This window comes from Dermacentor albipictus, unplaced genomic scaffold (assembly GCF_038994185.2).
Source record: "Dermacentor albipictus isolate Rhodes 1998 colony unplaced genomic scaffold, USDA_Dalb.pri_finalv2 scaffold_11, whole genome shotgun sequence".
NCBI lineage: Eukaryota > Metazoa > Arthropoda > Arachnida > Ixodida > Ixodidae > Dermacentor > Dermacentor albipictus.
The window spans coordinates 9,622,296-10,625,225 of NW_027225565.1; the positions used below are offsets into that span (position 1 = coordinate 9,622,296).

The window sequence follows — 1,002,930 nt, forward strand, 5'->3', positions numbered from 1 at the left end:
GTGCATGGGAAATGTTCATGCTACCCTCCGAGTGCTAGAAAAGGTACTAGACTTTAGGGAACTATTGAAGATGCTTGTGAGAACGAGGAACAAGTATGCTTCCATACGTCTTAACCCATTCAGACACCACTTTATCCCGTTGATTGAAAAGTTGCTTTCACCACATCTCTTGCATCCTCAAAATCATAGAAAGTGTACAGCTGCAGCAAATATTAAGAATTTTCAATTGTTTAGCGAGTTTTGTCAAGTTTACAAAATTTCGACTCCATGCGAAAACTCACTACAGGAACACAAAATATGGAAACATGTACTATTTCGTGTTTTGAAAAGCTTGAAAAGCACTTATTCAGCCACTTGACAATTATGCCTGGTGCACGACATTGTAAAAAACAATGAAAGAAGTGAACCCGCTACATACAACATACTGACACAGAGCAACAACACCGAGCCGTCTACCTTCCCACTCATTTTGTTAAAACATTCTGCACGTTATTCAAAATTGCAGCACAGTTCCAATAATAAGTGTTTCAAGATGTATGAAACACATTTTAAATACCATTACTATCATCAGTGCTTTTGCTATTGATGCACGCTCCTGCTGTGCCCAATTGTGTAGACAGCGTCTCAAAGGGTTAAGCTCTGTGGAGGAAATACCATCAACACCACAAAAAAGCGAAAGTTTAAGGCAAAGTTGAAGGCACTTCATATACTTGGAAACGAGGTTTTCATTGACTGTTAGCATGCACTGCGCCAGACTGAGAAGGAAGGTTACTTGAAGCATATTTCACACCATATAGCAAACAGAAATGTTCTGCAAAGCCATCAGCAGTGTTCGAGACAACACCACTATTTTCATGAAGAAGACGTACATCTTTGGCACTCTTTTTAGAAGAGAGAGCCCACAAAGCTCCAGAAATATCTTGAATTATGTGTCACGCTGGCTTCAACACAATCAATGAGGTCAAAGTGATGATTCTAATAATAATAATAATAATAATAATAATAATAATAATAATAATAATAATAATAATAATAATAATAATAATAATAATAATAATAATAATAATAATAATAATAATAATAATAATAATAATAATAATAATAATCTTAGTGGTAACTTGGCACACTAGACTAAAAAGAAGGCTGATGCCTGTATGTTAGAGCATCTGGTAACCAGCTATCTAGAGCAAGAATTTGCAGGATGCAGAAGACACTTCCTTCCCCTCCACGTGCACACACACTTGCTCAATAACACAGCACGGCACACACGCACACATTCGACAGGTGCACAACATACAGGAGTGCTAATTCAGTCTGGTTCCAAGGAAGGAGAATCCAAATCGCCAGGGGGGTGGAGAGAAAGCTCTGCATGCCAGATATAATCATGGAGTTGTGGTGTCGGGCCATAGAGGCGTGATGAGGGCTCAGGCTGTGCTGACCACTTGTTCAGAGGAACTGAAGAAAGATTAGTGCTGTCCAGAGAGTCGTCAAACACCCTGCAGTATAGACTAGTGCAATGTTGCGTTGGTATTGCAGGGTGTGCTACTTGAGGGGTTTGAGGCAATCCTCGAAGGCTGGCATGAGCTTGTGACAACGGAAAAGACGGGAGTAAAGGGTGCGTATTGTCCGGCGCTGAACAAGCTTAAGTTTGTTAGCGTCGCGAGTTTGGTACGGGAACTATACTGATGAGCAGTACTCAAGTCGTGACAGAATGATAGAACTGTAGAGTGCTCGGAAAACCTTAGGTCATCAGGGAAGGGTGACACGGGACACAAACGCAAGAATGGGCCGGTGCTTACATACAGTGCTAGATACATATGCGGAAAAGTTGAGAGAACAGCTAAATGCTACACCCAGAATGGGAAGGGCCCGAACTGTTTTTATAGAAGTGCCTCCAAGGAAGAAGGTTGGACGTGCAGCAGTTTCGTTGTAGCTGATACGTATGGCAGCACTTTTCACGGTGCTACTACAAAGTTTGATATTGTAGGCCCAGTCATTCACCTTTACGGGATGTATTTATTGTAAGCACATATGCTGTGCATCGGCATATTGTTGTTGTTGAAGCGTTAACTTGTTAATCAAACACATTCTGCGCAGATGCATTAACTTGGTTTTGAGTAGATCTTTGTCCTGACTACAATTTATAGTATCGCAGCAAGAAACATTTTAGTAGAAGCTGAAGGGATTCCAGCACTTTAAGCATACTGACTGCACAAAACACTGATGACACCTTTTCACCTTCCCCACAATGCACTGACACCATCTACACTTTCCATAAGCAAAAAGTGAGATAAAAAATCAATTACAGTTTCATTGACTCAGTACTTGTTGCTTCTGAAGCGGGCATCGAAGCAATCGTGGTATACGCTGCTACATGCATAGGTCTTGCATGATGCAGGTCCTGCTATGTACTGCACACTGGGCACATGTTGCAAACAGATAATTTTTTTTTGCAGTGCTCAACTATAACGACACACTGACTCAAACATGATTGCGTTGTCACGTATGCTTCGGTGCGTCAGTGTTCTTGATTGCTACACGAGCGATTTATGCCCAACTAGCCCAAAAGATGGACGCACTTGAAAGAAGTGAGTGAATGAGTACAGTGAACTTGTACTGAACTGGATTTACATGCCGAATAGAAGAGCGCAGTGTCAGCTGAAACAGGCGGCATGGCTGATTATGTAAGTACTTCCAATAGTTCGACTACTATAGTGTATTTCGCTTTCGTAAGTTATCTTTACCACTGGAAACAGCGCAGAGCTTGCCCGTTAAACTTGAGTCAACCGACACCACACGAAACACGCCGCGGTTGACCAACCCAACTTCCACACGGTTCATTCACCACATCACAAGTCACACGAAGTCAAGAGTGCCATATTTTAAATCACTGCAGCACCAAACGGACCTGAAAATTCATTTCCTTCGACAGAGTTTCTCATGTGAGTTCGTTCACTCGCCAGTTATGAACTCGATGGACGCGCTAGGCCTACGCGTAAAGTAAACAACATCGGCGATAGGCGAGTGTTGATTATCCAGACTTCGGAGCTCGTAAACGTGTTTCCATTCGTTTTGAGCCCAAGAAAATGCACATACAACAAGCACAGACGTTGCGGCAATCGTGATTCGGTTGGCTGTTTTAGCAGACGATCGTACCGAGCCCGGCGGAACCCAGTGGGCAGGTTGGATTAGTCGGCGTCGTTCGAAGTCGCTTCGGATCCACGTCGCACTGCCACAACCCACGGTCGTCGGTCGGTCGGTCGTGTCGTTGTCGGCCTACTATTACAACACTGTCTTTCAGGAACACTGTCGCGCGCATCGCGCGTCCAAAAAACTCGGACGACTGTTGGTGCCGGCGCCTTCGCACGGTCGGCCATTACAGTCCTAGCAGCCGGAGGCTCCGCAGCCTGCGATTGGTTGACGCCTGCGAGGCGTCGCAGCCTCTCATTGGTGCACGCCGGCGCAGCTTCGCCGCGCGTCGGCAAACTTCTAGCATCGGCAGTAGACATAATCGCTGCGCGACGTTCCGCTTCGCCGAGTTCCCGACCGACGCTTTGACGCATTTGACCCTTCGGCGCGCGCCGAAGCTTTCCGGCGCGTGCCAGTGGTTGGGGCATTAGGCAGCGCACACACAAACGAAGCACGAGAAAGAAGGCAGGACAAGCGCTGGTCGAACAACTGAAAGTTTTTATATGAATAAAATGATTATATACAGAGTAACCGTGAAATTCATGTGTGTTACATATAAAAACGGTCGTACACTCACGAGTGATCAATGAACGAGGTCGCTTCATTTGCCATTGTTTACTTCGTTTGGCGCACTGCAGTAATCCACGTCTGTCGTCTGCTTTTTTCGTACCATTTTCTTGTGAGTCGGCAGAATTTCACTTGTGGCATCAACCCTTTAGTGTTTACATTGCTGTCGTGATAGTTAACAACACAATAATAATTTTCAGTCATATGAAGAGGCGCCGTCGCAAACAAGAGACATTTCGCGCGCAGCGCGATCTGAACGCGGGAAGGGAAGCGACGGAAACGTACACCCGTTAGAGGAGAAATCGTTCCGCCAGGGGAGAAACGAGCGCTGGCGTCTAGGATGATACTTGGCGTGCGGACGTCTTTTATACGGACCCGACGATCGGATGAACATGACGCCGCTTGTACGGGCACAACGATCCGATGAACATGACGGCACTTGTACGGGCCCGACAATCGGATGAACATGACGCCACTTGTACGGGTTCGACGATCGGATGAACACGACGCGACTTGTACGGCCACAAAGATCGGATGAACAACCACCATCGTTGTCGTCGTCGCTTTCGTGTCGCTGTCGTCGTCGTCCTCCTCCTCCTCCTCCTCATTATTATTATTATTATTATTATTAATATTATTATTATTAAGGTTCAGGCCCGTTCAGTGGCGTAGCAACAGGGGGGGCCGGGGGGCCGTGGGCCCCGGGTGTACGGGGCCAGTAGGGGGGGGGGGGTGTCATATACGTCTGAAGACACCCGAAAATTGTCGATATCCTCGCCTTCCTCGACTATAACCGGGGGGGGAGGGGGTGACAGGAGAGTTAAGGGCCCCGGGTGCCAGACGACCTAGCTACGCCACTGGGCCCGTTCCAAAAATGTCGGTGCGCGCTCGAGTTCAGTTGCGCCCAAAATTGTGGTTCGGATACGCTTTTCGGTTCGGGTTCGGTTCGACACTCTTGTTCAAATATCTTTCACCAAGGAGAGTTTGAACAGCTGCACTGAAACACGGGAAAAGTGCACAGAGACAAGAACGTCCCTGAGCCAATTAGCTCGGTTGAGTACCATTCTGATGGTTCTTCATTAACAGCACATTATTTTGTAGCGTTCATATTCTGCTGTGGTGAAGTGACTGGTTTAAAAAAAAAGAAAAAAATTAAATTATGGGGTTTTACGTGCCAAAACCACTTCCTGATTATGAGGCACGCCGTAGTGGAGGACTCAGGAAATTTCGACCGCCTGGGGTTCTTTAACGTGCACCTAAATCTAAGTACACGGGTGTTTTCGCATTTCGCCCCCATCGAAAAAAAAAAAGAAAACAGGCGTTATCATGGGGTCGTATTTCGTAAAGACCCTTTTCTTCTATTCATTTCATATAATTTATGCCGCTAGTGGCCGATCCCGGCTATAGTGTTAGCGAACGACCATGGGCAAAATTAATGGAAAATTAAAATGATGTTTACTAAATGCGGCCCCAGCTTATTTGCGAACCCCTGCGTGTAGATAGAGAAGGCAATAGCAGCAGGCGGCACCGACGCTCATCTTTCTGTAGTCTCACATAGGCGAATGGCTGTGTTTGGCAGTACTAATTGGCACTGATTAAAGCGCACTATCTCGCCTAAGTATTTTTGAAATAGTCTGTGAGGAACAAGGATGTTTCATGTCTGTCACTGAACTTGCTAAATAGCAAGAGCGAGAAAAATAATGGAATCTGAGGGCAAATTTTTTTTCTTACAGCCAGAGGTGAGAAAATGCCCCCATTTTTTGTTTTCCTCCTCACCCTCATGACGCAAGCATTGTCTTCACTTCATTCTCACCATCGCATTGAAAAATTTACCCATCCTCCCTCACTCTACCATACTTCTCTTACCTTCCCTTTTCTACAATTTCAAATAAACCATTTGCTCGACCCGCGAGTTTAGTTTACAACACTGATTGTTTAGTGTCATTCCTTCTGTCAAAGCGTGCCCCACTGCTCCGCTTTTAGACCTTTGACCCTGGGTCGGCAAAATAAACGGTGCTCACTCAGACTCACTCAAAATTGATGTGTTTTGCTTATACCGAATTTCTACTCAACCGGGATGACTCAGACTCACTCAGTCAGACCCAGAAAGGTATTCTTTTCGCACAGATCTCATGAACTAAGAGTTTCTCTTGATTGAACATATCAATGGAAAAAATACCTTCATACCAGGCTAATATAAAGGGCATGTGGAGGGATTACAAAGGCTAATAATTTCGAAAAAAGTATGCACGAAAGTCGTTCATATACAAGAAATTTCATTATTTCTTGTTCATCACGATGTCTTGTAAGAAAAAAAGTATGATATTCGGTCTTGGCAGTGCCAGATTTATTTCACCTAAAGATAAAGTGGGCATAAGGAATCTTTAAATAATAGACACATTTTTATTTGTTTGTACAAGCGTGCGTTTGTGCACGCTTTTGTTTCCGGGGCGCATGCGCATTTCTGGCAGCTCGGGATAGACCAGTCCTTTCTTTCTAGTACTGTACTAAATGTGGCTTGCCTCGTAAACAAAATTTTTCTCCAATGGAATTGTGCGCAAAGAAGCTTGACTAGACGTAATGTAACTTAAACCCACGATTTACTATAGAATCGCTGGAGGTCCAGCTCGCTGTATTGCTTTTTGAGGTGTCAGACATAACGCTAGGCGCTGAGAATTTCTTAAGTCAAAATTAGTCCTTGAAGTCAGCCGCAATTTCGTCTATGACACTATATGTATATGTGCCAGAAATGCAGAAGCGCAATTCTAACAGTGACACTGCTGTCAACCATACTTGCTGGCAATCGCGTTGAACGCGAGCATCAAAGATGCAGAATTGAAAAGCTCTAACAGGGAGCGTCACGTGATCGTCTTGAATCATAGCCATAAATATATTAAAAAAAACTTTTTATATGCTGAGCGCCTGGAATAGGTAGTGCGCGACGTGGCCCCACTAAATCCTACCGCGTATCTTATAGTGTCTCAAACTACCCAATAACCGTGCAGGGCCTACTCCTGAAGACTCATTCCACAGATTGGCTCTGAAAGAATGTCGTGGGGCGGTATCATAGGAGGCTGGCTCGCCGAGGCTAGCTGCTTGTCGTCATGCTCCCTGCTCTTTGCATTTTCCATCGTCAACGCACCAAGTGTGCACGCGAGAGCTACATCGGCGACGCTCAATCGAACTATAGACGATTCAGAAGAGGAATGCTGAAAGTACGCCTTACCTCGTCCTTCCCTAGAGGGTTGCGCTCGAGGGTTGCGCTTGAACACTGAGCATTTGGGATGAGCGGTGGCTCCACAGAGGCAACAGTATAGTACCACTCATCATATATAGGCAATGCCACAAGCGTGGTTTAGCAGCGCCACCAGCGAATGAGCAGTACGATGATGTCGTCATGCTGAACGGCAGCCATTACTGCTTCCGCGCGAAGGTTCGAGCGCTCAAGCAAAAAAGGGGAGGGTTCGAGAGAACGCCGAAAGGGAGTGGTAACTGCGCTGACGAAACCTATTGAATTGTAGAAACTCGGACAGCGTCGAACTTGCTCGCTCCTCGCAATAACGCAGCCCACAGTGCGCCTCGTTTGACTTTGGCCGCAAAAGAGAAATGGAATTGCTTTCACAACATGCACCACACTCTCAAGTGCCTCAGTTTTCCCCAGCTTCCCTTCCAAACCTGCTTAATGCCAAGCAGAGGAAATACATGGACAGGGAGTGGAAGGGCGGCGCCGGTAGTCTGGAAGCAAGGCGCCAACTTTCGGTGTACCGCGAAAGACGTGGGTAAAAGTGGAGGTGCGTGTTTGTCAAGGGGAAGGGGACATTGCAGTTGAGGCGCCGAGCCCCGTATTCCCGTGCTTCATCTTTTTGGTGCGAAAGCGTCGAATGATTCATTAAGTGAAAAAGCCGGCGTCGGTTGTCTGTAGCAGCGAAGCGGCACCTAACTTGCATTGCCATTGGCTGTGTCGCCACGTCACGAGCTGCACATCGAAGGAGTAGAGCGGGCGAAAGGCGACACCTGCTGCGGCAGTAGCGCGCCAGATGTCGCCTGAGGGGAGACGGTATCGCCGCAACACCACCGAGCACCGCTTGGTGGTTTCATTGCTTTGTCAGTCCCTGTCGATTTATTGTGCGCTGTGACCTAATAGACATGTCTAACCAACTAGCTCACGACTTCGTCCTGAGCCTCGTGACGCTCGTTCTTGGCACGAGTGCTCTTCGACTGAGCAGAGCCAACGCTTCCTAAATAGCAGGCCTGTGCACACTCTGCGGTGTGACCTCACGCTACTTGGACTGAAATGTACACTTTCAAGCTCGGCGTGACGAAAGCGGTGGGTCAAGATCACCGCGGCTTGCTCGGGAGCATTCCTATTAGATTCTATGGTAGTCGGAAAAGGTAGCATGATGTCGTGGATAGAAGTGCACAGGCCATTGTGCTATCTCGGAGGCGTTGGCACAGCAGGCGAAAACAAAGACTTCCTGCGTCGCATGTGAGCCAGGTATTTCATGAGTGGAAAGGTCATCGCCGCCACGCGTCACCCGATGGGCATCGCCGCGTCGTTGGCGTGCGGCGGTGGCACCGCAGGCTGCTGCTGCTTGCTGGCTCGGGCAGCTCGTACCGCTATGGCACATTACTCGCAGCGCAAACTCGAAGGACCACTCAGCGCCGTTCAATCGGACATTAATGCTTTCGCATTCACAACGCGTAAGAAATGCTTAGGTGTCCTCGGCATTTCTTTCATACGCTCGTGTGATGTATACAGTAACACATTGCTATCTCCGCTCCAAATTAGTTTCGTTTTTCTTTGTGTTTCGGTTTGTTTAGGTTTTGTGTTTTGGTTTAGGTTTAGCCATTTGTGATTTTACTCAGGTAAAAGTGGGCTTTGACGTACGCCTCCGCTAGAGTGACTTCCTGCCAGATCAGTTCAAAACTTTAAACACACCACGCATATGATCTGAGTGACTTCTCTGTACTTCAACAATATTAATCGCCTTTTCCTCATTTCACCAACCGTGGTTGCTTAGTGGATATATGGTATTGGGCTGCTAAGCCAGAGGTCGCGGGATCGGATCCCGGCCACGGCGGCTGCAATTCGATGGGGGCGAGATGCGTAAACACCCGTGTACTTAGATTTGGGTGCACGTTATAGAACCCCAGGTGGTCCAAATTTGCGGATTCCCCCGCTGCGGCGTGCCTCATAATCAGATCGTGGTATTGGCACGTAAAACGCCATAATTTGTTTTCCTCATTTACCCTTACATCGACATCCCACCATCCCTCGCCTTCACCTCACAACCTCCATCTCCCTCCTCTCATCCTCAGCAATCTTCCCGAAGGCTATCCTCACCTCACAACGTGAAGGTGAGGGCAGACGAGGGTGAGGAAGGCCCTCGTGAGGGTGGCCATGTCTGCTTATAATCTTATAAAGAAAATAAGACAATGAAACCACTGAAAGCACAGGGGAAATTGGCCGTCATGTTTGATTGCAGTAAAGAAATAATAAGGAAAAAAATGCAAGTGAACGAAAAACAACTTCCCGCACGTGGAGGCCGAACTTGCATCTTCCTCGTTACGCTTGCGGTGTGTTCTACCAACTACGTTACTTTCATGAGTCACTTAAATTTCACCATTAACGAGTCTTATAATAAGAGGTTTCAACGAAGCCCAGTTGTTTTCTACACTGGCGTAGCTTCCTTTTGCGTAGTTCTACGAAATGTTGGTGAAGCCCGTTGATAGAGGCAAGGAAAAATTTTCGAGGAAGAGTGAGGTGCATTATTTTTTAGAGCTTTACCGTCGACCTTAGCAAGTATATATGTTTAGAAGAATGAACGCAGTAATTATACTGAACATTATTTTGAGAAATTTCTCTGAGAAATGGGGGTGCTTCCAAGATAACCATCGTCAAATTTTGGTTCCTTACCCCGTCGAATTGCAAACTATTGCGGTAACGTAAAAAACCAAAGTGATAACGCCCCCTCGCTATCCAATGTGACAGCTCGTCGCAGCTGACGATGGTTTGCCTATCAAATACGTGCAAGAAAACCAAAATAAACAACATACTTTTTCGACTAGAGGTGAAATCAAGCAAAACATCCGTGGCGGGCCAGGCGACCGATGAGTTCGCCAACTATTCCGGTGATTTCATTCTCGAAGCACATGTTTGTGCTGTGATGTTACGTTGTATGCAAGCCTTGCCTTGAATAGCTGATTTCTGCCATTTTTCATTTTAACGTGCGTTTTGAAGCCTACAATCAAACAGCATGTTAATACATATCGCGAGTGATCACAATATCATAATCTGTGTAACTCATGGTCAATGTACTTCAAGTTGTCGATTAATTCGCCCTCGCCCTGCCATATGCTAGCCTCCCGGTTAGCTAAGATGATAGAGCGACCGTCCTGGAAAGGCGTTGGTCTCAGGTTCGAATCCCGAACCAGGACGCATTTTTCCTGAGCTGCGAAATTTTCTTTCCGAGAAACCCATATGAGCTTCCCCAGTAGCTTCGTGCAATAGATCGGGTTGATGACAATTTTCCTTTTCAGGAACGTTCCTCCACCTTGCACGATCCCGGAGTACTGATTTGCTAGGGTCACGGTATCCGAGATGGCGCGCACTGGCAGGTTTTACTAGAGTCTAAGTTTTACTATCGGGCGCGAGCTCCACAACTGGAAAACCTGGCGCCACCGTCGGCGTGACGTGGCATGAGATATCGCGTGGACAAAGCGGCCGCGTCGGCTGCTTGGGAAGCGTCGAAGCGAGCTGAAAACGAAAGTTTAAAGTCGCACCTGCGCCGCGGTTCTGATTACGTGATGAGGCTTTCTCGCCTTCAGTGTCTGCTTGACAACATTTGAAATCACTGTGATAGGAAGTGGCTGCCTTTGGAGGCGTGCAGCATGGTAGGCTATAGTGCTCGGTGCCGCAGTGCCGGACGTACGCAACGGAGCCCGGTTTCAGCCTCATGCTATGTTCACACTACGGTCGTAACGCGCGTAACAGCTCTTTTGGCGTATCGAACGTAACGGCTGTAAAACACGTTACGGCAGTTAAGCCGGCACCTCTGTTCACATTTACTGCTGCTTAAATTACGGCTTTTACAACAGGCCAATCAAATTTGGAGCTGCAGAATCGACGTCACCAGCGGTCCAATATGGCTCCTGCCAACATGCGAGCGCTGGCCGAGATCGAAGAAATTCACGCTCAAAACAAACTTATAGTCATGTATTCAATCGCCCAAAGACAACGAAGGCGACGCAGAAGGGTTTGGGTGCGGCAAGTATTTCTCGACAGGGCCGTGGACGGCGATTTTCACAACCTTATCGCCAAGCTCCGAGTTGGTGACGCTGCGATGTTTTATAACATCATGCGCATGTCGCCCCAGCAGCTCCGCTTCCTTGAAAACCTAGTGAGACCACTCATCGAAGTTCGGAGCACGCATCTGCGGCCATCGATTTCCTCGGCGGATAAACCAGATGAACTGAAAACAGTCTCGCAAGGCGCACTGCAAAAATTTTCACGAACACAGCCAATCGTGCGCACGGAATGGCGGAATGGCACTTCCCGCGCCCGGAGCTGTCTGCAGACGGAATGACGGAAGTGTCGTCACCGGTTGTTGAAAGACGAAAGCTTATCGATCATTGGCTGTGTCGCAACGGTCGTAACATAACAGTCGTAACATAACAGTCGTAAATGTTGCCGACCCTTTAACACTCTCACCCACGATTTTTGCGAGAATTGCGCACGTTGGTACCTTTACGTTCGCAGTCTGAACTAGACGCATACGCTTGTTGCGCTTCCGCTTACGTATGTTACGAAAAATCGGCGCCTTACGAACGTAGTCTGAACATAGCATCATTCAGACGTAGTCGCAGGACAAAAAGCTGCGTGAAGCTTGGCTCGCGAAACTTAGAAACCGCAAACAGCCATTGGCTACAATTCGAGTATGCAGCAAGCACATGCGCCAGGAAGATTCCTGCTACGGCGCCGGGACTACGATGTTCGGTGAGTAGAAGAAAACGCCCACTCAGACGCTCGTCCGCTCCTCTGCCCGCGTAATGTCATGACGCTTTGTTTGGTCTATGAACTTCTTGATGCAAGATTCTGCCAAGTTCACTGGAACGGTAAAGAATCGATAAGAAGCACATTAAGGAAAAGCATGGCACATGGTCATGTTTGTGTTATGAATTAATGCACTGGATTGCGAAGAGGAAGCAGCGGGAAATCGCAGGTTGAGATGACCGATAAATATACAGTGCGACGCAACTTGAGAAATTATATTGAAACGTTGAAGAATTTAGAAGAAAAAAAGAAAGATTGACTCATCGCGACGGCACATCACAATCGCCGTAGGCGTCGAAGTCTCTATAACGAAATTATTTTTGAACAGCCCTGATAGCGTCCACGCAACAATGGTTGCATATGTACTGTCAAACACTCAGTTTCAGCGACCTAAATAAAGCTCACGGCACGGTGCGAAAACGCGCTCGCAGCGAAAGCCAAATATTGTGTGCAGACATACATGCAGACGCGCAGTCGGTCGCTGCGAACCCGCGCGATCATTGAGGCTTCATTCTGTTATGCTCCATTTATTTATGCGGACAACCCACTCTACGAACATATTTCACTTATGCTATCTTCGGCTGGTCGCTTCCATCCCCCGAAGCAGAGTCGGGCAGATCCGGCGTTCCTCGAGCTCAGAGGTAGAGGACGAGCGCGCAAGCCAAACGTGCGACTCGCTCTCGGAGGAGGCAATGGCAGATGCTAAACCACGTGACTACTACCAACGGCCGATGTTTCGCTTATCGAAAGCTCCCGGCGCTGCCGGGAAAACCGGCGGACGCGCCGGCGGGACGAGCATTCGTCGCAGTGGCCTAGGTTGCCTAGGTTACGGTGGGCCGTCGCCAACAGCAGCGACGCGGCTCTGCGATGACGTTTCAATTTCGACGACTGCTCCGACGACAGGGCTCGGAGCGCCTCAGAGCGCTCGAAGGTGGAGGAGAGCAATCGAGAAGAACCAGCCGAACGCAGGGCGGGCACCCTCTTTCAACCAGCCGAAGACAATGCCGCTCGCGAGAGCGCTCCAGAGCGCTCAGAAACGACCAGTCGAAGATGGCAATAGTCTGCTGTCAGCGTTTGCCTACCCTTCACGCAAGAAGCCGGTTCGGGAGACTCCATCGCGGCAACCGCGCGCAGTGGTGCTCACTGTACGTATTCGGTAATGAGATAGCGTCTGTAAACGATTCTGTGCTTTCAGTTTGCCCAATAATATTATTTCGACAGTAAAAAAACTTCCCTCGCTTTGAGAGTACTTACAGAAATGTCCAGGAGGGCTGCCGCGTGGTGTTTTTACTGAGCTCCGTAAGTCAAACCTATGAGGAGCGCGCGGCGTGATCCCTCATACTACGCAAGGGAGCCGCTTCCGTCTGATGGCGACTCCGTAAGTCCTCGCCCCCAATAGGGACCGTAATTTTACTACGGTCATTCGCACGGAGAGAGCGTAACACCAGCGGTGGTCGCGACCGGCTCCCTCTCCCAGCGGCGGTGCTAGCAAGCGAGGGCTTTTCGTGCGTCGGGGAGGGTTTCGGAATGAACGCAGTAGTGTTGCTGGCCGCTTGGATGACGCGGGAAAAAAAGCTTTTGCGCTGTTATGCGATTCCTTACTAATCTGCCAATGACGGCTGATAGTGTGCGAGGGGCAAATTGCGTGCGGGGGTCTATGTATTCTCAAATGCGCCATTTGTTTTTCCCCACCCACATACTCCGAATACATTCACGTTAGTATGTAGGAGCGGAAAATATTTGCAAGACTTCGTCGTGTGTCGGAGATGCACTATACTTCAGAATTTGCGGGTTATATCCATCTTTATCGTTTTGTGAGTTGGGTTCAAAGCATTGAACGAGTCGCCTGTTATTGTCAGCGCTTGCTTTCGTCTGTGCATTTCACCGCCGTGAAGCAAGACGTAGCATGATTCGCCCACAGAAATTTGCTGCAACCGCTCGCGCATTTAGATTTAGGTGCACGTTAGAGAACCCCAGGTGGTTAAACTTAATCTAGAGCCCCGCACTACGGCGTGCCTCGTAATTATCTGATGTTTTTGACACATACACCCAATTTTCTTTTTGCCGCCATTGCCACACTAACGCTTCGTCGTGCTAAATCACCAACTGTAATGGGGGTCACTTTGTCATTTTACTTTGCAATGTTGAACCCCGTTTGCTGACAGGAGCCAGTGTTGGGCGTATTGACACGCATCAGGGCACAAGCGAAATCATTTAAAATTGTTATGCAAGAGTATAGAGGGAAACATTTTAAGCTTGTCAATGTATCTGGTGTTGGCTTTGTCGACAGACGGGCAAACATAACTCTCAGGATTAAGTATGCCAGTTCAAACGCAAATATTCAAGTTGAAGTACCACTGAAATGTGCTAACGCACAATGAATGTTTCAGCTAAGACGCAGCAATCAGCAACAAAATTTTTTCTCCTTATTTTTTTTTTTGTGGATTAAAGAAAATACTTGTGTTCTGCTGCGGGAGTTTGCGTGCCATTAGCTGCTTCGGGCCGCATTCTCAAGGGGGAATGGAGTGAGAAATTGTGAGGCAAGCGTGAAATAATAAATTATTCAGGTCTTTAATTGTGTATTAGTATAAGTAGTTGGCATGACTAAAAAACAATAGTGAGTAAAATTTTAATTACATCGAGCACAGAAATACTAGTCACATTTCCGGATGTCTGCTTACGGCATGTTCCCTTTATTTTGTTAAATATATTCCTTCATGAATACCTTACATGGGCTCCTTTCAGGAAGCCTTAGGGTCAGGGAGAAATATGGTTGCATCAATCAGGCAAAAAGAAAAAAAAAGGCATCACGTAACAAAAGCATAATTCGCTGAACGCAATAGCATGTAACATCTATATGAAAAGAGGAAAATGTACGCAGGGGAAGATACCAACAATTACTACACGAACATCATTGTATTACAGAGTAGGTTTATAAACACGAAAATTGCCATATCAATTGCTGAATAACCGCAATACAAAATGCAAAAGAAAGAAAAAAAGAAAGAAAGAAAGAAAGAAAGAAAGGAAGAAAGAAAGGAAGAAAAAACGAGAAACAGAGTTCACAGTTAAGCTCTGCCATCCACCATAAACTACCAGTTCACCGACAATGGGTGGTGGGTGAACACGCTCATGATTTGTTTAAAAAAATAAACTAATAAACATGAATACAGTGTACAGATACTACCAAATTAACGAATAACAATATAAAAGGTACGGGAAAAAAATAAAGGCACAAAAGGACTAAACGGTTGAGACGGCAAAATGTTCGAGGCAGAGCAAGAGCTTGAACTGAAAAATTGTTTGGAACGTATCCTGCGAAAATCTTCCGCAATGCCTGAAAAGAGAGGCAATGCGCACGTTGAGATCTCGCGCGGTGCGCCTTATACAGCCACCTTCACACCCGCCAGATGAATGGTTGGATGGATGCTATGAGCGTCTCCTTTGGAACGGGGTGGTGCGTTGCGCCACCAAGCTCTTGTTACTATATTACCTAATTTCCTGCCTATGTTAAAGGAGAGAAAAAGCCATGATGAATTCCCATAACCAAACTTTCTGAACCTCTATAGTGAACTTTGTTTTTGCACGCCTCCGTTGTTTGTCGCATCCCTACTTTTCTTACTAATCTCTATTGAGGACATGTTTACTTTCCCCCTGCTCTCGCTGAACCCAAGGGCTTCAAGGAGGCCAGAGGTGCCCAAATTGACCGCTGAACAGATATCTTCACGTTCTACTAAAATACGCTCCATCGTTTCCCTGGCTTTGCTGCAGCAAGCACATGCTTCTTCTTCCTTGTGTCTCGCTTTATATATGCGTGTTCTAAGGCATGCTGATCTCGCTTGGAAAAGTAAAGAGCTTCGCTTGAGTTATCCTAAATTTTTTCTTTCCAGATTTCATTTTTTCCCGTCTTAAGTAGTTACTCATGGCCGGTTTCTTTTCCGTTGCCGGCACCCATGCAATTATCTCAGCCTCTCTGATTTTCCGCTTGACTTTCTTCGTTGCCATGCTGCTCATCATACAGTTCGCATACTTGCTGGTAAGCTTCCTAGTTATTTTCCTACACTATGAATCAATCTTTTTCGTGTACAAATACCTGAACACTGTCCCAGCTCATTTGCTTTCTTCCATGTAGCTGAGCCGTTCTTCATACTCAATTTTACTGCGAGCTTCCCTCACTTCAATACTAGTCCAGCCCATATCACGCTGCACAGCTTCATTTGTAGTCTTCCCGAGAGCGCCCAATGCGAGGCGTCCCGCTGACCTTTGGTTGCCACCGAGTCTTGATTTTACCTCTGATTTCAAGCAAACAACCGCATTTCCAAGTGTAAGTCCTGGAACCATTACACCTTTCTACATACTCATGAGCATCTTGTACGTATTGTATCCCCATTTCTCTCTGTGTTTCATTATGGCCGCCATTTCCCTTCCCTTTCGCTATTATTTTTTCTTGTGTCTCCAGATATCTATTGCCTTCGTTTATCCATATACAAAGGTATGTATATTCTTTCGCGCAAGATATTTCATGCCAGAGCCCTCAGCTAACAGTGCCACCTCGGGGCAGCCGGTTGCGCCTACCGGATCACACTTTTTCGCTGGGGAGCGTGCCAAATGGGACGGCCGGAGCCGAAGCTGCGAGCGCGCGCAATCTCTGAGGCCATGCTAATGTGGTATAGTCGCAGCGCTCCATGTTCTCTACATTCAGGTTCAAAAGCTTTGCTCAAACTGTATGTGCCATCTAACACTAGCCAAGCTGTTTAGAGAAAAACAATTTTAAAAATACACGGTGCAAGATACCATAATAAGACTTATGATATTAGGTTTTCAGGTCTGACGATCGAACACCGTAGTTGTTAAAAGCGTATCTTCAATCATGTTTTTTATAAATCATTTTTTTTTATTTCAAAAGCTTGACTAACGTTAGCTGGGACACCCTACAGCTTCCAATCCTCACTGCGCATTTAAAGGACTCGCTTCTATGCAGACATCACCCTGTAAACAGACCCAGAATAACGATGAGCTGACAACGCGGCACGTGAGGGACGTGTACTGGCAGTAACATAAAAAGTAATTTAGTTCTGTATAGAAAATGCTTTACGAAATATTGACTTTAGTTGGTTTCATATGCACGGAAGATTTGTACCCATACGTTGTTATTCCAACCACATTATTCAAGAGTTCGGCAGCATGTTACACTCCTGTAAGACGTGAAGGCGAAACCCTGCTGGGCACCCTTGATAATGCATTAAGTTACACGATCAAAGGGGTCAGACTTCTTGCAAGACATAACGAGCCGCAGTGTGAAGTAAACGTGCGGCAAGCCGTTGTCTGCGAGTTTCGGTCTCCTCTCTGCGTGGCCATCTCGCATCGTCGCGTTGCTGCTTTCGCAGTTTATTTATTTATTTGTGAGACCCTCAAGGCACATAGTTGTACATTGCAGAGGGGAGGGGCGAGACTACATTGCAAGAGTAAAAATACAGGATTAGTTCTAGGAATTCACAGTGCAGGGAACGAAATAGAGATGAAAAACTAGTAATTTATACATAACAATCGAGAAAAGACAATTACCTAATATGAAAATACAGAAAGAGTACACTTTACCAAGCATACAATGTCGACGAATAAGTACGTAATTATGCCATTTACTACCATACATTATTGCATGTTGATAGTGCATTCTTAAAACGAGTGGGGTCACTGATGCTTAATAATGGTATCGGTGGAGTATTCCAGTCTATTGGAGTCCCAGGAAGGAATTATTGTGAGCACGCGACGGTTTTATGACGCGGTACGCTAACTTTATTTACGTGATCACGATGAGCTGAATAATAGGGCGCAGGGTGGATCCAAAGGGGGCGAAGAGATGCGTTGTGGAAGTAGATTTTATGAAAAAGGGAAATGCGTGATTCCTTTCTGCGAAGAGATAGTAATGGGATTTGAAGGGTACTCTTCATTAATGTAACACTAGTAGTGCGATCGTAGTTAAATAGGATGAAGCGAACAGAGCGACTTTGTACTTATTCGATTTCGTTAAATAATGTGATCTGATAAGGAACCCAGACGGACGAGGCATATTCCAATGGGGGACGTGCGTAAGTTGTGTACAACAGCCGTTTTAATGAAGCAGGCGCAAGCGAAAAAATTATCTTCAAGTACCCCAAGGAGCGGTTAACTTTTGATATTAGATATTGTACATGCTACTTTCAAGAAATATCGCTAGTTATATGAATGCCAAGATAACGGTAGCATGTAACGGATTGAAGGGGGCAGTCATTGAGGGCGCAGGTAGGGCAAGTTGTGTTAGAACGATAAATCCGCATAGATTTGCATTTGTTAATGTTAAGCTCCACGCACCAAGTGAGGCACCAGTTAGATATGTTACTTAAATCAGATTGAAGGGTAGTTATATCAGAGGCATTAGTTATTTTTCGATATATAACACAGTTGTCAGCGAATAAACAAATTTGTGAGGAAATTTTATCAGGTAAATAGTTAATATATATTAAAAATAAAAGAGGACCAACGACAGACCCTTGTGGAAGGCCGGATTCAACTGGAGCCGCGTTAAATGTGCAGTCATTAGTTACAAAAAATTGGGAACGAGACGAAAGGAACGATTGGATTCAGCTAAGTGCTCCCGCTTCAATGTTTATTGCGCTTAGTTTGTGTAGTAGCAATACATGTTTAACCTTGTCAAAAGCTTTCGGAAAAAAATATGCAATCAGTCAGGAAACTGTTATCAAGATATACAGGTAAGTCATCAGTAAATGTTAGCAGCTGAGTCTCACAAGAAAAGTATTTGCGAAAGCCATGTTGACTGTTAGAGCAAAAATTTTCTTCAAGAAAGTTGACAAGGTTCGAAAATATAATGTGCGCCATTATTTTGCACGGTACTGAGGTAATCGATATGGGCCTGTAGTTAAAAGTATCCAGAGTTTCGCCAGATTTGTGGATCGGAATAATCTTTGCTGTTTTCCAGTCATGAAGCAAGGATGAAGACAGGTACGACTGTGAAAAAATGCCCTGTATGATGATAGAGAAATACTCACCAGTATTTTTGAAAAACTTTGTCCTGATGAAATTTCGCAAGAAGACGTAAGCTTGAGAGTGTCTGTTATACTTTTTTACGCCAGTAGAGTTAAAAATTATGGGATCCAGAGGTAAAAAAAGTGCAGCATGAGAGTCTTGGAAGTTCGTTATCATGTCCTGAAGGTGTGAAAGCTTTTATAAACACACTATTTAGAATCATAGCGCAGTGCTGCCGAGATGTAGGCTCACCGCAAGACGTGCTAAGTGGTAACATTTTCGATTCACTAGGCCTTACTACATTCCAAACCTTTTTGGATTACATATAAGCATGTTCAGAAGCGTACTATAGAAAAAAGAAAATTTAGTATTCTTTATCGCAGATGAGTAGGCCAAAACAGCTCCTTTGTAAGGAGACCATTTTAGCCAGGCTTTGCATCCGCTTATTAGTGCGAAAAAGACGTTTTTTTCCTGTTAGATTGGCGTTTCACAGATTTAGTATACCACGAAGCATTGTTATTCGCAAAAACGCGCCTCTTCAGGATAAACTTGTTGACAAGATCGTGAATTTTTTCTTTGAATATATTTCAGTTATTATCCAGTGAGCGCTCAGCAACTTTAGGCAGGTAATTGTCAAGAAAAAGAGCAAGTTCGCAGTTGATAGCGGTGAAGTTGCCGTTTTTATAATCACGAATGGTTTTAATACTGTTTTGGGACGGCATAATTGCCAGGCTAATAGAAAAAATGCAAGACGTTGTGATTGCTCAAGCCGGTGAGTGTGTAACCTTAGGTGTGATATCTGTTGATGACGTTAAATCAATATCTAAAAGAGATGATGTGGTGTTCGTGACGCGTGTAGGGGAACTAACAACCTGAACCAAGTTGAAATCAGCACATATCTCCACAAAAAGCTTCGATTCTGCGGAATTTGTATTTAATAAAGGACACGTGCCAGAACATGAAATCTTGGGGAAGTTAAAATCGCCCATAAATAAAAATGGTGCGCCGGGGAAGCGAACACTTATCTGGCATAAACAAGCGTACATGCTATCGCAAAAAGTCGGGGCCAATGATGGTGCTCGGTAAAAAACACCGATCACAACCTTTTTGAAGTGTACAGAAGCGCAGCACCATACATATTCAATGTTACATGATATGGGCTACAGGGAAACAGTCAAAGCATTCATTAACAACAACTAAAACACCACCACCTAGGGTGTTAGCGCGATCGGTACGGTAAACATTATACTTTTTATTACAGCGGAATAACTCAGAGTTTGTTACTTTACTCATCAACCACGTTTCGGTTAATGCAATTATGTCAGCGTAGTCGGCTTCTTCGGCTTCGGCTCGGCTTATTTTAGACGCTTAGCTGCGGCTTCGTGCACTCGTATAGCGGGGTAAGACTCGCGCCAGCGACGTTTCTTTCGACTTTACGTCGCATCCTCTCAGCAGGGGAAAGCAGCGCTCACGGTCGAACGCCTTGCTCCCGCCGCTTCGCACGTTGCCCCTCATTTCTCGCTTGGCGAGCATTGTCTCGGCCGTAGCGTACTTCCGAGGTGGGTATGCAGTGCTTCACTGATCGTTCAGATGCTTGTTTTGAGCTTGTTCTTTATTGAAATGTACGCTGTTCTGTGTGTTGTATTGGCGATTTCAATGAATGTATGAGCCATTGCATTTTTGCTTTCTTACGGGGGTATGAACCATTGCTAATGATGACAATTTTTGTGCCACTCGACTAGACGCCGCTTAAGTGCGTATGAGCCATTGCAACGAGCCACTTAAGCCTTAATAAAGCATCAGCCTTCAAACGACGATTTGAATTCCGCCTCTTCTCGCGCCAGCTTTCGAGCCAGCTTCCTCTCCTCAAATAGCAGAGAAGACAGACAATATTCATTCTTATGGCAACAGTGGCGAGCCGGTAATGGCTCTACTTTTGCGCAGAAATCGCTCAGAGAAGCACTTGAACAACGCTGTTACCTGGCACGCCATCTGAAGCGCCATACCTTAATGACCATGAAAGCAGCAGTAGATGTTGATAAATCGTTTTTGAACGACCCTATCGAGGATAAAACACAAATATAGCCGGGTCAATTTCTGAGCGCTTCTATTTCTTATGTCACGTTGCCCAATATTGTAAAGCACAGGCTATCTTTGGGATCAAAATCAGGTACAGAAAAGCAAGGGAACTTCAAAGAAATGTACGGACCGCGCAACGAGCGATGGAACAGGAAATTGTAGGCTTCAAGTTATGAGATAGAAAGTCAATAATATTGATCTACACTACCAACGCAGGCAAACTCTGTTTTGGTTGAGATTGAGGGAAACTGAAGTTGCAGTACGGGCACCGATGGAAAGGAAATACAGTAAAAGGCAACAAATGATGTGATGGGGTGATAGAACTATGCAATTTGAAAGAATTAAACAGGTTCGGTAGAGTAAAGGAATGGGGGCGATTATGATGAGAAAACTAACATTTAACCAGAATATTTCCAAAACCCCTTAGCGCATTAAAGGGTGAGCATATATTGACACCTTTCTTTCGTAACGAGGTGAGTTTTTCTTTTCTTCCCGTATGGTTACATGTCGTTGCGAAGCCTCCGCCGAGAAGTACTACACAGCGACGCGTCTTGGGAAGTGCGCAATATGGCACGTGCAATTGTCTGTCTTTTTCCGGCGACGACCGCTTTTCACCGGCTAACAAATGTTGAACGTTATCGCTCAGCGCAAGACGCACCTGCACATACCAGGACATTCTCGATTCTTATAGCCGATTCTATATGCTGTCTATGTTGTCACAAAACCTTTTGTAATAAGGCTACATGCGTGGCACAAATAATTCTGTGCATATTGAAACTTGTGCGACCCCAGCAATTACGTTGGAATGTTCGATGAATAAATTACAAATAACCGACGAGTCTGACACGCAGATCAGATTTCCACAATCGCCGACTATGCTGGCCGTTATCGTTCTGTTTTGAGTGTCCCTTGCTTTTCTGTGTGCAAATTCACCAGATGAGGAACTAGTTTCATGATTCACAGTTATTTGTTATTGTGTTCTTCACTGTCACCACAACGTTACATCTGGCGGAGGTGCTTCACTGTCTACCGAAAGTCCCCTGCAAGCTGTGAAGCTCTGCAAGCCCAAGCCGCGAAGACAACTCCTACGTCGCCACGGACAAGCGAGCTGTAGCCACAGACTGCAACAATTACCGCCAGAGTATGGGCTTCTGCCGGAGAAGACCAAGAAGATCATGACCCAGACTACAGCCACAATGACAACCTCGGTGTCCCCTGCAGTGATCGTGATGCAGCAACCCAGGAAGTCATCGACCATTCGCGGATCGTCGTTCAAACACCCAGAAAGTTGGTTGGAGACAGACGAGAGGGTCACGACGTTGAGCAACTAGAGCTCGGAGGACAAGTTGCGACATGTATACTTCTCCTTGGAAGACACCGCGAGGACCTGGCTCGAGAATCGAGAGTCGACCCTAACGACATGGAGCCTTTTTCTCAACAGCTTCCTGCAAACCTTTACGAGCATCGTGCGCAAGGAAAGGGTAGAGGCTCTGCCAGAATCCCGAGTCCAGCTGCCGAATGAGAACATTGCTAACTGTTCCGCCACGTTGACCCGAATATTTCTTATGAGAAGAAAGTGCGTTTCCTCATGCGGGGTGTGAAGCAAGAACTGTTCGCCGGATAAATTCGCAACTCGCCTAAGAAAGTTACGCAATATTCAACGGAAGCAATGGCCATCGAGAAGATGTTGGAAATGCGCACTCGGCAATATAGCGCGAAGTGCTCGGCGGTTAACCGCCGAAGTAAGAAGTCCAAGCGCATGGTTCCGACGAGTTGTGAGAGACCATCAAGGTCGTTGTGCCCGAAAAACTCCGAAAGATGTTCGCAGCGTCGAAACCCCATGTTGCTTCTATTTCTGACATTGTCCGCCAAGAGGCCGAGCCTACTCTATGAGCTCCAAAACTGCAGCGTGTACCACCGCAGCCTCAGCCGGAGGTAACGAGCTACGCCGCTGCCGCCTGTCGTGACGTCCCTCCTCTGCGCTAGCGCCAGGGCCCGGTAACGCCGCAGTTCTGTCGCCAGCCACTGCTGCCGCCGCCACCCCGTCTACCGGTCAACCCGCGCAACGCCCCGAAGAAGACAGACCTGTGGCGCGCTCCTGGCCATCGCCCACTCTGCTATCACTGCTGAGAAGCGGACCGCGTGGTGGTGATCCTGATGGTGGTGGTGTCGCAGCAAGTGGGGTTTGCGTGGCATACATAACCGGCCATTGTTCCGCCTGAGCCTCCCGTGAGCTGCGATCAGGGGTGTCACTAGATGTCGAAGAACCCGATGTCTCACATGAAGATAATCGGCAGTCGTTGCACTGTCTTGCTGATTGCCGTGGGCCCTCCGTGGAAAACGTCTGCATAGGTCCTATGTGAAAGACCATTATTTTGCAGGCTGTCGACCATCGCTTTTCTTTGTGTCGAACAATGGGCATAGCCAAATGAAATGTTAGATGTCACCGATATCACCACAGAAGACACAGATAGGGGAAGCGCGTCGTCCACTCCTGAATAACCAAGCCCCCGCAGGGGCGTCTGCGTCAGCAGGCGTTTGGTGTGTTGCGACACCACGGACCCGAGCACACGAGGGTTGGACCCTCCCGCGTGTAGTCGTGCGCGGCTTAGCCGTGTCCAGGGAAAGGGGGATCCTGGAGGTTGAGCCGATGCTGGGTGATCGGACCTTTAAGGCCCCCCGGCGGAGGCAACACACCTCTTTGGCCTCTGCTTCACGTAGACGGCACCCCCGGACTGACCCACCCAGGGGAAATCGGTAGTCGCCTCTTCCTATCTCTCTCTTCTCAAACTTTCGTCTTTATCTCTCACTTTTTTACCTTTCCTGTCTTCTTCTCTCTTCCAGTTACTTCCTTTCTCCACGGCGGCAAGGGTTAACCTTGTGTGGATATCCTACCTTGGGTACACCATATTTGGTTATAGTGACGGCGTACGGCTGGCGTCGTGCAGGCTTGGACACAAGCCCTGCCGCGTCTCCTCGTTGGGCTCCGTGGTGGGCGGTCGGCGCTGTTGCCGAACACACACACTTTCCTATGGCAGCTCAAATCTCTGTTGTCCATGATCGGCGTCTCAAAAGATGCCGCACCGAAGTACCATTTCAATTCTCCTTTCGAAGCAACGCCCCATCTTTCCCCAAATACTATGTAGTTCACAGTGAAAGTAATACACCTATTAGAAAGCTTTCTCCATTCCTCGTCGCCAAATGCCTGAAAGATAAAATCGGACAGACATACAAAGCCTCCAAAATGTCTAGCGGGGACCTCCTCCTAGAATTAAATAGTAAAGACCAAGCAGATAAGCTGTCTGAACTTTCCAGTATTGGCGAGGCGACAGTGACTGTTTCAGCCCACAGAACACTCAATACAAGTAGGGGAGTAATATCTGAAGAAGACTTTATTGGCTTAAGTGACGAGGAACTGCTGGAAGGTTTCCAGGAACAAAATGTGACAAAGGTGCAAAGAATAGTAATCCGTAGAAACGACCAAGAAATCCCCACCAAACATGTCATACTTACATTTGGTACAAGCGTAATGCCTACCTCTCTGGATGCAGGGTACGTGAAAGTAAACGTCAGACCATATATCCCGAACCCAAGACGGTGTTTCAAGTGTCAAAGGTTCGGACATGCTTCACATGCATGCCGAGGCCAAACAACCTGTGCTAAATGCAGCTCAACTGATCATCAATCTGAAAACTGCACTTCTTCCCCACATTGTACTAACTGCAAAGGAGACCATCCAGCCTACTCGCGGTCTTGCCCATGCTGGAAAAAAGAAAAAGAAGTAATAGCACTAACTGTCAAAGAAAAAATATCGTTCTTTGAAGCCCGAAAAAGACTGTCGTACCTTCCGCGACGCAGTTATGCCGATGTGTCGCAGGCGGGGGCAGCGTCACAGAGGCTTCCGGAGTCCTCCGAGTCCACGCGCAGTGGTGCCGCAGTGACTCCTCCCGCCCCCGTGGTGGAAGCAGTCAGTACTGCTCTGCCCTCTTCAGCGGCCCTGCAGACACCAGTCCCGCAGGGTCCTAAGATCAAGCGAACTCCAAGGCCCGAGACACGTGTCTCGGCGCCAAACTCTCGGTCCTCCAGCGCCTCAGAGAGAGCAATGGAGGTCGAAACAAAAACCCCGGTGTCCTCGACACCGAAGGACAAGCGCTCCCTCGAGCGCGGTAAGAGGGATAAAATCCCAATAACAACTCAAAATAAGAAGGCGATAACCTAAGGGTTATCGCTCTGTTTGTATCTGCCTTCTTCAGATCCATGTCACCTAACATCTTTCTTATCTCCCATTCACTCATTAATATCAATTTTTGCCTTTCAATTTCATAATGGCTTTCATGATCCACTGGAATTGTAGAGGTCTCATTCATAACTTAGGTGACATAAAAGACCTTTTAATAAACTTCTCTCCTGTGGCCCTGTGCTTACAGGAAACCAACCTAGGCGAAAAACACAAGAACTTTTTGAAAGGTTTCACTGTTGTACGGCGCGACCGTACTCAGACGAACCGGCTGTCAGGTGGTGTAGCCATTGTTCTGCCAGTTGGTATACCAGCCAGAGAAATTCCCATTAACACTCACATAAAAGCCGTTGCTGTCACCGTTTTAGCTCACAAAACCATCACCATTTGTTCAATGTACATTCCGCCACATTCACATTTTACCGTAAGAGACCTAGAGATAATTTTAGAGCAGCTACCTGAACCATTTTTAATAGGTGGTGATTTTAATTCACATAGCACGTTATGGGGTAGTAAAACTACTGACACCAGGGGCCAAACACTTGAAGATTTTATTCTAACCAACGACATATGCCTATTAAACTCTGGTGCGGCAACTTACTGTTGCCCAAGCACAGGAGCTATGAGCTGCCTAGATCTGTCACTGTGCTGTCCATCACTTTTTACAGATTTTAAATGGGATGTCGTTGACAACCCCTAAGGAAGTGATCACCTTCCTGTAAAAATTAACTTATCATCCCCACCACAAATCATCCCAAGCAAACCACGTCGTTGGAAGCTACACTTAGCAAACTGGGCACTGTTTCAAGAACAGGCCAGCCTGGAAAAAGTTTTTTCAAAGAATTTAAATGTCGACGATCAAAACGAATTATTCACAACCTGTATTATTAATGCCGCGCGGCTAGCTATTCCTCAGTCCTAAGGAGTGGTTCGACGTAATCATAAAATCTGGTACACGCAAGAATGTAAGGAAGCAAAAAAGAAACAAAACAAAGCGTGGGGCATATTCCGTAGATACCCAACCCATGATAATCTTGTAAATTTTAAAAAAGCGAAAGCCAACGCACGCCGCATCCGTCGAGACGCTGAGAAAACTTCCTGGAAGAACTACATATCATCTATTAACAGCTCAACCACATCCAAAAAAATGTGGGAACCAGTCCATAAATTAAATGGCAGCTTCTCCCCTTTCACAATCCCGTTATTAACAGCTCCCGGCACACAAACAAGTATAGGGGAACAGGCAGACATACTAGGGGAACATTTTTCTCATGTTTCAAGTTCCTCACACTACACTCCATCATTCCTGAAGCACAAACATACAACCGAAAAACAAAAACTTCCTACAAGTGGCTCTACAAACGAGCCCTATAATGCATTAATAACATTTCACGAAATCCAAAAAGTACTGTCGGCAGGTAAACAGACGGCACCCGGCCCTGATGAAATACATTATGAAATGCTCGCTCACCTCTCAGACGCTGCTGTAAAAGCACTTCTGCAATTCTTCAATAAAATATGGGTATCGGGTAAAATTCCGGAGGCTTGGAAAAAAGCCGTGATTGTACCGTTCCTGAAACCTGCAAAACCACCAACCACACCTAGTAGTTATAGGCCTATAGCCCTCAAAAGTTGCCTGGCAAAATCATTCGAAAGTATCCTGAACGTTAGGCTGACGTTCACTCTTCAGTCACGTGAACTCCTTGACATCCACCAGTGAGGATTTAAAAAAACGTGTTCAACGACTGATCATCTCGTCCGCCTAGAAAATACAGTGCGAGAAGCATTCGTACACAAGCAACACTGCTTAGCAGTCTTTTTCGATATCGATAAGGCTTACGATACCACCTGGAGGTACGGTATTCTTCGCGACCTAGCAGAACTTGGTATTCGCGGTAGGATGCTGAACTGTTTGAAAGATTTCATCTCCGACCGTTCATTTCATTTACGCCTTGGTACAACTCTGTCGAAGAAATTCGTCCAGGAGAATGGAGTACCGCAGGGCTGTATTTTAAGTACGACACTTTTCATAGTAAAAATGAACTCCATAGCAAAAATAATTCCTAGGTCCATTATGTATTCTGTATATGTTGATGACCTTCAAATAGCATGCACATCCTCCAGCTTACCAACATGCGAGAGACAGATACAACTCACACTGAACAAACTCGCGATTTGGGCAGAAAAAAACGGGTTTAAATTTTCACCCCAGAAAACAGTTGCTGTCTTCTTTTCACTCAAAAGAGGCCTACAGGTTGACCCCACCCTGCACCTAAATGAAACCGTACTTCCAGTAAAGAATGAACACACATTTTTAGGCATAATTTTTGACAAAAAGCTCACATTCCTACCACACATAACCACCCTGAAAAAGAAAGCTTCCCAGTCACTAAATATACTCAAAGTACTGTCTTATAAACATTGGGGTTCTGACAGAACATGTCTTCTACACATTTATCGTTACTTAGTGCGTTCCTCCTTAGATTATGGCTGCATAGTGTATGGCTCAGCAAGACCGACATACCTTAAAAAATTAGACCCAGTACATAACTCAGGCTTGCGTATTTCATGTGGTGCATACCGTACGTCTCCTATAACCAGTCTTTACGTAGAAACAAACGAACCCCCACTAGAAACTAGAAGAGCCGCTCTAACCTGTGCATATATTCTCAAGATACAATCTCTACCAAAACACATTTGCTACCCACTTGTAACAAAATGCCTTTCCCGAGTACTTTTTAACAACAAACCACAAACTACAAGACCACTGCTCATGCGATTTGAAGAGATGTGTCGGAATCTTGGCATAGCGGACACATTACCTGGCATTACCCACAGACAAAATCCACTACCCCCATGGTTCACCTTTCCCACAGTTTGCGATCTCACTTTAACACAGTTTCGTAAAGCACAAACGCTGCCACAACACATAATTCAGGAATTCCTTGCACTAGAAGAAAAATACAGCAGCTTCACAAACTTTTATACTGATGGTTCGAAAACAAATGAACATGTTGGTAGCGCAGTTGTACAGGGGAACTGGGAAGAAACAATAAGACTTCCGCAGTGCACATCCATTTTCACTGCTGAATGTTATGCCATTTCTATAGCCATAGACAAAATAATAAAGGAGAACCTCGCAAATAGTATCATATACACAGACTCCCTAAGTGCACTCACAGCTCTTCATGCCAGAAATGCAGTAACACCATTAATAGGAGACATTATACACAATTTATTAAAAGCCACCACACAAGGACTGAACATTAAATTATGCTGGGTTCCGAGCCACGTCGGAATTAGTGGCAATGAGAGAGCAGACGCATGTGCGGCACAGGCCCGGCACAAAAAAATCACAAAAGTAAAGGTACCTCCTAACGACTGCATGAAGTTAATACATTATAAACTAAGGCAAAAATGGCAGTCTGCTTGGGACAATGAAGTAAACAACAAATTACACCTTTTAAAACCCGTGTTAGGCGAATGGAAAACTTGCACACACCAGGAACGTTTCAAAGAAGGGATTCTGTGCCGTCTTCGCATAGGACACACACACCTAACACACAACTTCATTCTAACAAAGCAAGACAAACCCCAATGTGAACTATGTGGAGACGAACTAACAGTAAACCATATCCTATTTTCATGCAGAAAACTTGAACCATTGAGGAAAACGCTTTTTACCATATTTTACAAAGAACACATCCCTTTTCACCCAGCTTTGATTTTAGGAGAAGATGCGCTTGTTGATGTATCATGTGTTTTTAGCTTTTTAAAAGAAGGAGGAGTTCTCATAAAACTTTAAAACTTCACAGAGCGTTAAACTACACAATACAGAACACCTCATCCACCTTCTCATCCCTGAGAAGAAGGCCGAGGTCTTTAGCTAATTTGTTGGGACTTTCCGGGCTCTTGCCCAGGTGAGGTGTCCCAACTTATTGAAAGAATCCATACCTAGTGTTTGGCGCATGATAGACTAAGCTGTTTATGTGCCATTAACCCCAACTCAACTCAACTCAACTTGAATAACCAAGCCGTTCGCGGGGTCAGTTTTGATGCGGTACAACAGCGTTGCTTCTTCGTAAGTCCATGGGTCACGCCGGCTTGGTGTGGAGTCTGGTGGCTCGCCTTAAAATGATTGCGGATTGCATCCTTAGGAGAAGGAGGAGGAAATAGAGAGAGAATGCAGCGATGTTAACCAAAAATGCGTCTGGTTGGCCACCCTACTCTGGGGGACGGGAAAGCAGGAAAAGAAAGATAAGAATATATTTGGCACTCTCACTTTTTGGACGCATGTCAGTGCCAGGCGTGCAAGAAAACAGCTTTCTCATTTGCTTCAATTCCTATGTGGGATGGGATCCACTCAAATTTTACGTTAAATCCTTTGCTCACTAGATATTTAATCAGTGCCAGAGATTGCCTTGTAAACTTCTCTCGAGGTGGGCCATCGTGTAAGCGTGGTAATGCTGGCTTTCAGTCTGTCAGCACCATGATGTCTCGTGCAGAATAGGCATGCATTTTTCGCAAAGCAATGGTAATTGCGCCGCTTTCTACTGTTGAAGACGAAATTACGCGATCCAGGCGACCAGTCCATGAAACATTAAGTGGGAGTATGCAGAATGCCGCTGCGCAGCTATCTGTTTGAGCACACATCGACCCATCTGTGTACACTAGTAGGTGGCTTTGAAACCCTATGCTCAAGTGGTCCAGCACAAAAAACTTTGCTTCGGCGCTTGAAATGGTACGCTTCACCAGTGGGTGGGCTACACTGAGGCAGCGCGTAACATCCGAAAAAGACCATGGCGGGTAGAGGCGACTCCGTTTAGGCCATTTCAATCCTAAATATTGGGAGGTGTTCAGCGCCGCATGGAAATGGGAGCGAGTTCTTGCTCTTAGCCGCCGGAGAAGTGCCGTGCCTGCGTTTGACTCGCCCAGCCTTAATAGCTGCGTCATATAGAAGTTTTCTATCTTCCTTGTTTTCCAACGTTGCCATTGCCAGCCTTCCAGAAGCACTGAAAGTAGGTTAGATGGCAGTTACAATGGCCGTTACTCAGATTAAATCTGCATTTGGATCTCATGGTACCAACATAAACGTTTGGCCCGGATAGCCTATAGGATGGATGGATGGAAACAACTTTATTCTGAATCCGGCAAATTTGACGACCCGGGCTCAGGTCTCCCATGAAGGGACTTCGAGGCCTTGCCTCGTCGCTGCCTCTCGGGCTTGCTGGACAGCCCACTCTTGTGTCTTGAGGTTGGAGCTGCGCAGAGCGGCAGCCCACTTCGACGCAAGAGCCTCCGGAGCTACTGCCATTGCAGCTGATGTAACCCGACACCCCCACAACATGTGTGACAGCGTCGCTCTAGTTTCCTTACATAATTTGCAAAGAGCAGTCGGGTATTGCGCGGGGAAAATGTGCTGCAATCGCACCGGACTGGGGAATGTTTGTGATTGCAATTGCGACGTTTCAGCATGGGGTGAGGTGGGGGCAGCAACCGCCTGCCTAGCTGGTAGTGCTTGGTGATGTCATTGTACCTGACCAGGCGTTCTCGCGTGTTTTGAGCCAGCAGTTCCGAACTCGAAGAGGCGGTCTCCGATTCTGCGCGGCGGGTCAGTTCTCGCGCAGAGCGGTGTGCTACCTCGTTCAAGTTAATGAGGCCCTCATCGGTGGGGGTGGCGACTTGCGCTGGAAACCATATGATGGCGGTGTTATCGAAGTACTGTCGACCAGCTTTCCTTAGAATCTGGAGAGCTTCGGAGGAAATGCGCCCCCGCGCGTAGTTGCAAACGGCGGATTGTGAGTCGCTAAAAACTACCTCGCAGAGGGGGTTGGTAAGCGCAAGCGCAATCGCTACCTCTTCTGCTGTTTCGGGGTATTCCGTTGCGACACTACATGCGTGCGTAGCCTATAGGATGCAATCTCCATCGTCGAACGCCACTTATCGACGTTTGACCTATCTTTATCAGCGGAAAAATCTGCCTTCATGTTTATCTTGGGAGTGAGGCGGAAATCAACACGCCTGGCTCTGAATATTAGGGGCGATCCAATTCGTCGTGCAACTAGTGTTCGATTCCTGGGCGTCACCATTGACAACAAGCTACTATGGTAACGCGCGGTAGAAAGCGTTGTGGCTACATCAGTGCAAAGATCCAATGCACTTTGTTGCATGAAAGGTGTACGTTGGGGAAACAATCCTATGTCATGGCTTAAACTGAACGCTGCCCTGATAACAAACCGCCTTCTCTATCAGCTGCCACTGATATCACCATCACCGAGTCAATTTGAGCGCTTGAAGGCAGTGTACAGAAAGGGACTTCGCTTGGCGATGAGAGTTCTACCGGTGGTGGCAAATAAGAATGTTAGTAAAGAAGCAGAGTCTCTTCCACTCCGCCTTTCGGCATCTCAGGCCCTGCTGACGGGCCATGTCTATCGCTGATGCCCCTACCGTCATAAGGGACCACGAGGCTCCGCCGTCAACACGCCGCGCCAGCAGGAAAGTGAACGACCACGAGACATCACTATCTGGCAGCAGTTGAGCGGAGACCTCGACGACATTCCCGTGGACTGAATGGAACGATCCCCTTCGGAACGGGCTGGTGGGTCGCGCCACCAAGCCCTCCTTATTATACTGCCTAATCTCCTACCAAGGTTAAAGAAGAAAAAGAAAACCCACGACGAATTCCCATAACCAAATTTCCTAACTCCCTATTGTGAACTTTGTTTTTGTACGTCTCCGTTTTTTTGTCATTTCCCTACTTTTATTCCACCAATCTTCCAATCGCCTCCTACTAATCTCTACTGCGGACGGTTCGCCGTCACCGGGACGCTACCTACCGCCGCAGCGCCGACCTAAAACTAAAAGCAGCGAACGATGGAGCCTTGCACACAGACACACACGCGCACACAAAGACACGCTGGGAATCTAAACGTTAACTGGCTTACTTAACGTTTAACGGATGGTCTACAGCCACCTTAAAACGTGAGCGAATTCTAGTTGAACAGGAGAACAGGGAACGTTCCAAAACATGACAAAGAAGTCACTACTAAGCTCTTGTCCTGGCGATAGTTTTTATTCATTTCGTTACTTGATTGAATAGCTTTATAGAATCATCCGGGAAATCAAATGCTAATAAACCGGGTGCATTTCTGAAGACTGCCAAAAATTTCAAAAAATGCACCACTCAAGATAAAAATACAATTTGTTTTTCGAAGAGAGATTGTTGAGCAAAGCGTTGGTTCGGGCTAATTGGTAATCCGCAGTTTAAGCGTAGAATTTACAGAAACCATAATTAGACACGAATGGGACTGGCGCTAGATTGTTGAGAATGGCGGACGTCAGAAAACGGGTTGTCTTCTAATTTTCTGCCTAACTATATAAACTCACTTATTATCCGATATATTTACCCGCCGGGGCTGCTTAGCGGCTATGGTGTTGGTCTGCTAAGCACGAGGTTGCGGGATCGAATCCCGGCCACGGCGGCCGCATTTCAATGGGGGCAAAATGCGAAAACGCCCGTGAACTTAGATTTAGGTGCACGTTAAAGAACCCCAGGTGGTCGAAATTTCCCGAGTCCCCCCCCCCCCCCCCTACGGCGTGTCTCATAATCAGAAAGTGGTTTTGGCCCGTAAAACCCCATAATTTTTTGTCTATATATTTAACAGACTTATGTGGCTACTGCAAATTGTGTCTGTAGCAACTGACGAGGTGGTCTGATACCTGTCCTGCTGCTATGCCCCACAGGACGAGGAAGTTTTTCGCTTATCCGCTGGAAAACTGAAGGGGGGCGCTTGCGGAACGCAGGTACAAGAAACGTCAGCTGTTTATGCCTTCTGATGTCTCCCGGTCCGCGCCAGGCAAGTCAAACCGCCTTCCTTATTACGGCGTACAGAATACGGCGTGCTCTCGGCTTCACTCTGATGTCAGCACTCCAGAGCGTGGGCCATATAAATTAAATTCTGGGGTTTTACGCACCAAAACCACGTTATGGTTGGGAGGTACACGTCGTGGTGGGGGCCTCCGGATTAATTACCATCACCTGGGGTTATTTAACATGCACCCAATGCACGGGACATGGGCGTTTTTGCGTGGACTGAACCACGCATTCCTTTAATGTGAAAGTGCCGCTAGGCCATATCGGGGATTGAAAACACACTATCGCACTTGTGGGCTCGTGGCAGCAAGCGAAAGACCCTGACAATGCGCACAATTGCCACTTGGCCTGGGTGTGATCAAAAGTTAGCCTTTTGATGACTAGCAGAACAACGGCACCGAAACGATGACAGTGTTCGGTATTCGAAAAGGTGGATATCATCGTCGCTACGTAAGAGCTCAAGGCGATGCGGAAGTCGCTTCACTGCTCTATACGGTGAAGCATCCAGATCGCTTTGTGTCGGCGCGTGCAACGTTCAACTGTGCTTTCAAACGCTTCCGTTCCGCCGGGTCTGTCCAGCTTCAGAAATGGAAGTCCTGTTAACGAAAGCGGAGAATTTGGCACTAACCAGCGCAACGCCAAGGTCATTCAATCTTAGTGTCTGCGTGTGAAAACTTTTATTGTCATGAGGTCCGGAGGCTCGACTTCTCAAGCCAAGGCGGGCGGCTCCCACGTTGGCACTGTCAGGCCAAGCCTTTCAGAGACATCATGGGTCCTCTGGACTGCCCTTAGTTGGTCCTGAAACAATGGGCTTTGAATCCTTTTCTCCCACTGTGTCCATTCTTCAACGAGGTTGGGGAGAGTCGCGGGACACCCCTGCCAGCATATGTCTGATTCCAATGATGCTATTACAGTCATTGCAGTCCATCTTAATCTCCCTCTCTGGATTTATTTTATTAAGGGTGTACGGTGTGGGTGTGGGTACGGTGTACCCGTTTGCAATAAGCGCAGTGAGACTGCCTCAGCCCGGTTCAGTTTTGAATGTGGCAATGGGAATTGTCTGCGTCCTAAATAGTAATGTTTGGTAACGTAATTGTATGTTATTAAATGATCTTTACATTCCCTGGCTTGATGGTGAACGGCTCGGTTGTGACTGTCACGATTAGCAAGTCGTCGTTCCAAGTCATGAGCAACTTTATTGAGGTTTACCCGAGTCTCGTCCACTTTCCCCATATGCGCAGGAAACCATCGGATTTCAGTTGTCATAATCCCAATGTTTTCAAAAAGTTTAGCTGCAACTTCATCTACGTAGCCTTTATCAAAATACTTTATAGCGGATTTTGAATCACTGTAAATGCAGGCCCACTTATTACTCCTGATGGCTAGAGCAATTGCCACTTGTTCCACCACCATGGGGTCCTTGGTAAAAATAGTGAGAGCGTCGTGCACCTTCCCTTGAGAATTTGATACAATGGCCGTATATGCTTCTTTACCTTTCACCCAGGCAGCATCAACTATAGCTGCCAGTTGGTTCTCCTGCTCTATTTCCTGCAAGAGTGATTTAGCTCTTGCCTTTCTCCTTCCGACATTATATTCTGGATGCATGTTTCTGGGGAGAGGGTTGGTTCTGACCTTGTTCCTAACTTCAGTCCTTAATTCTACTTCAGCCTCTATTCGGCTCCTTGATGTATTCAGTTCTGCACCTATTGCCTGTATTATGTTCCTGCCAGCTCGTGACTTTGTCAATCTTTCGTGTTGCGCTAGCTGTTGGGCTTCCGCGATTTCTTCCATTGTGTTGTGCACACCTAGACTCATGCGTTTGTCGGTTGCAGCGTTACTGGTATCCCTAGGGCTACGTTAACGAGCTTCCTGAGCATCACATTAAGTTTGTTAAGTTCTGCCTGCTCCCATTTGAATAATCCAGCCACATAAGTGAACTGACAGAGAGCAAAGGCATGTATTAGGCTCAAAGCGCTGTCTCCTAAGCCTCTGTGTCTATTGGTAATTCTCCTTAGTAACCTAATGACTTAGTGGTTTAGTGACATTGGCGTTGCGCTGCTAAGCCCAAAGGCGCGGGATCAAATCCAGGCCGTGGCGGCCGCGTTTCGATGGACGGGAAACGCAAAAACTCCCTTGTACCATGCATTAAAAATTAAATTATGGGGTTTTACGTGCCAAGACCACTTTCTGATTATGAGGCACGCCGTAGTGGAGGACTCCGGAAATTTCGACCACCTGGGGTTCTTTACCGTGCACCTAAATCTAAGTACACGGGTGTTTTCGCATTTCGCCCCCATCGAAATGCGGCCGCCGTGGCCGGGATTCGATCCCGCGACCTCGCGCTCAGCAGCCTAGCACCATAGCCACTGAGCAACCACGGCGGGTGTACCGTGCATAGGGTGACGTCAAAGAACTTCGGTTGCGCAAAGTTAATACAGAGTCCTCCAATACGGCGTGCCTATAGTAATCATATCGTGGTTTTGAGGCGTAAAACCCCAGAATATTTTAAGAATTTGACGCTGATGTCTTAGCAGCCGTCAGCATTAATATATTCAAGCAACTATGAGAGAAACCACACAGATCTTTGCAAAAAAAGCAACCTCCGCTTGGAAGGCCATCTCCAGGTACAAGTATCCCATACCATCTATGCCTGCATCGAGAATTGGTAATAAGTTACTTTGAAAGAACCCTACGCTTTTGCAATTGATGCATATTCAGTGTGACTAAAACCTTGCTTCTTTAAGAGAATAATCTTTGGACTGATTAGGCTCAGTTCCTAGGAACTGCAATTTTAACATGAGCATCGCGCACTACTGGTGTGCTAGGTTCCAACACGACGGAGCACCACCACCATTTTCTGCTTAAGGTAGGCAGTTTCTACAACAAAATTTTCCGCACCAGTGGAAAGAGTCAATGGCGTAGCCAGGGGAAGGCACACCAAGTGCGTCCTACCCCGCCCCCCCCCCCCCCCCCCTTTCCGAAATTTCAGTGTTAGTTAACAAGGACGGCCTAGCGACCCTCCACCGCCCTCATTCTCCCCGTCCCCGGTCAAAGCTACGCCACTGGATAAGACAATGCGCAGCCGTCGCCTAACCTCAGAGATCACCGGATTTGACAACCCTAGATTTTTTTTTCTTTGGCTGCATGCAAAAAAAAAAGGAACTTTTTGCGTCAGAAGCGACCACCATCGATGATTTCAAGGTGCGTGTGACCCGCCGTGGTTGCTCAGTGGCTATGGTGTTGGGCTGCTGAGCACGAGGTCGCGGGATCGAATCCCGGCCACGGCGGCCGCATTTCGATGGGGGCGAAATGCGAAAACACCCGTGTGCTTAGATTTAGGTGCACGTTAAAGAACCCCAGGTGGTCAAAATTTCCGGAGTCCTCCACTACGGCGTGCCTCATAATCAGAAAGTGGTTTTGGCACGTAAAACCCCAAATATTATTATTATTATTATTAAGGTGCGTGTGATGAGATCGCTCCAGAACACTCCACAAGACATGCTTGTGCGATCTGTCGATGAAATGAAAAATTGCTTCCAAATTTGTAATGCAACGGGCCTAAGACACTTTTAGCACCTGCTGTGAGCAAAATGTAGCGGTGCCTCAAATTTGCATTGTTATTTGTCCAGTGGAATCCAGAAACAAATAAAAAAGAACCGACAAGTCAACAGCAGTTTACATCGAAGAACGACAAGGCCTTCCGGGCGCATTAGTGTGCCGTGTAGTTTGTTGTTACATGCGTTTCCGCGCTAGTTATTCGCGATAGAAGAGAGGCTCCCCCAGAACACCTTGACTTTCGTTTTTCGATGCCGAGCGCTGTTGAGTCGATTTAACTTCACCTACGCCACCTTATCTGGCTTTAGTATAATATTATTCTTACATAGGCCCTTTACTTAACCTTTACTTTACATCTTCTTTTTCTTTTTTGACTACACTGCCTTCGGGATCTGCCCACATCTTTCGTTGCATAAAGCCACATTTACGGTACCAGTTTTAGTTGCGTGCAGATTGAACGAGTGCACCTCGGTTTGATTTCCACCTTTTTTCGATGATTACGCGTTACTACTGCTCCGCACATAGCTCCACGCTAACTTTAGCGCGTCTTTTTATATCCAGGCTTCATTTTGATGCCGTTTTCGTTGTCCTACCTGCGCTACAGAAGGCTTTAAATTGTATGATTTACGAGATGAAAGTGGCCAGATACCCAGGTCCCACCAACGCTAAATTGATGTGTACTCAGCAAATTGGGTCTTGTCTTCCAGGTAGTGTTAAGGAAGAAGCTTTGTGGTAAACGAATACCATAGATCCGAGGTAGCACCTCCATAATTGCAAGCACTTCTTTTGAAAACGAATACGGTGGATCTTTTATTTAAGAAGGATCAGCCCTTCCACTCTCTGAAGAAGGACGAGCAGCGAGGCTGAGATGTGTTTTACCTCAATCGACGCATCTATGTATATGTAGGTATTATTGGTATCATCATCATCAGAGAAAAATAAGAGAAAAAAAATCAGACATCCACCCGTTCGTAGCCAATTGCTACAAACGATCTACAGTCATCATCACCACCACCACCACCACCACCACCACCACCACCACCACCACCACCACCACCATCATCATCATCATCATCATCAGCATCATCAGCATTACCATCATCATTATCATCATCATCATTATTATTATTATTATTATTATTATTATTATTATTATTATTGATAGGATTATGATTACTATGATTATTTAGGGACATAGACAACGAATACATATTTTGAGTGTGGAGTGATTTATTCTTATTCTTTTATGAAGTAGTGACGTGTGCAAGTACCGCCGCATGGCAGGCGGGAATTCCAAAATATTTACAACTTCACTGTGAACTACGTAATTATGTAAACTAAATGAAACGCGGCGTAATGTTAGAATCGTCTTAGCGTCTAATTGTAATATAATTTGTTTCGGCACAGTTTCGACAAAACAAGAGTTACAGCCGTTTTCTATTACCATACTCCCTCTGTAGGCGACCATGTATTAACAGTAGACGGGAATTCTGTAATGGTTACAACTTCACTGTGAACTAATTATGACAAGTAAACGTAACTCGGCGTAATGACAGAGTCGTCTTAGCGGCCAATTTCAGTATACTTTTTTTCAGGATACCTACTTTAGATTAAAAGCTAAAGAGCATTCGCGAGAAACTGGAGACGAAAATGTTTACGTGTCGACGCGACGCGTATAGACGGACGGGCATCGACCATCGCCTGAGGGTAGCTACATACAGCTTTGCTGTAAAGCGTCAGAGGAAGTGATGAGCAAAGGCCTAAAATGATTTCTGCTCAAAAGTTCATTAATGTCAATCCTGCGAAAGCAGAAATCGGCTCCAGATGTTCCCGAACATACTCCGATCGTGAGCACGCTAGATATGAAAGCAAACGGTCACAAATGGCGCCATCCTAATTAGGTATGGTGCCCGAATAAGGATGGCACCCGGCACCACAGAAAAGCAACAGCGGAGTAAACCTTTGATCTAAAAATGACGTTCCGATACCACGCGCCTCTAAGCACAACTCTAGAAAAGACGTGACCAATTAAGCAGCTAATGCAAAGTGTCCTTTTGGCGCATCGATGACGTGGTCATGTTAGCGCACGCCAAGGGACGTCAAAATAAGGAAGATGGTTCGGCTTGCGTGAGCGGACCGGTAAACATCACAAGACGTCAAGAGGCTGACATTTATTTCCCACGTGTTGTCTCCGCGCTGTGCAAGAGCTCAGTCGCCGTTTTTCAGCGAAAGAGTGAGGAACTTTATGGTGGTGTGAAAATAACATTTATTTTTTTTATATTTAAGAACTTGTAACCGATCACCTCGTCAGTATATACAAACATTCACACTGCAGTAGCCTCTTAACTCTGATAATTGTATAGATAAATAAGTGTATGTTTTAGTTACAGAGAAAATTCGAAGGATTAATCCCAATATTCCGTATTTTTTCATAACTTTTATTTTTATCTTGAGTGTTCTGTGATTAGGAATCTTGGGCAGCCTTCGGAAAAAAAAACCAAAAACATCTGGTATCGTCAGATATAAAGGTGTCAAGTAATTATCTCTTCTCCATGCTTTCTTTCATATCTGTCTTACCCAAGCCTATATGTCCACTGGAGTAATCTTCCCGCCAGTACTCCGTAAATTCGTTGCTGTGCAATAGATGGGAGCACACGAGTATCGAAAAATTAAATTATGGCGCTTCACGTGCGAAAACCACACATTTGATTATGAGGCGCGCCGTAGTGGAAGGTGTTTTTTTAGGTGTACATAAATCTAAGTATACGGGTGTTTTCGCCCACATAGAAATGCGGCCACCGTGGCCGAGATTCGAAGCTGTGACCTCGTTCTCGACAACCGGACACCATTATAACCACTAAGCAACCACGGCGAGTCACAGGTGCCTTCTGAAAAAGCTTCATTCTACGTTTACGTAAGCACGAAAACCATCTGGGTAGTGTAACTCGCACGTTACAGTGTCAGCCACAGAAAACAATGCCAGTTGACAGCCCTGAACGCTTGCGATATGCCTACGGTGACTGAACAATTTCGATACAACTTGAACACTACGGAGAATGTCGCCTTCCAACACAGACGCCAGCGATGCCAAAAACGCAGTTTTTGCTGTGAAGCTTTTGCCTTCAAGTAGTACAGCAGCAGAAAGCTAAGTTGGCGGCATTGCGATATTTTTACGGATTATGTGGCACCGTACGAAAACCTGAAAAGCCACCGAAGTAACTTACGCGTGTGAGCGAGGGTTTGAAACAAAAATAAAGTTAGAGGCGCAAGGGAATGTGTTCACCTTGCACCTCAAGACAAGACATCTGTATCCGTGTGTGATACACACGGGGGTTCGTAGGCCCAGGGCTCAACACAGAGCGAGAAAGGCATGGAGAACTGACATTGTGTATATCACTTCTATGCCGGGGTGCGCAGCGCATTTACATACAAAACACAAGAGCACATGCAACGCTTAAACAAGTCTAGAGCAGGCTTCGCGGTTCTATTTTAATCGTCCGTGTCTACGTGGCAAAGTTCGCTGTCGTAAAGTGTCCACTCTCACCCGACGGGAGACTAACTCACGCGCAGTACCACGGCGGTGTCCACACGGTACTCCGAATGACCGCAGCCGTGTCGTCTAGTGGAGCTGCCACGCCCCGGCACCGGGACAAAAGGCGAAGACGACGCTCACCACTTCGGGCTCGAGGAGCATGACAGGCCCGTTGGCAGCGAGCTCTGCGGGTTCCTGCCAGCATAACAGGGACAGAAGCACTGCTGGCGGCCGCGCGAACTGCAGCACTGTTCGGTTTCGGCGGCGGCTGTCAGGCGGGACCGAAGGTCCGGCCACCACTGCGGACCATTAACCGCTCGTGCTTGGGCTCCCCGGCTGTGCAATCGAGACGGACCGGTAGCCATCTCAGTCGCTTCTGGAGCATGTCCCACCAGGTCGTCGCCGTCCCGTAATTGTTCTGCCGAGCCGTCCAATTCCGAACCACAACGCGCGCTCCCCTCGCGTGCCGCCCGCCGTGCACCACCGCGCACTCCTCCTTTTCCGTGCTGTTGCCGCGCATTGTACTAATTCCAGTCCACTCGTCACACCGTGCTACGCTGCAGTGTGTTGCAAAATAAGGAAATAATGTATAAATGATTGTTCTGGCTAAACCACTCACTCGTAGCGTTCAATGTACGCACGGGGCAGCATTTATAGTTAGATGCCTTTTTCGTATGCAGTGTGCTTGCCGTACACCAGCGCTGCTGGTGTTTCTAACGTCCACAGACGATAACGAAACTTTCTGAATAGCTCTATTGTGTATCTATGTATATACCAGGGTGTGTGCTGTTTGTGTGATCAATGCAGTATACCACAATTGCCACCAGTGCTTAAAGACAGGGGGGCACGGTGGTGGAGGCGCCCCCTCCTCCACATTTTAAACAGGGGCTCGACCCCTCTTTGTCAGGTTAACAGTAGCACCAATTTGACAAGGGCTGGAGGTGATTTTATTACCAGTAGTGCAGTGTACGAAATACTTGCAACGCTCCAATTTTTCGATTAATGTTTTATTCGTGATTAATCAGTTGATGTGACATGAACAAAAAAAAAAGGAATTGCTGGCTCTCTCGTAATCTAAAGTAGATGTAAGCATGAAATTTCAACGGCAAAGCAGATTGGTTGGAGATGATACTAGATACAATATAGAAATGGATGTAGTGCATGTTCGCAACGGCACACCCCACCACACGGCACCGCACCACGCCCTACTGTGCACTGGTTCATATGGACGCTGCCCAGCTAGAAGAAGAAAACCGGCTGAAGGCGGCACGACAGGCAGTGAAAGATGCCAGGGAGCCAGCGCATTGCCCAGCTAGAAGAAAGAAAAAGAGCTAAAACATGGCGCCTTCTTTCGAGGCGACGCAAAACACGCACCGCTGAACTCACGGACCGCCGGCGTTCAGAGAAGCACAGGCAACCCTGTCACAGCGCCAAAATATGACAATGAAGTGTACTGTGCCCTGTATCTGCCTTTTGGACGTCGCTGTTGGAAATGACAAATAAAACTTCAGCGTACTAGAAGTTACAGCTCGAGTGATATTGTAAACAAACATTAGGAAGAATTCGGAAGCAATATTTTTTTGTAACTTGTTTGAGCAGTAACTAACGTATGTAATGCGATACTGTACAAAGGGGTGGGGGCCAGCGACCGCATTCTGCTACGTTTTGGCTGGCTGCCCAAATGATCTCGTTTTCTTCTCGCTTGACTATCCGAATAACGGCTCTGATATTGGCTCAAGGTCACTTGAAGGTCGTCGACAACGGGAGTTAAAAGCATTTCACGTTAAATACAGCAAAGCGGATATTGTACACACTGCTGCATGCATTTCCCCAAGGCACATGACGCATGATGCTTACAACCCTTGTTCGAGTAAGATTCTTGGCACAACATACTGTTTCATGAGCCACCTGAGCGTGAAGCAGCTACCTGCTCGTGAATTAGTGAAAGTTCACCTTGTTCTTTATAGGTTGCCAGTTAATTTTCATTCGTTTAGTTCTGAATAATTAGTGCTGTGTTATACCAAAACGCGTGATTTTTGCCCACTGTTGTAGGCAAGTAGGTGTGAAACCATAAAATATGTTATTGTAGTGCCTGAGGTTGTCAGTGAAGCAACGTAACTATATAATATTCTTTCTTGCAGCTAGACTTCCTTGCTTTGAGTTCACGTATTTTTAAACCTTTACATCCTGAATTACTTTTGAAAAAGAAAAAACAAACGTTTCCAAAATGACCATTTTCTCTAAGTGCTTGATTGAATCGGCACATCAAATAAATCTCTGAAATCATCATCATCATAATGATCATCATCAGCCTGTTTTATGTCCACTGCAGGACGAAGGCCTCTCTCTGCGATCTCCAATTATCCCTGTCCTGCGCCAGCCGATTCCAACTAGCGCCCGCGAATTTCCTAATTTCATCGCTCAACCTTGTCTTCTGCCGTCCTCGACTGCGTTTCCCTTCTCCTGGTACCCATTCTGTAACCCTAATGGTCCAACGGTTATCTAACCGGCTCATTGCATGACCTGCCCAGCTCCAGTTTTTTCTCTTAATGGTAATTAGAATATCGGCTATACCCGTTTGCTATCTGATCCAAACCGCTCTCTTTCTGTCTCTTAAAGGGCCCCTCACCAGTTCTGGCCATTTCGGGCTGACAAGCGCAGAGCATACATCGGGCGATAACGATTGTGTCTGCAAAGTTTTACATCGCTACGCGCCGCGGAAATATCTGACATTTCAAACGGGGGAAGAACGCAGGGAAGGAATTTCGCTTGCGTAGGCTAGACGGGACGAATGGAGAGCGCGTCTTGCTTGGCAGTGGAGCCCGCCTGCTGAAATCGTGGGTTCGCGGCACTGAAATATTTCTATCTCAGCTATTAAGTACGTTGATTGGGATCTCTTCCGAAAGATACGGGACGAAGATGAGTCGGAGTACGGTGCACTGGAGGATCTACTCGCGCAGGTCAAGATAGACGTTGAAAGGGCCACCAAGGAAATATCCACGGACCTTAAGACCCCCAGGATGGACGCGCGCCTGGCGCATCTCCTGGAGGCCAAGAGGTCTGTGCTGGAGAGGTGGAAAACGCAAAGGCTAAATCGCAGGCTGAGAAAGAAGATCGCGGAGCTTAATCGCAGCATAGAGGCACACTGTCTGGAGCTCAACAGGCAACAATGGAACGAAGCCTGCTCTGCAGCAGACGGGCGAATGCGCACGGGGGGAAAATGGAACCTTCTTAAGCACCTGCTCGATGATAAACAGACCAAGGGCAATCAGAGACTCTCCGTGGATAGACTTTTGCATAAGCAAAAACAGGAAGGCCATTCCGATACGTCCCTTCTCCGAGACCTGGCAAGAAAGTATCTTCCGGTAGGAAAGGATGAACTACGGGAATGCCCTCAATACGTGGGGGAGGACGCCCCAAAGCTCGATGATCCGTTTTCTGAGGCAGATATCAGGGAGGTGCTCTACAATCTCAATGGTAGGTCGGCCCCTGGGCCGGATGGCTTAACCAACCGGGTTTTGAGGAACCTGGACGACCGGTCCATTAGCACCATTACAAAGGAAATCAACCAGGTATGGGAGGAAGGTAGTGTTCCGGACTCGTGGAAGCAGGCGACGGTGGTAGTGATTCCTAAGCCTGGAAAGCCCCCAAGCCTGGACAACCTCCGGCCCATTTCGCTAACGTCACGTTTAGGTAAGGTTCCGAACATGTTATACATAACAGGATTTCAAAACACATAGAGCGAGAGGGGTTGTTCTCGTACAATATGGTAGGGTTTAGACCATCTCTTTCCACGCAGGACGTCATGCTACTGCTAAAAAGACAGGTTATTGACAACAGGACTAGAGACGTCAGGGGCATTCTTACACTAGACTTGTCCAAAGCCTTCGACACCGTGTCGCACGACTTCATCTTAAATGAGATTTCGGCATTGAACTTGGGAGGTAGATTTTTCGCGTTTGTGGAGTCCTTCCTGAGAGGCAGGACGGCGGTCGTCAAGGTGGGGCAGAACAAATCAGACCCATTCCCGCTAGGAAACAGAGGCACGCCACAAGGGGCGGTGATCTCCCCCCTCCTATTTAACATTGCAATGCACGGACTCTCGAAGCGGCTGGCCGCCGTCCCAAACGTGGGACACGCGCTGTACGCCGATGACATTACGATCTGGTGTCCGGGAGGCTCGGAGGCGGCCGTGGAACAGGCACTCCAGGAGGCCTTGGACGTGACCCAGTCCTTCCTGGAGGGCACGGGTCTCCAACTCTCCCCGACCAAGTCAGAGCTTATGTTATACAGACCGGCAAGGCAGGGGGTTCGGGGGCTCGTGCCGCTCGAGCAAATCCCCATAGATGTATACACGCGGGACGGCCAGAAGATACCCAGGGTGAATTCGATTAGAGTTCTAGGATTGTTGCTCGATGCCAGGGGCTGTAATGCCAAAACCATTGCGCACCTGACCGCCAAAACCGAGAATATTCTCAGATTAATCATGAGAGTCTCCAATAAGAAGGGGGGCCTAGGCGAGGACAACCTACTTAGGGTGCATCACGCTTTTCTTATGAGCCACATCAACTATGTGGTCTCGGCCCTGCAGTGGACAAAGACTGAAAGGGACAAGCTTGACACGTTGATGCGGAAAAGCGTCAAGAAGGTACTGGGTATTCCGATCACGGCGAGCACGGACAGGCTAATGCAGCTCGGCGTTCATAATACGACCCTCGAACTCATAGAGGCGCAACGAGCGGCGCAGATCACGAGGCTTTCGGGCTCCAGCGCCGGTAGGCGCCTCTTGGAGGCTGCGGGCTTGCAGCCACGTTTCAATCACAGCGAGGTGGTTCAGCTGGACGAGAACTCCAGAGCGACCTACGTCGTCAGTCCGTTCCCTAGAAACGTTCACCCGCAACATAATGCGGGCAGGCGAGCAGCTCGTGCCAGGGCGATATTGAAGAAAACGGTCGGCATGGAAGCCTTCGTGGACGCAGCTCAATATGGGCGCTCCGGTAAATTCACGGTCACGGCGGTCAGCGAAAAGGGCGAGCTCCTATCTGCGGCCTCGGTAGGCGTTGTGACGGCCGACGAGGCAGAACAGGTGGCGGTGGCGCTGGCGATGCAGGATTCAAAAAGGCCGTATATCTACACTGACTCACGCGCGGCCGTCAGGGCTTTCGCTTCGGGAATGGTTGCGAGACAGGTGGAGGTGATTCTGAAAAAAAGTCCGGTACTAATTGTGACCCCGTGCATTATATTACATGGTTCCCAGCTCACATGGGCGACAACGTGCTGCCGGGCCGTCCGAACCCCAATGAAATTGCTCACCGCCGTGCGCGAGAATTAACGCGCCGCGACGGCGATGGGGCTACATTGGATCCGGAGGAGCTCGGCCACAGCGACCCGTTATTAACATTTCACGACATTGTCTCCCATTATAAAGAGGAACGCAGGCGCTTCCCGCCTCCACATCCAAATCTATGCAGATCACAATCGATCACGCTTAGGATGCTTCAGACGAGGTCATATCCCTCGCGAAGTTTCTTAAGCAGGATTTATCCAGAAATTGACCCACAGTGCCCGGATTGTGGGGAGGTTAGCACGCTACCTCATATGCTCTGGCAGTGTCCTGCGTTACGGGATACGTCCCTCACCAGGGAACAGGACTGGGACGAGGCCATATCCAGTACGCAACTCAAGCTCCAGTCCATGGCCGTCCAGAGGGCCCGTGAAAGAGCTGAGAGGCTTGGCCTCCAGATTCCGACATGGGAGCAGCCAGCGGCGAGCCGGGGGCCCCAACGGGTCTCCACCGGCTAGTCCCTCAGGACCTCATTAAAGTTCATTGTCTGTCTGTCTGTCTGTCAGCTATTAATGAGCCGATTTGAAAAATTTGTGTGGCAGAACGCTCCCTAGAGGACACGTAAGAACTTCCAGCGTATAACTAAAATTTGCTGTGGGCCCTGGTGAGGGGCCCTTTAGCGTTATGCCTGGCAACCTTCGTTCCATCGCTGTTTGTGCGGTCCGTAACCTGTTCTCGAGCTTCTTTGTCAGTATCCAAGTCTGCCCTAAATGATGTGTTTATTTGCAGAAAACCCATAAAGATTTGTTTAATTCTGGAGAAAGTTTGAGCGCGGTCGCGGTGGGCCCTATCTTGGAGTTATTTAACGACGTGGTACGTACAGTTGCGAGGGAGGAGAGATCTCTTGTGGCTTCGGGTGCGCTCTGTTCTCGCAGGCCCTGAGTAGAAAGTCGCGTAATCTCAAGCTTCGGAGACGTGTTAAAGCTGGAGACGGCATGAAGCGTTCGTTCGCCGCTGCTGCCACTCTTCATCCCGCCAGTGCACCGACAGTGAGTTTCCGCGGCCTCCGAGTAAGACGCGTTCATGTTTGCGTGTCCGCGCGACAGCATATGCTTGGTAATGTATTCAGTAAACGAATGTTTACTGGAATTTATGCGGCCCATAAATTGCCAACCTTACTTCTTACAACTCTTTAGTAATTTGCTATCGCAATGGATGCTTAGCATTTAGGCGTAAGGGCAATTTACTGCCTACGTGCTTTTTGTCTCTTCTTTAGTTATGTGCTTCACTTTATATACTATATAAATTGATAATCGTCAACATAGCACAATTCATAGTGGAACGCTTGCGTAATGCGCATCGGTTGTAGGTACGGATCCCAACAGCGACATATTACCATATGTACCACATTCATTTCCCTCTCTTCATTCCTTTCTAGATTTAAATTTCAACCGAGCATCGGCTGATTATATCTATACTTTCCTTGACTTCATTGGCATCACTCAATGCTGCGCACTGAATGATCCCGGACACGTTCTTGTCGCGCTCCCGGATTCTGCCGACTTTGCGCATGTACGGACGTTTCTTGTGCTGACATGCCATGACGCGTTCAAAGGACAAGTGCTATTCGTGCTCGCAGCCATTCTTCGGTCAACAACAATTTCTCCGATGCTGTGAGCATTGTGGCCGCCGGTTCCACTGCAACTGCTTGAACATCTTCGACGAAGAGCACGAGCTATGCATGTTCACGGGATCGAGCACGTATAAGTACTCCCAGTGCGTTAGACGCAACGGACGCAATGCCGGCCGTAAGTGCCCCGCCGGACCAAGATGTCACCGCCTATGATGGAGCCTGCGGTCAACTTCGTGTCATCGTGCAAACCCTGTGCGACGAAATCGCGTCACTTAGAAGTGTTGTTCTTGATCTGAAAAAGGACAGCGACAGCCTTCGCTTTCACCTGGCCCGGAACACAGAGATGTTGCGCAAATGTGCGCAGCAGTAGGAATGTGACGGAAACGAGTGGCCTCCTTTGCGGCCTTCATCGACGTCCCGTTGGTCACAGGCCGCAAGTCTACCTGTCCTATCCACCGACTTCGCGTCGGTACGTGAACAACGGCCCAACGTCAAATCTGCACCCGCTCAGGTGGGCGGGTCATCGTGGGAAGCAAATCTGCGTCTAGGCCTACAACCTATTCAGTTCCGTCCCAAGACGAGGGCGAAGCCGTCGCTGGGGGCAAGTACTTCCAGCACACTGGTTTCTGTGCCGGGAAGGGGTCCACTTTTCGTGTCGCGCTTGGCGCCTTCGACGACTTGCGATGAAATATGTGCTACGCTGAAGAAAGTTCTTGATAGCAACGATTTTGACTGCAAAAAGCTCAAAGCGAAGCACGAGAGTTACGCTTCTTTCCGGGTCGCAGTGACCGAGAACGTCTTAAAAAAAATCAACTCGGTAGACATTTGGCGGAAAGGCTGCCTTTTCAAGCCTTTCTACGGCAGGCATGATGCATCTAGCGAATCCACAACGAAATAACGTAATTTCTTGTCTAGCCTCATTAATGAAGTGCTTCGTTTTTTACCAAAACGTTCTTAGTCTACGTACCAAATCCTCCTACTTCTACGAGAACGTGCTAGCCTGTTTATACCATGTTGTATGCTTAAATGAAACTTGGCTTTGCAATGACTTACTGTCCAAGAATTGCTTTCCACCGCAATACACAGTTCATAGTTGCGACCACGTGTATGATGTGCGTGTTCAATACGGCGGTGGCCTGCTAATTGCCGTTCGGAACAACCTTAGCGTTATAAGGCGTGCGGACCTTGAGATTGCACCAGAGACTGTGTGGGTTGAAATTCCTGTTAGAAGCGGCAAGAATTTGTTGCTCTGCGCAGCCTACTTCCCTCCTAACATGAGGAATGCTCAGTTTTCTGAGCATATGAATAACTTAGAAGTTATAGATGTTGCAAAATATAGTGTCCTGGTAGTTGGTGATTTCAATGTTCTGTCTATTGTTTGGGATTCCTCACACCCGGCATCCGTGTCTTTATCATCGCCTCGCTGTGATGCGCTGCTATTGTTTATCGAATTTCTTAGATTAACGCAGTTTATCAGAGTTCCAAATTTTGCTGGCAACGATTCTGACTAATTTATGCGTTGCTTATTTTTCTGTTGCTGTCAACGGTTTGGTTCCTGTTGACCATTGACATGTTCCACTCGAATTCTCCATTTTTCTAGAGGCGATACATGTGTTGAGCGTGCCTGTTAACGCATTTGTTTTTCCGAACGGCGGCTGTCTAGGTCTTTACCACTATTTGAATGATGCCGACTGGTCTGACTTGTACCGTGCCACATATATAAACAAAACCATTAGCATCCTTACGGATAATGTAATATGTGTTTTGGAAGCCTTCATTCCCTGCAAAGAGTTTTGGCCTGCACAGTATCTTACGTGGTTTTCTGAGGAATCACGCGGTCTACTTCGTAAAAGCTAAAGTACCATTGAAAGTTTAAGAAACCAGAATCATCGGAGTGGTACGAAAAATTTAGTGTCTGGCGAAGCCAGGTGAAATGCCTAATGGGTAGTGACAGTGTTGCATACATAAAGTTTGTCGAAGAACGCGTACGTAAAATGCGATCCAAAACGTTTCTGGTCCTATGTAAAAGATTACAGTTCTGACCGGGCTGAGATTAATGTCATATATCATCCATCTCGTGGCATTCTTAGAAACTGCGACAATATGGCCAATGCATTCACTGAACATTTTTCTTCGGTATTACTAAATATCGCGCATGCGCGTAGCTCTGGTGACTATCTGGATAGCTTCAGTAAACACTTCAACATTTCAAGTTTTACAGAACACGACATCGCGTGACCATAAATAGGTTGAAACCAAAGCATTCTCTTGCTTACGACCGCATACCAAGTTTCGTTATCAAAGGCTGTCCGTTTATTTTTGTTCCTCTCCTTACGACCACCTTTAATCTTGCTTTGCGCGTAAGTCTTTCCTTTTTGTTCGAAGAATGCAATAGTTGTGCCAGTTCATAAGAGTAGCAGTATGAGCGACACCAAAAATTATCGCTCCGTGTCCCTCTTGTCTCCGTTTTCAAAAGTGCTTGAAATAGGTATGTTTACACATCTGTCGTTTTCTTTAAGCATAAGATCAGTACATACCAACATGGCTTTGTTCATAGTAGGTCTGTGGGAACAAAGCCTGTCTCTTTTCTTGATGCTGCAGGACCCGCTGTTGTTAACCGGAGACAGTTAGACGACGCATACTTCGAATTGCAGAAAGCAATTGATGTTGTTTCTCATGATCTTCTGATCCACAAACACCTGAGTTACGGCGTTAATACGAGTCTGTGCACGCTGATTAAAGACTTCCTGTCAAGTTGGTTAAACTATGTTCGCGCTGGCGCTGAGTACTCTTTGCCTTATGAATCTATTTCCGCTGTCTTGCAAGGGTCTATCGTAGGTCCATTATGTTCCAATACTTTTGTTAATTACCATCAAGAAGGTTCGCGTTATTCGCGTCCCCTTTTATACGCCGTTGATATCACACTTTATCAGGAAATAGGATCAAAGCAGGATTGTGGAATTATTACAGGAACATTTTTTTTTTGCGGATTGGTGTGCTTCCAACTTTTTGAGCATTAATCCAACTAAGGCACTTGTTGTTTCCTTTAATCGCAAGATGTATACAATACGAATACTGACTTGATAACATTCCTTCGAAAAGAGCGACTTGTACGCGCGACTTTGGACGCGCGTACAAGTCGCGAGCTGAGTACCTCGCGTCGCTAGAAGCTGAAATAAACGCACGTGGCATTACCCCCCCGTGAAAAAGCATCGCCCCGCGTCGCCAGCTCCAGATGCACTTGGGCTGGTGTCACGGCTTTGAGGGGGTGTCCGGGGCATAAGCACCTCCACCAAAATGTCACGTAGGTCACGGTGAGCTACCTGGCACGCAGGCAGACAGAAAGGAACACTGCGTCGAGGTTAGATGTAAAAAGAGTTTAATGGGCGAACTTGTGCCCGAAATCAACTGAACAACGCGGTGACGGCGAAAGCAGCAAGCGCGTCTGGGGCGCTCGTCGGACTGAGCCAGCGCAGGCGGTGGTCCCGCATTTATACGTTTCGCGTGCATGATCGAAACGCGTCAAGCGACGCCGCCTGCGGCGCAGCGACGCCGGTCGCGTCGCAGCGACGCGAGCTGCGTACCTCGCGTCGCTAGAAGCTGAAATAAACGCACGTGGCAATATTGACTCCCGGCTAACTTTCGAAGAACATGTTTTAAGCATCGTTAATGCATCCTACAAGAAGTTAGGCCTCGCATCAAGAATGACAAAAACTTTACGAATGCCAACTGCGTTATTCTCTTGTATTCTTCTTTTCTCCACTGGAAGTTAGCATTTAATTCTGATGTATGGAACTGTTTTAATTTGACCAATGTTGCGAAAATTGAATGTGTTCAGCGACGTTTCATTCGTTTCCTGTACGATCGATTTCTTGGACGCCGTCTATGTTATGCCTATGAGCGTGTACTGCGCATGTTTAATATTGGGCTCCTAAAATAATGCGGAAATACTGTGATTACTTATTCTTGTATAAACTAATTCACAACTTCTCAAGTCCGCTGTTACTGTCAACTGTAACGTTCTGCGTGCCTCGCCCGAACTTCCGTAATCCTAGAATTTTCTACGTGAATTCCTTTTGCACCTCTAACGCTAGAACACATCTTGTAACACCCGTAAAGGTTTTCTTTGCAGGAACCTGTATGGGTTTCCTTTGTAGCAATTGCTACGATAAAGTGGACGTCTCATTTTCCCTTAATTACTTCTCTCCACGTTCCGGGTTTCCACAAAACTATTACGTCACAGCAGAATACCTTGCGTCCTGATCTTGATATATTCTGCTCTACTATTTGCTCATTATCTGACTTCTTTCTTTGATTAATTTAATTTTTGGTTGCACTTTGTACCACTGTTGTTTGATACATACTATTTTGTTTTTCGCTTTTATGTTCTTCGTGTAACACAAGGGCAGCAATATTAAGGCGTAAAGCTGTCATTGGGCACTTTCAGAAAATAAATAAATGAAAATGAAATTCATTGAAATTGTCTGTTGACTGTTTTTTGTCAACAGACTGTTTGTCTGTTGACTGTTTATTAACAAGATTCGAGCCCCCCTCGGTTTCCCTTCTCGCGCACGCACGCACACGCACACAAGCGTACAAAAGATAACTTTACTAAGACTTCGGCAGGTGGCCCTGCCTTCATCAGAGTAATCACTTCGACGTAGGTAGGACCACCATATATACGGGCTGTCTCAACTATCATGCACCAAGATTGAAAAATGTGCAAATGCCACGTAGCTGAGCAGAACCAAAGTAATGCTGTTTGCCATCGCTTGGAGGAGATACTCAGAGTTATTTTTTTTTACATTCCGACTAATTACCTAATTATTACTTATTTATCACCTTAAATATTATAATTAGATAACTGTCAGTGAGGAAACTGTAGAGCAACATGAAAAACTCAACACAGCTTTCTGTTGCTATATATACACACACACACATACAGGTGAAGGAGTACGTTTATCTAGGTCAATTACTCACAGGGGACCCTGATGACTATAAGGAAACTTGCAGAAGAATAAAAATAGGTTGGAGTGCATACGGCAGATATTGCCAGATGCTGAGTGGGAGCTTACTATTATGACTGAAAGAAAGAGAGGTGTACAATCACTGCGTTTTGTCGGTGCTAACATATGGGGCAGAAACTTGGAGACTGACAAAGAAACTTGAGAACAAGTTACGCACCGCGCAAAGAGCGATGGAACGAAGCGTGTTCAGCGTAACCTTAAGAGACAGGAAGAGAGCGGTGTGGATTAGAGAGCGAACGGGGATAGCCGATATTCTAATTGACATTAAGAGAAAAAAAAATGGAGCAGAGCAGGCCATGTAGTGCGTAGGATAGATAATTGGTGGACCATTAGAGTTACAGAATGGGTGCCAAGAGAAGGGAAGCGCAGTCGAGGACGGCAGAAGACTAGGTGGGACGATGAAAATAGGAAATTTGTGGTGCAAGTTGGAATCGGTTGGCGCAGGACAGGGGTAATTGGAGATTGCAGGGAGAGGCTTTGCTTCTGCAGTGTACATACATATATAGGCTGAGTATGATGATGATGATTTAAATATAAGTTGCACTTGACTCCTCGAAGAGGCAGGACGTGTCTCGAGTGAGCTCTGACCTTGCCTCTAACTAGGCGAAGAAATGCTCCGCATTTGAAAACTTAACAGAGGTAGTGCGGCTGCTTTTCAATAACGTAACTTATTATTGATACTCTTTTAACCATTATATTCGACGTAGATGATTTCATTAAATTCAAACGGTTTTCTTTTTTAAATGCGTTAGCATTTGGAGTGTCAAAGTATAGAAAAAAATGTGTGTGTGTGTGTGAAGTGTGGGAAGCTGGTGACGTGGTAGAGGGAGAGTGGGATTGGAGAGCTTAGAAGAATATATATAGCCATTTCAATCATGGATGCGGGAACACAGAAAGGTGCGACTTAATGCTAACGCATGTCTTTCGCGTTTACAATGAAATTGCCACTGAATTCTTCAGATTTTCGAATTTTATGAACTGTTACACAAATACATACGTCGCTTCAGACAGGTGCCAAAGCCGATCGCTTGGAGAAAGAACCCAGGGGAAATGAGTGCTTCCAAGTGAAGGTGAGCAAAAAACAAGTGGACTCTCGAAGCAGTTCTCATAAACGTTCTGAAAGAGATTATTTTTGACAAGGACCATTAAACGCAGTGACTATCAGATACTATGAAACGGACCTAGGGTGGATTTTTTTTTCGCATAAGAAGAATTCCTGTCGAAGTGACCTGCGCAGATGATTAAGGCGTCCTTTAGTAATACAATGGCGTCTATCCTGCCAGCCTTACAGAGATGGACCTGTAGATGGCGTATCGGCAAACCAATACCTTAAGTTATCATGAATCTTTTTTTTATTAATATTTTTTTAATGTACGCATGACGCATATCTGCCCGTAAGGAGAGAAAACGGCGAGAGCTAAAGATCGCGCGGATAAGGTTGGTCGTATAGGTTAGCGTGTGCGAAAAAATTAAACCGGAAAATCCACACAGTAACACGATAGTACGCGCTACAACACTCAAAGATGGTCGCACAAATCGCATGTCCTTAAAAACTTCAGCAAAGCCCTTGAGGCCTTGAGTGCCGAGGCCCGTCTGGACCAGTGTCCTAGAGCTTCGTCCTCTGTAAAAGGGCGATTGTCCAGTTTTTTGAGCGCGGTCACGAGCACTCTTCTTCTTCTTTCTCCTTTTATTTCCTCTACCCCTTTCCCCAGCACAGGGTAGCCAGCTGGTACTTACACTGGCTAACCTCCCTGTCTTTCCTCCCTTTTGTCTCTCCTCCTCCTTCTCCTTCCGCGTGTGTTACATAGCGGTCAGTTCAGCTGTGTAAGTGCAGGTGGGGCGACAGTTCTGACAAAGGTACGCCTGTACTTTCTCAATTCCTTTCTGACTCTTTTGTTATAACAAGATTATGCGAACCTTAGCCATGTTTAAGTCTCAATAACCACGTGGCGACCAATTCCGAAGCCCTAGTCAGACGGGCTTAAGCTCGATTCCACCGCGGGGACCTCGTGGTCGTGTAACGCCACGTGCCGCATTCGGGAGCCTGCGCGCGTAAGCACGCATTTCAGTTTCCCACGCTTTGCGCCGGACACTGTCTCGATGCTACCCTTGCCAGACGTTATTTGCTTTCCGTTTTCGCGCGCGATGACTGCACAGGCTCAGCTGGCATGCGCGCGCGGACGCACAAATCACGTGGCACGACTCGGGGGACGACGCTCACCGAATGCCGCCTACGCGCGCACACTGCGAGCTCGTTTTACCGCCGCCGCGACGGTGCGCACAGGGCGCAAATCGTGGCCCCAGGGCCGACTTTGCGGAGTTCATTAAACGTGCGGGCGCCAATATGCGGGAACACACGCTGGAAAAGGGCGAGTGCCGTTTCCCACAGAATCGACTGGGACTGCGTGGCCGGAGGGACCCTCCCGCGGGACGGGCGGATTACGACGGGTGAAACGGGGATCAAAGCTGCAAACAGTGACACGTGACCCCGCAGCCGTCGTGCGCGCAACAGACCTGCGCGCGTGCACGTGTGTGTGTGTGTGTGTGTGTGTGTGTGTGTGTGTGTGTGTGTGTGTGTGTGTGTGTGTGTGTGTGTGTGTGTGTGTGCGTGCATGCGTGCGTGCGTGCGTGCGTGCGTGCATGCGTGATGGCTAACCCTAGCATTTCCATTAAGCTTCTCCCGCGCCTTTAAACCTTAGCCACTGCCATGTTTGCGGGCCAAGCAAATTTATACGCCCCCTAGGTGAAGCTGCAGTTTATGGCTGCAGAATGCAGCGACGGGCCCTATCCTTAACGTGCATTGCCATTGCGGGTCGGTGTGTCACACAGTGTCAGAATAAGGCCACTTCTTATGCTTATGGCAGGCGCATTGAAAAGAAAAAAAAAGTTTAGGTACGGCCTTTAGCGGAGATGTATATATTCTTTGCCTGGTATATCGCAGCCTTTCTTTGAAAACGGTGACTCTTGCTCGTAGCTATCGTAACATTCTTGCTGGACACTGGAACTGATAGGGATAGTGTTGACCGAAGACGCGTCCACGTGCATTGAGAGGACCCTGATACTGACACAATAGGCTAGCACAAGTGTTACCACTGATGGACCCTTCTTTTAAGTGGCCATGTAGATAGCGACGGAAAAAAGTTTTGCTGGACTACTCAAGTGTCTGTTATTCGATATCATTTGAAGACCACGAGATTTCTATTCACTGTGGTCAATTCAGTCAATAGATTAAAAATGCTCATTGCGAATCTTTCTAACGCACTTTGTTTTGTTAGGTATGCGGTGTTTTTGTCAACTTTGTTGCACTGACACCAAATAGTGCTTCGTTGACGATGTAAGTTGAGAGTATTCTTTTACTGCTGTCGTGGTAGTATTCAGGGAGATCCTGATAATGACTGTGGCGGCAAAGTAGCTGGCAAGACATACGGGTCAACTTCGGCATGAGTTCCATCGCCCCCTCTTTTACCATCAGCACGAGCATGTGTGTGAGAAAGACTCTAATGAGAGGTCGAGATGTTAGCGTATAGCGAAATGCCTAACACGCTAATCCAAATGATTAAGAAGAAAATTGATATAAAATTAGGTGGAAGAGCAGAAAAGGATGAAACAAAACAAAACAACGAATAAAGAAGTATAAGTAAATCGCGGCAATTTTGCAGCCATGTTTATTTGTCATTGTTTAGCACTGTTTATCAACAGAAGTTTGCACGTTGACTTTAGCAGATCCTCGTGTACTGCAGCATTTGTTTTTGGTGAAATTAACGATTTGCGCCAGAATGTTTTGTTGTTTCAGGAACTTCCTTGTTTGGAGAATACATGTGGAGAACAGGACGAATTGATGGGATTTACCGTACCAAAGCAACAAAGGAGCTATAAATGACGACGTAAGAGGGGGCACGGACTAATTTTTTACAATTTTCGTTTCTTTAACTTGCATCCAACGCTCGGTGCACCAGCGTTTCTGCATTCAGCCTTCATCGGCACGCGACGCTGCAGCCAGCAATCGAACCCGTGATTTCGTGTTCAGCAGCGTAACGGCACAGTCACTGAGCTACCATGACGGTTGCGGCGGACGAGAGGTAGGCGAATGATGGCGACAATGTGACCAGTTGACTGCAACGAGAAGCGACAGGGCTGTGCAAGACATTGAAAAGATGACTGCCAGATTAGACACACCAGGTGTCGGTAGATTTGTGTGCTCATTCATTCCATTTGCGCTTTTCAGGAACGTAATAAAAAATTGTGTTATAGCAGCAGTGAAACTACAGCAGTGAAATCGTATATATATATATATATATATATATATATATATATATATATATATATATATATATATATATATATATATATATATATATATATATATATATATATATATATAATTATTGTCCTCTGTGAGGTATGCAATTGATTTGTCATTCAGATTTTTCGCAACGCCTTGTTGGAGATGCCATCTGGCCCTGGTGCGGATCTATCATTGAGTTCATGTAGAACCCTACGAATCTCCTCAACGCCAAACTCCGCATCCAGGTAGGAATTGGCCTGGCCCTGATAATCGAGATGTACAGGAGACCGCCCTGAGCCGACTGGGAGATATTTGTTATCAAGCATGCGGATTAATTCGTCCTCACAGGTCATTGGGCCTCATGAGGCCGCACGAATACATGCATGTATGGTTCTACCAATGACATGCCTCTGATTAGACTTAGTATTGGTCTCGTTAACCAGATGCTTAAGCAAGTTCCAAGTTTTGCCATTGCGCATTTGGCCGTCTATCGAATTGCAAACCTCGTCCCACTGCTGTTTAGAGAGGGTTACACAATGCTCCTCAATGTGTTTGTTAATCTCAGATATATTTTTGCGTAGCCTACGATTAAGTCGTTGACACTTCCATCTGTTGAGAATAGACTGTTTGGCCTCTAACAGATGGGCTAACCTGCTATCCATTTTCTCAACAGGAAAGTCGGTGCAGACCTTAGGGGTTGCACGGCGAACGTCCACTTGGACCTGAACCATCCATTGCTCTATGGTAGGTCGGGAATCTGAGGGATGCCTCTCCTCCCGAAGCTTGCGGAATTTATCACAGTCCGTGTAAGAGAATTCACGCTGTTTTTTACCCACGATAGGAAGCTGGGCCTCGCAATTATAGTGGTCACTACCAAGGTTCTCAGCCAAGTTATTCCATTTGGCCTCAGTCACGTTCTTGACGAAGATGAGATCAGGGGTAGAGTCTCTACACTTGGATGTTCCGATTTCGGGTTGGAAAGTTAGGGTCAGTGATCAACGTCAGGTTCAGATCCATGGCATTCTGCCACAGATGCTTACCCTTATTGGTATCATATTTATAACCCCAGACATGAAGCGGGGCATTAAAGTCCCCTACGACAATAAGAGGGCTTGAGTCTGCCATGTCTACGGCCTTGAGGAGCAGAGTCTTAAATCGTTGCCTTTTTTCGTTGGGACTACTGTATATGTTCAGAACATATATGCTGCCTCGATTGACCAGACCAGGTATGATCTCTACCATAACATACTCAATATTACTACCAGCCAATTTGAGATCGTGTGTCACATGAGTGAGTTTCTTACTAACGAGAGTACATACCCCCTCCCCCCGACTGCACGGCGACCGAGCAAAACCCAGTCATCGAGATGCCAGGCGAGAGGGCTTCCTGTAATAAGATAACCTGGGGCATCTTTTCACAACTGCGTAAATATTGCTGTAGGGGAGCCTTCTTCCTAGAGAAGCCCCTACAGTTCCATTGCCAAATTCGGAATGTCTCAAGGGGCGGAGCCATCTCTTACGAGCTGGACACCGACCGTAGGTGGGGCTAGAATCGGGGCTACGTTGCTAGCTGTTGGGTCAGAAAGACGTATCGGTGGGTTCGGTGGCGCTACCGGGCCCACAACAAACTCGAAAAAGGATTCTATTTTGGCCAACCGCTGGTTGGTGTTTGCTTCTAAGGTCGTCATCTTACTTTGCATCTCAGTGATCCTGTCACCTCGAAGAATTGAGCGCAGAAGTGACGGTGTTATATGAGTATACAGGTTGCCCCACATAATTTGAGCCAAATTTTTAAAAATGAAAGGCACTCCGGACGCAGGTTGAACCGAATGCACCATGTTGGCACTGGCCTAGAGTTACGCAGGCTATTTTTTATTTTCCCTTTAACTAAAGGATTAGTTATGTTTAATCAATCAACTATTTAAGTATGGGCTGCAGACCCCAAGTGTGATACGCAAGGTTGTAGACCACCTTGAGAAACCTCTCAAGAAATTGTTTCCATCACGACATACCTCACGTGGTCCTTTCTTCCGCGTTTCAGAAATTAAATGTACCACTTCTAAATGAGCCGAAGTGGCAATCAGGATTTGTGCACAAAAAAGAAATACCAGCAGATTTCAGTGTGCCTTTATTATCTGTGAATTCGTAACTCCATTGAACACCAGCTGGTGTCTAGAGGACGTGTTCGAATAGGTCTCCTTTGCAGCGACACAGTACTGTGTCCGTTTTATCACATCTTCAGTTGCTTTCTTAATGACCGATGCCGGAATTTTACGGCAGACATCCATTATCCTTGCTTCGAACTAATCTGACGTCCATTTCGATCATGTAAGCACGATCTTTCACATATACCCAAATAAAGAAATCGAGTGGAGAGTGGTCAGGTGACCTAGCCGGGCAATTTACGGGCCCGCGCCTACCAATATATTGCGTATGAAAAGTCGCATCCAGCCAGTTTCGTGCCCGGCTGCTGTGTGCTGGTGCTCCATCTTGCTGATACCACAGAAGTGGAAGACGTGACAGCGGGACTTCGCTGAGAAGCTCATCCTACACTCCTTCAAGAATTTCGTTCACGTAACGCTGTCCAGCCAGTGTCCGATCGAAGAAGATGGGGCTGATTATAGCACCGGTGTAAATTCCGAACCACCTATTGAGCGACCACTGGTACTGGTGCTGCTTCCGCTTTACCCAGTGTGAATTAGAGTCCCTAGGGGTTTCTGCGATAATTGGCTTCATCTGCGCGCATGATGCTGCTCAAAAAGTCCGGTGACTCATCGGCTTTTTTGAGCACCGGATTAAAAAAATCTAGGCGATTCTGCAGGTCCCTTTCTTCCAAGCATTGGCGCTGGTTAAGGTGGTACGGGTGAAAGGCCGTCATTTAGAATCCTCCAAACTGATGACTTGTAAATTGGTACCTGCATGGTCGGCCACGTCCCGCACGCTAGCATGAGGGTTTGAGGCCATAAACGCTGGAACATCCGTGCGTAGGCTAGGACTCAATAATATAATCCTCCGGCGCTGTTTCTTGAAGCTGCCGGTTTGACTCAGGTTTTCATAATTTCTGTTGATAGTCGCTGCATTTAGTCTACCGCCACACTTCCATGACTAATATATATATATATATATAATTCCGGCCTTGCTCTTGTTGCCATTTGCAGGTCCCAAGGCAAGGATCATGTTTATGCACCTTTAAACCTTTGCCTTGACGTTGCCAATTCGATTTTCTGGTGATAGGTATTGTGGCAAAAAAAAAACGTCCTTGCATTTTATCTAGGCTAAGACAGCTATCACAGCTTGTTTTCAACTTACTCTAAACGCGACGTCTTACTTCGGCCGGGGCGTGGCAGGTAGGGCACTAGCTTGATCACGATGTGTTTCTTCGTTTCCTTTATTTCGTTCTGGATAACTCAGTGGGAGCCTTTATTTCGTTCCACCTTTATTTCGTTCTGGATAACTCAGTGGGAGCCTGTTCGAGGGCACTGCTTTATGATCCAGGTGGGGGCGCTGTCACGTGGTATTCTCCAGATTTCGCGGGGTTTACTTATGAAACGAAAAATTATAGTACGCAATTAGTACATCGCTGGAAATACCGCAGTTAGATGTCCCTTGGCTTTGCCTTCAAATGCCTCATTGACGGTTTGAAAATTAGGATAGTACTTCTCGAGTTAGATAATTAATTACAATTACCAAATTAAACCTCAGTGACAAAAAATTACTCGCAGCTACTTCACTGTACTGTAAACAATATGCACTAGGTTTTTCTTCGAGTAACGCATTGCTGTTCTTTTTAAATCGTGGTGCATGACAGTTAATTGGGACACCCTGCATATATTTATGACCTTTGCATGCAAGTAACGATGGTTCTATCTTTAATAAATGTTGTATATTATTAGAAATCTTTTTTTGTCATGAGTTGTTAGCATTTCTTACTGGAAAGAGAAGCAATACTGAGACACACAGCATTCCCGTACATTTCACACGCCATTGATAAAAGACTCTGCGAAGAGGGGCACAGTAGTCTATATGTTTTTTTCATGGTCAAGACAACGCGCAAAGCAACTTGAATTGTTGTGAACATACAGAAACGTATTCATTATCTAGGCATAGGCTATGCATACCTTTAGAAATAATTTTTAATTGGCTACCTCCATCTCTTTCAAGAATATAATAAACTTTGTCCTCTGTGTATTCATGAATATAATGTGTATGTGCATGAAGTTTCCAGTGGAAATTTAAAATAATGTTGAAGTGAGAAAATACGGATCATGCAGCCGCCACTAGTGCTTCCAGTGCACTTATCCTCCTATTGTCAGGATTAGCAGAAATAAAGCGAAAGTATGAATTAGCAGCCGTGCACGTCCGCGCCAACAATGATGCAGTAAGCTGTTAGCCCTAGTAAAATTTCAAACGAAAAGGTCGAGGAAAGTAAAAAGAAAAACGCAAATGATGTAAGTGACAAATCTCTGATAACGGAACATTAGGTGTGTCCAGGAGGGGGGGGGGGAAGGGGGAGCTTCGGCATCGCCCGGGGGCCAAAGCTCTCCCCCCACCCAGAAAACTCCGGAAGGGGCTCGGGCCACGGAGCCCCCCCCCCCCCCCCCCCCCTGTATTCTGCGCCTATGCAATGGCTCATCCCTCTCGTAATGCAGAGGGTACAAGCGCTCAGCAAAGTGAAGCGCACAGTGCATACGTTCATTAAAATCAGGCACACAACTTACAGAAACGCTACGTCTAGTCGAGTGGTAAAAAAAATAAAGCACCACCTGACCTTCTCAATGGGTTATCCCTCTCGTAATGCAGAGGCTACAAGCGCTCAGCAAAGTGAAGCATACAGTGCATACATTCATTAAAATCACGCATACAACGTACAGAAACGCTACGTCTAGTCGAGGGGTAAAAAAAAAATAAAGCACCACCTGACCTTCTCAATGGCTCATCCCTTTCGTAATGCAGAGGCTACAAGCGCTCAACAAAGTGATGCGTGAAGTGTTAGGCATCTTCATGTGCCTTCATACAGTAGCATACATGCACTGTCGATTTTAATTGGGACTGACCAGTAAAAATGGAGAGTGCATGAGTGCATGAGAGTACAAAAGGAACGTCGTGTACAGGCTATTTAAAGGCGAAGTGTAAGTGTTTGTATCATCATTTGAGCCAAGCAGCTGACTGCTAGCGAAATGTGGGAGTGAAATTTCATATATCTCTGAAACAGAATCGCAATCTGAACACTTTTTTTTTTCGCTCAGCTCTCCAGATCCGGAAAGCTATCCTGTAATCGCGAATTGTGACATGCATCACTCTGAGGGATGTAATATAGGGTTCTTTTTTTTACGTTCTGCACAAGTTGCATAGAATGTAAAGAACGCTTACTGGTGCGGTCACTTGAAATGTATTAAAATGGACAGTCATGGTGTATAAATAAGTTTTTTTTATTATAGAACACCCTCCCTCAATGAATTGGAAATAAGTACGTCATTAACGTACCCGGAGTCATTTCCAAGCGGGTATTTCTATAGAATAAGCTAGCGTCTAGCAAGGACACGCGTTGGGATGGATTTCAATAAAATGCTTGCTTTACAAGTCGCGAAGTAAGCGAATGTTTCCACAAGGCCCGTAGTTGTCTGGTTAGGCGAAAACACCGGAAAGTAAAACCCAAAGGCGAAGACCATGGGACAGTGCTGACTCAGCAGCGCTGCCATGTCGTGTTCTGCTGTTTTACGTGTCAAGTTTCTTCGAGCAATTTTTTATATTTAACTAGACTTTTACTTTCAGTTTGTTTCTTTCATAAAACCTGCTGACCTTTAAACAGCTTTTAATTTCCAGCCTGGGGAAACGCACATGAAGTTTCAATCACCTAGCTTCGGCGACCAGTTCAATTTTGAATAAATTGTTATAAATTAGGTTCCTGGCTCCATACATGTCAGCAAGAGTGTTGGAAACAAGTGTAGTCAGCCTTTTTTTTTGTTGAATGCAAGAAGAGGTGTTTGCGCGAATTTGCATGAGGTAGATGCTGACACCTGTGTCTTTGATGATTACAAACAAACGCACGTGGTTGAAGCGGCTTGTTGCTGCACAGCTTCATCTTCCTTGCGTTTGCTTGTGTTTGGGGCACGTCAGCGAAAGAATACAGGCGCATTTTTTTCTACCACAAAAATAAAGAGTGGTGGGAGGGGCGTCGATGAAATCTGGGAACAGCTCTGACAAGAGACGCTCGCGATTTTAAAGTACCTCAGCATCTGTATTCCCAAAGAGAACGTGCTGCTCCAGAGGCTAATTGGCCATTTATGTATTTATTTATTTATTTATTTAGTGTGTGTGTGTGTGTGTGTGTGTGTGTGTGTGTGCGTGTGTGTGTGTGTGTGTGTGTGTGTGTGTGTGTGTGTGTGCGTGTGTGTGTGTGTGCGTGCGTGCGTGCGTGCGTGCGTCAGGGTTGTTTGGTATGATGCAACTGCGCAAGCATTTGGACTCCAAACATTGCTAAACATTCGACGGAGATGACGAACAGAAATCGTGCACACGCAGTCAGCCGAAATTGGGGCTGTTGGTCTGCAGTCTACATCGCTCCCGTTCGTCTTCTCTGCGAGTTAACTGATACACATTATTTGGATCGCTGACAGCATCGGAACTCAGTGTGGCGTAAACTGTATGTATACGTGTGCGGTACTGAATGCCGATGCTTCCACGGTTGACTGAGGACTTGCTACAACAGAAGAGTCTTGAGTCAAGGCAGCCACCGTCCAGGCTTTTAATTAATTTTCCTACCTCGTCCGTGCAAGATCGTTAGATAGGGAGCGATACGACATATGATGCACCCGCAGTGCTCGACCAGTCATACGTATTTGTGCGGTGTCTATTTTACATTGGCTATAGCGGACTTGCCTGTGAATTATTTTTGGGCAAGAAGTGCAGTTTTCGTATATTTGTTTTTTTCTGAAACCATGTTGAAATGACGTAATAGTATTCTGTCACTCTACAGAACGGGAAAGAGGAGATACAATGATCTTCTCGAGGCCCTTAGAGAAATTCTGGTCATGTCAACTTTTTTAAAGATTGGAAAGACCTTTGCGACTCACATTTGAGTGGGGAAAGTGGTGTCATGAAATAAAGGTTGAAAACATGAGTCAAAAAAGGGCTGTCAAGGGCTGACACGTTTAACAGGTAAAATTTGACAATCATCTGCGTCACAAGACGCGCTGTTCTTGAAGCCATGAAATGAAGTTACAACTTCCATGCCATCAACAAAAGGAAAAAAGTGTTATCAGCACTGCTTGAATAAATAAATTGCACTGCCTCTAAACTGCAACTAGGCTGAAAATGAACGTGGAAGGAGCTGTTGAAAGGATCTTCCAGCGAGGGACTGCTCATTTCGGTTCCATTGAAGTTAATGTTATCGGGCGTTACATTTATACCACCATGCATAGTTGAAACGAGTGGCTAGTTGCCTACAGAGAACGTCACCGGTACTTCAGCTACGTTGAAAGATGTCTGTATCTAGCCCACTCTTATGTCTTTGTACGATTTGTTTCTACATGCCCTGTACAGCGACAAAGCAGGAAAGTCTCTAGTTTGGACAAAAGTTTGGTAACACAGGTTTTTAATATTAATGCGATGAAGTAAAGAAAGGTTGATTCAGGGCTTCCTAATTCTCTTACGTCGCGAGAATTCCTTACTTGGAAAGTGCTGAGTGTACAAATGTCTTACCCTAAATTAAGTGCCTCGCGCGCAGCATTTGCGCGGTCACCTGCACAGTATACGTCGTCCCACAGCGCATTTTGCCCCGCAACCGAGATTGATCAAGATTACCTTCATTTATTACTTGCTAATAACGATCACATCGTAATGAGGCCTTAGTTATGTGTTTCAGTGCTTATAAATATATTTCCATATGATCGCTCAAGTCACAGCAGACTACACCCGATTTCGTTAGCGACAACTCAACACTGGTTACAAATGTCTCAAGAAGTGTTGCTGACTGCAGCGTAATACAAGTCGGATATTTAATAACGTGTGTGCATCCATTAGAAGACACACTAATATCAAAATTGTATCGCAGTGTGCTGTTACTCAACGTATCAATATCAAAATCTACACCACAAAAAACTACAGTGAAAGCTCGTTAATTCGAACTTGAATAATTCGAATTTATGGATAATTCGAACTGTACGATTTGGTCCGGCCAAGCTCCATAGAAGTCCATGTATAAAAAAGTCCTTTAATTCGAACGCGAGAAGGTTCCCTCACGAATAATTCGAACTACGCTCGCCTGGCACACGGCCAGAGAAACGCGCCTACTGCCTACACACAAGGCTATATTGCCTCCGAAACGGAGAGAACGGCGAGAGAAGGCAAAATCGGACAAAAATCTAACCGACGCGGGGTCAGCCAGAAGGCAGCGGCGGCTGCCGCCTCTCCGTTCTACGTAACCTCCGAGAGTTCTTGCCCGTTGTAAATCTCGGAGGCTTTGCTGTGATGACGTAACGCCAAGCGCATGCCGTGCCACTTCGTCATCACGGGCACTGATATCAGCAGCGGATAAGTAACCGCTGCCTATAAAAAGCGTGCGCTAAAGAATAAACGCTGATTCCTTGTTCTGCACCGGCCACTGTCGTTTTCTGGAGTACGGCTTCAAGGTTGCCGCACGCTACTACACTGGCGACGAGGATGGGATCAGGACGGCTTGTCACTTGCTTCTTCGATTGCTGCTGAAGACGACTACCGCGGGGCCGGCGCTGCAATGGCGAAGGTGGGAAAAATTGATAACTTTGACGAAGGAAGCGATAGCTTCGAGTCCTACTTGGAAAGATTTGAGCTTTACGTCTCGGCAAATGACATAGCTGAAGGCAGGAAACTGGCTGTATTCTTGACGGTAGTGGGTCCTCGAGTGTATGAGGTATTGAAGAACCAGTATAGAGGAGACAGATACCCTCGCTGTTTTTGAAACTACGCCACTGACGGCTATGGATGTTGCTAAAGCGACCAAGTATGACGGCACGCTAAACAAGGTTTACCGATATACACTGGAAGGATGGCCAGCACAAGTCAAAGACGCTGAACTAATACCTTACTATAGCAGACGCGCGGAGCTATCGTTAGAATCGGGATGCGTCACGTGGGGAAGTCGTGTTATTGTGCCAACAACGTTGCAAGACGCCGTGCTGGGACTGTTGCACGCAGAACACCCTGGGGCATCACGCATGAAGATGCTCGCTCGTAGCCTACTATGGTGGCCAGGCCTAGATGCAGATATAGAAGGAGTGGTAAAAAGGTGCAGCATCTGCCAAGCGATGCAAAACAGTGCTCCTCGTGCACCGCTCGAGCCATGGCCATTTCCCGCCCGATGCTGGCAGCGAGTGCATTTGGATTTTTTCGAATTTGAAAAAACGACATTCCTTTTGTGTGTTGACTCGTTTTCAAAGTGGATTGAGGTGTTCCCTATGAGCTCAACTACGGCCGCGAAGACTATCGAGCGTTTGCGGAGTCTATTTGCTTCTTACGGATTCCCTGAACAAGTCATTTCTGATAATGGTCCACAGTTTTCATCACAGTTGTTCCAGGACTTCCTCGATGCCTGTGGCATCAGGCGCACGTACAGCCCACCATACCATCCGGAATCCAATGGAGCTGCCGAGAGGATGGTGCAAACCGTTAAGAGGAGCCTCCGCAAGCAGCTGTTGCACAACAAGGGAGATAACGGCAGACCGCTGCGGGAAAGGCTGGACGACTTCTTGCTGGCATATCGGACAACACCTAGCACAGTAACAGGCAAGTGTCCAGCCGAACTGTTTCTGAAACGAATACCGCGCACGAGACTGTCCTTGCTAAGGCCCTCATTTCGAGACGACATGCAGCGCAAGCAAGCAGCGGTAAAGCGGCAGCATGACCAACGAAGATCGAGTTTCCGTTCATTCAGGGCAGGGGACTGCGTATACGTAAAGACTGTCAGGCAAGAGAAAGTGTCGTGGACTGAAGGGTGCGTGGTGCGGCCAGTTAGCCCTGTGACCTATCTCGTAAAAACACAGAACACAGTCCGCCACGTTCACGTTGACCATTTACGCTCGCGCAGTTTCCAGCATGCAGGATCAAACGTGGGTGTGGAGGCCCCGAGAAGACACGGCACTGAGGACGTTGTGCGTCATCGGGAGGCCCCAACCATGCCCCAGCAGGCGTATCATGAAGCGGACACGGCAGCACCTTCCCCAGAGGATGCAATAACGCCGGAACCACCACCACCAGACGGGCAGGAATTGCCACTGCCTGCTCCCTACAATGACCATCCTCAGACGCAAGCCGAAGCACCTTCCGACCCTCCACCAGTACTGTGCCGAAGTCAGCGTGCCAGGAAACCACCAGACCGATATGGGTCTCACGAGGTCCGCCACTGAAAATAGTAATGACGACGACGATCTTGGGGGGGAGGAATGTGATGACGTAACGCCAAGCGAATGCCGTGCCATTTCGTCATCACGGGCACTGATATCAGCAGCGGATAAGTAACCGGTGCCTATAAAAAGCGTGCGCTAAAGAATAAACGCTGATTCCTTGTTCTGCACCGGCCACTGTCGTTTTCTGGAGTACGGCTTCAAGGTTGCCGCACGCTACTACATTTGCAAATCTTGTACAGCTGTTAATGTTGTGCGGAGATGGCACGGCAAGCTCTAAAACGCAGCGAATCAAGTACGTCGCAGCTGCGCTTGCAATCAAGAACCAACGAATCAGGGCCTTCGCCACCTTCACATGTTCAGCGTCTTTGTCTCGGCAGTCTTCATCGGTTGTGCACCTCTGTTTTCTGCTTAGGAGGTATCGGCCGTCGTGATTCATTGTGATGGTGTTAAGCCTCGGCTAACGTTCGTTTCGGTGGACATCGGTGGTGTGGCACAGTCGCACCCAGAGCTTCGACTTGAAGATGGCGTGTGCCCGCGGCACACGCCATCACTTTTTGACACGCCAAATTTCTGACATGTCCTACTGCTTCCAAATCGCAGTGTACTGTTGCCCTCCTTCACTTTCGTAGTTCGAACTTTCGTTAATTCAAACTGAAGCGGCTTCCCCTTGCGGTTCGAATTAACGAGCTTTTACTGTACTCATTTTCAGTGACGAACTGAAAAAGACAGTCTAAGTATTTTACGAATTATGATGCATCGCCATTTGGAGGTGATAGAAAACGGTAAATACAGTGCGCTTGCTGAGAAGCCAGGGTACCTTGCAACTATCAGATACAAAAGAGAACTCAGATTCATTGGCATTCAAGAGCAGACAGGACAAGAAGCGAGACGCCGCCACCTCTATGTATACGCTCAATGGAGGGATAATAAAATGCGTCGAATGCATTTAGAGCGCCAACACGTTACCATCTACATACCACGGTTCATATATCATCAGGACATCAAACTAAAAGCCAAGCTGTTTATCAACACAGTAAACTCATCAAACTTGTTGCACATTGAACGAGCATTGTTGTGAAAACACTTCACGGAGCGGCAAGATAAGAACTCAGAACCGAGGCGCTCTTTTATCTGTTGAGAAATCATGTATTTATCCTCCAGCGTATAGAGCAGACATCACCGACGCAAGAATGCACAAACTTTAGAAAAAAAAGAGAAGTTCATGCAGTCATGCGATCTACGTCTGTCATCGACACAATGCGCAATACAGGCGTTGAATCACCTAGGCGCGTAAGTAGCTTGCCGTTACTGCTCCAGACATACTTCCGACCAATAACTTTTTACGGGAAATGGCAGCACCGAGCAGACAGACAGACAGACAGACAACGAACTTTATTTAGTCCTGAGGAGCTACTTTCAGGACCTCCTAACGGGAGGCCATTGTAGCCGCTGGCCGCGCCCACGTAAAGGACAGAACGCCGTGACGCTCCGCTCTTTCCTGGGCCCTCTGGATAGCCTGGGCTTGCTTTCGGAGTACCGTGCTTCTGATGGCCTCCTCCCATTCGGCTTCGCTGGAGAGGAAGTCATTAGGCAACGCGGGACATCGCCAGAGCATGTGAGCCATTGAGCAAAAGGTTTCAGTGCAGTCAGGACAACTAGGGTCCACATCCGAGTACATCCTACTGAGGAATCCCCGCGACGGGAAAGATCCCGTCTGCAGTATCCTAAGTGTAGCTGACTGACCTCTACTTAGCTTCGGGTGAGGCAGAGGATAAATTCTCCGACCAAGTTGGTAATGTTTAGTGATTTCATTAAATGTGAGGAGTGGATCGTTCTGCTGAGGCCCTTCCTGCCCCTCCGGAGCCTCCAGACCGTCGCGGCGCGTTAGTTCTCGCGCACGGTCGTGGGCAAGCTCGTTGAGGTTTGGGAATCCCTCGAGAACGTTCGTCCCCATGTGTGCGGGGAACCACGTGATATAATGAAAACCGGGGCAAGCCCTTTTCTCTAAAATGGAGGCCGCTTCTCGTGCGAGGTTACCCGACTCGAAAGCTCTGATTGCGTCTCTCGAGTCGGTGTAAATGTAGGGACGCTCTGGATCACACAAGGCCAGCGCAACCGCAATTTGCTCTCCTATACTCGCGGTGGCCGCTCTGACCGAGGCCGAGGACCGAAGCACCCCCCGCCCGTCTACAACCGACAGCGCGAACACTCTCCTGTTCCCGTACTGCGCCGCATCGACAAAGACCGCGGAGTTTCTGTCATCCCTAACTTTCTTCAATATGGCTCGTGCACGGGCTTTACGTCTACCCTCGTTATGCTGCGGATGTACGTTCCGCGGGAAGGGCCTCACCAGGTATGTCGCCCGCGTTTCGCGTGTCAATGTTATACGCCGGTCCTCCATTATCCTAGGAGCCATGCCAACCTCGTCGAGAATTAGCCGGCCAGCTTGGGTCGACGATAGCCTAACCACCTGGGCAGTGACCTGTGCCTCTATGATCTCGTCTATGCTATTGTGCATACCGAGTTGATCTAGCCTGTCGGAGCTCGTGGCAATAGGCAAGCCTAGCACTTTCTTGATGCTCTTGCGCATGAGTGTATTTAATTTGGTCTTTTCCGTTTTTGTCCACACTAGAGCTGACGCCACATAGTTAATATGGCTCATGAGGAACGCGTTGTACATCCGAAGGAGGTTGTCTTCACCTAACCCCTTCTTTCGGTTGGACACCCTAGAAATTAGCCGCAACATATTCTCTGTTTTAGCTGTAACGTGGGTAATTGTTCTGGCATTACAGCCCCTCGCGTCTATGAGCAGGCCTAGGATCTTAACTGAGTCGACTCTGGGAATTTTCTGCCCATTATTCGCGTATAATGCCACGGGTAGCTGGTTGAGGGGTGTCAGACCCCGAACCCCTTGCCTTGCGGATCTGTAAAGCAACAGCTCCGATTTACTCGTAGACAGCTTGAGACCCGTGTCCGCGAGGTAAGCCTCCGTCTCGTCCAAGGCCGCTTGTAGAGCTTGCTCCATTTCAGCGAGGGAGCCCCCTGGACACCAGATCGTGATGTCATCTGCGTAAAGTGCGTGACCTATGCCCTGGAGGCCGCCCAGCCTATCTGATAGACCCTTCATGACGATATTGAAGAGCAGTGGCGAGATGACTGATCCCTGAGGGGTACCCCGAGCTCCCAATTCGTACACGCTCGACCGAATCTGCCCCACCTGAATAGTAGCAGTTCTATTCATGAGAAAGGACCTGACGAAGGCCTGGAATTTGACTCCCAGGCCTATCCCGGCCGTGGCTTGCAGAATGTATCTATGAAACACTGTGTCGAACGCCTTAGTGAGATCCAGGGCGAGAATCCCTCTCACGTCCCGGGTGCCGCTATCAAAGATTTGCTTCCTTAGCATTAGCATAACCTCCTGCGTCGATAGGCCGGGCCGAAAACCAACCATATTATGTGGGAAGTGGTTTTGGCGCTCTATGTACCCGGAAACCCGGTTCAAGATCGCGTGCTCTGCTACCTTGCCTATGCACGAGGTTAGTGATATTGGCCTCATGTTGTCCAAATGAAGGGGTTTTCCTGGTTTAGGGATGAGTGTCACTATAGCCGACCTCCATCCGTCAGGCACCTGTCCTGTCTCCCATACCCTGTTGACCTCCTTAGTAAGTAGTTCCACTGCTTTATCGTCCAGGTTTCGTAATAGCTGTTAGAAACTTTATCCGGACCCGGAGCCGATCTGCTGTTTAAATTGTAGATCACCGCCCTGACCTCTGATTCTGTGAAAGGCGCGTCCAGTTCCTTTACCGTCGCGCACTCGATCTGCGGATAATCCTCTTCCTGCGTCGGCCCTATAGGAAGGTATCTATCCACGATCGCATTCAAAAGTGACTCTTCACTACCTCCCTCCTGTTTGTGCCGGTGTATGACTTTACTAAGTGTTTGCCTTTGATTATGCTTTGTCTGCGCGTCACCCAGGAGGTGCTTGAGGAGGTTCCACTTCCCTCCTGAGCGCATGGACCCGTCTACTGCCGCGCAGACCTCGTCCCATTGTAGCCTATTGAGCTCCGCACAGTATCTCTCAATCTCTCTATTAAGCTCCGCAACCTTTTTCCTCAGCCTACGATTTAACCTTTGTGTTTTCCACCTCAACAGAATTGACGATTTCGCCTCCAACAGATGCGCTAGGTGCGGATCCACTCTTGGGACCTCCACTTCTGTTTGTACTACCTTAGTAGCCCTCTCGACGTCCTCTGTTAGCGATTCGATAGCCTCGTCAAACGAGGAAAATGTGCTCGTTCGCTCCTTCCTAAGTTTCCTGAACTCGTCCCAATCCGTGACTCGAAATACCCTGGCCGGTCGGGCTTCCACCGTCAATGTTACCGCTACTATGAAGTGGTCACTGCCCAGGTTCTCCTGCTTATTGACCCACGTTACGTTACCTACGTTCCTTACACAGGCCAAATCAGGCGTTGTGTCTCGCGCAACTGACGTGCCCAGCCTAGTGGGGAACCCTGGGTCCGTGATTGCCGAAAACGCAAGATCATCCAGGATCCTCGCCAGGTTCTCTCCTTTTACAGTCCGTCTGACGTAGCCCCATGCATTATGAGGGGCGTTAAAGTCCCCAGCAACTATCAGAGGAGAGTGTTTGGCTATCGAAGTCGCCTTCCTAAGCAGGGAGTTAAACGTCTGTCTCTGGTCCGACGGCGGGCTATAGACATTAAGCACAAAGACGCTCTGCTTGAGACGCCCGTGCGGTATAACCTCCACGAAAAGGGCCTCCATCTTACCCCGTCCAGAGTGGATTGGATGTTCAATAAAGGCTAGATTTTTTTTTTATCATCGTAGCTAGTCCTCTGCCTCCCTCGTTCCTGACCGACACAGTGTTGAAGCCAGAAAGGGTAGGGTCGTCACATAGTGTTTCCTGTAATAACAAAATCTGCGGTTTTTCCACCTCATTCGCCAAAAGTTGCCGTAGCGGAGCCTTGCGCCTTTGAAAACTAGCGCAGTTCCACTGCCATATTACCAGCTCTTTGCGATCGCCCGCCATGATGCTACAACAACATACCTTGCTCCACAGCCGGAGCAACCTCGGAATGATTCACTGCCTTGCTTTGCGCTTGGACCTTGGCTTTGGCCTTAATCGCCGCCTTTTTTTCTAGTACGGTCACTCTTTGGATCAAAAGCTTTACGCTTTCCTGATTTTCTCTACTTATCCTAAGTAGTTCCTCCAACATCTTTCTTTGCTGGACCTCTCCCTCAGACGTTTCCGAGTCGCTCTCGTCGTTAGGAAGGGGGGCCTTACGCTTTGCTTTAGTGAGCCCTACGCGGGGTATATGTTCGACTACCTGTGGCGTCTGGTCGCACGCCTCTATTTCAGTGGACTTTGGGTTTGCCTTGGCGGCTTTGAGTCGGCGTACCTCCTCTCTAAGCTCCTTAACTTCCTTAAGTAATGCGTCCACGCGCGACCTACTACCATGCTCTGGCGAAGCCGACCGCGTTACCTCCGTGGGTCTCTGTAGCTCCTTCTTCTTCTTCCCTTTGACACGATCCGCCCAGGTAGGCTCCTCCTGGATCCGCACACTGGACACCGAGCGCCCTCTTGATCTGGAGCGCTGCCTGATTGCACCGCGCTTCCGCGCAGCTGGCGTGCGAGAGCGGCTTCTTTCGGTGCTGCGCTCCTGCAAAGCTGGCGTGCGCGAGCGGCTCCTGCCGCCCGCCGTGACGACGTCGGTTCCCAGCTTCAGCTGCTCGGCGCGTCGACGCCGCTGCCGCCGTCTTCTTCTGACGATATATGGTACTTGAAATTTGTCCCTACACTCTTTGGCCGCTGTGGGGTGCGGGCCACCGCACAACGTGCATTGCGGATCACACTGGTGATCTTCCGCCGGCGATCGTTTGCCGCAGGTGCGACACCACTTGCTTCCAGGGTTGGGACACACGTCAGCCCGGTGTCCCAGTCCTCCGCAACCGTAGCAGACTTCCGTGTGGCGTCGGTAGAGTGTGCAGCGAAACATGCTCGCGCCGCATGCCACGTAGTTGGGCACCCTCATTCCCTCGAAAAGTACCACCACCGCTGTAGTGTTCTTGATCCGCCTGGCCTCCAAAGCGCCCGGATTCCGATTATTTACAATTCTCGCTCTGAGTTGAGCCTCGCTGACTTCCACGTCGACTCCTCTTATGACTCCTCTACACGTATTCTCGGGTGGGGCCAGGTACGCCGCCACCCCAAACGTGCCTTCACCGAGCCTGATTTGCTGCACTCGAGCGTACGCGTCCGCGTTTTTCTCGTGAGGAGTACACACGACAAAAATGTTCTGAACTCCATTGGGGCACATCGTGTCCTCTTCGATTGCGGCCGGAGCCAAGGATGCTGCCATGCTCAAAGCGTATTTTACTGACCTTGTTGACATTCAGGCCGTCGCGTGGTCTGACAATAATGCGAAAAGTGTCCCTCGGCAGTCGAGGCAGCCTCGAAGCAGCGGTGACGCGTCGTATCGCGTCGCGTGGTGCGGCGGTGCGGCCGCCGTCCCTCCGTCTGCTACTTGTATTTGCACAGTCTTGACCCGAAGAATATTCTTCCCTGCGCCTGCCGGGCCGGCGGCCGTACGCCACCTTCCATCCCGCGTCGCATGCCTCTTCTGGAGTAATCTCTTCTCCTTCGACAACGTCCATCCTGGATTCAAAGTCCCACATGCGCGGGAGTAGGCCTAAGCCTACCCTCGCCGTGTTTCAAACACTCGCAGAACGGCAAAATGTCCTCCTACCGACGAAAATCCGGTATCGGCAGAGTCCTCTTGACGTGCCACGTCGATTAAAGCATAACTCGCCCGGTTTTGCAGGGAGACCCACTCGAAAACATTGATGAAAGCTGGAGCCGATGTCAAAGCGCCCGCACTAGTCGACTTCTTCTTCTTCCTCCGCAGCACCGAGCAGCTGCTTGTTTTTCCGTGCTAGGTGTTAGTTTTAGTTTACGAACACGGCCCTTGAGACACCATCGTACTCAAGTGCCATGGCGTGCTCGGCTGACTACTTAAGAGTAGTCAGCCGCTCTTTCTGGGCTTCTGCCGGAATAGGGTTACGCTTGGAACGATGTGTAAAGCACACAATAAGTTGCTTCACCCTACTGTACGGGGTTTCGAACCTGTGACAAATATCAATACCCGAGTCATCACTATACAGTTTTAATAGAGCGTTGCTTCCGCTCCGCTCCGCTAAAGTTTCGCGCGCACCGCTGGCTGCATTAGCGGTGTTGATTTCGCTTTTTTTTTCGACAAGCGCGTCTTCTAGAGTCGCCAGCCACGCGCTCTCACTGTGGATGTAAAACGATACAGCAACTAGTAGATGCACTCTAACGCTCCGCTCAATCGGTCTCGTAGCGGCACGTAGGCATGCAATCTATGTTCCGCTGCTGGTGGGAGAGTTATGCGCACGAGCACTGTTGCACCCGCTGGACAGCTCTGTTAAAAACCTTGGGACGCACTAGTCTGAGCGGAGCGGACCTTAAGCGCTCTGCTAAAACTGTCTAATGACTTTACCTAGTTTGTGATCTATAGCCTTGATAGCTGCCGTTTCATCGCAGCCATCAAGCAGGCCTCTTACTTCAATGCTCTTTAGTCTCTCGTACTGCTCTGCTATAGCTCGTCTATCCGAGCTTGAAGTCTCTGATTTTCGTTTTCGAGTTGCGCGTTCTTTTGTATGAATTTATTCGTGTCCACTTTCACCTCCCTAACATCCTTTTTGAATTTCGGATACAGTGTTAACTAGTACTCGAGCAGTACTTCACACTTTCCTTGAGAGAGCGAATTTCAAGACCCAGTTCACTGCGGAATCCGCGAAACTGTTTCACAAGGTCTCATTTCTTCACTTCTCTGTAGCCAACTTCAATTTTCTGTTGACGGCGTCTACAGTTCTTGTCTCTTGTTCTGCCTGTGTATTCGTGCGGCTACCCAGTGGCGCATACTCATTCTGGGGGATTGGCCAATAATGTCCGCACACCATGCCTAGTTCGCATACGAAGTTGTCGAATATGTCGATTCAGACGAACACCCAATGGAGCAAGTAGAGCATATGTCCAGTTGCACATACCCAGCGGCACATGCCCAGAGACCTAATTAGGTTTGTGCATAATCGGCAAGACGGCTGCAGCCAGCTGCGGTAAAACGGGGAGAAGAGGAAAAGAAATAATCTTCGCATTCAGAAGTTGCATCATATTGTTGTAGCGACATTGCATGGCAATATTAAACAGGGACATGGGTATAAAAAAATGGAAAGCCTTTGCCGCTCCACACGTGCATTGATGATTCCGTGTGGAAAAGACCTACCGCGTGGTCTCTCTCTCTTTCTCTCAGCGAGGAGGTTGCGCTGAGAAGGATACGTGTGGGCGCTGCATTGACGCCAGCTGCAATCTCTCTATGGGCTTCGGACCGTCGGACAGCCTTTGGCGCGACTCGTCCCTTCTGCCCTCGCCCAGCTGCCCTTCCAGATCTACTGCATCTCTCATGGAGTTGTCCCGGACTGCGCCCATCAAGGTATCTCCACCTGTAAAAATTGGGGCTACAACTAAGTCACCCACCTGACTAAAGTCTGTGGATCTATGGGCCGCACCATGGATTCCTGTTGGACTTCATTGTACATAGCGAACTATACATATATGTACGTACATATACTATGCGTATTTCAGAGGTTTTATGCCGCAGGGCAAACTGTCTAAAAATAAAAAAAAGGAAGTAATTGATGAAAATGCTTTGGAGTGTTGAAAAAATAAAATATACTCAAGCAATAGTTTTGAAATAAAAAATAGAAAGTTCCATTAGCGCGTATCCGGTCGTGATTTTTATAATGAAGTAGTTGGCCATGAATACGCGGGGTGGTGCATTTTATACAAGGGTATTGAAAATCAATTTTTTGTAAATTACATTGTAGTGGAATTATGAAACATCATTCCAGCGTTCCAGCGTTCAGTTGAAGTCCGGCGTTCGTGCTGTCCTTCTCTTTTTGTCCGTGTTCAACTGCGCGCTGGATTGATGTTTCATAATGCCCATCACAGCCAACTAGCCCAGCTGTACATACTTAACTACATTGGAGTGATTTTTTTCGTAGCAATAAAGACGCGATATATTTTGCAAATACGTGCAATGCTGGTATATGCGACATATGTTCAGAAGCACATTTCTCGGAGTGGTTTCCATAAAAAAATAAGAGACAGTACATTTGATAGCAAGACGTACCAAATTTATTTCAAAATTTTTTTATCTCGCTAGTCAGTGATATTGTCCATCCATTTTTAACACTGTTCCGTGTTTTATGTTCACTGCATTACACAATGTGACGCAGGGAAATAAAAGCACAGATCAATGCTGCGGTTCAAGGCGGCAGTAGGTTTCATAATTTTTTTTTCACTTCAAAAAGACTGACGCTAACGCAATCGACACAGTATTGTTCACTGTTCTCTCGAGCAACTCGCGCGCTATTTTTCTCGGTGGACCGCATTTATAATTACCAGCGACTTAAACTCAAAGGTGTCAATTCAAGCTTTAGCGTATTGAGAAACACTTACAGGATTTGTTTCTGGCCCGTCTCCTGTCCTTTTTCTCGTCCTGTCCTTATCCTAAGCAGTACTGCTTGCGATGGATACTAACTAGCCCAATTACTCCTTCCAACAAATCCACCTGTTGCCAGTTTTCTTGTTCTGAGCTCCACAGAAAGCTTGCGAGATCTGGAAAAGCACCACGTGAATAGGCAGCGTCAGCGCAGTGACGTTAGTGTCTTTAAACATGCCTCCAACAAGACAGCGCTGTTGCACGCATGCAGGATGCATGATTAGGCCGCAAATCATAGTGATGGGTTGGAAATAACCGTCTCGATCTCCAATTTCACCAAGACAAATTACGTGCTGGAATGGAAGCACCACGAAGGAGGGCGATCAAGAGCGCATGACAACTCCAGAAGCTCTGTCAGCGTTCTTGTAATTAAAGGACTGTGTAAAGGATGAGAAAACTGGAGCGGAATTTGGCGATGTATCCGAGATGAACTTTGTACGAGACGGCCGACGAGGCCGTTCGCAACGGAATGACGGTTTTCGCTTACGGCGTATTCATGGCTTCGTCCAGCGTGCAACGCAGATTAGTTTATTTGGAACTCGTATTGGGGCAGTAACATCGCTGCGCGCTTGTGCCTAATTACGCGGTACTTTCCAAGGTCTTGCACGCTTTCTATGGATCCCCCTCCCTCTAAAAAAAACCTAAACCTACAACACCTACTTTCAAAAACTCAATTTCTTAAGTGAAGGTTTGCCGTTAAATGAACAATTTAGAGCTAGTTGCATATTTTTGTTAATAAGTTTGTCTTCTAGTTGCAAAAACTTTGAATTGTTGATAATGTCGTAAAACAATCCCGAGTTGCTTGCATTTACGTAGTGTGCGCCTGCTTTTTTTTTTCTAGAGCGTTGGGACAAGTTAGCTGAAACCCCCATTATACCCTTCTTAAGGCGGTGGTTGGACGATCAGCGTGACACACTTTCTGGTACACATGAAAGAAAATAAATTTCGTTGGTCCGCTTGCCTCAACCAAACGTACACCACTTTCTTTTTGTCTTCTTTTTAAAATTGCGATCAGTATTTCTTTTCTTTTTTTTTATCACCTGCGACAGACAGTGTTGTACTGTGCTTTCAGGCGTACTTATGGAAGAGGCGGACGTTATTTGTGAATCAAGCCACAATGTGAAGGTAGCTAATCAACAAGATTCACTGATTTACTTTTTAATTACTCACATTAGTCTGCATCTTGCAATCGCGAAATTGAAGCCAGGAAGTATTGAAAGCAGGCAGTATTGAAGCCAGGCAATAGGGAAGCCATGTTAACTGAAACTATAAGCACAACGTCACTTTCGAGGTATCCGGCCTTTAAGCGTGCTAGGAAATACACGTGAGTTCTAGTTAACAATTTCGCAATAATTGCGTCGAACAGCTCGGGATGATCTTAACAGTAATGCCCATGAATTTTTCTATCTTTCAGATCTTAGAGGTGGATATCGCGAAAGAGGTGCTAGTCTTAGGATTTCGGCTAAGCAGGCATGACCTTCACACTGCTCGACTTCAATTTCACATGATTGGAACACGTGCCCTAAAAAGAAAAAAAAATTGCCAGTTGTAGGTGCTAAAAGCACGATATGATTATTAGGCACGGCGTAGTGGGGGACTCTAGAATAATTCGGACCATTTGGGGTTGTTTAACGTGCACCTAAATCGAAGTACACGACTGTTTTCACATTTCGCGTGCCCTAAGAAGAATGAATAAAATAGTTATTTAGCAAATATTTGTATTAGCCACTTGGACATTGCGAATGGCCACGTAAGTAGCGCTTAATTTTGCAAGTAATGCACCTGAACAGATTGAATTGCGCTATATGCTTTGTGGAATAAAAAATATGTTTGAAAAAAAGAAAGTCTGTTATATAGGCCAGGGACATGACTAGGTTGGTAGGTTTTTCCTCAGTGAAATGGCGCAACGAATTCTGGAGTAGCTCACCACTTTACGGAAATTTAAGCTTAAGTGAGAAGGGAAATTAGGCGCACAAGTTTTCTTGTCTCGCTCAGGCCCTTGAATATCATAAACGTTCCTAAGGCTGGAAGTTCCTACCGAGCTTGCGAGAGCGGGATTCTCCAAGTGTATTTTCCTTGGAACTAAAGCTCGACGACCTGGCTAGGCGACAGTCTTTCTCAGTTTCCCTCTTAGACCCGCCGTACGTGGTTGCTCAGTGGCTATGGTGTTGTGCTGCTGAGCACGAGGTCGCGGGATCGAATCCCGGTGACGGCGGCCGCATTTAGATAGGGGCGAAAACACCCGTGTACTTAGATTTAGGTGCACGTTAAAAGAACCGCAGGCGGTCGAAGTTGCCGGAGTCCTCCACCACGGCGTGTCTCATAATCAGTAAATGGTTTTGGCACGTTAAACCCCATAATTTAATTTTTTAGTTTCCCTCTTCTGTTCAAGGAAAAATAGTGCACGTAAGCGGCGTTGGAAGCTCTGGCAGTATTAGTGCGACAACTATTGCGTTTACTACGCACGTTCTGCTCTGGAAATCGTGGCCTTTATTCTTATTCATTTTTTTTCTCTTCATCCTGCGTTTCGATTCGTGTGCCGTCTTCGTATTTCGACGTTGTTAGGTGTACAACAAGAAGTAAAGAAAGGAAAACGTTACGTGCAGATGCTGTCACTGTGGCACTGAATGCCTCAGCATGTGACACATCAGCTAGCGGCCCTTCAGTTCTGCTTACATGAAATATGGAATATTCGCACAGGTATAGAGAGCCGCTCTCAGTAGAAGAAAGATGTCATCATTATATCACACATTGCTACTGCATGCACTGTAAGTGCCCGAGATGAGCGGACATTTGACATCCGTTACACGTCGTCGCGTTCGCCTTTCTGACCGTGTACACCATTTCGCGATTGCATGCGTTCCACGTAAACACACACCGCACACCCAATTCTGCTTATTCCACCGCGAGTAGCGCGGGGTTGCGTGAAAATCCAGTGACGGTTCATGGATCACTACTCTCGAGCTTCGCGGGAGTAAAGCGGATGAGGAAAGGGGAATGAGGCGAGGGGGTGGCATAGCCGACAACGGACTAGGGAGATGGGGTGCTGGCACGTGCCCAAGGATAATCAGTGTACAGTCCGGGGGGGGGGGGGGCAGGTTGGGGAAAGCGAAAAGGGAGAAGGAGATGCGTGCCTAGTAGAAGCAGCGGACGCCGGCGGCGGCGGTCTCAGCTGTTGCCGCCGGTTCGCGGGCACTGCACAGCCGCTGCCACCTACGCCCGCTGCCTCCCTGCGGAGGGGCTCTTTATAAATCCGCGATTAAGCGTGCAAAAGGTTGCAAGCTGTCGCGTAGCGTTGCGCTTCCGTCCAGCCGCTGTAACCCAAAGCGTGACCCGAATGGGCGTTGCCCCCCCCCCCTCCCCCTCCCCTTTTTGTGGGTGAATGGGAGGGAAAGAAGGGCACGGAGATACAGGGAATGATACCCGTGGCAGCTCCAAGCTACCCTTAGTTCAAAATTTTTTCTATTTTTCTTTTGTTTCCCGTATCATTCGCCCAGTTTCACCCCTGTTGCTTTGCCACGGCGTTCTCGTTTCCCTCTTTCGAGCCACCAATTAGGTGGCCCGCAAAACGCGCCACCTAATTGTGCGGGAAATAAAATTAGAGCGTGACGGAAACGCCATTCCCAGCCAATCGGTGCGGTCACCCCGTCTGCACTCACATGACCATAACAGTGGCTTGCGAGCTATTTTCCTGTAGGTGCGGCAAAACTTGTCGAAGTGAAATTGTCTTTGCGTTCAGTTTGTTTCCTTCGTGTCGTTGGAGTGGCCGTGCTGGACTTAATGCACTATGAACGTCCAAAGTGTAAACGGTAATTGAATTTCGACGATCAACTTTTGTTAAACATTCTATTCAACTCTCACGTATGTTGTACATTACACTGGCCTCAGACTAAGCTGAATTTAAAAAAAATGCCTGCAAACATAATTAATTTCTTTCATCTCCACTCGCACTACTAATACGTTTGTCAGGACTGCTGATTCACGCGAGCTTGTTGAGGGGAGTGTGAGTCAGAGGAATATAGTTAGGATCGCTGTTTATCTCCAGCCAGAAAGCTGGGCTAGTCGGTTTAACTATACTGATACGCAGTAGACACCGCTTGAACAGAACTCGAAGGGATAGAAATATATGTTGCGTTTACCCGAGCTTTCATTTAATTGAAGGACACAGAAATCAACAAGAATCGTCTTATTCGAAAAGCACATGAGCGTTTTGATATTACTGTATTAATTTTCGTTTTTTTGGGCCGAGCCTTCTTCAGCGTCTAACCACTGTTCCAAGGTTATCGCTTGGCTCGAGACGAGCCTGGATGCATTTCAAATATCCTGAATGTTGTTACAAATTCAATAGCGAAAACGCGCCATCTAATCAGATTGCGCGTGTGAAGTGAATACTGGCGTTCATTCTCGATCACATTCGAGCGACCGCGATTGCGCTACAATGCAAGGGCATTCTAGTCTTATGAGCCCATGCTTTGATCCCTAGAGCAGATGCCGACGAAGGACGACTTTGCCTGCAGCCATCGTTGTGGTTTGTGTTTTTTTCAACGCAAGCTCGCCTAATAATGAGTTGAATTCGAGACTCACCGTTTTGGAACTGCCTTGTTCCATCCATCACTACAACGTGACGGTATAAGCATGTTACATTTTCATTGAGTGGATACTGGAAAATGGACAAGGACTTTTTGTAGTGTCATTGAGTGGAGATACGGGCAGAAAGAAACGGAGTGGACAGGACAAACGCGTCTGTCCTGTCCACTCCGTTTCTTCCCAGCCCTATTTCCGCTCAACGACACTACATGACGCACCAGCTTGGCCAACAGTCTACGCGTCTAATTAGGACTTTTGTTTCGTGTACATTAACGCTTTCAACGAAACAATTTAATAATCCACAATTGGTCTTTTTATCTAGGAGGTTGTAGAAGACAGCAACCCGGACATTAACAGGAGGTTTCAGTAATAAAAAAACAATTTTAAATACTTATTAGGCAGCTTTCACCCGATGGCAGGGAAGAAAATTTCAATAAAAATGTCATTATGATAATTAGAAGCTTATATGGCTCGGAGTGGCATCTACAAAGGCCTACTCGTTCCGCATAAGAAGGGGGGATATGTCCATGTGCGACTCTTGTAGAACTACACAAACGACTGAACACATATTATGTCTATGTCGTCAGTAAGATGTGGAGCGTGAGGCTCTCTGGACAGCATTGAAGCGGCTGGACTCGAGACCATTTTCGAAAATGCACATCCTTGGACCATTACCGTACGCTTCCCTGGCACAGAAAGCCACGAAAGTGTTGTTGCAGTACCTCAAGTCGGAAGCTCTTGGCGACCGCTTGTATACTTGGTGCGATCCTTCAAATGTGCGCAAAACTTGGCTATCCCTACCTTCTCTCTCTCTCTTTTTATCCGTACCCCTTCCTCCCGTGCAGGGTAGCAAGCCGGACGCGCGTTTGGTCTCGTCCGCGTCGTCGTCAGTCTGCGGTACCAGCGCGTGTGACGGCGATGCCTGATCCTGCAAGGGGCGATGGCGAGCGCCTACAAGTAAGGCTCGATGCAACGCTCTCTTGGGTGTTGTCGCCGCTAACATTGCAGTACGCAGCCAGTAAGTGCGAAGTCACGTGATTTTCGTCTGCTAATGCAGAATTTGACGTACTAGTTCTGCGGAAACCCGCAAGGTGGAGAGAAGTAATGAATAAAGGGAAAATCAGACATCCACCCGTACGTAGCAATTGCTACAAAGGAAACCCATACGGGTTCCTCGAAAGAAACGCCTCATAGTTGAAGAAAAATTCGTTCTGGTCCGGGACACGAATCTAATCCCGGACCAGGACGAATTTTTTTTCAGCTATGAGGCGTTTCTTTCGAGGAACCCGTATGGGTTTCCTTTGTAGCAATTGCTACGTACGGGTGGATGTCTGATTTTCCCTTTATTCGCTAATGCAGAATACAACGCACAAACTCCTGTGACTGGCTACAGCCCAGCGAGCAAAGTGCAGCATACGACGTCATAACCTCTGCCTAGCACTACACTCGTCTACGCGAGTCTGCATGCAGTGAAGGTAAAAAAAAATATAGCCCTAACTTTCCCTCTCCCGGGAGGGTGCGAAAAAATTTGCACCTGAAGGGAAGTGTGACTTCACTTCCATTCCTGACCAAAGCACTGCTTTATCGCCCACCAATGTTCCGACTAAGTGTCATGAATGTATATGTTGTTAGAAGGGGCTACCATCTCGGGGTAGTCAGTTGAAACTTGTTGATCCTCGGCTGATATTTTGAAATATATTTGTTTTTATATTTTGCCAATTCAGTTAGGTTTGCGCATTGTTGTGAAGGACCATAGAATGTGTCCAGAATTTCTGGGTATGAGAAGCAGCGAACAAAACATGTGTTTTACCAGTTTTTGTAGCAGGCTTGCCCTGTGTGGGATCCGTTTTGTGGTGTGCATATTAATGCATTAGAAAAATCCAATCCGTCACGGCAAGGTATGTCATGGGGAGATACGGTCATTTTGTAAGCGTAACAGCAACGAAAAAAGAACTTAGTGTTATCCCTTTGTTTGAACGACGAAACAGGTTTAGACTGAAGCGGTTTTATTCGACCTTCCACAATCACACGGAAGTATGATCATCATGTTTCCTCGCATCAAGTCCATTCGCTTCAACTTAGACCGTATATTTCCAGGCCTGATCACTTTGATGTGTTCTTTTTTCCGATAACTATTGTTGCTTGGAATTCACTTCCTTCGGATCTGGTGTACAATGCAACAATGTTTGCCGCATGCAATATTGCCTTAATGGCGCTGTGCACGGTTCATGTATGTATATAGCATAAATTTCAAGTAATACGTGACACGTGGAAAAATTTACATTGGTTAGCGTTTATTTCCATGAGCCATCCGTTACACCAATTAGTTAAGGCGTCAAGGCCAGAGAGGAGTCTAATAATATATTGACCATTCTTTCATTTCTCTATAGATAACTCAATTATCAGTGAAGAGGTGAGCACTATATAATTGTTACCAAATCACACTGTGGTGTCGCGCTTACAAAATTCAAGCCTAACTTGCTTGAGTCACCGTTAAACAAATGAAAATAGAAGGATTCGTAAGAATTTAAAAGACTTCGGAATTTAAACTTGTGCTTAGCACTTGCCACCTTTCGCCTTTCCTCTTCTTATGGCAATGCTCCTTTGTTTTTGAAACAAGAAATTGATAGCAGATACTCTAAATATTGATTATTTATAAGTTTAAATCGCGCATTGATTCGAAAGCGGTACAATTGACGGATGCTGATGACATCAGGATAAAGAAAGAAATGACCAGTTGCTTCACCGCAGCACCAACTCAGCATTCTCTTTCTTAATTATGAACTCTGTAAATAATGAGTGAATACAAATTTTTTTCCCTATTTTCATACGTAACACCACACACTAAGTCGGCATCTCCATTGTCCTTGGTGAGCTGAACTAGGCAACTATATCTTACTTTTTTAGAAATGGCGCAGGTTACGTCAGATGGGCGTGCGAAGTTTCATTCGGTTTGGTTATTTATGGCTTTACGTAAGCGTTATACTCATTTTTGGGGCGCCTTTCCAGAACTAGATTACTACCTTTCATTGAGGAGGAAATGAGAGTCAAGTACGAATCACATGCGCGTCAAATTTTAAGTGTGTGCTGATATTACAGGCAATGAAATTCCTACTGCAACTGTTCGATGGTATCACCTTCACTGGAAATTTTGCTGGATTCTGTAAGGTCGCACAAAGACTCTGCATTTTCTGAGATTGTCATGTTATATCTTGATAATATTTCAGCTTTATATTAAGAGTAATTAAAGAAGAACGGGACCCCTGTAAGACCCTTTGCAGCGTAGTGCTTTGAAAGTTTCCGGTACACACGACAGTAGCATCTAATAAATTATTTAATCTAACCATATAGAATTCCAGAAGTGATTTCTAGCCAACCAGGTACCCTTCTGAGTAGCATCTCTGCATTCTCTCTTTCTTTGCTCTCTTCCTTCCCAAGCTGTTTTGCAAACGTATCCTACCAACAAATATAATGTTACACTGCACAACGCTGAGGAAGATGAGTACGAGCTTGCGGCTGAAGAAGACGCTTCAGTGACTAGCCTGCTCTAGACTTGTCTTTGTCAGTTACTGTAAATTGCTGCACATAGTGTAAATACCTTTCGCTTCGCGTCTTGCTTCTTCCTTCAGCAACATATCTTGGCGAGGTGCGGGGTACTGCTGTGTACGACCGAGCTCCGAAGTGGACGTAGGCTGGCCACTAACAACATGACGACCAATGGAGCCATAGCAAGGATAGCCTCCATGCGGACAGAAGCAACAATTAACGCAACGCCGACAGTCGTCTTGTCGCAGTTCCGCGACCCATGAACGTTTTCCGGGACCGACAATCTTGATGTAGACGAGCGGCTCCAAATGTACGAGCGTGCCAGCGCCCATAACAGGTGCTACCAAAGTGTTATTCTTGCTAACATAATCTTCTACTTGAAAGAAACGGTACGGGTCTGGTTTCGAAACCACAAGGAAGAACTGACGAGCTGGGAGAAATGTAAGCAAATGCTCCACGACCTGTTCGGAAAACCTGTTGGCCATCAGCGAGCTGAGCAAAACGAACTTGGATCCCGCATCCAGGCGTCACCCACATCATATGTGACATACGTCTCGCCCTTTGCCGCAAGGCTGACGAGAGGATGTAAGTACTGAAGGGAATAGCGGACGACACTTTTAAGCTTCTGGTGTATAAGAATTTTTCTGCCATCGCCGACGTCATTAATGAATGTCGACGCTTCCAAGAAGCAAAAAGTCGTCGCATCGCACACCAGTTGACGAAATACGGCTGCTACGTCATCGTGCGAGGACCTTCCCTATTCGCAACAACTGTCAACGCCTGAGAGCCTCGTCCGTATCGTTCGTCCGAATATCGGAGACGCGGCACCGGCTGGCTTCCACACGTCTTCGAACCATTCTCGACCAACGATTTCTCTTGTGCAGTCTGTCGTGTGCGACGAGTTGTCGAACCTTGGAATTCATTCGGTCTATTGCATCAGCCGATCGGACGCCTACATTTTCCTCAGATCCCTTCATCGCGAGGCCAGTACCCCTATCGGTCTTTTCGCAACCCAATGGAATGGCGAACATCCGATGACCGGCCGATTTGTTTCAAGTGCCGGTGCGTGGGCCACATTTTCCGCCACTGCTGCAATACCTGGACGTCATGCCAATATCAGTCTGCGTTCAAACCTTACCATCGCTCGCCAGGTACTTGTCCACCACCGGAAGATTCCACAGAGCCATACAAATCTATACAGGCTTCCTCATGTACACGGCAGAGTAGTTCATCCTCACCACGCGATCCCTGTCTCGCTCACCCAATATTTTCCGTTCTCCGGTTCCCACACTCTATGAGAAACTGACCGGAACGAACGGGGCTGCAATTGCTCTACTGACCTTACCGACGAAAAGGAATTTACTTGATGTGACATAGATTGTGTCCCTGTCCCTGCTCATCTTGATACAGGCGCGCACATCTCTGTGATAAGCGACCAGCTTCGTAGACGGCTCAATAAAGTCCTGAGATCTGCGGCGTCTTGTCTTGTGCGAGTCGTCAACAGAAGAACACTGGCCGCAATAGGAATATGTGCCGCTCGCGTTCATGTCGGTGGTCGCCAAATATCTGTTTTGTATACTGTTCTTCAACAGTGTTCCCATGAAATTATTTTACGCCTTGATTTTCTGTCCGCTCACTCCGCCCTTATCGACTGCTTCATCGGAGTTGTTCAACTTCATTTAGTTTGTCCTGGCCCTCCTGAAGAAGGTACTAGCAGGCTCTTCTTCGCTGAGCACATTCGACTCGCCCCAAAAGCGATGACCAGCGTCCTGCTTTATCCAGCTACACTTGTGCCTGACAGTGACTGTGCTATGTCTCCTCTCGCGGACGTCGTCCTTGCCCATCACGTTGCTCTTGCGCACACCATCTTCATTATCACCAACAACTCTACCAGTCTTCATCTCGTCAACACTGGAATAGGTGATCCCGTCCTACTGCAAGGCATGGCCTTAGGTACGCTGTCCTCCTCCCAAGTTTGCCAATTTTCAGCCTTGACTGCTTATATTACGTCGTCTCCCGTTGACTCTTCATCTTCTTTGCCTGCTGTTTAAGCAGCCGGCATCGAAGAAAGGCCCGAGCTAAAGCTTCTTTTTAATGCATCACACCGGTTCTACAGGAAACCCACGAAACGTAACGCTGACTCATACGGAAGCCCGCGGCCGAAGTGGTGCGGGCACGACTGCAGCCCCCAGCGGAGAAGGAGGCACGTCGACACTTTACTAAGCTTGTGGTTATGTGCAAAGAGCGCGCTGCACTAATTAAAACGAGTTTATTATCGAGAGAAAAGAAGGAAGAAAACAACAGAACAATCTCGATAGTGACGAAGTATACAGGGTGTCCCAATTATCATGCATCAAGATTAAAAGATATGCAAATGCCACGTAGCTGGACAAAACCAAGGTAATGTTGTTTGCCGTCGTTCGGAGATGCTCAGATTATTTTTTTACATTAGGCCTAATTGCATAATAAGCACTAATTATTTATTTTATTTTATTTATTTATGGTACCCTCAAGGCCCGAAGGCATTACAGAGGGGAGTGGGAAAACGGGAAGCATAACAATGAAGTACGAAAAATAAACAATGTAGCGTGTTAGTAATTCCTAATTATACAGTACTATGTAATATCTTGCCTAATGTTTGTAAGTACGACAGACAATGTAAACAAAATAGCATCTTGATAATTCCTGTTAGTACAATGTTAACCAGTGTCGTCCTTAGTCGCTTGTAAGTACGGCATGTAAATGCAATAACATGTTAATAATTCCTAATTATACAATGTTAGCTAATAGGTTACGAAAGAGTTTGTTGTCGACAATAGAATTAATCAACTTCTCAAATTATTTAGGTAGCTGAAAAGTGTCAATGAGAAAATTGTACAGCAACATGAAAAACTGCCGATACAGCTTTCTCTTGTCAAATACGTGCTACATACAAGTGTTTTTCTGAGAGTGAAAGAAGCCCGTGGATACACGCAAAGTGTCTCGAGCGGCCAGTCGCACGGCAGCGTTACCTTGGTTCTGTCAAGCTATGTAGCATTTGCATATTTTTAAATCTTGGTGTATGATAGTTGGGACACCCTGTATATGTTGCCACTGGTAAAATAAAAATAATTGGTGAGCATCTGTTACGATTCTATCATATGTTGTCCGAAAGTTCCTGACGGGGCTCGAAGGAGCACCATAAAAGCCTGCTCTTTGCATTAGAATAAACAATCACCAGCCTCAACTGCCAGGCTTAGCCCGCCTGTTCCAACTTCACCGCAACCACCAAACACGAATTTTGGTCTGTGCATGAGAAGTTTGGGTGGTTTTACACCAACAAAGGAACACGAGCCTGATTAGAAGTGGCGCTACAGTGTATCTAATGCAACAAAAAATAAAAAAATAAACTTCAATTTGGTTCTTATAACTACAGACTGTAACCTTCAGGCTAGAGATATGTCTGACTTACAACTGTTTTGCCTCGGACGGCTGTACGTGTGACGAATGCACGGTGTAATTACTCGCAGTATATTAAGCGAAGTGAGAAGTATAAGTCAAGTGAGTGAGAAGCGAGTGTAAGTGAAAAAAAATTATTAACCAGGTACAGTGCTTATGCATGGTACTATTTAGCTTCTTCGACTAGGTGGGCCCTCTAGTGTACAAACACTGAACATATAAGCGTAGAAGAAAGGTTTTCGTGCGTGTTTTATTTCCCATAACAAATTTTGAGGTTGTAAAAGTGCTCAGTGGGGCTCTCGAAAAAGCTATCTGTAACCTTTCGCGCAAACCAGACGTTTATTAAAAGAAAAATACAACACGCGGTGACTTGGGGTCAACATGCCATTCGAAACGGATGGCCGCTCTGAACCATCTTTTTTTCACCCGCTGCAGTTGACGTCCTTGCGAACGTTCCACCTGATCATGCCAGCCTAGCATTTCAGGGGATAAAAGATGCCCGATAAGAGAGATAAGCTATCGTATGTCTCAATGGACAGCAAACACTCGCCGCCCCCGAAAGCAAACATTACGCCTGATGACCGGATGCGATCCGCGCTAAATAAGGCCGATTCGCGACATAGAAAAGGGTCGTAGGGCGTATCACATGTGCGCGGAGGGAGCTGTTAGCGGTTTACTCCACAAAAGACCGTGTGAGCGTGTGCGTCGCGCGAAAGTCTTCTGCGCCCTTAGCCTACATACGGCAAAGAAGGACCCTTTGTTCACTGACGACTGCGGTCCTAGTGGTCTCCGGCGTCAGCGCCCGACGTCGCACGTCGTTTGAGCGAAAAGATTTTCGAACCACACATACCCAGGCCGTTCAAGGAATTAACTGATCTAATTGAATTCCTCAAGTTAAAATACGCGGAAAAGTCGTAAACTACGACTTACACGCAACCTATAAACATGATAGCTCTCGGATTGTAATTTTAATATACGAGAAAACATAATCTTATTACGCGAAAACTCAAACAAGCCCCTTTTCCAGCGTTTCTACAATGCACAGAGTGGAGACGGCGTCCACCATTTGCACACGCCGGTGCGTAAATATCTCAGTCCACGGAGCGGCGTGCCCGCCTCCTCGAAACACTTCAAGGTGGCGCTATAGCCTCCACTCATAGAGTTAATATAACCAACTCTAGAGGAAAAGCTGGCCCTGTTGCTGCTGGTCAACGTGGCCAGTGCAGTTACTATTGAAAGAGCTGAAAGCAAGTACAGGTCACCTTATGCTTTGTCATTTAAAAACGCATACCTGATGGCTTTATGAACGTGATGCATTAATATTAAGTTTACATAAAGAGATCGCTAAGTCCGTGACTTATGTAAATCACGATGTACGCATTCATGCAATAAAGGATGACGCGAATTTCGGTTTCTAATTTCTAGTTTTTCGATGCGTAGTAGTTTCGTACAGTTTAGGTTTGACAAGCGATCACGCGTTAACATCGGACGCTATGGCACATTCGTGCCTTATGTGCCACCCAAGCCCCGTAGTGCTCTGACTACGGGGCTTGGGTGCTCTGACCTTCACATGTAAGTAAACGAATGGATCTTCTGTTCAGAACATCACGCGAGTAGACAGCTCTTGTTATGCATCACAATCGTTTGAGAAGCGTCACAGTATAGCATCTTTTTTTACATGCGGAGCGGTGTTTTTATTTGCAGGTTTCCCTTCAGTAGGAAATGGCTGGACAGGCGGACCAGCGTACCGGAATCGCACTGGCGAATTCACAAGCAAGTCATAGAATCTCTTTAATTGCTCCACTTTGAAAAACCGTGCTTCTGTAAAGGCCACAGCAGAAAAACAGCCTGATGCCGAGTATTTCTGTGCCACGAAACAATGAAAAGGCGAGTGCCTAATACCGACAAAATAGAGGGCACGAACACACATATTAATAGCGTGGGCGTTTTATTAACTGTACAATATTTTCAACACTTCCTTGCATGCCAATTCATGTGCCATATCTTTTACATGTGTCCATAAACTGCAGATATGCACATCAGATTCCTAGGAGCATTTCCAAATTTCAGTTATTTTAGGCAATTCGCACACATTCAATACTGACATGATCTCAAATGCCACTAAGCAGCTGGGACACATTTCTGCCGAGTATAGTCGCAGGTAAAATAAGTAGATCATGTGGACAGCTCCAGCTCATTTTCCTTAAATCAGTGTGTACAAGGGGTCTGCAAAAATAACTTTTTTTCTCGCACACCGATTATTTTGCTGTTACCACGTTAGTGCAACATATGTTGTAGATCACACTAATATGTGCTTTAATTTACCAAGTGAGATGATTTACTTTTATGGCTCATTCAGTCAAATCCCACTGCAAGCTGCATTCATCAATCTTCTATTGTATTTTGCAAATATTTAATGAAACATGTTTCCCTGTTATGCAGATATGCAATGGCAAGCCCTTCTGTATGTTCCAAAGGTAAAATTGAAGCTCTAAATTGAAAAAGAGATTTCTTGTCGGAAACAACAAGCAAAAATGGTGAATGCATAGTATCAGAAGCCCAAGGTACGGAAATTATGAGAAGTGTCGAGTTATTTTAAGGAAAGAATGGTATTTGAAAATGCAAGACTCTAGTGGAGGTCAAGCAGGTCAGTATAGGTAGAATACTCTGCGAAATTGTGCCAGTAATGGGATAGCAAGCAATGGGTCAGGGAATGCGTTGTTTTTCTGCAAAACAAGCGCTGATGATTGTCATTACATGAGTCACTTTAGCATCATGAGACTGGTGCTTGATAAATTCAGAAACAAACCAGAAAACAAGCCATGCAAAAATAAAAAAAACAACAATTTAGTGATGCTCCCCTCACACTGGGATAAATAAAGAGAGGCTGATCACATCTAATGTGGCCATATCAGACACCTTGTGAAACACTAAAGGAAAAATTCAGTTTCGAGCTTCGCCGCATACATGTGGGGGGGCGTTGCACCAATAGTGACAGTTACGATTGCATTTAGAAATGGAAAGCATTCATGCAGACAAGGATGATTCTTTATATTTTTGGATACCACTTCAAATGCCTCCACCAAGTGTTATGCGATGCTGCACGCAGCCATACTAAGGATCTCACAGCAACATCTGCAGCTAAAAAGTAAAGGCAGTAAAGTGCTAGTTTATTCTGGAACCTATCTTTGAAAACTTTTAGGCAAAAACAGTGCAAGAAGCTCACATAATAACTGCATTTATTTCCATAATTCCCCATCTGAATGGCCTTTTATTTTTGCTCAGACAATGCTTACGTGTAGCCACAGCAGCTCCCTCATGCAGACTCCGCAAGCCAAGAGGCCGTGGAGACAAATGCAGGTAAGAGGAAAAAAGCAATAGTCACTGGCATTGACATTCATCTAATTTCTTTTTTTTTCTTACGTTTAGGCAGCCAGCACACCTCGAACAGACACTTTGACTGCGGGTATGTCACCCTAGCCCCCAAGGAAGCATTTGATGGAGAGCGACAGCATTTGATGAGGAAGCATTTGATGGAGAGCCACTTCTCCATGTAAACGATACTTTTTCTCTCGGATGACTCCTACGCCTCGCCACGCCAGCTCACCTGTGCAGACTCCACCAACAAAGATGCCGTGGAGGCACGTGCAGGTCAGAAACAAGTAGCAGTGGCACTGATGTTGACATGCGCCCAATTTCTTTCTCTTACGCTGAGGCGTTCAGCACACCTCGAGCAGCCACCTTGACTGCGGGTGTGTCATCCTAGTCGTCAAGGAAGCATGGCAAGCAATAATTGAGAGAGCCAAGGATAAATTTTTTAATCATGACATATCAACTTTGCTTAAAACCAATTCTCAGAAGTTTTGGGAAGTAGTCAATCCTAAGGCACCTTCATCTAGTATGATAACAATAGTAAAAGACGGTGATTTTATTCAGGCGTCTAAAGTTGCCACCGCATTGAACCTATTTTTTAGTTCCGCGTTTACTAACGAAACACCACTTCCCACTGTTTTAATGCTATTAGTATAAACGTGGACATGAATGACATCCTAATTACGCAGGAAGGCATTGAGCAAGCTATTGATCGTTTGCCGAGTGATTCAGCCCCCGGACTCGATGATATATATCCAAAATTGCTCAAGGTAATGAAACCAGTGATGGCTCGTATACTCGTCCCAATTTTTCAGCAATCCATACAGGAACTGTGCCTGACGCTTGGAATATCGCAGGCATTATACCTATATTTAAATCTGGAGATTCTTCTGTCCTTTCAATTTACAGGCCCATCTCATTAACAAGTATACTTTGCAAAATTCTGAAACACATCATATCATCAGCAATAATGAAGCACCTCAGTCAGCAGAACTTCTTTTTTGGAAACCAACACGGATTCTTGCGTGGCCGTTCCTGCGAGTCACACTTATTTGAACTCGTGGCCGATCTGCACGATGCTATACACAATTTAATGAGAATTGATGCCGCATTCATATACTTTGCAAAAGCGTTCGACAAAGTTGCTCACAATCGTCTGGAAATCTAAACATAAACAGCAATGCCTTGAACATAATTGTTAACTTTTTAACTAACAGACAGCAGTTCGTGTCAGCCAATGAATTTCGCTCCGCACTGACCCATGTAAAGTCAGGTGTGCCTCAAGGTTCGGTGCTCGGGCCAATCCTCTTCTTTATTTACATTAATGACATAAGCAGCAACCTCACTTCTACAATTAGGCAATTTGCAGGCGACTGTGTTATTTACAGAAAGATTATTGACCCTCATGACACTAATGCTTTGCAATCGGATCTTGACAAAATCGCCAAGTGGTGCGAACAATGGCATATGGAAATAAACGTTTCGAAAACTAAACTTGTAACATTTACGACGGCTAGAGTCACTGAACCCTTCTTTTATTCTATCGGTAACGTGGCCATTGAAAAAGTTCCTGCAATCAAATAACTAGGTGTTTACATTTCTTCTGATTTGACATGGCACAAACACATTGAACATATAACCACCAGAGCATCTAAAACCCTCGGTTTCATTAGGCGTAACTTGTACTTTGGAAATCAGGCGACCAAACTCTTAGCATACACAACTTTAGTCAGATCACAACTAGAATATGCCGGTTTCATCTGGAACCCGCATCAAGCTTATCTTGCCGATAAACTAGAATCACTACAAAATAAGGTTTCTAGGTTTATCACAAGGAAATACGCTCGCCACTCCAGCATCACAGATATTAAATCATCTCTAAATTTAAGCTCACTTGAAAAGCGAAGACTTGTCACACTACTATGTCACTTTCACAAGCTCTATCACAATCCTTCACCGTTCACAGAATCTCATATCAAACCAGCACATCGCATTTTCCCCCGATTAGAGCACTGCCTCAAAGTGCAACCCAAGATAGCTTACACCAAACTTATGCGTCATTCGCCATTGTTCCTTGCCATTTATCATTCGAATAAATTACCCGCAGAAATCGTTTCCGAAGATAATTGCGACGCATTTGTGAACAAACTGAAGTGCTTACTGTGGGCTGGTCCTTAATAGATTATTATCAGAAGTGTATTCTTTTTTACATTGTCTTGAGCATTGTGGTGCACCTGTGTACGTGTTCTCAAACACTTCTTTTATCCAGATATGTTCCCTGTTTTCCTGAGCGCATGTTTATTTATGCTTTTCTGATTTTTCACTGTGTTATGCAATATGATCACTTTATTGGGCTTTTCTAACCCTCTATGTAATGCCCGTAAAGGTCCCTTAGGGTATGTGAATAAAAAAAAATAGAGGGAAAGCGACAGGCAATGTGAACAGCCTTTTCTCCATGTAAACGATACATTTATCTCTCAGATGACTCCTACGCCTCGCCACGCCAGCTCACCTGAGCGGCCTCCCCCACAAAGATGCCGTGGAGGCACGTGCAGGTCAGAGGCAAGAAGCAGTGGCACTGGTGTTGGCATTCACCCAATTTCTTTTTCTTACGCTGTGGAAACCAGCCCACCTCTAACAGCCACTTTGACTGCGGGTGTGTCAGCAGACTCCTGTTGCACATATGCTCATAATAAACTTCAGTAAACTTGAACTTGATAATAAACTTGAAGGCAAATGGGACATTGATACATTGCTTTTTTAAACATTTAGTGTGTGCATACAATATATGTTATACTTTGCAGTGCTACAGAGCGTATTTTGAAGCTTCCCTCTATATTTTTCACCTTTAATTACGCATGTGTTGCGTGGCCCTCAATGAAGTTCATGTTGCAGCAGCTGCTTTGTCTGTGTATTGCACATTGAATTAAGCTTGTGATATCCACATGTGCAAAAGGCCTATACTTCTCTCACATATACAAAACAAGGTTCTATGAAGTTTTCAGTGTAAAGTAAGCAATCCATCGTGGAATTGTGTTTAATACAGCAATTGCTCTGACAGTTATCGACAAGTTGACAACTTGAACTGGTTAATCCGTCATGGGAAGGAATTGTATGTATGCGTATAGAAAAAAAAAGGGGTATGTGTGTGTGTGTTTGTAGGGAAGGTATAGGATTAGGGCGGTACGAAAAAAATGTACCAACACCGTCCTCTAGACCCTATCCTTTAAAGTATCGTAACAAAGCGTATTATGCTAAAGTTCATACAACTAACTCTGATATTACAACATATGCCCGGCGACGCGAGCGACATATGCCATGACTCGCATTCGCGACTGCACCAGATGCCCTCCATAAAATTCTGGTTAATCGCGCTCACTGCACCAAGGCAAAAGAAAGATCAAGGGCGCAGGCGCCTTTAAAGTATCTCGACCTTGCGAGGCACCGCTGCGCATGCCAGGGAAGCTGTCTGTGCGAACACTGCATGGCACACACCTGCCTCGGCGGCCCCAACCTACGTACCGTTCTGCTTCGATCTCCACTGTCCCTTGGGTGCCCTGGAGTTCCTGCGCCGCCTAATTTATTATAATCTGAGGTGCTCTCCTGAGACTTCTGGTTGTCAGTTACATGTTCCCTGCAGCTTTATCAGTGCTTGTAAAAAAAAAGAAACCCAATCTATCGTCGCGACGCTAGATCGCGACTGCCGCTTCTGCAACATACCGCGCCCGTGCAAAGAGAATTACGGAACGCCAACGAGGAATCTGACCACAGCTTCGAGCTCCTAACTAGTAACCTCGTTGAGTGATACTCCTGCAACAGGCGATACCGCTGAAAACCGCATACCGCCGGAAACTTCAACAGGATCATCCTTCGGTTGCATAACTGCCACTTGCACGGCCAACGTGAACCACAACCACACCATCCCGCAACATAGAATAAAGAACCAACTTATAAAGCCGAAAGGCACGGCTGAACGCACAGCACATCACCACACTACAAAGGAGATGCCATGCTGCTACGCGGCTACTGTTGCCAGATTCAAACTGACTACTGTCACCAAGTCTAGCAAGCGTCTCAGGAGCTGGCAACCTCAGTGCGTAGCAACATGGCGGCGCTCTTGCGATTCCCGGTTTCAATACATGGGTGCTATGGGTAGCTTGTCCTCTAGAGTCAGTATAATAACTCTATGCCTCCACCGCGTCGTTAGCGCATCGCGGCCTAGGCAAGAGGCCGCGTTCCGACCACAAAGCCCGCCTCCGTGCATAGCGTTCGCCGCGAGCGTTTCCCGATAAGCATTGCGGTTACATACGCTGCAGTTGACGGGAAGCGGGAGAAGCAGTCAGGGATCTTTGAATGCTATCGGGTTCCACTCTTAAAGGCGAAGCGCCCTCCGAATTTTTGTCTTAAAAAATGCCGTTGGGAAGTGTGGCACTGGTATACCTACGTGCATCGCCAGATTGTAGCTGTCCGGCTAGTGCGAAAACGAAGGGCGCCGCATTGATTTGCCTAAACTTCGCAATTCCGGCTTCGAATGGTCTTATGGATTCTCATATTACCCTTATAGCAATAAAGTGCGAATTTGGGCGGGTCCGTGCATAAAGACAACGAATAACAGCGCAAGACAGCACCTGTTTAACATGCACCAATCAAGCACCTGTTTAACAAGCATCTAAACCTCGCACACGAGTGTTTTTCTTTGCATTTCGACCCCTCGAAGTGCGGCTGCCACGGCCGGGAATCGAACCCATAACATTGCGCTCAGCAGTTGAACGCCATAGCCACTGCGCTACCACGGTGCCTACACTGTCGGATTCCGCATAAATGTGTACTTCGCCATTTTTATTAGTTCTGATTGGTTCACAGGGCTCCTACGGGCTCTCTGATTGGGGGAAAATGCGAACACGGAGGAATTTTGCGGCTCACAAGATAGCACCCAGATGTAGACCGCAACGCCAGTGGAGGGCGAGGACCTTCGTGTATGAATAAATATTTTCGCGACGAATAAATATTTTCGCGACGAATCATTTTCCGATCCGAGTAAAACATCGTCTCATACGGAGTGAAGGGACCCGGCGCTACTCAAAATATATTAATTCGCAAAGTTTTCGTCACTATTTAAGTAACTGATTGGGCGAAAATCCGAACTTTCAAAGTTTTGCAAATATCTTGTGTGAATATTATAAGATCTGCACAAAGAAAGTTATTGTTCCAAATGAATACGCTGCATTTGACGGGGAATATGAATGTCTAAGTGCAATTAGAAGACGCGCAGAACGTGCTTACCGCCGCAGTGGAAAGCTGGATGACTACAAGATGGTACAGTAAGTTCAGTCAACTTCGCGCAGACGCTTACAAAAATTGGGTACGAGAAGATGTCGAGAATACTGCGTGTCGTTGTCTCCGTTTACTCCAGTTCCCAGAATATGGTCCATTGTCCGATTTTTTAGAGGTCCAGTTACCCAGAACCATCCCTTCCGAGCCCTTGCCGTAGCTCGAAGCACTCCGGAAACATTTGTTGCTGACGAATTCTGTCAACTTATATCCAGAGCAGGAATTCCGTATTCTTGCCAACAATTCGCAAGTTCGACAACACTAGCAGAACAAAAGGTTCGTGCGTACTTTATGTCACAACATCCTCAGCCTGACTGTGAGTTTAGTTTAAATGAATTGAAAAGTGCTCTTTCGTCATGCCGTACGAAGAAAACCGCAGGCCCAGATGGTGTTACGTATGCGATGCTAAAGAACCTAGGTCCAGTAGGAATTATGACTCTTTTGGAGATATTTAATGATATTTGGATAAGGAGAGACATTTCCAGGTTCATGGAAATTCGGTCGGGTAATTCCAGTACTGAAACCAGGTTTTTTCTTGACCTTTTTCTTGACTCCTACGACCGGTCAGTCTCACAAGCTGTTTTTCCAAACTAATGGAGAAGCTGGTAGATAGCCGACTGCAATGGTGGTGTGAACACACAAATGTGTTTTCCAACTACATGACCGGTTTTCGACAAAATCGGTGTACAATGGATGCAGTATTAGACATTGCCACATGCGTCGAACATGAACGAATCAGTGGAAATGTGACAGTAGCAGTATTCTTAGACATTCCAAGAGCATTCGACACTGTAAGTCACATACACGTCCTTGCTGGTATGTTAGAGCTTCGCCTACATGGTCGAACACTGCGATAGATATCAAATTTCTTGAAAGAAAGAGAAATATCTATGAAAACAATCTAAGGAGAGAGTAATTATCACAGCATCACGCAGGGCGTTCCGCAGGGCATGCAGTGTTCTCAGTCCATTTTATTCAACTGTGTCATGGCAGCCTTACCACAAAAACTACCGTCTGGTCTACAGTATTCTCTGTACGCAGATGACATCTGCATATGGGCCTTTGGATCTCACATACAAGACATTAAAACAACGCTGCAAGAGAGTCTTGATAGTATCGACACCTTTTTAAGAGAAAGAGGCATGAGTATTTCATACGCAAAGACAACCGTACTTCCTTTCACTAGACGACAGCTGAATAATTTCCAACTTACGCTTAATGGGCAAACTTTGATGTTCGTGAAAGAGCATACATTTTTTGGACTTATTCTTGACCGCCAGCTGACATGGTCATCACACATCCGCGCAATGGAAAAGCAGATCAATGCTATAATAAACTTACTTCGATGACTCGCTGGCACCACGTCGAGGGATCAGTCTCTTCCCTATTACAAGTTCATAACGCACTCATAAAACACAAGATTACTTATTCGGCACCTATTCTCCGTGGTTTATCGCAAGCTTCTGAGGAACGTCTTCAACGTTTACTGGCTAGGGGGCTGCGAGCGTGTCTTGGGGTTCCGCAGGTTACTTCGAGTTCTTTAGTACTTGCTGACGCTCGTCACCCACCATTTGCAGTCATACGAACGGTTGAAACATGCCGAGATATTTATCGCATCTTAACACAACACGAAAATCATCCATTAAACCTAGCGCTTTCCGAAAGAAACAAAAGCGAAATTCACGATGTTGTTCGAGAACATAAAGCATTATTACCAAGATTTGAATTATGCAAAGTGGATGTTAGTTACCCTCCTTGGATGTTAACATGTCCTAAAATAGAATTATTGGTCAACGGGATTACATCTAAGAGAGACGTGTTCATAGTAGCCGTACAACAACTGGCACTCTTCCAAATTTACTTCTGATATCCCCAGTACATCCACGTTTATACAGATGGTTCGTATCAAGAAAATTCCTCGACTTCAGCATTCGTCATTCCACATTTAGCGCTAGAGCAACCATTTAAATTATCACGAGAGACATCTTCCACCGTGGCAGAACTCATTGCAATCCTGTGTGCTTTGCGTTTCATAACATCAGGAAAACATTCGCAAAAATGGGTTATCTTTAGCGATTCGCAAGCCGCTCTCACATTACTACAGAGCAATAAGAAAAAGTCTTTGAACACTTCACTGTTGTATGAGACGCTCAAAGAACTTACAAAAGCAAGCGCAATGAACCACGTAATTGCATTTCAATGGATACCTGGGCATTGCAATATTCCTGGTAATACAGCATCGGACGTAGCTGCCAATCGGCCGCACAATAACGCAGAGACAACCAATCTTCTGCTATTGCGTAGTGAAGTCCGTCTGATCCTGAGACAGATTTCCTGTCGTCTCAGCAAGACTACCTGATCTGATCAGCAATCCAAGAACTCGGAGTTATACTTTATAGACCCATGTATAAATCTATCAATGCCGGAAAATCTAAGAGGCAACAGAAAATTTGAAACATTGGTGCACCGCCTGCGTCTTGGTACTGCATTTACGAAACACTTCTTGTACAGGACAAAACGTGTCTCTAGTTCGCAGTGTTCTTGTGGCCATCCAGACGAAGATGTGCATCATCTCCTCGAGTGCACGAAATACGATCCACAAAGAAGAGCACTGGAAGCAAATCTGTTGCTATTAGACAGAAGACCATTCACCCTAAAAAAGATACTTGGCCCATGGCCAACTACGGGCCTTCAGGAAATAGCACTTCTTGCGTTGAAAAAGTTTTTAGAGGACACCTATATTTTGGGAAAGTGTTTAGCTTCAGATGATCGTAATACGCTAAATGAATAACATAAATGTTGTTCTGAGTTCAAACTTGGTTTATGTGGTGATCGTAATTTTCACGCGTTATGTATAATCCTGTTCTGTACTTGCATGTGTTGTGTGTTTTGGCTGTTCAATATAACTGACTTTATATATATACGTGTGTGTACTGAACTCATGCAGAAAACTTTGCGAATCACGGGCTGTTGGACGGTATAGTTTTTAGTCATCCGGTGTTCTACTAAGTGTCATGTTTCGTGTCACTATTCACCCTTTTTACGCAAATTTGTTTCCTTTGCCAAGTGACAAGGAGTAGCTGGTGCCGCCATAAAGGCGCCAACCTGCCTTAATATTCATTTCAATAAAAAAAGAAAACTATCTTTAATGGCGACTGTGTATGTGAGCAGACGCACACGAAAGTAAGCGCAGCAGCGCCGTTTCTGTCCCATGCGGCGCCCGTCAAAAGGTCGCACTGTGCCGTGTAGCACGGGCGCAACTCCATTGCCGTCAATCTCCGTTAGGAAGTTTCATCACGTTTCATGTCAACGGAGTCCACGGGCCCCCGTGTGACAGGCCACACGGGCCCCCGTGTGAACGCCTTTCCGACGATGGTCGGAAAGGCGTTCCAGCGCCATATTGGCTGTACATTCTGTCTTCATGTTGTGAAAAATATTTTCACTTACTTTTGCCTCCCCTATTCTCGTCGCAATTGGTTGGCAATGTGGAGTATTCCGAGGTATCCGGTTGTTGGGTGATCGTGAAGCTGGTGGGGGATAGTGGCCGTAGGGTTGTACGCGCAGAAGTTCGGGACCATTGTAGTTAGCATTTACAATGGTATAGAATATCATTTCGCCACAGAAACAGGTTGAGGGACGAGTACAAGACACTGGAATATTGCGTGCACGGGGTCATAGGCGTAGGAACATCACAAGTACATCGTTCCTATTCTATACCTCCTTACACATTATTAACATTACGAAACAAAACTAGGAGAGTGATCAGTACCTCTTGGACAGCTATCGCATAAAGACTTCCGCAAATCCAAAATGTCGCTGGCTTTGGTTGCTCTAAATAACACAAATATTTCTTACCTCTCTTCAAGTTATTCGCTTTTCGCTTCCAGCCAGTCATTACGGTATTGTCTAATGACAAATACTGTGATAAGAAAAAAAAAACACATTTAGTATCAGTGAAGACCACGTTTTGATGCTTTATCGCCGATAACAGTTACAGGAGGAAGCGTAAAGAAATGTAGTGCACAGCAGTGGCATAGCCAGAAATTTCGTTGGGGGGGGGGGTCTCACGTGTCAGCTCGGCCTCCTCCTTAAGAGGAAGCTTTAGCCCGGGTGTTCGTATCTAAATAAATGTAGAAGGAGAATTCGTTTTTCTCGGCAACCACTGCACCAAATTTGACAAGGTTTGTTGCATTTAAAAGAAAACCTTAAATTCTAGTGATTTTTAGTTTTAGATTTTTTGTTTAGGCTGTCACTTCTTTATTAAAAAGTGGCATAAATCACAAATGTTCAGAATACGAAACTATCAAGTTTACAACTCCGTAACTCAACAACGAAAAAATGATATCAAAATTCTGTGAATGGCATCTAATAGTATATCTACAGCAGACAAAATTCTTTTCTTATACATGATTCTAAAATAATTTAGCATTAAGGAAATATGGCTTTTGCAGAACCCTTGTACACAACGTAACCAATTCATGTAAGATACCAAGTGACGTACTAAATTTGTCCGCTTTGACTGTTTTAACAGATGCCGTTTACAGAACCGCAATATCTGTTCTTGATGCAGAGCTATTAATTTGTAAACGTCGTGCTTTTACTCTTTTCGAACTTTTAATTATTTCAAAATATTTGAAACAACATTCAGACCCTAAATCGAAATTTTGTTTCCAACAGACACTAGAATTTAACTTTCTCTCTCAAATGCAACAAATTTCATTAAAAGCGATCCAGGAGTTACCTCAGAAAAGCGTTTCTGCGTTTTACATGTATTTGAATAGGCCGCGTCGGAGTTAGGCCTGAGCTAAAGCTTTCTCTTAAAGAATTTGCCGAGGGATCTAATACATGAATTCATGGACCAAATACATACTGCATTGTCATTGTCAAAGATGCCGCAAAGGATTTCTTGAACGCTAGGCACTCTCAACAGAAGTAAAATATGATTTTTTCATAAAAGAATATTCCAAAAATTGTGGCCAAAATAACTTACATCAATGCTTCCATATTTTTTGTCTATTTAGTAAGTAAAGAAAATATCACATGAACTTTAGAACTATATCAGTTGGAAACCGGCAAAGAAGTGCATGCCGCTGATATGAAAAATGTAAAGGCCATAAAATGAACAAGTTGAGGACAAATATGGTAATTAAACTTTGTCATTCAAGAACCTTATTTACACTCTTGTACATATGGAACGGCCAGTGAAATATCTGAATTACGCTGTCATTTGCTCCACTATATAACGCAGGAGCAGGTGTCACCAGTCGTGTATCGTGAGTAATTGCACCGAAATTATAGTCACAACAGAGAGCACGTATAAAAAGCAGGAGTTTTGCAAAATATACGAGGGCCAGTCAAATGATAGCGAGCCAATTCGTGCATGTGACAAACGGGCTACATAATTTAAAATTAGCCTCCATGAGCCTATTGCCCTATTGACTAACATCTGTCCTATTGACTAACGAGTCGCGTGATTCCCGTCTCGTAAAACTACTTGGGTTGCTGCTTCAAAAAGTCTGCAACTGACTTTTTAACGTCATCGACCGACAAGAATCTGGTTCCCTTGACCTGTTTCTTCAGTGGCCCCAAAATGTGGAAGTGGCAAGGCGACAAATCTGAGCTGTATGGCGGATATTGCAACGTTTCCCACTTGAACTTTGCCAGTTTTGTATTAACCACATGAGCGACGTGGGGACGGGCAACATCTTAGAACAAGATGACCACGCTCGTCGATTTTCCTCGTCGTTTGTTCTTGATTGCGACACGCAATCGATGCGGCGTTTTACAATCTCGGAAACAATTGATACTCTCTCAATATTGTTCAAATTCTATCAGTAATGCAAGAAAAGGTGAGGCGTGAAGACCGGACACAAGAGAAGAGAAGTGGACAACACGAACGCCGACAATCCCCTTATGAAAATGACTGTTGAAATGTTGTTGGCATATTGTTGACGAACTGTTGACTCAATAGCCTTTCAACAATACCTCAACAATTATTGAAACCACAGAGCACTAATTCAACAGTAAAGTTGTTGGGCAGTTCACAACAAAAAAGTCGTTGACTAAATTCTGTTGGTATAGTGTTGAATAGTATTGAGTATTATTGAGCCATTGTTGAGTAGTTTTCAACAATAAAGTCGTTGACTAAATTCTCTTGTTATATTGTTGAATAGTATTGAGTATTATTGAGCCATTGTTGAGTAGTTTCCAACAATAAAGTCGTTGACTATATTCTGTTGATATATTGTTGAATAGTATTGAGTATTATTGAGCTAATGTTGAGTAGTTTTCAACAATAAAGTCGTTGACTAAATTCTCTTGACGTATTGTTGAAAAGTATTGAGTATTGAACCATTGTTGAGTAGTTTCCAACAATAAAGTCGTTGACTAAATGCTGTTAACTTATTGTTGAATAACACTGAGTCACGAGCAATATTGAGTTTCGAAGTACATGTGAAAAACACAGGCACATATGTATGTGTGCGTCTTTTTCACATATATGTTGCTTTACTGATCACTTAATCACCATTGCATATATACAGGGTGTTGTTTCACGTTACTTGAACCATAGACGTATATACACGGGTTTCAGCTAACTTCACTCAGAGTTTAAAAATATGCCGATGCACCATAAGACGATGCGACCAAATGCATGTTGCTCACTCTTGTACGTGTCACGCTATTCTTGTATTTTTCCTAAGTAGCTAACTAGTCAAGAAAATTAGCCATTCTGAATGAACAAAGTTAGGCGAAAAATTCCAATTAGAAAGTTCTAGAGCACTTTGCAAAACGTCCGATTAGGCAATTTCTAACTTTCTATCTATTAAGTGTTAGTGTTTTTCAGCTTACTGCGGATGCCCGAGAAATACAAAAAATATCACCTGACATACCCGCTTGCGCGCCGTGCGTGCAGCGCTCCCAAACGAGCATACCATCGAGCAGGGTGTGTTGCCGCTTAAAAGGCGACAGGGCAGTGACGAAGGCGTTGGCTGTGGTATTGATCGCCAGCGACGTGCTTCCCTCGCTGCGGTTCATGATGGCGATAAGCAGACGGGTGTTCACACCTGTGAAATGGTATGTTTTCGTTTGTGCGCAGAAGGCTTAGGAGCCGTGCAATCACGACTCGCAGGCGGGCATGTCACGTGGTGCTTTTTGTATTTTTCGAGCATCCGCAGTAAGCTGGAAAACACTAATACTTAACAGATAAAAAGACAGAAACTGTTTATTCGGACGTGTTGCCAACTGCTCTGCAACTTTCTAATTGGAATTTCTTCGCAACTTCCTTGCTTCAGAAGTTGGTTAATTATCCTTGACTAATTAGCCAATTAAGCAATATATAGAAATAGCGCGACACGCTACATACCAAAGGGAGCAACATGCATTTAGTCGCGTCGTCATAGAGGGCATAGAGCTTACACTCGGCCTAAAGTTAGCAGAAACACCCTGCATATATATATATATATATATATATATATATATATATATATATATATATATATATATATATATATATATATATATATATATAGTTTGAGAAGACAAACGTCGCTACAAGCAGTGATAAACAACCGATGATTGGACGCATCCTGCATTTCTATCGGCGTCCATTATAAGGGGCCAGTGCTGGCTGAGTGTTAGGAAACGGCATTGCATGCCTCCATGTTAAATATGGTCAAGGTGGCGGGGAACGTTAACAAAATTCAAGTCTGGGGTTTGACGGGCCAAAACCACGCTTTGATTATGAGCCGCACCGTAGTAAGAAACTCCATATTTATTTTGACCATCTGGGGTCCTTTAACCTGCACCAAATTTGGTGCAGGTTAAACGCACAGTACGCGGGCGTTTTTGCATTTCAGCCCCATCGAAATGCAGCCGCCGCCGCCGGCATTAGATTCCACGCACTCGGGTTAGTAGCGCAACACCTCAGCCGCTATGCCACCACGGCGGGTGCGGCGGAGAAAGGAGTGAACATCGTTTTTACAGAGTAATTTAGCTTAGATGTTACCCGTTAGCGCGCTACAGAACGAAACGAAAAGCTTGGCGGATATGTACAACATGGTGCTCATATTTCACATGGAGGCCAAATTCTTCTCTGTGACCTAGACGGGGTGCTGGCGAATGTGTTGGGAATCTGCTCGGCCACCAAGCACAACCTGCGCTGCTATACGTTCTCGGTGACAACTCGCACAGCGCAGAAGCACACGCACAAATGTTTAAAGAATGGGACGACAGACCGCCTGCAGTTTGCCATGACGTCGAAATAAGAAGCACAAACAGCGACGTTTCTGTACTTTTGTGGTCAATAGTTCAGTTCGCATGGTTGCGGCACGCATTACTTTTTTTTTTAAATACAAACGACGAAAACTGTGCGCGGAAACATTAGCACGGCGTTTGCGACGTTTGAATTTGGCGCCTTTTCCCGCGCATGCCATTAGCTCCGGCCGGTGCACTGCGTTACTGCGCCAAAGAAAGTAGTTCATCAAAGAAGTGAAGCAAAAAACTTTTATACACTTCCAAAGCGCTACAATTTTTCTGTAATAACATGACATTACAGAATTTGTTATCAAATGGTACAATTTATGATAATATAAGCGTGTATTTGTATGAGTGTACATGTATGATTGCGCGTTTGCGCTGTTGAGGCTTGTAGCATTCCGGCGTGATCGTGCATGCCGGTTGTGTGAAAACTTCCTGCGTTTTCTGCGTTCTTTGTGTGCTTCGCTGTGACATCTTTGGAATGTTCCTGCGTGTTGCTCGCTTTTTATGGGCTTGTTGCCTCGAAGATCGCCATGATCGCCTCCGACTCAGCGACATCAAAGGTGAGTTAGTGTTTCGAATTCCCCTTGTTCGTCCGCGCCTGCGGCGCGGACGAAGGGGAATTTCAGCGCCTGTGCGTGTTTTCCGTGCGCCTCTTTTCTAGTTTTCATTCCTAGCACTATCCTTCCGTTGCCAGAATTGGTTGTACCGCACTAGATTCGTGGTATATAACATGGAGCTTTGACCTGGTTTAACTTTACACTCCGCTTGTGGTGACGTAAGGTAGCTATGTGGTGCCAGCTAAAACAGGGCATGTTGTACGCCATGATTTCTGATACGGTATTCGAGCACTGATTGAGTTAGCCTTATTAATGAGCGCAAAACAATGCGACGTGAAACCATCCGATCTGTACTGTAATCGGAAGATATTTCGTTTGCGCCACGCTAGTACAAGACGTGGGAGCGAGCTTGTAGCGGCGTGGGGCGGTGGGATCGGCGAAAGTGTATTCTGTTGCGCTGAATTCCCTTCAGGAACGAGTGACTTCTATCTGACACGCCGTGCGGCCGATGTTCGCGCGATCGGAAAACACAGAGGAGGCTGTCGCGCAATAATAATAAAGAATTTGAAGGGTGTACATGTGATTCTATGCGATACGTGAGATACAATAGAGGGGGATGCCACAGAGTGCTGCGAAATCATCGAGTTATACGCCTTGCTAACCGCGTGTGTTTTGTTTTCCACCAGTTCGCGCGCATTCAGCTTTCTTTTTTCATCTTCGTTCGACGCCATCGAGTGCTTCGCCCCAAACGGCTTCGCGTAGGCGCTCTTAGCATTCACGGAAAGGCAGATTTCATGTCACTCCAGGTCCTACAACATTCAAAATAACGTAATTTCGTGAAATTGCAGCTTTTCGCACTTCAGTAAGTGATTGATTTAACAAAATTTTAAAATCAGTAGAGGAACGAGATGCCTGGCATATCTGCTTTGTCGTCCCACTGGGTTTCGAGGCGGCATGTATACGTTATCGGCAACATAAACATCAATAATTAGCATTGTTTCTTGTGACCATAGAAGTAGCTAGTTATGTCGAAAAGCTAAGCTTGGAATAATGCATTGTCGAAAGAGCAGTTCTGTGAAATTCTTTCTTTGAGAGTAAGCAAAACTTCAGTAGCATGAGGTAGACGGGGAGTAAAAGAATGCAACACTGTGGTTTTATACGAAGGAGCATCCTTTAATATGTGGCCATAACCATTCAGTAGATGCATGGAAATAATTTTTAAAATAATAGAGGAATGTGAAATAAATTATTTGACAAGCTCACACTGCCATTGGCAAGAGCGGCCACACTTTAGTGTATTCAATGACTAGTCATTTGTATCCGTCTATTTATGTCAGCCTAATGGTCCATGTAGCTCTTTTGATTGTTGATTTTGCTGCATTGTGGCTTCACATTTTAATACTGACATCTTTTTTCAGATTCAAAATGAGCTGAGAGACACCCAAGCTGGAATGCTAAAGGTGAATTCTTTGGCCATCCATTCTGTAACGTCACCATGATCAAATGCAGTGATGCCGTGAAAATGTATTGCAGGAAGCAGAAAAAACAACATTGCTGATGCAACTGCAAGGCATTTGCTCCAGTGATCAATTGGTGCAGAGTGCCTTCATTAGGAGACATGGTGCCTTTAAGCACTCAGCTGAAAGACTGCAACTGCACCGGGACTGGGAGTGAATTTCAGTGTCACTTGTGAACATATTAAAGATAGAATGTGCCTTCTTCAGGGTATATGCTTGATATGGGAGGGGTGTTCAGAAACAGTGTGGACATTAGTGGTCTACGTGAGTGCACATCTTCCTAGTTTTACCTATGTCATGCAGCAGTGCACTGCTAGAGGTATCAAACCAGAGCAGCAGCACCCTTTGAGAAAGTTGGCTGAAGAACGAGCAGTGATCAAAGCTTTCTGCATTTCAAGGGCCAAATTCCAGAAAGATTGATGCCGAGCTGGACGGTGTGAAGTGCCGGTCACCACATACTGTAGCCAGCATGGCATGAATCTCCTTGGCATTATGCCTCGTTAGGATACAGAAATTGCATCACTGCTCATAAAAAAAAAATTGGAAATTGGGAGGTTGAGGGGAAGTGGCAGGGCTCCCCTCTGGAGTAGCCAGTGCATGCCCATTGCTATATTGATAATCCTACCTTAATGAGAACCAGTGATGCATGTTAACCTATTACGCAGCTAAGTGCATTCCTTGTTTTGTATTAAGGGGACACTAATGACACCTTAAATGAATTTAAAATAAAGCATCGTTTTAAATATCTACTTCTGTAAATTTCTTGGTAATTGCTTGATTATTAGAGAAAATAAAGCTCAGCGTTCAATTTTCTGAGTATCGCCCCAAAATCTTCGTGCTGACATCTCATTGTCACATCGTGGATTTCAAGTATTTTTACAAACTTGGGTTGTATTGTTTCAGTAAAAGTTCCTGACGGTTCTTATTTTAAGTTTTTGGAATACAATGAAGAACATCTTTATTTGTAAAAAAAAATTGCTGCACCTGAACAGACATCAAAATCCATGACGTCACAGCAAGCGGGTGTGGTAACTTCAAGGCAGCACTGCCACCAATCTTTCCTCTTGCTGCTTTTACAATTTACTCACCCTCTTGTCATGGTACGAGTGAATCTCTTGAATTGTAGGAAGGTCATTTACAGATACATCTAAAATAATTTTTCTCTTTAGTGCTTTCTTGCCATAGTTGCTTAGGGGTGTTGGCACAGCGCCGCTAAGCACGAGGTCACATGATCAAACAACCGCATTTTGATGGAGGTGAAATACAAAACTGCCCATGTACCTTGCAGCCTGATTTGGTAAAAATTAATCCAGAGTTCCCCACTATGGCGTGCCTAAAGCCTGTTTCACATGCAAGTGAAAATGCTTGCAAATCCTGCCGCCGCGCCGCAGAAATCAGTTTCGACGGTGGGAGCGGCAAGGTTCGGGCAAGTTGGAATTTCATCGCAGCGGCAGAGCGGCAGCACTGCTTCCGAACGACCCACCTCGACATGTGACCAGCGGAGGATTAGTGCTGGAAAGCCTGCGCATAGGATGATGTTTATTTACTTGGTACACGTGGTACAGGCAACATGCCAAGAGAGCTTTTCAACGAATTGTTAAATTGCTAAGCGCAGGATATGTATTTATAAAATAAAAATTTGAGAGGCAGAGACAAAGCTATGTTTATGTTGGTAGTCGCAAACTACCGAAACTGGCTGAAAGTCCTGTGTTTTATGCCAGCAACATTGCTATTCGCAGCAGCGGAAAATGCGCGGCGGCAATGCATATGAAACGAAACTTTGCGATAAGCTTTGCAGCGCCGCGTCGCTGTTCGCTCCATTCGCTGAATCGCTTGCATGTGAAACAAGCTTAAACATCAGATTGTCGTTTTGGCACTTAAAACGCCAAAATTTAATTAATTTAATTTTACTTTAGTGCTCCTTTAAGCGGTAGAATTCATGATCTCTGCAAAAACTCATGCTCAAAGTATTTTCCGTAAAGATTAAATAAACAGTAGATATAAGTGTCTATTTATATTTTGAATTCTGTGATACGTGATGACTATTAGTGGTACGAGACAGAATTGTAATACAATGTGTGACGGCACGATGATGCACATCGAGGAAATGACCAAGTCTCCCTAGAGGTCCTTGACATGGACATCAACTGACTGTCCACAAACTTCTGAGTTCACTCCGTGATCTTGTGCAGCCTGTGCGTTGCGAGTAGATTAATTTTATTGAGATTTAATTTACTGTCCTTGCGGCTTATGTACATTTCATACAGTGGAGTGGAATCTCGCATTACTTCTGGAGCACAGCAAGCGAACGTGATGTGTAGTGGTAATCTTAGTAATGATCGACAATCACGTCCCACTTCGAGCTCCTAATGCTGCTTGCCAACACAAGCAGCAGCATATGCTCAAGATAGCGTGAAAGAGATTCATTGAAAAGTGGCATATGCCCAGGGTCACATACCCAGTCACCCAAGCCTGTTCCAACGGTTGGTATTGAACTCTTCCCTCAACATAGCAGCCCAATCTCCCCATTAGACCATGGCTACATATTCACACAAATGGATGGGACAATCGAGACAAACACCTGAAAATATGAAGTATCCCAAGCATGGTAATCACAATAAATAGTACTAGATGTGCATTAGCGCAAGCTCTTGGGCCAGTTGGTGCATGATGAACTTGAAAAAGGGAGGTACCAGCAAAACAAAGGACGCGCACACATGGAAAAGGCGTTAGACAGGGACGAACGCTGGTCCGTCCCAATGTCCGTCCATGTCTAATGCCGTTTCCTTGTGTGCGTGTCATTTGTGTTTCGCTGGTGCTCCCCTTTTTCAAGTACTAGATGTTTGGATACGTTGGTTTATTTTTCTTGTTTGTGCTGGATTGTTTTTCTGAAACATGGGGCATCCAGACAGCATCAGAAGCTTGTAAGAAGTCAAGTTTAGCATTTTAGATTTGCAACAAGTACTTTTGTAATTGATTTGCAGTAGGGCTGTTGTGTGAATGTACTTGAAAGGCTTAAAACTGTTTTGCTAACATTTACTTAAACATGCAGGTTCACATACGCTGTAAGAGTGCACATTGAGAAGGTTATCCTGGCCCAGCTTACCATGGCCTGCCATGGTGGACCAGGAAAGTTTGCAAGGGCCTTGCTTCACCATGTGTTCACAGAGGAGGAGCTCATGGGCCATTTGGGCTTTGGAAATAACACCAAGGGGCAACAGAGGCTCTTGACCCCATCAGGGTCAGTGCTGTTATAGGCAAGTACCATACACCCTTTCCGGTTGCATTTTTACATTCACATTTCTTTTCTAAATTTATGAACTTGCCATTGGCATAACAAACGACTTTCATGTAGCCTGTGTGTGCAGTTGTGTGCTACAATAGCCTACCATTTGGAATGACTGTTCATATGATCTTGAGTGCCTAATGCCGCCATACTCAAATGCTTCCAAATTTAAAAGCTGCCTTCACTGCCGAAAGTTTTTAGCATCTCCACCAAATAAAATGAGCTGCATTTGTGCATTAGCAGTGCTACTTGGCTGTCATTGCAAGGAATAGTTGTCTGTGAAGCACGCTCCAAATCTGTTGGCATGGAGGACATGGTTAAGTAGCCTGAAAGTGTTAATACACGAATTGCGGAGAAGCTATGCTCAAGTGTGGTTACTGCTCAGCTCGAGCAGGAGCACGTTAACCAAATTGCAGAAATCAAAACAAAACAGCGCTCCATGTTCTGAGATGTGAAACAGTAGTTTCACCAATTTTAACAGACCACATCAAATCAAAGTTGCTCCTATCTTGAAGCAGGTCCATGTGATCCGAGACAGCAACCTTTCAGCGGAGGGAACCTGAGTGTTGTGGCAAGTTTCTTTTGGTAGTTTCAATCAAAGAAACAACAGGGACCGAGTTGCCAGCTTCACAGTCAACAGTACTATGTTTAGTGGATGCTTACTTATTCTAAGCACCTAACCTATGACTCGTATTTATTAACATGCACTGTATCACTTTGTATTCTAAGATAAGAAAAAAATATTTATGTGGCTTTTCCTCATATACTTCAATAAATGGAGAATAGGCTCTTGGGGCCTAATGTATAAAGCTTCTTACAGACCATCGGACATGTCCACTACTCCCATTCTGAAATTGTTAGAATTGTTTCCTGCTTCCTTACTTCACCTACCTGTTAACATGGTTATGAACCATTGCCAAGTAGATTATGGGCTTAAATTTATCAAAAAGATGAATGGGCTTTTCTGTCGCTCTTGTTTAGCCCGTTGAGGATCACATTTTGGGGAGAAATATGCCTCTAATTTAGGAGTTATATATCTTTTGTAGTGTGCACATACTCAAAACTTTCGACTTGAATAGTGTCCTATTCAATTTAGTCTTTGAATGGTCACTATTTGTAAATGTGAGTATTATTCTAATATTTCTAAACACCAATAAAACATGAGATTTGAGCCAAAGTACGGTAAATTTTCACCTCCAATAACATAGTATAGACGTAAAACGTAAGAACTTGTAAGAATAGCAGACCAGGCTACGTTACTAAAGTAGCTGTACTTTAGAGGCTGTACAGCAATCATTCATGCTTACTGAAGAGTCCTGTGCATGTGAAGAAACTTTTTGCTGCTCCATTTGTGCCTTTAATAAACAGCTCTTCATAACATAACAATGACAGAAACTTGCTAACTTTAAGAATACTAGTATGTGAACCTCATCTTACATTAATTGTGATATCAGCTGTTCATTATTCAGAAGCTATCCAATATTTGATTTGCTTCTGGCATTATTCGGTTCAGTCTCAAAAATCACTTTTCGCGCATCCTTAATATTGTTATTGCAGATTTAAGTTCTTCAGGGCGACTTTCCGAGAAAATAAACTGGTAAATAATTTTTTAAAATAACAATAAAGTGGCAATACCATTTCAGTATTTGCAGTTTTACATGTTTTATTGTTTTATGCAGGATAAAGCAGCATAATTTTTTCTGTAATGAAACTTACGGAAACTTGTGGCAGCACTCCCAAATTAGTGCAATGACAGACACCAAGAAGCTAAGTGAAAAATCAGTTTGGGAGAAACCCAAGGAGCGACAGCACTATAAGAATATTTTCTAGAAGTCTCAGAAGGTTGCAGCACCTCCAGTGGGAGGCTAGGCAACACTTTGTTCTGAAAAGGCAAATTTTTTCAGAACGTTCCATCACAGTGACAGATGTATGGCAGTGAACCCTAAAAGGATTAAAGAAGTCAGTCCTATGGCATATGGCTCTTAAAAGACAGCATTTCTTCGTATCTGTCACATTCTGCATGTGTCATGCTAAGCAGTTTGGCGCACAACTACACGGAATCCTCATTATAACAGTAATTCAGTCGTTGAGGAAGAAAACATACTTCGCTGTAAGCAGTGTCTTCTTTAATGTGGAAAGTCCTAAGTCATTGTAAGGCGAGAAGTACGTTCTGATTGCATGTGAACTCAGGAAACCTAACATGAAATGAAGCTACACTCAATTATAGTGACATGACACTATTGTATTTGGAGCATGGAAAAGCACAGTGAAGTGCTGCACATTTTAATTATGAAACTTACAAGAAATAATTTTAGTTGTCAGTTCAGGTTTATTTATGAACGACATGAATTTTTTTCGCCATTTTGTTTATCAGCAAGCAAAGTTCACATCTTTGACATTGAAGATATTCATAAAGTTATATTGCTACAGTGTTTTGTTCCTCTTTGCCCTTTCCTGCATTTGACACTTAGTGGAGTCCTGTGCCACACTAAATAAATTTAAATGGTCATGCTGTAAAGCTGTACCCATGGAAAATTGAAATAAAGCAACACAAATACATAAATCAATTTCATTGTAACAAGGGCATATTGCATGCCATTCTTTTGCATGTGGAAGTTGCTTTTTAAAACTTATTCTGGCTTGTTTTTGCAGGCTTCACGTGTCGCAAATTTCCTGGTACCAACATGCCCTATGTAAAGAACTCTGGCCTCGCTTCTCGCATGGGACCCTGCCCCTGAAGCAACTGCCCCTGCCCCTTCACCTCTGAAGAGCCCAAGTTGGACAGCTCAAACCAAAACACAAGTGTTGTGCTTTTGTAACTCGACATTTTTATGTTTTATGTTAGTCTCCTGAAGGGCCCAATTTGGATTTCTCAAATGAGCATACAAATGTTGTGCCTTCCTATGCCTTGGCATTTTTATGTTAATTTTATTTATGTTAATTATGCTAGTCTCCTGAGAAGCCCACATTGGATTGCTCAATCCAGAATACAAGTGCTGTGCTTTGTTGTAGTTCACTACATTTTTATGTTAGTTTTTGATATGGTTCCAGTAAGGATAGTGTTTCCTTATTAATATATTTTTTAAGTAGCTTAAGTCATTTCATGCCAAACCACCCAACAATTTTCTCAAGAACTGTTCCATTATGGCAAACCATTTCAAGTTTGCTTGATTTTGAGTAGGTACAATGAGAAAATTTTTTAGAAAATTTGCTTTCATACATACTCTTAAGTAATTCCAGGGCAACCAACCAGCGTTTTTTTGGCCATCACAGATATAGTTGAAGCTCCGAACTCTTGCTCCCCATTTATTTTCCTTCACAAAAATTTGTTTGAATTTTGGCAAAAATTTATTGTTCTTGCCCAGCTAAGCTAGAAGCCACTGATACACGTTTCTTCTGAAAGGGAAATTGTATGATCCAGATATTCAGGTGGTGTTCATGTCAAGAGACTGAAGTGGTGTGACTGCCAAAATTTGCAGTTTGAATTTTCTTCTAACGTAGGGAAATACAGAAGGCACAAAATGAATATAAAATCAGACTGCTTGACTTGGGATAGCAGCAAAATATTTCAAGCCTTGGAGGTTCAGTTTATCAGCTAAAAAAACTGTAACGTTGAAATTTTTTGCAAGCTTCGTGTTGAAGGTAAAAAATTAGCTTTGGTGGTTGGCACAAAAGTATGTCACCCATCATTACACAGCCGTACATGTCTGCTATGCATGTGACATGAAACAAAAAGTGATTATTCTTTAAGTGCGATAAGGTATTTTTTATAATGTTCCTTTGAGGATCACACATACAGCATAAATATAGCATAAATATATGAAGCCATGTCATCTAGCAAGGAAAGGTTGTTAATATATTAGCCACAAGAACTACTCAACAAACTGACTTGTCTTTTTTATCATTACGAAGGCAGGTGACGTCAAGCGCTGCTGCTGCAGTCTCAGCTCGTATTTTTTTAACATGAACGCAAAAAGTGGTCGCCAATGGTGTCTGACCACATCAGACTGAACATGGCACATATGACTTTTATAGATGAGCATGTTCCAGCTCTGAAACAGTGGTAGCAAACAACACCACAAGAATTTGTTCATACTCATGTAGGTTTTCAGTCTTAATTATGAAGGTGTTTTCTACTTGCATCATCATTGGGCTTCAGGGAGCAGGGCACAAAGTGTCCTGCTCCCTCTATGTTGCATTGCAATGCGACATGCCCTTTAGGATGCTTTGTATGAACAATATCAGTGCTCTTTATAGATTTATTGTCTACATAATAGCTGATATTTCTTTTTCTAAACTGCATGAAACATATCTTTTAGCACTGCAGGATTCCCTCACATATTTATTACGTACGAGGTCTGTTAGAAAAGTATTCGACCTTTTTTTGCAAACACCTGATGAATATGAAACAAGCGCGTTTTCATCAGCCGCCCTTTAACCTTTGTGCGCATGCATGAATTTTTTCCCACCTGCCAATAGCGTGAATTGCTGGGACGCAGCGTTTGAATGAGGTAGTACGGTGCGCTCGTCGGTTTTTTATCGCAAGGGAAATGGCAGAGCGACTGGAGCAGTGCTACTGCATCAAATTTTGACAGAAACTGGGCGACAGCCAAGTGGAAACCATCTGGAAGATTCAGAGTGCTTTCGGTGACTGTGCTATGAGCAGCACACAGATTATGGAGTGGTACAACCAGTTTAAAGACGGCCACACATCGGTGGAGAGCGAGCCACGCTCCAGTCGGCCATCAACATGCCGAAATGACCAGGTCATTGCCGAAGTGAACCCCGTGGTGATGCGGGACCGTCGTGTAACTATCCAAGAAATTGCGGAAGAGGTGGGCATCAGCACATTTTATCCACATTCCATTATCACCGAAGATTTGGCCATGAAGAGAGTTGCGCCAAAATTCGTTCACAAGCTGCTCATGGTGGAGCAAAAGCAACTTTGTGTTGAAGTCTCGCAGCCATGCTGGATTCCACAAACAGTGACCCCAACTTCATGAACACCATAATCACTTGTGACAAGTCTTGGGTGTATGTTTACGACCTGGAAACCAAATCCCAGTCGTTACAGTGGAAGCATTCCACGTCACCAACCAAAGACTGCTAAGTGCGCAGCAACGTCAAAGTGTTGCTGACTGCTTCCTTTGACTCCCGCAGTGTGGTACACCACGGATACACACCACAGGGTCAAACAATCACTAAAGACTACTACAGGGATGTCCTCCATGGCCTATGTGATGCTGTATGGAGCAAGATACCGAAGTTGTCAACAGGAAATTGGCACATCCTTCAAGACAATGCTTTTCTCGCACTTGATTCAGACTTTTTTGGCGAAAAACCAGACTCCTGTAGTTCGACAGACTCCTTGCTCTCCTGATATGGCGGCCTGCAACTTCTGGCAGTTTCCCAAAATCAAGGGGCCATTGAAACAAGCACGATTTCAGACAAGAGAAGACATTATGGCTGCAACGACAGCTGAGCTAAAGTCCATTTGGAAAGAAGCCTTCTCGGAATGCTTCTAACAACGGCAGCACCGCTGGGAGAAGTGGCTGGATTCCCAAGGAGACTACATTGAGGGTGATTAGGTTTCCAACACTTCAGTTATGCCAGTTTTTTTTCTTCAGCCAAAGGTCGGATACTCTTCTAACAGACCTTGTATTGATATTTTATGTGCAATGGCTGTATAGTTTACCTGGCCCACACCAAACACAAGCCTCGTTGCATTAGAGCATGTGTCCCTTAGCAATAAAATGCAGACCCTAACACCGCTTATCTGTCATCTCTGCATACGAAGCCAGCTTTGTCGTCTGCATTCCCGGCCAGCAAGCTGTGCGCACATCAGAGAAAAGTCGGTGCTGACAAAATTTCAAAAAGGAATTTCTCGCTTTTAAAAATGACTTTTTTAACTTCACACATGCATAGCAGACATGTAGAGCTATCCAATAATGTATCACATTTTTTCGCCAACTACGAAGGCTGTTTTTTCCTTGAACATGAAGCTTCTTGCAAAAGATTAGAATTTTTTTTTTACAGGCGATCAGCTGAACCTTCAGAGCTTCATATATTTTTCTGCTATACTATGTCACTTGGGCTACCATTCTGTATTTAATTTCTGTCCTGTGAATTTTTTCTTACGAAAAAAAAACTAACGGATTGCAATTTGACTCATTTTTGCCGGTGCCAAAAGCAATTGAAGTATGCAAATATTTGAAAAATTGGCTATTTTGGCAGTTGCATCACTTCACCATATTTCCACGCACACCATTTGAAGGCCTCGATCAATACAATGTGCATTTGAAAAAAAAGTATTTGAAGCATTTGAAAAAAAAACTGAAAAGCTAGAGGACATTTGATGCCTCTAGCTCAGCTGAACAGGAAAACTAAACTGTCACCTAAAATGCTACAAAATATCTGGCAGAAATAAATAAAAGTGGGTAACAAGCTTTGAACTCTAGTAAACATATGGCAATGTTTCAGATTTATGTGCGGTGTGAAAAAAATGCTTGTCGATTCGGCATGGAATTGCATACCTGCAAGTGCATCTGTGCCATTTCCAGAGTTCAGTAAGAACGGCATTTTACATAACTTTGTAAAAATGGTTTATTGCTATCTAAAATGCATGAGTAAAATTAATAGGTATAAGTCGGCTTAAATTTAATATGCAACAAAACATCTCCAGTAATGGCAATGATGTGCCTTTCATGTTTGCATAAAACCATATCTTCTGAATTCTTTCGTTATTTTTTGTGGCAGCGAATAAAATTGAAATGGAACTCGCACAAGGAGTAACTTTGCTGTATTCCAGCACATCACTAATAGCTGTCTTTGTTTCATATGAAAATCTGAAGCAGTCAATATGAATAAGTCGCTTGATATGGAATTACCTGCGCAGCAACGCTATCATGGCAGAAAACACAACTGGATCATGCAACAGCAATGCGGCATAATAAACTGCTCCCATAGGCATCACTTATTGTGATTGCCATGTTTCAAAAGTATGTAAGGTTTACTGAAATTGGCACACACCATTCAACCAACAAATAAGGATTGTACAGTGATCCTTTTTCAGTTTTACAGATATTTAAGTTGTCTGCCAGGTAGCATAATTCTTGTTCTTGAGCTGGATTATTCAGAGGTGGACATTACTAGCACAAGAAATGGAAACATTAAACTGATTGTCATAAATTTATTAATTCACTTATAACATCACAGCACATATTTCAGTTTGCAAATTGTAGCCAGTGAGTTTGCAAGACATTCACTTGAAATTAATTTCCAGGATGACACCAGTTTCGATATTTTTCCATAAATGTGAGAGAAGTACAAGGGCATTCCGGTTACTTTTGTACTTCGATGCATAGCAGTGCATTTCTACAGCCAGTTTGATGGCATGTGTCTCGTTTCTAGTGTCATTCTGGAAATTCATTCTAAGTGCATACACCTTGTAAAATTACCGGCTACAATTAGTAAAAACTTTATTAGGAACTGAGTTTTTGTTAATCAGCTGACTATGGTGTCTTGTTTCTCATGCAAGTAATGTTTGGCACTCTGTATCTAGTATTATGTTAGCTGCAACAGTCAGTCTTCAATAAGTTCCATGAAACTTAAAGATAACCACCCTGCATATCAGGTCTCAGTTGAGTGCTGTGGGCACAAGCAAATTGTGCCATGGTTATAGTACCACTGGCTACCTAATAGAGAAAGCAAGTACCTTTTTTGAGTGTTCTTATTTACAGTCATGTCAGTCTGCTTGTACATTTATTTATTTAGGCATTTATTTTTTAAAATTTATTTCTTTTGGGAAATGTGTTTTACTTGAGAGCCACACTGACTACATCTTCAGTATTCAATTTTGTTATGGTGTCAAGCTGCAGGAAGTTTGTGCTGTGCGATAGTTTTTAAGAAGTTTCTGATCTGAAACTACAAAGGGTTGTACATTTACAGAGATGTTTGGTTACAAATAAACAGTTCACCTAGAAAAATGGTTTTTGTCTGCATCAGTTCAGCACTCTTGATTTTTCGGAGGGCCATTCACTCTGACAATTGAAAAAAGTGGCATAACAGTACTGCTAGCAGTTTTACAATATGGTTTATTACAGGCAATCTAGGAGCATGCTTTTGAGCCCAGGGTGACAGAGGTCTGCGGTACAAAATGCCTGTATTTAAATTTTATCCTTATCCTCTCACAGCAGACATGCCACCGTGACATCAAAGGTAATTATATGCAACATAGCTCAGCAGTATTTTAAGGTAAGTGCAGGTTTAAACTGCTGAATACCCAGTGGGGCATAAAGGGCTTTCAACGTAATTTGTGTTGATGTTCAACAGATCTGCAACAATGCTTCCATGGGCTTTCAATATTGACGAACTACACATTTCAACAATACCTCCATGGGCTTTCAATTTTGAGGCTCAACACATCTGCAACAATGCTTCAATGGGCTGTCAACATTGACAAACAACACATTTCAACAATACCTCAATGGGCTTTCAATTTTGAGGCTCAACACATTTGCAACAATGCTTCAATGGGCTGTCAACATTGACAAACAACACATTTCAACAATACCTCAATGGGCTTTCAATTTTGAGCTTCAACAATGCTTCAATGGGCTTTCAACATTGACAAACTACACATTTCAACAATACCTCAATGGGCTTTCAACATTGACAAACAACACATCTTCAACACTGCTTCAATGGGCTTTCAAGAGTGAAATACACCATAGTTTCAACGATATGCCAACGATCTTTCAAATTGAGAGGCCACAATGATGTTTCGACAAAATGTCGCGGGCCAATTATCAACACTTGTCAACAATTTCCTCAATGATGTTTCAACAATTCGCCAATGATCTTTCAAGGTCATTTGTTGACGTTGACCAATGATATTTCAATAACCTTTCAACAATTTTTTTTGTAAGGGTCAGCTGAAGGGAGCACTGAGGCGAAAAAAAGAAAGAAGACACAAAACTCATCTGCGCAAGCTCTGGAATTGTATCACCACGTGTCAATCGGGCACGTGTGCCGGTCTACGTGAGAGTTAAATCTTAAGGCACTTAATCTCTTCCTTATGTAAAGTAATCGAAGGCTGACTCACGCACGCTCTTCCACCATTATGGATATGCCATGCCTCCACCATAAGACGTGCATCTTCATTCTTGTGCCCGTACAATATCGCGCATTCATCTTATCTAGGTGTGCAGTTACAATAGGGAAAGATTAGAAGGCGATCCACCGGTTAACGGCCTTTTATGTTCCATTAGCCTCTGATTAATACACCGCCCCTTTTGCCCTACGTAGAACTCGCCACAGCTAAAGGGAACATTATAAACCACACCCATACGACAGTCAGTAAAACTGTTGTTCTTATTGTGCTTCATTGGAAAAATATCTATTCTTTTCTTGCCTTTTACCTGCTGCTTTTTCCTCTGTACGGCAGGGCATGTCTTACCTAGCTTATTGAGAGCAGTGAAAGCAACATTACCATCATATCTACGTGCAACTTTTTTAAGCCTGTGCGATACTGAATGAATGTACGGAATAGCCACTACTCTTTTTTTACTATTACTGCTTTCTGTAATCACGTCCGTCCCTCTCGAAACCGACTTCTTTAGGCGCTCAGCCACAGTGGCCACTGCCACACTAGGATAACCTGCTTCTAATAGGTGCCGGACCTGTTCATTAAAACTGGCGATCATTTTGTGCATGCAGGATCTGGTGAGACAAGACTTAAGGCACGACATGGCAATTCCGTTTTTTAGTACTTTGGAATGCTTGAATTGAAAGTTTAACAAGGGCTTCGAAGATCTTGGGGAGTACAGCCAACAAGCGTGATGTTGTTCGAAAACCAAGGAAATGTGTAGAAACTGAATTACTCGTCGCTGAGGAAGTTCTTTGGTATACCTTAATCCTCCTCCATAAAGTTTAATTGCTCACTTACTGAGGTAGCAGCGGAATCAAATTCTTCCCTATTGCAGAAAATCAGGTAATCATTAATGTAACGAAATATCTTGATAACGCAATCACCTAAGGCTATCTCTAAGCGGCTGTCAACTTTACTCGGGTAAATATCCCTAAGAATAGGGGCAACTTTTCAACAGATACAAAAGCCTGATTTCTGCAGAAACATGCCATCTCTCTACCCAATCAATGTCGACTTTCAGTATATTGAAAGAATTTCTAGAAAAGCTCCCGTGGAAACACCGCATCTGTCAATAAAAGCCGACTCTCGCACTTGTCCTTTAATGCACTCATTTACGGAATTTAGCAACCCGTCATGAGGCAAGGAGTAATACAGGTCTTCAATATCCATACTAAAAGCTGTACAATCACCAGGATTTTCCTCTCTCAAATAGTGGACTAGTGCCTGAGAATTACGCTAGCAAAAGGGGTCTGAAAAAACTAGTGAAGCTAAGCATTTCTGTAGGTAACTAGCAACACAGACCTGCCACGTCCCTTTCCCTGACACTATAGCACGAAAAGGAATTTCTTGCTTATGGGTCTTCGCCGAGAAAAACATTTCTAAGGTGAGGGATTTTGCTTTCCTGACATTAGAGACAACCGTATCAAGCTTATGTCATGACAGGAGGTCAACCGTACCTTGCTTAACAGCCGAAGGCTTCAGTTTTACTGACTGTAAGTTATTTTCTATGACTGAAATTGCTTTTTTTCTGAAAACACGTAATCGGGCATAATTACCAAATAACCTTCCTTGTCAGATATTACTGGTCTAAGTTTATGCTTCACAAGGTAAGTAACTAACGGTCGGACAGGTTCAGACGTCTTAAAATGAGAATTTGATTGTTTAATGCTTGCAATGCAATCTGAAATACAGCGCGAGTGTTCTTCTTCCGGCACGAACCTGGTTATGCAGCGCGGTATGCTTAAAATGTCAACGGGTTTTATGTCAGGCTTAAAACAGTGCTTAGTGCCTAAAGCAAGGGTTTTATATGGGTATCACTTACGATGGCGTCTCCAAGAACCCCTACGTTATTTGACGGTGAATTAATAGAAAAGTGTTTCCTCTTACTTTATTGAAGCTCAGGAAGTGTCATCCTCCACAGGAAGTCCGCGTGTTGCACGGCTAACCTGACCCAATCGGCGTAAAGGCGGTTCCAATGGCGACCGTCTCCCAGGGCAGCGCAACGAACCTTTAAACGCTCCTGTTAGAACCAAACTTGGCGCCATGATTCAGCGGAAAGAATAGCTCCAATCCTCCTGGCATGTCCAGTTGATGGTCCATGGAAAAAGGAGCAGGTAAAAGGCAAGAAAAGAACAGATATTTGTCCAGTGAAGCACAATAAGAACAACAGTTTTACTTACTGTCGTATGGGTGTGGTTTATTATGCTCCCTTAGCTGTGGCCATTTCTACCTAGGGCAAATGGGGCGGTGTATTAATTAGAGGCTAAAAAAAACATAAAGAACATAAAAGGTCGTTAACCGGTGGATCTCCTTCTAATCTTACCCTACATTGCCAAGATTGTAACTGCACGCCAGAGTTAGATGAATGCGCGATATTGTACAGGCACAAGAATAAAGATACGCGTCTTATGGTAGAGGCATGGCTTATACAAAATGGTGGAAGTGCGTGCGTGAGTCAGCCTTCGATTACTTTAAATAAGGAAGAGATTAAGTGCCTTAAGAGTTAACTCTCGTAATAGTATCACCACGATTGACACGTGGTGATACTATTCCAGAGCTTGCGCAGATGAGTTTTGTGTCTTCTTTCTTTTTTTCGCCTCAGTACTCCGTTCAGTTGATAGTCGGCGTTCGTGGTGTCCACTTCTCTTGTGTCCTGTCTGCACGCCTCACCTTTTCTTGCATAATGAATCCTTACCAACTAGCTCAGCTCTCTGTCGTTCTATCAGTAATGGCCCCTAACGATCTAAAAAAAAGTCAACAGCACTTTTCCGGCTGAAATGACGGCCTTTGCTTCCTTTGGGGGTGGTGAATTCGGATGTTTCCACTGTAAGCTTTGCCGTCGTGGCACCATGCGGTCGTGGCACCATGGTTCGTCCCCGATCAAAATTGCAGACAAGAAGTAGTCACCTTCATTGTCATACCAGATCAGGTGAGTCAAGGCAGTGCCAAAATTATCCGTCTTCTGGCGGTGGTTCAAAATCTTGGGCACCATTGTGCACACAAGAGCCGATAACCGAGATGTTCATGAATTATGGTGTGAACAGAAGCGTGGCTGACGTTCACATGCTCTGCCAGTTCATCGATGCTTATCCTCCTTTCTTGTCTAATCAGCTCATGCACCTGTGCAATTGTGTTGGGGGTGATTACACAGTGACTTTGGCCCGGTCTTGGATCGTCTTTGCAACTTTCACGTCCTTCTTTGAACCGTTTGCTCCAACACTTCACAGTGGCCAATGAAATGCAATATTCAACGTACACGGCAGCCCTACGGCAACTAATTTCCTTTAAGGAAACACCTTCAGCTGTGAAAAATCTCACAACACCACGCTGCTAAACTTCTGGAACGTCCATTGCGTCACGCAACCATGTCCAACCCAATTTATAAGAACATTAAAGAACACTTACCCTCACATCTGCGTGTCACTTTTGTAAATGGGAGATGCTTGTGTGCTACGCGCATGCCTCGCAGATAATGAACCGAACCATCATTGCGTGGAGTGGGTTGGCTCACTTTCATTTGACTCGCCCTCGTACATTAGAAATACGAAGATACAATGGAATATACAAATGCGAAGATACAGTTTAATAAAGGGCAAAAAAGTGTCACTGGAAACAAAGCTCACTGCACGTGTACACAAAACCTCGCAACAAGATATTTAAATATACGTATAAGTCTCAAATAAATCTACGTATCTAGGAAATAGCCTACTGTTATACTGTGTCAAATAAGGCAAATAAACATGTTGCGCAATCACAGATTCACAGATCACGGAATCGTAAGGTCTGCCCACCCTCCTTCCACTTCCCCCGATGTATCGCGCGCGATGGAAGGCGGCGCGCTTGCTCCCCGCTTTTTTTCCTTTGCGCACACAACATTAGCCACCATCGTCGGCTCACCCATTCCACCCCCACCACCCCCACGCTTTCCCTCGCACATACAGCATGCGGCGCGCGGTCACTATTATCACGTGGTCGTCACGTCGAAGAACACAGTAGCAATACTGGCAATACTGTGAAAGGCAAAAAATAGCTTTTATTGGGCGAACCTGTGCCCACAAAACAGGCTACACTTAAAGCACAACGAGAGCGAACACAGTCGGCGATCGTTGTAAATCTGATCAGCGGGTCAAGCGCGTCGGCTTTTATAGAGCAGTCGTCGAGCTTTCCAGACTAATCGTTCGGACCCGCGTGCTTTCCGAAAAGTTCTACACCATTCGCGTTACGCGATGAAATCAGATAACACAAGGTTCGGCGACAACAGACAGCCGGGTAGAAGCATCGATAACTTTCCAGAAACGTCGGATACATGCAGGCGCGTCCCTCGCTGTGCGATTACAGTTGTTAAGCGGCGAAACGTGGTCGCCCAATGAAGATAAGTACACGTGTCAATACTCCCCTCTTAAAAAAGCATCGACCCGATGCTGCAACCAAACGAAGGTAATAAACAAAAGCACTCGTAGCAAAGAAAAGAACAAAAATGGCGAAGTTCGTCAGCGTCTGTAAAAGGGTTTAAGGCGCACCACGTGGACCACTTCAGATCGTGCGCGGCGCCGCTGTGAATGCGAAATGCCGTCTGGCATGACCTCATATTCCAGAACGCCAATACGTCGGATGACCTTGTAGGGTCCGAAATAGCGTCGGAGTAGTTTCTCACTGAGTCCTCGTCGGGGTATCGGGGTCCAGACCCAAACACGGTCGCCAGGTTGGTACTCGACGAAGCGTCGTCGGAGGTTGTAGTGTCGGCTGTCGGTCTACTGCTGGCTCTTGATTCGCAGGCGGGCGAGCTTTCGGGCTTCTTCGGCGCGCTGGAGATAGCTAGCGACGTCAACATTCTCTTCATCAGTTACGTGCGGCAGCATGGCGTCAAGCGTCGTCGTCGGGTTCCTGCTGTAAACCAGCTTAAACGGAGTGATCTGTGTTGTTTCTTGCACCGCCGTGTTGCACGCAAAGGTTACGTACGGCAGGACCGCGTCCCACGTCTTGTGCTCGACGTCGACGTACATTGCTAGCATGTCGGCGAGGGTCTTGTTCAGGCGCTCCGTGAGACCATTCGTCTGCGGATGGTAAGCAGTTGTCCTCCTGTGGCTTGTCTGGCTGTACTGCAGAATGGCTTGGATGAGCTCTGCTGTGAAAGCCGTTCCTCGGTCGGTGATGAGGACTTCTGGGGCACCATGTCGCAGCAGGATGTTCTCCACAAAAAATTTCGCCACTTCGGCTGCGCTGCCTTTTGGTAGAGCTTTAGTTTCAGCAAAACGGGTGAGATAGTCCGTCGCCACGACGATCCACTTATTCTTGGATGTTGATATCGGAAACGGCCGCAACAAATCCATCCCAATCTGCTGGAATGGTCGGCGAGGAGGTTTGATCGGCTGTAGTAATCCTCTTGGCCTTGTCGGTGGTGTCTTGCGTCGTTGACAGTCTCGGCATGTCTTGACGTAACGGGCGACGTCGGCGGTCAGACGCGGCCAGTAATACCTTACCTGTATTCTCGACAGCGTCCGGGAGAATCCGAGGTGCCCAGCGGTCGGATCGTCGTGTAGGGCGTGCAGTATTTCTGGACGCAGCGCTGACGGTACAACAAGAAGGTAGCTGGCGCGGACTGGTGAGAAGTTCTTCTTCACGAGCAGGTTGTTTTGTAGCGTGAACGAAGACAACGCGCGCTTACATGCCCTAGGGACAACGTCGGTGTTCCCTTCCAAATACTCGACGAGGCCTTTTAGCTCCGGGTCGGCTCGTTGCTGTTTAGTGAAGTCTTCCGCGCTTATTATCCCAAGGAAGGCGTCGCCGTCCTCGTCGTCTTGCGGCGGGGGATTGATGGGGGCGCGCGATAAGCAGTCGGCGTCGGAGTGTTTTCTTCCGGACTTGTATATTACCGTGACGTCATATTCTTGTAGTCTGAGGCTCCACCGCGCCAGCCGTCCTGAAGGGTCCTTTAAGTTAGCTAGCCAACACAATGCGTGATGGTCACTGACGATTTTGAATGGCCTGCCTTAGAGGTAAGGGTGGAATTTAGCTGTAGCCCAAATGATGGCGAGGCATTCCTTTTCAGTCGTAGAATAGTTGCTTTCCGCTTTTGACAGCGACCGGCTAGCGTACGATATCACCCTTTCAAGTCCTTCTTTCCTGTGGACTAGGACGGCTCCGAGGCCTAGGCTACTGGCGTCAGTGTGGATTTCGGTATCGGCGTCCTCGTCGAAGTGTGCAAGTACCGGCGGCGACTGCATGCGTCGTTTGAGTTCTTGAAATGCCTTGGCCTGTGGCGTTTCCCACTTCAACGCGACATCACATTTGGTTAGATGTGTTAGCGGCTCCGCGATGCGTGAAAAGTCCTTGACAAAGCGCCTATAGTAGGCACACATGCCAAGGAATCTGCGCACTGCCTTCATGTCGGTTGGCTGCGGGAACTTTGCGATGGCAGCTGTCTTCTGTGGGTCGGGGCGTACTCCCGATTTGCTCATCACGTGGCCTAGGAAAAAAAGCTCATCGTAAGCGAAATGGCACTTTTCCGGCTTCAGAGTGAGCCCTGATGACTTGATGGCTTCTAACACTGTCGCAAGCCGCCTAAGGTGATCGTCGACATTTCCGGCGAAGACAACGACGTCATCCAGGTAAACAAGGCACGTCTGCCACTTCAGTCCGCCTAACACCGTGTCCATGACGTGCTGAAACGGTGCAGGCGCCGAGCACAGTCCGAATGGCATGACCTTGAACTCGTAGAGGTCGTCTGGCGTGATGAAGGCAGTCTTTTCGCGATCTCTCTCGTCGACTTCTATTTGCCAGTAGCCAGACTTGAGGTCCATCGACGAGAAGTATTTAGCGTTGCAGAGCCGATCCAATGCGTCGTCTATCCGTGGAAGGGGGTACACATCCTTCTTCGTGATCTTGTTCAGACGACGATAATCGACGCAGAAACGTAGGGTTCCGTCCTTTTTCTTCACCAGTACAACAGGGGATGCCCACGGGCTTTTCGACGGCTGGATGATGTCTTCGCGCAGCATTTCGTCGACTTGTTCTCTTATAGCTTCGCGTTCTCGCGGCGAAACTCGGTAAGGGTTCTGGCGGAGTGGTCGAGCGCAGTCTTCGGTTATTATGCGATGCTTGGCGACTGGTGTTTGTCGAATCCTCGATGACGTCGAAAAGCAGCCTTCGTATCGTTGGAGCATACTTCTGAGCTGCTGTTGCTTAATCACGGGGAGACTTGGATTAATGTCGAAGTCTGGTTCGGGGACAATGCTCATAGGGCTAGATGCGGCTGAATCCGAGAGGACAAAGGCATTGCTGGTTTCGACAATTTCCTCGATGTATGCGACTGTCGTGCCCGTGTTGATGTGCTCAGTGGCGTAGCCAGAAATTTTATTCGGGGGGGGGGGGCTACGCCACTGGCCCCATGTGTGTGTGTGTGTATATATATATATATATATATATATATATATATATATATATATATATATATATATATATATATATATATATATATATACATGGGGCCTGTGGCGTAGCCAGAAATTTTGTTGGAGAAAGCTTTAACTCGGGTGCTCCTATTTAAATACATGTAGAAGGGGAATTCGTTTTTCCCTGCAACCACTTCACCAAATTTGAGGAGGTTTGCTGCATTTAAAAGAAAAAGCCTAATTCTAGTGACTACTGGTTTCGAATTTTTCATTTAGGTGGTCAATTATTTGTTAATAATTGCCCAAATAGAAAATTTTCAGAAAACGAAACTATCAAGTTTAAAACTCCGTGACTCAACAATGAAAAATGATATCACAATTCTGTGAATTGCACCTAATGGTACATCAACAGCGGACAAAATAGATATGTTACAGATCAATCTAAAAAAATTTAGTATTGTGGAAATACGGCTTGTGCAGAACCCTTGTACACAACGTAACCAATTCACGTAAGATACAAATTGACATTGCAAACTTGTCCAATTTTACTGTTATAAATAGATGCTGTTTACAGAACCACAATGTCTGTTTTTCATGCATAGCTATTAGTTTGTAAACGTCGTGCTTCTATTTTTCAAAATATTTTAAACAAAATTCAGGCCCTAAATCGAAGTTGTGTTTCCAACAGAACTAGGATTTAACTTTCTCTCTCAAATGCAACCAATTTCAATAAAAGCGATTAGCAGGATTATCTAAGAAAAGCGTTTCTTTTGAATAGGCCGCGTCGGATTGGGCCCGAGCTAAAGCTTCTTCTTAAAGAATTTGTCAAGGGATCAAATCCATGAATAATAACTGCATTGTCATTGCCAAAGATGCTGCAAACGAATTCTTGAACCCCACACACAGTCAAAACAATAAAATATGTATTTTTTTCATAAAAGAATATACTCGTATGTGCCAATAATTTTACCCAAAATAACTGATATCAATGCTTCCATATTTTTGTCTATTTATTAAGTAAATAAAATATCACATGAACTTTAGAACTATATCAGTTCGAAACCAGAAAGCAGTGCATGCCGCTGATATGAAAAATTAAAAGGCAATGAACTGAACAAGTTGAGGACAAATATGTTAATGAAACTTTGTCATTCAAGAACCGTGCTTACATTCTTGTATATATGCAGTAGTCAGTGAAACATCTCAATGACGCTGGAATTTGTTTTAATGTATTACGCAGGAGCAGCTGTCACTGGTCGTGTATCGTGAGTAATTGCACCGAAATTATAGTCGCAACAAAGGGCACGTGTAAAAAGCAGGAATTCTGTAAGATATGCGAGGGCAAGTCAAATGAATGTGAGCCAACAACGGGGTACTTTATTTAAAAGTAGTCTTCATGAGAATTTAGACATTTATCCCATTGACTAACGAGTCGCGTGATTCCCGTCTTATGAAACTCCTTGGGTTGCTGCTTCAAAAAGTCTGTATCTGGTTCCCTTGAGGTGTTTTTTCGGTTGCCCCAAAATGTAGAAGTCGCAAGGTGACAGGTCTGAGCTGTATGGCGGATGCTGCAGCGTTTCCCACTTGAACTTTGCCAGTTTTGTATTAACCACATAATCGACGTGGGGACAGGCATTGTCGTGGAACAAGATGACCCCATTCGTCAATTTTCCACGTTGTTCGTTCTTGATTGTGGCACGCTGCCGTTCTGGCGTTTCACAATATCGGAAAAAATTGATAGCCCCTCAAGATTTAGCAGATCCTATCAGCAATGGACCCTGACGACCGAAAAAAAAGTCAACAACACCTTTCCAGTGGAAATTATGGCCTTTGCGTTCTTTGGGCGTGGTAAATTCGAATGTTTCCACTGTAAGCTTTGCCGTCATGTTTCAGGCTCGTAGTAGTGGCACCAAGGTTCGTCCCCGATCACAATTTCAAACAAGAAGTCGTCATCCTCGTTTGTGATACCCGATCAGATGAGTCAAGGCAGCGCGAAACTTCTCCGTCTTCTCGCGATGGATCAAAATCTTGGGGATTCACTGCGCACCAAAGAGCCGATAACCGAGAAGCTCATGAATTATGGCGTGAACCGAACCGTGACTGATGTTCAGACCGTCTGCCAGTTCATCGATGCTTATCCTCCGTTCTTGTTTCATCAGCTCATGAACCTTTAAAATTGTGTGGGGGTGATTGCACGATGGTTTTGGCCCGGCCTTGGAATGCCTTTACAACGTCCTTTAAACCGTTTGCTCCAACGCTTCAGAGTGGTCAATGAGATGCCGTGTTCAACGTAAACGGCAGCCATACGGTGATTAATTTCTGTTTTGCAAACACCTTTAGCTGTCAAAAACTTCGCAACACCGGGCTGTTCAACTTTTGAAGTGACCATTATGTCACGCAACCATATTCAACCCAGTGTATGAGAGCATTAAAGAACATTTATCTTCACAACTGCGTGTCACTTTTGTAAATGAGACATGCCGTTCTCCTACGCGCATGCCTCGCAGATAATGAACCGAACCATTATTGCGCGGTTAGGGTAGGCCCACTCTCATTTGACTCGCCCTCGTACATTAGAAATGCAAAGATACAGCGGGATATACAAATGAGAAAATACGGCTTGATAAAGGACAAAAAGTGTCACTGGAAACTAAGTTCACAGGATGTGTACACAAAACCTCGCAACAAGATATTTAAGTATACGTATAAGTCTCCAATGAGTCTATGTATGTAAGAAAAAGTAACTTTTTATAATGCGTCAAACAAGGCAAATAAACATGTTGCACAATCATAGATTCACAGAATCCTAGATTCCGCCCCCATTCCATCCACTCCCCCCGATGTATTGCGCGCGACGGAAGGCGGCGCGCTTGCTCCACGCTTTTCTCCTTTGCGCACACAAGACTGAGCCACCATCGTCGGCTCACCCATTCCACCTCCCCTCCTACCCTTTCACTCGCACATACAGCATGCAGCGCGTGGTCACGATGTTATCACCCTTGGACTTTATATGAAACATGAGGGCGACGGCGACGGCAGGAATGCGCCTGGAGTGTCCATATAATTGCTTTCGCAATAATACAAGAAACGTATCCGGCAACTGAAGCGTCCCGTCGCCCATTACTTTCCGCAAAAGAAGTATCAAAATCGAACTTTCACCATGCGACAATTCGCTGCGCCGCAACAATGAATTTTTTTTCTGTGGGGCGGAGGCACCGAAATGAAAAAAAAAACGCATAGCTAGGAAAGTAAGTTGGCCAGAATCGAATGCCTACTTCGGGCACCTAATGGGGCTACGGAAGGAATACTGAAGAAGACATGAGACGCTTGGTCCACTGAGAACCATACGCATACTGCTCAGTATCCTACAGCGGCGAAACAAGACTTTCCGGAAAGGTTCCGCTCAAGGAATGCGGTGCAATCCTTCGAGTCTCCACAGTGATGGCGGCGAGCGGCCATTGTTTTTTTTTTCTCGTCTGCTAGCCAGAAAGCGTCCAAAACTCTGTCAGGTGAAAATCCACTCGGCCAGAGCAAACCGAACGCGCGCCGAAGAGCACCGCACGGTGCTCGGGGCCATACGAGAAAAACGTATGCGCTCTGGCTGGCTCTGGCAGCCCGCGGGTAGGGTAGCGAGAACAAAAAAAAAATTGAAGAGGCTCAATGTGTCCTCCGCGAATAAAAGTCAAAGTAGAAAAAATAAATAAGAACGTAGTTACTTTGGCTGGCTTTAGTGTCTTGACATGGATGTTGTGGCGTAGGTTAAAAAAAATTTTGATATTTTTTTATGTGACATGACGGCACAAATGAACCACCCCAACGCATCGTCTCATTGGACCTCGCTGCGTGCTTTGTCAACTCGTCTGCTAGTATGTTGATTTGGCTTGTCTCGTGGTATGTTCCGATGTAAGACTTTAGAAAAGTCAGTGGGCCTTTGGCGTCAAATGTTTATAACAACATTAAACCCACAAACTTACGCAATAGAAAATTTAAAGCACAACTTTGGAAATGTCAATGCACGTTTCACATCAAGAGCTTATGAGATTTATACCCATAAAGTTTCGAAATTGATATCCATGCACTCCATAGATTCCGTGGCGCCAGTGAGATGCCGCGGCGAGCCCGCTCACCATCAAAGCGCCCTTGAAACTTTGTGCTCGGATGGCACTGCTTGGCGTTATGTGACTGCCGGTGTATGGGCGTTGCCACGAAATCCAGCCCGAGTTTGCAATCTTCGCGGTTAAATGTCTTTTCGAGCGTCAACAAGACATTATAGACAAAACCTAGAGTGGTTTCCGGCGCCGGGGGTCGCTTTGGTCGGCGGTGCATGGACAGCACGAAAAAATTTCGGGGGGGGGCTCAAGCCCCATAAGCACCCCCCCCCTGGCTACGCCCCTGGATGTGCTTGAACTCTTGGCTGAAGTTGGTTAGCATAACTTCCACTTGCCCTCCGTGGAGTCGAGCGATCCCTCTTGCGACGCAAATTTCACGGTCGAGCAGTAGATGTTGATCGCCCTCGATGACGCCTTCTGCGTCAGTGGGTGTTGCCGTGCCGACGGAAATAATGCTGGAGCGCGGCGGGATCCTCACTTGATCTTCGAACACACTCAAGGCGTGGTGACTACGACAGCTCTCCGGCGGTATCGCTTGATCTTGTGACAGCGTTATCGATTTCGACTTCAGGTCGATGACTGCGCCATGTTGATTCAGGAAGTCCATGCCGAGAATGACGTCTCGTGAACACTGTTGGAGGACAACGAAGGTGTCAGGGTAAGTCCGGTCATGAACCGTAATTCTTGCCGTGCAGATTCCAGTCGGCGTAATGAGGTGTCCTCCAGCGGTCCGAATTTGGGGGCCCTCCCATGCAGTCTTAACCTTCTTCAACTGGACGGCGATGTGTCCACTCATTACGGAGTAATCGGCCCCTGTGTCGACTAAGGCAGTGACTGCGTGGCCGTCAAGAAGTACGTCGAGGTCGGTGGTTCTTTGTCTGGCGTTGCAGTTGGGTCTTGGCGTCGGATCACGGCTGCGTCGCGTTGAACTGAAGCTGAAACGTCGCGTCGTCAAGTCGTCTTTCATGGGTGTAGTCTTGGCTTCCTGATTTCGTCGGGACGGCGGCGTGTCGTTATGTCGTCGAGGTAGTTTCTTCGGTGTCTTCGTCGGCGGCGGAGGATCTTCGTCAGTTCGACGAACAGCAACCGCACCTCCATCGGTTGCTGCTTTTATATTTCCGGATATGGGCTCGCTGATCGGCACCGGGCTGGGCCAGTGCATGGTCGGCGCTGCGGCGACAGGTAGCGGCCTGGTGATGGCGAACGCGACGGTCGTCGAGAGCTCCACTGAGTAGCGGCGAGGTAATCGGCGATATCGCGGGGGCGTTCACCTTGCTGCGGGCGCGGAGCGTTCACGGCGAAACCTCGCAGTCCCATCTCCCGGTATGGACATCGTCGGTAGACGTGACCCGCTTCTCCGCAGTTGTAGCAGAGCGGGCGGTGGTCAGGAGAGCGCCAAATGTCCGTCTTCCTCGCGTAGGTGCGCTGGGCGACGGGTGGTCGTGCTGGCGGTGGCGGCGGCGGATGACGGAACTGCGGCGTGACAGGGCCCTGGCGCGGTCGCAGAGGGGGACCTTGACGGCGTGCGACGGCGGCGTAGCTCATCGCTTGCGGCTCAGGCTGGGGTGATTCAGGGGCTACTCCAACTTGTTGTTGGAGCTCCTCACGCACGGCGTCGGCAATCGAAGCCACTTGAGGCTGTGACTGTGGGAACAGCTTTTGTAGCTCCTCCCGCACGACCGCTCGGATAGTCTCGCGCAGGTCGTCGGTGGCCAGTGATTGAACTCTGGCGTAGTTTGTCGAGTTCGTGCGGCGGTCGAATTGGCGTTTTCGCATCTCGAGTGTCTTCTCGATGCTGGTGGCCTCGCGAAGAAACTCGTCGACGATCTTCGGTGGGCTTCGTACCATTCCGGCAAAAAGTTCCTCCTTCACACCACGCATCAGCAGGCGGAATTTCTTCTCCTCGGGCATTTCAGAGTCGGCGTGGCGGAAGAGACGGCTCATTTCTTCCGTGTAGATCGCGGTCGTCTCATTACGTAGCTGCACCCGGGTTTCTAATAGCGCTTCGGCTCGTTCTCGGCGTACGACGATTGCGAATGTCTGCAGGAAGCCGCTTCGGAAAATTCCCAGGTCGTTAAGGTGGCTTCTCGGTTCTCGAACCACGTCCTGGCCGCGTCTTCAAAAGCGAAGAAGACAAATCGCAGTTTGTCGTCGCTGTTCCAGTTGTTAAAGGTAGCGACTCTTTCGTACCTCTCAAGCCAGCTTTCCGGGTCCTCGAAAGTTGAACCGCGGAAAGTCGGCGGCTCCCTGGGCTGCTGCAGCACGATGGGTGACGCTTGGACTGCCATTGGGGTGGACTTGGTGGCCATCGTCCTAGTCGTTGCAGGCAAAAGTCCGTGCTCCGGGGTCAGCCCTTGCAGCCTGCGGCTACCTCGCTGGTTCTTGGCGACGTTGGTGTCTTCCGAGTGAGGACTTGGGTCACGGCTTTGTGGGGGCGTCCGGTACGTGAACGCAAAGCACCTCCACCAGATGTCACGTGGTCGTGACGTCGAAGAACACAGTAGCGATACTGTGAAAGGCAAAAGCTAGCTTTTATTGGGCGAACCTGTGCCCACAAAACAGGCTACACTTAAAGCACAACGAGAGCAGCGAACACAGTCGGCGATCGTCGTAAATGTGATCAGCGGGTCAAGCGCGTCAGCTTTTATAGAGCAGTCGTCGAGTCTTCCAGACTAATCGTTCGGACCCGCGTGCTTTCCACAAAGTTCTATACACCATTCGCGTTACGCGATGAAATCAGATAACACAAGGTTCGGCGACAACAGACAGCCGCGTAGAAGCATCGATAACTTTCCAGAAACGTCGGATACGTGCAGGCGCGTCCCTCGCTGTGCGATTACAGTTGTTAAGCGGCGAAACGTGGTCGCCCGATAAAGATAAGTACACGTGTCACTATGTTATCACCCTTGGAATTCGTACGAAACACGACAGCGAAGGCGGGAATGCGCCTGGAGTGTCCATGTAATTGCTATCGCAATAATATAATAAGAATATCCGGCAAGTGAAGCGTCCCGTGACCCATTACTTTTCGCAAAAGAAGAAGCAACAAAATGGAACTTTCACCATGCGACAATTCGCTGCGCCGCAACAATGTATTTCGTTCGTCCTTTAGAGGGGGGGGGGGGCGGGCACTGAAATGAACAAACGCAAAGAAAAGGAAAGCATGTTGGCCACCGTTGAGTGCCTACTTTGGGAATCTAATGTGGCTACGGAAGGACTATCGAAGAAAACGTGAGACGCTTGGTCCACCGAGAGCCATACACATACTTCTCGGTATCCTACACCGGCGAGCCAAGACTCCGGAGAGGTTGCCCTCAAGCGAACTTGGCGCAATCCGTCGAGTCGCCACAGTGATGGCGGCGAGCGACCATTGTTTCTTTTTGTAGTCTGCTATCCAGAAAGCATCCAAAACTCTGGACGGCGAAAATCCACTCGGCCAGAGAAAACCGAACGCGCACCGAAGTGCGCTGCGCGGTGATCAAGGCAACAACAGAAAAACGCATGCGCTCTGGCTGGCTCTGGCAGCCCGCGGGTAAAGTAGCAAGAAAAAAAAAAGTGAAGAGGCTCAATGTGCCCTCGCAAATAAAAGTCAAAGTAGACAAATAAATAAGAACATTAGTTACCTTGGCTGGCTTCAGTGCCTTGACATGAATGCTTTGGCGTTGGTGAAAAGGAATGTTGATTTTTTTTTATGTGACATGGTGGGACAAATGAACCACCACAACGTTTCGTCTCATCGGACCTCGCTGCGTGCTTTCTCGACTTGTCTGATAGTGTATTGATTTCGCTGGTCTCGTTGTATGTTCCGATGTAAGATTTCAGAAAAGTCAATGAATCTTTGGTGTCAAATGTTTATATCAACATTAAACCCACAAAGTTCCGCCATTGAAAATCTAAAGCCCAACTTCGGGAATCTCAATGCACCTTTCACATCAAAATTTTGTGAGAACTTTATACCAATGAAGTTTCAGAATTGAGATCCATGCGCTCCGTAGATTCCGCGGCCTCCGCGATATGTCGCGACGAGTCCGTTCGCCATCAAAACGCCCTTGACGTTTTGTGCTCGGATGGGGCTGCTTGCGTTATGTGACTGCCGGTGCCCGGGCGTTGCCGCGAAATCCAGCCCGAGTTCGCAATGTTCGCGGTGAAATGTCTTTTCGAGCGCGAAAAAGGCATTCTAGACAAAATCCAGAATGATTTCGAGCGCCAGGGGTTGCTTTGGTCGGCGGTGCATGGACAGCACGAAAAAATTTTGGAGGGGGGGGGGCTCCCCCCCCCCCCCCGTCTACGCCTTTGGTGCACAGGCGCAATTGTGCCAACTGTGTCTTCACAGCCGACGTCTCAAATGTACTTGACAAATTCCCATGTGCTGCTTGAAGTAATTTTATTCAAGTGCTTCACTTGGCCTGTGGAAGAGCACGCCCAGATGAGACACGCAGTATATAGTCATAAATCTTTTACTGGTATTGCGCACCTGAGCAGATTTTCCCTATTATTCATGTGAATGGAAACCAAGGTATAGTTAATTCTATGACGATATCTGAAATAACACTTGCCCCAAACAAAGCGACCACTCTACATATTTATTGTTGCGCGTATGTGCATCGAGGTAAAACCGTGGCCGCATTTTCCAGTCATCAGCCTAATTTATCTTACCGCACCGCTTGAGCCCAGATACAGCACACAGCAGTAAGCCGCCGCAATATGAGTGGTGTCTGCCCATGCCTAAGTTAATAGTACATAATTAGCGGTCGGCTGATTGGAGATCAAATAACATAGCTCCTCTGTCATGCTTACTGTAACTCAAAGACCGTAACTTGAAGTGGCTGCTTTGCCGTTTAATGAACGAAAGAATGTGTTCTGAAAGCATGTTCTCACTACAAATATTTCAAAGGATAATTCGCAAGGCATTTGAAAAAAACATTGCGCTTCGAGGACGATCACCTTCATCTACTGTTTTCATTATTCGGGGAACTTCATTCACAAATCTCGTCAACATATTTATGTGATCGTAACATTATTGCTTAGATGTATCCCCAACTCGTTACATCGTTTTCTTGTAAGTACTTTCTTGGTTGTCCGTGCTTTCGTTAACAAAATTTTGGTTGCCTGATTTTGACAACTTCCGTATCAGTGCCAGCAAAGTGATCGCCAGTACCACGCAATGGGCTCTGGAAGCGTTTCCCGCTGCTACAGCTAGCCTGACTTTTCAGTGGATAATTTTTCGCGTCGAGGTTGCCGTTATTTATTTATTTATTTTTTCGAAATATTTTGTTGACGCCGAAACCTCCTGTATAACTACATTTCTTGGTCTTCAATGCTGTACTTGTACCGGATACACGGAATAGCAAAGTTCTTGAGAAACAGTCTAGCAGGGGCACAAGGCCACATGGTGACGTTATTATACCAGAGCATTCGAAAATTCAAATACAAGCACAATCAGATTTTATTGATCACATTGCACTGCTACAGAGTTTGAACGAATAATACTCAAGAAGATGTCTAAGTAGGTACGACCCCGCATTACTGCCAGTTAATTTGCCCAGTGGATCCACAGCATTAATTGAAGGAACCTGTAAAGAACCTTGCCAGGACTCCTTTCATTCCCACTGCACATTACATTGCTCTTATTATTTTTTAAGAGGCAGGTAGGTAAAAGAGACATAACTAATCAGAACATTAGGCAATTTCAAGGGACATGTTGGAATTTATGTGAATCGAAGCTTTAGTGAAGTTAATTAAATTTTATGCACATAAATGGGCAATGTGCACAATTATCGATGTTTTTACTTTATGCAACGTGCAACCTTAAGGAACGTTTATGTTTATGCACCACGCTGGTTCCAACTTTAATTTCATGCACTGCTTTCGTATATGTCTTACACCAGTCACTCATCATCATCATCATCAGCCTAGTTACGCCCACTGCAGGGCAAAGGCTTATCCCACACTTCTCCAACTACCCCGGTCATGTACTAATTGTGGCCATGTTGTCCCTGCAAACGTCTTAATGTCATCCGCCCACCTAACTTTCTGCCGCCCCCTGCTACGCTTCCCTTCCCTTGGAATCCAGTCCGTAACCCTTAATGACCATCGGTTATCTTCCCTCCTCATTACATGTCCGGCCCATGTTCATTTCTTTTTCTTGATTTCAACTAAAATGTCATTAACGCGCGTTTGTTGCCTCACCGAATCTGCTCCTTTCTTATCCCTTAACATTACACCCATCATTCTTCTTTCCATAGCTCGTTGCGTCGTCCTCAATTTCAGCAGAACCCTTTTCGTAAGCCTCCAGGTTTCTGCCCCATATGTGAGTACTGGTAACACACAGCTGTTATACACTTTCCTTTTGAGGGACAGCGGCAACCTGCTGTTCATGATTTGAGAATGCCTGCCAAACGCACCCCAGCCCATTCTTATTCTTCTGGTTATTTCAGCCTCATGATCCGGATCCGTGGTCACTACTTGCCCTAAGTAGATGTATTCCGTTACCACTTCCAGTGCCTCGCTACCTATCGTGAACTGCTGTTATCTTCCGACACTGTTAAACATTACTTTAGTTTTCTGCAGATTAATTTTCAGACCCACCCTTCTGCTTTGCCTCTCCAGGTCAGTGAGCTAGCATTGCAATTGGTCTCATTAGTTACTAAGCAAGGCAATATCATCAGCGAATCGCAAGTTGCTAAGGTATTCTCCATCAACTTTTATCCCCAATTCTTCCCACTCCAGGTCTCTGAATACCTCCTGTACACATGCTGTGAATAGCATTGGAGAGATCGTATCTCCCTGTCTCACGCCTTTCTTTATTGGGATTTTGTTGCTTTCTTTGTGGAGGACTACGGTGGCTGTGGAGCCGCTATAGATATCTTCCAGTATGTTTACATATGGCTCATCTACACCCTGATTCCGTCATGCCTCCATGACTGCTGAGGTTTCGACTGAATCAAACGCTTTCTCGTAATCAATGAAAGCTATATATAAGGGTTGGTTATATTCTGCACATTTCTCTATCACTTGATTGATAGTGTGAATATGGTCTATTGTTGAGTAGCCTTTACGGAATCCTGCCTTGTCCTTTGGTTGACAGAAGTCTAAGGTGTTCCTGATTCTATTTGCGATTACCTTAGTAAATACTTTGTAGGCAACGGACAGTAAGCTGATCGGTCTATAATTTTTCAAGTCTTTTGCGTCCCCTTTCTTATGGATTGGGATTATGTTAGCGTTCTTCCAAGATTCCGGTACACTCGAGGTTATGAGGCATTGCCTATACAGGGTGGCCAGCTTCTCCAGAACAATCTGACCACCATCCTTCAACAAATCTGTTGTTACCTGATCCTCCCCAGCTGCCTTCCCCTTTTGCATAGCTCCTAAGGCTTTCTTTACTTCTTCTGGCGTTACCTGTGGGATTTCGAATTCCTCTAGGCTATTCTCTCTTCCGCTATTGTCGTGGGTGCCACTGGTACTGTATAAATCTCTATAGAACTCCTCAGCCACTTGAACTATCTCATCCATATTAGTAACGATATTGCCGGCTTTGTCTCTTAACGCACACATCTTATTCTTGCTTATTCCTAGTTTCTTCTTCACTGTTTTTAGGCTTCCTACGTTCCTGAGAGCCTGTTCAATTCTATCCATATTATAGTTCCTGATGTCCGCTGTCTTACGCTTGTTGATTACCTTGGAAGGTTCTGCCAGTTCTATTCTAGCTGTAGGGTTAGATGCTTTCATACATTGGCGTTTCTTGATAAGATATTTCGTCTCCTGCGATAGCTTACTGGTTTCCTATCTAACGGTGTTACCACCGACTTCCATTGCGTACTCCTTAATGATACCCATGAGATTGTCGTTCATTGCTTCAACACTAAGGTCCTCTTCCTGAGTTAAAGCCGAATACCTGTGCTGTAGCTTGATCCGGAATTCCTCTAGTTTCCCTCTTACCGCTAACGCATTGATTGGCTTCTTGTGTACTAGTTTCTTTCGTTCACTCCTCAAGTCTAGGCTAATTCGAGTTCTTACCATCCTATTGTTACGTCCAAGCGCGTCAAAGGGACGCGGGGATCAAGAAGAGGGAAGAAGAGAAGAACGAAGACTGTGCAGCGGCCATTCCTGTTGTTCGTAGCCTGCCGTTCCTGCTCTCGCACGCCTAAGTAAACCCCTTTTCCCCGTGCTTGTAACAAATTGGTGGAGGTGCGGGGTACACCTCGTAACCACGGAGCCTACGCTGCTACAACTTCGCCGAAGCCGTCGACTTGCCGGACTTCCGCCACCCTCACCTGACATGCCTGAATACGCCTGCCAGACTCCCGAAGGATCTGACGCGGCCTCTAGGCCAGCACCTGGTGTTCCGTGGCAATACTACCGCGTGCCACTCACTTTCGGAGGAAAAGCCGGAGAAGATGTCGACGAGTGGCTCACGAACTACCGAAGGGTGAGCCGGTCTAACGGTTGGAACTCGACCGCACAGTTGTGCAATGTTGTATTTTCCCTTACTGACACTGCGCTCGTCTGGTACGAGAATCACGAAGACACGCTCACTTCGTGGGAGCTTTTCGTCGAGGAGCTCAGAGCGTGTTTTGGAGATTCTAGCGCAAAAAAGAAACGCGCTGAACAAACGCTTTCGCAACGAGCCCAGATTCCCGGCGAGACCTGTACGACTTATATAGAAGAAGTGCTGAAACTGTGTAAAATAGTCAACTCTCAAATGTCTGAAGATGACAAAGTTGGACATTTGTTGAAAGGAATAGCCGAAGACGTCTACAATTTTTTGATCGGCAAGGAAAGCTTGGATTCCGTGTCTGACGTCATTCGCCACTGCCGAACCTTTGAGACGCTGAAGATGCGACGGATAATACCGAAGTTTGGTCGCCTGGCTAATGTCACGACGGTGGCAAGTGTAGACCCAAGCTCGTGTGTTGACCTTCCATCCACTATACGGCAGATTGTTCGCGAAGAGTTGCTCCATCAGGAAGAGATGTACCGTTGCACACCCGGCATCACTGGCGCGTACTCACCACACGCGATGAGAAACACGGCCGTTTCGACATCAAGGCAACCCACGGTGAACTCAGCGACCATCGAGTATAGGTCTACCCCACAAACGAGAGGGACCATGAGCTATCAAGGTCATGACTACGACCAACGCCCACGCCGCACGCACGCCTCCCAGCGGCCGATGCCTAGCCATGATGAATGTCACCCACCTACTGTCTATGCAGTCGACAGCAACATGCGCGACTACATGGAAGAACATCGCAATTTGAGGGATCTGCCTGTATGTTTCCAATGCGGTGTAGCGGGCCACATAGCGAGGTTTTGCAATCGTCGCCCAACAACGTGGAATGGTCGATTCGGCTCTTCAACAAGGCCCACACCTCCTACGAGGACAACTCAACAGCCGTACACCACCTCTTGGTCAGCTGGCGTCCCTTCTGGCACCGATTACTGGCAGAGAAGCTTCCGGAGCCGCTCGCCGGCATCTGACAGGAGTTTGACGCCACCGCCGACTTCTCGTGCACCGCGTTTACGTCAATCTCCATCGCCAGTGCGCCGCTCAGCCTCGCCTTCACAACCGGAAAACTAGCTAGCGCGGCCGATGGGGGTGAGGTCGCTCGACACGTGCTATCGACAGAAATGCCCCCTGCAGTTGCTATGATTAAGAACAAAGTGCATGTACTTGTGGATGGTGTTCCGACAATGGCTTTAGTGGATACCGGGGCAACTGTATCCGTAATGAGTCTCGGTTTTAAAGGTCGGTTGGGGCGCAAAGTTGTATTTCCGTGGGACCAGGCTGCAACCTTTTGTGGAGTGAGCGGCGAGTCGTTGCGCCCTGTTTGTGTGTGCACTGCTGAAGTGTCCCTGGCTGGTGGAGTTTTCGCGACGGAGTTTGTAGTTATTCCCCGATCGACGCACGAAGTGATTTTGGGCATCGACTTTTTGCGACAGTGTGGCGCGACCATCGATTGTCGCACGGGGGAAGTTTGCGTCGATGGCCATGTTTCGTCCGGGCTCTTAGAGGAGACTTGCAGTCAAGGTGAACTTTGTGTATCTGCAGATACTGTTGTGCCTGCGTCCACCTCTGTGTGCGTGCCGGTTGTGTGTCGCGGTGAAGTTCCAGACAGTTTCGATGCCTCCGTAGAGCCAATTCATCTAAATTGTATGAAGAAGAACATTTTTGTCCCTCATTGTGTGGTATCCATCGGCAAGGGGCGTGCTGGCTTGTGGACGGCCAACTGCTCGGCAGAACCCGTCCTGCTTCCAGATGGCTTGAAACTCGCCTACTTTACAGAATACTCGTCCTCGTCCGTAGCCGTACTAACAGATCCGCCATGTGAACCTGCTGACCTTCGCCAAGTCTCAGACAAAAAGCTTCTGTCTATGATCAACAAGTCACTCAGCACAAGGGAGCGCCATACCTTGGTGGATACGCTTTCTAAGCATCTGTTAGTGTTTGACTTTGCGCAGCCGGACAAAGCGTTCTCGTTTCCCGAGTCACGAACACGCCACACTATAGATACGGGATCTGCGCGCCCGATCAGGCAAAAGCCTTATCGCGTGTCGCCTAACGAGCGGAAGATAATCGGGGAACAAGTGAGTGACATGATGAAAAATGGAATAATACAAGAGTCCTCGAGTCCTTGGGCAGCTCCGGTCATACTTGTCAGAAAGAAAGACGGTAACTGGAGATTTTGCGTAGATTATCGAAGATTAAACGCCGTGACTAAGAAGGATGTCTACCCCCTGCCCCGGATTGATGATGCAATTGATTGCCTGCATTCGGCCTCTTATTTTTCTTCAGTGGACCTGCGCTCAGGATATTGGCAAATCCCTATACACCCGGCAGACAAGGAGAAAACAGCCTTCATAACCCCGGATGGATTATTCGAATTCAATGTGATGCCATTTGGGTTGTGCAACGCTCCAGCAACCTTTGAAAGGTTCATGGACACCATTCTGCGTGGGTTAAAGTGGAACATCTGTATGTGCTATCTTGACGACGTTGTTATATTCGGGCGCACATTCAATGAGCACAATACGCGCCTGGATATTGTCCTCGACTGCATCAAGAACGCTGGCCTGGTTCTGAACTCCAAGAAATGTAACTTTGGTGACCGTCAAACCCTTGTGCTGGGTCACCTAGTTGACAAAGACGGTATCCGGCCTGATCCCCTCAAGACGGCAGCTGTCGAGGCATTCAGTGCACCGCAGTCAGTGAAGCAACTCCGTAGTTTTCTGGGTCTTTGCTCTTACTTTCGCCGATTTATTCCTGGTTTTGCTGACGTCGCTTATCCTCTGACAAATCTGCTACATAAAGACGCACGGTTTGAGTGGACACCCGAGTGCGATTCTGCATTTCGTCAGCTGAAGTTCCTGTTAACCTCCCGACCTATCCTTCGCCACTTCAATCCTACTGCGCCGACAGAAATCCACACAGATGCTAGTGGCGTTGGTCTGGGTGCCGTATTGGTCCAACGCTATGACGACCGTCAGCACGTGATTGCTTATGCAAGCCGCTCATTAAGCAAACCTGAACGGAATTACACGGTGACAGAGCAAGAATGCCTCGCTGTAATCTTTGCGGTTCAGCGATTTCGCTCGTACTTGTACGGACGCCCATTCCAAGTCGTCACAGACCACCATTCCCTGTGCTGGCTCGTGAACCTTCGCGACCCTTGTGGTCGCCTTGCACGCTGGGCTTTGAGGTTGCAGGTATATAACTTCACTGTTTCCTACAAGAGTGGCCGAAAACACGCTGACGCAGACTGCCTTTCCCGTATGCCGCTTGCCACGACGGACTGCGACGCAGACGATTTTGATCATCTCGTCGCTTCTGTGACGCCCGCTTTTCCGGATATCGATGCGTTCAAAGCAGAACAACGGACAGACACTAAATTGGAGCCACTCTTTACTTCTGCCCATTCAAGTGCAACCAGCAGCTACTGTGTACGAGACGGGCTCCTGTACAAAAGGAACTACTCAAGCATGGGTGCACGCTTCCTTCTAGTGGTGCCGGAGCGTCTGCGGCCAGCAATCCTTCAGGCTATGCACGATGACCCTACCTGCGGTCACTTAGGCACTGTGCGCACACTTTATCGCATTCAAGAACGCTTTTACTGGCCCCGGATGCGACATTCGGTTGAGTTTTATGTCGCCAGCTGCATACAGTGTCAACGTCGGAAACGCCCAACCACTGCCCCATCTGGTCTCCTTCAACCTGTGCCGCCTTCCAGTTCGCCCTTTCGGCAAGTTGGAATTGATCTGTTAGGCCCTTTTCCAAAGTCATCTAAGGGGAACCGCTGGATAATTGTCTGCGCCGACTATTTCACACGCTATTGCGAGACGGCGGCTATACCATCAGCAACTGCCACCGAAGTGTCGCTTTTCTTACTTTACGCTATTGTTCTACGACATGGACCGCCTGGTGTTATCATAAGTGACCGGGGACGTCAATTCACGGCGGATATCGTGGAAGAACTTGTGCGTTTATGTAACTCGCACCTCCGGCACTCGACGCCGTATCATCCGCAAACAAACGGTCTCACTGAGCGCACTAGTCGAACAATCACCAATATGCTTTCCATGTATGTTGCGTCCAATCACAAGAATTGGGATGAAGTTCTACCATTTATTACTTACGCCTACAACACCGCCAAGCACGAGACAACCGACTCGTACTTGTACGGACGCCTTCTTCCTTCTATATGCTCCGTCGCCCCGGTATACGCTCGACACTGTCCTCCCTTTTTACCACCATGACAATCCTACGGTCGCCGATACGTTGTGCCTCGCTGAAGAGGCTCGGCGACTTGCGCGTCTTCGGACTTTGGCATCACAAGAAAACTCCAAAGCCCGCTACGACGCACGACATCGGCCTGTTACATATCACCCTGGTGATCTCGTTTGGCTTTGGACTCCCACAAGGAAGCGCGGTTTGTGTCAAAAGCTGCTGGCAAACTACGATGGACCGTATGTTGTCATCAACAAAGTCAGCGACGTGAACTATACTCTCGCGCGCCTCACGAACACTGGTAGACGTTCTGCTAGGACACAAGTCGCACATGTCGCACGGTTAAAATCATACACGCCACGACAAGCTAGTTGACTCGCCCAGGGGGCTTTGTCTGCGAGGGGAGGTATGTTACGTCCAAGCGCGTCAAAGGGACGCGGGGATCAAGAAGAGGGAAGAAGAGAAGAACGAAGACTGTGCAGCGGCCATTCCTGTTGTTCGTAGCCTGCCGTTCCTGCTCTCGCACGCCTAAATAAACCCCTTTTCCCCGTGCTTGTAACACTATGGTCACTGCAGCGTACCTTGCCGAGCACGTCTACGTCTTGTATGATGCCAGGGTTCGCGCAGAGTATGAAGTCGATTTCATTTCTAGTCTCACCATTCGTGCTCCTCCACGTTCACTTTCGGCTAACCCGCTTGCAGAAAAAGGTATTCATTATCCGCAAATTATTCTGTTCTGCAAACTCTACTAATAACTCTCCTCTGCTATTCCTATAGCCTATGCCATATTCCCCCACTGACTTGTCTCCAGCCTGCTTCTTGCCTACCCTGGCAATGAAGTCGCCCATCAGTATAGTGTATTCTGTTTTGACTTTACCCATCGCCGATTCGACGTCTTCATAAAAGTTTTCGACTTCCTGGTCATTATGACTGCATGTAGGGGCATAGACTTGTACCACCTTCAATTTGTACCTCTTATTAAGTTTCACAGCAAGACCTACCACCCTCTCGTTAATGCTATAGAATTCCTGTATGTTACCAGCTGTTTCCATATTAATCAGGAATCCGACTCCTAGTTCTCGTTTCTCCACTAAGCCCCGGTAGCACAGTACGTGCCCGCTTTTTAGCACTATATATGCTTCTTTTGTCCTCCTAACCTCCCTGAGCCCTATTATATTCAATTTACTACCCTCTAATTCCTCTAATAACACTGCTAGACTCGCCTCACTAGATAACGTTCTAACGTTAAACGTTGCCAGGTTCAGATTCCTAGTGGCGGCCTGTCCGGAGCCAGGTATTCTTAGCACCCTCTGCTGCGTCACAGATCTGACCACCGCCGTGGTCAGTTGCTTCGCGGCAGGTGGGGACTGAGGGCCGGGGTTTGATTGTTGTATTCATATAGGAGGTTGTGGCCAAGTACTGCACCAGGGTGGCCAATCCTGCTCTGGTGAGAGAGTGCGTTACCGGTTCTGGTCACCGGGATCAGGCTGCACTCCAGGCCTGTCTGTGCAATTGTCTCAACACGCGTTTTTTTTTTGTATTTTCTGGCGGAGAATTGCGTGGCACCGGGATTTGAACCATGGTCCTCTTGCACGAGAGGCGGATACTCTACCGTCCCCGCAAGAGGTAAATAAAAAATTAAATTATGGGGTTTTACGTGACAAAACCACTTTCTGATTATGAGGCACGCCGTAGTGGAGGACTCCGGAAATTTCGACCACCTCGGATTCTTTAACGTGCACCTAATTCTAAGTACACGGGTGTTTTCGCATTTCACCCCCATCGAAATGCGGCCGCCGTGGCCGGGATCCGATCCCGCGACCTCGTGCTCAGCAGTCTAACACCATAGCCACTGAGCAACCACGGCGGGTCCCGCTGGAGTTGTACGCCTCATTTAACCCACAGTGGTGCCCTATTTGATCAGTCAAGGTGGACCAATCTGAGCTCGGTTATACCGCATGGATGGCACTCGGCTAGAGAACCTGGTATTTATCACCTGCACATGTGTGGTCATACATAATTAAGGATATATATAATTTTTTAGGAGGGTTCCTGTACAGTGATAAAATAAAGGAAGCGACATTAAAAAGAATTTAAAAAATAAAAAATGGGGGGGGGAAGGAACATAACAGGTGATTTGAATTTGTGACCCTTGAATGTTGCCCGGATAGACAGCTCAGTCGGTTGGTTCGTCAGGCCCCAGGTTACTTTCACGCGCCATAGCTCCTGCTCCGAGCCTCATGCTTACGTGGAAAGGGACTGATGTACTTTGATGGCATACTTTCTTGAAAATATGGCCGCCCGAGGAGAAGAGCGAACTCGAGTGGCTCTAGAGACTAGGAAAACTGCCCTAAAATATTTAGACTTGAGGGAAAGCTTCGTTAACAAACTATAACACGGCAATCAGCACTCGAATACGACGAGAGAAATTATTGAGGCGTGGAAAATTATCTTGAAATAAATATAGTTTGCGAGACAAATGCTTGTAAGTATTGAACCTCTTAAAAGATGAGGGGGAATATGCGCTCACCGAGAGGGCATCGTCCGCACGAGACCACCACAAGGCACCTTACTGAGACGTGAAGGGCTCTGCGGCCGGAACAAAGCCTCAGTACCGGCCGTCAGCCTCAGACGTCAGTACCGTTTTCTCGGCCCCACGAAAGTTGGCTAACATGTGCCCTTTGATAAATAGGAGACTTGAACAGGAAGGCAAAAAAAGAAAAGATGATTGCGGAGTTAAACATGTGTCCCCTTTAGTGCCTTGCTACACGGGCATAGTTTATCAGATTCCACTCGAATGTGGGAAAGCTTACATTGGACAGAGTGGTAGATGCATTAACATTAGACTAAAAGAACACAAACATTCACTAAACAACCATAACGCATCACATTTAGCCGCACATTGTTTCGATTGTGGATGCAAACCTTTCTTTAAAGACACAAAAATTCTTTCTAGACACAGATGCCAAACCACGAGGGAAATTATGGAGGCTTTCCACATAAAAAGATTAGGAGACACTTGCGTCAGTCATGCTTCGTTGTCTCTGTTAGATTGCGAATTCCAGTACCTTCGCAATACGTGTACTAATCTGAAATAATTTTTGTTCTTTGACTTCCATACCCACTGACATGTTTAACTGATGCTTTTACATTGTCATGTTCTGATGCTACGGTTTTTGCAATCACCTATATATATGTTCTTCGTTTCAATAAAAATTTAGTTGAGAGTTAGCGCCCGTCCTGTCTGCTCCTTTCTGTGTCCGTGTTTCACTTCGCGCTAGAAGCCAAAATCATGTTACCGTACCAACTCGCCCAACTGTCTATCCTTTTGCGGAACAAAGCCTCCCTTCTCCGCCGGCCAAGAGGGGGAAACGCGCTTTCCGATAGCTCAAGGTTGCGCGGACACAGTATAACCAGTCACTAGCTCTGCGAAAATGCGAACACAGGCGAATTCGCACTGTGAAACGCCGAATCAGCGATGTTGGGTGCTTCTCGAGGAAAGAATGATGAGGATAGGTACATGCCCAGAGAAGTACGACACCTAATTTAAATAGATTTCAGGCGTTTAAATCACTAGTGTCACTGTGCCCTCGTGTCACTGTGCAGTGGAACATAAATGGTGGCCCCAGAGTAGGGTAGCCCAAATATATATACAAAATGACCGAAATGTAAAGCAACCATGGAATATGGTACGCCATTCCATTAAGAGGATTTTTCGTTTTTGAGGTGCCTAGGGATGCACAATTAGCACATATCAATTGTCGTGTCGTGATATATGGTTTACTCTTAGCAGAAGTGGTCCCGACTGGCACTGCATTGTTTATTCGAATTCTGCAGCGTCCGGAAAGGAACCGACCCAACCGGCAACCGCAATAGAAGGCGGAATGCAGTGGGGGATTAGGCGGAGGAAGCTGGGATTTAGAATTAAGCGTTGCTATGGGGGAAGGCTGAAGCACCACATTTTTTTAATGTGAGATGTACGTAAATTACTTTCTATCTCACAGTATATCGCATTTTCTGAAATGAAATATTCTTGCGCAGACTTTTTTTCATATTCCTCACACCTACGTAGACTAATTTTATTTACTTCAGATGTATGTAGAGATTGATGTAACTTGATCTTTGCATCTGCTTGGCCAAAGTCAATGAGAATTTATTTTTGTTCGGTGCAGTGTTACTTCTTATTATTTGAAAAGCAGATAACATTGGTGCACTACACCTTTTTTGCGTTTATTTGTGTGTCATGGTGGCGCTTGCCTTGTATTCAGTGCAATCAGCTGCGAGAACTGTAAAATTGTCATATTTTTCTGTTTTCATCATTCAGTAATCTGCCACGTGCATCGGCAGTGTGGTGCTTTTTGCGGACACGTGATGCTGGCGTGGATTGGCAGTGACATGACCTCGAATTCTACAGTGTGGTTAGTTTTACGGAATTTTTACAAATAGCCTGTAGCAGATCACATATTTCTAGTCCTTGCGCTGGATTATTCAGAGAGGCGTGAATTTCTTAATTGGACGAGAACTTGAAACACCTATTCGACTAATTAACAAAAATCACTAATTATCCTCTGAATGTATGAAGTTACGACCCATATTATAATTTACGAATTGTAGCCGGTTTGTCTGCAAGGTGTGTCTAGTTGGAATTAATTTCTAGAATGACGCCAGTGCGCCATCAAACTCGCCGTATGAATGCACTGTTGCTCCACTTATTCTTTTACCAAAACGTTTTTTTGAGCAGTGGAGCAAAAACATAACTAGAACGTCCATGTATCTCTTCCCACACTTTGGGAAATAATATCTAGGAGCTGGTGTCACCCTGAAAATTAATTTCAAGTGGATACGCCCTGCAAGCTCAATGGCAGTGGCGTAGCCAGAAAATTTGTTCGGGGCGGAGGGGGGGGAGGCTCACGTTGCAGCTCGGCCTATTTCTTGTAGAATATTCAAGGGATGAAATACATGAACAATCTCTGCTTTGCTATTGCCAAAGATGCTGCAAACGAATTCTTGAACGCTGCGCACTGTCAAGACAAGTAAAATGTGTATTTTTTCATAAAAGAATATGTTCGTACGTCCTAAAAATTTTGCCAGAAATAACTGATATCAATGCTTCCATGTTTTTTATCTATTTAATGAGTAAAGAAAATATCAGACGAACTTTGAACTATATCAGTTCGAAACCAACAAAGCAGCACAAGCCGCTAATATGGAAAACGTCAACGCCATGAAATGAACAGGTTCAGGACAAATATTTTAATGAAACCTTGTCATTCAAGAACCTTGTTTACATTTATGCACATATGCAACGGCCAGAGAAAAGCCTCAATGACCTTATCCTTCGTTCCAATGCATTGCGCAGGAGCAGCTGTCGTCATCATCATCATCATCAGCCTGGTTACACCCACTGCAGGGCAAAGGCCTCTCCCATACTTCTCCAACAACCCCGGTCATGTACTAATTGTGGCCATGCCGTGCCTGCAAACTTCTTAATCTCATCCGCCCACCTAACTTTCTGCCGCCCCCTGCTACGCTTCCCTTCCCTTGGGATCCAGTCCGTAACCCTTAATGACCATCGGTTATCTTCCCTCCTCATTACATGTCCTGCCCATGCCCATTTCTTTTTCTTGATTTCAACTAAGATGTCATTAACTCGCGTTTGTTCCCTCACCCAATCTGCTCTTTTCTTATCCCTTAACGTTACACCTATCATTCTTCTTTCCATAGCTCGTTGCGTCGTCCTCAATTTGAGTAGAACCCTTTTCGTAATCTTCCAGGTTTCTGCCCCGTAGGTGAGTACTGGTAAGACACAGCTATTATATACTTTTCTCTTGAGGGATAATGGCAACCTGCTGTTCATGATCTGAGAATGCCTGCCAAATGCTCCCCAGCCCATTCTTATTCTTCTGATTATTTCCTTCTCATGATCCGGATCCGCCGTCACTACCTGCCCTAAGTAGATGTATTCCCTTACTACTTCCAGTGCCTCGCTGCCTATTGTAAATTGCTGTTCTCTACCGAGACTGTCAAGCATTACTTTAGTTTTCTGCAGATTAATTTTTAGACCCACTCTTCTGCTTTGCCTCTCCAGGTCAGTGAGCATGCATTGCAATTGGTCCCCTGAGTTACTAAGCAAGGCAATATCATCCGCGAATCGCAAGTTACTAAGGTATTCTCCATTAACTTTTATCCCCAATTCTTCCCAATCCAGGTCTCTGAATACCTCCTGTAAGCACGCTGTGAATAGCATTGGAGATATCGTATCTCCCTGCCTGACGCCTTTCTTTATTGGGATTTTGTTGCTTGCTTTATGGAGGACTACGGTGGCTGTGGAGCCGCTATAGATAGCTTTCAGTATATTTACATACGGCTCGTCTACACCCTGATTCCGTAATGCCTCCATGACTGCTGAGGTTTCGACAGAATCGAACGCTTTCTCGTAATCAATGAAAGCTATATATAAGGGTTGGTTATATTCCGCACATTTCTCTACCACCTGATTGATAGTGTGAATATGAGCAGCTGTCACCGGTCGCCTATTGTGAGTAATTGCACCAAAATTATAGCCGCAACAAAGAACAAATATAGAAAGCAGATGTTCTGCAAAATATACATTAGAAATAATGCGAAGGTACAACTTGATAAAGGGCAAAAAAGTGTCACTGGAAACAAAGTTCACTGCATGTATACAGAAAAGCTTGCCACTAGGCATGTAAATATACCTATGAGTCTGCAATAAACCTACGTATATAAGCAAAAGTCCCTGTATATAATGCGTCAAACAAGGCAAATAAACATGTTGCGCAATCACAGATAGTAAAATACGCATTGAAAGACAGACGATCTAGGCAAGAACAAAACTATGATCACCGAAATCGTGATATGTACTTGGGCCATGCTGTGGTCTCTACAGCACCATATGGGTAGAATGATAGAGGAAATAGCAGTAATCAATACGAAACTTGTATTTCAACCGCCTGCACAGCTACAATAATTATTCTGTGCACAAAATTAAAAGAAAATATCCCTTTGGCTCAAGAAAGAATTAAAAACAGGTAGCTAACAAGGAAAGAAAAGGACAAACGAAAGCGACAGATGATGCGGAAAGTTGAACTACCAATATCCGAGTGCGTTTGTTTGAAAACGCCGCGTGGGATGGGCTTTCAATGAGCAAGGTCGGTCAAAATTGGCTATTGATGTCCTATAAGTTTCACATTCGCATGACAATTTTGACGATGATGCTGTCTGTTACAATAAACAGCAAAATTTTCTGCGCGTTTAAAAGCTAATGCACAGTCATACGTTATCATAATTACGCGTGTATGAACCGGAAGGAACAGAGCTTTTTACGAGAGATTTTTGCTGCTTCGCCATCTAAAGGACAAACTTCATTCGGCGCGGAAGTTTATCGAAGCGTTCAATGACTTCGGTCTCGTTGATGTCGACGTCTCTGTGGGCGTATAGAAGGGCCAGCCCAACCATGCGTTCCTCAGATATTGTAGAGCGCAAGTAGGTCTTTAGTAATCTCATGCTTGAAAATGTTCTCTCTGCGCTGGTAGTGGTCACTGGAAGGGTGACTAGAATCTGTAGCAGTTTGTACACATTGGGATAGAACCTGCAGTCGCAATGAGAGAGGGCCTCTCTTCCTTCAAGTCTCTTCAAGACTGACGGCCCTTCAGGACGCAGGATGCTCAGTATCTCTGCATTGGCTACCGGCACACGTGGGGATCCCGGGCAATGAAGAGGCGGACACTCTGGCAAAAAGTGCCCACCACTCAAGCGTCCCCCACAGCCCTGCTGTAACGGCCGCAGACTTCTCGAAACACAGGCTGCGCCGGCACATCATCGCCTGCCACCCGGACAAACGGGTATCCCTGGGCCGACCTCCACGGCCCCTTCCACAGCACGGCTTTCTACGAAGAGATGCCTCGTTGCTGCTCCGACTGCGAGTTTGCTGCTACTGGACGGCAGCCCGCCAGCACCGCCTTGGGAAAGCCACTTCGGCAGCCTGTGCCTCCTGTGGTGAACCAGAAACTCTGGAGCACCTCCCGCTTGCCTGCCCTGCTCACCTGCAGCACCACGGGTGACTTCTGCAAGAGTTCCACCGCCTGGCGCTCCCATGTTCACGACAGGAAGATATCCTCTTCCCCTGTCGTAATCAGCTACCAGCCTTCCTAACTGTCGTCGAGTACCTCGTATAGGACATTTCTACAAAGACGGATGGCCTAACGGCCATCCCACCACCTCGGGCTTCCTGATCGGCCACTACTTCGCCTCCATCTCTACGACGCTCTACCTCTCTCTCTCCTACCCTCTCTCTCTTTTAACCCCATCCCCTCCACCCTGCTGGCGCTGAGCCGTGCTCCCGCATGGGTTGCAGAAAATAGCGCTATCCTTTTCTCCTCCCCACAAGAGCCACTTCTCTTTCTGCTTTGTTCGCCCACTTTGTCCATCACAGTCAAAGCAGCCCTCGCATTCACATCCTTAGCAAAAACGGCCAGGAGATTTTCTGCTCCTTTCTCTCGATCATCTCGCATTGGTGGTATCGCGGATGGTACAATTACAGAAAAGTCCTTTAAGATTGTCCTGCGCTTTTCGAACCGTTGGTGTAACTGTGCTAATACGTGATCTACGAATGGAATGAACACAGTTCTCCGGAAATATTCCTCAGCATTTTCTGATGCAATGCTCCCACAGTCCTGTTGTCGAACTCCGGCTCGTCGGCAGGTGATTTCCACATCCATCTTTTCTGCCAGTTCCTGTACTTGCGCAAATATTTTCCAGAACGAAGCAGTCGCATTCTTGCGGTCATTTTCTATAGCTTGCTGTACGTACCACATCTATGTCATCAATGGCGGCACTCATGTCGATGTTCCTTGTCTACAGCTTCTTTGACAGAGGCTGAGTCACCGCTAACACATGCTCTGCCACATGCAGGCTCAGAAAGAATACCGGTGACAAAAGTGACAACCGCTAGACTATTCTCCTGAGCTCTACTTTCGCTATTGCCGTTTAATTTTATCTCCTCTAGTGCCGCGATCACTGGTTCAAACAGCTTCTCAAATGAAAGAACTGTATCATGTTTCTCTATCCAGAGCGTTTCACATAATCCCAAAAGTCGCTGCCTTGTGGACTCAGGACACACCAAACTTATCATTTCTCGTAAGACGTGTGAGTGGTTAGGAGATTTACGAGAAAAGTTATATGTTGCCTTTAGCGTTCCAAAACAGTTTCGGATATCTGATGGAGCAAGCCGCACAAAGAACTAGGTTGAGGGAGTGGCTGGCGCAATGTGCGTATAGTGCGGCTGGATATGAATCCCGAACTGCAGCTTGCACACCATTCGTTTTACCGGCCATCGAGCTGGCATCATCATAGCCTTGGCCATGAAGATGGTGCATGTTAATTGCAAGGCCCAGGAGAACTTTTATAATTGTGCCGGCGAGGGCCCTGCCACTTTAATCCTGAATTGGCACAAAACCTAAAAGCACTTTTTCGATGTCATTGGCAACCTTATTTAGGTACCTTGCACAAACAGTACACTGCTCGATTGCATCAGTGTCCGTAGTCTTGTCTGCAAGAGCGGAGAAGCAGCCTGCAGCGTTTACATTTGCAACTAGGCTGTCTTTGATAATTTCACCACAAATTTCTATAATTTCGTTCTGTACAGCTGGGCTTAAATACGAGGCTTTACTGGGGCAACTTTCCAAATGGTTCTCCAGATCTGTATCTCCACAATCAGCTCGCATGCGAAGAAGCACTCTGAAAATGCCGAAATTTTCAGCGGGGTCTCTGCTTAAATTCATAGGACCACTGTCCCTATGGCCACGGAGAGCCAGACCCTGCCACCCGCAAAAAGGACCGTCTCAATAATAGGCCGTAACTTTCTTCTGTTTTCTCTTATTTGACTTTACCTGCCTTGGTCCAGCTGATCGATCACATTGGGCGCTCTTCCTGAGAATGTTTGGAGAAAATTATCAGCTTCCAGCTCACAGTCACGGATATATTAAGTATTTTCGTGTGTGTCGAAGATTTCAAGCGCGTGCTTCCATTTCGGGAATGGCTTCGATGCGAGGGCTCCAGTGCGCGCATGTTGGCCCTTGCCAACTTCATGTCTGCAGAAAAGGGCACACACTCATCAAAACGCACCTTCTTGAAGCGCTGGGTAGCTGAGCTATCGGTACCTATCTAGCCAAGCCAACTGAAACCTTCGTTTTCGCTTCAAATCTTTCGTACATTTCAACATGTCCCCTTGCGGAGGAATCCAAGGAAAATTGAACAGCTGATATCTCGTCTGATCCTCTATTTTTGAGCCATCCTGGTACATCCCAATCTAAAACTTGCTTGTTTTCACCTTCTGCAGATCTGGAAGAAGTAAATATTTAAGGCATCACTATGTAGTAAGGCATATGACTACACTATTCCAAATTGTATACTAATTCAACGAATAATAAAAATTACGCGCGAATTATCACCAGAGGAGCTTGTTGGCACAGGCGGTGCAGGCTCCTGCAGCACAGTTTTCAGATGAGTCTCTGAAGCCAGTCTCTCGTCTTCAGTGGCCGTAGAAATATTTTCTCTAGAGGCAGTATCTGTGTAAACCGGAAAGCGAAATATTAAGCAGCGGCTGTGAGATGTCGCTGTCCCCCGTGAAGCACGGGGGTTCCCAGGTTCGGCGGGAAAGGTATGTTTTGAGCCGTACAAGAAGCCACCCTTTTTTTTGCCTTTTTTTAAAAGCTCGTAACGTCATGTACGGCAGCAGTACTACCTGTCAAAGCGTATATTTTGCCTCAATGGGCAAGGCCCTTCCTGCAAATTCGTAGCGTAACGCGTTGGTCCGCGGTTTCATGACTTGACTGAGGTGTTTCCAAACAAACTAGCGGACACTGCCTGTATTTAGTTTTCTCGTGATGTATTTTTACGCATGTGTGCCGCAACACAGCATGAAATTTTCCATCAGTGGTGCGAGAATATGTATAATGAGTGGCGAATAACGCGGATGGACGTACTTCATTCATTTCATTCATTTATTTATCAAAAGTTCTTTGTGCAGGGTGAATTTGAGCAGGATGCGTCGTTGGGCAAGTTGGTTCGTTGTAATTGGGAACATTGGTTGCGCTTACTAGACAATCACATGTAAGAAGACAGGACAGGCGCTGGTCAATCTGAGCACGCAGTGCTTGTAAAATGACCTGGCAGTTGGTGAAACAATATATTAAATTTATACTACCACAATTAATAGATTCTCTCGCATATATGCACTGAACACTGTCCAGTGCATGAAGCAAAAAATCACAAGCATTTTGAGTTCCTGTTTTTTCATTACACAATGTTGTCAAGAAAAACATCAAAGTTCGTTGCCACCGTTCATCCTGCCGTCACTACAAATGTATCGGTGCTCTTATCGTGGTGCATCTTTTTCTCTACCCCACCAGATAGATAGTTAAGGTCTGAAGGTAATTAACTTGCTTGGTCTTACGTTTCGCGTTATTCAGCAAGCAATACTGCCACACATGTAGGCTAGCTCATTAGGGAGCTTCACCATCTCAGAATTAAGAAAGCTTAAGCTTTAGAGTTGGTAAATTACCGAGAGTAGGTTCTTCATCCCCTTGAAGGAGCCGGACTTGGGGGAGATCTTCCTGCCCAGCATCAACTTCAGTGCTCGTCTGACGCCCTAAGCATGTAATTCTTTCATTGGTGAATTATTGTGAATTATACAAATCTGTTGTAGGATAAACGCATCCCTAGAGCTTCGTACAAGTTTTACAAATATATATGTAGTCTATCACACCCATCGTGCCCCTAGTTATTTTTTTTAAACTCCGGTTATTCAAACGCTAATAAAGTTTTGTGAATGAATGAATTCAAACGCTAAGATACATGACAGCAAGTTTTCAGTCAGTCATGACTGACAATTCGAGTTCAGGAAGCTGTGAGTAATTTTTTTTATGACAAACAAGTAGTTATCTGAAATTATTGGCCTACCTTATAAATGAATTACTTAATGGCCACGGTGGGGTTTGAAGAATTGTGGGACATGCTTAGTAAAAAAAAGTCACACTTTCATCAAAAAGGTGCAGCAATGAATGCGATAGGACCACAGTGGCAAACTGAATCAACAAGCATGGCGTCGCGCACGCGCACAAACTTAATCGCATCTCATTCCATTACCGCGGCCAATAGAGAGTTTTAGCAGAGCGTTTACGGTGCGCTCCGCTCAGACCGGCCTACGCTCTTAGAAAAATTTACACCCTTTGGGGCTTATCTTGTCCCACAACAATAATCGTCATCTGTCTTGCCCGTGTTTCCTTTCTTTAACGCTGCGAGCCCGGTACTTCCCAGTTACGAACGGCATGCGCGTTATCATTGGGACGCAGCATTCTCGACAGGAAAGTAGCGAACGCCTAGTTTTCAAGAAAGGAAACGCAAGCAAGGCAGATGACGATTATTGTTGTGGGACAAATATACACCCCAAAAGGTGCAACCATTTTAAGCGTGTATCACAACAACTGGCACGCAGGCGCTCAACAAAACGCTACACTCTTAGAAAAAATTACAGCCTTTGGGGCGTATCTTGTCCCACAACAATAATCGTCATCCGTGCTGCCCGCGTTTCCTTTCTTTAACACTGCGAGCCTGGTACTTCCCAGTCACGAACGGCATGCGCGTTATCAGTGTGACGCAGCATTCTCGACATGAAAGTAGCGAGCGCCGAGTTTTCAAGAAAGGAAACGCAAGCAAGGCAGATGACGATTATTGTTGTGGGGCAAATATACACCCCAAAGGGTGCAACCGTTTCAAGAGTGTACCGGGAACACTGACGCGCGTGCGCACAGCACACATAGCGGCAGCGGAACGTGGGACGCTGACCACGTTCCGCTAGGAACCTGATTTAGCGGTGCGTCAGGGGGCGTGTAGATGCTTTCGTATTCGTTTTACCGCCAAGCTGAGAGCACGTCAGTGGCGTCTCTGGTAGACGCGCTTGTTAGATAAGGGAAATCAATGCATTCTATGCAGCCACCAGTGCGCGTGAAACGTGTGCGGAGCGGAGCGCAAGCAAACGCTCTGCTAAAACTGTCTAATCGGTGTGAAAACGCTGGCATACGCAAGAGCGGCAGCACAGTTACTCTCGTGCTGCCACTCGCCTCAACGCGAACTATGCGGAGAGCAAGGCGAACAGCACAAGACGCACTGTCACTATCGCATAGGTCTCACGCGGCCGCCGCACCCACGCTTCTAAGGTCGCTTTCAAGATAAGGCGCAGGCGGCCACGCCAAACGCAGCCCGCCCTCCCTTCCTCAAAAGGTTATCCCCAAATGACTAGACAATAATTGCAATCAAACTTTCGCCGCTTGAAGCAACAAACACTCTTTTCTGTGAAACACTCCATCGGCAACGCAGGCGTTGGGAAGTGTTCTCTGAGATAATTGGTCTTGTACATTGGGACAAATTTCCGGTGACTACCCATTACCGCTTCTTAAGAAGAAAAAAGTAGCACTGCCAAGCTCATATGTTTAACTTAACGTCTAGCCACGAAAAATGGCATGCTAGCATTATTTTGCATTAACGAACAGCCGCCATCCTCCTTGGAATTAGCCGCTTCCAGTGACGATGTTCCCCGTGCGAAAATATCTCACCAGCCAGATCGGCAATGCACGGCTGATTTTTGAAGACAGGGTCTTCCTTGCTGACCTTATAGGGGTTTGGCGTATTTGGGATCTGACTATCTTTGTTTGTGACCTCTTAAGAAAAGGGGAAATTTAGTTACTGTGGAATGTCGTAGTGAGTCCTAAAACATATGAAAATGTCGGTATCAACGAGGCAAAAAGCGAGAAATAGTTGCAGAGTAGGTAAAATTAACCACATTGCACCATAAAGCCGACGCTAAAGAAGACAAAGTCTACGTACATGCGTGTGAAAAAAAGCAAGTGAAAGAACTAGGCATGAATAAAATAGTGTCTGGAAAAGAAAAGAATGCAAATCAACAATATTATGTACTTATGCAACTTTGCATCGTCTTTAATGCCACAACTTCAGTACATATATGTAAATACATATACCTTGTGGTGTTTTGCGTCGACTTTCACTGTCACAGCTTTTTTTTGTTTTGTTTTTTTAAGCGTTGAAGGACGAAGTTCGTCCTTTTGACGCGTTTTTCGCTGCATAAAGACCGGCCTTCAGAGTTTTGGTGGAAGAAACCAGGCAAGAAATGAGGACGGGATGATTACAGACAGAGTTAATTTGACGAGATAAAGCAGAGATATAGGCGGTATGCTAGATTACGATACACGTACATCGCTCACGTAGGCTAGTTACTGCTTGTCGCCACCCCGATTCAAGGGGGATGCATTAGAATATCATCGTCATCGTCGTCATCGTCGTCGTGCCAAGCATCCCATGTTGTCTCCTTAAAAAAAAAAAAAGCTTTTCCGCTGCCTGACGGCACACAAACCCCTATTCCAGTACAGCGCATCCCATATCCGGCGCGTGCTGTACAGCCGCATCCATCTTGACTCCTTGTTGCCTGAAGCAAAATGGCCGGCGCAAACAGTGAATATATGCTATTATTTTTCTAACGTTGCGCGTTCGAAAAAAATAACACCAGAATCTATTTTTTTTTCTTCTAGGTATCAAAAGAGTTTTCTACGACAAGGCCATTTACCTACATAGGTGGTTCTGTGTTGTTGCTGCTCTTCAGGCACGCGTGCAGTGACCTGTGCGCGCGTGGCGCATCATATGGCATGCCCTTCGAACCAACTTTGCTATCGCGGAGATAGATATCGCTTGGATTGCAAAGCGCATGAACAAAAATCTCGGACTTTGACGAATGGGTGGCGTCTTCCACGAATCGCTCTATCACTGGCTCGGTGGCAGTGGAGAGAGTATCGGCACAGGTGCTTGATTACAATCCGCAACCAAGTTCGACAAAGGCCTGAAGTGGTTATGAAATCTGCGCCACCGGATATTCAGAGAGTGTCCATCAAGGTAGCAACCGGCTTTGTCGACCGACAGAACCGCCATTTGCTCCGCTGGCACACGTTAAACGGACAATAAACAGAACCCCTAAATAAGTGAGGACTGACAAAATATTCTTTAAAATCTACATTTTCGTTAGGTTCGCAGTAGGATGCTGAATACTGTAAGAGACAATGACGGATAACCCTTATTATTATTTTTCGAGCCGAAACCTCAGCGCCGGTATGTCAGTCTGACGCGATGATTGTCAAAATATCTTCTTGCATTTGGGCGGTTGTTTCACCGTGAAAGTTATCGAAATTGTTAAGTTGAATCTTTTATTCCTTTAGAACAGAACGCAGTTCATATTTAGTGACAAGTTAGCGAGTGGAATTAACTAGCCATGATAATCAGAAAAAAATTTTGCTTTTATTGGGCATTTCATCCAATCTGGACGGGGTAAGATGGAGGTACTTAGTACTGGAGGTACTTAGGTACCTCCTCGCACCCTTTTCCTGGAGGTTATACCGCACGAGTGGCTTAAGCAGAGCTTCTTTGTGCTTAATGAATATAACACGCCATCGAACCAGAGACAGACATTTAACTCTCTGTTTAGGAAGGCGACATCGATAGCCAAGCACTGTCGCCTGATAGTTGCCGGGGTCTTTAACGGCACTCATAGTGCATGGGGCTACGTCAGACAGACGGCAAAAGGAGAGAACCTGGCGAGGATCCTTGATGATCTCGCGTTTTCGGTAATCACGGACCCAGGGTTCCCCACTAGCCTTGGCACGTTGGTTGCGCGAGACACAACGCCTGATTTGACATCTGTAAGGTGCGTAGGTAACGTCACCTGGGCCAATAAGCAGGAGAACCTGGGCAGTGACCATTTCATAGGAACGGTAACATTAAGGGTGGACGTCCGAACGGCCAGGGTATTTCGAGTTACGGACTAGGAGGAGTTCAAGAAACTTAAGAAGGAGCAAACGACCATATTTTCCTCGTTTGGCGAGGCTATTGACTCGCTCACGGAGGACGTAGAGAGGGCTACTGAGGTAGTACAAACGCAAGTGGAGGTCCCGAAAATGGATCCGCACCTAGCGCACCTGTTGGAGGTCAAATCCTCGATTCTGGTGAGGTGGAAAACACAGTGCCTAAACCGCAGGCTGAGAAAGAAGGTTGCGGAGCTTAATAGAGAGATAGGGATATATTGCGCGGAGCTAAATAGGCTACAGTAGGACGAGGTCTGCACGGCAGTAGACGGGTCCATGCGCTCAGGAGGGAAGTGGAACCTCCTCAAGCACCTCCTGGGTGACTCGCAAAATAAGGGGAATCAAAGGCAAATGCTTAGTAAAGTCATACAGCGGCACAAACAGGAAGAAGGTACTGAACAGTTACTTTTGAATGCGGTCGCGAATAGATACCTCTCCATAGGGCCTACGTAGGAAGAAAATTATCCGCAGATCGAGTGCGTGACGGTGGCGGAGCTGGACGCGCCCTTCACAGAATCGGAGATCAGGGTGGTACTCTACAATTTAAACAGCAGATCGGCTCCGAGTCGGGATAAGGTTTCCAACAAGCTATTACGAAACCTGGACGATAAGGCAGTGGAACTACTAACTAAGGAGGTTAACAGCGTATGGAAGGCAGGGCAGATGCCCGACGGATGGAGGGTGGCTACGGCGATACTCATCCCTAAACCTGGAAAAGCCCTTGATTTGGACAACATGAGACCAATATCGCTAACCTCGTGCATAGACAAGGCAGCGGAGCACGCGATATTTAACAGGGTTTCGGGGTAGACAGAGCGCAGGGAAGTCTTCCCACATATTATTGTTTGGTTTTCGGCCCAGCCTATCGACGCAGGAGGTTATGCTATTACTAAGTAAGCAAATCTTTGATAGCGGCGCTCGGAACCTGACAGGTATTCTCGCCCTCGATCTCATTAAGGCGTTCGACACAGTGTTACATTGATACATACTGCAGACCACGGCCGGGATAGGCCTGGGTGTCAAATTCCAGGCCTTTGTCAGGTCCTTTCTCATGAATAGAACCGTTATTATTCAGGTGGGGCAGATTCGGTGGAGCATGTACGGATTGGGGGCTCGGGGTACCCCCCAGGGATCAGTCATCTCACCACTGATCTTCAATATAGTCATGAAGGATGTGTGGATTTGGGGAATTCGGCGCGCCATTCGCGGGCGTGTTTCACCTATGTCCTACAATCCTTACGATTCACTGCCTCCTCGCACCGAACCAGCTGTCAGCCGTGGCGCCCCACTCACGATAGTTCGCGGTGAGGGCGGAACTACGACGTCACGAAGCGGCCCCTGGTGGCTACTGTCGTGACGGCAGCGTGTCTCTATCTCTTTGGGACTGCGCCAGGCACGTACATGCTTGATCTCGTCCGACGACACCTTTGTGACTAGGACTGAGCTCACGCACGGTGCCTTTGCCCATACGGGGAGCGCGTACCTCGCGTTGATCCTGTCCGGACGCTATGCCGAAGAACGGGTGCCTAGTGCTCGCGCGAGGTCGTACCACGCCAAGCCGCACTTATCGGAAGCCCAAGCCGAAGGAGATTGCCCGAGCCAGGCACGTACCCAAGGAGGGGCCCGGGGGGGGGGGGGAGGCCCGGACCTCCCCCCCCCGCGAATAAGACGCATGGCCCCCCCCCCCCCCCCGCCACCACTTCACACACACATTCCTAAAGCGCCGCAAAATCAGTGTTGAGACTTGACAGCTATTCGGCGGTCAACATTTTGCTGCCTTTTCCCCTCCTTTTGCACGGAGGTAGTTATCGGCCTCTGCTGGGATGTGAAGGCCGGTTTCCTCATCAATTCGGTGCCCGCGCGATTAACTCGAGATGCATTCAGTTGTCAGCGTCAATCCAACGGTAACACGCATCGTTGTTGCTTCGTTAGTACAACCTTTTTCGTTTAGGCTGATCCAGGCTCCAGGAAAGGGATGAGTTCGTGGGCAGATGGTCTGTATGCACGTGGAGCGAGTTGCGGCCAGAGAAAATGCCAATTGCGTTTAACTTTTCTTTTTGTTTCATTATTTCCTCGACTGACGGCTCACCCCAACGCTGACAGATCCTCGCAACCATATACCCGTGATACGGGTTAGATAAGGTAGAAAATAAAATAATGCGAAACAGCGTCCATCATCAAACCCTGCAATAACCTTTAAACTCATAGGCGATATAACTGTAACCCGATAACTCGTCTGTTCTTCCCCTAATTGTACAGCTCTTTTCGTGCAAAATTGCCAAATGGAAACTAGAGTCGCAAGGATTTTAGAAATTAAACGATCTACAAGGGAGAAAGCCAAGGCAACAGCCAAACAGGAAGAAAAATCAAAAATAACAAATTTAACTGTGTTTTATGATAATATATTTATGGATCAACATCTTTTTATTTAAAAAGGAAGTAGCGAAAACGCCGCCGGAAGTGGAGGACAATTCCGTGTGTTCTAAATGACGCTTCTACAGTTATCATTAGAGCCGCCTAATGTAGCCACTTCTCTCCTGTGCTTATCTAGGTGTTTTTCTAACCTTCCGCGGTGCGCTCAGTATGTCTAGAATCGCAGCTTCCTGCGCCCTACGCGGTTGTAAGCGACTGGCGGCCACGCATCGTTACGTAACTTCCCAAATAACAATAATTAATATTTGGGGTTTTACGTGCCAAAACCACTTTCTGATTATGAGGCACGCCGTAGTGGAGGACTCCGGAAATTTCGACCAACTGGGGTTCTTTAACGTGCACCTAAATCTAAGCACACGGGTGTTTTCGCATTTCGCCCCCATCGAAATGCGGCCGCCGTGGCCGGGATTCGATCCCGCGACCTCGTGCTCAGCAGCCCAACACCATAGCCACTGAGCAACCACGGCGGGTAGTCCCAAATAACAATACGAGTCGGTTGTGGCTCTTAAAGCAGTAAAGGAGGGATCCAAAAGAACTGTGATTGTTCCGCAAATATATATTTCTGTATAATTCTTCCAGAGCTAATTCAAAAAACGCTACTATAGACAGATACAACTTAGGTCTGCAATGAAGCTCCGCCCACGCCCTCATAACCGCCAGGCACTGTTCCTCCGCGAGGTTGCAAATAATTCCATACTTGAAACTTTTTCTGTTACCCAAATAAGGCGGTAACTACAAAAAAAATATTAGCGCGTAATGTTATACATTTTCCCTCACCTATTATAGTGGAATGACGAATTCTTAATTCTTTATTGAACTGAAATAGCATGCTTGCTTCGCTACAACTATTTGTTGTGAAGTTTCATGAGTAAAACGGGTGCAGCAGTGAAATGAACTGCACCGCAGACTTTTGAAGACTCCATAGATTTTGTCCATGTTTGTTGCACACCTCATTGCTCCCGCTGATAAAAAACTCTTCAAGAACAGTAGACGCTCCGGAGGTATCAAGTACGGCGCCGTTTTGAAAAGGCCGCATGCCGACGATTTTGTTTGCTTCTGAGATTGGCTGGTGCAGTAGCCTAACTCCGCGCGGTCAGTGTGCCTTTGTTTCCAACTGCTGTTCTTTTAAGTTCTATTCTATTAGAGTAATCTTTATTTTACACTTTCGCTTCTTTACTTGTTCTTGAAAGTGTTCTTTCTGCGCTTCTTTTCTGGGCGAGTCCATTTGACGTGGTTCTTCGTTTGTCAAGTAAAGGAGAGGTGTATCGCACAGCGGGGCGTACCTGTAAAATACACCTTATTTCATTTCTCTTTTGTTGGTTTACGTGTATTTTGCGAATGGTGGGCATTATTCATATTTGTACTAGTAAAGGTATCCCCCCCCCCTTCATTTGCATAGACGAGTTACCTTAGGTTGCCCCCCCCCCCCCTCGAAAAAGATCCTGGGTATCTGCCTGGCCCGAGCTCTCGCGAATTGGCCGATTAGTTATCTTGAGAGCAAGTAGAATAGCCGCTGGGACATTTCGTAGCGACGTGTCCCAGCTTGAGCCTGTGCTCCCGCAGCGACGTGCTACAGGTTCCGCTGACTGTGTCTTCCACCCATGGTGGGGACCCCTTTGGTTCCCCGCCGCTCCGGGACCGGGCGTCCGTGAAGTGTCGGGTGCCGTCGGATACAATAAACGGTATCCGCTAACTTAGGGCAATACTGTGTTCTTGCTTGCGTCGCTCAGTAGCCCCTTGCGGCCTGAGCTCGCGCGCAGTAGCGCTAGAGGCCCATGGCTGGCGTAGCCCAGTGGCTCGCTAAGCTCGAACCCGCGGACCTAATACCCCACAAGGGTTTTTCAGACAGGCTGGTGGCCTTCGGGGCGTAGGTCACGCACTTTACGCAGATGACGTCATGATCTGGTGCCTGGGGGGCTCCCTAGCGGAAATGGAGCAAGCTCTACAAGCGGCCTTGGACGAGGCGGAGGCTTACCTCGCGGACACAGGTCTCAAGCTGTCTCCGAATAAGTCGGAGCTGTTACATTACAGACCCACAAGGCAGGGCGTTAGGGGTCTGATACCCCTCAACCTAGCCGTGGTATTAATAATAATACATACTAATAATGCATACCAATAATAATAATAATACGCAAATAATGGGCAGATCCTAGAGTCGACACCACAGTCACGATCCTAGGCCTGCTCATAGCCGCGAGGGGCTGTAATGCCAGAACAATTACATAAGTTACAGCCAAGAAGGAGAATATGCTGAGGTTAATCTCTAGGGCGTCCTACCGAAAGAAGGGGTTAGGTGAGGACAACCTCCTTCGAATATACTACGGATTTCTCATGAGCCATATTAACTAATAAAAGACCAAGTTAAACACCCTCATGCGCAAGGGTATGAAAACAGTATGAAGAGTATCAAAAAGAGGCTTGCCCATTGCCACTAGCTCCGATAGGCTAGATCAACTCGGGATACACAATAACATAGACGGGATCATATAGGCCCAGGTAGTTAGGCTATTGTCGAACAAGGCTGGCACGCGAATCCTTGACGAGGTTGGCATGGCTCCTAGGATAATGGAGGACCGCGGCTTATAACACTAACCCGGGAAACGAGGGTGACCTACCCGGTGAGGCCCTTCCCGCGAAACGTACATCCGCAGCATAACGAGGGTAGACGTAAAGCCCGTGCACAAGCCATCTTGAAGAAAGTTAGGCATGACATAGACTCCGCCGTCTTTGTCGATGCGGTGCAGTATGCGAACAGCAGAATATTTGCGTTATCGGTTGTAAACGGGCGGGGGTGCTTCGCTCCTCCGCCTCTGTAAGGACGGCCACCCCGGGTATGGCACATCAAATGGCTATTGCACTGGTCTTGTGTGACCCAGCGTTTCCACATTTAAGGCCAAGATATAGTCCGGCGTTCTCGGCGCGCCAGGCCGCGGCAGGCGAAGTCGGATACGCTGCGCTAGCGACGCCAGGGGTGCAAGAAATTTGCTTCCTCTAGAGTTCGGCGCGCGCGCGCAGCTCGAGGCTGGCGCCATCTGTGCGTCCGGGAGCGCAACTTCGCCGCGGCGAACAGCTGTTTACATGGCGCATGCGCGTCTTGCATATACCCTCGCCGTTCGGGTAGCGCGCGCTTCTCGTTCCGCGCGCTGTTTGTGCGCTAAAATGAAAACTTTTGCGGGATGGCGTTAACTTGTCCTGACAGCCAGAAAAAAAACAACAAGGTTTTCCGTGCGAAAACCACTTTCTTTCTGACCTGGGGTTCTTTAACGTGTACCTAAGCCTAAGCAAACGGGTGTTTTTCGCATTTCGCCCCCACCGAAATGCGGCCGCCATGCCTGACAGCGAGAACATCGCACTCATATTGCTAGTACTTCGGCTACGTCAAAAACGGAAGCGGACCATGTATGTACATGCGAAAGCTATTCGACAAGCGCCCTCAACTCGGCGACTACCACCAGCTAGTACAGGAGCTGCGAAATGCAGCTTACCTGTGGCGAGGCCACACTGCTTTCGTATAGCTTCCTACGCGTGGTTCTTCCGCTCTGTGTCGCGGTGGTCCATGCGTTTCACATCGTATACACATGGATGGTTGCTAATGGCTTCAAGCAGGCGTCCTCACTCGCGCTGTCATCGCACACAGATGTTGAAAACACCACAGGCGCACTGTCAGGACGCGCATCGCAGGCCGCCATTCTGCCTTCTGCTCGCTGCCGCTACAGCGCGCAGTGCATTCTGGTCTAGCGTCAGCCGCGTGAAATAGAACACGCTCTATCTCCGCGCCGGCGGCGTTGAGTTCGCCAAGCGCGCCTGGGCACGCCGGCTACGCCGTGACGCCGAACTGTAGAGTGCGCGTTTTTCACCGACGTCGCTTAACCGCGACGCGCGTGGCCGCGCGCGCGCGTTACGCCGGACTATATCTTGCCCTTTACACCGACTCGATAGACGCAATCGAGTATTTCGAATCGCGTAACCTCGCTCGAGAGGCGGCCTCTATTTTAGAGAAGAGGGCTTGCATAAAGGCGGCAAGTTGAGCCAGTTGGTTAGGCTTCATTGTATGGTTCGTTACAGGGCAACACAAGACACGGACAAAAGGAACAAACAGCGCCGTGTCATCGTTTTATACCTTCCTTTTGTTCGTGTATTGGGTTGCGCTCTAACGAACCTTACAATGAAGAGGGCTTGCCCCGGTTCTCATTATATCACGTGGTTCCCCGCAGACATGCGGACGAACGTTCTCGAGGGCTCCGCAAAGCTCAACGAGCTGGTCCCCGACCGTGCGCGAGAACTCACGCACCGCGACAGTCTCGAGGCTCCGGAGGGGAAGGAAGGGAATCGGCAGAACGATCCACTTTTCACTTTTAATGAAACCACTAAACATTACCAACTTGGTCGGAGAGTTTATCCTCTGCCTCACCCGAAGCTCAGTATAGGTCATTCAGCTACTCTAAGAATGTTGTAGACGGGATCTTTCCCATGACCAGGCTTGCTCAGTATGATATACTCGGATGTGGACCCTAGTTGTGCCTACTGTAGGGAAACATTTTGCTCTATGGCTCACATGCTCTGGCGATGTCCCGCGTCGCCTAACGACCTTCTCTCCAGCGAAGCCGAATAAGAGGAGGCCGTCAGAAGCACGGTACTCCGAAAGCAAGCCCAGGCTATCCAGAGGGCCCAGGAAAGAGCGGAGCATCACGGCGTTCTGACCTCTACGTGGGCGCGGCCAGCGGTTACAACGGCCTCCCGTTAGGGGGTCCTGACAGTAGTTCCTCAGGATCAAATAAAGTTCGTTGTCTGTCTGTCTGTCGTCCGGTCCAATGGCACAAAAACTATCATCATCAGTTATGGCTGCAAACAAGAATAAAATGCGATGGCTCATATCCCCGTAAGGCTGAGGCTACAAGCGCTCAGCAAGGCGACGCGAACAGTGCACACATTCATCGAAATCACCCGTACCATACACAGAACAGGATAGGTTTCAATCACCTGCTGAGAGGATGCAACGTAACGTCGAAGAGAAATGTCGTTGGTGCGAGTCTGCCCCCTCTATACCAGCGCGTGAAGTCACAGCTAAGCGTTGAAAACGAGCCGAAGAACCCGAACTGCGAAACCAGCAACGCGACGATGCGAGACGGTTTATTACGAAGCATGCAGCCGACTTTCAGTCTTCACGTGTTACAGAAGTGTAACAAGCTGGCGAATGTTTTCTTTCCTTTACAGAAATATTGCGGAAAGTTAGCCCGGAAAACATCGCTGATTAACCAAATGATAGATGCAATTAACTTCGACAGATCTTTCGAACTTCAGCAATAAAACGTACCCAGCTACTTTCTCATGAATGTATTGACACGTATACTTATCTTTATAGGGCAACCACGTTTCGCAGCCTAACAAATGTAATCGCATAGCGTGGGACGCGCCTGTATGTATCCGAAGTTTCTGGAACGTTATCGATGCTTCTATCCGCTGTCTGTTGTCGCCGAACGTTATGTTATCTGATTTCATCACCTGACGCGAATGGTGTAGAACTTTGTGGAAGGCACGCGGGTCCGAACGATTAGTCTGGAACATTCGATGACTGCTCTATAAAAGCCGACACGCTTGACCCGCTGATCAGATTTTCAACGATCGCCGAGCGTGTTCGCTGCTATCGTTGTGCTATAAGTGTAGCCTGTATTGTGGGCACAGGTTCGCCCAATAAAAGCTAGTGCTGCTTTTCACAGTACTGCTACTGTTTTCTTCGACGTCACGACCACGTGACATCTGGTGGAGGTGCTTGTGCGTTCATGTACCGAACGCCCCCGCGAAGCCGCGATCCAAGCCCGAAGCCCGAGGACAAAACCGACATCGCCCAAGGCCAGCGTGCTAGCCGCAGACTGCAAAGACTGCCCCAGAGCACGGACTTCTGCCTGAAACGACAAAGAAGATAGTGGTCAAGACAACCCAAATGGCTGCCCCAGTGTCCCCCGTTATCCTACACCAACCTCGGGACCCACCAACCTTCCATGGAGCAGCAACTGAAGACCCGGAATCCTGGCTGGAGACGTACGAGCCAATCGCGACTTTCAACAACTGGGACTCCGACGACAAGTTGCGGCATGTATACTTCGCCCTAGAAGACGCCGCCAGAACGTGGTTCAAGAACAGGGAGTCGACATTGACAACATGGGACCTGTTCCGTACCGGCTTCATGCGCACCTTTACAATCGTCGTGCGCAAGGAAAGGGCCGAAGCTATGCTGGACGCCCAAGTACAGCTACCTAACGAGAACGTTGCCATCTTTACGGAAGAAATGAGCCGTCTCTTCCGCCACGCCGAACCGAATATGCCCAAGGAGAAGAAAGTCCGGCTACTTATGCGTGGTGTGAAGGAAGAACTTTTCGGCGCAATGATACGAAACCCACCGACGACCGCAAAAGAATTCCTTAGCGAGGCCACCAGCATCGAGAAGACACTCGAAATGCGGAACCGGCAATTCAACCGCCGCACGAGCTCACAAACTACGCAGGAATTCAGTCACTGGCCACCGACGACCTGCGCGAGACTATCCGAGCGGTCGTGCGGGAGGAGCTACAGAAGCTGTTCCCGACATCACAGCCTCAAGTGACTTCGATTGCCGACGCCGTGCGTGAGGAGCTCCAACAACAACTTGGAGTAGCCCCTGAATCGCCGCAACCTCAGCCGCAAGCGATGACATACGCCGCTGTAGCCCGCCGTCACGTTCCCCCTCCGCGCCCACGGCTGGACCCAGTGACGACACAGTTCCGTCGTCCACCACCACCCCCGCCGCCAGCACGCCAACCCGTCAAGCCACGCGGCATTCCAAGGAAGACTGGCGTTTGGCGCGCCCCCGACCACCGCCCGCTCTGCTACCACTGCGGAGAAGCCGGCCATGTGTACCGCCGATGCCCATACCGGGAGATGGGACTGCGAGGTTTCGCCGTTTACGCGCCGCGGCCACAGATTGGCGAACGACCTCGCGATATCGCCGACTACCTCGCCGCCACTCAATGGAGCCCTCGACGACCTTCCCGTTCGCCGTCGCCAGGCCGCTACCTGTCGCCGCAGCGCCGACCATACACTGGCCCAGCCCAGGGGCCGGTCCGTCAGCCCATATCCGGAAAACCAAAAGCAGCAACCGATGGAGGTGCGGTTGCTGTTCGTCGAACTGACGAAGATCCTCCGCCGCCGACGAAGACGCCGAATAGACTACTTCGACGACACAACGACACGCCGCCGTTCCGACGAAATGTGGAAGCAAAGAGTATGACGACAAAAGGCAACTTGACGACGCAACGTTCTAGCTTCAGTTCAACACGACGCAGCCGTGACCCGACGCCAAGACCAAATTGCAATGCCAGACAAAGAACCACCGACCTCGATGTGCTTCTCGACGGCCACGCAGTCACCGCTTTAGTGGACACAGGAGCCGATTACTCCGTCATGAGTGGACCCATCGCCGCTCAGTTGAAGAAAGTTAAGACTACGTGGGAAGGCCCTCAAATTCGGACCGCTGGAGGACACCTCATAACGCCGGCTGGAATGTGCACGGCAAGAATTACCATTCATGACCGGACTTACCTTGTCACCTTCGTTATCCTCCAACAGTGTTCACGAGACGTCATTCTCGGCATGGACTTCCTCAACCAACACGGCGCAGTCATCGACCTGAAGTCGAAGTCAATAACTCTGTCGGAAGACCATGCGATACCGTCGGAGAGCCCTCGTAGTCACCACGCCTTGACTGTGCTCGAAGATCAAGTGAGCATCCCGCCTCGCTCCAGCATTGTTATTTCGGTCGGCACCGAAACACCCGCTGACGTAGAAGGCGTCATCGAAGGCGACCAACGTCTACTGCTAGACCGTTAAATTTGCGTCGCGAGAGGGATCGCTCGACTGCACGGAGGAAACACGAAAGTGTTGCTAACAAAGTTCAGCCAGGAGTTCAAGCACATCAACAAGGGCACGACGATCGCAGACATCGAGGAAATTCTGGAAACCAGTAATGCGTTTGTCCTCTCGGATTCCGCCGCATCTACCTCGACGACCATGGTTCCCGAACCAGACTACGACATTAATCCAAGTCTCCCCGTGATTAAGCAACAGCAGCTCAGAAGTATGCTCCAACGATCCGAAGGCTGCTTTTCGACGTCATCGAGGATTCGACAAACACCAGCCGCCAAGCATCGCATAATAACCGAACACTGCGCTCGACCACTCCGCCAGAGCCCTTACCGAGTTTCGCCGCGAGAACGCGAAGCTATAATAGAACAAGTCGACGAAATGCTGCGCGACGACATCATCCAGCCGTCGAAAAGCCCGTGGGCATCCCCTGTTGTACTGGTGAAGAAAAAGGACGGAACCCTACGTTTCTGCGTCGATTATCGTCGTCTGAACAAGATCACGAAGTAGGACCCCCTCCCACGAATAGACGACGCATTGCATCGGCTCTGCAACGCTAAATACTTCTCGTCAATGGACCTCAAGTCTGGCTATTGGCAAATAGAAGTCGACGAAAGAGATCGGGAAAAGACCGCCTTCATCACCCCAGACGGCCTCTACGAGTTCAAGGTTATGCCATTCGGACTGTGCTCGGCGCCTGCAACGTTCCAGCGCGTGATGGGCATGGTTTTAGCAGGATTGAAGTGGCAGACCTGTCTCGTTTACTTGGATGACGTCGTCGTCTTCGCCGAAAATTTCGACGATTACCTGAGGCGGCTTGCGACAGTACTAGACGCCATCAAGTCATCAGGGCTCACTCTGAAGCCGGAAAAGTGAGGAGGAGCTCCAACAACAACTTGCTGAAGTTGTTGCTGAAGATGCTGAAGTTCCGGGCTTGCAGCGATAAAGAAAGGAAACGCATCAAGGCAGATGACGATTATTTTTGTGTGGCAGAAGGGGCAAGCCAAAGGGTGTAAACTGTTCTTATGCTATCTTCGGCTGGTCGTTTCTGAGCGCTCTGGAGCGCTCTCGCGAGCGGCGTTGTCTTCGGCTGGTTGAAAGAGGGTGCGCGCCCTGCGTTAGGCTGGTTCTTCTCGATTGCTCTCCTCCACCTTGGAGCGCTCTGGGGCGCTCCGAGCCCTGTCGGCGGAGCAGTCATCGAGATTGAAACGTAATCGCAGCGCCGCGTCGCTGCTGTTGGCGACGGCCCACCGTAACCTTGGCAACCTAGGCCACTGCATGCTGGCGTCTCGACGAACGCTCGTCCCGCCGGCACGTCTGCCGGTTTTTCTGGCTGTGCCGGGAGCTTTGGATAGGCGAATCATCGGACGTTGGCAGTAGTCACGTGGTTTCGCATCGGCAATTTCATCCTCCGAGAGCGAGTCGCACGTTCGGCTTGCGTGCTTGTCCCCTACCTCTGAGCTCGGGAAACGACCGATCTGCCCGACTCTGCTTCGGGGCATACAGGCGACCAGTCGAAGATACCATTAGAGTGTAGGCCTCGGTGCCGTTCTAGTCCACAGGAAAAACGGAGTCGAACAGGTGATAGCTTATGCTAGCCGGTCACTAGAGAGTTTTGGCCCAGCGGGTTTACGGCCAGCGGAGCGGAGACACGACTGCGCATGCGCACAACGCTGAGGCGGCCAGCGGTTTTACGGAGCAGCGTTTACGCCCGCTGGAAAGCACTTCCCAGCGGAGGGTATAGACCAGAACACGCTAGTCTCGCACCCAGACTAACCGAACGCATACTCTCGCACCCGGGTTGCCCGGTCGACCGGCGCTATTTTGTACTGGGCTGCCAAAGTGTGTTCGCCGGCGACCAGTAGACATGGCAAGCGCCAGCTCTAGGGCTCCAAAGTGCGGAAATGTGCCCGTTCACATGGATCCAAAGTAGAAGAAGTCATCTGGGCATCATTGCGTCGTGTTTGGATGCCAAAACAACCAGCGGAAAAGGAGCAGGTTGCGCTGTTTGCGAAGAGCACAACACACGTAGGGAATCGTGCCGGTGCGGTGTTTTCAGCGTGCGCCGATTTCCATCCGCAACGAAGAATGCCAAGCTGCGCCACCGGTGGATAGCTGCAGTGAATAGGAAGAACTACCAACCCAGTGAAAATGCACGAGTGAGTATTCGATCTGTATATATTTTGGTGCCACGTTCAACTTTGCGCCCTACAAACGTAATACGCAGGTTTGCTCCGAGCACTTTCTGGGCAACAAGCCTACAGAGCAGAATCCCGCGCCGGTGCTTCGCCTTGGCTATAACAAAAAGGCAAGCCTTTTCGTGTTTTCATTCAGGCAGAGCTCCCGACGGTTAAGCGGAACAGTTGAATTTGCGGTTAGCGATACTTGCAGCTGGTGCACGGAATGACCATTAAGCGTGAACGACAAGTTGTAGGCCTTGCTGGTGAGCGTTATTGCTAATGAAAGTAAACCGAAGTCTGCTCGTCACGTAGCATGCGTCCACAAAAACGTAAACGACGACTACTCGTCGCCGAAGGTGTTCTTGCAGCGCACCTACCTTTACGAGCTGCTGTTGCAGGTGTCATTCGTAACGAATTCATTTGAGCCTCCTGAGCTCTAAACTGCGTGCGGGCTGTTATGCGGGGCAAAGTGCAAAATATTTCCGTTCATATGGCGAGGAAAATAAGGTGCTTAATTATTCTTGTATGTTGTAACAAAATTTTGAACGTTCTCACTAGTTTTTTTTACTGTTTTCTTTTCTAAGGGAACGCCAACAATCCGATGGCCTCGCACAAGCGAAACAGGTCTGGTACCAGGTAGCTGCAGTTGCAGGTAGCTGCAGCTTTGAGTAGGGATGGTAATTTTACGTGCCCTGTCATGGTTTGGTCAACTGTGCAACACCTGCATCTGTCATGCTCGCCCTGTTATACGGGCTTTGACTGCACATGTAGTTGAACATTATAACTACTGTAGTACCTCATTTTCCAATGAGTGCAGGTTTAGCATCATATGCTGCTTGTTCGAGTGCTGTAGGCTTTTGTTCTGAATGTTGTACTCTTAAGTGGTTGCACGATACAATTGGCCTGGTGTATTTTCTATTTCATTTTGAGAGGACTTTATATCTTCGCAAAAGTGATGGCATGGGAAGGAACTACAGCCCTTCTTACTATAACATCTATTTTGTTTTCAGTGTGCAGGTGGTGAAGGGCAGGCGTCTGCTAACCAGGCAGTCAAACGACCTCGCCAGTTGGTTGCCAAGCGCGGCCAACCCTGTAGAGACCATTACAAACAAGACCAAACTGAAAGTGCAGATGACAGTGTTCTGCGTGCTTTAATAATATATGGGACCAACACAGTGCTGTAAATTCCTTCACAGGTTACGTGCCAAAAAGCTCACAGATGTTCTAGCATATAGCGCGTGGTTTGTACAAACGTAATAGCGTACCTACCCGATGTATTCGCTTCTGCAGTCTGCACAGCACTCAGTGTGTCCATTGTGGACTTGCACGAGGTCTTGAAGTTTGATTGAATCCAGACAGCGAAAATGACAGGTTAGAAAAAACGTGAAACACGCCTTCCGCCGAGCTAAAAAGCCCAAGTTTCGCTTTCGCGCCGGGTCGCATCTCCCGGCGTGGCAGCCCAGGCCTGCTACTTCGCGGCGCTTGGGATAGATGGCGCGACCGGCGCTCATCAATATGGCGGCGCCCTTTGAATTCACGGTGTTCTGGGGTGCGATATTGTACGCGTTCCAAAATAGAACGGAGGCGGTTCGTTCTTTACGTCATGAAATAGGTGTATATGTTCTGTTCCGTTCGTCCGATAGCAGACGACACGGGATGATTGACAGCAGATATCACGTCACAATTGACGTCATGGCGTTCGGCATGGTTCAAATTGACGAATCGTATTTGGCTCGGTGGAACGAACCGCCTCCGTTCTATTTTGGAACGCGTACAAGATCGCACCCCTGGTGTATACGCAGCGCGCGAGCGTGCGTAAGCGCGCGCGGGCGTGTATGGGAAATGCAAGATAGCAGCCGCGAACATGAACGCCGGCAGTTCTGCATCGACGACGGTGACTGCGGCGCTGACCCGTACATTAGTACTCAGAAAATAATAACAAATAATGCACTGAGAACATGTAATATATCTTTATTCAACATTTCTTGCATTTTAAAAGCAAGCGTAATTCAAATTCATTTCTCAGTAATTCCTATTCGGACCACTAGGTGGGGAAGCAGAGCGCCCCGCTCGAGCGGGTGAGTGATCCGCCGGGCTAAAATTCTTTTTTCGCGAGCCGCTCCGCTGGCGCAACGGTGGAGACCGCGAGCGGAGCGAAACGTAAACCCGCTGAGCTAAAAGTCTCTACTGCCAAAAGCGGAAGGCAACTATCTACGACCGAAAAGGAATGCCTCGCCATCGTTTGGGCTACAGCTAAATTTCGCCCTTATCTATATGGCAGGCCATTCAAAGTCGTCAGCGACCATCACGCGTTGTGTTGGCTAGCGAATATAAAGGATCCATCAGGACGACTGGCGCGGTGGAGCCTCAGACTACAAGAATACGACATCACTGTAACCTAAAAGTCCGGACGAAAACACTCCAATGCCGATTGCCTATCACGCGCCCCCATTGACCCGCCGCCGCAAGATGACGAAGATGACGACGCCTTCCTTGGTATGATAAACGCGGAAGACTTCGCTGAACAGCAACGGGCAGACTCGGAGCTAAAAGGCCTCGTCGAATATTTGGGAGGGCACACCGACGTTGTCCCCAGGGCATTTAAGCGCGGATTATCTTCCTTCACGCTTGAAAACCGCCGACGTCATCCGTTATGTCAGAACATGCCGAGACTTTCAGCGACGCAAGACACCGCCGACAAGGCCAGTCGGATTACTACAGCCAATCGAGCCTCCTTGCCGACCATTCCAGCAGATCGGGATGGACTTGCTGGGACCCTTTCCGACGTCAACAACTGGAAATAAGTGGATCGTCGTGCGACGGACTACCTCACCCGCTTCGCTGAAACTAAAGCACTGCCGAAAGGTAGCGCAGCCGAAGTGGCGAAATTTTTCGTCGAGAGCATCCTGCTGCGACATGGTGCTCCAGAAGTCCCCATCACCGACAGAAGAACGGCTTTTACAGCAGAGCTAATGCAAGCCATTCTGCAATACAGCCAGACAAGTCGCAGGAGGACAACTGCCTACCATCCGCAGACGAATGGTCTTACGGAGCGCCTGAATAAAACCCTCGTCGACATGCTAGCTATGTACGTCGACGTCGAGCACAAGACCTGGGATGCGGTCCTGCCATACGTAACATTCGCTTACAACACGGTGGTGCAAGAAACAACACAGATCACGCCGTTCAAGCTAGTGTACGGCAGGAACCCGACGACGACGCTCGACACCATGCTGCCGCACGTCTCTGACGAGGAGAATCTTGACGTCGCTGCCTATCTCCAGCGCGCCGAAGAAGCCCGACAGCTCGCCCGCCTGCGGATCAAAAACCAGCAGAGGACCGACAGCCGACACTACAACCTCCGACGACGCTTCGTCGAGTACCAGCCCGGCGACCGTGTTTGGGTATGGACCCCTATACGTCGACGAGGACTGAGCGAGAAACTTTTGCGTCGCTATTTCGGACCGTACAAGATCCGACGTATTGGCGCGCTCGACAATGAGGTCGTGCCAGACGCCATTTCGCTATCACAGCGGCGCCGCTCACGACCTGAAATAGTCCACGTTGTGCGACTCAAGCCGTTCTACCAGCGTTAATGAACTTTGGGGCTTCGCGTAACTGACCTTTGGACTTTGTTTCTTTTCGTTGTTTTGTTACTTATGCTTAATAAGTGTCCTTTTGTGTTTCGCTCTCTTATATTTGCAGCATCGGGACGATGCTCTTTAAGAGGGGGGTATTGACACGTATACTTATCTTTATCGGGCAACCACGTTTCGCAGCCTAACAAATGTAATCGCACAGTGTGGGACACGCCTGTATGTATCCGAAGTTTCTGTAACGGTATCGATGCTTCTATCCGCTGTCTGTTGTCGCCGAACTGTATGTTATCTGATTTCATCACCTGACGGGAATGGTGTAGAACTTTGTAGAAGGCACGCGGGTCCGAACGATTAGTCTGGAACATTCGATGACTGCTCTATAAAAGCCGACGCGCTTGACCCACTGATCAGATTTTCGACGATCGCCGAGCGTGTTCGCCGCTATCATTGTGCTATAAGTGTAGCCTGTTTTGTGGGCACAGGTTCGCGCAATAAAAGCTAGTTTTGGTTTTCACAGTACTGCTACTGTGTTCTTTGACGTCACGACCACGTGACAGTATTTCGCTCAAATGGATGTCCACGTAAAATATCCTTGTGATAGCAATCGACTTGAGAGTCGAATAGTCCCACATCTTGGTGAAGCGCTTCTCTTTGTGAATCTTCTAGCGCAATGTACGTTTGTGAAAGAAATCATTTCCCATGGAAATATGAATAGCTTATTTGGGGCTGCCCCTTGCCTCTGTGCCACTGTGCTACTTTTGTTACTAACCGCTAGTTTTCGTATGCGGTGATTTTTTTATTGAGTTCATGTGTCGGTCATTGTTAGCGCCACTAGCTTGATTATTAGGTGATGCTAAGGCAACCGCCTATCAATGCCACTCTCTAGGACAGGTGCTGCAAAGATGCTTCGCCATGCACTACATGCACTACAGTGGACTCTCGTTAAACGGAACCTCAAGGGACCGGGGAAATATGTTCCGTTTATCAGGAGTTTCGTTTAGCGAGAGGAGGTTCAGGATTTCGCAATCCGTTCCAGACTGCTTGGTCCCGACGAGACAGGCGTGCGCGCAATTGGCAGTCTCCGCTGAAGCGGATCTCAGGTGCAAAATCTAGGTATTAAAGAGGACTGTATGCTACGGGCACAAACTTTATTGCACAAAAGCGGTAAGCAATGAACTTTTTTTTCAGAGCACTACTAAAATTTTTAAAAAAATCTCAATAGTCCACTTATTCCGTGGAAATCAGCGGGAACTGCGATTTATTGGCTTGTGAAAAAGGACTTTATGTTTGCTTGTTTGAGCTCTCGCAACCGTTTTCTTTGAATGGCACCACTCATACTAGACAGGCTGCTCAAAAACAGCTCAGAACCTTCTTCTCGTTGGAAGAAACTCTTCAGCATTTGGACTGCCGATTCCGCCTGCGCAGGTGTCACCACAGGATCAGAGTCGGCAGTCTCGTGTTCGACTTCTTCATCCTCGTCTTCGCTTTCATCGGGGGGACAGACATCAGCTACAATGCTCTGCACGGTATTTTCCGGACATGTTGCTACATCACTGTGAATTTGAACATACAGACAGTGATGCGTACCGCGATGGGGCTCTGCGTGAACGTGAAGTTGCGGTTTCGAGTCTATTTTCGGTTCCGTTTATACGGTGGTCAGAAAATTCGAGTTCCGATTAACGGGATTTTTTTTACATTGCCTTAATACAAAACCAACCAACTGCGAGGCGTTTGTTCCGTTTAAGCGTTGATTCCGTTTAACCGATTTCCGTTTATCGAGATTCTACTGTACTTCAGAGTGGAATGAACCGCATTTTATACACGCTCGTTTATACACCCTGGATCAAACCTTAAGCTTTCGACTTCCACCAAGACTTCCACAAAGAGACGCGACCATTTTGTGTAGGCTATGACTTGGCGTCGCGTTCACCAATGCTTACGCGTTCCTCATAGGGATGGCTGACACCGCAGCAGGGAGGGATTGCGGCGACGCGGAAGCAATTCGGCATGTTCTTTGCCAGTGCCCGTGGTACAGTGTGCAGAGACAATTGCTTGCCGTCATACTGAACCAGTTGCACGACCAGCCTCTGTCGGAAGAAAAAGTTTTGCAACATCGCCGCAACTTAACATCGCATGAGGAGGCCGTGCAAGCGCTACTGCGCTTCTTGAGCTCGGCCGGCGTATGTGAACGCCTTTCCTGTTACCTGTTTCTGTTACGGGGTGTTTCCCTCTCGGTCTCTTTGCCCTCTTTCCAACCCCTATATTTCTGCCCCACTAAAGGGTAGCCAACCGGGAACACCCCTCTGGTTAACCTTCCTGCCTTTCCTTTATTATACCCGTCGTGGTTGCTCAGTGGCTATGGTGTTGGGCTGCTGAGCACGGAGGTCGCGGGATCGAATCCCGGCCACGGCGGCCGCATATCGATGGGGGCGAAATGCGAAAACACCCGTGTACTTAGATTTAGGTCCACGTTAAAGAACTCCAGGTGGTCGAAATTTCCGGAGTCGTCCACTACGGCGTGCCTCCTAATCAGAAAGTGGTTTTGGCACGTAAAACCCCATATTTTTTTTCCTCTGTTACTCTCTCCCTCTCTCTCTCTCTCTCTCTTAGGTGATGATACTTGTGCATGCCAACTTTTTTTTTGTAACAAATGTAATGAAAGAAAGAAAAGTGACGGTACCTCAGTGACTAGGGCCATCAGCTCTCAACTGCAAATTGCCGTACGGGCATCAGGGTGAAATTTTGTTTCTCTTCGCCACCTCCCGTGGCTGAACATAAAGAGGCAGCTCGACGACGATGGCGCCGTAAGGGAAAGTTTGTAGTCGCAGACACAGCAAACATGGTTTCTAGCTTTCAACTGCTGTCGCAGGAAAATCTTTCGGGGGCTTGTACTACACGCGAGCACTCTACCTGATGCAGCAAACTGGGGGGGACAGCACTTAATTTACCTTAGGTAGAGCTCATCCATTTAAATTGAAAGTTCACGATCGCTGGACACCAGCAGTGTGAAAGGCACCATTCTTGAAAATTACGACTTGTAGCAGCACCAGAGGATCGTATTTGTGGCTTATGCAAGATGGCAGAACACGCATAAACAATTTGATATCCGAGATAATTTGCCCTTTATAATAGTATCTCTACCCTCGTCTCAATTTGACGACGTGATGACAAGGAGATGTAGCGTCAGCACAATGGCTCTAAAAACAAGGCCATCGTAAAACAGGGATTTGGGGTGCGGGTAAGTCTCACTTGCCGAATTATTGCTGGGCTGCTTCTCGGTCACTGTACCCTATTTTCGCGTATCCTATCTTCTGTGTGTTAAAAACGTTGGAACTGTCAGTTTTTGATGTAGCCAGGTGAATCTGGGATACGCCACTTATAGGGCAACGCCGACGAAACGTCCCATGTGTGACAGTGTTGCCATTTGCCCTTGGTGTTCCATGAGGGCGGCAAACATAGTGCATTGTAGAGCAAACAAACAAACAAACCCCCAAACAGAAAAACAATAAACAATCAAACAGAAATGGCGCCAAGGATGCCGAGGTAACCAATTCTTTGTTTATCCTTGTTGCCGGCGTGCTTCGTTTACTGTCTGTAAATGTAGCGCCACAGTGGTCCTGTCACTAACGCTCTACAAGGAAATCATAGATAAGTATTACATTGGGGTTTCAACCTGTTACGTCATTAACTCTCATGAAGAAAGAAGAAAGCAGCGAACACTGACCCGAACCGCGATAAAAAGTGCCAGTCAATGTGTTAGGAAGACCAGCAATGATCGTGCCTGGCATCGGTGAACTGAAAAAAGCGTAGTTTCTATGGGAGAGCATTGGATGCTCAGAAAGAAGTGAAGGCACAGGAAGTGAACCAGAAATGTTCTAAGGAACTAGGATTTTACGCGCTCAGCCGTACAAAATACACGAGTGATGCTGAATTTAGCGGCAGAAAATCTTTTCCAACTACATGTTAAGGGGTTATAGCACTGAAGACCGAAATTTGAAGGGTATTTTTTCTACAAACTAAAACGACTTGTGAGCTGCAGTCTGAGCTGAAATGCTTTTAGGCTTTCAGAAAGTTTCAACAACGAAGAGGTTGTTACAAAATGTTTCTTTTTAGTCAATCACAAAGGCAAGTGAAGATAACAATTTAGAATAAAATCGGGTATAGACTGTATCGAGAACAAAGCCGCAGTGGGTACATGAAACATGTTTGTAGAGGGTGCATGCGCGAGAGGATACAAAAATGACGTAACGAAATAGACAAGTTACAATTATACATGCATAAGAAAGCCTAAATACCTATGTTATGTTACAGATAGTGGGGGTCTCGCTGGCTAATTTTGCAATCGTGCTCGCTCCCTCTTCGTAGTGGGTCCGTAGGTTCCGCAGTTGGTGTTCGAATCTAATATAGTCTAACGTGTTTTCGTAATATGCGGCTTCAGCAAGCGACCTCCTCTAGTCGATTGTAAGGACGTTGCACGTGAAACCTTCCTAACTAACGAGGCGCTCTTCAGGACGTGTAGAAGCTGTTTCGATGACTGAAGGTCAAACTCCCTGATTTAATGTTATTTACTGCTGCTCATTGTGAGGGCCGATGTAGCAGCACAGTGAACGACCGAGCAAGCCGCAGCGAGTGTCAAAAACGTCGCAGTGTCCTTCCCCCACATACTAGGTCGTTGCGTCATGACCCAGTATCTCCCTGGGTAAGGTGGAAATGGTTGTAAAAAAAAGCTATCATATTAAATTATTAATGATGGTCTGAGGCTTGAGAATAATTTTGAGAGGATTTAGAAGTCAAGGGCCTTCATTTAGGGCAAGAAAATGAGTAGTCAAAGGCATCATGTCGGTGCACCTTTAGAGAACCACTGGCGGGGTGTGTTCAGATAAGGGCAGACTAAAGGGGTCCCGTTTTCAGCGAGAGTTTTATATGAGGTGGGAAAATGCCTCTGTAGAGAAGGAATTAACCAACGCTTGCTTGGAATCAATCTAAAATTAACGCAATGTCATCATCATCATCAGCCTGGTTACGCCCACTGCAGGGCAAAGGCCTCTCCCATATTTCTCCAACAACCCCGGTCATGTACTAATTGTGGCCATGCCGTCCCTGCAAACTTCTTAATCTCATCCGCCCACCTAACTTTCTGCCGTCCCCTGCTACGCTTTCCTTCCCTTGGAATCCAGTCCGTAACCCTTAATGACCACCGGTTATCTTCCCTCCTCATTACATGTCCTGCCCATGCCCATTTCTTTTTCTTGATTTCAACAAAGATGTCATTAACTCGCGTTTGTTCCCTCACCCAATCTGCTCTTTTCTTATCCCTTAACGTTACACCTATCATTCTTCTTTCCATAGCTCGTTGCGTCGTCCTCAATTTGAGCAGAACCCTTTTCGTAACCCTCCAGGTTTCTGCCCCGTAGGTGAGTACTGGTAAGACACAGGTATTATACACTTTTCTCTTGAGGGATAATGGCAACCTGCTGTTCATGATCTGAGAATGCCTGCCAAACGCACCCCAGCCCATTCTTATTCTTCTGATTATTTCTGTCTCATGATCCGGATCCGCAGTCACTACCTGCCCTAAGTAGATGTATTCCCTTACGACTTCCAGTGCCTCGCTGGCTATTGTAAACTGCTGTTCTCTGTACTGAACGCAATGTACTTCGCCGAAATTGATTCGGTAAATTTAGACCACTATTACTATTGGCCCACGGGATGTTAAATTTATGGCACCCACAGGATGTCTTAAAACAATTGCCAAACTTTGCTTTTTGAGCAACTGGGAAAAAGCGGGTCACTTGGACGTGTTTTTCAGGCGTCTTCGTTTTGGAGTTCAAATTCAAATTTTTCTTGCTCCGTTGTTGGTTAAGCGCTACACAATTTACAAATAGTGTGTTCACCAATGTTTTGCTTTTGCTTGAAACTATATGGCAAATTATGAAATGAAGGCAAAAAAAGTAAGGTTCGCGCCTATTATTTTTGTTTCAGTAAAATAATTTCCAACGTCTGTAACATTACTAGAGGACCATCTCTTGATAAACTTCCTGCTAAAAGCTGTTAATATTAATAACTTAATGAATAATAATAATAATAATAATAATAATAATAATAATAATAATAATAATAATAATAATAATAATAATAATAATAATAATAATAATAATAATAATAATAATAATAATAACTTAATTATTCGTTGTATACTAGGAACATGTTTTTCATTTACGCACCGGGCTGAGATTAATTAAATTCAAATCGCCATTATACCTAGTGATTGGTGGTACATAGATGTGAAATAAAACACTTAGGTCCAAACAATGAAACGTTCCTTTCCTTCGAGCGCTTCCTAACCTTACGTGAGGCCTCCTTATAGCGAAGGACCGATGGCGGAAGCAAGCGTACTCTTAAAGCTCCCTTCGCCCGTCCTCACGTGAGGAGCGGTTGCCGCATGCCTGGGTTCGAGCTTATCTCTAAAAAGCTTTACGCGAACCCCATTATTCAATAAAAAAAGTTGTATTGTCACATAATCTTTAAATTGAAGAGCTAATATAGCCAAGCCTGGACGCTTTCTTCTAGTTTTGTTTACCAAACTTTAAAAAAAACAGTGCAACACAGTGCAAGACTTGATGTGCTCAATCAACGCTGGCACGCCGGCGTCGCAACGCCCAGCAACGCTTTCATGCCGCATGCGTGTCTGAAACGAACATGCCTGGCAAGACGTACCGTGCTCGCGCTTCTCCACAGGTGGGCGACAGCGCGCATGCGCAAGCAAAGGTCACATGGTTAAGCCATTGGTTAAGCGGTGAGGTGAAGCGATCGTCCAGGGCCAGGAGCGGCTATAAGGTCGCATGAAGGTAGCTTCGGAGCTACCTTATATGCTGAGGATCCTGCTCTGGTGAGGGCCCGGCCTGTTTATGCAATTTTATCAACACGCGGATTTTTCTTTAAATTTTTTTTTTATGCGGGGGAAAATTGCGTGGCACCGGGATTCGAACCACGGACCTCTTGCACGCGAGGCGGGTGTACTACCTCTACGCCACCGCTGCACTGTAATCAACACTTAATCAACAAAGTAAATCAACAAGCGTAAGGCAGCTGACATAAGAAAGTATAATATGGATAGAAGTGAACATGCTCTCAGGAACGGAAGAAGCCTAAAAGCAGTGAAGAAACTAGGAATTGGCAAGAATCAGATGCACGCGTTAAGAGACAAAGCCGGCAATATCATTACTAATATGCATGAGATAGTTCAAGTGGCTGAGGAGTTCTATAGAGATTTATACAGTACCAGTGGCACCCGCGGCGACAATGGAGGAGAGAATATTCTAGAGGAATTCGAGATCCCACAGGTAACGCCGGAAGAAGTAAAGAAAGCCTTGGGTATGCAAAGGGGAAAGGCAGCTGGGGAGGATCAGGTAACAGCAGATTTGTTGAAGGATGGTGGGCAGATTGTTCTAGAGAAACTGGCCACCCTGTATACGCAATGCCTCATGACTTCGAGCGTACCGGAATCTTGGAAAACGCCATAGACTTGAAAAATTATAAACCAGTCAGCTTACTGTCCGTTGCCTACAAAGTATTTACTAAGTTAATTGCAAATAGAATCAGGAACACCTTAGACTTCCGTCAACAAAAGGACCAGGCAGGATTCCGTAAAGGCTACTCAACAATAGACCATATTCACACTATCAATCAGGTGATAGAAAAATGTACTGAATATAACTAACCTTTATATATAGCTTTCATTGATTACGAGAAAGCGTTTGATTCAGTCAAAACCTCAGCAGTCATGGAGGCATTGCGGAATCACGGTGTAGACGAGCCGTATGTAAAAATACTGAAATATATCTATTGCGGCTCCACAGCCACCGTAGTCATCTATAAAGGAAGCAACAAAATCCCAATAAAGAAAGGCGTCAGGCAGGGAGATACGATCTCTCCAATGCTATTCACAGCGTGTTTACAGGAGCTATTCAGAGACCTGGATTGGGAAGAATTGGGGATAAAAGTTAATGGAGAATACCTTAGTTACTTGCGGTTCGCTGATAATATTGCCTTGCTTAGTAACTCAGGGGACTAACTGCAATGCATGCTCACTGACCTGGAGAGACAAAGCCGAAGGGTGGGTCTAAAAATTAATCTGCAGAAAACTAAAGTAATGTTTAACAGTCTCGGAAGAGAACAGCAGTTTACGATAGGTAGTGAGGCACTGGAAGTGGTAAGGGAATAGATCTACTTAGGACAGGTAGTGACTGCGGATCCAGATCATGAGACTGAAATTATCAGAAGAATAAGAATGGGCTGGGGTGCGTTTGGCAAGCATTCTCAGGTCATGAACAGCAGGTTGCCATTATCCCTCAAGAGAAAAGCTTATAACCGCTGTGTCTTACCACTACTCACGTACGGGGCAGAAACCTGGAGGCTTAGGAAAGGGTTCTACTTAAATTGAGGACGACGCAACGGGCTATGGAAAGAAGAATGATAGGTGTAACGTTAAGGGATAAGAAAAGAGCAGATTGGGTGAGGGGACAAACGCGAGTTAATGATATCTTAGTTGAAATCAAGAAAAAGAAATGGGCATGGGCAGGACACGTAATGAGGAGGGAAGACAACCGATGGTCATTAAGAGTTACGGAATGGATTCCAAGGCAAGGGAAGCGTAGCAGAGGACGGCAAAAAGTTAGGTGGGCGGATGAGATTAATAAGTTTGCAGGGACGGCATGGCCACAATTAGTACATGACCGGGGTTGTTGGAGAAGTATGGGAGAGGCCTTTGCCCTGCAGTGGGCGTAACCAGGCTGATGATGATGATGCTGAGGAAGCACCAAGCAAGCCTTCACCGAGGGCCCCTCAGTAAGGAAGCTTTCAGAGTGACATAAGGTAGCATCACCGCAATCAAGGCTTCCTTACTGAGGTAAGGAAGATTTCATTGTTTGGCCCTAAGCATCGCTCGCACTACTGTGTCTCCAATAGTTCCTTTGTTGGTTTGAAGTGTTTACCATCGATAAAACGGTAAGGCAGCGATGCACTGAAGTCAGATTGTTCAGAGCGTCTAAACAAATCGCGCAGTATATTATTATTATTATTATTATTATTATTATTATTATTATTATTATTATTATTATTATTATTATTATTATTATTATTATTATTATTATTATTATTTTCGATCCCACCGAACTGTGTTGTGCATTTATTAGTTTGTATCATATTCACAGTGCCGGCGACGTGCCCGAGTTTAGTACTAGAAGCATGCTTAATATGAAAATGGCAATGCTTTCATTTTATGGCGTTGTTTTGCTATTGCCGAATGGTATACAGGCTGCTCATTTTTGAACTGGTAAGAGCAATGTGTTTGGGAAATAGTTGTAATGGCGAACATGAAGTGCGTGCGAAGTGGATTTACCCGATCGCCACCGGAATCGGTCTTCTATTGATCACTGCTTCGAATGTTATCCAGCATATCTAAGGTTCTCGAGTAATAGACGTGTGTTAAGTGCCTCTTCCGCGGCCCACGCACTAACGCACTCACTCCACCCATAGAGAAAGGGATTGAACAAGAGCGGACACTCGGTGAAAATTGGAAACAGGAAACACGTCACGCTATAGTATTAACATCGACGAATTGGGGTCGCAAGCATCGAAAAAAGAAGAATGTGAAATAAGATTGACAGAAATTGTTTTATTTTTTTTATTATTTCCCGGAACAATGAAAAATATCTGCGTATAAATTAAATTAAACTTTGCGGCTTACTTCCGTTGCCTAGCGACAGGCTAACCGGCGAATGACGAGCCAGATGTGTGCGTCATTCGTCAGACACGCCGCCGAAGCGAGAGAGACCGGTCGCGCATCTGAGCGTTGGACTGTTCGGGCGCACGTCTGCCTGTTTTTCTATTTTGGTATTTAGCCTGGTTTGGTGGCCTCCCGGCGAATTATTGCGTTCATTCGGAACTTCGACAAAGCAGCACTGCACTATTGGACTACGGCAAGGTGAGAAACTTTGTTCGACAGTCTGCGACGCACTTCAAGCAATTAGGCTTATTGCCCGGCAACTAGCCTAGACTTGTGACGCAGTTAACGAAAAACAGCGTAGCCGTCGTGGAGCAGTTAATTTGAATTAAAGAATCGCACTGGGAGATGTTTGCGACGCTCCCTGTAAGCCCCAATATTGTTTTAACTAATTTCGGTAGTTTTTGGGCACGCTAGTCGCACAGGGTGCTGTGACGCAGTTTCGTGTGTACTGAATTTTACTGCGACAAGTTTTGGCGCTTTCTCTGACTGCCAAAATTATTGAAACTAATTTCATTACTTTTTGGGCTACCTTTCAAGCACAGTGGGTGCGCCTGGCTCTGTGACTCGGTTAGCGAAAATCAGCTCGGCCGTGGTGCGGGGTTTCGCGCTTTAATGCACTGACAAGTTCATGGCGCTTTTCTTTCTCTGACGCCCAACATTGTTGAAAATTATTTTCGATACTTTTATGTTATGAGGCCCCCTCGCCGCGCCTGTTGTGACGCAGCGAAAAGCAGCTCGGCCGTGGTGACAGTTAGTTTGGCGCGTACTGAATCTTACTGCGACACATTTATCGCAATTTTTATGTCCCCGCGACAATTTAAGCCTTCTTTCGGTACCCACGCTTGTCGAAAGCGCAACGAGCAATCGTCAAGAGTGATAACACGGGAGTGCGTTGCTTGCGCCTGCAGAACGCACAAGTGATAAGCCAAGGAGCTCAAACGCCACGAACTAGTAACTCGAAGATTCTGTCTTCTAAACGGCACCCACGCATATTGTCTTGAGTGCGAGTAGAAGGAATTCTGCCAGCGTCCAGCATGCTCTGGTTCAGAGCCTGTGTTGTGGCCACCTCTGTGTATTCGTAGCGTAATATCGCGTCGGTTGTAGCCAAGTTCGGGAAACGCGCCGTTGCCCACGCATTCGTGCTATTAAAGTGCAGAAAATAAGTACTGGGAAGAGGGGAATGTTTGGAATTAGAATGTGTTTGTGGTATGTACGGTATTGCTTGGGATGAGTCGGGTATTTTCTACGCCGTGTGTGTAAATACGAACTGCTTTTGTTTGTAATGCCACCCACTCACCATTTTCGCATGCATCGCCTCTACAGGCATTATTCTTAGATGTTAATACCAAAATGACGCTTGTAATTTTTTTCAGCTCATGTCGTCTGGTGGAGCTTCCTGCGGAAACTACTGCTGCTTACCTGGTGCCACAACGCTGGACGAATACACGAAAACCCCGCGACGAGCATTTACAAAGAATAAAATAAACGTTAATTTTTCCACATTTCACAAGGTGTCTTGCGTCTTTATGAAATTGCACGTGGCACATATTCAATGGAGGCTTGTGAAGATCGTTCGCAATCAATTTTACTTAATATGATTTGCAAATAAATATTTAATACATAAAAAATAAATATATAAATAAAATTTGCTGCAAAAGCAAAAAAAAAAAAACGGAGCCGGCGTGACGCGCACCAGCTAGAATTCCAAACGCGCGCGCACAAAACCGGAAGTGTGATTCAGGTTTTAACATCCACGGCTTGGTGCGCTGCAGTCAATTCAACCGCTGGGCTCTATGGGAGTGTCCGCTCTTGTTGTATTCCTTTCTCTATGCTCCGCCTTTCGGCCTGAATGGCGAGTGTCATTTTACGCCTATACTCCACTGCCACGAACGCCTTGTCGTTCTTTTTTATCGGTGCGGGTTGCAAACTTTCCCAACACGATGCAACGGGCCGATGCAGGAAACGCGTCCCGATTGTGCGTCCGCTGCTTCTTTGTGCGCAGGTGTATGGTTTTGGAATGTCGCTCGTTGCCTGTCCGCCGAGCAATGCAAGTGTTCTGTGGAGCAGACATTCACCTGTTCTTTTGTTTGGCGAGCATCGTTGCGCCTCGGTTGACTCATTCGTGCAGCAAAAAAAAAGCAAAAAAAACATACGGGTCTGACGCTCTAGGCACAAGGGTTCTTATCTAAGTGGAGGATCTGCGCTCTTGCTTTACGGACGTACGCCGTTATATACTGACACAAACACACCGACCTACCTCCTCAGACAAAACGTGCAAGCTTTGTCAATATTTCATCTGTCTGTTACTCTTTTTAAAGCCCACTTTACCTTTGTCTTTAGACAATAACGTTACGAGTACGAGCCACAATGCAAGCATACGACTGCTTCACCGCTATCGAGGCGAGAGAAAGCTAAGCTCTGCTTTGTACTTAGCATGCCACGCAGCGGAACCTGCGCAAACATACGGGGTCTTTTTTAGTGACACGAGCATCCAGTGACACTCTTGTTTAGCGCGCAGCACGCCCTGTCCACCTCCTGAGACGACCGGGAAGTAATTCAAAGTAAATCAGAAGAAAAATAGAAAAAAAGTACAGTACAAATTTCATGGACTTCATTAGAGGCGAGATATCATAGCATAAGTTTAGTTACAAGTTGAGCTGTTGAGTTGTCTGTAATAATTAGAATTAATTAGAAATCACTGATTACCGCAAACCAAAGCACAGAATCGTAGTCTTTAGAGACCCGCCACGTGAGCACGACTTCGGCGAAATCCCTGGAAACTCGTAAGTAGAAAGCGGAACTAGAGACGTGGCTAATCACCTCACACACACAAGAAGGTGGCATGAAATTTAACTGCATATTTAATGGAAAACAATTGCCTCCGCGTTCGGTTTGTGCGTTGTGTTCGCCTAAAGTTAACCTAAAGAATACCAACGGCGAGGTGCGAGTGCCACTAAGACACATTTAAGTCAAAGATTAGGATGGCCTAAGATTTTTTGAGAAGTTCCAACATTTTTAAAAGGTACCGGTGGCACATAGCAGAATTCTAACCCTGGATCTAAATTACTCCATGAAGCGGTCACTACTTCTACGCACAATCATAAGGCATAATTAAATCCTTAACGTAATTACCCTAACTTCTTATGTAAATATTTTAAGGCACATATTTAAGTCTACGAATTATAGCTGGTGAGTTCGCAGGGTGTATCCTCCTGGAACGATTTCTCTGGAACGAAACAGAAACTCCGAATTCTCTTCAATTCATCAGTGCAGCTTTTAGCTCAAATTTCAGCCATCAAAACGACTCACTTCCACATGACACTAACGCCACTAGAGAACCACGAAGGTCACACCCGTATACCCGTCCGGCTCGTACAACAACACGTGCCCTCACCAGCGAGGCGGTATCAACCAATCATGGCCAGCAAACCTAAGAGGCGCACTACCACCACCTTCCGGGTGTGGCAATGGAATTGTAGAGGATACCGAAGGAAGAAGGGTTCCCTCACACAGTTCCTAGCCACACGTCCTCACCCACCAGACGTTATAGCACTTCAAGAAGTACATTGCCCTCCCACACTCACTGGATACAATGCATACACCGACAAGCATGACACCACCAAACAACCACTAGATGCCACCCTTGTGTCCAAAGAAATCACAGTGATCGAGCACACGCTCGACAGCTCCCACATTCCGCATGTGCTCTTAGAAATTGTACCTAGGAATCGATATGAAACCAGCTTGTTTTTACTTAATATCTACAGTGCACCCAAATCGCGACGAGACGACTTCGAACAACTTTTTTCGGCCGCCAGTAAACAAGCCAAAAAATTGATTATTCTGGGAAATTTCAATGCGTCCCACCCAGCCTGGGGGTACCAAACAGAAACCCCAAAAGGGCGCCGTCTAGCCCACGCCATGAACCTTCATCAATTCACTCTGCTGACAGAACCTGACAAACCAAGCAGAACGGGTAACAGTGTAAGCAGGGATGCCTGCCCTGACCTAACAATGGTCAAGGGGTTGACTCAATGCTCCTGGAACAACCTAATGGAGAATCTGGGCAGTGACCACAGCATCCTGGCCACAGAAGTCCAACTAGTGGCCATACGCACCCCAGAACGTTCAATTAAAATAACGAACTGGGACACTTTCCGGCGCAACAGAACCAAATCTGAACACGACCCGCCATCTCTACGCGAGTGGACACAACAGCTACAAGCAGATTTTAAAGCAGCCACCAAGCAAATTACTGCAACAACGGAGACACCGCATGTGGACAGACATCTGCTCCATCTCTGGGATGCTCGAAGAGGCCTGACCAAACGATGGAAGAGGCAGAGGCACAACCGTAGGCTGAAACAAAGAATCGCCCGGATCACAGCAGAAGCTGAAGAATACGCCACCAGCCTCACTAATAGCAATTGGCACAACCTCTGCGACCGCTTTAATGGCACACTAAGTAGTTCAAAAACGTGGCCCCTCCTCAGAGCACTACTCGACCCAAGGCACACAACGAACACAGTCCGCACTATATTCCACAAGAAAATCAATGATGACGCGCTCCCTCAAACACTGCAGCAAAGATACATTGCTACAGGCCACCTACCGGAGTACAAAGACTATCCACATGAGGAAGAAACCCAATTGAACGGCGATATCACAGAGACAGAAGTGAGAGCAGCCCTACACGGCATAAGACGAAACACGGCGCCTGGAGCAGACAGCATTCACTATGCACTGCTACGCAACCTCGACGACCAGGCCATACGGCAACTCACTGCATACTACAACGACAATTGGCAAAACGGAACGCTTCCACAGGAATGGCGACACGCCGATGTCACCTTAATTCCGAAACCCGGGAAACCGCTGTCCCTCCAAAATCTCAGACCCATTTCTTTGACTTCGTGTATTGGCAAACTCTTCGAGCACGTAGTTCTAAATCGCCTCCAGCCTCACCTCGAAGCGAACCAATTCTTTCCCGATACCTTATTCGGCTATCGACCAGGTCTGTCTGCGCAGGACATACTGCTACAACTTAAGGAGGATGTTGTGGATGGTCCAAGTAAAGCTCAAACAAGAGCCATTCTGGCGTTGGACCTCAAAGGAGCCTTCGATAACGTCTCACATGACCTCATTCTAAACAACCTTGCATTCTCCCGATGCGGAAAGCGCATCTATGATTATGTCCGAACCTTTTTATCTGACCGGACAGCCACCATCGGCTTAGGTGATATTCGGTCGGATATCATAAAGCTTTCCGGCAGAGGGACTCCCCAGGGTTCGGTTCTCTCACCCACCCTGTTCAACGTGGCGATGGCAAAGCTACCACCACTCCTCGACAAACTTCCGAACGTGCAGCACGCCCTGTATGCGGATGATATTACAATCTGGGTGACCACAGGGTCAGACGGCGCTATTCAAGACGCACTACAGGAAGCCGTAAATATAGTTCAAGAGTATGCGACAGCCGGAGGACTCACATGCGCAGCTGAGAAGTCGGAGCTCCTGCTTGTATTCAAAAAACAGAAGAAGGACGATATTCCGCCAGCCATCACATTGCATCTCAATGGCAACGTTATTCCAAGGGTAGACAGACTACGTGTACTAGGACTTCACATACAACACAACGGGAAGGCCACACATACCCTACACGTGCTCCGCCAACAAGTTACCCAAATAACGCACATGATAAAGCGCATTACAAACCGCCGACAAGGACTGAAAGAAAAAGACGTACTCCGAATCGTGCAAGCCCTCATAATTAGCCGATTAACCTACCACCTCCCCTATCATAATCTGACTCAGACTGAGATGCACCAGATGGACACCCTCCTCCGTACGGCACTAAAGGCAGCGCTGGGAGTACCCCAACATGCGTCTACGCAGCTCCTACTACGACTCGGGGTGCACAACACCATCCGCGAACTAGTTGAAGGTCATTTTAACAGCCATTTGCAACGTCTGCAACAAAAAATGCAAGGGTGCCACATTATATCCCGGCTAGGATACCAAATACCAAGAAAACCACAACAGGAAAACCACAAACTTCTTCCGCTTAGCATTCGCAACAAAATTCACGTGGCCCCAATTCCCCGGAATATGCACCCTGACCGTTATAAAGGTCGACGAAAGGCAAGAGCACAAGCCCTGGCTCGCCTATTTGGCGATGACAAATCAAACACTCCAGTCCTGTACACCGACGTGGCCTGCTACCCACAAAAACGTGCCCTATGTCTAGTCGTACTAGATAGTGCAGACATTCTGAGAGCTTCGGCCACGCTCAACACTGTGGACAGTGGCACGGCGGAAGAGGCTGCTATTGCCCTAGCCATCGTACACGCTTCAACCATGCCGGCGGCGGATGGACCTATCACAGCGGTCACTGATTCTCAGACCGCCTGCAGGACTTTGGCACAAGGGAGGGTGGCACCCTACACACACCGCATCCTTACATCATTACACCCCTCAGCGTTACACAGGGTGCGTATCGTCTGGACACCTGGACACGCCTCTTTCCATGCGCTAATGCGGTAGCCCGAGAGCTCGCTAACCGGGCGCCATTGGAAGAGCTGTCCAACCCAGACGACGCACCGACAGAACCACTGAACTACACTGAAACTCTACAATATTACAGAGATACCAGGATACACTTCCCTCCAACACATAATTCCCTTAATCGAGAAGATGCCGTCGCGTGGCGACAGCTTCAAACTAATTCATTTCCCTGCCTCTTTTATGTTCACCTCTTCCAGCCCACACAACATCCCTCATACTGTCCCAATTGTGGAGCAAAGCCCACAGTATATCATTGCACCTGGAAGTGCCCACACCCTCCGAGCTACTCCCCTATTCCTTCACCTTCCCCTTCCTCCTGGGAGACTGCGCTGACCAGCTCAGATCCGCAAGAGCAGCGACGGCTGATCCGGCGGGCACGTGGAGTGGCGCGAGCCAATGGGGCCCTGAACTAAGGGCTCCACCCTGCGAGGAAGTCGCCCAAACTCATAATAAATACAGTAAAAGCTCGTTAATTCGAACCGCAAGGGGAAGCCGCTTCAGTTCGAATTAACGAAAGTTCGAACTAACGAAAGTGAAGGAGGGCAACAGTACACTGCGATTTGGAAGCAGTAGGGCATGTCAGAAATTTGGCGTGTCAGAAAGTGATGGCGTGTGCCGCGGGCACACGCCATCTTCAAGTCGAAGCTCTGGGTCTGACTGTGCCACACCACCGATGTCCACCGAAACGAACGTTAGCCGAGGCTTAACACCATCACAATGAATCGCGACGGCCGATACCTCCTAAGCAGAAAACAGAGGTGCACAATCGATGAAGACTGCCGAGACAAAGACGCTGAACATGTGAAGGTGGCGAAGGCCCTGATTCGTTGGTTCTTGATTGCAAGCGTAGCTGCGACGTACTTGATTCGCTGTGTTTTGGAGCTTGCCGTGCCATCTCCGCACATTAACAGCTGTACAAGATTTGCAAAGCCTCCGAGATTTGCAACGGGCAAGAAGTCTCGGAGGTTACGTAGAACGGAGAGGCGGCAGCCGCCGCTGCCTTCTGGCTGACCCCGCGTCGGTTAGATTTTTGTCCGATTTTGCCTTCTCTCGCCGTTCTCTCCGTTTCGGAGGCAATATAGCCTTGTGTGTAGGCAGTAGGCGCGTTTCTCTGGTCGTGTGCCAGGCGAGCGTAGTTCGAATTATCCGTGAGGGAACCTTCTCGCGTTCGAATTAACGGACTTTTTTATACATAGACTTCTATGGAGCTTGGCCGGACCAAATCGTACAGTTCGAATTATCCATAAATTCGAATTATTGAAGTTCGAATTAACGAGCTTTCACTGTAAATGTTTTCTCTCTCTCTCTCTCTCTCCGAATTCTCTTGGAACGAAACCCATTTCGAGATAATAATTTCCAAAGTGTCCGACAAAAACCGTCGGTGTTCCATTACTTTTGTGCATTTTTTATTTCTTTTTGAAGTAATGGCCACCTCAACCAGTTTTTTAGATCATGGGCTGTAATTTTTCCATCTGTCACAGACAAGCTTTACAAATTTTGGACCTTCTACAATAAAACACCCGGTATAGTTCGGTCGTAGAAGACGGACTCCGTATGTTTTGAAGTGCAATTGTTTTGTTTTTTTTCTGCGACGCTTTGTAGAGAATAATTACTTGCTATGTTACAATGCAACCCGTGGATTTGATGTGACCTAAATTTACCTGTTGTTTGGGCACTTGTGTGCTTCTAGTACATGCGCCGTGCTATGTTTTGGTCGCGAATGCAAGCGGTGTTCTTTGGCTGCATGCCGATGAAAGTTGTCACCTCTCGTTCACTGGAGAACAGGCGCCTTCTATTTAATAAATACGTCATAATTTGCAACACGAAAGTATGAGACTTAATTATTACACCGAATTACAGCATGCATACCAATATATTTTTTTGATATACTCGCGCAGCATTACTGAATCTGCGAACAAAATTTCATCACGTGAGGTATCTCTCGTTGCTCAATAGATACCTTCACACGTACGAATCGCCGGAAATAGAGAGGCTGATCGACTGGCTTCAACGTGCGCTCATAACAACTGTGATTGCCAGAAATATTGTGCAAGCTCGATGACGCTCATCTGCTGGTTCGTCGCCACCTACTCAAGCAGCATCCAGACCAGGGCGTCGCCAATGGAACGTTCCCGCCTCGTGTTCGCGATCGAGGCTTCCCTCGCCGCGCTAGAGCACAGCTACTCAAGCTGAGGGTTCGCTGCGTGAACGTGCACGAACGTTTATACCGACAAAAACGTGTGGCCAGTCCATCGTGTATGTCTTGTGGCTGCTGCGAGACACACCAGCACCTGATATTTGAGTGTTCCGCTTTCAATGCACAGCGCATATCGCTAGTGAGAGACTGTCATCTCCTTGGTCTGCGGTGTACGACACTTGACGAATGTTTGTGCCCCAGTGGTTGTACGTCTTGACGGGATCAGGCTCATCGCGCATATACTTTTCTAGCGTTAACTAACTTGGGGTCACGTTTGTAGCACCGATACTATTTCTTCTATTTACCATTCTGTAGTTGCGTGACCTTCAGTGATTAGCCCTACTGTGATCTGTACTGTGTGTTCTACTTTATTCTTTAGATTCGTCCTGTTGCTCTTCCTTTCGTCTTTCCTCCCCTCCTTCCCATCTTCCAATTCTGTGTTGCTGTCACCTCCCTTCCGAAGAGTAGGTAGGCGTAGTGGCCCTTCCGGTGGCAGTTGCCGGCCTGCTTCTCGCTTTCCCTTTCCTGTTAAATGTATATATGTGTTCAAAAAAAGAAAATAATAATAATAATAATAATAATAATAATAATAATAATAATAATAATAATAATAATAATAATAATAATAATAATAATAATAATAATAATAATAATGATGATGATGTAATAATAATAATAATAATCGCGGTGGTCGCTTAGTGGCTATGATGTTGGGCTGCTAAGTACGAGGTGGCGGGATCAAATCCCGGCCACGGCGGCCGCATATCAATAAGGGCGAAATTAAAAAAAAAAAGAAACACCCGTGCACTTAGCTTCAGGGGCACGTTAAAAAACGCCTGATGGTCCATATTATCCCGGAGTCCCTTACTACGGTATGCCTCATAATCAGATCGTGGTTTTGACACGTAAAACCGCATAATTTAATATGTCCTTCATGTGCGACGCACTTTTTTCTCAAGAAAGCGAACAGTGAGAGGAGTGTCTTGATCCTTCGTAGCTCTGCCTGGCATGTATATGAAACGGAATATAGTAGCACGAAATTGATACCACCTCATCTCGTAACAGGTGCCTGCAGTGCTCCTTCCGCACAAGGCAACACAGCGCAAGCTTCACGCGGGGGCAAAGCGCTCTTCCAAACATGGTTGAAGAACTGTACGCGGTAATGATATTGTGCTGTCGCCACCAAATTATATACGACCACCCTACACGTATCTCTGAACGCTGATGCTTCAATATAGAATTAAGTAAAATATGTTAATGAGAGAGCTGTATAGTAACCTGGCAATAAATATTTACGCATTTAGAATGCGTACATATGATTGTTACCGCTATTTCAAATTTAACAGCGAAATGGAGGCGAAGCCACAATAATTATGGGATCAAGCCAATTCAGGAGTCCTTAACGGAGATTTGTTCTTAGGCAGCTAGCTTTTTCTCTTATCTTAAATCAACCATCTGTGTCTTGCAAGTAATTGATTACCTTAACGTTACTTTCCTTCCTACTTTGATTAGCACTGCAGTAATCCAGTAAATATAACAAGCTGGCCTGGCTCCTTTAGTGCGTCCTTCGCAGCTTTTTTCATCTGCACGAAGAATTGCTTTTTAAATTTTTTCTTCGGTAATTTTGTCTTGTTTTCTTGCGAAGATATCTAGCAGACTCACTGAGAAGTCGCTCGATGAGCGCGCTGCAGAGAAGGCCTGTGTTGTAACGTAGGACCATCTTGCTCACAGGATTATGCGTGGTCACTCAGTGTCTGCGGTGCTTGGGTCTGGGACCTCTATGAGGCGCAGTTCTTCATTGTTGCTGGGTTTAGTGGAAAGCGCTCCTGATAGTGCCAGCAAAAAACTGAAAAAGAAAATGTCCATAGGTGATCCTCCAGCATCAATCTGCGAAATGGCCATCACTATTCAGCCATAGAAGCGCCCATTGAATATGTCGGCCAATATCTTGTCTACCTTAATTCTCCCGGCGCCCTTCACTTAGTAGCCATTTAGACTAAAAGGACTGATCGCAACGGATGCCAGAAAATGGTCATGTTCCTCGAAAATATGGACAAATCGGTCATGTAAGTTAATGTAAAGCTGCATATCATTCAGCCTTAACAGTACTGCTCTTGTGTTACAATCGAAAAAATAGGTGTATATGAGTCGCGTATACAGGTTTTTTTTTAAACTTTAGATGATACGGAATCATTAAATACTCCCTGCGGTAGATAGCGCAATTTCAGTCACTGAGTTCGATTACTCAAGGAGCCGGACTTTACGAAAAGCCAGAATGCATTATTGACTAAATAACATAAATTTACTAATTTTTCGTTTTAATTAATTACCTTCCGACACACATTGCAATTTAAGAATTCTAGCTGGAACGAATTTTCAAGATGACACCAGTTTCGAGATACTAACTCAAGATGGTGACGAAATATATGGGCGTCCCAGTTACTTTTGTGCTTCAATGCATAAAACAACGTTTTCTTTTAAAAAAATCACCGCCCAAGCACTCCGTACACATGGGTAACCAGCGAAGCTGAAACGTGCAGCCCCGGTGTTTATCACTCGGTTAATCCTGACAGTTCATTAAAATATTTATCAATTATTGGTGACATCTTTGTGTTTCATATAGAGGTTACACAAACGTTTGTCTTGGGTTTATCAGAGTGTTTATTTCACATGCCACACACTTTGCTTCGTATGAGCACCATCATGGAGGAGTGCAATGAGCGACTCATTGTGTTTACTAATGCGTTAATCATGATGGTAAGTGCTAACTTTCACTGTTGTTACCCGGTGACGCAGCGGGGCCGCGCGTTTCAGCTTCACTGTTTAACAATGCGTACGGAGTGCTTGGGCGGTGATTTCTTTAGTTGTATAGTGTCGACGCCAACCTGCAGGTAAATCGCTATCGGCCGAGAACACGTCCGATTACTACATCGCACACCGACTGGTGTCCTTTGAACATCGATCGCGTCGATTGCTGCATGTACGGCATACGTCTGTGAATAACTGATGGTGGTCTGCGTGCCAACTTCCTTTTATTTTTTTGCACATGCGCATGGGGTTATCCCGCAGAGTTTTTGGCGTGCAAGCGACAGACGGTCGGAGGGACGGGTGGTCGAATCGGCTAGCCACATGCAGCTTCGCTGTAAAAAGTAAGTGGGACTTATTATTATTATTATTATTATTATTATTATTATTATTATTATTATTATTATTATTATTATTATTATTATTATTATTATTATTATTATATAGAAACATACAAACACACAAAGTAAACAGGGAGGGAGCAAGCTGACAACTGCCACCGAGAGGGTCACAACGCCTGTCTACTCTGTCGGGAGGAGCGAATGAAAAGAGGAGAAGAGGAGAAGAACGTAGGAAACAAAGAAATAGGAAAGAAAGTAGGAAAATTAGTGGGACAAGAGTGCATTTTTTTACCGCAAGTATCACGGCGCATATCTCTAAAGCGGTACCATCATCACGATTCGTACAAGTGGATTATGCCTTTCAAACCTACCAGTTACAATTCCCAAATAGCGGTATGAGTCGTAAATTATTTGATGTAAAAGTTAATAATTGAAGTTCGTTAATTAGTGAAATATGCCTTTTCATTTCTTGTGTGAGTAATGGCCACCGCTTCAAGTAATCCAAATCAAGGCCCCAATTACGCTATCTGTCACAGGAGATCTTTACGAATTCTGTATCATCTAAAAAAAATGAAACGGCAACCATACATCAAACAATTAGAAACCTATGACATATGCGTCTAACCGCCAAGAACTTCTGTCTATACCAGAAGTCACAGACTGCAATAAGCAAGAAAGAATTAAGAAGCAACTCTCAGCACCTATGACGGCCGCTTAAAAGCACTTCCAGGAGTGAGAGAAAGAGAGGTATTTATTATAAGAGGAAGGCTCAGAGGTCCTACTTCCGAGAGAGTTGTGCAAATCTACAAGCCTGCCATGTGCCGGTTATCGAGGCGTAACTGCAGTGCGCTGTCTGTGAGAAGGAGATAATGCACGGCAATGTTTTCATCCCTTTTTGGCACTGTATTTCCCGCCAAATTTATGTTCTCAAAGCTGATTGCCTGTTGTAACTTGTTTCGGTGATATTGTAACTGCTGATGATGTAACTGTAATTGGTTACTGAGAAGTAATTGAATTACACTGTGTGTTGCCGCGTAAACAAAGTAATCGTTAAATTACAAGATTGACAGAAAACGTAATTGATTACAAGTAATTAATTACATGCAATTCGTTACGTACAAGTCTGGTCTCGACTTGCGGCAGCACGCGATGTGTATTGGCAGCAAGGAGTTACGGAGTCGCCATCTATCGGAAGCGCCTCGCTTGCGTAGTATGAGGGATCACGCGGTGCGCTCCTCATAGGTTTTGCTATCAGCGCTCACCGAAAACACCACGCGCGGGCTCTCCCGGACATTTCTGTAAGTACTTTCGAAACGAGAGAAGTTTTTTATTGTCTAAATAATATTCTTGGACAAACTGAAAGCACAGAATCATCTACAGACGCTATCTCTTTACCGAATACGTACAGTCGCCCAAATCTTTAACTGGTGTGCGGGAGCGGCGACTTTTCCGTGCGTCAGCGCCGTTTGACGGGGCGAGGCTGGAAACAGTCTGAGGCTAAGCGCATGCGGACAAAGCGCGCTCAGCTGGGCCCATCGTCTACTAGGCTGTTTCCAGCCTCGCCGCGTCATACGGCGCTGACGCCCGGAAAAGTCGCCGCTCCCGCACACCAGTTAAAGATTTGGGCGACTGTACAGTGAACGCCACTGCGCGCGGTCGCTGCGATGGAGTCTCCCGAACCGGCTTCTTGCGTGAAAGGTAGGTAAACGCTGAGAGCAAATTATGTGAAATATGTTCTTATAAGGCTGTTTCACATGGAACGATTTTCAGTCAGAGACACAGCGAATTCCGTCGCTCAGCGACCGCCGTGACGTCGTGGGCTCGGCGCGATTGGATTCCAACAAGTTGGTCGCGCCGTCGCCGAGTCGCAGCGATCGGCGCGATGTGGGAGGGGCAACGCAACAAAGCGCCCTCGAAATAGGCGCTTTTCTGTTTTACCACGCGTTGGTAGCTCTGTGGAGCAATGTCGCGCGCCAGTTTTAGCTATGTTTTAACAGGGCGTACCCACCAGCGTTTGCGGCTTAGCAGCTTCATAAAAATTTTTCTTCTGTTTGCAGAATTCGTTTAAAAGGAGAAGCTGCACGCTATCCAGGTCGGGAGCAGGACGCCGCTTCAACAGCACCCACTTGATTGACACCGTCTTCAACCTCTACATCGCTACAAATGGCGCCAGTTGCTTATACATGCACACTCAATATGAGCTTGTTCTGCAAAAGCAAATACTCATCCAGGAAAAAAGTCGTGGCTTCCATATTAACAAGCAAACTAGAGTGTACTAAACGGAAGCACCCCACCGACGCCGCACAAGCCGCACGCTCATGCTTGGGGTGTTGTGCAGCGCCTTACTCACTGCATCTGCAAGCTGTCGTAAGGTCTCAACGCTTTTAAACGTTAAAATATAGTGTACCTATTCTATTATCGAATAATACAGGGAAATTTTTATATTTGCCTTGTTTCCATGTTGTTTTTATTTAACGATGCAGGCATGGAAACTTAGCGAGCAGGAGGTAACCTTGCGCATCGCTGCGACGGAAATCGCGCTGCCGCAAACCCGTGTGAAAGCTGTCAGCGAAAATCGTTCTGTGACGTGCGCGGCAGAACGATTTTTTTCGCCCCAATCGCGCCATGTGAAACAGCCTATAGTGTTTGTGCAACTAAATGGAGCATAATAGAATGAAGCCTCAACGGAGCGATCGCACAGATTCGCAGCGACCGACTTCGCGTCTGCATGCTTATCCGCGCACTGTTTCGCTTTCGCCACGTGCGCGTTTTCGCACCGTGCCATGAGCTTTAGGTCGCAGAATATGAGCATTTGACAGTATACAAGCAACCATTGCTGCGTGAGCGCTCTCAGAGCTGTTCAAAAATAATTTCATTGTAGAGACTTCGGCGCCTACGGGGACTGTGATGTGCCGTCGCGATGATTCAAACTTTTTTCTTTCTGCTAAATTCCTGGACGTTTCAATATTATTTCTCGAGTTGCGTCGCACTGTATATTTATCGGTGTTCTCAGTGTGCGATTTCTCGCTGCTTCTTTTTTTGTAATCCAGAGCATTAATTCATAACACAAACATGACTATATGCCATGCTTTTTTTTAATGTGCTTCTTACCGCCCCCTTTCCATTCCAGTGAACTTACCAGTATCTACATTGATAAGCTCATAGAACAAACCGTCATGACATTAGTCGGGCAGCGGACTCGGGCGAGCGTCTCAGTGCGCATTTTCCGAACATCGCAGACCCGGTGCCGTAGCAGAAATCTTCCTCGCGTCTGTGCTTGCTGCATACCCGAGTTGTAGCCGATGACCGTTTACAGGTTTTATGTTTCGCGAGCCAAGCTTCATGCAGCTTCTTGTCCTGCGGCTACGTGTTGTTATAATTGCGGGTTCAATCCCATCGCTCGTGATCCGTTGTCAAGACTGGAGTTGGGCATGAATTAGAAGGTAGCTGGACTATGTCGTCATCCAACTTATGCGCGCTAAGGACGTTGATGAAGGGAAGGACTGCTTCTCTTCGAGAACAAGGAATATGGGTTTATTTACAGTATGTATATCAGTCTAACATGACTGTTTGAGAAAGTACATCAGTCTAACATGACTGCTTGAGAGAGTGCCCTGAGCAGCCGCACAACAGCGGTTTTTAAACACTCGGTCCTCTCCCGATACCTAGGTGACGGAAACGGCCGTCCAAGCACCGTAGGCGAGTTTACCAGGCACTGTAGGGGAGAACGAGGCACCGTAGGGGCATTTATTCCCCGTACTGCAGCGCGCCCGCCATCCGCCCTTTGTCTGGCGTCTTGGTCGGCGCGTGGGAAGGCGTGTCAGTAGATGTTTCCACGGCTCAGTAACAATAGTTGGTCCGCCGAGCCCGTTTAGTTACAATGGCGACTTCGTCAAACTCGGCTCCAGCGACGGAGAGTCGAGGACGCACGTATTGCTGTTCACCCACAGTCGACTTAGTCACGCCGTGGCTAGAGAGGTGTGCGGCGACGCTCCCGGTATGTTGCCTCCACAGTAGCAACTGGCTGGCAAAACTTGCACTGCAGCTGTCCGTACTTAACAGTGTGAAGAAGGCTGACACAGGGCTCCGTTGCGTACGTCCGGCACTGCGGCACCGAGCAGTAGCATATCATGTTGCGCGCCTTCAAAGGCAGCCACTACCTATTGTAGTGCTTTCGAGCGTTGTAAAGGAGACACTCAAAGCGGGAAAATCTCGCCACTAAATGAGGACCGCAACGTACGAGGCAATTTAAACTCTCGTTTTCAGCTCGCTTCGGCGCTCCCGAAGCAGCCGACGCGGCCATTATGTCCACGTGATTCCTACTATCACGTCACGCCGACGGTGGCGCCAGCTTTTCCAGTGGTGGCGCTCGAGGCCAATAGCTGCTTTGTCTACGGGCTGCAACTTTAGTCAGGCCCCGCACACTCTCAAGCTCAGCAAATGGCCACAGAGGGCGAAAAATCAATCAAGGCGTGTTTCAGCGTAAGCGCGTAAGTGGAGCTACTGTAATTTGGTCGAATACATTAATTTGTGCTTTTTCTGCTAGGGGCGCTGAACATGCTGATTTTTTTACTTTACAGAAACCATTGACATAAACAATCGAAGTGTCCAAGGATGTTTTTTTACCTCAGGCAAATAGGCAGTTGATTTTTTTTAAAATTTGATTGTTGAAGCTGCTTTTTGGTCATAGCGTCAAGGTTTTTGTACTTGACTAACCACCGACAGCCGACAGCCTATTGGTATCGATGTGTTTCCTGGCCGTTGGCGTTCGAATACTACGGCGGTAAAACATTTTCGAAAGCATGCTGGTTTCGTCTGCGAGTCATTACATAGACTTGCTGTAAAGAGGTCTACTCTTGGCAAGGAATAGTGCCTCATTTTGTTAAGGCGTTGATTATCGTAATGAATGCGGCGGAGGTTGAGGGAGTACGCTTGAAGGTACGATTTTATGCCGTTGATCTCCATAACACCGTAAGTACGCAAACCGATGTCACAGAACGCCCGATGCATCATTGTGTGTTCTCCGTCATCACTTGTTTGCTGTACGCCTACTAATTCTTCATTTCTTCAAGTGCTGTATCCTCCTTTTGTCCTTGTTCTCTTGTGCTTCAGTTACAGTATGTCTTTCCGCCAGCTGTAATGCGCATTTGCAAAACCAATACGTTTGATAGGACGCAGTGGTTATCATAATTTCACTACACGTGTATAAGCTGGCACATATGGTTCAGATACAGATACCTGTATGCGGACTTGCACGACGTTGATGCGGAGATTAGGATAATTATGACACCCGTAAGGAAGAGGCAGCTGACGGCCGTAAGCTGTTGCGTTCTTTCCGCCAAACTACCCGGCCTGGCAGTGCTGTAAAGATGCTGTATAAAAGTGACACGCGGTGAGAGGGAAATTATTATACTTAGCAGCCGACCGTACGTTTTGTAGCTTAGGCCTTCTTTCTTGTGCGTTTGTGCTACCCTTATTAATGAGCCATTTCTTGACTATGTTCTTGACTATGTAACCGCGTTTGTGTGGATGCGTAGACGTGTGCTGTTTGTTGTACTTGTAAAATGCAAATAAAATATTTTCAGACTTACTCAATCTTTGGTATCGTGTGCGTTTATTCCAGTCGAGGCCATCGTGCCACCTGGAAACCGCATTCTGTCAGTAGCCCTACACGAAATGCAACAGCTGGCGCGCGGCGGCACAACTCCGGGTAACGGCGGCGTAATGAACGAAAAACCGCTCGGGATGCCCTTAAAAGTCAGTTCAGAGTGTGCCTTAACTCGATATGACTCAGCGCTACATGTATTCTGCTGCGGCTCGATCGTGCTCCCGCCAGTTTGGTTGCTGTGTGGCAAACGTAGCGCCTACATAAATATGTAGGCCCTACGTTTGCCACACAGCAACTAAACTGGCGGGAGCACGATCGAGGCGCAGCAGCCAGAAACCCAGTAAAGCCACAGAACACCTCGTAAACTGTGCGAAACCCCGTTTCCGTTTCCTGTTGTACAGCGCCACCTGTGGTCCCATACTTTAGTTTACGACGCCACCGCTACGCTTATTTCCGTAGCACTGTGGAAGGTACAGTTTCCCTTCTCTAAGTTTGTATAGGTGTTCTGTGCTTTAGTTCTCCAGAGAGTTCCCTCGCTGGCACTAGTACTGATGTCTGGATCCGATTGGTGTGTGTGTTTCCTGGCTCACTATAGGTATCGATGGGGCCCTAGGAAAAAAAGGATTTATTGCTGCACCAGACGTATTACGCAGCGACTACCTGCTGCATGGATTGCTACACGGCCTGCTGGCGCTTCTTCTGGTGTTGCAAAAAGTGATGCATGGCACGTTGCTGCTGCTGCAGCCTGCGCAGCTGTCAGCGTCTGCTCCCAGATTACGTTGGACTGGGCAGGTTTCTGTGTAGCTCGTTTTCGCCAGCCTGACAATGAAGCATCTCGTGTGGGACGGTCTGGAGGCTACTCGGCACTCTATAGTAGTAAAGCGCGATCATATAAAGATTAGATTTCAGCCCACCGCACGGCGACATTACTCCTTGCCAGCAGTCACTGTCAGATTTTGCCCGTGCAGCAGGAATACCTGCAAGGATATATTTCTGCGCCTTTTTCATTTTTCCCCTTTCCATAACATATACGAGTATACCATCAACTTCCATTCAAATTGCCCTTTTCCATATAGCGTAGGCCAGCGTGCCATCAACTTCCATAATGAAGTTTTTTCCATTACATTCCTCACCAGTCGTGCAGTTTCAGACAGAACCATGACCGTCTGCTTGTGAAACAGCTATGAACAGAATGCGATGCGATTTCTTGGCGGCAACCTCAAGAAGGCAGAGTGCCTGCTTAAGCACGTCAGAATACTCGTGCACGAAAACGTGTTAGTGACAACGTAGCACTTATCGCAAGTCAATACGTGCTCAATTACAACGTCAAACTTGGTACTCGCTTAACTCGTCACCAGGGCCTCACAAGCAACCTTGCTTAGCCCTTCGATGGACGCAACAAAAAAACTGATGGCCTTGTGCCTAAATTAAGCATTACGAGGGTGAGCTTGTGCCATCCGCTTGGCTGTTCGCGAAAAGTCAAATCTGAAGGATGAGAGGTATATTGTACGGCTTAAATAGGTGGGGCGTATGATGTTGTCACGTTGTAGCGACAGTGAAGGAACAAACAAATCCAAAAGTGTGAGTTTAGAGCCTAACTCTTTATTGGGCGAACTTGCGTCCAGAAAGATAACAACACTCGCCGCACAGTCGTCGTATCTACTCGCACGTCTCAAGCATGTTTGTTATTTTATAGACGTCTCACCCAGAGCTCATTTCAGAGCAATCGCTAGCACTCGAGTATGTCTGAAAATGTGCGCTATTTAGAATGTCCCACTTTCCACTGATACAATATCCATCAAGAAAGGCCCTACGTGTCTTCGTTAACCGCTCCTATACCTCCGCGTGGCTGCATGTAATATGATAGAAATCAGCCCGTGTACGCTACTGGGAAACCGTATAGCGCTAAATACATGAGACCAGACATCACAACGATAACACACTGTCCTTGTACTTTAAGCGTTGCTCAGTTTCCTACAGTATGGCCGGCCAACTAGCTCGAAATACTGCCTGAGAGAGAGATAGAAAGAGAGAGAGTAACTTTAATGATAATCTGGAGATGTTAACCTGGCTGTACGCCTGACATGCTACTTCAAGTTCTGGTTGATGATTATGATATATGCAGTGATAAGCACTTAATGACACATACATTCACACACATACATATATATATATACATTATAGAGATAATTAAAAAGCTTTGCTAAGACTCGTGGCCCGCAAGAACATCAGCAGCGCTTTCGTGGCACGTAACGCGCAAGTGGTGTTTTGCCATGCGCCCAGAAAGTGCCGTAGTTTCAAGCTCGAGTTCCGTTGAAGGTGCAGTGCCGCCTTCGAAGACTGTCTCTGTGACGCGTAGCGGCAGCAGTCGTACAGAACATGTTGCAGGTCTTCAGGGTCGTTGCATTCAAAACACATTGGAGAGTCCGTCAGTTGAATCTTGCACTTGACGTAGTTTGTATAGGCTACGTTCAGTCTGATGCGATGTAGACATGTTTGGTCTTGTCTAGTGAGGCCTCGCGGCATGTTTAAGTCACAGGATGGATCTGTTCTGTAAGGTTTCCGTAGTGGTAGCTGACGTCTGTCCAGAGGGATCGCTGGAGATGCCAAGGGTGTACAGACATCAGTGTCATGACATGCTCTGGGAGTGCTGGTCGACATACCCCAAGTTCATCAAGGAGGAGTGGGACTCGCTTTTGCGTAGCCCCGCTCTAGAAAAGCAAATCCTGTCCGTCCGGCGTTCCCGCGACCGGGCCGGTGGGCTAGATCTGCCGGTGCCGACGTGGGACTAGCCGGGTGTGCGACGAGTTCGCGTCCTCGCCGGACCTACAATAAAGTTTATTCACTCACTCACTCACTCACTCACTCACTCACTCACTCACTCACTCACTCACTCACTCACTCACTCACTCACTCACTCACTCACTCACTCACTCACTCACTCACTCACTCACTCACTCACTCACTCACTCACTCACTCACTCACTCACTCACTCACTCACTCACTCACTCACTCACTCACTCACTCACTCACTCACTCACTCACTCACTCACTCACTCACTCACTCACTCACTCACTCACTCACTCACTCACTCACTCACTCACTCACTCACTCACTCACTCACTCACTCACTCACTCACTCACTCACTCACTCACGGCATCTGACCATTTCTCTCGAAGTGTAGTGTCTTACTATGGCTGCTTGGTCAGCCTGAACGTTGCCTTGTGTTCTGCAATGGGCTGGTAACCACTGCAGCACAACGCTGTGATGCAGTTCTGAGGCTTTATTACATAGACGTCTAATGTCCACGACGAGTTGCTCCTGCGTGCGTGGCGATTTCAGGGACTGCAGGACCACTCTTGAGTCGCTGAAGATGACCCGAGATAGCCCGGTGAAGATGGCCCGAGATGGTCCGAGTGGGCACGGGATGGCGGCGACAATGCATTCGTCGCTCAGAAACCCGTTTCTGTTTTACATGCAGATCGTCACTTTGCTGGGAGCATATCTCTCGTCCGAAGCATAAACAGGTTCACCGATAACGCCGCCATCGGCGCCAACTTTCGACCACGATGGAGCATGCTATCTTGCTTACTTGGATTACGGCGTCCCTTCAGTCAGCGGCTGGCCAACGGCATCGTCACCGACATTCTCACCAGAAGAATACAAAAGGGCGGCGGATCCGACTTCGGCCTTCAGTGGGCACGGGATGGCGGCGACAATGCATTCGTCGCTCAGAAACCCGTTTCTGTTTTACATGCAGGTTGGTAAAAAACCATCACTCCTTAGCAAGCGATCGAACAATCTGTGTTTGCTGCTTATCCCGTGCCCAAGTGTGTTATTCCAATGCTTTTGTGATTGTGTACTAGTGGCAAGGGCATTACTGGTTTGTGGCGATGTCGAGACGAATCCCGGACCTCTCAATGATTCTAGTGCACAGTATACACAATTACTTGCGGTAATCAGCGACCTGTCGTCTAAAATTGACTCGAGACATGCCGAAGTTATGGGTGCACTAGGTGAACTTAAACAAAAACAAGACGCACTCGCTCAAACCGTATCTGATTTAACTACCAGGCTAACTAAAGTAGAATCCTTTGTAGAGAATTTCGAGAACTCGCCACCTATGGCCGAAATCGAGGAAGCAGTCAAGGAAGCGGTCAAAAATGAGAACAGTGTCCTTGCCTCTCGCCTTGACGACCTTGAGGATCAATCAAGGAGGGATAACCTGCTCTTTTACGGTATCGCTGACAGTCCCACAGAGACTTGGGCTGAGTCTGAAACCCGAGTTCGGGACATACTGTCAAAGCATTTTGATATTTCTATTCCAGACACGGCTGTATCTAGAGCGCACCGATTGGGGTCGTTTTCTGCGAATAAAAACCGCCCCATAATTGTTATGTTCTCGGCATTTAAGATTAAAGAACGCATCCTTTCCTTGAGGGCAAAGCTAAAGGGCTCTGGTGTATCTGTAGGTGAGGATTTCTGCAAAAATACCAGGCGATTGCGTAAGAGACTTATAGACTTCGGAAATGCCAGCAAACAGAATTTTACACTTCGTTATAATAAACTAATCATTAACAAAAAAACATACGTTTACTGCGCAGCCACCGATAGCATCTGTGAAATGTATCCCCCTTCACACGTGCCAGCCGCCGTACCTGAGTCCGCTGCCGCCCAGGGGAATGATTCTTCATAGCTATCTGCCGTACACCAAAACGTCAAAAGCCTATCAATACTATTCACTAATGCACGAAGTGTACTCAACAAACGCATAGCTTTATCATCAACCATTGATTCCTGTTCTGCTGACATTGTTAGCATTACGGAAACGTGGCTGTCAGCAAAAATAAGCAGCAGTGAAATACTGGATTGCGAAAACACTTACAGTTTATACCGATATGACCGCGACATTCGATCAGGAGGGGGAGTTCTTATCGGTGTCAAAGATACTCTTGTTTCTCACATCATTCCGATTACATCGTCATTAGAACTTGTGTGTGTACGGGTTGTCATTTCCAATCGCGAGTTTATTTTCTGTGCCTGTTATAGACCACCCACTGCCCCTATTTCGTTTTGCCATGAACTTCATGATGTGATTAATAACCTCATTGTTAGATACCCCACATCACCCTTGTTTGTACTAGGGGACTTTAATTTTCCCAATGTTGTGTGGTCGAAGGATGACGTAGTTGTGAAACAGAGTTGTCCTCAATTTTTAGAATTTTTGGACCTGTGCCGCGATTTTAACCTTATTCAACTTGTGCACTACCCCACGCGCACTACACTGACATCTGCCAATATCCTGGATCTCATTCTTACCACTGCCCCCAACTTAGTTTCACCTCTAACGTTCCTGCAAGGTATAAGCGACCATGTAATGATCCATTTCACTCTTAACGCGCATGTTACTACTAAAAAAAGCTCGAAGATTATACTAGAATACAACAGAGCTGATGCCTCGTCGATAACAGCCGAATTTGAGTCTTTCATTACGAACTACTTAATGAACTTTTCGCAACGAACAGTTGATGAAAACTGGTCTCTCTATAAAAACAAACTTCTATCGATAATTGACCGCTACGTACCTAAAAGAAGAGTGCCTTCTAACCCCCGATCACCATGGTTTAATAATGCACTAAAGCGCCTGCGCAACAAGAAAAAACGGGTGTTTCGCCGCGCTAAAGCTACAAATCATCCTGATCATTGGTCTCGATATCACTGCATTGCCAGTGAATATTGTTTGGCAACAGCCAGTGCCAAAAACACATTCCTAAATAATACTCTGCCCTCGTTTCTGGTTTCTAACCCACGGAAGTTTTGGTCTATTGTTGCAGGTACTAAAAAGAATGTTCTTCAATTAATCCAATCAGACGTGCCAGTTCCAACTCACGAGTGCTGCGAAATTCTGAATAATACCTTCTCGTCATTTTTTCAGCGATCAGTACATCCAAAATTTCCATTCTTATCGTCCCCAAGTTTTCCGCCTATGGATCCTATCTCGCTTGACTGGATTGGCATCGGCAAACTTATCAGAAATCAAAAAATTTCTTCATCCTGTGGTCCCGACCTCATTAATTCAAAAATGCTAAAGTGTACTGAAGTTTTTTCAAGTGTTATTTTATCGAAGATTTTTGACCAGTCCCTACAGCTTTCTACCCTGCCCAAAGACTGGAAGGTGGGAAAGGTGGTTCCGGTCCATAAATCAGGTGACACTCATTCCTCCAATAATTATCGACCAATTTCATTGACATGCATTCCAAGTAAAATATTAGAGCACATAATTTATTCACACCTCATTAATTTCCTCGAGATGAATTCTTTCTTTAACAACGCACAACATGGATTTAGAAAATTCTTTTCCTGCGAAACCCAACTCTTGTCCTTTACCAATGACTTGTTTATTAACGTAGATCAGCAACTTGATACTGACTGTGTATTTCTGGACTTCTCGCGAGCTTTTGATTCTGTTCCTCATGATTTACTTATTTTCAAACTTTCTCTTCTTAATATTGACCCAAACGTATTTGCATGGATTAAGGATTTTCTCTCTAACAGGACCCAGTATGTAACCGCTAATGATTATACCTCTAGACCTTGTTCAGTTACCTCCGGTGTACCGCAAGGATCCGTACTGGGGCCCCTGCTTTTTCTCATCTATATTAATGACCTTCCTGACTGTATCTCTAACTCAATCATTAGGCTGTTCGCGGACGACTGCGTCATCTACCACAAAATAACTAACCTTAATGATTCCAGTAAGCTTCAAGATGATCTGGTTAATGTATCAAATTGGTGTAATAAATGGCAAATGCAGCTTAACACAAATAAATGCAAACATATGCGTGTCTCCTGCCGCTCTACCCCTTCTGATCCGCCCCCCTATTCTATTAATGGTACTGTCCTGTCGGTTGTTAACTCTTATAAGTATCTTGGCCTGCATATTACTAGCAATCTTTCGTGGAACATGCATGTTGAATATATCACTAACAATACTAACCGAACATTAGGTTATCTAAGACGAAACTTTGCATCCGCTCCGACCTCACTAAAGCTTACCATGTTCAAAACGCTCGTCCGTCCAAAATTAGAATATGCGTGTGCCATATGGGACCCTGCTCATTCCAATCTCATTAATTCACTTGAAAGCATTCAGAACCGTGCAGCGCGCTTTATCCTGTCTAATTATTCACGTCATTCTAGCGTAACATCCATGAAACAAACATTAGATCTACCTGACCTTTCACTACGTCGCAAGCATTCTCGCCTTTGTCTTTTTCATAAAATATACTACCTCAATCCTTTCCTGAAAGAAAATCTCTTCACCAGACCCAGTTACATCTCATCTCGCATCGATCATCAATACAAAGTTGAAGTGCCAACTTGCCGCACTAATTTATACCATTCTTCATTCTTACCAAGAACCGCCACTGCATGGAACCGCCTTCCCGCCTCCTTAGTCACCATTTGTGACAGCACCAATTTCAAGCTTGCTGTTCAAAGTGCCTTATAGTTCCTTCATTATTTTTTATTTTCGTTCTGCAAATAATGTACTCCACCACTCCTTTCTGTTGTGCCTGCCGGCCTTGAAAGTATGTACAATAAATAAATAAATAAATAAATAAATCAGCTGTCTGCTTTATGATTGAAAACTGCCCACAGTGCAGCGTGTTCAGTGGCAGCAGCTGAAGTGCGGCGACTGAGAGTGGCAGAGATGGTAACACTCGCAGACGGAATCCATACACCAATGGCAGATGATTTAGAAGTAATGGACACATCAGTGTGAATATATATATATATATATATATATATATATATATGGATAACTAGAGAAATAATACACTTAAAGAGGCTAATAACACGAAAATGTAAGAATTATAAAAAGAATCCAAACAAAGGTTCTTTGGCATCACAATCCCAAAATTTTTAAAAGAAGCACCGGGTAAATTTTGGAGATATATTAATCCATAATCAAATGCTCCCTCAATGACACAATCTACTGAGCATCCTTCTTCCGAGAGTTTCAATGATTATTTTGCATCTGAGTTCACAGAAGATAACGGGATTATGCCGAGTATTGAAACTCCATCTGACAGGCGGCCTATTGCTGACGTTGAAATTTCCGAACAAGGTGTGCTCAACCTTTTGCTTCGTTTGAACATAAAGAAAAACCCTGGACCCGATGGCATCCCTAACGAGTTTCTTTATCGATACGCCGAATGGAATTCCAGATATCTTGCATTAATTTTTCGGTCTTCACTTCAGAGTGGTTTTTTACCAAAGGTGTGGAAGCAAGCTAAAATGACTCCTGTCCTCAAAAGCGGCGGCGCTGACTATTTAGCAAATTATCGCCCTATATCAATTACAAGTACCTGTTCAAAGATGCTTGAACATATACTCTCGAAACATCTGTTAAATTATATTAATGAATATAACTTGTTATCTATCCATCAACATGGTTTTCGTCAAGGCCTATCCACAACATCTCAGCTCATCGAATTAGCTCATGATCTTTCAGAAACTATTAACTCTCGGGGACAGACGGATATGATCTTCATGAACTTTGCAAAGGCATTGGATAAAGTGTCTCACCATAAACTACTGAGAAAAATTGATGTTATGTTCAAAAATGCTGCTATTACACAATGGTTCTCATCCTATGGGCAACCAGCGCTGAAGCTTCGCGTGCCGACAGCAGCGCCGTAACACACAGCCTAGCGAGCGGTAGACACAGTTTCCAGTAGCACACGCAGTGATTTCGTGTCAGCAAATTCACCGATTGTCTTGAGTCACACTTTTCACGGCTCCTCAAACGGCAGGGAACCGACGTGCTAGGACGTAGCAGCGCATGCGCTCTACGCAGCGCGCATGGCCATGGACAGAACTTGGCTGGCCGCATCGGGCTAGACAAACATTGATACAGGCGCACGTTTCTTATCGCTAAATATGTCGTGCCATCTTCGTAGCCTCCCTATCGGACGGTTTCAGCATATTTTAGTAACGCATGAAAAATGTCGTAGCGCCTCCTGGCCAGCGCTGGTTCCCCATTTTCTTTCTCGCGAACAGTATGTCGAAATTAGTGGTACAAGGTCTCAGATTTCATGTGTTAAGTCGGGAGTTCCCCAAGGCAGTGTTTCGGGCCCCCTTTTATTCCTCTTATCTATAAATGACCTCCCGAATGAAATAGACGTTTCCATCAGGCTCTTTGCAGATGACTGCATTATATACAATAAAATTCTTACAGTAGGAGACCAGGCTAAATTACAAGCAAACTTACAGAAGATAAAGAAATGGTGTGATGAATGGAAAATGGTGCTAAATCCATTAAAAACTGTAGTTATGACAGTCTCTAGAAAGTTAAAATTCTTAAGCTACTCCTATTTTATTAATAATCAGGAACTTATAAGAGTTGATCAGCATAAGTATCTTGGCATGATTTCCACAAGTGATCTTCGCTAGAACCACCATATAGATTTTGTGTGTGACAAGGCCAACAAGTCACTCTGGGATCTGAGGCGTAATTTACCATTCGCAACTCAAGAAACAAAACTTCTAGCTTATAAAACATTAATTAGACCTATAATTGAATGTGCTAAGGTTGTCTGGGACCCTTACACTGCTATAAATATATCAAAAAGCGAACGAATACAGCGTCTGGCAGTCAGATTCAAATTCAATAAATATCGGCGGACGGACTCCCCTTCTCAACTTTGTGTACAGGCAGACCTACCGACATTACAGGCTAGATCTAAATATGAAAGACGTAAATATATTTACCTAATAATTCATCATCATGTTCATATTAGGTATACAGACTTTTTTGAAATTATTTCTGGTGAAACCACTAGACATCGTCATTCAATGCTTATTCGTCCCCCTGTTATTCATACCGATTCTTTCAAGTATAGCTTTTTTCCAAGAGCTATCAAAGAATGGAACTCCCTGTCGGAAGAAGCCGTTTCATCCTCATCAATTGATTTCTTCGTAAAACACATTGGAAATATCCTAGTTTGTAAGTAATATACTGACACGTGTATTTATCTTTACCGGGTGACCACGTTTCGCCGCCGAACAAATGTTATCGCACATCGCGGGACGCACCTGCATGTATCCGAAGTTTCTGGAAAGTTATCGATGCTTCTATCCGCTGTCTGTTGTCGCCGAACCTTGTATTATCTGATTTCATCGCGTGACGCGAATGGTGTAGAACTTTGTGGAAGGTACGCGGGTCCGAACGATTAGACTGGAACATTCGACGACTGCTGTATAAAAGCCGACGCGCTTGACCCGCTGTTCAGATTTTCGACGATCGCCGACCGTGTTCGCCGCTATCGTTGTGCTATAAGTGTAGCCTCTTTTGTGGGCACAGGTTCGCCCAATAAAAGTTAGTTTTGTGTTTCACAGTATTGCTACTGTGTTCTTTGACGTCACGACCACGTGACATCTGGATGCATGGAGGTGCTTGTGCGTTCATGTTCCGAACGCCCCCGCAAAGCCGCGATCCAAGCCCGAAGCCCGACGACAAAACCAACGTCACCCAAGACCAGCGTGCTAGCCGCCGACTGCAAGGACTGCCCCCAGAGCACGGACTTCTACCTGAGACGAGCAGGAAGATTGCCACCAAGTCCACCCCAATGGCAGCCCCAACGTCCCTCGTCGTGCTGCAGCAGCCCAGGGAGCCACCGACGTTCCGCGGTTCAACTTTCGAGGACCCGGAAAGCTGGCTTGAGACGTACGAGAGGGTCGCTACATTTAACAACTGGAACAGCGACGACAAACTGTGATATGTCTTCTTCGCATTGGAAGACGCGGCCAGGACGTGGTTCGAGAACCGAGAAGCCACCTTAACGACCTGGGAACTTTTCCGTAGCGGCTTCCTGCAAACATTTACAAGCGTCGTGCGAAAAGAGCGAGCCCAAGCTCTACTGGAGACCAGAGCGCAGCTGCCGAATGAAACAATTGCGATCTTCACTGAGGAAATGAGCCGTCTGTTCCGCCACGCCGACCCGGAAATGTCCGAGGAGAAGAAAGTCCGCCTGCTGATGCGTGGTGTAAAGGAGGAACTTTTCGGCGCAATGATACGAAACCCACCGACGACCGTAGAAGAGTTCCTTCGCAAGGCCACGAGCATTGAGAAGACACTTGAAATGCGGAACCGGCAATTCAACCGCCACACGAGCTCGACAAACTACGCCGGAGTTCAGTCACTGGCCACGGACGATCTGCGCGAGACCATCAGGGCCATAGTGCGTGAAGAACTGCGCAAGGTCTTGCCTTCGTCGCAGCCTCAAGTGGCCTCGATCACCGGCATCGTGAAAGAAGAGGTGCACCGATCGCTTGGAGTTCCTGAGGTGCAACCAGAATCACCACAGCCCCAGCCGGAAGCTATGACCTACGCCGCCGTCGCACGCCGTCAAGGCCCCCCTCCGCGACCGCGCCAGTACCCTGTGACGCCGCAATTCCGTCGTCAACCGCCGCCGCCGCCAGCACGCCCACCCGTCGCCCAGCGCACCTACGCGAGGAAGACGGACATTTGGCGAGCCCCCGGCCACCGCCCGCTCTGCTATCACTGCGGAGAAGCCGGCCATGTGTGCCGCCGATGCCCATACCGCGACTTGGGTCTGAGCGGGTTCGCTGTCAACGCGCCGCGTCCACAGCTTGGCGAGCGCCCACGTGACATCGCCGATTACCTCGCCGCTACTCAGTGGAGCCATCGACGGCCGTCCCGTTCGCCGTCACCAGGCCGCTACCTGCCGCCGCAGCGCCGACCATACACCGGCCAAGGCCGGGGCCGCTCTACGAGCCCATATCCGGAAAACTAAAAGCAGCAACCGATGGAGGTGCGGTTGCTGTTCGTCGAACTGATGAAGACGACGAAGACACCATCTCGACGACATAATAACGACCCGCCGGCGTCCCGATGAAGTCAGGAAGCCAAGACTACACCGACGAAAGACGCCTTGACGAGGCGACGTTCCAGCTTCAGTTCAACACGACGCAGACATGATCCGACGCCAAGACCTAATTGCAACGCCAGACAGAACGACCGACCTCGACGTGCTTATTGACGGCCACGCAGTTACCGCCTTAGTGGACACAGGGGCTGATTACTCCGTCATGAGTGGACACATCGCCGCCCAGTTGAAGAAGGTTAAGACTGCATGGGAAGGCCCTCAAATTCGCACCGCTGGAGGACACCTGATTACGCCAACTGGAATCTGCACGGCAAGAATAACCATTCATGACAGGACTTACCCTGCCACCTTTGTTATCCTCCAACAGTGTTTACGAGACGTCATTCTCGGTATTGACTTCCTGAACCAACACGGCGCAATCATCGACCTGAAGTCGAAGTCAATAACGCTGTCGGAAGATAAAGCGATACCGCCGGAGAGCCCTCGTAGTCACCACGCCTTGAGTGTGCTCGAAAATCAACTGAGCCTCCCGCCTCGCTCCAGCATTGTTATTTCGGTCGGCACCGAAATACCCGCTGACGTAGGTGTCATCGAAGGCGAGCAACGTCTACTGCTAGACCGTGAAATTTGCGTCGCAAGAGGGATCGCTCGACTGCATGGAGGGAAAACTGAAGTGTTGCTGACAAACTTCAGCCAGGAGTTCAAGCACATCAACCAGGGCACGATGATCGCGTACATCGAGGAAATTCTGGAAACTAGTAATGCGTTTGTCATCTCGGATTCCGCCGCATCTACCCCGACGACCATGGTTCCCGAACCAGACTACGACATTAATCCAAGTCTCCCCGAGAGTAGGCAACAGCAGCTCAGAAGTCTGCTCCGACGACACAAAGGCTGCTTTTCGACGTCATCGAGGATTCGACAAACAGCAGTAGCCAAGCATCGCATAATCACCGAGGAGTACGCTCGACCACTCCGCCAAAGCCCTTACCGAGTTTCGCCGCGAGAACGCGAAGCTATAAGAGAACAAGTCGACGAAATGCTGCGCGACGACATCATCCAGCCGTCGAAAAGCCCGTGGGCGTCTCCAGTTGTTTTAGTGAAGAAAAAGGACGGAACCCTACGTTTCTGCGTCGATTTTCGTCGTCTGAACAAGATCACGAAGAAGGACGTATACCTCCTTCCACGAATAGACGACGCATTAGATCGGCTCTGCAACGCTAAGCACTTCTCCTCGATGGACCTCAAGTCTGGCTATTGGCAAATAGAAGTCGACGAAAGAGATCGCGAAAAGACCGCCTTCATCACCCCAGACAGCCTCTACGAGTTCAAGGTTATGCCATTCGGACTGTGCTCGGCGCCTGCAACGTTCCAGCGCGTGATGGACACGGTTTTAGCGGGATTGAAGTGGCAGACCTGTCTCGTTTACTTGGATGACGTCGTTGTATTCGCCGGAAATTTCGGCGATCACCTTAGGCGGCTTGCCACAGTACTAGAAGCCATCAAGTCATCAGGGCTCACTCTGAAGCCGGAAAAATGCCGCTTCGCTTACGATGAGCTTCTGTTCCTAGGCCACGTCATCAGTAGATCCGGAGTCCGCCCCGACCCCCAGAAAACAGCTGCCATCGCAAAGTTCCCGCAGCCCACCGACAAGAAGGCAGTGCGTAGATTCCTCGGCATGTGTGCCTACTACAGACGCTTTGTCAAGGACTTTTCACGCATCGCCGAGCCGTTGACACGTCTAACTAAATGTGATGTTGAGTTCAAGTGGGAAACGCCGCAGGCCGACTCATTTGAAGAACTCAAACCACGCATGCAGTCGCCGCCGGTACTTGCGCACTTCGACGAGTACGCCGATACAGAAATCCATACTGACGCCAGTAGCCTAGGCCTCGGTGCCGTTCTAGTCCAGAGGAAAAACGGAGTCGAACAGGTGATAGCTTACGCTGGCCGGTCGCTGTCAAAAGCGGAAGGCAACTATTCTACGACCGAAAAGGAATGCCTCGCCATCGTTTAGGCTACAGCTAAATTTCGCCCTTATCTTCATGGCAGGCAATTCAAAGTCCTCAGTGACCATCACGCGTTGTGTTGGCTAGCGAGTATAAAGGATCCTTCAGGACGACTGGCGCGGTGGAGCATCAGACTACAAGAATACGACATCACTGTAACCTACAAGTCCGGACGAAAACACTTCGATGCCGATTGCCTTTCACGCGCCCCCATTGACCCGCGCCGCAAGACGACGAGAATGACGACGCCTTCCTTGGAATGATAAGCACGGAAGACTTCGCTGAACAGCAACGGGCAGACCCGGAGCTAAAAGGCCTCGTAGAATATTTGGAAGGGCACACCGACGTTGTCTCCAGGGCATTTAAGCGCGGATTATCTTCCTTCACGCTTCAAAACAATCTACTCGTGAAGAAGAACTTCTCACCAGTCCGCGCCAACTACCTTCTTGTTGTCCCATCAGGACTTCGTCCAGAAGTATTGCACGCGCTACATGACGATCCGACCGCTGGACACCTCGGATTTTCCCGGACACTAGTGAGGATACAAGAAAAGTATTATTGGCCGCGCCTGACCGCCGACGTCGCCCGTTATGTCAGAACATGCCGAGACTGTCAACGACGCAAGACACCGCCGACAAGGCCAGCCGGATTTCTACAGCCAATCGAGCCTCCTTGCCGACCATTCCAGCAGATCGGGATGGACTTGCTGGGACCCTTTCCGATGTCAACAACTGGAAATAAGTGGATCGTCGTGGTGACGGACTACCTCACCCGCTTCGCTGAAACTAAAGCACTGCCGAAAGGTAGCGCAGCCGAAGTGGCGAAATTCTTTGTCGAAAACATCCTGCTGCCACATGGCGCCCCAGAGGTCCTCATCGCCGACATAGGAACGGCCTTTACAGCGTAGCTCACCCAAGCCATTCTGAAATACAGTCAAACAAGGCACAGGAGGACAACGCGCGTACCATCCGCAGACGAATGGTCTTACGGAACGGCTGAATAAGACCTTCGCCGACATGCTAGCGATGTACGTCGACGTCGAACACAAGACCTGGGATGCCGTCCAGCCGACATTCGCTTACAACACGGCGGTGCAAGAAACAACACAGATCACGCCGTTCAAGCTGGTCTACGGCAGGAACCCGACGACGATGCTCGACGCCATGCTGCCGCACGCCACTGACGAGGAGAACCTCGACGTCGCTACCTATCTCCAGCGCGCTGAAGAAGCCCGACAGCTCGCCCGCCTGCGGATCAAGAACCAGCAGAGGACCGACAGCCGACACTACAACCTCCGACGACGCTGCGTCGAGTACCAGCCCGGCGACCGTGTTTGGGTATGGACCCCGATACGCCGACGAGGACTCAGTGAGAAACTACTCCGACGCTATTTCGGACCCTACAAGGTTATCCGACGTATTGGCGCTCTGGACTATGAGGTCGTGCCAGACAGCATTTCGCATTCACAGCGGCGCCGCGCACGATTTGAAGTGGTTCACGTGGTGCGCCTTAAACCCTTTTACGGACGCTGATGAAATTCCTTATTTTTGTTGTGTTCTTTGCTACGGGTGTTTTTATTTCGTTTGTATGTAGCATCGGGCGATGCTTTTTAAGAGGGGTTATTGACACGTGTATTTATCTTTATTGGGTGACCACGTTTCGCCGCCGAACAAATGTTATCGCACAGCGCGGGACGCGCCTGCATGTATCCGAAGTTTCTGGACAGTTATCGGTGCTTCTATCCGCTGTCCGTTGTCGCCGAACCTTGTATTATCTGATTTCATCGCGTGACGCGAATGGTGTAGAACTTTGTGGAAGGTACGCGGGTCCGAACGATTAGACTGGAACATTCGACGACTGCTGTATTAAAGCCGACGCGCTTGACCCGTTGTTCAGATTTTCGACGATTGCCGACCGTGTACGCCGCTATCGTTGTGCTATAAATGTAGCCTCTTTTGTGGGCACAGGTTCTCCCAATAAAAGTTAGTTTTGTGTTTCACAGTATTGCTACTGTGTTCTTTGACGTCACGACCACGTGACAATACTTTACTTTGTGTCTTTGTTATCTTCAGCGGTTTATGCTGTTACCTCTTCGTGCTAGTAATTTTAATTTATTGTCTCTTTTTTGTGTTTCAATGTACAATTTTCCATGTACAAAATATGTGATTTATAATTGTTCGTATTCCTCTCCTGCTATACCCCTGTGTAAGGGCTTGCAGTATCTGTAAATAAAATAAAATAAAACAAATATGCAGCTGGTGTTAATATGCTCTAGAGCAAAATATCTCAGCGCTGGATTTGGTGTATTTTTCTTGATCTTGAATACAGGCACGAAAGCACAACTGACCACGAAGGAAATTTCCACGGTGCCTCCGTCGGCGTCGACTGGCTCTGATAATTCGCCAGGAGCAAACTCCGCATAAAAGGACCTGTGTTTGAAGCAAGCGGATGACCCGACACTCTGGTAGCAAAGCGCATATGTACTCGACAAAACTCCTGCTGCAGAAGTGCTAGAACCGATGGGCGTCTGCTTTCTACAATGGTTCCTACACTTTATGTGTGAGGCATGCCCTCAGGGCTTTTGCTTGCGCACATGTGAGTGCTTTTGTGTTGTTTTGGGAAAGTCCCTGTAGCATAAGAAGGCTGTATCGTAGGAGACACAGAGAGACGTATACATGCGCAGCAGAGCATTTACGGAGCAGCCACCAGTGTTGCTTGATAGCATGCGGAAGGTTCTCGCGTAGGACCCAATTTTGTCTTCTAATATTCGAATATGGTGTTCCCCTGTCATTAGTCTGTCGGTTGTTACACCCAGAAACTAGTTACTTGACGCTACCTTTAACTTGTAGCATGACACATCCCACCTAGGGAAGCAATGGAGACTGTTATGATCCTCCTCTCGGGTGTGAGAGGCGTTCAGGCGGGCTTCCCGACGTCGACATGATTGCCCTGTTCTCCGAATCGACGACGCGCATTTTCCCCGAGCTGACACAAATGGATGCAAGGCAAGCCAAAAAAGCAAGAAGCCGACTTCCCGCTCTCCGAGCTGTCACAAAAGGGTGTAGGGCAACCCAAAAGGCAACAAGGCACGCCCCCCCCCTCCCCCCCCCCCGCTCTCCAGAAGCTAACACAAAAGTGTGGACGGCGAAAAGCATTACAACTCTACAGGCTCCGGAAGAAGATGGCGACGGCAACGGGAACGCCAGTGGTTATTTAAGGCCGGCCTGGCCCACCTGTTAGAAAGACCGCTCGAGACTCAGATGAGAGTCCCGTCCATGCACCAGTGAAGTGAATACAGTCTGTTCAACTTTTTTTTTCATCCTCACTATGTTCGGCTTCGCCGTCGTTTCTTGATTCCGGCGGTGAAAGCCCATCTTACCCGGTCGAGATTATATCAAGGCACACTTTTCTAGTGCATCGTTAGACCTCGTGCGAATAGAAAATTTTCAATATAGCTATCTGCAATCTTGCTCGTAGGACTGCTTGTGTACAATATAAAAGCATATGTTTTGCATATTTTCTGGTGATTTTTAGCCAGTCTTCGTACCCGAGTCGTCTTCCAGACATTCCCACTATGGCATTAGTTCGCGAGGCCACGAGTTCGGCAGCGGTGCACCACAGAGCAATGACTAATTTCTGTATCTTCTGCAGCTTTCGGCACGTGCCCATCTACCGAGCAAGGCATTGCTTCGTCGCTGGTCCGGTGCTATCAGCGGCCGTCAGCGGACAATTGCAAGCATTACAAGCTTCGAGTGGCGGAACAGCGCATGCACAAGGACGCCCCTGGTGGACGATTCTGCCTATATTAGGAGCAGCGCCTCGGCTGAATATGGCTGAATCTTCAGTTCGGCAGCAGTGCACCACAGAGCAACGACTAATTTCTGTATCTTCTGCAGGTGAGCGATATAATTTTCTATTGTATAAAGCCCGAAATCTTGACTGTGTACTGCTGCCGAACACAGCAAACATTGTATTTGACACTGCCATTGCTTTTGTTGGGTACTTCTGTAAGGTACTTGCTATACTTAAACGTAAATGAGTAAGGACGTGAAAGATATTGCCAAGGCGCTTGAGGACCTGAGGCGAGAACTAAGGACAGACCTCAGATCATTGAAAGAAAGTGTGAAAAACTGCAACGATACCTGTGATGGTGTCAATGAAATCATAAGTGAAATGAAAGAACTTAGAAAGGAAGTCCAAAGTCTTTCAAAGAAAAACAAAGAACTGGAAGCTGAAAACTGCAGATTGAATAAACGGATAGATCAATTAGAACAGTATCAAAGGATGAACAACTTGGACATAAAAGGAGTGCCCGAGGAAGGTGACGTTGTCGATGTTGTGAGGAGGATCGGGAGTACTCTGAATGAACCGATTGCTGATTCGGACATTGACATCTGCCATCGTGTGCCCACATCAAACTCCTCCGAAAAAAAATTGTTGTCCGTTTTGTACAACGCACAAAACGGGACAAAATTCTGCAAAAAGCAAGAAAGCAGAGGATGACTACAAAAGATCTAGATTATGGTGGAAACACCACACCCGTCTATGTGAACGAGCACCTGACCCGCTCAAACAAGATAATTCTGGGTGCTGCAATCGCTCAGAAAAAAGTAGCAGGATGGAAGTTTGTGTGGGTGACTGGCGGGAAAATTTTTGCCCGTAAGGACGAGCGAACCACAAGCCACAGAATTAGCAGCGTTGCTGACATAGAGCAGATAATTGTATAGAAAAACTGCACAAGCTGTACAGTACACAACAGCTCAAATGGAAGACATACCACAGGAATGCCACTATTATGAATGTGATCATTTCAACGAAAAATACAAAAAAGGCGAAAGAAAGTTTTCAGCAATTCATCTAAATATAAGAAGGGAATATCTAAATATGAAAAGGGAATATGAGAATATCTACCAACTCGCCCAACAACAAGTTCTACTAAACTAAATATGAGAAGCCTTAAAAATAAGGTTCAAGATCTTGAAAGGTTTCTGCAGTCATTTAGCTTAAAATTTACCATTATATTACTCACGGAAACTTGGCTGTCAGATGAAATCGAACCCCCTTACCTTCAAGGTTACAAATGGGAAAGCATAAGTAGAAAAAACAAGAGGTGGTGGGATAGCCATTTACTTAAAAGATAATTTACCGCATAAGGTATTAGACAGCACGTGCAGAATGGATGAAAATGTCGAGAGCTTTTCAGTGAAAGTGCTTAACACCATTGTCTGCGCCGTGTACAGGCCACCTTCTGGCTGCGTATCTGAATTCATGTCATTTTTTGAAAATTCACTTAGCTCTTTTAGCTCGGCGAATGCGTCGTTTATGATCCTTGGAGATATAAATATTGACACAATATCCGGTAACTTACATGCTAACACATTTCAAGACGCTGTTCACCAGTACGCGTGCAACAATGTGATAACACTGCCCACTAGGGTGACCGTTGACACGGCCACATCCCTTGACATCTGCGTCACAAACATAGATAGCGATGGTCTTTCCGCTTGTGTAATCGTGAATGACATCAGCGATCACCTGCCCGTGTTTTGCCTAACAAATGCATCCTACAAGAAGCAACATAATGATGAAGGAAACCTCTTGCTCCGCACGGTAAACGACACTACGCTGAACATGTTCAGCTGCCTTATCAACCAAGAAAGCTGGCAGGCCGTTTATGATCAGCACAACCCCACAACTGCGTACAAGATCTTCTTGGATAAATTCAACCAGTGCTACAATACAGCCTTCCCTCTGCGAAAGCAGAAAAAAAAGAAATAAAAAAGTTCGAAAACCATGGATAACTGCGGACTTATACAAACGAATACGTAAAAAAAATAATTTGTACCACAGTTTCATTAGCTCTCGTAATTGTGACATATTGACTGAGTTTAAAAAATTCAGAAATAAATTAAAGTTCGATTTGAAAAAGGCAAGGGATGATTATTACGAAAGAAAATTTTACAAAATTCGGAACGATCAACGTAGACTGTGGAATACAGTGAACGATTTAACTAGACGAGGGCGAAAAACGCATATCGTGAATGAAATTGTAATCGATAATGCCAGTGTAGTTGGGCAACAGCTTGTTCATGAAATGATTCGACACTTTGTAAGCAAAGGGGTATATAGTGGACAAGACTTGGAAGCGGATATTTTCATGACTACAGGGCAGGTTGATTCCATTATGCTTACACCAGCGACTCCTACTGAAATTGAAGCAATTATCATGACCCTAGAAAACAAAGCTGCAGGCGGAGAAGACGAAATAAAGGCCTTACCTGTCAAGTATGTCGCTCATCTTATGAGTGCTGTATTAACCCATATAATAAATGAGATGCTCACTCGTAGCGAGTTCCCAGATGAATTAAAAATAGCTAAGATCACCCCTGTCTACAAGGGTGGCGATGAGAAAAAGCTTACCAACTACACGCCGACATCTGTTTTGCCGGTGTTTCCCAAGATATTTGAGCGTGTTATTAATGATAGGCTTACGTCTTTTTTTCATAAACACAAAATAATTACGAAGTTGCAGTATGGCTTTCAAAAGGACAAGTCTGCAGAACTAGCTTTAACAAACATAAAGGACAAAATAATTGAAAATATTGAGAACAAACTGCTCACTCTGGGGATTTTCTTGGATTTAAAAAAAGCATTTGACACTCTGCAGCACGATATCCTTCTAAAGAAGCTTGCTGCGTATGGTGTTCGAGGAGTAGCACAGAATTTAATTACATCATATCTCTCAAATCGGTATCAGTATGTATGCGTCGACAATCTGGTATCGCAAAGATTGAAAGTCGAATATGGCGTTCCTCAAGGATCAATCTTAGGACCCCTCTTATTTCTTGTATACATAAGTGATATAACGTCCATACCAAACTCCCCTGAAATAATAATATATGCTGACGACACTAATATCTTCTGTACTGGCACTACAAAAGAGGTCATAGAATCATCAGCTAACAGTTACCTCTTACACCTCTCCAGGTGGCTTAAAAGCAACCGGCTAAGTTTAAACACAAGCAAAACCAAATATATAATTTTTAAGCCAGCAAATAAAAGAGACTCCTATTGTGTTCATCTGCACTTTGAGGACACGTTACTGGAACAAGTTACAGAGCAAAAGTTCTTGGGCGTATGGTTTACAGAGGACCTTACTTGGAATACTCATGTTGACAAATTAAAAAGTGAGCTATCTCGAGTTACTGGCTGCATGTATAAAATACAAAATATACTACCCACCTGGTTGAAACAAACATTATATTACTCACTTTTCTATTCAAAACTCAGTTATGGAATTTTAGTCTGGGGAACTACGACAGCTTCAAACTACAACAAACTAATCATTGTACAAAAGAAAATATTGAGAATGTGTGAAAACTATGTGGGTGACAAACGAGGACTCCGTGCAAAACCGCTCTTCATTAAATATAGCATGCTTAAAGCAGATCAAGTTTATTATTTCAAACTACTCCCGTGGATATATAAATATAGGCTGCACTCAATACCTGTCGACAGTTGCACCTCATACCCAATACGTAAACCACACTATGTAAAGCCCGCCACAAGAACTAATTACGGAAAGCAAACATTGAATTATCAAACGATTAATATATTAAGCAGTGATCACTTTAACGTACAATACACACAATTATTCCACAGCTTCAAAAATGACTGTAAAAACCTATTAGTGGGCAGTGGCATTGCATTTTCATTTTGAGTAACTTGTGCTCATTCCTGATAACACATGTAACCTCAGTTATGTTAGATTTTTCTCAGCGCTTGTAAATCATGTTTGCAATTGTTTGGGCATTTACATAGTGTATCAGTCTAAACCTTCGTTTTTTTTCTGAAATGTTTCAATGTACTGATCTACTTACTGTATGTGCTATTTATTTTCGAGCAAGTGATTCTATGGTTTTTTTTCTTTGTTGACTTCTGGTGTAAGCCAATTTTATTGTTATGTAATACTTATTGCATATGTATCTTCTGCTTTTTCGAAATCTATCCCGTTGAAGCAAAAGTAATGCTTTGGAGACATGTGTTCTGAATAATTGAATTTTTTGTTGCTGTGTGCTGTGTGTTAAAGATATGTTCGACAAATATGTATGTGAATGATATGTCATGCTGCGTTGAACTGTAGGGGCGCAGAGGCTCTGTCAGGCATTTTGCCTTTACCTCTGCCCCCTAAACGGAGAGAATCCGGGAAACAAACAATAAAGAAAGAAAGAAAGAATGGGAAAGAAAACAGATTCTTCTTAGTAAGCCTCAAAGACTATGCATTTCTCAAATATAGCACTGGGATGTATGCGCAGCGCTAATAAATGGATGGTGTATCGTTTGTATGTGCGGGCAAGGCAAATTGATATATCTAACCTCTACAAAAATAAACGAGAAGAGAGGGGGTTAAGCGAGGGTCCCGATTTTTATTAGTCATATCACAAGAAGCCAACAAACACTGACACCAAGGACAACATAGGGGAAATTACTTGTGCTTAATAAATGGAATAAAGAAATGATAAATTAATATAAATTAAAGTGGATGAAAAAACAACTTGCCGCAGGTGGGAACCGAACCCGAACCGAACCGGCAAAAAGGACGTTCCACGTCCGCCGCCAAGGTATGTGAGTGGTGGCGCTGGCTAACACTCCCAGGGTTCTACTAGGACGCATAAATACCCAAGAAAGTGGATAGGGAAATAGCGCCGCGGTAGCTCTATTGGTAGAGCCTGACGCGCGAAATGAAAAGGTTGTGGGTTCGGTTCCCACCTGCGGCAAGTTGTTTTTTTCATTCACTTTCATTTCCATTTATTTTTCATTTCTTTGTTTCATTTATTCAGCACAAGTAATTTGCCCTATGTTGCCCTTGGTGTCAGTTTTTGTCGGCTTCCTGTGATATGCCCTTCAAAAATAGTAGGAGCACACTGTTGTCAACAAAACATGTCCGAGTATCTTCAACAATGAACATAAAGAAAATAGGCCTGGGATTGTCTGCGTCTTTACTCTAGTGCAAGAAAAAAAAGTTCGGCAGCATGTTAGACTCCTGTAACGCGTGAAGGCGAAAGCCTGCTGCACACTTATGTGCCGTCTCGCATCGTCGCGTTGCCGTTTTTGCAGTTCGGCTTTTTGCGCTCCTTTTCGACGCTTAGCTGCGGCTTCGCGTGCTCGCATAGAGGGAAGAGACTCGTGCTAAAAATGTTTCTCTTAGACTTTGCGAAGCGTCCTCTTGGCAGTGGATTGAAACATAAACCGTTCTGTGTGTTGCATGGGTAATTTCAATGGATGTAGGCGCTATTCGCTTCACTTCAGTGAGCGCTTGCAGTCTCAGCCTTAAGGGGGAATTGGGTCATTGCAGTTTTTGCTTGCTTACGGGTGTATGAGTCACTGAGAAGGTCACGTGGTCTATTTTGTACCACTCGGCTAGACATCGCGTTTCTGTGCGTTGTATGCATGATTCCAACGAATGTATGCACTGTATGCTTTTCTTGTCTGGATGCTTGTAGCCTCTGCACTACGAGAGAAATGAGGTATTGCATTTATTTCTTGCCTAGGGGGGTATTTATTTCTTGCCTAGGGTAGGCCGTAAGAAGTATGAACCACTAAAGGTTTTGCCTTAAATATCGGCACACTCAACTATAGTTGATGTCTACGTATTGCGAAGCATTCATTATTTGTAGAGAATGGTTGTATGAATAACGTAACTGTTGTGTAGCGAACGGTTATGTAGAGATCATAAGCTGTATAATATTTATATTGAATTGAATTGAATTTTCATTCTCCTTGAACAAATACACAAGGAAGGAGTAGCCACAAAAAGCTACTGAGATTAGTAGCTTGATGAGGTGGCTGCCCCTTTACACAGCAGCAGCAGCAGCAGCAGCAGCAGCAGCAGCAGTTATTAAACAATTTGCATACAAATGACTGCTTTTACACATATGTATGGACAATGATTGCACAGGGGAACATAAGCATATTGCAAAATACAAAGGAAAGCTTCACATTAATGAGCAAATACAAGAAAATAGATAAATAAATGCATCATAGTCCACAGGAAGTGATCTCGCATTGTTTTTTTTGACAACTGTGACACATCTACAGATTTTTTGGCAAGATTATTGAGCAGAGCTGGAAGAGTAAAAGCGATTGATTGTTTCGCATAGTTCTTTTGAGGAGTAGGTATGTGCCAAATATTGTGGTGACGCGTAGTGTACACAGCAATATGTTCTCTTAATTCTGAAATCTCGCAGTAAAAAGAGTTGTTCTTTTTTGTGGCCGGACAGTATGTCTGGGGTAAACGATAATTATAAAAATCATGGACACTTATAACCTTAAATTGTTTAAAGAGTCGCTGCGTGTGAAAATCATATGGTACGTTTGCAATTTTTCTCATAAATTTTTTTTGAATTAGGAGCAGTTGGTTTAGATTCTTTTTTGTTGTTGTGCCTCTTACTAGGTGGGCGTAGAATAACTGAGAAAGGGCTAACGAGTTATATAGTAGTAGTTTTATACGTTGAGGAATGAGATGTCTACATTTGTTTAGCATACCCGCAGTTTTGCACAACTTTTTATGAGTTTCACGGATATGGTCATCCCAAGTTAAAGTACTTGAAAAATATACGCCCAGCACTTTCATGCATTCTACTATTTCAATCACATTGTGACCAAGTGTAATCAACGGCAAGTTTACAACCTTATTTTTGGTCTGAAGAGTATTGCTTTTGTTTTTGCTGTATTAATAAGTAAGGAATTGCACTTTGTCCATTTCAGTAACAGCGGCATTGTTTCATCAGATATCTTTTGTATATCGTTAGTTGTTTTACCGATGATTAATAATGTAGGGTCGTCAGCATAGCAAATTGATGTTACATGTGGATTTAAGGTAAAGGAGTGTAGGTCATTAACGTAAACACAAAATAAAACTGACCCCAATATGCTGCTCCGAGGTACTCCCAACTTTATGCCTTTGATATCTGAAAAAGATGTTCCTACTGATACGTATTGCTTACGATGCTTTAAGTAAGAAGCTAGGAGGTCATACGCAATGCCGTGTACACCTTATGACTGCAATTTATCAAATAGATTTCATGCTGTAATGAATCAAAGGCTTTCGATAAATCTACGTATACTGCCAGTGTTAAATTACTGTCTGAAACGGTTTTTAAGATTATTTCCTTTTGCTTTAGCAGCGCGGTTTCTGTCGAACAATGCTGACGAAATCCATGCTGGAAATTGTGTAGTAATGATTGCTTAGAAAAATAGTTAAACAATCTTATATACAAGAGCGTTTCTATCGCTTTGGAAAAAACGGGTATATATAGAATCGAACGGCTATGTAGAGATTATACGCTGTATAATGTTTATATTGCTAGACGCGTGGGGTATTTGATTGTACGAACGAGGCGTGTGGGCGCCATCACTCGAGAAAATAGGAGGAAGAACAAATTGAGCTCGCGCTGTGAATCTAACCGGTCAGCGCTGCAACCACTGTTGTAAATATAGCCTGTAAATTGTTGCTCATCTTACTGCTTCGTCTTTCGCGTAACATTGTGGTGGAGGTGGAACGTTCCCCGTCCTCGCCACGGAGCTCCGAAGCAGCCGCATCGTCGTCTTCTCAGCCATGGCTTCCGATGGAACCACCCCGTCGCCACATACACCTGCGGCGCCACCCGCAACGTACGTTACGGTTCCTAGTGTGCGTGATCCTGGGACATTCTCCACCAAAAATAACGTTGACGTCGACGACTGGCTCAGCACATATGAGCGTGTTAGCCAAAACCACCACTGGGACCCTACCATCATGCTTGCCAATGTCATCTTTTATATGGACGGGACACCGCGTGCCTGGTTTCGCACCCATGAGATGAGCTCTCCAGCTGGGACATTTTCAAAGAGCGGCTTCGCGACCTATTTGGCAACCCGTCAGGTCGCCAGCAGGCTGCGCGAAAAGAGTTTGCCACCCGTGTCCAGTCGTCGACCGAATCGTATGTCTCCTACATACAGGAAGCGCTCGCGCTTTGCCGGAAAGTCGACGAGCCCATGACCGAGGTTGACAAGGTGGGTCATCTCCTAAAAGGCGTCGCGGACGACGCCTTCAATTTGCTCGTCTATAACGACGTTTCTACCGTCGACGCCATCGTCAAAGAATGCCGTCGCTTCGAGGTAGCCAGCACACTTTTCCCGGCTCGCAAACACCCCTGCCAGGTGCTCTCGCTCCCCTCTTACCGCCACACGACCATTTCAAGAGAACGTCACACGTATCGTTCGCCGTGAGATTATGAGATCTATATATGAGATCACCCCTGACGCCCCATCTGCTTCCCAGTGCAGTGATATCGTGCACGTTACACGATTCAAGCAGTATCACCCTCCCAGTGATGACATTTAGACGCTCCAGGACGTCGCTTCTGCCGCCGGGGGATTATGCTAAACGCGTGTGGTATTTGATTGTTTGAACGAGGCGCGTGGGCGCCATCACTCTAGAAAAAAGGAGGAAGAACCAACTGGGCTCGCGCTGTGAATCAAACCGGTCAGCGCTGCAACCGCTGCAAGGGCAGGAAGGGCGTTTCTGTTGTAAGGAGCAAGAAGGGCGCAGACTCCTTGTCAGGCATCCACTTGCCTTTTGGTCTGCGCCCTAGGCAACTGTACCATACGTTGTCTGAATAAACTCTTTGACTCTTTGACTCTAAATGTAACCTGTAAATAGTTGCCCGTCTCACTGACGCGTTCTTCGCGTAACAATATTCACAATAAGCGAGACAATGTTTCTAATGATATATGATATAACGATATGAGATTGAAATATATTTAAACTGAGGGGCGCATACCGAGTGGCACATATTCTATCACGCCAGGTGTAAAACTGGGTATTGCACATACCCAGTTTTGCCCCAGGGCAGACTTGTACCTAACGAATTACATGTAATTAATTACTTGTAATCAATAAATTCAACGGCGATCTTGTAATTTGACGATTAATTTGTTGTTGTGAATCAGCATGCGCCGCTGACACGTGTTTGTTTGGTTTTTTTTTTGTTAGGGAGGATTTGTGTCCGTGTTCCTGCTCTCTCTCTCTATTCTATATAGTACGCCTTACGATGTCACACCAACAAGCGCACATTACAACTTGTCGACTCATTACCTTGCCAGGTATTCGACAATAATGTCCAAAGAATTTCGATTTGAAAGTAACAACAGTAAGAACAATACACAACGAAACGGTGACCGTTTCAATCATTGCTTTCATTGCATTACTTCTGCGCGAGCGCACGGCAGTGGCAGCGGGTGCCGACTGAATCATTTCCAAGAATTAACAACCATGACCTCCGATGTAGAGCGTGCGATGTCGGAGGCCATGTAGACGCATGAACGCTTCGTTCGTGAGTCTACGTTCGGGGAGGGGGCGGCGATGGCTCATAGAGGGAAACTTCAACTTGGGAGCAAAATATATCTGATAAAAACTCGTCAAGATAGTGCGGGCGTCATAGTAGCAGCGTGTCCTATCAATTGACAAATAAACCGGGAGTGAGCCGGAGAAAACCGGAGAAAATGGGAAGCTAGAAAGGATCGGATCGGGAGAATAGGAAAGCGCATCTACTCACGAGTGTAGGGCATCGGTAGCAGAAATAAGATAGCAAAAAGGATTGTTTGTCTTTAAAGCACGAAAACTTGTAAAAGAATAGTTTAAGTTTCAAAATCTTTCCCGAATATTTCCCAAGGCTTGCACTGTGCTCATCAATTATTATTTCTATAAAACATTCTGAACATTAGCACATAATTTTCTCAGCTGTGGAAGAGATCTTGATCGTAAGATCAATCGCCACCAGTCTCGTGTGAGGGACTAAGAGTATGCACAGGTCTGATTATTTTTACCTGGTGCCACATTTGTTCAAGCAAGCGACCACGCTGATGGTCCTCAATCTTCATGAGTATAGAACCTGCGTCCGATCACTGAATTCTTGTTGCCAAGCCTCTATGACGACTTTTTGCTCATACTCCTAAGCATTCTTGGGATGTAAAAAAACAATAAAATCCGCTTCCATTCCATCCTGGGAAGGTGGATGCATAGCGAAGCGGTCGCCAACGTTACACAAGCACCACTGCCACAAGCGACGTCCGTCATTCACGCACGCGTCTGCGCGGAAGTGCAGTATACATCCTCATCCTTCTAGGCTCACCGTCTAGTAAAAGTGACTTATTAAACTAACTGAATTTCTCAAAGTAAATTCCGCCAGAAAATTCGCAAAGTACGACTAACACATGAGCTACAGACACGGAAGCTTCGGACTCTAATTTGAAGGTACTATCAGCGTCAAATGAAACGTGAACAGCGGAGGGCGTGGCCGAAGCATAACTTAAGGTATAGTGCGCGCTGTCCAGTCATCACCATTGACAGGCACGCGCATCCGGTTTGGCCGCACCGCGCGATCCCCCTATACGGAGATATTTTCGTTTCTCTTCTGGTTCTTATATTCGAAAGCGAGAAAATAAAGATAATAGGGAACAAAAGCTAAAATTTGCACTTTACGGCGGGTGTTGTCGCACAGTTCGCTGAAATCACGAGTGCTATCGGCGCGAACAACGGTTCGTGCGGTGCAGTTTACACCGTCGTCATAATAGATTCGCTCATGTGGTTTGGCATTTGTGCGATGCATTCATTCTTTCAATCGGCAAACTTGCGCAGCGCGTTATCGCTGGCAGCCGCGATGATGGCTGGCGGGGGCATGCCGTGCGCGTGCGGCTGTTTTTTTTCACTTCCAAACGAGCGCCGTGCGGCCAAATGAGATGCGCGTGCCTGTCAATGGTGATGACTGGACGGCGCGCACCATACGTTCACTTATGCTTAGGCCACGCACTCCGCTGTTCACGTTTCATTTGACGCGGATAGTACGAGAAAGCATAATTCTGTTACGCGGAAACTCAAGGAGGGTTGGTTCCCTTTTCCAGCTGCCGTTTAAGGACCCCCGTAGTGGCTGCGGCCTCTAGGTGGTGGTACTAGTTTTGGCACCCGCCGTGGTTGCTCGGTGGCTATGGTGTTGGGCTTCTGAGCACGAGGTCGCGGGATCGAATCCCGGCCATGGCGGCCGCATTGCGATGGGGGCGAAATGCGAAAACACCCGTGTACTTAGATTTAGGTGCACGTTAAAGAACCCCAGGTGGTCGAAATTTCCGGAGTCCTCCACTACGGGGTGCCTCATAATCAGAAAATGGCTTGGCCAGGTAAAACCCCATAATATATATATACTATTTTTGGGTGAGCACAGAACAAGCCCACAGAAGATCACCACCAACCAAGGGCTAACAGCTTCACTGCAAGAAGATTTGATTTCATTTGTAGCATTTACATCTTTCTTTAGCGTCTCTTTCGGCGAGAAAGGAAAATTCTGTCTAGCTGGCTTAGTGCAGGTAACGTACTGCCGATCGTACATCACACATGGCGACTTCTGAACTGTGCTGGCCGTTTTTACCATGTATAGTTCTTCCGGTAAGATTATCAGGCGCATTGTAAGGGCTTTCGCTCTCCCAAGTAAAAATAAAAAAAAATTATGGATATGCAGACGTCTATTGAAACCATCTGCACCAACAGTATGTGTTAAACAAACCCTCCGCACGCTGCATCGCAAAAAACTGGAAGGTGTGAGCATCAACGCAATAGCACACTAGGATGCGCAGGGATACCACGCCATGTCATTTTGATAGTAACGTAGCACATAGCCAGAATGTCGCTCACAGGGACAGCTGCCAAAGCACCGATAAGGCTATCTGGCAGGGACACAGAGATGGACGGGAAGGAAACGCTGTAGCAAAATCTGATAGGATAGCGGCACCGATAATGGTTCCATATGGCTCCGAGTCCTTTTGTCTGCTCGCTGTCTGTGTGTTACAAGCGCTCGTGTGCGTACATTCAGGCGCAGGTAGTGCGCAATGGACAACCGCTGAATACGATGTGCGCTCTTTCCCAACGACGTATGTCGACGTAACAGCGGGCTGTGATTGTGTTACAAGAGCAAGCTGGGCAGCCGGGCGCTTGGGTTTGTGCATCTCACTGCGTCGCAAGCCAGCAGCACAGCACGTGCCGCGGTGCTGTGCGTGTGACAGGGCCGCGCTGCCGGCTGCGGTGCACTGAGACATCTGCATGCTTCTTGGCTTCTCTCTTCCAGCGTCACAACGAATCTCATCATGTGCATTGAAAACGTCAATAGACACGTACTGGAAATGCAAAGGTGAGCGCTGCTCCTCTTTATACATGATGGCGTTTACCTTTACAATGCCTAGCCGTGAAGTCTGTCTACCAGCGTAATACAGCAGTATTCCTTATTATCCTGTAGTAATACGCCTTTTTTAAAGAGAAGTGGTGACCCGTTGACCAAAGTGGGCTAAGCACTTAGCGCTTGGTAACCTTTATGTTTGAATTGCTCAATCAATGGGAACGTAAAAGTGGTATTCAGTGTGAAATCACACATGTTGTTCAGCGCAACAACGGTGATAACTTCTAGTCTTGTCGGGCGCCGTAAATGTCTTGTTATGCGGCAGTTGCTAATGCTCGTGGCGCGGTAGCGGTCCGCAAAACCAACATTTAATTCGCGCGAGCAAGCGGAAAGGCAAGGAGGAAGCCAATTTTGGGTCACTTATTACGTACGACTTGTTAGACGTTGAAGGTTCTAGTGCACATATGAGCAGAATTATCTGTGTGAAGCAGCGTCAATATATTCCATAACTGAGGTTTTTTTAGCGCACGAAAAGGGACGAGAGACAGTGGCAAGACGCGGACACAGCGCTAACTTCTGACAATTGTTTTATTCCACGAAGCAATTGTTGGGAGTTAGCGCTGTGTCCGCGTCTTGCCACTGTCTCTCGTCCCTTTTCGTGCGGTAAAAAAACCTCAGTTATGGAATACCAACACGCCCTAACCTGCGCTCTTTCAATATATTCCACCCTTATTCCCGTGATACCCATTCACAGGGAAAAGGCGTTGTATACTGTACAAAGAAAATTTGCGGATATGAAAATGCATTGGCTAAGTAGCATTGTAAGTTTGAGGTAATTACAGACTATGTTTCACCTCGAAGTGTTTACTTTGTCTGCCTGTTTGTTATACCGAATTTCGAACAGCGCGACGCATGAGAAACATACGACATGGTGCTCGTTATGTCGACGCACTTGCGTATCAATTATAGAGTTTTACGTTCCAAATCCACGATCTGATTATGAAGCACGCTGTAGTGGGGGACTCCTGGATAATTTTTACCACCTGGGTTTTTTAACGTGCACCTAAATCTAAGTACCACAGGTATTTTCGCATTTCGCCCCCATTGATATGCGGCTGCCGAGGCCGGGATTCCGCGACTTTGTGCTTAGCAGCCCAACACCATAGTCACTAAGTAACCACGGCGGGTAAACTTGTAAATGCCCGTGTCCGGTAATGTTCACATAATTATTCGAGTTACAGTGCGGCTTGAGGGACGTTTACTCTTTCAAGCTTCGCCGGCAATAACTACGCCTGAGCGGCAATAAAGCGTGCGCAGAGTTGACTCCACAAGTGTCCAGAAACCTTTTGGCGAGATGGAATGCAACTTAAAGGTGTAAAGTTTGGTGTAGTATGGCTGATGCTTCATAAACGACTATTGCCGTATATGCTGCAGCCATGGAATTCGTGTTTACCTCGACGAGTGAGATCGGCGATGGAAATGTCTTGCCACATTGTGTTCAGTGGCAGTGAGGCATCATGCAGCCGTGGCAGAAACTTCACAAGATGTCACACTTTATGGTGTTATTCTATATCTCCCGCATCTCATGCTTGAGCGGCTACCAGCCTCAAAGTGCAACCTTCAGACCCTCACATCTTAGTGCGAGAAATTGCAGGTTTAAGAACTTCAATTAACAACATCGTTGGCAAGTTAGTAAGTCGTGCAAGAAAACAAGTAGCGCGGCTTCACGGGACAAAAGTCAAACGGCACAACACGACGGTTGCGTTCTGCCGCTAAAAGAAGAGAATCTAATGAACAACATTTAGGAATGCAAGATTTTTTTTACCGGACTCTCGAACTTCGTCAGTGCCCTTGCGGCGTTTGGCATTCAGGAAGCGCTAGTGCCAGAGCAGCATCGTTTTACGACGAAGTGGTAGCATTCCACGCTATATGGTACTCGTGGTTATACCGAGCGTTTCTGAGAAGATTTTAAGCAATATTAATTAATCGCCTTTGGCCAATATCACAATTCTAATCCTTGGCTACATTGATCAAAGGGTGGGACTTCATTTGCTCGAAAAAATTGAAATGCATAATGAGTAACAAAATGTAACTAATTAATCTTTTACTACGTACCTTACGGCACATATTGTAACTTACAAACTGGAGCCGGGATGTTCGCTATCTCACGAATACTCAGGATGATACCAGTTTCTGGATATTAGTCTACGAACGTTGCAAAGAACTAACTACGTTGTCGGTCCAGTTACTTTCGAAGCTTCAACGAATAAAAAGGCGTTTTATTAAAAAAAATTATGTGGCTATTCAGCGGTAAATGTGAGATAAATGCATAAGCATTACGACGCACTTACTTAAGGTCCTGTATCCATGATTTAAAGAGCGTTCACTACATTGCAAAGCGTTGTCCAGACCTCACTCGACACATATGTCCCGCCTTAGTAACATCTTGGTGACCGCTATACAGTACGTTCATCTTCGGAACTATACTCAAACAGCGCGACTGATACAAGGACGCACAGCGACACAAATACCACAGAACAAGCACCAGCTCGTGGAGTTAAGTCTACTGATGGTGGTTCGGAGCAAACCACCATCCATTAGAAGTTATATATATATATAACTATACATATATATATAACCGAGAAGGACGGGGGTTAGCCGAGGGGCCCGACATTTATTAGTCATATCATAAGAAGCCAACAAACACTCGCACAAAGGACAACATACGGGAAATTACTTGTGCTTAATAAATGAAATAAAGAAACGATAAATTTATGGAAATTATAGTGGATGAAAAAACAACTTGCTGCATGTGGGAACCTTTCGCGTCATTGATCAGTTGCCTTCACCCAAAAAGATCATGTTCTGGTGACGCCTGGGGCAAAAAGGACGTTCCACGTCCGCCGCCAAGATCTCTGAGTGCGTTTGGGAGGATGCACAGGGACCCTATAAATGGTCTCTTAAGCCGGTGCACTTTAAGTATTGTATTAGTGCACGAATCGCTTTTCGTGCCAGTGACGCGTGTGGCCACGGTCCGAGTATCTTTGAGTCGGAGAACGGTCTTCAGTGCAGTCGGTTTAAAGTTGCCCGCAGAGAGAGGCGTTGTACATCGTATGTACACAAAAGGGGCTTGATGGTTTCCTCGCACCCACAGGAGTCGCACACCGGGCTCTCGGTCATTCCCAAACGGGAAAGGCTAGATGGCAGTTGTAGCCGTAGCGTGGCGCCCAGTTTATGCAATCGGCAATTGAAGGCACTTGAACTCCAGAGATCTTGTGACTTTTTGCGTACAAGTAGGCGTGCGACCTCGCCAAACGTGTTGTACGCGTCCGGGTGTCTTCGTGGGCAGACCGGGCAGCCTTGTCAGCAAGGTTGTTGCCGACGATGCCACAGTGAGCTGGAATCTATTAAAAGACAATGTTGTGCCCTCTTTCCAAAGCATGGTGATGCATTTCGCTGATGTCAGACATCATCTGCTTGTAAGTTCTGCGATGTAATACAGACGTGATACTGTGAATAGCAGCCTTAGACGTGTTGGACGTGTCTGGGTGTGGTCGTGAGCAGACCGGGCAGCCTTGTGAGCAAGGTTGTTGCCGACGACGCCACAGTGAGCTGGAATCCATTGAACGATAATGATGTGCCCTCTTTGCAGAGCATGGTGATGCACTTCGCTGATGTCACGTATCATCTGCTTGTAAGTTCTGTGATGTAATGCAGACTTGATACTGTGAAGAGCAGGCTTAGATTCACAAAATACGACCCATCTCTCTGTCGGCTCTTCGGTGAAGTACGCCATAGCGGCATGGAGAGCTGCAAGTTCTGGTGACGTAGATGTAGTCCTGTGTGACAATTTGAATCTAACTATAACCTGCTTATCTGAAACGACGAATGCCGCAGTTGAGCTGGTAGGTGAGGTGGAACCATTTGTATATACAGGGTGTCCCACATAACTTGAGGCAAAAATTTAAAAATGAAAGGCACGTCCGAAGCCAATTGAACCCAACGCTTACTATTCGAAATAGCCTATAGTAACTCAGACATACTTCTCTATCTTCCCCATCACTCACTTATTAGGTTTAATTACCCAACTTTTTAAACATTGGCTGAGGACCCCAAGTTTGATACGCAAATTCGTAGAGCACCTTCGGAAACCACCAATCGAGTTGTTTCCTTTATGATACGTGTCACGTAGTCCTGTATTCCGGGTTGCAAAGAAAGCCTGCGAAATATGAAAAAAAAAAAAAAACACGTGACGGAGCGCTCGCGTTGTGTTATCGTGCTGTTCTGAAGCGCGAGTACGGTGAACACTATAAAATGAAGAAGACATGAAGGTTAAGAGACGTGGGCATGCTGTTAGTTCATGTTTTAAATAAGAACAGCATGAGAGACAGGGACAAACGAAGACAGACATACAGTGCTGTGTGTGTCTTGCTTCGTTTGTAGCTGACTCTCGCACTGTTCTTGTTTTAAAATGAAGACATTGGTGTGGCAATACGCTGCCGGCTACTCATCGTCTCAGGAATGGGAAGCTTTCGCACAAATGCTCACCTACAATGGCGCACATAGTTGGTGCATAGTAGTAGTGAAAACGTCTTTGTTGATGGGATGGCCTCCAGACCTGCGAGGGGATGGCCGTGAAAATATCGCCACGCTCATTTATTCACTGGCGGGGCGTCCAAGCCGGCCTCCCAGATGTAAGCCAGGAGCGTGCGATGCGAGTTGCCCTTCAGCTAACTCTGTAGGCAGTTTGTATCTTTGGCTTGGGAGGCATGGGGACGTCTAATACTTGCAGTAGCTGAGCGAGTCACCAGATAAGTGTGATGTGTTCACCTTATCATCATCATGATGGCAGAGGGAGAAGCTAATGGTCGATTTGCTGGTTTCAGTGGTGCTGTATGAACTACAAGACAGCAGTGAAATTAGCAGGGCAAAGTTAAAATGTGACTCCGAAACAGTGTGAATGAAATCATTGGTATTATGTGGAGCGACACTACTAAGCAAAATACCAGGCGACAGCACAGAGCAAATGCCCTGACATATTAAAAACACATCTTTTTTTACCCGAGAATCTGTCGGAAAGGACCGTGTAGTGTGCCCGCAGTTGTTAACAGTGCCCAACATTCCCCATGTTCCCTACGAATGCCATTATTGACAAAATGAGTCGGTGTCTTAGTGTATCGTAATATGGGCATTCTGTTTTGTTATTCTAAGTGGACTTCACATAGGAGAATACAGTCACATGTGGTTCCTAATGAATGTATTCTCTTAAAAAAATTAGAGCAAGATAATTTTGCTTAGGCCAATGCCTTTGCGAATACGCGAAAAATATGCAGTTTGTTCCACTTTCAAACACAGTTTTTACATTTATGTCTGTCGTTAAGAGAAATTATCGTTGCCGGCCACTTCTGAAACATTTATCGCCGTGCTTTTGTTTGCTTTACGAGGAATTGTGTCTTTTTTTTCTATGATTTCGGTGTGAGGACATCGAGATGCATATTGAAACAGTACTTGACTGCATGGCCGTACTCACCCATGCACACTTAGCGGGAAATATTAGGGCGACAGCGTTAAGCGCACCATGTAGCTGAAAAACCGGTGTCGGCGCCGGCGTCGGTGGAGTTGTTTATGAGAAAAAGCCGTATATATTTAGGTTTATGTATATGCCATGGCTTGCTATATGACATGCGGTATATACGTGTTATATAGCTGATATTTCCACATTATTCTGTCACTAAAGTTGCTCAACCTTGTCTTACATTCTTGACGAAGTTATTCCTCGGAATTTTGAGAATGACAGCCCATGAACGAATGCCATGCAGCAAGACACCGACAGAACATTCCTTTTGTGTTAAATCTTTTCAGATTTAAATAATAAATATGCGAAACAATAGCAGAAACATGAAAATGATGATGATGATAATGATGATGGTGATGATGATAATGATTTAAACAGAAACGGGAGCTTACCTGAAAATGTTCTTTTTTTTTTGCGGCTCTGCGCTACCTCCGGGATTGGCTCGCGCAAGAGGCTGCATTTCTACCAGAACGCTCGCCTTCGTGCATAGCTTGTCAAATTTGCCGGATTCAGAATAAAGTTGTTTCCATCCATTCGTGCATAGCTTTCGCCGCCAGTGTTTTTCGGTAAACTTTGTTTACATCAGCTGCAGTTGCCGGGAAACGTGAGAAGCAGTCAGAGATCTCTGAATGCTATAGGGTTCCACTCTTAAAGGCGAAGCTTCTGCGTCCTCCAAGTTGTTGTTGCTGATATTATTATTATTATTATTATTATTATTATTATTATTATTATTATTATTATTATTGAGAATTTCAAAGCATGTCCTATTTCTGGTTCGTGCTTTCTTTTGAGTCTTCTTTCTATCTGCGCTAGCTCCTTCGTTGTCTTCTCGTAGTTTCTGATCGAGCGGTCACTCCAGGCCATCGAGTGGCGTTCAAGCTTCGTCACTTCACTTTTGTGACCTATCGTATACGGAGTGATCATTTTTTTAGTTTTACGGAATCTTTAAGACCGCCTGCGGCAGATTGCATAATTGTTGTCGTTGAGCTGGATTTTACGAAGAGGCGGACATTACTAACACGGTTAATGAAAACACATATTCAGCGAATTGATCAAAATTCACTAATTCATTTCTTACTTAATTACTCTGCGACACATATTGCAATCTACGAATTGTAGCTGATTAATCTGCAAGGCATATCCATTTGAAATGAATCACCAGGACAACACCAGCTTCGATGTATTGTTTCCCAAGGAGTTGCATGAAATATTTAGGTGTTCCAGTTACTTTTTTGCTTCAATGCCTGAAAGAGCGTTTCCTGAAAAGGTAACTAGAATAGTACATTTTTACTAGGAGTTTGGTGGTGCATATCTGCAAACTGATGTTATTGTGGAAATTCGTTCTATTTGGATACGCCTTGCAAGCTCACTGGCTACAATTTGTAAATTGCAATATGTACCATAAACTAATGTATTATGAACTTAATTAGTAATGTTTTGTTAATTAGTTGAATATGTGTTTCGATTTCTGATACAAGTATGTCCCCTCTATAAATAATGCAGCTCAAGGACTGGAATGATGTTATCTGCAACCAGCGACTTTTAAAATGTTACGCAAAACTTAAATGTGATCACCATTTATGTCTTTACTCTGCCTCTCCATTTTGTGTTATTGCTGGATTGTTGCTCTTTCTGTACTGGTAAATCCTGCTCTTTTTTTAATGCGTTAAACGAGGGCTGTTGAGTGCTTATCTTTGTACTTCATGCACTTTCTAGTGGCTATCAATCGATGTATATATCTATGTACTTATGCATCTTTGTATCTAACCATTTTCATGCCTACCTGTGTCACTGGGTGGTCCGTGGTCAAATGGTTAGAGCATCGGGCTGCTGTGCTGAGATAACAAGGCTCGAAATCAGCCATCGGATCGACCTGGGTCACTGAGTATGTACCAATGTGTACATGCATGCCTCTCTTCAAAGAGCATATTTCACGCCAACATGGGTCACTGCAGATGCGGTACCGGTTAGGTACCACTGTTCAAAGCAGTTATTTGACGACGACTTGGAGCACTAGGTAAGTGCGACTGGGTCTATGCTGGTCTTCAATGGACCTCTTTGATGCCACCAACTTTGGTCACTGGGCATCTTCTAGCAAGTATGAGCCGCTCTTCAATGAACGTCTTTGACGCCACCTTGGGGGACTAGCTACGTGTGAATGGGAATATGCCGGATGAAAAAGATCACTTAAATTTCTCCCATGCTGAGCGGCATCGTACCCACGTCACAAGAGTTCCTCAAGAACAGCAACCCGACGCATTAGCAGACTGTGCCACAAATGCATTGTGTATGTGTCGCTTTTCAAGGAACGCCTTTCGCGCCGATGCTTCAGCGAGCTGCGCCATGAATTCACTGGGTATGCGCCGCACTTCATTGAATCTTTCGCCAACTTAAGTCATTGAGTATGTCCCACTAAGTGTGTGGCAAGCGAGGTAAAAATTTTCAGCGTTCGCCGGCACTGGCACGCAACGCTTCTCCTCTCGGAGGCCAAGCGCGAGCTTCTAGGCAGTGCCACGAGATGGCGCAGCGTGTCCAGAATGACTCGCGAAAGACGAGCCCAGTTGTCACCTGACGCGTTTCTCAGCGCTCGCACGCACCGGCGCGCCATGCATTTCCGAGGCCACGCGCAAGCTTCGAGGCGGCGGTGCTAGATGCCGCTTAGGGTTCTTAGGGAAGCGCCAAAGAGAAGTCCCGCCTTTCGATGGGCGCGAAATGCAAGAAATACGGCGGAACCCATCTTACGATGACTGTAGACGGTAATGCGTTAGCATTGAATTAATATATAGGGACACAACGTTATGATACCGTCCAAACGAGCTATTTATGAGGTGCTTACTGCAGCGGGATTCCTCTCCATATAAAAGTAATATGGCAATGAATATTATATTATTTTAAAAATCCAGTTAAGGTAACAAAATTACTTTAGTTGAGTATATGCTAATAATAATATTTGGGGTTTTACGTGCCAAAACCACTTTCTGATTATGAGGCACGCCGTAGTGGAGGACTCCGGAAATTTCGATCACCTGGGGTTCTTTAACGTGCACCTAAATCTAAGCACACGGGTGTTTTCGCATTTCACCCCCATCGAAATGCGGCCGCCGTGGCCGGGATTCGATCCCGCGACCTCGTGCTCAGCAGCCCAACACCATAGCCACTGAGCAACCACGGCGGGTGTAGAGGCTAAAGATGTGTTACAACAATTGGGCGAAATATCCCGCTGAAAATTTTCATTGATAATTGCGGAGATAATGTCCCTTTTGTGAACAACAGCAATGTTTTTCAGAAACCGTGTTTAAGTCTTCAGTTGTAACGCATCAAGTCCAAAATTCTTCAGGGTCATAACTTCACGCATCATTTAACAGTGGGCCCTTCCTGTCAATAACTCTGGCTTTTCTCTTTGAATTGCTTTGACTAATTGGGCCGGACACCAGTGATCTTCTTCGGGCTCACCCTCGTGAGCGCGGCTTGACCACGTCGCTGGCGAAGGGTGACGCATAGTTTTTCTGCAGAAATTGCACTGTTACTTCAGGTTTCATCAACAATTACCCCGACACGTTCCACGGATATATTTTCGTAAATAACAGGGCCACGCCATTCATGCTCATAAAAAAGTAACTCAATTTTCCCGTACGACTGTCGTATCAAACATGAAAACATTCCCGGAATTCAAAAGTTACGTCCGGCGTACTTTTATTAAAGAAAGAAACGAAACTGAATTACAAAAAAAAAAACGTTTGAGTCCATCCCACTTAAATATATATAAGAAATCTTAACGGATATGAGGAAGATGAGTGTTTGTTGCTGCACCTCTCTCCTGAGAGGTGCAGCACATCCAGTGTCCTCGTGAGAATAAAATGTCACTCGTGCTTCTGTGTGGTGCAATTTTGGTCTTCGTAGTAACACTTTGCGAACTTTATCAAACTGAGAACAATCTTACAAATAATGGTTGATGTCGCCAACTTCTTGACATTGCACACACGACGATGACGCGCTAATTTTTATCTTGCACCGCCATGCTGGAGTTTGCGATACCCCTGTGCAGATTCCTTAAACTATATATGGTATGTCGGACGTTATTTTAGCCGAAGACTATTGTTTAAAAGCATGCTGAATATAAGGTGGGGACGTAGCGCCACGCGGACCACTGACGAAGCGCAAGAAGGGAAACAATTGAAAAAATATCATTAAATTGGCACGTTCGCCAAAACAGGCATGATTTAGGCCTTTCCATAGTTGGGAAAAATATCGCTGCTCAAAGACCAGGGCGGTTGAGTGCTTATCTTTGTCCCTCCTGCGATCTAAATGCGATACCAACTCGCCTGAACCACCATATTGTTGAATCACTGCTCAAATTCTGCTGTATGGTATCGGAGTGTATTCCATTATCGCGATGATTTGTTATTTATCGTGTTTCCTCTTCAATTGTGTGCACACACTGCGGGATTGCGACGTGCAAGTGATAGCGGCTGCGGCTGGCACCTATGAAACAGGGGTACTCTGTGGAAGAGGGTCGATCGAGCCTCTGCCTGGGAACGCAATGTTTAATCCAACGCTCACATTGCTATCTATATGAATCATGCGAACTTCCATTAGAGCTATAACACGAATATGCAATAAATACGCGGCGCGGCTCCGTCATTCATAAAACTGGAGGGTAACACACATCCCGTGACACCGTGCAACCGTGCAGCCAACGAAACCATCTCGTTTTGTTTTTTTATTGATATAATATAAGAAGATGTTGACGCACAAATTAAGGCGCCGGCTACTTCTTATCTCTTGAACTGTTTCATTATACAACATACAGAGTTCAAGACTACATATCAAATAATATTTTCACATAAGCACCAGGTCTTGCCACGCAACGTTTTCACAGGAAGACTACGACGTAGGAAACACATGGTACATACAATATACAAGGTAAGTGTCACCACACTTATTTAAAAAAAAGTCTCAGAGATACAAAAGTCTCAGACGGGCTCGGCCTCTCTGTCCCGACGTGGGAGCGGCCCGCATCATTCCCAGACTGATCCCTCAGGACCTAAATAAAGTTTTTCATACCATACAAATGCTACTGTCGCCTAATAACAGACTCTCTAGTCAGTGGGTGGTACATACATCGTGTAAATGCCTTATCACATATTATCACAACAGGACAATCAACATAAAATAATTGAAAAACACATGCATATATACAGCGGCATGGAAAAGAAAGGAACAATAAAAACGTTAATAACGTCCAGCAATGCCGCTGTTTTCAAGAAAAAGTCTTCAGGGCTTTTAAAGCGCTCTTCTGCAAGGTAGTTGTTGGCCAAGGTCCCAAAAGTTTATTTAAACTGAAATGTCTGCGGTCTAATTTAATTATCTTGATCATCAGCCGTGGCTACGCCCACTGCAGGGCAAAGGTCTCTCCCATACTTCTCCAACTACCCCGATTATGTGCTAATTGTGGTCATCTTGTCCCTGCAAGCTTCTTAATCTCATCCGCCAGCCTAACTTTCTGCCGCCCCCTGCTACGATTCCCTTCTCTTGCAATCCAGTCCGTAATCCTTAATGACCATCGCTTATCTTCCCTCCTAATTACATGCCCTGTCCATACCCATTTCTTTTTCTTCATCTCAAATAAGATGTAATTAACTCACGTTTGTTCCCTCACCCATTCTCTCTTCTTATCCCTTAATGTTACACCCATCATTCTTCTTTCCATAGCTCGCCGCGTCGTCCTCTATTTAAGTAGAGCCCTTTTCGTAAGCCTACAGGTTTCTGTACCGTAGGTGAGTACTGGTAAGACACAGCTGTTATACATTTTTCTCTCGAGGGATAATGGCAACCTGCTGTTCATGATCTGAGAATGCCTGCCAAACGCATTCCAGCCCATTCTTATTCTTCTGGTTATTGATCCGGATCCGCAGTCACTACCTGTCCTAAGTAGATGTATTCATTTACGACTTCCAGTGCCTCACTACCTATCGTAAATTGCTGTTCTCTTCCGAGACTGTTAAACATTACTTTAGTTTTCTGCAGATGAATTTTTAGACCCACCCTTCTGCTTTGCCTCTCCAGGTCAGTAAGCATGCATTGCAATTGGTCCCCTGAGTTACTAAGCAAGGCAATATCATCAGCGAATCGCAAGTTACTAAGGTATTCTCCATTAAATTTTATCCTCAATTCTTCCCAATCCTGGTCTCTAAATAGCTCCTGTAAACACGCTGTGAATAGCATTGGAGAGATCGTATTTTCCTGCCTGACGCCCTTCTTTATTACGATTTTGTTGTTTCTTTATGGAGGACTATGGTGGCTGTGGAGCCGCTATAGATATCTTCCAGTATTTTTACATACGGCTCGTCTACACCCTGATTACATAATGCGTGGATCACTGCTGAGGTTTCGACTGAATCAAACGCTTTCTCGTAATTAATGAAAGCTATATATAAGGGTTGGTTATATTCCGCACATTTCTCTATCCCCTGATTGATAGTGTGAATATGGTCTGTTGTTTGATAGCCATTACGAAATCCTACCTGGTCCTTTGGTTGACAGAAGTCTAGGGTGCTCCTGATTCTGTTTGCGATTACCTTAGTAAATACTTTGTAAGCAACGGACAGTAAGCTGTTCGGTCTATAATTTTTCAAGTTTTTGGCGTCCCCTTTCGTATGGATTAAGATTATGTTGGGGTTCTTTCAAGATTCCGGTACGCTTGAGGTCATGAGGCATTACGTATACAGGGTGGCCCGTTTTTCTAGAACAATCTGCCCACCCCGCTTCAACAAATATGCTGTTATCTGATCCTCCCCAGCAGCCATCCCCTTTTGCATAGCTCCGAAGGCTTTCTTTACTTTTTCTGGCGTTACTTGTGGGATGTCGAATTCCTCTAGACTATTCCATTTTCTATTATCGTCGTGGGTGCCACTGGTACTGTATAAATCTTTATAGAACTCCTTAGCCACATGGACTATCATATCCATATTAGTAATGCTATTGGTAGCTTTGTCTCTTAACGCATACATCTAATTCTCGCCTATTCCTAGTTTCTTCTTCACTGCTTTTAGGCTTCCTCCGTTCCTGAGAGCATTTTCAATTCTATCCATATTATACTTCCTTATGTAAGCTGCCGTACGCTTGTTGATTAATTCGGAAAGTTCTGCCAGTTCTATTCTAGCTGTAGGGTTGCCCGCCGTTCTTGCTCAGTGGCTATGGTGTTAGGTTGCTGAGCACGAGGTCGCGGGATTGAATCCCGGCCACGGCGGCCGCACTTCGATGGGAGCGAAAACACCCGTGTACTTAGATTTAGGTGCACGTTAAAGAACTCGAAGTGGTCGAAATTTCCGGAGTCCTCCACTACGGCGTGCCTCATAATCAGGAAGTGGTTTTGGCACGTAAAACCCCATAATTTTTTTAGCTGTAGGGTTAGAGGCTTTCATACATTGGCGTTTCTTAATAAGATCTTTCGTCTGCTACGATAGCTTACCGGTATCCTGTCTAACGAGGTTACCCCCGACTTCTACTGCATACTCCTTAATGATATCCATAAGATTGTCGTTCATTGCTTCAACCAAAGGTCCTCTTCCTGTGTTAAAGCCGAATACCTGTTCCGTAGCTTGATCCGGAATTCCTCTATTTTCCTTCTTACCGCTAACTCATTCAACAGCTTCTTGTGTACCAGTTTCATCCGTTCCCTCCTCAAGTCTAAGCTAATTCGAGTTCTTACCATCCTATGGTCACTGCAGCGCACCTGGCCGAGCACGTCCACATCTTGTATGATGCCAGGGTTAGCGCAGAGTATGAAGTCTATTTCATTTCTAGTCTCGCCATTCGGGCTCCTCCACGTCTACTTTCGGTTATCCCACTTGCTGAAGAAGCTATTCATTATCCGTATTTTATTCCGTTCTAAAAACTCTACTAATAGCGCTCCCCTGCTATTCCTAGAACCTATGCCCTATTCCCCCACTGACTTGTCTCCAGCCTGCTTCTTGCCTACCCTAGCATTGAAGTCGCCCATCAGTATAGTGTATTTTGTTTGGCTTTACCCCTCGCCGATTTCACGCCTTCATAGAAACTTTCGACTTGCTGGTCATCATGACTGGATGTAGGCGCGTAGGTCTGTACGACCTTCAGTTTGTGCCTCTTAAGTTTCACAAGACCTGCCACCCTCTCGTTATAGCTATAGCATTCCTGTATGTTACCAGCTATATCCTTATTAATCAGAAATCCGACTCCTAGTTCTCGTGTCTCCGCTAAGCCCCAGTAGAACAGGACGTGCCCGCTTTTTAGCACTGTATATGCTTTATTTGTCCTCCTAACCTCACTGAGCCCTATTATATACCGTTTATTCCCCGCTAATTCCTCGAATAGCACTGCTCGACTCGACTCACTATATAAAATTCTAGCGTTAAACATTGCCAGGTTCAGATTCCAATGGCGGCCTGTCCGGATCCAGGGATTCTTAGCACCCTGTGCTGCGTCACAGGTCTGATCGCCACCGTGATCGGTCGCTTCGCCGCTGCTAGGGACTGAGGGCAGGGGTTTGATTGCTGTATTCATCAACGAATTTAATCAGGGTTGATTTAAGTCGGCCTCTTGCTGTGTCAGGGTATGAGCAATCTAGAAGGAGGTGATGTATATCTCAGTCTACATATCCACAATCATATTCTTGGGTTTCCGCAAGGCCAATTTTTTGTAAGAAATGCTTTGTTTAGGTAGTGCCTAGCCTTAATCGATGAATAAGGGTTTCCATAGTTTTGTCTAATGACAATGAAAATCTGACTTCAATAAACGTATTAATATGATAGAAGTGTCCGAGCTCTTAGAATTCAGGTCAAACCAAGTGTTTCTACACATGTTGAAAAACGTTGTCCTTATATTGCAGCATAATTCATTCTTTGGTATTGGGATCGGAACCGCATCATCTTTGAGGTGTGCTTGTCGTGCTGCTTTATCGGCTACTGTGTTGCCAGGAATGTTACAATGTCCTGGTATCCACTGGAATGCTATTCCATGTTTCGCTTCGCTTGCCCTTTTGAGGTTTTTAAGTGTTTCGTATATTATACTATCACTGAATGTTTTCCCTTTTGTGCTGCAGAGTGATGTTAGCGCCGGCTGTGAATCGCTGAAAATTACCCCATTTTGGCGCATCTTTTCTGACAATATGAATATTATCGCACATAGGATTGCGAACAGTTCAGCCATTGTGAACGAAGTCGCACGAGATAACTTAAATGATTCTTGTTTGTTGAGCTGTGGTATAATGAAGGATGACGTTGAAGAGGTTGCTGTACTGGAGCCATCTGTATAGACGTGCGTGTATCCTGAATACTGCATATATATCTGCTAAAGTGCTAGTTGAGCAGCTTGAAGGAACATGTCTCTTTTTCTGAATATGCCGTCTACTGACAATTCGATTTTCGGAAGTGTAAGCATCCATGGAATATATACGGAGTCTGAATTCCGAAATTAATTTATTGGCAATATGTGAATATTTTCTCGAATTTCTATATGAACATAGCTTATATCTCGTTCCGTTATGTCTAGAGCCGATGGGTGGCTTTTATGCTGTGTTTGAAGACAGAGATGATGTCGGCATGTTTCTGTAGTTCGCATAACTGGAAATGGTGATTGGCGCCCCTCAGCTATTACAAGAGAGCTAGAAGTCACTCGTGGAACTCCTAGACATGTGCGTAGTCCTCTAGCTAAAAGTCTTTGAAGTCGCGCTTCTGACGTGTGGGAAAGTTCGTGTAAGATGGGCGCGGAATACGCAATTTTTTGTCGTATTAATGCATTGTAAACAGTCAGCATGGACAATACTGATCCACGCCATGATGTGCCTGCAAGTCTGCGAAGTACACTGACTATGGCATTGACCTCGTTTTCGAGTTCTTTTTTTTTTATGTGGGGTGCCCAGGATAGCTGCCTATCAAGTATTATGCCAAGAAATCGATGCTGCGTGAAAATCATTGGGGTGTCCTTCCAAATTAAGAGTGATATTTTTGAATGCCTCTGAGTGAAGGGCAATACAGCTGTCTTTGCGTGTGATAGAACCATTCCTCTCTCTCTCTCTCTCTTTCTCTCTCTCTCTTTCTCTCTCTCTCTCTTTCTTTCTTTCTTTCTTTCTTTCTCTCTCTCTCGAAAATTGGTTTATGATATTTATGCCGTCTTGCAATGCCATCTGAAGTAGTTGAGCATTAGATTCAGATGTCCAAATACACACATCATCTGCATACAGCGAAAACTTTAACTGTGATGGCCATCTTCTTGTTAAATCAGCCATGACGCAGCTAAAAAGAAAGGGGCTGCGTACGCTTCCCTGTGGTACTCCCTGTTTGACAACATGTTCAGCACTCTTTCCTTAACTCGTCTGAACAAATATTTGGGACCTGATAAAAATTCAGGAATCCATCGCAAGGACCTGCCAGACAGTTCGAGTTCCAACATACTTAGCAGAACACGAACGTGACTAACATCGTCAAAAGCCCTCTTGATGTCTAGGAATACTGCTATCGTCACGTTTCCACGTGCACGCTCGTGTGCCACACAGGTTACTATATCTAATTTTGCATCCATTGTGCATCTATGTTTTCTAAAACCTACTAAGTAGTTGGACAACACATCCGTTTCATTGCACCACCATTGAAGTCGCGCGTCAATCATTTTCTCCATTACTTTGCACAAACAACTTGTCAAACTAACTGGGCAGAAGGATTCAAGGCACAAAGGCGTCTTACGAGGCTTTAAAATTGGTATAATTCGAGCGACTTTCCAAAAGTCAGGTTCAGTTTCTTCTATCCAAAAATTATTATAGATGTCTAAGAGAGCATTTGTACCTGTCGGTCCGAGGTTTCTTAACATATTGTACGTAATGCCATCCAGCCCAGCAGCAGACTTTTCGCGACATGATGCAATTGCACATTGAAGCTCGCTTAATGTGAAAGTATGATCTAATTGAGGATGTTGGGCCCAGCAGCAAGCAGTAATTTTCTGCTTATCTAACACTACTACACTACATTGCGATGAAAAAGCAGGTCTCGAAATAAGCTCACAAAATTCATCTGCAACTATCATCTCACACGTTTCCCGAGCTACAGCGAGAGCCCGAAACGGGAAGCTCTGTGTTACAGGTCCGCTTAAAGAACACTTCTTCCTCCATCCATTTCGTTTTTACTTGGTGGTCCGAATGGAAGAACAAATAAGCTGAATAATGTCATTCTTTCGTTATTGAGAAATAAAAATACGCACGTATGTTGTGCACCCAGTGCTGGCAAAATAAATGTCACTTTTATTTGTTCTTTCTTTTCCGTCATAAGATATGCCAAGTGCACGTAACAACTTTGTTGCATACTCTCTGGTGAAGCGTCTTTAGGCTAATCAGTTAACTGTATATGTTAAAGTCAGTGATGCTCGTGTGAGGGATCCATAGTAATTACAGTGCACGTTCTATTTCACGCGGGTATGCACCGAGAGTTTGGCTTCTTGTTTTCCCAAGTCGTAGAATTTTATACAAGGCACGCTACCGAGCAGACGCCAGCTGAAAAAAAAAAGGCGTCGATGGCAACACATCTTTGTATGTTTTTTTTTTGCCCATTTCCTTTCTTTAACGCTGCGCGCCCAGTATACTTTCAGGTCACGAACCACATGAGCGTTATCAGCGGCATGTACCATTATTGACAGGAAAGTAGCCAGCGCAGCGTTTTGGAGAAAGGAAACGCAAGCAAGGCAGATAACAATTATTGCTGTGGGACAAGATAAGCCCCACAAGGTAATAATAATTATGGGGTTTTATGTGCCAAAACTACTTTCTGATTATGAGGCACGCCGTAGTGGAGGACTCCGGAAATTTCGATCACCTGGGGTTCTTTAACATGCACCTAAATCTAAGTACACGGGTGTTTTCGCATTTCGCCCCCATCGGAATGCGGCCGCCATGGCCGGGATTCGATCCCGTGACGTCGTGCTCAGCGGCCCAACACCCTAGCCACTGAGCAACCACGGCGGGTGCCCCACAAGGTGTAAACATTTTTTTTAAGAGTGTACTTATAGCGTTAAATTTGACGAGAAACTGCGAGTGCGGTCTCTCTATTTTTGTGCTCATTTCCTTCCTTAATAACTTAAATTCTGGGGTTTCATGCGCCAGAACCGCCATTAGGTTATGAGGCACGCCGTAGTGGTGGACTCCGGCTTAATTTTGACAACCTGGGGTTCTTCAACGGGCACCTAATCTATATACCCGAGAGTTTCTTGCATTTGGCTGCCATAAGAAATGCGGCCGGAATCGAACCCGCCACCTCGAATTCGGCAGCACAACGCCACAATCACGTGACAACCATGGCGGGTTCATTTCTTTCCTTATGCGAAACGAAAAAAAAAATGTATAGGCTCACGTGTCCATTCGTTGCTGCATTCTCCCGAGTTGATACACTGCAGCCTGTATGCAGATTCATGGTATACTGGCTATAGTTCATTGTCTATAGTCCATAGATCACTGGGAACAGTATACAGACTAAAGCCTAGAGACATTGTGAATACATTGTTGCACTAAGGAAAATAAAGACTGACGAGGGCAAGTAAGAAATGATAGGTCGAGCGCTGAAACCTATCGTTTCTTACTTGCCCTCCTAAGTCTTTATTCTCCTGTTAGCAAAACAATGTATTCATTGGATTTTAACCAACTCGTCCCGCAACAAGTTCTACTCTACAGACCTTGCTTATGTGGTATACATCAATGATCACCCCTATGAGAACAGAACCAAATTTCGGTTTGAAGCATGTCATGATGCGTCTCCTGTCGTCTTAGTATGGACAGCTGGGCTAGTTGGTTGTGATTAGCATTATGAAACATCGTTCCAGCGCACAATCGAACACGGACGAGAAGAGAAAGACAACACGAACGCCGCACTTCGACTGAATTTTATTCATGGAAAACAGGGCTTTATGTACACAGGGGGAGGGGGCGGGAGGGCTGCTAATGCGCAGGACCACCCAAAAATAATTCCTTGGTCCAGCCAAGGAAATATTTATTCCATTCTTCTTTTGGTTTGACACTTCTGGACTGTTGCCTGGACCAAGGAAATATTTCTGGGTGGTCCTGCGCACTAGCAGCCCCCCCCCCCCCCCCTCCCCCTGTGTACATGTTTTCCATGACTAAAATTCAGTTGAAGTCCGGCGTTCGTGTTGTCTTTCTTTTCTCGTCCGTGTTCAATTGTGCGCTGGAACGCTGTTTTATAATGCTCCTCTCGTCTCAGTACAGCAGTTCTCTAAGTGAACACATTCTTATTTCTGTATGAAACAAGACCGATTCTTTTGTCCAATGGGTTCAGTGCATCTTAATAGCTTCCCCCGTCCCAGGTAGTGTTACCCATCATGCTTCGTAAAGCCATCTTTACTTTTCATCACGTATTGGCCATTAAAAGAACAAATATTAGGACGTGCAAAAGGGAGGGGTCAGCATTCTATTTGAACTAAGAGCATTCCATTTAGAGCTGGAGACGGCAGTAGCAGTAGCAGGCCGCGCGTTTCGCTGTATTGTTGAAACGCTGACATTGTTTCGTTAAAATACTTGCGTTACGTTGTGCGGGCGGCGACATCCTTTGGATTTTATTTGAAGCAGTCGTTTTTTTCCGTCCATGACTTACTTCTAATCCACATGACAACGGCGCAACCTCAGCAGTGACTCAGTCCACCATTAAGTTATCACTTTCATTATTTCGCGAACAACTAAGGATCTAAGGCCGGATCATTGGTCTCTTCTTATCATCTGTTTCCTTCACCCCTTACCCCAGCACAGGGTAGCCAGCCAGTCTGCCCTGGCTAATCTCCCTGTCGTTCTTTCTCTCTTTTAAAAAAGAAAACCGTCGGAGCACACATCAAAATTTTTTATTTTACTTCTGACAAAGCTGAAATGTCCAAAAACAGAAGCACTTCTCCGCATTTTAATGGTTATTGTTGCGAATGCCACTTCTCCTTTACTAGTTGAACAGCACTAATGATGTCGAGGAATCGCACTTCTTGAGTCGACGGGAGAAAAACTATGATGATCGCACCTAAGAAGAATACGTAAAAAGAATCGATCCACTAATACAGCCTTTTACTCTTCTCATTCATATACTAATCTTTTTTTTTTTGAGAAACAAGTTAAAGGATTGCCAACTGCGACGGTGCTTTCTTCTCTACTCGTCCCTTCTGTGAGGTTGACAATACGCGTAGTGCGCGTCGATGGACGCGCCACTGGTGGCGGCCTTGCGCAGAACACGCGGGAGAGGAGCCAGCCGCGCGCCGTAGTTTGTTGTGTCGTTGATAGTGCTTCTCTGTATTATTCACGTTTTTAGAGCGAAATAGGCAACCCCCTCCGCATGTGTGGGGTGGCCAAAGCTTCAAGGAATGTCGAAGAAGAATTGTTGCAGGGTTCCGGGCTCAAATACCGGCGAAAACATGCCGGCGATACGGTTCTAATCATTCTCCGCAAAGTCTCATCAGCGAGAGCAACGGTATACCATTAGATCATCGCTTCGGCGGGAAATTTCTTGTTCTCATCCTTCCCTTTGTCGCGTCGGTGTTTTTTCCACTCAATCATAGTTAGACGCGTAAGCGACGAAGTTCGTCTGCAGTGCCGCACGCGGTTTAAATGCATTTCGCTAAAGTTCGGAATGCCATTTGCCGCTTATATTGTTTTCCGCTTCATTACCGCGTTGCGCTGGCTAGGCAGCACGACTGCACGTGCGCATTGTATTTTATGTTAAAGCTACTGAAAGTTTGCAAGAACTGAAGCTGTTGGTTTTATGCGGCCCGGTAAATCCTCACACCAGCTGTCGCGCACTTCATGTTTTTGAACCTTTTTATGAGTGGCTTCGCACATGTTTAACTGTTGCTATTTGCTTCATGAGTAACTCTTGTTGATTCTTTTGAGCTGCGAGGTTTTCACCCTGCCTCATTTGTGAAACATCTAAATCACGCTGTGTCTTATCGGAATGATGCCAAGCAACTGCTTCTTTAACAGCTTTATTCTTTTCTCCCGAGGGCATCTTAGATATTGTGGTTTTTGGGGGAAATGTGTTTAGATAATAGGTAGTACAGGGCGAGAATTGCTCACAGTTGGTGTATATGGTATTTTTGTTCCATTTTTCGCAGAAAAGATCGCGTCACGTTTGGGAAGTATCACACCTTGATGCTGTCTGAGCAGACTTAACACACCAAGTGATTTGTTTGTTTCACAACGTAGTTCCTTCTTGCATGTGAATTTGGTACTCAACTGAATTCTTTCTTATTCGCCGCTTACGCCGCAGAAGACTAAACCTGGCCTTGCCACCAGCGCTGATCTACTTTGGCGCTGCTCTGCCTTTACATATCTGATGTGGCACCTCTCTCTAGTAACATTAAAAAAAGTACTGAAAGGTTAGTCAGACTTTAGCTTTGTGCGTTTCCAAGCAGCTCCCTTGGGGAAGTTAAAATTGCAAAAACTGCAGCGGGAACGGCAGTTTATCGGCGTATGCAGCAGAATTACATCGGCCTTACAGCACTAAAACAGCGCTTTTATTAACCCGTACGTTTGGTGAATTCATTGACTAGTATACGCATTTCCATCAATAAATTCGCAATTAGTCTTGTTGAGGTTACTTTGACTGCACTTATTCGGCGATGTCACATGTATTCATCGGCAGAAAAATCGCAACGGCATATGCAGACATCGCACCATGCGGTTTTGTTTGACATAAGTCTGCACTAACGACGGGTGCGTATTATTGAGGTACAGAAGCAGCATTACGGCAAGGGTAGAATTAAAAAAAACGATCGAGACATCGCATTACTCAACAAGATTTATTGGCTAGTTAGCATGAGCTCCATCTACTTCATGTAAATGAAGTTCATGGCGTTTGTGTACGAGATGCACCTGGCACGTATGTGGACCATGTTGCCCCAAACACCAGTAACATCGTGTTCATACCCTCTCCCACAGAGGTCAGCGTCTTCCCTACAGCTGTCACCGCAGAAGAAGCAGTCTGGCACCCGAACAAAGGAGAAATTGCAGCCGCGAACTTCAGCCATCCTTGCTGCAAAGGGTAGTCGTCTGCTACTGCTCCCGCGCGTACTGTTGTAAGTGCCCGCTAGGTGGATATCAGTGGCGCCTGTGTAGTGCCCTAGGCGGATAGATAATAGATCGGCGAGTAGCCCTTGGAGCCCGTTCATTATCTAAAACTTAGTTTATATATATATATATATATATATATATATATATATATATATATATATATATATATATATATATATATATATATATATATTATTTCAACCTACTGTCAACCCTTTGGCAGGGTTATTACAGGAGTGGGGTACAGAAAGAAACAGTAATAATAGTAATTGTCAGGGTAGGTATGCTAAACAACACAAATAAGAATAAAAAATATACATACAACAGTAAGTATGAATACGAGTATTGACAAGCATGCTAATAGAAAAAAAAAACTAATCATATAGAGAGTACAAATAAATGACATCTGGTTGATGAGTACGTATTAAGCGAGTTATGTAACATCTCAAGGAAATCATCAATTCTTTGCTGTTCGACTATAAGTCGGTCAATGGTATTCCATTCCCGAATGGATCTAGGGAGAAAGGAATAATAGAATGTATTGTTGTTGCACGCATATTCTTGTAGTGTGAGATCATGTGTGTGACGTAGTTGACTTGTTTGTTTAGTTTCAACATATGTTGTGTGGTCTATCTTAAGATAGTTGTGCAGTAGCATATATAAGAACTTCAAGTGGTGGATTTTAGCACGACTTTGGAGTGAGGGCAAACCTGCGCTGCGTAGCAATTCTGTCGGGGAATCAAGGCGTCGACAGCGGCTAAAAATAAATCTAATCGCTTTGCGCTGCACATTTTCAAGCATGCCGATACCGCTATATACTTGTGAAAGGGAACCAGAATTCGCGTATTCTAGAATCGGTCGGACAAGTGTGGTGTGCGCTAAAGGCTTAGTGTCACGGTCAGCGTGCCGCAGCGTCCGCTCAAGGAAAAACAATTTTTTTCATTGCTTTCGTGGTTATAGCTTCCGTGTGAGCTGCCCAGCTGAGATCAGAAGTTATTATTACACCAAGATATTTGTACTTGGTTACATTTCTGAGTGCGACATTATTAAAACCATAAGAGAATGCTAGGCTTGTTTTCTTTTTTGTTATTGTCATTGCAACTGCTTTTCTGTATTAATCACCATTTGCCAGTTAGAGCACCAACTTACTACTTCATTCAGGGCAATGTTCAGCTCATTTTGGTCACTGTAGCTTTTGACCTCTTCATAAAGTACGCAGTCATCTGCGAATAGCCTAATATTTGCGTTAATGTTGATTGCCAGGTCATTTGTAAACAACAAAAATAATATTGGTGCCAAGACAGATCCCTGGGGCACACCGGATGTGACATTTAATGTGTCAGAAACGTGGTCATTGCATTGCAGAAATTGTTGACGGCCGGACAAATAGTTTGACAACCATCGAGTCATTGGCCCATCCCCAAGTTTGCGGACCACCTGGATAACTAACTTTTCATGGGAAACCCGATCAAACGCCTTTGAGAAATCCATAAAAATTATGTCCATTTGACAGTGTTCGTTAATGCCTTGGGCCAAGTCGTGCATTATCTCGACGAGTTGAGTAACGGTCGATAGACCTCTCCGGAATCCGTGCTGGTTGGGGTGTAGCAGATCATTGTATTCGAAAAACTTTGTGATGAATTTGAGGATAATATGCTCGAGTATTTTACAGCTGGTACACGTCGAGGAAATGGGCCTGTAATTGGATGGGATCGTCTTGTCGCCGGATTTATGCACTGGGATTATTTTTGCGCCTTTCCATTCAGAAGGAATCTGTGAATCCTGGATAGCTATTGTGAATATTAAGCGTAGATACTTACTAACTGGTTCTGCATACTGTTTGAGAATAGCGTTCGGTATCCCGTTTGGGCCAGAGCTCTTTTTGTCATCAAGGTTTAATAGCAGACACAGTATACCACTGTCGGTTATTTCTGGGGTTTCTAGTAATTTATTTGTGGTAGATGGGATAATCTGGGAATGTTGCACTAGTCCATTATCGATTGTAAAAATCGACTGGAAGTAGCGATTGAATTGATCCGCCTTATCTTTTGTTTCTATTGAAGGAGAAGCCTTGCTATCGCTATGTTTACCATTTACGTAACGCAAAAATTTTGCTGGTGACGTTTTCATGAACTTGGATAGAGTGGTACCATAGTAGTGCATTTTGAAACGCGTATCTTGCTTTTCAATGTTTTAGATAGCGCGGAAATCTGAGCGGTGATATTAGCGGCTAAACCAGACCTCCTACCTTTCCTCAGCCTACTAATTTTCCGTTTAATATGAATTATTTCGCGGGTGATCCATGGAATATATTTTCTTGTAACTTTGCGCTCTAGTGGGACGAAATTTTCAATACAATGCATGACGTGTGCTTTGAACTGCGACCATACATGATCTTTTGACGAGTTTTTATCCGAGCAAAGATCTGAAAAGTCAAGAAATTTGTGAGTGAGATATATGATTATTGCATCGTTGTCTGCTCTGTTGAATGCAAGAACGTGCTTTATAGGGCCGTGGTGTCGTACAAGACCAGGTAGAGGCAGTGTGCATAGGACTAATTTATGATCGGATATGCCGTCTAAGATTTCGGTGGATGTCTGGTCGTTCAGGAAATGGTCACTAACAAGAACAACGTCTAAAATATAACTGGAATTGCCCTGGATACGTGTGGGGACGCGTACGAGTTGCTTGAGGTTAAAGTTGAACAATACATCCAATATGGCGTCATTCGCAGCACCTCGCACTTTTTTTGACGACCATTCTATTTCAGGCAAGTTAAAATCACCAGCCATGATTATTTTGCCGTTCGTCATGTGATCATGCATATAATCCAGAAGATGTTCTAGATAACTTGTCTCAGCGTTAGGTGGTCTGTAGATAGCGCCTACAAATATGCAGCCTTTCTGCAGCTGTACTTTGCACCACACCGCCTCAATTTCTGGCTTATCTGGTAAAACGGTGTATCGTAGTTCTTTCTTAAAGAAAAGTGCGACACCCCCGCCTCTAGTGCCCCTATCTCTGCGCACAATCACATATCCCGGTGGCAAGACTTCATGGTCTAAGATATCCGAGTGAAGCCATGTTTCTGTGACAGCAATAATGTCAGGTGTAATTTCTAAAACAAGAGCTTCGAATTGGTCTATTTTATTTGCAAGACTTCGTGCGTTCACATTCAACAGGGTTACTTCTGTCGACTTCGAGTGACTCTCTTTTGTAAGGCGTCCTTTTCTTCGTTTTTTTTTGGACTGCAACTAAATCTTCATGGTCACTATCCCAAGCAAAAAGTTGACCATTTATACGCACTTTATCGTAGACTAGCGACACCCTTTCCTGTCTATCCCGGTATTCTTTCGTTCGATCCCACAGCTTCTTTCTTATTTCTCGAATACTACGAGAAAAATCTTCACTGATATAGAAACCTGAGCCCTTAACTTCGCGCAGTGCTTGAGGATTGAAACTTTATCTCGGTAGTCGAGTAGTTTAAGAATTACGGGTTTTGGCCTAGAAGTATCAGTTTGCTTCTTTTTGCCTAGGCGGTGGATTCTTTCGATTCCCTTGGTTTTTATCTGCAGTATATATATATATATATATATATATATATATATATATATATATATATATAGTCATATCATAAGAAGCCAACAAACACTGATACCAAGGACAACATAGGGGAAATTACTTGTGCTTAATAAATGAAATAAAGAAACGATAAAGTAATGGAAATTAAAGTGGATGAAAAAACAACTTGCCGCAGGTGGGAACCGAACCCACAACCTTCACATTTCGCGTGCGATGCTCTACCAATTGAGCTACCACGGCGTCGTTTTCCCATCCACTTTCTTGGGTGTCCTAGTAAAACCCTGGGAGTAAAACCTCGGGCCCCTCGGCTAACCCCATTTCCTCTCGTTTATATGTATATATATATATAAAATTCGGAGGATGCTTAAGCTTCGCCTTTAAGAGTGGAACGCGATAGAATTCAAAGATCTCGACTGCTTCTCTCGCTTTCCGTCAACTGTAGTTTATGTAACCGTAATGTTTACTGGGAAACGCTCGCGGCGAACGTTATGCACGAAAGCGAGCTTTCTGGAGAGACGAGGCCTCTTGCGTGGGCTGCGAATGCGCGGAGGTGAGCGCAATCTGGATGGTGTTGTTGCAAGGAACCGAGCTCGGTGCGCCACTTCATGAATGGTAGAAACACGGAAAAGGGGGTTTATATTTGAGTTTTCGCGTACCAAAGTTATGCTTTCTTGTACATTCAAATTACAATCTGACGCTATCATGTCCGTAGGTTGTGTGTAAGTCGTACTTGACGATTTCTTTGACGCATATTACCTTCAGAAATTTAATTAGTTCAGTAACTTCTTTGCGCTACACGGAAGGCCTGCGTAGTTGGGTATGCGTAGTTCGCATATGATACCTTACGCTCAAAGACTATCGACGCTGGTCGCGGGACGGCGACACAGGATTTCCTGCGACACGGGGCCCTTCACGCTGTCGCGTTAAAAGTAGCTTCACGCGTCAAGCTGACATTCTTGCACAAAAGATGGATTGTAGGTGTTCGTGCCATATCTGGGCGATAATCGGGGGCGGAATATTGCCTGGGTATCCCGTAGACCATAACCGTCTACCATAAGATGAGACCATATATCCATGAGGCCATGGAAAATTTCGCTGCGCATCAAAAAAATCCTTTTCGTATTTCTGTGAGACCCAAGGCTCGATTCGATGGGCCAGTGTAATCACTAAAGTACACTTTCGCCTTGGCGTAAGTCGCTTCCCTGTATCTCCTTTCTCACTCGTATCATCGAAAGTATAGTGTGTCACATGTTCAGCCTGCATTACGCCACTAACTTCCGTTGTACGCAACGGCGTAATGGCAAAGGTTCACATGAGCTTAGTTTTGGATTTTATCGTTCATATCAGTGACAATTCAGATATACACGTGTGTGTATGTGTGTTGCGTAATAATCGGAAATAACGGGACAGCATCGAAAGATATAGACCTCAAGGATCACGCGTGTCCTGCTATACGAGAAACAGCGGCAATTAAACGAAGATACAAAATAGGATAATAAAACTACTTCGTCAACACGTTGTTGAGGCTTCCTATACATGTTTTTTGTGATCTAGATGGGACATACAAAAGGAAAGAAACACACACAGACACACACGCGCGCACACACTCACGTGCCTTGTTTCTGCCTGTGTGTGTGTGTGTTCATGTATATTTCTTTCTGTATTTCCCATCCAGCTCCCAAAAAAGCATGTCTAGTACAAAATAGGAAACAACCTGAACCGCTCGTATTTTTCCCGACTTCCAGTGTTGTATATAGCTGAGTCTACAGATGTGTGTACAAATGGAACTCTTTCGTCAGCTCGTCGGCCTTCAAAGCCTGCCGGCTCGCGGCATTCATAACGCCTGTTTGACACTTCGGCTGCTCCAAAATAGGGGTTTTACAATCTACCTGGTTCGAGATGGGTACCTGACATCCCTCCAGGCACTTTGAAGACGCATGTGCACACTCCACAAGGGCCGAATACATGTTGTACCCTCTCCTTTCTTCATGCTGCAAAAACATTTTTGGCTTCTTTGTTCAATAAAGAAAGTGCACTGGTGAAAAAAGCGCAGTATACGATATAGCATGGACTCGCTACAATACGTGAGGCAGTGTCCGCACTTTGTGGTATGTGAGGTGCAAATACGTACAAATGTTACATTGTTCGAGGCAGGATATTGCGCCCAGGATATGACTGCCGCAAAATCTAGATGACCTATAGAGTCCAAGTCTTTTCATGACACAAATTGGTTTATCTTATTTATCCGCCGCGGTAGCTAAGTGGCCGTGGCGCTTTGTTGGCAAACAGAAGGTCACGGGCTCGATTACCGGCAGCAGCGACCGTATTCCGATCGGACGTTAAACGATAAAAAATCCTCCTGTTCCGAGCTTTAAGTCTGCATCAAACCCCAGGAAGTCAAAGTTAACCCCAAGCCCTCCACGACGACGTCTCTAAGCCTCTGTGTCACTTTTGGATATACAATGCGATAACTCAATCAACCCTTCTAAATTAATTTACCGCTAACGTACTGCCATACACTTATAGCGCAATTCGTCCGACAAAGCTTAAGCAAATTAGTTGCACTTGCAGTTTCGAACGCAGGCATCATTTTCCGCCTTTAGACTCCAGCCATCCTGCTTGACCACGCAATACCACTTTGACGGTTAATACTGTTAATGCAAACATGAAAGTCGTACACACGGCCTTGTCGTTGTAGTAGTAGCAAACATCTTTATTGAGGGGATGCAGTAAAATATTGCCACGCTCATTTGTTCACAACAGGGAGTTCAAACCGCCCTTCCAGATGTAATGGAAGAGAGTACGATACGAGGTGCCGTTCAGCCATATCGACAGCCCTTTCTCGTCTCGAATGTTGGCTTTGCTCTGGGTAAAGATGTCCGCTAAAAGGCGTGCATTTGTGCGTGTGTGTGTGATCCTCCAGCGAAGAAGCCCGATTATGCTACAGACGCGTTTTTTTTTTCTCTACACATACTCTTGAAGAGTCTGATGGAATAAGAACTTGATCATTACCCTCATGCAGGCTAGTGGTTTGAAACCCTTGGCGCATGTGTCGCATGGCGACAACTTACCTATAGAAGAGGATGCGCGCCAGTTTCTCCCTGCAGAAATAAGCATTGCTTCCCACATTAAACAACTACTTGTACTTTCCCCCATTTGTCCCAGTGCCAGCTAGCGCTTTGAGATATGGCATTGCACACCCTTCAGAATCGGCTCAGTTCGAACCATGCTGACGTGACATCCTGCAAGTGTTGGGTCTACTTGCGCGGCACGATGTGCGTGCGAATGTTTCCTCGTTTTCTTGACGCCTGATGTATTGTGCTTTGTACTCCAGGTGGCGTTATAGGCGTTCCCGAAACTCTTGTATAAGCTGAGCGTATACAGGGACGCTACTTCAATCGCAGCCTTCGCGCAGAGCTCGCAAATTCCCTTTGTAGGCTGGTGTTTGTGAGTGACGTTAAGCGTTCCCTTGCTCTCTCTCTCGCATACGGCAGATGATGCGTCCGGTTCAGCCCCGCGCGCGTGCGTGTAGTGTTTCCTCGTTCTCATAGCGCTTATGTGCCATGTTTTGTGTACACTCGAGATGGCGTTGCGTGTTCTACAACACATGACGGTAGGGAGGTTCCCGTCACAGTCATCCTGTATAAGATCAAATTCTTAGACGGCATGTGTTAGTTTCCTCCTTATGGCTCCCTACAAAGTGCAACAGCAGATATGAAGTACAGACAAACCGAAACGTTTAAATGTTTCATCAGATGCGTTGCACGGCAGAAATAAAGATATAAAAGACGTAAATTTCAACAATGCCTGGGGTCCGCGTAATATTTTGTTTTACTTGCTTGTCTTCTTGCGCCCACCAGAACAGCTTGAGGAGGAAGTGGTTTGCAGGGTCTCATACATGGCTAAAATATTCTGAAGCTGAATGACGAACACCAGTTGTGAACATGTCAAGATGTAACGTGCACACATACATAAGTACTTACATGCGAACATGCAAGGGTATAGCGTTGATTAAATATATAAACAAATTATTCGGAACCATTTATTCGATTTACTTTATAAGTGCACTAACGTATGACAGCTAACACGAACCGGAAAGGGGGCTTTATGAGCAATAATTACAAGAAAAAAAAGAGAAAGCATGCTACACATTCACAGTTTCTTTTATTATCATGTCATCAACGCTGTGTGAGTGAACATAACAGATATCACTCACTTAGACGTATTCATCAGTACAGCCGCGGACGCAAATGAGCTTGCTAACATCTCCGGCAGGTGCATCAGGGTGAGCCTATCTATGGCATGTCAGCGCTGTGTGTTTCTATGCTCTTGTCCGTCTTATCTTCCTCGCGATGTATACCTATAGCCATATCGTGCAGCCAGGCTTTAAAGTGCAACAGAGACTAAAATTTTCTTCTGCTGTTAAGAACGGCCAGCTGCAGTGCAAGTTTCGCCAACCAGTTGCGACTGTGGAGGCAACATTCCGGGAGCGTCGCCGCACACCTCTAGCCACGGCGTGACTAAGTCGACTGTGTGTGAACAACAATACGTGCGTTCTCGACTCTCCGTCGCTGGAGCCAAGTTTGACGAAGTCGCCATTGTAACTAAACGGGCTCGGCGGACCAACTATTGTTACTGAGCCGGGGGTATGTGTACTGTAACGCCTTCCCACGCGCCGACCAAGACGCAAGACGACGGGCGGCCGGCGGGCACACTGCAATTCGGGGAATAAATGCCCCTACGGTGCCAGGTCGTCTCCCCTACGGTGCTTCGTCTCCCTATACGGTGCCTGGTCAACTCGCCTACGGTGCTTCGACGGCCGTTTCCGTGACCTGGATATCGGGGCAGGACCGAGTATTTAAAAACCGCTGTTGTGCGGCTGCTCAGGACACTCTCTCTCAAGCAGTCATGTTAGACTGATGTACTTTCTCAAACAGTCATGTCAGACTTATATAAATACTGTAAATAAACCCATATTCCTCGTTCTCAAAGAGAAGCAGTCCTTCCCTTCATCAAAGTCCTCAGCGTGGATAAGTTGGACGATGGCATGCGCCAGCTACCTTCTAATTCATGCCCGACTCCAATCTTGACAACGGATCACGAGCGATGTGATTGAACCCCCAATCATAACAACTGGCTGACAGCGGTGAGATGGACTTTGCGATGTGGTGCTGTATCTGCGGTGAGTGCTTGGTTCTTGCTTTGGCTCTCTAGGCTTCATTTTGTGGTTGTTCTGTTTAGAACAATAGGGAAGCTAGATTGTTGAGTGTTAGCTAGGTAGTGTTTTCCTAGCTAGATTTAGAGAGCAGGATCAAGGCAGTAAAGCAGCAGCCATGGAGTTAAGGACACTGCTGGGAGACGAGTTGTTGATTGTTGGTGTAGAACTGGGCCTAGATTTACGCAAGGAAATGCTAAAATCGGAATTATTGGAGCTAATTTCCGATCAGGCCAGTGAGAAAGAAATTGAAATGGGGTTTGAACTTCTGAAAAAGAGAGAAGAACGAGAGAGAAAAGAACAAGAGAGAGAGGAAAGCGATAAAGATCGCGAGTAAAGAAAAATGCAACTTGAATTTGAAAGCAAACATTTGGAGTTGTCTCAAGGAACTGAAGGGGCTCTGGGACGATCAAGTGAGGCAGAATCATACCCCATGGGCAGGCTATTAAAGCCATTTGAGGTCGGGACCGACATAGGCTTGTTCCTAAACAATTTTGAAAGGGCTTGCGAAAAGATGAGCTTCGGCCCGAGTACATGGCCACAGCAGCTGCTGTCTATGTTGCCGTGTGAGGCAGGGAAGTAATCGCGAGACTGAGTGCACAGGATGCATATGATTATGCGAAAGTTAAGGCTAGTCTCCTGAAGAAATACCGCCTTTCAGCCGAAGCTTTTCGGCAAAGGTGTAGGAGCACAAGCAAGAAAGATAGCGAGGGATATCCGGAGCTTGCATATAGCTTAAAGGCCAACCTAGTCGAGTGGCTGAAAAGCGCGGAAGCGTACGACAGCAGAGACATGATCATTGCATGCATGTGTCTAGAGCAGTTTTACAAAACCATCCCCCAAGCTGTGAAACTGTGTGTGCAAAACAGAGGGAATGTAAGCACTGTAGAAAGGGCGACTGAATTAGCCGAAGAGTACGCAACCCGTAGAAATTTGAACGCTGAGGACGCAAATTGGGACGGTCGAAATGGACCGCGGAAACCATTTCCGTTCAAAAAGGGTTCGCAGACTAGACGATCGGAGCCTGTAGACGTGGAGGAAAAGCCCGCAGGAAAGAGCGAGGAGAAACTTAACGGGGAAACCACACAAAAGGAACAGAAAAGAAAATTCGAATTTTTTAGGCCGATCCGCTGTTATAAATGCCCCAAATTGTGACATATAGCTGTAAACTGCGGAAGCCTAGCGTAGTTTTTTCCTACGTAGAGGACAAAGACGAGAATATGGAACTTTTAAGCCCCTATCTTCACGACCTGCAAGTTAATGGCAAACCATGCCGAGTGCTAAGAGACAGTGCCGCCACGATGGACATTGTCCATCCGTCTTACGTGACGGTAGGTGACTTCACCGGAGGAGTAGCATGGATCAAACAGGTTGTACAAGAACACAGCGTGTGTCTGCCCATGGCCAAAGAAAAAATCAGTGGACCATTCTGGGAGCTAGAGACTGAGGCTGCAGTTTCCAAATTTTTGTCACTGCAGTATCCTTACATCTTTGCGAATCGTTCAAATCAGTTACTGCTTGAAAAAGGGCTTAAACTGGGAGAGGGCGTAGTACAGGCATTGACGCGAGGCCAAGCTCGTAAAATCGCGTCGCTTTCGGCCGAAAATGCACAAGCTGCTACAGCGGAAGTAGCAAAAGAGGTAACGTCAATAACCGAATCCGTCCGAGCTTGGCTTGAGGGATGAAAAATCAGTCCAGGAGAGCCTGCCAGCTGACCAGCTCAATGAGAGCGTATCAGTAGAGTGTCAAAGTTCAAGCCTGCAGGAAAAGCAAGCTGACGCAAACGCAAGCAAGACAGGGTCGTTATTATCACCGGCCTCAAAAAACTTTGATCAGCTCTTACGTGTGGATAGAGAGTCACTGGCAGCCGAACAAAAGAATGATGAGAGCTTAGCTAAATCACATCACACAGCTAAAGAAGTCACTGCTAGGCGCAACTTGACGATACATAAGAGAGGAGGGTTGTTGTATCGCCACTACAGAGATCGAAAGGGTAGGATTTTAGATCAGTTAATTGTACCTACTAAATATATAGGGAGGACCTTTTGAGTCTCTGTCATGGAAATGGGTGCTCCGGCCACCTAGGCATAAACAAATAAAAGGAAAGATCGCTTATGGAATACTACTGGCCTGGCTGTTTCAAAGACGTAGAAAACTTTGTAAAATCATGCGACGCCTGCCGGCGCTCTGGTAAACCAGGAGAGACGTGGAAAGCTCCACTGAAGGTAGTGCCCTTAATAAGGGAGCCTTTCAGACGACTTGTAATAGACACGGTAGGGCCTCTTCCAAAAACGAAATTGGGCTACAGGTTCTTGTTTACAAAATCGGGCTACAGGTTCTTGTTTACCATGCTGTGTCCGGCTACAAAGTTTCCAGAAGCGATCCCTCTGAAAGAGCTCAGCTCCACTGAAGTAGTAGACGTGCTTTTGACAGTGTTTGCACGAGTTGGGTTTCCAGCCGAAATTCAGGCAGATCAAGGGTCAGTATTCACGAGCGCACTGACTTCCACGTTCTTGAAAAAGTGCGGGGTAAAGTTAATACATAGTTCTGTCTATCACCCTCAGTCAAACAGTGTAGAGAGGTGGAATTCAGTGCTTAAGCGAGTTTTGCGTGCACTATGTTACGAGCACAAGGAGGACTGGGAGAACTGTCTGCCGGCAACGTTGTTAGCTTTGCCAATGGTTCCACATGAAGCGACAGGGTTCTCGCCGGCAGAACTAGTGTATGGGAGGACACTCCGTTCTCCACTGAGAATGTTAGGAGAGATGTGGGAGGAAAAAGGGGATGGTCCAACAGTGGTTGAATACGTGCTAAGTGTGCTGGAACGGCTAAGTGCCACCTAAGAACTTGTCGGAAAGAACATGGGAGTAGCTCAAAAGAACGCCAAATTCTATTACGACAAGAACGTGAGGCTTCGTGCGTTTAACGCCTGAGACCAGGTAATGATCCTCAAACCTTCAAGAACAAGCTTGAAGTTCACTGGGACGAGCCCGTTAAAGTGTTGCACAAACTTTCAGATACTAACTATGCTCTGAAAAGGCCTGGTCGCAGGAAGGAGGTGAGGATATATCACTGCAATATGATGAAGCCGTATATAGATCGGAGCGAGCGGACTCGTTAACTATACCATCAAAGAGCAGGATGGCACTAGTACCAAGTTTAAGGAGTATAGGGCGACCTCCAACTCTGAAATCTGCCTAGAAGAAGTAGTAGAACACTCGGTAAGCTCGCACGCTCTAAGACCCGAGCAGCTAGATGAGCTAAAAGGGGTGTTAGGGGAATATCTCGACAGATTCAGCGATCGGCCTGGTAGAACCGAACTGATAACGCATGAAATTGAGCTTACATCAACCGAACCAGTAAGATCAAAGCCTGACAGGCTGTCTCCAAGACAAAGAGAAATTGTGGAGGCAGAGATACAGCGCCTGCTAGAGTTGGGAGTTATCGAGCCCGCTGAGAGTGACTACACGTCACCGCTAATACTGGTAGAAATCGCTAGCAAGGACCCTCGTCTGTGTGTTGACTACAGGAAGTTAAATGCCATCACTAGGGATCAGCTGTACCCGATACCCAACATTGAGAAACGAATTGAAAGAGTTAGCGCTGCTAAATACATTTCAACTATAGATCTCGTGCGGGGGTACTGGCAAGTTCCCCTTTCAGAAAGTGCCAGCCGCTATGCCGCATTCATCTCACCTGTGGGCACTTTTCGCCCTCTCGCACTCAGCTTCGGGCTGAAGAACGCAGTGTTTAGCTTCTCTAAGTTAATGGATATTGTCCTAAAAGACTTGCAGGTGTTCGCCTTGCCATATCTGGATGATGTAGCAATGTTTTCGGACAGCTGGGAACAACACGTATCGCACCTCAAACAGGTGTTCTCACTGTTGAGGGAAGTCGGCTTAAGGATGAAAGCGGAAAAGTGTAGATTTGATTGTTCACAGGTTACTTATCTGGGCCATGTTGTCGGCCAATGCACGAGACGGCCGGCCGAGCTGAAAATAGCTACGATTGGACAATTTTCTCAGCCACGCCCGAAAACAGACCTTCGTTCATTTTTGGGACTTGTGGGGTACTATCAACGGTGCATTCCGAATTACTCGCAAATGGCAAGTCCACTAACGGACGCCCTCCGAAAGGGAGCACCAAGTAGCGTACACTGGGATAAGGACAAAGAGAACGCTTTCCAAAGTTTGAAAACGCTATTGGTTTCTCGTCCTGTGCTTCGCGCGCCAGACTACACAAAGGAATTCATAGTTCAATGCGACGCAAGCGACAGAGGTAGGGGCGTCGTACTTAGTCAGGTCGGCAACGATAACGAGGAGCATCCTATCCTCTATGCCAGCCGTAAACTAAATGTAAGAGAGGAAGCCTAAAGCGCTTCAGAGAAGGAATGCGCTTGTTTAGTTTGGGCCGCCCAGAAGTCGTGTTACTTGTACGGAACGAAGTTCATCTTCGAGACCGACCACTTTCCTCTGACGTGGCTCAATCAAATGTCTCACAAAAATGGCCGCTTGCTCCGATGGAGTCTCACTCTCCAAGAGTAGAACTTCTCCGTTGGATATAAGAAGGGAAAGTTGCATAGCAATGCGGATGGTTTGAGCAGGCTAATTTGAATTCTGCGTTTGAGGCTCCCGCCTAAATTTTAGGGTTACTAGGGTTAATTTTGTTAAGCCACGAAGATCCCCTCTCATTTAGCAGGATTCCCTCCATGATTGCGGAATTTGTCAGCACGAAATTGCTTCCTAAATTGTCATAGCGAAATGCAGCATCTTTTTCTTTCTGCACTTATGTTTTTTTTTTGAAGCTTAGCGGGTCTAAAGTGAGAGCCAAGGTACGTCATCTCGGCGCGGAGCCGTGTTGCCGGGTTCATTTTGCAGTTGCCTGTCCTTGTTGGATGTTTTGGGGCGGTTACATCATTACACAAGTGGTCGCTGCGAGCCAAGGCATCACCCCCTGGCCACCAGCCGTTCTCTTCCTGCCCAGCGGTTGTCAGCGCTAGACAGTCGAGATTTTTCGGGCCATGGAGGCACTGTCAAGAACGGCCAGCTGCAGTGCAAGTTTTGCCAACCAGTTGCGACTGTGGAGGCAACATTCCGGGAGCGTTGCCGCACACCTCTAACCTCGGCGTGACTAAGTCGACTGTGTGTGAACAACAATACGTGCGTCCTCGACTCTCCGTCGCTGGAGCCGAGTTTGACGAAGTCGCCATTGTAACTAAACGGGCTCGGCGGACCAACTAGTGTTACTGAGCCGCGGGAACGTCTACTGACACCCCTTCCCACGCGCCGACCAAGACGCCAGACAATGGGTGGCCGGCGGGCGCACTGCAGTTCGGGGAATAAATGCCCCTACGGTGCCGGGTCGTCTCCCCTACGGTGCCTCGTCAACTCGCCTACGGTGCTTGGACGGCCGTTTTCCGTCATCTGGGCATCGGGGGAGGACCTAGCGTTGAAAAACCGCTGTTGTGCGGCTGCTAAGGACGCTCTCTCTCAAGCAGTCATGTTAGACTGATGTACTTTTTCAAACAGTCATGTTAGACTGATATAAATACTGCCAATAAACCCATATTCCTCGTTCTCGATGAGAAGCAGTCCTTCCCTACATCAACGTCTTCATCGTGGATAAGTTGGACGACGGCATGGGCCAGCTACCTTCTAATTCATGCCCGACTCCAATCTTGACAATGGATGAGGAGCGATGGGATTGAACCCCCAATCATAACACTGCCCCGGCTTCAAGCGTGCATTATTTGCTGTTGTCTTTGGCAGACTCACAGTTAATGGGAACATTGTAGACCAGTTTGTCTTTCTGGTCCTTTCTTTCGCGCCAGTGAAGCGGGAACGTCGCTACTGTCCCTTGCTTGATTTCGCTTATGTGTATCGAACCGTATAATCCTGAATAAAACATCGATTGCTCAATCGGAAGGTTAATCGATCAATGGCCCCGCCCAGTACACACACATACGTACAATACCTATGGATGTAATACGTATGAGCTACCTAAATAAATGCGCAGTATTTACCACAAGCAATGTGGTATTTGGGGCAGAGAATTTGCTACGCCAACAGTGAACCACCTAGTCAGGGAGCATTTCGTAATGCATATTTGATAACGCAGTTCTTCAGCCTCATCAGAGTCATTACCCTCGCCTACATTGCCTGCAAAAGAATTACATGACGTCTTCTTCACCGTCATCTGTCGTAGACATACAAAATACTGCCTAAAACTGCTGCCATTACGAACAAAATTCACAGATTTTGTCCGAGCGAAGCCCGTGAATTTTTTTTCGTTTGTTCCTAAGCTCTATCAATATATTATCTATGTGTTGTAACCCGTGCATTATTATATTAGGCGATGCGATGCTCACTTTCCGCAGTCGGTCTGCATACTGGTGACAAGCCTATATAGACTGCACCGACTATTAAGGCTTCTCAGGCATGCCCAGTAAAGAAACATTTCAGAAATAACGGCTATCAAAATATTAACGATTTACTTTTGCACAGTCGTAGGTTTCGTCATCTGTAGTATTTGCATTCCTCTCTACTGGCCGGATGGCAGTCTTCAGTTTGAGTGCAATGGGTCAAGTTTCCTAAGAAACTTTTGTAAACTTCAATTTTTAGACAGTTGGCACGTCATTAATTCATTGTTAAATGCTTTGATTCATAGCGTGTTTTCTATGGAGATTCTAACTGGATGTGTCTTGCCTGCTCGCCTTCCTCACAGATGAAAAAAAAAGAAAACAATTTACATTGGCAAAAACTGTAAACAATGTTTTCATACCGCGATCAAACCGCGAACAGAGCGCGCAATTCATATGTAGTAGTCTCTCCCAAGGTCACAGTTCTGAATGCGCACGCCCTATATAATGCCCAGTATGGAACCAAGTTTCTAGCATGCTATATATAAGGTCTATCAATGCACGAAAAAGACATGCTTTCCTGTCCCCAGGTACGCACACTACATAGTACTGAGAAATGCGCTAAGCCTCTGTAAGCATGCGCACGCGGAAGCATAGTATGCCCTCACCCATAGTGGCCGCGAGCGCCTGATAACATAAAATCTGAAAACATTAACTTTTGCCCTATCGACTTCCTCTCTATGTTCATACCAATGCACGTGGATGTCGGTAACAGGAGGCTGAAGGTCTCCGAGTGCGTATACAGTTAATTATTCACGTGGCAGATGCTTTGACGGTGGATTTTTTTTTTATCGCGGCTCCGTGCATAAAAAATGTATAACGGACAGTTTGCTATCTGCAAAATGTGAGTTGTGTATTCGTTATAACAAAAAAGCAACATTCCGGCTCAGGGTTTATCGTCCTTTTCATTGTTCACAACCAATCCAGCCATACGTGATGTTTCGTTCTCCAGCTATATGCCAATGATATACCGAAAAGCTCGTGATATCAAAATCTGGCGAGCGGCTTTTATAGCTCCTTCAGAGCTAGCGTGCGTATTGGTACAGCTAGCAACGGTGTTCGTCGTGGAGTGCGTGAGTGCACTGTCGTTTACGCGCAGATTCTGCAGCCGGATGCAGTGGCACTCTTGCGACTGCACACCTCATATACATCGCACTCGGCATACAAGTGCTAAATCTTGCTTGTCCTAGCCGTTCTGGGACGACTATAGAAGAAACTCTGGTGGCTTGCTCATTACTTTGAATCGCAGCAGAATGATACACACCAGTCTTTCGTCGTAGGAGAGACAATGCGTGCACTGCTCGCATTCGAAGCTGCCGATCGCGCGCTCTACAGTAGAGGTTTGAATGCGCTGGCTCCTTTCCGATTCGCACGAATGCGAGCGAACGTTCTATCCCTACGTCCTTTTTTTTTTGTCCTGCTGGCAGCGAAAAAATTGCCATTCGCAACTTTTTTTTTTTTACTTTCTCGCTCTTCCCATCCTCACGCGCACACATAGAAACAGTGCAGCCTTGCCGCCACAGCACGTGCCTCGAGATCCACTGACAACTGAGGGAAAGCGAAGAGAGACCCCCGTCCGCTCCTCCGTTTTTTTTCTCCTCTCCCGATGAGCGCTCACCCAGCACTGCTGCGCCTTCCCATTGGCTGACTTCCCGAAGCGACAAGAGCCAATGAACGCTAGGAAGTTTGGTAAGAGAGGGAGTGAAAATAGGGGAAGGGGCGGTGCTCTGACCAACTTCATTCTTTTTTTTTTTTCGCTCTGTACACTGAACCGCGCGCCACGCGTTTCACGTGGCGGGAGCCAGGCGGGCCAGCCTCAACCTCTTGGACTCTCACTCTCCGGCGGTCGCTCTCAGCGCGCAGCAACCTCCTTCCCCGTATCCAGCAACTCTCTTCCCTATTTGCTCCTCCTTCGTGTCCCGTTTCTCCTCTCGGAGGGCGCTCTCTACTGCTACCACCGTGTCCTTCCCATCCTCTCGCGCTCCCAGTATTCTCGCATCCTTTTCCTTCTAGTTTTCTGTCGATTTATTGCTCAGTTTGGACGGCGGATTTCTCGATCCCGACTTTTCGAGACTGGTGCATCCCGCGTTCCCCAATTGCGCGTGTCCCGCCGAAGCCGCGATCATGGCCCTCCGATGTTCCAGCCCGAGTCTGCACGACCATGAGGTCTCCCGGTGATCAGGCACCAGCCCCAGCCGAGCGCACCGTGGGCTGCCCCTGCGAATCACCGTCCCGGCGCGTCTACCCTGCCGCGACACTGCTTCCCGCTCTGCCGCGACTGCTGCTGCCGCTGTCGCCAGTGCGGTCCACACCGGCCGCCGCACGCCCCGTCGTATCCGAGTGAACGCGCGCACCGCGACCGCTCGGCTCGACCACCGCCGGAATAATCTGCCACGCTTCCTCGTCGACCATCTTGCTCCCTGCGCCGAGCCAAGGTAATCGTAATCTGAAACCCCTCCTTCACCTGTGATGTGTAATTCTCACGTTTGTTATGTTTGAGAAAATCAGAAGCACGTCGGGCCGATGACATGGAAACCTGTACGTTCACTACTGCAGTTGCCCAGTGACAAGAGAACAACTTTGTGCAATGTCCAACGTTTGCTTGGAGCAGCATCAGCCTGCTTTACGAGTGGGCTCATGTTGCACCGTTGGCTGCTGCACGCACGTGTTACCCGCGATCAGTGCCACCTGCTGGCTGTTCAGATAACCTCAGGGCACTCCTTCCTTGCAGACTGCAGTGAGTCAAATGATGCATATGTGCTTCGAATTCTCGCCACCGCGGGCTTCACGTAATAATTACTCATTTGTGTTTTGGCTTTCCTTCCACAGTATTCAACGAGGAAGCCTTTTACTGTGCGGTTTTATTGTTCAGGCGTAGCCGAAGGATGCAAGTTTAGGTGTTCTGGCGGCAATTCCTTTCGACCCGAATCTGTTTCATTATTATCACCTTCCGCCGCATCTATCGGCTGGCCTTGTTGATAACGCGGACAGCGCGCCGCTCGAACAAATATGAGAACGGGAAAAAGGCAGCAGATAGGATTGTAATCGGGATATAGGGTGATTGCATTATTCCGTATCTTAAGATAGCGGTCTGAAACAATAACACTGAGTTCCAGACTTGCTCGATCATCGCCGTATAGCGTTCAAAGCGTTATGTTACACAATATGTTAGTTTTTGCGGTATGATCATTTCTTGCTCCTCGGTTAAACCCCGCGGATCATCGTGTTAATCGTGATGACTGCTTTACCAGACCGTGCTCATTAGTGAGCATGCTGATTCCCTTCCGCTTAAAGGTAACGTGGGGCATAAACGCAGAAGGCGTCTTGAGGCTCGGTCTCCCAGCAGCTTCATGTCAGGCACTTCTAAGAAAGCTGCACATGATTGATATTTTTCTTGCCTCCCCCATTCCACCTTGCTCCTCCCCTGACGGTGCCTAATTAAAACGCGTAGAAGTAGCTGGATTTGTCTCTAAATTCACCTAGACTTTCGCTGGACACAAATTCACATAGCTAGAGAAGCAGCTCAATAATCTGGTTACGTCAGAACTTTATTTTCACGTCTATAATGTTCTTGCACATTTCTTAACGTCACGCCTTTTGTCCTTTGAGCCCGTTCTTATGCATTGCGCTCAAGTGAATGCAAATCAGCTCGCATTCGACTCTATTTTTGCAACTGAATTCTGCCACAGAAAAATAAGCACACAGTCATCCACATATACCAGATTCTGGGACTTTCCGCAGCCGCAGGTCAGGGCTGCGAATAGGTACGTTACATTTCTCTAGGCAGTATGGTGCTGGCTGTGCGAGGAACAAGATGAAAATAACGTGCGGTACTTGGTGACGAAATGATAATAATAATATTTGGGGTTTTACGTGCCAAAACCACTTTCTGATTATGAGGCACGCCGTAGTGGAGGACTCCGGAAATTTTGACCACCTGGGGTTCTTTAACGTGCACCTAAATCTAAGCACACGGGTGTTTTCGCATTTCGCCCCCATCGAAATGCGGCCGCCATGGCCGGGATTCGATCCCGCGACCTCGTGCTCAGCAGCCCAACACGATAGCCACTGAGCAACCACGGCGGGTGACGAAATGATGTTACCAGCTCCTGAAATACTTCACTGATGTCTAGAAAAAAAAAAAGAAAATACTTTTCAATGCCTCCTGCCTATGCTCAGTGGTGCAGTGTAACGTTTTTTACAGTGAACCCGCATGTATTTCCAATATACAGCCATTGTGCAAACAGATGCACGTTTCTTCATTTGTATTCACCGTATGTCTAGCCCATCCTGTAACGACCTTCGAGTCAATCGTATGAATAAATCAAAACTAGAGGCATGTTTTCAGTATGACTCTTGTTTCATGTAGTTTTTCGGCGGATTAGTAAAGGGGATTGCAGTGCAAACGTGAATATAACTCTGAACAATATAATTGACCAAGCAATACATATTTAAAGTGGTGCGGTATCATACCAACCTGTCACTTCCCTTGGTAAGCATTAACACATTGTTTTTGTCTCCAAATACGGCATGTGTAGCTGCAGCCGCTCAGTCGAAGAAATATCGTGTCGGAGAAACGCGCATTATCGTTGAAGGAAGACTATAGTGCTTCGTCTCACTCTTCAATATGTTGATTTGTGCGCTACCGAACGCGATAGTTTTGATAATGTTGAAAAGCCTGTGCAATACCACAACTTCATAAAATTCTGGTTTACAGGGAAACGATTTTTTTTCCTGGCCCAAAAAGTTTGGGCTAGCCAGGAGTTTGCATATATTAAAATTATACTACAGGGGCTCCGCTGCCTCCATGCATGTAGCTATAGCTGTCAAGCTCATTTTGATGCGCATAATCACTTACTGCATTAAAATTAGTACAGAAAGTCGCGCACGAACTCGAAAACAGGCAAGCAAAATATATCAATTAAAGTAACACCCAAACACAAGAGTGATCGAAGTTCGAGATGACGAGAGATACGCAGAATGCATTGCAAAGTATACTCTATGCTTGCGAACGGCCGCATTGAAGATAAAACGTGCTGTGAGATTCAAAAATATTTGATCAGGAGATTTAATAAGATATTCCTGTGGAACCACTTGTAAACAATTTGTCTGTCATTAGGTCAGAAACAGGTCAAGTGTCCTAGCTGCACGGCGCGACTATCGATTTTGCAAAAGTAACCCGTTTAGCCACACTTGTAGCTGAATCATTTTTTACGTGTCTAGGTCAGTCAAAAAGTCGCTGGATCTCGCTACAAAACTTTTAGCGACGCCCAAAGTTGAAAAGTGACGTCAGTAAGTAACGCATTGCCGCGTGTAGTAGGATGCACACTATTTCTTGCAGACAACTTGCACAAAGACACTCACAGCGGCGTGCGAAAAGTCAGGCGTCGAGGACAATGGCATTTGCTTACACCTCTTCGCTATCCTCTCTGCCACTAATTACCGCTGAATCGCTAGCCTCTCTTCATCTCGGTACTAGTTTATTGCTGTGTCATGCATCGTAGCGCTGACCGCGTCAACTATCTGTTCACGCTCTTAATTTGTGCGCTCGTGCGCGTCATTTGGCAAATTTACTTGCAGCGTCGATGTTCGAAAGCAAACGTCCCAGCATCGACCACGAACCACAGCCGATCTTGACTTAATTCCGCTCATTTCCTTTCTTTCTTTTAACTTTTCTTCTTTGCGGGTCGACTTGGCGATGTCCAATAAAAGGGGTTTACTACAATGGCTCACAGTGATTCCGAGACAGCAGAAGATAGAGGCCTCATCACAGCGCTCACTGTGATATCACTGACGCGATATCACCGCTAAGCTTTTACATTGTGAGAGGCTGTATGTTATCTTTCGTTTTCAAGAAATGAACTAAGCACGAGGTCGCGGGATCGAATCCCGGCCGCAGTGGCTGCATTTCGATGGGGCCTAAATGCAAAAATGTCCGTGTTCCGTGCATTGGGGGGCACATTAACGATCATCTGGTGGCCAAAATTAATCCGGAGTCCCCCACTATATGTATACGGTGTGCCTCATATTCAGAAAGTGGTTTCGGCACGTAAACTCTCAGAATTCAATTCAATTTACTGCGCATGGCACCCTATCTGTACCTTTCGAGGAAGTGACAGCTTTCGCAGGTGATACCCAACACGCCTTTAAAATTATCGTGCACGCTGCAGTACTGAAACAGAAATAATGTGATAGTTGGATTGATGTGGGATTATGCTTTATTTTTCAATTGATTTGTACATACTGCAGCCCTATGGGGCTATTGCATGAGTGGGTGTGAAAAACAGAACAATGACAAATAGTGCAGGCAATGCGAACAATAGAGACCAAATGAAAATAATAACTATATTTTCAATAGTCACTAAAAGTAAGTGTTAAGGCGGAGAACGAGTAGGACCAGGCAAATAATTCCAATATTCAATTACATGGGGAAAGAAACTGTATTTAAACGTGCCCGTATGGGCAAAATTAGACGCGATGTGTAAGGGATGGTGACTTCTAGTATTAGATTGTTTAACAGGAGTTAGGTAACTGCCTGATGAAATCCGGCAAGAGGAGTTACTAATGCAATGCAGGAACTTTAGTGATTCCGTGCGTGAGCGATCTGAGACGGGTTGCAAGCCTAGGGATGAAAGCGCTGTATAGAAGGTGAAAAATCTCTATCGAACCTGTGGCATATGAAGCGAATCGCTTTCTTTTCGATGGCCTCGATTCGAGTAATGTCGCATTGTTTGTGCGGATTCCAGACAGGAGAAGCATATTCCAGTAGAGGCCGGATTATAGATTTATACATCAGTATAGTATCCGCTGGGGCTGTGGTCTATGTGCGGCGCAGATTGCCTAACTTTTACAGTGCCTTTGAGGTTACTATATCCATATGTTTGGGCCAAGACATACAGGGTATGAAAACAAGACCAAGGTATTTATATTCACTAACGCTCTGATAAGGCGTATTATTAATTTGGTTAAAAAAATGTATTCGAGTCACGAAAGCTTCATTCCAATAGCTGTCCCACACACTGACAGATGACCGAACTACATCCTCGTAGAACGGCGGGAAGAAATGCTGGTCCATTGCGAACTAACGCTAATGCGATAAACAAGGACGGAAAAAGAAAACACGGGACATAGAGCTCCTCGTTCTCATTTGCCGGACTACCGTTAAGTTGCAATGCATCTATATACATGGTGTCCAAGCTAACTTTAGCCAGGGTTTAAAAATATGCGAATGCCACGTAGCTGGACAGAACCAAGATAATGTTGTTTGCCAATGCTTGGAGATACTCAAATTATCTTTTTTCATCCGCCTAATTAGATCATTATTTTTAATTAGTTAAGAAACTTCTCAGATATTATAATTCGATTAAAAGCACCATGAGCAAATTGTAGAGCTTTCTGTTGCTCAATACGTGCTACATAAAAGTATTTCCAAGCGTGAAAGAAGCCCGCGAATTCGCGCAATATTGCCGCGTGACTGGCCACTCGAGGCACTTTGCGTGTATTTCCGGGCTAATTTCACGCACGGAAAAACATTGTTATGTAGCACGTATTGAGCTACAGAAAGCTGTATCGCGATTTGTTCATGTCGCTGTACAATTTTCTGATTTACACTTTTGATGTAATTACAATATTTGACAAGTTGAATAATTAATGAAGACCAATTATCTAATTATGCGGAATGAAAACATAATGGGAGTATCTCCAAGCAACGACAAACAACATTACCTTGGTTCTATTCAGCTACGTTGCATTTGCATATTTTTATACGCTGGCTAAATTTAGGCGGGACAGCCTGTATAGCATTGTACTCAAACGTCAACCTTGTTGATGAAACACTAATCTCGTTCGACGCAGGCAACTTTAGCAATGATTCTTACATCTTAGGAATCATTGAAACCTCAATTCACTATTTTGATCTGAACAATACTCTTGAGTCTAAGATATGAATTCGCCAAGGATATCACCGAACAAAAGAGCCTCCGTAGAGTCAGAAACAAAACGAAGTCAGCTTTCTACTACAAATACCACGTCGCACTGTTGCTTTCGAGGATGAACTGGCTCTTCCTGCTCAGTAGTACTCAAATGTGCAAATGATTGCGAAGACATCAAAAATCACAACCAAATAAAGGCAAAGTTGGAGATAGTGTTGCAGCGCAGCATGACAATCCCAACGCTACCGGCGTTATTATGAGTTTACTGTAGCTCACAGCGGCTTAACTTGACTGCAGTCCTCAGCGAGCCCAACGTGATTCCTTTCTGCAAGAACTAAGGTTCTATAGCCATATAAGAGCTGATCCTGTCTATAAAAATGGACTCGCAACAGAAAAAAACGAATGAACATACGTTCTTCCAAGCCATTGCTGAATATTGCTTTGCAAGAATGCATACAAGTGCGTAGAACGTTGTGGCGATTCTTTCAACATAGTACGAAACACTGATCCCCAGATACTACATTTGTTGTCAAAATGTTTACCTATTGATACACTTTTATATTTTTTGCACTTTGCATGAGCACGTAAATGACGGGATTTTACGTGTCAAGGCTGCGCAATAGAGACGGGTTATACAGGGTATCCCGCGTAACTTAAGCCAAACATTAAAAATACGCAAATGCCACGTAGCTGGATTGAACCAAGGTAACGTTGTTTGTCGTCACTAATTGCCACGAATCGCCACCTAATTGCATAATTAGTAGTAATTGATTAATGCAGTTCTCAAGTATAACATTTACATGAAAAGTGTCAGTGAGAAAATTGTAGAGCACCATGGAAAATTCCCGATACAGATTTCTGTTGCTCAATACGTGCTACATAAAAGTGTTTTTCCGAGCATGAAAGAATCCCGCAAATGCGCGCAAAATTGCCGCGTGACAGGCCGCTCGTGGCACTTTGCGTGTATTCGCTGGCTTCTTTCACGCTCGGAAAAACACTTTTATGTAGCACGTATTCAGCCACAGAAAGCTCTATCGGGAATTTTCCATGGTGCTCTACATTTTCCTCATTCAAACTTTTTATCTAATTTTAATATTTGAGCAGTTGATGAATTAGGTGGAATAAAAAAAATAATCTTTATATGTCCCATCAGCGGCGAAGGTGACTAGTGAGCATTTCGAAGCAATTCATGGAATTGAAAGCACTGGACGGATTGGCGGAGAAGAGGAGCAGTCTGGCCCTCCTCTTCTTCAACCAAGCCCAGTAGATAGCCTTTTTGTTTCACTTTCCATTAACGCATTTTACTCATTATTTCTGTGTATACTTATATTTACCTAAGTTGATAAAGCACCCTTTGTAGACATTTTTCTTCCGCATGGATATGATTTGCATTCACTTTCCCTTATGGCCTCAACCTCTGCACTCTCACTGCGAATTTTCGACGTGTAACAGATAGCAAGCTCACTCACCTGTGTTAATGACGCAGTCGCACATCGGGACATCTATGCTAACAGTTCGATTTGTGCACTTCTTTCTAACGGCAACAGTTATTTGAACTGTTAAATATGTCCCTGTTAGACAAATGGAATAGACTATCAGGCAGGCTGCGTTCAGGTTGCGTAACGTGGGTACACTTTCTGAGTTATCGCCACATACACGTTATGAAAAGAGCGTAGTACGTCGTTCTTAGGTGCTCAGTGTGGGATAATAGTCTCCCCAGACGGCAGGTGCGCATGCGCAACTGGCGTCTAGCAGAGGTGGTTATGATAAGCATTATACCCTCAACAGTTAGCATCATATACGAAAGAAAATGCAGATGAAGCTCAGGAGAGGTTGCCCGTTGAGCAGGAAATGTCAAGACAAACGGAAATAGGGGAAAACGAAAGTATACGAAAGTCGACCAAGACGCCACGCCCCCGCTGCATTCGGGGCTTTCACGTGAACTCAGCAGCCCAGTCACCCAAGCAAGCCTTGTCGGCTTGTCGGGGCTGAAATTTGCCTGTTGGTCTCATGGAAAAACTATAGCCTGTCGGGATGAACAATTTTTGTGTCGAGCAGGGTTGGCCCTGCTGCACGGGAGAGGTTGACTCAGTTTCGCAAGCACAAAAAGGTGCGCGTATACACACGGGCAAGTCGTCGATCGGGTCAATCGATGGTTCTCTGCCATCGATATCTTGGCTCCAGCGTTCATAAAAATGTTAAAAGGTGGGCTTTCAATTAAGCGTTCATAGGACACAACTACATTCAAGCTCGCGTAGCTAAAAACAGCAGCTTAAGTTATCGGTGCCCTTATCATATCACGCATATCATCGCTCGATTGCTTTCTTTGCCTAGAATCAGGCTTTCTGCCGGATAACTAAGTGAATGAAGCGAGCTAGATTGTTTTATTTCTTGATTCCTATTGAAGTTGCCTTTTTCTGCGATTCTAGTGGGAAAGGTGATCACCTTGACATTGGCAACAGAAGAAGATTACCACAATTGACCACCGTTTGGAACAGTGAAATTGCGATACACGGCTCGGCAGCTTACGTCATGCCGCTAGCAAGATTACCGGGCCATTTCCACTCCTCGCACTCGAGGGATTGTTTGCTTGCCGCTTGCGGTTTGCGAAGAATTATTCTTCGTTTTGAAGGGGCTTGGCCAACACGCGAGCGGTAGATTGACAGATCATGATATTGATCCACGATCGTTCAAACGCTGTTACAGACAACAGCCGAGCTCCCTGGCGCTGCAAACACGGCAAAGCCCAGCACCCTCGCTATCTGCCTATTCCTCTCCAGCAACGCCGTGTATCGCAATTTCACCGCCCCTGTGACCGGTCGCTTGTCCTAATCGCTTTTCATTGACATGGTACATCGATTCCTCAGGGTTCTGTCTCTTTCTCGCTGCAGTTATCGTCCTACCCCATTAGCAGCTTGTGTCACGCAATGTCGCCCATTACTGTGTAGAGGGCGCATCTATAATACAAGTTAACACTGAACGTCCCCTTCAACCTGAAAGGACACTTGAAAACATGCATTGCTAATAACTTCTCTTACTTTCTTTTTCTTTTTTTCTGAGAAATTGTTCTCTTCAGTCCTCGCTCTGCACGATGAATATGGTTTTCGATAATACCTGATGTGTTTCCTGTGTGCACGAGATTTATATAGGGCATGCTACCACAACACCTCCAATTCCGCAAACAAATGTAAACGAGAAACTATCATTTCTCCTAGGCCAAAGCGCCATCCTTTACTAACTACATAATTATATCCTGTGGCAGCCAATGCGTAGTCGAAGGGAATATAGCCACTCTGTGTATCGCCAGGTGGTTCGACCTTCGGACTGCGTTGAGCGCTTCATGCCGCCGGTCGTTCTCACATCGCCAACTGCATGGTGCTCTCCCGCAAGGCTTCTTCCAGGGCTTGGTGTCGTCTTTGTGAGAAAACAAGGCACGATAATTCGCTCAAAATATTAGGCAGGAGAAACGATGCGATGTGCAAGTTAGTGCCCCCGATAACACGTGAAAAGGAGTAAAATATTTACCGGCAGCAACAACACGGCACTATACCGTGGGTTATCTGCGGTGGTGTACCACTTTGACGGCAGCTTTTCGCGTTGAAATTCAAGAGCCTCGACGAGAAGTAAAAAAGGTTCCCGCCACGTGTATTCTGCCTCTACGAAATCCTTATAGGTCTAAGTATCTGGCCTCCGGTACATGTATTCTGCTGTTCTAGGTTTGTCTTGTCTATATACTGTAACTTCCATTCCTGTGTTTTTCGCCTCCTCCCCCTCTGTCATTGTAATTGTGTGAGGAATTTCTCCCGCCTTTCACCCATTATCCCTCAGCAAGCTAATGTCCTTATTGACCTACTTGTCTGGATACCGTGGCATGTATGAGCGATGTGGAAATCTGAGATTTGGAAACAATGCTCGTTTTCCTGCGACAACAGTTAAACTGTTATTGAACCACCCCTTGGGCTTGGTGAAAAAACAGCCTGTGGATAGCATACGCTGCTGTGACCATCTCAGCCATATTTTGCAGCCGTGCACGGCGCGGAGCTCGCAAGTGGATCGCGAAGTCACCTTTTTCTCAAACGCTCTCTATTCAACAGAAGCCTGCTCCTCACTCTTTTCTGGATGCTTTATTTCATATTATAGCAGTTGCCATACGCGGCTGCTATTAGCCAACGTCTAACATCAATTACGAAGGGTATTTGGATCAGTGCACTTCTTCCTAGTGTCACTGTTTATTGACCCAGTTTAATAGGCAGGCTGAAGCAAGGTAAAATCTGCTTTCGAATTTAGATTATAATTACCTGCTTCCGAAAGAAGCCGACTAGCGTCTGCTCACGCTCGGCTGCGGCCGCCCGCGTAGCAATTAAACTTTAGCCCCTCTGCTTATCAGTGTCGTAGCCATCTGGTTGACTAGGGGCCGTATAACTTAAAACTATTCCAATATGTTTTTATTCCAATCTCCTGGCGTCAAATTTGCGTAACCACCGACGCAAGCATCGGGCGGTCACCCGCAGGGTTGTCTGAACAAACCAATCGAAATGATCCCCTCGTTCATAGGAGGTCACTTTTGCTTGCTTGAAAAACAAATAACATTGCCTGCACTGAGTGGCTTGTCTTATCTAACTGGCTCACAAGAGGCAAGGAGCATGCTCAAGTGGAGAGGGATTCGGTGGGGCCGAGCCACTGCACTGAATATCGATAACCGGATGAAGAGGGTGGTGCCGGCGTCTGCGATTGGTCCGCTTTCTCTTACTTAGCTTGCGGTGGCTCGTCGACAATCACGGCGGCATGCAACGGAAGCTTAAGAATGACGCTAAAACGGATCCTCAGCAAAGCAGAGTTGGCAGAACGAGGTCGTAAACGTGCCGAAAGTTCTGGAAAACGTTACACGGCCACGCAAAAATCCCTATTACACGCAAATAAACCCATGCTCTCCGGCAGGGGCGAGTAGCCAGTACCAGAGCCATCGGCGGCAGCCATCTTTTATTCCTTTCGGAACAGGGCAGCCTGCGGCTATTCAGAAGAAAATTCAGTTTTGTTCGGCATATTAATGCATCTTTAACGCGTACGCGTCGCTTTGAAGTGGTAAGTTTTTGCGGTTTTGTGACGTCGCGTGAGAGGCAGGTGAAGTGGGTGCAGCCCGAAAACGTTTGACCAATAGCCGACGGATAATGACAAAAAGGCGTCGAATCAGAAACAATTATTTTTGTTTTGTTCTGTTAAATTATGCATAGTCTGTCTGTACACGTCATATCAGATGGGGAGCTATCGCGGTTTTCGTGACGTCGTGTGACAGACAGGTGAAGTGGGGGTGGTCCAAAAAAGTTTTTGACCAATCGCGGTGGGCTGATTGCACAATTGGAATAGAAAAGTTTAGAACAGGGGCCCTATAACGTAAAACTATTCCAATATGCTTCTATTCCAATTTCCTGACGTCAAATTTGCGTAACCACCGACGCAAGCACCAGGCGGTCACCCATAGGGTTGTCTGAACAGACCAATCAGACGCTCTCCTCGTTCATAGGAGGTCCCTTTTGTTTGCTTGAAAAACGAATAACATTGCCTACACTGAGCGGCTTGTTGTATCTAATTGGCTGACAAGAGGCGAGGAGAACGCTCAAGTGGAGAGGGATTCACTAGGGCAGAGCCAGTGCACTGAAAACCGATAACCGGATGAAGAAGGTGGTGCTGGCTTCTGCGATTGGTCGGCTTTCCCTTACTTAGCTTGTGGTGGCTGGTCGAAAATCGCGGCGGCATGCAACGGAAGCTTAAGAATGACGCTAAAATTGACCCTCAGCAAAGAAGAGTTGGCAGAATGAGGTAGTAAACGTGTCGAAAGTGCTTAAAAACGTTACATGGTCACGCAAGAAGTTTTTTTATACGCAAATACACCCATGCTCTCCGGCAGGTGCGAGTAGCCAGCGTCTCAGCGATCGGCGGCAGCTATCTTTTATTCCTTTCGGAACGGGGCAGCCTGCGGCTATTCCGAAAAAAATTCAGTTTTGTTCGGCATATTAATGCATCTTTATCGCGTACACGTCACTTTGACGCGGTGAGTTCGTGCGGTTTTGTGACGTCGCGTGACAGGCAGGTGAAGTGGGTGCAGCCCGAAAACTTTTTACCCATAGCCGAGGGCTAATGGCGAAAAGGAGTCGAATCAGAAATAACTGTTTTTCTTTTTTCTGTCAAATCATGCATAATCAGTGCGCACACATCATATCAGATGGGGAGGTATTGCGGTTTTTGTAACGTCGCGTGACAGACAGGTGAAATGGGGGGTGGTCGAAAAAAGTTTTTGACCAATCGCGTAGGGCTGATAGCAGAATTGGAATAGAAAAGTTTGGAATAGTTTTACGTTATAGCGCCCCAGGGGTGCTATAACGTTAAACTATTCCAAACTTTTCTTTTCTTTATTCCAAACTTTCCAAGCCAGCAGTACATACAAAGAAGATTAACATCATACAAAGCAAGTCTCAATCGCAGTACAAAACTAGAAAGGAAAGCTAAACACCTAATCAAAAGTGCACACCAATCTGGCTGGCGGTATACTAGATCATAAATGTCCTCCACAAGTTTCCTAGCGCCGAAGCGGTGGGATAGCGGCACCGTCATACGATTATGCGCTATCGCGGAGTTTCGGAACTTGCAAATTTGGGCGGGGTTTTGCGCATCCTGGAGACTCCAAGAGTGGTGGCATCTGCGCATGTATTTCGAAGGCGACAGCAAGTAATACTTTTGTGGACGCCGACGACGTTGTTGGCATCTCAAAACGAAAAAAAAAAAGATGTCGTGCAAAAGATGGCCGCGGACGCTGTGAGAGCCTGCTTCTGTGAGTTAAAATAGTGAGTTAAAATAAGTGAGTTAAAAAGCGAGGGAATCGCTTAGGAATCACTCAGGTGCATCGTATTTCATGTGTATTCGTGCGATTTAATAATATGTTGTATTATGGAATCGTAATCTGCATGTTTTCATTTTTGCTTTTGTCACGGTGTATCTTAGTCTCTACCTGCGCACCTTGTATAGCTGCTGCCATGTAACGGTCACCCGAGCCCCGTCAACCCCTTTTCACGGTTTTTAGCCCAGCGGACCTTCCAGCATATTGTCTGGTAAATAAACTATAATTTTCAATTTGAATTTATTGATTCGGTGTTCTTGTGTATGCAGCATGCTTCTTTGTGTAAGAGTGAATTAGACGTTAATAAGATATTTAGCACTGATTTTATCGCGCGACTTAATACCTTGGCGTATAGTGTTAGGCCAAACCCAAAAGGACCCAGAGAATTACTTCGGCTTACTCACAAGCTCGGCGTAAGTGTATGATCGTATAGCACGTGCCTGGATTTTCGTAATGATCTTTATTAATGGCGTATATTTCGATATTGTGACTAAATGGAAGTTTATAATCTCCCCTGCAACGGACCACATGATCAAGCTATGTCTTGCTGAAGCGGACGAGGTGGAGGCACCATGCAGTATCTAGCTGCAGGAAATATCCGTGCCTAAACTCCATGCTTTCATTGGCCTGCAAAACCTGTTGACGGGCAAATTGCTGCAGCGCCCCCATTTAATTTAATGGACCTGGATGTTCTACAAGAACCTTTGGTGTCGAGATACGCATACTCCTATGCAACGAACAGGTGTTTCATATCTGGCGCAATTGGCAGGGAAAGTTCTTGTTCTAAAAAAAGTTTGGACGCCCCCATATCTTTCTTTTCTGGGCCGTATGCGCAGTGGTTCAAAGCGGTTAAGCAGCAAGGCATCACGAAGCGAACCCATCATTTGAGTCCTAATGGTGATGCCGAAATAGTGATTTTTAGGAATATTGTGCTTTACCTTCTTAGCAGAGATGAAAAGTAGAGCCCGGATAATGTGAGCATCCGTGCCGAAAAAGATGATGAAGAGTAGTTGGACGAAGTTAGTACAGGAGGCCCTAATAGGTTAAGTTAATAATGTTAAATGCTACTTTAGAGGAATGTTTAATGAAATCACAAACAAACGTGGTCATAGCGACTGATTCCTCGTAAAACGAATGAAAAGGTGGGTTTGGTATATTTAGCCCTATTCGCGATTGGTAATCTTCCCTTCGGCTTCCGTACTTCGTGCCCATCTTTCTTGCAGAATGATGGTCTACATTTTCCAGTCATTAAACTACTTATTCTTCTTCTTAGCGGCAGTTCTGACCCTTCGTAAGATTAGCCCATCAATAGATTCTTTAGTCACTTTAGCTTACTCTTTGTCTTTACGTACTTCGCTTACAGCACCTAATGACTTGCAGGTTTCGCGAGTTTATAAATCGCCAGTACCTCAACATTTCACTAATATCCATTTGGTCTGGGTACCTGGGCACAACAAACTGCTCGGGTTTTAAGCATTTATTGTAGTCCTGGAAATGTTATCAATGTCAAACGAGAAGAAATGATGTAGCTTTTAGTATATACTACACTGTCGCATACCTTCTTCAAATTTTTATTTACAGAGGAATGGTCTGGCACCCTCACCGAATGGTTCTATTTGTAGGGAAGGTGATACTAAAAAGATTTTTTTTATTTATTCACAAAGATTTATTCGCTCAAGAAAACGAACCTTAGAAAAATCATTCTGCCTCCCTGAATTAGACATAAGTATTGAATATTTACTATCCTTGGGTGCCTCTACTATTGGGCACAGAGATGGGAAGGCTAGCGCTGCCATCCAACATTTTCATTTAGGTTCAATGAGATTTAAACTCGAAACTCAAAATCTTAAGCTGCCTTTTCTTTCAATCAAATTGAATTACAATGTTTTGTTTTTTTTGGGTTCTCACTCTTGCAATTTTTCATTTGCATAAATTCAATCTCTCCAATCTCTATCTTTCGATCCTAACTTACCGATATGAATTTTTTTCTTCTTATATTGCACGTTACATTGACCTACCCAGTTCTTGAGCAATCCCCCAGAATGAATACGTGCCAGCGTTTCCAAGGATCTACATCTACATGAGTTGCAATTGCCCTTTCCCCACCCCCAGGGTAGGTTAGCAAACCGGGTGCTCGTCTGGTTGACCTCCCTGCCTTTCCTCTCATTGCTCTCTCTCTCTTGCAATACCAGTGAAATAGGAAAAACATACATCGTGTGTTGGAACTGCAGTGCCGTACAACTGACTGGGCTGAAAACGGCCCCTATCCCCACCTCTTCTGTGACAATACCTATGGTACTTTTCAGCATGCCGAACTTGCGCACCACTTCAGTTTTAGTTTTTCAGTTTATTATTCTTTAAATACAATGAATTGGTAGGAGACAATATACAGACGAGGGTCCCAAAGTCAAAGACTGCAACGAGACCCTCGGTTAATAATAACAATGTAGAGATATATTAAAGAGGAGCAAGCTAACTAAAAGAAACAAACACAATCGCGAAAGTACAACATAGAAAATAAAATGATGAAAACAAATTGTATGTATGCAAACCTATAGTGCATAAAAGAAAGCTGTCAATATATACAAATGGCAAATGTAGTATAATGAATGAGGTAAACTTAGTAACACATATAAAACAGCTTAAGGGCATGACTAAATGAATGAAAGGATGAAGTTTTAATGCCGACGGGTAAACCATTCCACAGTTTTATAGCAGTGAATGATGATGTCATTTTTTTCATAGTTAAAATGAACCATAGTTAGTAGGAAATTGTAGTTACGTGCAAACCTGGTATTATTGTTATTGATGAGGTGCCTGGAATCAATGAATTGGTATGAGAGATGTTTAGTAAGTAATTAAAAAATATAATTATTGGATGATAGTTGAACAAGTTCGTTACAACAAGGATGTTATTTTCACGAAGTAATAGAGCAGCACTCGTGAGAAACCCACTGTTAGTGATAATGCGTATTGCTTTGTTTTGTAAGTGCTGAATGGATTAGATATGACAGTTATGTGTGTTTCCCAAAGAAACATTGTCATAATTAATGTGACTGTGAATGAAGGCAAAGTATAATACTAATAAGGCGTCTTTAGAGAAATATGTTCTTGATTTGATTAATGCTCTAACACCGAAAGTACACTTTTGCTTAATGAAGGCAATGTGTTGAGAAAACTTAAGGTCAGAACCTAATTCGATGCCCAAAAATGATACACAGTCGGAGACGGGAATGTGATGACCGTCTAGAGTTATCTCAGGCAAGCCAGGTAGTAAGTATTCTTTGGCTAGAACGGAAAATCATGAATTTGAATCATGAGCCATGAATCATGAATCATGAGTTTTTGAGTTTTTCACACTTCGAAAACACGCAGAGCTGACTTGTGGCAATATTTAGACTTACTTAAAAGCTCGATTGGCTTGCCTTCGCACCCAGACATGTTCGTAATACGACTGGAATAGCGTGAACTAAGTTTTTCACCCCACCGCGCACCTACTGTTCCCGAAACCAGCGCAGCTTTACGTAGCCGCTCCGAGCCCACGTACCGTCCCCTCCATTGTCTCCTGGTCATTCGATCAGTTGATAGATTGCGACAGAGTCTTTGTTTTTTGTTATTATTGAAACAAAAATAAAACAGATTTATTCACCATATAATGGTGATGGCTAAACGTTTTCACATAACAGTAACAATAATATAGAACAATCGTATTATAAGAAAAAAAGAAGGTCATAGGTTCAAAAAATCTTTAGCAGAGTTTTTAAAACAAGAGTAAACGAAGTTCACACACAGGTCCAGACACACACGAACATACAGAGACAAAAGACTAGGAGAGTTTCACCATACTCTGCGCTGTGATCCGACGTATACGCAGATACAAAGTTTCAAACACATACACGAGGCTGCGATGCCATCTGAGATGAGCAAGTGCACAGATGAGCAATGTTACACATGTGAACTAATGCACGCACAGAATACTACAGTAAAAAACAAGCTTCATCACAAAGTACGCAAAAAAATAAGAGTATGACACCCAGGATATGCAAGCACACATAGATCCAAAAAATGGAAGCGGGTTGTGGTTACATTATTGTATCCAGTGCCGTATTTAGTACACTTTAAGTATGTCTCTGTCCTCAAGGACGGTCTTTATTTTGTTGTTTAAAAGTACCCCTACTCTCTCATTCCCTTCTACTGTAGCAGCACGGATGTACCTTGTATTAAAGGCCTAGCGGCACAAAAAAAAAAATGTTTCTGTTACTTTTGCGTTCTTCCTGCCAGTTAGTGCTTGCACCTGCTGACTGCGTATGCTAGTGCAAGGCGCTCATGGGGTCCTGATCGATTTGTCAAACCGGAGTGCCCAGTACGGCTAGGTACACCATGTTCGCCAACGCTAACTGGCTGAAAGCAGTGCCTGAGGGAGTCCTGAGCAGGCCGGGATGACATAGCGAAGTGAGTCATAAATCCACGACCGTTTCTATCATGCCGCATTGGAGATTCACTCGTCGTCGGTCATATATCCACAGAAGTTCAGAGTAACCGAAATTTTCTTCTTCTTCGGCTTCTCCTTCTCCTCTTTTCTTTTACATTGAAATAATCAACCAAGCTTTTTCGGAACCATTTGGCATATCCGAAGGGTTGGCTTAGCAGAGTTCGCCTAATTGGGAGCCTAAATGCTGTATTTATGGCTATGGTACCAAGAAGAAAAAAGTATTGTGAATTTTTTTAGTCTGCGGTATCGTTATCCTGTGCCTTACTAGTTTTGTTGATAATTAGCGCCCATAATGACGCGCGACCAACAGGAGATGGTATAGCTATGCATTATACTGTTTCGCATTTACAACGTTTGCGATATGTCGGGATCCTCAGTGCATAAAAAAAAATGAAAACCAGGAAATGTCTCACATGGTACAGATCGAATGGTATCTACACTTCCAAAAATAGATCCCTGACTCCAGGATATCCTTGGCGTACTGCAAACAGCGTTGCTTCACGAGGCAGTGGTCGTCATTAGCGCAACGCTGCAAGAGATACTAAACCAGCACCGAGGTTAGAAATTAAGCAGTTAGAAATTAAACACCTTTCCATACCGCAAGTATGGAAAGGTTATATAAGAAATGTGGATGGAGCAAATGCCACGGTCTTTCGGAGCAGATTCTAGGCACACCCCCACGAATGCTTATACGTATTTTTACCTGGGCCATTTGTGCATACATGCATACGCGTGCGAGCGTGCGTACGTGCGTGCGTGCATGTGCGCGCGTGTGTGTGTAATAGCGTTCTCCTGCTGAGCACAAGGTTGCACGTTCAAATCCCGGCCACCACAGCGACATTTTTATGGGTTCGAAATGAAAGAAAAAAAAAACGCTCGTGTACTTAGACTGAGGTGTATGTCTGTACACGCACAAAAAGCTCATGTGGCATATCACTGACGCAATCATAACTGCCTGAAGGAACAGGCCTCCAGCAGGTTAGCGCATCGTTCAGTCGAAAAAATAAACCAATAAAGTGCATAACTGAGGGGTCATTTGTCCGTCCCCACAGTCACAGCGCGCAGTCAAAACAGGAAATATTATCGAGGCATTGTCGTGGCTATAGATACAAGGTTATAGCCTCGATATCAGGAATGCGCCAGGAGCGGCTATCGCTTTCTTGTTAAGCGTTAAATGGAATAGGGGTTGTCCTTACCAGTTTCCTCTACTCAGAAACGAAAAAAAAAATACCTCCGCGCGCATGAGCGTTAGAGTTATCCCAAATGAATCATGCGCTGCGCAACGCTCCTGGTGCGACTGAACGTTAACTATATGAGCGAACGGATAAGAACAGGCACTCGTCACGGCAGCTCATGCAGTGGCTATAGGCGTTGGGCTACCGAGCGCGAGGTCGTCTGCTTAATTCTCGACCCCGATGGCTGCATACCAATGGGGGTGGAAGGTAAACAAGGCTCGTGCAGCGTGCTTTAAATGCGTCTTAACGAACGCCAAGTATATGGTCAAAATTAAACCGTAGCTCCTTACTATATACATACATACATACATACATACATACATACATGCATGCATGCATGCATGCATGCATGCATACATACATACATACATACATACATACATACATACATACATACATACATACATACATACATACATACATACATACATACATACATACATACATACATACATACATACATACATACATACATACATACATACATACATACATACATACATACATACATACGTACGTACGTACATACATACATACATACATACATACATACATACGGTGTCCCTCATAACGCAGTGTGCAGTCTCGGGCCGCGTTGAGCCCTCTCAGTTGTTATATAAACAAGAAAAAGCGTTGCGATCACAGGACTCGTTTGCGTGAGGCATTGGACTCGTGGATGAATTTGCTTATGGGGTGGAAATTTTTCGCGGAAGCGACAGTAAGTTGCCGTGTAGCAAGTGGTAGACGCAACAAAGGATAGAATTTCGTAGTGAATTACGTTTCTTTTCTTTTTTTTAGCAATTGCATTGCCTTTGTCCCACGACATCTTACTGTGCATTCCTTTGTTTTGCGAGAGCAGCTGAAAACTGTCGCGCGTCTACGAAACATCTACCAAGTCTTTTATATACTCAGGCAGTTTTGTATCGAACATTCGCAGCTAGCTAACTATACCAATGCTTGTTGCCAGCGGTATTCTCGTCATTTACACAATATGCTGCCAGTACACCCTGAAATACTCCCTAAGACATACTTTCCTTTCTGTAAAGCTGAATATATGTGAAACTACGCAGCAATTAAAAAATAGCATATGCTACAGCGAGACATACACTTTGGTTTTTCGTCTTTCAACATTGCTTAATTTGTTGCTGGAAAGAGCCCACAGAACAACGCCGTGTTTGTATCCCGCGCACGCAAAGTTAACATCATCAAAGTGATCAAAATTAACGACTAAGAAATTAAATACAGTACTTGACGGGGAACTACACTACTGCGTGAACTGTAAGATGATCGCGTGTATGTAAAATTTGTGCGCATTTCGGAGGATACAATTGCGTCCATAACTGACGGAATAAATTGATTTTATATGATGCTTCCTGTCTTCTGCTCGTGCCCAGTAATGGCATACTAAGTGCGCCAAGGTTCATGTTTCGTCCTCTTTTCTCTTTATTCTAATTGTTTGGGTAGTTCGTTGGCAAAACAGACTAACGCACAAAAAGCGTCGTTGTTCACCATGCAAGGTCGAAATCATCAGCAACCGGCGCCCCCATGCAATGGTCTCGATCTGAAAACAGGCGTGGTGTCGATATTGACTAGGGTATTTTTTTCGCGAATAACTGAACACACAGGCCAACAAACTGAAACTGCTCGTAGAGAAATAGATTCTGCACGCCCACTCGCACATCACGCACGAGCGTTTCTGTTTTCTCCGGCCGAAAATGTGTCCCGAATCGCGTACGAAGCTCGAAACATAGAAGTCTTTGGATATCCTCGAACTTTGAAGACCTTTTGGCGCGCAGAAATCTGTTTACGAAGAAACTTCGTAAATGAAATGTTCGAGGTAATCTGCCCCCCCCCCCTTTCTTTTTTTTAGCTTCATGATTCAACTTTCAGTTTGTTGTAACAGCGCTTTTCTAAACAATGAAAAAGTAAGGAAATCTACGTTTCCGTATGTCGCAATCACAAAATTCAGCGTAGATGATATAACCCTGTTTAGCGAGCCCGAATGCTTGAATGGTTTTGACGATCGGCGATCATGTTTTTGATAGTGGGTAGGCGTCCCGCACGCAAAGTATTTTTTTCTTTTCGCTCCCTTCACCGTTGGTTTTCTTTCCTCTTACAGTTCACCGTGAAGTCGCGCTCGGTGAAATAGGCCATTACAACCGCGTTCAAGGTCAGGTTTTCCCACGTGGTGCCAAACTGTAACGCAGACTACTCTAGAGAAAAAATGAAACTGTTGTTTTCAATTAAGCTGTATATAAATTTTATTAGGCCATTCTGTCTATAGGTGAAAGGGAGGTTCAACTTGTATAGTATACTTCAAATATCGACATGTGCCCATTGTTCAAGTACACCGAGTACTGTCCATAATTAGGGAAGCGAGTTACGCTTAAGCCAGTACATTAAAGCAAAAAAAGAAAAGACCGAACATGGGGCCATGAGCTTGGAGAACTCTTCAGGAGACGTCTAAGGGAAGTATTCCTGTACTGTGTTTGCACGCCGTCCATTTGCCGCATATCGTATGTGACTCGCATTTGATCATACACTACACGCAACATGGGTTGTTCTTGAACACCCTGTTCACACCTGCGATTCTCGTCTGGTCCTTCAATAGAGCTCTCGACTTTCTCTGCAACTGCCGCCGCTCAGCTTCTGCCTTTCGCTGCGATGAGCCCGTGTGCCGTCGTCGCTGCGCAGCTCCTCGGTTCCGCTTGGAAATCTTTGTTTGTTATTTGTTTCTTGAATTGAATTATGGGTTTTTACGCACCGAAACCCCGACCTGATTATGAGGCACGCCGTAGTGAGGCACTCCGGATTAATTTTTTACCACCAGGGGTTCTTTAACATGCACATAAATCTAAGTATGCTTTCGCATTTCGGCCCCATCGAAATGCGGTCACCGTGGCCGGGATTTATTTGTTTCTTGTGTCTGAGAACATACAGTTGACATATCACTCAACAGGTGCCCAGTTTGTCGGTTTTTCATCAATTCTGACTACATTATTAACAATAATAGCAACCTTCAGCGATTACTGCTGTACTCGACTCATTTACTACGACCGCACTTACGTCCCCATCTCGTTCCAACGAGTCCAACGTTGTTTAAAGGTCATGAACTTTCTTACTGTTCCACAAACTGTGCGCAGCCTTGTTCACTTCTATGGGTTTCCATTTTGTTTCATAATTATGCGGAAACGGCCACAGCCTGGTGCAGCCACTAAGCTAAGCACTGAGCTGTCGGCTCAACTTGCGCGGTTCGTATATTGTGCGTTGTTTGTCGCATGCGCGACACAGACACGGAAAGTGGTGGCATTGTCCGTGCATTGAATTTCGAAGGCAACTGCATGGCACTAACGGTAGGCTACGCGCAGGAGGGAACAGAAACTTTTAGCTCATCTAGAATAGAGAGTTTTATAATCCGCTCCGTTGAAAGAGTTGTATCGTTACAAAATCCAGACAACCACTCAGTGGGAGTGCTGTACGTGGTCGCAAACTCTCGTGTCGGCAGCGAAAGAGAGAAGCTTATACCTTCGCTCCATCATGCTCCACTCCGATTTAGTGCAGCGTGATGGTGCGTCCATTTGGCGCCATTGTTGTTTTGCTGCCCAGCTTGTACCGCGCGTCGCTTGCGTCTCTAGGAGACACGCATTTTGAGAAATGGGAAATCAACGCAGTTCTCTGTAATGCCTGAAACGTGAGTGGAGCGGACCGTCAGCGGCTTTCACCTAAAACTGTCTAATATCGTGCAGCGTTACGGAACTGTCTACTATCGTGCAGCCCGATCCATTTTAACGTGTCGGACGACTCATTAAAACTTGCAAACGAACCCTTGCCTATCGTCAGTGGATCTCGTTCACACACGTTTCATGAATACCGTTCTTTGTGCTAAAGTGTTCGTTTGCGCTTCCAAACAAAAATGCATACCGACACGGCCCGGTAGTCTGTGTTGCTGGAGATGCTACATTTTAACCGTTAAGGGCCCCGTGTCGCAGAAAATCCAGTGTTGGAGTCGGCGTCCGGTGCCGGCGTCCCAATGAGAGAAAATTCCCGTATATATTTAGATATTAGTAAATGCCACGCCTTGCTATATGGCATGCGGTACATGCGGGTTATATTGCCATGCCGTTCTATTTCTAATGTTGCTCATACCTTGTCTCACATTCTTGCCAAAGTTATTCCTCGGAATTTTGAGGATGGCAGCCCACAAATAAATTTCATGAAACAAAACACCGACAGCGCATGCCTTTTACGTTAAATCTTCTCAGATTGAAATTCGAAAAGAGCGAAACAATAACAGATACCTGGAAATGATGTAATTTCTTGGGCACGTCTGTGCACAACATCCGGATTTGGCCCACGCAAGAGGCCGCGTTTCTACGAGACTTCGCGCATAGCGTTCGCCGCCAGCGTTTTCCAGTAAACATTACGGTTATCTAAGCTGCAGTTGCCGGGAAGCGTGGTAAGCAGTCGGGGATCATTGAATGCTGTCGCGTTCCACTCTTAAAGGCGAAGCTTCAGCGTCACCCAAATTTTGCGTTCTTTCTTTGCTCCTCTATATATGCGTTGCTGACTGGCTTCTCCTTTGGCGCCCGCACTATATATCTTCAGCAGCACATGTTCTCGCGGTTGAACACCTTACCAGGTGATCAGGGGTGAAACGTGGCCCCTCAGCTGTCACAGAGATGCTCTTGCGTCACTCTTTCACGCAAATAACGGAAAACTTGAAAGCTCGCAACTTTGACAGATATGCGCGAGCATACGAATGATGTTGTTCTTAACCCCATTCCGCTTCCTCTCCCCACTTCTATCCTCCTCGTTCGCCAGGTGGTTGCGAGATGCTTTCTTTGTCTGACTTTAAATTCTGGAGGTTTTACGTGCCAAAACCACTACCTAATTATGAGGCACGCCGCAGCGGTGGACTTCTAATTTCGCCCACCTGGTGTTCTTTCACGTGCACTGAATGTACGCTAAACAGGAGTTTTCGCAATTTGTCCCCATCGAAATGCCGCCGCCGCGGCCGGTATTTGATCCTGCGCCCTTGGGCTTAGTAGCGCACCGCCAAAGCCACTACGGCACCACAGCCGGTCTCTCTGCGACGTCTTTGTTCAACTACTTATCCCTTTCCTTCTATGTGACGGACATCTATTGAAAATTCTTTAGGCACGTTTACAAAGAAACCGAGCAGGCTGATAGGATAAAAATATATGCTTTGCATGCTAAACCTTATAATAGAAGAGTTGACTGTAGGGCTAGTTGGTTGTCCATATTTGAAGTAGTAGCTTAGCGCGAATAAAACCACGGACACAAGGTCCTTGTCTGTCTTCCTTGGGTCCGTGGTTTTATTCGCGCTAAGCTACTACTTCGAAAAACCTTATAATGTGCGACCACACATAGGTTTCAAATGCTGTGTGTACAATTTCAACATATTAAAACCTAGAGTAGATGTATCGAACTTTCCCGACGAGCTTAGTGCGTTAGAAAAAGAAAAGAAAGAAAGTGAAGTGATGCGCAATTTTCGGTAGCTTGCGGTACACATACAAAAAAAAGGCGGGTGCCACCATGCGCCCACTCTGTCGCTAGTATATATATAGAGCGAACTGAAACGATAAAAGCATTGTGGCATCAATGTAACGGTTAGAGTAGTTGTTTATGGTAGTATGATCGCTTGATAATATACAAATAAATTTAGATTGGTTACTAAATGTTATAGGGTTCCTGAACATTTCAATGCGATTGTTCGCTACCAGCCGAAAAAGCAAAAGAGAAAAACTGCTGCTAACTTTATATGCACAACACGGTACATGTAGCGCCATCTGGGTACTCATTGCCGCGACCACGGGTGTAAGCTCTACTTGAAAAAAAAATGAAGTGCTGGCTAAATATAGTTCACAACTGACACATGAAATCATTGAGGCAGATTTCATGAGGAAGTTTGGTAGCTCGTGCGTCAGTTCTCCTTCGATTACACTTTCATCTTGGGAAATGGTACATCTTGATAAGGTTCGAATGGCAAGCATTCAGTGTGCACTGTCGGCATGTGGCTATCATTATCAGCATTCACATATTGCGCATAGTAGCACCCCATATATTTATTCCTTCATGGCTTCGTGAAGAAATTGTTGTAAGTCCGCGCTGTGTGCGCGTCGCGCTCTCGTGTCCCTGTCTTTTTTTTGCGCTGTGTCATTTTTCCAATCTCTCATTGCGGTTTCAGTGGTTTGAAGCTTTTCCAGCAATTTAGCAATTTTCCCAGGTAACTAGAAGAAGAAACGGCAACAGCGGTATAAGTCATGAGGGCTTTCCGTATGCGAACTGCACCATGCTAATTCTTCTTAGAGTACACTCTAAGAAAAAAAGGACTAAAAGGGGTAGGGAGGTTAGTCCTTTTGGGGACTAACTGATTTGCCACAACCATTAGTCTTTCTGGGGACGAACTGACGTGGGATGAACTGTTACTCCCCATGCGCTTACTCCTTCGGGGACTAACAGTTGCCCCAGCCCGATGGTCCTCAAGGGAGTAACCGTAATTCGTTCCGATGCTCCGCAAAGGTGGAATAAATAAATTAGGCATTTATACCCTAATGAAAAAATTAATGTACTGAAAAAGAAACGTGACCGAGAGTAGGAATCGAACTCACGTCCTCACGCTTGTAAGTCAGGTACTCTAACCACTACACCACGCCGCTTTTTTTTCCTTTCTTTCATGGTATTTATTACAGTAGCAGCAACCCGATATTCACCAGTTGTGCATAGTCAGAGAATGGAGAGCACAATCATAGTCACTCAGAGAAAAGGCATCGTTCATACTGTGGGTAGAAATGTGGCTTCACTTTAGAAGGGTGGTAAGGATAGGCACCTCACCAAAATGGGGTACCAGTCTGGCTGGGTATCAAGTCCATCATAAACCTGCTTTAGGTGTAGTGTCATTTGGGTGAAATTCACCCTTGTAGGTACAACCGTTTCGGCGTTTCGGTCCATCATTCGCGTTTTCCACAAACTGTGTATTCCGATGAGAAAAAACATATCGAAAGGTGCACTATTATCAGCGGTCGGCAGCAGGTATCGCACAGTATGAGCGTTGATGTTAAAGTCTTTGTTTAAAGTCCGTTGGAGGACATCCCAAAATAGTATGGCGTCGGTGCAGCTAATAAAACAATGCTCAATCGTCCCTGGCACGTCACAAAGGCGACAGTTAACAGAAGAGGCAAAGATACCCTTTTTCTGTAGCCATGTTTTAACCGGTATGGTTTCACTATGAAGTTTATAAAAGAATGTTTTGCAGCAAGGGGATATATACATTTTACGAACTCTCTTTAGAACATCGTGACCTGGCCATTGAATGTACAGTGATCGGTAAAATGGAGGCGGAAAAAGCATGGACACTAGATCTTTGTATAACGTTTTACGCGACACAGAGTACAAGTATTCAGTGGAAAACCGAACTGTCAGGAAACGAACCACCAAGTAAACTTCTTGCATGAACCCCCACAAGCATAAACGGGAGGAAAAATTCGAAGAAACGATTAAATCAGGTAACGCATTAACAAGTGTGACTTGCGTGAATGACCGAATTATAGGACACCACGCCGCTTGATTGAAAAGAGGGGATATTCAGACAAGGTTAAGCATGGAAACGCAAGTGTGGCAATATAAAAGTGACTCCATATTTTGTGCAAGCTATGCAGCGAGAGTCTTATGTTGAGTGTACTTGCAACCATAAGCGACATCGAAAAGAAATCAGCCCGAGTATTCTTAAGGTGATTTAAACTGAGGCACTACGCCATAGTTCTTAAGCTTCCCTTTCAGGAACACTATTTGAATCGTAATTATACATTAATGTGAATTCACCTTTGCAAGTATTCGTGAACGCCTTGCTTAACACACGAGCAGCATTCGGAGGACCCGAGTGCATATAGGGACAATTAACCATCCAACGCTGAGCGGAGGCCAATATCGCTGCAGCGAAGATCGCCACTTCTAAAAGTGCCTTTCTTTGCAAAACTTTGCGAAGTGCGGCATTATAAAGCACCTTAATGTTTGTTTCGAGAAGCAAATACATAACTTGTGGTCGGCTGTGGGCTGAGTTGCGTTCAAGCTGCGTACATATACCGGGCGTTCTTTCTTTTTTAGAAGGTCCAACATCTTTAAAACTTGCCTGTGGCAGGTAGCACAATTGTAACTCTTGATCTAAATTGCTCGACGAGGCGGCCATTAGTCCTACGACAAATCAAAATATGTCAATAAATAATTAATATAGTTTTGCTAATTAACCTCTTAATTAATTACCTTAGGGAACACTTTTAAATCTACGAGTTATAGCCGGTGAGTTCGCAAGGCGCATCCACTTGGAACGAATTGTGAGGGCTGCACCAGTTTCGATATGCTAATTTTCAATGTGTCCGACGAAATGCATTGGCGTTCCAACTACTTTTAAGAAACTCCACTACGATTGGCACAATACGGTGCGCACTTTCAAGTTGTCCTGCTGTCAAGCAGAAGAACAGGACGCCATGGCATGACTACATATACACCAGCAAATCAGCTCAGGGATTGGAAATATTGGTCGCCGCGCGTTGGAGGCTTCCGGCGGCGGCATTCGCCCGACTAAAATATCTCGCGAGGTCAGGTCGGTGGCCGGCGTCAACTTTTCTGACGACAGGCGTTTGGTGTTCGCCGTCGGACGAAGTTAATTAGTCGCTTGGACACCGATAATTCGCTCCTTGTACTCCAGGCTTAAATGCGTGTTGCCTGTTAAGCAGTGACAGGCAAAGAGATGGTTTGCAGGGTTTGCTGCGTCTTCTTGCACCCCTGTGGTGGCTCAGTAATCATGTCATTGTGGGGCTGAGAATGAAGATGCGGTATCAATGCCCGGCCGCTACGGGCGCATTTCAGTGGTGGTAGATCGCGAAAACTCCCGTGTTCCGAGTTTTCGGTGTGCGTTGAAGAACTCGAGGCGCTCAAAATAAATCCGTCCTCCCACTTGTGCTTCCGCGCTATAGCATCTCTAATATATCCATCTTAAACCCCAAAGCAGCTCAAACACATAGCTACCGTATTTATTAGAATATAGGTCGTCCCTTTTCTTTGGAGAGGGCGGGCGGGGGGGGGGGATGTTACCCAGAATAAGGTATGGACCTATCATCAGCCAATTTTTATCTCCCCTGCAGGACGTAGGCCTTTCTCAGCGATCTCCAATTACCCGTGTCCTGCGCTAGCTGATTCCAACTTGTACCTGCAAATTTCCTAATTTCATTAGGCGAACTAATTTTCTGCTGTCCTCGAATGCGCTTCCCTTCCCTTGGCACCCGTTCTGTAATTCTAATGGTCTTCGCCACCTATGTTCATGACTAAATCATCTCGATTTGTATTCGTAAACAAAGCTAGCCAAAGTACCAAGCTAACGGAGTCACTCGATCGCGCCCGCCATAAACCCAGTCTGGAAGTTATCCAGAATGGCTTTAAAAAATGCTGCATACCCAACGCGCTCGACGGCACCGAACCCGACGTCGTTTGGGGTGCTGAGGACGCCTGTGAAGCATCCAGCGAGGATTATTTCAATGGCAGTTTCGACGAGGATGCAGTTTCTGGCATCGACTAAAGAGATTCAGCAGCCGAGCTTACGATAAATAAAGGTGCCTCATATTCAAAATTTCTCGTTTTTTTAACAGATACGCGTTGATCTATATTCGAACTATATATTTTTGTTTCGCGGCGACTTTAATAAATAGGTGTCGACCTATATACGTGTTGCCATTTTCAAGTAAATACGGAAGTCGCTTTTAACGCCAGAGCGTTAAGAGGAAGCTTTAGGTCGGGTTGAAACGATCTCGACCGGGTGAGGTGGGTCTTCACAGCAAGAATCCGGAAACGACGACGGAGGCGGCATCGTGATGATGAAAAAAAGTGGAAAAGATTCTATTCACTTCATTCGTACACGATTATAACTTTCATCCGAGTCTCAAGTGGTTCTGAATAACAAGGGGGCCAGGACAGCCTTAAATAACCCTTTGCGGTCCTGTGGCCGGCGACGTCTTCGCGGGGAGCCTGTGGAAGCATTAGTGCTATCGTCAGGCTCTGTCGTCAACGACCTCCCGCCCTTCGATTGGTCTTCTCTTCGTACATGCCTTTGTGTCAGCCACGGGAATAAAAGGGGTGACGCGTGACAGCCTATTTTGGGAAGATCGCAAATCATATGGCCATGGGAACGTACGCCTGAATGCCTCTCACAACCGACAGGTCGATCATAACAGCCCGTCCACCGCCACAGGACGTCTCGAAGTGGCCGCAGTATTCGAGCACCTCGAAGAGACCGGTAGACCTCACGCCTCTGGTTCATTTCGCCGATTGTTCCAAGGCCTCCCTGATGACACTTTCTAGAAATAAACCACGCCAAGCACAAGGCACAACGAACACAGAGCACTCAACCAACCACGAGAACTGCCAAGTTCTCACGTCTTTCACATAAAACCAATCCTATCAGAATCGTATCTGCAGCCTTCGTTCAAGATTTCTGAAAACTAACTACGGAGAAAACCAGACTTCAGTGCGTATTTCAACCAGCCTAATACCTAACATTTTTGTGCTTCGTTTTTCCGAGAAAGCCACGCTTTCCGAGAGACTGAGAACGTATTGAAACCCAGCAATAAGGGCGTTAATGATAAATTCGAAATGTACAAACAAAATGTCTTCGAAGAAAAGCAAAGAACTAAAAGGGGCCCTTTAGAACAAACAAGAAACTTATTGATGTGCATAATTCGACAATTATTACCTCCTAATGCCCACTCAATTGGATCGTTGTCTGAAAGCTTTCGGGCCTCGCCGAAGGCATCAAAGGGCACCAGGCGTACGCGGCCCTCTGTCGTCGTCTGCTACTTTGTGTGCCTACGGCTTGCTTTTTCGTCCCTGAAAAGGAGGCCGTAAACGCGCGAAGAATTGCCAGCCTCCCTTTCGGCGCATTCTAGCGCAGTGATAGTCTGACTGGTCCTGCTCGTACACGCATATCTCAGCCCGGTTGAACCTTTCAGCCACACCCCTACTCGCAGAGACGCGTTCTGATTTGTTGTGAGGTGACGCCTCCGTTTTCTCACCCACCCCAATGAGCTCTTTGAAGTTCTGCGTGATGGTCTGTTCTCTTGTCTTACGGGCTGCGGCGTGGCGACTTTCTCTATTCTTCGCTGAGCCCAATACTTGGCTCGCTTGATCTTGCGTTGCTTAACCACCTTTGCCATGCCAGGCGGTCGCCTGAAGCCCGGGATACATGGAGTGGAAAACCGGCGTCCAAGCGACGAAATTCACGCAGAGGCGAACGCTCGCCCCTCGGCGTCCAACAATTTGACTCCTGCCAGCTACCCGGTCCGATCGGAAAAACTCCGCCCGGCGAAAATCGCCGTCTGAAGTGGCGGGAGCGCCTCGCGCGATCACCAGGCGTCGCGACGATCGATCCCCCGCTAACTTCCGACAACTGGTAGTTTTTTGTGTATTTCCTCTTTCATCGAAGCGTCCGTCGCGCGGCCGCGCTGAAGCGTCGGAATGCGGGCGCTTGGGCTTGTTTGACCGCGCACTTTCGGGCTCTCTGCGCGTGGAAGGGACACGGTTTATTGTTACAGCCTAATATTGAATGTTTGAGAGCATAATAGTAAAAATTTGTGTAACCTTATTTTTCGTCTACAAACTTAAGTGAGGGGCTCGCGAAATAGATAGTAAGTGCGGTGCAATTTTGTTACCAATCCGATAGAAGGTTCCATGGCGCAAAACAGTGTGTACATTGTGCTGCTTTTCTTATCATTGACTTCTTTCTGTTTGTGGTGGCGCCCATATAGTTTCGGGTACAGGGGACGAAACGGTTTCTCTTTCGCGGGGGCCGAAGCTGCTTTTTTTTTTCTTTCTTTTTCGCTGTCGGAACGCGTGCTGGCAAAGTTTGGTTTTCTGCTTCTTCAGTGAGAAATCACCCCTGCTCTACTACAACCATAAGTCCCTTCTGCTAGAGTGCCTTGAGGGGAAAGAGCGACGACAGATTACAGTTAGAAGCCGACCATGCCTCGTCTTCTGGCTGTTAGCATACGTAAGGGCACAGGCGGCGCACGGAATGCGAGGGTATCGAGAACAATAGCTGGTGACAGGTCCATTTCACGCCAAATACCGATAATTCTATCCTCTCCGGCTGCAGTACTAAACTCTTGTTGTTGGAGGAGGCTTTAAAACAGAATCTGAAACTGAAGTAAACATGAATAACCACAATGTGTTTTTACACAAAGCGAACTAACGTCGCTGTTGGAGAAGCACAAAACCTTCTGCAACGCCATCGCTCAATGTAGCCAGACGGTGCAAAGCCAGCCCGCTAAAATCCTTACAGCTCAATGAAATGTGCGGAAATCGTTTGTAAGCGCCTTTATGAAACTTTTTTCATGCTCTTTGTCATTCACAACAAAAAATGGAATACAAAGTCAATTTACTATTTTTTTTTCTTATCCAAAAAGACATTCCTAGAGTCTGGCAACACTGCAAAATACGCGGCGAACGTGCGACGGCGTCCGCCTGTCTTTCGCTGAATGTAAGCGAAGCCAGCGAACCATCGGCGCCGTCCCATCGCGTCTATTTGTGCCGAGCGAAGTTCGCCGTGAATGTTCGCTCCATGTATCCCGGGCTTAATGCGCCTCTGAAGTTCCCGAGCGTCAGGTTCCGGCCCTGCTGGACCGCCCTGGCATTCTCCTCTCCTTTTGACGATTCCGGAAAGTCGCCGAAGTGCGGGGGTACGAGGGAGTTTTTCAGCGCCTCCTAGAACCTTTTGGGGCTGCTTACACTGGTCTCGGCCCCGCAAGGAACGACCTCCGGAATAGTCCTTGTTTCTACTTTGGCGACCTAATTGCTCTTTTCTTCCGTCGCGATTCCTTCTTTAACAACCTTCAGTAGGCCTAAAGAAATTTCTGAATGTGTTAGTACCAAATTAGTCTCTTATTCTTCTGCTAGCCCTTGCTGCGGTATCCTTACTGACCCGGATGCCTCCTCGCTAGCACTTTTTCCACTGATCTCACTAGATATGTGCTGTGCTTCCTGAGTGTCTCTGTTACGAGGCATATTTTTGGTATCGTTGCCGTGATTTATCGCTGCCGCGATCTCTTGAGTCTTGGAATGCGTCACAGCTTGGACCATACGGTAGCCAAAACTCAGGCCTCTTTTCTTCAACATCATTTCCCAGTGATATTAAAATAAGTAGGGATAGTGTTTCGACAGATTTGGCGATACTGCTGCTTCAGTCAGCAGTAGTCCAAACGGCCCTTCAATCATTACACTGGTTATGGGCAAGCAAAATCTATTCTTCTCGACTACCTACCGGATCCATTCCTCGGTGAAATCCTTAGGTTTCACAAACACCGGGTTGACAATGTCCATTGTCGGAGCTGAGTGCCTAAGTACTTTACACGTCATTACATTCACTACAAGCTCGCGAAGGTAGGGTTCTAAGAGGGCCAAGTTGTCATCACCGCCTTTCACGAAAGAAAAAAACAATTCTAGGCTTCCGACAGCCCATCGCAAGGTGTCCAGGCCCCTGGCAACGGAAACAGACGACCGGTTTTCGTTCAAAAGTAATAAGAAACCATTCCATGTCATAGTTTACCTTGTTCGATGGCATGAAATCCCTTATTTTTACTGCTGCTTCACCGTTTGAACGTCTTTCATTTATTGAGATGTTATTTACCGATTGCATGGCCAGATCCCGCTGCCCGTCTAGTTATTTTAGCTTTATTTCATGAGCTGTCTGTTCCTCTCGTTCTTTTTTTTTTCTGGAGCTTCCCTTTGATTAGCTTTCTGCCGCTCTCGTTCCTCTGCAGCTCTTTGCCTTTCCGCTGCAGCATTTTCATCAGCTTTCTCAGCTCGTTTCTCTATCTCTTCCCATGCTTCTGAAATTTCGTCTTCAAATGCCCCGCGCTTCTCAGTCGTCTCAATAAGCTGCAGCTTTATCTGACTTTTCCCGAGTTCGATTTCCAGCTATTCACATAGGAATAACAACTCTGGCTTTTTTTCGTTTGCTTAAATGCATGGTCAATCCCGAACCAGGACTTTCTCACTCTGCTGTGAGGTAAGGAAGATTTCAGCAGGACCGTGCATGTACAGAAACAAATTTGCAGTTTTAGAAAATACACGAGCTAAAGCTCGGCAAATTCTGAAACAAAGTCAAGCGCTCACCATTCTGCTAAAACCAGAACGAAGGGTGGAGTATCCCACTGCTGCTAACCAGTTATACGACCTTGACTGGGTGAGATGGATCTTCACCGTAAGAATCCGGAAACAATGACGAAGGCGGGCATCGTGATGATGAAAAAAAAAGTAGAAAAGATTGTATTCACTTCATTGGTACATGGTTGTGACCCTGATCCGAATCTTGAGCGGTTCTGAATAACACGAGGCCAGGACAGCCTTAAATGACCATTTGCGTTCCTAGGGTCACCGACATCTTCGTGAGGAGCCTGTGGAAGTATTAGTGCTGTCGTCAGGTTTTGCCGTCGAGCTCCTGACCTTCGGATTTTCTTCCCTTCGTCCTTCCCTTTGTGTCAGCTCGGGGAATAAAAGGGGTGACGCTGTTTCGGAGAAAAGGGCAATTATGTCGACATGTGACGCCCGCTTGAACGCTTCTAACACTTCACAGGTCAATCATACGGGGGCCAAGACGGTCTTAATTAACCCTTGTGGTCTTGTAATTGCCGTCGTCTTCCCGGGGAGCCTGTGGAAGCATTAGTTCGTTCGTCAGGCCCTGTCGTCGACGACCTCCCGCCCTTTGGTCTTCTCTTAGTCCATCCCGTAGGGTCAGCTTGGGGAATAAAAGGCGTGACGCATAACAGCCTGTTCTAGGACGAGGCAAATCATCTTTTCGGGGGAACGTATGCCTGAATGTCTTTCACACCCGATAGTTCGATCATAACAGGGCCCAAATCCGACGTTGCCTATTGCAATACATGTAAAACGCAAAAACGCTTTTCTGAGATAACCCCTGGGCCGATGTTAATCAAATTTGTTGCATTTGAGATATAAAGTGAAATTCTAGTAACTGTTGGTAGCGGATTTTCGATGTAAGGCCTGAATTTTCCGAAAGAATTTTCAAAATTCTAAAGTTCGACAAAAATTGAAGCACGACATTTAAAAATCAATAGATCTCCATCAAGAAGAGATATCGAAATTCTGTAAACGCCGTCCATTAGACCATTCAAAGCGGACAAATTCCATATGTTAATTTATATATTACGTAAATTTTATACGTTGTGTGCAGAGGTTCTGAAGAAGCTGTATCTACATATTACCAAATTTATTTAGATTAATGTGTAAGATGCTAATTTTGTCCGCTTTAGATGTACTATTAGATGCAATTCACAGAAATGTGATATCGTTTTTCATTGCTGAGTTACAGAGTTGCAAGCTTGATAATTTTGTTTTCCGGAAATACGCGATTTTGCCAATTTTTAGTAAAATGTTGATGATCTAAATTAAATAATCGAAATTAATAGTCACTACATTTGAAGTTTTCTTTTAAATACAACAAAACCTCGTCAAGCTTGGTAGAGTGGTTGCCGAGAAAAAACTCATTCTCCTTTTACATGTATTTAGATAGGAGCCCCCGAGCTAAAGCTTCCTGTAAGGACCACTCCGGCGATTTTCCGATGTCCACCGATCTTCATAAAATTTTGCATATAGGTTCTCGTTCGCATTCTGATTATATTTGCCAAACGATATGGCTGCACGTCATTTAGTTCTCCTGAAAATCAATTTTAAAGATTCGTTGCGTTCCCGACTCATGACTTCTCACTGGCCACCATGTGTTTGCGACGTCAGAGACTACACCGCCACTGTTGCTGAAAGCATCGATGAAATTGCCACTGTCTTGTTCGCAATGTTTGTAAAAGCTCCCCGTGGCGTCAGGAGACATCATCAGCTTCACTTCTTTGGCGTTCGCGCCACTTGTCCTACGTGTTTAGCACGCGTTCTGCGTATTTGCACTGTGGTAGTGTAGGGTCTGATGTCATCGACGTATCGTGACGTCTCACGAAGCAGCTACTCGTTTTGGCTTCGGTATCCCGTTTATTGATTATTTAAAATTATTGATGAATTTCTCAGTGTGTGTGCGTGTGTGCGTGTGTGTGTGTGTGTGCGTGTGTGCGTGTGTGTGTGCGTGTGTGTGTGTGTGTGTGTGTGCGTGTGTGTGTGTGCGTGTGTGTGCGCGCGTGTGTGTGTGTGTGCGTGTGTGTGCGTGTGTGTGTGCGTGTGTGTGTGTGCGTGTGTGTGTGCGTGTGTGTGTGTGTGTGTGTGTGCGTGTGTGTGTGTGTGTGTGTGTGTGCGCGCGCGCTAACGAAGGCGAGTGCCATCTGGATCTGTTGTTGCAAGGAACCGAACCCGGCGCGCACTCTATGAATGGTAGAAACGCCGGGAAGTGGGGTTTATATCTGGGTTTCCGCGTAACAGAGTTGTGTTTTTGTATGTTCAAATTACAATCCGACGCCATCATGTCTGTAAGTTGTTTTTACTTTCAGAAATTCCATAAGTTGAGTAACGTACCTACGCTACACGGAGTACCTGCGTGGTTGGGTATGCGTGGTTCGGAATGGTTTTTCGCTCAGAGACGCTCGACGCTGGCCGCTGGGCGCGCGACGCCGCCACCGGATTTTCTTCGACACGGGGCTCTTAAAGCGTCTGACCGTGGTCGATCGCCCGCGAGGAGTTCATAAATCGAAGGACTGCACAGCGGCGTTAAAATGAACGTTAATGCTTTCGCATTCACAACTCATAAGAAGTGCTGAGGCGTCCTCGGATTTTATCTTTCGGGAATTAAAGCACGCATGCGCGCGGGGTGAAGCCAGGGGCTTAGCTTACTTATAGCCCCTCCACCGAAACGCTGCCTACCATCGATAACCACGTATCGTCCTGCGGCCTTTAGAGTGAAGCTTCCACCGAGTTCGTAAATATGCTTTCGTATCGGTTTCTCAGTTCGTGTCATGATATGCCTGTGCCCAGCAAATTTATTGCAATAGTTAGGGGAGCCCGTTTTGGAAAAGTTTAAGCTACATGTAGTTGAATATTTGTTTTAATCGATTAAATCGAACACGAATATTGGTTTATTCAGTGAAGCGTACCATATACCATTCCACATGGCAAAGACGCGATCCCGGTCACTTCGCAGCTTCTGCTTATTTCAAGCGATGTTTAACGCAAAATGTGGAAATGCAAATGCAGAAATCAACAGGATCATTTCTTTTACAAGAGATGTGCGTGTAGTAAAATTTGGATAATGACGAAGATAAGAATTTAAAGCAAATGAAAGTCGGAGCGTGATAAGGTATATTTAACGGAAATAAAAACGAGCATACAGTGAATTGAACAATACCTGCTGCCGCTTATTGGCACGTTAAGGCGGAACGCGTTAATATACTAATGGATGAATGAAATGATTAATTACATGGCATTTATTTGGCCTATAAATTTTCATCGACCCTTTGCGCTGAACGCTGCGGTAGTTGAACGGCTTTATTTCCCCTGCTGTACAGTACAACAGTCAATGCGCATTACTATAACAACCTCCTTAAATTCATACTGAGGCTTTCTTTCTCCTCGCGACGGGAATTTCTCGAAGCTCCTCATGAAGAGAGTGATGCCCAGCTGGTTTGCACGCAGTGCGAGCGCGGAATGAAACAAAATATAAGAGCGCGTAGGATCCGAAGACGCGGAGCAAGTGTCGGCGTGGTGCCAAGCTGTCTCTGCAACGCCTTGCTGTCGCCATGGCAACCCTGGAAGCCGCAGTCCGAGCAGGCGCGCGCCTGCCTCCGTTGTCATGGTAGCGAGTGCCTTCGTTTTGCGAGGCACTCGCCGGGACGTTGAATAAAAGGCAAACACACGAGCGAGAAAGAGACATACCACCGAACGAAAGGTAAAAAAAAGAAAAGAAGAAAGAAAAGAGAGAAACAGCACAGGAGTATATGACGCGGTTTCTCTTCGGCGCCGACTCAAAGCCCAATCGTCGGCGACTTCGAGGATTTCTCGGATCTTCTTTGTCATACTGTTAGATCACCTGAATAAGAAGAGCACAAAGAAGCTCTTCAATACTCACACAAATCGCTGGCTTAACCCCATCAAAGCAATCGCAAATACGTGGCTGTAAAGACAGCACATATCTTGGTCAACCACTGTTGATCGTATAAAGTATTTAATAATACTAATAATAATAATAATAATAATAATAATAATAATAATAATAATAATAATAATAATAATAATAATAATAATAATAATAATAATACATATACAACGAACATCTTGGAATCTATGTTAAGTGAAGCTTCTGTCGAGTGGTTAATTAAATGCTACATATTTCTCCGGTTCGTTCCTGTGTCTTTGACGTACACAGGAAACTAGCGCACGCATGTGGTCTCGCGTACCCGTGTTACGCAACGTGACAAATCTGACATAGGCTTGTGTTTCCTTGTTTCTTCTTCCTTATTTTAAATGTACCGGTCGCTTCCTTCCCATGTTTTTAGGCACGTGCCACAGTATGAAAATCACTATGCCCCACACGCTGCGATCATCCCACAAGGGATCATCCCACAATCATGTATGCGTAGTGGTATGCTTAATATGTTGCTCTTTTTAGCGCAAAAACTCGAAAAATAAAAAAGACAGTGAGAGGGGAAAGGAAAGGAAAGGCAAGCGCTACTTATAACTGTTTATTCCGAAGAAAAGCGCATCCCATATATAAACAAAAACGCACATGCGCAAACGCATAAAACAAGCAAAGGACGTCAGTCAGCCGAAGGCATTGTTATCCATTTTATATACTGAGAAATCTGAATTCTGAATCATAAAGCGTAACAGAAGTTTGACTCACGGCGCAGGAGCAGACAGCGGAGTTGCTTTCTTTTTCTGGATGTGTACGTGTTTGTTTTCCTGATTATTAGGTGCCGGTTAGCGTAGAACTTTGCAGACCTCTGTGTGTTATTTCCACGTAATGAAGAAATTTTAAAAAAAGTGGGTGTGGCTTCGTGGTGAGAGTATCGAGCTGATGCGCTGGGGGGGGGGGGGGCGAGGTTCGAGTACCTCCGCCGGCAGGCTTCACATATTCTTTTTTCGAAGCGTTTGCGTACCCGCCCAGCGAGAAGCCGACCATGCAATAACCGACCGACCGACAGACTGACCGACCCAAATGAAACCACGGAATGGTACGCAAGGAGTGTTTCGCTTTAATAATAATAATAATCAGAAAACCCAAAATATAAAGCTTTGATTTAAAGCTTTTCCGGATTTTATATCTCATATCTGGAAGTTAAAAAGATATATCGAGTTTAACGTCCCGAATCAGTGCAGTGTGTTATGAGGGACGCACCGCAGTTAAGGGCTCCGGGTTAATTTTGACCAGCATTGTGAAACATAGTTCCAGCGCACATTTGAACAAGGACGAGGCGAGAAAGACAACACGAACGCCGGTTCAACACAAAGAAAGACAACACGAACACCGGCGTTCGTGTTGTCTTTCTCGCCTCGTCCTTGTTCAAATGTGCGCTGGAACTATGTTTCACAATGCTAATCATAACCAACTAGCCCAGCTGTCCATACTTAATTTTGACCACCTGCGGTTCTTCAGCGTGAGCCCAAATCACGTTACAGGAGTGTTTTCACATTGCATCCCCGCCGAAATGCGGCTGTCGGGAGACGAACCCACGTCATCATGCGGCCCAGCAGCAGCTGGCCATACTTACTAGCCCGCCGCGACGTGTACTATCTGCAAGTAGGATGATCAATCGATGTCAATTGTATCACAAAATACAAGTATATTATTATACACCTTTGTCTTCGCTCATTCGAAAGCTATCACGATTTTCCAGTGACATTAAAATCCAGTAATTTACTTCAGAAAAACAAGGTGCCAATCTGGACGTATGAATAGTGCGCTCATTTATCTTGTTCTTTCATATTCACCTTCGTCTTCACCGCACAATCCCGCGTCACGACAGATATAGTTTAGGGATTGCACAACCAGCTGTCTGTGTACAGGGTGTTCAGCGACTGCCGTCTCCAGGGGTACTCTAAAACGAAGTATTCGAGAAAAAAAGCTTTTCCTGGTGTATATTGATACCAGTAAAGGACATCAGAATTTGTGGGAATGCCGCCAGTAAGACAATTATTCAATTAATTTTCACCAATTAATTTCTTTGTCCTGATTAGATACGTTAGCACTGATATCGCAACTGGGAAATCGAAGCTGCTCAGTGCTCGAGGCATACGGACTAAGCAGGAATACTTGCATTTGTACTTAGATTTAGGTGCACGTTAAAGAACCCCAGGTGGTCAAAATTTCCGGAGTCCCCCACTACGGCGTGCCTCATAATCAGAAAGTGGTATTGGCACGTAAAACCCCATATATTATTAGGAATACTTGCATTAGTTCCAGTTTCCCGATACCCTCCCTTAAACCTGTGGCGAAATGCATAGGCATTCTGCTTATTTCTTCAGGAAGCCTTGATTGCGCCCTGCATGGACAGACCTGTGTAGAACACCAATGCGTTTCTTGGTGGTCATTGGCGAAGAATGTCCAGAACTCGGGGAAGCGTCAGGATTCCTACACAACCCGCCGTGGTTGCTCAGTGGCTATGGTGTTAGGCTGCTGAGCACGAGGTCGCGGGATTGAATCCCGGCCACGGCGGCCGCATTACGATGGGGGCGAAATGCGAAAACACCCGTGTGCTTAGATTTAGGAGCACGTTAAAGAACCCCAGGTGGTCAAAATTTCCAGAGTCCTCCACTACGGCGTGCCTCATAATCAGAAAGTGGTTTTGGCACGTAAAACCACCTAATTAAAGAAAAGGGATTCCTACACAGTGGGCCCACCTGAACACTCATTTGTTTCAACTCTGCAGTTGGAGTATATGCGCTATAATATAATGAATCACAAAGGTCAAGCCAATGAATCACCATTTTATCTATTATAATAGCACAATTTTTTCTCTGCATCACCACCAAGTTTGCCAAAAAAAGTATTTTGTCTCGTCTGCCTTACTGTTTGATAATTGGATAAAATAGTCGTTGAAACATCTGCCATACAATTCGCCATTTACCACCGAAATAAGCGCTAGCTTTCAGATTCTGCGTCGCTTGCAGTGCCCACCCTGCACAGATTTACAGCACAGGCATTGGGAGGTTTTAGTTTTCTCCGCAAATGCTTCTTGCTTGTTGCCTTTAAATAATGTTAGAAACACACTGCCACTACTCAATTAAATGGTCTGCCTCTGTCATATCTATTAGAATATATGCATTTGAATTCCGCCAACAAACAGGATGGAATTAGTTAGCTTTCATATTGGTGCATTGTGAACGGGTAGTTTCTGTGCCGAATTTACGTGAGGATACATCCACGTTGATGTACAATCGCATTTACCACCATTGCTTTTGCACCCATCGGAGATACTGAAAAAACAAATTTTCATGAGCCCCCTTAAACACGAAGAAATATTCCTGACGATACTTCCTATTGAGCCGCCTAGGTCCACGGCATTTGAGCATAAAGCTCAAGAAGGGTAATGATACGAAACTTGAAATAAGCATAAATGTGCTCAAAAGTAAAGTACACTTTTATAAGAGCATCTCGATGTGTCGTTGCAAATGGCACTTCCGCCTCGGCTAGCGCAGGAGGTAGACTATTTTGAAAGCACAAAGAGTGATAACAACGTTCGCGCATAGGGATTTTTTTTTCCTGGGATAAGTTTTCGGTGAGAAACCTCAGGATATCAGTCGGCGATCTCAGTTCTTGACGCCGTTTTGCGTGCGTCTTAGTCAAAGCGTGCGCGTCGCAGCCCTCCCAGGCTGGAACGCGTGACCCTGCATATGCGCCACGTAATAGTGAGCGAACATTTTGTTGGCGTGTTGGACTCTTAGCTGCACCTGGTCAGCATGGCCAGTGACGCACGAAACTATTTTGCTCCGTCATTTGGGGAACGCGTGGTTTAGGCGCAGTTTTGCGCTTTCGTTGGATTGTAGATTGCTACTGCGGAACCGCACATAACTAGTCGAAAACTTCGTTCATGCTGAAAGCATGTCGAATATATAGGCGGCTGCTTGCTCAGCCTTACAAATATAGCGAGTGTTCTTTAGCGAGCGCCGACGAGCCTCCTAACTTTTGGTGAAAACACGCAAGACCATAGTAAAGGACCACTTCGACATGATGCTTAAGTGGAGTGGCCTAGACTACGTGACTTAAATTTTTAGACTATACCAGGGATTTCGTGCAACAAGTGACACCGACAAGTTATTTCCGCTGAAAAGTATTTGCGCATGGCATTTGATGGACACTGAAGCGTCAGTGTTCGTCAGAAAATGTTTTAACGGTAGTGACCGTTACACAATTTCCATAACATCCTTACATTATACACGCCGTTTGGAAACTTGGAAGCGCCTTATTTAAAAGCTCCTTATGTCTGCCGGTTACTCAAGGACTGCCTGGCCGGAGAATTTCATTCATTCATTCATTATTTGGTTAAGTCTGAATTGGCGGGGCTTCAATTGGGCCTTTACGAAAAGTCAACTTTGAAGAAATCAGTGCAGCGTCAGACTCAGGAGCCGAAGAAAGAAACTCTGGATGCACAAAAACTAAAGCCTAATGTGACAATACACCCTCAAAACACTTTGCATGTATTGGGGCATAATCTTGCCCTACAACAATAATTGTCATTAGTTTGCATGGCTTGAGCTTCCGTTCTTAAAAACTCGGCGCTCTCTACTTTTCTGTCAAGAATGTTGTGTCACATCAATAAGACACATGCCATTCGTGACCTGGAACTACCGCGTGCGCAGCGTCAAAGAAAGGCATACAGACGACGATAATTGTCGTGGGACATAGATATACACTCCAAAGGGTGTATACAGTGAGAGAGATACAGAAGAAAGTGGAAAGACGGGGAAGTTAACCAGAAGAGAAAATCCGATTTTCTACGATACACTGTGAAATGGGGGAGGGCAAGTAAACAGATAAGAAAGCAGAGAGAGAGAGAGAAAGGGAGCACAGTCAAGCAATCACAGCCGGTCACAATCGCCACGTACTATCACCGCACAGTAGCACTTGTACCGCTCTAAATATCAGTTCATGCTACAGGCGCTTGCCAAAGTCTGTCGGTCTTAAAAAGTGTAACAGTGCCCTGGTCACCCACCATCCACTGTGATTGCTTATGAGATCTGCATTCTAAAATGATTTCATCTGCTAACGGCCTTTAGTGCTCTATCGCGATTTCAAGCGATCGTCTCTGCAAATTGCAGCGAGGACATTCACACAGAATGTGTTGAAGAGTGTCCTCGATACCACAGTCATCACACGAGGCGTCGCCAGCCCACCTGATTCGGAAAGCAAAATACTTCATAAAAGTCTCTTCGAGCCAATTTCGACAAAGCAGCGTAGCCTCGCGTTGGCAGAGTTCAGTAGGGATGCGAAGGCGGAGAGAGGATTCCAGGTCGTGCAGCCTGTTGCATTAAAAACTTGAGGCGTTCGCATAAATAACGTGATATCTCGTGCGAGCACTCGAAATTTTTTAGTGGCATTTGTCCTTGATAGTGGGCTTCGACTCCTCTTCGGTGCCCTGAAGAGCCAACCGAGCAGCGTTATCGGCGTGTTCGTTACCTATAACCCTGTAGTGACTTGGAAGCCACCTAAATGACACATAGTATCGTTTCTCAGCCAAGGTATGGATTAGTCCTCTAATCTTGAATACCAGTTGTTTATGTGGTCCGCGCCGCAGGTTTGATAGCAAAGACTGCAGTGCTGCCTTCCAGTAGCTGAATATCGACCATCTTCGAGTTCATTCTTGGCTGACGATATGAACTGCAGCACGAAGAGCTGTAAGTTCCGCAGCCGTAGATATCGTTCGGTGGCACGTATTGAAATTGATGGTGGTGGCTCTCACTGGGAGTATAGATTGTGGGTTCGAAAGCTGCTACCGGCGTTTGATCACTTATAAAAGTGAGTACTGTCGTCTTGCGGCTAGGCTCGCCATTCTTCGGAGGTTAACTGCTTGGGGCGAAGTAGCACGCGCAGTTCAAGCTCCCGCCGAAGCCTCATCGGCACAACCAACCTCGAAAAATTGGGTTGGCACCTCTTCCGTTGCGGCAGTTCTCCATCTGGCATCCTGAAGTATCTGAAAGATAGGGATAAGCCTTCGGTTTATAGGATGCACACCCCCTTTACAAGTGTGAGGACAAGAAGTGAGCCGAAATCGTGATTAACAGGTCCTCAGGGGCAGATTTATTCTGTCACTATCCCTACATGTGGCGCGTCGTGACATACACGTCACGAGCCCCGCCACCCTTATTTTTTTTCTAGCGTTTTTTGCTGTGCGACGCATTTACACTGACGGTGGCACGCGCGAGCTGTTGCGTTTGTCTCGTTTCGCGCAGCGCACGATTTTGCACGCTACGCACGACAACACCTGACTAGCGGTATAGGCGAGTGCTACACCAACACTGAGGCAGACACAAGTGGGTCGTAGAGCATATCAGGCGCTGGAATACGGTACAAAATGACACAGTTTCGCTCTCAACGCGCGCGACTGCACGACGTGGGAACAAGCAGACGAAGCGGAAGTATATCCCTCTTGCTGCGGTGCGACGTAATGCAAGAACACGCAGACATTCACTTTGTGCGTTTGATTATTTCTCTAGACTTTAATTTGTCTATTGAAGCAACAGGTCACAAAAATAACAGCTGCTGCCTAGAGTAATTCTCGAAGTGTCCCGTGTCACGATGAGCGACGTCACAGCATATACATCTACAGTCTTGGTCAAAAAACTTAAGGCAGTAAAAAAACTGCAGCCCTGCGCTGTTTAGTAGAACTTGTTGGGCGAGTTGGTAGGTATTAGCGAACATTGTTTAACTGCGCGAGGAAACGAACCACAAAGACAGCAGAGGGACAAGGACAGGCGCAGACTTGCAACTGAAGTTTATTCCACAAGGTACACATATAAATACACAGCCGACATACACCACTGCGCGTGCGCGAAAAAAAGGAAAGGTAAAAGATAAGTAAAACCTTCTATATGCGAAACGCGACCTACCTACGCTCGTCAATAAACCTAATCTCACTGGTATGTAAATAAACTGAGGTGTCACTGACACATTGTTGTCCCTTCTTTTTAATATGGTACGCCTCGAGTAGCTCTCTGGCTCGGCTATCTCTGCAGCGGCACAAAATCTTTGTTTCCTTCATGATCGGCTTGCACGTGCACGCCAGGCAGTGGACAGGCAGGTGCCCATTCGTTTTATTTCTAATAGACAATTCGTGCTCACGCAAGCGCACATTCACACACCTTCCTGTTTGGCCAATGTAAACTTTGCCGCATGATAGAGGTATCTGGTATACTACTCCAACACTGCAAGCTACGTGGGAAATGGAGTGCTTAGTTCCGCACCCTTGGAAGTTATTTTTACTTCTTTCTATGCGCGAGCATAGCCCAGCGAGCTTGCCGGGCGTTCTCGGCTCCCGGCAAGCTCGCTGGGCTATGCTCGCGCATAGAAAGAAGTAAAAATAACTTCCAAGGGTGCGGAACTAAGCACTCCATTTCCCACGTAGCTTGCAGTGTTGGAGTAGTATACCAGATACCTCTATCATGCGGCAAAGTTTACATTGGCCAAACAGGAAGGTGTGTGAATGTGCGCTTGCGTGAGCACGAATTGTCTATTAGAAATAAAACGAATGGGCACCTGCCTGTCCACTGCCTGGCGTGCACGTGCAAGCCGATCATGAAGGAAACAAAGATTTTGTGCCGCTGCAGAGATAGCCGAGCCAGAGAGCTACTCGAGGCGTACCATATTAAAAAGAAGGGACAACAATGTGTCAGTGACACCTCAGTTTATTTACATACCAGTGAGATTAGGTTTATTGACGAGCGTAGGTAGGTCGCGTTTCGCATATACAAGGTTTTACTTATCTTTTACCTTTCCTTTTTTTCGCGCACGCGCAGTGGTGTATGTCGGCTGTGTATTTATATGTGTACCTTGTGGAATAAACTTTAGTTGCAAGTCTGCGTCCGTCCTTGTCCCTCGCTGTCTTTGTGGTTCGTTTCCTCGCGCAGTTAAACAATGTTCGCCCTGCGCTGCTTTAGCGGCAAATGTACAGAAAGAAGCAAGAAAGAAACAGAGGAGAAAAAAATGGCAATACACTTTGTAGAGTAGCAAAGGCACATGTGATGCGATGTGTTACGATGTGTAACGCGCAGCCTGCTGCCGTACAGTGTTCGGAGATGCATGCTTAGCCTGAGGAATATTCGCCATCTGCAAATGTGACAGCCGTTTGTCCCGTCGTACAGCACAAGCGAGCGAGGCGTTTCCTAACGCAGCCAAGAATGAGCTGTATGCTCTCGCATACTTGCACACAAGCGCACTAAATGACAGCGTATATTATAATGCTGGTTGAAGGGTCAGACGGCTTTATTTGATCACAATCAACATAGCTGCATCTGAGTACCTGGTTTCCTCTATGTCATGTTTCAGGGCGTACTGTACCATACAGGTTCGTATTTGTAGGTTTGTAAGGGATCAGTTGGCAACGCAATGGTACGGCCTGCTGCAAAAGTGCGAACGCCACAGGTCTTATTGATGAAGTCTGCCAAGTGTTGTCTCCAAGCGTCTGAGATATTTAACGGCTCAGGGACGGCGCTTTTGCCGCCGGGGTGGTATAACCACATTAAAGACATAGGTACTGGTTTACTCTCTCTCTCTCTCTCTCTTTCCCGGTTGGTGTAAAATTAGAAGATGAACTCTATTCAAAGGAGTGTTAGTGATGACGCGGAGCCATCGCACAAAGACCAACTGGACGGTCTGTCGGCGGGAGCGTTGGTCTTTACACTTTTCCAGCAGGTCGTACTCGTGTCTAGCAGGCTTGAACTTCATCCCGCGTTGCAACGCCGAAGCGGCACCTCACACTTCTTATGATATATATATATATATATATATATATATATATATATATATATATATATATATATATATATATATATATATATATATATATATATTTATAAAACGAGAAGAAAGGGGGTTAACTAAGGGGCCGGATTTTCATTAGTCATATCATAAGAAGCCAACAAACACTGACAGCAAGGTCAACATGGGGGAAATTACTTGTGCTTAATAAATGAAAGAAACAAACGATAAATTAATTGAAATTAAAGTGGATGAAAAAACAACTTGCCGCAGGTGGGAACCGAACCCACCTGCGGCAAGTTGTTTTATATATATATATATATATATATGTATGTATATATATATATATATATATATATATATATATATATATATATATATATATATATATATATATATATATATATATATATATATATATATATATAATTACAAGGTTACAAGACAGGCATGTTACCCAGCCAAGAGCCTGGTTCGCTGCCGGCTGGGGGAAAGGATAAGGGGAAGAGAGAGACTCTTCTGAGAGAGGGTATAGAGACGTGCAGGGACAGTGGGCTTCTTCGATTTTCCACTTCTGGCTACCCGCGGGCTGCCAGAGCCAGCCAGAGCGTCTTCGTTTTTCTCGGTTTGCTCCGCCCACCACGCTACGCACTTCCGCCGGCCGTTCGTTTTGCTCGCGCTGGACGGTTCTGGCTACTCGCGGGCTGCCAGAACCTGCCAGGACGATTTTGGTCTGGCTGCTCTCTGGAAGTTCTCTGGCTAGCAGACGACTAAAAGAGGCGATGGGCGCTTGCCGCCATCTTTACGGGGACTTCACGGATTGCAACGCGGGCGCTTGAGGACTTAAACTTACCTCGCTCAGCCAACTGTCTACGGTCATCTTCGGATTTCCTTACTTCTTGCGTTATCGTTTTAGGTGCTAACGCTCCGTTCCGCATCGCGAAGCGGTGTGATACGAGCCTTGGTGAACCGTTTGAAGCTTTTGTGTGTGTGTGTCCCCTGATTGCTTCTTCGCGGCGGTGAACAGCGCGCCGCGCTCTCATGCGTGCATGTTATCGGCATCGTGTTCTACGCAAGTTGTAGACGCTCATTCACACATTGAGGTACATTTAGGGTTCGTCTTTCTCTGGTGGCTTTCCTTTTCACATAATTCGCGTATGTATATCTCTCCTTTCTCTGCAGTTAGCGAAGGCTTTGCAGTTAGCCCGTGTTCGCTCCGTCTCTCTGTCGTATGCTTAGGTGGCAGCTCGAAACCGATATGTGTTTGAACTGCAGGCCGTTGATCTAAGAATACACTGATTGCACTCGGTACATTTAGACGCACGTACATTGGCTTATTGCTCTCATGATTGCGACCAATGTTGTTTTTCGTGTGGAACGTTTCGCTGGTCACAGGCGACGTGCATTTTCACGCGCCAGCCGCTTCCCCAGCTGCTTAAATGAGAAGCTCCATCAGCCGCAACAAACTTTCTGAAATCGAAGCCCGAGCAGGTCGGCGCGAAATTTTATGCGTATGAGACGTACCCGATAACCTGCTTTTTCATGTCTTGTGATGACACAACCTTAACTCATCAATGTCGCCGGTGGGCGCCGTGATCGCTGCGAACAGGGATTTTCCAGCTATCGCTTTCGAGTATGCAATCACGATTTCGCGTCTTGTCATCCGCAGCGTCGGAGGCCATCTGTTGCGCTTCGCAAGGCGAGGTTGGCCGGGTACGCGTCCTGCGCCGAGTCGCGCGAAAGCGATCGTATCCCTGAATGCAACGATATATTTTCAAGCTGGCAACGCATAAATGGGCCGACTACGCCGAGCGCGCGCCGGCCTCGCCGGGCGCTGCCACGCTGGTAGCATGTTTACATTTGGCCAGCTGTACCGGCGTTTGATTTTGCAAACTTCGGGCAGGTTCGGGTTGTCTTGGCATCCCAGCCCACGTGACTTCCTGTCAGAACCGGAACTAGCTGGCTGCCATCTGGCTGCCAGCGGGCGGCCAGCACTCCGAAAATCGAAGAGGCCCAGTCATTGAGTCAAAGCCACTCGTGCACACCAGATGTTCTGAGAAAGCACAAAAGCACCTTCACTGCCTTCTGAAACGATGATCGGTGGTGTTAAACAAAGCATAACTAAAAGTGTACTATGCAGCCCTGGATATAGCTGAATATTATACAAAGCACAACTAAATGTGTACTGCGCAGCTGCGAATCGCAAAAGCCTCCCTCAGCATGTCATGATGCCGTTTACTCACATACACGCAGAGAAAGATAGAAAGAGGCCACAAGGGGAAGATTCTTTTCGCTCTTAAAAAAATCTTGATTTTGAGGTTTTACCTGTCAAAACCACGATCTGATTGTGAGGCTTCCTGTAGTGGGGGAGTCCGAATTAATTTCGACTACCTGGGGATCTTTAACGTGCACCAAACGCACCGCACACGGGCGTTTTTGCATTTCACTCTTTTCGCCCTTAATCGTCGATTTACAAGACGACGGTCGCCATTATCGAGGGCATCGGCCACTCGGAGCGTTGGACGATAAACGATGACCGAAAGCGAATAATCAGTGCGAAATACGACCTCACCTTGGAGAGAGGGTTCAAACTTGCACAGAAACGAGCAGCTGGGCCGTCGAGTGCAGCGAACGCTGCGTTAAAGATTCGGCGTATTTTAACAGACGGTAGACAAGTATGCTAAACTATGCAGTACTCGCCCGAAGCGCGATCAAGACAGAGGGCTGCGCAGCGTCGAGCTTTGCGCAGCCGAATGACGAACGGCGAGCCCGTAAAGCGGGCGAAATGCGGTCGGCCACAGAATGTGCCACATCGGCGCTTTGCGAGTCGCAGGCGGGAAAATCTCTCTGGCGTGCGCGTGCGTGGGGGGACTCGCCGCTCATGCGGACTGCGCGCGCGCCAAGTGGTTCCGCAGACATCGGCGTTTTTACGCACCGTCCCCGTATGTCGCGCGGCCGAACGCTCGTGCCGGCTGGGATCGCAGCGCGAAAGTGCGCATATGCGCTTGACGGCACGTAGGAAAGTGCGGCCCGCTGCGCTTCGCCATGACATCTTACGAGTGGCAGCGTGGCGGCGACGAGAATCCCACGTTTCAGCCTCCTAATTAGCACGCCGGCAAGTCGCTCTGTCGCCGTGGCCGCAATTTATTTTTCCCGCTAGTTGGCACCGCCTTGCCGCCCCGGCCCCCTTGCCTCATTCCGTCTGCAGCGCGTTGTTTAATTAGAGATGGGAGATTCAAAGGGCAGTGACATTTCAGTATGATGGTTATATGCTGTGCACACATGTAAACAGTGCGTTAATTTATTTCGTAACTTTGATAACTGAGCACTTCGGAGCACTCATATGCATCCTAAAGGAACGCTTGGGCACAGGCAAAAATAAGAGCCAGCGAGTTAACAGTGTCAGTTAACATTTACCAGCTAACGAAGTCCGTTGAGTAAGTTATCCCTAATTATGGTGCCATAAACTGAGAGAGAGAGAGAGAGAGAGAGAGAGAGAGAGAGAGAGAGGCGTTCTTTAATGAAGACTGGAGCGATCTGCCTGATCGCATCGCTCAATCTGTCTACTGTAGCACCTGATTCATGTTGCTTATTAGCAATGGCTGGACCAAAGGATAGCATCACACAATGTTAGAAGAAGCTGTGCTGGCAAACACACATGAGCGCATGAAGAATGACTGAGAGGACTGCACGTCCTCAACAGAGGCCGCAGTGAAAATGTGGGCAGCTTTGGTTCGACGGACCAGGGCATCTTTAGAACAATACCGAAGCCTGGTTAGCCCCCAGTTGCAGTAACCACTTAACCTCCTTATTCAGAAAGGTATCTTAACTTGAAACCCATACTTAACTTGATCTAAATGACGCCTCTCGTTAACGCGCCCAACACACTCGTTGCGTTTACTCCGGCGGGTTCACGATAGGCGTCATTTAGATCAAGTCAAGCATGTGCTTCAAATTACGACGCCTTTCTAAATATTGGGGTTAATAATGGTGTCAGAAAGCAGAATGATTCGTCCTGCGATGGGCGCGTGAACGCAATCCAGAGCCCGTTTTCTATAGAACGCCCATTCACCAAGGGTTAAACATACATGGGTCTATAGACTGGGGAAGTTAGCGGCAGGCCTCGCAGCGGCTCGGTACCTATAGGGGGCTATACAAACCATGGACACCGGAAGCTTGCCTGAAGGCGTTGTAGCTGTTTCAGCTTCCTACACGATCTGCCGACTCCAGCCGCTTGAGGTATACGACGGAAACGAGACGGTTTTCTGAACAGCAAAAGGGGCGCCCCTGGGTAATGCCTTCCTTGAACTCTATATGCTTTCTCGAACTCTAGAACTAACTACGGTTGTCAAATGTTGTGTAACAACCTTCCAAGATTACTGAGCTTTTATGACAGAGCATGCAGGCTTCAATTTACAGGATTTATCACTGTCAGAATTTAAAACTCTATTGTTTTCACCTCTCTAGAGCACGTTTGTTAATGATTAATAATGTGTGTTATGTTCCTCTTTTATTGTCTGTGTTACCAAGTGTATATCGTTTATTTATTTCAATGCCACAGTGTGTTTTGCATTGTTATTGTGGAAATATTTCACTGTTCTTTCATATATTGTATAACTCCAATGTTTTATGGCCACTAGATAAATGTAATGTATATGGTGCTAGATGTGTTACCCCATGCAGCCATATTGTACCTAAGGGGGTGAGGTTACCTCAAGCCGCGTCCGTGCGGCTTTTTTCCCTCATCCACCTCCATTTACCACTCCTCTGCACCTGTGTGTGTGTAAATGGAAATCAATAAATCAAATCAAAATCAAATCAAATCATTAAGCAAAGCAATGCCCGATGCACGGCAGCGTTCGAACGCATACGGCCCCAATAGCGGCGGGGAGTCTAGAGTGCGCTCCTTCTCAGCGCGCATCTAGCAGAAGGATGAGTCGAAACAAAAAATTTAATTTTCGTCCATACGGTTCAGGTCATGCTTGCTTCCTTCAACCTACCTTATTCGTTCGTTTACTAGCTGACGAGCTTTGGGGCTTCCAGTCGAGCACTCCTGAGAACCGTGTAGTAAAGAAATGTCCAGCCTTAGTGGCAGTGCACTATCCTTTAGGACACTTCTAAATTAAATTCTGAAGTTTTACGTGCCGAAACCATCATACTATCATAAGGCACACCCGTAGTGGGAGACTCCGTATTAATTTCGACCACACCTGGTGTTCCTTAACGTGCCCCTAATGCACGTACAAAGGCATTCTTTCGTTTCGCCCCCATCAAAATGCGGCCACCTTGGCCGGGATTTCATCCCGCGACCTCGGGCTTAGCAGTGCTACGCCGAAGCCACTACGCCACCATGGCAAGTCAGAACACTTCTAAACGCCTAAATAACAACGTTTCTAGACTTCAAGGTTGATCAACGTTTCTGCGTGCTGAACGTGTTCTCTGCGCTATTCTTGCATTTACGCACGTGCTCATGCAACCTTTTAATTATGTGTTATGAGTCATTGCTCATTTTTTTGTTTGCCTTGTATAAGTTCTACTACTTTTCTTAAACTGTCTTATACTATGTCACGTACCTCATCAGTTGAATAAAATTATATTTATCTGATGAATCCCAATTGTAATAAGAAATATAATAATAAATCCCTTTCTTTCTCAATTTCAATATTTATTTCCCGCAACCAGTGTCCAGGAGCTTGGGACTAAAGACAGCATATTTGCCTGAAGGGGTCGCGGGCACTTGTCAACACTCGTGTGACACTGAACGAGAAATAGTCGGTGACATGCAACAGCAGCGGCATGCCATCACAATGATGTAGCCATAAGAACACTACACGTTTTTGCTAATAAGCGGCAAAATACAGAGGCAAAGACTGCGGTAACAAATATTAAAGTAATAAAGGACAAATAACACCAGAAAACCTTGCTAAGTTTGCATGCATAACAGTAAATGCATTTTCAAGCTCTTTTTAAACACTTGGGCTTTTTGACCTTTTGGACCAGGTGAACAAAAACACGGCAACTTGTTCAGGAGCCATTGCGATGACATACTGTGTTAGTTGTCACCAATACTGTGTTTTAATACGAGGAGTAAGAAAATGTGATGTTGTTAAAGTGTGAACATCTTGCTTTACAAACCATGTTAAAAGCTACAAGGTCAGAACGGATTTGTTTATAAACAGTTAACACAAGTTTAAGTTGTATAAGATCGTGAAGGGGAAGTACTTGAGCTCTAATAAAATAAGGCCAAGTGTGATCTCATTTCATTTCATTTCATTTCATTTCATTTTATTTCAGCATTCTTTTTTACAGCAGAAAAAGAACACTAGGGCAAGAACAAAAAGCTGCAAAACAGCAGCTTGACTAGGTCCGTGCCCCTCTTCTTGGCAACACGCACAGATTGATACAGACATTCAGAGTACATATATGCATATACACACGCACTCATACCAAAAAAACTTTCTGTTAATTTGTCAATAAGAGAGAGAGAGAGAGAAAGACAGAAGTGCGCACATATTCACCAATACAAAAAAAGACAAGTACATTTACAACATTTTCTTGAAACATTGTTCTTTAAACATTGTGACAACATTCATTTTTCAGAAACATGCCATTGTAATTTATACAGCCACTTATAAGGGTATAATTTAGTACAGCAACATGCTTTTGTGCAAAGGATACTCAAGAAATATAAGCAAAATACCGTTATATAAGTCATTTTAATAATTGCTCAACCGTTTGCGTCACTGGTTCCACGTAAATGCGCCGTATTCCGAAAGTTGTGCTGTCAACGTTCGCCTAGAAATATCATTTAGGGTTATATCAACATTCTGTAAGGCGTTTAGTAACTTCGGTACGCGATATTCTAATCTAGAGAAGCCATAATTTGTTCTTGAAAATGGCAGTAGCCAAGCATTCTTTTGCCTCATATTGTACGGTACATGTGTGGGGAAAGTTAATTTGCATATATCTAAGAAAAATGTGTTGTTGTATAGAAGACTGTTTTTGCACTTTAAGACAAGGTTTGTTTCGTACGAGTGTTGTACGGGAATCAGATTAAGGGAGCGAAATATTGCAGCTGTATTAGCATCGTAAGAGGCATTCACAATATTGCGAACGGCTTTTTTCTGCAGGACTAGTAGTCTCTGAAGATTCGTTTGGGAAGTGGTTCCCCATACGAGATTGCAATAATTTATATGAGGAGCAAGAAGGCTGTTGTAGATTAAAAGTTTAATTTTAGGGGGTAAAACATGTCTGAATTTGCATAGTATGCCACAAGCCCTGGCCAAAGACGTTGAGACTCGGGCGACGTGATCATCCCACAATAAATGCTCATTAAAAACTACTCCTAGAGTCCTTACCGTTTTTACAAGCTCTATCCTTTCCGCACCAAGCGTTATCAGTATGTTTCTATCAATTTTTTTCTGTGGTGGAGCAAACAGAATAGCTTTTGTTTTCGTACTATTTATTTCCAACGAGTTAGTTTTACTCCAATTAAGTAAACTACTCAGGGTGTTATTTGCCAGGTCCGAAAGGTAAGCCAGACTAGTTGACTGGAAAAACAAGCTGCTGTCGTCGGCATAAATTATGAAGTGTGTTTTTTTTTGCTTATATGAACGATGTCATTTATGTAGATGTTGAACAATGTTGGCCCAAGAACGCTGCCTTGCGGTACTCCTTGCAAAATTTTTTGCAGGGTTGATTGGTGGGATTTAATTGAGACGCACTGCTTTCTATGTCTTAAATATGACTGTATAAGTGCTAATGGAGTGCCGCGAAACCCATAATGTCGTAATTTATCAAATAAAATTAAATGATTAATCCGGTCGAACGCTTTAGAATAGTCAATAAAAACTCCTATTGTTATCTTTTTATCTTCAAAACCGTTAAGAATGAATTCTTTTTGTGACAGTAAAGCAAGCTCTGTCGACATTCCTTTTCGAAAACCAAATTGTTGCTTGGATATGATAGAATGTTTTTCGCAAAATGATGTAACCCTTTTACAGATAATTTTTTCTAATCCTTTTGAAATTACAGGTAATACTGAAACTGGTCTGTAATTTGAAAATTCGTTTTTGTTCCCCGATTTAAACAGTACAGTAACTTTGGCATGTTGCATTGCTTCGGGAAAGACTCCAGTAGATAAAGCAATATTGAATATATGAGTGAGGACAGGTGACAGAAGATCGAGCACAAATTTAATGGGTGTTATTTGCAGCCCATCAATATCACGCGCTTTGCTGTTTTTCAGGGACATGAAAACTAAGAAAACCTCTTCCGGAGACGTTGGCTCAAAAAAGGCTGAACTTTTATTGGGTAGTACACCCAAAAACTCAATTGCTGTTTTGTTGTAATTGCTTGAAGCTAGAGAAGTAAAGTAGTCATTAAAGCTGTTTGCTAGCTCTTCGCCCCTTAACGATTTGCCACCCACAGTAACTTCCAACTCATCTTCACGGTCTGGTCTTAAAAGCTTGTTAAGTTCACGCCAGACTGTTTCGCTTCTACCATTTGCTTGATTAAACCGATGTTCAGTTCGATGATCAGTTCTTGGTAGCCCATAAATACTTCAAGTTCCATGTTTCTATAAGCTATTTTACCGAAGCGTTTAGGTGCCGCCATCTTGGGCTGTTAACGCTGCTGTTTTCTGTCTTTAACGACGAAGTGTGGGTTACTACACTCGATTCGCAAGCAGGAAAATAGTTGTATTAATGCGTTCAGCGTTTCCTGACCATGTGATGTCACTTTACGTCTGATAAAACATGGAAATTATTCGTGTACCAGCCGTAGACGGCGGCGCTCATGAATCCCATATAAAGTCGTCTATAGCTTATGCAGCTTATGAAGATTACCATTTGACGTAGAACACGAAGAACAACCCAAAAACGGGTTGGAGTGCATACGGCAGGCATTACCAAAGCACGATTGATAGCTTACCACAGTCGTTGAAAAGAAAAGTATACACTCAATGCATTCTATCGGTGACAGCATATGGAGCAGAAACTTGGAGAGTGACAAAGAAGCTCGAGAACAAGTTAAGGGCCACGCAAAAAGCTATGCAACGAAGAACATTAGGCGTAACGTTAAGAGACAGGGAGAGAGCGATGTGGATCAGAGAGCAAACGGAGATAGCCCATATTTTAGTTTGCATTAATATAAAAAGAATGAAGCTGGGCAAGCCAAGTAACGCGTAGGGCAGATAAACGGTAGACTATTACAGTTACAGAATGGGTGCCAAAAGAAGGGAAGAGAAGTCGAGGACGGCAGTAAATTAGGTGGGGTGATGAAATTAGGAAATTTGCAGGCTGGGAAGTTGAAATCAGCTAGTGCAAGAGAGGGATAATTGGTGATCGCTGGGAGAGTCCTTCGTCCTACAGGCATAAAAAGATGATGATGATGATGATGACGCAATAAGTCAGTACTGCAAACAGAACTGCATAAGAGCGTGAACTGAAGTCGCATGGGCAGGTAATCCTTGTATTTGTGCAAGTGACCTAAGGATTTCGAGATGAATGAATGTAGGGTCGCCACATGTGCATTCTAGCTAAAATTCCCATGAAAAACAACTCCCTAGGAACTTCTGCGGTGAAACCTGCTCTAAACCGCTGTCTTCGTATTGCAGGTTGAAGAACGTGTGATTTTTTTTTTCTTTGCTAGAAAAACAAGATACTTAAGAATGTTTTGTTTGTAGATGGTTGGAGCCAGACGTTGCATTCTCTTTCCAAGCTGTCACTGTTTCCTCAAAAGAAAAATATGTTTGTGCCCTCTGCATTTTGATTAGCTTGCTGTGTTAAAGGAATATTATTGAAATCCTTTAATTCAAGCAGAAACAAGATGGGTCCTATCCGTATGTCTGGAGACAAAGAACGCAAAGGACACATGGTGAAAGCATTCGAGTCCCAGAGAGGCAAAGTACATTCACGGGACATAATCGCAGCCCAGCCGCAGCGTATGTTCGCGAAAACGGAATTACGACACGTTGACCACATTCATGAGCAGATCGGGCGGCTTCGTCGGCGCGGTAATTCCCGTTGATTATGCAAAGTCCTGGAAGCCATTGAAAGATTATCTCGTGTCCCTTGTCATGGCTACGATGATACATGCGTCGAATTTCTCAGGCCAGTTGTTTATTGGGTCAGTGGCGCATTGGGCTTTGTATGCACTGAACGGCTGCCTTGGAGTCACTAAAAACTGTCCATTGTTGTAGTGGTTCCTGATTAATGAAATCAAGTGCAGCGCGGAGTGCCGCAAGTTCAGCACCCATCGATGCGGACAATCGTGAAGTTTTTCATTTTATTTCTTCAGATTTTGCCGGGATGATGACCGCAGCAACTGAGATGTTGAGTTTTACCGAACCATCTGTGTATACATGTTGCCGGAATCTGTGTACGATGTGAATGTGTTCTAAAGTTGCTTGTCTCAAGGCTTGCAACGGCGCTCGAGCTTTCTTTCTGATTCCTGGAATTGTCACTTGCACTTGCGGCTGGTGCAGACACCACAATGGGTTTGATAATCGTGTAGCAGGCGTAAATTCTGATGGCAAGTAGAACTGATGTTTTACAACACATTTGGAAAAAGTTAAATGTGGCCTGTTTGCTGGCAAGCAAGTAAGATGGTGTGAGGGAATACGAGTCAGGTGTCGAATGTGGGCTCTCAGGACATCTGTATCTATATATATAGACTGTCAAAGGAGTGTCTCCGGCAATGGCCACTGTCGCAATCGATGGCGTAGTTTTGGGGAGACCGAGGCAAATTCTGAGTGCTTGTGCTTGCACACTCTGAAGTTTGGGGATATTTGGAGTGCAAGTATTTTCTAGTACAGGTAAGCTGTACCGCAGGAAGCCCAAAAACAGTGCTTTATATAGTTGCAACATTGGTGGTACTGTAGCGCCCCAGGACTTCCCGCCGAGAAATGCAAGAAGGTCCACGATGGCGGCCAAACGCTTTGTCATGTACGAGACGTGAGGGTGCCAAGACAAGTCCCTATCAATGACGACGCCAAGAAAGCGCAAGAAGCGATGGACACGCCTTTCGCTGGATACGCAGCTATTTGATTGGAAGATCTTTCTTTATTTTGACTGAAGACGGACCAACGCCGTCTAGCTATACCAGTCGTGGTGTACCGCAAGGCGGAGTACTCAGCCCGACCCTGTTCAACCTGATGCTCATTGGTCACGCCAACTAGTTACCGCAAACCGTTCAGCTCTCCGTATATGCAGACGACATTTGCATATGGGCTTCAGGAGTGACACGTGTACAAGTCCGCGCACGACTTCAGAAGGCTTCAATGGCCGTGCCAACATACCTAAGAAGGCAAGGCCTGGAGTTTCCCGTGAGAAATGTGCACTCGTTGCTTTTACTCGCAAAGCGATGGCCCCGTATGCTTTGCGGATTAATGACCAAACTGTACGATACGGAACGCACCGAATATCGGGAAGCCGCGATGTGGAGCGGGAAACACTGAAAAAAAAAGGTGAGAAGTCCTCCACATCCTCGGTTTTGAAGAAACGGAAGAATAGGTGTGGTGTGGCGGCACTCACAGGACGACCCCGGCACGTACTGCCAGCGGTTCTTTTTTTTTTCCCTCGCGCAATGAACACCGCAAGCGGGTCATTGCCAGCCGTGGAATTCTAGAAATGCATTCAGATAACACGACGGGTTGACTTTCGATGAAGTAATATATACTGCACAATGCGTGCTCTTTCTAAAAGAGCAAATGATAACGAAGATCCGGAATCTCTGATAATAAAGCATTCATCGGGTCGCTTTTAACGCAGATTGAATGCCTACCTCTCGCAAGCGAAAAAAAATCATAATACAAGTATAAAAGAAAATGTAGCGGATATGCGCTTTGATAATGTGTGATAAGATGTTTGTTAGTTATCTCAGCGTGCGACCACTGTACTGTCCTTCCTTTTTTTTCTTTTTTGTCAATCAGTCTAATGTTTTCAGCGTCATTGCCAAGGTCGGTCGAACAGAAATGAACGGCCTCCGTATATCTGGCTCACTGTGCTCCTGTGCGTTCCCTTTTTATGCTGCTCACCATGAAAACGCCGTGTACTCAAGGTAGGCGCTAGTTATTTTTCACATTATTTTACTGTAACATGTGATGGTTGCTTGCATGCTAATGTGGGAAGAAAAATGTATTAAATTGTGGGTCTCAACGTCCCACAGCAACTCGCTATAGCAGGGAAAAGAACCATGCGCAAAGGTTAAGGTTACGAACAGAAGGGGGACGCTTTCCTTTTTTTTTTTTTTTCGACGTGAATGTTTACTAACACGCAACCATGCTTCAACTGACAGCTTATGATGTAGGATTGTCTTCCCAGATTGTTTTTCATGGGCGAGGGTTTCTTGATGCGCACGTTTACAGCACGATACGAGAGAATCTTTGCATCACGACCCTAGCAATGCGGTCACCACGGCTGGGCATCGAGCCGCTGATCTTGTGCTCACCAGTAGAACACCATAGCTACTGAGCCACCGCAGTGGATCGGTAATGTGTGAAAGAGGGAAAGACAGTGACCATCGAGAAGAGAAGAGAGAGTCGGCCTGTAATATAGTTCATTTCTATAATCTTTCTCTTTATTATTTGATGATTCTGCTGATACTCGGGAACCAAGTCGCTACGATGAACTCGATTATTTTCATCTTCACATTGCAGCTGTATGACTGGCGTAGCGGATGGTCAGAGTGTTGTGTCATGTCGCTCATACTTGCAAGGAACCATTTTTTGGCAGCGGCACTCCCTCCCTTGTGTGCCGATAATGCAACATGCGTCCGAATGAGTACTTGTGTGAGAGAGAGTTTCCAGTTGCCATACATAGCGCGGAATTACTAGGAACGTAACTTTGGACCACCCTTTCAATTTTTTGATATATATAATACCGTGCGAGTGTCGACCGAGGAGCCGATCAGCGCAGTATGACGGAGCGCATCGGCGAAACGGTCGAGAGCACGCGCAAGCGTGCAAAGCAGAAGCCCAGTGCGTGTGTTCTCGGATAGCTAGGCTCTTCCGCTGAGCGGAATCGCCCCCTTGCGCTTACTGCTCACTACTGCTGCCCTTTAATTTTTTAAGGACGTCTTGCACATACGCACTGCAAATAAATAAATGAATAAACAAACGCACATATGTATGTGCGTTTGTATGTATAGTAACACAAGTATATATATATATATATATATATATATATATATATATATATATATATGTTTTATGTATGTATAGTAATATCTTAAGCAGCCAACGAACAATGACAGCGTAGGAGAAATTATCTGTAGTTCTTACTTAAATTAATAAAATGATAAATACATGAACATGAAAGTGAATTATAAAACAATTGGCCGCAATTGGCATTCGAACCCACGTCTTCGCAACTCGGTTGCCGCGTCACGGTATTGTGTCTTTCCGAGCGTGAAAGAAGCCCCCGAATACACGCAAGATTGCCGCGCGACTGGCCGATCGAGGTACTTTGCGTGTATTCGCGGGCTAATCTCACGCACGGAAAAACACTGTATCTGGAGTTTTTCATGTTGCTCTACAATTTCTTCTGTGACACTTTTCGTCTAATTATAATATTTGAGAAGTTGAATAATTAAGTATGACTAATTACGTAGTTAGGCGGAATGCAAAAAAATACTCTGGGTATCTTCAAGCGATGGCAAACAACATTACCTTTGTTCTGTCCAGATTTTTAAATCTAGGTGCATGATAGTTGGGACACCCTGTATATACGAATTATAGTATTACAAGAAGCCAACGAAGACATGAATGATACGATATGCGACTGAAAAAATTTGCCCTTCGGTTACCCTCTCTCTCTCTCTCTCTCTCTCTCTCTCTCTCTCTATATATATATATATATATATATATATATATATATATATATATATATATATATATATATATATATATATATATATATATATATATATATATATATATATATATATATATATACACACACACTTCTACGCCAGCTATAAGTACCCTTGAATTGCAAAACTTTCCACCTATGCCATACGACACCACGTTGCGGAAATATTCCTGAAACCTGGGAAAAATAACTACATTTTACCTCCTGTCTACCTTGCAGTTTAATTATAATGGAGAATATCTGCGTAGTTGTGTGTGTGTGTGCTAGCGCGCACGCGCAGAGACTCCTGTTACACGACATAGGGAAATGCCGGCGACGCCGCATTGGTGGCGGTGAAAAATGCTACGCACGCTTGTTAAAAGCCACAGCTATCTATGTGGTGACCGAAGTAACGATGCTAATTATCACCCAATATTAATGACATGCATATCTTGCAGACTTCTCGAACATATCATTGCATCCAACATGACACTGCATTTAGAAAGCAACGGTTTCCTTTACTCAAAACGGCATGGGTTAGGAAGGGGATATCAGGTGAGACACAACTAGTAGCGGTTATTTTGGCAAAGGGGAGCGCAGAAGTGTTGCGGAAAAAAACGAGAGATAGACAGGAAAGACGCTTACTCGCAACTGGCCAGCAGCTTACTATTCTAATATTTCTGTTTATTAATGAACTACTTCTGGGAATAGACGAAAGTCTTCAAATAGACTGTCTGTTCCTCGACTTTACTAAAGTCTTCGATCGCGCTCCACATTGTCGTCTAATAGCAAAACTATCTTCTTTGCGCCTTGATTTCTTCATTATATCTTGGATAACAAACTTCTTATCCTTTCGTAAACAGTTCACTTCAGTTCGTAGTTATTCATTTTCCCTTAATCATGTGTCATATGGCATTCCCCAAGATGGTGTAATCAGCCCATTATTGTTTCTCATCTATACCGATGACTTACCATTAAACAAAACCCCGACAATCAGATTTTTTCCCGACGACTGCGCTATTTATCGTGAAATCCGCTTTGGTAACGGCCCTATAGCTCTCCAGGAAGATTTTGACCACAATTACCGCCTGGTGTTCATCGTGGCAAATGTCCCTTAACTCTGATATATGCCTATGAATGACATTTCGCCGCAAACGATCCAATTCTTTATATAGGTATCCACTTAAGAAGAGACCAGTCACTCTCGCGTCATCGTATAAATACCTAAGCGTTCTTTTTTTTTTACCTAATCTCTCATGGGCAACCCACACACAAAAATATCGCCGCTGAAGCTAACCGCGCATTAGGTTATTTAAAGCGCAACGTCGAAGGCCTACGCAGCTTGACTCGGCAACTCGAATATCAAACATTTGTTCGCCTTCAACTTGAATACGCATCTTTCATTTGGTCACCTCATCATGAATACTTCATTCATTCCCTTGAATGCGTACAAAATCGTGCCGCTCATTTTACTGCACGAGATTACAGCCGGAATTGCAGCATAAGTAACATTAAGCCATTTGTCCCTCCCGTCCTTAGGATCTCGCAGAACAATAACACTTATCGGCCTCTTTCATAAACTTAGTTATAGCCATCATCCATTTACCCTACCTCTTACACAGCTGATTCGCACATGGTAGCAATTGCATAATCACCTCAGTTTCATATGTCTTTCGTGAAAAACCACCGCGTTCTACTCATCACCCTTGCTGCGTGCAATCATCTATTGGAATGGTATTCCGGACGACAATGTTCACATCTCTGACACCGTTACCATCAAAGAAAAAAATATGCAGCATTTGTTCCGAAATGTTTCTATTTCGTTACATTTGCCAGTTTATTGTTTTACTAAATTGCATTACAAAATAGAGTTTTACTATTATATAACGATTTTCAAATAACACTGTTTAGACTGCTTCTGTTCGCAACCAAATTTGTAACCCCCCCTCGCAAAATACTCCAGTTGAAGCCCGCGAGGTACCTGAATAAAATAAATACGGCGTACACCGCCCACAGCAGTAGCGCTCAGTCTTTGCTTATAAACTCAGGGAATGTTGTTCGTTAAGGGCACTCATAGTTTCCGGTGGAGCGCTAACACTATTTTTATCAATGAAACATTGAATTGATTCAGCAGCATATCGGAAGCTTACAATGTATCTAGCAATTTCCCATGGTTCAATCGTGCGCACTTGCACATTCAGAATACGTATGCCAGTGCTACGTACCATCGTTTGTTACTCATGAAGCTATGAAAGCGAGAGCTTCACTTTTGCTGAACTGGCCCTGAGGTTTCTAATAAGCTGGGCGCTACTGTGCATCACGGCAGGTTGGAATGTTGCTCATGACGCAATTTTCATTCGTTGGTACTTTATCGTACATATATACACTTATCGTACATGAGGCGACGATGCCGTTGGAAAGCGGCCACAACGAAGCCACGGCGTTCAGCAAGGTTATATAAAAGCTTGTCGCCAGCCGTGACGAGCTTCAAAAGATCAATGCCGAGCTTGAGGACGTGATTCCCGTCGATGATCTTGAGAGAGAGTACGAGTCTGCAGCGCATTATGACGAACAGACGCTTGAGACCCTGACACGCGTTCGGAGCGTCGGAAGCACGGTGCAGACTCCTCCCTCGACAACGCTCAATACGCCACCTGCCCCAACGACAGTTGCGTCACAGAGCTTCAGACCTGGTCTGCCTTCGCTGACCATCAAGCCTTTCCATGGGGACATGTGTCAATGGACGTCGTTTTGGGAGCAATTCAACGGCGCGGTTCACGCGAATACAACTCTGCGCGCGACTGATAAATTCCATTACCTCCGCAACTACCTGGTAGGGGAAGCAGTAGCTGCCATTGCTGGACTGCTAACGACTGAGGCGTGTTGTGAGAGTGCCATCCAGCTGCTAAAGCAGAGGTTCGGGGACAGGAGCCACATTGTACAGGACCATTTCAGAACGCTCCACGAACTGCAGCCCGTGACGTCTCCATCGGATACGAGGGAGTTGCGCAGGCTGTACGGCGGAGTCCAGCTGAATGTGCGCAGCCTGAACGTCCTAGAAGTTCCAACTAGCAGTTTTGCGACGATGCTCTACGACATTCTGCTTCAATCCCTGCCACAAGAAATCGTCGTGGCGTTCCACCACCATAGCCTTCTCCAGGATGACGCACAAAGCACGGCACCCTCTGCATCAGGGGAGGGAACCAGAACGTCTTGCAAGAAACTCGAGCAGCTCTTGCGATATACACAGATAGAGCTCCAAACAAAAGAGCAGTGTGGCTCCATCGGTATCCTCCTTCAAAGGCAGCGGGTCCCACAGAATGTGCCATCGCCATCAGTCCTGTAAATCGGAAGAATCGAAACAAATGCGCAACGGATGTTTCTTTTGCAAATCTACAAGACATGCAACCGAGTCATGCAGCGCTACCTTGAGCATATCAGAGAAAAAGAACCGGCTGGCTCAAGCTATGCGATGCTACCGATGTGCTATAAAGGGCCACCACGCAAATGAGTGCCGGCGGAAGTTGGTGTGTGCGGCATGCAAAGGCAAGCAAGCTTCAATTATTTGAGACCCAGTTTATCGAGCGACAAGGGGCGAGAAGCCACATAACATCGTATATGATGCTACCAAGCCAATGAAGGCAGGGATTCTGCGGTCGACTGCCGTTACAAGCTGTCAACTTGACGAGGCCATTAATTTACAGACTTCTCGTTCCTGGATCGTCGGTTTCAACGAGACGTCTTGCATCAGAGGCATCTTCAATGGAGGCAGTCAACGCACGTTCATTAAGGAGGACCTGCTCGCGTGGTTGGGACTAAAACTCATTAGAGAGACATGCCTAACGGTGAACACGTTTGCGTCAGACGCTCCTTCTCGAGTGAGAAATTGCAATGTCGTCGAATTTTGTCTACGTAGTCAATATGATGACAGCGAGCACATCATTGTAGCGATAGCCATGCCAGTTATTTGCCACGACATCCCTGCCACGGCTATGGAATGTTCCTTCGCAGCCTAATTACGCGAGCAAAGTTAACGGCTGGTGGACGATCAAACTGTGCCTCGAGGATGTGGCGGGAAAGGCATTAACCTGCTCATAGGATCTGCTCAACTGTGGAACATCTTGAGCGGCGACATCAGCGACATCATGCGCAGCATGGTAGTACAAGGATAGGTCGCGGTCAAGACCACTTTCGGCAGGACTCTACAAGGTCCTGTCACGAAAACGAGCTTCATAAACGGCAGATCGGAAGTGATGATATGCATCCTGCGAGTGCAAGCTGGAGAAACTAAAGGATTAGACCAAAGCACACTGCAGTCCTTTTGGACGTTGGATGCTATGGGAATTGCGCCAAAGGAAGCAAAGCATGGGCACGCAGACACGTTGGCTGTTTTCCAACGCAAAATTGCAAAGATTGGAAAGCGGTACCAAGTAGCTGTGCCGTGTAAAGAACTGGATATTGAGCTGCTACAACTACAGCATCGCACTCAATCGTTTACGAAATCTGGTTAAGCGCATCTCGAAGCCCGAAGGATTGCTTGAGGTATACGATACAGCGATTCATCAGTACATGGTTTCCGGCCATGCTGAAGTTGTACTTGACAAGGAATCGATAGATGGCCCGGCGTACTACATGCCACACAGGGAGGTTATTCGTGAGGACTCACTCACAACCAAGCTCCGCGTGGTTTTTGATGCGTCATCTCACGCCAAAGGAGAGAGATCTCTGAACAGTTGCCTCAAAACTGTCCCGAACCTAAACCCGGACTTACTGCAGGTCCTCCTTCGCTTCAGATGGTACCTAGTGCCCATGGCAGCAGACACGTAGAAGGCGTTCCTGCAAGTGGAGATACGAAAAGAGGACCGTCACCTGTTCAGATTTCTGTGCTTTGACAAAAGTCCTGCTGTTCCTTTCAAGAAAGAAGCGGTAGAGGTTTGGCGTATCACCAGAGTACCCTTTGGATCTTCAGTAAGTTCATCCATGCTTACGGCTACTATAGAGCATCACTTAAAGACACTAGTTCATCCCGAGAAAAGGGCCGTAGCACAGCTACTTCTGAAATCCTTCTACACCGATGACCTCATATTCGGAGCGAATGACCTAGAAGCAACGGCGACTCTTTACGAGTGCACGAAAAAGCTGATGGATGATGCTGGCATGCCTTTAAGGAAATGGAGCTCAAGCTATAGGCAACTAGAAAGACTGTTCGACTCCAGTGATGCTCTTACCCCTCTAGCTTATGAGAACGCTGGACACCAAGAGAGGGTACTAGGGATGGGTTGGTCGAAAGCAACAGACGCCTTCATCTATAACCCGGAGAACATCTTTACTTTCCTGGAGAAGGCAAAGGACACTAAGCGTTCTGTCCTCCAGACAGTGTCAAGGATCGACGACCCATTAGGATTTCTCGCACAATACGTACGTAGTGCAAGGAAAAATGCTGTTTCAGCAGTTATGGGTTTCGAAGGTCGACTGGGGCGAAGATCTTCCTGATCCTATTGCGGAAAAATGGCACTACTGGAGAAACGAGTTGATCCATTTGTCGAAAGTCAACGTTCCCCGTCACCTCATGAGCGGAGTTGCAGAACCGCACGACTTTCAGTTACACGTTTTCGTCGACGCAAGCACATAAGCGTACGGAGCTTGTGCATACCTTCGTGTAGGAGATGTGAATGGGAGCGTGGCTAGCACTCTGATTGTAGCCAAGTCAAGGATATCCCCACTGAAAGCTCTGTTCTTGCCAAGACTAGAGCTAATGGGTGCGTTAACAGGAAGCAGGCTGTTAAAATATATAGCGGAAACCTGCGCAGATCTAATGCCAAGAGCGCAATGTTTTCTTTGGACTGACGCAAGCATAGTGCTTGGCTGGTTACAGCGAGCGCCTTTGACTTTAGACGTCTTTACCGAGTCACAGAAATTTTGTCTATTACTTCGGAGTGTAGCTGGCGGCTTTGTCCAGGAGATACCAATCCTGCTGATATGCTGACCCGAGGGGTTTCCTTTGACGCACTGGGTACCGAGGTAGACTGGTGGCAAGGACCAGCTTGGCTGAGTAAAGACTTGGAAAAATGACCAGCTGTGAAGCATTCACTGCCCCAAATCAACGACATCCTAAGGATAACAGCGACAAAACCAACGACGTTTCACTTTACAGGAAACACAGTGCAGTTATCCCCACTGCTAGACGCCACGAAGTTCAGTTCACTGCATAAGCTTCTCCGTGTCACAGTATGGGTGCAGCGCTTTATGTCCAACGTTATGTGCAAGATTTAAAAAAGCGGGAGTTATCTCTGCTGAAGAAATATTGTCAGCTGAGAGATATTGGATCCGGCAAGTTCAAACTGAAGCGTTTTCTGAGGAGAGGAGTTGGCTGCTGGAAAGGTAAGGCCCGCCCAGTGTTTCATGGGTAGCAAAACTACACCGATTTCTCAACGAGAACGGGCTTCTACGCGTCGGAGGAAGACTACAGAACCTCACAGAGTGCCGAGACGTGAAGCATCCATTGCTACTTCCAAGTCGAGATCGCTTCACCGAGCTGGTATTTGCGGATGCCCATCGTCGAGTCATGCATGATACACAACGTACGCGAACGATTCTGGGTCCCAATAGCACGACAAGCGGCAAAGAAAGCAATCAATCGATGCCTGCTGTGCGTCCGTTTTCGTACGAAACCCACTGTGACGCTGTACCCGCCGCTTCCAGTCTGCCGGCCGGGTCGAAAGGACGAGACCTTTCAACACTACAGGACTTGATTTTGCCTGACCACTGTATGCGAAGTCATCCGAGAGCTCCGACAGAAACATGTACATCGTACTTTTCGCAGGTGCAGTAACAAGAGCTTTGCATTTGGAACTGGTCTTGGATATGACTTCACCTGCGTTCCTGTTGGCATTCCGGCGTTTCATTGCAGGAAGGGGACTCCCAAGTGCCATGTACTCCGACAATGCCTTAACCTTTAAGAGAACGTCGTGGGAGCAACAACAAATACTGAAAGTACTACGACAAGAGGACTTCCAGGCTTACATTGCGAACCAAAGAATTCAGTGGAAGTTGATCGTGGAAGCGGCCCCATGGTGGGGAGGCTGGTGGGAACGGTTGTTCTGAACCGTAAAAAGGCACTCCGCAAAGTTTTAGGTCGAAGTTATCTGTGCGCAGGAGAACGTTCAACTGTTATTGCTGAGGTGGAAGTGGAGCTCAATTCACGGCCTCTGACGTATTCTGACAATAAGGCAGGTGAGCCTGTAGCCCTCACGCCAGCGCATTTCCTAGTGGGCCAGCAACTTACGACGTTACCAGAAGGAAACACCTGGTCAGACCTAGTAACCAGCCACGATCGCAACGACTATCAGCGACGCTTTCAACCTCGACAAGAAATGATGAATGACTGCTGGAAGCGATGTAAACATGAATATTTGCTACGACTGCCATCGGCTTATCGCTCATCCACGCATCACTCAAGAAATTGAAAGATCGGCGACATCGTAATAGTCGACATTCCTAACAGGCCCAAGTTATTCTGGCCACTAGCCCGCATTCAAGAGGTGTACCCAGGGACCGACGCATTTTTGCGCACCTGTTTAATCCGATTACAGGGAGGCGAAGTCTTCAAGAGGTCAGTGCAGAAGCTACATCGTCTATAACTAAATGTCACCACATTTGAGGCCCCGGAGGATGTCGGAGATTAGCAGACGACGAAGAAAAAGAATGGATCGTGGGCTGCTCCCTCCGCGCACCTTTATCATGATCGTCATGATACCCTTTGGTGTTCGTCTTTCACCATTAAAAAGGCTTTGTTGGGTGTTTCGCGGCCCCGTTTTTTCCGGCGACGTGACTTAGTGGCCGGCGTTCCGTAACACGTGAATCAACAGTTATGTTTCGAGAAAAGTTATTTTTTTATGCTTTCGGTAACACTATATGAAAGCACTAGATACCCTTTCATGGAGGGTTAGTGTAAAAATACTAGTTCAGCCTTGGCCTGCCTGAATCTTGTTGGTTGAAGCAACTTAAAGGGACACTAAAGCGAAACAATAAATCAGTTTAGACTAATGAATCATTGTTTGAGAACCCTGCAGGCAGTCAATTAAAAAAAAATTCTTTGATTATTAGATGAGAAAACGAAGGTCCAAGTATCAGTATTTGAATTTCGCGCTGAAACCCAAACGCCGGTACGGCAGCGTGACGTCAGGGATTCCAAAGTATGTTTACGCATTTGGACCGCGTTGGCTGAATCAGGTGATAGAGAAATGTGCGGAATATAACCAACACTTATATATAGCTTTCATCGATTACGAGAAAGCGTTTGATTCTGTCGAAACCTCAGCAGTCATGGAGGCATTACGGAATCAGGGTGTAGACGAGCCGTGTGTAAAAATACTGAAAGATATCTATAGCGGCTCCACAGCCACCGTAGTCCTCCATAAAGAAAGCAACAAAATCCCAATAAAGAAAGGCGTCAGGCAGGGAGATACGATCTCTCCAATGCTATTCACAGCGTGTTTACAGGAGGTATTCAGAGACCTGGAGTGGGAAGAATTGGGGATAAAAGTTAATGGAGAATACCTTAGTAACTTGCGATTCGCTGATGGTATTGCCTTGCTTAGTAACTCAGGGGACCAATTGCAATGCATGCTCACTGACCTGGAGAGGCTAAGCAGAAGAGTGGGTCTAAAAATTAATCTGCAGAAAACTAAAGTTATTTTTAACCGTCTCGGAAGAGAACAGCAATTTACAATAGGCAGCGAGGCACTGGAAGTCGTAAGGGAATACATCTACTTAGGGCAGGTAGTGACGGCGGATCAGGATCATGAGACGGAAATAATCAGGAGAATAAGAATGGCCTGGGGTACGTTTGGCAGGCATTCTCAGATCATGAACAGCAGGTTGCCATTATCGCTCAAGAGAAAAGTGTATAATAGCTGTGTCTTACCAGTACTCACCTACGGGGCAGAAACCTGGAGGCTTACGAAAAGGGTTCTACTCAAATTGAGGACGACACAACGAGCTATGGAAAGAAGAATGATAGGTGCAAGGTTAAGGGATAAGAAAAGAGCAGATTGGGTGAGGGAACAAACGCGAGTTAATGACATCTTAGTTGAAATCAAGAAAAAGAAATTGGCATGGGCAGGACATGTAATGAGGAGGGAAGATAACCGATGGTCGTTAAAGGTTACGGACTGGATCCCAAGAAAAGAAAGGGAAGCGTAGCAGGGGGCGGCAGACAGTTAGGTGGGTGGATGAGATTAAGAAGTTTGCAGGGACGGCATGGCCACAATTAGTACATGACCGGGGTAGTTGGAGAAGTATGGGAGAGGCCTTTGCCCTGCAGTGGGCGTAACCATGATGATGATGATGATGATGATGATGATGATAATGGCTGAATAAGTGTTCCCGAAACTTGGCATGTTTAATATTTGGTTCCTTTAAAACACAATGTAGTCAATCTGTACAGGTACATATAATTAATAGACCCTAGAAGATGCAATCAAAATCCAAGACGTCACAGCCCCCACTTGCGGGAACTTAAGTAGGCGTCGCCACCCGTATTTCGTTGTTGCGCTTTTTCTGGCTTACCAAACGTCTTATCGTTGTAAGGGTGATGTTTTTGGTTTTGTTGAAAGGTAATTGACTGATGCAGAAGAAATCGTTTTTCACTTTAGTGTCCCTTTAATGAACGTGGTAATGAGCACTCTCTCACGCGTTCCTCTTCCTTCACAGTGCGCCACCACGCGGCGTCGAGCTGGGTTCGCGCAAGAGAAAAGCCGTTCGGATGCCGAACCTGCAGCGCTGGGCTATGGACTCCGAGAACTCCAAGAGCACGGCGTCCGCCAGGGGCGCCTCGGTGCCGTCCTTCCGGGCGTCTAACACCGGTGAGGTTTTGCTCAGCCTGTGTATTTTCTTTCTTCTTGGATAGAGAGAGAGGGGGAAGAGAAGAAGAGTTCCCGTTATGGAGGTATGATAGACGCGTTTCCCTTATCGAGCGGTGCACCGTCACAATTACCGTAATTCACGGTGCACTACTCGATCAAGACGACGGACACTTGCTGCTTGCTTGCCTGTTTGTTCCTTTCTTCCACCATATATTCGTCAATTCATTCATTCGTACAATCTTATCATCACTGACAGCGCATTGCTAGAGCGGTATTGAAAGCTACGGAACAAAATGCAGCATGTGTCCGCATAACAGACACACACACGAATATGATCCGTATGACGCAAGCTGCCACAAGCAATTGTGGTGAGCAGAGCTGAATTTTCTTTCGCGTGGGAAGACCTTACGACGTGGAAGACGCTTAATAGAATGGTAACGAGACGTGGGTAACTGCCGGAGAGGCGAGCTTCAGCTGCTGAATTAGACTCTTACACGTGAAGTATATGAGAATAATTACCCCTTCAATGAATTTCGAACTATATCATGGCAGCGCTGCGATTTACACATGCAAAGAAGACGTAAGCTCGTCTGAATGAAGTAAAGCTTAATATGTGCGTTCATTGAATCGCAATACGCTACGCACGTGTTCTACAGAACGTACTGGCTAACACTAAGGTTGAGCGTTGGGCAAATTGGTGCTGCAAAATCGATGTTTTTTCTCAGCGCATTAGACGAAGAAGGAGGATAAAAAAGGATACAGGCAGTGAGAGACATAGAAATGAACTTTATTTTCCTGAGCGATGCTATATATGCACTTCGAACCAGAAAAACAGGAAAGAAACAACACGAATGAGCCACAAAATTGCAATCTGCAGAAGACAACCCCCCATAAATGTCACAAGCTTTTTTTGTGCCATTTCTTTTTCTTCTTCTTCGGTCGCCAGATACACTGCTATAATAACTTACAGCAATCGACACCTCTCACTGCCTGTTCCTGTGGTGATCTCAGTCAGATCTTTTGTAAATCTCAGCGAGGTCCTCATTTTACGTGAGAAATCTAGTCGAGCATCATTCAATGACGACAATACTACGATAAATGCAATTTCATTAGCTCTCAAATTCGTATGCATTATACAAACTAATAGCTAACGGCAAAGTCCCTGAGTTACACATGTCTTGGCTGGTCACCAAGAAGGTGACACTTCTTGCAACAAAGTCATGCAGAATGCACTTCACTCGCATGATTGTATTTATTTGTGGATGTATGCACTAGTTGTGAATGTATACACTAGTGGTTAATGTACGCGCATCTTGTGAATGCACACACCTCATTTAATATGATAGGGGTGTTCGAGGTAATAGAATAAATAAAAATAAATAATATAAAAAGTATCAGTTTATCTTCGGTATTCTGCGCAGACTTTTTCAATAATTTTCGCATGGCCCCTAATTATCATAATCATTGCCTTGCTGGTAACACTGAGCTCAAACTCGAACAGCGTCAATGAAATTTAGATAGCCGAGACAGCTGGCGTGGTTAGCAGCTCCCATTCGTTGGTGGTTGGTAGAAGACGCAGCATTCGCTAAGCTGTACGGATGCAGCACGTTATCCTCCAACACAAGGCTGCTTTCTCTCTGGGCCAGTATCTTGTAACGTTCTGTTTCATTTACCATTCTTCTTATCATGCGACGCGCTTAGTCGACGATTCTAGCGATAACAGCGGCGGGGTGGCGTACGAGTCATGTCATAGCTCATGACGAAGAGCCAAACGTATAAACAATGAAATAGAACATTAGAAAATGCCGTCCATGCCTAAAAACGGACACAACTTGTACAGACCTCGTTGAAATATCAGCGCTGCATAACTTACCACCGGTGCTGCAGGAGGCCGGCGCCTATTGTGGTCCATCTATTCACAATAACCAAACCCATGAAGCGAATGATAGCTGGCATAGCGCAGCAGAACACGGACACAAATAGTGTCCGTGTTTCCGTGCCCGTGCTTTGCTGCGCTCTGCCAGATACCATTCCACGATGTGGAATGGTATGATGTGGTCTTCCACAAGACCACATCATCACCCTCGTCCACGAAGCGAGCTTGTACAGAGAATTAGGTTCCCAACTGTAGAGAACAATGGCGGAATTGGCTGAGGCGTGTTCGAAACGATGCCTATCTGTTTGGGGTGACAAAAAAAGCCTTCCCACTACGTTGGACATCCTCCAAACCCACGGCCATAGCTTGCGAGCCACGCCAACTGCAGTTATCCAGCATCCGCTAGCGAATCGGAGTCCGTGAGGGAAGATAAGCGCTATCACCAACTGCGGCTTTTTTTTTTCACTGCATTGTGCGATAGAGTGGACGGGAGATAACCAACAGCCTTTCGAAACTTCGTGCGTCCTATAGCGGAGGTCGCTTCCGGTGCCACTGGTTACCTCGGGTACCGCTCACCTCCGGTTGCATTCGCATCAAATTACACAACTGGCGGATTTGTTACTGATATGTCCAATATGACCATAGAACAATACCATATGCTCGATAAACACAGTGTCGTGACTAGTGAACAGACAGCTCCTTTAGAGGCTTCATGCGCTTATTGAACTTAAGTAGAGCCTTTTTTTTTTTTCGCGGACACAACTTCCTGTAAGCTTTTGACGACGGCTATACAATCACTTGATGTACGGATTCAGAAACGAAAGATGCCAGAATCCAGCCGGGAAGATTCGGTGTTATTTATTTATTTATTTATTTATTTATTTATTTATTTATTTATTTTTATTTATTTATATTTATATTATTTTTAGTTTTATTATATATACCGACGCCTACCACCAGCTGCCATACCTTGTTATGCAGACACATAGGAATGTTGGTCTAGCTAACGGCGTCCCCATAGAAAGGTTGGAAGCAGCATACTTCCGGCTTCTCTATTTCACCTACTGCGAAAATGCCGTAGAAAATTCACGTTGATAAAGAAAAGAAAGCAATGGCGAAAGTAGACAGTATTGCGTGTTAACATTAACTCGCACTTGCAAAAGAAGGCTAATTCTAAAGATGAACGATTGCAATAACAACAAGCCAATACTTCGAGCGCATACTTCAAGTTGAACATAAAATATGCAAACAGATTTTCACACCCATGAATGCTGGCTCTGTTTTCAAGGCCTCAAGAAGGCCATGGCTGAACTGACAATGTGGGCTTACTCAACAGTCTCAGTTTGTCGCGTAGCCACCGCCTTTGCTGCTCAGGAAATCATCATTCCACGAACAAATGGGCTATGTCTTCAATCACTTCACCACACGTGCATCATGGAGAAGTTCCATGACACATAAAAAAACGGGATTCTTGAGCTATACACCCAGATGAAATACATGAAACGGGGCTCCCAATTGGCACAGTTGAGCATAGAGAGAAAACGTGAATCACTTTCTATAGCATGTAAAATGTATTCATCATAGTCGAACTACATAGAGCTCATGACGTTTCCGTGGAAAGCTTTTGCAATATGCTCATAACATAGCGCCGGAACGGTGAAATGATTTGCATTTATCCGCTGCTCGTGCGAATGTTTCGTATGTTCTCCCGCTTTTTTCACTTCCGAAGAGCAGAATGCGGCTGGGCAGCTAATGAAATGTAATCTTACAAATGCTGGTCACTTGTTCGGTGGTAATTGGTGACGCTTTTAGGGCAAACTTCTGACAAATGTTGTATCACTAATGCGAGGATGAATGCATATCCTGCACTGTTTTGAGCCCACCAACTATCTGTGTACGGAAGCGTAGACTGTTGGGCCAGTTGGTGCATCATGAAGCGTCGTTGAGCGGAAAAACGGGCGGGAAGAACGAAGTGGACAGCACATTACAAGTGAGCGTCTGACCGATCCACTCCGTTTCTTCCCGCCCGTATTTCCGCTCGACGACACTACATATCTCTGTACACTAGGTTCTTGCCGGAGTGCTAAACTTAATGTGGACACATTACACGCTGCCCTCGACAATGGGCGTAACTTCACATTTTTATTTTATCCGTTCTATATGTTCAGGCGTGCCTATAGCTGGGGGTCACTCGAAGGTGGTAGCATTTCATCACACCATCGGTAAACGGTCACAAGCGCTCCAGTCTCGCTCTCTGAAGGCGGCGCGCGGTCCATCTCTCTCTCCCTCTCTTTCTGGCCTACACTGGGCTTGACTGCTGTGGTTGCCTGCTTGCCTTGGTGGCCGCTGCTGCTTCCTTGGTCTCTCGTCGCACAGAACGTCGGTGGCCTGCGGTGCTGGAACCGCAGGCTGCTCCTGCTTGCTGGCTCGGGCAGGACGTACCGCTACGGTACATTACTCTCAGCGCAAAACTCGAATTACCGCTCAGCGGCGTTCAATTGGTCATTAATTCTTGCGCACTCACAACTCATAACAAGTGCTTAGGTGTCCTGGGATTTCTTTCCTGAGCACTAGCTAAATATTACTGCAATATCAATGATATGGACACTCCGAGCGCATTTCTGCCGCCGGCGTCGCCGTGAGGTTCCGTATAAAGTCCAAGGGCGACAAAATCGTCGTCGCACGCCGTATGGTGTGTGTGTGAGCGAAAGCGTGCGAGGGTGAGCTCTCGTTCGTGGCTCAATCTCGCGCACTAAACGGAGAAGGCAGGGAAGAGGCGCGCCGTCTTCCGTCGCACGCAAAGCTCCGGAGGTAGGGTGGAGAGGCGGGAGCGTTCTACTCGAGGCGGCCCGGGCAGGGCCGCGCGCGCCTGTAGTAGAACGTGCCAGCCCGGGCCGCTGTATCTTGAAAGCATGCGATGGGGTCAAGATCCGCCGTGGTTAGGGAGGCGGGGCACGTTCTACTCCGAGCGGTGCGGACCGCTGTTTGCTGAAAGCCAGTTGCGCAGGGCACACAGTCCGCCGTGCATTGTGCCTGCGCGGCTTAGTTCGCATTCATGCGAGAGGCAGCGCGAAGGTCAATTCGCTCGCTGCTGCTGTCACGCTTCCTTACTCCAGCGTTTTGGCGGCGAGTTTCCACGGTCATCGAGTGAGATGTGTTCGCGTTTACTTGTGCGCGCGGGACGCCATCCTTGTGTTAATTTAGTTAGTATGCCTATGTTTACTAGTTTACACAGCCGATAAAATTACAATCGTTATTTCTTATAGCAGTCCACTAATTTGCTATCACTATCCATGCTTCGCTTTTCGGGCGAAACTGCGACTTCTTTTTCTTTTGTAGTGTTGCCGGCATTGTTTTCAACGTAAACAATTTCTCATATGCGTGTTATCTACGAAGCGCTATGCGAACAGAATGCGCGCAGCCACATATCAGACCTCTTGCGATACGCGGCTATTTCTTTTTCAGGTAAATTTTCCGCGATACAGAACGATCTTCGCAAAATTTTGCGCTGCAAATAAAAATGTACGTAAAAAGTGCGCCGCAGAAGGTTAGTGCCGGGACATTTCGATCTCCACCTTCTGTCAGCCCTAATGCTACAGCTGTGCAGCTCTTCAGGCTCTTCTTGCGAATAATTCGTGCATACTTTGCATACTTCGCGCCTTGTACATACTTCGCAGAAGGCGACATGCATCTTGCGCGGGGTCTATGCTGAAAAGATGGCAGGCTAAGTTTCTGGCGAAGTAGTTAAGTCACCTCAGCAAAATCGAAAGTCGTTAGGAAGCTGGGGGAAAGGAGAGTAAGAAACGAGCGATAAATCGATGCCACGGTTTTACGTGGTCCGAGAGCAAAGTCAACGTCTGCCTGTTCTGAGCGACAGTGCTGCTGGTTTTAAGGCGTCGTTGCATGTCCAATCTTGAAGCGCATTTAATCGTACATGCGACTGCGTACGTGCGTGTATGTACTACGTGCGCGGACTCATCCGTACGCATATCATTTTTCAACACTTAAGTCGCTCAGACACTGAGTAGAAGAACGCGCCACTCTGTATACCAGCCATCCTGGACGTGAAGAAACGTATAGGCAGGTGCGCTTACCGACAGTGCTGATTTCAGGTCGTTCACTTTCCCAATGAGATGACCGGACATGAGACAAGCGCTTCGAAGTGAGCAAATTACAGCCATTATACAGCGAGACATGGTGCTGCATGTTGGGTTTAACATGGTGGAATGCGCAGACAGTGGGTAAACAAACTGGGTACATATAAATCTTTTTCCCGCCGGCTCCGCTGTTCGCTATAGTAAACGCCAACCAGCTAGCCCTCTGCGCACTGTCGCCAATATTACATCATGTAAAAATGTAAGTGTCGGAGTTGGAGTAAGGAATCAATAGATGATACTACCCCAGTGTGTGGAACATGCAGCAACTGGTGAAGAATAAATGAGCCTCTTCAACGGAGTCCCCTCCAAATCTGTGTACATTTCATTCAGCAGAAAAGAGGTGCATGCTTATTAACGCGAAAGCATTATATGGCGCATTGCGCAAAAAATCGTCGTAGTCGGCGTAACTGAAAGATGGTACCAAAAATGGTCTATGGGGCAAAGAGCAAAAACACGTCATTCTCGGATTGACGTCAAATTTCTCAGGGAGGTTCCCGTAAACAAAGTAAATTCATGCCAAAAAAAATTTCGTACATGTCGGTCTTGTTGCACCTGGGTCGCAAGCCCCAAGGGTACCATTGGCCTGGCAGTCTGGGGCACACTGGAAGCATCCGAAGGTCCTGGCAAAGCATGAGTCGACTGCTAATAGAATAACTTGTTTATTCTAGCATCGCAAAAGAGCGGCTGGTCAGGTCGACCGAAGTGGAGAGACGGGAGAGCACCCTACTCAACGGAAGAATTCGGAGCCTCCTCGGCGTCCGGGGCAGCTGCTTTTATACTCTCAGAGTCGAGGGCAAGGAGGAACGCCTCGTCAGAGGCGCACGTGACGGCGGGGCACGGACGCGCTGAGAGACACGTTGAGACAAGAAGTGACGCATCCGCCGGGCCGGCGCCGGTCAGACCTCCTCGCTTCACAGTTTGGGGAGCTCCTCTCCCCGGCTGCCGCGCTTTGACAAGCGTGGGCACCAACATGCACACACACACGCACACACGCATACACGAAGACACGTGGCATTGAAACATGCCTGTACGCGCTTGGCGGGGAGGCGTTGCGGCAGCGCTGAACGGGCCAAAATGTCTGCCGCTTTGAACGAAGCCCCGGCGTCCGTTGCATCCGCGCCGGCTATACCGCGCGTCGTAGGCGAAACGTAACAGACCGCCCCGCCGGGGGAAGGAGATCCCGATGGACAGGGGACTGCATCCGCTGTCCGAAGGGATGTCGCTCGATGATGCTCATAACCGAAGTCGGTCGTCCCTCGGCTTTTCTTGAGCGCAGCGCACAGAGAAGGCCTCGTTCTCACGTTCAGGTTCACACAGGACACTGCAAAGTGACTTCGGGAGAGTTGCCATTTTTGTTCTCGTTCCCAGCAAGCGTTAGAACTACGCCGAAACTCAACCGCTCAGTCAGCAAGCACAACACAACCCTCACTAAGCCCTGCCAGGCTCTTTCCCCTTTTATACTACTGCCTAGTTCCTTACAGTAGTCTAGCAGCACTCAGAACGCGTCCACAAATTGGAAAATTGCACTAGAAAGCACGTCATCACTTTGAAACACTAAACAAAAGCAATATGCTAAAAATCCTGCCTCAGGAAGAAAAACATCAGTAACAAACAACTTTAAGGCTGATTCCCACGTTAGGGGCCTCGACTTAAGCCATCGGCGTTACCGTTGAGACTCAGCTTTTTGTAACGCACCTCAAAGGAATATTGTTGCAAAGCGAGGCTCCAGCGCAGGAGGCGGCCATTTGTGGAAGAGATGGTCTGCAGCCATTGGAGAGGGCAGTGATCCGTCTCGAAGCATGCGAAGCGGAGATCGCAGCGAGCGACCGTACACCAGCTCAGCTGGCGAAAACCCCGTAGCCGCATGCGGCGCGGTCCTTAATGCAAACATCACCCCAGGCAGACACAGTTCCCAGTCAGTTTGTTGTTCGAAACACAATGCTCTCAACACGCGCTTCATGACGGAGTGGAGCTTCTCAACGGAATTCGACTGTGGGTGGTATACTGAGCTGTGTAACAGCTTTACCCCGCACCTTTCAAAAAAGGCTGTCGTCAAAGCGCTCGTAAAGACCGTGCCCTGATCTGACTGGATTTCTGCAGGAAAACCAACTCGCGCAAATATAGACAGTAGTGCAGTGACTATCTCAACTGAGCTGAGTTCTTTAAGCGGCACTGCTTCAGGGAACTTTGTCGCTGGGCAGATCACAGTCAAAATGTGTCTATACCCCGTGGTTGTTACCGGCAGAGGTCCCACTGTATCAATAACGAGCCGTATAAAAGGCTCCGTAATGATAGGTACCAACTTCAACGGCGCCCTCGATTTGTCCCCTGGTTTGCCCACCCGCTGAATGGTGTCACATGTCCTCACAAAGTGTTCTGCGTCCCGAAAATACCCTGGCCAATAGTACTCTTGCAAGAGACGGTCCTTAGTTTTCTTAACTCCTAGGTGTCCGGACCACGAACCCCCATGCGACAAGCGCAACAGATCCTGACGGTAGCACTGAGGCACGATCAGCTAATCGAACTCCACTCCCCTGCGGTCTAGATACTTCCGGTACAGGACCCCACCTATTTCCACAAAACGAGCATTTTTCTTGGTGATACCTTCCTTGACAATGCAGCGTATGTTTTCTATGCTGCCATCCTTTTTTTGCTCGGCTATCTAGCCGACCGGCTGACTTTTATCAACCTATTAAGTCCATCTGACGTAGGCGCGATGAGCAAATCTGCAGATAGCTCTTCCAACTTTCCCGTGTCGGGCATTTCCTCTCCAGTATCTGGTCCCTTCAACGCTACAGGCTCAATTGTATTCAGTTCGGACGTGCTCAGAATATCAGCTTGCTGAGCCTCTGGCCCTTTTTCATTGTTCGACAACGTCGGCCCCGCAACTACCGCCTGTGCAGCGAGCTCCCGAACTCTCGATCTGGTTAAGGCCTGAACGCTATAGCCTCACCAAAAAAAGCCCCTTCTCGCGCCGGAGGTGATCGGACCTGTTCGAAAATAGGTACTGGTACTGGGGGGGGGGGAGGGGGGGCAGCATAGATGACACTGCGGCCTCCGTCTCAAGTGCTCTGAAAGGTCCTTCATTAAGCACTTTTGCTACGGGCAAACACACACTATGAGCTTCCACGGCTTGCTTAATCCATGCGCACTCACCCGTGAACATATCGGGTTCTACGTAAGAGGGGTGAACTACATCCATTGTAGCTGCGGAATCGCGAAGCACTCGGCACTCTTTCCCGTTCACGAGGAGGTCTCGCATGTAAGGCTCGAGAAGCTTCATGTTCTCGTCAGTGCTGCATAATGACAAAAACACGACTTTTGTTTTTGTTTCCGGACACTGCACCGAAAAGTGTCCCGGCTTCTGGCACGTATAACACACGCGCACTTGCCTCGTCTCGAACCGCTTTCTGTGTTCGGCTTCGGCTGCCGCCGTCTTCTTACGTTCGGTCGGACTGTTTTCACTCGCATCCGCACTACGTGTGTCCCCCCTTGCTCTCATGGGCGTGAACTTCGGCCTCTGAAACTTGGAGCCAAATTCAGCCTTTTGACCGTCCTTAGCTCCGCGAGCCCGACGCTTCACAAACTCCTCGGCTATCTCGGCGGCTTTAGCCACCGTACTGACGTCTGGCCTATCCAAGACCCAGTACCGCATGTTCTCAGGTAACCGACTATAAAACTGTTCCAGCCCGAAACACTGCAGAACTTTCTCGTGGTCACCACACGCTTTCTCTTCTTTGAGCCACTCCTGCATGTTTGACATAAGCCTGTAGGCAAACTCTGTATATGACTCACTTTTGCCTTTCTCATTTTCCCGAAACTTCCGACGGAACGCCTACGCTGACAGCCTGTACTTTTTTAGCAGACTCGATTTCACTTTGTCGAAATCCTCTGCCTCTTCTCTCTTCAAGCGAGCGACTACGTCGGCCGCCTCGCCGGGTAACAAAGTGAGCAAGCGCTGTGGCCACGTTTCCCGAGAGAACCCCTGCTTCTCGCACGTTGGCTCAAAGTTAACCAGGAACAAACCAATGTCCTCTCCAAGCTTAAACGGCCGCATCAGGTCAGTCATTTTGAACAATACTCGTTCTCCTGCACCATGTACCTGACTTCCATTACGAGTGCGTTCCATCTCTACCTCCAGACGCTTCATTTCCAAAGCGTGTTGACGGTCGCGCTATTTTTCTTGTTGCTCTCGCTTTTTCTGTTCTTTAAGTTCGCACTCATCTTTCTCTTTTTGCTCTTTAAGTTCGCGCTTTAAGGCGTTGCGGCAGCGCTGAACGGGCCAAAAAATGTCCGCTTTGAACGAAGCCCCGGCGTCCGTTGCATCCGCGCCGGCTATACCGCGCGTCGTAGGCGAAACGTAACAGTCTGGGTGGACTAGAACCCGGGCCTCCGGGGTGCCAGACGAGCCCGCTTCCCCGACATCCCGGCTGCTCCATAGTTCTGGCTGACTGAAGGTGAGCCTAATGCATGCGGACGTCATTGCATACGTCACGTTGCAGCCATCTGGCTGAGTAAAGGTGTGGCCTAGTGCATGCATCATTGGGCAGGTGACGGCACATACTATGCGGAAAATGTGGCGCGACGTTATGAGTGTTCATGACAATGTGCGTGTTCATGACATTCCGAGGTCTACAAGCGGTACATTGCTTTCGCACTCCCACACGTACGTAAGCAGTCCTAAGTGTCCCTGCCGAAATTTTGTACTTACCGCAGGGCTCCACGCTTCTATGGACGCTTCTTGCGTGCTAGCTTAGTGTTCTTGTGAGATTCCACCAACGCCTGGTAGTGCCTGATTAATACACTAAAAAGTCTGGCTCATACGTTCTGTTAACCATTGCTTCAGTAGATCTCATGGGTGCGCAGTATCTTAGTTCTCGAAGCACCACGTCAATTACCGTTGATTTCTCGCATTCTCGCTTGCTGCCTTTGATAAGTCACAGTGTAAGCAATCGCATGAGTGATTTACCGCCACCGGTCAGTCGGCATTATCAAGCACCGATAACACCTCACTTACTCATAAAAGGAGCAGTTGAACTTTCATTCGTGCATGCTATAATATGGCAAAGGAAAGAAAAGTGTGGCAGCACCAGTCGAGGACTGATTTACCCAGGACATCTAGATAACGGGACTGGCGGTCTGCGATTCTCAGACACTAGTTCGTCGGCGACAATGTGTGCTGGGAAGAGCTGCACAATCTTGCATGCCAAAGGGTACTGCCAAATTTAAGAAATGAAGATAATTATGGGGACTGGCGAGGCAACAGGAAGCAATCACGCATGCAAGACTCATTTCTCGTTTTATTCAAAGCTGGCTAATAAGCGAAGAAAGAACCTAATTCGTCGAACAGCCCGCTGTAATGCGAAATTGACGTGAAGAAAGAATTTAAAATTCCAGATGTTTCTTTATGCGTGTTTATTGGCATTTTTCGACTGCCTAATCGTACAAGGTAACACGCAGGTGGAGTTATACTTGTTTATTAAAGCACGTTCATATTTTACAACACAGGGGCCAAGAGGGCACGCAGCCAGAATAGCAACATATTATTTGGGCTAGTCGGTATGGATTGACATCATTTAAAAGCACAACGCACGGGACAAGAAAACAGAGCAGCTCGCGTATGGCAATGACCAACACCGATGTAGGCGCGATCGCATGTCCGCCAATTTCAGTCTGCCTATCTGCGGCAGCAGTGCTCTCCGTCGTGTCGGTGCTCTCGTCGCAATGCTCTGACAACAGTCTGCGGACGATTCGGATCCCCGAAGCGATTGGCGTGGAGCTTGTCGCCACTGATTTCGACACGTGCTGCCCGATATATTATCGCTTCACAAAATGGCCTTTCATGCGCTCGCTACAACACGTCTGAGCGTACAGCTTTCTGCCTTTGAAATGGCGAGTTATGCAGCGCACAACTTCACCGTCGAAGCGCCGAATCTTGCCCAAGCACCGGAGCGCAGCTCGCGCGTTCACGTCGGCACGTGCGGCCACCACTCGTCGTTGCCATGAAATATAGCGAAAAGAGAGCCATGTTTCATCAAGCAATGGCAAAATGTATATAGCAAACACACATATGTGTATACGATATATATATGACCACCGTCTCATCACACTGAGAAGCACCCATATGATCGACGATGGCAACCTGGAGACCGTATAGTTTATCCACTGTTGCTGCCGATTTTGGTAGCTGTGTACAACTTTTTGTACACTTTATCAAGAGCATAGTTTGCTGGACTGACTGAGTGTTAGCTAAAACTTGTGGGGTTCTCACCCGTACTCTTGGGACAAAGGAACGAGGACACAGTAGTGCAAACAATCACAAGGGCATTTACTGCACCTTTCATAGACTAATGCCTGCCAGCCGAGTTGCTATCCGCAAAACATGGTGATGGGCGCGCGACAAATCGAGTAAGCCCGACTCACCGTGACCGGATAGTGGACGAATATGTTCGCCCCATGCTGGACACCAACGCCTCGTCGTTCGCGCGTACGTTCACGCGAACGGTGGCGCGTTCGAACGAGGCCTCGCGAACGGTCTCGCAGAGGCATGGATCAGCACACGCGCGGAAGGTGTGAGCCGCATGCCGAACCCGAGCCCAAGAGGAAGAGCCCCCCAACAAGTATTACTCAGCCTACTCCCCCTATCGCGCCCGACTAAGCCCGCCGTTAGGTGGCGCTAGCAGCGCAACACTCGCAACATCTCTCGTAATGCGCTGCAACCATACCGACCGCCGCCGGCACTAAGCTACGCAGAGAAGCCGGCTCACAGGAGACGCGAGACATGCGGGGAAAACAACATATTAGGGGACGCGTGAAAGTCGCGCGTCCCCACAAGCTATACAAGCATAAGCGCTTATTTATAGGACTTGCGCTTTTATTTCGAAAATTTGGTATATTAGCGATTCCGTACTGATACCGCTGACACCTGGGGTGGCATTTCCGGACGAAAAGTTTCAGGGATACTTTCACTTTTGCGAGATTTTCCGTGTCTATATATAACGTTGGACGCGTCGGCATGTACCATCGACGGAATGTCTGACCCTGTTATAAGACACCATGCTTGGCACTGTGCTACGAATACTGTCGCTTGTAGACGCCAATACGTCCAGCGCTATAGCTCAGCGAAATTTCGCGAAACAGAAAGTTTCCGCGAAATAGATCGTACAAGAACATGGCTCCTGGGCAAGGTTTCTTCAGTTCTATCGAAATGGCCACTGCTTATTGCGTCTCTTCACATTGTATGCGAACAATAGGCCCCAGATAACAATGTGTGATCGCGACAAAAAGCACAAATACGCGGGTTGTGCCATAATTACTGCCACATACTTTGATCGATAATTGTGGCTCTGATTTTTGAAGATTTATTCAAATGGTTTCTTCACGCATTTCTTCAGTGTTTGTTCCGTAATTAGACATTGTTTCATGCTGGTTTGTTTATTTCTCTTAAAATGCCAAGCCCTAAATTAAATCGACCGACAACATTTTCACTGATCTCGAAACAGGGCGCTCTCCTTCCAAGGTCGCCAAAATACTAAAAATTTACCCCAGCATTGTTTTGTGGGTTCTCAAGAATGGCAGCCTTAAAAGGACCCTGAAACAATTTTGACGATTTTGTACAAACGCACCGAGTCGTTAGAGTAGGTCCTTCTGATGATTACTTGACGCATCTAAGTGCTCCGCGTAAAGCGTGTAATTTATTATAAGGCTTTAAAAATGTACATCGCTGCTGATCGCAGCACACTGTTCGGCGGAATTTTCAGCCGCCCGTACCCATATGACGTAAATCACCCAATTGTCATCAGTAGGGCGAGCTATCCGATTGGCTGTCCAGGGCGCGTCATCGATAATTTTTCCACCTTTATGGTGAACAAATGATGTTCGTAATAGTTGGAATTTAGTTAATTTGTGTCTATAAAAAGAAAGTAACAGAAGGAGAATGCATAAGAATTTCTCACTACACTTAAGCACTTCCGGCATACAGCAAGCGTAGTCTGCTTGTGTTACGACGTGTTCTGTTTTGGCGAGAGCTCCGCGGTCAGTGTCGGTCTGTCTTTTCGTGAGCACCATGAATCACATTTGTTGCGTTGTGGACCGCAAGCGCAGCGTCTGGCAATATGTCAAGCTGCGACATCGTGACCTTCTGCAAGGCAGCAGATGAGTGGAGTGGCTGCAGCGCATCTGACTGTCTCTATCCCATCGACGCCAGATTTTGCGCGTTTGCGGCCGTCCCTTTACACCGGAGGATTACTACCGCAATAGCGTTTCGCGAGTCTGGTATTCGTGTAAACGCAAGGGAGGGGACAGGGCCTGGCCGCGTAACGTTGGCGTTTCACGGGATGAGCAGAAGCGCAAACGTTAATGATCTGCACGGTGCAGCCACTTGGTGGCACACAGCGCAAACACAGTAGCAGTAACGAAGTGGATTCTTCTTTGCTGCTGGTGTAAATTTTTCGCAGGTGCGTAATCGTTAACATGCTGTTTTTGTAAATGTTTAAAACGTTTTACACTTGATTAGAGCAATATTAGCTCTTTGTTTACTGGTTAAGTTCTGCGCGAACAGGTGGATGGACCGTGTCGACCGATCAGGCCGCTCACTTACGTCTACGCTAAAGTTGCTTCATCACCTTCAGTTTATGCCTCCACCCATCTGTCGAAAGGCCCAGCCTCCTGTGGTTCTCGGATACCAGACACGTTCGGCGCTGCGAGAGAATGCTCGCAACGCACGCTACTTCGATAGGTCTAGCTTGGGGTCGACTGCCAACAGCTGCCGGAGAGTTTGGAGAGGCTTCACGCGCTCGCTCCTAGAGAAGCGGAAGTAGACGACACGACGTGCCATCATGACGCAGGCCAGTGAAGGCGGAGCTTAGCCCCAATCACTCGGCGAACGAGTTGAAGTGAAAATGCATGCTATGGAGGAGGGTAACTTGTAATCTTCCGTAGCTCTCTTAATATCAGACGCTTCACAGAAATTGTGGAGCGAATTATCAACTTTAGCTGTACCCTACGCGTCTGCAAAATTTGTCCGAACTGGAATTAGCCTCCAGTGTAGTCCTGTCTCTGTGGTCAATTCTGACCTTAACAGTCTCGGATAAACATCTGAAGGCTGGCCTTTGAGCTGAATGTGTCGGCGACAACAATGAGAAGAGCCGTGCGAAGTTACCTCAAGGTGTTCCCCTACAAGTTCATCAGAAGACGTGAACTGATGGAGGCGCAGGGAAAGGTAAGATGGGAAAAATGCCGGCTGCTGTTGGCACAGGCCGTGCCTGGGGAACACTAGGAAGCTGTCTTCGCCGATGAGAAAATTTCCACGGTAGGGGCCCGTGACATCAATCAGAACTCCCGTGTGCTAGCTCCGACGTGAGAGCTTGCTGATGCAGCCAGTTGGGTAGTTTTTCGAAACTTACACGCGGTGTCTGTCATGGTTTGAGCTGGGGTAACCACCACTGGCCGCATTCCTCTTGTAATTGTGGCAAAAGGCGCAAAGATCGACACTCACAGATTCATTAAAGATAATCTAGAGCCTCATTCGCTGCCCTCGTCCCTGTCCCACTTCTGCGAGAAGTCCTGGACTTTTGCGGCAGGACTACGCACCAGCACAACAATCGAACAGGAAATCAGCACTGCAGCAGTAGTGTCGTGCTCTCACGCCCGACTTCATTCGAGCTGGCTACTGGCCGGCGAGCTTCCCTGACCCAAACCCGTGAACTTGTGTGTGGGGGCTATTGTCAAAAAAGAGGGCCGCGCCCATCAGCACACCAGCATGGTGGACCTGGAGAGAGAGAGAGCAAATGATAAATGAAAGGTAGGGGGGTTAACCAGGACTGAGCCCGGTTGGCTACCCTACACTGGGGAAAGGGAAACGGGGACGGAAAGATTAAAGAAAGAAGAGAAAGTCCACCGGGTATATCGTTCAGTCACTCAGTCCGGATTACAGACGCTGTCTCAATCCTGTATCTTTCAAATATCGCAGCAGCGCTTTTGTGGCCTTTTGTAGCTGCGATTTACGAGGCCATGTTCCCAAGATCTTGTTCAAGGTGAACGGTTTTCTATCTAACTGGTTGAGAGCTGTGCTCAGATCTTGTCTCTCATTTTCAAATGATGGGCAGTAGCACAGTAGATGGTCTATAGTTTCTTCGACACCGCAGGCATTGCACTCGGCGCTACCTGGAAGCATCACTGGAACTAGCACGGAGAAAACTTCCACCGAGGATGCCTTGCGCGCCATGATTGAAGCTTACGCTGAACTTTTAAAGGTCGTGATCAGCGCAAAGAGCGGATACAGTGGATAATTTTTTTTCTTGCATTCCTTATATATCGGGTAAACGCCCTACAAAAGCTTTCCTGGGTTGTTTTCTTATTCGCAACCAAAATAGTAGGCATAAACCTTGGGACAGTATTTATGGCGCATCCCGTAAGCGCGCTCACCCGCGCTTCTCTAAGTGATATACGAATACACAGATGAGTATACAGTAACGACGGCGTACCAATGTTACCGGCTCACCATATCGGCGCTTCCTGCTTCTTGTATGGAGCCCGCCCGACGTGATCGCCAAAAGTTGTTACTAAATCATTGTAACCAAAACTGAACTATACAAGACCAGTTTTCTCTGCCTTGCTTGCTTCGCCATCAGCTCATATACGCATGCATGGCGAAACGGTGAGCTAAGTGGAATGCGCTAAGTTATAACCTATTAGTTCCACTGCATAGGAGCGGAAAAGAGGCACACATTTGATGTGGGCAACTTGCGAGTGCGGAAGGTCGTGAATTTGAGCTCTAAAGAACATCCCAACTTCTGCACACAACTTAATAACGACATACAAGCCCAGGCATTGGGAAAATGATGGTGCTATACGTTGTCACACAGCGGCCAATTGCACAAAGACCGGTAGAATAACAGTTGGCAGGCTGGTCATGTCAGCGTCTTTGGGACAGAAACCAAACACTCTGCCGTGACAACGAAGTCTTGCGGCCGACGGCCGCATCAGCATCGTTGTCAACCTATACTATGACAAAATATTCTGTAGACGGCACCATCCTGCTTACAATCAATCGGCCGATCATTGGCGTTCGCGTCATGTGGGCACCGCTGGCGGTCGGCAACGATGCTAGGAGCCTCAGGAGCCGCGACGTCTGATTGGAGCACGCCGGCAAGTGCCTTCCGGCGCGCCCGTAAATATGTGGCTTGGGCAAATTTTCGCGGCCCCGCACGTGGCCATGGGCACCTTGTCCGCGCGCAACTGCAGTAGGCTCAGCCAGCGCGTAGGCGCGCACTGGAGCAAGCAGATGCCTGCTGGCGCGCACCTGTGGTTGGCGCTTAATACCGGGCTTCGTACTGTTGCGTACTCCAGGGTAGCGTGCCGCACTGCTGCCGAGAAGATGCGGCGCCTGCCTATCGAAGCTCGACCGACATTACTTATTGGGTAGCGTGGCGTTGTCGGCGGGCTGCAGGCATCCGGTAGACCATGGCGACCGAGCAAGGGCAAGACGATTTGCTAGTGCGAAACTTGCACGGTTTATTCAAAGGTAGTTGAAAGAAAATAAGAAAAGCATGAAGTATATAAAAGTACATTTCGGAGCCCCTTAAATAGGCTCTCTACAAGTGTGGGCGGGATCTTGCTTCCATCGATGTCACGTGACAGGCACAGAGAGAGGGCATTACCGAGCAAGGAAAGGAGAAGTCAACCCTCATTTCGACGAATCCTGGTAGAAGGCCCTTTGTGCGCAAGGTGCCTGACGTTAACCATCGCAGGAGAAGTCAACCCTCATTTCGACGAATTCTGCTAGAAGGTCGGGCGAAATTTCTGTCGCCACGTGGTTTCAGACGCCAGCCCTAACCGTACTTCCTTTGCTTTTGCGTCTTCTTTTTCTTTCGTATTGCTTTCACTGAGCGAATATTGTGCTGTTCACAGCTTTCCTAATGTGTTGTCGAACGTCAATAGAGACTGTGCGTGGTTTTTATAATTTCACTCCTCCTTTAGATGGCACTTTGGCTGCATAAGCACTTTGTGCGTCACCCTCTATTCTTCAACCTATCTGCCGTCCTCCTCTATAGACGAAAGTGATAACAGTCGGAGTTAGCTCCTCCCTGAGCCTGTAATGCGCATCGTCATGCTGCTGTATAATTATGTATAGTCGCGCCTTACCTTCCCAACAGGAGTGGTCAGCTCATAAAGGCAGTGGTAAAGAACAGGACACACCATATTTCTATATGGTCACGTCGCTTATATGTACACGAAAGAACATGTCCCTTCGCAGAAACGCGAGAGAGCGAAGATGCGCTTTGTTTTTCCCATGGGAACAAGTATTAAAGTTCTTCTGAAAAACAGCGGGTCTGAAATATTTACTTACGCTTCTTGACTTTTAACATTTGCAGCAATTGTTTAGTGGTTCGTCTAGTGTATATATTCAGGGTAGCTGAGTGAACTATTTCACACACTACATTTTCTGATAGACCCATTGCTAGCCTCATCGGCTATGGATGGATGTGCAGCTTCACCCACTTCTTCTGCAGCCTTTATTATTATTATTATTATTATTATTATTATTATTATTATTATTATTATTATTATTATTATTATTATTATTATTATTATTATTATTATTATTATTATTATTATTACATTTCCATCAAACTGCTAAAACAATATCTCGCCTGTCCAGCACTATTGCAAAAATAACCGACAAGGTTGTCTGCAGGTTAGCGATACTTCGAGCGTACATTGTTTTGATTGCTGACGGTGGCCGTTTTCCACCTGATTGTCGCATTTATGGATTAGTCGCTCACCGCAGGGCACAAATACAGCGTTTTAATTTTTTTTTATGTTGTCGCTGATTCTGCAACATTACATGTACCGAATAAGCCTTGTACAATCAGATTCCGCACGCAATTCGAAAGATGTTTCAGATCCTCAAATGTGCGCGAGCGTCAGCGATTACTTGGGAACGCACGGTGATAGATGCACAAATAGCCGACGTAAATAACCCCCGAGCTCAGATTTCAAGGACGGACGACTGTACTCGCCGCTATCGTTGTGCTTTTGAATGTCGTTTGTTTGTTTGTTTGTTTGCTTTTGCTATTTTTTTTTCAGAACACGAATTTGTCAAAACTCAGTTTTGACAGTGTTTGCTTCGTTAACGTCGTTACCATGGGAGAATATAGTGTCAGACTCGACGGTTGCTTTAAGTACACGAGTTGAGTGAACGCATTTGCAAGATAGTTTTAAGGCGATTTCGCGAGGTTCGCAAGCAATTCTATGAGAGCCGGTGTGCAGCCGTCTTTACCCTCGGCGATACGGGGACAATGTCGCGCTTGGTTGTGCGCTAGAGTAAAAGTTACCCACCGCGGTGGCTCAACAACGTCTATGGTGTTGCGCTGCTAAGCACGATAACGCGGGATCAAATCCTGGCCACGCTGGCTGCATTTCAATGGGGGGGGGGGGGGGGTGAAATACAAAAACGCCTATGTCCCGTTGAATGGGGGCACATCAAAGATCCCTTCGTGGTCAAAATGACTGCGGAGTCGTACACTACGGCGTGTTTCATAATCAAATTGTTGTTTTGGCATGTAAAGCTCCAGAATTGATTCACAGTAAATGTTTTCGGCACTCAGCAATGAAAGCGCATAATCTCGAAACCAAACAAAGCAGGCTTTCAAGACTGCGGAAATTCGAATGAATTCTGGAGCTTTACATGCCAAAACAACGATTTGATTGTGAGGAACGCCGTAGTAGGGGACTCCGTATAAATTTCTACCACCAGAGGATCTTTCACATGCTCCAAATTAACGGGACATGGGCGTTTTTGCATTTCACCACCATGAAAATCCTGCCACCGTGGCCGAGATTTGATCCTGCGACATCGAGCTTAGCAGCGGATCATAGCCACTAAGCCACCACGGTGGGTAAAAACAAAAACAAAAAGAAAGAAAAGAAAAGAAAGAAAAAAACACGGAATTTAAATGTCTTCCGCTTTCGCGCGCTCATTCTTCCTCAACAGCGTTCCTTCGTAACAAACTAGCCTTGGAGGCTTCAGATTCGACGATAGGTTCGCTCGGCTTAACCGGGACCACGCTCATTGATTCCACGGCGGCGCAGCAGTCTTTTTTGGGGAAAAGTAAAAGCGAGGATAGAAAGAGCTCGCACACCGGAGAGGGAAAGAGAGAGAGGGAGGGAGAAAGTGGGCGAGAACGGGTGCGGGCAATCAATACACGCGGACCCTGTCCATTGTTTCCGCTTTAGGGGCGGCAATGGCTCGGGCAGTGCGTCCAGCTTCACGTGGCTCTAATGGTGCCACGTGCGTGCGTGAGCCGATGCGTGTGTGAGCGTGCCACCCTTACATATATAGGTATAAGTATATCGGCGCGCATGCGGAGTGAGTTTTTAATCAACCCGCCATGTGCGAGCAAACGGGCCCTTCTCTCGCGCTTCCGAGTTGCGCTCTCGTAGGCTACGCGACACGCCTGTGTGAATGTGGGCGCGATGAGAAATTTCGAGGAGATTAAAAAAAAGAAGTTAATAAGGCTTCAGGAAGCCCTGCTTTTGATATCGGCCAGCCGCGTTGCACTCAATTTATGCATCGTTAGTTGAATAGTGGAGCTTCTGAAAAAAAAAGAAAGAAAGCGGAAGTTATTGCAGGTTAATAAAAAAGAAGGAAGAGGCTGAACGGTTCGGGCTATGAATAAGTGATTTGTGTAGGTCATGAGCGCTACTTTTTGAGGCGTCGTTATTGCTCAATGATTTAATGTGAGGGTGCATTAAGCGAGATGGAAAAGACTCCGACTCTGCTGCAGCCCTCTGACGTTTTATTGGTTTGTTTTGGGGCTGGCGCTTTTGCATTTTCATTCCCCAATGTTCAGGCGTGAAAACTAACTCCTTCATCGTGTCGAGCTTGCTGGAAAAAAAGTAACAAAGCCAAGCAAGTGCACGCAATACAGCATCTTTACGTCTTCCTCTTGCTTTATAGTACTGATTTTCTTAGCTATGATTTCGAGAAGACGGGATGTCTCGTAACGAAATTTACGACATTTTTACCGCTAGTGAACAGCAGCAGCTTCAACAGCTCAAAACTGAAGTGGAAGCTTGAAGAAAGTTCTCCTAACGGCTGCACAAAAAGGTTCTAAGAAAAGCGTTGGGGACTGTTTCCGTCAGTCCAAGAGCCCCTGAAAGAAGAAATAAACAGCAGCACCATGGCGGCTTGGGCTAGTCGGTATACGCTGGGTAGTCAGCAGCGTTGGTGTGTGTTCCCCTTCTTGTCCTTCATCCTTTCGCGCTGTTCCCTTGTAGAGCATGTACGCTGCGAGAAATCTCACAGTTCGAGACTCTGCAACACAGGTATCTGATATTACATCAGAACTCCTCCCCCTCCCCCCCCTCAACAAAAAAAAAGCGATGCACTAGTAGCGGCTGTTACTAATACGCTACCCATATACTAGTGTTTACCTAATAGAACCAAATAATGAAGTAATAAAACCATTATTTGTAGAACAGATGGCTTTAAGACTTCGGGCCGTATAGCGTAAAATTATTCCAATGTGTTTTTATTCCAATCTCCTGACGTCAAATTTGCCTAACCGCCGATGCAAGTATCGGGCGGTCACCCGCAGGGTTGTCTGAACAAACCAATCAAATGCTCGCCTCGTTCATAGGAGGTCACTTTTGTTTGCTTGAAAACAAATAACATTTCCTGCACTGAGCTGCTTGCCTTATTTGATTGGCTCACAAGAGGCGAGGAGCATGTACAAGTGGAGAGGAATTCGATGGGGCCGAGCCACTGCACTGAATATCGATAACCGGATGAAGAGGGTGGTGCCGGCGTCTGCGATCGGTCCGCTTTTTCTTACTTAGCTTGCCGTGGCTCGTCGAAAATCGCGGCGGCATGCAACGGAAGCCCAAGATCGAATGACGCTAAACCGGATCCTCAGCAAAGAAGAGTTGGCAGAACGAAGTCGTAAACGCACCGAAAGTTCTCGAAAACGTTACACGGCCACGCAAAAGGTGTTATTACACGCAAATAAACCTGTGCTCTCCGGCAGGGGCGATTAGCCAGTGCCGGACCGATCGGCGGCAGCCATATTTTATTCCTTTCGGAACGGGGCAGCCTGCGGCTATTCAGGAGAAAATTCAGTTTTGTTCGGCATATTAATGTATATTTAACGCGTGCACCTCACTTTGACGTGTAAGTTTTTGCGGTGTTGTGACGTCGCGTGAGAGGCAGGTAAAGTGGGTGCAGCCCGAAAACTTTTGACCTATAGCCGAGGGCTAATGGCGAAAAGGCGTCGAATCAGAAAGAACTATTTTTGTTTCGTTCGGTCAAACTATGCATAATCAGTGTGTACATGTCATATCAGATGGGGAGCTATTGCGATTTTCATGACATTGCGTGACAGACAGGTGTAGTGGGGGTGGTCCAAAAAGTTTTTCACCAATCGCGGTGGGCTGATTGCAGAATTGGAATAGAAAAGTTTGGAATAGTTTTACGTTATAGCGCCCTTCGTTACGGAATGGGAGTTGTTGGGTGGATTGTAAAAGCAGTTGCACTAAAATTTCTGAGGTACACTCAGGTCAGTCCAATTTGTTCGGTCTTTGTGGTGAATCCTTATACTTATAGCAGACGACGTTTCTGCGTTTCCAAAGGGAATAGATCAGGCAGTGGGAAGATCCACTTCTAGTAGCTGGCGGCGCCACATGCTCTGCCAAATTTCTCTCTAGCACCTTGTGTAGCGGGGCTACTCGCAACGTAGGTGTTTGGTATTTGGTTTGGCTTCTTGTGTGTGACATAGTGGGCAGGATATGCTAGACTCCTCATGGGTGACGGCGTCATCTTTGGCATTGACAGATGCCCTTCTTCTTCTCTAATCCTGCCATCAATCCGTGTCGTTGTGGGTCGCTGCGGTTAAACATGTCATTTTGCCACGGAAAATAGAAAACGAATATAGAAAACGAGCCACAGGTGGCCACAAATTAGGTGTTGCGAGTCAGCATTGGTTTTTGTGTAGGCATAAAAGAAAGCCAGAGAAATGAAACAGTTTGGCGAGTGCTATAGTTGTACGGCGAAGCGCCGGCCGTCAGGCAATACATAGTAAGAGGCAACACCGTTCCTCTCCTTCTCCACACAGAAGGAAGAGAGGAAAACGTGAGTTCTGCTGGCCCTTCGTTTTCCTAGTATTTATTCCGGTTTTTTGTTTATTTTTCTGGCTCTCCCAATTGTCGGAACTGGGAATTGACAAGTAGTCCCAGCTGTGGCATGTTGATAGTTGATATCATCTAGAAGGCGTTACCTGCACACACTCATCCGACATTGGTGGGCTCAACTGCTGGCGCCGTCCGCGCTTTGCTGCACAGAGTAACGTATCCTAAAGTGTTTCTCACAAGCGTTTTCGTCAGCGGTTCCTATGATGCGAAGGAATGGATGTACATTTTGTGCTGAAAACCCTATAAGTCCTTCCTGAATGACACGCCCAATCTCGAGCATAACACGCAACACGAATGACAGCAGTGAAGCACATTCACAGAGTAATATATATATATATATATATATATATATATATATATATATATATATATATATATATATATATATATGCAAAAGAAAAGCAGGGCGTTTAACCCGCAAAATTCCGGTTCGTTACCCTGCAGCAGAACTCGTGTGTCCCCCTTCACTGTGTATTTGTCAATTGTGCGCGCTAAATATTTCACTATGAATTCGTTACCCTGCATATCGATTTCGGAGATTAGACACATTGCTGCGAAACCACCTCGCCTTGCGCTGGACATTCCATTAGGAAACAGGAGACGGTGTCTTAGTTCAGTTCTCCATTAAAGCGCGCGACAAAGCTACGAAAACACGAAAACAGCAGCGGCTCGTGTAATACCTGCTTTGCTAGAGCAGTCGTTGCGGCGGTTACGCACACCGGGCGGCACTCGCCGGGAAGGTGCCCGTATCACAACACGTGTACTAGTTGGAGAAGAGTGTGCTCATCTTTCGGGTGAGCTGCTCGATCGAGCAACCTCTGCGTGAGAAGCGGCGCTTTTCTGAACGGCCGAGACAACCGAAGCTCACAGATCGGCTCCACAATACGACTTCTATCGCAACTTGTCGCCATCGCTCTTTCTGCCTCGAGCGACACGACGACAGGAAGCTGAAACGGATGTAATCATGGATGATAGAGGAAAAAGCCAGGCTTATTGGGCCGTATTCATGACCGCTCGTTTCAGCCTCCTGGCTACTGTTGGCTCCTGCTGTCTTTTCGTTCCATTTCCTGCAAGTACTGTAGCGTTTCTATACCGATTATGTATAGCCATAGCTACCGCATTACTCCACCTTCTCGTGCAGACTTTTACGGAATGCTTGGCCATACGATATTGCAACACTGGTCCGGTGGCATGCGTTGTAAGCTGTAGAGAATCGGGCGGCCTTTCAACACCGCCCTCTAAGGCCCGTCCTGTTTTCTTTTCAATCTCACGTTGACGTTCAACCGCAATCAGATGAACAACGCTTTCAGCGTGCTTCGAACTGACTCGATTGTCCACGTGCGGTTCCCCGCAAGAGCAAACGCCCTCTTTGATCTCCCTAGCGCCAGCTTCTTTCCAACCACATGCTTTTGTCCCATTGCTTCGAACCACGTTCCATCTGTATAGAGGGATCATTTTTCCTTTCGATACAAGCCTCGATGCGCAGATGAGAGTTCATAGCGATGCGACCAATATTATGAGCTACGGCGCGGCACATTGAAGTGTTCCCGAAAACTAGCCCTCGGTGATATCCCAACAAAGTCAACTTTGCAAAGTTCTCGCTACTCTGGCAATCATGTTGGATCTTAAGTGGCACCGCGTATCGCTCCCAATTTTGTCCAAGCTTCCGCAGAAACGGAGTCCTGCTTTGTAGCCTACCGAGCTCCTAAATTCGAACTCTTATAAAGAGTGGCAAGAGTAGAGGCAGCCGAGGCGGTTATAATATGACCCGCCTCGGTCTCTTATGTGGGGAGCAGGAAGCGAAGCCTTGAGAGAGGCCGTGACCAAAAGGAACAATCGGTTTCGAAGATGATCACCAGCAAAGTCGATAGCTCTAATAGCAACGGGCCGGGAGTGCGCGACGGTACGACAAGCAAAAAGAAGGAAGGTCGGGAAACGAGAAATGGAACTGGGATGGTGCACTATACACGTACTTGAGGTTTGCGCCTTTAGAGCCCAACGCAAGCAGCCCCGCTCAGGCATGTGTTTTCCCCGTGGGAACCTCTGCGAACTCTAGTGTCGGTAGAGGGAGAGATAGAGAGTGAAAAGGGCGAAAGTTTTACCTTTCCCGTCTGGACCCTTCAAGTGGACCCTTCGTCGACCCAGCGTTGTCCAGTTGTGCCTGCTCGCACGCTCCTTCTCTTCCTCTGCTCGTTGAAGTGGACGCGGGACACAACCGAGAGCGCAGAAGGGTCGGGCTCGAGTGGCTCATCGAGGGTGACCGGAATTCGTGTGTGCGCGCGGGAAGCAGGGGGTGGGGGTGGGGGGGGGAGTGCACGGCCGTTCGGCGCGTAGAAGTGTGGGTCCAATAGGCCGCGCGACAGAGGCGAGCATTCCCGAGTATGCTGGCGTAGCTGAGTGCTTTGGTGATGTCATTTTGTCGGGCGGCCTGTATATATTTAATGTACAGAATATAAGCCTGTACATGTTGGGCGTTTATTTGCTTTGGTTGAGGTTTCCGGCGTCCTAGCTTGGACGTCAGGCGGAACGGCAGCCGTATGGTTTCGCTTGTGCAATCAGGTAAATTATATATGGGATTGTGCGATTTTCCCGATAGCGGTGGATAATGAACGCTTCCCTCATGGAACAATATGATAGTGGTACTGTAACAACGAAGCCGTTGCTTATTTAAGGACAGGAACTGTACGCAATTTTTCGACATCCTCTTGGCGACCATCTCCGCCAGCCTTAAGGAGCTGAATGGACGACGAGGGTCAAACGACCGACGCATCCAATCAACTGAAATTGGCCTCTTACAAAGCATGCATTTCCAGGTTATCACGTTCATGCAGTTACTACAGAATTGACATTTGACAAATGACATTTTTTTTTGTTTCTGTAAATTAGTTCCGTGGACTTGTTACCCGTTTTAACAAAGCTCCTTGCCTCTCCACTTAATTTTATTTGTTGGTGGCGAGTCGCCATATAACAAGCACGTCCCAAAGGTACCGGGCCCGTATTCACAAATTCATAAAACTTCTCTTTCCCAAGTATCATCAGCCATTTTTCATCGCCGCGGTGATCACCTTATTGTTAAACCGATCACCACCATGAGTGCCCGATGCCCGAAAGCTCGCCAATGAGGAAACTCTCTATTTTGTGCAAGCAGGCCAAGGCCTCTTCGCTGTCTACAAACAAGCTGCCATGCATCTAGCAAGTACGGAACTATATATGCGCCATTTTTTTCCTGTGCCTTCGCAGGAATGCGGGAATCTCTCTGCCACAACCACATAAATTTTAAAGTGGACAATGAAGTGATCACGTCGGCGTGGTTAGAGAAGATAGTTTATGTTACAACAATAACACAAAAGAATGCCATTGTTTGCGACACAACATTCGACATTGCTTGCTCGAATAGATGCTGCTGCTCTTACTTTTCTATTTGCAAACATTAAAATATCTGATGTATTGACCACATACTGTGTTCCAGACCTAATCGAAGACGTCCAAGTCATATACGAACATGATCAGTGAAGTTTAGCACAGCACAATTCCACACCGAAGTCATTACTACTATGCAGTGCCTTTCATAGGTTTCGACCTCGCATAAACGAGCACAATGCTAGGGCCTAATATTACTATAAATATCATGCTCAGTGAGTCCAGTTGTGTGCTTTGAGTTAATGTTATGACTTCTTCGTGCGTGCCCGCACACACACATACGCAACAGTCTTCAGTCTCTTATTTCGAGTATCGCCCCGTTTCCATCGAAACCCAAATGGGTACACGAGTTCCAAAGCCACACTGAAAGAGAAGCCGCGCCTTCTCTTCAGCCTAGGTCAGCTATATGATCTCCCGCCCCTCGTATGACCGGCACCTCATGCTCCACCATCAAATCTAACCGAGCTTCATCGGTGTTATTTTTCTTTTACATCTTGAAAAAGAAGGCGGGAGACAGTTGCCGCATAAAACTGAAATTTAAGTATTGCTAGCACTTGCACATTACACCTCACTTAGCCTATTAAGAATCGGATTACATTTGGCCACCAAATACACACTAGAAAGGACAACACCGATGGCTGCCAAGCGGCCTGATGAAGTTCCAGGGAGCTTGAACGAGCCCGATGCGTTGCTTTCGTGCCACGCAGGTCCCGAGAGCCGCATGCGCAAGGGCAGCGGCTCCAAGAGCCCCTCGTCGTCGTCGGGGGCACCGGGCGGCTGCCCCGTGGCTGGCGACGACGCCCCGGCGACGGCCGCCCCGGCGTCCGGCCACCCTTCGGCCGCGGCCGCGTCCCTGTGCGCCGGCTGCGGGCTGCCCATCGTGGACCGGTACATCCTGCGCGTCATGGAGCACTCGTGGCACGAGGCCTGCCTCCAGTGCTCCGTGTGCCACGCGCCGCTCGAGCAGTCCTGCTACTCGCGGGACAGGAAGCTCTTCTGCAAGGCCGACTACGACAAGTGAGTGGCCGATCCTGTCTATCCAAACAAACTACTTTCTGTAGTCGAGCCGAATGAACCCACTTCATATACACGAAGATGACTGCCCATATCACTGTCTTCTATGATAGCATGTCACAAGCGTAAACGAGCAGTCGAGTAACCGCGTGTTATACGAAAAGAAGAGAACAATTTGTTGAAACGAGAATTTGTAGAAGAAGTTCGCACTTTCGCCCCTTCAGCCGACTTTTATAGCTCGTGGAAAAAAGATTAGGTCGAGAAACGTTAGTTTGCAGAGGCTTTGTGAGCTTGTAACTGTGTCCCTTTGAGAAACGTCGCGTGTGCCGGTATCACGTATCCAGTGAGCCTGTCTTGACTGTCAAATCGATTTTGCCATCATGGCCAAGTGAATGAACGGAGAAGGAATTGTTACAAATCATGGCACTCTGCTCACTCGTTAGCGAAGACATGCGACCTTTAATTTGTCTTCGTGATCAGCCGTGAGCCTAACTCTGTCGATGTCTTTGGGTGGTATGATTTCAGTTTGGCATGACGTAGTGTCTAGTAGAACACTTAATGGAGAGACGGGCATTATGAAGTTCCGCTGAAACTATAATAATATATGGGGTTTTACGTGCCAAAACCACTTTCTGATTATGAGGCACGCCGTAGTGGGGGACTCCGGAAATTTCGACCACCTGGAGTTCTTTAACGTGCACCTAAATCTAAGTACACGGGTGTTTTCGCATTTCGCCCCCATCGAAATGCGGCCGCCGTGGCCGGGATTCGATCCCGCGACCTCGTGCTCAGCAGCCTATAGCACCATAGCCACTGAGCCGCTGAAACTATAACGACATCAGTTGCTATATATAGAATATATCAGCGCAGTCGCCAACTGCGGCGGTGTGAAAATAACGACGTGTGACTTTAATTTATCTCTTTCCGACAGCTCAGCGGATCCACCTGCATACAAAGCGATAATCTTAGAAACTATTGATCAACAATATTGCTGTCAGCACAGTAAGTGTCATCATGAGTGCAGATTTGGACTTTGATCATGCTTAACTCTTATACTGATACTTTATACTGATGTACCCGATTATACTTTTATACTGATTATACTTTTATACTGATTATGCTTTTATACTGATATACCTTACTTCTAGCTGAATTTGCTGAAGAGGTCCTGATTTAGTCAAGTGTTCGATGAAAACTCGTCTGGCGAGGAAACATATTGGTGCCAAAAAAAAAACCTGCACTCGCCAAGAATAAAAGAAAAATAAAGAACAGACGTTTCGGGCCCCGTACGAGTCATTTGATCACAATGAAGATATAACAATGGGCGCGCAGTTATTTATGGGTGAGGTGGCACAGGGTGCGAGTATATATCCCGGGAAGATTACCCCGCGTCCTGTTTATCGTGCATCTAGTTGATTACATGTAAAATGATTCTAAAAGCAAACGGGCACATAAGTGTTCCTCTTTTGCGATGATGGCTGCCGAGTCCCAGTCATTGCTGTGTCCGGTTAGTTCGTGATGCTCCGCCAGGGCGTTCGTGGTTGGGGGGCCCTTGCCGACGTCATTAATGTGTTGTTTCAAACACCGTTTAAAATTTAAAGGATATGCGAGAATTTTGCGGCTGCATCTGACCCTCTCTGCGAGTGTTTGAGTTGGCTCTGATTGTTGTCACCATATATATATATATATATATATATATATATATATATATATATATATATATATATATACAGTAAGGGAAAATACAGGCACAGGTTGAAAAAATCAATAACAAATATTTAATTTCGACGTTTCGGTCAAACAGCGTTCTTTGAAGTTCCACTGAAACTACAACGATATCAATTGCTATATGTAAAGTATGTCAGCGATTACTATTGTACGTAACGTCACGTTCCGCCATATTGTGTCTTGAAGGGCTTTCTTCTAGTGACACGCATTGATCTCAGATGTATGATTTTGAGTTGTAGATGTCCTCCAATTTGACCTTCAGTCACCGGCACGAGCAGAGCTTACGAGCTGGACAAGGTCTTTGTTGCTGAGTGCCTGATTTCTTATGCTCAGATTGCCACGTAAACTGCGACTTACTTCTAAATAATGAACACAGGTATAAAAAGTTTTCCGATGGAAGCCTGTTCCCTCGAGTGGGGCCAGCTATCACACAAAAATCCAGTGAGGCAGTCATCTAAGGAAGAAGCACAAGAGCACATATACGGGTTCATCGTTCAAGCAACTCGTCGCATACTACGTGGTGCTGCCGTACTTTAACGTTCATATCTGCCTCCCGACTATAGTTGCTGCTTCCTCGCCAAACATTTTTGTTTAACTAGGAAGTTAACACTAGTTGCGAACTCCATGCGCGGTGTTAGCAACGAGAAATTTATTTTCGCGCCTCGCCCTACACTTTCGTCCCGGATGCATGACGACGCAAGAAGTGCGTCTCGGCGCGTTCCTGCGAGCTGTGACAGCGCAAGTGTTACGCGGTTCCCGGTCGTGTACAGAAGCGCCCATTATCGTCCCCTCAAGACGCCATGCGCCAAGTCGCCTCTCCCAAACGCCTGCAGTGTATATACACACTACATCCATTTCGCGTAGTCGCCAGCCCTCTGCCTCGCAATTCTCTTCCATTCTCTGCATCTCCTGCGCGCCCGCTATCGTTCCTCGGCGTGGGCGGCTATATATATTGGCAGAGTTCGAGCGGTGATTCCAAGCCTCGATGGGCCCGATGCATCCGCGCCTCCTCGTGCCGTGCCTTCCTAATGGCCTTCTGGGCCCCGACTCCCCGCAGCCCCATGAATATATCTCGGGCGCCCATTTGGATCCTAACGGCCCCCCACTCCCCCTCCTCTTCGCTGGGCTCGCGCGCCGTAATCGTATCGGCCCGCCCGCCGGCGCGCGCTCGATGCGAATTCCCCGCCCTCCAAATACGCGTCTAACCTCGTCTGCGCTCGGCAGCGCTACATAAGCTGGCACGGCGGCCTCCTCGCCTTCAGGCTCGCGCGCCGTGCCCCGTAGGTGTATGTATTTTGCCTGCACGTTCGAGGTCGACCCTCGAAGAGCGATGCCCGCGAAGGCGCACTAGAGAGTAACGCCCTTTGCGGAGATCCCAGCGGGAGCCAGATTTACGATTTCGGCGGCAACCGCGCTGATGGCAGCTAGCGTGATGGCGAAATTTAAAAACAACGGCGAGGAGATTCACCGACCGTCGCGAACGCGGATCGTGTGCGCGCGCGCGAATTTTCCGCGCTTGCCATAACTTCTCCCCTTTCTCTCGGTCCTGTTATCTTCTCGGTCCTGATCGAATCTATTTGGTTCACTCGCCTCTAAGCACTAGACATACCCTCTAAGCAGGGAGGACAGTTTTACGAAGCCTTCGCTTTGTTTCTATGCAAATTTGTTGACTTCCCTTGGTCATCACAAAGAAGAGGAGCATGGCTGGCTAACCGCGTCAGAAACTGCAGTTCAAAGAACAGGAACTCAAATATGTATAGGTACTGTGCCTAGCATACATCAAACAACTGAGCCCATGTGATGCCAGTCAATCATGATGAGCGACATATTATTAGCTAAGGCGACAGGCCTTACGGGAAACAGCACTTAGGAAAGGAGAGCTTTGTGAATGCGGCACCCGAGGATAACAGAAACATAATGAGGTGATAACATATCATATAGTCAAAATTCCGATCAAACAGTAAAATTACAGTACACGCGAAATGGATATCACCGTGCAGAGTCATCTTTCGTTTCCTCTTTCCAGCATCTCTTACGACATTTTTACCACGTTGTAACGATGCAATTTACCTGTACGCTCTTGTAATCTGCGCGTAGAATGGGCGCGTACTTCTGTACCGATTTCCTTCAACAGACAAAAAGGTTTGTAAAATTTCGCTGAAGAAATTGCTTCCCCGCTGTTCAAAGTGCAAGCGCAACGGGGATCAAACTTGAGAAGCATTCCTCAATGGGTCCCATTCTCGACTTCACGTGGTAACTGCGTCCATCTCCACATTGCAGGAGAGTGTGTCCATGTTGAATTATTTTTCTTCCTTGACTCTATGCTGATTGAGGGGGGGGAGGGGGGGGGGTCTACACGTGCGGACTTTCATGACTATGCACAAATCACTCGGCCTAATGGGAAGACAGATCACTCAGTCTTTCTCTCCTCGTGATGCATCCTAAATATGCGCGATACTACGCGGATGATGTCAAAACTGAGCAGCCAATAAAGGAGACTTAAAAAGAAGAGGTCTGCACACCGACCAATATGGTTTAAAATAGATATTTACGTTTCGGCTCCCCAGCGGGAGCCTTGTTCACATTGAAACAACCGGCAGAGCTGGCGCCCCTTTTTATGCGTGGCTCAAAACATGACAAAGGCACCTGGCATACATGGGCGGCAGATTGCCTTCGTTGCGACTTAAGAGTGTGCGCCGTGGTTTGGACGATTAGGGACTCAAGATAAAGACGCGGAGAATGATTTCGTTCCTTGGCAATCACGCCACACATAAAAGGCGTGCCACACATAAAAAGGCGCGCCAGCTCTGCCACTTGTTTCATTGTGAACAAGGCTCCTTTGGGGGAGCTGACCGAAACGTAAATAACTATTTTGAACCATTTGCTTGGTGTCCAGACCTCTTCCTTTTAAGTATGCATCATCCCGACCAGACGGGCTTCTGTCATGCTCTTGACTTCATCCAATAAATGAGACATATACGACAGGTCGAAGAACAGGTGTGAAGAAAGTCGCCGGGGCAAAAATTACTTAATCGTCCCGCTGTCACCACCCAACCCCAGGAAATATCAATCATACCCAAAGGTCCAGTCTACGCGCTCTCTGTGGTTTACTTAAGCCGCAAACTTGGACACTGTCGAAAATAATCCCTGCCCTTTGCGCTGCTGATTTAAGAGTAGAATAAGGAAGGGACACAAACGTCATAAATAGCATGGCATAAAATCACACACGTCCTACCATAAGCTCTTCATGGACAGCAGCATTCCAGGTCGACAGCTACGGACTCGCATGAAAGTGCATTGAGAGTATAAACATATTGAGAGGTTAGTGTTCGCATCAATGTGCAGTTCTTAAACGACAACAATAAAGGCGCTTGCTACTATAAAAACGTAAAAAAAATGAATAACGTAGAAAGAAAGACGCTCCTTTTTGTATTGAGACGTCAAGTCGAAAGGTTACACAGCAGACTGCGGTATGCTTGTAGGTCGAATAAAGGCCAGCTACGTGTATATATTACACGCACAAAGACTCTGTATAAGGCACGATTTCAAACTCATGATATAGGTTCCTAGCAAGGCAATGAAATCAGCCAACCATTAACGCTAGAACACTCGAAGGGGGGAATAAGTTAAAAAGAAGGAAAAGGAAAGAAATTCATCTAAACAACTCTGTTATTGCTCGGCTAGACCTGGGTCTTGCGCCTCTTTCTAAGCTTTGAATTCTCCTTTCCCGCCTTCCTCTTTCAGTTGTTTTACAATTCTACCCCGTCCGCACACCGCTCCATTCGAGATTTTGCAAACGCCCGATATATATTATAACAATTTCCCACACCGTACGCTTGACGTGTTAGAAACGGGAGAGCTAAGGAGTCGGATACAGCTACCCAAAAACATCCATGCTGGAGAATAGTGGCGGCCTGCGAACTTGGAACAAATGCGCGTATTCGGTGAGCTACTTTCAACAGTGGGCCTCAAAGCTCAGCGCGCGGTCAACAAGATACCGTATAAACATTTCTGCTTGTCTGGGCGGAAGTATCTTTGAAAATAAAGTGTGATCATGCGGAAAAAGAGAATGACCGGGCACCGATGATAAGCAGCAGCCAAGCTAGTTTTTCTACAGCGCGTTCGCAGCTTGGGCGATTTTTTTCCCCCTGAAGGCGTTTTTGAAGAAAAGTTTCTGCGAAGGGTCGCGCTTGGTTGAGCGCGCAGCGGCGGCCTGCGGTGACGCGTGCGGGGTGCACGAAAGTGCGGCGGGGTTCGGTTTCAGTGCGGAAACTGTTTTGCTTCTTTGATTCGCGTATCGCTGCGAGACCCATATCTACAGGGCGCATCACGCAACGGAAAACCTGGCGAGAGCAGAGCAGGCGCCGGAAATATTCATGATCTCTCTTTTTGTAGGAGCTCGTCATTCCAACACGGCGCCCTGCGAGCCTCATGCCGTCGGCGTCCTCTACTTTAAATGCGCTTTAGTGGAGAAAGTGCTGCATTAATTCTGAATGAAAGGTACGCAGCTGTGCTGACGTGCCTTCAATATGAAGCTTTAATATCAATTTCAAGTGAAAAACAATCGTATTCAGTCGTTAAAACAAAATCACTCCATGTACGCACGATGCCTTCTTCGATGCGCGCGATTTTTGTCAAAACGTTTGAAAGAGAGAACAGAAAGGGAAAGGGCGTGGAGATTCTGAAAAGGAAGCCCGGTTTGATATCCTGTATAGAAAGAAAGGAAAAAAAATTTGACAGATATCCAGCGAAACTTTATTTTTTCTTCATATTTGTGGCATACGATAACGCTACCTTAATGTCTTGTGACAGTGTTAAATGTTCAACGCTGCTTATAATTCTCGCGCTAGATGCAGGCGGCCAGTTATGACTAATCGAAGCCGAAAGTTTCGCTTCCCTATGCGAACATCTCAGGAAGCGATGAAAACGTAAATCTAGTTTTCGCTGCTGCGCACCCAACACAAGCTTCCACTCGATCGTTTTATTCCGTTGAGAAACTTTAGCGCGACAAAAATTGAGCCCACAATCTTCTTAGCACAGACGCGCGGAAATGTGTGTGCTTTGAAGCAGGTGCTTGGAGCTTCAGTGAGTGAAACATTAACCCTGTACCGTGCCCACACTATAGATTTTCGTTCGTAAAAGCTAAAAGCTTTGTAGGATGACAGCTTTGCTTTCAACCTGTTCGTCTTTACCATTGGTCTGTGGTTACGAGCCATTCTTCGTAGCAACTGTCTGTTCAAGTTCTTTAGGGCTAGTGAATTGTGCGACCGATTTTGAAAGTTGTAGCGCGTAGTATCGCGTCATTGTGTGAATTTTTCTCGTTTTATTTTTTTTATTAGTTTCTTATATCACATTTTATTCCCTTTAGCCTTTTCCCCAGCACAGGGTAGCCAGCCGGTGCTTACGCTGACCAACTTCCGTGTCTTTCCTTCCCGTTTTACTCTCTCTCTTTTTCTTGTAGCAATGGCTTTCTTAATCGAAGCAGTGCTACGTTTCCCCGTAGTTTCTTTAAGCGGAAATAAAGGTATTTCTTGAATAAAGGGAAAATGAGACATCCACCTGTTCGTAGCAATTGCTACAAAGGAAACCCACCTTGCAGGTTTCCGCAGAACTACTACGTCAAAGGTATTTCTTGTAGCCATTTGCGAGAAACACTAGGAGTGCATGTCTTAATAAACAACGCACTTGTGCACCAAATCCTGCAATATCTGTAGTTCAGTGCACCATTTAGCTCGTTGTTTCATGTTCATTACAGCATGTCAGGAACACTCCACTAAAAATCCTACAATAGATATTAAATCACCGCGGCAGCTTAACGTTATTTTGTGCAATAGAGCTCACAGAAACGTACTCAACGTCACACAATATGTCAACGGTTGCTGAACATATCGTCACGATATATCAACTTAACTAATGATCAACTTTAAACGCTATATACGAAGCTTTCCGTCCCATAGCCTCAATTTCACAATGAGGGACGCTGTAGCGCAGAGTTGCAGATTAGTTGTAACCACTTGGGGTTCCATATCGCGCAACCAAATGTCCGGTACACGGGTGTTTTGAACCAGAAACTGAACCTTCGAACTTTGCGCAGCACTCACCGCGGCGGATGATAACTGACGTACAAGCAATATTGCATGTCAGTAATGCACTCTGCGGGGAATGATTTTCAGGAATACGCTTTGTTTTCATTGCTTGTAAGACATATGCTGGAACTCTGGATAACTGCATAAATTACATATCTTTCTGCGGACAAGTGCTCAATAAATTTTCAGAGAGAGAGAGATAAAAGGAAGGCAGGGATGTTACAGGGACGCTAAATGATACTATGAAGTCAAGTTGAAGTGATAAAGCAATGCTCTAGAACGTCTAAGGCGTCAATATAATCGCGAACAGAGCTTTAGTAACGGATAAATCGAGGTTAATGCATGACACGATTTGCGACTCCCCAGCGACATTCCGGTACTAGCCCGATGACGAGGCACTCCTCATCATAATTTATGTCACTAGCACTGCTCGTATTAAAAGGATAATTTCATTAGGTTGTAAGACGGAACAAAATGCTACTTGTGTACTTCTGTTCGATTCTAAGAAAAAATAACACTTTGACGTTACCCTTCAGTAGTATGGGTGGTCGAAAGGTTTCGTTTTCACTCGACTCTGCGCGCTCGACTCTGCGCAGCGCGCGCTTTGGAGTTTCAGTTGTTTGGTTATCGCGTCGTGCTGCGCTGGTTCTGCTGGCTCGTGAAACTTGCATTTGGAACAAGCAGCGAGAATGCCACGTCCATTTGATGTCGTGGGATGCGCGAACGGTCCACGGAACTTGGCCAAGGGAAGTTGCAGCGTCGAATCCGACGTTACTTATCACTGTGTGCCAACGAGTGAACCTCTCCGTTCGAAGTGGTTAAAGGGACTCTGAAACGCTTTTCACGATTTTCTACAAACGTACTGAGTCGTTAGAGTAGGTCCTTCTTATCATTAATTGACACATCTAAGTGCTCTGCGTAAACCATGTAATTTATTATAAGGTTTTAAAAATGCACATCGCTGCCGATCGCAGCGCACTGCTCGGCGGAATTTTAAGCCGCCCCTACCCATATGACCGAAATCACCCATATTACGCCAGTGGGGTGAGCTATCTGATTGGCTGACCAGGGCACGTGATCGATAATTTTTCCAACTTTATGGTAAACAAATGATCTTCGTAATAGTTGGAATGTTAGTTAATTTGTTTTTATGAAAAGAAAGTAACATAAAGCGAATGCACAAGAACAATTTTTCAGTACACTTAAGCACTTCCGGCACAGAGCAAGTGTCGTCTGCTTGTGTTACAACGTACTCCATTTTGACAAGAGCTCTGCGGTCAGAGTCGGTCTCAGTCTTTTCGCGAGCACTATTATTCGACTTTGTTGCCTTGTGGACTGCAAACGTAGCGACTGGCAATATGTCAAGCTGCGACATCGTGTCCCTCTGCAAGGCAGCGTACGAGCGAACTGGCTGCTGCGCATCGGGCTGCCGCTATCCGATCGGCGCCAGGACTCCCGCGTTTGTGGCCGTCACTTTACACCGGAAGATTACTAACGCAATAGCGTTTCGCGAGTCCGGTATTAGGGCAAACGCAAGCGCAAGGGGACAGGGTCTGGTCGCTTGACTGTGCCGTAACGGGATGAGCCATGAGATGAGCAGAAGGGAAAATGTGAATGCCTGCGCGGTGCAGCCACCTGGTGGCATGGAGCTCAACCATACGCAGTAGCAGCAACGAAGCGTATTCTTTGCTGCTGGTGCGTATTTCTCGCAGGAGTGTAATCATCAACACGTTGTTTTTATCAATGTTCAAAATGTTTAACACTTGGTTAGAGCAATATTAGCGCTTTGTTTGGCCGGTTAAGCGCTGCGCCAACAAGTGTCTGGACCGTGCACCCGCCGCGGTTGCTCAGTGGCTATGGTGTTAGGCTGCTGAGCACGAGGTCGCGGGATCGAATCCCGGCCACGGCGGCCGCATTTCGATGGGGGCGAAATGCGAAGATATATTTCAGAAGATATATTTCCAGTTAGTTACGAAAAAAGTAGTATACATGAGATAAAGTAAAAAGCTAGCTTGCCGTATTGATTACGGTTTGCTTTAAGGTAACTCGTGGATAGTTTTTTTTCTACCATAGCCTTTGTCTGCTTGAAATACAATCATTCTGACCCCTGACCCACTCACTGCTTTTTGTTTTAATGTTTGTTTGTTTGTTTGTTGTATTTTCTGTAAAGATACCAGAAAGCGCGGGTTGGCAGTTAGGTCTCCCCTGCAGTTACGATAGCCTGAGATCCAGGTAGGGCAGACAGATACATTACAAACGGACAGGTACATACAGACAGACGCGTACATTAGGAGAGGGCAGCTTTTCCTGGCGCAAGCACCGAAACGCGACTACTGGCGAGCAGGAGAAACAGCGCGAAACACTGGCGCGCACCGCAAGGCCCGCGGAAAACTGAAAGAGGTGAGCGGCACGTGCAGCAGCTAACAAAAATGGAAAAATAAAAAAAAAAGCAGGAGGAAAGTAAGAAGCTGAGGACCGGAACGCCAGGCGCAGGGCAGCAACAAAAGCTGCGGACAGGAGTGACACGACGGAGGGAGAACAACGGGAAGGGAAGAAGGGGAAGGGCCCAAGCTGTGGCACCGCCGCGAACGGAGCCGGGGCCGCGTGGGGCGCCTCGCTCCATCTCCGCGACGAGCTGTTGTCCGACAGCGGAGCGACTTTGAAAAAGCCCGTGCCTCCGTTGGCTGCAGCAGGGAGAGGAGCCACCCCGCCGGCAGCCAACGACGCCTCTTCCCCGTTCTGCTCCCCGTTTTCTTCTGCTTTCTGCCCCTGCCTGCCGGTGCGCGTGAGCCCGCCGGGAAAGCCGAGGCGTGCGCCCGGCGGCTGCTTCCAAGCCCGGGGTGTAGCGACTCGTGGGGCGATGCCTATATCCCAGAAAAGGGCAGGCTATAGTACTCAAGTTTGTCCCGAACTTACGACGAAAGTACGAAATAATTTATGCGCGTAAGTAGTTCGAAGTAGCTTACGTCAACGCTCAAGCTTGCACCTATAGCCCATGTAGACCTACTTTCCTTCTTCGATCCCTCGAAGGCTTCCTTGGTGACATATTGTTTTTGGGGATATTTGCCTCGACTGCGTCCCAGACATAGAATTCGAGAGAGTTTTCAGTATACCCGGAAGGTTGCAGAGGGTTTGTAACCCGTTCTCTTCACTTATCTTAGGCGGTCTTTGTCACCGTCTTGGCCATGACTCGTGTATTTGCTAGGACTGCGCGTTCCAAAGCCAGGCTCGAGCTATAGTAATGGAGGTCGAGTTACGAACTTTGGATATACCTAGCCCAGCTAAAGGGAAATCTTAATAGACGTGCTTTCTTGCAATCGGCGCCCATCAGTATTTGACTGCCGCAGCTACGAATCCAAGCCGCTAGCTTGGAAAAGCAGTGGAACGTCATAAACGCTGAGCCACTGAAGCCAGATTCCTCGTTTTCGTTCCACTGGGGAAGAAGTTACTTGAAGTTTAATATTCATCAACTCACAAGTTTCGCCTCTTCGAATTAAGGACACTTTGCCACCTTCCATGCGCGTGGTGCTTCGTCAGCAAAATAAATCAGTAGCAGTAGTCCGTTCGAATGCTCGGCAGATTTCCTGAGTTCGTGGCTCAATCAGTAGATCAGAGGTTTAAAAAGGGAGAGGTCCGAAGGTTCGATTCTTGGCTCGGCCAGTAGTGCAGTGCTTTTTCTTTTATTACCTGAAGATCGATGGTGGACAGTTCCTATGTGGGTTTATCCACGCCTGAAGGATCTTAAACCACTGCCTTCACAGGGAACCTGGAAGACAACACTCTATTTCATCGCAACGGTACTGCGTAGTCTATCGCTCTTGTTTTCGCTCTGACATTAAGCCAGAAAGCGATTATCGTAGTTCGAAATTGAGACCGTAAGGGTCGTTAAATGTTAAGGCTACAAAAATTCATGACATGGCACCACGGTCTTTCGAACACGCGCATTTGTTTTTCCTCAACTGACGTCACTTTGCACCGAGTTCCTTTTTTCCGTAAGTGACCCTGCCTAAAAGTTTATTCGACCGGAGGAAACGTGCGCCGAGCGACCAAGATATATTTAACGGCGCCCTTTCCAGCAGCGAGAAAGGCGATTGCCGAAGAACCTTTTCTGTTCATCGCACATAAGCTGTACCTGAATAAAACCAAGACAGTGCCTTTTGACACAAGTGCTCAAGACTCCACCAGTGGCTCGCACATAACGTATCACCAGCAGCTTCCCCTTCATACGTCCACGAAGAGTGATAAGCAAAGTCTTTGCAGCTTTATATTCCTTCTTTCCCGTCCGCCAGAGTAGGGCAGCAAACCAGACGCATTTCTGGTTAACGTCCCTACCTTCTTTCTTTCTTTCCTCTTCCTTCTTTGTTGAATGTGTGAGGGCTCCTTTGCCTGCGACTGGTGAGGCAGACAAAAGGCTGTTTGCGAGAGTTCCTGGTATGTTTTACAAGTTCCAAGGCCTTGGAAAATAACAAGACGGTACACTGACTATCTAACTGTCTGGATTCTCAAGAGTGCCCCTCGGGTGCAGCACCACACAGCCGAAATACGTATATGGCAAAGGCGCGGAGTAGCTTGCATACTTTTGACAAAGACTGTTCTTGAGGGTGTCATTTTGTATCTTCAGCTTAATAGACTGTTTCTTTTTTTTCTTCCTTAATTTTTTGTTCTCATAAAATATTTTGGAGCATTCCAAATCAAAGATATCTCTACTGAGTGGGAAAACTGTGTCCTTTCAAACGCATGTGAATGCCAGTTTTCACTTTCTCGCTAGAAAAGCTAAGACATTCCACAGGTTCTGCCGATTACACAGTGGTGATTTCCTCGTATACAAGTAGTATACACCTGGACGTGGCACAGAGAAATTTCCGACACGCCTGGACCAGTAAGCAAGCCTGATCATGAAAACATGTGAAACCACTCTGTGAGCCTTTGTTTCTCGTAGCTCAGACGGGAAATGCGGCCGGGATTTCGAAACTGTAACAACGCAGTGGTAGGTGACAAGCCTGAGCACGAAGAAGCTCTGTCTCAAGGTTTCATCATTGTACCCGCACTGCGAAACGCACGCGGACCGCCCCACGACATGCTATTTCTCAATTAAATAATCGTGGAATAGTCGCGATGAAAAGGTGCGCTGACGCACCGCTTGTAATGCGTCAGAAAGCGCTCGTAAAAGTTCTTTTTTTCTCTGCACTATCTCCCACCAAATCGGAATGCAGGCTCTCTACAAAGCGAACGACACATTGCGCGTAAAAACAAAAAAAAATCCACGCCGAAAAGAAAGGGTAGTCCTCTTGCCATTCTAATCAACCATTGATGACAGAGCGCCATCCAGTTTAGCAAACCGCGAACGACGGCCGGCGGCAGTCGCAAGCCACCGCCGCGTACTGTCGTTCTCAGCGCCGTCGCGTGTGCCGTGACAGCTATTCCCAGCGTTATTCCCCTCTTTTATTTTTCCCTGCGAAGGTTCTTCTAAGCGAGCTTGGAGCGCGAAATCACGTGACCACGCGGCACGTGACGCTCAAATCGCGCGCACGTGCGCTCGCGCTGACGAACTGCGTGCCCCTCGGCCTCCTCCCGCGAGTGGCAGTAGCGATCGACTCGGCAAGCGTGGCGGGGTGCTAGAACACGATCCTGAGCGCACGCTTTGGCGGCGGTGCGGGCGGAAGCGGTATTGTTATGAAAATGCGACCCCAGTGCTTGGCGGTATAGCAGCAGCGCCGAGGGGAAAACGGCGCGTCACTCCCTCCTCATCTCGTCTCGCACTACGCCGTTGCGCTGGGAAGCCGTGGCGCAACACGCTGCCTGCTCGTCTCACCGCTGCCGCTCGCTGGATCCAGCCGTCGCCGCTGTCGCGCTGGCGTTCTTTTGCCGCTGCGCACCTCGCGACTGCGCTGCGCGCCCGAACGGGACAAAAAGCGCGAAGATCGGGAGCCCGCGTACAGGGAGTTGTGGTGGGGGGAGGGGGCGGGCGATAGAAGACAAAAGGAGTGAGCCGGCCCTTGGGGGTTAGCGAAACGAAAGGCACAGCCTTACACGCTTGTTTCAAGCGAGCGAGGAAGCATTGTACGACGTAGGAGGGTGGAAGAGAGAGAGAGAGAGGGGGGGGGGGCTGCAGAATTACGCGCTTGCGGGCGGTAGGCGGGGGAAAGGCAGTACACAGTGCGGAACGCAGAGCGAAATAGACGCAGCCGGTTCAGGGGAATATCAGCGAGGGTAAGAGGGCGTGCAGGGCGGTAAAGCACCGTGAGTCGTAGGAGCGGATTTCGTTTGATCGGTTCTTTGCTGCTGACTGTCATTTATCCGGTCGCCGCCGCTGCCGAAATGCGCGACCGGTGGTGTCGCTTCCTTTAGCCGCGCGCGCGCGCGGTGAGACCGGCTGGAGCGCCAAAAAAAGCGGGAAGCGAGAGGGTCGACGGGGAAGAGAGCGCGCCAAATGGAGCGAACAATTCGGAATGGCGCGTGCGCCACTCGCCGTGGCTGTTGCCCGTGCGCGTTTCATTTGTCTGGTTTACGTTTCCTTTTCCTTCTTTTTTTTTTTGCTCGCGTGGCTACAGATTGCGCATTCACCATCACTGGACAACGCGCGTCTAGCTTGGAACGATGGGCTCCACCCGTGATTAGACAGCCAAAAGTGTACGCGGGCGATGGGAAGAAAATAATTGCAGCAGTGAACTTTTTTTTCTTTTCCTTTTCTTTCAAGTCATTTGTTGATGCAAAGGTTTATTCCCTAATTCTCACAATTTCTTCGCAGTGTATCTTTTACCTTATTCCCTTGCATACCAGTATCACACATAGAATGCAGTTGGAGGCACGGATATTATTTTGGCGTAAATTTCTTCGAAGGAAAGGCAAGCTGCCGTTGTCCGCAAGGAAATGCAGATGGGAAAATCACCTTACACGCAGTGTCAACAGATACTCAACGCGACAAAGCGTTGTCGTAACAGCAGGCGCGTTTATCTAGTTGCCTCTCTCTCTTTTGACTGCTTTCGATGTCATTAGTTCTTCAAGCGGTAGCTTTGGCCGATGCCCGTCTACGGGGACTTCAGGGTGGAGTAAAATATCACTTTGCTTGCCGGTAAAGCTACGCCCCAACACCCTAACCATCCCGACTATTTCCACGGTGATGTATTGACGATGAATCGCTACAACGGCTGAAGTAAGCAATCCAATGTATTTGCGCCGTGAGGAGTAGGTCAAGTAACTTGGCGAGCCGCATATTAGCTTGCACGATGTACGCACGTCTCTTTTTTATAATGCATGGCCAGATACAACCAGATTTTAGCTGCAAATAAATGCTGCTAAAAGCGCACACTACCCCTACAGTGACAACTGACGATGGAACTATTATGTGAGTGCCTTCTGTACGCCAGATTATCTTTCGTGCTATGGAGAGACAGAGCCGGCCAGGATAAGCTACGGCAATTTGAGTGCTCGGCTAAAATATGTTGACACTGTCAGGTAGGGTGTTCACGAAAATAACACACACTTTGAATTATAACAAGCGTGTGCTTGTATCAACGTGTGCTTCAGCCCGACGTATTCATTGTACGTTTTCTGCATGGCTGCACCGTTTTCTCCGCATTCTAGTTCAGGCCGCGCTTATAATTTGTAAACCTGTAGCGTTAAATATGATGGTGCCACGAAAAATTTGCGACGTACCAAGCACGCTGAGAGCATCATTGATTATCTATTGAAAAAAATGGCTGTGGCTTAGGTAAGGTTAAGCCCAGGATGCGAAGCGTACTAGCCTTTATTTTAGTTGTTGAACCACTGTTTAGCCTGGTGAACTGCTGTTGCTTGGCTATATTTGGTTCGGCTAGACGAAGAAACAACTCATGCATTACTGATCGCCTTCAAGAGTGGAACGCGACAGCGTTCCCGTCGACCCGCCAAGGGGTGTAAGACAATGGGCTACAGGGCAGCGACTACGCGCCCCGCATTGGACGCGGTGAGCGTCGAGCAAAGCAGCGTTCGGCGCGGCAACGAAACGTGCGCCTGAGCAAGAGACGCACGCCTTAGAAACAGCTCGTTTCTAAGGCAACACCGCATTCACTAGAGGCGCTTTTGTACCGCTTTTAAGCATCGTACTCGTGGCTCAGTGGTAGCGTCTCCGTCCCACACTCCGGACACCCTGGTTCGATTCCCACCCAGCCCGTCTTGCAAGAGTTGAGCCAAAGCCACTTCTCCTCTGTCGTGACGTCACGGTGTCACGTGGTTTCAAGGCGACACCGCCGCGCCTGAGGAGCTGGGTTGAGCTCTCGTAATATGCTTCGCATAAAAGCACGTCTAGCACACCTGATCAACTCAAACAGGGTAGGTTACTATTTGTCACTGCCACGTTTCCAAGGGGATGACAATAAATCATCATCACCATTACTCAGTGCGAAGTGTCCAGGCTAGGTGGGCAGTAATAGGGACAGCTCAGCACTTGTTTGAGTTAACAGGTTCCAAACAAGTGCTATTAATTCTTTCTGATCTGTATTTAGCTCATAAGAACGCAAAGGAAGTACGCTGTGTGTTGCGAGTGAGCCCCGCGGCGTTCAGCCAGAGCCCTGATGCAGTAGCGGCACTTCGCGCAGTTGTACACGTCCGTGACTATGAAAATATAAGGAACGGTTCGAAGCAGTCTAGTAAACAAAGCACGTGTGTCACTAGGTGAGATTAATTCCTGCGCAATGATGCCACGGAAACACATCGGAAATTTCCATAATCGAGTTATGTCGGTGACACCGGTCAGTAGTGCTTTTTTTTTTTTGCCTTTCTCGCTCCGGACATTATCCTCAGCAGCCGCAAACTTTTGTCGCGCATTAGTGTCGTATTTCAACACAATCTACACCATGTTATGGGGACATTACAGCAATAATATCACCGACGAACGTCCCTTGCCAGCGACCACATTCCGCAAATACGTTGCTTCGATGACCGCTAAGAAATTCACTCGAAGCTACAGTGTGTGTATCTGTGCTGCGTAAAGAAACCAGAACACCACAAGACTGGGGCAGTAAATGCACAAAGCGTTTCATTCGTAAGTGCTTTTTGGCCAACTGATATGTTCGACGTGACGATTTTACGATTTGTTTTTTACGAGGAACTCTTGCCGAAGAATGTTTTTACAGCGAAGCTGTGCATGTTTAGCCAATTCGTCCGTCCGTCTGTTGCATAGAGGAAGGAAAACTGAGGAGGGGCCCTGTCGTCACTCTTTGTGAAGCTAATGGCGTTTTTCACTTGTCGATCTCGAGCGGCCTCCGAAATCCTCGAGCGAGCGCCGGGTTTCACAAATCCGAATCGGCCAGCGGAGCGCAAAAACGCTTCGCGGGCGATCACACAGGAAGTCTGCGTACACGTCGCACAAACCGGTTCTGGAAACAATGCCGAACTTCCGTTCTGTACGTTTCCACGGCAACCAAACTCGCCGTCCCCCGTGCGTAATTTGACCGCGGCAGTCGCAGAGTCCGTCACTTCCATGTCGCGCCCGCAAGGATTGTGCATGGACAACGTGCATAGAAGGCTTCGTACAGCACTGCGTCACCTCGTAGTCGCTGTCGTCCGAGCTCTCATCGCTAAACGCGATCTCTGCAGCAGCACCAAACGCGGCCATTTTGCGAAGCCACACAATGCTGCGCGTACCAACCGGGTACCGATTTCGCTTGAAGACGGAAGTGACGCGAGCTATTTCGGCCCGAATCCGCGCCTCGGCGGCGGAGCAAGTGAGAGCGATCCGGCGCAGAGCGAGTTGATCCGAAACGACCAGTGGAAAGCGCGGACCCGCTCCAGATCGACCAGTGAAATTCGGATTCGTTGCCGCGGAGCAAGAAATCCTGCTCCGAATCGACCAGTGAAAAACGCCATAAGTGAAGCCAGAAGTTGGCGTTGCTCCGCCATCATATCGGGCCAGTTCTCCTCTCTTGTCTACCTTTCTCGCGAAACCACGCCTCACTGCGCGCAACCGGGCTGCTCGGACGCGCGCGCTCCGCTGCAATACTGTACAAAAGGATGTAATCGAAGGTAGAGGTCTCATTGCATTACCGTTGCCGAAGTCATGTTGAAAGATTAATGAACTTCGCACATTGGGCCGTGAGCTCGAATCGGCTGCTTTTACCGGCTTTTATGAAAATAAACATGCCTTATAAGACCAGCCAATTGAACTGTTCTCATCAACTGCAGGTACCGGCCGCTGCCTAGTTGCGTGTTTAAAAAAAAAAGATCAGCTTTATCACTGGCTTCTACTTGCTTTTCTCTGGTTGGGCTTCCTGGGGCTCTCAGACGGATTTGCGAGCTAGGCGTCTGGCGATACGAAAAAATTGTACGCATTCTCACTGCACTACAAGAATGCACTGAAGACACGTAGGACACACTGACCCATTTGCGATCCTTTTTTAGTTTAAAAGCACAAACACATATTCTCGCGGTGGCTAGAGGAATCGTCCTGCTTTATTGAACAAATATCGGGTGGCTGCGCCTCACTATGAGAGCGCGCCGGCGAAGAGGCAGAATAGTCGAGAAACAAGCAAAAGCAAATGCGAGAAACAAGCAAAAGTTAAGGAACATGTGTTTTAATATGCACAAAAGCAAGTTGTGCAAGCGAACTATGCTTTCTTGCATAACGTACGTTCTACGTGCCGCAAATACACCATGCGCTGTCAAAAGCAGGAAACACTGACCTGCAAGGCGTTTATTGTACAAATTCTGAAACGCAGCGGTTTCGGCCTGCGATGGCGCGTTATAGCATGATTCCGCCAATGAGGGCAAAATGTCCCGCTGATATTCCTTCGTTCATTGCCATTGCCTTGGCGTGGTACATTGTGCACAGCGTTGCATGCGCGTTAATTTCACGAACTTTAGTTCCTCCTATCCCACCTGGCCACGGAAACATACGGGAGAGCACGGTCCAGATAACAAGGCGCAACAAAACACGGAGACCAACGCAAACCTGCCCACACGGCGCCTTTGCCACGGTACGAAACCTACTGGGCAACAAGTGTGAGCGCACAGAACCATAACAAAGCCGACATTGTGGCCTGAAAGGCGTGGCCGCTACAGCAAAAGGAATAAAAAAAACAGCAAAAAAAAGAAAAGAGAACCTACTACGTTATTTCCTCCACACTTTCCTCCTAGCGCGCGGAGGGGTAGGGCCTCTTCTCAGTTTTCCTTCCTCCATGGTCTGTTGCCCGTAGGCCGAAAGCTCCTCCGGGCAACCCCATGTCTATGCGCGAAAAAAAAAATAAGAGAGAGAAGGGGCGGTGCGCGAATGGCGGCGCCAGTAGTGACGTCTTTGATCTCCGTCGCGACCGAGCGCACGTGCACCAGTTTCTCTACGGCTCCACAACGGGTAGGCCAGGCCATACGTACTCTTGAGGAGGAGGCAGCTTTCGATCAGCAACACCACGAAGAAAATCGGGAACGAGCTCGTCTGGGCCGTGCCGATGCTGTAGCCCGGGTCCAAGAACAGGCTCGCGCAGCCGAGCTCAAGCAGCGACTGCGTACCGAGGATCTGGCATCCTACCAAGCCGTCGTTTAATGAACCGTCGGGATTGACCCAGTGATAAACACCGGGGCCGCACGTTTCAGCTTCGCTGGTTAACCATCTCTACGGATGGCTTGGGCGGTGGTGTTTATGAATACGGGCCAATATGTTGGGCGAATCATAAATAGGCATCATTGGTAGCTTAAGATGGACAATATTTTGCTTTCGTGAAGTCCCCTGTTCTGGGCCATATTCCTCGCGTGCAAAAATTATTCTCCAGAGTAACTCACGTCTTAGTTCCAAAGTTTGAGAAAAAAAAAGGCACGCAATATCTCGCTTGTATGGAGGGTTAACAGAAGCTACTTAAACGCTGACGGAAGTAGGTATCAATGGAGCAACCTTCTCAGCGCAGTATAGCTGACACGTCCGTCAAGATCAAAGCTACTCCACGCGCTGTTCGGAGTAAAAAGCACGTTCCCCCGCTTGTAAACAAGAAGAAAAAAATGATAATGCAGGAAAGCCGGTTCATTGAAAACGACGTTCTTGATCCTTCACCTCGCGTGGTGTCGTGCCCTGCCGCGTAAGCGCCTCTTTGTGTTTTTCTTTACGGGCTGGACGCACGCACGTGGTCGCAGTCATATAAATTTGTCACGGCATCGCAACGATCCGAACGCACCACGACCGGCTGCGGAGAGTGTTCGGACTTATTTCAACTTTTCTTGTATTTTTTTTTATGTTCACCCATGTTTTATTTCGCTCGCAGCGATGGACATGCCCGGTAGGTATAGGGGTAATGGACGCACCTAGTTTCTCGCATAAATAGAGAAAAAGACACGGGGGAGTGAACTAGGAAGGCTTTGGGGGTCAGGTTTCGAGTCCATGGCATGGGGGGGGGGGGGGGGGTACACACCCCCCGCCCTTACGTTCACCTGCTGCGGGGATCACGGCTCTGCTCAAATCCTCTAACCTACTCTCTCGCTCGCCCCCTCTTTCTGTCTCCCTCCATTCTTTCTATTTTTATTAGCGCTGTCGTAAAAGCCCTCCCCCCCCCCCCCTTCGTCTATCCCCATCCTCGACCGGAAGCAAAGCCAATGACATCCAAAGCCGACAGCTCCCCGTGAAAGCCGTACTCTGTGCGGGCACATGTTCGCCCGCGTTTAGGCGCACGAAGAAATGGATACGCGGGAACTAACAAAAGGCACCACTGCGTCCACAATCAGCGGCACTAAAGAAAGGGGAGGTTACGTAGCTGTTGACAGCACTGCAGAAAATGGGAATGAAGGCTCGCCCCCCCTTGCCTCCGCCACGCTTAGCCTCCTTCCACCACCATCCAGGTTATAGCCGGGCTCTTATTAAATCAACCCCCTCCCCCCCCCCCTTTTTTTTCTTTATTTTCATTAAATTTTTGCTTTCCAAGGTAAGCGGTCTCTCCTCATCACCTAGCGACGTGTCCACCTGTTCAGGGTTATCTTAAGCCGAATTAATGCTAATGCCTGGACATAATTTTTCTTTATTTATTCATTTTTTCACTGGTGGCACTTGCGTATATCTCTATCTGCTCCCCTTGGTGTCACTGTAAGGCGCTCGCTCCGCGATGTTTGCACTGTCGTCGCAGGACCACCCAGTGCTTCAGTTTTAATGCATCGCTGTTGACACACCGATAGATTCAGCTTTAGGGCTGAAATTGAAAGCCGCGCGTGGGCAAAGGGCATAAAGCGGTGTGCAGCCTTGAGCTGGGCAAATGCACATCGTTCGCTCGGTTTCCTAAACCATGAGAAACCACTAGCTTCTACCAATAGTTTGCTTGCCTTTCTTTGATTCGACATACGTCCTCTGATTGAAAGGAAGAAGAAGGCGCCGACTAGTGCGGACGTGGAAAGATCGGCTCCCGCTTTCGTAAATATTTTCGGTCTGCTTTTTGTGTCACCTACCACGGAAATGCACGCCATTCGACACGGTTTCTTCTGAGGACTTCCTTTGGTGAGTGGCCTTTGCGCGGAAGCCGTGGAACTTTTTGAGTAGACCACGCCGCGGCGACGCTAGGCGCGGTTAGGCTTAGGCCTAACGCGACGAAGAGGGGCATTATGCCCGAAGTGCAAATGGTGTTAGGAGAGGCAATCTCCCCCGAAGAAGCCAACAGCCCAGGCTGGACGACAGCGTTGGGCAAGCGCAAGAAAGCCCTGCAAGAAACACCAGTTTCAACGAGCAAGAGAGCTCACATGGGCTCGAAGGGTGGCTGCCGCACGGCTGCCCCGCAAGGCGTGTTGCAACGTCTCGCAGCCTCGTCGAGGCTCCCCAGACTACCTAGGGAGCACATACGAATTATTGTCCGCCCAAGGGGCGGGCTTGACGTCAAGAAGATAAGCCAAATCAAGCTGGCTCAAGCCTTGGCCATGGCGGCTGCACTAGCCCCCACAGAAACTGAGGGCGACGTAATCTGCCCTAATTTCACTCAAAACGTTCTCGTCGTATCCACCCCGGAGAAGAAGAACGCCGCCGCTTATGCAGGAATCCAGCAAATCCGCATAAGCGAAGGACTCTACAAAGTAGCCGCATACATAGCGGCCCCAGACAACACCTGCAAAGGGGTCATACGAGGGGTCGACGCAGACATCAGCGAGGCCCAACTCCAGCGCATGATTGTCAACCATCGTAACCCGAAGGCTCTGGAAGTCAAACGAATTAAGAACACCACCACAGTGGTTGTCCTCTTCGACGGCATGAAAGTGCCTAACTATGTCATGTGCGGCGTCAGCCTTCTGCGCTGCACGCTCTACAAACGCCAAACCGAGGTGTGCTACGCGTGTGGCGGCTTGGGACATCGCGCGGACGTCTGCCCCAACCCCACCAATGAGGATTGCCGGGGCTGCGGACTAAGCTCACCACCCGATGACCACCAGTGTTCGCCGAAGTGCGCCCTTTGCGGAGGCCCGCATCTTACGGCGGACAAAACGTGTAAGCAGCGCTTTCAAGTCCCATACGTCGTACGCAGACGCCGACGGCGCCGTAAGCGCGCCAACAACAAGCACCAGCAGCAACAGCTGGCCAAGGAGAACAGGCCACGTGGCTCCAGCGCGGCGGGAGCCCCCAGGAGGGAGCGCTCCGTCACGCCCTCTGGTCGACAACGCAGCCTCTCCAGAGGGCGCTCTCGTTCCCGAGGGCGCTCTAACTCCCGGGTTCGGATCCAGGAAACGCCAACCTGGGCCGATCGTGTCAAGTCGAAGCAGACGACGCCGGCTTCAAAGGTAACGCAGGTAGCATTGCCGGAGCATAAGGTTGATCCCAGAGTCGCTCAACTCATGCAAGAGAACGCTCGACTCAAAGCAGAAATGCAGCAGATGAGGGCCGACTTTGAGTCTTTCCGTAAGTCGTACCCCTCGCAAGTCGAGAAGCAACCGGTGCCCCCCTCAGGGGAGCCACAGGCGCGCTCGGGTAAACGTAGGGCCGCGCCCCCAGAGGGGGACGCTGACTCTATGGAGACCGAGTCCAATCACAAGGACTTAGAAAGCATGCAGCGGGCTATTCAGCAGCTCGCTGAAAGCGTGACTGTCCTCCTTAAAAGGATGGCGTCCCTGGAAAGTGCACAGGCCGCGTTAGCTACGGCTAGACAGCCTTCGAGGGAGCCCCATCGGGCACCTTTACCCGCAAGCGCCGTCCCCGTCAACAAGACGGTGGAATGGCCAATCCAAGGCAATCACCATGGCGGTCAATCCCAATAAGTTGGTTGTGTGGCAGTGGAACTGTGCCAGTTTCCAACGGCGCAAAGCTCCGCTGCAGCAATTCGTTTCGGCACAGGCGGTCAAACCGCACGTAATTCTTTTACAAGAAACTCTCGATGACGCGCCCACCTTCCCGGGATACCGGGTTGTATCGATACGGGAGGAAGGAAAGCGGGGTTTAGCAACCTTGGTCGCACGGAAGTGCTCCTTTCAAGTACACAAATTACAAATTGGCAGAACTAGGGCGGAAATCATTATGGTCGAAATTATCCCTAACAATTGGCTTAAGAGCAGTGTCTTTCTTTTAAACATATACAGCTCGCCGTCGGATCAACGGCAGTCATTCGCCACGATCATGACAAAGGCGGTGGCCCTGAGCAAGGGAGCCCCCATAGTGATAGCGGGTGACTTCAATGCCCCCCACAATGCCTGGGGATACCCCCGCCAATCCACCAAGGGCAATCTCCTTGTCCAGGCAGTTGCTGACTGCTCACTGGAATTGATTACGGATGCTCAATACCCGACGCGAACCGGCACGTCGGTAGTCCGAGACACCACTCCGGACCTGGCGTTCGTCAAGAACGCCCCCGGAGCAGGATGGCAAAATTTGCAAGAGAACCTGGGCAGCGACCACTTCATTGTGGAGATTACCCTAACCATTAGCACAGCCCCTACCAGGGAATTTAAAGTGACGGATTGGGATGCCTTCCGGAAAATACGGAAGGCGGACCAGACCGACTACGATAATCTCGATAGTCTGTTCACAAGACTACAGAAGGACGTACAAGCTGCGACCAAGGTGGTTAAGACCGACCTAAAGGTAGATCGTATGGACGCGCGCCTTGCACACCTCCTAGAAGCCAAAAACTCCATCCTGCACCGCTGGAGAACGCACAGACTCCACCGCCGGCTTCGTAAGAAAATTGCGGAGCTCAATCGTACAATTGAAACTCATTCCATCGAACTGTCCAAACAACAATGGAATGAAGTGTGCTCCTCGGTTGATGGGCAGATGAGAACGGGGGGCAAATGGAACCTGCTCAAACACTTACTCGACGACTCGCAAACCAAAAGCAATCAGAGACTAGCCATCGATCGCATAGTTCATAATCAAAAGGCGGCGGGCGTATTTGAACACGTCCTCTTGCAAGAGTTGGCCGAAAAGTATCTTCCGCTGGGCCACTCCGGTGACGGGGATTATCCTTGTTATCGGGGGGGAGCGGTGGGGGAGCTCGACGCCCCCTTCACGGAATCCGAAATCTGGGAGGTGCTGCAAACGCTCAACGGTCGCTCTGCGCCGGGCCCGGATGGCATCTCCAATAAGCTCCTCCGAAACTTGGACGAACAATCAGTTGCGCTGCTCACCGGGGAGGTCAATAAAATTTGGGAAACAGGCCTAGTCCCCGACTCCTGGAAGACAGCCTCAGTGGTGCTCATCCCGAAACCAGGCAAACCTCTTGGGCCGGAGAACATGCGGCCCATCTCGCTCACGTCCTGCGTGGGTAAGGTGGCCGAACATGTCATTCACAACCGTATATCTAGGCATATAGAAAATAATGAGTTATTCCCTCACAACATGGTCGGCTTTCGGCCGGCACTCTCCACACAGGACGTCATGTTACTTATAAAGAGGCAAATCATTGATGTCGACACTAGAGACACTCGGGGCATCCTTGCGCTAGACTTGTCGAAGGCTTTTGATAACATCTCGCACCGGTTCGTACTAGACGCCATCTCAGATCTGGGCCTGGGGCCACGATTCCATGCGTACGTTAGTTCCTTCCTCAGGGATCGCAAGGCCACTGTCAAAATAGGGCAAATCAAATCGAAGGAATTTACATTGGGAGCGAGAGGCACCCCGCAAGGGGCGGTCATCTCTCCCCTACTGTTTAACATCGCCATGAAGGGCCTCTCGGACAGACTGGCCACAGTAAGAGGAACGGGTCACGCCCTCTACGCGGATGATATTACCGTGTGGTGCTTGGGAGGGTCTGACGCTGCAGTTGAGAGTGCGCTCCAAGAGGCGCTCGACATCACAGAACACTTCCTACTAGACACGGGCCTGAGTCTGTCACCAACCAAGTCCGAACTTCTATTGTATAGGCCCACCCGACGGGGGGTTAGGTGCTCCACACCCTTAGATCAAATTCCCATAGCCCTCTATACGAAGGACGGACAACAAATTCACAGAGTGGATACCATCAGGGTCCTCGGACTCTTGCTGGAATCTCGCGGGGGCAACTCACAGACTATAGCCCGCATTACTTCGAAGACGGAGAATATGCTTCGGCTTATCCTCAGAGTCTCGAACCGCAGAGGGGGTTTAAGCGAGAGCAATCTACTCAGACTCTACCACGCGTTTCTGATGAGCCACGTTAACTATGTAGCCTCCGCGTTGCGCTGGTCTAAAGGGGATGAGGCCAAAATCGACGCCCTCATGCGCAAAAGCATCAAGCGCGTGCTGGGTTTACCACTCACTACCAGCACCGCGCGTCTCATGCAACTAGGCATGCACAACACCCTATCAGAGGTGATCGAGGCCCAACGAGTGGCTCAAATAATTCGACTATCATCATCGCGAGCGGGGAGACGCATCCTCGAATCCGTTGGATGCGGTCACCAGGAAATCACGGAGCGCAACGTGACCCTATCACCCATGGTCCGAGATACGTTCAAGGTAGATCCCATGCCACGTAACGTCCACCCTCAATACAATGTAGGGCGCCGGGTAGCCAGGGCTCGTTCCCTGTTAAAAGCGGCTGCTGCCACTCCGAATCTGGCATGTTTCGTTGATGCCGCCCAGTACGAGTGCTCTGATCACTATGCCGTAGTTTCGGTTGACTGTAATGGCACTCTCATTAATTCAGCATCCGTGCGGAAGGTTTCTTCAACAGTAGCCGAGCAAGTTGCTATAGCTATAGCACTGAAGGACCCTCTACGTTCCAATATCTTTACAGACTCCAGATCGGCAGCCCGAGCTTTCGCCTCCGGCTCGATCTCAAAGGAGGCGGCGGCCATCCTCGGCAGCGAGGGGGCTGCTGGTTTTCATAGCATCAAATGGTTCCCGGCCCATATGGGAATCAATGTACACTCTGAGCTTGTTAACGCCAATGAGTTGGCCCATGACTGTGCGCGAGGTCTTACACACCGCGGCGGTTCAGGTGGACTCACGGGCGGCGACTTAGGGCTGTATAGGGATTCGCTTCTCACCTTCCACGAAGTCTTGACGCATTATCAACTTGCTCGGCGGGCCTTTCCACTACCACACCCTAAACTTAATAGACCACAATCGTCGGCGTTTCGCATGCTTCAGACGGGGTCATTTCCCTCCAGGGGCAGATTCAGTCACTTCGCGCCTAACGTAGAACCCCACTGTCCAGACTGTGGGGAGGCGTACTGCTCCTTGTCCCATATGCTCTGGCAATGCCCTGCGTTACGCAGCTCATCGCTAACCACTCTAACCGACTGGGAGGCAGCCCTTAAGAGCGGCGACCTCTCAGAGCAACTACGGGCTGTCCAGAGGGCCTGCGACAGGGCGGAGGACCACGATCTTCCAACCCCGACGTGGGTGCGGCCCGCGACGGCTACGGGGACTCCCTGAAAAGGGGGGTACCCTAACGCCGGTTCCTCAGGACCATTAATAAAGTTCTTTGTCTGTCTGTCTGTCCTCTGATTTATTTATTTTCTAATTGCTTTCTTTCTATTTTTTTTGCAAAGGTTTGAAGTGGTCGCATAAATCTGTGCTTTATTGTTATTACGTTGAGCGAACGTGGGCCTTCTTACGTATGTGCATGAATGCCTTGATACAGACGCGAATATTGTGTCGATAGGTACGGAAGGTCGATACCCGCACCTGCACCAATGAGTGTTACAGGGAGGAATATTTACTAGAAAATTTACATGAAGAACGCGTGTGGCGTTGGGCTGCTGCCAGGACCGATTTCAGCTCAAGCGTAACATGTATGGCGGCGTCCCTAAATATTCTTCTGCTCCTAACAACTTCTTTGCATCTCGGCACCAACTACTCAGCGCGTCTTCTACAGGAGCCATGATGCCTCAATTCCTCTTAAAGTGAAGCCACTTTCAAAGGGGATATCAAGCCTGTGGCTTATCGAAGGCTTCGCTTCAGCGCCTAAACCCCGTATTCACAAATGAGCCTCGACTCGAAACCCTTCCTCGATGATGACGATCTTTATTGGCATCCCCTTTGAAACGGGGCGGCAGCAAATCGTCATTTTGTCTGCTTGAGCCAATCTGTCTTATATTGACACGTGTACTTGTTTATCTTTCTCCGGTGCCCTCTTTTCAACAGCTAATAAATGATAAACGTTATCGCTCGGCGCATTTTTACGCGCCTGCATGTATGGGCAGTTTACTCGAATGTTATAGATGTTTCTATTCCTTGTCTGTTGTCACCGAACCTTGTGTAATCTGACTGTATGGATGGCGGGAACTGTGCAGTACGTTTTGCAAGGCACGCTGGCACCAGCGATTACGCTGGAATATTCGGGGAGTCATGTATGAAAGGCGACGCGCTTGACCCGCCGATCAGATTTTCGGCGATCGCCGACATTGCTCCCGTCTATCGCATGCAATGTGCCTGAGTGTTGCTTTTTTCGGTGGACGCAAGTTCGGCCAATAAAGTGTTAATTACGAGTTACGTGATTCACAGTTGTCGCTACTGTGTTCTTCACCGTCACAACAACGTGAAAATATACGTGCACATCAATCCAGCATCTTGCCTATCGCGCTTTGGTCTCTTCTGTTTTCATTAAAACCTCCATACCTCTAACCATAAGAAACTCCCGATACATCTTTCTGTTGCTCAATGCGTGCTACATAAAAGTTTTCTTTTTTTTTTGCCACGGGGAAAGCATCCCGCGAATACACGCAAATCTGCCGCGCGACTGGCCACTCAAGGCACCTTGCGTGTATTTTGGGGTTTGTTTCACGCTTGGAAAAACACTTTTATGTAGCACGTATTGAACAACAAGAAGCTGTATCGGGAGTTTTTCATGTCGCTCAACAATTTTCTCACTGACAGTTTCACTCTATGATATTTGATAAGTTGATTATTAAATTAAGACTAATGTGTAATTAGGTGGAATGCAAAAAATCATCTCAGTATCTCCAAGCGACGACAAACAACAGTAACTCGGTGCTATCCAGCTACGTGGCATTTGTGCGTGCGTGTGTGTGTGTGTGTGTGTGTGTGTGTGTGTGTGTGTTTGTGTGCGTGCGTGCGTGCGTGCGTGCGTGCGTGCGTGCGCGCGTGCGTGCACCATATAAACACGTTTAAGGGCCGCACCCGTGTAAGTTCGGCACCCCCAACTCGGCAGCCCGAAATTTAGATAACAACTTCAACGGCGAAGCAATCGCGTTCGGTGCCCCGATGCCGCGCGTGCGCGTCGGCGAATTTTCGCACGCCGCGTACTTCCGCATGACGCTACTAAATGGCGAGAGTTGTACGTTGAGCTCTGATGCAATGGTGCATCGGTGATCCAGGGTGTGCACAAGTCAAAGCTACGCCTGCACCACTCTGACGAAAAAGTTCGGTCCCGTGTAATTGCCTCACCTCACCAAAATTGTGAAAAAAAAAAGGTGTGACCATGTGACCCTTACACAAGTCTATACTGTATGTGCATGGGCAGTTATATATCTTTGTTTATAACTATGTATGTTTGTATTAATTGTATGTAGGCATTTTTAGACTGTTTTTTTTTCTGCATGTGTGCTGCACTGCTGTCATGCCAAAACCGGTCGTCTCCTGTCAAGCTCATCAAAGCTTTTTGTCGCGGCTCCTCCTCTCGAAGAAGTAAACTGCGATTCAAAATTTTAGTTACCTACTGGCGAGCAATATCGCCCCCTCTTCCCCGCCCTCCTTTTCGCCTTTTTCGCGATGTAATTAACACAAATATTCCATTGTAAGAAAATTTATTCGCTATGAGATTACCAAGTTCTTGCTCAACATCCCTCAGTGAGAAATAACTTTGAGAGATAACTTGGACGAAGAGTAGGCGTAGAGCCCATCGGGGGCTGACATGCTTTGCTTAACAGCTTCTTAAGCTTAACGACTGAATTGCCTTTCCAAGTAGGACGGCAAACAGTGCTGCCAGCACTAACAAGACTAAATCATTCGATGGCCGTATACGTCGCATCTAAACACACGCTTCCATACTCTTTTTTTTTTGTCATTAGCTTAAAACATCGTTGCATTGTGCCGCTCCAGCCTTCCCGTGACACACGGTCGAGCCATCAGCCTTCTGTCTTCAGCTTGTCCTCTAATCTTTTCGACTTTACAAGTATCACTTACTCCGGCACCGAATTACTGAATGACGGTTATTAAGGCCGTTAGTCGAGCACGTATACGTACTCTGATCAATCGCTCCTCGTGGGACGTCGTATTTACTTAAAGTGCAGATTATTGTGCTTTCGTTAATGAGCACAGATTTGCGATTCACGAGAAGAAGTGTTGCTGCTTTGCTGCAAAGCAATGGCTGCACATCCCTGCGCACTAACCACACGGCGAAGAAGCACAGCGGCGCTCCCTTTCCGTCCGCACCGCGACCGGCGTCACCTGTGCTTCCCCAGCCGCGGTCCGGACTTCGGAGGAAGGAAGGGAACCGCGGCTCGGTTCGCTGCTCTTCCGCCGCCGCTGCCACCGAGGAACGATCGCACGACCCGGCTGGGGCTAACCGGGCGAGGGCGAGACAGGTGCGCTGCGATTTTCTCCTCGGCTGCGTCTGATTGGACACAGCGGCGCCGGAGCATCCGTCAAACGCGGCCGCCGCCGTTGCCGTGGAGACCGAGCGTCGTCACCCATTGCGGAGCCCCGCTCGCCTCCCCGTTTCCTTGGCGCTCCCCGCAGCGAGACTCGTGGCGTTCCTCGGGGGACACGAGTGCTGCCGACGGCCACCCCCTTACTCGCCGGCGCCCTCCGCTTCTCTGCGTGGCACGCGTAACTGCTGCTCCTCCTCCTCAGTCTAGGACTGGTCTCATCCTCTCCGTCCCTAAACGGCGCCCGGAGAAGAGAGGCGCGTACGCGCGGTATATCCTCTGCTCTCGTCGTTCCGTCCTCCGCCGTGGCGGGAGTCTCCCCGAAATGATTTCGCGAAAGAAGCTCCTCCTCGTCTTCTTTTTCCTCTCTAGTTTCCCGCCCGCAACGCACGCAAACGTATGGGCTCTGCTGCGGCGTCGGTTCCTTCTGTTCGTGTCGACTTTTCTTACCGATCGCATACCGTTGTTCACGCCTTACATTTTTACCTGTATTTTTTTCATATCGTTGAGGGCCTTCTTTATTCCTCTTTACTTCGCCTTCTGGTCATTCATTCTCTTTCGCGCCGTCTGCCGACTTCTTTCTCTGCTTAGTTGTCTTTTCGTTGTTTTCTCGCCACTCTTCGTTTTTCTAGCTGTGTTCATCATTATTCTCCTCCTCTCCACTGTCGTTTCTCTTTATTATTATTATTATTTTTGCGATGCCGCGTTGTTTGTTTCATTTCCTTCTCACCTCCATCTTCTCTATTTGCCTTTCGACGAGCTCGGCATGGCTGCTGCTCGGCTTCTACGTCACCGCCTCCCTTCTCGCTAGTTTTGTTTCTCCGCTTTGCCTCCCTTCGAGCGAGCGTAAAACGCCGGGGATTCTTGGGTGCGCCGCTTTCGCGCCGAGTCTCTCGTGGGTCCTCGCTACGTTTTCCTTCTGCGGGCACGACGGCAGTTTGGCGTCTTTCAATCGAACTTCTTTTCTCTATCAGTGTACATCGGCTTGCAGCCTTTGCTATCATAACAATCTCTTTGTCATGCATGTGCATCTCTTCATTTCTGCGGTGACTTATCTTTCGTGTTTGTTGCAATTTCCTTTCTCAGTACGGGCACGAAAAGATGGTGATATGCGCACACTGGGCGCATTTTGAGCGAACCGAAAGGACGGTAAAGTATTTTTTTTCTATATGTACATAAAGCTTCACCCACACGTTATTTTGTACTACGCTGTCTTTTTCTTTTTTTTAAGTCTTTTTCTCACATTTATGTCAATGTGCCGTTATCCCTCAGTGGTTGTTGTCTTTTTTTACCCTACACTAGCCGAAATTAGCTTCTAAAACGTAAGCTAACCCAGTTAGCCAGCTCAAAGCAAGTAGGCACTCCAGGATAGGCTTTTTATATACATTTATAACTCTCCTCTGCTATTCCTACAGCCTATGCCATATTCCCCCACTGACTTTTCTCCAGCCTGCTTCTTGCCTACCCTGGCATTGAAGTCGCCCATCAGTATAGTGTATTTTGTTATGACTTTACCCATCGCCGATTCCACGTCTTCATAAAAACTTTCGACTTCCTGGTCATCATGACTGGATGTAGGGGCGTAGACTTGTACTACCTTCAATTTGTACCTCTTATTAAGTTTCACAACAAGACCTGCCACCCTCTCGTTAATGCTATAGAATTCCTGTATGTTACTAGCTATTTCCTTATTAATCAGGAATCCGACTCCTAGTTCTCGTCTCTCCGCTAAGCCCTGGTAGCACAGTACGTACCCGCTTTTTAGCACTGTATATGCTTCTTTTGTCCTCCTAACCTCACTGAGCCCTATTATATCCCATTTACTACCCTCTAATTCCTCCAATAACACTACTAGACTCGCCTCACTAGATAACGTTCTAACGTTAAGCGTTGCCAAGTTCAGATTCCAATGGCGGCCTGTCCGGAGCCAGGTATTCTTAGCACCCTCTGCTGCGTCACAGATCTGACCACCGCCGTGGTCAGTTGCTTCGCGGCTGATGGAGACAGGGCCGGGGTTTGATTGTTGTATTCATATAGGAGGTTGCGGCCAAGTACTGCACCAGGGTGGCCAATCCTGCTCTGGTGAGAGAGTGCGTTACCGGTTCTGGTCACTGGGATCAGGCCGCACTCCAGGCCTGTTCACATATCGATTACCGGGAGTATAAAGCCCTGAAGCGCTTCAATGAGTAACTTTCTACAATGGCTGTAATGAACCTGCACAGAATAAACATATATCGCTCGTCACTCAGAACATTGCTTCGTACTTCAAAATAATTTAAACACCGTGCATGACGTATTATACCGAGGACACCAGGGGAAAAACAATTAAATGCCGCGTATATAGCATAAAAATTGGGAGAAAGCGACCATTTAGCAGCGTTTTCATAGCATATAAGTAACCTACATAGTGCAAATTTTTGGAACACGTCTCCAAAAAGTGGTCCTCATTTTTTCAAGATACGAAATATTTGCTATTCTTTCTCCTTTCGGCAAAAAAGTAATAGTGCAGCTCTTATTTATAGAGAGCCTAAAAATGAAATCGTCAGTCAGGAGTAACAAATGCCTTTATAAAAATTCAATTTAGTGTTCTATTGGTATTGAAACGGCTCTGCACATTCTGCCAAGGTCATTTTCACGAGCATACCTACGATATGTCATGATTACACAATGAAATTCAACAGTTATACCTGTAAGAAGCTTGATTATATCTTTATGATAACAAGATACCCAGACTCTAACGCTATGTAGGGTATCTCGGGACAGAAATTAAATAGATCCAGCGTTTGCTAATTTAACGAATTTAACGATTTCATGCCATAAGGCACACCAGTCGTTGGGCCCGGATGATTATAATACTTTATCGGAAATTCCACCTCGCCCGAAGGTTAAAGGTAGCAAGCTGATTGTGTTTTTGAATACGGATATGGCGGTACCAAAAAAACTGGGCATGATGCAAGTTCCGCAAGCTGATATTTGTTAGGGCAGGATCTGCCCAGAGCCAGGCGTCCTCCACAACACTATCGTGTATGGCGAGTACCACGCGACCTCCGCTACAGGGCGGCCAGAGAAGGCACAAAAGACTATCCTCACTATTAAATCAGGGGATGTGTAGTAAAGACAAGCATTACTTATGTGGTCACTCTATTAAGAAAGACAATTTAGCTTCAGGTGTAGTTTTGTTGGACTTTCCAGCGTGCAGCCGAAAGTGCCCGCTATAAATAGGGGGGGGGGGGGGGGGGGGCAAATGACATACTTCACCCTCCCCCTCCCTCCCCCAGTAGATACGCCTATGACGATGGCGCACTGGCGTTGACGTTTCGGCACGAAATTTAAAAAAAATAAATTCGAGTTTTTTTTTCTTTTTATTCCACGTAGAATGATTGTGTCCCGCCAAATGACCGAAAATTGAGGCTTTAAATAGCATGTTTCGTCTCCAAACTGATTTTTGTTTATTCGGAGATTTGTCGCAGGGAATTTTCTGCTGCTGTTTAGTTTCATTTTAACCCCTGTTATGTAGATGAGCCACTTCGGCTTCATAAACTTGGGGAAAGCAGATATCGAAAGACCCCGGTTGGGAAGCTCGCAAACTATTCGCTCCTCTAAACTTACCCGTCGCGTGTTCGCCTGGTAAGGACATGTGGGCGAGAGCACAGCAAACAGGACGCGCACGCACACTGGAAGTCTGCCAGCGTGCGCGATCGTCGCTCTCCGTGGAGCCATTACAGGGCTCAAAGAGCACCTATAGGATCCCTCTTCGGTGGAGCGTTACAGCCCGACAGAAAAATAAAGAAGAAAGAACGCGTGCAAATCGCGAACGTACACGCCAAAGCACAGATAGGCTGAATACTTGGCCGCTGAGTGATTCGACGGGCGAATGAATCCAAGGAAAAACAATAACACAGCGCTAGCTCGTGAGCCTCTTTGAAGAGCTAAAAAATAACCAGCGCTGCTGTGAATGCTCATCAAGGGGAAAAGGTAGGCGGCGACAGTATGAAAAGGGAAACACTGAGGAAATAGCGCATCCTGCAAACACAACAAAGTTTCCCTCAAGCACGCCGGCCCGCAGTGGTCCGTATGGCCACCAGTACTCGTTGTGGCCCCTGTTTGTTGTGCGCACGGTTGAGGAGCTTTATTTCGCGCGAAAGAGCCAAGCAGGGTGCGGAGATTGAGGGCCCTACACTTGACGTGACGTGTGCGCTTGCGGCGGGCGCTCAGCGGGAGTTATAAAAATACCTTGCTTCGACAGATTTTTAAATCTGCGTGTTTCTTTATTGGCGTGACTGTTTGCCATCGTGCTCAAGCCTCCTGGACGGCATAAACGAACGCGCCACTCAGAAGAGGTGACTGCTGTATTAGTTGGCAAAGCATTGCAATAGTAGTAGCGCGAGAATGACACAGGACAAGAGAGAAAAACCACATTCGATGAAGGTACACATGTTATCTTATTCTTCCATGTATACTTTGCGTATAAGGATTCTCAGTGCCACAATGCTTTTCTTATGTTTTTTCAGGGTGCGTTGAAAAGCTAAGCTCGTGGACGTAGAAAGAAGTCGCAATGAGAAAAAAAGGCAAACAGTGGGATGGTGTTTTCGCAGTGATAAGTGATTCACCAGCGTGACCATCAGGAAGACGTGTGCCAACACGTCCAAGGTATATATAACAAAGGGCCCGATAGCTTTCAGCCATGATGTTGTGCGGGAAGGCCGCGAGGGTTAATTGAACGCATTGTGCAGGAGAAATATGATGGCGCTAAGCGTTGTCCTACCTCGCCCACCATTGCAAGGTATACGACCTCTCGACACTTGAGCCAAACGCCATGGCACAAAGGGCTCAGGCCTTGCGCCCAAAGAACATGACGGCGATCGATCTAAAAGGTAGTGCATTCACTCCCCGTTGAAAGCGTGTAATCAATCATCAGAAGCAATCAGAACAAGAAAAAAATATGGGTTGACAGTTCTAAAGGAAATATATGGTATCGAACCACCGCTTTCTGCATCGGACGAGGCGCTGCGCTGAAACTTCACCCGTTGTACCATATCTTGACGCGCACGAAAGTAATACCCGTGTGTTCATCTCTTCGCCAATGACCTACCTGCGTAGCTGAAGATCGTAAGTGCTGCTTCTTTCGTTAAACTTACTTCGTCTAATGTCAGGTGTATAAGGAAGTCATTAAATCATGCTGAATACAAAATCACACCGCAAGGCTCATAACAGTGAAAGACATAAAGAGAGAAAAATTGCTCGAAAAAGGCTGAGCATTCGCACATTATTATTTAGATCGGGGCATTAACAGGTTAAAATACATGCAATTAGAAAAAAAGTGATAGTGTATACACTACAGAAACGTTACTGTCTAAAAAAACTTGAAAATGAGATTAAGCATCTGCCAATCGATGCTTGCGATATAGTGTCGGAGAGTAAAAAAAATATGTGCGCTGGTTTCAAGACATCGGAAGAAAAAAAATCTATGTGTATGAGTTGACAACTGTCTGTGCTATTCAAGTTACGAAGAGAGACAGATCGTTCGTATGCGCATGCTCCGCACAGTAAACAAAGAAAAATATTGTGGCCGACAACGAATTTTTCGCGTGTTTCGCGTTTGTTTCACCATTTAAAGTCCGTAAAGGTGGTGTTGCTAAACCAGCCAAAAGTCACGGAAGTTCATTTTCATTGTCGCTACTGTACCCAGAGACTTGCGGCACCATTTCACGGCCCGAACAATTTAGTCTTACTGCGAAAGAAACAATCCAGGTGATTAGCACACACAAAAATTTCAACAAATCCCGTTTGATGCATTAGAGTGCGCCACATTTAGGTGCTTGTCATGGCAAATGTGCACTTATTTTGTATAGCTTGCGCCTCTGTTACCGAGCGCAATAGTTTTGCTACACTGACGTGCGGCGGGTAGGCTTCGGCTATGTAAGCTAGATTCACAGGATGTATATAACATACTGACCGGTATTTACCTATAAAGTACTTATGCTCGAAAGCTTCCTAAAAGCATATTCCAGCCAATCCTTTATTATTTTATTTGTGAATGTGGCTGGTGTAATGCTAAGCACCATTTGCGAACGAAACGCTTTATGAATTCAATCAATTGATTACTTTTATTTTATTTTCAATGTAAAACAAAAAAAAAGTTGAAACAGCCTGACGAAGGCCCTCCTCCTTCTACAGTCAACAGCATGTGTAGCCAACGGCATCTTTCCTGAAACAACCTTACAGATGTCTGAAAAATATTCACAGTATTTCAGCCTCTTGTTCTCAAAAGTGCCGACTAAGCACATCATGAAGCCTACAGGAGGTTCTATATTTATTTGGCATGAAATTTACTACCACGTGCACTAACCTGACCTATATAACAATCGCTCTTCTATTCTAAGTTGGCGCGTTACTTGACCTTTAAAGGTTAAAACGAAGGTTAGCCTGCGTGTTAATGCGTTCGTTACCATACTGCAGTAGTGGCAATAAATATTAGAACTTGTGATAAAATTAGGAACAACTACTGATAGGATTCCTAGTATCGTAGATGCGGAATTGGCAATTTCCCTACCGTCACAACAATGCTGGTTGCTCCTTTATTGCGCCGTCCTCGATTACATTCGATTGCAGTTGACGTTGTATATTCGGAGATGTTATCTCGCTTCCTCTGGCCTATTTGTATTTATTTTCTCCTAGTGCAGCTTGCAGTATGGTTTTAATATCACAACCTTTCCATTACTCATCTTTTCTTTGTTTCTTTTACTTTTATCACTCTCCAGAACACCGGGTTGCGCGCACATCAGCTGCATTAGGATTAGTGCAGCCCAGCGCAGGAGCCCAACCCTGGGTCCCCCCTTTTCTGGAGCACATTTACACGAGTTCACCGCCGTTATCGCTAAGCCTAGCACTTGTGGCCGCGGATTCGGAGAGGTGAACATGGAAAGGGCGTGCTCCCGCGCTCGCTAGGCAACAGCGGAGCTGCAGCCGTGACTTTTTTTTTCTTTTTCTTTTTTTTTCTTTTGGCACGCGGAGGATTACTCCACTTGCGCCCGCCTGGCCTCTCTCGCCCCGCCACGCTTCACGCGGATGGAAACAAACAATTAACGCAACTCAGCTGGCTTCGCGAGAGGGGAGCCAGAGGCCTCCAAGCCTCTTGGCACCCGTCCTCGAAATCCGGCTAACCGCTTGCGTGCCGCCTCGATGCGATCTCTTCTATACTGCAACAGGAAGACGAGTATTTTTGTTACGAAGTGAAGAGCAGAATAGCGCAGATACAGGAGAGAGGGAGATCTTGGTTTTGAGAACTATTCCCTGCCATTTTCTGCCATATATATATCTATATATATATATATATATATATATATATATATATATATATATATATATATATATATATATATATATATATATATATATATATATTACTTACAAGACCTGAGCTACACTACGACACGGATTAGCGCTTTGAACGTTCGTGCAGTGCCAGTTAGGCGCCACGTTTGTTGCGGAAGTTGTCGCAACGCATGCTGCGTTCTGCGGCTAATTCAAGCAATCACGTTGACCGCGAGTATTTGCTGCCGTGGTTTCCCAGCGAGCTACTACAGGAAGCTACTGCGGCGACGAGGAAAGAATATGTCACGTTCTGTGCCAATGCCTGCAGTACGGCGTACAGAGAGAATCGCCCATCGTCGTGTTCAACCAGTTGGACGGCCAGCCTCTGTCGGAACAAAGTTCTACAGCACTGACGGGGCTTATCATCGCATTAGAAAGCCTCGTGCAGGCGTTACCGCCCTAATGACACTCCGAAAAGAACATCATTTCTATATTTTAAAAATCACATTTCAGTTTCTAGATTTCTATAAACTTTCTTTTCTTACCGCCTGCTTCTTGACTAATCACCTGTAGTGGTTAACTGTCATTAACAGGAAGCAAGAACTGTCGTGCACCGAAATAAACCTGTCTAAACAGGCGGGGAAACACTGACCATCGAAGTGCGTAGGTTGCAGTGAGCTCGCGGGCAAGGGGAGTAGAGCAGATTTAAGTTTAGACCAACAAAATGAAATCCAGTTTATCATAAATTTCTGAATTTAATGTGTGTTTTGTAGGTTTCCAGCAAGCTCGTATAAAAAATGGAATCTCGCATTTAGGATAGTTTCAATAATAGGCCAAGGAACGCTGTACATTTAGGTTGTACTTCTACAGCACATCTGTACAGCAGAGAGTGCGTGCAGGCGAGCCTCTGCAATTTCGCTATGGCAGCCCAGACGGCCACCTTACCAGGAAAAATATCTTGCTGAGAGAGGCACAACTGAAATGGTGTGGTTATCATGGCGCTCAGTCGGAATAGTTACGCCGCTCAAACGAACTACTTGGGGAGAATCAAACCGAAATTGCATTTAAAAATAAGTACTGTATGAATTTAGTTTTGTGGACGTATAGTGCGTCAGGTGTATTACAACACTAAACATTCCGCATTTGATTGTCAATAAAGACAATTTCATGGAAAAAAATAAAGATTTATCTCACCCGGAACGTTCTTGTCAAACACGCAGATGTAGGAAAATCAATGAAAGAGCTATCAGCTTTAACCGCAGCAAGTTCGGATGTATTATAATGAATTCATTCGTTTGCCCTTGCGCCCTCCCCCCCCCTCCCCAATAAAAAAACACATTTTTATTTTTTATTTATTTTTATTTCACAATAACCCTAAAGACCCTCTAGGGAGGGTATTACATAGGGTAAATGTTACATCGGCGAGGTGAACAGTGCGTAAATGTAATACAATGGAAAAACTGGGACAAAATTAATTACAGTGCATCAACGTACAAACACAAAAAAATAATGATAGTTATCAGTACAGCAACTCTAAATGGTTTGTACAAAATGTGACACTGTCGTGGAAGCTTTGATTAACGGCGCATTAAAAAAATGTTTACAAATCAGAGAGTCAAACGTGATATATTAGGTATGCATGGTACTGCGTAGAGCGTCTGTAAATTTCTAGGCATTTGTTTCAGTGACAATGTGCGATGGCAGATTATTCCATTCTTTCGCGGTGCAAGGTATAAATGACTGACCAAATGCGAAGGAATGACACATTATGCATTTAACTTTGCAAGAATGATCCCGACGCGGAAAAATGGCTGAGGGTTCACACATGAACTCGTTATGAAGAGATACGTGATAGTAGAGCTTATGGAATAGTGTTAAACGAGATATATTACGGCGAAGTGACAAGGCTTCAAGCTCGGCGCGATTTTTTAATGCTGTTACACTGGTTTCTCGTGAATAATCTGAAAAGATGAAGCGTACACTTATTTAATTAAGTAACACAGTAGTTTGCGTCCGACACAGATCTCGATGGACCTCCTTTAAAGTGTGCTCTGCCTCACTAATTGTCAATGTTAGGAGAAGACAGCTTTCAACATTTATATCTTTAGGGCCGGTAGAAACTTGGCGCGAGTAGCTTAGTAGGGCGGGTGTGAGCAAGAAAAAAAAACAAACTCGTTAGTGTATATTTTAGTAAAATTAAGTAAGTGGAAGATAACGAGTGAGTAAGAAGAGGACGAGGGCCGGAATGTTAGGCCGTGCAACAAGGACTCAGGTCCCACAGCAGGACCACTTATAAAGGCAGCAGTTTTTCTAGCGATACCGAACGAACCGGTTCTTCAATGATACAGCGATATGGGAATAGTAAAAGCACTCCCAACAACATAAAAAATGTACGCTTTAAAACGGTGGTGTGGCCGAATGCGCAAAACTAAAAAAAATATGACAAAAGCTTCAACTCTGTGCGGAATGCGCTTCTCATGGAGGAGCAACCTCGCTGACGTCAGCAACGCTATAAGGCCACGCGGTGTGCAACAGCTACAACCATCCACCCATTCGATTCATCCATCTGACATGCAAGTGTCACTGAAGGCGTGAGAAAACTCTTCCGACTACACGGACGCTTCCGCGGCGCCCATTCCTGCGGTGCACCGCAGGTGGTCTTGTGTAGCAGGGGCTTGCCTCCCGCCCTGTTCACTGCTCGGGGTCGCGCGTTGCCAGGCATCACCTAATCCATCGCGCGTGGGCAAGTGCCATGCCTCACTGTCGCTCCCGCCCATGCGTGTGTATAGCGTTGCGGGACGCCTTTGTGGCGGCACGCGTCCAGACGTCGCGCTGGCAGCCGATGACGGCTTTGGCCTGTAGTTGTCCAGAGGCTGCGTCGCTTCGACCTTTGTTGTGAAGGCCACATGTGGAGGAGCAACGCCCATTTGGTGCTTGGGAAGTTATCTCGACGCTGAAACTGCTGAAACATGTACTCCCAGGATATTTTCCACTGTTCGTTTTTTTTAAATGAACGTCGTAGGCCTAGAAAGTCTAGAAAAAATGACGAAAGCCTCGGAGCACCCTAACTATTTTCCTATAATAGCTTTTATATGGTCAGTTTTGGTGTCACTTCTCAGGAGGTGTATGTGTCGTGACGACATGACACAGTAGGTGGTGACGGTGAAGAATGACATCGTAGCGTTCTGGCGCACGCTCCAGCTCGCTCACTCGTCCGCTACGCTGTTAAATCGGGCTTCACAACAAGAACCGCGTCACGATCATCTTCTCGGTCGTCCCTTCGCCAAAGGTGTCCGACAGGTTGGTAGAGCTCGTGTCGCTCTCTGTTCGCCAGCTGGAGAAAAACACACACGATACGTTCTGCGTCGAAAATGCGGCTCTCCATGACATCTGCCGCACGCTGAAGCTGACCGCATTCGCATGCAAATGTGTTCAGCTTCTGCGAATGCGAATGTGAACCACACCTCGTGTGTGCGACGATGTGGCGTCACAAGAGGCCTGAGGTTCCCGGGCCAGCTGAATGGGGACCTGTGCACTTGCCGTCAACACGGCAGGTTGCCATTAACATGGGCCCCTTCCCTCGCCTGCATTTGCAAGTCTGTCTTTGCATCCCTGACAATCCGCAGCTCCCAGCAGCACTCTGCCTTCAGGGCACCTGAGATTACCGAGCCGATTTTCGATGCCAAATCAATGGTGGCTGGCGATCCGCGGCACTGCCGTTACCTTACGGTGGCAGTTTGAGTAAGGCTGAGGGGTACGGCCAATAAGATTGTCTACCGCCTTAAGATTAATTGCGTATGCATAAATATATTCGATAGCGACTCACATATGCCTCTCGCAGTGGGTTTTATACTTTATTACAAAGTTCAGAACCATAATATAACACGAGCATGGCATTTAAAAATGATACGATGAATCAATCTCGTTGTTTTGACTTCATTTATTAACACATGTGGCACCGCTATTTTTGTCCCAACGGTTTCTCCTACGACCTGGTGTGATCTGACTGCCCAACTACACACAACAGATATTCACCATAAATAAATGGCGGACCTTACATTTGCGTGCAATTCATTGCCAATTCCTTCTACAGGCGTCACTCGTTGCGTTTTCGTTGCTTTTCTAGAGTGTACGTGTATTTGTGGCCCACGTTCAGATTTTGGCTGTGGGGAAGAAAAGGCACAAACTTTAAAATATGGCCAAAGTACAACCGGGACATCTACTTTTATTAATGATTACATTTAAACAGCAGATATCATTACAGCCCGGTTATATTTCTTCAACACATTCTTACTGTGTTAATATGCGACTCGAGGTGAAGCAAGTGCGGAGCAAGCGGTCGGTGCAAACCCTAGGTCTGTGAAAGAGTGCTAAATGCAAGATCGAGACAACTCCAAGGGCAAGGGGCACCTCAAGCTACCCTTAGCTAGCGAGCTGCGTCGGCGAAGCGCTAAGTGAAGCTCGTCCGACAGCGCAGTCCTACGAGTGACCCCCGGGAATGTAACCGCAGGGTTGCGCGTCTTTTTTCTCGCCTATCGCAAAACAACGCGCACGTGCGAATACAGCCCAGTGCTGACGGGTAGTATAAGCTCTGCAGGGCTGTCACTCGCGGTGGGGTGGCGGAAGTGCACCGAGCCTCGCCACGTGCCGATGCTTCTCGCCCAAGAAAAATTATGGCAAAAAAAGAAGGAAAAGAAAAAAAAAAAGAAAAGGTAGGGGTGGGCGGCTCATTTTCACTCGAAGGCCGGGATATATCCAGCCTCGCCATTGGAGCTGTCATCCTGGAGCTGGGCTGCGTAGAGTGCATCTCATTACTACCAATACGCGGTGGGACTCGCACAAGTAGTCCTGTTGGACAATAGGAAAGCCGTGGCGTTTACCGGGCCGCGTGGCATGCATCAGCGCGTGGCGCGCTGACGAGCGTGTGAAAGCGATACACGTAGTATGGACCCTCAGTCGCAGCCTCGCGACGCGATGTGTCCACGTAGACGGTGTTCCCGAGGCAGCGCGCATCATGCAAAGCGGGAATCATTATGTCGTACTTTGTGCTCCTCTTGTAATCATATCGAAATCATTGTCTCGGCGTTCGGCAGCATTGTTTGGCCGCAATCGTCACCGTTGCACGCGTGATTGTGTGATGTGTAGCGCATACGGGGGCGTGTAAGACGACGGGAAAGATGAATACCGTGTAGCGAATAGATAGATCATTCCCAACGCGAACGAGATTGGTGTGAACTTGAGCCCTCATTTACGAAAATCTCATTACTACGAATAGAATGCCTTAGAATTGTGCGTAAGAGAAAATTCCAACCGATCCTGATGCTGGACACAATATTAGCGAATTCAGCCTGCTGATAGCAGCAAATCACGAGCAAAAAGTGTTGTGAAGTCGGCCCCTGCTCTGCAGGTGTCATCTATTCACTGATATACAACAGCTCTTCTGCAAGAACAGATGTGTTTTGAGATCGCAACTGTATGGGCGGTGAACAACAATGCGCCTATGTTCATGTGCTAGCAAATTCTGCTGTTTTTATATTTTTTTTGTTCCCGTTATTGTTATGCCCATTCGTAGAAAGTAGAAATGTAGAAATCCGGGTGTAGTCCTGGTTAACTCTTACCACTTCTTCCTCTATCTGTCAATGGCGGTACTGTTCCGACATGTGTAACGTTTCTGATATTGCCATTTCTTTTGTCCCTTTTAATATTTTTTCCCTATCTCTATGTAATAGCGGTGCTCAATGGTGATGTCAGCAGCCAGCCGCTATCTCACGAGCCACTGCAGCTTTGGCAAGCCCGTCCCTGTATGCCACTAAAGCTTATAAATAAATTATTGTTAGACCGTGGCTCTCTGGAATAGAGAATTTGTGGATTGCATTTACCAATGATTCTGATGTGCCTGTATTTGCTTAAGGCCACACTACCGGAAAACGGGCGCGCCATGCCGCAGGCGGCAGAAAGCGCGCCGCGAAATCAGGCGAGCGACATTTTCCTGCCGGGCAGCAAATGTGTCGCGGAGCTACATTTTGCGGCGTCCTGCTCGCGGCCGATCCGAGGGACCAATGAGAAGGGGCCAGTTCATTCGCGCGGCCGAACTTCACGAACAACTACATCCCTCTCTCTGCATTGATAATCACAGCCGCAGTGATTCCAGCTAAAATCGAATCTATACGTGTACCATGGGCTATAACGGCGGCAATGATGCGGGCAAGTGTTTCTATGTCAATGCTTGTTCGTTTCGAAACGAGCGGCTTTCGACGCGCAGTTTTCCGCCAGTGTGACTGTATCTTTAGACTTCAAGCAGCGGCGATTTCTCGCTAACCTATTTTTGACTCAGAACGGCTGTCATGGAAAGCATAAATAAGGCAGCTTAATTGTAGACGATAACTTAAGTGGAGGATCTAAGGTAGGTCGGACCGTGGATGTGATTGCGAGGCAATATAGCGTTCAGGGTTTGTATTCTTTCGCTTCCACAGTGCGCGCAGCTGGCGAAAGTATTTTTCCTCTGTTTGGTGTTCGCTGAGTTCACTATGCATGGAAGTGCGACGTCCGATCACCAAGCATGCTACAGCCTTGCGCCACGAAGCACTCTGCTTCGAAAGTTCGCTTCATGACACTATGCGTTAGCTCAGTGCAGAATGCATATTAAATGTACCTTCAGATAAACTTCGCTCAACTGCTCGTGCTCTACACAGACTGCCGTTTTTTATACTCGGCTGGATTTTAGGCGCAGAGGTGAATTGACTTTTACTCTGACGTTTACTGCTCGGCATTTCATCTCTCTGCCATGACGCTTAATCATTACTCTCGCTTGTAAAGACAATTATTGACATTCAGAAACAGTGGTCCTGCTTTGAGTTTACTTAGATTCGCGATAACCCGTTCTTTCGCGCGTAATTCGTGGAGCGCTAGGTTGCTGCAGCTTGCCCGTTCTGCTCTTTCATAGAAAACACTTAAAATACCCGCCGACGAAACAATTTAGTCTTTTTGTGTGCTTCGCAACTAAACGTGCCAGCTTGCACCCCATGGGTGCTGTCTGTACTCAAGATACCGCTTCATGCGTTGTCTACAAGTGTTTCATATTCTTTGCCCTCTCAGTATTATGCATAAAGAGCAAATTACATCAACAAACCAATTCAAGTACCTCCACTTCGGAGAGTTGTGCGTATATTCAGAACTTACGTAATGGGAATATTTTACAAATAAATTTTGATTATTTCAGAATCGTCCACTGCGCCCAATCATACATACGAGGGCGAATCAGAAAGTTTTTGTCCCTACTTTTTATTAGCCAAAATAAGGTGCATACATATAACTACAAATATACGTACTACTCTACGTACCTTACACTATTTTTCCACATTGTCCACACACCGATTCAGACATTTGTCTCATAGCAGCAGTAGATTTGAGATGCCCCTGTGGCAGGATTCGTCCGGCTGACTGTGGAAGCACCGTCGGATTGCTGTCTTGGCTTCGTCGTCGCACGTGAATCGCTGTCCTACCAGAAACTTCTTCAGCGGACCGAAAACGTTGAAATGGATAGGTGCCAGGTGCGGACTGTATGGAGGGTGGTCTGGACTCTCCCAGTGAAACGACCGGAGCTCGTCGGTGCTTCTGACCGCCACACGTGGCCCTGCATTGTCGTGGAGGGTAATCGCGTTGTCCACAGCGAGACTCATTCGGCGTTTTCGCCTGATGACAGCCAGCAGACGTGACAGTGTGGAACAACAACTGTCGGCATCGGTGGTTGCACCTTGTGGCACGAAATCCAGCAGGAGCAGTCCTCGACAATCCCAGAGGACCGTTAACATCGCATTCCCAAAATACGGCACTGAATGAATTTTTTTTTTTTTGTCACGGGTGAACCCGGATGTTTCCACACCATGCTCTGCTAACAACGCATTCTCATTCGAATACGTTGTTACTTCATGTTACTTGCTTTCTCCCACCAGAAGTCGGGGGTTGAGTGCTTTAATTGACGCGACATTAATTACCCGTGACATAATTAACTTCGCTCTAATTAGCACCACATTTCGTGGGTTTGACTCGCCCCTCAAAGGTCGAGGGTGCGACTCCCACCATGGGTCGTGTGTTCGGGTGCATTATTTAACTCTATATTAATCACCAGTGCCTTAGTTAACTCGCGTTAACATGAAAGGCCGTGGATTTGACTTCCACATAAGCTCGAGGGCTTCACTCCCCCCGAAAGTTGTGGGTTCGAGTGCCCGAAATAACTCTATCTTAATTAACTTTGCCTTTTTTTTTTAGCATGATGAACGGCATCGCAGCCAGCTCTGAAAGAACACGACGACGAACGCACGAGCGCGTGTCTGCTCGAGGTGAGCTCACTTGACTTTCTACAACGCACGCCGCGTTTTCCAGACCATCGGGGGTACGATCCATTCATGGCTTTCGCTTTCAAATTACTATTCGCACACGCCTACCACTTCGTCTACAAACTTTTCTTGGGCCCAGTTTTCCCGTGGCCTTCCAAAGTATGCCAAAGTCCCAGCGGAGATAAAACAAGCGGGGAAAAGCGAGAAAAGAAAGTCCATAACCTGGGACCATAAGACGGATTGAGTTGTCCACATAAAGACAAAGCATGGGCACTTTGAGTATGGAGATACAGGAGTTCGCTGGCTCTCTCTAGTTTCCCTCTTTTGTTATTTCTTTCCTTTTTTTTTTTTACCTGCGTAAGTTGTTCTCGGCCATTCGCTTTCCTACGGCATTCTCCCCGTCCCCGAAAAATCTCCCCCTCTGGAGAATTAATTATTCCGCCCAGCTGGCCACTAAACGGCTGCGGGAGGTTTTCCAACAGCCGTTTCTCGCCACCTTCCCCCAGCCGCCCTCTCTGGGGGCGCACAGAAACAAATCCATACAAAGCACTGGCTCGCGGTAGTGCAACGCTTGGGCATTTTCCTGTTCCAAAGAACAGCAAAAGAAATGTACATAGACGCAAGTAGATGGTTACAACCTTCCGGCTAGCGATTCGTCAGTGGGAGTGAGAGCAGGCCGCCGACACTCTGTGGCGGGGTGGACTTTCCCTCCCCGCCGCCCTGAGCGAGAGCGTGTGTTCAGGCATTCGTGCTCGTTGGGACAACGCCGTGAACTTGCTGGAGAGAACGGTGCCGTTTTCGCTCGGATATAATGATGACGAAGATGCTAATGTATTTGTGTTGTAGCTAGACACGTAATCTTTTACCTCGAAAGCTACGCTAAATAAGTGAAACATTTTTGCGAAAATGTTTCCCTTACGTGTTAGTAGTTGTGCTAAACGAGATTGAGGGTGCACTTGAGGATTATCGTTCTTCATCCCTCGTTGTCCCCGTCCCCTCTCGCTCATTTCGAAACGCCACAGTGACACGAAAAGCCCTACTATAGACGGCACTACGAATGAGATAAACGAATAGCGTGGGTGGGCCATTCACGGTGGCAGTGAAATAGCAGCCAATCGCTGCTATATTTGTTGTAATGTGAGAAAGCGTAAATACCAAGAACTCTTTCTGACACGAGAAATCATTATGGTAATAGTGGCTTGCAGCTTCACATCCTCCGTGATACTTGCGTCATCTGGATTTTAGTAAATTTGACTTCATTTTCGATAGGCAGCAGGTAGCATCACGTCCGGCCTGTCTGTATATCAATTACAACTTTTTCATGATATCTGTAGTACTCGTAACCAATGAAAGATTTCTATATCTAGAGGTTACGGTCCCAAACTAAACTGTTGCCTTTCTTATGCAGGGTGTCCCAGCTAACTTTAGCCAGAATTTCAATATATGAAAATGCTACGTTGCTGGACAGAAGAGATATAATGCTGTTTGCCGTCACCTGGAGATGCTCAAATTTTTTTTCATTCCGCCGAATTAGGTAATTAGCCTTAATTTATTAATCAACTTCTCAATTATTATAATTAGGTTAAATGTGTCAATGATAAAATTGTAGAGCGACATGAAAAACTACCGCTACAGCTTTGTGTTGCTCAATACGTGCTATACATAAAAGCGTTTCTCCAAGCATGAAAGAAGCCCGCAAATGCACGCAATATTGCAGCGTAACTGGCCGCTCGGGGCACTTTGCGTGTATTCGCGGGCTTCTAGCCGGGTGCGCGACGAGTTCGCGTCCTCGCCGGACCTACAATAAAAGTTTCTTCACTCACTCACTCACTCACTCACTCACTCACTCACTCACTCACTCACTCACTCACTCACTCACTCACTCACTCACTCACTCACTCACTCACTCACTCACTCACTCACTCACTCACTCACTCACTCACTCACTCACTCACTCACTCACTCACTCACTCACTCACTCACTCACTCACTCACTCACTCACTCACTCACTCACTCACTCACTCACTCACTCACTCACTCACTCACTCACTCACTCACTCACTCACGCTCGGAAAAACACTTTTATGCAGCACGTACTGAGGAACAGAAAGTTGTATCGGGAGCTTCTCATGTCGCTCTACAATTTTTTCGTTGACACCTTTCATCTAATAATAATACTTGAGAATAATTAATTAAGACTAATTATCTAATTCGGCGGACTGAATAAAATAGTTTGAGTATCTCCAAGCGAAGGCAAACAACATTACCTTTGTTCTATCTAGGTACGTGGCATTTGCATATTTTTAAGCGCTGGCTAAAGTTAGCTGCGACACCCTCACTAAGTCTTTCAGTGCCGTCAAATATACACATTTCGCACCCGCTTCATATGCCCCATGTACACTTTCTTGCAGCTGAAATGCGCGAAACATCTAGAAGCAGTACAGGCGAGATATTTCAGTGATTGCTTCTGGATAACTTTAGCCCCGTTGATTTACATTTAAAAAGTTTTATATTTTATAGTAAACAACTAGTGAGCGAAAATACACTTATTATCCTTTTAACCGAGAAACAAGCATTTTGCGTCGTAATGGGAAACTTGTAGCGTTTTCTGAGTGCACAGCGTACCCATTTTTATGTACAGAATACCGTATCTACTGTCATTATGCTCGCAACTTTTTTTTTTCTTTTGCGAAAAATTGATGCGCAGTTACGAGGCCGATACATGTGCGAAGAAGGCTTGTCGCCTTTGCCTCTGGCAACCAGAGAGAGAGAAAATAATGCAGAGAGGGAGGTTAACCAGAGGTAGCTCCAGTTGGCTACCCTGCGCAGGGGGAAGGGTTAAGGGGGATAAAAAGAGAAACGGAATGGAAGGGGGAGTTATAAAGAAAGGGAGACAGGCACGAACAGAGCGCGTACACTACAGAGCAGTAGGGGGCGGTAATCTTAGAGTCTGTCGTGAAGCCCCGTAGACCGCAAGAACCTTAAATAGCGCGAGTAAGGCCTTCAACGCGGATGTTCTTTCGGAGCATTGGCCTAAAGCTTTTAGTTCTGATTGTCCAACTGGTCCAGTACTCTCCACATCACTTGTCTCTGAGCACTGTATCGCGGGCAGACACAGATAATATGTGCAAGCGTCTCGTCGATATTACATGTGTCGCACGTGGGGCTGTCTGGCAAACAAGTAAGAATGCTGTTGTTTGGACAACAAATCTGGCAACCAAGTTTGTTGTCCATACAACAGCATTCTTACAGCGCAGGTGGGGAGGGGGGGGGTACTTAACGCATGCAGGCATTGTGGACCTTACAGAATTTCAGGTGTTTCCTAAATATACTAAATTCCAAGTGTAACTAAAACGGCTTTGAGCTATCCCCTAGAAGGGGGAACGGAGACACAGACGTACCAAATCAACCGCCATCTGTAAGAGAGTCCAGGCACACTCAAAAGCATAATCGGTGTCTCATTGACACACTCCGGGCGGCACGTCGCTGGAAATTCTGCTCATCACTGAATTCACGGAGGCGCCTTTCATAAGTCAGGAGGACTGTACGAATTCTTCGGACGTTCCGTCAACAGCGCTGCCTCTTCAAGTCCTTTGCGCTTCATCAGGGTCGTCGCGAGGCCAATGTAGCTGTATTTTGCAGAAGGAGGGCACAAAACAACCCCTAACACGCAACTGTCTGGCGTCGGCCTTTTTTTTTTTTGTCCTATTTAAGGTGTGTGCTCGTTAAATCTGCAAGTATGAACCAAGCAGTTTACCAACACGTGCTATTATGCAACTGAAGATTTCTACGCAATGGTATCAGACCTAGGATCCCACTGCGCGTTATTTATTCCCGTTGCTGCCGCTCGCCCGCAATATGGGCGAATGGATGTTCTCTTTTCTATGGAAAAGTTGGAGGCTTCTATGACTGCATACCAGCTTTCGTCATCGCACGAATCTGACGGAGTCAGGTATTCAGCGCTTGAAAAACGTCTGTCTAATAGGACAAGATAATCGTTTTGATCTCTACGACAAAACATGGCATGAAGAGTTAATCCCTCATTAATGGAAGTTAAGCAGCTCTGTGCCACTAATCAAGCACGTCAAGACTTCTTTGGAGGCACCATCTTATCTGTAGTCGCACTGACCAGCTGTGTAAAAAGATGGCAGGAGAAGCTGATGATGCGCCTAGAATGGTATCCAAAGAGCCACGATGACTCTCCAGATAACTGGCTTTCAGCGCGACCGATAAATCAATTGATCTTGTGACATTGGCACAACAGCAGGCATGTCTGAAACGACTCATTGCGGCCACGACTATTTGTACACTTCAAAGTAACGGCCAGGGTAACCTAGTTTCTCTGGTCATATTGGGCATCTTGAAACCTGCAGGCATTTGCGGCTGCGTGTGCCGTAGGATATTAAGCTATCTGAGTGGGAAATATTTTTGTCGTGACTGAATATGGAGAATCGGGATCTCATCACGCTTACCTCGGTGTGCGTGGCTGGGGTGCTGAACCCTGCAGCTTTCAGTATTCTGCTTGGTGTCTCGAACATGCAATGATCAATATATGTAGATATGTTCAAATAGTGGTCAAGTGTAACACGCCTACGAATTAGGCCGAGACTTCAAAAGGCCACGACAAAACTACACGAGCGAGGTCTTCAGCATTTAGTGGAAAAGTGCTTTTCGGTTGCGTTCACCTGCTAGCCAATGACATCGTACATTTTTGGTATCAACGGTCGAACGATCCTAAACAAAAGAATGCACCGATTTATGGAGTCAACAACGGCACATGATGACCCTTATGTGCCACTTCAAGTTCTTGTGCACCAATTTTCGTTTACCTTGTCACCTCTCTCACCATTTCTACACTTTCTTTTGGGGATGCATGTTCTTCTTCCCCCTATGCAGGGTATAGCCAATCTGAACTACCCCTGGTTGACCTCTTTCCCTTTCGATATACATGTGTCTTCTCTCTCTCCCACTTTATCTGACGCGCCGCGCAATTACATGGTAATTTTATCTTTGTAAAAGAATGTTTGATTCTTTAATGCAATGGAAGAGACGAAAAAAAAACTGTTTGCCGCCGATGGGAGTGACATCGTCGGAGGTGGATTCGGCTCCCACTGGCGGCTAATGGTTCATTTGTTCATTTTCGTTTTCCCTTTACGCGATCATTTTTCCATGTCAATAAAAACAATGAATAATTTCCCTTATGATTTCCTTAAGGCCTCATTATCTGTTGACTTCATATGGTTCTAACGCGGGTAGTAGATATTAGCTCATTCTAATAGGCAATAGAGCCACATTATAATTCGGTATGAAGGCGGGTAACGGAAGATAAGCATGAGTTAGAAGTCGTGTCGCGCGAGGAAGTTGTGATGCATCTGCCTACCTTTCGCAAGCACCAAGCATGCGTCTGCTTTAAACATCACGCAGATGATAATATACAGGAATAGTTTCCTTATTTTATTTATATAATTACTATGGCCTCAATTCCCCCTCAATTTGTGCATACCGGCACAATGCCCACTTTTCTGTATTAATGCGTTTTATTCGTTCGGCATAAACTAACTTGAAATAAGGAAGATCATCCTAATGACAAAACTTAAAGACTTAAAAGCAGGCACCAGACATGCGAGAACTGCACTTACATTTCTTATATGAGGCTAGAGAATTCCACTACACCGGTGTGTAGGATAACCTAAACACTAAGATCAACAGACAGTTTAAGTAGTGCACCATAGCGATACGTACACAGCGCGCAAGCGCTTTGTGGAACGTAGAAACGCGTGTCACGTCAGGGCTTTTAGAACTGGGAAATGCCTACGCGCGTAAGCGGACGAGCGATGTTGGACGCCGGGTGCGTCTGAGCTCGTTGGCCGCGTCCTCCTGTGCTTCGAACCATCAGTCGAACTATAGACGCTGTTGATCTCGCCAACGTGATGTACCGTGCCCGCGCGTTCACGCTACGTCGAACTATACTTAGGCCTGTAAAACACTGCGCATTTAATACGGAAGCAATACACGAATAATATCGAGAAGAATAAAAACCCAGTACTCGCTTTCTGAGGCTGGCACGGTCATTTGCGACGAACTGCACCAAAAGCCGGTCGAGCCTTTCGCGCAAACAGCACACACCGAACGCTTTCTCAAAAACAAATTTCATATTTTTGTTATGCATTCCCACCGTGCAGGTTCCGGGAATGGCTTCTGTGCGTTTACTTCACGCAGCAAAGCCAAATCGTAGGCAATTGAAAAGTACACCCTTCCGCTCGCCGCCTTTGACGCTGCCATTTTGCTAAACTCCTTTGTCTCGCACTCTCCCGAACAAACAAGAACCACGATCGAGCGCAGCACGCAAGGCTCCCTACGTACGCACGCAAGAATCGGATGCGTGCGTAGGCAGCGGCCGCGTACGCATCACGTACCGTTCGTGTTGCGTTCTGCACATGCGCACTTTGCCGAATGTAGTGATCTTACGTACGCAACGCCGTTGCATACGCAACGTGAGCAGTACTAAAACGGTCTAATGTATGCCGGAAGCGCAAGCTGGACCCAGGAGGGATGCATATTTAAATGATTGCTTGTCGGGAAGCGACGTAATTGTTATGGGAAAATTTTCGGTCGTATAGCACCAATGACCAAGTTCACGGTTATTTCTTTACGTTTATTACCATTTGCGCAAGCGTGGTACCAACTTAACGAGCACACAAAAATGAGACAATTGTGCACCTTAAAGCGAGAAATGTTGCCTATGTTTCCAATTTCATTACGTATGACCGATCAATAAATCCGGCCACACGTGTTTCAGTTTGCTTTCGAGCAGCGCATCCCGACGCGACCACTGCGGGACTCTCCGGCAAATGTGGGCACACGGAGGCGCGCGTAATAACTGCGCGGGTGCGGTAGCAGCAGCGGTACTAGACAGGGTCGGCAGTCAACGAGGCATTTGCGTTCGCATCGGCCGCCGCCCCCGGCCAGCAGTGACGCTGGCTGCGCAGGGAGGCCCTGCATGCGGAGCACGTTTCGCAGTTAGACGACGGGGCTCGTTGCCGCTCTGATGGATGCCTTTTGGATTGCGCGAGGAGGCAGGCGTCGCCCCGCCCGTGTCGCAGGTGGAGGCAACCCCCGCACGCGAGTCGGGGTGAAGACTTCGAGCTCATAGCGAGCTGGCAACCGCTGGCGACGGGGGCAGCAGGTTTCTTTCCCCGTATCCTCTCTTTGTGTTCCTTGCGTTTTATACAGCCTGCCGTTTAAGCCGCGCGAGTGGTTGGTAGCAACAACTGCGCAAACGAGAGCAGAACGGCGAGGGACGCAAGGCGGCAAGAAGCTGTCGGTCGGGGGAGGGGGTGGCACACGTCATTTCTTTTTTCCCCAGCATGCTCCCAGTACTGACAGAGCGTCAGTTCCGTTTGAACAACTTTCAATCCGTGATGACTGCTCTAGAAACACCGCTGAGCAGGCGCGTGTTCTTGTGCTCCGTATATCGTGAAACGACGACGGCAATATGCGTAATTCGTGCGCAACGTTGTATGCACTTTCCACAATGGGAACTGCATGACTGATGCTACGGGTACGATGGCTTGCGAGCGACCCTCGCGAATTCTTAGTCTATAGCACGTCGCGTATATCAGAGGAAGTACATCGCGTGCCTGCGAGAAAAAAGTTCGCTTGCCTGTCCGCAACGCAGACTCAAACTATGAATGTCGTCACCGTTTAGTGAGTTTTAAGCAACTCCACGAAAAGGACCCTTGATGAACAGTCACTGTTATTTCCCTGCCGTAAAACGGCAGCGTCTTTACTGTGGACTTGCAGCGCAATGAATCATGGCGATATTGAATAACTAAACCCCGCCCATCTGTGGCTTTCTTCTCCGTCTCTTGTCGGGCGCAAGCAATATTGCTCTTTTAGCAACTGCGATACTAATACCAGCTATAAAATAATGCAGTTAGCTTTTTTTGCAGCACTAGCATAACACGTATTCGATTATTTTAGTATTCAGCTTTGTTGGCACCATGATTACCAGGTAAATCTCAAATCTGACGCAGGAGTTTTGCAGAGCTCTCGCATGCGTGTCTGATCCATGGCTTTGGCAACATCGATGGTCTACTCGAACGAGGCTAGCAATGTCTTGTTTGCAAACTATTTACTCCGAATATGTTAACACTTTCCTAACAAGTGTCTTCTGAGCTGTATGAAATGTTGACGCTGCGGTGTCATTGAATAGGGATTTAGGTAAGATTACGACGTATGCAGTAGCGCACTGTCCCGCAAAACAAGCTGCCTAAAGAAAAATACCCTTTTCCGCACTGTGTTGGGGTGGCGCTGACGTCTGCAGCAGTGCCTGCGGCCAGACACGACAGCGATGACAAATAGCACGAGGTTCGAACGTTCCCGGCTGAGCAGACGTGTCCGTCAGTCTCATTTCTTCGTGGATCAATCTCCCTAGAGCCGTTTACTGACTGCGATTCTGAGGGCATGCTACGTGCATTGCTTTCCGAGTACAACTTTACTCCTCACAATTTTTTCTTTTGTTTGCATTACTCTGTTCGCCTTCCTGTGCTTTGTGCTCGTTCGGTAACTTCCGATATGCAGGAAATTGCAGCGCCAACAAGGCGCTGCAGGAAACTTTAATTAAATGAGCATATAAATAAATAAGTAAATAAATAAATAAATAGAGGGATGTTCAAAAGATGTGACCGCGGTCGCCTCGCTGGCGACCCCCATTTAATGCAGTCACATGGCTTATGAACTGAACGACAGCTGAAAAACAGATGCTACATAATTACGACTGAGGAAGAAGGGTCAAATGTTACAAATACTGGTGTTAGTGCAATCTGTTCCTTGCTGTTCAACGCCGTGACCATCTTCTAGTTCGCGATTGCCACTGCCCTTTCTTTCGATCTATTCGTGTGTGCGAATAACCCAGCGAACGGTGGCGCAAACCGCGCAACAAGACTCAGAAAGTTTTTAATTCGTAAGAACCATTTGTTGTTAACTAATGCCCTCGCTGTTATGCTCTTCGCTATTGTATACGGTCGGCAACCGTTCTTACGAGTCCGGACCTTGGGGTCATATTCACAAAAATTTTTTAATTTTTTTTTGCTTTTAATAACTGTTTCGCTGGTGGCCATCGTCGCTATTACGATTTGCCGCTGTTTCTTGAAATCATCGAGAATACCGCCTTTAGGGCCAAGTGCACAATACTTTTCATTCGCAATAAGGAATGTTGGTCGTTCGTCTGTGACCTTGGCTAAAGATACCCTTGCTTTAGCTGCTGGCCAGCGGCAGTTTTACGATGCGCTCCACCGTACGAACTGCTTTAAAACTATTTAAACCTGGATTTGCGCAATGCCCTATGTTGAGGCTTTTGCTGGTTGCAAGCAAGAACAAAGTGTCAACATCTTTTGTGTTTTTGCGCAGTAGTAAATCTCATACACTGTGTGAATCCTATCACTCTCTGTCACTCTCTCTCATATATATATATATATATATATATATATATATATATATATATATATATATATATATATTACTACTACGAGTTCTCATAGTCTTCCGGGACTACTGCACTGAGATTCGAATATGGGCCTGTTCTTAACTTTCTCAACCTTGCAACAGCTACACAAACAGAATGAATGTGGGCAACACCCACCATGCTACAGTGCCCGCAGACTGTTATTTAGCTGTTTCCCTGATTCCAAGCGACAACTGCTTAGAGCGCTGTTTCCAGGCGGTTTGTGGGACTCGAGCTATTAAAGGCCAGACAGCGACAGGAACGGCTATAGCAACTGTTAACAATTATTACTGTCCACTTTCCTCATCGGCGAACACCATCGCCGCGTCAATCATTGGAGCTTCGTGCAGTACTCCGGAATAAGGAAAACCCTTAGAAACAGCGCTATGCCACTTCTTATAGATGAACGAGAAGGGGAACAGATGGGCTACATTTGATGTTAATCACCACTATATAAAGCGAACAGACAATGAAACCAAGGAAAGCACAGGAGTAATTAACCGTGGGGAATATATATATATATATATATATATATATATATACTGATTCTTTTCAAAAGCCTAAACGAGCGTAATGATCATTACCTCTTAAAAAACTCACTATTAGCTGTTCATCAATGGTGCCTTAAATGGAATATGCAACTTAACCTGGATAAAACTGGCCTCTTGCGAATTTCGCGCAATAAGCAGGTTTCTCCTTTCTCTTACAGCCTTCTAAATCATTCTGTTATGGAGGTCACACATCATAAATACTTAGGGGTTACAATAAAAACGATTTAACCTGGTCTGCGCATAGTGCAGACATTTGTTCCTCATCATTTTCCAAGCTGTGCTTTCTGAGGCGGAAGCTTAGAGGCGCTCCAAGTAGGCTTAAACGTCTTGCATACATAACATTTATTAGATCAAAATTAGAGTACGCGTCGGTCTTATGGGACCCGTTCATAAAGAAGGATATTTACCAGCTTGAGATGGTGCAAAGGAAAGCGGTTAGGTTTATTTATAACAAATACAGAAGGCTTGATTCACTTACGACACTGATGAAACCAAATAACATCCAACTACTTCAAGTACGTAGGAAAATGTCCCGTTTGTTGTTCCTGCATAGCCCTTTAGCACATAAACTAAACATTTCGCATCCCACAGTACTTAAACAGCTATCGTCTAGACGAACACACCACATAGGAAGTCATTTACTGGAACCAATTTTTGCAAGAACTGAAACATTCAAACACAGTTTTTTCCCCGAGGACCATTTCCGACTGGAAGTGTCTTCCAGGGGCCATTTTCCAGTCCCTAATTTTGTTAAAGCTCTAGAAGAGCATTTATTTCAGTGAATGAGTGCTGTATATGTGCGTGTACGTGTATATATATATAAAAATGGACATGTGTATGCACATTTTTTGTTTGTTTATTAGCGGCAGTCTGTTAAACTGCCGTTCTTTTTTTTTCCTTTTTCTTTTTATGTCGCAGTGTATTTCCATGCCTTGTATAGCCCCTCCTGCAAGGGCCATAACTGTTGGCCTGCAGTATTCTGAAATAAATAAATACATAAATCATATATATATATATATATATATATATATATATATATATATATATATATATATCATTCTTTCGAAAACGCGAAGTTTGGTATGGCATAACCGAAAGTTTTATATTTGATCAAAAGCTTGGTGAAAGCAAGAACGTGTAAACATTCATGTAATGTATTATGTCGTTCTGAAGCGTTCATTTCTGTGTCTCCCTTGCTATCTCTCTTTAACTTCGGTAAAATATGACGGCCACACTCTCACATTACACCGAATAAGACGCTGGCGTAATTCAGCTCTTTCTTTCAGATTCCGCGTCGCTCGGCTTGTCGTGCTTACTCTGGCGTGGAGGCCGTGCCACTCGTGAGACCGAGAGAGAACAAAGCACCCGACTCGCGTTCCGGGTTGTTAGCGGCCGATCCAGCCGCGAAATTAGGCAGACGGCTATTATTGACGCGTTAGCGCGAGCTGCTTCCTCTGCGAGGGAAAAGGTGGGGGCAATGGCCATTGAAAATTATAAGGCGAGTGAGCCTTGATGATGTCGTTACCGTAGAGCACCTCGCGCCGTGCCACCCCTTCCCCAATCCTTTCCTCGTAATCTCTCCTTCCCTTCCTGTCTCGTGCCGCTGCTGACGGCGCACTGGACTGTGTTTGTCGACCCACTGCCACGCCCCCTTCGCCGCCCTGTGCATTCACGTACTCTCACCCCCCCCCCCTTTTTTTCATCTATCCTATCTTGCGGCACTGCACGAGATGCTGAAGCCGCCCCCCCCCCCCCTTCCTCCGTTCTCAACACTTCATCCTCTCTCTGCAGCCTGGCTCCCCCCTCGGTGGTCCGCGTTCGCAGGCCAGACCACCGTCGTAATGGGCCCTTAATGGTCAGGCATCATTTGCACGCCGTGTAGCAACACTTACGAGCTCAGCTCGTGAGGGCTCTCCTCAGCCCCGTCCACGTGTACGTACAAGCGAGTCCGGTGGTGTGTGCGTGTGTGTGTGGCGGACATTGCAAGCCGCGCCCGCCTGGTGTGTGAAGGGCCGCCGAGCAGTGAGCAGAGGTCGACACATTCAAGAGCCGTGCCTTGGCACCTCAGCACGCATTTTACGCGGTGCGTTGGCTCCAGGAAACGAAAAAGAAAAGCTTCTGTGGCTTACGAAGAAACTTCGGAGCACGTGTTAGGACCACTGAAGCAGAGCGAAAGACAAGGAGAGAAAGCATGACGTACCGATAAAGGCAAACTTGCGTAGTATTTTAGTAGCGTGACACATCGGACAAGAAAGTGGACGACACCCGCGCTCGTGTCACCTATTTTCTTGCCCTGTGTCTCCCGCTGCCAGAATACATTAAATTTATACCGACTATAGCCCACATAAGGTCGTTGATAATTCTAACCAGTTGAAAACAGCGTAATATCTAATGGAATTACACTGGTTGGGGTAGTATTTCAAACAAAACTTGACTCTGCGAAATTACCCAATTTCGTTCCCTGACAATGAATACGAATGGACACGGTAGAGCCAGTCTAAATGAAGAAGAAAAGTCTGATTGTGAGTGGTGCAACTTGCTTTCAGGTGAAGGAAATCTCGCACGATGATAAGCAGATGTCGGCAAGAAATTATACGAGCATCGGTAATCACTCACTATCATTCCAGGTGCTTTTACAGTGCCAAAGAGCTGAAGTATTTCATGTTTGCGCGGCAAATCTGATATTTACGACTAAGCATAGCTATGTGACGTCGGGTAACGGTGCTAATACAGTAAACATATAATATGTGGTACACGTGTGCTGATCTTTTCCCACTTTTCTGGTTCCATTATCGCTGCTGCTGTGTGTTTTCCAAATGTTTTTCCCGATAGTCCTCTCGTCAAGATTTACAACGGCTGAAGCTCCAGTATACGACGGTAGTTGCCAAGTAGTTACGACCCGCTTCTCTATGCGTTTAACCAAGCTTCGGACAAATTAACTCAAAGTCTGATCCAAGCCTGGCTACAGAATAACCGTGCCGTCGACACTTCACCACCCTTAAGCCGTAACCAAGTCCATCACATTCTGATTCTGGGACTGCTGCTCAACCAATTTCAGCGCCCGGCGCAGTTTGTCGGCAGGTCTAGCCGCCTTCCTGACGTGTTTCAATGTTGCAACGACCATTCCCACGATTACCATATTTGCACGAGTGCCAAAAACTGGAGGTGGAATAAGTATGCCATCAAATATTGTAGACAGAGATGCAGTGAAAGCAGATGTACCTGATTAAGTATTTCACTGCAGGCGTAATACAAGGGCAGAGAAGACTGACTTGCAGGCTGGATTCAAATAACGTCAATAATACATATTGTCACATGGCTATTAGTGCGCAGCTCTTAGACGTCGGCGTCGGCGGCGTAGGTGGCGTAACCAAGCGAAAGAAGCAAAAGCGAACGCTGAGCGGCAGATGAAAAGCGCGAGCCGCGAACGCCGGAGACCAATGAGAGCAGCCCCTTCAATGACGTGCGCGTGGGAAACGGGTGCCACGCCGACGCAGCCCGTCCACTCGATGCGCACTGGCATCAGGTCTCAGCCAGACCGCTCATTTCGTACTATCGTCTGCTCGCATCAGGTCTCGCTTGCGCTTGTTTCTTTTGCTTGGTTTCGTCTCGTTCGATCCTGTTTCGACTGTCATGGTTTGTGATTGTTCAGTAATCTGTTTGTATGTGCGACGCGAATTGTGTAGTACTTTCTGGAAGTCACACGGCACCAGCGATTTCACTTGAACCTTCGACGAGTCATGCATAAAATTCGACGCGCTTGACTGGCGGATCAGATTTTCGACGATCGCCGACTCTGCTTCATGCCTCTCTTAAATTCTTTGTCTCAGTATATCGCGAATTGAAAACACGTGTGGAGCTGCGCTCAAATTTCGCATTAGGGACTATCTTAATCATTGGTGATTTCTTATTTTTTTTGCGAATGAAACCTATACGCCAGCAGCACTGTCTGTGCATGTACAGTCGCGTTCATAAATTTGGAGACCATGCGAGCCCGTGGCCGTGTGCATGCGCGCGCCATCTGGTGGCTCGGTGCCTGCTGTCAAGAGTATCGCAGTGCGCATGCGCGTCCATCCTATCTCGCTGGCCTGCGTGTTCGCTCGCGGCGCACCGGCGCGTGGGCCGATTATCGTAATTGGCGTTCGTTGTCACCAGCGGCGCGATCGGAGATCTTTGTTCGTTTCGCGCTCTGTCGAGCTGGTGGCATGCTTGCAGAAGATTAAGCGGCAATACGCAAAATGCGCTTGTACACTTTCACAGTGTAAGGCTTCTCAAACAACGTCTGTGTCCGCCAATAGGGAGGCGCGATAACGCAGTGGAAATATCTGAGCATAGCAGCGTGAAAGCCTGACAATGAGTAGCGCTTCTTCGAACGTGGTATTCTGCCGACGATAGCGCTTTATGCCGGGAACGCCCCGCTCCGCTGAAAGCGCGAGTGGTGTGTATCGGCCACGGTGCAAGATATGTACTCCTTAGGTGGGGAAGATTCTCGGCTTGCTGAGACACGATCGACCAGCTAAATTTGCAACGGCGCGCTTCCATCGGCCCGCGACGGCCGCGGATACCTATTGGTGCGACGACGCAACTTCAGTTAGAACGCAGGCGGTGGCTTGCGCGGGCAAGGAACGCGCGCATAATGCAACCAACCAAAGAACGGCGTCTGCAGGCGGCGACGCGTCGCCCTATCTGCTCATTAGCCCGGCGATGCCCTCTCCCCCACCATCTCCCCTCACCATGGTGACCTATAAATATATATAATTATACTTTCGCGCGTCACTTAATCACTTCGGATTTTACGCAAAGCGCTATTGCCATACCAACGGGACATAAAACCAATGAAACATCTGTCTTGAAGTTGCGTCGTACCGCTGATAGGTATCCGCTGCCATTGATGCGCGCGTTTACACCTAAAGAGTAGATATCTTACATCGTGGTATCGGCCAGACAGCCGTAACAGAAGCGGGGAAAGCAGGCGCTTCCGTAGTTGAAAAACATCGCCGAGGTCGGACCAAGGGGATCGAAGATGTCGCGCCGCTGCTTCGCGAACAACACTACTGGCGGCGACGGCTGCAAATTCCTGTGAACGGCGCGCTCGCGGGTGCGCAGCGAGCGAGCGAGCAGGCCAGAGAGATATGATGGACGCGCATGCGCACTGCGATACTCTCGACAGCAGGCACCGAGCCTCCAGACGGCGCGCGCATGCACATGGCCACGGGCTCGCATGGTCTCCAAATTTATGAACGCGACTGTACGTATGTGTCCTTGACAAATCTTCGTTTCATGACCGCGTTGAAGTACTGTATGAATCATAATTACAGACATTTTACATGTTGGTGTAAAACCATGACATTGTCGCTTAAAAAGTCGCAGACATCAGAGCTGGACAATATCCTGAAGACGATACCTCAGCTGACAATAAACACATAATTTGATGATTCAGTAGTAGGGAGAAAAGGTCAGTTCTAGAAGACTATCGTTCGGAGAATCTTAAAGACGATCGTACCATTTAAAAGGAACATAGGTCCTAAACATCTGTTGTGGGCCGAACAGTTATGTCAAGCAACTTGGTGGTGGACGTCCGGGTGTCATTATACATATACAGCTAAACATTGCACGCCTAACGCTCTTTCGAGCGTCAAGATAGGCCATCCTTGTTCGTATTTTCGGTTCTCCTCGTGCAGTCAATAAAAGGCTTCGAGGTCTGGCAAGTTGCAAGAGTGAAGCCCTCGTGAGCGCACGCCGCCACCAGGCGCCGCGACCGCGCGAACCGGCGCCGCCGCCCGTTTACACAGCGCCTGCCTCGAGCGACCCGACCCCTGCCGACAGCGTCACGTAATGGGCTTTTAAACGTACTCGGCCTCTCACGCCCAATTTCACCCTCGGGGTCAAAGTTAAGTTGACCGTGAGGCCGTTTTGTGTCGAAGCCTTTTCCCGGTGTCGCTGCGCCCCCGAAACCCCTTCCTCCTGTGTGGCAGGCAACCGACATCATCGTCGGAGAGAGCGGGTGCTGCTAGACCGCGCGACTGGTGCGAAAGCATCAGTGCCGCTGAAAGCTATCATCTTACAGGGGGGAAATAAAGAAGCAAAATTCGTTGCGCACATACACACTTTTTTTTTTCATATCCTACGGTTCGTTAGTTTTACGACGTTCTCAGATTCGCGACGGCCTATGAAACGCAACGTCAATCGACCTTTCTGTGCTTTTTCTGTATGTCGAACTCAAGTGCACGGCGTCGTATCAGCAAGGCGAGCTATGTATTCGTTATAAAAAAGGAAAACACAAACAAAGACTAGGAAGTTGCGCCGTATATTTTTTCACTCTCCCTCTCTTTCTTTGTTTCTCTCTTTTCTGTTTGTTTTTTGTTGACATTTTATGGTATAAATTCCCAATACTGTGTAGCAGTAGCCTCGACAGAACGTCCTAGTGCTATTTTTTAGGAAGGAAGGTTTTTCACTGCGTAGAAGCAAATGGATGGGTTGTCAAAATTAAATTATGTGAAAGGCTTAAAAGTAATACGTGGTTCCTCATCTTCAGAGAATTTACAATATTCACTGATTTCGCCTACGAGACTCCAGACAAAGTGGTAAACCCTGTTGTCTCATTTTTACCCAAATAAGAACGCGTTATAGAAACACTTTTCACCTTCTATATAGGCGACCTTACCACTCCAATGTCTGAACCGTGTGCGCAATTATGTGCCTGTCATTTGATTCGCTTTCGTACTACGCATTCTATTTTCGACCCTCTCATCCCGAAGCACAATGAACTGGTGAGCGTTAGCCTCGTGAAATGCGTGTCAATGGTAGCTTGGAATAAGCTTACTGTACTGCGCCTACTTCTTCCCTTTAACTTAACCCAGGCGGTAAATACATATTTTAGATGCACTCAGCATTCCTATATGATCACTAATAATTGCTTTCGGCCGTAGTTGTGGTATTAGTGTGGTGACCGTGGCTAACGAACAAATTCTAAGCGAAGGAGTACTGACAGGAAGCTATCAGAGGCAAGAGTTTTGACCCCTCCAACTCTTCGCCTTGGCTCGGCTCATTATGATTTCCTGTAGTTCCAACGACTGGTCAAAGCTGGAGCGCCGTTGCAAGCTTTGAAGCAACCAACTGTGGAACACATTCACAACGTGCACAGATTCCGGCAACATGTCTACACAGATTGTTCGGTAAAACTCAACAGTTCTGCTGCTGCAGTCATCGTATACAGCAAAATCTGAAGAAATCAAATTACAAACTTCATGTGTGACCACATCGACGAGTGCACAACTTGCGGCACTCCACGCTGCACTTGATTTCATTAATCAGGAATCACTCCAACAATGGACAGTCTTTAGTGACTCCAAGGCAGCCGTTCAGTGCATACAAAGCCCAATGCGCCACTGACCCAATGAACGACTGGCCTCAGAAATTCGACGCATGTATCATCGTAGCCATGACAAGGGACACAACATAATCTTTCAATGGCTTCCAGGACATTGCAGCATCGGCGGGAATCACCACGCCGACGAAGCCGCCCGATCTGCACATGAAAGTGGTCAACGTGTCGCGATTCCGTTTTCGCGAACAGACGCTGCCGCTGGGCTGCTCTTGATGTCCCGTGAATGTACTTTGCCCCTGTGGGATTCGAACATTTCCATCTTGTGTAGTTTGCGTTCGTTGTCTCCGGACATACGGATGCACCTAACGCCTGGATTACCACGATGTGAACAGGCCATGCTGTACCGTGTGTGGCTAGGAGTTGCATTACGAGCTCATACGCTTTCCTTATTGGAATGGGCAACAGCCCCACGTGCGACGCATGCAACAGCGATGAGACGCTCGCTCATATTATCTGTGTCTCCCCGCGGTATAGTGCCCAGAAAGAAGTGATGTGCAGAGTACTGGACCAGTTGGAAAATCGTCCACTATCAGAACTCAAAGCTTTAGGTCAGTGCTCCCGAAGAACATCCACGCTGAAGGCCTTACTCGCGTTATTAATGTTCTTGTGGTCTACGGGACTTCACGATAGACTTTAAGAGCGCCGCCCCCTACCGCTCTATAGAGTACACGGTTTGTTTGTGCTCGTCTCTCCATCTCTCTCTTCCCCTTCCACTCGCTTTCTATCCCTCTTAAGCCTTCTCCCAGTGCAGGGTAGCCAACCGGAACAACCTCCGGTTAACCTCCCTGCCTTTCTATGCATCCTTCTCTCTCTCTCTCTCTCTCCAAGGACACTTGACCTTGTACGGAGAGTTGCCGCGGTGAAGCGCGATGATGCCAGTCAGGAGGCCGCAAAAAATAAATGGTAGGAAATATTCACACAAGGGGTGGTATTTCGCGAACACAATTTCCATATTTTATTCATTTCGCCTCCAGTTATTGGCTCGGATGCCACCGTGCCACCTTTATTGCCAGGATGGGCAGCTCGGTGTGACTTATGGTAAGAAAGAGCAGTTAATCGTTACAACATACGACCCCAGTCATCTGAAAAGGCGAAGTTCCTACATGCGATATAGCTCTTTTCTACAAATAAATGCAACGAAAAAATTCATAAAGCATGGATAACTTGAAATATGCACAGGCGAGCAGATAGTACGAACTGCCTTCCCGGAACACTGCTATTCCATCGGAATCCTGTCGAACGGAGCAACAATGCCGTCACCACTGCAAAAAAAAAAAAAAAAAAGAAGAAAGAAAGAAAGAAAGAAAAAAAAGTGTCGGCCGAAAAGAAGACAGGTGGTGTTAGGAATGTGCCACAGGTCCATCATTTAGCGCCTGCTTTTATTTTTGTTAATGGCCCGACGCAGGAAGCCGGAAGCGGTGGTTGGCCGTATAATAACGAGCGTGCAAACGCAACAAGAGACCGACACGGATTCTTTTCCCAGTGGCAATGATCTTGTAATACGATAAAGAAAGAAACGAACATGATCGAAAGCCGCAAAGAAAGCCCCTGCTCCTTCATTTCCGATCCGGGAGAACAAATCCGTGGCAAATCCCCAAATGACCGATTTGTGGTTCTCCCCTCACAATTGCACCCCCTCCCCACTCCGCACCTTTTCTCTCTAGCTTACAAGATCGAACCCTGGGGCAATCGTCCGGTTTCCCTGAATGAAGGCACCACCAGAAGAGGGAGGAGGGGAATAAAGAGGTCCCCCGGTTGGAACGCTGTTCCTCTCTGCCTAGGAAGGAGTCGCTCCTCTCGAGCATCGTTCGTCCGTTTAACTTTTCTCCCTCTCCTTTCTGCACTCGCCTCTTTCCGAACGATCAAGCTCGCGCCGAAAACAACAGCCCCCGCTACGTCCATAGCGTTCATTTCGCTCTCTTTCCGTTCAAAGCGCCCGGGTCGGCGACAGACCGCAGCGAGCAAACGCGGGATCCTCGCCCTTCGTTTTCTTTGTCGCTGGGCTTTTGGTTTCCTCGCACCGTGTTTCCACGGGGCAAACGGCGTAAAGACCGTGGGGCCAGTGCCCCCGCTAATCCTAACGACACATCTTACTCTCTGCCAAGCGAACGGTATACGCTCGAATGAAGAGGATCCCGCGACCGCGCACTATAGTACGCCTGCGCGCGTGCCGACGCGCGTCGCCGAGTGATTCAGAGATACAATATTAATGCCTTCCCCTCCCGCCTCCTGACCCCGTCTACACACAAGAACGCGCGCACGCACGCACACACTTCCTGCCACCTCCGCGGAACAGTGCGCGCGCGATTTTGCACGGACTCACAGTCGGCGGCTAAGCCGCCGCACTCCGCGCGCTCTGTTTGCCCGGGAAGCGTGCGAGCGGCCAAGAAGACATCCCGCAGGGCTCCGCGGCGGTGGTGTTGTGCGCCGGCAGAGGCAACGGGGCCGAGAGGAGAAGAGACCGGCCGGCGCGGGCTGGGAAAGAGAGAAAGCAGTTGGAGCGCGCTCTGCTGGCAGCCGGAGGCGCTCTGAGGTATTTACTTAACGATCTTGGGTCAACACCGGCTACTGCCGCGCTCTGGCAGCAATATAAACACGGGGGCCACTGGGCGACCCTAAGCGAGACATGGGGGGGATGAAAGGAGGGAAGTCGTTGTAGTCTGCGCAACAGTGCGTGGTGGGGAGGTGGTGTAGTCGAAAACGGAAAGAAAGAAATGGAAGAGTCGTGCCTAGCGAGCGCGGCCCGATACCTCTTGCCGCTTCGGTGGTTACTTACGGCTCGCGCGCATGCGTTCGCGTGAGGACAAGAGAGGTGCAAAGACGGCACGCGTGCGTTCTGTGTCAGTGCGTGCGTGTGCTTCTGTTTCTGGTAGGTGCCAGTGAGTGAGTCACCGTGCGAACCTAACCTTGGTCGGCACTACTCGCCCTTGGGTGCTCTTGCAAGCGTTTTCATCTGTACACGCGCGTATGTATGCGAGGGAGTGCGTGGGTACGTTACATGGGATGGCAACCGCAAAGTCGCATTCGTCGACAAACGCTCTCTGGTTTATATTCCTCGCCGTAAGAAGCGTGCGAATGTTCTTTCTGAAGGCCGTGGTTACACTCACCACCTCATATAGTTTGTCATACCGAAAGCTGATGTATGTAGGCTGGGGCCGTAGCATTTGGGTGCTAAATTTGGGTGCCTTTACAATCTGAATAATCTAAATGATACGACCAGCATTGTTTCAAGCATGAAAGCCCTTTTGTTGTGTGGGATTCTGCTTGTGTCTTCGGCTTACTACAATTTTATGTTTTGTTTATTTGAACAACAAAGAAACAGATTACACACTGTTGCTTTATTGTCCCTCTATTGCAACTGCCAATCAAAAGACACTTGGGCTAAACAGAAGCCGCGCTTCCATAAGGGACACATTTTAGTGACTGTATGTCTGTCTTCCACCTTTACTTTTTCCTTTTGATGCCGTTGGGCAAACAGGTGAAAGAAAGATATAATTGTCACCATCAGTGCGTTGCGTGCTAAGTACTCGTATGGGATAAAACACACACACACACACATACACACACACACACACACACACACACACACACACACACACACACATATATATATATATATATATATATATATATATATATATATATATATATATATATATATATATATATATATATATATATATATATATATATATATATATATCTGGTGAACTCATGTATTTGCTAAAGTTACAACTGAAATTAAGGAGGCAACTAGAGTTTACATTTATTCCCAAAGGAGTTCAGATGCGGTTGCGAACGAGACTGCGGGTCAGTCTATCGTACATGTCCTATGCCCATCGTGTGTTTATATATAGATAAATTACCATGGTGGGAAACAGCATGAACAACTAGCTTGTCTTTACCCCTCGATGATAGCATGATGCGACATAAATGCAAAATGTTCTGGCAATTGGACAATCCTCTCTTCAAAAGCGTTATTTATTGCCTGACACATAATAGGTTAACAGAGGACATTTCCCTTTCGAAGTCCACAGTTAGGCTATCGGAGACACGTCGTATAGTGGGGGTCTGTGAATGAATTTTGACGATTTGGGGTCTTTTTATTCTGTAAGGGGAAAGGGGGTGGGGGGACTGCCGACATCCCAGTAGATGTTGCACAGTAAAAGCGCAGGTAGTGCTAGTATAACCTTGTTTTCGGATTACACTGGCTATACAGCAGCAAAGCTCGCCTTCGGGCTAATCAGGCGCAAACGATCCCCTATAGTGCTGCCGTTCGCGTGTTTTCGGACGTGGCGCGCAAGCAACAAGAGGCTGACGCTAGGCTGCGTCGGGTCCTGCGCGACGTTCACGCGCGGCCTTTCTTTGCGGGAGTGTATGTTTGCCTGCGCTCTGAAGACGACAGAGTATGCTGCGGTCACAGCGAGCACGTGGAAACCACTGCCACGAGCGGCACCAGCGTTGGGCAGGGACCCAAACACTCGGAGTGGCGGCAAGCTAGGGCGGTATCTTGATGGTCCTCGGTCGCAGCCGCTTATTTATGTTAGCGAGTCGCCAGTGGCTGCGCCATCTAGCACCGCAGAGTGGCAACACTCGCAAGGCAGGGCAGGTTTGGCCAGAGGTAGCGGGACGAGGAGGTGGAGGATGCGTGAAGTGCGGAAGGTAGTGGCGGCCAGCCTTTTCGTAGGAAGAGCACTTTAAAAGGCCCGTTATTAGATGGCGCTAGGACGACCAAGGGTAGGGCGAGGGCGCGATTCGGGAGGTCGAGAGAGAGACCCGTTGCTTACCTCGGCTTCCACCCGGGCCCTTCTCTCCCGCCCACTTTCGGGTCGTGCTTCGTTGCTGCAAATCTGCGTTGCTGTAGCCATTCGCTTCTCACGGTGGTGCGACTGTTTGTATTACGGTCGTTGCGGCCGCCTGGATTTTATTTCTTTTTCTCCGCTCCCTCCGCTCATTTTCTTCTTTCATCCTGTCGCTTTCCTTCTTTCGTATTCTCCTTGTTTTCCTTCGCGCTGCGTGGTGCCGCCAAAGGACGCGCGGACGCTGAAGCGACCGGATGGCCCTGGATGGCTCGTCGATACCGGGGCTGCTCTCCGGTCGTTTACAGAGTAAGCAGAGCAAGCGAGCGCGACTCCTGGCGCAGCTTCTTGGCGTCGAGGGCGACGATGGCGCCGCGGGCCTCTCGGTCGGAAGCGCTGGCCTGGACGGAAGCATGAGATCGCGCTACCTAGAGCTCGAGCCGAGCAAATATAATAAACCTTGGTGATGTGGAGGAGACAAATGAAAATAACAGTAAAATACGTCTATCTGAGATAGTCCGGCGTAGGTTTAATGGCTTATCTTGGTCCCTGCTCACCTTTAATTTCTTTTTTTTCATTTTTCTTGAGAGTTCTGCATTTCCACGAACACGCTGTGTTACGAAACCTCAAGAAGCGAAGCCAAGGGGCTTCTTATGCTATGAGCCATGGGCCACGGATTTCATTTTCTACTGCCTGTGTAAGCTCGTTTCATTGGGCGTGGTGAGAAACTATCCGCTGCCTTAAAAAGCAAAGGTCTAATCTGGCAGGGTCACAGTTTAGATGCTCTTCTGGCCACTGTATATCAATTTGGATGTAAGACGTCGCGTTATTCTCCTAAGCCCAAAGCAGGCACTAAAAAAAGGCAAACGCCTGCGAACGTCATTGAACTTGTGCTTCGCGGAGTTCTTGAAGCCATTCATTCTATGTTCAAGCCCAATATATTAATCGCGTTTAGCTACCGGTCTGTGTTATGGTTTGTATTCACTTTTTCTACTTTTTTCACTGCCTCCTTCACTTACATTCATCGTAATCTCTTTCCGTTTTGTTCGCTTTTGTAAATAGACGTCGGCGCTGTCTATCTCAATAAGGGTAGGTTTGAATTTGTTCTTTCATTCTGTTAACCCTACACTCAAGTTTACGCATAGGAGTTGGCGTCTCAATAGACGCAAATGACTAGAAGCCAATGTGGGCGAAGCTAACAAGGTAGCTATGCAAGCGAAGCCTTCCTCGCGTCAGCAGCCCAGCAGCAACCGCATGTGTATCCTAGTCGACCTCAAAGAGCCGCCGGGGTTTGTTATACAGGACTAGCTCTGCCCGTGCCATCGATCCAACTCGCGCCCTTCCATTAGCGTGCCGTGGCCAACAGCGGGAGCGTCGAAGAAGCGGCGCTCGTGAGCCGCAGAGCTGGTGTAGTGCGTGCTTCTCGGTGCATGTACGGATTCTCGAGCCGGGATAAAAGGTCGCGTATTCACTTTCTTTCGCATGCGCGCACTCAGGCGCGTGTCCTCGATTATGCGCAAGGTTTCTCGCGACGCGGCCGAGGCTGCAGCAACAACTTAGTAGGGTTCCACGCATCTCGGTGTCAGCTTCTGCCACGGGTCCCTACTTCGCTGAAACCAAAGGCCGTCCGTTCCGAGGCAGTTGAATTCGAACACCGACAGGTCGGCTGTCGTTTTACAAGGACACTGTACAAGCATCTCGCGGAGAAAAAAAAAAAGAGTTTCGGGCGCGCGCCACGGTCTGCAGTGAGACCACAAAGGCTGCTTCAGGAAGGCAGAACACTTCATACATGTTGACCGACCATGCACACATTTAAATCACTAAGCCCGGAAAATGGCTGCTCGGCCCCGCGAGTTACATATTACGTGCCGCGAGCGCCTCCGCTCCGCATTCTTTGCAGGTTAGTCATAGCATCAGTTTCAAGCATCGCTGCAGGAACTACGACCTGCCTTTGGTTAGGCGGATGAGGCTAGCTAACGGCCAGATCAACTATATATACTGATTTACCTCAACCCACTGCTCCTTCTTATATACGTATACAACGTGGGTGCATCATAACCGCTTAAAATAAATCCGCAATGACCGTGCCTTGCAGCCCACAATGCCTTTTGTCAGGAATCTGTGCGCGCAATATGCTCACGGGCTCCAACTTGGGAATAAAATTTTGGAAAGTCATAACACGCAATCGTTAGAAGTCAGCAGCGCTGAAAATATTTTTGAGGGACACATTGCAGATAACTGCACGTTTGCGTCCGCACGTTTCAACATTTCAACACTAAAGCGTCACGGCCACTGCTCGAATAGTCAGGCGTGTTTAAATTTCTAGGTGTACTTGGTGAACAATCACAGTAAGACGAGCAGCTAGAGACGCATTTACTTTCAAAGAACACTTTTTGCGCCCAATGGACGCGGACATACTTCAAGCCACTCCCTTTCTCGTCTTCTTCTGGCAACTTGAATCTTTTCAGGCCGCACCTTGTGTACGCGAACCTTATTGCGGCTCAGAAGGCGTTTGCATAATTAGTTTTAGCCTGACCTTTACTGTCTGCTTCACTCAGACCATTGTACCTTAACCATTTGCCCGCACCTGCACAGCGTGCATGCCAGGGCTTGTACGCACAAAAGCCGATGCCCTCGCTGCCGAGCCGATTGAGCGGAGAGTGAGGGCGCGTCCACTTGGTTCCTTTGTTGTTTTGAAGCCAAACTGAGGCTGCGCGCCGCTCGCGTCTCCGGGAGGCGCGCTTATCGAAAGTACTAAATCAATGCAGTACGATGAGCGCGTGAAAGGACGCTTCAGCCCGCTCACCAACTTAAACTTCGCTTAGAAGCACTGTTTAAAGCGTGCTTTTCCGCAAATTTAACCTTTATCAGGAGAAGCCCACTCCTGTAATTTCGCTTTCTGTTTTTCTCTCTTTTTTTATTTTTCGTTTCTATTTTCCCCGAATACGCATTTAGAAGTAATCGTGAGTGTAAATAAGTGAGAACGTTGCAATGACAATGACACGCTTTAATTAATTAATTTATTTATTTATTTATTTACTCATGTATTTATTTATTTATTTATTTATTTATTTATTTATTTATTTATTTATTTATTTATTTATTTATTTATTTATTTAAAACACATTGCAGTATACCTGGGCCTCCTCCATTCTAAGACGGGCACTCATTCACTGCACCGTAACTACATCGGGCGGCACGTGTCGCAAATAATGTATTGCCTCGGAATGTGTTGTGTGTACTGCATGTGAACGCTGATTACCGTTGTGACATACAGTAGTAGCGTAGTCAGGTTGCAAACGTGCGCGCCGAAGACACGTTGTGTGGCGCGAGAACATATTGGTTAGCGCGCAGACGAGCCTGGAGGTACTGGTGAAGTGTCAGAACAAAGGCGGTTGTACAAGCACCTCCTTATAAAGAAAATGCATTAAATGTACTGTGTATTTGTTTTGGGAGTGATGTAATACATTTGTTTAAAGCTGTGACAATAAACTGACTAATTTTTAGGATAACTTCACATGTAATACGCACGTTCATTATCTCATATCCGGTTAAGATATGTATAAATATATATTTTTTTGTAAGGTAAGATTAGAGAAATCCCAATGGGCATCGTTTGTAGCTTTGTGCTACGTATATTCAGTACGTACATTCAGGCGGATGACAATTTTCCCTTTCAGGAGCTTTTCGTGAATATGGGCCAGACTTTTTTATTTTGTTCAGTGAGCCCTACGAGGCCGCTGAAACGTTTGCCACTATACAGTGCCAACTGTATGTGTTATTTTCCTTTGGTGAGGCGTCCACTGTATATTTAAACTTTATGCTGCGTAATAACGCTACATTGTTGCACGAGAGAGTCGGGCTCTCAGTTAAGGCCAAAGATTGCGTTTAGTCTTGACCCCTCATCTTTGGATCGGAAAATAAAGTGGAATTGAACTGCATAATGGGGAATCGGAGGCGTATCGAAAGCCACCGAACTGTCGTCAAGTGTGAGCTAAAGGCTATCGGAGACGAGACGCACGCCATCGAAGGCATCAAACGGTGGTGTTAAGGCAAATCTCACAAATGTAGAGGACAGCCATGTTGGTTGTCATGTACAGTTTTTTAAGTTCAAAAGTATAGGGCTTACTAGGGGCCGAATTCGAGAAAGAGAAATAGCAAAGAGAGGAAAGGCAGGGAGGTCAACCAGAGAAGCGTCCGGTTTGCTACCCTACACGGGGGGAAGGGAAAGAGGGTCGACACAGAAAGAGGCAAGCGGGATAGAGGGAAAGCGGCGTGCGCACGCAGCAAAGCGCCTAGAAATCAGTCAAGTCCAAGCAAGTGCTCCACCGATACGTTAGGCCGCCGTCATTCTGCTGTCTGAAGTTAATCTTGGTGCTTCCCCATGGTTGGTGATGCACGTTGAAGTCACCAGTGAGGACCAAGGAGCCGGTGGGCGTTAGCAGTACGTTGCACTACGTGGCAGTATACTGTTAAGCTAAAGCCCAGCCTTTTTGACTTCAGCGCGAAGAGAATGATGCGGGTGAACCATGATGCTTACTCAAGAGTTGCAAGTACTGAATTGAGAGCATCCAGCATTTGCATTGCACTTCGCGCTGACGGAGTGTGCAGGTTATTCAAGAGCATTCGAAAAGTATTCATCAGAGACAGGAGCATCATAACCACTTGCCGGTTTTCTTCGGGCAATTTGTCAGGAACCCGCGCTGTTCGCTCTACAGCCATGCGCAGCTGCATCACTTGACGTGGCTCCTGTTCCGGCTGTGGCATCGGCTGCGGCTTCGGTTGTGATTTCCGCTGTTATTCTGGCTTTAGCTGTTGCTTTAGTAGTACGGACCATGTTGCAAGCTATTAATACAAGAGCCGTACTTGGCTCATTGTGCCTCCCCACCGTCACCAGAAAGCCATGGCCGAAAGGTCGTGGCAGAAAAGCTGTGGCAGAACAGTCATGGCAGAAAAACGGCACAAAAATTGCATCATCTTCATCTAATTAAAAAAAAAAGTGGCCGCGGTGAGTATACGATTCTCTGCTCCATCGCCACTGCGCCACCGTTGCATTGCGCCACCGTTGCAACAGGCGACAGTGAGGAATATCTTGGAGGCTGTGCATGTGGCTGGTTCCTGCTTGGAGGGCGATTTCCTAAATGGCGCGTGATAGCAGTGGCGCCTCTGTCCGCGCTATGGAGCCTTCATCGTCCGAAGTTGAATCGCTCGTGTCTACATCATCAGGCGAGACAGAAAAGCGTGGTCGCACACGCTAGTTCATTGCCGAAGAAGTACGAGACCATCGCAACGCAACGCAGCGAAAGTGCGAAGCGAGCTGCTGCAGCGAAACAACGTTCACCACCCAAGTCCCCGACAATGCGAAAGGCAGTGAGAGCAGCTCCTGAGCAAGCACTAGACGAGTCACCGGAATCGACTTGGCGTTCGAGAACATGCCACGCACAGTGCACGAAGTAAGGTGCGCATCGACATACTACTCCTATCGCAAGGCCATGCTACTGTCGATCAACTTTGACGCGTCGGACGACGACTATGACATCCCCCCAGAGTATGAGGTTGAGTTCGCCTACGGACCCGATGAAGTACTGTCAACACCATGGTGCCACTCAGAAAAGTACTGCCATCGCTCGGCAAAGTGGTGTCATCGAGACAGAACACTCAACGCAATGTGCGTGAGACACTACTTTAATTATAACGCCGCAAATAAAACTCAGCTGAGAGATCAACATTACCCTCGGAAACATAGCGCAGCAGCACCAAGCTCAGCAACAATGTGCCGCAACGCTAAGCTCAGCGACACACTCAGCGACAAGTAATGCTCACGGATTTAGACATCATAAGAATTGCTTAGGTGCCCCCATAGTTTTCGTTGGTAGGTGCTCTTTGCCAATGATTGGCCGCATTCGCTAATAATATGCTCAGCATCAAGATTGGCTGGCTTTCTTACAGCAACTTTTGGTGCCTTTTGGCACAGCATGCCCCGAGGAACTAGCACCTTTGATCTCATTCTAGCGTCAAATTCCCAGTTTACTAGTGCCGTTACTGTCATTGATAGATTCAGCGATCACAAAATCTTGAACCTAACTATCAGCACCCCACCATACCCAGGAACCCTTACTCCTAAGCGCATCTTCAGTTATAAGACAGCCGACTGCACTGCCATTAACTTTAGACTTGAGACGTTCTGCGATACATTCGTTTCTACTCTTTTCTTCCGTACTGTCGACGAAAACTAGAAAATTTTCAAACACAAGTTACTGGCTCTAATGCATGCTCACATACCGCTAATTTTATTCCGACTTGACAAAACCGTGGTATCACAGATAGCTGTGAACTCTACAAAATAAATAGAAACGCTTGTTCCAAACAGCTATGCGACTAAAGACTCCGGTACCATGGTTAAAACAAATATCCTGCGAAACGGCATATTGTCGTGCTGTCCGTAAAGCTAAGCATAAGTTTTTTTCGCATGACTTACAGACCCTAATGACTAACAATGCCAAAAACTTCTACCGTACCATTTCCCCGGCTTCCTCTCCGACTAATGTATCACTGCAATATGAAACCGGTAATTCGACTGAAAAAAAACTGTGCCAATGTTTCAAACAAAGGCTTTACATCCGTATTCACGAAGGAAGAGAGCTCAAGTATTTCTAGTGTTGCTGACGTCAATTATAGGTCTATGAACCGCATTGAGTTAACCATGGAAGGTATTGCTTCCGTAATAACGAAACTTAAGGTAACCACAAGCTCCGGCATTGATGAAATTGGTACTACAATTCTCAAACTAACAATAATTCCTTGCAGTCTAATCCTTTACAATATCTTCAATCAGTCATTATCTACTGGCACACTTCCACATGATTGGGAAATTGGCAAGATGATAACCGGCCATCTTCAAATTTGGAATAAAATTCATGTAAATAACTATCACCTCATACTCCTAACTAGCACTTCTTGCAAAATACTTGAACGCATAATTGCATCTAACATTGCGCAACATCTGGAAAATAACTATTTCTTTTTTTACCAACAACATGGTTTTAGAAAAGGCTTGTCGTGCGAACCCAGCTACTAGAATTCACCCATGACCTATTTTCTGATACTGACGGTAACCCAAAAACGGATTGCATGTATGTCGATTTTCCTAAAGCTTTCGATCCTGTAGCACATTGCCGTGTAATTAGTAAACTTTCGTTCCTTAACCTTCATTCTTTACCTGTATCTTGGCTCCGAATTTTTTCATCTTCACCCAAGCAATTTACTTGGGATAACAACACCTCAACTCCGTTACCTGATGCTACTTCTAGTGTTCTTCAAAACAGTGTCCTGGTTCCTTCATTATTTCTCATCTCCATTAATGACCTTCCATCTCATATGAGATCTCGTATCCGTCTGTTTGCCGACGATTGCATAATGTGCTGTAAGATTAAGACTCACGCAGATCATCTTGTACTACACCAGGACCTTGACAAAATCACATTCTGGTGCTCGAAGTGTCAAATGAAAGTTAACACTGACAAATGCAAACTAATGTCATTCAGCCGAAAGCAGTCAAACTCGACTTACACGCAACAAGAATTCTATCTATATTGGTAACGCCCAGCTACAAGTACCCTGGCATTTACTTTGCTTCTAATCTTTTCTGGTCAACATACATTGAAAAAAATTACTACCACGGTATCACACACACTAGGACACCTGAAATGTAATCTTCATGCGGCACCTTCCAGAACACAGAAACTAGCATACCAGACATTTGTTCGTCCACAACTCGTATATGCATCATCCATCTGGTAAGCTCACCAAGTCTATCTAATCGATTTACTAGAATCGCTGCCAAACCGCGCGGCACGTTTCATCGCTCGAGACTACAACAGTCACTCCAGTGTGACTAACATGAAAACTTCATTATCACACCAGCATCCACGGAATCACGCAGTAAGATAGCAATTCTCTGTTTATTGCATAAAATAGTCTACAGCTCGCACCTTGCCACTATCAAAAGCACATCGCATATGTCGCAGGATTCATAATCAACATAATTTTATAACCTAGTTACACGGGCCGCTTAACCACGGTTGAACTTAAGCGTGGTTAACTCGCTCAACCGGGGTTAACGCGAACCAAAGTCCGCCAGAGTTACACGAGCTATCCTGATCACGGTTAATGGTCTGATGACGCGTCACGTGATTTCTTGCGTACAGGCTTCATTTTGAATGGTTTTTCCTCGATATTTGATTACAGTGGTATAAAGATGTTAATTTTCAGCAAAACAACTGTCATATTTGAAAGTTTTAGCGTGTGAGACTGAGTTTTGCACGTGTAGGTTAATTATTTTCGATACTCCTGCTCTCAGTTGTGAGCATGCCTGGTGAGCATACAAATATATAAAAAGTCAGAATTAAAGGCCACAAATGGGTAAATATAAAACAAAATTAGGTACACTGAACAAAAAGGTAAAAAAAGAAATTCTTATTGAACAAATGAATGTTTCAACTAACGAACATTGGTTACATAATTAAAGGGACTACACCTTTACGCGAATGCACTTTGGAACTATACGCTTACATTTACAAAAAGAAATAATAAAAAAAGGAAGAAAAGGCGGTGCTTTCAGGTGTTAATGTATGTACACTGCAATTTCACATTGTATAAATTATCACAAAAAACTGCATGTTAAAGATACTGAAGTTATAAGTTTAAGAGCAGCGCCATAAAACTGGACAAGAAAGTGAAACGCACAGAAACACACAGCGTTTGTGTGTGTCTCACTTGTCCAGTTTGATTGCGCTGTTCCTAAGTTCAGAAATTTTGGCGCAGCCATCATCTCTGTGTAGAGGCGTGCGTTTCGACTACTTGAGTGCAAAGCGGCCAGATTATCTTCCCAAATGTGTATCAGTGCCTCAGTTGTCGTGTCAGGCCAAATGATACGCTTTTTGGAAGATATCTGTGAAGCCCCACCGCTGCACTCAGGAGAAGTACCGTCCGCCATTTTGCCCATTTCCGAAACCTCGGTTACACTAAACCGAGGTTGCCAAGCTCGGTTGGCGGTCAATCGCGGTTAGCGGCCTAACCGCTATTTCGCCTGCCGTGTAACCACGTTTACCGATAACCGCGGTTACGTTAACCGCGGTTAAGGTCACCCATGTAACAGGGGCATTACTCGTCTTTTCGACCGCACTCAAGCCTTTAACGCATCTTTGCTACCACGTGCAATTAGTCAATGGAATGACCTCCCCGATGATGTCTATGTGGCAATTAGAAATAAAATATTAACCATCTATGACTATTTTTTCTAACCATAAGATCGCTTGCAATCATGTTTACACATTTTATACTATCATCTAGGCCCACTACACTTTATATAATACATACTAAGTACCACATTATTACAATGTTACACCCATGTTACACAATATCCACTACATTTTACCACTGTATAATACCTGGTTTTAGAATTTCTTTTGTTTGTCCTTGTGTTTTTTTTTTTAAATTATTTTCTAGTCCCCCTCACATAATACTCCTACATGGAGCCTGTGAGGTATCTGTAATTAAATAAATAAATAAATAAATAAATAAATAAATAAATAAATAAATAAATAAATAAATAAATAAATAGATAAGAGCTTTTTGTGAATATTAACCGTCCGTTGTCTTTCTTTATCGTACACTTTTGTTCTCGTAAGGCCTGCATCAACGGTATGAGGCCTTTTAAATCGCATCATGCTTCCTCAGTTTAAGTGTGCATCCGTGCGCAGCCTCTTTGCGACGTAGCACCCGTGGCGTATTACCGTATTAATTATTTAGGTGGCACAGCTCTTCTTTGTTTCTTCACCAAACTCTCGTATCGTGATGAACTCTGCTCGTACTTGTCGACATCTGGCTAGTTTCGCCGCGACACTGCCAGTACACATGGCCCTTTCTTTTTGTGAAGCTGCGACGTAATGAGACTGAAAGGATGGCGCATCAAAGGTGTGAAAGCTGCAGCCGTGTGTTACCGCCACGCCGCACAAATATCCATTGTTAAATCATTCATTTTGATCTACTTGCATAAACGAAACTAGATATTTGCCTTTAAGCTGAGTCTCAAGTTCAATGTCTAACTTTGCCCCTGGGCACTAAACCCATCGTTCATATTACGAAATGCAACCTAAGTAATGCTGTATGCTGCACCATTCGTTTGTCTGTGTATGGGGTACGCGTTCACTTAATCGAATTCCAGTGATCGACGTAACGCAACAGCATTTATTCCTACGAGCTATCCGTGAAATTTTGCTAGCTGTTGGCTTGCACCCATTCGATGCACTTTTCTCATGACCTCTTCATTTCTTATTTTATCAGAAGCGCGCATCAATTTCTAACCTACAGTTGTCTGTCGTTTGCATTAAGCTTTTTTGTACAGGGAGCTGTCCTGCAGCTCACTTTACACAATAGCTGAAAATACTGCAAAAATTGGCAATCTAGCATCTGTTATGACTAAATATACGTGCGTACACGCCAGAAATTATGTTCTCTTTAGACCCACAAGCTGGCACTTCTTTAAAACCGCCTCTGTAAGCTAAGCGTTTAACAGTTTTTCTTGATATCTTGAAGATTGCATGTATGGCGAGCTCTTGAATGAAAAAGAGAAGAAAAGAATTTTCTCCTGGTATTTAGGGCACCTGTGACAGCTGCGATACAGTTTTTCTCCATAAATACAGAATGAATAAAAGCGAAGTCAACCGGGCTACTGTACACAACTTGTACGTCAGTACTCTGAGAACAGAATTGACATGAGAAATTCAATACGCTCTAAAATTAGAATCGGTTGTGTTGGGAGGATGACCAACGCCATAATGAACCGAAAGGCACCAATTTAATTCGTGACTGAGATCTCTGGTCAATGTTCAGCTATGCTCACTGTGGCTAGCCTACCGAAATGTACATTTTTTCTGCCTGTGCGGGATATATCCGAAAACGGGAACTAGAAAAAAAAATGAAAACAAGGAGTTTTTTCTGCAATTACTGTCACAACACTGTATACTCAATTGTTAAGTACGGTAACTTAATTATTGAATTTTATTATAGTTATTCCTTTATTACCATGGCTGGCTGACACGGAGAACTCGAGAATGCTCACCAATAGCAAAAAAAAAAATACACTTGTGTTTATGCGGTCAAACGCGTAATAAACCACAGTGCAAGTGCGACTTCGCTGTGACGGCATTGACCGTACTACATTACACAAGGTTCGGTGAACCGGAAAATCTGCTAGGCAAAGGGTGTTGCGACATTATGAAAAAAATATTGCCAGTTTATTTTGCCCCTACACTACCGAAACTCAACTTTGATCAAAGCAAGCAGCACTTCTACGCCTTCGTCTTTCATGCGTTAATAGCCACCCGTCCTCATACAATAACAGAAAGCATGCATACCTCACAAGGAAGTAAACTACGAACGTCATGGATGATAATAAAAAAAGAATGCAGGCGCCGCGAAGTTGAGCCCTGACGTCGTGCGTATGAGCTCCTGGCCGCTATGCAGCCATCGTGTGGGGCCACAAAATGTGAGAGACACGACGACGCGCACACGAAGGAAGTGACAAAGAATCGCCGAACCCATTGCTCTCCCCGGTTCTGGCAAAGAAAAGAAAGAGTTGTTGCACGCAAACTCAGCAAAGCGCTGCACCACCGGTAGAGGGCCGCGTACATAAAGGGACTAAAAGAGCGGCGGACGAAATAATTATATAAGAGTCTACATGCTTACGCGTGGCATGCGGTGGAAGGGATTCTGCAGCTAATGGTAAGAAACGCGGCCAGGCAGGGCGGCACCGAGCGTCGGAAAAGAAAGGCCCCCTCCACATAACTGAACAGGCACCGTGTACGCGCGGGGACACCAGCCAGCGACCTATCTGGCGCTGGGCCGTCGAGAAAACTAGAAAACAGACGAAGAAAGACAGGATGAAAAAAAGAAAGGAAATGAGAGACAAGCGCCGGGGGAAGCCGGTGGCGCAGAAGCACCAAGAAGAAATCCAGAAATGAAACGTGCGCCACACGGACCTCTTCCCAACCTCTCCCCGGTACCGAGTCCCTCTCTCGGCAGCAACGACCCGTCTGCACCAAGCTCCGCAAAGCCCGTGCAATGTCAGGATGTGAGGAAGGCGAAGCAGCGAACGGACTATCCGGGTAAGGGGCAGAAAAAAAATAAAGTAATGCTACTACTAATAAAGGACAGCAAGAAGCACCAACGCGCAAACGGGAGCAAACAACGCCGTCTACCAGAGGGAGCAAAGAGCAGTTGAGCCGGGAGAGAACAAAAAGCAGAGTGGGTAAGAAGACAAGCGCCGGAGCAAGAAGTGGGCGAAAGGAGAGAAAAAAAAAAAACAACTGGCAAGGAGGGAGGAACCAAAAAAAGGAAAGTGACGACAAAAAGTAAAAGAAACGAAGTCGGAGCACTGGCGCAGGCAGGATCCGGAGCAAAAGCAGCCAGCAGCAGCAGACGCTGCTGCTCGCTTTGCCGGCGCTGTCCTTGCTGGCTGCTGCGCGCGGGCTCGCTAAGGAGGAAGAGGCGGAGACGGGAGCGAACCGAGTGCAGCGTTTCATAAATCGTTGAACGTCGCAGGAAGGCTCGGGCGCGAGCATTGTTCGCATTCCTGCCATACTTTCTCCCACCAGACGGGACGACGACGGCGGCGGCAAAGAGGCACGGTTGGGGGAAGGGAGCCAACGAGCAAGCGACGGCGGCGAGTCCCTCCCGATGACGCTGGCCGCCGCCGTCGACGCCGAGGCTTGCCTCCCTTGTTGGCCTTCGATCGTTGCGCCCCTACTCCCCACGCTAGGGAAAGCCAAGAGGGAAGAAAGTGGGGTGAGGGGGGGGGGCGAAAAACCAATATAAAACGACTTTGAGCCTAGGATATTGCGTTTCGGGAGGATCTCTCCGAGCGCGCGCTCCCTCCTTTCTGCAACCCGCGCTCCCTCTTTCCAAGTTCCACGTTTGCCGTCCTTCTCCCAGAGAAACCCCTCTCTCCGAGCACTCGCTGCTGGAATGCCCCGCGACCCCGACTGTCCTCGCTTGCTGGTTCGGCTTAGCGCACCGTTTATGCCGGGAGAGAAAAGGGCACCGAAACGGAGTCCGCGGGAAAGAAAGGAACGAACTCGACTCTGGCATCCCGCCTCGCCCGCCCGCTCGGAGCCCCCCGCGCGCTTCACTCCTCGCGGCGGCGTACGGCGGCATAGTTTTCGGGCAGCACGCGCGCCGCAGCTGTGAATCGCCGGGTCGGCTGACGCGCGCCACGTGCGGCCGCGAAGGCCCCTCTCTCTCGCGCTCGTGCGCGTGCTTGGTCAGCTGACTCACGAAACCTGTGCCGTGCGAAATCGGAGAGACGAGCCCTTGTTTGAGCCCACCGCTATCGTGGCGGCGTCGGGTTTATACCTCGTTTGAGGCCTATATTACGCCCGGCGAATTAGGAAGGGGAAACAGGCGAGTCGGCGGCTGAAAGCGCGAAAGTCCCGTGGCCACGTGCGTCTCGGTGTGGGGGATGCGGAAGCCCAGTGGGTCGCTGTTTGGCGACGGTGTTTAGAAAGTTTGCGCGCGAAGCGCTTCTTCTAAGCTGCCTGCCCACAAACTCCGGGCATAACATTTTGATCGGCTTTTACGGCCAGAAGATCCAAGCATTTCAGCCCCATTGCTCGGTAGGCACGAACGCGCTCTGCAGTTTATTAGACCGAAGCGAGCCGTGTGCGTACTACTGCAAAGGCAGCAACAAAATTTTCCAGCTAAGTAGTATACACTTCGTGCAATTGTTCTAAAGATATATTGTGAAGTGAGTATGTGAACCGAAAGCACGCGGTTAATATTCATGAAAAATGAAATATACTGGCTCGTAATAGGCATTCATTCATGAAGGCACTGTGGATGTTGTGAGTGATGGCATGTTCAAACGCGTTCACAGCCTAAGTCAGCTTGACTCAAAACGCACTGTCAGGAGGTCTTGCATTGCACATTCGCTTCAGCAGACGTTGATTTTTCTCTGCTAGCGGACACTCCCACATACATTGTCACTTCCTGCTAAAGAAATAGCTATCGGAGCAGAGAAAAAACTGCCTGCTAGTCTAGATTACGAGTGGTATTGCTAGATAATGCTGGCACCTCCCAATATACGTATTTACTCCTTTTAAAGTTGTTAAAGCAAATAAGCTTCGAAAGTCGTCATGATAGCTGTAAGAGACGACATTATAACGGTAGTGCTCGGGTCAAGTTACGAAGGCATGTCACGCATATGATCTGGGCATGCTAATCGCAACTGCTGGAAAATAATCATATATCGGTGATAAATCAGCCAAATTACATGCGCAGTGAGAGATTCAGCACCAAAGCGCGGGGACAATAATTTCCCCGTGCATATCAGTATCTACCATTATGAACAGAGGTATTGCGCTATTCATGTTTTGTGCAGGCAAAACACGTTGCGCTTATAGCTTTGTCTAAACAAGGTGTCTCTCAACTGTGGAGACGAAGTGATCACTCGAACGTCACGAGACTCGCCACGGCAGAAAATGTGCACTTGAACTCAGAATTGATATGGATTCACTACGAAAATAAATAAATAAATTGATTGATTGATTGATTGATTGATTAGAAACTCTGGGAATTGTTGAATTTTTCACAACATATGATTTTCATATATGTAACTAGATATAGAAAGTTTTTAAAGCAGTGATGCTCATCTTAGGGCTGACACGCTTGAAGTGTAAACGTATGCCGCACGCGCTATGACAACTGGTGCAATAAAAACAAAAGTATACACGTAAGCTGAATAAGCAAATGAAAAAGATGCTGGAATATTTTTAAAAAGAAAAGCAAAAACAATGTAGTTAACTCCCAATGAGCTTTACTTTGCGTTTGTGGATAATACCCCAGCTCAAGCACATTTCCTGCAGTAAATGTTGCGCAGACTTCGCTCTCTTCATAGATCAACGCATTCCACCACCATGGAATGCTGTGTGCAATGAAAGTGTTAACCTACCTTGACAGGCGAGAAAATGGCGTAACAGTACAGCAATTAGCGCATTATAGGTTGAGATAAGAGGCATCAGAAAGCAACCAAGCAACGGTTTTCTCTGTTCTGTCGAACCTCCCGTGCATGTGCGTACTTTTTTACCGTGTACAGGTGTCGCAGTAGCCACTCACCATTTTGCAGTGAGCTGTTAAGGGTATAGAAACAAGGATAGGCATGTAGGGAAGAGCGTTTGCTATAATATAGAGAATAGCTTAGAAATATACAGATAGCTGAGCAAGATGGCTGAGATTCATGGTTTAATACAATATATGCCGTGTTTCGTTTTTTCTTTCTCGCTCGTTTTGAAGCTCTAATTCAAGAATGGTCACTATTCTGAATCATATCTATGCTGCACAATATTTATTTATTATTTATTTATTATTACCTCAAAGGCCCCAACGTGGGGTATTACATGAGGGATGGGTAACCACTTCAGTGGAATATGGACTCAATGGCAGCCTTGAAATGATGTGGATTGGAGTGGTGCACGGCGTCGGCGGGAAGGTCATTCCAGTCCCGGGCAGTCTTCACAAAGAAAGAATGTAGGTGCGCAGTGGTCCGGGCAGGCGGAGGATACACAGATTTTTCATGACATAATCGGCAGGACTGACGGTGTGCTGGAATGATGGCTGAAGGACTAGGAGCAGAATGATAAAATTTGTGATAAAGACACAGTCTGAAGACATGACGCCTTATATCTAGATTGGAAATTCCTGCTTTTAATTTTAGCTGAGAGACACTAGTATGGTAAGAATAATCAGAATAAATAAAGCGAGCTGCACGATTCTGAACTGCTTCTAGAGTGTTAGAAAGGGTGGTTTGGTGTGGGTCCCAAACAGAGCATGCGTATTCTAACTTAGGTCTGACAAAAGTTAGATAAGTTAGTATCTTTAAGGATGGTGGTACGAAGCGCAAGTTGCGGCGGAAGTAACCAAGTGTGCGATTGGCTTCGTTGGTGATGTTCGTAATATGAGAGGACCAAGAAAGGTTATTTGAGAGAGTGAGGCCAAGGTACTTGCATGATTCCACTGATGAGATTTCCGAGTTGCAAAGAACGTACTTAGAACGTACTTATATGATTGATGATCGACGTCACCGGTAAAGCCTACGATTCATATTGGCCATTACCCTACCTAACAGAACCTAACCGGGCTCCTCAGCAGCCTATGAAATTTAAGACGTATGGACGGACGCCGACGTCATCCTGGTAGGCTCGCCTATACGCCCACTCATTCACTCCCTCGCTCGCTCGCCTACACACAACGTCACCCTAGTAGTTCACGTCTACGCAGAAAAGACTGCTTTCGTCACCCACACGCGCACAACTCCTCCTCCTCCTCAAACGATTGATCAACGCTTTTGATGTATTAGTCCTCGCCGCACCTTTAGCGGCTGATAGTATTTCTCATATTGACATGCTGCCTTATCTTTCTTTTTTTATGGTTTAATAATTCCTAGCAATATATACGTGACAGCATAGAGAAACACGTATGGTGGTTCAGTTGCCTAGACTTGACAGAAGCGCGGAGGAGACAGTGCATATTCACCTACGCAAAAAGGCAGTCGGGCCGTTTAAATGCTCTTTTCTGTTCCCTGTTGCTCCGTTGTCTGTCGTCGAATTTAAGCACAAGCGTCGGAACATATTTTTTTAAAGCGATGCGGTTCTCGAAAGCAAGCAGTCGAAAAACAGTAGCTGCATTGTGTCAATAAACGATTCCCACAAAATTCCAGTGCTGTAATCGTGATATTGGACTGTGTGAACAAAAAAGGAGTACAACGGAAGAAGAAAGCTATAAGAGGGAAAAAAATAAAAATAAATGTGACGTTACGCAAAGTTCTTTCGGCAGTGGAATCCGGCGGCTCATATATCCGCTGCGGGTTGGAAGTGCGAGTGGGCGAGCAAAAAATACAAACTGAGGGAGAGGCACCCCGAATCGCAGGAAAGTCCGAGCTCGCAAAAAAAAAAGAGAGTGAAAGAGAGCCGAAGAACAGAGAAAGCAACAGATGCAAATAAAATAAATATAATTAGAGAGAAAGATGCTCTACACTACCGAAAGAACGGAAAACTTCGTGTCTTTTGATGGTAAGAAGGATAACTGAGGTGGAATGAAGAAGAAAGGGCGAGCGAGAGGCAGAAGAGTGGGAGGAGGAAAGGGAGGGGAGATCTGGAGTGAGGGACGCGATGCTCAGCGTTTATACGCCAGGCGAGTACAAAAGAACGAAACTGAGGAGGACGGGTGAGGGGGGGGAGCAGCTGATGACGCTGCTGCTGCTGCTGCCTCCCTGTTGTCGCCGGCGGCGGCCGAGCGCGCACACGTCCCCCGCGTGGCCATCAATTTCAATTAACGAGATCAGAGTCAGGGTGAAACAGGGCGACCCCTGGTGGCGACCCCAAAAAGCGCCGCCCCTGCCCCCGCTTCGCCACGCAGCAGGATCCGGCGGGATATATTCGCTCGACGCTGCGCTACTGGACGCGATATATATTGTGCGCGCGTATACGCAGCGGCAGTAGGGACGTGGCGAGGGGGCGGAGAAGGGCCGCCCGCTTTCGCCATGCGGTCGTATACATCGCTGCCGAATGCCGGCACTGGGCGGAATTTCAACTTTCATCGAGCGAGTGGCGAGCATCTTGACGCGGGTAAGACCTGAAGCAGCTGCTGAAGCTCGTCAAAGAGCTAGGTCGCAGTAAGCCTGCTGAGCCTGAGCAACCCGCCTTGAACGACAAGTGCTTTATAGCCTGAACGCAGACAATGAGACGTCGGATGGCTAAAGCGCCAAATGCATCTGCCTCGATCTTGTGGCTACCGTTAGCCAGAGTCTGCAGGACCGTCGTGGTCTTGGCGTGGGTAGTATGATGAGGCTTCGGCCGATAGTCCAAGATCATTCGAGGTTCTTGAAAGATACGCCAATCTCGAAAACGAGAACCAAAATTACAACTATATGTAATGCCATAGTCACACTAACTTTCACTCAATCTAAATTTATTTTGTGTTCTTCACTTCAATAGTGCTCAGAATACTTCAGCATGACCTGTCCAGTGTCAAACACCGCTTCCTACTACGGTGCGCTCGGATGACCAATTTACGAATGGCGGGAAACCTGCGCCCATCTAGTGACAATGAAATTCTTGGACTTTGCCCTCGCATCTATTTTACATGAGCTCTAAAACTCAGATCAGTAGAACAGGGAGTTAACGCCCTTATCAATGTTTCGAGGTGTTTTGCCGGCAGAAAACTGGGCTGTGCAACGTTGTCATTATCGCATGTGCACCGCGCTATCACAAGAGGTGAATTGTCTATCCCGTCCCCATCCTTCGTAGTTACAGTGCATTGGGCTCTTCACAGCAAGCATTTGAAGCCTACGAAACGGTTCCACATGGCGCAACTACAAGCTCTTCCGTAATTAGAGAGCCCCACTGACCTTCCTTTCGTTAAGTGAAATTGTTAAAATGTGCCGCCATTTCTTTAGCCTACCGCCTCAATGTATACAGCTCGTATTCTCCTAGAAGAACTTACGTTCGACCACAGAACAATGCACGAGTGCAGTTCTGGCGCAGCACTGTTGACCAGTGGAAGCCGAGTATCCGCTGTGGGTGCCCTCTGTTCCAACTTCAAGACATTTCAGTTCCAAGAATCTCTCCAAAGGCTACTTGCTATTAATCGCTACAAAAGAGACGACGCTTGTTCATATTCACTTTTGCATACCGAAATCTGGTTCTAATATGTGGAATGGTGTCTGTCATGCTTCTTGCTGTTCTTGCTGTTGCTGCTTTTATGCAATGCTTATCTGTTAATTTATTTTTCTCTTTCTTTAAACATCTTTCTGGTTGCTGTAATACTCAAAATTTCTTCGTTTTGAGCCAATATTTTAATCCTTGTATGCGTCATTTTCTATTTACCGATTGTATTTTGTGATAAATTCTGCCATATATCCCCCCTCACCCTGTGCCTCTTCGTCGGCCTGTGAGGTCTTTCTAAACAAAAATACATAAATAACAAACATTCCACGCCTATATATTCTACTACTTTTTGTTTTAAACTACAAACTACCCCGTGAAATGTCATCAACAATGGTAGGACGGCGTTACCTTAGCCAGCACGGAGACCAGAAGAAGGCACGGTTATCACCTTGAAATTATTTATAGAGGATTCAAAAATTTAGCAGATGCAACGAGTAAATATTTATGTGTTCCTGATGCTATAGCGCTGTGCAACGCTGGTGTTCAAGCTAAGCCAAATCTGCAAAAGAATAAATTTGATCTTATAGTTTTATGGGTGCTCTTCGTTACATGTATCCAAGTCACTGCAAGACCTACCAGACCAGTTGTCAAGCAGCTTTGTTTTGCAGTACGGATATAACTGAGAAATGAGGATCACTTTACTTCCAATATTTATTTATTTTGAAGTGGGGTTTATGTAGCTCGTTCGAGGGATCGCAGGTAGCTCTAGATACGAGTCCTAGCGCTTCGTACCAACAACCCGCGCTCGTGTCTCGCGCCGCAGCGGTGGCAGTCCGCACAGTGCCACATGCATATTACCCGCTACAACTTCCCCCGGGGCGAAGAGGAGCCATCCTGGCGACCTAAGGCGATGATACGATAAGGGGGTCGTGGTACGGCTTCAGGCGGCTGACGTGAACAGTCTCGCGGCCACGGCGGCGTTTGTCCGAAGATGGCGTCACCGGTTCGACCACATAATTCACAGGCGAAGTACACGCGACGATCCGGTACGGACCTTGATATTTCGGGGCAAGCTTTGGGCTAAGGCCCGGAGCTTGGAAGGGCAGCCGAAGCCAGACGTGAGAGTCCACGGCGAAGGACTGTGTGGGCTGATCGTTGTCGTGACGATCTTTGCGGATTCCTTGGGTATCCGACGTGAACGAGCGAGCCAGTTGGCGGCACTCTTCAGCATGGCGAGCAACTTCGGAAAGAGGGGTGAATTCAGAGGCATCCGGGTGATATGGTAGTACGGTGTCGAGGGTAGTGGATGGTTCACGCCCATAAAGAAGGAAAAAGGGTGAGAAGCCTGTGGTAGCCTGAACGGCGGTATTGTATGCGTACGTCACAAAAGGGAGGACATCGTCCCAATTGGAATGATCCGACGCAACATACATGGTGAGCATGTCCCCAAGGGTGCGGTTGAATCGTTCCGTTAGACCGTTAGTTTGTGGGTGATACGCCGTAGTGGTGCGGTGAATAGTGCGGCACGCGGCGAGTAGCTCATTAATAACTTCGGACAAGAAGACACGGCCTCGGTCACTGAGCAGTTCTCGCGGTGCGCCGTGCCGTAAGACGAAATGCCGTAAGATGAATGCGGCGACGTCGCGAGCAGCAGCCGAAGCAAGTGCAGCAGTCTCAGCATATCTTGTCAGGTGGTCTACTGCGACAATTATCCAACGATTTCCGGTAGCACTGCATGGAAGAGGCCCATAAAGGTCGATGCCAACCCGATCAAAAGGACGTGCAGGACACGGTAAAGGTTGCAGAGGGCCTGTCGTATGAGAAGATGTCTTGCGTTGCTGACAGGCTGCACATGACCGAATGTATTTGCGGACATAAGAATACATGCCGCGCCAGTAGTACCGCTGGCGGAGCCGCTCGTAGGTTTTCAGGACGCCAGCATGAGCTTGTTGTGGGTCTGCATGGAAATACGTGCATACGTCGGAACGCAAATGGCGAGGGATGACTAGTAGCCATTTGCGACCGTCGGGCTGATAGTTTCGGCGGTACAAGATGGCGTCCCGTAGCACGAAGTGGGTGGCTTGGCGACGAATGGCTCGAGGGCATGTAGACGTTGAAGAACTGCTGAGAATGTCAATAAGAGAAACAATCCACGGATCTTTTCTCTGTTCAGACGGCATGTCAGTAACAGCAAGCGTAGCAACCGGGCACTCTGTGGATGAAGGTGGCCTTTCGTCTGATCGCATGGGCGCACGGGAGAGCGCATCTGCATCAGAATGTTGGCGCCCGGATCGATAAATGACGCGAATGTCAAATTCTTGGATCCGAAGAGCCCAACGTCCAAGACGCCCCGACGGGTCTTTCAGTGACGCAAGCCAGCAGAGCGCGTGGTGGTCTGTCACAACGTCGAACGGACGGCCATACAAGTAAGGGCGAAATTTGTTTAAGGCCCAAACAATAGCTAAACATTCTTTTTCCGTGACAGAATAATTGGATTCTGCCTTCGTGAGAGCACGACTCGCATATGCAACCACATATTCTGCAAAGCCAGGCTTCCGTTGTGCAAGGACGGCCCCAAGACCAACGCCGCTGGCGTCGGTATGAACTTCAGTCGGTGCACTCGGGTCGTAGTGGCGTAGAACAGGCGGTGAGGTAAGCCGACGACGCAAAGTGGTGAAGGCTTGGTCACACGCCGGAGTCCAGTCGCGAAGGTCACCAGAGCCAGCCAGGAGCTTCGTCAGGGGAGCGATGATGCAGGCAAAATTGCGCACAAAGCGGCGAAAATAAGAGCAAAGACCGACGAAACTGCGGAGCTCGTTCACCGTAGTCGGCCGCGGAAATTCTGCGACAGCACGAAGTTTGTCAGGGTCGGGAAGGACGCCGTCTTTGGACACGACATGGCCAAGTATGGTCAGCTGGCGGGCTCCGAAGCGGCACTTTTTCAAGTTAAGTTGAAGGCCGGCGGTGGTAAGGCAAGTAAGGACTTCGCGTAGACGAGAGAGGTGAGTGGTGAAATCAGGGGAGAAAACTACCACGTCGTCTAAATAACATAAGCATGTCTTCCATTTGAGGCCTCGTAGAAGATTGTCCATCATCCTTTCGAATGTCGCGGGTGCATTGCAGAGCCCGAATGGCATTACGGTAAACTCATACAGGCCATCAGGCGTAATAAAAGCTGTCTTGGAGCGGTCGGTTTCATCCACTGGCACTTGCCAATAGCCCGATCGCAAGTCCAAAGAAGAAAAGAATTCGGCACCATGAAGACAATCTAAGGCGTCATCTATGCGCGGTAGAGGATAGACATCTTTTCGTGTAATCTTGTTGAGGCGACGATAGTCCACACAGAAACGAATCGAGCCATCTTTTTTCTTAATGAGTACTACAGGAGATGACCAAGGGCTGCAGGATGGCTTGATAACACCACGTTCAAGCATGTCTTCAACTTGCTCGGCGATGACACGACGCTCGGTGGATGACACGCGGTACGGACGCTGGCGTAATGGTGCGTGATGTCCCGTATCAATGTGGTGAGAGACGGTACTTGTGCGGCCTAATGATGCTTGGTTGCAGTCAAAAGAGGCGTGAAAATCATTTAAAAGAGTAATAAGCCGCTCACGTTGTGTCGGCTCGAGGTCAGCGGCAATAGAGCGACAAAAAACATCCGGTGGTACTCGGTTAGATGGCACATGGGGTGCCAGTGCTGTTACGTTGGCAGTATCCACGTCGTCGGGAACAGGGAAATGCACAATAACGTCAGCGTCCACAGTCTGGATGGTACCAATAGTCTCGCCACAGTGCAAAGCCAAAGTGTACGAATTTGGGTTAGAAATCAGTATTTCTGCAGCCCCATGGTGCACCGTGAGGAGAGCGAAAGGCAACAATATAGGCTGGCGGCGAATGAAGACGGCAGCGGGTGAAAACATGACCGTCGCTTCGGCAAGCGATGCGCATGAAAGAGGGACAAATACCGCGCTGTGAGGGGGAAGGTCAGTATCGGAAGCTACACAGATCCTGGTAACATCATGAACTTTAACGTCGTGAGATGGCATATCGCACAGAACGGAGAACTGAACCTCAGCACGTGCACAGTCAATGACGGCGTGATGGCGCGACAGAAAATCCCAACCGAGAATCACATCGTGGGAGCAACAAGTTAGCACAAAGAAATCAATCGGATACAAAATGTCTCGAATCAACACCCTGGCAGTGCACATAGCGACTGGCTGAACTTGCTGTGCACTGGCTGTTCTAAGCAATAATACCGAAGGCATCATGGTCACTTTCCGTAATTTACGGCAAAGTTTCTCACTAATCACAGATACAGCAGCACCTGTATCGACGAGGGCAAGACATTTGATGCTATCAACAGACACTTCAATAACGTTAGCGGGGGAAAAACGAGGACTTTGATGTTCCGACGATGACGCAGTTCGTGCCTCAGGAACTGCGGAAATCAGTTTTCCGCCTCAGTAGTACTGGCACTGGGCCTACGACGCATGGGTGAGAGTGAGCGCCGACGAGGGGAAGGCGAGCGACGAGTATTGTAGAGCTGTGACTGCGGTGCTGGCATGTCATCAGCAGCGTAGACTTCCGATGGTGGTCGCTGAGGCATACGGTATGGTCGGAATCCGAAGCTGGGTGGTCGCGCGGTGCCCACGAAGGCCGGCAAGCGCCGGCGGCAGAAGCGCGCTACATGTCCCGGTGTACCGCAGGCATAGCATATTGGGCGGTTGTCAGGAGTACGCCAAGGATTTGTGCCTTGCTGCTGTGCGCTGAAAAAGGGAGCGACCTGCTGGCGAGGCGAGGGCGGATGAGAGAACACCGGCTGGAGAGGCGCTGAAGGCGGAGGAGAGAATCCCGGCAGACGAGGCGCCCGTGCAGCGGCTTCAGCATACGTCAGAGGCGCGGCCACGGGAGCCGGCTGACACGGAGGTGGAAGAGCTTCGGTCACTTGCTCTTGAATTACCTGTCGGATCGCTGGAGCCAAATATTGAGAAGGCTTCTCCGTGGTCGGCAAAATCGAGAGCTGTCGCGCGACCTCCTCGCGCACAAATTCTTTTATTTGCGTCAGCAAAGTTGCGTGGTTGTCGCCAATAACCAATGCTGCTAACGAATCTTCCGTAGGCGGTGGGCGCCGAGCTAAGATGCGTTGTTTCCGTAGCTCGTCAAAACTTTGGCACAAGTTGATAACTTCGGCCACCGTACGCGGATCCTTCGCTAGCAACATTTGAAATGCGTCCTCATCAATGCCTTTCATAATGTGTTTGATCTTGTCCTGTTCCGCCATTGACGGATTCACGCGCTTACACAGGTCAATGACATCTTCGATGTAACTTGTGAACGTTTCACCGTGATGTTGCGCGCGCCCCCGTAAGCGTTGTTCTGCGCGAAGCTTGCGCACAGCGGGGCGCCCGAACACTTCTGTGAAACTTGTCTTGAATCTGCTCCACGTTGTGAAATCGTGTTCGTGGTTTCGGAACCAGAGGTTCGCGACGCCGGTTAAGTAAAACAGCACATTGTGCAACTTTGTGACGTCGTCCCACTTGTTATGCTGGCTCACCCTTTCGTAAGATGACAACCAATCCTCCACGTCATGATCATCGGTGCCGCTAAAGATGGCAGGATCACGCTGGCGCAATGCACCGGAAACGATGACCGTCGGAGGCTGGGGTGCATCTTCCTGGGTGGTTTCGTCAGGCATGGTCGCAGCAGTCGGTAGCGTCCGGCTTCGGAGTTCCAGTTTTTGAGGTTACCCCGCAGCTCCACCAAATGAAGTGGGGTTTATGTAGCTCGTTCGAGGGATCGCAGGTAGCTCTAGATACGAGTCCTAGCGCTTCGTACCAACAACCCGCGCTCGTGTCTCGCGCCGCAGCGGTGGCAGTCCGCACAGTGCCACATGCATATTACCCGCTACAATTTATTCAAACAGATGACCGTTTCTGCCGTCACTTTAGGTTTCTTTGTGTGTGATCTTTCTGAAAATTATTGCGAATTTCACCTAACTATAACAGGTAGAATAGCGACTTGCTTTGTTTCGTCACATTGAAATGAACGCAGCTATGAGATCTATTTTAATTAGCTGTAATTTAACTCGTAGTATGCTAGACACTTTAGTAGTCACATCAAATTTTCTTGGTGATGCGCACATTTTTTGGCGCAAGGGCCAGGGATGGCCAAAGAGCACCACCCATTTCCTTGACGATAGCGCAGGGGACATTAGAAATAGGCGTGATCACTCGCCAACTAATTACTTATCTGATATGCACCTCCATTAATTACTTTAGATGTTTATCTCTGCACAGCCAAAATCAAGACTAACGGAGGCGAGACGCGCTTCCTCTTAGTTCGCACTGCGCATTGCTGAACATGCCATACCGACAAGAGCGAAGTTTACGCTTTCAAATTACATTACGCATTACATTACGCATTACGCATTTTTGTTCTCCATGAACAAAAACTATCATAATCAATGACTCATACCACGTAAGCATTCATGTTCCCGTTAGCAAGCAAAACATGTTATGTCTCATAGCCCTGTAAGTCAGAAGCTACGAGCACTGAGCAAAGTGAAGCGAATGGTTATTAAATTCTTTGCGATCACGCATACAACATAAGAACAGCATGTCGAAAACTGTCATCATCAATGGCTCATATCCCCGTGAGCAATGATTCATACTCCCGTAAGCAAGTAAAAAATGCAATGACTCATAGTCCGGCTATGCAAAGCCATAGTTCATGGCTACTCACTATGCGTGAATTAGCTGCGATGACACTACCCCTGTTGTCGTTGTCGGTGATTTCAATATGGATGTGACGGTACCGAAAAGGGAGCTCACGCGTTCCATGTTGCAGACATATCCCCTGCAATGCCACACCGATCCGGCCCAAACGACCACCCATCGGCATATGTGCATCCGTTTGACATTACCAAATAATTTGATTGCAGTTGTGAGTGAAATAATGACCACCGATCAAGACAACAAATGAGTGTGCGTACCTTTCGTCCTGATGACCATCCATTAAGGCAATAAATGAGTTCGCACCTTTGTTCAAAGTTATGTGTGCCCTCCGTGTCGTGTGCTGAACAGCTTCACTGGTCAGCCACCTTCACAGAGTGGAATGGTTCGTGATTTCTTGCGCATATTTGTTTCCTTTGCTAAGTGAAAAGTAGTAGCCGGTGCCGCCATAAAGGCTCCAACATACCCTGTGTATCATTTTAATTAAAAGGAAAAAAAAAAGCTCTTCAGTATTCCATGCATGAATCAGCAGGACTCAGCACTTAGCAGGAATCCCTCGACTAAATCCCGAAACCAGCATCAATTTCGAGATATTAGACCCCAAAATGTGCTACTGAATGCAGTGTTTTCACGCAGTGCGCAAGGAAGGCTTTGTAAGCAAAATCAAGGAGAACGTTACTCCACGTCACCACAAGTTTCGGCACATATATCCGGAAACTTATGCTATAGTATCAGCATTCATACAGCGCGGACATGCCTCGAGCGTGGATGGGCTACAAAAGTGCCATTATATGCTGGAGTAATCAATTTAGGTAGTTATTTTGGGAATATTACCTAAACACTTAATGAATGATCGCAGGTTTACTGATATTTGCGGCCGTTAATAATGACTTGCCAAAAAGGGAATGCGTTGCCGATCATTTCCATTGCACAGCCTTCAAGTGTAAACTGCACGAATGACCTTCGTTAGGTAAGCTGGTATGCGCGCTTTGACTTAGTGTACTTAACAACAGCGCTATAATCAGGTGTCTCGTGTACGGAATAAGTTTCAGAGAGAGTCTTCGGCACATAGAATACCAAAGCATTTTGACGAGCATGCATGCCGATTACGCAGCGAGAGCCTACCTCACCGCTGTGGTGAGATTGTTCCCTGGGGAAAAAGGTTGGCCATTCAAAGTGGCCACTCCAACCGCGCCCTCCTTATCGCGTCTCCCCGGCAAATATTTATGGCTCGCGCGGCTCTACCGACAGCGTGCAAACAGGGCGCGCGTGGGAGGGAAAGCACTCTGATAGCAGAGCCAGTGTCGCCGGCGCCGCGCCAAAGCTAGTATGTCAAGCTGACCTCGGAAAAACCCTTGCGGGCACCAGAATGCGTCCGCAGGCCTGTCCGTTAAGGCACGTCCCCGCTAGCGGCAAACATGCCGAGGGGACGAACCGGCCTCCAGCACCCTATAGAACGTCTGCTACGCGAGAGATGTCCAAAGTATAGACCATCGCTACTAGATACTGTTGGTATGGATGGCAGTTCGGCCGGTTTACCGCCCGCCGCACGACCAGCCAATCGCCGACCACGAAGCTGCGCACCTCCGTCACCGGCGACGCAAACATCGGCTGAAGCTTCTATTACCAGCAAAATAATTTCTGCTAGATAACGTGATGCTTGAATTCGGTATTTTATGAAAAACAATATCCACTGTCCATCGTTGAACACGAACGAGAGCTCCGATACTTGAGCTTCAGTACACGGCTACCCATAGGCGCCAAATAGCGAGGTGCTCAGGGGCCCGAGCCCCCTCCAATGTTTTCCGAGAGGGGGGGGGGGGGCTCTGCCCTCTCTGGCGATGCCGAATCCTACTCCCCCCCCCCCCCCACCTAAAGTATCATTACCGGAGTTTTGTCACCCACATCATTTGGGGTTTCTTTTGAGTTGCTTTTATATCTCCACAACATCTTATTGTGGCAAATAGCTTACTGCATCATTTTTGGCGCGGACATACGCGGCTTTTTAATTCGCACTTCCGCTTTATTTCTGCAAATCCTGACACTAAGAGCACAAGCTCACTAAAACCACCAGCGGCGCTTGCCTCATCCATATTTCTTCATTTTATCATTGTTTTAAATGTCCACTGTAAACAACACGCACATACATAATATATTTAAAAATATACACAGAACAAAGATTCTTATACTTTTGAAAGAGGAGGAGGTAGCCAATTAGCAATTATTTTTAAAGGTATGGATAGTAATGCCTAGAGAATGAATACGTTGGCGTAGGTTCACCTCGCTTCAAATTGCTTTTATACTGCTTTTTTGACGCTGAAAAAAAACTCTCCTGTCTTCACTAACCGCTTCGGCAGCGTCTTTTATCAAATACGAATACGATTTATTTCATGTTTGTTCGAAACATGGGGAGATGGGAGAAAAAGCTGCTGAACAGCAGCTTGACAACCGCCCACGCCCCCTTGTTTACGTAGGCAACAGCAGCTCATACAATATACATATACAGATATTACACATTATGTACAGATATTACTGATACAGATTACAGATATTATCAGCATACACACACACACACACACACACACACACACACACACACACACGTTTTGATGGATATGTTATACATCACTAAAAATAGTAAGACAACTTCCGTCAAATATACACAAGTACGAAACGCAGTGTAAGTATGCATGATTGGAAATTCTTCAATGATTTGAGAGAACAGCAGTTATAACGCCAGCCCCCATCGAAATGCGGCCACTGTGGCCGCGATTCGATCCTGCGACCTCGTGCTTAGCAGCCCAACACCATAGCCACTGAGCAACCACGGCGGATAAGGCGCTGTTGACCACTTCGAAAATCAATAGCTTGCAGTAGTTGTGCCCACACTAGAAGATGCGGCAATTCGAACATGCCACCGTTTTCGTCAGTTTTCGACAGACGGGCTTCCGTTTGTATCCTCCATCATGCAGTCACCCTGCTTAACGTAACTCTAAAGATAAAATAATTTGAGCTGTATTAGTAAATTAGTGTTCTGCAATACCAAAAAAAATGGCAACCATTCCACTCTGTGAAGATGGAATGGCAGCGAAAGCTGACGATAGTCAAAGCTCTCAAATGAAAATCAAAGTGCTTTTGCTGCCATTCCATCTTCACAGAATAGAATGGTTGTCATTTGTTCGTTCACCATCGCGGGAAAGTTCATCCTCGGTGGTAGTTTCGCGCCGCCACCGTATACGTTCTCGTTGCTGTTCCCTCCGGCGCTCCTCGTACGCATGTTGTTCTTCGGGTGTACGAACTATACTTATCCGTCCCATCGATAACACAGCTGTTTTTAGCACCGGTACCTTTCCTGCTTATATACTGCGATAAGTTTGACGTCACGCTATTGTTCACGGCGAGCATTCTAATTTGTTCCGTATTTTGACATGCGCCGCCGCACTGCACCTGTACGTGATCGCACACAAAGCAAACAATGAAACCCACTGTGTATGGGTTTGTTAGAGATCGCTAAGCCGTTTCTGTTGCCGGGAGCCGAGAGAACTGCGGTAGATTGGTCATATACAGCATTCGCTGTAAAAATAAAACAGAAAACTAAAAAAAAGAACTCTTACTGTGAGAGGAGTCTTGGTAAGCCAAAAAAAGACGCAAGAACTAAAGACTTGTGTCCCGACGCCACCTAGAATTTCCCGTTCCAGCTCACCGTGACGTAATGCACTTTCACAGCGTCCGGATAGGGCACTATTTAGCTTGTTATTAGGCAATAAAGATACACTGCAATGTATTCTACTTGACCCAGAGAGGGAACTAAGCAATTTTCGAGAACTTTCACTGAGCCACAACGGTCCAAGTACGTGAAAACACTTTGAAATCCGTGACGTCAAACTGACTTACCGGCGCTGAGGTTTGAGCGCGAAATTCAACAAATTGAACTTTGACCTTTACTTTTTCACCTAATAAATCGCACTGTCGCAAAATTAACAAAATGCAGAGTTTCGCAAAAACGACTGTATCAGTGTGAGGGATTAAGCGTCACTCGTTGGAGTCCCTTTGTTAAGGCATTCAGTGCAACGTATCGATTTATCTTTACATTCGCGCGCATGCGCAGATCACACGAACACCCGCGTGCGCTCGCGCGCGCTTCGGTGCGACCGTCTGCCTACGATGTCGGATATATTCAGTTTTTGTAGCACTGTTTACTCTTGGTCGAAGCAAATCAGCAAAAGAAACATGATGCGCTTCGGAGATGCGCTTCGCTGTTCGCATCTGCGTCAGCCTTCTTTTCCGTCGCTGTGTTGTTGCTGCTCAGCATAAAAGGCGCCGTTTAAGGAGACATTATATACGCCGTGTTGACTGGAAACGAGCTCATATCTTTCTTTTGCCATCTGCCGAAATGTCTTCGCTGTTTCCGCCCGCACAGGAACTTCGTCGTTTGTTTCTTTACCATTTCCTTTCTCAACTCCTGGTGCTTTCTGCCACGTCGCAGCGCCGTCAACACGTGCGTCTCTTCTTCGCCGACCATCTGTTGCAGCCTGCATGGATTATTATCTGCTTTTTTATTGGTATTCCCACGACATGCTGAACACTGCACGCCGGTGAATCCCGCTCGACACGTCTGCTGAAAGTGGCGACGGTCCAGGCACGTAAGCGGGCACTGATAGAAAGTCAAAGGAAACTATAGCGTCGGCTGCCAAGTCGCAGCACCTCCTGACCGGTCAAAGTCAGGCTTGCCTGACTCGCTTGCCTTCTCGCGCTCGCGGCTTGCCTTCTCGCGCTCGACAACTGCACTGCATGGCAATCAGTTGTCTAAGGTTGTAACATTTGTCAACCACCTTATCATCGACTGGCATTGCGATTTCGAAGCTGGAATACGATATAGTCCTTGTTTTAGCTCTTGTATGGACAGCAGCTAAAACGGAAGTTGGAAGTGTCACAGGTGGCTTTGGTTACGCTTACTAATCCACCTACCCCTATAGGTAGGGGAGCATGTGAGTGATGCTCTATAAGGTCGAGCTCCTGTTAGCGCATAGCATTTATAACGCATAAGGCAAATAGACGCATAACCGAACTTGCCGCGGTAGCTCAGTAGGTGTGGAGTTGCGCTGCCGAGCACGAGGTCGCGCTTTTAATGCCGGCCGGCCCCGGCGGCCGCAAGTCCCGCTCGTTAAGGAATCTCAGGGGGGTCGAAATTGTATCGGGGTCCCCCAAAACGGCATGCCTCATAATCAGATCGTGGTTTCCTCACGTAAAGCCCCAGCATTTTGTGTTCATCATCAACATGCCTTATATTTACCGCCGCAAGATATTGGTGATCGGCTTGCAGGAGGTATAACGCACTCTCGTTATCGGCCGGAATGGACGCCACCACTCCGCTCGCCACCTAGCTCATAAATTTAGGGTCGACCCCATGCTGCGTCGGCCGCCGCCACGTCGTCCTTGCACGACTTTCTGAAATGAAGCAAAGCTTCTCTCAGCAAACTTGCATGTGTTTTCAGCAATACTATTTGTTAGTAAGTCACACAGCAATCATATTCCTTGCGAGATCAGCGAGCATCTGTACCTTTTTTCCCATCTTTTACTATTTCTTACCCTTTCGGAAACAGGATGTCAGTCATCGTGTATCATTTGCCATTTCTCTGCCTTCCTGTTGGTAACTGCTTAAGAAGTGCTTGTAATCCGACTGAGTTCACCGGCCGTCATTAGCCACCGCACAGTTTAGGGACGTAAAAACCCGTATTAATTTATATCCACTCACTAGCTTCGACTTCCAGTCACGCTTTAAAGCACATCTTTTCCGTGTTTACCGTCCTGGCTTCTCTATGCGCTTCAACTTACACGTAATGTTTTAACTCCCGAAAATCGATCTAAAGAAACCTTTGCCTCAATGCGAACAACTCATACACCAAAGACAGCGAAGATGTATAAGGGAGTTCTCACACCTTCGGCAGGTCCTGTAAGGGTCCATATTGCCACTGCGCAAAATCTGCCCAAGCCTTTGCAATGCGTCATCATATCTGGTGAAATATTGTACACATTTAGTTGAGCATAAAGGCAGCACATACGTACGTAGTACACAGTATGTTGCGTAAGCTGCAAAGGAAGCGCGTCACAAAATTTTAATTTAACGCGCCGTGATACGTTTTGCTCAAGTAGATAGGTCATATGCGATGTGTAAACGTTTTTTGGATGCTTCTCAGCGCCGCAAAGTGTCAGAAGTATACTAGTCTCTAACGGCGTGGCCTTTGTGATCTGCGCGCCGGACGATCGCAGAGGGCATGGTAACGGCCACAAGCATCCAAGTCAAGCCGCGGCGTTGGTTGCATGCATTGTTTGCGTTTTTTATTAGAGCGCAGCTCCTAGGCACACATTCCTGCGGCGGGCGTCGGCATCGTACCTCGTAACCGAGCGAACGAGCACAGTGAAAGATGGGAGCGAACGCGGAGCGTAGCCGGTGATGAAAGACGGTGAGGGCGAAGACAGCGCGAAGAGAAAAGCAGACGAAGAGGGTGCAGTGGAACCATGAGGTGGAAAGCGGAGGAGCAGGGTATGGACGTCCACACGCCAAGTTTCATCCTAAAGCCCCTCAATCTCCCAAAGTAGCGCCATTCACTTCCCTCCTCCTCCGCTCGGCGCGGCCTCGATGGTGGCGCCGCCGGTGGTGGGCCTGCCGTAGCAGATGACGGCTAACACGCTACGGGAGGAAATCGCAGAAAAGTTCGTTCGAGCCCTGCGGAGCAGCTTTTTCAATCGAGATCTTTCTTCGTCAGTCGGTAACTGGCCTTAAGAATTTCGTGTTGGAATTGCGGAAGAAATAGAGAAAAGGACCATTATTCAAAGCGTATTTAAGGCGTAAAGCGCGCGACGTTGAGAGTTCGTGTTGCTGAAACACGACGCAAGCACGCGGTGTACTCAAACACGCGCGTAATTAGCAATGTTTCAGGTGTTGACAGCGTGAAAGTATGTGTACGTGGTTTCGTAGGTTCATTTACGTACCTGCAGGATACTTTTGTTTGGCCGGCGCGTGAGAGATTTCGGCTGTGTGCGGTCAGCAATGCCTGGCAGCAGGGCCGTTTTTTGCGGGTTGCTTTGGTAATCGTGACGATATATTGTTTTTTTTTTTGCAAGTACTGCTCCAGGAGGGCACATGTAACGGCTGACAGAGGCCTCTGAAGAGCACGTGACATCACAATAATGCAGGCCTCGCAGGGAGTGTTCGCATACAAAATTGGCTGACCGCGACCCTATACCCCCTTGGCATGCACAGGCATCGGCGAGCCCCATCCAGCCCTGGTTCTAGCTTTGGTGTTCCCGTTGCCACTTTGGTGCCCTGGAGGCGCCGTCAGTAATACGAAATAATGACAAGTTGTTACAACTAGTAAATAAAATTTATTGAAGAAATACAATCGCGCTGAGGCGCCAACTTCTAAAGCAGCGCTAGCGCGCCCGCGCGAGTATTATGAAACGCCGAGGAATTTACCGGCCCACGTACGACTCTACGATCAAAGTGCACTACGACCTCCATCCTAGCTTTAGTCGCTTCGGAACGTTAAAAACGTTCCGAAGCGACGTTAATCATCACAAACCAAATCAATACATGCAGGCGTACATTTGAAGCTAAAAGACTGCATCGTAAGTCATAGTGAGCCTTGAAAAAGCGTCGAGGATGTGCTAACTTCTGTTGGAGCTCAAGACACACCCTGAATAAAGTGGCTTTTGTAGGGCCGTTTATAGTCCGACGTAACGTACGCGCGCGCCCGCTACGTCACGTCGGCGCAAACGACCCCTCTATTGGCGGCGAGGAGTTACGGAGTCGCCCTCTATCGGAAGCGCCTCGCTGCCGTAGTATGAGGGATCACGTGGCACGCTCCTCATAGGTTTTGCTGTCAACGCTCACTGAAAATACCACGCGCGAGCTCTCCCGGACATTTCTGTAAGTACTTTCGACACGAGAGAAGTTTCTTACTGTCTAAATAATAATCTTGGGCAAGCTGAAAGCACACAATCGTTTACAGCCCCTATCTCTTTACCGAATACGTACAGTGAACGCCACTGCGCGCGGTCGCCGCGATGGAGTCTCCCGAACCGGCTTCTTGCGTGAAAGGTAGGTAAACGCTGAGAGCAAACTATGTGAAATATGTTGTTATAGTGTTTGTATAACTAAATGGAGCGTAATAGAATGAAGCCTCAATGCAGCGATCGCGCAGATTCGCAGCGACCGACTGCGCGTCTGCATACTTGTCCACGCACTGTTTCGCTTTCTCCGCGCGCGCGTTTTCGCACCGTGCCATGAGCTTTAGGCCGCAGAATACGAGCATTTGACAGTATACAGGCAACCATTGTTGCCTGGGCGCTATCAGAGCTGTTCAAAAATAATTTCATTATAGAGACTTCGACGCCTACGGGCACTGTGAAGTGCCGTCGCGACGATGCAATCTTTTTTTTCTTCTAAGTTCTTGGACCTTTCAGTACGATTTCGCACTGTATGTTTATCGGCGTTCTCAGCGTGCAATTTCCCGCTGCTCCTCTTTTGTAATCCAGTGCATTAATTCATAACACAAACATGACCATATGCCACGCTTTCTTTAAATGTGCTTCTTACCGCTGCCTTTCCACTCCACTGAACTTGCCAGTATCTATAGTATCGACAAGTTCATAGACCAAACCGTCATGACATTAGTCGGGCAGCGGACTCAGGCGAGCGTCTCAGTGCGCGTTTCCAGAACATCGCAGACCGGGCGCCGTAGCAGAAATCTTCCTCGCGTCTGTGCTTGCTGCATACCCGAGTTGTAGCCGATGACTGCCGGTTTTATGTTTCGCGAGCCAAGCTTCACACAGCTTCTTGTCCTGCGGCTACGGGTGAATAAGGCCGACACCTGCCTCCGTTACGTGCGTCCGGCCTTGCGGCACCGAGCAGTAGCCTGCCATGTTGCGCGCCTTCAAAGGCAGCCACTACCTATTGTAGTGCTTTCAAGCGTTGTAAAGGAGACACTCGAAGCGGGAAAATTTCGCCACTAAATGAAAACCGCAGCGTACGAGGGAATTTAAACTCGTTTTCAGCTCGCTTCGGCGCGCCCGAAGCAGCCGACGCGGCCGCTATGTCCACGTGATCCCTCCTAGCACGTCCCGCCGACGGTGGCGCCAGCTTTTCCAGTGGTGGAGCTCGAGGCCAATAGTCGGGCGCACGGGCGCAGCCAACCTAACCGGCGGCTTCCGACGCGCCCCGACGGGCCCGGCGCCGATATGGCTCCTGAGCCATTCGCGCGTCGAAGTCGGCGGAACTCTGGCACCACAATGCATTGCGCGCGAAGAAAAAGGCGCCAGCACAACTCCGCAGACGGCTTTTGCGGACGGCGCGCGACTTGGCGAACCTTCTGCGCATGCTCCGAAGATAGCAGCCTACGGCGCGCGCGTTGAAGTATAGAGGGGATGGCATCTCGGCTGGCGCAGCGCAACCGACGTAGCGTGACTGACCGCGAACGACGCTCGCCCGCGCGCCGATAACGTCGGACTATAAACGGGCCTTGACTTCAGCCGTGCGTTCTTTGCCACTTCCTCGAAGTCAGCCCGCCCGATCCTGCGAATCCACACTTCTTTTTGCGTTGCGCCCGCCAGACGGCAAAGCAAAAAACTTTTTGCTCTCGCTATGTCTGTTGCGGCAACCGAAGACGCAGCAGCATGGCATCGCAATTAAGTTCTCGGCCCTACACATTCTACTACGCTAGCGCACTCCATCAGTTCGCCTGCCGTACTTTCGTCGCGCAGGCCCAACAATGGAGGTCGGCGCGCGCTGGAAAGAAAAAATATACAAAAGCGTGGCGCCTGGTCCATGCTGGAAAGAAAAAAATATATACAAAAGCACGGCGCCTGCTTCCACGTGACACAGATTGGCCAATGGGGAAGCGGAGGAGGCTGGGGCTACAGGGGGCATGGAGGAGGATGCGCCAGGGTGAGGGGCTGGCGGAAAGATATAAGAATGGCGCTACTTTTAAAAATTGAGGGGCTTTATTTCATCCTAGACGCGAGCGCTCGTTTCTCCCCTGGCGGCACGATATCATCTCCAACGGGTGTATGTTACCGCCGCCCCTTCTCTTCACGATCGCGCCTGCGTTCAATTCGCGCTGCGCGCGAAACGTCTCTTGTTTGCGATGGCGCCTCTTCGGTTGACCGGAAATTATTATTGTGGTGTTAACTGTCACGACAGCAGTGCAAACACGAAAGGGCTGATGCCACCAGTGAAATTCTGCCGATTCGCAAGAAAATGGTACGAAAAAAGCAGACGACAGACATGAATTACTGCAGTGCGCCCAACGAAGTAAACAACTGACAAACGAAGCGAGCTCGTTCATTGATCACTCCTGAGTGTATGACGGTTTTTATATGCAACCCATATCAATTTAATAATTACTCGGTATGTAATCCTTTTATGCATATAAAGACTCTCAGTTATATATAAAGACTCTCAGTGTCCTGTCTTCTATCTCGTGTTTCGTTCGTGTGTGCGCTGCCCAATAATGGAAACCACTTCTGTTGTATGCGCTAGCAGTGGCCGAAGTTCACACGTGCCGAGAAATTGAATATGTGCACGATGCATTGAACATGACCGGAGTTCATTCCTGCATCACCACTGCACCGATCGATCGAGTTACTCATGGATGATACACACCCGCGTCTTGGTCGCACCGGCATTGCTGAAGCAGGAATGATTACTAATACTTTCAACTTCCGTCTCTTGAGCACTGTTAAAAATGGCCAAGCTATTTACATTGCTGCCTCTATTCTATATTGTAGGGGACGTACTAGTTAAAGTTGTGTGCGCATGTCGTACTTGTGCTATGCAGCGATATAACTGCAACTGACGAACGCTTCCCGACAATGCGGCCAGCGCGCGCCGCCGTAGCAGACGACGCCGTTCAAGACCCCGCCCCTCGAGCACCTGCGCCTGCGCGAGCGGCTGCCGCCGCCTGACTCAAGCGCTCGCCGCATCGCGATGCAATGCGCTCCGAGTTTTCCCCTAAGTGTGAAACAGACTGTTCATCGTTCTTCGAATAAAACTTCCACGCAGACACACGTAGGCACTTACCGCGCGCGGTACGAAACGTGCCCGAGCACGCGCAGTGCAACAGGCAATCAAGGCGGTGCGAACGAGAGATGGGAGACGCGTACCACCCGCTAGTTGAATTTTGTCGCGCATGTGGCGCTCTCAACGCCGGCGCAGCAGCGCCGCTTGCGGTGCCGTTCTTGTCTATCGCGAAAGCGTGAGGAGAAAAGCGTAGTGCCGCTCAAGAGTACCTATGGCAACGATTGCTACGATATTACGCCAGAGTTGAGCGCTCGCTCGCCTCCTGCTCCATTAGCGGGGGCGCGCACATGGCTCATATTGGCCGTCCACAAGATTTAGTGCGCAAAATTGTCATCGAAGTTGGTTTTTACGCCTGCTGTGCACAGATCGTCTTACGATCACGGCCGAACACCGGTGCGCACATGGCAGTCGCAGTGTGTCGTGCGTATACGGCGGACAAAGTCTTCCTGCAGAATCGAGAACGCGCGGTATCTGTTTACCAACTAAGTTAAATGTATCAGATTTAGCTTGTGAAATTATACAATGAACGTACGTGCCTGTGACACTGTCAGATGTTAGTTTCGTCCTGCTTGGAAACATTCAATAGAAGCCGACGGCGGTCCACGATGTTCATGCCCAAAAGCACAAGCTTGCCTCATTCCGGCTCGAAGTGACGAAATGTTTCCTTCGTAGCTCGCTCCGCGGAAGGGGGAAAAAACGCGTGCATAAGCTCCCGATAGCAGCGCTAAGCTGCTGCCCACAATCGTAGCACAGTTCCAGTAAATACGATCGGCGTGCAAAACAACCACCGGCTGCATTACTTCGCACAACATAAGATTTTATTTTCGTTCTTAGCAACCATTATCTCCGGGCACAAAGTATTTGTACTTCAGTAAACACTCAACCCATTTGAAGATCTTCCAACACGGCGGCCTTCCCGCGACGCAGTCGGCTTGGAAGGTATATGGCGGTGGCCGCTCAGTGTTGCCAGTCAAATCCCGACCTTTGCGGTACTCTGAAATTTTTTCAGGCTGTCCGATAGCTCATCACCGACGCCGGCGTCTGACTGCTTCTCACCCAAGGCCTGGTCATACAGTCGCTCAGGGGCTCCGACGCAGAGAGCGCTGCTGGCTGTTTGTTTATTGACATTTGATGCCGAACATGACGTCACGAGCCGCCGTCAGCCTTAGTCACCGCCGCCGCGTGATAACTGGTGTGGAACGCCTTTGAACAGCTTCCCTGTAAAAGACTGGTATGTCATATCATCTATTGGGTGTGCGTTACATTTGACGTAATAGAATATATAGTCACGTTCACAAAGGTGATTCAGGATGACGCATGATATCCCTTCGAAAGTGTCAATACTTAATTCAAGCACTCATGTTGCCGAGCGTTGTCAGGACGTGTTTGCTCTCTGGTCCTTGGGCCTCTGTTATTGGCGCATTATTTATCCTGCGCATGTTTATTTCTCTTGCTTTCGTCCGATACCTAGTTTTCGCGCTGGCCAGACTCGAAGAAGCTTCAGCCGTGTCTCCGATCGTGCCGCTTTGGTGTCTCCGTCGCAGATGGCGCTTCCGCTGACGCTGCTCGGCGCCGAGAGCAGCGCTTACCGCCGCTTTTAATTAAACTCCGGGGCGCGCGGAGCCGAGCCTCCAGGCGGGGATCGCCGCTGTCCCGAACCGGGGAGCCGGACCGTGGCTGCTGGAAATGCAGCACTCAAAGCCAGGCTATTCGTATAGACGTTTCATACATTGGTATAGACGCTTTCGCGGGTGCCATGGAAGTGGTGTCGCCCGCGGGGCCACGGATGAGACTGCATGTCTCATTTCATTGCATTCTACTTCTTTTGCGGAAAGATTGCGTGCTTCATAAGAAAAACCTATTCATACAACTGTGAATACATGAACCGCTAAACTCTAGGCGTACCAAAGGTCCGAAATTCGGGTCACTTATTACCTGCCTTGCAAGCTAAAATTAACGAACTGTTCGAAAGCCAGAAGTCTCCTCGCGTCTAGTGACGTGATCAACATGTTCATTAAGATTACATTAACAACCCTCTGCAGCACAATAATAAACGTGAGTAGCCATCATTCACTGTGTTAGTGAAAACTTTAGTATATTTCTGCTATATGGAGGTACTTTGACTCCCTTCTAACATCCTCCTAGGTCGGGGCACAAAAAAGGAAGTACAAATGTTCCTCCGAGAGGACGTGAACACCGCGAGGATGAAGGTTAGGGATGGGAAAGGGTCGCACAAGCTCCTAAGAACACTTCACTTTATCGGAAACACCCTTCATTGTGCTCCCTGCAGATTCATGGAAATTAAGAGGGAGCGAAACATCAATGCACCACTTATTGGCAATCAACGATAGCCAGAGCGCAGACAGCAGGACAATTCGCACTGGAGCGGGAGATACCGTGGTTGGCAACGCTATATTGAAATGCACGTAAGTAGTACGTACGCTATTCTCGCCAAACAACGTAAATACGTTCACATAGTTTACGCATGCTGAATAAACCAAGCAGCGAAAAATTGCGCTATTCTTACGCAATTAGAACGCTATTTCTTTACCCTAAAGCGCACACGTGCGCTTGGGAGCGCTCTTGTATTAGATCGAAGCACGGTGCATTTTTTCGTGTCTGTCAACAGACATGGGTGAGCAAAAGTATTATCATTAGCAATGACTCGTGCCACTGATCACGCCTTCGTCGTCGTCTTCTACCACCGCCGGCTCGCTGGCGCCCCTTGGCGTAACCGCGCGAAAGCACTCGTACCCCTACTCGCGCGTTCGTCGTCGTCCTCTTCTTCCACAGCTCACTCCATTGCCGCTTATCGTGCCAGCGTTTCTATACTGCCCCCTCCTTCTGCGATGGCGCTGATAGCACTAGCCCATTGCCAGTCGGTGCGGTGATTTTTGGTCTCAAATTCTTTGCCTCAATATATCGCGAAATGAAAACAGGAATTTATATAGCGAATGCATAACACGAGTGAACGTGGGTGTATAAAAATAAATGTGTGGGCCTGCACCTTTCGTCACGATGACCATCGATCATGACAATAGATGTGTTCGTGCATTTGTTCAAAATTATGTGTGACCTCTTTGCCGTGTGCTACACAACTTCGCTGGTCATTCATCTTCACAGAGTGGAATGACTCATGATTTACCTTTCATTATTTGTTGCCGCATTTTGCGGGTCACGTTGCAAATAAACAAATTGCTATCAGCCTCAAGGAGATAGATATGTTTAGAAAAAGTTTCTTTCAACAAGAGACGATACGAACACTGAGTCACAATGATTGCACAATTCCACCAGAACGATACAATATGGAAAATATGAAGCATGGTATACAAGGCACGTTTTTCAAAGAAGTGTCCGGGTACACACTAACATATAACCATATCGACCCACGGGAACGCACTGTTACACGTAAATAATTGTGGCATTATATAGAACGGTGTAGAGTGCACACAATAGTTATGTACAATGATGATGTGGCAGAGGCATTTTTACATCATCTTGTAGTGATGCTATGAGATGTGTATATACAGAAATGATCATGCATACGAGAGCAGGCACACGGGCACCAACATGCAATGTACATTCATTGAATACTTCTGATGGCCTGACTATAAGAACCAGACTGGTCGAAAATTAAACCATACGCGTTCATCAACCATCGACAGGAAACGGCATGAGCACTGTCGAAGGAACTCTTCTTCTTCTCCAATGAAGAACAACTCCTCTGACAGAAACGACAGTAGCTCAGAGTAGAGCCTCTCCAGAAGTGGAAACAGGGCATGGCGACGATGTTCCGCGGAAACTGCCTCGCACCGGTTGCGCCATTGACAAAAGGCCCCCCGCATCTATTAAGAGTCGCGCGAAACGGCCACGCTAGCAGTGACCAGATATAATAAAGCGGTTAACTGCAAGGCCACGGAAACCAGGATGCACGGCCCTCCAAAAATACTCTAACAACGACGCATTGCAGCAGCAAATGCTTGTTGGATTCTTGAAGACGGCAATTGGGACACAGTGAAGATGGGACTATGCACCACCACTCTAGCCTAGTGACGCGTCGCGAGCACTTGCCACCCTGAACGCCACATGAAATCGCGTAGGTGGCCAGGTAGAAAGGACGCCGTTATCGCAACCCACAACACATTATTGGAACGTGCGCGGCACGCCGGGGGAACCAGAGGAAGCAGCTTAAGGCTGACATCGTATCCAGAACACGGTCTTCAAGGACGTCTACATCAGCACATACCTGTTGTACGTGGCGATAAAATGCCACGACCATAGTGTAAAAATGCAGATGGGTTTAACACTTGTAGCCCGCGATTTAAGTGTACGCCCGGTAACATGCAACAAATTTTTTGTGCCAAGGAAATAGCAGGCGAGTTCACGCGCGGGACATTGATCACGCTGGAACAGGCGGATCAGAAATCGCAGAGCAAGCAGCTGGCAGCGTACGAACACGGATGGGAACGCGAACACCGCGAGAGCGTGGTTACCCAAGCGCCACACAGCGGGCCAGTTCTCTACTGCCGGACCAAAAGAAGGAACCAAGAAGGGTCTGTAATGACCTAGTAACCCGTATGGTGACTGTACAACGTGACAAATGTACTACACACGGCCGTAAAATACAGACTGTGCTAAGTACCTTCTTTCTAGAGGTAAATCGTACCCTTGAGTATCCTGAATATTTCGCCTTACAACTAAAATACCTAAGAGCCAAACACAGTCTGATATGCCATCATAGGTGTAATCGAGGTCTAAAATACAAATAGAATCACTGTTTTGAAGACGGAAAAGGGAACTTAGGCGTGTCTGTGGGGAATCAATGAACTAATAACAACATTTTAGAAATTTAGTGAAGCACCTGAAATATTTCGGTACTCAGTGAAAATTCGAAGGCTGCGGGATAAGCTGTCTTCATTCCTGAGATACAATGTGATGTCATCGGCGAAGGCTGTCGCCTTCACAATGCTGCTACCAGGCAGTGGAAGACCACGCACGTAAGGGTGCCTCAGTACCGAGCGCAGAAATAGCTCAAGGCTGAGCACAAAGGGTATCGAGGATTGAGGGCATCCTTGACGAACACCACGAGTAACGAGGAATGGTGTACTTTCATGACCATCAAGAAACAACATACTTCGGATTAGGAATAGGAATAGGCATAGGAATAGGGCTAAGAATAGGCATTCCTAATAAGTTCAAGAAAATTTAATGAAAAGCCAAACGAGGTCAGTACACTAAATATGTATCTATGTTCAAGGCGCTCGAATACATTTTCTTGATCTAGTGAAACCAACAGACCACGTGCTGACCTGCTCAGCGTCTGCGTTATTATATCGCGCTTATGACGAACGAGAGACTATGTATTTCTCTGCCAGGGACCGAGCATGCCTGATAATGCCTTAATAAGGGAGGCATTGGGCTTCCCAAGCGTCGAGTGATAACAGCTGTGAATGTTTTGTAGTCGACGTTGAGAAGCGTGATTGGCCTCCATTCCTCTGGATGAACTGATGATGGATCGTGCTTAGGTATCAGAACAATACGACCGTCGCGAAAATTAGCTGGGAATTCTAAGTTCTCAAAGCAACGACTGATAACAGACACGAAAGTGGCACCAATATGTTCCCAGAAGGTTAGATAAAACTCAACGGGTGACTCATCCGGCGCTGGGGCCCGACGATATGCGGAAGTATGCGGAAGATACTTCCGCATTCTTCATCCAGCGTCTTCCAGAACACGGATGTCGAGGGGCCAAGGCATTACTCATGAGGAAGGAGGGAAGCCTTCAAGCCTTACTGGTATGGGATTGGAAATATAAACAGGAGATAAAGGTAAAGTTATCGCATTAGATTGTGAGATCTGACCTCAGTCTAACCTGCTCGACGACGCGCCGCGTCGCCACGTCCACACAAACACAGATCCATGAAAAAGTCTATATGTATCCAGCAATGAAAAGTGCTGGACGAGATTGCGCAACTCCCGTGTGTTGCAATCAGATGGACCCTAGCCCAGGCCTTGTTTATGTGCTCGCGTGTTTAAAGACAATTAAAAGCTTTAGCAAGCACCACGTGACGACCGCCCAGGAAATACACGTCCAGATCACAAAGAAAATCCTTACTCTTAGTGGCCTGCGCTGGCCCATAGATGCGCAATATACGTAATTTCAATCAAGATAGTACACAATCAAATGCCAATATCCGCCCTGTCACCTCATAAAAAACATGACAATCTCGCAACACAGCTCTATTGAAAATATTACCGGCTGCACTAGACGGTGATGTCGTGAGCGGGAGAGAGAAAGAAGTCTACGTTGAAAGTGCGTTTGAAAGCAAGAGCTCGTCCAATGGTGAAACAATTTGTTTCTTGCAAACACAGTAGGTCACAATGTTTAGCACGGGCCACGCTAATAATGTCGGCTTGATATTATAGGAGTTGTTTTAGAAAAACTACATTTCAACAAAAGACAATACGAACACTGAGTCACAATGCCGGCACAATTCCACCAGAACGGCAACATATACAAAGTACAAAGGATTGTATGCATAGCACGTTTTCAAAGAAATGTCTGAATCCCCACTTATTAAGATATAACCACATGGACCCACAGAAACACACAGTTACACATAAACTCATTGTCACATTACACAAAATAATGTTCAATATACAGAGTGTCTACGGGAAAATTTTGGTTGTAAGCTTGATGAACGACGGGACCATTGCCAAGTTACAAGCCACCTTAGACAACCTCCGCACATAGTCAAGGTACCATGTTCCTTTTTACCCTCATATTTATTTATCGCTTGTGTCTAACACAGCGCGCTGACCAGTACACTGACAAAATGATTCTTTTTTCAGTGTGCATCATTTAGCCTATAAGTCTTTGTAGAACAACAAAAAAAACGTACAAAATAAGATTTATGCTGTGCAGCGAACAGCTGGCGCTACACAGCTAGGCCGCCTTCCAATGCAAGAACGTTCGGTGTGCCGCTGTAGTGCGCTTTGCAGCAGCCGGTCTGTGCAGCTGAACTTGGGTGACGCCACCAGCGCGCCGCGCGCTTGGAATACCCGTGGCGTTGGACGTGAAGCGAAAGGTGCGAAAGTACCATTTCTCTGTCACGAAAGCGTAGCCAGCAGCGTCTGACAAGCGCCATTTGTTGAACGCTGTGTGCGGTCGGGCGAAGTGGAACATATTTGTGCACAATTTAGAGGAAAACCTTGTGCTGCGGTTGGATGCAAGAAATGTGATTAAGCAGTCGAACACGTTGGTGTGTGAAATGCACACGCCGCTGCTGAATCAGGACTGCCATGCCCGAGGCCGTTTCTGCGCGGGCTTCCCTCGGTCGATTGTCTTGATGTTATATTGGCAGACAACTTAAACGGGGCAAAATTTGTATGTACTGCGCTAATGAAAAAAAAAACTATTGACGAAAGCTGATATTTATTTACTCTTCGAGAAATCTCCGGATGTTTGAAAAAACTAAACACGATAGGTACAGTCTGATACTAAACTGATTGTTTGGATTTCTAAATAATAGCTTTAAAGTGACAATAATTAATAAATATTGTCACAGTCTGTAGTGCATGTGGTAAGAAGAGGGCACTGATGGTGGCCTTAGACACGACGAAGAGCAATTTAGGTTGTCCGCTGCTCTACGCTTGTTGGCTCCGCCATTAAAAGCCATATCTGTGAATAGACGCACACTTCTTCCTTCCCGTAACATCACTGGTGGACCTGCGCGGTAATCACTTGCGTAAGACGGAGCTCCGCAGCGGATGTAACCTGGCCACCATGTCATCCGAAGGAGAGTCTTAAACCACGGCCCCATGTGTCGCCACCGACGGTCATCCTGGCCCAGCCTCGCGACCCTGGCATGTTTACCGGGATTGACAACGTTGACGTCGATGAATGGTCGCAGAATTACGAACGGGTCAGCACACAAAACAGGTGGGATAACATGCTTATGCTGACTGATATAATATTCTACCTAAAGAAAACAGCACGGGTCTAGTTCGAGACACATGAAGAAGAGATCACAAGTTGGCACCATTGAAAACAGAAGCTTAGAGATTTGTTCGGCAAGCCCATCTGCCGCCAACGTGCTGCTAAGAAGGACCTTGAGACCTATGCACAGACGTCCACTGAATCTTACGTGGCGTACATTCAGGACGTCCTCGCTCTTTGCGGCAAGGTGGATAATAATATGGCAGAGGCAGACAAGGTCAGCCACGTCTTAAAGGGCATCGAGGACGACGCGTTTAACCTTCATGTTTAGAAGAATATCACAATGGTCAATGAGATTATTAACGAATGTCGCCGCTTTGAAGACGTGAAGAGCCACCGCATAGTTCAACATTCTATGCGTCTACCCCCTTCTCGCTACGTACGTCCAGCTTCAAAAGTCACGCAAAAGATTATCTGCAGCTCTCTTCTTGGATGTCAAGGGGGCATACGATAACGTATCTCACGAGGCTATCCTCGATGCTCTTGAGATGGTTGGCCTAGGCGGTCGAGTTTTCCAATGGATCTCTCATTACCTTTTTATGAGATCGTTCTTTGTCTGTACCGGTGATGGTAAAACCACACTACACTACACGTACCGAGGTGTACCTCAAGGCGGTGTACTAAGCCCTACCCTATTCAACCTCACACTCATTGGTCTCGTTGATCATCTGCCAGCAGCGATCAAGATATCAATGTACGCCGACGACATATGTATATGGACCTCAGGTGTCACACGTCCTCAGATACGTGCAAGACTTCAAAAAGCTGCTACTCTAACAGCTATATACCTCCGCAACCAAGGTCTTGAAATCTCGTCAGACAAATGTGCACTGATGGCGTTCACTCGCAAACCAATGACACCCTACGCCATATCAATAAATGGCCAGATAATTTCTTATGAGAAGACTCACAAATTTATTGGCATAATCATTGATAGAGATCTCTCATGAGCCCGCACGTTACCTACTTGAAAAAGCGTCTGACAGCAATCTCCCAACTTTTCAAGTTTCTGGGAGGAAAGACTTGGGGAATGTCAGTGCATGCAATGTTGGAATTGTACAGGGCTCTTTTTCTGGGCTTCTTGAGATACAGTTTGCCCGTACTGACCAACACCTGCCAGACAAATCTTCGTGCTCTACAGGCTATTCAAGCTCGGGCTCTCAGGGTGTGTCTTGGTTTGCCAAAATGCACATCGACAGCAGCGACTATTGCGATTGCTCAGGACCAACCTATACAAACACACATTGCGGTAGAAGTGTTGAGAGTGCACATTAGGCACGTTGCCCGTGCCTGTTCCCACCATCTGGCAACACTACCATCAGAAAGGCCGCAGGCAGCCTTTTGTACTACGATTTCGGAGTATTACACCTGCCTCCCATCAGGCTACACCCCCGCAACTAAGCCATCGATTCCTCCATGGTGTTTGGCTCGACCCGCAGTGCACCTCACCGTACCAGGAATCAGGAAAAAATCTGAGCTGTCATCACCAGCTCTTAAACAACTAACTCTGCTTCTTCTGCACGAGAGGTACGCCGAACACGTACATATTTATACTGATGGATCGGCAACTCTCCAGTGTTCCTCTGGAGCCGTGGTCTTCCCAGCGAAAGCCACCACCATCAGTTTCAAGACATGTCACCCAACGACACCGATGGCCGCGGAACTTGCAGCCCTTCGCGCTGCACTTCGTCTCGTCAACCAAGAACAACCTCGAAGGTGGTCAATATTCAGTGACTCCAAGGCTGCACTGCAATCTTTGCTATCGGCCCTGCGGCGCGGACCACACGAACAACTGGTATTTGAGATTAGAGAACTCATTCATACCTTAACTGAGAAAGGACACCACGTGACATTTCAGTGGCTTCCAAGTCACTGCGGAGTCATAGGGAACGAACACGCTGATAACGCTGCTCGGTCGGCTCTTCAAGGGGACGAAGAGGAGCCGATACCGTTATCAAGGACCGATGCCGCTCGAAAACTTCGAATGATCAGCCGTCACATCACGTTATCCTTGTGGAACGCTGGAAGTTTTCACAACTACCGACTCCACCAGCTTGACTCCTCCCTACGCCTTTGTATTCCAGCTGGGCTCTGTCGTCGCGAAGCTACCCTGCTTTGTCGCCTGTGGCTAGGGGTGGCTTTCACCAAGTCTTTCGCTTACCGAATTGGATGGGCTGACGACGCCTCGTGTGAGGACTGTGGTAACGAAGAGACTTTTCAACACCTTCTTTGTGACTGTCCTCGATATAATTTACAGAGACAATCACTTGCAACCGCGATAGCGCGTTTTGACCACAGACCTCTCACAGAGGAACTCATTTTCAGATACCGCCATCATAAGCCATCGCAGCAGAGGGCGACGAGGGCACTGTTGCGGTTCTTGAGGGCGACAGAACTGGACAGGCGACTGTAGCCTGAACAGTTGTTAATGTTGCTACAAGTGTCAGTGTGCTGTGCGATGACAGTGTTCGGTGACAGTGACCGATTGTGATTGTGTGTCTATGCTCCTTCCTTTCCTTATCTCTACTTTGTTTCCACTTTACCTCCCCCTCCCCTCTCTCCCCAGCGTAGGGTAGCCAACCGGATTTTTTTTTCTCTGGTTAACCTCCCTGCCTTTCCCCTTTCCTCTCTCTCTCTCTCTCTATGCGTCTACCCAATGCCGCAGCTTCATCGACATGCGAAGACAGTCTACCGCGCGAGCCCACCTCCTTCGAGAACGACGTACGTATCGTCCAGCGAGAAATCGAAGCAGTGTCTGCTGCCACGCCAGTGACGCAGTGCTTTGACGATTCTCGGTCACTCGTGTCTCTCATTCAGTCGGTCATTCGCTAACAACTTGCCAATGTCGGTCTTCCCTCCATCTGCCCTGCCAATGACCCGACTTTGCATCGCCTGCTGCCTCTGTCCCTGTTCACCGGAGCCAATATGGTCCATATACGAGCTATCGCAACCCGGCCGAATGGCGCACACATGATGATATACCCATGTGCTTTGACTGTGGACGTGTGGGCCACATCTCTCGCCACTGCCAAAGTTCCTGGCCAGACCACTCTCGACCAAGCTTTCCCGCCTACCACCGCTCCCCACTGAATCCTTGCCCACCTGCGCTCTCCACCGAGGCTGAAGACGCACCTCACAACGCTCGAGCCACTGCGAATAGCCGCTCGCCATCACCACACAGTCGCGGCTCCCGTTCGCCCCAGCTGCGTCGCTCCCCGTCCCCAGCTTACCGTCGCCGTTCTCCGAAGGGAAACTAATTGTGGCAACTCCTGGAGGTGACGCTGCTCTAGCACCTCGGACTGAAATTGCTCTGCTGACCCTGCCTGCTGATCAGAACCTTCTTGACGTGAACGTGGATGGTTTGCCTGTTGCAGCACTCATCGACACTGGAGCGCAAATTTCAATCATGAGTGCGGAGCTTCGTACGCGCTTGAAGAAAGCCCTTACTCCTGCTCCGACTCCAGTGCTCCAGGTCGCCGACAGTGGAACTCCGGCTGTACTTGGAATGTGTACTGAACGTGTGAGTGTCGCCGGTCGCCACACGTCCATTTTGTTTAGTGTGCTCGAACGTTGCCCTCACGATGTGATCCTCGGACTCGACTTTCTGACCGCCCGTTCTGCTCTGATTGACTGTTCAGCCGGTGTTGTACAGCTTGACCTACCCTTCCCCGTTGACCTTCCTGCTCAAGCTCCAAATCAACTTTGTTCTGCGGACTTTATTCATTTCCCGTCTCTAGCAGCAACCTGCATCACTGTTTTAGCCTGCCCACCTGTACCTGACGGAGACCATGTCCTTATTTCCGCGACTTCTGCAGTCCTACTTTCCCACAATGTTTCTTTCCCACACACCATCATTTATGCAGTGGACAATCGGACATATCTTCCCATCCTAACTTTCGGACAGTGCCCTCAAGTACTTCCTCGAGGCATGTCCCTTGCCACGTTGTTACCGTCGCACGAGAGCCACATTTCCGCTCTATCTGTTGCGCCGTCTTCGACCAGTGCTCATTCTGCGCCGTCTGCATCTACCCGGACCTCCACCAATGATGTTACGGGAAGGAAGAAGCATACGTCTATTCACAGATGGCTTTTAATTGTGGAGCCAACAAGCGTAGGGCAGCGAACAACCTAAACTTTTCTTCGTCGTCTCCAAGGCCACAATCAGTGTCCTCTTCCCACATTACAGACTGTGGCAATATTGATTGGATTACTAAGCTGGTACGTGTTGCTCTCCTATGAAGAGTGTGAAAGGTTGAGACGGAAGCTGTCTCAACCTTTCAAAGTACCAACGTACCTTTCAACGTAGTAGATTTACAAAAGTATAGGTGAATAAAAAATATTGGATGTCTTTTTGGTCTGCTGGTTAAAACATTTAGCCTTTTTAGGGTTTCATTTGTTCGATTCTCTTTCTCTCTCTTTGTATCTCGTTTTATATTACAGTGAACTAGAAGTTACTTACGTCGGTCTGCGATAGCAATCGGGCAGTTCGATCACGACGCGCGGATCACGAGCGACTGGATTCGGATCGAGGCTCGATCGCGATCGAAAGTGACTGTGTAGTAACAACCGATCTGGATCGACTCGATCGCGATCAAAAGTACCCGTGTGAGAGGGTATTACAATGAAACAACACCCGTTTGGGGCATCCAGTTGTTACGTTCAACAATCTGCAGCTCTGAGGTCAACTACGCGAAAGTATTGCGTCCCCGCCGCACTGGTCAGTTCCACAGATATGATTACACCAGTATCGAGGCAGTTAAGGACTTACCTTAAAAGGCCCCTCACCAGGTCTGGCCATTTTGAGCTGACAAGTATGGAGCACACATTGAGCGATACCGATCGTGTCTGCAAAGGGTTACATCGCTACGCGCCGCGGAAAGACCTGAAATTTCAAACCGAACGCCGTGTTTCCTTCTCCTCACGGCCGCCGCGCTCCAAAGCGGACGGTGACGTAGTCGTGCCCCTGCGCCTACATTGTAGTGTCCGCAGTGTGATGGCGCTCGTGGAGACACGTGACTTCGATAATTATTGTTAAAGGATGGCCTTGCGTACCTTTCTCCGGTGGTTCTCATCGGAGGCCGCTCCCGAAGAATTCGCACCATGCTGGCAATGGACGTTCGGAGAGCGTATGGCCATGTGAGTCACGAAGCAATTGTTGGAATTTTCCATTGGATTCAGTTCCCTAGCCGTGTCTGCACATTCGTAGAAGCCATCCTGCGCGCTCGCATCTTCTCCATTCGCCAGGCTGGTCAAGCAGCAGGTCGCGCATTGGGTGTCCCACAAGTATCTGTCCTCTCACCAGTCCTGTTCCACTAGCTTGGAAGCTAGTGACTATATATTCATAACGCACAGTACATAATGTATGCAGATGACGTCACTCTTTCGTCAGTTCATCCTCAAATCTGCCACCAAGAGCAAGAGCTCCAAGAAGCCCTTAACGTGACGCACAACAGGTGTACTCAGACAGGGCTTGAAATTTCCAAGGACAAGACAGCGTACATGTCAGTAGCGAACAAGTATGGGCGCTGTCTACTGGCACTACGGCTTCTTCAGTTAATTCTGGATCAGCAGCCACTACACGCGATATTAACTGTCCGTTTACTCGGCTTTGAAATGGATTCCTGTGGATCTGGGGGCCATGGGTCAAGATTGTAAAGCAATAGGCCGGAGAAACGATAGACCGGAGAAAGATTGCGAGGCTCTTTCGTACCCTTCACCCCCATTTTCACGGCGGTGACGCCCCCCCCCCCCCCCGGAAACAGAATTCTATATTCTGCTCCGACCCATGATGATATTAGTAGTGCGTTAAGATTCGACAGTGTAAATGAGACATAGCAAATGGACACGAACGGAGTAAAGGCCAGGTGCTCGCATCAGTTATTGTGTCGCCGAGTGTCATTATCCTTATTATCATGGCGATCCCGTCGGTCAAACAGGCCAGCTATCGTTTCGCGCGAACAGCTCTATCATATGCATACGACTATGACACTCCGGGACTCGGTAGGAAAATAGCAGGGCCACGCAGCTCACTCTTCTGGATGGTGGTAAAGTTACAGCATCCCGGCTTCTGCAGCCGTCGATACGTATATATATGTATTGTTTCGTTGTTTACGAAAATAGGCCCAATAAGACTTCTGACTTTGCATATCGCGACGGTATATATCTTTTGCGCATGAGATAGGGGGCGGTGACGAGAGAGGAGACAAATGCAAGCGCACCTTGTCACCATCTCCTAACTGTTACACAAAAGCATACCACCATCGAATATGCTATCAACTCGCCCTCGCCAGAACCGTACTTGGCTCTTCAGTCTGGCTGCACGCTTTGCAAAGGTCGATATAGGCTTAGCTAGCAAGAAAAATATTGAGTGGTCCCAATATTGGACGCTCGATATACCTAGCGTTGAATGGTCCATGTAGTTACAGTTGTATGTTAAGCATTTTCGTATGAAGCACGCAATTCTTCCCGAAAAAGTAGAGTACAATGAAATGGGACCGGCAAACTCCTCCGCAGGCCCGCAGGCAGCACCGCATTCGTGGCACTATGCGAAAGCGTCTATACGAATGCACGGAACGTCTGTACGAATAGCTTAGCTCCGAGCAATGCGCTCACGTGTACTTTCGGTTCCGTCGCCTGACATAGCCCTGTAAAAAATAACGTGTGCGGTAGTGAATGGCAACTCACGGTAGTGCGCAGAAATAGGCGGACACCATACATGCAACCATTTTTGCTCGGTCGCTCGCTAATCGCTAAAGACAGCCACATTACCAATCACTTTTCAAAAAAAAAAATCACTGGCAAATGTTCCTGGCTGACCACGACGACATTACATTGCAAGCAAGTTCTTGATAATATAGTGGTGTCTGTCCGCGGTGAGTAGCCTGCCGCTGTCGCAGTAAATGCGTTCGGAGTAAATGCGTTCGGAGCTGGACGAGGTATAGCTGCAGGAGCCGGCAGTATACCGTCGTCCAGAGAGCTCCGCCGCTCGGCGCCCCTATCTTATAACCAAATATCAGGGTGGTCAAAGCCGTTCGTACGCAGTAGCTGTTCGCGAGACCCCATTGCTGGCCTGCCGCTGTACAGAACTATATACGTGATCGCTGCGCCCGTGGTGATTACGATATTAACACTCTGCGGCACAACAACTAGCGGAGATATACGCGTCGTTGACGACCTTCTTGTGAACTTCATTATGTTTTCTGCTATACAGGGTGTTTTAGCGAACACTTTCAAATATTTTTAAAGGTTGCCTGTGGCAGACAGCACAATTCTAGTTTATGAGCTGGTGCACTCTAAGAGGCGGATATTACTTGCAAAAAAAAAAAGAAGATATTGAAATGCATAATCGACTCAATAACAAAAACATTCTAATGAAGTTTTCAACTGATTAGCTTATGACCCATGTTGCAATTTACAAATTCTAGCCGTGGAGCTCGCAAAACGGATCCACTCGGAAGGAATTGTCAGGATCACACCAGTCTCGAGATATTAATTCCCGAACATTGCGGAAGAATGCATTCGCGTTCCAATTACCTTCTTAACAAAACGTCATATTATGCATTGAAGCATAAAAGCAACCGGGACGACAATGCATTTCTTTGCAAAGTTCGGGAATTAATATCTCAAAACTGGTGCAGTCATCCTGAGAATTCGTTTCAAGTGGACCCGCCTTGCGAACTCCACGGCTAAAATTTGTCGATTGCAATATGTGTCATAATGCAATTAGTTAAAAAAGGTATTTGGTGAATTTCTTCTTAATTACTCGATTATGCATTTCAATTTTTTGAGCAAGTAATGTCCGGCTCTTCAAGTAGACTAGATCATGGACTAGAATTGTGCTGTCTGCCACACACAGGCAATTCCTTTTTTTTTTTCGTTTCAATATGTTCGCTGAAACACCCGCTATATTGACGCATATAAACGCACTGTTAAAATCCTCCTTCGTCTGCGCAGAAAGTGCCTATATGCCTTCGGGAGGATATCAATGGCGCGAAGATTCAGGTTAAAGGTGCGAGTGAGCCTCGCAAATTATAAGCTCCGTCGAAATTTTATTTTACTCCGCCCCCGCAGTAAAATAACTTGCGGAGCGCGCGCAGAAAAGAGCGCACGGCGTCCGGAAAAGAACGCGACTGCACGCTGCCTGATCTGTGCGACCCCGCTTGCTTCGACAGTCCGGCGACAAAGAGCCGAGGCGATTCCTGATACTATGATTAATTATTTCGACTTAATTCGTCAAAGCTACAACTACGCAATGAGAGTTGTCGTTAGTGCTCCGTACTAAAATTTGTTACTTAGGAATGTTCAAAATCTATCCACGTGCCGGTGCAGGAGCGTTTGCGCTACCTGAATCATGTGCTGACGTTAATGTTATAGCACTAGCACGTGACAGCACCGCGAGAACGACGGATAACAGCGTCCATGTATTCGTGCAAAACGTGTAAACGCACTGCGGCGGCACCAAGTCGCCGTGCTGCGGTGCGCATTGGAAGGCGGCGTAGCGGTGGCGGCAGCTGCTAGCAGCGAAACACAAATGCTAAGTTGTACATGTTTTAATTTTTACTGCAAACATTAGGTTGAAAGATGTACGCTACAAAAAGAAAATATTTGTCAATGTACTTGCGCACTGTTGATGAGGATAGCGATAGCGGCTTGTTGGTACGGCATATCTTATTTTGTTATAGCGCAAGCTTGACACGGACAACAGAAGGCACATCTGACAAACACAGCGCTGTGCTTGTCAGATGTGCCTTCTGTTGTCCGTGTCATGCTTGCGCTATAACAAAATAAGATTGCACACTGTGGCAGTCACAAGCGTCGAATAAATGTGTTGAGAAGAAGGATCAGAGTTTTATTACCTTGGGTGCCTGCAGAGGTCGTTTAAGGTGGCTTGTGAATACTGTTACGAGAGTTTACGTTGTAGACATGTCGCATATGTCGTTTGTGCTTATAGTAATTTGTTTTCCTTTTTTTATTGAACGTGAGCTGCAATAGATAGCTCTACAAGAGTGTTAGCAAACGAACGTATGCGTCAAAGAAATGGCGTTGCTCTCATTGCGCAAAGGTCGGTACCCTATTGAGTTTCTGTGGCTTACATACTCTACGGAATCGTACTTGCTTTTTCTGGTGAGTTTAGCATATGCGTAATGTTTACGTACGCCAAGAAATAGCGTTAATTTTGAAAAACCGGCAGCTCACACTTTAGTTGGAATTGTCCAAATGCTGGCGCTCTGGCTATTGTCGACCGCTAATAAACGGTGGATTCATATTTCGCTTCCTCTCAAGCGGCGTGCACCGCAAGTGACGAGCGGCTAGCACACCCAATTCCTGAGAACGTCTGGCGACTCTAGAGTCCATGTGGTGCTGACGACACGCGCCGGCATATAGGAACGGCAAGATGTGTTTAACGGACGGGCACCCATCCATAGGCACCCGCGAGTGTGTGTGTGCCTGCGTGGAGAGATAGGCAGAAACTTCGAAAACCGGCGACACCTTTCATCTTAATTAACGCATCACCACCACATGCGCTACGAGATGTTACCACCAAAAGCAGAAACGTATGACGGCGTATGGAATAAAATAACGCGTCTATATATACACTGATTTTACGCACAACGTTCTGTGCATGCAGACGTGCACTTGCTATTTGGTCGCGCACGCAAGGTTTGATTGAGAAATTCGTGGGGTTTAATGTCCTAAAGCAACACTGCAGCTATGGGAGACGCCAGACGCCATAGTCTAAGGCTGCGGATTAACTTCAATCACCTGGAGTCCCCTCACCATGGTCTGGCCTTTTTCAGCTGATAAGCGCAATAAAAACCATGTGCGCTAGCGATCGTGCCTGCTAAGTATTACATCCCTGTGTACCGTGGAAAGAGCTTAACTTTCAAACCAAACGCCGTTTGCCCTTCTCCTCGAAGGCGCCGCGCTCATAGCCGGAGAGTCGACGTCTATCGCGCAAGTGCGCCTAACGTACAGATGGCAGTGCTGTGAAGTCGCTCATAGAGACACGTGACTTCGATAATTATTCAAGGTGACATCAGCGTCAATAGACAAATTCAAGTGTAGAAAAATAATAAAACATACGAACCGAATGTCTGCGTGTTTTTGTTTCACTTCGTACCGCTGCAATAGAGGTGTACTTCCTTTTCGTCTGCTTGTTCCGACGTCGTGCAATCGCGCGCGCCGAGGACGAAACTATGTCATTTTCTACCGTGTTCGAGCGCCGCAATCATGCTGTTTCATCCTCTCACGCCTGCCTCAGCGCTCGTGATTGTGGCACTCACTTACACCGCTAATCAGGTGTCTTCATGCAGAGCGCGCAAAATCGTCCGCCGCGTGAAACGAGACAAACGTAACAGCTCATGCGCGGGAACGTCGCCGGAAGTGCGCTACTCAGTAAAGACGGGAGAGAGAGAAAAAGAAGGCGGGGCTCGTGACGTATTCATCACGCGATCCACCGGCTCCCGTATGTGGGAATGTAGGAAAATAATTTTGCTGGCGGAGACTAGATGGGGCAACCGGAGAGAGTGTCTCGGTGACGCACGGCTCCTAAAATCATGGGTTCGCGGTGCTTCAAACATTTCTATTTCTGCTATTTATGAAGTAATTTGAAAACTTCTTGAGGTAAAACATTCCTTAGAGGGCACGGAACAACTTTGAGCGTATAATAAAAATTTCCTATGGGGAATCGCGAGGGGCCCTTGAACGTCAACCTAAGTCGAAGTGCGTGAGCTTTTATGAATTTCGCCCCCATCTAAATGCGGTCGGTGCGGAAACAGAAATCCAACACTTGACCACGTTCTCAATAAGCTACTGAGCTACCGCGGTGGATGGTACACAAACTTCTATATAGACATGTGGACGATGTCTACAAATAAAGGTGCGGGGGAGAGGTGAGTGAAATTTATTGGTGCAAGACAATTTTGCCTAGCACCCAAAAACTTACAGAAGCACAGAAAAGTCGTAAGCGAAGGAAGAAACTTGCGAACAGAGTGTGTTTCGTCCGCACATAAAGGCGGACACGTGGGTATGGTGTCGACGGCAATGCGCACGCTGCAAACAGGCATCACTCATGCGTGGACTCGTGCGTGTATAACAGTGGACAAGGCCGCGAGGCGATCGCTGCGGACTCGGGACTTCCGCTGGCGCACAGCAGCTGTCTGCGCGGTCGCTTTCTGCCTCCACGGTCGTGCGCGGTGCACTCCTCCGTGTCTGGAGCCGAATGGGGCTTGTCGGTCACGCTGTGGCCGTGAACGGCAACGCGCTGGGAACGGAGAGGCTCGTTCACACCGCACTTTCAGACCCCAAGGCTTTCACGCAGTGCGTTTGAATGCAAACAAACCGCGGACTGCTGGGCACTTCTATAGGTGATCGCTTGTTCGATGCAGACAATGTTGGCGTTGTTCGCAGAACCTACCATCTGTAAAGAAAATATATATATATATATATATATATATATATATATATATATATATATATATATATATATATATATATATATATATATAAAGAGAGAGAGAGAGGTTTAATGTACACTATTCGTTATTTATTCTGTACTTATTCTTATCCTCGCTATTTTGCTAGCAATGGACGTGTTACAAAATGTGTGTTCTATCTGTATCTTGTGTTCCTCTTGAAGTAACGTTCCTAGCTGATTGATATTGTGTTGCGGCTGTAAGAGTCTATGAGAACAGTTTCCACCATATAAAATATCAGAGCTCTTGGACGCTTCTTGAACTGGTACAGGACAAACATCAGGATTTTATCACTTGCCTTTCTTTCTTTCTTTCTTTCTTTCTTTCTTTCTTTCTTTCTTTCTTTCTTTCTTTCTTTCTTTCTTTCTTTCTTATTTGAGACTATTTCTTACAAATTGGTTCCCGAGGCACAGAAAAAGGCCCGGAAAGAGCCTGAATAGACTGTGCCGCCCTGACAGCGTAGGCAGCAATTCTTATTTTCAGATGACTACACATCATATGCCAACACAGACACACCAATGCAAATACAGTTAAACACAGTGAAATATGCAGTTGCTTTTAAGCAAGGAAAATCACTGAAAATCAAACCTAATACATAGCGTATACGCATAATGAAATAAGTGCACATGATACACCATGAAAGAAAAATACTACATAATACATACGACTAATATCGAGAATTGGCTCAGGGGTTAAAACATCACATTTGCTCCAAAAGAAATAGGGATTTAGCTCACTCCTTGAATTGTGTAGGAGACACTCTAGAACTTAATAATTTTAATCTGTCAGAGTACTTCAGCACAATGCGTTGGCAGGCTAGTTGGTGCGAATCCATGAATACTTTGTTTAGCGCAAAACGACAGACACAAGAAAGACGACAGGACAAGGCGCTTGTCGAGTACTTGTCGGGGAGTTCTGGTATTTGTGACGATAGCTTCTGTAAACCATATTTCGTGCGTGATCTGATATTCACAATTAAGCTCTGTGGTAGTTCATATGGGCACTGCTTAACTTGGCAGGTTTCCTGAAAATTCGTTCTGTTTGCTCGGTATTGGCGTAGAGCTTCCAGAGATGGTTCTTGTTTTAACCATTTTTTTTAAATCTTAAGTATGCTATACGTGGTAAAGTACGATGGTACGACGTAAAGTTTCTCTCGGTTGTCGTTGGCCCTACCAGGGAGCAGAACATCGGGCGTAAGTGCCCAAGTGCATAGTATATTTTTCGTTGAGCTTCATACGAGAGAAATGATGTTAGTTTATTTAACATGTCAATGGCTCTAATACGTCGGTTCTTAACGCGTCCACATGAGGAGACCATGAGAAATGTTCGTGGAACACGGCAACTAAAAATCAGATCCTAGATGTGTACTGGACAGGTAATCCTTGAAATTCCACAGGTAAGGCTGGTACATTTGTTGGTCCTTTCGACCTAAACAACAAATACTTAGTTTTTCTGTATTTATTTGCATTTTATTTGTCTCGTAGAAACGTCGATCGACAGATTGACATGGATCCGCCATCCGTGTATTTTTCTTCCGAAGGTCCCGGTGGATATGTACCAACTGAATAAGGGGCGGCAAAAAGAAAAAAAAAAAGTGGAAGCAATACTTCGTTTTCTTTATTTTAAATGTAAAAAAAATGCCATGTATGTAGGCCTCTGTAGAGCCGGCTATACTAAAAGCTGAAATATACTTACTCAGGGGCCCTATAATGTAAAACTGTTCCAACGTGTTTTTATTCCAATCTCCTGACGTCAAATTTGCTCAACAACCGACGCAAGCATCGGGCGGTGACCAGCAGGGTTGTCTGAACAGACCAATCAAACGCTCTCCTCGCGTTTGGGAGGTCAATTGTCTTTGCTTGAAAAACGAATTACGTTGCCTACAGTGAGCAGCTTGTCGTATCTAATTGGCTGACAAGAGGCGAGCAGCATGATCAAGGGAAGAGGAATTCGATGGGGCCAAGCCAGTGTAATGAAAATCGATAACCGGATGAAGAGGGTGGCGCCGGCGTCTGCGATTGGTCCTCTTTCTCTTACTTAGCTTGCGGTGGCTGGTCGACAGTCGCGGTGGCATGCAACGGAAGCTTAAGAATGACGCTAGAACGGATCCTCAGCAAAGAAGAGTTGGCAGAACGAGGTCGTAAATGTGCCGAAAGTGCTCGAAAACGTTACACGGTCAAGCAAAAAGGTTTATTATACACAAATAAACCCACGATCGCCAGCAGGTGCGAGTAGCCAGTGCCTGAGCGATCGGCGGCAGCCATCTTTTATTCCTTTCGGAACGGGGCAGCCGGCGGCTATTCAGAACAAAATTCAGTTTTGTTCGGCATATTAATGCATATTTAACGCGTAAACGTCACTTCGACGTAGTGAGTTTTCGCTGTTTTGTTACGCCGCGTGACAGGCAGGTCAAGTAGGTGTAGCCCGAAAACTTTTGACCAACAGCCTAGGCTCAATGGCTAAAAGGCGTCGTATCAGACATAATTTTTTTTTTGGTCCGAGGATGCATAATCGGCGCGTACGCATTATATGAGATGGGCAGCTATCGCGGTTTCCGTGACATCGTGTGATAGACAGGCGAAGTGGGGGTGGTTCAAAAAAGTTTATGAGCAATCGCGGAGGGCTGATTGCAGAATTTCAAGAGAAAACTTTGGAATAGCTTAATGTTATAGGGCCAGAGGCTAGAATAAATAAAAAGGCTCGCTATTACAAAACCTATAATGTCACCTTGTGGAACAAAACAGAACTGTTTTGTTCTTGTCACCATAACTTTGCAAAGACAAAGGATAGCGTCCACCACACGCTTGTCGTACAGGGATGACTGTCAACCGTCGTCGATGTTCGCGCGATGCAATGAAGACTTTTGGGAAATCACACACGCACAGCAGAATATGGTGTTGTTGTCGTTGTTATAAACTGTGCCCAAATGGCCGCTCGGCGCAGGTTGTTCGGCGTCAAGTGCGCGGGCTGCCTGGGCTGCATCGCGCCCAGCGAGCTGGTGATGCGCGCCCTGGAGCACGTGTTCCACGTGGCCTGCTTCGCGTGCGTCGTGTGCGGCCGCACCCTGCAGAAGGGCGACCAGTTTGTGGTGCGCGCCGCGCGCCTCTACTGCCGGCCCGACTTCGAGAAGGAGATGGCGCTCGTCTCCATGGCGCAGCACCACGCCAACAGCCAGCCGGCGCAGCCGCCGCCGCACCCGGCCGCGCACGCGCCAAACGCCGCCCTGCCCGGAGCCAGAGGTATGTGCGCACACCCACACGCGTCGTACCCGCCTCTCGCACACACACTTGCAATGAGCCATATTATAGTGAGGGTGCGTGAGGCGGGCCATCAGGCACCGCTTGTGGAAGTGACCACGTCTGTATGTGGAACTTTAATGAGAGTGTCAGGAGTTGTTGTTGTTGTTGTTGATTCGGTGATACCTCCCGTGTATAACTAATAACCACGAGCCAAGTCCGGGAACAGAGACCTCACTTGGATGTGTGATGCCATATAAGATGTGCGCAATACTATTCACACCTTGACGGACGTGGGACAGATGGAAAAGTTATTGGCTGACTGCACGGGTGAAATGTCTGTTCCATTGTCTTGGGCTGCGGGAGTTATATACCACGCCGTTGACGAAAATTTCATCGTCCTCTGCAGGTTCCATTCACCCCAGCCAGCTGCTTAAAAGCGACATTGAGCGCTCAATTATAAGGTCAGGCACAACGCTCTAGTGAGGAGCTATGTAACTTTTGTCGAATTCAGTTATAAATTTTTGTGTCTGGAAAGTTGCATCCCTCCGGTAAAAGCGAGCTTCTTTTAATTTACCATAAAACCCTCTAAAATAGTTACACGCCTCCTCGTACTCTGCACACAGGCGAGAACGGTCCTCTGCCGGGCGGAGGCCCCAACGGCCAGCAGCAGGGTGCGGCGGCGGGTGGCGTCGCTGCCGCCGTTCGGCCCGACGGGCGCCGGGGCCCCAAGAGGCCTCGCACCATCCTGACCACGGCCCAGAGGCGCGCTTTCAAAGCATCCTTCGAGATCAGCCAGAAGCCCTGCCGCAAGGCAAGTATGCAGTTGTCAGGCTCCATCGGAAGTTCTTTTTTTGTGTGTGTGTGAAACCACGGAATAATTGAATATATTATAGAAGGGAGTCTGCCTTCATGTCTGTAGGGGGGGGGGGGAGGTGAGGGAGGCTGTGCCCTTTTGCAATCGAACCTGTGGGGGATCTCGCCCTCACTGCCCCTAAATTCCGGAGCTCTTGGTGTTCTATTTTCATTCGTTGTCAAAGAGCAATGCCATGGGCATCGCATCTGTTCGGTGGATACTTGTGGCTCAATTCACAAGAATTTTCGTTCGTATAAGCGCTTTTTGTCATTAGCTTGCCGCCTTCCCTAATAACCTTTTCAGCACAAAGATTGGCTGGAGTTTGCCTAAAGCGTAAAAGCTTTTTGTATATATGAGCCCTGGGGCTTAATTCACAAAGCTTTTATTTTGTAATTGTTGTTTGCCATTGGCTTGCCGCCTTCGCTAATATGTTTTGGACGTCACGATTGGCTGAGATCTGCTCCAGCATAAGAATTTTGCGAATACTGCACTCGAACTGCCTTGCGGTTGGGGATAAGATAACAGCATAACAACAGATTTTTATTACATCCAACCTTTCACCCAACATTCTATCTGTAGCGCACACCCAACGTGCGCAATAAATGCACGCGGCGTGCCAGTACTATTCAACAAAGATAATGAAATAGGAACCACATTCACAATAGTTATTTTGCGGAAACTGCAGTTTCCATGAAAACTCGTCTGACGTCATGCTGATGCCATTTTCCAATCGCCTTCGCTAACACGATTTGCCAGCCTGTTCTCACAAAAATGATCGCTGTGCATAAGCTGCTTTTTAAATCAGGGTTGGAATTCGTGCGCGTGCGTGCGCGCACACACACACACACACACACACACACACACACACACACACACACACACACACGCACACGCACACGCACACGCACACACACACACACGCACACACACACACAAAAGAGTTTTTACTTTAGAGAGAGAGAGAGAACAAAAAGAAAAATGGAAGGTACGGATGTTAACCAGAACAGTTCCTGGTTAACTACCCTACGCTGGAGGAAGGAAAAAGGGCAACAGAAAGAATAGACAAGAGGAAAGCGGTGAATGTGCGGACGTGCACGGACAGCACCACGCAGTCAAATGCGTTAGAATCAACTAGGTGTTTTACAGAGCACAGAAATGATTTCACTGCCTTCTGGGCCGGTGATCGGTGGGGACAGTGTTCCATTATTGTCTGTACGCTCAGTGGACGATCACCTAGTCGCATCTATGCATTGTATATTGATTGTCTTTGTATGTCGAAGCTCATGTTACATTCTATCTTGAGAGTATAGATGCCAGTCAATCATGTTACTTGACAAATGATTAATGAAGGCGGTCGGCCAATACGAAACAGCACTTACGAATCAAAATCTTCGTGAATACGGCCCTAGGGCCTGTATTCAGCGACCATTCTAAAGCTAGAAATTTAGAACTCAGGTTGAACAGCAGGAATAAAACAAGGACGCGAAGAAATAAATGGTAGTTGTTTCTTCGTGTCCTCGTCTTGTTCGCGCTGTTCAACTTCAGTTCTAAATGTGAACCAACTAGCTCTCATCAAGAGTTCACTAAGTTAGAAATGTTCTTAAGAGCAGGTGTCGGCTAATCTAGTCGCAGGACACTACATGATAGGCTCTGAGCTATCGTAGCAGTTAAAAGCTTGCTGGACATATTGCTTACGAAGGCGGCCCGTCATTGGCGAGCAGCACTTACGAGCAAAAAGCTTTGTGACTTCGGCCCAAGAGCCCGTGTCTTTCACTGAAATATACATATATAGGAGGGAAGGAACCTTCGCCGATGCAATGCAGCAATGGTCACCCATCGCATCTTTATTAAAATTAAATTATGGGGCTTTACGTGCCAAAACCACTTTCTGATTATGAGGCACGCCGTAGTGGAGGACTCCGGAAATTTCGACCACCTGGGGTTCTTTAACGTGCACCTAAATCTAAGTACACGGGTGTTTTCGCATTTCGCCCCCATCGAAATGCGGCCGCCGTGGCCGGGATTCGATCCCGCGACCTCGTGCTCAGCAGCCCAACACCATAGCCACTGAGCAACCACGGCTGGTGCATTTTTATCAGTAACACGTGACTTGTTCCTCCCGCTCGCGTAGTGTTGCACAGAAGGTAAACTCGACAAGAAACAGTCTATAAAGGTGTCGACACTGGCGATTTTTCATTGCTCGTCATGCAGCTTATTTGCGAGATTTAACTGCAGCTATTGTCCAAGGCGAGCAAGCCGAACGGCTAGGTACTTGGCGTTGGAGCGAAACAACGGTGCTCTTTCGCCATCCGCTCTGCGCCCAAAAATGACTAATGTGCAATTCTTGAAATATTCTCTCGTAGTTCGTTTAGTTTAGTTCAGAGTGTTGTTTTCCCCGAATGCGTAAAAAACAATGCATGACCGGGCACACTGCGTTACCCGCAGGACTGATATCTTTTCAATGGTGAGATCAATATTTTACAACGAAGCTCTAATGACTAATAAGAAAAAGAAACCGTTCGCCGCATCGTCCTCTGATTGATAAAGTTCGTTGCTACTCAACGCTTTTTAGAAAAGGAAAGTTTATTTTGTAAGAATGTTTTTGTGTGTATCGGAATTGAGTCTCCTGCTTAATTTCCTTGGTCCTGTGTCTCTTTTTACCCCTTCCTTTAGGCTATGACTTGCTCAGCAATTTTCATCTCTTTCGAGACTGGCGTTCCGTCTTCCGAGCCATTAGGCAATTCTGGGGAGACAATATTGCACCGGTGGCGTGAGGCTCGGTAATTGTGTCGGAACACAGAGAGAACGCGCTCGATGTATGCGTTCGCATCATTTTGTTCCTTTTACTGGAAGCGCCATACCGCTAAGTAAAAACGCCTTCCGGCGCCTTTATTAACCCCTAAACCACGTTCGCCGGCAGGTATACAGCAAAACGGAGACATGGGCATTGTTGACGCTCTAGCGTTTTGCGTCGGTGTAGTTTAGGCGAACCGCGTTTCATTTTGTTTTCCTGCAACCCAAAATTTCGCAGGCTGGTCGATTTTTTGCCGCAGCAACATTACCTCTCTGTATAGGCACGCAGAGCGAACACAGCGTACAACATTTGTCGCTTCTTTTCTTAGCGCAGCCCACTCAACGTTTATTCCTTCACTACAAGAACGTCCATAGAGCCGGACTTGAGAAAAGTGTGCGTAGAAAAGAGAAAAAGCAGCCGCAACGTGAGCTTCAATTCTATACGCTCGCTAAGCACACGCCAGCTTCGGTTCTCGCTTAACACCTTGCCTTCGTTTCTCAGAATCTAAACCACAATCCTGGCGAAAGCATGCGCTAGCTCACGGCAGCACAGAAAGAAAACAAGCTTCTTATCAGGCCAAAGCGCAAGACGAAAACATCGCGTGTACACCCGGCATTACGCGGGTGGTATGTGCAAATTTCGGGGGAGCGAAACAATAAAAAGGAACAGGAGTGAGGGCAAAGAAGGAAGGGGGAAAAATTAAGTGGCACAATGAGGCCAGGAGAAGGGAGTATACGCGGGGAGAGGGAGAGAGAGCCACACTCCGTACTGCGACGCTAAGACGCGCGCGTGGTGGCAACACGCGCCTTGTTAGTGCCGCGGAAAGCGTTCGCGCGCGGGTGGGCGGTTCGCGACGGATATGGAAACTTTGTCGGCCGGAATTCTTTTGAATAATGAGCCGTAAGCCTCAATACGGCGACTTCCTCTTTTTCCCGCCGTGTTCGCTGTTTTGCTCGTACGTTTCTCCTCGCCCGAAGTTCCCGAGCATGTTAGTATCCCCCGCACACGCGCCATTGGTTGCAGTGAAATTCGGCGCATTTTTCTTGTCGTTCTTTTCATTCACGTGTCATTGGGAGCGTGTGGAGCAGCGCGTGGGGATGGTGGGTTACTGGAATAAAGCTGTGGTGTAAGGGTTGATACATGAGGGCATGCACGCCTGCGAGCAGTATGAGGCTTACAATAGGTGCCGAACGCTGGAGGAAGAGCGAAGCCGTTTGGGGGTAACGACAACGGTGTACAGCGCGCTGACGATGCCGGCTATAGAGCGAGCAGAACATCGGAGGAAAGCGATGTAGTAGGGGGGAGGGGGCGTCGACAGTGGGAGGGGAAGGAGCTTGTTTCCAGAAACCAGACCACGAAGAAGAGATCAAGCGCCAGCGTGTAGGGAAACGGGTGAAGAAAAGCGCATACACACTAGAATGTGCTGCCCTTGTCGCAGTTGAGCCAAGCTCTTCCGCACGTAGCCTGCGAAGTGCAGAGGGAGTTAGCGCAGCGGGGACTCGAAGGCGACGATTCGCCCTATGCGTTTTAGCCCGAGGCAGAGACACAAGAGACCAGTTAGGCAAATAAAGAAACAGAGCAAAAAGCGACAGCAGCCTACAGCTATAGAGCACGAAACGGAGCGCCAGCGGCAACAAACAAGGTTGCGGAGCGAGCCCGCCAAGAGGAGGGATCACTGGAAAGAAGGGGAAAGAAAGGTGCAGGGGCGGTTATTTATCACTTGTCTCGGGATTTAATAAAGCGGCGACCACGGGACGCGGTGCGGGCTCGCTCCGCGTCGCGCGATCGGCTCCCGGCACCGCAGATAATGTCGCGAAATTAATATGGAGCTCACGCGGCGCGGTTGCGCCGAGACCCGCGTGTGGCGCGGTCGCAGCTCCGTGAAAAACCGGGAACAGCGGAGGAAAAGGGAAACGCTAAATGAAAGCAGGCGCGAAAGGAAAGAGAAGCGGCCAGGCGAGGGAACGCGGAGGAAGCGAGCGGCATTCCTGGCCGAAGGCGCGGGTGTCCGCGCGGAAGGCCGTTCGTCGGTGCATTCGGTCGCGGTTTTTCCCAAGAGGAAAGCGGAGGTGGGTGTCGCGGTAGAGAATCGAGGCGTTACGTCGGCTGCTTTTTGCTCAGTGTGCGCGAGTCGGTAGACTCTAAGCATCGTCGAAGCCCAGGGCGGAAGAGGTGGCCGGGTTTTTTCGGCGAAACCGGCGGGCTTCCCCCAGCGTGAAATGCGTCCCGCGTGCGCGCTTCGGTGCTCGATCGCTATACGACGCCCGGTGCCTCTCGACGCACCTGGCGGCGGCGTGGCTTTTCTCGAAGGCGGTGCCGTGTTGCGCCTCGGCTCGCCGCCGGAGAGTGTGCGTTCGGACACCCGACAAACAAAATAGCGCCGGTCGCTTAGAGAAAAGCGAAAGAAGCCGGCGCGTTGGCGCGTGTGCGTTGGCGGTGTGAAAAGTTTGGGGCGGAAGGGGGGGGGGGGGTGGGGGGAAAGAGAAGGAAGAACACCGCTCGGTCTGCCTGGGAGTCCTGCGTGTAAAAGGGTAAAAGAAGTCTGCGAGTCCCGTCGTTTCCTGCGGCGGTGATTTATGGGGCCAATTTATCTTTGATTGGGGTTAGGCACTGCTACTATAGACGTCCTTTCGCTTTTTTTTTTCCTTACATTATGCGAAATGTCTGTCGCTCCGAGCCAACGTTATTGCTGTGAAGAAGTCGAGGTGGTGTGAACGGGGCTGCTTACAATACGTGACGAGATCGAAACTCAGGCGACAGCTTCCAGTGGCTGCGCCGGTCGCTGAGTTTCATGTTCTTGACTTGTCGCAGAAAAAGTGCAGAACCCGCAGCTGGAACCTAAGAAAGTAAGATAGCGCTCAGAAATTCTTGTTCCACACAGCATGGCCTTCCAATCTGCTGGTTTCACAAAAAAAGGCATCTGTAATGCAACAATTCTGACGCCTGAAGTTGTGCGGTGTCATTTTACATATGCCAACTCAGCTAACAAGTGCACATTTTTCGCGGTAACGGGTAGCCTACAGCACGAAAGATGCAAGGACGACACAAGGACAGTTTTGCAGTTTTGCTTGTTAGACTGCATAGAGTGAACGCCATTTGGGACATAAATTTCCACTTGTAGATTGTCAAATTGGGGCACTTCTCAACCAGCGTTAAAATTTCAGGCCAAACAATGAAATCTTCCTTACCTCAGTAAGGAAGGCTTCATTGCGGTGAGGCCACCTTATGTGACTCTTAAAGCTTCCTTACTGAGGGGCCCTCAGTGAAGGCTTCTTTGGCGCTTCCTCGGCGTAAGGTAGCTCCGAAGCTACCTTCATGCGTCCTTCAGCCTCTCCTCGCCCTGTCGAGGTGACAGCTTCATTACCAAATGACCAAACACTATTTTACAAAAAAAAGAATTCAGACTCCAAACAAGAAAATTGCTTCACGGACGTAAATTAGGGCCAAGCAATGAAACCCCCCTTACCTCAGTAAGGAAGCCTTCATTGCGGTGAGGCCACCTTATGTCACTTTGAAAGCTTCCTTACTGAGGCACCCTCAGCGAAGGCTTCCTTGCTGCTTCTTCAGCGTAAGGTGGCTGCGAAGCTACCTTCATGCTACTTTAGCTACCATCAGGGCCAGGAGCTCCTTACGCAGCTCCTTGCCCTGAACGAGCGCTTCACCTCACTGCTTAGCCACGTGACGTTTGCGTGCTCACGCACGATGTCGCACGCCTGCGGAGAAGCGCAAGCACAGTACGTCTTGCCAAGCATGCTTGTCTCAGTCCCACGTTCGGCATGAGTGGCGTTCCTAGGCGTTGCTAGGTGTTGCACGACGTCGGCGTGTCAGAGTTACTTAGCACATCAAGTTTTGCGCTTTAATGTGGTACTTTGTTTGCGTTTAGTATTAGGGGCGAGCTCCACCACTGGAAAAGCTGGCGCCACCGTTGGCGTGACGTGGCATGAAGGAACACGTGGACACAGCGACCGCGTCGGCTGCTTCGGAAGCGCCGAAGCTAACTGAAAACGAAAGTTTAAAGTGCCACCTGCGCTGTGATTCTGATTAGGTGCTGAGGTTTTCCCGCCTTGGGTATCTGCGTGACAGCATTTGAAAGTGCTATAATAGGTAGTGGCTGCTTTTTGAAGCGTGCGGCATGGTAGGCTACTGCTCGGTGCCGCAGTGCCGGACGTACGCAACGGAGCCCGGTGCTCACCTTATTCACACGTAGCCGCAGGACAAGAAGCTGCGTGAAGCTTGGTTCGCGAAACTTAGAACCGGAAACAGCCATCGACTAGAACTCGGGCATGCAGCAATCACAGACGCGCTGAAGATTTCTGCTACGGCGTCGGGACTGCATGCGATGTTGGGTAAGGGCAGAAAACGCGCACTGAGACGCTCACCCGCTGCCCGGCTAATGTCATGACGCTTTATTTGGTCTACGAACTTGTTGATGCTAGATTCTGGCAAGTTCACTGGAATGGAAAGGGCGGGGTAAGAAGCACATTAGAAAAAGGCGTGACACATGGTCGTGTTCGTGTTATGAATTAATGTACTGGATTAGGAAAAAGGAGCAGCGGGAAATCGCCCACTGAGAAGACCCATAAACATACAGTGCGACGCAACTTAAGAAATAATATTGAAACGTCCAAGAATTTACAAGAAAAAAAGATTGAATCATCGTGACGGCACATCACAGTCACCGTAGGCGTCGAAGTCTCTATAACGAAATCATTTTTGAACAGCTCTGATAGCGTCCACGCAACAATGGTTGCTTGTGTACTGTCAAATGTTCATATTCTGCGGCCTAAAGCCCACGGCGCGGTACGAAAACGCGCCCGCACCGAAAGCAAAACATTGTGCGCGGAGATGCATGCAGACGCGCAGTCGGTCGCAGCGAACCCCTGCAATCGCTGCATTGAGGCTTCATTCTGATATGCTCAATTCGGTTATACAGACAGCCCATTATAGCAACATATTTCGCATAGTCTGCTGTCAGCGTCTGCCTACCCTTCACGCAAGAAGCCGGCTCGGGAGACTCCATCGCGGCAACCGCGCGCAGTGGTGCTCACTGTACATATTCGGTAAAGAGATAGCGTCTGTAAACGATTCTATGCTTTCAGTTTGCCCAAGAATATTATTTCGACAGTAAAAAACTTCCCTCGTTTTGAGAGTACTTACAGAAATGTCCAGGAGGGCTGCCGCATGGCGTTCTTACTGAGCGGCGTAAGCCAAACCTATAAGGATCGCGCGGCGTTATCCCTCATACCACGCAAGAGAGGCGCTTCCGACAGATGGCGACTCCGTAAGTCCTCGCCCCCAATACAAAACTAGGAGAAAGCGCCCACGCGTCTTTATATTAGCACTTCAATTCAACACCGCAATCATTGCGCACTGCCACCAATGAGACGACTGAATCGAGTTTTCCTTGGGCCTGCGTACGAACTTTTTATAGATTTCGCGTCACTTCCAAATAATCTTTTGGGAATTAAAAAAGAAAGTATATAAGAAAGGATCACTCAATAACGATGCTCTCTGTTGGGGTCGCCATATGGCCCACGCGGAAAGGATGCACTGAGAACATAGAAACAGGCCTCAGCTAAGTGGCAAGTTGGGCGATACTTCACATCGAATGGCCGCCTGCCGTGCGGTGCGTTTGCCGTTCTGCTGTCTTTCCTGAGTAACGCAAAGCACTGTGCGCTGCTTACAGAGAGGCTTCCAGAAGCCGACCTCAAGGTGACGTACGCCGCCAATGTCGCTCCAACGTAACTGCACTGTGACGGCATTTGGACACACATTTACCTCTTTATTGCGTGAGTTTCTTCCGGCTGTGTCAAAGCACTCGCTCAACGCGCGCACAGAAGCAAACGTGGCCGTGGCACTTCAGTGGCAGCTGAACTGGGCCTAAACTACGTATTATGATTATATCAATGGAATATTTCCCGTTCCAACGATATTTTCTAGTTCCTTAAGGCCTGCCGGCTTAGGAAACGGCCTGGTGTTAATCCGCCATCCTCTTCGGTCCAGGTTCGTGAGACGTTGGCCAAAGAAACGGGGCTCAGCGTGCGAATTGTCCAAGTGTGGTTTCAAAACCAAAGAGCGAAGGTAAGACGCATTCTTTTATCTCTCATTGCATGTACCATCGAAGGGATGGCCCGCGCGTTTCTCTATTCTGAGAACGATCACTAACGTCGTACTGATGTCTTGAAACAAGTAATAGCCTGGAACTACGTTTAATTTAGTTGGTGCGCATTCATCTCCCTAGCACTCTCTGTGTCGTAGTTTATTTGTGCTGTTAAAGGGGAATTAAAAAGAAAAGGTCTGTTGTCGACAAATCCTTAATATAATTATTTATCTTCGTTCCTTGATTCAAGTGCACAAAGTCATGCGATACCAATGACATGCAGGGAGTACTGACATTGCGACTGAAATAAAATTGTGTCGATGTTTAAGTTTATTTCATTTGGACATAGTCTTGGGCAATAACATGCATTCTGAGGTATGAATGTTGTTGAAAGCAGCACGAATGAGTTACATCGCTGAACTGATGTAGAGGAGCCTGCTCTCTTTCATTTTATCTTCCAAGAATAGGTCCTCAGGCTGCTGATTATTGCTAAGCTCAAGTTAGGCTTCTCAAAGAAACATAGTAATTAAATGGTGGCCAAGCTACATATACGGGGCTAGAAGAACTGATTATTTTATTCTAGTAATATCGTGGAGGCATATAATTCAGATGTCTTGGCGAAATATCCCAGAAGAAAAAGAGACAAACGAGTGATTAAGAAATTCTGCGTGGGCGGCGACAATAGGGGCTAAAACCTCGTTAGTCGAGTCACTGATAGCTGCTTCGTTCACCATCATAGCTTTGTGAAAATTTGATCCGTGTAGCGAAGCAGTTGTCACTGACTTTTACATTGTGACGAGTGCTACATTTGTGCGAGTACATGTGAACATCCGGGTAGGCATTACTTGTACTCAAGGTAAGCCGCAAGGAGTTCACCTTACTTGTACAGTATTACTTGTGCACACGCATTACTTATTCAGCAGGGAGTTGGTGTGCGCAAGCTATCTATTCTTTTGCGCGCAATCCCATCGCAAGGCCAAGTGCTACATTTGTGCGAGTACATGTGAACATCCGGGTAGGCATTACTTGTACTTAAGGTAAGCTGCAAGGAGTTCGCCTTACTTGTACAGTATTACTTGTGCAGACGCATTATCTATTCAGCAGGGAGTTGGTGTGCGCAAGCTATCTATTCTTTTGAGCACAATCCCATCGCAAGGCCAAGTGCTACATTTGTGCGAGTACATGTGAACATCCGGGTAGGCATTACTTGTGCTTAAGGTAAGCTGCAAGGATTTCGCCTTACTTGTACAGTATTATTTGTGCAGACGCATTACCTATTCAGCAGGGAGTTGGTGTGCGCAAGCTATCTATTCTTTTGCGCACAATCCCATCGCAAGGCCAAGTGCTACATTTGTGCGAGTACATGTGAACATCCGGGTAGGCATTACTTGTACTTAAGGTAAGCTGCAAGGAGTTCGCCTTACTTGTACAGTATTACTTGTGCAGACGCATTACCTATTCAGCAGGGAGTTGGTGTGCGCAAGCTATCTATTCTTTTGCGCACAATCCCATCGCAAGGCCAAGTGTCTATGATCTGCATTGTACAATAACAAACTCGATGTCAGCTGTGGCCTGATAAGCCCGCGTCCAGTGTCAGCCATGCCACATCATGCTGAACGTTACCGTCAATTTTGTTAGCATTATCGCGAAATTAGCGAACGTACTAGTGTAGAATTTGAACTTAGATCTTACCAAGCGTTTGACGTCGGGAAATGCTTAGCGTACTTGAGCGAGCGGAGCTGAAAATGTGCTGAATTATTAGAGAATTACCTTTCACAAAGTATTATCAATTCTTAATCATCTTCAAAGAATTACCAGTAATAATATGCTATACTTTATCATGAACTACCTTCCGTAACTACCGTGGTGTACCAAAGCAGTCTTCAAGTTCCCAACAGACTGTGCGAAGTAGACGAACAAACCCCAATTATATACAGGGTGATCATTTTTATGTCTTGTGGAATTTTTAAAAATCGCTTGTGGCAGATAGAATAATTGTTGTCCTTGAGCTGGATTATTCGAAGAGCGGATATTACTAGCACAAGAAATCGAAACACATACTCAACAAATTGCCAGAAATTAACGAATTAACTTCTTAATTGATTACATTACGGCACATGTTGCAATTTACGAATTGTAGCCGGCAAGCTTGCAGGACGTATCCAATCGAAATGAATTTCTAGGATCACATCAGTGTCGAGATATTATTTCCCAAAGTGTGGAACGAAATACTTGGGAGTTCCAGTGACTTTTGTGCTTCAATGAATAAAATAGCGTTTTGATAAAAGGGTAAGTGAAACAACAGTGCATTTTTATAGGAATCTTGATGGCGCATATCTCCAACTGGCGTCATTCTGACATTTCATTACAAGTGGGTACACCTTGCAAATTCAGCGGCTCGGATTTGTACATAACAATATGTGCCGTAAAGTCATTCATTAAAAAGATAATTTGTGCATTTGTATAGTTAGTTGAAGATGTGTTTCTAGTTCTCGTGCAAGTCATATCCGCCTCTCAGCAGCCGGTATGTATAAGTTGGTTTCCACATATCTCAACTTATATGTATATATATATATATATATATATATATATATATAATGTGTGGTGAAGTTCACCAATGAGAAAGTTCGTGCAAGAAAGTTGATATGAGCTCCCGTTGTTACACACTATGTACGACACTGCTGAAGTCGGTGATACTGTTTTAAGTATGTTATGTTGAGGCCAGATTAAAAAAAAAGCTGTAGTTGATTCAGGCCGAAAAAAATAAATAAAGCAAACTGAGCTTCACGCTAGCAAGCATAGGTACCTACGATTGATAACAGTACAGGCGCCTGCGTGAAGATACACGGTTTCAAAAGCCATGCTACGAAACCTTAGAACGTTGCTCTTGACTAGCAGACACGCTCTCCACGTAATCGGGATACTGCATTCGCTTCCCTTCCCCTTTAATTCCTTACCATGGCTCACATCCGTAAAAACTACCTCCGGCAGGATACACGCGTTTTTATCCAACCAAGGGTCCGCTGCCTCCCCTGCCACCTTCATAGGGCGCAGGAAGCTGTGCTTAAGAGGTTGCGAGACGCGATGCCCGTGGATAAGGCTGCGCCCTCTACTTGTAGCCGGCCGCACGCTCCATTGGGCGCAAAACGTTCTAACGGAGCCCATCCAGTCTGGTAAACAGATTCTCACCGCTTAAAATGAGCTTGTCCAGCCTAACCACCGTAACGCTCCTATTACCTTCTGAATGCAGTTCCTGTCCACATTGCCACACCAGTTGTGACTGCTGGGTACGCGATAACTGATGGCATTAAACAGGCCTTTCAATCACACATAGCACGAACCTTAGAGCATATGTGTAAAACGATCTGCGGTATAAGAGCAATGAAGAAAGCATAAATATTCTACTCAATATCATTGGCTTAGCTTTGTTCAACTTGCTTATTTTCGCTTAAGCTTTGCTCCCTGTATTACGCAAGCGTAAGCTGTCGAACAGCTAGCTTTCAGGAGCGATAGTTCATAAAGTTCTGTGCGCGCATGAGGTTTCAACGCGAATGGTCCAGTGGCAATTGGCATCTAAGTTTTTTTTTTTAAATAAATGTATTTAAGGAGAGGTTGGTGCCTATGTGTGGTGCCGGCTACTTCTCTTACGTGATAGTTATCATTGGAAAGTTGTCAACAATCACCTCACGAAACTGGACTAATAAACACATGAACGAACATTCAAGTACTAAGCCTCCGTATCGCAATATAAGCAAATTTCCGCGCAACAGAAGAGTTTACATAGGATAAATACTTTCAAAACCGATATGTTCACACGCAATAGATGAGTTCATGTACCATAAATGTTCACAAAACCAAGATGTTGACACAGAAGATGTTGGACACTTTAATGCCGCACTCTAAAATGCAACGAATACAAATGCTAGATGAATATGAAGACACAATGGGAATGCAATTAAGGGTGCCTGTTAATAAGAACAATGTGATCAATACCTATTGTATGACTTAGTATTTTTGTGATATTTTTTTATTTTTCCAAGAATTGTACGAAGGCGCGCGCAGCGATGGTTTGAAGTTTTTCTGTTAGCCATGGACCTAAAATTTCTCCTGAGGATAGTGGCCGTCCATACAAGCCATGCACTTTTTTAGAAAGGTTCTGCCATCTCAGTTCCTTTCTTTCTGCTGATAAGCAAAACGAGTGCCTTCCTCTTGGTGCGCAGTTAAAGAAGATCCAGCGCAAGCAGCAGCAACAGCAACAGCAGCAGCAGCAGAGCCAGCAGAACGCGGGGGGAGACAGCTCGGGCAGCGAGATGGCCTCCTCCACCAAGGACTCCAAGAAGAGCGACGATGGGCGACAGTCGGCGTCGCCTGCCGACCTCAGCTGTGAGTTATGCGCTGAGCACGAAAATTCATTCTCCCTGCGTGCGCTCCACAGTATGGATGGATGGATGGATGGATGGATGGATGGATGGATGTTATGAGCGTCGCCTTTGGAACGGGGCGGTGGGTTGCGCCACCAAGCTCTTGCTACTACACTGCCTAATATTCTACCTAGGTTAAACAATGAAAAAAGACACAAAAAACACTATGAACTACCACGCCCAAATTTTCTGATCCCCTATTGCGAACTGTGCTTTTGTACGTCTCCGTCTTTTGTCGTTTCCCTACTTTTCTTCCACCAATCCTCCAGTCGCCTCTTACTAATGCCTGTTGCGGACATGTTTGCTTTACCACTGCTCCCTCTGAACCCAAGGGCTTCAAGGAGGCCAGTGGTGCCTAACTCGACCGCTGGGCAGACATCTTCACATTCTAATAAAACATGTTCCATAGTTTCCCTAGTTTTACCGCAGCAAGCATATGCCTCTTCTTCCTTCTTATATCTCGCTTTATGGGTGCGTGTTCTAAAGCATCCTGATCTCGGTTCGGAAAGTAATGAGCTTCGCTTTGAGTTATCATAAATTGTTTCTTTCTCGATTTTGTTTTTTCTTCTTAAGTAGTTACTCATGGCAGGTTTCTTTTCCATTGCCGCCATCCATGAGCACCATAGTACCGAGCACCACAGAACGCCCTCTATATAGTGACATGAGCCATGGTTAACCCCGTACAGTGGCACAGCAGTCGCAAGAGCCGACGTAAGCGCAGATGAACCAACGCATATATAACCATGCACAATAAGGGCGCAACTGGAGCGAACACAGTCGCCCCAACTTTTGCGAGACTGAGTCATCTGGATATACACACCCCTTAAAGGGTCTGGCAACCGTTTTTTATGGCGCAACGTAAAAGTAACCCTTGGTAGTGTTCACACGTGCAGCGGTTACTTGCAAAATAGCGCGGATATTTAGTAAGCAGATTGTTTCGATCTGAGCAGCCTATAAGAGAGTCCCTCCTACAGCAGCGCTGAGAAGTGAGTGTGATGTCGATAGCCCGCCCCGCAAATTGCGAAAGCCACCTATCGTTCTGCTTTCACAGGAGTGTGTAACTGCGGTTAACCATTTACATCTCGACCTTTTCAGCCACTTTCGAAAATAAAAAGTTATTACAATAAGTTCACGTTGTTGTACAAACCTTTCTTATATTTGTACCGCGTTTTTCCCCAAATACACGTCTACGTCATGGCTGGCTGGCCCCCGTCGTCCTTGTTCTGTCGATAGACGGGCCAAGCCGACTGATCGAAAACGAAGGCGAAGGCAGCGCCTCTTTTCTACTCACTACATATGAAGGCCTATCTGCACAGTGTAAATTAGAAAGGCTTGTAACAGAAAACGTGTACTGCATTTCAATACTAATAGAAAGACCGGAAACCGCGTACACTTATAGAAGGTCACGTGATAGGCCTCTTATGCAGCTTCATGATTTTGCCGCGTGGGGCACCAAAGGCCATCTTTCATGATTTTAGTGAAGAATTGAAAATGTAAATCTATCTTAAATGAGAAAAACATCGCTCGTTCCAACCACTACGTTAGGCAATCTTTCAATAAGCGGGGCTATCTTGATTCATGCTCTGAGTGGTTGTCTGTCATTTTAAATATTTTTTTTTTACAGCGAAGCTATTTATGCGGACCCTGTGCCGTCGTTGCCAGACTTGGCTAAAAAGTGGCCACGTGACCTAGCGGGAGAGGAAAAAAAGAGCTCAACAGGGGGAAAGGGGTTGGAGTGACCTCTTTCCCCCTTCGAGAATGCTATCTTATACCATAATGTTACACGGTTTTCGCACGGTGCATTTTCGGCGATCGAGCCAGATAGGCATCGAATTTATCGACGGTTGATTCCACCCTGCCGCAAAAGAAACAAATGCTATGCTGACGGTTTGCGGCCAACGAACAGTGCGCGGCGATTGAATTGCAATACTAGTAGCACGTGGCTACCGGCACTTCTTGCACTTCTTGCTAGCGCAAGAAGTGCCGGCAGCCACGACAATCGTCAAACCGATCCGACCAATCGTCAGAGCGATTTCAGCGCCCCCATCTTTCAGCGCCTCCCGATTTCAGCGCCCAATATACGGAGCTTGGGATTAGTGGTTCCGCACATTCCATCCCAGCTACAGCTATGGGAAGAGCACGAGTAGTGCGTACTCCTGAGAGAGAAATTGCCTACCCGAGCGTCATCGAGAGTTGGCTCGTAAACGGGTTCGTTCGTCATCGTAGGGCCGACACCGAGCTGCGCGCCAGAGATGGCGAGTTTAGACGGCAGCGCCGGCAGGCCGATCCCAAAGTCCGTGCCCGAGACGCGAAAAGCGACCTCGTCTCGGTTGCAACACTCGGTGTAACTAACACAGCTTCGCTGTTCGACCATCTTCACGGACTAAAAGGGGCAGGGATTTTTTGGTTCTGGTTACGAAAAGGCATAGTAAAAAGTTTCAAAAGTCTGTCGAAGTGTTCACAGGGTCTTACTCGTACTCAGTAAAAAAGGGACAGCTAAAAGTCATTTCTTTTTTCTACATAACTTGTGAGTGACTGCTCCATGCCACCGAAACGCCACGCATCGAAGTGGAACCTTTTGTAAAGCGCAGCATTAGATTAGTTGATGTTTCAGTATACTGATAATTACAAGCACGAGTTAGTGGCACATATTGTTGAGAATACTGATTGTAGCTACACGTTACCGTGCCAAGCTACTGAGGAAGTATATATATATATATATATATATATATATATATATATATATATATATATATATATATATATATATATATATATATATATATATATATATATAAGCTCTTATTACATTTCGTACTAATTACTACAAAGTTGGTCTAAGAATTTATAGTTGTCATTCTGGGGAATAGGCAGGGTACCTAAATTTTCGTTACTTAATGCCTACAAGGCACGCGAGGCTACTCATTTGTCTATCATTCTAGACGCAAACGCTCATGCCGGCGACGCACACACTTCTTCACGTTGTTTACGGAGTGCAGCTTTCTCAGGATTTGTTCCCGAAATTTACTTTGGTTGAGTCGTTTCACTTAAATGTGACTTTGACACGAATACATAGTCATGTATGTCGTTCCCGCTTCATTGTTAAAAAAATAGAACGCTGCCTGAGGGGTGTTACTTCTAGACGCCTCCAGACGTGTGAATCAGCGAATAAGTGCTAGTGCTGTTCTCAAGCTTACCTTTACGATTTAGTCAATATCGCGTAGCATACTGAATTTGTGTCAATGACAAAACTCCATGCCACAAGGAAGGCGTGAAAAATAGTCTTTAGGATAAGGTATTCCTGGTTGCTAAAGACACGTGACAGCGGCTGTCGGACATATAACAGTTGGGCAATATTCCAGCGATGAAGGCGTGAAGCAGGCAACGGTCCATCTAAACACACGATGGGTGAAAGGGTTAGTGCCACAACAAAGGCTAAATTAAGAGGGACCTTTACCTAGGCACCAAAAGCGATTTTCCTATCTATACACAATCTGAAATACAGATTTTCTGTCATTAGAGAGCTGCCAAATCAAGCTGAAATAGATGTGTTTCACCCGAGAGACAGATAAATTCTGCAGACTGATGAAAGCAAAATATTGATCTATAGCATCAAAGCTTCTCTTATGCGGAACTAGCCTATAATTGCTTGTTGCATATTTAACTCCATTTTCGAGGACTCCTGCATTCCCCGAATCGAATACGTCCACTATATTTGGGCACACGAGAGGCAAAAATGTTACATTGGGGAGTGCGATAATTCTTGGAAATGGAGCTAAAGATATGAGGCTAGGAGTTACTCCGCACATAGACGAGCTAGTTGCCATGCAACGCTGCATTCTTTCTTTAAAGTGAAGGGGCAGCGGGTTTTCGTTCACGGCGCTCGTTTTCAAGACACACCAACGCCTTCTTTTTGCAGCTCCGCCCTTCTCGAGGCTAGGCCTTCTCGAAACGTCTGCCGTAGGTTCTCCGTACCATCTGCAACCACTCCCTTACGGTACGCATCACGACGGTAAGCGACTACGTCTATAGACACACACGCACTTTGCGAACAGCGAAGAAACGCTTGAGCAAGCGTTTCTCCGCGAAACGCAGCACTGTATTTTGCGTTCCAAGTCATGCCTTGAAATTTCAGTAGTTTAAAGGAGAATCATTGTTTAGCTTACTTTTAGTTTTACTTTTCTTTTCTTGCTTTCTATTTTCCTATTCGTCTGGCGCGCAGTGGGCTCTCTATAGGCACATTCGTTACTAATAAAAGCGGAGTGAAGCTTTTATCGATGCTCTCAGCAAACTCTAAGAGATTTCATTTTCGAAGTCAGTTTTCTTCGGCATGTTCTGTATCGGGGGGTGTGAACACTCCCACTGCGCAGAGCACATTCTCTACGCGCTGCTTTGCCCGCCCTGCACGCTCACAAGCGGCGAATGTTGCGGCTATCTGCCTTAGAGTGGGTGTAGGCCGTGAGGTGCACCGTGCCCGACGACGTACTCGCGTCACAATGGAACACTGACTAAAGAATCCTGCTATTCTATTGCGTGCGGGAATGCTAGGTCATTTGGTACTGCGGCGACCAGATATCAGTCGGGAGCAGCCTTGACTATCAGATACGCTCAGTGGCGCTTCGCAATGGCATCTCTTGTCGCTTTTGCTGCTTCGTTGACCGCCTCTCATAAGATTAGCAGCGCCATCGCAAGGCATATCAGATAAATTTTTGTAAGGGACACTAAAGGCAAACATTGCATCAGTATAGATTGTTAGATTACCCTTCTTGCAAGTACGCGAAATTTATTTTATTCCATGAGGTGGCTCAGTTGCAGAGAAAATCGCGACTTTGGCTGCCACGCAATGATTAGGCAATTCAAATAACCCGCGACCAACTTACGTCGCTGTGGCGGCGATCTCGGAGGTCACGCTCTGCTGGGCGCTACCACCTGCTTTCAGTCAGAGGCCCGCACGAAGAAGGCGCCCCGCTCCTGCGAATAGCCCCGACAGACCGGGGAGTCTTTCTATAGGACTTCATTTTCTTTCTTCTTGAAGGCAACCTCATTAAATTTCTATTACCGGTAGTTGGCTTCAGTTCACCAATCATAAATGTGATCTATCGCGTTACGGGAGCTGGTATTGTACTTTAACAGTGCAGAGCGAATCCTACCTTACGTTTAGGTTATTTTATAGCTTAGAATATTTCTGTATTGGAAAATTGTATATATTAAATATTTGCCTTTTGTGACCCTCCATGGCTCCGGGACTTCGTTCATTGTTTGGCAGGAGAGACTTCTTTCTTTCGACATGCAGAAGGATCGCGGCTGCTTCCACAGTTAAAAGATTCAAGCGGGCAAGACAGGAAAGTGGCGAGACGTAAGCTGCTGATTTGTGTATACGTACAGGGTAGCGGATGAAAGACAACCGACATCACATACCCCTGGTACCAAAGTTTTGATATACAGCCACTCAAAGCTTTCAGAGCGTGGTAGCCGTTGAAGAAAAGAAAGAGGAAAGAAAAAAAACCTGTTTGCTCGGCAGCCTCTAAGTCAAGCACGAAGTCAATAATTCGAGAGTACACTTCATGCAGTGCTGTGTGCAATCTACCCGGTGCACCTTCTACCTTTCACCTGAAGCTTTTCCGTGCTGGCCACACACACACACAAAAGATTATAAGCGATGGAATTTGCATACTCTTACCCACATTCCCAAATCTGTTTAGCTATTTGGCCGCAAGGCTATATGATGAGCATGATGATTATGTTGATCGCGTTTATTCGCATCCCCCTTTGAAACGGGGCGGGGACAAATAGTCCCCTAGCATGCTTGATTTATACAGGTTTAACTACACCTTCCAACGTGAACGCAGCGACGCTCGGTGCCTCACACCGCACTCGCCTCTCGCTCAAAGTCACGACAGCCACCCACGCTCTCGTTAATATAATTGGGTTTTGAAGGAAAGCAGTGAGGCTGTGATACGGGCACTCTACCATTACTCCACAGCCGTAGTGCATTGCTTCCCAATATATATAGAGAAACGTCGTTCTGTAACTTTACAAGCAGCAACATGTGTCCCGTGTACGTCTTCTTGTGTTGCCTTCTCGCTGTTTTCACTAGTTACACTGTGCCCCTACTCGCCTAGAAAACGGTTCTTGTGAACCTATAGGCAAACCTACAGACAAACGCCTATAGGCGTTTGTCTTCAACTTTTCCTCAATGGATAGTTGCAACGCCAGCGATAGAAATACGGTCAACCAATGGAAACCACTAAACTGAAGGAAATATTAATCCAACAGAAATGCGTCATATATGCGGCCGACACCAGGATGGATGAATGCGCGTCTTTATTAAAGTGGTCTTGTCACCCTCGTAGACGTGGTTAGCGTGGCCATTCTTGTAAAATTTGCTTTTACGGTTATTCTTGCGATAAACTTCCCTGCACTGGGGCCAACAAAGCTATTTCAATCTTCACAGCGTTTCTAGCTATACTGTTCAAACTTTCCTTCTTCTTTTTTTTTTCTTTTTCGCTGAAGGTTCCTACTATGGGCCGACGCATGTCGATCCGACGTACCTCAAGTCGGAGATCTCGATGGAGAGCGAGACGTCCTTGAGCGGCCTCGAAGACGTGCTGATCGGGGCCGGGAGCGGCGGCGGTCAGCCTCCTCCTCCGCTCTCGGACGCCATGTTTGCCTCGTCGGCCGTGAATCCCATCGACAAGCTGTACTCGATGCAGACCTCCTACTTCAGCAGCAACGAGTGCGAGTGCCTGGGCGGCTCCAACTGACGGTGCCAGGGCGCCGCCGCCGCGCCGCGCCGCCACCGCAGGCCGCAACAGCAGCAGCCGGGCAGCCAAAGCCACTTGGCCGCCGCCGCAGTCAGACAGTAATGCTGCCTTGTCCAGCAGTGTAACGGCGCATACACGCGCGGGGCATTGGGGCGCGTAAACTTTGAACGGGAGGGGACCGCGGACGGGGTAGTGTACGCACTGCACCTTTTCAACGGCAATTCGATGCACGATGCCTGGCACTGTATATGATTAGTTGTCGGCGAAACAACGAGCAGAGTGAGGGAGAGCCGGAAAGGTCCCTTGTTCTTTTTCTTGTTCTTTATTTCTTCTTCTTTTGCGCCATTGAGCAGAATCTGGCAAAGTGACTGCCATATACGCTGCCACAACGTGAACCTGTATGCAAGGGGATCCAGTGTAATATACTTGTATCACTTCCCGTGTGCTGAGCCCATTGCAGTCACTATTCAGAATGTGTGTTCGCTTTCGGATAGCAAGCAGCTGATCTCATACCAATTATTTTTTATTGCATGACCATCGGTAGAACCAAGCTTCTGTGTGTTCAGAGCACTTATAAATCTCTTTGTTCTGGATGGTCCTCAAAACCACACAACATACTTGTAGCTTACCTCTCACCTCTCCATTTCTTTTTGCCACCAGAAAAGAGGCCTCTCATTAGTGGCGTTGTAGCGTGAGGATGCTCGGCGACCTCATATTCGCAAATATTACAGCGAATGTGCAGCCCATCAGGCAAGGTGCACATGTTTATAACTACTTTCGGCGAACGCACGTTGAAAAGGTGTATGATGAACGTGGCGGAAACGAAGCGATAGGTGACACCAGGGAATGCAGCGGCGAGATGGAGGAAGTGACAGTACGAGGTCATGCTGCTGAAGGTTTAGGTCTTGTTAGCTATTGATAGTGACATTGCTTGCAGCTCAGCAACTGCGCTTTATAAATCAGGAACTGCTCCTGGCGTCTACGAACTCGTGCACAAGCTGCGGCAGTCGTTGAGTAACAAGCACAACAACTATTTCAGTAGTAGTTAATATGATGGTTTCATATGATCTCATCATACACCTGCTTGGTTATCGAAGAAAGTATCGAAGAAGTACAGTGCACCAGCGAAAAATAGGAATTCGTGTGACCATAGGAATAAGTGTTAAGAACAATGACTGTATGACGTCAAGGGTTGCTTTGGTTGATTTACCTCACCAGGTAAATTAGACCTTTATGATAGAGATATGCACAAGAGACTGATGTATAACGTCGTAAACGTTCATTATTAAAACCTGAGTTCGCAGGTTCTACTTTCTGAACGTGCTGTAAGTGTGAACCTCCGAAGAAAATCTTGGAATTTCCAGTTCAGTTTACTGCCAGCGCCAGCGCCTCTATCACGCTCCTTGGCAAAATCGTATGATCGTATCACGTGGTGACTTGTACTGTCCCAGACTTCTCTACCGCGCTGACTTCCCCGTGTTACAAGACTTAAAAAAATGCAGTAGTAAAACAGGCGGTAACGGGTTCCACGACTTGTTGACCATCTGGTTGCTGGAACCGAAGAAGATGCCCTGGTTCAGAGCACCAGATTGCACTATTATATTCATCTATCGACGGTTTCTGTTAGGAACACATATATTCTGTCACTGTTGGTGAAAGTTTTCATAACCGAGCGCTACTCAGGCACGCGCGCAGTTCTTTTTGTTGGCTTTCTTTTGCTCGTTTTATTTCCTTCTTGCCTCTCACGTCCGACCGCTTCATTTCCGCCCCGTACCGCTTCCGTGGTGCCCCCGCGCCTCAAGCGGTGGCCACATGTAAGCCTGTGCACCGCGCCCACGAGTCCCCCTAGCGCGGAAACTTTACAAAGCGGCGGTCGTGTTTGCGCAGTGCTGCCATCGATCGCTGCCACCGTGCGCATGTGTACGCGTCCTTGTGGAACTGCGACTGTGCGTATCTGTGCGTGAGTGCTTGTCTACTGTATACGTTATGAAGCTGCTTGAACGAGTCGGGGAACCTTGCTTTCCACAAAACACACACGAGCACTTGTGCAGCGCGTGCAGCCGATCAACCCTGTGGAGTGCACCTTTTCGCCAAAGACACAGCAGCGACGCAGTTCCCCAGTGATCTCTGCTGCGTGCCATATCACCGAAAGTGGGTGATATGGCACGCAGCAAGTTTGGGGGAGGGGGGCTGCCTACCACTCCGAATGTCGTTTCTACCTTGCCTTAAATAAGGCTATGACCATGAAAGCCTGAGCATCACCTGCAGTTCGAGCGCCATTATTTTAAGTCTTACTTTTCTATCATGGCGAATTTCACAGAGGTATGTGCATGACAGCCAAACGCATAGGCATTCTAAAGCTCTCACATTTCTTGATTTGAGCTCAACTGAAGATGTAACCGTGTGCGGCAATGTGACATGTCGCATCTGCACTGTATCAGAAGCATGATGAAAAGCACGATCAGTTCCTACAAAACAGGCATGGCGTCGTTTTCAAGAATATTTATATCAAATCAAAGACGAACCTAATTCACCTGTTTCACAAGTCTTTAGGAAATGGTGATGTCATGTGGGACGAACTGTTTGTTCTTTTGCCTTCATTTACAAAGCTTTAAGGCCTAAAGAAATGTTTTATTTCACCAGGGACTGTAGTGTTCGTGATTTCTTCCAAAACTCCGAAAAATGCGAAGGCCTTTTTGTCTACGGCTATAATAAAATTTGGGACTTAGTCAACCATTATTTTTTTACGGAAATTCCTCTTTCAGCCAACACTCAAAACAGCGGCCGGCCACTAGCATCGACCACTTGGTTGCCAAAAGAAAATGAATTTTTAACCGACATGTGATTCGTCACGAAAGCAGTTATGGGAAATCTACCCGGTTAGTTCAGTGCAAGTATGTTCTTCCTCAATACAGCCCAACTTTGCCAACGAAAACGAGTTTCAGAATTGGCGCTGCTCAGCTATATCTAACGTTTCCACTTGAAATCCTCGTTTTGAAAAAGTTAAGGTTTATGAATTGCCACAAAACATGATATAGCGATAGCCTAGGCACTGTACAGGACAAAATTTGGGTGGTTACAGCCTTCCATCTACCAAAAATAAGGCCGCATTACCATGCGATATTATTTTTTTCGAACGGTGCTGCAGTCGAGGGTGATAAAATGTGTTCCAGGTCAGTATCTATAAAGACTAACGGAGCTTTAAGCAGGCTCGAAGGCTTCCTCATCCCGGCTTCACTCTTGGTAGTCTGTCCTCTGAGGAAACGGCATAAAAGAAAAACAAGGCTGTTCACTGTGCTGGCTGTCAAGCTGCTCTTTTTTATCTTTCGTTGGCTTCATTGTTCTGCGAATAATGTTGTAAATCCCGAGCCTACAGAGACAACGCGCATATGTAGCCATCAGTAATCGATATAAAATGTGGCAGTTTCAAAAAACTGACAACCAGTTGAGTATCTGCTTCTGGTGGTAAATGATGTGCTACGTTATATACCTGTGCGAAACAACTGTAGAGATCTTAAGATATCCCCAGACTGAGGTTGTTTCCGACAGATCAATTCAGGTGACACCATACTGCGAGAAAGCACACTGTCGAATTGAGAACTTCTGGTTGTTAATATCTGAAGCTACCTTCCTTTGTCTCAGGGTACTTCACGTTAGCTGCCAAGAAATATCGTGCCAATGACAATACATACTTCCGCGGGACGTCACTTTCTTGAGGAACAAGAAGGACTCAATCCCCCTTTCGTTTTTGTAGCGACAACGGCAGAGCGATATTTACTGCTATTTTTAATCACTGCATAGTAGCATCCAAACAACAACTGATTTTTGTGACGATGTTCTTGTTTGTTAGTTTGTTTGCTTTTTGTTTGTTTGTTTGTTTGTTTGTTTATTGTTTCGTTTATTAAACTTGGACTGAATATTGCACTAATGTGGCAGTGTAGCCTCCATACTGCCAGTCTACTGCCGGAAAAAATGAAAACGAACAAAAAAAAAGAATATTCTTACCTAATCGGCGCACACGGTCAGATTTCATTTGCCTCTGTTTCTCCTCTTTGTTTTGTCTAAGGTTGTTGTTTATTTCTTTGCTTTGAAGTAATTTGTATTGTTTTCGCGACACATCACCTGACCTTCAATGTGATGTAAAATTTCAGATGGAGGAGTTTTCTCACAGTGCTGTGCCGCTCAACTCGGTTCCTTGAGCAAATTCATTTTTTGTTCGTTTTTACGCATAAGATTATTTGCATCCTTGCGAACTCCGGTTAAAACACATCAGTATTTAGTAGTCGGCCCAAACAATGAAATGTTCCTTTCCTTCGACCGCTTCTTAACCTTATGTGAGGCCTCCTTACAGCAAAGCACCGATGGAGGAAGCAAGCGTACTCTGAAAGCTCCCTTCGCCCGTCCTTACGTAAGGATAGGTCGCCGCATGCCTGGGTTCGAGATGATCTCTTAAGAGCTTTGCGCGAACACCATTATTCAATAAAAAGATGTTGTATCGTCGCATAATTGTTAAATTGAAGTGCTGATGTAGAGACACGCAGTGGCGTAGCAACGAGGGGGGCCGGGGGGCCGTGGGCTCCGGGTGCAAGGGGCCAGATGGGGGGGGGGGGGGGGTGCGGGTGTCACATACATCTGTGAAGACAGCCCTCTTTCCGCGGGCTACACCCGGACGGACGGGGGGGGGGGGGTGACAGAAGACCTATGGGCCCTGGGTGCTAGACGACCTAGCTACGCCACTGGAGACACGTGCACAATTTCTTCTACATTTGTTTAATAAACGTAAAAAAAGTACCACATTATAGCGCAGAAGTTGATAGGCTCCAGCAACGCTGGCACCACCGGCGTCGTGCAACACCTAGCAACGCTCTAGCAACGCCTACGAACGCTACTCATGCCGAACGTGCTACTGAAACGAACATGCCTGGCAAGACGTACCGTGATCGCGCTTCTCTGCAGGCGGGCGACAGTGCGCACGCGCAAGCAAACATCACGTGGCTAAGCAGTGAGGTGAAGCTCTCGTTCAGGGCCAGGAGCTGCGTAAGGAGCTCCTGGCCCTGATGGTAGCTAAAGTAGCATGAAGGTAGCTTCGCAGCCACCTTACGCTGAAGAAGCACCAAGGAAGCCTTCGCTGAGGGTGCCTCAGTAAGGAAGCTTTCAAAGTCACATAAGGTGGCCTCACCGCAATGAAGGCTTCCTTACTGAGGTAAAGAGGGTTTCATTGTTTGGCCCTAATTTACGTCCGTGAAGAAATTTTCTTGTTTGGAGTCTGAATTCTCTTTTTTGTAAAATAGTGTTTGGTCATTTGGTAATGAAGCTGTCACCTCGACACCTTGACACTGTGTCGCTCATTTGAGAATGCGTTAACAGCATATGCTGCTGGGTTATCTACGCGATCATATGTGATCATACGTGGTCATGTTCAACTGATGCGGAAAAGTGAACATAATGTATTGTGCCTTTTGTGTGTTTTGATTGTGCGCCACATTAAGTAACTCGATTTATATATTTTAAAAAGGATCACGCGAGTTGCTTTCTGTTTTAATCTCAGGGCAGAGTGTCCCAACGTCATAACATTCGCAGTAATCTCACCTGAAAGCAACGCTGAATGTGTAATTTCAATCTGTATCACGCGGAAATGACTGTTTTGTGTTGCAAGAGGTCAGAACAAACCGACAAAACTGCAGTATTATGGCTACTTTCCCTCTTTTTTATTGATTACCTTTTTCACGCAGGTATGTTACTATTGTATTCCATGAAATGCAATGGAACAATCAGTAGAGTGCACACAAGCATACAAACATCAAAATTTCGAAAATTTTTGCAGTTTCACATTGCTACCCAAAGTCCGTTCATCAGGCTAACTACCAATATTATTGAAAGCTGTGTAATACAATAGATAAGGTAGTTAGGCTGTATTCTGTGTTGCGCGCGAACCATGCTGCTCATGAACGTAGTGCTTCAGGATGTAATTATTGCGGAATCTACGAGCACACATACTCCGCTATAACGTAAAGCTATTTCAATTTTTTTTTATATTGCAATGCTGTAATAAGCCCTCCACGATTCATCCAAAAATTTTCGGGCCACCATCCACTGCGCCTTTCAGTCACGTGACGTCACGAAAACCGCGAAAACACCCCATCTGATATGATATGTGCAAACTGATTATGTCTTATTACACCGAACGAAATATACATAAGAAATTCTCATTCGATGCCTCTTTCGCCATTAGCAAAAAAGGCGTTGTTTGAGCAATTGCTACTGGTCAAACTTCTTCGAGCTGCGCCCACTTTGCCTGCCTGTAACGCGACGCCACATAACCGGGAAAACTCACCGCGTCAAAGTGGCGTGCAGGCGTTAAAGACGCGTTAATATGCTGTACAAAACTGAAACTTTTCAGAATAGCCGGAGGCTGCCCCGTTCCGAAAGAAAGAGAAGATGGCGGCCCGCCAATCGCTGTGACATTGGCAACTTGGAGCTGCTGGGAGCATGGGCTTATTTTGCGCATAATAAAATATTTTGGGTGGCAGTATAACGTTATCGAGACCTTTCTGCGTGTATATGACGTTGCTCTGCCACTCTAGTTTGCTGAGGATCTGTTTTAGCTGCATTTTAGCCTTCCGTTGCACACCGCCGCGATTTTCGACCAGCCGCCACAAGATACATGAGCATGAGTGTGCTCCTCACCTCTTCTCAGCCAATTAGAAAAGAAAAACTGTTGAACGCAGGCAATGATATTTGCTTTGAAAGCAAAAGAAAGTAATATCCGATAAACGAGAAGCACGTTTGATGGGGCTTTTCAAACAACGCTTTGGGTTACCACCCGATGCTTGCATCGGTGGTTACGTAAATTTAAGGTCAGGAGATTGGAATAAAAACAAATTCCTGTAGTTTTACGTTACAGGGCCCTTGCATCTGTTACACATACGCAATAAAACTACGAGCGAAATGCATTCTGAACACACCACACTCTGAAGATAAAGCACAAGAACAACCGGAACAGGCTTTAGTGAAATTGTATTAGCATCTTTCGTTGCAACTTTCGTGTGCTGATATTTTTTTTTTTACTGATAGCGGCATGAAACATATATACCACATTCTTCTTTTTTTTTTTGTGGTGATCGCTCACATATTGCAAGAACACAGAGAGAAGGTGTGCCACTATGAGCCAGCGTTGACATTGCGTCAGAACATTTACCAGTACTGTTTTAACAGAAGCATAGAGCAGTGACTGTGGCTTAGAGTGGTTGTATTGCAGAGGTGCTGTTCCTATGGTACGAACTCCCGCCTTCCCCCGTTCCCTCACGGAACAATAAATCAAATTCTGCGGGCCATCACGCTCGGCATAACATATAAACCGCTTCTGAGTTTCATACAGAGACAGTTGAAGAGAAGAACATGAGGAAATGTGTGCTGTGTGATTCTAGTCATAAATTATTTCTTTCGAGGTGCATCCGCTGGTATGACTGAATCTTTTTTCTTCGTTCTGCCTCGTGTAATAAAAGAGATACTTGATCACAAAGGATGTCTTCTGGATGCTTCTTTAACTGCTTGAGAGCACCCAACACTCACTAACAACTTACATCATGAATGCTACTTACACCATATTAGTAATGCGAATACAGCTAGACAGCACAGTTCAACCGTTCTTCATGGACGGCTTAAGGCGGCATGCATGAAGTGGCTCGAAATTGCGAGAAGTGATTCTTTGCGAGACAATAAACGTGGTTTTTGTGTTGAGCTTTAATTATTTCTACCTTTCATGAGAAAGTCAATGACATTTGGAAATTCATGAAATGCTAAATTTCTCATCCACCCGTAAGTAGCACAGCGCAACAAAGGGCACCCATAGCGGTGTCTCAGAAATTTCTCAATGAAAAAAGAAAGCTTCCTCGTGCGGAGATCGAACCCGGTACCAACGCTTTAATGAGCGGTCATTATACTATCTCAGCTGACCAGGAGGCCAGCACACGCCAGTGCGAGACGGAATAAATTGTGGCAAATTGAAGTACAGCAAAATTGGATAAACAAGTAAGTTATGCGGAAATCCATAGGGCTGAGGGCATTCCACGAAAAAAGAAAAAATTGCCATGCACTCGTAAGTAGTACAAAGTCGCAAAGAAAGCGTATGTTTGAAGCTACGTCCATCGATCAATCAGCCTTCGTTCTTATAAGTTTCCAGCGTCCGTGGCAACGGCACCACGGGGCACCTATGTCACTGTAACAGGCGGCGGGCGCGAGCGTTCGCATTACGTTCATGTCACGTTAGCTTTAACACTCCGAGTTCTGCTGTCGCTGAGAATTGGTATGGGGCCATCGCATAGCGCGCAGGCTGATGACGTCATAAAAGGGTGAGGATACTTCGAGCTTTTGACAAAATTGACGCTGTGCAACCTGAAGAAGTGAATAACACTGCTTTCTGGCACCAGCCCAGAATGCCTGCTCCGAGAAAGAAGTGGGTGTGGGGTTACCTTGTGCGCACGTGTAAAGGTCTGTGAAAGCTCGCCCTTGGTGCCAAAGGCACAACCGTGCCACAAAGCACCATCGAAATACTCCTCGCTTATCCCGTTGAACAAGAAAAAGTAATTCGGCTTCCGAGTTGAAAATCGTTCAACGGGAGCGGAGGCTAACGTTCGCTCTTTCGTTAGTTATGGTTGTTGTGGTGATAATAACAATTATCGTTATTATCCCCACCAGCACGAACAACAAAAGATTTAGTGTATCTGGCAAATTTTTGACAGCGGACAAATTTCATTCAGAAACGCAGACTGAAGCAGCGGTGTGTGATTAAGCAATCGGAACAAGTAGGTGAACAGAGATGCTACAGCGTTGAAAGGGAACCTATGTTCCCTTTCAAGACTGTAGCATGTCAAAGTTAGGTGCACAGTGGTCGTTTACCCAATGGAAAGCTATGTTGTAGTGTCTAGAGTAACGAAACTATAACTTTCTGCAATAATAAGCAACTTCATCGCTTTTCTGGTTTATTCTGAGTGTTCCCAAGCACTTGCTGCTCGTTGTTAATTATGGCCGGACGCCAAGGGCCATACGTCAGCCCCTTCCCCTTTACTTGGCCGGACCCCATGGCGCCGGAGAGGTCATTCACCCGACCCTCTCTCCGGATTCGTCGAAAAGAGGAACGTCATCCCCTTCCCCTCTTCCTGGTCGGGCACCGTGGGTGCTACGTCATCCCCTTCCTCTCTCATGGTCGGGCACCGTGGGTGCTACGTCATCCCCTTACCCTCTCATGGCCGGACCCCACGGCACCGGAGAGGTCACTCACCCGACCCTCTCCCCGGATTCGTTGAAAACAGGATCGACTTCTTCCCGTGCTCGGTATTGCAGGAGGAGGGGCCTTCTCTCTGTGCCTGTCACGTGTCATCAACGGAAGCAAGATCCCGCCCACACGATTGTAGAGAGCCTATTTAAGGGGCTCCGAAATGTACTTGTGATATACTTCATACTTCATTCTCTTCTTATTTTCTTTCAACTACCTTTGAATAAGCAGTGCAAGTTTTGCACTAGCAAATCGTCATCTCGCCCTTGCTCGGTCGCCATGGTCTACCGGATGCCTGCAGTTCGCCGACAACGCCACGCTACCCAATAAGGAAAGGTTGGTCGAGCTTCGAAAGGCAGGCGCCGCTACTTCTCGGCAGCAGTACGGTACGCTACCCTGGAGCACGCAAGAAACAGGTTGCTAACGGTGGGATCGCCCCTGAGGTGCAACATCGTTCGCCAAGCGGTGGATCTTTCTGTCATTTAACAATTTCAGGAGTTTCCTGCATATGTCTTCGGGTATGCTGCCGTGCTATTCCACAAAAACACGTGTCTCGTCGGATTTGTTATTATTACTATTATTTTGCTACGCTACCAAGTTATGAGCTATGAGCCTTGGCAAATTAAATAGAATAAAAATCAGCAGACCTCAGCCGTTTCTCTGGCGCTGAATGCATTTACTGCGAGAGTAGTCGGCTGTCACATCGGACACCGAACTACTTCTTTGGAATGAACACAACGTCTTTATCCGCTGCAATCTGTTGTTGCCTGGTGGTGTCTGTTGCCTCCGAAATATGTGCACGGACGCCACCAATAACCAAGTCTGTGTCGAGCGCAAAACCTTCAGCAAGATGAAAAATTGGGCGAGTTGTTATAGCTTCATGGTTGAACAGAGTGAATGGACACGGACATCGTAAAATGGAGGAGACAGCAGATGACGCTGTTGATAGAAAATCGTGCAAACATTGCTCAGTGTGAATGTCACGCTTGCGGTAGTTAGTGCGTTAAACTTCCAAGTAAGTATGTGAAGTGCAAATCACATTGGTTGATTTGGTCGCCACATTTATTTATTTATTTATTTATTTATTTATTTATTTATTTATTTATTTTCAATACTCCCAGGGCCATAGGCATTACAGGGAGGAAGGCATACAAAATCGGCGGCGCTTTTCTTAAATTCGTTGACTTCGGTGATGGCAGCGCAGCGATGAAGGCAGGAAGATGGTTCCAGTCATTTCCAGATTGAGAAATAAATGAGTTCATTCCAAAGCTAGTTAGGCAGTGCGGTATGCCTACCTTGAAATTGTGGTCAGTTCGTGAAGCTATAAGATGAACAAAGGAGTAACTTATTTTTGAGAATAGTGTTGGCATAATAAATTTTATGCAAAACACATAAACGATCATATTTACGGCGCAGAGAAAGAACCGGAAGACCAAGGGCGAACAAAATTCACCGACAATTACGATACTCCTTAGTGCGAAATATGAGTGCAGTTGTTCGGATGTTTTTAACTCGGGACATATTGGGGCAAATAATTCTGAATGACAGGGTCCATGAACCACGGCACAATGTCAAAACTGTGGGTTACAAATATGCCTCTTTATTGGGCTAAGTTGTTCCGGGCAAAACAAATAACACTTTAGCACAACGACAACGTCGAGCGGAGTCGGTGATCTATGGGTCAAGAGCGTCGGATTTTATACATGACTCATCGAAGATGCAAGTGTAATCGCGGGTGTCCGCGTGGCTTCCAGAAAGTACATACAATTCGCGTCGCGCATACTCATATTACAAAAAGCTTTGGTGACAACAGCCAATGGATAAAACTATCGATTACATTCGAGAAACATCTGATACATGCAGGCGCGTCGTTCGTCGAGGCATAACGTTTAACAATTGTTAGCCGATGAGAAATAGTGATAGAAAGAGAGAGATAAAGACAGAGAGAAAAGGAAGGAAAGACATGAAGGTTAGCCATTGTAAGTACCGGCTGGCTACCCAGTGATGGGGAAAGGGGTTGAGGGAGTAAAAGTTGAAAGAAGGGACAAAACAAAAGTAATAAAATTTCGCACAATAACGCGATGCTACGCGCCAGAACTTCTGAAGTCGGTCGCACAGAGCCTTTAAGGTCTCGAGTGCGGAAACCTGTCTGGACCAGCCTACTAGAACTTTTTTCTGTGTGAAAAGGCGATCATCCCGTTTTTCGAACGCGGTCACGAGCGCTTTTATTGACCCATTGCAACGAGAACAATCACAGGGGAAGTCGTTGATCATCTCGCAGCCACTGTTGTCACAAACAGGGCTGTCAGCCATTCTAATGAGGAATAAATAGTGTTAGGATTTGGGGGCTCAATCCCATCGCTCGTAACCCGTTCTCAAGATTGGAGTCCGGCATGAATTAGAAGGTAGCCGGCCCATGCCGTCGTCCAACTTATCCACGCCGCGGACGTTGATGAAGGGAAGGACTGCTTCTCATCGATAACGAGGAGTATGGGTTTATTTACAGTATTTACATGAAGTTCATCAGCCTAGCATGACTGTGAGAGAAAGTACGTCAGTCTAACACGACGGCTTGAGAGAGTGTCTCAGTCTAACATGACTGCGTAAGAAAGTGTATCGAGCATCCGCACAACAGCCGTTTATAAACACTCGGTCCTCCCCCCATTCCAAGGTGGCGGAAACGTCCCTGCAGTCATCGTAAACACGCCGCCTCTCCGTGGGACGGTTCAGGCACACACACGCACACACACACACACACACACACACACACACACACAAGTTCTCGGCCTCAAACCGACATCACACGAATTTCGTAGAACTCGGAGGCGACCCTCACAGTGCGCCCGGGTGGCCATTGTCTTGCGTCTTGGTCGGCGCGTGGAAAGAGGTCTTCGACGACGTTCCCGCGGAAACTCCCCCACTCACAGTAGATAAGGTCCGCGTTGGTGGGTTCGGCAACAATAGTTGGCCTGCCGAACTCATTCAGTCGCAACGGCGACGAGGCTAGAGCGTAACGGTGGTGGTTTCAGCACAAAGCCTGCTTCGTCAAACGCATCCTAGCTGAAGCGATGGAGAGTGGAGGACGCGCGTATTGTTCCCAACACAAAGTCGACTTAGTCACGCCGTCACTAGAGGTTGGCGGTGGCGCTCCAGGGAAGTTGCGGCCACTCTCGCAACTGGTTGGCAAAACTTGCACTGCAGCTGGCCGTTCTTAACAGCGTCTCAATCGCCCGGGAAATCTCGACTGTCTAGCGTTGACAACCGCTGGGCAGGAAGAGAACGGCTGGTGGCCAGGGGGTGATGTCTTGGCTCGCAATAACCACTTGGGCAATGATGTCACCGGCCCAAAACATCCAACAAAGACAGGCAACTGCAAAATGAACGCCACAACATGGCTCTGCGCCGAGATGAAGTACCTTCGCTCCCACTTTAGACCCGCTAGGCTTAAAAAAAACGTAAGTGCAGAAACACAAAAATGCTGCATTTCGCTATGCCAATTTCTGAAGCAATTTCGTGCTGACAAATTCAGCAATCATGGAGGGAGTCCTGCTAAATGAGAGGGGATCTTTTTGGCTTAACAAAATTAACAACAGTAACCCTAAAATTTAGGCGGGACCCTCAAACGCAGAATTCAAATTAGCCTCCTCAAACGGTCCGCATTGCTATGCAACTTTCCCTTCTTATATCTAACGGAGAAGTTGTACTCTTGGAGAGCGAGGCTCCATCGGAGCAGGCGGCCATTTTTGTGAGACATTTGTTTGAGCCACGTCAGAGGACAGTGGTTGGTCTCGAAGATGAACTTCGCGCCGTACAAGTAACACGACAACTTCTGGGCGGCCCAAACTAAACAAGCGCATTCCTTCTCTGAAGCGCTTTAGGTTTCCTCTCTTACATTCAGTTTACGGCTTGCATAGAGGATAGGATGCTCCTCGTTATCGTCGCCGGCCTGACTAAGTACCACGCCCCTACCTCTGTCGCTTGCGTCGCATTGAACTATGAATTCCTTTGTGTAGTCTGGCGCGCGAAGCACAGGACGAGAAACCAATAGCGTTTTCAAACTTTGGAAAGCGTTCTCTTTGTCCTTATCCCAGTGTACGCTACTTGGTGCTCCCTTTCGGAGGGCGTCCGTTAATGGACTTGCCATTTGCGAGTAATTCGGAATGCACCGTTGATAGTACCCCACAAGTCCCAAAAATGAACGAAGGTCTGTTTTCGTGCGCGGTTGAGAAAATTCTCCAATCGTAGCTATTTTCAGCTCGGCCGGCCATCTCGTGCCCTGGCTGACAACATGGCCCAGAGAAATAACCTGTGAACAACCAAATCTACTTTTCCCTTTCGTCGCTAAGCCGGCTTCCCTCAACCGTGAGAACACCTGTTTGAGGTGCGATACGTGTTGTTCCCAGCTGTCCGAAAAAATTGCTACATCATCAAGATATGGCAAGGCGAACTCCTGCAAGTCTTTTAGGACAATATCCATTAACTTAGAGAAGCTAAACACTGCGTTCTTCAGCCCGAAGCTGAGTGCGAGAGGGCGAAAAGTGCCTACAGGTGAGATGAATGCGGCAAAGTGGCTGGCACTTTCTGAAAGGGGAGCTTGCCAGTACCCCCGCACGAGATATATAGTTGAAATGTATTTAGCAGCGCTAACTCTTTCAATTCGTTCCTCAATGTTGGGTATTGGGTACAGCTGATCCCTAGGGATGGCATTTAAGTTCCTGTAGTCAACACACGGACGAGGGTCCTTGTTAGGGGTTTCTACCAGTATTAGCGGTGCTGTGTAGTCCCTCTCAGCGGGCTCAATAACTCCCAACTCTAGAATGCGCTGTATCTCTGCCTCCATAATCTATCTCTGTCTTGGAGACACCCTGTAAGGCTTGATCTTACGGGTTCGGTTGATGTCAGCTCTATTTCATGCGTTATTAGTTCGGTTCTACCTGGCCGATCGCTGAACCTGTCGATATATTCCCCTAACACCTCTTTTAGGTCCTCTAGCTTATCGGGTCTTAGAGCGCGCGAGCTTACCGAATGTTTTACTATTCCTTCTAGGCCAATTTCAGAGTTGGGGGTCGCCCTATACTCCTTAAACTTGGTACTAGTGCCATCCGCCTGCTCTTTGATGGTATAGTTAACGACTCCGCTCCGCTCTACATACGGCTTCATCAAATTGCAGTGATATATCCAAACCTCCTTCGCGCGACCGGGCATTTTCAGAGCATAGTTAGTATCTGAAAGTTTGTGCAACACTTTAACGGGCCCGTCCCAGTGAACTTCAAGCTTGTTCTTTCTTGAAGGTTTGAGGATCATTACCTGGTCTCTGGCGTTAAACGTACGAAGCCTCGCGTTCTTGTCGTTATAGAATTTGGCGTTCTTTTGAGCTATTGCCATGCTCTTTCCGACTAGTTCTTGGGTTGCGCTAAGCCGTTCCATCAGATTTAGCACGTATTCAACCACTGTTGGACTCTCCCCTTTTTCCTCCTACATTTCTCTTAACATTCTCAGTGGAGAACGGAGTCTCCTCCCATACACTAGTTCTGCTGGCGAGAAACCTGTCGCTTCATGTGGAACCGTTCGCAAAGCAAACAAAGTTGCCGGCAGACAGTTCTCCCAGTCCTCCTTGTGCTCGCAACAGAGCGCACGCAAAACTCGCTTAAGCCCTGAATGCCACCTCTCTACACTGTTTGACTGAGAGTGATAGACAGAACTGTGTATTAACGTTACCCCGCACTTTTGCAAGAATGTGGAAGTCACTGCGCTCGTGAATACTGACCCTTGATCCGCCTGAATTTCGGCTGGAAACCCAAATCGTGCAAACACTGTCAAAAGCGCGTCTACTACTTCGGTGGAGCTGAGCTTTTTCAGAGGGATTTCTTCTGGAAACCTTGTAGCCGGACACAGCATGGTAAACAAGTCCCTGTAACCTGATATTGTTTTTGGCAGAGGCCGTACCGTGTATATTACAAGTCGTCTGAAAGGCTCTATTATTAAGGGCACTACCTTTAGTGGAGCTTTCCATGTCTCTCCTGGTTTAACCGAGCGCTGGCAGGCGTCGCATGATCTTACAAAGTTTTCTACGCCTTTGAAACAACCAGACCAGTAGTATTCCATAAGCAATCTTTCCTCTGATTTGTTTATGCCTAGGTGGCCGGACCACCCATTTCCATGACAGAGACTCAAAAGGTCCTCCCTATACTTAGTAGGTACGAGTAACTAATCTAAAATCCTACCCTTTCGATCTCTAAAGTGCCGATACAACAATCCTCGTCTCTCATGTATCGTCACGTTGCGCCTAGCAATGCTTTCTTTAGCTGTGTCATGTAATTTAGCTAAGCTCTCATCATTCGTTTGCTCGGCTGCCAGTGACTCTCTATCCACACGTAAGAGCTGATCAAAGTTCTTTGAGGCCGGTGATAATAACGACCCTGTCTCGCTTGCGATTGCGTCAGCTTGCTCTTCCTGCAGGCTTGAACTTTGACACTCTAGTCTACGCTCTCACTGAGCTGGTCAGCTTGCGGGCTCTCCTGCACTGATTTGTTGTCCCTCGGGCCTAGCTCGGATTCGGGTATTGAAGTTATACCTTTTTCTGCTTCCGCTGGAGCAGCTTGTGCATTTTCAGCCTAAAGCGACACGATTTTACGAGCTTGGCCGGGGGTCAATGCCCGTACTATGCCCTCTCCCAGTTTAAGCCCTTTGTCAAGCAGTAACTCGTTCGAACGTTTAAAAAAGATGTAAGGGTACTGCAGAGACAAAAATTTAGAAACAGCAGCTTCGGTCACTAGCTTCCCGAATGGTTCACTGATCTTGACTTTGGCCATGGGCAGACACACGCTGTGTTCTTCTACAACCTGTTTGATCCATGCTGCTTCTCCGGTGAAGTCATCTACCGTCACGTAAGACGGATGGACAGTGTCCATCGTGGCGGCACTGTCTCTTAGCAGTCGGCATGGTTTGCCATTAACTTGCAGGTCGTGAAGATAGGGGGTTAGAAGTTCCATATTTTCATCTTTTTACCCTACGTAGGAAAAGACTACGTTAGGGTTCCCGCAGTTTACAGCTATATGTCCCAGTTTTTGGCATTTATAACAGCGGATCGGCCTAAAAGATTCAAATTTTCTTTTCTGTTCCTTTTGTATGGTTTCCCCGTTAAGTTTCTGCTCACTCTTTGCTGTGGGCTTTTCCTCAACGTCTACAGGCTCCGAGCTTCTAGTCTGCAAACCCTTTTCGAACGGAAATGGTTTCCGCGGTCCATTTCGACCATCCCAATTTCCGTCCTCGGCATTCAACTTTCTCTTCGGCTAATTTAGCCGCCCTTTCCACAGTCTTTACATTCCCTCTGTCTTGCACCCACAGTTTCACAGCTTGGGGGATGGTTTTGCAAAACTGCTCCAGACACATGCATTCAATGATCATGTCTCTGCTGTCGTACGCTTCCGCGCTTTTCAGCCACTCTACTTGGTTGGCCTTTAAGCCATATGCAAACTCCGGATACCCCTCGCTATCTTTCTTGCCTGTGCTTCTAAACCTTTGCCGAAAAGCTTCGGCTGAAAGGCGGTATTTCTTCAGAAGACTGGCCTTGACCTTCGGATAATCACATGCATCTTCCGCACTGAGTCTGGCGACTACCTCTGAAGCCTCACACGGCAACATAGACAGCAACCACTGTGGCCATGTACTCGGACGAAGTTCATCTTCTCGCAAGTCCTTTCAAAATTGCTTAGGAACAAGCCTACGTTGGTCCCGACCTCAAATGGCTTTAATAGCCTGTCCATGCGGTATGATTCTGCCTCATTTGATTGTTCGAGAGCTCCTTCACTTCCATTAGACAACTCCAAACGTTTGCTTTCAAGTTCAAGTTGCATTTTTCTTAACTCGCGATATTTATCGCATTCCTCTCTCTCTGGTTCTTTCCTCTCTCGTTCTTCTCTCAACCCCCAAGTTCAACCCCCATTTCAATCCCTTCCTCACTGGCCTGTTCGGAAATTAGCTGCAATAATTCTGATTTTAGCATTTCCTTGCGTACATCTAGGCCCAGTTCCTCACCAACAATCAACAACTCGTCTCTCAGCAGTGTCCTTAACTCCATGATTGCTGATTTACTGCCTTGGTTCTGCGTGCTAAATCTACCTAGGAAAACACAACCTAGCTAACAATCAACAATCTAGCTTCCCTACAGTTCTGAACAGAAGAACCACAACATGAAGCCTAGAGAGTCAAAGCAAAAACCAAGTATTCACCGCAGATACAGCACCACGTCGCAAAGTCCATCTCACCGCTGTCAGACAGTTGTTAGGATTAGGGGCTCAATCCCATTGCTCTAGATCCGTTGTCAAGATTGGAGTCCGGCATGAAGTAGAAGGTAGCTGGCCCACGCCGTCGTCCAACTTATCCACGCTGAGGACGTTGATGGAGGGAAGGACTGCTTCTCATAGAGAACGAGGAATATGGGTTTATTTGCAGTATTTACATGCATTTCATCAGTCTAGCATGACTGTGAGAGAAAGTACGTCAGTCTAACACGACTGCTTGAGAGAGTGTCTCAGTCTAACATGACTGCGTAAGAAAGTGTATCGAGCATCCGCACAACAGCCGTTTATAAGCACTCGGTCCTCCCCCCATTCCAAGGTGGCGGAAACGTCCCTGCAGTCATCGTAAACACGCCGCCTCTCCGCGGGACGGTTCAGGCACACACACGCACACACACACACACACAAGTTCTCGGCCTCAAACCGACATCACACGAATTTCGTAGAACTCGGAGGCGACCCTCACAGTGCGCCCGGGTGGCCATTGTCTTGCGTCTTGGTCGGCGCGTGGAAAGAGGTCTTCGACGACGTTCCCGCGGAAACTCCCCCACTCACAGTAGATAAGGTCCGCGTTGGTGGGTTCGGCAACAATAGTTGGCCTGCCGAACTCATTCAGTCGCAACGGCGACGAGGCTAGAGCGTAACGGTGGTGGTTTCAGCACAAAGCCTGCTTCGTCAAACGCATCCTAGCTGCAGCGACGGAGAGTGGAGGACGCGCGTATCGTTCCCGACACAAAGTCGACTTAGTCACGCCGTGGCTAGAGGTTGGCGGCGGCGCTCCAGGAATGTTGCGGCCACTGTCGCAAACGGTTGGCAAAACGTGCACTGCAGCTGGCCGTTCCCAACAATAGGCGTTCGTGAATGCCACGCCGAGTCACAGGTGACACAGAGGTGTTGCTTCCGCTCATGGTCACCTTGGTGTAAGAGGGAGTTTCAGACGTGGATCCAATCTGTGGAGACATGCGTTAGGGAATTCGTTGGTGTTCCACAGAGTTTCCGTAAGCTCGCGTGGGAGAAAGCGAAGCCTTGTGGCTGCATCTGTTCTCGACAGTGGTATAGGTATAATACGGGCATCATCGTCGGTCAATCGTGCAGCGTCACCCGCACTGTGATTTCCCGAAATTCTGCAATGAACTGGTATATACTGGTAGATGATGTTGTGCCCCTTGTCGACAGCGTGATGGTGAAGTAGTCGAATGTCGGCGACTAATTGAACGTTAGGTCCACGGTTGAAAGGGGACAGCAAACACTAGAGAGCTGCCTTCGGTCCCAAAAGATGGACCATGAATGTTGATAATTTGTGACCAATAAACTCCAGAGCAGGAGGTATTCAGAGACCTGGATTGGGAAGAATTGGGGATAAAGGTTGATGGAGAATACCTTAGCAACTTGCGATTCACTGATGATATTGCCTTCCTTAGTAACTCAGGGGACCAATTGCAATGCATGCTTACTGACCTGGAGAGGCAAAGCAGCAGATTGGGTCTAAAAATTAATCTGAAGAAAACTAAAGTAATGTTTAACAGCCTCGGAAGAGGACCGCAATTTACAATAGGTAGCGAGGCACTGCAAGTGGTAAGGGAATACATCTACTTAAGGCAGGTAGTGACGGCGGATCCGGATCATGAGACGGAAATAATCAGAAGAATACGAATGGGCTGGGGTGCGTTTGGCAGGCATTTTCAGATCATGAACAGCAGGTTGCCATTATCCCTCAAGAGAAAAGTGTATAACAGCTTTGTCTTACCAGTACTCACGTACGGGGCAGAAACCTGGAGGCTAACTGAGGGCGATGCAATGAGCTATGGAAAGAAGAATGATGGGTGTAACGCTAAGGGATAAGAAAAGAGCACATTGGGTGATGGAACAAACGCGAGTTAATGAAATCTTAGTTGAAATCAAGAAAAATAAATGGGCATGGGCAGGACATGTAATGAGGAGGGAAGATAACCGATGGTCATTAAGGGTTACGGACTGGATTCCAAGGGAAGGGAAGCGTATCAGGGGGCGGCCGAAAGTAAGGTGGGCGGGTGAGATTAAGAAGTTTGCAGGGGCGACATGGCCACAATTAGTACATGATCGGGGTTGTTTGAGAAGTATGGGAGAGGCCTTTGCCCTGCAGTGGGCGTAACCAGGATTATGATGATGATGATGATGATGATGATGATGATGATGAAACTGCAGAGCTGCACGGATAGCCGTGAGTTCTGCAGCCATCTATCATGTAATGTGAGATGGCTTGAATTGGATGTTGACAGATTTCGCGAGTATTGACACTGCTTACCAGTGACCGAAGAACGATAAAGGGGTGAAAAGACGACGCTCGGTACTCTGGCACCATCGCGTAGCGATAGTTGTAGAACAGGTCTTGTGCTGCACTACGCTTTTCTTCTTACGCTTTCGCCATACCCTACTTCGCCGCTTTGCGCCTCATGGTTCTGCTGCACCCTTCTCTTCCGCTTTCCTATTTGCACGCTCTTCGCTATCTCCGCCTTTCATTCGGCGCGGCACTTCACATTTCTCTTTCATCTTTCGCTGTTCGGCTCGATCGCTCGGTTACGCCAACGCTCGCCGCAATAACGGGCGCGAAGAACTGAGCTCTAAAAGCGCAGGCCTACACTGTAATACGACATGCACGGCCATGCAGCATGCTCGGTGCCTGCGCGGTAGAACAAATTCACCGATGATTACGATACTCCCTAATGCAAAATTTGAGCGCAGCTCTATACTTGCTTTTATTTCGATATCTAGTGAGGCAACGAAGGCGAGAGAGGCACGTAGCAGAGTCGGCGATGGTCGAAAATCTGATCTGCGGGTCAAGCGCGTCGGCTTTTACACATGGCTTGTCGAAAGCTCCAGTGGAATCGCTGGTGCCGCGTGGCTTCTAGAAAATACTACGCCATTCGCGTCGCGCATACAATAATATTACAAATCAATCGCAAACCATGGGCCGAATCTTATAAGAGTTGGGAATACGAACCATTCGCTTCGCCGCTTTCGTTACAAAAGTGCCACTCACAAGCCGGTGGTGGAAGAAGGGGAGGACGCGGCCAATAGATGAAAGGGTGCCACCTCTGAAGTGTACGTCTTTATATGACGAGCTAATCGAAGAGTTCCGGAATTTTTCTGCTTGCTAAATAAATGTAAAATATAAATTAAATATTCTACGGCAAGTTCTAAAGTATAAACGTGCGGTGCCGGGCGTTTACGCAATGCAGCAGTAATCTATTAATTTCAGTCTTTTTTTCATTCTCACCCGACAGGTTGTATTGCAAGGGTAAATGAGTTGGCAGAGCGCAGCGCTATGTCGTCTGCTACCAGGAGCTCGCACGATGCACTCAACAGGAACACACTGCCAGCACTTCTTAAGTAGCGTAGCGAGCGCGACAAACCGCGAGCACCTTTACTAGCCGACTAATAAAATTTCCTTCTTTTTTCGCCCTTCGTCATCGGCTGGGACATGACTCACTCGCCGCCAAGCTGCCGCTTTTCCTGCGATCTGCCTAACGGCGCGTCGCGTGATAGAACCAATGGAACTTTAAATCGAACATTACGATATACAGGCCGCCCATTACGGGCCGTGCATTACGGACCGTGCATTAAGAATGATGAAACAAAAGCAAGCCTCGCGGCATTATTCTAACCACACAATGCTTGTGCCTAAAAGCGGACAGGTGTAATGCTCTTACAAGAAGTAGAATAGGTGTTGTGGCTTACCTCGCAGATCTTCGAGTTATAATTCGCATTCCAGTCTTTACGCCTCACTTTTGCCTCCCATACTTTTCTCCGTTCCTTATCCCGCGGAAAGCGAAAACAGCGCATGCCTTTCATTGTCGAGCCGGCACACAGCAGTACACAACACCCTGGCATGCTGTATTTTGCGGGTGAACACAGTTCAATCATCCAGCAGCTGGTGCACAATACAGCAGCTTCTCAAACTCCACAACATTGCTGCTTTACCAACGGTGGGAGGAACGGATGCAGCAAGCGACTCGCCTCAATATGGCGACTGCGTAGCAAAACGGCGACGCGGCGCAGGTCAAAAGATGTTACCACACTGTACAATGGCGCGCTACATCGGGGCAGCCTATGTCCGCCGTTCGCGGCTGGCGTCTTTCATATCCCGCTCCGCTTTCGCTCTTTCATCTTTCGCTATGCTCGTTCGCTCGGTTACGCCGCCGACGCTCGCTGCAGGGACGGACGCCTAAGAGCTGCACTCTAAAACACAACTGGAAATGTCCAGTGTGCGGTAGCAAAGGTGCTAGAAATAGCGTACAAGAAATTAAGTTCTCTTGATAATCACCATGAGAAGGTAAACAATCTACTCACGTTATACACGTTGGCCCTCGGCAGCTGCTCTCGATGGACATGGAACATTTAAATGGGGGAGCAAGCAGTCGCAGTCTCGCTGCGCTACTTCGCTGTTCCTATCTGCTCTTTGCCTCGGCTTCTGTTATGCCAATATAATGCGCCATTAAACGTTCAGGTAACGAGCACTATATAGCAGAGGAATGTAGCTCACGCATTGGAGCAACTAGATGGCGGTCAACACGTGAGACATGCTCGTGCGCGTGTGCCTAGCGATCGGCACAAGAAGCCACGTATGGTGGCCCGGACTGGACAACGAAATTGAAGAGACACTATGACAGTGCCGTAAATGGTAAATAACACAGAATAGCACACTTTTGGTAAAGGTTCGTTATCCGACGCCAGCAACATCCCCAGCTGTCATCGATGTACTGAGAAACCTTTTCGATAGGTTAGGCATACCACGAACAATAGCCTCAGACAACGGAAGTGCCTGTGTTTCCCAGCGAGCTAAGTCATTTTTAACGTCAAATGGCATACGGGCAATAACATCATAAGCGTGCTAAATGACAAGGCAAAATGCAATGTGGCAAAACTCAGGACCACTCTTGCAAGATACCACTGCTCCTATACATTGCCGATACAGACAGTCATATGTCGGCAACCCACCGCACGTGGTCTACACACAGCAACAGGAATAGCACCTGCGAAAGCAACGTTCGGACGAAGACTCGTGCGTCCTCTCAATATGTTCAAGTCAAAGACAAAACAAAAGGAGATCCATGAGCCATTACGCTTCTCAGTAGAAGAGAAAAACATTATCCGGCAGTTCCTAACGAAGCCAGACTAGATTGAAAGGGAAGGTTTTGCGTAACATAGGAGCAAGAGCCTCGCTTGCAAAATTTACCTGCGGAAAAGATCGTCATCACCTTAATCACACGAAAAAAAATCAGATCAGAGAATCAGTACAACTGACAGATTAGGGTGCAGTGGACGACTTGTGTGAGACAACGCCACATGACACTTCGTCAAGTTATACAATGATCGTCTATTTATAGGACACGTCGTTGAGTTACAAACGTTATGACACGAGCTCCCTCGTGCTTCGGTATGACCTCCCTCATGACTCTTGCAATTAATCCGTGACTCTCAGTATCCATCGGTTGCGGAGCACCTTACCATTACGGCGGTCAGACCTGCGACGCGGTAGAGGGTGCTAAGGATCCCTAGATACGGACAGGCTGCCACTGCAAAGTCAACCTGAGAACGTTTAACATACGAACCCTCTCGATCTAGGCTGCCTTAGAAGGGTTCCATGAGGAATTATCAGGTATTGCCTGGGGACATTATTGGCCTTAGTGAGGTTAGAACTCGTGAGGCGTGTACAGTGCTGACTAACGGCCTCGTCCTCTGCTACAGAGGTCTTCCAGATAAGAGAGAATGAGGGGTAGCATTTCTAATTCATAACAACATAGCGGATAACATAGATGAATTCTTCAGTATCAATTAGAAGTAGAAGTCGCCGTAATAAGGCTGAACAGGAAATATAGAATAAAGGCAGTATAAGCCTGCGATGCAACCTCCAGCCATCATGATAAAGAAATAGAACATTTTTATGAAAATGTTACATTAGCATCGAGAAAAGCGCGAACTCAGTATACTCTAGACATGGGTGACTTCGTATAGGCCCGACTATGGCCTCCCAAGCTGTCGAAGAAGTTGGGCTCAGGTGCAGGTAGCGCGAGAACACGCCAGTGCGCCCGACCTGAGCGGCCGCGTTGTCAGCCGCTCCCGAGATCCCACTGCACCAACGGCTGGCCGGCCTAACTAAACCATGGCTACGACGGCTACCTCTTCGCGCCGCCCCCACAATTTGGTGACAGCGGACGATCGAGCCCAGCCATGCCAGCGTCAGCGCACCGACTCTACCAAGGCGAGTGACGTGGCCACACGTGGTCCGGCAGACGTCCCGTGGGTGTAGGGTGCCCGGGAATTTAACATCGACATGCCAGACACCTGGCTCATCCAGCTGGACAGCCATTTCCTAATCAACAAGGCTCCGGGCTCCGACTGTCACTCCCCGGCCCCGACGCCTACGTTTAATGATGTTGAATTAGCAATGAGAAAGGTGCAAACTGAATATACTGTAGACAATAGTTACTTCAATGCAAAATTGTAGAAACAGCAGGCTGGGGACGAGGAATTGGCAACAACGGCATCGATTCTAGAAACAGTAGAGTTACTGCGCTTCCTTCTTCAGGAAGCGCAGTAACAGGAAGTGGACCTGGAAAAGCCCTAATGCAGAAACAAGAAATGAAATACATTTCATACTCTCTGAAGATCCCAGCATAGTACGAGATTTAGAAATGTTGCGTAGTGTAAAGGGCAGTTATCATATTTTAGTAATGTCTACAATTGCTAGTATGTCTAGAAAAATTATTCAAGAAGAAACAGGCCAACGTGGACGCAGTAAAGGTAAAGAGTACGTATACAGGGTGGTGCTTAGAAACATATATGCAGCTTTAAGACAGAAAGACGAATATAACGCAGATGTATTAAATGGAACCATATCAATGTTGATTTCAGAAGCAGCAATTTAAATGGAGGTAAAGCACCAAAGCAACAAGTAGGTAAAATCTCCCAAGTAACAAAAGAACTAATAAAGAAGCAACAAAGCATGCCAGTGTCCAACTCAAGAGACCAGGAAGAATTGGCTGAACTATCAATGTTGATGGCAAAGAAGAAAGTAAGCGATATTCGAAATTACCACGGCGCAATGATTGCAGAAGCATTGAAAAATAGCCGCAGCATGAAATTAGAAAAACAAATCTTGGCATAGGACAGGGCAAGGTGTGTGCAGTGAAAAATAATAAGGGTAATTAATGTCATGAAAAATATTGATGATGTAGTAAAACCATCACCATAATTCTTTAGGGTGTTTTTTATTAGCTGCACCAAATTTTAAAAATAATTGCCTTTGGGAGATGACATATTTGTAACCCTTTATCTAAATTAGTCAATGAGACGGCCATTACTTCTACGAGACATCAAAATGATTAACTAGACAATTAGCACAAATAGCCTAATTCACTTTTCAATTAATTACTTTCCTGTCCATATTTCAATCAACGGATCATAGATGGTGAGTTCACAAGGCGTATGAAGTTGGAACGAATTTTTAGAACTGGGGCCCTATAGCGTAAAACTATTCCAATATGTTTCTATTCCAATCTCCTGACGTCAAATGTGCGTAACCACCGACGCAAGCACCGGGCGGTTACCGGCAGGGTTGTCTGAACACGCCAATAAAACGCTCTCCTCGTTCATAGGAGGTCACTTTTGTTTGCTTGGAAAACGAATAACATTGCCTACACTGAGCGTCTCGTCGTAGCTAATTGGCTGACAAGAGGCGAGGAGAACGCTCAAGTGGAGAGGGATTCGATGGGGCAGAGCCAGTGCACTGAAAATTGATAACCGGATGAAGAGGGTGGTGCCGGCGTCTGCGAGTGCTCGGCTTTCCCTTACTTATCTTGTGGTGGCTGGTCGAAAATAGGCTACCCAAGCACCGCGAGCGGCGCCACTGCTCCTGACGGGTAGCGCCATCTGTGGCAGAAAAAGTCGAAACTGGGAATATCTACTGCGCATTTCTGCTGCACCGCGCTGCAGCCGCTCGCTTTTTGTGCACGTGCAGGGCCCTCTCCTCGCTTTGCACGTCCGGCGCGTCACAATGTATCGCCTTCAGTGCGGCTTCAAAAAGATCGGCCAGCTATTTTAGGAAAGCCAACTTGTTAAAAGGAGAAAAGCTCGTCAGTCACGCAAACTCTGTGGAGCAGACAATCAACGGCAACGATACACAGCTCAATGTAAAATGTATTTCCCAAGTGAGCGACAATATCGTGTACGACGTGTGCCTCGAGATGAGTGTCATTCTGTGATATGTTAAAAATACTGATTGTCTATACACACTGCGAAATGAAGCCACGTACTCTCGATGTTCTTCCTTGTCGAATATGAAGCATATGTTTTAGTTGTTTTGATATGGCAGCCTTACAGTTGTTGTCGTCTACTGTCGGGGACGAACGTTTGCGGCGTGCGAAAAAAAAATAATTTTACGGCCATGGCATCCCACTGAAAAGCCTGCGAAAATACACTTTTGCTTCGCCCGTTGAAGCATCACCCACTGACTTGGCGGCGAGGCAGCTAAAATTTAAGCACTGGGAAGCCGGTTGAACTGATCACCTCGTTGATTTCGGCGGTCGCGTCATGCCTGCACTGAGTTTTGGGAAAGTATCGGCTTTACAGGTGCATAAAACCTGCTGCGCGAAGGCGGTTCAGTGTGAGTGGTGCAGAATTAAAGGCGTGATATGGTATCGTGCGCGTGATGCGCTCGCGTAATTAGCACGCTAGTGAACGCACACTCGAAACAGTGTGCTAGTGTTTATATTAGTAAACGTAAGCATATTATGTTGCCTTTATTTTCGCTTTATAGGGCAGCCTGGAGTATTGTGGCAGAGCTGCAAACTTGGAGTTAGCTTTGGAAATGCGCACCATGCCATGTTGCTGAATATTTGTAGAGGCAAGTTTGGAAGGCAGCTGCATTTGAAAAGTAGTGACAAATGGCTTCACTGTCTCGCGCTTATATTTTTTCTTTCATAGCTGCAGTGGTCGTGCCATGAAAAGCGGAATTCTTGCGTTCGAGAAGGCAGATGCACCTGCAAAGCTGGCATTACGGCTCAGTGCAAGCACACAGATGCGGTGTGCATTTACGTCAACAATAAAGAAGAGTAAATTCATGCACCAGCCAGCCCTAGAAATGGGGCAAGCCAAGCGGAAAGCCAAAGAGACGCTTAGAACAAGATGTCTCGGACCTCTTCCCAAATGAGTTAGAAAAACATTCATGCTGTAGAATGCACTGCTTCAGTGAAGTAACTGCACTAGTACTGAAGGTACGAGAATTAGGGGCTCGTTACGACACAGCAGCCCACGACACCGCAATACTTCGGACCGCGCTTTTCCCTTCGGCGGGGCCGCTTTTGCCATAGTGGAAACTCAACTTCGCGCAAGAAGCCTTTTGACAACATTCCCAGCTGGCGACGCGACGCCTCATTGCCTTGGCTCGACTGAATAGCACGGGCGCGCACGTGCAGTGGCCGCCTGCAAACTGGTTGCGCCTGGCTGCGCGGGCGCCATCTATCCCCAGTTTTGCACGGCTCGCTCGCTGGGGCAGCAGTGCGCGCTGCCGTCGCGCGCCCAAACTTGAGCTTGGGTTCCCTATAGCGGCGGCATGCAGCGGAAGCTTAAGAATGACGCTAAAACGAACCCTCAGCAAATAATAGTTGGCAGAATGAGGTTGTAAACGTGCCGAAAGTGCTCGAAATCTTTACACGGCCACGCAAGAAGTTTTCTTATGCGCAAATACACCCATGCTCTCCTGCAGGTGCGAGTTGCCAGCGCCTGAGCGATCGGCGGCAGCCATCTTTTTATTCCTTTCGGAGCGGGGCAGCCTGCGGCTATTCAGAAAAACATTCAGTTTTGTTCGGCATATTAATGCATCTTTAATGCGTACACGTCACTTTGACGCGGTGAGTTTTCGTGGTCTTGCGACGTCGCGTGACAGGCAGGTGAAGTGGGTGTAGCCCGAAAACTTTTGACCAATAGCCGAGGGCTAATGGCGAAAGGGCGTCGAATCAGAAATAACTGTTTTTCTTTTTTCTGTCAAAGCATGCATAATCATTCTGTGCACAGCATATCAGATGGGCAGGTATCGCGGTTTTCGTGACGTCGCGTGACAGACAGGTGAAGTGGGGGTGGTCGAAAGAAGTTTTTGAGCAATCATGGAGGGCTGATAGCAGAATTGGAAAAGAAAACTTTGGAATAGTTTTACGTTATAGCGCCCCTGTATCAATTTCAACATATTAATTTTCAAAATGTCCGACGAAGCGCATATGCGTTCCACTTACTTTATTAAGAAACCGCGGTTTCATTCATTGAAGCACAAAAGCAATGGAACAGCACTATATTTCGTCGGACAATTTGAAAGCTAATATTCTGAAATTGATGCAGTCTAGGGAATTCGCTATTAGTGAATACGCCTTGCGGACTCGCTAGCTATAATTTGTAGATTGAAATATGTGTCGTAAAGTCATAAATTAAAAAGGTAATTAGAGTAACAATGTTAAACATTCAATTAGGCATTTCGATTGTTTGTAAAGCTAATGATCGCCTGATTGAGCAATTTAGATCAAGCCGGGTTAGAATTATGCTATCTGCCACAGGCAATTCTTTAAAATCTGGTGCAGTTAAAAACTGCCCTATATATTGACTGGCACAGTACCTACAGCAGCCACGCAACCTTAATTGGAAGTGGTGATGAACAGGATAAGAGACTTCTTTCTATATATAGCGATGAAGTCAGAAAGGTCTTGCATGGCGTCTCCCGGAGAAATACGGCTGGAGAAGATAGTATAACAGTTGATTCAATCAAAGATGGTGGAGCTATTATGCTTGAAAAGCTTGCAGCCTTTTGTACGCAATGCCTCAAGTCTTGAAGTGTACCACACAGCTGGAAGAGTGCAAACATTATACGAATCCATAAGAAGGGAGACATTAAAGAACTGAATAATTATAGTGTCATTAGCTTGCTTTCATTATTGCATAAAATATTCACCAATACAGTTTCGCATAGAACCAGGACAGCAGTTGACTTCAATTAACGAAAAGAACAGGGTGGTTTCAGGAAGGGATATCCTACAATGCGTCACGTCTGTCATCACTCAGGTAACAGAGATATCTGTGGAGTATTATCAACCCCTGTATATGGCTTTCATAGATAATGAAACGGTATTCGATTCAGTGTAGATACCAGCAGTCATAGAGGCATTGTGTAATCACGGAGTACAGGAAGCATGCGGTAATAAGCTGAGAAATATTTTCAACGTTTCCACAGCTACCTTGTTTCTCCACAAGAAAAATCGAAAATTACATAACAAGAAAGAAGTCAGGCAAGGATATGCAATCTCTCTAATGAGATTCTTGCATGCTTAGAAGAAGTACTCAAGCTATTAGACTGGGAAGGCTTAAGAGTGAGGATCAACGGCGAATACCTCAACAAACTTCGGTTTGCAAATGAAGTTGTCCTGTTTAGCAACAGTGGGGATGAACTTAAACAAATTATTGAGCACCAACAGAGAAAGCGCAAGAGTAGGGTTGAAGATTAATATGCAGAAGACAAAGGTAATGCTGAATAGCCTGGCAAGAGAACAAGAATTCATTAGAGCCAGTCAGCCTCTAGAGTATGTGCAGTAGTACACTTATCTAGGTCAATTACTCACAGGAGACCGTGATTGGGAGAAGCAATTTTACTAAGTAATATACATTGACTGGAATGAATAAGGCATGCTTTACCAAATCCTGATTGGGAGCTTGCCACACTCGCTGAAAAGAAAATATTATTGCATTCTATCGGGGCTGACATATGGGGCAAGAACTTTGAGCTTAACAAAGAAGCTCGAGGACAAGTTAAAGACCGCGCAAAGAGCGATGGAATGAAAAATTATAGACGTAACGTTAAGAGACTGGAAGAGAGCAAAAAAGAGGTGAGGTGTGCAGACAGGACACAAGAGTAGAGAAGTGGACAACAAGAACGCCGTGGTGAGTTCGCAAGGCGTATGACCGTGGGACGAATTTAGTCGGCGTCCGTGTTGTCGACTTCTCTACTCTTGTGTCCTGTCTGCACACCTCACCTCTTTTGCATAATGAATACTTACCAACTAGCTCAGCTTTCTGTCGTTCTAAGCTTTAGGAAGATAGCGCTGTGCATCAGAGAGCAAATGGGGATAGCCGATATTCTAACTGACATTAAGAGAAAAAAATGGAGCTGGGCCGGTCATGTAATGAGTAGGTTAGACAACCGGTGGACCATTAGTTACAGAATGGGAGCTGTTACGATCGGCCTGCAGGGGTACTGCTCTGCAAACTTATCTCACACCGCTGCAGTTGTTTCGGTCGTTCTACGGGGATGGCGTACTTTAGAGAACCGGCGACGCCAGCTAGGTTAACCGACCATGCACCTCCTTCAGAGAACCGGCGACTCCAGCAACGTTAACCGAACATGCACTGCCTTCGGAGAACTGGAGACCACAGCAAAGTTAATCAACCATGCACCTCCTTGGTCGAGTCCATGGCGCCTGCAAGTCAAGCCACGTTTGGCGGACCGTGTATTGTCACCTGATTCGCTGTCGCCTTCATGGTCTATTTGCAACAAGAGAGCTTCTCGGAAAAGGGTGTTTTGCGGTGCGTTTTTCCTCGGGCCCCAGGATTCGTCACAGTATGCTGACACTCGTAGCAGCTACCTGAGAAGTCAGCTCTGAAATTAAGAGGCACTGGCTGGGGTCAAGCGTGACAACCTGGCTACGAGGACCCACTCAACTCGGTGGGTTCTGGGAATCCAAAGTGCGTACGTGAATGTGTGAGCCCTCCCCCTCAAAGGCGGATCGATTACGTCTCCAACGACTGTGGACGGTCTGACTGGACGAAGATTGGACAGCCGTTTTCCCTCACCTGGGATCTAGGGAGGACAGAGTGTTTTTAAGCAGCTGTGTACTCAACAAGCGGTGTGCTTGGTGCTTGGAGCTCGTATGCTGTGTGCTTTTTGTCTTGCGTGCTCCATTTGGGAGTCATGCTAGACTGTTGAAATGTATCTCATGCTTTGATGTAAATATTGTAATTAAATGCTGCACTCCTAGTTCTCGATGAGAGCAAGTTCCTACCTACAACCACGTCCCAAGCGGGGGTGAGTTGGACGACAGCATGGGTCAGCTACCACGTAGTTCATGCCCGACTACAACCCTTACAACTGGCAGCCAGCGATGGGTAGTTCCTCCGGTCAACTACGTCTAAACCATACAACTGGTCGCCAGTGGTGGGATCGTCCTGCAAACCTTACAGTGCTAAGAGAAGGGCAGCATAGTCGAGGACGGCAGAAAATTAGTTGGGGTGATGAAATTATGAAGTTTGCAGGTGCAAATTGGTATAGGTTAGCGCAAGCCGGGGTAATTGTAGATCGCTGGAAGAGGCCTTCGTCCTGGGCATTGTACATAAAGATATGCTGATGCTGATGATGATTACAAGAGTGAATTTCCAGGTTGGTTCGAGGCATCCTTCCTCCCAGGAAGTGTATATGTCGAGGAGTTTAGCCTGAGCTTGCTTCGCTGAAGTGCGACAGCATGACGTAGCTCACGCCATCGTGGTCTGGATGACTGATTCACGAAGGCCAATGCCATGAACAGCTACCCCAGCAGATATGTGTTGGGCGAACCTTGTTCGCTCTGAGCAGAAATTGGTGCCGTCACAGTTGCCACTGCTGCGGTTATCTTTGAACAAGGTTTCTCTGTTGCATCCAGGTTTTCGATCCTTCGATGAAAAGTAACACAGTTAAAAGGGCGTTGATGAGTTGGCGGTGTCCTTAGGTTGCGCAGAATGCTCCAGATTCCCTCAAGTGCTTTCCTTGGGTGGAACTTTCGGCAAAAAAGATCTCCATTTTCTTGTGGATAGCATTTCTAAATGGCGCTGTACATACAAGGGGTTAGACATTCTGGAGAGGGCTATGGAGACTTCGGCTAAGGGAGAAAGAATCTATGTATCATCTCTGAAGACAACGACGAAGCGTCTACCACTTTACGCATGCGCTTAGTGACGAGCCTGCCTCACGCGTACAAGGCTGCCTAGTTGTACCAATACCAGAATCACTATGGTGCATGTTTCTTGAACTTAAATCGTCGACTTCCACCAATGAGCTGTGAGGAAGCAACAATATTTTTTTCAGTTACGCGCGGATTATATGATGCATGACTTTTCATTAAATTAATCAGCATCCTATATCTATTTCTCCATATATTCGTAGAAATAAACATGATTTGTCGTGTTTTATTTCTCGTTCTCAACTACGTATTCTAGACTTTATCATCTGCAAAAAAAGAAGCGACCAACCACTCTGCCTTTCCAGTTGAACAGAAAACAAAATTGCGGTAAAGCTTGTGAGAGCTTCGCTGCGTATGTCTACGGAAATTGATTTCTAGCAAGCACTTGGAGAACTTTTTGAAAACACGTTGCATTCGTAAAGACCCAAAAAAAGTAACAGCAACTTTTCACTTCGTGAGCGCGGGTGACCAGTCGCGTACCAACGCGGGAGGCCGGGGGGCCATGGGCCCCGGGTGCACGGGGCCAGTTGGGGGGGGGGGGGGGGTGTCATATACGTCTGAAGACACCCGAACATTGTTGATATCCTCGCCTTCCTCGACTACACCCGGGGGGGAATGACAGGAGAGCTAAGGGCCCCGGGTGCCAGATGACCTAGCTACGCCACTGCGAGTGACGCACAAGCGTACTGGCGCAACAGCGCACACGACGCTATCGGTCCCCGGTAAGCCTTGACGCCTACACTGTCCGCATAGCAGATCATATTTAAAACAGGGCGCTCACGGCCACGCCCCACGCAGCAGCCACCGGAGTAGACTGCCCCGTTGTAAACATTCACTTACGATCTAAACTACCTAGCATAATGTAAGCGCACAGGAAAGCAGCAATTGCACGCACTCGATGACCACGGACACTCGCTGTCAAAACGCTGGCTCCAGAAATCGCGGCAGCAGCAGCGATCGAAGTGGCCTTCGTGTTGCCTATGGCTTCAACGCAAACTCAGCAGTGAGGACACAGCGCACGCAAAGCTACGAGCCGTCGGCCCAGTTAGACTGTGCCCTCAAAGCGGATCGCTGTCAAGATAAAGCGCGCGCGATCGCACGTGGCCGAAGTTCAACGCCCCCGCTCCATCCCCTCCTAGAGATTGAGCCGCCATCGTCGGCTCACCGACTCACGCTTTCACTCGCACACAGCGTACGGCGAGCGAGGACGACGTTACCACGAGGCGAACCCACTACGAAGGCATCGCAAAGAAAACTAGTAGCAACTGCCACAGGAGGTCCTCTTCTTCTGACAGGTCCTCACAGGAGATCCGACCTTCTTCCTCCGCGACGCTCGCCTCGTCGTTTCTCCATCTCCACTTCGCTCAACGTAACCTACATATTCCTCTAAGTAGTCGTACTCGGCCACGTGCTGAGTGCGCTCCTTCGTACTATCCCCGGCGCGCGATTTTGTTCACCTCCAGGCCCCTTCCTCTTTCGCTTGCTTCGCAGCCTCAGACAAAAACCGCCGATCTGAAGAGCTGGCCAGTTACACTAGCGCGCAAAAAAGTAAGGGTGTCGAAGCCATTGTATGGTCAGTCATGGCTGTACTTTATTTGAAGAAGCGGACAGGATGAAGTAACTTACAAAACCTCATAAACTACTTGTATGCAACTGATATTTGTCAGAAGTACAATATGTAGCAATATTTCACGTCCTTCTGTCTCTATCAAGCAGTCACAACGCCCGCCCTAAAATTTCGGCACGTCCATTGGCGTATGCGAAGACTTAAGTTGCTTTAAACGGCACCACGAAGGCTTGCGAGTTTTGAACTCCTGTAGAGACTTACGCGAAAGTTCCTGGTGTTCTAAATATACCACCAAAGCTTATCAAATTTCTCAAGTCCTAGAGGCCTACACAGAGGTTACCTAGGAACCAAGGATGTGAGTGGTACCAATATGGTACCGAAATGTGTATACTTTCAGGAACCAATTACTTCCCCACGAAAGTAATGGATAGATTACTAAAAAATAATCTATTAGTTTTACGTTACCTTACTTCCAACCTTTATCGAAAGTGCACATTTACCGCAACTACATGCAACAATGTAGTTGCAACTGTGTAGATGCAACAACGTGCAGCTCTAGTGTTTGTGTCGCTATTCGGGCTAGAGTAGAATACAATCCTTGATATCTGCTGAGACCGGCTAAGCCTTTGACTATGTCGTCCTTGAGGGAACACGTATAGGAAACATTGAACCAACATAGACAAGGGCGGACATTACCCTTCCAGAAACTTCGCAACATTTGTTGTCGTTTTGCAATTTTTTTGCGAAAAATTAATTAATTCCAGATAAAATCGCAATAAGGGGTCATACATAATTCTTCCGATAGTCAAACCATTACAAGAAATGGACGTTCTCACGTAGCTGCGCTGGCGATCTAAAAGACCATTCTGTTCCAGTCGTTATTGTTCTGCTTTGAGTCAGACGTACGCATAAACGTGGTGCCTAGTCTCTCAAGTACAGCAAGATAAAGGCATGCGAGGAGGTAGTATGAATGAGTTATTCTGCTGATAAAAGATGAGCATTGATGTATTTCACACTCGGCTCCTGTGCGTGATCAGGAGTGTTGGTGCGATGGTGATGGAGGCGTTCACTAAAAGAAAAAGTTATGATCCCCTTTTGGGCCAAGATCGTGTTAATGAAAAGGAGTGGCGTAATGGAATTTCGAGCGTTTATGTGGAACGCACAACGTTGGGGGTAACATGAACCGAATATACAAAAGGCTCTCGAATAAACTTACCCGCACGTCTGGTGCGGAAAGGGGAAGAAGCCACGCCTATAAGTCCGGCTGCCGATAGCATTTTCAGGGCCCGTTTGCGCTGTAAAATGAGGCCGGGGGGCCAGGGCAAGTTCCCATAAGGCGGTGAAGTATTGCTCAGTGGGAGTGATCCACGCCCTCCTTTCCACGTTGTATGCGTATCCTTCTAAATACTCGGTTCAGGGAAGGAGAATCTGCGGGGCATCGACGACTTTCGTACACCAAGCAGATGTGAGATCACTCGGTGTTGGAGCTCCGACGTGCTGAGTGCATGTTTGCTCTAACTGCCAGATACCCTCGCCTCCCTCGCCTTCGCCTCCCTTGAAGGGGACTCGAAATTGGCACCGCGCAAATGTTCTATTTCTCTTTCGTTCTTTCTCTCTCTCTCTCTCTCTGTCTCTCTAGTGTCATTTTTTCTTTCTCGTCAAGGCAGAACCCCGTGTGCACTCACGCAATCACCGTGCTCCCGTGCCAACTCCATTTTTATCCTTAGTCAAGATCCGTCGACTGCCCCACATCTTTTTTTTTTCTTTGTGGTCTTTTTTTAAATTTTCGCTTGACATAAGACACACCTGGCAACCGAGCCTACGTTCAACCTGCGTGTTCTTTTAGTCCCTCCTGTCGAGACTTTCGGGATCGAGACGAGTCCGCACGGAGCCAACTAAAATTTTGAAAAACAAAATTGAGACTCGAGAAAGCGGACACGAACCTAATCTCGCCACCTACGTCCCTGTGTGCGCGGTCGGATGTAGCACGCTGGGCCACGAACTTGGTCGTTTTAATATCGAGCTTCGTCTCGCGTAACGACGATGAAACGCCTTGGGGACTTTTCTTTGTCGCCTTAGAGTTATTTTTTGCTTCTTTTTTTTCGCGCAGCCATAGCTGGCAGCCTTTGCCAACTGCGATTCGTTGACTCTTTTGTTGCTAAGTTGGAGATCAGAGTGCAAAATGAGAATAAAGAGACTGGCTGACTCCAAGGTGGGATCAGGCCGCTTTTCTCGGCAGGTAAGAGAACGCGCCGAGACTCTGTTTGCAGCGACGATGCTTGCATATTCGTGCAGGGGGGAGAAAAAAGTTTCACCCTTTCTCACTAGCCTCCTTCAAGTTAAACACGACAATTCTAGCCTTGACTTGTTCGCTCTGCGTTTGTACATATGTATGTGTGAGTGCGTGCGTGCGTGCGTGCGTGCGTGCGTGCGTGCGTGTACATACTCTTCCTTGCGCACGGTTAAATTCGGCATAGCTCGCCCTGCACCGAAGAAGCCGCCATGCCTTGGGCTGTGAAAATTAAGAGCGAAAAGCCAAACTCTGGCGCAGGCTGAACAGTGGGCAAGCGTATAACTAGAGCGAGCTTCGGAAATCAATCAGCACGGGGCTGTCTTGCCTCAGCGACGCAGTACAAACTCCTGCATTTCGAACCTCCCCACTACCATTTTCTTTTCGGGTTCAAGCGCGACTGAGGGCCTTCTTTATTTCGTTGATCATGGATCCTTTTTTCTTTCCGCCTTCGATCGAGAATGCCCGGTGCACAATACCCGTCCATTTCAGCAGGCTTTTTCCTACATTTTATTAACATGAGTATAGTGCCCTAATCTGTGTCCACATTCTTGCAGATGCGTTTTAGGTAAGTAAAACTACTATTGGTATTATTTGTCACCCTTTTTTTCCTCATACAGACTACGAACAAATCGAGAAAAATTTCTGGCCATAATTTTTTTTGTTATTCTTTCATGTCATCACCATGTTTGCTTCTTTTTTTTCCTTTTAGTGGTGGCTCGCACGACGATTCTTTCTCATTTAGTACTTTTGCTAACTACGCACCAACCAAGTTTCCAAAATGTCAGCAAATTATCAAACGCTAAAGAGCATTGCAATGTGTAAAAGATCTGCTGATGCATCAGTAGTACATGGGAATCCCTGGTCACGTCTTGCGTTTTTGTCCACGAGTGTGTTAGTTCCTGTGTTACTGAATTTCGGGCTGGAATTTAACTGAACACAAAGAGAGTTTTATCTTTCTAGGCGTGACACAGTGGAGTGGCACGCCTTGAAATCACCGCACGCGATCACAGCACAGGATCACGTACAAGACCCGCCGTGGTTGCTCAGTGGATTGTGTTGGGCTGCTGAGCACGAGGTCGCTGGATCGAATCCTGGCCACGGCGGCCGCGTTTCAATGAAGGCAAAATGCGAAAACCACCCGTGTACTTAGATTTAGGTGCATTTAAACAGCCCCAAGTGGTCAAAATTTCCGGAGTCCTCCACGGCGGCGTGCCTCATAATCAGAAAGTGGTTTTGGCATGTAAAACAAGCTCAGGTGGTAAAAATTTGCGGAGTCTTCCACTACGGCCTGCCTCATAATCAGAAAGTGGTTTTGGCACGTAAAACCCCATAATTTAATCATATACAGCACAATGAACGTCAATTAAGGCTAAGCCCGTTTGTGCAGGTATATTCTGCTTATGAATAGTAGGAGTAAATTGGTCGCCCTCTACTGCGATCCCTGATTGGGTCAGCATCCCAACTTTCTTCTGACAACGCGGTGTGATCAACGCGAGCTAGTGCAGTAGCGATCAATACTGCAGTATATCGAGGACAGTCACACAGGAAGCGCGCACGGGTGTCTTGGCGACCAAAATTACTACACGTCGCATTGCCAGTCGTCCCAATGCCGAAATGCAAATGACTTCGTAAAAGCCACTACTTGCAATAAGTGGCCAAACTGAGTAGCATCACGCCAGCAGAGTCCAGTTGCAATGCGAAGGCGGAGCGAAAAGGTCAGGTGGCGCAGTCGCTTGTTTTGTAAGTCATACACATAGTCAAGCAGGACAAATACCTGGAAGTATACGTAAACGATGAAAATACCTATACTCAAGCGCCCATCAAGATAACCTAAAAACGAAACGGAAGCGGAATGCAGCAGTAATGAAATATAGAGCACTTTGGGGCTACAATAAATATGAGGTGATGCGATGAATCTGAAAAGGGAGCTTCATGTGGGCGATTTGGTTTTGCATACTTGGAGAAAAGAGCGCTACGAAGACGCGTACTAAAAGAGGAACATCCGCGTCTTCGTAGCGCTCTGAAAAGGGAGTAATGATGCCAGCGCAGACGTTCGAAAATGCCGTTTTGTGCTATAAATCAAAAATCAGAGATCCCGTAGGGGTTGAAGACTAGCAGAGGGCCGTGGGCCGATTAGCTTTCGGGGCCCACAGTAAAACCACAAATGAAGCAGTGCAAGGTTCCGTGGGTTGAACTTCTTTTTTAGTCAGAGAAGCGCAGAGCAAGATTAGTTTTGAAGAAAGACTAAGAAACATGAATAAAATAAATGACCAGCAAAAGTACACGAATATCTGCACCTCAATAGCGCGGACACGGAATGAAGGAAAAAGACAAAAAAATTGGCAACAGGGTGACTGCAAGTGTAAATAGACAAGCAGGAGTCATCAAAAAGAAAGTGAGAAAAACATACACGGCAAATTACATTCAAATGATGCAAACAAAAAATGCCATGCACATTTACAAACATGGTAAGAAAGAAACTTAAAGGGAAAATCTATATAACGCAAAGAGCAGTACCTTGCTATCTGAGGCCCAAGCTGGCTGTCTGAGCACCTAAACATACATAGAGGATGATACATGTGTGTGCTGTAAAAAACGAAAAAAAAAGCGGAAACGACTTGGCACGCCGTAATGGAATGTTGAGATATACACCCAGCAAGACTTGAAGGGAGTGTGCACCTTCCAGAAGTGTTGGGGTTCAAAGAAGGTGAAGGTATTAACTGATCAGTAGTCTTAATAAGAGACGACTAGAATATTGGTGAGAAAAAAGCAGGAGGAGATTGATAAAACCGGAGTCATTGCGAGCGTAAATAATGGTACAACAGAGTGAGAGATGTTTTAGGTGCGAAAGATCGAGATCAGAGAGGCAAACGGCTAGGTAGCGATAGATGAAGTAAAAACCAATTAAATCAAACGGGCTAGGTGACTATTTGTCCCCACCCCGTTTCAAAGGGCACGCCAATAAATATCATCATCATACACTCGGGGCGTTTCACGCGGAGAACGCGATCTCATGCTTGCGGCATTTGCCTCAAGAACGGTATCGATTCCTGTATGCTACCTTCAGCGTGCTCGCCACCTATGACGCCGCAGAGACTTGGAAGCCACTGAAATGTGACGTTGTGTCCTTTGTCGGGATCCCCGAGGTGTAGCCGATTGTTGATCGGAATGATGAAGCAACAGCCGCCTCCACGTGACGATAGTGCAATGATGACTGTGGGAGATGGGTCACGTGATGTTGTGCGTGAGCGTGCTCTATAGGCATCATGAGCCATTAATCGGATTCAATTTTCAGGTCTTACGTGCTAAAAGCGCGATTAGAATATGAGGCACGCCGCAGTGGGAGACTCCAGGTTAATTTTGACCACCACGAGATTTTTAACGTGACCCAAGGCACCGGGACACAGGTGCTTTTTGCATTTCATCATCATCATCATCATCAGCCTGGTTACGCCCACTGCAAGGCAAAGGCCTCTCCCACACTTCTCCAACTACCCCGGTCATGTACTAATTCTGGCCATGTTGTCCCTGCAAACTTCTTTATCTCATCCGCCCACCTAACTTTCTGCCGCCCTCTGCTACGCTTCCCTTCTCTTGGTATCCATTCCGTAACTCTTAATGACCATCGGTTATCTTCCCTCCTCATTACGTGTCCTGCCCATGCCCATTTCTTTTTCGTGATTTCAACTAAGATATCATTAACTCGCTTTTGTTTCCTCACCCAATCTGCCCTTTTCTTATCCCTTAACGTTACACCTATAATTCTTCTTTCCATAGCTCGTTGCATCGTCCTCAATTTAAGTAGAACCCTTTTCGTAAGCCCCCGGGTTTCTGCCCGGTACGTGAGTACTGGTAAGACACAGCTGTTATAAACTTTTCCCTTGAGGGATAATGGCAATCTGCTGTTCATGATCTGAGAATGCCTGCCAAACGCATTCCAGCCCATTCTTATTCTTCTGGTTATTGATCCGGATCCGCAGTGACTACCTGTCCTAAGTAGATCAATTCCCTTACCACTTCCAGTGCCTCACTACCTATCGTAAACTGCTGTTCTCTTCCGAGACTATTAAACATTACTTTAGTTTTCTGCAGAAAAATTTTTAGACCCACCCTTCGGCATTGCCTCTCCAGGTCAGTGAGCATGCATTGCAGTTGGTCCCCTGAGTTACTAAGCAAGGCAATATCATCAGCGAATCGCAAGTTACTACGGTTCTCTCCAGTAACTCTTATCCCCAATTGTTCCCCATCCAGGTCCCTGAATACCTCCTGTAAACACGCTGTGAATAGCATTAGAGAGATCGTATCTCCCTGCCTGACGCCTTTCTTTATTGGGATTTTGTTGCTTTCTTTATGGAGGACCACGGTGGCTGTATTTTTACATACGGCTCGTCTACACCCTGATTCCTAAATGGCTCCATGACTGCTGAGATTTTGACTGGATCAAACGCTTTCTCGTAATCAATGAAAGCTATATATAAAGGTTGGTTATATTCCGTACATTTTTCTATCACCTGATTGATTGAGTAGCCTTTATGGAATCCTGCCTGGTGCTTTGGTTGACGGAAGTTAAGGTGTTCCTGATTCTATTTGCAATTACCTTAGTAAATACTTTGTAGGCAATGGACAGTAAGCTCATCGGTCTATAATTTTTCAAGTCTTTGGCATCCCCTTTCTTATGGAATAAGATTAGGTTAGCGTTTTTCCAAGATTCCGGTATGCTCGAAGTCATGAGGCATTGCGTATACAGGGTGGCCAGTTTCTCGAGAACAATCTGCCCACCATCCTTCAACAAATCTGCTGTTACCAGATCCTCCCCATCTGCCTTCCCCCGTTGCATAGCTCCCAAGGCTTTCTTTACATCTTCCGGCGTTACCTGTGGGATTTCGAATTCCTCTAGACCATTCTCTCTTCCATTATCGTCATCTGTGCCACTGGTACTGTATAAATCTCTATACAACTCCTCAGCCAGATGAACTATCTCATCCATATTAGTAATGATATTGCCGGCTTTGTCTCTTAAGGCATACATCTGATTCTTGCCAACTCCTAGTTTCTTCTTCACTGTTTTTAGACTTCCTCCGTTCCTGCGAGCATGTTCAATTCTACGCATATTATACTTCCTTATGTCAGCTGTCTTACGCTTGTTGGTTAACTTCGAAAGTTATGCCAGTTCTATTCTAGCTGTAGCGTTAGAGGCTTTCATACATTGGCGTTTCTTGATCAGATCTTTCGTCTCGTGCGATAGCTTACTGGTATCCTGTCTAACGGAGTCACCACCGACTTCTATTGCACACTCCTTAATGATGCCCACAAGATTGTCGTTCATTGCTTATACACTAACGTCTTCTTCCTGAGTTAAAGCTGAATACCGTTTCTGTAGCTTGATCTGGAATTCCTCTAATTTCCCTCTTTCCGCTAACTCATTTATCGGTTTCTTATGTACCAGATTCTTCCGTTCTCTCCTCAGGTCTAGGCTAATTCAAGTTCTTACCATCCTATGGTCACTGCAGCGCACCTTGCCGAGGACGTCCACATCTTATATGATGCCAGGGTTAGCGCAGAGTATGAAGTCTATTTCATTTCTAGTCTCGCCGTTCGGGCTCCTCCTCGTCCACTTTCGGCTATCCCGCTTGCGGAAGAAGGTATTCATTATCCTCATATTATTCTGTTCCGCAAACTCTACTAATAACTCTCCCCTGCTATTCCTAGTGCCTGTGCCATATTCCCCCACTGCCTTGTCTGCAGCTTGCTTCTTGCCTACCTTGGCATTGAAGTCACCCATCAGTATAGTGTATTTTGTTTTGACTTTACCCGTAGCCGATTCCACGTCTTCATAGAAGCTTTCGACTTCATGGTCATCATTACTGGATGTAGGGGCGTAGACCTGTACAACTTTCATTTTGTACCTCTTATTGAGTTTCACAACAAGGCCTGCCACCCTCTCGTTAATGCTATAGAATTCCTGTATGTTACGAGCTATTTCCTTATTAATCAGGAATCCGGCTCCTAGTTCTCGCCTCTCCGCTAAGCCCCGGTAGCACAGGACGTGCCCGCTTTTTAGCACTGTATATGCTTCTTTTGGCCTTCTAACTTCACTGAGCCCTATTATATCCCATTTACTACCCTCTAATTCCTCCAATAGCACTGCTAGACTCGCCTCACTAGATAACGTTCAATGTTGCCAGGTTCATATTCCAATGGCGGCCTGTCCGGAGCCAGGGATTCTTAGCACCCTCTGCTGCATCGCAGGTCTGACCGCCGCCGTGGTCAGTTGCTTCGCAGCTGCTGGGGACTGAGGGCCGGGATTTGATTGTTGTGTTCATATAGGAGGTTGTGGACAAGTACTGCACCAGGGTGGCCAATCCTGCTCTGGTGAGGGAGTGCGCTACCGGTTCTGGTCACCGGGATCAGGCCACACACCAGGCCTGTTTATGCAATTTTATCAACACGCGGATTTTTTTAAAGATCCGGTGGAAAATTGCGCGGCACCAGGATTCGAACCATGGACTTCTTGCACGCGAGGCGGGTGTTCTACCTCTACGCCACCACTGCTCTTTTCGCTCCTTTCGAAATGCGGCCGCCGCGGCAGGGATTTGATCCCGCGGCCTCGTGCTTAGCAGCGCAACACCATAGCCCCTAAGCCACTGCGGCGTGTTATTCCCAAGCCATCTCCAAGCAAGATGAGCGGGGAGACTGCTTCGGGCCATTGGAGCAAGCGCGCTGGCGTGTGGCGCGCGACCCGCCGCGGCCAAAGTTGATCGGCGAGAACACGGTGGTATTTCAGCGAGAGCGGACGTTTGTCGAGTGTTGTCGATTATTTGTTTATACACGCAGCTTAATCCGATTCGTAGTGAGTGCGTTAAATATTGTTCCCTTTACGCCAGCGGCTCCAATGGCTGCCTCTTCTCGGAGGGGGCGTCCGCGGACCCTGCAGCGAAGCCGAGTCGCTAAACCTTTTACGGCCGAAGTATGGTCAAGTTCCCTAACGTCGCATGCCAATCGTTCATGTGGTCAGCGCCGCAGGGCTGATAGTAAAGACTGCAGGGCTGCCTTCGAGTCGCTGAATATGAACCATCTCCTAGTTTCTTGTCTAAAGACACGAAATGCAGCGCGAAGAGCTGCAAGTTCCGCAACGCTCCAACCGAGTTCAAAAGGTGCAGTCCACTGCCACCACGCTCCGTGAAGTGAGGCTTTGCTTTTGGTTTCAGTTACATGTGGACACTCGCTCACAATCTACGCTATTACTGCCAAAAACAATGAAAGAAAAGAGCCTGCTGACCTACTAAATACTGGAGCGGCGGCAAACGCGCTGACGTACGTTTATCTTGCAAGTCTTTTCTCTTACGCACTTGGGTTGCACCTTCATAAATGTATGAGCGCGCAAATCCAATAACGTGTATCCATAAGACGTATGGGATGAGCGCGCAAATCCAATAACATGTGTATGTATATGATGCATGGGATGCAGTTTGAACCAAATTATTTTCAATGTTGCTTCTTCATTTCAGACATTACCTTGACGTGCGCACTTGTAAGGCAGCGCCTAAAGGGGTTGCCTTTGAGAGTGTGGCTATTTCCGCCGATTGCGAAACAGCCCTGCTCTTCCCTGAAGGGGTCGTGCGGACACGCGATAAAACTCACGCTACCGTGAGTACATTTCTAAAGGAGACCAGGCTGGCGGCGCACCACGACGCTAGGCGGCTGACTGCGTCGGCTCCCATATTGCACTTCTACTCGTTCCGTACTTGTCCTTATCTATGTAGAGTTAGTGTACATATCTGGTTATGTCTCCGACTGCTTTCATATTGTGTAGTGCGCCAGTTATTGTGCCCTTCCTTTGCTCATTTTGCTCCTTTAGCTCCTCAGGACATTTTAAGTGTCCTGAGGAGCTAAAATGTTTCAGGTGAGTGTTTTAAACGAGAGGTGGCACCGGCGCGATGACCGATACCCTTCCTTTTCTTTTAGTATTGTAGGTCCCCATTTTCTGCAAGTATAAAACTCACCTACTTCATGACATGTTTTCTAAGCGAGGGGAACACGTACCATGCCCCGAACTTACACACTCCATATCTGCTTACTTTGAGAAAAAAAAAAAATATGCACCTTTGCTTTCTTTTTCCCTAGCTAATACTCGATTAATTAAAACGCCTCGGTGGCAGTGCACGGTAGATCAATTAGGACGAGGTATTGCGGGAGATGAAAACGGCGTCCCATCAGCGTTGATGGCTACCGGTTAGTGCATGAACTTTTTTCCCCTTCTCATTCTTTTTGTTTCTTTTGTTAACCACAGTATGCCATACGACAAAAACCAAATGAAAGTTGCTTATGGGATTTGCTCATGGAAGTATGCGCAACTATAAAAAGAGCATAACAGACGCCGATGCCATGCCAAAAAAACAAACAAAGTATACTCATACCGTAGCAGTAAACTGTGGGTTGCGTATAGTGTCGGTTTAATTATGTTCTCTTGTGTCATTTATATGTTGTCGATGAACTCATTTACTCGCCTTCTGAAGTTTTCATAGATGGTGTCGTCCAACATGTCCCTTAGCTTAGCCGATCCATGCCGTATCAATGCTGTCCAGGGGAAGCACTCTTTGGCAATAAGCCAACAAGGCACCATACTTCTTTTCCAGAAGCACAGGGTTTAGTGGAGAACAATGAAGCTATTAACAAAAGCTTTAGTGCAACGCGCGAATTGCAAAAACAAGCAGAACATAAAAAGCAATCAATTTTCTTTGCATGTAGAACAATTAGTAACCGTAATCCGTCACCTTCAAAGCGCAGTAAAGGCAATCAATTACTCTCAAACACATCTTTCTTTTTGCAGAGTATCGGACACAAGTTAGCTCGTCTCCGAAGTCCAGTCCACCATCGCTCCTCCTGAGATCATTTTTAATGCCCCTTTCCACGATCGCTTTGTTACAACGGAAAGGAAATCAATTATGTGCCGCCACAATCTCTTGCACTGTGGCCTTCCATGTGCGGTTCGCTTTCTATGTTATGTGATTCCCGCTCAGAGCCTTATCGCTTTCCCTCCGAGAGCAATTACTACGCAACATAGAGGGCTTTAACGTAGTGTCTTCTAGCTTGGGACGGCTTCCCGAAAGCCAGTAACAGCAAAACAACACACGCGACCCCCATGCGGTGACCTAATACACTATTGTGCACAGAAAGTGGTTCGACTGGGGGCTATTTTGTGTGTGACATGACTGTACAGTGCGTGGTTGTGCTGCTAAGGTATCCGTGTGTCCGCCACCTTAGCAGCACAAACAGTCTTACTGTGTACACGCGTCAAAGCTGCGCAAAGCCAAAGTGCGACGCTCCGTGTTAACCATGGCTGTCGTGTATACGTTCAGAATGTGTGAACGCTGAACATCAGTTAAAAGCTCGAAACTGGGTTCGAGTGTCCATCCGGCGTTAGCGTTACGCCGTCGTCGTCATCGTCCAGCCGCCTCCTCCTCCTCAGCTAGACGTTCGCCGTGTGATGAAGGAAAACGATGCAGTGCTGCCCACCAGCGGATGCGGAACTCACGCCCCTGCGGACGTGGACCCACACACGCTAACCAATGCGCTATCGCGTATTTTCCGTGCTTGGCTATTTGTCCGGCGTTTTTTTACGCGCCACGCCGACTCTGTGAGTGCATGGTGGCCTTTGCCGGAGGCCACAGCAAGCTGCAGCGGACGAAGACGGCGTAGTGTGCAATACAGCAAAGAACAAGATGTGCTTGAAAAGTAATCATCATTTTCTGCTTCCCTGGCCTGCGTTCTCCTTTCCATTACGACACCTAGATTCAGCCTTACCCCCTACCAATCGCTCGTCATTCGATGCATTTTAGTTGTTTGCTATAAGCGGGGCCCTTCTGTCTGCTCTCCACAAGTTCATTCGTGCACCCGGAAGGCTTCGCTCCTAGGCACAGCGTTAAACCATATTCTATGTTCATTGTGTTTCCTAGTGTTTTCTTTTTGTTCGTCGGTTTTCTTCTTTCTTGTTGTGTGAGAGTGTTATTTCTTTCTGCGTGGCCAGTCCCCTTCGTGGGTATGAGCCATGTTTTGAAGCAACAACAACAACGGTGGTGTCCGCTGTTGTTGTTGAACTATGATCTCACCGGCGGAGTAATTGCTGAAGTCTGCTGGTATCTATTATTTGTATGAGTACATTATTAATTTTATGGCGGAATTAAGAGGATCGGCAGAAAATTAGGCCTCGCGAAGTTGATTAAGTGTTTGAATAACTTAATAATCCGAGAAAACACACAAATTTACCTGAATTGCTTCATAGAGTGAATAATAGCATGCTCTTGTTTGTAGCCTCCTGTAGTGCACCAAAACAATTTTAAGCCCTGGCCTGAAGTTACACGCGACATCCTGCATATATAAGTGAGGCGAAGCGCTTGAAACGGTTCCAAAAGTATTTGCGCAACAGCGCCATGACGGAAGAATGAAGAGCGCGTCTAGCAAGAGCCTTCTCTACACGCACCCTCACTCCGGGCTGCGGATATGCAAAGCAAGTCTCAGACGCCGGTCGGTGCCGGAGATTTGCCCGAATCTGAGGGTGCGTCGGCGAGCGATGAGCCGCCTGCGGGATGCCACACAGCCGGCGCCCAATGCTCGCGCTCACTCGCCAACGACACCAGCAGCTGCCGACGTCCACTTTTCAATATGCGTATGTATCAGCCGCCTTCCGCAGATACGCGCGCTCTATACGCTTTCGCGTACCGAAGTCGCCACGCACTCCGTTTGCGATGCGTGGTGTTTATGCGACCGCCGCAAACTTCTCACGTTGCGCCAGCTCACGCCCTGTTTAACATCGTTTAATTTTGAGGGAGGGAACGGGTGGCATTCTTCAGTGGCGGGGATGTGAGTACTCGCGCTTTTCATCGTAACATCCCGAAAATTCCGATTTCTTAAGGTGCTGCGTACGCTATCTCAGGAGCAGCGTTGCGTTTTTCGACGTTCGCAAGACAGAGTACAAAACGTGTAAGCCACTACTGCACTCACGCGACTTAGGCTCACCTGACATCCTTCGTTCGTTTTACAAAACGTAGGTAGCCAGCACAATGTACTTGCGATGCGGTTTAAAGGATGGCCACTCATGCGTGCATATATGCCTAGTTCATCTTAGCTCGTCCCAGGTGGCTTCTCCCGAATAAGAGTACGTGTGTGGAGAAGACCACTTATGTGATTCCCTTTGATTTGGCAAGGACGAGGGCGGTGGAAATATTTGCTCGAATGTGTAATCGAGAGAATTGCTGTAGCAATGGTAAACGTCCTTACAGATTAAAAAATATCGCCGAATAAGTAAGCAAATACATGTCAGCTTGCATCGGGTCTAGTGCTTCTCGTTTATGAGACCGGGGCCATAATGACAGCACCACATTGACGTTGGGGGCCTGCACGCGCTAAGGGGATAATGCCTCGCGACACAGCGAGCTATGCGTGCACAAAGTGCTGAATACGAATTGCTGATGACGATCATGAGGTTCTGTAGATGCGGACGGTCACGTGAGAAATGCGGCTGATAGAATATTCCACAGGTGAAGCGAAGCCGGATTTGAATGTTATTGTATGTATAAAGGCGACTATCAGACACATAAGAAGTAACGCAGCAGTTGCAAAAGGCGAGTCAAATGCAGTCGGGTGTGAGCATGAGTTTACAGGAGGCTTCGTAAGGGAATGCCGTGGAAGGATGCGCAAAGCTTCGAGTCTCGAAAGGCTGTTGGATATGAGATTCTAACGCACTGTAATGCGAACAGACCGCTGAGTGTTTTTTTTTTCAGGGTTTTTACGGATGGGACACGACTGTCTAGCTGTAGCTGGAGTTACGAAGCAAAAGCAAAGCAGCGTGTCTCGATAGTCCGCGGACAACTTCTCATCCTCCTTGGAGGCACGACGGAGTTATACGTCGGAAAAGATGGTACAGAGCAATGTGCGTATGCACACATGGTTTCAGAGCCGCGTGCCTCTGTCGAGGCGTGCGCATGCCAAATTCCAAGCAGGCCGGCGCCGACCGACTTCGGATCAGTGAGCCGCCGGCACATATGGCGTTGGCGACTGGCCGCCCATCGAGCGCTGTTCCATCCATGCCGCCAGTGTGGCGGTTTGTGTGCGTGTGCGAAAGAGAACACAGACTCATCCCGTATGCTTTAAATCTTGAAGCGCGGTGCAAAGACGGCCACAGAGCGCACTTCGGGGCCCACTCATTTGCATGCGTTCACGCGCGCAGGCGCGCGCGCATTCGAGGTGCGCCGAAAGTCTTCGCTTTGGCGAGCCCTTCCAATATGCGAACTCGCGGGTTCGCCTGAAAGTTTGTCGCCTTCATTGTCAACTTTGTCAAAATAAAATGCCATGGAAAGCGTTGTGCGCAAATATTTCTGTGACGGAGTGCTTACGGCGTGATTATTTTCAGTGGAAATGTTTCAATAGCATCACTTATTGTCGTAGAAGTGCTATACGCAAAGTGCCTTTAAACAGTGAAATCGTAAATTAAACGTTTCGCCTAGGTCCACCTACAAGAGCTTGAAGTTGTCGGTCGCAGGCTTCAAACATTTGAGTTACCATTTAGAGCTATTACACTCCTATTTATTTATTTATTTATTTATTTATTTATTTATTTATTTATTTTAGGAAAATGCATGGAAACAGTCTAGACAATTCCCCAAATTTGTTCTACTTTGCTCCTTCTTTGCCACCCTTGTGGCAGTCTTGCTCGTTATCGTCTTCTCCGCACTGCGTATCCTCCGGCACTCCTGACTTCAGCCCTCCTCGGGTGGTACGGGCAATGTTGGCAACGGAGCTTGCCTTTGTCATTCTTACGGGCACTTCCTAGTAGAAAGCACTCGAAGAACGAGAGTCCCTGCTTTCAATTCCCTTTTCAAGAGCGGACGCCAACTGTCTCCTCTCCAGTGTCATCCGCAAATTGACAGCAAAGCACTGGGACAATCTAGATAATCGCCACAGACGACTCCAGAGATTGGACCCCACCATGAATTTTAGGCTACCACCGAAAATTCAACGAAGCGATGCCAGTCTTCTGCACAGACTAAGGCTGGGGGTAGCGTTTACGCGCGGATACGTGCACCTCATGCGACGCACCGAGTCTCCACACTGTGAGGTGTGCAATGTGACTGAAACTATAGGTCATGTGCTTTGTGACTGCCCTAAGTTCGTGGAAGAGCGTGATAGGTTGGTCAAGGACCTTACGCGTCTCGACAGTGCACCGTTGTCGGAGGATATTATTTTAGGCTCTTGGCCAGACGCTCAGTCGAGTTTTAAGGCCATCAAGGCATTACTGAACTTTTTAAAAATTACAGGCCTGGACTGCAGACTTTGAGCATGCCCAATTGCTTGCCATATTTTCTACATCTTCCTTCTATCGTCATCGTCACCCATCATGCACCTCTTTCTTCCCTCTTTCTTTCCCACTTCCCCTTCCCCCAATGCCGAGTAGCTGGCTAGAGGAATATACCTCAGGCCGACCTCTCGGCATTTCGTGTCATTAAACTTCTTTCTCTCTCTCTCTTCGCTACTTCTTGTGCCATTTTTCTTCACCATATAGGGACCGCTGAATGGACACTTGGGGCCACCTTTCTTGACGAGGACTAAATCTCCAGACTCTACTGCAGGTAACTTGCAGTGGTGTCTGCTGCAGAAGCCCTTGCTCGTTTCTGACTGACACTTCTATTGTTGTTCTGCTGTTTTACGTTTTTCTAGAGGAACAACATGTCCCGTGATGCTTTACTAGTCGTCGGCAGGTAGCCAAGGACTTTTCCCATATGCAAAAACTCCACATGGTGTAAATTTTTTTCAGCGCGAAGCATTGAACTGCTTTTTTCCGCACTTCAATGCTTCGCCCATTTCTCGCCTTCTGGCTATAGAAAGCCGATCCAGCATTACAATTCAGGTGGCTCTGAACCTTTCTTGTTCCGTAAGAGCGATAACAAAGATGGCGCCTCCTTATCCACATTTCACTGCTGCCATCCTGATGCATTCTTGATGGAAAAAAAAGTATATGTTTTACACACTCCCTATTCCTTCTTTTTGATCTCGGCGAACTCGACGTGCCGAAACTCGAAATGCAAGTTTGAATGTAAAGGGACTACCATTTCATTCCCTCGTATGTTTAGCCTAAGTCATCTATGAGTGACATGCTTGAATGTAATCAAACAAAAAGAGAGAGACGAACAAGGAAAAGTAGAGAGAGTAATCAAGAACGTGCCTTGTTAGCTACCCTGTGCTTGGGAAAGGGGAAAGGAGGAAGAATAGATAATCAATAGATAATCAAGCAGACATTTCATCATGCTCTCACATGTGAAATGATGGATTCACTTCTTAAGCGTCTTTTCCAGACCATCACAACCAGCGGATTCGGGACCGTTATGGTAAAGCCGCAGTTTCATTGGTCTGTATATTTCGGATGTGCAGTACCCATCCTGCAGCGTTTTTGTTTTTATTGATATGATATAAGAAGATGTTGACGCACAAGTTAAGGCAAAGTTTGGGTACGGGCTAGTTGGTATTCCATGGTATCAATCGTCACTTACAGCGCATACATAGACAAGGGACAGAAAGGACGACGAAGACAGCGCTTGTCTTCGTCGTCCTTTTTGTCCCTCGTCTATTAGAATTATGAGGCTTTACGTGCCAAAAAAACTTTCTGATTAGGAGGCACGCCGTAGTGGAGGACTCCGGAAATTGCGATCACCTTGGGTTCTTTAACGTGCACCTAAATCTAAGTACACGGGTGTTTTCGCATTTCTCCCCGATCGAAATGCGGCCGCCGTGGCCGGGATTTCATCCCGCGACCTCGTGCTCAGCAGCCCAACACCATAGCCACTGAGCAACCACGGCGGGTGTCCCTCGTATATGTACGCGCTGTAAGTGACGATCAAATTAAGGCGCCGGCTATTCCTTATCTCTTGAACGGTTCCATCATACAACATACAGGGTTCAAGATTACATATCAAATAATCTTTTTCCACAAGCGCCAGGACAAATCACGCTACCTTTTCACAGGAAGACTATTACGTAAGAAACACATAGTACGTACAATATACAAGGTAAATGTCTCCGCAGTTATGTAGATAAAGGTATCAAAAGTACAAATGATACTGTCGCCTAATAACACAGTCTCTAGTCAGCGGGTGGTAGATACATCGTGTAAATGCATTATCACATATAGTCACAACAGGATAGTCAACATAACATAACTCACAAACACGTGCATATATACAGCGACATTGAAATGAAAGGAAAGATAAAAGCGTAAATAACGTCCAACAATGCCACTCTCCTCAAGAAAAGTCTTTAGTGCTTTGAAAGCGCTCTTCTGCAAGGACGTTGTTGGCCAAGGACCCAAAAGTTTCCTTAAGCTGAAAGGTCTGCGGACTAATTTAATTGGGGTTGATTTAATTCGGCATCTTGGTGTGTCGTGATGTGGGCAATGTAGAAGGAGGTGATATATATCTTCGTCTACAAATCCGCAATCACATTCGGGGGTTTCCACACGGCCAATTCTGTGTAAGAAATGCTTTGTGTAGGCAGTGCCTAGCCTTAATCGATGAATAAGGGTTTCCATAGTTCTGTCTAATGACAATGAAAATTTGAATTAAATAAACGGATCAATATGGTATAAGTCCGAACTCTTAGAATTTTGGTGAAACCAAGTGTTACTACACATTTTGAAAGACATTGTCCTTATAATGCAGCGTAATTCAGTTTTTGATATCGGGAGCGGAACCGCATCATCTTTGAGGTGCGCTTGTCGTGCTGCTTCATCGGTTTGCTGTGTTGCCAGGAATGTTGTAATGCCCTGGTATCCACTGGATTGCTATTGCACGTTTCGCTTCACTTGCCTTTGTGAGGTTTTTAAGTGTTTCGTATGTGATACTGTCCCTGAATGTCTTCTCTTTTGTGCTGCAGAGTGATGTTAGAGCCGCCTGTGAATCGCTGAAAATTACCCATTTCTACGCATCTCTTACTGACAATATAAATTTTATCGCACATAGGATTGCGAACCGTTCAGCCATTGGGGACGAAGTCGCACGAGATAACTTAAATGATTCTTGTTTGTTGAGCTGCGGTGTAATGAAGGATGAAGTTGAAGATGTTGCTGTACTGGAGCCATCTGTATAGACGTGCGTGTATCCTGAATACTGCATATATATCTGCTAAAGTGCTAGTTGAGCAGCTTGAAGGAACATGTCTCTTTTTCTGAATATGCCGTCTACTGACAATTCGATTTTCGGAAGTGTAAGCATCCATGGAGTATATTCGGAGTCTGAATTCCGAAATTCATTTCTTGACAATATGTGAAGATTTTCTCGAATTTCTATATGAACATAGCTTATATCTCGTTCCGTTATGTCTAGAGCCGATGGGTGGCTTTTATGCTGTGTTTGAAGATAGAGATAATGTCGGCATGTTTCTGTAGTTCGCATAACTGGAAATGGTGATTGGCGCCCCTCAGCTATTACAAGAGAGCTAGAAGTCACTCGTGGAACTCCTCGACATATGCGTAGTCCTCTAGCTAAAAGTCTTTGAAGTCGCGCTTCTGACGTGTGGGAAAGTTCGTGTAAGATGGGCGCGGAATACGCAATTTTTTGTCGTATTAATGCATTGTAAACAGTCAGCATGGACAATACTGATCCACGCCATGATGTGCCTGCAAGTCTGCGAAGTACACTGACTATGGCATTGACCTCGTTTTCGAGTTCTTTTTTTTTATGTGGGGTGCCCAGGATAGCTGCCTATCAAGTATTATGCCAAGAAATCGATGCTGCGTGAAAATCATTGGGGTGTCCTTCCAAATTAAGAGTGAAATTTTTGAATGCCTCTGAGTGAAGGGCAATACAGCTGTCTTTGCGTGTGATAGAACCATTCCTCTCTCTCTCTCTCTCTTTCTTTCTTTCTTTCTTTCTTTCTTTCTCTCTCTCTCGAAAATTGGTTTATGATATTTATGCCGTTTTGCAACGCCATCTGAAGTAGTTGATCATTAGATTCAGATGTCCAAATACACACATCATCTGCATACAGCGAAAACTTTAACTGTGATGGCCATCTTCTTGTTAAATCAGCCATGAAGCAGTTAAAAAGAAAGGGGCTGCGTACGCTTCCCTGTATTACTCCCTGTTTGACAGCATGTTTAGCACTTTTTCCTTCACCTGTGTGAACAAATATTTTGCTACCTGATAATAATTCGGAAATCCTTCGCAAGCACCTGCCAGACAGTCCCAGTTCCAACATACTTAGCAGAACGTGAACGTGACTAACAGTGTCAAAAGCCCTCTTAATGTCTAGGAATACTGCTATAGTCATGTTTCCACGTGCACGCTCGTTTTCCACACAGGTTACTATATCTAATATTGCATCCATTGTGCATCTGTGTTTTCTAAAACCTACTAAGTAATTAGACCACATATCCATTTCATTACACCACCATTGAAGTCGCGCGTCAATCATTTTCTTGCATTTCCTTGCATAAACAACTTGTCAAACTAACTGGGCAGAATGATTCAAGGCACAAAGGCGTCTTACCCGGTTTTAAAATTGGTATGACTCAAGCGATTTTCCAAATGTCAGGTATAGTTTCTTCTATCCATAAGTTATTATAGATGTCTAAGAGAGCATTTGTACCTGTCGGTCCGAGGTTTCTTAGCATATTGTACGTAATGCCATCCGGCCCAGCAGCAGACTTTTGGCGACATGATGTAATTGCACATTGAAGCCCGCTTAATGTGAAAGTATGATGTAATTGAGGATGTTGGGCGCAGTAGCAAGCACTAATTTTTTTCTTAGCTAACACTACTGAATTATCAAATTCTGCACACTGCGATGAAAAAGCAGGTCTGCAAATAAGTTCACAAAATTCATCTGCAATTATTATCTCACACGTGTCCCGAGCTACAGCGAGAGCCCGAAATTGGAAGCTATGTGTTACAGGTCCGCTTAAAGAACAACTTACTAAAGAACAAATTCGTGGGACAGACGTGTGAGGAGACAGCGTGGCGCATAAATGGATCGCGCCAGCGCCATTTGCCTAAATTTTCCAAACGTCTGCACATTACTTTGTGTATTTTCTGAGCGTTTCTGTATGCTTCTAAACTTCCGCTCCGTCGGTACGCTCTTTCGGATCGGCGTCTGATAGCTCTTGTAAGATTTGGCGGCCGTAATTGAAGGGGGAGACTTGATGTCATCGTCATGAGCTAGGCGAGCAGGATTTATTTACATTATTTGCAGTTGAACATGAGATACATCGACAGCCTAGCGTGGCTCCCAAATGGAGCCCGCAAGACGAACATAGAGCAACGGAGCACACAGCTCACGAGTACATTTCGAGCACGACAACGAGCACACTCTAGCAGCCGAGAATCGCTGCTTATAAGCACTTGGTACCCCCTTGATTCCAAGGGGACGGAAACGTTCGTCCAGTCATTGTAAACAGGCCGCCTCTCCCCGGGACGGATTGCAGACACACGCGCGCGCGCACACACACATAGGTGCAATGGTCCGGAGCCGACGTCAGAGGGGCTTCGTAGAACTCTGAGCCGTCCCGGGTAGCGCGCCCGGGTAGCACATTGTCTTGCGTCTTGGTCGGCGCGTGCGAAGGAGTCTACGACGACGTTCCCGCAGCAACTCCCCCACCCGTAGCAGATCAGGTCCGCGTTGGGGAGTTGGGTAACAATAGTTGGCCCGCCGAACTCATTCGGCGCCCCTAAATTCCAGAGCTGCCTTTCTCTTTGGTCGCCTCGTGTGTCGGCAGACTGTGACGAATCCTGGGGCCCCCGTACCGCAAGGTACCCTTTTGCCAAGGCGGCACATGGTCGGTTAGCGTCGTCGTCCTCGCTCGTTCTCCGAAGGGCGCCGCCACCCCGGAGTGATCGACGCACCTGCAGCGGACTGAAATAGCTGCAGGCCGATCCTAACACTCTTAAGTGTTCATACTCTGCGTCAACTGCAGCATAATCTTTTAGAATTGAGACCTTCTTCGTGCATATGTTCATATTATCTTGCACAAATATTGTAAATATTTCCACTGTTGCGTGTTGATTAATTTGATCCGTTAGGCGGTACCAAAAAGTTTGCCAGTTGGTTAGTCTGCTTAACTCCTGATATCATAGTGCATGCTAGGGTGATTTACAAGGATGTGAAAATGATCACTTCGCGCGTTAACATACCTGTTGTCCATCCCACACCATTCACTAGATCATATGAACACAGGGTAACATCTATGCAGCTTGAGTAATTATATCCACGAAGAAATGTTGGCGACCCATCGTTTAAAACAATCAAGTTGAATTTATCTATGGCGCACTCAATAACGTTACCACGTGCATCACAATGATCAATGCCCCAGATGATGTTGTGTGCAATGAAGTCACCGCATATAAACACATTAGAATGAGCTAGTTTGAAGATATCCACTAGCGCTTCTGCTGAGATCTGGTTTGAAGGTTGCAGATATAGATTAATTAATCACTGTTATGCAGAGCTTGCCAAATGGTACTTTACATGCGATGAATTCCGTGAAGTCTGAATCCCTGGACAGAATTTAATAAGATGGTAGGTCCTTTCTGACGCACAGGAGCACTCTGCTAGCAGCACCTTGACGAGAAGTCTTGTATATCAGATAAATCGAGAGGCGAAAGTCGTCATTGATTCCCGCCTCTTGAATGCAAAGTATTGGAAAGTTGTACTGCACAAGCAGTTTACGATAGTCAGCACATTTCCTTCGAAGACTGTTAGCATTCCACTGAAATATGGATACATTTTTGTAGCGGTTATTCATGTACTGCCTGCCTCAGTTTCGGCCCGGATTGTTGACACAATAGTGCTTCCAGAGGCAACAAGGCTTTTACTTGTGGTAGGTTGTTTGCTTCCGGCAGAGCAGATAGGATTGCCTTAAGAGCCGCGAAAAGCATTGGCAAAATCAGTTGTGTCACCGATGCGGGGGTATGTTCGCTATTAGCTGGCGTTACTTCTGCAGTAGGTGCGCAACATCGCTGAGGAAAATGCGTGCGAATATTGGTGCGTTTGTTGTTTTGTCCCTTCCCAGATCTCGATTGTGCACACTTTTTTCGTGTTCAGAGTTGAAACCCCAGAATTGATTTTAACTAATTTGGGAACTGAAAGCTAATGCAACTATGGCAGAATTAAATGAGCAGACCTTCATATATACACATATATATATATATATATATATATATATATATATATATATATATATATATATATATATATATATATATAGTGGAACCTTGTTGATACAATCCTGTTGCATGCAATTTCCCGGCGCCAACATTGATGATCGAATACAACAACAACAAAAATTGACCCAATACAAGTACGCTTTTTTTTTACCAGTTAATATGTTCTGCAAAAACATGCTCTTTCGGCACCAGCGTTCAGTGCATCGCCAAACTGCTATCGTATGATACGTTTTCTGGCTGCTAGACTCCACGTTAACAACAAAAGGTACAATGTGCACACAATCAAGAACAATAGCCCCCTGCTGCAGCAGCTTCCCCGCAATACTTGCAATGCGAATGTGCAGTGTAGACATCGCATGACTCTCTGGTAGATTGTCACCTGGTCAATATACCACCTTAAACGTAAATTATTGCAGTTCGCTTACCCATCTAGCGTACCTGCCTTTCGGTTTCAAGAGCTTCCAAAGGTGGGTAACGGTGAACTGTTTGAAATGTCGGTCTTCAATACACGTTATAATGTACCTCATTGCCGTCACCACTAACAATGCTTTCTTTTCATTTGTCGCATAGTTTTCCTGTACTTTGGTGAATGAGTAGGAATAATAGGCTATGACCTTCATTTGACGGGCTGGTGGCTCCTTGTCGTTGTGCTGGTAGAGGATGGCACCCGTTCTGTGTAGTGAGGTGTCTGCAGAGTACGGAAGGTTTTTAAAAGTACGGAAGTACTAAAATTGGGTCTGAAGATATGATGTTCACGAGGTTTTATTATTGTGGGTGAAGAAAAACTAGACAGACGCGGGTGCCTGGTGTGCACAAATTATATTTTTAGCCGAGCCCGCTCCATCAATCGGAAGCCTGATTCCGCCAATTCCACTGCTCGCGCACCACCGTCAACGTTCTGGGCGTGTCTCATCCTCATTTTGTGACGGGACCGTTGTGGCACGTAGTAGTGCCCTATAGGGCACCCCTTCTAGCGAGGAAGCCGTTAGTTGCACGAACAACGAAGCACGTTCGGTCTGGAGGGAATGTGATAGCATAAATGACTAAGGCGTCAGAGTCCAAGTAGGCAGGCTTCAGATGGTCGATGGAGACTATCATCCCAGCATGAACAATAGAATTGTTTAGGTGCATGCTTGAGTACTCTGAACCGACCATCATACGGGGGCCATAAGGGAAGACGCACAGCGTCGTGGCGCACAAAGACGTACGGGCAGTTCTCAAGGGCAGTGTTGACGTATACACGCCAGGAAGAACGTCGTTGTTGGGGGCAACGACAGTACGCATAATGCTGCGCAGACTGTAGGCGTAGTCGGAAACGTCACCAGGCACAGTCGGCGAGTCGTCGTAGAATTCGCCAGGGACTCGTAGAGTGTTGACAAACGTAAGCTTGGCGGCGCTGGCGTAAGAGCTAGTCACTGCGAAAAGCGGAGTGGATGCCAAGCATAATGAAAGGAAGGCGTTCGATCCATGACAAAGGAAAAGTCGAAGTCATGCATGAAGCGTTCAGCTGGTGGTGAAAAAGTTCGATGATACCATTGGATATCGGGGGGTACGAGGTAGTCTTGATGTGATTGAATATGGGTAGGAGAGATAGATTGGCGAACAAAGTTGAGTCGAATTGGCGACCATGGTCAAGTCATAATGGTGGGAGGGACACCGTTGCGGCTAATCCAGAGTGTGGGGACTGTTCGATCTATTGACTCCACCCAGGCACGTACCCAGGGGGGGGGGGGGCCCGGGGGGGCCCCCCCCGAAATCAAGTGGCATACCCCCCCCCTCCCTCCCTCCCCACAAACGCCACCACTCCTCACACATTCCTGAAGCGCCGCCTCATCAATGTTGAGACTTGGCAACTGTTCATCGGTGAGCATTATGCTGCCTTTTTCACTCCTTTTAGATGGTGGTAGTTATCGGCATCTCTTGTAATGTGAAGGACAGTTTTCTCATAGATTCCGCACCCGCGCGATTAATTCGAGATGCGTTCAGTTGTCACCATCTATTCAACCGTCACGCGCATAGCTGTTGCTTTTGTTAGTTCAACCTTCTTTGTTTAGGCGGATCCTGGGACCAGGAGAGGGATGCGGCTGTTACTCAGCTGGTCTGTACTCTCATATAACGAGTTGCGGCCGCGGAGAAAACGCCAATTGCGTTTAGCTTTTCCCTTTGCTTCATCATTTCCTTGAGTTACGGCTCGCCGCGACGCTGGCAGATGTACGGAACCATATACTCGTGATATGGGTTAGATAAGGTGGGAAATAAAATAATGTGAAAGAACGTCCATCATGAAACCTTGCACTAACCCTTAAGCCCATAAGCAAGATGACTGTCGCTCGTTACCTCGTCTGTTTTTTCCTAATTCTATAGCACTTTTCGTGCCAAATTGGAAACTGGAAACAAAAATCGCAAGGACTTGAGAAATTAAGCGAATTAAGCGAGCAAAAGCGAATAATAAAAAAATTACCGTTGTTTATGAGAATATTTATGGATCAACATCTTTTTATTTAGAAAGGAAGTAGAGAAAACGCCACCGGAAGTGGAGAACAATTACTTGTTTTGAATGGCGCTTCTACAGTTATCGGTCGAACCGCCTCACGTAGCCACTTCTCTGCTGTGCTTATGTGGGTGTTTTTTAACCTTTCGCGGTGAGCGCAGTACGTCTAGTATCGCAGAGTCCTGCGCTCTACGCGGTTGTATGGGACTGGCGGCCGCACAGCGTTACGCAATTCGCGGAACTGTCAAAACTGATCAACAAGGCGAAAATAACTGATATTCGAAACTATAACATGAGAAAGACTGAAGAAGCCGTAAAAAATGAACGCAGCCTGAAGTCAGTAAAAAAGAAACCTGGCATAGGACAAACCATGATGTATGCACTAAAAGATAAGAAGGATAATATCATCAGCAATCTCGAAGATATAGTAAAACAGCGGAAAAATTCTAAGCTGACCTGTATATAGTACCCAGAAGAGTCACGATACCTCACTTAGAAACAGTAATGAAAAGGATACAGAAACTTTCCTATAACTAGCGATGAGGTCAGAAGGGCCCTGCAAGACCTAAAACGATGAAGAGTGGGAGGAGAAGGTGGAATAACTATCGATTTATTCAAAGATAGAGGCGACATAATGTTTGGAAATCTGACGGCTCTTTATACGAAGTGTCTATCGACCGCAAGGGTCCCAGAAAACTTAAAGAATGCAGATATTATACTAATCCACAAAAAAAGGGAACGTTAAAGAATTGAAAAATTATAGGACCCTTAGCTTGCTCCCAGTAATATATAAAATATTTACCAAAATAATCTCCAATAGAATAAGGGCAACACTCGATTTTGTCAACCAAGGGAACAGGCTGGCTTCCGGAAGAGATACTTTACAATGGATCACATCCATGTTATCAATCAGTTTATCGCGAAATTTGCGAAGTACAATAAGCCTCTCTATGTGGCTTATATAGATTACGAAAATGCATTTGATTCAGTAGAGATACCAGCAGTCATAGAGGCAATACGTAATCAAGGAGTACAGAACACTTACGTAAAATCTTGGAAAATATTGCTACATCCGTGTGGTATTTGTTTGTTTAAACGAGGCGCGTGGGCGCCATCACTCCAGAAAAGAGGCGGAAGAACGAACTGGGCTCGCGCTGTGAATCTGACTGGTCTTCACTGCAACCATTCTTGTAAATATAATATGTAAATAGTTTCTCGTCTTACTGACTCATCCTTCGCGTAAGAATATCTACAGAGGTTCTACAGCTACCTTAATTCTACACAAGAAAAGCAGGGAGATACCTATAGAGAAAGGGGTCATACAGGGAGACACCATTTCTCCAAAGCTATTCACTGCATGCTTAGAAGAATTCAAGCCAATAAACTGGGAAGGCTTAGGAGTAAAGATCGACGGCAAAACTCTCAGCAACCTTCGGTTTGTTAATGACATTGTTCTTTTCAAGAACAATGCAGACGAGTTACAACAAATCATTGGACACCTTAACGGAGAGAGTGTAAGAGTGGGGTTGAATATTAATATGCAGAAGATGAAGATAATGATAAATAGCCGGGCAAAGGAACAACAGATCAGGATCGCCAGTCGGCCACTAGAGACTGTGAAGGAGTACGTTTACCTAGGTCAATTAATCACACGGAACGCTGATCATGAGAAGGAAATTCACAGAAGAATAAAAATAAGTTGGATCGCATACGGCAGGCATTGCCAGCTCCTGACTGGAAGCTTACCATTATTATTTAAAAGTAAGGTGTGCATGCAATCAGTGCATTTTGCCAGAGCTGACATATGGGGCAGAGACTTGAGAGCAAGTTAAGGACCGCGCAAAGAGCGATCGAAGATTGCTAGGCATAACGTTAAGAGAGAGAAAGAGAGCGGTTTGGATTAGAGAGCGAATGGGTATAGACGATATTCTAATTGACATGAAGAGGAAAAAATGTAGCTGGGCAGGTCATGTAATGCACCGGCTAGATAAGCCTTGAACCATTAGGGTTACAGAATGGGTACCAAGAGAAGGAAAATGCAATCCGAGGACGACAAAACACTGGGTGGAGCGATGAAATTAAGAAATTCGCGGGCGCCAGTTGGAATCGGTTGGCGCAGGACAGGGGTAATTGGAGATCGCAGGGAGAGGCCTTCGTCCTGCAGTGGACATAAAACAGTAGGATGATAATGATGATGACGACGACGACGATGATGATGATGGTGATGATGATGGAGGTGGTGGGCCCCCCCCCCCCCGAAAAAAAATCCTGGGTACGTGCCTGACTCCACCGTTATGTCTAGGAGGCGCATCACTTCAGGCCATCTGGTGAACCTGTCAATGCAGGTTAACAGGTAGCGATGGTTCACGCAGGGAGGAAGGGGGCCAACAATATCGACGTGCAGATGGCTGAAGCAGGCGTCCGGGGACGACAATGTGCCAAGAGCAGTCGCAGTGAGGCGATGTACTTTAGACTGTAGGCAGTTGAGGCACGAGCTTCACCAGCGAGGATAGTCTGCGTTGATACCATGCCAGACATAACGAGAAGTGGTGAGTCGCTGTGTTGTGCGAATGCCAGCATGAGCCAAAGAACGGGGGGCATCAAAGACGGCCCAGCGGTATGGACGAGGCACGTAAGGACGAGAACGTCCGGTCCACATACCAAAAACGAGGGGTACGTTGCAGTGAGGAAGCAATAAATCTTCAAACACCAGGGAGGTACCACTCTGTGAAGCAGGCGGAGCTCGGCGTTGACATTCTGGGGGGTAGCCATGGCCGTGAAGTCGATGACCGTTCGGCCTTGGACCGTTGCATGAATGGCGGCTCGAGAAATTGCGTCGGCAATGGCGTTGGATTTTCCGTGGACGTGAACGAATGTCGCTGGTGTATTTAGAAATGTAGAGGAGATGTCTGATCTCGTGGGGCACGTAGGAGGGGCTGCTGGACGCTAAGATGGAGGTCAGTGGTTTGCGGTCGGTAAAGACATGGAAGGAGCGTCCTTCGAGAAAATGTCGAAAGTGCGTCACAGCCAAATACTAGATAGCGAGCAGCTCTTTGCCGAACGTGATGTAACGGCGCTAAGGGGCGCAAGCTTCATGGGAAAGAAGGCGATGGGCTGCCAAGCACCAGAAACGAACTGCTGCAAGACTGCGCCGACAGCGGTGTCCGATATCAACCACGGCAGACGTTGGGGCGCCGCATTTGGGGTGGACGAGGAGCGTCGCGCTGGCAATGGCTTCTTTGTTGCCTCTAGATGCTCGATAGCGCTCCAGGCCACGGTAGTATTCGGTGTCTCGAGGCCCAAGAGAAGGTCGGGGAGAGGCTACAGTACATTGGCGCAGCGGGGAATGAAGCGGTGGTAATAGTTTCGTGTTGGTATTACGTCCGGGTGAGCAATTTGTGGGTGAAGAAAAATAAGACAAATGCTGGTGCCTGGTGTCTACAAATTATATATTTAGCCGAGCCGGTTCAAGCAGGCGGAAGCCTGATTTCGCTAATTCCACTGCTCGCGCACCGTCAGCATGCTGGGCATGTCCTAGTCACCTTTTTGTGACCTGACCATTGTGGCACGTAGTAGTGCGCTACAAAATGCGTCATCGCACTCTTCAGTCCGTATTGACACTGTGCCTCTTTTTGGGAGAAACGTAAAACATTTCGTCTCGGTGGCATAATATAAAATGAAACCTCTGAATGGCCCAGAAAGCCCAAGGAAAACTCGCAGAGAATGCGGGTCGTGTGACCTCAGTAAGATCTTGACCCTCTAGATGGACTGCTCCTTAGTGCTGTTTGTCAGCCTGAGAGGGGGGGGGGGGATCTGTCTGAACAGTTTGACAAGTTCACGTCTACTGAAGTACTTCGGAGGGGCAAATACAAGTAATATTTGCGGCGAAATCACTATACAGTACATTGTTCCGCTGTCTCAGAGCGACTGAACACGCACTAAGGAAATAGTCACGAAATTATTTGTGAACACTAATCAGTAGAAACATTCACTGTAGTTACAGTCTAGCAAAGCAACAGAAAACATACATGAATAGACCAGTTTCCTATTTAAACATATGTAGTGCGCAGTCGTCGATAGTCCAGGCAAATAAGCCATAGTGTGTGAGCTTGTAGCTATTTAAAAAGAGAAAAAAAGAGTGTAACAAAGTCACTCACATCAGCACTGCGAAAAATATTTGCAGTTGCAGAGGCATAAGGGCAACAATCCATAAAGCAAACGCATATTTTTCTGTGGTTTATGATGAAGATCTAAGTAAGGTGCAGTACCCCCATGCAAGATGACAATAATAAAGGTGTGAATAACACAGCGTTATGGAGCAACAGCTTGAATGTTGCAGAAAGCAAGTGCAGGGACAGACTAACTACATTATTTACTGGACTAGTTTTTAGTCTTCTCTTTTCTTTTTCTTGCCATATATTTATTATCCCGGAACATATTAGTGGCAAAAAACGTGCCATATTAGTGGCAAAAAGATGCCAAAAGTATCTTTTTGTTGTTCTCTATCTGCTAATAATGTATCCCAAATTATCAGAACTTAAAGAGTGACAAATGTGCACGAAGCAATGCAGGTAAATATGGGTAATCGAAGCTTTCTTTCAGGCTTCACGGCGGAAGCCTACATGACAACCGTGATTTTTGTTGTAGTCTGCCATTAGGTATTTTCGGAAGTCTAGTCATGTATCAGTTTTATATTTAATGCTACAACCAGTAATGTTTTCATTACAACAAACTTGTCTACATGCGGTTAAGGTATAAAAGTCTTTCAGGAGCATTTTACTTCTTTTTCCACAATTTGCAAACTTTTTTAGGCAACCATTTAATTAACATTTTCGATAAGTTAGTCATCTAGCAGCCATTCCTTGCTCGAAAGGTTTTTTGTAACCAGGCTGTAAATTACGGCTATTCATGCCGTAATTTCGTATATAGTTTCTATTACAATTTCTGTCAAGAACAAGCGCTCTTGTTATTTGCGTTTTTGTCGGAAAATGTGACGTTGTTACGCCAAAATGTTAAATATGTTAGTAAGAACTGGTGCAATGAGCAACGTGTTTGATGGGTGGCATCTGAATTACATTCAATGTCACCGCTAATGTTGCTATCTACGTTTCTTATAAACGAAGACGCAATAGCTATCTTTGCTTCCTTGTGTAATGTGCATTCCAATTTTGCAAGAGCATACTCAGGCCACATTATCTCAGGGCTGTCTCATTACACCTCCGCCGTCGCAGCCCGTGCCTCGTAGACTGCGACGACTATCGCTTTCCTCCTCGCAAGAGAAGGGATGAGGCCGCATCGGCGACAGTAGGCGACGACGTGGAGGCGAACGGCAAGTGATGGGCCTCGGGCGCACTGCCGGTGACGAGTCAGAAAGTAGGCCATCATATGGGTGGTGAGAACCGACAATACGACTTGTCGGGTATAATGAGGTGCTAGAAGGTTGCACGCGATTGCAAAAAAAAAAAGTTTTTTGTCCAAAGTGCGCCACCCATTCGCTGTGCCAGGCACCATGAATGGCACAGGAGGCGTTGTATGGGGCGGCTGGTAGAAAAGTTGCGCGGCGGGCTGTGGTCTGAGCTGAGAGGCGCACATTGCAGAAGTGATTTGGTCCAGGCGACGAGATCGGCGTAGCTGAGTGGTGCAGGCGCACGGATCTGGGGGGGCCGGACCACGACGTCTGAGGAGATGAGAAGTGCAACATTTTGGTGGAGTTCAGGCAAAGCCACATTGATTAATAGCCCAATGGTGCGGCGGTGCGGAGGCACAATAACGCGACGAGGGCTCCTGCATATGCTGCGGCTGTGCAAAGGTCAGCAATGATAGTTGACGGGCAACCTCCTCCCGGACAAACACCTTCATTTCCTCGAGCAATGCAGACTGGTCCGGAATTGTACTCAAACAAGCGAGGGGTTCGTCGTGTGATTAAAAGCAACGGGTCAAAGACCGCTGCCGCCGTAACTCTTCATAGCTTTAGCACAATGTGATGATTTCGGACACGGAGCGAGGATACTTGGGGAGCAACATGTTTAAGGCATACTCTTCGATACCTTCTAGTACATGCTGCTGCTGCTTTGCTTTGCTTTGCTTTGTTTCTTTGCTTGCTTGCTGCTGCTGTTGCTGCTGCTGCAAACAGCTTTATATTACAAGGAGCTGCTGCTACTTGCAATATAAGTAGACACGACTCAATATATCCATCTTGAGCTCAGAGGTGGCTCCATTCTTGTGCGGCGATGATATAGGTGACCCAGAGATTACAGGGTTGAGAACACAGCATGTGCGCCACAGTACTGGCGCAGGGCAAGAAAGGCCAATGAAATCCCCGTAGGCGATCAAGTCAAAGACGCACAGCAGGGAGCCACGCACTCGCAGCGCTGCTGCTCAGCGTTGCTGCAGAGGATTTGGCAACCGCGAACGTGCCTGGAGTACCCCTCGAGCACCTCCCGTTCCGCGTGGTTTGCGTGCAGCAAATCCAACGCTGCCGTTGATCCATTCACGGGAACTCCGGAGGAACGAGAAGTGAAAACACTTCTTCATCACGACGTCAACCTTCCCCGCTGAATGTACCTGAAGGCGATTGCATGTCAATGGCCCCGGAAGCGGAGTGAACGGCTTTCTAGGGTAATGCACGTGTATATCGGTACACGAGATAATCACGTGCTTTTGTTCGCGGAACCTCCAAGCCTGTTCCACATGATGTTTCTTCCGAGCCGCTGTTTTTTCCGCACTGAGGACAAGCTGCGGCCCCATTTTGTTTGTGTTGTGGAAGTTCACGTCTGAGCTCACTGTATAACATTCCTGGTTGCTACGACCCCCCTCGAATTGTACTACCCCATGTACCGGTGAATCATGCGATACAGTAGCTGTGATATTAGTCTCCGCCATAGCACAGCCCAAGCACTCCACATACTTCTCGCCAGCTTCCTGGTTCGCTCACTCGGTGAACAACACGCTCAAGAATAAAGAAGGGTTCGCTTTCCGCGTACCAAGACAAATTTCCCTTCAGCCAAGTAATGTGCTTTGTGCGCAGCTGCAGCTTTTTCCTTCGCAGTGTTCATGCTGCAATTAGGTGGAAGGTCGTGATTACCTACACTTTGCGGACTTCGGAAGAAATAATTCAGCAAAGGACGCTTTTGACTCATGCCTTACTTAAGAGAGAAATGGCGCACCTATAATAAGGTGGAATGACGTCCCTTATAGAAAGATGAGCACGTCCCTTTAAGCTAGATGGGGTTTATGAAAGAAAGCTGAACTGCTAATTCAGAGCGTGTATAACGAAATTTCTCGCGAAATATCTCTCCCAATGCTGGTGCTAGCTACGATGTCCCGTATAAAGTTGAGGGCAAGTCCTAAGCACACCGTCAATGCACCGTGCTAATTGCACTCGCTGCCTTGTTCGTTCAAATATTCGTTGACGGCTAAGATTGCGATACACTCCTACGCGCATCCTTCAAAGGCGCTTAGCCAACTTTGCTATTCTCTTGCTGCATCTCAGAAACTGCGCTCTTTATGTAATGGCTACAAAGTTGACGTTTGCATACGTCTTTCTTGCTTTAACTGTAAACAGATGCCGCCTTCAAAAATATTGTTGTATAGCCACACAAGTCCAATTGAGCAGTCCGCGCTGGCATCCGCTGCCACAAATATTCGCTAAAAATGTGTCCTGATAGACGCTAAAGCTGAAAAAGGTCATTCAAAGCAGCGCGGACACAAAAATGTTTATATACTCATATTACTGCTTTACCTTTATGTATACGCATTGACTCATCACGAGTGTGGAGGAGTCTGGCATAGCGAAATAAGTTCCAAACTGAATATTTTGCAATGTTCCTTTGGTTTATTAAGCCATCTAACGTAGCGCAGTCGAGAGCTGCGTGACGTCATTGGAGAGATAAACTAAAGTATACGGAGCGAAAGGTAGTAAGGTTAAGTGATAGAGAGTCACAAGCTAGCTGCAGAAACTGCGCGCGACGCGCGAAGTTATAGCTGTCGCGAAGCCAACGAGAGGCGAAGAGGCCTACATTCTGGCTTAGAGAACAATGCGAAGAAACCTCAGTGCCTTCATCCTCAAATGAAGAACGGACAAAGGCACTGAGCACCTTGGAAGCGCTTTAGAGCACGCTTCTGATGGGCCCAACTCTTGCTTCTTTCTCACTTCTTCCTATGAGCAGAAACTTGCGTTTACTCTGAGAATCAGTCGTTGAGATCGTTTAGCACGCGAAATTAATAATACCAGCCAACGGAGGCCTCAGGAGAGCACCTAAAATTATACGTAAAGCGGTCGACGCAGGATCCCATAGCACCCGATGGGCAGCGGGGGGCTCAAAGTTGAAACCCGAACTGGTTCGCGGGTTGGGGCCACCTAGGCAGGAGCGTGTCGGGGAGTGTTCGCCTAGAAGATCGACTGCCCGCTGTCACGGACAGCCGATTTCATACACCACCGGACTCGTGGAGGCTCAATGAGTCCACAATCCAGAACCAGTCCGGGTTCCAACTTTTCTGTCTCCGTTGCCCCTTTGGTAGTCATGGAGGCACCGCTAAAATATACCAAGTAATGACACGTTGATTATACTAAGTACTTCCGTAAATCCTCACGTCCCTAGCGGCCTCGCCAAGGAGACTTCTTATAATTTCTGGTACTCTCCTCATGTCTCCTTTTGACGGTATTGATTTTATTTTAGCGTGCTAAATAATCTCGTATAGGAACACATACTACAATCAACGCAAATCCCCTTCGCAAAAAGAAGCGCGAAAGAAAGACGCGCACATACAAAAGGAAGAGGGGGTATCTTCTGGAACGTATTCTAAATAACCGTCCTTGAGCACCTCGAGACCAGACGTTCCACTACGACTTGTGACGTCACGATGGTTATCTGCAGCTGTTCGGGAAATGAAAATATCTCAATAAATAAAAGCAAAAACGATACCCTCGAAAATATGACAAAAGAAACAAAAAAATGAAAAAACAGACAACGTGCTAGCGCATACATCACACAACAGAGTTTTAGATTAGGGTACTAACCCGTTGCGCTGCGCAAACTACATTTTAGGCCATTTGCGTTCTTTCGTGCTCTCCTTGCGGTCTTTTGTACGACCCGCGATTTGTGTCCCCCGACACTTGGGCACCCTAATCTCAATCTCCCCAATGCTTCGACTCATTATACTACATGATTTAATGAAGATAGATGTTTAGATAAAGTCTTGATCTCAGTCGCCCCTCAATATTCATTTCATTAAACAAACAAAAGTAGCTGCGGGTTAACTAGCTGAAGGCGTGCATCTATATATATCGCGCTGCCTTTCACGCGCCGTAGCATTCCGTATGCTGCGTTGAACAGTACCGGAGCTGCCGGCCACTCTCCGCCGCCGAGGATACAGCTGTCGCAGGTAGCAGGCTCGGCGCGTCATGCTTTCACAGCACTGCACCTTCTTGTTGTCACTCGCCAGGGTAAAGCCTCTTCCGTGGTCCACGAGAGGAGTTGCGACACAGATTTCCGACTTACTCGAGCTCACCGTCGTACGGGTATCGCCTAACCACACAATGGAACCCACTACAAGCAACGGAAGTTCGGAAGCGGGACGGCGGTACAATGCTTAGGCAGATAAGCGCGCCATGATATGAACTTGCCCCTCCGTGAAACTCCTCCGTAGTGCAAGTGTGTTCGAGTGTTGCGAAAACATCGAAAACATACTAGGTTTTATTATACGACCCTGAGTTCATGTATACCATTCGTTTAAGCGTGAACTGCCACCTTCACCGACTGCAACGGCTAGCCGAGGAGGATAGGCTAAACGTACTGAGCACACCGTCATTCCTTGAGAGGCGCGGATTACACACTTACCGCGTTATAAAGTTTGTAAACAGGGATAAGGTGCCTCAGAAAGGCTGGCCAACGTTTTGATAGGAGGACCTATCTTCGTCAAAGGCGGCCTCATCATCCTCGGCGTGTTAGTTTTAAAGATGATTACAAAAACGGCGCCGAATAAAACAACACACGAAGACACGCGCCTACGTGCTGTCTCGTGTTTCCCTTCTTCGTGTGTTGTTTTATTCGGCGCCGTTTTTGTAATCATGCTTAACCAACTAGCCCACCAACACATGCTCAGTTAGTTTTAAAGGGTTAGTGCAGTGACGTCACGTGCGGGTGTTGTCGCTGGCGGCTGGTTTTAAAGAGAGAGACTTCAGAGGAAACGAGCGCTGTCGTCCGACGTTTGTGAGCTTCGTTCCCAAGACGAGGCGAGAAGAGAGGGAGAGTGGGAAAGCGGGGATAAAAGAAAAGAAAGAAAAGCAGATAGAAAAAAGAAAAAAAGGGAAAAAAAGAGAAAAGGGGGGAAGCCAGGGCGACACCAAGACAGAAAAAAAGGGGGTGGTGAGAGAAAGGACAAGAAAGAGAGAAACAAAATTTTAAGAAAGACGGGGGAGCGTGTTGGGAGCGTGTTGGGGATGCGAGAGGTTAGGAAGCATTCAGGGGTATCGCTGGCGGCATATTTTTGTGGCATTATAGGAGTCAGTGCGCGAGTAACGCAAAAGACAAAAGAAACACACAAAAAAAATATACTCGAGTTGAAAGAGTGACTTGAGTAGCATAGCAGCAATACGTCGAGTGATTTTGAAACAGTTAAGATGGCGGCGAGGAGTCTGCGGTGCAGTGTATGGGGTGACTGAAAGGCAGCGGCATGGTCTTTCAAGGGGCATTGCCCCAGTCGCTCAACATAGGTGTCGTTACGGCGGCATCCAGAAATGGCGATACTCTGGGTTGAGGCCCCGAAAAAGGCGTATTGACTTCGGAATGTGTTGATGAGGGCGTTTCAAAAAAATATAAAAAAGCAAGGGAAAAGAGAAGGGGAGGGGGACCGAAACCGGAATAACAAACAGGAGGGTGACGTGCGCAGAAGCAGGCGGGGGCAAGTGTACATGGAAGAAGGGGGTCGTACAGTTGATATAAACGTAAAAACAAGAAAGAGCATATTAAATTGAGTAGTAGGCAGGAAAAAATATTTACAAATGGAAGAGCTGGTGGCATAATGTGTTTTGTGTCTTGGTTGATGATATGAGAATTTCAGATTTAAGTTACCGCTTTTAAAGATTCTAAGTTGCCGCGTGCCAAATTCCCGTCGGGTGTAGGAAAATAAACTTGTGTATGAGGTATGACTCCGCATACTTGCTTTCGCGAGGTGAACGGAAATTCGTTTGTAGTATATAGAGCCTTGCTTTGTCAAATATATGACAAAGCAAGGCTTTGCAAAGCAAGTGGTGGCTGGCTACTGCTTTGGGTAAATTGTGTTTTGTTTCCGCGCGGTGACCGTTGAGTCTTGCATGAATTTGTTGTCCAGTCTCACCTATGTATTGTTTGCTACAGGCGGCGCATTCTAGACAGTAGATTACGTCGCTTGATGTGCAGGTGAAAGCCGAAGTTACCTTGTGTGCGTAATTCGACGCTGTACTTTTTACTGTAGTAGTAGATTGAATATGTGTGCATGTAGAGCACCTGGGGCGGCCACAGGGCTTGGTTCCCGACTTCCTCTTTGTCTGTAGTTTGGCGTGCACAAGAACATCTTTAAAATTAGTGTTGCGTCTGTGGGCTACTCTGGGAGGGTCGGGAAAAATCTTATTAAGTTTCTGGTTGCTGGTGAGAATTGGGTAGTATTTACTGAGGATGTTATTCACGTTTGGGAGTGCGTTTGAGAATTTAGTAGTAAGAAGAGACGTCGTTGTTCTTGTGATCCTCGGGCGGGGCTTGAGGACCTGGGCTCGATCAAGTTTGGTTGCAGCGATGTAGGCTGTTTGAAGGTCAGCGTTTGGGTGGTTCCTGTTTGATAGGGATTTAAAAAAAAATTATGGGATTTAACGTGCCAAAACCACTTTCTGATTATGAGGCACGCCGTAGTGGAGGACTCCGGAAATTTCGACCACGTGGGGATCTTCAACGTGCACCTAAATCTAAGTACACGGGTGTTTTCGCATTTCGCCTCCATCGAAATGAGGCCGCCATGGCCGGGATTCGATCCCGCGACCTCGTGCTCAGCAGCCTAACACCATAGCCACTGAGCAACCACGGCGGGTGCTAGGGATTTACCCAAAGCGGTAGCCAGCCACTTTAATGAACATGGTCATATATTTGACAAAGCAAGGCTTTATATACTAAAACAAATTTCCTTTCCCCGCGCGAAAGGAAGTATACGGAATCATACCTCATACACAAGTTTATTATACTACACCCGACAGGAATTAATTTGGCACGCGGCAACTTAGAATGTTTAAAAGCGGTAACTTAAATCTGAAATTCTCAAATCATCAACCAAGACACAAAATACATTATGCCACAAGCTAACCTTAATTCTCAACCTCACCTACTCTTCCATTGCGAAAAAAAATTTGCCTGCCTAGTACTCAATTCAATATACTCCTTCAGGTTTTTACGTCTATATCAACTGTACGACCCCCTTCTTCCATGTACACTTGCCCCCGCCTGCTTCTGCGCACGTCACCCTCCTGCTTGTTATTCCGGTTTTGGTCCCCTTTCCCCTTCTCCTTTCCCTTCCTTTTTTTATATATTTTTCTGAAACCCCCTCATCAACACATTCCGAAGTCAATACGCCTTTTTCGACGCCTCAACCCAGAGTATCGCCATTTCTGGATGCCGCCGTAACGACACCTACGTTGAGGGACTGGGGCAATGCCCCTTGAAAGACCATGCCGCTGCCTTTCAGTCACCCCATACATTGCACCGCAAACTCCTCGTCACCATCTTAACTGTTTCAAAATCACTCGACGTATTGCTGCTATGCTACTCAAGTCACTCTTTCAACTCGAGTATATTTTTTTGTGTGTTTCTTTTGTCTTTTGCGTTACTCGCGCACTGACTCCTCTAATGCCACAAAAATATGCCGCCAGCGATACCCCTGAATGCTTCCTAACCTCTCGCATCCCCAACACGCTCCCAACACGCTCCCCCGTCTTTCTTAAAATTTTGTTTTTCTCTTTCTTGTTCTTTCTCTCACCACCCCCTTTTTTTCTGTCTTGGTGTCGCCCTGGCTTCCTCCCCTTTTTTTCATTTTTTTCCTTTTTTTCTTTTTTCTATCTGCTTTTCTTTCTTTTCTTTTATCCCCGCTTTCCCACTCTCCCTCTCTTCTCGCCTCGTCTTGGGAACGAAGCTCACAAACGTCGGACGACAGCGCTCGTTTCCTCTGAAGTCTCTCTCTTTAAAACCAGCCGCCAGCGACAACACCCGCACGTGACGTCACTGCACTAACCCTTTAAAACTAACACGCCGAGGATGATGAGGCCGCCTTTGACGAAGATAGGTCCTCCTATCGAAACGTTGGCCAGCCTTTCTGAGGCACCTTATCCCTGTTTACAAACTTTGTACCACAGTGTGCTATTCCATCTCTCAGCCCCTTTCTTGTTTTTGGACACTTACCGCGACAACATTTAACTCGAAACTAAATTTGCGGTGTCCGGCAGCCTGCCCGGCCCCCCATTTTTACATTGAAGGCCTTATATAAGCACTGCCCAAACGTGGGCCGATACCGAAGATAGCGCAATGCCGGGCCGACCCGTGGCGGAGGTGAAGCAGGTCTTAAGCAATCCCCATACGTTGGCCGATCCCGAAGATAGTGCGATGCCGGGCCGAACCGTGGCGGAGGTGAAGCAAGCGTTAAGTACACCCCAAACGCGCGCCGATCCCGAAGCTAGTGCCATACCGGACCTACTCACGACGGAGGTGAAGCAGGCTTTAAGCACTCCCCATACGTGGGTCGATCCCGAAGATAGTGCAATGCTGGGCCGACTGGAGGTGGAAGTGAAGCAGGTTTTAACCACTCCCCATAGGTAGGCATCCCGAAGGTAATGCGATGCCGGGCCGACCAGTGGCGTAGGTGAAGTAGGCTTTAAGCAATTCTCATACGTGTTCCGATCCTGAAGAGAGCGCAATGCTAGGCCGACCCGCGGCGGAGATGAAGCAGACGTTAAGCAGCACTCCCCATACGTGGACCAATCCCGAAGGTAGTGAAATATCGGGCCGACCCGCAGTGGAGGGGCAGTTCGCCATTAAGGGGCCCACATACACCGCTTCGCTGGTCATCCTTCTTCACAGAGAGCAAGGCCACTGAGTTCTTCCTTCACGTGGTCGTTCTCTTCAGGCCAGCTCCTCCTTCTGTAAGCGTCACCCTCACCATGTAACAGTTCGCAACACGTACAGTTCGAAGCCGGACGCACTAATGACTGAGCTACTACGCAAGCAATGTTTGCGCTTGGAACCTTGCGCGGGGTCTTGCAGACCTCTAGCCGCTGCAACAAGTGAGTTCAGGATCGGAGACATCACTCAAGTCTGCCGATTTTCTTTCTCTCTGTTACGTAATTTATGCCCTGCGGTGGCTTTCACCATGACTGAAAATGTTGCTGCGAACTCTTTCTTATGCACCACTTCCTAGCAATACTTTTTCTTTACCACGAGTATTTCTTTGGGCCTGTTGCCAGCTTGACAAAAAAGGGGTGAGAAGGAAATGTTCATGTAATCATGACCGTGGGCAGCTTGTTCTGTTGCCTTTGTTATGGAGACAGATAACGAAATGTTGACGCCAAATTTTTCTATCCTTATCCAGCACATGTTTGATTTGCTTGGCATGCAGCTAAGGTCATCGCCATCTAATTCATGCAATCACCTCCACATAATGAAGGGAAGGTAAGCAATAGCGTAGTCAGGAAGTTTTTGCGAGGGGGGGGGGGGGGGGGAGGTGCCCCGGACCGAGGGAGGGGAGTATGGGGCAGGCGGGTGTTGTCGCACGTTGTTTTTTGCCAGGTATTTTGCTACACGAAAAATGTGGAAAGGGGAGTGAGAGAGGTACGTACCTGGTGAGAGATCCCTCTCCGTCTACGCATCTGAAAGTAACCACTACCACGATCATCATGCAGTTGCAGTCACTGACCTTGTCATTTCTTCGAAAACCATGAGAAAATTCATCTGGTTACGACAGGTGCGTTCATGTAAACACACAAACCGCTCACGCTGGTCATGATTGTGTCCGTGGGTGCGCGTGCGCATTTGAAAGATTTGAGCTATGGGTATCTAGGAAAAGGGTTAAAGCTTGCGGGCAAAGGAACTATTTACAAAAAACATACTGCATCAAGTGGAATTTATGAGTGCCTATACGCAGTTTAGTGGAAAGCCAAACAGCGCTACCAGACAGAACAAATTAATTAGAACACAGATACTACAGCTTGATTCCTGTTTCATCGTCGTCCTCGCGACATCGTTGCGTCGACGTCTCACACCGTGAATCCGTCCGATTTGGCGTTAGAGCTTGTCAACGGCGTAGTACCTATAAGCATAAACATGGCATAAAAATAAATATAATTGTGGACCACGTTTACGCCTACATCATTTAATTATTCGCTTCACATGGATTCCGACATGAGTGTTGGATCTACTCTCTCTCTCTCTCTCTCTCTCTCTCTCTATATATATATATATATATATATATATATATATATATATATATATATATATATATATATATATATATATATATATATATATTGTAACGAAGAAGAGTAGCCGCCTGCGACACAGCACCATCGCTACCGGCATGAGCTCGTGGCTGCTGTCTTTCGCCGAACGCTTGTGACAGCTACCCGTTCGCGCCCATTGCTAATAAATCTCTTAGCAAGTGGTGGACGTGCTGGGTTTCGACCACCCTGGAACTTCGGAGTCGCACTCTACCCCCATCATGCCCGACGACGCGCGCACTCCTCCAGCTCCTCCAACGGCGCCGGCCACCTTGGTTTGTGCCGGTGCCTTGCGTCAGCGAGATCCCCCTATCTTCTCCGGCACAGATGACAAAGACGTTGAAGATTGGATCTCGTCTTATGAGCGAGTGAGTGCCCATAACCAGTGGGACGACGTTACCAAGTTAAGAAACGTCGCCTTTTATCTTACGGACGTTGCGAAACTATGGTTTCTCAACCATAAAGCCAACCTCACTTCGTGGTTGGTCTTCAAGACCAACTTTACCCAAGTTTTTGGTCGGCCTGCAGTAAGAAAGCTTCGTGCAGAACAACGTTTGCGCACACGTTCCCAAGAGACCGGAGAAAACTTCACGAGCTACATTGAGGACATTGTCGACCTTTGCAAACGGGTGAATGCGTCAATGTCAGAGGAGGAGAAGATCAAACATATAATGAAGGGTATTCAGGACGACGCATTTCAAATGTTATTATCGAAGAGTCCTCACTCTGTCGCTGAAGTCATCGAATTGTGCCAGAGTTACGACGAGTTGCGCAGGCAACGGCTTCACACCCGACGTCCCGCCCCGCCCGCCGACTCTCTATCCAGCCTTGGGGTGGACGACTACAACCATGCTACTCTCTTCATAAAAATCCAGGAATTCGTTCGCGCAGAGGTCGCCCGCCAGCTATCGTTGATATCTTCTGTCCAGGAACCACCCCCTGCTTTGCATCCTACGATCCGCGACTTCATTCAAGAACAAGTCTCTCAAGCCGTTCCTCCAGCCGTTGAGCAGCCACCAGTCACGGCTCCTCTCACTTACGCTGAAGCAGTTTCCCGATCTCGTCCACAAGCGCCCCTGCCGCCCTCTATGCATCGACCACCGACATTTTTGCCGCCATCTATGCCGCTTCACGACCGCCGGCATTTTCCTCCTATGCCGCTGCCCGACCGACAGCCTTTTCCGAATCCTCAACCGCGACTCGGACCTTACCCCCACCAGTGGCGCACCTTCGATGACCGCCCAATATGTTTTGCTTGCGGTGGTGCTGGTCACGTGGCGCGCCATTGTCGTCGTGGCATGCCTCCTCTTCAGAACATCCGGCGGGCGCCACCTTTCCCCGCTCCGTTTTCCTCGTCGCCTTCCAGCCTTCCTACTTCTTCCTTTTCCCCTGACCGCCCAACCGCCTCTACTCGCCGCTCACCATCTCCCCGCCGTCGCTCGCTTTCTCCGATGCGGCGTCGTCCCGTGTCCACCGAGCAGGAAAACTGATGGCCGCAGTTCCCGAGGCACGAACTGCGTCCACGTCGCAATGCCCAAGTCCTCGTCCCTCTCCAGCCAACGTCATCGAAGTCTCTGTCGAAGGAATCGCCGTCCTGGCGCTTGTAGATACAGGAGCCGCCGTATCCGTAATTTCCGCCAAACTCTGCCGCACACTACGAAAGGTTTTGACGCCTCCCAGACAACGCAAAGACATCCTGAGGTTGTCCGCAGGATGTGGAATCACGGATATTTGAACATCCTCAGGCCATCCTAAAATGCCCTCAACTGATCCTACTTGGATCCATTTGTCCGTCCAAAGAACATACTGTGAACATTCTTTGGACATAATGCCAGGATCATCTCTGGACCATTCCAGTACCTTTCCAGGATGTGCCTATGCACATTTAAATAAGCCGTGAATGTGATTACATACTGGTGCTGTACAATGGAATTACATGTGTAAATGTCACTGCCGACCCAAATCCATTTCTTTCCCCAAATCGCATACTGTGAACATTCTTTTGACATTCTGCCAGGACCATCTCCGGACCACTAAGGCATGTTTCCAAGACGTGCTCACGTCCACTTCTAAAGAATCCATGAATGTGATTATATGGTGGTGTTGTACCATGGAATCATTCGTGTAAATATCACTGCTGATCTACTCTTCAAATATCTCATGTACACATCACAACGCAATGCGTAACATACTTCTTTTTGCAAAAAGAAAGGCTCGCAAAAGCTTAAATATAAAATTTATTATAAAAAACATGAATACATAAGGCATCACTCTTAATGCGCGAAAAAAATTGTCTTTCTGCTACAGCAATGCAAAAATGAGTAATAAACTGTAACTGACTAAAATGACTAGAAAATGAGGAATTAAAATACAATCTTTAAATATTAAAGAACGGAAAAGTAAGAATGAGTATTATAATGACGAAATTATCATTAAAACAGCAAAATGTGGAAAAAAAGTCCTCCGTGCTGTGGTTGAAACATGCTGCACTTCAGTGAGGCCTGCGTTGTCACTCCAGCAGCTCTAGAAAAGACACACAATGAATCACAGATTCAGCGTCTCTGACTTACTTTTACAAGAGAAACAAGGGAAGCAAGTGAAAAGACATGCCAGTAACTTAACTTGGCAATTCAAGGTGTACTCTTCAATTAAAAGGGAGATTTCAGAAATTAACTCTCAATGAGGAGGAAGTAAAGGCATATACCTTCGTGAGAGAAGGTAAGGCGTGGAGATACAAAACACAAGAGAACCAGATAACACAAGTGCCGTTTGAGTTTTCTGGTTCTCTTGTGTGTTCATGTCTATGCCTTACCTTCTGTCACAACGAACCCCTACCAAACTAACTAGTTCAACTTTCTGTAGTTCTAAGCATATACCATACTTATTCGATTATAAGGTGAGGGTGCAGTTGGGGCACCCAAGAAAAAAAAACTAGTATGAACAATAATATAAGGTGACATACAGTAGCCGACGAATTATTGAGACCCATCGGCATTCGCTAGAAATACCAAAAAGCCCAGCGCCTCATCTTACTCCTGAGGTGTCGGCGGTGAAAGTTAGCAGAATAAACTGAATGACCAGTTGGGATTATATGCGGATGTTGCCTTATGGTGTAGTATCCTAGCAGTGTGGTGCGTGCTGCCACAGAAGCCACATTTGAAGGAGAAATTCACGTAAACCCTCACTTCATCTTCATTATTAAATTTTATTTTCAAATACTAAGTATGGAATGTACGCACAGAATACCATACTGGCTCACCTGCCAAAGCTTATTAGTTGCTACACCTCTCGCTGATGTCTAAAATTAGGATCACCAGAGATGTGGCACCGTTACCGCCATATTGAATAAGTCACTTAATCTATCAGCGTCGCATATAAGGTAAGGGGTAACTTCTAGACTGAGGATTTTAGAAAAAATGCCCTGCCTTCTCCTCGAATAAATACGGCAAGTGGACACTTCATGCAAACAGAAGAGTACCAGCATAAAAAAACCTGTAGCCTGGATGCTTATCCCACTAAATAATGTTAAACTGCCCAACATAATCCTGTTTCAGATTGTATTTTTAAGCACTTATCAGATCAGCTGCAGGAAAACCTTTGAATTATATTTAATAGTTAAATGTTATTAGGTGGAAACCTAAATTTAATAATTACGAGAACCTATCAGGAGAAATACTCACCTGTGACTTTTTCAGACTGTTTGTTATTCTTTCTAAGCTTCTCCCCAGCGTGTCTGAGCCACGTTTTTACAACGTCCTCAACTTCACTTCTTTTTACAGTTTCAAATGTGCACTTAACACTTTCTGCAACAATAAGGAGATGCTCTGTAGTTATCTTGACAGTCAGTCATGGCATAAAAGAGAGCAGGGTCGTAACAGAAAGGGTAACAAAAGATGAGTGGCTTGCAGTTTAGTTTACACAATTTAATGCTGTATATTAGCTGTCAATAAAAAATATTCCAGAATATACATTTAATTCAGTTATGTTACTTATCTGGCCATGATGGGAGGCAAAGGTTTATGAGCAGGCCAGTGATGAAATATTTTATATAGCAAGAGCAAATAGTGTCGGCTTAATAGTGGAGAAATATTCAAACTTCACAACTTGCATGTTTCAGACATGTGGCTAGAAACCACACATGGCCTTTGAAGGTGTTGTGCGCACCCAGTGTAGCCCTCCTGATTATATTATCAGCCAACAGGTAGCACTTGTTCAATTTATATTACGCATGATGCACCTATGTGGTTCTTCACAGAAAGTGGCTCAATCGTACACATGCTCTCTTTAATGTGAGCTTATTTGGTATTCAGGCAATGTGCACACGCAGTTCTTGTCGAGACAAAATTAAAAAATGATTATAAGTCAATAGCAGAAGTACTCCTTAAAGGTGTAAGGCGTTGAAGGGCCTTAGAAAACTATCCTGGTGCACCACAGCAACCTGCTGATAGCTACATTATGTGTGTAGTTTAACGCTAGAAGTCCATTTCCCTGCAGGGTGAAGGGGAAGAAACTTGCCAAAAGCAGAAACAGGATACTGAAGTGTACTTACTATATATCAAGTCGCACGTTGTCAACGACAAGAACTTCTTCTTTCCTTTTTGTCCGAGCCAACTATATTGAACAGCCACTTCCTGGGTCATCAGGGCTTCAAGAATGCGACGCGTAGACAAACTAACATTTCTTCCTCCTAAGGCAGCGAGTTCCCGTACCTGGAATTTACAAGGTTTTGTACCATTACAGGAATACCAACATTTCAAAGAACACTAAGCAATTTTTTATAGCAGGTGAATTTTCAAGCCACCCACTGAGTGAAAGCGAGTTTCAGGCTGCAGTGCAAGGTTCAATAAAACATGATTGCAGATTTTAAAGCATAAAGAATCCTAAACAAGATTTACATCTTATACCAAACATGCTACAAGTTTCTAGCATGGCACTATGTTTTCATCGGTGTTTTATACCTCAGAGGTCAGCGCTTAGTATCTCACAAAAAAGTTCAATGCAATTCCAAATGACAGGCAAAGTAGTAGTCTTGTTTTATTTCATTTATGCACTTAAGCACTACAATGGCACTGCAAAAACCTTTAACATCGTTGCTATACCCTTTTCAGTCTAACTGTCCACACCCATGGACAACTTTCATCCTTCTCATAAATAAACCGGAAGTGATAGGCTTGATATTTGGTGTAATGGAAAACCGAGTGCAGGTGGCAGCATATGTCAAGCGTGTAGTCCTTTTGTAGCAACCAGCTTTTCAGACGATTGAAACTTTGTACATTATGTACTGCTGTACCATCAATGACAAAAATTATGAATGTGCAGTACATTTTAAATGCCACTAGATATGTAGTCATGCAAATACATAGAGGCATGCAGAAGCTTTCTAGTGGTAATGCCACTAGAAAACTGTAGAAATGGGCTCATTGTCCACGCACATGAGTTGCTGATATGAGTAATTGCTCACACCATCTGTTCAAGGAAACAACCATTTTCAGGTTTGCAAAAGACCAGTTGACATAAATACTGACTTTGAAAGGTACTGTGTTATGTTGGATCTGAGGAATATACAAGTACACTGTTCACAAAATTAGTCCCTTAAGATATGGCTATTATACATTACATTTTGTTTTTTAAGTGCAAAAAGCCAGGTACATTTCACGCTTGTATATTTTCAATATTTATTCCCCGTGATGTTATGTAATATGTAACCCCCTATGTAATGCCTGTAGAAGGGCCTTTGGGTACATGAAGGAAAAAAAACGTTTTTCTACCTGGAATTAAGAAGTGCAGCGCACATAAAACCTTCTACATATACAAGCAAGGATACTTGCTTATTTCATACATAGAAACCTGGAAAAGTTTACCGTGAGATATGTCAGTCAACCTCACGCTTATCAAATTCGTGTATAACAATACTCCACTAAAAACACTTACCAACTTTGACTTCATTGCATCACTTTCTGAGAGGCCTTGATCAAACAGTTCGAACTCCGTGATGTCACAAAATGGTTTTTCTAACAAATCTGCTTCAGGCTGCAGATGTTGGTCACAAAGCTTTGTTTTATTACGTCTAGTTGGCTTCCCAGGTGCTCGACTCTCAAGATTACCGTTTGTAGAAGCCTGATGACCTGCTTAATGCCTGAAATTCACGAAGAAAATGTGTGAGGACACTGGCTGATCAGTTAATATTCATGCAGTTGTCAGGTTTCGTTTGGTTTGTTTAGTGTGATGCAGTCCTTCATTGATAAAAAAATAACTAGCTCGTAGCCAACTGTCAAAATCAGTTGACTGGTGTGGAACTTCAGCACAGTATAGTCACCCATCCTTCATTCTTGCCAAGCCCACAAGAGTGGTTGTTTTGCTATTAAAAGAGCATCAATAAAAAAATAGAATTTAATAAGCTTCTTTAGTGCCCCTTTGCTATATTGAGTTCATTGGTTGGGCTCTGGGAACCCGAAAACATTGCTCTGCCAAGCATTCTGTCCACTTTTAGTCAAAACCCGCACAGTGGTGGCACGACATCTATAAGCTATGCGAAAAACAGTGTGAAAAGGTAGCACAGGCAAGTTTTTTTCATAGGAAAATCCGATTAAATTTGCCAAACCATTTTCCTTACTGAAATGCAGCAAATATTTCAATCAGGAATTGCCGTGCTACCAATTATAATGGCAGCATATGTAAAAAGAGGTGGTACTGTATTGTTAAAGTCGCAGTGCCAATCATGTCTCGTGTTAACATCATGAAAAATGAGGAAAGGCTCTGATGTTGCATCGGTGTCAAACGGCCACTTTTTATTATGACTTGAGCCCGATCCTGATAGAAATTCTCAACCACAATTGACTCCCTCCTGCAATATTGCAGGAAGGAGCCAATCACAAGAGCCAATCACAACCAAGAAATTCGGTAATGATGGAAAGTGTGCTGTGCAACACTACCATTACTGCACACAATGCAGTCCAAAACATTTCTGGTTATTGAACAGCTCCTCTGCCCAAAGTAAACCAAAAGGGAGCAAACTTCCTGCTTGGGCATCTGGTCTACATTGCGACTTTATCGCATCAAACAAAATATGTTGACGTTCATACACTAGTCAATAAGCAGCAGTCAACAAGTTAACGGAGTACACAAATGGTGCTCTAGGCAATAGTAACATTAATCCGAGCCCCAAAGAGCAACTAGCTCCCTTAAGAGGAAGCTTAGCTCGAAGGCTCCTATCTAAATACCTGGGAAAGGAGAAATCGATTTTCTCGGAAACCACTGCACCATATTTGATGAGGTTTGTTACATCGAAAAGAAAAAGGATCTAGTGACTGTTGCGAATTTTTATTTGTCGTCAATTTGTTAAATAAAAATTGGCAAAAAACGCAAATTCTCAGAAATGAAACTATGATGTTTTTTGTAACTCAGAAATAAAAAATGATATCACAGTTCTGTTTATTAAACCTAATAGTCCATCTAAAGTGGACAAAATTTCTAAGCAACAAATTCATATATTTACACATGGAAAGCAATGATGAACATCTAGAAAAATAATCTATTGATGTAGCTCAAGTTTCCTTAAAGGTTGTGCAGGGCCTTCCTAGAGCATCTAGACCATGGTTTGCATCACTGTCTTGCTTACAATTTGCTCCGTTCACTCTGAATGCATGACTCTAGACAACTTGGAAGATTACTCAATCCTCTAACACATGAAAACTCTGGCTTAATATGAATTCTTAAATGCTTACCATCATCTGAAATAGGTGCAACAGACTGACTTGAATGCCACTTCTCATTGTTGCACTGTGTATTTCCCATTTGGCTTGCTCCTTCGCACGAAAAAAAAAGAAAAATACATAATAATGTGCACCAGCAGGCCTTTAAGGTGTGTTACTGCTGAGTAGTGCTTGTGAAAGGAAGCCAGGTGTGTTACAAGACAACGTTTTACACATTTTGGCTACAACTTCAAGAGGTTCTGTAAGAAAGAAAACAGACAATGCTAGATTACATACTTTTCATCAAAGAGTGAGCTGTGAACGATCTTTTAATGCCTGATGATTCTTGCATTGCATCTTGTTCACCTCCAGACTCAGCCTCACCCTCAGATTCTGAAGTCTCGCTAGCACACATTTGTGCACATTGCACTGCGCCTTGATCACCTAAAAAAAGGAGAGGAAACAAACCAACTCATGTGAATGACTGACAAGCATCAAATAATGTAGCAAGCAAATCATAAGGAAAATCAGTAAAGATAACTTATTCGACCATCATCAAGAAAGTACACAAAGTACAAGAGCTTGTGTCTAAGACTAAAAAAAATGTAACTGGGGTTTTGCATGCCACATCTGTGACGTGGTTTTGGAGCACACCGTAGCGAGGGATTCGAAGTTAATGTTGACAACATGGTGCTCTTATGATGCACCAGAAAGCCACCGAAGCCAGGGTGAAACCTGTGACCTCGTGCTGAGCAGCACAATGCTACAGCCACTGAGCTACCATGACGGGTTGTCTCTAACACTGACTGATAGGTTTTAGTGTTCTAAAGAAACTGGAAGTGCCAAAGCAAAGGGCTCTTGTAAACCACAAAAAAGTCAGTGTCCAGAAATAAGACACTGGTTGACAATCCTCAGTCAATCTTGTCTCAATTTTACTTTGTACATCAAAATGCACGGCCGTTAAAATGCCATTAGAAACTGCTTTATGTTCCACTTTTGCAACAGCTTCAGATACAAGCCATAGTGGAAACATGCCCTGTCAATTATTTATATGCTCCATCCTATGCTGACTGTTTTTCTATAACATGCTATGCTACCAGTAGATTTGTAAAGATTATTGTGCCATTGCCAGACATCATCTTGGAGCAGTTCCTTCTCAATACTCAATTTTTTGCAATGACAGCATTCTTAACATGCATTCCTTATATTATGAAAAGGCACAACACTTACTGCAAACATTGGGATCATTAGCCCTAGATGTTGATGCATGTGATGACTGCTTGTGAATACGTCTCCCATCCCTCTTCTGTGCTTCTAAAATTGAAAAAAACGACATTGAAAGGATTCGAGAAACAAGCTACAATTCCTTAGTGTACCAACCACATGCAATGTGATTTCAAAGCTCAGATGTCGCCAGTTTCTAGTGAAAGCAGAGAGCTTCATTTTACAGAGCTGTATAAAAATTTACAATGTAGAGGTGAATTTGCAAAATGGCAGGTCACTGCCCACCTGCCAGGGAAACCCACATGTGTTTTCTTTGAAGGTGCAGGCCTACTTAGCATATTAATGGGAAAAATTATGTGGCATAGAAAAATTAATACGAGGAATATAGTGAACAAAGCTTGCTAGTGTGAAAAACAAATAGTAAACATACTTTTCATCATAGAGGGCGGTGGAAGTGGTAGTCGCTGCACACTTTCCGGACTTGAGCTAAGGGCTCTTCGTTGCTTTTTTCTTTTGCCCCGTCCCAGGTCCACTTCACTCCCCAAGTCTGACCCATCTTCAGCTTGCTTGAGCTTTTGTCGCGCTGCATCATATGTTCCTACGGAAAGTGAAAAATAATAATGAGCATAAATTCAAGCATTGCCCCAATTCTTCAACTGAATGTAATTTTAGATAAGTTTTCTAATAATGTTACGAGATCTAGAGTTACCATGCAACCTTAAACAAATTGTTGCGCCAGTGCGTATATGAGCTTTCATTTCTGAATGAAAAAGTGATTGTCACCTAGTAAACATGTAAAATCTACAGTTGTGCCACCAAAGAAGATCTTTCTAAAGTTACTTTTTAGTTCAGAGATGTGTGCACACACTGCAATTTCAAGTACATTGCCAAAATGAACATGATTACTATGTTATGAGACATGCTACAAAAGAATTAGAAGAGAAATATAAAACTTACTGAATGTGTCTATGGGCAAACATGGCACGACTTGCCAGTTGGAGGATGGAGAGGCTCCACATTTGGCTAAATACGAAACATTCTTGGAATCCTGTGGCCACAAGCAGACATCGCCATGCAGCCACTTGGTATGTACAAGAGCTACAGAGTTGCCTTCCTCTGGAAACTTGACGACTGCATATTGATCACCTTAAAGAAAAACAATATACGTTTTGTACAATTCTACATACAGGAGTTTCTTCATCATTTACATCTTCAGATGCACAAGAGGAAATACAACCAGCTTCTTTTTGTATGGAACTCGCATGCATTTTTCCGAGACCCATGTCAGAGGCCAACATCGCAGCAAGGAAGGCTTGGACACAATCAATATTCCCAGTGCTGATGAGGGACAGGGTGTCAAATATACATCATCTTTCTTCAGGAACTTCCTTCCAATTATGTATGGCATACCTTGTGCATTATGGGCAAAGTTCTCCACCACAACTACACTTCCATCAAGGAGCTTGCAGCAGTTATTCCTCCTACTAGTGTCTAAGACAATTCCTTCCGGAAACGTCACTTTTTTGAACTGTGGCCCTTGGCAAAGAGGCACAAGAGGCCCATCTTGATGTTGTACAATGAGCAGAGGGGAACTGCTTACAGTCATTTTTTTTCTGCACTGAAGCTTCTTTGTTTCAGCAATTCTGTTTGACAGTTGCTCCAGTGGGTGCTGCGGCTTTCTCAGAAGCTTCTTGATGGTGCCCATGTGGCTCTCAAATGGAAATGCACTCCATGAGTCCAGTGGCCCCAAATGTCTTACATCATCTGCAAGGTGGCATAGCCCATGTACATTATGGGATACACGGTGCTGCCCATATATTTCTGCAAAGCCTCTCACAAATAACTTCAAAAGCTCCTCAGCATAGTCAAGCTCGGCAGCTACTGCGCTTTGTGATGCAAGTATGGTTATTGCTACATGAAGACACAGAAAGTTTTCATACATCCCTTGTGGCACTACAGAAAACAACACCAGTGGCCCACTATAGAACAAAAAAAACCTAAATTTTGTTGCTTTCCAGCGATCTATGTCATGGAGACCTCTTGGACGTCGATTGAAGTCAGATGGTACAAAAAGAGAAAGCTCTGTTTGCTTGGCTGAAATGCGATTTTGTGCAGAAGCCCCTTGTCTAATCTGCTTGGGACCTCGAAACCACAACAGAAGCAGTTTTCGCATGACTCCTAGACACACAAGATGCATATAATCCAGTGGCACGTCTTTGACCAAGTCAAGTGGCAACTCCTCAAGAACTGTATTGCCAACATGGTGTTGCTCTTGAAATTGGCCTCGAAATGTGGTGTTAGTGCGCACATTCCCACTTTTTGCCGGAAAGCACACTCTCCCTTCACCGTAGAGGCCTTTCACAGTGCATTTTGTACAGCTGTAGTACCCAGTGTGGTTTCTTACACTCAGGATAAATGCTCGTGCAGGTGCATCGCAGATGATGGCATTTATTCTGATAGGTATAACCTGTGCACCAAAACAGATGCCAGAGCTAATGATTTCCTTAACTTCATCAACAAACTGACGGAGAAACTCATTTGCATCATCTGGTTTTTTTTCGCCAAAGAAGACACCCACAACAAAAGGGTCATGAGATTCGATTTTCTTTACATGACAAAGTATTGTCCAAAATTGTTTTCTTGAGCTCTTTGCCAGAGGGAGCCCATCAACGTGAAAATTGAGAGCAAGCTCCAATGGTACATCCTTTGCTATATCTAGCAGTTCACGAAGAGGTTGCACGATACCAAAGTGGCAGTACCGCCCTCCAGCTATGTTGACTATGTTTAATGACTTTCTGGGCGTTTCTAGCAGCGTTCTTGCTGATCGTGGAAGACAAGAAAAACATTCATGACCCCGCAAGATTCTCAAAAGGGCAGTAACTGAGCTGCGGGAACAGCCGTACTGAATGGCCCATGCTTGTAATTGGTCGCTTAACGGCGCCACATCGTCTACCTCAGGTTGCTCTTTTTGATGCACATTCGTTTGCTTCATTTGCTCCTGTAGGCACTCAGAATCCGAACTACTGCTGCAGAACACGGCGTCGTGCTCGATGCTGGGCCGCTCACGTTGGTCGGATTCCGATGCAACATCGCTGAACAATGAGCTCCCACTAGCAGCGTCAAGTTGATTGCGCCAAGTGCTCTCTCCAGAGCCAGATGGGTGCACATTATTCTGCTCGCTATTAGTTCCAGTTTGCGATGGATTTAGGATCATAAAGAATTCATCTACTCTTCGGTTCCTCAAGCGGCGAAACCATCGGTCACTCGCCGACATGGTGCACAAGGGTACAGTACTTGGCGCTAAGCGTGAACAAGTAGTCGTCTCTAGAATACCGCAACAAACTACTCCACTTAAGGTTTTTATTTCACTAACAAATAAAATGCACTCACCTCCTTTTTCCGATTCCGAGGGCATGCCTCCGAGGAACAAAATACCACAACGGAGGTCGCTGCAAACTCTGCTGCGGTAAATACAGAAAACGCGCGAAACACTGACGGCTGACTGGCCTTCTGCTTGGACGTGACTTGACTTTGTTGCATGCACAACGTTGCCAGCATTAGCCAATCTCAAAGGCCTTGTTTTTATGCACAACAAGTGCCGGAACCCTCCGAGATTCCCTTTTGTTCAGAGCCTGCACTAGTCTGCGCCATGTGTACCGGTTCTTCGTGCAAGCAAGCCACTGAAGCACAGCCTAAAAAAATATGAGAAAAAGGATGTTTGGGAGCGAAAAAACGTAAGAGAAACTCCCCTGAGAAATTTGCAGCAGTTGGCAACGAACACACGTACGGCTCGCGCGGGGTTGTGTTACTCCGCCTGCCAATGTCACCTTTTCAAAATGGCGTCGTGCTTAATACCTCCAGAGCGTCTGCTGTTCTTGAAGAGGCTTTTCATCGGAGGAAGCGATAAGGTGTGCAACAGAAATGAACAAAGTATATGAAGTCTGAGCATTTCAATCCTCAAAAGTCTGCGGTACAGTTCATTTTACTGCTGACCCCGTTTTACTCATGAGATTTCACTGCCGACTTAAACTTGACAATAAATAGTTGCGGCGAAGCATGCGTTTTATTTCAGCTCAATAAAAAATTTGGTTTTCACCATTCCACTATAGCATACGAGTGAAAACGTCCAAAATTACGCGCTTATAATTAAGTTTTTTTTATTACCATCTCATTTAGGTAACAGGGAAAGTTTGAAGTACGAACTATTTGCAGCCTCGTGGGGGAACAGTGGCTAGCGGTTATGAAGGCGTGGGATCAGTCTTTTTCTGGGGCGTCCAATCAAGCTTAATTGCTACCTACATTTTAGTATAAGTTTCAGCATTCTTGCCTTGGAAATTTGCATAGGTTTAAGCCTGCTGCAGCTAAACTGTGGGTTTTCGAGCTATTGCACTACCACCGAAATCGGCCACTCACCTCCGCTGCCTTGGTCGGCCTGGTATTGCGCTAACACCGGGTTCAGCCCACGTATGGCGCGTTACGTTACCCCATGTATTCCTACGGAGCGCGTAGATATGTGTTAAAGACGAACGGATAGGCAGATTTCCGGGGAAGCTTAGCCGAAGAATGCCTACAGCATCAAAAGAGAGGTGCAGTTCGCCATTTTCCACACAGCGACCAAGCAGCAAGGGCGGATGGATGTTCCACCTGCACCTGCCTAGCGCACGTCTAGAGGCTACAGACACCATCTATATCAGATATACGCTTATATATATATATATATGTATATATATATATATATATATATATATATATATATATATATATATATATATATATATATATATTATTTAAAGATTTATTCAATTGCCTTATTCTTAATTCCAAGGCAGATTTATGCCGGCATGCACATTTCATGGCATAGATACGATGGTTAGCATACATATCGTTCGTTGCCGCAGGCACGTGAACTTCTGTCACTATCACTAATTGACAATGAATATGCTATATATATATAATTCATTTATAGTTTTCTGGTTAATAATGTAGGCTCTTTTCAGGACTTCCAGAGGACGTCCTATCACGCACATTTTCGGGATAAAAATGTAGGCTCTTTTCAGGACTTCCAGAGGACGTCCTATCTCGCACATTTTCGGGATAAAAATGTAGGCTCTTTTCGGGACTTCCTGAGGATGTTCTATAAGGTACATTTTCTGGAACAAGATACCAGGTCGTGCTAGGGATGTCCTCAGTTCGTCCGCTACGGGATGAGGACATTTTGACCATTTGAGGACATCCTGAGTATGTTTTGTGTTGTCTGGGCTCTCTCCGACTTCTCCCTTCGAACCGCGAACGCTCAAAATATAACGCCTCTCGCTGCCTGTACTGCTCGCGTCTTCATTCAAGGTCTACTGTATACCGTCGAATTCGTCGTGCTGCCCACTTGTTCCCATGACATCATATTAGGCTGGGACTTCCTTGCAAATAATAACGCCGTTATTGACTGTTGTCACGCCGAACTCGAACTTTCTGCACTTCCAGACGTCGAGCCTATCGACAACGACCCTTCCAGTGTTAAACTGTTTGTTTCCGAAGACAATTCCGTCCCTCCACGCTCTTCCCTGCTTGTGCCTGTGTCGTGCGCCGCTATTTCTGATGCCACTGTTTTCTTTACGCCCTCTGAGCTGTTCATTTGCCGCCGATGTTCTCCGCTGCCCTTTGCTCTCCTTACTCTTCGCAATGGCGTCACGAAAATGGTCGTCGACAATCCCACAGCCTGCCCTTTAGCTTTATCTCATGGTGAATGCCTAGGCCTTGTTCAACCAGTCGACACCTTTTGCATCTTTGACACTCCTGCCGTTTCTACTTCTGCGGGCCTTGGCACACTTACTTGTGACTCTGCGGTTGATCAGTCACTCCTCGACGCTTTCCACTGCTCCATCGACGATGGCACGTCATCTTCAGAACGAAGCCAGCTTATTGCTCTCCTGCAGAGGTTCCGCGCTTCTTTCGACAGCCATGCTTCCGGTTTGGGCCGCACATCGACCGTTTTTCACCAAATAGATACCGGCAGTCACGCACCTTTACGGCAGCGCCCTTACCGAGTTTCCGCCTCTGAGCGCCGTGTCATTGACCACCAGGTTGCTGACATGCTCAAGCGTGGCGTTGTGCAGCCTTCCAACAGTCCCTGGGCATCACCGGTCGTCCTCGTTAAGAAAAAGGATGGCTCTATTCGATTCTGCGTCGACTACCGACGTCTGAACAAGATAACGCGCAAGGACGTTTACCCGTTACCGCGCATCGACGACGCCCTCGACTGTTTGCAGGGAGCTGAATTCTTTTCTTCGCTGGATTTACGTTCCGGAAACTGGCAAGTCCCCTTGGCACCATCTGATCGACCTAAAACAGCATTTGTGACACCTGACGGATTGTACGAATTCATCGTAATGCCTTTCGGCCTGTGCAATGCTCCCGCCACTTTTGAGAGAATGATGGATAATATTTTACGCGGCCTCAAATGGAACACATGTTTATGCTACCTGGATGACGTAGTTGTCTTTTCCGCTGATTTCCAAACCCATCTCAGCCGTCTCGAGCAAGTTCTCAAATGCCTTACTGTCGCGGGACTTCAACTTAACTTAAAAAAATGTCGTTTTGGTGCCCGAAAGCTCCCTATTCTTGGCCATGTTGTATCACGAGACGGCGTCCTTCCGGATCCAGCCAAGCTCCGCGCTGTCACCGACTTTCCGCAACCAAAGAAGTTAAAAGAGCTTCAAAGTTTTCTTGGTTTATGCTCATACTTCCGACGTTTCATTCGAAATTTCGCTTCCATAAGTGCACCCTTGACAGCCCTTCTAAGTGGCGACAAAGAACTTTCCGCTTGGTCGCCCGCCTGTGATGACGCCTTCACGAAATTACGCCGCCTGCTAACCTCGCCACCTATCCTCCGCCACTTCGATCCTGCAGCGACCACAGAGGTCCACACCGATGCCAGCGGCATCGGACTTGGCGCCGTACTCGCACAACGAAAAGCGGGCTTTGATGAATATGTCGTTGCCTACGCGAGCCGAACTCTGACAAAGGCCGAGGCTAATTACTCTGTTACAGAGAAAGAGTGTTTAGCCATTATTTGGGCCCTTGGAAAATTCCGTCCTTATTTGTATGGTCACCCTTTCGATGTCATCACTGACCATCACGCCCTTTGTTGGCTGTCTACCCTTAAGGACCCATCTGGCCGACTTGCTCGCTGGGCCCTTAAGCTACAGGAGTACGACATCCGCGTCCTCTACCGTTCCGGCCGCAAACACACGGACGCTGACGCCCTTTCTCGCTCACCGGTCTCCGCTGACTGCGCTTGCCTATCCGCCTTTGAGCCCACAGTTCCATCTCATGCACTGCGCAACATGCCGTCGGAGCAGCGCAAGGATCCCTGGATCAGTGCTCTCATCAGCATCCTTTCTGATCCATCCACCTCATCACCATCGCGCGCTCTTCGCCGCCAGGCTACCCACTTCTGCATTCGCGACGGCCTTCTTTATCGTCGTAATTACCTCTCTGACGGTCGCAAGTGGCTTCTCGTGATACCCCGCCATCTCCGTGACCTTATCTGCGACGCTTTCCACGCAGACCCTCAGTGCGCACATGCCGGCCTCTTCAAGACCTATGCTCGACTACGCATCCGATTTTATTGGCGAGGCATGTATAACTACGTCAGAAAGTTCATTCGCTCCTGCGCTCCGTGCCAACGCCGAAAATTACCTCCCGGACAAGTCTACCCGTCACAACCCCTTCCCTGCCCTCGCCGGCCTTTTGATCGTGTTGGCATAGACATCTACGGACCGCTACCCTCCACACCAGCAGGCAACCGCTGGATTATTGTTGCAATGGATCACTTAACCCGCTATATGCTGAAACAGCTGCTCTGCCGACTGCCACCGCCCGCGACGTTGCCTCGTTTCTGTTACGACATTTCGTTCTTCGCCACGGGGCCCCTCGCGAACTTCTGAGCGACAGAGGCCGCGCCTTTCTTTCCGATGCTTTGAAGGCACTACTCGACGAATGCCGAATCGTTCACCGCACCAGTACAGCGTACCATCCGCAAACTAACGGCATGACCGAGCGCTTCAACCGTACTCTTGGCGATATGCTCTCCATGTACGTCGCCTCCGATCATTCAAACTGGGACCAAGTTCTCCCTTTCGTGACGTATGCGTACAATACTGCGACCCAAGCAACTACTGGTTTTTCCCCTTACTTTCTCCTATACGGACGAGAGCCTTCTACTACTCTCGATACTATTCTGTCATATACACCTGACGCGTCCGAAAGTACTCCGCTATCTGAAGCTGCTCGTCATGCTGAGGAATGCCGCCAGCTTGCCCGCTCTTTTTCCACCGAGGACCAGTGGCAGCAGCAATCCCGTCAACCTGCCGGCCGTTCTGCACCAACTTTTTTGCCTGGCTCTCTCGTATGGCTTCGGGTACCCGCTACTACACCCGGCCTCTCCTCAAAACTTGTCGCAAAGTACCTAGGACCCTACCGCGTTCTCGAGCAAACGTCCTCCGTCAATTACATCGTAGAGCCCCTCACGCCATCGACGGACCTACGCCATCGCGGCCACGAACTTGTCCACGTCTCTCGCCTTAAGCCGTACTACGACCCCATAGTAGTCTCTTCGCCTTGAGCCGCCAAGATGGCGCCTTTTTCTGCGGAGGGCGATTGTAACGAAGAAGAGTAGCCGCCTGCGACACAGCACCATCGCTACCGGCATGAGCTCGTGGCTGCTGTCTTTCGCCGAACGCTTGTGACAGCTACCCGTTCGCGCCCGTTGCTAATAAATCTCTTAGCAATATATATATATATATATATATATATATATATATATATATATATATATATATATATATATATATATATATATATATATATATATATATATATATATATATATATATATATATTGTTGTTTTTTTGTTGTTTTTGTTGTTTAGTTGTTTTTTCATCCACTTTAAGTTCCATTAATTTATCATTACTTTATTTCATTTATTAAGCACATGCAATTTCCCCTATGTTGTACTTGGTGTCAGTGTGTGTTGGCTTCTCATTATATGACTAATAATTATCGGGTCCCTCGGTCAACCCCCTTTCTTCTCGTTTATATATATATATATATATATATATATATATATATATATATATATATATATATATATATATATATACAGAGCTGTTCGCTAAATTGCGCAATCGTGCGCAGTTCTATGAACGAACTTTTCGGGAAAGCGACGGAACATGCCATAAAAGTGCAGATATAAATATATGACCAAGTCTATCATTGAAACCATTGATCTAATAGGTACCTCAATATACATGGATAATCTTAAACGGTTAGTTAATTCCCAACCGATAATCTGAAATTTCTCGTACAAATAATGGCTGCCTCACGGAGAAGTTATATCAAGGACTAGAATAGCGCTGTCTGCCACAGGCAATTGTTAACGATTTGGTGCAGCCCTATATACGGAAGATGGCCACAATGGGGCCAACGCAGCGGACTTCTTCCACATGAGCTCCCGATTGAAACTGAACTTCCTGCGGTCTGCCACCTGGGAGCGCCAGAAGGTCTGCATCATTCGACACAGCTCCACAAGCGGCATTCAGAGAGACCATCCGCAGCGCCGTGAGTTCATTTTTCACATATATACACACTTTGACAGCAGCAAGGCAGCGGCCGCCCAGCTAAGCCTACGGACGATTGCCAAGCTTTGCTCCACGCTCCTCCTGCCCGTGCCTGAGCTTTGGGAGGGAGCTTCTCGCCTCGTGAACCACCTGCCCGCCGCGTACCGGCTCCTTTGAAGGCGAGGTGCGCTTAATTTCTTACTCAAGATGGAGTACCGAGTGGAAAGGGAGGATATCTCCCCGGAAGAAACTATTCAAGATCAAGGTTGGCAGTCCGCGGGGGCCATAAGCGTTGGCGCCAAAAGGCGCACGGCTGACACTAATGTGCCATCACCGCAGCCGGGAGCGCGCCGCGGCAAAGCAGGTGGTGCTGCGCTAAAATCCAAGGTGCTACAAGCGGCAAGGATGCGCTCACTTCCTAGAGATGACGTCAAGGTTGTGATCAGGCCGCGAGGTGGACTCAATATCTCCAAGATTGGTGCTGTTACGGTGACTGAAGCAATACTCGCCGCCGCTAGCATCAGTCAGGAAGACCTATGCCAAGATACTCTATGCCCGAATCCACAGCAAAATATTGTTACAGGAACAAAGGATTAAGACTGGAGACTATATACAAAGTACATTTAGAAAAGATAACTGTAGCGCTGGCCAGTTCAGCCGAAAGCCAGAGGGCGTTCGTCGTCTTCGTCGGGGCGCCCTCGTGCATCGGCCACAAGAAACACGCAATATGCATGTATCATTACCCCTGGTGGCAGAAGCACCGTCCCGGGGCGTCTAAATATCGGTGATAACACGAGAGTAATATGGCTTGAGGCGTGCGACATGCACAGCGTCAGTGGAGTTTGGGGCAGATGAGGCACTGGCAGTGACTGGGGCGATTTTGTAGGTAACTGGAGTCACGGCCCGCAGAAAGCGATATGGGCCCGTGTACCGAGACAGCAGTTTTTCTGACAAGCCAACGTGACGAGTAGGGGATCACAGGAGTACCAGAGATCCAGGCGAAAAGTGGACGTCTCTGTGTTGGCGATCGTACAAGCGCCGTTGCTTGTGTTGTGAGGTCAGCAGACGAGTGCGGGAAATTTCGTGTGCTTGGGCTGCCCTAGTGATGGCGTCAATTGCATACTCGCTGGTCTCTGCTGCGGCGGATAGAAGATATACGTCCAGTGGCAATGTGGGTTCTCGGCCGAACAGCAGAAAGAACGGGGAATAACTGGCAGTGTCGTGACGCGAAGAATTATATGAAAAAGTTACATAAGGTAGGGCAAGGTCCCGATCAGTATGGTCGTACGAGACATTCTTTGCAAGCATGTCTGTCATGGTGCGATTCGGACGCTCAGTGAGACCATTAGGCTGTGGATGGTAAGACGTAGTCAGCTTCTGCTTGGCGGAGATGGCGGGAAAGGGCCAAGTAAGTCGAAGCCAACGCGAAAGAACGGCTCCGAAGGAATGTCGAGCGGTTGAAGGCACCCGGCAGGAATCGTCGATGGTGTTTGTCGGCGCTGGCATTTTTCTCACGCCATAACGTATTTCCGGATGGAGAGGGCAAGACCTGGCCAAAAGAAGCGTCGGTGGATGCGGTCGTAGGTGTGGGAGACCCCAAGGTGACTTGCCGTTGGTAAATCGTGAAGTTCTTGGAGAACAGCTGACCGGAGGTGCTTGGAAACGACGAAGAGTCGGGCAGGACCATCGGAGCGTACATTGTGGCGGTATAATACACCATCCGGGAGAACATATAGGTGAAGGGACGAATCAGAAGGCGAAGATTCTAAGCCATCAATGATGGCGCGCAAACTGGCATCACGGCGTTGCTCGTCGGCAACGTGTAGCTGCCGAGAAACGGAGAAAACGCAAGCGTCGGTATCGGGGTCGGCGTCGCCGGGTGGCTCGTCCACTGGATAGCGTGATAAACAGTTTGCGTCATGATGTAATCGGCCCGACTTGTACACTACTGTACAGTAATATTCTTGCAGCCACAGAGCCCAGCGACCAAGCCGGCGTGAGGAAAACCAGCAGAGCGCGTGGTAGTCAGCGATTACAGAGAAGTGCGTGCCATATACGGGAGGAATTTCGAAACTGCCCACACGAGAGCCAGGCATTCACGATCTGTAATCGAATAGTTGTGCTCCGCTGCTCTGAGGAGGCGGCTAGCGTATGCGAAAACACGATTTTGACCTTGACCGCGATCTTCTTGGCGCTGGGCTAAGACGGATCCGATACCGTGACCACTGGCATCGGTACGCACCTCTGTAGGAGAGGACGGGTCAAAGTGGGCCAGGGTACGTGGCGTGGTGAGAATGTTGGTGAGATGGGTAAACGCGGAAGTTTGAGCGGGGCCCCATATAAACGGCACGTCCTTCTTCAGAAGATCAGTAAGAGGTCGGGCAATCACTGCGAAATCTTTAACGAAGCGTCGGAAGTAGGAGCAGAGTCCTACAAAACTTCGGACGTCTTTGACAGACTGAGGTACAGAAAAAGACGCGACAGCACGAATTTTCTCTGCGTCTGGTTGAATACCGGAAGCGTCGACGAGGTCGCCCAGCACTAATCTGCCGACGACCGAAGTGACACTTCGAGGAATTTGGTTGGAGCCCAGCCTCGCGGAAGTCTTGAAGAACAGCTGATAAGCGCTCAAGGTGTGTCTCAAATGTAGGCGAAAATACGAGAACGTCATCTAGGTAACAGAGGTATGCTTACCATTTCAACCCTTGAAGCAAAGAGTCCATCATACGTTTGAACGTTGCTGAGGTGTTGCATTGACCGAATGGCATAACTTTGAATTAATATAGACCATCAGGAGTGACGAACGCGGTCTTCTCTTGGTCTTTTCCATCCACAGAAATCTGCCAATAACCAGACCGCAGGTTTTGATGAAAAGTAGTTGGCACCATGGAGACAATCAAGGATGTCGTCGATGCGAGGCAAGGGGTAGGGTGGTAGGGGGCAAGGGGCAAGGGGTGATTTAGATGACTATAATCAACGCAGAAACGCCATGAGCCATTTTTCTTTTTAACAAGCACCACGGGCGACGCCCAAGGGCCCGACGAAGGTTCAACAATTCCTTTGGCAAGCATCTTGTTCACTTCGTCTTGAATAACCTTACGCTCTGAAGCAGAAACTCGATATGGCCGGCAATGAATAGGAAAGGCATCACTAGTATTTATGTGATGCTTAACAATTGATGTTTGGCCCAATCAACGATTGCTGAGGTAGAATACGGCGTGGTAGGAAACCACAAGGCGACACAGAGCTGCTGCTTGTTCAGGCAATAGGTCTGCAGCAATCATAGGACGAAATGTTGCGTCAGGGCAAATAGCATCCTGTGGACATGGTGAAGAATCTGAGCAGTCGTCTACGGAAAACATCCTGACGTGTTCATCTACGATAACATGGAGCGTTGCAACCAATATGCCTTTGGGTAGAACTTCCTTTGGGTAGAACTTCCTTTGTCAGGCCAAAATTAAAGACAGGGAGGCATGTACGGTTATCGGCGACGGGGACGACGGAGTGGGGCACAGTGTTATTGCGCATCAAAAGGACATCAGGAACAGGTGTGGGGACATAATCACCATCGGGCACAGGCAAAGATTATAGCAAATCGACGAAAGTCAAGGCTTTAGGCGGCAGGCGGACGAAGGCGGTCATACTAAAGTTGTTCGGCAATTCGGCCCGAATATGCGCCAGTAGGGGAAGTTCGAGGCAAAGAGTACCAGCAGAACAGTCGATCAAAGCTGAATGCGCCGTAAGGAAGTCAAGTCCGAGAATTAAGTCATGGGGACAATTGGTCAGCACGGTAAAAAGAACAGAAACGCGGCGGCCGGCGATACTAATGCGGGAAGTACAGATTCCAGTGACGTCAACAGTGCTGCCATCGGCCACGCACACGGCTCGAGTAGTAGGAGGCCTGAGAACTTTTCTCAGTCGACGACGGAGCTTACAACTCATAATGGACACCTGGGCTCCAGTATCTATTAACGCCGTCAAAGGGACACCCCGTCGACGTGAACATTAAGTACTGGTTCGTTGGGAGTGTCAATGGAGGATTTCGACACGACGAAGATAATGCAGCACTACCTCCAGGAGCTGCATGGTCTAGTTTTCCATCCGGTATGGCCCATATTTGGTCGGCGACAAATAGCAGCCTGGCCGGGGCGATAGGGACCGATGGCGCTGAGGTGACGGTGAGCGAGCAGGACGGCTGGCATAGACGGACACGTCAGAGGTAAGAGGCATACGGCGAGGCGAGTAACAGCGTGGGTCGGCATATGGGCGAGGGATGGGGAAAAGGAGCTCGAATACGGTGACGTCTAGGAAGTGCGGCAGTGGCGAGCGACGTGGCCAATGCGGAGGCAAACGGAAGCAAATGGGTTTGTCATCCGGAATTCTCCACTCGGTAGGGTTGCGGTACCTGGGAAGGGAATACAGATCGCCGTGACGCGAAGCAGTCGGCACCGGTCGGGCGTCAGGTCGGGAAACGGAGCAGGCAGCAGGAAAACCTAGGTTTATTCTTGCCGTACAAGTGCCTGAGTGAGAGAGATCGCTGGGGCTGTTTGGTCAATGGTGGGTTTAAGTGGGCGTGAATGGAACGGCTCAAGACTTGTAGCCTCGAGTTCACGGCGAGCAATACATGTGACGTGCTCATTTAAGCGTGGTGAAGCGGTAAGGCCAACGCAAGACAACGTGGCAGCTGTTTTAGGGAGCCGGGAGAACTACGGAATGACGTGGTGGCTTTTGGCGAGCTCAAAGCGGCGGCATTCCTTGACAATGACGTCGATGGTGGACACATTGTTGAGGACCAACAAGTTGAAGGCGTCGTCCGCGATCCCTTTGAGTACGTAGCCGACTTTGTCAACCTCGGCCATTTTCTTGTCGACTTTCTGGCAAAGAGCGAGCGCGTAGTGTATGTACCAGACGTACGATTCAGTAGAAGACTGTACTCGGATTGCAAGCTGTTTTCTAATAGCCAGCTGCCAACTGTTAGGATTTCCAAAGAGGTCGACGAGCTTCTCCTTGAAAGCATCCCAACTATATATCTCGTCCTCGTGTGTCCGGAACCAGACACGAGGAGTTCCGCCCAAGTAGAATAGGGCATTGGCTAGCATAATGGTAGGGTACCAGCGGTTGTTTTGGCTGACACGTTCATACAGGTTGAGCCAGTCCTCAACGTCGACGTTATCTTTGCCGGAGAATATGCCAGGATCGCGGGGATTCGTAACGCTGACGTCCCTTGTTGTCGGGGTCGGAATAGTAGAAGGAGACGAGGTGTCGTCACCGGGAGCCATGTCGAAAAGCAGCGCGGTGCCGCCGCTGCGGAGCTCCGTGGCGAGGACGGGGAACGGCGCCCTCCACCAAAAAGTTACACCAACAAAGGATTAAGACTAGAGACTATTTACAAAGTATAGTTACAAAAGGTAACTACAGCGCTGGCCAGTTCAGCCGACAGCTCGAAAGCCAGAGAGCGTTCGTCGTCTTCGTCGGGGCGCCCACGGCATCGGCTACAAGAAACACGCAATATGCATGTATCAATATTATGGCCGCCAGTACTCCCAAGCGCGAGAATGCGAGCCGCTATGTCCGGTTGAGGCAGATACTCATCTCGGGCACGGTATATAACTCAGACCCTACGAGATGCCCCGCACTCCACGTGAAAGGGAATGATCCGCAACATCCCCCTTCAAGAACGCCCTGACGTCATCGATGCCAAGATTGTCAACACCACTAATCCACTCGCCTTAGCAGCGAAGAGAATAGCCCAAACCAGCACGGTCATCGTCGCGTTCGACGGGCATCGTGTACCGAACTTTGTCAGGTATGGACCATCGTTACTCATGCAGTGCTCGCTCTACCACCAGCAAATCTACGTGTGGTATACGTGCGGCCGCCTCGGCCATTGCGCCGACGTCTGCCCCATTCCCGGCGACGCGATTTGCCGTGGCTGTAAAGCCCCTGGTCACAATGAGCAGCATCAGTGTACCCCCAAGTGTAAACTCTGTGGTGGCCAGCATTTGACGGTTAATAAGGACTGTGATCAAAGGTTCAAGATCCAATACATCGTGCGTCGTCGTCGCAGTGAGCGCGCCAAGATGGCGGGTACCGCGTCACCGTTCCCTCAGCGGCGCTCCGATACCGCGGACGAGTTCCAGGCTTCATCCCCCCCCCCGGTTTCTCAGCGCAAAGGACGCTACCGTTCTAGGGGCCACTGCCTCCAGGACCCGTTCCCTCTCCCGCCATGGGTCCTGAGGACGGGCCTGTTCCTGGGGAGGCTCCGGTTCTCGGCCTCGCTCCAGCTCCAGGCCCGGGAACGACCCGTCGGGGGGGCGGGCATGTCCTACTCTCGCACGCCCACCGCCCTTAGAAGCAAAAAGTTGACACTCTCCTGAGCCGACAAGGGCCAACGGGAACGCGGGGACCCAAGAAGGGACGACCTGCCTCGCGATTCGCACGACGCAAACGAGCTCGAGGAGTTGCGACGAGTTAACGAGCAGTTGAGGAAAGAAAACACGCAGGTTAAGCAAGAAATGAGCAGGCAAGCTGCGGAGATGGCGGAGATTAGGAATCTCGCGCTTTCACCCTCCTCGCCACAACCCGCCTTGGCCCCGGTCACCATGGATACGTCCGAGACATCCCACGGGTCTCGCGCGCCCAAGCGTGGAGCGGTGGAGAACAGACAGGAAGACGTTGCCATGAAATTACTCTCGGAACTCAAGAATGCCTTTGCCAGCCCGCAGGCAAGCTTAGTAAAGGTTCAAAAAACTATGCGCAGACCAAAATGAGCTTAGGTGCACTCAGTGAGCGCATCAGCAAATCGGAGGAGGTTGATGCCAGGAGAGAACCCAGCCCGGCTCCTTCGCAGTTCACAGCACGACCTCATGCACTAGCACCACCTGCGGAGGGCGCGATTCTGCGGGCCGCTCAACCCTCCTCTCAGCCTAGACATGGATATTGCGGACGAAATCTTTAGCAATCTGGTAACTGAACTGCGAAGTTTCCTAAGAAGAAGCCACTTCTGCAGCAATATTTAAGAGCCCTCGCAGCTAAGCCCCAAATCATCGGTATTCAGCAAGTTGCAGCTAGTACCCCTATCAAACTCGCGGGTCATCTGGTAGCATCATCACATTCAGGAAGTGGGGGAGTTGCTACCCTCGTCAACAAAAGGTACAATTGCCTCTCTCGTGACCTCGGTGCCGTTGCTGATGGCATCGAGTAGGTCATGACCAAAATCCTCATGGACACACCCAAAAAGAGCCTCAAAACAAACAGCCGCTTTATCCTCAACGTATAGTGTAGCCCCAGCTATCGCAGGGCGATGGCGAACTCTTTCCTCAAGAGGGCTGTCAACCTGGCCGATGGGCGGCCCCCTGGTCGCCGTGGGGGATTTCAACGCCCCACATAGGGTGGGGGGGGGGTACACCCATGTTACGCCCAATTGACGCGCGCTGTGGCAGACTGCGATGGTAGTGGACTTGACCATTATCACCGATAAGGATTTCCCCACTTGGAGAGGCAACTCCACCTGCCGGGACACTACCCCAGACCGATTTTGTCGAGAACGTAGGGGAGGTCAAGTAGGTCAACATGACTCTAGACCTCGGAAGTGACCACTGCGTCATCGAAGTCTCCCTCGCGATTTCCCGCTATAGGAAGAGGAAGTTCAAGTTGATAGACTGGGACATTTTGGGCAAGATCAGAGCCGAGCGCGCACCGATGGCCGAGGCAGATTTTGAAGGTTGGTGCAAAAGGATCAGGGATGACGCCGTGGTGGCAACCAAGGACGTCGTCACTGACTTCGACGTTGACAAGATCGATAGGAGGTTGGCGCACATGCTTGAAGCCAAGCAAGCCCTCCTCAAGAGATGGAAGGCACATAAGCATAACAGGTTCGCAAGGTTCCCGAGGTTAACAGGGAGTTGGAACAGCACTGCAAGAACCTGTGTAAACAACAATGGGAGCAGCTCTGCGAATCCGTCGAGGGTCAGCTCAGATCAGGCAAGTGCTGGAGTCTGCTCAAACACGTTCACGATGAGGGCAGCACCAAATCCAGCCAGCGACGATCCCTTGCGCGAGCCACCCCCCTCGCTACGGACTCTACCCCGGACGAGTTGATTGTCGCAGGCTCATAGACAAGTACTTGCCAGTCGCGGATAGATCTGCCCCCACATAGTTCCCGGACTATGCGGGGTGTGGCGGAGTTGGACCAGGACTTTACTGCGGCCAAGGTTCGACATGTCCTCTTCTCCCTCAACGTCGAATCCGCCCCTGGCCCGGATGGCGTCCCTAACAGCATGCTCAGGAATCTCGATGATGAGTCGATCGGCTCCCTCAGTGAAAGGATTATTGAAGTCTGGTGTAGTGGACAGGTTCCCACACAGTGGAAGACGACCTGCACGGTACTCATCCACAAACAAGGTAAAGCACCAGGAATCGACAATCTAAGAGGAATTTCCCGGATGCCCTGTGTCTGTAAGGTCGCAGAACATGCCCTGCTCAACCGGCTCAAAGTGCACATCGAGACTAATGACATGCACACCTACAATATGATTGGTTTCAGAGCCAGGCTCTCGACACAGGACGCTATGAAGCTGACAAAGCATCAGATCATCGACCAGAGCACGGGAGATAGCAGAGCCATCCTTGGATTAGACCTGCAGAAGGTCTTCGACAATACCTCACATGAATTCATTCTCTGGTCTATTGCCAGCCTCGGGCTCTGGAAGAGGGCCCACGACTTCGTTCGATCCATCCTTAGCCAGAGAACTGCCAAGCTCGAGATCAAAGATACCTCTCGCAAGAGATCACCCTCGGTTCACGCTACAAGCGTCAGGGCTCAGTCATCTCGCCAACATTATTCAACATCGCAATGATCAGGCTTTCCAAGGAGCTCGCGAAGAGTCAAGGAATCAACTATACCATCTACGCAGATGACATCACCATGTGGTGTACCGGCCAAGATGAGGCCACCATGCAGAGCGTCCTCGATGCGACGGAGCTGTTCCTCCACCCCACTGGGCTCAGATGTTCGCCATACAAGTCTGAACTACTTTTCTACAAGAAACGACCCAGAGCCGGCAAACCGGCGTCCGAAAGCGAAATACGGCTTTTCACTGGTGACGGGTCCCCGGTGTGCAGAGTGGACTCGCTACGAATGACGGGGATGTATATCGAGTCTATCGGTGCCAATGGAACCGCACTCAGACTGATCACCGCCAAGACGGAGAGTACTCTCGGCCTCATCCGGAGGATCGCCAACAGGCACCGGGGAATCAAGGAAGACAATCTCATGCGCATTATACATGCATTTGTTCTCTGCCACCTTTCATACTCGACGGCCATGCATAATTGGCATGTTGCAGAGAGGAACAAGCTCAATTCCCTCATCAGAAAGGTCTTTAAGCTTGCCCCGGCTTAACTGTAAGCACCCACACCGAAAATCTGCTCATGCTCGGAGTCCACAACACGGTCGAAGAAATAATCGAGGCGCAAGGGTGTTCACAGCTGCTGAGGCTATCCAGCCCCCCGGCGGGCCGCAAGATACTCGACAAGATGGGCCTCTACCCGGTCGGCCCAGTGCCCCGACGCCATGCGGATTCCAAGTGACATCAGGTCTCAACTGCACATCGCGCCCATTCCCCGCAATATGCACCCCGCAAACAACGTCAGCAGACGTCGGACCAGGGGTACAGCTCTACTCGAGCATGTCCGCAACAACCACGTTGAGGCAAGCTTCGTGGATGCTGCGGCATATGTCCAACAAGAGGCATTCGCCGTCTCAATCGTCGACTCCAATTACAGGCTCACTTGCTGCGCTACGGTACGCCCTCCGAGGCCCGTGGTAGCCGAACAGGTTGCACTCGCGCTGGCTGCGCTCGATGGTCGCAGAGAGGCAATATATAGCGATTCCAAGGCAGCCATTAATAGCTACCAAATCGGGATGGTCTCCCCTCAGGCCCTCCGCATTATCCAAAGCGCCAAAAGTATCTCTCCACGTTCTCTCACTTGGTTTTCCGTTCACTCGGCGTCGACTGAAGACTCCCCTTCTAACCCTAACGAGGGCGCTCACGATGCCGCGCGAGGACTCACTGACCGCGCCGCCTCCGCAGTCCCCCTGCGCCGCGGGGAACCCTTGCTCACGTTCCATGAGGTTACCACACACTACTATCTGTCAAGATGGGTATTCCCCTTCCCACACACCACCTCATGCAGGGCGCGGGCAGTGCCCCTTCGACATTTAGAAGCCCGTGCGTATCCTAACCTTGCAGTTCTTCATGCAATATATCCTTAAAGGAAGCCAATGGCTCCTCCTTCAGCGACGATTGGTAGGCTGCACTCTTGGGCAGCCCCGAACTCAACGACTAAACCCTGGCCGTCCAATGTGCCCACGATCGGGCCGTCAAGCTCGGGTTGGCGGTCCCTACGTGGTACTAGCCGGGTGGCGCGGGGTCTCCCCTGTGTCTTCTCTGGACCTAATAAAGTTATTTCACTCACTTCGTCACTCTACATACAGGCAATAATGCGAAATGATTACAATTGTAAACGAAATGTGGAATTTCCGTTTAACTATACTATAGCTTAGTAGACAGGAAGTTTTGCGAATGAGCGCCGAGATTCTGCGTTTCCAAATCTTTGTAAACTATAGTTTACGCACTCGACCTAATAGGAGAAAAATTGACTTCATACTTTCTGCTGATCCCAGCATAGTGCAGGATGTAGAAGTGATAGGTAGGGTAAAGTTCAGTGATCATAGGTTAGTGAGGGCTACGGTTCACCTCACTTTGAAGAGAGAAAGAGCTAAATTGGTCACGAAGAAACAGGTCAACCTAGAGGCAGTAAGGGTAAAAGCAGACAAATTCAGGCTGGTACTTGCGAACAAATATGCAGCCTTAGAACAGAGATGATGATGACATAGAGCTAATGAAGCTAATGAATGAAACCATAACTAGGTTGGCTTCAGAGGCAGCAATTGAAGTGGGAGGCAAGGCACCAAGGCAAACAGTAGGCAAGCTCTCCCAAATAACAAAGGACCGAATAAAGAAACAACGAAAAATTAAAGTGTCCAACTCAAGATATAAGATAGAACTCGCGGAACTGTCAAAACTGATCAACAAGGCGAAAATAAGTGATATTCGAAACTATAATGTGAGAAAGACTGAACAAGCCGTGAAAAATGGATGCAGCTTGAAATCAGTGAGAAAAAAACTTGGCATAGGACAAACCAAGATGTATTCACTGAAAGATAAGTAGGGTAATATCATCAGCAATCTCGAAGATATAGTAAAAGCAGTGGAAGAATGCTATACTGACCTGTACAGTACCCAGAGGAGTCGGGATACCTCAGTTAGAAACAGTATAATGAACAGGATGCAGAAACTCCTCCTATAACTAGCGATGAGGTCAGAAGGGCTTTGGAAGACATGAAATCAGGAAGAGCAGCAGGAGAAGATGGAATAACAGTCGATTTAATCAGAGATGGAGGAGACATAATGCTTGGAAAACTGGCGGCTCTTTATACTAAATGTCTATTGACTGCAAGGGTGCCAGGAAACTGGAAGAATGCAAACATTATATTAATCCACAAAAAAGGAGATGTTAAAGAATTGAGAACTTAATGGCCCATTAGCTTACTCCCAGTATTATATAAAATATTTACCAAAATAATCTCCAATAGAATGAGGGGAACACTGGACTTTAGTCAACCAAGGGAACAGGCTGGCTTAAGGAAAGGATACTCTACAATGGATCACATCCATGTCATCAATCAGGTAATCGAGAAATGTGCCGAGTACAATCAGCCTCTCTATATATGATTTTCATAGATTACGAAAAGGTATTTGATTCAGTTGCGATACCAGCTGTCATAGAGGCATTTTGTAATCAAGGAGTACAGAACGCTTACGTAAATACCTTGGAAAATATCTACAGAGGTTCTACAGCTACCTTAATTCTACACAGGAAAAGCAGGAAGATACCTACAAAGAACGGGGTCAGACAGGGAGACACAATCTCGTAAATGGTATTCACTGCGTGCTTGGAAGAAGTATTCAAGCTATTAAACTGGGGATGCTTAGGAGTAAAGATCGATGGCGAATATGTCAGCAACCTTCGGTTTGCCGATGAGATTGTTCTATTCAGAAAGAATGCAAGCGAGTTACAACAAATGATTGAGGACCTTAACAGGGAGAGTGTAAGAGTGAGGTCGAAGATTAACATGCAGAAGACAAAGATAAATAGCCGGGTAAAAGAACGAGAGTTCAGGATCGCCAGTCGGCCTCTAGAGTTTGTGAAGGAGTACCGTATTTTCGCGATTCTAAGCACCCCCCCTCTATTTTCGCGAGAAAATTCGGAAAAAAGTTTGCATGCGAATCTAAGCACCCCCCTATTTGTTAGGAAGGGCGTGTAGCCAAGGCCGTCAAGCGCGCTTGCTCACTTTGTCATCGAGCCGGAGCCGTCAGAGTGCCAAGGTGGCACGGCGTCCTCAGCGCGAGTACGCCGTACAGCCGGACTGTACGGCTGTACGGCGAAAGCTGCAGAAAGCGTCCCCATCAACCATGGCAAAGTGGATTTCGGACGTGTGGAAGCGGGTCCAAGTGGACGTTGTGGTCAAATCATTTAACAAGTGCTCGATCCCAAGCCACTTCGACGGAATGGAAGACGACCTGCTGTGGGATACCGAGGGCGGCGGTTCAAGCGGTGCGACGAACTCGAGTGGCAGTGATAGTAACTGAGCATCCGACACAAGCGGTGGGTTTACTGTCTGCACCGACTTTTCTTTTAAATGTTTGCAAAATAAAATGTCATTTCTTGCACCCGTCTCGTCGTGATGTCGCAGCGAAAAGAGGGAGGGGGGATCATGCTAGATTTTTCAAATCTAAGCACCCCCCTCACTTTGGGCATCGCGATCGTGAAAAAAGGGGGTGCTTAGAATCGAGTAAATACGGTATGTTTAACTATAGGTCAATTAAATCACAGGGAACCCTGATCATGAGATGAGAATTCACAGAAGCACAAAATTGTTTGGATCGCATACGGCAGACATTGCCTGCTCCTCACTGGAAGAATTACCATTATCATTGAAAATGAAGGATACAATCAGTGCATTTTACTAGTGCTGACATATGCGGGAGAGACTTGGAGATTGGCAAAGAAACTTGAGAACAAGTTAAGGACCGCGCAAAGAGCGATGGAATGAAGATTGCTAGGCATAACGTTAAGAGACAGAATGAGAGCGGTTTCGATCACAGAGCAAACAGGTATAGACAATATTCTGATTGACATCAAGAAAAAATTGGAGCTGGGCAGGTCATGTAATGCACTGGTTAGATAACCGTTGGACCATGAGGGTTACAGAATGGGTACCAAGAGAAGGAAAACGCAGTAGAGGACGGCAGAAGACTAGGTGGAGCGATGAAATTAGGAAATTTGCAGGCGCTAGTTGTAATCGTTGGCGCAGGACAGGGGTAATCGGAGATCGCAGGGAGAGGCCTCGTCCTGCAGTGGACATGAAACAGGAAAAGGAGGTGGAGAAGGAGGATGGTTGGATAGAGGCGAAGCAAATGTTTACCTCAATTCACATCAAATGGTCGGTAGTCGAGCGACCCTTTATGAAACCGTACTGATAAGGGTCGAGCATTTTTCTTCAATTCAAGAAAATGTAAAAGATTACGATTTATTATTTTTTGAAGAGTTTGCATAAGCAGCTTGTGAGTGCTATTCGGCAGTAACTTGATACATCGGATGGGTCTTTACCCTGTTTCAAGACTGGGATTACAATAGCTTCTTTCCATGGATGGAAAGTATTCAGCAACTAAAATGGAGCTGAAAAGGGCCAGAAGTGTCACCTGTGTATCGGTATGTTTTTTATTAATCATTTCACACATGATTATGTCTGTTCCTAGTACAGAGTTCCTACATGCACTCAAGGCAGCTCTCAGCTCGGCGACATTAAAGAAGGATGGTTGTGAGGTTCATTCGGTCGGCTTTAACGATCCAGTGACTTATGTTCTGCTATGTGCTTGTATTTAAGGAATGGTTGTGAGTACTGTATGAAGCTTGATACATGTTCAGAGTGTATGTCAAGGGCATTGGCCTGGTGTTCCAAGGTATTCCAGCAAATCCAAGGCAACGGGTGGATTTGCTGACCTTTTAGCCTTCTGAGACCAATCCAAACTTTTGCCGCCTGCGTGTAGGAATTTGTGTTTGATAGAAAACTCTCCCAGCTTGCTCTCATATTTCATTTCATTTATTTACTTTAAAGACCCCACTAGGGGGTATTACATAACAGGTTGGTGTACATAAAGAATATATAAAACACTCAAGTTTGCAACAACAGGTACTCAGTCACATTGGCAGAAAAAGATGATGGACAGGCGAAAGCGACGATATTGTGATTCCAGTCTTTGGCTGCACGAGGAAAAAAAAGATGCTGAAAAATTAACAGTTCCTGCACGTGTACGGGAAACTTGCAGTTGTTGACCAGTGCGAGGAGATATGTCTGTGGGTGGTGTGATGTAAGGAGCATTGTTAAGTGATGAATAGTAAAGCTTATGGAATGGGCTTTACTAAAGTTTGCAGATAAAGTTTGCAGCCCAGATTCCGCTTTGAGGGCAGTAACACTGACTTCTTGAGAATAAGATGAGTGAACGAGTCTGGCCGGACGATTTTGTACCGCTTCAAGGTCATCTAAGAGGCATACTTGATGCAGGGACCATATGGCTGATGCATACTCTAGTATCGAATGGATAAGTGACTTATGGACTAGTAATTTAACGTGTTGGGGCGCGTTACGAAGGTGATGTTTCAGAAAACCGAGAGTTCCATTTGCCGTTGATATGACGTTTGTAGTATGTGCATGCCATGACAGATCATTGGACAAAGTAACGCCTAAGTATTTGAACGATGTTACTGCTTGTATAGGTTCGTTAGAAATTGTGTACGGGAATGTAATGGGGCGCTTTTGGCGGGTAATGGAAAGAAGTTTACATTTAGTCGGGTTAAGGGTCATTAGCCACTGGTCGCACCATTCCTGGACGCGGTCTAGCTCATGCTGATGTTTTGCTGCGTCGCAATGGTTAGAAACTGATCGGTAAATTACACAGTCGTCAACGAACATTCGGATTTGACAATATAAGTGTTGAGGCAAGTCGTTAACATATATTAGAAATAGGAGAGGACCGAGAACAAAGCCTTGGGGCACACATGTTACAGCAACAGGGTCAGAGGTATGATTATTAAGGACGTGCTGAGATCGGTTAGACAAGAATTCCTTGATCTAAACCAGAATGTTGTGTTCCAGGCTTAACTGGTTTAGTTTTAATAGCAATCGTTGATGCGGCGCTTTATCAAACGCTTTTGCGTACTCTAAGAAAATGGCATCAGTTTGTATGTTGGTGTCGAGGTTAACATGCAAGTCATGAATGAAAATGGCCATTTGGGTTTCAAATGAGAAGCCCTTTCAAAAGCCATGCTGAGATGGATGAAAAAAGTTATTTTTATCGAGAAATGCCATGATATGAGAATAAATGACATGCTTCATGATTTTGCACGGGACACTTGTTAATGATATGGGGCAGTAATGTAGTGGGGAATACTTTTCACCAGATTTGTAGACAGGAACAACCTTCCCCATTTTCCAATCATTGGGCATGTGACCTACAGAGAGTGAATGAGAAAAGAAAATACACAGATACTCAGTAATGGTATGTCTGGTGTTCTTTAACAGCTTGTAATTTATTTCATCGATGCCTGTCGATGAAGAAAGCTTAATGTTATCTAACGAAGATAAAATTCCATCATGAGTTATTGTGATAGCAGGCATAGTAGACATAGTTCTAGCTGGTGTCGTAGGCAAAGATGTGCTCGGTTCTTTGGTGAAAACTGGGCTAAAAGCAATGTTAAAGGTGTTAGCGCATTCGAGGTCCCTGGCGGTTTCTCCCAATTCGTTGGTCAGCGTGATAGTGCGTGACTCGATAGGGTTGATGACCTTCCGAAATTTTCTCGGGGTATCATTTAACAATTTTGTCAAATCGTTGTTGAAAAATTTGTACTTAGTATTTCACACAGCAATCAGGTAGGCATTCTTGGCTGTATAATACCGCTGCCACGCATTAGACGAGGCTCTCACCTTAGCAGCACGAAAAAAGCGCTTTTTTCTGCCTTCGAATGTTTTTAGTGTCTTAATGAACCATGGCTTTTGGTGGTTCTCATGGAAAGGAAGATACCTATATACCTAGCCTGTCTCCATTTCCTCCTTCCCTTTGACTTGACGTGTATAAATTTAACAAGATTTTTTGTACTCGGAGTTCAGCGCAGTATGCCCCATGCTTTATTTTGTTTCTTTTGCGCCTGCTTGTAGTCATTTCACCAAGGCACTCATCTTTTGCGTGATGTACCACTTGTTTGTGGAATGCATTCTCCTTCTGCGTCAATAATAAAATCGGGGAAATGCATACTGCATTGTTTATACTGAATGAATTCAATGATAAAATCTCGTAATAAAAAATTGATTCTTTAAAATGTTCCCAATTGGTGGAGGCTAGTTTCCACCTAGTGGCATGCAGAAAAGAGTCATGTTGTGTTACTAAGTTTAGAGTTAATGGAAATTAGTAACTTCCGAATGTATTTTTGAGTACATTGTATTCTAAGTCGGAGAAAAGAGAAGTAGAGCCACTCGACAGGTCTATTTATGAATATGAATTATGATAAAGATTGTAATAGGCTGACTCTTTATTGAAGAGGCATGCACTGGAGTTTACTAGGAACTTTTATAATAGCCGGCCTCTCATGTCGCTCCGGGAGTCTCCCCAAAAAGTGTGATGAGCATTAAAATCACCGGTGATCATGTATGGTTCTGGGAGCTGGTCAACGAGGCTATGAAATTCTGCTTGCATGAGGTGATGATCAGGTGGTATATATATGCTATAGATGGTTATCTACTTATTGAAGAGAATTGCTTGCACAGACACAGCCTCAAGGGGTGTCTGGAGAGCAAAATGCTGGCAAGCAACAGCCTTACCTACAATTGCTACACCTGTGGACGAGGCAGTAGCATCATAGCAATCTTTGCGAAAAATGGTGCATTGCCTCCGAAAGTTAGTGTGTGTTGATTTAAGATGAGTTTCCTGAGCACACAGCACCTTCGGACTATATAATTACGTCGTTAGGTTATGGAGAAGTCCCCTAACGTTCCATTGCAACATTTGCATGTCCATATTGAAAAGGAAGTTTAAATTGTACGTGTTGTGTACTTAAGTAATGTAAATCAGCTTACAGAGCCTTTGTCGATCCCTGTCATGCGGGGCTTTTCTTTTCTTTTAGAGTTTTAGAGAGATCGCGAGAATCTCACGGCTCCTTCGCTGGCAGCGTCTTTTAGATGGTTGTTGATGCGTGGCGACAGCTTCAAACTAATTCATTTCCCTGCCTCTTTTATCTTCACCTCTTCCACCTCACACAATATCCCTCATACTGTCCCTATTATGGAGCAAAGCCCACATTATATCATTGCACCTGGGAGTGCCACACCCTCCGGGCTACTCCCCTATTCCTTCACCTTCCTCCTGGGAAACTGCGCTGACCAGCTCAGACCCGCAAGAGCAGCGATGGGGGTCTTCACCCTGCGAGGAAGTCGCCCACTCTCATGACAAATAAATGTTTTCTCTCTATCTCTCTTGCGAGGTGCTGGACATGCACTGTTGCAACTGTTGTTTTTGACGGGAAAGCCTCTACTTGTAGGACGAGACCTTTGAGGCCACCAACCCAGAGGTCGATGGCCTCTTCTGGTGGGGTGGCAAAGCAGCGCTGGCTGCAGCCGCCAAGGGGGGGCGCACGTATGGCGTCGCTGGCGGCTCACTGCGTGTAGAGTTACTGTATATGTTACCAAAGGTAGCCTTTGGTAGCATATACAGTAACTCTAACTGCCTGAACTGCGTGTAGTGTTCACTAACTGCGTGTGGGCCGCGTGCGTCTAAATGTCGTACAAAAATCTCTCACGTGAACTGATCCTAGGCGCCTAGGGACAGGATCGTTTAGGGATTTTTGAGAAGGCACAATAGTGGCGCCGAGCGACGCCGTGGCGTGTTCGTCCTCGGCGTGATCGTTCTCTGGACCGCGCGTTGTTCAACATTGCATGCTCATGTGATTGTGATTGCGTTGCTTGTATGTTGTAGGTTCTGTGTTACTTGGCGGAAAGCCGTGAGTAGTGGTGGTGCGGCTTTGGCCTCGGTGAGCTCTGGTCGTACAGAATCTGCGTTTTGTGACCCGTGCTTCCTTGAGAACCCGGCGGTGCCGAAAATTGAAATGTCGAAGTGGGCTAGCGCCTCGGCTGCGAAGTTCTGCGAACCGCAATGTGGCGTCGCCGGGTCCGACTTTGCTTAACCGACATCGATAAATGTGCTGCTCGCTACAAGTCATGTAAATGTGACTTCGTCGACCGCCCACTGTTCAGCGTTGAATGTGTGTTTGGTGTGCTATGCTTGAAATGAGTGGTGCAGCCGTGCAGCGGGGGTGGTGGAGGAGCAAAGCGGCTTAGGTGCTCCATTGGTGCGTTCACAAACATGTGCTCCCGTATTGGTCTCATTAGCGGCTGTCGCGGGATTGTGGTGTGTTCCTTGCCTAGTATGAAGTTTACGATGCTAACACACAGCATGATCACGTTTTCCGTGCTATATGTCATTTGCGTGACGACCGAGTTGAAAACGAGGCATATGTCTGTGTTCTTTGCGTTTGTGTGTTGTAAACTACTTTCTATTGTGGAAGTTCTGGCAATCTTATTACGCAAGGAGTACGAGCGTAAACATAAACATATTTGTGTGTGTCTGAAGTTTTGAATTACCCATAATGCCCTTTACGACTGATAAGTGGAATGCACGGCCTGTGTAAATCAGCTACCTTTTGTTGCGACGCTCTTCCGTGTGGTAGACTGATGCGTCGTGCGCGTTTATTTCTGTATTGTTGTAAAAACCATTTGTTTATTTACTCAATACAAATGTACGTCTTCTTCGCCGCAGTACATTTTAGTTACGCGGTGAAGCATAATATAAGTGGGAGGGGCCGCTATCACCCATCACAGTATGTCCACTTAGGCGACCTGAGAGGCGGCAGGTGCGCGAGTGTATAATTAAAAAAACTCTTATTATGTCCAGTGACAGTGGCCCCTTTAATTCCATTTTAGTAGGCATCACCGCAGTACATTGCCTAGGCTTCACCACGAAACATTGATGTATTGAGAGAAACGTAATCTTAAAAAGGCCCAATTATGCAACTGTTCTTTTGTGGCTTGCTACACTGCAATACAGGGGTGGAAATAAGCATCATGCAGTAAAGCATACTATGAGTGGAAAGGGCACATAGGCTTGCACTGAGCTCATTATTTTCAATTGTGATATAATTTGCAAGTATATCTGTGCTCGTGGTAAGCTTCATTGACAATTCTTTGTACATTACAAATTCATATTGCAGGGAAGCTTACTAAAGCACATTCACCATTATGGAATGCATTATTCACCTTCAATGCAGCAGCACAATGCGGATTCAAGCCCATGCTTTTTGGTGGACTGCACATACTCTTTGAGAATTGATTCGTTGTTCATAAGTGCCCTGGTACATTAAACTGGAGGGGTGAAGTGCCTAACTTGAGCTGCTTGTTTTTGAGGTCTCATGGTTGTCACTAACAGAACAATGTGATAAACGAACAAGGGCTCGGAGGCATCCAGTCACCTTGCTTGTCTCGTGGTGTCGCTCCATGAGCACCGTGAGCCTCCAGACCAACTAGGAAGAGAGATTTGTTGCAATCGCCTATCAACTATATTGCCACCATACCAACAGTGCTCTCAATGACAACTTTTGGACAGTAGAGTGCTTGCACTCAGCAAAGTCTAAGAAGGAAGCATTCAGGATGGTGTAAAGTGAGCGTTTTGAAGCTGGCAGCATTGCTAAAGGGGCTTTGCCTGTCTGCCCTCTTTATGGATGCACAACGATGATTTCCTCTTTGAGAGGGATTGTTTCAGAGGTCGTTACATGCAACAGTGTTGGGTGCACAGTAGCAGAGAAGCTTGTCTTTGGATACTATCAATAATCTGTTTCTTCTCCAGTGCCCCTGTGAAGTGCCTACTTTTTGGACACAATGTGCTCTCCATGCATGCATGCATTTTTGGCTTGTAAAGACGTCTATTATCCCTTGGCTCAAGCTGGTCCTTGCTGATGTCACCCAAGAAGGCAGTGGGGAGTATGGCGATGCACACTTAAAAACACTGCTCATACCAGTGAAACCATATTGATGGAGCTGCTGTTTTTGTTTTTTGCCCACTCCATCCTCGTCAGTTACAATGAGTAGTTCTTTGTCTAACCAGAACGCATATGTAGTTGGTCGTGCATAGCCTGCGGACTGACTTGACGTGTCATGACGGAGACCTGCCTGAGAACCGTAGCACAGTGTATATATGTAAAAACCTGCTGATATATTGATGACTCCCTTCTCTTGTTTCCCACTTTGCCTGATGAAGCCAGCAATAGAGTTAACCAGATGGTCAACAGGCTTCCCACTAGTTTTCCCAGCCTCCTCTTTACCAGGGTGCTGCTCATAGATATCCGTTTTCTTGACCTTGCGCTGCACTTCAACCATGGCCACGCCTGCTGAACCTATAGCATGCGATCAAAAAAGTGCTGTACATCATGTTGCTCCAAACTCGTGACATGTGCTACAAGGCCTTGAGGAACACCCTCATTTATTTACGCCCTCATCATACTGTACGAAGCGTTGCATGATAGGGCAATGATTAACATCTGCTGGTTTTTAGTGTTTTTTTAGTGTTATTTTTAGTGTTATTTTGTTTAGTGTTATTTTGTTTAGTGTTTTAGTGTTATTTTTAGTGCTATCCTGAGTGTTTCAAGAGCAAAAGACCGCTGCTGGACAAGTGCATAAAACAAAGGTCGCTATAACCACATATGTCACACAAAATGAAGACCATTGAGTACCCAGGCGGTTTATTTCATATCCAACAAGTTTGGTTCTCCCTTTGCAAGTGGGTCAACTCAACTTGCCCCGAAGACACGGCCTGTGACAAACTATGTGCCAGATGCTGTAACCCCTGCAAAGCTGAAGATGTGTGCAAGATACTGACATTCCGCAGCAGCTTCTACACTGGCCAAACAGGTCACTATAATAACGACTGCCTTTACTAACATCCTAATAACATGAAAACGGGCAGAAATTTGGCTATTCATTGGCCCCAACTGCAGGTGCTAGCTACTCTTCTACCAGATGTGTGTTCACAAGAACTGGAGCTATTGGCGGCGAGGAGTTACGGAGTCGCCATCTATCGGAAGCGCCTCGCTGGCGTAGTATGAGGGATCACGCGGCGCGCTCCTCATAGGTTTTGCTGTTAGCGCTCACTGAAAACACCAGGCGTGAGCTCTCCCAGACATTTCTGTAAGTACTTTCGAAACGAGAGAAGTTTTTTACTGTCTAAATAATAATCTTCGGCAAACTGAAAGCACAGAATAGTTTACAGACGCTATCTCTTTACCGAATACGTACAGTGAATGCCACTGCGCGCGGTCGCCGCGATGGAGTCTCCCGAAACCGGCTTCTTGCGTGAAAGGTAGGTAAACGTTGAGAGCAAACTATGTGAAATCTGCTCTTATAGTGTTTGTATAACTAAATGGAGCGAATAGAATGAAGCCTCAATGCAGCGATCGCACAGATTTCCCAGCGACCGACTGCGCGTCTGCATGCTTGACCGCGCAGTTAAGCATTCGCCGTGTGCGCGTTTTCGCACCGTGCCATGAGCTTTAGGCCGTAGAATATGAGCATTTGACAGTATACAAGCAACCATTGTTGCGTGGTAGCTATCAGAGCTGTTCAAAGATAATTTCATTGTAGAGACTTCGACGCCTACGGGGACTGTGATGTGCCGTCGTGATGATTCAATCTTTTTTTTTTCTTCTGGATTCTTGGACGTTTCAACATTATTTCTCGATTTGCGTCGCATTGTATGTTTATCGGTGTTCTCAGCGTGCAATTTCCCGCTGCTTCTTTTTTGTAATCCAGTGCATTAATTCATAACACAAACATGACCATATGCCATGCTTTCTTTTAATGTGCTTCTTACCGCTCCCTTTCCACTCCACTGAATTTGCCAGTATCTATAGCATCGACAAGTTCATAGACCAAACCGTCGTGACATTAGTCGGACAGCGGACTCGGGCGAGCGTCTCAGTGCGCGTTTTCCGAACATCGCAGACCCGGCGCCGTAGCAGAAATCTTCCTCGCGTCTGTGCTTGCTGCATACCCGAGTTGTAGCCGATGACTGTTTGCCGGTTTTATGTTTCGCGAGCCAAGCTTCATGCAGCTTCTTGTCCTGCGGCTACGTGCGAATAAGGCTGACTGCGGGCTCCGTTGCGTACGCCCGGCACTGCGGCACCGAGCAGTAGCCTACCATGTTGCGCGCCTTCAAAGGTAGCCACTACATATTGTAGTGCTTTCAAGCGTTGTAAAGGAGACGCTCGAAGCGGGAAAATGTCGCCACTAAGTGAGGACCGCAGCCTACGAGGGAATTTAAACTCTCGTTTTCAGCTCGCCTCGGCGCTCCCGAAGCAGACGACACGGCCGCTATGCCCACGTGATCCCTAATAGCACGTCACGCCGACGGTGGCGCCAGCTTTTCCAGTGGTGGAGCTCGAGGCCAATACAAATGCAGATAATGTTTGAAAGCAGTGTTTTTAGAGTTGAACAATATTCTGCACAAACACCGCTACCTGCAGCGCTGGTGCCTTATCGCCACAATTCATGGCTGCGCCACCATGCAAAGGCACTATTCGTAAATTATTAACTTTTATTAATTATATTTATGTTGGCCATTTAATGCAAGTACATATATCCATGTTGTTTGCAATACGGTTAAATGATGTCAACTATAATAGCCATTCCTAATCTGAACCAGCGTCTCGAAAAAACAGACTTTTATAACCTTATTGACCAGCTCCCCGAGCCTTACGTACTCGTGGGAGATTTTAACGCACATAACACTATGTGGGGAGACTCGCAATGCGACGCGAGAGGTCGACTTATTAAAAATTTCCTTTTAACCACCGGTGCCTCTCTTTAATAAGAAAGAACCAATGTATTATAATCCACACCATAACTCGTACTCATCAATAGACCTGGCGATCGGATCCGCTTCCATCTTTCCTGATTTAGAATGGCATGTAATTAAAAACCCATTCGGAAGTGATCACTTACCAGTAACGCTGAACTCCGTAAACAAACAGGACTTGCATCCACACTTTCCTCGCTGGAAACTGGCCTCAGCGGACTGGGAACTTTTTAGGGAATCCACCCACATATCACGAGATTTTATAGATAATTTTACTATAGATCATGCTGTTTCATAGTTCACCGCTTTTGTCATTGACGCCGCTGAAAAGTTCATTCCTCAAACAAGAGGCACTTCATCCAAAAGACGGGTCCCCTGGTGGAATGACGATTGTAGAGAGGCGAGGAAGAGACAAAAGAAAGCTTGCAGTAAACTACGTGAATGTCCTACAGCGGGAAATCTTATAGAATGTAAACAGGTTAAATCACAGGGAAGAAGGACACGACGACTGGCAAAGAGGGCAAGCTGCAGAGGTTTCTCTCTGGTATAAATTCGTATACTCAAGAACCTAAAGTATGGGATGGACTGAAAAGGCTTAAGGGGCAAGAAATTCATCCGTTGCCCCTAGTAAACGGTGAAGAAAACCGCTTGGAAGACCAAGCTGACGCCCTTGGCAAACACCTCCAACACGTTTCCAGTTCTAACCCTTACTCCAAGGCGTTTCTAAAACACAAACAAGGAGCAGAATACAAGGCTATCGACCACACATGCAGACAGAACGAACCCTTCAATGCGCCTTTTAACATCGCCGAGTTGAGAGCCTCCCTGGCTGCATGCCAGGGCTCCGCACCTGGACCAGACAGGATCATGTACGACATGATTAAACACCTCCCCAGTGATACTCAAATTACTCTGCTAGCACTTTTTAACACAATATGGGCTGTGGGATACCTCCATACCGCATGGAAAGAAGCGTTGGTTGTTCCGATTCTTAAACAGGGCAAAGACCCGACATTAGTAACAAGTTATTGCCCGATTGTCCTCACAAGTTGTATATGCAAACTTTTTGAAAAAATGATAAACCGTTGACTTTTACACTTCCTTGAATTAAATAAGTCTCTTGATCCGTATCAGTGTGGTTTTAGAGTAGGACGATCTACAACCGACCATCTAGTGCGCATGGAAGCAAACATTCGCGATGCCTTCGTGAATTAACAGTCCTTCTTATCCGTGTTTCTCGACATGGAGAAGGTGCACGATACAACTTGGCGCTACGGTATCCTACGTGACCTATCGACGCTGGGCATCCGCGGCACTATGTTAAACATTATAGAAAGCTACCTGCAAAACCGCACATTCCGGATTAAAATAGGTAATGTGCTGTCGCGAGCATTCATACACGAAACTGGGGTACCCCAGGGAGGCGTACTGAGCTGCACGCTCTTTGTAGTTCCTGGTCCCAGGATCAGCCTAAACAAAGAAGGTTGGACTAACAAAAGCAACAGCTATGCGCGTGACGGTTGAATAGATGGTGACAACTCAACGCATCTCGAGTTAATCGCGCGGGTACGGAATCTATGAGAAACCTGTCCTTCACATTACAAGAGGTGCCGATAACTGCCGCCGTCTAAAAGGAGTGAAAAAGGCAGCATAATGCTGACCGATGAACATCTGTCAAGTCTCAACATTGATCTGGTGGCGCTTTAGGAATGTGTGAGGAGTGGTGGCGTGGGTGGGGAGGGGGGGGGTATGCCACTTGATTTCAGGAGGGGGGGGCCGGGCCCCCCCGCCCCCCCCCCCCCCTGGGTACGTGCCTGATAAGAGCACCAGGTGTGTATGCATAGTCTACGCACGACATGCCACTGCTTTCTTTCATTTTTTTCTCTACTACTATACATGAGTATTTAAGTGCCTTAATAGCACAGCTAACATCCTTGTGCAAAACACAAAATTGGGCAAGTTGTGGCATAAAGAAAATTGTAGTTCCACTCATAATGCAAAACAATGATGCAGTACCTGGTGAAATATGCACAGGAAGCTTGCTTCATGCAGTGTTTGTTGAAGTGAACACTTGCCAATGCAAGTCAGTAATCTCCTTTAAAGAAGTAAAATTAGTACGAGTCATTTATTTGTGGGAGTTGTGCCTCCCAGTGTTGAAGTGGAAAGAGTTGACTTTTCTTCCTCTTTCATATCCGGACTTGGCCACTGGTCTCCACCAAAACAACCCTTTAACTTCTTACTGCTGAATTCGTTTTGGTTTTCTCAAATCTATATTTGGGCTACCCATTGCGAGGTCTTGCGCTGTGCTTGAGGAAAACAAGACACCAACAGCTCCATCCAGTAAATCTGAGAAGCCAAGCACTAGAAGAAGATTAATGAAGCAGATGCACCCAATCACTGTCATTACATGTAAGAAAACTTAACATAGGACTGCCTTCACAAGTGGGAAGGTGATGTGTAAGAACTTGAAGGTGTGGACGCCAGCTCTATATACAGTACGCAGACATTGAGCAGGTTTCAGCCAATCATGGCACCTGTTGGCTAGATCGCGCTCTCCAGGATCAGTATTCACCATGACTGTACCTTCAGCAGAGTGGCTGAAATATAGAATTGTGGACTGCCAATCTTTTAATCATACGTTTGCATCCTCGCAGCACAATGAGAACTTCATTTGCAATATTCTAGCAAGAAATTTGGGAATTCCAGTGACAACACCAGTAGACATCAAAACAACCAGGGGATTTAGCTCATAGCATCTATTGCTGGAACAAGAAAACTAGCATAAGCATAAGAATTGAGGCGGGCACACTACATGACTTTGTTCTGGTAGTGGTCCACAACTTTGGTGCTATAGTTAATAATCTCGAATGAGTTCAAGGAGCAAGAATTTGCCCAGAAAAAATATTACGCTTAACAGCTCTATCTAGTTGTCATTTTTCCTAGGCAGCTTTATATAACCCTGTCCACACTTACCTAAAGCACGAATTTCATCCTGAAAAAAAATGAGCTTTTGATATTGCTTTGGAGAAAATTCATCAGTTTCGGCCTAACAGTATATATACATACTGCACATACCTGCATTCGGTGTACCTTATCACCAACTGTTAAGTCACCTTCCTACCTCATCAGCGAATCACTCCTGCAACCAAGTGTGCTGGTCCGGGTTTTACCTGCATTTCCACCTGTCCAGTTGGTAAAAGTTCTTTGGCTGCTTACTGTAACTTCATATTTCAAACATTTGGTTGCATAAGAGGCTTTGGCAATACTGGCAACCCGAAAGCCTGGGCAGGCTTCACGAAAGGCCACCAGTACCTCCTCGTTGCAGACTGTGCTCAGCATCCTTCTTGGTTCGACTGTGACTAAGAACCCATATATCTTTCCTCCGAAGCGGCTGGTATTGGTTATGCTTTGATGCAGAAAGAGGCTATTGTCACACGTGTCAACTTTAGGCCAGAACCCAATCTGGCACAGGTGGAAGTAGCCTTGTCTTTCCCATGTGGTAGTTCAGCCTCGCGAGGCACATTTCTTCAGTCAATTTGCGCACTGTCAATGTGATTGAGACTGATCAAAGGTTGACTATGGTGTCAGGTTTCTCGCCTGCTTTCGGTAGTGGCATCATGACCAAGTGTTTCCACTCTGGGGAATTCCAGTATTCTAGATTTCATTGATTACAAGCAATAGTGCTTGCTTCCTCGTTTCGGCAAGATTCCTCAACATCTGCAAAATGACTCCATCTTTGCCACGTGCGCTTTAAGTGTTGGCATGCTCAAAAGCAATCGTAAAGAGGCTTTCCATTCCTTCCTTGGCAAGTAGTCATTGAGGTGCGTACAAGTCGGGTGACGGTCAGTCACTGTGAAGTGGTCGGGGAAAGAATCTCCAGCTTGTTCCTCAAATTTCTCAGATGTGCACTGAAGATAGGGCAGCGTGTTTTCAATAATATTACAGTATTTGGTTCATCCTGTTATAGCCAGGAATGTGTCACATCTTACTGAGACATATACGTTCATATGATGCGCAGTGGTCTATCCACTAGATTCTGGCAAGTTTCTTAGCATGACATCTTGCCTGCTCAGTCTTGTGCAGAACATTGATCAGGGTTTGTTGCGTGCAGCCACAATTTAAGTATGCAGTATACAGCTTGGCTTGCTCACCCCAAAGTTGCAGCAGGTGCTTGTCAGGGCTGGATGTTGCCCCAGTAAGTTCTAGTGCGCATGTCGCTCTTTGCAGTATGTAAAGGATGCGGTGTTGCTAGTGATTCTTCAGCACCTTAACATTCTGCAGACTCAAGTGCATCACGGAAATGGTCCCAGCCTCAAACCCTGATTTTGTGAATGTGGTCCATTTTCACCCGTACATCAAGTATTAGATTGGGTAATGGTCACTGCCACTTGGGGCAGAGTCGCACTGACACTCTGGATGAAGGCCCCAGTTGCCCATGCTAGGTAAGTGTACTGCACTTCTGGTTTGAATGGAGTGTGTGGCAGTTGGGATAGTTGGTGTCATTTGTCAACTTGAGGTCTGTGGTGTCTGCTTCGTCAAGGTGGCATCCTCTTGGCCGTACGTCTTTGCATCCCAAATGTGGGTGATGTGCATTGAGCCGACCTCGACTGAGTATTCTGTGCTCTGGAAAGCGAACTTGAAGATGTCAAAGCCAAGTGAAATTGCCTCGGCTGTGGTGCCTGGTTCTGGGACAAAGGTAGACCAATGTCAGAACTGCTTCCTTTCACTGCCTTAGCCTGAAGCACACCACCACAACTTTCTGATGTGACATATGTTTATTAAAACTGTTCTTTCCTTGCCCTACTTCAATAACAGTCAATTTTAGGAGCTGCAAATCAAGCTAACTTCAGAAGACTGCCGATTTTTAGCTACTTGTAGCTTATTGGTTGGTTAATTTTCTAGTTAGGCATGAGATGCTTCGTGCTTAAAAAATGAACTGTTTAAATAATTCTTGGAGTAATATTCGGACAGGCAACTCTAACTGAGTGATCGCTGCTTTTGTCGCAAAATGTGGCAATGAGCTAGGCAGATGCTGTCACGACAGCGCAGTGTTTAGGTTGTACGAGTATTGGAGTTGTGAAGTTCAAAGCCCTGTTTTTACAGCCTCTCTTTATACTGCCGACATTAGAGAGTTTTAAGTTAGTGGATGCAAGCAGCATGTGTAAACAAGAACCCTGTTTGGGTATTTCTGCGTCCCATGTGGTTTGCATAACCAAGCAGCACACGAGTCGATTGCATCCTCCTATCCAATACTATTATTTTTATTGTAAAGCAACTAATATCGCAGTAAGTCTGATCAACCTGCATCAATATGCTAGAAGTTTTTAAGCACTTAGGCTGTGTCGCTTGAGTGTTTAAAGCACTTCACCGCACCCTTGCCCACTAGACTTGTGCTTTCCAGTATTACTTGCTAATCAACTCTTCAGATGTTTACATTGTTTTTTATGTGCTGTCAGATTAGTTTGACAGTCCTAAAAATTGTTAAAGTGAAGGCCTGGGCTGTTATATTGGCTATGTCACTCTAAAACTGTTAGGTCCGACACTGTCAAAGCATTTGGCAACTTTAATAAGCTTCACCTCACAACATATATGTATTGCGGTTGGACTATTAAGCATGTGAAAATAAAAATACCGGCAAATATGGAATTGGAGAGCGCCTGAGATTATAGTAAAGCGGGCGGCGCAGTATCTTGAGGGCGACGGGGACAAAAAAGCTGGAACTAGGGCTGCCATACAACCTGTCGCCGCAATACTGTTTGCTTCATCGCATTACACCAATGTGTTGCGGTGAAGTTATTGTAGACGCATATACAGATTCATTCGTCCCAACTTTGCACAGAGCCCTGCGTCCCATTGCTAAAACTAAGAGCTCGAAAAACGGGCAGAGATGCAGCTGAACATCACAGGGCACAGTATCAAGCTTCACCTCACTGTGTTTATCGCGCCCTTAGTATCAATAATATTAAACATCTACTCTGCATTTTAGTTCGTGGAATTCTGGCAGACGATGTGATGTCACTAAAGCTCCATTATGTTCACAGCACTACGCGATAATTGTAAAGCCCACGATAAAAGTAAATCACATGAAGTCGCGGATAGCGCACTAGCGCTGAACACGATTGAAAACATGCGCTGCCCCATTTCAAGGACGCGTGAACAGTTGTGAGCAAATACCACCTTAAGCATTATAAATCTATATTGATTAAGTAATGTAAATTGTGGCGAGGAACACGTACAATACCTCCGACTACGACGCCCATCAAGTAAAGGTGCATGTGCGATGTGATAACGCTGCTGCACAGTGCCGGTTCGCAAATTGCATTGCCGAGGCGCTATGCCACTTGAATATTTCGATCGTCAGCACCACTCATTTTTTCAGAAATACGGGTCTCACACCACCAGAATTCACCGAGACCAAAAGCCGACATGCCACACCACTACTATTGCACGACTTTTCGCCGACAAATACGGAACCCACTGCGGAGCCATGATAGGACCAGCGGTTGGCGTGGGCCGGAGATTCAACGCGCCGCGGCATCACTTAAAGGAAAGGTGAAGAGTCTGTCGAATTCAATAAGACGCCATATATGGATGCGGGAACCTTATAAACCATGCACATAAAATTTTGAGCGGGATTTTTCACTTAGGAACGACGTAATCGCCGGTCAAAATTGCGCTGTCGCTCCGCCCCCCGTCGAGCGCCGCGCGCTGCTGTTGACGATGCGAGCAGAGACCGGAAACCGCGCCGTAGTGACGTCAGCACTGGTGTTCCGCTCCTTGGCAGTCTCCGAATTTCTTTATGGTCTCCGCGACCGTGCCTGACCGCGCTTGTTTCTGTGAGCGTGCCGCCATAATCTGCTTCGCTCGATCCTGCATTCCTTTGTTTGTGTGTATGTAGAGTGGTACTTGACGTGCGCAGCATCAATTGAAGTGGTGGGCCGATCATGCCGGCGTTCTGTGCAGCCTACGGTTGCACGAACACCAGCGGCGGCGATGATGTTCCATTGCTTCCCGCAAGACGAGAAGCTTGCACCTAGGTGGGAGGCTGCTGTGAATCGAAAGAATTTTAAGCGCTCAAGAACAACAGTGGTGTGCTCTAACCACTTCCGTGACGACGATTACTACCAGAGTGTATCAATAAAGCGTGAATCAATGAGAGTACGGATTTCTGCTAGCAGGCTTTCTAAACGCCGCGCGAGAAGGTCGGGGCAACGAACGCACAAAGGCGGGACGGGTGCGGGCGGACGGATGGTAACTGGTCTTGGAAAACCTTATGAATACACGAACTCGTCCAAACCTGGATTTTGATTTATTGCTAGCTCCTTCGTGTTAGCACGCTGTACGGAACGTACTACATGTTGATCTTCCACCCTTGACGCAGGTTTGGTCTCAAACCGCCGTTAATTATATATTCGCACGAGTGTTGTGAAACAGCCAACATGCAGCTACCATAATGCAGTGCAAGTGTAAAGTTTTCATGTGTTTGAAAGCCGGCGCACGCCAGAACGCTGCGCTCCCCATCGTACACAGAGAGGAAGCGGCTGTCTCACGTAGCCGACGGAATTCGCCGCCTTTACGGCTCCGGTTACGATTAGCGTGCGGATGGCGCGCTGATGAAGGCCACTACACGTGCTACATGAGCCGTAAAACTTTTCCCGCATGTAAACCGTCTGTGTAGATTGCCGACAGCTTTGGGGCAGCGCACAAATGCCGACGATCGCATCCCTGCTTAGGTTCCACGAGGAGGCATGCAGGAGCATAACAGTACAGTTACTTGCTCGCAAACGAACTCACTGGACCGCTGAATACAGCTTTGCAAAAAACATACTCACTAAAGAACATTTCTAACGCGAGGAGATGCTAACACTTCGCTTTCGTTCGCGTCGAAGGTACTGCTTGCTAGCAGCATCTTTTGCTTCTTGTAGAGGCCGGCTAGGTATACATGTAGGGAGCAACGCCGAACTCCTCAGAGAAACGCAAGCTCTCGAAATTTACCATAACCGTCTCACCAAACCACAGCGCCAAACCACCTTGCACCGTGCTTCATGTGTGGCGGCAGCGGCCGGTCCGGACGAACACCAATGCTGACGTCACGAGGCGCACGACCAATCACAGGCGGAAACGAGGCTCGCGAGCTGCCCGAGTCTGCTGCTGCACTTTTTGTCGAAATAAAACCTGTTTGCGCTTTCGTTCGCTCAATTTCAATGCGATATGCGGATTCGGAGGGTTGAAAACCACTACGTACAGCTCTTCACACATTTTTTCTGGAAAACTCTTCCGGGCCGCTATTTTGTAGCGATGCCTTATGCCTTATTCTATGCTATTCTTATCATCCACCACACACGGCCGCCTGATTGCATTGATAATGTGGGCAGACCGTCGCTCTGACCAGTGGCCAAGCGCGAAAAGCGTGAAAAAGCATAGAATCGGAAAAGGCATCGCTACAAAATACCGGCCCAGCTTCCAATTAACGCCACCATCGCACCTTCTCAAAAGTCCCTAAACGATTTTGTTTCTAGGCACCTAGGATCAGGTCACGTGAGGGATTTTTGTACGACATTTAGACGCACGCATTCCGAAGCGGAGTCACAGAGCACCTATAAGGCCTCGTGCACCGCCTATAGAGGCGCCACTGATAGCCACCTAGCGGGCGCTTCCAACAATACGCGCGGGAGCAGTAGCAGACGACAACGCTTTGCAGCAGGGTGACTGAAGTTCGCGGCTGCGATTTGTCCTTTGTTCGGGCGCCAGACTGCTTCTTCTGCGGTGACAGCTGTAGGGAAGACGCAGACCTCTGTGGGAGCGGGTATGAACAAGATGTTACCGCTGTTTGGGGCTTCATGGTCCACATACGCGCCAGGTGCGTCCCGCAGACAAACGACATGAAGACCATTTACATGAAGTGGAGCTCATGTAAACTAGCCGACAAATTTTGTTGACTAATGCGATGTCTCGACCGTGTTTTTTTTTTAATTCTACGCTTGCCGTAATGCTGCTTCTGTACCTCAATAATAAGCGCCCGTCGTTAGTGCAGACTTAGATAACAAATCCGCACGGTGCGATGTCTGCATATGCCGTTGTTATTTTTCTGCCGATGAATACATGTGACGCCGCCGAATAAGTGTAGTGAAAGTCGCCTGAAGAAGAATAATTGCGAATTTATTGATAGAAACGCGTGCACTTTAGTCAACGAAGCCACCAAACGCACGGGTTAATAGAAGCGCGTGTTAGCGCTGTACCGCCGATGAACTGCCGTTCGCGGTGCAGTTTTTGCAATTTTAAATTCCCTAAGGGAGCTGCTTGGAAACGTACAAAGCTATAGTCTGACTAACTTTGCAGTACTTTCTTTAAATGTTACTAGAGAGAGGTACCACATGATATATTTAAAGGCAGAGCAGCGCCAGTCAAATTAGATCCAGCGCTGGCGGCAAGGCCGGGTTTAGTCCTATGCGGCGTAAGCATAATAAGAAATAATTCAGTTGAGTACAAAATTCACTTGCAAGAAGCGACTACGTTGTGAAACAAACAAATCACTCGGCGTGTTAAGTCTGCTCAGAAAGCATCAAGGTGCGATGACTTACCAAACGTGACGCGAACTATTCAGCGAAAAATGGATCAGCGAAACATAACAAAACTGGAACAAAAACCATATGGAACATATGGAACCATATGGAACAAAAATACCATATGCAGGAACTATTAGCAATTCTCGCCCTGAGCTACCTATTTTCTAAACACATTTCCCAAAAAACCACAGTATCTAAGATGCCCTCGGGAGAAATGAATAAAGCTGTTAAAGAAGCAGTTGCTTGGTGTCATTCTGATAAGACACAGCGTGATTTATACCCTTTACAAACGAGGCAGAGTAAAAACCTCGCAGCTCAAAAGAATCAAGAGTTATGCATGAAGCAACTAGCAACAGTTAAACATGTGCGAAACCACGCATAAAATAGATGTAAAAACATGAAGTGCGCGACAGCTGGTGCGAGGATTTACCGGGCCACATAAAACTAACAATTTCATTTCTTGCAAACTTCTGTAGCTTTAACATACAACACAATGCGCTCATGCAGTCGTGCTGCCTAGCTAGCCCAACGCGGTAAAGAAGCGGAAAACAATATAAGCGGCAAATGGCATTCCGAACTTTAGCGAAATGCCTTTAAACCGCATGTTGCACTGCAGACGAACTTCGGCGCTTACGCGTCTAACAACAATCGAGTAAAAAATAGTAATAAAAAAGAAAAAAAACACCGAAGCGACAAAGGAAAGGATGAGAACAAGAAATTTCGCGCCGAAGCGACGATCCATTGCCACCGTTGCTCCTGCTATGAGGCTTTGCGGGGAATAATTAGAACCGTATCACCGGCACGTTTTCGCCGGTATTTGAGCCCCCCACCCTGCAACAATTCTTCTTCGACATTCTTCGGAAGCTTTGGCCATCCCACACATGCGAAGGGTGCTGCCTATTTTGCTCTGAAAACACAAATAAGACGGAGAAGCACTATCAGCGACTATTTTGCTCTGAAAACACAAATAAGACGGAGAAGCACTATCAGCGACGCAACAAACTACGGCGTGCTACGGCGCGCGGCTCGCTCCTCTCCCGTGCGTTCTGCGCAAGGCCGCCACCAGTGGCGCGGCCATCGGCGTGCACGCGCGGAGTAGGCGGTGTTTGGAAGCACGTGGTTTCCGTGTCATTGCAAAAACTAGGGCTGTTGTATAATACGGCGGCGATAATAAAAAAAAAACTTCCCCAATCACATGATACACTAGGTATTCAGTAGTGGCTCCATAAGGACGATTGGAAACCAACGTGAGAGCCAACATCCGGTAACGTGTCCACCCCCCACCCCCCCCCCCCCTGCCGGTAACGCAGGGTCACGTGGATGACTCTTTCTCTATGGATGAGTGAGTGAGTGAACCACGGAGTGAACAAACTTTATTGTAGATCCGGCGAGGACGCGAACTCGTCGCGCACCCGGCTAGTCCCACGTCGGGACCGGCAGGTCTAGCCCACCGGCCCGGTCGCGGGCACGCCGGACAGCCAGGATTTGCTTTTATCTTTTATTGTTAACCGACCTCAGTCGGCTTGGCCCAGGACTTGTGACTACCATGTCAGGGCACCGTGCTGTTGACGCTGTGCGCTTTCTTGTTTCCGGTGAGTGGCTGTAACGTTGAAACAGAACGGTGTTTTGTACAGAATGAGACGAGGAGCCATGAGACGCAGCGAGTAGTCGTGCGGTGTCCCTGCGTTTCACGTCGTTTGTCGTTTAAAACATTGCATATATATGTTGTTCCGTGCATAATGGACATGTGTTCCTCTACGCCTTCACAGGCGCATTTATTCGCATAGGTGTTCGTCGTTTATCCTAGTTCCGGTACTTCTTGCAAACGACACCTCCGCAGGTGGCCTCCGCCAGAAGGGTTGCTCTGAAGCGGCTGTCGGCGCCCTTGCACCAGCGACGAAGTTGTTTTAGTTTGGATGACTGAGGAGTGGGGAGCGTACAGTCAGAAGCTTTATGATAGTACACACGGGAACGCGTGCTGCTCTGTACAGGCAGATCACTCCAACGATCTCGGGCTGGCACACGGTTGCGCTCTGTGTTTACCGGGCACGTGCTTATGCTATTTCACACATGTAATCAAGCTCAATTTTTATGTCATGTCTCGTTAATTGAAGATATGCTTGCAATGACTTATTAATTTGTTTTATTTCAAGTGTACTGCCAGCCTCTGGTAGATGACAGGTGTAGTTACATGTTAAGTGAATACAAAGCATGAAAGTGATGAAGTTTGCAAAAAGATAGCATTTAGTGCTATCAGTGAACAATTCTTGGTGCCCAGTTTGCAGAAATGAAGAAAGAGAAAAGCGGGAAAAACCAGAAAAAATGTATGTATACATGTGTCAACAGGTGTCATGAAATATCTCGTTAGATTCGCTCAGTGAAAAGGGTATGTGTAAAATTATGAAAAATTTCTAGAAGCCCATCTGTGAGATCACATAGGACAAGTTGAATTACAAATGGAGGGCGGCCAATTTACCCCACACATTTGTTCTTTTTTTACCATTTAAAAAATCTATAGTGTCGCAGGCAACCGCCACGCAAGTCAGTATATTCCATTCCCAATGTAATTGAGAACTTGTAATTAATTACATTTCACTAATTTTAACATTTAATGATTGTTTTGCTGATTTGGCACTGGCCATTGTATCAATTACTTTTTCAGTAAGCAATTACATGTAACCAGTTACATTTGTGACGAAACAAGCTGTAAGAAGCAACGCTTGTTTGGAGCACTTAAATTTATCGAGAACTACTGTCCGAAGGGATGAAAACATGTACAGAGGTATACTTCCTTCCCACAATGAGTGTCCTACGGTTGTGTCTCGATCACCTGAACTGGCTTGCAGATTTGCACACCTCTCATCGAAGACTGACCTTTGAACTTTTTTATGATATCTCTCTTCTGGAAATCCAAAACCAAGAATGGGGCTGACGGACACTGTGGTATAAAGGTTATAAAAAGCGATAAGGGCCAGCCTTTCTGAGGCACCTTATCGCTGTTTCTAACCTCTCTTCTGGAAGTACTTTTAAGCAACCTTTGAATGACAGAAAGCTGAGCTAGTTGGTAAGGATTATGCAAAAAAGGTGAGGCATGCAGACAGGAACCTCTCTTCCGGTGTTTGTGTTGTCCACTTGTGTCCTGTCTGCAGCCCTCACCTTTTTTGCATAATAAGCAACCTTCATGGTCAGTAAGAGCTGGTGCTCCAGTCTTCGTCGTTTAATGCCATTTATGAATTCTCTGATATAGATGGAAGTTCTTTGTCGTTGAACATATATGTTACTGTATGTTTGATATGTATGTGACTCATATGCATTTACTTTTGTGATTGTAAGAGCAATATTTTAAGGCTGAATATTATGTGGATTTATATTAGATTGCATCACAGATTTGGTCACCTTTTCAAGAAACGTGAATATTTGCTCGCTTCCATTAGTATCGGTCGTATTTGGTCTACACGGCTAACACAAGTGGAAGGTGCTGGGAGGAGGTCCATCTGATGATGGCTGACGAATTGAAACAACATTTGTATCACTCCATAGCAATTGCCAGTTCGGTTGTTGATGCCAGGAAATCGCCTATAGACAATTTTTCAGGTTTTCACTGGACCTATCGGGAGTGCCTTCTCTAGTGCCAGCAACAATGAAGCGCTGTGCTTCATAGAGGACCCAGCCTGAGTATCGTGGCACTGCATAGCCACAATTTTGCAAGCAAGGTGTTTGTACATTAGAACACAAGCCTTCTCTGCTGTGCATATATCGAGCGAGTTTTCAGTGTGACTGAAGTTGTCTTCACAAGAAAATGAGGGAAGATTACGAAAAAAAATTTTAATGAGCAATTCTTAGTGAAGATATTGTGTAAAGGACTGCTCGGGACACACTGGAAGAGCCAGGCCAGCTTGTTCTATTTACTGTATTTGTGTCACATTAAGAAAAATGAGGAAAGGGATGTGTTACTGTTTAGTACTTGCTCGATTACATTTGTGGAGCAAAAATTGATGACTATAATCAATTAGATTTTTATTAAAGTCATTGTAATTGCAATCAGGGCTTTTTTTCTGTAGTGTGTTCAAGTCTGCACCTTTTCTGTAGGGAATCTGATTCTGCTATTTCCGGCATCGCAGTCAGTGATGCACACCGTCAAAAGGAGTTGGATACAAATCTTACCATCTTTCTGTTTGTTTTTTCTGTGCTCTTTATGTTAACGTTACTATGTGTGTGTCCCAGACGACCATTCCATAATCAAGTCATGCCAACGAAAGTCTGTGTGCCAACAGCTAAATTTCGCGGGTGAAATTCCACAAGCATTGCCTCAAGTAATTGAGTTTTCGCATGGCTTTCTTTCCTATCTATGGTACATGCTCGTATCATCTTGAGTCTTAATAAGACCATGCCTAGAATACGCTGATCTAATCTGGAACCCTCATCAAAAATGCCTTATAAATAAAATAGAACGCATACAAAAATTAGCTATTAGGTTTGTATATTCGGACTACAAAAGGCAGTCCAGTATCTCAGGTCTGCTAGCAAGGGCAAACCTAAAATCCCTCTCGCAGAGAAGAGCAATTTCGCGACTAAAATTCATCTATCAATTATACCATGCTCGTTTCCAGATAGCACGTTCTCATTACCTGCAAGATCCTCCAAAACACTCAACCATACTAAATCATTCCAAAACAATCTATCTTCCCTCAAGTCGTGTTAATGTTCACAAACATTCCCTTTTTCCGTCGGCCATTTCCCAGTGGAACAAGTTAACTAACGATATTGTGTGTTGCAATAACATCGACTCTCTTATTAACCGCATTCAGTGTATTGACTTGTCATCATGATTTTTTTTTTCATTTCTGTACCACTCCTGCACGGGCCGTGAAGGGCCTGCAGTATATTAAAGAAAAAAAAAGTCTGAGCTAATAAGAAGTACACCCAAGTTGGGCTGCTGAGCATGAGGTCGCGGGACCGAATCCCGGCCATGGCGGCCGCATTTTGATGGAGGCGAAATGTGAAAACGCCCGTGTACATAGATTTAGGTGTACGTTAAAGAACCCCAGGTGGTCAAAATTTCTGAAGTCCTCCACTACTTGCATCTCATAATCAGAAAGTGGTTTTGGCACGTAAAACTCCATAATCGAAAAGTACACCCAAGTATTTGTAGCTTGTCACCAAATCCAAAATATGCCGATCAACTGAATAGTGAAAGTTCAAAGGGTATCATTTCCAAGTCACGGTCATTACAACAATCTCTTTCACATTTATTTTCGTTTCCCGGGGGCTGCACAATGATTGTACTGTAGATAATGAGGATATTGAAAGTGTCTTGCTGTCAGGACTACGGATTTGTTGTTGTAGAATGCAGTCATCGGCAAATAATTGTATTTTAATTGGCACCTCCTGCACAGTACCATTGTTAAAAATTAAGAAAAATAAGGGTCCAAGCTCTCATCCTTGCAGAATTTTGAATAGCACTGGGTTCGAATGTGGATATGTTCCCCTTGTGTTTACATTTTGTTGTCTTGAAGAAAGGTATGCTTGAATCCACCATAAAAGAGTATTATTTTCAAAGATTGGTTTAAGTTTTAGGATGACTTGACTTCTGATGCAAGATGTAAGCAGCTGAGCTCATTCTCTTCAACCAAAAATGTCATCTAACAATGCAGGAGATGGGCGCCTTGAGAATTTAGAGGAAGCAAATCAACATCTTTGCATGCTGCGAGCATTTGCCTTGGATGCTGGTATTTCGGCAGAAGACATGCTGCAGTTGAGTATGGTCGTCACTTCACTCAGTACAGGTAAGCTTTATCTTTCCTTTCTCTCGTAAAACGGAAAGGGTAGTACATGACTTCATGACCATATGCTTTGCTGACAATTTGACCATCTGTCTGAATATAAGAGTAACATTCTGCTGCAGTATAGCCACTCAACAAAGTGGGGGTGTTTCTATGTATGCTCACTTGTCTTTGCTTTGAGGAGTACAAAATTGTGGTTTGTTGTGAAGCACCTCTTAGTGACATTTGAGGTTCTGCTATACTGAGCAGGACTATGAAAGTTGTAGCACAAATTTTTTGTTGCTTTGTGGTGTATTGTGGTGTACTTCAACATTTTGTCTAATGGCCTTTCTTGGAAGCTTCTTGACTAATGCTGAGCTAAGGTGAGCAGAACTACGAAAGTTGCAATAAAATATTAGTTTTTCCTAATTATGCTTATGTATTATATTATTTATACTGACAATCAATGATGTAATGGTCTTTCTTGGAGGCTTCTTGTCTCTCCTTCCAGCTGATCGTGCATGTCTATTATTCACGCCATGGCAGTGATGCAACATCTGGTGACAGAAAATGAACAGTAACCACCAGAACTGGAAAACAAAAAGGATCATGATGTGTATTTGGTTCACACAACTTACATGATGCATACCACAGGCAATCAACTTCCCATTGCGAAAGTAATTACCTCTGAGACTTGTTTCTGCTGCTTCCGAGGTTTATATGGTCATCTCATTCGGGTGCCTAGCCAGTGCGACAACTGCCATCACACTTACCACTGTTTACCGCTCAACAAGGTCTCATTGGTTTGCATCATTCAATAGATCACGTGGCATTGTCGGTCTAAACTTCATTCGTCAGTGGTAGTAAAACCATATCGTGTCTCTGCTGCAGTGCATTTCTCTGATGAAGTGCACTTGCTGTGATGGTTTTTCTCTCCACAAACTGCATTATATCTGTAACACAGTGTACATCGCTTGAAAAGCTGCTCTAATTCTTGAGCCATTTAGGTAACGCTAGGCCATTTTTCTCATGTACTGTGCTGCAAGTATTGCTGTATACTTTAGCATGGTAGCTTGATTTATGCTTGATGGGAGGAGTTAATGGGCTCTTGGTGCCTCGGTGACTGTGGTATTCCTGCTGCTGACCACAAAGTCTTGGGTTTTGTCCCTGCTTGTAAAAACTAGTGTAAGCTCTTGATGCATATTTCGGAATCTGAGGTAGTTGAAATTAATCCAGAGCTTTTCACTCGGGTGTCTCTCATAACCCCTGTGTTGCTTATCAATGAGCTAAAAGTAGTCCATGAAGATGGGAGTAAAGCCAAAAAGTGGGCAGTTGAACCATCTTTGCTGTGGGGTTGTTCCTGTAGTCTCAACTGAGGTCTGGATTTCAGAATCTTTCACGGCAAAGTCGCTGCTCCTTTGCATGGTGCCAGGCACATCTATTGCCAAGGACGTCATCCTCAAATTTTCTGGGGCATTGTGCCGTGATTCGATATCCTCAGCTGTCAAGGTGGGCATTGTTTATCTTGTCTCTGTTACAGTGACAGCAATTTCAGATTTTTCAGCCCTTTACATGTAGGCTGTGCAACAAAGCTAGTTGCCTTACACAATTTGTGATATTGATCTCAATGTCTGGGTAGAGGTTGTAATAGTTGTCACAGGTACTGACAGTAGAGATAAAGAGTTACAGTGCAAGGATATTTCCTAGGATCTATATTGCCAGTACTGCAGAGTTAGGTTCTATATTTGGCATTCCAGGCAGCATGATCATAGTAAAAGGTGGCCCTAAAGGGCCCTTGTGAGGTAGGGGATACTAAAAGCAATTTCAATCTGCTTCTATACTACCATGGAAAGGTATCTGGATAGTGCAACAAAACAAGGATACAAGAAGAAACGAAGACTGAACGCAAAGGTGCTAACTATGCCCACTTCGGGAAGATACCACTATTATAGATAGGGAAGTGCGAGTATGCAAGATTAAACAGAGCAAATCCTCTTGGCTGCTGACCAATGCGTCGGCAAACTGTCACTATCATTGTCCACAAGAGTGTTAGATTATTTGTGCCTGGCATGAAGGCTGACTGTATTTGCAATATGTCATTTAGGTTTTCTTGTGTTTTCCTGATGTACCAATTTTAGATAGTTTATATCTTCATGGTACATATCGCTGTGTACGTGGTTGTTTCAGTGTATAAATGCGACCGATCCCGGAAGTAAATTTTTGTTGTTGATAGCGCTTGTCTTCGTTTCTTCTTGTGTCCTTGTTTTTTCATGCTATCCAGATACCTACTTTTTCATGATGACTGACCAACAAGCCCAAATTGCCACCCTCCTTCATACCACTTCAGGAGAGTTTTTTTTTTTTTTACTATTTAACAGTAGTAACAGAGGAATCAAATTGTTACAAGAGCCAAGCTGGCAAACAGTGGTGCTGTTAGCAGTGGTGCTGAAAATCTGCTTGATGGCTCCTTCTGCATTCTTTAACCTAACAAAGCCCAACATACAATTTTTGATAAGCTCAATTATTTGACTCAAAAGGCTGATTTGAGCACGGCAAATCTAATGCAAAGCTGATACAGTTGACTTTGTTAATTCGACCTTGACGGGACCGACGAAATTGATTTAATTATCCGGCTGGTTGAATTAAACAAGATGCTTAAAACATCATAACCCTCCACTGATTCATTTGGTAGTATTTGCCCGATTCTAACATTCTCCCGAATCAAGTCGGTGCCCACTTTCTATGTGTCCAAAATAGAAAATTAAGTTAAAATAACATTAAAGCTTCTAAACGAAGCAGAAAGCTAATGCACAATTGACCTTTATCAAGAAAAATGGGCAAGAGTCTAATATATGTTGCATAGTGGCAGCCGCTTTCTTAAAGTCAGCTTTGATGCATGGTTTTTTAAAGAGCGTAAGTTTGGGCATGTTGGTATTCCATACCTTTTACGGTTTTAGGGCACGAAAAGGGACGAGAGACAGAAATACAACGCGGACACAGCGCTGTGTCCGCGTCATATTTTTGTCTCTCGTCCCTTTTCATGCCCTAAAACCGTAAAAGATATGGTTTCTTTTTTTTTAGCCAGCTTCACTGTAATACAGCCTTGTTCTGCAGCAAAGCGTGCAGATGCTGTGAATGCGTTTTTAGGTTTCATTTTCATGCAGAAAAAGAATGCGCTCGTTAAAAGCGGGTAAGTACCGTAATCAGACATTGTGAGCTACCGTTAGGGCTTGAAAATCTTCTTTGGGCAGGCTGAATATATGCATTTTTGACAGGAGACAACATACTTTCAATGCATTGAATGTCCCCTAAGCTATGCCAAGGCCGACGCTGTCAAAAAGGGGTTGCTGTTGGGACGACTTAGTGGTCATGCGCATGCATGCTGAGTGGTCAGGTTCAAATTATCTGGTGAAGGCCAATTTTAGCATCGAAATAACAAAAATTTATGCCCATAGGAATGCGTGAGCACTGGCCGAGACCTTCGTTCACGATGAAATTAACAGAAATTTACTGTAGTACTGTCTTGGTATACTTCAGCAAACTGTCAGTTGTGGGTAGTTTAGAAAACCAATGAGTAAATAATTACTCGATTAAATAAATTTTACTAATGCACCCTTTATGGCCATGAACAAGATGCATAGAGGTTCACTTTCCAAACATGAGACAGTAACATGCTTAAGATATGTCGTTAAACAACTGCGACATATGTTAGAAGGTAGCTTTGTCTCACCCAAAGGGACAGGAGACTACATCAGTTTATAGATTTGTAGACTGCACTAGCTTCTTGTTATAGAGAATCGGAAGTGACCATGAAAATCTGTCTTATGAAAAGCTTGCCTTAATTAGAAGTAACTTACTGAAATGAAATTCAAAGCTGCCAGAATTCTCATGTACAAAGAGGTGTCCCAGGTAAAAATTTGCAACTGGTAATGCAACTTTTCCCAGTTGATCCCAATTGCAACTGGTCCTAGTTGGTTCCCATTGCAACTGGTCCCAGTTGGCCCCTTTGCAACTGGTCCCAGTTGGTCCACACCGGAACAGGTTCCAGTTCCTATTGCAACTGGCATTGATTGTGCATTAGGGATAGTCAGCCATGGCCAGCAGGAACCACAGGTAAACGTTTACATACAAATAGGAATCAAGCCGGCCATAGCTTGTATGCTTTTTGTGGTTGCCATTGCATGTTGCAAAGAACCAGCCGGGTCAGTGAACTTTATACATCCGGAGTAGCTTGGTGTTAAAACTTGACATTTATTGGAACACTTGAGCTTGTGCTTAGCAATGAAACGTCTTGAATGCTCCCTAATGACCTTGCACATGTTTACACATTTCATAGGTTTTGCACATCACCATCTGAAAGAAATATTTATATGCATTCAGTAAAAAAGCAGCCACTACTTCGTACAAGCAATTCTTATACATCATACAGATATGTGTATCAGTAGTTCTGATACGCATAATACAGCGCGACCTGATGTAAAGTCAGAACTGCCCTTGAACAGAAGCTATTGGCCACATAAAGAGTGTGCAATGAGAACTACTGTTTAGCAATAACTAAGGCTTTTAGTATGAGTAGATCATGACACAACTGACCACTGAGATAGCAGTGTTATATATAAAAACCTCGCAAGAGACATTTTTCTGGTTAAGTATTCAGAAGTGCGAGTCCTATTTCAAGTGCCCTTGAATGTGGTGAATGTTTTGCGCAAATTTGAATGCCTACGTAAAAAAAACAAAAACAAGTTTCAATATGAGCACGACTTGATCGAGTGTGCCTGTAACAGTGGGCAGAGCTGGATGTACACACGTGTCCATTAAGTGTCATGTTTACAACTGAAGCGAAAATCTTTCACCGAACTCTTTTTAATTCAGATCATGTTTTATACAAAGCTCGTCCTTCTGAATTCTGCATCACTAACACTATCAGCAGAGTTTGTGCTCTGACCTTTTATAAAAAAAATTCAGATGCATACCGTATGAGCTGTCTCATGTTTTTTAGCTCTTGTACATCATCTAATCTTTATGCCTACACAGGGCTGTATTATGCCAGAGCTTTTTTTTTTTTCTTGCCTTAATATAGTCTACATATGCAACAAGTTTGGGAATACACACTTGCCGTGCAAGCACGCCCTGTATGCGCTTCTGTTGCATGTTAGGCAGAGCTACAGGTGTGCTTTAGTATACGCTTAATACTTCTATGTGCTATTCAAAGCACAAGTCTTGCACGACACTGGTTCGTACTGACACGTGAACTTTTCTCAGTAACTGCACTCGCCTACTGGCCACTTAAGTTTATCGCTCTGCGCAAGACACCCCTGCATGACTGTAACTTACTCGAATGTTATCGTTGACTCTATTTGTTGTGTATATATGTTATTGCCTAACCTAGAGTAATCGGATTGTATGCACGACACGAATTGTGTAGTACTTTCTGGAAGTATTGTAGGCACCATAGATTACGCTGGAAGCTTCGGCAAGTTACATGAAAAAAAAAAAAGACGCGTTTGACTCGCAGATAATGGGGCCCAAAACAAGCAGCAAACTCGCAAGCATTGATATGTACAAACGTCACGTAGTAGAACACTTGAGTCAATTGACACGGTGCTGCAGTAATGACACCTTTGTGATAACGAACCACTTGCACTCGAAACACAAATAAGTTGAATATATAATTACCTCCAAATGGCAGACTCAAGACCAGGGAAAAGTGCGCACGTCAATACACACGATGGGTCCACAAAGCTGCGTAGTCGGTGTTAAAAACAGGTGCCATCCGTTGGCCTGTAATCATGCCGTTTTCCAAAGGTGAAAATGTCCAACACTAATTATACATAAATGAGGTTACGCAGGCAATGACACCACAGGTTCCTCTTTAAAACTGTTCACAACCGCGCACGCCTCGCTCGAATAGCTTGCTGTTAATATGGCTGCCGAACTACGCCGCACGTTTCCACAGTTTCGTATTTGTGATGCAATTTCTCGCTATTAATAAATATTACGCTATCTATGTGAAGTAACAATTTTATTTCACTTTTATTTGACATAATCCAAATTTATTGCTATATCATTGTGTGAGCCATAGAGGTGTGAGCCATAGAGCCATAGAGGTTTCAGCCGATCATGAGAAAATATGCAACTAATGTTTTTTTTTGTTTTTTTTTTCAAAATGGCGGTTGTTGTCATGGTAGAGCGCAGTCGGTGTAAGCACCATATTCTTTCACCGTGTGGCAGAGTGTACTAGACTTGTCATGGACGCGTAGTAAGCGTGCGTTATGTAGCTCTATGTGCTGCGAAGCATTTTATTTTATTTTTTTGTCATAGCGAAGTAATTGCTGTGCTGCGAACACCAGTTGTTTCCCCCAAATGCCATACAGCTCACTAGTGCTTAGCTAGACAACGACGTCAGCGGCACAAAGTTGGTGCAACATTACCATAACACCCAAACAAAAACAAAAAGCAAATACACGGTCACCACCTTATCTATACACGTCGACAGATAAGGTGGTCACGTCGGAGATAACGTGGTGACCCTGTATTTGCTTTTTGTTTTTGTTTGGGTGTGCCTGCGCATGTTCAGTACGGACTTGGGGGACGTCGTTTTCATGAATAAAGTTCAGTTGTTAGTCCAGGCACCTTCCTGTCTCTTTGTCTATGTCTGCCTCTTGATTTTTCCTACTCTCAAGTTTGCTGGCATTCTCCTAGCATAACCATGTACCAACTAGCCCAACAAGCCACTCTCATGTGCCATAACACCGCGGTGTCGGTCAGGCACACAGCGGTAACGTCATGAGATGAACCAATGCCTCATTGGACAACTAAAGATTACAGCCAACATTCACAAATTTAGTGCGCTGAAACTAAAGCACATGTATGTGTCAAAGCAATGTGCTCCACATTTGCGCAACAGGATCCTCCATGATTAAGTTATCCATACAAATAAATCTTGTGTCAGATAAAACCCATCTCTAATGTCGCACGCGTTACAGCATTATGTCACTTAACTCAACTTTTTTATGTTAACAGTTGTACGAGTACAGATCCCTACTACCAGTTGTATCTGGTCAAAGTTCCAGTTGTATCACAACTGGGACCATTTGCTTCCAATACAACTGATGGTTCCAGTTGCATCCCAACTGGGACCATTTGCTTCCAGTACAACTGGAGATGGCTCCAGTTGGATCCAAACTGGAACCAATTGCATCCCAGTTGGTTTCTAACTGGGACCAGTTGACCTGTAACTGGAACCAGTTACAGGTCATCTGTACCAGTCAATACCAGTTGGAACCAGTTGGATTCCAGTTGAGTATTTTCACCTGGGGTAGTTTGTTAAAGAACTCCAGATAAAGAATGGCAGCTTGTAAAAATAATCTGGAGTCCCCCCACTACATTGTGTCTCCTTACCATATTCTGCCTTTATCGTGTAAAGCTACAAAATTATTTGCTTTACCATCTTTCTTTTTTTTTCTTTTACAGAGGGAACTGTTACAGTGGATGGCTGCTACATACCACTTGTTTGACAAAAGCTGCAACATAGTGCTGCTCTGCAGAGCTCTGCTAAGGCTTCTTGACACATCCCTGGTATGCTGCTTGCTATTTGCAGGCTTTAACATGCTCGCACTTTAAGGCAACAAGGAAATGTGGGCACAGTACGAATACTAACTCTCAACTAAAGTTAATTCAGAGTAGACAACATGCTTATTCAAAGTGACATAGGCAGGGTGTCTACCAACCTGGAAAACCGGGAATTCTGAGGGAATTTGAATAGTCTGGAAATACTCATGGAAAACTCTGGGAATTTGTGCTTCTATCAGGGAAAATTTGCTGTAATATTATTGAAAGGGAACGAAAGTCGTGGTAATGCTGGCTCCAGTAACAGAGGAATCGCAACGAATCGTCATTGACGCCGTGTCATCGGCACGAGATACTGCCAGAGTAGTTAACTACCAATTTTCCAGACGCCCGATTTTTCGGACATGCCGGATAATTCGCACAGTTTCGCGGCACCACCACGTACTCCATATAGTCAATGTGTATTGCCCTGACTGCAGGTCTGAAATGGCATTAATCAAAGCCACTACTGCCACCATTTTGATTATCTCGCCAGCTCGAACCGGCACTCTCGCACGCAGATCTGCTGGCAGCCATAGACACCGCCGCGACGTTAGGCCTAGCTGCTTCTGCGTTTGCTATTAAGCTTCTTGCCGTGTGGTGCCGTGTTCTTCATTGCAAAAATTCGCTGCTATTAGCAATGGCACCGACTCCGCCTTTCTAATCCTCGCGATTGGCTTCGAAGCTCGCAAAGCGCAGCGCGTTGCGTAATGCCAGTCTCTAAAAGTTAGCTTCGCCTCAATACAGCATTGTTACGCGGTGAAGCATAAGCGTGAGAAGGGGCAAGTGTCACGGGACATAGTATGTATTCCTTAATTATACACGTGTGCACCCCCGTCTCATGTCGCAGTACGAGCACGGAGGTGCCAAATAGGTTTACTGGCAGGCCTTAAGAGCTATTTCGGACGTGCCTGTGGCAATTTTAGCCCTTAAGGGCAGTTAAAGACATGCATTCATTTTTTCCGATGTTTTTGCGGCCCCTAAAGAGTCCGAAAAAACGGACGTTGACTGTACAACTGACCAAAGGGATCCTTCAAGTGGTCCATGGGGTGAACGCGTGGCAGAAGGAAGAAGAGAACAGAAAGGACCAACGCACTAAGGAATTAACGGTAAAGGAAGCGTACTGCCGCCTCTTTGAAGGAGCATGAGCTCAAGAAACAGAGTGTTGGCTGATGCCAAGATGCAGGTTTCTCTAATCCAAACCAAAATAAACTCTTTAAAGCAGTGAAACCCAACACTGAGATGTGGAGAGTATGTCAAGACAGTTGAGGTTGACTTCCCAGCTGCTGAGAGAGAATCTTAGTTGTGACAAAGTTCATGCCTCATACCGATGAGCTTGCTATCAGTTGATATAAATAGCTTATATTAAAAAATATTTACTTCTGTATGCATCTCCTTTTCATTCGTATTTGGAAATATTCAATTCAATTTGGAATGGGTTTTACCATTTTTTTTCGCTGTCCGTTTTACCAACACCTTCTGCTTTCTTTTTAAATAAAATAGATATTACTTCTCACTATTCAAACTGGATTAAGTCGTTTTTGTTTCAACATGCTTACTTGAGAGTGACAGCATCGGCGAAGATGGGGCGCAATCGGAGATATTTTGTTCGATACGCGTTCTGTTCGGTCGCTGCAACGTCACTAAGTGGCAGTATGCAAAATTTGTGACAACGGGGCGGAGAGAGCAGCCAATCAGGAAGCGGTGATCTCCCCGGAAGTTTACTTCCGTTGTTTGTCATCTGCTTGCAGACAGTATACTAAAAAACGAAATGTTTCTCGTCTTCCAAATGAGTGAAATCTTTATCTAAAAAAATGTATTTTTTCTTCTGAAGCCCAAACACGTTTTCAAATAGTAGTATGTGTGACTACTGCAATTTATAACTATTAGTTGCTCTGCGTCGTCCCTAGGTGGTGTAGCACACAGAGAGAAGAAAAAGAAACGATGGGAAGAGGGGCACACTTTTCAAGAGGCAGTGACAACATTCCAGTGGCTCGCTGGCACTGATGATGGGGTCGATTTCGCTGTACAAGCAACGAATTATTTGTTTCAAGAAACAAAAACGACGCTGGAATTCACTTTCTGCCATTTCTTCAAACGCGTTTTGCACCGCCACCCGCTCTCCTCCTTCCTCTAGAAACGCCAGCGCAACAACCTAAGTTCTCAGCGCAAGCGCCATTTTCTTGAATTAAACTATGGATTGGATCCAAACGTGCCATGCCGCAGCCGCCGGTTGGATCCAATGCAATCCACCAGACGCGCCATGCAAAGCTGTATTATCGTGGCTAGACACCATAGTCATATGATCGTTCCAAACTTCCCAGCTCCCATCGGGTTCAGCGCCTACCAGACGAAATGCTCGGTGGGAGGATGATTGACAGGAGCGTGTCATCATTTTGATGTCACCAAAACCGTGGCCGCGCCCCGCGGCTGGAGACGTTGGCGCAGAGTAGGCCAATCCCACACGCTGGTAACCGAACGAATGCGCCGAACAACCATCTCCGATCGCACCCATGGTGTCAGCCTGTCTTGACATAAAACAAAGTTCTGGCTCATTCAGGGAATTTTGCAAAGGTGCTCAGTAAAAACCTGGAAAACTCAGGGAATTTGGAAATGTCAACTTGGTAGACACCTTGATAGGTGCATAGAACCACATTGCTGGTGAGTGAAAAAAAAATCCACAGTCATCCTGCACTCAAGCAGTACAGCCAAATTGTATACCAGCAATTTTTCTGTAAACTTTTGCTAACTGCTGTGCAATGTGAGATGTCTTACTGATACGAGCCTTCTCATTATTTTTTTTGTATGAAATAGTTACATTAATTCCTGCGCGTTCATGTCGCCAACCTTACCCAGAATCGGAGTACTAGAAAGCAGTTACTCACAGGTGCAGGACTAACATTTTGTGAATAAATGGGACGCATCCTTATTCTTCATGGACAGCATGTATTCTCATGCTTGGTCATCGATGCAGTGGCCTTTTTCTTCTATAAGGACCCTGTAGCATGGGAGCAGATCAGTCTTCTAGCATGATGCCGGTTCTGTCTATTTATCAAGTTCTCTTGCCCTTCACAACTGAACCTCAAGATTGTGAAGTGTGTATATATTTTTTTCAACATCGTTTTTCATTTATATTAAGTGAGTTCTGCCGAACTGTGCAAGGTAAAGGAAGTTTCTTTAAAGGGAAGCCATAGCTGCAATTTTCATACAAAATATAAACATGTGGAAAGTTTGTCCATTTCTTTTGCTAGTAAACAGACCCTTTTTTGCCAAATATATGTAAACATGAGAGGGAGAAATTGTCATCTGCCAGAAGGTAGATGACAGTAGCTCCATTGGTAGAGCATCGCACGCGAATTGCGAAGGATGTGGGATCGTTCCCCACCTGCCGCAAGTTGTTTTTTCATCCACTTTCATTTCCATTAATTTATTGTTTCTTTATTTCATTTATTAAGCACAAGTAATTTCCCCTATGTTGTCCTTGGTGTCAGTGTTTGTTGACTTCTTATGACACGACAGCATGGTATGATGAGCTATAGTCAGGTCATCCTTCGGCAGCGCAAGAGGACTTTCCTCTATTATGCTTTAGAGAAGTCCAGCAGCTGTGAATCCACAGCTAAAGGTGCTGTACTTTGACTGGACTGGGTCGAATATAGTATAATGGTTAAATGCACTTGCTTATTAGTCCTTGAAGCTTCTTAGCATAAAAAGTTGAACACCCTATCACAGCCCAGATTCTACTCTGGTAAAGCATGCACTGTTGCACTGTCCTAACAACTTATGAATAGATTGGTTTCTACTGTTAGACTTTTCAATGAATGTGGTTCTGGTTTTCTGCAGTCCGATGAGGCTGTCAATTTGATGCTTCTGCTGGCCTCAAAGGATACTGCCACACCGTTCACCATGTCAGTGGTTTCCAAAGCATCACATAGAAAGGTAACAATCTAGGTTGTCTTTCCTACATTGTTTGATTGAGTGACTGTGTCTGAATGACAGTTTCATTGAACGACTATGACTGAAGGCACTGGCATCGATTAAAAATTCTAACCCATATAGTCGTTTAATCCATTCATTGGATTTGTGGATTAAGTACATAAGCGAAATAAATCAAATCCGGTAATTTGTTACGATACGTACAATTTGAAGGAGAAAAATATGTTACTTGAATCAATAGTTGCCTTTATTATTACTTGAAACACACTGTACAAATCGACGTTCAAGCATGTAAAACTCGGTCAAAAAGTCAAAGGGGACTGCATCTGTTTTCGTTCTGCACTGTGCCCTCATTCAAGCACTGAAGCAAATTAAGGTGCCTAATCGTAATCAGAGGCATGTGTGTATGGCACCCCCCCCCCCCCAAAAAAAAAAAAGAAGTAGGCGAGATAACCAAAGCTATCTTCCCTACTTCTGGCCACGAAGACATGCTGCACATACGTACCGTATTTACACGACTGTAAGTCGACCCATGTTTCTAACTTTGAAAATCTGAAGGGGGGGGGGGTTCAACTTAAATTCGAAACCAAAACATTGCACCGCCAAGAAAGCGAGACCAATGGTAGCTACAACGTAGTTAGAATTTTATGCTTGCTCCGTGGCCCTACCCGTAGCCTTTCGCTATTCTGCGTGTTTGTTCACTTTTTGGGAGGGTTTTTCAACATTTTTGAGAGTTTTACAGTGCACGCAACACTCATGGGGGGGTGTTGATAGTTGATGGAAGCGCCGCTGTTCCATTCGCGGCTGCACCCTCAGAACGGCGGTGCTTGCGGGGAGTATCGGTAGTTCGTGGAAGAGCAGACACTGCTCACGGGTTTTTCTCTATTAGCCCCGAGAACGAACTACAGGGGCGCTGCGAGCGCCGCTTGTGTGACGTCAGGGCAAGGACTCGCGCCTGTCGTCTGCTACAGTTCGGGCGTTGTCTGGGCGCTTTCTGCGGTGTTTTCGTTTGTTCGCCCTCGTTCTCTCTGCTTGTATACTTATGGTGGTCGTCTCAAATATATTTTTATGACGTCTTCCTTTGCGAACATTTATTCAAAGAGCTAATTTCTTAGACAACAATGCAGCTCTCAAAGGCAACGCTAGTGTGCCAGCCGAAGGAGCGCAAAAGCCGCATTGCGGGTTTTTCATGCGCGGATGGACAATCGCAAAAACATAGCACACAGGAATCCAGTTATGATACCATACCTGCCGCGGTGCACCAAATATGTCACGAACGCTGGCTATGTATGACTTCTACAACATTTACGTTGATTTTAATCCACCAAAAAAAGTTTGCTCACGACGAGTAGTTCATGGTATAACATCGAGTTTTTGCATTTCTTCACAGAAACGCTCGGCAGTAACACGGGGACTTAACTAATAATGGAGTTTAGATTCTACAAGCACCACTTGCTTCTTTAACTGCTTGTCAACATTAGGCAGTTCTTCCCGCGTTTATTTTAAGCAGCGGAAATTTGAAGTAAAGTTAATGAAGGCTTACAGCTATTTACAGAATACAAATAGGAATGTACCCATATATATTTCCTTTTCCGTGATACACATTCAACTCTCTTGAGAAATTTACTGGTGCTTGTTGCTTGCGGAATATACATGACGAATCTGTTTGGCGAACTGACACAGGCTGCTCGGCCCAATTTTTTTAGTGAAGTATGCCTGTTGGACCACATGGCTGCAGCCAGAAAGAAATCGAAGCGTCAATCATTAGTAGTACGGGACGTATTGAAGATATCGAAATTCCCTGGTGGAGGGTCAGAAATCAAGTGAAAGTATATGCAAGGCTTGTGGTGCTTTCTTTATGAATGTTTGCGATTGGATTGGAGCAGACTTTATTTAGCCTGCAGTTGGGCAAGGTTCTCTTTTATGTACCGACGAAGCGAATAGCTATCCGTTTGTATAATTAAAAAACGCTGGATCGAGACATGGTGAGACAAAAGGTGCTTGAATTTTCCTTTTCTAGGCAATCTAAGCTGCACTGTAGTAGCTCGAGAATACTTTAGCCATTCCAGTTGGCGCTGTAAAAAATACTTTATGGTTTCAATTTGAAGTTCTAGTGAACTGATGGGTTTCACGAACATAGCGTGCCTTGTCATACTGACAGCCGATTGCTACCGTTACGTGATCAGGGGTGTGCCATATTGTCGATAAAGGCTACTGAGGGCAACTATGAAACATTTCATCACTTTCAATTGATTGGCTCTCGATCTTAACAATGAAACTTTTCTCTCAGGTGATTGCTACTATGGTGTTTGTGAATTACCTATGTAAATACTCTACATGACGCGCCATCGTGTTAGCAGCCATGCGCAATTCGTTTTTAGGAGGCCTCCTTCAGAGGAGGATGAAAGTAGCAGCAAATTTTTTCGTAAGAAATGCGCGCCAATTTTTTTTACGCATTAATGAATGGCCATATTTGAATAGAACAGCACACCAGCGTAATAAGAATCATGATGGCAGCTTCGCTGACATTTTTTTTACGCAAAATTTACGGATAGACACGGCGCATATGTGCATTGCAAAACCAGTAGACCCCTTTAACGCTACATAGCTTGCGATATCCAAGCCGCAAAGTTTCTCGACTCGCGCGCTTTTGAAGGAGAAACTGTGGTTAAGGCATGGCAGCTGAAAGAAGCCGACGTATCCTTCAATACGTACGGCTCGAGCCACCAATACCCCAAGCATACACGAAGGGAACGAGCGCGCGCGGCAGCCAAGCGAGCCGGAGCGAGCGGCATCCTGGCCGTGACGTCACTCGCGACAGGGCGCGACTCCTAATTCTTGCCACTAATAGTTTGACCATATGTGGCTTGACGAAAGGCATTTGTTTGACGCATTTGACTTGACTTCCGGCTGCGTGCTACTTCCATGCTTCTTCAGTCATCATGAGTGCTCAAGGCCCACTAATCATTCGGCACTTGTTGACAGCAGCATTCAAGAGGGCTGCCATCCTTTACGCCGAAGAAACAAATCACTGCGCAGCGGGCTGCAAGTTCGATGTTTCTGAACGGGTGTTGCGAGAGTGGCGACTGCAGCGAAGCGAAATTTTCACCTGTGACGGCAAGTGAGGAATTTCCCACGTGCCGAAGTCTGGACACTTTCCGGAGCTGTAGGCCAAGCTTGCAGCATACATCGCTGAAATGCGTGATCGGTCCCTGCCAGTGAAGTGCGACATGGTCATGAAACAAACGCGGATCTTCGCCTTTCAAGGACCTGCTCTGCCATGAAAACGAGTGGCTAGCAGCAGAAGACCGCGAACTTACACCAACCAGACCTGTCAAAAGAGCCTCACTGCCGGCTGCCGGTGGTTGGGTGCATTTGGTGTGGGCTGCTGTTTTAAAAGATACCGTGGTGCGGCCGTTTGCCAAATGTGGAATTTCGCTGGACTACGACGCACTGTGGGACCGTAGCAGCGCTGACGATGACAGCACTAGTTAAGACGACTAGTCCAGTGACCATGTCAGCTACTAATATGCGTTATCGAATGTGCCTTTGGGTATGCTCTTTTTTTTTTCCCTGTCACACGCAAAATGGGGGGGGTTCAACTTACATTTGAGTCGACTTAGAGTCGTGTATATACTGTATGCGAGAGAAACACTCAACATTTCGACAGATTTTGCCGAGTGTAGCACACATAAGTGGGGGTGCAGACGATTCAATCCCAATTCCTTGCTGTTGAGCAGCTGGAGTGGGGCTGTCAATGATGGTGCTTGCCTGATTTTCGGAGTAAAAAAAATTTGTAGCAATTGAACCTTTAATCAATTAATCAAAAGGTTAGTCAATCAGTTGCCCAGCCTTACTGGCATCATATCCCAGCTTCTAGTGCTGAAAGGCAATGATAGCAATCACACCATGCATTGGCACACAACCCTCCCCCCATTTCCTACCAAACAAAACCTGTTCTGGGTTATGGCATCCTCGAGCATTGAGCGTAGTGCAGTGCCCTGGCGGGCAGTTGATGTGACAGAATGCTAGCTACACTTGCAATGAATGCTGCAGCTCAACACCAGAGATGCCAAGACTTGGCAGTGTGATACACCAGTCTGAAGCAAAGTGAAAATGGCAACAAGGCTGCTCAGTTCGAAAACGGGCAATGGGCGCACATTGTTGCCAGCATTGGCGCGCTGCAGTGCCCGTACTTTGTCGTTTTATTTACTTTGATATTGCTGTAGATGCTTCATTGTCTGGGTGCAATTGGTATTTTTTATTATTGCTGTCTGTGTTCTACAGCGTCATCTTGCTCCTTTTACAGTCTGATTGCCTGTGTTGTGATTTTTCAGCCTTCTGACAAGCTCCAGTACCTTGCCCATGTTCTTGAGAAGTGCCATCCTGTTCCAGAAAGCCACAAGGCTGTCAAAGATGAGGTGAATATGGCCTGTAATTTGCTTTTAAGCAAATCTTATGACGATGGTACTGCCATGAACATCCTAAGATACAGGATGTTTGGGGTAAATCTGACATTTTTAGGTGATAGACAAAAGGAGACCATAAGTTCAGAAAAACGAAGTCGATTGAACGCATAGAAAATTGATCTAAAGATGAAACAATGGCAAAGTGACATCACTCAATAAAGACACCCTCAGCATCCACAACTGCCTTGAGGCAGCTCTAAAACATGGCACACGCGGCCTTCACAGTGTTCTGAGGGACAGCCACAAAAGTTACCCGAATCTTGTCAAACGACCGGTTCTTGGTGCTACTGGCATTGCTGTTGGTTACCTGCTCAACTTCTCTCCAGACATAATAATTTGTAGGATTACAATCGGAGTAGTTCGGGGACCAGACGTTGGGACCAGTGAAATCGTAAATGTTTTCGTTGTTTTCTTAGCCGTATGACAGGAAGTAGAGTCTTGTTGGCACACTGAAGTTCCTCTGGCAACTGTCCTTACCACCCAAGGTTTCACAACAGCGTACAGCATCCCCGCATAGGTGCGTGTTCAGATTTAACCATGGGTCTCTGAGGAAAGACGTATGGAGCCACCACATTACCCTCGCTTAAGACTCATCCAAACACCATCACATTCTTGGGAAATTTGGTCCCCATGACATGTACAACATAGATCTTCAGACACAGCTTCATATAGTCTCTATTGCACCTTTGCTGTTCATGTCGCATCGCTTTTGCAGCGTTCAAGGTGCACTGAAGGGCCCCTCACCAGGCCCCATTGCAAATTTTGATTATATGCTGGAAGTTGTCACGCGTCCTCTAGGGAGCATTCTGCCACAAAAATTTTTAGAATCAGCTCATTAATGGCCGAGATAGAAATATTTGTGTTGCGAACCATGATTTCAAAAGGTGAGCTTCACCACAAACATAGAGGCTCTATCCACTTGCCCCATCCAGCCTCCGCAAGCGAAATTCCTTCCCTGTGTTCTCCCATACCGGACCTCGAGGATCGCGTGACACATATGTCACGGGCCTCGCCTTCATTTTTTTTTCCCGCTTTGTTGCGGCACAGCGCACTTCCGCTAACGGCGTTGTGTGTGAGCTGTTGCAATTGTCTCGTTTTGCGCAGCACACGATTTTGCTCGCTGTGAAGGAGGACACCCGAGTAGCGGTATAAGTCTATGCTACAAACGAATGCCGAGGCAGACACATGCAGATCACAGAGCATGATCATGCTCTTGAACACGGTAGAAAACGACATAGTTTAGGTGTCTGTGCATGCAACCGCACGACGTGCTAACAAGCAGACGAAACGGAAGTACATCTCTTGCTGCGGTGCGAAGTATAACAAGAACATGCAGACATTCAGCTTGTGTGTTTTAATATTTCTCTAAGCTTCAGTTCATCTATACTAGCAACATATTACACAAATAACCGATGTTGGCTTGCACAATTCTCGAAGTCGCGTGTCACCACGAGTGATGTGACAGCGCAGGCATGTGTGCGTTGGCACACTAGCACAAGTACGTAATGTTCCTAACCTCGTAGCGTCCCCTTGTTGAACTCGGTGGTGGGTGGCTACCATATTCCAAGAATGACATGGCAAATGCATTCCCCCCCCCCCCTTCCAGATCGTCCTAACAAAAGAGGGAGCACCGAAGCAATTTTTGATTTCACTTTAAAAACCAACGTAGAAACATTCCCACGCTACCATGTGATCCACAGTGAAGGACCTCTGCCAATGAGAAAAATATCCCCATTCTTAGCAGCAAAATGCCTAGCAGAAAAAATTGGAAAACAATACAAGGTTTCAAAGATGTCAAGTGGGGACCTCCTCCTTGAACTCAAAACCAAAGACCAAGTAGAAAAGCTTGCTGATCTCGCCAGTGTGGGTGACATCAAAGTCACAATCTCAGCACACCGTTCGTTTAACACCAGCAGGGGCGTAATATCAGAAGAAGATTTCTTAGACCTGAGCGATAAAGAACTCCTAGAAAGTTTCCAAGAACAAAATGTAATCAAGGTTCAAAGAATAACTCTCCGAAGAAATAACGAACAAATCCCGACCAAAAGCGTTATACTTACCTTTGGTACCAGTATTGTACCTACTACACTTGAAGCAGGCTATGTTAAGATCAACGTAAGACCGTATATCCCAAACCCAAGGCGCTGTTTTAAGTGCCAGAGGTTCGGACATGCATCGCAATCATGCAGAGGTAAATCGACATGTGCAAAATGTAGCGCAATGACCGTCAGTTGGAGAACTGCAATGCTGCTCAACACTGTATAAACTGCAAAGGAGATCACCCAGCGTATTCACGATCTTGCCCTTGCTGGAAGAAAGAAAAAGAGATAATTGCACTTACGGTGAAAGAGAAGATTTCCTTTTATGAAGCAAGAAAGAAACTAGCACACTTGCCTCAAACAACCTACGCCAGTGCGGTGCGGCAGGGGGCAGCACCGCAGTGGTCTCGGGAGTCTACAGGGACCGCAGACAGTGGCCCAGTAGTAACTCCATCCGCCCCCTTGGTGGAAGCAGCCAGTGCTGTTTCATCATCATCATCAAAGACGGGCCTGCAGACCCCGGTTCCACAGGGCCCCCAGGCTAAATCGAACTCCCAGGCCTGAGACGTGCGTCTCAGCACCTGGTTCTCGACCATCCAGCGCCTCGGACAAGGCTATGGAGGTCGGCACAAAAACTCCGGCATCATCGACGCCAAAAGATTAGCGCTCTCTGGAGCGCACTAAGTAAGGCAAGATCACAATAACTACGCGAACAAAGGGACCGGTAACCTGAACGGTTACCGTTCTTCCAATAGTACATTTCCGATAATAAATGTCACCTACAGTTCCTTAGTGTACATATATAAATTAACATTCTCACTTCTGCCTCTATGGCTTTTATCATACATTGGAATTGTAGAGGGCTTATTCACAATTTGGGTGACATTAAAGACATAACAAATAAGTTTTCGCCAGTCGCATTTTGCCTACAGGAAACAAACTTAGGCCCTAAACACAGTCAATTCCTTAGAGGCTTCACCGTTGTCCGAAGGGACCTCGAATGTTCCAGCCGTTTGTCAGGAGGAGTGGCTATAGTCGTACAGGGCGGTACTCCCACCCGAAATGTCCAAATAAATACATCTTTAGAGGCCGTAGCTGTCGCCATTCTATCCTACAAAACCATCACCATTTGCTCACTATATATTCCACCCCATGCACATTTTACTATTAAAGACTTAGAAAGACTAACAGATCAGTTACCGGAGCCATTTGTCTTAGTAGGAGATTTTAATGCCCATGGTACTCTTTGGGGCAGTGTCAAAACTAACCAAAGAGGACAACTCGTTGAAGATTTTATTCTATCAGATGATATCTGTCTGGCGCACCTGATATATAACTCAGGTGCGCCAACTTATTTCTCACCGATTTCCCGCACATTTAGTTGTTTAGATTTAGCTTTTTGTTCGCCCTCTCTTTTAACTGATTTTAAATGGGAAGCTCTCGATACGTTATTGGTAGCGAACACTTACCCGCACTCATCAAACTCCTACTATCACCACAAACTTTAGTAACTAGACCACGCCGATGGAAATTACAGCTTGCTGACTGGCAGGTTTTTATGGAGAACGTGAAACTGGAAAATGTCTTTTCGCCAGAGCTTAGTATTGATGAACTTAATAAAAAAATATCACTGAAGTCATAATTACAGCGGCAGAAAAGGCGATACCGCAGTCATCCACTATTGTATGCAAAAAACTAAATCCTTGGTGGACAAAAGAATGTATTGAAGCCAAAAGAGAACTAAATAAAGCCTGGGGAATCCTACGGAGCTATCCTACTTATAACAATCTGCTAAATTTCAAACAGGCCAAAGCACGATTTATTCGAAGAAATGCGAAGAAATTATCATGGTGAAAATACGTAACTTCAATCAATAGTACAGTCACATCAAAACGAATGTGGGACCAGGTGAGGAAATTTAGAGGAGAGTACTCATCATACATTATACCACTACTTACATGTCCAGGCTCACAAACAACACTACAGGATGAGGCCAACTTATTAGGTGTACACTTTTATAACATGTCTAGCTCAACAACCTATTCAAATTCATTTTTAAAATATAAAGAATCGGCTGAGAAAGAAAGACTGCCTACCACTGGGGCTTCAGCTGAAATGTACAATAACCCTCTTTCTTACAATACATGAATTGAACAGAATTCTCTCTGCTGGTAAAAAAAACGGCAACAGGTCTCGACCGTGTGCACTACACAATGCTGGCACACCCGTCTCAAGCATCGGTATGGGCACTTCCTAAATTTTTCGATAAGATATGGGAGTCTGGGGTAATGCCCACAGATTGGAAAAAAAGCGGTAGTAGTGCCTTTTCTGAAACCTGGTAAACCCGCAACATCCCCTAGCAGCTCGGACCCATTGCACTAACAAGTTGTCTAGCCAAATCCTATGAGAGCATTATAAACATATAAGACTCGCATTCATCCTTGAAACAAGAAGCTTAATAGACAAGCACCAGTGCGGATACAAAAAGGGCTGCTCCACCACTGACCATCTCGTGCGACTAGAGCATGAAATACGTGACACGTTTCTTCACAAGCAATACTGCCTTGCAGTTTTCTTTGACCTTGCAAAGGCGTGTGATTCTGAGCACGACGCTCTTCATAGTCAAAATGAACTCTGAATAAGATCATCCCACCATCTGTTATGCACTCAATATATGTCGACGATTTACAAATGGCTTGCCGCGCCTCAAACTTACCCACCTGCGAACGACAATTACAAATAACGATAAATAATCTTGCACAATGGGCTGACAAAAATGGTTTCCTGTTCTCAACACACAAAACTGTTACAGTTCTCTTTTCCCAGAAGCGAGGGTTACACTGCGCTCCAGCTCTCGCATTGCACGGTACAATGCTGCCGGTCAAAGAACACTACAAATTTCTAGGCGTAACATTTGACACTAAACTAAATTTCCTGGCCCACATTAACGCCACAAAAATTAAAGTAAATAAAGCACTAAATATCCTCAAGGTGTTATCACATAAGCACTGGGGATCTGACCGAATATGTCTAGTATGTATATACCGGTCCCTTGTACGTAGCATCCTCGACTACGGCAGTATAGTTTATGATGCAGCTAGGCAGTCCTACATTAAACGACTTGATCCAGTTCATAATCTCGGCCTACGACTGGCGAGTGGTGCCTACAGGACATCGCCTATACAAAGTTTATACGTTGACTCTAATGAGCCTTCATTAGAGCAACGTAGAGCACAACTTACACTTTGCTATGTATTAAGAATTCGGTCATCACCATAACATATATGCTACAACATCGTAACACAGTGCAAATCACGACTACACTACATAAATAAACCAAACATGATTCGTCCACTCATCTTATGACACGAACAATATTGTCAGACTTGTGATGTTCCTCCTGAAGCCCTGCAGGTTGCCGAAAGGCCACCAAGATTGCCCCCGTGGTGCAATTTTGCACAGCTGTCTGACTGGACGTTAACACATATAAAGAAAAAAGACATTCCACAAGAACACATAAAACAAGAGTTCCGAGCTATCCAAGAAAAATATAAAAATACACTGAATTTTACACTGACGGCTCTAAAACACAAAAATACGTAGGTGTCGGGAACGTAAAAAAAATTGGGAAAATAGCATATGCATAAATAATTGTTCTTCAGTCTTTACCGCCGAAGTTTATGCGATATGGATGGCAGTTAAGAAAATTACTTCCGACAAGCAGGAGAATGCTGTTATTTATACCAACTCGTTAAGTGCCCTAAGAGCCCTTAACTTAAACTCAGGTCTGAACCCCTGCTTGGCGATATCTTAAACATAGTATTTAACAAGAAATACGAAGGAACCATACGATTCTGCTGGGTCCCAAGCCATGTTGGGATAGCAGGGAATGAAGCTGCAGATAAAAGCGCATCCATGGCAGCGCACAAAAGCATAACACACACAACACTTCCATACAAAGACAGTATCAGAGCGGTTTGTAAGGCCCTAGCATCAATATGGCAACAAGAATGGAACTTGTGTGTAAATAACAAGTTACATATAACTAAACCCCTGCTTTGCGAGTGGAAATCATGCACTCACCAAGAACGGTTCTATGAGGTAATGTTATGTCGACTTCGAATTGGACACACACATCTAACACACAATTTTTTACTTCGAAACGAAAGTCCACCAACATGCGAGAAATGTCGCGAAACGCTCACAGTAACCCACATCATTATATCATGCCTACACACTGAAACACAGAGGCGGAAACATTTCAAAAATTTGTATCACTTACATATACCTCTGCACCCTGCCTTAATATTGGGCGATGATCCCATAGTGCCATTCACTAACTTGTTCGTTTTTAGGTGAAACCGATTATCTACATCGACTTTAAGGAAACACAGCTATTGCTACCTTAACATTGGATCTTGTACTGTCCTGTGACTGGCGCAGCATGGCCTTAGTCACTTTTGCACCATTAAACCCGAATTAACTAACATTAATCTTCATCTTGTCGCCAACTGGAGGCAATCAGTTTTCGCAAGTGTCGCACACAAGAAAAAAGAAGCAATGGAAACACATGCACGGTGGCATCCTTCCTATGCGCACCCCTGTGAGCACTAAACGAGCGAGAAAGAGGCGGTTGCTTTTTGTACGGTTAGTAACGAGATAGCCATCAGTTTTGCAAGCACAAGAAGCTGAAACCGCCTGCGGAACAAAACCTGAACCGCCACCCACCCGCACGTGTGCCAATGCGCAAGCAGTTGTATATAGATGCGCAGGAGCGAACTAGCGCGAAAAAAATTCCCTGTACAGTCGCGGACCATTGATTCGTACCTCACAGGGACTGCGGAAATGTCAGAATAAACAGGTCTCCGAAAAAGGGCATTAAGACCAAAAAAAAAGAAATCCTTTATTTCCACGCACTTATTTGGGCTCGGCAGTAGGCTTGGCTTGAAGAAATTGTGAATGCGCCGTTGCACGCTGTTCCGTTTACGCACAATCGGATAAGCCTGAATCTCGGAGAGGGTCGTACGGTCACTATAGGCGGCTGAAAGCGCTTTTCGAACTGTGGTGAGTGTGATGTTCCATTATCTTGATATGGCTGTGAAGTTTGTCAGTTATTCTCAATATCTGCAGAGAGTGACTTGTATCTCTTGCATTTCACTGAAGTAATACTGGAGGCTCACTAGCATAGTTCACTGCTGAGCGCTTGCGTGCATGCAGCCATCTCACAATGGCTGCACATGCTGCCTGTTTTTCTACAAAATATTCCTGCATTGCTTCTTGCAAGTCAGTCTAGGAACTAAATAGCTGACCAAGATTGCTGCACAAGAGCTTGTTTTTGTTAAAGAACTACCTGCGAGTGCCTTCATTTCGGTACCAGAACCTTGGTTTGAGATGGTGCTTGCTGGTTTCTGTTTTTAGCACTAAAACCATGAGTCTCTGACACAGCTGCGGTCTTTTATTGCACCTCGGAAATGGGCTTCCTTTGCGATTGAAGTATTAGCTAAATGCATTTTTTATAAGTTTTAACATGAAATATGTTGTTCTGTAGCTCTCAAGTTAACAATGAAAGAGGTGAAACCCCTGAGAGGTGTATTTTCAGCAAGAATTGGGATTTTATATGGTTAAAAACTTATTGCTCGAAGAGCTGCGTACAAAAAGTATAGTATGTTAGTTTACCTTTTCCTGTTTGAGTTTGAGATTGTGCTGGCGCTAGTGTACTTGTGCCTCAGCTGACACGAGGTACAACCTTGCATATTTGCTTTTCACTGTTCAGAAGCTGGATGCTGTTGGGTCACAGTGGGAAGCACACATGCATGAGCTGCAGCAGGAGCTGTTTGCAAAAGTCAGGCATCCCTACCTTGCAAAGGTTTCACCTTTACACTTATCTTTTTTTTCATTGTTCATCTTGCTGCATGAACTTTCTGCTTGATTTGTGGTTTGTTTGACGATGCCATGAGGCATACTTTTACGTGTAGGCCTGAACAGGGTAGCAAAATTGACTCGTCAAGTTTAGCCATGAATTATAGACTATGCAAATTAACAAAAAAATGTACACAGATAGATTTACATGCATCAGTGGGGGAAAAAGCATAAAAAAAAGAAATATTGCAGTAATAAGTGTTCAGCTCTCTTGAACGATATGACTTAGTTTATGGAGTGTGCGTGCTGAGAGTTCACTCTGATTTTAGGTTTCTGTAAGGGGTGTGCAAATACCAAATAGTAGGTTTCAAATCAAATGTTGAATCGAATCAAGAAAAGAAAGCCAAATATGGAATCAAATATTAAATATAAGGAAATTTCACACAAAATTTTATGCTTACAAATTTTGTGCAAGTAAACATGCTCAGGAGTTTACTCACATTGTGTGACAAGAATGTTGCTGGCTATCAGGAACTTGGGTATCTAGGAATGGAGATGTGTGTTATTGTTTACTCTCATTAAAGGAAACATCAAATTAGCATGCCTGTACTGATAACAACTCAGTTTATATGTGACTGTTTGGAAAAATATTCTTTATCCATAGAATGTCTGTCAAATAGAGTCAAGTGCTTTTTTCATTTTGAAGCTGGAGAAATAGAGAAGTTATGTTGCCCTGAATAACCAATGAGGTTTTCAATTTAATAGTGAGCTGTAACTGGGCTTAATGGCAATCTTCGATATCTTAGAAAGTTTCACTTTCCAGTTTTCTTCCAGAAAACAAGGGTTTTTCCATCTTTATCGCAGATAGTTTCATTGGGCTATTGTCAGCTCGTTAAGGCCAATCTGCAAGACAAATTAAAGCGGGGGCCATGCATCACGTGACTTAGCACCACATCATGCAGTCATTGGCATAGCATCAGTTGACTGCGGTCAGCACCAATGATTGAGAGCAGCACATTTAACATTTCAGGTTGTGTCGTTTGCTGCCTCTTTATATGTTCTCAAATCAAGAGGACCACAGCAAATTCACGCAACACCCCCCCCCCCCCCCCTTCCTTCTGTTCGCATCCATATACCATCAATGCACGTGATTCTCGGTGGTCTCCAGAATCCGGTTGCTAAAAGTGCTCTGCAGGTGCTCGCCTTGCTGGATCCACTTATCACAGCTCTTTACATGCTGTAAAGCTTTTGTTTGGTGCTTGTGCTGCTCACGCAGGGGAGGCCCACACACTAGCTTCATCTTAGTGCCTTTATCTTTAGGTTCACTTGAATTGGTGACTGCAGACTAGATACGGAACCTGGCTTCATGAAAGAAAATGCACCGTTGTGCATCCCTCTTTTTATGTCATCATCCCTCATCACACCTTTATGTACTCGTTCCCCCTCCCCCCATGTAGAGTAGCAGGCTAGGGCGCGCTAGCTCAGGCTGACCTCTCTGCCTTCTTTCAAATAAATTATCTCTCGCTCTTAAACCGTCTCTGTAAATGGCATCTGCAGCTAAGAGGTCAGTGCGCTAATCATAGGACATTTCCTAGCCCACCTTGTACAGTCGCCGACCGTTTATTCGGACCTCACGGGGACTGTGAAAATGTCCGAATAAACAGGTGTTCGAAAAAGCAGATTAAGAAAAAAAAAAAGAAATCCTTTATTTCCACCCACTTATTCGGGCTCGGCAGTAGGCTTGGCTTGAAAAAATCGTGAATGCGCCGTTGCACGCTGTTCCGTTTACGTGCAGTAAGATAAGCCTGAATCTCGGAGAGGGTCGTACGGTCACTATAGGCTGCTGAAAGCACAGTCACTATGGTGTTAGGCTGCTGAGCACGAGGTCGCGGGATCGAATCCTGGCCATGGCGGCCGCATTTCGATGGGGGCGAAATGCGAAAACACCCGTGTCCTTAGATTTAGGTGCACGTTACAGAACCCCAGGTGGTCAAAATTTCCGGAGTCCCCCACTACGGCGTGCCTCATAATCAGAAAGTGGTTTTGGCACGTAAAACCCCATATATTTTTATTATTATTATTAAAGCACAGTCACTGCTTGTACACGCTCCGCATGCGGCGGCAGCGTAGCACATGGTGCGTCATCTTCCGACTCGGAGTCATCGTCCGGCGGCGCAGCAGAGACCTGACGAATGATCTCGCTGTCGTCGAGTTCTGCGCATGTCAGTACAGCAGTATCAGCACCTGTGCAACTGTCAAATGAGATGGTGTCCGGAACATAACCTACTGAACTTCGGACCTGCACAGATCTTCCTGCTCCAGCACGCCTGGTCTAGTTCGCCCCTTTTGCCGCTAGGGACAGAACGTACGAGCATGGTGGCGCTAGTTATAACCTGTTCGCTGTCATCTGCTTCTGTGATCTGTTCAGCGCTAGTGTTGCCATTTCGGCATGCACAAAGCACTTGTATTGGCGGTAAATGAATAAAATCACAAATATACAAAAGAAAACAGATATTTGTGAATGCTTTGTGTTTGAATAGTGAAACTAGAAGAGGAGGAGCGGTGCAAGAAATGTAAACAACGAGCTTAGGTGGCAGCTGCAATGCTATAGATCGACGGCATAAATTTCCCTTTCCTAGCCTTCGTAAGAGACTGGAAAAATTGTTTTAAAAGATTCATAGGATAATCTAGCTTTATTGAGTTGATTACAGATCGCCTAATGTCGTAGATGACATTAGGATTTACTGCTGTGTGCCGTAGTGAAAGGCAGATGATGTGGTAAAAGTATAGTAAAAGTATTCACGAGTAAGTCCTCTGCCTGATATGTGCAATAGGTTGATCGATTCTGTTTCAAGGAAAGGTGAGCATATCTTGTTTTTATTGTCGTTGGATGTCTAGCTGTGTAGAAAGCTTGCAAAAGTGATCCCAGTGCTTTAAACACTGCAGGCCTTAAATCATGTCACGGAACTCTTTTCAAACTGTAAAGCTAGCTTTCTCGAGTGGTACGGCGGCAGTATAATGGTGGTGCTTAAGATACGTACGCAGAGAAGCTGTGTGCGTTATTCACTTTATGAACTCGCGACGCATCCACGGACAACTTTTAAAAGTTAAAATGAATGGTAATCGTTCTGTCGTCAAACATTATGGTGGTTTCAAGTTTCTAAAGAGCGCAGAAGCGAATTTTACAACGTATACAATGAAACTGTTGTGTACGTTGTGAATTGTATACACAATGTGATTTATAATAATCTGCTTGAAAAAGGCAATAGGAGTGGTTATTTAACGCTATTTTAGAGAGCAGCGGACTACACGCTCCGACATTTTTTAGCTTCGGGCAGTCAACTTTTGGAGCCAAGTGACCGATCAACCCCGGCCCTCAGTCCCCAGCAGCTGCGAAGCAACTGACCACGGCGGCGGTCAGACCTGCGACGCTGCAGAGGGTGCTAAGAATCACTGGCTCCGAACAGGCCGCCATTGGAATATGAACCTGGCAACGTTTAACGCTAGAACGTTATCTAGTGAGGCGAGTCTAGCAGTGCTATTGGAGGAATTAGAGGGCACTAAATGGGATATAATAGGGCTCAGTGAAGTTAGGAGGCCAAAAGAAGCATATACAGTGCTAAAAAGCGGGCACGTCCTGTGCTACCGGGGCTTAGCAGAGAGAAGGGAACTAGGCGTCGGATTCCTGATTAATAAGAATATAGCTGGTAACATACAGGAATTCTATAGCATTAACGAGAGGGTGGCAGGTCTTGTTGTGAAACTTAATAAGAGGTACAAAATGAAGATTGTACAGGTCTACGCCCCTACATCCAGTCATGATGACCAGGAAGTCGAAAGCTTCTATGAAGACGTGGAATCGGCGATGGGTAGAGTGAAAACTAAATACACTATACTAATGGGTGACTTTAATGCCAAGGTAGGCAAAAAGCAGGCTGGAGACAAGGCAGTGGGGGAATATGGCATAGGCACTAGGAATATCAGGGGGGAGTTATTAGTAGAGTTTGCGGAACAGAATAATATGAGGATAATGAATACCTTCTTCCGCAAGCGGGATAGCCGAAAGTGGACGTGGAGGGGCCCGAACGGCGAGACTAGAAATGAAATAGACTTTATACTTTGCGCTAACCCTGGCATCATACAAGATGTGGACGTGCTCGGCAAGGTGCGCTGCAGTGACCACAGGATGGTAAGAACACGAATTAGCCTAGACCTGAGAAGGGAACGGAAGAAACTGGTACATAAGAAGCCGATCAATGAGTTAGCGGTAAGAGGGAAAATAGAGGAATTCCAGATCAAGCTTCAGAACAGGTATTCGGCTTTAACTCGGGAAGAGGACCCTAGTGTTGAAGCAATGAACGACAATCTTGTACACATCATTAAGGAGTGTGCAATGGAAGTCGGTGGTAACTCCGTTAGGCAGGATACCAGTAAACTATCGCAGGAGACGAGAGATCTCATCAAGAAACGCCAATGTATGAAAGCCTCTAACCCTACAGCTAGAATAGAACTGGCAGAACTTTCGAAGTTAATCAACAAGCGTAAGACAGCTGACATAAGGAAGTATAATATGGATAGAATTGAACATGCTCTCAGGAACGGAGGAAGCCTAAAAACAGTGAAGAAGAAACTAGGAATTGGCAAGAATCAGATGTATGCGTTAAGAGACAAAGCCGGCAATATCATTACTAATATGGATGAGATAGCACAAGTGGCTGAGGAGTTCTATAGAGATCTATACAGTAGCAGTGCCACCCACGACAATAATGAAAGAGAAAATAGTCTAGAGGAATTCGAAATCCCACAGGTAACGCCGGAAGAAGTAAAGAAAGCCTTGGGAGATATGCAAAGGGGGAAGGCAGCTGGGGAGGATCAGATAACAGCAGATTTACTGAAGGATGGTGGGCAGATTGTTCTAGAGAAACTGGCCACCCTGTATACGCAATGCCTCATAACGTCGAGCGTACCGGAATCTTGGAAAAACGCTAACATAATCCTAATCCATAAGAAAGGGGACGCCAAAGACTTGAAAAATTATAGACCGATCAGCTTACTGTCCGTTGCCTACAAACTATTTACTAAGGTAATCGCAAATAGAATCAGGAACACCTTAGACTTCTGTCAAGCAAAGGACCAGGCAGGATTCCGTAAAGGCTACTCAACAATAGATCATATTCACACTATCAATCAGGTGATAGAGAAATGTGCGGAATACAACCAACCCTTATATATAGCCTTCATTGATTACGAGAAAGCATTTGATTCTGTCGAAACCTCAGCAGTCATGGAGGCATTACGGAATCTGGGTGTAGACGAGCCATATGTAAAAATACTGAAAAATATCTATAGCGGCTCCACAGCCACCGTAGTCCTCCATAAAGAAAGCAACAAAATCCCAATAAAGAAAGGCGTCAGGCAGGGAGATACGATCTCTCCAATGCTATTCACAGCGTGTTTACAGGAGGTATTCAGAGACCTGGATTGGGAAGAAATGGGGATAAAAGTTAATGGAGAATACCTTAGTAACTTGCGATTCGCTGATGATATTGCTTTGCTTAGCAACTCAGGGGACCAACTGCAATGCATGCTCACTGACCTGGAAAGGCAAAGCAGAAAAGTGGGTCTAAAAATTAATCTGCAGAAAACTAAAGTAATGTTTAACAGTCTCGGAAGAGAACAGCAGTTTACAATAGGCAGCGAGGCACTGGAAGTCGTAAGGGAATACATCTACTTAGGGCAGGTAGTGACTGCGGATCCGGATCATGAGACAGAAATAATCAGAAGAATAAGAATGGGCTGGCGTGCGTTTGGCAGGCATTCTCAGATCATGAACAGCAGGTTGCCATTATCCCTCAAAAGAAAAGTGTATAATAGCTGTGTCTTACCAGTACTCACCTACGGTGCAGAAACCTGGAGGCTTACGAAAAGGGTTCTACTCAAATTGAGGACGACACAACGAGCTATGGAAAGAAGAATGATAGGTGTAACGTTAAGGGATAAGAAAAGAGCAGATTGGGTGAGGGAACAAACACGAGTTAATGACATCTTAGTTGAAATCAAGAAAAAGAAATGGGAATGGGCAGGACATGTAATGAGGAGGGAAGATAACCGATGGTCATTAAGGGTTATGGACTGGATTCCAAGGGAAGGGAAGCGTAGCAGGGGACGGCAGAAAGTTAGGTGGGCTGATGAGATTAAGAAATTTGCAGGGACGGCATGGCCACAATTAGTACATGACCGGGGTTGTTGGAGAAATATGGGAGAGGCCTTTGCCCTGCAGTGGGCGTAACCAGGCTTATGATGATGACCGATCAAAGCCTTGTGACATCACTTTCACTGTGTTAGCAAAAATCAACTAGACAAGCAGTTCATCACAACACAACAGCCGCCGTACAAATTACAATGCCGCACCAGTCAACCGTAGAGTAGCAGACGAACAGGTTAAAAAAGCGACACCAACGGCTAATGGTTAAATGAGAGTGGGCACAAGTGGCTCCCATAGAAACCGGATGTCTGTGCAGGTCTGTAGTCCCAGTAGGTTGTGGTCTGGAATCGCAATGCAACCACTACGCAGGTCTCAGCAGAACATTTTCGGCGTCAGTAGGGATCGCATCAGAAGGCGACAAATCTTAGGCCTCCCAGCACCCGCTTGCCAGCATTCCCCAGTGCAGTCTGCAAGGGCACTGTCGGCGCCATTAGGCACTTGACGCAATGTTTCCATATGCCGCGCTGCATCACCGCAACTTTGACACAGCACACAAAGCAAACATCACCACGCTGACACCAGTAACACAAACGAAAAAGGTGGCCTACTTGCAGCGTCGTGCACGAAGAAACAAATCAGCTGCTGGATTGTCTCGACATGGCTTACTAAGCTGTGACCAGAACTGCTGTAGCTATGAACCAGGCAGAAACGTTGATGATGAGCGAGGATCTGCAGTAGCGCCACTTCGTGGGGCAGCAAGGAGGCTCCGTTCAACACAAAAATGGCGTTCAGCAAGTTGAACCATGCACCGGTCAGAGTCGGTGCATGGTGCTCTCGATCGAGTCGGCTCACAGAGTGTCCGAAAAATCAGACGAGAGGTTGCAAGGTGTCCGAACTTCCAGCAGTTGTTATACATCATGGTCTATGGGGAGAATGGCGGTGCCGCAAAGCAGACCGAATAATCGAGCATGTCCGAATTTTTGGAGTCCAAAAAATCAGTCGGTGACTGTATATCCAAAGCTAGTCTTGTTATGAGTTGCCGAGGGGCTATCGTACATTGTTTCTTCAAAGATGACGGCTGTGAACAACAGTCCCCCACACACTCGCTTTCATCGGCAAGGCGGTTTGTTGGCTTTCTGAGTGCCGTGGGACAGCTGCAGATAGATTCGCATTGAATCAGTATGAAACCATAAGTTTAGTCACCGATGCTTGACGATGTGCCCCTCTGATTATGCCTAATGGGCTAGACAATGTGGCAAATGGTGTGGCTATGGTGAAAATTGGCCGTCGGACAGTGTGATAATGGGTAGCAAGCCATTGCGGAAAGCTTGTTGCTAATACATTCCAACGGGTTGCTCATCAGTGATGGGCTGCGAGATCAGGCATATGGCCTGGTTAGACTGACGGCCGTTAAGTGCCTGTGATGCAGTCTCTTTTTCTTTCATTGTTGCAGACTGTTCTCCGAGGCGGAGTCTCCAAGAACTCAATTGAGGATAAAGCCATTTCTTCCAAAATGTGCACAGCACTATAATGCAACAAACGAAAATAGAAACACATAAAATAACCACTCAATGAAAAACTCATCACCAGAAATAAAATACAGTAAGAACTATAACAGCAGCCACAGCACTCGAGTTAGGGGCAGATTATGAGTGTGAGCGTGCATGCAGCAGTTCGGCACGGACGGGCGGAAATGAGGCAGCGAAGGAAGTGGCGTTGGTCTCACCACAATGTCGATTTAGTTGACCGATGAGCCAACGACCAGAGTGCAGCTCCGGTTTATAGAGGGGAGGACAGGCGGCTTTGTAGCACAGGCAGATAGAGGCGGTGTCTCGGCCGCCCTGGAACCGCTTTGCTGCGACTTTGATGACATGCAGAACGCTGCCTACGCAGAATGTGACTCAAGTGCTCAGATTTGAAAGCCACTACCTGACAATCACTGGCATCGGATAAAACATGCTCTACAACCATGCACTGAGACTCAAATGTCCTAGTGATTGCTTCAGGTGTGCTAGTGTGTAGTCTTGACCAAACAGCAGAGCATGCAGTCGGCATCTCGGTGGAAATGCTTCCAGTCACACTCAACATGAAAAGGCCCGATCTGTCTCCTCCCCATTCAACAAGGGATGCCGAGCCAGTGAACCGGCTTTGCATTCTCCCATGTCAGCCTCTGAGATCTCTGCAATATGTTCGTTAGCAGAGGTAAAATTTGGTTTGCCGATGTTCTCTGCCAGCAGGCCCTCACACAGACTTCGCGTGCATGCATCGTCACCAATTTCTTACATGCAATGTAGAGAGAGAGAGAGGAAATAATGCAGAGAAAGGCAGGGAGGTTAACCAGAGGTAGGTAGTTCCGGTAGTACCCTGCGCAGGGGGAAGGGTGAAGAGGGATAAAAAGAGAAACAGAGTAGAAGGGGGAGATAGAAAGGGAGACAAGCACGAACAAAGCGCGTACACTACAGAGCGATAGGGGGCGGCATTCTTAGAGTCTGTCGTGAAGCCCCGTAGACCGCAAGAACCTTACTAGCGCGTGTAAGGCCTTCAACGTGGATGTCCTTTCGGAGCATTGGCCTAAAGCTTTTAGTTCTGAAAGTGGACGATTGTCCAACTGGTCCAGTACACTGCACATCACTTGTCTCTCAGCACTGTATCGCGGGCAGACACAGATAATGTGTGCGAGCGTCTCGTCGATGTTACATGTGTCGCACGTGGGGCTGTTGGCCATTCCTATGAGGAAAGCATAGGCGTTTGTAAAGGCAACGCCTAGCCACAGACAGTAGAGCATGGTCTGTTCACGTCGTGGTAATCCAGGCAGGAGGTGCATCCGTATGTCCGGAGACAATGAACGCAACCGACACATGGTGAAAACATTTGAGTCCCACAGGGGCAAAGTACACTCATGGGACATCAATCGCAACTCAGCCGCAGCGTCTGTTCGCAAAAGCGGAATGACGACTCGTTGACCACTTTCATGTGCAGATCGGGCGGCTTCGTCGGCGTGGTCATTCCCGCTGATGTTACTATGTCCTGGAAGCCACTGAAAGATTATGTCGTGTCCCTTGTCATAGCTTTGATGATATATGTGCCGAATTTCTGAGGCCAGTTGTTCATTCGGTCCGTGGCGCATTGGGCTTCGTATGCACTGAAGGGCTGCCTTGGAGTCACTAAAGACTGTCCATTGTTGCAGTGGCTTCTGCTTAATGAAATCAAGTGCAGCACGGAGCGCCGCGAGTTCTGCACCCGTCGATGTGGTCACACACGAAGTTCTTAATTTGATTTCCTCAGATTGTGCCGGGATGACGACTGCAGCAGCAGAGCTGTTGAGTTTTACTGAACCATCTGTGTATACATGTTGCCGGAATCTATGCACGTTGTGAATGTGCTCCAATGTTGCTTGTTTCAAAGCTTGCAATGGCGCTCCAGCTTTCTTTCTGATTCTTGGAATTGTAAGTTGAACTTGGGGCTGGTACAGACACCACAGTGGATCTGACAATTGTGTAGCGGGCGCAAATTCTGATGGCAAGTACGATTGATGTCTTGCAATAGTTTTAGCAAAAGTTGAAAGTGGCCTTTTTGCTGGCAAGCAAGCAAGACGGTGTGAGGGGATCCGAGTCAGGTGTCGGATGTGCGCTCTCAGGACATCTGTATCAATGTATACTGTCAAAGGAGCGTCTCTGGCTATGGCCACTGTCGCAATCGATGACGTTGTTTTGGGAAGACCGAGACAAGTCCTGAGTGCTTGGGCTTGCACGCTTTGGAGTTTGCAAATATTCGTAGTGCCAGTATTTCCTATTACAGGTAAGCTGTACCGCAGGAAGCCCAGAAACATTGCTTTGTATAGCTGCTACATTGACGGTACTGTCGCGCCCCAGGACTTCCCGCCGAGAAACACAAGAAGGTCCACAATGGTGGCCAAACGCTTTGTCATGTACGAGATGTGAGAGCTCCAAGACAAGTCTCTATCAATGATGACGCCAAGAAATCGGTGCGCTCGGCTATATCGTATAATTTGGTCATTATTCCGCAAAGCATAAGGGGCCATCGATTTGCGAGTAAAAGCAACGAGTGCACATTTCTCAGCGGAAAGCTCCAGGCCTTGTTTTCTTAGGTATCTTGACACAGCCGTTGAGGCTTTCTGAAGTCGTGCGCGGACTTGTACACGTGTCACGCCTGAAGCCCATATGCAAATGTCGTCTGCATATACGGAGAGTTGAACGGTTTGCGGTAACGAATCAGCGACACCAACGAGCACCAGGTTGAAAAGGGTAGGGCTGAGTACTCCGCCTTGCGGTACACCTCGACTGGTATAGCTAGGCTGCGTTGGTCCGTCTTCAGTCAAAATAAAAAGAGATCTCCCATTCAAATAGTTGCATATCCAGCGAAAGGTGCGTCCACCAATCCCTACAGCTTCTAAGGCGTCCAGTATTGCATGATGACCTACATTGTCGTACGCACCTTTGACGTCAAGTAATAGGGCCGCAGTGATTCGTTTCAGATGTTTCTGGTGTTGTACGTATGTTACCAGGTCGATAACGCTATCTATTGACGAGCGGCCACGTCGAAAACCAGCCATTACTTCTGGATAGACGTTGTAAAATTCCAAGTACCATTCTAACCGTACGAGGATCATTCTCTCCATTACCTTGCCGACACAGCTGGCCAGTGCTATTGGACGGTAAGATGATAATTCCAATGGGGATTTGCCAGCCTTGAGGAGTGGAACAAGCCGACTGGATTTCCACGTTGTAGGGACCAGGCCGTCACGCCATGATGCGTTGTATAGGCCAAGAAGGGCATCTCTGGCTTCTTGACCAAGGTTTGCAAGCGCAGAGTATGTGATGCCATCGTGTCCTGGTGACGAAGATCGCCTGCACCCAGCAAGTGCGGCCTTCAGTTCTTCGAAGGAGAAAGCAGCGTCCATACGAGGATCTCGGGAGCAAGGGGGCACAATGGGAATAGGTGCGCAAGGTGAATACGTGAGCGCCGGACGCGCGATCCTTGCGCAGTAATCTTCGGCTACCTCGACTTCTCGGCCTCCTTGATGTAGGGCTAGAGACTTAAATGGACGACGCTGTTGAGGAGCTGATCGAAGTCTACGGATTGTTTTCCAAACAACCGACAGAGGTTTACGCGGGTCTAGAGACTCACAAAACGATTTCCAGCGTTGATTTTGCAGTGCAGCAAGGCGACGCTGAATTTTCTTTTGAATGCGTCTGGCCTCTCTAAGGTCATATAATGATTTAGTTCGTCTGTACCGTCGCTCCGCTCGCCGGCGCATTGCACGGAGGCTCTGTATTTCCGAATCAAAGTCTGTGTATTTCTCCGATGGCCGATATGAGCGCATAGCATCCTGCATAGCCTTGGCGATCTCAAATTCTAGTGTGGACGAAATGCCTTCGTGGCATGCGTCTTCCATAAGTGATTTAAACACGGGCCAATCTATTGTTTGTTTAACATTTGATGGAACGGATTTGGTGAGGCCTTTTATCTTCAGGTAGGTAGGAATGTGGTCGCTTCCGTGGGTTTCTATATCTGCGAACCAATGGACGCTGTGAGTGAGGCATCGCGAAACAAAAGCTAAGTCTAAACAACTGCTGTACGTCCGGCCACGCAGAAACGTGGGACTGCCATCATTTAGACAACAAAGTTCATGGTCGCAAGCAAAGGACACGAGGTTTCTTCCTTTGGAAGTAATCTTGTTGCTTCCCCAAAGTGAATGATGCGCGTTGAAGTCCCCAACAACAATCCATGGACCAGGTGTCGCATCTATAATGTCACTCAGTCTCTGCCTATCGAAACGACTCGATGGAGAAAGGTAAGCGACATGCAATGCAATGTAACTTGCATTGTAAGTCACGGGCTTCTTCTTTTGAGTCGTTACTAGTCTGCTTGTCGAGTACCTTTGTACTCGTCACTCCAATTTGGCCTATCTGGATTTCATGGACGCATTCATGCATCCTCACCGTCTCTTGAGTTGAGCCCACCAAGTAGTCCTCAAATCTGATGAGGCCACTTGTCTCCACCGCAAGTGGTATACTGAAAGAATGGATGACCTTCTCCTTGCTCGCCTCACACTCTTCGAGGTTATTGGCTACGCAAACCTTTGCCCAGTCATTCAGGCTTGCTAGAGGCATCTGTGCCTCATTATCCGATGTGCCGCCATTGTCCGGACAGGCCGCCATTGGAATATGAGCCTGGCAACGTTTAACGCTAGAATGTTATCTAGTGAGGCGAGTTTAGCAGTGCTATTGGAGGAATTAGAGGGCAGTAAATGGGATATAATAGGGCTCAGTGAAGTTAGGAGGCCAAAAGAAGCATATACAGTGCTAAAAAGCGGACACGTCGTGTGCTACCGGGGCTTAGCAGAGAGAAGAGAACTAGGCGTCGGATTCCTGATAAATAAAAATACAGCTGGTAATATACAGGAATTCTATAGCATTAACGAGAGGGTGGCAGGTCTTGTTGTGAAACTTAATAAGAGGTACAAAATGAAGATTGTACAGGTCTACGCCCCTACATCCAGTCATGATGACCAGGAAGTCGAAAGCTTCTATGAAGACGTGGAATCGGCAATGGGTAGAGTGAAAACTAAATACACTATACTAATGGGCGACTTTAATGCCAAGGTAGGCAAGAAGCAGGCTGGAGACAAGGCAGTAGGGGAATATGGCATAGGCACTAGGAATATCAGGGGGGAGTTATTAGTAGAGTTTGCGGAACAGAATAATATGAGGATAATGAATACCTTCTTCCGCAAGCGGGATAGCCGAAAGTGGACGTGGAGGAGCCCGAACGGCGAGACTAGAAATGAAATAGACTTCATACTCTGCGCTAACCCTGGCATTATACAAGATGTGGACGTGCTCGGCAAGGTGTGCTGCAGTGACCACAGGATGGTAAGAACTCGAATTAGCCTAGACCTGAGAAGGGAACGGAAGAAACTGGTACATAAGAATCCGACCAATGAGTTGGTGGTAAGAGGGAAAATAGAGGAATTCCAGATCAAGCTACAGAACAGGTATTCGGCTTTAACTCAGGAAGAGGACCTTAGTGTTGAAGCAATGAACGACAATCTTGTGGGCATCATTAAGGAGTGTGCAATGGAAGTCAGTGGTAACTCCGTAAGGCAGGATACCAGTAAACTATCGCAGGAGACGAAAGATCTGATCAAGAAACGCCAATGTGTGAAAGCCTCTAACCCTACAGCTAGAATAGAACTGGCAGAACTTTCGAAGTTAATCAACAAGCGTAAGACAGCTGACATAAGGAAGTAAAATATGGATAGAATTGAACATGCTCTCAGGAACGGAGGAAGCCTAAAAACAGTGAAGAAGAAACTAGGAATTTGCAAGAATCAGATGTATGCGTTAAGAGACAAAGCCGGCAATATCATTACTAATATGGATGAGACAGTACAAGTGGCTGAGGAGTTCTATAGAGATTTATACAGTACCAGTGGCACCCACAACGATAATGGAAGAGAAAATAGAGGAATTCAAAATCCCACAGGTAACGCTGGAAGAAGTAAAGAAAGCCTTGGGAGATAGGCAAAGGGGAAGGCAGCTGGGGAGAATCGGGTAACAGCAGATTTGTTGAAGGATGGTGGGCAGATTGTTCTAGAGAAACTGGCCTACCTGTATACGCAATGCCTCATAACGTCGAGCGTACCGGAATCTTGGAAAAACGCTAACATAATCCTAATCCATAAGAAAGGGGACGATTCCAATTTTCAAAGACTTGAAAAATTATAGACCGATCAGCTTACTGTCCGTTGCCTACAAACTATTTACTAAGGTAATTGCAAATAGAATCGGGAACACCTTGGACTTCTGTCAAGCAAAGGACCAGGCAGGATTCCGTAAAGGCTACTCAACAACAGATCATATTTACACTATCAAGCAGGTGATAGAGAAAAGTGCGGAATATAACCAACCCTTATATATAGCTTTCATTGATTACGAGAAAGCATTTGATTCTGTCGAAACCTCAGCAGTCATTGCAGCATTACGGAATCGGGGTGTAGACGAGCCATGTGTAAAAATACTGAAAGATATCTATAGCGGCTCCACAGCCACTGTAGTCCTCCATAAAGAAAGCAACAAAATCCCAATAAAGAAAAGCGTCAGGCAGGGAGATACAATCTCTGCAATGCTATTCACAGTGTGTTTACAGGAGGTATTCAGAGACCTGGACTGGGAAGAAATGGGAATAAAAGTTAATGGAGAATACCTTAGTAACTTGCAATTCGCTGATGATATTGCCTTGCTTAGTAACTCAGGGGACCAACTGCAATGCATGCTCACTGACTTGGAGAGCCAAAGCAGAAGAATGGGTCTAAAAATTAATCTGCGGAAAACTAAAGTAATGTTTAACAGTCTCGGAAGAGAACAGCAGTTTACAATAGGCAGCCAGGCACTGGAATTCGTAAGGGAATACATCTACTTAGGGCAGGTAGTGACTGCGGATCCGGATCATGAGACGGAAATAATCAGAAGAATAAGAATGGGCTGGGGTGCGTTTGGCAGGCATTCTCAGATCATGAACAGCAGGTTGCCATTATCCCTCAAGAGAAAAGTGTATAATAGCTGTGTCTTACCAGTACTCACCTACGGGGCAGAAACCTGGAGGCTTACAAAAAGGGTTCTACTCAAATTAAGGACGACGCAACAAGCTATGGAAAGAAGAATGATAGGTGTAACGTTAAGGGATAAGAAAAGAGCAGATTGGGTGAGGGAGCAAACGCGAGTTAATGACATCTTAGTTGAAATGAAGAAAAAGAAATGGGCATGGGCAGGACATGTAATGAGGAGGGAAGATAACCGATGGTCATTAAGGGTTACGGACTGGATTCCAAGGGAAGGGAAGCGTAGCAGGGGACGGCAGAAAGTTAGGTGGGCGGATGAGATTAAGAAGTTTGTAGGGACGGCATGGCCACAATTAGTACATGACCGGGGTTGTTGAAGAAATATGGGAGAGACCTTTGCCCTGCAGTGGGTGTAACCAGGCTGCTGCTCATGATGATGATGATCCGATGTGCTCTTATCTGCACCGGTTCCCAAGCGCACCTGCTTTCTGGTCTTATCCTCTTTGAAGTCACTGTCCATGCACACAATTGCTTAGTCTGTCGAGCTCTGTGAAGACATCTGTACCTCTTCATCAAAAGTGCTTTTACTAGCAGAGGTGCACACGCGTGCCTCGATTTCATTGAGGGTTGCCTGTGCCCTGCTCCCCAAGCTATTCTCAGTTTCCCTGATATTCATGTCGGGATCTATGCTGGTCCGTTTCCTGCCCACTCCCCAGCTGCCCTTTTAGTTTGTGCCTAATTCTATCAAAGGACCGTGACGGCATTCGGGGCAGTCACTAGACAGAGATTTGGAAACCGTCTCACTGGAAAGCATATCAAATGCTTGCTCGATGGAGGTTGCGTACGACTCAAGCTCACCAATCCCTTTCAATGCGCATGCCCTTTTCACCTCTGCGACCTTGAGATGCAACTGCAACACCCATTCCTCAAGTTCCTGTAACTTTCTTTTCGCGTCTCGTTCCGCAGCTCGTGCTAGCACTCCTGCCTTCTCCTCAAGCTGTTCTCATTTTGCTTCGCATTCCCATTCTAGAAGAGTATTTTAAATACTCATTCCACATCCCATTCCTCTCGCGATTGCGCCTCCTGCTCCTCACACCACACCTTCAACTTGATCCCCATGCACGCTCCTAAAGCCTATAACTCTTGTGTGCTAGCTATGGTTTCAAGCTCTTAGGATAAGAACGTAAAAAGGACAAACGGCTTTGTCCTGTCACAGACACCAATTTGTGATGCAGGCTCTTTTTCTTTAAAGGGACACAAAGGTTTGTATTAAGTCAACGTGAACTGTTGAATTACCATCCCAGAAACCTCGGAACGCTTGTCTCATGCGAAGAAGAGACTTATTTTAAGAGAAAATGCATTCTGAAGCGTCCACATACCTCTAGCGCAGTTCAAATCGCCCGCCCTCCGATTGAGGAGTGGTGACGTCATGGTCTCATAGTGACGTTATGCCGTCGGTGAGTGAAACGGTGCCCACAGACGGCGCTACGGCTTTTCTGTGCAGAACGCAAACGCACGACCAGAAACAGAGCCAAGACAGCCGACAGCAGCACGAAAGCGAAAGGAAACGAAAGGAATTATGGTGGCTAGCGGAAGGGAAAGCGCGCGACGATAAGCTGGTTGTTTATTTTATGACGCCAACTTCGACACTACTTGCAATGGACGACCCTCACAGTGACACATTGGCTCGCGATGCTGGGCTCGACGTCAGCGATTTAAGCACTGATGAACGTGACCTGCTGCTGAGGGCTCGCGCTGCCGGCGTTGTTGTGTACTACTACTACGATGGCAACTGTATGTCATAACTGTATGTCATGGATGGCAACTGTATGTCATCGAGGGGTGCAATTTTTATTAATCATATCATTAGAAGCCAACAAACAGACACCAAGGACAACACAGTGGAAGTTACTTGTACTTAGTTATTAAAAGCATTTCCTTTGCTAAAGGCCACGCATGCTGGCAGTACTTCCCCCGGGTACAGAACGGTTTGCTGCCATATGACTCCTCCCAGTCAAAGATTGTTAAACGAAGAGTAGCGATGCTCTGCTTAGAATCGGTTCCCCGCAAGTCCTGTGTGCACAAGATGCAGCTTCCTTTTGACAATCGTATTTCCCATCTTAAGACGGCAGGGGGCGGTTTCCCGCCCCGATGGTAATGCCAGTGGTGGAATACCCTCTTGCGGAAGGTAAAATGATCTAGGAGCAAAGCAAGGGTGTGGATGACTACTATGGCCGTGAGACCTGAAGTGGTACCGTATATTCACAGGGTCATTCACAACCTAAGGGAGGTGGCAGGCAGGTTTGGAGTCCCCCTTGTCTTTTCAACCCCTTTTAAGCTGCGCGGCTCTGCTCTCGCACCTCCCGTGATTCTAAAGGAAGGCAAGGCTGTGGCAAGAACCATACCAAGCCGTATGCAAAATGCAATGTAGGAGTTGTGTACAAAATCCTCTTGGCGTGTGGCGAGTCCTACGTAGGGCGGACAGGACGGTGCCTGAATGATAGAGCCAGAGAACATTAACAAAAGTTAACGAAGGATGAACTGGCGCACTTTCCTGGCTACTCTGCAATGCCTGCCCCTGTGTGCCACTTTTTAAGGAGATAAAGGTTCTGGGGAGAAGCCAGGACCAGACTGCACGTGAACTGATGGAGGCATATCACATAAAAAAGAAATGCCAAGACTGTGTTAGTGACACTTCCATTAGTTGTTTCAATCGGAAATAGATTTTTTTGATAATTGGTTGCCCCGCTAGTGTTCTTGTTTGCTGCGTTCTGCGCATGTTCTATTTGCTTATATATGGCCACTGGTTGCCGTGAATAAACCTGTTGAAAGTTACCGCCCGTGTTGTTTTTGTGTTCTGTTCCGCTGTCCCCGTCTTTATTTGCAGTCAATATGATATGCAGTAAACATCTACTAGGCCAAACTGAAGTTCTTCTGGGGCTAGTTGTTTCTTCAACCACTTTCAATTCCATTGATTTATCATTTCTTTAATTCAATTAGTAAGTACAAGTAATTTCCCCTGCATTGTCCTTGGTGTATTTGTTTGTTGGCTTCTTATGATACCTTCATTAGGGAGTAACTCGCCCAGTGGTTGATGCATATAGTTTGTTGCACAGGTCTGGGATGTCATAAGCAGTACATGACAAAGGGCCATTAAAAGCCATGAGAGAGCGAGCTATCTATTAGGAGAGATTGTGAGCTCCTTGCTGCATGTAGCTGAATAATATTTGACTTGCATGTTCACGCCTGCATTGTCTGGAGTTAGAGTTTTCATACAATGTTCCAAAAGTGTTTTGGGGCCCCTTTAGTTCATTATGTGGACGGGCTTGCTTTGCGGGGCATTCTTTCTGTGGGATAGAAACGGAGTGTAGACAGGCAGTGTAAGTTCTTTTGTCTCGTTGTTGCAGGAGCTGGGTGTACAGCGTGTCGGCGTCAACACCAGCATTAAGCAGCTCATGGAAGCCTTCGAGGTATGTTTCCACTAAGATATTGCGTTCTACTTAATGAACGGTTTTCAGTGTTAATAATGAAGTACCCCTTCCCCCCTTTTTTCCCTCACATTTCAAACAGCTGCACTCGAGCAAAAACAGTGTTTTGTTTCTGCACATATCTCCTCCCATATTGTGACTTAACAGAAATACGGTGCCATTATGATTTATGGTCCCGGTGCAGCTTAATTTAAATGTTATTCTAAGCAAAACAAAAGTTCATAAATAAGTAACCTTGAAGGGAATAAATACTCTCTAGATTACCCTACTCTCAGATTACCCTCTAGATGTTATAGTGAGAAACTCTATGGTTGGCCCCATAGAGTTTCTCACTATAGCATCTAGAGGGTAATCTGGTGCCACCGTCTATGGGAATTTCTTAAGGGGGCACTGTGCCTTCATGGGAATGACGGTATATGTGTCTGCGAGGCTCGTGTTGGCTGGTGTTGTAAGAGGCTTCGTCTAAAACGTGGATATGGCTACGCAAATAACGCGTTCTCAAAGTAAAATCTTCATAAAATGTTTCCATTCACGCATATTACATCTTTACTCACCCACGATGCATGACCAAGCGAAGAAAAGCAAGAACAGACGACCTACTGTTTCAAAGCGAGCGTGAATTTTGTCGTCTGTCTTCCAACTTCAGCGGCCCGCTGATACTTCTTATGTAACATGTAGTCGTACACACAATAACAAGTTCTCATAGTTAAACAAAACATGTTTTCGCGTAATAATAAAGCTAAAACAGCTTTTCATGTGCTGCTCTAGTAGAAAATGAATTATTGTGACAGACAGAACGGTACTTGCCAAGCGCGTCTTCAAGGTTTCCTGTCTCTACGAGAACGATGCCAATCCGAATCCACAATATACCGGCATTCCCATGCATACCACAGCGCAGCAGCGCCAGATTTCCATCTAGGTAATGTAGTGAGAAACTCTATGGTTGGCCCGGTTGGCTGCGGAAGCTTCCCAAAGCAGCAGCGCGCCGCCGACTCAATGCCACAATTTTTTGTTTGTTTGCTGCACTTCGTGGCGCTAAATATTCAAAGAAAAAGCAGCTAATAGGTGAATGAAGAGGACAGTGAGGCTTTTCGTTAGTGGAATGTTTTATGTACACATGAAAAAAAGAATAGGACCAGTACAACGCCGGATTGATGAATCTAAGCATTATGCATCGATATTCACAAAAGACGCGCTTTCTTGGTTGCTACAGCTACCTTGTGACTGCTTTCTAGTCGACAGTTTGCATCCCTGGAGTAAAACTGCATCCGCAGAACAATGAAGAAATTCAGTACTTCGCACGTGAACGGGAACATATGCGCTGCACAACCAAGAAGAGGGAGGCAGCACCCCTCTAGATAATCTCAAACCTTCCAAAATATATCTCCGCAAAGGCCTGCCTCATCCAGGGAAGCCGACACACTTTTGTTAGCAGTCTTCATAAAGCCCAGCATCTTTGGCGTCGGGTGCTTTAAGGAACCTTGCTTGAGACTTCTGCACTCAAGTAACTGTCGCAGCCAACTGCTGGGGTTTCAAAGCTTATGTCCGTTATGCATAGATCACATGGGGCGCCCTTTGTGGCTTTACGAATAACATATCCACACAGATAATAAACAACATTGTCCCCTATGTTCACTGCTCATTGCTATGCTCATTGCAAGCACATTCTGGTGAGCTGCTTCGCTCCAGGCAACTTATCAACGTTGCCTCAATGGCATTGCGAAGACTACTTTTTTAACTTGCAGGCTTCTCCCGTCTGCTTGAATGTGTCGATGCTGACGAGCACAGGTCCTGGCACACCGTCCACACTACCACGTAGCGCTGTTTTAACAGGTGTATACAGGCTTAGAAGGCGGAATATCTGCGTGAAGTTGGTTATAGTAGGATGGGACTCATCTCAACCGAAGGAACGCACTAGTCTAATGTATTGCTGAAAGAAACATGAGAGGGAATTTCCTTGCAAACAATGCAATCTGAATGTAGTCACAACAAATGTGAACAGTGTGCCTTACCTCCAGTGGATCTTGATGTAACTTGGCTGTCGAAACATAGAGCACACCTGGACGCGGCAGATCATCGACAATGTCTAAAGTCTACATCAGAGTTACTCGCAGTGACTTTGTCGTTTGTTGTGATGCAAAAAGCTTCAGGTTCTTTTGAATTGCATTCTGTTCTGTCAAGTTCAGCAGTTCCAAAAAATCTTTGATGACCTGACATGATTAGGGTAACAATTTTATATCCCTTAGGAAATGCGCACGAAGTTCAAAGGCGGTGGTGTGGTAAACTATTTTGACGTAGAATGCTCGCAAACATTTAATAACACGAAAAAACAGGAGTGAGAACAGACAAAGTGATAAGAAGTGCGCTGCACCCTCCCTAGCTATCACTTTGTCTCTTTCTCATGTTTTTTCTTGTTTCATTGCCGTTTCCTTGTTCCATTGCAGGTATGTTTGCTCACAAGGCGAGCAGCATTTTCCTGGCACACAAATAAGAAACACGAACAAAACGTGGCACGCTTCTGCACGCATCGGCGTCTCTGTCCACCCGCACAAACGTTGTTCGCACCACCCGCCTTCGGGCCGACAGTGTCGCGTGCGCCACCCCGCGGGCGCGACAGAAAGGGGCCAGGTGCCGCAGCGGAGTTTGACAACTGAAAGTAATCTAGTAACGTTGATCTGCACCCATGTGCTGGCACTCATAACCACACTATTATGGCCCAACCTCCTTTTGATTAGTTTATAAGTGATTACTGACAAGATGTCCACGAGGAATGTTCTGGGAATTTGTGAAATCATTTTTACTGCTTAAACAATATTCGGGATTTGATGAAGTTTTTCGCTGCAAGTGCAATTTCCTTATGTCACTGCTACTACGATTTTGAAGTTGAAAGAAGCTATCCTTGACTTGCTGAAGAAAGGGACAAATTCCTAATGAAAGTAGCTTAAAGATTGAAACTAACAGACTACTTGTACTGTAGATTTTTAAATGTGTTTTCGAGGATTGCAAAGCTCCTGCAAAAGGTTTCGAATTTAAGTAGCCAACTGATTTTTCTCACTTGCTTGCACTTACCTGTGGCACCGCCACCTACTCCATAAAGCTACGTAAATGGTTGGTGTTAAAACTGACTTGTAGGGCCTCTGTTGAACCAATTCATAATGGTGACCTAAATTTCTGGCACCATAGTGGATCTTGTTCGATTTTTTGGACATGACACGTAAGCGATGTCACAAAACAGAGAATGCGGCAGCTATCTACAAAGTTTCTGTAATTTAGGTTGTCACTTCACATCCATGTTATTTTAAAGCGAAGCTTTTTTGCGTCATACAAAGAGTATCTTTGTTGCATTGATTGGATTGTGTGGAAAGCAGTTCCACTTGGTGAACATAGCTTTCGATGTCATGCCAACCTGGATTACAGCTGAGGTTATGCTGGCAAGCTGTGGCAGCAGAATGGACATGAAAGCTTCGCTCATTTGTATAATTGCAAGCTTCACATTGTTTAAGGGCTCCAGCTGTCGTGTCACCATGAAAAAAGAGAGAACGCTTGAGCTGCTCACAGAATGTGTTTCTGGTCCCCTAGAGGCGTCCCCTTGACCTGACGACCGCACTTTTGAATCCGGAGATATTGAAGGCCATGGCCAGCGTGGGAAAGCATCGCCAGATAGACTACTTTCAGGGCCACTTGCGGATAGCACTCAATGATGGTGAGTTGTTTGACTGCCTGAATTGCTTGGTTCCCTTGCAGCGGTCTCTTGTGCTTTAAATATTAAGTTAACATAGTATATTAACATAAGGCCAAACATACATATTAACATATGGCCAAACATACCCTAGCACATTAGGTCCTGCCCCTCACTCTCTTGTGAGCCATGTTTTGTAGGGGCGCGGATTCTAGCAAAGAGTAAAGATACAAAAGCTCGGGTAATAATTGAGGTTTTCTTTATCCGAAAGAAAGGAAGCATGTGCGTCAGCGACCCATCAAAATCTTTATATGAGGCTGAAAAGAAATGTTTAACCAGTATGCTTCCATATCAATCTTGAACTGATTGTGTTCCTTGTGTCTAAGACGGCTATATAAGTGTGTGGTGTGCCTCCAAATAAAGCAGTTGTAAGTGGTGCTTTGTCCCGTGCCCCTTCTTATTTCTGTGTGTGTTCGGCCCTAGTACCTCAGATAAATTGGGACCAACTCGCCCAACAAGACGTCCTTTTAAGTTAGGTACTTCAAGAATGCCAAATGTGTACATGTATACATCATTATCGATAAGCTTGGTAAGCCAGGAAGGACTTAAAAATTAAAGATGGTGAAGTCACCTGAACATTAAAGGGGCCCTGAACGCTTTTGACGATTTTCTACAAATGTACTGAGTCGTTAGAGTAGGCCCTTCTGATCATTGACACATCTAAGTGCTCTGAGTAAAGTGTGTAATTTACTATAAGGTTTTAAAAATGCACATCGCTGCCGATTGCAGCGCACTGCTCGGCGGAATTTTAAGCCGCCCCTACCCATATGACCGAAATCACCCATATGACATCAGTGGGGCGAGCTATCCGATTGGCTGACCAGGGTGCGTGATCGATAATTTTTCCAACTTTATGGTAAACAAATGATCTTCATAATAGTTGGAATGTTAGTTAATTTGTTTTTATAAAAAGAAAGTAGCATAAAGAGAATGCACAAGAACAATTTTTCAGTACACTTAAGCACTTCCGGCACACAGCAAGTGTCGTCTGCTTGTGTTACAACGTACTCCATTTTGACGAGAGCTCTGCGGTCAGAGTTGGTCTCAGTCTTTTCGCGAACACTATGATTCGACTTTGTTGCCTTGTGGACTGCAAACGTAGCGACTGGCAATATGTCAAGCTGCGACATCGTGTCCCTCTGCAAGGCAGCGTACGAGCGAACTGGCTGCTGCGCATCGGACTGCCGCTATCCAATCGGCGCCAGGATTTTCGCGTTTGTGGCCGTCACTTTACACCGGAAGATTAACGCAATAGCGTTTCGCGAGTCAAACGTAAGCTCAAGGGGACAGGGTCTGGCCGCTTGACTGTGCCGTAACGGGACGAGCCGAGATGAGCAGAAGGGCAAATGTGAATGGTCTGCACGGTGCAGCCACCTGGTGGCATAGAGCTCAACCATACACAGTAGCAGCAACGAAGCATATTCTTCTTTGCTGCTGGTGCGTATTTTTCGCAGGAGTGTAATCATCAACACGTTTTTATAAATGTTTAAAATGTTTTACACTTGGTTAGAGCAATATTAGCGCTTTGTTTGGCTGGTTAAGTGCTGTGCCAACAAGTGTCTGGACCGTGCAGACCGATCAGGTCGCTCACGTACGTCTACGCCAAAGTTCCTTCATCAGCTTGAGTTTGTGCCTCCAGTCATTTGCCGAAATGACCAGCTTGCCTGTGGTTGACGGAATACCAGACACGTTCGGCGCTACGACAGAATGCTCGTAACGCACGCTGCTTCGATAGCTCTTGCTTGGGGTCGATAGCCAAGCGGCTAGCGGAGAGGTTTCGCGCGGGCTGAAGCGGGCTCCAAAACCACCGGAAGTGGACGATGTGACGTCGCATCGTGACGCAGGACCAGTGAAGGCGGAGCTTAGCCCCGCTCGCTCGGCGAACGAGTTGAGGAGGAAAAGCATGGCTGGGAAGGAGGGTAACTTACGTGAAAATTTACGTGAACGAGCACCTATGCCCTACCCTAAAGCAACTACTCGGAAACGCTATAGGTAGAAAACGCGACCATGGATGGAAGTCCGTCTGGTCATATAATGGCAGGATATTCGCGAGGCAGTCTGACGACACACCCATTGTAAGAATACAGCATCACGAAGACCTTTCGATGATATGCTAAATGTTGTGTTACATCTTGTACTTTCTGTTCAAAATGGAATATTTTGAATTTGCACTACCACAAAACGTTCATCTACAAGATACCAAGCTTATCTCTGTTTTGCATTTCAATTCCCGTTCCGCTATTCACAAAAGTGACAGTATCTCTTGTCTTCTCGACCAATTTTCTTTCCGGTTCGACGTCATCATGATTTCTGAAACTTGGTTTCAAAATAGCTACGATGTCGTCGGCCTGGATGGATATACTTCTTTTTACTTAAACCGTCAGAATAGGCGAGGGGGTGGCGTTGCCCTTTATACTAAAAATAATTACCATTACGAACTGATACCAGAGTTTACATTCATAAGTCTTGACTGCGAGATGTTAACTGTCAAGGACAAGAAAAGGGTCTTATCAGTAATATACCGCCCTCCGAGCGGAAGTATTGAGAATTTCATTGATTGTTTTGGTAAGCTACTGGAGTTCTGTTCATTTAATAATGTTCATTTCGTCTGTGGAGGCGACTTCAACATAAATATTTTAGATAAAAATAAGCATGTGCAGGATTTAAACAATCTACTACTATCATTTGGCTTTACCAATCTGATCACTACACCAACGAGGGTTACTCAATCTACCTCATCTGCCCTTGACCTTCTTATTACAAATATAGAAACCTCAGTCTGCACCACGGGTACACTTTCTAATGATATTAGTGATCACTGCCCAGTCTTTATAGTGTACACATTAGATAACAATATCAAACAAAACACTGAATTACTTACCTACCAACACATTTCTAATGAAGCACTGGATTTATTCAGTCTAGCTGTAGGTACGCAAAACTGGGATTCCGTGTTAAAAGAAAAAAATGTTAACAAAGCGTATAACAAGTTTCTTGAACTATTTGTGCGCATCTACACTGCGCATTTCCCCTTCAAGCAAGTTAGGAAATCAAAAACGATACGAAAACCGTGGATTATGAATGAGCACATCAAAATGATAAAAAAGAAGAACCGCCTTTATCATGCGTTCTTACACTCCAGATCAGAAATTAAACTTAAGGAATTCAAAACCGAAAGAAATAAACTGAATAAAATACTAAGGCAGGCAAAAATAGATTACTATCAACGTCTGTTTTTTGAAATCGACAAGAAACGTCCGGATGCGGTTTGGAAAATAATAAACAACGTTTTAGGTCGTAAAACCAAAAGTAGTGTACCCAAGTCGATAAGCTACGCAAATTGCGAATTGATCGGTAAAGCACTGGCAGACCATTTCAATACCCATTTTGTAAATGCAAGCGTTACGCACAACCATGACTCCCAAGTCATACATTCGCTAGATAAATGTGTTTCAGCAACTATATTTATAGAGCCAACTGACGAACATGAGGTGTTTACAACAATAAAAAATCTTAATAACAGCAATGCATTGGATATTGACAATTTACAAATTAAGCCAATAAAATATGTCTTACATCACTTGCCATTTATCCGCACGTTGGTCCATATATTCAATCTAGCTATAGAATCGGCGACTTTCCCAGACGGCATGAAACGAGCTAAAGTATCTGTGCTATACAAACATGGCGATATAAATAATGTTTCTAATTATAGACCAATATCTGTCCTTCCCATTTTTTCCAAAGTGCTAGAAAAAATTATTGCTACGCGCCTAACAAAGTTTCTAGACAGATATAATGTAATAACAGACTCACAATTTGGTTTTAGAAAAGGTAGATCTACGGAAGCCGCCCTTTTATCCTTGAAAGAAAGTATTGTGCAAAGCATAGACAACGGAGAATTCGCCCTTGGGCTCTTCATCGATTTTAGCAAGGCATTTGATTCCATCAGTCATGACATTCTTAAATATAAACTATCAATATATGGAGTACGCGGACATCCACTCGCTTTAATGGAATCATATCTCAGAAATAGAACTCAGTGTGTATGTATTAACAACATCCTATCTTCTTTCTTGACACTTAAAAATGGAGTGCCGCAAGGGAGTGTTTTGGGCCCTCTATTATTTAACTTATATATCAATGACTTAGTAAATATAGATCCTACAGTTGATTTCTTTATATATGCGGATGATAGCACTATACTCTTCTGTGGAAAAGACGCAAACGAACTAATTATCAGATGTAATGCATTGCTAATGAAATTATCTGATTGGTCACATTCAAATGTGATCAAAATTAATCCCACTAAAACGAAAGCTATTCTTTTCAGAGCCAGAAACAAACCTTTTCAGTTGGAACATTCAATCACTTATTTAGGCAAACACATAGCACTAGTTAATGAACATAAAATACTTGGAGTAATATTTTCATGTCATTTGAGTTGGGATGCCCATTTTAATTACCTTAGAAACAAGTTTTCTGCAGTCGCCGGTGTACTATCTCGCTGTAGAGCTTACATGCCGACAAAAGCCAAGCTACAAATTTATCATGCATTGTTCACCTCGCAATTTAATTACTGCAGTTTAGTATGGGCAACGACAACGCGAACTAACATAAATAAAATAGTTACATTACAAAAGACACTTTTCCGACACATTGCTAATATTGAAGCCCGATCAACAACAAAAACATTATCGCAAACATACCAAATCATATGGGTAGATCGATACTACGAATATCGTCTTTTACAAATATTTTATTTTGCAAGAAAAGAATGGAGAGATTTTCTTACATCATTAGCGACCTTGCAGCACCATGACATACCTGTGCATTTAAGAAATCCTGAACCTTGGCTTGTACCGCGCTTTCGCACCGAGTATAAGTTGCAATCTATTAAACACAATTTGCCGAAAATGCTAAATAATCATGTTCACGCTAATAAATTCTCTCGTAAAGAGTTGAAGATGTATTTCGTTAACCTATAACACATATATTCATGTATAACGATGCATATAAATGTCTATGCTTTTTCTTGTTTGCCTATTTGTTTACTTGTATAAAAAAAGGCATCTTTTTTTACATATCCATTCATAAGCATGTAACTCAGTTTTTTCAATTTTATGTTTAGTTTATGTTTAGTAAACTTCTGCTTACGTTTTTTGTACTAAAAAGTTATTGTTATCGCGTTGCCATGTATAACGCCTCCTGGGTCCAGTCAAGCTGCTGACGGCAGCTTTTAGCCCGGGAGGACGTTTCTAGTCTGTACTAGAAGAAGAATAAACTTGAACTTGAACTTGAACTTCTAATCGCTTGTAGCTCCATTAATACGTAACGCTTCACTTAAATTGTGGTGCGAATGTTCTACTTGAGCTGTACCCTACGCGTCTACAAAATTTGTCCGAACCGTTTCAGGGGCCCTTTAAAACACCAGCTCTACATGGTCTCAAGCACACTAAAAGGATCCTGAAACAATTTTGCCAATGGTGTACAAGCTTACTGAATCGGCAGGGTAGGTCCTTCTGGTTAGGAAGGGGCCCTAACCCTGAACTACATTTTATCCCTGAAACCCTGAACCCCGATAGGAGCCCTGAACCACTTTTTATTGAAGTGAAAATAGACTATTTCAGAAATACTTTGCTGCAAAAAGTACTTTCAATGCATTCAGCAGAAGCAGAGTTAATGACAATCAAACACGGCCTCCACTGTGTTCCCATTCCTTCTTCACTGCCTTGCTCTGCAAAGGCTGCGGAGGAATGGGGCGTGCCCACAACGCTCCACCTTCTAAATGTCACCATGGCATCCAGTTCAAATTTCATTTTGGATACATACCACAGCTTCCGATTTTAGTGCCTACAACACGATAAACATAAGTCAAATTTGGTCGTCCTCAGCAAGCTGCAGTGCACTTAGCCACTGGACTTGTGGCGGCACCCCGCGGTGGGCCGCAGTATCTACGCTACATAGCTGACCACAGCTACCAATAGCAGTCACATGTGGGAATCTGCCTTATTATGAAATAAAGCGTCCAGAAGAGAATGAGGAACACGCTTCTGTTGAAACGTGAGCATTTGAGAGAAAGGTGACTTCGCACTTCACTTGTCACTCGGGCGAGCGATACGATCGGCTACCCATGTTACGTGATCGGGAATACTTGAAGCATGCCACTGCATTTAGCCTACTTTGAATAGCATACCTATATATGGTAATTTGTGTTCCCTTAAAAATAAGTACACATATACAATAAATGTAGATGTTTCTTCAAATCAATGGTGCACTTCCGCCTGAGAATGCGGATAATCTACTGCAGTTCAAAAGTATGCGAAGGGGGTTCTCACATGAGAATAGGAGCAGCGATGTCTTCTTTGATGGCAGGAACGTGCTATGTACCAGCGCTATATTATGCTCATCTTGCACTGCCCAGGTGTATGCGGGGAATAAACTGCAGGGACTACATGCTGTAGATGACAAGAGTGCTGCACGTCAATTTCAACACCTACTTCCTTGATCAACACAGTGATCACCCGCAGTTTTGAAAAGAAAGGCGATTTTAGCTGTAACCGTAGGTTCAGCATTTGTCATAGTGCAGGTTTCGTACATAATCTGCCCAGATTGGTACCAGAAAAATGCCCTAACAAGCTGAGATACAGTGACATGTTTCGTACATAATCTGCCCAGATTGGTACCAGAAAAATGCCCTAACAAGCTGAGATACAGTGACATCGGTGGGAAGTGCAAAACTGAGAAATAAAACTAGTTTCACTTTCATTTTGTCCACTAGTATTCGACCTCTGTGAATTGTAGAAATGCATGTAAATTTTTGAAAGAGTGCTCTATCAATATTAACATTGAGGATTTATGTTATATGCTGCCTTAATGTTGAAGTTGTGCTACAATTACTTGATAGTTAGTACAATAGGCCTAATATACCAGGCCCGCTATGTTGTGTAGTAGTATGGATAATTAGTATAGTTGGCATGTCATCACATTGCTCTATTTTTCCAGCATGCTTGTGTGTTCTGTTGGCACCACTCATTAACAGAAGCCACTGTAGTTTCCCTCAAACTGCCAGAATATACAATGAAACCCTGGTGGTGACAATGACATTGCTTTAAAGTTGCAGTGATATTGATCTGTGCTTGTATAGTTTCTCTTGCAACATTACCACGTTTTGACTGTGCAGTGTTCCATAGCCCAGAAACTGATAAGGGCAGGGATTTCCTCAAGTCACTGGCAAGGATGGTCGGCATACTACAGGTGAGATTGAAGGCTCCCTTAGTACTAAGGGGAATTTGAGTCAGTTACTGCATTTAACTCTTTGGGTGCCGGGTGTTTTTCCAAGTGCAACAATTTCAATTTCTTTCCAAGTAACACATTAGCAGGCTTTAAATTCAAATGCTGTTTATTGATGATATGTTGCTGAACATTTATAAAATAAATCTGGACATTCAAGGAAAATAATTAAGACGTGTAGTAATTTATTATATTAACTAATGCTACTCGGGCAGCACATAGCCTCTTCATTGGTGTCATTGTTCCTTGAAGACATTGCATAATTTCATTTCATTTCATTTCATTTTTATTTCCTTAAAGACCCCCTGCAGGGGGTTTTACATAAGGGGTGGGTTTAACGTGAGAAAGTAAAACATTCTTTTTCTTTTCATGATGACAGGTGGGATGTTACTTTTTCTAGGAAGGTTGATGGACAGGTGATGGCTACAATTTCATGGGGAAGGTAGTTCCAGTCGCTTGCTGTTCGGAGGAAGAATGACGGAGGAATGAAGAAAGAAATAAACATTAACGACTTCTGAATCAGAGTTCATAAGAGACCCTTAAATTTCTGCATCAGCAGAAGTTTCTGAATTTCTCCATCATTCAAAATATGCCAGTATGCAGTGTTGTAAAGTAAGAGACATGAGCAACACTAACACTCGGTAAGCTTTGTCATGCCATCTGTTTAAAAACAAAGCCTACCATACAAACTATTTGTTTAACATCCGAGTATTAGGTGGCGCAACCAGTCTACGGCTGTTCCACATTCTCAAGTTATCTCTGGCATGGCCAGGGGTGTGCGTTGGTGGCTAAGCGAGTACACTTGGTCATGGCACTTCAAGGCTGGCGGCAACGAAAGTTAACGTCGGCTGCATAGTTAATAAAAGAATAGCATATATAGTGATCTCTCGTTAAGATGAACTCAGTTAAGCCGAATTCTCTCATATAATGAAGAGCATGGGAATGTTTGTTTGGTTTTCCATAGACTGAATGCAAAAAAAATCCGCTTAAGACGAACTGCCTCAGACGTACTCTTTGGTTAAGACAAACATTCTGAGTGACCGCCACCACTACCAATCCAGGGCTGCGCGCATCCAGGCACCCTACTGGAGGCCTGCGGTGCACATTGCTTGTGTGCAGAGGCAAAAACAAGAGGAGGAAACAAAAAAGTTTGTGACATTTCACTTCGTGAACGCGAGTGACGCACAAGCGCATGGGTGCTATAGCGCACACAAAGCCATCGGCCCTCTGTGCACCTAGATGCCTACACTGTCTGCATCACAGATTGTATTCAAGACTGGGCTCGCACGGCCATGTCATATGCAGCAGCCGCCCGAGTAGGGCGCCCCCTTGCAAACGTACCCTTACTAACTACATTAACAAGCATGGTGTCAGCGCGCATAGGTAAACATGAATACATCACACTCAATGACTGCGAATGTTCACAGTCAAAATGCTGGCATGAGGGATTGTGGCGGGAGCAATGAGTGAGGTGACCTTTTGCTGTCTCTCGCTTCAACGAAAAATGAGTGGCAAGAACACACTGCACGCAAAGCTATGAGCCATCGGCCCACCTAGACTGTGCCCCCAAAGCAGATCGCTTTCAAGATAAAGGCCGTGCTTCCTCACCCTTTTCCTCCCTTGCGCACTTGAGATTGAACCGCCATCGTTGGCTCACCGTTTCATGTTTTTACTCGTACACACAGCGTACGGTGTGCGAGGACTGTGTTGTCACGAGACAAACCCGGTATGTCCGTATCGCCAACAAAACCTGTAGCAACTGCTATTGGAGGTCAATGCAGCACGCATCTGCCTACGTTCTTCCTCCGCGACCTTCGCCTCGTTTCTCCTTCCACTTTGCCCAACTTCACCTAGCCTTTCCTCTGGGTGGCGTTGCTTTGCTGCACGTTCAGCATGCTCTTTCGTAGTTTTGCTAGCTAGGAGCTTGGCACCGATAACCTGGGAAGCGGCAGGTGCCTGCTTGAACTCCCTAGTGCCCTAGTGAACTTCTTCTTGCAGCACAAAGGCATAGAAGGATTTTTCAGCTTATTAAATGAGATGATGTTGTTTGTGGCTGCTCGCCGATTTGCTCAGAAGCAGCAAACATCCATCACGGACTGGATGAAACCAAGCTAGAGTACCACTTGAAGACAGTTTTTATTATGTTCAGCTGAATAAATGCTATTTATGTCGTCTTTCCCCCATTCCAACTCTGCTTCGTTTACCGTCTTGAAGTAAGATATTTGGATGCACCTGATCATGTTATTTATTCTTTTGACAAGAGGAACTTCTGATTTTCATGGTGCCTTCTGGTTCGTTTTAAAGGGAGTCTACTGTATACTATTGAAGTAAATTACTTAAAGCAATAAGGCGTGTAACTGTCTAATTTTCCTATTTGCAGCATTTAAATAACTGCTAAGCAAACAGTGCATGCACCTTGTGGTGTGCGGGGACAAATGTTGCCTCAGAGATTTTTCAGTGTGTTATGGGAAGCCCTGGTCTGTGCCTAATCTTGGAGGTCATGTCAGCAAGTCAAGTGTCATGCATTATGCATCACTTACGGAGAGCGGTGATGGCAGCATTCTTTTTTTCAGTTATAGTATCAATGCCTACTTTTGCAAGACCTTTGTAATGTGTCAACTCGTATTTAATACATAAATGTTTACAAGGAGACTGCTCTATATTTACGCCATCTGAAACTGGGATTACTACGCAGTTCAAAGTTTTGTTACACCTGGCATTTTATTTATTTATTTGTTTGTTTGTTCGTTTGTTCACCTATTACAAGCACCCTCAATCGCCGAAGCTTTAAAGAGGGGTTGGAGTTGCAATTGAGAAATCAACCCAAAATTCAGAAAAAAATGTGGCATCATTATACAATCGTTAAAAATAAAAAAAATAAAAGAACGCTGAAAAACACTAGCTATAACAAACAGTAAATATGGCATTACACTAAACAAGAAAAGTGCCTACTTGAATGAAGGGGGAAAAAGAAAACAAACAAAAAAGCCAGCAGCAGCTAATGGTATGACAGATGCATACGTAATATTGTTATGTTGCATAAATCACAATTGAAGATGTATTTACAATATTTACAAGCAAAACAACAATGCCTAAACAAGATGGCTGTTGAGACCGATTTCACCATTACACATATGAATACATATTTACTATATTTACAAGCGAGACAACGATGCATAAACAAGATGCCTGTCGGGACCGATTCTACCACTACATGTCAAATCGTCTTCTGTCTGGCGCCGCTCTTGGGTGCACCGTAACATGACCCCCACCTGTGAACGTACTCTCTTGGCACTAATTATAAGGGCATCAAAGTAAGGCTTCAGCCTGGACACATGCACAACGTCCGTGAGGACATGCTAGTCCAGCGTAGTGATCATCAAGCTGACGCAATATCATGTAGGGCCCTGTGTAGCGCGGCAGCAGCTTTTCCGACAAAAGCCGAGATGGCCGAATGGTGTCCATAGGAGGACAACGGAGCCAAGAGTAAATCGAACGGCCGATGTCGGCTGTCGTACTGGATTTTCTGCGTGGCCTGAGACTCGATGAGCCTGGGAGCCGGCAATCTGGCATGCCTTGTGAGACCAGGCGAAGACTTCCTGACCATATTTAATGGGAGTGTTCGTCGAGGAAGGAAGTGGTGTGTCAAAGGGCAAAGAAGGGCGGCAGCCAGACAGAAGGTAAAGGAGTGAAAAGCCAGTGGACTCGTTATGCGAAGAATTATAGACTGAGGTCACGAAGGGTAATGTGCTGCCCCAATCACTGTGGCCATCGGTAACGTACATAGACAGCATTTCTGTCAACGTGCAATTGAGCCACTCCGTCAGTCCGTTTGTCTGCAGATGGTAGGCGGTGGAAAGTTTGTGCTTGGAATAAGAGGAGCGAAGTAGATCTTAAACTACTTGGGACAAGAAGGTGCGGCCACAATCAGTGAGGAGCTGCCGTGGTGTGCCATGATGGATGATGACATCATGTAAAAGGAAACCTGCCACCTCAGTGGCACAGCTTGTGTGCAAAGCTCGCATGATTGTGTACCGGGTCCCATAATCAGTCGCGGCGACCCACTTATTGCCAGATTTCAACGTCAAAAAAGGGCCGAGAAGATCGAGACCGATGCAATAGAATGGTTCTGAAGGCACATCGATGGGATGAAGGCGTCCAGTGGGCAGCACAACAATTTTTTCATAGTGCTAACAGAGCACACAAGCTGCAACGTAGCAGTGCACAGAGTGGTACAAGCCTGGCCAGTGGAAGCGGCACCGTGCGCGGTCATAAGTGCGCGAAACACCGAGGTGGCCTGCTGTAGGGGCATCATGCTACTGTTCAAAAACTGATGTCCGGAGATGGCATGGTACAAGTAAAAATTCTGGTCATTCAGGGCGTAAGCTGCAGCAGTGGAGCATGTGATTGTGGAGAACGAACATGTGCAGCATAGGCTCTGAATGTTCAGAATTGAGACGATCATTGAGAACATGTAAGCAGTCATCACTCCATTGTTCATTGCGGATGTCATGCAGATCAGAAATGACCACGACGCAAGAGTCGGTGTCAGCCTGATCAGAGGTCCATCGACGAAAAGTACTTGACTTCGTGCAAGCAGTCCAAGGCGTCATCAATGCGCAGCAAGGAGTAGACCTCCTTGCGTGTGATATTGTTGAGGTGCCTGTAATCTACACAAAAGTGCCAACTGCCGTCCTTCTTGACAGGGATAACAGGGGATGCCCATGGACTCCAAGATGGTTCGATAACGCCTTTAGTCAACATCTTATCGACTTCTCATTGTATCACTTGTCGTTCAGCATATGAAACACGTTATGGCCAGCGGCATATCGGATTGGCGTCTCCGGTGTAAACACAATGGGTAACTGCTGATGTCTGGGCTAAAGGGCGGCCGTCTGGGTAAAAAATGTCGCTGTAAGTTTCTAAGAGATGGCGGTGATCAGCAGCTTGTGCCGGAAGATCAGGTGCAATCGTCTTGCTAAGTTCGTCTGTGAGAGTCGGTGAATCGGAGGTTCCTGCAGAGGGCGATGAAATATCGGCGTCAAGAGCCAATATCTCGCAATCGTTCACAGGCGAGATGTCACCCAAAGACCTCTGGAAAGAATTTGAGTCTAACATTTAAAATTATGGAGAGGGAGCAAAGTACGGTTGTCTGTAACAGTGAGCAGGGTATGGGGAAAGGCCAAATTTCTTTCAAGCAGTATGTCAGTGGTGGGACATAGTACACAGATGCCATCAGGAACAGATAGGAATGACAGTAGAGTGATGTACGTAGTGGCTTGAGGCGACGGTCGGATGTTTTTGGGAGAGCATAACCATGGTTGTGTGACTAGTGGACTATAGCAACCGTGAGGCAGTTCAAGCTGAATGACACTAGACGTGCAATCAAATAGGGCTGAACGGGACGTTAAAAAGTCTAAGCTAAGTATAACGTAAGGGCATTGTTCGTAACGTAAGAACATCATTCCAAAGCGGCAAACAAAACAGTCGTTAAGCGCCCTGCAATGCCACTGCGAGCAGTGCACATGCCAAGCATGGTAGGCGTTTCACCGTCGGTGACGTGGAGGGTGTGTGATGCAGCGGATGTGAGAACTTTGTGCAGGCGTCGACGCAATTGGGCACTCATCACGGATACGTGCGCGCCACTGTCAGTGAGTGCTGGGACACTTGACACTATCGAATAAAACATCCATCAAGCTCTGTTCGGTCGGCAAAGTGGTGAGAGGGTTTTGTGGTCGAGTCGTCAATGCAGCATCGCCTCCAGGAGCTGCATCATTTAGTTTTCCAAAGACGGGCGTCAAGGCTGCATCGGGAACAGTGGGCGATGAGCCTGCGCCCATAGGGACAGTGGTTGACGAGCTGATGGCAAACGGGACTGGTGGCGTCAAAATGACGACGCGGGTCTGTTCTAAAGAGCACGAGCGTCAATCTTCGGCGGTTGCAGTGCCCTTGGAGGCTGGTAACGATGATCGCTCTGTTCGGGGCAACAATTACTGGTGAATGGTGGTCGCAGAGGGGAGGCGACAGTATGGTTGTTACAAGGGCAAGCAACATGACCAATCCTCCAGCAGGTAAAACAGATTGGCCGATCGCCTGTGGTTTGCCACTCGGCTGGATTTCAGTGGCGTGTAGGATACCATGGACCAGTCAACAGACCTGGAGCATGAGATAGCTGTGAAGCAGTAATGGCACATACAGAATGAACTCCAAGATTAGTGAGTTCTCTGCAGACTATTGCCTGCACAAATGGTGCTGTAGGCAAGTTGTTCTAATAACTGGGACGGGAAAAATGGCTGCACGAGCCATGGCTTCAACTACTTGCTGCACTGTGCATGTCAGGTCATGTGATGATGGTCGCTGCACTCCTAGCGTGTCGTTGCAAGAGGACGTCGCAGCTGTGTTCGGCGGACGTGCGAACAGCGTTGCAGTGCGGCATCTCTTGGCCTGTTCAAAGCGTCGGCTCTCTTTTATGATGTCATCTACTGTTTCACAATTTTTTCATATGAGCAGGTTGAAAGCATCATCAGCGATCCCCTTCAGTATATGCCCAACCGTGTCTGACTCAGCCATATCGCTGTCGGCCTTACGGCAGTGAGCCAGAACATCCCTGGAAGAGACGTATGATTCTGTGGACGTCTGGGTGAAGGTCACTAGTTCTTTCTTAACGGTGCTCTTCTGCCCGGCAGGACAGCCGTTAAGTCCCTCAGCTTCTGCTTGCACGTGTCTCAGTTAAGGGGAGACGTGGGTTCCAAAACCAATTTTGTTAATTTTAGTGTGAACTTCATGATATTTAATAGTATTGTTCAGTTTTTTCTGCTGATTGCAAATATCTAATTAGATTTTGTATATCCACATTAGAACAAATGATGCAAAGTTTTTAATACAGACATTCAGTCAATTTCTTACGGTGCAATCCCAGTGGTGGTAGCCACATTTCAGTGGAGCCGAAATGCAAAAAAAGTTAATGTGCTTGTGTTGTAGCGCTTCCCAAGTGGTCAAAATTAATCCAGAATTATAGCATGGTTTTGGAACATAAAATCCCAGAATTCAAATTAAAAAATGTATATCTCTCGCACACTCACACAATTGTGCATTCAACACAGGTCACACCTAGATCTATAAAAGCCCAGGACTGTAGGCAGAATCTATTGCTGGCTTGTACCTCTTAGCAAGCTTGTATGTCAGAGCATTTCTGTTTGTGTGATCCTTGTTGGACATGTGAAGCCTCCGACGATCCTTTCGCGCATGCCACACGTGGAGCACTCCAGCACAAGCTTGGCTCGGAGCCCGTACTCCTTGGCGGGGTCCTTCGAATGCAGCGTTTTCTTGCCAAATACGGGACGCGGTAACAGTCCCAGAAAGTCTTGTACGATGGATAAATCCATTCCGCTGTTGCTGACGTCCTCTTTCGTGTCAGCACCCAGCAGCTCAAACTTTCGCTCCGTTGCAGGCTGCGACGCCAGGCACGTTTTTGCCTTATCGACGATCGCTGCGCGCTTGCTACTTTCTTCAGTCGTGAAGAAAACAGTATCTACATGGTCTGTGCCAACACGCAAGGCATGGGTGGACACGAAGTGTTGATGCTAGACGTACCAAGCTGCAGCTCGGAACTCGATCCAGCAGAATCTTCAGGCAGACCAGCAAACGGCAACTCCGGGTGCATGACAGGCCGCCTTCGCGCCTTGCCGAACGCTTGTCGCGTAGTAGTCTTCAGACGACGATCTCCTCCAGCCATTCGGGCGGCGAAAAAGACACCTTATCAAACGTTGTCGAGAAGCAAGCGGCTGAAGAAACGTTTATAGGGGTGCAACAAAACCATAGAGAGAAACACGCAGCACACACGAGAACGACCAGCCTGTCGGGCACGCGAGAATCGGCACCCGAACCGTGCCAGACCACTAGGAGCGAGGCACGCAGGAGGCATGCGTGCTTTGGCCAATCAGCGGCACGGGCGCATCCTTCAGAAATGACGCGATAGCGTCGGTTCCTCCCCACCTACACCATTTTAGCTGCGTTTACATGAATGTGAGAGTGTCGCATCGCATTGCATTTCTAGCGCATCGCATTCATGTAAACAGTGGTAATGCGCTAGGAAGCATTAATGCACCAGGTGAGGGTAGATTTACGAGTGCGAGTCGACTCTTGCGGAGCATGTAAATGCAGGATCGTCGCATTAGGAATTATGGGAAGGAATTATCTGCGGGACTGCTGCACTGGTGAAGCTGCAAGAAGCAAAATGGCGTCCCCCATGGCAACTTCACTCGCCGCAGCGTGCTCTCTGCGAACCTTTTTCTCTGCAGAGGAAACCACTGCTTTCCTTGCCATCATATGTGAATTAAATATTTGTGAGCTGTTAATCATTGACGGCAGAGCACGTCGCGAACCGTCTTGCACGCAAAAGTGCTTTAATGTAGGCCGACCGCATCCAACGACGTCGCTGCTGATGCTGCATGCATCAGCGTACAGGATGACGTGAAAGTTAGCCCATACCGACAAAAGTAGCCTAAGGTGGAGACGGAACGCTGCATTCCCAAGCATTTTGAACGAGCGTCAGGCTCTCGGTAGTCAGTACAGTCGGCACTCAGCCACCAACGTGCACTCCGCCCACTACCGAAAACCAGTTACACCGGAAGTCGGCTGCACTTCCCTTGTACGACACCATGTGGTGCTACGTTCTCGCGAAAGTTAAAAGCCCCTTAAACTTCGTAAGGTAGTGACACTGTCCTCCTCCACCTTCACTCCCCCTCGTTTCTCCTCTCTTTCACGCTCCCTCCTCAACTGTTGCACCGCCTACACTGTTCGAGCATAGCAACGGCGCCAACATGCGCTCCTCGCCACTCTTCTAGACGCTTCTCGAGCAAAAATGGCGCTGATGCACGGCGCGAGGGCCCACATGATGCTATTAGGCCAATAGTGATGCGGCGTCGGCCTCGGCCAGAGCGCGTGAGGACGAGGCGGCATTCTTCAAAGCATGGCAGTACTTTACGAAGTTTAAAGAGCTTTAACGCGAGTTAATGCGCTGCATGTACACGATGTCGCATCGCCTCTCCCAAATGCTTTTGGAAATGCAATGCACCACTGTCGCATTCATGTAAATGGGGCTTTTGAACCGGTGCAAAATACGCACAAAGAAAGCAGCTTCCAAAGAAACTCAAAATGGCGCCTGCCAGGCACCGCGTTCGCAAATGACGACGGCGCGAAGTTCGAACATTTTTGGAAATTTTTTGCTAATTCCACGGTCACCGTGGCCCGTATAAGTGCGTTTTTTATTATTTTCCCGATTAGATTTAGGTTCGAGATTACACGGAGGGATTCTTGAATGTATAAACATAGCAAAAATTCACTTTCCTGAAAATCGACTTTTTTGCTTTTTTTTTTGTCATTTCAAGACCCGTGTCTCCCCTTAAGCTCTTGCTCGTGGTTGTCATACCACACTTTCGCCATGCCTTGTAGGTAGAAGACCAAGTTAACCAACATAATCATCAGATCCCCTTTGTTGTGGCCACTTATACGCTCATACGTGGTGATCCAGTCTTCCACATCGATGTGGTCAGTGCTGCAGGACGTTCCTTGATCCTGTAGCTGAGCCAGCACAAACGTCAGGGTTGTAGGCGGTAATGTAGGCCATGCCATGTCAGGTCCTCTTCCGAGTCATGTTGTGCTGTACGAAATGACGACCACTTTCAAGCTCCGTTATTGTTTCTCATAGGTACCCCGCACCTCCACCAATTTGTCACATTTCATAAGTCACATGTGAAGATGTCTTTACAATATTTATAAGAGAGACAACGATGTACAAATAAGATGGCTGTCTTGACTGATGCCACTACTACACGTCAAATTGTCGTCTTCTGAGGCGCCACTCTTGGTTGCGCCGTAAGTGTATGAATGTTCAGTGAATGTGCACCCAGCGAACAGATACTTGATACGTATTACAAGGGGGAAAAAATTCAGTCATCAGTATCCCAAGAAAAAGAATCAAATAAGGATTTGTGATAAAATGTACTGTCGATGACATGCAGTAGAAGCCGGTTGGTGGTTCCAGTCGTGGTGCATGTCATGAAAGAAGAAAGTCTTTAAATTGCAGCGGGTACATCTAACTGTATTTTTGCATTCAACCCGAGACGAACAGCAGTTGGGTGATGAAATGAGCTGGTTGTGCCCAGACAAGACGCGCGATTGTAAAATTTGAAGAAAACACAGATGGAAAACCTTTTGGCGCAGTAACCGTGAAGGCAATGATAAGCTATATTGCAGTAGTGTTACGCTGGCTGTGCAGTTGTAATTCGAAACAATAAGGCGAGTTGCTTTATTCTAGATGAGTTTAAAGGCTCGAGATAGGTTATGTTTGTTAAGGTCTCACGTTAAAGCTGCATATTCTAATTTTGATGGAACAAATGTCTCATAACTGAGTATTTCTAGAGAGACAGGTGTTGTACGGAAGTCGTGCCAGAGATACCCTTATATGTTGTTAGTGTTACATGTTATCAAGCCAATGTGAAGTTTACAAGTCAAAGGAACAGTTTCGAGAACACCTAAGTACTTATAGCAGTTATGAGAACACCCAAGTACTTATAGAAAAATACAGACTCTAGTGAAATATTGTTTAACTTGCAAGATGGAGGACAAATTTTCTGACGAGGAAAAACGCAACTGTTTACATTTGGTAAGGTGAAGTTCCACTTTCCAAGTTTTACACTAAATTGTGACAGAATTAAGGTCGGTTTGTAAGGCCTGTTCATCACGGACTTTGTGGTAAAGAACACAGTTGTGTGCATATACGTGCATTAATAAGGACACTTTGTTAGGCAGGTCATTAATATAAATTAGAAAAAGTTATGGAACTAAATCCGAACCTTGGCGTAGTAGTTCTGCGGAAACCCGCAAGGTGGAGAGAAGTCAGAAGTCAGAAATCGGAACCCTGAAGAACACCAGATGTTACCTCGACCTAGTACAGCGTGCAGTAAATGTGTGAAAAGAAGTTTAATTTTGCAAGAAAACGAGTGCGGGAAGCAATGTTGTGATGATGTGAAAAAAGTATAAACAGTAAAGAAAAGTATAATACAGTCGAACATATTTAAACAATGGGCTTGGGACCAACAAAATTCTTCGTTGTATGGGTCACTTCGGTGTAAAGGTCACACTCAGTGCCACTCACACCAGAGCTGGCTGAGTGCCCTCAACAAGAGAAAACCTTCATTCAACATGAATTCAGGAGATACTTACTGAAATAAGCTGCTAATCTTCTTGTGCACTGTTTGTCTGACAGAATGTGTGACTGCAGCCAACCTTATTGCACCGGATTCACGGCTTGCTCCTCAGCGAAGTGCAGGAACTACACAAAGTAAAGCTACAGATTGTCGAATGCTACTATCATCTCTTTCGCCATCGAAATCTTTGGTTAATATACAGGATCTTCGTCACTGTTGCCTTCGTTAATATTCGCTTAGTTTCCACCTTAGCTTGCTTTGAAGACGTCGGTCATCAGCTGCAATGGCATCATCACGGGGTCATCAACTGGGATGTTATCGTCAGCCGTTGCACATGTTGATGTGCTACAACTAGCAGCGTACGAGTTGAGCGATTTGATGCAGCAGTGCAGGAGGACATCGGAACACTCAAGTGTGCCGCTACTGCTGCCGTTAACTCTAGTGCAGAGTGCACCTTGGTGACAGGGGCAAATTGCAGTGCGTCGCGATTTCTGGCGTGTGTCTTGGCCGTGGCTGCGCATGGCTGTAAGCGCGGATGAGCGCATACGCAGCCACAAATCGTACTTTAAAGGTAATCTGCCGCATGTGCAAAGAGTGGGCGTGCCGAGATGGCCTGGCATCATGTAAGCTGTCTTCCTGTGCCTTTAGTATTGGAAGTTGCATACTGTCAAGTTCCAGTGACTCGTTGGGGAGAGAGGCAGACAAAGAATTCACAACCCGCTGCCGGCACTTTTCATGATAGCATTGTCCCAGTGTGGGCGACGCGAACAGCCACGGGGGTGGAGTGCATGCGGAAGTGTGGCTGGCTTTGCTTAATTCGTACCGCCAAGTGAAAATATCGTCGACGTGGCATGAAACTGTATCATTTGTTGCTGACTCCCAAATTCATTGAAATTGTTTTATGATTCAAATTTGCTTTTTTCGATTGCCTGATAACTCGGAAAATTCTGCCGTCCCTTTCTATGTAAGAAAAATCGATTGGCAACTGTACTTATTTGCATAAAAAGTTGAATTTCAATACCACGAAATTTCGATATAACAAAGCAAATTGCAGATTTTACCTACTTCATTATATTGAGGTTTAACTGTAATTGGCAAAGAAGGATATCGACACAGAATGCTGTTGGTGACGTCATGGAGCTCATCGACAATGATTATGCACCATTTGGAAGCTAATACTCATGGCATCTATTACCATATTACCGTGTTGTTTGTAATCATGCTAAAAAACTAATTACTGTATATACCTATAGTATTAGTTAAAAAAAAAGGTCGAACAGAAATATAGATGGACCCCTATAATACCGAACTTGCCGAGAAATAAAAAAATTATAATTTGAATGTTGTCATCATCAGTCTGTTATTATGTCCACTGCAGGACGAACGCTTCTCCCAATGATTTCCAATTACCCCTGTCTTGTGCTAGCTGATTCCAATTTGCAAATCTCCGAATTTCCTCACCCCATTTAATACACTGCCATCTTTGACTGCACTTCCCTTCCCTTGGCATCCGTTCTGTAACTCTAATGATCCTCTGGTTATCTGCCCTACACATTCCATGGCCTACCCAGCTCTATTTTTTCTCTCAATGGTAACTGGCATGTCAGCTATCCTTATTTGCACTCTGTTCCTGTCTCTTAACATTACACCTAAAATTTTTGGACTACGTTGGCCTACGTAAGGACTACGTTGGCGAGCATGATAGTAGGGTCCCACCGGTTATTGCGGCTGACGTGTTCGTACAGGCTGATCCAGTCCTCGACGTCTTCCCCATCTTTACCCGAGAGTACGCCAGGATCATGGGGAGCGGGGAGAGCGATGTAGGTCGTCGGAAGTGGCAGCAGGTGTCGGAGGTGGCTGAGTCGGGTTGTCGCCGGGAGCCATGAAGGAAGGCTCGAGGTCCACTGTGAAGCTCTGTGACGAGGTACAGGAAACGTCCACCTCCGCCAGATATGTTACGTAAGAAAACGCAAACGAAAAGCTATATGCAAGTATATTTACAAGGAAATGCGCCTCACTTGGCCAAGAGGCAACAGCCCGCGCTAGCCTCTCATCATCGTCGTCGTCTTCACACTGCTCGCCTTTTCGTCATCGGAAATACTGTTCTGTAGCAATATTTTGTACAGTACTGAAAGCAAGCTAATGGGCCTATAATTCTTGAATTCTTTAGTGTCTCCCCTCTTATGGATTAGTATAATGTGGGCACTCTTTCAACTAGAATATAGGTCGACCCATATCTTTTTGGAGAAGGAAAAACTTTGAACATGGCACACCTTTATTTACTGCAAGCTTGGCTACTAAATATTGCTAGTCGATGCCCCAAGCTCCAGACTCATTGGAACTGCCAGAGGATTCGTCCTTCCCCTTCATCACAGGCATCCTCAGCACTCCAAACAACGCCATCCTCGATGCTGTACGGTACGTTGGATATGCAACACTTCTTAAAACCAATTCGGATAACCTCCAGGCTGGCTTTTGGTTGGTCACGACAGAGGAACTCTTTTAGCTGAGTACTTTTGTTAGGTTTGTTCACGTGTATAGGTCGAGATTCTTTGTTCAGGAATATAGGTTGACAGCTCATTTTGAGTAACATTATTAAAGAAGAGAGAGAGAAGTCAACCTTTATATAGATGAATACGGTAAGCAAATAACTTTCTTTGGCAACTGTGCTGAGTTTCTTGTAGGCCAGAGCCATTTCGCTGGATAGATTGAGAGAGGAGCACCGGTTCAGGGGAGGAGATAGAGCACTTGCCACGCTTGGCACTTCCCTTCTCTTCCACTCTGGCAGCTGTGGGAGAGGGCTCAGGTGGCAGCATAAGGGGAGAAAAGCAGCCACCTTCCACTCCACCGGAGACAACACACATATGACAACTCGGCATATATGTGTACTGCTACAGACGTGCTGGTTAACGGCTCTCTTCTCAACTAAATTGAGCATTGAAAACAAACGCTACCTAAATATCTTCGTGGCAACAATATTAGTGCAATTGACTTGCATTAATTCGATCTTGACGGGCGTGACGAGACTGGTCAAATTATCTGGCAGGTCAAATAAAAAAAAAGGCAGAAAAAAACGCCGCAGCAAGTCGTTGATTTGCTCGTGGCAAAGCAGACACCACGCTAGCCCACACCACTGAGAAGGAAAACTCCACTCAAACTTCACAATAAAGGTTTTCTCTCTCTCTCTCTCATGATTTGCTTGGTAGTGCTGCCTTTACCGTTAGATTCGCCGCAATACAGCGATGTTATGCGGCGAAGCATAATACGTGGAGGGTGTCATTGTTGCAGGACATAGCACGCCTTCCTCAATTTATACACACACATGCGCTGTTTCCGGTCACAGTACAAGCACCGAGACGTCTGATAAGTTTGCTGGCAGGCACTTAGAGTTGAAGGCTTGCCAGTACATCCACATGATGTGAGTGAACACTCGCAAATACAGGATGTGAGTGCCTTTAAGTATTTATTTCTCCTAATCTCAAGGGCAACTATCTGTAGCAATGAAGCAAAAACTATGGAGGAAAGAGAGGCTAATGTAAGAGTGCCCCTGAAAAAAGTCCCGCATTCTCATCCACATTAATATGTAATTATCACATTATTATATAATTATATATTATATATCCACATTATATGTATTATATATAAGAGAAAACGTAACATCTTATTTTCAACTTAAAAGTGAGGCAAAATACACCGTGTAGTGTTAAATTTGGCATATTTTGCTACTTTTCTCATAAGCAAATGCGAAACCACTGTCAAATGCTGCCAAGATACTTGGCGCAGTAAGACGTGCAGAAGCTCCACCCTTGTAGCTTCCCCTTCATTGCCAGAGATGGTTGTCTGCGAGCATAGGTGTGGAACAAGGTTAGTGAAGTTGGTGCCATATGTATACTTGCGGTACTGAAGTGTATTGAAGCTAAACATTTCGACAGAATTGCCTGTCTGGTTGGGAAATTGATTAGAACTTGAGACTGACTCCAACCAAATAACTGAGTTTTATTAGCCCGACGTTTCGGAGCCCATTCGGCTCCTTCTTCAGGGGGTTGTTCTTCGGGGGGTGGCGGTGTGCCGCCTTTAGAGCATCTTTTTTGAAGAAAGGAGGGGGGGAACACGGGAGGTGGGGAGACACTTCACAGACGGAAAGGTGGGGGCGAACAAAAGGAAAGGGGGGTGTGTTGTTGAGCGCTTCCATGGTGCTGGGATGACCGGTGCTGGGGGGAGTGCTCGCGAGGGTGCCCTTGATGGGAGGCGGGGGGGGGGGGGGGGGAAGGTTGCAGGGTCGTGCCGACGTCCTGTGTTGGTGAAACAAGCGGGAGTCTATCTGGCTGTGCATCCTTTTCTTCTTTTCGTCATGTCGCCAAGGCCATGGACATACACCGAGGGTAGGTTGCCCTTCACGCGGTTTATGTTATTCCCCGTATTCTGAATGTGCCATGACTCCAGTAGTAGTCTCTTTCGCCAGTTCGTTTCTGTTTGAAGGATTTCAGTTTCCTTGAAAGCAATTTTGTGGTCGGCGTCTTCAGAGTGTTCAGCGACGGCGCTGCGAATACGGTTGAATGTCCTGACGTCGTTCTCGTGCTGTCTAAAGAAAGGATCAGACAGCACGAGAACGAAGTTCTCGTGCTGTCGAGAAGTTCTGAAGTGTATTGTATCATGCGATGGCCTGCTACCGCTGGTCAGTGCTGTCAACCCTAGAGAAATTTTCCGAGATCTAGAGATCCTAGACCTTGTTTAGAAAAAGATTTCAAAATCTAAGAAATATTTCTGCTACATTATGGAGGAAGAAAGCTTGGAGACGTGAGAAACCACCGCTGCGACGCCATAATGACCAATACATGGGACTGCTGACGTGACGGTGTGTTTCGATTTCAGTCAATTAGCATGTGAAGTATGACTCGTTCACTGCACTGCAGTATGACCACGCCTCTCATCATGTCATCGACGAGGTGTGGATGTCCAAGTTTAAATATTTATCTGCAACTGGCAAAACAAACTTATGCTCCAATGCCAAACAAAGCAGCACATGCATATCTCGGCATAAGCGCACGCGTATACTTGGCACTGAGCATGACTAGGTGGTTGAGGTGCTGCATAGCCAACTTTGCACCCAAATTTACCGTTCATAGAAAGAGCAACAGACTTGCATTGTAGTCTCCCTGCGGTCACATGTTTGGGTGAGATTTGGCATAGATGAAAGAAAAAATTTGGATGCTTATTTGCGTGCTTCACTGCTAATGATTGTAAGTGCGCAAACATAGTGCTGCTATGTCTGTATATCACAGCATGTAAGAAAGTTTTATTGTACCTACTTTATATTGGTGTCGTGAAGGGTCAGACTGTTTTGACATTGCTGCATATTCTGTAGTATGGTGTAGTCCGAGGCCTGCTTCCGTGCAATTCAAATAAGGTTCCCTGTCAATCTTGGAATTTTGCTTTTCAAGTTTGTTTTGCATGTGGAGCTAGTATAAACGTGCCAACATCTGGTTCTGTGAACATTGTTTCAAGCAGGCGGCTGTGTTGTTAGGTTGAAGAATACTGGTTAGCACGGCTTGCACTGCCGCATCATTTCAGCTTGAGTGCAGTGGCTTCATTATTTAAATTTATAAGACAAGCTTGGAAATAAATTGATAGTATAAATTTTCGATCTATTTGCATAACAAAAAAGTACACCTTTATGTACATCGTATTGAAGAACTGAACAAGTGCATCTTACAGCAGTTTAAAGAAATCTAGGGAATTTTTGTATACAGTTAGGAGTCAAACTGGCTTAGATGGTTGGTAGCACTGTTGATGGTGGCCTTCTGTTCCTGTGTTCAGGAGAACCCGCCTGCTGTAGAACAGTGGCTTATGAAGTGGGTGGGCATGTGGAATGTTGACCGCTACTGGGAGCAGATCCTGGCACTCATATCCAGCTTTTCGTTGACCTCACCCAAGCACTTTTTTCTGTGCATCTGGGAGCCACTTGTCCAGGTGCTCTTCTACCAGAGCTTCGAAATGCAGGTAGGTCGATAGTTGTGGTGTGCAAGCTGTTAAAAGAATTTCGATTGGGGCTTGTTGGCCATTCAGCTTCATAACATACAGTGCAAAAATGGACAGGTCAGTTGAGAAGCACACATAGACAGTGCTGACTCCCAACTCAAACTGTATTGCACGAAGCGCAAACATTCAAGGAAAATACGCATGTGCAACAGGGAACACAAAGCATCACCAGAAAACCCTGAGTACAATTTGATGCTAAACCGATCGCATGAGGTAGAAGCTCCTCAGGTAGTCAAAATAATATGAAATTTTCCACAATAGTATCTTTTATAGTCTTAGTGTTAAACCTTGCAGATCAGTCAGTTGATTAACCAGTCATCCTTAGGCAATAAAAGCTTTCATACAACCTGTGATTTCAGTATCGGTTGCTGCGAATCTTTTGTAAACCTGCCGTGTTTGCTCAGTGGCTATGGTGTTGGGCTGCTGAGCACGAGGTCGTGGGATCGAATCCCGGCCACGGCGGCCGCATTTCGATGGGGGCGAAATGTGAAAACACCTGTGTACTTAGATTTAGGTGCACGTTAAAGAACCCCAGGTGGTCCAAATTTCCGGAGTCCTCCACTACGGCGTGCCTCATAATCAGAAAGTGGTTTTGGCACGTAAAACCCCATAATTAAAAAAAGAATCGCTCGTAACTTAATTACTATAACGAGACATGGGCTAGGCTTCACATAATCTAGGAAAATAATATCTGGTGATTTGCTTGGCTCAATTTGGAAATGCACTTCTACATTTGGGAGCTAGATGTGCCTTAAAGAAGTCTACAAACCACTCAGTGTCTCTATCATGCATTGTGTTATCTTATAGGTGAATATATTCCAGTGCTTCACAGAGCTGTGTCGCTTCTGGGCTCTAGTGGAAGTGCCTCGCTCTCTAGGAAAAAGGTCTGTGCCACCTTTGTTTTCAGCATCATTCAAGAAATGCCTTTAAAGATGTGCATTCTTTTTTTTTCTTTTTTTTTCCATTTCGCAAGTCTCAATATTAGCAAACAGTGGAACATACACATGGCTCTCAATAAAGCACCGTGGGGCCCAGTGTGTCATATTCTTGACCTAATTGCTCAGTGGTAGAGTGTGGCCAGTACAGCAGTGTTTGCAATAATGTGTAAGGCCTTGTTCTTGTTTTTTGTAAACAATTGCAACTTTAGTGTTATTGCAGCATTGGTCACTGAATATAAAGTGAATGTAAATTTACATACTGGTCTGTGCTGTTAAACTGCAAATAAGTTACGAATCCACCACAAACAAATTACATGCTCTAGAGGCTATCTCGATTGCTTGGAATGCTGTCTGTGGCCTCAGCAATCTTTGACGTGTTCAGGAAGTGCCACTTGGGTTGACCATTGCCAACTCAGTGGGAGTCATCTGCAAGACTCTGCAGCATAGTGGCACATTCTCACTAGCAGTTCAAAAGTATTTTTTTTCACTGCATTACAAATGCATCAAGTTTTTGTCAAGGTCCCAGGTGCAGGAATATGTCCTTGAACATAAGAACTACAAAAGTGCTATGGTACTGTGTTCTATTCCTCAGCGCAGGAGGTTCGATAATTGAGTCAAGAGAAATAGTCTTTCATTGTGCGTATACTCCAGCTACTCGGTTAGGCAGTCACTGTGCGCTAGGATATAAACACAGGAAACATTGCACTAACTTTTACTGTACGAAACAGTTTCGATAAATGATCCAGCAGCTCATCTCGAAAACTAGGCCAGCGTTCTTTAGCGTATAGAATGTGTAGCCAGAACGCAGCAAATGGCATTAAGGTCTGAAATTCATGTGTTTGACTGTGGTTAAATACCCCCGTAGCTATTTTGTTTTATCAAGAAATTTCTTAACCAGGAAGCTTAATTTTTTATCGCTGATTGCAAATATCGCAGAAAAACATTACTCGTAAACAAATAAAAGTAGAATACTGAAGTTTATTTTTATTCTATTGCATATTATAAAAGCACCGGCCACCTGCTGCTAATCAACAAAATCTATGAAAAGAGTATACACAGAATTTTTTTTTCTTTGTCATATCAGCTGCGCATGCTAAGAGTGCATTATTTGATTAAGGGAGCTTTGGCAGTATGTGGCACAGCTCAAACAAAGTGATTTACGCAGAGTTGCTATCCTATTGGTTTCATCAACTGTCATGAAAACCATGTCGCCGCCTTGAAAACAATCGATCTATTAATATATTGAAACAATTCAGCTGGTGAGCTGGCAGTAAATATTTTATAGGATACAAAAAAGGAAACAGTGGTGGCTTTGGCAAAATCCTGTTGTCATAAATTTTAGCCCACAAAAGCGCACTTGCGATGTTGTCCTGCAAGCCTTCCTCTTTGTCTTCTCTGTCCGAAGCGCTGCTGACCTCAGTCGTCGTCAGGTTTGTCTTCGATGCTTGAAACAGTATACCTCTTGGTGTCTGAACCATCATCTTCAAAAGAAGACAATGAAGGAATTCCTCCTTTTCCGGAAGACGGGCTGGCCATACATGCATCGCCTCCATCAGTTGCCATTTTGAACATGTTAGTTGCCACACTAGAAATTCACTCCAGATATATGAGAAAGAACGAAATCAACTGGCACATACTGCCACCTGCCTACTGAAATGTCAATTAAGCCACGGACAAGCGCCTCTATAACACCTGTGTCTTACCAGTACTCACGTATGGGGCAGAAACCTGGAGGCTTACGAAAAGGGTTCTGCTTAAATTGAGGACGACGCAATGAGCTATGGAAAGAATGATGGGTGCAACATTAAGGGATAAGAGTTGAAATCAAGTAAAAGAAATGGGCATGGGCAGGACATGTAATGAGGAGGGAAGATAACCGATGGTCATTAAGGGTTACGGACTGGATTCCAAGGGAAGGGAAGCATATCAGGGGGCGGCAGAAAGTTAGGTGGGCGGATGACATTAAGAAGTTTGCAGGGACAACATGGCCACAATTAAAAGATGACCAGGGTAGTTGGAAAAGTATGGGAGAGGCCTTTGCCCTGCAGTGGGCATGGCCAGGCTGCTGCTGATGATGATGACGCGCCTCTTGACAGAAATGCTCCAGGAGAGAAGAAATACCGTAAGGATGAGGTGCACTCTTCCTAAACGCCTTGGGGGCACGAGCCTTCTTATAAAGAGGGCTTGTCCAAAACGGTTAAGGGGATATATATGGCTGGCTGTACCTGAAATATTGTGCAATGCTAAAACTTCCAAGTGATTATTTTGTTGCTTTTGGACTGTCTCTCAGTCCTGTGACTTGGTGGAATAGTTGCGCTGGTGGACTAGCTGCACTACTATTTGTACCTTAGTAAATGTTTTATAGTGGTTCATTGTTGCTTCTTGCAAGGCTGTCTGTAGAACTCTACTTTCCTGCAGGAATTCCGTATTTGTCAAGACCTATGAGAAGGAAACCATGAATGCATTGGAGCGCCTTATTACTGGCATTGGGCATGTCGGCATGGCTCTAGTGCAACTTCACCCAAACAGGCTTATCGAAATCCTGCTGCCTGTCTTCGAGTTTTACTACATGGTGAGCCTGTCATCTGAGATAATCACTCCACTTGTCCAAAGTGAGATCATGTCCTAAGGCTGACTGTATGCAACTTCTGTGTTGAACAAACTTTCAGTCATGTAACTTATCGAGTCTTTTATTGAGTGCTAGTTTGTAACACCCCAATTTTATCGATTGTCAAACATGGTGCCCTTGGCTCATAGAATGTTGTACCTAGCTATGTGCATATCAGCCCATATTAAAACAAAGCTTTCTTTGTGGTGTTTAACAGGTTTAGGTACTGTGACAGCACAAGTCAGCATAGTGGTTGGATTGCAGAGAGGAGTTGTGTGGAGGAGAAAGCTTGGAGGAGAGGTTGTAATGTGTGTTCATTGGTTAGCATGGGCGATGATTCAAAATTTGTACATGCAATACTTCCAACGATGCCCTTTTAATGCACCCAAAAGCGTCATACAGCTAAACCTGCTAAACAACACGCCCTGGCACAGTCGACACCGTTGAAGCATGCTGAATCTATGCCATATGTGATTGTGACCCAGTAGGATATGGTGGCATTGATGACGCCATCATTGGTGATGATGATGGTAACTTATTGGCATCCCCTTTGAAATGAAGCGGTGACAGTCACCTGCCTGCATGGGTTAATCAGGTATGCTATATACATGCTTTTCTTTCTACCAATAATGTGGCTGTTTGGCCGTATTGTTAAGAAATGACAGAAATCTTTTAGCGCATAACCAGACGAGTGCCGTGAGAGAAGACAGAAGACACCCAAGTGCTACAACAATTTCTCGAGACCCGGAAAGCGGTATGTAAAAGCTTTTCATGCTGAACGTCTCGTGAGCAAAACTATCGGTGACGACGCAAGTATTGTAATTCCTTTGAAGGTGAAGCAATCGATGACTTGGACATGCAGATATCTCCTAAACTATCAATAATCTGTGCCTCGATAATTTCATGCATCAGTTGGTAGCCTTCTGGCAATGGTACATTATTGATAGATTGCCATGCAACTCAATTTTTCACCGGAGGTTAATTGTGCTTAGGCTGTAACTGGAAACAGCGCTAGGATCATTACTAGTTTACACTTCCTACAGTGCACATCAAGAAACCCTCCGCACTTGTCCACAACATTTCTATGGTGTTCACGAAGGCAGTCATTTGCACACCTCCCATTCTGATTTATATAAGTCTTGCCACAAGAAATTGGCGTGCTGTATACAATCGATTCTGTACATTTCACGAATTCGTGTGCCTCCTGTCTTTCACCGTCCTCATCTCGTTGTGTGCTTAACGTTTTTTTTTTTTTTTTTTTCAGGTTCTTTCTGCCATCTTTGTGTACATCTCCTTAATCTGTTTTCTCTTCTTCAAAATTTCTCTATGTACCTTGCTACCTATGCCTGTAACAGATCCGGTTGTATCAATCTCTTACTTGATTTTTTACCGCTGATACTCCGAACCTCTCTTGCTAATCTCGGCTGCTGACGGGTTGATGCTTCCGTCCACTTTAAATCCATGCACTTCTGGAAGTTATGTGTTACCTGTGGATCTCACTGGAAGAATACAGTCACATTCCATTAGGATGTGTTATGTTGTCTATGCATTTTTGCTGCAGCAGACAAATGGCTCGTCTTGTTGCGAATAGTTGCCCCGGTGTGTTTTTGTCTCTAGGCAACCAGCTCGAGCCACAAATAGCAAGGCACTGCCCTCTGTGCTATCATACAGATTTTCTCTTCTAATTTCTTCTCATTCTTGTAAAACTGCATGGTCATTTTTGTTTTCATTCATTGCATCCATTTGGCATAGGCAATGTGAAATAACATAGACAGAGAAAAAGAAAAGTGCCTAAACCCCCTCTGTTTCTCTCACTTTTTTTTTTGATGACTCCTGGTTGTCTATTTACACTTTCAATTGCTTTCTGCATGGCTGCCAACTTTCTTAGCGCAACTCCTGTCATCTTTCTCGATTCTATGTTTACACTTTTTAGGTACAAATACTAGTGCACTTTAGCCGCCCATTTGTTGACATCCATGTTCCTGAGTGTTTCTTCAAAACTAATTTTGCTCTGTGCTTCTCTGGCTTCAGAAGTGGCCCAACCCATGCCACCCTGCACTTCCTCATTTATGGTTTTACCGTGGGCACCCCAAGCCATCCGGCCTGTCAATCTTCACAGAATGGCACTTGCAAGCATTAGCGCTAGTACCATTACTCCTTGCCAGATTCCACGCACCACCTCATATTCATTGTAGCCCCAAAGTGCTCGATGTTTCATTATTGCTGCAGTCCACTCCCTCTTTATTTTTAGATTATCTTGGTGGGTGCTTAATTAAGCTTTTTCCTTATTTATGTATACACGGAGGTATTTATATTGCTTCCCTATAGGCACAGCTTGCTGGTGAATTCATACCACGGAATCACTTATATCCTCGTTAGAGATCACGATTCCCAATTTCTCTGTGCTAAACCTAAGGCCCAGATTTTTCGCTGCATTGCCACACATATTTGCAAGTATCTGTAAATCTCCTGCATTGCTTACTAGTACTGGTACTATGTCGTCCACATGCATCAGACCTCTGTTGCACCAAAAATAATGTACAGCGCGAAAGACAAGGACTGCGAAGACTACATACACAGCGCTGACTTCCAACAACATTTAATTGCATTGCCACATCGTGTGTGTATATACAAGAAAAGGCATGCGCAGAAAATGAAAGGCAGTCACATGGGGTGTTCTAACAGCAAGTCACTCAACTAGAAGCATGGTCACCAGAAAAATAAAAAAATTAAAAACATTACGATTTCTATCTGTTTCCCTTGCTAATGTCAAATTGAAAGCAAAAAAACTATGCAAATCCCTTAGCCTTGACAAGCTAGCAGAAGTGATTGAAAAAACTAAAAAGCTAAGCCTAGACATTTTCTTTTCAGCTAAGACGCTTAAGAATGACTGCCCTCTGCGGGTTATCGTAACTGAAGCAGCGACTTGGCAGAAAGCTGTTGGCTTGTTTTTGCAAGATAAACTAAACCTTCTAATCATTGACAATCCTTTCCTTATTAGAGATTCTGGTGAAGTTATTAGTTTAAAAGCGAATGAAAAGGGACTCAAGATGTTCTCGATCGACGTTAAAGATCTGTACTATTCACTTCCGCATGACAAGTTGCTTCTGGTTGTTGAAGAATGCATTGATGACTTGGGATCAGTTGCCTTTCAGAATGCTGCAGGTGTTTCTGTTAGCGACTTTCTTGAATTGCTCACCTTCTACTTGAAATCAACTTACATCTCATGGAATGAACAAAATTACATACAATGGAATGATGTTTGTATAGGATCATGCCTGGTGCCCGTGCTAAGTGATATTTATCTAGCTCATCATGATCGCAATACTATTCATGGTCACCTAGCCACGTCCCCTGTTGTCAAAGTGTGCAGGTTTGTGGACGACTACCTGATATTTATTGATTGCACTAATCCCACTTTTGAGCCTGCTGTGTCTGAAGTCTTGGATATCTTTAAGAAAGAGCTGGAGCCTCTAGAACTTACGCATGAGGTCCCCACTAATGATTCCTTGTGCTTTCTAGATCTCGGGCTGAGCCTTGCTAACAAACATGTGTGCTGGAGCTTCGAACCGAGGAGTAAGAAGCCAGTCTTGCCCTTTAACTCTGCACACTCAAAGCTCGTTAAACGAGGTATTATAAGTTATGTCTCGTTAACAGCCTCAATAAATCGTGTCCACACCAGATGCAACATAGTCTTGCTGCTCAGGTTGATCGCCTTTCTTGGGCTGGTTACCCTTTGGCCTTAATTTCAGCCATAGCGGAACAGCTTCTGAGGCGCACAAAATGTGATGAGCCCGCTCAATCAGGGAACCAGCTGGCTGAATGATGCAGGTTTGCAGTGCTACCATATGTGCATGATGTCTCCCACAGGCTAAAGAAAATTGGTCAGCGTGCAGGAATCACAGTCGTTTTCTCAGCCCCAGAAAAATTGACAAAGCTCTGTAAGCGTGTAAACGCGCCTAAATCGCATCAGAGTTGTTGCTCTGTCGGGCACAGAAAACGTATTGTGACGTGCGCAACAAATGTAGTCTACCGAATTCCCCTGTCTTGCGGCAGTAAATATGTTGGACAGACAGGCAGGTGCTTAAACGATCGACTAAGAGAGCACTGTAACAACGTCCACAGCACTGTACGAGGCCACTTGGGCATCCATTGCTGGGACTGCGGCTGCGTGCCCCTCTTTGAAGATACTGAAGTTTTAGCGAGACACAGCTCACACGGGAAATTGTAGAAGCTGATTTCATCAAAAAACTTGATAGTATTTGCGTTAGTGCCCCCTCTATCGTGCTGACCCCTGGTGAAGTCACGTATCTAAACAGATAGAAATCGCAATGATTTTTTTATATTTTTTTATTTTTCTGGTGACCATGCTCTTAGTTCAGTGACTTGCTGTTAGAACACCCCATGTGACTGCCTTTCATTTTCTGCGCATGCCTTGTATATATACACACGATGTGGCAACGCAATTAAATGTTGTTGGAAGTCAGCGCTGTGTATGTCGTCCTTGCAGTCCTTGTCTTTTGCACTGTATGTTATTTTTGATCATGAATTACCAACTAGCTCAAGCAACCACCCTAGTTCACTTCTGTTGCACCCTTTGCCCATTATGAATATAAGATAAATCACACCTCAATTCACTGTTTTCTAGTTGTCCTTCTATGCCGTTAACATAAAGCGTGAACAACAGTGGAGACAGAGGACACCCTTGCTTCAGTCCTTGATGAATTTCCACTAGTTCATTACATTTTCGGCCTACCCCATACAGTTTGTACTCAGCTTTCTCTATGTAAATCTCCCTTAGCACCTTCGCGAAATCGTCATCTGTGTCTTCGTACTTGTGAATATCCCATAACAATTCCCTGTCTACGTTGTCATAGGCTCCCTTAATACCTAGAAATGCTATCCATAAAGGTCTATTCTGAGCTACTAAAATCTCTGTGCCCTGAGTTAATACAAACATATCCTTTAAGCGTCTGCCTATTCTATAGGCAGACGCCTTTTCGCGCCTTTTCTTCTCCACAATCACTTTCTCCCTCTCTTCTCGGTGGCGTGGCCTCGTCGCGTTAGGGAAGCGTTTCTCTCTTTCCAGTTTCCCAGCAGCAGATTGCTGGCAAGGTAGCGTGGACAGGCCCGAGTTTTTTCGCACGTGTTCTGATGCTGGCTGGATGCCGGCATCACTAAGTGCGTCAAGCAAGGGTACCAGAAGTGGTTAGTGGAGCGTCGGCTGGCGGCTATGGAGCGCAGCGAGTTTGAAAAAAAGATCACTGTGCTCGACGCTATGCATTTTATTGCCAGTTCATGGAACGCAGTGTCGCGAAGCACAATCTCTAACTCGTTCAAGCACTGTGGCTTTAAGCGAGAGACTGCCTCCTCTGCTGGGGACGCAACAACCTCGATGCTACTCGAGTCCAATGCAGGTTTTGCCAACGACGATTTCGAGGGTTTAAACCTCACCACGACCATCGCCGAGTATGTGGAGGCCGACGACAGCGTTGTGATCTGCGGCGAGGCGTCGTTGGATGACGCCATCGAGGAGGCTTTGCCTAGTGCCGACACTGCTGTGACATTGGACGAGGACAACGACAAGGCCACGAATGTCGTGCCTGTGCCTACCACGTTGGCCGAGGTGCTACGGCACATAGACGGCATCCGGAACATCATCTGTTCACAAGATGCCGCAGAGGGCCTCCTTTTGGACGTTGCCCAAATCGAGTGAAAGCTCTTGGTTCACGTATCAAACAAGGTCCAAAAGAAACTTGCCAATCTTTCTTAAAGTTCGCACCGGCTAGCAGGAATTGCGGCAGTGGGCAGTGGAGTACCCTAAAGGTTCGTTTGAATAAAGCATGATTGGTACCTGTACTGCAGCATTAATTCTTATCGCATTTACGTTTTTGATAATTTGGGTTTCCAAGCCCTGCAGAGTATGTTAGTAGTTTACATTGAAGTTTCTCGTAAATCTGTTGCATGAAATAAGTAGTATCATTATAGGCATAATTTATGTTTGGATTTTACGACGCTTTTTTGTGGTCCCGAGAAAGTCGTATAATCGGGGTTCACTGTATTTTAAAGCAAAGCTGTCCTTACAAGCCCTCCTGGACTTTCCTGATTGCGGCTGCTGGCTGGGTGCTGCTGGTTCCTTGCCGAATAGTTCACAACTGGGGTCACTATGTGTGTCACGTCTTGCGGGTTGGCGACCGGGCCTGGGTATGTGGGAGGTGCGCAGAAGAAATGCCCACTTTTCTTTCCTGTCAATCCTGTGTAGTGCATGTCTCGATACACTAGGGAGTCCGTGGTTGAATGGGTAGAGCATTGAGCTGCTGTGCTGAGGAAATCGGATTTGAAAGTAACCATTCGGCCAACTGGGGTTGCAGGATATGTAAAAAAATAATAATTGAATTACATGCCCGATGCAGGGAAGGTTCCTTGGTTCTGGGGAACCAAGGCACAGCAGCCCACTGCTCTAACCATTAGGCCACAATTGCATGTGTACTTCTTAAGTCCGAATACCAGCTAGCTCTTTGAGAAGATTAGATAATCGTCGCATGTTCACGATGACAATGATTTCTGCACTATGGCCCACAACTTGGTTAGGAAGCAGGCAGTACGTTTAAAATGCATAAGAAGAAATGAAGAAATATGGGGCAATATAAGAGTTGTCACATTGCGTACATGAGTATTCAAGAGCACATGCTCACGCCAGTTCCCTTTACACCAAGGCACAGGAATGAAATGGACAAATCTATAGCATTTCATTAACTGCTTCACAAAAGCTTCACTTCACGTAGGTGCTAAAATGTGCATTGAATCTGCATAATTTTTTTTTTACTTCTTTCTCGGTTACTTTAAAAAATCCCGTTTAGCAATTCTTGCAGTACAATGCTCCCTCAGTGGCGCTTTGTAGCTCCTGGTGTATAACCAATATTTTCGGCAGCGTCTGGTTTTTGAACACAGTGAAGGCAGGCAATTTATTTATTGTGGATTTCTGTTTTCCTGACTAGCTTGAAATGCCCGAACATACCTACTGTCTCTCCCTCCTTGTGTTGGGTGAGTTCACAATGGTGAAGCGCAGTGGAAAGGCTCACTTGCTGTTTTTTCCTGCTTCTATTTTTCAGAGACTGGAGGTGTTCAGAGAAGCAAGAGTCATAATGCTATGCCTGCCCGAGTGGGCATTTGTAATGCTTCCAGTCTTCTCACGTAACCCACTACTCATCGATGGAGTCTGCAAAATGTACCTGAGGTAAGGAGGAAGTGGAGTAGCGAGCGGTTTCTGAAGGAAAGGGACACAAACGTGATCTGGCTCTGTGCATATGGTATGAACATGCAAAGACACACGATAGTATTAGTGGAAATGCAATAACATGCTCACAGTGTTCATTACTGAAAGGGAACTATTGTCATCCACCTGAACAGTAGCATAAAGAAGCAGTGTTTCTTTGGCCAACTCTCAGGCAGATGACAATTCTTTCATGAAACTTTTTGAATTTCCAGAGGGCTCATTTGGCAGTGTTCATTATTGTGTTTGCACATTAAATCATCTGTCATCATTTGACTGATCGATGATGATTATCACTCAGTCAATTTTACTGTGTAATGCTTGGAGTCACTGTTTTTTCTTTCACTTTTCTTTCAATTAAAACAATTGATTTACCTTATGCTATCCTTGGATTCATTATCTGTTGTTTTCATACTTATTTTATTTTATTTAGAAAATACTGCAGGCCTTGTAGTGGCCTTTGCAGGAGGTGCAGAAGTAAAGGAAAAAACAACAACAACAACAAGGAAATACAAGAGTATGTGAGTAGCAAAACAAAAATAAGAATTATCATGGAATGATTGCAGGAAAATAAAAAATATCAATTTCCGAAACACTGCACTAAGACAAGATTAAACAGTATCAAACATTTTTTAACTGTCTCATGTTCAGCTCTCAATGCTTTCAGTGTTAATAAGAAGCGATATGGGCAAGTTATTCCATTCGGTTGTTGTGCGAGGAAACAAGGAATATTTAAAGGTGTTGGTCATGGCAAAATATGGAGTTAATGACTTGGCATGCTGGTGCCTTGTTAATCACCCTGTTAGCGGTTCAGGCACGTACCCAGGGGGGGGCCCGGGGCGGCCCGCCCCCCCCCCCCCCCTCCCGAAATCAAGTGGCATACCCCCCCCCACCCACGCCACCACTCCTCACACATTCCTAAAGCGCTGCAAGATTAATGTGGAGACTTGGCAGCTGTTCATCGGTCAGCCTTATGCTGCCTTTTCCACTCCTTTTAGATGGCGGTAGTTATCGGCATTTCTTGTAATGTGAAGGACAGTTTTCTGATAGGTTCCGCACCCGCGTGATTAACTCGAGATGCGCTCAGTTGTCACCATCTATTCAACCATCACGCGCATAGCTGTTGCTTTTGTTAGTTGAACCTTCTTTGTTTGGGCTGATCCTGGGACCAGCAGAGGGATGCGGCTGTTACTCAGCTGGTCTGTACTCTCATGGAACGAGCTGTGGCCAGAGAAAACACCAATTGCGTTTAACTTTTCCCTTTGCTTCATTGTTTCCTTGAGTTACGGCTCGCTGCGACACTGCCAGATGCCCGGAACCATATACACGTGATATGGGTTAGATAAGGTGGGAAATAAAATGATGTGAAAGAGCGTCCATCATGAAACCTTGCAATAACCCTTAAACCCATAAGCAAGATGACTGTCGCCAGTTACCGCGTCTGTTTTTCCTTAATTGTATAGCACTTTTCGTGCAATATTGGAAACCGGAAACAAAAATCGCAAGGAGTTGAGAAATTAAGCGATCTACAAAGGCAGAGAGCCAACGCAACAGCCAAAATGCAAGCAAAAGCGAATAATAAAAATGTTAACCGTTGTTTATGAGAATATTTATGGATCAACATCTTTTTATTTAAAAAAGGAGTAGAGAAAACGCAGCCAGAAGTGGAGAATAATTACCTGCTTTGAATGACGCTTCTACAGTTATCGGTCGAACCGCCTCACGTAGCCACTTCTCTGCTGGTGCTTATGTGGGTTTTTGTCTAACCTTTCTCGGTGAGCGCAGTACGTCTAGAATCGCAGAGTCCTGCGCTCTACGCGGTTGTATGGGACTGGCGGCCGCACTGCGTTACGCAATTCGCGGAACTGTCAAAACTGATCCACAAGGCGAAAATAACTGATATTCGAAACTATAACATGTGAAAGACAGAAGAAGCCGTAAAAAATGAACGCAGCCTGAAATCAGTAAAAAAGAAACCTGGCATAGGACAAACCATGATGTATGCACTAAAAGATAAGAGGGATAATATCATAAGCAATCTCGAAGAAACAGTAAAAGCAGCGGAAAAATTGTAAGCTGACCTGTATACAGTACCCAGAGGAGTCACGATACCTCACTTAGAAACAGTAATGAACAGGATACAGAAACTCTCCTATAACTAGCGATGAGGTCAGAAGGGCCCTGCAAGACATGAAACGATGAAGAGCAGGAGGAGAAGGTGGAATAACAGTCCATTTAATCAAAGATGGAGGAGACATAATGCTTAGAAAACTGGCGGCTCTTTATACGAAATGTATATCGACTGCAAGGGTCCCAGAAAGTTGGAAGAATGCGGACATTATACTAATCCACAAAAAAGGAGACGTTAAAGAATTGAAAAATTATAGGACCACTAGCTTGCTCCCAGTATTATATAAGATTATATAAGATATTTACCAAAATAATCTCCAATAGAATAAGGGCAACACTGAATTTTGTCAACCAAGGGAACAGGCTGGCTTCAGGAAGAGATACCTCACAATGGATCACATCCATGTCATCAATCAAGTTATTGCGAAATATGCAGAGTACAATAAGCCTCTCTATGTGGCTTATATAGATTACGAAAATGAATTTGATTCAGTAGAGATACCAGCAGTCTAGAGGCACTACGTAATCAAGGACTACAGAACGCTTACGTAAAAAGCTTGAAAAATATTGCTATATGCGTGTGGTATTTGTTTGTTTGAACGAGGTGCGTGGGCGCCATCACTCCAGAAAAGAGGAGGAAGAACAAACTGGGCTCGCGCTGTGAATCTAACCGGTCAGCACTGCAACCGTTGTTGTAAATATAATCTGTAAATAGTTTCTCGTCTTACTGGCTCGTCCTTCGCATAAGAATATATACAGAGGTTCTAGAGCTACCTTAATTCTACACAAGAAAAGCAGGGAGATACCTATAGGGAAATGGGTCAGACAGGGAGACAAAATTTCTCCAAAGCTATTCACTGCGTGCTTAGATGAAGTCAAGCTATTGAACTGGGAAGGCTTAGGAGTAAAGATCGACGGCAAATATCTCGGCAACCTTCGGTTTGCCGATGACATTGTTCTATTCAACAACAATGCAGACGAGTTACAAGAAATGATTGGAGACCTTAACAGAGAGAGTGTAAGAGTGGGGTTGAATATTAATATGCAGACGATGACGATAATGATAAATAGCCGGGCAAAGGAACAAGAGATCAGGATCGCCAGTCGGCCACTAGAGACTGTGAAGGAGTACGTTTACCTAAGTCAATTAATCACAGGGAACCCTGATCATGAGAAGGAAATTCACAGAAGAATAAAAATAGGTTGGATCGCATACGGCAGACATTGCCTGCTCCTGACTGGAAGCTTACCATTATTATTGAAAAGTAAGGTGTGCAATCAGTGCATTTTGCCAGTGCTGACATATGGGGCAGAGACTTGAGAATGAGTTAAGGACCGCGCAAAGAGCGATCGAACGAAGATTGCTAGGCATAGCGTTAAGAGAGAGAAAGAGAGCGGTTTGGATCAGAGAGCGAACGGGTATAGACGATATTCTAATTGACATCAAGAGGACAAAATGTAGCTGGGCAGGTCATGTAATGCGCCGGTTAGATAACCGTTGGACCATTAGGGTTACAGAATGGGTACCAAGAGAAGGAAAACGCAATCGAGGACGACAAAACACTAAGTGGAGCGATGAAATTAGGAAATTCGCGGGTGCTAGTTGGAATCGGTTGGCGCAGGACAGGGGTAAATGGAGATCGCAGGGAGAGGCCTTCGTCCTGCAGTGGACATAAAAAATGATGATGATGATGATGATGATGATGATGATGATGGTGGAGGTGGTGGCCCCCCCCCCCCCTCCGAAAAAAAATCCTGGGTACGTGCCTGTAGCGGTTGTATGTATTGCTGCAGATTAACAGATAGCTGATTGTTCTGAAGCAGATAGAGGAACTTAATCCTTTGAATTATCCTTTGCAAGTTTAGTGTTTGTATATTATTCATTTTCATTAAGTTTGAGTGAGAGTCAGTTGGACGATATTTAGAAAATATCTTTTCGCTTTTCGCTGAATTTTTTCTAATGCATCGATGTTACATTTCGTGTACGGGTCCTAAACAATTGCCACATATTCTAGTGTAGGCCTTATAATACAGTTGTAAGCCAACAGCTTGGTTTTTGGGGGTACCATCTTTAATTTATGCCTGAGCAGACCAAGTTTTCCTAAAGCTGAAGCACATGTAGTAGAGATATGCTTGTTCCAGGAAAGATTATGCGTTATGATAACCCCCAGGTACCTATATTCCTCGACTTCGGATAAGGGTTGAGATGCAAGATCATAAGTAAACGGTAAAGGGTACTTTTTTTTAGTAATTCTCATAGAAACTGTGTTATAATGTTAAGCTCCATGTTCCACTGCTGGCACCAAGAATAAATGCTCTGAAGGGTAGAATTTAAGGGGGTACGCGGGTCTTTGCAATTGAGAAATCTCGAAAAAAATAGTTTTTTTTTTCAATTTTGTGATATTCGTAATTATTTCCACCCATAGCCGAAGTTTCGGGCCTTTGAGGCGCGTAGTTTTAAAAGAAATTATCAAACAAACGAGCAAACTCGACGTGGTTTCTTGTGAAAACATCGCAAAACACGTCCATATTCGGCGGTGCTGCATTTCGTAGCCGTCCGCCATTACACGGCTATCTTGGCCTCATTTGAAAGAGCGACTCTTCAGCTCTTTTTCCCGCCATAGATGAGCACAGGTGTTGATGAGCGTCATGTATCGCGTCAATTCAGACAAAAGCACAGAAAAGTAAAAAAAACTAATGCGAGCCCATCATTTGCTGCTTGTGATCATGTGGTGAAATGGAGGCTTCTCACTGGCCCGTGCGGCGCGCGCGCGAAGTTCAGCCGCATGCCCGCCCGCATATCGTTTGCTTGTGCCGCCATTTTGAGAGTGGGTAAAGAGGCGTGCGAACTAGCGATATGCCACCGTATCGGAAGTACCGCATCGTCCACAAGTTCGGGAAAAAGCACAGGAAAAGCGTTAAAAGGCTAGCGGACTCCTTCGTTTCGCCAACGATAACATCGGGCAACGGCACGCAATCAGAAGACGAATCGGCGCACGAGACGACGACGTCGGGCAAGTCCACGATACCCACTGCCAGCTCCCTTGGAAGTGGCGGCCAGGAACCATAGAGCTTCTCACTATAACACCTAGAGGGAAATGTGGCGCCGCCATCTATGGGAGTTTCTTAAGGGGCGCCGTGCCGTCATGGGAATGATGGCATATGTGTCTGCGAGGCTCGTGTTGGCAGGTGTTGTGAGAGGCTTCGTCTAGAATGTGGATTTGGCTACACAAATAACGCGTCCTTAAAGTCAAATCTTCATGAAATGTTTCAATTTTACTCACTTACAATGCATGACCAAGCGAAGAAAAGCAATAACAGATGCCAAACTCTTTCAAAGCGAGCGCGAATCTTGTCTGTCCTCCAACTTTAGCGGCCCGCTGATACTTTTTAAATTTTATATAATTATACATGCAATAAAGAGTTCTCATAGTTAAACAAAACATGTCTTTGTGTAATAATAAAGCTAAAACAGCTTTTTATGTGCAGTTTTAGTGAAAAATGAATCATTGTGACAGACGGAACGGTGCTTGCCTGTCTCTCCGCGAACGATGCCAATCTAAAGTCGCAATGTACCGGCATCACCATGCATACCACAGTGCAGCAGCGCCAGATTTCCCTCTAGGTATTGTAGTGAGAAACTCTATGCCAGGACACAACGTTCCTCAGCAAGGACGATCGCGATCAGCTCCGACAAAAGGCGGACGAAAAAAACTGGATTTATTGTCTCTCTCGGTCACCGAGCGGAAGCTGCGTACGCTCGCAACAACGTGCTACGACATGGGCCCGTCGACATCGATATTGTCAACGAACTGCTTCGCAAGACTGTGTGCCTGAGGTGCAAATGATTACGGTATCGCGGTGCAACTGAGCCTGGAATGCGACTTTTGTGGCTGTTGGAAACGAAATGGAGCTCAAGGCGCATGTCGGGAACGGCAAAATCTAACCCGGTTGAGATAAACATTCTCGCTGCCCATGCCGTTCAAAGTACCGGAAACGGGCAACAAGCTCTAAACGACTTATTTTCAGCTATGGTGATATCCCACAGAGGGCCTGCACCACAAGTCGTACCAAGGACACTTGAAGGGAAGACTGAACACAGCTGCAGTGGAGGCTTGTGCAAAGGTGCTTTCTAACTCTGCTTCAGCAGTACAGGAACTTTACAAAGTGCTGGATTTCGGACAGACTGGAAACATTGCAGTTTGTTTCGATGGCACTTGCATGATTAGGGGGCACCTGTCCCATATTGGTGTGGCTGCATTAATCGAGTTGTTTTCAGGATATGTGCTAGATTTCAAGGTACTATCAAACTTCTGTCTGGGGCTGCAAACGTGCACCACCAAAGGAAGATCCTGGGTACAATGCCTGGAAAGAAAATCACGTGTGCCAGAAAAATACTGATAGTAAATTCGGCCAGATGGAACCAGAGGCAGCTGTTGCCCTCTTTGAACGCTACCTGTTGTGCCATGGTTTGCGCTACACCCTAGTGCTTTGCGATGGAGACGGCAGGTCTTTCCGCGCACTCGAAGAGGTTAAAGTTTATGGTTACATAAATGGAGAGAAGGAAGACTGCATTAACCATGTGCAGAAGCGGATGGGCACTGTTCTTCGCAACCTCATCCACAAGCACAAAACAGCATGGTGAGAGGCTGAGTGGCAAAGGTCGACTGACAGGTGACCTCGCAAAGCTCACCAATTATTACGGCTCGGCACTGAAGTCTAACGTGGGCAACATAGATGGTATGCACGAAGTGGTAATGGCAGCCTATCATCACATATGTTCAACTGATCAACACCCAAATCACAGCCTGTGCCCAAGTGGTGCCAACTCATGGTGCGAACAGAATGCTGCTACTGCTAGAGGAGAACCACTTCCAAAGCACCGGAGCTTCCCATAGCATGTTAGTAGGGCACTCCTGCCTGTCTATGAACAACTTGCTGACAAAAAAACTCTTGCAGCGCTGCCACAGAGGCAAGACACAAAATGCAAACGAATCACTGCATTCTGTGATCCGGTCCCTCATGCCAAAGACCAAACATGCCTCCCTATTTGCAGTAGAAACTGCGGTTGCAGAAGCAGTAATGAGGTACAATGCAGGGATGAAAGAAGCCTCGTCTCGTATTCTACGAGAAATGCAAATACAACAAAGCAGCAAGGGCATCCAAAGAGCAGAAGAGAAAGACAGTCACCGTCTCAGTAGTGCAGAGCGAAAGCAGGCAGCTTGAGCCGCCTTTCTTCACGCAGCAAAGTGGCGACGCCATGAAAAACCATGCACCGATTATTCCCCTGGGGCATATTAATGTGTTAGCTATTAAATAAAGCTATTTTATTGGTTGCACAACTCTTGAGAACAATGCCTTGCCTTTTTTGCGATTTTCTCAGTTTCAATTTTTAAGCCTGTACGCAGTCTTCTGATAAGGTTTTCTCAGCTTCCACAAGTCCAGTTTTAATCATTCTTCTTTCATTTGAAACATTAGGGCTCAGTAAGTGCCGTAAGACTACCAAATAATGCAAGGTAAAGCTATAAATTAAAATAAATGACAATATTGATCTAAGTAATCATGCCTGTACTGCTAACATGAAGTTCGAATGCTTACAACTTTTGTTTTGGAGAAGCTAGAATGACCAAACTTGTCTTGGAGCACTCCTTGATTAGTGTAAGTTGTAATGGTAAAAAGTGCAACAAAAAATATGCAGCACATTTTTTTTTAGAAACATGACAAAACTTTTTTACAAAAATGTGTCTGTTAAGAAAGAATGGTATAAAATACATTAAAATAAACTTTATATTTTAGACTTCTCCATAAAACTACATAAACCTAGAAATTTTCATCATTCTAGCTCAAATATTAAAGAAAATCATTCAAAACCCCACATATCCCCTTAAGGGGATTGATCTTCGTGGCATTTAATTTCATTTAATAAAACATGATCATCAGCAAACACTCTTAATTGAACAGGGTGAGCGATTACTTCTACAATATCATTAATATATATTAAAAATAACAAGGGGCCAAGCACGCTGCCTTGAGGAACACCGGAAGTAACTGGCACTTCATCCGAAGGGCAGTCGCTTATGCTAACGAATTGTTTGCGTTTAATTAAGTATGCAGAGATCCAGCTAATTAAGTATGGCGGCAGTTTTATGATTTCATGCTTCTCAATTAGTTTATGGTAACAAACAAGATCAAATGCTTTTCTGTAATCCAGGAATATAACATCAATCTGACCAGGTTTATCAAGAATGTTAGCAAAGCTGTGGATGACTGAAGCCAACTGAGGGACGGTGGAAAACCCCATCCTAAAGCCATACTGTACTGGTGTGAGGATGCTGTTGTCAGTTAAGAATTCTTTAACTGGTTAGCTTTAACATGTTCCAATAGTTTGCAGCAAGCTGAAGTAAGGGAAATCGGTCGATAGTTCTTTATTAATGTCGCTTCGCCATTCTTAAACGCCAGTACAACCCGAGCCGATTGCCTATCTTTGGGAAGGGTGGCAGAAGATGAAGATACACTAAAAATGTGCACTAGAAAACGTGCAGTCATCTCTGCATAGCGGCGCAAAAAGACATTGGGGATGTTATCCGGTCCTGGTGATGATTTCGTTGTTAAAGTTAGCAGTATAGAAACCACATCAGTCGTCGATATAACAGCAGGGTCAACATAACAAGGGGTACGGCTGAAGGGTACATGGTTCGACACACTTGAATATACGCTGTGAAGAAATTGATTAAAATGTTCCGCTATACATCGCTTCTCAGTAACAGTTACGCCGTTGTGCACTATGCAATCAGTGGGTCTCTTTGTGCTAGCTAGATGGTTCCAGAATTTTTCTGGTGCACTGCGCATAAAGCTAGGCAGGGTATATTGAAAATGCCGTTGCTTAGCCTTGAATACAGCCTGATTCAAGGCCTCTTGAATGTTCTGGATTTCAGTGCAAAGGGCATGCTGTCGCTTTAGCCTTTTTAGTTTTCGTTTAAGTTGCAGTACTTTTTGTGTAATCCACGGATTACGTTTGGACTTCTTTTTAACTTTGTTTGGAATAAAATTATCGAGACAAAAATGGCACATTTCTTTGAACTTATTCCAGAGCACCACGACGTCATTCCCATCGAATTTGCTCAGCTTGTGATTTAAGTAGTCCAAAACACTTCCATCTCTGGCACGGGAAAAGTCCTTCACAATCACTGTTTTCTCTGGGGCATTATCGCAACATTCCACGGGACATGAAAAGTAGACAAGTTCATGATCCGAAATACCTTTTTCTACAGAGGTGACAAAATTTTCAATATAATAAAAATAAAATCAAGCATAGTTTCACTATCTCCTTGTAAGCGCATTGGCTGTGTCACAAATTGTTGCAAGTTATTGGTTAGCATAATATGAATCAAGTAATCGACACTCTGATCGTAACTGTAAGCAGCATAATCCCAGTTAACACCAGGCAGGTTGAAGTCACCAACGAGAAGTATTTTATCGTGAGAAAAAGCCGACATATGCTCATAAAGGTCATTTAGGAACTCGGTAGGTGACTCAAGTGCGCGATAAACAGCGAACAATAAAAAAGATCGCCCCCAACACTTAAGGTTCAGGCCAATACTATCGTGATTTTCAATCTGCCCAAGTAGAAAAGCAGGTATGCTATGTTTGACTAGTACAGCTACACTGCCTTTTCTGAAAGGCCTGTCACGTCGAAATACTTGATAAGAAGGTGGAAAAACGCTTGGGCTATCAATGTCATCGCGCAGCCAAGTCTCAGTAATCACAACTTGTGGATCGTAACTTAAAAGGGTAGCCTCAAGCTGGGCACTTTTGTTCACTACGCTGTGCGCATTGATGTTTAAGGCCCTTAGATAGTCTAACTAATTCATTGAGCTGTGGATAAGCTTTGACGAGTATTTAATTCTATTCTGGAGTTAGTGTTCTCGTCCCGCACAAACAATTGTCCATCCACTCGTAGCTTATCATTGATAAGGTTTACTTTCTTGCCCAGTTATTTTTCGCTTCTCGCACTCTCACGCAAAAGTTCGTGCTTTCTGTGCGTACCCAGAGAAAAATCGCTTTGAACTGACATTTTCGATCCTTTAAGGTTGTAGGCGTTTTTCAACACTTGCTGTTTGTCGTTATAGTCTTGAAAGTATATAATAACTGGCCAATTTTTGCCAGGTTCGCCCAACCGATGTATTCTCCCTACCAAGTTGCAGGTAACGTTAAGTTTCTGTGAAAAGATGTCCCTCAAGACTATTTGCTTCAGATCGTTAACAGTTTCGGCACTGCCTTCTTGTACCCCGAAAACAATCAAATCATCCACGTGCTCCGGTCCTCTAGGTCAATGATTTTTTTATGCAGAAGATTCGATTATTCAGGAGATGCAACGCAAGCACCTTGTTTATTGATTTCGTGGAAACGTAACGCCATATCTGGCATTAACTTTTCTATTGTGCTTTGCTGAGTCCTAAGTGCCGCCACTTCAGCGGTAAGTTTGTGTTGCCTTTCCAATAATTCTTTCAGAAGTTCTGCTGTCTTTGGGCCAGGGTTCAATTCTACGTCCCCGCAAAGAAGCTGGCCCACACAATACACATTGTACACTATGTTAACGCACTGTTGTGGGCATGGCACGACCAATATACTGCGGCAATCACTTCTAAGCGTAGTGAAGTATGAACTAACCTGCACGATACAGAAGAAAGGCTTAGACATCATGCCAAAGCTCTGTCTGCCATGCCCGCTGAACACGCAGAGCTGCAGCTGTTCTTTTATAGTCGGGCATGATGTCACTTGGTCCCAAGGTGGCGCTAAGGGTGCGTCACAGATGATGTCCTCGAAAACGAGGCGCTCCATCGCTGTTCCCGCTGTGCACGAGCAAGATTCATCCGGCGGTATCTTGAAATGGCCAGAAAATTGATGAAGTGCGTTGACACTCCGGCTATGCTCAGCAGAAAAACCTGCGCGATACAGAAGAAAGGCTTAGACATCATGCCGAAGCTCGGTCTGCCATGCCCACTCATATGGTTGCGACTAACAAACATAGGGCCCCTTGGTTTCTCCCCCTTATCGTTGAAGCGTCAAAGATGCAGGGACATTTTTACACTTGTCCAAAACTGGTAGGGCCACTCATATTCAAATAATACAATACCTGTTATCTAAAATTACTGGAGGTAAGGTGCGTGAAGAAAGAGGTCATGATCGTGCCACATGTTTTTTGAGAGCATGCTGTCAACATACCTGCCAGCATTTATGATTTCATTGTAAATGTCCAATTCTTGTAGGTTGTTTACAGTTGTCGTATTTACACCATGGATTTTTCATTTGCGTTCAATTTATGGCAAAACTGATCTCAACAGAATGAAAATACAATCACCAACCAATTTTTCAAATCCAAATTTTTCAGACCTGCTCGATTATTCATGCTTAAGTCTAGCAGTGCTACCCCCTCATATGATAAATGTACTGCAACAGCAGCTCCAATTTCAGCTGCCATTACGTGAATATTTTTAGAATGAACTTCACGGACATGTCCATTCTAAGGCGAAAGCCTTAAATCTAAGTTTCGGAGTGGCGTTGTGAGGTACAGAAAATATGACAGGACCCAAGGAAGGCCAGAAGTGAACCAAAGCATGTCCACCTATGTATAAGAGATGATTAATGATTAGCAAAGTTAACTCATGTTTGATCAGTGATTAGATTAGGATGGATTAACGAGGATTAAGGATGATTTAAGGTGACTTGCAGTAGGCTTTACAAGGCTCTCACTTTTGCTTATCTTAGGCGATCGCTATGGACACGTGGGAATTTTTTCTGTGCCACTTATCATTCTTGCTTCGACTATAGAGCTGAGATATTTCTTAGCATTTATAGAGAACCCATTCTGAACTTTTTATTAAGAATAAAGATCCTAAAGTAATAAAGCATTTCGCAGCATTTTCACCAAACTTCAAGTTTAGGCTTCACTTATAGCGTTCTTTTACTTCCTAGTTGACAGGTTTGTATCGATCATTCTCCTTTTTTTCTTTGCTCATTTTCCTGGCAGCCTGATGGACTTCTTGGAAGAAGCAAAAGAGCATCTTTCATGGCCTTGGTTCAAGCCAAAGATCAGGGAGTACAATAACCAGGTGGTCTGGCTGGGCTTGGCACTGAGCGGTGACTGGAAGGCCGCATGTGCTGTTGGCCCGCAGTTTTCTCCAAGTACCCTGGAAGCGATGGGGCCTTTTCTCAGTGACAGTGATAGCCCCTTTGCACTGTGGTGGCTACCTGGGCTCAGAGAAAGTGTTTCGGAACTTTGTTATACTCACATGATCGAGCCCAACGAGATTGTCAGGGTAAGTGGCTGGGATGCCAGCCTAGCATCCCATCGTAGAGCAGTGCGAATAGACAGCATCAGTGTGTTCTTGCACAGGAAGATTCAGTAACATTGGCTTTCTTGTTGTAGTGCAGTTAACTCATTTGCTTTCTCAACCAGTAATTTGCCAGCTCCTCAAAGAATGGCTGTTTCTGGCTATTGCTCATAGATGGCAGCACATTGCTGGCTATGTTATATAGTTGTTTTGGGTTTCACACACTAGATCGACATATTTGTTTATACTTTCAGGAGTTGTTTGTAAAACAATGGAAAGAATCTTGCTCGCCAGACTTCGCTCTGTTATTGTAGCCGTCGTGACCAGAGTACGAGGCTCAAAAAGAAACGTAGACTTCCGAGTGAGCTCATTTTTTTTTTTCAGTACATGCCACCGAAAGCTGTAATGGAGAACCATTTGATGCTGTGCTTAGTTTTCGAGGGCCAACTTCAAAATCTCACGAGGCGTTATGATTGCGAAAGAATGCAAGAGGGCACTCCATGTTCCTGCTCATTCTAGGCTTTTATTTTGCTCGCTTTCTAGTTGTTTACTGCATCTCACGCAGAAGTCTTTCGGGAAAAAAAAAATAAATCGGACATTTTGTAAATGTGATGTCTGCACCAGATTTTAAAGCAATTTTCTTACAACGCTAAACACCAAATACAGCGGAACGGGTGGAAGCAAAGGGGTTAAAACTTCAATATAACCAAGTCTGTAAAATTGGCAATTGGCATTTTATAGACACTTCGTTATATTGAAATTTTACCTTTTATGCATACCAGGAGCAGTTACTGATAATTTTTCCTAAACAGAAGGGGCTGTAAAATTTTCAAGGTTACCAGGCAGTCAGAAAAAAAGGAATTATATTTAGAAAAATTATATTCTTGGATTTGAGAGCCGGTGAACAAAGGTACGGTTTCATGCTGTGTCTGCAATGTCTTACATGAGCAGTGCGATGCGAAGCCTGTGAAGCTGTCTCGTCTATTCCACCGCTGTGGCTGATAGTGTCACTCGCAGTGGGACAATGCTGTCGTGTAGAGCGAATGCTTCCTTTGTTGCCGCTTGCTTTCAACTCGGCCCCGAAATTCGAGATAACGCAAACTCCAGCACTAATGCGCGGGAAGACAGTGCACGTGAAGCCAAGGCCATAGTAGCTTGCCCAACCGCCACAGATTGCCTCCAACGTAGGGCGCGCAGGCCACGTATGCACTCGGCCGTGCTGACAGCCATGTGCAGCCGTGAACAGGCTAGAGGAGCAGACGAGCACTCGCCTGCTCCCACTACCCCTGCACCCAGCGAATGCTTTGCCATGTTACTGCTTCCTCGCCCCCATGCCTTGCTCTTGCTGGCATGGGTAGCAACATGCATGAAGCCACCATCCTTCTTGGCTCACCTTTGCATGCTTTTCCTCGCACTCGCAGCACACATTGCATGATAGGATTTTATCACATTTCGACTTTGTGTGGAACATGATATAGCAAGAAGGCTTTGCTGCTACGTTGCTCCACTTTAGCAGCCGCTCTCTGTCACACATCACACTAGTTGAGAAGTGCATTCTCAAGCAGCTGCATGTAATACAACCATTTGATCCCAGCAGTGGTCATTTAGCATTTCCTCAATATTCGTTTGCAGCAGCGGTAAAATGTCATCATATTAAAATCATGTGTAAGCACACTTCTTTATATCGAGGTTCTATTTACATTGTGTTGTTCTATAAACAATAAGCTATCAAATTTTAAATACCTTGTTGTACCTAGAATTTTATTATATTGAAGTTTGTTATTGTGGCTCGTCTGTCCTTGTCTTTATTGGCCACATTATAAAACTCCTTCGTTGTTGCCTTGTTATATTTTGAAGCCTATCTTAGTTTGTCTTAACACTAGAAAAACTATTTGTCTTCTTGCTATAATATAGTCTTGGTCCTCTCATTATGCAGCCACGCTATCTCATTCTCTCCTCTTGAATCTTAGCTGTATGCTAATGGCCTAAAAAGGTTGTGATAATAGTCTGGCATTTCAACATTGGGCCTGTTAAAGGTGGGCACTCAGGACCATCAAGGTAGCATGGGCCTAGCAATCTGGAGCTTGACCAGCAGGGAGGAGAGGGGCCCAGGAAGAGATGCAAGACAATCCACGTAATGAGTAACAAAGAACTTTTAATTCCGTTGCTATGGAGCAGTCAGCTCTACAAGCTTCGTGACTGAGACTGACACAAACTGTCTATCTTGTGCTGAAGTTGGTTGGTGGGGGTCTTTTACATCCTTGGAAAGCCCTCGTTCAGGAGAAGGAGAGAGTGAGCGCTCTCCACACTTGTGGCTGCCGCTTGGTACATGGCAGTCGGTTCAACAAGTTTCCTAACTGCCACCGCTGCAGCTGAGGGAAAGGCACAGCACACGCACACACACACACTGCTGGCGTGTTCTGTGCTGAGGAGAAGGAGTGAATGTGCACAAGCTTAGCCGTCTTGCCCACTGAAAGCAGACAGCACTGGCAAGCCCACACAGCAGATGTCAGGGTGTCGTGCGCGTTGTGGGGAACGAGGTGAGAATGTGTGCACAAAGGCTATCTTTTCAGCGTTGCAGCCTCCTAAGCATTTATCAATGGTTGTGGGCAGCTTGGCGTATTTTAAACATTCAGGCTTTCGCCGGAAATTTGGCAGTGTGACACAATTTGTTCATCACACAGGCTAGCCGTAACAAGCCTCACAAGAATATTATAAAATACTTAAATCTACAATTAAGACCCTCTTTATCTTGAATGGCATACCCAAGCTGCAGTGCCAGCACATAGGTGTCGCATCACAAATTTCAAAGTACCATATTTACTCGCATAATGATCGCACTTTCTTGTAAAAAAAAAATTGATGCTAATGAAGGGGTGCGATCATTACGCGGGTTAAATTTCCAGCGAAAAGAATTTTCTTTTTTCATCCCGCATTTGCTGCAGGATGACAATAGGTCAAGCACGCGGCTGCTGTTGTACAATTGCACTGTTATAGTGCGAGACACCAAAGCAAAAATGGCGGCCAGCGGAGAAAGCCGAACGCGATTTCTTTCTTCTCATGAGTGCATTACGCGCATTGCAAGAGTTTCTTCCGTATCAGTAATGAGTAATATAGTTAATATTGGCAAGTTTGTGACAATAGTGTAACCATGTCCACTTTGAGGGGACAGAAACAGAGATGGGCATGCTTAGCTGCCAGTGACATAGAAACACATGGTGGGCATGCTGCGGAAACTGCGGCATTTGTCTTCACTGCTATCCTAATACGGCATGTTACCACTAATGGTGGGTTAATATCTTAGGTGTTTTACAAGCGTCGGCGTGTGAGTAAGGTGCACTTCTAACGTATCAGTGTAAACGTGGCTACTATTGTGGCCGCTCACAATTTGTTGCGTGAACATAAGAAGAATCGAAAGGCGCCTTTTTTTTGTCGTTGCTGGCCAAAACCATTATGCCTACAAGTAATAAAGCCAAGGCAAGTTTTGTTGTAGCTTCTTTTTTTCATGGAAGTGCGGAAAGTTATGAAAGGAATGAAATGGGGCATCTGTTTAAAAATGTTTGGCTTGTGCAGACCGCTTGGTATGTCTTCAAGAGCCGTTCGCGTAGCATTTGACAGCATTCGACAAATGGTAAGCGCGATCATCATTAGCTAGACTTGGCACACGACATATCAATGAGACAAGCTCGGGGTGCGATCACAACACGGGAAAGACAAAAAATCGAATTCGACGACAAAATTCAGGGGTGCGATCATTATGCAAGTGAATAGGGTATATTTTCTCGCATGCAACCTTTCAGCGCAAAAGAAGTTGTTCAAACTTCCTGTACATATTCATTCTTTGGCCTACTTAGAATGCAATTTAGTCTTTATTTGTAGGTAAACAATTAACGAAACCAAAGGAGGTGAGGTCAAAATGTGTGACGCCACGAGTAGCTCGTGGCAGGAACTTGTATGGAGCGTTGCTTCCTCTCTTCTAGTTTTTTATTTTTTTTGGCATACCAAGCCTCCACTAATTGTCAGAGTGAGTTTTTAGTGTTCTTCGAGATGTAACTTTCCAATATAGCCTAACTTAATACATTTCTCTTTTCGTGTTTCTTAAACCCCTTTGCTTCGGTCCAATCGGCACTCCAGTGCACGTGATTTTCCGCGGCGAATTTTTCTGCTTCATTCTGCATGTTCCGCTTTGTAAGAAAATCGGCTCTAAAGCCTGCTACAGACATTGCATCTGCAAAATTTCTGGTTTATGCTGTTGACAAGACTTCGGCATCAGATGCAGTAAAAAAGTATAACAATTTTTAAACATGCAGGAACTGTGGGGTGCATCCTTGCGTTTTTTGCATTTAGAATGCCTCTTGGACATTTCGACTTATTCCTCGAAAACTAAGAGCCTCGGAGGGTCCTGCTGCACAGTGTTTGCCAGCATGTGCTGAAGAAAATTAGCTTGCTTGGAAGCCTGTACATTTTTTTCGAGCATGGCTCTCTGGTTGCAACAGCAACAGAGCGGAACCTGGCGAGCGGGAAGCTTTCCATTGTTTTACTACCAACTCATGCTGAAGATGTGGGCAACTATGTCCATCTAGTGCACAAAACCCAAAACAACTAGCAATAACCTACAGTGTGCTACCATCAATAAAAGACTAGTTAAAGCATCCTCTGAAGAGGCCAAATTTTAGGCAGCTGGTGTACTGCTGGCATCCTAAACTTTAGGCTCTTCTGGCCTGCTTACCACCAGGCACGGAAGTGAATGGGTGAACATCTCCATGCTGTGTACAAAGGTGTTCGCTTTAATCACAAACGACCAAGTTTCATTATTCAATATTTCTTTATATATATCCGTACTTGTTATATCAAGGTTCATTTGCATTTTCAACCTAGCTTGGGGCGCGTTAGCCAGTGGCCCTCATTACCCATGGCATTGTGTGGCTAAAACGTGCAAATGAAGTAAATTGGTATTTTGGCTAGTAGTTTTCCTGAAGCCTCTCTCACGTATAATGAATACCGCATTTACTCATGTAAAGCTTGAACTCCCACTTTGGAGTAGGAAAGTTTTGAAAAAAGTTTCGCTAAGTGTCACACACATACTCACATTCTCGTTAATTGCTGCGAGCCACTAAAGGATGGCACTAGTCCATGTCGGAAAAATTGCTCAGTGACCGTAAATGTTTTGGTAGTCGGTCATCAGTGGTTGCATTTGTTTGCGTAGCAGTTCGAACACAGTTCAGTGATTCAGTGAGTCGCCATATGCCTGTCTCGCGTAAGGCCTGCACCCGGTAAAAATTCAGTAAATTCAATTTAATTTCAGGTCGACGTCTAGAAGTTGACCTTAAAAGGTTGTACAGCTAGCACTACCTGTCAGCTTAAAAGAATCCTTTTCGAGTTGAAGAACAGGCAGCTATGCAGCATGCAGGTACTGATGCAGACAAGTTTTTAAATTTTGTTCTTGAAGAGCATTCCAAAATAATGAGACCACAAGGACAACTGCTAATATGTCATTTACAACGGCATCCTTGAAGGAAGCCACAACAGATGTGGCACAGGTGTGCACATCATGGAAGGTAGACGTAGCTTCAAGATTGTTCAAGACACAGTAGTCAGCATCTTCATCTGCAGCCTTCCTGTGCTCCAAACCATCGGAAGAAGCTGTCTTCAACTTTGAGCAGTCATGAACCTTTTAAGGGCTGCACAAGAGAAGAATAACTCGTCTTATTAGTAAATTGCTGTTATAAAACACCCAAAAGGCGACTCTTGCCGTGAGCCGTGATAAGAGAATTTGCAAGCCAGAAAAGGCACAAGAATGAAAGACTGGTGATGCCACTTTAATGTTGTTGCACCACATTGCCATGATGGCATGGATTTTGATGGCATCTGCTTTAGCCTAGTTTCACTGCAATGCATTGTGAAAGAGCCAAAGATTGAACATAGCAAACTTCAAGATAATTTACTGAGGTGTATTTTAATGGAATTTACTCGGGCCTAGTTAATTTAATATTTGCAAAGGTTCACTACATTGTATTCTAAAAGAATCAAGGATTGGACCTACCAAGTTTTAATAATTTTTACTGAGCTGCAATCAACCTATTTACATAAAGTAAAAAGAATTTTGAAAGAATAATCACTCTAAACTGTGTGGGGATGCGCGACCCTCGCGCCTCCCCTGATGTTTTTCCCGCATAGCGCGTCTCCTGTGCTCCCGCTTCGCCGTGTGGCCTGCGTGACGCCCGCGCAGTCAAAGTGGTACAGGCGCAGTGCGAGAGATGGCGCTAGTGTTGTGCTGCCGCGAGGTTACTTGGGCGCCGAAAGGAAGGCGCTTGCTCTCTTTGGGTTCGGGAAGCGAGCGGAACGGACATGCCGTGCCGCGCGCCGACCGATGCTTCGGCGAGACCGTCTCGCGTGGCCGCCTTCGAACGCGCCACGATTCGCGTGACTATACACGCGAACGACCAGGCGTTGGGATCCAGCATGGGGCGAACATATTCTAGAAGAGTTGACAGTTGGGCTAGTTGGTCGTCCATATTTGAAGTAGTAGCTTAGCGCAAATAAAACCACAAACACAAGGAAGACAGACAAGGACAAGCGCTACTCACAACTGTTTAATGGAAAGGAAGGATGGTACATATATATATATCCTCTTGTCACGCATGCGCCCACCAAACAGAAGTGAAGCCGGTACATGCACATCAAAGGCGGTCGCGCAAGAAGTTAAATTCGGCATCCAGTAATGTGATAGAAGGCTCACTCACACATCTATCTCTATTCTTCTTGATAAAGAAGGCCTCAAGAGCGAGCCTGGAAGACGCATAGAACAGTTTACACCCTTTGGAGTGCCCCTTCTGATAACGCGCGTGCCGTTCGTCACTGGAAAGTTCCGGGCTTGCAGCGATAGAGAAAGGAAACGCATCAAGGCAGATGACGATTATTTTTCTGTGGCAGAAGGGGCAAGCCAAAGGGTGTAAACTGTTCTTAGAGTGTACAGCGTGACGTGTTTCCCGTTTCCAATTTTCGCCGAGTGTCCGCTCTTGTTCTATTTCTTTCTCTATGCTCGCGTGCTCGGCGACCCGTCTGTTTTGGATATAGCCCGTTTTTTGAGGCTCCCGGCGTTCTCTTGTGTTCCGCCTGCATTTCGACACAGCACCGCTGCGCTATTGGACTGCAGCAAGGTGAGGCATTTTGTTTCACAGTCTGCGACGCACTTCAAGCACATTTAGGCTTACTGCACAAAACTGAGCCTATATGGGCGTCTTGCGCTGGAGTTTGAGGTATTGGCCTCGAGCTCCACCACTGGAAAAGCTGGCGCCACCGTCGGCGTGACGTGCTAGGAGGGATCACGTGGACACAGCGGCCGCGTCGGCTGCTTCGGGCGCGCCGAAGCGAGCTGAAAACGAGTTTAAATTCCCTCGTACGCTGCAGCTTTCATTTAGTGGCGAAATTTTCCCGCTTCGAGTGTCTCCTTTACAACGCTTGAAATCACTACAATAGGTAGTGGCTGCCTTTGAAGGCGCGCAACATGGCAGGCTACTGCTCGGTGCCGCAGGGCCGGACGCACGTAACGGAGGCCAGTGTCGGCCTTATTCACACGTAGCCGCAGTACAAGAAGCTGTGTGAAGCTTGGCTCGCGAAACATAAAACCGGCAGTCATCGGCTACAACTCGGGTATGCAGCAAGCACAGACGCGAGGAAGATTTCTGCTACGGCGCCCGGTCTGCGATGTTCTGGAAACGCGCACTGAGACGCTCGCCTGAGTCCGCTGCCCGACTAGTGTCATGACGGTTTGGTCTATGAACTTGTCGATGCTATAGATACTGGCAAGTTCAGTGGAGTGGAAAGGCAGCGGTAAGAAGCACATTTAAAGAAAGCGTGGCATATGGTCATGTTTGTGTTATGAATTAATGCACTGGATTACAAAAAAGGACCAGCGGGAAATAGCACGCTGAGAACGCCGATAAACATACAGTGCGACGCAACTCGAGAAATAGTATTGAAAGGTCAAAGAATTTAGAAGAAAAAAAAGATTGCATCGTCGCGACGGCACATCGCAGTCCCCGCAGGCGTCGAAGTCTCTACAACGAAATTATTTTTGAACAGCTCTGATAGCGCCCACGAAACAATGGTTGCCTGTATACTGTCAAATGCTCATATTCTGCGGCCTAAAGCTCATGGCACGGTGCGAAAACGCGCGCGCGGAGAAAGCGAAACAGTGCGTGGACAAGTATGCAGACGCGCAGTCGGTCGCTGCGAATCTGCGCGATCGCTGCATTGAGGCTTCGTTCTATTACGCTCCATTTAGTTATACAAACACTATAACAACATATTTCACATAGTTTGCTCTCAGCGTTTACCTACCTTTCACGCAAGAAGCCGGTTCGGGGGACTCCATCGCGGCGACCGCGCGCAGTGGCGTTCACTGTACGTATTCGGTAAAGAGATAGCGGCTGTAAACGATTGTGTGCTTTCAGCTTGCCCAAGATTATTATTTAGACAGTAAGAAACTTCTCTCGTTTCGAAAGTACTTACAGAAATGTCCGGGAGAGCTCGCGCGTGGTGTTTTCAGTGAGCGCTGACAGCAAAACCTATGAGGAGCGCGCCACGTGATCCCTCATACTACGGCAGCGAGGCGCTTCCGATAGAGGGCGACTCCGTAACTCCTCGCCGCCAATAGTAGCGGCGCCTGGTGGCGGCGCGGGAAACGACATCTGGGTCGTACCAGCTTGGGTCGTATTGAGCCCTGGCTGTGGCGAAGCACGTTTCTAGGCCGAGTTTTGCGTCGATTCGCACTTATTTCTGCCCTGTTGCGAGTGCGAAAAGGCTCGTCACTTCTCACAGACCATGCCGACCACGCTGCGAGCTCGCCGCAGCCTATAGTTTAACGAAAACGGACTCTCCGTGTGCGTGGGACGTAATGCTGGGAGCAGAAGGAATCGGTGACGCCGATCCGGAGAGACCTAGCCCAGCCTCAAAAAGGCGTCACCGTCATTACTTCTGCGTCGTGGGCTGCCATGAACAAGAAGGCCTGAATCCCAACATCAGATTCTACCGTTTTTCTTCAAGGCCTCACGAAGTGGAGCGACGGGCGCGCTGCATAGCTGCAGTTCGTCGCGCTGAGTAAGCGAAACTTCGCGCCATGCTGACTGCTTCGCCTGTCTTGAAACTTGCTGGATTATCTGCGTTCTTAATAATTCGGTGTTTTGCACCTACGGTCCCGACAGCAGACCGACGTATATAGCAGCAGGCATGGCTTGTGATTCACGATTAGAGACCCGGCCACAGCGGCAATTAACAATTCGACAGATGCGAAGTGGTGAAGTGACCAGGTGTGTGCAAATGACCACAAATGGCCGGACCGATTCGGTGACAATTCACTACCCCACTACGAGCAGCACAGGTTAGAGAATTAAATGTGCTCATACTTGACCTCAAACCAGCATGTTGAGGCGGCGCAGCAAGGTAGTATTGATGAAAGCAGATCGATGTTCGAGCGCTATCATTAAAAGCTACATCAAGCCAGCAGCGCACGAGCTCGCGCTGCAGCGCGATTCGCACGTACGTGCGAGCTCATATGCGTTGCATCAGTTATTACCAGTTACTAAAAGGGACAGATGGCCGCTACTACAACGCAGGCATACCTAGTTCTTTAGCAGCATGCAGACAAACATTGCAGGAGGCCCGCCGTTTCGTGGCATGTCGAAAGACCGCTGCCGTCGCGGCGCGTACGATCGTGCGCTCGAGGAATTCGTACATCGCGGCGAGTACCGTCGTGTGCTCGAGCCGTTCCGTACACATGATGTCTGCTTATCGCTGCTGTGGATTCATTTATAGCGAGCATTTCCAGCTCCAAGCCAGCGGCGGCTCCCAGAGAAGCGGCGACATGGAAGTGACGGTGGAAGGCAACGAAAAGGATCCTAAGGGACCCGACAACGAAGGATGGTTCACCGTTTTGGCGAAAAGGAGGCAGAAGACCGTGCCAGCTGGCGCGGAGACGACGCTCGGCGGACGCTCGGCGCGACGCGCTCAAGAAGGGAGCAGGGAAGAAGGAAGCGGAGCTATCGGTAGCATCGAACCTACCGAGACTGCCTGCCACGGGCTGGAAAGTGACTCTACGACTACGAGAAGGCCTCTCAGTGCTTCAGAAGGCACCGGAAGTCAGCCTCGGAAGAGCAGTGCGAGAAAGCGCGGGCGTCAGCCTACAAGAAGCCAAGGGAGACCACTTCGTGATAAACACCAAACAAGGTACGATCATCTACCACACATTATCTATGGAAAATGCTAAAAGAATAAGCAAGATAGATAAGATCAGAATCGGAGATAAGGACTACGGGGTCGTCACGTACGTGAACGCACCGGAAAGCTGTGGGCGTGGAGTTATTCACGGCATAGAGGAAATGTACTCCGATAAAGAAGTCCTAAGCAACCTCAACGAGGACGAAGACAACCCGACAATTCTAGAAGCAAGAAGAATGGGCAAAACCAGAACTTTCCTCCTAACTTTTGACGACGAGGAAGTTCCACGCAAGGTTTTCTTCATGGGCGCTATTCTACGGTGCTTCCTATACAAGAAGAGGTACGAAGTATGCTACAAGTGTGGAGGACTCGGGCATAGATCAGACGTGTGTGACAATGACGAACCGAGGTGTAGAGGCTGTGGGGTAACCAGACCGCAAGAAGGACATCAATGCGAACCGCAGTGCCAGCTCTGCGGCAAAAACCACGTCACCGGGGATAAGAAGTGCAGAAATTTATTCCGCACCCCGTACATCGTGAAGAAGAGACAATGGGAGCAAAAACAAGCGGCCGAGGAGGCAAACCAAGAGGAACTTCGTAAAAGCAGGCCAATCGAGAAATCGAGCAGCATGACCAGGAGCCGTTCGGAGTCCTTCCCGAGGCTACAGACGCCGCAACACCAGACACAACAGAAGGAAACAAGTAACAAGGTGAGCTGGTCAGACAAAGTCTCCCAGGATTCAGACAGGGATAGAGAAAACCAGGAGCTAAAAGCGCTTATTAAGAGGCAGGAAGAGCAAATCAGAATACTGATTGACGATAGGAAAAAGGAGAGAGAAGAATTTTTAAAGATAATCGAGGAGATGAAAAAAGAGAAGGGTGGAAACAGTAAGACACAGGAAGAGAGTGTAGGGGACAAAGAGCCCAAAACAGATCGGCCCCCGCTCAAAAAGAAGAGAACGGGAGAGACAGAGTCAGATAGTAAGATGGACAAAGTTACTCAGGATATTACTCTGATGAACGGAGCTATGATGCAATTCATGGAACAAACTCGAGCGGAATTTGAAAAACGCGACATCGCCCTCAAAGCAGAATTTGACAAACGCGATTTCGCTTTAAAAGCTGAATTCGATTGGTTTAGAACACAATTAATTAACATTCAAAATGCATTGGCAAAATAACACCATCTGGCAGTGGAATTGTAGGGGCTTCCTGAAAAAGAGAGCAGTCCTACAAACATTCCTAACTAACATCGATAAACCAGACGTCATTGCGTTGCAAGAGTGTGGGAAAAATGCAAAATTGGCCGGCTACACAGCCTACACTGGGCAAGGAGATAACCGGCAGACAGCTATTTTAGTTAAAAGAAACTTAGCAGCAGTCCTACACGAGACTGACACAAATAATATTGATCACGTCCTAATTGAACTAGTACCGAGGAAAAGAAAAGATAGGAGCCTATACGTTCTCAACGTATACAGCTCTCCTAAGCAAAAAAAGAATTGTGGCTTCGATCAGCTCATCGAAAGGTCCAAAAACATTGCAGGCAACAGCCCCATAGTCATAGTCGGAGACTTTAACGCGCAACACACGGCTTGGGGGTACAAAACCTCGCAACCAAAAGGCAGGGAATTATGGGATACTATCTCAAAGCATGGACTAACCCTACTAACAGATCCTCAAATTCCGACGAGAAAAGGAAATAGCGTTTCCAGGGACACCACACCGGACCTTACTCTCATAGGGGGACACATAACCGCACGATGGTGTAACACGGGAGAGGACTTGGGGAGCGACCACAGAATTATAGAGACTGTGGTAGAACACGGCATACCAACTCCCAAACCCAAGCAGATCGAAGCAGTAAATTGGAACCTCTTTAGGGAGAAATGTGCCGAAAACGAGGGGCTCAAGGATGTAGGCAGTTGGAGCAAAGCACTCTTGGAAGCGGTTGAAGAGGCCACCGAGAAGGTGGAGGCAGACGAAACGCAAGAGGTAGTAGACCGGAAACTGGTCGGATTATGGAGGAAAAAGAAGCAGCTAGAGCAAACATTGAAAGAGAATAGAAGCAATAGAAACATTAGGAGGGCATTAGCGCACCTGAACGGAGAGATTGAAGAATACGCACTCGAACTCACGAAACGAAATTGGAATAGCATATGTGAACAGATGGATCACAAAATTGGTAAATCAAATACATGGCAACTATTGAGGCACCTACTTGATCCCCAAAGCAGCAAATCAGAGACGCATAGAAACATGCAGAAATTAGTGTATAAATACGAAGGCAGTAACAGACAATTGTTCGCTGAAGTTAAGGATATATATCTTAAATGTGGTCCGCAACAAACACTGCCGGACTACAAAGGGGAAGAGAACCCCCTCTTGGACAGCCCCGTCACCGTAGGAGAAGTCAGGGCCGAGCTGAATCGACTAAGAACGAAAACAGCTGCAGGACCGGACAGAATCAGCAATCGGATGTTGAGGAACCTCGATGACAAGTCAATAGTAAACCTAACAAATTTTATGCAAGAGTGTTGGGACAAGGGTAAAATCCCCAAAGAATGGAAGGAGGCTAAATTAGTCCTAATTCCAAAACCGGGGAAAAAGCTCAGTCTCGAAAACCTCAGACCAATATCCCTCACGTCATGCGTCGGGAAACTAATGGAACACGTGATACAATCTAGAATTAGCAGATACTTGGAAGACCAAGACATGTACCCTGACACAATGACAGGCTTCAGAGCACACCTATCTGCGTGCGATGTCATGCTACAGCTTAAAGAGCAAATTATCGACCACCAAACGAGGGACACGAAAGCCATCGTTGGCTTAGACGTGGCCAAAGCATTTGACAACGTAGACCACAAGGCAATCTTAGAACAATTGAATAGCCTAAACATAGGTAGACGTACTTACGCGTATATAAAGGACTTTCTGACTGACAGAACAGTAACGGTCAGTCTAGGTGGTAACGAGGAGAAAGGGATAGAGCTCAGCAATAAGGGGACACCGCAGGGCTCGGTGCTTTCACCCACTCTCTTTAACATAGTAATGATGGGACTCCCGCACAAACTTCAGGACTTACGAGGTCTAGAACATACGATCTATGCGGACGACATCACCCTATGGATAAATAGAGGAAGTGACGCCTACATAGAAGAAACGCTGCAAAAGGCCATCAATAGAATTGAAGAGCACTTAGAAAAAGCCGGACTTAAATGTTCAGCTACGAAGTCGGAGGCTCTCTTCATCAGTCCACAGAACATGCGAAAGAAAATTCCTAACCACGGGATAAAACTCACGGTTAATGGGGACGCAATTCCGAACGTAAAAGCTATACGAGTGCTAGGCATGCACATTCAGGACAATCTAAGAAATACGGAAACGATTAGAAAGCTTGAAATGAGCGTAAGCCAAACTTGTCGACTCCTCAGAAGAATCGCCAACAAAAAGGCAGGCATGAGGGAGGCTACCCTATTAAGGATAGTACAGTCCTTCGCGATCAGCAAGATCACATACGCAACACCGTACCTTAAACTAACAAGGGCCGAGAAAAACAAAATAGAAATCCTTATTAGGAAAGGAGTTAAAACAGCCCTAAACCTGCCACCATGCACATCTACGCAGAGGATACTAAACATGGGCATTTCAAACACCCTAGAAGAGTTGATCGAAGCCACACTAGTCTCCCAGCAACAGAGACTAATGCGAAGCAGAGGTGGTCTGAGAATTCTAGCGAAACTAGGATACAAAACTAACAACAAAGTAAGAAACACGGGAGCCATCCCGTCACAAATCAGAGACAGGATACGCATACCACCACTCCCGAAGAATATGCATCCCAGTCACCACCAGGACAGGAGGAAAGACAGGGTTAAAGCGTTGCGAAAATCACTAGATAAACAGCAAGGGGTGTTCTACACGGATGCAGCAGAATATGAAAGCAGACCAGGTTTTGTCTCAGTGACGACACAGGCTAACAGTGAGAACTCAAAGAGCTGTAGTACCCCGCAAAACAGTGTGGAGGTTGCAGAGGAGGTGGCCATAGCCCTAGCTTTGACTCAAAAAGGGGTGAAAATCATAGTGTCAGATTCCAAAACGGCTATCAGGAATTATACCGCAGGGAGAATCTCCAAAGAGGCGCTCAACATATTGGAGAAAGGACCAATTCCAGAAGAATTAGTGAACCTTATATGGACTCCTGCCCACGAAGGCGTGCCAGGCAATGAGAAAGCGCATGCATTGGCCCGAGAGCTTATTTACCGGTCCACCAATGCAGCCTCTACAGCCAGGGAGCCCCTACAAAAAGAGGAAGGTATAAACACTTACAGCGAAATTCTCGATTATTATAGAATGGGAAGGAAAACACTGCCAGAGGCGCATAAGAAACTAAGTAAGCAAGAAGAGATAACATGGAGGCAACTCCAAGCGGGGGTGATCTGCAACCCCTACATTCTGAAGAGATGGCACGATAGCATTGAGGCCATGAGTTGCAAACACTGCGGGGCAAAGGCGGACATGATCCACATACTATGGACATGTCCTCGATACAATAAACCAGACAGGGTTCCTGGGAGACAGACAATCCTGGGAGACTTTAAGGACCAGCTCAAAGGAAGATGACCAAAGAGAAGTCATCCGCATGGCCCTAGACACCGCTGAGCTCCAAGGAGCATCAGCCAGCTGAACGGGGAGGAGTAAGCCGAGGAGACAGGCAGACTCTTGCCTCCTCGGGGCTCTTTTTGCGGGTGCAAATAAACGTTATTTCTCTCTCTCTCTCTCTTGCCTTTACGCAGCGTGCCACCCCTGAAAAAATCTTCGGCGCCCGATATTCGCTGCAGGCCGTGATACAACACAAACGAAAGTGGGGGGTCCATATTGTAAACGTGCTTTCCGAAGCAGACGACCGAGCTTGGTACTACCCAGTCAAGGACAGAGGGCGCTTTTTAGCACCTTTTTGGCGAAGGGGGTGGACGACTTGCGCGAGCTATCCCCTCAGGTGCAGATCGTGGCGTGCACGGTGCCGGAGGTGCCTGTGCGTGACAGTCACGTACAAAGAGCCGTAATGGCTGCCAATGAGGCAATATGGAAAATGAGCCGAGAGAAAGGCTTCGAGGTTGTCGAAGTAAACAGGGAAGTGAGAAGTTGCGGTGGTTTTAAACGAGATGGGATCCACTTCAATTACAGGCTAGCACGAGAAGTGGGCTGGCGACTTGGGGGTCGCGCTGTTGCTTTTTTAGGGGGCCCGCGGGCGCTCAGGAGGTCAGAGTAGGTAGTAATAAAGAAGGTCCCCTAGGGGAACATCAGAAGAGCATCGCCATCGATAAGAGAAAAAGGAGGAAAGCAAGAACAAGAGCTCGCCATGCAATAGGCTACATAAACATGCAGGGCGGCAGAAGAAAGGAAAAGTGGGCAGAGATTGAGGAGCAGTTACATAGAGAACAAATAGGGGTGTATGCGGTTACAGAAACGCACCTTAGAGACTCAGAAGAGCCACCAGTTATTGACAATTATGTTTGGGAAGGGTGCAACAGAACTAAGTCGGAAGGAAAGGGAGGGGGAGTCGGAATGCTCATCCATCAGGGAGCCAAATGGAAAAGAGTAAATTCACAATGTCAAGAGCATCTTTGGTTATCAGGTACAATGAGTGGGAAAGAAACTTGGCTTGGAGTTACGTATTTGTGGACCGGAATAAATTGCACAGAGAAGAATAAAGAGTTAGTGGAATGCATAAGCGCTGATATTAGGGGTTTCGGGAATGGTGCTGAGATAGTCCTATTAGGTGACATGAATGCCCACATACAGGATTTATATAATAATATAATATTTGGGGTTTTACGTGCCAAAACCACTTTCTGATTATGAGGCACGCCGTAGTGGAGGACTCCGGAAATTTTGACCACCTGGGGTTCTTTAACGTGCACCTAAATCTAAGCACACGGGTGTTTTCGCATTTCGCCCCCATCGAAATGCGGCCGCCGTGGCCGGGATTCGATCCCGCGACCTCGTGCTCAGCAGCCCAACACCATAGCCACTGAGCAACCACGGCGGGTATACAGGATTTAGATGGCTATACCGACAATAACGGGAAGTCAATGCTAGACCTTTGCGAGCAGCATAACCTCGTGATCGTGAATACAGGGCCTAAGTGTGAAGGACAGATCACGTGGGAAGTGGGAAACCGGCAATCGACCATTGATTACTGTCTGATGACAGAAGGAATTCATGATAAGTTGAGAGAAATGGTCATCGATGAGGAAGGGTTTAGCAGCATAGGGAGTGACCATAAACGCATCATTTTGAAAATGGGATATGTAGTTGGGAAAGAAAGCAAAATGGCCAGTCCAAATTTGAACGCTGAACAAATAGCAAATATAGTCACTGGAGTGGAGGAAGGAATTGGCAAGTCGCCAAGTAAGGGGTGGGAATATGGTGAGCTTCTAAGTGTAGTAACGACAGAAATACGGAAAGAGAAACAACATGTTCATTGGAAAGGAAAAAAGAAACCGGAAAGCTGGTGGAACAAGGAGATACGAGAAGCGATCGCCGAACGACAGAAAGCATCTCGAGAGCACAGGCAGGCAAAGAAGGTGCAGTTGCCACAGGATGAAGTAACCAGTAAATGGGAAATATACCGGGAGAAAAAGTCTACGGTTCAAATACTGGTGCAAGCAAAATTAAAAGGTGAAAGTGAAAGTTGGTTGTCAGAAATACGTGAGAAAAAGAAGGCCGCACCTAGAATATTTTGGAATCACATAAAATTATTAGGCAGGAAGTCAACAACAATACAACAACATATCCTAGACGAAGATGAAAACAGACTGGAAGGAGAAGCAGCAATAAATTACATCCAAAAAGTAACAGCCGAATCTTTCCAAGGCAAGGACGAGGTTGTATTTGAAGAAAAAAAGAGCATGAAAGAGACCCAAGGGGGAAAGGAGCTAGTGCTTACAAATTTAAACTGGAAGAAAGCGGAAGAGAAAATTCCTAAGCGCACAGCCACAGGGCTAGACGAGGTTCCCGTTAGGCTGATAAATGAACTGGGACCAAAAAGTAAGTAAGCTCTCGTGAAAGCAGTTGAAAAAACTTTAAAAGATAGACGAATACCAGACAGTTGGCGACAAAGTAGAATGAATTTAATTTATAAAGGTAAGGGGGAGAAAGACAGAATTCACTCGTATAGACCGTTGACCATTACATCGGTAATATACAGGCTAGCAATGCAGGCAATCAAATTAAAGCTTCAAGCATGGGCAGAAAATAATGGCATTTTGGGAGAGCTTCAGAATGACTTTAGAATAGGTAGGCGTTTGGATGATAACTTGTTTGTTCTTACTCAGTGTATTGAAATATCAAAAGCAGAAAGCAGACCGTTGTATGTGGCCTTTTTGGACATTACAGGAGCATACGACAACGTAGACCGCAGCATTTTGTGGGATATTCTGGAAGGGGAAGGCTTAGGTAACGATTGTATACAGCTTTTGAGAGAGATTTACCTAGAAAATACTGTTTGCGTTGAATGGGAAGGGATGAGGAGCGCGGAGAAAGTTCATATCAACAAGGGACTGAGGCAGGGGTGCCCTTTATCCCCGCTGCTGTTTATGATGTACATGGTGAGGATGGAGAGGGCGCTCGAAGGAAGTAATATCGGGTTTAATCTCTCATACAAACAGGCAGGTACAGTAATAGAGCAGCAACTCCCAGGTTTATTTTATGCGGACGACATTGTGTTGCTCGCAAACAAGCAAAGTGATTTGCAACGTCTGGCTAATATCTGTGGACAGGAAGGCAACAATTTAGGTTTGAAATTTAGTGTTAGAAAATCAGGTGTTATTGTATTCAATGAAAACAGAGAACAGACAGTGGAGATACAGGGCCAAGAAATACTTCGGGTAACAGAATATAAATACCTTGGTATATGGATAAACGAAGGCAACGGATATATGGAAACACAGGAAAAAACCATAACAGTCAAGGGGAAGAGAAATGCGGCCATAATGAAGCACAGAGCGCTATGGGGATACAATAGGTACGAGGTCCTCCGAGGTATGTGGAAAGGGGTAATGGTTCCAGGACTTACTTTTGGAAATGCGGTTGTTTGCTTTAAATCAGGGGTACAATCAGGACTCGACGGGAACCAAAGGTCAGTGGGTCGCCTCGCATTGGGCGCTCACGGGAAGACTACAAATGAAGCTGTGCAGGGGGGATATGGGCTGGACTAGTTTTGAAGTGAGGGAAGCTCACAGCAAAATTAAATATGAAGAACTACTGAGGAATATGGAAGAAAGTAAATGGACTGGCAGAGTGTTCAGGTATTTCTACAGTAATAACATTGATTCATGGTGGAGGAAAAGAACTAGGAAGCTTACCAGCAAGTATGCGGCCTGTGGGGTGGGCAACACAGCAACAAAGAAGGTCAAGCGGAAAGTCAGAGAGGCTGAATTAATCTCATGGGTGGCGGCAATGGAAAAGAAACCTGCCATGAGTAACTACTTAAGGGGAAAAAACGAAATTAGGAAAGAAACCATTTATGATAACTCAAAGGGAAGCTCATTACTTTTCGAAGCGAGATCGGGATGCCTTAGAACACGCACCTATAAAGCGAGATATAAGAAGGAAGAAGCATGTGCTTGCTGCGGTAAAGCTAGGGAAACGACGGAGCATATTTTATTAGAATGTGAAGACGTCTATCCAGCGGTCGATTTAGGCACCACTGGCCTCCTTGAAGCCCTTGGGTTCAGCGGGAGCAGTGGTAAAGCAAACAGGTCCGCAATAGACATCAGTAAGAGGCGATTGGAGGATTGGTGGAAGAAAAGTAGGGAAACGACAAAGGACGGAGACGTACAAAAGCACAGTTCGCAATAGGGTATCAGAAAATTTGGACGTAATAGTTCATTTTTTTTTTCATTGGTTAACCTAGGTAGGATATTAGACAGCATAGTAGCAAGAGCTTGGTGGCGCAAGCCACCGCCCCGTTCCAAAGGGGACGCTCATAACATTCATCCATCCATCCTTCGCAGCGCCCTCTGGGCAATGCCAGAGCCCCATAGTGACGCAGTTATCCAAAAACAGCTCCTCTATCCAGGCCTAGTTAACTTGAGTTAATTACTCGTACTGGGAGATGAATGCGACTCCTTCTACGAGCCCAAGCATTATTATGACTTATTTCGGTAGTTTTGGGGCACGCTCGCCGCACCTGGCTTTGTGACGAAAAGCACCTCGGCCGTGTGACGCAGTTTCGCGTGTACTGAATCTTACTAGGACAAGTTTTGGCGCTTTCTCTGACCCCACACATTATTGTAACTAATTTCGCTACTTTTGGGGGTACTTTTCAAGCACTGAGGCCGCGCTTGGCGTAGTGGCGCAGTTAGCGGAAAGCAGCTTGGCTGTGTGCCGCAGTTAGTTTCGCGTGTACTCAATCTTACAGGGAGAAGTTCGGGACGCATTCTCTGGCCCCAAAAATTATTGTAATTCATTTCGTAACTTTTTGGGATACTTTTGAGGCATGCCCGCCGCGCCTGGGGATGTGAAGCTGTTAGCAAAAAAGCAGCCCGGCAATTTGTGACGTTTCTTATGGCCCTGTAACAATATATACCTTATTTTGGTACTCACGCTTGTTGAAAACACGACGAGCGATTGCCGAGAGTGATAACACGGGAGTGTGTTGCTTGCGCCGGCAGGACGCGTAAAAGAACACCGAGGAGCTCAAAAACTTGACATTTCTGTATTCTGAGGGACTCAAAACAGGCTTTGCACCCACGAATCTGTCTTGAGTGCGACTAGAAGGCACTCTGCGAGCTTGTAACATGGTCTGGCTGAGCTTGTGTTGTAGCCACCTTTGTGTACTTGGCGTACCATCGCGTCGACTGAGGCCAAATTATTTTGGAAACGCGCAGTCACCCGTGTATTTGTGATCTTAAAGTGCAGGAAATAACGCCCTGGAATTCGGGAGGCGTGCTTGAAAATCGGATACTTTCTTCAGATTTTATGGCATTTGTTTGGGAAGAGTCTATTTGCTACGAAATGTATGTAAAAGTGAATTTGTCCTTAACGCCGCTCATTCAACACTTACGCACGTTTTGCCTCTACACGCAATATTCCTGTTAGGTCAATATACCGAAATGATACATGCTTATAATTCACTTTTTTTCAGCTGATGGCATCCGGTGGAGCTTCGTACGGCAACGACTGCTGCTTACCTAGTGCCGCAACTTCGGATGAATGCACAAGAAGCCCGGAACGAGCATTTATATAGAGAAAAATAAACATTTCATCATTTCAGAAGACGTCTTGCGTTTTCTGTATGAAATTGCACGTGACACAGATTTGGTGGAGCCTTGTGAAATGAAACGATTCCGCGCCAAGGCCGCGCGTGGCTCAGCAGTAGAAGCGAAGAAAAAAATGAATGCCGCGGCGATCAGCGGAGCCGGCGTGGCGTGTACCAACTGGCGTTCAAAACGCGTGCGCCCAAAACCGAAAGATGGTAATACCATCCGCTTGGTGCGCTACAGTAAATTCGGCCGCTGGGCTCTATGGGAGTGTCCGGTCTTGTTGAAATTTCTTTCTCTATGGGTGAACCGCTTTGCAGCTTCTTACGGGGACGTGCCAGCCAGGGGTGGCAATACTGACGTCAGAGGCGCTTTTTTTATCGGTTTCGCTTTCATAAAGAGATAATGCTACAAATGGCAGTGTCATTCGTTCTTGTCTCGTGGACTTAAATATGGGTTTCAATGGTCTCTGCGTTTCCAAGAGTACGTATAAGCAGGAAAATGCTCGCTCTCGTCCGCAAACGCACACACGCACTCCCTCGCCCGAACACACTTCCTCACGCGCACGCACACACTCTTTCCATCGCACGCACAGATATCCATGCGCACACAAACACACACACTTTTGTCCGCAGGCATGTATGCTGAAACACGAACATGCACGGTCGCACACGTGCACATTCGCACGCCGACAAGTATGCACCGCAGGCATGCAAACGCGCACACACATACACAAACACGCTTACGCACGCGCAGATGCAGGCATGCACACACGCCGCGAACGTTCACACACGCATACATGCGCTCGCGTGCATGCATATGCAAATACGGAGGCACTAAAATGCACACACTCTCTCTCCCTTGCATGTACACACACACTCTCTCTCGCACGCACACTACTCTCTCTCTATCCGTCGTACGCACGCACAGACATCCGTACACACACAAGCACGCACATATTATTTGGCAAGCGTGCATGGCGAAACTCGAAAACACGTTGGCACGCGTACACGCGCTCAGGCATGCATGCACGCACACGTATACAGGCACTCGCGCGCATGCAAACGCATATATGCAAACGCACACGCCCATGTAACCATAGCAGACACGCTCCAGACACGTACGCACACGCATAACCACTCTACAATCTTGGCTGCCTGTCGAAAACCTGCGCGTGCTAACAGACTTCATAACACTCCCTCAACCATTACCATATCAATGCCAACTGTAATAAATCGCTTTATGGTTTAAATTTGGCGTTTCTTCAAATCAATGTGCCCTCTACTGGGAGGGAGAAAAACGATTTCCTCCTGTCGTGGGACTTCACCGCGTCTCTCTGACCTGCTTTAACGCGCCACCAATGTTCCGACTAAGTGCCAGAATGCATATGTTGTTGACTACCCTCTTGTGGTAGTCGGTTGAAACTTTTTGACCGTCGGCCGATATTCTGAAACATCATAAAAAAAAATAATCCCATTGAGTTACACTTCTGCATTGCTGCGAAGTTCCGAAGAAGAATGTCCAGAATTCCTGGCGTCACGACGATGCCGCCTCTGCACACACGAGCGCCGGGGGGCCGCGGGGCCACATGTCACGCCCTGCGGCACCACCGCAAGATCCTGTAGCGCCACGAAACGGCCATAGGCCCACAGGCGCGCCCTTGCGCGTAACCCATCGCTATAATTTTAACGCGATAGCGTTAAGGAGCTCGTGTCGCAGAAAAGCCGGTGTCGTCGGCGTCGGGTGTCGGCGTCGGCGTTTTTGCGGCGTTGACCGTGAGCGATAAATCACGGCAGGCACTCCATAAATAAAAAGCAACTTCCAAGATGGTCTGGGTGGGAATCGAACCAGGGTCTCCGGAGTGTGAGACGGAGACGCTACCACTCAGCCACGATTTCGATGCTTCCAAAAGGTACAAACGCGCCTCTAGTGAATGCGGTGTTGCCTTCGAAACGAGCCGTGGAAAGTTATACTGTGGTGTATATAGGTAATTATGAACATGTAACTTACAGAAGTCGCAATTACACGAGTAGCGAAGTGCGTTTCGCTGCATTTCTTCTGCGCTTTCCGCACACGGAGAGCCATCTTGCGGCAAACACAGAAGAGCCCCTCCTCTCCATGTACGGCGCTGCCCCGACAGATGGCGCGCCACGCGCGCATTGGAGCTGTCGCGGTTCGGACTCTCTCCCCTGACAACGCTTCGCCTCGCTCCCTCCGCAGAATCAAGCGTCCTTCCTTTCTTTAGATCACTATCTCTCTATCTCTCTGCCCGTGCCGATCACGGCGTTTGGCTGGCGTGCATCATTTCCCCCTCCGGGATACCGAGTTCTTTGGTTCGCTCCGATTGCTCAGGCGCACGTTTCATTGCTGCGCCGAACGCCGCGTTGCTCGACCATATGGCTCGACGCTCACCGCGTCTGATGCGGGGCGCCTCGTAAGTGATGGCTGCCCTGTAGCCCATTGTCTTACACCCATTGGCGGGTCGACGGGAACGCTATCGCGTTCCACTCTTGAAGGCGAAGCTTAAGCGTCCTCCAATTTTTTCCTTCGTCATCGGCTCGTATGAAGCCGCGGCCCCGCTGTCGCGCAGTATAGGTCACTAAGCAGGTTGGATTAGAAGGAATCGACAGATGGGAAGAATAGATCTGGCCTCTGCGTCGTTGTCCACGCAGTAAACTATAGCTTTCTTGTTGAGCATGCGCACTAACGAAGCGTTTGATCACGTGGTTCGTAGACCACGTACGGTTGCCGAGGTGTCCTCCTGAGTAACTGCCACTCTTTGAGCAGTGGCTGATGAGCTGCGGTGACAGCGACTACGCGAAAACGTGGAGCGCAGACTGATTTCACCGCCTGTGGTCTTTTTAAGTGAGTCGAAATTTTGTTTCCCCGTACGAGCCTTCTTTCCGGCTTTTTTGCCACGCCCCCTTCGATGTGTCTATGGCGGTCCCAGTTCGAGCAGCGCAGGGCGTTCGAATTTAATTTTGTACAATCGTCATATCATGCGTTCTTTGATGTGTCAGCAAACAAATTTGTGCGATCACTTTCGCCAATATTCTCTGCAATCTCTGCACTGTCGGTCAACGCTTGGAAGTTGCAAGGCAAGTCTCTCGCTTGCGCACTTTTGTGACGTTAGGAATGCGGTGATAGCAAAGGTTTGTTTTTCTATATGCGAGCACGACCTCCCGTTTGGGTAGTTACCATCTTGGGATAAGGGGACTGGATTCTATGGAGGGGGCTGTGGTTAAAAGTACAATCGCCCAATTTTTTAACCTGAACGCGCGAGCATCGACCGGCCAGTCGATAAGCGCCGTATAACGGAGTACAGCGGCGAAGTGTGCGAGAATACGCGCGTGCGCGCAATGCACAGTCCAATGCAGCTTCCCTCTGCCAGGCGTATTCTCGCACACTTCGCCGCTGTACTCCGTTATACGGCGCTTATCGACTGGCCGGTCGATGCTCGCGCGTTCAGGTTAAAAAATTGGGCGATTGTACACGAGCAGCTGTACTTTTTGGAGATACTTTACTAGGGAGTCCAATGTTTCCTGGTTTTCCGCTGGGCTTTATCCACTGCTACAAATTTGCTAGCCGTTGCGACGTAAGGCACTTATGGATACTTTTCCGTCGATGCCTCGTGAACCCTAGGGCAACGTACACGAGGTATAAAATGTCTGCTCATGTTCGGCTGCTGTATCTTAAAGAGCTGTCTGATATAATCGGTGATGCGGTTGCGCTGAAGTTTTCAAAGCGAGGCTTTGTTTGCGAACTCTCCCGGACTTTTCTTACCGTGGCTGCTGGCTAGGTGCTGCTACTATTAGCTTGCTAAATAGCTGCATGCAGGACGCACTACTATCATTACTACCCTTGTAAGTGTGCAGCTTGATGACCTTGTTTTCTGCGGAATTACTCGGTGCTGAAACAAATACCAAAATGTCTTCAGTGGAACACGTATGCGTTAGCAACAACACAATTCCTTTATTAAGGCAAAATTCTATGGCCGCTTGAATTCCCGACCATTAGCTTAATTCCCGCATATACTTAAATGGTGCCAACTTCAATCGCCGTGTGTTCATTTTACAAACGTGAGCAAGAATATGCCGGTCACGGGAGAGCGTGTTGAACTGCAACGAGCTCCCACCTTCCCGCGCTACGGGCAGTCGAGAAGGGCGCTCGAGCGACGGTGCGCACCCCATCATCTCTTATGAACTGTCACGTTTTTTCCTTGTCGAAGTACAGAGGTGAGCAGCCTTGTCTAGAACGCTCCGCCGGGGCTCTGCGGAGCAGGGCAGCAACGTTATAGCAACTGGGTTCGAGATAGGCGTATTAATTAGTACTGCTGTAAAATTAACAATCTGTTGTTTCCGTCGTTCACCGTATGTTTAAACTATGCATAAATACCATGCACCGACTGTGAAACCTTCAGTTTATAACTAGGAAAAAAGAAAGCGGCAACATGCCATTCTAGTGTTAAACTACGCAGACGCGACCCCACCCAGCGTACATAAGCACTTTACGTACCGGTGTGCTTGGAGCTCGACGCCTCGCGAGGAGCCATGGTGATGTCTCTTCAGGAACTAAAGACCGCTCTGCCAAGTTACGGGCATATAAGAGTTTTTAAGCGTATATGGACGGACGTAGAAGTTATTCGAGGACGAATAAGAGTCTATACCTAATATACCTAATACTAATATAATACTAATAATATAATACTAATATAATATACCTATACCTAATAAGTGACTATATCTCGTGAGTGCTGCCGAAATGTGTCCAAGACATCAGCTAGTTGAATTTTCAAGTTCAACCGAGCCGCGACAAGCCGACTGCAGTAATTGCGCTGAAGGTAAACATTTCTTAATGCTAGTAAACGCGGATAAAAAAAGAGCACGTGATGGAAACCTTTCCAATACATTTTCCTTGCCTTTCCCCCTTTCAATCACCAGAAAATTAACAAGCGCCGAATAACGACTTTAAGTGGAGAACGTGTTCATTAAGTATGTGCCAGTCCCTTTCTCAAAAAAAAAAAGGTTTGAGCAGAACTTTGACATACCGAAAATAATATTTTGGTGCTTGGTCTAAACGTAATTACCGGCAACACATTGTATCGTGTGGCTAAGTAGTGAACAATAGCTGATCGATGTTTTTCACGTGAGCACAGAGCACTTAGAAACGCCAAGAAACAAAAGTGCAGTGGCGGCCAGTGGCAGATGCATGCGATTTCTGTGGTGGAATTTTCGTAACACCGGTATTGCGCGTGCTGTTTGGGAATCTGAATCGGCAATTGTGTTAAGTTGGCAGTTTCACCTTCTGACATGTATCGCAGTACCATGGCTTCGAGGAAGCCGGCTAAGCCGCACATTCACGTTCTTGTACGGTGCTGGTAAGCTTTTGACTGTCATATGGGGCTAACGCGCTGGAGTTTTGAATTAAGCCCCTCCATCCTCCAAAATAGCGTCATTCTTAGGTCCTTCCGCCACCCGCACCCCTAGAATTTCCTTCTCGCCGCCTCTTATCGTTCCGGCCTCCTTCGCTTCCCCATTGATCACGTGTTGCACGCGTATATTGTATATTCTTTTTGTATATTCTTTCTTTACAGCGCGCTCCGATCGCCATTCTCGGACCAGTGCCATGTTTATAAGGCAGTTGTATATTCAAGAAGCCCCCTTGGCTTCCGGCGTCAAGCGGAACTTGCGTAGCTTCAGCTTCCTGTTCCGAGTGGAAGTGGCGCTGCTTTTTTAGCGTTTACTTTCGCGTGGATGGAGGGGCTTTAGGTGCCACCACCAAAGATGAGGCTTTATTCTCGACTCGCAAGGCGGCTGCACGGCGACACTATCCGCGACGTTGACTGCCTGATTGTCTGGGGAGAACTAACGTGTCTTGAATTTTGTGCCGGGAAACGGAAGTTTTGCAAAATGCAACTTTGCGTTTTCATCAAGATGGAAACACGTGACGTTGGGCTGCAGTTTATCGACTGAATACATTGTTTTGTCCTTGGCCGCTACATAACGTTAGTGTTTCAAAAAGAAAGTGAGCGGTAGCGTACAGAAGCCAGTGCAATGCATCTGCAATATCGCGAATATGTGGTGGCGATCATAGGTAGCCATTACGTCTGCTTGCTGATTGGTCTAAGGAATATGCCGTGGGGAGCGCCACAGGAAGGGCCGTTTCGTCAACGTCAATTCGACGTTGCGTGGCGTTGCGCTGGGCGGCCATTGCAGAGATTTGCCGCCATAGTTTGTGGTGCGACGAGCCACGTGAATTATGCTATTGAGCGGCCACACGCAATGGCGGCCGAGAGGAATGGGTATCGCCACATTTTCTCCGTCGTTTGGCGCCATGAAAATATTTTATTCATAACGCGTGCTCATAGTATTTACAACGTAAATACATGTGGTAACGAAGCTTCCATAGGAACCCATACGTTCCAAACATGGCGTTCATCGGCGGTTCATAGGGTGCCTCGATGCGCGCGCGCGCTGGCGCATCGAGGCACCCTAGCGGTTCATGGGGCTTAGCGCCATCTGTATGTGGTGGGAACACTTCCGGCGGAAGAAAAAATGTGACGCCATGTCCGTTAAAAGTAGAAGTGACGTCATTGTTTTTGAAGGCGCGAAATTTGTTTTGTTGGCCTGCCTTTGTAGCTGGGTATTCAAGTGTCCCGCCACTCGACTTGATAGGCGTTTCGAGCTTTCAGCGCGGAAAGCGGTGCAGGAAAATGTCAGCCGTATGGTTGTCGAAATCGCACCCCTGCACAGAACATACTTTGGAGGCCGACGAAAGCTTCAGGTGTAGGATGCTGATCCTATCGTCGGACGCCAAGTCCGTCGTCCAGCGCAGTCGCACGGAAACTACACAATTATCTGGCGGTCGTAACTCACTACTTTTGACTGAACAGATTAAGAAGCGAGGAAGCTACCCGAGTCACCAAGTTCAAACTTCGACAACGCGTGAGGGGGCGTATTTCAACGGGTCAACTTTACGAGCGCACCTTTTTGCTCATTTCAAGGCATGCATTGCATTGCGAGTGATAGTGGTGTCAACGCCTCCTGTAGCGATGGGGGCTGAAAAGAAATGCATTTATTAATAATAATAAAATTAAATAAACTTGTATTTTCTTAACTCGTCACGAATATACAAAATTGACCAATAAATTTATTTTCGTTGAATGAATCTGTCTCGCTTGAATTAACTCTTTTTTTCTTTCCCAATGTTTGTTCCCTCCAAACCTAGTCGCGCTTCAATCGCTGCTCCCATAAGCCCCCTTGCTGATGTCGGTGGCAAGTTGTACTGAACCGCTTTTCGCCCGAAGCTTCGCGACCTATTTGAATCGACCTTGGTATTTACATCGCTCTCGGGTGGTGTTGGAATATGCGTTTTGAGCCATCATTTTTTAAATGAACGCGTTTTATGACATAATGGTTGAACACAGCAAACATCCTGCAACGTTGTCCACTTTTCACTGCTGCGTTTGTATTGTATTGTAATCAAGATTGTCTTTTCGCACAATCAGAAGTTATGACAATGGCGCCTTAACTTACAAAAACGAATGTATGTACGTAAGGCGGCGCCTTGAAGTTTCCTCACGCGGTGCGTGTAACCAGCGAAATGAACAAGAGATGGCAGCGCCGGCGATTGCGTCGCTCTCGCGGATACCTCGGGTGCGCGCAACGCTACCGGTGATATTCGGCCGTTTCTCAGCCAGCCGAGTCGGGCTGAGTCGCTTGCGTTTCGCGGGATAGCGATAACGTGGCATAGAACGTGCGCGCATCACCACTGGTAGGTCGCGTATGTTGTCTCAAGGTAGAAAACAAGCGCGTCGGCGCCAGTGCTCGATGACTCATTCCGTTTCCCGGGGACACTCATCCTAGCTAATGAAGCAGACCACGGCTTATACGCAGCCGACGACGGACGCGAAAAGAGTCTTTGATTGAATAATCGTGCGCTTTGGGCTGGTTGCTTTATTTTTACTGAGGAGGAAAATTGTTTTGCACTATCAAAATCGTTACGTTCAGTGCCTTCATTTCAGTTTCTCAGGCAAAATGGCAAGTTTGAGTCGCGTTACGAAAGCAAAACGGGGCCACCAGCGCCATTTTGTGCGCGTCGAACCTACGTCACGCCTCCAAGAAAATAGCGGAATGTCCAGAATAGAGCGTATGCTCACGCACTTTGAAGTCGATGCCTGGAGCCCCGGCCGCTCACTTCGCCGCGGTCCGCGCGCACGGTTCTTCCGCACGACGCGCGGTTGAGAGCGCTGCCATACGATATATCGCATGAGCGCCGTCAGGCGGTTTCGTGTTTCGCTGGCTTTCTTCAAACGCCGAAAAAAACCGCCATGCAGGGGCCGAATCTTATAACGGTTCGGTATACGAACCGTTCGCTTCGCCGCCCACGTCACTAGATGTGCCACTCCCAAGCCGGCAGTGAAAGAAGGGGAGGACGCGACCAATAGATCAGATGACTCTGAAGTGTACGTCATCATATGACGAGCTAATCGAGGAATTGCAGAATGTTTCTGCTTGCTAAATAAATGTAAAATATAAATTAAATATTATACGCCAAGTTCTGAAGTATAAACTTGTGGTGCCGGGCGTTTACGCAATGCAGAAGTAATCGATTAATGTCATTCTTTTTCATTCTCAGCCCACAGGCGGTATCGTAAGCGTAAATAAGTTGGCAGAGTGCAGCGCTATGCCGTCTGCTACCAGGAGCTCGCACGATGCAAGCAACAGGAACGACCTGCCAGCACTTAAGTAGCTAACGCGACAAAACCGTGAACTGGTTCTTAGGGACACCTTTACTAGCCGACGATATCAATTTTCCTTCTTTTTTCGCCCTTCGTCATCGGCTCGGACATGACTCGATCGCTCGCCGCTGCGCTGCCCCTATCCCTGCGTTCTACCTCACGGCGCGTCGCGTGATAGAAGCAATGGAACTTAAATCGAACATTACGGTATACGGGCCCTGCATTGCCTGTGCGAAGTCAAATCGAAGAGTGTGGTGCTGACGGTGCGCGCTGTGCCGTGAAATTGAGAAAGTATGGCACTCCCGAACTAGAGAAAGAAGGGCAGCCAAATAAGAGAGCTCCACAATACCTTCCCGTCCTGACTGTATAGTTTTATCAGGCGAACGAAGGAAGCGCTGAACCAGCCTAGGTTGAACCCTTCTGACTGCTGAACGGCGATCTGCGAGCTATTCACACTGGCGATAGCACTGGGAATTCGATCTCACCATGCAAATATCTCCTTGGCATTGACTTTGAAGCTGAGGTCACGGGAAAGCTGACCCAGCCCTTCAACCGGCCAACACAGTAATTGCGAGAGCAACTTTGTGGACAATGTCGGGAGCAGAGATCTAGGCAATTCCGACGAATGCTTCGCGTCCGACTTAGCTCTGGGAGCTGCAGGCCGGTGGCGATGAACCGCAGCGCCCAATATTCCTTCCCCTGCGTAGAATGGCCACTCGTACGCTTGCACCCGAGTCTCCTCCATTTGATAGCGTAGCCTGCAAAAGGTCTACTTAGAAAGCCAGCAAGGGCGGTGCAACTCATCATCCGTCCCTTCTTCGAACGCGTATCGCACTTCCAGCCGTGGTCGACACCGAAAGAGCAACGCCAAGCAGACGACGAAGGCAAGTAATATATCCTCCGAAGCAACCAACGCACGCACGCGCGCGCTACGCCCGCGTGTCTCCGGGGTCGCGCGACCGGCGCGCGCGGCCAGGGTCACAAGCCAACAGCCAAGCCACAGCAACGAAACCCAAAGCGGACTACCCCTTCGCCGGTTCCTACGACCGGTTCGCTATGAAAATGATTGACAGATGCGTGACGTATTCAAAAATTGCGATACCGCCCCGCTGCCTCTGACGACCTGTGACGTAATCAAAATTTTGGCCAATCGGGTGAGGCCAAAGGAACGGTTCCCCAACCGAACCGTTATAAGATACGACCCCAGCATGTGCGTTGCCACAAAAAAATTGGATTGCTCGTTTCTGAATCGCCTGTTAAACGCAACGAAACGCACTTGGCCCCAAAATGAATAATACATATTTTGCATAATTTACCTTAGCTAACTAATTAAGCGGAATATAAATATACTCTGAGGAGCGCCACATGACGACAAACCATATGCTGTCGGTTTCATTCAGCTGCGGCTAACCAATTCCTTTGTCCTTCGTTCAAGTTACGTGAAACACCCTGTATACGAGTACGTAGGTAATTATCTAGCAGAATAAGCGGGCCAAGTCTAACGAAGGATCGAAAAGTAATAAATGCTTTTTTTTCTCTCCCTTCAAGAAAGTCCAGTAAATCATGTGAATCGTAAATCCGCTGGTTGTACGCTGCAAGTAAAAATAACTCGAACTGCGAGTAAGCTGCTCGTCCCGTATGCATCACATTCCCGTTTCTGAGTTTCTTATACTATACGCACTAGTCGGATTAAAAGAATGGTAGTTTCGAGCTGGAAGGCGAAGCATCGATTCCGATAGCAAATTAGCAGAGCGCCATACGCAATAAGGATAGTACTTTTGTCGCTCGTATGAACTTGTAAACAATCGCTTGCTGACTGAATTAACAAGCATGCTGGCAGCGTGCCCCGCGAATGTGAACACATCACACTCGCTGACAAAGCGCTTGCATGAGGAAATGCAGCAGCGAGTGAAGTGAGCTTGTGCGTTCGTGCTCTCTATATTGCGCCAACGGAATGTGTGCACCGAGAGCACACAGCACCCACAAAGCTACGAGCCGCCCACGCACCTAGACGCACCCCCAATCTAGATCGCTCAAGATATGGCCGCGCGACTGCGCGCATCCGCGACATAAGCCGCGTTTGCATGAATGCGACAGTGTCGCATCGCATCGCATTTCTAGCGCATCACATTCATGTAAACAGCAGTAATGCGCTAGGAAGGCGCATCGCATTAATGCGCCAGGCGAGGGTAGATTTACGGGTGCGAGTTGACTCTCGCGGAGCATGTAAACGCAGGATCGTCGCATTAGGAATTATGGGAAGGAATTAGCCAACAACATGGCGGCGGTCCCGGCTTGGCATTGCTTTTGTAAAAAGCATTTCGTTCGCAGCAAATGATTGTGTAAACGGCTTTCGCTTAGTCTCAGGCCACTTCGACGACAGAGTATTAAGGATAACCTTGTGGTGTTTTCGAGATCGCTCCTCGTTTCGAACGAGTCGAAGCCTAACAAACATTCGAGATGTCAGCGCTACCTATCGCTAGAGTAGGGAAATAGCCGCAACGACGGCATATGGCCTCCGAGATCCAAAGATCTCGCTGGCCAATGAAAAGTGTAAAAAAAAATGTGCGCTGCTTCGCGTACGGTACACTATACCGTATAGCGTACGCTGTAAGTTGCGTACGCTAAAGCTGCCTGTTGCAGCCACGGTAGAGCCCCCCCCCCCCCCTCGGGGCCTCGCAACGTAGGCGGTCTCGCGTACTTCCTGGCCGCGTTCCTCTTTCGCGCGGGCTCGATTGACCAGATCGAGCCGTGATCGTCGGCTCCCGTCGCACGCTTTCACTCGCTCATACAGCGTATGGGCGCGCGGCGATGGTGTTATCGCCCTTGGAGTTTATACGGAACGTCATGTATAGCGACGCCGACGGCAGAAATGCGCCTGGAGTGTCTGTATAATTGTTATCGCAATAAAAAATTTGCTCCCCTGCTATTGACGGTATCAGTCATACCATATACGCAGACGACGTTACCATCTGGTGTACGGGAGGTAGTGACGGACAGGTAGAGATGGCCATGCAAGAGGCGGTTGATGCTACCGAGAGATACCTTGAGTCCACGGGCCTTCGGTGCTCACCGCACAAGTCGGAACTGCTACTTTATCGACCCAAGCGCAGAGGCCCGAAACCAAAGGGATGGAAGCCACTCGCCGAATGCGACATAAAACTGCGCACAAAAGACGGAGGCTATATTCCGAGGGTGGATGCTATCCGGATTCTCGGCATGATGGTAGAGTCGAGTGGTTCAAACAACCAGACAGTGCTGCGACTCACTAAGAAGACGGACAATGCCATCAGACTAATCAGAAGAGTGGCCAACCGGCAGCAAGGCCTCGGAGAAGATAACCTCGTGAGATTGGTACATGCGTTCGTAATGTGTCATTTCACTTACGTCGCGGCCATGCACAACTGGCAAAGATCGGAAAGGGATAAGCTCAATGCATTACTTAGGAAGGCAATCAAGAGAGCTCTCGGCCTCCCCGTATACACTCCCACGGAACGCTTACTTCAACTTGGCATGCATAACACGCTAGAGGAAATAGCGGAAGCACAGGAGAGGGCCCAGTTCATCAGGCTATCTACCACACAAGCTGGAAGGCACATCTTACAGGAGCTGGGCGTTCCTTCCAGAGTAATCAAAACAAAGTTCTGCAGCATCCCTCGAGAGCAGCGGGACCGCATCACTGTCGCGCCTATCCCACGAAACGTCCATCCAGAACACAACGTGGGAAGACGTCGGGCGCGCGCGAAGGCTCTCCTGGAAAAGGCTCGTGAACAGGCTTCGCAGAACAGTTTCGTAGACGCAGCGCGCTACGCCGACGGACAGGCCTTCGCTGTAGTTAGCGTAAATCATGAAAGCCAAATAACGAACGCAATCTCGATTCGGACGACGTCCTCTGAAATCGCAGAGCAGGCTGCAATAGCGATGGCCTTATTGGACAACAAGAGGACATCAATCTACAGTGACTCCATATCCGCTGTTAGGGCATTTGCCAAAGGAACCATATCCGAGTCGGCACACGGAGCTGCGCGAGGGATCATCAACCGCGTAGCTACCGGGCAGCGTGACGCCGGGGGTACTGACAATCGGGACTCCCCTTCCTCGTACACCGAAATTACCAAGCACTTTTACTTGGCTCGGAGGATCTACCCCCTCCCACATTGCAAACTCAATAGACCTCAGGCTTTGACACTAAGGCTTCTACAGACGGGGGCATACCCAAACCCCCTACTTCTTCACAAGATGTACCCCGAAATTCAGACGACAAATGCATGTGCACTATGCAATGACTTGGCGAAATTACCTCGCATGCTCTGGCGATGCCCCGCGTTACGCAGTGATGAAAGTAACACTTCTTCACGCTGGGATGCTGTCCTACACAGCCCCAACCTCGAAGAACAGTTATGGGCTGTCCAACGGGCCCGCGACGCAGCGGAGAGGCTCGGCCTCTCTGTCCCGACGTGGGAGCGGCCCGCTGCGCGCTAGGGCGCGCCCTAAAGGACCCTAATAAAGTTTTTCATCCATCCATCCATCCCCTGCTGAACGTGTTTTTGCATGTAAAAAGGGGAATTTTTTATATCCGTGCGAAGGTTGTTGGGGAGAATAGTCCGACTATTTTTTACTCCCTTCACGAAGTTTTTGCGGCAATTCCCGAGTTATTCCTGGGAGCTCACCGGCTATGGCGCCAAATACCTCATTTTTCCAGAATTTGTCGCCTCATCCTGAATCCGTGGAACCATATTTCCTTGCAGTATAGGAAACAAAGACGACAAAACGTCGCAATGGCTGGCTTGCAATGGCAGTTGGAGCTTCGGCGGAAGTGAAACATGTGTACTGTACTGCTTGCATGCGCGCGTAAACACACAAATGCGGCCTTGCTCCGTGCACAGGTTTCACTACTCAGCCATGTGACGATTAAAAATTGTTCAGTTGCGTGCCCGGAGCAAGCACTTCCGTCCCACTGCCGTACGTACTACCGCACGTACACGACCCCCGCTAAAGTAAACACGGCAACATTTCGACCCGTGCGCCACCAGGACATGTTTTGTGGCCGAGTGTAGGCTTAACAGGAAGGGACGGATCTTCTGAAGGCTAGCGAAGTATGTTACTGTTAAATCATGTCGTCTTGAGCAAGGTTATCACGTGATTTTAAACTCCTTTAGGGTTTCCATTCACGTGATCTAAAACTAATGTCGTAAAGTCGGCTAGTGACATCCTTTCAGTACGTTTCTTAGAGGTTGTTGTAAAACGATGTAGCGCATTTTACTCCATAATGCCAGAGTAATTTCTTTTAGTGCGAGGGCGTTTTCAAGCGCATCAGGGGCAAAAGCCCGAATATCGGCAAATTTTTCCCAAGTGTAGTTGTTGCCTGCGTGGCTGCGACGTAGACCCACTTTAGGCAGCGTGATACAGATAGTGTTTGGGACTGAGGCGTATGTCAAATCTGAGCTGGTGCAGTTCACTGAAAACATCTTCTGTGTAAAGGTATGCAAAAAGGCTGGCCCAGTGTTCACAAAAAGCTCTTACGATACCATGTCACTGGTCGGCTGGCTTGGCGTCCGACAAGGCGACCAGCGCTCAACACCGAAAGCTTTGTTCGGCCCGCAAAGAGAAAATTCTCCGTACATGGGTGTGATTGCGACACCACAGTGACTCCTCGCTGCTTGGCTTTGGGTGTAAGAATGCTCGAAACGCCGATCGATAAAAATAGCCGGGCATTTTAAAATACAGCTCTAATGGAAGGCTACGAAAACGTATCTTGCGCCTTTGACCACAAAAAACTACGTCACTTCTATTTTTAACGGATATGGCGTAACTTTAGTTTTTGTTCTGCCGGTTGTGTTCCCCGGCTACAGATAACGCAAATCATCCTCAACCATTCAGCCAGCAGGGGAATGATAGGCAGTTTATAGACATGGATTTGCCTAAAGTTCGCCCTTCTGGATTTAAATGGCTTTACGAATTCGCAAAGTGATCGTTTTAAAGAAAATAACGCGTTATAAATAACTAAACATGATTAGCATCGTCCGACAGCAGGATTCGAACACATGACCTCTAGCCCAAAAACCTGATTTTGCAACCATTACGCCACTGACGCATGGAAAAGCGGAACCACTGCAATTATGAGCGATTACGCTTTCTTGCAGAGTCTTATTACCTTCGGCATTAAAGAAAGTATCAATTGATATGAAGTTTGTCAATTTGGGTCCTGATATAGCGCAATAAACAGAGCCACGAGGACATCTGAAGCGCCAAGCACGAAGATCAGACAAATCCAAGTACTAACCTAATGTCCCCATGGTGGCTGGGCGATCGCAGCGCCAGAGTTCCATCTAGTAATTGTAGGAAACTGTATGCCAACGGCCACTGATCAACCGCCATATTTTTAACGTATGAGCTTATATATATGGAAGCTTCGCTACCAGGTACATTTACGTTGGTAGCGGCGAGCGGGCACGTGGGAGAGCGTGCATCGGCGACAACCTCTGACCTTGGATGGCCTCGCGTTTGAACTTGGCCCCGATTAGGCAAAGAAGTGCTTCGCGTTGAACACTGACCTCAAAAGTGCGAGCGCCTGTTCCAGTGACAGAAGGGTAACGAAGGGCGACAAAACATTGCTTTAACTAGCGCCACAATGTTATTAAGGCGAAAGCCTTTATAGGCTCATGGTGAAGTTTCAGACCTGGCCGCCGAAGTGGCCGCCGAAGTGGCCGCCGAAGTGACCGCCGAAGTGACCGCCGAAGCGTCATCACGCCATATGAAGATATAGAGAATGAAAAATGATTGATATCGACAGTTAGTGAATGATAACGTTATAATAGATTGATAGCGGTTAATGACTAGTAATGGCTAATTATGACTCAATGACTTGTAATGTCTACTGACTCCGAAAAGACCAATATGTCTAACGACGGCTTGCAATGTCCCCAAGTGATTACAAATGACTAGGAATGCTTACTAGTGAGCAGAAATGACTAAACGAAAGAGAAAGAAGCAAATAAGAGGAGGAAGAGTAAGCTTTCACCGTTCACCTCTTATATGGGAGAGATCTTAAAAGACCCTTTAATTTCTTTCATGAGAGCTGTAGAAAAGGCATATGTTCACAATAAAAATGGAAATAGTGCCCACTTGAAGTGGTGAAACTGTACCATTTTATTTTGTAGCCATACGACACGAGTACCATACGTTGCATTATACGTTGCATACGTTGATTTCTTTTAAAATAACTTCCTGGCTTGGTTAACTTCCTATCTCCTTTTGTATTTCTGCTGCAATCGCAACCCTGAACTCGATGTCAACGACAATTGGTTTTGCGCCTGTTTTCGGTTGATGTGTAAGTGGTGTTTCCGGTTGAAGTCACATTGGCCTAATGCTTCGTTTATGGCGTTTGCCAAACTTTAGAAATAAAAAAACCTTAACCTTGCCTTCACCCCGTTTGGTATTTAGTTCGGCGTACTTTTACATTGACCCAGTCTGCCCAATCGCCCCGGTGTGTACGAACCAGGTTTAGAGGCTACAACAACCTTGGGCTGTGTTTCTTATCTCGTTTTCGTGCTTTCAAGATTTCGTTTCTTGAATCTGTTTTCTGCGAGGTGTTAAACCCTCCGATGCCAGTACTCGGCCAACATTGTTAGGAATGCGCACCGTGCCTGGTCCGATGAATGCTACGGTAAGATAATCGTGTCACCTAAATTTACATCACTGTTCCACCTTGCATTAATAAGCCCCAAACCTGTAAACAGGCGATACTAGGGAGAAGTCGCCGAAGTGTCTTGGTGAGGCTACATCGGCCTTGGCTGCTTATCCCCATCCCCCTCGGGAAGCTTGATCCGTTTATTTTTTCCTTTCTGAAATTATTTTCTAACTATTGTTCCAACTGTATCAATGTCGACAAAAGAAAATGGCAATGGTAGCGCTTGCGCCTAAAATTTTCTTACCAAGTGCTTGCCTAAAAGTGTTTTTACCGCTCGTCTAAACATGTATACGCGCGAAATACAATCACTATTAAGCAGGAGACACACGGTATGATTCGGCGTCCGATCCGACGTGCGGCCCTGCATGCTCCGGCATGCGGCATACGACGATTCGGGGCACACGGTGCGTGCATCCGAAAGATTGAGCGGCGCGTAAGCTGCGCCCAGATCCAGCCCCCCAGCTTGACTTCATAGCCACGTCGAGAAACGCAATATAAACACATCTGCACAACACTGCTTCGCTTTACGCGAACACTGTCCGTAAAATTATGCCCCTGCGAGTGACAGAACACTTCACGACGGCATGTTGTCCACTGACGACTCCGCCAAGAGCCAGCGATAGGGCCGGTAGGCCCAGCTAGGCGGACGCCGCGGCTGACGGCGCTTACGATCCAACCTGAGCTCGTGGAAGAGCGCTTATGTTTGCCAAAACAATTAACACTGTACACTTCGGTCGCCCGTAATTAAATACAATTGGTTTACTCGACGCAGTCGTTGCGAAGGGCAAACGTGCAAGCGAAGCGAGCAGCCTCGCTCAGACGGTCGCTGTGTGATGTCTGCCCGCGAAATGCCCTCGCGTCGCGGCTCCCGATCTCGGCAGTAACTTAGTGCTAGTGTACTAGGCGCTGCTTTGCATGACAGGCACACGTTCGAGATAATTTTACTGAACTAATAACTATTTCGTGTCGGAAACAAACTGCAGCAGGCAAGGAAAAAAAAAACGCTGCTAGAAACCGGCCAGCCAGCGCCGCCTCCGTGCAGGGAACGTCAAAGAACGTCAGATGCCAGACGCGCTGTCATTGGCTGCCGCCAGACGACGGTGCGTTTGTTGGACGCGTCGGACGATGAAAATCTGCCTGGTTTGTCGCCCGCCGGACGTCCGATCCGTCGCTTCGGCACGGCGAAACACCTCGATTCCGGCTGACATTCCGGCGCGTCGGACGCCGGATTGGACACCGAATCGGACCGTGCGTCTCCCGCTTAAAGCCCCTCCATCCATTGGCCTCCAGCTCCACCACTGGAAGAGCTGGCGCCACCGTCGGCATGACGTGCTATTAGGGATCACGTGGACATAGCGGCCGCGTCGGCTGCTTCGGCGGCGCCAAAGCGAGCTGAAAACGAAAGTTTAAATTCCCTCGTACGCCGCGGCCCTCATTTAGTGGCGAGATTTTCCCGCTTCGAGTGTCTCCTTTACAACGCCTGAGAGAGAGAGAGAGAGAATTCAGGAAGGCAGGGATGTTAACCAGTCAATAGTCTGGTTGGCTACCCTATATATACTGGGGGATGGGAGAAGGGGAAGAGAAAGAAGGGAGAGAGAAGGTGTAGATACATGTACGGACAGCACTTCAGTTAAAGTCGCTCGAGCAAACCAGAAGTTCTGAGAAAACACAAAAGTGCTTTCACTGCCTTCTGAGCCGATGATCGGTCGGGACGGTGCTCTAATATGGTCTGTTCACTCAGAGGACGATCATCTAGTTTCCTCAATGTGTTGGACAAAGACTGTCTTTGTGCTTGAAATTGAGGACAATGGCACAATAAGTGGTCAATGTTCTCCTCGCATCCGCAAACATCGCATGCAGGAGTATCAGCCATTCCAATTAGTGCTGAGTAGGCATTCGTGAAGGCAGCTCCAAGCCATAACCGACACAGAAGAGTCGCTTCACGTCGGTGTAGACCCGCTGGAGGTTTTAGTTGAAGTGACGGGTTTAGTCTGTGCAGTCTTGTGCGCCTTGTATGTGCGGTGTTCCACTCTGCCAAGGAGATCGTGCGTGCTAGAATGCCAAGTTGCCTCGCGGCGTCGGTCCTTGAGAGAGGAATGGGGACGCAGCGGTCTTCTTGGTTTGACGTCCGAGCCGCCTTATCGGCGTCATCATTTCCAATGATACCGCAATGACCTGGTATCCACTAAAGATATATCATGGCCTTTTTCTATTAAGTGATGGACAAGTTCCGCGATTTCGCACGTGAGCTGATCGTGAGTTCCATGTCGGAGAAACGACTGCACACATTGCAAGGCCGGGCTTGAATCGCAAAAGACTGCCCATTTTCTAGGACTTTCAGAATTTATCACTTGAAGCGCGTCGCGGAGAGCCGCGAGCTCTGCAGCTGTAGACGTAGTGGCATGGGAAGTCTTGAACCGCTTGGTTATTCTCATTGCTGGTATAACTAGAGCGCCGCCGGAACTGGTTGATGTAGTTGATCCATCAGTGTAGACGTGTGTGCAGTCGCTGTTTTCTCGTACAAGAGAAGTAAAGTTAGTTGCTTGAGCGCTGATGATGGCAAGTCCGACTTTTTCTGAAGTCCTGGGATTGTAAGGTTCACTTGAGTACGGCGCATACACCATGGAGGAATGGAAGGCCTTGCCGCAGGTGTGTAACCTGACCTGAAGGAGGCACGGTACGCGAAGACAGTCGCACTGAATGTCGCGTGGGGTCTATCTACTGGGAGACTTGCTAGGTGGTGGGTAGGGGTTCGGGCGAAGTGTCGTATGTGCACACGCATTGTTTCAATGATAATGTGCGTTTTAATAGTGAAATCTTGAGCGACTGCAATAACCTCAGTCGTTGACGCACTCCGCGGTAGACCGAGACATATCTTGAGGGCTTGGGCTTGGATGCTTTGAATTATATTCAGGTTAGTTCTGCAGGTGTTGGACATGACCGGTAGGCTGTACCGTAGGAATCCAATAAAGAGGACCCTGTACAGTTGCAGCATAGTGTATTGGTACTCCCCAGGTCTTTCCTGCAAGGAACTTAAACATATGGCAAATTCCTGTCAGGCGTTTTTTTCACATAATTCACATGAGGGGTCCAGGAGAGATTTTTGTCATGGACCACCCCCAAAAATCTGACTCGTGCTGTACGAGATCATGTCTGTCGACGGATATCACGTATGGAGACAGATTTCCTGGTAAATGCCACCGCTGCGCACTTTTCGTATGATATACGAAGTCCTTGTTCTCTAAGGTAGGATTATGTTAAAGTGGCTGACTTTTGAAGCCGCGCGCGAAGCTGCAGTCGCGTCACAGCCGACGTCCAAATGCAAATGTCGTCGGCATAGATGGAAAGCCTAACGGTGCCTGGCAGGATGTCGGTGAGTCCAATGAGTGTTAGACTGAAGAGCGTTGGGCTGAGTACTCCGCCCTGAGGGACCCCACGGTTACTGTAATGCTGCGAGGTCGGGCCATCCTCGGTAAGTACGAAAAAGGATCTCTTACGTAGATAGCTACTTATCCAGAAATAGACTTTGCCGCCAAGTCCTACTGCCTCTAACGCTTTGAAAATCGCTTCGTGCGTTACGTTATCGTACGCGCCTTTAACATCCAGAAACAGGGCAGCAGATAATCTTTTGCAGGACTTCTGGTGCTCGACGTACGTCACCAAGTCGATAACGTTGTCTATGGAAGAACGGCCACGCCTGAAGCCGGCCACTGCATCTAGATATACCTGGTAATGTTCGAGGTACCATTTTAGCCGTGCTAGAACCATCCTCTCCATTAGTTTTCCGATGCAACTGGCAAGCGCAATTGGTCGGTATGATGCAATGTCTACAGGCGACTTGACAGGCTTGATCAGTGGAATTAGGCGACTGGTCTTCCATTCCTGGGGAACTTTACCTGTCTGCCAGGAGCTGTTGAACAAGAGCAGTATCATTTTCCGAGCCTCTTCGCCAAGATTACATAGGGCACGGTAGGTTATACCGTCGGGTCCTGGTGAAGATGAACGCTTGCACAAGGCCAGTGCAGCTTCGAGCTCGTCCATGGAGAAAGGACTATCCATGCGGGGGTCGCGTGAAATCGGTGAGTGGTGGAGCGTCGATGTTCCAGCGGAACTAGTTTCGCCAGCAATCCTCCTGCAGAAAGCTTCCGCTACGTCAATCTCGCTGCATTGTTGGTGAAGGGCCAAAGACTTAAAAGGGTGGCGCTGCTGAGGGGTTCCACGGAGACCACAAACAGTTCTCCATATGTGAGACAAAGGCTTTCGTGGATCCAAAGATTCGCAGAATGATTTCCATCTTTGCGATGCGTGTTTGTCCATGCGACGCTGAATCTTCTTTTGAGTTCTTCTGGCCAACCTCAAGTCATGTACAGACTTCGTGCGCCTGTATCTGCGCTCTGCACGACGACGAATTGCACGAAGCTTCTCTAGCTCGATGTCGTATTCGGTGCGTGTATACGTTCTCAGAAGCGAATGTTTCGCAACCTCTAGGGCACCTTTTATGATGTCCTCTACCTTAGAGGACAAGTCATCACGACAGCCGTCTTCGACAGTTGACTTGAACATTGGCCAGTCGATACATTGTGTGACGCCGGATAACCTGGAGACCGTCAACCCTTCAACCCTAAGATAAGTTGGTACGTGGTCACTTCCCCGCGTTTCAATATCCGGAAACCACCTGACCTTTCTAGTGAAGGAGCGTGAAACAAAGGTCAGGTCCAGGCAGCTACAGTAGGCAGTTCCACGCAGAAAGGTGGGGCTTCCATCATTCAACAAGCACAGGTCTTGTTCGGAGGCAAATGACACTAATTTTCTGCCTCTCGAGTTTATCTTAGAACTTCCCCAGAGATGGTGGTGGGTATGAAAATATCCAGTATTCACCAAAGGCTGCGGAGTCACCGTCGTGATTCGCCGTAATCTCTCGCAGTCCAACCGACTTGAGGGCGATATGTAGGCTCCAATTAATGTGAAAGTGAACTTGCCTTTCTTCACTGTGAGACATGCGTATTGGTTTTCTTGGTCAGGTGACACTGGGTGATGGACATACGTAAGATCACGTCGCATGAATACGATGATCTTGCTGCATTCTCCGTGGGTGGCGGACATGAAACGCTCATACCCGGACAGTCTGATGTTATCTGATAGGGGCTCGCAGATGACGATGACTGGGAACTTATTAGTGAACACAAACTGGCGAAAGTCCGACATGCGTGACTTCAGTCCTCTGGCGTTCCACTGAAATATCGACGCGTTTCGGACTTCGTCACGAAACGACGGCTTCTGGAGAGCCATGATTTTAACCAAGTGCTGCAAGTACTGGACTCAAGTGTCCAGCACCTGTAGTGCGCTTTGCGCAGACGAAGACTTCATGTTGGTAAGTATAACGCGAATAGCATTCATGAGCGACCGCAGAGTGTTGATGACCTGGAGATCATCAGCCAGCGTCGCTTCAGCAGGTGCAGAAGCCGCCGAAGTCGGTGCATTTTGAGGTGTCTTAGCAGGGAGTTGTGCGCTCGGTAGCTCAGGCCATTCTTCAGGACAGGCGAGCCACCCCGCTTTGTTTGCTTTCCTTGTATCTGTCTTGGTGGCGCAGTGTGGTGATGCGGCAGTCCTTCTGACGGTAGCTGGCGTGCACCCATCTGCAGTTTCAAAATTTCGTGAACGTTTTCGGTGTCGATGCCGACGTCGCCGAACAGCGGTAGCAACCTCTCGATGCGTTGAATTGTCCCGCACCATTCGTTTTAGAATCGTGAATTCCTTCCGCATCCGCAGGCAATCCTTTGAGGCCTTGTGAGGACCACTGCAGTTAGGGCACTTTAGAACATGTGCGTTGCAGGCGTCTTCTGAATGGGACTCAGAGCACCGCGGGCACACGACGTTGTTCACACAGACACCCTTCACGTGGCCAATCTTGCAACACTTGAAACACTGGAGGGGCTTCGGTACGAATGGTCGTACTGGATGGCGGACATGTCCTACTTTGACGTGGGAAGGAAGGCTGTCTCCTTCAAACAATCTTCACACAGCGTGTGTTTCCCAATCTGGAAATCCTTGTAATGAAATTGCCTTCTGTCGTTGGCTTTATCAGCGTTGGCAAGTCATTAGAAATGGCAACGTCGACGTCATAAATGACGCCCGCAATACCATCGCTGCCTGTGGGGATCATTGATCGCACCTTTACATTGTCGATATCAGTTATATTACGTAGATGTTGTAGGCCGCTGCGATGTAAAACATCAACTGCCAGGACATTCTTCCGCGAGTTTATTCGCACGTCTTTAATTTCATTTGGTGCGATTCTCTCAAGTAAGGAAGAGAGGACCTGCCTGTTGAGGAGCCGCAAATTGGTCGCCGGGTCCACGGGCATAAAGAGCACAGTGTGCGGCCAGCGCAGCGGTGCACTCTTCACGGTAGAAGCACTTGGCGACGAAGATGCCTGCAGTAGTCTTTTCACTGATCTACTCATCACGACCTGGAAGTCATCGTCCGACGAGTCGTAGCTGTCCGAACATATCTCAGTGGCCTCGCTGTCTGTATCGCTTGACGCACTTCCACGTTTCCTGGACGATAACCGACCGGACGGCTGCGCATCAGGAAAGTCCTCGGAGATTTCTTCATCCATTGCCGCAAGGAGGGAGCGGCAGCTCCCAGAAATGCACGGAAACAAAGCGAAAAATCGGAGATAAACGTAGAAGCGTTCTATCAAAGAATCACTGCGTCTTCTACAACGCTTGAAAGCACTACAATAGGTAGTGGCTGCCTTTGAAGGCGCGCAACATGGTAGGCCACTGCTCGGCGCCAAAGTGCCGGACGTACGCAACGGAGCCCGGTGTCAGCCTTATTCACACGTAGCCGCTAGACAAGAAGCTGCGTGAAGCTTGGCTGGCGAAACATAAAACCGGCAAACAGTCATCGGCTACAACTTCGGTATGCAGCAAGCACAGACACGAAGATTTCTGCTACGGCGCCGGCTCTTCGATGTTCGGAAAACGCGCACTGAGACGCTCGCCCGAGTCCGCTGCCCGACTAATGTCATGACGGTTTGGGCTATGAACTTGTCGATGCTATAGATACTGGCAAGTTCACTGGAGCGGAAAGAGAGCGGTAAGAAGCCCATTAAAAAAAGCATGGTATATGGTCATGTTTGTGTTATGAATTAATGCACTGGATTACAAAAAAGAAGCAGCGGGAAATTGCACGCTGAGAACACCGATAAGCATACAGTGCAACGCAACTCGAGAAATAATATTGAAACGTCCAAGAATTTAGAAGAAAAAAAAAGATTGAGTCGTCGCGACGGCACATCAGTCCCCGTAGACATCGAAGTCTCTACAATTAAATTATTTTTGAACAGCTCTGATAGCGCCCACGCAACAATGGTTGCTTGTAAACTGTCAAATGCTCATATCCTGCGGCTTAAAGCTCATGGCACGGTGCGAAAACGCGCACGTGGCGAAAGCGAAACAGTGCGCGGACAAGCGTGCAAACGCGCAGGCGGTCACTGCGAACCTGTGCGATGGCTGCATTGAGGCTTCATTCTATTACGCTCCATTTAGTTATACAAACACTATAAGGAGATATTTCACATAGTTTGGTCCCAGCGTTCACCTACCTTTCACGCAAGAAGCCGGTTCGGGAGACTCCATCGTGGCGACGACGCGCAGTGGCGTTCACTGTACGTATTCGGTAACGAGATAGCGTCTGTGAATGATTCTGTGCTTTCAGTTTTCCCAAGAATATTATTTAGACAGTAAAAAAACTTCTCTCGTTTCGAAAGTACTTACAGAAATGTCCGGGAGAGCTCGCGCGTGGTGTTTTCAGTGAGCGCTAACAGCAAAACCTATGAGGAGCGCACCGCGTGATCCCTCATACTACGCCAGCGAGATGCTTCCGATAGATGGCGACTCCGTAACTTCTCGCCGCCAATAGACGATTGCTGGCGTGTCTGCTCTGACCGCGGACGAGCAAAAATCGCGCAAACGATTTGCCATTTCGCACAACGTTTTCTAACACGCACTCTTTCGAGTTCACTTTATTCTAAGTTATTTTGTGTCAGAAACAAGGTGTAGCCGACTTATGTGCCGCCGTCAGCGGCGATAGAGGCCCGCGTTTCGACCAGGGACAAAAAAAAAAGGAAAACAGACATGATCTGAGCGGCGAGGGGCTAGCTCGCCGGCCCCGCCCCTCCGTGGCTGCCACGTGGCCATGACGGTCGCGCTACCGGTGCTGGCATCGGCTGCGGTCGTCGACCGATGCGGCAGTCGCGCAAAGTTGCTCGCATGCGCGGCCGGCACCGGACACTCAAGTTCAACAGATGGCCACAGAGGGCGAAAAAATCGACCACGCGGCGCTGCTAAAGAAACAGGCATAGTACGCCAATTAAAAAGTTTCTCCGTTGAGCGCATTATCTCCCGTTAGAGGCGCCGTAGTAAGCGCAATTTTAACCTACAAACTTCAACAATAACCGAAGCGTTTCTATTACATGACAGAGTACAAAATTATCATTACTAATTTACATTGTACTTTTTATTACAAACTTGTTTTTTTTTAGCCATTTTAAACTCAAAATAGCGCTCAGCATCATCGACCTCCCACGTGACCTCTGGCCTGGATTTAAAATTTTTACCGGTATGTTCGCGTTCATGGCAGGTACGGATTCTTTGGTTCGTACATCGGTTGGTTATTTTGTGCTAAAACCAGTTTATTGCGCTTCGATATCTTGCGATATTTAACTTGGAGTGTATGCCCGAAAGCTAGGTTTCGGTCGTGAGCCATGTGGAACACGTCTGCATCGAAATGGGAGCCGGGTCCTGCTGCGACTGGGGACAGCAATACCGGTGAGTCGTTTAACATCGCTGCTTCAATCGCTGTGTAATTTATTCGTCTCGTTAACTTACAGGCGCAGGCAAATTAACGAACTAGATGCTGCATTACATATGGGCAGTCAGGACCCTCCGTTGCTGTTTCTGGAATAAACTTTCAGTTGCGAGGCCATCATTATACACACATTCACGAAAGAGAAAGCGATATCGGAACGCGCGTCACATTTTTCATCTCGTTGTAGCCGTAGCCATGGGTGACTGAGTAGCCTTATCGATATATTTTTTTTTTCGAGGCCGCCGGCAACTTCTTTTCTTCACTGAACCGGATAACCCTTCGATAAACTGAAGCTAATGTACTGAATTTAATGTAGTAAGCAGTTGGACGCGTGATAATTCATCCATATTTCGTACCTGTTGGTTCCAAATGTTCTTGCTGTTCAGTTTGGGTTACCTCAGGACATTTTTGCACTAGTGAAGTGGTGCATCACGTTCATGCACAAAAAGAATGCATCATTTCTAATAGCTTCATGTCTTTCATCTATTTGCTTGTGAAACCAGCAGTGATTTCTTCTAGTGTACAAACGAGCGCACAAAGGTTCTCATTTGTGATCTTAATAATACTTAAGTTGCTGATACTCATTGTAGTTATGCAGACATCAATTTTACGGAGAGTAACAATATTTATTTACCAAGCTGCTTAAGCACCCTAGAACAAACAGTGCACATTTGCATGTGTTCTGTAGTCACAAACCATTACAATGTATATGTCGCACCTTTTCGCATTTTATATAGCAAAATTGCGCTTATTCAATTTCTGATGCAGTCAAAATTTCTGTTCCAGACATGCAGTAATGAGGACAGCACCAGTATAAAGCGACACACTCCATGCACTAAACAGAAGCTGCCGCCTGCTACAACAAGGTCATTGTGTGGACTTTGGCTGCTACTACAAGGTAAACACCTGGTTCAGAAATAAATATGCTTGATATATGCTGTATTGGCTTGGTAGTATTGAGATACATGTCATTTGTTTGTAGCAGATATGAACGTTTGTTCATGTTTACATTTCAGCATAATTGGTTCAAACATAAAAGAAAACACTACATCTGTTGAGATACAGCAGAGATTATCCAATGTGCCATTGTTCTGCTCCAACAGTCTGTGCCAAGTACATCTTGGTCATCACGGGAGCCCCCATCTACACCAACAGGAAGGGGCTGGAGCCGAATTCGCAAGACCACGAACAAAGCCATTCCAGTATAATTTGGATGAGATCAAGTCTACGGACGACTGTTCCAAGTGTGAAAAGAGCCTCCGCCATCATTCCACCAGCACAGATATTGGTCAAGTCATCTAGGTACCTCAACAACAAAAATTCTGTCTTCAGATGGACCTGCAACCTCTGAACAAGCACAGATGATGCTGGCCAAGAGTGTTCCGTCAGCTTGCCCTTCCCTAGTGAGCTTCGTGGCTTTGCCAATTCATGCCAGGTATAATTTTGTTTCAATGAATGCAACTTTTTCATCCCACATTTTTGTTAGATATCATTCCTCTTTCTCATCCAAATATTAAAGGTCAACTGATTCTTTGCTCATATTTAATACCAGTCACTGTCTAATAAGCAAACATATCGGTAGCAGTATTTTCTAGTGCGTGTTGCTATGTCCAATTCCTCTCCTGAAATAACTGATGCGGCATTGGCGTGTGTCTTGCATTAACATTTACACTGTGTGCTATGTAGCATTTAACTTTTCCTAATGTTTTTGGCTTTCAGTGCTTGCAAGGTAGACTGGCTTCTTTCTTGAATGCAAGCTTTCTCATTCCCATATCGAATTCCTAGTCTCATTCAGGATTGCTATTCTTGCTCGACAGCCTGTGTTCTTGTGCAAGCTACATTGAATGGTTGATTGCAAAATCTGGTTTCGCTGCTGTCCAACTTGGTACTAGTCACCGTGTTACATTTCTCATGTGTGGGAGCCTGGTCAGTTGCAATGGGAAAGTCTCTCAAGGCAAGCACCTGCTCCTACAGTCCGCACAGTGACATAGGCTGCGAATTTACACACACCGTGGTTGGTGCTCCCCGTTCCGTCCTTTCCTGCTGCTGCCATGTGCAAATTTTGCTTGTGGCCTTTCATAATTTGGCGTCAACGGATACTTTATACATGATTACATGGTTCTAAGTGTATGAAGTTGATATCTACATCTGTGGAAAGGCCTGCAAAAGTGGCTGCAAAATGGTGATGTCCATAAAACCGACCATGCGCATATTTAGATAATGTGGGGCACCAAGTGTGAGTTACACATAAGTGGCACGCGAAAGAACAAAAAGAAACATGTAGGTTGGAAAGGCAGTAACGCTAAAATGCCGGGCACTCCATGTCACTGTGTTGGCTGCGGCAGCAGATGCTTGCATCACCCGATTGCTTCGCAATGCAAGTTGCTCATCTTCAACGGCGACTGTCGGTGCAGACACGTGGGACACGCTGTCCAATCTGCTTGCGCTGCTGGTTGTTGCTTGTTACCAGACTACCATGTGCGACGAAGGCAAGCACTATGCCTACAGTCGGATGGTTGAATGTGCCGCAAGCATACGAGCATACACCCGTGTTGGGTGTATGCTCGCTGTTATGTGGATCGTAGCCAATGTATAAATTGAGCATTATGTTAGAGTATGCTGAAGTGATTTGATTGCAGAGTGTTGTTTCAGTGTTGTCCCACTTAGTCATAGTTGCCGTGTTGCATTTCTCTGATGTGGCGGCTTGGTCAGTTGCATTAGCCAACGGCCTCTCGAGGTAAGCTCGTGCTCCTGCAGTCCGCACAGCGACACAAACTCTCTGTTTACATATACTGCGATTGGTACTCCCTGTTTGTCCTTTCCTGCTGCAGCCGTGGGTAAAATGTGCTTGTGGCCTTCTTTGGCTGCGATTTGGCGTGTACGGAGACTATCATACATGATTACATGGTTTGAAGTGTATGATATTCACATGGGTGGAAAGGCCTGCAAAATGATTATTCCCACAAAACTGACCATGTCCATATGGAGAGCAGGTAGGGCACCAAGTGTGAGCGACAAAATAGCGGCCACCGAAAGAACAAAAAGAAACGTACATGTAGGAAAGGAGGTAACGCTAGAATGCCGGGTAATTCATGTCGCTGAGTTGGCTATGGCTGCAGGTGCCTGCGTCACCCGATTTATTCGCAGTGCAAGTTACGGCGACTGTCAATGCAAACAGGTGGGCCACTGTCCAATCTGCTTGCGCTGCTGGTTGTCACTCATTACTAGACCACCATGTGCGACATAGGGAAGCAGTATGCCTGAAGTTGTATAGCTGAATGTGCTGTAAGCGACCTGTAGTGCGTGAATGCCCACTGTTGTCATGTGGATCTTAGCCAATGTACAGTGTATTGTCGGAACCTTATGCGGTGATTGAATGCAGTCTAATTTGATCATGGTCGCCGTGTTATGTTTCTTCCATGGGCGCCCTGGTCAGCTGCATGGGCAAGTTTCCCGAGGTAACCGTCTGCTCCTGCAGTCCACACAGCTACAAAGACTCCCAATTTACATGCACCGTAATTGGTGCTCTCCCCATTCGACCTTTCCTGCTGCAGCCGCGGGCAAATTATGCTATTGGGCCTTCATCGGCTGTGATGTGGCCCATATTGAGAATGTGGGGCACAGACTATGAGTTACACATTAGCGGCCCCCGAAAGAACAAAAAGAAACGTGCAGGTTGAAAATGAGGTAACGCTAAAATGCCGACTAGTCCATGTCGCTGTGTTGGTTGCGGCAGCAGATGCCTTGCGTCACCCGATTGCTTCGCAATGCAAGTTACGGCGACTGTCGATGCATAGAGGTGGTGCACTGCCCAATTTGCTTCCGCTACTGATTGTCGCTCGTTACCACATCGCCGTGTACGACGACGAAAGTGAGCAGTTTACGAGCTCGCGTTAACGGCTTCAGCGTATCTCGAAATGCAAATTTTATTTCTGCTCTCGTACGAGAAGGTGCACTGCTTTTCTCCTGCCAATAAAGTCGCACGTCCTCTTCGCTTGTGGCTTGTTTGTATGGGCGTCAGTAAAGGCTCTTCACTCTCCTGGCAATTCAAACGCGGCAGCTGAGGCATGCCGCAAGACCAGCAAGGCGAGCACGGCGCGTACCCAGCGGGCGCCACCGGAATAAAGCGGCCATATTGGATGTTGCACTAAAAAAAAATGGCATTTCTGCTTCCTGTTTAAGCAGCGCCAACTGTCGGGCGCCGCGCTAAGTTCCATGCGCTGCCGCTTCTTATTTTCGAACCACTGTGGAAGGTAGTTTCCCTTTTCGGCGCGGCGTGCGATTCGGCGCCGCGTGCAGCGGATTTGGTTGACAACCTGTTGAGTGCGGCTGCCGATACGAATGGTCGTACGACCGATCGCACCCGAAATCGCACCATGTGTTCCGGGCTTTATGCGGTTCTTCGAAATTCACGCTATTTCATCCCGCGCTTTGAGAGTGAAACATGCGCCGGTAGCCATTGAAAAATGTGCCCGGGATATAACCGGCTTACATGCATCACTGCGATAAGAGCGACGCTTCGAAATTATAGGTACTGCTGCCGCGCGAGGTGTCTGTCCACCGTTTGCGTTCCCGCAAACGTTGTCTATGCTGCTCATTTGATGCGGCGGAGCTCTAAAAAAAAAAAAAACGTAGCTTCCACGGGTGGTCTTGCTCAAGAACTCCTGAATATGAGAATGCCCCTACTCAATTTCAAATGCCGCATTCAAAGCTGTGCGGTCATTAAACTCCCACTCCGAACAATCACCAGTGTTGTTTGGGCTCTGCGATGCTTTCTACGAAAATACTTCATAGATCGCGATCTTACCTTAACGTAAGGCCGTGAATGCAGGCAGTACGTGAAGTCTGGCCTACGGCGTTGTCTATGTATAAAACGGTATATAGACGCCCCTTCGAGTCTTGAAGCAATAATTACTGTATATGGCTCCATACAGGATCCATACAGAATTGACTATGATGCCACACAGGAAGGCGCAAACGGCTACGGTTCAGTAGGGGACTTTCGCAGTGCTCAGCTCCATTCTCAGCATAATTTTGTATTTAAAGCAATCAATTTTTTCTCTGCCAAATCATTTTAAAGCGCGTAAGGGCTTATTTGGATACAAGTTTAGTGAGTACATGTGTAGCACCTATACTGTCGCAATTACTCAGGTGTTAGTTAGACCTTTATAACGAAACATCTGAATATTCTTTGGACTTCTATACAGATTTGAGTTTGTAGATGCTCAAGCGCTGAATCTATGCGGGGAATCCCTGCTCTTACGCGCCTGATTTTTTTTCAAAGCGATACCTTCTATTTCTGTGGATGAAATCTGATGGCAATAGGTTGAAGAATCGTGAAGTAATCTTTCTTGTTCATAAAATACCTAATTTATTAGTTCTTATACTTGCGGCAGATCAGTAAAAAGTAGAATTTAGAATGCATTCCAAAACAATAACTTCAAATGTGTGCGGCGCGTTATCTCTAGTGTGACGCTTCCGCCTTTAAAACAAGCCCGCGAAAAAGAAAAGTTGGCACGTTTTCTTCGCTGGTGCATCTGCTCTCAAATACGCGGCGCAAGGATGAAATAGACTCGTGTAATGGACTACTTTGGCCATGAAGTATTTGCTGTATCGAATTTCTTCAATGTGATTGTGTTAGCAGAACTCGAGCCGATCTTTGGGTTCCTCTCACGTGGCAAATCAATAGCTTGCCCTGCGGTGTTTGATGACATATCTTTGGCAGTCTGCTTACTGCTATCACAAATGATCAGACGTCAGGCACGTCGCTGGCACCAATTTTGCCGCCATACCAAGACAAGTGGCCAGTGTCCAAGCCATGGAACCGGCAGGTATAGGCATCGAGTGTGTGCCTTTAGAGCGTGTTGGGAAGCACCACTGCTGTGGTGCTCAGGCTGAAAGCGGGGTCGTGTTTCTTTACATGCGATGCATTTCTTTGCCTCGTGTGAGTCGGGGTTACAGAATGGTCACTCTTATGGAGGCGATCACGTTTGCTCTCCGAAAGGTGTACACCAGTTACGGAGACAGAGCAGTCTAAAAATGTGAATACAGTGCAAATTAAGGCTGCCCAATGGGCCACTACCGGACATACTGCAAACACCGGATATAGTACGATTTAAGGCTGACAGTTTGTCCAGTATCTGACACAGTGCAAACGAACGCTAGATATAATGAAAATTAGGGCAGGCCGCGGTGTCAGATCAGGCACGTCAGCACATACTTGAGCTCCAGCATCAACATGCCTTCGTTTACGTTGTCGTTATTCCGTCATTTCCTTCATTATATTGTGATCATTCTTTCGTTGTCATGTCATCTTTCCGCCGATTTTACTTTGTTGCTGTCAGGGCATTGTCATATCGTCGTTACGCTGTCCTCGAGCCGTCGTCGTCATAGTCATTTCCATCGTCGTTATGCCATTCTCAATATCACGTCTTAACGAAGTCGCCGACCTGGTCATTCCATCTTCATTTTGACGTCGTGATTGCATTGTCACACGGTCGTCCTGATCCCACCTATCCCTTTCTTCTCGTGTCAGTGTCGACGCCGTCGTCGTCATACCAATGTCGTATACCATTATCATTTTACAGTCGTCGTCCCAGTGTGTTGCTGATCCGTCACTCCCTTCGTCACACAATCATCGTCATACTATCGGCTCCACGTCGTCCTCGCTTCGGCCTCCGCGGCCCCAACCCACGGGCCACCCTGCTTCCAGCTTTGATCTCCCCGCTACCCCTTGGGTCCCCTGGAGATACTGCACCTCCTGCTTCATTATAACCTCAGGTGCTCGCCTGAGGCCTCCGTTTGCCGGTTACATATGCCCTCCTGGAGCAGTGCTTGTAAAATATGCAATCTATCTTCGCGGTGAAAAAAAGCGACCCGCGACATATACAACACCAGTCAGAACGTTGCCCCTTCAGACAAAGCGATAACCAAAGGGGGGGTCCGTGTACACTGCCTCATCGCGCGGGCAGCCAGTGGCTGAGCACAAACTCGGCCGCACTCCGCAATGCCGGCATGCTTAGGGGACAAACGCATACAACATGCGTTAAGAAACCTCCCCCGTAGTGCCTAGGCAGAGTAATATTGGCGGCGAGGAGTTACGGAGTCGCCATCTATCGGAAGCGCCTCGCTGGCGTAGTATGAGGGATCACGTGGCGCGGTCCTCATAGGTTTTGCTGTCAGCGCTCACTGAAAACACCACGTGCGAGCTCTCCCAGACATTTCTGTAAGTACTTTCGAAACGAGAGAAGTTTCTTACTGCCTAAATAATCTTGGGCAAACTGAAAGCGCACAATCGTTTACAGACGCTATCTCTTTACCAAATACGTACAGTGAACGCCACTGTGCGCGGTCGCCGCGATGGAGTCTCCCGAACCGGCTTCTTGCGTGAAATGTAGGTAAACGGTGAGATCAAACTATGTGAAATATGTTCTTATAGTGTTTGTATAACTAAATGGAGTGCAATAGAACGAAGCCTCAATGCAGCGACCGCGCAGATTCGCAGCGACCGACTGCGCGTCTGCATGCTTGTCCGCGCACTGTTTCGCTTTCTCCGCGCGCGCGTTTTCGCACCGTGCCATGAGCTTCAGGCCGCAGAATATGAGCATTTCACGCTATGCAAGCAACAATTGTTGCGTGGGCGCTATCAGAGCTGTTCAAAAATAATTTCATTGTAGAGACTTCGATGCCTGTGATGTGCCGTCGCGACGATTCAATCTTTTTTTTCTTCTAAATTCTTTGACATTTCAATAGTATTTCTCGAGTTGCGTCGCACTGTATGTTTATCGGTGTTCTCAGCGTGCAATTTCCCGCTGCTCCTTTTTTTGTAATCCAGTGCATTAATTAATAACACAAACATGACCATATGCCATGCTTCTTTAAAATGTGCTTCTTACCGCTGCCGTTCCACTCCACTGAACTTGCCAGTATATATAGCATCGACGAGTTCATAGACCAAACCGCCATGACATTAGTCGGGCAGCGGACTCGGGCGAGCGTCACAGTGCGCGTTTTCAGAACATCGCAGACCGGGCGCCGTAGCAGAAATCTTCCTCGCGTCTGTGCTTGCTGCATACCCGAGTTGTAGCCGATGACTGTTTGCCGGTTTTATGTTTCGCGAGCCAAGCTTCACGCAGCTTCTTGTCCGGCGGCTACGTGTGAATAAGGCTGACACTGGCCTCCGTTACGTGCGTCCGGCCCTGCGGCATCGAGCAGTAGCCTACCATGTTACGCGCCTTCAAGGGCAGCCACAACCTATTGTAGTGCATTCAAGCGTTGTAAAGGAGACACTCGAAGCGGGAAAATTTCGCCACTAAATGAGGACCGCAGCGTACGAGGGAATTTAAACTCGTTTTCAGCTCGCTTCGGGGCGCCCGAAGCAGCCGACGCGGCCGCTATGTCCACGTGATCCCTTCTAGCACGTCACGCCGACGGTGGCGCCAGTTTTTCCAGTGGTGGAGCTCGAGGCCATCAAAAACCCCCAGATTTTCTCGCGCCCCCTCTTACTCGCGCCTGCACACAAACGGCTGATGATCTCTCAAATGAACGTCTCGTGAGGTGCCTTACGCTCATTACGACTCTAGGCTCGTGTAGACTCGTAATCCGCGCAGCGCCATGTGCGGAAAGCGGCGAAAACTAAACGCATGCCCGAAACGGCGCAGGGGTGGCGCATTTCGCGCGTCGTCTGCTGCTCCCCGTTAGGTGTGCTGGGATAGGGCAGTGTCTTCCGGCGGCGAAAACGTGCCTCTTTTTGCGATGACGGCTGAGGGTGCTGGAGCACGTTGGTCTACTGCAGCGCCACCTGTCGCTGCAGCTTGGAGTCATTGCTGGCAAGAGGAAAAATAATCGTGAACACAGCCTCCGGGATTGGCAGTTATGGTTGTCGCGGAGGTCATGCATGTATGTACGGAGCTCGCCGATTGCTTGCTGTGGTTTTTCCTGCCGCCTACGCACATTCTTTGTGTGCAGGGAAGCGCTGGGTTTGTTTTTTGTTCAGTGAAACCTGGCGACCGGTCGCCTTTCTGGCTGATGCAACATGAACCCCACACAATCCACCAGGCACAGTGCAGGTGCTTCTTCCGGCATTCTTATCGTCGTGTGTTTCGAAATACTAAAAAAAAAAAACATTCGTGCTGACCCAACTAAACGAGGAGGCGAGTGTTCGTCTTCTGCAACCGCAACGCTGAGCAGAAGATCAGGAACACTGCATGATCTGCGGTTGGAAACGTGCAAGCTTAGACGCCATTATTGATGTATCCTAAGAGTCTGCAGTGTTTATATTTCGTGAATTATATTGGTTTCAGTTGAGCGTTTAGTTTATAAATGTAGGAAGTTTGCTCAACAGGTTTAAATTTCGCGTGCTAGGCACGCCGGTCGATCGCAGCGCCCTACTGGTGGCGTCATCGAAGAAGCGTCCCAGGTTCTGCCATTGTTCTGCTGTACGGACGACACCATGCCCCCCGACGCTGCGAATGCGCGCGGTGTTAGGCGCGGCGTGCGGCTGGGCGACCACACGTCTCGAGCTGCGGTTGCGATGAACGCGATCGAAGGAGCGAAGTTGCACTTGACTTGCCAGTCATCTAGATGCTAAGAGCATAGAAATTATCGACATTTTCAGAACGTTATATGCGACAGGAAGCGTTCTTCCTGGAGGCAGCTAGGCAGCTTCGCGTTCGGACGTTATCGCACAACGGATCGAAACACATTCACTTCATGGATGGAGCGTGGCGATTGGCTCACCAAAACGAGCACCCGTGACACTGCAGTTTGTTTTCGGCACCATTGTGCACGGCATGAATCAGTGACATGTCTACGACGCACTTAGTCTGTTGAGTTGCTGGAAGATTCGAAGGAAGGAAGGAAAACTTTATTTGGTCCTGCAAGTAGTGATAATTAACCACTAAGCGGGCCGCTCCCACATCGGGACCGGAAGGCCAAGCCTCACGGTAACGTCGTGAGGCTGCTGGACAGCCCAGAATTGTTCATCCAGGTCCGGGATGCGAAGTACAGCCTCCCACCTGGACACATCCTTGATCGCAGAGTCTTCAATTCTTTCGCAAGACCAGAGCATGTGTTCGAGCGTGGCTAAAGCACCACAATCTTGGCAATAAGGCTCTGTACACGTCTCCGGATAAAACATGTTCAGTCTCCGTGGGCAAAGATAAGTACCAGTCTGTTGTAAGCATAATTTAGGTGCCTGAGCCCTGTTTAGTTTAGGATGCGGCAAACGGCAAAGCATGCGATTAAGAAGGTAATACTTCGCGGTTTCATTGTATGTGGAAGGGGAATCTCTGTTCTCGGGGAGTACCGCTACGCCGTTGCGCGGGGCAGGGCGGAGGGTAAGATCTCGCGCGGCCTCATGAGCGGACTCGGAGATTCGGAGGGCCTCGCTCGATCATCCCAAGGTAAGCAGGGAACCAACATAAGTAGTGTTGAGAGATCTCACATGTCTGCATAATTTTAAAAGCAACCTTAGCCACCGAGCCCTTCTCATAGGCCCTAACGGCCGACTTTGAATCGCTATATACAAACGGCCTGCGCCTGTCAACCAGGACGAGCGCAATAGCCGCTTGCTCCGCGACCTCTGGCCTATCAGTCCGAACAGTAGCAGCGTTAACGACACTGCCCTCATTGTCCACGACAACTATGGTAAACACCTTCCTCTCCTCGTTAAAAGAAGCATCGACGAAGCCAACCTTCTGATTATCATCACGAATGAGTCTCAGCAGGCAAGCTCCCCTGGCCTTTCTTCTACCAACATTTCGCTCCAGATCCATGTTCCTGGGAACAGGCTTGACGTGATACCGATTACGGACCTTCAAGGGAATACCGACATGAAGCTGCGAAATCTTCTCCTGAGGAACACCTCTCTCAGAATCTGCCGACCCGTGCTAGTCGTAGAGACGCACCATCTGCGTCCTCTCCTGAGCCTCAGCTATCTCATCCGAGGTATTTTGAATTCTCAACTGGATAAGTCGGTCGGTGCTGGTGACCATTGGCACTACCAACACATTCTTCGTGATCTTTCTAATCTCCGTGTCAAGCTTCTGCTTCTCCGATGGTTTCCACTTGTGCATGGCCGCCACATAAGTAAAGTGACACAATACAAATGCGCGCATAAGTCTAATCAGACTATCCTCCTTGAACCCCGTCTGACTGTTGACCACCCTCTTCACTAGGCGTTCCGCATATTCTGTCTTGGCAATGATCTTCTGGATCGTCAGCGTGTTGGCACCGTTCGACTCAATCATCCCCAGAACCCTGATCTTATCAATCCTAGGTTGATAAGATCAGATAAGATGGGACTGTACAGCAGCAGCTCCGACTTGGAGGGGGAGCACCTTAACCCCGTCGGGTCCAAATAGTTCTCAATTACATCTACTGCCTCCTGCAGAACACTTTCGATACAGCCCTCACTACCACCGGGACACCATATGGTCATGTCATCTGCATACAGGGTGAGCCTAATCCCCTCAATCTCCCAGAGCTTCTTGGTCAATCCGACTATGGCCAGATTGAACAATGTGGGCGAGATGACGGCCCCCTGAGGAGTGCCCCCGTCTCCAAGATTTAACGTCTTTGACTCCAGCTCCGCAACCCTCAAGGTAGCCTTCCTGCCTGAAAGGAAGGACCTGACAGTCATGAAAGCGCGTGCCGAGGCCAAGATCCGAAATGGACTTAAGAATATAAGTACCGAACGTTGTCAAACGCCTTCTCCAGGTCCAGCCCTAGGACGGCCTTAACGCCCCTTCCATCTCCATCAATGACCTGATGCTTGATGAGCTTCATTGCGTTTTGGGTCGACAGCCCAGCCCGAAAACTAATCATAGTGTGGGGGTAGACCTGGTTCTCCTCAAGGTACCTTGTAAACCGATTAAGCACCGGATGCTCGGCTACCTTGCCCACACACGAAGTGAGCGAAATAGGCCTTAAGTTATCAATGCTCGGGACTTTGCCAGCCTTGGGAATCAGCACCGAGATAGCCGTCTTCCACTGCTCCGGAACCACCCCGTCTCTCCACATAGCGTTAACCTCCCCAGTAAGGTACTTGACTGACCTATCGTCCAGATTCTTCAAAAGCTTGTTCGAAATCACGTCCGGTCCGGGAGCCGACTTGCTCTTAAGGTTATGCAGAACCATGCGTACATCTTCCACAGAAAAGTCCTTATCTAGGGAAAAGTTGTCCTCTCCCGTGTAGGCCTGCTCCGTCAGAAGAGCATTCGGATCCGCAGCAGGAAGGTATTTGTTGGCCAGCTTTTCAACCAGCTCTTCCTCCGAGGCAGACCCCACTGCTTCGTGTACAGCTCTAGCAAGGACGTGCCCCTGACTAACCCTCGTATTGGAGTCGTTCAGCAAATGCTTAAGCAAGCCCCACGACCTCCCGTTGCGCACCTGGTCGTCCACCGAGTTGCATACCTCATCCCACTGTTGCCTAGACAAAAGCTTACAGTGCTCCTCAGTCAGCTTATTCAGCTCGGAAATCTTTCTACGCAGCCTGCGATTAAGCCGCGGCCCCTTCCACCTAGCCAGCATAGACCGCTTGGCTTCAATCAGATGGGCCAGCCTGCTATCAACACTATCCACCTCCAAATCCGTAGTGATCTCCTTCGTAGCCTCCTTTACATCCTCTCTCACCTGGGCGACCCAATCCTCCAGGGACGGCCGGTACAGGCCTTCGAATTCCTTCCCTCTTTCTCCTCTCTCCTCCCGGATCATCCGAAACTTATCGCAGTCTATAAACGTTAACGCCCTAGGGCGCCTACCTTCAACCTCAAAAACGACTTGGTTAATATAATGATCACTACCTAGGTCTTCGGCAAGATTGGACCAACTAGCCTTGGCCGCGTTCTTTACAAAGCAGAGGTCAGGGGTAGTATCCCTACACGTCGACGCCCCTATACGTGTCGGAAAGGCAGGGTAAGTGACCAGCGTAAGGTCAAACTCTGCAGCGTTCTGCCAAAGGTCTCTCCCTTTAACTGTGCCATGCTTGTAACCCGACACGTGATACGGAGCATTAAAATCCCCAGCCACGATCAGCGGATGGTCCCCGGCAAGCTTAGAAGCCTTCTGCAGAAGTAGCTTGAATCTCTGCACCCTGTCCCTCGGGGCACTATACACGTTCAGAATAAACACTCTTCTCTTGTTCACCCAGTTAGGAATCACCTCAATCATGACGTATTCCAGGGAACTGAAAGGTATCTTAATATCGTGGACCACCTGCGTTCGTTTGCTATCCAACAGAATGCAGGTCCCCCGAGCTTTGGATCCACCGAAGACGGTTCGGTAGCCCGTCAGATAAACTTTTTCCGTCATTGTCTCTTGCAGTAGAATAGCCTGCGGCCTACGCTTACACGCGCGAATATACTGCTGTAGAGGCGCCCGTTTACGAGCATACCCCCTACAGTTCCATTGCCACACACAAAAAGCCTCATTTTGTCGCGCCATGTTGAAGCAGATGCTGCGAGTCATCTTGCTGAACCTGAGACTTCCCTGTCGAGGAACCAGCCGACTGAGATCCGGACATAAGAAAGGGAGAGGCACTCAGACTGGATTTGTTTTCGAACACCTCTATTCTACATTGCAGCTCCTTGATCCTCCCATCAATCGAGCCGAGTGACACTGAGACGCGTATTCAGCTGCGCCAGACCATCGTTGACCTGCTTAACACTATCTACAACACTCGACAGCATCTCCTTCACCTCAGATCCTCGAGGCGGGCTCCGCCTCATGAGTCATCGCCTTCCTCTTCGAGGGGGGCGACTTACTAGCCTCACCTACATCAGCAAAATCCATGCTCGCCTTTCGGCCGGTGCAGGTCCTGCCGCATCCTTAAGGGCCGGGATTTCTGCCCTAAGCAACCTCATAATTTCTCTCAACTCTGCGTTTTTGTGTTCTAGCCTCTTGAATCTCGCCTCATTCTTGCTTTTCTCTGGCCTTACCAAACTAGGCATCTCCGTTAGGGCACTTGTGCGCTCCGCCCAGGTAGTACCACTGGCCGCTCCACTGGGGCCCTTGACTTGTAGACCCTGCAACACACCGCTCTTGCGCACACCCTGTCCCGCAGTCCCGTTGGGGCTGCGTCCGTCCAGTCCGTCCAGTCCGAAGCGCACCTTAGACGCCGATCTGCTCCCAGACCGGCCACCGGAGCGGCTGCGAGATGCTCTACCTGGTCTCCTTGATCTTGAACGTCGACGCCCACGATCTTGTCTTTGTCAAGTCTCCAGCGTCTTCCCCAACGTCGGGAACTGGCTTTCGTCGTGCCTGAAGCCTCCCTTCTCTTCATCCTCCGCCTTGCTGTCCACCATAGCCCGCTCAAAACGACGGCGCCGGACCACATACGGGGTACGGAACCGCTGCTGGCACTCCTTGGCAGCCGTGATATGCCCTCCCGCACACAGTTCACACTTGGGCATACACCGGTGGGCCTCACCGGGATTGGTTGAACCGCAGCCCCTGCATACCACTTCTTCCGGCGAGGGGCAGACGTCAGCGCGATGCCCCAACTTTCCACAAGCATAACAAACATCAATCTGCTTGCGGTAAAGCGTGCACCTAACCAGCGCGTTACCATAACGAACGTAGTTGGGCACCTTGTATCCATCGAAGGCGATGATGACCGTACCCGACTCCTTGATGCGTTTTGCCGCCAGGGCAATGGCATTACGCGGGTTGACAATCTTGCGACTGAGCGCTTCGGCTCCCTCACTGAGAGGAACATTTCTTATGATTCCCTTGCACGTTTCATGCGGCGCCGCACGATATGCCCTAGCTTCATGCATGTGCCCAGCAATGCATAAATCCTTCATCCTCACGTACTTCCCAGCATTTTCTTCTTCCGGCGTGCTGACCACCACAATATTCTGCTGATGATTGGGGCAGATCGTGTCCGCTTCTCGCTTTACCTCGTCTATGCAAGCAGCAGCCGTGATTGCATCAGCCACCGCGGCCGCACCAATTTTAGCAATATTCAGACCTCCCCTAATTCTGACGATAATCTTGATATCATTTTTCGGCAGCGGAGACATTTTACCGCGAAGGATGATACCCTTGTCGCTAGCAGGCGAGTTTGGACTCACTTTGCCGTTCTTGGGTCCCGGCCCGCCGTTAGGGCTAACAGCGTTGCCGCCGTATGATGGTCTTGACTTGGTCGTAGAATTCCTCTGGGTGTTAATTTTCCAGCCAGCATCCTCCGAAACGTCTTCCGGAGCAATACGAAGCGCCGTGTAAAACTACCGTTGGCAAATCGGGAAACGTGAACATGTATATAGTCATTCGAAAGTATCGCACTTTTTTTCCAAAAGGAAAGTGAAGGGGTGACACTAACACTTACACGCAAATACCTAAGAATTTGCAGTTATCGACGGTGTTCTTAATGCTTTTTCGTACGCAGAAATTGGTATTTGGCGTGTCCGAAAATACCGTTCTCCGAAACATGCTTCTGCCGCAGCTTATTCGCATTCTACGACACTGCAGTAGAAGTGAGTGGACTTCTGCGCTTTCTACGTCTCACGATTGGCACTGCACGAAATGTTGCTCGTTGAAGCGGGGGACTCGTGAAGTGCGATTGTATGGCAGGGTGACCACACGCGAGCAAAGCGAAGGGGCGGTTTGGTAGCAGACGACGCGCCGTATGCGCCGCCCCTGCGCAGTCTCGCGCGCCCGCTTGGTTTTCGCCGCTTACCGTACATGGAGCCGCGTGGAGCGTGGGCCACGCGCTCGCCTGTTCCCTCTAACAGTATACCGACCTGCACACGTGCTTGATTACATTTGCCGATGGGCGAGTTCGCTGTTGAAGTCGCGGTTTCGACTCCCAGCAGCAGCGGCCGCATACTGATTGGAGCGTAATGCGATCAAACTTGGCGTTGCAGGCTCTCCCCTACGGCACGCCTCATAGCCAAGTGTGCAGCTCCGGGGCGTCAAACGCCACAATTTGATTCTGACTAGCAACTCTGTGGCCAGTCCTTTCATGTGTCTTCGCTGTTCCTGTACACCAGTCGCCATATGACGCGCCATTTGACGCGCAGTTTGTGTGTATATTTGTGAGCGTCTGTATTTTTGCGTCTAATCTTAACGTGGTCCCTGCACTTCCTCTGTCGTGCCGTCGGCGCGAAGTGAATCGATTATTTTGAAGTCTCGGGCATCTGACTCGCGATCTGTAAGTGCGGTGTGCAAGGCATCGCTTTCGTTCTATCGTATTTAACAGTTACGTGCGATGTCCAAAATACGGGGTGACGGGATGAACGCTCTCAAAGCCGCATTCACACGACGAAAGGGATGCCTCTCCCCCCCCCCCCCCTTTATTTTATCCTGAGGGCAATCGCGACGTCGCTCGGTGCCGCCAAATCACGCTGCACACGAGGGAGCCGCTGACGAGCTGCTTGCGGCACGATTAGTTGCAGCCCAGCCAGGCCGTAATCGTCCGCGGACCAATTAGGCGATCCGTGTCGTCACGTGAATTCAGCTGAATTGACTCGCGGATTGTGCTTTGCTGATTTCGGTGGCGAACTGCATCGGTGACCCGCTACACTGCGTGGATGCTACTTCACGAATACCTTGTTCAGTGCATTATAGCGTACAGCGAATTGCTACGGGCGGTAAAGACTTGTAAAGACAATTTAGTGTGGGCGTTCATGAAGTTGTCATCTTTGTCTTGCAAATATGCCTTGTACGTATTTCTCGCTACTAGCTAAGTCTCCCTACCTGTCCGCGAAATCTTTGTTGCCGAGCTTCGTGGTTAAGCACCGCAAGTGCAAAATTAATGACCATGTGCACGGCATGTTCGACAGCGCGCGTCTTTGTATCTCTTTGCAGCACTGCGACAGCATCGGACTCGAGAAGGGCGACATGCCGGACGTGAGACTTTCATCATGTGTAATCTGCCGCCAGTCCATAGCCGTAGAAACGTTAGCGCTGTCGAACCCTCGGAATGGGACTCTACAAGAGCTTCCCGCTCTGTGCACGCAAACACCCACACAGCCCTGTGACATGCTTGCCTGTCTGCACATCCTGAATGAATGGCTGGTGGCTATTGGAGTGGAAGTCAAGGAGGTCGCTTTCCGAAAGATCGCCATCGCTGATCGACAAATACTTCTCCGCGGCGGAAACTTCAATTACGAAGATGTTCGTGGTGCGACCCTTGCTTTGCACATTCTTCTGTGTAGGCACCGCTGCGTCTGCGCCGTGGACCTGAAGGTACAGTTAACTGCGAAAACTTTGCATGTGGATCGCAACTCTCCAGAACATTTTGTCGCTGACAGCGTGTCCATTCGAAGAGTGAACGGTGCAGTGCTGTACGCGAGTGTATAGCTTAAAATCCCATCTGTTTTACTTAACATAGGCACCACATTTGAATAATTTTGCAGCGCCATCTATTTCTCGTAGTTAATGGACTAGGATAAGCCGTCGTTGGAGGATGGAACTAAGTTTTAAACAGCTTCGCAGTACCACTTTCCTATGATTGTCGGCAAGCTTGCTAAAGATGCGCGGAAGAAAAGGCAATATAGCGCCGGCGGTTCCTCATAAATAATAACGATAATAATATATTCGCTTCAATTCATACGTGTTCCAGCCTGCATAAGCGTTGCCTCTTGTGTGCGGAGCTGGGCAGCCAGGTTAAGCACATGAAACGGAATGAATCATAGTAGAAAAAGAGAAATAAAATCAACCAAATATGTAGCAATTGCTTGTGCGACGTAAGAACAAACGAACAGTACAAATGATAGCAAATCCTCCACCATGCACGCTTTCGTACACGAAACGAAAACCTTAAGAACATGGCAAATATCAAATTACCTCAGTCTATATTATCGTTCAACCAAGGTCGAAGAAACTTAAGGTCTTTTAATCTGGTAATGCTCGGGAGGGTTCGTAGTTTATTGAAATAATAAGGAACATGGTAGATGCGGGTTCTTTTGCCATAAGTGCTCAAGATGCGGGGTATGACGTACTTCTCCGAATGACATGGAGAGCCCGTACTTTAATGTTTCAGATTTTAAAGGATCTGTGAAAGAAATGCTTGTATAATATGTCAAAGATAAATTGCTTGTGTACAGGTAGCATGTCAAATTGTCCTATACTGGCTCTGGCTGATTTATCATGTTAGTTGGTTCTGTAGGCGAGATTGATTGCAATTCTGTGCACTATGCGCCTTAGTGTGTTTATTTCATTTAAAGATGGGGTCCTGTAAATTGTTACTCCGTATCGTAATATGGATTCTCCCGATCCCTTATATATCATTTTTCTAACCGATGGATCACAAACAGATTGTAGACCATATATAAAAACACACACTAGGCGTAAGTGTTCGGCTAACTCTGCAATTTGGAAGTTCCACGACCGTGTTTTGTCAAATGTGCCACTAAGATATTTAAAATTGGATTTAAGTTCCAAAGGTCGGCATGAACAGCACGTATAGTTCCTCTCATGAAGCTACATATTTGAGAATGTTCCGAACACTTTATATGGGCTATGCAAACAAAGCAGGCAGGTTATTGTAGTATTGGTAAAAATCTGATTAGCGTTTAACCACGCGACAAGCAATTTAAAAATTTTGCAAATCTGCTGCACAACTGATTGATACGCAGTTCATCTTATTTATGGGACCATAATCCTATCGCAACACGTATTTATTCACTTGGATTTCATGAATATACAGCGGGGTTAATTATGTTCACGTGCGTACTAGCCGTACAAGGAACAGGGCGTAAACTGCAGTTAATGCGGTAACTTAGTCGCCTAGATTATAAAACATTGGTCCTTAAGTAGAAGAGCGTAATCGGAAGCAGGCACGAAACGCTGTGGTTGTGCGCGCGAAATCTGGCTCGAGCGTTTCATTTGCTGCGCGCTTTTTGAATCTCTCGTGGTGCTATGAAATAATCGTAGGCATTGCACAATACAGGGCCCCGATGGGCGACGTCAGGCTCTTGTGGTCTTCGGAGAAACAAATTAGCGAGTTTACACAGGGCCTAGAAAATTGAACTATGAGTATTAATACAACATATGGCTGCTCCATATAGATTCGAAAATGCTTCTTACACGAGTCGTTTACGCGCGCTTTTGCGGCCAGAATTCTTGCGGACAAGTAAGATAAGTGCATTCATAATTATGTTCTCTCCATTCATTTTCCTTAATGAATTCGCCACTATAGTGTATATTTATTATAGGTGCCCAAAGACACTTATTAAAAAGACAACTGGACACTTCTAGTGGTTGTGTTCCGAGATATTCATGATTAACTCTCGCATTCTGTATGCTAATTTCGCATTCAGGGACGACAGTATTGAGGCAAGCGAACCAAAGTTTCGACAGGGGGGTTTGTATTCGGTGGGAAAACAACCGCTTTCATTTGAATTTTGTTGCTGTTTCCCTGGCGAACGCAAGTGCCTTTGTCAAAACGTCGGCTCTATCCTGAGACATTCTTTCTCCGACCAGTGGGGATCACTTGTGGAGCAAATACGAGAAATTCTTCTGCTAATATTCCTGATTAATATTACACATACTGAATTTGAGTAAAGAAACAATTTAGCCCTGCGGGAGTATGTAGAGAAAAGATGTTTGTTCCCTCTGCTAGAGAAACTGGCCATACCACGAAAATGAAACATGTATTGTAAGAAGCAGTGGCAGCTTTGTTGCACATTCTCAAATTCAGGCTCCTAAATGGCCAAAGTCATTCATTAATTACACTTTCGTTGGAAGGGCGAAGCCATGACTGCGATAGCAAGCACGCGAGGCCTGTGCTGCTGGGCAGCGTAAATGGCGCAGCGAAGGTCAGCCGGCGGCATCGGTATATCCGACGTGACGGTGAGCGCTTCTGTGGCGAAAATGCATCGTTAGTTCCAGTGATATTGCGCACGCCCATGCAGATAATCAATGGACATACTCAGCACACATCTGTTTTCACATGCATGAAGGCAGTGTGCACGTAGTAAAAGGTTGCAACGCTTGCATGCTTGCCATCATCAAGCGTTTAATCAGTGACCCAAATAAGTCGCGAAGTGCTAGGGATGGTCTCGGTTCTGTGGAAATGCAATATTGTATATGTTGAATTCATGTTCTATATTGTAAAAGACAGCAGGGTTTCCCGAGGGGCCCGTTTTTTTATTAATCATATTATAAGAAGCCAACAAACAGACACCAAGGACAACACAGGGGAAATTATTTGTACTTACTAATTGAAATAAGGAAATTATAAATTACTGGAATTGAAAGTGGATGAAAAACAACTTGCCCCGCAGGTGGGGAACAATCCGTTAGTTCTAATAGTAACACATAAAGACTCCGAAAGTGGATGGGAAGACGACGCCGCGGTAGCTCAGATTTCCTAGGTATACTTTGTGGCGCAAAATACATTTCTGGAAAAGGGACAGAAGAAAGGGAGACAGTGAAGCGCCTGTCCCTTTTCCAGAAATGTATTTTGCGCCACAAAGTATACCTAGGAAATCTAAGCACCAACTTGCCCAAGAAGTCCTTTTGGAACATCTTTCGCGGTAGCTCAATTGGTAGAGCATCGCATGCGAAATGCGAAGGATGTGGGATCATTCCCCCCCCCCCCCCCCCCCCCTGCGGCAAGTTGTTCTTTTATCCACTTTCAGTTACATTAATTTGTAATTTCTTCATTTCAGTTAGTAAGTACAAGTAATTTACCCCGTGTTGTCCTTGGTGTCTTATGTGTTGTATATCTTGTAACATGCTAGCTCAGATCAACCTGTTTGCCTTTCTAACAAATTCTGGCTCAACATTCCTACTGGAACAATAGCCTGAAGTACGTTACACTCCTAAAAAAACTTCTACGAATGCACTTTTTCCTCGGAATGCATTTTTTAATCTTCAGCCCACCACGTACCATAGCCTCCTATTGTGTCTGACGTCCATTTTAGCACTGCTTTGCTGGTAAAGAACTAATCTGAGCTTTAACTGGAAGGAATTATGCCGTGTTAGGCAGATATATACACTTCGAAAACCTCCGCAGACTGCACGTAAGACTGATTTAACCACAATTTGCGCAAACTATAAAGGCTACACCTGTGGCACTTTCGCTACCGCCGGCTAGGGAGGAGGAAAGAGAAAAGAAGGCAGGGAGGTTAACCAGAATAACGTCCGGTTGGCTACCCTACACCGGGGGAATGGGAGAGGGGAAAGCAAAGATCACAGGGAGAGAGAGGAGGGAAGGAAAGAAGGAAATTGCGGCAAGTTCGCTGACGCGTGTGGTTTTACAAAAATTGCCTTAAGAGTCACAGGTGGTCGCACAAACCCGTCGTCCTTAAGAAACACAAAAGTGCCTTCACCGCTTTATGGGCCGACGGGCGATGGGGGCGGTGTTCCAGCAGCACCTGCACAGAAAGCGGCCGATTGTCCAGTTTTTGGAAAGCTTTGGCAAGCTCTTGTCTCTCTACGGCATATCTTGGACAGTGGCACAGCAGGTGGTCGATGTTTTCTTCGGTGCCACAGACCTCGCATGCTGCACTGTCAGTCACTCCAATTAATGTAGAGTAAGCCTTTGTGAAGGCCACTCCTAACCAAAGGCGACAGAGAAGCGTAGCTTCACGTCGAGGAAGTCCGGGTGGAGGTCGGAGCTGCAGGGAGGGGTTTAGTCGATGTAGTCGTGTCAGTCGTAAGTTGTGCGAGTTCCACTCGGTCACTGTGAGGCTACGTGCCAGGTGTCGAAGCTGCCTTGCAGCGTCAGTCCTTGAGAGCGGAATCGGAACGCTGTGCTCTTCTTGATGAGCTGTGCGAGCAGCGTTATCGGCGGAGTCATTTCCACTGATTCCACAGTGGCCAGGTACCCACTGAAAAACGACTTCGTGGCCTTTTCGTGGCCGCCGGCTAAATGAATACTGCGGCAGTGAAGTGCTGTCATGAAAACTTTCTGCATACCATGGCGCAGGCAATCGGAACCAAGTCAGCAAGGCCACTTCGTTATTTGCTGGTTAGATCTACAGTTCTCATAGCTCCAGCATGCGCTGCTGCTCGCTATGAACACGCATGCCCGTTGCCAAATTTCTATCAACAAAAAACGACCTCTTATGGCATTACACTTGCAGGTTCTGCATAATTTACCGCAGTCTACCGTACTTCGATCGCTTTTCTGGAGATCCCTGTGGGCCGAGTCCTGGGTGACTTGCCTCAAGCTGGTCAAATGCGTGCCAAGGAAAGCGTGCATTCCTAGCCTCATCATCACCATAAGTGGCCTGCTGGTGAAGCAGCTGATTCAGCTGACACTACAGGACATTTACCTGGAGGGCACGACAGAGCATATGCGGCATGCCCTCGTGAAAGCCTTCGCCGCTACTCGCACTCTCAAGAAGCTCAGCATCTTCCACATCGGTTACTATACCAAATCACAGGTATTTGCTACTGACTCAAAGTTAGCGATTCTATCTTAATATTGGCGGCGAGGAGTTACGGAGTCGCCATCTATCGGAAGCGCCTCGCTGGCGTAGTATGAGGGATCACGTGGCGCGCTCCTCATTGGTTTTGCTATCAGCGCTCACTGAAAACATCACGCGCGAGCTCTCCCGGACATTTCTTTAAGTACTTTCGAAACGAGAGAAGTTTTTACTGTCTAAGTAATAATCTTGGGCAAACTGAAAGCACAGAATCGTTTACAGACGCTATCTTTTTACCGAATACGTACAGTGAACGCCACTGCGCGCGGTCGCCTTGATGGAGTCGCCCGAAGCGGCTTCTTGCGTGAAAGGTAGGTAAACGTTGAGCGCAAACTATGTGAAATAGGTTCTTATAGTGTTTGTATAACTAAATGGAGCGTAATAGAATGAAGCCTTAATGCGGCGATCGCACAGATTCACAGCAACCGACTGCGCGTCTACATGCTTGTCCCCGCACTGTTTCGCTTTCGCCGCGTGCGCGTTTTCGCACCGTGCCACGAGCTTTAGGCCGCAGAATATGAGCATTTGACAGTATACAAGCAACCATTGTTGCGTGAGCGCTATCAGAGCTGTTCAAAAACAATTTTATTGTAGAGACTGCGACGCCTACGGGGAACTGTGATGTGCCGTCGCGACGATTCAATCTTTTTTTTTTTTCTTCTAAGTTCTTGGACGTTTCAATATTATTTCTCAAGTCAATTGCGTCGCACTGTATGTTTATCGGTGTTCTCTGCATGCGATTTCCCGCTGCTTTTTTGTAATCCAGTGCATTAATTCATAACACAAACATGACCATATGCCATGCTTTCTTTTTAATGTGCTTCTTACCGCTCCCTTTCCACTCCAGTGAACTTGCCAGTATCTATAGCATCGACAACTTCATAGACCAAACCGTCATGACATTAGTCGGGCAGCGGACTCGGGCGAGCGTCTCAGTGTGCGTTTTCCGAACATTCCAGACACGGCGCCGAGCAGAAATCTTCCTCGCGTCTGTCTTGCTGCATACCCGAGTTGTAGCCGATGACTGTTTGCCGGTTTTGTGTTTCGCGAGCCAAGCTTCACGCAGCTTCTTGTCCTGCAGCTACGTGTGAATAAGGCTGACACCGGGCTCCGTTGCGTACGTCCGGCACTGCGGCACCGAGCAGTAGCCTACCATGTTGCGCGCCTTCAAAGTCAGCCACTACCTATTGTAGTGCTTTCAAGCGTTGTAAAGGAGACGCTCGAAGCGGGAAAATCTCGCCACTAAATGAGGACCGCAGCGTACGAGGGAATTTAAACTCTCGTTTTCAGCTCACTTCGGCGCTCCCGAAGCAGCCGACGCGGCCGCTATGTCCACGTGATCCCTCCTAGCACGTCACACCGACGGTAGCACCAGCATTTCCAGTGGTGGAGCTCGAGGCCAATACCCCGCAGAAGCGTCTGCGTCAGCAGGCGTTTGGTGTCTTGCGACACCACGTACCCGAGCACACGAGGGTTGGACCCTCCCGCGTGTAGCCGTGCGCGGCTTAGCCGTGTCCGAAGAAAGGGGGGTCCTGGGGGTTGAGCTGATGCCGGGTGTTCGGACCTTTAAGGCCCCCCGGTGGAGGCAATACACCTCTTTGGCCTCTGCTTGACGTAGACGGCACGTGAAGCAGAGGCCCGGGGGAAATCGGCAGTCACCTCTTCCTGTCTCTCTCCTCAAACCTTCGTCTTTATCTCTCACTTTTTGATCTTTCATGTCTTCTTCTCTCTTCCATTTACTTCCTTCTCCACAGCGGCAAGGGTTAACCTTGTGTGGCTATCCTGCCTTGGGTACACCATATTTGGTTATATTGACGGCGTACGATTGGCGTCGTGCAGGCTTGTATACAAGCTCTGCCGCGTCCCCGCGTTGGGCTCCGTGGTGGGCGGTCGGCGCTGTTGTCGAACGTACACATTTTCCAATGGCAGCGCAAGCCTCTGTTTACGATCGGCGTCTGAAAAGATGCCGCACCGAAGTACCATTCCAATTTTCCTTTCGAAGCAACGCCCCAACATTTCCGAAGTACTATGGAGTGCACAGTGAAAACAACATACCGGTAAGGAAGCTCTCTCCATTCCTGGTAGCGAAGTGTCTGAACGACAAAATCCGACCAACATACAAAGCATCAAAAATGTCTAGCGGGGACCTCCTTCTAGAACAGTGACTGTTTCAGCCCACAGAACATTAATACAAGCAGGGGTGTGATATCGGAGGAAGACTTCATTGGCTTAAGCGACGAGGAACTGCTGGAAGGTTTCCAGGAACAAAGGGTTACCAAAGTACAAAGAATAGTAATCCGCAGAAACGACCAAGAAATCCCCACCACACATGTTATACTCACATTCGGAACAAGCGTAATGCCTACTTCGCTCGATGCAGGTTGTTAAAGTCAATGTGAGACCAAATATCCCAAACCCCAGACGATGTTTCAAGTACCAAAGGTTTGGACATGCTTCACATGCATGCCGAGGACAAACAACTTGTGCTAAATGCAGCTCCAACGAACACCAATCTGAGAATTTCACCTCTTTCGCACATTGTGTTAAGTGCAAAGGAGATCATCCAGCTTATTCGCGGTCCTGCCCTTGCTGGAAAAAAGAAAAGTAATTGCTCTAACTGTAAAAGAAATCTCGTTCTATGCAGCCAGAAAGCGGCTATTGTACCTTCCGCGAAGAAGTTACGCCGATGTGACGCAGATGGGGGCAGCGTCACAGAGGTATGAGGAGTTCTCCGAGACTACGCCTAGTGGTCCCGCAGTGACCCCTCCCGGCACCCCCGTGGAAGCAGCCGGCGCTGCTCCATCCTCTTCCAAGGCCCTGCAAACACCAGTCCCGGAGGGCCTTAAGATCAAGCGAACTCCAAGGCCCGAGACACGTGTCTCGGCGCCAAACTCTCGGTCCTCCAGCGCCTGAGAGCGATGGAGGTCGAAACAAAAACCCCGGTGTCATCGACACCGAAGGACAAGCGCTCTCTCGAGCGCGGTAAGAGGGACAAAATCTCAATAACCACCCAAAATAAGGCTATAATCTAAGGGTTATAGCTCCGTTGTATCTGCCTTCTTCAGATCCATGTCGCCTAACATATTTCTTATGTCCCATTCACTCGTTAATATCATTTTTTACCCTTCAATTTTATAATGGCTTTTATGATCCATTGGAATTGCAGAGGTCTCTTACATAATTTAGGTGACATAAAAGACCTGTTAACTTCTCTCCCGTAGCATTATGCTTACAGGAAACAAAACTAGGTGAAAAGCACAAAAACATTTTAAAAGGCTTCACTGTTGTACGGCGCGACCGTACTCAGGCCAACCGGCTTTCGGGTGGTGTAGCTATTGTTCTACAGAGAGGCATTGTAGCTAGAGAAGCTGCCATTAATACTCACTTAGAAGCCGTTGCAGTCACGGTTTTATCACACAAAACCATTACCATTTGTTCAATGTACATTCCACCACATGCACATTTTACTGTAAGAGATCTGGAGTTAATTTTAAACCAGCTGCATCAAACTTTTTAATAGCGGGTGATTTTAACGCTCATAACATATTATGGGGTAGTAAAACAACTGACACCAGGGGACAAACACTTGAAGATTTTATCCTGACAAACGAAATATGCCTTTTAAACACTGGTGCGGCAACTTACTGCTCCCCAAGCACAGGAGCTATGAGCTGTCTAAATCTGGCGCTGTGCACTCCATCTCTCTTGATTGATTTTAAATGGAGTGTTAACAATCCTTATCGCAGTGATCACATGCCCGGCATTATTAAAATAACATCCTTTCCCTACAGTACCATTAAGATCACCCCGTTGGAAACTCCCTCTGGCAGACTGGCTTCTCTTCAGCGAGAAGGCCAGTCTGGATGACATTTCAGATGATCAAACGATAGACGAAATGAATGAAAAGATTATTGCTTCAATACTTGCTGCAGCAGAACAGACGATCTTGCAATCCTCCGACTTCCTAAGGAAAAAACAAAAACCCTGGTGGACGAGTGCATGTACACAAACTGAAAAAGCACGAAACAAAGCGTGGGGTATCTTTCGGCGATACCCAACACAAGATAACCTCCTGTATTTCAGAAAAGCAAAGGCGAAAGCCGGGCACACGCGTAGGCAAGCCGAAAGACAGTCTTGGCAAACGTGTGTGTCCTCCATCAATAGCTCAATAACATCCAAAAGAATGTGGGATCAGCTTCGTAAGTTTAGAAGCGAGTACGCTCCTTATACGATCCCCATGCTCACCTCCAGGTACACAAACGAATTTAAAAGAACAAGCAGACATATTAGGGCAGCATTTCCATAACATATCAAGCTCACTAAACTATTCTACGGAATTTCAAAAGTATAAACAATCGGGAGAAAAACAAAAGCTTCCGACAACAGGAAGTTCCGAGAGACCATATAATGCCCCCTTAACACTTCCGGAAATCAAGAGTACTCACTACTGGCAAAAATAAAACAGCGCCAGGTCCGGACGGAATACATTACACAATGCTCGCACACCTATCTCCGAAAGCAGTTAAGACATTGCTCAGCTTTTTCAACATAATCTGGGAAACAGGAAAAATGCCGAATGAGTAGAAAAAAGCCATTATAATCCCTTTCTTGAAAGCTGGAAAGCATCCTACAACAGCTACCAGCTACCGACCTATAGCACTCACAAGCTGCCTTGCCAAGTCCTATGAATACATTATAAACTTCAGATTGGCATACGTCCTCGAAACTGAGAACCTGCTCGATTATCATAAGTGTGGGTACAAGAAAGGCTGCTCTACAACAGATCATCTAGTTCGGCTAGCACACGAGGTACGTGCGGCCTTTCCACACAAACAATATTGTCTCACTGTTTTCTTTGATTTAGAAAAGGCGTACGACACAACGTGGAAGTATGGTATTTTAAGGGATTTAGCGGATTTAGGGATCCGTGGTAGAATGCTTAAATGTCTCACTGATTTCATGTCCGATCGAACATTTCAAGTGCGTTTAGGAACGGTGCTGTCCCACGTATTTATTCAAGAAAACGGTGTACCTCAGGGATGCGTATGAAGCGCAACATTGTTTGTCGTGGAAATCAACTCGCTCAATATTGTAATTCCATCCTCTGTAATGCATTCTTTATATGTGGATGATCTACAAATTGCATGTCGTGCATCGAACATGGCAACCTGCGAACGACAAATTCAAATTACGCTAAACAAACTAACGCACTGGGCATCCGAAAACTGCTTTCGCTTCTCAAGTGAAAAAACTCTTAGTGTTGTCTTTACACAAAAGAGGCCTACAACCAGATCCAATTCTTAAACTACAGGAAGCCACACTACCGCTAAAACAAGAACACAAGTTTCTGGGAGTTCTGTTTGATAAAAAGTTGAGCTTTGTCGCACACATCAATAGTATTAAAATCAAAGCGAACAATGCACTTAACATTCTAAAAATCCTCTCCCGGAAACGGTGGCGCTCTGACCGTAAATGCCTGCTACACATCTACCGCACTTTGGTGCGTAGCATATTAGACTACGGTAGCATTACATATGGTTCAGCCAGACTATCTTACGTCCGACGATTTGATCCAGTCCATAACCTAGGACTACGACTGGCATGCTGTGCTTACAGAACATCACCTATGCAGAGCTTACATGTTGAATGTAATGAGCCTCCTTTACAGCATCGCATAGCGCTACTAACTTTTTTCTACATACTCAGAATCCGATCCTCACCACAACACACATGCTACAACATCGTCACACAGTGCAGCTCACGCTTACATTATACATATAAACCAAACATGATTAGGCCGCTTATCTTGCGATACGAGGAATACTGTCGGGATTATGACATCCCTCGGGAAGTCCTCCAGGTTGCCAGAAAGCCAGAACGTTTACCCCCGTGGTGTGATTTCATAGCGTTATGTGATTGTACACTAACACATTTAAAGAAAAGACACACCACATCAACACATTATACAAGAATTCCGCGCTCTTCAAGACAAGTATATAAACTACATAGAGTTTTATACTGATGGCTCTAAAACGGAAAAACACGTGGGTGCAGGGGCCGTAGCAGAAGAGTGGGAAACAAGTATTCGATTACCTCAGCATGCCTCTGTGTACACAGCCGAAGTGTACGCAATATGGACGGTAGTTCAAAAGATCATTGCTGACAAACTTGAAAACACTGTCATATACACAGATTCATTAAGCGTATACTGAAGGCTCTACACATAAAATCCCAAAGTGAACCCTTGTTAGGCGATATTTTGAATGCATTATGGCAGATCAATTAAGTTTTGCTGGGTACCAAGCCATGTTGGAATATTGGGTAACGAAGCAGCGGATAGATGCGCATCAATGGCAGCGTACAATCGATACACTGAGACGGAGGTTTTTACACAGCCTGTATAATTTGCACACTCCATTACACCCTTCCCTATTACTAGCAGATGACCCCCTAGTGCCATTTACGAACCTGTTCGACTTTTTAGAGAAAACTGGTTATTTACACCAACTATAATGTAATGCAGGTTTACCTGCTCTAACGTCCCGTTTCATTTTGTCTTGCGACTGGCGCAGCATGGCCTTAGTTGCCTTTGTGCCATTAAACCCAAACTATCTTAATATAGAAGTCAGTCCTTGAAACAGAAAACTTGTGGTGGTATAACAATAGGCACGAATCGAGGATTCAAAAGAAAGGCGGTAACAGGAAGGAACATGCAACCTGCACGAGGCTTTTAGCTTCGAGTGAAGCTTCGTAAGCACGTGCCTCACATACCTAACTGTCAAACACAAATAAGCATGACACGTTTTACAACCCCTGCAGAGAGCTTTAAGGTATGAAGGTGTCTGGTGAAAATAATAAATTTACGGTCATGTTTGTATAAATGTACACATTATTTTACCCGTGAACATAACATTTGGTGACTGGCTCGCGCTCTGTTTCAGGGCATAAGCGAGGAAGATATGCTCATTGACCAAGCCATACTTCACAGCGCTGCAGACAGCGCAAATTTGACCAGCTTTACCTTTGCCGTCTGCCATCCCCAGAGCAGCTGCATGGCGAGCATCAGACGGTTGCTCGAAAACACTACTACCCTAACCGATCTCGCTATTACCCACTGGGCGCTCCACGATATAGCATTCAGCGTGAAGCAAATCATAGGTGCACTTGCAGCTAACCGTACCCTAACCAGCCTTACCCTGAGAGACCTTAACTTGAGCCCACTGGAAAAGGAAAAGCTGGCTGAGCTCCTCAACTCCAGCAGCAGACTACAGTATGTAGCCTTCTTGGACTGCAAAACGAGCCTGGAAGAAGCTTCCACTTCCCAGGTAGGTGGTTATGGTATACAAACCAGCGAAAGCGTTTACGAAACAAGTGCTTAAACGAAGCAGTGCAGCTAGCGACTTATAATTGAAAGCAGCAGTGGCACGACTTCCGTAGTTAGCCCTTGCTGACCTGAAAGACGTTTAATTCACACGACGGGACGGATCGCCGGTTTAGTCCTATGATGACAATGACGGGGTAGAAATGCAACGAATCGTGTCGCTACAGCTTGTCTACGGCTTTTTTGTATGTGGTGTGTTACGATGGCACACAGCTACGTCGTACTCATTCGCTGGCTTGATAGGTTATTCCGTCCCATTGTGCGAGTTACGCTCAAGTCGCGTGCTTGTTTCAGTGCGTCCAGAGACCGTAAGGCAGATTCCGGACGTTTTACATCTAATGTTTATCGCGTTATACGTGGGGAGTATAATTAATTAGCGCAGAGAATACCCAGTTGGTTTCTTCAATCATAGTACTTGTGCAGTCCTAGGAAGTAAAGAAAAACTTCGGCGCATACATGGATACGTCGTTTATGAGGAAACAATGTGCTTGAACACTTTTAAAGTACTCAGATGTGGAACGTAACCTGTGCACGCGGGTATCGTGTCCTTTCTGTCTCGTCGGTGAGTGCTTGGCATTGTTAACGCGGGACAGGAAAGCCTGGCTCCTCTGGCATTTAAAGACAGGCGCTGCTCGTCCCCTTCCGTAGCTGCTGCTAGCACCTACTCAGCGATCCTTACGTTAGTTACAGAAATCCTAATCCACAGTGCTTTATTGGAATGGAATCACGCAAGCTTTTATTTGCCCTTCTACACAAGCGTAGACGACAGCAGACGTGGGCCGATGTGTTAAGGGGCCTTTCGGTTGTTTCGGATACATTTATAGCACGACGCCACTTTGGGGACGTGCGCAGTCACACTCGACGTAAAAATGCACTGTCGTTCCACTTTAACAAAACACTGTTTTATGCATTGAAGCAAAAGTAACGAACGCCCATGTATCTCGTCCCATCTTTGGGAAATCTCTAAATTGTGTCATCCTGAAAACGAACTTTAAGTGGATACGTCTTGCAAACTCACCGGCTACAATTCATAAATTGAAATATGTATCATGAAGTAAATAATTGGGAACCTAATTAACTATAGTGAATCCGTTGAATATTGCTTTGTTTCTCGGGGTAGTAATGTCTGCCTCTTCAAAAATACAGCTCAAGGGCAATAATTACACTATGTACCCCAAGCGACTTCCGAAAATTCCGTAAAATTTAAAAATGATGGCCCCGTATATACGCACCAATGTTCGTTCCTGCTCGCTTCATATAGTTGTAAGGTTTGGATTCCCGATGAATAATACAACTTGAAGGAATTTTTTTTCTTCATGGACATCGTGGTTTCAGTAGAATATGTTCTATTGCCAATTTAATCTCTTCTCATTGGTTTCACTCTGATCTCTTTTCTGATCAATCAGCGAGCTGAATTCTGGTTATCCTTTCTGATGCTGTGTCAATACTCGAATTTCATCGGCAATCAGTGCACAGAGTTCAAATCGTTGTCGAGGCAGCCATTAATTTTTGACCGATGTTTCACGCTACTCAGAGCCTGGCACCTTTCTTAAAAAGCAAGGTAAATTCTAACATACTCCATTCGACAAGGTGCTAGATTTAGTATCCAGTTACCGAAGCTTAAGTTCTCTTGCAATTTTTCTGCCCTCTTCAGCAACATTAAAGTGAGCAGTGAGTTCTTGTGTAGGTATGAATTAATAAGAAAAGCTCACGAGAAACACTACCGCCTCTTCGTGGATTCAAGATGGACATTAAGCTGACACTTAGAACTCCACTTCGTGGAAGCAGTGAGTTTACCTTTTGCTCCAGAAGTTTTACGGAGTATTGTTGCTTCTACAGAACAGCGTAGAGCTGTGCACTGAGCGTTTGCCCAAGTTCTCTGCTTTTGTTTGCACTTCAATACCGTGAGTTCGTAGCGCTAAGGTGAGTACTTTCAGAGAAGCTTTTTATTAGATTCACGTATACGTATATTAGCACATATGCTGTAAGAATGTCCGCAGAGTGTCAATGACTTGCTTACATGAAAAGTTATATTCAGTGAAATTAGATCTGAAAACTTCCTTAGTTCGGACAACGCAATATGCCCCGTGAAGCCATGTTGTCGAAGCGAGTTATGTAGTTGGCTTCACAGGAGGATGCGCAGCGACTAAAGCTATCCTTCTATATATACATGACTCTGCAAAAGGAGCCGCGACCACATGTACACGCCCTTGTCAAGGCCCTGGAGAAGACAAAGTCCCTCGAGCAGCTGGTCCTGAACTGGAGCTTCTCGCTTCAAGAGATTCGTTATCTTGCACGGGCGGTTCGTGGCAAGATGCTGGAATTGCACTTGCTGAAGCTCTCCCTGGACCAACCGGAACCTTTTCTTCGAACCCTTGACGGTGCCCCCGGAAGCTGCAAAGTCGTATTCGGAGAGTGAGTGCATTAAATGAAATTCATCGGTGCACTATCGGGTTTACATTAACTGAATAGATGTGCCGACTTCATAGCGGCGCAATGTTTTCGTAATGTTTGCAGACGTGCTCCTCATATCGCATCAAACTTCTGTCGCAGTGAAAAAAAAAAAAAGCTGTGGTGAGCCATCCTAGCTTAACTGAAGTCTTCGATGTATATTCGGAGCTTGTGTGTGTTGGTATTCTATATGTCGGTTTGCTCAAGAAATTGTATTAACATATAATTAACGGCTTATGTTTTTATTCAACAACTGAAGACGGACGTAAATGGAGAGACGCCGTAATTTATCAAATCGTGGAGTTTAACGTCCCGAAATTGCACATTGGTTTAAGAGGGACACCGTAGCCATGCGCTGCACAATGATTTGGATCACCCTGGGTTATGTAACGTGCACCTGATGCACGGCACACGATCGAACGTTTATGCATTGTTCCATCGTGCATCTTTCCAGCGGAATGCGGCCGCTGCAGCAGAGACTGAGCCCGTGACCTCCAGCTCAGCAGCGAAACGCGACAGCCACTATGCTGCCGCGGAGCTTTCGATTGAGCAGCGTCCGCAAAAAAGTGCTCACACACACTAGAAGCCCCGATTCAGACCTCGAGCAACTTCACTGCTCACTACGACGGAAACGATCGCGCCTCTATGACCTCGCCGCATTTCTATCAGCCTGCCGCATTCGAGCCGTGCATGTGTCGTTCTGATTCACCTGAGTACAGGATCTCCGATTCGATTGCCAGCAGTGGAGGCTGCATTCTGGTGCGAGCCAAGGGCAAAAACGCAGCCTACGTACCATGCTTTGAATGGACCCAACTTGTTTAAACAATCTAAAGCCCGCTACTACGACACCTCGCAACTCGTAAGATGCTTTGGGTCGCCAAACTCTGTAAATCAATTATCGACGTCTCAGAGACGTATAGCATGAACTTTCTTGGTTCTTTCAGCCACGTCCCTACGTCACACATGCGGTGCCGGCGGCACGTCCACTTAAATTCTTTTTTTTTCACTCCATATTTACCAGCTTGCTGTGCAAATATACTATTAACGACATTGGCCACTTTTAACGATAGCCGGCGAGTCTTTATTATCACTAAATATAGTAGTCTATAGTTCTTTGATAGCACATCTGCGTAGTTCACGTTAAAATTATATCCACACTTTAATGTAGTTACGCCATGATAGCTGTAATATTGCACCTTCTATAGTTTAAAAACTTATCTAGATACATCATTTCATACAGCTAGCATTCAACACCACAGATGTGGCACACGCGGACCCACCGCGGTTGCTTAGTGGTTATGGTGTTGAACTGTTAAGCACAAGGTCGCCGGATCGAATCCTGGCCACGGCGGCCGCATTTTGATGGGGGTGAAATATTAAGACACGTGTACTTAGATTTAGGGCACGTTACTGAACCCCAGCTGGTCCGAATTTCCTCAGTCCCGCACTACGGCGTGCCTCATAAGAAAGTGGGTTTGGCACGTAAAACCCCATATTGAACTTTCAGTGTGGCACGAGGCACTGTATAGTTAGAGTTCGCGCTCACCACTGCACTGTCTTAAGCCCTTACCACTCGCATAAGTGCCCACAGAAGATATTCTGTGTGTTAGTTTTTTTTTCTTTAAGCTGTAACTTATCACCTAGATGTTCGGTGATTGGAACTGTTCGCAATGAATAAATATCTTGCAATGGATGGTTGTCCTCATCAGGTACCAAAAAAATTGGTTAATGAATGCTAGAAGCTTCAGATTATGCATGCCTGCCTTGATGACAAAACGTAAACTCCTCTAGACGACGTGCTTAAGTTCGACTTAGTACCCCATTTGCGTATTCTTGCGGGTGGAAAGTTGCATCCAGCGTTCAGGCGGGCTGTTTAAAATAAACTGCAGTAACTGCGACTCTGCTGGGCGCCGCTTAAATTAAAAAAAAAAAAAGAACTGAAAGAGAACGTCAATGACATGAAAAGGAGTACCGCTGCCAATGCACTTGCTGAACGCGGCGTAGCTTATTTATATTTCTTTTAACTTTTATTTATTTATTTATTCGAATACCTTCAGGACCCATAGGGCGTTACAGAAGGAAGTAATAATACATAAAAAAACAATGCAAATATCAGGTAACATATTCAATTCCATTTTAGTCACTGGGATCTGTAATGCAATCAACAGGGGCAAGTAATTAGTTTTTACAAGTTTGAGGAACAAAGGAATGAGTGTTGGTTAGTATGACAATGAGTAAGAAACACTTTATGACGATGGTCGATAGATGATATGAATGAAGGATGGGAAAGTAATTGCTTAAGATGAGGGTTATGGTAGTAAATCTTATGAAATAGAGACGTGGTAATTTTCTGCGTGAGGAAAGGGACGGAAGCCGAAACGCTGTTTTCAAAGACGAAACATTGGAAAGACAGCAGTAGTTCGAAAAAAAGCGTGCGCTAAGATTTTCTACAGCTTCAAGGTGATTAATGACTTTCAGTAAATAGATCCCACACAGCTGATGCATATTCTAGTTTGGAACGAACGAAAGCTTACAGAGAAGGAGCTTAAGGGAAGAGTCCATTGAAACAAAACAGCGCAGGTACCCAACCATGCGGTTAGCATTACCAAAAACACAATGTGTGGTTGCCAAAACAGGTTAGAGTTAATGTGGACCCCTAAGTATCTGTAAGCAGTCACTTCTTAGAGAGCGGAAGCATTTTACACTTACAAGTGTTAGTGGAAAGTTTACCATAAATTCTCATTCGCTTGCACTTCATCGTGTTGAGTTTCATTTTCTATGTGTTACACGAATCGGGATATTGATACACATAATCGTGAGACTGGGGCCGCAGGCTTCCGTAATTGCAAAGCAAAGCAACTTGATTTTGTGGCAGTATCTGCAGTATAGGACTAATGCGTGCTACTGAAAAAAAAAAGCTGGATTGCAGCGATAGCAACGTTGTACATGCACACTAAAGAATGCCTAGGTCGGGCACCTAGGCGCATAAAAGTGAAGTTAAGCTCATCATTTTAAGGAGTTTTCGTTTTGTCCACTGGTATTCCGTATCAAAGCCGAAACCTCTAAAACTCATTAAGAACACTTTCTTGGTCGGCGGCTTTCTTTTTTCCTTTTTTCTCACATGGGCGTACATATCTTGCACTGCGCGTTGCTTATATTGTTCTCGTGCCGACGTCGACGGCAGCACTTCAATACGCCAGGCTTTTCATCTCGGTTGCAGGTGCACTTTCCCTGAAGGACCGTTTCTTCCCATGATTCACACGATGCAAGAAGTTCCGGCCGAGCAACCGCTGTGCTTCTACACTATCTACAATATTTCGCTTAACAGCTTGTGTCGGGTGGTGGCCGGCGACGGTGGTGACCACATCAGATCTCTTGAGCTACGTCCTTGCGCAAACCTCTGCCCTGAAATGAGACGCGACCTGGCTTTGTACTTGGCCTCTACGCGACGACTACGGAGGCTCCAACTGGAAATCGAGAACGCTCCAGAATTATTGGCCGCTGTTTTCCACGGCCTATCTCAGAACAGCAGCATTGAGGATCTCCTCATATATGGTAAGTCAGGACACGGAAGTTTGACATCATTAAGACAATTCTGGCTTTTCCGGTAATTCTGCGGGATCTGAGTATATACACCACGGGCTACATTACGGAGAAACATACGATATTTAATGTACTGGTTCCATAAAATAAAGGATTGTATAATCGACTGCGCCATCTTCAGTTCATTGTATTTCATGCGGCATTAACAATAGCAGGGGCGCTCGAATATTCGTCATTTTCGAATAATGAATCCAATAAATCACTATTCCTAAATGTAACGATTTTTTGGGTACCTCTCGATCGAATATTTCAGTACGTCAACTGCACCCAAGTATACATAAAGTCGAAGCAAAGCACAGTAAATTTTTACCTCCGTGGGCATAGTAAAGACATAAAACATGAGAACTTGCGTAAGAGAGTAGACTACCTCACTTAGGTAGCCATACTTAAAAGGCAATACAACGATCATTCACACTCTGTGCATGCGATGACAGTTTGCTCCTAATGCTCGATTTGTACTTTAACTACACAACGCTTCATAACGTATTGTGTAATGACAGATGCTTTCTAGCTCTAAAATTACCGGGATGTGGACATAGCTTTAAATTAATCGGGATAACGGATACACATTTGAAAACTATTCGAAAAGCATTCGATTCACTTCTGGCACTATTAAAGTCGTATTCGATTAGGTCTCAAAAATTGCTATTTGCACACCCCTGAGCAATAGGTATCCACAAGAACGAGTACTCTTTCGTAATTTGGATTGGAATGGACAAACTTTATTTATGCCTGCAGTTGGGCGCTCGCGCGCCCCGACGAGGGCCTACGTCATCCTCGAAGTCGCCGGTACTTGGCGCGGGTCTCCGCTCTCCGTTGCCGGCTCGCTGGGTCCGTGCCTTTGGAGCGCCTCGATGACCTGCTGGACGGCCCAGAGCTGATCGTCTCGGTCGTAGCTCTTCGCGGCTGCCTCGAGCCGCGGTGGGAGTGTTCTTGATTTAGCGTCTTCTGGATGTTCAATGCAGTCCCACAAGATGTGCGTGTAGTCTGCGGTCTCCCTCCGGCAGACTCTGCTCATATATGTCGGATATGTCTCGGGGTACATGCGATTCATCAGTTTCGGGCTCGGTAGCGATCCGGTCTGGAGTTGTCTCAGTACTACCGCCTCCGCTCGACTCAGTCTCGGGTGCGGGGGTGGGAAAGTCCTGCGAGCCAGGCGGTAGGCCTTCGTGATTTCATTGTAATCCGTCATGCGGTCCTTGGTTCCGAACCAGGTCGGACGGGCTGTCGCCGGGGCGCGGTTGGCTAGCTCTCGCGCCGTGGCGTGTGCCCTCTCATTATGGTTCTCATTGCGTTCCGACACGTCGCCAGCGTGAGCCGGGAACCACTTGAGTCGTACTTTTCGTTCTTCTAGTTTTACCGCTCGCAGTACGCGCTCAGCCTCCCTGCAGATTTGCCCTTTGGCGAAGTTTCGCACCGCCTGTCTTGAGTCATTCAGCACCGTGTGGCAGTCTGCGTCGTGGCCAGGGCGATGGCTACCTCCTCCGCTTGTTCCGCTCCGGCGCTTCTCACGCTCGCTGCCGTCCTCGTGGCGCCGGTTGACGCTGTTAGGTTTCGCCTACGACGCGCGGTATAGCCGGCGCGGATGCAACGGACGCCGGGGCTTCGTTCAAAGCGGCGGACATTTTGGCCCGTTCAGCGCTGGCGCAACGCCTCCCCGCCAAGCGCGTCCAGGCATGTTTCAATGCCTCGTGTCTTGGTGTGTGCGTGCGTGTGTGTGTGTGTGTGTGTGTGCATGTTGGTGCCCACGCTTGTCAAAGCGCGGCAGCCGGGGAGAGGAGCTCCCCAAACTGTGAAGCGAGGAGGTCTGTCCGGCGCCGGCCCGGCGGATGCGTCACCTTCTAGTCTCAACGTGTCCGCGCGGCGCCGTCACGTGGGCTTTATCCCGAGCCGTTCCTTGTCCTCGACTCCGAGAGTATAAAAGCAGCTGCCCCCGGACGCCAAGAGAGAGGCTCCGAATTCTTCCGTCGAGTAGCGTGCTCTCCCGTCTCTCCACTTCGGTCGACCTGACCGGCCGCTCTTTTGCGATGCTAGAATAAAGTTGTTCTGTTAGCAGTCGGCTCATATGCTTTGCCAGGACCTTCGGATGCTTTCAGTTGTGCCCCAGGCCGCCAGGCCAACGCTACCCTTGGGGCTTGTGACCCAGTTGCAACAACGCCTCTATGACGACCGCTGCGAAAGCGTTCCGTTTTTATTTGGCCGCGTCCACGTACCGCGCGTGTTCGTCGTTGGCATGCTGGTCGATGAGAGCCTTGGCCCCCGCCACTCTTCTTCCCTTGTTGAACTCGGGATTCATGTTCTTCGGTATGGGGTCGATTCTGGTCTGGCGTCGGACCTCTTCGGGTTCGGGGAGCTTCATCTCCACCTCGTTCGAGCGTCTAATTCCCAGATCGTCCAGTATCTTCCTCCCGTCTTTGGTCATGGACAGCCGCTCCAGTTGAGAGCTCCGTTGCGCTTCGGCTATTTCTTCGAGCGTATTGTGTTGCCCGAGTTGTAACACGCGAGTCGTGCTTGTGGACTCGAACAGGCCCAGCGCCGTCTTGTAAGCTCTTCTGATGAGCACGTTGATTTTGTTTCGTTCGTGTTGCAGCCATCTGTGGTAGGCTGCAACGTACGCGACGTGGCTGATGACGAAGGATTGGATGAGCCTAATTAGGCTCTCCTCTCTCATGCCAGCCTTTCGGGAAGTGACTCGTTTGAGGAGTCGAATCGCGTTGGCTGCTTTTGCCTTGAGACGGGTGATGGTTTCGCCGTTTCTTCCGTGCTTTTCGATGACCATGCCTAGGATCCTAATTTTGCCGACCTCGGGGATCACGTTTCCGGATTTGGTGACGATTCTGATTTTTTCGTTTTCGCGTTGTCTGGTCTTGCCTCTGCTGTTTTTGGTAGGTGGGAGTATGAGAAGCTCCGCTTTGCTCGGCGAACATCCAAGTCCGGTGCCTTCCAGCTGGTCTTCTATTGCGTCGACGGCGGCTTGCAGCGCGCCCTCGATGTGGGCGTCGCTGCCACCGGTCACCCATATAGTGATGTCGTCCGCGTAGATGGTGTGCCTGGCGTCTTCGATGCGCCCGAGCTTTTCGGTCACTCCGATCATTACCAGGTTGAACAGCATCGGCAAAATGACCGATACCTGCGGTGTGCCGGTGCTCCCGAGCTTCTTCTCTTGTCTGTAGGTCGCCTGCTCGTAGCTCGACGGTACTGCCCGTGAGGAAGTCCTTGATGTAGTTGTAGGATCTGTCACCCATGTTGAGCTTAGAGGCTTGTGACAGAATCGCCGAGTGTTTCACATTATCGAAGGCGCTCTGCAGGTCGAGCCCTAGGATTGCTTTGGCGGCAGCGCCCGCGACATCGTCAATGATTTGGTATTTGAGCTGCAGCATCGCGTCCTGCGTGCTGAGGTGCTGTCTGAAGCCGATCAAAGTTGCCGGGTACAGCCCTTCTCGTTCCAGGTAGTCTTGCCACCTGTTGAGCAGGACGTGCTCCAGCACCTTGCCCACGCAGGACGTGAGCGTGATGGGCCGGAGGTTATCCGTGTCCGGTGGCTTCCCCGGCTTGGGGATCAGGATGGTCTTGGCTGTCTTCCACAGCTTTGGCAGCGCGCCCGCTCTTCAGCACTTGTTGTAGTATTTTGCGAGCTTTTCAATCGAGCCGTCATCGAGGTTCTTGAGCGCCTTGTTCGTGACGAGGTCCGGGCCGGCTGCCGACCGGCTGTTGAGGTAGTGCAGGGCCGCGCGTGTCGTCGTCGTCACGATCGAGCTTCGCGTTAGGCAGGCCGCTGTACGGCGCGTGTTGTTCGGTAGGTGTAGTCGGCAGGTATTTGTCGTTAATGTGCCTGGTGACTTCGTCGACGCCGTGTGCTGAGACCACCCGATGTATGAGCCTGGCGAGTCTGTCCCTTTGGTGCAACTTGGTCTTGGTTTCGTCGAGCAGGTGCCGCAGTAGGTTTTACGTCTTCCCGCTATACATCTGCCCGTCTGCCGCGTTGCAGATCTCGTTCCACTGTTGCGTGCAGAGAGCGCGGCAGTGATCCTTGATCGCTCGGTTCAGCTCCGCCATCTTCTTTCTCAGTCTGCGGTTAAGCCGTTGTTTCTTCCAGCGATTGAGTATCGGCTGTCTAGCCTCGATGAGATGCGCAAGCCGGCTGTCTACATTGTCGATTTCCGCGCCCGTTTCAATCTCTTTGGTCGCGTCGCGTACGCTCTTGGTGATTTCGGCCGTCTACGAGTCGATGTCTTCGATCTCGTCGTCACCACCGCTCTTCTGGCTTCTGGCGTCTCGAAAGGCATCCCAGTCTATCCATCTGTGTGTTTTGATACTCTTTCGTAAGAATGCGCATTCGACATCACGCTGTTCTCCTAGTGCACGACTGTATTGCGGATGGCTAGCATTAACGTCACCGTGGCCGCCATCTTGGCGTGCTAGTACACCGACAAGCTACATAAACAGGAAGCGTGACAGCACGAGAAGCGCATCTCACGCCAAGTGACAAATCGATAAGTGATTCGGTGGTCACCACCAAAAAGCAAAATGTACGCGTGATACTACGGTGCACGGGCGTAATCGTGGCCGCCATGTTTTCGTTCTAGCTTGGTGAGAAGCTGCGTGTGTGACCTTACGTGAAAACTATATATACCTATTATACTCACTAGCAGCAGTCGCATTTCCTTCACATCGCAAGTTTGAACAGCATGTCGAACAAGTATTCACTCCTGTTCTCAAGCGAGTACAAAATGCAATGTGCAGATTATTGAAAACGCTTTATGCCCAGCCGCAAATCATTCTAAATCCGCGAAAAAAAGAACGGCGAGTTATCGTCGTCCGGCGCACATCATGCATTGCAGTATGCTTTAAAGAAGCCGTGTTTACTTCCAGAATAATGGCATTGCGACGCCAGTTCAAATCTGTCGAAATATTTTGCGGTTTTGCTTTTTCAATGTGGTTAAGCAGCGCTAGAACAAGCGCGCGCACGGGGAAGCAGGGATAAGAGAGGGTGCTGTCTTTCGGCTAGTGTTTATTGTCACGCGCACAAATATATCGGGATCAATCCGCACCAAGTGTCCCAAACGTTTCGCTAGACCATCTACGATTTTCTTATAAAAATTTAGATTTACTACCCTGCTCAGTTATTTCCCATTATATTTAGGTGAAAAAAAATTGTTAGGTGAGGTGTTTCCAAAGTTCGTTGAAGTACGTGAAACATGGTTACGTTGAGAAAAAAAAAATAAGTCAAGCGTTGACAATGCTCTGTCCAGGCTCCTTATCCAAGACACTGGGGTACCATAGATTGGATTACATAGCTGTACCCTTTTATGATAAAAATGAATTTATTACGTTCATTTATTCTACAAAGTAAGTTATATTCAACTTATGTTGATGACGTGCCTATGGGATTTAAATCCTGTAACATAACAATCTGCGAACGAGTTTCAATTTGAGCTGAGCAAAGTGTCGAGATGAGCACAGGGGAATTTATTTAGGCTAAATCCCTTGAAAACCTCTGCGTACTTTTTTTCAAGCAATAGAGGCCTGGTCTGACCCAATACTGAGCTGCATGGTCAACAATTACCTGTGAATAAAGATAACACATTTTTAGGCATCATTTTAGACAAAGCTAGCCTTCATTACACACCTGAAGTACCTTAAGAAGGAAGCCTAGAAACGCAGACAATTACTCTTCTGTCACCCACAATGTGGGGTAGTGGCAGGAAGTGCCTCATGAACCTTTACAAAAGCCTTATTCGAGCACGCTTAGGTTACGGGGCCATAGTGTATCAATCGGCTCCTCCTATCGGCTTGAAGATTATGGATCCTGTCTCACCTAGGTATCCGCCTGGTGACCGGTGCCTTCAGGACAAGTCCTCTAGAGTCTCTGAATTGAAGCTGACGAGTTGTCGCCCCATCTTCAGAGATGATACGCGAGTTTCATGTACTACACTCTTAAACAAATGTACACCCTTTGGGGTGTATTTTTTGCCACATAATAATCGTTCTGTCTTGCCTGCGTTTCCTTCCTTGAAAACGCTGCGCTCGCTACTTTCCTGTCGAGAATGCTCGGTCATGCTGATAACGGGCATGCCGTTCGTGACTTGGAAGTACGGGACTCGCCGCGTTAAAGAAAGGAAATGCGGACAAGACAGACGACGATTACTGTTGTGGCAAAAGGCTGCAATTTCGCTTACGAGTGTACTTTCTGAAAGATCTCAAACCGCGGCCATACGTCACCATACACGAACTGACATCAGCAAAACTGTTTAATAGTCGACCAGCAGCTAGAGAACTATTCTCTCCGTACGTAAGAAAGCTTTCTGAGGCAATGGAATTGCAATTCTTGAGCATACCCTGATAGCCCCAGTGAAACCACTGCCGCTGCGGCGATGACAGCTCATAGAATGATCCAGGTGCACATATTCGAATTCATTTCCTAGAACTTCAGGCGAACTACTCGTGCATAGAATTTTTGACTTATGCTTGTAAGTCAAACGCCGCCGTGTTTTATGCAGCAATCGGTCCATCCTTCTGAGAAACCAATGACCTGCACCCGGAAACGTATTTACGACTGGGGCCTATGTACTATCGGCGTCAAATGAAAGTTGAACAGTGGAGCGCGTGGCCCAAGCATGAGTGAAGATATAGTGTGCGCCGTCCAGTCATTCACCATTGACAGGCGCGCACATCCGGTTTGGCCGCTGTTGTGCCATTACCACAAGCCCGGATTCCGAATCTGCAAGATGCGGAATCTATCCTGCGAGCGCCATAATTCTCCCTTCACAAGACAAGATGCTGCGCCGTCGTGCGGGAGAAGCCTCGGCGAGCAGCGTGTTTAGACGTGTCCGCGTGTGCCAGACGGCCCGGCGCCGCACCTCCCTTGCCTGGAGGTCACCGCGCGCGCGAACTTTGAACCGGGTGGCCAGCGCGGTCGCTGGTTGGACCCCTCGGACGACCGTCGTGTGCTGACTTTGTATTGGGCCGTTTGAGTGACAATGGGCCTCGGGGATTATAAAAGCAGCGACACGCCGCTCGAAAACAGGATCTGCCGACCCCACCGGGAGAGAGTGTCGCTCCCGACTGGGGTGAGATGTGTACGCGTTTTCGCCGGACATCGTCGTGCGAGAACAGTCGCGTTTGTTGTGAGCACTCGGCCCCAGTGCCGACCCGTTCATGTCCTGTATGATAACCTGTATATAATGTATAAAGTCCCTTTTGTTATTCTCATCGACGCCAGGCTCGGAGTCTTCGCTACCAACGCTCTGTCACGAAACGGGTGACGAGCGCTACGGGACCACAAAGCCGTATTCGTGGTGCAGCGGTGCAAGTTCGTAACACTGGCGGCACCGGTTGGATGTCGTAACACTGGTGGCACCGGTTGGAAGTTCGTAACACTGGTGGCACCGGTTGGAAGTTCGTAACACCGCACTACGCGATCCGCCTCTAGTGAGATAATTTTACTTCTGTTCTGGTTCTTACATTTGAAAGGGAGAAAATAAAAAATAAAAAATTAAGCTAAAATATTGCAGTTTACGGCGAGTCTTGTCGCACAGAATGCCGAAGCCACAAGTGCTGTCGGCGAGAACAGCGCGTGATGCAGTTTGCACCGTCATCGCCCGCGCCGCGCGGGCGAATCTACCTTGCGATGACGGTGCAAACTGCACCACGCGCTGTTCTCGCCGACAGCACTTGTGGTTTCGGCGATCTGTGCAACAAGACTCGCCGTAAACTGCAATATTTTAGCTTAATTTTTTATTTTTTATTTTCTCCCTTTCAAATGTAAGAACCAGAACAGAAGTAAAATTATCTCACTAGAGGCGGATCGCGCAGTGCGGCCAAACCAGATGTGCGCGCCTGTCAATGGTGAATGACTGGACGGCGCACACTATATCTTCACTCATGCTTGGGCCACGCGCTCCGCTGTTCAACTTTAATTTGACGCCGATAGTACTATTGTCGGCTGTGAAACATCAGGAAGTCAAATTTGAAAAAAATATTTAATTCTCTAAGCGTCCTAACAGCCTTAATGTCTCTGCGTAAACGCACAAATCCGGTACTTAGTGCGTTTTATTTTGTTCCCCGCACAACGTGCAGTCAACAGCAAAATATTGCGGGATGCGCGAGTGCGTGGCAAAGCGACCCTTCTAGCGGTGAACCCCTGGTGTCGAGGCCGACGCCTGCACGCATGCGCGTCCCTCCGAGACTGCAAGCGTGTATGTTTCCGCGCTTCCTCTGTGCGCGCCCGGCGATATCCGAGTGTAGCCGCGAAGTAGCCCTCTTGCGATATGCGCTGTGGCGGCTTCGACGGGCGAAACTGTGTGAAACGTGTTTAGAAGCGTGAACTTGCGGGCGCCACTGCGGCCGCTTTTTGTCGAGTCACGAGCGCTGACGCATAGGGCCGGCCCGGTGGCGAACGCAAGAAGTCTTTTTTTTTTTCTTGGCTGCACCTTTTCGTGGCCAATCTTCGTTGTTACTTTCTTTTTACGAACGGTGAATTCTACCGCAGGAAAGCGTGACAGAAGACTGTCTCTATAGGAGACCGGCAAGACGAAAATGGACAATTGATTTCCGTTGCATAAACGAAGTTCCGCCGGTCCAAGCCGCCATGGCGCATATCGCAAGAAGGCTACCTCGCGGCTACATTCGGATATCGCCCGGCGCGCAAGGAGGAAGCGCGGAAACATATACACGCTTGCAGTCTCGGAGGGACGCGCATGCGTACAGGCGTCGGTCTCCACACCAGGGGTTCACCGCTAGAAGGGGAGGAGGGTCGCTTTGCCACGGGCTCGCGCATCCCGCAATCTTTTGCTGCTGACTGTACATCTCAGCAGCATGTTTTTTGTATAGCCGCACCACTAAAAAACTGCCAATGAAAGGTGGCGCGATTCTTAACCTTGAGCTAGATTACTGGGTGAGGTGGCCGGTACTTCTACAAGAAATTAAAATGAAGAATTGAATAAATAATACATTTAAGGTAACTCTGTAATTATTTTACTGCACATATTTTAATTACGAATTGTTGCTAGAGGGTATGCATGACATATTCACTTAGAACGCATTCTCAGGAGCACACCGTTTCCGAGATGGTAATTTTTAAAATGTTCGATGAAATGCATTGGCGTTCGTGTTACGTTTGTGCTTCAAAGCATAAAACAGTGTTTTCTTAAAGTGCGTGGAACATCAGTGTATTTTTACCCCAAATTCGACGGCTTATATCTGGAAACCGGTGCCATCCGGATACGTTCCTGGCCCTCAAAAGCGAAAGCGCGACAAATTGATGTCCCACTCTGTCGGCTCAGGATAAGACACACATATGGCACCCACCGTTTTTTGCTGACTGGTAATGAACCTCTAACTTGTGCTAGATGTGGCGAGAGGCTGACAGTCTTCCATGTGTTCCTCGAGTTTCGGGAAGCCGCAGCTGAAACTTTCCTCTAGCATACCGGCAGCACATCCCTCTCCATCTGGTAATGTTTCTTGGTGCAGACCGTTTTGACACCATAGCACGGTTTCCTGAACGATATCATGTTACGTTTCATTAGCCCAATCATTTGGGGGACGCTTGAGCTTCACCTTTAAGAGTGGAACGCGACGTTATTCCAAGACGCCTGGCTGCTTTTCATGCTTCCCGGCAACTGCAGCTTATGTAACCCTAACGTTTACAGGGGAACGCATTCTATAGCGGCGAACGCTATGCACATGGGGCCCTCAATGTATCGCGTAAATAAATTCGTAGCGCATCCTCTCGACAGAGGATGCTATTGCGATAATGTTCTGTATAGCACATGGCTCCAGGCCCTTGAACTTCAAGGGCGTTATTAAGGCAGTATTCCTTGCGAATTTTCGCCTCCGATATATACCAGTATAATTCTTTCGCGGTGTATATTTCGAGTTCATAGTACACCTCATTAGTTATTGCCATAATCTTATTACGTACAGATTTTACGCACTTTACAGCGACTGTTTTTAGGTCCCTTTACAGAAGTCACATCTTCCTCTAATTCGTCGCTTCACTGCCAACTCATTAACACTGACCAGACGCTCTTTGGCCATACTTGGCCCTTGCGCCACAAAACACCATTCATCATCAGTAGGCACACGCAGTGCGGGACTGTAACGTGAACTTCTTCAGCGCCTGAACGCTTGACTCTGTCGCAGTTCCAGTCTTCCTTTCGTAACTCCCAGAGCATACCAGATGCCAGGAGGTCGGGCTTGTGCTATCGGAGTTCACTTCTTTTATCGCAGCCAGTCTTCTATTGAATACAAGGTCTCCTAAGCTTATTTTACACGGGTTTGGCATAAAGTGGATGTAAGTGTCTTTAGCAACTTCGAAAAGAAAAAAAAATGGCCCTTTCCCGCTTCCAGAGCTTTGCGGCTAGTCGCACATGGTAACAAAAATTAGACATGAGACAGGAAGCTTGACTACGTGGCACAGTAGGTGCAATTAGCGGTGCGAGCCTAATTAGCGCCAATATAGTCGAAAATTAATCGCGTTGCACTGCACCCCTTTGAAAATATACGATGCAAATATACGAAATAAGTGAAACATGAACATGAAAAGGAGACAGCGACAGAATTAAGAGATATAATCAACATCTATTCATCGAATTATTTAAATCACCATGCACTTCGACCTAGTGTTCGACAGTTCGTTGGCCCTTTATTATTTCTTACATTCTGATTGACACGCCTCACTGCAGTGGACGAAAGAAATACTTGCCACCAATAGGAGCCAAGATCACAACCCCCGCAATGCGTTTGCAATGCTCTGTCATTCAGCTACGGCGACGGCTGTTCCCACGTCCATTCTTGGGTATTTAACTATGTTCACAGGATCTGACCTTGGGAGCGTTAGCTAATGCCAGTCATGGCATCATGGGCACCGAGGGGCCCGATTTTTATACTCAACAATACGAAGCCAACAGAAAATAAAGGAATACATTAAGCGTAATGTGGCGGTTGAGCTCAAAGGGGAAGTTTTTTCGTCCACTTTCATTTTTCTTTAAGGTATCATTTTTACATGTTTATTAAAACAAGAAATAATGACCCTGTTTTGCTAGGCTTCATTTTTTGTTGGCTTCATAATTTTAGGCGTGCAATGATTTAAATGACATGAATCTGGTGAATGCATATCACGGCATATGATTGCTTCGGATTTCAGCTCGACGTACGCATTTGCTATCAAGCGGAGTATTCATATGAAAGACATATCAGATGGAACATTATCATAATAATTTAGGCACAAAACAAAGCACCGTGTATTTCGCTGACGAACAGCTACAAAGGATGGATACCATGGCTGCTCTCCAAATTATACAGCGGCTCTGAGGCCGACTGACAAGCCTAGTCAAGCGGAACACTTCCAGCAAGAAAGATCTCTCGGCGCTCGCCCTGTGCTTTCACTGTTCTTGTTCACAATGTAGACTCCCCGCCGCGGTGGCTTAGCGGATATGGTGCCACGCTGATAAGTACAAGGTCGTGGGATGAAATCCCGGCCGCGGTGGCGGCATTTCAATGGGGGCGAAATGCAAAAACGTCCGTGTCCCGTGCACTGGGGGCACGTTAATGATGGTGGTCAAAATTAATCCGGAGTTCCCCACTACGGCGTGCCTCCTAATGAAATCATGGTTTCGGCACGTAAAAGCCAAGAAATAGTTCAAAACAATGTATACTAACAATCTCATGTCGGCACTAATCTAAAGCACGCACGTTTATTGACAGCACATGGAAACGCCGAAACACAAGCTGCATTTCATCAATACATAGGCTTGTGAATGCAGTGTTCGCCAACACCTTAAAAATATTCGCACCCTCGAAAGTTTGCAAGGCCAGGTTATATGCCCATGTCTTGAACTACCACGGTGTGCCTCGGATTATACAACAGTCATGATCGCTAGACAACATCTGATTCTGACATACAACATTGTTCTGAACCTCAGAGCACACATTCGACACCTATCGCGTCCCCACTTACTATATTGCTGCTTTCCCGGCGCAGCGACCAAGTCGCATTTTCAAACATTTTTACGACACATCAAGAAAGCCTTCCTTCGAGCTTTACGCCAGAAGCAGGACCACTGATTTGCCTGTGGTGCCTACGACAGCCACAAGTACGCCTAACAATTCCTGTAAGTACGAAGACCAGTCATTCAACAGTATCTCTACGACAGTTGATAATGTCATTATAGAATGAGGCATATGGAAAAAGACCACACATTTACACTGATAGATCTGTGCACACAGCCACCAGCTCCACAGACACTGTTGTCGTACCGGCTTTCGTACTGTCAAGTTCAGCGTCCTACAAAACATCTAGAGTAACGAAACTTGCCACTCTACATGCTGTGGTTAATTACATCGTGCAAGCACAACCTAGAAAGTGGGTCGTTCTTTGTGACTCCAAGGCAGCCCTTCAGAATACGGAATCAGCTTTACAATGCCTCCATCAGCAACTCGTGTTTGATACTAGAGAAGTTATTGAAGCCCTCACGAAGAGACAAATCATCTTCCAATGGCTGTCGGGGCATTGTGGCATCGTCGGTAACGACCCGGCTGCTAGTGCCACCCGTTTAGCTCATACGAGGGCGAATAAGAAAGTATTTGCCGCTATTTCTTTAGCTAAATTACGGCTGTAAATGCGAAGTAAACATATCCATTCCCAGTGGTGGACCGGCGTAGCTCAGCGGCACGGCACTGCTGCCAGTTGTTGGAGGTGGCAGTTCTGCTTCACACGTCCACGGCGTGCAAGCAACGAAGTGCGATTCGCTTTTTCTATGTAGCAAAGGACGAACGTCCATCGAAATTCATAGAGAAATGCAGCGTGCAAGCAACGAAGTGGGATTCGCTTTTTCTATTGAGCAAGGGACGAACGTCTATCGAAATTCATAGAGAAATGCAGTCCACATATGGGGAAAGGCGTCCGGTATGGCAAGTGTGAAGTGGTGGTGTTGCGAGTTCACAAAACGCCGTGAAGACTTGCATGACAACGAGCGTTGGGAGAGGCCGCGTGAGTCACTGGCTGACATTTCCCACGTGGATGGAATGGTGAAAGCTGATCATTGTGTGCGCGCCAAGGACATATCACGTGAGCTTGGCATTTCGTAGAGGTGTGCTTACAACATGGTTCACTGGTTCTTAGGCACCTACCGACATGACACCTTCCGGTACCCTAAGCAGTTACATGACATGACATGATGAAAGGCAAACGAATGTTTGCTTCACTGCATTATCTGCAACGGTAGGCCGAAGAGGGTGAAAGTTTCCTGGACGACATCGTTACTGGCGTGGATACTGAATTTAACGCCGGAATCGAAGCAGCGGAGAATCTTGTCGAAACATCCGGGTTCGCCTGTGGCAAAATAATTCCGTTCAGATCCCTCTGTTGGGAAAGTGATGTTAACGGTCTTCTGGGATCGCAGAGGACCGCTCGTGCTGGATTTCATGCTACAAGCTGCAACCATCAATGCCGACAGTATTGTTCCACATTGCCACGTCTGCTGGTTGCCATCAGGTGAAACCGCCCAAGGATTGTCGATGTGGACAACGGCGTTATTCTCTACGACAATGCGAGACCACATGTGGCAATCAGAACCACCGACAAGCTCCGGTCATTTCACTCAGTCTGGGCCGTCCACCATACGGTCCGCACCTCGCCCCTCGTGATTTCCACGTTTTCGGTCTGCTGAAAAAGTTCCTGGCCGGACAGTAGTTCACGTGCAATGATGAAGCTAAGACAGCATTCCGATGGTGGTTCTACAGTCAGCAGTACGAATTCTACCACAGGGGCATCTCAAATTGAGTCTCCACATCGGTTCACATATTTGATCGAGGACAGTACTATGTGGGAAAATAGTGTAAGGTACGTAGAATTGTACGTATATTTGTAATTACCTGTATGTACATTATTTTGGCTAATAAAAAATACGGGCAAATACTTTCTGATTCGCCCTCGTAAAAGAACAGCTTCCATACCCTTGTGAAGTACAGACGCTGCGAGGGGTCTTCCTTTAATTGCTCAAACCAAGATTCAATAATGCAACACCCCTATTCTCTGTCGTCTCCACCGACCTCTCCCAACGTGCGCAACATTGTGCCGCCTCTCGTTAGGGTTGGCTTTTATGAAAGCTTACTCATCCCATTTTGGAATGTCACACTTATCTGTCACTCAAGCAACTGTGCAAAGGCGATCGCACACATGTTGCCGGTTATGACATAGACTGCGACCTTGTTCAGAGTGTGTTAAACCGATTACACTACAGATAATTCTCCGAAACTCTTTTGGACCATCGACCGGGACTTTGTAATTCTGCGACCATGGGCGCACGCTTACAATGTGGCGCAGGCATTGCTACGGCTCATGAAATTGACTCGCCTCAGTGACAGATTGTGCACGTGGATAGCCGCACTTTTTCGAACGTACACTACCGTCTTCCATCCCACTTTTTTTTTTCTTTTCATCCCTTAATCCACCTTTCCCCCGCGTAGGGCAGCAAACTGGACGCGCGCCTGGCTGACATTGCTATCTTCCTTCTTTTCATCTTCTTCCTCCTTGTGAACACAATAATCGTCTCTCGTCTACAAAACTTGTTCGGATGGGAGCGCATCGAAATGACTACGTTGAATCTCTCTTAAGAGCACTAATGAACAGCTGATTTCTCATATTTTTGGAAGCCATAACTTAGTGCATTAAAGTTGTCTGTTAAGAAAGAAGTCACGCATTCAATTCCCAATCGCGGCGGCTGTACTTTGATGATATCTAAAAGCGCTCATGCACCGCGCTTTGGGCGCACGCTAATAAACGCGATGATGTGACTGTATCCTGAGCCCTGAACTTCGCAGTATCTTTCGGTTATCTCTTGGGTGGATTTGTGGCTCGCTTGGTGTGCGCAGCGAGGGGTGGCAGTGCACCCGCGTTTTATTCAGTTTTTCTGCAAGTTTATAGCATGTCGAAACAGAAAGAGCACACGTTTTTAATTCTTACTTCCAGCTGGTTGCAACATCGACGAAAAGAGCGTCGAATTGTTCAGCGGCTGGCTCTCTACCAATCGACGGTTGCACTCTCTTGAGGTGTCATATTCCTACCGTGGCAAGGAACCTTTAGCTCAAGCGCTGGCAGAGTCAATGCATCGCAACTACGCACTGACGTCCATAGCTCTGGGTGCGGCTGAGAGACCGCACTATGATCACCTCTGTAACCTGGTGAGTACAGTCTACGCGCCCGGTAATGTACCCTGTTTCCTGCGATACTGCCTCGGGGTAAAGTGAGATCAGGATGGCGTAGGGCGTGTGGCGCGGGTTAGCGTGCCCGTTATATATATGTATATGTATGCATATATATGTATATGTGTGTGTAGCCTACCTGTGCTCTATACCTGCCGCGGTTGCTCAGTGGCTGTGGTGTTAGGCTGCTGAGCACGAGGTCGCGGGATCGAATCCCGGCCACGGCGGCCGCATTTCGATGGGGGCGAAATGCGAAAACACCCGTGTACTTAGATTTAGGTGCACGTTAAAGAACCCCAGGTGGTCGAAATTTCCGGAGTCCTCCACGACGGCGTCCCTCATAATCAGAAAGTGGTTTTGGCACGTAAAACTCCATAATTTTTACCTGTGCTGTATCAACCTTTCAGCATGAGTGCGGAATGACTGGTTTCTGTATTGAGCGTGAATTGAAAGGTAGTTAACGCTAGCACATCCCTACAATTCTATCTTTCATTATTTTTTTTTCGTAGCCCACGGAATTGTTTTGATAGTGCTTTTATGTGTTTTGATAGTGTTTTTAAGTGTACTTATCAAGCTAAATTTGAAGCAACAAGATTGTGTGCGATACTGCGACTTCCGCATGCTGAGAGGCCGCCGCTTGTTTGCAACTTCACATAGAAAATAGTGTCGGCCGCTTACTACCGAGCAGAAGAGGCGATTGCTATGATCAAGGGGGATGCTGAGGGCATCTGCTATACCATCAACGCTGAGAATATCTGCTATAGCTCGCCAAGCCTGGTCACATTTGATGTTCTTGTAATTGCGGTCGCGTACGCCCCACAGGACGCGACGCTTCTTTACTGCAGTTATTAGGGCCTCGTTGAAGGTTTCTTCGTCCATTTTAGGTGAATACGATGCGTGAAGGAAACCACGGTAGCACGTGCTTTCTTTGACGCACGCGCCAGTTCTGCCGAGAAAAAAAAAATTGCGCCAGAGAGGTTCCGTAGAGATGCGCAGAGCAGGGCCATCTGGTGGCAAAACCAAAAACCAAGATGCCACGTGACCAAATGCCACGTGACTTACCTGGCCTCTGATTGGCGGACACGCCGCGCGACGCCTTTCTACTTCGAGCAGCAGCACGCGGCGACGCGATTTCGTGACGGATCATGCTGGGCACGTGTCAAAATGACGCGCGCGTCCCACCATCCGCGCCTGAAATCGCGCCATGCGGTTCCGCCTTAACTGTCTCACCTTTATCCGCCACGCTAGCTTAGTGGCTGTGGCGTTTCCCTCCAAACTCGAGGGCCCAGGATCGATCCCATCCGTGGCGGCCGCATTTCGAAAGCCGTGATATGCAGGACGCTCATCAGTTTGGATATCATGGGAGCACGTGGCGAATTCGATGTGCGTGCCGTCTGACGGCGTGGTGCTTTCTGTCAAGAGTGTTCGCGCGTCCATCCTTACTCGGTGGCCTGCTTGTTCTCGCTAATCGCGCCGATGTGCGTGCCATTCATCGGAATTTGCGATCGCCACCGCCAATAGTGCGGACACTGAAGCCACGGTGCAGCGTCCACGATTGCGAAGGTCCAATCTCGGCACCGTTTCCGAATTATAGAAACAAATGGTTGTATTCCCAATCCTAGCAGCTGTCGAACAGTGATATTTTAGCGATCTTAAACACCGGGAACATGCTCCTTCTATTTCTATACATGTTCCTTCCACGGCTGTCTGTAACCCGTTCTACATAGTGGCCCGTTCCCTGCACAAAACCGCTGTGACTGGCCGTACGCCGCCATAACAAAGCGCTATTCAATGCCTTTCTTTCGAAGTGCCAGCGCTTCCAAACATGGTACGAAAGCCAAATGAAAGATTGCAAGCATGGTAACTAAACGACAACGTTCATTTTACGGCAGACAGTTTGTGTTAGGCACGTCCCGTTCTGCCCGAAGCGCGAGCGGTGTTACTTGTCCAGGTAGTCATGGCAGAAGCACCAGCAGTGCGACCAGGCGCTTGCACATTTCGGAGACGGCACCGAGCTCGACCCTAGAGAATCGCTGGTGCGGCGCGGAGGCTGCCGCCCATTCTGATGAACTGCACGCACGTGAGCACGGAGCGAACGAACGAGCAGGATAGCGGGTAAGGGGCGCGCATGCACACTTCGACATTCTCCACAGCAGGCACCACGTCCTCAAGCCGCGCGCATGTGCCCTTTGCCACGCGCTCTGATCACTCTAAACTGAGCATGAGTGCATTTAGATTGAGGTGCGCATTAAAGATAGTTCAGCCGGGCGAAATTATTCCGCAGTCCCCTGCTACGGCGTGCCTCATAACATACGGTTCTGGCTCGTAAATCGCGAGAACGTCTTTTTTTTTTTTTTGCAGGCAATAGGGTGTCAACGTTCTGAAAGGGATAGTCTCCCATACGTAATGTATCCTGAAATTAAGGTGGCGATTGACAGGTGATGTCTCGTAATGACATAAACAAGTACAGAAAAATCAATTTTTAATTCAGGGCAGTCTCGAAAGGATTGCATGAGTCGGCGTACAGCGGCGACACATTTTAACTCGATAGGTTGCCGACCCGCGTCACGTCGCATAAACGCGTATAGCCTATTGCGGAAGTGTAGTGCGGTCTGCCACAAGATTTTTGCGAAGTGCGAAAACTACTGTGTGCTTAAATTTAGGTGCGCGTTAAAGAACCCCAGGTGATCAAAATTAATCCCGAGTCCCCCACTACGGCGTACTTCAGCCACATCGTGGTTTTGGCACGTAAAACCTCTAACGAAAGTAATTGAATTGTAAGTTGCCAACTATTGATCAAAATTTTCCTGTGCAGGGGGAAGAGGAAAAGAATACTAACCGAACATAGGATTTAAAGATTGACTAAATTGCCTTACCGAAGTCAGTACATTACACTGCGAAATTGAGAGCTACCAAGCAAACATTTCTGTTGTTGAAGCCAAAAATGGAATTTAAATTTTTTTTCATTACAACTTGTGAGATAACGCTTTCCGTGTCTAACAATCTCATCATATGCCGCTTCAAAAGATTATCGATTCACTGTAATTACAGCAGCTTTCAACAGCCTCAAATTGACCAACCCGCCTGCGAGCTGCCAACTTTTACATTTCAATACATGTCACCAGATAATCGTTCACACGTTTTCGATTACCAAATCTATGCAACCCCTGGCAGGACTGCACGCAAGAATAGGAGACAAGTTATACAAAAATACAAAGTGGCGAGCCAGAGGGCTGACATGCCTAGAAAACTTGCACCTAATTTCACCCTGCCACTAGCTATGAGAATGGCACCTGACGGCATGCTTCACTCGGCCTTTTACACGTTAGTTGATTCGGCGGCCGTATCGGAAACAAGGATTACAATGAATTCCGTACATCTGATGCGGATTTCTTTGCTCTTGCCTTGGTTAGCGCACACAATTCATGGACGCGATTTGCGCAACGATGCAAGTGCGAGAGTGGAACAAAAACTGGCACTAAGCTCTATCACACTTTTGTCCGCAAGCGTGTCCTGTTTGTTTGAAATCTAAAACACTGAAATTGACTATTTTGCTCTTGTTGGCGAAAAAAGTAACTGATGTGTTAGACATTGAGCGACAAGGGGACGTATGTACACCAGCCTGATAAAGAGTAGGCACTAAGACAGCATTAACACGCTTTCCTGAGTACGCTTTTCGATCATCCAGTAATGTTTTCTTACTGGTTTCATGTTTTGTAAAACTGCATTGAACGGAAAGTTTATCATGCTCACTTGGTTAGAATGATCAATCTTCGCAGAAATCAAATGCGAAGCGTGCTTGACGATTGCGAAATATGATAACGCATGGTACACCTATGCTCTTCGAGAGGCTCGTCAACGGAAATGTGAGATTTCTTACATTCAGTAATTTTAATTATGTAGAACGAAATTAGTGGAACGATGGGCCAAATGAGAAATTGGCATTTCACTAAACTGTGGCTCAGTTGAAGTCATATTGCAATTGAGCCTTCATGTGGTACTTACCGTATTTACTCGATTCTAAGCACCTCCTTTTTTCACGATCGCAATGCCCAAAGTGAGGGGGGTGCTTAGATTCGAAAAATCTAGAATGACCCGCTCCCTCTCTTCGCTGCGACATTACGACGAGATGGGTGCGAGAAATAGCATTTTATTTTGCAAACATTCAAAAGAAAAATTGATGCAGACAGTAAACCCACCGCTTGCGTAGGATGCTCAGTCACTATCACTGCCACTCGAGTTCGTCGCACCGCTTGGACCGCTGCTCTCGGTATCCCACAGCAGGTCGTCTTCCGTTCCGTCGAAGTTGTTTGTGATCGAGCAATTCTTAAATGATTTGACCACAACGACCACTTGGACCCTCTTCCACGCCTCCGAAATCCACTTTGCGATGGTTGATGGGGACGCTTTCTGCAGCTTTCCCGTCGGCGTCTTCTTCCGGTCAGGGTTTCACACCCACTCTTCGTACTCCTGTCGGAGATTGGCTTTGAAGGGCTTGTTGACTGAAACGTCGAGGGGTTGCAGCACTGGCGTCATGCCACCCGGAATCACAACCACGTCGCTATTGATGTTCCGAAGCTTTGTCTTTACCTCCGGGGTCAGATGGCCGCGAAACGCGTCCAACAGAAGCATCAGCCACGTGCCTGCAGGTCTGCCGAGCAATGATTCCAGAGTGAGCAAGCGCGTTAGGCGGCATTGGCTACGCGCTCTCCCTAACAAATAGGGGGGTGCTTAGATTCGCATGCAAACTTTTTTCCTAACTTTTTCGCGAAAAAGAGGGGGGGGGGTTGCTTAGAATCGCGAAAATACGGTATATTCTAAAGTGGCCTCCTGAATGCACCTTAACATCACTGCATGAGATTGAGTGGAGGCTGTGAAATCTTATTAGGGGTTGATGTAAGGCAAAACGATAGTAGGGCAAAGAAACGAATGAACGTTATAAAGACGAAATAAAAAAAATCACCCACATACCTTCGATAATTTCATGCACATAAGATCTAGACAAGATGTTTTAAGGCAGTTGCAGGAACCTGAAGACGTAAGGGCTGCAATGGTTTCAGCATGGACTGCCGCTTGGCTTCTTTTCCCACCGCAGACATGGCGCAACCTAGGACTTCTGCACTGTGCAGCGGGATTCATACTGGGCTGCACTCAGATGCGTGCGGCGAAGGCCTATGGTCTTCTTGCACGACACCCGCTGCTTTTAGAGACGGTCCAAAAAAGTGGTTCCCTTAGCAGCAGTGAGATAAAGGCAAGATTTCGGACAGCCGAGACTCTCCGACGCAGAGAGGTAAGTGCAAGCCATCTCTACCGCATTCAAGCAGTCAACAACCCAAATAGCACGCATGATCACGTGGGTGTCACAAAAGAGATATGGGATGAAAGAAGGAGACACACTTAAGCTGGTTGGCAACCTGGTGGTCAGCAGGGTCTCATACTCACTCCCGTACTTCAACTGCACCAAACAGGAAATACAAGAAGCGGACACAATTTTACGCAAAGCGTACAAAGCAGCACTTCACCTGCCGAACAGTACATCGACAGAGAAACTAATGGCACTTGGTTTAAGCAACACCTTCGAAGAACTAAAAGAAGCCCAAAGTATCGCACACCTCATGAGACTCCAGCAGACCAAAACGGAAAGGGAACTGCTAATAAGGCTAGGCTTCGCGGAATCAAAGAAACCCCAAGAACGGAGGGGATTCCTGATGAATATCGGAAAACATACTGTTAGCCCCCTACCCAAAAACACGGACCCAAACCTCCACACGGCGCGAAGGGACGCAAGGGCGAAATACGTCGAAAAGACCTGGCCACAAAAAACACAACAGTATACATAGATGCTGCAGTATACGCCAAGCAAAGAGGCACAAACATAGTAAAGACAGCTGCCATAGTAATGAGCCAGGACTACAAAGAGATCAGCAGCGCGTCAATGAAGGACTGCTCGGTAACGGAAGCTGAGGAAATAGCCGTACCTCTAGCGGCAGTGGAGGGCTACCGATCCGAAAGGTCTTTAACAATACTCACCGACTCGCAAACTACGTGTCGGAATTACATGAACGGCAGAATAGGACGCAGAGCGCTTCACATCTTCCGCTCCTGCAGGGCTAACAACAGTCAGGCATACAATTTTCTGGGTACCGGGACACGCTGGAATAGAAGGGAACCTAAGGGCGGACAAGGCAGCTCGAGAGCGCACAAACCGAGCGGCCACAAGCACCGACCCCGAGGAACCCATACCAGTCAACCCAAGCTACTCAGACATTTTGAATTACTATAAGGGGGTCCGAATCAAATACCCTCCACCCCACAACAGCCTAAATCAGCATGAAGCAACCTCTTGGAGGAGGCTGCAAACAGCAACATATCCAAACCTAAACACACTAAGCAAGATATTTCCCACCCAGTATAGAGACATTTGCCCCTGGTGCGCCGCCAAGCCCACCTTATATCACATTACATGAGAATGCGTTCAGAATCAACAATTCCTTCAAATAAAAGACCCGAGTGCTGAGCACTGGGAGAGGGTGCTCTCCAGCAGCGACCCGAAAGTCCAGCATGGACTAGTAAGGCACGCTCGCCGAGTAGCCACCCTCAGTGGTGCCCTGGAATAGGGGCGTCGACCCTGCGCAGATGGGGAAGAAGACCGTGAAGATGGCCGACCACATCTGCCACCGCTAATTTCTACCCAATTAGAGCAAATAGTTTTTCTTCCTCCTCCTCCTCTACCGCATTTACTCGAATGTGGGCCGACACTTCTCCTTAAAACGTGATGAGAAATGTCGGGGTTAGCTTAGATTCAAGCATGTGGTTTGGTTGCCACTGCCAGACGACCGAGAGCAGAAATGTTGATGCAATCAGGTGGGAAGAGACGGTTATCTTACCATCACGGTAAAAAAAAACCGGTAATGTCCGTGACAAAGATTATGATAAATGAGCCCTTGGTTTGGGCTAGTTTTCTCATTCTGTATATATGGGCATCATTATACAGCCGATGGAAGCCGTAAAAGTTCGAGGCATCGCACGGAACAAGTTCAGAGGTCTGTCTATTTGGACATGCCTTCGTTATGTATACTTCGCTTAGCGAGGCAGTGAACTGGGTCGCGGTGGCATGCGATGAAGTTCTGGCCGATCTGATAATGCGAGGATTCTGAAATTATATCTCGACGAAGGTTGCATGTTCTTTTTCCAGTTCAGTGCCTTTCCTTACTGCGTCCACTCTAAGAAAGCTTGCATATTTTACAGTGAAGCTGTATATGGCTAGGATATGGCGGATCCCGTCCACGCGTAGAGCAATTTTTCATACCTGGGCGGATCCCGGAGATAGTGCAATGCCGGGCCCACTCGCTGCGATTGGATGGATGGAATAACTTTAATGAAAGGTCCTGCGAGCTACGGGGTGCAAGGTCCCATAGAGCGGGCTACTCCCACGTTGGGACCGGGAGTTGTAACTCCCTGGCCGCATCGTGGGCTCGCTGGACAGCCCAGAGCTGCTCCGCCTGGTCCGTGCTGCGTAATGCTTCTTGTAGCCTGGCGGAGTCTTGATCCTTGTTTGCGTGGGTCCGACCACACGGCCAGAGCAAGTGATGTACGTCTAGTGTGCTATGGCAATTTTCACAATATGATGTTTTGTATAGGTCAGGCATGTAGTGATGTAGTCTGTTCTGCGTGGGGTACGTGTTTGTTTGAAGCATTCTGAACGCGAGGGCTTGAGGCCTGGTGAGCTTATTGTGAGGTGTGCTGTATATTCTGCGGTCTAGATAGAAGTGCTTTGTGATCTCGTTTTATGTAGAGGGAGGGTCCCGATTCTCGCTGGGATGGTCACGACCAGAATAGGTGGCGTCGTGGAAGGTTAGGTCTCACGCGCTCCTGTGAGCCATCTCATTGAGATTGCGAGGGGCGTCCTCGATCTCTCCGAGGTGTGCCGGGAACCAGCAGATGGTGTGGTGCTGCAGCCGTGCGGATCTATTATTTGTAGTGCTTGGCTTGCAACTGCTCCTTTCTGAAAGGATTTGACGGCCGAGCCTGAATCGCTGTAGACGTGGGTGGCAGTCGGGTCTGTGAGCGCAAGTGCGATGGCGACTTGTGCTATCTCGGACTTGTAGCTCTTGACTGTGAGAGCGTTTGTGACTTGACCTTGCTTATTGATCGTAGTGGCAACGAAGGCCTTCTTGGTCGGGTACTGTGCTGCGTCTACGAAACAGGCTAGGATCTTCTTATCGCGTATTTCGCGCAGGATGAACGATCCGCGTGCCGGCCTTCTGGGTTGATGGTGCGCGGAGTTCATGTTCCGTGGGGGTTGGCGAACTGTGTGTGGGCGGAGTTGCGTGTGTCCGTCAGAATGCTTTGATATAGATTCTCCATTACTGTGGTGTCATGACCTAGTTTGGCTAGGATTTCTCTACCCGGTTTGGTTCCAGAGAGTCTTGTTCATTGAGCCCGTTCTTGAGCTTCGGCGATTTCTTCAAGCGTATTGTGTACCCCCAGTTGCAGCAGGAGCTCTGTCTCGGTATTTTTGGGAATTCCCTGCGCTAGTTTGACTAGCTTCCTCAGTTGTAAATTGAGTTTGTCCTTCGCTGCCTTCCATCTGTGCATGGCCGCCTCGTAGGTGAAGTGGCATAGCGTAAAGGCATATGTTAGCCTGAGGAGATTTTCTTCCTTAAAGCCGTGTTGTCTGTTTGCTACGCGTCGTATGAGATTCAAGGCATTATTTGACGTTGTCACGATCTTCTCCACTGTCGCGGCGTTTGAGCCATTGCTCTCAATGAGCATCCCAAGGACTCTGATTTTGCTGACGTGTGGAATGGTTCCTCCGTCTTTTGTTCTGAGAGTAATGGAGAGTGTGTCTTTGATTTCGTTCTTTGGCTTGGGACCGCTTCTCGATGGTTTGTAGACGAGGAGCTCCGATTTCGCAGGCGAACATCGCAGGACGGTGGGAGCGAGGTATTCCTCGATCGCGTCGATCGCTTGCTGCAGAGCGCTTTCAATTGATCCCAGGTTACCTCCGGGAACCCAGAGAGTTGCGTCATCCGCGCATATCGTGTATTTGACGTTCTCTATTTGATCCAGTTTCTTGCCTAAGCCGGCAAGCACAAGGTTAAAAAGCATCGGAGAGATGACAGAAACTTGCGGGGTGCCCTTGCCGCCGAGTTTGTATTTCTGGGACTGCTGAAGTCACTTATGGACGCCATGCGCATTCTACTGAGCAGCATGAAAATCCCGTCGGCACAGAGCGCACTGCAGGTGCTGGACACCTTGAGTCCGGTGCTTGCGACTCTAGGGTAAAACCACGGCCCGAAAATTGCCGTCGTTTCAAGAGGAGGTCAAGAATGCATCTGTCTTTCAGTGGAACGCCAGAGGGCTTAAAGGGAAGCTGAAGAGTCTGTCGAATTCAATAAGACGCTCATATACGGATGCGGGAACCTTATAAACCATGTAGGTGAAATTTGGGTTTTTTTTTTTTCAAATAGGAGCGACGTAATCGTCGGTTGAAATTGCGCTGTAGCTCCGCCCCCCGTCGAATGCCGCGCGCTGCTGCTGACGCTGACGATGCGAGCGGAGACCGGAAACCGCGGTGTTGTGACGTCAACTTTAGTGTTTTGCTCCTTCGCAGCCTGCGCGACGGTGCCTGACCATGCTTGTTTCTACGTGCGTGCCGTCGTAATCTGCTTCGATCGACCCTGCATTTCTTTGTTGGTGCGTCTGTGTGTATGTAGAGTGGTGGTCAACGTGCGCAGCATCAACTGATGTGGTGGGCCGATCATGCCGTCTTTTTGTGCAGCCTACGGTTGCACGAACACCAGGGGCCGCGACGATGTTGTCTTCCATTGCTTCCCACAAGACAAGAAGCTTTTAAGGAAGTGGGAGGCTGCTGTAAAGCGAAAGAATTTCAAGCCCTCAAGAACAACACTGGTGTGCTCCAACCACTTCCGTGACGACGATTATCACCAGAATTTCCACTAGCAGGCTTTCTAAACGCAGCGCGAAAAGATCGGAGCAACGAAAACAAAGACGGCACGAGTGCGGACTGACTGATGATAACTGGTGTTGGAAGGCCTTATGAATACACGAACTCGCCCAAACCTGGATTTTGATTTACTGCGAGCTCCTTCATGTTAGCACGCAGAACGGAAGGTGCATGTTTATCTCCCGCCCTCGACGCAGGTTTCGTCGCAAAGCGCCGCGAATTTTCTATTTGCACGTGTGTTGTAAAACAGCCTGCACGCAGCTACCATAACGCAGTGCAAATGTAGAGTTTGCATGTGCTGGAAAGCCGGCGCACGCCAGGACGCTACGCTCCCCCCGTCTCTCGCGCACAGCGAGAAACCGACCGTCTCACGTAGCCGACGGAATTCGCCGCCTTTACGACTTCGGTTACGAGTAGTGTGCGGATGGCGCACAGATGGTCACTACACGTATTGCATGAACTGGGAAGCTTTTCACGCGTTTGAACCGTCTTTGTAGGTTGCCGACAGCTTTGGACAGCGCACAAATGCCGACGATCGCATCCCCGCTTACGTTCCACGACGAGGCATGCAGGAACACAACACTGCAGTTGTTTGACCGGAAACGAGCTCACTAGATCGGCGAAAGATCGGCGAGATCACTAGATCGCTTTGCAAAAAACATACTCACCAAAGAGCATTTCCAACACGAGGAGATCCCAAGACTTCGCTTTCGTTCTCGTCGAAAGCACTGCTCGCACCAGCATCGTTTGCTTCTTCGAGGGGCCGGCTCTTTGCAGTCGGCTCGTACATGTAGGGAGCAACGCCGAACTCTTCAGAAAAACGCAGTCTCTCTGAATTTTCTATTACCTCTTAATTTTCCATTACGGCACCAAACTACCTGGCACCGCGCTTCATGTGGAGCGGCAGCGGCCGGTCGCTAAAGTTGACGTCACGGGTCGCCCGACCAATCACAGGCGGAAACGAGACGCGCGAGCTGGGCGTGTCCGCTGCTGCACTGTTCGTCGAAATAAAATATATTTGCGCTTTCTTTCGCTCAATTTCGGTACGATATTCGAATTCGGAGGGTTGAAAACCATTATGTACACATGTTCACTCATTTTTTCTGGAAAACCTTTCAGCTTCCCTTTAAGTCACGCATGTCCGATTTCAGACAGTTTGTATTTACGCACCAATTCCCCATTATCGTGATTTACGAGCCCAACCTGTCAGCTCCCATCAGACTGTCCGGGTATGAGTGCTTATGTCCTCTGCCCACGGCGAGTGCAGCAAGGTCGTTGTGTTTATACGCCGTGACTTGACTTATGTGCATCACATAGTGCCTCCTGACGAAGCAAATCAATACGTTTGCTTAACAGTGAAGAAGAAAAAGCTGACGTTCACAATTCTTGGAGCCTATTTATCTCCAACAAGTCGTCTAGATTGTGAGCGCTTACGGGGAATTTTGACATCGACTCCACAGCCGTGGGTGCTCACCGGGGACTTTAACGCCCACCATTACCTATGGGGAAGCTCTAAAGTGAACTCTAGAGGCAGAACGTTGGTGTCCTTTGCCTATGAACTGCAATTTTGCCTGTCAAACGATGGTAGCCCTACTTATCTGCGTGGATCAGCGTATAGTAGTTGCTTGGACCCTACCTTCGTTTCACGTTCGCTTTCGAGAAGAGTGCACTGGTTTTCGGATTTAGAAACGCGGGGTAGCGACCACATCCCAACCTATTTGAAGATCGAAGGTTTGACTAGCTCCAAGTCCTCCAGAACCGTCCAGTGCACCGATTGGCCTAAATACAAAATAATAATGGAAGACTGTTGTCGTGAAGGCACCTCCTATAACCTACAGGGCGCGATAAAGGATGCCATACAAACAACCACGCATTTCCTTTCGAAGAGTTCTCCCCGCACCGATTTCGACATCGAACTAGCGAAACTTTGAGCAATTCGCCGTCGTGCGGAGCGAAGATATAGACGCACGAAGTCCAATTATGATTTGAGATTGGCTAGACGAACACAAAAGAAAATACAGCGTCACATGAACAAGCTGGCTTCGCGACAATGGGTATCCTTTTGCGAGTCCCTGGATCCGAGAAAACCTTTGTCGCTTATATGGAGGACTGTTCGTGGCCTTCGCACAACCTTTGGTCAGCGCCACCCGTTTAAATCTCTGGCACTCCATCTACAATGTAGAGATATTGATGTCGCTGAATATTTCTGCAGAAAGATTGCTGGCGAAGCAAATTCTGATGGTACGGGAACGCTCGACCACCCACCGTTCTCACGTGATCCCCGCATGGAATGCCATTTTTCTATGGAAGAACTAGAAGCTGCGCTGGCTTTGTGCAGGCGTTCTTCAGCGCCAGGACCTGACGGCATTACATACCGTGCCCTGTGTAACCTAGGAGACCAAGCTCGGAAGGCACTCTTGCTCCTGTACAACGACTCCTGGCAGACGGGTACAGTACCGCAAGAATGGAAGTCAACTCGCCTCATTCCACTTCTGAAAGCTGGCAAGTCGCCTTTGGACATTTCCTCATACCGTCCGATAGCACTTGCCAGCTGTGTCGGAAAAACAATGGAAATAATGATTTTAACACGTCTAGAATGGTACTTAGGGTACTATGAAATCTACCCAGATGCTATGGCCGGATTCAGACGTGGCCGTTCGTCAACAGACAACGTTGTTGACTTGATAACATTTGTGCAACACCAAAAGGCCTGTAAGCGTCTATCTGCTGCTCTGTTTCTAGACGTTAAAGGGGCTTATGATAATGTCACCCATGAAGCCATCCTTAGCACGTTAGAAGCCGTCGGACTTGGTGGTAAGATGTATATGTGGGTGTGCAACTACTTACAGAGGAGACCTTTCTATGTAGACACAGAAAATGGCCCGACATCCGACCATTACGGTAGCCGAGGAGTCCCTCAAGGCGGAGTGCTTAGCCCGACCCTTTTCAATCTCACCCTCTGTGGATTAGTCGACAACTTGCCAAGCACCGTACGACTTTCCATCTATGCGGACGACATCTGCATTTGGACATCAAGCGTGACACGACCTCAGCTTCGCGCTCGGCTTCAGAAGGCTGCCACAATGACATCTTGCTACCTTCGTGAACAGGGACTTGAAATTTCATGCGGAAAGTGCGCAATGGTGGCATTCACGAGGAAGCCAATGTCTGGTTACGGCGTATCTATTAACGGACAACTTATACCATACAGCAGAATCAGATTCTTGGGAGTCGTAATTGACAGAGACCTGTCTTGGACTCCGCACGTCAATTACGTGAAAAAGCGGCTGACTGCTATCTGCCACCTGTTCTGGTTCCTTGCTGGAAAAAGTTGGGGAGTATCTGTACACGCTACGTTACAGCTGTACATGGCGTTGTTCGTTGGATTCCTGCGATACAGCCTGCCTGCAATATCCAACACCTGCAAGTCTAACCTGCGTACGATACAGAGCATTCAAGCCCAAGCCCTTAAGATATGTCTTGGCTTACCACGCAGTGCATCAACGGCTGAAACCATTGCCCTTGCGCAGGATTACCCAATCAAGACGCACATTACCGTTGAGACAATGCGTATGCATCTCAGGCATTATGCTAGGACCCCTTGCCACCACTTGGCGAGCCTCACTGCTGCAAGGCCCTGCTCGACATTTAGCGGCATTGTCAGTGCACATCGGGCGTCGTTTACTTCAGGGTACGCACCTGCGGCCAAGCCAGCGTTTCCTCCGTGGTGTTTGAGCCGTCCACAAATGCATCTAATGATTCCAGGACTACAGAAGAAGACAGATCTACCGGCCCCTGCTCTAAAACAGCTGAGCTTACTTCTTCTGCATGAAAAGTACAGAAACCACGTCCACATCTATACCGATGGATCAACTACGTCGTGCAGTTCCGGTGGTGCCGTGGTGGTACCAACGCGAGGAATGACACTGCGCTTCAAGACATCGCATGTCACGACCTCAACGGCAGCAGAACTAACGGCCCTGCGTCGAGCACTGGAATTCATTGAATCTGAAAGAGTTAGAAAATGGGCTGTGTTCTGTGATTCCAAACCGGCATTACAGTGCACGCAGTCAGTTCTTCGACACGGATGCCATGACCAACTGACATACGAAATCGCGAAACTTTACCATGATGTCCAACAAAAAGGTCACGAGGTCATTTTTCAATGGGTACCTGGCCATTGTGGAATCAGTGGCAATGATTCCACCGATAACGCTGCTCGTACAGCGCATCATGAAGAGCAGAGCGTTCCGATTCAGCTTTCGAGGACAGACGCCGCTAGGCAGCTTCGACACTTGGCACGCAGTCTCACAGTGACCGAGTGGACCTCGCCAAACTTACGACTTACACGACTGCATGGACTAAACCCCTCCCTGCAACTCCGGCCTCCACTCGGACTTCCTCGACGTGAAGCTACGCTTCTCTGTCGCCTTTGGTTAGGAGTTGCGTTCACAAAGGCATACTCTACATTGATTGGAGTGACTGACAGTGGAGCATGCGAGGTCTGTGGCACGGAAGAAAACATCGACCACCTGCTGTGCCACTGTCCACGATACACCCCTGAGAGACAAGAACTTGTCAAAGCTTTTCAAAAACTGGACAATCGGCCGCTTTCTGTGCAGGGGCTGCTGGAACACGGCCCCCATCGACCGTCGGACCAAAAAGCGGTGAAGGCACTTTGTGCTTCTTAAGGACGACGGGCTTGTGCGACCATTTGTGACTCTAATTGCAATTTCTGTAAGGCCACACACGTCAGTGAACTCACTGCAATTTCCTTCTTTCCTTCCCTCCGCTCTCTCCCTGTTATCTTTGTTTCCCCCTTTCCCGTTCCCCCGGTGTAGGGTAGCCAACCGGATGTGATTCTGGTTAACCTCCCTACCTTCTTCTTATCTCTATCCTTACTCCTCTTGATTTCCCCTATAGACGGAGGGTGGCCGTTCTGTCGCTCAGGAACAATTTTGTATAAGCGTAGAGTCTCGTGCCGAGGTCGAGGTTGGAGATCGTGTCGTGTATGTAGTCATGTGATAAATTATCGAATGCCTTTTCGAGGTCTAGCCCTAGGATTACTCTCGCGTCTCTCGTGTCTGCGTCAATGATCTCGTGCTGGAGGAGCTTCATGGCGTCTTGGGTGGATAGCCCGGGTCTAAAGCCGATCATTGCTGCGGGGTAGATATCTTTTTCTTCGAGATTTTTTGAGAGCCTGTTTAGGACCGCGTGCTCGGTTACCTTGGCGACGCAAGACGTCAGCGAGATAGGTCTGAGGTTATTGATGTTGGGCGCCTTGCCAGGCTCTGGGATGAGCACGATGAGGGCCGTTTTCCAGTCTGCGGGTAGTGCTCCGTTCCTCCAGATTTGTTGATTTCCTCTGTGAGGGTTTCGATTGAGGTTTCGTCGAGGTTTCTAAGTGCCTTGTTAGTTACGCCGTCCGGCCCCGGCGCTGACTTGCTGTTTAGGTTCTGAAGCGCCGTGCGTATCTCTTCGGTTGAGAAGTCCCGATCTAGTTCTGGGTTGGCTTTGCCGCGATATGCTTCGGCGGCCGGGCCTCTAGCATTTTTGGCCAGCGGGAGGTACCTTTCGGCGAGATGGGCAATGAGCTCATTTTCTGTGGCAATTTTGAGTTCCTCGTGCATGATCCTGTTAAGCGTACGACCCTGGTCCGCTTTGGTTCTGGTTCTGTCTAAAAGATGTTTGAGCAGGTGCCACGTTATCCCGCTGTTGATGCGGCCATCCGCGGCGTCGCACACCTCGTTCCATTGCTGGTTAGATAGTTGCGCGCAATATTCTGCAATCAGCCGGTTGAGGGAAGAAATTCTTTTCCTCAGCCGTCGATTGTGTCTTTGTTCTTTCCATCTCCTGGTGAGCAATCGTTGGGCTTCGAGCATGTGAGCCAGTCGGCTGTCCATGCTTTGAACGGGGAGATCTGTCTCTATTTCCTTCGTGGCCGCCTTAATGTCGGCCTTTAGCTGCGACGTCCATTGTTCCATTGATTCTTTGCCTGTACGGCGTTCGTGTCTGAACTCGCGGAACTTGTCCCAGTCGACGTACGTCATTTTTCTGGGTTCTCTGGATGGGGTGTCAATCGTTGTCTCAACAATGTGATGATCGCTGCCCAGATCCTCGAAGAGGTTGTTGCACTGATAGTTTGGAACGTTGCGGACGAAAGTGAGATCTGGCGTTGTGTCGCGGTTGATCGAGTTACCCGTTCTTGTGGATGAGCAAAACGTGAACAAGGTGATGCAGGAGACGGCTCCTGCATTCACCTTGTTCACGTTTTTCTCATCGTCTTGAATTTCCATCTCCCACATTCCCCGTCCATTCTTGGGGATTATTCGGCGTTCGTTATGAGCGTTAGGTCAAGTTCATTGGCGTCGTTTAATAAGTCATTGCCCATGGCTCTGCTGACGACGTATCCCCAGGCCGTGTTAGGGGCGCTGAAGTCCCCGGCCACTATCATGGGGTTGTCGCCGGCATGGGTGCGGGCGAGCTGGAGTATTTGCCTAAATTTTTGTACTCTGTGCTTGGGGCTGCTGTAAACGTTTAGGATGAATATGCCCTTGGCGTTCTTGGCTCTAGGTAAGACTTCCTTGAGAATGAATTCGCAATTGCTGCGGTCGTGAATAATTTTGTGTGTCGTGTGGGCTAGCTTGTTGCTGACCAACGTGGCGATACCTCTACATTTGTGTTGCGGTGTCGTTGCAGTAACGTCAAAGCCGGATAGCGAGGTTGTAGCGGTATTTGTCTCTTGTAGGAGACTGACGTGGTTTTTTTTTTGGCTCGAATGTATTGTTGCAGGGGGGCCTTTTTGCGGACGTAGCCCCCACAATTCCATTGCCAAAAGCGAAACGTTTCAGTTTGCACAGCCATTTTGTTGTTGGCGTCGGGTGGCCTTTGTGAGGCCACGTTGTTGCTTTGTCTATCGAGCGACAACGCCCGAGATAGCTTGGTGATAGTAGACTGGGACGTCACAGACGGGTGGTCTGCCATGTCTAACGTGTTGAGCCTTGCACCATGGATGTTGATCCTCTCCATCATGTGGTTGATTTGTAGCGTGATTCTGTCGTAACCTTCCTTGAGGGTCCCTACAGTCGTCGCAAGTTTGTCTTGCCCTTCCTTCAGTGACGCGACGGTAGTTGCAAGCCCGCCGAGCAGCTCCTTGATTTCGTTAATGTCGCTGTCCGTGCTCGATGGATGTGTTTGTCACGGCTTCTCTCTTATGCGGATTGCGCGTGAATTCCGCGACCGGTACTTCTACTACCATGGGTTCTGATGTGGATTCGGTTTGATTTGAGTCGGAGGGTGGTGGGGTTTTGAGTTGTCCGATGTCCTTGACGAGTTGTGCGATTGTTTGCCTTAACTCTTTGTTTTCGTGTTGTAGTTTTTTAATCGTATTTGCTATTTCTACTTGCTCTGGCCGTGCCATCAGGCTCACGTGGCTGGCGGCCTGCTGTTGGTGCTGCTGTTCTTGTCGCTGCTGTTGTAGATGCTGCTGAACTCGTTGGGCCCACGTCAACCGGTGATCACCGCCAACTCGTGGGCTGGGAGCGAATCGTATCCTCGACGAGGATCTCTGGCTCGGGTTCCTGGAGCGTCCTCGCGACCGTGACGACAGGCGACCGCGGTTCCTCGATCTCGAGCGGCCCCGCTCGCCGGACAAGCGAGCATCTGCATTGGCGGCCACGTTGTCGTTGATGGCGCTACACTCGGCGTTCTTGAGCGGCGGGAAGTCGTGCTGACCCAGGGCGATTGGTCCTGATCTCGTGGTGCTTTTGCTTGCGTTTGCTGCGATTCTTCTTTCAACTCGTCTTTTTCGGACGACGTAGGGGAGTTGGAAGCGGTTCGTGCATTCCTTCCTTGCCGTGACGTGATTTCCCTCGCAGAGCGCACACTTGATCGAGGTGCAGACATGATCTGCGTTAGGGTTAGCTAGTCCACAGTCTTTGCAAATTGCGTCGTCGGGCTAAGGGCATACGTCCGCACGATGGCCGAGTCTGCTGCACACATGGCACATGGCGATCTGCTTACGGTAAAGAGAGCACTTGATCAGGGCATTGTCGTATCTGACATAGTTCGGGACTCGAAAGCCGTCGAAGGCGATGATGACCGTGTCAGTCTCCTTGATTCTCTTTGCCGCCAGTGCGAGCGGGTTGCGTGGGTTGACGATCTTGCGGTTTATGGAGTCCTGCGTCTCATCGAGCGGAACCCCTCTTATAACGCCTTTGCACGTGTCGTGCGGCGCCGTCCTATATGCAGTGGTTTCAAACGTTTGCTCTCCTGTGGAAATGCTGCGGATCCTGAGGTATTTTGCTGCGTTTGCTTCGGACGGTGCTGACCACCATGTTCTGCTTCAAATTGGGGCATATCGTATCCTCGCTTCGCTCGTTAGGTTCGATGCAAGCAGCCATGCAAATTGCTTTGGCGACCGTAAGTTGGCCTACCTTGGCTATGTTGATACCGCCACGTATGCGAATCACGATCTTGATGTCATGTTGGGGCAGCGCGGGCATCCTGCTTGCTTTGATCAAAAAGTTTCTCGCTGTTGAGGCGATTGCGTTCGTAGTCCCTCCCTTTCGCTGGTGGTTAACGAGGCTGGGCTGGCTCAACGCAGTCTTGATTACTGACGGGCGCGGCGCCACGCTAGTCCACCCGGCGTCTGCGGTGAAGTCTTCCGGGCTCATGCCTTGGCCGTTGAATTCGTATGCCATCGCTGTCGTTTTTGGGTGGAAGGCTCGTTTGTTGTGATCGCTGGAGGCCCCCGCAGCCGGGGTGTGTGCGGGGAGGTCTGGGATCGGCGGCGGCTTGGAGTCGAGACGGGCGTTAATGGCGGCGGCAGCACTCGCCGTTAGGCTTATCGTCCGAGGCGGGGCGGTGAGAGATGAAATCACTCGTAAAATTCCAGTGGTCACGCACTTGCCGAAATGTGGTCTCCCTAGGTAGAGAAGAACTTCAAGAATTCGATTCCGAGTAGAAAAGGCACAAAACTGGGCAAAAGGCATACTTAAATTGGCGAGAAAGCAGGAGCCGGCGCGGACGCGTCCGCAGCAAGCAGATGCTTCTTCCTCCTCGCGGATGAGGTGAAGCAGGAATTAAGCACCATACGTGGGCTGTTCCCGAAGGTAGTGCAATCCCTGCCGACCCGCGGCGGAGATGAAGCAGGCGTTAAGCGATCCCCATACGTGGCCGATCCCGAATTTAGTGCAATACCGGGCCGCCCAGCGGCGTAGGTCAAGCAGGCGTTAAGCACTCCCCATACGTGGGCCTATCCAAAAGATTGTGCGGTACCGCGTTTACCAGGTGGCAGAAGTGCAGTGCGCGCCATTAAGGGGCCCACATACACAGCTTCGATGGTCATCCTTCAGAGTGTAAGTGCACGGAGTTAACGCGCTAGCGTTAAGCAGCCCATGTCGCAGAAAATTCGGCGTCCCACGTCGGGTGTCCAGCGTCAAACATCGCTTCGGCAAAAGGAATTTTTATCCAAATTCCGAACCACACATACACAGCCACTTCTCTACCATTATGGTTGCTCATACCTTTCCTTTCATTCTTTACAATGTTATTCCTCGGAATTTTAAGAACGGCAGCCCACAAACAAACGTATCGAAAAAAAAAGACCGCCGACAGCGCATGTCCTTTATGTTAGATCTTCTCAGACTGAAATATTAAAAGTGCGAAACAATAACAGCAGGTCGACCAACGCAAGAGTCCGCGTTTCTACCAGCAAACTCGCCTTCGTGCATAGCGTTCGCAGACAGCTTTTCCCGATAAACGTTACTGTTACATAACCTGCAGTTGCCGGGAAACATGAAAAGCAGTAAGTGGTCCTTCAACGTTATCGCGTTCCACCCTTAAAGGCGAAGTTCACGCGTCCTTCAAATTTTCCTTTTAACCTTTCAAATTTTCGAGCTCGTCCTAGAATCGAGGCCAGCATAGATGTGAATAAATATGGATATGTACGCGAACAGTTGCCGTGGAATATTTGCCACTGTTAATTATTCTACCACTGTTAATCAATAACTTCCATCTCTACAAACACAATGAACAATTCATTGAATATATCAAACGGCACTATATCGAATATATAGCGAATATATCAACACCTTAGCAATGTCTTCAGATTTCACTTCTGTGTGCGATTAACGTGGGTTTAGGACGTTTCCTGCTTTTATTTTGCTTGTACGTCACCGAAGATGAATGAAATACCTCAATAGATTCAGTTTTTGCCGTTTACGTGCGGAGCACCGCGAGATGTTGTCCTTGACCCGATTTTCTCGCTGTACGAGAAAGTTTCCCGGCCCTTTGCAAGAGATATAAACTGCAATACGAGAATCTGGAGATGGCACAGCAAGAATGTTTCTTTATTAGATAAGCATGTCATTTGGAAGTGGACGTGAATAAGATTTTATCTACATAGATTGTCTTGCAACAATAAAAAGGAAGAATGGTTTTATAGCAAACGAACTTAATTTCATAAAATAATCGCACCGGCGAATCTGCCACCCATCAAAATAAATAACCATCGCGCCGCTACTAAATAACTCTGGATTATTTACATCCAGAGGATATAATGAACGTAAGCACATAAAAGGGTTGAGCTCACTCACTGTGTTGGCAGGCAAGCTAACAAAGGATGCTCCGCACTTCGTTTCTTCCGCGCAACGCACAATTTGGTTTTATGACGTGCACCATGGGCCCCGTTGAAATACTTTTGTGCGTGCAACGATTCACGCAAGATAGACGTAGCACAACTAGGACGTAGAACATACACTGCAGAAGAGTTACTGTATAGCCATATACAGTATATGACTTCTTGGCTGCAGTAGTGAGGCAGAAGAGAGGATGCATCAGATTGAAGACCAAACTCTTCACTTTCCAAGCCAGAATATTATGTTTAGCGCTTCGCCTCAGAGGACTGCCGAAATAGTGCAATACAAATTTAGGTGCTGCAGTAAAGCTAGATGTCAATCTTGGGACTCTGCTAAATCTAATTTCATTTCAATAGAAAAACTATTTTATATGAATGGTAACGGCTGCCTCTTTTCACATAGCAGTTGTAAGAAAATATTGAAAAAAAAATCACAGGTTCGTAAAACAAAGAGCTGAGATCGCTAAATAGTAAGTGAAGTATGTACAGCTCTACACTAGGGGGGCTGGAAAAAACATACAAATGGTGAGTGCGAGCTGCACCGCGTATTTGTCAGCGTTAGGCCGCGAATGCCAATTATAGGCGTTTGTGGCTAATGGTGAGATAACAAATTTGCTTTTACAACGTTAAAAAGCTCTCATTCGAAACACGCTGGCGAAAAGAGTTCCCGCTCAGCTTCAGCGCGAAATTGAGCTCGCCAGAAGCGTGCGTCAGTTTCAAGGCATTGCATGGCTTTCTGCATGTAGCGTATCAATAAAAAAATTGCCGCCCAAGCACTCCGTACAGCTGGTTAACCAGCGAAGCTGAAACGTGCGGCCCCAGTATTTATCACTTGGTTAATTCCGGCGGTTCATTACACGACGGCTTGGTAGGTTGCCAGATCCTCGGTACGCAGTTGCTGCTTGCACTCGGCTGCACGAGCCTGTTCTTGTGCCCAGGCTGCAACATCGGCCCGGCGTAGACGAGCTCGTTCCTTGCTAAGTACGTATGACGCGTGGTCTACCATTTCACATGCCGGAGACAAACTGCTGTGAACGCTCTCGGCTGCGACGGAAAACAGCGACGTCACTACTGGCGCATCTGATCCATGCACCACCTAGACAGCACAAGGCCTTTTCACTCCGATCCATGACGTCATGTTACCTGGCACGACTGCTATAGAATCTAATGAGGATGCTCCCGAGTAGGAAACATTGATTTGACGTCACCACTTTCATGACGCGAACCATATCAATCGAAAAAAAAATTCCTGTTGGCAAAATTGCCTAAACAGGCCTGGAGTGCGGCCTGATCCCGGTGACCAGAACCGGTGAGGCATTTTCTCACCAGGGCAGGATTGGCCACCCTGGTGCAGTACTTGGCCACAACCTCCTATATGGATACAACAATCAAACCCCAGCCCTCAGTTCCCAGCAGCTGCGAAGCAACTGACCACTGCGGTGGTCAGACTTGTGACGCAGCAGAGGGTGCTAAGAATTTGTGGATCCGGAAAGGCCGCCATTGGAATCTGAACCTGGCAACATTTATAGCTAGAACCTTATCTAGTGAGGCGAGTCTAGCAGTGCTATTGGAGGAATTAGCGTGCATTAAATGGGATATAATAGGGCTCAGTGAGGTTAAGCGGACAAATGAAGCATATACAGTGCTAAAAAGCGGGCACATCCTGTGCTATACCGGGGCTTAGCAGAGAGACGAGAACTAGTTGTCCGATTCCTGATTAATAAGGATATAGCTGGCAACATACAGGAATTCCATAGCATTAACGAGAGGGTGGCAGGTCTTGTTGTGAAACTTAATAAAAGGCACAAATTGAAGGTCGTACAGGTCTACGCGCCGACATCCGGTCATGATGACACCAAGTCGAAAAACTTCTATGAAGACGTGGAATCGGTGATGGGTAAATTTAAAAAATGCTAAATAGGGTAGGCAAGAAGCAGGCTGGAGACAAGTCAGTGGGGGCATATATGGCATAGGTTCTAGGAATAGCAGGGGAGAATTATTGGTAGTTTGTAGAACGGAATAATTTGCGGATAATGAATGCCTTCTTCCGCAAGCTGGATAGCCGAAAGTGGACGTGGAGGAGCCCTAATGGCGAGATTAGAAATTAAAGACATCATACTCTGCGCTAACCCTGGCATCATGCAAGATGTGGACGTGCTCGGCAAGGTGCGCTGCAGTGACCATAGGATGGTAAGATCTCGAATTAGCCTATAGACTCGAGGAGGGAACGGAAGAAACTGGTACACAAAAAGCCGATCAATGAGTTAGCGGTAAGAGCGAAAATAGAGGAATTCCGGATCAAACTACAGAACAGGTATTCCGCTTTAACTCAGGAAGAGGACCTTAGTGTTGAAGCAATGAACGACAATCTTATGGGCATCATTAATGAGTGTGCAATATAAGTCGGTGGTAACTTCGTTAGACAGGATACCCGTAAGCTATCGCAGGAGACGAACGATCTGATTAAGAAACGCCAATGTATGAAAGCCTCTAACCATACAGCTAGAATAGACCTGGCATAACTGTCCAAGGTAATAAACAAGCGCAAGATAGCTGACCTAAGGAAGTATAATATGGACAGAATTAAGCACTCCATCAGGAACGAAGAAAGCCTAAAAGCAGTGAATAAACTAGAAATAGGCAAGAATTAGATGTTTGCGCTTATAGACAAAGCCGGCAATATCATTACTAATATGGATAAGATAGTTCAAGTGACTGAGGAGTTCTATAGTGATTTATACAGTACCAGTGGCACCCACGACGATAATGGAAGACGGAATAGTCTAGAGGAATTTGTCATCCCACAGGTAACGCCGGAAGAGGTAAAGAAAGCCTTGGGAGCTATGCAAAGGGGGAAGGCAGCTGGGGAGGATCATGTAACAGCAGATTTGTTGAAGGATGGTGGGCAGATTGTTCTAGAGAAACTGGCCACCTTGTATACGCAATGCCTCATGACCTCGAGCGTACCGGAATCTTGGAAGAACGCTAACATAATCTTAATACATAAGAAAGGGGACGTCAAAGACCTGGAAAATATTAGACCGATCAACTCGCTGTCCGTCGCCTACAAAGTATATACAAAGGTAATCGCAAATAGAATCAGGAACACCTTAGACTTCTCTCAACCGAAGGACCAGGCAGGGTTTCGTAAAGGCTACTCAACAATAGACCATATTCACACTATCAATCAGTTGATAGAGAAATGTGCGGAATATAACCAAACCTTATATATAGCTTTCATTGATTACGATAAAGCGTTTGATTCAGGCGAAACCTCAGCAGTCATGGAGGCATTACAGAATCAGGGTGTAGACGAGCCGTATGTAAAAATACTGAAATATATCTATATCGGCTCCACAACCACCGCAGTGCTCCATAAAGAAGGCAACAAAATCCCAATAAAGGCGTCACGCAGGGAGATACGATCTCTCCAATGCTATTCACAGCGTGTTTACAGGAGGTCTTTACAGACCTGGATTGGGAAGAATTGGGGATATGAGTTAATGGAGACTACCTTAGTAACTTGCGATTAGCAGTTTACGAAAGGTACAGCAGTTTGCGATAGGTAGCGAGGTACTGGAAGTGGTAAGATATATATCTACTACTTAGGGCAGGTAGTGACCGCGGATCCGGATCATGAGACTGAAATAATCAGAAAAATAAAAATGGGCTGGGGTGCGTTTGGCAGGCATTCTCAGATCATGAACAGGAGGTTGCCATTATCCCTAAACAGAAAAGTGTATAACAGCTTTGTCTTACCAGTACTCACCTACGGGGAGGCTGGAGGCTTACAAAAAGGGTTCTACTTAAATTGAGGAAGACGCAACGAGCTATGGAAATAATGATTGGTGTAGCGCTAATGTGGGGGGGGGGATAAGAAAAGAGCAGATTGGGTGAGGGAGCCATAGCGAGTTAGTGACATCTTAGTTGAAATCAAGAAAAAGAAATGGGCGTGGGCAGGGCATGTAATGAGGAGGGAGGATAACCGATGGTCATTAAGGGTTACGGACTGGATTCCAAGAGAAGGGAAGCGTAGCAGGGGGTGGCAGGAAGTTAGGTGGGCGGATGAGAGTAAGAAGTTTGCAGGGACAACATGGCCACAATTGGCACATGACCTGGGTAGTTGAAGTATGGGCGAGGCCTCTGCCCTGCAGTGGGCGTAGCCAGTCTGATGATGATGATGATAATGAAAATTTCTGGCCAGGTTGCGTGACCTCCTGGATCGCAGTAAACAGGCCGTGTGCTATCTTGGGGGTGTTGGCTAATCGCGCGCATCTTTCTCTTTTTTATTTGTTCACGTGTGCGCGTGGAGTTGTGCCGGAGTTTTCGGCGTACAGGCGACCGACATACGGACGGGCGGACGAATCGGCTAGCCAAATATAGCTTCTCTGTAAAAAACTTTGCGGCGTCTCAATACCGTTCGCTGGGAAAAGGTCATTGCGCCAATTAGTATGTTTCCCTTTTTTCAAGTTCAAGAGGGGGGGCGGGGGGTTAACAATGGCGAAGCAAGCGCTGAACTTGGGCCGCTGGCCGAATTCGCCTCCCGTAGATAAGCTTGGCGCACTGGATGGCCCCTGCGGATGTCAAATTCAAGGACCGCAAGACACGCCATGACGTAACCTTTACGGCGCGGTTACGCGTGCTCGTGGCGCGGTCAGTTTGGGTTTCGTGCTGAAAGTGAGTATAAACTCTATGTACCAGTGTGCTTGAAATAAAGGCTTGTAATCCGTTTTAAAAGCACATTTGTTATGAGCTCGCTACTTGCTGCTAACGTCCAACTGGCATTGACGGCCTTAGTATCATAATTCGAAAGTTAATTAGGGAACATTAGTTAATTAGGCTTGTAACTGGTCTGACAATGAGTTTTCTCTGTAATTTCCTTGCTGCAAATCGTGTGTTGCGGAAAGTATTTTCTCTGAAGCTCACTTTTTCATATCTCAAACAATCGGCGCTGAAACGCCCGCTGTATGTGCGCTGTCCTCTCTCGATCCATGTCGGGCGACAACGTGTTTTCGCGAAACACGGGGACCTTCACGGGGACCGTCCACGGGGAGCCTTCAGAAAAACCGTATCTGCAGTAAAATTCTTGAAACGGCTTATTAGAGCGTATTCACAGCGCACACGTTTCTTTACCTATGTACGATGTACGTGCGCAGTTCTGGCGACACACCGGAATCGTGAGAGGCGAGCTGGTCTGCAACCAAACCCAATGCGATGGCGAGGGCGAACTGCGGGAGGCCCCTCTGCAGCTGGATCAACTAGGCCCGTATATGTTGGATCATATCTGTTCCTTCCTTGTACTGGCTGACGTGGCAAGCGAACACGGGGAACTACAAGGCTGGCCGGGCCAGTTCCCAGGATGAGCTATCTGCAGACACGAAGTGACGCAGCACTTGCCTGTGACCCAACTTTGTGAACGAATGGAGGAAAAAAAAAAAAACTTAAGTGTGTCACTGTCGTGCTGCTCCTGGGATTTCACAATGCAAGTTCACATTTTTGCTCCCTCTGCAGAGTCCCATTTTCAATCTGAGGCGGCTTGTAAGAACATTTAATAACGAAAATAACACATAATTTGAGAACGGGTTCCTAAATGCTCCATAGACAACGCCTAGTCCGCACAAGAACGCGTTCTTAAATTCGAAATTATTTTCATTATTAAATGTTCCCAGACCACATCCAATCGCCGTCGCATTCCAATTAGGATGCGCAGGAGCATGTCTAACACGTTCCCCGACCGTGGAGAACGTCATCAGAGCCGATTTTGTTTATGAATCTATTCGTATATGAATTGTGTTTGAAGCCGAGCTAAGCCAACCAGGATAGAGAGAAAGGGTGAATGAAAAGCATGAGGTGTTAACCAGGACTGAACCCGGAGTCTACACATGACATAGGGTCTAGATAATGAGCGTCGAACGCGCATTGCAAACGCACAACGGCACCATGACTCATGCCTATAGCGGCAGTTGACCGTACCTAGCGCAGCCGAACGCTTCAGGGAAAGAAAGGAACCCAAGCGATAAATAACGCCAAGCAATACAGAAGCCAGTGGCTTATCTTGTACAGCTAAAATATTAGCATCACCTCTATATGTACTCCTAATTACGCAGACAACCTTAGCGTTCTTGTGGCAAGTGATGACTGCTCTTTTCAGGGAAAAAAAAACGCGTATGCAATAGATTTTCCATCAATGCTGAATTTCTAAAGAAAATGCTGTCAGATCTTTCTTACGCTTCTCTATTTCTCCTTTATTTCCTACTTTCTGCTTCTTTTCCTCTTTTCTGTGTCCTCTTTTCCCTCTGATTTTCTCCTTCATTTTCTTCTGCTGTTCTTTTTTTTCTTTGTTGACTCAGTATTGACTTGCGGAGACCATATGGTTGGAAAGAATGGTTATTTAAGCTGTATTGTATGCGCATTTAGTTTATATTACTGTTACGGCGGTGCGCTGGGGTCATGATGCAGGCGGCAAACCATGGCTTCACAACCCTAAACTCGTCACATATACCGGTTTGTTACGGAATTACACAAGTGAGTGTCAGCATGTACCTTTAAAACTGCGTTTCAGGTGCAGTGCAAGTGAGCAGACTCCAGCAATTCCGAATTACATGTGATGGCGGCAACATTGAAGGGGAAGTAGTTCCAGTCTTTACCTGCCTGATGAAAAAAAGCTTGAAGCCATCGTTGCGTGCTGGAGGGAACTGTTGCGCCAGTGTCTACGGAAGGTGCAAGCAGGGCTATTCAGCCAGCATGGGACTGAAGGTTACTCTATAGATTTGCCTAAACTTCGTCCTTCGGGTTTTATATGGGTTTTATACGGGTTTTTCGTGACTTTTTAATCTGATCATTTTAGTGAAAGCACTACTGTTAGATACGGGACCTTTTCCTGAGCCTCCTTCGAGCTCACCAGGCCACACCGAATCGTGTCACAGCTAATTAAGGAGCGCAGGAGCACATCTACCACGTTCCCGATGAGCGGCACGTCCAAACAAGTTGGCGTCCTCCACCTCGTGCGCCACATGTGGAGCTATTGTCCCAACTGCTTGACTCTTCCCGAAAATGTAGCGGGAGCCTGGCACAGTTCCAGGTAACGTGGGTCCTGAGCCAAGCTGCTTTGCAGCTCCGAAAGGTCGCTCGAAGACAACCCGTTTCCCCCCATCCGCCTATTGTCACGGCGCTTGCAAGCCGCGAGGCAACGACGGCCGTAATGCACGGTGAAGCCCTAAAAGCAATCCCCCCTGTCCACCTTTGTGACGGCAGTTGCAGACCAGGAAGGCAATACCGCCTTCCTGGTCTGCAACAATTGGAGCCCAAGGAGCGACCCTCTGAGCCGAATGTGACGTACACTCGCACGGGCGCCTACCATCGGCCGAAAATGACGACACCTGAGCGGGCTCGCCGACTGGCCGAACGGGACGTGACTTCGAGACACCGAAGGGGTTAAAAGCCAGAGACCGGGAGCAGCACGGGAGCATTCCTTCATTCATCCCTTTCGAGCTTCTTGCTGCCAGCCCGTAATGAATTTGTGACTGTTAATTTGTTTGTACTTTCACTGTAAATAATGTAAATAAACCTCCCGTTTTCATCTCAAAGTCCTCCTCAACCTCGGCCAACTCCCGCACCCAACGGCAAGGTCCAAAATCTGGGGGACAGCAATAGGGATTGTCCTCCAGATCCAACACTACGCTAATGATTACATAAACATTAAATTCCCCGACAAAAGGAGTCGAACACAAGACCTCTAGCACAGAAGCTCGATATTGAAACCATTACGTCTCGAAAGCATGGGCAGGTAGAATCACAGCTATTAGCAACGATTGTGCGTGTTCGCAGAGTCTATATGCCTTCTGCATGATTGCCTTTTGCAAAGTATAGATAGCTTAGAAATTTAGGCCAATGGAGGCCCATAAAGCACAATAAACAAAGCCGCAGAAAGTTTCAAGCCACAAGCACAAAGATAAGACAAGTTTGTGCACTAACCATCATGGCGTTATTCCACGGTGGTGGAACGAGCGCCGCGCCATAGTTGCTTCTAGTAGTTATTGCAAGAAACTCTACGGGACGATCAATTTTCGTTTGATGGCTGATGCGCTGGGATATTCTGCGATTGTGTCTGCGTGAGCACGCCCCATTGAGGCACTGCTGGCCTTTGAGGTCGGCAGAACACTCGTACTATTCTCAGTGTGCGTGAACGTTGGCGCCGCGGAACAGCCAGTGGGAGAAATTCTTCACGAATTATCTGCGCGGTGGTCCGTCAGCAGTGTTGCCAGGTTTGGCTACATATAGCCAAATTGGGCTACAGAAAAAAAATGGCGTCGACTTGGGCGACTTGGCTTTATTTCGGCTATAAGTGGCGCCTTAATCCACAATGTAAAAAAAAAAAACGGGAGGGGGGTGTAACGCGTGCAGACACGGACACAAGAGACGTGGACAACACGAATGCCGCTTCTTTTGTGTCCGTATCTGCACGCCTTTCCTTTCTTTTGCATTAGGAATCCTTACCAACTAGCTCAGCTTTCTGTCGTTCTCCCTAATCCACGCTCCAGAAGTGGCTTTCATCGAGTAGAAAGAAATCTCGGAGGCTGTTTCAGCTGGCTAAGGCGTCAGGGCGGCTGTGCGTGTGTGCGTGCGTGAAATGCACCCCCTCCCCTCAGTGTGCTATAGACGAGAAAACCTTGGCCAGGCGGCGCTACTGCGCCTCCTGACAACAGCGCCCCAATGTGGAAACGCCAAGCAGCGCGGTCGCGTCGTGGCGCAGTCTCCGCTTTGTTTACGTTGTGCCGTCCGCGCCTTTCTTCGCTGCTCGTTCTCACGGCGCTCCCTTTTCGACGGCGGCAGATCGCCTGCTGGCGCAACAGCGATGCAAAGATTGCCGTGCGGTTTCAAGAAGGTTGCCGACGCCGACAGCTTTTTTTCGTGGCGGCAACCTCACGATAGCGGAGCGTCTGCTTCTGAACGTGTACGGCGTTGAACAAATTGTGGACGGTGATGTGAGAGTGAAAGCCAAGTACGTGTCACAGGTGTCCGACAAGATCGTAGACGACGTCGAGTTAGAGGTACGCACCATGTTCAGAAATTTAGCCACTTTTATTTCAATTACAACATAAGTCACACTGGCAGCAAGTACTTCTGTTGTCATACTACTCGATGACTGCAGATCCATTGGGCTGCTTCTTGACGGTTCCGTCACTTCACGAAGGCATGTTCTGGAGTCTGTTTCACACGTGTCTTGCTGCTGCTCAAGAGCTGTGTCACTGCAGTACGAAAGCATATGTCCCGGTGGTGCTGACTGCTGAGAAGACTGTTGTGATTGCCAATGGTCTGTTTGGCGCCGCTTCCATCTGCATCGCATATAAATGAAACAGTATGTGTGCCTATTTGTTGTGGGGATTAAATTACTCCCAATAATATTTTTGCAAAGGCAACGTTCCTGTGATTGTGTGCATATATTATTCTACAAGAGTGGTACCACTACAAGTTATGATACTTGCACACTTAGATACTTAGAAAGCATGGGCAAACAACAAACATAACGCGCACGTCTCGAGCGGCTGCTTTCCGATCTGCCGCTTCCCGACGCACGCGACGACCGTGGCTTGCATTAAATACGGTCTGCTACCACACAAAAGTAGCGCGTGGCCCCTTTCGTTACCTGCACAACTAGTAATTTAAGTTGCAGCGTTTGGAAAAGGGAAACAATTCTCTTGAGCTCGCCCATGCCGATCGCGAGGGAAGGCACAGGACAACCAAATAAATTCGGGGGTTCCAAGTGCCAAAACCATGCCAAAACCACGAAATCATTATGAGGCCCGCTGTAATGGGGAGTCTCAGGAATAATTTTAACCTCTGGGGGTTCTTTAACGTGCACAAGAATCAAAGCACACGGTAACAAGGGTCTTCTTGCATTTTGCCCCTATCGAAATGCGGCCGCCGTAGCTGGGAATCGAGCACGCGTCGTAGAGCTTAGCGGCGCAACACGCATGCATTTACCGCTAACAAACGGCGGATGCCACCACTATTCAACAACGCGACACGACTAAACAAACGGCCGTGCACTAAAAACAGGCATATGACTATTCCGCTTTCAAGATATTACACGCGAATGCGAAAGTACGAGACTTACTTGACTCGGCGCACTGCAGCTATCCATGCTTGTCGTCTGTCCTTCTCGTACCACTTCCCAGGAAATCTGTAGAACTTCACGGGCGGCGTACGACCTTTCGTGTTTTCGAGGCTGCTGTGCCAATCAACAACAGATCAGTATTGCGTGCCACCTTTCCTGGCTGATGAGGTCGCACTCGGCATCGCAGAAACCACGCGCACGAGCGCTCCCGCCGTACAGAACACGGGCGCGCGCTAGCGCAGCGGCGACCCTCGAAACTTCCATCGGTCCGCTAGGGGAGCGTTCGGCGCTGCTGCCGCGCGGGCAAACTTTAGGTTGCCTCGTCTATTGTCTGAGCCGATGGCTTTCATCTTTGATGCACTTAAAGTTACACCGCACTTCACCGTGCTAACATTTGCGCCAGCAACATCGTCTCAGCTTCGTGTTGTCGGTTTCAGTCATCAGACAGCCGATCACCAGGCATCGGGATGAGCCTACATGAGTAAAGGGTGTTTCAGAGCACACTGTACTAACATGGCTATGCTCCCAAAGGGAGAGTAATAAAACAGGGTTGGGCGATTGTTGCGCCGGCACGAAAGAATGGAAGCACGGGTAGATAGATGACACTTTCCAGTGTGTTCATGGCCATGGCTTCTCGGTGAAGTATCACGCCAGGCACAGCTTTCGACCTACTCCAGGTTTCTCACGGTAAGCTTTACTGCCAGTTTCCCTCACCTGCAATATGAATTTTATATCCGGTATCGGCACACGCGGTGTCACCGCTGTAGTCCGTATGAGAAAAATTATTCCGAACCGCGCAAGCCCACCGCCTGGCGCATATGCGTTACTGAACTAATAGAATATCTCAAAGTGAAATTCGTCAGAAATCTCGTGAAGTACGACTTACACTCAACGTACAGACATGATAGCGTCGGATTGCAATTTGAACATACGAGAGGACATATTTCTGTTGCGTAGAAACTGAAACACAAACACATTTTCCAGCTCCCGTTTGAGGTTTCTTAGCGCGGGTTCGGGCGGAAATAGCTCGCGTCACTTCTGCCTTCGAGCGAAATCAGTAACCCGTTGGTACGCGCTTCGCAATATGGCCGCGTTCGGTGCTGCTGTAGAGCTCGCCTTTAGCGACGAGATCGCGGACGACAGCGACTACGAGGTGACGCAGGTGCTGTACGAAGCTTTCTACGTACTGTACGTTGTCGATGCGCAATCCTCGCGGGCGCGACATGGAAATGACAGTATCTGCGGTCAACGCACGAGGGAGGGCGAATTTGATTGCCGTGTAAACGTACAGAGTGGAAGTCGGGCATGGTTTCCGGAACCGGTTTGCGTGACGCGTACGCAGACTTGCTGCGTGATCCCCCGCGGAGCGTTTTTTGCGATCCGCTGGCCGACTCGGATTTGTGCAACAACCAGCGCTCACTCGAGGATTTCGGCCGCCGCTCCTGTTCGACCAGTGAAAAACGCCATTAAGCGGCGCGCCCCGCTGTGTTCCTTGCAACACCACGCAAATGGAGCTCCGCGGCACCCGCCGTGCGGGCGGAGAAAAAATAATGAACCATAAAGCTCGCCTGCGTGCATAGCCTCGCCGCCAACGTTTGCAGGTAAACACTACGGTTACACAAGCTGCAGTTGCCGGGAAGCGCGAGGAGCAGTCGGGGACTTTTGAATGCCATCGCGTTCCCCTCCTAAAGTCGAAGCTTCCTCCGAGTTTTTTTGTCCGTGCTTACATTTGAGATTAATTTCCATAGATTCGCCCTCTGCAGCGATTCGCCGAAACGTGAGTTTCCGGGGCCAACCAAAAAGTTTACTGTGTGCAAGCATGATGTCGTTGTTGTTGATATTAATAAGCGTTTGTCATGGCGTCATGTACATTTTGGTATATGATGGGTTGTGCATAAAGGGATTGCCATAGTCCAATGTGAAAATGTATATACAAGTAAAAATAAAGATAAAAATGGGTATATTGGGCTACAAATTTTTTGCTCATTTTTATGTTTGACTACGTTTGGGCTACAATTTCCATAGCTTCCGGCTACGCCGCCAACCTGGCCGCCAACCTGGGACGTTCGTACGTCTGTTGACAACGTTCCAGTCCTACGATATCTTGTCTGCGTGTCATGAAAAACGCAATATAAAGGCAAATGCGTGCTTCAATGCACAAATGTAGCGGCCAATGACGAGGTAAACCTTCCTTTGTTTTTATTCGATGGCCGCGCGTCTTAAAATGCCCGGTGAAGGTACGCGCAGCGGGAAGCACGTGACGATCGTCGATGGATGTTTTCTAAAAGTCTTTGGTTACGAAGTCGCCGCTGCAGAGTGACGTCGGCACGCAAAATGTTGATACTCCTCACAAAGACATGCACATCCTACAACGTTGGTTCCGCGATGTGAATGAAACATATTCGGCGTGGCCCGAAAATACACGCTGACGACTTCGCGCCTATGTTCTACGGCATCATCAAGCTGGCGAAATTTTACGATACTGCAACAGTTTATTATACATAGGCCTGTTGGACAGCTTTGCGTGGTTTTCAAGTACCTCAAAGCGGAAACGAACAACGTGTTAATTTTGAATGGCGGTCGATGGTTTTCCCAAGCCCCAGCAAATTGCTGCGCTGTGTGCGTTCCTGCGATCTCTGGCTGTTTTGAGCTATTTCAGCCTGTAACTTACGAGACGTTCCAGCAGCTACAGCAGCTACAAACATTGATTTAGTTCGTCGGAGTGACGTTGCCATACATGAAAATTTGCCCTTTACTCCGGTTTTGAGCCTTTCTAAAAAGTCATTGCGCTGTTTCTCCCTTTTCTACGGATTCTCACTCTAAAAACGTGGGCGATCGCCTTCTTTGCCTATCATTTCATGTTCTCGCCTGGGTCGGTATGTCGCTCGCTGGTCAGGTTCTCGAAGAGTAAATTCGCATTCATTCAAAAGAACAAATAAAACGTAAAATTTGTGCGGCGGCGGGATTCGAACCATGTCCCTCAATTCTCCAACTATTAGGCCACAATCGCGCTCCTTTTAATTTTTTCTTTATTCCATTGAAGTGTGAGTAATCGCATGCGAAAATTATTTTCATTACATTTAGACACACCCGAGAAAAACAAACGCACGCATGCTACGCAGTCCAATGAAAGTTCGGAAATTACTCAAATAAGGACAAGCGTCCAGATGCGAAATCCACTCAGGAAAGAGGTCACTTTTTTTTCTTTCATGGTATGTATTATAGTAGCGTTCAACGCGACATTCACCAGTTCTGCATAGTCAGAGAATGGAGGGCACTATGAAAGTCACACGCAGAAAAGGCAGCGTTCATACCGTGAGTAGAAACGATGGTTTCCCTTTAGAAGGGTGGTAAGGATAAGCACGTACCAAAATAGGGTACCAGTCTGGTTGTATATCGAGTCCATCATAAACATGTTTTAGGCGTAGAGTCACTTGGATAAAATGTACCCTTGTAAGTACCACCATTTCGGCGTTTCGGTCCATCGTTCGCGTTTTCCACAAACTGTGCATTCCCATGAGAAAAAAAAAATATCGAAAGGTGCACTATTATCAGAGGTTTGCAGCAGGTATACCGCACAGTATGAGCGTTAATCTTAGTCTTTCTTCAAAGTCCGTTGGAGGACATCCCAAAATAGGATGGCGTCGGTGCAGCTAATAAAACAATGTTCAATCTTCTCTGGTACATCACAAAGGCGACAGTTAACAGAAGAGACAAAGATACCCTTCTTCTGTAGCCATGTTTTTACCGGTATGGTTTCACTATAAAGTTTATAAAGGAATGTTTTGCCGCAAGGGGATAAATACATTTTACGAACTCGCTTTAGTACATCGTAACCTGGCCATTGAATGTACAGTGATCGATAAAATGGAGGCGGAAATAGCATGTACAATAAATTTTTGTATAACGTTTTACGCGACACGGAGTACAGGTATTCAGTGGAAAACCGAACTGCCAGGAAACGAACCGCCAAGTAAACGTCTTGCATGAACCACCACAAGCATAAGCGCGAAGAAAGATTTGAAGAAACAACTAAATCAGGTAACGCATTAAGAAGTGCGACTTGCACTTATGACCGAATTATAGGATGCGAAGTATCGCGAAAAAAGAAGAAACGATACACTATTTCCCGCACATAAAGATGTATTAAGCCCAGCCCACCTTCACTAACAGGCCTAAAGGGGGGGGGGGGAGGGAAAGAGATAAGAAGAAGGCAGGGAGGTTAAGCAGAATCACGTCCGGTTGGTTACACTACACCGGGAGAATAGGAAAGGGGGAAAGCAAAGATAACAAGGGGAGAGAGGCCTAAAGATATTGTTTCGCCTCATGGGCTCAAAAGTTGAAGACCATACGAAGGTCGCAAAGATACGGTGAAAGCGTTGGATGTATAGCGTAGCACAATCAATAACTTGCAATACATAGTGAATTTTTGTTGCCATAAACTTATTGCAGGCTTCGGTTTCCCCAAAATAGAAAGTCGTTGTGGAACGAATATCTGGGAGTAACTTCGCAGGGCCAAAACCTGGTCTTTCCAATAGTGTGCGCTTAATTTATATGCGTCTAGCGGCACGCCAAGATATTTTGGCGGGACATCAGTCCACTTAACGCCTGCAAACTGCTCTGGTGTATAGCACCATGAGCCAAACCATAGGCCTAAACTTTTTGAGGAGTTCATTCGTGCTCCTAAAATGCGGCCAAATTCTTCTATTATCGATACTACCTTTTGAACGCTGGACCTATCCATGCAGAAGAACGCTAGATCATCTGCATATAGGCGGAACCGCATGGCGCGATTTCAGGCGCGATTGACGCGCGCGTCATTTTGACGCGTTCCCAGCATAATCCGTCACGAAATCGCGCCGTCGCGTGCTGCTGCTCGGAGTAGAACAAAACGCGTCGCGAGGCGCGTCCCCCGATCAGAGTTCAGGTAAGTCATGTGTCATTTGGTCACGTGGCATTTTGGTTCTATTTTGCCACCAGATGGCCCTGCTCTCTGCGCATCTCGACGGAACCTCCTTGGCGGATTTTTTTTTTCTCTCGGAAGAACTGGCGCGCGCGTCAAGGAAAACATGTGCTACCGTGATTTCGTTCGCGCATCGTGTTCACCTAAAATGAATAAAGCAACCTTCAACGAGGCCCTAATAACTAAAGTGGAGAAGCGTCGCGTCTCATCGCTAATACTGGCTAGACAATTTGCTAATAATATTACGAGTGTATGGTCCTCGCTCTCTTTTTAACCAGGCAGGCCGCACCCACATGTATCTCCTGACCTGCATTTTTTCTTGATTCAGAATCAGCATCCCCCTTAATAGTAGCAATCGCCTCTTCTGCTCGGCAGTAAGCGGCCGACCCTCCTTTTTATATGTGAAGTTGTAAACAAGCAGTGGCTCCTCAGCATGCGGAAGGTACATATAGTCGCAGTTTCGCACACAATATTGCTGCTTGAAATTAAGCTTGATAAATACACTTTGGAAAGAAATGTCGCTGTCTAATTACACTCAGATTATTTTTATTGTAGTGTTCTGTAAGTTTAAGGGCATATTATATATGCGGTAAGAGAGACAATACATGTCGTTGAGAGTTATGTTGTCTAGCAACACGGAAAACGCGGCGCGAAAGCGCCGCTCCTTTTTTTTTTTTTGTACGGGTTCTCGCGCGTCGGCGGCAACGCGGGCGTTTGCCGCCCGCACGTCGCGTTTTTCGCTCGCAAAAAACGCGCCATGCGGTTCCAGCTTAAGCTAAGACTTTTACTTCATTTCCCAGTATATTGAAGCCTTGGACGTAACTCGACTGAATTACGCTTAAGCATAGCGGTTCCAGGTAAAGGGCGAATTGTAGTGGGGACATCAAGCATCCTTGTTTTACTGATGAGCAAATAGAAACGGGTTCGGAGAGTTGGCCAATAATAACTAAGCGAGTAGTACAGCAGGTGTAGCAAAGCCTAAAGCTGGAACCGCATGGCGCGTTTTTCGCGAGCAAAAAACGCGACGCGCGGCAAACGCCCGCGTTGCCGTCGACGCGCGAGCACCCGTACGAAAAAAGTATAAACCCCATGCAAGCGATCTTGCACGCGACAGCGACAAGCGACGCGATGGAGATGGCTGTCGCGTTCGCTCGTCGCCTACAAGTTGCACCCCATGCGAGCGACGACTTCGAGCGACGTCTCCCCAGCGTTGCCGGTATGAGGGCAGCAATATAGGCGCCGAAACTAGCGTGACGCGTGCTTTATTAACTTAAGTTGATGTATTTTACTGTAAAAAGCAGCATAAAATATTTCTGAAAGTCTTGCAGTAGGTTCTTATCCTTGCACGTATAAAAATTCAATCGTTTGCTCGTTCCGTGCGACAATCAGAAGTACTGAAGTTATGTACATCCAGTTCCGGCTTTGCGCTATTGGCTAGTCGCTCATAGCACTTCCGGGCGACGAGCGACGAATTCTAGATTTGCAAAACCGAGCGATCGCGCGACAAGACCGAGCGATCTGTTCAAGCGACGGCCCGATCCGTCGCGCGAACCCGTCGCTCGTCGCTGTCGCGCACAAAATCGCGTCAATGGGGTTTAGCCTAAAAGGTAGCGGCGCTGTCGCGCCGCGTTTTCCAGGTTTCCAGACTACCTAACTCCCAACGACATGAATTGTCTTCTTTACTGGATATATTATATGCCCTTAAAGTTACAGAACATTACAATAAAAACAGTCCTTGGGTAATTACACAGCGATATTTTTTCCAAAGTGCATTTATCAAGCTTGATTTCAGACAGCAAGATTGTAAAATTGTGTGCGAAACTGCGAATATGTATACTTTCCGCATCGCAGTAGCACGTGTTTCCTTCGACGCGCGCGCCAGTTCTGCCGAGAAAAAAAAAAAAATCCGCCAAAGAGGTTCCGTCGAGATGCGACTCCTTGAGATGTGCAGAGAGCACGGCCATCTGGTGGCCTAGTGACTAAATGCCACGTGACTTACCTGAACTCTGATTGGCGGACGCGCCGCGCGGCACGTTTTTTTCTACTCCTAGCAACACGCGGCGGCGCGATTTCGTGATGGATCTTGCTGGGCACGCGTCATAATGACGCGCGCGTCCCACCATCCGCGCGTCAATCGCGCCTGAAATCGCGCCATGCGGTTCCGCCTTAACGCCTTTAAGCACAATGGAGCCAGCTTTGGCATGCCCCAGAAGAGAAAATAAACAAGAGTGAAGGCAGAACCGCATGGCGCGATTTCAGGCGCGATTGACACGCGGATGGTGAGACGCGCGCGTCATTTCGACGCGTGGCCAGCATGACCCGAAGCTTTAGCAAGGTCTACCTGGAGCATTGCAAGCTACTCAGTGGAACCGGCTTCGCCGGCTTCCTTGACAAAAGCCGGCGAAGCTATGCCTGTTTCTGCGAAGACCTAAGGCCTCATACGTTCAAAGTTACGAAGAGAAGTTGCTGGGACAGGGCCATGGGGACTACCAACTATTTGGACTTAATGATCTAAGTGATTAGTCCTGGAGAGCAACGGCGAGGCTACGGTCAGGGTCCGAACTCTCACCAGGCCTTCTGGACCGTGATCGTCGGCACTTTCCTCAGTGTTTCGATGTTTTGCGGCGACGTGCTTTTCTTGTGGTACTGGTCGTCTCGCTGTCCGTGCTTGATTCCGATCTGTTAGTCACACGGAGCTTCGGAATTGAAGTAGCCGCGTTACTTCGTCTGTCCTCTGCCAGCATAGCGCACGTGTTGAGATGCTTGGGTGTACGAGATGAGTCACCTCCGGCTCCCTCATTCGCTTGCTGGACAGCAACTGGCTCCGTGGCAGCGGGTGCTTCTTTGGGCTGTTGCTTCGGTTGGTCATCTTTCTCTTCGCTACTTTCTGTTTTCACAGGCGGTTCTGCGATGCCATTGGCTTTAACATGCATGCAGAGGGGCTTTACTGGCACAGCTGGTCTCTGCGGAAGAGGGAACGTCTCCAGTCGCATCGAGAACCTCCGTAATATCCATTATGTGATCTTGGAAGCTTTCATCCGGAGGTATTGTTCTGTGTCGTAATTTATCGGTGTATGTTGCGACACATTCTTCAGCTGTGTGGCCAAAGCGCCGGCAGGCTTCACAACGTGGGGTTCTGCAGTTTCAACGAATGTGCGCGACTTCGTTACAGCGCTGACAAAGTGGGGGCTGGCCTGAAATTATTATAAGACTCTACACTCCACAAACAGGTAGTAGATGTGGAACGTCCTCCACGCAGACTTCATCGGCAAGAGTCAACACCACGTCATGATTTAGCGTACGCATTGGTTCCATCTCCGATACTCTCCAGCTTTCTGCTGATATAGACTTCACTTTCCCGTAAGCCTGGAGCGCATCTCGAATGTAGTCGTCTTCCAAACGCTCAGGAAGCCACTAAAGCTTCGTTTTAACTGCCGTGGGCTCAGAATCAATAACGACGCAGCGTCTATCTTTTACTGATAATTCCCCGCATGTGACTAGCTTTGATTTTGTCATCCCTGATTTGCACGTCACCACCCACACGTGCGACATCTGAAATTGACCGATGCAACTTATTTCCTTCAGGTCAATAACGTTCCGAAGGGCGTCTCTGAAGTCTTTGGCTCTGTGCGGTCGACCACGCAAGTAAGCATGCAGGAAAACGTTTTATTTATTTATTTATTTATTTATTTATTTATTTATTTATTTATTTATTGATACTGCGGTCCTGTTTCCAGGACCTTAGCAGGGTGCATACAAAGTGAAAAACATCCAAGTAAATATACAGCGATACATAACATAGGTCACTCGCGATGTACAAATGCAAGCAGTTACTGAATAACACACAGTAAATCACTCGCTAGATAAACATAGGTGCGACTCAAATAATGGCAATGAGCATTGAGTTACAACGTCATCAGTGAGATTATTCCATTCAACAATAGTTCTGAGGAAAAAGGAAAACTTGAAGCAATTCTTTTTAGTAATTAACGGTGTTATTGTCTGTGAGTGTCGATGACGTGTAGCATAACCAGTAGAGAAAGTGATAAAGCGTGATGTATCAATGTTGTAGTGCCCCTTTATGAGCTGAAATAAAAACTTTAAACGGCATGTTTGGTTCCTTTGTGTTACAGGTGGCAATCCACTTCTCTTGAGAAGCTCCGTAACTGAAGTGCGGCCATACGAATTATATATGAATCGTACTGCCCTTTTTTTGAACTTTTTCTAGTTTAGTAATGTTTCTTTTAGTAAAGGGATCCCATATGACAATTGCGTATTCCAACATTGGTCGAATGATGGCATTGTAAGAAAGAAAACGCACAGGAGGCGCAGCGAATTTTAGAGAGCGTCTTAGAAAAAATAGTTTTCGAAGGCATTTTGCCGTGACAATGTCAACATGTTTGTTCCATGAGAGAGTGTTAGTAATCCAGAGGCCAAGGTATTTATATGCGGTTACCTCAGAAAGCATGATGTTTTCGGCATTGTAGTTGTACAATAAAGGCTTGTTTTTTAACGATATTCTCATAAAGACACTTTTATCGAAGTTAATTTCCATTTGCCAATCATTGCACCATGTTACTATGCTTTTAAAGGCATCATTCAGTCTAATTTGATCGTCAACAGAGGAAATTTTTTCGTGCAGAACACAGTCATCAGCGTACAACCTAACACCCACAGAAATCTGATCCACAATGTCATTTATGTAAAGTAAAAACAGAAGTGGACCAAGAACTGATCCTTGGGGGACGCCGGAATCAACGGGCACCTTATCTGAACTGGCTGAATTTAGTGTTACAAACTGACGTCGGTTAGTCAAATAACTCTTTATCCAGGCGAGTAGTTTGTTGTTTTGCAGAATGTAGCTTAGCTTATGCAACAATTTGTTATGCGAGACTTTATCAAACGCCTTACGGAAATCCATGAAAATTACGTCTGTTTGTTTACCCTCGTTTAAGGCTGCTGCAAAGTGATGAATGATTTCTGCAAGTTGAGTATTAGTTGAAAATCCTCGCCTAAAGCCGTGCTGCATGCAGGTAAGTAGCTTATGTTCTTCAATAAAAGCAGTTATATGTTTGTGAATAATATGCTCTAATATTTTACAAGCTGTTGAGGTTAGCGAAATTGGACGGTAATTCTGAATGAGTGTTTTGTCACCAGATTTGTGCAAAGGCACGATTCTGGCATCCCGCCAATCATCAGGTACTGCAGCTTCGTTTAAACACCTAGTGTACAGAACATGTAAGTATTTTGCACACCACTCAGCATAACGTTTCAAGAAAGCATTTGGGATATTGTCTGGTCCAGGAGATTTTTTTACCTCAAGGTTCAACAGCAGGTTTAAAATGCCATGTTCACTTATTACGACATCAGGAATAGGAGGTACGGACACTTCAAAAGGCGGAAGACGGCCGTCATCTTGTGTAAATATGTATCTGAAATTTTTATTGAATGCCATCCAAGCCCCTGCATCATCCTGCACGCAGCCACCATAAACTACACGTCCGTCGTTAGAGCGAGACTTCGGGCTCACCAATCTCCAAAATTTTTCAGGTGACCTTTTGATAATGGATGGCAGTGTTATATCGAAATAGTTTTTCTTATCATGCGCAATCTTGTTCTTCACCTCCTCCGATATCTGCTCGACCATTAGTTTCAAGTCAGACCTGTTTGTCGTTCTCGCCCTCTTCTTTAGGCGTTTCAATTTTCGATGCAGCTGCAGCTGCAGCGTTACTCGACTTATCCATGGATTTCGAAAGTTATGTTTTTTAGCTATCCTTGGCACGAAACGCTGAATGCATTCGTGAATGACCCCCTTGAAGAAAAGCCACAAATCATTTACCGAACTAGTGCTGTTTCTGAAAGAGTCATAATTAAAACTGAGAGTATCAAGAATAGACTCGTCTTCCGCTTTAGAAAAATTAGGAAACAACTTGACATTGCCTCGCTGTTCCAATGCGACGTCCTCTAACGTCAAGACTACTGCTTTGTGATCTGAAATGCCGGACGTGACGCTGCAGATCACTTTGTCTTTAATATTCCCACTTATAAGGAACAGATCAAGGACTGACTCAGAGCCGTTCTGAATTCTGGTTGCCTCATTTACAACTTGCAATAGGTCGAAGTTGAACACAATGTTTAACATTTCATTCTCGACACTTTTGGCACTGGTTATCGAAAAGGTGTTCCAGAGCAGATTGGGAAGGTTAAAATCCCCTGCCAGAATCAGTTTGTCTTCAGGCTTTACGTGGCGATGCATATACTGGTTAAGCTGTTCAAATATTATGGCAGGTGAATTCGGAGGCCTGTAAACTGCTCCTAAAAGGTAGCAGACTTTATTTATATAAAGTTTGCAAAATAGGCTTTCCACGCCTGTTACGTCAGGCATTGCTATAACATGTAATGAAGATTTGAAAAGAACCGCTACGCCACCTCCTCTTCGATCACGATCTTTTCAAAAAACGTTGTAGTTTCTTGGAACGAACTCACTGTCAAAAACGTCTTCGTTCAGCCACGTTTCTGTGAGCACAACTAAATCAGGATCGTGGCAGACCAACAGCGCTTCTAGGGACTCGATCTTATTCATGATGCTGCGGCAGTTAACATATAAGGATGGTGATGTTCCGCCTATCTAATATCATAAGTCACGTCTTATTTTTTTGCTATACTGAAACGCCCTCCCTTCTCCTCATTCCACCCGTACAGTGTGCCGTTTACGATTAGCTTGTCAAAGACCAGCTTAGCTTTCGCGCCTTCTGCTCGTTCTTGTGCTGAGCTCAGCCAAAGTTTCTTTCTTGTTTCGCGCACGTTTTTCGAAAAATCCTCCGATATTGAATACTTACTACCTTTTGGCTTTGGACAAGCCCTCAGTATCGACACTTTATCTCGGTGGTCGAGCAGTTTGATTATAACTGGACGAGTCTTTCCCTTCTTTTTCCCAATTCTATGACACCTTTCAATATTGTTAACAGTGAGGCCGAGCTTCGCCAAAAAAATGTCGTTTCTACGTACCCTTCACCCGCCCGCCTCCACCTTATATTTCCGGACGTCTACACTACCCCCAACTGCCGGTGCTGTGGAATTCACCCGGCTACGCTTCCGCATATGCTATGGGAGTGCCCAGCACAGTACGCACAGACTAACACCACGACTCTCTCGTCGAGGTTGCATGAGGCTCTGCGGAGCTCCGCCCTCGACGACCAAACCTGGGCGACCCAGCACGCCCGCGAGGCGGCGGCGAGGCAAGCCCTCGACGTCCCTTCGTGGGAGGCGTAGGCCCGGCCATCATAAAGTGCTGGTTCTACAATAAAAGTTTATTCCTCCTCCTCCTTATTGTATTTGTAAGTTCGTCAGGGCTTTCAGTGGTTTCTTCTAGTATGCCAAATATAACTAAATTATTCCTTCGACTTCTGTTCTCTAGTTCGTCGACCTTGAATGTCAAGAATGACACGTTACTTTCCAGTTTTACTACTGTAGATTTCAATTCCTTCATTTCTGCCTTTAACTCAGCTATTACGTTCATCTGTGCTTCTAAACCATTGATTCTCTCGGACACGCTTACAATGTCAGCTTCCATTTTCCCCTGTTTTGCCAGAACATCATTGATAGATGCAGTCATGTTACTCTGCCCCTGAAGAAGTTCCATCAACATTTCACGCTCAGTTGGGCCTGGGTTGGCCTCAACGTCACCACATAGCAAAAGATTCTGCTTAAATGACAAAATACATGAAAAGAAATCACCTATATCGTCCAGGCACGGCAGCAACACCAAAAAGCGGTCATCATTACGGTAGCCTTGTGTAGGTAAGTAAACACCAACCTGCACAGCGTAGCGAAACGGGTTCGTCAACATGCCTGATGTGCCACTGCCATGCCCACTGGTTGCAGTCGCCGCGTCGAAGCCTTTTATACCGTCTCGAACGTTCACGTGATGAGATGTGACTAGCTTTGGCGCAGTCGCAGATGCTGTCACGGGTGCAACGTTGATTTCCCTGATGAAACACTGGTCCACACGTGCCGTTCCGTCTAAGCCGCTGGATTGAAGATCATTTGTAGGCAGCCTTGTCGTCGCAAAGCCCAGCATTACGGACTGCATGCCCAGAGCCATTGCGAGAACCTGCACAGCGTAGCGAAACGGGTTCGTCAACATGTCTGATGTGCCGCTGCCATGCCCACTGCATGGTTGCAGTCGCTGCGTCGAAGCCTTTTATACCGTCTCGAACGTTCACGTGATGAGATGTGACTAGCTTTGGCGCAGCGAGTCCACAACCAGCTTACCGGTAGGAAGACGAGGTAGCACAACACGGTAGTCATTGCTGCTGGCTGAAGCCTGAGCAGCACCTCGTCCAGGGGCCGATAAATCCTTTGAAGCGGAGAACATTGAAGCGGACCACACTACGCACTTAAGCAGCCCCTTCTCGAAAGACAGACCTAGTCGAGCGGGGTGGCTCGGCATGTCTGTCCATCATGCGACTTCGCCATAATGAATAGAGTCATAATAACAAACAAATCATATGGTATATTACTGACTGTCTTTTTGAAAGGAAGAACCGGCTATCATAAGTCTGGAGGGGAAGTTTTTTTTAATATTTCTCTGTAAAAATGTTTCAAAAATGAAAGGCGTCACGACAAAGAATAAAACAGTGTTCTATTTTCTCGGGTTGCTTACAAACTCTATAATATGCATTCCCGGGTGCATATGCTGCCACTTCTCCAGTTTAAACATGGCTTCATGAAAAGAGAAGTGTGCAGCTTAAAGAAAAATGTCTTCGCTGCTGGCCAATGCCACATGCCAATGCAAACTAGCTCTTTCAGATGATCGACGCGTCCTCATGACTGACTCCAATGCTATGGCATATAGCCACAACAAGGGATCGCTCAAGAAGTCTGTCCGTTTGTTGAATATGATGATGCTGTCCATACTATGACACATGCCCACAACGGAGGCCTGGCCAAGAAACTACTGGAACGTTTAAAATAATGAGATTAGGATATGCAAGCTTCTATGAGATTTGACACATAACGTAGCAAAGGTAGGCGAAAGCACACGCTCGTGCCAGTTTCGTCTACGCCATAGACGCAGGAATAAAATGGACAAGATTTTCGCTGCCAGCTTTCACATGCGCGTCGGCGACGGCGCGATTTACATCAGAACGACGACCAAAATTGAAGCCAGCTTTCAGTATATTCACGTCTCTATTACATTAAAACACGGAAACCGATAATAGGTTTGATACGGGTTTCACATTAAGCGAATTTCATCGCACCGCAAGTGCGATTCCGCTCGCATGTGACGACGGAAATCGCCTTCGCAGGTGACGATCCGCCAACTCTTCCTCCCGGTTGGTCGTACGTCGCAGCGATCACTGCGATTTTTCGTCGAAGTTGTGCCAACAGCTGCGAGAGCTATCTCGCGCGTTTGTTTTGGGAAATGGCGTCTGTCACTCAGCAAGCCCTGAAGGTGGTGGTTACATCTTTATTTACAAAAATCTTTGCGGGATTTCAGGGTGGCCCCTGTTGGGAGCGACTCCTTCGGCCCACGTGACAATTTTCAGTTGTTCCCCGAGCTCGGTGGCAGTCCTAAGTAAGGCCTCCCAGGTAAGTTTAGAGGGGGCTGGCAAGAGCGTTTTTTGGGGAGGTGAACCCCTACATCCTCAGAGGATGTGGTCTTGTGTTGCCAATTCGTTCAGGTTAGAATTTTGACATATGGGGTTAAATTCCCCATTGGTGATAATCGCCAGTCTACGTGGGCTGCGAAAAGCGTTTGTCTGAAGCTAGCGAAGGATGGTGGCCTGCGCTCTGGTAAGGTCCCGATGAGGCGCCGGATAAGTGCGCCTCATTTCTTTATACCGTAAGAGGCCAACAAACATTTACACCAAGGACAACATAGGGGAAATTGCGCGTGCTTAATATGATTTATTATTATTTACAAATACTGCTATCTCCTTTTAGAGACATAGCAGAGGTGGGTTACATAACTTATGAACATAACATGTCAACCAACGTGGTTAGGCAGTTCTTTCTGAAATTGATTAGTCGGCAATGAACGCAGAGAACCATCTAAGTTATTCCATAACTCAACAGTGTGTGGAAAAAAAGAAAACTTGTAGCAATCTATTTTTGGAACGAAGGGATCTATGTTTAATGGGTAAGTACGTCGGGTTACTCGCGCAGTAGGTGTGGTTAGCGAGATAGGCGCTTTAATGTTAGTCGATCCATGAACGATTTTGTGCAGCAGGATTACACGGTCACACGTGCGACGAAACGACAATGGGTCCAGTGATAAAGCGTGTGCGTGGGATGACGGTGAAAACATACGGTCGTAACGGCCATAAATAAATCTAACAGCTTTTTTCTGAATGGATTCTAATTTGGAAATATCCTGTATGCGAAAAGGCGACCACACTACAGAAGCATACTCTAAAACAGGTCTAATGAGTGATTTATAGACCGTAAGCTTGCACTTTTTAGTGCCGTGTTTTAAAGTTCGTTTTAGGCACCCTAGTTTTCGGATCGCTTTAGAGCAGACTATATTGATGTGATTATGCCAACTAAGGTTAGTTGTGATAGTAAGTCCAAGGTATTTGAACTCGTTAACTTCGTTAATGCTGTATCCTTGTGTGCTATACGTAAATTTTAGGGGCTGTTTCTTTTTAGTGAAAAACATTGCCACAGTCTCGCTGAAGTTAATGCTCATCTGCCATGTGTTACTCCAGTCTGAAAAGGATGAAAATACGCTGTTAAGCACTTCTTGATCACGAAGAGTACGAATGTTAGAATAGATCACGCAATCATCTGCATAAAGACGTATTTTCACTTGTGTGTTTCTGGCTACTTCAATAATGTCGTTAACATATATGATGAATAGGAGTGCCCCGAGAACTGAGCCCTGTGGCACCCCTGACGTAACCTGGGCTATAGAAGAGGTTTTGTAATGAAAAGTGACGGATTGGAATCGCAGGTGCAGGTAATCGGATATCCAGTCAATTAGTTTATTACCAGGAAAGATTGCAGCAAGTTTTAGAAGCATTTTTTTATGGCTTACCGTGTCAAATGCTTTTGAGTAGTCGATAAAGATCGCATCAAGCTGACCGCGGTTATTCAGTGATGTGGCTATGTCATGTGTGAATTCTAATAACTGCGTTGCTGTAGAAAATCCTGCTCGAAAGCCATGCTGCTGTGGAGACAGGAAGTTATTTGCCGTTAAATATTGAATGATGTGCTTATGGATGATGTGCTCGAGTAGTTTGCGACACGTGGGCAGCAGCGATATAGGCCTGTAGTTAGTGATTAGCTGTTTGCTGCCAGATTTGAAGACGGGAATAATGTTAGCTTGTTTCCAAACACGAGGAACTGTCGACATCTCAAGAGATTTGTTAAATATAATTGTCAGGTACCGGGCGTTTCATTCAGAGTATCGCTGTAAAAGTTTGTTTGGCACTCCGTCAGCTCCAGAACCTTTTGCAGTATCAATTGTTAGTAATAAGTTGAGAACACCAGTGTAAGTTATAACAAGAGTAGAAAGCTCCGGTAAAGTGTTGTTGACGCAAAAAGGTGGATCGACGCCATCATCCCTACAAAATACAGGTTGAAAGTAAGTGTTGAAAGTTTCAGAAATAATCACCGGATCAGAGCAAGGGTGATCGTTTATGGTGAATGATGAAGTGTCGTGAGCAGCCAGAAGCACCGTTGTCCAAAACTTTGATGGGTTTTCTTTCAAGAATGTTGATAACGTGGTGTCGAAATAAAAGTGTCTGGCTTCGTGCATTTTGGTTTTTAAGTCGGACTGAAGCAGGTGCAGTTTTGAGCATTGGTTGCTCCGACTCGCGTTTTTACGTTTGCGGAACCTCTTGATGCGCCGGATAAGATGAATAATGTCCCTGTTATACCAAGGGTGCCTCGGGTTGCGTTTCACACACTTTTGGGGCACAAACAGCGAGATGAATTTCTTAACAATGTTGCAAAACATATCAAACAACTTGTCCACACTGCAAGTGCTGCTACATTGAAAAAAAAAACCATCGTAGGAGGATGCTAGGATATCAACAATGGAATTGTCATCAGCATGGGAAAAATCATTAACAATCCGAAAATCAGGTTTGTTGCGCTCACAAGTGACATCAACTTTCAGCAGAACTCCCTTGTGAGCTGACAAGCCTTCTATGATTTGGCAGTCATATCCGTTTTGTAGTAACTTCTGGTTAAGGAAAATCAGGTCTAGGATCGAGCTTTCGCGGGTAACGCCACTAACAATCTGTGTCAGATCTAACGACAAAACCAAGTCACTAAGCGAGTCACAAATCGGCCTGTCGCGACCATACGAAGCCAATGTGCTCCAGTTAATACAAGGTGTATTGAAATCACCAGCAAGGATCAATTTACAGTCGTGAAGCTTGTGTTTTAATATATAATCGCAACAATTTGGAAATATATTTTTTCAAAATCGGGAGGCTGGTATAAAGCGCCAGCAGCGACCACAAGATAACCTATATATAATTTGCACCATGAAATAGAAAATGAAATAAGAAAATAAAGAAAATAAAAAAATAAAAAAATAAAATAAGGAAACGATAAATTGATGGAAATGAAAGTTGATGAAAAAACAACTTGCCACAGGTGGAGAACTATCCCACGACCTTCGCATTGAAGTTTACTCCTACAAGTTTGTCATTTCGTTATATGTGGTCACCGCCGAACCCGGAGAATCCGAGTCGGAGTGGCGCACCTCCCGGTTGGTTAACCCTCGGGTGATGCGGTGCGCTTCCCCGTTCCCAGGATTTCCGGAGTGGGCGGGGACTCATACTAGATTGATGATTCTGTCCGCTTGATAGAACGTGTGGGAACAATTGTTTAAAATTTGCTGCGTAGTTTTGTTAATAGTGCCTTAACTGTAATTTAAGATCGCGCTTTTTAAATCGCTCATGATTGTATGAACGAAGTCATTCGTGATGGCTAGAGCGATCGCAGTCGCTCGAAGGAAAGGAACGTTTCGTTGTTTGGGCGTTAGTCTCCTCCGCCTCAAGGGCGGAGAAGGCCTCGACTGTGGCCGCCTTTAATATGCGGCCGCTCTCGGTCACTACGCTCACAACGTATTTTAGGTAACGCTGCGCCGGCGCATCCACATATAGGCAACAGAGTGATTGCGGCGGCACAGGGTAACGAAGAATGCAACTAATTGAGTGGAGCCGTGTATTGCGCATGCGGATTCGTACCGTCAGCAACGGCACGCGAACAGGGCAGATAAGAACTCGCAGATTAGATTGGGTTATGTGATTTCTATGCGTTTGTTGACACGCTACGTTGCTAAAGGTGCATTCACACGACCGGACGGAGGAGGAATTTTCGCAGCGGATGGCGCATCAGATGACGCGCGCGTCATTAAAACTTGCCGCCCTCGCCTTGTCCGGCCTCCTCCGCTCGCGGTCCGGATTGAAAATGCTCGCCGGTATTTCCATCCGTCCGTTTGGCGGTCGTCTGGCCTCAATTTAACGTAGTCAACGTCAAATCTGCCAACATTGGACAGGTTGGCGTGGCTACGATGGCGTGTTGTCGGCTTGATGCATCCATGGCTTGATGCCATGTGTGTTTTTGTTGTGCAGGAGTGACCGCATGTGCTTTTGTTGTGGTGCAGCGGGAATGGCGAGTCGTGGTTGCGCGCGCATATCTATTTAGACCGCGCAGCCTGCGGGACCTCAATATGAGTGAGGTGCGCAAGAAAATGCTAAGTGACGAAGCAACCGGCACTTTTTTTGCTCTTGTTGATGGATTCGCAGCGCTATTGAATATAGAGCACGCCGATTATGCAAGCGCGCAGCTGCGTAACAGGCTATTGCAAGAGATCGCTCTCGAAATGGCTCAGCGGCATGCAGAATCAGCGCCTTACTCTGTCGGTGTGTATTATTTGCTATAACTTCATTTTTGTGATAATGATGTGCTGCGTGACCAAAAAATAAAGAAAGAGAGAGGGCAGGGCGCTTTGTCATTTCTGCGCTCAGCCCTGTCTCTCTTTTTTTCTTTTGTGGTCCGCAGCATGTTACCAGTTCAATATGAAGCATGTAGCCGAAACATTTACTTCATTTTTGGGAATGCTCTTCTAGGTTTGAACCATTGTGTTTTCTTCATCTGATCGAACCTCTGCAGAGTTTCTAAAAACGGTTTCCGCGAACAAACGCCGCACCTTCAGGAATTTTCACCCAGAGGAAAAGCATCATCTCCTACAATAACCGTGGGCATTTGAATATCCGGCGAACTTGCCACTTTTACGATTTTGGGCAGTATGATATGGTATGAAGAACTTAATTGGGCCCTGAAGGCCAACCCTAGGTTGACGCGGGCCGCTCCCACGTTGGGACTGTTAGGCCGAGCCCTTCAGCCACATCGCGGGCCTTCTGGACTGAATTGGTCAGAGAGTGATTCGCTGTGTAGCATTTGCCGCCACCATTCTTGTTCCTTGTCGCAGTCTGTGAAGACCACGGGGCACTGTCAAAGCATGTGGTCAAGAGTAATGATGCCATTGCACTTATTACAGTTGGTTTGAGTTTCCCTCTCCAGATAGATCCTGTTAATAAAATCTGGACTTGGGTATGTTCTTACTGTAGCAAACGTAATGTGACCACTTGGGCTCTGCAAAGCTTACCGTGTGGCAATGGGTATTCCCTTCTGCTTAAACAATAATGCTTTGTGATTTCGTTATATGTTAATAATCGATCCCTGTGTTCCCCGGGTGAAGTGTAAGTTGCTCGGTCTTGAAGAGCACGGCTAGAAAGTCCTCGTGCTGCTTCATTTGCCGCCTCATTGAGGATTCTCCGAGCTCCGTCCACTACCCTCAGATGTGCAGGAAACCAGCGTATTTCAATCCTCTCACTGTTGGCCTTCTCTAGTAATTTTGTTGCTATCCGTGTCACATATCCGTTGGTAAGGTTGCGTACGGCTGTTTTAGAGTCGCTGTAAATATCTGTCCACCGATTAGCCCGGATGGCTAAGGCGATTGCAATTTGTTCTGCTACTGTTGGGTCCTTGGTATAGACGGTGATGGCATCCCGTATGTTACCTTGAGTGTCTACAACAACGGAGGTATACGCATCCTTATTTTTAACCCAAGCAGCGTCAACGAACACCGCCTGCTGCTTATGTTGATCTATGTCTTAAAGGAGTGCCTTCGCCCTTGCCTTCGGTCTCTCGAGGTTATGTGTCGGGTGCATGTTCCTAGGGAACGGGGTCGCCTTTATTGTTTCTTGTAGTCCTGCTTGCAACTGTGTTAATAATTCTCCTTCGTTGGTGTGGTTGTTAATTTCTACGCCAATTTCTTCAAGTAGCGCCCTCCCAGGTCGTGTCCCCAATAGTCTTTCCTGGTGGGCCACCTGTTGAGCCTCAGCTATATCTTCCAGTGTGTTATGCAGCCCTAGGCGCAATAAGCTATCATTGGCCGTGCTGATGGGAAGTCCTAGTGCAATCTTTATAAGTCGTCTGATTAAAGCGTTTAGCTTGTTCTTATCAGCCTGTGTCCATTGTAGCATGCCAGCCACGTACGAGAAGTTGCAAAAGGCGAATGCATGTACCAATCTTATGGCACTGTCTTCTCCTAGCCCCTTATGCTTGTTGGTAACTCTACGCAGAAGCCTAAGGACTTCTTCTGACTTGTTAGAGATGTGTTGTATCATCCTGCAATTAGATCCATTCGCATGCAGGAGAAGTCCTAGCACTCTAATAGTCTCCACCTGCCTGATTGGTTCTCCATTCTTGGCGTGTATGTCAATGCGGGGTTCTTTCTCTGGGATATATCCATTCGGCTTGCGCCCACGCTTACTGCTCTGTAGTACCAATAGTTCTGATTTTTTAGCAGGGCAGTTCAGTCCCATACCCTCAAGTGTTGTTTCCACCACGTAAATGCTTTCCTGTAGTTTGGTCTCTGTTTGTCCCATATTACCTTCGGCACTCAAGATTGTTACATCATCTGCATGTATTGCAAAGTGGATACCCTCAATCTGCGCGAGACCTCGAGCCACTTTTGACATTGCCAAATTAAATAACATGGGAGATAGGACAGACCCTTGTGGTGTCCCACGATTCCCAAGTTCCAGAGTTGTCAATTGGAGTTCGCCTAACCTGAGACAAGCAGAACGGCCACCAAGAAAGGCTTTGACTATATTGTGCAATCGTTTACCCAATCCCACCTCCGAGAGGATATCCAATATGGCCCTGTGCTTGATGTGATCAAAGGCTTTTTCTACATCTAGGCCTAGAAGAGCTCTCGTATGTAGCAGGCTAGCAAGAATAAGGTGATGTTTGATTAAAAGCATTCCATCTTGAGTAGAAAGTCCAGGACGGAAACAGTTCAGGTTATGCTGAAGAACATTTCAGTTTTCTACATACTTAGTCAGTCTATTGAGTATGACATGCTCCATGGTTTTGCCCAGACATGATGTTAACGATATTGGTCTTAGGTTATCTAGGTTGAGTTGCTTGCCTGGTTTCGGAATAAGAATTGTGTTAGCAATTCTCCATTCCTTCGGATAATCACCGTTTTTCCAGAGTTCGTTGAAATACTCTGTTAAATATTTTATAGAATCATCGTCCAAATTTTTCAACAGCCTATTGGAAATGCCATCTGGACTGGCAGCAGATCTACTGTTGAGGTCGCACAGGGCTGCGGGAACTTCACTTTCTGTGAAGTCTTGATCCATAGGCTCAGTATTCCCCTGTATATTCAGGCGGTTTTGGGCAGTCCCGCATTTTATTTCATCAATTGCTTTTCGCAGAGGTGTTGACTGCCAAATTCCGCCATCACCTTGTGAACCAGGGGCGCCAATGTCCAAATAGCGAAACCTATAGTTCGCATCAACAAGCGCAAATAGCACTATGCTGAAGGTTTTATTGTAGTTGAAATACAAAGAGCCTGAATCTTTGGCTTGATGATGCACACATGCTATCCATCTATTGCACCAATACAACTGGGGAACTGCCACTTTTCTTTGATGTCTTACATGGCTCTAGACCACTCTCCGTCAGTCTTGGGGGGTCTTCAAGAATTCGTCTTTCAGCTCCAGGTAGATTGCCGCACATGTCTCTTTTATGAGCTGGTTGACAGTTGAGTGTCCTCCCTGAACTGTCAGCTTAAGGAGTAGTGCGTTTCTCATATTAAAAAAAAAGAAAAACAAGAAATTGTTGGTTACACTAAAAATTAACAAAGAAAGACAGAACTCCGCATTCGAATAAAATGTGCACATCTGATATTCACACTGGAATCTGTGTAAAGCGAATATCTTATAAAGCGGCTATTTTCATGCTATGAAACTAAATTCCATACCCACAGTTGTCTTTATTTCACCATATTTCCAACATTCTTATGCAACATGTTTATACAATGTTCATGCGCCGTAGCAAAAACGATTTAGGACTATAATGTTGATGCGCCGTAGCAATCGCTATATCTACGCCGAAATACACGAACTGTTCATTGCGAGAGGTAAGGGCAGTCATGTCACAACGAAGATGTGTTTGCCATTGTACACAGTGCACAGAGATGTAGGATGCTAAAGAGTGGTTTGGTTCTTTCTTTTTTCGTTTCATTCCGGCGTCCACGGGCCAACGGAAATAAGTGCACACGCACATTACACGCGACGTGAAGCGCGCACTTCCCAAGAGAGCGGCAGCAGTCACAGTCGGGAAAGCTGGGGGATGCCTTCGCTTTAAAAGTCAGCGCGCCTCATGAAAAGTGACACTTGACACTTCAAATTGAAGCAAACGCTAGTGCTTACCTGCGGCGAGAAAGCGAAGAGTGATTTGAAGCCGTGTCTTCGCTGGCACAGATGGTTTCACGATGGTTTCTTGCCACTCGATTGTATGTTGAACGCGGGCCAGAAGTTCTAAAAACTGCGTGCTGCGGACGCGCAGTAGGCGCTTGTATTCGTCCGAATCACACTCGAGCAGATCTTCACAAAGCAAGCTCTGGACACAAAGCGTATTCTTCGACATCTGTTGTTTCTTCCAGCATAATCGTTTTCTTTTTACAGCCTACACCTAGTCGTCTTCACTCCGAGTAGAACAGCCAACGCGGACAAACGCCGCCTCCGATAGCTATCTTGGAATGTGCACTCGTACCCAGCAATTTGGCAACGTGCGTGGCGTTGGCGTCGAGAGTAAGCACGCGGATTCCGCCAACGACGCTCCGGCTGTGGGAATGCGACCTAACTCGGCTGCGCCGGATTCAAGTGATGAGGTCACTATTTTGTCCGCGGAGCAGGCGGGATTTTGCCGTCGCGTGTGTATCCACCTTTTTTTAAAGCAAACAGCGTTTTTTTTTTCACGTTGGTTTCGGATGTTGATAGTACGTACTTTTGCGCGGCTTTCGGTTATTTACACGCACTGCTAGTTGTAAATAGTATACGAGGTGTCACTCACGAGACGACATGGCCTTTGGATGGCGTAACAATTTTCTGGTTCCTGTGTACAAGGAACTCGCGATATACGAAAACGCAACAGCTGTAGCGCGGCATGTTTTGAAAGACGGAGCATGTTAAAGAATATGCAACTGCGGTCAAATGCTCTACCGAAAGCATGCGACATAAAAGCATAGTATCCGACGTTTGAACGTCGCGATATACACGCCACCATTTTCCTCGCGTATTCATAGGTATTTTACCTGATGAATTAAGGGCCTCGTTTCAAGATTGTTACTTCCGCTGCGAGACGCGATTGCTTATCAAGCTCGCAAAGTGACCGCACAAGCTGTACCGGGTGTCCGATACTTAACTTGAGCCAAACATTAAAAAAGAATGATACACAAATACCACGTAGGTAGACAGAACGAAGGCAATGATGCTTGCCGTCGCTTGGAGATACTCAGATTGATTGTTCTTTCTTCGTTTTGCCTAATTAAATAATGAGTCTTAATTAGTGAAATTCCCAATTATCGTAATTAGATGAAGAGTGTCAATGAGAAAATTGTACAGCAACATGAAAAGCTCCCGATACAGCTTTCTGTTGCTCAGCACATGCTATGTAAACGTGTTTTTACAAGCATGAGGGAAGCCCGTGAACACGCAAAATTGCCATGCGACTGGCCTCTCGAGTGATAAGAACGTTTGCCAAGTTGTCTCTGATTACCTCTGCTAAACAAAGTGATTATTATCTTAACGTCTACCCATGTTAACCGTTCGGTATGCGTCCATAATTTATTTTCCTTTATCACGTATATAATTCGAATACTAAATATACAAATTCGACAAAAATTGAGTTCAAAATCTGTGAGGTGCTCTTTACAACAATCCTTGCTTTCCCTCAACTAACTTTTAGTTCCTCTTTTTTCAAGACTGTCTACTATATTACGCATTACTTTATTTGATTGTTGACCATTTATTCCATGTTAAAAAAAGAAAAAAAAATACGGCCCAATTCCTGACCTATCTTGCGTAGTGGATCTGCGCCATTTCTGAAGCATATCTTCTCATCTTCATGTTGTTCTATTTGTAATTAGTATTTATTTAATATCTAATTCCTAATTTGCAATATTATGTGTAGGTTTTCTTTCCTTTTTACCTAGTGGCCGCTCGATTCATAGCCGATCGCCCGCAGTGGGTCGAGCCATACCCGTCGGCACCAAGCCAAACCAATGGGGCCACAACGACCGCAGTGATATTCCTGATGGAGTATTACTGCCAAGAAATTCACGAACCCTGCTGCACGTGCGGACCGTTGCCACTGCCTCATCCATCATGTCAAATACCGCTACAAATAGGTAGAAGTGGCCAACAGTTGCCGTGCGACTCGCTCGATGGCTCTCGGGCGTGCTGCCATGTGGAGACGCTCCCTTACGAGATGATCGCAGCTCAACCGGTGACTTTTCCTGCCTTTTTCGTCGCAGAGGGCGCCTTAATTGCCGCCGAAAACGGTAGCAGAGAGGAGCGCCCACCGTCATTCATTTTTTCAACCGAAGCTACGAAAGGCAAAAGAGTCCGTCGCGAAGCGACGTCGTCGCATTCCCCTTCCACCGGAAGTGCCGGTAGCGGCGGCGGGGCCACAGCCGCTGAGGGCCATGTCATCCATGGCCTGGACTCTACTGCGCGCACCATCAGCAGCGTGGCCCCGTACTGGGTTCCTGACGAGATCAAGCGCTACTTCCGAAACTGCGGTAGCAAGAGCCGCGGCCGCAGCCTGCACCGCCGCTGTTCTCACAAAGCCAGGAGATCGGCGGGCTGCAAGCACAAAAACGTATTGCCAGAGAGCCCGCCCTCGCGCATCATGCCTCGCCACATCCTCTTGGCTCTCCTGGCTGTCGCGGTGACCCTGCTTCTGGTGGGCGTGTGCGCAGACGTATACGCGATGCTGTGGCAGGGTCGTGGGAGCAGACCTCCTCCTCATCCTCCGCTAGAACCTTTTCAGAAGAGCGGCGATGTCGTGCCGATGCTCTCGGGACAACCGTACAGTAACGATGAGGACTCGAGATGGGTCAAGGAGGAACTGCTGGAATACCCGGCTCGACCTGCCCAGAGACGGATCGAAAACACGGTATATTTCCCATCTCATCGCACCGAGAGCAGCGTTGAAGAAACAAATGAAGAGATAAGTGCCAGCACCATTGATACCGAAACGAAGCAAGGAGAAGTGATGGGACAACGGGATGGTGCAGACAATGCAGATCACTCGAAGGGTGCTGCCTTGAACAAGACACGCGTAAGTCCATCTCGACTTGACTTCTTTTTCTGCTGACATAGTAAGTATTTATGGGAAAGAATAGAGAATTCCATCCATATAGGGAAAGCTATCGTATGAGGGACTTGGTTTAAACTCTTCTGCTTCATACAAGATACGGTTAGATCTAGGTATATTTGTAGCATTGCGCTCCGTTCTCTTGCCATTACATTTGCCAGGAGAGGGCCAATGATCGGAGAAAATTTCAATGCACCTATATTGGGTATGACGGTGGGATTCAAGACAGCACGCACCCACCCATTTCTAGCTGGCCTTCCACAAACACAAGCGCATCTTATTAAAAACCGTTCACCCTCTGTTACAGAGGCAGTCACCATGCGACGCGTTCACTTTCACCTACTGCCACAGCCCACGCAACGAATTCTTCTACAAGCGCTCCATAAATGCTTGCGTGGCGGTGGCGACTGACACGGTCGGCCTTTGCATCGTAGGCCGTAACAGATTCGCTTCCAAGAGTAGCTGCCGACAGGCATGCGTCGACGGAACGAGCCGCGCCGACCGCTGCCTCAACAATGCTGTCTTCAGGAGGTGCGAAACGTAAGGACATGGTTTCGCATCTTTTGTTTCGTGAGAATATGGTGTTAATATACAAATTATGTGCATTCCACTTACTGCGAGATCTGTGCACGCGGAGCTTCTTTGATGTAGTGCTTGTAATTCTAGTAATTGTGTTGACGGTATGTGATGCTGCTTTAATGTACATACATGTGCAGCGTTATGTAGATGCGGTGGTATGTCATGCATGTGGTAACATTGCATGTGTTGAAGCAGTACACGAGAATGAATTACGTTGACTTCTTTATTACTCCAACAAAAGGAGCAATCATCAGCGCTTCACAGTCGAGCATATCCATACCCGCGACGACTTCCATCACATGATCGATTCCGAGTCGATGTTGCTCTCACGGTGCAGCTGCATGTACGTGTAGAAATACGCAACGTAACGTTTGACAGTTAACCTGTCTACACGCCTTGCAAAAACATGAAGACATGAACAACTTCACCTACCAATTTACACGTTGATTGATGTCCTTTGGGGTCACATTAAACGATATCAACACAATTTCTGACTCATAAACCAGTACCACCAAGCATTTGCATCATTTCCAAACTCCTCCAGGTAAAGTCACAGCAATTCTCCGTGTTTTCTCTCCCCGTGTCTCAGCTGTGTGAGAGTTTCCGCTCTGTCTAGTCGGCAAGGCATTGAAGACATATCCGGAGAAGGAGGCAAGAAAGCCACGTCCACATGCTACGCCTCAGCGACTGCAACGCGATAGCATTATTAGGATTAGCTCACCCACTGCTCTTACTGCACTGCCAACAGAATTGATTGGCGTTACAAACCGCGTTAAAATCCTTGCGGGGGCACATATGGTGTAATTGTGTCGAGGTAGGCCCACATAGTCACAACATTTGTTTACCCAGTCACCTGGATCGGCCCACTCCAATCTAACGCTACACTCATTACGCTCGAGGCACACACACGGCCCAAGAGAACAACATCAGCACTCCTCCCTTCGCGGAAACTATTGCTATGAGGGGCTTCACGCGTGCCACGCGTCGCACAGCAAGAATGAGAAAACTGAGAGCACTCCAGCTTCCTATAACCGTCCCTTGTGGCAACTAGCGCTTGTAGATACTTGTGAGGTCGCTTCTCCTTCGCATTTGGCCCAGGTTTACCGTTGAAATACTTCCCTGGTCGGCCCAGGTCGGTGGCGGAAAGGACGCGCCCGGCGTTGTCTGTTGTGTGCACTACACGACACAAGCGAGAGACGTTTGCTGGAATGTGAGGGGGTGCAGCCAACGCTTGAACTAGACAAGACAAGATAACACAGGAAAAAGCGCAGTACGTTAAAAAAAAATATCAGCTTCGCTTCTTCTGCGACACAAGATGCAACAAGCATCCTCTGAGGTTTCTGCAGAAATTTGTTGCCATAGTCTAATTATTCTCATTGAAAATACGTACATTATTATGCCATAGAAATGTGTATAACCCTGGTGGCCTTGTGCTCGTCCTTAACATGCGCGACGTTCATTAGAGGACAGGATCCCGAAATACTTCTGCGGGTTTCGAGATGACACGCTCGTACGTTGCACTACCCAGAGTGCATGAACAAACGTTTCTGCTTCTCAAACCTGCCGCCGTGCGTGATATTGAAGGGACCGTAGAGACAAATATTAAATCAAGCTAAAGCGATAGATTAGTGCTCGAGGACCTCTAAGGCGTCAGTATTATCGCGAACAGAGCATTAATAGTCGAGAAATTCGGATAAATGCAGGGCATGATCAGAGACTCCCCCGGGACATTCAAGTACTTTCCCGGTGACGAAGGCCCTCCTTATTATATTTCTGTCACTATTACTCAACCACTCGCTATAAAAAGATCAACGTATTACATAATGAGACGAACAAAAAATGCTGTTCATCCAGTTCTATTGAAATTAAAAAAAATTTAATCATTAGCATTACTTTTGACAACGACGCGGGGGGTCGAAAGGTTTCGTTTTCGCTCAACTCTGCGCCGCTCGCGCTTTCGTGCTTCAGTAGTTTCGTTGTCGCCTAGCGCTGCGCCGGTTTTGCTGGCTCACGAAACTCGCATAAACTGCAGGTAGCAGAAAATTGAACTTACACGTGATCTCGCGGTATGTCCGAATGGTCCACACCACTTGACCGAAAGAAGCTGCAGCGGCGAATCCATCGCTCTGTATTGGCTCGGTTTCCAGTGTTGCCAGGTCGGACAACGTGGCCCAAAGCTAGAGAAACAGTAGCCCAAATGTAGCCAAACACAAAAAAGAGCAAACCGAATTTGTAGCCAAATATAGCCATTGTTATTTTCAGTTTTATTTGTATATACATTTTCGCGTTAGACTACGGTAATCACTTTTTGTGCAACCCATCGTAAAAAAAATGTCCGTGATGCCGTGACGGTCGACCCTTGACATCTACAACAGCTAAACATCTTGAAGGCGCAGCGCAATATAACGAAGACAGAAGGCAGGAACACACAGGACAGCGCTGATCTCACAACTAACTTCATTCGAAGGCATACACAAACTTATGTACGCAACCCATAGCCACGTGCTCTCCCATCAATGACGTCATTAACAGTGCACATGCAAAAAGCGCAAAACCCTGTAATCTAATGTTACACTATGAGGTGGCTTAAAAATTCAAATTCACTGTCATGCAAATTTAACGATGGCCTGCTTACGCTACACGACCCTTCTTTCCTAACATAGTAGACCTCCATAATCTCCCTCGTGGTCTCCCTCGATGTCGAATGGAAGCACGAACAAAAAACTTGGAGGACGCTTGGAGGACAACCGGTCAGAAAGTGTTGTGGTACGTTGATGGAAATGAACTGATCATGATTTATGGCGATAGAAACAGACACGCTGTTCGGGATTGAAGTAGGGATTATAATTTAATATTGGCAAAGAATATCTCAAAGGCCAGTAAGTGGCGATGCCTGGCAATGAAATCTTGGTATTTCGAATGTAGTCTATGCGATTACTGTAAGTAAGTCGGCTGTTATTTAATACAACATAATTATTGCTTAAAATTGCAGTTGCTATAGTATTAGACACTTGCGCTTTATTCTATGCTTCGGAAACCAAAGCGCACGCATGGCTACGTCAACACGCTGTCAAGAATGGCGAGTTGCGCAACAAGATTGCCACCTTGCCACCCGATTACGACAAGGGGTGCAAGACGCGCACCTCTCCCTCTCCGTCGCTGCAGCTGGGAGGCGTTCAAAGAAGCGGCCTTTGCGCTGGAACCCGCTTCCTTCCTCCAGCCTCATCGACATTGTGACGGGACGAGTTCGGTGTGTGGACAATGATTCCAGAGTTCCCCAACGCGGAGCTGATTTGACACGCCTGGTCAAGCTGCCGTGGGGACGACGTATTTTTGTGCTTCTCACGGTTCGGAGTGGCTCGGAACAATGAGCGACGCTCGATCGGCAACGATAGTTTCCCGGAACGGCACCCCGTGCGGTTGCCTCTGTGTACAGAGCGTGGTTGCCTTTGTGTACGTAAACTGATCTTCAGAGCAGCTGCGAGTTGGTGATGTGAAAACGAAGAGTCGCCGCGTCGTAGGACCGGCGGATCGAGTGTATAAAAACTGTGGTTGTGCGAATGCTGGACACACTTCTCTTGAGCAGTCATGTTAGACTGACACACTTCTCTTGAGCAGTCATGTTGGACTGTTACTCTTTTTCTCAAGCAGTCATGTTAGACTGAGTTAATTTCTGTAAATAAACCCTTTTCCCCGTTCTCGATGAGAAGCAGTTCTTCACTTCCTCAACGATCTCAGCGTAAATAAGTTGGACGACGGCATGGGCCAGCTACCTCCGAATTCATGCCGTACTCCAATCTTGGCAAAGGACCACGGACGATGGGATTGAGCCCCCAATCCTGACAACTGGTGGCAGCGGTGGGATGGACTTTGCGACATGGTGCTGTATCTGCGGTGAGTGCTTGGTTTTTGCTTTGACTCTCTAGGCTTCATTTTGTGGTTGTTCTGTTTAGAACAGTAGGGAAGCTAGATTGTTGTGTGTTAGCTAGGTTGTGTTTTCCTAGCTAGATTTAGAGAGCAGAATCAAGGCAGTAAAGCAGCAGTCATGGAGTTAAGGACACTGCTGAGAGACGAGTTGTTGATTGTTGGTGAGGAACTGGGCCTAGATGTACGCAAGGAAATGCTCAAATCGGAATTATTGGAGCTAATTTCCAATCAGGCCAGTGAGCAAGATATTGAAATGGGATTGGAACTTCTCAAAAAGAGAGAGAAACGGGAAAAAGAAAGAGAAGAACGGGACAGAGAAAACCGAGAGAGAGAGGAACGCGATAAAGATCGCGAGTTTCAGTTAAGGAAAATGCAACTTGAACTTGAAAGCAAACGTTTGGAGTTGCCTCAAGGAAGTGAAGGCGCTCTGGGTCGATCAAGTGAGGCAGAATCGTACCGCATGGACAGGCTATTAAAGCCATTTGAGGTCGGGACCGACATAGGCTTGTTCCTAAACAATTTTGAAAGGACTTGCGAGAAGATGAACTTCGGCCCGAGTACATGGCCACAGCGGTTGCTGTCTATGTTGCCGTGTGAGGCGGCGGAAGTAATCGCCAGATTGAGTGTGCAGGATGCATATGATTATGCGAAAGTTAAGGCTAGTCTCCTGAAGAAATACCGCCTTTCAGCCGAAGCTTTTCGGCAAAGGTTTAGGAGCACAGGCAAGAAAGATAGCGAGGGCTATCCGGAGTTTGCGTATAGCTTAAAGGCCAACCTAGTCGAGTGGCTTAAAAGCGCGGAAGCGTACGACAGCAGAGACATGATCATTGAATGCATGTGTCTAGAGCAGTTTTACAAAACCATCCCCCAAGCTGTGAAACTGTGGGTGCAAGACAGAGGTAATGTAAACACTGTGGAAAGGGCGGCTGAATTAGCCGAAGAGTACGCAACCCGTAGAAAATTGAACGCCGAGGAGGGAAACTGGGACGGTCGAAATGGACCGCGGAAACCATTTCCGTTCAAAAAGGGTGCGCAAACTAGACGATCCGAGCCTGTAGACATGGCGGAAAAGCCCGCAGAAAAGAGCGAGGAGAAACTTAACGGAGAAACCGCACAGAAGGAACAGAAAAGAAAATTCGAATCTGTTAGACCAATTCGCTGTTACAAATGCCACAAACTGGGACATATAGCTGTAAACTGCGAGAAGTCTAGCGTAGTTTTTTCCTACGTGGAGGAAAAAGATGAGAATATGGAACTTTTAAGTCCATATCTCCACGACCTGCAAGTTAATGGAAAACCATGCCGAGTGCTAAGAGACAGTGCCGCCACGCTGGACATTGTCCATCCGTCTTACGTGATGGTAGATGACTTCACCGGAGAAGTAGCATGGATAAAACAGGTTGTAGAAGAACACAGCGTGTGTCTGCCCATGGCCAAAGTCAAAATCAGTGGACCATTCGGGGAGCTAGAGACTGAGGCTGCAGTTTCCAAATTTTTGTCACTGCAGTATCCCTACATCTTTTCGAATCGTTCGAATCAGTTACTGCGTGACAGAGGGCTCAAACTGGGAGAGGGCGTAGTACAGGCATTGACCCGAGGCCAAGCTCGTAAGATCGCGGCGCTTTCGGCTGAAAATGCTCAAGCTCCTCCAGCGGAAGCAGAAAAGGGCATAACTTCAATACCCGAATCCGAGCTAGGCCCGAGGCACAAAAGAACAGTTGAGGAGAGCCTGCCAGCTGACCAGTTCAATGAGAGCGTAGCACTAGAGTGTCAGAGTTCTAACCTGCAGGAAGAGCAAGCAGACGCGCTCACAAGCGAGACAGGGTCGTTATTATCACCGGCCTCAAAGAACTTCGATCAACTCTTACGCGTGGATAGAGAGTCCCTGGCAGCCGAGCAAAAGAATGATGAGAGCTTAGCTAAATTACGTGACACAGCTAAAGAAGGCATTGCTAGGCGCAACGTAACGATACATGAGAGAGGAGGATTGTTGTATCGGCATTACAGAGATCGAAAGGGTAAGATTTTAGATCAGTTAGTCATACCTACCAAGTATAGGGAGGACCTTTTGAGTCTTTGTCATGGAAATGGGTGGTCCGGCCACCTAGGCATAAACAAATCAAAGGAAAGATTGCTTATGGAATACTACTGGCCTGGCTGTTTCAAAGATGTAGAAAACTTTGTAAGATCATGCGACGCCTGCCAGCGTTCTGGTAAACCAGGAGAGACTTGGAAAGCTCCACTGAAGGTAGTGCCCTTAATAACAGAGCCTTTCAGACGACTTGTAATAGACACGGTAGGGCCTCTTCCAAAAACAAAATCAGGCTACAGGTACTTGTTTACCATGCTGTGTCCGGCCACCAAGTTTCCAGAAGCAATCCCTTTGAAAGAGCTCAGCTCCACTGAAGTAGTAGACGCGCTTTTGACAGTGTTTGCACGAGTTGGGTTTCCAGCCGAAATTCAGGCAGATCGAGGGTCAGTATTCACGAGTGCACTGACTTCCACATTCTTGCAAAAGTGCGGGGTAAAGTTAATACACAGTTCTGTCTATCACCCTCAGTCAAACAGTGTAGAGAGGTGGCATTCGGTGCTTAAGCGAGTTTTGCGTGCGCTCTGTTACGAGCACAAGGAGGACTGGGAGAACTGTCTGTCGGCAACTTTGTTTGCTTTGCGAACGGTTCCACATGAGGCGACAGGGTTCTCACCAGCAGAACTAGTGTATGGGAGGACACTCCGGTCTCCACTGAGAATGTTAAGAGAGATGTGGGAGGAAAGAGGGGAGAGTCCAACCGTGGTTGAATACGTGCTAAATTTACTGGAGCGGCTAAGCGCAACCCAGAAATTAGTCGGAAAGAACATGGCAATAGCTCAAATGAACGCCAAGGTCTATTACGACAAGAATGCGAGGCTTCGTACGTTTAAAGTTGACTTAACGATGAAAGCGGAAAAGTGTAGGTTTGGTTGTTCGCAGGTTACTTATCTGGGCCATGTTGTTGGTCAGGGCATGAGACGGCCGGCTGAGCTGAAAATAGCGACGATTGGAGATTTTTCTCAGCCGCGCACGAAAACGGACGTTCGTTCATTTTTGGGACTTGTGGGGTACTATCAACGGTACATTCCGAATTACTCGCAATTGGCAAGTCCATTAACAGACGCCCTCCGAAAGGGAGCACCGAGTAACGTACACTGGGATAAGGACAAAGAGAACGCTTTCCAAAGTTTGAAAAGGCTATTGGTTTCTCGCCCTGTGCTTCGCGCGCCAGACTACACAAAGGAATTCATAGTTCAATGCGACGCAAGCGACAGAGGTATGGGCGTGGTACTTAGTCAGGTCGGCGACGATAACGAGGAGCATCCTATCCTCTACGCCAGCCGTAAACTAAATGTAAGAGAGGAAGCCTACAGCGCTTCAGAGAAGGAATGCGCTTGTTTGGTTTGGGCCGCCCAGAAGTTGTCGTGTTACTTGTACGGAGCGAAGTTCATCTTCGAGACCGACCACTGTCCTCTGACGTGGCTCAATCAAATGTCACACAAAAACGGCCGCTTGCTCCGATGGAGCCTCACTCTCCAAGAGTACAACTTCTCCGTTAGATATAAGAAGGGAAAGTTGCATAGCAATGCGGATGGTTTGAGCAGGCTAATTTGAATTCTGCGTTTGGGGGTCCCGCCTAAATTTTAGGGTTACTAGTGTTAAATTTATTAAGCGGAGAAGATCCCCTCTCATTTAGTAGGATTCCCTCCATGATTGCTGAATTTGTCAGCAGGAATTTGCTTCAGAAATTGGCATAGTGAAATGCAGCATTTTTTTTTGTTTCTGCACTTATGTTGTTGTTGTTTTTTTGAAGCCTAGCGAGTCTAAAGTGAGAGCCAATGCACGTCATCTCGGCGCAGAGCCGTGTTGTGGGGTTCATTTTGCAGTTGCCTGTCCTTGTTGGATGTTTTGGGGCGGTGACATCAATGCACAAGCGGTCACTGCGAGCCAAGACATCAATCCCCCCCCCCTGACCAGCAGCCGTTCTCTTCCTGCCTAGCGGTTGTCAGCGCTAGACAGTCGAGACTTTTCGGGCCATGGAGGCGCTGTCAAGAATGGCGAGTTGCGCAACAAGATTGCCACCTTGCCACCCGATTACGACAAGGGGTGCAAGACGCGCACCTCTCCCTCTCCGTCGCTGCAGCTGGGAGGCGTTCAAAGAAGCGGCCTTTGCGCTGGAACCCGCTTCCTTCCTCCAGCCTCATCGACATTGTGACGGGACGAGTTCGGTGTGTGGACAATGATTCCAGAGTTCCCCAACGCGGAGCTGATTTGACACGCCTGGTCAAGCTGCCGTGGGGACGACGTATTTTTGTGCTTCTCACGGTTCGGAGTGGCTCGGAACAATGAGCGACGCTCGATCGGCAACGATAGTTTCCCGGAACGGCACCCCGTGCGGTTGCCTCTGTGTACAGAGCGTGGTTGCCTTTGTGTACGTAAACTGATCTTCAGAGCAGCTGCGAGTTGGTGATGTGAAAACGAAGAGTGGCCGCGTCGTAGGACCGGCGGATCGAGTGTATAAAAACTGTGGTTGTGCGAATGCTGGACACACTTCTCTTGAGCAGTCATGTTAGACTGACACACTTCTCTTGAGCAGTCATGTTGGACTGTTACTCTTTTTCTCAAGCAGTCATGTTAGACTGAGTTAATTTCTGTAAATAAACCCTTTTCCCCGTTCTCGATGAGAAGCAGTTCTTCACTTCCTCAACGATCTCAGCGTAAATAAGTTGGACGACGGCATGGGCCAGCTACCTCCGAATTCATGCCGTACTCCAATCTTGGCAAAGGACCACGGACGATGGGATTGAGCCCCCAATCCTGACAACGCTGAACTGCGTATCACGCGTAAAATCGTCGTTTCGTTTTCAATCCGATTGGTTTCACTTTGACTGTTTAAATACCAAAGCAGTTGGGCAGGAAACCATGGAAACACGTAGCTATTACCGCAAAAGTACTTAATACTTCGGAAAACATGAATCGCAGGAACGTCGAATTGTTACACAAACTACTTTGTCACACTTACGGCAGCACTTGTCGTCTGCCTCCCACTAATGCCGGCGTATAATCACTATCGCGCTCACCTACCACCGCTGCTAACAAGCTGCCAGTGAAAGACTACATCCTAACTGCAGATAAAAAAATTCTGATAAAAAATTTTCTACGGCGTTTTGATTACACACTCTGACTAGCAAACTTTGCATTGCATTAAAAAATAGGTACCATGAAAATAGGCTCTCAGCTCTTTAATATTCACATTTAAGAGTGGAATGTGATAGCATTAAAAGATCCCTGCCTGCTTCTCACCGTTCCCAGCAACTGCAGTGTATGCAACCATAATGTTTACCTGCAAACGCTGGAGGCGAACAATATGCATGAATGCGAGCTTTCTGGTTATTTTTTTTTTCATTCCACTCGCATGGCAGGTGCCGCCGATGCTGCGGAGGCGAGTGCCATCTGTAAGGTGTTGCATGGAACCGAGCGGGGCGCGCCGATCCTACTTGGCAGTAACCGCTGGTCCTCGTTTTTTTCCTGCGTCCCATATGTCCTGATTCGCGCTGCACCACTCAGTCTCATGGAAAACCAACTAGCCCAAACCATCACCCCCCTACTAAGATGTCGAACAGCAGCTAGAAAAGGGGTTTGTGTTCGAGGTTCCGCGTAACAAACATAGTTTTCTCGTATAATTAAATTACAATTCGACGCTACCATGTCTATAGAGTGAGTGTAAGTCGTATTTTACGAATTTTCTGCCACGTTTTGCTTTGAGAAAATCAGTTACTTCAGTAATGCATATGCGCCAGCCGAAGGGCCTACGTGGTTCGAGATAATTTTTTCACACAGCAACGGCGTCGACGCCGGATTTTCTGCGACACGGAGCCCTTAACGCCTATCGCATTAAAGTTCATTTCACACGCAAAGGAAAATGGCAGTAAAAAGCTTACCGTGGGAAACGCGGACTAGGTCAGAAACTGTGCCTAGCGCGATACTTCAACCTGACACCTTCGCCTTGGACACACTGGAGCGTGTCATTTACCCAGGCTTCCCTTCTTTCATGTCGGCGCCACGATGGCACAACCATAATGCTCTCTGTTTCTCAGCATAGCCATGTTAGTACAGTGCACTGTGAAACACCCTCCACTCCCAGGCTCATCCCGATGTCCGGTAATTGGGTGTCGGGATAAGACGAAGATGAGACAACATTGCCGGAGTAAATGTTAGCACGGTGAACCGCGGTGCAAATTTAAGTTCGTCAAGGATAAAATCATCGGCTCAAAGAATGATGCACTGAGGGGGAGGGGGGGGGGGGGCATTTCGCGCACACACGCACAGCCACACTGCTGGCTCAGCCAGCTAAAACATAGCCTTCAAGTTTTGTTTCTACTCTATGAGAGTCACCCCTGGAGCGTGGATTAAGGATCCACTCATAGCCTAAACAAAGCCAAGTCGCAGATTTTCAGTAGCCCAAATATAGCCACGTAGCCAACTCACCCAAGTCGACGCCAAAATTTTTTTTGTATAGCCCAATTTGGCTATATATAGCCAAACCTGGCAACACTGTCGGTTTCTCCGTGGCTTCGCGTTTGCGTTTTGGGCAAACAACCGTAGCGCCGTCTGTCGGGTGCCGTTTTGCTCACCGACGGCATCAAAAGGCGATGATGGCGTATGCAACGTCAGCACCTTCCGGTTGGGTGCCGGAAGATTTAAATTTCGATAAAGATGTTCGGACCCTTGAGATGCAATTTTCCCGTAGACTCAGTATTTTCTTGGCACGAAATAAGTGTTGCGAAGTTTTCGAAATGGTATTTAAACAGTACACATTGACTTAGCATTTCGCTTCAGTGCCTCTTTAAGTTGACCTTCTCCTTGCCTCCCATTTTTATTCTTCCTGTTTAGAAGGGGAACCCTCCAAGAAAGTTGTAGACCTTTTTGGTCAAGCGGCAAGAGCTTTACATCGTGCGGAAACTAAAGCATTGAATCATCTACAACACCGAAGAAAACTCAGTATTTTGCACTAAGCATCTCTAGCGATTATTCATAGCGACTCTTGATAGGTGTGGTTCTGAGTTACCAAACTGTTTTTGTTCTCGAAAAATTGTAGAAGCGATGACGCAAAGCCGAAATTTGGCACGGATCACAAATTATGTTGTACGTGAAGGCATGGCAGCAACCGAATGGCAGGCACTGCTTTCATGTGAAGGGAATAATGCTTAATCCATGCTTACATTCAGTTACGCGGCGTAGCGCAGCAAACGTCTATACAAAGCGTAAAGCGTAAGCGTATGAAGCTAGCATTTTAAACGTTTGGCCCCAGCAGGAAATGGAAAACTTCCTCCGTCAATCAAAGCCGTCGTTCCCGACGTGTATTTAAACTTCGCTTTAAGAGCTATATTTGTAACGCGAATGGATCGCAACACGCAGGCAAGACGTCACAGGCCTGTGGTGGCACTTCGACGGTCATTCGTGCCTCCGTTGGAACTTGCCGTCTGGCTTGTGCCCTTCGTACCACAGTGACGTGTTCTCGTCACAGCGGGACTGCTGGACCAATTGTGAGGCGAAGCCCCGTAAGCGACTGTGCCGGGCAGCCACTCCCGACGTCTGCTACAGCGCACACCTGAGGTTCCCCTACTTCGCCGTGGGTGGGCCGCGGGTGCGGTGCCTCAAGGTGTCGTCGATCAGCTACGGTGGACGCCGCTGCCTGGCCGGTTCAAACCGGTTTCCAACCGTGCAGGCCTGCCAGGAGGCTTGCATGTCGAACACTCATTTCGACTAACGCGTGAAGCGTACTCGCCGGGTTCACACGTGAATCGGCGCACTATTGCCGCAGAAGCCATCCTAACGTTAAATAAAAAAAAACGCGTGGATAGACAACCGAACCTTATGTCAACATTACTTGACATTCACTCTTGGCAAGCTGTTAGAGTTTACATTTTGCCGCTTCAATTCACAAATCACATTCAGTTTTATTGCCAATCCAGTTACGCACGCAGTTTGTTTTTGGTCCCGGAATGCCGATTCCAACAGCCTTGCATATATGGTCACTCAGTGACTGTAACGCTATGGCGCTGAGCACGATGTCGAGGGTTCGATTCGAAGCCATGACGGCCGACTCCCCACGAGGACAGAATGCAAAAAGTTCTCGTGTGCCGAGATTTGGGTGCATGCTGAACAACCGCAGCTGGTCAAAAATAACAATCCGAAGTATTTTACTGCATAGTATAATGGCGCTTCTCATATCAGCATCTGTTGCTTCATAATAATGCTATGAATATTACTTTCTCTAATATTACTTTGGCCTAATGAAAAACAACGCCAGTTGTGTGACTATTACATAAGCACTTGTCACGACATGGTGGCAGGCTTACAAGTGACTATTGCATTTTGGGGACATTCTCGGTTGCTATATTGAAGCACGGCATGATAGCCAGCCACGCAAGTCGGCGCTCTATATAACGAACGCACTAACGAACGGTCCTTTTTCATAAACCGCTTTCATAAATTCGCCCGTGAATAGCAGATGCTGGCTTTAGAATTCATAGCTAGGCTCTGTTTTAATGTTGCAGGTATGACTGCTCAGCAACATGAATAACCTCTGTGAATCAAACGGTTTTGATTTCAGTATGTGGAGAGTGACTTGTTTGGTTTGGAATATATTCATCTATATAAAACAGCAGGCAAATGTGGGAATTTTAATTATTAATTAAATAATTAATTTATTTAATATGCTGTTTATAGTATTACAATACACCCGAGGGCATTGCTGTAGGGAGGATGTTACAGAAAAAAACACGAATAATGGTTGAAAGGGGAAGGCACCAAGAAAACACACCAAGACCCTGGTTTCTACAAGTCAGGATAAGCGCTAAGCGCTATCACAAAAAATTGGAGGACGCTTAAGCTTCGCCCATAGAGAAAGAAATTCAACAAGAGGGGACACTCTTCAAAAACTGGCAACAGGAAACACGTCACGCCTAGTTTCAACAACGTCCGTTAGTTGACGCGAGCATCAGAAAAAAAGAATGTGAAATAAACTTCCAGACAACGTTTTATTTTTTTTATTCCTTCCCACTAAAAGTGAAAAAGTTTTGCGTGTAAATGAACTTATACTTTGCAACTTTTTGTTGCGTTGCCTAGCAACAAGCTAGCGGCACGCCAGACGCGCGTGCCTACGTCATGCGCCAGACAAGCCGCAGGAGTGAGCGAGGACGGTCGTACGTGCGAAGCTCGCGCGCTCGGCGACCCGTCTGTTTTGGATATAGCCCATTTTTGGGGGGCTCCCGGCCTTCTCTATGCTTCTCTTGCGTGTCGTCTGCATTTCCACACGACACCACTGCACTATTGGACTACGGCAAGGTGAGAAATTGTGTTTGACAGTGTGCGGTGCATTTTAATCACATTTAGGCTTAGTTCGAGTGGCGCAGTTAGCGAAAAACAGCACCGCCGTCCTGGCGCAGTTAATTTGAGTTAATGCCTCGTCCTGGGAGATGTTTGCGACGCTTTCTATGAGCCGCAACATTACTGTAACTTATTTCGGTAGTATTTGGGTACGCTTGCCGCGCCCGGCTTATTGACGCAGTAAGCGAAAACCGACTCGGCCGTGTGACGCATTTGCGCGTGTGCATGCGTGCACTACGTCGTAGCGCCTGAGACAGACAAGTTTTCGCGCATTCTGTGGCCCCCAACGTTATTGTAACTAACGTCGTTATATTTGGGGTAGTTTAGAAGCACGGTTGCCGCGCCCGGCTTATTGACGCGGTTAGCGAAAAGCAGCTCGGCTGTGTGCCGCAGTTTCGCGTGTACTGAATCTTACTGGTAGAAGTTCGTGACGCATTCTCTGACCCGAAAAAAAGTATTGTAAATTATTTGGTAACTTTTTGGGATACCTTGAGGCTTGCTCGCCGCGCCTGGGGTTGTGAAGCTGTTGGCGAAAAAAGGAAGCCGCGGCCGCGGCCACAGTAAGTTAGTTTTGCGTGTACTGAATTTTAGTGGGACAAGTTTGTGACGCATTTTATAGCCCTGCAACAACATATACAATACTGCGGTACTCACGCTTCTCGAAAACGCGACGAGCGATTGCCGAGAGTGATAACACGGGAGTGTTGCATGCGCCGGCAGGACGCGTAAAAGATAACACGGAGGAGCTCAAGAACATGACATTTATGTATTCTGAGCGACTGAAAACAGGCATTCCACCGACGAGTGTGACTTGAGTGCGATTAGAAGGCAATCTGCGAGCGTGTAACATAGTCTGGCCTAGCCTGTGTTGTAGCTTCCTTTGTGTACTTGGCGTACCATCGTGTCGGCCGAGGCCAAGTTGTTTTGGAAACGCGCAGTCACCCGTGTATTTGTGCACTTAAAGTGCAGGAAATAATGCCCGGGAAAGGAGGGGTGCTTGAAAATCGGATGTTCAGATTTTATGGCATTGTTTCGGAGGAGTCTTTGCTGCGAAATGTACGTAAAAGTGAATTTATCTGTAATGCCGCTCATTCACCACTTACGCACGTTTCGCCTCTACACGCAATACTCCTGTTAGGTCAATATACGGAAATCATACATGCTTGTAATTTACTTTCTTTCAGCTGATGACATCCGGTGGAGCATCGTACGGCAATGACTGCTGCTTACCTGGTGCCACAACTTTGGATGAATGCAGAAGCCCGGAACGAGCATTTATATAGAGCAAAATAAACATTCCATCATTTCAGAAGACGTCTTTCGTTTTCTTTATGAAATTGCACCTCACAGATTCGGCGCAGTCTTGTAAAGGTTACTCGCAATCGTTTCTACTTAAAACGATTCCACGCGAAGGCCACGCGAGGTTCAGCAGAAGCGAGAAAAAAAATATGAATGCCGTGCCGAGCAGCGGAGCCGGTGCGGCATGTACCAACTGGTTTTCAAAACACGCGCGCCCAAAACCGAAACCGGAAGAAGTCAACAACATCCGCTTGATGTGCTACAGTCAATTCGGCCGCTGGGCTCTATGGGAGTGTCCGCTCTTGTTGAAATTTCTTTCTCTATGCGTCGCCTGCAAGAGTGGAACGCGATAGCGTTATCGCACCCCGTTCGCACCGCCTACTCAAACCCGCTACGCCAGCCAAACGTCGCGATCGGCACAGATAGCCGGGCCCCAACGCGCCATGGAGGCGGAAGCGATCATGGGGCGAGTGGCGCGCCACGTGTCGGGGCAGCGCCGTACATTGCGAGGAGGGGGTCTTCTGTTTTTGCCGCAAGATGGCTCTGCGTGTCCGCAGAGCACAGAAGAAATTTAGCGGAAACTTACTTCGCTACTCGTGAAACGGCGCCTTCTGAAAGTTACATGGTCATAATTACCGATATACACCACAGTATAACTTTCTGCTGCACGTTTCTAAGGCAACACCGCATTCACTAGAGGCGATTTTGTCCCGTTTTGAAGTAAAGAACTAGTGGCTGAGTGCATATAAAGCAATTCACAGACCAAGGTACAAAAATGCCTCTGCTTTGCAGCCGCGGTTTCACTGGGAGAGTGCCTGTATGTAGTTGAAAAAAGAAAGATTTAACAGAAGCTCTTACCGGCATTCGTTTAACTCTCTTAAGAACATCTCGTTCTGAACCTAAAACAAATACTGTACGATACAACGGTACAGGCAAGAATACATCAACAAGATCTTTGTATAACTTCTTACTAGTAACAACGGCCAAATATTCACTGGAAAATCTTGCTTTTAGTATTCGGAAAGACGCGACCACTTCACGCAAAAAAGCACTTAAAGGCATTGGCCCCGTATACATGGACGACACTACATAATCAGGCAATGAATCACGCAGTCTAGCTTGAATCATTGTTCTCAGAAAAGCATCCTTTTGATCACGCAAAAAAAAGAAACCTGCTGACAATCTGTTTGAGGAACAAATGTGACAACCCCAGCCCCCCATTCAACACTCTATGGAACAGATTACTACGACTTGTACGTTCCCATGTTGAGGCCCAAATGAACATCGCAAATACTCTATGTAGCTTTTGCACAGACATCCTCGTCAGACATAACGCTTGCATCACATAAAAGATTTTCGCGACTAAAAACAAATTACACACAAAACCGGAGACGATTGAGCATATCTTTTTGGACTGTCATGACGCAGTGTTTTTGTGGGATATTCTAAAACGTAGCCTTAAAAAGGAATTGCCGTTAAGTGCTTTCGGAATACGCTTCCTGCCATGCGCGGAACCAGAGGGAGTGCCTGTCGATCTGTTAATGCTTTTGTGCATGCACAGTGTGTGGCGAACGCGTATGGATATTAGACATGAGCACATTGTTCAGGTCCCAGCACATGAATATTTCATTGAAAGTGTGTTATATATACGCGAATTTTTCTGTGCACAGAGTGACCCTCCTGATTGGCTAAGTGCTTTGGACAAAGTGACCAGCCTACATCGTTCTTATCACACCACACTGATCCGGCATTGACTAGTTGTTTTTATGGCCATGTAATACTCACATTGTACCTTCTTTTGCCAAGCCGGTAATAAAAAAAAAAACCTCGTGGCTGAGTGGCAGCGTCTCCGTATTACACTTCGGAGACCCTGGTTCGATTCCCACCAGCCCATCTTGCAAGATGTTTTTTATTTATGAAATGCCTTCTGGGATTTATCGCTCACGGCCAACGCAGCGGACGCCAACGCCGACGACACCGGGTTTTCTGCGACACGAGCTCCTTAACACTGTCGCGTTAATATGCTGTCTTAGCACATACACAAAATCTTTGTCATATGTCGACACCACATCCGGAGGCAGTTTGTTCCATTCTTTAACACGGCCGGGAAAGAAAGACAACTGAAATAATTTTCGGCAAGAAATTTTGCGTATTTTTCTTTAATGGTCATATCTTTGTAATACGCAAATAGGTGGTTTTAGGGAAACGCGGCGGTTGATAACGGAATTGCTCCGATCAATTTGATGTAATATTGAACACCTAGCGTATACGATACGGCGGATATCAAGCGTGTCCCAGTTGAGCATGTTTTCTAGGCTGGTGACGCTAGTGTTATTCTGATACGAGTTAGTTACAATCAGCACTGCAGTATTTTGGATAGCTTCTAACTTGTTAGCAAGAGTTACAGACTCAGAATCCCATACTACAGAAGCGTATTCCAAGATAGGGCGAATGCTAGAAAAATATAAAACCTCTTTCGCTTCACGCGATGCTTTCTTGAAGTTTCTTCTTATAAAGTTAAGTACGCGGCTAGCTTTTACGGTTACGTAGTTTATATGGCTGTTCTAAGTTAGGTTCGGTGAAAATATAACTCCTAGGTATTTTGCTTCCTCAGTTAATGCTATTTGTTTACCATTTAAATAGTAGTGGTATGCTATGATTTCGCGCTTTCTAGAAAACTGGACATGATAACGCTTAGAAATATTTAAAGTCATATGCCACTTGAGGCATCACGAAGCTATTTGGTGGAGACCTTCCTATAAGGTAGTGGCGTCTACGTGATTGTCAATATCCCTATCACTGAAAGCAACACACACGTGAAAGAACCTGCGAATTTCTGTCTGTAAATTCCGCGACGCTATAATATTGTGGCGCTATAGCAGGCAGTCTTCAGAACTAGCAACCACATCTCTTTCTGTTGGCATTTGATTATGTTTCGTCTTCGACGTACGCTGTGAATAGTCTACGGCATAGTGTCATGACATCCTTGGCTTGAGAGCACCATACGCTGAAGAAAAGCGCCATCGACGATTTGAGGCATTTCATTACATTCGTCCTCGGACGTAAGAGTGCTTACAGGCGTTGCGCGAGCATAGGGCAACAGCGTACGGTGGCAACAAACAAGGCGCTGGTAAATTTCTCGTAGTTAGGCATGACAACACATTTGCACATTCGGCCGTCGTTTATCAAATGACCTTTTTTCTTTTGCTTTACTGATACATGGTTTCGGGAAATATGGGCGTAGTCTCATAGATAGGAACCGAATAGCCAGTTGACGCACCGCCATGTAGGAGACCCTGCAAGCTGGCCCTTTATTTGTGTAGTCGGGTGCTCAAATGTCCCGCGCAACTCGATAGATTTCCCACGCTGGAACTTTATAACCTGCAGGCATGGGACAGGTGCTTTGTAAATCGCCAATGAACAAGCTTAGCGTTGTCGAAAGCACTAAGGGAAGTATAGCTTAAGCGGGAGTCCTACACTCCGATTCCCTGCTGAGTAGCATGTAGGCGAAATTCGCTGGCTCTGCGTTTGCAAGAGCTCTCTCTCTCTCTCTCTCTCTCTCTATATATATATATATATATATATATATATATATATATATATATATATATATATATATATATTATTTGTCCACTATACCCGTCCTTAAATTGACGCTAGTTTTCTTGTGCTTGTATTCGCGCAAACTTTCGAACGACCGATTTTTTCACCACCCTAATTACCTATCAATGCGCTTTAACTTCTGAACCAACTTTGCCGACGCCAACAACCCGATGAAGCTGAATTATATTATTCCCAGCTATCCATTCTCCTAAACAATCACTAAATGTTTCTTTCGGTGGTGCTGATCTGTCCCAGTACGCACCATCATCACTATATTGTGAAAGCAAAACGACTCACTTCTTTATCTTTCTCTTCAATTCTGTTACATCGTCCATTACCAAAGCAAAAGTACCATGAAAGCATGCGTCTGCTATCTTCACATTAATGTAACCATGCATGTTATCCTCGCTTTGAAAGCGTCGGTTCGTCGTTGGGTACGTTCATAGAAACACATGCAAGGAGAAAATGTCTTTATTCAATCAAAACCATTGCATGTGAAATGTTTTGTTTTGTTTTTCACAGCCCTTTTATGAGCACGGATACAGTGCATCGAGCAGAAGAATCAACTTGGAATCGACTATTTTTAGCCTCTCGTATCACCACTTCAGGACGCCACCTGTTCGCACATAGTGCCGAGTACTCGGCGTTTAGGGTAATAATCTTAAACGAGACGATACAAGGTAGGATATGGATGCATTGTTAGTCAGCAGAGCGTGCCCACACAATGCTGGCAGTACTGATACATTTTCGTCGGCCGACAAGCTCGCAAGTGCAAGAGAAAATGATAAAATTCGTAGCCACACTATACACAAAGGCTTCCATACAGCGGCGGATTCTACAACATTCCCGTGATCGGCTAAGTGCATGCATTGGTCTTCAACGGTCCAGGCTGATTCACGATGCGGTTTAGTTCGGACAAACACGGGCGATGACATCACTGAAAAAAAGAAAACGTCAGCGTTGTGCAAACCGGAGTCTAGTGCGCGGGGCCGAAGGCATCATTCGCTAATTTCAAGCTTTTGCGCTCCAAAGCGAACGAGTGATGGTGAAGTGCCTCCTGCGTAATAAACGACACTTCTGCATCGATCTGCATACGCCGAAAAGCAAGGCGCTGTGTTCGCATTGTCACAACTCACAGGAAGGCGAGAAGAAAAGCCGAGACGTCTGTCTGAACTGTTTTTTCTATACCCTTGACACATGGACATTCCAGAGACCATAGGGACAAGGGACATCTACCGGGAAGGTGTACGCGCGTGATGACGCACGACAAAAAAGTATGTCTATTTCAGTACGGGCCCTTTCCGGAAAAGGAGTTATCCGAACTCATTTATACGTTTAAATAAGCAACGTCGTGATGCACCTCTTCAACAACAGCAGTATTGACAAAACACAATGATGCCCCATTAATTTTATTGCTCGCGTAGATAATTTCATAGCGACTATGGTTGCTTAATGGCTTTTCTGTTGCGCTGCTATAAGAACGAGGTTGCAGGATCAAATCCTGGTCGCGGAGGCGGCATTTCGATGGGGACAAAATGCAAGAACACCCCTGTACTTAGATTTAGAGGCACGTTGAAGAACCCCAGATGGTCAAAATTAATCCGGAGTACTCCACTACGGCTAGCCTCATAACCAGATCGTGGATTCGGCACGTAAAACTCCATACTCTAATTTTTTTTCTGTGATTTCATACTCAGCAGTGACCAGTGGCGTAGCAACAGGGGGGGCCGGGGGGCCGTGGGCCCCGGGTGCAAGGGGCCAGTGAGGGGGGGGGGGGTGTCATATACGTCTGAAGACACCCGAAAATTGTCGATATACTCGCCTTTCTCGAATACACCCGAGGGGGGGGGGGTGACAGAAGAGCTAAGGGCCCCGGGTGCCAGACGACCTAGCTACGCCACTGGCAGTGACGCAATTTCACTGGTAGTGAACTTTTACTGCATTGGCACTCTCAAACCATCGTACACGTTGCCCCAAATATGTTTGCCACAGTCTCGTCATATTGGCCGTTGGTACTCTTCGCCCCTCTGTGGCTTCGTCCACATATATTTACACAGTGTGACATCCATGATTCGCATGATTACAGCTTTGCCGTGGTTTAGAAGAACCGTGTACCTTTTTAGCTCCATGTTTTCGGCAGTTCAGACCAGCGTATCCTTACAACTTGCACACAGCTAAGCAGTGAGAACGCTAGCGTCCGCACACCGCTTATTGCGGCAATGGTAGGAAGAAAAAGAAGGACGAGGCGATGTCCCCCCGCTATCTTGCCGTGCCCATTGAGCCTCTGTGGCCAAGCTGTTGGCGTGCGCGGGACGCGCTTACAGACATGCGAAATCAAAGGCAGTTCAATAACGTGTGAACAAGTCAAATGCGAGCGGAGCGTACCGTAAGCGACGCACCCGTTAAAGCTGCCTAATGGTGTCTAATGTATAATGGACGGCAGGAGGGCAGCGTGGTCCTTGCACTGCAATTGTCACACCACTTCAGCAGCACTTCTCGGCGATTCTGCAGTGGAGAGTTACTTGGGAAACTACCTTCTATTGCGGTGCCTTCTCTCTTATTTATTTATTTATTTGTTTTGCTAAGAGATTTATTAGCAACGGGCGCAGGCGAATGGGTAGCAGTCACAAGCGTTCGGCCAAAGACCGCAACCACGAGCTCATACCGGTAGCGATGGTGCTATGGCACAGGCAGGCTACGCTTCTTCGTTACAACTTTATTTATTTATTTATTTATTTATTTATTTATTTATTTATTTATTTATTTATTTATTTATTAGTATTACCCTCAGGGCCAGAGGCATTACAGAGGGGAGTGGAACATACGGGAAAAAAACACGATACAGGTTTTTGTTCTGTTAATACAACGTTAGCTAAATAAATAAGATAAAAGTGAGAAGCAACAAAAATTCAAGCAATTGACCGATAACAAATATAATTACATACTTGGTTAGTTACATTGCTTAAAACATAATGAAACTGGGAATAGTGAGCAGTGCACGTGACTGATCCCGGAAGGTGGTTCCAGTCGTGTGAGGTGCAAAGTACAAATGATTGACAGCATGTTTGCGTTAAGCACGACATTATTCCCACCTTTTGTGCATGATCGAAACGAGGGGAAATGTATGATGGTAGAAGAATAAGGTCGTTGTGGAGGGCGGGACTGTAGTATATGTTATGGAAAAGACATAGGCGGAGAAAACTTGCGGCGACAGGCGAATGACGCAAGCTGTAGAGACTCTTTCATTGAAATGATACTGGTAGTGTGACTGCAGTTTCCTAGAATAAAGCGGACAGAGTTATTTTGGACAAGCTGGAGTGCAGAGGTTAATATAGTAGTGCTGGGGTCCCAGGTTGAAGAGGCATATTCGAGTTTACTTCCGTCTAAAGATTTGTAAAGGAGGAGTCTTAAAGAAACTAGAGCAGATGAAAAATTGTGCCGGAGGTAACCTAACGAGCGGTTTGCATTGATAATTATTTTGCTTATATGAAGACACCAAGAAAGAGAGGAATTATGTGGACACCTAAGTAGCAATAGGATGTTACGGAATAGAGAGCAGAATTATCGAGCAAGTAGGAAGTGAGGCAAGAAGTTGTACGGGATATGCGTAATACCTTGTGTTGAGTTCCATCAGCCAGACTTTACACCAGTTAGATATACAGTTGATATCGTTTTGAAGGAGCGTAACATCATCTTGGTCAATAATTTCTCGGAAGACTATGCAATCGTCGGCAAATAACTGAATGTTAGAGGTCACGCATTGCGGCAAGTCGTTAACATAAATGAGAAACAGGAGAGGGCCGAGCACTGAACCTTGGGGCACGCCAGAACTGGCCTCAACGCGGAATTAAAAGTGTTAGCAGACACGAATTGTGAACGTCCGGTTAGAAAATATTCGATCCATGAGAGAAGTTTACTATCAATGTTCAATTTGCTTAATTTAAAGAGAAGCTTTCTGATGAAAACGGTTTCAAAGACCAGGAAATGTCGGGAAAGTTGAAGTCTCCCAGGAGAAAAACTAAAGCGTTAGGATGACGTGTAGTAGTGGTATCAATGGCATCATGTATATGGGCAGCAAAGTTTGGGCAATTATTGGGCAGACGATAGCAAACCCCAAACACAAAGCTTTTATGACAGATATAAGCGTGTGCCTATAAAGTTTCTAGATTAGATTGAACAGGAATATAGGAAGATGGAATATCTCGCGAGATAGGCGACATAACACCGCCTCCTTCGCGTGATGATTCACGGTCACAGCGATAAATGCTGAAGCTAGGTGCGTCATGAAATATTTCGCTGCAGTAATAATTGGGTGAAGCCAGGTTTCAGTGAGCGCAATGATAGCCGAATTGCACGTGTCAACAACTGATTCAAGTGACTCGCTTATTAAGTACGCTTCTGACATTTGCCAAAAGTACAGACACACTGGGTGCCGGCAACAAACCACCACGTCCCCTCGCGCTCACCTATGGTGGTGTTTCACCACTCAAGTCTGGCGCTGAAGGTCGCGGTACACTGCCAGACGAATCACCGGTAATGGGCGGGTTTAGCTCTTTAATGCTGCTGCCGGCTGCGTTCTACATATAGCGTTTATTGGGAACAATGAGCTTGTTGTGCCGCAGCTGGAAGTTCTGTGAACCGGGTAATCCTTTGGCGAATTCAACCAGCTTTCTTCTAGCATGGCGAGTGGCGGCGGAAAAGTCTTCGGCAACTGACATTCTATTCTCTTTGAATTTTGGCCGCAATGCCAGCCCATTTTCTCTGGTTTTAAAAGAAGTAAACTTTATAATACCAGGCCGACATTTCGATGCTGTGAAACTGCCTAAACGGTGTGCGCGTTCGATCTCTTATTCTGAGACGCTACTGCCCATCGCGGTGGACAACACGGCAAGCGCTTTCTGCTGGGTTTGATGCCATGTTTCACGTGCGTCAAGAATACCATGTATAATCAAATTTTCGCGCCTGGACCGATCATCTAGATCATCTATGCGATTCTGGAGTGAAGCTTGCTGTGATGCAGGCGCGTGGCAGTATCCTGCACGGCAGCTATGTGATGACTCATGGAGCTAGAGTCCTTGGTTTTACGCTCAAGAGTTTCGATGCGGGTAAGCATGTAAATGAGCCTAGTTTCTAGGTTAGGCTTGATTGTCTTAATACCGGATATTGGAGTCGCTTGACCCAATGAAAACTCTTTTGATAGTTCTTTGATGCCGTCATTCGTAATTTTGAGTATCTGCATCATGGCACCTATCTGCGCTTGCTCCGAATGACTTTCGGTTTAAATTAAATTATGGGGTTTTACGTGCCGAAACCACTTTCTGATTATGAGGCACGCCGTAGTGGAGGACTCCGGAAATTTCGACCACCTGGGGTTGTTTAACGTGCACCTAAATATAAGTACACGGATGTTTTCGCATTTCGCCCCCATCGAAATGCGGCCGCCGTGGCCGGGATTCGATCCCGCGACCTCCGTGTTCAGCAGCCCAACACCATAGTCACTGAGCAACCACGGCGGATGCTTTCGGTTTGAGTAGATCGAGTGCGGGCTGGACCAGGGTTAGTCTGAATGTCACCACAGCAGAGCAGCAACAAAGAAGAATCAAAGAAATTGCACAATGTTTCACGAAGCACCCGTGGGCATGGGAGCACTACCAAGCAGCGGTCGTCCGACCTTCTAGCGAAGATAGAAAAAATTGGAGGACGCTTAAGCTTCGCCTTCAAGAGTGGGACGCGACAGCGTTCCCGTCGACCCGCCAAGGGGTATAAGACAATGCGCTACGGCACAGCAATCACTTACGATGCGCCCCGCATCGGACTTAGCGCCCACCTATCACGCGGTGAGCGTCGAGCAACGCAGCGTTGGGCGCGGCAACGAAACGTGCGCCTGAGCGAACGGAACGAACCAAAGAACTCGCTGTCTCGGAGGGGAAACGATCTGCGCCAGCCAAACGTCGTGATCGGCACGGGCAGAGAGATAGATAGTAATCTAAACCGGAAGCACGGCGAAGCGTCGTCAGGGGAGAGGGAGTCCCGCGACGCGCCTGGCAGCGGTCCCAATGCGCGCGCGGCGCGCCTCCTGTCGGGGCAGCGCCGTACATTGAGAGGAGGGGGTCTTCTGTGTTTGCCGCAAGATGGCTCTGCGTGTGCGGAAAGCGCAGAAGAAATGCAGCGGAAACGCACTTCGCAACTCGTGTAATTGTGACTTCTGTACGTTACATGTTCATAATTACCGATATACACCGCAGTATAACTTTCCACGGCTCGTTTCGAAGGCAACACCGCATTCACTAGAGGCGCGTTTGCACCGCTTGGAAGCATCGAACTCGTGGCTGAGTGGTAGCGTCTCCGTCTCACACTCCGGAGACCTGGGTTCGATTCCCACCGGGCCAATCTTGGAAGTTGCTTTTTATTTATGAAGCGCCTGCCGTGATTTATCGCTCACGGTCAACGCCGCCGACGCCGACACCCGACGCCGACGACACCGGCTTTTCTGCGACACGAGCTCCTTAACGCTATCGCGTTAAAACGGTTACACACCTGCGGAGCGTAGAAAACGAAGGGATTAGCCATGCTTCCGCGACGGCTGCTCCCATGCCCACTGAAAACGCAAGGTGGCGGCAAGGCATATAAATACGCGGCGGGACTTGATTCCAGCGCCGATCTTGACAACTTGATACCAGGGAAATTGATGATTCGAGGCATGACTTCGGTGAATGCGCGCGTGAATGCCCACTGTGCCTAAGCGCCTAATAAAAAGTTAACGCCCTAATTGAGCCACGAGCGTTATCGCAACCGATAGGTGAGCTCAGTCGAACTGCGGCACTGTGCTCGAGCTTCAGAAAGGTAGAGATAAACATCAGTAGTCTGACGGAGGCAGGTGACTGGATAAATCTTTCAGGGCATGAAGCAAACTTAGGTCTCACGAACTGGCCGTTATGCAAGGCGTCAGCTATCAGCGTGTCGCCACCACCATAGGATTGGGTAGCCTCTAAGCACCTATAGACATATAGATGTCGACGCCGTGATTCAAATGGAGGAATTTTACGAAAATACGGTGATGAGTAACAGTTTAGCCGCTCTTACGAGCACAGTAGGACAAAAGCAAAATGCAGAGGAATTGACGTGAGCGGCATTTTATAAGCGTGTTCGTTGTTCTTTTGAGAACTGTCTGACAGTAAACTTATCGATGCATGTACTCTGCGGTGTTTTGGCTTTGCACTTACAGCGCCATGGGACCCAAAGGCGCGTGGGTATTGAGGGAGGGAGAGAGAGTTTCGATGTTGGAACAGAAGAGAGGTCAGCCTGCGGGACATGGTTTCGAGTTGCTACGGATCCACACGTAGGGAAGGGGAAAATGAAAGAGGTAGATCATGGCAAGCGGTGATTGTCATCATGGAACAAATCAATAATACCACACACATGCGGTAACAGTGCTTTAAGGATAATGGAGAACAACCAGCATTGTCTCCATAGTGTGCATTGCTTGCACTGCTTTTTTAGCTACACGGCAATTGAAATCTCCGCATTTCTTACGCCTCGATTATGGTCAATAAGGCAGCTATTCAGCGTAGAATTTTACATATCTTCTGGAATCACTCTGAATGCTTACAGTAGTTACACGGCTGAAAACCAGGTTGACTAGAACATCCTACACTTTTATTAATGACAATGGCACCTTGTGTACACAAGGTGCAATGTCTTTGTAGAGACATATTCATCATTTGCCGGTGCTTGAAGCATTCGACTTTTTTATTCGCCCCAGTTGTGGCTGATGTACTTCGATAACATTCTAACCAACCACTAGTATGTGCTATGTGCATGCGCCTTGTCAACTCTAACAATGAAACTAATGGAATCTGACTTCTCCGAAGTGCGTATGTCATACTTTACGAAGTATAGCTACTCCACTCCTGAAAAAAAGAAAACATTAATAGGAACAAGCACTTGTGAAGTGCAACGTCTTTCATCCAAAGTACTGCATATGTGGATCAGTATTCATGTATCTGTATCCATAAAAACGGCACATAAGCTGTTTTTATGGTATAGAAAACAATTTTGCAATCTTTTGAAGCGATAGCTGTTACAGCTATTTGCAGCTCGGTTCGTGATGGCGTCAGCGTGACAAACTACGAATACTACCAATCCCATCACAGGACCACAGGGCGCGGAAAAAACGCTTCGAGGCGCCAAGTATTCACACTCGATTTGCATTCGTTTCACAAAACATTTCTCGCATTAAAATATTTCTCACAGAAGCAAGCACCACCTAAATTTTCTCACAAGGCACAAAAGTATGCGTTATAAAAGAAATTTCGAAGAAAAAAGAAAGCTCATTCCTTCAATGTTAATAAACGATGGCGCCTGCTAGCACACATACACGCACGCACATGCACGAGCGTGCGAGCGCAAACTTGAAGCAGAGACCAAAGCAGAAACCGAACGAAGCCTACTTACGACAGGTTTAAAACGTAGCGTAACTCAGCGTCAGGCGTCTATTCCAGGCTGCGAGGGAAGAGCGCTGTAATCGGGCTCATCATGCGTACCGTGGGCTGTCCTCTCTAGCAAAGAACCACATGACGTACATTGCGTCCGGCATTACTACAGGGACGTAGCGAAGAACAAAACAGACGCGTCGATGACGGTCGACGCTAGGCCAAAAAACATTGCGGCTTTCGTTCCACAGGCGCACGAATCTACTGCAGTAGAGGCGCCCGTTTACGAGCATATCCCTACAGTTCCATTGCCACACACAAAAAGCCTCAATTTCTCATCATCATCATCATCATCAGCAGCAGCAGCAGCAGCCCGCTTATGCCCACTGCAGGGCAAAGGCCTCTCCCATACTTCTCCAACTACCCTGGTCATGTACTAATTGTGGCCATGTTGTCCCTGCAAACTTCTTAATCTCATCCGCCTACCTAACTTTCTCCCGCCCTCTGCTACGCTTTCCTTCCCTCGGAATCCATTCCGTAACTCTTAATGACCATCAGTTATCTTAACTCCTCATTACGTGTCCTGCCCATGCCCATTTCTTTTTATTGATTTCAACTAAGATATCATTAACTCGAGTTTGTTCCCTCACCCAATCTGCTCTTTTCTTATCCCTTAACGTTACACCTATCATTCTTCTTTCCATAGCTCGTTGCGTCGTCCTCAATTTAAGTAGAACCCTTTTCGTAAGCCTCCAGGTTTCTGCCCCGTACGTGAGTACTGGTAAGACACAGCTGTTAAAAACTTTTCTCTTGAGGGATAATGGCAACCTGCTGTTCATGTTCTGAGAATGCCTGCCAAACGCACCCCAGCCCATTCTTATTCTTTTGATTATTTCAGTCTCATGATCCGGATCCGCAGTCATTATCTGTCCTAAGTTGATGTATTCCCTTACCACTTCTAGTGCCTCACTACCTATTGTAAACTGCTGATCCCTTCCGAGAGTGTTAAATATTACTTTAGTTTACTGCAGATTAATTTTTAGACCCACCCTTCGGCTTTGCCTCTCCAGGTCAGTGAGCATGCATTGCAGTTGGTCCTCTGAGTTACTAAGCAAGGCAATATCATAAGCGAATCGCAAGTTACTAAGGTATTCTCCATTAACTCTTATCCCCAATTCTTTCCAATCCAGGTCTCTGAATACCTCCTGTAAACACGCTGTGAATAGCATCGGATAGATCGTATCTCCCTGCCTGACGCCTTTCTTTATTGGGATTTTGTTGCTTTCTTTATGGAGGACTACGGTGGCTGTGGAGCAGCTATAGATATCTTTTAGTATTTTTACATACGGCTCGTCTACACAGTGATACCGCAATGCCTCCATGACTGCTGAGGTTCCGACTGAATAAAACGCTTTCTCGTAATCAATGAAAGCCATATATAAAGGTTGGTGATATTCCGCACATTTTTCTATCACCTGATTGATAGTGTGAATATGGTCTATTGTTGAGTAGCCTTTACGGAATCCTGCCCGGTCATTTGGTTGACGGAAGTCTAAGGTGTTCTTGATTCTATTTGTGATTACCTTAGTACTAAGTAGTTTGTAGGCAACTGACAGTAAGCTGATCGGTCTATAATTTTTCAAGTCTTTGGCGTCCCCTTTCTTATGGATTAGGATTATGTTAGTGTTATTCCAAGATTCCGGTACACTCGAGGTCATGAGGCATTGCGTATACAGGGTGGCCAGTTTCTCTAGAACAATCTGCCAACCATGCTTCAACAAATGTGCAGTTATCTGATCCTCCCCAGCTGCCTTCCGCCTTTGCATATCTCCTAAGGCTTTCTTTACTTCTTCCGGCGTTACCTTTGGGATTTCGAATTCCTCTAGACTATTTTCTCTTCCATTATCGTCGTGGGTGTGTCTGGTACTGTATAAATCTCTATAGAACTCCTCAGCCACTTGAACTATCTCATCCATATTAGTAATGACATTGCCGGCTTTGTCTCTTAACGCATACATCTGATTCTTGCCTATTCCTAGTTTTTTCTTAACTGCTTTTAGGCTTCCTCCATTCCTGAGAGCTTGTTCAATTCTATCCATATTATACTTCCTTATGTCAGCTGTGTTATGCTTGTTGATTAACTTGGAAAGTTCTGCCAGTTCTGTTCTAGCTGTAGGGTTAGAGGCTTCCATACATTGGCGTTTCTTGATCAGATCTTCCGTCTCCTGCGATAGCTTACTGGTATCCTGTCTAACGGAGTTACCACCGACTTCTATTGCACACTCCTTAATGATGCCCACAAGATTGTTGTTCATTGCTTCAACACTAAGGTCCTCTTCCTGAGTTAAAGCCGAATACCTGTTCTGTAGCTTGATCTGTAATTCCTCTATTTTCCCTCTTACTGCTAAGTCATTGATCGGCTTCTTATGTACCAGTTTCTTCCGTTCCCTCCTAAGGTCTAGGCTAATTCGAGTTCTTACCATCCTATGCTCACTGCAGCGCACCTTGCTGAGCACGTCCACATCTTGTATGATGCCATGGTCGGCGCAGAGTATGAAGTTTATTTTATTTCTAGTCTCGCCATTGGGGCTCCTCCACGTCCACTTTTGGCTATCGCGTTTGCAGAACAAGGTATTCATTATCCGCATAATATTCTGTTCCGCACACTCTACTAATAACTCTCCCCTGCTGTTCCTAACGCCTATGGCATATTCCCCCACTGCCTTGTCTCCAGCCTGCTTCTTGCCTACCTTTGGCATTGAAGTCGCCCATCAGTATAGTATTTTGTTTTCGCTCTACCCATCGCCGATTCCACGTCTTCATAGAAGCTTTCGACTTCCTGGTCATCATGACTGGATGTAGGGGCGTAGACCTGTACAGTCTTCATGTAGTACCTCTTATTAAGTTTCTCAAGACCTGCCACCCTCTCGCTAATGCTATAGAATTCCTGTATGTTACCAGCTATATTCTTATTAATCAGGAATACGACTCCTAGTTCTTGTCTCTCCGCTAAGCTTCGGTAGCACAGGACGTGCCCGCCTTTTAGCACTGTATATGCTTCTTTTAATTGGCCTCCTAACTTCACTGAGCCCTATTATGTCCCATTTACTGCCCTATTATGTCCCATTTACTGCCCTCTAATTCCTCCAGTAGCACTGCTAGACTCGCCTCGCTACATAATGTTCTAGCGTTAAACGTTGCCAGGTTCATATTCCAATGGCGGCCTGTCCGGACTGTTCATATGATCTTAAGTGCCTAATGCCACCATACTCAAATACTTTTAAAATTTAAAAGCTGTCTTTACTGCCAGAAGTTCTTGGCAGCTCCACCATATGAAATGAACTGCATTTGCGAATTTGCAGTGCTACTTGGCTGCAATTGCAATGAATAGTTGTCTGTGAAGCATGCTACAAATCTAGAGGCATGCAGAACATGTGTAGCCTGAAAGTGTTATTCTAATACACGAATTGCAGAGAAGCTATGCTCATGTGTGGTTACTGCTCAGCTGGAGGAGCGGTACATTCACCAAATTTCAGCAATCTGAACAGCTCTCCAGTTTCTGTATGCAAAACATTGGTTTCACCCATTTTAACAGACCACATTGATTTAATGTTGCTCCTATGTTGAAGGATGTCTATGTGATGCCAGACAGCAGCCTTTGAGCAGAGGGAACGTGAGTTGTGTGGCATTTTTTGTTGTTACAGTACTATCTTTACTGGATGTTTATTCATACTAAGCACCTAACCTATTTATTAACATGCGCTTTATCACTTTGTACTCTAAGACATGAAAAAAATATGTATTTATTTGGCTTTTCTCCATATGTTTAAATAAATTGAGCAGCACTGTACAGGCCCTTGGCGACTACACCATTGGACATGTCCGCTACAGTCGCCGACTGATTTTCCGGACTCCAAAAATTTGGACATGCTCGATTATTCGGTCTGCTTCACGGCACTGCCATTCTCCCCATAGACCATAATGTATAACAACTGCAGAAAGTTCGGACACCTTACAACCTCTCGTCTGATTTTTCGGACACTCCTTGAGCCAACTCGATCGAGAGCACCATGCACCGACCTTGACCGGTGCATGGTTCGACTTCATGTTCGACTTGTTGAATGCCATTTTTCTTTTGAACGGAGCCTCCTTGCTGCCCCACGAAGTGGCGCTACTGCAAATCCCCGCTCATCATCATTGTTTCTGCCGGGTTCAATAGAGTGGCTCTACAGCAGTTCCGGTTTCAGCTTAGTAAGCCATGTCAAGGCAATCCAGCAGCTGATTTGTTTCTTCGCGCACGACCATAGAGTTTCTTACTATAACACCTAGAGGGAAATCTGGCGCCACCGTCTATGGGAGTTTCTTAAGGGGGCACCATTCTGATATGGAAATGACGGTGTGTGTGTCTGCGAGGCTCGTGTTGGCTGGTGTTGTAAGAGGCTTCGTCTAAAACGTGGGTATTGCTACACAAATAACGCGTTCTCAAAGTAAATTCTTCATAAAATGTTTCCATTCATGTATATTACGTCTTTACTCACCCACAATACATGACCAAGAGAAGAAAAGCAAGAACAGACGACAAACTGTTTCAAAGCGAGCGCGAACGTTGTCGTCTGTCCTCGAACTTTAGCGGCCTGCTGAAACTTTTTACGAACATATAGTCGTACACGCAATAACAACATCTCATAGTTAAACAAAACATGTTTTTGCGTAATAATAAATCTAAAACAGCTTTTCACGTGCTGTTTTAGTAGAAAATGACTCATTGTGACAGACGGAACTGTGCTTGCCAAGCGCGTCTTCAAGATGTCCTATCTCTCCGAGAACGATGCCAATCCGAAGTCACAATATACCGGCATTCCCATGCATACCACAGCGCAGCAGCGCCAGATGTCCCTCTAGGTAATGTAGTGGGGAATCTGTGCGCACAATGCTGCGAGTAGGCCACGTTTTTCGTTTGTGTGACTAGTGTCGGCATGGTGGTGTTTGCTTTGTGTGCTGTGTCGAGGTTCCGGTGATCCAACGCGGCATACGGAAACATCGCGTCAAGTGTCTAATGGCGCCGACAGTGCCCGTGCAGACTGCGCTGGGGAATGCTGGCAAGCGGATGCCGGCAGGCCTAATATTTGTTGCCTTCTGATGTGCTCCCTACTGACATGGAAAATGTTCTGCCGAGACCTGCGCAGTGGTTGCATTGCGATTCCAGACACCGTCTCATTTGGCAGTTGCACAGGTGCTGACACTGCTGTATTGACATGCGCAGAACTCGACGACGGCGAGATCATTCGTCAGGTTTCTGCTGCAATGCCGGACGATGACTCTGAGTCGGAAGATGACACACCATGTGCTACACTGCTGTCGCATGCGGAGCGTGTACAAGCAGTGACTGTGCTTTCAGCCGCCTATAGTGACCGTACGACCCTCTCCGAGATTCAGGCTTATCTGATTGCGTGTAAACAGAACAGCGTGCAGCGGCACATTCACGATTTCTTCAAGCCCAATGCCGAGCCCGAATAAGTGCGTGAAAATAAAGAATTCCATTTTTTCCCTTAATCTGCTTTTTCGGACACCTGTTTATTCGGACATTTCCGCAGTCCCCGTGAAGTCCGAATAAACGGTCGGCGACTGTACTCCCATTCTGAAACTGTTGGAATTATCCTCTGCTTCCTTACTTCAATTGCCTGTTTTATATGTTTATTATTAACCATTGGTAAGTAGCCTATGGGCTTAAATTTATCAAAAAGATGAATGGGCTTTGCCGTCGCTCTTGTTTAGCCCGTTGTGGATCACATCTTAGGAAAAATTATGTCTGCAATTTAGGAGATATATACTTTTTAGTGGTGTGCAAATGCTCGAAACTTTCTAATAACAAATTGAATAATGTCCTATTCTGTCTTTGAATAGTCACTATTTGTAAATGCGAATATTATTCGAACATTTCAAAACAGCAATGTCACATAAAATTTGAGCCAAAGTGCGGTAAATTTTCACCTCCAAGAACATAGTGCAGACATAAAACGTGAGAACTTGTACAAATAGCAGACCAGGCTACGTTACTTAAGTAGCTCTTTTTTAGAGGCTGTACAGCAATCATTCATGCTTACTGACGAATCCTGTGCATGTGAAGAAACTTTTTGCTGCTCCATTTGTGCTTTTAAGGGAAGACGCTCCTCGAAAAAACATTTCTTAAATATTTGTACTAGAGATAAAAACATTCACCCACTTATAGAGCATTTCAGATATCATATATGTGATTAGTTTCTTTGTAGCTGCTATAGCTCTTGAGTTAAGTCCTACGCAATGGCAAAATAGAGTGATTTTGTGGGCTCTTTACTGTGTAATTATTTTTGCAAAATGCTTTCTGCTGTAGCTTATTTAGCTCTTTGTACACAGCAAAGTGCCGATATCTATCTAAACAGCGTGTACAATTGCTGGAACTATAAAAAAATTAGGACACCTCAAGTAAGTTTTTTCACACTCACGTGTAAATAACCTTGTACGTTTACAATTGTCTTATTCTAACGACATTTGGCATACATACTCTTGAAGATATTTACAGTGCTAATATTTACTTGAACTTGCATATCTCTGAGCAGTAAGTTGTGAAACTACATGGTTATATTTCAAAGAATTTAGAAAAAAATTTGTTGAAATGGTTTAAATTTTTTGCATAGTTTCAGTAATTGTACACACTGTTTGGCTAGATGCCGGCACTTTGCGATCTACAAAGAGCTAAACAAGCTACAGCACAATGCTTTTTGTGAAAACTTATTACGTAAAAGAAGTACCCATAAGGATGACTATATTTTGCCATTGTGCATCACATAACTCTAAAACAGCTACACAAAAAGTATTACCATACTTGAAATATGCATAGAAGACTGTATACTTGATCGCATTTTGAAACCACTAATACAAGTAAGGACAAAAAGTTGTTTCGAGGATACAGCTCTTCATAACATGGTATGAAATGACAGAAACTTGCAAACTTTAACAACACTGGGATGTGAACATTATTTTACATTGTGATATCAGCTGTTCATTATTCAGAAGCTATCTAATATTGGATTCGCTTCTGGGATTATTTGGTTTGGTCTCAAAAATCCCTATTTGCACATCCTAATATTATTACAGATTTAAGTTCTTCGATCAGAGCGGCTTTTCGAAAAAAAAGAAACGGGTAAATTTTTTTAAGTGACAATAAAGTGACAATACCTTTTTAGTATTTGCAGTTTTACACATTTTATTTTTCTATGCAGATAAAGCAGCATAACTTTTTTGTTTAATGAAACTTACAAAAACTTTTTTATTGTAATCTAGGCGAAGTGGCAACACTCGCAAACTTCTGCAATGACAGCCACCAAGGAGCTAAGTGATAAATCAATTTCGGAGAAACCCAAGGGGCGACCGCACAATAAGAATATTTTCTAGAAATCCCAGAAGGTTGCAGCACCTCCAGGGTGATGCTAGGCAGCACTTTGTTCTGAAAAGGCGCATTTTTTTGAAATGTTCCGTCGCAGCCACAGATGTACAGCAACGAACCTCAAAGGGTTAAAGAGGTCAGTCCTCTGGCGTGTGGCTCATAGAAGACTGAGCATTTCTTCGCATCTGTCACATTCTGCATGTGTCATGGTAACGTGCTTGGTGCACAACTACAGGAAATCCTCTAACAGTCGTGCAGTCATTGAGGCAGAAGACGCACTTCGCTGTAAGCAGTATTTTCTTTAAAGTAGAGCCCTAAGCTATTGTAAGGCATGAAGTGCACTCCAGTTGCCTGTGAACTCGTGAAACCTAACTTCAGATGAAGCCACACTCAATTCTAGTGACATGACAGTATTGTTTTTCGAGCATGGAAAAGCACAGTGAAGTGCTGCTCATTTTAATTATGAAAGTTACAAGAAATAATTTCACTTGTGACTAGTTTAGGTTTCTTTATGAATGACGTCAAGTTTTTTTTCACCATTTTGTTTCTGTGCAAGCAAAGTTCACATCTTTGGCATTGAAGATATTCATAAGGTTATTTTGCTACAGTGTATTGTTCCTCTTTGACCTTTTCTTCTTTTGACACTTAGTGGAGTCCTATGCCACTTTGAATAAATTTAAATGGTCATGCTGTGAAGCTGTACCTGTGGAAAGTTGGAGTAAAGCAAGACAAATACATAAATCAATGTCATTATAACGAGGGCATATTGTATGCCACACTCTTGCATATGGAAGTTGCTTTTTAAAACTTATTCTGGCTTTTTGTTGTTTTTGCAGGCTTCAGGCGTTGCAAATTTCCTGGTACCAACATGTCCTATGTAAAGAGCATTCTGGCCTCGCTTCTCGCATGGGACCAAAAGCCTCTGAAGAGACAAAGTTGGACAGCTCAAACCAAAACACAGGTGTTGTGCTTTTGTAACTCAACATTTTTATGTTGGTTTATGTTTTATGTTAGCCTCCTGAAGAGCCCAGTTCGGATTTCTCAAACAAGCTTGCAAATATTGTGCCTTTGTATGCCTTGACATTTTTATGTTAAATTTATTTATGTTAAAGCCCACGTTGGATGGCCCAATCCAGCATACAAGTGTTGTGCTTTGTTATATTTCACTACATTTTTATGTTAGTTTTCGATATAGTGCCAGCAAGGGTAGTGTTGCCTTATCATTATATTTTTTAAGTGTCTTCAGTCATTTCATGCCAAACCACCAAGTGTTGTCAAGAACTGTTACATGATGGTAAACCATTTCAAGTTTGGTTGACATGCAAAAGTAGGTACAGTAAAAACTCGTTATTTCGGACTTCTAGGGACCGTAAAGTATGTCCGAATTATCGAACGGACAACAAAAACAATAAATGCACAACTTTCATCAACGTACCTTTATTGCACAAAGTAATAGAGAATGCTTGTCTGCTTTCGCACAGAAACCCGCGAGGATACTATTTTTCGAAGTCCTTCCAGGTGCTTAGCAGCTCGCATGCTGTCTGCAGTGTCCCCACAAAATTCTTCCAACACAGCTAGTGCCTCCGCGGCTTCCTTCACAGTGCGAGGGGGCCGAGGCTGCTCCTCTCGCGGCTCCTCTTCCTCCTCAGAATCTTCGCCATGCAGCACGCCCTTGACAATTTCTTCATCGGTAAGCGAGCCCGCTGTAACAACGCCGTCATCAATGCTGACGTAATCAGCGGGTGTCACCGCATCCGGCAGAACTCCTCTGAAATTCTCGCAGTCATCTCCATTGTCGTCTAGCGACACTTCGGCCACTGCGCCATCGCACACGCACAACGAAGCCACTGTGTTTAAAACAGTTGGCGATGACGTGCGCGGGCGTGTTGTGCCAAACATAGGCAAGAATGTTGACCGCGCTCAAAAGATTCACGTCGTACTGCTTGCCGACTTCATGGCACAGGAGCATACGTTCCAGCATGCGCCTGCGGCATTTGGTCTTGACATGCTGAATTATGCCTGGGTCCATCGGTTGGAGGGCCGATGTTGTGTTCGGTGGCAAGAAAACAACTTCTATGTTGTCTAGTCCGGTGACACTGTTATGCGCACTACAATTGTCCAGCACCATTAAGACTTTGTGGCTCTTTGCAGAAAACTGTCGGTCTAACTTCTGCATCCAGCCTCGAAAAATTTCCGACGTCATTCAGGCCTTTCTATTCGCTCGGTATTCCACCTGAAGAGCAGGCATGTTCTTAAAGCACCGTGGCTTTTGTGCTTTTCCAATGACGACAAGCGGCAAGCGCTCTGTTCCTGTCATGTTGGCGGCTAAAAGAATGGTGACATGTTCCTTGGATCTTTTGCCACCAATGCACGGATCTCCTTCCATGGTCACAAACTTGTCTGGCAAAGCCTTAAAGAAAATTGCTTTTTCATCAGCATTAAATATGTCATTTGGAACTTAGGTGGTGATGTGTTCGAGCAGCTGAGCGTTCTTCCAATTGTTGGCAACGTGTTCGTTGACAGCACCTCTTTCATCGCACACAGTCTTAAAAACGAGGCCATGTCGCTCTCTGAAGCGCACACACCACCCTTGCGATGCTTTGAATGCATCGATATGCATCATCAGGGTAAACCTGTCGGCTTGCGCCATGATGAGGGGTCCACTCAATGGCAGGTCTGCATTACGCTAGTCGACCACCCACCGAAGCAAACCTCTTCCAACTCGTGACGCTCGGAACTTCTCGCTTTCGAACGCCTGAAGAATCTGTTCTTCATTTTTCACATACGTGCTCAAGGTACTTCTTTTCACGTCGTGCTTCTTCTTGGCTTCTTGGCGAGAGAGCCCGTCCTTCAGGGCCTGCAAAATTTCCACCTAGGTAGCCAAGTCCTTGGCCTCGTATTTCGGCCGCTTCGCCGGCGTTGTCATTCGTGGAGAATGCAGTGACACGGGCGCGCAACAGAAAAGCAACAATAAAGTTCAATAACTGAGCTGTGCTAAATCCAGTGGTCCTCGGCAAAACAGTGTGCAAGGATGTAACCATAAAATAAAGAACCAAGTTTAGAGAAGGGAAACTGTACCTTCCGCACTGGTTTGAAAATAAGCAGCGGCAGCGCATGGGACTTACCTAGGTGGATGCCAGATGGCGCTGCTAAAACAGGAAGTGGAAGTCGATGCGGCCACAGTCACGCTTCCTGAGGCCCTAGGGTTCAGAGATAATAATAGTCATGTAAATAAATATGTGGTGGAAATTAGCGAAATGCGATCGGACGATTGGTGGCTCAAAAGCGGAGAGGTGACATAAGGTTAAAAGGGTAGGAAGATGTATTTAAAGAAAATCGAGAATTTTAATAACACACAGCACAGGTAAATAAAAATAAAAGGCAAAATAAAAAGCTGAGCATGGTGGCAACTGCCATCACCCCGTTTCAAAGGGGACGCTCCTGCCTTCAATCCATCCATCGGAAATGCAGTTATTTTTTTTTAGCGGCAATATTCAATATGGCCGCGTTTCGCCGGTCGTGTATGCTTGTATCCGCTCGTACGTGCCGTGCTCACCCTGCTGGCTATGCGGCATGCCTCGATGCCTCGGCTGCCGCGTAGCCGGTGCGTTCTAATTGCCAGGAGACCAAAGAGCCTCTACTGACGCCCATACAAACAAGCCACAAGTGAGTGAACAGAACGTGCGACTTTATTGGCAGAACACGAGCAGTACATTCTCGTGCAATAGCACAAATAAAATTTGCATGTCGAGATACGCTGGAATCATTGACGCGAGCTCGTAAACGGCTCACCGTCGTCGTCCCATATGGTGGTCTAGTAACGAGCGACAACCAGCACCGCAAGCAAATTGGACAGAGTGTCCCACCTGTTTGCAGCGGCAGTCACCGTTAAAGATGACCAACTTGCATTGCGATGCTATCGGGTGACGCAGGCATCTGCTGCCGCAGCCAACACAGCGACATGGACTACCCGGCATTTTAGGGTTGACTCCTTTCCAACCTGCACGTTTCTTTTCTTTCGGGGGCCGCTAATGTGTGGCTCACACTTGGTGTCCCACATTGTCTCAATATGGACAAGTCGCTTTCGTGGGCATCACCTTCATCAGCCACTTTTGCGCGCCTTTCCACCCATGTGGCTATCAACTTCATACACCTCGGACCATGTAAGCACGTATGCTGGTCTCCGTTCGTGCTTAATCGCAGCCGAGAAAGGCCACAGGCACAATTTTCTCATGGCTGCAGCAGGAGAGGGTGAACAGGGAGCACGAATCACGATGTGTGTAAATTGGGAGTCTGTGTCGCTGTGCAGACTGCAGGAGCAAATGCTTGCTTCGAGAGACTGCTTTCCAATGCAACTGATCAGGCTGCCACATCCGAGAAGCATAACACGGCGACCGTAACCAAGTGAGATAACAGCAAAATTAAACAGCAATCAATCACCTCATAGGGTTCAAACAATACATTATACATTGGCTACGAATCATATGGCAACAGTGAGCATTCACGTACATGGGTCTCTTACGGTACATTCAGCCACCTACCTACAGGCATAGTGCTTGCCTACGTCGCATGTGGTGGTCTGGTAACGAGCGACAACCAGTGGTACAAGCAGATTGGACAGGGCGTCGCACATGTTTGAACCGACAGTTGCCTTTGAAGATGAGCAACTTCCATTGCGAAGCAATCGGGTGACACAGGCATCTGCTGCCGCAACCAACACAGTGTCATGGACTACCCGGCATTTCAGCCTTAACTCCTTTCCAACCTGAATGTTTATTTTATTTCGAGGGCCGCTAATGTGTGCCTCACACTTCGTGTCCCACTTTGTCTGAATATGGACAAGTCGCTTTCGTGGGCATCACCTTCGGCAGCCATTATTGCGGGCCTTTCCACCCATACGGCTATCAACTTCATACACTTTGAACCATGTAAGCCATATGCTGGTCTCAGTTTTGAGCAAAATAACGCCGAGGTAGGCCACAAGCATAATTTGCCCATCGTTGCAGCAGGAAAGAACGAACGGAGAGCACTAGTCACGGTGTGTGTATACTGGGAGTCTATGTCGCTGTGCGGACTGCAGGAGCAAATGCTTACCTCGAGAGACTGCTTACCAATGCAATTGACAAGGCTCCCACGTCTGAGAAACGTAACATGGCTACCACAACCAAGTGGGGCAACGACACCAGATTCTGCAATGAATCATTACAATGTAGCTTGCGCAAAGACCCAGGCTATTGAGGAATAAGAGTAATCATCAACGAGACTAGGAATATGGAAAATGAGAAAGCTTACATTCAAGAGAGAAGCCACTCTGCTCTGCAAGCATTGAAGGCTTTAAACACCAAGAAAAGTAAAATGGTACATAGCACATGGTGTGTAGGTTAATGCAAGACCGATGCCGATGCTGTATCAGCTATTTCAGGAGAGGAATTGAAAAGAATTGTGCATGACAACATACACTAGAAGGTACTGCTACAGATATGTTAGGCTACAAGACAATGACTGGTATTAAGTATCAGCGAAGAATCGGTTGACCTTTATGTTTGGATGAGGATGAATGATCTCTAACGAGAATGGGCAATGAAAAAGCTTGCATTTATAGAAGAAAAATAACACTTGGCACAAATGGAATTGACATGGCCAGGAAGCTGATTAAGGGCAAACTGACGAAACTTTTTTGGCCAGCGTCGTTTGTGCTTGGTCAGAAGTTGCAGGTGCATCTGAAGATGAATTTCTAGAAAGTCATTTTTGAGTTACCTGGATGACTCAGCTAAATGTCCGTGCTAGTGGAATGGTGGCTGAAGCTCTTTGCAGTCTTGGCACAGTCCTCTGCAGACTTTTCAGTCCTCTGCAGCTTTTACCGCGACGCGGCCACTACGTCAGTCTCGTGCATTGTGCTCCTTAAGGTCTTGGTTCCTCGCTACTTCCGTGGGTCCGAGAGGGCCGCCGCCCACCTTCTCCTCGGTTTCGCGCGGTCGCTGCCTCTCTAGAGCTGCCGATACCTGCTGGACGGCCTTGAGTTGTGTCTCTTAGTCATAGCTCCTCGCTGCAGCCTCTAGCTGCGGTGGGATCGTCATCTTCTCGCTGGCTTCTCGCGGATTTATGTTACAGTCCCAAAGGATGTGAGCCGCGGTGTCTCTCCCGGTAAAAATTTTAAATCCAGGCCTGAGGTCACGTGAAAGATTGATGGTGCTGAACGCTATTTGCGTTTATAGGGGCAAAGAAACAATAAACTTACTGATAAATAGTGCAATATCTTATTAGCAATGATAATTTTGCCCTTTTTATGTAATAAAAATGCTTCCAGAATTTTAAGAGAAAGCTGGTAAAATAAAATTGCGCTTACTATGGCACCTCTAGCGGGAAATGTTGGAACTAACGTAAGCATCCCGAAGGGATCCTACTCTGCTGGTTTTGTTAGCAGCGGCGCGCGGCCGATTTTTTGGCCCTCTGTGGCCATTTGTTGAACTTGAGAGTGTGCGGGGCCTGATGTAGCGCACCGACAGCAACAAAGCGACAAAATGGCGTACAAAAACAAGGAAAAGCACCCATCCAGCCACAAGTCCAGCCAACTGGATTGGCCAAGTTTCAGCCACTTGATGTCAATGACGATGCTGCGTTTGGGTATCACTTTTGTGCCTCGTTTGCCGTATTTTCGTTTTCGAGTCTCGGTGGCTGCCCGAAATTGTCCGAATTTTCCGAAGTGGGCTGGAATCCGTCCAAATTAATGAGAGTTTCGTCCCATAGACTCCTATATATATTTGTAGGGACCAGGTGCGAAGATCGAATTATCGGATTTTCCGAATTAACGGAAGTCGAATTAACGAGCTTTCACTGTACAATGAGAAATTTATTGAAAAAATTTGCTTTCGTACCTACACCTGAGTCATTCCACGTAACCCAACCAGCGTTTTTTTTTTTACCATCAAAGATGTAGTTGGAAAAAATTTTGATATATATGTTTGAAGCTCCGAACTCTTTCTCTCCATTTATTTTTCTTCGCTAAAATTTTCTAGAATTTTGGCAAAAATGGATTATGCTTGCCTAACTAAGCTAGAAAGCACTGATTCATGTTTCTTATCAAAGGGAAATTGTGTGATCCAGATATTCAGATGGTGTTAATGTCTAGAACATGAAGTGGTGTGACTGCCAAAATTTTTCTTCAAACGCAGGGAAATACAGAAGGCACAAAATAAATATAGAATCGGAGCCTGGTCGACTTGGAATAGCTGCAAAATATGTGAAGCCTTATAGGTTCAGTTGATCGCCTAAAAAAACTGTACAGTTCAAATATTTTGCAAAAAGCTTCGTCTTGAAGGTAAAAAAAATTTGCTTTGGTGTCCAGCACAACAGTATATGTAACCCATCATTATGTAGCCCTGCATGTCTGCTGTGCATGTTACAAGTTGCGAAAAGGTGTTATTCTGTAAGTGCGATAACTTAGTTTTTGTAATGTTCATTTGTGGATCACTCATACAGCATAAATTTATGAAGCTTTGTCATCTAGCAAGGAGAGATTAATATAATTAGCCACCAAAGCTAGTCAACAAACTGACTGCCTCTTTTTATCAATATGAAGGCAGGTGACGTCAAGCGCCAGTACCGACTTGTATATATTTCTTAACGTTAACTTGTAAATCGGTTACCAACGACATCTGAACACAGCACATATAACATTTATAGATGAGCGTGTTCCGGCTCTAGAACAGTGGTAACACGCAACGCCACAAGAATTTGTTCATATTGGTGTAGGTTTTCAGTTTTATATATGAAGGTATTTTCTACTTGCATCGTCACTGGGTTCCAGGGAGCAGGGAACAAAGTGTCCTGCTCTCTTTATGTGGCATTGCATGTTGATATGTCGCATTGCAGTGCATGGTATTTAAGATGCTTTGCAGGAACAATATCAGCGCTCTTTCTGGATTTACTGGCTATGTAATAGCAAATATTTCTTTTTGTACGCTGAATGAAACGTATATTGTAACACTGCAGGACTTCCTCACGAATCCAACACGTATTGATATTTTATGTGCAATGGCTGTATGGTTGACCCGGCCCACACCAAGCAAGCCTTGTTGCGTTAGAGAATGTGGCCCTTGGCAATAAAATCAGACCCCAACACTGTTTCTCTGTCAGCTGTGTTGCAGACGAAGCCAGCTTTGTCTGCGTTCCCGGGCAGTAAGCTTGTGTGTACATCGGAGAAAAGCTAGTTCTGATAAAAATTCAGAAAATAATTTTTCACATTTAAAAATAATGCCTTCTGACTTAATCTCACACATGCTTAGCATACATGTAGAGCTATCTAATACTGTATCACATATATTTTTTGGCCAACCACCTAAGCTGCTTTTACCTTGAACATAAAGCTTCTTGCAAAAGATTAGAATTTTACAGTTTCTTTACAGGTGATCGGCTGAACCTTCAGATCTTCAAATATTTTTCTGCTATACTATGTCAGCTGGGCTACTATTCCTGTATTTAATGTCTGTCTTCTGACTTCTTTGTTACGAAAAAAAAAGTAATGCATTGCAATGCGTTGACCGTCCGGATGTGCCGGACGGTCAGCACGTGGTCAACCCTACCTTATTTGTGTGCGGATGCCAATGGCAGATTGCTCCTCGCCTCATCAGTCCATATCCCGCATGCACCGCTGGAGAAGATTAGCATCACAATTCACCGCCAAATCATCAACAGGCCAGGTCCCACGACGACATGGTTTACGGTTATAAAAGCGCCCACGGCAGTTCCCTTCTTCAGTGGGGAGGCAACAGTGGCGCGGCACGATGTTGATACACTGTCTGTTCATCACGCAGGTATGTTACCTTGCCAATTCTCGGTGCATCCGTTCTGATGACTGATATATGCTGCTGTTCCTTCGCCCACATGACTGCAACCATGGTTTTGTCTATATTTCTTTGTATTCTGCTCTGTTAAATGCTGCCTGCAGACTTTTATTTAGCGGTGATGTGGAAGTGAACCCTGGTCCAAACGCTCCTTCTCAGTGCAATCCTGCCTGCCAAACCCGGTTGACAAATGTTGATAAACAACCCGAAGCAGCGGAAATGCTCTCCCAACTCCTAAATGGCCAAAAGAAACTGGCTCTGGATATTGCTGAAATCAAAATATTTCAATCGTCTGTCCAGACGAGGTTTGAGACTTTGGAAGCTCGTGTATCTTTTCTGGAGTCGCCCTCAACGTTTAGTGGTGTGCAAGATTTTAATGACTACCTACATACTCAGATCGAACAATTAAAAAAACGCTATATCAACTCTGTCTTGCAGAAACAACAATTTAGAAAACAGGTCACATAGAAACAACATTATTATACATGGTCTCAGCGAGGGCCCTAACGAGAATTATAAGGAACTTTCTTCTAACATTGCTAAGTGGTTACAAGACACTCTTAAGATCGCATGTCCGTGTATCAAAAGGTCAGAGGCCGCTCACGTCCCGTTATAATGAAGTTCCTTGATTTTCAGGATAAGGTGCTGGTGCTGAGAAATTGCTCTAAACTTAAAAACACTAGTTTTCGTGTTTCAGAAGACTTCTCGCCACAGGTTCGCAATATTCTCAACAAGCTCTGAGAAGCATCCTGCTCTCATAGGGATAGTGGCTCATCTGTTCAACTTCGATTTGATCATGTATTTATTGACAGGGTACGATACGATTGGGTAGCACATCCAATACTCTCGTCAGATCATCTGCTGGCTCAAGTAAACCCGCCGAAACACTTGCTAGGGCCAAATCCCCTTGACTTCACGGTACTGGCCATAAGCTTTCCATTTTGAACGTTAATGCAAGAAGCCTCGTCAGCAATTTCTCTAAATTTCTTTCCTTGGTGTCGTCTTGCTCGCCACATTACTGGTGTTACTGAGACCTGGTTACATGATGGTGTGCATGATTCTGATTATGTTTACATGATTATGGTTACATGATTATGTACATGATTATGTGACCAGAGTGATGCTATTTTTATAGACTTTGCAATGGCCTTCGACGCTGTCTCAGACCCTAAACTTATGCAAAAGCTGTTCGCTAGAATAAAAATGCATCCTTGGTTGGCTGGATATCGCAATTTCTCTCCCATTGTTCGCAGTATGTGTTTCATCTCTACTAACTTACCGTTGATGCCTGTTTCATCTGGCATTCCCTAAGGCTCAGTACTGTGTCTTCTTTTATTCCTGCTTTATATTAATGATCTCCCCTACATACCTCAGTTAAAATACGCCTTATTCCAGGTCATTGCGTTTTATATCCTAGAATTAAAACTCCTACTGATCATGGTGTCTTTGACAATTATTTTGCTGACTTCTGTAGCTGGTCCAAAGAATGGGAAATGAATATTAACCTTTTAAAGAATGGCCTTTGTATGACGCTCACGCCCTTGCTTCTCTCCCTGTGCCTTTAACAATATTACTTTAAATGGGGTCCTCGAATTGAAGTATTTAGGTATCCTACTAGCACAAGATTTGTCATAGTCGAAACACATGGATGTCAGCTGTAACGAGACCCTTAAAAGACTAGGTTACTTACATCGTACGCTGTGTCTTACTCTTCAAGAAACTAAACTTCTTACTTATAAAACCCTCATTCGCCCCGTCCTCGAATATGGCTTTGTTATATGGAATCCATACAAACACTGTGGCGCCAAAAAACTACAATCAGTGCAAAAAAGGCAGTGCGTTTTGTTTGTAGGAGATATGACAAGGAATTTTGGCCGTCTGACTCTCTTCCCCTGCTTCGTCTCACTCCTCTTGCAGAGCGTGGCAAACTTGAATGCCTAAAATTCCTTCACACGTTAATCAATTCTCCTCGCCTCCCCTCTCTAGATAACGACTTGACTTTTTCCAAACCCTCATGTACGAGTAGTCACCATGCTTTAAATATCTCAACCTTTTTGCCCGCACTGATTCCTTTAAACACAGTTTTTTTCCATCAAGAATTATACTCTGGAATTCATTACCAGGCAACATCCATTCACTATCACTGAAAAATTCACGCAAGCTTGTTTATAAATGTATGTTTGTTGTTCACCCCACTCCTGCAATAGCCTCATTGAGGCAGCATGTATAAACAAATAAATAAACATGTGGCAATGTTTTCAGCTGTATCTGTGGTGTCGAAAAACGCTGGTTGATTCGGCATGCAATGACACACCTGCCAGTGCATATGTGCATTGTCAGAGTACTGTTCAGTAAAATCTGCATTTTGCATAACTTTGCAAAAATGGTATATTTTGCCATCAGAAATACATGAGTAAGAATTAATAAGTATAAGTTGGCTTCAATTTAAAGTGCAACAAAAGCTCTCCAGTAATGGCAATGATGTGCCTTTCATGTTTGCACGAAACCAGATTTTCTTGTGAATTCTTTTGTAATTTTTTGTGGCACTGAACAAAATTGAAATAGAACTCACAGGAGGAATAATTTTTAAAGTCTTGCAGCACGTCACTAATAGCTGTTTTTTGTTTTCATCTAAACATCTGAAGTTGTCAATGTGAATAAGTCGCTTGATATGGAATGACCTGTGCAGGAACATTATCATGGCAGAAAACACAACAGGATCATGCAACAAGCAATGCAGCATAATAGACTGCCTCTGTGGCATCACATGTTGCGATTGCCATGTTTCAAAAGCAGCTGCTTACTGAAATTAGCACGCACCATTCAACCAACAAATAAGGATTGTACAGAGTGATCCTTGAGTTTTACAGTTTTTTCTTAAGGTGCCTGTGCCAGTTAGCGTAATTCTTGTTCTTGAGTTGGATTATTCAGAGGTGGACTTTACTAGCAGAAGAAATGGAAACACATTCAACTGATTCTCACAAATTTACTAATTGACCTATAACATTACGGCACATATTGCAGTTTACAAATTGTAGCCAGTTAGTTTGAAGGATGTATTCACTTAAAATAATTTCGTGGATGACGCTAGATCTGACATTTCTCCATAAATGTGAGACGAAGTACATGGGCATTCCTGTTACTGTTGTGCTTCAATGCATTGTAGTGCGTTTTGTTAAAAAAAAGTAAGTGGTACAACAGTGCATTTTTACGGCCAGTTTGACGGCATGCGTGTCACTGGTGTCATTCTGGAAATTCATTCTAAGTGCCTACACCTTGTAAATTTGCTACAATTCGTAAAAATTGATTAAGAAGTGAGTTTTTGTTAATTAGCTGACTATGTGTCTTGATTTCTCATGCAAGTAATGTTGGGCACTCTGTATCTAGAATTATGTTAGCTGCAACAGCCAGTCTTTAATAAATTCTATAAGACTAAGATAACCACTCTGCATATCAGTGACTGCTGTGGACTCAAGCGAATCGTGCCATGCTTATAGTACCACTGGCTACCTAGTAGAAAACGCAAGTCCCTTTGAGTGTTCTGATTTACTGTCATGTCAGTCTGCTTGTACATTTATATATTTAGGTATTTATTGTTTAAGATTTATTTCTTCTGGAAAGTGTGTTTACTTGAGGGCCATACAGACTACATCTGTCAGTATTCAATTTTCCAATGGTGCCAAGCTGTAGGAAGTTTGTACTTTGCAATAATTTTAGGCAGTTTCTGATGTTCTCAAATTACAAATGGTTGTACAGTTACACAGATATTTCGTTACAAATAAACACTTCACCTAGAAAAGTTCTTTGTCTGCATCAGTTCAGCGCTCTTGATTTTGGGAAGGACCATTCACTTTCACAATTAAAAACTGGCATAACAGTACTGCTAGCAGCTTTGCAATATGGTTTATTACCGGCAATCTAGGAGCATGCTTTTGAACCCAGGGTGACCGAGGCCTGCAATACAGAAATGCCTGTATTTAAATTTGCCCATATCCTCTCACAGCAAATGTATCAACGTGACATCAAAGATAACTAGATGCAACACAATATAGCTCAGCATACTAAGAAGTCAACAAACACTGACACCAAGGACAACATAGGGGAAATTACTTGTGCCTAATGAACGAAATAAAGAAACAATAAATTAATGGAAATGAAAGTGGATGAAGAAACAACTTGCCATAGGTGGGGAACGATCCCACAACCTTCGCATTTCGCTTGCGATGCTGTACCAACTAGGTATAGTTGATATAGCTAGGTATAAGCGATATGTTCTTCGGGCGCATAAAAGTGATGTATGCGAGAAATAAAATTTGTTGGAAGTTACCACTCGTACTGTTCGTGTGTGTCAGGATTTTTACTGTCTCGTCCTCTGCACGCTTTTCATTGCTATTGAAATCATGCCCCAACAAGCATAAAAAGCGACGCTACGAAATTCTAAGGTCGATTTTCTCAAACATTCGTATTAGACTCAATCCGTAAGTTTTACCCGAATAAGGTTACACAATCCGGAAGCTGAGACTGCAATCATCTGAACGTAGTCAGCAGAAGAACGTTGTGCACCAAGGTGCAACCATCGGCGATGAAACGCAGTAAAGCGGTGATTTTACGGAGTTCTTCGGCACCATCATGGGGAATGGAACCTTTATAACTCGCACTTTTTCATCTAGTAAGGTGTAAAGTATTGCCGCAATGGACCAGCAAAAATATTTTACACGAAGGTTTATGAGCTTTAATGTGTAATTATAGATTCTTATTTTCCGCTGCCATTTACTCAGAGTTGCGTTGTAGATGGCCAAAGAATACCGCGAATGATGAGTTTCAAACAGATCCTGGGCTCGACTGCAAAGCTCAGGCTAAGAGCTTTTTTTCTTATTTAGATGTAGAAACATGTAAAAGTAGGTTATGTTACAGCCGACTATCCTAATTTCCAAATTAATTACTTCAACAACAATAAAACCAGAAAGAAAGAAGAAAATATCGGCAAGCACTCTATATGCACGAACACAGCGCACAAAAATGTCCATACGGGCACCTGCACCGAAGGCACGGTCCAGTAAATACAGAACGGTCAACCCATTACACAGCAATCGGAGATCCCACAAAATATTTTCATAAATGCATATATAAGCGCGACGTGAATATGATATCAGCCCATTGAAGCAGAAGCACCATGTTCAGCCAACAACAAAAACTTACAGGCACTCTATCACATTAGTCTTCACTAAAAAAATCGCAAAGGGCACTCACGGTATTTGCTTATGAGGGCCCGACCATGGTCGAAGTACTTTGAAAGCTCGTTTTTAACATTTTGTTTCCTTATCAACTTAACGCACTTGGGCGAGCTGTTCTACAGATGCTGACAGTGGACCTCAGATGCTTCAACATGTTGCTGCTGTTTTTGTTTTTTCGTTCTTATATTGCGCGTAATTTTATATCTGTCACGATCAACCCGGGTTCCTGAACGAGGGAGGGCTCGAGGCACCCAGCGTTAGAAGGACGCTTCGCAGCGTGGTGGTGATGAACGATGACCGACTGCCGAGCAGCAGTGCTTGGTGTTCATTGCGATGCGGTGACCAATTTTGCCTACCGAGCCTGGTGGGCCAACGAAGAGTATGCCGAGGGGGCGTCACATGCTTGCTACACCCCCTTACCCCCAGTTTGTTTGTTGACAACAAAAAAAATTACCAAGTTCAATGTACGAGGCTCTGCCTCCGTTCTAGCCGGGTCGACGGTGCCGGCTATCCAGGCGTGTAATGATCTGGTGGCCTCCGCCGTAAAGTACTCCGCCTGGGCACTGGTGTTGACGGGCCGGGTGTGGCAACGCTGGGTGCTGCCTGAGACAGCCTCACTCCATCCAGAGGGTCCGCAGTGGTCAGTCTTGTGAGTGGTGCCGAACATGACTCGGGCCCAATGGGCGTCACACCACTGACAACGCTTGCTGCCACCGAGGTAGGCTGTGCTCCGCTGGAAGCGACTGGTGCTGCCGCTAGTCCTCCTGCGGGCTGTAGCTCGGAAGTGGCAGTCGAGGGTGCTGGCCAGGTCCCGAGGCGAGGCCTAACTTGTTTGACATGTCTGTGCCACGTGGCCCTGTCTGGCATGCGGACGAGCAGCGATGCGCTGGCAGAAGACACCACCTGTCCGGCGAACCAGGGTGGGCCAGGACGGAAGTTCCTGGCAAAAACTGGTGCTCCCGAATCCGACAAAGGCCCAGGATGGCACCCTTGGTTAGCAGCCAGCTTCTGCTTCAGGTGTTTCAGGAGCACTGTGGATCGGAGGCCCAGGTGCAAGATGTCCAAGGGTGTCTTGACCATCCGACCCAGTAGGAGCTGATGGGCCACGGCCAGTGATAGCGTGGGGCGTGGTCCGGTACTGAAACAGTATCCGGGCAATCTGCGTCCGGAAATCCCCAGTCTGGCTCTTGAGTTGTCCTTGATGGTTTGCACCACCCACTTGGCTGCACCGTTTGAAGCAGGGTGGTACGGCGGAACCCGTGGCCCGAGTGTATGCAGGGCAAGTAATATTGCTTCTGTGTATTTTTGCAAAGGAGAAAAGGCTATCAAACATTTGGTCTGCATGTGCGTTCGCCTTTGCAGGCGCCTGAACTGGATGGCGCCACTGAATCAGACCGGCTCTGGACCACGCGTTTCCGCTATATTGCACATCTAAACATGCGCGTATACTGGTTACTCGTACTGGACGTTACAAAAATATTTTTTAAATTCCGTGAGTCATATTGTGGAACGTTCTTATTCCTACTTTCAGCTTACGTTGCACAGGTGTCTGTGCAATTGATGTATATTCGCGGTACTCTTATGGTTGCCGAGTCCATGCATGGCAGCAATGGAGACGTCTTCCTTGAAAGGTCTGAACGTGAACACCGTGAAGGCAACACGGGACGCAAATGAGACGGAACAAGCGCCGTCATTCATCCTTCGAGGCTTTCCACTACAGCTCGATTTACTAAACATATGGTCTGTGGTGTAAGGTATAGGTAATATCGATGAACGATTAATCGACTAAACGTAAACCGCCAAACGATTCATCGCCATCGATGTCCACCTTTCGTTAAATCTACTTAATCGATTAGGCACGTTCGATTGATCATTTTCGAGAGTGACAGGAGTGGCGGGAATCTTACTAGAATGGTTGAGCACGAGCAGTGACTGTCTGTCTGTGACAGAACGATTGCTGAGCGTTTTTGAGAGTCCCGAGTGATTCCGAGCCGAGCTCTTCCCCTCTCTTCGCCCATATGCTCCCATGTGGCCCGAAAGCGGAAATTTGAAATATCTTCCCGAATTCATTGTTTAGGCGCACGACGTGATTGGCCTGCTGAAACTTCACGGTGCTGCCTTGCGTACACTTTTCTTCATAGTGTGTTAAAAGAAACCGCCAGAGGCATATTTCATTTTGGGCAAAGCAATAATTTTGACTGCAATCTGAATGAGTAAGTGAAAATCCTCAAGGGATACGTAGTGTTTAATGATTAATATTTAAGAAACATATCGTTTAAAGAAACAGACTTCAACCACAAATATCCACACACTACGAAAGCGTGAAAAGGCGATCAGGGAGCATTATTCACTAACAAAAGAATTCAATGGGTCGAAAGGATGGAGAAAGGGTGGCGATGGAGGTGCCTCTCGATGCCATATATCGTCGCAGTTTAGCATATATGGCACGGTTTGCCATACCAATACTAATGGTGGAAATTGTTTGAGATTTCAGCCTAGTGCAACGTCACGTGCCCCAATACACAAGATAGACGCTTTTGAATTTCGCGTCCATCGAAAAGTAGCCTCCGTGGCCCCAGGATTTGATATTTGGTCCCGCGACCTCGTGCTTAGCAGCCCACCTCCACAGGCGCTAAGTCACCGGGCCGGGTAAAAAAAAAAAACAATTACAGAGTACCACCTCCCGGTATGGTGAAATGGAAAATAAATTGTAGGGGTTCCTGCTCTAAGATTAACATTCTATTGGAATCGCTAATATCGCAACATACTTGCGACAAGAGTATCCTTCGGGAAAATTTACAGCGTTACGTCCCGTTTCGTGATCTTGACCAATAAGCAGCAGCAGTTTCTGCAACGTTTCAGTTTCCCAGCACGAACCTAAAGAAAAACACGTGACCACTTGACCACCAATTAGTGCGTCAAAGTGTTGGATAATGGTGGCCGTGCAACCACGATGACCGTTCAGAAACGAAATAGGTCATATGTATTTGCGCGATTGGTGAAAATTGCGCTTTCCTCATAACAAGCACCATTCTCATCAATCACATAAGTGTAAACGAACGGTTCGCATTTCAAGCTGTTATAAAATCATGCACCAGAATATATGCCCCCAAGTGACATCCCACCGTAGTGAACACCGAGACAACAAATTCTAAGTGGCCTCGTTTTAAGGCACACGGAGGCCTTCTGTTTATTGAATATGTACACAAGCAATCGTATCACATTCGACGAGAAGTATTACTCGATGATTATGCGTTCATTACACGAGACAGTATATTGATGTAATATAAAGTAGTAATAGGGCTGCCAATGTATATACATTACAATACATTCAGCGAGTGGAAGAAACCAACAATAGACATATTCATTGAAAACGATTTAACATACAATAGCATAGAAATCCAGTTCTTAAGATTGTACTGATGTGTCTGTAAAGCTTATGTTAGAACCCTACTACACAGCTCCTAACTGCAACACGAGCGATTACGAAATGGCCGAGTACAATTCACAATTGTATCCCGCTCCGAATCGTCCGGAAATACTAAACATTGGGGTTCAAATGGAGTGGTAATAAATGTGACATAATTTTTATACGGTCTGTATTAACATCGCTAACCATTCCAAGCATTGGAATGCTGCAAAAGGGAGGGCTGCTCGCAAGAAGATTGGCACGCCGAAAGAGAAGCCCGGCACTTCACGCGCCGTTCCACAGGGCTCGCGAGTGCGGCTCGACCAGCCAGAACAGCCTTGTTTGGACCGCGGCAGGCAGCCGTCCTCGCACTGTGGGCGCGGCTGCTCTGGAAGCCAGGCCTGCCACCCGATTCCCTGTCAGCCTCAAGGCGGAGGCCAACGGCAGGGATCCAGCGGGAGTGCGCGCAGACGGAGGGGCCAAGCCGAGGGAGTGCGCCGAATTGTTGTCGCCATGACGGAGGAGGTCAATTCAGCCAACAAGAAAGCGGCCCCCCCCCAAGACCACCCGGGCGAAGCGAAAGCCGGCTGCTGCCGACGACGGGGGCAGTCCATCTGAAGAGGCACCCATCGTCAAGTGGCCGCGCGGGAAGGCGACCAAGGATTCGTCTACACCAACGACGACGTCCAGGTCAATGAAGCCGGCAGCGCGGAAAGACATCACCACCAGGGCTTCTCCTAAGACAATGCCTCCGATGAACCGGCACCAGACGCCGACGTGAACGTCCCGTCCACCAGCAAGGGGCGCTCACAAAAGGCCCCCAGGGTGAGCGATGCCTCTATGGCAGCTGCCAAGGGTACCAAGCGTCGCCACCGCTCGCGTAGTCGCTCCTCCGGCAGCAGCAGCCACCATGCCAGGAGGGGAAGGAGCCGTGGCCGATCCCGACACTCGTCCCGCAGCGGCCGAGGTGGCCTCAAGCACAGAGGCAGTCGCCGAGGGACGTCAACCACCTCTGGCTCGGAGAGAACCCGCGGCAGAAAGAGGGGACTCGAGAGCCGACGCCACCGCTCCAAGAGTCGCTCGTCTACCGCGAGCGGGACCACCAAGAGTGGCGGACGTAAACGGCACCGCCACGCCCGTAGTAGACCCGCCGTGGTTGCTCAGTGGCTATGGTGTTGGGCTGCTGAGCACGCGGTCGCGGGATCGAATCCAGGCCGCTACGGCCGCATTTCGATGGGGGCGAAAACACCCGTGTACTTGGATTTAGGCGCACGTTAAAGAACCCCAGGTGGTCAATATTTCCGGAGTGCTCCACTACGGCGTGCCTCATAAATTATGGGGCTTTACGTGCCAGAACCACTTTCTGATTAATTCTATTAACGCCCGTAGCAGGTCCTCGTCCGAATCACGGCGGGCCAAGCGGACGAGTGCTTCCAAGCCCAAGAAAAGTGGCAAGGGCAAGTGATGTCAGTGATCGCAGAAGCCCGCAGCTCACATCCACTGAAAATCGGCACTTTGGGATTTCTATGGGCTCCCCGTGCATGATCGAATAATTGGAAGGCGTCGTGAGTTCACTGAAGAAATGTTCTCTGGCGTTATTGGAAAGTGATTCACAATTTCTCGATGAAGGCGCTAAAGTGTACTTCAATTATAACATACACCGTGGGAACCATCTGGTCGAAATAATCTTGTTATTTAAAATAGAAAAGCTAAAATCTAAGTGAAAAAGCTAAAATCTAAGTGAAAAAGCTAAAATCTAAGTGAAAAAGCTAAAGCTAAAATCTAAGTTAAAAAGCTAAAATGCAAGTTAAAAAGCTAAAAGCACGCGATGAATGCCTGGACAGCAAGAACATGCTCAACTTGACCATTTGTGTTCTTTTTAGAAGTTTTTTCTTGCGGTCCCATTGTGGACCTGGTTTACCTGTAAGCGGAGAAAAAAAAATGAGGATTAATTCTTTGCAAATAGGTGCATGCGCACTTATCATGCACAATGTATATTTTAATTGCCACAGTTTTTAGAGATGCCAATCAAAAGCCAAATCCTACAAATACATGCTATGGCAAATAGTTGCGGGAAGCAAGAGAACCATATAACGCAAGCTGTCTAGCAAAGTTATACTAGACGATTTCCTGACTTGCGAGGCTTTCGCAAACTGTCACAGTAAAAAAATTCAGTGACAAACAAAGCATCGGAGGACAAAATTCGGTTGAAAACCTATCGCATCCAATAAATTGGGCAATCAAGAAGAAATACTTCGGTGGAAAACTTAGTTTACACTTGCAACAAGGCCAATCTAGGTAGAATAGACTTCTAATAATTCAACTTCAGCTTTTTTTTTGTCCATTCGATACCGACCGAGCGTATAGGCTTCCCGCCCATACATTTGAATGGGCCCGAAATCATTTTTATACTAAAATTGGCCGTCACCAAACAGTTCTGACTTCGCTGGTCAGCACACACGCACCTAACCCAAAAGATGATCCTTCTGGCGATTCAATTAGCGGCAGCGTGTCTCGGCAGTGCTTGACGTACAGTCAGGGTCCTAGAATTATTTGGACCTGGTCACGAAATTTTCGCGTGAAGTATGGGAGAGCTCCATATAGCGCCCGTAGTAGACGCACCGTGGCGCTGGCGCAAGTCAAGAAACAGTTTATGATACCTCAAAGCGAAGGTCTCATTACTTTTCGAAGCGAGAAGCACTTATTTTTATTGTTTAACTTAGGTAGGACATTAGGCAGTATAGTAACAAGAGCTTGGTGGCGGAACCCACCACTCTGTTCCAAAGAGGACGCTCATAACATCCATCCGTGTAAGAAAAGTATTCTTACACCATGGTGCAAGTACAAGGTGGACTGGAACAGACTCCGAACGGACGCCACAGACATTCTATGCGTACCCTCGTTATGGCGCAAGGGTCAACTGCCTCTATCGGTGTGAATATTGTCGACACAGCGTGCAAATCTCTGCCCTGTTTCTGTATAGCGTCTAGAAAATAAACGCGAATAATTTCGAAAAACTACAACGCCATGTTTGAAGTTTCATCTGCGTTCGCAAGAGTAACTTAATGCATCGATTCAAATAGTACACTTGGACTACTCAACCGTTAAAAACCGACTACCGATTAAGTTCATTTAGCACTCTTATGTAAGTGCGCGTTAAAAAGACCGGCGTTTTAAACTAACAAACCAACAAGAAATAGGTAATTATCGAACTAACAATGCTAATCAATGGATTATCAATCCAATCTCCGGTTATCCAATTAACAAATTACTATTACTGAGTATTAATAAATTATTAACAATATTTTAAAACTATTTCTCAGCTAATTACCAATTACTCAGCTCAGCTAACAAGGCTAGCCAACTGATACCCTAGCCAAATTGGTAATTACTAGAGGAATCGTCAAACTAACCTACTAACGAATCTGACAACTACATTAACTAATAGGCAACGTAACTACAGTACAAATACCTGAACACTCTCCCAGCCCATTTACTTCCATATTCCTAAGTCGTTCTGCATAATCAATTTTACTCTGAGCTTCCGTTGCTTCAAATCTTGCCCAGCCCAAATCACCCGGCACAGCTTCATTTGTAGTCTTCCCGTGAGCGCACAATGCGAGGCATCGCACTGGCGTTCGATTGCTTGAAATAAGGGGTACAATCGAGAATCGATGGCAAACAACCTAATTTTAAATGCAAGTTCTGGAACCATTACACCGTTCTACATACCCCGGAGCACCTCGTACGCATTGTATCCCCATGGCACTGTTTCATTATGGCCGCATTTCTCTTCTGCTTTGCTGTTATTGGTTTTTCCAGTGTTTCCGGATATGTCTCGCGTTAGTTTATCCGTATACCAGTGTTTTCTTTCACTTGAGGTACTTCCTGGCCCTGTGTTGACATTGTCTGTTCACCGTTTCCATTGAAGATCAGTTCCCCTTACGCCAGCGCCTCTGTTGCCTCCTTATGTCCTATATGAATATTTCTGGGGTGCTTGACGACCAGATGAAAAAGTATTGAAGCACCCCGGTGCAGTCAATCTGTCAATCACAGGTCATCTCATGAATGCCTATATTCAGCCTGTGTGCTGGTGCAGGATTGAAGGACCACAGAAAAGAATGAAAACACGAGCTTTGGGTTTCCAAATTCGCAAACTTCCGTGAGAAAAATGCGCTTAGAAAATGAGATGTGGCTAGGTTGTAATACCATACGAGCAGACGGTGTCCAACAAGATGAAGACTGATGAGGTAAAGCTAGCCCACTCTATTCCGCATTCGCACTTAGCCCGGTGTCAATAGCCAAATTCACCATTACTTTTTTGTAATTAGTGAAAGTTCTTTTCTACAAATAGAAAAGACTAATGGACGATTTGGAATAAAAACAGATGGGACTAGTTTTATGTTAACCTGGAAACCTTGCATGGCATATCCGAAACTGATTACCGTTATGGTGAAGCTCCGTGGGGCGCTTAATCTTTTCGGGATGAAATCCGAATATACGAAGGGACGTGAAAAAGTGAAGGGAGTTTTGAGAAAAGGTACTATTATTCTGATAGAAAACCAACATACATTTTTGTACATAACCTCCGTGCACTTCAAGCACTTTGCCCAACGTTCCACAAGTTTTTTTGTTCCGTCGGGAAAGAAGTTTTCGGGTTGCACCTGTACCAATTTTACACCGCATCAATGACTTTTGCGTTCGTTGTAAATAATCAAGAGCGCTTCCTTCAATGGTCCAAACATGAAAATAGCTTGGGGCCAGGTCTGGAGTGTACGGCGGCTGTTCCAGCGATTCGGAACCATGGTCCTTTATTGTTTCGACCAACCGTTTGGCAGAATTTGGCCCAACGTTATCTTGCTGCAGGATAACACCTTCTCGCATGTTTTTTTTTTTGACATTTGGATCTGATTGCAGGTTTCAGTTAGTTCGCAACGCATCACAATAGTTCTCACTGTTCACAGTTTCGCCTCTAGGGGTGAAATGAGCGGCTACCACACCTTCCGCGTCCCAGAATAGTGTTAGCATAACCTTACCAGCTGATGGTTGATCTTTAAATTTTCTAACTTCTGGTGATGATCAGCGTTTCCAAACTATGCCCGCAGCCTTACTTTCCGGTACGTGATGATGCACCTAAAATTTCTATGGAAACTAATTTGTCTTAAAAATGATCTCCCTCGCGACGATAACACAGGCCAAATGTTTACGAGATATGTCCAACCTTTGTGCCTTATACTGCGCCGATTTTTCGAGGCCCACATTGCACACACTTTCCTAAAATTTAGCCTGTCGGGCATGATGAAATAAGCTGAACCATAAGCGATACGTAGAGTATAGGCGATTTCGTCCACTGCGATTCGTCTCTTTTCTAGCACTGTGCACTCAACGACTTTCAAATTGTGCTCAATCGAGGACGTCGATGGCTTGCCCGATCATGCCTCGTCACATGAATAAGTTCTTTCGTGTTCGAAACACTATCAATTCGTATATCTTCCTTCGCGATGAACTGTCACTATACTGCGCTTGCAATCGAGGAATAATTTGCGCAGGTTTAACACCTTCGGCATACAAAAAGCGAATCACTGCCCTCATTTCCTCCTTGGTGCAGATCGACAATGGAGCTGCCATGTTTACCGGTCGGCTACGCTAACGACGAAAGCGAGAGTATGAGTGACACGTTGCATAGAAGTGTTGCAGTAGTTCAGCGCTGGATAGTACTAGTGTTACCAAACTCTAGTGTGAGACATTGCAAAAGACCCTTTAATTTTTTACTTCCCCTCAAATCAGCACCTGTTTAAAGAAACATTAATCAAGCAAAAATATTCATTTAAATTGGAAGGGTTGCTTTGAAAATTTCAGCATCCAGTGACCATAATGTAGAACGCACTTTTCAATTCGAGATAGAATATTGCTCGCGATGTTTGAATAACATTTCACTCTGGCAGTTTCAAGCTCAATGCGCAGGCTGTGAAGTGCAACCGTCCGACTTGCATGGTCATGAGACTACGAGTAATGCGACAATATTTAAAATGTGGCTAGCTACCACGCCTAATGAAGTGCACTCCCAAAATATTTCTCGTAGACAAATGTTCATCTACCTTACCGTCATTAAAATTCCAGTTCAAGGCAAGACAGGAAATCGATTTTTAGTTGCGCCTAATGTCAAGAGTACAGAATGTTTTTGTAAATAATTGAGAAGAGTCACACTATGATGTCACCCACCAATTATTGCGCATCATTTTATTTTTGTTGTATATTGTTGAATCAAGAAAAAACTTGGGGCAGGTTCGATGTTTATAGCACTTTCTGCTTTTTTCACTGTCATTTTATTATGCGATATTGGCATTACTTAACTGGATAGAAGTGCTTTGTCATGCAACAAATTGAAAAGCGGTCCTGAATTTGAGAAAAATGGCAATTTTGCCACGTAGTCTGCTGTAAATGGCACACTGTTAGTCATCAAACAATTTTAGCGATAGCTCGTTAAACAGCGGGACTCATAATTTGTTTAGGGAAGTTCACTGAATGTACCTTATTGTGCAAGAAAGATTTCCAGCAGGGTCACTGCTTCACCCACTTATTAATACGCAGTATAGCTTGACTGCAATGCAATCCTTCGTCTCGTTAGTAATTTATGCGTTGACAGAGTCTTATACAAAAGCGCTGCAGGGGTGCTAGGCATTTGGCTTCCCTCGCACTGTTGTATAGCCAAAGTTATTGCATCTTCCGCTAAAGCCTTGCACACTGGGGGTAGAAATTGATGCTGTATACGGGCGTTTCTTCAATGAAGATTTTTTAGCTGTGCAGCACGAACGTAATAATTTGCGGCAGGTTTGATTTATGACTCATAATTGCCCTATAGTAGCAAATGAGGACACATTACAGCCCGGTTCTATTAGGCTAACAAAACGCATTAGTGTCGCAGTCATGGCAGCTCTGCTCTGTATATGTGGGCTATGTCGAGCCCCTTCCTCAGTCTACGGACTCGTATGTTTCTTCCCCAAAGTGATTGACAGGGTGGCCCAGTGGATTTGTCGCACAAATAAGTAATAACCACATGTTTCTATTGGCTACAGAATAGCAACTACGCAGCCTCAACTCTAAGGAAAAATGCAGTACTGCTCTGCGGTGAACGAAAGCCATCGTTTCGTCGTTCGCATTTATCATAAGTGCCCGGTTTCACCCTGTTACATCATTATAAAAAGCGATCAAACGCAAAGAAGTGATCGAACACGTGACTTGTGTGCCCTGTGAGGGTTGCTACGCAGTGAAGTGCCACGTGAGATATTTCTTCATGCAGGAAGGCGTCAGTGCGGACTCTGTGTGCCACCCCGAAACGACGCGATTTTCCTCGGCGCCGACTTAAAATATCCTTCCGCCAAGATTGACATTGGCATCCAGAAATAGTCATCTTGCATGCGTGATTTATTCAGGTATGCTTTAGATGTTTTTTTTTCATTCTAGCACTTTTGCACACATCTTATTTTTTCCACAACCCCAAAGCTTCACTATATACCTTGTACTGCTACCTATGCTTGTAACGGATCCAGTCGTATCAATCTCCTCCCTGCTTTCTTTCCCCTCTAATAATCGAAACTTCTCTTTCTCTCAGCTGCTGACCAATCGATGCTTCCGTGCACTTTAAATCCAAGCGCTTCTGGAAGGTGTGCGTTACCTGCGGATCTCACTGGGCGAATGCCTTTGCATTCAGTTAGAACGAGCTCGGATTTTCGCTGCAGCGTGTACACGCCTCATCTAGTTGCAAATATTTGCTCCGGTATAATTTGTTTTTAGGCAATCAATTCGAGCCCCAAATAGCAAGGCACTTCCCTTCGTGCTGTCATACAGATTTTCCCTTCTAATTTATTTCTTCTCATTCAGAGCCCGTCAGAGTCAGGTTACCTGTTACGCTGGGTCTACGAACATGGCACGCTTGAAGAAGCGGCAATGTTGTTTAGGGGGAGATGAGTGGCCAAAATTGTAATTGGTCAGAACTATGCATTTTAGCTTTTGCTTGTTTTGAATTTGTGAGCATAAAGAAGCCGATCGACAACCATGGCTATTATCTGCGCAATAGGAGAGAATGAATGAGCCTTTTACCCGGCATTTCTCGTGTTCTGATATCTGAAGTTCTCAGCTTGCCCTTTTAGGAAAACTTGTTGCCAAACTATCAAGGCGAATACCGTTTCCAAAATTGTTTCTAGGATGAAAATTAGTGAGGAGTAACAGCATGGACATCTTTAATTTCGAACCTGCTTCCAAGCAAAAGAAAATTGATGCTGCATCAGAGTAAGAAAAAAATTCTTAGTTTCGAAGTCACGCAGTTTCTAGAGAATGCATAAAATTTAAAACCGCTGTCCCCGTCCTAAGTATAGGGCATCCAGAACATTTATTCACAATAGGGTACCCTACTTTGCAACCAAAATGCCTGTTTTAACAAAAATGGCAAGTTAACCTTCGCCCCCCCCCCTCCCCCGCTCATAACTAATTCTACCGACAGTGTTCTGGCAACAGTGCCATGAATGCTACTGGCTGCATGCTTTGGCGCGTACGGTTACAAGTTACGCGAAAGTTGAAATCTCCGAAAAAACGTTCGTATACCAAAGGTGATCACTCGAGAATAGCGCTTTAGCATGACGTTTGACATGTCACCTCGCAAGTGTTGGTATCTCAACGCCACTGAATCATACCTTGGAGTTTTTTAGCGCCCCAAAGCTAAACCGTTAGCAAAGAGGAACGCCGCCGTTGTGCAATCTGGTTTATTTCTGACCACCGTGAGGTTTTCTTAACCTATGCCCAGTATATGTTGTCAAATAGTGACGGTGAAGAAGGTAGCGAAACTGATCGATGAAACTAGCGTTTTGTTGGGCGAACTTGTGCCCTCAAAAGCAGGCTACACTCAAAGGATAACGATAGCGGCGAACACAGTCGGCGATAGTCGAAAATCTGATCTACCGGTCAAGCGCATCGGCTTTTATACATTGGTCATCAAAGGTTCCGGATTAATCGCAGGTGCCCGCGTGTCTTCCCCGAAATTCTAAAAAAATCAGGGTCGCACATGCAATCAGATAACACAAGATTGAACAACAATAGGCAACGGGTAGAAACATGGATAACATACGGGAAACCCACCGCCGTAACATTTCCATAGAATCAGTAGAATCATTTAAGTGCTTGGGCGCCACACTATCGCGTGATCTCAGTGGGGGAACGCATATTTCCAACATACTTTCATCAGCTAACAAAACTTTTGGCTTCATGAGACAACGCTTGAGTGACGCCCCGCAGAGCGTAAAGCTTCTAGCTTTGAAATCTCGTATCAGACCGAAAGTAGAATACGCATCACCCATCCGGAATCCATATGAAGTCTCTTGTTAACGCGCTCGAGCCCTTTCAAAACCGCGTCGTCCGATGCATCCATTCATCTACTCATTATTACGACATCATCGAGTGATGCTCAAGAGACGGGCCGCCTGCACCAAGACGCTGACAGCTTGTCGCGTTACCCTGTTGACCGACTCTTCCAATATTGCTAGTGCTTCTTGCGTATTCTCAGTATCACAGCTGCTTCATTTCGCCAACGAGCAACGTCGTAACGCCTACATCAGAACACTCATCGACCATTTTGAACACACTCCGGCCGATGCTGATCTACGCCTCTTCGTCCTCCGCGACGCTACCCTGTACCGTCGTTACCTTCATGCGGATGGCTCCGAGTTCTTACTTGTAATACCTAAACACCTCTCCACCTTCTAGAGGAGCTTCACGGCGCACCAACGGAAGAACACCACGGCATATCTCGAACCTATGACCGTGTATGTCGTTTTCTGACCAGGCCTTGCCCGTTCCGTACGACGTTAAGGCCCCGCCTGCGAACTTTGCCAGTGACGCAAGAAGCCTACCAAGCTCTCACTGGTTACCTGCAGCCGCTCGACATCCCTGCCGAGTCCTTCCACCGTGTCGGCTTAGACCTTCTCGACCCATGTCCGGAATCTACATCAGGAAACAAGTGCTTTGCAGTCGCGGCGGACTACGCGACCCGCTACGCCGTAACCCGCGCTCATCCGACCAGTTGCTCAACTGTTGCGGATTTTCTCCTACATGATAGCAATTGACGCAGAGCACCATGCAGCAAAATGATAACAGACCATGGCCGTACGTTTTTGGCGAAAGTCATTGACGACATCATGCGTTGCTGCTCAAAAGAGTATAGATGTACCACCTCCTACCAACCCCAAACGAACGGCCTCCCTTAACATGCTACCCAAATACGTTTTAGATGACCACCGCGACTGGGACCTGGCTCTACCTTACATTACCTTTGCTACAACTCTTCCCGTCTCGAAACTGCTGGATTTTCCCCGTTTTACCTCTTGTAGCGTCGGTTCTCGGTCATACCACTGGACACTGCTTCCGTACGCCACAGCTTCAACTAGCGATTATGCCCGTGATACAATCGCCCATGCTGACCATGCTCGCCAACTTGCGCGCACTCGTCTACAAGTGCATCAAGACAAACAGAAGCAACGCTGGGACCTCTATCACCTTGATGTCCGTTTTGTCTTCGGCCCCCTCGTGTTGCTTTGGTCAGCATCGCCTAAAGTTAGCCTTCGTGAAAAACTAACACGTAACAATATGACGTAAGCGTATTATACTTAAGAGCAAAATCTGATCTACAGCCCCTTGCACGTCGCCGCGCTAGGGTAAGCCTTTCACATATATCACACCACCCGCACGCATATCGCTAAGAACTAGGCACTCATCACATGTCTTGCGCCCACGCCCCCATACAACTTTTTTCCTCGTCCTTTTTTTTTCCCGCCACCCTTGCCCACCACGTCGCTGAAATGACATCGCCGACATTGTTTTTCCAAAATGAGCCTTTGTTGGTTGAAAAATAACTTGCTTTTTGCACTAGGTATTCTTTGTTTTTATGAACTTAGGTATACAGGAAAGTTGTACAAGGAAGCTATTTTCCTATGTCTATGTTGCATTATCAACTGTACCCATCCTTCATGTAATACCCCTAGCAAAGGGGTGTTTAAGTAAATAAAACTGAACTGAACTTTAAGGTTTATATCAGTTTTAGGATTGGCATTAGTTGATGTGCAGTGAGAATCACTGTCTCTAATGCACAGTTATTTATATGCGACACACACACACACACACACACACACACACACACACACACACACACACACACACACACACACACACACACACACACACACACACACACACACACACACACACACACACACACACACACACACACACACACACACACACACACACACACACACACACACACACACACACACACACACACACACACACACACACACACACACACACACACACACACACACACACACACACACACACACACACACACACACACACACACACACACACACACACACACACACACACACACACACACACACACACACACACACACACACACACACACACACACACACACACACACACACACACACACACACACACACACACACACACACACACACACACACACACACACACACACACACACACACACACACACACACACACACACACACACACACACACACACACACACACACACACACACACACACACACACACACACACACACACACACACACACACACACACACACACACACACACACACACACACACACACACACACACACACACACACACACACACACACACACACACACACACACACACACACACACACACACACACACACACACACGCGAAATTTTCTTAATGAGTTTGCAAAGAGTTGATGGCGTGGGGAACATCGTCGTCGTCGTCTTGTATCACGCGCTAACAATCCTTGAATACGAAACAGCACTGCTACGCTTCCTAGTGGCCATTTCTGGGCCAATACCCCAAAGTGAGTAGGAGCTATGTACGTGACAGGAAGCAACGACACCGCTGTCGACGCCAAATCATGTGCACAAAATGAGGTGTACCACAGCGAACATGTCTAAAAGAACGCCGTGCAAGTTTACCAGGTGCAAGACGACATGCGGATGAATGCCTAAGCGTAAACATTTCACCAAGGCGACTACAATGCTTTCGCATGGCCACACGTAAGGAGTCTCAAGTGTTTCTGCCGAACTTTTCGGCGAGCCTGCACGGGTCCTATATGTATTGCATAATCACTGGTTGTCTAGTCAGCTTCGCAGCAATAAAGATAAGTTATGCAGTGAAGCGTGTTCATAATATTGCAGGTGAAGTAAATCAAGAGTGGAAGACGCCGCTGTCACGCAAAATTGTTATTGATTGCGTTAATTATACACGCATAGAGGCACCGTTCATGGTCGCAGTACGTATGCCGAGGCATCTAACAATTGTACCGACAACCAGCCAGAGCTGTCACTGACGTTTCTGTGGCTATTTGCAGCCTTCTGTTATGTTGGCCTCGATGTTACATTTTTCTCTGGTCTCTTAAACGCAATAATGAGGCTCTATTGCGTATAATAAATAGGAAAAGTTATGCAGTTCCAACTGGCACATCGGAACCGGTGTCAAGCGAAGCATTAGTGAAGTAGTTGAATGTGTACATGCCTCCATATGCTTTTAACCGGCTGACAAATGTCTAACGTTATCACTGCAGGACGCCTGCATGAATCGGAAATATCTGGAACGTTATTGATGGTGCTCTACTTTGGTAGCACGGAACCTTGTGCAATTCAACTGTATGCGCTACGCGAATTGTGTAGTACTTTCTGGAAGGTTCGACGAGTCATGTGTGAAAGTACACGCGTTTGACCGGCGGATGAATGTCCACGATTGCAAACTTTTCTCGGTGCTGTCGTTGTGCTTCGAGGATCACTCGCCACAACGTCGGAGAATGAAAAGTCATGGTTTGTTCATGTTGCTTTGATTGATGATTGAATTGAAAACAAACCCCACGTGGAGTCTCCAAACAAGAAAGTTGTGCCAGAAAAGCGAAGCTTCGATTGTGGTAGCAAATTAGCAGAGCTACAGGGGCGTAGCCAGGGGGGGGGGGCTTATGGGGCTTCAGCCCCCCCCGAAATTTTTTCGTGCTGTCCATGCACCGCCGACCAAAGCGACCCCCGGCGCCGGAAATCACTCTGGATTTTGTATAGAATGTCTTCTTGACGCTCGAAAAGACATTTAACCGGGAAGATTGCAAACTCGGGCTGGATTTGGTGGCAACGCCCATACACCGGGAGTCACATAACGCCAAGCAGTCCCATCCGAGCACAAAGTTTCAAGGGCGCTTTGATGGTGAGCGGGCTCGCCGCGGCATCTCACTGAGGCCACGGGATCTATGGAGCGCATGGATATCAATTGCGGTATAACTTTACTGGTATAAATCTCATAAGCTCTTGATGTGAAAGGTGCATTGACATTTCCAAAGTTGTGCTTTAGATTTTCAATTGCGGAACTTTGTGGGTTTAATGTTGTTATAAACATTTGACGCCAAAAGTCTATAGACTTTTCTAAAGTCTTACATCGGAACATACAACGAGACAAGCCAAATCAACACACTAGCAGACGAGTTGACAAAGCAGGCAGCGAGGTCCAATGAGACGAAGCGTTGGGGTGGTTCATTTGTGCCGTCATGTCACATAAAAAATGTCAATATTTTTTTTTTAGCCTACGCCAGAACATCCATGTCAAGACACTAAAGCCAGCCAAAGTAACTACGTTCTTATTTATTTTTTCTACTTTGACTTTTATTCGCGAGGACAAATTGAGCCTCTTCAATTTTTTTTCGTTCTCGCTACCCTACCCGCGGGCTGCCAGAGCCAGCCAGAGCGCATACGTTTTTCTCGTATGGCCCCGACCACCGTGCGGTGCACTTCGGTGCGCGTTCGGTTTGCTCTGGCCGAGTGGATTTTCACCGGACAGGGTTTTGGACGCTTTCTGGCTAGCAGACGAGAAAAAAAAAACAATGGTCGCTCGCCGCCATCACTGTGGGGACTCGAAGGATTGCACCGCATTCCTTGAGCGGAACCTTTCCGGAAAGTCTCAGCCGCTGTAGGATACTGAGCAGTATGCGTATGGTTCTCAGTGGACCAAGCGTGTCATGTTTTCTTCGGTATTCCTTCCGTAGCCCCATTAGGTGCCCGAAGTAGGCATTAGATTCTGGCCAACATACTTTCCTATGCGTTTTTTTTTTCATTTTGGTGGCTCCGCCTCAGAGAAAAAAAAATACATTGTTGCGGCGCAGCGAATTGTCCCATGGTGAAAGTTCGATTTTGATACTTCTTTTGCGGAAAGTAATGGGCGACGGGACGCTTCAGTTGCCGGATACGTTTATTATATTATTGCGAAAGCAATTATATGGACACTCCAGGCGCATTCCTGCCATCGCCCTCATGTTTCGTATAAAGTCCAAGGGTGATAACATCGTGACCACGCGCTGCATGCTGTATGTGCGAGTGAAAGCGTAGGAGGGGAGGTGGAATGGGTGAGCCGACGATGGTGGCTCAGTCTTGTGTGCGCAAAGGAGAAAAGCGGGGAGCAAGCGCGCCGCCTTCCGTCGCGCGCAATACATCGGGGGGAGTGGATGGAATGGGGGCGGAATCTAGGATTCTGTGAATCTATGACTGTGCAACATGTTTATTTGCCTTGTTTGACGCATTATATACAGTTACGTCTTCTTACATACATAGACTCATTGGAGACTTATACGTATACTATATACTTAAAGATCTTGTTGCGAGGTTTTGTGTATACATGCAGTGAACTTTGTTTCTAGTGACACGTTTTTGTCCTTTATCAAGCCGTTTTTCGCATTTGCATATCCCATTGTATCTTTGCATTTCTAATGTACGAGGACGAGTCAAATGAAAGTGAGACTACCCTAACCGCGCAATAATGGTTCAGTTCATTATCTGCGAGGCATGCGCGCAGGAGAACGGCATGTCTCATTTACAAAAGTGACACGCAGGTGTGAAGATAAATGTTCTTTAATGCTCTCATGTATACACTGGGTTGAATATGGTTGCGTCACATAATGGACACTTCAAAAGTTGAACAACTCGGTGTCGCGAAGTTTTTGACGGCTGAAGGTGTTTCCAAAACAAAAATTAATCACCGTATGACTGCCGTGTACGTTGAACACTGCATTTCATTGACCACTGTGAAGCGTTGGAGCAAACGGTTCAAAGGACGTTGCAAAGACATTCCAAGACCGGGCCAAAACCATCGTGCAATCACCCCCACACAATTTCAAAGGTTCATGAGCTGCTGAAACAAGAACGGAGGATAAGCATCGATGAACTGGCAGAACGTCTGAACATCAGTCACGGTTCGGTTCACGCCATAATTCATGAGTTTCTCGGTTATCGGCTCTTTGGTGCGCAATGGATCCCCAAGATTTTATCCATCGCGAGAAGACGGAGAAGTCTCGCGCTGCCTTGGCTCATCTGATCGGGTATCACAATGAGCATGACGACTTCTTGTTTGCAACTGTGATCGGGGACGAACCTTGGTGCCACTACTACGAGCCTGAAACACGACGGCAAAGCTTACAGTGGGAACATTCGAATTTACCACGCCCAAAGAACGTAAAGGCCATCATTTCCGCTGGAGAGGTGTTGTTGACTTTTTTTTTCGATCGACAGGGTCCATTACTGATATAATTTGCTAAATCTTGAGAGGCCATCAATTGTTTTCGATATTGTGAAACGCCAGAACGGCAGCGTGTCGCAATCAAGAACGAACTGTTCCATCATCTTGGTCATCTTGTTCCACGACAATGCCTGTCCCCACGTCGCTTATGTGGTTAATACAAAACTGGCAAAGTTCAAGTGGGAAACGCTGCAACATCCGCCATACAGCTCAGACCTGTCACCCTGCGACTTCTACATTTTGGGGCAACCGAAAAAACAGCTCAAGGGAACCAGATACAGACTTTTTGATGCAGCAACCCAAGGAGTTTTATAAGACGGGAATCACGCAACTCGTTAGTCAATAGGACAAATGTCTAAATTCTCATGAAGACTACTTTTAAATAAAGTACCCCGTTGTTGGCTCATTCATTTGACTTGCCCTCATATATCTTGCAGAACTCCTGCTTTTTATACGTGCTCTCTGTCGCGACTATAACTTCGGTGCAATTACTCACGATACACGACAAGGGACAGCTACTCCTGCGTAATACATTGGAACAAACGACAGCGTCATTGAGATTTTTCACTGGCCATTGCATATATACAAGAATGTAAGCACGGTTCTTGAATGACAAAGTTTCATTACCATATTTGTCCTCAACTTGTTCAGTTCATTGCTTTTTAATTTTTCATATAATCGGCATGCACTGCTTTCCTGGTTTCGAATTGATAAAGTTCTAAAGTTCGTGTGATATTTTCTTTACTTAATAAATAGACAAAAAACATGGAAGCATTGACGTCAGTTATGTTGGGCACAAATTTTGGCACATACGAGTATAACATTTTATGAAAAAATACATATTTTACTTGTATTTACAGTGCGTAGCTTTCAAGAATTCGTTTGCCGCATCTTTGGCAATGACAATGCAGTTATTATTCATGTATTTGATCCCTCGATAAATTGTTTCAGAGGAAGCTTTAGCTCGGGCCCAATCCGACGCGGCCTATTCAAATACTTGTAAAACGCAGAAACGCTTTTCTGAGATAATCCTGCTAATCGCTTTTATTGAAATTGGTTGCATTTGAGAGAGAAAGTTAAATCCTAGTGTCTGTTGGAAACAGAACTTCGATTTAGGGCCTGAATTTTGTTTAAAATATTTTGGAAAATTCAGAAGTTTGAAAAAATAGAAGCACGACGTTTACAAACTAATAGCTATGCATGAAGAACAGATATTGTGGTTCTGTAAACGGCATTTATTATAACAGTCAAAGCGGACAAGTTTGCTGGGTCAATTTGTATCTTACGTGAATTGGTTACGTTGTGTACAAGGGTTCTGCAAAAGCCGTATTTCGACAATACTAATTTTTTTTTTGAGATTAATGTGTAACATATCTATTTTGTCCGCTGTAGATGTACTATTAGATGCAATTCACAGAATTGTGATATCATTTTTCATTGTTGAGTCACGGAGTTTCAAACTTGATAGTTTCGTTTTCTGAAAATTCTCAATTTTGGCCAATTTTTAATAAATAATTGACCACCTAAATGAAAAATTCGAAGCCAGTAGTCACTAGAATTAAACTTTTTCTTTGAAATGCAACAAACCTCCTCAAATTTGGTGAAGTGGTTGCAGGGGAAAACGAATTCCCCTTCTACATGTATTTAAATAGGAGCACCCGAGCTAAAGCTACCTCTTAAGGAGGAGGCTGAGCTGCAACGTGCAGCTATATATATATCTACATATATATATATATCTACATATATACATATATATATATATATATATCTACATATATACATATATATATATATATATATATCTACATATATACATATATATATATATATATATATCTACATATATACATATATATATATATATATATATCTACATATATACATATATATATATATATATCTACATATATACATATATATATATATATCTACATATATACATATATATACATATATCTACATATATACATATATATACATATATCTACATATATACATATATCTACATATATACATATATCTACATATATACATATATCTACATATATACATATATCTACATATATCTACATATATACATATACATATATATATATATATATATATATATATATATATACATATACATATATACATATATATATATATATATATATACATATACATATATACATATATATATATATATATACATATACATATATACATATACATATATATATATACATATACATATATACATATACATATATATATATATACATATACATATATACATATATATATATATATATACATATACATATATACATATATATATATATATACATATACATATATACATATACATATATATATATATATATATATACATATACATATATACATATACATATACATATATACATATATATATATATATATATACATATATACATATACATATACATATACATATATATACATATACATATACATATACATATACATATATATATATATATAGGGCCAGTGGCGTAGCCCCCCCCGAACAAAATTTCTGGCTACGCCACTGCAGAGCTATACCAAGTAATGACAGCTGTATCACCCGTATAAACGTCGAAACATTCTCTTACTGATGTAATTAACAAGCACGGCGTCAGCGCCCACAGGCAAGCATGAACACATACTGGATGGCCAGAAACAGTGGCTGTGAAAGCACTGGAGTGAGGAAGTGCGGCAGTAGCAGCGAGCGAAGTGACCTCAGTGCTGTCTATCGCTTTAACGGAAACCGAGCGGTGAGCACCCTGCAAGCTCAGAGGTATGAGCCGTCGGCGCACATATACACCCTGTAGATCGCATCGTTAAGCGAGGGCGCGCTCGACCGCGCCATGTACGCAGTTGCTTGCTGGAGTACAACGTGCCCCCTCCCTCCCGCGCTGCGTCCCCGCTTTCGTTTCTTGAGCGCGCCAGACAGCCACGATTGTCGGCCCCCCCTCGCACATACAGCACACGGAGACGGTGTTATTGCCCTTCGACTATATCGGGAAAATCACGGCTACGCCGAAGGCAAAAATACGCCGGAGTGTCCGTATAATGATCGCCATAAAATATTAGACATTGGGCCAGATTTAAGCAATTTGGAATCGTGACTTCTATGGAACAACCGCGCACCCACACACGCGAAGAAAAAGAGCACGCTATAGCAAGTGTGAAGACCGGGAAACACTTATATGTTCCAATGTTATACTCAAGATGGTCATGAAAGGCCAGATCTGACGTCGACATTACCGCGACGGGATTTTGCCGACATGTAGCAGCAATGTTAAATATGATGTCATTGCAGGTGAAAGGGTAACAGCAATGTGCTCGTTTCTTCTGGCTGTGTGGCAGTCATAGCCTGTGACGTCGTGACACACCCACCGAGTGAGTATTGTAACAAAACTGGTTCATACAGCCAATTATTGTATCTAGATCACTTTGACGGCCTGTAACATGCTTCGTAATAAGTTTCGGAAGCTTCATTTAACACAAAATAATGAAAAGTGAAAACTCTACAGTAGACTTTTGTAAATTCGACTCTGGTAATTTGTGCCCAGGCCAAGAGCGTTGCTGAAGATCACAAATTTCTATGGGACCAAACCAAACTTATTTCTATCCCGCAATTACCCTTCACCATATATTGCGAACTTGGCCGGTAATAATGTATGCGCCCGGCCCCAACGGTGACCTCGGTGGTGACTCCACTAGGGGCAAGGTCCGTCGTGGCAGCGCTTAGGGTACAGCTAATACCTGGAACAAACACCTGTCGAATAAGCTTATTCTCGGCCTGCCCCAAGAAGATTTTAAAGCCAATACTGTAACTTTCAAGGAATTAGTCTATCCTTGATATAACAAACAAACACAAGAAACTGCTGGATAAAGAGGGGACGAGAATTGCTCGCTCATGCTTTATTTCAAGGGGATGTTCTACTCTTGTAGTGAAATCTAAAATGTCTCGAACTTTGTATCAGTTATAGTAAAGCAAATTTTGTTTGCAGGCGCCACAAAACATGCATTTTTATCACCAGAATGCAAAATTCCATAGTCTATCCATTCTCACACCGATTTTTCAGATTTGCGCAATTATTCCCACTTCCACGCGGCATCGTCACCTACCCCAGCACTAAAATATTAACTGAAATTTTGGACGCCGAAAAACGTTTTGGACATGAATCGCGTGCCCGGTGCCACAAACACGATGGCCTTAGGAAAGTGGGCACGGTCAGCGACACGAAACCATAATCTGGCTCGAATTAACAGACGCACAACTGCACCTTTAAGAGTGGAATCTTACCATGAGGGCGGCATCGTCGCATGTAAGTGGCAAACGCTCCTGCGGTATCAGTCAGATTGTCCAAGCGTGGCCACCTGCTGTGCAGCGTACTGCAACTCTTGCAAAAGCGAGTCGCTTAGCGCGCGGGCAGAGACGGTCTGAGCCTCCGATGAGCTGCACAGAGACGTCGAAAATAATTACTCAATCTGATTGGACCGACAAAACAATGTTGCTATTCCTCCGCTGAGAAAATTGATCAAACAGGGCAGGAGGGTCCAGTAAAACGGGTAGATGGCATAGCAACAGCCACATATTTGTTTCTCCATGCAGAACAACAGTAGGTGAGCATTGTTTGCAGCAGTGGCCCGATTGGGCAGCAGAAAACGCAGCCGAACCAATGCACACATTCTATTCTTCGACTTCATCGGTGCTTGCACCAATTCCGTCTATTATAAAGTAGTCAGTCTCGTGGGAGGCACTCCAGTTAGAAACCGTGCGCATCTTGAACAAACTTGTGCATATTGACACGATTCGAAATACGCGCTTGGTTTTCTTGTGTAACAAGTAGTTTTGAATAATTTAGAAATTTGGTGTTTCGCGTGGCCTAGTATGGAGGAAAGCTCTGAAATGCTGGAGACAGGCATATCATTATGATGCTGAATGATCAGCATTTGGAGAGCTACAAGGAATTCATGAGAGTGGCATTCTATAATTCAGCCCAAATCAAAGTTTTTAGGCACCCCATATTAATACCCAGCAGAAAAATCTTTTCGAAAATTATTGCAGCCATATTTGATCAAATTATAGCCAAATTTCTCTACCACTTTCCTGTCCGCATCTATACCCATCAACAGCCTGCTAAATGGTTGCAAATTAGTGTTTTGCCCCTTTTCGAGCGCTCTTGGACAGCAAGCACCCTGTATTTTGGAACTGTTTAGCAAGTTTCATTTTTGTTTTCTTTTCCCGCCGCAATAAATTTTAAAGCGCATCCGGAGAAGAGGCGGGGTCAGTGCTATGAGCGCTTGGAGTCCAAGATGGCGTCGCGCGCCATTCACCCAGAAAGCCGCAGTTCAACGAACTCTAATGCGTCTGTGCGCGAGTTTTTGGACTTTGGAAGCAACACTGACATACAAGACAACTTCTGTGTCAGATTTCACAACGGAGTATCGCTCTCTTCTTTCTTTGAAACGAATTGGTTCAAAGTTGCCCTGCGCTAATATAAGACAATCTATGTTCTAAAGGTGTGCAATTCTAATCTGCACGGTGTCAGAACCCTTCGGTTGAGATTATTTATTGGCGGCCAAGCAGGGAGTGGAGTTTCGCGCGAGATGACGGCAGGAATTCTACCTTGGCATCCGCTATATTCTAGTCACTAGCGTTAACGTTTTCTTATGCCTCAGAAAAAGTGCAGCATGGCACTGCGAGAGGCGTAGCTTATCTCTTACTAAAGTGACGTTTGCTAATAGATCGTAATTAAAGAGTACAAAACAGACCAAATTATTTTGGACTATTTCCGTTGAATGTAAATAAAGTATAATATGGATCCCCGACTTACGGAGCACATTTTAACTGAGGGCGAATTGGCGGTTCACATAGGTTTTAGAGAAGGTGATGTTGCGAAGTTATGATGAAGGCATCCGAGTGGGTGAGGAACGTCACAGACAACACGAGGTACGAGTATCATGTTAGATTGCTACTAATGTGAACTGCGAGATACCTGTATGAAGATACGGTGCATAATCGTGCGTTGTTTTTTTTTTAGGATTAACTGGGTAAACTAGTGATCTTTTTAGACAGACACATAGATTTGCATTGTTTATGTGTAGTTCCATAAGCCAAGTATTAAACCAGTAAAAGAGAATGTCTGATTGAAGAAGAACTTCGTCATTAGGCCTCGTTTCTAGGAAAATTACTTCGTTAGAAAACAAATGAACAGATGAGAAAACACACGATAGTAAACGGATGGCGTATACGAGTAAAAGAAGAGGACTGAGCCCTGTGGTACACCAGAATGGACGGCGCATTATGTAGAATTAATGCAGTTATGCTGAAAAAAAAAAAAAGACTGAGCGGTTATCAAGAAAGCTCAATCCAGGTTAAAATGCGGGCATCAAGATTAGTTCTAATTTATAAATAAGCAGTTTGTAAAACACTCTCGAAGGTTTCAGAAAAGGGAAAAGACATTCAGTTAGCCAAGCACCTATTGTGAATAATGGAGTTTACGAGAAAATAGTGGATGCCTGCGCATCTCGTACCAATGTTAACTACAGCAAGCCATCGTTACACACTCGGACCGGAAGTGTGACCCACCTCAGAGATGACTCAAGTTCCGAGACCCTGGCGGTCAATGCGGCGTTCTTTCTCCGTTCCATGATAAGCTCTGCGCGGAGCTTCTCCAGCTCTTGCAGCTGCAACAGGGATGTACACATTTTACTCGCGGTCACGTGTTACCTAAACTGTTTGCACTGGTTCTTGAATAATCTTCTCGGAAACATTCGAAGTCCTACGTGGCTCAGAAATGCCCTATTGATAATTAGGTAAAATTATCGATCAGGCACAGATTTATACTTGGTGTTGGCCGCAGTCCGGAAGAACTTGGGAAGAAGCCACTACGATCCTGGAAGACTCCATAATGCCACTGCAATGGTGGAAGTGAATTGCCGAATAGGGCACCGATTTGGCCGATTTGGGAGCATGCCGTGACGACACGCTTTTGCACCAAACCGAAAAAACGAAGACGCTCGAAAACAAGTGCAAAATGGCAAGTCTCCCGTCTTCGTTTCTAGCACGTGCGCAGAAGCCTGCAGTCAGTGAATTACTGCCTCGTCCTTTCTGGACAGCAACGAGGTCATGCTCAGTGCGCAGCCACGGAAGTCTCTAAGCAACACAAGTCCGCAAATCTCTACCAGTAATTATGGTTGGCTACCCGGCAAGTGGGGAAGTAAATGAATAAACGAAAGGATAGAAAGAAAGGAGCACAGACGAAGTATACGACGTACACAATCCAGTGGCAGCATTCCCAAAGCCCTTTAGGTATTAAAAGACAGGACAAAAGACGCACAGGGTCACTCAGCGCATTGTGCCGTGTGCGTCCCTGTGAGTCTGCTGTCCTATCTTAATAGCGCTACCGTACACCTGTTCATGTTGCGTTACCAACAAGCACACATTGCAAGCCCCGTTAGGTAGGCTTGTGGACTAGAGCATCTAATGGAGCAAGTGAACAGAACGGTTTGGGAAGCAGTAAGGCAGATAGAGCCCTCACCTGGCTGGTACTCTGCTGCCTGAGCTGCTGCTTTTCGCCTTTGACGCTTTTAATGCGCTCTTGAAGGTCTTGAAGACGACCCTGGAGGTCCCAAGGCTTACGCCTTCCCGGTAGCGACGGGACTAGTGCCGCACTGAAGGCTGCACCTAGACACCCCCTCCCGATTATGCTTAGGCAGCTACTTTCACATTTTGACGAAACTATGATGGTACGAATTCCTCTTCAAGTACACACATAAATAGCAAAGAAAGCTGCTTTGAGGAGGCAATATGAAAGTAGTATTTAAGGTTGCTTTGCTGTCCCAGCGAGCAGACGGCGATGAGCAGTAATGAAGTGTAGAGCTTGCATATGGAGGGGGTCGAAGCAAGCACTGAAAGCAAAGTACAATGAAAATTTGGGCCACGACAAGGACGAAATTTCACGTTTTACTTATCTAGAACTACCCAATGATAAGCTTGCAAAAGACATTTTAAATACTGAAACAAAGACAAAAGTCAGCGGCATTGTCACTCCTCAGTCTACGCATGGCCCAGAATGTTGAAAACCAGGGCACCTCTTAGGACAGGTTTGAAATCAGTTATCGCAGCGCACTGAACATCTCGGAGGCAGAGTGGTGGGACACGTATCATTCCCCAACTACTAGGTTTATGTATCACTCGGTTAGGTAGTATTTAAAATATGTTAGTGGCAAAGCACGACAATTAGCCGCCCAGTAGCCGTCCCAGGAATTCTTTAACTGTAACACCAGTCACTCAGAAACAATTAAGACAACTGTCGTCGCAGTTGACCTTAAGGCCAACGGTGAAGCTCAACGCATGTAATCAAAGACACGATGGTCTAAGTGTCACGCTATTCTAGAGCAGGTCACCAGGTGTGGGGAAACGATGGTTTCAGGAAGCAATCTCTGGGAATCGTGTAACTCGGAAAGGCAATCGCCTGGAGTGTTAACAGCTTTGGAAGCAGCAAAATTTCCGAAGCAGTTATTCAGGCTGGGCCTGGTTAAAGGTGAACACAAGTGAAACAGATGGTAAAAATTAACACCCTGCAAAACTGTCCAGATATAATTCCTTGGCCATGAGCAGCATGAACATGGCCAGGGCTAATCTTACACATATGCACAAAGACCCAACGAAGCGGACGGGATGATGGCCGCTAGAACTGCTTAATCGGTAAAGTGCTGCATGCGGAATGGCAAAGACTTCTTCGGCTCCCACATACAGAAAGTTATCTTTCTGTCCGCATTATTCTCCCTTTGCCTGCTATCGAAATTACACTCCAATACAATTTACTTCTTCAATGCTTCCGCAAGGTTCGTCATTTATTTGCAAGGTTGTGACTAACGAAAGATTCTCTGCGCATCCAACCCTCGAAATATTGGTGACCCGCCGTGGTTGCTCAGTGGCTATGGTGTTAGGCTGCTGAGCACGAGGTCGCGGGATCGAATCCCGGCCACGGCGGCCGCATTTCGATGGGGGCGAAATGCGAAAACACCCGTGTACTTAGATTTAGGTGCACGTTAAAGAACCCCAGGTGGTCAAAATTTCCGGAGTCCCCCACTACGGCGTGCCTCATAATCAGAAGGTGGTTTTGGCACGTAAAACCCCAGATATTATTATTATATTGGTGATGCGATTGCAATTACCAATCTTTCCTGTAATGGGTTCGTAATGTGACACGTGTACTTTTTCGGGTGACAGCTTTTCGCCGTCTAACAAATGCGATTGCTCAGCGCGGGACGCGCCCGCGGGTGTCGGAAATTTCTCGAATATTAGCGATAGTCCTTTCTGCTGTCTTGACAATGAAGCTTGTGTAATACGATTGCATGTGCGACGCCAGTGGCGTAGAACTTTTTGGAATACACGCGGGCACGAGCGATTGCTCTGGAACATTCGATTGCGCATGTGTAAAAGCCGACGCGCTTGACGGGCACACCAAGTCTCGGCGATCGCGGACTGCGTTCGCCGCTATCGTTGGGCTTTCAGAGTAGTTTGTATTTGTGGGCACAGGTTCGCGCAGTAAACGTTAGTTTCGTCAGTCACAGCATTGCTACTGTGTCCCTTGCCGCCACTAGTACGTGACACTATACATATATGTACACATACACACAGTGGCACATACCCAGTCACCGAAGTGGACTATGCTAAACAGCGAGCATCGGGCAGTGGGCCAAGCTAGCACAAAACGTGGGTCAATGGTTATATAAAAAAAGGCTAGCTAAGGAAAGATAGATAAACATACCACAAAGTGTGTAAAACGCCAAGAGACCACTAAAAGAGAAAACTTCAACGAAAGGAGGGAGACCTTAGCCGGCGTATAGATAAGGCGGACATACTACTGCTCAACGCATTAAAGCGACACTAAACATAAGTGAAGTGATACACGATTGCTCGAGAATGTCGTAAGGCGTCAGTATTATCGTGAAACGAGCTTTACTAATCGAGAAATTACGGCAAATGCAGGTACAGTAAACCACAAAAGTTTGCGGGCCATGGGATCTCAGAAAACGTTCAACTAATGAGTAGTTTGCGATGTTCAGTTTTAGTTACTACTGTTACAATGTTGTTCACATATAGTGGTGGAGGCTGTAAATGCGAATCCTATATGTTGCGTTGTGAGCGCTGTGAAGGTATTCAGCTTCTCAGATATCGTGTTCTGTAACATTGTGCGATCGACTGTACCTGCCCGACGAGGTAGGCCTAGCTAGACTAGCTATACGTAGCACTATCACGTGATCATTGTGTCATTAGTACTCAGTTATTCGTAATAGAAAGACTTGTCTGCGTTACAAGACAATGCTTGTCAAGTGCTATTCCATTTTTAGGAAATACAACTCACTGACGTCGCTGTTAACAGCGACGAAGGGATTCAATGGATTTCGATCTCGCTCGACTGCGCTCGCCGCGCATCCGCGTTTTAGTTTCGGTATTGCGTTACTGGGATGGTTCTGTAGGGTCCACGGCATTTTACTAAGAGCGACAGCAGCGGCGGATCCAAGTCTTGGCTCGGTTTGTGCGTGGTCGCACGTTTGCGTTTTGCAGAAAAAAAACAGCAAAAGGAAGGTAGCACCTTCTATTGGGCTATGTTTTACTCACGGAAGGGAATAAAGGGATGTGATGGTTATGCAACGTCACTCTCCGCTCGGGGATGGGCGATTTGAATTCCTCTAAATGTATGGGCGAGAAGAAAGGGGTGAACCGAGGGGTCCGATGATTAGTCATATCAGAAGAAGCCAACAAACACCGACACCAAGAACAACATAGGGGAAATTACTTGTGGTTTCATAAAGGAAATAAAGAAACGATAAATTAATGGAAATTAAACTGGATGAAAACTTGCCGCAGATGGGAACCGAACCCACAACCGTCGCGTGCGATGCTCTACTAATTGAGCTACCATGGCTTCGTTTTCCCATCTACTTACTTGGGCATTTACGTGTCCTAGCAGAACCCTGGAAGTGTCAGCCAGCGCCACCACTCACAGGCCTTGGCGGCGGACGTCGAACGTCCTTTTCGCCACAGGCGTCACGAGAACGTGATCTTTTTTTGGGTGAAGGCCTTAACGCTCCCAGGGTTCTGCTAGGACAGCTAAATACCCAAGAAAGTGGATGGGAAAACGACGCCGTGGTAGCTCAATTGGTGGAGCATGGCACGCGAAATGCCGCAGGGAGGAACCGAACCCACAACCTTCGCAAGTTTTTTTCATCCACTTTTCTATTAAGTTAATAAATGAATAAAGAAACGATAAAGCACAAGTAATTTCCCTTATGTTGTCCTTAGTGTGTGTTTATGGGCTGCTTCTGATATGGCTAAATGCATGGGGACACTTAAGCCGCTATTTTCTCTTGAACTAAATATTTTCACTGCATGAAACAAGAGCTGCAAGATTTCTGGAATGGTATGTTAAGTCCAGATTGACACAGTATTTGCCTTTAGTGTCCCTTTAAAAGCTAGCCGCTCAAATACCCTCACTCTCGGTAAAAACCGTGTCAAGCAACCCGCTGGATGAAATCACCATAGCGTGCAGCACTGAAGGGTAGATCTCAACCAGCACGAATAGTAAAGGTCCAGTGAAACCTGACGGGATGCAGCGAGTGAGACTTGCCTCTTGGCCGTGCGCCACTGGTGGTTCCACGGTTCCGAGGCTCGCTCCAACGCCAAGAACAGTCCGATGCAACATCGGGGCGGGGCCAGCGCATGGTGTCCGAGGTCGGTCAGCAACGGCCATCCGCTATGGAAATGTGTAATGGACGTGAAACAAAGTGAGCAGTGGTAAGACAAGGACTAACCACCGATTAAAACTAGGCATCACGACCAGCCAACACCAACGACAGATGCATACCTACCAACCTTTGAATTTTAGAATTCGTAAAAATTCCTCGGGCATAATGCGGGGGGGGGGGGGAAGAACAGCACATATTTATGGGGGTTTTATGTGCCAAAACCACTTTGATTATGAGGCACGCCGTAGTAGGGGACTCCGGAAATTTTGACAACCTGGGGTTCTTTAACGTACACCTAAATCTAAGTACGCGGGGATTCTCGCATTTCCCCCCCCCCCCCCCCATCGAAATGCGGCCGCCGTGGCTGGGATGGAATCCCACGACCTCGTGCGTAGCAGCCCAACACCATAGCCACTGAGCAACCATGGCGAGTAGTAGCACATACTTAATGCGTGCCGTGAGCCCACGCACCTGTTCCGGAATATATGTGAACATGCTGTATTTGAAACGGTTTAGCTTTATTACTTTTAGACGCTGCGCACAGGCGGCAGTAAGCTAGGAAATGCAGACTGACAAGGAACACATCACGGACTTTCGGCGAATGTTGGCACAAGATTGGCTGCTGCCCATTTCGAACATCTGAAGGGGCTATGGATCACTTTACTAATAATGTCATTGATTGGTTAGGAAATAATGTCACCACAGGAATCTCGTGCCACAGAAATTTCTTTTGAAATCCTGTGAAGGGGCCCTCACCAGGCCCCATAGCAAATTTTGGTTAACGCTGGAAGTCGTTACGTGTCCTCTAGGGAGCGCTCTGTCGCAAGAGTTTTTCAAATAGGCTCATTAATAGCCGAGATACAATGCAGTGACGCGAATCCATGATTTCAGCAGGCGGGCTCCACTGCCGAGCAAGACCCTCTCCACTAGCCCCGTCAAGACTTCGCAAGCGCAATTCCTTCCCTGCGTTCTCCCATACCAGACCTCGAGGATCGCGTGACACAGAGGATCGCGTGACGCATTTCCGCTCACCGTGCCGCGCGCGAGTTGTTTCCTTCGCGCAGCACACGATTTTGCGCGCTGTGCACAAAGAAACACGACTAGGGGTATAATTCTGTGGTACACGAATACCGAGGTAAAACAAGCGGATCGCAGAGCCTGATCACGCGCTGGAAAACGGTAAAAATGGCGTAGTGTCGGTACCTGTGCGCGTGACCGGACGACCGCACGACGAAGCGGAAGTACACCTCTTACTTCGGCGCGAAGTAAAGCAAACGCGCATACATTAGTCTAAAGCAATAAAGCATTGCATACCTTGCCCTCCCTTAGCAGTTGTGACAGCTTCGTGGACTTCCACTTTCGCACGGCCGGAATTACCAGTCAACTTTTTTTTTTATCGTTGACGTAGACTCCGCGTATATATGACTCTTCTCGAAAGACGTTTCGAATGGCTCGCACGTTGAGCAGTCATTCCCCGCCCCCCCCTCACCCCCCTGCTTATCTATTGTTTGGAATTGTCCTATGTTAGCTGAAGATAGCGGTCTTTTTCCGGACCTTAAATGTGATGAATTCTTTAAGCTGACCGCTAACTGTGCTTACATTGTGCACAAACACGTACAGTATTGTCCTTTTTTTTTCTTCATGGTAGTCTGCTTTGTCGGTCATCTGTGTCACTTTTGTAAATGTTAGCAATTGGAAATGCTTGTTAGCTACAAACACGCCGTGTGTCTGGTATTGTTATACCATTGCCCTATGTAATGGTGTGGCAATTGAGGGTATCGTAAATAAATAAATGAAGGCAGAAGAACTGGTTGCGGCCGAATATTGATGGACAGATTAGTTATTTTCCGGTGACGGTTTTTCATTGTCCAACTGTCGTTCCCAATTCACCGCGAGACATGCCTGCGCTTATTGGAACTGTCTGGCATGTCCCCAATCTATAGCAAAAGAAGCTTGTCGAACCAGGTAGTGTGCCCGAAGAGAATGGTGGTGTGAATTCTGGAACGTAGGCAAGCGCACGCGAGTGAGCAGGCATATACACCGAGTTCTACACAAGTAGCCAACGCACTTCGCCCATAGATCCAATTTTGACGATAAACAGTCTTGCTTGCCCTTATCGTGTTTTGAGTGTTACTCGTTTTTCTGGTCACAAATTTACGCAATAAAGAGCTAGATTCGCAACTCAGCTTTTTACAGCGAAACTGCATACCTCTACCGTCCAAGGAAATTTTCGTGTGCTAAGCAAAAAACTCCCCATAAGTAGGCCGGTCCCGAAGATTGTGCAATGCCTGGCCGACCCGCGGCGGAGGTGCAGTTCGCCCTTAAGGGGCCCACATGCACAGCGTCGCTTGTCATCCTTCACAGAGCGGACGGGCGCAGATTTTTGCACTGGCAAGTCCTTCATCGTTATTAGATAACAGTATCATAGGCAAGGCACCTCTGGACGTAATTGATATGTAACAAGCGCACCTGGTCTTTGGTGATAGCAGAAGTACTGAGGCTGCGCCGCCGACCATCCAGACCCTGCAATGCTGGCCACTTGGTCGGAGACCTCACCTTGTGGGCTGCAGCTAGCTGCAGAACCAGTCAAACATTACTAGTACACTGTTGCTGGGCTAATTGATTCCTGCTCATCATGGTGTGCAACACTCGAAGAAAGAACATCGTTTAAATGAAGGTGCAACTACGCACAAACACATTGATCCAGGAAAATGAGAGCTATTAACAAAAGACATGAAAGTTGCAACAGGCCCACTGACCCGAACAAGGTCAAAGAATCGATACCTCTCCTGCCTTCCGGTTCCTCCATATCGTTTCTAGTTTTACGCCAAAAACCAATGAGAACGCGCGTGCAGAATTCACAACACGCATTTATACCTGCCTACATTAAATTGAATCTTACTGCATTCAAAGCCAGTAAGACGGTAAAGGGTTAAAGGTTTCATAACTCAAGATGTTGCCTGCTTAGTATTCGCAGATTTCGTTCAGTACGTTATCTGTGAAGAGGCACCCTGCTACATTTTCGCAAAAGGAATTATATGCACCACCGATAAACAAAAATATTAATTTGCCATAACATACGTAACGCCATACACAATGTCAGTTTCCATTATGCGCTGTTTTACTAGGCTTGCAATGCTCTTAGTACGCTTTAATGATTGAGTGAAACATCCCACTCTTACAATCGATTGAATTGAATGCATAAAAAGGCATATTGTTACCGTAAACTTGAAGGCGCTTATTTCGAAATTTGTGCTAGTTCGTTCCAAATGAATTTGTTGTGAAATCACTGGCTTCAATTGGTGCCTAGTAATATGTGGGCTAAACTAATTAGTTTAAGAGCTCGCGAGTTGCCATTTCAAATTAGTTACGTATGTTAATACCAGTGTAGGCCTGCCTTTTCAAGTAATGCAACTTAATTAGATTCGTGCTAAATGCCACAAACAACTTTTGAGAACCCCTCACATTGACAGTTTTGGTTATACACTGGAAGTCGTAAAACGCCATCCTGAGAAGGGTTTTATGAAAGAATTTTTAGTCAGTGCGTTATTGCAGGAGGTAAAAGAAATTACCTGTCCTGTTATACCACGAAGAAGCCAGCGTCGCTGCCAACGGATGAACTCTCCGTTTGCTTCGAGTAGCTTCTGCAAGCGGTGCTCGTTACCTGCCTTCTATACTGGAGCGGAGGGTACGTTCACGCTTCGAGCCCCGTTCCTGCGGCGACCGTCGACAACCTACCTCGTAATCGAGCGAACGAGCACAGCGAACGCTGAGCGCAGCAGGGTATGAAAAAAAGCGGCCAGAGCGAGGAGGAACGCGGATGAGGAGGGCATGGCGAAATCTTGAGAAGGAAAGCTTGGCGCCACGCACGAGGAGCTTTGCGGTGACGGTGGCTACGAAATGGCGCCACAGTAGCGTGCGTCATCTGGTCACCGCGCAGGTAGTCTGCAGCGGCTGCGGCGAGTCGCGCCCACGCCTGCCCACGCGTCATACACGCGCTTCTTTTCGCGATTAGCGATCCAGTCGCGCCACACTTAGCTCCGTTCGCAACGTGCCGCACGAGACATTGTCCACGCCAGCCAATATATCGCGAAGTGAAAATGCGCATGCAGCGGCGTTCAAATTTCGCACTAAGGAGTATCGGAATCGACGGTGAATTTTTTGTTCTTGATATTTTAATGCACGACGGCGTTGTGCCTTGGATGAGTATTCTGAATCGCAACTCAAGCTGAGTGACATGGCGAGCAGTCGTTACAAGTCACGCCATACGGGGCTATAGGACCCGACTCTGTACGACGAGCCGCCGCAAGGGGCAGGGCGCACGACGCTTGATTTAAAATGCCGTTTTCGCGGGTGCGTGGTGCTGGTTAGAGCGTCAGGTATACGCTGCGCTATACAAGATGGCTAAAGCTGGTGAGGAGCTCTTTGAAAACGCCAACGTTAAGAACACCCTGCAAAAACTGATATGTGGACATAGTGCTTGGGTCCCGAGTTTGTAGGGCCGACAAAGGTCGGTGTTCGGCCTTTTTCGGTCTTATTGGGGTTATTGGTATTAGTTCGTCCTTGCTTGCTTTGTCGGCATATGGTGACACGCATAAGTCATTTTAAACAATTGGGACAAAGAGGACACAACTTGAGTGCTCGTGCACATCGCCTTGTTTTGAAGTATTTAATATATAATATTTATCGTCCAGATCCATTTTGTTTGCTTTGATGACGAATACGCTGACCTCAGCCAAAAGCCGAGAAGCCCATCTTCCCCTTCAGTGCGCTTTCTATATTTTCGTGAAATCCTACAGAAGCCACGCTCTCACACAGATACTAAGTATGACTACGCTATAGTCCTTTACCTTGACTGCTCTGATGTGACAGCGGTCTCATCGTAAACGGGGGGACAAGAGCAACCTCCTTGACGGAAGTGAAAGGAAGCGACTGTTAGCGACAGACTGCTTCTTCACATACTCTTCCTTGGCACGTAGATGGTGACCACCAGCCTTTTCAAACATTGGTGGTTTTGGGAACAGTCTTATTGATCATACAATGAACTAATCAGGGGTAGCAAGAGTAAGCTCATTGGAAAGTCACAAAAGAAACTTCTTGAGAGCATCTAGGATTTGCCCCGATAGCTAGTGATCCTGTTGTGGCACTTGGGAAGAGTCATTGACGCTGTAAACCGAAAGGCATTTTACACATTGGAATGCCTGCACATTTCATGTGCACCGCAGCAAGAGAAAGACTCCAAGATGCGACTTACCATGCGGCTTGAACCACCAGGCAGGGAAGTTGCTGAAAGTGAAAAGAAGTTTGTGTTCACAGCAGTTGGCAATAATCTGAAGAGAAACAGTGGTTGTCACGGAAGTACGAAACGACTTCACGTCCGAAGTTCAGATTTGGAAGCCTGAAGTATTCGGACCAGACTATGTACGCGTAGAAACTGACGCAGTCCATGAATTGCCACAGAACCTATCGGATATAGCAAAAAAGTGGCAGGCTGTACGGCTTGCTGACGCGCGCTACGTTACTACTGCACCGAGGATGCCCTGGAGATCGGGAGGCATTCGTTATAGCTATGTTGATAGACCTTGTCTTGTATGCAAAGCTTGGAAAGAAAAGAGTGCTAAAGCTTATTGTCAGAGACGTACTTCAGTCGTGCTGCAATACGGGAGGTACGGGAAGAGGGGACAAACCTATGCACAAATTTTGCAGAATGATCAGAATGCTGCCAAATGAAGCGAGACTTCGATTTCGGTTTATTTTGGTGCACTGCAACAGCAAATTGTCGTTATTTTATTGCAGAATGTATCCGTTGCTTTTTCGTGACCCCTGCCTACCAGTGATATTGGCGTAAGAGAAATCCGACCAGTGCAAGCCTCTTGTACAGCTATCATGTCGTGCAGAGTAGTGTTGCTCGCTTGAGCACGGCGGTTGGGTCAGAGTTAGTTTTACCATTTCTTCGCAGAGTACGTAACTATAGAATGCGCTAAGCAGCACACGTTTGTTACAGTTTTAGTTACCCTGCGAGATGTGCGGATCTCAAAGGCCATATGCCGTCGTTGCGGCTGTCTCCCGACTGAAGGGTAAGTGGCACTGACATCTCGAATGTAGCAACGTGTACATGTTGAGGATTGAGAGGGCGCTAGAAGGAAGTAATATCGGGTTGAAGCTCTCACACAAACACGCGTGTACAGTAGTAGAGCGGCAGCTTCCAGGTTTATTCTATGCGGGCGACATTGTGTTGCTAGCTAACAAGCATAGTGATGTGCAACACCTGGCTAATATCTGGACAGGAAGGTGAGAATTATAGTTTGAAATTTACGGATAGAAAATCAGGTGTCGTGGTAGTCCATGACAACAGTGAACAAACAGTGACAACACAGGGCTGGGAAATGCCTCGGGTAACAGAATAGGAATACTTTGGTATACGGATAAATGAAGGCAATAGATATATGGAAACACAGGAAAAAACATTGACAGTGAAGGGAAAGTGAAATGCAGCCATAATGAAGCACAGAGCGCAATGGAGATACAGTAGGTACGAGGTGCTCCCAGGTACGGGAAAGGTCTAATGGTTCAAGGTCGTAATTTTCGAAATGCGGTTGTTTGCTTTACATGAGGGGTACAATCATGACACGATGGGAACCCAAGGTCAGTGGGACGCGTAGCATTGGGCGCCCACGGGAAAACTAAATGAAGCTGTGCAGGGCGGTATAGGCTGGGCTAGTTTTGAAGTGCGGGAAGTGCGCAGTAAAATTGAGTATGAAGAAGCGCTGAGGAATATGGACGACACTAAATGGGCTGACAGAGTGTGGATGCATCTGTACAGGAAAAACAGATTCACATAGGCGGAAAAGAACTACGAAGCGCCCCAGCAAGCATGCGGCCTCTAGGCTGGGCAATACAGCAACAAAGAACGTCAAGCGGAAAGTCAGAGGGCGAAATAATCTCATGGGTGGCGGTAATGGGAAAAGAAACCTGGTATGAGTAACTACTGAAGATGAAAAAACGAAATGCGGCAGAGAAAGCATTTGTGATAACACAAAGGGAAGCTCGCTACTTTTCAAAGCGAGATCGGGATGCCTTAGAACACGCACCTATAAAGCGACATAGAAGGAAATAGAAGCATGTGCTTGCTGATCTGAAGCTAGGGAAACTATGGAGGATGTTTTAGTAGAATGAAGAAGTCTGGCCAGTGGTCGATTTAGGTAAAACTGGCCTCTTTGAAGCCTTTGAGGTGAGAGAGCAGTAGAAAAGTAAACACGTCCGCAATAGTGATTAGATTGAAGTGATTGGAAGATTGGTGGCAGAAAAGTAGAGAAACGGAGGCGTAGAAAAGCAAAGTTCACAATAGGGGATCAGAATATTTGGTTGTGGGAGTTCATAGTGTTTCTTTTTTCACCTAGGTACGACATTAAGCACTAGAATAGCAAGAACTTGGAGGCACAAATCACCGCCCCGTTCCAAAGGGGATGCTCATAGCATGCATCATCTATTGTTAGGCTTCGACACGTCAGAAACGAGAAGCGATTCCGAAAACTATGCAAAGTTATCCACAATACTCTGTAGTTGAAGCGGCCCGAGACTAAGCGAAAGCCGTTTAAACAGTCATTTGCAATGAACGAAGTGAATGTTACAAAAGCAACGTCAAATGCAATTCGATGCGGGTAGCCGGGGCAGCCGCCATGTTTTCCGCGAACTAAGCGAAATGCGCAAAGACTAAACCTTAGAAATAGCGTGCGTAACCCTTACGCTATGCTCGTTGAGCGTTCTGCGCAGTAACGACCCGCTTTATTATAGAGTACACAATGGTACAGCGTACGCTAAAAGGAAACTAGTGCATGTTCACGCTGCTGCATCCCACGTGTTGGGTTTTACCACTAATGACTCAAGTGCAGACCGCTACGCGAAGAAAGTGCACGCCATGTTCGTTCATTACAATAACAGTCTCCGAGCACACTATTGGCTGCGAAATAGGTAGCATGAAAGGCTTTCTATATGATATGGTGGAAAGCTGGGTTGTGCTATAATCATTTGATACGAATTCCGCGGTGTCGCACAGAACGAGTGAGAAGGATTCTGTGAAAAAGGTTCCGCGTATATTGCTATACTGCGCGTGTGTTGGCCATACTGATTTTTATCCAGTGTAAGACATGATTGTTTAGTCATGTATATTGGGTGCATAATTCAAAGTGAATAAAAAGGAAGGACATGTTCAAACCTCCAGCAGCATAAGATATTGGCATCACGTTTGGGTATGACGGCATGCATTGAAAAAAAAATATTTTGTCGCCAAGACACCAGATAGCTACGGTTGCAACGTGCCACCACTTCAGACAGGTGGGCTCCTGTGGAAGCCTCGCTACCGGTTTACATACACGTTGTAGAAGATCTTGTATACATCCGGTACTTGCAGGTCATGGCAAGTCACCCACATGCGGACAAGTCTGTTCCAAATTTGGTGCCCTGGCACAAACGAAATTGAATTTCAGGGATTAAATAGGCAGTGGCTATATTGCCGGCAGAGTAGCCCAGGTGAATGGTTTCCGGCAGTGACGAAACATCGGTTCACCGCTTCGTTTTTTTTTCTTGGCTGCCGTCATGCACTCGTGTTGTGGGTATGTGTAACGCACAGGCAGGGCGCCCCAGGTGCAAGCGCTGCGTCCATGTTCGAGGGCGCCTGCCCGTACCAGAAACCCACGCTGGATCACTAGATGCCCCCCCCCCCCCCCCCCCCCCGATGGGTAACGTATACGGCCGGCCTCCGAATCCCGGAGATATCAGCAGCGACAGTCCGCTTATTCATTTTTTTTTTGGAGACAGGCTTTCGACATTCATCGAGGTAGAGAAGATTGCTCGGCACAAAGCCGACAATTACGACCACTTATGGAAAAAGGACGCCAGGACGATTCAGGTTGCAAAAGACGAGTTGGCAAAATTGCAGGGGCAAGTCCTTAACAGACAGTGAAATGCTGCATTCATGAAAGAAATGCCTGACGAAGGCACCTGAACGGTCATTTTGGCAAGTAAACTGAGAAGATTTGCTTAGGGCGTCGAAATCAATCTGAAGGGGCTAACTGCGTTTTGCGTTATGTAGGTTAGCTGACGCTTCGCCGATTTCACATACCTTGTCATTCTTTATGAGGCTAGGGGACAAAGGTCGCATCAATGATGAACTCGCTCAACGTGCACACAAAATATACGACCGAGTCGTGTCCTTCGGTAGTAAAGTTGCTGCAGGATTCTTTCCCATTGTATTCTTTTTACTGCCATTCATGCAGAACATTGAAGGACTTTACATTCCTGATCGACTTGGCAGCTACAAAGGATGGCACACCTGGATATCAGGAGCCTCTGTTAGCCACAATCACGAAGTGTCAGAAGCATTTTTTGGACACTTGCCCAAACAACGAAAGCTTCTGCTTGATTTAGAAGAAAAAGCACAGCCAATGCTCGAACTGAAGGTAAACGAAAAGCTTGTCAGAGAGCAGCAAGATAGTTGCGCCAAAATATCTTGACAACCTTGTAGGAAAGGCTGCGAGCCATTCATTGCGAAGTGACCTAGAAAGAACGGTTTCAATGCTTCTAACTAAGTATGGCGCTTCAGTCCACCTCGTCGTTTATGAAACGATGAGCCGACAGCCATATTCCAGGATGAAGCCATGAGGCAGCCGTTTGAAGACTACCAAGAAGTCATTTTTACAGACGTCATACTGACTTAAGAACGTGCTGTTTTGTTGCCATCATAAAATAGCAAAGGGCAGGAGGACATTGTGGCTGCTGGCCTCTTAGCAACTGAAAACGGGGAACTCTTCGCTGCTTTTCTTTTATGGCATTCAAAGAGTGCAACAAGAGCTGGCCCTCAATTAGTGCAAGTATGGTGGACAAAGACGTTGCGGAACGCTAGGTTGTGAATGACCTCCTTCCTCAAATGCTTCGAGCATTTCGAAGAGACCTGTCGCGACCTGCCGTACAAGAGTGCTCATCACGACCAGCTGTTATGAACTACAACGCGAACTGGCATAAACGAGAAGGGAGTTAACCGAGGGGCCCGATTTTTATCAGTCGTATATCATAAGAACCCAACACCGACACCAAAGACAACAGAGGAATTACTTGTGCTTAATAAATGAAATAAAACGATAAGTTATTGGAAATGAAAATGGAGGAAAAAACTTGCCGCAGGTGGGGAACGATCCCACCGCCTTCGTATTACGTGTACGATGCGCTACCGTGGTCAGGTCATTTGCAGTCGGACGCAATTGCGGCCTAAGCAAGTACGACCCAAGCCTGTGTACCGACAGGTGGTCTGCAAAACTAGAGTTAGAACCATGAGCGACCCAAGCGGTGGAAGTGCATCGTCTGCCGTAGAGGCCCAGCGCCGCGACCGAAAGAACCATATCGTTCAGAAACATTTGCCACGATATATAGCTAATGCAAACACCTGAACAGCTGCGCTCAAAATACGCGTTAGAGAATATCTAATCGTCGATGAACGCTTATATGCAGAGTTTCGGGTACCGAGTGATTTTTCTAGCCGTCTTCAGTCAACACTATCATGATACGACACAAGATAATCGGGCAACAAGTATGAACTACAACACCAATTGACATAAACGAGATGGGGGTAAATTGAGGCGCCCGATTTTTATTAGCCATAAGAATCGGACACTGACATCAAGGACAACATAGGAAAACATAGGGAATATTACTTGCGCTTAACGAGTTGTAGATATAAAATACTATCGAATTGTATCTGGTACGATACTTTCAATTTGTATCTTAAAATAATTCGATACAATCGCACATATGATTATATATCTATATAATGTAGCAGCAAACGCGTATGCACAAAAATGTTTTCTTGGGAATATCGTAAGTGCGGCCAACCTTGATTCATTTGAATAATATGTCAGTGTCAAATGTTTCTTTCTTGCTCAAAGAATATTTTCATGCCGAAGCAATTTATTGAGGTTGCTTTAGCTGCTTAACATGAAAGCTCTGTATACGCTGCGCTGCTAGCGGTTTCTACTTGTCGCTTTTGTATAAGATGGGAGTCCGTGCTATGCTTGGCGATCCACTGGTCGGCATCTAATTACAAGAACAGCAACAAGACGCCTGTGCACGATGGCGCGAATATGGCTGTGGAGTTTTACCCTGTCCAAAAGGTTTCTTTTGGCGCTTGCGAGCAACAACTGAGCAAACAAAATAGCCACCTTATGCATCAGTCCCCCGGAAGCAGCACTACCACGCTTTCCTTCAAAAGCGGAGTTTCTTCCACGAGAACTTTCATATAGCTGATGTGCTAAAGCCACTATAGATGCAAGGGAACCCCATTCTTGCATTCTTCAGACTGCGTAAGAAAGCACCATGCAAGAGAAACTTCGACAACGACCCTACAGCGGCATCAGACTTTGCGCGAAAGACGCCGCACGCAGAAGCGTACGCAACAGGTACAGTGTTCTAGAAGATTGGCGCTGTGTTGCTCCGCAGAGCGACGGCGGCACGCTCTAGACAAGGCTGCTCATCTCGGCACTCGTTTAAGGCGGGATGACACTGGGTAGATACAAGACCGACAAGGCGCCGACACCAACGAATGCGAACGATTGGCCGACTGTCCAGCACAGTGTGTCGCCGAGACCATTTTATCATCCCAGGCCGACAACGACGCAACCGATGAGCGCGAGACGTTATAACGGCCTTTCTTGTCGACGTCACCGACGAAAGCATCGCGCCGACCATCGTTCGACCGAACCACTCGCGATCGGCCGTCGAGGATGGCGTTGCCGCTTCACTTGCACATATAACTAATCGCGCTAAAGACTGGTAATGTCTACGACGTTCACATGCACAAGCGGTGCACATATTGAGGTTTGAATCAATGTTGATCCTGGGCAGCAAAGACTATGTAGACCTGGTGCCGTCGAGTTCGCGCTGCCGCTACCGGCGGGCCTGAACGGAAAAGTAAGCAGCTAGGACAGCGGAAACGACGGTTATACCTCAGTTCGGGCCTTAGCAATTTGAAATGAACCACACTTCGCACGGCGCGTACACAACAAGCGGCGGCACAGCAGCGACGTGCTCACATATGTACGTCACTGTTTCCGTACGCTGCTGGTTGCATTCGCTACGTAAATGGGTGGGTCTGCACGTGTTATGCCGACACATTTCTTAATTCCAGAGGTGCACTGTCTACCTCTGCGTCACACGGGAAACGAGAGACGGTGCATTCGATGCAGCAGCATAAACAGCCGCCTCGATCAGCTATCCCAATTACGGTGTCAGCAATGGCACCCGCGTGGACGCGAAAGAACAGGGCCTATAAATGAGCGCTTCTGGGAGCACAGTTCTGGTAATGCTTTGTGGCAGCTGCAAAGCGCATGATGAAGTTAAAGAAAAGCGAGATGCAGTAATAAATCAACAGGCAGTAATTGTGTACCTGGATCAGTTGCCGCTGTGCAAGTGGCTCGGCCACTCATATCGACTCATCTCAATGCGGAACAACGGGGCTAACATGCGCAGATATGCATGTTTTGCTAGCTTTTGACTTCATATCAGCGATGCGCCTACCGCACCCCCCCCTTCCCCCGCCGATATTTAGCGCTATAATGCCAATATGTGGCCGTATATGTCGATGTAAACAAGTGCACCGTTTTGGTAAATCCGACGCAGGAGCGCTCGACGACTTCTGGAATATACGAAATGTTTAAAGAATGTAAAAACAATGCAAAAAGTCATGTGCAAGTACAGAAAACAGCGGCAAGCGCCAATGTAGCCGCGTCGATAGAAGCGGATGCCTCTGTCGACTGCACTGTTAGCGCAGCAGTGCACTCAGGCTTGCTGACCCAGTAGTCTGCGAGTGTTGCACGACTCTTAGGAACGAGACACTGCACCGGTGGAGCCATTAATAATGATTGGCGAAACGCACAACCCACGCGCACTCAACATGGGCGCAGGTACACAAAGCTTCACAAATCAACCGGTGAAAGCACCGGCACCCTTTCAAAACGGAAAGGTAGAAGTAAAAAGCAGCCAGACCGATGCACTGTGCTACGGCTCATGGGCTGCAGGACTGAGGGCTCCACCCGCGACCGCGAGGGCTCCAGGCGGGTAGTGCCCCGGTGTTTTGAACCATTAAAGCGTCTCGCTCCCTTTGAAGTTGCAATCGATAGGCTCACAGATAATTGTGGCCCTGGGTTGATAACCGAGCAGGCATATGCACTGCACACAAAAGCACGCACAGGGGCGACTATTCTGCCGGCAGTTATGACGACAAAAAGTCCCCGCGGAAATGCGCGGACACGGGAAGCGCAAGGACTGCCGGCACATTAGCTTCCGCGAAAAATGTGCCGGCATGCAAGTCCCGTGGTGGTGGACAGCCAACGGGAAGAAATTGCTGGTAACTTTGGCCTTGCCTACGAAACTACACGATCCAGGCAAAAGCGTAGGGAATGACGCAGGGGGCGGAAATGGAATAACGATGTCAAACCTTTGGTGGCACATCGAAAAAAAGAAAAGTTCAACACACGGGTCAATGCAAAATATGTCTGCTCGCACATAGTGCAATGCCTTGATGCGCCTAGGGCATTAGTGCATGCAGCGGGATCAAACAGCCTTCGGAGGATAAGTTTAACACACGCGAAATAGGTTAAATAACCCAACGCAGACACGTGTGCGGACGTAGTTATGGGCAGGCGCGGGACAATGGGTTTTAAAACGACAAAATGAGAAGATAGAATCACTCACGCTGGCTCATCTCGCTGCTGACTGGTTCACCACAGAGAAAGGAACACAACACATATAGACACCCCGCGAAAAGTGGTAACAGGAAGTACGTCACGCTATAGTATTAACGCCGAGCCTTTGACGCCGTGGCGTCGAAAAAAAAAAGAATGTGAAATTAGATTAAGAAAAAATTGTTTTATGTTTTTTATTCTTTCCCGGGAAAAGTAAACATATCTGCGTAAAAATTAAATTAATCTCTTCTGCTTACTTCCGTTCCCTATAGCGACAGGCGAATCGGCGAATGCCGAGCCAGATGCTTGCGTCATTCGTAAGACGCACCGCCGAAGCGAGACAGACCGGCCGCGCATCTGAGCATTGGCCTGTTGGTTCACCCATCTGCTTATTTTTCTATTTTTGGATTTAGCTTGGTTTGGTCGCTCCAGGTGAATTCTTGCGTTCCTTCTGAACTTCGACATGGCACCGCTGCAGTATTGGACTATGGCAAGGTGAGAAATCTTGTTCGACAGTCTGCGACGCAGTTAGGCTTACAGGGCACGGAACCCGTAGGCTAGACTTGTGACGCAGTTATCGAAAAGCAACGCGGCCGTCGTGGCGCAGTTAATTTGAATTAATGAATTGTACTTAGAGATGTTTGCGACGCTTTCTATGAGCCCCAATACTATAACTTATTTCGGTAGTTTTTGGGCACGATAGTCGCACAGGGTGCTGTGAGGCAGTTTCGCGTGTACTGAATCTTACTGCAAGTTTTGGCGCTTTCTCTGGCCCCCAACATTATTTTAACTAATTTCGTTAGTTTTTGTGGTACTTTTCAAGCGCAGTGAGCGCGCCTGGCGCTGTGACGCGGTTAGCGAAAAGCAGCTCGGCCGTGGTACGCAGTTTCGCGCTTTAATGCACTGACTAGACAAGTTCCTGGCGCTTTCTCTGACGCCCAACCTTGTTGAAAATTATTTTCGGCACTATTTTTTTGTTACTTATGAGGCACGCACACCGCGTCTGTCGTGACGCAGCGAAAAGTAGCTAGGCCGTTGTGACAGTTTGGTGCGTACTGAATCTTACTGCGACAAGTTTGTGACAGTTATGGTCCCGCGACAATTTAACCCTTCTTTCGGACTCACGCTTGTCGAAAACGCGACGAGCTACTGTCAAGTGTGATCACACGGGAGTGTTACTTGCACCGGCAGAACGCGCAAAAGATAACGCCAAGGAGCTCAAACGCCAGGAACTAGTAACTCGAAAATCCCGTCTTCTGAACGGCACCCACGTATGTCTTGAGTGCGAGTAGAAGGAATTCTGGGAGCGTCCAGCATGGTCTGGTTGAGAGCCTGTGTTGTGGCCGCGTCTGTGTATTCGTAGCGCACTATATCGCGTCGGTTCTTGCCAAGTTCTGGAAATGCGCAGTAGCCCGAAAGTGCAGGAAATACGGCCCGGGAAGAGGGGAATGCTTGGAAATGTTTTCGTGGTATGTACGGTATTGTTTTGGATGAGTCGGGTATATTCTACGCCCTGCGTGTAAATACAAAATGCTTTTGTTTGTAATGCCATCCATTCGATCACCACTGTCGCACGCTTCGCCTTTACACGCATCATTACATGTTAATACCAAACTAACACTTGCTCGTAATTAAATTTTTTCAGCGGACGTCGTCTGGTGGAGCTTCCTACGGAAACTGCTGCTTACCTGGTGCGACAACGTTGGATGAATGCACAAAAAGCCCGCAACGAGCATTTACAAAGAATAAAAGGAACAGTTCATTTCACAAGGCGTCTTGAGTCTTTATGAAATTGCACGTGGCACACATTCGATGGCGGCTTGTGAAGGTCGTTCGCAATCAATTTTAACAATAAAAATTGGAGGACGCATAAACTTCGCCTTCAAGAGTGGAACGCGATAGCGTTATCGCACCCCAATCGCACCACCTACTCAAACGATCTACGCGAGCCAAACGTCGCGATCGGCACAGACAGCCGGGCCGCGACGCGCCATGAATGCGGACGCGACCATGGGGCGAGTGGCGCCACGTGTCGGGGCAGCGCCGTGCATTGCGAGGAGGGGGTCTTCTGTGTTTGCCGCAAGATGGCTTTGCGTGATCGCAGAGCGCAGAAGAAATGTAGCGGAAACGTACTTGGCTACTCGTGAAACTGCTACTTCTGTAATTTACATGGTCAAAATTGCCGATATACGCCGCAGTATAACTTTCTACGGCATGTTTCTAAGGCAACACCGCATTCACTAGAGGCGATTTTGTCCTACTTTGAACGATCGAACTCGTGGCTCTGGCTCGAAAAAAACGGATGGAATGCGTGCGATGGCCGAAGCATGGGGTGGCCGTGAAATGTCGATTTTTGCACGTGCCACTATTTGAAACTTTTTTCTCGGTGCAAAAATTATGTATCTTCTGCAGGCACTGTATTGTACACGTAAGCACATTCAAAAATTTCACCGAATCTTTGCCACGTGTATCTGGTGTTCTACGTGGGAGCGAACGTCAAGGACAAATTTGTTTCGTCGAGTAAAGAAAGGTGGTCTGTCGGTGAGCCACTTGTTTCTTCAGCAAGCTGTATCACGTTTCATATTGATAAGGGACGAAAGAGACCCGTTTCTGTGTTTCTATGTAATAGCCGAGTATCAAGAGGTTTCAACTGTCTGCGCCAAGAGGGTAGTCTTTTTTTTTTAACAACAAATGCATTTATGGCACTTAGTCGGAACATTGGTCGTGCGTTAAAGAAGTGTTTTGGTCGGAGATGGGCGGTTATGTCACACGAAAGGAGGAAATGGTCTTGCACCCTCTCAGCAGAGGGCACATAGACTTGAGGAAGCGCGAAATTTAAACCGTAAAGCGATACATTACAGCTGGAGTTTTGAACGGTAATTGCTGAGCGAGTGCCATTCAGTCTGTTCGCACGCGCATGTCTTTGCGAGGCAGCAGGGAAGGAGAGGGAGTGTAAATCCATGTACACGCCTTGAGCGTGCGTGCGTACTTGCATTTACGTGTGCGCGTGTTTGTGTCTCCATATTTGAATCTGCGTGCACACGAGTGCGTGTATGCGTGTGCGAGCATACGCGCATTTGTGTGTGCGTGCAGTTCCGTGTGCCTGTGTGCGTGCCTTCTTGTGCGTCTGTGCACGCGCGGATGCGTATAAATGTGAATGTGGGGAACTTGTGTCGTATCTCTCTCTCTGTGTGTGTGAGCGAGCGAGAGAGAGAGCGTGTGTGTGCGCGCGTGTATGTGCGAGCGTGCGTGCGAGCGTGTGCGTGTATGTGTGTGTGCTAGCGTGCGTGCGTGCGCGCGCGCGCGTGTGCGTGTGTGTGTGTGAGAGAGCGAGAGAGCACTTCCCCGCTTACGCCTACTCTCCCTGCAGGACGAATGGGATACAGAGTTCAAACCCCTATTCAAATCTATGAGACAAGAACGAATGACTCTGCATTTATAGTACTATCTCTTTCTGAAAGTGAAATAAACGCAAAAAAAAAAACGCCTGAGACATCTATATCGCTGCCCCAGATTTCGTCCCGATGGCACCATTGATGGCACCGTCATCATCGTCACGGCTCCGTGAGCTGTTCACCTTCGTTGTCCTCCTTCCCACGGCGGCAGCTCATTGTCTTCAAGCCAGCGACGCGATAAACTTGCACCATCATTGCGTCATGCGTCGCTTATACGACAAAGCAAGCTTTCGGCGGCACACATTCGCTGCTATATTGATATTAAAACTGTGAACTGGTTGTCTTCGAATAAACAGCGTTAAGATCGAAAGCAGACTGGCCACCAAGAACACACTCACGGAGCCCCACTTTTGACATCACAAAAGGCTACGTGCGGTCAGGTTGACTTTGCAGGCCTTCTTTTTCTGCGTCAATTGCGCTTTCCGAGACCGTTTAATTGGAAAATATTTGTTCGCATAGCTCTTACAGAAGCATGTTTAATCAAAATATCTTCGCTCGGCTAGTTAATCTCGAGGACGGGCTCCAAACTACTCATTTTCTTTATCCATTTAAGATCAATACTTGAAAACTTAATTAACGTAGCTTCGATAACTACGCACTTAACATCTCAACTTACTCCGTATCTAGAGGTTATCAATATGAACTCGAATGATAAAATGATCTCACCAAGGCTTATATTTGTTAGTATTTTTATTTGGTGCAGTTAAAACCAGCCGACATATTGACAGTGCAGTAGCCTTGCTACGAAGCAAATGTGAAAGCATGGACAGGTTGGCGCAAATAGAGTTCATGAGCTTAAAGCACGTGCCCCGCCGTGCACTTCTGCCTTTACAATGGCTCCTCCTACATTATGCAAATCCCGGCCACGGCGGCCGCATTTCGATGGGGGCGAAATGCGAAAACACCCGTGTGCTTAGATTTAGGTGCACGTTAAAGAACCCCAGGTGGTCAAAATTTCCGGAGTCCTCCACTACGGCGTGCCTCATAATCAGAAAGTGGTTTTGGCACGTAAAACCCCAAATATTATTATTATTACATTATGCAAGCACCTCAGCATTACGGTACAACACAAGGTGTGCGAGAACATTGTGTGCGCTCCCGATTACATTTCTGAGTGTTGCTGGCATCAGGCTGGATTTCCTGGCGTCATTAGGAATAACAAGTCAGCACACGCTTAAGCTTTGCCTTTAAGAGTAAAACGCCTCCGATAGCATTCAAAGATCGCTGACTGCTTCTCACGCTTCCTGGTAACTGCAGCATATGTAACTGTAATGTTTAGCGGGAAACGCTGGTGGTGAACGCTATGCACGAAGGTGAGCCTTCTGGTAGAAACGCAGCCTCTTGCGTGGGCCGATCCCGGAGATCGCGCACAGCCGCGTCAAGAAAATGACATCATTTTCAGGTTTATGACGTTGTTTCGCACATTTAATATTTCAGTTTTAGAAGAGAAAGAGAGAAAACAAGGGAAGGAAAGGCAGGGAGGTCAACCAGAACAGCATCCGGTTTCCTACCCTTCACTGGGGGGGGGGGGGAAAGGGGAATAGAAAGAGGAACAAAGGCAGAGAGTAAGCACTGAGTACGTGTGGAAGGGGACACCATACACAAGGACACTATAAACGGTCTCTTAAGCCCGTGCACTTCAAGTACTGCACTAGCGCACGAATCGCTTTTCGAGCCAGTGACGGGTGTGTGGCCACGGTCCGAGTATCTCTGACTCGGTGAATGGTCTCGAGTCCAGTCGGCGTAAAGTTGCCCGCAGAAAGAGGCGTTGGACATCGTAGCGAGGGCAGGTACACAATAGGTGCTCGATGGTCTCCTCGCACCCACAGGAGGCGCACATGGGGCTCTCGGCCATTCCCATACGGTCGGAGTATGCGTTCGTGAACGCCACTCCCAGCCACAAGCGACACAACAAGGTTGTTTCGCCGCGGGAAAGGCTAGATGGCAGTTGTAGCCGTAGCGTGGAATCCAGTTTACGTAATCTGCAATTGAAGGCAATTGAAATCCGGAGATCTTGTGACTTCTTGTGTGCAAGTAGGCGAAGTTCTCTGGCAGCGTCCGACCTCACCAAAGGTGTTGGACCCGTCTTGGTATCTTCGTGGGCACACCGGGCAGCCTTGTCAGCTAGGTTGTTGCCGACGATGCCACAATGAGCAGGATTCCACTGAAATAGAATGTGGTGTCCTCTTTCCAGAGCATGGTTAGAAGATTTAACATAAAAGCTATGCGCTCTCGGCATCTTGTTTCATGGGGTTTGTTTGTGGACTGTCAGTCTCAAAATTCCGTGGAAAAGCTTTGTCAAGACGGCAAGACAAGGTATGAGCACGGCCGCTCGATCTTGTGCTTTTGGATCGAGCGGCCGTGGTATCAGCAACTTTAGTGATGGAATGTTGTGGCAACATAAGACACATATACCGCATGTCATCTAGCAAGGCATGGCATATACATATGCCTAAATATGTGCGAAAAATTTTGCTCACTGACAGCGCCACCGACGCCCACACGAGATTAGAGAGCGTTAACTTAGGCGACGGTACTGCGCATGCGCAGTACCGTCGCCCCTAGTTCTTGCGTACGCAAGCCGCTTGCGTCCCCTAAACTAAAGCTCTCTATTTTCTGAGACACAGGGCACTTAAAGCTTTAGCGTTAAAACAGCTGCCTGGGGGAAACAACTGGATGTATTCTTCAGTGCTTTGAAACAGATGGAGCAGCGCGGACATGTACGTATTACTGATGTATGTATGGTACTAATGTATTAGGATGAGTGTCCGCGGCATATATTTTGGCTGTCTAATGTTAAGACCTAAAAAAGTAAATACCGAAATTTTTTTACTGTCAATGCTGACGTATGTAAAGTCACGTGAAATATGGGCTCCGACACAGCGCCCGTGATGGAACTGGCCCCTAGACTAAGGTTACAGGGCTATACATTGACACGCGACATACTGGTTTAATAACTACCAGTAATCTGAAAGTGTTTAGCTCTGGAACTTTTGGTATGTGTGCGCCGCTCCGCAGTCTTGGAGGCCCCTTTTACCACGCGCATTACTACTTCAGCTGATATTGAATCAACAGTATATTATTGGTATTTTTTTTTCTTACGTGTGAGCTTCCTTTAGCGTCTCACCACTGTTCCAAAGTTATCGCTTGGCTGAAGACACGCCTGCATCTATTTCAAGTATCCAGAATGTCGTCACGGGTTCAAAGCGTAAGAGAGTTATCGAAAGATTGCGCGCGTGAAGCGAATACTGGCGTATAAATTCTCGGTCACATTTCAGCGCCCGCGATTGCGCTGCAATGTACAGTCGCGTTCATAAATTTGGAGACCATGCGAGCCCGTGGCCGTGTGCATGCGCGCGCCATCTGGCGGCTCGGTGCCTGCTGTCAAGAGTATCGCAGTGCGCATGCGCGTCCATCCTATCTCGCTGGCCTGCGTGTTCGCTCGCGGCGCACCGGCGCGTGGGCCGATTATCGTAATTTGCGTTCGTTGTCACCAGCGGCGCGATCGGAGATTTTTGTTCGTTTCGCGCTCTGTCCAGCTGGCGGCATGCTTGCAGAAGATTAAGCGGCAATACGCAAAATGCGCTTGTACACTTTCACAGTGTAAGGCTTCTCAAACAACGTCTGTGTCCGCCAATAGGGAGGCGCGATAACGCAGTGGAAATATCTGAGCACTAGCAGCGTGAAAGCCTGACAATGAGTAGCGCTTCTTCGAACGTGGTATTCTGCCGACGATAGCGCTTTGTGCCAGAAACGCCCCGCTCCGTAGAAAGCGCGAGTGGTGTCTATCGGCCACGGTGCAAGATATGTACTCCTTAGGTGGGGAAGATTCTCGGCTTGCTGAGAGACGATCGATCAGCTAAAGTTGCAACGGCGCGCTTCCATCGGCCCGGCGACGGCAGCGGATACCTATTGGTGCGACGACGCAACTTCAGTTTGAACGCAGGCGGTGGCTTGCGCGGGCAAAGAACGCGCGCATAATACAAACAACCAAAGAACGGCGTCTGCATGGCGGCGGCGCGTCGCCGTATCTGCTCATTAGCCCGGCGATGCCCTCTCCCCCACCATCTCCCTTCACCATGGTGACCTATAAATATATATAATTATACTTTCGCGCGTCACTCAATCACTTCGGATTTTCCGCGAAGCACCATTGCCATACCAACGGGACATAAAACCAATGAAACATCTGTCTTGAAGTTGCATCGTACCGCTGATAGGTATCCGCTGCCATAGATGCGCGCGTTTAGACCTAAAGAGTAGATATCTTACATCGTGGTATCGGCCAGACAGCCGTGACAGAAGCGGGGAAAGCAGGCGCTTCCGTAGTTGAAAAATATCGCCGAGGTCGAACCAGGGGGATCGAAGATGTCGCGCCGCTGCTTCGCGAACAACACTACTGGCCGCGGCGGCTGCAAATTCCTGTGAACGGCGCGCTCGCGGGCGCGCAGCGAGCGAGCCAGCAGGCCAGAGAGATATGATGGACGCGCATGCGCACTGCGATACTCTCGACAGCAGGCACCGAGCCGCCAGACGGCGCGCGCATGCACATGGCCACGGGCTCGCATGGTCTCCAAATTTATGAACGCGACTGTACAACCACCCAAATCTGATGAACCGATGCCTTGATTCGTAGATAAGATTCAGAGGAAGCCCTATTTTGCGAGAAGTCATCGTTGTGCTTTGAGTGTTTTCCAGCACAAGCTCACCTTTATAATGATCTATATCCGTGATTCACTCTTTTGGAACTGCCTTGTTCTTCACATCAATACAACTTGACAGCATAAACGTGCTACATCTTCATTGAGTGAATACTGGGAAATGAAGTAGGATTTCCGTTGCGTGTGCATTTACTCAGGTATAGAAATGATTTATTATTCATAACTGACTTTTTAATCTAAGAAGTTGTAAATGACAGCAACCCGGACACTCACAGAAGATCTCAAGAATAAAGAACATTTAAATGCTTATTAGTCTGCTTTCGCGTGATGGCAAGGAAGGAAATTTCAATAAAAATATCCTTCGGATATTCTAACGTTTCACACGAGTTTCCTCTTTGCAAGCTCATACCGAGTTGAAGGTGTTTCGTATTATGGGTCCTGGACGCATGTCGAACCTTCGAACAAAGGGTCACTCCGAATTTTTCGGGGGGGCGTGTTACCCTCCTGGCTTTCATTCCGGTTTACAACCACGAAAAAGACGAAAGTTCTGGGTGAGTAGCGTCGTTCGTCCAAACCCACGACCTACCGTAACTCACCTCGCCTGTATCGCTGTCATTTAGGCATGGATAGGAAATGTATATTTTAAATCGACGCATCAGGAATATGAAAAAACTTGCCCTCGACTAGCGCAGCTAGGTTTCTCTCGTTTTATATTTTGTCCTGTGAGAGATGAGGCATGCCACCGACACAAAAAAGTGCAACATACTAGAGAAAAGGGCATATAATGGAAATGCGAAAGGCAAGGAGTTTAACCATGGACGTGCCTGATCGGATACCGTACACATGGGGAGGGAAAATGATTTAATGGTAATTTAGCGGTAAATGCGAGAGAAATGCGGTAAGCATTACGTCGCACATCTGTCAGGTCCAGTATCCATGATTTATGCCAGGTTTAATAAATTGCAGTGTTGTTCAGCACTTCACTCAACAAACGCCCTGTCTCTTCGAGGTGTGAAGTGTAAACGATGGTGGGGTTTGGAGCATACCACCATGCATATATATTGCATATATATATATATATATATATATATATATATATATATATACTTTTCTAAGCGGTCCCATCTCCTCTCTACCTCTACCACGTGACCAGCTTGCAAAACTTCACACGTTTACACTTTTTATCCACTTTGACAATCCTAATGCTAATTTTTAAAATATAAACAGAGAGATAAGGAAAAAGAATGAAGAGGTAGATAGAGTGAACACTGCAGTACACACAGTGCAGGCACTTTCAAGAAGCACAATTGGTTTTTTGTGGCCTTGTGAATCGAATAATGCTTAGACCAAGTGCCCAAGATATTTTTCTCCTATAGTGGTCTGCCTTCGAACCGGGTAATGGTCGCTCACGGAGCAGAGTGCAGAGTGTGGAAGTGGCAGAGAAGGAGCCCTATACTGTCTCGTCACCCACCGAAAATTGCATGCGCGCTGCTGGACATTCCTAGAAAACGTTATATGTGACGCCCAGCCATATGCAACATAGCAGCCTTGTTTCGCGATGACAGATTCCAGGTGAGAGAGAGGATGATTATGTAGATGAAGAGACGCAATCTTCTGCAGCAATTTAGGATTAAATGAATGAGTGAATGAATTCATTTAAAAAAAAAGAACCGGATATCGGTGGAAGCACGTCTCCGCCCAATGGGAAAGCAGCGAGGTACAAATAGAGCGAAAAAAATAGAGTCCAGGTGGCAGACGAAGTCGCAGTTAAGGGTCGAGAGATTATAAACGGGAATTTCTGAAACCAGTTTAATTTCAGTGTAGATGTGTGAAGTAGCGAGCAAATGATTGGAATCACCGCCCAGCATCCGTCCTTTGCGGTAGTATAAGCACCCGCGGTTCTTGGTAATTAAAGTTTACCAAATACCAATCTTGGCAATTACATATTCCTCGGCCATACCTCGCCGCGTATACCTTAGTGGCAGGCTCTGTGAATTACAGCTGCGCTGTCGCGACAACTTGCGACCACACCGCGACTCTTGTGGTTATGGTTGCCATACCCGTGACCCTTGCGTTTGCGGGAATACTATAAACATCAGTTAACTGCACAATTTAGAGAACAGACAGTTTAGAACAGCGTTGCTCGCCTTATATACGCTCAACGCAAGCACCTTTGCAGTATGTATACGGTGCGCGTCCCTTCAAGACAAAAGGGAGTTATAGCTCAGTGTGCCAGCAGGCCAGCGTGGCCAGTGGGCTAACGTAGGCGCCAGTGCGCATGCGCTGTACAACATACTCAGTGGCGTCTACGCTGGCCCGCTGTGGCCGGTGGCTCGCTGAGCTATTACTTTCTAAATACGCGAACGCAAACATAACAGCGCGTTAGAGAGAGAGAAAAAAAAATGATAAATGAAAGGTAGGGAAGTTAACCAGGACTCAGCCCGGTTGGCTACCCTACACTGGGGAAAGGGAAAGGGGACGGAAATATTAAAAGAAGAGAAAGTCCACTGGATTAGTCGGTCACTCAGTCCGGATCACAGACGCTGACTCAATCCGGTCGCTTTCAAATATCACAGCAGCGCTTTTGTGGCCTTTTGTAGCTGCGATATGCGAGGCCATGGTCCCAAGATCTTGTTCAAGGTGAACGGCTTTCCATCTAGCTGATTGAGAGCTGTGCAGAGGTCTTGCCTTTCATTTTCAAAAGATGGGCAGTAGCACAGGAGGTGGTCTATGATTTCCTCGACACCGCAGGCATTGCACTCGGCGCTATAAGCCATTCCAATCAGAAATGCCTAAGCAATTGTGAATGCGACGCCCAAACGTAAGCGGCACAGCACTGTTTGCTCATTTCGCCGAAGACATGGCAACAGCCGCAGTTGCATAGAGGGATCGAGGGAATGCAAGCGATGTTGAGTAAATTCAGGTGTGTGCCACTTCTCCAATGTCAAAAAGTGCGCTAGCTTGCCTAAGTGTTGGGCTGCGTCGGTCCGCGATAAAGGTATTGAAACAAGGGTTGCTCCTTCGTGTGCTTTTCTAGCAGCTTCGTCAGCGAGGTCGCTGCCGGAGATACCGCAATGACCAGGCAGCCACTGAAACACGACGTCGTGTCCTTTTGCGATCATGTGATGGTGCATTTCTCGTATCTCCGACACAAGTTGTTCACATGACCCGCGACAAAGAGATGACAGAAGGCATTGTGGGGCCGCCTTCGAATCGCAGAATATAGCCCACCGATTAGCCGGTTGGTTAATAATATAATCGACGGCACCTCGGAGGGCAACCAGCTCCGAACCGGTCGATGTTGTCAAGTGAGAAAACTTGTATTGGATGCTTAGTGATCATGATGGTATAACCACTGCGCTGGTGGAGCTGGTCTGAGTGGAAGAGCCATTCGTATATATGTGTACTCGATCAAAGTAGAAAGTGTGCAAACAATCGAGAGCTGCTTGCTTCAAGGCCAAGGTAGGCAGGTCGGTCTTCTTTCTTATCCCTGAAACCGTAAGACGCACTTTAGGTTGTTTTAAACAACACAAAGCTGAGGTTGAACGTGCTGAGGGTGTGAAACCCGATGGTAAAGAGGCACGGTGGATGCTGACCTTGTTGAAGGACGCCTGTGGTCGTCGTTCTGGCAGGCACGCAAGAGAGCTTGACTGCATTCGTCAAACATGACGAACATGGGCTCTAAGCGCTTCGGTGCTAATGTAAGTCATGATCGGATGGTCTTGAGCCATTATAATGGTTCCAGCTGTTGAGGCGTAGCGCGGAAGGCCTAGGCAAACACGTAGTGCCTGCGCTGGCACGCTTTGAAGTTCTCAAAGATTTGACTTGCATGTTTTCGCAAGCACGGAAGAGGTATGCGTAGGAATCCGATGAACAGTGCTCGATATAACTGTAGCATGGAGCCCACTGACGATCCCCATCTTTTCCCGGCGATGAACTTGAAGACGTGAACAACAGATGTGAGCTTCTTCTTTAAAGGGACACTAAAGTGAAAAACGATTTCTTATGCATCAGCAAATTGCCGTTCTACAACATCGAAAACACCACTCTTACAACGATAAGACGTTTGGTAAGCCAGAAAAAGCGCAAGAACGAAATACGGGTGGCGACGCCTACTTAAGTTACAGCACCTGGGGCTGTGACGTCTTGGATTTTGATGGCATCTTCTTGGGCCCACTAATTACATATAGCGGTACAGATTGACTACATTGTGTTCTAAAGGAACCATATATTAAACATGGCAAGTTTCAGGAACCTTTATTCCGCCAACGCGGCCCAAATGCGAAAACATACTTTGGAATCCCTGACGTCACGCTGACGTACAGGCGCTGGGGTTTCGGCGCGAAATTCAAATACTCATACTTGGACCTTCTTTTTCTCATCTAATAATCAAACTATTTTTTGAAATGACTGCCTGCAGGGTTCTCAAACAATGCTTCATTAGTCTAAACTGATTAATTGTTTCGCTTTAGTAACCCTTTAAGTGGGCAATATGAGGGCTCCAAGTGAGGTCCCGGTCTACAATGACGCCCAAAAACCAGTGATTTCTCTTGTAGGAGATAGGCTGACCATTGATGCATACTGGATAAGGAGTCATCGCTTTTCGCGTAAAAGCGACTAACGGACATTTTTCTGTTGAGATGGTAAGGCCTTGTGTGTGAAGGTAGTCAGATGCCTGTGTTGCTGCTTCCTGTAGTCGCGCGCGAACCTGCAGGCGAGTGACCGCCGATGTCCAGATGCAGATGTCGTCGGCGTAGATTGAAACACTCACTGTTTTCGGTAGGGATTCGGCCAGCCCAAAATCGCGAGGTTGAACAGAATAGGGCTTAGAACACCGCCTTGGGGAACGCCTCGGCATGTTTAGTGATCGGTAGTCGTACTATCCTCCGTACGTACGAACAAGCACCTTTTTGCCAAGTAGCATACTGACCCATCGATATACTCGCCCTCCTAGTTCAATTTTCAAAAGTGCGTCTAGAATGGTTTGATGGGAAACGTTGTCGTAAGAGCCTTTCACGTCAAGAAAGAGTGCTACTGATAATCGCCTCCGAGATTTTTGTTGTTCCAAAGATGATACTAGATCGATGACACTGTCAATCGATGAATGACCGTGTCGAAATCCCGCCAAAGAGTCATGGTAAATATTGTGGTGTTCAAGGTACCATTCAAGACGCATGAGGATCATACGTTCCATGAGCCTCCCGACGCAGCTGGCAAGAGCTATAGGCCGACACGATGCCAGTTCGAGCGGCGACTTTCCTGCTTTTAGAAGCAGTACCAGGCGGCTGCGTTTCCATTCCTGTGGGACGACACCATCTTGCCATGAACTATTAAAAAGGCTGAGGGGTTCTCTTCGTGCTTCTCTGCCTAGGTGGCGCAAAGCAGTATATGTTATGTTAACAATCTATTAGCAACCATGGTGTCATTTCTATGCAAGGAGGTTATATACTTCAACTTCTGGAGTGTCAGTCCCAGCCAACGCTTACAGGAGCGCATGGAGCCGCCGGCGGCCATATTGCTAGAGGATAAAGAGCGCGGCTCCATCATATACGTGGCCGTGGTGTACGCGTGGTGCTCCCTGCACTTGCGGTTGCGCGATGAAAACTAAAATAAACCCCTTTAAGAAGTATTGAAGAAGCACATGATAAATAAATATCAGTCCGCCGTTGTGCGTCGCTGTTGTAGAAAAAAGAAATGCGTCATGCACCTTGTGTTTATATTTTCTGTTTTCATCATTCAGTAACCTGCCGCGTGCATCGGCAGTGCGATGCCGTTTCGTCGATACGTGGTGCCGGCCTGTATTGGCAGCGACAGGACCTCAAAATGTAGTATCCTTATGCCATTTCTTAAAAATATCGCCATTTGGGTAAATGAGCGGGTTTGGTTTAAACATATAGAAAACAAGAAAAAAATACAACCGTAGGTCTAATTTTTGACCGGCATTACAGTTCTAGCCGCAAAGAATCGATGAAAGCAAATTTACACTAAAGCTAAGGCGACCCACGATCTGCACGCAGCCGCAATCCTACGTGCGCTCCAGTGAGAATAACTTCCCAAAGTTAAGGTCACGTGTCAGCTGGCGGCTCCAGGAATTCTTACCTTTCTTTTTCGTTTCTGCGTCCGTTCTGTCTGCGTCTGCGACAAAAACGAGAAGTGGGAAGGCAGATAAACAGAAAGTGGTGGAGGGAAGTGGTAGCGTAATGGTTTGCGTGGTCATCTCCCAAATGTAGGATGCTGCGAATACATGGGCTCGAATCCCTACGGTTTGTTTGTGAAGACCGCTTTCTGTGCTCTCTGGTGACGGCGAAGCTCAGAATGAGGCGGGAGCCTGACGACAACGGTCGCCGTCAACGTAACAGAATAAACAGGCGTGCAAGGTCACACCTAAATCCGAAAGTATATTCGGAGGAAATACAGTATGCCCCTGTCGACAAAAAAAAGTGATGAGTAAAGATCGGTGTTGTTGAGCGAGGCTGTAGACCGATAATGTCACCATAGACAGGACCACGCTCCAATTCCGGTGCTCAGCGGAAATGTACATCCAGAGCATGTCAACTAGCGTCTAATTGATACTTCATTAAAGTCGTTGCGTGTTTGTGTTGTGTCTAGCAGGAGCGAGTAGTATAGAAGATGACACTGGAGAGAAGGCGGTGAGCGAAGTCCGCGAAAAGTGCTTGAAGATAGCCATATTGAACGTCGACGCCATGTTGAAGAAAGCCTGCGACTTCAGTTGCTCAGATCGCCAGAAAGGCTTGCGTGGTAGCACACCGTTTGGCGTATTTGGTAACCACAGCGATACACACACACTTTGCGGAAGTAAGGAGAGGGAAGGGAGCTAACGAGTTGGCCGGCCTTCTCGAGCTCTGGCATAGTTTGATAATTGAATGTGGCGAAGTATGACTCACAAAACAGTATATGCCAACCCAAATGAATCAGCGTGGTCGTACTTGCGCGACACGCCATGGTGACCTGCAACATGGTGAAGTGGCAGCGATGACAGTTTTCATTGGGTGCTTGGGAATAAAAACGAGCACGTCAGAGACGTCCGTAGGACGTTTCTACGGTACAAGAGCTCATCGCTCCCCCCCCCCCCCCCCCCGCTGCCGAAAAGAAAAGACGAAAATAAGCTTGCGAATCCCCAGGGGCTACGGCGCTAGTTGAATAGTACTACGGCGCTTGTTGATTTTGTTCAGGATGACGTCAGCGTTTCGTTCAGCGTTTATTTCTGAGAAAATTAGTTGAAGTTACGTTTATTTGCGTCACAATGGTGGCCGTAATCAGGCAAACATTGACAGCATTTCATTAGAGGATGCCTGACTACTCTGTGGAGATTACGCACGGCGATGAAA

At 46.7% G+C, this 1,002,930-nt stretch overlaps 6 protein-coding genes, 4 long non-coding RNA genes and 1 pseudogene across 27 annotated transcripts; 6 read left to right on the top strand and 5 right to left on the bottom strand.

Moving 5' to 3' along the window:
* Positions 1-24,285: 24,285 nt before the first annotated feature.
* Positions 24,286-366,609, bottom strand: LOC139051324 (uncharacterized). The gene is made up of 3 exons (XR_011509331.1): positions 366,446-366,609; positions 24,756-24,908; positions 24,286-24,673 (listed from the first exon to the last, which is right to left on the bottom strand). It is a non-coding gene; the product is annotated as an uncharacterized lncRNA (long non-coding RNA).
* Positions 105,231-118,196, top strand: LOC139051396 (uncharacterized). The gene is made up of 4 exons (XR_011509377.1): positions 105,231-105,411; positions 106,827-106,868; positions 109,978-110,182; positions 112,864-118,196. It is a non-coding gene; the product is annotated as an uncharacterized lncRNA (long non-coding RNA).
* On the top strand, positions 232,774-520,549 carry LOC139051323 (LIM homeobox transcription factor 1-beta-like). Of its 7 annotated transcripts, none has more exons than XM_070528330.1 (10): positions 232,774-233,081; positions 329,351-329,464; positions 340,969-341,120; positions 368,471-368,780; positions 495,394-495,689; positions 496,313-496,500; positions 505,340-505,417; positions 509,657-509,819; positions 513,777-513,869; positions 516,371-520,549. In XM_070528330.1, the coding sequence occupies exons 1-10, from the start codon at positions 233,038-233,040 to the stop codon at positions 516,619-516,621; spliced, it is 1,689 nt and encodes a 562-aa protein (XP_070384431.1). In that variant the 5' UTR covers positions 232,774-233,037; the 3' UTR covers positions 516,622-520,549. The 7 variants fall into 7 exon arrangements, with proteins under 7 accessions (XP_070384431.1, XP_070384432.1, XP_070384435.1 ...); XM_070528331.1 differs by having other exon boundaries at positions 513,777-513,854; XM_070528334.1 differs by lacking the exon at positions 329,351-329,464 and adding an exon at positions 240,460-240,526 and having other exon boundaries at positions 232,775-233,081.
* Positions 368,537-551,256, bottom strand: LOC139051325 (uncharacterized). Of its 2 annotated transcripts, none has more exons than XR_011509333.1 (3): positions 550,985-551,256; positions 514,738-514,828; positions 368,537-368,658 (listed from the first exon to the last, which is right to left on the bottom strand). It is a non-coding gene; the product is annotated as an uncharacterized lncRNA (long non-coding RNA). The 2 variants fall into 2 exon arrangements; XR_011509332.1 differs by lacking the exon at positions 368,537-368,658 and adding an exon at positions 492,007-492,395.
* Positions 370,252-409,603, top strand: LOC139051348 (tubulin beta chain-like; annotated as a pseudogene).
* Positions 551,257-592,669: 41,413 nt separating the features above from the next.
* Positions 592,670-594,829, bottom strand: LOC139051288 (uncharacterized). Its single transcript, XR_011509313.1, has 3 exons — positions 594,814-594,829; positions 593,945-594,067; positions 592,670-592,787 (listed from the first exon to the last, which is right to left on the bottom strand). It is a non-coding gene; the product is annotated as an uncharacterized lncRNA (long non-coding RNA).
* LOC139051287 (uncharacterized) lies at positions 594,826-600,148 on the bottom strand. Its single transcript, XM_070528293.1, has 7 exons — positions 600,137-600,148; positions 599,610-599,777; positions 599,186-599,269; positions 598,253-598,399; positions 597,989-598,069; positions 596,196-596,400; positions 594,826-594,973 (listed from the first exon to the last, which is right to left on the bottom strand). Exons 2-6 carry the CDS (start codon positions 599,617-599,619, stop codon positions 596,276-596,278), a joined length of 447 nt encoding a protein of 148 aa, XP_070384394.1. The 5' UTR covers positions 599,620-599,777; positions 600,137-600,148; the 3' UTR covers positions 594,826-594,973; positions 596,196-596,275.
* A 42,630-nt stretch (positions 600,149-642,778) lies between these two features.
* Positions 642,779-761,454, top strand: LOC139051392 (centromere protein I-like). 3 transcript variants are annotated; one of them, XM_070528411.1, is made up of 17 exons: positions 642,779-643,030; positions 647,093-647,224; positions 648,591-648,709; positions 654,674-654,778; positions 658,649-658,744; positions 663,079-663,162; positions 671,023-671,115; positions 689,305-689,367; positions 692,965-693,088; positions 700,308-700,381; positions 717,445-717,627; positions 718,474-718,550; positions 721,023-721,176; positions 727,282-727,416; positions 728,325-728,449; positions 740,646-740,934; positions 761,324-761,454. In XM_070528411.1, the coding sequence occupies exons 1-17, from the start codon at positions 642,985-642,987 to the stop codon at positions 761,423-761,425; spliced, it is 2,001 nt and encodes a 666-aa protein (XP_070384512.1). In that variant the 5' UTR covers positions 642,779-642,984; the 3' UTR covers positions 761,426-761,454. The 3 variants fall into 3 exon arrangements, 2 of the variants coding, with proteins under 2 accessions (XP_070384512.1, XP_070384513.1); XR_011509372.1 differs by lacking the exon at positions 761,324-761,454 and having other exon boundaries at positions 727,282-727,427; positions 740,646-740,778; XM_070528412.1 differs by lacking the exon at positions 671,023-671,115.
* A 2,702-nt stretch (positions 761,455-764,156) lies between these two features.
* LOC139051385 (uncharacterized) lies at positions 764,157-865,292 on the top strand. 6 transcript variants are annotated; one of them, XM_070528401.1, is made up of 10 exons: positions 764,157-764,303; positions 803,552-803,932; positions 808,780-809,082; positions 816,066-816,449; positions 818,691-818,920; positions 822,177-822,511; positions 837,531-837,742; positions 842,859-843,053; positions 863,529-863,854; positions 864,935-865,292. In XM_070528401.1, exons 2-9 carry the CDS (start codon positions 803,585-803,587, stop codon positions 863,733-863,735), a joined length of 2,214 nt encoding a protein of 737 aa, XP_070384502.1. In that variant the 5' UTR covers positions 764,157-764,303; positions 803,552-803,584; the 3' UTR covers positions 863,736-863,854; positions 864,935-865,292. The 6 variants fall into 6 exon arrangements, with proteins under 6 accessions (XP_070384502.1, XP_070384503.1, XP_070384504.1 ...); XM_070528400.1 differs by lacking the exon at positions 764,157-764,303 and adding an exon at positions 764,371-764,536; XM_070528402.1 differs by lacking the exons at positions 764,157-764,303; positions 842,859-843,053 and adding an exon at positions 764,369-764,536.
* A 27,749-nt stretch (positions 865,293-893,041) lies between these two features.
* LOC139051276 (uncharacterized) lies at positions 893,042-906,547 on the top strand. The gene is made up of 3 exons (XM_070528276.1): positions 893,042-894,119; positions 894,463-894,695; positions 906,112-906,547. Exons 1-3 carry the CDS (start codon positions 893,091-893,093, stop codon positions 906,461-906,463), a joined length of 1,614 nt encoding a protein of 537 aa, XP_070384377.1. The 5' UTR covers positions 893,042-893,090; the 3' UTR covers positions 906,464-906,547.
* A 41,141-nt stretch (positions 906,548-947,688) lies between these two features.
* LOC139051279 (low affinity immunoglobulin epsilon Fc receptor-like) lies at positions 947,689-987,542 on the bottom strand. Of its 4 annotated transcripts, none has more exons than XM_070528279.1 (7): positions 987,476-987,542; positions 978,990-979,021; positions 976,205-976,309; positions 973,618-973,743; positions 968,565-968,662; positions 966,276-966,428; positions 947,689-948,249 (listed from the first exon to the last, which is right to left on the bottom strand). In XM_070528279.1, the coding sequence occupies exons 1-6, from the start codon at positions 987,483-987,485 to the stop codon at positions 966,323-966,325; spliced, it is 477 nt and encodes a 158-aa protein (XP_070384380.1). In that variant the 5' UTR covers positions 987,486-987,542; the 3' UTR covers positions 947,689-948,249; positions 966,276-966,322. The 4 variants fall into 4 exon arrangements, 3 of the variants coding, with proteins under 3 accessions (XP_070384380.1, XP_070384381.1, XP_070384382.1); XM_070528280.1 differs by lacking the exon at positions 976,205-976,309 and adding an exon at positions 969,517-969,662 and having other exon boundaries at positions 987,476-987,540; XR_011509308.1 differs by lacking the exon at positions 947,689-948,249 and adding an exon at positions 969,517-969,886 and having other exon boundaries at positions 966,394-966,428.
* Positions 987,543-1,002,930: the final 15,388 nt, after the last annotated feature.

Bases quoted from the DNA above. Each gene is read 5' to 3' on its own strand.
- LOC139051276 (XM_070528276.1), top strand. From the start codon at position 893,091: ATGGAGTATTACTGCCAAGAAATTCACGAACCCTGCTGCACGTGCGGA. The intron at 894,120-894,462 runs GTAAGTCCATCT...CCTCTGTTACAG, and splicing joins CTGCCTTGAACAAGACACGC to AGGCAGTCACCATGCGACGC. The intron at 894,696-906,111 runs GTAAGGACATGG...CGCAACACGCAG, and splicing joins GTCTTCAGGAGGTGCGAAAC to GCAAGACGTCACAGGCCTGT.
- LOC139051392 (XM_070528411.1), top strand. From the start codon at position 642,985: ATGTCAGGGCACCGTGCTGTTGACGCTGTGCGCTTTCTTGTTTCCG. The intron at 654,779-658,648 runs GTATGCTGCTTG...GGTTTTCTGCAG, and splicing joins GGCTTCTTGACACATCCCTG to TCCGATGAGGCTGTCAATTT. The intron at 721,177-727,281 runs GTGAGCCTGTCA...TGTATTTTAAAG, and splicing joins TCTTCGAGTTTTACTACATG to CAAAGCTGTCCTTACAAGCC.
- LOC139051287 (XM_070528293.1), bottom strand. The intron at 598,400-599,185 runs GTAAGTGTTGTG...TCCTTTTTTTAG, and splicing joins TAATGATCCCAATGTTTGCA to GTGATCAAGGCGCAGTGCAA. The intron at 598,070-598,252 runs GTATGTAATCTA...TTTCGTGCGAAG, and splicing joins AGCTCACTCTTTGATGAAAA to GAGCAAGCCAAATGGGAAAT.
- LOC139051279 (XM_070528279.1), bottom strand. The intron at 973,744-976,204 runs GTGCGCTTGTTA...ACATTTCCATAG, and splicing joins CTGCTATCACCAAAGACCAG to CGGATGGCCGTTGCTGACCG. The intron at 968,663-973,617 runs GCAAGTCTCACT...TCCCTGTTGCAG, and splicing joins CAGTGGCGCACGGCCAAGAG to CTGCAAGAGCTGGAGAAGCT.
- LOC139051323 (XM_070528330.1), top strand. From the start codon at position 233,038: ATGTGCATTGAAAACGTCAATAGACACGTACTGGAAATGCAAAG. The intron at 368,781-495,393 runs GTGAGTGGCCGA...CGCTCGGCGCAG, and splicing joins TGCAAGGCCGACTACGACAA to GTTGTTCGGCGTCAAGTGCG. The intron at 509,820-513,776 runs GTGAGTTATGCG...TTCTTTTTGCAG, and splicing joins GTCGCCTGCCGACCTCAGCT to CTCCGCCCTTCTCGAGGCTA.
- LOC139051385 (XM_070528400.1), top strand. From the start codon at position 764,438: ATGCGTTCTTTGATGTGTCAGCAAACAAATTTGTGCGATCACTTTCGC. The intron at 822,512-837,530 runs GTAAGTCAGGAC...TCTTACTTCCAG, and splicing joins TGAGGATCTCCTCATATATG to CTGGTTGCAACATCGACGAA. The intron at 843,054-863,528 runs GTAAGTGCAAGC...GTACGTGCGCAG, and splicing joins AGACTCTCCGACGCAGAGAG to TTCTGGCGACACACCGGAAT.